Genomic DNA, 1,153,433 nt, shown 5'->3' with positions numbered 1-1,153,433 from the left:
AAGAAATATGATGTAGCAGTCTAACTAACAATAAATATCACGCTGTATCTTTGGAAGAGTTTCTGTAACGTATCTTTGTAACAAAAGGCTGGTGTTTCGACAGTGAGTACTCCCTGTGGACAGATCGTGGCCATCAACAGCGGTGGGGTGAGCTGGAGTTCTATCTTGCCACGAAAAAGGAAGCTCACGTTTTCTCCCAGTAATCGGATTTCAGGCGACACGCACGCGTCAACAGTTCCCCGACGAAAGTGATTCGTCATGGCAGCTGAAACGGTTCTCTCTAAAAATGTCAAACTCATCAGGACAATCTGTTGGACCCGTTGACGCCTCCTGTAATGGAGAAAGTCGGTTGCCTGGCTGAGCGGCACATTCTTCTGGTCCTTAGCAAACGCCAAGGCAGCGTTATTTTAATTAAACCTAAACACACGGGGGAGTGGTTTTCTGTGCTCTTTAAAACGACTATTCCTTCCATTCAAATTCCGACTGCGTGCTCCAGAAGTTACCGGCTTCGTAACAGCGGGACCGCGTTTCCAGCCGCAAAAATAGCGGGAACGTGGATGAATCTCGTTTCGTCGAGGCGGCCATGAATGGCCGTTAATTCACGAATTTCAAATAACTTCCGCAGTCTGTTTAAACTTCCACATAATGGAGCCGTTTAATTTTACGCGTTAATTCGAGAACCAATTATTGCGTTCGAATAGACGTACTTGCGGTACTTGCGGAGGAAAACGAAAAGCGGAACAATGAAACGCGACGGAAGTTTGAATCGTTACTCTGTAAGCAATTGAGGACCTTGCGGCAAGTGGGGTGCAGCTCCATTTTTGACGACGTTTGAGTTGCGACGTGTAATATAGGCCTATGTAAAAAAATTCTACTCCGTTTGGTGCACGCTTAATGCAGATTGGATAACAATTGAACGATTCATTGTAAATTTTGAATCAGCACCCCTTACGGTTTTGCGCATTAGGAATGCTCCGAATTTGAAAAATTCGCCAAAAATAGAAATAAAATCTTATCACCTCAACAACTAGGGGAGACCGGGGTGAAACGAGCTTTCTTAATTTATTCTGTAACAATAGAATATATTTACAAATTTTGGTGACGTAATAAATGTGTGTAATACCACAATGATAATTATGCACATTCAGATATCGAGAAATGGAAATTCATTTAAAAAATTAAAAATGAAGTTTTAGAGACTTCCAATTGGTTTTCTTTTCAATTTAACTTTTTGGATAAATGAGTCTTAAATGTGTTATTTTAACTCCAAATTTTTTCTGCGTATTTATAACAAGCTTATAAACATACATGTACGCGCGTTTGAGAAAACATTAATCCTAACATTATTAAATAATTAATTTTCCACTGAGTACATATTCGGGGTAAAGTGACCGGGGTAAACTGAGCTGCGAATGGCTGCTAAGAACCAATGCGCAAGTGATGTGCGCAATATCCTAACCTGTCAGCTGGCTAGGAAACCACGTGGCGTGGTGGAACAGAAACTAACCTAAAAAAAATGAAAAATCTGCCACAGTTTTTGACAACCACGGTGCAAAAAAGCCGGAAGCTGCCGTGCTACACACGTCATTCCAGTGCAAGGGGTTAATATTTATCTATATCCTTAATTAAAGTTCTTATTTTGTTGCACCTCACTTTATCCCGGATAGGAGTTCACTCTACCCCATATATAGGGTAAAGATACCCCTTGCATCATTTCTTTCAAGTTGATTTTTAATATACTCTAAGTTTATTTTAAGTATTGCTATTCGCCATCTATCAATAGTAATGTTTTAATTATATTATAAATCTATTTCCAAACATTTTTATTGAAAGGGACAAATTTTATTCGACTTCAAACTTTTTCCGCCCCACTTTGCCCCGGACTCGCCTACTGTTTATTTTGTGAAAATACACAATTTTCAATTAGTGTTCTGTTTTTAATGTTAAGTCAGAGCAATAATTTTATAAACAGTTTTTTCTAATTCACGCGAAGTTGGTAAAGACGGAGCTGCACCCCTCTTGCTGCAAGGTCCTCAATTTCAACTCTTCCCAGTTGCGATATTTAGCCAGCCGGAAACCGACCGCGACTTTAAATTATAGATTACACGAAATTGCTGTTCATTATCAATTTATGCACTCGTAACCACCAGATTTCTATTACAGATTGTTGCAACACAGCCGCCGGTGTATCTAAATGCCTGCGTTATTCTTAATTCCGCGTCTCGATCGTAATTAGAAGCAATCATTCCGTCTCGAATGCACGGCCACCGTACAAAGATGCCGTAATCATCGTAATCTTGTTATATCACGGGAAAGAGCGTTCCCCAGCCGCTCGAGGTACCTCCACGGACGGCGCTTTAAAGTCGAATTTCGATGCAGAGTGATTTAACCTGCACTTTACGTCACGACGCGCTTGTCTTCGATACAATTTGCATGCATTCTGCGCGCCTCGTTCCGATACACCCCGTGGACAGGTTACATATTTCGCAAGCGAGGCGGTCGGTTGGGCAGAAAATTATCGAAAAAGAAAAGCGCAGGTTTGAACGGAGGAGGCAGGCTGGCCGAGTCTGTGGCAGCGACGATGATAGCGATAATGAAGATTGGACGTAGACAGGCTACGCGAGTCGTCATTATAAAGCCATTTAATGAGTCGAACACGAGAGCACGCCATCGAATGTTCTTCTTTGTATTCATGGGCCGGTCAAGCTTTAATGCATCCTTCGCCCTGCGTTCGGCGATCTCCATTTAAAACGATCCACGCATTTAAACGTTCTTGTCGGCTCTCGTTGTCGCGTTCCCCTGTTTTTCGCTTGTCCTCTTTGATAACCGTTACGAGCCCGATGGGTTCGCCGTGTAACAAACTCTTCCAGGCTCGTTCCAACCGCGTACCTTAATTACGCATTCAGGCCTCGGCATCGTTCGCTGTAATTATAAACTTCGTCATGGAAGCGACTCGACGGGTGAGCGTTCTCTTTAGCCACCGACTGCCTTTTGCACCGTGTCATCCAGATCGAATCGAACAAAGTGCTTGATTACCTTTCTGCCTGCGCCGGAGGAGCGTTAATATATTGTGTACAAAAGGATGGAACCTGCGTCGTTCTATGTTAAGGGTTTACGCCACCCTGAGACGCTCAAAGCAGCATCAAATTAGACGAACTTTTTTTTATGACACTATGAGGTTGAACTTATTTCTATACTTTTCATGGTTAGAGCATGTATTAATGAATGTATTGTGTAAATATTGTACAGAAATATTAAAAAATGGCCGAGTTATGTGATGTCCCGCGAAACTCGTAACAGGAATCGCTTTTTTTGCAAATCGGCTGGCATCATAACTTGAACAATTTTTATTCGATTCACTTGAAATTTTAATAGTATCTTCTGTTGTAGATTATCTACAGAAGTGCATGTGGATTATATGATTCATTAAAAACTTTTTTGCTACAGGTAATTTTAGAGACAATTAGGCTTAAAATTTTAGGCAAATTTTTCGGCTAAAACTGATATTATCTTCAGATGTCCACAAATATCAATATTTTGATAAATCGCTATTTACTTCTGTAGTAAATGTCATGTAGATAGTGAAAAGTGTCTATTCCAAAAGCTGCCAGAATGGAAGAGCATAGGGAACGTCATTTTGTTTACAAAAATAATTACAATTCTTTGTATATACCATAAGGCATGTAGAAGAAATCCCTTAAAAAAGATTTTTATTTATTTTCTAATTTCGCCCTCAAAAAATTCTAAAACTTACGTATGATTTCCAGGCCCCCAAGGTGGCCTACCCCCTTGAAGCACAAACGCGACACGAAGTAAAATTGGATAAGCACCTACTTCACACCAGGGTGTTAGTCGTACTTTCTCTTATATCCCCTTTCTGGCAAAGCAAAGCCAAGGAGGTGCGCGTAATTGACAAACGAAATTTCACGAATAATTACGCACACAAGTTTTTACGATAAGCACTTGGAGAACCGACGTTTATTCAACTACTCGAATAACGAGTCAGCAATCACGTTGCGTCAGTCGTGAAAATCAATTTGACGAGTGGCTTTGCTCTCTTGGACTACTTTTTCCGCACTTAATTAACCATCGAGGGCTTTACCGTGCAGCCGGAACGGGCAACGTGGATTCGCGGTCTTCGACGATGGTGGCCGCCGGTGAATTTATCGCTTGATTTGAAATGCACCCGCCGCGTAATGTCCATTCATATCTCATCAGAGGCAACAGTGAATGCTGCACCGGTAGAAGGTGGTGCTGGTCAACTCGAATGAATTCCTGGCATAGCCACCGCGGAGTTGAATTCGTTGGATGTAGGCGCAAGCTTTCACGTGCACGCTCGCTAGCATATGGAAATGGTCACTTTGGCTTGGACAAGAACGTATTTGCGCGTTGCTGAGGATTCGCTATGCATGCTCAATCTTCGGCCGCTCTGTTATACAGGCTTTCCATCAGCTGGTCTAGAGAAATACCACGTTGATTACTTCTGAATGGGCCAATATGCTGAATCATGTTGAAGAAAGTGTTTTGCATTCAAATTTCATGCGAAGCTTAAAGAACGCGTGGCGTAGGAGATCGAGCCTTTTTTTCTCAATAGAATTAATAGATATCTGCATAAAAGTATACGTTTATTTAAAATCGGAAATAAGGAGTTCTTCTAGGAAGAAAGGTACTTGGGAAATTTCAATTCTGTCCGCTCTATTGTACTCAGTGGACGTAATGATCGTAATCCTTTCGCAATGTTTCGTTTGAAGTCCTCTTCTGCTCGGAATCCAATCCCCCGGCGTTGTTTACGTAATGATTATTTCAGTTGGAGGGCTTACTAGGAGTCCGGCGCAGAACTTTGTTACATTGAATTAGACAGCAATGTTCAGATTCGCGATTAGTGCGGATGGCAGTGGCAACTCTGCAGCCGGGAACTTTCGTAACTCTGAATCTCCGCTGCTCCGAATGTTATTCGAAATTCTGGACGCGCTTTCTCGCGGGGCGCGACGGGAGCGGCTTCCATTTTCGACGGCTTAGGATGAATTAAGATTTTTCGAAGTTAGTTCCCGAAACGTCAGAAAGTCGCGCTATGAATATCAAAATTGCGAGCGCGGGCAAGCCAGCTGAAAGCTTTCGCGATAGTTTGCGAGCGCGGATCGATCGATATGTAAATACGACGGAAATGAACGTGAAGCGTGGCGGCAGCGTTCAACTAAGGGAACTGACATAATTGAAAGACAGGAAAATAATATTCCTTATCGCGAGTGAAAGCTATTAATCGTGTCTGGAACTATCGCTTGTTCCCCCGTCGAATCGAGATGAAAGTCAGCCTTCGAAAGGCCGAGAAACTCCGGCGAAAATTGAGAAAAGCTTTTAACGCGGATACGCAGGAAATGAGAAAGACTGTTTCAAAGAAAAGGCACCCAGACGTTTACTTTGGATGATAAGTTAAAAACTCAGGTACGCTTCGGTCCGGCTTGAACAGAGATCCGGATTTAAATCGTGCCTCCGTGGAAAATGCAATATCTGCGGCTGATCTCGCGTTCCCCGCGTGCTATAAAAATCAGATAGAATTTATCATCCTGAATTACACGGCTAGATTATCCTTTAGAGGTTTTTTTTCGCAAAAATAGTGGTTTTCAGTTTCCATGTTATATATATATATATATAAATTTAGAGAGAGAGAGAGAGAGAGAGAGAGAGAGAGAGAGAGAGAGAGAGAGAGATACTAGCTTTACTACTCGGCTTCGCCCGAAATTTAGATTCTGGTGTCTGTATATATATATATATATATCACCCTAGTCACCTTATGTAGTGGAGAATGAGAAGACTTGCACAGAGCCCTAAAAGGGGCTTTGCCGGTCCAGAACGGTAATAAAATTTTTAACTTTTTTTAATTTTAAAAATACAGTATGTAAGGGGGTGTTTGATACTGCTGATCACGAATATGTAGACGGATTATAAAAATATTTGACCTACTTAGCAGATTTACTGACCTAAACGAATGAACACATACCAATATCCAGAGAACTTTCTTTTAGTGTTACCCAGAGCTAACGACGTAGACGTAGAAAGTTTTTATATCATCTTTTCTGTTTTGTTTCCTTTTTTCCATGTTTTTATTTATGTACTATTTTTGGTATTTTTGTGTTGTTTCAGGAATTATTTTATTTTGTCGTATTTTGTGTTCTTCTAAACAGAACGAATTTATAATCGAACATACATACATACAAACACAGTCGAGCACCAACACACACATACGTATTTACACTTTAAATCATTTTTAAATAGTGTGCTTACTCAAAGCCCCGAAAGGAGGTTCGCCGGTCCCCTAAAGCTTAATAAAAAGAAACTGACTTAGAGACTAAACAGATTAAACTGAGAGAGTCTTGTGCTTGTCATTTGTCTCCAACCACAAACGTAAACCTGTCAGCATCCCCGCGCTGTTCCACGCTTTACCACCAACATTCGCGAACAACAGCCCTTTTAATTAATCGCACAATACCAGCTATACAATTACATATTGCCAATCGCATCAATGCACCCCGCTAATAAAATTCTCCACGCATCGCTGTAACTTTGGCCAACGAGAGCAGACGAGATTACACCGTGTCATTTCCCTCCCGCGATTAATTAGCACCGGCCAAACATTTCGATTTAATGACGATCAGTATCGATCTGCCTGCGGCCACAATTGATCGCGAACATAACGCACCGGACCAGTGGGAAGTGGCAGCTCGTCGTCGCGTAACACCAGCGATCGTGGATCCTTAATTGGATCGGAGTTCACGGCAGAGGAACGCGTTATTATCATCGCCCGGCGATGCCTCCGCCCCTCCCCCGCGCGTCGGTTTGTTATCTGGATACAAGCAACAAGCCGCACATTTGAGCCCCCGAGTAATCACACTAACATGAGATGCGGAGTCCGCCTCTACCCTTCTGAAACTAAACTCCTAAAGTCTGCCGCAAGTTGGCCCGATGCGGTGTCAGCGCAGCACAGAAGGAATTCCCCGGTTAAGTACGTATCCAAGGAGCACCGAGGTGTACCTGTCAATTGTGAGGGTGTAGGTGAGCTGGAATACCTTTGGATCCCGGGAGGTTAACCGCGACGCTAAGATAGCATTCAACGCAAACTCCGGGGCTCTTATTTTAATTACCCCGTCCTTCTGTGTTAGACCTGGCCCTTGCGTTACCGAGAGGGAAACAGTCAGAGCCGCGGCGGGAGGAGGAGAGAGCTACGCGTCGCCTGTAATATGTTTCCTTCGCGGATTAATGCAGTTTACCTCGCAACCGGGCCCTCGTCATCCCCCTCCGTTCTCCCGTTGCAACGGCGCTTTCCTTGTTACAAGGAATCAAAGTTCGCCACTGCGGAGACGACTCCTGTTGTCGAGACTCCTCCGAGAGGACGCGATTCTTATTCGGATTGCAGCGCGTTTGTCTCGGGGCCGGGATAATGTTTCAGATCCCCACGAACGGGACGGCGAACGTTTCGGGATCGTTTGTCGCGACGGAGTCATTTCACTTACTCCCAGGGAGTTTCAGTTAACTGCATTTTTCCCCCCCTTTCTGGGGATAAGAAAATGATGTGATAAGGATGGGCAAACGACGTGGAGGACATTGTCTCAGTGACTTCGAGTAGCCGATTGATCCTGTTTCGGCCGTAATCGTTACTTGGACCCTCGCGAGGCCTTTAAAAGTGTGGATTCAGAAATTCCTCGTTACCAATAAATCGATAATCACCGGGGGACTTGTTAGCGCCGTCTTTCTGCCCCCTAGAGCACCACTTGACGCGCTTTTGTTCACACACTTAACTGTAATGACCGACTCAACGTTAATATCCCTTTGTACGTCTATTACGTGAGCGGGATAACGAACGGTGAACAAAGCTGCGATAAATGGCCCTCGCGTCGATGTAAGTCCCTTTACAGACTAGCGATTATTATTCCCTGTTTTTTTCCCCCCCAAGCAATCGACACGCACGGAAATACTGATAACAAATCGGCAACGAGTTACGAATCCAACCCTTTTCACTCGGACTATCCGATCGGGGGAGGATCTTTAAAAAATCTCATTCCCTACTCACGTCCGTTTACCAGCCAGAAAAGAAGAAGTAATTGTCGCAATTCGAGATAAATGCGCATGGATGGGCATTTGAGTAACGAGTACACGACGCGGCGCGACCGGTTCATCGTTTATGCATTCCGTAGCGACGCATAAATTTTTCCGCTTCGCGAAAGGATCGGCTTTTTCTGCGTGGCCCTTTTTTTCGGGTAGGGAGGCGGGCGCGTGACACGCATGTAGCCACGCCACTAAAAGCTGCTCAATATTTGATGGCCAGCGAAAATGACTTACGTGCAATCCCCCACCTGTACTTTAACAAAACGCTCGGCGAGCGAATCGAGACGCGCGCCACCGAGATGGGAAAGCGTTTGCATGCAAGATCAATTGTTTCCCTCCTCGTCTAGCCGCGCTCCATCCGTAAATTCTTCCCCATCCGGCGCGGACGATGTATGAACGCGAAGCTGACCAGCCGCCGCGCGTACCCCTTTTAATTACAGCCCTGAAAACGGTCTTTCTCATCGTCGATTCCTCCATTCTATCGTTCGACGGGCCTCTCCTATTCCAGAGCTAAACTGAGGCAGATAACGTTCATTTCCTTACCGAGGAGGATCGAGACAAGTGCCAGTGGATCTTGCCCCCAATTCGTTCAGGATGCACGGCTCGGTGAATCCCGAGGAAATGAACGGAGCCAAAGCAGGCCCGAAAAGGGAAATTTCAATGCTGGAATTCGGTTAGCTCCGCCTCAGGATCATCGAGATTGTCCGCGATGGTTATTTCGCCGTTTGCTCGAACGCTACGCGCAAGACCTGTGAAATATGAATGTCTCAATTTTCTTTTGAGCTTCCCGCCTTAACTTCCTCAACGAAACTTCTTTACGAGAGTATAACGGGAAAGAGGCTGAGTTGTGCTTCATTTACAACAAGTTAAACGCGAGTATGGAATATTATACGCGTGTCATTAAAACCTGATAGCTTTTAAAAAAAAAATAGTACGCGAATGGTCTAACAGTGGATTGCTGCAAGTTCTTGATGATAGCGATGTGTACCAACGCGTGTCTGTGTATTGAAGCAGACAGAACTTCTGTGATTAGCTTGCTCCTAGTATGGATGGAGAGTAATTTGTGTTACAGTTCGCGGTAAACTGTACATTCTCAGGCGAACTAGTCGATATTACGTTTCGATTACCGATAGGGAAAAGACAGGCTCGCGTTCTCCGTACGCGGAGCACGGTTTGCACAATGGACCAGAGTCAGTATCTTTGTTGGGCCCGTTCCGATTGGACTGCTAGAGTCTCTGCTTATGTTAGTTATGCCGGCGCATTCAGCCAGCAGCCAAAACTGCTTTGTTGGCACTGGCATATCAGGGTGTAACGAGCGTCTGTATTGACGTTCTATTCTGCTGCTCTCTCTGACCGTGAATCTCCTGTTTTCAACGGCCACTATTACCAGGGCACCTTTGTGTCTGCGGACCTAGGGCTTTACACATCGGAAAGTTTTCCTGATCCCTGCTGGAAGTTTATGGATAACAGAGTTAACTCTGCATCGCGTCGAGGTTTGAGCACGCGAACCGTACAGCCGTTCCTCTCACTGGCAACTGGCGAGTTTAAGCCTCGTTTAACGGTGCCCCGAACACCACCTTAATTTCGCAACGTAGCACACATCGCATTTATGTGAATCTTCTCAGACTCCCTTGATCACAACCGCATAATGCTCCCGAACCAAACGTGCACCCTATAAGTTTCACTATCAACTACTTAGCTCCTTGAAGCAGCTGAATCTTACGGAAAGAAGGTTTATGATTTAAAGAATTCGTTGCTTTATGGAATTCCACCAAAGGAAGCTGGGGCCTCTCTTAGACCCGGATGAATCTTGCCTAGCGTGCAATTCTGATCCGCTCGCAGTTCGATTACGGCCCGAGGACCTCTTCCGACGTTGCGCTGCAAGTCATGCGTGCAACGCTAGACATCCATCCCCTTGGAAGTATGTACCCAAAAATCGTGCGCATTCCGATCGATTCGACGATTCCAGGATTCCAGGCCGTGGATCTCGTCGTCTAGGAATCCAGCGGAGCGAACCCGGAGGACCGATACGCCGTGTGTCCGTCGCAGGAGCGGGCTGGGCGCGCTTGAATCATTATCATGCAACCGTCGAGCCTCGGAAACGACGACCCGCCGTGCAGTCGCATCCATCTTGCTGGTTACTCGGCAGGAGACGCGAAATCAGTTTTATTGTATCTCTCCGTGCTTGCTCACTCGCCTCGCGTATGGATGCAAATTTGCTTCATTAGGGTATCGAGGATACGACGTGGCCCGAATACGATTTTCTGCGGAGATGCCCGCGGAACCCCTCGTCGGATATGGCGAAACGCACCAATTAAGACGAAGCCTATCGCGTGCCCCGAAACGTAAAAGGAGATCATCCAGGAATGGGACGAACCTTTCTCTGCTTCCACGGGCGGATTTCGTGTTATGTGACTTCGTCCTCGACTCTGGGGCCGAGCCCGATTCCTTGGAACGAGATGCACAGACTGCTCCAGGAATCGCAGGAATAAAATGCACCGGGTAGCTGAGTTTGTAAGAAGACGTTAAAACACCTGTTTCTAATTGAAGGGTAAGGGGAAATTCAGAAATGTACATTTTTCGTGATTTTGCGATTTAGAGCATATTTTGTTGGTGGCAACTGGGACTACAGAACTGTCGAATCGCAAAGGGTTATAAAACTCGAATACCCCCGTAAGATAAGGTTAAAGGTTTGGTATACTCTTTGCCAAAGTACAAGCTTTTGTCGTCAAGGTGAAAGGAGAAATTATTTAAGAAGAAAATTATATAAGAAAAATAAATTCATTGAAACTTATTTCTTTACTGATGGACTAAAGTATTTATTATATAAAGTATATATTTCCTGTTTTCCCCTTACCCTTAATTTCAGAGGTTTATTGTCATCTGCACTAATTAGGCGGTCAGATCGCTCGAAAATCAAGTATTATTTGCGAATTAATGACAAAGAGATGAAAGCAAGCACAGACTTTTTCACTTACACAATGTTTATTACTATCACGTAGGGTAAAAAAAGATCTTTTTTTATACATCTCTATTTTACAAATTCCGCCACACGAGGTTGATTATACAGTGTTTTAAAAAAAATTGTCTGGTTTCGCACTGATATTTAGCTTAAATCTAAAGATACAACGGTTTCCGCGGAACACGTTTCTTCTGGAACCTGTAATTTCGGCCTGAAGCTTGGAAAAAGAATTGAACTAAAGTTATTAAAATAGCGACTAGCATAAGGCGATTTGTACGATAAATATCGATTTTCGGGTTGCACAGATATCTGTTTCCTTTTTTATCTTGGAAACCAGAGTTTTTACACTTTAATGTTGAGGTTCACGGCAGAAAGGAATATATTTTGAACCTGCTGTAAAAATTTCAAGTCGATCCGAACCTCCGTTTCTTTGTTGCGACTGGAAAACCACAGAAAAAACGCCTACACGCCAGATGACTGTAGCGCCGTCATATATACGCATATATTATAAAAAAAAAATAATTTTGTATAGTTTATTGTATTAATAAACATTACTCGAAAGTAATAGTTATAATTCCTGTAATTAATTCCCCCAAAAATTAAAATTTTTACCAAATCTGACTGCCTAATCCCCATAAAACAACGTGGTCAATATTCTGCAATGGAGGAGTCCATATTTTCCCCCAAGAAAGAATACGAAGCTTGAAACTGTGCCATGATTGAACCTCCTTCACATTTCAGTCGGCAACGAAACGTATTTCGAGTACGGTATTTTCAATTCGCGGTGCCCTCGTTGCGGAGTCTTCGTTTCATACCGCTTGGAACGAGCGATTAAAATCTTTCCCAAAATTATTCTCCTCGATTCAAGCCACGGCAGGGTGATTTTGATACATTTCAAGCTGAACGAGAAGGGACGAGGGAATTCGGCGAGCGAGCGTCCTTCCGATGGGATTGAAACCCACTCTCTGCTCGTATCGCAGTCTTATTAAAAGGTATGTGAACATAATGGGGCGCGCTAATGAAGACGAAGGCCATCGCGTGCCCAGAACGCGAAAGAAGGGCCCGGCGAGATTTCTGCCTCGTTCTCTGGACCCTCCCGCTTTATATTTACGTACTCGAGTCACGTACGTTGCGTGCGGAACGAAAGATCGCAACTACCAATTTCACGAGTGCACCCGCGTTAAAAGGCTGCTCTTCGATCTCCATACCCTTGCATAAAAAGGTGGTAAACCTGATTAATTCCGCGCTATCCTTCTCGCTGGACCATTCTCGTCGGCGGAGAGGCGACTCTCGTTACTCGATCGCTGTCAGTCGTTTCCTTCGCGGACACGCAGGTGTTTCCGTGGAAATCGTATTTCCACGAGAATCCAGCGCGAAGCACGGCGAAACGTTGGACGCAAATCGATTCGAGGGCGTGCAACGTTTGCAAACAAACAGATCGAGCTTCTTCTGTTCTAGGTACAAGCGAAGAAACAGCCGGAAGTTGGCCCTGAAAGTTGCAACAGCCGCGTTACGGCTGTTTGAGTTTCGGTAAACGCAGCTTGAAATTGTTGATTGATTTTCGTTGAGGGCGAACGGAACAAATTGTGTGTGCACGCTGTACACGCGGATACCGTTGCAAACTGTTCAGCAAGGAAATAGCGTTAATTCTGCTCCGCCAAGTAATTGAGATCGGCGAAGCAACTTGATTTTGTGTGCTCCGCTGGTAAAGTGGTGTAACAGCGCCATCGTAATTAAGTTTCGCGGGTCCGTTATTTTGCAAGGCATTACATCGCTGCATCGTTCTTCTTTAATATAGAAAACAAACGGTATTCCGCCAGAAACGGAGATTTGTTGGGGAACCGACGGGGATGTGGGAACATTTGAAGGGGACGGGAATAGTCTATCAAGAATCTTGCGTCTACGAGCAGGGTTAAATTCGTTCAAGTGTAACGGAAACACTGTAGTATGTTGAGCTGGCGGAACTGGTGCACGTACATTTTAACAAGCACGTATAGGTATACAATCCAGATAATCTTGAATAATTTACGGCCAAGGGGGCTGAATTATTACAGACCGTTTGGCGAACTTTTGATGAACAATCCAATAAAGTACTCGGCTGCAGATGGGATATTATAAATAAGCTTCAGAGTGATTATATTCCTATGAAACATTAAAACGTTCATAGAGGATCTTACTACTTACTATTAATCCGAGGAATATATATCCTGTAAGTGAAGCTCTTACCAGCTCGCAGATCAAGGATCTCAATGGCCCCAATTCTGGCGACAATTCCATCACCGCGAGTACATCTTGTACGAGAAGGGTCGATGTGGCTAACATTCATAACTTTAGATATTGCTACGACTGTAACTCGGCCCTCTTGGGTCCAGAGTACCAACTTCCACCGTGTTAACCACCGTCGCGACTAGATCCCCAGGTCCTCAAGCGTCGGTGTTAATCTTCTCTATGCTAACCTTGTCACCCCTAGTGTTTTAGTCTTCAGACGTTCTGTTTTAGTGTTTACAATGAACACGACTGTTGCTGGCCAAGAAGAAGCCAGATGAAGCATTCGGATCGATGGAGCTTTAACTGAGGAAAGCCCGGGAAATTTGGAAGTCGGCTGGCGGTCGAACCGACGTAAATCTGTAAGCAAATACAAATAAGCTGATTGCCCTCGAAGTCCTTGGTCCATCCCTCACCAGTAATTAAACAGGGCAATCTGCAGTTCCTACCCAGGATGTCGCATGAACGGCGAGAATGAGCTGGATCCTCGGGGCTGAGAGCACCTATAGCCCGAGACAGCTTGCGAGAGAGAGAGAGAGAGAGAGAGAGAGAGAGAGGGTGGAGAAACCATCTGTGTGCACTAAGATTATATTTGGCTTGGTCCATGCAAATTCATGAGCTCCTCGACGTCCTGACATTCGGCTAGTTTGAGTTAGATAGACGCTGGGCTATTGTAGCTAACAACTTCAATGGCAACGGGGTTTGTCAGGCAAATTATAAAGGTCCCCCCGATGCTGAGCAAAGATTCTCGCACGGGCGTGACGATTCACGTCGCCCCAATTAATGACCTGTTAACTCGTACGCGCATGTAGGTCAGACCCCCGGACGCTCTGAATCTTATTAGTGTAAACAGAAGGACGTTGAATTGATGTTGATGTATGGACCGCCCGTTAGTTTGAATTTCCCAAGAAATGGTAATTGCAGCTGACCCGCGCCGTTTAACATACCGCTGATAGACGCATCTGCCGTCCAGCCAGAAAATCCACAACGATCCCGTAGAGTTGATGAAACAAGTGGAATAGGTCTCGCTTGACCGAGCAGTTCCACTTGGACTGTCGTCATCGGGAAAGCTTGTCCATCAAGCGTCAGGAAGTTTCCTCTCGAAGAACTGTTTCATACGAATTAGTAAGTCCGACGTTCAGCTGCAGCTAGTTGAAGCGTAGGAATCGGAGCGAAAGACAGTGGCACGCGATGTTCCCGAGCAGACCGAGCTAACACGGCGTTGCTTAACTCCCAAACTACTGACCGAGACGCGGAATCGCTGGTTCCCGTGCAAGCCGAGTCCCGGGAACGAAATTTTGATAATTACCAGCGCGCGAGGAATATTCGCCCGTTTCCGCTCGCAGCGTTCCGCGGCGGAAGGGTGGCTGTATTAATTCTTCACTCAACTTATCTCATCTCGCGGAAAGTTCGGTTTATCTTGCAGTAACCTGGGCAAAGTAAACGTCTAGACGGAGCAGATCTACCCGAGATATCCGTGATACGAGACATTCTGTCGTATTTTATGCTGATCCTGATCCACCTTTGAGACGCGGGCAAAACTTCGGAACAAGCAGCATCGGTAAGCACACGGAATGCATAGCCGTCCCGGAGACACGCGGCCGCGGGCTGCGACGTTCAAATTATCATACGTCCAACGGGATTGCCCATTGAATTGAAACTGACAGATCGAGCGTATTTTCGAAACGATCGCGGCGATCGTTCGTCAAATATGATTTTTCGCTTTACCAAGAATAACCCGACGTGTTGTCTCCTCTGGGGGGGTGTGTAATTTCGCTGAGCTGTAGATGCCGTCACTCTCGGAGTTCTGCATGTATTATTCCTCTTAAACTGGTCGCGAGAGCTTCAGCTTTCGAATGTAATTTGGGCGTCACTGAATTGTGAAGGGGCTGCATTTAGAACGCGCGGTGAAGAATGCAGGCGCACTTTTAACTCGAGCACGTCGCGTTATTGCGTTTCGGGATGGGACTTTTAACGACGAAATTGTTAGTCAAATTTTTAATGACGAACCGTCGAATATAATAGCGACGAGTGGACGAGTTAAAAGGGCCCTTACGTATTTAACGGCGCATTCGAAATACGGGTCAAAAGGTCGAGCCTACGACAGCTGTAATTTCACGCGTTTCACCGTTGCCGCTCGAGTTTTTCCAATCGAACTGTTCGAAAATCGGAGCAGCGTATAATCGGTGCCGTTCATTATGTAATGCACAACTTTAGCTTCATAATTGCCGAATAGAAAGCACTCATTCTCAACTATTAGAATTAAGGGGTTGTGCTTACATGTCAGGTCTGAAAGCACAAGAGTTTTCGGGATTTTTTTTTAAAAAAACTTCAAGACTTTTTTAAATAAACGGTTGTATATTCGAAAGTATATATTTCAAAGTTCTTGTAGAGTTTTTTTTTTGCTATGCGATATCTAAATAAATAATGGAATTATAGGCCATCTCCCGGCAGCGTTTTTTATTACGGTGACCACTGTAGCTTTTACCTGGTTAATCAGAAATAAAAAATTCGACTAAATTTAGTTAGTATATTAGATTATCTAGACCTTAATCGTCGCTTTTTCATTTCCGTTGGGTAGCTTTTATTTTACAGATGAAAAATGATGAAAAATGAGAGCGATTCTGTGGCGAAAATCGATACTTTTGCTATGAGAAGCCACCAATTTGTAGCAAATTAATTTGTCGGGATAATGAACGATTAAGGACTAGATAATCTACTATACTAACTAAATTCCCGCGAATTTTTTATTTCAGATGAACAAGGTAAAAAATAGATTGGCCACTGCAAACAACTGAGAAAAAATGGCTGCCGTGAGATCGCTGATATTTCTTTTATTTATTTATATTTTCTATCCCAAAACTTATTACAAGTAGTTTAACACGTACACTTTCGAATGGATAAAGGTTTGATTAATAAAACCTTCAATTTTTTTCCCCAAAAATTCCCGAATACACATGCTTTTTCAGACCTCACAAGTAGGCATAACCCCTCGAGAGGAAATAAATTATGCATTACTTATATATCACCTCTTCAGTCTCGCACTTATTTCTTTCTACAAGGCAGTCGATGATTCTCGAGTTTGTTAGTCCATATCGTTAAACCAAATCGGTGGCCCGAACCCTCCCCTCGTACGCCCCATCATCCTCTGATAGGCAATCACCGATATCCGTTTATCTTAGAAAGTCCGTCTCCTCCTGGACTTGCCGAGGCTGGTACTTCAGTGGGACGAAGAGGTCCAGCTCAGGGCGTGCACGCTTAACATTCCGTTCGCAGCGACGCGCTCCAAAGATAGCGTTACACCGTCATTAAACAGCGCCGAATATTTGCATTATAATGGAACGCCGGGCCGGTGATTCATTGAGTTCGTCTCGTTCGTTATTAATGGCCCTCGGGTGCGCGGGTATCGCCGCGCGAGCGGCATTGTGTGTCACTCCTCGCGGGGTACACGCTTCCCATCGCATTAACATAAGCGCCGTATCTCGCGGGGTGTCACTCGAAGACGCGAGACATCGGTGTCCCATGGCATCCGCGCTGCACCGCCCCGCCGGCTGGGCCCTTCCAAGCATCCCTCTAATGATGACGTCGCTCGACCCGATGCATTCTAAATGCCGACACGCCTCTAAATTAGTGTCCTCGCTCGGAACAGGGCCCGAAGGGTGCGTCAACGTCGGTGACGAGCAAAAAGTGCCGCGACCGGCTTCCCTCGAACCTCCTTTAAATATAGGATACCTCGGGAGTACGGTCGAATCGCGTGGTCGACGTCTTCGTGTCACCGCCGCGGACTGGAGAGGCGATCGGAATGGGAAGCTGGTGACAATGTAATTCGCCCCTCGGCTTCAACGCCGGCCGATTGGTACGTTTCGAGGTATTTAGGTGAGCGTTCCTCGGAGGATTTCGAATGGCTCGGTTGGATATGAAGGTGTAGTTTCGATTGAGGAAGGTGATAGGTACTACTTAGGGCGGTGAGTTAACCTGAATTCCTTACGGCGAGATTTTCGTGGACTGTCGTGTGGAAGAAAGTCAAATTCGAAGGCGTGTGGTTTTGCTGAACGAAGGGAGTCTGGAGTGATAAAATACTCTTTAGAAGTCTGTTCCTTCGAAATTAGTATCATCTTGGGTGTTGAATGGGAAACGGTTCGTGCTGATAATGACCCCACCAAAATTTCAGGGGGCGCGGTTCTTCTGTTCGATGTTGACGCGATTCCTTTTCTTTTTACCCAGTTCGCGCGTCGCAGCTGATCCCTTGACGCGCCCTCGTTTTCTATGGGGAGAAAAGGACCGGCTGGATGAAGAGCGTTAAAGTAATTCACTGCCCCGCGGTTCCGCACGCTGTTATACTATGGCAGGGGAGACGCAGGTGGTGTTACCGAATCCTTATGCCTGAAAAGTACCATAAAAATGGTCGCATCCTCGTGAAGTTACGTATAATGCTTCGCCGCTCTTGCACGATGAATTTTTATTACACGGCACGGAAGAACTTGCTGGGAATTCTTAATCGAAATTGCGTGAAAGTTTCGCGGCGCGAGGAAAGCTGACACTACTTTCCGCAGCAATTACATGTCTCATAGCGATGTAAACCGTACAGGGTGAACGATATTTGCCGAACCAATTTTCCTACAAGACAAATAGCAAGCGTCGATAAATTTCACGTTCTGCGATCTATGAGGGGCCACTCGTGACCTCATTTGGCTATCAATGGTACACGTGTACATGACACGGCTAGATAAGTCGTTAGTGTCTGATTTATCGACACGTTTTCCGAGTTATTGGCGAAATTCATTATCCGAACGACAGTGGAGCGGGTGCCAATCGACGCGAAATGTCGGTAAAGTAATTAGAAAAGCTCTGTACAAATTGAAATGCTTCATACTGCTGTCATCCCGACCATTAAAGTGTCGCTCCCGAAGCTACCGACTCTTCTCATCCTTTTCAATTTATCATTAAAACGCCTCGCGCTTGATAATTCACAATTTCTCCCAGCGAACTACACGTCCGAAACAGGGAAACAGATTTCATAAATTCTGTAGCACCGAATAATAGTGCCGACGTAATTTAAAGCGCCACTGAATCATCCATTGCAGCTTCCAGGCACAAAGGACTCGCATAATTACAAAAGCAGATGTGCGTTCTCGAGTAACTGCCAATTTCACACCGACCTCCTTAGTACGGCGTTTTATCTTTCATCGTTGGCAAAAAGTAATCGACTCGCACTCGAGTGTCGGCCACTGGATTCGGAAGAAGCCCGCTCTTCAGCGTCGCAGCATGCGAAACCATTGAACCGATTCACGCGGCAGCGTAAAAACGTCGATGGGAGGCGGCACGACGCTGAGAGCGCCTACCAGGATATCTAAATACTCGCTTTAAATTGCCAGCAGCTTCCGCGGCGTCGCGTCGTTTGAATGAACGCAGAAGACGAATGCGTGCCGCGGTTAAGGCGAAAAATAAGTAAAAGTGTCGGTGCGTGTCGCCGCCAGAGCGAAGGAAACGTTTCTTTCGGCGTGCATCCGCCGAGCTCCCGTTGCCATTCGAAGCTGCGCCGCCACTTGCTCCCTTCTGTCCGCCTTTGTATCCAGCTTGCGCGAAGACGTAAATAAAACGGCACGCAATTTATTCGCCGAGCCCCGGGAGCCTCCGAGAGTTCTCCCCGTGAGAATATATATCTGCTGGCCACTTTCCTGGCGGAAACACGTGCGGTTTTCTTTCTGCTCGACGCCCTTTACACGCGCGGCGGACCCGTGAATACGAATATCGCGGCGAGTTGACGTTCTTTTGTTAGTTCGATATGGAATTCCCGAGGCTGTCGAGTGGTTCCCGAGTATTGAAATGCTATCCCGACCCTTTCCCACCTAGCCGTGGCTTCTTTCTTCCCGAAAATAGCGAGACAGCTCGCAGTTCGCCGTTATTGTAAATTACGTTTCAGCCGCTCTTTTTGGCCTACCTCTTCTACTATACTTCTCGGAGGTATCGCTCTAGCGTTCGAGTCAAATTAGAAATATAGTGATATTCAGTTTGAATGGAAACGCGCAACTGCTGCGGAACTCTTGTGGAATTTCTAGAGATGCGTCATTATCGGGGATTACTCGTGAAGGGAAGATAGGTAATCTGACACTGGGCCTGGCCAGGTATAAAAGGATTTCTCCGGTATGCTTTCTAGAAATGTCCCCAGACGAGAATGGTCGAGCAGTTGGGGCTGGTAGCTGCAAGTTTCTCGAAGGAAACTTTGCAATCACGGCGAAAGGGACGAACGCGTGATGCACGCGTGACTTCTTGTACTTTCCTTGGCTGTGCAGAGTCCATTTCTTCGATAGAGAGGGCCATGGGGGACGGGAAACTGTTTCGTGCCGGTTCTTTTGTTCCCGGTGGCAGCCTTTCAAAGGTTTGAGTGGTTTCGTGGCCCACTCCGTGGAGAGAATCGTCGTGGAAGTTCGCTTTGACCGGTTAAGGTATAATTTTCGGATACTTCCGAGGCTCTTTCAGTCGCCGGGGCACTTGTCAGCGAAGCCAATTTCGCGTTGAAAACTTTGGGAACGGAGAGTTGATCGGCGGGAAGGGCCGTGGGATTCCTAAAGAAGTTCTCGCGCGTGAGCTTGGCTCCTTTCCTCTCTGGAATATTAAATCCACGGAAAAATCCCCGCGAAACGCGGTGGAAGTGTCTGGTGACAGCCGAACTATTCGTTTAATATTCGGAGATCCTTCTGTTACAAGTAGGTCGGGCATTCCGCGCATTCCTCCGTACCCTGCTATTAACGTGGAATCAAAGTTGGGTATCCGAAGATACTTGCTTGCGCATTTCCATCGACGAACATGTGGAACTTTGTTGGGAACGGCGACGCGAATGAGATTTACTAATGTGATAGGTTTGCGAGTTCCGGATTCACCAACTCTCTTAATATATTTAATTTGCTCGTGTGCGATCGAGAATCGCCCAACATTCTATTTACTGGTAGGATATTATCTCTGACTCCATGCAGTTGTGCCGCTGGCCGTATCCACGACGTAAACTACTGATGTCTGCCTGATTATGCACCGACAGTTTCTACTTGCCCGCCTCGAGCAGCGTGGAAACCGTTCAGGAACAAAAATGGATCCCAAATGTGAGTGCACACTTAACAACATTTGTTATCCTTTAAGAACCCCGGGATAATCTTGATACGAGAAAGACAGCCTCCATCGTAAAAGAATTGTTTGACAAACAATCCTCGCGAAACAACAATTTTATACTCTGCTCGATTTTAAAGTGCGTAAATCGTAAATCTACGATGAGACAAAAAATCGTATCTCACAAGAGAATTTAAACTCATGAGACAATTGTTTCATTATTTTATTATTTTTAAATTATTTTGTCATTAGTCTTATGAAATTAGACTCTCATGAAACAAGTTTCGTGATATATTCTGAAAAATTTCATCTCTCGCGACTATTTCGATTATTTACATTTATTTACATTTAGATCTTGCTGAGATTTTTGTCTCATGACAGAAGAGTCTCGTGTAAAATCTCACCACAGATTTGCACGTTTAGAGATACATACCACGATAGCTTGAGGCAGCTTAGATTCAATTCTGATTGAATTGTACATTATAAATCCACGATTTCTCCGATTAATAAAACTTCTTCGACTCGTTAGCGTAACACCTTCAGCTAATTCATACAAAAAGGTGTCGATTACATACGCACCTAAAGAAAAGCAAACGTTTTTGCACAAACACACGAACTCCGCCTAAATTAATTTCTGAAAGCTGCAATCGACAGTTTACGATTACGTGAAATACCCCCGGCGTCGGGGATTAAATGTTACATCATATTTATCTCGCCATTAGCTCAGCAAATTTAAAACGTTATTTGGCCGTGTACACCTCTGAGAAGGCACGAGGGGACGATTAAAATTCGAAGGTTGCCACGATCGTTGGGGCTTGTAACGTGATTACGTCGCTCGTCGCACGGCGCGAGCATTATACGCGCGATAATCGGGCCCGGAATCTTCGAAAGCCCAGCTTCCTTGGCCGATCTCCCGGCGTTTATGAATGCGTGCCACGCACCGCCGGAATTTGCATTATTACCGAGACGCGTACACCGTCTTGACGTCGCCAGGGACACGTAATCACCGTTGGCAGGTGCGCGAAAGAGTTTTGGAGACAGAACGTTCGAGCACCGTCCGACCGCCATTAGACTGTGCTCTGTCGACCTGTAAAAACCGGCATTAAAGACTTTACGTCCGCCTCAGGGGTCGCGCCAATCCCGGACGTACCTATTATCATTCGTACGACTCGACGAATAGGAAATCGATTAAGGGTAATAACACGGCTATCCTAATGACGTGGCAGTTGTCCCGATCACTGTTTCCATAATTACGAAGAGGATTAGCGCGCGTTGGTCCAGCAAGACGTATGCATTGCTGCCTTGCATACTTACAGCGGGGAACTTACGAGCGACACGTTAATAAGGCAAAGGGTGCAATTACTCTCTGGAACAAAGCCGATTAGGAATATTAATGAACGAGAGTGGTGTATCCGAGCTTTCCTGTCGTGACGCGCGATAAATCATCTATCGTCGCGATAATTCCAGCGTGTTTCCTTTCTTCGCGTATCAACGTTTTCTCGCTAATCAGCTTCAGATTCAAAGGGTTGCCCTTTCGACGCTGCGTCACGCGATAGCGTTTCGCGGACGATAGTATCTCTCTCCTGGCGGTAGCCATTCGCCATTTCCGAGATCACGCAACACGCCCGGGGGCAACGTGCACCGTTTCTTCCTTTCTCCCGTTCTCTGCAGGACCCTCCTTCCTTTTTTTTTATGTATTCATCGACAGGGTAGTTGAAACGGATGAAAAGTTTCCGAGCGGCACGTCCAGCATCTCCTCCTTGTGTTACGGGGGCCCGCGTCTTTCAATAATGGCGATGCGTTGGCGATTCCACTCTGCCGGATGAAAAAAACGCCCCCGCAGACAGACGTATCCGTGCCGCAACGTTTTTTCATCCTTGCCCCGGCGGCGAGTCCATTTCCGCGTCAGCGGCTCCACTCCTCGTCGATGTTTCAATGCTAATGCTTCTTTTGCCAAAAGGCGTGCGCGCGGGCCCCGGCTAGTGCCTACCTCAATTGAAGCAGACAGCGATTATTACCTTTGCGAACTTAAACATCCCATTACGCTCGCCTCTGGAGAGGGGAAACAGGGGGCGGGGAGCTGGGGGCGGTGAAGAAGGTTTCGTTTCGAAACATTCATCAAAATTCCCGCTATCCTTTAATGAATCGTAAGTACGAAGCAGAAGGTACATAATTGCAGACACGATTTTAATCACGGGCGCGGGCTCATGCTGCTTCACTGTGTTTTATTCTTTCTATTCCTCCCCTACTTTCCCCCCCTTTCTCTAGCTCCGGGGTGGAAAAGGAACGGGACGGAGACTTTCCACTCTCGTTAATTCAATCGATAACGAAGTGAAAGATACGGTCTCGTTATTTTAACGGGCTCGTTAGAGGATCCCGCTGTATCAGGAGGCTGCTACTCGATCGTGTTGCTTCTGCGTTAATTCCAGGTATTTTTAACCCAGCTGATGACCCTTTTCAGACAGTCAGTCTAGGAGAAAGGAGTGTGCCGATGATTTGAGCAGTAGGTACTATGAGCAGTGGCGGATTTAACTGGCCGCCGATGAGCAGTTAGCACCTGGGCCCAGAAGGGCTCTCCTCCCCTAAAAAATTATGATTTTATCTAAACACCATAGTTTTTCTGTACTACTACGCTTAGCCCGTGCTTAGTAAACAACCCCTTCATTTTCTCGAAAAAGGGCCCCGTGCCCAGGAGGTACCCCTCCGGCTTGATCTTCAAATATAATTTTATCCAAACACTATATTCTTTTCTGTATTTTTTTGTACACTTAGCCCTTTTTAGTAAACTATTTCTTCATTTGCCCGAAAAACCACCCTCCAGAACGTTCGCCACCTCAGCCTTTTCCCTTAAATCCGCCACTGACTATAGGTGAAATAAACTTGGGTACCAGAATAAGCCTTGCGGTATTTGATATCGATGGTTCTATGCTCGTTGTGCCAATATAGATAGCCTTGGCCTAATTAGTCGTAGACACGATACTGGCAACTTTGGATATCCGTAACAAGACACAGAGAACTTGAACCGTTCAGGACTTGAGGAGGCGGCAACGAGTTCGTGTAAATTTAAAGGAGTCTTGAGGATTGCAGGGCTACCATGAGTCTTGGGAGTCCGAAATGTTGCAGGGATTCTCTAAATTCCACGGATAACAGAGCACCGTGCCTCTACAGTCAATCGCGTCTGGGAACGTGACGCGTGTATTGGACATGCTTCACTGTCAGGTTGATTTTTAATTATCGTCGTTACAGCGTATGCCTTCGGGGCGACAATTATTATCCACGAGAATTCGGGCGATAGCGAGCACGCCACTGCTGCGCCAGACAGGAGAAGAGACAAGGTCTGGTATTGTCACCGTTGCATTCATTGCGGGCAAGTTGGTCGCTCGCCTGATACATAATAGTTGAACCATTGTGTCATTTGATTGCATAATTCCAGTTAGACGACGGGCGACCTGTGTAACGCGCACACGCAGCCCTGTATACTTCGCTGCCATCAATTCGACATCAATTCATTACGACTGAATGTTGCCTGGGTGGGACGTGACATTCCCGATTTTGATCGATACTCCTGTAACTTTCATGCACACATTGGCATTGTATGTAACGTTCTCTGTCTCTAGTTCGGTGGGATATCACACCAGTTTCTATCCTGTATGAAAATATTTCGAATATAATGAGACATTTCGACGGAATGTAGGTACCGATTGCTCTGAATATTTCATGAGCGTTGTATATTTAGTTTCACGATTGGGCGAGGAATAGGGATTTCATTTTTCTTTTTTTTTTTTTTTTAATCAGAACGGAAAGGCCTGAATGGCAGAATCGAAAGTTTATATGGGACGTGAGGTAGTGCAGTATGAATTTCGATGGACGAAAGTTTCTCTAAAACTCTGTTGAACTTGGCGCAACCGATCCGGGCCGCAAGTGAAAACCATTTTGCACGTTCCGTTACAACGTTACCATCTTCTCCCCCGTGTATTTTCGTATTAAAATGCAGATCGACGCTCCCTTCATTCGGGCAACCGCATTTTTCCATTCGAAAATTTCCTCGAAAATGGCTCGGTAATTCGAGCGAAGACCGAAGTGCTGCGCACTTCCAAATTTTCCCATTACAATGCAGATCAATCGCGTGCCCAGCAACCAGGTTCTCTATGGTCGATCCCTGAAAACCGATTTTTACAGGATTGCTGGAATTTCAATGCATACAGCGCCCGCTCGCGTCCTCTACCTAGCGGTGGTAATCTCCTTCGATTTGTCACGAGAAAAATCCGCGCTACTGGCACAAACAGTCGGTCAATCTCGCCGATCATTCAAGTCCCTGTAACGAGAAAATCGTGTTCTCTCGCGGTCATTGGATTTTATCGAAAATTTTTCGAAAAATCTGTTGATTTAGAGATCTCTTTACCGACGAGTTGGACTGCAGGCATAAAATCCGTCGTTAAATCGTTGCAAATCGAGGGAAAGTGGCGTAAATGGTAGCTACTTCGAACGTTAGCGTATTTTTTCATGGAGAAACGTCACGGAAAGAAATCATCGGTTCCCGAATTAACTCAATTGATTAGCGTGTTCTAGATTTGAATCCCCGTTTAAGGGGAGAAGCTCGTATAAACGGCTTATTTTCGTATCAATTTTTAGGAATTTTTTGCAAAGATACCAATGCTATAATCCTTTCGGAACTTTAAGAGTACTTAATAAAGTACTAACATTATAACAAGTAAACAAAATTTTTATAACAGTAAAATTATAATAGATACAAAAGATATTTTTTTCGAAATGCAAATCGACGCCGGTTGTAGTGTCTCTGGTAGTTATGTGAAACAGACCAATAAATTTTTTCTTTCTATTTATGTGCCAATTGTGAGAATATGAACCACATAAAGTTTAAAAAATTTGCGTATTTTAAAAATGGCGGAACTTCAAACAATTAGGTGTGATTTTCGCCCAAAATTCGCGTTTTAGATGTTTAGAACCAGTGGTTAAAATGAATAATTTAATTAAACACTGTGGTTCATATTCTGAGGAATATTATAAACTGAAACTGTGCAAAATTTGAAGTTGATTGGTCGAATAGTTTTTGAGTTATCCCCGGCGCCAATTTTGAAAACGTGGTTTCGAGAAAAACGCGTTTAAAATGCGTTTTAGGTATGCTCGGCGCTCGGAGGCGCACTGACTCACCAGGCTATAGTATCGATACGGAGTTGAATTTCGGCTTATAACTTTGCGAATATACTTTTGAAACGTTATAGAAGCGGTTTATGGATTTAATTCTTTAATTTTTCGGTTGATTTATAAAGTGTTCTCCTCTTAAAGTGCGACTTAGGTGTGCTCGGCGCTCGGAGGCGCACTGACTCACCAAGCTATAGTATCGATACGGAGTTGAATTTCGGCATATAACTTTGAGAATATACTTTTGACACGTTATAGAAGCGGTTTATGGATTTAATTTTTAAATTTTTCGGTTGATTCATAAAGTGTTCTCCTCTTAAAGTGCAACTTAGGTGTGCTCGGCGCTCGGAGGCGCACTGACTCACCAAGCTATATTATCGATACGGCGTTGAATTTCGGCCTACAACTTTGAGAATATATTTTCGAAATGTTTTGAAGCAATTTATGGAAAAAAAATTGTTTCTATTTAATAGTTCAATCGACAGACTATATATCTCTTCACAAAAGAAAGAAAGCGCTTGGAAATATCTGTACCAATGCCTGCCATCCTAAATGAAACGCGACAGAGATGTATACCCGGGTACTAATCCAACCGCCATCAGATTCCCGGATCACGAAGCTTCGAAGCGACAAGAAGCAGCAAATGGCTCGTTCGATTATTCCGATTTCGTGATAAGATTCTCAGGTGTAATGTGGTATTCAGAGCCACCGTCGAAGATACATTGTCAGTGGGCGCAATATGAGGACAAGAAGCAAGAGTTGGAAGCACGGCAGCGGCATTACAGATGCAGTGGATGTCTCTAGGTTTCGACTGCGCTCGTAGCCACACACACACATACGTACACGCGCTCGCCTTAGTTCGCGCTCATTTCCATAACGGGATAGGTACATATTACCTTACGTACCATCATCCCTGTTCACTCTGTTCTGTGACCATTTTCTGCTTGGACTCTGCTTTTCGCTTCCCGTCCCCTCTTTTTCATTTTCACCGCCCTTGCGGCGTTCCGTGTGTACCTATTCCTCTTATTTTCCTTACACCCCGTCGTTCACCATTTCCGTTTTATTATCGCCCCCTCGCACTTCGTGTCCACTGTCGATCTGCTCCATTTCGCGCGGTTTCCTCTTGTTCCCTTAACCAAACAGAGGTGAAAGTTGAAACACGTTGCTCGCGAAACGGACGAAGTTTAGATGGTTTCGAGCTGGCCAGAGTTTCGGCGAATCCTCGCCAGGAAATTACGCGAACCGCTCGAAGTATATCGAGCCGGGCCAGGATGAGAAGGGCGGGGGAGGGGAAGGGAATGTATCACGCGATGGGGGCGAAAAAATATCGAACGAAAGGGTCGAATACTCTAATATGACGGCGCCCAATCGACGCGCGGACCCGTCATCCGGGGGACAAACTGTCGAATTGTCGTTTTGCCAAACGGATAAATTGCGTGCCGGATATCTCATCGAACGGACAAATTGCTGAATATGTTGCGTCGGCAATAAGCGACGAGTGCATACGCTTCTGCCCCCGCTCGTATTAAACTCCGCTGAATGGATTTATTAAACTTTTGCATCCTTTGCCAGCAGCGCGTCAACGCGAGCACGAAATTCGGAGCGCGCTGTGCTCTTCGGCAGCATTCAGTTTCGGGGGAAAAAAAAAATTCAATGGAACGAATTTGGATGCGTTTGACACTCTGCCGTCCGAATTTACTAAAACTAGCGGGTAACCATTCGCTTTCCATCAGTTTTATTTCGATTCGGATGCAAAGCTTCTTACTCTTCGTGTACAATAGTATTGCACTGTAATTCACTGGTTAATTATTGCTCCCACATTAACGGGGCAAACGTTCAAACGCTTTGCGTTAAATAAACATTGAGCTGCCTAATCCCGTCCTAAAGTACCTGTCCGAAATGTAATTGTACCGATCAGGGTGGATTTTTGAATAAAAATACAGTTACCATTTTAACAGGAATGCGAACCAATGCGTAGCGATAGGCGACAGTGAAATTTCATCGCGAAGGCGCCGATGTTTGCCCTATTACGTCTCGTGTGTCAGACGTGCACATATGTGCATACGTGGTCCTGGCAGAGGAGCCTGGTAATCGCATATTTATAGAGTCCGAGAGGGAAGAGCGGGTGTGTAACCCTGGACACCTCTTGATTGGCAAGCATGCATATTTTATCCAGCCCCTCGCAATCGGATAACGGTGTTGTTCGTATCAATTATTCTCCAAAACTCCGCGCTTCCGCCTAATGGGGGTGGAGTTTTAATTGAAACGTAATCCCAATTAAAATGAGCTCGCGATCCTCAGCGCGGGCGATGCTCGTGTAATCGTGTTAACGAAATGGAATGTCCACTCGGACACAAGGCATAATGTTCTCATTGCGAAAAAGAGACGAGAGCTCTTTACGTAATGACTAATAAACACTCCCCCCAAGTAGATAATGACACTTTTAGGGGGAATAAAGCTTCTCGACTATTATGATCGCTTAAAATTGACTGTGTCTTCTTTGTTACCTGCGAGGCTCAGGATTTCCGTGTATTATTCATTCAGCAGTTTTAATTTCTCTGCGCGTTGCCAAGGAAGTTCTAGAATTGCGTTCCGTAAACTATGTTAAACTTATGAGAAAGCCGAACTTAGGAAGGTGGCTACGAGATTGCGGGTCGCTTTCGCAAATTTGGGAGATACACACCGTTCCTGTAGTGGTTTTTGCAGAACGTTGTTTTGTAATGCAGGGAACTACTCGAAAAAGTTCTTATTCGCGCTCTTAGGTACCATCTCCGCGCGTATGCTTTCAAGAATACCTTGGAGAAAGGAGTTAGAACTTAGGTGTAACATTATACTTTTGAAACTTCCAAGCAGAACCCTGCGAAATCTCGCGCGCGTGAACTTTGTTCCCAAAGATAGTGGGACCTCTTATAACAGCAGTATTTGGATTCTGAATTATTTTTAATTTTACAAATTGCGTTGATTAATTACACGATATATTTCTCTCTGGATTTATTCAATCTTCGTATACCTTAAACCCATTCAACCCTCGAACTCGGAATCAAATGAAGCTCCCGCACTCTGAACTCACTTTTTGTTAATTTATTTGTTCTTTGCAACGTCTAGGATCCAAGTGACGATGAAGTTAGCCATTGTTTCTCTCTCAATATATTTATTCAGTTTATTTATTCATAACGACTTATATCTCTATGCTTTTCAAATATACAGTCTTATATCTGGCATGACTCGTACCGACAGGTATTTACAACAACTCTCACAAAACGTCACATAACAACTTCACGCACACCCTTTTGGAAATATAACGTTTCTCTATAAACGACTTCTCTTATAGGATCCGTGTGCCCTCGCCGAGGCGACGACTCGCGACGATCTTCGCATGAACGCGGCGCACACTTAACATTCTCGTTTCACCTTAATCGCTATAACTCGCCCCCTCTTCGGTTTGTCACTTTGTAGAAAAGACTCTGACTCTATACCTGATCTCGTGTCAAGTTATACGCGTTGAAAAATACTTGCGGCGTTCAGAAGTAATATTTTATATAAAGAAATTGTAAAAACGGAAAACGAACAGAGGATATGCATATTGTCCGGCAATGATTCATTCAGGAGATTTGTCTGAACCGAAGGGAACCGAATATACAAACGTCCCGTGAACCGAAAGCAGGAGAATTTCGTTGAGGATCCGTTTGCTCTGTTATTTCTCTTGAAAACGATATGTTACAAGACACAACGAACAGCGGATATTATCGTTTCCTTAATAGCTACGTACAGTCTAAGATGGTTTCATCTTTGTTCAACGCGCCAATGCCACCTCAAAGCACTTTTACCAATACTTTCTATACCTCACAGGCATCCGAGTTTACGACTCGGTTCGCCGAATTTGACCGCACGTCAGCGGGAAGAACGTGGCGGCGATACCTCGCTTCTTCACCCCGTTCGCCAGAAAGATGTACTGCTCAAAATAATTAGCGAACTTCGTACTTGGAGAGCGGCTTAAATGTTCCGTAAATTCCGTCAAGTATCATGTATGACAAAATTGTATACGCTTAATGTCTTTTGAGCTTTGCGAAGATGTTGCCTACTCCATTACAATTGGCGATCCTCCACTTATTTTGAGCAGCGAATTTCACTTAAACGTCTTGAGCGACGCACAGTGAGTGATAAAGGCAATTCAAGGATACACTTTGAATTCACGAATATATAATTTGATTTGCAAGTCGTTTAAATACAAGCCTCTATATGAAATCAGTTGATGGCTTTTCTCAAAGCAACTCTTCGCAAGAAGTAAACGCGAGCTTCTGTCTTATACAAACAAATTAAGTTGCGGCACAGTGAATCAGGTGCCTTCATTGCTCACTGTGACTCGCTCCTGTACACTACGATGACATTTTACACGGGACAAAAGGTGCATCGTTTAAACGAATGCAAGGTTGCTGCAGAAGCTTCGTGTGCGAGGATCTACGTATCGGACTTCCATTGGATCTACATTCCTCGTTATTTCTTCGCGGTGAGTTAGTAAAAATTTGTGTGGGAGCAAGCGTAGATACGTGGTGAATTTTTTGTAAAATCGCGATTTCGAATATACTCGTCGACGTCGGGACAATCGAGCGGCAACCTTAGTCGCACTAATTCCACATATCTTGGTTTCGAGAGCCCGTCTGTCGTTAAAATTGTTGCTCCAATACTTTTTTTAGAGATAGCTCGTGCAAATGTGGTTCGTGTAAATCGTAAACCTCGAAACGTCGTAATTTTAACGAAAAATCGAGCGCTCTGTGGCTGACTCTTTTAAGTAGTGCATGTCAAAAAATTGCACTCGTCGAGTTACGAATTGACGAATCTACCTGGCATCGGTGGGTAAATTGGACGTAATGGTTAACAGAGCAACGCCTATAAGCTACAATCAGTGCTCGCGATAAGTTTAAATTTTTGTTTCCATCGCCAGCAGCCTGAGAGTGAAATTTTGTTCCACTGAGTTCAAGAAAATTTGTAATCGCCACTTTCAGCTAGGGTATTTTAAAAGTATCGTTCAACGAAGCCCAGGGTGTAGCTCATCGATTAATTACAACTCAGTGCCTCGAATCCATTTCTCTGCAGACGCGATATTAAAAGAACAGTAAACAGTTTCCACAGGTTCGCGTATGTTCAAAGTTAATCGATAAGATCTGTGCCCAATGTACAGGCTTCGTAGTTAATCAAACACGATTACTGCAAGCTTTCGGTTCGTGTAACACTGAAGAGGCATGAAGGGTTTGCAAAGAGAACGATGTCCAGTACGGTAAGCATAGCTCGGCTAAGCTCGCACGTCCAACGCTGACGTTGAACACGAGGACAATCTCTTATTAGAAACATCTAAAAATACTACGCTTTTATTTTTATATCAAAAAGATCTCGAGCGACTCTGAAGTTTCGGTTGCTTAATGTACAATCAACGGGGGTCTCCTATAGTTATGTACAGTTCTGTTTGTATTCACTCCCCTTTCGTGTCCAGCCTCGTAATAGTATACGATTACTTTTCCTTAAACGGTAGAACCTCTGCGGGCCTAAGATTGCGCAAACGTACGGACAAATTAAGCTCTAATCGCGGCTCCGTTCGTAACAACTTCTATAATTTTATACAATCTTCCGCGGCATTATATTGTATCTGTTCGAAGGAAATTCCACGTTGCCGCGTGGTCTCGCGATCATTGTCGTGATTTACGATCGCATGCGAGATCACTATAGCAAAGCGAGCACCGCGAGTTCGAGGAGAAATGGAAGGCATTCTGTTAGCGTTTTCCTTTTTCTTTCGCTTGCTCCCTTTCTCCGCTCGAAAGCTCCGCGCGCGCATCGAGGCTGCTTATCGAGATTCACGCAATAATCGGGACGCGATAACGAGGTTACTTGCGAGATTGGAGGGAGATCGAAGGCATCGCGTTAGAAATTGCAAGTGTGTACGTTTTCGCGTGGATCTTTATGCTACTTCGCAAGCTTTCTTTCTCTCTCTCTCTTCCTCGGTTTTATGAGATTCTCGTGGAGCTGTTTTCTCTTCTCCTCTTCTTTTTAAGCAGAGCTCGTAAAAAATGTTTGTAATTAGTCAACGATTCATAGACTATAAACGTCCGAAGAAAACGGAGTTAATGATTAATGCTAAGGAGAGTGGGAAGTACGCGGTAGAATTGTGAAAATTCGGTTCAACGGTAGCTTTGTTGAGCGATATCCTTCGTGTGTTTCAACAATTCGAAGTCGTACCTTCTTGCTCTTCACGTTGCTCCGTGCTGTAGTTGAAACAAAATCGAGTGGTCGATCAAGATCACTGGGAGGGACTGTCCTCGCGCGAATCTGCGATATCAGCATCTTTCTTCTAACTTATAACCAAACAAGGATTTCGAATACTCCTTTTTATAAATTTTATGCAAGCGCGTTACAAGAATCCCGAAGAATTTTCAGCACATTTCAGAGATTCAAAGACTTCCGTTTTTCTCTATCAGCGAGTTTCCTTGGCGTGAGGAGCAGGTAGACTTCATTACTTCTACAATCAGTATCCATGCGTCACCCGGAACGAGTTCGCACGGAGAATAAGTTACCTGATAACATTGCACGTCGTTGGATCGTAACGTTAGGATCGACTGATAACAGTGTCGGACTCCAGAAATCGGAAACAATAATTTAGGCCCTCTTTGTTAATACTGGAATCACCGTAGCACAGCTATCCCTTGCACCCTGGTAACCATGAGCCGTTTACTCGGTTCCCCATAGAAACAACCCCACAGGAAAAGTCTGATTTTTAACGCGTTTACCGTTCTACACTATGACCTCTTTAATTGTCCCACGTCGGGATCCTTCGGTGAATAGAGGCCCAGCTTCAGCGTCAGTTCCTTTGGCTTTCTAGTGGCGTTTCTGATGGGGAAAGGACTGAACTGCGTTTTCGGGCTAGCCAGAGTGTTGTAGTTGTCTTCGCCGCCTTTGCTCGAGTGTCCAATGTTGCCTAAGCTCAGAGAGGACTTCTTGTAGCTGTCGGTGCCATCTCTGTCCGGTAACTCGGTGTACTTCTCGATGTTCATCTTGCCAGGGAATTCCGGGTGCGAGACGGGCCGTTTGGTATCGTCGGTAAAACCAGGGGACAGCTTCGAGACGTAATGGTTTATGGAGAAGGGAAAGTGTTGCTCGGTGAACTGACGATTCGGTGACAAAGCATGGTAGTGCTTCGTAGGCAAGTATGATCCTATGTCTGATCCTGGCTCTATCGGGGGTAGCGTGCCCATATGTCTGTCGTACTCCGTACTCTTCCCGTGAGAATATTCCTTGGGAGACAGTGAATCGTACTTGCGGCGAAGAAGCTCCGAGGATTCAATAGGGTAATCCAAGAAGGAGGACCCAGTAGCGTCTAAACACCGTTCCTCTATGGGTAGATACTTGGTCGGCGTCAATGGATCACTGTTACCATTGCTGTAATACGGGGATGACTTGCTCGAAGCGGTCTTCTGTCTACCATCAGGCTGCAGGGACATGTAGTCCGCGCTGACATCTCTAACCGGCTCATCTTCGTATCGTACCCGGAACTCCAGTGACTCTTTCAACAGCATTGGACTGTTCAGGTGTAGATCGTACGTGTTGATCGAGATCTCAGATTTGTGATTGACGTATTCGAAGCTGGTGTCCATGATAGGCTTATCGTACGAGGCTGTCGCGAAGGGATTGGTCGGCGCGTGTTTGGGTGACAGCATGGGCTTGAAGTCGAAGGCTTTGTAAGGATCGTATGAGCTCTTCAGAGGCGACGTGTCGTACGAAACTGGCATTGAAGTGTATCTTAACGTTGGCACGTCCTTGAACGGCGACGTGTCGGGGACGTACGGAATGGAGGACAGTTCCTTCTGAGGAAGCTCCAGCGTCGTGTCCGGGAGCACCTGCGCCGAAGAGATTTTATCGAGCTTCTCTAGCTCCCTGTAGATATCGATGTCGCTCTTAGGCGAAGAGTCGTCGTCTCGATACTTGGAGACCGCGTACGGTAACACCTTCTCAGTGTATTGGGAGAACTTGTCAACCGGGATCGACGGCTCCTGTGCCGATCCTAAGTCGCTTCTGGTCTCGATAGAATCGTTGGACGATTTATATGAAAATACATTCGTGGAGATGCTGGACAAATCGAGTCCATCGATTTCAGTAGCGTTTTGACTAGAGGACCCTTTGTCCAGGTTCGCGATACTGACAGGGGAGCGTTCCTCATAGTTTGCCAACAGCTTCGATAGCTCCTCGTTTATCTTGCGATCTATCAAGGCCTCCCTGGTGTCCAGATACTCGTGCGATATGACTTCGTCCACGCCGAAGTGATCCATCTGCTCCGTCTCGTCGATCAAGGAAAGCTTAGACAGCTCTTCGTTGATTTTCGCATCGAATTCGGACACGCTGGTGGCGGACATATTGTCGAAATCCTTGAAATTGATCCTTGCCAATTCCTCGTTGATCTCGTGCTCGTTCAGGCCCATTTTCTCCAATATGGGGCTGAAGATCTTGGAGATCTCCTCGTTTATGGGACTTATAGTGATCTCCTTGGTTATCTCCTCGAGGTCCGGCAAGCGTTTCTTCGCCTGGCAAGCAAGGATCTTCTGAAGTATGGCAGAATTCTCTTGGATTATCTTCAGCGCTCTGTCACTGTTCCTCCTTCCGTCGTTACCTCTTTTGCGAGGCTTCACCTTCGTCCACACACCTAACTTCGACTCCCTGCCATCGTCGGTGTCGCCGTTGTTCTGACTACACGCTACACTCTTCAATATACTGTCACTGTTCTCGTCGATACTAATCCTTGGATGTATCACGTACGATTTTCTTCTACCATCTCCTGTTACGTCAGGTACCTCCAGACGATCTTTGGAGAAGTTCCTCGCAGAGTTGCTGAAGTTGTCCTGCCTCCTAGCTTCCAAGCTCTTCAAATCCTCCCAAATGTAGCTGCTCTTCTTCGTCAGCATCCCAGCATCCGTGGATCCATCGTTCGCCTTCGCCTCCAAGTGCTTTATATCTTCCAATATATCACTGGATCTCTTCTTTACCATGGAAGTGGTGAACTCGTCCGTGGAGGCCGACGACTTCATGTCCGCAAGCCTTCTGCTGTCCAGGCTGCTGGAACTTCTCTCCAACACCTTCGATCTATCTCTGTGTCTGTAATTGTAGTTCAGATAGCGTTGGTCCAGTTTCTCTTGCGGTAACGAGGGCACCACATCTTTTTCGGAGAGAGGATCGTCAGCACCATCGTCGAGGACATCCTTGTCCTTGCGATAATAATCACTAGCAGTCGACTGATAGAAATCAACACTGTCGTCGCCGTTTCTTCTTTCTGTCAAATTCTTGCTGGTGTCCTCTATCTTTGCGTTGAACTCGGGTCTAACGAGGCCGTCACTGTTTCGGGAGGCTCCGTCCGTCTCCTTGGCTACGGGAGATTTCACCGAGGAATCGAACTTTGTCTGATAGCCCAGATACTTGGTCGATTCTTTCGAGCTGGTCGACTTCTGTTCTGGCGACGTCTCCGTACTGTCCAAGCCTCGCCTAGACACGCTGTAAGGAGACGGAGTCTTTTGATTAGGATTGGAGATCGGGTAGAACGGCGACGTGGCGGAGCTCAAGTCGTTCGGCGAGCCGGATCTGTCGTCCTGGCCCGGCCTATTGTAATTCGAGGTATACTTTATGGAGTTGGCACTTATTGGCGATTGGAGGTCCGAACTGAACGACCTCTCGGAAGACTTTAGTTTGCCGGGGCTGCACGAGTCGCTAGAACTACTGACCACCAACTTCGGGCTGCTCTCTGACTTGTTTCTCAACGAATCCATGCTAATCGGGGTAGACGACGGTGACTTCTCGTAGACCTTCTTCGTGTCCGTTTTCGCGCTATCTCTCGTGACATCGGAGTCCCCCGAAAGAAACATCAGAGTCTTCGAATCGGAGCTGGCGGAGGAACACACCGACTTGCCCATCGAGAAATCGCGCGAATCCGACCTGACTGGAGTCCGAGGACTTACAGTCAAGCTGGAAGGCTTCGAATCAGGTCCCATCGTCTCGCCAGAGCTGAACGACTTACTACTCTCCGGTGTCTTAGGGCTCTTCTTCAGATCAGAATACACCTTTGCCTGTGCTCTATCACCTAAATATGCTTTCTCTGACGACACTTCCGCGGTTGTAGAGATTTCTGAAGACAGTCCTACGACACTGTTCGCTCCGGGGATGATGGGGATCGGTTTACTCAGCTTCTGGTCGACTGTTACTGGCGAGATCGGAAGATGGCCGAAGTACGTTTTAGAGTAAAGCGTCCTTTCAGCATTCGCAATCGTAGTAGACGTGTCGCTGATTAGACTACTCGGTTTCGAACTTTCATAGGACTTTTCCAAGGAAAGTTTGCTGGAAAAGTCGAAGGATGTCTTGAATCGTTCCACGTTTTCTGTTCCCAAATTGACGGTAATACTATCAATGATCGTATCGTACTTTCTATCCAATGGTGACGAGTATTCTGGAAATACGGTCGAACCTTCTTGCCGAACAATCGTGGAAACCGTATCCTTAACTTTGTCCCTCTGCTTCGTTGACGTATCATCAGGCGACACTTCCTCAACTTCTTTTACAGCCTCCTTTGGCCGATGCCTCTCGTGCACCAATACTTCGTCCTCCTTCGTGCTAACCGTGTTGCTAGTGAAGCTCAAGTAATCGTACTTGGCCAAAGCCAAAGATTTTCTCACACTGTCAACGTCCGAAACGTAATCTACAACAAGGTCTGGCACTGATTTCTCTTTCTCCGGCGAAGACACTTTCATCGTTGAATCGTCCAACGACACTTTGCTTTGCGCACTGAACGTTTGAGGAACCATCGAATTATTGTCATCCTCCGCCGACAGCCGACGTATTTGATCGGTGATTTGGGCGATCGATATATCGTTCAAACTGTCTTCGCACGCCTTGATGTCTTTCATTTTGATCGACTTCGCCGATTCATCGAGTGATGTACCTTTGAGTAACTTCTCAGGCATTGGCGAGCTTTCCAGTCGAGAACTCTTCTCCTCATCCGTCGCCATAACATAGGACTCGGATGCTGACGTGAGATCTTCACTGTCAACGTCGCTGAGACGATCCGGCTCGTCGCACAACTCCGTTGACGTGCTGTCGCTGTCGCTGTCAGCGTTACTGCGCTTTGGAGATGTCAAGTCCACTTCCAGGGGTGGCAACGCCGTTGTGCTGACTTCTGCCACATCTGGAAGAAATCGAATGAACGAAGGTGCTTCATACGCGTAAAGAAAATGGAAAATTGTCAATGTCTTGGTTGAAGTATCGGTGGGCATTTTGATTTCCATGTTCGCTAGAAAACGAGAAAAGTGAATAGGGATACGTTGTGCTTTGTGAATTTTAGAGATGGAAAGTTGAGTATGAGAGTGAAAGGAACAGAATTAAGTGTTGATCCTGTATAACCGCGTAGGATGCTCAGCTGACTATTTCGGAATGTTTATCTACTGTTTACGGAAGCGCCTACGCGCCACCTTCATGCAGAACCGTGCAGTGCAGTGCCTGGCCAACTTAAGCCGTTTCTGATGCACCACCGCACCGGGTAGTGAGTGGGTAGTTCCAGCCGCTTTTGAGTCACCACCTCACCGTGCAGTGCCGTGGTGCGACGATTCGAGGTTATGTGTCAAGCGATTCTGATGGGTTGATTCCCAACGAATCTTTAGTCCTACCAAAATCAACCAATCAGAATCGCATAACACATAACCTCAAATCGTCGCACCACGGTACTGCACAGTGTGAAGTTGCGCCAGAAACGTCACTACCTCACTACACGGTGCGGTGGTGTGTCAAAAACGGCTGGAACTACCCACTACCCGGTGTGGTGGTGCGTCAGGAACGGCTTGAGTTGACCAGGCACTGCACTGCACGCTTGTGCATGAAGGTGGCGTGTAGGCGCTTACGTAACTGTTGGTGGAACAATTCTGGTAACGTCTGTACCGACAGATGGTAGTAGTGACCAGCGGAAGGTACTACTAACCAGCAGAAGATAAATATGAAATGGACAGTCTATATTATCAGCTTCCGATACATTCTCCTTCACCAACGATCAGTAAATAGAAAAATGAACTCCCATTAATTGTTTATATACAAATACGAGAGAAGCCTATACTTGTAATTTGAGAAACGATTTATAATTTAAATTTAAAAAACATTTTATATGAAGCCAATCGATTTCTGTACTTTGAATTGACTGTAAGAAGACCAGAGCTTTAAATACAGGACAAATGATTATTCTTTGTTAAATCTGAAAATTCGTGTCAATATTCGACCATGAACAATAACTGCAGCAGAGTTTTCGCTTAATAATCGCGCATCGCATAACCACAACGCCTCGTTTAATGAAATGGTACGTACCGAACGAATTCAAAGCCTTCTGCTTCATCTTCTTGGTATCCTTCCAGTGGAGCGTAACGCCTTGTTTGTCCTTTCGGCCCTGACTTAGAGGTGTGGGTCGTGTCTTCGGCGGTGCATTGGCAGAAGGTAGGCTCAGGGGTCGATTCTTGCCGCTCACGAGCGCGTTTTTGCCCACTAAAAGATGATTCATGGCCTGAGAAGTAGGAGGTGCAACCATGGTCTGCCTTGCACATGCTGCTGCGCCAAAAAAAAATTTATGCATTTTCGTACTGGTTCTATTTCAAGCAGGCGTATCTTCACAGTTCTTATACTAGCTCCTCGACAGTTGGAGGACACAAAGGATTTTTACATTCGCGCGATTCCTTTCCGTCAAATGTTGACCACTCTCTCGAACTACCATTTCTAAGCCAACGTAGGGATTCGAGAGGATCGAACGATTTATTGTACCTTAAACCATACAAAGTAACTTCTAATTGTATTATCAGAGCCAGCAATTACCCGAGAGTATAATGTGTGCCTGCCGTTGACGCTCTCGCAGCTTGGCGTACTGCTGCTTCAAAGTGCTAATGTCCAAGGCGAGACGGTCTTTGTCGCTGCTGGGCGCCATGGCCTGCAGCGCGCCGATCGTTTGCGGTATACGATCTACAAGCATGTGTCTTGTGACGTGAAGAAATACAGATGACATCCTAACAATACCACTGCCGCGTGGACAATATATTTTTGTATCTTTCTGTACCTTTCTTTAGCCGCTGCGCCATGCTAAACATCGCAGCAGCTACGGCCAATCTCTCATCCTCCTCCGTGTCACTGTCTTCGTCGTCGCTAAGTTTCCTTGCCCAAGGGGTGATATTGTATCTGTGCTTCTCTCTCAGGCCCGTGACACCTTGCAGATGTCCCATGCTAACTATATTCTACCAACGCAACGAACAAATAAGTTTCTTAAGTACAGAGTATTGAGAAACTTTTATTAAAGGATTGGAACAAACCTTTATGAGATTATTCGTGTCCGTAAATTCCAGCATCTCCCTTGTCAGAACTCCCATTATGCTATAAAACTCGTCGGCCGATGTCACGGTCATGATGCGACTGAGGAAAAACGACATTACAGTATCCACGACGAATCGAAGCAACCCAACGTGTCTTGGATCCTCCACTTACTCTGAAAGCCCCTCCCATATGGTCAAAGCGGTTTTGAGGAGTACGTCGTCTCCTTCGAGGAATATCAAGTCCCAGACACGGAGAACCGCCTCCTGTGGCAAACAGTGACAGAAGAGAGTGAGGAACCATTGCATCGTGAACACATTCGTCAGAGGTGGCTCGTAACTGCTGCCTGAACAAGAGGGAACTGTTGGATCAATAATTGGATCATTGAAATTAGCTGAATGGAGTCACAGTTATTCGATGGAGTAATCATCTTCAAACACCTTTAATTCCAATTTAGAAAGCACCCGAAGCATCTGTACCCAAAATGTTAAGTAAACTGCTGGCAAAGTATCGTTCGGTGCCTCTGTACGATTACTCCACCGAATATATAATCAGTGCAGGTGTGATTTCTGCGTGTCACGAAGGACTAACCTGTCGCCTTGTCCTTCGCGTCGTTCTGCAGCAGCTCGAGGTGTTTAGAGAGCTTGGGCAGCCTGGCGCGTAGCAGATCACGGAACACCGCCATGTCGACGGAGAGGCCGCGAAGATTGTCCGCGAAATAACCCTCCGGCAGGACACCCTCTATCAAGTAGATCATCACCTTCACCGCGGCGGTCTCGCCGCGATCCATAACCTGCAGAATGAGGGCGGCAAGCACGTTCAGGCCTTGGCAATAGCCGACGGACTTGTTCCATCGGGCGAAGCCAAGCAGAACTCGACGAAGCACCGCCTGATTGTCCCTGCCAGCTGCGCCGCAAAATAGACTGCAGCCCGTCCTGTGTAAATCCTGAAAGGGCCGACGACCAGATATCGGATTTTGCTCGGGCCAACCGGCCTGAATTTACGATCCCCGAACCTGGAGGCACGGCTTAGGCGCTCTCCCGATTGTAAGTGGCTGGTGCGTTCGTTAAAGGTCATTTCTTCAGGGGCGTGCGGGAGCGCGGGCACGAAACTAATTGGACGGCTGATCGGCGACACTTAATTGCCTGGCGTCGAAGTGATTAATGATGGAAATTTAATTGCGCGTAATTATACACCGAACCGAGACGGCTCGAGGCGCAAAGCTTCGCGATATGGAATTGCGTCACGTGGGTAGTTTTTGCAGTCGCGTTATGCAAGACAAGGATATTAAGTTTAATTGGGCTCTTGATAGCAGCGGAGCGATTTTTAAACGGGTTCCGTATTTTACGAGGCACCTACGACGTGAAACTCTTTGACGATCCATGGATGCATAGAAGAAATGTGCAACGGAGGTTGCTTATAAACAGATCTAGGAATTATTCGAATAAGAGAGACCCACTCGCTATTTGCAGCGAGGAAGCGGTTTGAATTTTTAAATTTGACAAACATTCGTTGAGAAGCGACCGTTACTTCTGTCATTGTAAAGGAGCAGACAGGACGAGATAGAGATTGAAGTAGAATCGTACGTATAGTTCGCGAGGACAGTAGTGCGCACGAAGGGCTATTGTAAAAAGGATGTAGGCTTTACAGTCTTACTTTAACGATTTGTATACCGAGCTCTTCATCGTCAGGATTGCTCCACTCGTTGAAGCAGACCTTTTCAGCCTGCTTCCAATCTACACCGCGCTGCTCTAGATGACGTTCCGCCAGCGTCAGCCATAACTGTGAAACATTTTAAATTAACGATGCGCTCAACTTTTTCAGGGTAAAACTACGACCTAGAAAAGCATCGTTCGGTGCCTGCCTTTTTCCGAAATTCCGGTGGTATCCCTCCCTGCAACCTGGCCACCATTTTCATCGCGTCTAGCCATTGTATGAACCCACTTTCTCCTGGCTGCGGTGTCAGGCTAAATCTCATCTTCGTGTCTTCAGCTGTGAATTAAAAAAGTTCGAGAAAGACTTTAAGGCAACGTAGAACTTCATTGGTAGAGATAGACATCTGGGAATAACAGATATTCCAAGCGAGTAAAACTGTTTCATCGACACAAGCTGAACGGTGCATTATAATTGTAAATTATAAGAGCGACTAATTAAACTGGTGAAAATGGTCGAGTACCAATTTTTAAAGTGGCAAATGAATAATGGAATCGACCTGAATACGTCGGCTTTTTTTCGAACAAAGTAAAGCGCACGAGTTAACTGTTTAAACTTTAAAATACTTTTGCAACGTACGTGTTGAATGGTATCAAGGGGACAGAAGAAAGTTGCCCGTGAAACTCAATTATGGGCGAAGTATGTAACAGTATTCGATAAAAATTTAATCTCACTAGATATGAAACGGTAAAACGACAAGGGGATGGCAAACTGTGGAAGCGGCACTCGTTAAACGTCGGTAGTCGCTTCAGTTGCGTTAAACAAACAGAAACGTTAATACATGAAGTTCAATCGAAATGTCAACTCTCATACACGTCGGCTGCAAAGTTTTGCAGTCAGACGTTCCATTCAATGCAGCATGACGCACAGAACGAACGACAAACATGGACGCGTTTAAGCATAATCAAACGGCTCGGTGATCACGGAACGCTAATCCCGTTTAATGCGTTTATCGGGGATGCAGTTTTATCTCCCTCGGTATCGTAATTTGATTAAGCATTATTAATCGAGCCAGGTAAACGATGAAATCAACATTGACACTTGAGATATAATACACCCATGTGTTGCGCCTGAAAGTTTTACTTTGACTCGTTCCCCATTATTGGTTATTTCTTTTACAAAAGCTGTGAGACAAAAATTAGAAGTACTCAAAACAGGTTCTTATATCGAACCATATGGTGGACGTTTAACGCTAAATTTTATGACAATCCAGCAAGTATTTCTTTGATTGCTTTGAAGTCTGTACATTCTTTTCGTCTTCATAGAAATCAGATTGGAGATCTGTCCTACTCGTAATTCCATAAGCAAAAGAACGTGACTCGCGAAAGTGGTAATGTCCGTTTCCCAGTAGAATAGGAGCAGTTATGGCCAGACGTTGCGCGATTACTCTGCACGTTCTTTTAGAAACCGTCGGCATTCAACTGCATTTTGACCATCCGACTACGAGTTAATTACCCAAGCACTATTTCGCATCAGCGAGCGAGAACTGCGCGCTCCGTTCGTCATAAATTGTACAACTCTACCGGAATAACGTAAACTCGCCAGCCGTCTATCAGAGTGCATTACAAATACGACGTAAATTGATATCCATTACCCATTTGTTGTCTCAGGGATAAAGTTCGAGAATTCTTGTATCTTGAATTAGTAATACGCGGTAACTAAATCTTCCTTCAACCGTAGTCTTATCGTTTCAGTAAAGTACACGTAATGGAGATTTATCTGATTCAAAAGAAGGATCAGAGAGGCAATGAACTTTGCAAGAAACTGGAGTTCAAGAGTTATGAAGACTTAAGCGTTAAATAAATTTCTGTTGCTCCTCCGGTCCATTTATCGTTTTTGCATACACGTCTCTTGCGGCAGTGCGGGCTCAGTCCCCGTTATTCACAACACCGTGCATGGTTGTTTGAAAGGATCCAGGGGTCCAGAAACAATGGGAATAGAGTGTGCGCTAAGTAGCATTCTTCAAATAAACTCCGAATAGGTTGGACTTTTATTCCGTTTAAACCTAAGGTAAATATAGAATTGAAAATTGTTCACCTTCCAGTTCTTCGTAGTTGGAGGCAGAGCTGGCGGCGTACGCGGCTCCTGACGCGAGGTTTTTGAGGGAGTTGAAAAATCCGCTCATTCTCCAATTAGGAACGCCTCTCTTTCTTCTTCATCGTCACTTTCACCTCTCCCGCCTCTTGTTGTACTGTGTACAGCCGGCTTTCAGCCGTTTTCGTGTGTCATCATCCGTCGCTGTCGCGTTCAGTTTCTCAAACTCGTGCTTCACCGTTCCCCGTTGCGATGCTTCTTCCGTGCGAGTCGCATTTTTATCACGTGTCTGAAATTCCGATCGCTGCATTGATTCGTTGGACGCGTGCCGCACGGTATCAGCCGCGAGATCGAGCTGAAACTTCGCTTCGAAGAGAGTATCGTTCCCCTTGATAATAACACTTTAATCTGTTAGAGCGCGTCAAATAACCAGGTAACACGAAACGTTAGAGTATCTATACCAATAGGTAAAGGTAACGTACAATTGACAGGACCAGTGAGGTCGTAAGCGAAACCTATAATGAGTTTAAAGGTCTGTACACAGAAATCGAATGCGGAGCGTGTAAATTAAAACAAGTCTTCTTGCTTGAGTCTTTTGGCAGAGGAAGAAATTTGAAGAATTACACACTATCGATTGCAACCCTCTCTTTATTCAAATACTTCTGTATGGAACGCATTGCACTGGTGGAATTCTGCATTGATGGAAGGATACGTAATCAGACACAGATGCTCCATTTCGAACGCAACAATGAGGGTGTGAAACCCTTCAGAGTGCAACGTAGCGACGACTCCTTTTGAAGTATTAATTCCTCTGCTATGCAGTGCATTCTGACTATATCTGGGAGAGGATTATTCCACGCTTTTAGCGGCAAACGAAATCATTAGCGCTGAGCTTTTTCTTGGCCGTGTCTCTGCAGACGTGCCACCTGTTACGAAGCACACAGCGTTGCTGGAGCAACGTATGCGTTCGATTTTGCGAGGAGACCAGCGTTCGCATTCGCGAAATAAATCGATCGGTTATCTGCGGTCCCATTGAAAGTGTGTGACGCACGGGGAGCAATGTATACACTGCAGAACCCTCGATCTCGAGGGGTACTTGACAAATCTAGCGAGACTAATTCGTCCTTTGGAATATACGAAATACTGTTCGCAAAGATTCTGCTCAAAATCGAATGTCGAAGAAATAAGGCAATTCCATGGGTCACCAGGTTTCCAATAATCATTCAGGTAAGATGAAATTTTCCATCTCGTCGAAATGGAAATTCGACGAACAGCAGTATGAACTTCGATTACGGAAAGTATCAACGATTCAGTAGATCGTACTTGACAAATATATATATATGCAGTGGCTGCATATGGTTGCTAGCCACCCCGCACTCGCCAGCAGATATACACAACACGAACCTTGCCGCACACGCTCGCAATGAATCGCACCGTTAACGCGAAGGAAAGCATTAATCCAACCCCTGTCAACTGTTTTGATTTATCTAATCGTATACGGAGATGGCACCGATCTCTCGCTTGTTTCCAGGCACTTTACTTTCCCTTGCCGGAAGCAGAGTATTTTCCTACAAAGTAGAATGTTCCAAAGAGGAACAGGAGCCACGTAAAGTCTGGCAAGCCAGTTCGAGCTCGTTGTCGCGAGCACAGAGTATTCGCGGAGCCTTCGTCCTGTGTACTTAGGACTACGGTGAGCTGCAAGAAATTACTACGCTGTATCAACGTCAACGTCTTCGATCGCGGTCAAGGGAGCTACCAAAACACATCCCCACGAGACGCAGGCAACCCCTCCCCCACCGCCCTCCCAAGTCACGTCTTACCATTTTCAGAGCGCGATACGACGCCGTGGAAACGTGATCGGCGCCGTGTCCCCAGGAAAACCGCACTCGAGGCTACTCATCTGTCGTCATCTGAACGAGCACACGGTTCTCGAAGTCTCGCCAGACGCACATCCCCGTCGTGCACCCCCTCTGACAGCGGCGTGTTCGCGCACACGTCTTCGTGCACGAGCCAGGGGGGCAACGGGGCAGACGATCGAACTCGTCGCGAGAAGGCACCGTGAAACCAGCCGCCGGGCTTCCCTCTTTCTCGACAGCTGTACAACGGGCCAGGGAAGCTAGGCTACCCCGTTGGTCGTGTAAGAGTAAACGCCGAGTCAGCTGAACGACCACTACGTCGGCAGGAGAGACCGATGCCGCGCGTGCGTCCACCGTGACGATAAATACGTGCCCCCGAACCGTGCGAGAGGGATGGTGTTCGCCCTGCCGAGCCCTGCAATAGCCACTGAAGCCGTTCCACGAAACGTCGGCCACAGCAGCCTTAGCGATCCGCCACTCCCGTCACATCGCATGCGCGGAAGCCCACGCCGCACGCCACCCCGCTGCGAGGGATTTGTATCCATCGGTGGGGTGCTCGCGTGCGCCTTTCGTCGTCGACGGCCAACGGGAGCACCGTGACCGCTCCGTCGGGGGGCGGCTGGAATCCGGTTGTTAGCGTTTTTTCCACGGCGACGCTGCCGCGGTTTCGCCGCTTCCTGCTGCAATTTGCATCGCACGCAGACTTCCCGGGCAGTCCTTTTCCCGTTTTATGGCTGCCTGGGGATAATGGGGGCTTTCCATTCGTATTCCTCCCCTTCTCCCATTACTGTCAACCCGGGGTGAAGGAACTTTTTCATCGAGGCCTTCATAGGCGGCTTTCGTTGGTATTTTTAGTTCGGCAGGAGCGGTCGCAAACGGTTCGGTTAATGATTACCGTGCTTGTGCTTCCTCTCGTTTGGCTTGATTGGCAAATACGCTTGCAGCACGTAATCGGCGACGGGAGAGATTGTATCACCGCCGTCAACGCGGTGCAGTCGATTTTAATCCGCGTTCACAACAAAGCCGCGTACTACGGATCGATGAAGTTATCGACTCGGTCCCTTTATGGGTCAGTCGGAAATGTCGTCAGATTCAGTAGCTACGCGGCTGAGACTAAGGCCATCAGATACATTCGCTTGATACAGCGCGTATTCACGCGCCCTTCACGTCGAATGCAAAGTGAAACTCTCAGGGTGCTCATTTCAGAGGGTATATACTGTGACCTGATTCAAATCTGATAACGGCATTATTCAACAGAGATTTATAGAAATCGCAACGTACCTTCTCATCCACAGTGGCTCTGTTAACTAAACATTCTTATCTTCTCGTTCGAAACTCATTGAACCTAAAGTGCTCATCTGAAATGGTCTCAGAACTGGAACCTCGCAGCGCAAGCTGAGGAGTTTAAACGCCGAAGGGTAATACAGCGAAAGGGATCGCGCATACATGCATACATAACTGTTCTCGTGGCAGTAAATGCATGAAAGCATAGGAGAACGATATCGTTTAATTCTCTCCCGATTAGAAGCGACGATAAACGGTGTACGACGTTATCGTTCACGTGGTTAGGTGCCGGAAATAATTAGGAGTCCCGCCAAGAGATCAGCGATACGTTTCGCTGAGAACGATGAGGCCGATCCGAGGGACGACGAAAATAAAAATCGCCGGTTATCGACGTTTCCCAGTCTTAGTGGATTCAATCTCGAAGTAGGGAAATCCAGTTGAATATTGATTAAAGACGAGGCGGCGGCACTCGTTTGTAGATAGAATTACCCTCTTCGATGTCAACAAAGCTGAATTGCATACCACCGCATTCGATTGAGACACGCGACCCCTTTTGCGAGAGTCGCGCGAATACGATGCAATTCGGCTCAATTCGATCTAGGAGGAACTTCGTGTGATCGCTTATTTTCAGATTCGCGCGCGCAGCTGCCAGTCCACGCGCTCGAATTTCAATGGAAAGTTCGCGTGGATAGGTATTCCCTATTCGAGAATGCAATTGTTCGGCGGAACGGAAGGAGAAGATGTCTATGGGGCACGAGTTTCTTTTAATTTAAAGTGCCTGAATGTTCTATGTTCATTGTAGTCGCAATGAGAATTCCACTTCATTATTATCGATGGAAATTTAGAGGTTCTTTCTTCAGCCAGTATACTTAATGATGTACGGAATGATTCTTATGAAGTGATCACTATCTTTACGTGTAAAATTGGAGAAACCAGTTTCTTTAGATAATAATTATTTGTATAAAACACACTTGGGTCAAAGAATGATGAAAGCATCTACAAGGTGGCGTTGTTATTATTATTATTATTACTATTAAGATATTTACGGATATTTAGATATTATATAAAATGTATAATATTTTATTTAAGGGGTTATACCTAGTCAGGAGGCTGAAAAGAGGCGAATGTTTGTGATTTTTTTTTGAAAAAGCGGAAGCATATATTTTTACAGAACTTTTTGCACTTAAAAGAGCAACATTTAAAGAACATTTGGCAATTTTTTGTAGAAGAATATTTACGTTTATAATAAAAATACAATGACATCCAAGAAGCCTTTTTAAAACGGCGAGATATCTCAAAAACTACTGCACCAATGTTTTTGAAATTTTCTGGACTTTTTTTATATAAAAATCTACTGAATGGCGGAGGGAAAAAAATCCACCCGTCATTCATTAGATTTTTCTATAAAAAATAAGTCCAGAAAATTTCAGAAAGATTGATGCAGTAGTTTTTGAGATATCTTGCTCACCATATTTAAAAAGGCTTCTTGGATGTCGTTGTATTTTTATTATAAACGTAAATATGTTTCTACAAATATATTACCAAATATTCTTTAAATGTTGCTCTTTTAAGTGCAAAAAGTTCTGTAAAAATATGCGCTTTTGCTTTTTCAAAAAAAAATCGCCTCTTTTCAGCCTCCTGACTAAGTATAACTCCTTAAAACGCACCGAGTTAGCTGAAAGAAAAGCGAGCTAACCTCAAGGTTCTCGCCTCATCTCCTTGACATTTCGACCTAACACATATCCGTATTCACCATACGCTGCCATCCTCCGAACTATTCCAACGTGAGGAGTTTCTTTCCATTTTCTGAAACTTTGAAGGTAATCGAATCAGTCAGTTTACGAGAGTATCTCCTTGTACAAGTTTTTACCGTGTTAGAATGTAGGTTTGGGCACTGAAGTATAGATAAACACTTGAGAAAGTTTAAGCACCTGACCTCGCGTTTCATATGCTTGCAAATCATCGATAAACGATGTAAGAAAATAATGAAAAGATGGCATGCGAACGACGCGCCAGTATTTACCCTCCGTATTAAAAAAAAATACGTCCGTGAGGTTACGTAAAGCTGAAGTTTCGCGCTAATCGGCGTAATCATCAACGCATAATCCGCGCGGATGTATTCAGCGGACACGATCATCTCCTAAGATCCGTGTTTTTGTCGCCCGCGCAAGCATATCAGGGTAATGGCTCGGAAACGGTTACTTAATATTTTGAACGCTTGGCTGAACTATTGAAGCAGCCCCGGACAGAAAAGCCAGAGTTTAGAGGCGTTTGAAAAATTGCGCGGGGTCAATAAGTTTCTGGAGTTAAGGATGAAAAATTACCCCGGAAATATCACCCCGTCGCTTTAAGAGAACGAACGCCTCCAAAGGACTGTCGCGGAGGGAACTAAGGATGAAAGATCCAAAAGGAGAAGTCACGAAATGATAAACGACATGCAGAAGAATAACCATTTCCTATCATTAGTGATAGACGAGGTGACGTACAGATTCAAAAAAATTCGGAAGCTCGAGTACCTGCGTCAAATCATTGTTCATTGACACGCCACTTACTTCTCAATCGCTTGAGAGAAATTGTTGCACAAAGTAGAAGCATTTTGCCCTTGGCAACGCCGGTTATATTCCTATTAAATCAATTTCCTTGCAACTACACATGTGAAACATGCAACCACTATGCATATTTATACAGTTTCTCAGCTGCCCCGAAGGTTAAGAGCTTAGAAACAGCACGCCTTGATAGGTACCCTGACTTTACCCTAATTCCCCTTGGGAGGTATTGAAACACTGCTCCAAGTAATTAGTGAACAACGCCTCTGCATAGTTAAGAGGAGCGAGGCAACTGCAAGGGATGAAACAAAAATTGCAGTAACATTGCCACCAAGGCTTCTATAGGTACTTTCAATTCATTAATGTCTCCTTTTAGCAAGCAGCTTAACGTACCCAAGGCATTACACAACTGAACAGCAAGGCCAATCGTTTAGAAGGATCATATCCTTCTAGCCTGAGATATAAGAATTCAGGGAGCAACTCCAAATTACATAATCGTTCTGTCAAACGGCAAGTTTCTGTGCGGTCCATGTGTTTATGGTAGTCTGCAGCTGAAGCGTGTCAGAGTTGACAGGCATCGGGTCGCGATGCACCGGGTTCATCGCGCTAAATGCGGCTCTAAAGTTGGCGAAGACCGAGGAAAGTTCCGCATTTCCGTTCCTCGCAGGCGCAACATCATTAAAACTTTATCAATGACGGTACGCGCGTGCCGCTCGCCAGGCATGCGTAGTGCCCGCGACACGCGCGCGGCAAACTCTAATTATTGATTAGTCAGAGTCGCCGCACGTGAAACGGGGCCTTTTTGTTCCCCGGAAGTGTTGATGACGACACACGAGGTGTATTTGCCGTGCCGATACCACGCTCAAAGTATCGATAACGCGTTCCCCGAAGTGGTCGTTTTCGAGTGGCGCACTTGGAGCTTTTAAACCGGCCCCACCCCGTGGCTAAAATGTTTGCGACGACTTACAGCGTCACGTAATAGTGTCGAGTTACGCGTGTGTAGGTGAATTGCAAGCTCGGTTACAAAAGCTTGACGATGCAATGGAAATTATGGAAGAATGTGTTACGGTACCTACGTGCGCTGTGATTCGAAGGCAATTTCGGACTTTCACGCACGCGCGATTGGGGAAGAGGGGTGCGTAGCTTTGCTTTGAACAGCTGTAGTTGCAAATGAAGAGTGCGGTATGTTAAACATGTTGATATTCGCCTTGACCGTAGGAGGAAGTGATCGAGATATCTTCTGTAATTTTTAGAGTAATTAGGTACCTGCTTGTGCACGAATAACTCAAGAATAACGATTACTTTGATAATACATTTCCCAGGCCTCCGTGTTGCGTTTAATTTGCACGACTGTTCTATTGCGTCGTCCAAGTTCGTCCCGTAGCACCAAGTTACATTACTGTTCCAACTGCTCCATATTTATAAATGCAAAACAGCGATAAGATAAATAATAAGCTGCCGCCGGTAACGGACAGAAGCGGTATAAATCGCGTCGTTGTTTTTAATGTCAGCCAGGACGAAGATCGCTTTTGTGAAACGACAGTTTTATTGTCCGAAAGGAGACGCGAAGTTTCACCGAGGAAGACCAAACGAACGGTCCTGTTTCCGTATTATGCGAGGCTCCATTGTTTATTCAGCAAAGCTATCGTCGTGGCTAGAATGTTCCTGTCTGTTAAACGCTTTCTTTCCGCTCCGGTGCTCCTAATGGGTGGCATAAACTTCAAGGGTGAAACACATAACGATTGGATTGAGCGAATTCGAATCGAGTGCTAATTCTAAATTACACTTTACACACTCACGATGTTTCATAATCGTGAGAACTAACTCGCAAGTTTTCAATCGGACCTGCACACACGGTTGGAAGGCGTAAACGCGCATTCATATCCTTTTGCCAGTAGCGGTGAAAATGTGACAGATATACTCACTACGTTTTAGGCTGTGAGCTTGAAGGTAGGCGGTAATTATGTCGCTCTGTTTCTCCCGTTTCATGGAGAGATAATCCTTCCGACGCAACTGTCGAACTAGCATACCGCCAGTATGATTGATATGATCGCGTAAATTCACCATCATAACCTGAAGTTCGTCGGTACCTGGAACATTAGACACACGGGTTACAAACCTGAGACATTAATGTTTGGATCCCCGAGTGCTTTATAAAATGAAAGGCGCGGCATCGTATAAACAGGGTTCTGCAAAAGTCCAGAAGGTAACGAGCACGCATGATCGTTGGAGATTGCACGAGGCGCATTCAAATTGAAGAGGGCGCGTTTATTCCGGTCTGGTTAGAAGGACGAGACGTTTCGGGGAGCCTTTGAATTGAAACCGCGATCTTGATAACGGAACGAAAGGGCTCACCCCTCTGTACACAAGCACCGAAGATTGCAGTTTTCCAACTCTTTCCGTTGGTTGCTTATGCTCCCCGCATTCCCCGATATCTCGCTAGAAGAAACAACTCCAGAGCCGACCATTTTCTTTGATCATTCTGAACACGAGCCCAGATGTTCTCGATCGCGACCCCGGAAGTTCGCCTAAGCCACTCTTAACGAACTTGTATCGCATTAACTTTTACGCTTAAAAATTAAATTGGAGAGCTTTACGGTGCGATTTGAGGATGAATCTCTCAGGATGTTCGAGAATTAACCTTGCGCCCTATATATTTATACTTTACACACTATCTTTGCATAGTCGTGCGCTTCTATTGTAATTGAGCTGTCGTTGGTCAAGAAAAATATAACATTTATTTCGCTGAAAGTAAGAACACGCCTCTTTTAATAGTTTACGTGTAAAAAGACGCTTCCTCATGGGTTTTGGTGTATAGCTCGCACAATCTCTCCCCTGGTGTTCCCTATGCATGTTCAACGAGGCGAAACGAAGTAGCATCGTGTATAGAGATAAAAGAAGCGACTTTCACCCCTCGGGCAAAAGGGAGGAAAAAAGCAGCACTCCAAGTCAAAGAACCTTCTTGCCTCGAAGTCAACGAGGTCGCTTGTCTGTCTCGGCGCTACGACCTCTTGTCTCGTCAGCTACTGCCGAAGTGTCTTCGCCTAATTCAAGCGAATCTCGAACTCCGCGTGTCAATTTAAATTTCGCAAACGAATATGGTGGGTGCTTCAGATTTTCTGGCTCTGCTTTGGTCGAAATTAAACGAGTATTAGACAATGAGGGTTTATTTCTGCCTCAGCTTGGAATATCGTCGGTTAAATAACCGTTTTCTACCTTTCCGCAAATAACAGCCAATATCAAATGTCCCCGAGCTGAACACATTTATCAGCCGCCCACATTCGCTCCGTCCTTTTTCCCGTGTTATAGACGTTTCTATCTCTATATTGAATTACACTTACTTTTCCACAACAAACGCGCCCTTTGCAAATGCTGATGCTGCGGACGCGTCTTCAGGAACGAGGCTGTCGAGTCACTCTCCGATCGCCCCCTGTCGCCGTCTGGCAAACCGTATATATCTAACAGCAGTTGGTCCACCAACGATGAAACTTCTCCGTCCTGTTTCACGGGTGGGTTTGGCAACGGCGGTGGATACGTCTGCAAATGATTTTATTTTTAAAAAAATTACACTTTCATGTGTCCTATTTTACGTGGCATCGAAACTAGACGACAATCCCCTTCGTGGTTAAATATAGAAAGAAAAAAATTATGTTAAGCGCTAACGCCATGATGATAGCCCAAAAGTGGTAGGATAATTTTGGAGGTGATTTTAAAGAAATTTATGAACTTCATTAAAAATGTGACATAAGCTTTTTATGATATGTATGAAGTAGAACAAAAAACTACTCCGTTCAGATTTTTTTAATATAAAAATAGCGGCATAATAGCCACACAGCCGATACGTATTTTCCATTTGAGACATTCCGTGGTAGCATTTTTCACGTCCACACCGTTGTGCCTAGAACAAAAAGACAAAGTGTTTTGTCATCTACACGCTAAATACTAGAGAAGTACCCAAGAGTTCGGAAAAATATTGACTTCTGAGGGAATCGCGAACATTTGGAAACAATTATTTTTTTGGTAGAAAATTTCTTATAGAAATGTTAATTACAAAAAGAATTTTCAATAGTTTGCAAAAATCGTGGGTTCTTCTCTAGTATTTAGTGTGTAGATTACAAAATTTGTTGTCTTTTTGAAAAAATCGGCTGTGCGGCTATTGTGCCGTTACTTTTTATTAAAAAAATCTATTTAAATGTTTTTATTTGTTCTTATTTTTATATATCATAAGAACGTTATGTCACATTTTTAATGAAGTTCACAAAGTTCTTTAAAATCACGTGTAAAGTTATCCTTCCATTTTTGGCCTGTCATCCTGGCGTTACCCCTTAATGATGGGGATCACCTTTGGGTTTTTAACTTCAGTCTCGCATCTGCCTTCGCTGCTCCTGTGGCAGCGCTCGCTCACGCTCCTCGTATCGCCCACCGATTTCGACCTCTTCAAATTCAAACGCTTCCTAGCTAGTTGGACCGGCACGACACTGGACCTTCGAATCGGTTTCTTCCTGTTCAATTCCATAAAATTGGGCCCTTCCCAGCTTCTCTGTATGAGATTGCATGCTCTTCTGCCGTACAAGGAAGGAAACTGATACCCATCCGCACAGTACAGCAGATTTCGCGTCTGCTTGGTGACATACACGTCTCCGAAAACTCGCTCGTCCTCTACCGACACGCATTTCACGCGGTAGCTGATTTCTGCGTATCTCTTCAACGGCATCACGTTACAACTCATGTTCCATCCGTATCGCTACTCACAAGGTGCCACAAGGTCACTCGAGCTTTTGTCTGGAACCACGAAGGAATCTGGCAAACGTTCTTAGAATCGCCCCGCGATTCTATTCGAGTCGAATGCCTCAATTACGCCCACGATTCGGGAGATATCTTCACATCGGTTTATAGTAACGTTAAATTCTGTTCACGACGGCCCCGAGAGCAACACATTCCCCGTGAAACGGAGTTGACGCGTGTCAACGTGACAGGACGTTAGCCCCCGGCGTTGGTTATGACTCTCGTTTCAATTGTGAAATTCCGCGTCATCGGGCAACTTCAACGCGGAAACTCATTAGTAGGTTGCAATGTGAGCCTGCAACCGGCGTGAATTCGTCAACGACAAGGCGAGCGTAAATTTCGTTGAAGATGCCTTCTCAACCGTAGGACCGATGGAAATGGATCTTCGTATTTCCCGCAAACTCAGAATTGTGGGTTCATGAGGACAGATGCTAAGAGAGTAATAAAAATTAACATAATTAAGCGATTTTTTCCCTCCTCGTTTGACCGCTAAGCTAACAGATAAATTGCAGGACAGCGGCACTCTGACATTTATACGCGGGCGGAGATAAAGAATGACCTTCTTCGCAATTGTAATTATCTAACATTTATCATTTTTGATAGGCGAGCTGTTATAATTGCTCCTACCACTACCGCGAAAATCAAGGTTCCAGAAGTAGTATTAGCGGAACATATGTTGCCCATTATTGTTGCGAAATAAAACGGCCACTGCAACAGACAATAATTATATCGTGAATCATTATTGTCCACTGTTCACAAGTGTCCACGGCGAAGACGTAATTATTGCGATCGCAAACAGCAAAAGGAAATACGCTTGAACGTTTTATCCTCTCGAATGCATTTAAAAGATGAATATTGGAGATTTAAAGTAGCGCTTTTTATGGCTGGTAATATAGAATTTTAAAGATTATTATCTTTCGTTATTCTTAAATGTCACGTGGCTCGCGCTTCCATAAAGAAGATTTTGAAATGTCACGCTTTACACTTATAACATTTCAGTTAGAACAATGTCCTCGTCTGTTTATCAAAGTGGTGACTATTTTTAATACTTTTTTTCAATAGCTTTTACGGGAAATTTAGTTCCATTTTTCACTCGCGATAACAGCACGTGCGTTCACTCACAGTTCACTATTTTGAATATCTACAATTAGCACAGACTAACACTTAGAATTTTACTGTGCCCTTCTACGTGTTTTTATTCAGTAGTCTGGAAGTCGACTCCTCGAGCGGTTAGAATATTTTTCAATAGTCATCGTTAAGTTCCGTACGCGTCGAAACCCTTATCAGGAAGCCAGTAATTCGCTTCTGGTGGCCAGACCGCAACTGGAAGCGCCGGCGATATAATCGTTTCATTAAGTCTGTACCTACACTTATGTTGTCGAGTATGTTGGCAGAGGTGGTGCAGGACAAATGAAACAGCTGTTCTTATTTATGGTCGCCACCTGCCCAGTGAAAATCCAGCGAATTCCACGAGTGACCAAGAATTCCAGTGAATATTATCGACCATCACCTCCTTCAAAAACTATTTTCAACGAACTACTGTCCAAGAAAATGTCACGACAGAAAGCAACCTAAGAAAAAAGATCACGCAAAAAGTGAGACTAAGGTGAAAGCATTTGCAATGAACTTGAATATCGGGTTCCCGAGATTTCTACATTTTTGTCCTCGCAATTCGAATGTCAGTTCTCGACTTACCGGTCGCGTTACAGTGCCAGACACACTTGACGGTTTCCTGGTGGGAAGTGTTAAGGGAAGTACAATTTTAAGGCGGTCAACAAAACCGCTGCTGTTATCGGCGTCGCTGATAGCACGGCCGATGTAATGTAGTGCACACTCAGCTAGAATTTTAAATGTTCGCTGAGTGTGCAGTAGCGGCTCACCTGGCAGGTTCAATAACCCTTTTCCCTCACGAAAAATTGCGCGCTGGAGGCACGGCCCCCATTTTCCTATCAGTGCACGTAGAGAATAACTACATCGATTCGCATAAAATGCAATAAAATATACGTACCTAGCTCCATTCACTAATCTTCAGCTTAACCAAAATACAAAAACAATACAGTAAAATTAATCATCGATAAACCATTCGTTCACAGAAGTCGGCATGAATGTTGTTTTGAACGACAGATTGCGAAATTATCTATTTCACCGAAGATCCTTATAGTAAGGCGAACTTGTTTAATCGATGCGGCAGTCGCGCTCAAGATACTGTCGCTATAGAAACGAAACATTCGCGGCTGATTAGGAGACAGAAATTGCAGCATGATTTCTCTGGTATCCGACAGAGAATATGCTATACGATTCGAGCCTTGCGATACATTCGGGAGTCGACTGATACGCTCGTAATCCGAAAATGGTGGAAACGCGGTGTGCGTGCGCGGAAAGGAAGAGGGAAGAGCAGGGAAGGGAATCTGCGTTAGGTCCAAGCACTAGTGACATTTATCGAACCAGCAACCTTCCAACGCGATTCATGCATCCACGTGAGTTTCTGTAATTTATTAATCCCATAGGCGTCTGTCGTCTGCAGTTTACTATGTGGTAATTAATAAATATTCTCATTACGAATTACGAACGAGTGATGTAAGGAAGTGAGCTTGTGACGGTCCAACGAGCATTTTTACAAAGGCGTGTGCATAAAGTTCGCTGAACCCGTATGGAAATTGATTCCGCGTAATCGCGAAAGTAACACATTTCGTAGTAGACTCCACGGCGAGAAGCTTCTTCGTATTAAAACGATAACATTCTGCTATTAATAAGCCACTGTTGACGATCGGTACGCTCGTCCAAGCTTATCGGCAATGCAGACATTTTTGCATATGTCACAGGAACCCTTCACAAGATAGGCATTGTTAGGCGTACGCGCAATCACTCTCTTTCGCTAGAAAATCGTTTCATACCATACAGTAAGAGGACAGACTCTTATACAAATATGTACATATACTCTTAACCCTTCCTGGTCACACTGGGTCCAATGGGCCCGCCTGTTAACTTTGGAGCGTGATACCGGTAAGTTCCTGGGTTTCAAATGGCATTGACCTAAAATTTTACGCGACCAAGGCGTAAATTTTATCGGAAAAGTGACATTTTTTCTGCTCTAATTCGAGAAATTTACCTAAATAAAATGTAATGTGTATGGCTGTGACAATATTTTTTCCCCCCAAGTTATATGTGTGTATGAGTACGAGCACAGAATGTATAATGTGTGCCGAATGCGCGGGAGAAGTCTAGATTGAATTCTTTTCATTGTTAAATTACTTTCTTATGAATTAAAATAATAATAATAATCATTTAATAATAATAAGAATCTTTATAATAATAATAAATAGTTGTTTCTCTATATGTTTTTTACTCCACAAATGACCATATTCAGATCTCAAAATGAATACCTTTTTTGAAACTCACAGTATGAAACTGTATACTGTATTAAAGGTTGCGATTGTTTTAGTAAAAAAACACATTTTTTCAGGAATTTACAGCTTTCCGATTTTTTTGGTACATGTTATCATTTCATTTCTTACTAAAACGCGACTATTCCATATTCTGCAATGTTCAAAGTGTGTATTATAATTTTTGGGACTCGATTGGACTGATACAGTTCGTACGGTAACTGTTTAAAAATCGGCCGGGTCCATTGGACCCAGTGTGACCACGGCGTAACTTTACAGAAGTGCGACGATTTCTTCGCGAAATCTTGTTTAGAGAAGAAAGTATTGCCTCACGCTTGTCGTGTCTTATCTTAAAACCCACCAAGTTGAATTGAACATGCCTTCTTCTCCATGCACGTTGACGCAGAACTGGAAAATTCATATTTGAGCTGTTATCGTGCCGAGTGATTTCAATATTTTGAACAGTAAAAAACAAATTTCTATCTGGATACAAGACGATTCAGAAGATGAACCAAAAAGTTTCCACGTCGTTCAGTCCGACAGCCTCAGAGTCGTGTAAATTTTCAATTTTGATAACTGAATAAAATCGGAATCTGTATAAAAATTGAGCTTGAGGACGAAATAGCAGCCACGCGGTCCCATCGACAGCTAGGTACGGATGTTCGAATAAAGCCGGCGTTCGGCGGACGCGCATCAAAATGAATGAAACGTCTAATTTCCACGGAACTGGACTTCACTGTCGAGTTACATCGTACACGGTATAGCTGATACGTGGACGTGCATACGTATCGAATGATATCTCTGGTACGGTAACCGTCAGTTTATACCCTCGGCTGCACGTCGAAAGGCTGCCTCTCTCACGCGTTCAGTGCGCATCCAGCATCTGAGCACACCATGCGCTTCCTCTTGCTCGTTTATCTCCTCTTATCGGTCACCGCTCAAGACGTTCGCGCGGACGAGGTGGACTGCCAAGTTTACAACCATCTTTACGTCTGCCTGGGCAACGGCGTGCTGCACAGCGTCGCGTTCGAGGATGTCAACGCGGTGCAGACCATCGAGGACATAGAACTGCACCTGGAGGGCCTCGGGATCGTCGACATAGCCAAGGACGCGTTCCTCGAGGTTACCAATTCGTCGGCACTCTACATACGCGACAACAAGCTCTCCACCATCTCCAGGCACCATTTCGCCGCCCTCGATCAACTCACGTACTTGGACTTGAAGAACAACACCATCAGCGACATCGAGGATGCCGCGTTCGCCAAATTGCGCAGTCTCGAGACACTGCTGCTGGATTACAACAACATATCCACGTTCCAGCCTGGCGCCTGGAAGGGCCTGGTCGATCTCCGGGAGTTGTACGCCACGAATAATAATATCGTGCTGAAGAGAAACATGTTCAAGGGCCTCAGGCACCTGGAGACCCTGGCGCTGGACTCTAATGATATTAGCGAGGTACCGATCGGGGCTTTCAGCGGCATGCCTTATCTAGACCTCCTCTACCTGTCGAAGAACAAAATCTCCTCCATGCAGCCGGAAATCTTTCGCGGCCTCGGCGAGATCAACGAACTGGATCTCGGGAAGAATCGGCTGAGGGCTGTCTCCGGTGGGATATTCCGATACCTGAAGAATCTGAACTCATTGTGGCTGAACGGCAACCATATCGCTACGTTGAAGGCGGACGCTTTCGTAGGACTGGACAATTTGTTGCTTCTGTTTCTGAATAGCAACGAGCTGCATTTCGTCGACATGTCTGCCTTCGCCAGGATGAACAACGTCACGATCGATCCGGGGTTTAAGATACGGGGAACGACCATGGACAGTGTCTCGAAAATGCAGGGACGATTTCGGTGTAACCATGTGGAGTTTCAGCTGCCGTACGAGTGCACGGAAATAGATTTACAAAATTAACAAATCTGTAACCTGTAATCATTGTATACATGAACGTGTGCCGACGATTATGCTAGCGCCTCCGAAGAATTCTCAATTCTCATGTTAAGATTCTATTGTAACTTTAGAGACTTTACGCAACCATGTTAGATGTTCTCGTGTTATTTTTTATTTTTATACGGTGAATTGTAGGATACTGAAATATATTGTCGAAATGGATGGGATTTTGTAATTGCTTCTGGTGGGACGAAGGACTGTTTATCCGATAGAAGTTGTTTTTACAGGGATCTTCAGTGGATATGGAGAGGACGACAGTCCGCACCCCCATCCTTGTTACAGGAGCACGGCCATGGATTACGGATGGTACGCGCCGACCGTTCACACCGTGCCCACCACTTATTATCCGCGAAACACTTCTTTCAGCGACAATCTCGCACGCGGCGGGATGTATCGAAACTGCTCCTTGAACACAGAACTCGATAAGAGCGTCGTTTAAATATTTCATCCACTGCTCCTGACTATAATCCACCCAGAGTCGGTTGCTTTGTCTATCGAAACAATTACTCCACTTTCTGTCAAAGTAATGTACCGAACGAATATTTTTAATAAATTCTTAAAATATCTTACTCGTGTACTGTCTTCATAGCATGTATTAATACAAAGATAAAGTGAGCAAAAACATAGTGTGATCAATGGGAAGCTAGGTTGTGAAACTGACAAGAGTCCAAGGTATAATGCTCAATGTTTATATATATATATATATTTTTTTAATTATTACAGTTTAGCTTACGGTATCGCGTTTGGAGCAGACCCTAAACGGTCCACCCAGGGTTACACGGTGTCCCGGCACCATAGCACAGAATTAAAAGGGTTTCTTTCGTGTTACGATTATACTGGAATTATTGTTTACGGTTGCTAGCGTTTGCCTTTCTTACAGCCTGTTTCCTTTTCAATCAGAATCTGAAAGAACATCGCGTCATTCAGCCTCAGAAGTAGTAAGGTGTGGTAATCTGAGTGCATGTCATTCTTCCGATCGCGCTGGTTCTCAGTAAATGTCCATCACAGTGGTAATGGTAACTTCAACATGTATATTTATATATATATATATATTTATATATTTATAAATGTGTGTACATAACACAATGAGACAGGTGAATTCGTCAAAGAGTTCTTAATTATCTTCAATGTCTTAACAACCATAACGACCTCGCAGTCGTGTATGGCAATGGGATGCATTGGGATGATACACAGAATTCTATCGAAGAGACTGCGCAACGTCCATTGTTACCTGCGGGCAGGCCACGTCGGATGTCTCACGGTGACATCGCCATGAAATTCCACGCCGGATAATCTGACCGCAAGTACGGCAGAGGATCTTGCGACCCCTTCGATTCGTTTCGACGATCGAAGGAACGCCGATAATATTCGTTCACACGCGGTCCAATCTTTCACCTAATCGTCGCACCTCTCGCCCAGCAGTTTTCCACAACACGTCACGTATCGAAATGTCCTGAATGGCGTCCCGTGGAAAACCCAGCGAAAGGAGGGAGAGCTCGTCGGGTCGGCAGGAAACTACCCCCTGGTAGAATTATGGCGAGGAATTCTACATAAGCCACTATAACTACCGGGGATTTCCTTGCCGGACGTTAAAATCGGTCCGCGCAAAATATCGCGGGTTTATCAGGAACCCGCGATTCGGTTGCCAGCTGTTCGAATCGTCGTCGGAGTGAACGATCGTTTCGTCGCGCGAGACACGACAACGCGACGGAGAGGAGCACTCGACCCCTGATGAAGATTGAATTGAGGCCATAAAATGGTCATCAGGAGTCGTTGCCTCTGCGGCTGCCTTAAGAGGAAGACTCCCTCGATGACCCGTGAAACATATAATGCTCGTTACCTATCAGCCTCTCCTAGCTATCTTACGGTCCCTCGGAGAGGATCGTCTCACCTTCGCCACACACCTCGGGGCAAGGTAGAAGCCGGCGTCCTACGGAGGTCGATCGAAAGCATTTCCACGGTATCTCGAAGAATTTCGACGGGCATCCCGGCCGGTCGGCCGTGCGGGACGCGTTTTTAGATTGGAATCGTGAGAAGGATCGGTAACGAGCACCCGACGCAGCGGCCGGCGCGGCGTCTCTTTACGCATGCCTTCTTGTTACCTATACACGATCCTATACATTGTGCTACTTGTATCATTTTCTCTGGAATTCTCAATGTGCTGCACTTAACGCTATACGCATACTGTTTTTTTTTTTTGTCAGAGTTACCCCCCAATTACTTCGGTGATGATCTCTTAACGGCTAAACGATGACAGATAGAACTCGCATTTTACGCATATTTACTTAACATCCCTTCCTTCCTCGTTTTACATGGCGATTAGATAAACGTAATAAATAGTCGTACAATCGGGGGATTGGTAAATAATCGTGTTCGCGTGATTTTTTTTTTTTTTTTTGCGTACCGATGGAAACCACGGTGCGCCGCCTCGCGACCGCGCCGGCTTGGCCCCTGATGATTCGTTGTTCGTTCAGCAGCCCGTAATCGAGACACCCGAGGAACTTGGCCCTCGAGCGGGCCCCGATCGACGAGCGCGGAGGAAAATGGGACGATCCGCTTGATCGACGACGCGGCGTCCGATGGTTGCACGCGGTCGAACGATCGCACTCGATTGCAAGGAGGATGCAAGCGGCCCTCCGTTCCGAAGTTACGGGAGGACAGCGAACGATTTCGAGGGTTGGTCCGCGCGCGCGATTCCATTGGTACGCTAGATATTTCCGCGACGCATCTGGGATATATGCGCCGCGGAAACGAACATCGATTTAAACACTAACGCTACTCTCTCACAGTTGTCTCGTCTCCGAGGGGAGTGATCGCGGATTACCGTGTCACCCGTCCTATAATGCCTTATATTGTCGTACAATTGATATCGAATATAACAGAGGATCGCCTCCCGTGCCACGACGGCTCCGGTCGACGATTAAAAGAGGCTAATCATTCGACGAGAGTCAGAGGGCCATTCCTGGAGGATGAAATGGCGCTCCGTGCACGTAGACGCTCCATTACCACTGCATTCTTCTTATTTAGTTAAATAGCATTCCGACCAATTTACAATTAATTAGACCTGATACTCTCACACCTTATAACACCACACTACGCCCCTAGAACAAATAGGCTATTAGACTGCCGTTTGTTCGGGACGATAAGCATTAACTGTTGCATATCATATTTTAATATATATGTATATGTATATATATATATATATATATATATATATATATGTTGTATGTGTGTGTGTGTATATATATATATATTTGTGTATCGAGAATTACGAGTGTCAATAAGTGTGATTATAGTACATGTGGCTAGCACTCATTGAAATCAAGTTGGTAACGCACGGTTACATCGAGCCTAACGTACCTTCTAGCCTATGACGATAATAATCTCACCTTAACCATTATTATTCTTATTATCCTTAAATTCGTTACACAGAGACACTGAATAATCGTAATTAACGGTCGAGCGTTTCCTTTGCGAGTGGGACCGAAACGAACCTGTCTGCTCTGTCTAGTTGGCCACGTTTTAGTACGAGAGGGTTGCTCGATATTCGCGACCCTCCCAGATTCGTTGTACAGTGATAACTCGTAGTTTCTTTGGTGTTTCGTTTCCGCGACCCGTAGATGGTGTTAGGAAAGGAGTGATGGGATAGGTGTCCAGCAATCAGGATCACGCTCGGATAATAAAGCGTCGCGGTCGGGAGGAAAGAAATGGATAGACGAGAAGGAAAGCGACGAGAGGCACTATGTAGGTTGGCATCGTACGCCTAAAAATCGGCCAACTCGACCGGCGCGCGACAGATTCAGTCCCGCTTCGCAATTGCAGAACGCTCGATATACTCGGCGAGACGATTGAAATCGTTACTTAACGTATCCTAGGCTGTTCGATTCCACGAGTTTTCGTAGCTTGTTGCATGGTCCTTCTACGAGACCAAGTCAAGCACCTTGAAAGAAGTTACGAAAGGATGGGTGACAGTAGCACGAAATTACCTTATCGTAACGTTATCAACGCGTCATGCCTGCTTCATTTGCTCACCTTCGTTTATACGGTGTCCATTACAGAAGGCATCTAATTAGTTCCACGGCCTTGGAATATCTATCCGTGGTGAACCTTGGCCAACCACATTATTACAGGAGACAAGGGATCCTAAATAGTTTAGCTTAATCCTAAGACTATGTCCGGCAAGAAGGGGAAAAGTGACGGGATTAGAGTAAGCTAGGAAAAGAGGAGTAAACGAGATACAAGGCGGTGCAAAGTTTCTGGCTTCGTGGAACAGGGGATCTATAGATCTAATGGGTATTACTGGAACGTCGCTACGACGAAATCAAACATCGTTTTTTGTATACATAAGTACGATTTAAAAAGGGGGATAGAAAGGTGTTATTAACGGCTGCACACTACATCACACGGGCACTAGAACAAATGATAAGGTCATTTACCTAAGGGATTTTATAACGATCAAGCAACAAAATGCCTGACGACTGTGTTGCGTCCGATTGCTGGGTGATGATCTGTGTGATCCTAGTGGGAACACAATCGTTACGCGATTAGGTTGCGCTAAACTTAATTCTAAACTATACGAACTGAACAGCTCATTAATGTACAAGTACGCCGAGGTGAAAAGTAACAATCAACATTAATGCTCGATTACTTAATGTGTTTCACAAAATGTGGACCGTCTTCTAAGGTGGTGAACAGATGATCGTGTAACATTTCTCGGTCCAATTCCCAATTTCCCCGTGAATGGATAATCGCTGCGATTTCTCCAGAAGAAAAAGTGCTGCTAAGATCGAAGTCAATGCCGTTGATTCGTCTAGGCTGTAACGTTTGAACCCAACTGCCCCTTCTAGTTTCCTATCCTACATAGTGCTTAAACTTGCACCCCTGAGATAGTCGTTATCTTTAACCGCGTCTACGTATCAGTACAGATCAAACGTCTCCTGCTTAACGAGCCTGCCAGGGTGCGTTCGCTCAGCTGCAGAAGATTTCGGCATCGAATCTGCCAATCAAGGGTGAATGGGAGCAACATTCGATTATGTGCCCGCGATATTTCAACGACTCGTAGAAAGGATGGTGTGCACAGTAACCGAATCGAGGCTTATTCGTGTTCTCAATTGTTCGGAACGCTTTCTGAATGACTCGTCAGAAGAAACTCAATGCCAGAACTCTGTGCAAGTTGCGTAACGCGTCGGTGTAAGCGCACCCTAAAAGCTTTCGTTTCGTTCCGCATCGTGGCGTCAGCTCCGAAAGCGAGTTTCAAACTTTCGTTCCTCGAGGACCTTTGTACATACTTTGCCGAGCAACTGCAACTTCCCAGCTGTAAAGATTGTCCAGGAGTAATTACGAGTGTAGGTTCTTATTTCGTTAGCCCTTAAAGTATTATTTGAATGTCGATGATTTTGATATCCGTTTGATGTGTTACAGCTTGTCCCGTTTTGCTTCGATCGCGCATCAGACGTGCGTGTAAAATTTCAATGGATTCGATTGGGTACATTCCGAGGGGTGTGTCTGTAATTCCTGCTCTATTCTCACGACTCTACGTTCTCGTACTCTATCCTTCCTATGTGCCACTGCCTGCCGTGGAAACCACTAAAACTATTATCAAATTGCAACGTAAATAGACCAGCGAACAGTCCTTTGTAACAGAGTGATCCAACGGAATTAGTATACTGATCGAGCTATCGCAAGTGTCGTGTAGCCTTTGAACAACCGACGTTTCGCGTGAAACTAACGCCTTCGTTCGCGTGACAGATCGTTCAAGATTGGACGGTGTACCTGCACTTATCCACGATATCGATGAGCAAGAAAATGTCTCGTCGCGGTGATCGTACAAATGCAATGGGGCACGCGTCTCGTATAAAAAAGTACAAATAACAGATCTCATGGTTAAGTGCACAGTAAGAAGTGTAAACGACGGAATCATCTATTACGGATGAGTGAGGAAGGGTGACAAGAAGGGCACTTAAGTATCAAGGCACGTCAAAAACCAAGCCGTTTGGACGCCTAATTATTTCAAATTAATTCCCAACTGTGCGCGCCGTTTAATTCGTCGCTTCCAATTAAACCTAGATACTGCAATCGAGGATGGATCAAGTTTACATCTACGCGTATGCGTATCGCTTGCCGTGTATTCCCGAATCCAATACACCGATAAAGTAATTAATCGGCAACAGCACAGAAAAGAAGCCGAATTGTCGCGAAAAAAAAGGTGCAACTCGCTTTCTCGTTTACAGCCCTAACTCCAATCGCGTTTCTGCAGCAAACGTATGTTTCTATCGGTGTTACTTCAAGAATTTTCAACCGAACGAAATGATATCGAGCTGTATTGAAAGTAAGTGCAACAGAGTGTTAGAAGGAATGCTTTTTTTTCCCTTCAAAGCTGACACCACGAGGTTTATCTTCGTCATTTCACGTTCATCGGCCCTTACGCTAAGGTAAAATTGAGATCATTGGATATAGACGTTATCGTTCTCTCTTTCTCAATCGTCGCCGATCGATCTCATATCGGCCCATGATTCTGTCCGAGTACCAATCCAAAGAAGTCTGTAGAACCGAATCTCTCTCTCGGGGGAACAAACACGAGTATATATTTGCAGACCATCGAACGCTTTGCTCGAATGCCCATGTTTCGTCGTTCTCGCGTGACACCTAGTAACCCACGTTCCCTTTCCCGTGTCTAGATTCGCGAGCCCGTTTTATTACATTTTGATTTCACGGCAATGATCTTAACTCTACAGGAGGAACGAACGTTTTTCATTTTTCGTGAATTTTCACCAGCTGCTAAGTCGCCATCTGCAACATCTTCCTCTTCCCTTCGTCAACGACTCACGACGCGCGAAAATTTAAGAAAAATAAGCGGTTCGTTATTGGAATCGAGGACAGTTTTCGACATCGAGGTATGCTCACTCTCTTAATCGATGCGACGAATTTCGTACTATCATCCAAATAGATCGGTCGCCGGCCGACGAATTTTTTATATGCCCAAAAGTGTATCGTTCATGAGAGAGCCGACGACCCACAGGAGAAATTTTGTCCCAACCATAGCCCGTCTCGGTCTAAAAGTGTTGCGTTCGCTCGCATGCACGATGTCAACGTACTGTCCCACCTCGAAAGCTTAATGACTATTTGTGCGCTTAAGATACAGATTCGTAGATCTCGTTCTTCCAGCTGACGTCGACGCCGAATGACGGACGCCCAGCGACCGATACGAAAGTCTTCTCTAGCCGAATGATCAGTATAATGCCCGAATCTCCTCTTTTATGCTTTCCTCGATCATTTTTTTGAATGACGTAGGCTTATTACAAATATTTTAACAAATTTTACAAATATTTCACTGCGAGACATCCTTCTCCCAATAATTTATATTCCCATAAATTTTCTCTCTCTTGATTTTTTTTCCCTTCCCCGTTTGTTTAGGCGAATGCTATATTATCGAAAGTTAAGCCTAAAAAGGTGTGCGGATCGCCTGAAGTAAAGTCGGATGAGGAGATGACAGGGGCCCTATGGTGCTGTTTCCTGCTCGAATCGAAAACCAGAGGTGCTGCGCTCCCGTAAACGAGACCGAGTGGTATGCAGAACGGGTACGTCGATGGTAACGAAACATAAACGGACGTTCGAAAAGCATTACATTGTCCAGTTTAACCTGAGAATTTACCTAGCCACTATTTAAATGCTGAATACATCGAATACATAGAACCTACATTACTTTCCCTCCCCCATTTTTTCCCCCCTTTTAATATACATAAACGACCACGACTTCTCCTCCCTCTGCTCCTCCTAATCCCCCTTCAATTATTTTTCCACCCCTCCCTCCCTCCCCCCTGGTATCGAAACACGTAGTTAATTTAGATGCAACTGCTATACGAGATGCGCAAGATTAATTAACCACCGTTCACAGTGAAATCATAGTCACGAGATTAAGAATGAATTAGAATGACTTGTAGGTCGCGTTTACCGTAATTTCGTCGAAACGGAAGTTACCAATTGAATATCGAATTTTTAAATAGAACGATTAACGGGTTATGTTTATGCCTATACAGATCGCCGTGGAGCGCTAGCAAAATTTATATCGTTACGTCGCGGCCTGCGCGCGAGTACGCGAGTGTCACTTAGTCATGGTTGATGATCTGCAAATATACAGGTGTTACGTTCACCACTCAACGAACATTAACGTTTACCTTAAATCAGACCAGCCTGAACATTTTCAATCGAGCCGTGTAACAACAAAGGATCCACGTGGAATACATGTGACATTAATGGAACTCTATAAAGAATTCAACTCATCGCCACCTGGAACGCCTCTCTCCTTCGTTCAACTTAAATCGTGATAACATTAAGACGACCTTCTCTGATGCTGCGCGATCGTTCGGTTCATTTACATGTCTCCGAAGATCCCAGCAAACGTCTTCCGAAGATTCTTCATGGTGTCTTCGGTGTCTTCGCCCTGGGACTGACTTCCTTGCCTGTGGAAAGGTACTCTGGATGGTGGAGGCTCTTCCTGGCGTCTACCAACGGATGGTGCGCTGCTCACTGTACTCGATTGCGATGCTGTGGGCAACAGAATTCGGAAAATTATAATGCAAATTATAGAGTTTCACTTTGATGCTGTATACTAAGGTGGCCCTTATTTATATCTGTCAAATTTTTGTTTGTATTTCTTTACTCTCACCTGCAACGGTGCCATTTGATAAAAAAATAGTCCCTGAAAAAGTTTATTGCAATCGGACAACTGAAAAGGAAGCCGATCAGGCCTTAAAGTTTAGAATTCATCAAGGGTTTGAATTTAAAGAAATTCTCAAAAATGGTAAGCCCTATCGAATGCTCTTTTAATATTATTTCAACAAAATTTCGACAGGACTTACCATTTTTGAGAAATTCTTCAAATTTAAACCACTGATGAATTCTAAACTTTACAGCCTGGTGGGCACCCGTTCCTGTTGCCCGATTGCAATAATCTTTTTCAGGGACTATTTTTTTATGAAATCGAACCATGTTAGGGGGTGAGAGCAAAAGAAATCGCATCGTAAATTGTTTCGTCTCGCGGTGCATCGGAAGCAGGTGACGAATGATCGTCCAACGAACCAAAGGCGCACAGACCTTGAGAATCACGACGTTGCAGTTGATGATGACTATCAGTGCTGGTCGCATCGGCCGCCCCTGCGGCCGTGGACCCTACAGACACTAAGCTTCCTGTGCTTGCCATAGATCCCATGCTCCCATGCGATCCGAGAGGCGGAATTGGCGGAGCAGGGCGATCTTCTACTGGGCTGGTTGCCTGACTGGAGCCAGACATTGACCCTCTGGACGTAGTCTTCGTCAACACGCTTTGGGGTCGACAGCATACCTAAGCACAAAACGGAAGATCGTATTAACGAGGAGCTCCTTGTTCAGAAAGGAACAAGTGGGTTGAATGGGGATATCGGACGCCTTCGTCTTACCTGCATCTTGGCGGTGACAAGGTCCGCGATGTGGCGACGATCCTCTTCCTGCGAGTCTCCCATTAACGACAAGGCGCTGTCGTTCACCTCGATGATGTACTCTCGACCATCCTTCCCGACCAACAGCTCGATCGCGCAGATATCCAATCCACCGAACAATTGGGCCACGTGATCGACCCAGGCGCGATGTCTTTCACTCACGGCTAATTGCTCCAACATCGCCGAACCGGTGTTGGACTTCCAGTTTCCGCTGATGCTCTTCCGCCTGGGGGCAGTATCGACAAACCGTAATTACCAGCGGTCCTAACAGTTTCGCGGTCGTAACGCATTGCTGCATTCATCGCGGTTGCTTGGTCGATTAACCCTCAACCGGCAGGGTTGGGTCTAAATGAGGATCTTTCTCTTTCAATACTTCGCACCTGATTACTTCCGACTGACAATCGAACGTACAACTTTTTCCAGCCAATTTACCAATTTACGGCTTCACAATGTGCCGATCTATTTATCGCATGTTCACGTGCCTGTGTACATATTTATTTAACCACAGCCTCGCGACGAGCGACTGTGGGATCAAAGTGTTAGCAAGCGTAGCTGTGAATACTAGAAACGCGTGTCTCCTACCCATAAGACCGTAGGAAACTTATGGTTTCGTAACTGCTCTCACATTGGAACAGACGCAACAAGTATTTCACCCCACTAATCAAGGGTGAACCCTGTATTATGACATTTCCCGTCAGTTCGCGTCCGGTGCAAGGCTCCCGTGACATTTGCGGGCACAGTTAAGGCGCGCGATCAGTCGGACAGAGATTTTGCGACACTCACATGAACGCCTTGTAGTTATTGCCTATTTTCTGCACGTGCACGTCGTACTTAGTGTCGACGTACGGCTCCGAGGTGGAGTAGGTGTTCGCCAAAGCCGCCAACGAGGCCAGATCTAGAAACTCTTGATTCGTCTCGGCGCGAGCTTTTCCCACTCCGCCGTGGGCGTGTCCAAGTTTCACCACGACCGGATAACGAGATGCGCTCACCTGCAAAAAGATAATCAAGGAGAATAATGAGTGCGACCGGCGGTTACGAGCGCGCGCACGGGTCGAGCCGCCCGGAGCGGCTGGACCGAGTGAGTCGTCGGTACCAACGACTCTGTAACCGTTGCACAACCCAACGACAAACGCCCCGGCCGTTCAGAATTTATTTAGTGGATTTCCGCGTCCAGTAACGGCGAATCGATTAACAATGTACCACGTATTCTGCATTCCTATCTAGCAGAGACGGGAACCAGTCCGCTGGGACGCCTACAGCGGTCCCCCGGCTTGTCTTCAATAATCGGAGACATTAGCCGACATCTGTGGATGAAGATCAAAGTCTGCCGATACGCGGGCGGTTGATTAAGCAGTCTACAATAGTCGCGTGGGTCGGGAAAGATTATTACACGCTGATAACTGCTCGCGAGCCGTTACATCCGCGGGCGATGTTGTTTCCAGTAACTGTTTGCGAAACGCACCCTCGGGATCTATTTTTTTTCGTGCCCCCGAAGGAGTATTTCTTTGGGAAACCTTTACTTGCTATGCAATAACGGCTTTGCTGCGCAGAGAACACTAATCCGCGTTAGGTCAGCGAATACAAGTCGCACCAGGCACAGTATTATATAATATACAATTGTACTGTTGGAAGCGAGTAGGGCCTCAGTGCCAAAAGTCAGTTTTGAAAAAAGTTTATGTAAGTATTACGATGTTAGATATTTTTTATATATCAAAATTTCATACTTCTCCTTTGTAGTTGCATTATTACAATGGGAGTTATGTAATAAATTAATCAGTGAAATTAATTTTAATTGTAGCTCTCTCAGGCCCTTCTTGCATAAAATAGAGAAATATAGATAAAATATTGTTCTTTAACATTGGTTTTTATTATTTTTTTAATATTTGCATAATACTTGAAAGTACTATGGAATATTGAAAAAATATAGTCATAGAAATAGTCATGGATTGTATCATGTTCAGGTTGATGTATGTTTGGCTTACAAGGGAACATCCCGAACCCGGAAATTTCAAAAATTCTGAAACTTTGTGAATATGTAGAGAATTTGCTCCTGACTAGAACGCAATTTTTGTTTGCTGCCCAAATTCACTCTAAGGCGGTGTAATTGACCCCTGAAAATCCGGTTATTTTTCAATTTTGTGTTATAACTCGTGAACTGTAAAATAATTTTTTTACCAAATGATAGATCTAATTAAACGAAGTAACTTCTGTCTTGAAACTTTTTCTCTTTCTCTTACAGTGCACAAGTTATAACTCAGAAAATCGGAAAATAGCCGAAATTGCGTTGTAATCAGGAGGAAATCCTCTGCATATTTACAGTTTCAGAATTTTTTGAATTTTCGTGTTCGGGATCTTCCCTTGTTGGATACCTACGAATTAGGGTGAGTTGGTCAACATCGATTCACAAAATTTACCATAGCTCTGTAAATTTTGAAGATACGGCAATGAAATATAGATGGCAAGTGTAGAAAAGAATGAGGAATCTAACGCGTTTTATGCAAAAAGGGTCTGAGTGTCCTGAGGCCGTTCTTGCATCCAACAGTACAAGTTAAGGGACGATCTAAGTGTTCACGTGTATAATTGGTAAGTTGACGATGTCGTCGTAGAGTATCGATAGCTTGCTTCTAGGAACACCCTCGATAAACGTTTCTCCCCCTCTGATGAGGAACCACCTGTAGAGTAGCATCTCCAGCAATCACGAATTTCCTCCGATTACGGTAATCGAGTTAGGGGAAAAGAGGGTAAAGACGGCATAAAATATGAACGCTTTCCAGCCGTATCCCGTTAGTACAGATAACCACGGAATTCCCTCGCTGATAGAAGGAAGACAGCGTCAGGAGAGCTTAAGTGGACGGTTCCAGTAATGGTAAGCCTTAGGACCTTTTTGAACGAGACACTTTCGTGGCTGGCGTCTGACACCAAGGATATATGCACACATTTCCCATCTTTTTATATGCAAGTCATCTCTCTCTCTCTCTCTCTCTCTCTCTCTGGTGATAGAATATGTCGCAAACATCGATCAGTCTTCAGCCACAAAGTGTCACTGCCACTATCTTCATCCGTTTCGCTTCCGACGAATCTTGTGCTTTCTGTACCTTTCGACAGCTTCGAAGAAATTCAGAATGATCGCCTGTCAATCGACAACCGTTCGATTTTCCATAGAATTTGTTGTTGCAGCACGGTGCAGAGGTCATCGTCGACTGTTCGCAAAGAGCGCTGACGTGGAAAAAAAGGAAGTAACTGTTTAATGGATTGCCCCACGGGTCCGAGCACGATGGACTGGCATCGTTGATAGTCAGCTAGAACAGTGCTCAATCCGTACGTACCCACGTGTTCGCGCCGGCACGTGGGTGTCGCAAAAGTGCCTTCCTGAGCACCGCTGGACGCGTGCTCCCCACCTCTTCTGGTACGGACACCAACGACGGAGATCAACGGCGAGGGACACGGAGATAAATCATTTATCGTGCTCAAGGGGACTTTCGAGGACTCCGACAGGGCAGACTGGGGTGTCGCCTTCGATTTTGTTTCTCGTACTTGAACCGCACTAAAAATAATGCCCGTCTCACCGCCGGTGAAACGCAGTTTTATATACAAACCGAGACAATCATGAACTCGTGTCGTTGAGATTGTTTGGCGATACCTCATTCGAATGCATATTTATGCTCTCGAATATCTGGGGTCTTCGTCGACGTAACTGTACCTCGAACAGCTACCGCGAGCACGTTACTGCAATTTACAGAACTCACAGAAATTCGTGTACGTCGATCAGTGCCTCAGAACATGGCTCCACCGATTTTCGATGATCGTCAATATGAATGCTAAGGTTCCTAAAGTTGGAACCGTTGAGTGGTCCATCGACTGACCAGGGACAACATACGTTACTACCCTGCCCATGTTCGTGTTTCGCGAACGAACGGACCGAAAGGCCCGCGGACATATTAAATGATAGTAATCGTGGATCAAACGATGATGAGTGGAACCCCCGCGAGCACGTTTCGGCGAGCGAAGAGGGAAGCCCGGTCGAGCTCGAAGGAAAAGGGGAGAAGAAGTATCCCCCAAAACGGAAGGGGTGGGGAGAAAGAAAAATGTAGATCGACGCAGTTGGAAATGAGAGAGGAAGATGAAGCTGCGGTGAAACAGTGGAGTGAAGGGGGGAGAGGGAGAGAGAAGGAGAACTGTGGGTGGCCGATGGGAGACGGAAAGTGAGCAAGGTAAGCGAAGGAGTGGGATACGGAGGTGCGATGGTGGGAGGAGACACGAGAGGAGGGATCGCGGAGGATCAAACGGAGCGGGACAGAGCGAGCCGATAATGAAAATGCGCGACAGAGACGGCGCTGCTAGGGACGAACGACAGAGGGAGAGAGAGAGGGGTGAAAGAGCGAGTAAGGCCGCGAGGAAAGCAGAGGAGGAAGGGACGATGGGATAAAAGAGGAACAGAGAAACGGGACGAAAGAAATGGGGACGAAGAGGGGGAATAGGTATGAAAAAAGATCGAGTTTGAAAAGGTGGGGGGCGAGGGGAGGCGGCGAAAGAGAGGGCAAGCTGTAAGCTGGCGTGGGAGAGAGAAAGGTAAAAGTCAGAAATGAGGACGGAGACGGAGGACAGGTATGATTGAGCGAGCGCGATGAAGACAGCCGGGCCGAAGCGAAAAGGGGAAGGAGGGGTGGGAACGGAACGAAGAGAGACGGAATCAGCGGGGTGATGAACGTAAGAACGTAGGAAGGAACGAGAGGCTCCCGTGTCGCTCGCGCTTGCATTGCTTTTCGAAGCTCGCGCGCGAACGGTTCGACTTGCGTGCGAACGAACGAACTTGCGTACGTACGAGCGAAAGAGGCGGCAAGCGTGCGTGCGTGCGTGCGTGCGTGCGTTGCTCGCGTGCGTGCACGAGTGTGCGCGGATCGATAAACACGCGTGAAAATCCAGTCGGTCCTCTTTCACGCCCGATGCTATATCGGCCGAGACAGTTGGCGGCACGGGATCGTTGGTACGCGCGCGTGAAAGCTCACGGACCGGCTGCGGTTGTTCGCTCGATCGCCGATTTCCAGCGCTGCCTAGGGAAAACGAGGTGCACGCGATTCGAATCTCGCGGGGAGCCCGTCGACGGACCTGCCCGCTGGCAATTTCGAAGCATGGTCCCGCGTGTTTGAGGTCAAGGAGAATAACGGAGAGAAAGGCAGAGTGCGAGCAAGCTGCGCGAGGAAAGCCGAAGCGGAAGGATCTGCGCGGGGTCACGGAGAAAGGTATCTTTGCACATCGCGTTGGCGATTTTCACATTGTACTGTCGTCCACGGTTCCGCGTCTGTGCAGACGGTAATCACGTGCATCGCTGCGCGGACAGGCTTGTTGTTATGATTTAGAGCAATCACGATTCGGACAGAGAATTATGGAGCCTTCGTGCGCTCGATTAGGGTGGTGTGAATTTTTAGCGGGAAATTAGCAGGATTCGTTTGAGCACGCGAGCTATCGTACAAAGTTTATTCGTCACGAATATTAATGACATGTATTAAGTTTAGTCACTCATTCGTATGATAGAAGCAATCGAATCGATTCTTGAAGTTCTATTACGCGATCACGCTGCAAACACATTCACGGGAATGTCGGGCAGATGATTCATCTGGGATACAGCTCATTTAATTGGTTAAACGAATTTGGAGCAAAGATAATGCAGTTCTGCACGAGTGTTAGGCTTCAATTCGCTCCGTTCGGCTGGAGATTAGATTTGACGCTTTATTGAACTAGCAATCCAGACGATGACATCACACTTTCATACGAGGCCAGAATAAACGTTGCTAATCGCGCGAAGAGGAGTCATCGAATCACGTTCCCACGAGCTGGCTTCCGAATTGACCCGATCGATTCCTCTGATCGAGCTTGCCTTTCACGAGTCCCCTCTGTCGAGCTCCATGCGAAACCGTAGATATTTGACGATCGTAACGCTTCGTTTCGCGGTATTATTGGTAAATACCGCAAGAGCCATCTCGTACAACGTACAGCGAATAAGGTGATAAATCTAGAGGAGCTAGACGACGTTGACGCGACACGGAATCGTTTATGTTCGACTGCAGAGATCGGCAAATAAAAACGCGTGTGCAGCATTTACGGCGCGCGGCGGGCCTCGCTTCGAAGCGCGAGCCGCTTGGAACCGCGCGCGGTTATCGCGAACAGGGAAAATAACAGGCGATGAAGACGTTTACGATCGTTTCATTATGTTAATTTCGCCGTCGGACACCCATTATGCCCGTCTCGTATGTAACCGGCGTGTCCCAACCCGAAAAATAAAGAATAAACACCGAATAGGTACTCGCCGAGTTTTTCTTATCACACGCGAATAAAACTGTCACCTCCCTATATTCTGTCATCGTTATACCTACACGTATTCCGTAAACGACAGCTCGCGACATGAATAATTCATGGTACTAATTAGTCGAGATCTTCGATCTATCGCGCTGCCGATCATCGTTTCCCTTTGCCGCGACTTCGCCGATCGCGATAACGTCGCTGGTCTACGATAAAAGAAGCGGTGGCCGCTTGCCAATCGCAGGTGAATTAGCTTGGCTCGACTGATCGGGTAGGGAAGTCTGTAAAAAAATTGCGAATAGGATCGGCCGTGATGGTTGTATCGGTAAGGCATTGTACGTCCCTGGTGAAATACGATGCTCGTCCGAGTGTTTTGAATGCAAAGTACGGGGGAAATTGGTGGAAGACGAAGTTTCTTCGGGTATGCTAATGGAATGCTAATAATATCAGAGTTCCATTACCAATTGCTGTCAACAAGGTGGCAGAATCGATTTAGGAAAAAACGATACCAGCGTTGAGAATGGTATGCATAAATTTCAATGCATTACGTTTTATTATCCCAAGCCACACAAAGTCAAACGAAATTCCATATTCATGGACAGGCCTGGGAACGCGGTGCGCACGGATTTTCTCGTAAACGGGGACCACGATTTTATTCCCATGATCGAGAAAGCCCACGAGCCGAGCCGCCTCGATTACCATTTCTATCATGCGAAATACGTCCCATTAGGTACTTAGGATTTACACTATCGCTCAGGAATCTGGGATCGTTATTAGTTGGCGGGGAAATTTGTCATTTGCTCGTTGGGATGCCAGACGTATGGGCTACGTACTCCGCATAGTTTCAAAGATACAGAGGAGAGATAAAAGTAGCAGGGTTCCATATTATTTATTACGTTTGCTTACGTCTTCTTCGTCACGGCACACGCTCTGAATGGAAGCGAACGGAGGTTGCGTGCCGTAAAGCTCAAGAGAACGAGAGCTTTTGCTCGGCGTTCAATTCGCGAGAGCGACGCGCGTGTAATCGAATTCGGCATGCATCCGAGAAATCGATTTCGATAAACGGTGCGACGGAAAATACGGGAACGCGGGCTCGGGAGTCGCTGAACGAAATGGTCCCGTCGAGGAAGGCACAACGCACCTACCGTTAATGAGTTAACGAGCAATTCTTCTTCGTTAGCTCTACACGCACGCTTCCGATGGCGTAGCATCCGATATTAAGTTACGTCTGCTTTTCCAATTAAGCGCGCTCCCTGCATGGAAATTTAAAGAAATCCCTGAGATTCAGGCGGGCGCGGACAACTGAAATCGCTTCGGTAACACCGTAACTACGGTCCACGTTCTCTGACATAGGGAACCAGGATGCCTGACGCGTACGAAGGTGATTTTGACATCTAAAAAGTATTCGCGGCGTTATCACAGTGGCACCACTCACGTGGACCAACCTCTAAGGAATCCAACGGCAAACGGTATGCGCCATTGCACAAACATTTCACTCTCCCAGAAGAATCCCTACGAAATCTCCATTTTATTCCACGGAAGAATGTCCCCCGGCACGGCTCCACGTAACGTTAGAAAGCATCCGCCAGCGAGGACGTTCATTAGAAGCAAGTGACTCCCTTGCTGTACAAACAGAAACGGATAGCCTGGGACGCGTTATAAATCCTTTCCGGCCTCCCCACGTCGAGGCATCGCATTGTGATAGGCCGATTAACCAGCCGAGGAAGATATAATCCCTCGGTTCGACTCGTAGGGAACGTAATGCATGAGCCATATCGGCGTGTACGATATTACGTTTATTACGCGTTACACCGATACGCGGAGGACCGAGTGGCGCCAACCAGCCGGGCCTCCATGTGCCTACGTACACGCGTGTACAACGCGTTATACAGGGTGTCCTGTAACGGGTGGCGGAGCACTGGATACCAGACGACACACCGGGTCGAAAAGCCGAAGCGACACTTTCTCAATCGCGGCTTTGTTTTCGATAGAAATCAATTTGAACGTCGAACTCATGAAGTCAGTGAAGCTGAGGAATGCGCGCATGTAACCCGCGTACTTCGCGAGGTTCAGAGGCATTTTGCTCGAAGATAAGACACCGTATGGGAAAATTCTGCTGTACATTTTTCACTGATCTTTCCACCTGGCAACTCTAGTACATACTCTCGTCGCAAGGCCAGCTAAGGCGACACCCTGTAGATACGTAAGTAGTCACATTCGCATCGCTCGTCTATGTACCTTTGCTCCAAGAGCGTTTTGTTATTCCCATTCGTGGTATACGCCGGTAGACCTGGCCTCGTAGACCAACAGATTAGACGGGCGAATCGAATATTTATAGCCGTCCGTTTTCGTGATTGCACACGCACTGTCGTGCGTGTAGAAACGATGGAAAACCGGGACGGGGTACGGTGTCGCGTTTCGATAACGCCGCGGGAGTTCGCGATTCATTCTTCTTTACGGCGAACGACAGCGTAATCTGGGAATCGCGGCGATAAATCGTCAACTATTCCGGGATCAAACGTTTCCCCGGACGGGCGTCAGAGTTATTGGCAATTTTCTCGTTATTTATGCCTATATGGTGTTGCTTTACGCCTGTCTCGTAGGGTGATTACAGTGCGCAAGAGGGCCGTTCTTTATCAAGCGTCATTACGGCAACTGTTCGGTAATATTTATGCTTTATACGCTTTATATTTGCTCGGGCAAGGATTAGCGACCGTTTCAACTGTGCGTGCCGTTCGTTATTTTCAGTGCGCCGCTATTTCACGACCCCATTCTGCCCGGTTACGTGCATTTTCGGCAACGCGAATGCACGCGCCACAGCCGTGATTAACGGCGTTCCTCCACCGTTGGCCATTATCCAATGCCCGCCGCTGGCGCCAGTCATAAATTGATAGTTCCCGTGGAATTCACGGGACCACCCTTTCGCGGGTACTGCCCGATTGAATTGTCCGCAACACCAGATCAATGGAGATGGATGGGGCCGCGCTCGTAGGTATACAACCCGTTCCTTTCTCTTCTTCGGAATTACGAAGCCTGTTGCAAGAAGTCGTTGTTAGAGTAAGAGGAAATAACGTTAGAGGAAGTCTTAAAATATCCGCAAACCGCAAACTCGGGCTTTCTTTATCCGGAACCATTGAGTGGTACTACATTTCTTCGGTGGTAATTGCTCGCGCTTCAAGAACCATTCGACGAGTGCGTTCTTGAAAGATGAACTGACAACCGAACGATGCAATTATTGGACAGAAGATCGTCTCATAATTGTGCAGGTGATTATGAAAGTGGTGTAAGTCAGGACACCACAGAAATTGAGATTTCTCTTATTTTATGAGACATTGATTTATATTTCAATATTATGAAAGAATTGTTGCAAAATAGCTACGAAGTAAGCAATGACACGATGGTGTCACTTTCATAATGAGCCGCGACAGATCCACGTTTATTTCGATAGTGGTGTAAGTTGTTTGTTCTCTGTAAGTAATTTGTGAGAAAGGAAATAATCGCATATTTTTGTATCATTAACTTTAGATGCGGAGCAAGAAAATAGAAAAAGAAAGAAAACGCGAACTGTATTTAATTATGCTGAAAATATTAGAAAAGTTGGGAAAAATAGTGGTATAGTATACATTACCAAAAATGATAAAGAATACATTACCAAAAATGGCAAAGTTGTTAGTGACAACGTATTTGAAAATAAAAATTGCTTTGATTCGAAAGAATGTTTGAATCTATTATGTTCTGAAGATCGGAAAACTACGTTTCAACACTTTCGTAATTTGGGGGATATTCAAAGATTTAAAAATTTTTACAATGTTAGATAAGTAAATGATTTGACATTAGAAGAGTATATATATTGTGAAACACTTTGTTCAATAATGGAAAAATATTTTTTAATGCGCCCAAACCGCAACGGTCTAAATATCAATCTAAACAAAAACTACACGACTTACACCACTTTCACAATCCCCAGCCCAATTAATACTTCTCCAAAAGCAATTTATTATACACTCGTCTGATTTAGAGCGATAGACATTCGTTGAACGCATATGAAGAAAGTAGTAGAAATATTCTTTACCAAGTACCAATGCAGTAGTATTCACGTTAAATGGCCGAAACGAATAACGTTTCCTAAGTCGTTGCTGGACAAACGTAATATGCAGAGCAAGCAGCATCTCACATCGAGGTGGCCTTGCCTAAAAGTCGGTAGCTTACGAAACAGCACGTGCTGCGGTATCGTCGGGGTGTGTCTCAGTCTCCGCGGTTTCTCCCGTTACATCATCACGAATATATGGCCAGTCTCGTCATGCACTTTCTGGGTGGTTGGCATTCCTGTTCCGCCCGTTTGTTTATTCTTGTTTATCTTTCCATATCCCGCGCCCGAGGAGGATTCATCGCGCGCCGCAGGATTACGTGGTGCACATAACCGACCGCGGGCTTTAATTAACATTCGCGATTATTCGCTGGCACGCTGTTCGCCAGCCAGGCCGATTGCATTAGGCACGACCGATGCATTAATCGTCTTAACGAACGGTTGCTGAAACTCTCGCGCACGAAGCTTCCATTTTAAAGACTTAGGGCTTGGTTGCAATGCCATCAACGCTCCCGTCCTCTTAGGTTCAAGTAAACACGCTTGATCTCCTCGAGTAAAGTACCATTCATTCATATACATAGAAGCTCACGTCTCGAATCAATATATTCCTCTTAATGAATTGCAAACACAATACAGTGTCCCGAGTGGGCAGAGTAGGTAGGTACTTCCGCAAGGTGCATTTTTCGGGGGCGAAACGACTCAGTGGCCGTCTCACTGTATTTGCAAAAATTAGAAACAGTATTCTTGGGAGTAGGTACACAAAGATCACTTGGTTCGTGATTTTCATCCCGCCCTCGTTCACCATGCTCGGTCCACGCTCGTGTTTCCAGGAAAGCACGGAATCGTCACCGCAGAAGAAATGAATTTTCAGCAGGGCGCGTTGCTTCGTACATGCGAGCGAATCACTGGCATGAGTCAGCCTTGGCACCGATCGCGTATCCATGAATTAGCATTCGTCAACTTGGAGCACGTTGAAGACCTTCGGCGTGGTTCACGGCGACCCTGCCACGAGGTCTCTTAAAATTTCACCGGCGTGCACGGCCAACGATACACAGCGGTTGTACCGTGGCGGTGACGTCTGCCGCGTTCTTTCGCCGGGCTAACTAACGCCGTAACTTTACTACGGCTGCTGACTCACCGAGCAACAATCTCATTCATCGAGGAACCGAGGAACCGCGATAACCGCGTCTAAACGCTTTCGCAACCTCGCTTCGGCGAATGAGACAGTTCCTAGGATGGGAAAGCGGTTTAGCAATTAAAGACGTTGATTAAACGCGACGTGCTTTCCACCGTTTCCCGCTCCACCCTCTGCACGTGTTCTCCGCCCTTCCCGTTCTCTCGCGCGACAAGTCCAACGACATGAAGGGACACTCTGTTCGTGTAACACGAACCACGTGACTTTCGAACGATAAATCAGAGCCACCGGGATCCTGACTAATTGGCGCGGCCGCGGATTCTGTGACTCCTGAATCGAGAAATTAATTTTCCCTTGCAACACGATCCCCTACATCTGTTCGAATGTGCTGCTCCTATTTTTTCTCTAAAGTGACGCACGATCGCGCGTTAATTAAAACTGCATCTCGCGCGGATGTCGCTGCTTCTCAGCGACGAAGGACAAATGCGACACTGCTTCGACAGACCTTCCATGAAGTCATACACGCAAATAGTGGATCATCGTCAAAGGAGCTCCGACTTCTTCTGCCATCTTTTCGCCCACGCTTCGAGGAAACAGCCGCGATTCCAAGTGCGCATCCTGATAACCCGAGAGTGATTTCATCTGTTATTTTCATTATGCCCGGCAGCAGGTGGACAGCACGAGCGGTTAGAATTGAATATCGGATGCTTCGATAGCATGCCGTATTTGATTTCACACTGCCAACGCGGTTTCGCTGGAAAAACTTCTTCTGAGCAATCGTATTCTGTAATCATAATTAACCACCACGCGACGATCGTTTCCTTCGAAGATTAACTTTAACAATGCAATTTGAAGGATGTACTAACGCAACTTCAATAAGATTCGCGACGCATTTCTGAGGTTTTTTTTATTGATGTAGCGGAAAGATTTTGTATGAAGGAGGTAAATAAAATAATAACTCTTTATTGCACAGTGGACGTAACGAAACGAAACACATAAGAAGACAAGAACGAAAAAAATAGTTAGAAATTATATAGTACATGTAAAAGTAGAAGAATGCAAAAGGCGGTGTACAGCTGTCAGCTGTTATTAACCTGGCCACTTAAAGCTACTTAAAACTACTTAAAACTAACACTAACAGTCTATACGGAAAATAGCTGTAGCTAGCTGAATAATGTAATCGCGAGTAAGGACTAAAGTCATATGTGTGACGCTGAAAGGAGTTAATTGTTATTGTTGATTAGCAAAAAATAATGTCACTGCATGTTTGAAAAATGAGAGGGCGGTTAGAGAGCGAATTTCAGATGGAAGGTTGTTCTAGTTAAAAGTGGAACAATAGAAAAAGGAGCCGTAAAATAAGGAGTTCTAAAGTGTAAATGAAGGTGACTTTGACACAAATTAGATCAACATTTCGACAATGAAAAACGGTTGTTCGACAGCTTGTCCCAGCGTGCCTGTGAAGCGCATCGTTGTAATTGCTCGCAGTGGATTCGCACCAAAGATAGAGCTATTCGTCAGTCAGAGCCTCTATTTTTCTCCTGTCTGGCTATAAATAGGTACAGACAATTCGTGTCAGCGGTTTGTGACCCACGAGCTGTTTTGAAACACTTTTATTTCTCCGATGCGCGCCAAAATAGCTACCCATTTATTCCTGTACGGTTAACTGCCCTATATTTTTGGCCCCATATTTTACTAAACCTAAACATCCTGGTAAATATACCGCGTATCGAGCTACCGGTAATCGTACAGATCGACAACTTCCTTCATCCTCTGTTATCCACCCTAAATTTTCAGTTCTTCATTTACAAAATTATGTATCATCATTTTCCTTGGCATTATTCAACGGACCACTGTGCCATGGAATTTCTACCCTAAATAGTACTAGTATAATTGACGATCTATTTGAAACACGAAACGTGTATATTAACAACGCTGGCACACGAAGATTCTTTTGATCGTCCGAAATATTTCAAATTAAATTGTACCGCGCAAAATTTGTCAGAGGCGACTCGACCGCAAAATTACCCCTCACTGTTCAGCGACCGCAATTTCCATACAAGAAAGAGGACAGTTGTTGTTATAAACCCCGTGACGGATTTTATGGCTGTACGTAATTCTGCGTCAGGCTGATTTTTTCCTTGCGAATGAATTTTGCCACCCGCAGTCGGTGTTTTTGCAACAAAGTGCGTTCGAGGCTACATCCGCCGCGGTTTTCCCCTCAAACGATTATTTTCACAAATGTAAGAAGTTCCAGGAATCAGCTCCTTCTTTGTTATGTAAACACATAATTTGTGGAAGCTACAAAATCTGTTTGTGTTGATTAAAGATACGTTTGAGGTTACTTCGCGGTGTCTGGCTAGGATCGAACTGAAACTACTTGTTCCATTTCGATCGGAGATTTACGCTGGTGTTCAAATATTTCGACGCGTATGTCATTGAGGAAGGAATTGAAACATTTCCATGACACGGAATACACTGCGAAACACTCTTTTCAACAGTATTTACTTCCCTTTCTGATCGATAATATCTAATATTCGTACCTTCGACTTCCTTTCGTGTAGTTCGTAACAAGTCTCCCAAATATGTACCCCTTTGCAACTACATGTTTTATTAACCACATACTCAATTACAGGGAAGGTACTCGCCATACAATTATCTGTTAAAAGTGATTGTTGCCTCGAAGCTCTACAATCTACAACCTACTACTAATTTTGCATCAGTAGACAGCCGTACCTAGAAGGGACGTTTCTACTGCCCACGTAATTCGTCTGACAAGAACTTTCTAAACGAAACTACTTAAGCACGATATAGAATATCATCGAACCACAATTTCCAAAGTTCTCAACTGCATTCTTTTTACAATGACCGAAGCTAAGTGACTAAATGGTCCACGAATAGGTGGGACCGAAATTTCCATCGATGACGTATCTCCGTTCCCTGGCGAAATTGTTGATGGCAGTGGTGTCTGAAAGTGATCCGGCTCAATCGGCGGTGAATCATAGGTCATTAGGATTCGGTCGACACCACCGAGGGCTGCATTGTCGCAGACGCACTGGCGAATCTTTGAATTAATGCGATGCGAGTGCGCGCGACGCTTATTACGGCCGGCGCTTAATAAAAGCGATTACAGTTTTCATTTCGGCCGATGAATGAAGAGTGGCGGATTATTATCGTCCCGCGCGGAGCGCATTAACAAGTGATTTGACGAACGGCGCATTGTCGACCACCAGTATTGGACCAGTTCCTTCGTTATATGTATTTACAGTGAGTCACACTGTAAATATAAATGCGCATTGCATTCACGAAGCGAATGCTAAGTTCGTTCAGTTCTTTTTTTTTATCGAGACGCCTTTCCCTGTTGCACGATTACCCTGGTTCCCGGAATTCTCATCGTAAAACGTGTCAATTTGTGAATGTGCTTATCGGCGAAAAGTTCTCACGGTTTGCTAACGAGATATTCTAATTCCTGGGATATTATCAGCAAAAAAATTCGGGGAGCAATGTTTATCTTGGATTAGCAGGTAAATAAGGAGTCACGTGTAATCGTTTGACTCACCTTTCTCATTATTAGAAGATACCAAATCACGAGGACACAGAAAGATTTTAAACCACAAATATTCGACTTATTCCTTGGTCCATGCAATCGTTCTCGATGAACGATACGAGCAGTCTCAGATTTCGTTTTCACAATTAGCAACATTCGTCACACTTCATTTTCCCGATTTCACGTGGTAAACTCGTTTTACAGCATAGGGTAAGCCAACCAGTGAATGACCGAATTGTTGAATCTATGGAGCTTTGAGATTAATACTTGAATGTATTTATGTATAACAACAAAACAACTGTTGAAATTGCATTTAAATTTATTTTTCTTGAAATTTCTACAAAAATAATTACTTATTCTTATCGTAATTCAAAAAAAAAATTTTAAATGCAAAACGTGTAGGAGCCCAGAATATGACTGCATACTTTTAATAAGAATTGTACCTACTTATTAATGTTTGCTTAATACGCGTAACTAAAAATATAGGATATTAAAAGTGCGACTACACTCCATTTATAAACATATAATAACGTTTAAATTTATAATTGACATTTCTTTGCCTAATGGTCATTCACTGGTATGCGGTGAATTACTGGTTGGTTTTCCCTAGTTGCATCTTGGAGCCACAGTAGCCTTCCACCTACTTGAAGTGATAGTAACCTTTTGCTATCGCTTCTACTTGGTGCTACTACCGACATTCTTAGGGAAACAAGTATCTTTCCTTTAATGAGATGCTTGCGCGAAATCTGCGCAGTGTAAAGATGTAGAATCTCGGAAATCTATAAGACTTCGAATGCAGTTATACTTGCTGACAACGGTAACCGAATACAAGCTGTTACGAGCTCGTACGATAACGCGTTAAGGATTACTTGGATGCGACGCTCGAGCAGGCGGACTACGCGTTGCATAAATAAAGGAAATCCGCTTAATTACTTTCAAGTAGAACAGTCCGCGGCGCGGTCTGGCTCTGGTGAGATCTGATTCACGAGCGGCTAAGTGGCCCAGCGAAAATCGCGTCTCGCAGGGACGTCGAAGTCCGAATGTTACGCGCGCGATTAATAATAGAGGGCCGCGTAGCTACGCGAACATTGCGAACTCATAGAATTATGAAAGATCCATTGCCATCCAGCTTTGAAAGTGCGCCAGGCTCTCCCTCGATTTCTTTCTTTTCGCTCTGCCATCGGCGGATCGAGTGCGCTCGGTATCGGTCGGTTCCGTTTCAAAATACGCACGCCACGCGATACGGTCGCTAAGATATTTCGTGCATGGTAATGAGCTACACGACGCCACGTCCGAATTCATGATTAATCGAGTAATCGCGGCGGACAGTTGCAGGGGATATTCGTCCGCGAGGGTAATTAAAGGACCGATGCTGATGTCTCTGTTCCTGCTGCCTGAAATATGGAGCCGGGCTCGAGACACGAATGAAAGTTGGCCGCAGAATGTATCCCAGATTGCGTTCAACCACAGCTTCAAGCACACTTCCTTCGCATACTAAAAATCGCATTTGTAAGTGCTCATATTTTCCAGAACAGAAGGATGCTTTCGAGGTTTAACAGAGTATTCTGGTCTAGCGCGCGAGTTTCATGATTATTTCTTCAGAATTTTTTACGAGCAATGAACGTAAGGCTACTACTCAAAGTTTTCCCTAAATTCTTAACTGTCCTCTTAACTATATTTACAAATTTTTTTGTCGTGAAAAAATTAGTATGACATGTCTGTATGAAGACATGAAAATTGTGCGTTTTGCCATGATTCTGTCCTTCGTAGATATCTGAAACAAATGATTAATGAATCATTCTATTCAGTAAGAATATGGTTATCGTCTGGATCGAGATTATTCATTAAAATTAATTTTTCACAAAGTGGCGTCATGTTGAACAGAAAAGTCCGCCAGAAAAAAACGAATTTATCTCTCCAACATGACGCCACTTTGTGAAAAATTAATTTCAATGAATAATCTCGGTCCAGTCGATACCTATATTCTTACTGAATAAAATGTTTCATTAATCACTTGTCACGAAGGACAGACTCATGGCAGCATCATTGAAAAACGCACAATTTTCATGTCTTCATACAGACATGACAAACTAATATTTTCACGACAAAAAAAATTGTAAATATAGTTAAAAGGACGATTAAGATTTTAGGAAAAATGTTGTGTAGTACACTTACTTTCATTGCCCAAGAAATGGCGCTATACCAGAATACCCCTTAAAAGGAGGTTCCAAAAAAGGGAACCTTTTTACAAAATCATCGAACTTCTTCAATAAAAAGCGCTTGCTACGATCTCAACGGATCGTGATGCACGTTCCAGCGAACCTCCCGATTTTATCAGAAATACAATACACGAAAGTATACGCGAGTCGTGAATGAATCGATGCGCGTGGATCGTGTTCGCAGGACCGATCCATCCTCTACGCTCGGTGGAATCGACGTAATCACCCTCGTTGACTGCGTCTCCCAAGCACGTATCCCGCTCAGGATGACGCAACGTCCAAATTTATGATTAATCGCAGTTCGATACACAGGCGGCTCGCTTTCCTGTTCCTTTTTCGGAGCACACGTAGCGAAGCGGCGAGCAAGCGAGGGGGTTTCGCATGCCGTGACCATCGCTGCACGTACGCACGCGGCATATGAGCTCAGAGCTCATGCGTACACGCGCGTGCGGATGCCGCCGCGGAATATAATAGCGGTAATACGATGAAACTGGGGCAGTTCTGCTTTGACGCGCGTCTTAGAAGCCTCCACCTGCTCCGCTCCGCCCGCAGGCCGCGCGAATTTTTATTTTTGGAAGCGAACACTGTGGATCGTCAAGGTTCGTTCCTTTTGCGACTGGACCGTCCCGCGATCGCGAGGTGAATGCGAATTGGGCTCATCTGACGGTTGTGCGTCGTTGCCGCGATTAACTCCGTTCCGACGTGGCGGCTTGTGCGAATTTTTGGAGCTTGCTCGCGGAACCGTCACAGACGTTTCAGTGATAGTGCTCGCGAAGACTCGTGGAATCCTGCGGGGGACCATTGACTGCTGCTCCGCGTGCAGGATAAATAGGAATAGCGTCGTGTATCCACAACTTTGTAGGCATTCGAGTGCTCCCGGGAAGCCAGAGTGAGTTCATCCACTTCAATTTAATAGACAGTCACGGGCAAACTTGCAAATGTTGCGCTGATGGAATGCAACAAGCGTCTGCAACCGATGCCTGCCGACTCATGCGCGGTCACGTCGAAAGTCACTTTCCATGTTCGAGAATGTTGATGCTTCTTTTCCATTTCCTTTTCAAACGATCGCTCGGGATTATCGCAAGTGGCATGCGCCTTGTCTTTCAGAAAAGTAAACAAACTGAGGTGGATAAGTAAGAAATTAGAAGGTGTTCTCAGCTTCTCAAAATCCCCGGTGCCTGTAGTTGCTGAACGAAAGTTCTTCGTCACCTACGCTTCTGCAATATGGCAAACAGCTCCTGAAGCGCCCTGTACATTTTAATGCAGCCTATCAGATAATAATGTTTACTTGACTCGAAGGTCACGCGAGGTATGATAAACGACAGAGAACAGTAACAGATCTTCTGGGAATCAGTTCCTACCCCATAATTGACACGTCCTGCGAAACTTCATACAGTTTCCGACAGTATTCAATTCCACTGAAATATAAATGCCATCCACGGAGGATTTGCGTAAAATTCTGTGGAGAAACTATATTCCCTGCATTCGATTGCAGGTCACGTACACAGTACCTACGATACTCCTGTCAGATGCTCAATAGTCATGCTTATTTACTGCACTCGATGCATTTTTGAATTACAACAGGTGAAGGATTGCAACCCGTACTTTAAAATAAAGTATCTTGCGTTGTTATACGTAAATATACTTTCAAATAACAATAAAGTATGCGAGAATACTTTATTTCACGATTAATGATATTACGTGGACTGTAACGCAATATTATTGTACGTAGTTGCCGAACGTACGCAAACCATGATCACCTCAAAGTAATTCCCTACCTTCCGCCTGTTCCTGCCACCGCAGCATTTACTGAGAAAGTTTTCTCTACCATGAATGTGAAGTGGCAGGATGAGAGAAACAAGGCCTCTCTTAATTTAATAAGGAACGAATTATTTATGCGTTTTTATATGAATGCAACAACGCCATTGAGCTACTTAAAAATGATAAAAAGTAACCCTGTAATGTTAAAATCAATAAAAAATATGTTTGGAAGAAATAAAAACTAATAAGATTAAAATGTACTTGTTGACTTTTCGAGCGTACTTTTTTATGCTCCACGAAAGCAAATTTACGTTATTTTTCCTGTAAAGAAAGGCGACAACCCTAAGTGACAGTCCAGAAGGAACGAGGATCTTCAAAAGATCAGTGCCTCTGAACCGATATCAGATAATGACGATAAGCGTGCCGCGGAAACACAAGCCTCGCTTGCGCGTATGTATGAACGTGTATCGATTGTATTTGCTCGACGCATTGTCCTACGTGCCGCTTTTGAAAGACACCTTGTAAAGCGAGTCTGTCATTATCTCGCGCATGATCATCAATTTGCAACACTTGGCGAAATGAACAGCGCCGGGACACCGCGCCTCTCTGAACTCAACAGCCGTTTATTAAATCGTTCCGTCAATCGAACGTTGTTCGCCCTAAATGGCGCGGAAAATGCGAATCATTTCTGCAGACGCGTTATATCATCGATACATCATCGACGATCGGTGACTCGAAATCACGTGCGGTCCGTGCCACCGCGTCGCCTATTCGACCATTCATCTGCTAGCGATTGATCGATCGCCTAATTAATACTTGTCCGTGCATCTGCATTCGCGGTACGCACTTGCGTCCCCGCCGAGAATCCAGCGCGTATAATGATTCCACTGTTTTCCTGGGGAAATCTCTATTCACCTCGCTGCTGCTCGGCCAATAATTGTTTTTAATACAACGGAAGCTTCGGAGTAATGGCATGAATTGCAACTATCTCGACAATCGGCCAATTTGAAGCAATTTCGCGATCATGTCTTTCACTATAGCTCGGACTATTTGATACGGTTACTGAAACAATGATAACCGAGTCACAAGTTCGTCATCTGCTCGAGAAGTTCGAGTTTGTTGCTTTCATCTAAATTTTCTCCAGCATTCGAATTTCACTAATTATTCGGACGTATTTCATTTCCGTCGAATCGCTGTGAATATCCATTCTTCGAGCAATCAGGAGCATACCAACAGAAGTAAAAGTGCGATGGGATCGGTCGCAGAACTAACATGCGAAAACCTTGACGGTGATATTTCACTGCGGCTGCCTGCAGTGTCTGCAATATTTGATATGTACGCACATTTCGTTTGCGTAACGGTTTCCCAGCTTTGCTCGTCTTATCGATTGATGTCATACTCAGACTGTAATAACGATCGCAGGGAATATTTGCTCGTGCTCTGCAAATGTAATATGCCTTACAAGGGAACATCCCGAAGCCGGAAATTCAAAAGATTCTGAAACTTTGCGAATATGTATGAAATTTCCTTCTGATTATAACGCAATTTTTGTTTGCTGCCCAAATTCACTATAAGAGGGTGTAATTTACCCTCGAAAAGCCGGTTATTTTCCGATTTTGTGTTATAACTCGTGAACTGTAAAATAATTTATTCGCCAAATGATAGATCGAATTAAAAGACGTAACTTTTGACTGTAAACTTTTATTCTATCTCTCACAGTTCGCGAGTTATAACAGAAAATCGAAAAATAGCCAAATTTACAGGGGTTAATTTCACCCCCTTCGAGTGAATTTGGGCAGCAAACAAAAATTTCGTTGTGATCAGGTGGAAATCTCCTACATATTCACGAAGTTTCAGAATTTTTTGAATTTTCGGGGTCGGGATCTTCCCTTGTTAGAGAACGTGGAAACCGTTTTCAGGCGACGGAATCCTGCTCCATCGTGCCCGGACCTTTAAAACTTATATGCGAACGAGGCGCGTTGAATTAAATTCATGAAATATATACGAAAATAATATTCATATTCATCGAACCGATTACATCGTTAGCGAACGCGATATTGAACTTCGTGGAATATTTGAAAACGGCTGCATGCTATTTGGCCCGACTGTGAAAGATGCTAATTACTAGCCGCATAAACGACTGCCTCTTTCGCACTCCCGTTAAGTGTGCATGAAAATTACATCGCCCCGATTCTCTGTCCCTACCGTGTACGCTGCAATTTCACGCACGAGAAATCTAACGTTCGAATGAGAAAATATGAAGAATTGCAAACATTATCTGTTGGGTGGAATTCTTTCTGTCAACCACGTCAATCAATTCAGAATTGTAAATGGAGTCTGAACTATGCAGAAATTATTAGAATTTTAAAACAGAGATTTATATGCAAACACTACTTAGCTTCTAGGGCTGGCAGTACAGTCGAGAACTCGAGAATCTAGTCAACTAACATTAATCAAACGTATCGAAGCTTTCTTTTGAATTGTGAAAGAGTACCACTTATTCGCTGCGTAGTCCTCGAACTGATGTTAACATTGACGGCGAGTTGACAGTAATAATCGACACATGTTATCAAAGACGAGCAGGTGTCGATTCATTAAGAAAAAATTCCATCCCGACTTTAATGTAGAACGCTAAGCTGATGATCAATGAATATGTAAATGGGCCTTGATGTAAATGGTACTCCAATAAAATATTGCTCCATCGTGATCGTCATCACAATGTTCGACTGCTGAAAAATGCACGTCGGTTCCCTATAAATTCTCCCCGGATTCCCGTGGAAGCCTAATCTTTCTTCTGGTCGCTAAAGGGTTATTATTACTTTTAATAGGATGCGCTTCGTTATGTATTCTGATAGATCCCCCAACGCAATTTCGCATCTCGAAAATTGGCGCGATGAAAATTTACGTTTCAACACACTCTCCGCTTTTCGGTGTAACCATAGAGCTATATTCGCTTTTTCAAGATTCTGTCTTCGGGCGGTTGGGTTATTAACATGATAATAAAAGCTCGTGACCAACTGTCGACGGTGGATCAAACGTGTTTCATAAAATTCGAGGGGAGAAACAGGAGAGGACTTTGGGCAAGATTTTCTTTAGTGTTCGCCACGCATAGCAGATCCACAATAGCCATTTTTTCGTTGCCTTTTTACTGAATCTATAAATGCACAGGGAATCCGAATAGCAAGGGAGGCGGCTGTTTCATATCTTAGAAAGAACTTACTTCGTCTCTGAATTAAAATGAATCGTGGAGGATTAACACTATCAAGACGAATTCTAGGAAGAACTAATACCGTGGAATGGATTCCAGTCACGATAACGTGGATTTGAATTTGTTTTCGCTCCTATGTATACACTGCTCTAAGGAAAGCATTCGTTGAATACAGTTTGAGAATTATCTCGTTCGAACATCGTGCGATCGGTGTACCGGAATCGAAGGATGATTAATCATTTCCCTGAATAATCGCTTAATTCATGATTAATTCTATCCACTCTTATCACTTAAACGGAGCTTAACAGTCTTCTCAACGCACAGCAATTCTTTTGGGAATATAAACGCGCTGGATAGCGGAGCAAATATTTCAACAGATTTTCAACCTGCTCATTTGTCGTCCAGCAACCTATAAATCCATAAGAATGCTGATTTTTCAATATATTTATGGTCCTGCCTCGATCATCTGTGCCTCGTAAAATAAATAACGACCGTGTGCCGCTGTATAACCATGCGTGCACTGTCATCGCTAATTTTCTTTCCCATTGCCGCGGTAGGGAAATGTTAATTGAACAGGTTTTGTTCCACGCCCTTTCCACTCTAACCGAATCGCCCGATCAGCTCACGAAACCTGCCTGCTTCGATAAAACCGTCAACATTCGGACTGCCTGAAATTTACGCGCTACAAATTCCGCGCGATTCCTCATCCTCGGCTTGGCCGCATTCGACGCTTCTCGCGCTGCACGGCGACAAGATGCACGGAGATTTTCGTGGTCGAAAACGTGGCCGATGCTCACCCTCGAAGTGCTGAACTTCAAAACTCGCCTGGCGGTATATGACACGCTGCTGATGCTGGTCGTAACGTAATACAGAGCTCCAAGAACTCGCTGAGAACGTGCTCTAATGGACGCGTAAATCCGCCTACTGTACACTGTAAACAGCTGCAAGAATGTCTGATGTAAGACGGTGTCTGATAGCTTCGATTGTCTTTCCAGCCTCGCGACTAGTTTTCGAGATGATCATCGTGGCCATATTTTTGCGGGGAATTATTACGCCTACCCCGAGTGACACCTACTCAAATGGTTCTATCTTTGAACGAAGGTGCCTGAAATGCTTGAAAATCATTTAAACGTTAGTGGGAGGATCGCTGGATACCTAGCAGTGATATTTCGATACTAGATCGCCTGCCAAACCTCCAAGCTAGTTCACCGCTAAATGTGTATCAACACGTTGTGAAGTGTCAGAGGCAGATGGCTCCACCCGCTTGTCTGTCTTCCGTTTGGGCACGGGCATCGAGGACTAACTATTCCGATACTCTATTACTGCCTGGAGCAGAGTGAGTACACTGAAAATTCTCAACCTTTCCGAATTCTTAAAGTAGCTTGACCAGTTGTCGATTCGAGCTGCTCGAGCATTGAAACTTCTCGAAGCAACAAGCGAGGAATTTATTAAGTCGACGGCGTGTACACATCGATCATGATACTAAGCTCGCAGCAACGAGCCGGCGAGTTGTAATGAGACCCACGAACGAAAGCGTGAGGCCGGAGAAAGTAGACACGTAGGTAGAAAAAGATCTTGTAGACACATTAGCGCACGACGATCACGGGAAGTGCGCTTTGACGATGCATGCGTATTATGACGCGCTCTGACGACTGCCGCTATGCGGTACATTCGGATATTGCTCTGCGAATTCGGGAGCCATTTCTTTGCTTAAGAGGCTCGCGGAATCCTGGCCGGGGCTTAAAACCGGCGGCGAAGGAGGCATCGTCGATATTACCCGCGGTGGTTTCTCGTTTTATCGCCGTTCGACGTCATCCCATGCAATATCACTCCGACCCTCCCGCTTTAATGAAGATATACGAAAGCGATAAACGTTGCGACAGGACGTGAAATACACCTTTCGCCGGTGTGCGCCGATAAATTCGCGGCCGCGGAGTTACGTAAAGTCACGTGCTGACGGGACGCGTGTGATTTTAATGCTCCCGCTAAGACAACACCCAATCAATAGCCGTTGACTCCGATAAAGTGTTTGCGCAGCAGCTACTTAGCGCTGGATCTCAAGATGTTTCCTCCTAGGCGAATAATTCTTTAAGAATACTCCAACGATATCAATCGTCGTTGGCTTTCATTCCTGACTTTAAGCTTTCGCTACGTCTGCATAACACTTCAATAAACATCACATTCAATAGTCTACTACAATGATTTGGTTCCTTAAAGGGGGAGGCCTGTCTAGTAATTTTCGAAAAATCGATTTTTCGATTTTTATATTTTCTTGAAGTATCTACATCTTGAAAATATTCCCTGGAAGTGTTAATCCGACCAAAATTGACAAAGTTATACGAGTGTAAGTAGGTGTTCCTCGGTGCAGCGCTCAGACCCAAAACTTTAAACGCGTTTTTCTCAAACTCATGTTTTCAAAGTCGGTGACACACATACCTAAAGAATTAATGAACCGATTGACTCGAGGCTTTGCAGGCTTATTTTGGGGTTAAAAATCTAAGCGCTATCGAAAGCTTTTCCTTTTTTCTTCGCCTAGATTTTTTTTTACACTTACGAGCGATTTTTTGCCAGATATCAATGCTTCAACACAGTCGCTATTTTGTCTCAAAATAATTTTTCCCAAATCGGGCCCGATAGCGCCTAGATAATTTCATATTTTATCTAAAAAATTTGAACTTTCAATTTTAGATGATCCTGCGCCGAACTACGGTTATCATCGCAAAGCGTAAGATGTACTCTTTCCAACAGACTAATGTTTAATATTAAAAGTTCATCGGTTTTTCTAGAAAAAATTCCCGAAGAAGCATATGTTGTTTTGACCCTTCTAGGTAGGCCTCCCCCTTAATCTGTCGTTATCCGCGCTGTTGTAAAAACTACAACAGCTGTGAATTATTTTTTTTCTTCCACCTAGAGCGACCAATCGGTTTTGAACCCTTTTCTAATCCTCTAGCTATGCCTTCTGCACTTTGTGAAAAATCGCCGCCTCTTTTATTCCAGTTTTTGAGTCTGGATGTACAGGCGTTGAAGAGAAAAACTGGTCATTTTGTAGAAAGGACAACGCGCGTGTAAAAGTTCATTGGCAAAACACATTCCAAAGTGCAACTATTGTGTAAAAGGTGTCACCAGAGTAATGAAAACGAATAAAAAAATACTTATTTATAATACTAATCGTTTACTCTGTCCCGTCTTTTTTAAAGACAACTACATCGCTTCTTAGTTTTTAATATAGAATTATTTTTAAACGGAAGTCGTATTTTTAACTTAAAAAAAATCAGAATACCAAATAAAACAAAGAACAGATAAAAATTTAAAAAGAAACACGATAAAATCAATACTCCACTCCACAGCGATGTAATTGTCTACTTAGCTGTGAATATTTCTTTGCGAGACGTAGAATCCATATTCCTGGAGTATGTTTGAGAAAGCATACGTGAGTTCGTGTGGCTCTGGCGGACCACCGGTGTTGTGAAATGTGGCGCCAGCTCCGCCAGGTTAAAAGTATCGAATCAAAGTGTCTGCCCCCGAACGATACGTGAGGGTATCGACAACGAACAGGGTAAATATTACTGCGGGATGTTTATCGATTCCCCCGATTCTTATTTGTATTACAAGCTCGAACAAATTCCGAGCCATTATCGCTGCGTGACGATAAATCGCCGTTTATGAGAAGGCCGGTGGGTGAATTATCGCGGGGCTTATCCGCGCTTGTACTAGGCGCGAAAAAACTTGCGGGAGAGTTATAATATTGCACTTATAGTGCGCGCTCATGTTGGATTACCATAAGTATGAGGTGCAACGCGAGTACACACTGGCCGGCGCTCATTTACGTTTAACAGCCCTCCATCGTGTATAATCTTATTCGGAGTTTAAGGTTAATTGGCATAGCCTTGCGCCCGCGCGCTTATTTACCATCGCGCAATCACAAATCTCCGTTTCAGACGGGAATTATCGATCGTAAATTACTCTGCACATTGTACGCCCGGCCCCGCGTGTACTTACGGTTGTTCGTTCCGCGAACACGAAATGTTAATGGGGTCCTTATTCGACAGCAGCGAAAGGGAACACGTTTTTACACAGGCTCTGCTGAAAGAAAGAAACCATAAGCTTAATCTCTTAATTTCCTGTCGCGAAAAATCAACCGCAGTCTTATCCGTCTGAGGTCTTTACACGATAACAATTAAACGAAAAGCACTTGTCCGTAAAGTTAAAACCAACAGATATTCCTTGCCCGTAAACTAGGAAGCGCGTTGAGGTAACAATTGCTCCTGCAACTGCACGGGCTTTCCAAATGGCAACGATAGTTTTAAGTGGAGAGGCAAAGGTGACGGACAATTGGAACCTCGAGGTACCGCACCTATAGTATCGGAAGCAAACGGTCGAAGTGGGGGTCCAGAGAAATCGAATCGGTTTTCCGTGTCAAGCAATGGTCATTTCATTCTGGGTTGCGACCTGCATTAAGTACGTCGACGAGCTTACTTCGAGGCGGATAATTACGCGGACGATTACGGGCGTCGTATAAGTCGCCCTCGGAGCCGCGGCGTAACTCAATTTAAGGTGAAATAAATCTTGATACGTGTGACGAATCACGTGGAACCGGTGAGAGATCGTCACCGGGATGCGTCATGAGGCGTGCACCGACCCATCGTTGCCCGTCTGTTTATTATTGCCGGCGGAAATAAAAGTAATGCGAATATACGTACGGCTGCCTATGACATCAGCCGGCCAATCAATCCGTTTTGCATCATGATGCATGAAGCGCATCGGATGAATGCCATGTGAGAATATCGCTGGTATCATCTGGGTGTGGGCGCCACGAACTTGGCCTGCGGATCCTCCTCTGTGCAATTATGCGCCTGTCTGTTCGGCACAGTTCACACTCTACTAGTCGCGTTCGAATCATGAGCTTTCCCTCCGTAGCGCAGTACGCTTCTAAAGCAGTGGCGCAATGTTTACAGGCATACTCTGCGTAACAATAAGCATAGATACGCGAACTTCTTGTTTCTTAGTTATAGCCTGGTTCTGCGAACGCAGGTTCTACGAGGCATTGCGAACAACAACGGACTAGCCGGCATATTTGTCGCGAAATTGAGTTAGTAGCGGTAATGTATTCCAGTATGCTGTACTAATCGTATAAAATAGGAAAGATTCATTTTTTTCTCAATCTCGGTTAGTCCGATCTTGTTCTCAATGCCTCATATACATATGTATAGTACCAGCGGCCGTAGCCGTGATGGAAAACACTGGTTCTCGTTAGACCACCGAAGTTAAGCATCACGGGGCGGTGTACTGGGGAAAGATGGGAGACCACTTTTCTCCCGGTGCGCTGCTGCTGCTGGGACCCGAAGGAGAGAGGAGAGAACAAAAAAATGGGACTATAGTTCGTTGGACAATATAAGCAAAAATAAGCTTGAAACGCCATCCTGCTTAGAACACAGGAAAACAATAAAAACAAACAAACAACAACATGTGTATAGTAAGCTACAGGAAGAGACCACAACGTTTAACCAAATTATTAACTACAACTACTGTTTTTAAACAAATAAAACGCGATTTTTTGGCGAAAAGTATTTTAAAAGTTCCGTCATTTTTGAAAAATGCGTTTCTTTTTACATCATTTGTGTTTCATATTCTTACAATTGGCACATAAATTAAAAAAAAATTATTGGTCTGTTTCACATAACTACCAGAAACGCTACAGACACGAAAAAAACCTATTTCAGATACTGCTCTATTTCTTTTGTATTTATTCTAATTTTACTGTTATAAACATTTGTATTACTTGTTATAATGTTAAATAAAGTACACTTAAACTCACGAAAGGATTAGCGCATTGGTATCTTTGCAAAAAAATTCTTAAAAAATGATACAAAAATAAGCCGTTTATATGGGCTTCTCCCTTAAGATACATATGAATTTTAGTAATCAGTTGAGTTCCCATCTACAATGGTCAATCCTCATACACCCCCCAGCATTAACTCAATAACGAAATAGCAAGTTTAAAATGAAATCGCAAACTGTGCCTCGAAACTGACAGGTAAGCAGAATTGTGCCAAATGTAACACTCTAACAAGCGCTTCAGCGCTCGAGCCGCGAAGCAGTCTAATTCAGCCGCGTTGCCTTCGCGATCAACAACTATTCCACTCGCGACGCAGCTGATGTCAGCGGGAACCTGTAAATTTTCCGAAACGATCGTCCAACGAAACTTTATCGTCGCCCGAGCGAAGGGTTCAGCGGGTGAGAATAAATTCGGCATAAACACGTGTTAAACAACGATCGCCACCGGGTGCACCCACCAACTGTCATGCACAGTTACTCGCGCCCAGTAAATGCACTTGCGTTTGCTCGTGACACCGCATTACGCTTAGTGGCCGAGCTTTCGCGCGTGATGTATCGATGTCGTTTCTGCTCGAGCACGGTAACGATACGGCGATTCGATGGGTTTACACGTGCAACGCGTTCTGTAAGGCATTGGTCTTAATAGAATGCGCGATACGCTTTTTCATGCTGACGTAAGGGATCTGCGTTTTAAAGGACAATGCTGTGTATTTCCGCAAGCAGAAGTATCGAGTAGCTGATCGATCCCTGCAATATCGTCACAGATTTTGTTTAGATACCAAAGTTTATTAAATACCGCTACTTGGTTCGCAGATGATAGAACCTTCGTTGGAGATTCATTGGTTCGTGCAGTCCTGGGTCTAGGTAGCGAAGAGCATTCCGCGACTGCTGTAGGTTCCGTTAGAATTGCCTAGATTCTGGCTGTCCACAGGTCTATTCTCGCAGTCCAAGGAAACGCATCGTCAATACGATCTTTTAGGCGGCTCACACGTCGCTTTCCGGAACGTGTTCGACTTCGGTTGCCGTTTTATATCTATATTTAGATTTGGTCCAGCTTGCGTCGATCAACTGGGTCGCATTAGTGCGCTTCCGCAGTACTTATCGGCCTCAACGGAATCCTCCACCATTATTCTCGATCCGCAACCTGATGCCGCGAACGAACCCATAAACGTGTCCAGAATCCCGAATGTTTCCACTTTCAATTGCGAAGATATTTTACTCCGCTCGGCTTAAAGCAGCTTAACTATAATTATTGGAGTTCTTAATTCACGATTCACTTGCTTATAATCATTTATCAATGCGGAGGAGTTTAAGGTCCCACATCTCTGTGGCAGTGCATTCACGGCATCGCCGGCAATCGTTTGTCGCCAGTTTCTTGGAATTCACACGTAAATCCAGATCCACTTTGCATCTACCGCGCGGAGGATCGAATACATTTGCATTAACAAGGTCCGTAGGTGGGCGACGGGGGCGCTAGATTTAGCTGGCTCAATGACAAATTGAAATTAGATGTTTAGGGACAGTTTGATTCACTGCCACGATTATCTGATTCCTTCATAAAAAAAAACAAACGCATTTTCTCGACTTAACGAGCTTCCCGTTGTATTCGTTGAATAAAGTTGTGCGCCTGCTGGCATCCGACAGGTGACATCCGCATTCAATCGTTCGGACACACGTAATCGGATTTCAATAATAAATGGACCTTGCCCACAGCGAAGAAACATTTTCTCCTGTACTCCTTATCATCTTATAATTCACACGTATCTCTGGCCAGCGATAATACTATTCATTCGGTGACTCTTCTTCGTTACTTTTAATACGAATCTTCGCTCTAATTCAAAATCGTTTTACCTTTTTTTATTTTCAGATGGGGCAGTTAACATTTTGGACGTACTTCCTGCTAATCGCGTTAGCTCTAGCGCCGGTGCAAAGGGTGTTGGGGTGCAGCTGTATGCTGAGCCATCCCCAGACTTTATTTTGCAATTCGGACTATGGTAAGTGTTTTACGAAACGAAAACACTCAGTCCCTATCAATCTCTCTAAAAGCGATGATCACGTTTCTGTCGTTACAGTCGCCGTGGTGAGAGTGAAAAGGGTGAAGCTCGTGAGCGAGCACGAGATCGCCTACAACGTGAAAGTCAACAAAGTCTTCAAGGTTCGTACGTCTATGGAAATTCCTCTAGCTCTTACGACTTCCGCTGCCTCACGGCCATTTTATAGAGGCGATCGCCTTCTAACATGGATACGCGTTTCATTAGCAATGGAACACCATCAATCCGGACGAGTTCTCGAAGCAGAATATTTTATGGAGCCCCTCGATGAGCGGTATGTGCGGAGTACACCTAAGACTGGGCGACACGTATCTCGTGAGCGGGATGATAATCGAGGGAAAAATCGGGCTGTCGCTTTGCAGCAACCCGATGAGATGGGCTGACGTGACCAGCCGACAGCGGAAAGGCTACAGGGGTCTCTATCACCGTGGTTGCGCGTGCGAGGTAAGTGAAAAAGTAGTCTTTTCAGGTGATGGTTAACCCTCCGTGGTCACACTTTCTTATAATCACATATTGATCACACGGTGTTCACCTCAGCGTGATTTTTCAGTTAGCATTTTCGTATATTAGAATCTTTTAACTTTTGAGTGATAACTGTACATTCGTAATACTCATACAATCATGCTCTAATAGTCTTTTCCTAGAAATATAAAGTTTGATATGATACAATTTTTAGTTCAAGAAGACCGATTTCCCACGGTTGCGGAAAATAGCGATATTTTTTTCGCGATAAATCCCCATTGGAAATCATAAAGGCGCGATATTTGAACTGAAAAATTGCTCTTGGGCTGTGATGCACCTCGTGTGACCACGAAGGGTTAATAGAAACTTTACATCGCAAATTGTAACATAAATAACTCAATCTATTAAGAAAGAACTGGTCTTCGCCAGAGTAAAGACATAGAAAAGGCGTTCGTTTCTTAAACAATTCGAACTCAGATCTTCCATTTGCTAAGTAACTGCCCTGTTGACTGATCGATGAAACTTCCGATACCTTAGACTCATATTTGAAAGTGGCAGTAATTTGCTGCTCTCTCTCGAGAGAGAAATATTCAAGTAAAGGATGTTGTTCCACAACTCTTTGTGCTCCAGATTGGCTATACACCATGGTGGAGGAAGGGAGCCGTTCTGGAGAGCGTAGGAAGGAAGCAGTGTTTATGGGAAAGCTCGCCAGGTCCTCAAGATTGCCAAGAAAAATACGGCGTGTGCATGGCTGGGCCAGGTGGATGTTCCTGGACTCCGTCTGTCCCTTACAAGAACTGCATCAGGGAATACCAACGGAAACGCGAGCAACAAAGGCTGCGGGAACCCTAAATTCCTCCCCATTTAAGCAGTTGGTATTTCCACGGATACAAGAAAAAATCGATTAGGTATACTGGCGGGAAATCAGCGTTGCTCGTGCCTGGTCACGCAGCGCCGCTTTTCGTTACGATTACACTTGGAAACTCCGTAAGAGTCTCTCGTGGTTCATTGTATCGCGCGAGTAGCGTTTAAACACGCAGCAAACTTTACCGCGTGGTGTCGTCAAAAAATTAATGTTCCGTTAAGAAGGGTTTATTTATTTGCACCAGAGTGGGCTCCAAAATTGACTGTCACTATAGTCGCAACAAAATCGAATGATCGGCAAGTTTCTCGAGAAAAGACCAGAAATCGCTCCTTTGATAGGTCATTCGATGTGATCTTCCTGTTCGGAGCAGACGATTTTGTTGCGATTATAATGAGCGTTGCAGTGACCACCGATTAAAATATTTGATATCGATTAAGTGGCATGTAAGTTGTATTTATTCGCGAAAAGTAGCATTAATTTCTTGACTTAAGTGTTTGCGTCTCTGCATCTTACTGCGTTCTATTTATTGTCGAGTTCGACCAAAAGTATTAATTGGAGGGTTGTGTCAGCAAGTACAAAAGTCGTTCATGGATAAACACGAGAAGAAAGAAATCTAGTTGATACACGCTGTGTTCTAGAGGTCCTAATATAATTTGCTGACGAACACTTGAAACTGCTTTGCATTTCCATTATAAGTTATTCCTTAACGTTTCGAGGTCCGTAGCATTGAGCCCCCCGTTATCGACAGCTTTCCATTTAATTCCCGTTTACTTCCTCGATACAACCTGTCGGTATTTTCATATCTGAATAATCAAAGGCGCCGAGCGAAACTGTTCAATATTCTATTTACTCACCTTAAGAGGAATTATTAATGAAAGCGTCTTCGCTGTAAACATCCTCTGGCAAGCTTTTAATTTCCCATCGCAACAATGCTACTAACCTCGTTCCGTTTAATTAAACTTGGTACGCTCGATTGCAATGTAAATCGTTCGAGCTATTTGAAATCTGAGACAGCGAGTGCAGCGAGCGTAATTCAACGTCTATCGGTCATCCCTTTAGTTGTACATATTAGGCTATTGATGTATATTATGCATTTTTAAATTATTCTCACTTTTCTTTCGTTGTATGTAGCCTTATCTGTGTACGAAGCTGCTAAACGGTATTTAATGTTTAGTGTAGTATCGCGTAAGTCTCTGAATACTGACACAACACGACGTCGAATGTATATTCCCGTGAAAGAAGGCCTGACAGCATTCAAAAGCTACATGTTCCGTTGGTCAAAGGATTACGGTGCTTTATTATTCAGAGGCGGTGTGTAAATCTTAAGCGTCATATTATAGATGTTTTAACCAGTTAAGTTCTCTATTTGAGGGTGATTATTGTTTCTCGTTTACGAGCGGCTGGAAACAAGTCCCTGGACGTGGGTAGAAATTTTAGTACAAAATACTAAACGCGCGATATGAAGGGAGTTACACATTTCCTAGCATGGGAACGTATTTTAGTTTAGTCCTTCCATTTGATAACTTTTGTAAGTATTATATATTACTTAATCGATGGAGAAATAAACGAGAGGTTCGTAGTCGTTCATTGTATGGAGACTTTTACTCACCATTTCACGATGGTTAGGATAGAATGTCTGCTCGATCAGAGGGAAGTTGTCTTTTCCCAAACGGCGCTGAAGACCCAGCAGATGCGCGAACACCCAAGGTTTATCCTGAAAGGACGAGTCTTTCAATTACCCAACTTTAATGTCGTTCATAGAACTTTGGACGTTCTAGAACTTCTTCCAGACGTTAATTAAAAGATACCGTTGAAGCAGTTTCCAACTCACGACTAGGCATTTGGGACGGAATATCGTGTTCCTAGTAACACTTCGATCGACATTTACCTGGAAGTTGTAAATGGCGGTGAGATTGTTAATACTGGGGACACCTCCGTACATCAAACCCAGAAGAAGGTTCTTGTTGTCTTCCCCCGCGTCTTTTAAGTTCTGTCGTATCAGGACGAAATCAGGCTTGAAGGACCTACCAACAGAATATCCCCCCGTTCGTTTATACCTCGGTCGTTAAAATCCACTCAAGAAGACTCGAGATGTCGTCTTACCGAATGACTTTAGTCCCGTTACGATAAACAGCCATGGACACGACGGTGCCAGCCTCGCTCGCCGTCAACGACAATTCCCGAAATTCCGCTTGTTCAACGCGAATCTCGTAATCGCCGTGGATTCTACGACCACGGAAGTACTTGCTCCAGTCGGTGTTCTGGTCGTCGATCACCAACAGAGTGAAGCATCGATCTTTGTTGAACGATGGGCCTCTGGTTGCGCCCGACACTGCTGCTCCCAGAATGGACGCACCCTAATTGCGACAATTAAAGTCTGTGTAACTTCGAGCAGTCCAAGTATCTCCTATGAGCTATAAGTGTTTATTAAGCCCCGAAGGATCAGAATTTCTTAGAGGAAGAAATGAAAGTGAACGGAGTCGTACCACTTGTGAAACGCAAGTCCATCTTCACCTGTACTAACCAGAAGAAGACCTGAATACCCCTGGAACATACCTGGTCGCGAGCAGCTCCGGTCAAGCTCTGAACCCTCTGGAGCAAACTCTCCCGTGTCTTCGCTGGCGACGACGGAGCGCTGGTAGTCCTTGACCCGGGCCTCAAGTTGAGGCTCAGATCACCGCCGACAGGCTGGGGAGGTCCAGGTGGTGGTGGTCCATGTGGTGGTGGCCCATGTGGTGGAGGTCCATGTGGTGGTGGTCCATGTGGTGGCGCTCCATGTGGTGGTGCTCCAGGTGGTGGTGCTCCAGGTACCGGTGGCTGGTTAGTGGCTGGAACTGGCGTTGGTTGAGATTGCAACGGCCGTTCCGGTACCCCTTGATACGATTGGGACGAATCCCTGGCCATGGAGGCCAGCCCGGAGTCTGTGCTTGGTTCATCGTCGAGCTCCGAGCTCAAATCCCCTGACGAGAACCTGGAAGACAAACTATGGTGGTGGTCGTGATAGTGGCAATCGGCCCGAATTAACCCGCTGCTTTCACGTTCTTTGCTCTTTGCCTGACAGATCTGAATTACACATCGAACAGCCAGTGCTCAGGGTGGATGGCATGGATGGCGTTCGGCGATGATGGACGATTGCTGGTTGCTGCAAGTTTGCATGCGTGACGGATGACGGTGGCACACACGCGCGGTTCTGATGCGCCTGGACGCGTGGTTTGCGATGCCGCGCGTGAAATGCGGGTCTGGCGGTCGCTTGTGCTGTTTGCAAGATGAAAATGGCGCTTTCTTGCCCCGTGGGACAATTGGGCGGCGAGTTGGCTGATATATGCGATTCGAGAGCTTGTCCAGCGGCGCGCAAGATGAAATTGGAATGCGTTCGGTAAGCGTTGCATTGTAATCAGAGTAAAACATTAAACTAAACTCTACAAAACGAACACAGCGATTAATCGGACTTCGTTTAAGTATTAGAGTCCCTTAATGACATCCATATGTAAAATATCGAGCTTCAGGCTATGATCGCAGGATACCAAAAGCGATTTTTCCGAACGATCCGCATGCGTAGCATACATCGTGATTTATCATATGTGAGAAGTTGAGATTTAAAAATAGCAGCGTTTCTTCTCCAAGGATCAATTAATATGTGGAATCTCGATTAAATGAAGTACCTAAGCTATGATCTGCCAATTAAAGTTACCACCCTACGATTTGCAACTTGTGAAACTCGAATAATACTGTTAATTATAGTTGAGGGGACGAATCAGATAACCAGCTCTCGGTTAATTGAACGAGCAATCTATCGACCAGTATAATTATACTGTACCATAGAGTATAATCCAGACGTACATTAAAACAACATTGTGTCGAGATTGTCGTTCATTCTTTACGTTCCTTTATTTGTTGATTCAATGAAAAAGGCGAGCATAAGTTTGTCTATCCCTCGTTATTTTCTGTATTTTTGAGTAATTCTATTTATTGTAATGACTTAGATGTGGATATCTATTCAATAAACCCATTTCAAAGGGACAGAGTCACAGTTCTCTTCCCTGCACAGGTTGCACAGCACTGAACAATATTTCAAGCTGAAATAACATTGACAAAAGGAGTAACTTTTTAATAAGGTATATTATACAGAGTGCTTCAGACTTATATCTCCGATCAGATTAGTACCACTAGTTCCAAAACACCCTGTACAAGTGGGGTATCCTGAAACTTCCTAAGTATCTACGTAAAAGCTCTCGAAACATCGAAAAAGTTAGTCAGATCTGCCAGCGGAAGATAGGCGTATCGCGGCGATCTTAAACGCCACGGTCGCGAATTCCTCGAGTCTCTTCAACCCGCCAGAGGGAAGTTCCAGGAATTCCATCGGGACAAAGTGGTTCTGCGCATGCAACGTCACTCGGCCGGGAGGCACTCACCTCCGTTTCAGGTAGTTAACATTGGAGGTGAAGGACTGCCGAAAGCTGGAGAATGAAATGTTGCCGGGTGATGGAGAAGTACCACAGTATTTGGCGCAACCGCCGCGGCCGGTAATCTTGCTGGTTAACACCGACTGCGTCCCCTTAACGAGTACCGCGGGTTCTCTGTGGTTTTCACCTTTCGGACGGTCGCGCACGCGGAGACGTCCGTTTTCCCCGTGTCGCTGGGCGCGGAGATCGGGGACAGGGTGGACGAGTGGCCTGGTGTTGCCCGTCCGATGACCGATTCGATGTTCTCCGTCTCTTGTCGAGTTCCGGGGTAAATTTCAACGTAAGGTAACCCGAAAGGAAAGGATGAAATAAGAGAGGTGAGGAAGGACAAACTAAACAATCCAAGTTGAAATCTGCAATGGGAAACATCGAGGGTGGGTTAATGAAAGTGGCGTCCCATCGGGGTCTAACTTTCGTACCATTATCGATATTAGGTAAATAGTCATACTTTGAGGGGAAATCGGAAAATCAGGTACTCGTATCTTAGTGTATTCCTCAATGCTTCTTGTTATCATGAATTTCACTTGAACAATGAAGGGTGGATAATGAAGACTGAGGATGATGGAAAACAAATAATACACCAGCTTCCACAATGGGTAACACTGTCGAGTTTATACGAGCGAAGGAAACCGCGGGCCGCTGTAAAAACTAGCAGGCAAATTCTACGTGCGCGCGAGATGAATACCTCTCCCGCAGAAATGTAGCACGGCAAAATGTGCAGCTCGATATCCTGCTGATCGATACGGCCGCAGCGTGACTTTACATGCCGCTGGATTTTTACATGACCCCGTGTTTTGCCTCTCCGCGTTCAAGTGGCGATTTCAATTCGCGTCGAATATTGGATAGCGATGAAGAAGTTGCGATAACGAGCTACTGGCTTCCGCGGAGTATGCGGAAACCACCCAGCGAGGAACTAATTGTTTCTGTGAATAAAGGAGAGGGAAAATAGGGGGTCTTACTGATTGCACGTTGGGGGAAAGGTCGTTTTAGATTTCCATGGAATTTGTTGCTCGCTTTACTCGAGACACGACACGCAACTACATTCGTGACTGCAAAGCGGCAATGATTTGAAAATGTTAAACGTCGTCAATGACGGGGAAACTTGGCGGGTAGTTTAATATTTTCCTTGCTACTACAAACTTCAGCTTCCGCCACGTCTCTGAAGGCACTCGCCAATCAGGAGCGTCGCGGAACTCTAAATTAACCCGGCTTAGGCTGCATGTGACGAGTTAGCGAACTGTCGCCGTTCAGTTAATCTCACAGGTCCCGTAGTTAATTGAATTTCGAATGAGTTTCAACGAATTTCAGGCTCCGTTGTGATTCTCGCGTTCTTGCTGACCGCGATCTGTTTACAGCCCTCTGAAATTAGCTTTTCTTTCGCAATAAATAGGTTGCTTATAATGTGAAGTTCGCTTATAGTTTGAACTACGCGAAGCTCGATACTGATCGATTAATGAACCTTGATAGTTTCCAATTTCGACGTGTTCGCGAGGTTCCAAACTGTTGACAACGTTACGAGGCTGATGGTCGTGGAAAGTTAGGGAACATGAAGCTTCGATATGAATAGAATTTGCGACACGCCCTTTTGTTGCGCCGCCAAAATTCTAAAATTTATTATATAAACGCCTAAAAGTCTGTTTAATTAATATACTTCGTCGAATTTTATTACAGAAAAATTCTGTTTTTTGTTTTAGTTTTTTCTCTTTCTCTGATATTTATCGCGAATTGATGTAATGTTCTGTTATGTGCATATTAATATAACGAGACGTCTATGTTATTCATTTTATCTCTCGGGAGTTCGGCTTAGAGTCTAGTAATAATCGATGGTGGAAGAGTCCCTAGGTGTTAGGAAAGGGCAGGCGCGTTGACCGCCCAAAGCTGCGCGTACAGTTACGTTATGTATACAAAGAGGTAAAATGGCAGTTGGTTGCAAAATACTTACCGTGATTAATTAATAAGATCTGTTCAGAGTAGTATTTTGAGATAGTCATAGACATATTTTCACGCTCAATACTTTTTCGAATTTTAACTACAGCATTCTGTTACATAATATAAGTATCAGGGTTTCTTATAAAAATCTTCCTAATAGCTTTAACGAAATTGATTTGCAAGTACCTGTCCACTAGTATTTGCATTGAAAGCCGAGAAAAGCATGATACCAATTGCTCCAACTTCATCGATCAACATCGGTGAAATGTGCTCCCGCGTAAATTTAAACCGTGAAGACTATAATTAATAATTTAGAACTGTCTGTCGTTGGAAGCAGCCTATCTTGGCAAGAACAGATAATTATAGAAACATCTACGTTACTGCTCCTTTACGTACGTCATTTTCAGTTTTTATGTCTATCATTGAACATAGAACTCTAACACGAAACCTAACAGTACCTACATAATCTCGATAACTAAATCCGACGTATCTTCTCGAACAAGTTTTGTAAGACCCTATGCGTCTAAACCTCTAAATCAATTTTATTAATCTTCACGAGTGCCTCAGCTTTATCCAATTAACAGTAGAAGAGGTCTTGATCTACTTAAACGTTAGCCTAGAACGGAAACGAGGCACGCAAAATGCCTCCCACCTAAAAATCAATTCCCCGTTCTCCACGGTTCCCCAGTGACCGTTTCCGAGGCTAACCCCGGTCCCCCGGAACGCGAGGTACCGTGGTACCAGCGGCAGAATGACGCCGCAACCGAGCAGAGAATTCGACGGGTAAAAGCCAAGACTCGGTCCTGTTCGCATACCGGACAACAGTTCAACCCTATCCAGGCGCCCCCGTGCCATTAATCTTACCCTTAAACCTCTATCTTAGGTGCACTTAGAAACATTAAGATCTGAGAAGCTTGTACTCACCTGTGTCGCGTGCGTGTACTACCCACTAGTTTGCCGGTGAAGCAGTGAGCCTCGGCCGAGGATCGCGAGGGTGTTACCCGGAGGGTTCGCCGGTCGATAGGTCCGCGCTTGCGTTCTCCTTATCATCCCCACCAGGCTGCCGCGAGCTAACGACAAAAGGGGGAGAAAAAGGGACGAGCCCCTGTGTTTCCCGATATGCCCGGTCTCGGCCCGTGTTTGTACAGGGTGACGTCGCTCGATGCGCGTCAAACACGCTCCACCTGCTGGCCGACTGAAGATGAAACGTCAGGCTACACGTTACAGCAACGGTCGTGCCCCCGTCGTAGCTGGGGCTGCCGTTTCGAAAATTCCTCTGTATCGCAGGCCGCCGGCAGGCCTGGGGGATGTATACACACTATCCCCGTGCCTGCAGACCACCACTATCACGACACCACGGGGATTACAGAGCGCGCCGGCCACGGCGACACCTTCGCGGTGTTGATTTCTCGGTGTAGCGGGCGAAGACCACTCGACCGGCCGCGCTCCAACGAGCCAGCGAGGGTGCATGAAAGAATTAATGCAGCGACCCAGATATTCGTACGGCTCTGTGGCGTTGCACTTACGGAGCTTTTGTGCCCATGGAAATCGTACTTTGAAATCTTTCGGGAGATAAAATTCCTATTGTCCCGGACGGCGGCAGTCGCACGCGGGTTGGGAACCGGGTTCTCGTCCCGGAATAAAATTTCTTTGTTTCACTGGCATCCACGAGGCCCGTCCTGTTTTATATTCGCCCCGTGCACAATGGGATTATTATGCATTACGATTTCTGGCCCCGCGCTTATTAATTTAGACGGGAGAGTGCCATTCACGGGGATGGTTTTTCCTTTCGTTCAGGTAAACGCACCCGGGAGAGTTGATCCTTTCTTCCTGCGGGAAAGTGAGCCGGGGATATTTTTCCGGGATAAAGAGTATTCGATTGGAAGACGAGCGTCTGGGTTTTCATTAGGATTAGAGTACTCGTCAGATGCAAGTCTCGCCTCGTTACGTAAGGGAACGCGAGTCACGGGTGATTCTTCTTCTTCTTCGCGAATTACTTTTTATTTCCCCAGTGCGCCGTCGTTTTTCCTCGGGAGACCCATTACACGATCGTCCAGCTTGAACAGGTGAAACTGTGATAAATCGTAATGGAATAAATGTAAGGAGGAAACTTTGAATCGTGTCTAACTGCAGCTCCGATTATTAGGTATAATGGCTTTGAGCAACTACTCCTCTTTTAAACAATTCCTCTTTTAATACTTCATCGCGCCGAAATGCGATTGAAGCGGCTTTTTATTGTATAAGCGGAAGAGTGAATTTAGTGGAACTGTATTTTCAAGTAGATGTGTACGTTTTATTGCAGTGATGGATATAGATAGAAATGTTTATGCTTCCGTATGGTCACCACGCATATATTGCAAAAATGCAGTCAGCCGGCGTTTAAACTGTTCCTGCGTAAAGATATCGATGCATCAGTGTCTTGAATGGTTTTCGCGTCATCCATGAATGATCCTATAAGCTTCCTATTGTCTTCGGTATTCGCCTTTGTCCGCATTGTGACAACTTGAGAGGGACCGCGACAATACCTTCCCGAGCATCGCGACTATCGACAGTCCCGTAATTCCGCAATCTTGGTTCAATCGATATCTACTCATTAGTTTGTCCACCGTAATTTCGTAAGTGTTACGTGCACATTCAAATCTCCTCAATATTTTACACAGCAATCTCATTGCAGAATCACCTATCAGAATTATGAAAGAAACTTTAATCAAACAGAGGGAACTATATAACTTATATAAATAATAACTTTTGCCATTTCGGTACTATATATAGCTACCAATACATTACGAACCGCGAAAATCAGAATATCCCAGATTTTCTCTCGCGAGCATCGGAACTCTGAAAATTTAAGCTTTAAAGCGGATGAGCTATCCCTCGAGTCGATACCTACACTCGGCTATTTAAACCGAGCATCTTTCAAATAAGGAACGGCAAAGTCATTAAATCTAAGAGTTAAAACAACCCATCTTGTGAGAATTAAGGTCAGCGTCACTTTGATACAGCGTGATTCGTCCAACATCCGGCAAGAACCTGCTTAAAAACAGAAAACCATGAATGTGCACCAATTAAGGTCATCGTCTAGGGGAAACTAGTTCCAAATTCACTCCAGGGGGCCTTGAGGAAGATTCTAAAAGTCCCCCAGACCCAGCCGATAAGGTGATTCCCTGCGCTGCAAGGTTGTACCGTGCACGGTGCTGACCTCGCCTAGGAAGCACGAGAAGCGGCGGAGGCGCATCGCTGGTTTCGGAGACATGAATGCGTGGATCGCATACTACATCGGATGAAAAGGGAATGGCCGCCACGGCACGATCTATCCCCACCAGATGCCTGAACACCTGAGCGTCCCTGGGGGCACTCGGCTCAGGAGGAACAGTCATTATTGCGCCAGTATAACATTCGCCTCCAGTTCTCTACGACGACCCATCGAGTTTTCGAGACACCAGCCACGAGACCCAGCCACCAACGATCCCTCGTGTGCCTACGCGCTAGATCCTCCGAAAGGGACCCGCGTGACCATCACGAGAACGCTGCTCCGCACGTCGCGCTCTCGACACGATGAGACTCTTCTCGGTAAACAACGAAAATGTGACGTGAGACTGGCCGTTAGAGGAGCGCTGGCAAGAACGCGACACGTCCCGGTCGTTCAGTGTCCTGTGTGGCACGCAATCCGCCAAAATGTCAGTGAGAAGGACCAATTTCCACGCGTTCACCAGTGCGCTTGTGTCGGTACTGTGCCTGATCCTGGTGGCGCTTCGTGTCGATCAGGTAAGTTCCTCGCTGCCACGAAATTTCGCGTACCGGAACACCGCTACGCGGCTTTCTGTGCGTAGCGGAATGCGTAGTGATTCCGCCAGCGCGATCAGCTCTCTGCAGATCCTTGGTATCGAGCGTTTGTGCTTCACGCATCGTTACGAATTTAAAGTTACTCCGTGAATAACACAGCGTCGTGTACGCGATGGTATTCGTAGGTAGGTGGGATAATGGGCTATTTAAATTCCTCTGGCCTCTAATCGAGGTGAAACAGTAACTATTCCTCTAGCTGAACTAGACATTGACATCCGACGACGTTGATCCATCGTCGCAAAGTGATGGTTTCGCAGGTCTTTCGCTTTTGACATTTCAGCGACGTGTAATTTATTGAGCAGGCCTTACCTCAGTGTTTTATACAGGTGTTTTGTTTACTAAAAGTGTTCTTCTGTGCCATGGCAGAATCTTTTCTTGCGTGACACAGGCATGAACAAGAGACAATGTAAAATGATACTTTACGATACCATTATAAATATTGCCTTTCTTATAGGTAGAAGGATATTGCTCGTCGATCTGTCTTTCTGGTATATCTGTTGTAAATTGTTACTCTTCTTCCACAGCACCCGCTTCAGTTCCTACGACTCTTATCATAGAATCATGAATCCTTCCAAGCATTTGGTGTCTCGTTTATCCTTGCTCTTCAACGCTACCATTTCGTTTCTACGGATACTATTTATTATCCAAATAAACAGCACGAAATAGGCGGCATATATTATGTCCACTCAAGACCACCGTTCGAACGGTGGATATATCCGTTCCACCGTCACTCAAGGGGTTAATTAGATGTTCATGGAATTCGACGTGCTTCCGTCCAGGAGCAAGTAGATCGGAGATACCCAACTGGCGCGAGGTTTGATGAAGTCGTGCGGCTATTCGCGCGGCTGTCCTGCGTTCATCACCGTATCATTCGCCACGGGTCCAGATGGGCGACCGGATCGTATATATGTCGCTAGAGTGAAAAGCAACCTAAGGAAAGAGGGATCGAAACAGAAATGCGTCCAGTTGGTCCCAGCGGAGGTTACGCTGGACGCATGCAAACGCGCGTCCGACAATATAATAAATCGCGGAGGGTCGGGCCGTGCGTCTCCAGCTGACTCATTCATCCACCGTGCAAATACTGGCCGCCTCTAAAAACGGTGTCCCGCCGGCGCTCGTGCGATAAACGAGGGGCATAGAACCGCGTGAAATCGCTTCTCGTCAAATGTTCCGGCGTGAATTTCGCGTGGCGCGTTATTACGTAAATTACAGTCGGCCGGTTGCCGCGCGAAAGAAGACCGCCCCGAACGGTACACACGAACGCTCTCGCGGTATCGCGAAATTGCACGCGGAAAGAGAGGAACGAAAGAAAAAAAAGGAAGGGAAAGAATCACCATGGCATTCGCCACGTAATGCGATATTATACAGTAATATCGGGACGGAGCTACGGTAACGGCCGTAAACTTGCCTCGCCGCATTGTTCGCGGTTCCGCTAAAAGTGCTCCGGCGTCGCAATAAAAATTCAGATAGACCGCCGGCCTGGTATCGGCTCGACCGCGACCAGTTTCGCCATTCTCGCGGCAAAAGTGGTACTGGAATGCGTCTATGTGTGTGTACGCGTCGTGTGTCCGGCAGGAGGGCCGCATCGGCACGGTCGTTCGGCCCGAAATATATTGAGCGACGAAAAGCGGGCCCCTCGGGGCCTGCCTACTGCCGGCCAGGAACGGCGAGGGCCACAAAGCCGCGCACGCATGCGTCGCGAATGCGAGAATTGCACAACTATCCTTACCGAGTGCCTCGAGATTTTTTCAGCAGTCAGGATAATTGGAGGGCTCGCTGTGCTGCTTGGAAATTTCTAGAAGCACTCTCGACGATGATATTGAATTATTTATAACGAAATTTGCATGAAAAAGCTGCACTTTTATACAACCTGAACGGGGGAATTGATTTCGCGCGCCATCAGGCGACAGTTTTTATTTCGATTCGTTATAGGCGCGCGTGGCGAATGACGCAACGGACACCCGGTATGTGTCCACAAATACGGTGAGCGAGAAAACTGTTGACACAGGCAGACCCATCGGATATAAAATATTTCCGTCAACCTTTCGCTCGATTCCACTTCTACAAGCTTCTCCCTATGGAAATAATGATTTGACCTACTGCGTTCCTCCCGATGGCAACCGGAATTACGATGTTCGTAATATCGAAAGTGGCATAGGATAGTTGCGCAACGATCCAAATTTATCGCCGGCCCGCGTCACATCGGCCCGCGAGCTTTTGCAGCGGGCGGCACAGCAGGGACTCATAAATATTAATAAAGCGACGTTGAGTAAATTGATCGGCGCGAGGCCGTGAGCTTAATAAGGCCACCTACTATTAGAGATCACCGCGATGCCCTCGATTACACGTATCGGCGAAAGAAGAGGCTTGAAATTCTTGACAAGTCCCTCCGCGAGCGTTTGCAATTAATTCAGCCGGGTGCTCACCTCGATACCCGTTGCACCCGCCATTAAAATTCCCGGCAAGCTTGCGCAAGCCGCTTTCAAATGTAAACCGACGATTTTCAGAGCGTATCGACGGTTTCGATAAACGTCGCGCCATATACGCGATCTGCATTTTTGCCAACGGTGACGTGCTGTAATTGTGCGTGCGTAAAAATCATCCGCGGCTTCCAGGGAGTCTATTTATACGGGCGGCATTGAAACCAATCGTTGTATCTGCGATTTACGTCGCAGATAGCCCTGCATGAGGCAAGCCCAGTTTCCTGTGAAATGGATTTTTTCAATTAATTCGAACTTCGGTCCGCTTCGAGCCCCGTAATGACGGGTCCGCGCTCCTGTATGCCATATTGTTTCGGTAACCACTTTAAATAGCGCGTAGGGTGAGTCATATAATTACTAGCGCGCAGGAAGATGTGTTGGATATGTTTGGGATAATAAGAAGATCGAGTAACTGAGATTCCACCGAACGGGAATAGTGTTTCTACTGTTACTTAAATAATACAGCTTCGCTGGCCGTGACCGCTATTAACTGAAATTAAAGCCGGGTGCTTAATTCTGACATTAATTTGATAATAAGTTCGGGGCACGTTTCATTCGATGAAGCTGTTAGGTTGCAACGGCTGGCAGCGGAGGAACACTCGCGACTGAAATGGAATGAAATAATTCTCACTTCCTCTCCTCCCCGTTAATCAGTGGCTAGCGTGAGAACGCGCAATTAGAAAAGAAATGATCTGGTTACTTAAGTATTCCATCGCGTTGATGCAATGCAAACAAGGCGAGCCGTAGAAAAATCCGCTCCCTCATCCTTGCACGCATCTGTGTGTACGGACATACCATTCGGTGTCCTCGAGCGCGCCGGTCTCGCGCGGCAAATCTCATGCTTCTCATATATCTCGTTCCTCGACTAAACGGCGGAATCTACATTTTCTGCGAGAATTCCAGCGGGCATTCTCGGAAATATCGCACGGCCCGGCGCGACCGACGCCGGTGCTTTACGTGCTTCGCGGCCGCCAAAGAAATCGCCGGAATTTAAATCGCGACGTGCTCGTTGCCCGCGCGCATTTATCCCGCCCTTTGTAATCCTCTTACGTCGAATATTTTTCAAGGACGACGCGCCGAAAGCACCAACAGGTTACCAGCGGCACGGACAGTGATCGAGCGCCTCACGAAAACCACCAACTCCTACCCTTTAATCAAACTATCCCCCAGCGCAATCAATTTTTCAGATCCTCCACCAAGCCGATGCTTCGTACCTCGTCGATTAAAAGCCCGGCACAGCACACCGGGCGAGTCGGAATATTCATTTTCATGGTCTACTAAAAGCTTAACGCGCCTGATAATTAATTCCCGCGTTCAGTTTTATTCTCGCTCGGTCGATTGCCAAGTATTTCGAGGGCTCCCAGATCCCATCCGCGTGGACGCGCGTCTCGTTCCACAAATTTTGCCTCCCCGCCGTGGTATATGGCAGGGAGGTAGGACGAGAGGCCGATTTTCTCGTGGAGCGAAACAAGTACGGTACCGTATAAAGCGTCCGCGCGAAAAAGGCCGGAACCCGTTGCATACTTTTCCTCTCATCGACGTGTCCATTTCGGGCGAACGACCACGGACCAGATAGCTCGGCCTACGCCGTCACCGCGGCCTACGTTCGGCCGCGAGAATATGTCTTTTCTTCGAGATTGCGAAACGGCCAGTCGTTGGCCACGGAGCAGCGCGGAGAACATCGACTATCTGGCCAACCCGCCAGCGACTATAAGCGGTCGCTGTGTCATACGTAGTACCTCGTGTGTCTGCTGCACCGCGAGAATCAAGCACGTCTCCACACGCGCGCGAACCTACGTGCTGCAACACGGAAGCATAACGCCACGGTATTGTCCGATTTTAGTCCCACGTTAGCTGGAACGTTGGCGTTCCTCCGACGCTCTGCGAACTCCCTGGTTTATTACGGTAAGAGAGAAATACCCTCGCGTCTAGCCGTTCTCCAAGTATATATCTACCCCGGATTATTGTCAACCGCTGCTTCATCGCACGGCGTTCCATCGGATCAGGACGATGGGATCCGTGTCTAGATTCGTGGAACGGAAGGTCGCGGAATACGATCGCTGCGTCCACGGTCGAACTCGACGTAATGATTGGACGAGTAATTCATTTGCATTGTTCGATGCCAATGCTGACCCAAGACCTTTGAGACGACACCTAACCGTTGTTAGTCGTGAAGCTGGATTCTACACTCGTACATACTATTTCAGATTCAGAGATATTTATTCGCTACTTTTCCTAGAATTTCACACTGAGTACGGACAGAAATGTTACCAAAATTATCCTCGCGCATGGTTGATTACGAGAAAAGTTCTTGTTAAAAGTTTCAACGGAAACGAGAAGTTGATTTGTCAGGAGTCGATGAAGAATTTTCCTCGATTGGAATTGATAAGTTCTGGAACGATTCAGCCGATCGGAATCACGCACCGCTTCAGTTGCTGAGAGGTGCCTGTGCACCGGAGCGGACGGAAACGGTGCTAATGATGACGCGTTCCGACACCGCGGATACTATGCACCCGTACTACGTACAATACGTGATTTCACCGCTATTCCCGCTTTCATTATTCCCTGCCTATCAAGATGTTACTAAACGTCAATGAAAGTGAATATGTTTAAACAATATCACGGCGCGAGCCCGTATGGGCAATATATCAGAACCTCGCGACGCGGGCAACGAGACGATCTTTCACGTATATGATCATCGTGAAAACAACGCTTTCTAAATTGTAAAATTCACGTTAGATCTGCGGCACGATAGCGCAACACTGCTACTTTTCTGGTTTGTAAACGTTGAGACGCGCTAACGCGGCACTATGCCTCTTTCTAATTGTAAGGTGAAATTGAAGTTACCTTGAGAAATGAAATTGAAGATACCTTGGGAAATGAAATTGAAGATACCTTGAGAAATGAAATTGAAGATACCTTAGTTCTTCATTAATAATACCACGATTGCTTCTTCCATTCTCTAAAGATCTTGCTTGAATACTCTAAACGGAAGTAACTTTGCTCCCGTAAAATGCCAGTTGTTAAACTGTTCCCGACAAAAACTGTGCATTTAATTCTTCAACCATTGGGGAGCCGTTCTATTGCCGCTGGAGAATGTTCCTCAGTTTTCCATCTCGAGGAACGCCGTCTCTAAAGTTCGATCCTGCTCGTGGTTTTACCGGTGCCATGACTGCCAGGTAGGATTCATAAACGGTTACGAGTTTACGACAATGCCATTTCGTACGAATCGATGTGCGTTACGAGCGTCGTTCGTGCGTGTATACGGTAGAATACAAACGGCTGGCTGGTTACTGTACCCGAAGCGTGAAGAACTCACCTCTCCGCCGATTTCGTCCCGGCGTCGCCTTCGGGAGAACCGCGGATATAAATCACGATCCCCACTGACGTGGCTGATTTGCCGGCTGCCGTGGGCAAACCTATATGAGTTCTCCATGTGATCGACGGGTCTCAAGTGTTTAAACTTCCTACGGGGTTCAGGATCCATGGGAAGGAAACGCGAAATGCCAAGCGATTCGAAGAAACGGGCTGCAAAGCTTCTGGGAAACGTATTCCTGCTGCTAGGAGTTCTAAAACACTTTACATCACCTAACTTCGTTCCACCAGACATCGACCACACTCAACAAACATTCATCTTTATCGTTTCCCAAAAAAACGAGCTAAACACTTTAAGTTTCCCCATGGAACCACGCTCCAGTTTTAATACCGAGCTCACGAGACAAGCATTTCTTTCTTGCTGGTATCTAAGTTGGTCCTATTCTTGTTGGTATCGAAGTTATCCAAGTGCCATTGGAAAATCGCATACGCCTTCCACGTCGGACTCGATTCCTTCTTTCGTTTTCTTCTTATAAGCAGTCCGGTAATCGAACTGTTCCCCCAGGGACGGTAAAGTACAACCCCAGCCTCGAAGCGTACGCAATCGTCCTGCCGGAACAATAAACGCGCGCAGTGTGTCGCTGAACCGTAATGATGCCGTTTTAGGGGAGACAAACGGCATGGTTAAGAGAACAACATCGACCAGGGATTTCGTTGTGTCGTCGTACATACTCATTATCCTCCTGATGTGAACGCCTGAACGGAATTATTGGAGTGCTCCACGCGCTACGTCCTCTACCCTTATGGCTGCGCGCTGTATCTTCACGAGCGACACGGCATTATCGCCGAGGTGTAAGTTCGTACGAATTAGGGATATCGCTATCGGTAAATCTCTCGATTCCTGTCGTTACGGCACAGATAGAAGAAATTGAAGTAACATGAAATACACGATAAACTCTCGATGTCTATATATACCTACTATTATTACACGTTGCCTTGTCCTTTTGCCGTGCACTGTGCACTCGAAATGCATGGTTACAGTCTACTGAAAAAGACTTCTGTATATCTTGAATTCAGCTGTTCTAGATTCATTCTTTTGGGATTAAGTAGGGTAAGTGGGGGTATTACTGCGGACTTTTAAGGTAGGTTAACTTTAAAACCCTCGATACGGCGTTCGAATGAATGAAAGTTCCTCCTTCTTTTTTTTAAAGAAAGGTGGAACCTTAATAATTCCATAAAAAAATATGAGGGCAGGGTGATATGCACAGTTAATTAAAAACACAGAGATTTGTCGATCAATGTCATTGCAGGAGTTACCGCGGACATGCATGCATTACTGCGTGTTAATTACTAACGAAATACCAGTTACTGCGCATGTAATACTGCGGTCCGACGTCAGGCGAAACATAACCTTAGTACAAATACTGTCGTCGGTCCGCAGTAATGCACGCACATGGTGTAAAGTACTGCACCTAATACTGCGTTGAGAAATAAAAATTAAAACTAAAATGCAGGAGACTGATTTACTGTTTTTCTGAAAAATAACTCTTACTCTATCGAGTAATAACGCTGCATTACATGTATTACTGTTAATAACAAAAATATAAATGTGTTTCAAGTAGGTGTTCATGACGCCATATCGGGAATCGACCGAAGTTTCGCCTTGACGAATTTCAAACTACGATAAAAGAATTAATAATCACTTTGCTGTACATATTTATTAATAATTATCTGTAATAGAGTTTAAAATAATTTTAACAAAAATTTTCAAGAGATTATGTACTTCCCAACATTAAATATGATCTGTTTTAGAATATCCGCAGTAATCGGGGCGTTCGCAGTAATACCCCCACCTACCCTATTCGGGCCTATAAAGGTGCGAATCCACGATGAGATTTTACATGAGGCTTTTCTGTCACGTGACAAAAATCTCTGCAACAACTAAATGTAATTAATGGAAATATCCGCGAGGGGTGAGATTTTTAAAAAAAATATCATGGAACTTGTCTCATGAAAGTCTAGTTTTACGAAACTAATGCCAGAATAATTAAAAAGTAATAAAATAATTGTCTCACGAGATTAAAGTCTCACGCGACACGCGATATTTTTGTCTCGCCGTGGTTTTGCACCTTTATTCTATGGACGACGTACATCTTCATTTATTTCTAGCGTGTTCATCCTGCTTTATCGGTGCTTTAAATTAAATTCAGCTGCTCGATATTTATCGTCGAAGTTACCTCGTCCAGCACGAATTCTGCCATATAAGTCGAGGCTTCGGCGTCGAGACCACAGAGGAGGAGGATCTCGCCGCGACGAGAGGACCGCTGACCTCAGCCAGTAATAAAACTGAACGCAATTTTGCCTTTTTGCTTTTCAATTTCGTACTTTCACTTTTCGCCGTACTTTTCCGTCTGGCTGCGGCCGACGTTCCATACGAGCAGCAGCTCTGTCTCGCGCTCGCTCGCACAGAACCTTCTTTCTCCTCCTGTTGCTCTTTCAAGACGAGAAATGCCTGATCCCGTTTATTAATCGAGCCGCGGTGCAGACGGTGCCGAGAGAAACGTTTCGAGAGGCACGCGTTCGCGCACGCAATTCATATTCAAATTCGCCGCTGAAGCCGTGCTCGAGCAGCCACAAGATGGAACGTTTGTTAATTGCAACGGTGCTGTAACCATTTTAATGATTTAATTGCCGCGATACTGGCGATGCAGAAGAAGCTCGCGTTTTCTACTATTTCATGCCGCTGGAAGAACCTGGACTCGATTCTACGTTATCTTTCCTCTGAGTTGAACGGAGGGGTAACTGTAACCACCACCCGCCATTGGGAACTAAGAAATCCTTGAGTCTATTGCCATAAATGACGCTACGTCGATACAGCTATTTATAGGCAACTGTATTACCAGAATATAGAAGTCTACGAACTTCCGATCATGTCGGGGATTAATTAAAACCGTACAGCGAAGGCTGTCGGAGTGCGTCTCCTTCAGCTTCATTTGCCACGTATCTTCCATTTAATCTCTTGCGCTCCACCTGCCGGTTATTAATATAATATAATAAAAAAAAAGAACCTCGCTAAGAAATTATACGTTCTGACGTTACGTTATTTCTTATTTATACAGACAGACACTGATATCAATGTGTAATGGTTCAATTAAGAACAGTGCTGATTTAATCGCAGATATAGTTTAAATTACCATCCAGCGTACCGAGCGCGATGCGTTACACGTATCCGCGATTTTTACCATTCCGTCTGCCGCTTTGCTCCGAGATCTCACGAAGCCGAGTATCCGAACGCCCCGGCAACAATTGCGATCATTTTACGGCGATAAGTAACACGCCGGCGAGATCTCGCATGGCGCACCATAATATCCATCTGTTCAAACACCATGGCATTATTGGAACTTATCGTTCATCTATTTCGACGCAGGTGGCGAAGGTAATACGTATCGGCATTTTCGCGGCGCCGAGCGTTTCGTGTAATCGTAATAATTTAACGCGATGCCCCTTTCGCTTATTCAATAAAAGCGCGCCGAGAAACGCGCGACCCGCCCGATGGCGTACGCCGTGCGCGAACCTACGCCCACGGTTATTAAGGATACGATATGCGATCGTGCGCGCGAAACGCATTCGCGTTTACTATTGGTATGTAATTTATGCGACAGCCGAGAAACAAACTCGTTATGAAAATCATCGTCCCCCTTCGCTTTTCTTTGTTTACCGCGTTCCTGAACGTTTCTCCTGCCGCGGGTCTTTTCGCGCGAGGGCTAGCCTTATTTGAAATGCAAATGTAAATTAAAAGCTCCTCTTGTCCATTCCCTCGCGCGATCCACCGCGTCTCAAGTATAGCAAAGTTTTAAACTCCTGCGCGACTACCGTGGTACCTGCGCTTGGACAACACTCAGGCAATCCCGAATTCTTTATCGTCGAAAGGAGAGAGCGGCTACTTGCTCGGAAGAACGAGACTACGTTGATTACTGCTCTGCTCCTGGTCTCTTCCTCGCGGTGGAGTGCTTCGCGCCGAGAATTTATAGCGACGGTGGCCTGGAGAAATACTAAACGTGTGGAAGAACATGCGGCGGGGCCGAGTAATTGAAAAATACGGGGAAGTCACGTCTCGGCGGAACAATGCTGCTGTGTCACACTCGCGAACTGTACTATACCATAGGTATTTACATTACCGCCGACCTTCCCGACGCAGCGAGTATCGCGAAACAGCTGGTAGTAATTGCCCGGGCGCTCCGGATATTCTTCTAGGACTGTATTGTGATTATTGGAGGAAGAAAAGTGCGCGACACGGTGCACAGGCTCGTGGCCATGTAAAACACGATACAGACAAATCCAGACTTGCTACGTATGACCGAGGTCTCGTGAGATAGGACAGGCACAATCCACAGGTTCGATACGTAGGCCCACAGACCTCGCAGGACATGGTACAAGCACGCTCGGGCTCGATACATAGAATCGTGGACTTGTAGGGAACGATAGACGCAACCCTACGAGATCCCAGAGTACGTATTGGCGAACTTGAGAGGTCCCGGAGAGCAAAGAACAGAGGACCTCTGCGATCCATTCGGCTTGGCCAATACCTCGGGATCTCCAATGCTCAATACTCTGCACCTCGGGGGTCCTTCCGAGTCATCCGATACTCTGCAGTCCTCTGAACTTTAATACTACCTTCCAGGGTAGCGGGGCCTTCGTTTCTGTCATGCAATTCTGAAGGCTTTTATCACCACTGCTTTAATTCCGTGGCTGCACGTATGGGGCACTGTGCATTAAATCTATCGAGCATCGCACAAGGACTGGGTACAAGTTTCCTGACTTTACTGGACCCTCTGTAGAATGCTAGGTAAGCTCGGTACCTTGGTGCGGCCCTGCTCGGGCGTTTGTCAATGCGAAGTGGCCGCACGGACACAATACACGCAACTGCAAGTGCATTCTTTGGCCAGAGGGCTCGAACCGGCTCTCGAATTATCTTGCGTGGAAAAAGGAAGAGGGAGAAACCAAAACGTATGTTATTGACCCTACCCTTCTTCGGGCCCTTTCGTCTAACTGCTCGTGCCTTCGCCTCTCTTCTTTCTTTTCTTCGGCAAACACCGAAACCGAAGCCAGCGGCATATCCGTCGAAAGAGGCGCGCACCGTTCCACGGAACGCGCTGCAATTTGCCAGCGAACGGCTTTGCAACTTTTACGCTTCGAAATTTAACGGCCCAAAACGATGCTTTAAAAAAAATGCCTGTTTACACGGGAGCCCGGGGAACGTTTGTATTGAACGGCGTGTGAGCTGTTGCTGGGACGACTTCCAGGAAACGCCTTCGGAGAAGTTACTAGGAAGAAACAAGGTGGTGGGACTTCAATTTCTCTCTCGTCGTCGAAGGAGCATCCAGTGTGTATTTATTGTCCACTGAAACACGCTGGCTTCTTTTCTGTAATCGTGCAATTGTACAACTAGGACCATGGCTGACAAGGGTTGGTGAAAACTTACCATTCGGTAACAGTAAAATTATCGCCACGGTGGAGGAATCTAATTTCTTTATGCATTTGGCTCCGTGGACACTATAACCGCTGTTTGCAATTAAATTTCAATAAAATTCGTCCAATAGGAGATTTCGTTCGAGGAATACACCATTGGATGCCGCATGTACAGTGACTTGCATTAATATTCGGACACTTTTCAAAATCGCATAACTTTTTTAGAATTGGTCCAAACAACTTGAGTTTTTTTGAGAAGCTAGAAGGATTAGTTTGCTAACTGATGCGTTTCGTCGTTTTGAAAAAAAAATGTGTTTGGTTTGAATAGCGAAAAGAATAGTAAAGGTCGATTTTTAAACTTTTTTTTGTGAGCTTGCGAAAATTCCCGAAATCAGCGATTCTCGACCTTATTCTGCGATCTTTAAACGATTGTAGCTCGGAGCAACGTTAACCGATTTTTACGAAATTTTAGGCACGTGTACAACTTACTGTAATCTACAAACGTTTTTTTTTAAATTTTCATTACAAGCTCACAAAAAAAGTTTAAAAATCGACCTTTACTATTCTTTTCGCTATTCCAACCAAATAATTTTTTTTTTCAAAACGACGAAACGCGTCAGTTAGCAAACTAATCCTTCTAGCTTCTCAAAAAAACTCAAGTTGTTTGGACCAATTCTAAAAAAGTTATGCGATTTTAAAAAGTGTCCAATTATTAATGCGAGTCACTGTAGGTGTTCCACGATAATGTGCGCGTAATTGTTATTAATATTTACAGAGAGGGAGGGGCAACGCGATAAAGCTCACGGTCTATGGGCCTGTCTAATAATTCGTCGTCGCACGATCAGATCAACTTGCGTCAGAAGCGATTGTAAATTACTTTTGCGGTGTATCTGATCGAACAGCGCATCGTCTCCTCCCACTTTGATGTGCGAACAACCTCTCGAAACCCCGAAAGCGTGCAAGTGAAAGCAGGCTGCATCGGGTTCGGTGGCGGCTGTTAAATTTACGCACGGTGGAAACCATTCGAAAGAAAAGCCGGGACATGTGAAAGTGTACGATTCGAGAGGATCCGCGGCGAGCTCTCGCATTCCGTTCTATTATGTTCCGTACTGTTCACGGGATAATGTGTAGCTGAGAAAGGGTACCGTTTCTCTTGAGAACAGAAAACGGAGGAACTGCAGTCTCTTCTCTATCGAGCCTCAACGAGATCTACATGACTGCGAGACTTTCGATACGTGTAGTCATGATATACACCTGGTAAGAAAAGTTTTCTACGCAACCTGAGAAGGCAAGGTAGGGCAAACTCGGACAAAACCGGGTATCTGGGTAAAAATGGGACGTGCTATTGTTTTTTAAACTGTCTTAAATTTTCCCGCGTCGTTGCAGCGATATATTGTCGCGATGTGCATTATTTTGTCAACAAAAGATGCTCGCGTTACAAGCGTGCTAACTAAGGTTACATCGACGTGCGTTACGAAAAGTAGCACGTTTCATTTTTCTTACGAAAAATAGCGCGTTTCAGGTTGGCACGTAAAGAAGCACATTTCATCGTTTCTGATGAATATTAACACGTTTGGTCTTCCAACGCGAAAACTAACATATTTAACTGCTTAGCCCCGAAGATTAGCACATTTCGTACTTTGCGGCGAAAACTAGCAGATTATTCTGTTTAGCCACGAAGAATAGCACGTTTTGGATTATAATGCAGAAACTATCACGTTTCGGTGCGTGGTTAGTTTAAATTGTTGAAGTGTATTTTGCATCGAAGAATTGAACTTTTGAAAATATTGTTTAATAAATAATAACTCCATCTAATCACCAAAAGGAAACGCGTATGAAAATTTTAATCTCCGTAATTTAAGTACGGTATTTTAATGTTTAATAAATTACCTATCTAGTAGTAAATAAAAATCGTGTAGGAAAAAAATCCAAATGTGCGGCTTTTCGTAACTACAGTCGAAACATGTTACTTTTAAAACCGATACCTGATAGTTTTCCGAACAACGAAGATGAACGTGCTGTTTTTTCGTAAGAAAATTGAAACGTGCTACTTTTCGTAAGGCACGTCGATATCGTCTTGTGTGCTCTTGAAGGTTCTGATATAATTTACGATAATTAAGAAACTTTAACACTTTTAACAGTGCTCCGGTAAATACTTTTTGGTGTGAATTATGTTAATTGTTGGATATTAAAGTGTAACTAATTAAAAGGTTTGTTTTTACTTAGCCATGTTATTGTCGATAATTTGTAATATTTACAAAATTGAATACTGCGGTAAAACCGAGTACCCGGTTTTGGACACAATGTGTATAACAAAGAAACGAAAAGGAGGAAGTCATCAAAATTAAAACTAAGTCTTAATAAAAAACCACAACTAAAAAGAAAGAAAACCACAAAATTAAACAAAATACCGAAGGATAATGATAACAGTGGTGACGAAAACGGTGAAGACATTTATTGCCAAGATCATATGGTTCATCAAAATTAAATGAATGCTGGGGTACAATTTACAACTTGTTCTAACTGGTTGGAGAGCTGAAAAATTAGACGAGTTCCGTTATTTTAGGAATCATATTTTAAATCATTATTTTTTGTACGTTTCCTTCTATTAAAAAACTTGGATATGTACTATTATTTAAAAGAGTTTGTTCTAATGAATCCCAATTGCAATTTCTTTTTTACTTAATAATATCAAAGCTATGAGATTTTATTCTTAACGTCCTGATTTCCCCTGGTCTCCCCTATAACAATTCTGCTTGCCCCTAGGTCCCTACATAGAATTTGGAATTCAGCTCGAGTTACTTTACGATCTAGATTGGGAGAAAGCGTAGCACGGTAGCAAGGAAACAATGATTACCTCAACGAGCCCATTAAAAATACAGATGCAGGAGGAAGTACACAGTCGCATGATGTTCCCTCCGAAGTACAGTGGCTCGCATTAATATTCGGACACTTTATAAAATCGCATAACTTTTTTAAAATTAGTCCAAACAACTTGAGTTTTTTTGAGAAGCTAGAAATTAGTTTGCTAACTGACGCGTTTCGTCGTTTAAAAAAAAATGTATTTGTTTGGATTAGCGACAATAAAAAATAGTAAAGGTCGATTTTTAAACTTTTTTTTGTGAGCTTGTAATGAAAATTCAAAAAACCCGTTTGTAGATTGCAGTAAGTTGTATACGTGCCTAAAATTTCATCAAAATCGGTTAACGTTGCTCCGAGCTACAAACGTTTAAAGATCGCAGAATAAGGTCGAGAATCGCTGATTTCGGGAATTCTCGCGATTATTAATGCGAGTCACTGTATCATAGAATGGAATGTTGCACGTATCACCCTGTACAATTCTACAGCGCGATATGCACACCAATATCTGGCGTTCTTGTTTCCCTCGCGCGTCGTTCAAACCACACATTCTGTTCCCGTGCATTCACCTTTCCATATAAAATCTCCAGCTGAATATCGAAACGTGCCGGGACACACCGCGTTTAGATATTCAATAAAACTGACACGCCGGATTGGACATTCTAGAACGTCCTGCGGCCGGCCGCGACGGCCGATATATTTCATCGTGCCCCCCAAAAATGTGCGCCGCTTCGCAGCTCGCAGCCGACACTATTCCGCCCTCGTTCCTGCGGTTCGCATACTCGCCCATGGGTGTGTACTATCGGAATGCGTTGAAACATTGCGGCCACGAGGCGGCCGGATTAAATCTTGATACATTGCCGCTATCCACGCGTAAAATTCGCGCGCTCGCTCGCTCATTCACACACGCGCGCGCGCGCGCACCCACTTGCAGCAGTTTCAGCCCTTAAAAAAGATCGGTGATTTATCGGCCGCGCGGCCGATTGCCGATAATGTACATTCTATCGTAGCGAATTACTAAGTGGCCACTTGCCCGCCACGGTCCCTTGTACATGAATTATTCTATTCCGTGACCGGGCTTGCGTCCACGCTGGCTAATTGTTGCTTTCTCCGTCGACGAGCGAAGTCACTCGTTAGCCGGTTACATCGACCCGCGATCCGTTCGAGCGTTGTTCGCCGTTACGCCCCTCCTGTCCCACGCGAAATTCGCCAGCGAACACGTTCCACGATGTTATCTAACCATGGACCACCGGTTGTTAACTTTCGTTTATATAAGCGCCGCCCGGTTCCGTGATGTCACCCGTGGGCTCTCCGTCGTCGCCGCCGTCGTCGTCGTCGTCGTCGTCGTCTATGCTCGCTGCATACCTGGACGAGAACGATGATTACGTCACGCCGTTAATGTCGACAGGGCGTGTTGCTGGCTACTTTTTATGTCGCTTCGAGGAAAGTCGTCGATGACGCGAGTCCGCTGAGCTTAAGTGAAACTGTTCGTTAGTGGGATGGATAAGATTGTTATTTGTAGGATGGGAGAGCAAAAAAGGTACAGAATGATGTAGGGAGTTTCTCTAGCCAAAGGAAAGTACGCTTCGCGTTTGATTGGTAACGATCTTCAGGGAACGATTTATTTTAGCACAATCGCCCTCAATTACAGGGAAAAAAGCGGCGTTAATTCTGTTAAAATTTTTTCCAAGAACGTTTAAGAAAATGATAGCTCCTAAGAGCCTAGGAGACCTGAATTACTAAAATCTGCCCGTGTTATCTGCGAGAGCAGTTCTCTAATAACAGTCCACGCTAAAAATCCTGGCCACCCTTAGCGCCGAGCACGCGAGCGCACGCCACAATTTCGCATGAATGGAGAGGAGTAACAGATTTCACGAGGGATCGAATGTTACGTGCCACGCAGATCCGGCGATCGTGAATCATAGTAATTGCACGCCTGCCGTGACTCTCATTCTGCTTGGGAATTAGAGAACGCGGTTTCTTATGACTCTGTTGCCGGCGACTCGTCCGAATTCCAGGGCTTGTTTTCTTAAACGCTCCTGATTAATTTCCCGAGGCTCCATGGGACTATTCGCCAATCCGCACGGCCGTATTGATTACGCAAAGCCTTCAGGCTTAAACGTGCGCTCGTAACGAAGCCACGATTAGTGCATTCCTTTCCAAGCACTCGTAACACGCGAAGAGCCAAATCGCGGTTTCTTCATCGTCGTCAGGAGCGTAGGATCGATCAGGATCTTGCGAGACGACGCCGTCTCTACGAAGTACCGTCGAAAGCGCACGAAAAGGCAAAGAACGAGGCACACACATCCGCTTGGGCGCATAACCAGGCTTCGTCTGCCCCACTGATTCCCATCGGCAATTGAGAAGATCCTTCAAGGATCAGCGATAAGGAATCGTAAAGTCCACGGACGTATCTCGTTCATCACCGTCGCGTGTACAAAGAAAGTCACTCCCAATGTCCCACGGATAACAGAATAGATGGCAAAAGGGATTACGAATGGCACGCGGTGCCAGCGGGACCAAAAAAGGAGGAACCTAGCGAAACGCAAGGACGCGCGGAGACGCGTATACGTTGCCGCGTCGTGTTCTCATAATCGATTAGCCGTCCACGAGGAGGAATCCTTTTCTGTAACCCAACACGTCTGATCCTTCTCTCTGGCGCAAGAGAGAGAGAGAGAGAGCGAGAGAGAGAGAGAGAGAGAGAGGCCACTGAAGCATTTAGGACTGGTGGCCTTGCGAACGCCTACATCCAGACCTTTGTCTCGGCTCGGAGAGGCTTCGTCGCAGCATCTCCTGCGGCCGGGACCGATTTTATTGTTGGCGTATCCGTCCAGGCACCGCTGGACATTCCTCCTATATGCACACGTGTATACGTTATCCGTGGCCGCGGAGTGGTCCGGCCACATGAAATTGAAAGTTAGCGTGGGTCGATAGCTACCGCCCAGACCGGTCCCAAGTTTACTTGGGCATTAAGTTGGCGATTGGGCCGAGGAAATATCGCCAGCTTTCGTTGCCGGCTGAAGGCACGGCCGAGACGACGGCGGGGCGCGCACAGACAGGCGAGAACCCTTAGTTTTCGATACCGCGAGACTTGCCGGGATCGCCACGCAGATTCTTCCCCGTCTGGCCGTTAATTAATTAAATAATTTATGGACGCGGCATGGACGAAGGTCGGTGGGGCCTGGAATGCACGCGTTTAAGGGCACCGTGGGCAATTAACCGCGCACAATTAAAGCTGGCAGACTAATTAGCCGGGTACGTTAATATTAATTGCCGGCTGATATATTTTTACGTTTGGCCAGCGATCCACGTGAGCAGATACACTCTCTGTCTCTAAGAAGCATCTCCATAGCGAGCAAGGAGATTAGTTTTCGATAGTATCCTGGTAGCGTTAGCCTTTATCTTGCAAGGAAACGGTCCCGTGTCTGGGCATTCGCACCGCAAAATTTTCTCTTGAACAGGGTGGCTTTTGTTAGTAGACTTTCATAGCGAGGATATAGCCGGTCTCAGAGGGTGGTTACGGCAGTGATTCGTGGAATTCAATCTCGTTCTCGTTTGTTCACAGGTCACCGGCCAATTATTGGACAACGAGTTCCAGCCGACGGTTACAGCGACATGCAAAGGCGGGCAGATGACGATACGAGTGAACCTGAATCAGAGTTTCGTGGGTGCTGTTCACGCGAGAGATTTTCGAACGCCGCAGTGCATGGCGCCCGGAAATGGCTCCACGCACGCGACTCTCGCCATTAATCTTCTCGCGCTCAAAGGAGCGCCGGATTACTGTGGCGTGTTGGTGAATAAAGTGAGTACCTCGGCCAACGTTCACGATTTCAATTCGAATTTGAATAAATTAACCCTCTTCACTGTTTAGTCCGTACATCCCACGGGCATAGAGGGTGTCTCGGATGAAAGTGGTCTTTGAAAGGTTATTCTACCCACCTGGGGGAAGGGGAGGGGTGAAAAACATCGCACGGTCTCTATAATGCTTTTATTCGAACGGACCATGTAAATACGCGCGTCCTTTCATCGCGAATATTATAGGTAGCCACATTTTGAGTGGACGAACTTGCGTGCTCTTCCTCCGTCACTTCCGTGCTTTCGTTGAAACTTTGGCAAGTTAAAACACGCCGACAACAGATCCCCCTTAAGGGGATGTTCCAGTCTAGAGCCTATCAAAATAGGTGATATTTAAGAATTAATTAAAGGAAAACTACTACAGATAAGTTAATGGGACTTTCTGCACTGTGTTAAGAATGACTTAAACTATCGAAATCTATTTTTGTTATGTAATTAATTATTGTAAATGGCATTGGGGATTCGTTGAAGTGGAGCCGTCAAAAAATTCATATAACACGGTGGGACTTGTTGCACCTAAACCATTAGCCTGAAATAAGAAACAATGCCAGATTATTAAAAGGCATGAAATTCCCTAGTGAATATAAGTACCTTAAAAATTAAAAAAATTACATTTTTTGAGAAAGTAACGACACTTGAAATTTGAAATAACTTTTTCTCCGTTTTTGCCCTTTCAACGCCCCTAAAAAATACGAATTTTCACATTTTTTAAAATGTTAGAGGTTCCTCCACCGTAGAGAAGTATATTCTTCAAAATAAAAAAGGTTTCAATGGAATCGGATAATAACTTTTCGAGGCATTTGTCCCACCGATTTGAAGAACACTGTTTCGAGAAAAACGCGTTTAAAGTTTTGCGCGAGCACCGAGTGAACGGGTTTTACCCACGCATTCGCGGCTATTCAAATGCCTATAACTTCAGGAATTTTTCGAACTTCAATAAATCCTTTTAAACGCATATTCTTGAAAGGGTGAACGTTCGTAAAACGAAATAAAATAAAATCGATTTTTCGACATTTTTAGACCGGAACCTCCCCTTAATCTGGCTTGTAATTCTTGCAGGACACCGAGGAACGCTCCATCCCCATCGCGGTGAGGATACACAAGACCCTGGAGCTGGCCGACGATAAATTTTACGTTATTACGTGCGGAAAAGCGGGATTCAAAAATGCCAAGTACATAACGTTTATTAATATTAGCTCGTATCTGTGAATATCGTGACGTTAAGCCTAGATATAAGTTTCATCGCGGCGGCACGATAATTTCTGCGCAGGAATGAAACTTCGTTAGTATCGTTGCGCCTTTTGGACGGAGGCCACAAAGTGCAAGAGGCTATTTATGGTCACAACTATACTTTGCGTGCGGAGATCTCCCGGCCAGATGGTTCGTACACTACATCTCTCACTCCATTTTCACCCCTTACATTTAATTGGAATTAACGAGCGCGCTACGTAACGCTCGCGCTGGTGGCGCGCATACCGGGTGATTTACTTTCATCAATCTCTTTCTTTGCAGGAATGTACGGAATTAAAGTGAAATCCTGCTTCGTGTTCAATAAACGAAACAGCAGCGTGCAGCTAATCGACGACAAAGGGTAGGTTGAACGTACGTCTTATCGGCTTTGTCGTGGATTCCCGGCACGCATTAATTTATCAATCTTTATACATATGTAATTCCACGTAGATGCACGCTTTCCATTCCGTTGGATCGATTAGTAGCCATTCGTCAAGTTCCACGAGTAACCTCATACACGAACCGTTCTGTAATTCATGGTGCAATTAACAAATCAGATGATTCTGCTTCCAAAGGAGAGTCGAAAACCTGAAACAACATTTTTCTCCCTGGGGCCTCGTTTTAACTTTGGAAAATCCGGTTCGCGGAGTCATTTTAGCCAATTGTTTAGAAGCGCAAAAGCACTGGACGAATTCTCAAAGTCATTGCAGAACGAGTTGAAGCGGCGCTTCGTTTCCTTTTGTTTCCACCGCGAATTACGAAACAGTCTCCGTAACCCCATTCGTTCCAATTTTGTCCACCTCAGAGCGACCTCGTCAGCCTTCGTCATAAATAGCACACGACCGCGGAATTTGCTATTGTTGAAGCGGTTCATGGTAATTCCGCGAGTGTCACGAACAGTTCCCACCGAACGTACAGGTCCCTTATGTAGTCCCGATAACGCCGATTTTATTGCGCCTCGAAATATCGCACGACCCGAGGACGATCATAAACGATTACGCAATTTTCATGTGCCGCCAACAAAGGTGTCCAGTGAAGGCTCGGGTCATGACGAAATTCATGTACGATCGGAACACCGGCCAGGCGGATGCGACATTGTTCTCGTTGTTCCGGTTTCCTGACAGTCCGCAAGTGCATTTTCAATGCGACATCGCCGTGTGCAGAGGTAAACCGATTCGCTGACTGATTCCCGATTACCGGTGCGTGCCGAATCTGGGTTAGATCGTGCCGTTCAACTCGCGCCGGAATTACCATACTCCATTTGGACGTTTTCCACGCGGAGCGCAGGATCGCCCGCCTAAACGGACCATGCTCGCTTTTTAACGACGGTTTTAATAATTTGCCTCGGCCGATCCAGTGCCGAACGGTAATTTACGCTTCGCGGATAACAGGCGAAAACGCGAACGTTAATCTTCTTTCCTGCAGGAAGCTGTGGCATCCCCATTTGCGAAGGCGATACCGAGGAAGAAATAAAGGGAGCGTCTTTAATTAATGGGCAAAGCGTGAGCGGCGAGGAAGGAGTGCTCCTTGCGGGCACGAGCGTGTTCGTTCTTGACCCTGGTCAAACGCCATGTAAATATTCCATCGTATCTTTCATAGCAGCTCTTTCACTTCCTTACTATTCCGCGATACCGTAACTGAGGCTATCCACGAATTTTTACCCACCCGATGAATTAATTAGCTCGCCCTGTGTAACGTTATCTACCAATGAAGTTGTATTTCATTTCGTTCCGCGATAAAGTTAACGGAAACTTCGCACAACGTCTAACGTCGATCTATCCTCTTCGATAGCTGTGCAAACGCTGTACGAGGACGGCAGCGTTCATCCGATATGGCTGTTGTGGCTGGCGGTAGCGCTCGGCATACTCTTCCTCATCATGCTCATAATCAACATATTCCTCTGCTCTGCGATGACCTGCAGCTGCACCAGGACAGACATCATCGAGAAGGAGCCGTCGATCATAGAGGACTATGACCCCTACCGCAGCTGGCACGGTTCCCAATACGGCTCGAGGTTCGCTTTCGTTCCTTCATAGTCTTCGAAGATTCTAGGTGTTGACTATTCTATCGGTCTGACGACTTTTCAGTGCTAACTCCGGGAAATAACCAGATTAGATACGAAAGAAGGGATACTAAAATAAATTTTAATCGGTAATAACGCGTGTGGGGGGCAAAAAGTCGACGTCAAACACTTGGACGATGTCGCCAATTACGTCCATGCAAAAAGAGAAACCAAGTCATAGAACCCGTGCAAGAAGAATGAACGAAGTATGTATATACATATAGTAAGGGCGCGGAAAGAACGGTTGCAGTTGTACGCGCGCGTCGAGCTGATGCCATGGTGGCTCCCTCTTTCCTCTGTGTTTGTCAGAGCGAGGGAAAGAAGGTGTGAACAAGCTAGTCTTGGAAAGAGCAGGAACGTAACCCGACACGCGGGCAAGGGAACACGGGGTCAGCAAAGGGGTCGAGTCGCCGCAGACAAGTTTTTTTGTCGGTGGCCCGTGGGCAAGGCACTTTGACCCAGTTCCAGAAAAGAGACGGGCCAGGTCCTGCGATGAGCGGAGCAAGGATAGACGAGGTCGTGGCCGCATCCGAGAAGGACAGAGGAACATTGCACGCGCGCGGAAGGGAGACGAGTAAGGTTGTTTACGCGCCGCGCGAAAAAAAGGGTCGCTCGGGGCTTGGGTAGCTTTTTTGTCGGTGCCCGAAGCAAAACAGGTGCGAGCAAGTGCTAGAAAAAAGAGGGACCGAGGCATTGGACCAGTGCGACGAGGACGGGCAACAGAAGTGCGTACGTGGAAGGAAGACGGACGGTGTTTACGCTAGGCGGAAAAAGCTGACGATGCTGGATGCGCGGAAGGGGAAAAGAGGTGTGAACAACTGGTTCTAGAAAAAGGGGCACGCAAAATCTTAGACAGGTGCACGGACGGACAAGGTTGTCGAGGAGAAGGATAGGCAAGGCCGTCCAAGTGTGCGAGAAGGGTCGGCAAGGTCGCTGAAGCGTGCAGGGAAGACGAGGGTGGTTTAAAGGCGGGAAATGGAGCGCACAGTACGCGCTGCTTAGGAGTAAACGGGAGCCATGGCTTGTGATGCTGCGTCGCGTGGATTTCATTTCTTATCGCTGCATCCGTAGTTTTGGGAAAAGGGGGCAGATGCTTTATAATGAGTGGTGAAATTCGGGCAATTAAAGTTGATGGTGGCACGAAATTATTTAAGGAGCATTTGAGCACTCAGACTGCGAGCTACGAGATTATTCAAAGAAGTCTCCTGCTACTGTTGTTGCTCCTTTAAATGCATAGCTCAGCATTTGAAGTAACTAATTGCTCGTGTGCTTGAAATAGTAATGTCTCATTAGCGAAAGTATCTTCAATGGTGATCGAATGCTCCAATGAATCATTGCCTCTGTACAGGTACTCCTTAAACGGGAAGCAAGGATACGCATCCGGAGGATCGACGATGAACTCCACCAGGTCGATATCGACGAACAGCGACCACTACGCCATAGTTCACTCCAGGCCAGGAAGTAGATACTCTGGACCGGGTCAGAAGCATCATCATCATCACAGAGGGCCACCGTCGAACATCGGGTCCCATTACTCTGGAAAATAACGTTCTTCATAGCTACTTAACGAATGCGTAGAAACGAACAATTCACTTTGGCTTTCCGTGCCCCTGAACGAAACTCCGTTTTAACAACGCGATCGCTTGTAACGGGTACTCGGATTCGATGGAATCGCTGCTCACATCGTTTTGGGAACAAGCTATAGATTAATAACCGAGGCAGTAGGCGATAAATTGATCCTTGACACGAAGAGATTGTAATAGAAGTAAGCTGAAACAGTTCCGTGAGAGACGTTTCACGAACAAAGGACGGAATGAAGGACAATCATCGTTGGGGAGGGGTTGTCTCGCGTTAAGGATCACTCTTTGTATCTTCGTGTGTCTTTAATAGTTACTACTAATGTATAATTACGTACACGGAGGGATTCAAAATTCCTGACTTACAGAGTATTTTTGTACTAATATCGAGGAATCAGTGTAGTTGTCTCTCCCTTCTTCCGGCGATGCAAGACACTTGGAAGATTGTCAGGAGAGGCGGAATTCAAAGGAATTTTAGCCAATATGGTATCGAATACGTTTCATGTATTAAAACACTACAATTGTTCTACTTACTGCTAGTGTCTTCGCTCGAGAGAAGGTTTCTTCTGCTAGATCGTATATGTATCATATGGTAGTCATAAATATAGGTACTTAGCATTTTGTAACGTTACGCATTATCGTACTTTAATTAAGAAGAATTAGACGAACGCTTTTTGTACATAAATTCATCGATCGTGAGTCATCCTATTGCGATGAATCGCGTCTATGTGACCAGCGACCACGTAGGAACCTTTTATATCATCAAAATTAGTGTATACATAACAGACACGAGTAGTCTTATGCCGTCCAGTTGGAAGTCATCATCGTCACGATCGAAATCTCCGATTTGTACAAAAATTAACAAGGTATAGAGAATGGCAGGAGCAGGGAATATATCAGGCAACAACTTTGCTGTATTCTTCTGTAATAGTTCAACAAAACATTCCATGTTCAACGAGTCACAAATACATGTTCTTTAAATACACTGGAATTTTCAGAAAATGTCCAACTCTCTTCACTGTATCCCTGACCCGACGAAAGTAGGAAACTCTTTATTTGCTCTGAATTTTCAAATTTATTCTTACTGCACTTACCTTCGAGACTTTCCTTTGGAATGCTTCGAAATCAGGGTACTTTTACATCTGTTTGAACACTCCTAATCGGGCAAATTAATTAAATCTCGTTGCTCGTAAGACGCGAAACTCTTCTTCGACAAGTATTTATCAAAAATAATGAACGCTGGAATAATATCTGGCCTTGCATGACTCGGAGAGTTTAAAAAAAAGGGAACGGTTTCGAAATAATTGCAAAAGCAGTTATTGTACAATTAAATCTCCACGCATTCTTGAGATCAAATTACAAGTCTGCGACCCTGGCTGCCTTGGCGCAGCTTAGCAGCCGTTCATGAATAGTTCTTGTCACGTAAGGAGGCACGCATATCATTCGTTTTGTCATACTAAACACTTCGCCGAGGACAAATTGTGAATGCAAGACTTCGGTCTGGCAGAGTATAATTAAAAATACGTGCAATCTTTCAAGTTGTTCTTAGTTACAAACAGCTAATTCCGTCGTGGGTACTATCAAATATTAATACTGCATATTTCATAATATTTTATAAATTCGTCGACTTTATCCACGATGTTCTAACGGTGTACGACGAAATTATGTAGTTCATAGCTGCACGTTTCACTTTTATGCGTCGTTAATTATTCGGAAAGGATCACATATCCGGGTTAACCGTACTGTTTTCGTTCGGATTAATTGACTGCATCTGAGTACCGCTAGTTTCGCAACTTCATTTAGCAGAGGATTCGTTAAAGTTAATGGTAAGAGCATTCCAGTTTCCTACATGGTCACTGTCCTCAGCTTTTGAGAAAGTTGGGTCAATGCCTCTTTAAACTAAAAATCAGGCTCAGAAGCTTGTGCGCTCCTCCGTGCGAAAAAATAGTCAAGCTTTTAAAAACAAATTTATTATTAAATGTACATCTATATCTGATAACGGAGTATACGCGAATTGCTCGCTTAAATACTACCTGTACAAAAAACACGAAAACTTATCTCCTTGTCGACAATAACTGCTGAAACTCTTAGGCTTTTCGGTCACATAAATAAGTGTACAAAAGTTCGATCATCTGATCCCAGGCAAACGAAATGTTAATACACGCACCATAAAACTTAGAACCATTTAGTGGTGAACGATTCAACAACAAATTTTAAAAAGCAAACATACGATAAAAAGAATTCCACGGCACGGCAATGCAATGAAAAGCGCAGCTGTGCATCGTGGACATTTCATCAAAGTGAAGTAAATAAATTAAGGAAAAGAAAATGAGAGATTTTCAGTAATGTTAATCATAATGAAAGGAATGTTAAAACGACTGATCGTCACAGTGAAATCATAGCGATTCCAAGTGTGGAGAAATTCGCTTCGATATACTTGTTCTTCACGAAACTCCACCCTTCGAAGCCTACTCGATCAACCACCGATTTCTCGCTTGATCGACAACTAAAGGTACACGTTTCATCTTCAACAACTCTCATGAGAATATTCCAGGCAGTTGGTGAAACGGAATTCTTTCCACCATAATTTACGGCGACATTAATTTTGAGCTTTACGACACCAGGAATATTCTCCCCTACGGAGCAAGAAGGTTACATGCTCGCTCATAAATAGACATTTTCATTTTGAGTCCTCCTCAAATGAAACACTTCAATGGCTACCAAATGGTCTTTAGTACACGTTCATGAGCGTTCCTCTCCGTCTTCTTTCATTTTCTCTTTTAAATCGGTGCTTTTTCTCCAACAGTCATCAGCCAGCTAGTGTTTTATTTGACAACGCTCAATTATTAAACAAGTGTCATGCTGACAGAGTATGCTCGTTGGCCCGCCACGATTGAGTACGTATTTTGTGTTTCAACGGTTCCGCCGTGTCTGCATGTTCGGTGAAATGAACCAGAGAGGTGTTTATCTACAAAATGCGGATCCGCAGAAGGCGCGTGTGCATCTTGGTCGCTACTCACACGGATGCACAGCGCCCAGATCGCCAAATGACCGAGCACTGAAGCGTTAATTGTGAGCTGCGTGTAACCGTAAGATGTATCTCCTCCACTCGTGATAAAGGACATGGAGGCACCATGAATAAACGCACAACTACACGCGCGATTACGCGAACCACGCGACTCCAGTATCACTACCACCCGCATCGGGCATTCGCGATAGGAAAACCATTACGTACAAAAGAAGCAAAGATCCAATAAATTACCCAATCGTTGATCCTGTACCTGCGCGTACACCTTTAGCACGACGATCCTGTTTCACTTTGCGATACAATATCATCACCGCGAGATTACACTGAAATTTCCAAGTGAGCGAAATAAATAAAGTGAACGGAATCGTAAATCGATCGTAGGAAGGAAAAATTAAAGAAAAATGAACGCGAGGCAGCTGGACGCACGCGTTACGCAAGGGCGAACGTAATTGTCCGAATTGGAACGCTCTCTACGATCGCGCGGCTGCCTCGGGAATCTCTTTGACACCCCTCCCGCCTTCCTTGACACTAATCTCGACGAGTACTTGAATTCTTATTTTCTCTGCGTTCCACGTATCGGCTAATAGCCGGTGCTCTACCCTAATTGCGCTGCTCGAAAGGCCGACAAGGACAAGAACGAAAAAGCCGCGCGCGTGCTCCGCGTATGCAGCGGGAGCACGAATTTCCTCCCTAACTAAGGCCACTTTAGGAACCTGGATACGATCCAGCGAAGTGTTTTCGCCGCCTCGCGATACCGTCGTTTCAGGGAGCAGCCCGCGATTCATCCGGATCGAACGGATCGAGTTTCCTTAAACAGCGTCTCCCTAATGATCGCCCGATCGGCCCGATCGGCCATCGGTGAAAGGTCCCTCCAGCGGCGCATCGTCTCGCAGACTCCGTCCGCGCGATCTACCATTTTTTAACCCCGACGCTCCCACGTTAAATGTCTCGTTAAACGGTAACGACTATTTTCTACATTATTTACAGAGTTACAAGGAATGTTGGTGATACTCGTCCCAAGAACGGATGTCCTGGATGCTCTACGGCGTAGAGTCTACGCCGTGTCGTGATGATTCGTCCCGTTGCCTCGCCATCGTTGGTCACGCATCGGCCTCCCCCTGGTATCAACGATGACGAAGCGAGATATCGACTGACTTGGGGGATCGATCGATCGTGCGCGGGGGGGTTAAAGCATCCAGGACATAATAAATATCGACTGTTGCCAGCGTGAAGTGATCACCGTCCTAGGAACGATCGCTATTGCGCCGCCATATCCGGCTATCCGATCGAACTCTTTTCTCGACATTTCTTTCACCTATTCGTTGTCCATTCACCTTGTTCTCGGGGACCACAGCTCTCTTCTCTTGCTCTGTCTCTTCCTCTCCCTGTCGTGCGGACCGCTGTCCCACGGCGAAAGGAGAGATATCTAACGAATTGATTCGCTACATCATACTGACTACTTTACAGGAATACACTAAGAGTTATCGTGGATGCTTTGGACCACCTCAATTACTGAGCTTCGTCGGTAATGATCAGTGAAACGAGCCTAACGATAATGATGGCGGGGTGATGGGTGGCAAATGGTCCCCGCATCGGGGGAAGTTTGGCGGCACCGGTGGAAGATCCGCGTGGGTTCCCACGTGCAGGATCAGGTTCATTCCGATTAATATGTGGAAGAGGAAGTGGCAATGGAACAGCCAGTAACCTGGAAGAAACAGATACGATTAATAGTGATTACTGTTGCCTATGTTCAATTCATTCTGTCGCACCGTTTGTTAAATATAGATCGCAATATAAACGTCATGCCTGCCACGAATCGCTGTCCGTTGACAAGAACGAAATGGAAATTGCAGAGCTTTCGGGGAAGATGGCGCAAACGTGGCGCAATGCGTCTCTTCACTTACCAGGATTATCTGCACGGAATCGGAAAATTACGTAGCCATTATTTGGAACGGCGATGGTGTCCTTGGCAGGTGGCAAATTGAACTGACGGTTGAGGAGACCCCTCTTGTCGAGATCCAACGCGTGCTTCAGATTAATCTTTTTCACGTTCTTGTCGGGGGAACGGCCGATACCAATCACGTTGAAGGCGTAGCCGTGCAAGTGGAATGGATGCGACAGGTTCGGTTGTTGCACTGTAGGAAGTAAACAACGAAGATGAAGTCAATTATCAAGAGACGGGCCCTTCTTTAGCCGACTGTAAATCAACGATTTTATGCGGTAAGATAGTTGACATTCAAGACCACGTACAATACATATACGGCGTGCGGAACGAGCCACAACTTTCTCGTCCCATATATATAAAACGTTCGCAGGTGAAGGGTTAATGAGACATTGGGAAAGCGCTCTTTGCCACGTCGAATCTTTACCTTCGTCTACAAGAACCACCTCGACGACAGCGTTGTGGGGTATATCAACCTGATGAGTGCACATACAGTTGGCCCCGCAGTCAGCTGGCCTGTTGTCCCCGTTACAGAACTGTTCAGGCGGGATGTCGTCGATTTGCGAAAGCGGAGGCGCCGGCGGAAACGTGAACGAGATTTCATCGACGAGAGAAATTACGTGATCTCCGGTCGGCGCGACTGAAAGCATACAGCCAGATCACAAAACGCTCTCATAGATACCGTTACACCGGACCGTTGAATTCCGATTTAGCGGATTCAATGGTAATGAACGGGCACGGTTGCGCCAGACAGATGCAAGAAAAAGAAGCTATGCTCTGAAAGAACCGAGCTGGCGGGATTTTGAAATCGCAGCCTCTTACCCAAGAATCGATTATATGTCTGCGGCTGGAAGACCTCTTCTGGCCTGTAGAAGAGGAAACGGAATGGCAAGAATATTTTCACATCTGGACGCTGCTGGAGAATTCCTTGGTCGATCTGTCGGGCATTCTTCAGCTGGTTCACACAAATCGCGTCCTCTCGTTGGCGGCCGCACATGGCGTCCAGGGGATTCAGTACCTAGCAACGACATTGCAAACTCGAGAAAATGTCTTCTTATCCGTGTACTTGTCACAGAGAAAGTTCGCCGATCTCTGATCTACAGGAATATCGACGAGACTATCCGCGATACAAAGTGGTATCCAAGATGAAAGTTGAAGAGAATGAATTCGTGCAGAACTGATGTTTGAGGGGATAAGAGCTACCCATAGACTGGATTATAAAACTTACAACACCCTGAGGAAGTCCGAAATCGTAGGTCGGAGCGTTGGTGGTCGGCTGATAAGGGCCACGGGCGTAGCGCAATATGCCCAACTGTTGAGCACGTGGAATACCACATTCGCCAAGAGCGCGAACTTGAATCCAGTACGCTCCAACCGGTTGATCGGCGTTTATAACGAAGTCGTACCGTTCGCCTGTAAATCAGAGTAGAAGGGTAACGTTTCGCTTTTACGAGGAGCGATTAAAACGCGTCTGCCTCGCGCTTTCCCTCCCGCGGCGGGGCTGGCAATAAGTATTCTCATACGACGCGGCTGGGGCGGGGGAAGATTTACCAGAGAACGAGATGATGGTCTCCACGTTGACCGGTTGCACCGCCTCACCGTCGGTGGCGATCACGGTGAGCATGTGCCCCTCGAACGTAATCTGAGACGGACAAACCGAGCCGAAGGAATTGATCAGCCGGAAACGATAACGACGCCCGGGTGTTATGGTGAAAACCTCCAGGGGTGTGTTCGTCATGAAGCCGGTGTTGGGGTCCTGCAACACACGGGCAGAAGAGCTTGGAATACGAGCGTGCTGTTCGCCGCACGCGATCGTAGCGCTTCGAGGATAATCTCCACAGGCAGAGAAATTGAAACTGAAGATGAGCCGCGGGTAATTGGAGGTTGCAACGTAATGGAGGGTTCTAGTTTCGAGTGGTAAAGTTCGCTGGAGATGTCTAGACAGATGTCTGAAGGAGTATCATCGTCATACTCTAAATTGTCCTTTTCCGTTGATCAGCACGCTTTCAGGTGCCTGTCCAGTGTTAACGGCAAGACGGCCGGGGAAACGTTCGGCCGCATTCTCGTGGAACCAATCGCTGAGCAGGATGACGTGAGTAGTCAGATCGTAGTCGTAAAGGTGGCTGTTAGGGTCTTTGTTCGGCGGTTGACGGATCACGATGCTTCCGTAAAGACCGTCTATTTTCTGCAAACCAGTGTGAGCGTGCCAGAAATGCGTACCTTCGTTGCCAGCCATCCATTGGTACCTGCGCACAACGCATAATTTCTGTTCAGCCTGCAATGAAGACTTCGGAGCGATGATAAATGATGTTGAATTAGGGAAGGAGTTACAAGGATGGTGAAATCCGCAGTCAGCTTGGATTAGTTTAATGTCGGCTTGTAACGCTCCGCGATGAATGATTACCTGAATGTGCTACCCTCTTGGATGGGACATTGCGTTACGAACGGCACGCCGTCGTAGTATTGGGACTCTCTCTGCCACACACCGTGCCAGTGAATGGTCACTTCCATCCCTTCGATATGATTCTCTACGTCTATCACGACCTTGTCGCCCTGACAGACTTGGATGCTAGGCCCTGGCACCATTCTGTTCGCTGCTAAAATACCCCTCTCCACGCCGTCAGCGAGGACACATTGGCAGTCGCTCCAGACGACGTTAGTTGCGTTCGGGGTGCAAATTTGGCATGCACTGTGGACCAAAGGGAACGGAACAATAAGAATCAATGCGACGTAATTTGCTGTTCAACTGAAGCTTCTTCTACTTTAAGTTACCGCTTGACTAAGTAGAATTGAATCTTTAGGTCTGAAGCTAGGTTTTCCCAATACTCTTCTAAAGATCTTCTTGAATTTTTGCAAGAACTACACATCGCTATGCCATTTGCTGGTGATAAAAACAGAATACTCACGCCCCCAGCACGGTGTAATATTCAAGAGTGAAGTGGTAGTAGCATATCCTAGGTGGTTCGTTGTCCCGGCAAGCCCTGGCACACTCGTCGGGCGAAGAAAGTGACGGATTTCGCCGCAGTTCAGCAGTAGCACGTTCACTGTAGTCCAGAGGTCTCATTCTCGGTGGTCGAACAGTCACCCCCCTGCTACCGAGGTTGTCAATCCCACCGAAACCGCTTCGGAATACTCCGCTACTTGGATGCGTCTGCACCAGGCCATGGCTCGAGGGGAAGAAGCCTGAGGTGTCGTCGGTGAAGATGTTGCCTGTCTTGATAGTGGGGGTCCAGAAGGAGGACGCTGGCGTTTGGTCGACGGTCCCATCTGTAACGAAAGAAGCACACAGAAATGTTTTAGGTCAACACATCTGCATAGACGGTGCTGTAAGCATCGAATACAATTCAAGTTCAAGATCAAACTTGATCTCTCTTGCCTCGCGCATTCCTGGAAACGAAGAAATGTCCTCCATAGACATCAAGACGTCGCCTACTGTAAAATACGAACGTGACGCAACCCGAAGACGGAAACGTGCACATATAAGAAAGATGTTTATACTTTTTCTGGGTGTAACAATAAATTCGGCACAAGAAATAGTGGCACGGAACGACTATAAAGTATAGTGTGGCAAATCTAGATAATTAGCAATTGACGGAAGATAAACCGCGCCGTTTATCGCGGATAAGTAGGTGCTGTAATAATGTAGCGCCGTAAATTATGTAACTACATTTCACTGGATATCACACGTACAGCAGTAACATTACACAGACACTGTAAGGTCGGTCTTCTCATCACGATTATACAACGAAATGAATCTATTCGAAGAAAGTAGAACCGTGCAAAAAAGAGTTACTCGTGGATCAGCCATAAAATCTGCGATCGTTATTCCCCCCTCGGTTGGTAAGGAAAAATGGCCCCGATTAAGGCACGCTGCGGAGAAGAAAACCGCGCTTTGCAGATCTAAGATCGTTCGCTTATCTCGGCCAGCACACCTGTTAGTGCAGCAAAAGTGTACGAGGGAATGGGATTCAGTGGCTCGTAGAAATTTCACGAGCACGGGCGAATCCCCGGATCAAGAAAGCTGTCATCAGGTCATCGTCCACGTCGGTCGTGAGATAATCAACGGTGCTTCGTTGCGCAAGAAACCGCGACTGCGCGTCTTTGCCGGGCAGCAGAGAAAACCTGTCGCGCTCGAAATCGAGCCTGGCCTCTATCATCACGCTCCAGGATAAGTATCGGTATCATAAACAGCGATTAACTCGTTAATTATCGTGGCTGCACGCTGCGACCGCGAGCGTGCACGATAATGGCTATGACTCGCGAACAAAGTGATTTGATGGTCACACAAACACTCCACATTTCCTCGTGCAGCATTTCCCCTTAATTATTACAATGCTCCAGTGACTTCTGCATCGGGCTGTTTTCACTACGCTCCGATGCCTCGCGCCCTGCATGAAAAGCCAATTATGGAGCCCATACGTATCGCAATGTATGTTTACTTTGTATCTACTTCTGATTTCGTTTCGACTGTCCTTCGATCCCACTTCGATTTCGTATTAAAATTATTACAGCCACTTTGCAGCACGCTTCTCTTTGATAATTTCCACGGAACATCGCAAAAGAAATTCACCATTTGATACCTACGCGAATCGTTTTTGCGATAAAGGGATCCCAAGGTTCCCAAGCAGAAAACGATTTAAATGTTCCTCGAACTCATTGCCCCGCTAGTAAATCGTATTCCGTTGGTATGAACACTTGCGAAATCAGTGTCCACTTGCAAAATTATTTCCGTTGACACCCCGGTGCGAATAAACGAGCAGGCGCCAGATTAATTTTCCGCGCGCGACCCGCCAACCGGTTTTCTAACGTGAAAAAATCATTGCAACGGGGAAAAGTCGCGCGCACTGGAATTTCGGATTGCGCAGCGTTGCGTGTGGAAAGTACGGTCGAAGTTGCGCATGGTACCTAGTAGATACCGAACTTCGCGTGGGTAGGTACACCTCTGGCCATATTTGTCCGCTGGAACGTTCAACGATTGCTCTATAATAGGTGTTAGAGATCAGTCCGCTGTGACGGACTGAAAAATTAAGCTATTTTTAAAGATTTTTTTTCTACGTAGGTACAACATATAATGCAATAAATCTTTTTGGCATTTATTAAGCTACTTTTATATTATACAAAAAAAATTTAAAAGAAATTTTTTAATTTGTTTTAAACCTTTAAACGCGATTATCTCAAAACAACATTTTTTTAAATGGTGCAAGTGATTGCAAAAAAACTATTTGACCAATCAGTTTGAAAATTTTACACGTTATTCAGCACATCAGTGGCTATGGCCGGGACCACGGAAACCTTTTTTGATTAAACATTTTATATTTTTCACAAGGCGAAATGTTTGAAAAAATTTACCGCATTTCGACACTTAAACTTCAAACCTCCGCCATTTTGTTTATTTTGTATCAATAACAATAATAATTCTGTTCCCGGCGATAACCACACTCATAATGATTACAACACACTTTGAATTTTTTGTTTCAAATGCGGCGTTTTCCTGGAATCACCTGCACCAGCACTACATCGCTTTCTCAAGGCGCTCACATCAGTGCGATATATATTTAAAAAAAACTATAAAAAATTTAAAATAGATTTTTTTATACTGTCAATAAGTGTATTAATAAGTAGACAAAACATTATTTACGTTGGACATTCCGTTTATGTACTAAAAAATGACAATTTTTCTTGTTTTCACAGTAGACTGACCCCTTAAGGCCGTACTGGACTATTGAAATCTCGAAAAATCGATTTTTGTATTATTATTAATTCTGCAAGTGTCATCCTTTGCGAACATGTGCAAAATATGAGAGAAATAGAAATAGCGGATAAGAATGCCTTTGCTAAGGCTATACTAGATAGGTAGCATCATTTGGTAAGAGTTCTCTATCTTAGATAGTTGTATCCCCCCTTTATCCTTATAACGAAGATAGCTGAATATAAGTATATGAAAATGTATTAATTAGGTGTAATAATTAATACCCCTTCTTTCGCCGTAACCGCGTTAAACATCTACATGTTGATCATGAGGAAGAGGCGCACAGTACAATTAAACGATCAAACGAACTTACCTGTAAGTGAAGTTCGATCATAATTGTATGAAGCGCCTCTTCCGAAATGATCAGTCCCACCTCAGTAACTTTTCCCTTTCTCAAGAGCAACCTTGAGACCCCTAATAGAAATTACTCACCCAAAAGCATTTTGCTTTTAGATGATTGGTTCACCTCGAACTATGTACACGGACTACAGCTGCGCGCTACGCAGAACCATCTTTAGCGTTAAATAACTTCAATAATTATTTTCAACATTCTAACAATTTTTTTTAATTACTTGTAAAAGCGGTCCTAAAAAACTGTGAAAAGTACCGCTATAGTGATTATTTGGTATTTAAGCGATCCAACCCAAAAGAAACCGTCGATTTTAGTTGTTTAATAGTTCTGTAAATCCTTGACAGAACCTTGGCCATACTCAGAGGATCTGAAGGAATATAATTCTGTATTGTCGTAGAATTCAGACTCACACCATGTTCCTGTACATAAAGAGCACTAAGGTGTTTTATATTCACTGAATCACAGTGTACTCACAATAATTTCCGTTCTATGTTTTAGATCCGATAGAAAAACAAGATTGTACCAGAATTGCGTTTCGATGTTTGACTACCCTTGTGCAACTATAGACACTCGGCATAAAGGGTTATAGTATTGCAATTCACCATTCTATCCGGTCGCACACCAGGCGGTCGGCCTCGTCCGCGACTGGCATAGGTGTGCATTATTTACGATCCTGCACCGAACGTCCATCGCGACGGAAAAATTCTCCTCGGGATGAATTATACCGCTCCCTTGGTATGCGAGTTCTTTTGCCGGGCAGCCATACCCGGAGAGCTTTCGAGTCACGATAGCTTGGAAGCTTCTGTGTGTGCCTGCAGCATGCCACGACTTTAGTAAACGATATTCAAGGTTCTGAGAATGAGAGTGAATCGAGTGAATTTCACATGGTTTCCAGAAGTCAGCTCTTAGAATGCGATTGCTTAGAAAAAATCGTCTGAAAATGAAATCGTTGATAATTTAAACGAAGAGAAACCGATGTTTCGTTATTTAATTTCTTCGTATTCCATTAGAAAGGATTATCTATATGTATGTCACGTGTCGCGTTTAAACAAATTGACTGTAAATCACGAATCAAGCGTTTGCAGAATATAAGCTTCGAGCATCGAAGCACCCACCCCACAAATCTTCCCAGAATCAATATACATAGCTCCAATGCATAGAAATTACCGACACTTCTAAGATGTGTATGGAAGTCGCTGTTTCGCAACGTTTCCCTGGAAAATTCAGGTAGATCGTTAGAGAAGTTTCTCCAGACGATCGGCGGCGGTTCCCTGCGGTACATAATCCAAATGGCGATTCCAATTGCATATCCACCTGGTTTCGTCGATCTTCAGAGCCGCGTAAGGAAATCGAACGTTTCCAGACCTGGATCAACACGAGTCGCAGCACTAACTGGGAACGCAATATTCAATAATTGCCCCATTTCGCGTGGCTTTCGTTGGTCCTCGTCAGCGCGTGCAGCGCGAAAGTCTTGAACCCACTTGTTACCGATCGTTACGAATCGAACCACCCAGGCCGAATGAAATACGACTCGCTCGCGGAAAATCGAAGTGTCGCAACGACATTTTAGCAACGGGATACCCTAAATTACGAGACGCTGCTATTTATAAAAAAGTAACAGATCAGGCCAGCTTTTTCTTTGCTACCTCGCAGCCAATTTCGTAAATAGACCGCTTGCGCAACCAGCGGAGCAAGAAAAGGATGCAGATCTGGATTTATTGCCGCCAGAGATTCAGTAAATCTCTCGATTTTGTTCCATATCCGCCTCCCGGCGCACGGTAGCCCAGCTTCGGTGCTCAACAATTCACTTCCCTGATTTACTATCCGCTGCGAAGCCATGGAGCCGGCAACAAATGCGCCGCAATTTCGTATCACAGAGCTCCACCCCTCGGCGCGAGTGTCCCGAATACAGAATACGGCTGGTGCGCGCGGAAGAATTTGAAATATTAAATTAATCGAGTCTGCCACGCGGATAAACGAGGCTTAATCGTCGAATCGAAAGCTCCGTCTCGCCGCAACGCTTCAGCCGGCAATTCCGCGAAACCGCATTCTGTTGTATTTCTAATGCAAGATTGTTGCTAGACCGTTCGGGCGCCGCAAATGGCGATGCAAAGCCAATACGAGCGAAATCTATGAAGACATTTATTAAGGGTAAAAGTAGAAAGCGTGAATAATTCATGCGAACAATGATCTTTCGAATCAGATTCCGATAGGCGCCGGAATGTCGGCGCAGCGACGGGAAAATGGAATCGAAACGAAGGCGTCGAGGAAACGTCAGGAGAGTTGACGCTCCGCGTCGCGGCCCGGCGCTTGAAGAAACGCGCGCGCACAATTAGAAACGGTCGAACGACTTGTCCCAGGCGATAACTCCGTCGGGACTTTCACTGTGCATACATACCTGGCGCTGCACCCCCAACGACAGATCTCCCCGTCCGATGTGTCATCATACAGTGGCACAGCCCCCCCGGCCGGTGCCGCATCGCGCCGGTTTCATTATATAATTTTCATAGCTTTACGTAACGAGAACGCGATCGCGCGTACGGGGAAACGCGGTTTACATAATCTAGGCTGATCCGCGGTGTCCCCGGCTAGAGAGTCCACCCACGAGTCGCGAGTGGAAGCCGTCACGCGGATGCTCTTTGTGATGACAGCGCGATGAAGCAATGTCGTGCCAGCCCAGTTGTACGACGCGCCGCAGTACAAACAATGCACGGCTGTGTGTAATAAGCCGGCCAATTTCTTCGTCGGCGCTGGAGAAACGTCAGCGTCGTCGGCCTGACGTAGAAGTAATGGTTACGCATGGGAAGACAGATGAGTCCGCCCGGGCGAAAATGGAAAAGCGAATTCCAGTTCAAAACTACTGTTTGCGTTTTTCTTTTTGTGTCCCGAAGTATGATCGTATCTCTCACCTATATGTCAAAACGTCTTGGTTACGTATGCCTCAGCGCTGGATTTTCCATTTATGTTGTATCGTTCGCAAAATACTCTCGTCTCATGTCCCGCCTTATCTCTATAATATTCTTCGCAATAATCTTTCTTACCATGGGCCTAATTCTCGTTCAACTCGACACCAAAGTCTCCTTTCCATACCGACACACTTGACATCTAAATTTCAATCATCCTTTGCTTATATTTCGGCTCATTACTATAATTCCCTCCCACCTGATATTCGAGGTTTAAATTCGTTTCCTGATTTTAAATGTAAAGCTCGGCGATATATATGGTTACATTATGCGTCACAATAACTTTCTTGTTTCTTAATGTTGGTTAGTTTTTAGTCATTTAGTTAGTTATTTAGTTATGGTTAGGCTTCTGACGGTATTGTAGCCTCGCCATTTACTTCGCTTGTCTTTATGTATTATTTTCTTCTCTGGATGTGTCAAGTAATAAAGACAAATAATAATAATAATAATAATAATAATAATAATAATAATTGCGCTATGAGTTTGGAACATCCACATGTGATTGTAAGAGCCCGCCGGGACTTTCAACGCTCGCGAAGTTTTTTTCAAACGAAGATTTGAGCCACAGGATTCTGAAGAATCGAAGAGGAGGCCACGTGGCGTACTTTCATTAAACCCCTTCACTTTCATCCAGCGATTGTCAGTAGCATATCGCGGATAATCATGTGGGCCTGGTTAAATTCGCTGTCATTAAATTTCTGCCAGACACGTCAAAGTTGTGGAAGATATTAACGTCTCACTCGGGTGTCTTTTTGTCGGCTCTCGAGTCCCGTCAGATCAATTTGCGGCAACTTCTCATTCCGCGCGAGGGCTTTTTCTTCTGCGTACCATGTCCTTTTGGTTTTGGGAGCGGCAACTCTCTCGCGCCGATTATTCCCCCGCGTTCTCGCTCTTGAACCGTGCAATTTGCTCTTTCTGCGCATTCAAAGAGTATTTGCGCCTCGGTTCGATCCATTTCGCACGCTGAAAAGGATCCTTCGAGACAACGGAGGCCGAACTGGCACGGAGGAAACAGGGGACCACTAAATGTCAGGGCTTCGACGTTGCCCCTGTCACGAGTCCAAGTTTGTCCTTTCATGGGAATGCAATTGAACTTTCGGTTTCCACTTAAGTGGGGGCGAGAATGCTGGTACATACGTGGAGAAGGTCTGCTTGCGCATTGAACTGTCAGAAGACACTGCGCGTTCCGATGCTTCTTAGATTAGCTCCTGTTCGATGCAGACGACTCGCCAAAGGTTTCGAACTTCGGTAGGCACGACTCTAATCGAGCTACGCGACTAAACTACGGTACTATTTACATAAGTAGTTCCCCGCTAACGTGTTGTGCATATGCCTTCATTTGCACGTAAACACCTGCCAATGGTTTCGTTTCCTCTGCTCGTTTCTCATAACTCGCACGCGCGAATAAAACTGGAGCATAGAAAGTGGAAAATATAATGAAATCCCTGCAAACCGTATTCAAGGACAAGCAATGTTCAATGTCCGAATTTCGCGCAGGCGTTTTACAAACGAGGATAGATAATTGATGGTTCGACCAAGCGATTAGATAGCGATGCAAAATCGATAGCCCCTGAATGACGTTCATGAATTAGACGAAATATATTTGTAATGGACCGATGAGCGCGCGTATCGCGGCCTATAACGGATAGTCGACAGAATATGCTACGGTATACTCACGAGCATGCGCTAGGAAGTGAGAGCCCGCTCTAATCCACGTTGCGTGATGATATTACGTTTTATCGTGTGTCGATAAAGATCGCGAAAATTATTTCCCGCACAATTAGACGGTTAAATTATTTATGTTGTTACGCAATCCGACTCGCTCCCCTCGCAGGCATTATTCGTCGATAATAGAACCACCTTTTGGAGGTGGACTTCGAAACCGGGTGGACGAATTCGAAACGATATTTGGCGCGGTTGGGAGTGACGAAGTGTGCTGAGGCTTGCTCTCCGTAGACACGTCGTTAAAGGTATTTGCAGCCGTGGGAGTCATGGGATTTCGCGCTGGAGATTCATCTTTCTAAAGTTCAAACAAAAGGTAAAGTTCAAATAAAAGTGAAGCCGCAACGGAACGGTATCGACACGAGCTGGGTTTTATGTTGTGACTCGATCGTGGCATCGCGTCCTCGTTCTAGCTGTCGATGACCGAGGGATCGAAATGCCAAAGTGATTAAGAAAGCACGCGAGAAGTATCGATGGAGCATGATCCATTAAAAGTCTTTCTAAGGACTAATATTTTATGCTGAATCGGGCTGAACTCCGGCTAATCTCTAATATTCGAGCCCAGTCGTGATCTGTAATATTCGAGTCGTCTAATAACTCAAACTGCATCTACGAAACAATTGACTCTTAATTTCTCTGCAACATCTGCAACAAAGTTTTCCAGCAAACTCGACCGATCTGATATTCAAGTTGACTCTAGGAAAAGGGTGAAATATACCCACGTGAAACACTGGAATCGTCGCAGAAAAGATATTTGCGGATAATGTTTTCCACAATCAATGTCCGAATACCATGCATTTATGGCGAGAGACGATGATGCTGCGTGTTGCAGAGCGTAGCGCGAGATAGAAAGTGCGATGATCCGGGAATGAACTTGGCCTTGTCCTTGTCCTCGTCTCATCTTACGGAGAACGCTTAAACGGTCTCTCGCTTGTGCAAAAGCGAGGTATTGTGCAAACCGCCGGTCGAGAGCCGACGGTTGCTAGAAGGTGAAGGGAAGGTGCACCGGGTGTTGTTGCATCGTGGTTCGCGCGCTTCGTAACGATGCCGCATAAACACCACTTCGATTGCGCTAATGAATGTAATAACGGTCCACTCAAACGGTGGCTTTCTAGTCACTGGATTACGTTTAGATTGCTACGCGTTCTTCTCTACGCAGAGACTCTAACTATATTTGCGATTCAACTGTTGCTAGGCGTTTATTCTTTCATTACGCCGAGCCTATCACTTCGGCATGATTCATATCGCAGTGATTAATCGTAATGCTTGTCAGTTGGTTTAGCAAGTGGTATCATTTTTCATTTGCCCTTAAATTATTTTCCATTTTGATGCTTAATGCGCGGGAGAATCTCACTCATCTATCACGCGGTTTCTCAGCTTTTTGCAGTAGGTAACATGCATTCCCGCGTGTCCACGTCCTAATCCGAAGCCTAAGCTCCCCTGGTAGCTGACTACTCTTCGAAATTACTTCCACATAAATTAGATCTCCGAGGCAGAAATCTTATTTCACATTTTCGAACCATCCCGGAGCGAAGAGCCATTTGCTTCCCGGTGGAATGAGAGACTTCATCTCTCCCTGTAATTAAATCCAAAGAATCCAACAATCTCATCGTCTGCCGTGGACAGGAACGTTCCACTTCCGTACTGTTACACGACGGTTCGTTTCATTAAAGAAAACATCTTTCTTGGGGCAGCGCGCGGGCTTCAACGCTTAAATTCCGATAGTTCCGCAATAAATCTGCAGTTTAAGCAAGGCAGTCGTAAGCGGCTTTGAATTAATCACCATCTCCAGCGGCTGATACAAGTGAAAGGCTTATCTCGAGCAACGCGACGCCGGAAGTTCGCTCGCACGCTCGTCACGGCATTTCACGGCCGATACTATCGTTAAAATTGTCCCACTAACATTCGAGATCGCGCTTCCTCTAATTCCCAACGAATTTTATGCTCCGTCGAGCAATCAGCTGGGCCCCCGGTGGAATACTTTCGTTGGCAATCCTTCCATGAAATTACTGCTCCACCTACGCCCCACTTCTTCTACACCCTCTTCTTGTCCTTCTCTCTCGCGACTCAGCCTCCTTCCACGTTCTCCAAAGTGGTAAAAAAAATCCTCGACTTTCCCCTCGATTTCGAATCCAAAGGGAAACTGTTAATGCTATTGTAAACTCCTCCGCCCGACGTTTCCCAACGATTTCCCTTATCGTCGCCTCGAATGTCCCGTCGGAATACATAAGCACGTACATGTAAAAAAGAAATCAGGTTTACGCGACAGGTGTATTTATTCGCATTCTTCAGACTTTTATTGGGCCCTGACGCTGGCTCGAACGTTTCTAGGTTAAACGGCTCCTAATGTATCAGTGTTGCTGAGAGCGATTTGCGTCTACTCACGGTTAAACTTACGAGCCTCAGATCTTATCGATTATCCCAGCGAGAGAGTGTCAATTAAGATCTTGTACGGACGTGACTCAACGCTATCGCCGCGTGTTATCTTTCCCCGTCGTCTTTTTGAGCCCGGCGTTCCATATTGTATTTTTCGTAACGCCGCTTATAATGACCATTATTAATTCCGTGGAAATCGGCCTCAATCATTGTGGAAACGATACCGCTCGAAAGCCGCTCGGGACGATGGAAGAATTTCCAAAATGACAGAGGATAGATGGATCTTACGTCGCAGCGTAAATCGGCAGTTATCAATAACCGCGTGTATTAATTACAAACTATATTTCATATTTAAAGCATATTCATTAACGTTATCGACGTCCCAGTATTATCCTCGGCGTTAAGTGTGTTAGCAGATCCAGCTACGCGTCTAGGTCAATGCTTCTCGTCGCGAGAGCTCCGGCCCCTTTCTCTCATCTTTATTTTTATTTCCATCCATCCGACTGTCTAGCAGAAGCGCACAGTCGCCTGATGATTTGCGGTTTAGTTTTCGCGAGGGGCCGCTCGAAGAGCACGTGAACCATGCTCACGGGCAATGAATACGCCTACACGATGCTTCGAGATGTCGCTCGCCGGAGGAGAACGATCTCCGTTGTACTGGAGCATCGTTCATCCGCCACAGTTATGCGAAACACGGCCCGCGAGGTTCGTAATTTCTGTAGCTAAAGGTTACGTTGTTCTGGGAGATTATCTAACAAGGTTTATGGGACAACGATCGATGTAGAAGCAATGCTGGTGCGCGGTACTCTCAGAGAGCTATGAACTGTCAGATCTTTAGCCAAACAGTGGAGTGACGTAACCGATCGATGCAAATGTGTGCTCCAAATGAGTTCTTCTGAATGGAACTGGTTCGTACCAGGAAAATTGAGAAGGTTGGAACTGGAATTACTTGTCTGCGTATGCATAACGTTTAGGACGATGGAACGAACGTTTCCTGCGGTTTCAACTTCTGCCTATCGCACAGGCATTTCGAATAACCCCATTGCCACCGACGGCTAGAAAGCCAGGGTTCCTGGTCGCATAAATGTGCAATTATGCGGCGAGATAAAAGAGAAGTCTTGAAAATTGTGCGCCTTCTATGACAAGACGCGGGGTGCAAAGTGGCATTAAAGACCGTATGCAATTGTATCACGTCTCAGCTACGTTTCCTCCTGTTCCCGTAGAAAAAGCCGCCGGCGAGTGGACAAAGCTTTCTCGCCAATTATAATCAAGGATCCAGTTTCCGTTCAGCCGCGATTTCTCACCACCGCGGACCTTGATAATACGATGAAAAACGCAAGCATCGCTTACGACCGTTTGTTGAAGTGAAACCAGCCTACTGAAGAAAGACGTTACATCACGGCCGCCATTCCTTTTTATTAACTTTCAATTTACTACTGGAAATTGTCTGTCACATTGCACAATTTTATATACGCGTAGAAACGCGAAAAAAGTCACCGGCGACGGCGCGCGAGAAAGGGGGCGAAATTATCCGATTCGAATCCTCGATCGGGCGATACCGTGGCCGGTATCTTAAGCGGAACCGTCTGACGAGGATTCGACCCGAAAGAAAGCCGTTCGTCTTCCATTTAAAGGTAACGCGGAACACAATGCAAATTTCGGGTCACGAGAAATCTACCCTGGGCAACGTGTGCACGGTGAAACGCGACGTCGTTTTTGAAGGCGCCCAGAGTCCCTTTTCTTAAAGGAGAATGAGGTTGCGTTAGGATCGCTTAGCCAGAAGGAAAATCCAATTACGCTTTCATAACGTGCACGTAATCTTATTGTACTTTGATCAAGTAGATACCAACGTTACGATCCTAAAGGCCTAGTCGGAAAGTGGTACTCCAGCCCATTCAACTGGGTTTCGTCTCTGTATTGGTCGTGGGTGATCGTTTAGATCGCCGATGATCGGCTCCTTCGTGGTAGCCAGATCACCTTCGATGGCTCGCTAAAGGGGATTGGATCGAGCTCTCTCGGCGACGATAGAAGCGGAAGGCCAGGTACCGTTGCCACGATCGGCTTGCACGAGCAACGAATCAGGCCGAGATCGGTTTCGTTCGCGTTTGATTGGTTGCGTGCTGGACAAGTAGTGATGCAGAAAGCGTGACACAGTTTTAGACGAATGATCGTGAGACAGCTGGCTCGCTTCGGAAATAGAGAGTGATCTGGCATCCCAAGGATCGCGATAGATCTGCCGATCTGAGCAACTATGCGCGTACGAATGATGTTTTCACCGTTACAGTGACCTAGCACGTTTAGCAGATGCGTCCAGCTACCTGGTCAGAGAACCACGGATCAATATTATGTTTCCTACGATCCTTTCGAACGATTGGAATACAATTTTTGCTTTGGTTGCACGCTTTTGAATATTGTAGGAATAGGTTCTGTAAGTCCTATGCGTTTCGGGAGCCACGGGAAAAAGGACCTCGGGCGATGGGACTCGAACTCACGATCTTGAGGATCCTCTGCTCACTGGTCAGCCACTTAAGGGGTCATTCTACTTTGAACGGCCGAAAAATTAAGCTATTTGTAAAGATTTTTTTCTGAGTAAATTACAACATATAACGAAATAAATCTTCTTGTTATTTATTAAGCTACTCTTATATTGTACAAAAATAATTTAAGAAGCATTTTTGCAATTTGTTTTAATTGTTTATTTACAGTGTCAATATGGCTCCTAAAAAGAAGAGGTACGTTCACGGCGTAGGTGATTTCCCGGCTCAGGCTTATCCGAAACAAAAAATTCCGAAAGATTCTTAATCTGTATGAGTGTCGCTAGAGCCCCTAGCTGGATTAATAATTTTTGTCGAGAAATAACCGAGATTTTTCTCATGTAACACCCGAGAATACAAGCTTTTGGGTGTTTGGCCAAACTTTTTTTTCCAAACCGGCGTCATTTTTTTACGTTTCAACAAAAATTGTTAATTGTGCTAGGGGCTATAGCGACACTCATACAGATTAAGAATCTTTTGGAATTTTTTGTTTCGGATATGCCTGAACCGGGAAATCACCCACGCCGTGAACCTACCTCTTTTTTCTTAGGTGCCATATTGACACTGTAAAAAAACAATTAAAACAAATTACAAAAATTCTATATAATTTTTCTTGTATAATAGAAGAGTAGCTTAATAAATACCAAAAAGATTTATTTCATTATGTGTTTCATTTACTGAGAAAAATATCTTTAAAAATAGCTTAATTTTTCGGCGGTCCGAGTCCCTGCGAACATGTTCATATATCTCCATTTCTACCGAACACTCAGTAACGATAAAATTAATTTTTATTGTTTGAATGTGAACTGAAATACGCCGAAAGTTTGGAAAAGATCCGTTTAACAGTTTCTTAGAAAAAAAATCCCAAAATCACCTTATTCCTAGCGTCCTAAATAGAGCTCCCCCCTTAACCAACTCCACCAATAGTCTCTTATTCCGTGCTCCTTTTTATAGCGGTTCCTGATCCAACAATATTGAGTATGATAGCACACAATTTGGTGAAGAAAGTGGCAAGTTTGACCTTTGGCTTATCGATAAACTTTCAATATCTTACAGACTTGAATGCGAGGAAAAGGGAGAATTGCATATTAGTCAACGAGTTACGACTAGGTATCTGAAACTCCTGTATTCACCAACTATCGTGGGAACCATCCACAGCAATCCTACAACTCTAAAACCGAAAGTATCGTAAACTTAAATGTTTATTGCCCTTTTAGCCGCTTGTGCTTAACGTCTAGGCGTTCATCCAGCTTTGCAGTGTTTAAAAAGTTTCGTTACGCTATAACTCGCATTCCGTGCCCGCAATTGTCAATTCGGTGGAGTTTCACGCTTTCGAAATTCTTCCAAAGCTACGAGCCTTTACGGGCAATTAATACATTCGTTCAGAAGCTCGACAGATTACATGTCGAATGGACTTTAGTCTGCTCGGTTTCGAGCCCAGCGTTATCGTTGCTAATCCCATTACATCACGCCAATAAAATATGCGAGCAGCGCACGCGATATATGTTGGAGGAGCATCGATCCCTGGGGTTGACCTTGAGGGGAGCGACATCACCGTTCATTTGCCGATAAAAGATAGCATTCGACAGGCAACGACCAGCCGGAAAGCAGTCGAACTAGTTTCGTGCATGCACGAATCATGGCCTGGTTTCAGCAATGTCAAGTGCACGGGGACCACGGCCGAAGACCAGGCCCCTGTTGCTTAACATCAACTGTCAATGGACCCGGCCGGTGTCATTCGCCTGCCAGAATTTCTCTCTACCATGTGGAAGCCCGCGGCCATTCTCCAGATACCGAGCAACAACCGAGGCAGCGTGGGCGTTGGGAAATAAAGAAATCAGGGGTCGACAGTCTTTCTATGGGGGTTCGATCCGAATACGGTGAATTCTTAAGCCGTGGCAATTAAGTTAATTAAGTCGAGCTCCTTCGTATGGTTAATGAAGCACCGCGTTGACTTAATTAACGTCCCAGCGAACTGCCGGAGGTTCAGTCCGAACTTCCAACATATCTTGCGCCCAGGACCTGCATTTTCACCGGATTCGAAAACGTACGGTTAATTAAAACGCGCGCGCTGCGTAACCGCCACTCGACACACTTTTAATTAATGGGATCGTCGACATTGGGAATTTTGGCAACGTAAGCGCTCGCCTGTAATTAGTTGTATTTAATGGAACAGCCACCAGGTATTGCAACTCTCATGAATTATTTACACGCGCCAATAGCCCCATTCAATGGTCCAGCCGGCGGCGTCTGAAAATCGGTTAGCTAATGAATCATTAATCGGTGAGACGTTGAGCAAAGCATTCTTCCTCCTCCGTGCGAGTGCCGATTTCCCAACGAGCTGTTCGCTAATTTTCAGACGCTTATGATTTATGAAACGATGTTGGAAATGCGGACTGCAAAAAATAACGGCCTCCTTCGTTCTTGATGGGTATGTTTCTTTGCGAACCAATTGCAAATCTTTACTTGTATTCGCCTAATAAGTGCAATTTATTATACTTTGCATCGGTGGCTACCTGTTTCTTTTATTCGAACTGATCGTCGACCGCCGTGCTTTTTGCGCAAAGGGAGAGATGCTTCGCGTGTTCATTGCCAGTAATGACGTCAAGAAAGTGCAAACAATTCCAGTAACGTCTTTTACAGATACCAAACAAAACGAGATGATCGCTGGGCAAAAACTGGAAGAAAGGCACGCGGGATCTTTGATCACCGAAACGGACGTGTTTTCTCTCAATGCTCCTCCACGCATGTAAAGATCGGGGGCACGTGAAAGGCGTTTTTCTTGTACGATTTTCAAAGGACAGTCCACGAAACGGACCACGCGTTCGTTTCGCTGCGCGCTGCGGCTTTCAATCTTTACGGTCCCAATTACGTCCGAGTACCCTCTATCACGCATCGCCTGACCTTTAACGGTACCTTTATCGTTAATAAATGCAGAAAGCCTCCGCGGTAATTTCAGGCTTCTGATGGGATTAACCGAGATAACTCATTCCTGGCGGCGTTCTGACGAAACGTAATGCGTCTCGATTGCGGAAATTTGAATCAATTTGTGGTGCTTTACCCAGCTCGGTTGCGTGCCGCCATTTTCTGGGTCGAGCAAAATAGCTCAAGTGGAAACACGATTTTTTCATGAATCGCAGCGCAGATGGCAGAGGTCGGTGGACCAACTCAAGGACCTTCCTGATCAAGAGTAACTGGTTGTGAAAAAACAATGAAAGAATTCCTAATTCTCCTGCACACCTGATTATTATGAATGCTAAAGAAAACTGATAAAGCATCCGAGATGTCTTTAGATCGAAATGTTTGATCAAGCGAGTCGAACTTCCTGCAATTAATGCACGCTCGCGAAGCCGTAAGAATTTCAGCCCCACTCCAGCCAATGTATTTTAACATCGTGCCGTTCACATGCCCCCCAGCGCTGTTCTGCATAAAATATGCCAGCGGTCACGGAGGTTCACACGAATCTTTACGTCCATCAGGGACGCGTGACTGAAAAGAAAAAGAGGATTCGAGCCTGCCACGTACTTTCTTAGCGGACACGCGCCCGAATGTTTCCGTATTCTAGCCACGTGTAATCATTGACCAAAATTTTCGTGCCAGACAGTCATCAACAGAGCGTGCGGCTCGTCAAGGAAACCCTGAAGAGCATACTGATCCCTCGCCGAGCCAGCGCTGTTTCTTTGACGCATTACACGTCGGAATACAAAGTGAACGGTCTGGTTACCCTGTCGTGAGCTTGACATTCGATCAGCCAGTGAAAAGTTGATCGCTGGCGGATCAAAGGTGAGCGCTTCGGTAAATGCTGCGAAAAACCGGGACAGATATTCACAGGAGGCGATATAGAACATCTGTACCGTTTTGCTCACAAGGGGAAGTTTTTAGGTGTCCGCCTCCGATTGCTTTAGTTTTTGGATATGTTTTAGAGAACCGAAACATAACAAATATGTGCTTTTTTTTTATTTTCGCCCATTTGAATATTTAAGGGGTGAAATCATCCCTCGAAGTTCATAAGATTTTTAGGTGTCCGCCTCCGATTGCTTTGGTTTTTGGATATGTTTTAGAGAACCGAAAAATAACAAATACGTGTTTTTTTATTTTCGCCCATTTGAATATTTAAGGAGTGAAATCATCCCTCGAAGTTCGTAAGATTTTTAGGTGTCCGCTCCCAATTGCTTTAGTTTTTGGATATGTTTTAGAGAACCGAAAAATAACAAATACGTGTTATTTAATTTCATTTGCATATTTAAGGGGTGAAATCATCCCTCGAAGTTCGTAAGATATTTAGGTGCCCACCTCTGATTGCTTCGATTTTTGGATATGTTTTAGAGAACCGTAGAATAACAAATATGTGTTTTTTTTATTTTGGCTCCTTTGCATATTTAGGGGTCAAACCACTCCCCAAATTTCATAAGAAGAGCTACAAAAGTTCCTACTGATATTGTAAAGAATATTATAGCATTGTGTTGAATAACACTTGATATAAATTTCATTTGCTTTTGTACCTTTTCTTAAGAACTTTGATGGTTGGTTTCACCCCCTAAATATGCAAATGGGCTAAAATAAAAAGACAGGGATTTGTTATTTTTCGACCATCTGAAACATAGGTATCTAAAAACCGTAGCAATCGGAGGCGGACACTTAAAACCCTCTTGTTCTCATTGTCAGTGAAACGCGCAGCACACGAGGGGCATGAAAGTATGCGCATTAGAAGCACGTAGCGGGAATTTGATTGTGTTCTATACTCGCGGAGCAGACGGAAAGTAAAAGGAACCGTTCTGTACGGAGATAGGCTTGTTTGGGGGCCACTGTGGTAAGCCGAGCCTGAAGAAGACTCGTGGAAACTGTGGATATAACTTATTCCTGGACATGGGCTCACGTTTCATCTTATGCAATGATAATCAACATTCCCTTTAAATATCCGACACCCATTTACTACCGTTTCTCAAACTTGTACCCTTGGAATGCTTCACATAAAACGGCATAGAAATACCACGGACAAGCCGTCAGGCACTCACGTAGAAACTCGGTTCCCAATCTCGATCTCGTTATTGGTCAAAACAAACGGATGTAACTAGCCGAAAGGAAGCTATAAATCAGTGCAACTGCAATGGATGACGATTACCTCATGCTGGACGCGTGTGTATCTTCATCGCGAGGCATCGTTCGAACCTAGAATTATCAGCTGTCGTTACGCGCGTTCAGCGGCGTTATTGTATCGAAGGATGGCTTCCTCCTTGGTCTCGCCTCCGCTTGTGAACGGAGCGTGGAACGTTCTCGTCCGGCGTGTTCACGCGCAAAAGAAGAAAGTTGGGTGCATGCACTCGCCGATAAAAAAAAAAAGAGGAGACGCGTAGTTCCGGCCGATAAAAGAAGTTTCACTCGTTGTCCTCTCCCACCTCGTCGCCGTGCATCTCTTTCAGCGTCGTGGCGTACAACGTGGGTGAATTGCGATTCGCTTTGTCGATCTCGGGCGGCATCGCTGCCAAGGTATCGTGGACACGGTGTTTCACCTCATACATATTATCGATTAATTTATACGAGATCGGGAGCCACGCTGCCAAGGCCGCGGAAAACTTCACGTGAAATCATCGAGCGGTTTTCCGCCACGGGGAGCGAGTAAATGTAGGTCGGCCAGAAAACAAATAAAACCGCTGCTAGCTAGTGCTCGTGAAATTGAAGGACTTTGGACGATTCTCGAGGGACGAACGCATTATTCGATTGCACTTCCTTGAACTTTACAAATAGGAAATTAAAGAACGATCGAGCATAATGTCGAATGCCACGCGGCGTCTATTACCACCAGTTACGGAAAATAGTTTATATTTACGTAATCCACTCAGCATGCCTCTGTTTTATTACTATCCCACTTTCCTCTGGTGTATGGGACATTTTCTCTTATGGCAGAGTCAGCTCGATTTCGCTGTTCAATGGGCAGTAAAATTCTCTGCTGCGACGCCATCGATATCGTCCCGCTGTGTCACATTACTCGTCGCGTATACGTATTGGAAATGTTATTGACAATAAAAATGCCTACTGTGGAAGAGTGCAATCAGTATATACGACAAGATAAACCCAGCGCGACTATAATTTGACCGATGATAGAAAATCTCGCGCCCACAAGCCAGCGGACTTTCCCTCGATTGAAAGCTCCTCGCTTTCGACCTATCGAGTTTCGCGCGACAGGATCGCTGCGCGGAAAAATTAGCAGAATAACCGACACTAGATCTGCGATTAGAGATCACCGAGCGTACTCTGCTCGCGGCCGGAATCTCGCTTTGATTTTAATTGGATTGTACTGCATCGTGGTTTCAGAGCCACGTCGGAGTTAAACAGAGAAAAGCGTAATGCGCGTTTTCTTTCTGCGGCACGTTTGTTGTGTATCGTGGAAATACGGTGAAGGATAAACTGGGCGCTAGATCTTCTGCGTTAACACTTTTACTCCTCGCTTAAGGGTATTTGCCAGTCTTTTTTGTCGAAAATGAAGCATTTCTTTTTCATTTAATTACAAAGTAGTAAATTGATGATGAGACTGTATATTCAAGAGGATTTTAAAAAAGTTTCTTTTGTTTTGCAGTGATAACTCAAAAAACGGAGCTTCAAATCGATTTTAATTTGATTTTAATCTTTAAGCATGTTAAAAAAATGTGGAGTTTCGACCTGAACCTAAATTGAAGTTAATAGAAACTCTAATTCTTTATGGGAAAAAACTAAATCCTCATCTTTGTCTAACGAAGAAAGTACTTTTTTGAAAAATCGCCACTTTGTAGCAATCATTTTGATAACTTTGCTTCTTTTATAGGTTTAGTGCAGAACCAGAGGTGTTCTAAAAAGTAGAATTTACGCAGGTTTAATTTAAGCAGGTCGCTGAATTTCGTTTCGTTTCGTTAAAATCGCTGCAAAACAAAAGAAACTTTATTGAAAAGCTTCTTTAATGACCCAGCTGTAGCGTCATATACAATGCATATTTTTAATTAAACAAACATGTTTTTTTAAAGCTTATGATGTTAATAATCATTGTGTCAATGAACAAGTATCGGCTTCAATTTATTCCTTTGTAATTAATTGGAAAACAAATGCTTCATTTTCGACACAAAACGACTGTCTAAGTAGTACCCTTAATTAAGCTTATTTGGAACGCAAACAGAGAGGCTGGCTCGAGTGTATATTATGCCTTTGCTTGTGTGATTTAAACAGTTTCACGCGCACTGAGCTTCTGCAAACATCGCCTTTTGTGTGAAAGCGAACCTGTTAGTCTTCTCGCGAATCATCCCGCGAGGAAGGCTCCGTCGGGGAAAGCTTTTCGGTTCGTTGCAGTTCCTCGAACCTTTCGAACGGTATAGAGTTATCTCTCCAACAGCACGTCACGTTCCAGCGTATCACGTCATGTCAGGGATACGGACACAATAATCAGCATCGTCAGGTATCCAGCCGCGAATACATGATCCGCGAATGTAATACAAGTCACCGCGAATCCGAACATGCTTTGCGCGCCACTGACTTTTAGACGGCCGCTAGTGGGATTCTAATAAAAATAGAAAAGCCCGCAATGGAATTTATAGAAACGTGTATGCTCCGGTTGAGATCGATCAGAGTACATTTGTGACTTGAACGTTTCGATCCTCTATATGGACCATATTCGAGATAATAACGAGATGAACTGCGGATAACAGCGGCAAGTTTGTGTATAGGCTAAAAGAAGCCGCAAACGTTTAAGGGGATTAGGCAGACGGAAAATCGATTTTTTATTGCACTTTTCCGAAAGTACTATCTTTTTTAAATAAAATGCCACTTGGTTTATAGTGAAATTCGCAAAATTGTAGATTTGGCAGCTAGAAACGTCAATTGGCAACCGAAGCGAAGCCTTTGCCCAGAAACTTTAAACACGTTTTTCTCGAATATTTTTTTTTCTCTTCATTTTTTCCTGATTGCCAACGAATTGAGGTTCAGATCGACTTGGAAAAAATTACAGGATGTGTAAAACATGTGCCATTTCGGGGCAAACCTCTTATAGGGTCCGTAAAAATTCGAGATTTTCATAAAAAAATTAAGATGTCACCGGATTTTGGTAGCGCACAAACAATGATGGTGATTTCACTATAAACCAAGTGGCATTTTATTCAGAAAAGATAGTACTTTCGGAAAATACAATAAAAAATTAATTTTTCGATTGCCTTGAAACACAGCCTCCCCTTAAACACGGAGGCTTGGGACAACTTTAAAAACAATTCACTTCTTTTTCATATAACCAATTAGCAATAACTCGTACGTGAGTTGCATATTGAATTAACATTGAAATTGTCTCGACTCTTTTAAATTAAAATATTTGATGAAATATCGCGAAAAGGGACACTTGTTAGCCTAGGAGCGCCAAATCTCCAAATCCGCGCCCTTGCCCAGTAAGAAAATGATTTGGCTCTCAGTACGGAAATAATACATATAGATTAAAAACTTCATCGAAGTAAGAACCCACAATGTACATATAACTGCAATGTACAAAAACATAAACGGTACACGGATATTACTTTAAAAATAGTGGGTGATACGATCATAGTATCTCCGTTTAATCACAAAAATAGTATCAAGGCGAGCTGGTTACTTCCTCAGACAGCACTTATTCGCGTAATCGTCCGTGCGGTTGCTTAAGATAAATTGTTGCGGTAACAGTGATTCCATTGATATCGTTGGAATAATTATGGAAAATTACACAAAAATCGCATTATGCGGTTAGAGCCTCTGTTGCAATCGCCGGGGATGACTGTATTGGGAGTAAAATCGTGCGAAAGGTAGCAGCACGTGACGGAAGCACAGTTAATTAAGAAATCGCCTCGCTACAGTTCTCACGTGCGCAAAGCAGCTGCCACATGAGCAGCGTTTCTGATCCGAATACGCGGGAACAAGCGCGACAGGTATCCGATAAACGAGGTCGCGTGATCGCTGCATACCCTCGTGTTTGTCAAAGCGCAGTGGAACGCGCGTTTCGGGCGATTACCTGCGCAGGTGGCGATAAATCTCTTCCCATCTCCGGTGAGTGGGTTTAATTAAGCTGTGAAATTAATACGCGATTTTATCACCGTGTGATTCCATCTCACTGCAAGTTTCGCGTTCTGTTTTGTAAATATGATAAAAATTCTTGCAATATCCGCCGAAATAGGGTGCTTATGCATACGTAGCTTCGAATTTCGTTACACACAGGGTGTCCGCGTAGTTGAGGCTGACGACATCGTGGGTAGGGAAAAAAGATCAGAGAAAAGTGATTAAATTGAAGCTGCTGCGCTTCTTACATCTGTATTTTTTTTAGTATAATCGTCCGTGTGGTTGAGATTTCAAATGAAAGTAGGAAGTGAAAAGTGGAAGTTGTTTTTCTCCATTTTATAAAATTTGTCTCGAAAGAATCGTCTAATGAAACATTCTCAACTTTTACTCCATCTAAAAACCTCCAACTCTTTCTGCTCGTGCAATTATATTTCTCCAACAATCGTGTGTTCTTCTGTCCCCCTTAAATCCTACATATGCACTTATTTCGTCTCGCGGTAAACGACCTGGTTAAAATTCTTTTCTAGAATTGAATTTGCATATGACGGCAGGATAAACACTACAGGTACCTACTATTGTATGACCTAAGCACTGCACCTTGGAACAGACCGTTCCACCGCTCGTTTTACGGCCCGGTGTTTTTCAAGTCATTAAATTAATCAAGATAAACGGCTGCGCAATCGCGTGCGAGTACGAAGGTGAGTAGAACACCGTTGTGCACTATTGGTACGCAAGTAAGATTCTTTTGCAAAGGGAAAGGCTCGCACGCGTTTCGACGCGAGGTATTCAATCCTTCCTCCGCCGAGCAGTTCGAAAAGTTGCATTCATTCGTTTTCAATTACATATAGGGTGTTCCAAGATCGCAGCCGCAAGATACCCGGCACAGTGTCCGCGATCTACCATAACATTTCCTCACGACACGTGTCATTGTAAAACAACCACCGTTCCATCTGTCTCAATGTCGCGAAACAACTTATCCCGCCGATATCGCGCTCCGCGGCAGAATCGTCACGCATCGGGGCACCTCACAGTCGCGACGAAACTGTAGCTGGCCTACTCGAACAGTTCGCTGCACGGTCCATCAGCTGTCGATCGCGCAAAAACTAGGCGTTGCATCATCCTAGGATAAAACAAATAACGCGCCGTTTCGTAAACTTTCCATCGGGTTTCTCACGTGACTGACACGATGTCTGCCCACTGCGAAATGAAACCGTGCACGGGAGATCTCTCCAAGCCGACGAAAACTGACCTCTGTCCGCGATCCGTCGAGCAAACGTACCGATGCAACGGAGTCGTTACCAGCGACGAGCCCGTCAGCGCTACTTTTACTCCGCGCTCTAAGGCGAACGTATCTGGACCGAACTTTCGACTTCTCCGCGAGCAAAAAAGGGAATCTTGATTACGCCGTTACGGCATCGGCGACAGGAGGAAGCGCTTGGAGGAAGTGGTCGAGATTGGCGCGCGCATGGGAGACGCGAGGGCAGCCGCACGCTGGGCGCAAATTGACGTGCGTGATTGCACTTTGACATATCGATCCAGGAACAGTTTCGACAGGCGAGGGGTGTGGTGTTGGCAGGATAGAGCGGCGGTGAAGGATCGAGGACGGCGGGTCGCCACTTTCCCGACCTCGTCACACCGTCTCCGCGCTTTGCACGCTCTTGTGTGCCGGCTGATCATAGCCATAAAGGTGGCTTCCCACTCCCTCGACGGAGACGTGGGTGCTACCGCCCAAGGAGGACAATAGGCTCGCCTGGCTGCCACGATTTCGTCTCGTTTTTTTCCTTCCGTTCCGTATAACTTGTAGAAATGGAACAGGATGTGTCGAAAGCTGCGCGAGCAGACGGTGAATTTGTCGCAATTCGTCGAACGCTCACGCCTAATTGTCGAGCTCGGCTATGCTTTGCAGGAGGCTCTACCCCGTTGTCTTCACCATGCATATCCCTTTCTTAATACCTACTTCTTGTCCTGCCGTGCGTTGGGATTCCAGCAACGTATCACCAACCACCGCGATACACGATCCACCTAACACGCGGCGGCGTGAAATAAACTTCACCCACGAATTTCTACTCTGCGGTCAACTGTGCGAAGTATCGAGTGCGGAATTTTAAAGTTACCAGGCGAAGAGAGCAAACGGGACGTTCGTTATTCAAATTTCAGAACTGCCGGCTTCTCCATCGCGCGATCCCTGCGGTCTCTTCGAGTGCCTCATATTTGGTGCCGGTTATTAAAATCGCAATCGAGCGTATCGATCGAGAGCGGGCAGAAACCGCTCCTGACACCGGCACGGGCTTTATGTAAGAGTACCGCGACGGCTAGAGAGCCGCGAAACGTGAAATTGCAGGCCTGTACACCACTGTCCAGGGCTTGTCTTCGCTGGCTGGTAATTAGTCGGAACACCGGCCTTTTTGTCAACAAAGCGCTATCTACCGTTGCCGCGTGAAACGGCCGCGAAATGCTGTAATATTTCACTGTGACGCGAAACAATCCAGCGACAAAGAGAACGCTTTTTCGCCACCGGCCTCTGATTCCCCTGGGCTGGGCTTTCCATCTTTCTTCCGGGATTCGGTCGAGGCCTTTTCGACTCCGTTTCGCGCGGAGTTCACGTTCTCATGCCGCCTGAAATTTTTTCCATAGCTATCAGGAAATTCCGGATGGCAATCTTTCGTGACACCTTACTTTCGACCTATCCACTGTCGGGGCTTGAGTCGGTATTACAGTTCCGTCCGACATCTCGAGATGTAACGCGTGTCGCGTGAAACGTGAAAATCAAGTGGAAGGCCTGATTTGCTCGCGGAAACGTTCGGTGGGGTTGGGAAAAGAGGAATACATAGATCGCTTCGGGAAATAAATTCGAATCGTCCAGTGGAAACAGTGGCTCAGGATGGAACGACGCTACTATTCCGCGGTGTTCGCGTGGTGGCGTAGTAAAATGATGTAACAGAGCGAAGTTAGGATCTGAGTTGGCTCGTAAGTAAAGTAGAGGGTAGAGGCATGTCTGGGCGCGTGACCCAGTACGCCGCGACGGCTGGTACATGTGTGTTTGTATTCGCATGAACACGCGCGAATTGCACCGGTTATTTTATATTGTGGCCTAGCAGGGCGGCCGACAAACTGGTATCCCATTAAGTGCAGGAAGTGAAGCAAGTACCGAGACTTATGGCAACAGATCATGGTATTCCCAGAGTTTTACCAGTGGTCTGGTTGACTGCTAATTAACAGCCGGACGGAATACCAACGAATCTGCACGTCTCATGGAGCCTCGGGCTGTGCAGGTGACGGTGATGAAGCAGGCTACGTTTCTGGTGAATGAAGCAGGAGCCACAATACCCAATTGAATTGTCTAAACTTCGTTGATCTTCACTGCGCGCACGTGAATTCCATTTCTTCCTCTTCATTCTCCCCCGAGCCTCTTCACTGAACCCACAATGCAACTTCCTCGGTAAACACTGATCCATCTACAACGCGCAACTGCAGTAATTTTTTTTTTAAATAGAATCTTGTATTTTCTCTCACATGTATTTGCATTCATTGCTAGTGCCCTGCGACCATTAATACAGTGCACCTTGCATTTATTTGCAACAGTGATGCAGCAGCACCAGAGCCAGACAAGTCGCACTACGTGAATGCCAGGTCCAGCTGTTTGAGCTTCGTAGACGTTAGTTGAGTTTCGTTTTTCCGCACTCGTTCCTCAACGACAGGTTCTCCTCTCGCAACAGAGAATTATGTTCGACAGAGATTGTCGCCGAAGGAATTGGCATTTGGCACTCTCGAAGCGCCATTAGGTTGTCCCATGACGGCGAGCCACTCGTGAACGATTACTGTTAAGTGACGCCGAATGTGACGCTCTTTAGACGAACAATCGGCGCGATGGATGGAGGAAAACTAGAAGCGAGGTGGAATTGGAGAGCACAACGAACGCCAGGCATTCCTCGAGCGTCATGGTGACCATCTAGTCAGCCGCAATCGGCGCAACCACCAGTTCTCACGATGAAGTTAGCGCCGCAAGTTTGTCAGCTAGTAAGATACGAGAGGTTAGTCCACGTTTTTATCGCGGTAGGATGCTACGCGAGACGAAGTACCTTTCGCTTTTACTCGCGGCTGTCTGGGAGGAAAACAAGGCGATACTTCTTTGCCGCTTGCTCGGGACCGGCACGTCCGATTCAAGACAGAGTTATAGAGAAACGTTGACCGGGGACGTTCGTCAGGACAGGGAGATTCATAATGCACGATGTGTGCAGAGATAACCATATCCAGAAACTCTGACGGATGATAAAGCGAAGGTCGGCTTGCTCCTTACCGTGCGAACTACGTCGGTGTTTCCATAAAAAGACGGACGAATATGGCAGCGATTCGTCGGTGACATTTATGAGAGTGGAATCGATTCGAGAAATTAATCGGTTCCTGTCCACCTAAGGACCTCAGCGCCTATAACGGCGCGGCAATTAATTCGTACAAGCCGATCACCTCATTTTCGCCTAACAATTAAAAGCGGTAGCTGACGAAGCGCACAAGGCTGGAATTGGAGTACTGCCATTATTGATAAAAACAATTACATTCTTTGATCACAGAATTCAGCGAAGTCGATAGAATAGAGCGGTACCGTAAACTGCGGGAGCATTGGCACGTTTTCGGAACATTTTGCTGTATAATATAAAAATTAACATTTTTTAATTTGGTTCAGGTATCTTATAATAACATTGCATCGTTTGTGATTGTACTACAAGTGTGAAAATGCATAAAATTGTTTTTTATTATTATTATTATTACTAAATTAAACGGGTGGACACCCTTTGGTTACACAAATGCAAGTAAAGGTACAGGAAAAATGAGCGAAGTTATCAGTAATAAATAGCTATACTAATGAGGTACGGACAGAATCGCGCAGCTCGCCAATGGCCTGCCTTCTGAAGAAGACGACAGAGTTGTGTGAGAAGAAGTCAATCTTGTGGCTGACACTATTGGCCAATCTACAAAGACGATCAATGGTATCATGCTCGCCGTAACTCGTAGCATGTATTTCTAAATAGAAAAGTGTGAATTGTCTAAACATTCTGGGTGGAGCATTGAGTTTAAACAGTTCTAGTAGATCCGGGGAATCAATGAGGTGATTTAATATTTTGAAAGTAAACAGTAGGTCGGGCACGGATCTGCGTTCTTCGGGGGTGGGTAGTCCGAGACTGTTTAGAATGGGGTTATAAACACGACAGGTTCTCGGGATCGGCTCGCCAAGTTTGTAGGCAACAAAGCGCAGAAACTTGTGCTGTATCCGCTCAAGAGAGACAACATGGATCCGATGTCGAGGATATTCCATAGTGTGGAGCAGTAGTTGAGATGCGGAAGCACAAGGGCAAAGTAAAATATTTTAAATGTTGCTGGATTCTTGAATTCGGAGGAAGATTTTATGATAAAACCAAGCATTCTGGAGGCCTTACGTGCAATGTTATTATAATGCTCATTGAAGGATAAGGAAGAGGAGAATGAGACCCCGAGATCACATATGTTTTCCTTTTCCTTTTTAATAGATGTTAAGTAGATGCCAATATTCCCCCAGTTTACGGTATTGTTACGAGTTTGGTGAAGTGAGCGATTTTTGGTAACGACGATATCAGAAGAGAAAACGTAAAAGATAAACTCTCTTCCTTCTTGCATAAATCGGTGTCTTTTTACTTATCTTTGGTTTTCTTCGAGACGATGCCGCGGCCGCGGAACAGTATTTGAATATCGTATTCCTTTCTGTTGTCGAACTGCCCGCCTATTTATAGGTATAATTCTACATCGATGCTTGACAGTACGTATGTACGCTTCCTTATGCAAATTGTCTTAGAAGCCTTCCAGCTCCAAGTCGTAAATAACGTCCCCCGTATACCTGTTACGCGTATCAAGCGAAACGGACGCGAAGAATCGAAGCTCCGTTTCTCACGGGATTGTCACACCTGCGGGAAACGCGCAGACATCCTTCGGTTGAGGAAGAAAAAGAATAAGGTCGATGGAAAGTGGAGAACTGTTTCCGTATTTCGCCGTTCCTCGGCGTGGCAGGGTATTTTGTTTACGGTGCTTGTACCAGAAGAACTCGTACCTGTTAGGTGGACGAGCGAAGTCACGTCTCGTCCTGTCCCACTTTTAAACAGACGACTCGATCGTTCCAGCATACTCTTTTGTTATAGCACTTACGATAATCGATAGCTTCACGCTGCACGCTTACAGCCGGATGCATTAATGCAACGGGATCCGTCCATTATCACGGCGAGCAACAGAATTTTTCTCTCGGGACTTTCTTTTTCCTGGCAGCGAAACTTCCAGTTTTCTGACATCAAAAACTATCCATCGCGTCAGACGCGTCACATCGCCAGCACGCTCCCCTGCTTTGGATATCGAGTGGACACTTTCTGCATCGAGGACCTGAAGATTTGCACCTTTGCGCGTGGAAGTGAGTGGGATCAATCATTCCCTGGGCTTTACACGAATGTGGCCGTGAGTCGCTGTGTTATGCGCCGCATGAATTGAATTCAAGTGTAAGGATGTCGACCACCTAGGGTCCCCGTTTCCAGAAAAACGCTTTCGCGGATGTGGTGTTGAAACGTAACCGAGAAAACCGTTCTGGAAGAAAGCCACGCGCGCGCTATGCCCCCGCTAAGGGGAATGATTGATGATCAGTGGATTCTCGAATGCAAACTTTGACGCTCTAGTTAGAACGTCGCCAACGGGCGACCAAGCAAAACACTCGTTAGGCCGGATGTGTGGACACAACCGTCGTGCATTCGCTACCGTTCCAATCACAGTTCAGACGGGAAGTACACGGCTTTTTCTCCGCGCTTTTCCCCTTCGACTGTATACCTCACGTTAATGGAATTCGGCGCGGCTTTCGAGTACGGGCGGCAAAAGAATTCATCTAGCGACACGTAACAAGTGCACAATTACTGTAGCCGTATCTCAGTTTTATCCCCTTCGATCGCGTTAATGAAAGCAACAATCGACGTGATTATTCCCACGAGGACTGCTCCAGTACGGGTTTATGGAACGAGGTACTAACTGGGGATGGAAAACTCAGCGTTCTGCCATTCGAAGGTGAGTTAGAATCATTTTAGACACTTTTCTCTTTCGTGAGAAGCTTCCTCTTTGAAGCTTCAATTGGCATGTCCGAGTAATTGATTTGTTAAGAAACCTTGCCGCGAAGTTCGTATGGTTTAAAGAGTACAGATGAAAGCAAACTCTACTTAGAAACGCTTCTGCCGAGTCTCGCATATTTGCCTTTGCACCTGTCCTCGGTAGATCGACAGCCGTTGGCAAATAGTCCGTAGGAAGTCTAGGAACTGGCAGCACGCTCGATTGCAGTCACGGAAACGGAAAGTAAAGAAGCAAAACCTCGTCGTTCGGCAATCCTCTGTCGCACAACGGAGACTCGAAAAACAGAAACGAGGAGGTGCAAGAACCGAGATGGTTCACTGTGATCGGAGATTTCACCAATTTCTAACGGCAAGAAAGTGCGTTTTAGGGTAAAGTAGCCGAATATGACGACCTCTCCTAATACGAGACCCCGGCTTATCTCCGCTACAGAACTCTTGATTGTCATAGCGATGCTATTTCTTTACTAACTAACCGTGTACTTATTAGTTGTTTTGTCCGCACAGTGGCATTGTAATCAATTGAGCGCCTTGAGCAAGCACATATTTCTAAAATACGTTGCAGAAAGTTTTTGAAGTGGTTCGATTAAATTACAAATACCTCTAAAGTGGTAAGTGTATAATGATTTTCACAAATACTGTGGTATAGTGCTTGCAATGGAGTTTAATACTTACTCGATGCATATCGTTAAATGATGAAGACTTAACTTCGAATCTACTTAGTAGTTATCGTGTTATTGTTTCCAAATATGAGACCCGTGAAAGTTCTGCTGATGAGAGTGAAGAAGAAATTATTCTGAATGATGAAAGTGATTAAGAAAGAAAATTATGATACAGAATGCTTGTCTTGTACAGGTCTTTATTCTCCAGATATGCTAGGTGAACAATGGGTTAAGTGAACGTATAAAGTGTTAAGATGGGCGTGGTGGGCCCATGAAGACTTCGGTGGTGGGCCCGCGAAGCCTGCGGTAATGAAGAAATAGATTTCACATGCCGGCTTTATAAAAAAAGGAAGAAAAAATAAGTTTCAGGACAAAACAAACTGGGTCTCATATTAGGAACCCATTTTATTGTATCTGCGTATTTGAATGACTTTCGATTTTATTTTATTATGAAGAAACCTAATTTTTGTTACAGTAGGTTGCTAAAGAATACATATTCTACTTTTAAAACGTGTATCGAATTTTAATAAAAGTGTTCTCAGTCAAGAGTTATGATGTTTTTAAGAAATGTGTCTCACATTCGGCTACTTTACCCTGTGTAGTTAGTTTTACGGGCTGTTGAATGATAAGACTGATTTGTAGAATTTAGTCTTTATACCAAACATAATGTTTATGGTTATTATATTGTTTTTGGTATTCTTTTAAAGATAATATATTTTTGTTGATCCGATCCTTCATAAATAAACATTATTAATAAAATTCTGTTTTATTTCATTAGAAAATGAAATATTTCATTAAAAGGCAACCCTTATATCTTCGAAACAACTTACCCCAATGCGATAACAACTTGCCCCATAAAGGGGTAAGAAGTTCCGCTACGACCAGCCACAAGTAAATTACTTTTTATGAAAAACCTATTACAATATATTAATCACAAGCTTGAAATCATAAAATATAATAAATTTAACAAAAAATTAGTCAATAGTGAAGAGAATAACTACATTATTTTCCAGTCATTTTTTGTTTTTATCGAAATCGGAACTTTTAGCCCCGGTCTCCCCTACCTAAAACCGCCGAAAACCAAGTTCCTTTGCAGGATCCTAAATGAATTCCGCCCAGAGAATTACCCGTCAATAATTTACTGAATCAAAATGTTTGTAATAAACCACTAAATCATAACTCTAACATTCAATTCATATTAAATACATTTTCCAAATTCCTGGAAGGTTAACCTCTTTCCTACAATTTCTGAATCAATTCAGTCAATGGTCACATCTTGCGTCACCTTGATTAACGAGGCACGATAGTGCGTGTAATTAAATCCGCGGCAAACGAGAAGAAACGGGTGAAATTGCTGGTAAAAGTCGTAATTAACGGCGATCGAAAGTCGTCGTTCGAAGAAAACGATCGATGCCTGTCCCCCGTGGGCAATTAATACGACTAATTAGGTCTACAGCGAATCGGGACAGCCTTCGTGTGTCCAGTGCTTATGCATGGAGGTCGTCGACTCGTGCGCAAACGGGACCGTGGATCGTCTCGCAAATGGGGTGAAAACAACCACTCGCGCGGAACATCGGGTCGCGGTGACGATCTTTCGGCCTGTAAGAAATTTGAGATCGACGCGGACGAGATGTCAGCCGTCCCGAGACTTTCTCCCAAAAACCGTTACTTATTCTTCACTATCTTCCCGTAGTATAAAAAAGCAGGCGGTCTGCCCCTTTTCCTTGCGGACGGCCAATTTCTAGTGGTTTAATCGTCCTTTCTTCACTTTCACGAAACCTGAGAACTGGACCACGGGTATACGCGATACCTCGTCCTGATTGGCGATTAACGATTGTACGAACCGCTGAAAGAGAAACGCAAATTCGCGATCGCGGTCCACCATTGACTTTTACGATTTCGTGAACTTTTTTTACAGGGAGAACCGTACGCCTGGCCTCGGGTGATCTTGCGGTAAATTCGAGAGATGGAGGAACCAGCGTGCAAATGCGAATGTGTCCGCGCTGAGGCAACAGTTGTCGGAAGAAACCCGCCCCGCGGGCTCATCAATTTACTGTTATGGCTCCAAAGAACCGGGAGAACCAGGCGTAAGTCGACTCTGTGGCGGCCAACCCAGTGAGTCAAGGTCGATGGTAAAAAGAGTAAGAGAATTGCATGTTTCGATGAAAGTAACGCAACAAGAAAGTGGCGAGATGAAGTATCTCGTAAGCCCCGCGGGCGACAGGGAGCTTGTAATGACATAAGTATGTAAATTGGGAACCCAGAATTCTGTCCTTCACCCTCGCATCTGCTCATACCTTTTCATGTCGATCTATCTAATATTTATGGAATGTCTGATTCAGAACAATATCAAAAGATCGAATGGTAAAACCACTTAGACATTCGACGGAATAGTTCTTTCTCCTACAAGTGCAACGAGCTAGCCGAATTAGCGAAAAATAAACGTTTCCTAGGAACCGTCTGCTCTACGAGTGAAGCTCGGTCGAAGACACTGCGAGCAGCCATAAAATCAATCCGACCGTCTAAACGGGGTGCAGCGATCGGTGGAGGCGCGTGATAGATGCAATTTCGAATCCATTAGAATCAATTTCCTCAGCGGAGCACCGCTATTGCACGGGACGCACGCGTGACGTACCCGCGGCGGATTGCTGTCGGTGGTTTCACCGTGATTGCGATTCCAGACGAACGCGTCACGAAGGAATCGGATCGTTTCGCCGGTCCGGCAGGAATGCGGAGTTTAACCTAGATAAGCGGGTCTGCTTAGAGGAAGAAGAGATTGATGCCACAACAAAAGTCGCTCGTTCGACTTAGCCGCGATTTCTACCTTCTTTTTTCACCTTTGTCGCTCTGCCGCCCGCTCCCCGTTTCCGCCGCGAGTGAAACGCAGAGGGGAGCGCGGCTCTTCAAGTTCATCGATTCGCCTCGGTCAGAAGCAGCCCCTCGGTCCTAGCGAGCACTTCGTCCCAGTTCGTTCTTATTTCACATGCACCCGTGGCGTCACGGATCCTTTCCGGTTTTTCTTGTGCACTGGCGTCCGGAATGCGGTGAGCTGTCGGTCAGCTCCTGTAGTGCCGTTCCCCGGGTGTTGCTCCGCGTTTCGATAACCGTACGCGAATGAAAGTTCGAGGGGCATGATTCAAGACATGATTCACCGGCTTGGAAACTACAGGCCTCTGTTTCAGCGCTGATCATGTTAAGGCGCGACGCAGTACCTATATGCATGGTCAGCTGGAAGCCTGCAGGGAAGCTTGAAATGGAAAATAAAGTGCTATTTACCGCGAAGTTTGATTTAGGTGTTATCACAACAGCACTGCCTTTATGCAATTATTCATTTCCCTCTCTTTTAATCTGACCTCGTTTAACTTGCCAACTACTTAGGCGTTTGAAAGTCCCTAATGTCTCGCGCGGGTTTTATTAATTGCTGCCAGTGCGAAAGCACCATTTACTTCGAACAGAACGAATTAATTCGCGAGTAGGCAGTTTGAAATACACGAATAGTCCTTCTGGCAGGGGAATGATCCAGTTAACAAGTTCAATTCTCGCGCAACAATAATAAATCCTATCCTTTTAGCTATCTAAGCCAAAGCCAGGCCTGCTTTGGTGCTCTAACTTTCCCAGCCACTCTTCTAAATTATATCATCGCTCGTTAAACACGTTCATTCATTAAAACCACCTCACAATGAACTCCTGCCTCTCTTGCTCTTCTTACGCTCCCGGTAGTTAACTTTTTTTTACAAAGAGCTCGCGTATCAAGACCACCCGACTTGTTTCTTTCACAGACACACGACGTGCTTCTCATTAAACCGTTAAGGACGCCAGACATCAGACACGCGGAAACAAAGAGGCTGGGAACACGCGAGGAAAGGAGACAGAGAAGGACTGGCACCTGGTCGGCTCGATCGACAGGCAGTCGTTAACCTGCGGTCCGCAGGCCAATTTACAGGAATTTCGTGGGTACCGGCGGGGGAACGGTCGTGATCATCCGCGGAAGAAACAACGGACGGTTGTTCATATGTAGGTGAACAACTCGTTCGACCAGTCCTCGATGAACTGTTATATGCACTGGCACTATGCCATCCGCTGAAAACCCATTTCTAGCAGCAATGCCAGCGAGTTGCGTGCCTGGGACGTAGTTGTAAGCAGAGATGAAAAAAGAGCAGGTAAGGGTTTCCTCAAACGCGATCGACGGCTCGCAAAGCGCGCGTCGATTCGAGGAAACGTGGCCGCGATAATTTCCCACCTCCCGTCCGGCTCGTTACCTTTTGTCCACTTACATTCGTGAGGTCGCGGATATGGGCATTCGGCGACAATTAATCAATGGCTGCGCCGCTTCGAGGAACTACGTACGCGGGACATTGGAGGTGAGACGACGGGATTTCACGCGGGGCTACAATAGAATTGAATAGCGAACAGAACGGTTGGGAAGGTACCTTCCAATACGTTCATTAATTCCTGGAGTTGTTGCAAGGTGGGATCCATTTCGAATACCTTCGATTATGTGCTTCGAGGGAAAATTCTGAGATCCGGTTAATGAATCCAGCTGGAACCATTATGGAGAACAATCGCTCGTTGTATGCAAATGTCGACCGCCGTGAGGGCGCAACGAATCTTGGGATACGTTAAATCGTGTACCACTGCTCTCGATTATGCGGGGGTGTGTGAATTTCAACGACACTGTGCGGACGTTTCCGTGCACGCGCCAGCGAACGAGAGATTTATAAATTTTCTGAAATGACGCAAGTGTTTGCAGAAATACAAGCTTGCTGGTGAAAGATAGTGGTAATTGAGAGGATGTGGTAAATGTTCTGTATTCCAATAAATTACGTTTTTTGTATCTTATTAGTTAATACGTAATGTTTTATATTAAAAAGAAATAAGATTGGTTTCTACTTAATTCGCCAGTGCGAATTGTTTTTCTCGCAATTTTAAATGCATTTCAGTTTCTTTGCAATATCGCTGTGATTATTGTTCCGGGTTTTCAGGCGCCGTAAGAAGTAACCGTTATCCTTCGTAAATGAGATAACGGTTTCGGCATATATTTTCCTCATACATTTTTAAACAGCTGTTGACCCCGCGATTTCTGAATGTCTATAAGCCCATTATATAAAATTTCGTATCCCAAGGCAGCTCGATGCTTGTAAAAAGCGTAAAGTTATACACTTCAATTAAACAAGTGAAATTTTTAGAAAAGTACGTTTTCGAGTTCCGACTGAAAAATACGGCACTTTATGTGTATCAATGTAATAGATAGCCGTAATCTAATAGATAGTCGTATCTGGTATTATTAAGACTCAAATGATTAGTAGTCTTTTTTCTTATCATTATTACACGATTTGATAGAAAGGAGCGTGCCATTCGGAAGCAAAACTAAATTTCGGTATTCTTATCGAGTAATGGAACGCGAGATTGAGAATGGGAACGATTAAAACGAAACTGGTCGCAGTATTTATGCTCCTGATTGCTCAGCAAAAACTTGATCCAAGCAACCAAGAACGGGTAAACTTGATCATGCCTAGCCATTGAAAAGCCCAGGCTGCGGATACCAGTAAATCACTACAAACAAACCGATAACCATCTAGGTTAAACACTTTCATCGTGTCTGCCTCTTGGCAAAGGCAGCTAAAATACTCGTCCACTGATTTATGAGACGCCTAGCGAATGAATTTTTCATAAAATACGCATTGACTTCTAATTAATAGTTCCACGATTGCGCAACGCCGATGGCGTCGTTACGCTTTTCCATTCGCCCACTGCGTGGAAACGGCAACCCGGTGAACGACACCGACGCAAAGATCAGTAGCCGAAGATCAGCCCAAACAACCACCGGGCCCACGATGGGCACAAGTCAGAGGAACAATTGCTGCGTGTATAGTGATTAGTCGCGCTTGCCGTAATTATAGCAATTACCTCCGTAGCCGGTGATCGTCCAACGTTTACCGCGTTTCGCGATCGAGCTTCTGCACCCGGCGAATTAAAATGTTGGCTAACGTAGGGTGAAATCAGGGAATTTACGGAAACCGGGTTGTAATCGAGAGTTTTCACAGTTGGCAGGCATCGCGAGAGACGCTCGGGAAGTCCCGGAGAGACGCTAGGCGGGAAAAGGCGTTCATCCCAGATCGATGGGATCAACGCAAGCCGTAATAACTTAATTCCTCGAACGACCCAGATATGGGGTACCTACTTTGATATCACTGCGTCTGTTTCACGCGCAACGGCGCGATTTCACATAGCACGCGCACAATTTCTCTCTGTCTTCCTCTTTCTCTCCGTTCCCCTCGGAGGATTGTCCTTCCGAACCGACAGCGGTCTTGAACCGACCACTGCTAATCGTCCGGCGAATTTCTACGAGTTTTTTTGCTCAAGACGTTCCACAAGACTATCACTGGCGACGCCGGACACGATCCTCCGATGTTACGCCGCGATACGAAACGTCAGAGGGTAGCGAGGTCTGATTTTGGATTGGAGCGACCGTTCACCGTTGTCGGAAGTATTCGCGAAGGACGGATGCTCGAGCGACACTCGGCCCGTGAGAAGGGAGACGGACACCAGTCGCGTGGCACATCGGGTAGCAAGTGAAACCGACTCTAGAGACAACAGCCTCGCCTGACATTTACTTTGACATTTATCAGGGTAGACTCGTCCTCGTGAGAGCTTAGAAAAAAGTTTCGCGGCTCGTGGGAAAAACATGATCGTCCCAGGTGTATCGCCGCTACGGGCTGACTCGCCACGCTCCGTCCAGGACGATTCTACTCGCAGGACCGGTAACACCGTAGAGCATCCAACACATCACCGTCTATCACTGTCCATCGGTAGGTTTCTCGTTCCACATATAAGGCACACTTCACTCGCGACTACCTGCCGGGTTGGCGCGCGAAAATCCGCGCGGCATGGATGTCTCGCGGTCGAAAGAAACCGAGCGTATGAAGAGAAAAAAAAAGAGTGGTCCCGGCGTGTCGCGGCCGGGGAGGGCATCGAAGAAACGGGAAGAACCAGAAAGGAGGAAGAAACCGGGAGGAAATGGTGGCAGAGGAGGCAGCGAGAGGAAGGTCGAGGACCGTGAAACGAGGATAACGATACCGGCACCGGCAGCGGCTGCAGGAGGAAAGGATGACGACGAACGCGCGGGCAAGAAGGAGGAACAGCGGTTGGGGTAAAGGTAGAACAAGCTGGCAGACGTATCAGACAGAAGAGGATAGTAGAAGAGCTTAGAAGATGACTCACCGTTCTTCCTACCGGCGGTCTGCGTGACGCGTATGGCGAGTGAGACCCGCGTGCACGCGAAAATCGTCGCCAGGGCGAGGATCGCGTGGCCACCGTACAGTCTCATGGTCGAACCTGGTCCCAGTAATCTCTGTCTCTCTCTCTTCGCCTCTGCAACTAGATCTCTGTACTTCTGGCAAGACTTGCTGAGGCAATGGCTCAGCGCCGACTGAGACGTTCTTTGTGCTCGCCGCTCTATCTGGACTGTCACTCCTCCCTCTTTCTTCCCCCTGTTTCCTTCTCTGCTATCGGGTTTCACACCGTTCGCCGGTATCCCCAGGGAGCGAACTGGCCCCGCGACGGCGATGATGACGGGCGGCCGCGATGGTCACTTTTAAAATCCCGAAATCCCGCGGAGGCGCGCGTCGTCCTATCGGCTGTTATCCGACTAGTCGTGATCCACCGTGCCTGCTGTTGTACACCTATTTAAAACCTATCGCTCCACCTCGCGCTCCTTACCATTGGCTCCTGCCCCAATTCCTTGTCCAATGATACACTCTCGCGCGCGTTCACCTCCTTTTCAGATCGAGACGTACGCGGCCGGCCGGAGTGGTGGCAGAAAGCGTCGGATAGTAGGTGGTAGGTGGTGGCCGTCTACCAGGTAGGTGGTAATATCTCCGGATGTTTGGAAGGCGCCGCGCTAATAATCAGCACCGAGCACTGGAAAAGTGACGTTCAATGTTCTCCCCCCGACGCCACGCCGTTCCCGCCGACTTCTACAGTCTCGATGAAGGTGAAGGGGTTTTAGGTGGGGTTCGCGGCTCAGCCAAGATCGCTATGCTAACTCTCCAGGCTTTCTTGCCCGCAACCCGTCTACGTGTCCGTTTTACAGTCTAACGACGCTTTGCCTCGCTCTGTCTGATACTGGTGCACGTGGTGGGGCCCGGGCACCCTGTCTTGGACAGGCATGAGAGACGTTGGGACCGATTCGGAAGCTTCTTCGCGCGGATACACGTTTCACGATCGGAGTAGGCTATTTTCTATATGCCTAATGACAGTCACGGGTATGCCGGAGCAGGGATATGTTGATAAACTGTGGGTAGGAGGAATGTAGTTATATCTTAGGTAAAGGTGGTGGTGTGGTTGAATAGCGGGACCTAAGAGCCTAAGGATAAGAGGTTGCGTAGTGTTGGGAGATTAATTTATTAAGCCTACAACAAGTACTCCATTATATTCCTTCCACTCACGACGCTTTGGCAGTGGCCCCTCGAAATGTAGATCGTGTCATTACTCGGTGTTTCCCTGTCTATCGAGCAAGGGGCTTAAGATTAACTGAAATATCGTCCTGGAGCTACTCTAAAAGTCGCGACGTTGAACAGACCTGAACCAGATTATACGGTTCGGCTGGATATACCTATAAATATTGTTAGACAGGTACCATTTATTGGTCGATGAAAAATCATACGATCAATAAACGCTAGCAATACACCGAAGAGTTTCGAAAGCGTTCGAATAACGCGACGACTAGTGAGATTTATTCAAGTGGTACGCATATTTACCGGGGCTCTCGAATCGGGTAAAGATATTCGCTTCGCGGCTCGATCTGGTCTTCGATTTCTCCTTTCTACGTCTTTCCCGATCAAAAAACTCTTCGATCCGTCTTAATGGGTGGTCGTTTTGATTTTTCAGAACGCGAACACGACGCTGGTCGAAAACATTTGACTTTTATGCGGCGCGATCGGCTTCTAATCGCGGGAAATATTTCTTCCGAGTCGTTCGAGGAGAAAAGCAAGGAATGCTGGACCCGTTAAGGTATTTACATTCTATCTCTGATCGCCCAGACTTCCGTAGTGGACACAGTCTGGTGGAAGCTTCTTTAAATCTCCGACTTTCGATGCTTAACTGGGATTTACGATCAATTATACTGGTCGACTGTCAGTTACACGTGAATACGAGGTAGCCTGCGATCGTTTCGAGGATTAATCATCCTTGACGCGGGGATTAAAACGTTAAGAGAAGACTAAGAGAACGGTCTAGTCGATATGAATAACTGCCGAGTGAAATTAAGACTGAGAACTTTAAGGACACCTGTTGCAGACGCTGATTAGAAGGGAATTTGTAAATTAAGCGACTCTCAAACCCAATTAGGAATCACAGTTATCTTCGACATGGATGTTTGCCATCCACTGTGTTAACTTTTGTCGGGTAACCATTTACTATACATCTCTTCCACAAGCAACCCTTCAAATTTCTCATCTACGAACACATTTCCGAACGATTCCATAAATCATAGGATCGATACCCTTTAAGGTTTCTAAATGCAACTTATGTCCTGTTGGAACGTCGCTACAGCATGAATGCGTCATATCTTATGATGAAACCAATTGCGGTCCGACGAAACGTTTGAGTCATTTTTCAGAAGGACACAATTTACACCACAGGAGTTTCAAACGGTTGTTGTGTCTTTTTAACGATATATATATATATATGTGTGTGTGTATATATTTCCACAAGACTTTACACACCACAGTACTCAGCCTGAATAATCCGAGCGGCGGAAGCCGTAAACATCCCATAAAGAGGAAAGTTGATGTTGAAAAAAATCTTTACCAAAGTTGCTCTTTACATTCGCCCATTAAAAGTCACCGAATTACTTGAAAGTGACAGGTGCCGATGATTCGTTAGCCGGAGACTGGTAGGGACCTTTCCTCGTACCGCATGAACTTTCTTTCGGAGCGGATCTCGTCTCAATGAACCGCAGAACGCGTAGCCCGTTCATAATTGATTTATTGGTCCCAAAGACCGTGGTGATTAAACCAGTTTCCCAGTGCGCGAGGAGTAATTGTTTCCGCTATTTGTGATAGGTGTTGTACTACACGAATCGCGGTGGAACCTCTCAGAACCGGCCAGCAGGTTCGGAACGTGTCGAAACGATTCGTCACGTAAGACATGTCTGACAGGGCTGTGCGTGTCTATCGTGGACCTCCTGCCCGAGTTCTTTCCAAACGGTGGGCTCGCGCGAAGGAAAGAGACAGAGAGAGGAAAATCGACGGTAATCGCCTGAACGATGCGCGAAGGATGTGAACATTTCGCGCCTACCGACCAAATCTTGCCCGCTGCAAACCTGTCGCGGCTTATCGATTACGGATCGTAGCCGTCCGTGAAATTACACGGCAATAACTATAAACCAAATCACGGCCGTCCCGTGTACACGGGAACTACACGAACGGTACACGTACTTGAGCGTTTTCTAGACTGGAATGTGGCAGGGAACACGCGTGTTCCCGCGAATTTTTCCTAATTTCATTATCTCCATGCGGGAACAGCGCGCCATAATTCATAGGAGACTAGCACGTCTCTATAGCTAATTATTCGCCTAGTATCTAAACTACTCACGATCCGATACTCACGATATTCCTCATACACAGTGTCCAAATATGGCGCGACCATCGAGAGTATAATTGCTCATGATCGAACCGGCATGAAATACAGAATAATTATCGTTTCCTAAGAAAAGCGACCTCTAGAATAAAGCCGGGAATTGGTACTTGTCTGTACTCTGTCGCCAATAAAACAGTTTTGTGAGCTGTCATTATAATTCACACGGCATACTGAACACCCCGTAGAAGAAGACGACGAAAGGAGCTCATGTACCAGCGGGTTCGCAAGTTCTTTCCCACGATGGAACGGGAAACACTCGAAAATGGAAGACACTCGGGTGAAGAAAGGTGGGGCGGAGAGGGGAGGGGGGCGAAAGGCGTCGTAAATTACAAATGAAACAAACCAAAACGATGGTAGACGATAATTAGAGAGGCGCGAAGAGCGCCGGAAGGAAGGAAAATCGCCGGCCGGTCGCTGGGAATCCAGAGCGCTTTTCTCTTTGAAAAGGAAAGCAACGGAGGAAAGCACCCCGCGTAGACAGCGCGCAGCGTGCCAGCGAAAAGTGATTTAGATCGGGCACGCGACGCATTCCAACGACCACCGGACGAACACCGTCTCTCAAGCTATTTATGGGCATTCACGTTTTATCATCGAATTGTCATAAAAGAAACTTCGCTAAAAGCGGTTAAAAGCTATCGACGGAGGTACACACGTTGCGGAGGAAATTTCAATTCGTTGGTAAAATAATCTCAACGTAGGTACGCCTATTCGATACCTTGCTGGCAAATACATTGTTAAGGCTGCCGCTGTTCGAGTATTCAGACCACCTCTCAGAAGTCTGGCAGACGTAGCCGCGGCATGTTCAATGGCCATTTCCATAGAAATCGAAAGGGAATCGTTGCCAGCCTGGGCGATGCAGATCGCCGCTTGACACTTTCCATCGTCGTCGAACACCGCTGAAATACAGTTCCGTTCTCCCTGATACGTGCACAGAGTGAATGGAACCGAACCAGCCGACCAGTTTGCGTCAGATAAGCGCGGTTTCATTTCTCATTTCGTTTCATCTCCCTTCTTCTTGGACCGGGGCAAGCATGCCATCTAACTTTGCATACAAGTTTCCGTAACTCTTACGCAACTTTCCTTTAATTAGGCCAAGCAGAATTCTTGAAAAAAAAACGCACGATTTTCACGCGTACCGGTTGTCCATGATTTGTGGGCGGATAAGTAAGTTCACATTTCCAGGCTTTTACCAGTGGACTGTGAAATACCTAAGGTTGTCGGTGACCAGTTCGTTTTTTGTTGCACGCACTCCTTCCAAGTACGTAAATGCACGTTTTGGCAAGAGGATCGAGACTGGGACCGAATGTTGTTGCAAGATTTCCGCCCGACGTCGAAGGTGATACGTTTCCTCCACGCGTACCTACCGCTTCCGGAAGGTAGTACCGCGTATCGCGCGGCAGATTCGCCCGATTATACTTCCCCCTGCCTGGATTAATTTACACTTTCCCCGCGCAGAATTTAACGAAAAAGCAAAGTCCCCTGGTCACTGCCCTACCAGCTCGGCAGCTTTTTGTCACCGTGAAAGTTTAAACGTATTATGAAACAAATGTTTCTTCGTCGAGATTCGACTAATTGTTAAATCACCGTGGCGGTCGCAGGCGCGAAAAGCACGGTCCAGTTCGGATTATGACTTCACTTCCACGGAAGTGCTACCGAACTTGCGTAATACTGTCAATTCAGATTGTTATAACTGTAACGGTGTAATGTAAAAGTGAGAGGCAGTCTGTGATTGTCCACATACTCCTGCAGGCTGGAGTAAATCGTGGATTGGGATATATTCGCGGTTGAAGCAACACTGTGCATGATCGTTGGCAGGCACAAGTAGTTTCGTAGATCCTACACAGGCAAAATTTCCATCCGCCTTCCCAGAAACGTTTCTTGCGCCGAAAGAATGGCAAACCATGTTAAATTGTTCTCTATTCAACCGTGCACCTCCGACAAAAGAACAGGTGACAAGCGGTAATGTCGTAATCCCTGGTGAACCGGTGATTGACAGCTATATCTACGGAAGAATGTAACGTTTTACGTCGCGATGCATATAACCGACTTTTAGTTTCATCATAGAATTGCTCCACATTTAACGAACTTCTTGCCGCGGTTTCCTTCGCATTCAGCAACCGCTCGACTGATTAGCTCGGGCTTTCGATTAGAGGTAAATGTACCGTAGAACGTACGCAGAATTTTGTAAGATTCGCTGTACACGATGTTTTCAATAACCTCAACGATCTTTAAAATTATAGCCTGCTAGGTTGATATCAGAACGTAAGTAGTCTTTCTTCTTGTCGATCCAATATTGGCTTAAAATAATGGCAGGTCGAATGATCAATGAAATAAAACGAACTTCCTTTCAATACTGTACTCACTCTCTACGTCTTCAATATACGAGAAGTATTCTCTGCAAGTATCGATTCTAAAGGTGCTAATCCACGACGAGATTTTACTTGTGACTTTTCCAGCATGAGACAAAAGTCTTATCAACAACTAAATGTAAATAATGGAAATAGTCGTGAGAGAGATGAGATTTTTCAAAATATATCATGAAACTTGTGTCGTGAGAGTATAATTTCATGAAACTAATGATAAAATAATAAAGCAATGAAGTAATTGTCTTGTGAGATTAAAGTCTCTTGTGAGACAGGATATTTTTGTCTCATCGGGGATTTGTACCTTAAGGGTAGGTACGTTTATGTTGGAGCTGTGATAAACGATCAGAGCATTTATGACAGGGAAGCGTAGAAATACATTCTATAGTTTCATAATGGAAGCGTGAGCAGAGAGCAGAGTTATGTTTACTACTTACAATTAGATGACCAGCGATAGAGGCGTCGAGAACGAAATATTAATTTTTCTTCGCTATTATCGCTGTTTTCATCGTTGATACATACCACAACAGATTTATTTTAGAGAAGTTATGAGATGAAATAGCCGTTAAATTAAATACAACACAATGTTTACGTTCATTACGTAGACTGTTTCCGATCTACCATTTTACGGAACTTGAAGTAAGTAGTTTTAAGTGGTAAGGATAACAACAGCTGACAGCTGTACCTCGCTTTTTGCACTCCTCTACTGTTATGTGTGCTATATAAGTTCCAACTATGTATCCTTTAGCTTTTTTCTTTCTCTTTCTCGTTTTCTTATATATTTTTTTTTGCAATGTCCACTGTGCAGTAAATAATTATTATAATAATAATTCTTCTGTAGAATCACTCATGTGTAAATGGTTCGTCTTTGCGAAATCTTAAACGACTGAAACTGTACTATTATCGCAGCTCCACTATAAACCCGCCAAAAAACGATGAGCTTTTATTGGCGTCTGATCGACGTTCTTACAGTTCCTATCGCAGCTCCAAGATAAACGTACCCTAACGGAAATTGGTTGAGTCAAGGGTAGTATAGTTTGAATAGTTTCCAGATTTCTAGGTCACCTCTAGTTCTTAGGAAATGAAATGTTTTACGGCAATATCGAGATGAAGGAAATAGTCTTTAAAACTAATGGACATACCTCTGTAGAACATGGAAGTTTAAGTAATCATAACACCGTAGTCTAGTATTTCATAACCCTCTAAAGTCTAGACATTGAGAATCCATCGTGAGATGTTAAATAGATCTATTTCTGGATGGATATTCTCAGTTTTGTTCGTTAATACTCGACATGCATCGGTAATGCATTCAGCCCGCAGAGCCTTTCAAATCATCCAGCATTTGATTTATGCACCCAGACATAATATCTCCCTATTACGATCTAACCGCACCGAAGGCGCCGAACGAGAGAGCAGCATACACGCTCCAATCCCGTCTAAACCGTATCACTCGCGAGCCTTTCGTGGGGTTAGATAACACACGCGCTGGGAATTCGCTGGGACTTTTGGTTCCATTTCAATGTTACGGATTGCCGGTCTCCGAGTAAAAGCGTTCGGCGTCCACGCGTACGGGCACTCCGATCTGTTCCTGGTACACGGGCACATTGTGAATGCGGAGATCGTGACTGTGTTACTATCGATCCCTAGGATCGTGGCTGAATAGAAGGTGCACGGACAATGACGTAACGAGCGGGCGATTGCAGAATAACGAGACCAGATTCTCGATCAAATGTAGCGCAACCGGATGAATGTTCCTGGTCGGCTGTGTCTTCCGAGTATGAGGCCGAAACAAAAACCTACCGCAGCACTTCCCGTATTCCACAGCCCGGTTCCTCGCCTCATTTTCAAATCGGGCGCATTCTAAATCGTCGTAACTGAATTCCCTCTTATTCTCTGCTTGATGGCGCGGTGAAGCAGAATGCCACGAATTCCTTTCGCCTGGGAGCATCATTGGGGTGGTCTGAACTGAACATCAGTTTGCCAAGTAGTTTGTTGTCCCACCGAGGGATTTACTCGATTCGAACAAAGTGCAAGTGTTCTGTTTCGGTTGAAGGGTAAGGATGGAGTACGTCGATTTCGGAGACATTTTTCAGGGACTCGGCAGAAGAGATGTTCGACTGTAGAGAGTGATATTTCTTTAGTGGGTAAATATCATGTAGGAAATGAAAACGTTGGGTTTTTTTGTTGCTGGTCCAACTGCTTTGCAGTTATCTTGCACACCAATTAGCCCGCCCGAAAGGGAAGCTTACGTGGACCGGTGCAAGCGACGCAATTTCGTTCGAAGGAAAGAAACAAAAATTGTTTTCATGTAATTCAATAGTTTTGCAATAAATGCTTCGTTATAGATTTTTCATTTTATTTACCATTTTCTCAAAAAAAATTCTTAAATATAGCTACTTTTGTTTGGCTCCAAAGTGGTGTAACCCCTTAAAGTCACCCCCGAATGTTCCTCCAGGCACTTTCCACAGATAAATCTCTGCCATCTTCAACCTCAGGCGCATTTACTCGCCACTCTTCTGAAACACGTATAACATAATAACGAATGGAAGAGAGTAGATTTTCCCGGTTCATTAATACGACGCATGGTCGATGGAATTCCCGGAGTTCCCAGCAGTTTCCAAGCAGACCTGTTCTCTAAAAGTGGCAGGTGACCCCTCCGAGAGGCACTAGGAAAAATAGCGAACGAGTCGGGAAAATCCAATTAGCGTCTTGGCGGCACCGCGAGATATCGGGCCAGCGGAACAAGCGCGCTTATGTAAATGGCCGGAAGATGAAGAACGTCGCTGGTAGCGGGCCCAAGATTGAACTGGGTTTCCGGGCGCGCGTAATTCGACGCACATTCAAGGAGCCCGACCTAATTGCGCAACGTTTAGCCGTTGCCAAGTTAATGGAAAGCAATTACAGCCGATCGAATATACTATCGGCCGGGGTAAATCATAGCTGTCTCCAGGAGCGGAGGAAAAAGGATCGACTCGACCACGGATCGTACGCCGTGTTGGTTTTAATTTCACGTCCTACGCGTGCACGTGACTGGCCAGTCCCCGTTTCATGCACCGTGGAAGCTCCGTGCGTGCACACGCCCGCGAAAAACACTTTCTTCGAGGATTTCTCTGCATGCCCGATGTACGTACGGGCGTATACGGCTATTAAGTTGGGAACAAAAAGACACTTAAGTGCGTATATACAGAAAGGCTTCAGAGGGAAAAGTTCTTTCACGCCGTCGCGGTATGACGGTTGAAACACAGCCGATGTTACTGCAGGGAGAGGGCGGAAGGAGTGGGTTTGATCGATGGAAATGGGATTGCAGCCTTCATAGCCAAAATGGACCTAAAGTTACAGCAGGCATGGCAGAGTTATCAAATTCCGTGCTATTTTATTAATTAGCATAGACAGTTCTGTGATTGACGCGAATACTTGATCAACTGTCCAGTTCACTTATAGTCACTCGTTCCAAAGTTAATGCGTCATCGCTGGTGACTTTTGGCTACAGTTTAACACGGTGAAACGTGATCGCGCCTTCACAATAACGAAATCACTCTCCGCGAACCAAATGATCTCTGGTTAAAAGCTATTCCTCCAGTCATCGTTGGAATAGTACGCGAATGATCTACATAGTTTGTCTCGGTGGCAGTGTAATGATCAACGCGGGGCACAGCATGCGGCGCCTTGGATCTCACGAAATAGATTTCCTCGTAGCTGACAATAGCCCTGATTCGCTCACAACCGAAGACAGGTAAGGTCGTAGGTCAGTGGAGCTTGGTCACAGTTACATAATTCCTTCGTTAATCGGTTGACCAACTTACCTATAATCTCCTTCTCTATTCAAACTCGTCAAGTCTGTACATGCACGTTCCGTAGTAATGGTTAGGTACTAGCGAGTCATTGTTCACCGTGCAAAGAGTACGAAAGAGAATATGACAGAAATCGTTGTCATTTTTATGGCTATTCGTTGCGCTAATGATCCATGATAAAACCATTGGCACTCGCGTAATGGGTAACAGGAGGTGTTACACCGCCATTAAATTATCATTCGTAACAGGTACTCAGCTGCAATTACGTTGATTAAAGAGCGAGAAATGCTAATAGTGATTAAACGGATTGTGAAAAGCTTATTGGCCAACGTTCGGTCTTAGAAATCGAATGGGATTCCGGTCCTAAACCAGCAAATTAAATAAAAAGTCACTATTCCCCTCGCATAATTCTATCAAAATATATATGATCCCGTTGAGTGCCTGAAAATTATTCACGTTTACGTGAGACCGTCGTAGATCGTTGATTAATTAGGGCGAGATCCAGAACGAAACCAAGTGCTATCGACAGGATGTCGCATCATTAAGGTCGCAAGAAATTACACTGTAGCTTCCGCATTGTGAGTTACCTCGTTACACCGGTCCTCTAAATTTTAATTGAATATCAAGGGGACGGTCACATTAATCACGTTGCCCACAGTGTTATCGGGCCGACGCGCTATCTTCGACAGCATCTGTTCCGAGAGGCTAACAAAAACGTTGAATAACGTCGAGTCTATAAATCCAGTAAGAAACACTTTCTAACGGAACGGTTGCGTTGAAACGGTAACAGTGTTCCCAATCACCCTGCAATCGGTAATTAATAACGCTAATTAACAACGATTGGCTTCGACGTGACTCGAGATTACATAAAATCGAAGTAACGTGATCGTTGTGCATAGAATATGCTCTTGGACTGGCCTGCAAGCTTATATCGCGATAAGTAAATTAAAAATTCAAACAATTCAAACGAAGATTCTAAAACAGCTTATAAGCTACCCCAACGAAAGCTATACTTAAACTACACGGAAATTTCGCGCTCAAATATTGTTCCTCGTTTCAGTTTTCTTCGTCCCGTTCCTATTTCTTCGCGCGATCCCGTGGGAAATTAACCGAGATAGACGGACGTATTCAATCGACGCAGAGTCACCAACTCGCAGTGGCAGTTCGTCGATTTATAATGTTGTGTACCAGGAAATTAGGCTCTCGTTCAAAACACAAAGTTTATTCAACAGCAAATATTCTAAATTCTGATACATGGAGGTTTACAGTGAATACAAATATACGAGCTCTAACTGCTTGAACGCTCTGTGACTAACTGCCGCAAAAATTCAACTGCCACCAGGGTCCTACCGGCAGGCAGCCCTTGCGGAAAACCGAAACAACGCTTCGCGCCCCCATCGGTTCGCCTTGGGTGAGGGTACCGAAGGTCGAAGTTAGTCCCACGTTTTTTAATGGCTATCTCAAGAAAGACAGGGTGAAGTATTGGAAAGTGTGCTTGTTGACGGAAGCCAGACGGATCTTCAGCAATAAATTCGTCTCGCGTTCGCGGAAAGACCGTGGTCGCCAGTTACATATTTGGCTTATCTTCATAGGAGAAATAAGAGACACAGAATAATACTAAATCGTCAGACTTCCTAAAGATGTGGAGCAGAAGGTTTCGATTATTTTGTCTTGTTAGGTGATGCCGAATAATATGTGGAAGAGTGAGTGGGGAAACGTAAAGGGAGAAGTATACTGTCCTCCTTAGTTAAAATGTCCAATCCAGCTTTTTTCCATTTTTCAAAAAATATTGAAATATTTAAAGCACCACACGTTTTTTACCTTTTAAGTAAAGTTAGAAAGCCCTGCGTGCTTTGCAGAGATCTAGAAACAGTCTAATACATTTATTTTTTACAAGCACGGCACAAAGACAGTGGTAAAACTTCAGTTTCCTCGGATGTTTCGACATGCTAGATAGGACATTTTAACTAAAGAGGGCAGTATGTGTGACGGCGCAGAAGAAGACTGTGTAAGTAAACGTTATGATACATTGGTATTGTAGCAGAAAGAGAGCCTGAATCGAACCCGGAAATTCAAAAAATTCTGAGACTTTGTGAATATGTAGGGGATTTCCGCCTGATTACAGCGCAAGTTATGTTTGCTGCCCAAATTCACTCTAAGTAGGTGAAATTGACCCCTTAAATTCCGGCTATCTTCCGATTTTGTATTATAACTCGCGAACTATAAGAACTGTAAGTTACCAAATGATAGTCCTAATTAAAAGAAGTAACTTTTATCTTGAAACTTTTTTTCCATCTCTTACAGATTGCGAGTTACAAAATAAAATCGGAAAGTAGCCGAATTTTCAGGGGTTAATTTCAACCCCTTAGAGTGAATTTGGGCAGCAAACAAAAATTGCGTTGTGATCAGGAGGAAATCCCCTACATATTCACAAAGTTTCAAATTTTTTGGAATTTTCGGGTTCGGGATCTTCCCTTGTAAGCTACCCAGAGCTGACGATGACTCTTCTTCTCCAAGTGAACATACTCTAAACGCAACTCAACTAACGGAGCGTCATCTATCTTCCGAAACCTGCACGACGGGCAGTTTCGATTCTCATTTTTTTTCGGTTCTCAGTTATAATTCAATAAAATGATAACTTCGCATACGTGCGGTGTATCTTGTGTACCGCTATCAACCTCACAGGTTTTCTTCTTGTGAACGCGACAATAGATTACGGTGTCGTCGCGCACGGTGGGTTGGCACGCATATCACAGGCATTTATTGCTGAATTATAGAAGAGATTATCTCCACATGACAGTACAATTTTTTGATCGCCGTTCCACTGATAGTAATGTTTACAATCGCCTTTAATAGGGGAATTGCATATTTGGCTGTCCTTGCAATCCGCTGGTCTAGTCGGCGTGTTAGTACTCCCATCTGTACTTGTACCTGATGGTGTATTTGTACATAGTGGTGTACTTGTACCTGGTGTTGTAGCCGTGTTCTCAGTCGGAACTGTTACTTGCGGTGTACTTGTCCCTGGTGTTGTATCCGTGTTATCAGTCGGAACTGTTACTGGTGGTGTACTTGTCCCTGGTGTTGTATCCGTGTTATCAGTCGGAACTGTTACTTGCGGTGTACTTGTCCCTGGTGTTGTAGCCGTGTTATCAGTCGGAACTGTTACTGGTGGTGTACTTGTCCCTGGTGTTGTATCCGTGTTATCAGTCGGAACTGTTACTTGCGGTGTACTTGTCCCTGGTGTTGTAGCCGTGTTATCAGTCGGAACTGTTACTGGTGGTGTACTGGCCCCTGGTGTTGTAGTTGGATTATCGCAAGGTGCATTCGGCGACCAAAGGCACAATTCCAGTGTCGGGTTGAAGTAAGTTTGCTTATCGGCTATTTTTGGGCAGTACGTTAAACGTGGTATTGTCAAAAAGCACTGATAATATCGGGTGCAATCTGTCTCGTCGGGAATTCTGGCATTGGGGCGCCATATAGAGCATTTTGGTGCCGTTCCGGATACAACGTTCGCCACCGTCGTCATGCCGACGAGTGCCAGTAAATATATTACTGAAATTCGTAAAAGAAAAGCGTTACAATGCGAATGTACGTGTTACTGATTTCGACTTTTCTAAGGGACCATCGATTAACTGCAAAGATATGTTTGAACTGCTACTTATGGTCAATTAAATTCTGGACGAACACTTATTCTTCAATTTTCTCTCATCTATCAGAGTTTCTTTACTAACAACAATTTCAAATTTTCAACATACTTACACTTCATAATGTAGAACACGGAATTACTGACATTAATGGGTCTCCCACGCTACTGTCGTTTATTTCACGGCCAACTGTGTCTTTCAAGCACACAAGACTGTTTTTATACTATGCGAAATGTTATCACCAATTAATCATACGAATTATCGCACTTTAGTTAGGCTGTTTGATGTTGAAGATTATCTTCTACGATGCCGAATGCTTTGTATCCTATCGCATTGTTAGTTAGGTTCTACACGAGTATATAGAGTTCGAAATACTTGTCGGCAGCGAAAGATGTCGACTGTGGAAATTTAAGCAGCTCTTTCTTTTATTAAGGAGCGATATCTTACTGATAATTTATGTAGATATATTCATATATTCATTCATTCCACATCACTCCCGAGAAACTGGATAGTTCTAGATCGTTGTAACTCTGTCTAGTTCCTACCACGATAATAAATAATAATTATTTGACCGAAAGAATACGTTTTACTATTTTAAGTCTTGTCATCGCGAGGGGAACAACTTCAGTATTAGTAGTTTCTCAGAACGTGTACCAGCAAAAAATAACCATTCGTTCTTTCGTTTAAGTAGCATCGCTATTAAATTATCGATCATACAACAGAATTTTGTCAGTAGCAATTATCGCATTTTTTCCAGCAGTTTTTACTCTTTCAATCTACGAATAGCTAGGAAAGAGATGAAGACACATTCGGCTTTATACAAACCGATTAGAGCAATAATGAAATCGCCACAGCGTTAGCAATAATGTTCTCATAGTGGTCTATGTAACTAACATAACAAGTTTTGCAGTTTTGTCGAAGATTAGCTTATGAAAGTGCCTCATTGTACGGAGATAAGAAAGAATTGCACTGTTGTAGGCGGTACAATGACAACAGCGACGGTATTAAGAACGGAGAACAAGAAAACAAATTGTCATAAATAGGTGGTAAGTAGGGGTGAAGTGGGACAAAAGGAACACATGTTGAATGGGATATGACAATTATCTGAGAGATAAAGGATCTTCCCACGGCGAAAGTATTTTTGTTTTGTAGGTCTAATTGCAAGCCGCTGTCATTTCGAAGATAGCGGTGATACACGGTTTAATTTTTTCGTGCTTCAAAGTAAAATTTTTTATGTTTTCTCAAAACGTTGTGTCAAATGCTGTTATCAACGACTGATTTCTTTACTATTGCATCTAGACAGATATTTATTCAAGAACCATTAGTGCAATGTCAGGTATCTCTTGTTTAATATTGTAATTGTAGAGATTAGATTTCGAATTGTATTATATTTATGAATGGGACGCAAGAAAAAATTATGGGTGGTACCTCCCTTTTCTAACTGTTCCCTTTAACCCCTCACTATGATAAACCGAACATTGATAAATAATAAAAGAGTATTTACCACAGATCAAGAAGTTTTTGATAAATTTGTATGAAAATTACGATGTTTTAATTAACATACTTAGTTTTGATGAATCTAAGGATTATCTTTTGCTTTTTAATGTGGGAATTATTTTTTGTTTTTTGCGTATGTAAGCTTAATGTAAATTTTGTTACAAATGCTTTGGCAATACAGTGGTATTTCTGTAACTTAAGAAAAAAGTCCACTTGTAAACTTGTCCACATCAATATTGTAATTTTCATACCAGAAGAAATTATAATTAAAGAAATAATATTAATATTACCACGTTTTACTGTACTGTCCCATTCATAAATATCTATGCCCATTCAATGCAGCCAATTTATGAATGGGACAAAATACACATTTCTAAAAAGTAAAAACTAAGACAGGCAAATATGAAGAGAAGCTTATTATTACCACGTATTGTTATAATCAGATAAGTGGCCTTTCTAATGTTTCCAATTAGAACTAGAATGGTCATTTAGTTTTTTCACTATCTGGTACTGAACAAAAATGTCTCCTTCATCCCACCTCTCCCCTATTTATTAGCATTAGTCTACCCAATTTATCTAGCGAAAACATTCTTGAGTACCGATACCGCGGCCGCTATCTACTTTTCCCCAATCACAGTGATACGTGCCTCTTTAAGACCGTGCATCCTGTATCCACAATTATCGAATAGGTACTTACATAAGTATTCCTTACCACGTTTCTCTGGTAAGAATACACTCAACTACTTACGTAATATTATTACACGCGTACAGCACGTGCAAACACTAATATCTGGCATAGATACCGAACGTGAACACGAACCTGTAAAGTGTTAATGTATCGTACTTGTTGAACTCTATTTTGCAGATAAAAAGTTTCACTCACGTCATCTAATTTTATTGCGAACACTGCCACTTACATTTTTCGACAAAAGAGTGTCACAAGTGCTCGCGGAAAACTTTCATTATCAACAAATTTGTGGCATCGTCCAACTACGCACTACGAGGTGACACGTAGATATAACTGAAGTTTGAATTTAGTTCCCATCGATGCCAATCCCTTGCGTCGCGATATTGCGTGCTATATGCGCGGATCTCTTAATTCTCTGTAAAGCATCATTGAAACCATGAAATAGGGGACTATGGGGAAATAAATACGGACACCGGGTAATTCTGGACACAGTGATAATTGTTTAATAATTGTTTTTACTATTCTTAGTATCGAGCAAACAGTCTCAGCGGAAAGTCACGCATATTTACCTACGGAGGCAAGTTTCGTCAAATAAATTTGACCCGTACGTCACAATTTCTGTGGTATTGATTTTATAGTGTGACGTGTATTTACCCAGTTGGAACTAATATGTAAATTTATTCAAGCTCAGTGCGCGCACTGAGGATAATAATGTAATGGTTTTCAATGAGTGAATTTCTATATTTACTTATTATTTCTTAATTCTAAAATTTCCAGTTCACTTGGTGTATTTACGGACACTGCGTATGGGGTAAATGCGGACATAATTATAAATATAGTCAGGAAGAATATTTTTGTAATTTTTGTAATGAGAAATGTTATGATCCACCGATAGAAGACTGGATTATATGCTTAGCATGTCTTGCATGGGGACATGAGAAACGCAGTGAAGGTAGTTTTTCAGCAGGTTTTTCCTGCATTTTCTTTAAGGAAACAGAAAAATAGTCTGCTTGTATTTACCTCAGCCTTTTCATAATTACCCTAACCTCCGTTTTGGAGTAAGTTTTGATTTTTATAACTTAATTTCTAATATTCTTTTGTGTTGATTTTGTAAACAAATATTTAATGTATTGTTATCAATAACATAAGATTAAATAGTGTTAATATTATCGGTTTAATTTCTTGTTTCCACCACGTTCCCCTACATGATATCACCGGTACCATTCTTTTAAATGTTTTATTATTAACTTACTTCTGTTTCGTGATCTATATCAAAATTAAGTATAATTACTTAGTATCAACTATCAACACAAAGGAAAGCGTCACAAAGTGAAATTCTCGAAAAAGCAGAATATATTAATAATGAATAAATAAATTGAAAAGGAATATGATAATAGGATATGCAGTCACGTACAGTTGGATTAGTGCATAAAATACATAGGTATACAATTAGACGCACTACACCATAGATGTATGCAAACTTCTCAACGAATGATATAGTGTTATATAATATCTGAAATATATTCGGAAATGCCAATTCACTGAAGTAATCGAAAGAAATTTCGCAATAAGTAAATTCAACAGTGCTCTTCGATTTATATTGTCTAGCTTTGAGCAAATGATTCTGAAACAGCTTCCAAGCTACCCCAATGAAACCTACACTTAAAATGACGGAAATCTTGTGCTTAAATATTGTTCCCCGTTTCAACTTTCTTCGTCCCGTTCCTATTTCTTTACGCAACCCCGCGGGAAATTAATCGTGATAGTATCTAATAGATGTATCCAATCGACGCAGGGTCGTCATCGATTCCGGGGGATAGTTGGTCGATTTGTAAGATCGTCTCGCGTCCGCGGAAAAATCGTGGTCGCCGGTTACATACATAGGTAGGTAAGTTTGTTTATCTTCATAGAAGAAATAAGAGAAACAGGATAAAGTTTTATTAAATCGTCATACGTCTTAAAGATTCAAAACAGATAGTTTCGATTATTCCGATTTCTTCTTCCTTCTTGTGAATATGACAATAGATCAAAACTGCTTCGTCGTCTTGCACGGTGGGCAGGCTATGTAATCACATTGGTAACCCTTTACATTAAAATAGAGACCCGATCCACAGGGCCTTTCTATGTTTTTATTTTCGGTCCATTCGTAGTAATTTTTACAATCGCCTTCAATAGGGCCGTTGCACGGTGAGGTTTTATCCGGGCAACTATCTGGTCTAGCCGGTGGGTTCGGTATCACGACTTCGTCAGGACACGCCATTGGATTTGGTTTTGTAGTTGCACTCGGTTCTGTAGTTGTACTCGGTTCTGTAGTTGTACTCGGTTCTGTAGTTTTACTCGGTTCTGTAGTTGCACTCGGTTCTGTAGTTGTACTCGGTTCTGTAGTTTTACTCGGTTCTGTAGTTGCACTCGGTTCTGTAGTTGCACTCGGTTTTGTACCTGTACCAGTCCCTGGCGTTGCACTTTCGCATGGTGACGTTTCCGACCAAAGGCACAATTCCAGTGTCGGGTCGAAGTAAGTTTGCTTATCGGCTATTTTTGGGCAGTACGTTAAACGTGGAATTGCAAAAATGCACTGGTAATATCTGGTGCAATCTGTCTCGTCGGGAATTCTGCCCATGGGGTGCCATATAGAGCATTTTGGTACGTGTTGAGATACAACATTCGCCACTGTCGTCATGGCGACGAGCGCCAGTAAATATATTACTGAAATACGTAAAAGACAAACGTTATAATTCGATATTACACTCTTGCGAATATAAGTACATGTTATTGGTTCTGATTTTTCTAAAGAACCACCAACCAACTGCAAAGATACGTTTGAACTGCTACGTGTAGTCAATTAAATTCTGGACGAATACTCATTCCTCAATTTTCTCTCATCTATCAGAATTTCTTTACCAACAACAATTTCAAATGTTCAATATACTTACACTTCATAATGTAAAACACGTAATCACTGACATTAAAGGGTCCCCCACGTAACTGTCGCTTATTCGATGGCCCACTGTGCATTTCAAGCACACGAGCCTGTTTTTATAGTAGTTATGCGAAACCTTATCACCAATTAATCGTACAAATTATCGCACTTCGGTTAGACTTTTTGATGTTTAAGATAAATATATCCTGCGATCTCGTATGCTTTGTATCCTATCTTCGTTAGATTCTACACAAGTGTACAGAGTTCGTAATACTTGACCGTGGTGAAAGATGTCGACTGGGGAAATTTAAACAGCCCATCCTTTTATTTATTTTTCCCCCTTCATTCCATATCACCCCCGAGAAACTGTATAGTCGGGGTAATAAATAATAATTATTTGACGGGAAGAATACATTTTACAATTTTAAGTCGTGTCCTCACGAGAGGAACACTTTCAGTATTGGTAGTTTTTTAGAACGTGTGCCAGCAAAAAATGTAGGGGTCGTGGTTTTAAAGATTGCTTGGAATTTCACAGAACCATTCGCCCTTTCGTTTAAGTAACATCGCTATTAAATTATTGATCGTACAACAGAATTTCGTCAGCAGCAATTTCCGCAATTTTCGCTTAACAGTTTTTACTCTTTCAATCTACGAATAGCTAAATAAACGGGATCAAGACACATTGTGCTTTATAGAAACCGATTAGGGCATTAATGAATTACCCACTACGTTACCGATACCTACTGTTCTTATAGTGGCATCACAATTTTTGCAGCTTTGTCGAGACTAGTTTATAAACATGAATCATGTACGGAGATAAAAAAGAATCGTAAATAATGTTGTAGGGCGACGCGATGGCAATAGCGATATTGATAAAAACTGAAAACATTAAATATGTTCTCCGAAATGAGTGTTAAGTATTTTTAGCATCAATCTCCCCAATATATCTGGCCAAAACATTCTTGAGTATCGATACCGTGGCCGCTACCTATTTTCCCCGAATCATAGTGATACGTGCATCTTTAAGACCGTGCACCCTGTATCCACAATTCACGAATAGATGCATAAGTATTTGCTACCAGGATTCTCTCGAAAGAATACACTCAACTACTTACGTAATATTATTACACGCGCACAGCACGTGCAAACACTAATATCCGGCATAGATGCCGAACATGGACACGAAATTGCAAAGTGTTAATAGCGTATCGTAATCATTGAAGTTTATTTTTTAGATAAAAGGTTCCACTCTCGTTATCTAATTTCATTCCGCACACACTGTCACATAATTCTTTTCAACAAAACAGTGTCACAGATGCTCGAGGAAAAGTTTCATTATCGACAAAGTGGTGTCGGACGACTACGAAGTGATACGTAACTCAAGTTTGAATTTAGCTTCCATCGCTGCCAGTCCCTTGCGTCGCGATATTATTTGCTCTGTGTGCGGTTCTCTTACCTACTTTTCTGTAAAGCATCATTAAAAGCATGAGATTCGTGATACCACCGTACCGTTGTTTTAAATGTTTTATTATTAATTTAGTTTGGTTTTGTGATCTATATAAAATTGAAGTACGCATATAAAATTAGTATCAACACGAAGGAAAGCGTACGAAGTGAAACTTCCGAAAAAGCAGAGTACTTTAATCATGAATGAATAAATTCGAAAAGAATATGGTAATAGGACGGGTATGTAGTCACGTACAGTTGGATTAGTAGATAAAATGCATAAACTTTTCAACGAATAATTCAGTATTACATAATCTCTGAAATGTATTCGGACATGCCTATTGATTACTGTAACAGAAAAAAGTTTCGCACTATGTAAATTCGACAGTGTTCTTCGATTTGTATTGTCTTGCTTTGAGCAAATGATTCTGGAACAGCTTCCAAGCTACCCCAATGAGAAACCTACACTTAAAATGACGGAAATTTCGTGCTCAAATATTGTTCCTTGTTTCAGCTTTCTTCGTCCCGTTCCTATTTCTTTACGTAATCCCGTGGGAAATTAATCGTGATAGTATCTAATCGACGTGTCCAATCGACGCAGAGTCGCCAACGATTGGCGGGGACAGTTCGTCGATTTATAAATTCGTCTCGCGTCCGCGGAAAGACCGTGGTCGCTGGTTATTTATCAAATTTCTACACCGCTCCCGTGGTTTTTGATCCCCTTCTTCTTATACCGGATCGCTACTAATCAAGTAATATGTCGGAATATTTCATAATGGCCGAGCTCGTTACATCAGAAATCCATTTGAATCGGCAACGGAACAGATACACCGGTTCAAAGAGAAATCTGTAAAAAAAAACGTCATATCCCGTGGAATGCGTCAAGCGCAGCAGCATACATTTTCTACAACATTAATTTTTCTATCCCGTTTCGACCGTGTTTCTTTACCATCGCGCGCTCGTGAGAAACCATCGGGGATAAAGCTCATGATGTCGTTTCGTGTTCTTGTCCGAAAGAAGTTCTCAGTCCCCTTTCGTCAGCCGTGGATAATGGATAAAACGTAACCGTGGGCATGGTGCATTTGCTCGCCATTAGGAAAGAAAACTACGACGTGGCCACATTTTCAGAGATAGATATGCATTTGTAGTTCGTGCATAATCGGGAAAGTAAAGTTTACAAGGGGGAAGAAACATTGTTAAATAATACACCTTTCGTTTCTCGGTATCTCTTATTGTGGAAGAAGACACGTTTGCATAAAATTTGCAATTAAATAATCGAGGGAGTCGTAAGTACGTAATAAGAAAACGTGTTACTTAATACTTTCATTTTCAGGTAATCTACTTGTAACCCAGTAAATAGGTAAAGGCAAACTTGTTTATTCAGCAACCATCGAACTGGTTTAATTAGAAACCAACGGTGGAAGTTTAACACGCATGGATGATTGCACGGGGACCGAAAGCAGCTTTTTCACCGTCCCAGAACTATTTGAGAACGTTTATCAGTTGACATTTCAGGCAATCTTTCGTAACCAACAATATGCTACACCGTGCAAAACAGACACTGTACGTAAAGTGAGAGAAGATAGAGCGCCGCGCCGCTACTTTTTACGCGATCTTTTTTCACGTGCAAGTTTGCTGTAAGACATGTCCTGACTAATAACAGCAATTACACGATCGGTAGGTATTCCTCCGTGGTATCTCACAGGAGCACTCATCAAGTTATTTCATCATTATATCACCCAGGTGTAAACAGAAATCTCATAATATCCATTCTAGGGAACCTGTTAATCGTAAACAAGAAATTAAATAGAAATGCTCCGTACTCCACCTTCGTAATTATATTACTTTTGTGGAGTGACAGTACTAGAAAAATTCGATAATTAACAGAAGCAAAATGAAGACAATCTCAAATACACGGGATACACAGTAGAAGATTCTGTACATGATCAGACTGGTAGAAGTCAGTAGAGATAGCATAGAAAGTAGAGGGTACTGGAATCAGTAGGGTCCTTCAAATACAGAGTCCATCCGTATTGGGGCTGTAACGAGTATTCGAATAATCTAAGTATCCGAATATTCGAATATTCGAATACCAGAGAATTCGAATAATTTCTTCGAATATTCGAGCATTATTCGAATAATTTCTTCGAATATTCGAGCATTATTCGAATCATTTCTTCGAATATTCGAGCATCATTCGAATAATTTCTTCGAATATTCGAGCATTATTCGAATAATTTCTTCGAATATTCGAGCATTATTCGAATAACTAGGAGAATTCGAATATTCGGAGTGATCGAATTGCGGGTTGTACCGAATAGGAATTTGAAAATGTAGTATTTTTTCACACTACATCGAGAAATTCTCTTCATATTGGCCTTTACAATTATTTGTTTTTCAAATGATAAATTTGGAACTTTATTAATCTTTGGTAAATTTATAAATTTTGGAACAAAAACAATATTCGAATACTCCTAATTATTCGAATTTTTTATTATTCGTATTTTCGATTATTCGTATTTTCGATTATTCGAATTTTCGATTATATTCGAATTTTCGATTATATTCGAATATTCGAATGTTTGAATATTTACAGCTCTAATCCGTATTACTTGGTTTCTTGTAGGCTTCTGGGTCTTAAGAGTCTAACAATAACAATAAATATCATGGCGGTTTCAGACCCCCAAAGTCGTACCCAGGCTTGGGGCACTCATGACTTTCTTGTGAGATCATTGTGACGTCCAAGACTCCAGGAACACCCAAGCCGTCTGCGACACCAGGAATCTTGGCACCTTTAGAACCCCACTGATACGCTGACATTTTAATTACACGTTTATAGGCATTATCCATTAGTTGGCTACCGTCCCAGCAGTCTAACAGAAATTCTCTACCTGTTCGATGAATAAACAAGTCGATGGTAAGTAACATGTATCGTCAATGGGAAATGTATTGCGAAACGCTGTCAGGATAGAAAAGTTGTCGTACTACCAAGTGTGTTCAATCGACATAATATACTTCGTGTATACCATGTGATACATAACATTCCTCTGATACGATTACCTCTACACATTTCTTTATTTGAAAAGAAATAAGATACTTCTTCATGCACAGTAATATCAATTTTTCCCCCATTTCTTGCAGCATTATAACATTAACGCAATCACCATACATGTTAACGCGCGGATTCTTATTATTACATAAAACGAATTATCGAGTTTAAATGCAGGTTGGTTCTGGTCTAGTTCTATTTAACGAGCTGTTATTTATTGATGGCTGCTGCCCCCAGTGCTCGGAATGTTTTTCGTAATTACATAAAAATTGTCGTGGCAGCGTTGCAATTACTGTGTGCAATTAATTACTGTCAGATTTAGAGACTTCGAATTTCCCTTTCTGGATGGAATTTTCTACAGAATTATGGATTAAAATATGCAGAAACCTCATCAGCGTGTTTCTCTCGATTCGATCTATTTCCACGATGCGCTTATTATTGTAACTTTATCACAATTATTTGATAAGGATCGCTTTCGTTTGCCTTACAAATTGAAAAATTTCATACACCAGTGCCTCCGGTTCTCGAACCGCGTCTAACGCACAATTACATCCACCCTTTGCCGATGGCAAGTTTAATGAAATTCTGTCCCCTCACAACTTCTGGCATTATCGCGACATGTCAGTGCACCGACTTATAATCAATTAATTGAATGGTCATTACGCGAGGCGTTACGTGTGCCAAGGCTAACGGGCGACGTAATTTACAGCTCCGTTCTTTGCTAAAATATGCTAATCACTATAACGATGCTCATAGGGAATTCAATCCCGGGATCCCGGCTGTTTTTTTTTTTTTTTTTGGATTCTAAAACTCCCGGGATTTGATATATCAAGTTGTAACTTATCCCGAGAATTACGAGAATTTTTAAAAATCTAAATTACTTTATGAACAACTGAAAAATATAAAAATGGAATCCAAAAAACAGCCGGGATCCCGGGGTTCAATTCCCTAGATGCTCAGTATAAAGCAATATTCATTCTCCACCCTTCACCATCCTTCATCTCTCCCGCAAAACAACTTCAAACATCGTAGGTATCTGGGTAACTACTAAAATCATCGCAAGTATCCAAGTCTGGTGTAGGTTTCAGACCATAAATATGTATAAAACTAAGCGCATATTATATAAGTAATCTCTCTCATAAATAAACATTTATGAAATTGTCCTGCCAGTATACAAATCGCGTAGCGATCATATTATATGCTGACGGCTACCGTCCCATGAACAGAATAAATAAATAAACACATAAATCCGCTATAAATAAGAAGTGCGTGTATCGATTGCCCAGGAAGATTTATGATAGCTCCGAGGAGCTACCGACACGTACGCGCGTGGCGTTAATCACAAAGCAGCCGTAGGAAATTTTCGATGACGACGAAAGTGCACGTTCGCATGCGACCGTTCGGAATATTTAATTGGTATCCATGCAAACACGATCCTCGAGCAACAATCGAATTCGTGCCTGAGGCACGGACACGAGAGGCAAAAATCTTGCTCGTGCCCGAGCTGGTAATCGCAAAGTTATGTGTATTCGTGTTCGCGCGTCATTAATTTGATCGGGGCTCGACTTCAATATCGCGGGCGGGAAAAACCCCGGAGAAGAAATGCGCGAAATCGTTTATTTCACGACTATTAAGTGGATACTCCATTTTGGAATTAATTCATTTATCTTATCGGGTGTTTAGTAAAGCACGGCTCTTAATCTTAAGTGGAAGATTAAGCTGCCACTGCGGGTCGTTACGAGTTACGTATCAGAGATATGCTGCATAAGTAATAGTAGTACTTTGTCTCGTAAGACTGTGACGTACCATTTACCCTCGGCAGCTTGTTGACTCCAGAAGGAATCGGAGCTCGGCCATCGGACGTAAACGTCCTGGGGGTCGGTCAAGGTACCACCAAACAAATCCCACGCCCTCGAATCTTCTACAACGGGGCTGATAAGTCGCAGGCCACGACCACTTGGCGCGCCTAATTTTTCCCCTGTAAAATGCAGCCGTGATTCTCTCCTGGCCTCGTAAAACCCTCGGTGATTAGAAGGGTGTGACATTTTCGCGATCTTATCGGCGAGGTAAGCATCGCTTTTCGCATTCCTGTGATGACGGCGGAAAGATACAAACTGGGGTCGAGAGAGTAAATGTCCAATCAACCTGCAGAAGATCTTATCCATCTAATGGACAGGAGCCAGGCAAACTGCAGAGGCTCTTTCTTCGGGATCTTCTCGCGAACCTTCTAGAATTTTCTTAATTGACCTAGGTTAAATTGGCGGTAGGGAGCGAAGTGGTATATACCAGACAGTGCGTGAGAAAGGCGGTGTGAAGATCTAACCGTGCTTTTCGTGGATCATCTCTTCGTGGAGAAATTCTAGTCCTTTCTTGGAGGACGTTTTTCATTGCTCGCTGTTGGCATCGAGTATTCTTTCGTCGTTACAAGCTTTCACTTCCCTTGGGGTAAGTGGACTGCGTGGGTTTATATTTCCTAGTATACTTGTCGCTATTCATGACGTCACTTGGATGCATTTCATGCAGATATCTTTACAACAATAGCTATTCAGGGCTCTAAATATAGTTTGGATATCCCTTCAGTGGGGGGAAATTAAATTGATGATTTAAGAAATTGATTCGAAGGAATGAATCCTTTGTTAGGGGGTACTTAATGTCAGCGTTTGTTAGCCTTGCTAAATTCTCATAAAGTGTTCTACACATTCACAAAAGCGCCGTCTCATTGTTCTATTCAATGCCGTACTTTCTTCAAGTGGGTAGGCAGAAAAAAGATACTGCTCCGTAATAGTTGTCAGAATGGCTAAAAATAAAGTCATTTAAATCGATGATTAATTCACACTTCTAACGGCAGATTGGAACGGGTAATAAAGTGTACTCCTTTTTTTTTTAAAGTATTACGAAGCAAAGTTTCTCCATGATTGGTTAATGAACTACAGATACTCGAAACAGCAAATGAATCAATAGTCGACATCAAACATTCTGATACGTAGAAAGTAGATGTAACGAGGCCTTATAAGTTCGCCATTAAATTTATAGGGTACCGAGCTTCATGAATATTTATACTACCGCGATTATTTTGAAGGCAGATAAAACGGTATTTACAGAAGCACCATTACCGGCGGTCCATTGAAGCAATTTACAGTTACAGTTCTGAACGCAAAATCCCTTGTCACGAAGTAGTATTCCGCAGCTTTCAGAAAGTGGCACTTCGAAGTCAAACGCGTTTCTATTCCACGAAGTGCAATTACGATCGAATAAGAGTCATTATAAATATGTACCGTGTACGTACATCTAGTTTCTACTGCTTACTATTTAGCCTGTACCTACTAAATAATAGACCACACAATAATATTCCTAGCAACAGGTTATGAAAATGAATCTTGCAACCGTATCTTGCGTTGCAACTTTCGTACGCGTGTATTTCAATAGGCATTAACATCGTATAACGCAGTCAGTTAATTATCGCACCGGCTGTAATTAACACTGTGACAGAAACGAGCTGCACAGTTTTTGCAAACCGAATATACGCCGAAGTTTGCACATAGGTACAGTGGCTCGCATTAATGTTCGGACACTTTTTAAAATCGCATAACTTTTTTAGAATTGGTCCAAACAACTTGAGTTTTTTTGAGAAGCTAGAAGCATTAGTTTGCTAAGTTACGTGTTTCGTCGTTTTGAAAAAAAATGCAATTGGTCGGAATAGCAAAAAACATAGTAAATGTCGTTTTTTAAACTTTTTTTTGTGAGCCTGTAATGAAATTTCAAAAAACCCGTTTGTAGATTCAAGTAAGTTGTATGCATGCCTAAAATTTCATCAAAATCGGTTAACGTTGCTCTGAGCTATAAACGCTTAAAGGTCGCAGAAGAAGGTCGAAAATCGCAAAATTCCAGCAACCAGCAATTTTTTACCTTATTTTGCGATCTTAAAGCGTTTATAGCTCAGAGCAACGTTAACCGATTTTGATGAAATTTTAGGCACGTATACAACTTACTGCAATCTACAAACGTTTTTTTTTTAATATTCATTACAAGTTCACAAAAAAAAGTTTAAAAATCGACCTTTACTATTCTTTTCGCTATTCCAACCAAATACATTTTTTTTTCAAAGCGACGAAACGCGTCAGTTAGCAAACTAATCCTTCTAGCTTCTCAAAAAGACTCAAGTTGTTTGGACCAATTCTAAAAAAGTTATGCGATTTTAAAAAGTGTCCGAATATTAATGCGAGTCACTGTACGTCAGAGGGCGAATGCGGCCACGCAGTAAATATCGGATCGTTTGGAAAACTGTACGGCGTAGGAAGCAATTAGCCTGTTCACGAGCAACCATAGAAAGTAGACGTTAGCAGTTATCCCATTAAAATTTTATAACTTCCTATTGGAGACCTAGGAGCACCGAATATTCAACTGCACCTCTGAACAGAGAATTTACAGTTTCTCGATGACGGTTTCCTTTATAGGACTTGTAATCTTCTACTTACACGCGCCTTTCGAGTTCGCAACGACGATACCGTAAATCAACCTTTCATCTGGCTTTTCATGACCGTCGTAACGGGAAAATGACTTTCCTGCAGATAAACAGCAAGAAAAAGTAATACGATACGGTGGCAGCGTGGAATTTTGCATAAAATTCGCTAAACCTCAAAGGATTCTACATACATTATCGAAACTTCAGATGTAACAAATCGAATTACCACCAGTATAATCAAGTTTCATTCATGAATGGTTACCCAATATGCCACTGAACCATAAAGTTCCAAGCAGAAATATTTTCGCATTCTATTTAAATATTTATGGATTCATATTTTTCCAATTGCAATCTTAATTGTTCGAGAAGATTGAGTTCGTTTCATCGAGAGCTACTTAAACAGCGGATATCAATCAAGAAACGCCGCCGGCCATCGTTGAACGCAGAAGTTAAACGCAATAAACTTTCCGCAAATCATTTCGTTCGTTTCCTTTCGCGAGCACGATAAATCAGTCATTTTCTCGAATTCCACGTGCGTCCTAATGCTGATTGGGTCCCCGATCTACTCTCGAAGGCAGCGGACTGCGCAAGCACATCGCAAATTATATACTGCGAGGCTCGTTTAAGCATTAGAAGATCGCTGAATCGTCGATGAAGTTCTCTTAATTAACAACTAAACATTTGGATTGCAAGGAGCTGCATCCAGTTCCTTGAATAGACAGTACCTGAAAGATTAAGTGCCTCCCACTGTTCCAATTGCATCTGTTTTATCTGAAATAACTTTCATTCATTTGTTGTTCGTTTACGGACAAGAGTTGAAGATTTCTGTACCTACACGTACAGAATCTATGAAGACATTGTGCTGGTAGATTATTATTATTATAAACTGATGTAAGCAGAAGACGTGTTCATTCTATGGATCATCTTTTGCTCCTAAAAAGATATAATAAATGTAATACAGGTCGATTGCAACATAGTGGCAAGGCTAAACAATATGTTTTCCAAGTCATGGTTTCAATGAGTTCGTAATTAGTCCGGTTCGCTCTCGTTTTCCGGATGGTGCTGAAAACAGTGTTGTCCCGATGATATTGCACACCCTTCAATTAGTGTAACCTCTGGTCTACACGTAATGTAACTCGAGTCGTTTCTCGAACACTTTAACTTCCCAGGATTCTATGCACATCGCCGGCTGTGGGAAACCAGCGGAATCGTCGGTTTCGGTAAAACAAGGAATACCTACTTGTCGATTCGCAACAGCGTCGCGTATAACTGCGCGTTCGTCGAATAATTACACACCGCGGGCGATGGTGAAGCAAAGGATGCCCGTCTTTCCGTTACATATTTACAGAAAGGAAAAACGTGTGTCGCTCCGTTCTGTCGGCTGTTCAACATAACTAGAAGAAGAAAAAAAAAAACAGCTAGAAACTGCGGAACAACCTCCGCGCGATGCTGAATTTAATTAGCTGGAATCTCTCTTGTTAAATATCTCGTTTCACCGCGACGGGATTGGCGAATCCTTAATTTAAGGACTTAATTTCTCCCGTTCCCACGGATTAGCACAAAATGCCCGATATTATTTAATCTATCCCCTATCGCCTCCTTGTCAGGCCCTCGTTTCGCACTCGCGCAGCCATCAGAAATTCGTTGAATCTATTCGTGAAAACGGGATAAAACGTCGGCGTTCCACTTCGTTGGTTTCACCGTGCGTTTTGTTCGAGATGATACACACGCTTCCGGCGGGAATGTTTACTTAGCGCTGATACAAATGCGCACGCCGCAGGCGAATGCCGAACGGAATATTCGTGTAATTGCATTTATTCGAGCCGATTGTGCTTCACTTCGCGCGCGTTCTCAGGCGCGCCGTGTTCCTTCTTCTGCCGTCGCACCGGCGTTGAAATCGCCAAGCGGGAGAGTGCTCCGTACGAAGCATGCACGGCATCCGGACGGTGACAAGATGAAATGCATGGCAGATATTTATTAGAACGCGAGCACGCGCGATATAAGTGCTCCCATCGACATCGGTTACGTGGCATCGGGGATGAAAGAACGGAGCGATTACTCTAGTATTGTGACGGCATCGCGTAATAGCTATCGCGATCTCTCGCCGATGAGGCAGTTAACACACATTTAAATTTTCTCCATCACTCTTAGCAGTGCCCGGCTAATTCGTAAGCTACTGATTATGATTCGAACCTTCACTTTCACCCTCCATCGAGTCCTGACCTTTTCATTTATCTTCTGGAGTCGGTGGTTCCGCTCTGCGAGTGCGCAGGTGCGACTTCGCGGCAAAAATCCGCATAGTTGCGTTGCCCTAGAAGCTGTTTCATTTCTGCGGCGCGTAAGGCGAACCGGTACCATTGTACGCTACGATTTAGCCACTAATAAACTGAATATCTCTGAGTAGTATCTAAATTGCAGAACTGGCGAAGTATTGTGTAGAGTTAAAACAGAAATGATCGAATGGCACTTAAGAAGTCTTCTGGTGGAAACACCCGAACGCAAACACGGAAGCGAACGGGACACCTTTTACTCGTCACCTGACGTTTAATCCACAGCAAGGACAGATTGGCAGTCAACGAACACGACTTTTACGAATTCACTGGTTTTTGCTCCCCCTCCCCCTGCTGCGTCAAGCAATCGCTACGAGGAAAAGGAACATTAACGATCGGGACACCTGTAGCACGTTACTTTTACTTTCGAGCCGAAATGGTCGCGGATCGGTTAATTGAAACGGAGCCAGAGAGCCGGGGAGACGGTGCTGAGTGCTTAAGTATCGGTGGATATTGTAGCCGAGGCCGGACCGATCGGAGACAATAAAATCGAAGGGAGAGGCAGGCAGGACCTTTTCCTCGGGTGGCAGCCGTTATTATCACCGATGACCTGTGAAAATGCAACAGCCGGTAGAACAAGAGCTGGTCGCGCATTCCCGCGGCACACGTTACCGGACACACCGCCTGGACCGTTCTCTGAGAGCGTTGCAATTCGTCTCGCACGAGCGCCCGCGCGATTTTCGAATCCTATCCCCGCGAAATACGGGAGAGTCGGTGGAACAAGTCGGGCCGAGTCGTGTGCCCCGGTCCGGACACGTCGGTTCGCCGCCCGCCCCTTTTTTTTTCGATAGCTATTCGATTTACAGTATTAAATAATTCCTTTTTCCCGCACCCTCCCCTCTCCTCTATCCGCTGGTCGATCGGAAACTTTCACCATTCGTGGGACACCGGACTCGCGCCCACGATTATCGCGGCTGCACGAATCTAGTGGCCGTTTTAGCGCGTTTGGCGGTGCAACGGAGACTGGAACTTGAAACCAGACGAGTCTCGTTCTGAAACGAGCGTCGTGATCTGCAGTGAGAAGCACTTCGTTCTGCAGCTTTGAGAGGCGATTAAGAACGGATAGTGGGGTTAGATTTTTACATGGCACTATGGGTTTACAGGCATTGAATGCTCAATCTTTCTATGTTTGGAAGGGTGTCGCTTGAGACGAATTATTGTCTCGAGGGAAAGTGTTGAGAACAACGTTGGCCATCGGCGTTTGCCACATTTCTGGAGACAAGAAAATTACTACGCGAGGCGCTTGTGCCGGATCCTGTTAATCAGCCTCAGCTGATACTTCGTCTCTCTTTCTTATAATTATAATAAACACAACGCAGGTGTCGGAAGCATGTTTCATGCGAGGAAAATAGACTCTGCCGCGCGAAATGGTGCTTGATGAATCACCATGTCCAAGGGCTGGAGCAAATTCGTTCGACCTGTGCGCGCAATAGAAGCAGAGAACACAGTTCGCCATCGAATTACATAACAACGATTTTCGACCGAAGAATTCTCAAATGAAAGCGGATCGCGCCGGCCCCTTCATCCCCTCTCTCTCTTTCTCTTCCTGCTCGTGCCAAACGGGCAAGAAAAACATTACCACGGCATAATTAACCATCTGGAATACCGCGATCGATCAACTTGCGTAATTATCGTCAAGCTCTCGTTAGCATAGTCAAACGCGCGGCCGACCGCCTCTCTCGGTTTTATCTGCCAGCGAAAATAAAAGATTATAAATTCAACGGGATCGAATGCGTTAACGGCACCGTGATTTCAATTGGAGAAAGTATCCGCGCGGTCGGGACAATAAAATGGGCCCTTCTCCCGGTCGGGGCAAGTTAGCGCGGGCATCGTGGCCTAATAATTAATCGGGCAACCGAAATCGTACGCCTCGGAATGCCCACGTTCCATTGGCGGATATCCTTTCGGCTCGAGGCGTCCCACGGCACCGCGTCTCGCCCCCTTTTGTTTCGATCTTTAATTTATCTCCATCGGTGGCACGCTGGCTCGTGTAACATGTTGCCCGTTGTATGTCCTTGTCTCGAGGGGAACGATTTATCGCACACCTTGCACGTTCAATGTGACGAAATACATGTTGGTCAGTTCACGCGTGACAGTATCCTTACTCGGTCTCGATTGTATTACCAGCACATTTCTAAGCAGCCACGATCCTCTCGAATCGCGATCGAAACTGTAGAGAGACATTATGCTGGTCAGGAGACCCATGAATCCGCGAAGGTTCGAACGCGCGATGCTTTTGTTCGGTCGGGTTGTATCATACAATGGGATATAGAGGGAGTTCTCCTAGTGCCGGAAGCATAAGGGGTTACATCCACCTACAGGTCCGGAAAAGGTATACAAGTTCAGGAATTTCTTTTGGGAAAAGTATAAGTGAAAATCATACACAATTTTTTTCTACTAAAAGATACATCTGTTAACTATATTATTTTAAATTTTCATGAGATATTGTTATTAATTAAAGGAGATATCGCCTTGGATGTGAGTGGTGTTTTTTTTTTAAGCATTAGCTGGTGGACATTCTGTAGGCCAAACGGTGCATCTGAAAGCAAAAATTCAAATAGATTTTAAAAATAAATAAATTACAGAAGTACCTGACGTTTTTCGAAGTTTAATATTGTATTTTGGTAAAAAGGGAGACCGTTTGAAGTTGAAATATTGAATTTCGTGGAAACAAATTTTCTTTTCTTCAAGAAGGCTTTGCAAGTATTTCCATTATTGCAAAATTGAAAGCAAAATTAAAAAATATGAGAACGTCGGGTACATCGGAAAGTTATTTATTTTTAAAATCTATTTGAATTTTTGCTTTCAGATCCACCGTTTTGCCTAAGGAATGTCCACCAGCTAATGCTTAAAAAAAACACGATTCAGATCCAAGCCGATATCTCCTTTAGTTAATAATAATATCTCATGGAAATTTAAAATAATATAGTTAACAGATGTATCTTTTAGTAGAAAAAATTGTGTATGACTTTCACTTATACTATTCCCCCAAAAAATTCCCGAACTTGTATGCTTTTTCCGGATCTCTAGGTGGATGTAACCCCCTAAGCTTTTCCCAAGTAAGACGAAAGAAATAGTACAATATTAAATCAATCTCCTTAGCTGTGCACACGCGACTGGAACGTGTCGAAACCTAATTGTCGTTTTTCCTATCCCCTCTTCGGTTTACGCGGAATCGCAGCTCGGTAGCGTTTCAAATATCACAGACAGAGCTAATGTCCGGTATTAGGTGCCGTCTGGCGTTAAGGGAACTCCCCCTACATTCAACGTTGGCTAATCGAGGGCAGAAGCTCTGCCTATATAACCGTTCGCGTTGTTATCTAACTCCTAACTGGCGAACGTGAAAGTTCAGCATCAATCCTAACAGACGACGGGCTTCTTTTTTACGAAATTTTGTAGCTTGCAGTGGCAAGGAGCTTGGCGGGGATTCGTCTACGTTCGGGGCGCTTTGATGCCGCGTCTGCCGCGGAAGTATGAATCAACCGCGGTTGTAACAGGATTGAATGGCTGTCCACATTGCAGCGAGCCCCGAAAGAATTCGGTAAAAGTATCCTCTGGACCAGGAACTCGGCAGGCAGCGACTGTCTGACGCGCGAGACTCGCAGAAAAGAAAGCCGAAGACGCGTCGCACCCGTGCCCACACGGTTCTCTTCATATCTGAAGAAGTAGACCGCGCGATATATCATTTCGGTGCACTTTCACCGAAAATCTCGCTCTCGTTGCCCTGGACTTGACGAGCGACGTGACCACCGACGCGTCTGTGCCCACGAGGCCTGGTCAACGAATCCTGCGAAGGCGGATGTCCTTTATTCTCACGCTTCGAGGAGCTTACGCGCTCGGCACACTTGTCCGTTGAAGCGTTCCCTGGAACAGATAGATCCCGTAAACGATTGCCGATAACATATCGATGAGGTCTAATTCATCGGCAATGCAAGCAGGCGCAGATACCGAGAAATATCCAGCACGTTTGTAAGCATCGAGGAATATTAAGAAGCATCGAGAATTATCAAGAAACACGCATAGGTGAATAAGTGTGCCTGGAACAGAAGCCCTGATCGTGGCAATAGGCGTTTTGCACCGTTACAACGAATTCGAACCGGTATCGTAGAATCGTTCGTTAGAATTTCACTGCGTATGCGGAATTTAATTAGAAACAATGAACGAATTCATTTATTCAAGTGAAATTTCGAAGGATTAGCATTTAAACAATATCGAGCATACACAGTGGCGGACAAAAGAAAGTTTACAACCTTTAGAATCGCATAACTTCTTTAAAATTGGTCCAAACGACATGAGTTTTCTTTTTTTCAGAAGCTAGAAGCATTAGTTTGCTAAGTTACGTGTTGCGTCGTTTTGAAAAAAATGCAATTGGTCGGAATAGCAAAAAACATAGTAAATGTCGTTTTTTAAACTTTTTTGTGAGTCTGTAATGAAATTTCAAAAAACCCGTTTATAGATTGAAGTAAGTTGTATGCATGAATAAAATTTCATCAAAATCGGTTAACGTTGCTCTGAGCAATAAACGGTTAAAGATCGCAGAAGAAGGTTGAAAATCGCGAAATTCCAGCAACCAGCAATTTTTTACCTTATTTTGCGATCTTTAAGCGTTTATAGCTTAGAGCAACGTTAACCGATTTTGATGAAATTTTAGGCATGCATACAACTTACTTCAATCTACAAACGGTTTTTTTTTAAATTTCATTACAGGCTCTCAAAAAAAGTTTAAAAAACGACATTTACTAAGTTTTTTTGCTATTCCGACGAATTGCATTTTTTTTTCAAAACGACGAAACACGTAACTTAGCAAACTAATCCTTCTAGCTTCTCAAAAAGACAAAACTCATGTCGTTTGGACCAATTTTAAAAAAGTTATGCGATTTTAAAGGTTGTAAACTTTCTTTCGTCCGCCACTGCAGATATTAATAAATCTAGATAAATTTTAACTAATTTAAGGCATTCCTATGCTTACTAATTGTGGCTGCGCTCGCGAAAACAGGTCGTTACCGTCATTAGAACCTTCTTTTATCCTGGCGCGATGATTCAATTTCAAACACAGTGCTACTTTCCTTCGAACGTATAATACGTTAACACGATACGAAGAATAGCTCACGAATTATAATATTCAGAATGCATAACGTTCCTATGATTCGACTGGATAATCGACGATCCTTTTGTTTACCGAGGAAACGTGTTCTCTATGTAAAGCGTTCTCTATGTTAACGAGAGACGTTGCAGAAAACGAAACGCGTGGTGGCAGATTGTAATAAATTCGAGTTCGATTGCTTTAACTATTCATTATCGACCTGGATTAGTCTGCGGTTTATTCAACAACATTTTTGAATTAATGGTCGGGTAAAAAGTCTCGTCTAGACGATTCTGCACATGTACGGGCAACGATAAGTCGAGCTGTCGACTTCTTCTAACGTCCACGCCGTGCATGAATAACTACGATCGGGTAATTGGTGTAAGTACCGGGTTCATTATTATTCTAGAAGTAACACGTAGGTATACAGAGCTGAGCTGTCGCACGGAATCGCTAAAAGGAAGTGCGGCAGCCTGTCGATTCAGTGTTCATTCGGTTCGATCATTCCTCCTTAACGGATTCCTCAAAAGTCTTGTCTGGCATGGGTGCAGCACGTGCCTTTCCTAAATTCTATTTAAGTGATTCCTATCTGATACCCTGCAGACTTCGGGCTAAGTCCAGTAGATGTAAAAAGAACGAAGATCATACAGAGCCTTTACCTTTCACACGTGCCGTCGCCGCATAGACGGCGAACGGCCGCCGTGACGTGTGAAAGGTCTCTGTATGATCTTCGTTCCTTTTACCGTATAAACGGTGCCGTGCCGTGAATGCGTGAAACAGGCCTAACAGTCCACATCGCAGGAACATTCAGTTCGATCTTACTGCTCTGTTCACCGCATTTCGATCCGAGGAGCTCGTGGGTCACCACGTGCACCGCAATTGTAAGAATGCAGTTATCTTTCGGTGAAAGCCGTTTCCTGGAAAATACACGAAAAGAAAGGGCTGTAGCCCCTATTAGCGAACAACTGTCCTCAATGTGGGCCGGGGATACATTCGAAAAGAAAGCGCGGCTTACCGGGCGATGCAATAAAAAACCGTTTGGGGCCCACGTCGATCTCCCGTTGGCAGACAGTGTCCCAGACACGGTGGAACATGTCACCGCGACTGAAGGTGGAAGCCATCTGGCAAGGAGAATAGGTACCGTTGTACCGTAAATCCTTTAATTATGTTGGACAGGGAAAGATTTAATACGGGTACATATTGCTCGCTGTTTAAACGCTACCCCCCAATTAATTCCTGTCTTACACGTCCGTCCACCTCCGAAACCTCGTATATTCTTACAGCCCTCGGGCTTCGTGTTTCGTTATCGTATGCAGACTTCGTATCCGTCAAAGGGGGAAAGTCATTGTGGCTTCTATTTTGTTTGCACCCAAGAAGGTGTGAAAACGCGAGCTGCCTATCTAATGGGAAACAACATCCGCAATAATAACGTAACTTCTCGCTCTCACAGATTTAGGACAATTCTGGTTTTCGTTTCGCACGTTAAAACCGTCTTGCGTAAAAAGAAGACGCAGATCTTTGTCGGGGTAATGGACTTGTAACACGCTAGATGCTTTCTTCTCCGTCGTCTCCGCCAGGACACCGTAGGGACGCTGTAAACGAATTCTCTCACCCGCAGGCACCTCTCATTGTTGCCTTTGCTGAACTTAATATGCATTTCCAAGCAACGCACCGAGCGATGCTTAACTTGGCGCGTATAATACCGCGGAGAAAAAGTCGTGCCGCGTTAAACAGACTCTTTGTACAATCATGAAACGTTTTGCTGGCTTTAATGAAACCGCTGCCGAGAGTTGCTCTGCCGAGTTAATTAATTAGCGTCTGCAGTCGCAGTATTCCGGAAGTGTCAATTCTCAGATTAATCTGCGTGATACAGTTTCTTTTATTTCCATAACGATACGTAACTGCGGGGCACAGAAAGTATTTCTGGAGGCGTTAAATGCCTGAGAATGAATTTTACATGAATCAAGACGGGATTACTAAACGACGTTGATTGACGCTATCAAAATTTGGTAGCACAAATCTGTTTCCGATCATCGAATGCGTTTATGTGTGATCAATATTCCAGTGTTGCAGGTTTCTCTTCCAGTTCAGGAGTAACTGCCTGCTAAGCTTCCAAATTCTTATTATTTAATTATATTAGATTTTTATATTAGGAATTATTTTGAAGATTATTAATAAAAGTTGAATATTTTTGTATTATTTTAAATTCAATTTTGACTATTGTGTTGTGTTTAACATCTGGTTCTTTAAGATTTTTAATATTTTTTTTTAAGTTAGACTATTAATTGTTTATATTATTATTTTGAAATGGCGATTGGGAGTAATATGTATAATCTCGGGTTATTATTTTATATTTTAGTTTATTTTTTTCTTTACCTTTATTAGTTTTTATTTTATATACTTATTGTTTATATGGTTAATAGATCTATAATATTTCTTATTGAATTAATAAATTTATATATGAATATTTATATATAGTATAGGATTTTTATTGAAAATTTCTATATATATATTTTATGGATGGTTATTAAAAGTTCATGGAGGAGCACCTGTATTTCGTTCAATAGTATTGGCTTCGATTTTATTAAAATTAGAAACTTATGGTATATTACTATGTTTAATGATTGTTGTATTTAAAGTCTATTGACTTATCTCACGCTGTAATAATTAATTATTCCGTACATATATTTCGATGCACGGTTGAGCCATTTCGTTGGGCACAAAGTAAAAGTCGATTAGTTCGTATGCAAGGTAGGTAATAACATTCGTGGTCATAAACCAACACGAAGCTATAATTTGATTAGCATTCTTTGAATACGGGTATAGTAACAATGTAAGGGGGTATTACTATAATGACGTCTTCCTGCTGTATGTTCTGCGGGCTATTTAACATTACGAGGGGCTTTAGTCTCATATTTCGTAATAATTGCAACATTATGGCACTCTATTACTGTGTTACGTTCAAGGACACGAGTACTACTTGAAATATATTTCAATTTCGAAATGTCAAATAATGTTAATAGTTCGTATCATATTCATGTTATCGCTTTCAGATAAAAGCTACATTTATGTTCGTACTTTTCAGCACTATCTTGATATAGTTCCTGATTTCAGCAGCTTGTTGAAAGTTGTTCAAGTACCTACTGCGTTCATAATGGGCCACGTCTACTGCTTCATGGAATTGACCTTCTCGCGTTGTCACAGAAATGCTCCGAGTGACATTTTCTGTGGACCTAGATAAAGATCCACGATCTTTACTATAATTCTTACATCATTTAACCTAGACCTCTACCGTTCCTACGAACCGAAAGATTTTTAATACTCGCATTGCAATTGTGCATACCGTTGGATCAGAAACTGAATGAAAGTATTTCTCACAGTCGCATTTTATTCGACGTTGGAATACATTCGATAATTGCGCATCATTATTCTGAATTGGCGTATTAACACGAGGGTATGCGAATCGATTCGAATCGAACAAGAAACCGTGAAAGTACGCACATACCATGTGTCCAATAGGAAAAGCGAACCGGCAACTTTTCACTGGGACCTCTTTTTTTTTCAATTGCTGCTACTATGTTACTCATTAGACCGCGAATTTGTTTTTCACATTGCCACCTGACACATTTATTAATCCTTATGAAATACGAAGAAAAATGAAAGGCAACACAAATTTCGAAGTGAAAACGTTGCTACTTATATGCATCCTTAGCCAATAATCAAACAAAATTGTAGATCATTTCAACATCCACCGCGAGGAATACATCAATTTCGCGCCACCTATTAATAATAAATTGAAATAATAATAACATCAATCTGCGCTGCCCTCTTGTGATTGTATGTCAATGTAATAGATTGTTGTCAACATTAGCCGCAAAAACGCATTCGTACAGGCAAGTAAATTGTTACATGATTGCCGTGTATTTCCTTTATGAACGGTAAATTCCATTCGCCGCGGGAATTCTCCCATTAAAATCTAATTAATGCTGACATATTGTTGCGAATTTTCTTATTACGTAGTTATTGTCTCATTTACCTACTGTCCGGAATTCTTCGCTATGCGGTTCCTAGAGAAACTTATTAAATCGGTTAGGGAATTTATGAAGCCACGGAATAACGTGGCATAATTTTATATTTAATACGAGATTATCAGGAGATCCGTAATTGAATAGTTACTATTGTTAGTAATATGAAAACAATCACTGTGAAAAATTTGCCGGACTCGCGCTCTTGCGCTGAATTTCACTATGCCGCAAGAACGTTTCGATTTCGAAAAAGGAATTTGAATGCTAATTAGCCTGTCAAACTGTTATTCTGTGAAGGTTTCACGTGCATAATACGTTTCTACATCTTGCGCAACGAGTTTCATTAAGAGACAGTCGTCGTTACTGTGATTGCAAACAGTGCATCGAGATTTTTCTGCAAAAACAAATTCTTGTTTTTCCAAGGAGAAATGACTAACGATCGACCCCAATAATTCGCCGGCAATAAGCCTGAAACGGTCAATTATCTGACAAATAAGGGCACACTCAATACAGGCAACAAAAAATCAGAGTTACATGTTGGTATTAGTTTATTTGATTCCTCATTAGTGCGGAAAATCAAAGTGAAATGAGAATCCAACTTACCGAGACCAATCGGACGTACTGTATGAAGTATAGCTATCATAAAATTTTATCTGGCTTTCATGTCTGTCATTTGAACAGGTTTAACCACCTTTTTCCTTGAGCGCAGTTAAACGAACGTTTCCCGCGACGAAAATCTCCTCGAGAAACTATGTGTTTAATACTTTGTTGATCGATGCGATTGAAATTCCACCCGAAATCCTACGTACCCTGAGACGTTTCTTAAAACTTGCCCCCGCAAAGCATAGTAATTTCCACGACATGCTTTACCTACACTTTACACTCCCATTTAATGACAAGAATGATTACCCTACGATTTACTTCGACGGTTTTTAAGAAGCAATCGCGTTAATCTTGAAGCAGATTTCTTAACGACAGAAACCCACGGAAACATTAAGCCGCAGTTAGACGTTAAGCCACGATTCTACGTGTAGGTAGATCACACGTAGAGTCCTCAGAAAGGATCGCTTTGAACGCCCAGATGCACAGTGCGGAACGTAATGGACAAAAATCGAAATAATCAATGTTCAATTTCGGTCCAGCTATCATATGTAACCATTAGTCAGGAAGTAAGGAATATGAATGTAAGATATAATATCCTAAAATACCAACAGAGTATCAATAATTATTAGGTGTTATTTATAACCTGAAATCTAAAAATTAGTGTCCTCGTGTATTATTCGTTCTTATTTGATAACAATCTTTTAAATAGTGTTTGTTAGACCATAAATATGGATAATTTGAATAAAGCTATATATAATTTTAATTTCCAATTAAATAGTATTACTTTTTAAAAAAAGCAGTTTAAAAAGAAACTGTCTGTATTAAAAAGATATTGTATCACATTGTTATATAAGTTTTATCTGCTACAAACTGCTACGCTGAATGTAGCAAAAATTCATTTACCTTTACTAATGTCGATAAAATGATGTATTAATTATTTGTGTTTTATATATATGTATTATTTATTTATTTGTATTTTATGTATATTTTATATATTTTCTATTGTTTTGTTAATATTAATGTTGCTTTTTATAATTTTATTATAATATTTTAACACACTTTTTATTAGAATTAATATATTTCTGCAATAATACTTCAAACATTCAGTTAACTTAGAACAGTTTTGAACATAAAAATGTGAATTATCCGTATCACCACATTACATGTATTCTTTTATTTTTATCTCAAATGCTCATTGAAGTTTCGCACTGTCAGATGCATCGAAAACCATTTTAATAGCGTTCTTTTCTTTTTAAATACGTACGGAGTGCTGCACGTGTAAGAGCACGGTATTACGCGAGGCGAATTCTGAAAGTTCTTTCTCTCCGTATTCCACGTGCAACCGTGCACTTGAACTTCCCTGTACGCCGCGAAAAACGAAAAGCTTCTAAATGTACGAGCTAGCCGTGAAAGTCGGCATAATTGAGGGCGCCAGTCTATTATTTATTGGAGCTCTTATTACCATATGAAAGCCGGAGTTTTTTTACCGTCGATGACAGGACGCATCGTTCTAACATTTTCATGCGTGTCGCGGCAGCGCGCCACCGGAATACGATAGTAGAAACGTCGTTGCACTTTTACATTTCGCCTAGACGCCTAGCATCGAGTGTCTCGCCGGGCGACTCAATATTTATGCCACCTCAACCTTTAACTTCCCGAGCGGGTCGACCAGCACGTGTGTATGACGGTGCACTTCTTGACAGACCTACGAATACTGCTCATGTGAGAAACTCGCGCTCGTTCAAAAGTCACGCTGGAGTATGTACAACCTAACATTCACTATCACCGTGATCGATACATTTTTTTTTTCACTTTCACATGTTCACAAATCTTCTTTCCCAAAATGAACGTAAAGACGGACTCATATTTTTGCACTAATAATTATAGATCAGTTTGACAGATTCACGTAAGGAAGGCGGGTTAAAAGTAACGACCCTCCGCTGCGGCCTGTTCACGTCCATCCAAAAAGCGATATGACCCTCCGAGTGGCCAGTAAGCGTATGGTTGATGAACAATTAAGTAAAATGTCACACGATGGGCCGGCAATTTGTTCGACCACTGAATACACCGAGTTGAATAACCAAGCAGGGAATAACGGCCAGGAGACGTAATTATTGCTAAATTCCTTAAGGGAAAGAAAGGGAAAGTAGTGCACAGCCCAATAAAAAAGCGGAGCTCGGTCCGGGTCCTGATCCGTGTAGTCTCATTTCAGTTTTCTTTCGTCCCACTCCCGTCGCGTCGGCGGAACGCCCAATTTTACACTCAGCTGACTCATTTGCATGCGGAACTTGCTGTTCCCAGGCATGCTGTGTGTCCCCCTCCTTTTTCTGCCTTGGTAAAACTATTTGCAATTCCAATGCTACTCTGTGCGCCGCCCATGGGTCGTTTTTGCGAGCGCATTGAAATGCAAAATATTTGCGATTTTATGGTCGTTATGTAAGGAATTCGTGTAATATGCCTAGCAGTGACAGATCTGTTTCTATCGGCCAGTAAATACCTTCAACTTCGATGAAATTACTTCAATCGAAGCGCTTCGAAATTCGCATCAAAGATTTTCTAGCGTTATTTGAACTTTTGAGCTGCGTCAAGAATTAAAATTTATTGGAAAATTTCATGGTTTTGTCGATTTTCGTGTAGTTTGTCAGTGTAGGGACTTTTCCGTGGAACTCTCTCCAACTTTCGTCTGGTATCGAGATAAAAATTAGAAAGACCTCGGACCTGAGGTAGACAATAGGCAACAAAGACTCGTTGGCGTACACGGAAGTCGCACGCCTCGAACGGAACACCTAGGTGCAGGGCAAAGCTGCTACACGCGAAGGAATTTAGTGTTTCTGATTTCTCGACATTTTTCACTCCTCGAGAAAAGAAATTTTACTCTGTACTTCTCGAGGAGTCTTGAGAATATTTTGATAATAGTATATATTGATAAATTCAATTCGCTTTTGCCGCAAGTGGATATTGAAATAATCAAACATCACTTTTTTAAATAAACATATTGTATGTAATAACAATATTTTATTTAAATAAATAAAGTAGGACAATATACGTACAAGTAATAAGAACTTGATGTTTGATTATTTTAATATTATGAATATATCAATGAAATGAAAATTGCTAATCAAAGAAGATTCAGACGTATATTTATTTGCCTTTAAATTTCGCGAAAATCCCGACGAAATTGCTAGCATCGAAACCACGCACTCAATCGCTCTTTCCCTTGCACCCTAAACTGTTGATATCTGGTATCAAAATTTCCTCTAATCTCCTATTTTTTACTTTAGAAATTTTATACGATATTTCTCGAACAATTTCTCGAGAAATATTTCGCGAAATGAGAAATCAGTAATTTTATTTTTCTTCGTGAAACTCTGGAGAAAATGGTAGGATGACATTAAAAATACATGCTCGCTTCCGCAACGCAATGTCGTTAATTTTTCTTATCGTTTTCACATTGGCTGATATAATGTGCATTATGCAATAGGATTGAAAAAGACGTATCCCTTGAAAAGGAAGCCGCACAAATGCTGAATTGGTAGGCACTGTTGACTGTACCTTGTCGTGCTTGCTCTTATTTTTCATCGACAATCGCGCAAAACTTTCATTTCCTCCGGTTTCCCTACAGCCAGCTGCAAAGTTTGCTGCTCGTGATTTATGCTCCGAATGGTAATCATTCGTGTCGGCAAACCGATCTGAGACGCGCCGTACGGGCGACCGCCAGCCGAATATCTATACTGGTGACGTTAAGTACGGTTTAACGTACGCTTTAGAGCGCGTTGGCATAGTCGTAAAAATGCGGTGTTGTGTTGCGTGAAACGTCGGTTTGCCGACGTAAAAGAGGAGCACACGGTGAAAGGATGGGGAGCCAAGTGAGCGTGAATTAATTTACAAATTTTGACGATTAGCGCAACACGCTGCCGGGAGTTGAATATCTGCATTAATGTATCACAAATGAATCAGCAGCCACGGGGTATACCGCGGAGCCACAGGGACGTTTCTCTTCTGGCCATTATCTCGCTAGATCGATGCCTTTTAATTGCACGCTCGATTTTAGACGAGCAGGAAACATGAACGCTTATGTATTCGCGGAATCGTTTCTGTAACACTGCCACCGCGGTATAAATGGCAGATCCTGTTGTTGCGCACCGACATTTCCTTATTGCCCGATAAACGCGCGTCTGTCGCTTGCGACAGCGTTTCCAACGAGGCAGGAAATAAATTCCAAAGGTATGCAGAAGAAAGCACAGCGAAAAGTGTAATCGGTGGATCTCCTTCCCTCCCCGAAAGCCTCCAGCGTTACTCCGAAGTGTTTTATCGAGTTTGGCAGTAGGTGCGTATAGCGTGGCTTCCTAAGATGATAAATCTCATTGCCTTCCCAGTGTTACTGAGTATTATTTTATTATCAAGTTTATGACGAATTTATGACATAAACGTTTATACAGTTGCATGCAGCTTCTTGTTACTCTCATCAGTCTCATCGAGACAGGGTCATTATTTCTACCCACGGATTCCATGTAAGATAATCGCATTAGCATAGCTCGAGCACCTGGTTACGTAACATTATGCGTATCTGCGCGGCAGAACCAATAAAATGTAAATAGATCAGCGTATTTTTCGGTCGGTTTCAACCACTTTCACTGATATCCATTCCTAGTATGCAAGCCATGCAGCAACGTTACATGGTTTCGAACACCGCCCTGCTAACGAAACCGCATTTCCTACTTCGTTTTAAAAGGCAGCGCACTTTTCTCGTCGCCATTTGCATCACAAAGAACGTCACTGTCGTGTCGCGCGAAAGGGGTCGCGAGCACTACTTGTCATGGTACAGTAAAGAATCATTGGCGAAACAATTGGGGATTTAATTGGACGATTACTTGAAGATCAAGGAGTCTGGTGACCGAATTGTTTAACGTGATGTGTCGAGGAAGAAGAAATTCAGAGCTAAATTACATGCGTAGACGAAAATGGTAAAAGCAACGCAGACGAATGCAGACTCAACCACCGGGCGTTTGGTAAAGACATAACACACATAGATGCAAGCAACGAACACCTAAAATGGGAAGAATTTCAGAACTAGTTTAGTGCGTGGTGATAATTATAATGTATTTCCAACATCGTAACATCGCGTAATGTAGGGTAGGCCGGGGGCGGTAGTAACACTTTGACATTGGAATTCGTTTGCGCAAATACTATTACAGTTACAGGAACAGTTTTTTTTACGAAAATGTTACTTAATTATCTGACATTATTTGAGCCACAACAGTTTCGCTGTATGTCAAGTAATATTCCGGTTATTAATAAAACATTAGAAGCGGAGAAAGGGACGGTTGTAACACTGCATGGAGTTGACAGTTGCACAAATTTAATTTTACAAAATTAAAGTATTTATTGATTTTAATTATAAGAATAAATGAAACAAGTAAAATTTATAACCAATTATGCGGTGTCGCCATTGTGACAGAAGTAGAAAACGTTTTGGCTGGTGCATTCTTCTTGTGATCAATCCTTACATTCTGTACATTGCACCCATTTTTTATTTAGTTTGCTTATGCTGTGCTATAGGATTCTATGCAAACAAGACAATATTATTAATCTCCTTTGTCACTATTCGGTTCTGTCCCGGTACAACCGACCCCGACTGCCGATGTTACAGTCGCCCTCGAGCAGGTTTTCGAACTTAAATTAAAAATTTGTATTAACCAGACACTTAAAAGTGATGAGTAACGATCAGTATTACTTAAAAAGTGGCCAAATTAAATAATAAAAAATAGAGAAAACACGTACTTGCGAAGGAAGTATTTATATTACAATTTAAAATCAGTAAGGAAAAGTTACTTTAGGGTATCGAAAACTTATTTTCTTCGCTATGCATGTCTATTGTGTATCTATACTGCTAGGATATGGATGTGTGATTTCGAAATGTCATTCTTCATCGTATATCCAAAATTTGTGTTAATATCTATCATATGTTTTGAGATATTTAACGTGTTACAATCGCCCCCCTGTTACTATCGCCCCCGGTCTACCCTAAATAGGAACAAGTAACATCTCATTAGTTAATTCTGAGGCGATAAGTTGATCTTTCTTAGATATGTCCCACTTAAAATGTATCTATAATCAATTCTCTACACTTGTAACTGCCAGTTTCGATATTGTAAAGATAAGTGAGAAGCTCATCCATCATTCTCCAGCCATCGGTTCACCATGGAGCTGGTCTGTCGTCCAAGGAACGATCAGCGACGTTCATCACGCCCTCGCCCAAAACACGTGTCCCAATTCGCGATACCTACACGATGCCTCGATGCGTCCTCTACTAATGTATGACAAATCGCTGGTCGTGCGTGCAGCATGATGTGACAGGAATAATTCTATATTCGGATCTGATTGCCATTTGCCGACCACTCCCTGTTCTTAATCCGCAACAGAAAGGAAAGTGCAACACTTGTAGCTGAGATGCCGAGGATGAGGGGTGCAAAGCGTGGCCCATCATTATCCACTCATTCATTAGACAGTTTTACAATGTTCTCGTAATGACAGGAAACTGTCGAGCCTTAGGCATTCCACGTAGTGGACCTGAAGCATGAGCCGGTGCATGTGTAAGGACAGAGTTTCTTCTGAGCAATTCCTTATAAACAATTAGTATAATGATTGGGATTAGGTGCGTTGCAGTGAGCTTGAGGACCTTCCGGAAGTAAGGTAGCCCGTGGCAGGATAGGCCAAGGTTTAAAAATTTTCAGCGGAGGTCACGAAAGCTAAGGATACGGTGCTAGTACGGAGAAAGTTGGAATTGTGAAAAATCTTCGCCTGAATGGGAAGTCGCGCGTAGATTAGGGGCGGGTACGTTAGATTATAAAGAGAGGCTCTTATTCTCTTCTATCGCGTGGGCCATTCATCCTCTCACAATAGCCCGCAATAAAGTTCTACTATCCACTGTTCTATCTATCCACGTTCTATCCACTTGCAAAATATTGAAACGTTTCCTGCGGCAATTCCAGTCGGTTCACGCGCTGCTCGCGTTACTGTGCCACGGTGGACGGTCGGAGTAACACGGAAACGAACCAGAAAAGCTCGCCCCCCCTTTCTCTGACGTTCAGATTCAGATCGATGACTCGCTGGAAGGATGGAAAAAAAACTAGCCTGCCTGGGGATTCAGATCGATCCGTACCAAATCACGTGGTGGGCCATGCACTTTCCTTTTCAGGGCAGTCCGCGAACGTGCAAAAACCGTTTCGTTGCCTGCGCTGCGTTGCTATAATAGGGAACGGCACCTGCCTCTCGTAATCCCTGCATTTTTTCCATTCCATCCCCGCGGTTCCCCGAAATCTGCGGGCGACCGCTTTCCCTCGCGGGACAGGAACGATCGTTTCGTTGTTAATTGAAAGGCTTCGTCCGGTGGAAAGCATCGGCGGTTCTACTTGCCAGGAAGACAAAGAGGAAACTGACTATACTAATTACCCTGCCGTCTAAGAATGGGTTCATTAAGACGCGCTCTATCGCAACACTCTTCATTATCCCGCACCTATGTGCTTCTAATCCCAACGTAAACACATTGGGAAAGAACATTAAGCGATTTATAGCTGGAGAAGACTGTCACTGGATTGTCCTCGTTCCAGCGACGTATTCGTTAAGACCGTCGCCGTGAATCGCTGATTCTGCCGGCAGATAGCGTGTAGGAACAATCTTTCTCGAGCAGGTCCCGGTATCCGCAAGAGAAAAGACGTTGGCGTAGAAAGTGCAAGGGGATCAGATTATCATACAAGCGCAGATTCATTCAGGCCGCCAGTCTTGTACCCGGGGAACGAGATTCGTGTTTGATCTGACGCATATGATTCAATTTCCGTTCGCTTTCGTTGGATCAACGAAACTTTCCACTTTCGACCCATGTCTCTTAAGGATGAATAATATTTACCTAAATCGAGGTGGTATTTTCAAGCGACTCGATATCAATTTCCTTGGTTACGGTTAGTTACGGTTCGCTTCAAGCAATTGGATGTTTTATTGTCCGTGGTATTGTTTGATGTTAGCCAAAAATGATCGAACAATACCACGCTCAATGGCTTGAAGTTGTTCCGGGTAACCCGACTGGTCGAAAACTAACAGCTCCAGTTACGGTGCTAGGGCCACGTCAGACGTTATCAACAGCACCTTCAGAAGTTCTGTTCCCGGACGTCGATGACCCACTGGTCCACCTGCGATCGCTACAGACGTCGAAAGTAGGCCAGGCGACCGATGGTGTCCGTTAAGGGGCCAAAAGTTAAGACGCCCCAGCCTCTCCTTTGTACCTTGGCCGACAACGGAAAGTCCGTGCCGTTCTCCACCCAGGCGGCAGGGAGATACGCCTCTCAGACGAATTTCGCATATACGCTGACCTATAGTTCCCTAGAACGCGATTGATATCGAATCGAGCGACTTGATATCATGTACAGTGTGCCCAGCGTGCCGTAATCTTGCACCACCACCTCCTTCGCCATTGAAATCACGCGTGCACGCGGGGGTCGAATGGATATCCGGCTTGAAATATGGGTCAATCATTAATCAAAACATTGGAACTTGGATATCTGTTCTGATAAATTGCGAAATCGTTTGATATTAGTCTGTAGGGTTCGCCACCTTCCTTGAATTATTGCAATTATCAATTCTCGTTCTGTACGAAGAACTGGTATTACAAACGATAGAAATGTGAGGTATAAATGTGGTAACTAGATGATCCAGGGGGGAATGATTAAACGTTGATTTATAGTACCCGAAGCATTGTTCGTTTCGCGGGGATGTTATAACAGGTGGACGCGGCAAAACGGATAAAGATTAATTGATTTCCACGGAGAACGAAAAAGCCACCTAATTGCCGTTGATTGATTTCGATGTTAATGCTCCCGAGTCCCGATACGAAGCTAAAAGGAAATATCTATCGATTCTGGTTTATATAAGACTTAATTGACCAGTATTTTTCTGCGTGCAAGAATCAAGTCCGATGCGAGGAGCTCCTAAACCGGTAGCGTTAGGGCGAGGTGGCTGGCGTGCATACACGTATGTACTTACGTGTAACATCGAGGCAATTTGATCAACAGCGTGGCCGATCTTTCTGTTAGGCCGTTACGAAATAGGTATAATTGTCTTACACCCTGCAGAGTAATTGCTGACACAGCAATAATTGCGATAGTTATCGTAAGGAAAGTATCCTTCCGACCGGTAAAACGATTAAAATATCGCGAAACAATATTGAGCTAGGGTCGAAAGGGCCGAGCCTAACCAGGCCAAGAGATGAATTAAATTCAGTTGCGTAACAAGTAGAACGAAGTCTCGCGCGCACACCAGTTGAATTCATCGCTGTGCACATCGAGGTACCTCCGCGAAGCAACCATGTAATTAAGATTTTAACCTTTCCGATGGCATCGACGATAGTCTCGTGGGAGTTGAATTCAATTATATCAGGAGAAGCGGTGAGGCGTAATTGAAATACTTGACTGAGGCAACATTTTAATCGGCCATAAATTATACGCTGGATAGAGACCGCCGATTGTTCGAGACATGCTGTCGTGTTCTTTCAACGCTGCTATCCTTCCATTTTTGCTCGCGATATGCATCGCGAAAAATTTTTGAACGCGCGGCGCACGCACGAAAATTGCAAACGCGACGTTACCCACGATATGCACGCTGAAAGGGGACCTTTCCCTTCGTGCAACGAGAGCTGAAATCAGCTGAAACGACCTCACGAAACTTGGTCGATAGGGATCTAGTGACCTTTCATGCGAATAAGTTTATTGTGGGTTGTACCAAAACTGTCTCGGGGGAATGGGAATTTTTAGAAGCTCACTGAACCGTGATGGCCACGTCTTATTTTAGCCACAGCCGAACACCACCTTCGTGTGTCACGGGTATCGAGTGCTTCGCATGGATTGGTAGAGTAGACGTAGATGAAAGTCCGCAGCGGGTAAAAGTTTGCACCATGTGAATTTCATTGTTTGAGTTGTCGCAGTTGTCAATGGTGATTAACAGGCAATTGTCAATCAAGGTAGAGTCGACCAGTGTCGAATTGTGTAGCTGTGCTTCTTTCTGTTATCGTACAATGCGGCAAGTACTGATTAGTGCGGTTCGTTCTGATGTAATATTTTCATTTTTAGGAATCAATATTATTCCGATAAATTAATTACTAAATATTTTAATTAATACGTCGTTTGAAGGAGCTGAAATTCTACTTTTCAAAAGTACTAATAGAAGTTTTCAGTTCTCCTCACAGATAACAGGATTGGTTAAAGCAGAGCGTTGGAGCGGAGCTCGGAGCTGGAGCGCGGAGCAGTGGAGCAATGGGGTTTTACCCGAAGTAGGAGCGGTGCCGGTGAACGGAAAAATTTTACTGCTCTACTGCTCCAAATTTTTTTTATTATTTGAACTTTCTTTCATCTTATAAGAGCAGATGAATGAAATGTTTGTAATAAATAAAAATTCTCAATTTTTCATCATTGGAAAAATATATCGTAGGGCCGCGCAGCCCGGTGTTAAGGGGGAACACCACCGTGACGGCCGGAAAAGTAAGTCACATTTAAGAATTTTTTCAGGAATGATTTACAATTTTCATAGAAAATTTTTATTACCTACTTTTAGTATGCTGTCTTAAGATGCTGTACAAAAAAATAAATAGAAAAACATTCATAAATTTGAATATATTAATTAATATTCTAGACATATCGGGTAAAAGTTCGCGTTTCACACTTTTTGGAAATATTTATTTTATATAAGTTCTGACAGGTTTTACACGAAGCCACTGCCTATCGAATAATAAGGGATAGTAGTCATTTCTCACAAAATGATATGTGCTATCAGTGTAATACCAAGGATTTTAGGATAGTCTAAACTTTAAGTGCGCACTCTTGCCCCACAATACTCTACGTTGGTGATCGGGGAACTTATGCAAACGGCTCTTTCAGAACACTTGTGTCAATTAACAGTGTAATGTATCGATTCGACCATACTCAAAACGATCTTTTTCCAAATTTAGTTTATATTGTTGGTTAAACTCTACACGACTAAAAATCATATTAAACATGAACATATGGAGTAAACTTTACGACGCAACCATCAATTATAATAGTATCAATAGGGTATTTGAATTCTCGAGTGCAGAACGCAGTAGTGCCTGTTGACTACCGCCTTTACTCGAACACAGGAGTATTGAGAAGGCGCGTTTCCCTCTCAGATCTCAGCCTATCGTCCTTTCGTTTGTGGAGGCCCTGCATAAATCAAAGTCGAGAGGAAATGCACTGGTCGGAGCAAAGTTTCCTCGCCTCGCGTTCCCAGTCTCTTCTCTCGTGTCTCATGGCCATTATTTCCCATCGTTTCGACGTCGCAACGCTCCGATTTCGTGCGACCGTTCACCGCATTCAAATGGCTGCGCGAAGATAATAACGATCAGGATAGTTGCGTACGTGTTGCGCATAATGGTTTGACGGGCAGTCACTTCAATGAAACCACGGTCGCGGCTTCCACGGCTCCGGGGATTTACCGGCTCCAACCTTACGCGGATTTGTCATTAGCGCCTCTTGAGTGCAATATCTCGCGCGGAAGGCGCGGTTCCCTTTTACCCCTGTTGCAACTGCATTGCCTTTGAAGCACCGTAGCCTTGAGCGGCCACCAATTGGGCCCCATTTTTAAGACAGCCATAACGAACTTTCATTTTCTCCCGGCCATATACGGTGCACACTCTTCATTCACAATCATTCGCGAACCAGCCCCGTTTCATCCTGAACTTCAATCCGTTGCTCGCGGTTTCCCAAGAACGTGGCTGAATGCTACATTGGAAACTTAACTAGATTCCCCAGCGGCTATGCTTCTTGGAATGGGAACTCATCGAGGGGTAATAATCAAGTGGCGCGAAACACGGCGCGGTCTAACGGGCAAAATGATAGTAATGATGTCATTACCACTTTTCCTCTCACTGTGCAGAGCCGCGTTAAACCTCGCGCACCGGGACCTTGCCACGGACAACGCCCAGCTCTCGCAGTTGTTCGTACGGGCCCACGTGTCTGATTGTAGATTGCTCTTGAGCGATCTCCCGGGCAATTTCCAAACGAATTAGTAATCTTGAAGATATTTGCTGGAGATTCAGGGTCAGCAGCGGCGAGTGACGCGGCCGTGCTTGCTGTAGATTATTATCCGGTGAAAGGTGAAATTTACGCGATAAACTGGGGAGAATCTCCACGCTGAATCGGATTTAAAGAAAACAGTACGCGACTAGCAAAATTCCAATTCTGCGGGTATAACTTTTATTCGATGCTTGCAAGAAATTTTCAAGCCTAAACTGGAATTAAGGTAAGGAGCTAGGTTTAGCGAAATTCTCATCGGGCGAACGATTAAATCGAGGATTTCCATCGTTGGATGTGCCAATGCTGCGGGATGGCTAGTTCATTGAATTTGTTCGCAGTGTGTTTCAGTCGCTCGTTCGCTCGTAACAAGGCAGCTTTAACTCTGGCTTACATAATGTTTATTCCATCGTTGTGCGTCGAAACTCGTGCTATTGTGCCGATAAAACGTGTCATTGGGCAGGCAATGAAATATTTCAGATGAAAGTGGATGTTCCTCGATTAGGAAATAGAAATTGTTCAATTAGACGTTGGATAACAGCCCCGGCAGAATTAGTGCTCGGAACGGATAATGATTCCGGAAACGCGGCTCTCTCGGTTGCGCGTGTTTCAATAAAATGTAGCATGTGTTCCTATTCAATCAATACAGCCACGCTCAGAATGCCATTGTGCACGGTGGATAATAATTTTATAGAATTTGTACGTAACGATTCCGCGACGTTTCCTTGCCACATGTACAATAAAATATGCCGCATTGTTCGTGCTATTAATTGAACGTTTTAAAATGTTAGCGGCGTAAAAAAAAAAACCCCACCGCAACTATGCTGGCCCGTAATCTGAGGTATTTACTTCACGTTTCGCCAGCATTCTTCAAGAGGTTTGACATCTTGGCGCATGTTCCCAGAAGAAACGAGTTTCTTCTAAATGTTCCAATTGACTTTTTCACCGAAAATTACCATTTCTCTTAATTATCCCATCACATCCGCAGCCTCCAATTACTACACCAGGGATATTTCGCAGTTTCTGCAAAACATCGCCGTCGTTCTCACAGCAGCTACCCTTCCACGTGCAAAAACTGCGCGTTTCGCAGTGCCGGATGACATCGTGCGAACAGCCGCGTCGAAAGACCAGTCCTCTCTTTCTCTCCCCCTCCGGGGGAATCGTAATGCTGCCTCGCAAATCGGTGTGTGTGTTACAATTTGTTCACCGGGCGATGGAAAAGCGAGTTAAGGGAGCCGCTAAGCGTTAATTAAAGAGACCAACGCGCACGCTGAGAGATTATAACGGATATACCCACCCGCGACCTTTGCGCGCGTAATTCAGTAGAACCCGATGCCACCGCGATTAGATACGTGCGATAGGATTGTGAAATTTGAAACCCCGACCGCGATGCTTCCGAGCGCTGCATCGCTGTCGTAAAATCCTCCCAGCGTCTGGACAAAATTAATTAATAGGAGCAAACGATATCGTTAGGTGATTAACACGATTTAGATTGCACGTGTTGCGCCTCTGGTGCGTGATAATTTGTTCCGCGAGGGGAAAATTAATTTATGGCGATCAGATATACGCGCGGCTACGGATTAAATTAAACAGCGCGGAGGAAAGAATGAGAAGTTTCTCGGGATTTCAGAGGCGCCAGATACAATCTTCGAGGATCGCAGGAATCGGATAGAAAGTTTTAGGAATCCTCCGAGCATTTCCTATTAATTCGGCGTCTGTATTATTGCGAATGGAGCATCGCCGATCGATGCATCAATATGTTTCTGAATCGATAATAATAAACGTATTGTTCTCATCTTATCATTTTCCGCGCGATCTCCCAATCTTACTTTTTATCGGACTTTCACGATCGATCCTCGTGCCCCGTCAAAATAAATCGTACCTGCTCCCACGCAAAAATTGCGCAACCAACGTTAGCTTATAATTCCGTGACGTATTGCTTTCCTCCGCGATTAAAAGGCCGTTTTAACGTCCCTCCAGCCGCGTAAGGTAATCGCAAATCGGGTTATTCCCATGCTTTCGTAACGCACGCGCTTATAATTAACATTTGAAAAGCAGGTGTTAGAGGCGCTGCAAAACGAAAGTGTATAAGGGAGGGAAGAGATAGCGCGAAATGTTCGTGCGTGGGGCTATCAATTTTTACCAGCGTAGAACCGCGCAATTCGGTTAACGAAATGCACTGTAGGGGACACCGGGGCAAAGTGAACCTCGGGGTGAAATGAGCTTTCTTAATTTATTCTTTAACAGTAGAATATATTTACAAATTTTGGTGACGTAATAAATGTGTGTAATACCACGATGATAATTATGCACATTCGGATATCGAAAAATGGAAATTCATTTAAAGAATTAAAAATTAAGTTTTAGAGACATCCAATTGGTTTTCTTTACAATTTAGCTTTTTGGATAAATCAGTCTTAAATGTGTTATTTTAACTCCAATTTTTTCCTGCGTGTTTATAACAAGCTTATAAACATACGTGTACACGCGTTTGAGAAAACATTAATCCTAACATTATTAAATAATTAATTTTCCACTGAGTACACATTCCGGGCAAAGTGACCGGGCGTAAATTGAGCTGCAAAGAAAAGATGCGCGAGTGAAGTGCGCAAAAACCTAACGTGTCAGCTAGCTGGGAAACCATGCGGCGCGATGGAACGGAATCCAACCTCGAAAAAATGAAAAATCTGCCACGGTTTTTGACAACCACGGTTAAAAAAAAAAAACAAAAACTGACGTGCTACACACGTCACCCCAGCGTAAGGGGTTACTAATTACCTATATTCTTAATTAAAACTCGTATTTTATTTCACCTCACTTTACCCCAGATAGTAGCTCATATATGGGGTAAAGTGGTCGTTTTGGTATTTTCTTTTCAAGTCGAATTTTAATATTCTTTAAGCTTATTTTAAGTATTGCTGTTCGCCATTTATCAATAGATATGTTCAAATTATATTATAAATCTATTTCCACTCATTTTTATTGAAAGGGAAAAATTTTATTCGGCTTCAAACTTTTCTCGCGTCACTTTGCCCCGGTCTCCCCTATGTTCCGCAGAACCCTCTCGGATAGTCGTGGCGTAAAAATCGCAGACCAGTAACAGCAGCGCGCTATCTCGAGCGCATCGTTCGAGCAGAAGCCCGCGAGACCGTCGTGGAACTATGTATTTTGAATTAAATGCAACGCGAACAGGAAGTCGGCGTGATCGCGAGAAATCTGCAATTAAGACGCGCCACCAACGAAGATGAATCGCCGTAGTCGACGAATTTCGCGAGTCAAATAGCTGTTGCGTACAAGCTTGATGAGCCTAAACAAAACGGTTGCACGATCAGGACCGTCTAACGTCTCGAAAGCGTATTGTTCGCCGCGAATACTTAACCGCGTATCTGTCATCCAATGGAGCAACGCGGCACCGCCATCGACGTTGCGTTTGATCAAAGATCGGTCGACTAGATGGATGGTTGATTCCTGGCGAATTCTAATTGAGCCCCCCCCGTTTATGTGCAAAGTATCTCCGGTATCGTGAGAGCCAGGCTTTTCGTGAGAGTGAGGTTTTTCAATATGGGAGTCGTAGCTCATAGGGCATTCTGTCTCGAATTTTGCAATTTTTACGTAACGCGCTCTGCTTGCAAAAGATTTGATTTTATTACGGACGTATCTTCTTGGGCAACGCGATACCGGGTCGGTGGAAAGTTCGACAGCAACTTACGGATCTTCTTGTAAACTGGGGCTTCGTGTTCTATATAACAAATTTTTGCTACTGAACGCTTAGAGCCAATAGAGAAAGTAGGCTTTGATTAAACCTTCAAATATATATTCGAATTTCTATAATAAGAAATATATGTATTTGACTGAATGATTAATCGCATGTAAATATGTGCGCCAACTTAAGGCTCCAGAGCAACGCACACAAACCGCCCATATCTTACACCTTGGGCAGGAGTGATTGTGACTACCTATCTGTTACCGGGCACATTGAAGTCGTCCACGCGGAACGCTTACGTGACTGGATCTTTTTCCAAGGCGCGCGGTATCGCAAGAAAAATTATTAAACGGTAATAACAAGCGCTGCACAGAGTCTGCGCCAGGCAATGCGCCCTTCTATATCCACTGCAGCTGACAAGTAAAGCTGAGGCCAACTACGGGCACGGTACCTCGGTGCCGTTGCTGGTTCTCATTTTCAATTACATAAGAAGGGCCGGAAAGGTGTGCGCGGCACGTGAACACCATCGCGAAGAATTTATGTACGTCCATAGAGCGTTGCATGCGGTAATTAAGACTCCATACAGTGCTCCCATCGTTTTGACTCGCGTTAGAGCACAATCAGCACGTGCTCGCGCTTATACCAGAGCCACGCTCTTGAAACGAGGAAATCCTGGTAATTGCCAGTCAAAATAGAATTCTAACGACGCGCAATTGAAAAGTGTTCCTCGGGGAAGGATAGAAACGCAGGAATCGGCCGCAACTAATTACTCGGCTGCGCTTATAATCAGACACATTAGCTTTATCGCCTGTCTATCTATCCTACGTAGGAACCCTGTAACAGCTCATTAGCTCCTCCATATGGACTGCATTTTGCAAAAAAAAAAAAAGGAGGCATGCAAATTCCACCGCCGTGCAAGGTCCATTAAATATTTCGCTGAGAAGTGTAAATCTCGATAGCCACGAAATATCTGGAGGTATAATTAGCCGGGCATTATGCGGGATTCGTGTGGACGTGAAAAGAACGTCGATTAAGAGGTTCATTAGGCGGTTTCGCGATAGGGTATCCTTGATAGGAAATTTCGTAACGCTACGAACCAGTTGAAAAGCTGAGCAAATGGTGTGCGCCCGTGTAAAAACAATTCTGCCGACCGGACGCCGATTAATCGAGACATTTGCAATTCCGACGGCAGGCTCTTTATCATAGGTTCGCGCCGCGACATTTCTGGACCGAGCGATCTTGTCTACCGGAAGAAGGGAAACGCTCGGTGAAAATCCGTAGCGCTGTGGTCGGCGGCGCTATGGAAATCAGAGCGTACATGTCGCGGTACCTGGCAAAAGTGAGCGTTCTATCTTTGGCGCGGTTGGTCACTTTATATGGTAGCAGGTGCCAGCTGGCAAACTCAGATAAGCGTGTCTAATAATCGTGGAAATATCATTTAAACCTCGAGCGGCATTCCTGGCCAAATGAATATAAATTGGAGCGAGTTTGCGCAAACGTGGCGCGAAAGTGGGGGAGAGAGAGAGAGAGAAAAAAAAATAGAGGAATCACGGGTTCTAGGCCGTTTTGGCGTAACATTTGGAAACCTCGGCGTTTTCTATAATTTCGCGTTAACCTCCGCTGGTTGCGCGTCATGGTGAAAAGCGAACGATAGCTCGCATTCACGGAACCGTGCTGCCTCGCGGGGGAAAAAGTGCGTTACTTTGGAGTCGATTATCTAACTTGGGAGCGCGCGGTTCCGCGGGGAGCTGATATCACTCGCCGGCTGGACTGTTCATTTCAGCTTATTCTGCGTGGGTATCCTAGCTGACCAGCTGGAAGCTGAAATTCCAGACGTTCCCGTTCGGCAGGCTTTCCCGCCGCGAATATCTCAATCGAAGCGTTCTTCGGAGCCACGTTTCCACCCGTGGAAACGCGAGCTGTTTACTTAAATGATGCCAGCGGGGGTCGCTGTTTCCAGTGATTCAGTGCTGAATAGTTTGCATTTGTCAGGGATTAAGCGGCGAAGCAGCTGGTTATAGAAACGGGTTCAAGGCATTGAAATGTCTGTCGTAGTCATAAGCGACCTGTCGCTATGTTCCGCATAGGAAAGCAGAGGCCACTTCCATGTCCCTGGAGCAACTCCACCTGTAAAGAAATCGTGATCAGCATACCGTATCCCCATTTCAACCGTCCAACTTTTCCCTCGACAAATTTTCCTCTCCTATCCATTAGTTCAGCAAACACTCCCGTTCCGCGGTGCTCAGATCCCTTCCCAATGTTACCTGAATCCCGACCAACATCTTCTTCGTCCTTCCTTCACCCCTCTCTGGCACTTTCAAGCGTCTCAACTACCTATGTTCCGCTTCGCCCCTTTACGCAGAGGAACGTGCCTCTACCACTGCCACCAGTCATTTAAAGTAGTTTACTGTGTTCCTTTTACAGTATTCGACAGTATTCTATGCACATTTTCACCAAACGGGGGACAGGGAACTGGAGCTTGCGTAATAGACTTTCAGAATTTCACTGTTCTTCGAATTACAATCAAATCTCCAACTCCACTTCCTCCGGTACCCCCTATTGTTCGATTTCTGACGCGTGCCTCTCTCTCTCTCTCTCTCTCCCTCTCTCTTTCACCCCGTGGTGTCGTAATGGAAACTGTTGGTTCGTGGGAGATACGTCACGAGTTGGGCCGCGCCACACCCACCCCCTGCCAGGCGTGGTGTGCACACGGTGGACAACTTCAATGCCAAGAATGCGGCGTAAAAGTGGTTCCGTTTCGTTCCGATCGAGCCAGTGGTTTCGAGCGGATCGGGCACGCGACTCGCTGGACTGACCGCACACCGCCGCTCGCGTTTTCTCTCCCCCGGCTCGCGATTGGTCGAATGCAACTGGCATTAAAGGTTAGATAATATCCGCGATCGTGTGTGCCGCCGTTTCGTTAGCTGCCCTTTTCCTGATCCTTGACGGCAGGCCTGGAACCGGGCCTCTCTGATGCGGGGAGAACGGACAGGAGTAACGCGTTTCACGAAGTACAGTATCGATGGAAAGTATCTTAGCGACACGTAGTTTAAATTTCGCAGGCGAATGCAAAGCGGGACGCGGATGGATCATTTTTTAAATTTTTAACTTACAAGGGAACACGCGAACACCGATTTTTATGAGACTGCAGATTTGCAGAATAGTGAAGAATATTTGACACGTATTTTTTGTTATCGGCAATCGTCCATGTTGGAGGGGTGAAAAGAGGCCCACAAGTTGGGGATCGGATACATATTTTGGGAAAGGCCACACAGTTTCTGGCCGAATCGGTTCAGCTGACTTTGATGGACCGCCCATGTTATACTTGAACTTTGTGAGCCAACAAGTAGGGAACTAACTAATGGACTGTCTTCTGAAAGGCCTGTTGCTTCTAGCAGTACTTACCTACGGAGGCTTTTTTCTATTAAGGGGTTATGCCTACTTAGTCAGCTGCCAAAAAAGGACGCGATTTTCGGGGATTTCATGTGGAATACCTACTGTATATTTTTATACAACTATTCGCTTATTTTAACAGTACATACATGCAACATCTCTCAGTAATTTTGTTATAGAAAAAACAATTAAAAATGAACGAATAACAGCCATTCTCGCGGAAGCTGTTTTGATATCGGTGAGCGAGATAGTTTTAAAACCGCTGCACCGATTGGCCGATTAAACTTTTGCAGACTTCTCTTATATACCGAAGACTAGTAGATTTATTTTAACAAAACTCTTTTTTTAATTAACGAAAAACGAACAACCCAGATATCGAAAAATCGTGGTTTTGATTTAAACGGCAGCTATTTTGTCAAAAATCGACTTTTTGAAAAACCCTTCATTCATCCAGTGAGTTCAACCATATATTAACAGAATCTTTTTGAAATTTCAATTTTAGATAATCCGTCTCAGAGGAATCGTACTAAGCACACAGCGCCTTTATCAAAACAGCTTCCGCGAGAATGGCTGTTATTCAATCATTTTTTAATGTCTTTCTATAACAAAATTACTCAGAGTTGGTGCATATATGTACCATTAAAATAAGCGAATAGTTGTAAAAAAATATACAGTAGATATTCCACAAAAAATTCCCGAAAATCGCGTTCCTTTTCGCCAGCTGACTAGGCATAACCCCTTAATGTAGCAATTGTCATCGTATGATCATTTAGTACAAAAGAAAGCTTTGACTCGTGTCCTAAATATGAAGCGTCCGCCAGCACTGTCTCCAGATGCGCGGTTGATCGTGCGCTTAATCTCTGCATCGGGTGACAGAAAGAGTAAGATTACCGTTCCGATACTCATTCACAGGTTATCCACACGGCAATGGCAATGTACTTGATTTATCACATCCTTCGCATCGTATTTATATCCTCTAACGATCAGCCATTAATCGTTACCCTTTCCTAATGTCTCAGTTCCACAACGCTGCTCCAGTTTACCTCGGGCGCGAATGAAGCTGTTGAATGGTACATCCTCTAGCGGTAGTGGAAAGATTCACTCGTTCACGTGGATGACACGGTCCGTCTCCCTATTAGTTGCTTAAGGAGTGGCACGTTCTAGAAGCACTATAAAAGAGTCTGTCCGTGAAGACAGGTACCGGGGACCATCTACGGGTGGCTTTAATTGAATTACATCTGTGTAACGAGCGGATAACGACGCGAGCGAGCGGACAGAAGATTCCCTTGAGCGTCAAGTTCACGGTGCGTCTTTCCTCGTCGGCCTAGGTTAATACAACTTGCATCATCGTCCATGGAGCAGCCGGCGAGGCGGCCGTGGATCGTTCAACCGAGCCGATTGCGCCACTGAAGATCGTTGCACCTTGCTGCTCGTCCTCGGTCGGGCAAGATCACGGATCGTCCTCGAGAACGCGGAGATCAGCCTCCGCTCTTCTGCCGTTGCTCCCTCGATAATTCCCCTGAGTCATCCACGGAATGACTCTTCGACGTTCTACGATCGCGTAACGCTTACAACAGACGTCCAACGCCCGCCGAGACATTGACAGATCGTTTTCTGATTAGTCAGACGCAGAGTTTCACTCTACCAGGAAATCGACGATAATTTTGGTATCGAGAAAACGGATGTCCTTTCACCTCAAAGGACTCGAATTAAAAGCACTGGAGTTCCGATTGAAGACCATCTGATAGGGGACTTTAGCGTTTATCATTGAACTGTTTGTGATAAGAACGATGAGTTTTTAATCTAATTATGCAAATAGATAGATGGGCAATTACTAATAACCCGTCATGCGCTTAATATTTCACGTCATCGCATCGTCAGTTGCAAATGTCGCTTTCATCAGACCATCGCTAACTCGATTGAAGGGAAAAGCCTGTTAGAAACCGCATGCTTGCACGAACCCGGCCGAAAAACGAGCGGATATTTACCCCCGTTTCGCCGTAACAAACGGTGCCCGGGGAAACGCGACCGCAGTCGGTATCTAATTAGAACGAAAGAAGAAAATAATAGGTTTCCGTTAAGTGCCGACGAGCGGATTATGAAATTTTCTAACGATCAATGACAGCGGCCTGGTTCGCGTTCCGTGGTCGAGGAAAGCCCCGTTGACGCCGCGCTGCAGCTGCGAATGCTCGCGTTTTTAATGAGCCGATCTTGCGACATCCCATCCTAACACCTCGGTCGTTAGTTGGCCGCAGGTGACTCGGATTGATCGAGATAGCTGGGACCGCACTGGGCAATCATTGGGCGATTCGTGAAACGGCTGGAAATCTTGATTATCTCTAAATCGCGATCGAGCTGCAAGTGGGGCGATTGTGCGTCGGACAGGTATCAGGAAGTTGATTTCAGATAGGATCTCGGTGAAATTAATAAACAGACGACCTAGTTGCCTGCGGAACGCTCGTTGAAACGGCAGAATGTTCACTGTTGTACATAGGGGCGCTTTTAGAAGATAAAGTAAAGCTTCCCGTTTTAACCTGTCCAATTTTAATGACAGAAATTTCGCAATAAGTAAATGCAATAGTGCTCTTCGATTTATATTGTCTAGCTTTGAAAAAAAATCTATAAATAAAATTAACGTTTTTTTTAACAGGGGGAAATCTTCAAAATAGACCCCGACGCCTCCAGAGGGTAATCCCCGGGGGGAAGGCAAGGTATTGTGGAATTTTTACTCACTAAAACCCCACCATGAAATGTTCAATAATTTACATGTAAATATCTCTATTGTCAAGGGTTATGGGATTAAACGCTCGGACACCTATTTACTTATTTTCGTCATAGATCCATCGCGCCAAGGCTAATCAAAATTGGTGTCTATCACATCCTGTCCTCCCCTTGTTAGTAAAGCCCGAAAAGATTTATTTCATTATATGTTGTAGGTATTTATTCAGAAAAAAAATCTTTAAATACAGCTTCATTTTTCGGCCGATTGAAGTAGAATGACCCCCTTAACAGACAATTTAGTTTCATAGGGTGAATGATTTCATATCTACTTCACTAAAGATACCAGTTGTACTTACAAGGGGAGGACACCATGTGGTAGACACCGATTTTGATGAGCCTTGGTACGATGGATCTGTGTCGAAAATAAGTAAATAGGTGTCCGAGCGTTTCAGCCAATAGGCGCCTTAATAATAGAGATATTTACATGGAAATTATTAAAAATTTCATAGTGGCCGTGGAGTTTTAGTGGGTAAAAATCCCACCCTACCCTGGCGCCCGCGGGAGATTCCCTTCTGGAGGCGTCGGGGTGCCTTTTGAAGATGTCTCCACGTCAAAAAAACTTTATAAATTTTATTTTATAAATTATTTTTTTAGAATTTTTTTTTAACTTGGGGAAATCTTCAGAAAGCACCCCGACTCCTTCAGAGGGGAATCCCCCGCGGGCGCCAGGGTACTGTGGGATTTTCTCTGGTGTCCTCCCCTTGTTAGTAAGGCTTCATTTACTTGGCATGAAAGTTTAGCTAAGAACATCGTATCTTATCGTAAGATGAATGATATGATCTGATTTTGCGATGATCCTCTGACCCAATTAAAGTCACCAAAACCGAAAAATATTGTCAACGGTCTGTTAAAGCCACCGAGATTTCAGAGGCCTCTTTACGACGCGAAGAAGATCGCAGCGATACCGCGACAAGCAAGCGGCGTACCGAGATACAGGTGCGAATTGCCCGATAAAACCGACTCTCACGAGTTAATACGATTCCAATTAAACGGACTAACGCGCGGGTAGGGAACGAAGGGAATCCCGCCGGTTGTATTTTAATTATGCATCGGCGCGTGGGACGAATCGCGAGTGACGCAAGGGGAGAAACTACGATAAGCCCGCGCGATTTTTCCAGGCCGAGAAACAACATCCGCTTCTCGAGCGAGAATATCGCTGAAACGCCGAACCTTGGGCCGCAGCCGTTGCGAAAGGAAATTTCGCGCGCGAATCATCGAACGTAATGGCGAAATGGTTGCGCGACGTCAAATCGTGAAAGTTTTAATGGCAACGAGCGTCAAATAGTACGTACGAGCGCTAATGATCCGCGGTAAGTGTAACACAATTCAGGACTTACGCAATACTTTACAGCAGTGGTTCTTAAATGCGGGTACCAGAACGATTCTGAGGTCCCTAGAAGCCCTCAAGAGGTCGGTGGATGGATTTCAAAAGGTTCGTGCTTTTCGGAGGAAAAATTCTTCCCCTGCACTTGAATGTATTATTCTGGGAAGATGATGATAAGCTTGACCAAGGTGTACGTGCAAAAAAAAGGTTAAGAACCACTGCTTCACAGGGTACGTTTAACGCGAGGAAGAATCGCGCTGATTATGTGTCCAACTGGGCAGATCAAAGACCTCAATATGCAAAGACATGTCATCGTGCTAATGTTACTTAATTGTTATATAAATCATTCGCGTACTGATAAGTGGCCTGGGTTAGGTCTGGGTTACACAGTTTCTCTCGTCCTTTCATTACGTTAACGCTTAATAGATGTACCCGGGAGATTAAGAGTTAGATAGAGCTGGGTAATCGGTCTTCTTCAAGATAATATTAAAGATATTGTTACTTAATGCCAGATACTATTCCGATTGTGATCATGAAAGGTAAGAAGATGCTTTACTTCTCTACGGTTATATGAATTTTATCAGCATGAAAACTATCATAAATATCGTAGCGCATTACTCAAGCACTTAAACCACCATCGTAACAATTATTGCTATAAGAGACACTATGCTAAGAGAGTGGAATTCCGCGAAACGATTATTATTTCTTCAGCTGGCGGCTAATGGACAAGTAGCGAGTTCAAATTTTCTGGTTTTACCGCCTATTCAAACACTACGAATGCCTACGCTGAGGTCTCGTAAAACGTTCGCTCTCTTTCGCGTTCGAGCGTTTCGCAATTTCGTGACTGTTTGTGTTGCTGTCCACCTTGCATTGATTCTATGCAAAAGCGTTGCTGGCTACATAAACTTCACGCATGCTCTACAAGTAGACAGGAGTACGCGACAAAGGGAGAATAAATTTTCTTTCACATTCTCGTTGGAAATTCCTTCGGAAAGTCTTCGGTATCATATCAGTTCGACCTTTCTGTGTAAAGGTGCAAATCCACGAGACAAAAATGTCGCGTCTCGCATAGAGACTTTAAGGGGGCAGGCCACTGTAAAAAATCGGAAAAATCGGTTTTTTCTTTTTCACATTTTTTTCTGAAGGACATACGGTTCAAGAATGCTCTCTCCAATTTGTATGAAGAAATTCTTAAAATTGACGGAGATACAGTATTTTCCGTGAAGCGGTATCAAGCGCGCGACTCAGCCAAGCGGAACTTTGAACGCGTTTTTTTCAGAACGACATTTTTCAACCGTGTTCACAGTATACAGAGAAAACTATACGTCCAATTGACATGAGCAAAGCTATTTATTGAAAAACCCGTCTCTATTACGTGACGATCAGTTTTTTTTTTAATAAACGGCTTCCTTCTATTATTTTTATCAACATCTTTACCCCAAAAAATGAATTTCTTTTCTATTTTGTTATCTTTTGCGATATTGATTTTTTATCGTCACGTAATAGATGCAGGCTTCTAGTTCCTAAATATTTTTGTCTTTTTTAATTCGGATCAACCATATGCCTCAGGCAATGTCAACGCCACAGGAACAACTTTTGCCGCATCGCAAATTTTGACAAAGAGTATACCGCAAACGGATTTATGAATTTAATTGAAAAAAAATTTATTTACCCTTGAATATGTACATATTAACTATACTAAGCAATACATTGATTTACTCGCGTTGTTTGGTTGAAAAAAAATCCCCAAAACACCCTTACTTTTCAGACCATTACAGTGGTCCGGGTTAGTTGTCTCTCCACTTAAACTCATTAGACGATTATTTAATTATTTTATTATTTTTAAAATCATTTTGTCATTAGTGTCGCGAAATTGGACTCTCATGAGACAAGTTTCATGATATATTTTCAAAAATCTCATCTCTCGCGGCTATGTCCGTTATTTAAATTTAGTTGTTGCTGAGATTTTTGGTTACTATCACTAGATCGCCTAGTTTGTTTTATCAAACTGGACCTTTGGAAGGGACATTGCCCCAGTTATCTTATCTACCTAGCTATTCTCTAATGTAAGGAGTAGCAGTAATGTATCCACGAAATTCTAGAACTGCTTAAGCGCGCAGAAACTCGTTGATATCAGGCGCTAGCGACACATGCAGCTCGTTCTGCAAAGAACGCATACGGTATCACATCGGGGAAAGTGGTCGGCGATCGTCGGACCGTGATGTCGGCTACCTTAATACACCATAAAAATGAATTGAACACGTTAAAGCTGTTGACGCAGAATTTGCGAGCGAGTTATCGTATAATTTCAAAGGAACGAGTTCCCCTGACAGAAATTGGATACCGGCTAAATTGTATGTCTATGATCGGCGCGGGAAATCGGTTCCAATTTCCTCGCGAGCGACTCTAATTCACGATTCGCGTCAATAATGGCGCGCAAATGGTTCGTGTAAAAAGCATATCCATTTCACCAACTCTATTAGCACGTGTCACTCCATTCCTTGAACCCTTCCCCGACAAATTCTGAACGTTAGAGCTGTGGGATAATTTCAGAGACATCGATGCAACGGGACTCGTCCTCCGCACCTCACGAACCCTCGTCTGGGGTTCCCCAAGTATCTACAACTAAAGTGCGATGCTCCTCCAAAGAGAATCACTTGTTTTCGTATATGTACACCGACAGATGAAATCTTGTTCCAAGACCACAGTGGAACGCGTCTCGCGATTCTCTTCTGCGAATCCACAGAACACGGGCACGCGATGCAGGAAATTTTTCTCCACGGGAGAAAATATTTTCTAGCGTGCCAACGATGAATAAAGAAACTCCTTGAATATTCACCGACCATGTACCGTTTAACAAAACATCGGGATAATGATCTGCGGAGTTTAACGATATGTTAAAAGCGATCCGTCCTGCGCGCGTTTCCACGGGACCTTCGTTGAGGATGCCCCGACGTCGAACGAAGTACAACAGACATCTTCTTGGCGTTCCGCGTTGTGGCCATCACGTGCACTTCGAAATATATCCAAATTAAAGGAGAAAATTTCACGCTGCGGGCCTAGTGGACCGATCTGATAATGTTCGTTGCTTTCTCGAAAGCGAAATCGGATATAAAAGGATAAACATGGAAACTCGCGTGCGCCACGGCCGCCGGCCGCGGGAATCGTTGTAAATTACGCCCCGACGACCGTGCGTAATTGCTCTGCGCACGAAAACGCATAGCCAGGATAGAATAATTTCGCCGATCGTGGCTTACACATATCGTTTACTGCCCCATTTCGTTATCTGACAACGCTGCCTTTAATTATTCGGCGAAAGGGGATTCTGTGGGATATTTGAAAGCTGAATCATGCGAGCCATTTTTTACCAGAGCACGGATAGCCTAGTTGGGACTAATTAACCACGCCTGCAACCTTACGCGCCTGAACCCAGCCGAATTTACATACTAAGCTCGTGACCATAATGCGTTTTAGTTTACGACTCTTTGCATGAGCCCAACACTAGAGTCTCGTGAGGCCCCTGACCGTGGTTGTAATATCAGTTAATGAAAATGGAATCGACTGTACTAAAAGGAGGGGTTTTTAGGTGCCCGCCTCCGATTGCTTTGGATTTTCGATGTGATTTAGAGGACCAAGAAAATAAAAATGCGTGACTTTTTATCTTAGCCCGTTTGCATGTTTATGGGTGAAACTACCCCTCAAAGTTCATAAGAAGAGGTACAACAGTTTATATTGTTAGTTTAATCTTCACTCTGTGGACAATGGTGCAAACACACCCCAAGCTAATAAAAACGTTAATTCAAAGTTACGAATGGAAACTTTCCTAAGTGTCTTTTAGGAACGTTATCTCTGACATTTTCCCCACAGAATTTGATAAAAATTTCATTGAAGTCGCTGAATTTGAATGCAGTAGTAGCCTTTAAAGTTCAAAGGCACCTCAGCGCTTAACCGTGTATTGGGGTGCATATGCATGCAAATGCATGAACATCGAAATTCATGATGATGAAGAAATATTGCAAACCGATTCTGACGGTGCATCTTAAACTTATTTTTCATTATTTATATACAACTTTTAAATTTTTGTATTTTAAATTAAATGTTATAATTCTTTCTTCACTTATCTTCTTAAAAATTAATAAAACTTCACAAATACTTACGCAGCTACAGTTTTTTCTGTACATTTGGGACTGAAAACGCGTGGGGTGTAGTTACACCCCTGTACACGGTTCGCGTTAAACTATTAGTACACAGAATGAAGGTTAAAGAATATTATAACATTGTGTTGAATTGAACTTGATATACAGTGGCGGACAAAAGAAAGTTTACATCCTCTAAAATCGCATAACTTTTTTAGAATTGGTCTAAACGACTTGAGTTTTTTTTTTGAGAAGCTAAAAGAATTAGTTTACTAAATGACGTGTTTCGTCGTTTTGAAAAAATGCAGTTGATCCAAATAGCGAAAAAAATAGTAGAGACCGTTTTTCAAACTTTTTTTCAGAGCCTGTAATGAAAATTCAAAAATTCCGTTTGTAGAGTTCAGTAAGTTGTATAAATGCCGAAAATTTCATCAAAATCGGCCAACGTTGCTCTGAGTTACGAACGCTTAAAGATCGCAGAATGAGGTCGAAAATCGCGAAATTCCCGAAATCAGTGATTTTAAAAGATGTAAACTTTCTTTCGTCGGCCACTGCAAATTTTATTTTCATGATAACTTGCTGTATGGATGGCATTCTTGTCGCCAGTCACTTTTGTACCTCTTATGAACTTTGAGGGGTGGGTTCACCCCTTAAACATGCAAGTGAGCGAAAATAAAAAGACGTATATCTTATTTTTTGGTCCTCCAAAGCATATCCAGAAACGAACGCGATCGGAGGCGACACCGAAAAACCTCTCCTGTGAGTAAGTGAGTCTTGTTTTAAGACGAAGATGGTTATCGGTGGTCGCAATTATTTCGTTTATTGTTTCCTTTACTTCTGTAAAGCAGGCTGATTGACGACACGAGGCTGAGAAGTATACAGGCATGGATGGGCCCCCTTGCTCCATTTTCTGCCGGGATTGCCAAATTACGACTATTTGCAGTGAATTTAAGGGGCACTCGTGGAACGATCCTCCTAGTAGCGAGCACAGTAATTGAGCCGACGCGACGCGAGATTGTACTGCATGAGAAGAGTAACGACGTGCTTCTGTAGCGCGTTAATTCCACAGACAATGCCACGTTTCAGTCGGGATTATCCACTTGGGGAAAAAACCGTGTCGACTGGTTCTTAAACACGCGTGTACGTGCCACCGTAATGTCCAAACCGCAATGCATATCTTCTGTCTGCTGTCTTTCTATCGACTGAGTGATTCAGCAGGCAGCATTCGCGCTGCATTCCGTCTCTTGTGATCTGCGGTCGTTTAAACGCAGCAGAAGTGACTTCCTTGATGGGTTCCATTCACTTGGAACTCTTTCTTCATACTAGAAATAAGCTGGAAATTGAATTGTAAAGCCAGGCGTCGAAAGCAAAGCATCTGAATCCTGCTTTAGATCCTGCATCGCGAGCAGACCAAAGAAATAAAATGGATTCTTATATTTAAGTAAATCCTAGCGTTGTACGAAAGTTCACAGCCTGCATACGTGTACTTGATTTCATATTTGCAGCACGTGCGCGGTCCTTTATTCAAATTCTTTTAAAATTATTGCCGTCTTTAATCAAGCAGGCACGCGGTACTTGCGTCACGAAGAATAACTGGCCGCCTCGATTTGTCGCATTCGTTTAATCGAAATTTTCCACGGTGTCCCGCCTTTAACTATCGGCCCAGAACCAAGAGGGGCGATTTACGAGCATCATTATCTCGTTGGAACCTCGAATGGTGTAACAATGGCTGCGTTCCACAATAATTGGACAGAATGCAAGATACGAATACGATGCATATATGGAAGGCTCGCGGGAGGCAGGGGCGAAGGGTTCCTCATTACTCGTGTCATAGCGCTTGTTAGTTGTGCGTTCGTACAATGAACAATGATGTCATTGTTCTAAGTAAATATTTCACGTATAAAAATTTCAATGAAGATGCACAATAGTAAGCTGGATAACACCGCAGTGCATGGCACGACGAGTTCCAAGAGGGAGGCATTAGAAACAAAAGACAACAAAAAATATTAAGGGAACGACTGGATGGCCAAGGTCGTTAAATCAAGAATCAACGTTGTACAGTCTCATGAATATTGAATTACCGTACGAGCAACCGGGAATGCCTCCTTTCCTTCTGCATACCTACCCCAACTCGCGAATTAGTACGAAACGTAAGTAGCGAGAGTTCCACCGTTGAGAATCACAAGAAGATTTATCCTCGCGCGGCGCCGATTCCCACAACAAGAACAAAACCGTGGCAATTATTGACCGGCGTAACGTAGTAATAAATAGGTTTGCTTTCCCGTTACGTGCTATCTGATTCGCCAGCGCGCTTACGCAAGCAGCCGAAGCAGGGCCGTTTCGTAGGCTTATTTCCTCGACAACGTATCACGGCATATAGTAATACGAACGCGATCCGAAGGAGCGCTGCTCAGAACGCACGCACATAGACTTCGCCGGGCATGCTAACGTAATGAAGGGTGCCGGATCGCCGCGGTTCTATCCATTACGTCGGTCTGTCACGCATTTTGCGCAATAAACGCGCTACCCGATCGGTTCCATTAAAACGGTAATCGAGCCGCGCGATGTGATCGCGTCCCTCTCGTATTAAGTCATCGTAAAACACCGGCTACGCGTATCGCTCGCGTTCCATTCATGTTTTCCCCGGTCCCTAAGAAGGGAACGGCGCTCGCGGAGACGGCCGGGTGTCAATCAGTTCCGTCTGCACTCGCGAAAATGGTAATGGCCCGTTGTCCGCGCGGCCCGTTAATTTCCGCGCGAGTTACGTCTCGCGGCGTTTAATATTTCCTCCGCGGACGGGTTGAGAAATGGCCCGTGAGCATCGATCGGTCCCGCTCGTTCTCGCGCGTACCCGCGGGATTCTTGTAATTCCTCCATCTTTCGAAACCGGCACTGATTTTCTTCGGCGCCTTCCATCTCGTCCGCGTCACCGCGCCAGTGACGCAATTAAAACGCACGAAAGCTGCGCCGTGGATCGTTTCTCCGCGTGATTCACGCGCAGGCCCGCTTCCTGCCCTGGTACCGTGCTCGGTAGGCTCGGTTTGGCGATCGAAAGTGCGGCCCATGGTTTACCATAATTGGGGGAATCGTAGCTTCAGGTACTCCGGTTTATTCGAGGTGGGAGATGTCAATGGAACATTGCGTTTTATTATAAGCTTAAGGGGGTACTCTAGTGTAACTGCCCGTTTTTCAACGCCTTCTTCGGGGGTTTCTTTAACAAAAACTGTAAGTCTATACTATCTGGCGTTTTGCCTGTATATTATGGTAGGGGGAGCGGGGACAAAAGTAACATTTTTTACATTTGGCCTAGCTTACAATTACCTTTTATAGATATAAAAATGACAATTACACACCTTAAGATAGTATGTTTCTTGGCCTATCATTTGAGCCGAGATTCAGCTTTATGTGATAAGTAGTCCTTTGACTTACTAATTACCTTTTGTAGATATAAAAATGACAATTATACCTTAAGATAGTATGTTTCTTGTAGCCCTTTGACTACTTATCACATAAAGCTGAATCTGGGCTCAAACGATAGGCCAAAAGTAAGAACTAAAGAGCTATGACAGTTTTCCGCAGTGACTGTCATTGTAACCTTTGTCCTGCAAGGGTAGGACGAAAGTAACATACGGTGGGGGCGAAAGTAACACTAATTATTTTGAGGAAAATTAAGTAAAACACTTCTTCCAACGCAAAATAGGATTTTTTATTGTAAAAAAACGATAGGAAGAAACATTTAAATACACATATTTTAAGTGACGATAAAAACAAATAAATTTTAAATAACGAAAGGTAGAAAGCATAACCAGCTTCCGACACTTCTTTGGTATTGTGTATTTAGTTGAATGATAGGTATTAAATTTTACATACTCCGAATTAAAATTAAGACGAAGTAAATAAGACAGAGAAAACAATTTGTATACACCAAATTTACATACAACTTTCGAAAACATATATGTATAACGAGGAATTTATTGCGACCCATTTTTTTGACGATAAAGTTTGTCGCTTTGAATAGTCGCTTGTTTACTGATTCTTAAATTCGAAACGATACGCCATCTTCTTCTAGCTAATAATTGATAATTTAAAACAATGCCATTTATGTATCAGATGCTACGCTATTTACTTTACAGGAATTTTGTTTAACTTTTCGCGTGACCGATCGGCAAAAAATAATGTCCAGCACTATATCATACTTTAATTGCGATCACTGTATCTCATAAATTTCATTTTGCAAATAAATCTTTTCGCTATCTGGATCGACAGTAACAAAAGACTCGCGTGTGTGCGTACGCGTTACTAGAAAGGAAAGAGAAAGAGAAGATCAAGAGGAGAGAATTTCACTGTCCGAGACACACACGTGAGAGTGTCACTGTTTTTTGTATCGGCCAGTTTATTAATCACCCAGCCACGATAACATCTGCGCGGCCCCGAAGGCGTGTGAAACTACCACTTCGGCATTCTGTGCTTTATTTCTAGATAGAAATCCAGCCTCCGTGGAGGCGTCGCGGTTGATTTAGTCCACGCGCCTCCTAAAATAGCAGAAGTTGAGGCTCGGCGCCGCCCCAGATCCGACATAGGATCGAAATCATTTAATTCTAGAGCCTGTCCATGGATCATACCACCAGAGAAGCGATACATGGTGGGATACGCTTCGATCAGAATTTGAGTGCCAGCCAACTGATTGCCATAGTGTAGGAATTACTCCAGACAGATGAGATCACGAAGCAAAATCGGAATCTATGCGAGGAAAATTAATGCACCTAAAAGAAACTCACAAGGAAACATTCGGAACCTGGAAATTCGAAAAACTCTGAAACTTTGTGAATGTGTAGGGAATTTCCTCCTCATTACAACGCATTTTTTGTTTGTTGCCCAAATTCACTCTAAGCGGGTGTACTTGACCGCTGAAAATCCGGTTATTTTCCGATTTTGTGTTATAACTCGTGGACTGTAAATTAATTTTTTCACCAAATGATAGATCTAATTAAAAGAAGTAACTCTTGTCTTCAAACTTTTTTCCTACCTCTTACAGATTGCGAGTTACAAAATAAAATCGGAATACACCCGAATTTTCAGGGGTTAATTCCACCCGCTTAGAGTGAATTTGGGCAGCAAACGAAAATTGCGTTGTAACCAGGAAGAAATCTCCTGTATATTCACAAAGTTTCAGAATTTTTTGAATTTTCGGCTTCGGGATATTCCCTTGTGAGCAGGATTACACTTTCAAATTGGGCACGATTCGTTGTCCAGTGTTTTACTGCTCCGAAAAGGGGGGACCTGGACTTCGTGAAGCTCTTGAAAAAATGCAGATCTTCCATTATTTTTGCAAGAGCAAATCCACGCTGAATGGCAGATTTGAAGCGCTTCTCCCAAGATTCACCCAGTTCTAGAAACTTCATTGGCAAACCTGGTCATGTATCGTCGGAACGTAGTTGCACGATTAATTAGACGTGCCCTGCCTCTGGAGAAGTTGCTAACTCGGAACTTCTTCGTGAAACCTGTTGGCTCTATCCTCTTCAGCAACAGCTCCGTCGTGTCTATTAAGCAGACCGTGGCGTGTATATCGCTTACAGGCGCTTTAGCTCTTACATCAATTAACTAGCTGCTATCCACTGCTTGCTGTACAGACATGCAGCCATATTTTCCTTCCTGGACGTCGATCACAGCGTAGAATCTCGAGTTGCGTATATGTACATGCTTGTGGAACTCAAGCTGCTAACATCGACGCACGGCTTCGTCTCCCTGCTGCATTTCGAATTCCACTCTCCTCGCATTTCGGGCGTGCCAAATGGCAACTAGAAATTGCCTACGCTTTCACTTTTGCCTACCCTGGACCAGCTTCATGGCCGATCTCGCTGGCTAATTATCGATCGGTTCAAGCCTAATGATCTGTTCGCATCTGAGCGTCGCGTGCGTCGGTCTCTTGCTCCCATTCATCGATTTGTTCGGTGCAGAATCCTGTCAAGTAGGCAGCGATTTCTACGGGCGATCTGAGAAGTCGAAGGAATGGCCGACGGAAGCGGAAAGAATACGAAGCTGAAGCTTTTCACGGGTGGATACGCCCGGATAGGTAGTATTATCAATAACATTAACGGAGCTGCCTGTCGAACGAGGCGTTTCGCAGAGGATCATATGTTTAATTAGTATTAACGACTGGTATAAATATTTTTAAATTTATTTGAGATAAACGTGTGGGTAATTATGATTAAAGTTTATACTGTGTTGGGAACAAGATAAAGTGACAGGTTGTGGGCGATATTCTGGCAGTTTATTTGCTTAGACCTTAATAGCTGAGACAGACAAGATAATTAAAAATTTATATCTCACTTTTCGTTTTGGAAATTTCTATAAATTGATGGAAGTGGTCAGTAGCATATAGGGTAGGTGTCTCAATTACTGCCAGTGTCACTATTACTACCACTTTATTTATTTTATTTAATAAAAACGTGACGTATAAAGAATAATGTTCAAAAAAATTTATAATTAAATTGGGACTGTTCTTCTTCTTCTTCTTCTTATTATTATTATTGTACATGCACTGTTATTTATACGTTACGCTTTTATTAAGTAAAATAAATAAAATGACAGTAATAGGGACTAAGTAAGTATCTATGTCTAAATGACAGAAACAACATCGAAAAAGTAGAATAAAACATTCTTGCATCGCACGTCTTTCCACATCGCAAATGTAAAAGACAGCACGTAGAAATATAGGTAGCGTTGCGTCGTTCGATTGAATGCGCATGTGCTCGAGCTAGCGAGCGACCAGCCAAGGGAAAATAATCAGATTTGTCAGACGGTAGCGAAACGCAGCTCATACAAATCGAATCGTATTCAAGTCAGAAAAACCATTTCTCGGACTTATCTTCTGCCTATTGTCCATCAAAGAGCGGATGTTTTCGACCGAATACTCAACAGAAGAAAGCAGCCAGCGAACGAAATGAGTCATTTGAAGCGGTTATATTTGGAAAGTTGTAAACATCTTCAACGATACAGACATTAAACGGCGCGAATCGTTGGGGCGGGTGATAACGATCAAGCAATAAATCCACGTCTCGAAGGCGAAATTCCTTGATAAAGATAAGGTGGTCGACTATGTAGCAGTCTAATAGAGGATTATCTCGAAGACGCCTTCTATCGTGTCGGATCCGATACCATCGGCCTTGCATCTACTGTGCGTCGAGGAAAGGGGGGAAATAAATTAAAAGGAGTGAAAATTCTTTTTTTATGTAAGAGTACAGTGTACAGGCAAATTGGAGGGAGTAACATATAAGTGGACAGTTTTCTAATTAGTTTGAGCAGCGTGACAAAAAAGTTACACCGTCGGTTGCGTGTTCGGCGATTCGAACATCGGGGACAGAGAAATTTGTGAAAATTATCTGGTGAAAGTTGCGGAGCACCTAAACTTCAATCTCGGGGGATGAAAATTAAAGGAAAGGAAGGATTGCGTATTCGTAGGCGTGTGTAGTGGCAAAGATATTTACACCGTCGCTGTCTGATGAAACATAAGCAACAAATTGCTAATGTGCATACATACGTCAAGCTTGATTGAGAAATACACAGTGTTTGGGGTAGGTACTTGTACCGAGTGTTCGAGGCGCTGTTTCAGATACGACATCGCGTAACAGCTTTGAGGCCGCGAAAAATTTCTAGTTAGGTATCGGACTAAAAGGAAGAAGAATGTTACCTTGAGAATAAACAACCGATGGAGCATAACGCGGTTGACTGGGATAGATCGATGCCGCGATGAAAAACGAACGTCCCGCCAGACTATAAATTCCGATACGTGCATTAAACTCATTTCGCTTCGATTCGCAAAGCAACGGAACTTTGTTGATCAAGGTTTCACTCTGCCCCTATAATTCACGAGCTGCGCCGCAAAAGCGGTAACAAGCTAATAAGGAATTAAGCTATTTCCCTCGACGATTACGATTCTCCTAATTACAGGCGAAAAGTAATACACGAAAGTGGTAGATTTACGACTGTCCCTATCAGCAGCGTTATTAATGTATTTTGCGTCGTGCATATTTTGCCTTGTTTCTAAATTAAGCGAGCCCCTGTGGTGAGAACTCAAAGTTCTAGAGGTCTGATCGAGTCAACGATTCTAGTTTCCTGCATCAAATATTAAATGTACGAAGTCTACATAACACAGAGTTCAAGACTGCAGTGCTGAATAGTTAAAAAAATGAAATAAAAAAATTTAAAACAAATTAAAACCGACTTGAAAAAAATTAAAAATGCAGTAAAAAGTACAAAATAATTTTTTTCCTTATTTAATCTACGATTTTCATATTTTTTAAGTCGGCGCCAGAAATCACACAGTGCAAATGATGAGGCGCCGAATTAAAAAATATGAGAGTCGTAGATTAAATAAGGGAAAAAATTATTGTTTACTTTTTATTGCATTTTTATTTTTTTAAAGTCGGTTTTAATTATTTTATTTTTTTTTTATTTTTTACTTCTTCATTTTATATATACTGACACAACATGCTGAGGAGATATGCGCGTACATACACCAAGTAATAATAATTAGGTGACAATAGTCTTTATTATTAACCAGAACTTTTATATATATATGTATATATATATATATATATATATATATATATATATATATATATATATACATATTTTTATCCCCACATAACTCCTCAGAATATGTACCGATTTTGATGATCTTTTTTTATTTGAAAATTAAATATCTATATATATATATCTCTATATATATATATAAAAGAAAAAATACATACGGGTCGAATCTATAACCTCCTCCTTTTTGAAGTTGGTTAAAAATGAAAGCGATCGATAACAAAGATTACGGTTGTAATTTAGATTTCTATAAATTTCGTCGATCGTCCGGATTTACTGTGACTTAATGGATCCAGAGAATCGAGAGCAAATGGAAATAATAATATAGCCAGTCAGAAAGTGTCATGGCTACGAGTCATGCACCCCGCGTAATAGGTTGGTTTCTAACCCGGAAAATATTAAGCACCTCGATGAAGTCTAGGCAGAAAACATGAAAAACGCCCGTAAAGAGCGTTGTGCTACCTGGCACGAGAGTTCGAATAGGTCTTTCAGCAAATCGATTCGTTAGGTAAATCGTGTCGCTGAATGCTACACATCGGCGCTTCTAATCGGCGAACTAATCAAGGTGGGGCACTGCAACTTAAAGGACAGGCATAAGAACACGGTTTAAGGAACAAGTCTGGTTTCGATTGTGAAATCATCCGGCTGCAGCTGTTAGCATGTTGTACTGCGGGTGCGCTGACTTTTCCTTGCAACTATAACGTTGTGACCGAGCGCTATAAAGCGAACGAAAAACGTGTGAAATCCCCGAAACACGGTGCACACTTCTTCCAAGCGGATGAGGCTAAAAACGTCACGTTCCAGGCTTTTTCAATTTCCTGTCAACGCATTACAATGTGGCAAGACCCGTTTCGCAATATCCGTTCAATTGCGTTGCAACTATCCGCTAAGGATATCTGCCTCTCGATCATAAAGCAAATCTGTCGTCGGTTAGAACTGGTGCAAACGGTGAAAGTTTCGAACAATTAAGGCACGCTTAACAGCCGTCTGAAAAACCGGCCAATTATTAATTAATCGCTTCGATCAGCTCGCTGGTCGTTGGCGATTAAATTTTTTCGGAACGAAGGACAGTGAAATTGCGACCAGTCGATTCAATCGGAAACCTCGAGCGCTGAATGGGCGTAGCTAATAAAATCATCTCGATAGTCGAGGTACGAGTCCGGTGCGGTAGCGAGGAAGCCGAGAGGCGGGTAACGTTTCTGCAACGGAACTGGAAATTATCCTTGAACGAGTGTGCATTATATCTTGCACGCTGGATCTAGCGATCGGCCAAGATCCTCCCTCCGGAATGATTCAGAGATCAGACTCTTTCTCTTTTTCGATGGAAACCCCCACGCACCTCTCAAGGTGCCGAATTAGAAAGGAAATTCGCACAGCGCTTGCTACAGGCGCAGGCGGCTCGCTAACATTTCAGCGCTCGTGAAAGCGCGGACAGACAGGGCGGAGTAGCCTTGTTCGCACGATTCCCTCAAGGAATCACGCGAGTGATCAACAACTTGGGAGTACTTTCGCGCCGATGACTCGTCAAACGTGACGTTTACGAATAACGGATACACAGACATCCGATATGGAGTGCCGCGGTTATGGCGGAGTGTCCTTCGCGGGCAGTCGCTGTGTACCTATCGCTAACGAACGTGGATACCAACAGGCGAGACTCAACCCTTTCATAGCTGGTGACTGTAATGGCAGGCACTGGGCGCTTGGAAATTGCTCTTTAAGCACGCTTCGGCAATGGCTAAGGCTGATCGAGACTGTTGATTACTGGAAGCCACTTAGATGGAAGTAGTTGATAACGCTAGGGTACGCTACCCTGGACCAAGTGCTTTATTAATAAGCTCCAACGGATTGACGTTTCTCGAAGTCTTTCGTAACTCAGTAATGCAGAGCATTGCCGGATAAGGAATTCATAAGACCTCTTTGCCCTTCTTTACCATTGTGCAAGTTCGATTGCACACCTTTCGGGCGCCCTAAAGAAACGAAAGGTCCAAAAGGAATTCCTCAGGGACAGTCGATACAGGACGATAACTTACCTGGCTGAAATTCGCCGACGATTCTCAGAGGATATTCGACGGCGAGGGAGTGACAAACACTCGATTCGAATGTAATTCGCGCATACCACGGCCGAAGGTGCACGCGGCGGGGGTGTTAAAAGGCCTGGAACTCGAGCAACTCCTTTCACCGCGTGTGCGCGAGCAACGGGGCATGCTACAGGCAGATCGATGCGCCGAAGCTGGTCGACCGGGGCCGTTGTCGAATGTGATTCACGATCGATCCAGATCCACTGGCTGGCCAGCTCGCTTGCCAGGCTCCTGTACGAAATTGAATCCGTCGGATGCACGAGCCACCGCTCGATAATGGGCTTTGCGTTCCACGAAACCGTCGTTTCCGCTGATCACGTGCCCGCGCCCCCGCGTGCCCGCGAATCTCGCGACAGCCGTAATTACGACGGGGAATTACAACGTATCCCGTGCAATTACCAAGCGAGAAGAGTAATTACGGAATTTCGTCGAGCTAGTTCGGCTCGCTAATCAATTACCGTGGGCCAGCTAATGATTCCTCGAGCTCCTCCGAAGACTCCAATCCCGACAGAGAAAACGTGTCCGCGATTATGTAGAAAGGCAAATCGACTGGCAAGTACGAGCAGTTACAATTCGGTCGTGCTGCTTTTTTTTCGACGTTTCTCGAACTGCTGGATCGGAAAGGAAATTACCAGATATCAAACCCTCCATTTCGGCAGCCTGGTCCCTTTCGGCTGGAAATGATCGATCAGAACAGATGTACTTAAGGATCGCTGCTGGACCCGAAGTCTGCTCTTATCCTGGTGAATTTTATGGGCATTAAGGGGGTACACCCGCTTGAACTCTTAGAAAATGTGTACATTTTGTGGATTTTTTTACAAGTCAACGGCTTGATGAAGATTTCCCGTTTTTTTACTATCTTTACAAAGTATTATGAACTACTTAAAAAAAAAGTTTCAGTTAAAAAACTATTGTTTTTTGGAAGTTATGCATACATATCCGAAAGTCTCTCGATTTTAGACGGCTAAACGGTGGGCCTGAAAACAGCTGTATGTCGTGTCTTAAATCAAAAACAATAAAATCTTCTTATAAAGTATGTCAATAGCTATCGTCCAACGGGGCCGATTTTGAAAATTTGCAAAAATAAAGAAATGGTGAGAGATCAAAGGTAAAGTTACATTTTTCTAAGAGAAAAGGCCACCTTTTTTCTTTATAAATAATAAACGGGGAATCGGAATAAGAAAAGCCCTCGTTGGACGATGTGGAATCTTATTACGATCCTGCATGCAAAATTGGAAGTAAATTGGTTGAATGTAGCGCGAGTTTTTAGGCCCTCCGTTTAGTCGTCTAAAATCGAGCGACTTTCGGATATGTATGCATAACTTCCGAAAAACAATAGTTTTTTAACTGAAACTTTTTTTTTAAGTAGTTCATAATACTATGTAAAGATAATAAAAAAACGGGAAATCTTCATCAAGCCGTTGACTTGTAAAAAAATCCACAAAATGTACACATTTTCCGAGGCTTCAAACGGGTATACCCCCTTAAGTGGGACAATTGACGAGGAAAAATTGCAGATAGACTCTTTCAGGGACCTCGAAAACTTTAGAATACCAAGTTTAGACCAAATCTGATATTTTTTGTTATACGCATCCGCCATATTGGATCCGCTATTTTGTTTCTTTTTCCCCGTTTTGACTTCAAATTCGTAATCAGCGACGTCGAAAACCCGTAGTATACTCATTTTTGTAAATATCAAAGATCACCTTCATATTTTTGCCATGTTTCTAGGATTTCAAACCACTGTGCGTCGGTAGGTTCGGTACTTGTTGCGCGTTTAACCCCGCTCCACGACCCACCTTGTTGGTCGTCTTGTTATCGATTCAACGTCTCCACTGAACGGTGCAACAGTTTCTGATCGATTAGCCGCAAGTTCGGAATTATTTACGGTCGACTTGTACATGTATAATGCCGATCCTATCTCGGCGATAACTTTTACTTTCGTGAACGGCGAGCGTTTGTCGTTCCACGCTAATTCTCACGTCATGATCGACCTTTAAAAAAAAGGAGCAGCCACCGTAATCATGCTCCGTTTTGATCTTATCCAAATTGGAATTATTTCACGAAGGGGAGAACCGTTAGATACTTTTCCATTTTGCAATCCACATGAAAATCTGTGTCTACCTTCTTCGATCGATAGCTCAACGATATTTTCAACTTCCCTTGTATCCTATCGAAGCCGATACAAATGAGAACCTTGCAGCGAGAGCGGTGCAACCCCATTTTGGACAGTTTTTGATTTATGACGCGTAATTTACGTAAAAACATTCTAGGTACAACGTTTGGTGCACGTGTGATGCAAATCCGATAACAAATGATCGATTTATTGCAAATTTTAAACCTGCAGCCATTACTGTTTTGTGCCATATTTTTGTTTTGGGCGGCTACAGATTTGAAAAATTCGCATAAATAGAAGGAAAAACTATTAAATATTTTTATTATAGATTATTTTTTCGCCAAAAATAGAAATAAAAACTTATCGATTCAAAAGCTACTACTTATTGTGTGAAAAAATATATTTTTCAATTAGTGTTCTCTTTTTAACGTTAACTCAAGGCAACATATATATGGATAAAATATTCTATTCGACAGCATCGCACTGATCCGACGAAAACTCATGCCGTTCGTTACTCTGATCACGCGCCGCGGTACTTATGTTCACCAATCACTTTTACTTTAATTGTGCTATTGGATACTCGCAGAAACCTGATTAGAGTGGCTCCAATTGATTTCGATCTTCCAGTTTGCCCGGACCGATAAGGTAAATTGAATTATTCCTGTTCCACAGTTACAGAGGCAATGCTAACCGCCTTCGTCACATAAATTATTTCGTCGGCGAAATTGGAGTCGGCCATCGTCACAGACAATTTAGCCGTCTGCGGGATAACGACTTCGTTGCACTCGTTGAATTAGTTGAGCAATCGTTACGATGAGCAAAAGTAAAAGGTGGGAAGTTAACGCGCGAGGCATATCCATTTATCGCGTGCTTTTTGTTGAAAAAGAACGGGGAATTATCGAATAGCAGCCGCGAAGCATTACTTCTTCCTGTAGATCGTGTATCACAGCCATTTGAATCCATCTGGTAATTCTAAAGTCACAGCCATTCACTCATTCGCCTTGCACTCTTTTCAGCATTTTGAGGAAGTTCGCGCTTTTTTCCTGCGATCAATCCAGTTCCCCTTTTTATTAATAATAATAATAATACTTCGCTTGCTCTAGCTCTTAATGGCACCAGTCTATCGGCTATTAATCTGCCTTCGACATGGGATAATTCTCTGTGCAGCGAGACACTTGTACGAAAGAGGGGAAAAAAAGGGTTTCGCTAATCGGTAAGGTGTAATTAGCGTATCTCTGATTGAAGGCTGTTAGTCGGCCTGTTCGTTTATTGTTAGATTCTCGCGAGCGAGATCCGCCTGCGTGTGCAACGAATTCGATTTCACAAAGAAACGCGATCAAGGCCGTTACGTTACTGGAATGCAGCCAAGTTTATAGCAGATATCGTCTATTATCGATATACGTATATTGTGTAACCGAATAACTACCTGCTCGAAGAGTGGATGCAACTCTATGCAAATGCACGTTGCGTATGATGTCACAGAACAGTCGGTAGTGTGTTTTCCTTCGCGCGTCGACTGCATTCCTTCAAGTGGTCTGATTTTCACTCGACCAGGCATGGACTAGTAAACAGCGCTGATTATTCATAATATTTTATCCACTGTGCTGAATCCACAAATGTTTCTTGCACAGCTGTACCTACTCATAAATCAACTGGAGTGCTTGAATGGAGAAACTGGCAAAAGAAACTCAACAATAGCGATTGCTCGACGATTAAACGTCTTTTCGCTTGTGACTCGCATGAAAATTGAAAATTTCATATGCCTAACCTTGGATCCACTTGCGATAGACAGGCGTCTCGATCCACGATAATGGTGAAAATATTGAATGCGCAGCGCGGAGTAATTAATGAATCTTCAGTTGCCAGAAATATATCCAGTGAATCTAAGGAAAATAATTCCAAAGTATCCTGCTGCCCAGACAGAAATCTGTAGACCAATCTTTTGAATACGGGACTTGCTGCCGCTACTGTTAGCATCAAAGTCACTAATTGCACGTTGATCGGGCAGCTTTTAAGCAGCGGCACTTTCTCGTTGTGGGCCACGCTTCGTTAGAAAAGTGTAACACTCGGAAGATTGCGAGTAATTGTAGCAAATCGTTCCCTCTAGCCTTCACCCACTTTCTCCATCATAGAGAGAAGTTAAGCCAAACAATCGGGTGTGAGTCGAACGAACGAATTCTAGCAACGGGCAAATCGGTGGTAACCGTGCGCCTGTATTTAGAAACTAATAGCATGGTACCAGCCTCCTGAGTTGGTTCAATGCGGCGTAATCGCATCATTAGAAAATTAATCAACTGTGACCTGCTGTTCCATGTAATTCCTGTAAAGACCGCATTAGCTCCCTTTGCTTCGAATCAGAGTGCCTTAGTGATCAGTGTCTGATATATGTTGGAGAAGGTTCGATTCAAGAGCTACTTGCTGATCCAAGTTTCGCTTTGCCAATTTCTGTACGTTTTCCGTGTTTCGAGATGAAAGCGATAACGGAATCCCGATAACGATAACTCTGGCATTGGCGTTTCCACTGGCTTCAATTTCCTCTTCAACGGTTTCGACGATTTATGTAGCGGTAGGGTGATTTCTATCTCGTGGATTAAAACTCTTGATATATGGAAGAAGAACCTGCTCGGCGTCCATTCGCTATCGCCTCCATTACCTTCGCGGATGAAATGATTAAATTGGCGAACCGATCGGCGAAAAGTGGAAATCTCAATTGCATTCCGAATATCTTGGAGCGAAAGCGCTCGTAGAGGAAACCACGAATTTCATCCGCTTCAATTTCTCAATATTTCACATGGAACAGTATAATTATCATACAGCAGATGGATCGTTCGTGATGAACTATCTAAAGCGTGATCGCGAGTGAAAGAACGTGTATCTGTACTAGATCCTCTTAAATCTGCTGCGCATCTTCATCAGATAGATCGATCTGGACCCTTAAATTACTTATAACAGCTGGGAATTTCTGGATTTCCTACGGAACGTTAACATTTCTCAAAAACGACTTCATCAAGAACCTCAGTGGTCAGATAAGTAGGTGCACCTAATTTTAATAATTCCATCGAACCACTTTCTCTTCTGTTACTCTATAATTTCGTCGGTTTAATGCGTGAAGAGATAAGCCGAAGGACTTAATCTAATGCAGCCGAGAATTTTGTGTAATCAATTCACATCAGTAACCAATAAAGATCGTCGCAAGTGATCGCGTGCAATAATTGTCTCGCTTTCACAAAACAAGAGCAACATCCGCCGACGATTAATTAAATTTTAATACACATCGCGCGTGTATAATTTCGCCTTTAATGCATATATATTACTCCACCGCAACCGGGACTTCGTTAATTTTTATCCATTACTGTTCGGTCGACTGTAAATGTAACAGTGTCCTGTTCACTGGAAGGTGCTCATTAAACGCTGACGGATAAGAACACTCACGAGAAACGAAATCCTTAAGGGGGTATACTCTTTTGAACCCTCGGAAAATGTGTACATTTTGTGGATTTTTTTACAAGTCAACGGCTTGATGAAGATTTCCCGTTTTTTTACTATCTTTGCATAGTATTATGTACTACTTAAAAAAAAAGTTTCAGTTAAAAAACTATTGTTTTTCGGAAGTTATGCATACATATCCGAAAGTCGCTCGATTTTAGACGGCTAAACGGTGGGCCTAAAAACTCGCGCTGCGTTCAACCAATTCACTTCCAATTTTGCATGCAGGATCGTAATAAGATTCCACATCGTCCAACGAGGGTTTTTTTTATTACGATTCCCCGTTTATTATTTATAAAGAAAAAAGGTGGTCTTTTCTCTTAGAAAAAAGTAACTTTACCTTTGATCTCTCACCATTTCTTTATTTTTGCAAATTTTCAAAATCGGCCCCGTTGGGCGATAGCTATTGACATACTTTATAAGAAGATTTTATTGTTTTTGATTTCAGACACGACATACAGCTGTTTTCAAGCCCACCGTTTAGCCGTCTAAAATCGAGAGACTTTCGGATATGTATGCATAACTTCCGAAAAACAATAGTTTTTTAACCGAACCTTTTTTTTAAGTAGTTCATAATACTATGTAAAGATAGTAAAAAAACGGGAAATCTTCATCAAGCCGTTCACTTGTAAAAAACAACGTTAATTTTAAACATGCAACACTAATTTTAAACTTATCAGAATTTCCTCTTCCATCATTTGTCCACCCCACTTTCGAATTTAAAGTGAAGAAGCAATTTTCACAGTCACTTTGTACGCAATGCACTCGGTCCCACCCGTAATTAATACCTTCGCTGCATCTAACAGAAACGTCGATGCAGATGGGATCGTTCCGAGTCGCGTGCCTATCGATTTCAGCAACAAGCATCTCGCTGCAAGATTACACACGTCGGTGAAAATGACTGGCGTCAGGGCATCCCATTTACAAGGCGAATCGGAACTCTGGTAGGCGATTAATTAAAGGTTCCTCGGGATACAGGTATCAGGAGATGGTATATGCTCGTGCGCGGCTCGTTGCATGACAATAGGTAGTCCTTGGAAGCATCGCGTGCAACTGTGTTGCGGTTTGCAACGCTGCTACACGTTCATTACCTTAAAAAACAGCGTTTGCTGCTAATTGAATAACGACCACACAAACTGCAATTTGTTTCGATTTCCTTGATGTTATAAATGTGGTGTATAATTGCGGTCCAATTGAGATACGATATTCGTGGCGTTTTATGCTAATTCAGGATAACGTCCGGAACATTTACTGGTGTTATATTAATTAGAGTTGAACAGGATCATAAAGTTGTTAGGACCGTTAGGAGATTTCCATATATTTAGACACTCTTTCTTAATTTCCACATTTAACGCGCGGAATACTTTTACAATTCTTCTACTACTTAGACATATCTCGATCGCGAAATATTAACAAAGACCGCGTTCTCTAGTAATCAGTGTCACTCGTTGTCTACGAACCACGTTCCGCAATGTTATATTTTACCGTAGAGCCTATCAGTACCAACTGGTCGAGCTTAGACAGTGAAAGGCGAATTTCTTTCGGTCGAAATATCACGGAATCGCATGTACGTTATCAGACTTTATCCGATAAACGGGCTCACCGATAGGAACGCCTGTAAACCGCGGAGTTAATGCCACTTTCGTTTGCATCGTGACAACTGGTAGTTTTCGGGGCGAAAGATCGTGAAGTAGTCATTAGATTAACCTTTAGAGGGCCGGGATTTTTTCATTGAAACTGTAAATTTTATTTACTTAACCCGTCGTTGACACACCTCTTTTTTCGTTCAGCTTTGACATACCTGGGTGGCTCACACCCAGAACAAATTTTGAACGACTGCCATTCTTATCTGAAGAATCTAATCGTTATGAAAAAAATCATGGGTCAATTTCAAAGTGTAGAATGTATTCTAATAGTTTTTTTTTATTGAAATTTCATCACAGTTTTTGTAAAAAAAAATCTAGATTACCATATGTCGAGAAAACACGAAGAAAATCTCCAAAAAATTGTAACTTTTACAAATTTCAATATTAGGAGCTGAAAATCTACAGAGTTGTTGTTCAGATATAATATTTTCAGAGAAAAAATAGTTTGTAAGTTGGCTTTGGAAAAAAGGTATTTATTTTGCAAATAGAAGATACAGAGCGTCAAAATCAGCTTATGGGTGGCGCACACCCAGAGTGTCAACGAAGGGTTAAAATTTATGCATATATACCACCAAAATGGCCGGCAAAGTATGCAAATTCTTAGGTGACTTAGCCCGACCCTCTAAAGGTTAAGGGAAGTTGAGGCTAGTCGGCTCAGCTAATATAAAAAAGCTATTAAAGCTAATACTGATATTATTTATTTTATCAGAATAAACCTAATGTACAGAATTGTATGCCAATTCAGAAAAACTGTCCAAAAAACAAAATTGGTCCTAATCCAATTTGTGTACAGTGTGTTTCAAGTATTACTGCATATTTAGTTAATGATGATAAATTTTAAAGTGCCTTGACGACTTTAACCACCACCAGTTTCTGCCTGACTCTTCCCAGTGCCACTGTTTTTTAATCTTCGTTTCCACTAAAATAATGATCAGTGCGAATCAATTACAAGCGTTTCCTCCCTCATCGTTGCTCCCCTTTCGTGCAGCCAACGAGAGAATCGCCCAATATAACGCAACCTGTTTGCCCGTCGAGCATTCCCATCGCGGCGATGTGAAACGCTTAAATTCAATTTGCTTGGTCCGGAGCGAAGTTTATTCCGTCCACGAAAGGATTAACGCGGGCCGTTTGAAAATTCAAGGATTATAGAAAACCGGATACGGTTTTACGAGACAAACCTGATTTACGACGGTCCAACGTGTACATTCGTGCACTTCGGATCGCGCGTGCAGTTTCGAAACACCTTTCGTTCGCCATGATAATTCCCTCGGTGGCCAGTGACTGGCCGAGGTATCGCGGGATATAGAGCAAACTTTATTGGGTCTAGACCAGGCATTTTCACTCGTTGCTGCTGATTGCCTGGCAGGCATCGTGGGAGTTAGCTGGATAATGACATCTCCGGGCTGCTCAGTTATTCCCGTTTTGGTATGACTTCTGTCGGCCACGAATCCGTTCACCGCGCGATTGCTGCTTTCGATCTCCGGACAGGAAATTCCAAATCGAAGACTCGAACCCCAGGACACCAGGAAGGAAGCGATCTCGATCGAGAGCGGACAACTACTGTGCCGTTTCTACATGAAAGGATCGTATTAAACGGGGAGCAGGTTTTTAAGATTCCGCGCTCTAGTTACACAACCGCATTGGCTGCAAAATTCATATTCATAGGCACAGATATTTAATGCGATTTGGCGCGCCCTTGATTTGGAAATTTGGCTGGTGTATCCAGTGCATAGAACATTAGCTCTGTGATAAAATCACTCGACGACGAATCGAGCGAATCGAGGATCGAGAACAGGCTGCGGAGCCAGTAAGTCTGTGCCAGGGACGCGCTTCTCTCGCGAGTTAATATCTTCATTTTTTTCAGTTAACATCGACGCACGCAATATTAATATACTGGTGTCCAGTGATCGAAAAATAATGTTTGAAACGTTTCGTTTGCTTGGCTTTGTGATCGAAAATGCTATCAGAATTATGTTAGCGTGGGCAGCGGACGAACGAATTTGAGGAATGAAGTATAGAATGTCGCGAGTGCGAACAGGAATCTATTAAATTAGCATACGTATGGGCAATTTTCGTAGGAGCGAGCGGAAAATTGAACTTGCACTTACAAACACGTTCGGAACGAACGGCTGCCGAGAATGTCGATGTTCGTTAATCTATGGTCGCACCCAGAAACTGTTTCCTTAATTATTATTTACCGCGGAGCTCGTTGTTAATCGCGTTCGCATTAGCTCCTCGCGATCGACTAAAACAGTAACATGTCTGGCGAGTCTGTCGAAACGTCGCGGTTGCGAAAATTCTGTCGAATTATTTTGTAATAAGAACTGATTTTTCATAGAAAAATGTGAATTTATTACGTGGTTACATTTGTTAATGATTGAAATGTCGATGCAGGTAAGCAACGCCCTGTATCGACAGTCAGAGAAGCTTGGTAGTCATATAATTGTTGCACTTCGTGGAATTTTTTCATTCTGTTTAGCCACTTGTTGGTATTTCTGCCTTACTGCCCCGTAGGTACCTTTCACTGTACGCGCGAGTGCGAACTCGGTTGCAGCGGTTCAGGCGGCGAATCGATACGGCCAGCAGTACCACGGCCGTGGGGTCTGCACGGGCGTTATTGATTTTCATTTACGGCGGTGATTACAGGGTCACAGGCGACGGAATATTTTCTCTAACGACAGTGCCGACTGTTTTACACGCGACTCGTTTCAGTCGAAGGAAAAAATCTCTTTTATGTTTGGGACCTTTATTGAACCACATTTCCATCTCCGGGAGCACAGTTTTCACGACGAGGTGTCAGCGACACTCTGTTCAGCGCCTGTTAACGTTCCAACACTCGCCATCTGACTACGAAGCCCGCGATAGCAACACCAGGAATGCCGACCGATTGAGCTTCCAATCCTTCGTCCTTAGAAAAAAGTGTAAGGAGTGTTCGCGTGAATCGCAGTCCATCCCAATCGTTCACCTTCCGATCTAGTCATCACCACCAGTCATGACTTCCATGAACTCTGAAATCGACAGTTCGGAAGTGAGGAATAACAGGAAATACCCTGCAGATATGTAATTACAGTTACTCCGAAGAATGGCCAACACTTCGGTGACATTTACCTCGCGGCAGGATGGCGGGTTATTTGGAATAGGTAATTGATGTCGATTAGAAATAGAAAGGTTCATGTTTCGCCTCTAGGGACGCCGCAGGGTGTCGGAAGCTTGTAGCGATCAGCAGACGTTAGTCTCAAGCGACAGGCGTTAATTAATTAACGAGACTGATAGATTCTTGGCAAGCCGCGTTAACTGTTCCGTGTAATTTTCAAACGCGCGGCACGACTACCGACGATTCCGCGTTAGTTGTTCTTGGCATGCTGGTGCTGAGGCCGCGTTGGTAATTAGATTGATTGACGGGTTATGAAAATGGTAGGTTGTAAAGCGGGCCGGAGCTTACCGTCGAAATCTAGGGTTCCCGAGCCGTCGGCGTCAATTTCCTCGATCATCATGTCGAGCTCCTGCGGCGTCAGTTTGTCGTCCAGCTCGTGAAGAATGTCACGGAACACGTCGGTAGTGATGTAGCCGTTTCCTTCTTTGTCATACAATCGGAATGCCTCGCGCAACTCCTGTTGCATCGCTTCCGTGTCCTCCTCCACCAAGAATCTGGCGGCCAGCGTGCAGAACTCCTCGAATTCCAGTTGACCAGATCCTGGAGGAAGAAATGGAGAATTTCAAGCGAAGTTAGACGTGAAGCTAGCGAGGATCGTCTCGCTGCTAAGCCCCGTATTCGAAACGACTAGAAAATTAAGCGTAAAGCCATTGAGTTTTAAGCGAAGTCCATTCGACACTCTCTTACCATCTTCGTCAACTTCCTGAATGATTTCCTTCAGAGTCTTTTCGCTGAGCTCGTAACCCAACATGGTCAAAATGGTACCCACCATGTCTGTGCCAATGCTGCCTTTCTTATCGTGGTCGAAGGCATCGAACGCCTTCTTCAGAACTGTAACGGGAGCACAAGTGTTAAAGACTCTTAAGTCGATGCAAGACAATCGGGTCTGGAGTAATTGTGGTGAATTACTTACGAGCAATTTGGTCCTTGTTTAGGTCATCCTGCAACCATTACATGTCAAATTATTATCATCCACCACACAACTTTCACTTGGTACATGAGTTTAAGAGAAGTTTCATCAATTAACTTTGATATCGGTATCGACTCCGGAATTTAGATTATGCTATTGAATTTGAAGGATGGAACATAATTTGAAATAAAAATCGAATCACAGAACATTCTCCGAGTATATAAAGCCCAGTAATCAATGAAACTCCTTTGGATGTTCACGCTGGAGAATTATTCACAGGAACCCACCATGGCGGAGTGAGGCTTAGGCGTTCACTCTAAGGTGCGATGTTAACACACGGCAGCGTCGACGTCTTATCCGGGTATGCACCAGATTCTGGCTGTGGACTTCTGTTTTATGTGGACATAAGGATGATCTTCTGGCACGTGATTGACCGGGTAATATCTACGTAGGAACTCTAGCGGTTTTCAAATTCATCGAGGACACTCCCCACCATGCTGCCGCGGAAGCGGAGCCACAAATTGTGCGAATTCCGCGGCAACGTGCTCGATTTTGAAATTCTTCACAGCTGGCTTCCTGGCCTCCTCTCTCTTGCATCGGGTTTACATTTTTCTGCAAACGGAAATGTTGCGCGCGCGCGAAGAGTTTATCGAAGGAACGTCGGGGAATTGACTGCAAGCATTAAATGGCAGATTAATTAACGGGTAGTTCGAAGATTTATAGTTTTACTCCGACACTCTGGAGCGTGGAACATGAGCTATTGTATATTTTAATAATTTTTATTCGGTGAAATTCATATTTACCATTGCGTGGCAAACGAACCAGCGCCAACCAGTTGTAAATGATAATATAATAGGCATTCCGTGACAAACGGCAACTAGGAAACGAAACTATTTAATCTCGTACACAAATCATGTTTTAATTGTGCAAGTAAATACACTCATCAGGATAGCGCAACTTTCATTTTCTCTTTTTTCTTTTTTTTTTTTTAATCACGCGTAATAACTGCAGTATAATCGCCACAGTTTCGCCAGGCCATTAACTTTAATTTCGATTCTGCATTCGGAAGCGTAAACGGCGCGTAGGTTACGTCATTTGGCGGTTCTGCTCTGTAATCGCGTATAGAATTCATCGCCTCGAGAAATCCTTCGGTTTCTGTAAAAGCTCCGGTTTCGCAAGGGACAAGCTGATGAAGCTACCGCGAGGGATAATGTGATTCACAATCAATACGGCGGGGGAAAGTGACGCGACAATGGCCCAAGTTGGCTCACCGCCGGACATGACGACGGGACGCTTAAGACAATTCCGCGTAATAACCGCATGTGCTTGTATTCTTAGGCAGCTAATTATAAAGCTCATAAAGCCTAGCGGCAGCTATTATATTTAAGGCGATATTAGCGCCGATTATTCCGACATATTGCTCGTTGCCACATCTTGCAGCACGCTGTTATCTTTATGCTCAGCTGAGCTAGTGATCTCTAGGGCCTAGAGACAATGATGACGCGTGGATTGTGGCCTCAGAGTTATATTTATATGTTTAGCCGATTAGTCATGTGTTGATAAGATCCACCCGAGCCTCGTGCCATCTCGAGGATGCAATCGAGGACGACCTGTTTAGTGTTTCGTTAGATAAAGTCCTCTGATGTCTCTGAGTACAGTGGCTGCAAAATAATTGCTCATGGTATTAGTGTAACCACTTAGAACAGGAGTTAATAATATGTACAGACAGCTTTCAACAGAATTTCTTTAATTCACATGGTATTTTACATGATATTAACAAACTGTGTGATCGATGCTTTGCATTGACCGTAAATGCCGTGGCCACAAAATAACGGGACCACAAACGACGATCAAAGGTAAAATAATGTGCACAAGCTTATTTTCCCATTTTTTTAGGGTACTTTTATTACTTATCCTTATCATACGCAGTTACTTTGAGCCGATTATAGTTATAATTTCCTTTCTATAGAATAGAATCACTTATCAACAATATCGCTGTTATAATTGCACGCGACGCGGGTAAAGTGCAGAAGTTAGCAGGTTGACAGGTCGGATCCTTAAATACAAGGTATTCTCTGTGACCGTAGATCTCCGTCCTCTGTTCGGCAACGTAGAACAGGGGGGAAGAAAGGTGCGGCAGCGTAGAAACGTCGATTGATATCGGGATCGATATAAACCTGTTCCCAGCAACGATAACTCTGTGTGCCCCGTGTGTCGGTTAATTCCGGCATAGATAGAAATACATTTTAGCCGATTGTGAGCCGGACACGGGCGGAAATATTCTCCCAGCTATACACCACGTTGCTCGTACGCCTTCCTAGCAGACATCACCTACGAACCTTTAACTTCATACTTTGCCAACGCCACATACAACTCCAATAAATCGCAGCTTCCACGTGTAGAGCGGGCGGCCCCGGTTGCCCGTGGATGTGGCCGACACGAGGGACGACCGCTTCGTGCCAAGGTGATAATTTAGCCTGTCATGACCTCCATGAATTCTGCAACGCGAAACGTGGGTATCTGTAGCTCGCGACGCGCCTTCGTAATAGAAACGACTGGCCGCCGATCGATCCACGCTGATAACGCGTACCTTCGAAATCTAGCGTGCCAGATCCGTCAGTGTCCACCTCCTCGATGATCATGTCGAGCTCCTCGGGGGACAGTGCATCGTCCAACTCGTGAAGAATGTCCCTGAACACGTCGGTGGTGATGTAACCGTTCCCTTCCTTGTCGTACAACCGAAACGCTTCTCGTAATTCCTGCTGCATGGCCTCTGTGTCCGTGTCCTCCTCCATGAATCGGGAGGCCAGGCTGCAGAACTCCTGCAAGTTCAGCTCCCCGGATCCTGGGATGTGCAAAGTTCCACGGGTTAAAAAAAACATCTCGCTTGCTTTCCTATGTCTACCAGTACTTCGCGAAGCAGCTCAACGCACCGAACGGGTCAGCCTCGGCGATGACACTGTTCAATTGCTCTGACGGGATTTTCATCCCCATCATCCCTAAAATCGTGCCCACCATGTCGGTGTTGATGACTCCCCTCTTGTCGGGATCGAACGCGTCGAATCCCATCTTGAGCTCTGCAATTGACGAGTCATTAAGGAACTGCGTGCCACTGAACCGGAATCGAAGGATGTTAATCTATCTTTCGCGCGATGTAACGTGACGTTCATTCTGTGTTTATTGCTGCAGGAAGTGCCTGATGGAAGTGAATGGCTTGCTACGGAGAGAGTACTCACGCGCGACTTGATCTTTGCTGAGTTGGACTCCCTCCATGGGGTTGGACTCCTCCTGCGGGAGAAGATACAAATCATTTTACACTGACTTTATACGATATCTAAATGTATAGCTTTATTAGGTCACTTTCGGTGAGACGAGAACAAAATCGATCAACGCACGCGCCGAAGGAATACAATACTTTCATTCATTTCGTGTCGGAGAAAGCATTCAAATGCTGCCACGGTTTCACAGAATTTTAACGATTCGATATGACGTTTTGTTAATCACTCGCGAACCGTTAAATTAATTTCGATTTTACGTCGGACGTGTCCCGAAGTACGAATAAATTCCCTTCTCGCAGGTCGAGTATCGGAGAAACGATAATTACCATTGTGACTGGGTATAATTAACGAGAGTTTACGTTCCAATCGCAGTTATCACAGACGTAAATGATTCGCGGTTCCCTTCGGAGCTATCGCTTCTGTACAACTTACTGTACCGATGAAAATGTCACACTGAGGCTTAGTAAACTAATTAGTAGAGCTGCGTGGACGCAATCCTGCATTCTTATTAGCGTCGACAGGTAATCACCAATCATCTGCGAGCTCGAACACACTATAAAAAGATTCTTAATCGGGACCCTTTCATGGAGCACACTTTGCGAAACGGTCTCGACTAGTTGACGCAACTGTTGAATGGTCAATTGTTAAATCGACGATTGATTCCCACTATACGATCGCGTACACATTTAGATTAGCGTTCAATGTTCATAGAGTGAGCTACGAACCTGATCAAACTAACCCTTATTAAATTCTACTCCAAGGCAAGGAAAATGGTAAGTGTAGGTACATATCGGATCGTGAGAAACTCTGCTGCGAGTAGAAACTGTATGGAACTGGAAAAAACAAACGTTTGCATTTAAATATAAATGGAACAGGTAAGTTCGTAGGGTAGGAGACCAAGGGATTGGCGATAAACGCGGGGCAGTGATTTCCTCGCGTTTGTTGTTTGGTTCAAAGTTCGATAGACCGTTTTCCTGCAAAGTAGGAAAGGGGAGCGCGATACGTTGCTGTTACATCATTCGCCAATGTCAAGCTCACGCGAATACGGAACCGCAATTGGCAGCGGCCGTAGAAAGCCAAGTGACGCGAGTCAGCGTATAGTCGACCATTTCCACTGCACGCGTACCAGCGGTCAGGCATGAAAACGGTTATACCGATTCCAACCGGGAGCGAGCAGTGCAGCAGTTTCATATTGGCATTGCGTCCTTTTAGAGGATTGCAGTGGATTGCCAGAAGCTGCGCGCACTGTAAAAAAGCTCACCTGGCAGCCACCTCCGGGGGCTAGACGCGGCGATGCTGTGTGACCTCATTGGCCAATCGGATAGAGCTTCGACGCTAGGTACGAACTACTGACCTAATCGTCAGAAATAAACGGACCGCGGTGGAGGTGGCCGGTGATAATGACCAACGATTATTAAATCGAGACCCGTCGCTTCGACCAGGAGGATTTATTTCTGTTTAGTAACCTCCGCTGGTAACCATTTAATAGGATCTAGGCTTCGGCGTTAAACTTGATCGTTGAAACTGACATTGACACCGGTACCTCTGGGCTTCTGGCCAGCATCGGCACGATTTAGGCCGATGAGACCAGAATTATTTATTTTCCTATTGCAAAATGTATGGAGTCTCCGGCTAAAGCGTATATAGGCAATACTCCTCAAGATATCGAAGATACAACAAAGCTGTTCCATTCAGTCCATTTAGCGTAAATGACTTTGAAATCGGTATTCAATTAAAAAGGAATCATCTATGTATAATTATTCTTAACTGAATGAGCAATCGAGCGTCTTATACAATTTGCCAAGTGTAATATTTTACTACAGAAATGCTTCATCCTAATTCATTAAGTTTAACTGATAGATGCAAACGAAAGTATTAAATGTTGGAGGTCTCGTACACAGCGTGCTCTTCCTTCCAGTCCACCAGAAAGGACACTGACGGAATCGTATCAGAAGGGTGCGGCGGCAATGGCGGAGCTTCAGATTTTCGTTTCTCCAGCTCGAGCTCGTTGTTCAATCTATTCAGCCTCCAAGAGGCCAATTGCGTCTCCGTCGGTTCCACCTCCAAGACGTAACTGTTCCAATCGCTTTGCGCACTCATTCTAGACACCCTTCTTCCTCGCGGGGCAGGCCAAGGAACAGGGGGCAAAGGGGTAATATATCCGTCTTCCTGCCGCTTATTCATCGCGGCCACGTTCCCACATCCTCGCTTCCCTTCCTCCACGTTAACCCCCTTCGGCAGAACGATCGCGTCCACGTTCCGTTTCACCAGCATGACGCGCTTGCTGCCACGCAACAACGAAGGATGCCTCCTTATCAGCACGAAGGTGGAAAAGGCACTTATGAGGAACAGCAGGACCATCGACGCCACCAATAACGAGCAAACGACGGTCTTGTCCGCGTTAGTCAGCCAAGTTCTGGACTGGTAAGCGAGAATGGTCGTCACGGCCAAACAATTGAAGGGAGACACGCTGCCCGCTTTATCGCTGAGCAAACAGATCGTGTAGGTGGCCCCCGAATCGATATTCCGCACCAGATAAGAGTGCTTGACGTTTTTTGCACAGCTGGGCGAGCCGTCGACGTCATTGTTGTTGAACCAGAGCAACGTCACCCCCTCGTCCAAGTCAGGAAGATTGACCAGTACGCTCTCCTCCATGATCTCCGCGACGAAGAAATCAGGGAAACGCGCTGGGATCTCTAAATCAGTGGACGACAGCTTGTAGGATCGTTTAGTGTGAAGTAAAATATTTGACGTGGCGCACGTTAATAAAAGATCCTTCTCGGTGGTCCCCGGCTTTTGAGCTGTGGCCGTGTTCAAATCTTGTTCCGTAGACACGTCGGTAGTTATATCAACAGCACTCGACGTTGTTACGTTCGACGGGCAAAACTCTGCCCTCGCGAACGATTCCCCAGCATTTGTCCCTGGGCTGCTGCAAACTGGGACAGCGAACACTGTATTTGGCTGAGCCTGAATGAGATCCTGCAGCCACTTGAGGCTACACTCGCAATGCCAGGGGTTGTTCTGTATCGCCATGCGGAAAGGTCGATTGGAACGCAGTATAGAGTCGAGGAGGCCCACTGGCAACGAATGGATGTTGTTATCGTTTATTATTAACTGCAAAATGGAAGGAGCCATTGGTTCCAGCGCGCCTGGCGACACAGTGTTGACCTTCGAGTACTCGAGGTAGAGGGATTTCACTGTTGGTACACCTTCGAATAATTCACGAGTAATCAGAGGTATGGAGTTCCCTCGTAGCGTCAGTATCTGGACGTTCAGAGTTCTGCTCCCGCCTGTTATGTTTCGAAGGACGTTTATATCATTGATTACACCAGACAGCTCCAAACTGGTAAGGGATCTGGCCACGTTGTCCAGTAAATTATATTCAGCCTCGTTGATCATGTTTTCTCTAACGGCCAGTTCTTCTAAGGAGCCGAGGCGACGGAACACCGCTCTGCGCAGAGAGGTGACGTCGTTGTTCAACAGGATGATCTTCTTCGTTGTCTCGTAAATGGGCAGAGAAAAGGCTTCGTCCTCTATTTCTCTCAGGTAACACTTGTCGAACGTTAACTCCTCGATCGACACGTTGGTCCTCAGCCAATTCGTTCGAAGTGCGTTCCCCGGAAATTTGCAATCGTTGAACGACACCTTGATGGATTCCGTGTTCTTGCAGTCAACCTACACAAAATTTTTGCGCAACATAACATCGCATGGTACAAGTGGTATTTTTACTCGCCTCAGTACCTTGAAATCGGTTTCGATGAAGCTTGACGCAACCGCTCCAGGATCGGAGCCCCCCGGGATAGACGAGCAGCTTATGGTCGCGCAATCCTTCATCTTACAGTAGCTTGCACTGACACTCTGCTCGATCGAAGCACCGAAGACCTGTGCGACTTCCGATCGCGTGACGTACGTATCCCTCTTTGAAGATACGTCTATGTTCGTCGAGTAGTTCTCCATGTTCTCGTCGATCACTGCGTCCACTGGTTCGTGGCGTTTCCAGAATAAGAATCCCATTACACTGACTACTATCACTGCTGCTAGAAGCTTCTGCCATGCAGCAAAACTGCATTCGTTAATTCATTAAATATAGCTGATTGTGTTTATATTGAATCGGGGTTTCAGGCGTCAAACGATTCTTTAAGAATAATTAGTATCGGAATCCAAAGAACTTGGAAATCAATGAGTTTAGTATAACAATAAGTTGATAGCCTCTTGACACTATTCGTGCTTAGAAGTTCACATATCGAAGAATCACATTGCTAAGGGAAAAGGAAGAAGATTTTTTTTTAATTACCTTAGTAGTTCCTGGGACGTAGGGTTCAAGCTTTTAGATATCTTGAATTTTCCAGTAAACAGGTACATGGTTTCGCCAGGGCTCCACGGAGAAACGATAGTTACGACCATCTGGCTAACCTGGTACCATAATCTAATTGCGCTACAACGCATGTCAATCGTATCTACGTTTCTCACTGATTAATTTTATCGCGACTACTGCTAAATGTGCTGTTAGGGAAAAAGGGGTAGACAAGGAACTAGACTCTCTCGATAAAACGTTATTTATTAATTTCAACAACTGTAACGAACGGAAGATCGTGGTTTACTTAGTTGTCATTAGCGTAATTGGTGAAATTATACGCCCATTTGTGCTCGATTTTGCCTAGCTCCCTTTAGACACGCTTTAAAAGCCAAAGCTACCTCGCACTCGTCCTCCATGTTTTCCACTGAAACGTCGAATAAGATTACTGCGCATACGATATTAAATATAGTTGCAACTGTTCAGAATGAGTTAATTTACCAAGGATTGCACACGTCTCAACATTTTTCTGCCATAAAGAGATCAGTTCCGCGTTATCGGGGTGCTTCACGTTGATACGATCCATTATCATTTGCAATTCCAAAGTGGAGCCTGTCATCTAAAGTAACAGTGAATGAGAAACGATTCATGAGCGCGTCTCTTAATTTTCAAATCTTATTTTCCGAGATCAGTCTGCGCATCGTACCATGCCGTTTTTCTGCCAAAGACATGCTATGAAGCAACCATACTTTCCGACATTTGCTTCATTGTCTTCCGATTTAGCATTATGTTCCAACGAATCCTGACGCTCCATTTCTGCAATCATGGGACTTCCATACATTCAGATACTGTAAACGTCGTGTTATTATTGTACGAGGACAGATTACTCACCGATTGAAAGCTGTATATGCTCAACGCACTCTGTCACATCTTCTATAGGGAGATGCATTACTCTTGCGTAGTGTGCAATGAGGTTTCTCGCCAGAATTTCCTGAATGGAATATTAAAACTCCTTACAATGACAAATGTTGTGAACTTTTGTGTGGGGGGAAAGGTTGGACAATTCCTTGAAATTGATTATCAGTTAGGATTTCTTCTAAAGATACTACCAATTAAGAGAATTACTATGGAAAAGGTTACATAAGGAATTATTTCTTTAAGCTCTGTATGATAAGAAAAGAACTCCGGTTGAGGCAAAGTGTCTTACCTGGCAGAAAAGAAAACAGGCAAGCAATATGAAATTCTTCATTTTCCTAAGTAGTAAAGAATACCTGAACGCACAGATTCCTTCGCTGAAGTAAAAATGAACGGTCACATATTTCTTTAGGCCATATTTATACCTTTTTTCTTTCTTTTAAATACCGCGTTATTTAAGTTTCACGTACGTGACGAGTGAAATTAGAACCAGCCGTTCGAGATTTTTATCAGACACTAGGCATTGTCGATGTATCTTTTGTATAGTTGTATACAATAAGAATTAACGTGGGCACAGCATTGTTCTGCGACCGATTATGATAGTTGCCATCGTGATGTAACGCCAGGTGACGAGAGAATTATTCGCGCAGAACGGCTAACTCCAGTAGAATTATCACTCGATTGTCCTCGAGTTCCAACAACTACATACATTAATAAAATTCGGGAAGAAAATAGAATTCCAATTTCCTCACCATAAATACATAAAAAATTTAATTTCGTTCTTTTACAATCGGGTTATCAATGTTTTTTCGTTTTCAAAGCGATCTTCACGTGTAACAAATCGTCGAGCCCCTCACATTTTAAACGATCGACGCGAATATACAAAATACTCTATTATATTTAAGTGTTTTATCAAATATTACATTGCCGTTTTAACCTGGAGGCGAAAGAGGCGGCCGCCTTAGGGCCCCCGAGCTCGGGGAGCCCGCGAAAAATTGGAAAATAAAAAAAGGGTTTTAAAAGATAGAAAACATTTGGAAATAGGCCCTCCAACTGTAAGGGAAAGAAAATAACGAATACACCTAAATTTAGATTCTAAAATGAGGCCCTTTTTTCGTGGAACGGACCCACGTTTAACCTTATTTATTTAATTGTTTTAATACTTATTCATTTCGTGTGTTACCGCGGTATTTTTAATTTTATTTAATTTAGAATATTTTAGAAGGCCACATATGGAGCTCGCCTCATGGCCCCTGAAAACGATGACACGGCACTGAAATATACCCATGAAAGTGGTACAAAACTTATCGCAATAGTTTATACTTATGCTGCGAACGTTGCGTTTGGAGATGTAGGTACGCAGATGAGAACACTTTACCGAGAAACGTTTTACCCCTCTCAGGCCAATTGTCACCATATTAAGTCTCATCTACATTTGCAACAGTTGGACAATGAAACATTCTCTCGTTCTTCAGTGACTTCTTCGTCCACACTGTTTGCCAGAGGCCTGCCACGCGTTTCCGGTAATACTGCACACAGAAGACCCGCCATCAGGGTTAAAACACCGCAGAGGGTAGTTGGTCCCCACCAAATAACTGCGCCCAATAAATCAGCGACGTAAGGTGCAGCCACGCTTCCGACGTGAGACATAGCGGAATTCGTTCCGACCCCAGAATTTCTGCAGACCTGTTTCAAAGAAAATTACAGAAATCATTCTAGTAGACATCTTTGTAGTAACATCTGCGTGAAACGTGATTACACCCTTCCCATACCATTATAAATTGAACTAGCAAAATACCCCCGCGCTTCGCTTCGGGCCTAAGAGATATTAAGGTCTCCATGAAAACACATTTTATCCCTTTTCACGCCCCCTCCCCCTTTAGGGGTTGATTAGGGAAAAATGCTGAATTTGGTTTTTAGGCATTTCGGTGGGTAACCTTTGTAAGTAAAAACCAAGTTGATATCTAATCGGGCCTAACAAATAATAAGGAATCCGAGAAAACATATTTCACCCCTTTTTACTCTCTCCGGGTTGAAATTTCAGAAAATCCCTTCTTATTGAGCACCTACGTCGCAAAAGGAATATACTCTCCGAATTTCATGTTTCTAGGGTCAGCGGTTTGGGCTGGACGGTGATGAATTAGTGGCACAACGATTATATAAGTATAGGGTAAAGGACCCAATTACTGTCACCTTAAGCTATTTTACTTAAAATAACGAATAAATAAACTATAGTATATAATCTATAGTATAGATTATAGGTTGAATTACATAATTCTTTCTGTGTATGACTTTACAACGTTTATTTATTCGTTATTTTAAGTAAAATAGCTTAAGGTGACAGTAATTGGTTAGATGTCAGTAATTGGGTCGTTTACCCTACCTAGATGTAGGTAACTGAAACATAGACTTACCGTGGGGAAAAGCTCCGAGCTGTATAGGATAACGATACCATAAGCAGCTGACGCGCTGAATCTTCCAATCAGAGATATACTCATGATCGCATCGGTTTCTGTTGTTGGTATTATCAAAATGCACATCAGGCATAGCCCTGCAATGATGTACAAAGCCATGCTTCCTTGTCGCCGTCCTACGACCATCAATATTGGCGTTGGTATCAGGTATGCTGGTATCTCGGTCAGACCCATCACCAGGACGTAAATGTATCGATTTGTGGAGAAGTTATTCACGTTCAGTGCTGGAACAATGCGATTTTATTTTCAAGAAGAAAGGATAGGGTAGATGTACCGTTTCTGGCCATTGCACTGTTTTTGGCCATGTGCATAATCTTATTTTTAAATTGCTTGCAGATCATTATTACGTGGAGAATTTCACATCATAAATATTTTGTTTAGTATACCGCCAGAAATATAAGGTTACATTTATTGCTTACGCGGGAAAATATTATATTTTTTAAGAAGTAGCCAAAACTGGTACAATACCTTAAAGTGGCCACGAATGGTGCATCTACCCTATTTGTATAATATTCGTTTCATATCGGGGACACTGTTCAGGATTCTTCTGTTTACGTGCGACGAAAACATTCTGCCATGCTTCTGAATCGCATCGTTTTAACAGAGCACAAGTGTTCAGTGGAATGGAAGCTTTATAGAATGAAACTATGGGGTAGATTAATCTTTCCTCACTAACCTAATGCGTAATAAGAGAGGGAGGCTACCATCCAAGCGAAACTCGTGATGATGATTCGTTTCCTCAATTCGCTGTTACTGACTAGGACTCGAAAACCTCTGACGTTATTTCGTAATCGCTCCTTGGTGGACTCTTCAGCGGCCGTCTCCTTTCGTGGAATGATCGCGTCATCCGAATTTTTCCAATTCTGACTCCCTATACCTGAATTCAGCGCTGTCGGCGTCGCTGCGGTTGAAGCTCTCTTGCAAGCTTTTTCGATTAAAATCTTCGCTTCGTTGCGACGATTGTGCGCTATCAGCCATCGTGGGGATTCGGGCATAAACCTGCAGGGATTTAATGAAGTTATAGGTGCCTGCTTTACGAATTGCAAACTTGTGAAATTCGTTTGCATATCTGTAATCTAGAGAGTGCTCAGTTTCAAAGAAAAATGTGCGTAAACGATGCTTTAATCGCAAGTTACAGATAATTGGATATCAAGTGCTTCGAGTCAAGTATAATGGTTCTTTAAAGTGATTTAAGATAGCAAGAATCTACTTTCATCGATCGAACAAAGTATTTAAGAGCTTACCACAAGTGTATCAGCAGGAGCAGAGCTGGTAAAGAGATCGCTAATTGAATGTACCTCCATTCGTATAGCAAATAAGCTATACCCGGTATAATGACAATTCCCATAGCATAGCCTGTGTTATAAGCTATGCCCATCCATTGTCTATGTTTCTCACTTGCTACCTCTGTAACTGCGCCACAGAAATCAGACTGTTTCACGACCGCAGATGAACACGAAATGAGCTCAACTATTTACTACACTACGATTACGAAACGAACGGAGATCTTTTTGTACACCGTCCTTAAAAGTTGCATTGAAATTGCAGGAATAACACTTACGCCAGCGAGTGAACTTTAAAAACACCACTCACGTGTCGTGAACGAAGAGTACTGTATCGCGGCATGGCTAACGCCGTTAACCAGCCTCGAGACGATGAAAGCCCAGTACCAAGGAACGACAGCTCCCACTGGGCCGGATATGATCAACAGAATTATACCGATCACGTAACTGATCTTGCGGCCATACTTGTCCGCGAAAATCCCGAAGAAGGCGCTGCCCAATAGTTTTCCAAGGGACAGAGCCATGTGAGTGCTCGAGCGAGCCGCAGTGTTGTCGCAGACCAGGTCCCACTGCAATTAATTCCCCAATCAATTAGCGTGCTCCTAATTCGCCGCGTACTGGGACAAACGCTGAAATTGAAATGCTTTAATGAAACGCGATTGGTCACGAGGGGAGCAACACTCACGTCTTCGACGAGGGAACTTCCATCCAGGTCGTGCGCGAAGCTCCTTACTTGGCAAGTTGTCTCAGCAGGTAGATCGTTTTCCATTTTGTACTTCAAAGCTTGTTCATACCCAATTTTCGAGAAGTTTTCGTAGTCATAGGTGTACATGGTGCACGGACTAGCCGAGGAGATGTTTCTTACTTGATCGTCCGTCCAATTCGCGGCGGTCAAGCTTGGTACCGAGCACCAGTGAGTGGGAACCTTGGTAATGAAAACTCTGTTACATGGTGCGTCTGTGTATTCGTGGTATGATTGTTTAGCTTATTCTCCGATTTTTAGTGATAAGCAGAAACACGTCGCTCTTACTTCAGCGATGAAAATATAGGACATCGAGTGCATTCCATTGAACATCGTCGGCGTGAGTGTGAATATAAATATTATCCATAGAAAGTTGGAGCCGCAGCCGAGCTTGTCGAGAGCCTCGATCAGAGGATCTGTCGGCTTCGCTGTCGCGGTGTCGTCCGTTTGTTCGTCAGACATGTTTCTTTCTGCAAGTAAAATACAGATGCATAATGCTGCATTGGTATGAAACGCAGACTTTTCAAGGCGAGCGTGTTAGTAAGATATATTTTGTGCCTGTTGCTTTTAATCGTAATGGCAATCTTTCGGATAAAGAACTAATGGCTCCCTATTCCTATTTCTAATAAAAAAGGAACTGCTAATATAAGATCTGCGAAAGCATTGCAAATAACTAACTGAGCGTCACATGAATTCCAAGGTCGATCACACTGTAAAAGCGCTCTGCATACCTTCGTGTTCAAATTTTAAACTTAATCAGCAGTTTATGTTGTTATTATGTCACACCACATTTGCACTTTGCTGAACGCATCACAGCATTTCATACAAGGATTCATTCACCCATTTCTTCTTATCGACCTGTATCCCCTATTGTGCACCTGTACACACGCGATTTCACTACATGCTTCAATGTTTCCTTGGGACAAAACTACCCACACGATCGTATCTGAGTGACTGACGAACGCTCGTTTCCACCTCCACCTATCTACATAGATAAGCAACTTTCTGATTAGGTATGGCTGTATCAACGAAGTTACTCCGCTGGTCATCATACGATAATGGTAACTGTAGCTCGTTCAGGCACTCAGCGCGTTCTCATCGTTATGCTTTAAGTGACATCAATGGGTCCTCAGTTCATTCGGTAATCCACCGTTCTCCCTGGCTGTTCTATCATAGAGTTTCTCATTTTCATGCAAATTACAGTTCAGCTGTTACACTAACACACCTTTCAGCCGTCTTATTTCCTTTCTAACCCAGGAATTTCAGCCTGCCTGATTTAGGACTGTGTGACGAAACTAAAGTACTGTTCATTGCCCAACAGGCTTAAGAACTTCTGTCAATATCGCGAAACCGCGAAGTTTATTGCTACTTGTTAGCGACTTATCGGTAACGTTTAAATGGAAATGTTTCTTAAAGGCCGTCGTTGGAAGTAATTGGTGTTTCACGTATTGCGATATCTACGGTCTTACTTTTACAGAACGGCGTTAACCGTGGCTGTGTCTTCCTCGGGGAAGTCGCAAAACGAAGATGTGAATTGCTGCGGGGAATCTTTACCTGCGATACGTTTGGCAGAATAAGATAAAATTAGTGTTACGAAGGCCGCAGGTGGCACGATGTTCTTTATTACGTAACGAGGAGCGTCTCGCGGGATTCTTTAAATGCAATTGAACAGGCAATGATACTTGAACCGTTGCTACGACACTGGCACAATTATCAAGATCATCGGATGCACTCACTTGCGGCTTATCAGACGAAAAACTTTATTACCTCGATACGAGCTATCGCGCGACTGTTCTAGCCGTATCTTCTGAAGACACGCTGCACAGGCAAAGATGCTTAATTGCATGCCGCAAGCCCGTAAGCACGCTACGAATTCGTCTTTAAACGATGTCGATATCCGTTATCGTCTCAAGAACTTGTTGGTTAGATACCAATCAGTGAGTAGCGACTGTGAAACCACTCACAAGGGAAAATCCCGAATCTGAAAATTAAAAAAATTCTGAAACTTTGTGAATATGTAGGGGATTTCCTCCTGATTACAACGCAATTTTTTTTTGCTGCTGAAATTCACTCGAAGGGGGTGAAATTAACCCCTAAAAATTCGGCTATTTTCCGATTTTGTGTTATAACTTGCGAAACTGTAAGAGATAGAAAAAAAGTTTCAAGACAAAAATTACTTCTTTTAATTAGATCTATCATTTGGTAAAAAATTATTTTACAGTTCACGAGTTATAACACAAAATCAGAAAATAACCGGATTTTCAGGGGTCAATTCTACCCCCTTAGAGTGAATTTTGGCAGCAAACAAAAATTGCGTTGTAATCAGGAGGAAATCCCCAACGTATTCACAAAGTTTCAGAATTTTTTGAATTTTCGGGTTCGGGATCTTCTCTTGTCACAGGAAAATTTCTCGATAGACATAATTATCAGCTGCAAAATAAATGCTTGGCCCGCGTAGATCGAACGCGAAAGACCAAAGCGTTAACAGTTTCTTCCGTTCTTGAAGCAATCGCTGGAGCTATCACTTTTCTAACACACTTCTTTCTGTACAATTGTGGTTACATTGAATTTTCTTATTATTATTACAGTATAGAAAGCAGATTTGTTTTCTTACAAATTGTTGGCTCAGACACGCGAGATTAATGAAATCATATCGTCATTGCGATTTCGTTCAGTTTTTACAGTATTTTAGACAGTAACGAGTAATCGAGAAAGGTCGTCGGCTGCTTATCCTCATATATACGTTAACTCTAAAATATAATCGCAGGGCGATGCTTTAATCGCTTGCATATTTTGCACGCGAGTTCGACGGTCTTGAGATTGATTTTGACCCACGTTTTTGAGTTGTTTTACGTGTGTTAAGCGTATCGGAATGAACTATTGCAACATACTTCCTACTCGTCGATTTCTTACATGTTTGGCATTGTTCAACATCATTTTATTACAAATTGGTCATTCAATTCGATCGCCGGCTTTGCTATAGGCGTAGTCTTTTCTCCAACTTTATTTCCACAGTTTTTGAATTACAAAAGACAGACAAATTTCCTAACTACGATCTAATCTTTGGCTCTGCAGTATTAAATTCTACATTATATACTTATTATAGTTGACTTTTTATGTTCGTTGATGTATCGTAAATAACAATCTGTCTTTGGAAGATCTCTCCTCAAATTTAATATACACGTAAATTCCTGAATTCTATATTGCTTAATTCAACGTAAAATCTGCTTGAAATAATTGTACGTTAAATATTAATCACTTTTGTGTCTGAAATGGCACCTTTCACCTATATCTCGTCAGGTATGAAAATAATTTCCCTAGTCTCGATTTGCTCTTAAAGAGTAGTTGTAGTATGCATCAGAAATGCAGAGCTGAATTTTTGGAGTGCACTCATCCGCAGTTAAAGTTATTTATTGATGTGCACGCGTCGCACCATCGGTACGTCGTAAACTAAATAGAAAAATGCATTCGCGATGTGATTCATCGCTCGTACCCAGGCTTCGATCTTGTAATTGATCTCCCTCGCGATTGGAGAAACTCCCCTCGGTGTTTCAGGCTCGATTCTTCTGTAAAATCACAAAATATGTCCTTGATTTCCAATCCAAGGGCTACGTAATTTATTCTGCCTCAGTAAACGCAGATCCATGGAAAATACAATTTTAAAATGTCGTATATACTAAACTACAAATATAATATTTGAATTGCCTGAAGCCTAGATTCTGTGCAGGGTTATAGATATTAAATTTGGATTCATATATTCATGATATTTGGTACGTTATTCACAACAGGGGTAGGATACTGTTTAGCCATCGTGAAAAATATCTGAAGTTATTTCGCGAATTGGTAAATATTTGATATTAAATAATATCGTGCGAAATAAAACGCGCCTGCGTATCGAAGAATCGTGTTATTGAAGAATATACCTGTACAAAACACCATTAGTATTTAATGAGATCAGTGAAAAGTTTGAAAAAGGGGGAATACCCATCTGTTTCCGACTCGTCCTTCTTCCGATTATTATAAGTGTACATGTAGCAAGCTGGATAAGCGCTGGTTGTCTTCACTCGATGAAACTGTTCTATCTTTATCGGTATCGATGATCCTTTCGAAACAATAACGCTATTCGGCTGTTCTTCGTCGCTATACGTTACTTCACCTTCGAGCACAGTCAACGTGACGTTAGTGAAGTTTTTAGCGATATAATTGTCCAGGTGCATTCCGGGGAAGTCAGCAACGAAGAGAACGTCCGTATCGTTCGACCAGGTGTAAACGTGTTGCTGAATCTCTTCCAGTTTGTATCTGAAGACATCGCGAGAGTTTGGTGAACAGAGTAGCAAATGTAATTTTTGCTCGGATTCGAGAATTTTCTGTGTAATCTTGAATTTAAGTTCCTCCATTATTGCTTTATTGCTATCGGTTGTTGTGTCAGGGAGCAGTCAGTGTTTAACGTACCTGTATGAGTTATATTGCGAGAGGAGTGGCATTAGGAACGAAATAGGCTTAAACGGGTGCCAATCCACTGTTAACAAGTCAACATTGGGATCAAACATTCTCTGCTGGAATCTCCCGTTCAGCGAACACCACACATCGAAGTAGATGCTCAGGTTCGAAGACAAGCGCGACCACTTAGCTTTCTTCTGGAATTGGAGATCGCTTTTGGATATGTGAGCCTCTTGTTCGATTAAATTGTCCTGCAAATGTGACGTTAATTTCAGTGAAAAGAAGTTTCTTCTGGGTCTATTTGCTGAGAATTCTTATAAAAACGTCCCCAACTATTATGTCCATTACGTGACACGAATTTATTGATAAGAAAAACACGGACCCTCAGGCAGGAAGCGTACTGTTTGGCCATGTCGCCATGTTTCTCCCATCGGTCGGTTTGCACCCACGCCTTGGGATCCAAGTAACGATCCTCATTGCTCACGTTATCGTGAACCTTGATTACGACGAGTATGGTGTCCCATACGTGGACCATCATGTTCCACGAGTATCCGTACATCCCTGGTACCCAATTATTGTAACCCTAAAGGCGAAGGATGTTTAATGAGGAACCATTAGATACTCCATTTAAGGAATTTGTATTTTGAAAGATCCGGTGTACCTTCGTGAGGAAGTGTGAGTACGGAAGGAATACCTGCAAAGCCACATGAGAAAGCAATAAGAATACTACGAATTTTCGTTTCCTCGTCGCTCTTGTCGACCTGAAACTGATCTGCTTCAAGTCTCTGCAAACAGCCCTCATGTTCGATTGTCGTGTCCGCACTTGGTGATTTTTAATTTCAGCGGACGTTTCATTACCCGCACCGTTATTTACTTCCTCGCAACAAGCTTTAATTGTTTTTCGATTCGAAGCCACTTTGCTTGATTTTCGAGGAGTTGTCGAAGGAGTGACGAAAGTAAATTCTTCTTCGAGGGATTCGCCAAACGTTTCCAAAGCTACTAGTGATTTAGTGCAGCTGCTGATATCATGGTCTTGCGCAAAAAATAGTGTTGCATAGTACTTGACGTAGGAAACAATCTTTCGAGGCCAATCAACGTTACAGAAGAGGGGCATTGTCGCTAGGCATACGTATGGAAACATTCCTGGGAAGAAACACTGAAATTAATTACGTTTTTACAATGTTTTACGAACCAAGGCTGCAACACATAGTACTACGCGAACGATAAACACTTACCTATGCTGAATAGCCTGGAATTCATTAAATGGAAGATTGTACAAAGGACCATCGCGGGAATGCGAGTTTTCTCGAACAACATCCAAAATCCCACTGTCAGATCAAAGACAAATCCAAACCAGTGGACGATGAAGAAGTCAGTTTGCTCGGTGGTTAAAAGTAATCTGAAACGATCCGATAAAAGTGGAACGTGGTTGTTTTGTCAGTCACCCATGATTGTACTATGATATACTTACTTAAACGGATTGAAAATCCAGTGTCTCGACAAATTCGTCATGGCGTAACCTGACAGCCATTCTGTATCAGATTTCTTTAACCCGGCCATAAAGTACAGTACGAAGAACTGAAACTTTAGAATGAAATAGTTCCACAACGGTACTGTGCTCTTGATTGCCTGCAGTTTAGTAGCATCCAACGCGCTGCAAGAGGCAATTAATTAATTTCAAGCAGTGCGAGTTACGTGACTCTAATTCTTAATTTATAAAATGAATGTTTCAGTATCTCCCTATCACTCATAATTGGACGAGCCATCTCAATAAGGTGAACAGTATCGGTTGATAATAACAGATTAACTAAACGCACTTAGATTGCGAGTGTTCTTTTCACAATCAAGTGTCAGGCAATAGGGAATGATTCTGCCTGGTCGGTTGTGAAGTGTCTCTACTCGAGTTTGAGGCTTTCGAATTTTTGTAGTTAGTATTTACAAGATCCTGACTCACGTCTCCGATCACGAACCAGTTTTCCCATTCAGACGAGACATTTCCTGTTCAAACTCACAAGTACTTGTTAGCCCCTGTACCCCAGAGGAGAGTCGCAACGATTCCGTAAAGGTACGTGTGATTGTTCCAGTTGCTTTTATCCAGCAGGAAGATGTACCAGTAAGGGAGCACGAAACAGGCGCAAGCGACTTTGAAGTGTAAGCCCAGCATGATCCCGAAGGCACCCGTCCACATTATGGTATATATCACTATGATCCATGGCAACGATGGAGGCCTCATTCCGTCGATCAATGGGAAATGACATTCCAAAGGATCTCCCCACTTTATGTCGATATCTGCCAATCCCCTTTCCTCGATTACGTCCAATACCATGCATAGCCCTACAAATGTTTCACTACTTATTATTTATTTGTTATGCATCGATGGGTATACTTCGTTTAATTCTCAGGCACTTCGACAGGCAGTACATTTCTCGATTTTACGCGATAAAGGACTGCTTACCGAAAAGTGCTCTAACAACTCCCAGGCTGGCTGGATCGGTTGGTTGGTACAAAAGTGTGGTGAACTTCTCGAAAGAAGATAAATCGTTCAGTCGGAACCCCCATAACCTTCCAATGTTCTCCTCGATCGAATATCGCGTTCCGAGACTCTGGTTACCGAGTTTGTTGCATTCCTTTTTGGTCCCTGGTGCATAGGCTTCGGAGCTAGCTAACTTTCTACTTTTCCTCCACATAACTGGTGAACCATTGAACTCGACTACGAAGTGGACCTAGAAGTAACGACAAAATTATCGCTTAAAATGTATGCTGTATTCGTAATACAATTTACAATACTCGATGGTGCATCAAATGTTTGGAAAAAAATTCGAATACACTGGTAATCGACCCGGGTTGGGCCCAAAATCCTCTTTATAAGTAATACACAAACTACTATGCAATACCACAAAAGCGCAATTTACTTTATCAAAATCAATTCGACGCCATGATTCCGAAGTTTATCAAATTTTGCCCGTAAACTCCAAAGGGCACCGATAGAAGCTGCCACTAGAAATTAAGGTGAACAGAAGAGAACCTCTCGCAGGGCACTGTGCGAAACTGAAATCAGGCGATCTCAATTAAAAATTACACTTACTTGAAAGTCGGGGAGGGCAGTGTCGAAGCCTGGATGGGTGGAACCGGTCCGATGAGGATGTATCGAAGGTTGCTCGCCTTCTGCGCGTTCAGCAGCTGCAGGAGTAGTCGTCGAAGAAGAAATTCCGGAGGCTGAAGAGAGAGCAGGAACACCGTCGCCAGGCAACGTGCTCGATTATTGACCCGCGCCCGCGCAATAATAATATATTATTATCGGGCATTCTTCTGCACTGTGCTCAGGTTCATCGATGCACTTTATCGAGCGATACTCAAAAATGAATCGAAAGCTGCTTCTCGGGTTCATTCGCGGCAACGATAAGGTGAAGTTTATCCCAGTTCTATTAATAGTCCAATAAAAGTAATAATTCCGTACTATTAATATAGAATTAGAGGTTTCTGTGATCTTCCCAGTAATATTCAACATCTTTGTTGCCCCTCGTTTTTATTTTATTGTATCTGGGAAACGTGTGTGGCACTGATAGTTTGATTTTCGATTGGGAACAATTGGTAGTCTTGGAGCTGGAGTTAATTAAATCGACACACCGCATTTCCCTCTGTTGTCTTTCTTCGGAAGTACGGAGATTTCAAAATTGCGCATGTGTGACTTCGTATTTGAAAGTAAATCAAGTATATATCGAGTGTAAGCGAGTTACACGCTGTGCAGCTATGTTTAAAAATAAAATATCTACGTATACTTATCTCGGTCATTACCAGCACAATGTGTAATTATATAATAATGTACGTGCAATTTATTGATATTTTTAACGGAGTAGCGAGGCTATACGTGGAATCTTTATACGATAGCATATATTAAAAAATTTAAATTGCTACAAATTAGCATTGTTTAAAATCTTCTGAAATCCATTGAACATTCTACAATCTACATTGTAGAAAACGGCACTTATTTTTTCAATAGCTTGTTCTTTTTCAGCTAAACTTGTAAATAATGACTTCTGCTCATCAAGATCAATATAATAGGGGTGCGAGGTAATCAGGATCTCGAAGGGCTACCCATTACGCCCAAGATCCTTGCTTTTCATCAAGAAGGTCCTGAGGGAACGAGGATGGAGCCCGAAAACATTAATTCGAATCATTTCTGCTACAATGCGTCGCTTAACCCCTTCTCATCAGCAACGTTGATGACCCGTCAACACGATTATTTGTTCAACGTCTTATAACTAATCCAACCCTGGCTCCTGAAACTATTATCACAGATGTCACTTTTATTTTTACTGTTTATTAAAAAATCCTCAGCTGAAATCAGTATTTCCTTCTTCACGTCCATTATAATATTCAAATTATGTATGCATTATTACTGAACTATTAATTGATTTATTATTAGCACCCGCGAGGTTACCGTGTCGCTCGACGTACAGTCGTACGAAACACAGTAGCCCGTGCCCTCTACTGTCGCATAAGAACAAATTCCTTCTGGTGCAAGACACGAGGGAAATGGTTGAACGGTATAACCCCTATTAGAGAACCAACGATTACGCAGTTTTTGAATGCGCCACCGAAGCCTTTTCGCTCTCGCAGCTGGGGTGTTTTAATGAATGGACGTAACTTCGCGTTCTAAATCCCCAACGGCCGTTTTAGAGCCGTAAAACAAAAGGCTGATTTATTTCAGCACGCCCCTCAATCTGTCTCCGCGGACCACTTTTGATTAGTGCTGCCTCTTCAAGGTTCAAGCCTCCAAAACTGCCGTCTAGTAACGCACCCCTGTTTCATTCGGTCCCTCGATACCTTCTCGCGATAACGGCAATAAGTAAAAGATCTGCAAGGTTTGCGGTGTAATCACACACGCAGTATTCGATGCAAATCGTAGCCTGACAGAATAGAAGAGGAAACGTGCTGTAAAACTCATTTCTTTCGCGCAATCCTGTGATGTATAGAGAGAAGCAGGGAACCGGTAATATATTTTTAAGGGTAATGAATTTTAGAAGCAGAATAATTTCCACGTATGATCAGAATACTCTCGAGTACGCCATTGAAAAATGGGACACGTGAGCGAGGAAATTAACGCCAGTATTTGCTTACGCGCGCATAGGAACCCCATCAACCCCCGCGCGATATTTGCCGAGCGTATTTGTTCGGGAATATGAATCAGTCCACCTGGAAGCGACCAAGGAGAGGAGCCCGAGGGAGAGAAAGAGGAGACGGGAGAGGCGAGCCGTACGAAAGGAGATCCGCGATTGTCGTACGTATTTGCCCGGCTATTTATCACGGTTTATTATTTCCTATTGTCGACGGAGTCACGCATTGTTGGCGGACGAGGAGGGCCGCGGCGAATTTCTAAAACCGTGCCCGATCGAATTTGCATATTTCGCCCCGTGACGCGTGTCTGGCGTTCGATTACAGGCCCTATTAATTGCGGTTCCGCATTGTTCTCCTCGATAATTCGAGGGTCGATACAATGTTTTCTCTCGCAATCCTCCTTTCGCGTCGATTCGCTTTTCCAGCGTGGTTCAGCTTACCCGTTCCTGAGAGATGAAGGTTTCAATGCCACCACCTTACCGTTGGGAAAATTTGGGGGTGAGCTTTCGACTGCCTCGTCAACTATCAGAAAGTTGAGTTTTTCCTCTGGGTGGTGTTAGAGAGATTTGCCGAGATTAACATGTTGATGGGAGAACTCGAGGGTGGCTTGAAATAGTCCTGACTCCTGGGGTTATTTGAGAACTTTTCAAAGAAGCAGATTGGTATTTTTCTTCAGAGAAACTATTGTAGACAGATGTCCTCCAGGAATAGGGGTTGCAATACCGGTAAACCGGTAAATCGCGAGGAATGCCCTCAAATTTTTACCGATAATTCGATAAATTACGTATAGCAATATAGCGCATATATGCGTTCATTAATGCCGTCGACATCTACTACGTTATCAGTGGAAAAAACTTCAATTACTAATAAAGACGAGAACCGAAGTATCTCATGAAGAGCGAGATCCAAAAGAAAACTAAAAATCTGAATCAAGTCAGCAAAAAAATGGACGTATTTTCAAGTAGAAAAAGTAAGGAGAAAATATATACAACTGGCACATGATTTCTTAATGACTACCCGACCAACAAGTGTAGAATCAGAGAGCGCTTTATCCGTGGCTGGATTAATTTGTAAAAAAAATTAGGTCGCGATCAGGAGACTAAAGTTTAGACAAATTAGGTTTTTTGCAAATTATGTTTGTTTGTTAAAAATAATAGTTGAGTAAGAAATATTTCATTATGTATGTAAGTTAAGATACTTTTCATTGTTTTCGTGGTGAAGATCCCTATTAATAAGTATTGCTATAAGTTATACAAATATATATATTTTGTGTTATTTCATTTTATATTTAATGCTAAGAATAGTTTCATTTGCATATATTTTTTATAATGCGCGATTAGAATTAAAAAAAGTTTCTTTTTTGTAATGTTTACTCTTATATTTTCAATACCTTAAAAAATACCGGTAAACCGGTTTTGATTGAATGTTTTACCGAATTACCGGTGATTGAAAAAGATGATAAATTTGCAATCCTTATCCCGGAATTAGGAAAACATCTGGGTAAACGAAATTAAGATCAAAGCGTGCTGAAGAAGTCAACTCTGTAGGTGCAATTTACCGAGCACTTCGCACAAAGATTTCAATACACGGCCATAGTCTTTGAATGTGTGATTACTCAAGATTCAGACGACTTAACGTCCATAGACCCACGAACAATGCAGCCTCGAGTAAAAGAAATTAATCAGAGGTCTGCGAAAAACTAAATTACACACAGTGGTCAAAGGAGCTGCGATATAACGTCTCTCTGAATGTATTTCAGCGTAGCAGTCGTCGGGGAGAGAGCGTCTCAAAGCATTATTCAGAAAATCTCGATTAAAAGTGTAACCCCAGCTGCATTAGGCGAGCCCATATTCATGTGATATGGAGGAGAATCGGAGGAGGTTGTGGAAAGCTCTTTGTACGTGAAAGAGCGGGGTGGAAGTAGCACGTGCCTGATTCAGAGTACATAATCCACATTCTGCATATTCATAATTTCCCTTCGGTACTCGGGAAACGGCTCGAAGATGACAACTATACCAAAACCTATACACACATTATGATTCAACAAGCTTCTTAACAACGATTCTTACTTAGATTATCAATTTGGATATTACAAACACTTTCTTCGAATTGAAAATCAAACGTAAGCGCACTAGGGATTTAAAAGTGAGCGCTTCACCCCTACGAAGAATTCCAGCGGTAACGACCGTCGCCCGCCGCGTCCAAATAGTGAAAGGGGTGGCGGGGATAGATGGAGTGGTGGCAGCGAAAAAAATCCGGCATAAAATTAACAGTATACAGCTTGCAGAATGCAGTTTGTTGCTCGCCCGGCAATATTTCACGACGGTCTCTCCCGCGAAGAGGAAGGGGAGAGGGTTCGTTCTCGAGGGGGGTGTGCAACAATGGAACCCTTTACCCAGCCCCTACCGCCCAGCCAACATCCATACATCATCATTCATACAGGAAAAAAAACCTGGGGGCACCTATGGCACGGTCTACGCTGGAGGGGCCTTCGAAAATTTCAAAGTACCGAGTACGCATCAAGTACTTTCTAATGCTACCCTGGATTTTACGTTCGTCTTGTTCACGGAGTCCGAGCCGCACCTTCGATGGTAACAATTTCTAGGTTCGTTACTACGTATTGTTCTATTTTCAATTCGAGCTGCATTATACATTATGCAAATTATTGGGCGATGAAATGAAAAAAATTGAGAGTAATAGACTTCCATGTATAAAAAGTGGGAACGTAAAAAATTCTGAGCGCAGAAGAAACACGAGTAAGTGCCACCTTTATATGTGCGCCATTAGTTATTGGAGTACACGACAATTCTATTGTTTGGTTCGTATGGGGTGTGCTATAAATTTAAAACATAATAAAAGAATGGAGAATGTTTGTTTTAAATATCAGTCTGTCTCGCGCTTTATTGTAAAACAGTAGATAGTTAAGTTTGGAAGAGAGGTAAATGATTTATAGACCCCGAGCGTTAAAGGGGTGAGTTCGACCTTTATGATAGATAAACTTGATTTTAGATACACAAAGAACGGAACGGCGTATCGAATCGCAAGCAGAAAAAAAAACTAAAACCCACAGAGGTTTCCAAACAAAACCGTGAAGTTCTTGCGGTCATTCCGTTTTCAAAAACCGACTGGCATCCTTTGAAAAACCACCACGCCCCGGAAAGCCAAAAAGGGGTTGTGCGCGGTAGTAAACAGTGACGTGCCAAACTAGCGCGGAGGGTAAGAGAAAAAATGAAGCGTCGGGGAAAAGCGTAAAACCGTTTTCCTGTTGACGAATCTTTCACCCTCCTGAGAAACTATTTTCACACCCTTCGGTGAACGAGAAGCAGGCACAGAAGGCTTACGAAAAATATTATTGTTCACGTTACACGTACCAGTAATCAATTCACTTCCCAAATTGTCAACATCTTTTCCACCATCCCACTTATCAAACTAAAAAGGTTTCTTATTCCTTAACTTTCACAATTCAAAAATTTGATGTGTCATCCCCTCTGCATAGAAGACCTCCTCCAATTGCATTCAGCTGCGCGAGCACCATTTTGGCGAATATAATCAAGGGATGGTCCATTGTGAGGTCAAAGTTCATCGATCAAACGTCGATCAGAAACTTTCACCGGTACGTCGATTTGTTATCTGGAGTGCGGAAGGAAAAGCGAGAGGTAGCAGAATGAGAAACGTAATCCGCTTTTCGGAAAGAGGCAACCCCTTCGACGAGCCGTCGGTCGTGTCACAGCACGGGTGACTGATTGTAAAACCATGGAGTAACCCGCAAAAGGGTTGCCCGGCCGAAGCGTGAGGGAGACAGTTTAAAATTGAGCCTCGTAATCGACGTGTAATCCTCTAAAGCCGTGACAGCCCGGAGATAATGGAGCACCGATCAACCGATGGGTGGCCAGTTTGTTTTCCACGGCGGTGAGATCGACGAGACGCTCCATAAGGGTTACCAGCATTATGTAACACGAGTTCCTTTGTTTTTTTAAAATTAATAAAATAGTGAAGCGCCTACAAAACCAAATACCAAATCGATATCCCGCAATCAATATACTTTGAACCATCGCGGTGTGCTTGCTGCAGCTGTTCGCAAAGCGATTGGTGCAGGTGCAGGTTTTTTTCAGGTTCCTGAAAAACGAGACGGTGTGTTGCTACTATTTTGTCAACCAAACTTCAGCATGGATTTTCACAGCTAAGTTTTTTGCTTCCACCGATAATCTCTCTATTGTCGTGCGTGTTACTTTGGGCAATCTGGTGCCCTGATGATCGCGAACACAGTAAACGTGCAAAATTTCGCTCGAGGTTGAACGGAGCTTTTTATACGGCGCTGCAACGCTCGTGCTGGGATCAGGATGGAATTAAAACTATTAGAAACTGATTAGCATTTCTCTCTTCGGTTGTTCGTGATCTCGAAAGGGGGATGGAGCGACGTTCGCATTATCACGTGCGAACGGTTTTCATTTTGTCAAAGCGTTCGGCTGGAAAGACACTTTTGGGGTGACGAAAACGGTGGGGCTACAGGTAGCGGTGCGTGTGCAACTGAGTCTGCCATGTTGTCATTCGTGTGATTCATTTTTTGAATCTGTCTGCACGTCATTAGAACAGTGCGTTCGAAGGAGTTTCGAGGTTTGTGTTGCTGAGCGATTCTGAAGAACAAACTGGATCTCAGTGATGAGGGGAATAATATATTTTAGGTATACTATATATACTAAAGATATATTTTAAATGCCCGATGCCTTTGGACAGCTGATCATTTAATTATTTCAAGCACATTTATTATTTTGACAGAACAAAAGAGATTCTTTGAACAGTGTTCTATTTATCTGGCGTTGATCGCGATAAAAATTATTTTTATCGATTCACTTGGTTTGATACGCGCAGCGATCGAACCGATTCACCAGTCAGGAGCTGGTTTCCAGGGAATACCCTGCTGAGAGATTCTTTTGTCCGCGTAGATGGCAAGGATACATCCTCCTTTGTCCCCGGGGAACCTTCGCGTATTATATTCTAGCCTTCCCTCCTAGGAACGATCATTATCTCTTTAGAAGCCCAACGTCCGCGATATGAACCAAATAATCTCAACGTTATCCCTTTTATTAAGAGAAAATGAATCCACCAAATGTTTGGAAGGATTGGGAACATTGCACGATACTTGTTACCTTCGTCCCAATTAGATCCTACTTTCCTCAATAATGAAACAATTTGGCAATGAGAAAGTTGTACTAAGAGTACGTATTTATCTTCATGGAGGTCTGCGATAGAAGTACCCACGTTTCTTCCCGTCCCAAATTGTAAAACAGAAATTTGAATTGTAGGTAAATACTTCAGCTGTGCGGAAGACAAGAGTGACTTTGTTCTCCGATTTAGAATTTCCCTTTCTCACGTGTCAAGTTAAACAGCATCGTGCAAAGGGACCGAAAAATAATGATAACACTTTTGACGACCCCCTGCAAAAAATAATTTCTCTCCGTGTGTTTATTTGTGTACACTGGCCCGACAGGCTTGCCACCCTCTACTCTTGCCGTGCCTCCGATGTAACGTTCATAGAAGGTCAATGGCGCGTGCAGCCTTTTTTTCTCTCCTCGATATTATTTTACCACGAATGGCAACTGTACTACTTCTGCTCAGCCACCGGGCCAAGCCGGTCCACTTCGTTTTTAAGTGGCAAGCACCGCTCCACGGACATCTGCGGCCATCTCTATCGAATCGCCCAAACAGGGACTTCGTGTTCCTTTCATTTGCTCCGCAATCGTTCTTTGCGATATGGAAATACAAATGCTACGATACTTCGGTATCTTAAATCGTAGAAACTTAAGCAAAATAGGCCTGCACCTTACTCCTACGAAATAGGCAACCGAAATTTTCGTAGGCCGAGTTTTTACCATTTCAGATTTCCAGGCACAGATGTTAATCCACATATTGCCATCCGTCGCACAACACGCAGTAAAATGAAACCTCTGAAATATTTATCACCACAATCGAAGGGCAATCAGCGCTTTCCGACAATCCATCCGCCACCGACATCGCGTTCCGAAAATCGAAACGGCCATCACGCAGAGTTAACGAATCCGTGTGCCACAAAAAAGCAATCCCCGTTGTCGATGTACCATTAGATAACTGAGACAATAGAGTGATAGCTGGAGTGCAAACATAATGGTAATGGGCTGCCGGGTAGCCAGGAACTAGGATGGCAGATTAAGATCTGCCATTGTAGGCCGACTGCGTTTATGGTGGCCGCGTACACAAGAGGCCTGGCGTTAACGTCAAAAGGCGTTACTCGCTCGAGCTGGCTCACCTGGTTGTAACAGAAAGGTATCTGATTATTCGAGGCAGACGAGATTTAGAGTAGACTTTAATGGGCCCCCATTGTTTCTCTGTTTCCATTCATTGCGGTCCACCCTTTCGGCACTGGGGACGCCGGTTGGAGAATTTCGTCGGTTGGGGTGAACTCGTGATCGAATTATTCCCTAGCAATGCATTAAGTAACTTGCTTACAAGATACAATTATTAAAAAGCAACGAATTCCTGTATGAAATACTAAAATCTTCCTCTGTATTGATATTCCATCACGGTCGTCCAGAAACTTTCCTGAATTAATCGGAGTAGGAGGTATAATTCCCAGCACGTGGGAGGGACTTCAAAGGAACAGTGCATAAGTGTCCTTAGACGAGTGTAGAATTACACGCAAAGTAGGGTATCCGAAGGTTATTGCGTTATCGATCGGCTCACTCGATCGAATTCCTCCCTTTGATGTCGGTGGGGTGCATCGAGTGGCCTGGTTCCTAGATAATACAGTTTATTGTCGGTCGTAGGGTACGAATTCGTTCGTACCAACATGCGAGAGATTCGTTATCTCGATCGGACTTAAGCGCGGCCGCGCACGATCATCCGCATAGGGGTGGCTGGGTGAATCTCAATTTTTTCTTTCCGTCGCAATTTCGTTGGTGTTATCGCCCGTAACGGAGTGCAATCCAAATTGCGATCAAATCTACTCACCCTCCCCCTTCTTCAGAGGAGGGAGAGAAATGTAACAGTAAAAGATACGGACGATAAGTATTCAATTTTTTTGGCACTACCCTTGCTATTAGCGTCGTTAGCGAGAAGAGGAGCGTACGCATATATGGATTATCTTCGGTGTACCCGTAGAAATATGCAAACAGACAATTTTTATAATCCCCCTCGATGCCCTGACCATCCGCCTGCTCACTGACATCGTGTTTGTCCATCTCATTGACGGCTGAATAATTTCATTTCGTCGTTGCGCGGTATCTTAATTGAAAGGCTCTGCACACTGCTACGGGCGCTTCACGTGGGCCAAACATTTGCTAGCCAGGTTAAATATCCCCAGGCCAGTACTCGAACGATAGTTCTGTGCACACACTTCTTTCGGCTCGTTGTGGTCTTCTCTCTGTGGCTGGCAGTGTTGAAAATGTAACTGTCAGGGACGTGGGAAAGATAGGGAACTTCGCGCGGTAAATAAGAGTTTATGCATAAGTTATTAAATTTTAATGTTGCATGATTAATGTCTTCATTATTAATTGCGAGCCGCAGACGTCATTAATATTCTTATAAGAGGCGGAGTATTTTTACTATCCGCTTGTTAAATTAAAAAATTTGCCTTCAATCTTGCAAATGACAGTTTCTGCTGGGCTAAATACGCTGCAATGACATGCTTGAAAATTTAGGTCAGGGTTTAGAATATATTCTACGCGTCCCACGAATTCAGGATACGTCCCAGGAGCGCACGTGTCATTCGCCGATTCGCACGTGCTGAAGACACGTGCCGGAGCAGGGTGCAAGTATTCGAATTAGCTAGGAATCTCTCACCGATCCAAAACCGCCTTTTGTATCTCGATTACGCGTACTTTTCCACGCCGCTCCGCCGGCACGTGTCGTGACCCAAGATTGGCCGCAATCGATTGGTCATTGCACCGCTCGACGTGTACGAACAGGATGATCACCACCTTTAAAGATTACGATATCTCGCGAGCATATAATTTTGGACACTTCGTATCGGCTGCCTTCGTTATCAACGTTGATTTTTTCTTTCACTTCCCGATCGATGGCGTCAACTTTTATGTGATTGCATCAACTAATGGAATCGGTACGAATACAACGCTTCGCTTCACTTTCGATATCAATTTTATGTTATACATTATTATAGAACGCAAGAGCTTCGCGGTGATTTCAAGAACTCAATAACTTTCTGCCAAATGTCTGTATTGAGAAATATATAAACTTGAACGTTTAAAAAATACCAGCCACTGATTATAAGTTGTAGTCTGTTAATGGTAGCATGCGCGTACTGTTAATACTAATGCTGATGCATTATATCAAATGTAACTTAAGAGGATCAAACGTTCTTAACACGATTCTAAGGCCACCACTATCGAATTAGCTGGGATTCCCTTGTCAACGGGAAACTAGCCATGATATCTCAATTACGCTCGCTTTTACACGGTGGTGGGCTAGCATGTGAACCCTGGTGCGAAGTTCCCTGCTATCAATTTCTCAAAGCCAACCACCCTGTGATAAAGACACGTGTCGGTGGCGTTTAGTCGCGTTTCGGTCTTCCTGCTCACGTGCCGGCTGAATCGGGCACGTGGCCACTGTTACACACAGCGATAATTCGTGGTATTCCTTCCCATCGAGGGAGGAGGATCGATCGAGAGGGTGTGACAAGATGATCTAAGCGTTGAACACGATAAAGAGATAACTAGGTGAGAAAACGATAAAGGTTCTCTAAAACATTTCTGAAATGTAAGAATGAAACTTTAAGCCAGTATTTACTTTGTGGTTACTAAACCAGAAAATAAACGCTTGCAATTAATACGTAACACTACCTTTACAAGCCATCAATGTCCTGAAGGCAGAGGAAACAGGCGATCAGGAAATGAAGCAAGAACGTCACAAAAAAGCTGCAGCACCTGGAAGCATTTTTTTCGAGCCGGAAGCGATTAATATTTCACATAAGTAAAACAGTGGTGCGATTTGTTTAAGAGCCTACTTCCGCGCTTCGACAGAAACTAAACGTCCATGAAATGACTTTCCAGTTGATACCCTGTGCTTCACCAATCGGCCACGTCCGTTTTTCTAGGACCGAGAGGAACAGGGGGTGAACGAGGGAAAATCAAACACCGTGGCTTGTCGCGACTACCATGGCGAATCGATCTTAATGCACCGTAGAACGTGACTTCGGGGGTGCGTGCCACCTTTGTGGACCACCGGTCCTGCAATTTCAAGGTATTTAGGCCTCCTAACGAGGCCGTCACCCCCGATTTTCCCTTCGTGATGTCGCATGTAGGTTGTGGATTCCAGGGACTATTCCTGTTACTTAAACTTCCTACGTGGGATAATTGATGATCGATAAGTCATGCACAGAATAAACTACAGCAATTTAGATAAAATTGCCACGAATCTCACTTCTATCGCAGTTGATAGAATGATAATTTCTTCTTTGACTATCGATAAGAATCGTATAATATCTCCATTCAGTTGTACATTTGCCTCCGGGCGAACAGGAGTTAACACACCTTCGAAATGGCAGTTTATCGTAGCTTAAAGTAATTAGTAAGTTATTAATTAGAAGTTCACGAAGTGCGAGCTGGTATGTGCTATCACGCCCGACTACAACTAACGATCGCTTCCAGCCAATCAACCTTATCCACACGTTAGCGTTTCGAGCTCGCGCCACGTGCCGGCCACGCGACCGAAACGCATCCTTGATGCACCGCGACACGTGCTCAATTCGCGCACGAGACCTCGCTGTTGATTCAAGTACGGATTACTCACAGATGACACCTTGGTGACAAAAAATGGAAAGAACAACAGCAACGAAATGGTAATCCGGTCATTGGTGGCTAAAACGTCGCGTGCCACCGTGAGTGCTTTTTCGGAAGATTTTAAAGAAACGCCCATGGGACACTTCAACGAGGATTCTCTGTCCTTCCTGTGGAACCTCCAGGGATAATGTGTTTTAGCATAAAACCTGAAGTGGTACCTACCCATCTGTTCGATACTCAACTGAATCTTAAAGCGAACATACAATTTTTCAAGCGATTACGTGAGACTGAAGCATCTGCATTAGGGATTGCGAACCGGTAAATCGGTAAATCGGTTTGAAGTTTTTTTTTCACTGATAAAGTAGTAGATATCGACGGAATTATGCGTTATATATATTCGCTACATTGCTATAATACAATTTTTACCGGTAATTCGCAAAATTTTTACCGGGAATTCGATAAATTACGTATTTCTCGATATTTACCGGTAAATTATGTATTTCTCGATATTTACCGGTAAATTATGTATTTCTCAATATTTACCGGTAAATTATGTATTTCTCGATATTTACCGGTAAATTATGTATTTCTCGATATTTACCGGTAAATTATGTATTTCTCGATATTTACCGGTAAATTATGTATTTCTCGATATTTACCGGTAGATCGCGAGAAATACGTAATTTACGCGAATTACCGGTAAAAATTTGGCGAATTACCGGTAAAAATTTGGCGAATTACCGGTAAAAATATGTAGCGCATATTTCCGTCGATATCTCCTACGTTATCAGTGAAAAAAGCTTCAAACCGATTTACCGATTTACCGGTTTGCAATCCCTAATCTGCATGCTAATTCGTGAAATTCGGGTCGAAACCAATACGATGACTACCAATTTAGAATCTGCTACTGTAACATGGTACCGTTACCGTTCCTAAGCGTCAGTAGCAGTCTCATGTTCCCATTGTGGTTTTCACACGAGCCTCGAGTTTCTCACACGCTGGTTTCTCTGACCGTTTAATACGCTTTTACGGAATTCCTACGGACCACCCCCGCTTTCTTGGGCCACCCCCGATTCCTGATGGAGCGTGCGCCCGTTTCACGGTCATTTCTCGCAACGGCGGTAAGGGAAAGCGGGTCGGTCTCTTTGAAATTCACCACTTCGCGGCGAGGATCAAAGGGAAACCGCGAAGGAAGGATTTTCGCGCTTTTGACCCTTCAGAAACGCCACTTCGGCAGATTTTCACTCGTTTTTCCACGATCCTTCGGCGATCGACGGATTGCTTGCGTTAAACCACGAAACGCGGATTCCCTTTGATCGATACATCCAGCCTCCTTTGATCCATCCCGTGGCAGATTTAGCTTGAACGTGAGATTCTCGAGGGTGGACTTCCTAGTTTCGTTTCAATGAATTATTATACTTCCTCTTATAATTCCGCATTCAGAGGGAACGCAGCTTGCGTCCGGATAGCGGAGCTTTTTTTCCGATGGGAACCCAAGGGAGACAGGAAGTCGCGGTTGAGATTTATGGGGCTCCCGTTACATTCTCGTTAGTGGGAGAAAGGGTTGCGTAAAAGTGGACACCTTTCCTCATTTTTTCTCTCATTACAACTGGCGGTGTATTTCACTCAGGCTTTAATGAATTTGACACTTTTTCAATATTAACTGGTAGAAGCAAAAGTAGACGCGTCCCTTGTAAATATCAGGTGCTTAATGCAGATCAACCTCGTACACCTTAATTACATTTTTCAAGGAGCTGAGGGAGTCGCGAAACCTAAACCCCAGCTCGTTAGCGGATGATTAAACACAGTGCTGAAACCTTTGAACGAAATAATAGGCTGGCGGCTATCTCGAGTTACTGGGTTGAAAAAAGTCGATCAATTATCCTCAACGATGACCACTGTCGTCATTAGTCGACAGTCCTTATTGTAAGCTATCTATATTTCCTCGTAGCTATTATATTATTATTCGCGCACGTGGTTTATAAACCCTACTTATATTCTTTACTTTCAACGCTATGTACCTAATATAAATTGTATTATATTTTTAAATGGCCCGCCCAGTTCGTGCATGCGCGGTGTACAAAGTAGCACCCTGCCACGCTGAAAAAATATAGGAACAAGGTAATATCTACTATCAAATTTTCAGCGCCAAAGTCAAATCACGATTCCGCTGTTAACTGATGGCTTGTCTGGCGGAGCGTGACGCGCGGGGCATAACATTTATCGTCTCGTGCACGGCGCGATTGTTATGAAATAGTAATGCGGTGCGTAGTATCGTACTCGGAAACGGGGTGGTCAGTAGGAAAGGGGTGAGCGAGCGGCGGGGTCGAAACGATCACAATCAAAGCAAAAGTCGGTGTACGTACTGGTGGGACACGTCACTTTTCTGTTTCCGGCGGTGCTCAATATCCGTGACTCGAGTTAGGTGGATAATGAAGCGCAGCCAGGAAAGGGTGTTAATCGCGGACGGAATTGTCGATCGGCTTATACCAGTACGATAACTTCTGTTTCGTTTCGTGCAAGTTGATACTTAGTTAAAGATTTAATTTATACAACCGTGAGGGTATATTCTAGGGAAAGGAAGCTTAACGAGCTTGGATCGAATAATTTAGATAGGAAACGGTAATCGATGCAAAAATGTCCCTCGATCCTTCGACACCACTCAGCCTCGTTACCACATCCCCGTAGGGATCGCTCGAGGACATCCTTTTGATACGAGCGAAATCTCGTTTTCTTGCCCTCCGTTGGGTAGTGATGGGATCGAGCCGATTCTTGCGACGATCGAACAATTCTTCATCCATAAGTGTCTTAATTTTTATGACAGCAGATAAATTGATTAAGAATAACAATCACTGAGCACCAATTTATTTCTGTGTTTAATACGCGGACACTTGATCGCGTGTTAGGAGTTCGAAACTGGAGGGTTGGCTGCTACGCGAAAGGGTAGAGTTCCCATCGCTACGTGCAAGATACACGTTGATATGAACTCCCGCGTGGAGTGCATCAAAGTAAGAACCACTGCGATTCGTACTCCGAGCACCAAAATACGGACAGATGGCTCGTTGGATCTGTTCGGTGATGGTGAACACGTCGATGAACGTCCGTTCGTTAGTGGTCGTGCCACCTATAACTAACACGTACAGGGTGCAACAATAATCGTTGTCGAGGGTGAGAGATCCGCGATCGTTGCGTGGAAAACTGTTAATTCCTCAATGAAAACCTATTCTTTAACTTCGAACATTAAGTGTCAATTAACTATTCCACAACTTCTTACAGTTTATACATAATCATGAAGTGGAAAATGCAACCCTTTAAAAATGGTTACACGCCATGCAACTAAGATGCTGACTATTGCCCAAAGAAAGCCTCTTAATCTTCAAAATTGTTAATACAAATCATTCAACATTCGTAAATTTTGTGAAAGTACCATGGCGACAGACTGGCTTCGCAAAATGGTGGAACTTTTATCCACACCCTGTGCATTCGTCAACCGACACAGACATGCGAGCCAGTCGTTCCCCTCGTGGGTGATGACGCACACAAGCTAGCCGAACAATAGTTAAATCAGGGTGAGGGGTGGGCAAGGGGTGCTGTGGGTGTTTAATGAGCTGCCAGCCAGTGACTGAAAGGGGGTACGCGGCGACTGGGTGGGGTACGAACGAGGGGGTAGAGGGATTTTTCGGGGTGCGAGGAGAACGGTGAAATCTATGGGGCACGAGCTACGGGCACCACTTGACTGTTTATGGGACCGGCACCGTGTAAAGTGTAGGAATAACATTGCATATGTTTAAATGGACCCCGGCTGGTGCTTCGTCCATTCGCTCGCGACAACGAATAAACAAGCGTGCAAAATTTCTATCATGAAAAAGAAACCAATGCAAATTGTGGACAGTATTAGCACACCACGAGTGATCGAATCTTTCTTTCATTGTACAGCCGATAATCCAGTAGAATAAAAACGAAATCCTCCATTCCAAGCTTTGTACTCGGGAAAATCCCGTTCGGAGAATACTATGCACGAAGAACTATGTTTCAGATATGAAATTTATATCTTTTATACAGAAAGCACCTTGTGCAACGATCTAAAATATAGTATTACACGAAATGGAAATACCTTGGGTGCTTTAACCATATTATGCGAGAGAAATCTTCGGAGAACCGTTATTATTTCATTATGCGCGTATCTAGAAGAGGATCCTGAAGGGTATCTCAGTCGAGGTTGACTGATCGCTGACCTACGGCCACGTCGATCAACCGAGCATTCATGGAAGTAACGCTTCCGTGAAATTAGGCCGCTTCTTCCTCTATTGATCCTCCTTCAAGAAGCGCCATTCATCATATTAAGTTACTATTTGCCGGCGATTTAGAAATTTCGAAGGGTGCACCGATTGCGATATTGAGTTACTATTTGCGGACGATTTAGAGAATTAGGGAAAACCGTTTGCCCAATGAATCCATGAAACGGGTCAATTCGACCATGCAGAATGAAACTCTATATCCGCCGCCGTTAGCTTCGCTATCGTCGAGATGAGCCTTGCTTATTGCATTCGTCATTTGTAATTCATGAAAAACGGAGCCCGTCTGTTCAGTTCTTTTTCACCTTGGTGTCTATTTAATAACAGAGCTTCTTGAATAACTGTAATTTCCGTATCTAGGGTGAACAATGGTTTAATCTTATTGTCGTCATATTGTGTATTTCTTGTAATATTGTTTTCATAAATCTCATATGAGATTAACAAAAAAACAGATCTTCTTGGAGAGTGAAAAGTAAAGTAGTCGCACAGAGGAATTAAATGAATAGCTCCAGTTAAACATTTTCTAATTCATTAATATTAATGTTCGTAATAGATGCAAAGGCGGATCTGCTCGGTCAACACACGAAACTATTTCTGAGTGTTCCAATAGGCTGTCTTTAGAGCTCGTCGAATTCGAATAAAGCGCACACAGTCGTAGACGATCTGCAGATCAAATGTGTTTTCAGCGCGCGTGTAATCCTGCCTAAGCTCACCCTACAAGCCCAATAAAACGCGTGCTCCTGCGAATGCTTCACAATGACGTTAAATCAATGATTTGTCCAGCCGAGCCTGTGGCACGGGTTTTAATCCCGGTTTTACATGTGATTAAGGGCTGGCATAAGTGTCAGACCAATTGATGTAGTTAATGAATAATACCGGTAGTGAATCTTTGCTTTGTTACCTCTTTAGAAGTTCAAATTTTATATATTTGCATTGAAACACATTTGTCATTAGGAACAATTCTCTGATACATAGCTTGGAGACACTTTTCACATCAAGCGAAAAAATGTAAAAAAAAAAACGTTCGAACAATTTACAAAATCAACGATCAGAAACTGTGCTGAATTCTATGTTAACTTAGATTTGCCAGGTGTGAAAATTAGGATTCCATTTGGAAAGCACAGAATCGTTAGCATTATCGTTGATCGTCGGGGATTCGATGATTCCCGATCGACTTTGGAGGACTCGCTGCTCCCTGGACCAGTAATCCACGTCATTCCGGGATGAATGCCTGGCTGGCGCGGGCATTCTTCAAGTAAATTATAGTCTTGAATGGCAGCGCAGTGGGGGGTTGGTTGGCACGCGTACATTGGGGTACACCTGCCCCCCGTAGACATCTGTCCCCTATATTTCCATCGCGAGAGTCAAACCATGGCGTGCGGATTCTCGGCAGTTGTTGTTAGATTCTTATTAACAGCACGGAGAGCTGCCAAATTGTTATTTCTAACTCCGTCGTGTACCTTCATTTTTATAATAGTAGAAACATGACACGTGCCAAAGAAAATAACATTGTTATCTACGCAGCGTGTTCCACTTTTGTTTCCTCCACTCTTTTGCTAAACCATCGCTACGTCTTCTCGAAGCTATAATGCACATTCGTCTGCAACATCTTCGCAGACAGGGTAACAATCAACTTTCACGCCCGGCCCTCATTAATTCAATTTATTCTTGGCAGGGGCGTCGATCTGAAGCTCAAATAAGGCTTTCCATATTTTAGCGAACCACCACGCTCGCACTGCAGAAAGAGAGAGAGAGAGAGAGGAATGGAAGTATATGGTGTTCGCGGGGTGTGTCCCATGACGCAGTGGTCTAACCGGCATTGTTCGTGGTTTACCACAAAGGCCTGCAAATGCCAACTTGCAATGAAAAGCCCCGCTACCCCACGCGCCGCGTCTAAACAGATGCCGAAATACGATGCCGAAAGATGTTTGTCCGAATCTTCTTTTTACACCCTCTGCTATCTGTCGACAGCCTTTTCGGATAAACAGGCTCGGGGGTGGTTCCGTTCCTTGATCGACGTCGCTTTTGTCCGACTTAATTCTCTATCGCGGCGCATTTTCTCGCTGTATAGAGTTTGGCGCAAATTGAATTGCGGATGGAAGGTAGAAAATTGAACCTTGGTCGCTAGTGAGCGATTCCAAATAAAACTTCCTCAGAGAAGATTCGTTGATTTTAATAATTTCACAAGTACTACGAATTAAACAGAACATACACATTCATGGCTACTTCAACATTTCAATGTTCGTCATCAATCTTGGATTTAGTGCTCGGTGATCGGTCAAAGTAATTTCCCGAGTTTCCAGGGATAAAATGCACAACTTCTCCACGTCCGGCAAAGCTGTCGATTTTTCTATTTATTCGACCCGATCAATTATACCATCAGGAGGGTGTTTCCGCGTGGCAGCGACTCGCAGCCATTAATCTTCGATTAAGTGTTCGGCGATCGGTCAAGGTAATTTCACGAATTTTCATGAATTAGGAAAACTGGTCTCCCCCCTTTTTCCAGCTCGTCTGGGGGGTACCCTCGGCTTTACCCGTGCCCTCTCCACGGGGGAGCACCTCTGTCAGCCACCAGTATGTCACCATACAGACCAGCGCCCCGGTACAATGAGGGCCCTGAACGCGATCGATATGTGCACTCGACGGAAACGACCCAACGAAAGGTCGATCAAAGCGAAATCACTGCGCCTGGAAATGCAGCGGCCCGACGTTTATGGGCTGTAAAAAATTCCTCCATGAATCTTTGTTTAAACCGAGCGGGCTACCCGAACCGACGGAGTAATTGTTCGCCGGGCCTCGTCGCGAAGATCTGCAGACGATTAGAATCGGATAAAATATCGTTTGAACCGAGAAGTTTCCGTGAAAGATTGGGAATTTCATTCCTATGCCTTCGAGTATTTATACAAGTAATAAAGTCTCGAGACAAAAGGTAAATCAGTTTTTTAAAATATGATTTTTATTCAAAGTTCAAGCAGACTGGAGATATTTCTGAGCGTGCAAACCCGCATTACGTTAGCACTTGTTAGCATAATTCCAGAAGATAAATGACTGCTGTTTCCAATTTCTTGCTTTCCGCTGTCGCACCCCTAGAGTTGCAAGCAGTTACGGGGTGCAGAGGCCACGGCAAAAACTGATTGAATCCCCCCAAAATCCAACACCTTTACTAGCTGCTGGCCGTCTGTCGTACTGTGCACACAGTTATATGTCGCCGACATAATGGTTCCATTGAAGCATTACCATTATTGGCGAGATTTGGGGAAACGATCGAGCGTGCTAACGGATTCGTCGCAGCTTGCAGCTTGTTTGCAAATAGGCCTTGTATACGAAATTATTGATCAACCGGTTGAACAGGCTGCGCAATCACTTCGTGCAGAAACAATTTTTTTCTCCCATCGACTTTCAAAGCTCCTGTGCGTGTCTTAACCCAGCTGAAGTTGCTCCTTCATTGCTTCCGTGTTCCCAAGGCCTAAGGGCCTAGACAAAGCCGTCAGATTTGAATAATTAAGTGACGACGATTTTAACAGTTCGCGAACTCTGATGCAACTCGGGAGAAGCCAATCAATCAGCACGGAGCACCACTCCAGCAGGAAAATAATTTCCATAACGAGAACAAGTGGGTGTTCCATTGTCGCGTTACGGTGGCCAAGTGTTAGGAAAATAAATACGCGACTTCTATCGTTCGATCAAATGGAGAGCAGACGGGTTGGTAACTATGAAAATAACTGAACTGTTGCATTCAGGATGGAAAAATAATATTTGCCTGGCATTCTTGCAATTTCCCTCCCGCCGTCGCATCGGTTCACCCTTTTCTGCCCAATAATATTTATTCGGACATGAAAATTGCGAAATTCCTATTTCGATGCTATAGCTAATCGAAATTCTCTTTCTACGTGATTTCATAGTGCGCAGGATAAATATTGGTATAAATCATTGCGCGGGGATCTTCAGACTGCCAGTCCTATATATTTCGTAGAATTTGCTCGGATAAAGAGAAATGACGCGCGAACGTGGCGTTAAAGGGAAGATTGTGTACGGTGGTGTAAAATAGCAGGTTGTAAGGTCGATTTTTTAAATCACGACCGATTTCGAGCTTTTCAAAGTACCGCTGCTCGTGTAATCCTCCGGATTAGGCGGGTAGGCGTAATTTCAGGCGCAACTTGTGATACATCTGCCCCGCAGTGATTCCTACAAAGGACACGTGTCCTGGCACGTGTTCGTTCATTCTTGAGCAGGACTTCATTCCTGCAGAGTGGCTCGAGCACGCCTGTTTTCAAGGCGATATAACTATTTAATCGGAACTTTCGTGTTTGCCTATCAATTTGCACTCCCCTCGAGGATAGCTTTATTGCTGAATTGGAACGTGGTTTATCTGCCATCATTTTCACGCCACTTGGTCCCACAGAGTATTTTATGGTGTGCTAAATAATTCGTTCGGAATACTTATAATTTTTACATTGCACGCGATTTCAGTAGCGGAGGTGATGAAGCACATTGTGATTAGGTAAAATATGATTTATTGGTAAGATATAAATTCTGTACAATATATATTCCCTGAATCGGTGGTTCCACGATCCGATAAGAGCACTGTCGGAGATGTACGCTTACAGTAAGTAACCTAGAAACAAAGGATGAGATCAAGCGTTCGAGATCAACCTAAGAAACATCGATGACTAGAAGGAAAAGGAACGCGATTTAGTACGTGTCTATGAAACATACAGCAATCGTATCTCTCGATACCTTTTGCAAAAAAAAGGTAAGAAGTCGAGAGACATCAGAACTAAGAAAGGTCTTGCTACGATCTGCTTAATGCTAGTTTTAATCCTAATAATTCGTTGCAAATAGAATGCTCTCTTACAAAGTAAATAACGATCATTTCTCACGTACTGGCCTACTCTTTTCTACAATCACGCCCCACTCGGCGACGCAAATTAAGCTCGAGCGACGCACCATACCGCGAACCATCGAGCCGCATCTTCAATTTTCGCACGCGATATGCAAACTCTTGGCGATAGAAATACAATTTACACGCAACAGCAAAGCCCTGTTGCTTGCAAATTGTGGCACGTATTCTTGCATTGGAATCTTGAAGGATATAGAGTTGGAGATGCGCCAGGTAACGATGGATTCTGTTTGCACAGATGCAAGGCGAATTGTTTGATAGAAAAATTTGTCTAAAATTAGTCTCAGGGCGCTGTCTGTGCTGTTTTACACCGCGACGTAGTGTTTGTACAAAGAGTCGATAAATTCTTTGGTCTTCCTAGTTCATAAATTATTACAGGCTATGTGGAATGTTCCGAAGCTTCAGCTCGACTATCTCAAGGAAGCCTATTTTAAAGCAAGATCCTGAACTTGCGATTACAAATTTCAGCCAGCAGAATCTCGAGCACCCAAATTACCTGTTCAGATATTTTCGAGCGGGTCCAGAATCATTCACTGTCTCACATCACACTGATCCATTTGAGCAGTCCCAGGGACATCCCTGTTCATTACAATATTACAATGGACAGCGATGACTCATACAACTTGCAGTTATAGTATACCCGTCGACGATGTTACAAACTTTCCTTGCTATCATTATTTTCAATTTTCAACGTTCCCTGCAACTTCCACTAGTCAGTCCTCAAAAGTTTCCACTCAAAAGAGTCTGGCCAGGAATTCGTGTCGCCTTCAAGCCCCAACAGCCTCGATTCTACGCCATCGAAAGTCCCTCGAAATCCCCTAAGGCCACCGGTGGCAACGAACTTTTCTAAAGACACTGGTACATGCTGTTGTGCGGCATGTGGTGAGGCGCTGGAAGCTGATGCTGCGCGTGATACATCCTCTGATCGTAGCAGGGTTGGTACTGCATCGGCGGACTGACACTTTGGTCGCTGTAGCAGTCGTACTCCTGCCATTCGGGGACGTATCGCTCCTGCGGATAGGGGAAGCCGGTGTGCGACGGTCCGAGCCGCTTTTGCGCGGCCACCGCGCAGCTTCCTGTCGAGGATGTGATCATGTTTCCGTTCTCGCCGATGCTCACCGTCACGTTCCCAACGTTCACAGTGATCTCGCCGGCCTCCGTGTTTCCCAAGGTCTGCGACAGCGCCCAGATGTAGTTGTGGGCGAACCGGAGGGTCTCGATTTTCGTCAGCTTAGTGTCTTCCGGGAAGGTCGGCAACGCCATCCTGAGGCGTTCCAGGGCGTCGTTCAGGGTGTGCATCCTGTGCCGCTCGCGATCGTTCGCCTTTATCCGACGGTTCCTTTTCAGCTTCAGCACCTGCGAACGAATGAATGGTTCCGTGCGGTGATTTCGATCGTTCCATTCTGTCTCGGATTTTTTACGTTAGTTTTTTTTGGAGGGAGAGAAGGGAAGGTGAATCGAAGGATGAGTTGGATTAAGGAAACTTGAGAGCAGCAAGTACTTGAGCAGAGGGGATGGAAAGTGTCGCTATAGGTATTATTGTTTAAGGGTAAGTGTTTGAAGGATGACTTTGATTAGAGGGAATTTGATGTACCTGCGTGGGGCTCTTGCACCGAGTGTTTCGAGCCTTCTTGCGTTTCTCTTCTTTCGCTGGTGGGAAGAGGGTGTCCGCTTGTATTTCGTGCTTGGGAGATTCGAAGCTCACGTCGAAGCCAGAGTCGGAGGAGCTCGAGAGCTCGTCGAAACCACCTTCGCTGCAGAACGAGTACTCGGACGACATGGTGGATGCTTTCTGAAGGGAAAATTGAATCAATGTTACTTACGCTATCATCTACTAATAATTCACGAGATACTTGAAAATATTTAACTTTTGGCTATTATTCGGAACAACATACTTCGCACATTTACGTGTGAAATGCCAGAACCTCCACGCTTTATGGTGCCTGGCGCCAATATTAATTCACCGAGCACCGTCTTACCTGATGAATTTGTTAAACGAAGAAAGCAATCCTCGTCGGATCTATCCAAATCGATCACTTTCACTGTTATCGGTCTGTATTACGTTTCAGAAACGCGTGCGCGAATGTCGTCGAAGGATTTGATCACGCCATAGCCGTACGACCCCTGGGCAGCGAGAAAAACGAAACACGACTGTTCTAGGCGGGGTACAATTTGGTACTGCGAAAGTGGCATGGGGCTCTTAGAGCATATATACCGTCCCGGGGGTATTTTGCCCCCTCCATAAGGGCGGTCCGCCTTCTATGGGGCACCGTACCAAGAGTTCACCCCATAATCATGACGGAGGGGCACCTAACGTTCTCCCCACCACTTTCTGTGTATGCATTAGACGCGTGCCACGGTGATGTAGCCGTCCAGTTTAGGAGATTAGAGGTTTCTAGGGCGATTACACCTCTTTATGGACCTCATGCAAAGGTGAACACGGAATTTCCTGAGGTATTATTAAAAGTATCGTTTCGGTGCGTCATGGCATGTAAATCGCGCGGTTATTTATCTACGATCTCACGAATGTTATATGATTTTAAATATTATATAAAGCACAGCTATCGCGAAATGGAAAAAAATGTTTTTTAGAAATAGTGGTTTAGAAACTGTAACGCAACGAAGTGGTGACTTTACGCCTTGCGAAGCTTACCCCGTGTACTTCTACGTACAGTGGGGCATCATTGGAAAGGCGCTGTGGTAGTACGTGCATGGCATGACTTCACCACGGCTTCTAGACTGCAGTTACTACTTTGATATTTTATAGTTTCACACGAACAAGTTATATTTAAGCACTTCATTTGATACGAATGATAGGAAATGTAAAATGTATTTATGAAACTTACCTAAATTGTTGGACCGAAACGCGAGTGCAGAGTGGTCTCCTTCGTTCACCGTTATCGAGTCTCGGTAAAATTTTCAGTCTCAGGTCGTCGTCAAACGCTGCCCCAGGATGTGTGGTGGAAAATAAGTGGACGATAATCTAATAAAACCAACCGTGGCCATCTGTCACATTCGCTAATCAGCTGATAATGCTCGGGACATCGCTATAGAAACGAGCAGGTACATCAGCTCCACTATCCAAGAGTGACTTGTACAATTAATCGATGGCTAATGGTTCTTTCCTTTTCCCCACTTCCCTACACGCTGCTCCTTCATTTGCAATTAGAATTACTTGAATATTACACGTTGCTCTTCAAGTCTAAAGACTGCAACGTTATTTTAAACAAATCAACCCCCTTTTAACAGACAAATTAAACTATTGCTTAGAAATATTCGGAGATCCTTATTACTCTACTTTCCCCATTACCCAAACGCGTCAATTAGTGGACGACGTCTCATTAATTTACCATTCAAGTTTCACGACGTTTAATTTCTATGTACACGCCAGGTATTACGCGTCACCTGACAGTCAATCGTACACACCACGAAGAATTAATCCCAGAACGAGTCCTCGTGAAATATGTAATTCCACGGAAGGGCACGCACACTTCCCCGGCTCCCACGGAATATCAATATGCAAAGGGATCACCGGTAGCACGATAGGACAAGCGGTAATCAATGATTCCTACGAGTATTAGCGTCCATCAATCACAGACTTGGCAATTATTTGACATGTCAGCTCGATTAAGTAACCGAGCTGGGTATTCCACTGTCGCGTCGATTTTATCGTGCCTCGTCGGGCGTCGCGCTCATTTTCCGCCGCGGCGGACAGCTCGAGCGACGCGCAAGGATCGCTCGAAAAGGGAAGGAAAAAGTATCGGGACCACGTGTCACGTGTTTGCATAACGATTTCTTATCGACGATAATAATATATTCGCGTGTTCCAAGTGTACTGTCAATAATTTATTCATTGGGGACAAACAGATTTTGCGCCCGACCCTGGAAATCGGCGCTCGCTTCCTCTCAGGAGCCATTCCCCATGACTCCCGGTCAACTTCGATATTCAGTGTCGTTCCCAAATGAACCTGATCTGTACGAACGACGATACGATCGCGTGTAAGGTTAAGGAAATAGTAAACTTCAGTGTCTATAGTCTATGAGCACCGAGGCGAATTGAAAGTGAGTAGTCGATAGAGATTTTTCTCAGCCGCATGGCTGTCACATTTGTGACCACCGATTTATTTAATTGATCATTCTTTCTCGCGCATGGCGACATTAAAATTGTTTTTCTGTAAATTGAAAGCTTGCGAAGAAACTGGAAGCTACTTACAAGGGGAGGACACCATGTGGTAGACACCGATTTTGATGAGTCTTGGCACGATGGATCTGTGTCGAAAATAAGTAAATAGGTGTCCGAGCGTTCCAGCCAATAGGCCTTAATAATAGAGGTAAATTATTAAAAATTTCATGTAAATTATTAAAATGTAAATTATTAAAAATTTCATGTAAATTATTAAAATGTAAATTATTAAAAGTTTCATAGTGGCCGTGAGGTTCTAGTGGGTAAAAATCCCACACTACCCTGGCACCCGCAAAAGATTCCCTTCTGGAGGCGTTGGGGTGTCTTTTGAAGATGTCTCCACGTTAAAAAAAACTTAATAATTTTTTTTTATAAATTATATTTTTTTATAATTTTTTTTTTAACTTGGGAAATCTTCAGAGGGGAATCCCCGGGGGCGCTAGGGTAGTGTGAGATTTTTCCCCACTAAAACCCCACGGCCACTATGAAATTTTTAATAATTTCCATGTAAATATCTCTATTATTAAGGCCCATTGGCAGAAACGCTCGGACACCTATTTACCTATTTTCAACATAGATCCATCGTGCCAAGGCTCATAAAAATCGGGGGCTACCACATGGTGTCCTCCCCTTGTTAGTCAACTGCTAATGAGCTTTTTACAGCGATTTATGCTTCTAATTTCTCTTGAATTCTCAAGTAAGCTGGTAAACACTTTTAACATATTCTACGCGGAACGACAACAGTTTCTCTTCTGTCGAAGTTCTACCGATGCACGATAGCAGTTTAAAACACACAAGAGCGCGTGCATTGGCGTTCGCTTTCAGCTGCCGGTTTTTTGCGATAAATCTCTCTTATACCGTAAACGGAAAACGGATAATGACGCGTTTAATTAGTGAAAATTATAAAACCGTCCTGCGATAGGATTTTCATAATTGCAACACTTTTTAAGCAAACTCTTCTCTGCCAGTTATTGTCATTTAAATTTTGACGACCTATATTCTTCTGCAACAACCGAGACATCGGCATTATGTCAAGAAGTGTCATTATATATGAGTTTCTGGAGTTTTCTTCTTGCTCGACTGTTCATGAATCTACTGTTGCTCACGTTTTCATTTTCCACGCGAAGAATCACGTATTTAGAAGTAAAGTAGACAATGGCCATATCCATTGAACTCAAGCACGAACCATTAATGGTATTGATGCCACCCGATTTGCATGATACGGTTCGACACGATTCGATAGACTCTATTGAACCAACGCTAAGCGAAAGCCGTGCATAATGGCACTTTTTATGGGTCGCATTTGCATCTAAGGTGCTCGGCGATTATGCACCGACGTTAGGGAATGCATCACCTTTCAGAAACATAACTGTCCCCTGTCCTTTGATATATTTTCACGTCTCATTGGCCTGCTGAGCGTTCCACAAACTGCTTGGATTGATACAAGTGAGTCGTAAAGAGGGTACGTTACTGCGATTTCCCTGGAAGTGTTTAAAAGTTTCGCGTTTAATGATTCGAGCGAAACGTTTATCGTTGAGAAAGCCCAAGTTATTGGACTTTTACGACGAATTGGTCGCAAACATGGTGGATACTGCGAAAGTTAAGAACTGATAAATGGTCGTGCTGTTCTTTATGGCGGGGAAAATGATTTACCGTGAAATTGTGAGTCTTAGAAGTTCTCGATCCTTGGAAACTTATATTGCTTGGTTAAATATTCAATGTAAATGTCCGTGGTATGAAGTGTGTGGAACTTCCACACCTCGAAACTCGTATTTACATTTACCTGTTCTCTTTTCTTGCAACAGAAGACGCTTGTTCTTAACGATCCGTGAAAATATAAGCACATATGTACGTACGTATAATTAAAAACCGTACTTAGACTCCTACTTCGTGCAATAACACGGTTCCTGGATGTGTTTGTATAAAGCTACTTTCTCTTTGCAATCACGTTATTACTACGCGTGCCCCACAGTGTGGAATGCTTTAAAAAATTTAACGAAAATCGTTCCTGAATTTGATTAACTTCTTCATTCCGTAGAATGGAAATGAACATTTGCAAAATAAAGAACACAGCGAATAATATATCCACTGTATTAAAAATGTAGTACACGTATAATTCAGTCCAAAGTTTTTCTTAATCCTTGCGGTAAATATAGTTGCTTGTGTAAGAACCCATCGAGGCGAACTTCCATCGATCGCGGCTGATTTTTTAAACGACTATCGAGCCCCCAAAGTGGCTGATTTGCCCCCTCCGGTGAAAAGGGCCCCGTAGTCGCCGACCAACCCTTTTCACACTTTGAAAATTCGTGCCCGTTTCGCGGCGATAAAAGGACGCCGTGAAATCGACACCGTTTCAGGACACATGTTCGATCTGCCCGCGGAAATATTGGGAATTACACGAAAGATTTGCTACCCGGTGCGTGCAGAATCGAAAATCAAATAAAAAAAAGAAAGGGGCGTGAGGCACCCAGAGAACGAGGCTGTCGATCTCGGAAAAGGGTTCGAGGAACGCTTCCCGAAGCGATTCGCTCTAATTGGATAATTTATTGGCCACGTCAATAAATAATATTGGCCCGGTTCGTCGCGCAGACCTCGCGTCTACCGAAACTGTTACAATACTCAGGAATCTATTACGTCATTTACAAACTGCTGAAGGCTGAAGTTCCAATTTTATTCTGTTGCGCATTCCACCCATTAAATTCAATAAAGCGAAAGAAGTTAATTAGTACACTGATTTGCGAATAAGTTGTCAGAGTTTTAATTGAAGGGAATTATTATTCAAACATGTCCCAATAGAAAGGAACTTGCGGGGTTACATACACCTAGAATGGTTGAAAAAATCTATTTTTCCAGTAATGAATTTGCAGAAACTATAACGTTAAGGGAAGGTCAATTCTATGGCCCTGGAAACGAAGATTTTCTGTGAGTTCAATAAAAAAATTATCTCACTTTAACATGTACCTACCTTGAACTTTAAACACTTTTCTCGAAACTATGTTTTTCAAATCGGTATCAATGATATTTCACAAACTACTGAACGGATTTGAATGAAACTTGGCACGATTATTTCTCACATGAATCTCTAGTCTTTATCATACCGGTTTTTTGTTTTAAAGCCGCAGTTTGTTTTTAATCATTAAAAAACTGATGAAATTTCTCTAGAAATTTACACTAAATTATAATCATAGAAAAACTGATGACATTTCTCTAGAAATTCACTAGATTTCTAAATGTCTAAATTTACTAAATTATAATCGTTAAAATACTGACGAAATTTCTCTAAAACTGTAGTAAATTTACAAACATAGTTTTCTAGAGAAATTTCATCATCCGAGTATCTGTAGAAATTGTCATTGGTAGGTGAGCGAGATTTGGAACAGAATTTCCAAGCAGTAGAAACGGTAACTTCCTGAAAACTGTTCCAGCAGAAAAGTAGCTTAGGTGTTGCAGGCTCAGAGGGGCGCGCAAACAAGGTGCGCTTCTATTAAGAAGGGATCGCCTTAAAAGGTTTTGCCTGCAAAAGGCGCGCGTCGTGAGAAGTGGGTTAACTAACTGGCAACACCCATGTTTCATATAGTTCACGGGAGTTTTCCCAGACGTGTAACAAGCGCCGAGCGAAACCTCCAGCGAAAGGAAGAGAGAAGACCGACCGTTGATCTTTCTGCAAGCGACGCTTTATCCCACGGCTTTCTTCTTCCTCTTACACCCGCGCAACAATGCAGCCGTCTATGTGCGGGATGCGATCACTTACGTGGCTGTCATTTTGTTGCACGTGACACCGTGGTATTACGACAGACGCGAGGATAAAGATGAGGTAAGTAATGACGAGGCGTGCGAAGGAAAAAGAAGATCCCTGTACCTGCCGCGATGCTCCAGAGGTATTTAATGACACTAGGCAATCTAAGGGTTACCATTATGAATTTTTAATCAAATCAGTACAAATTATCCATAATTGTAATACTGAAAGCTATTATCCCGTGTGAGAACGTAATTTTTCGAGAAGAATGGCGCACTGGACGGAAGTGCACGCTGGTTATTCCTGTACACCAGGAAGAAGCAAATTTATAAATCACAGTCTAATAAATAAAGTATCGTTGCGTTAATCAGTGTATCATATTACTTTAGTTTCCTTCGCAACTCAGGATAAAAAGATTGCTTCCTAGCGTGTTACAGCCCCATCACTCACTTGTTTTCCCATCCTTTAATTTCAATTTACAGAATAATACATTCTAATAAATATATCAATGTCGTTTTAATTCCCATTTGAGATTTCGCACCTCATTATACATCCTTCCCTTACTTTTATTAAGAACTTATTAAGTGACATTTAAAGTTACATTGAACGTGCCTGCAGTAGAAGCACACCGCTGAGAATGTCTCGACCTTCGGCGCTGAAGCGCGGTGTTCGCCTATCGCCGATTACGTCCAACTTCTGCCGATGATAACGATCCGTGGCAAATATGCCTAACGAAGCAGCCTTCTTTCGCCGAGGTACGAGCGCTCGGATTGCTGACGTCCCCCATTCCCCGGCTGGAAAAGCCGCGCGGTCGATCGGCAAAGCGGATGCATTCGGAATCGTCCTGCTAACAGAGGGAAAACAATCTCTCTGTCCGACTTTTTAGCGTCTGACACTTTATCGTAGGAGGTGGAGCTGCTCGCCTCGGCCTTTGGTAACTGTACACGTCCCCTTCTCGTCTTTCCAACAGCGTCCTCCACGTTCTATTCCTCTCGTTCCTTCTTCGACGTCCTCCTTCCCGCCATCCTGTTTCCACGACCTTTACACCAGTCACGGATCCTTCTATTCTCTGGTCTCTGGCCGGAGAAGCGCGAATTGTCGGCGAACTGGAAAGAACCGAGATGGCGAACGTTTCTCATGCTCCTCGCTGATGTTCGCTGTTGGGAACATTCTCTTTTTCGTTTCACGATTCCTCGGCTCGATGCTGTTCGGGATTGAAGCTACTGTAATGGAAGTTTTAGAAGAAGCCTGGGGCGTCTGATAAAATTTGCTGGGATTCCCTGCGGTTCTGATGGAAGACGGTCCGCAGGAATTTGTAGAATTGTAAATACATGGAGGTGTTTGTTAGAGTAACACGACTAAAGTATCGTGTAAGACCCCTTAGGTAACCGTGTCTACCTTCACTTTTTATTTTCACTAGAGAAGAGACGAAGAATGGAGGAAGCCAAGTCGGAAGTGGATTTCACTTCCGTCTGTGTAACTTCTTTCCACTTGGGTAACGTTTTTCCGTTTATCCTTCCATAGCCCACTCTTCAGACATTCTTCTATTTTATTTAAAATGCAATTATTCTATTTTATTTAAAAAGTTAATTCCTTTCTCTTAGAACGTCTTTATCCACTTTTCGCTACCTTTCCTCCTCCCCAGTCCACTATTTACCTGTCACAAGGAAAAAGAAAGGAAAGTCTGAAGGCGAGAAAGAAGAGGCCACAGATAATCTTGTTCTTGTCCTTTCGCGACTACCTCCTCTGTCCCTCTCGCTTTTCAGCGATCTTGGGTGCAGTCGTCTTTATTCCGCTTCCTTCGCGGAGCCTGCTTTCGATCCTCTGCAAGAGGGGCAAGAAATGGAGAAAGAAGGAGGCTGCAGGGTGGCCTGACGGCATTCGAAAGTCTTTTACAGCCTACGCTCGTTACGTTGCTCGGCCTGGATCTCCGACGGGGACCCCTTGAACCGCCCTGATGAGAAAACCGCGAAATGAAGCGAGGAACAGGCGAACGCAGCTAGCAGCTCAAGCGCGTCCACGCATGTCGCCCGCGCACGCGTGCGGTTTCAAGCGTGCACGCTCGACACTACATGTTACCATACGTCGAGCTGCGTGGATCCTTGCTTCCTTCTCCATGAACGGTAGAATCAGTGTTGCCGGCCATGTATTAAACTTGAAGCAAGCCTGGTGTAACTTGGACTTGGAGTAGAGTAGCAGCGTGACGAAGAAGAACATCAAAATCGTGACTCAAATACTGGTGCTATGAAATACTTGCAAAACAGAAAAAGATCTTTGCTTCAAGAGAAGTGGAAGCTGGCTCCCTTTCGCAAAAATGCGAAACCTTAAGCCGAGAATCCACCGGGAAGCTAAGCTATGCTATGCTATGCGATGCGATGTGATGTGATGTGATGCTATGCTATGCTATGCTATGCTATGCTATGCTATGCTATGCTATGCTATGCTATGCTATGCTATGCTATGTTGTACTATGCTGTGCTATGCTGTGCTATGCTGTGCTATGCTGTGCTATGCTATGCTGTGCTATGCTGTGCTATGCTATGCTATGCTATGCTATGCTGTGCTATGCTATGCTGTGCTATGCTGTGCTATGCTGTGCTATGCTATGATGTGCTATGCCATGCTATGCTATGCTATGCTATGCTATGCTATGCTATGCTATGTTATGCTATGCTATGCTGTGCTGTGCTATGCTGTGCTATGCTATGCTATGCTATGCTATGCTATGCTATGCTATGCTATGCTATGCTATGCTATACTATGCTATGCTATGCTATGCTATGCTATGCTATGCTATGCTATGCTATGCTATGCTATGCTATGCTGTGCTATGCTGTGCTGTGCTATGCTGTGCTATGTTTTGCTATGCTATGCTATGCTATGCTATGCTATGCTATGCTATGCTATGCTATGCTATGCTATGCTATGCTATGCTATGCTATGCTACGTTTTAAAAAAATTAGCTACCAATACATTCTTATGGAACCGTTTCCACCAAAATCTACGTTAAAACATAGCACAGCATAGCTTAGCTTAGCTTCCCGGTGGATTCCCGGTTTAAGGGTTCGCACTTTTGCGAAAGGGAGCCAGCTTCCTCTTCTCTTGAAGCAAATATCTTTTTCTGTTTTGCACGTAATTCATAGCATCAGTACTCCGTAGTTAAATTTAATAAAATAAATTTTACGTAGTCATAACATTCCATCCGTGAATTCCTTTGCTTTACCCCTACCGAAACATGCTCCTCGCATCTTCTGCTTACGATTATCCAGCAACGTGCATGAGTTACGTTACTCCTGCGACATCCATTGATTACCCGCGGCCTTAACTATTGCTTATCATTGCCGATCGCGCTGTTTCACGCAGGAAATGCCGCGGAGGCTTCATCATCTCCCCGAGTGCCGTAGATTTTCCAGGAACGCGTGTCTTCCTCGTTCGACCGGTGGCCGTTATCGACGATCGGGATCGGATGCGCTCGAAACGTTTGCCCGCGAAACGACGATAAACGCCCATCGACGGAATTGCCGGTTACTCGTCTCGGATTATCGAGGGAACGCACGCGTCCCGCAGGATGCCAGGAAGCTCTACGTGCAAGTATGCCGCTCACGTGGCTTCCGTAAGTGTGTCGTGCACCGTTTCCGGTAGGGTGTCCCTCTGCTTTCAGGTTGCAGGCATCGCCGCGCGTGTATGCGTGTCGCTCGAGGGGCAAACTAGTTCTGCAAAACGCGTGTATAAATTAAAGTTAAAAAGCAACCAGCGACCGACCACTGTAAGACACACCGTAATTGCCAGTGACACGTACTCGTTGCGGATCGAAGTTCTTTCTATGAGAATCACGTCGCAGTTGGCGCGGTCTCAAAGGCAAGACGGTGCGACGAGAATGGAGCAACGACGGCATTAAGAATCTGCTCCATTGCGGGGATAATGAAGTATTTCGCGACGATGATTACTGCGTTTGGATTATACGAGGATGCTCGCTCCTTCTGTCGCTTCGGCTTTCTAAGTCCCGTGCAGGAGGAAGGTAAGGAATAGCGAAATTGCTGTGAACTTTATCGTAGATGGGAATCTTCTTTTGTTCGAGCAGCGTTCGAGTGCTTATGTAATAGTGAAAAGATGGCTTTAATAATCAGTTTCCGTGGCGCTGGTTAGGTTTGGAGTTACTTAATATCGATACGTAATCGTTTACTATTATTTATTGCAACCCGCTATTCGCGATGTAATTGGAGCATGAACATTTAGAATTCATGAAATTCTCTGGGATTAAATTGTTAACCAGGTGGAAATATGCAGAGTTTCCAGTCGCATCGATCGGTGGCTAATACTTTTGAAGGTGCGCCTTTTCCACGCGCGTATCCAGCCATGATGGAACCACGAAAGAGGCTCACCTGGCACGTCGAGGCACAAAAGAATCAAAAAGGTTCGCCCCCCTTTCGCTCGCAGTTACGGGGCACGGACTGTAGGCTCTCCTTCGACGAGCTGTTTCTCTCTCTCCATTCCTTCCACTCCCATAGCAGAGGCCGCATACCTCCTTAGGATGCAGTGTAGACCTGTCCATTGGCTGGCAGACATCGGTTCTTTTCCGAAACGGCGACTCATGAAACCGAGAGGATAGGCCGGGCGTACAGTTTGTACCAAGGTGGTGTCGGTGCGTCATGAGGTTCAGTGAATACGTGAACGTTCTTTGAACCGTCAGTGATTCGAAAGAATAACACGTGGCTGAGTGATGAGTTGATACGGTGCTGCGAGGAAGAAGGATCTTGGACCGACTTTATGAGGTAAGATCCTCGCTCTACTCTACATTTTCTTAGACGACGCGAGTGCTTCAGTGGGTCCCTATGAAATCCAAGAATGAAGTAAGCTTCAAGTAGATCTCTTCTACTCTAAATAGACTGCGTTCACTAACTATAGATGGAGAAGCAAGGTGTCTTTATCGTTGGACTACCAGAAATATTGCACAAGAAATCTTGAGGTGACGTTTTCTACAGCAGATTTGGAGCATCGTCTCGGATTCTAATTTCATTAACGCTGGGATTCTCTTTGGCTTCCTTTCTCTTGACGTAGTCACGTGTTGAAACGGAGCAGAGCCTTGGAGTTTACCTTACAGCGCAAAATTCTTTTAAAACAGAACCTGTTGGTGTTTCTTCAACCTTCGATGCTTTAATATATACAGAAGCACAGTGCTCAAAACGATACGTGGCTTTTCTACAAATTCGTTGAACTCCCGTGGCGCCAATCCTCGATTAGACTATTGGAGTGGGGGCTGTCAGAAGAACCGGTATACCTTTCACAGCCAAAAACATCATTCACATTCCTCCATATTTGTCCCCCGTAGAACTCAACTGCAATCACGCTATGACAATGCCTTGAAGCACGCGGATCTTACCAAACTCCGTCATCGTTTTCGCCACATCTACGGAAACCAGTCTGACCAGCGGGTGCACTACTCGAAGTCTCGGTTTCAAGGAACCGGTGTCAAGTTCGTGGAGCAGGAAAAGCTGGAACAGACCGCCAGTTTAGAACTGGATTGACCAATTTTCTCGCGAACAAGCAATTTTTAACGGAACTTGATAGACACCCCTACAATGGGAACGTATCGCGTGCTGGGTTTCTTCTTCGTACTTTGACGTTGAGCACCAGCTTAGTACGCAGCAATTAAAATGTCTGAACGAGAGGCTTCTCTGTGCTGTATTAAATACCAACCAAGGGATTATCAGCTGATAAATGTCGCTCGAAAACGGGGTATCCAGGCTCCGTCGCGACAGATCCTGTTCTTGGCGAGAAAACCAGGTCCCAGTATCAAAAATAAAGAGGGAAAACAGAATGGAGCGCGTGGCAGGATGCTACTTTTCTTAGTCATTCATCCTGGCATCACCTGGTCACACAGTGTCAGGATTCCAGGCGCGTAACGTAATGGCGGGACGGGAGTAGGGTCTTCATAACGGCTTTTTTTTCTTCCTCCTTCCTCGTCGTTCCTCCGCGGCTTTCTGGCTCCTCTATTTCTCTGCCTTTCTCGGCGATTAACGAGTCTAGGACGCCGAGGCCCGTACGAGCAGCCGCGGAACAGTTAGCCGCGCGTGCTCGTTCCCTTTTCGCGCGGTCGAAGGGAGAAAATCGGTTCCGCGGACGCGAAAACTCCACTCTCTGCCACGAGGAGTACACGGTCTTACGCCAATGTCGCTGGCCTGACCGGTATCGCGACGATGGCGGCACGCGAAATTTCATAGAGGCCGCGGTTTCGCAACCTCCTCGGAGTATCGAGAATCGATTGCGAAGTGCTCGTATTTGGCACACGTGGTCGAGCACATGTAGGTCGTTTAACGAAAGTGTACTGCTTAGACGAAAATTGACCAGGTAACGAGATGCGCAGAGAGCTTAATTCTTCCAGGTTCGTGTAATTATAGCTGAGATTGCTTGGTACCAAACTGTACAGTTCATGAGCATCCAAGGAGGAAAGTATCGGTAGAGTACCTGGATAAATGGTAATTGGGCCCTGACCCACCTTAAGAGTAAACATTCACTTATAGTGAAGGGAGTTTCCCTGTTTGGAATATATTTTTTAAAGTACTCATAGTAACTAAGAAATCTTGAAAATTATATCTGCAATGGACCTATTTTAGTCATGCTATTGAGGCGTACGCGAAAAACTGTAAAATCCACTTATTTCAGAATAATTGGTTGAAACCTGGCATCTGTATGTTTTTTGTGGTGCTAAATCCGATTATGACGTTATTTTTTGTGTAAAAAAAAATCCTAAGGTAGTTCTCTTAATAGAAAATCGTTTTTTCTGGAGATAATTAAAAAAGGAACGGCCGAATAATTTTTTAAATATTTTTTTCGAATTCCTCGCACCAATTACTTCAAAATCTATGTTTACCTGTTTTTAACTCTCAGGCCTCTAGGGCAAGATACCAGTTCAACGATCTTCACATCGACTGCCCTACCGTGTTCGAATAAAATTGTAAGTGTTTTCGTCATGTTTCCCCATGTTAACTTTGAAGTCGTCTATTTAAAAAATTCCCCGGCCTTTCCTTTTTGAGTTATCTCGAAAAACCCGATTTTTTATTAAGAGAACTGCCTTAGGAAATTTTTTTTACACAAAAGATAACATCGTATTCGGATTCAGCACCTCAAAAAACAAACAGACGCCAGGTTTTAGCCAATTATCCTTAAATGAGAGTGTTTTTCTGTTTTTCGCGTACGCCTCAATAACATGAGTAAAATAGGTCCATTGCAGATATAATTTTCAGGATTACTTAGTTACTGTGAGTATTTTCAAAAAATATATTCCAAATCGGGAAACTTTATTCGCTATAAGTGAATGTTCACTTGTTAGTACGTGTGTAGCCGAGTGCTTGGGTGCTTGGTGCCAGGGTACGCGAGTACCTCGGTGTCTGAGCTTTTGTGCGTTCAATTACCTTAAGTAAATTGGTATTTAAGTGTTGGAGTACCTGGGCAGTTGTGGATACCAGGCATTGGGGACCTAAGTATGTATCTACATTCTGATTTCAGTGATTAGGAAAGAGGGTCAGCTGATGGCTGGCATTTCTGTGCGTGGCATAATTGCACATTAAGGTGCTGAGCGATGATCGACTAAATAGTTCAAGTCTCATTGGTTACCGTTGAAATATGTTTGTACGAGCATCGCGGCAGAACGGTGTATTATACCGTGACACGTTTTACCACGTTTTACTTCAGAGAATTCTATTGCGGCTCATTACGCTGCCACGGCAATTCCTACGAATACCCTTTTTATTCATGGGAACCAGCGCTCGATAGCGAACGCATCAGTAAGCGTAAGAAGAACTGCTTTCTATCAGACGTTGCGGAAACTAATTGCTGCGGGATGTAATAAATGGCGGAATACTTTTAACCGGTGACGAAACCGGTTTGCTTATTAATTGAACAACAGTCCGTGAAATTGAACTTAACTCGGTGCCACTATTTCGTGCTTTATAGAGTAGGTATAGTACGAGGGGGTGTGGTTAATTGGATCCGGACTTGATATGTTTTGATGCTCACTCGAGAAGCTGGGGAAATTAAACATGTCATCGCATGAAATATTGACATTGGACGCTAACGAAGAAAAAGAAGGGAGCTCCTTGAATTCCCGTTCTTCTGCGCACTCCTCTTCAAGTAGTGCAATAAACTAGAACTCGTATGGAGACAACATTTTCACGTTCAAGATTTCACAGTGTACATGATTATATATATATATATATATATCGATAGGTTGCAGTAGGAGAACGTAGTTGCAGTTGTGACTTTCTGGTTGAACAGGTTTGGTCCATCATTTAATTTCACGGTATCATTTCTGGTTTGATTGAATGTAACTGCCAAATGCTGGCCTGTTAGTTCAAGAGCCTCCTCTGAATAAGCACGACCTAAATAACGGAATCGTACTGGTTGCACTTTCAGGAATCTTTTATGCATTTCCTATTACATTCATTTTGAGGTGATGGATCTCCTGTAGAATATGGAAACATAATTCAGGAGAATATAGCGAGCTATGTGAATAGAATGGCATTTTTGAAGACCTTATTTGCAAAAGAACAACAGTGCACTTTTCTCCTTGAGCCAAATGGGCCAGTCAATTTTGTCATTTCACATTGATTGAAAGTAACGACCACTTTTATTTCAAGTCTAGAGCGCGTGGAACGTTCTCATCTTGTTATTTTGAACGTGTTTCGAATCATTGTGACCCATATACCGAATCTCGGCCAGTTAAACTTCAAATAGCAAATTGCAGGCAGCATAAATGTTACTGTTAAGTTGTTTATAAGAAATATTTACCACAGAGGTGCTAAAGGGACATATGTATTTATTAATAAACTGTCGCATACGAAAGGCTCCCCCTAGATTAATCAAAATTCTTTTCATGTCACTACTTGATCATTCCTTTTCAAGGATCCACTGCCTATGCTATCCTAATTTAACACAATTAAAGAATCCTGCAGGCCAGAATTTCATTAAATATCATTCCCCGTGGATCTTCCTGTGTTCAGTATTCGATAATGTAAATTGAACTCCAAACATTCATTTAACCCAATTATTAATGTTTTGTTTTCTAGTTCCTTGAGCCAAGAAACAGTAATCTCGTTACCGATTTATATCAGACTTTGATTATTCGCGGTACATTACGGATGCGCAATCTATGCAGCTCTTCCTGGTTGCAGTCCAGACCCTTGCTTAATCTCGCAGTATCGCTTTACACTCGCTTGCTAGTAATTGCCACTTCTGTTTAAAGTTTCATGTGGGCATCCACACGATAGAAACACGCTTCGCGTCATGGACTTGAACGCTCCGTGCTTTTCCGCGTTGCACGCCTAGCTGTGGAAACCGTACTTATACCGATACAATGCAAGCGTCTAATTATGATTGCTAATACTGTGCAAGCAGCACGCTTGGGTTCACGTGAAAATTCTGGAAATTCCTTTGAAACACTCAGCGGTTATTAACTTTCACACTTTATACATAGGTACCTTAGCAATTAATTGAATAAATACTGCATCCGCGCCATAAAACGGTGGCTGCAGTTATACAGAACCCGCGGTACAATTGCAACGCATCAGCGACTCCCTGCGAGTCCCATTTGCTTCATAATTACGTTTCCCGAAGACAATCCCTGACAACCACCTTCGGGACACGGAAGTCAACCAGCGGCATGCAAGAAGACACCGGCAAATTACTGAGGAATTGTCCCCCGTGATTGTTCGTACGTCTCCGCGGAGTGATTAGTGCTCACGCGTTGTTTTCAACACGGTTCTACTACTCTACAAAAGTCGAAACCCAATGGGCTTCTTTTCTAATTCAACGGAAAGTGCAATTGCTCTGCTCGTGAAGAGAAGGTGGGCAATTTATGCACATGCTCGTGCGCAGAGTAGTGAGTCTTCCAAGTCACGAATTAACAAGTTCGATAAACATAATTCGAGTTCGGTGTTAAGAGATTCACGATTACTGTACAGTCTGATATCTTGGCCGCGATTTGCTCTAAATACTCGACGCCTGCATTCCAAAGTAACACGGTCTGAATATTATGGCGGCTCGGTTTAGGTATAACTGGGAAATGTTGTTGGTCGAGTGGTTTTGATTCCGTATTAAACTGTTGCCGCCCCGAGTGAGAGTTATGACGGAGGGAGAACAACGTGGAACGCGTTCTACGTTTATCTCAACCGATGCTGTTGTGCAAGACTTTTGTGCGGAATCTGTCTGGAGGCTCTACTAGAAAGTTACCGTCGTAGATCGTAACGGATCTGCGCAACGCCGATACGGGATATTCATTGGCCCGTGAAATTTCGCGACTTGATCTTGAAATCTATGTAAATTACAATTTCCCGTGTGTAAGATTTATGGAACCGTTCAAAGGACAACTGTGGCGTGAAATATTCTCCAAATTTATGGTTTCTTGTACGGAATCCTCTAAACTTGAGATTTTTCAGAGAACATTTTTTGAATTTTGGCTTTTTCACGCGAAGCCCGCGAAATTTGTTCTCTCTCATACGACATCCACCAAGTTCAGAGCTTGTTGTATGGTATTCTCAAAGTTTACGCTTTCTTCTACGGTGCCTCGGAACTCTGGTCTGTTTCTTCCTCACGCCACGTTGTATATTCGACAAGAAGGATAGAGTTGAAAGAAAAGGGGTGGAGATAAAGGTTTCACGTTGGCGTAACAGGACAATTCAATTTACGGATCACGACGAGAGGTTCCGCGAACTCCTGAAATGGAATCTGATTTCTAACGGCTTTTCACTGACCGCACTTAGGACGGGTTGAAGTCATTCAAACAGTGCGCGCGGTGGCTGCAAAGCTCGTGGTTCGCCTCAAGGTATTTTTCTTCAATACCGCGAAAGAACGTGGCTCGACGGTGTCGTTTTATACGGGTGGAAACCGGTGGCTCGGATAGAACGCTGCATCCTCCGCACAGTTTAGCTATTTCCTTCCTGCCCACACGTCTGCGGTCTGCTCCTTGCATTTTTCCATCAACCGTGACCGTTGATCCCTCGTCTGCGCAATAAATACATGTGTGCTCGCTTCAGCTGCCTTTCTACTTTTCGCTGGTAAGTTTTAAGGACACCTTCCACTGCGAAATGTGTATTATTTTGAAGTGACACAACATTGGTTTGGGTGGTAAATTTTGATACGTTTCATAAGGAATAGGAGAGTTCCAAGTTGGTAGTTTTTATATATCCTTTCGCTGAATGTCCTGCTAAGTAGTACGACTCTTGTTCAAGATACACTGTTTCGATGGCCGGAAGTGAACGGAATCGTGACGAACCATGGTATAGGAAGTGTTCGTTTGTTACGCAAGAGAGAGCGTAGTTTTATACATAATACTTTTCCTTAATTGTTTTATTCCAATGTGTCTTAATGAAAGTTCCGAAGAAACTCGTAATTATTCTCATTAGGTACCCATTCTTTATGCTTAAAATTCAGTTGTCGTAATCTCCGCTCGACGTGTGCAACCTTAGCTTTCATCTTGACTGCCAACAATGCTAATAGCAACGCTCGTATACACGCGTCAGTAGATGTCATTATACTTTTTAATTAGAGTGATCGAATCACACGCAGAAGAATGTGCGAACAGTATGCATAGTTACATAGAGGATACTTGCATACATTGTGTTTACACTGCTAATCATTTAACAGAATGAAAGTATTATTAACGGAAGTAGCACGTCTTCGAATATTCCAGCTACTGTGATACTAGCAAAATGTCAGAATCACGTTTTTAGAAAAGGCACCCTTGCACTTGGAAACATCGGATACCTTTCATCGCGAGAACCCATACCACGAAAGCTTCCAGAGTAATAATTACAGCTTTAAATTGTAATTGCTTTGTTTAGGTGTACCTATTGACAATACGCTGGTTATGCTCCTTCGCAGGTGACGATGTGGACGTTTCTACTCCTCGCGCTCTCCACGTGGTCTTCATCATGGGCTCAGGTGATCAACAGGGCACCACACTTCGTGCAGGGCGGCGACATGGCCAGGTTGGCCGTGTCAGAAGGTACACCGCCGGGTGCACCTGTTTACACGCTTCAGGGGGAGGACCCAGAAGGCTCTAAATTGCATTACTCCATCAGCGGGGAGTACTTCACCGTGAATCGGGAGAGTGGCGTGGTGGTTCTGAGAAAGGCGTTGGACAGGGAGATGCAAGACTTGATCGAAGTCATCATCAGCATAACGGGTACCTACTATACTGCTCTTATTGGTGTCCCGTTACAGTGTTACGGTGGAATATCAATGGATAATCGACGATATGTAGGCCACCAGATAGGATACGCGATACACCAATCAGCTACCGATCATTCTACTGTGCCATTGAATTTTTATGAAATTTTAAGATCAGCACGATACAAAATAAATCCACTTTCCCATTTTCGAGACAGTGGGCCCCAGAAATGGTTTATTTTTATCACAAATAATCAGTGGCGCACCCAGTGCGGCCTAAGGGGACCTGACAACCCCCGAAGAAGGGGCTTTGTAAGAAGAAAAGAAATACGGATTTTATTCTTTAAATAAATTTTTATAATCACCTAAAGAGCTTTATTGAATTTGCGTTAAAAATATTTTTATCCGTTCAATTCGGCTCCCCCAAGATGAAATCCTGAGTGCGCCACTGCAAGTAGTTATTAGTACACTCTGAAAGAGGGACAGGTGAAGTTTTAAGCGAATCACTGCTTTAATTCATCGTAATAATTCACGTATATTCTCCTAGACGAAGGGATCGCGGGATCAGAGCCCAACACGGTGTCTCTTCGTCGCGAGATAGCGGTGCTGGATGAAAACGATAACCCGCCGGTGTATCATGGCAGACCTTATGCGGCTAGAGTGCCGGAAAGTGCACATGTAGGTGGTCCCTTAGTTCCTCCTGGCACGATCACGATCACTGATCGAGACGGTGGAGTAAACGCGGATATTCAAGTGCAGTGTGTCCCTGCGTCGCGGGACGACGATGTTTGCGATGTATTCAATGTTTCCACAGAGAAGGTACATTTAAAGCACACTTACAAATGGTAGTGATTTTTCAATCCCTGGCTTAGGAAGAAAAAGATCTATGAACTTCGCCATGTGTAGTATTCGAAAGTCTAAAATTCAGTATGCATAGGTTAATTGATAGAGCAATCTTTCATGGACATGAATGGTCCAGATTCAAGTATCGTTATTAGATAGGTATTAGACTCGTGTCAGCAGGCTCGTAGTAAATTGAGAACCATGCATTCAGCTGGCAGAGGGGAAGTACGACGTGCAGATCACCCTCGTGAAACCGCTCGACTACGAAAGAAGGAACTCTTATTTGATCAACCTTGTCGCGGTGGACGGCGCCAGCGACGTGTCGAAGAGGTTACAAGCTAGAGCAACCGTGGCCGTCGACGTTCTCGATGTTCAGGTAAGTGGGTCTCGACCGTAACCGAGGTAACTGTAAATCCACCGCGACCATTCCACGCCGGTTAACGAGATCGTCGACGATCAAACCTAGCCGCGAAGATACACGATGCTACCTAGTGACTCTGTTTCGGAACATCCGACTGGAAGAGTATTCGCGATGCAACTTTCACCGGAACGGTAAACCTCTTATTATATCTGTTCGTTCCTTCTCGACCTGTTCGCTTTACAATTCTTGAAATTCGCCGTTAAGTAACGGCCGCACAGTGTTAATTAATTCCTCAGAACTTGGTGAATACCTGAAGCACCCAGCTAAACAAAAATCGGGCACTTAATACCGATGATCCTCGAGTTTTCGATTTCCAAACGATTAAACGCGTCGCTGTCCGTTTCTACCAGGCCGTTTGAGAATTCCCCCGATTTCAGGATCAGCCACCCGTATTCCTGAATGCACCGTACAGTGCAACGCTTCCGGAGAACACAGTGGCTAATCACACGGTCCTGACGGTCCGAGCACGCGACGGCGACACCGGAGAGCCGAGGAATCTGCTTCTGACTTTGGAGGAGGATGACGCTGGCCACTTTAACCTGGAGGTTTCGCGCGAAGGCGACATAACGGTCGGCAAACTCGTCACCACGGGTATCTCCCTCGACAGAGAGGATCCCAGGATTCTGATGAACGGGGGCATTTACACGTTCCAAGTGAAGGCGACGGAGCTGATCAACAACGAGATACCAGCAGACACCGCGACGTCCATTGTCACGATCGTTGTCACCGATGTCGATGACCTTGTCCCTATCTTCAATGAGAAATACTTCACGATAAAGATCTCGGAGGACATTGGAAGGGATACCCCTTTGCCAGGTGAACAATAGGGATTGCAAACCGGTAAATCGGTAAATCGGTTTGAAGTTTTTTTTTCACTGATAACGTAGTAGATGTCGACGGAATTATGCGCTATATATATGCGCTACATTGCTATACATACAATTTTTACCGGTAAATCGCCAAATTTTTACCGGTAATTTGATAAATTACGTATTTCTCGATATTTACCGGTAAATCGATTTACCGCTAAATTACGTTTTTCTCGATATTTACCGGTAAATCGATTTACCGCTAAATTACGTTTTTCTCGATATTTACCGGTAGATCGTGAGGAATATGTATTTCTCGAGATTTACCGGTAGATCGCGAGAAATAGTAGCGCATATATGTAGCGCATAATTCCGTCGATATCTACTACGTTATCAGTGAAAAAAAGCTTCAAACCGATTTACCGGTTTGCAATCCCTAGTGAACAAACTCATAAGTTAGGGGCATTGGGCGATTAAGAGAACGAATAGATGATTGGTTGGGCAAATAGTAGTTAAAGTGGTGCTCGGTGCCTTCTTTGAAGGATGCCAGCATTGCAACATATTTCAGAGAATGTTTCATTAAATGTTATTGAACACTTTCTGTAGGTGTTTAATAATTCTATGATAATAAAGGGACGTTGATCGACAGGCCTGAATATGATCGTCAGTGATGGTGACGTTGGCGAGAATGCGAAGTACACTTTAGCCCTGAGGGACGTGCCAGGATATCCTGGAATCAGTAAAGCATTCACTGTCAGCCCTAAAGAAGCTCAAGGTCGCGTGCCAGTCGTGGTGAAAGCTAACGATGTCAGCGTATTGGATTACGACGTGGCTGAGCCTGCAAAGAGGGAGCTTGAATTTGAAGTGGTTGCGCTCGTTGCGAACGAAGCGGTACAGATCCTTTCGTTACTTTAAATCAACCGACTAATGTAAGTTTCCTCAGTCTATTGGTAGAATAAAATGTCGTTCACGTGGGATTCAGGTAGCTGCAAGCAGAGTTCACATAGAATTGATGGACGCAAACGATCACAGTCCAGAATTCTCTCAATCCATGTACAAGCTGTCGGTACCCGAGGACGCTGAAATTGGGACTCGATTCGGTAACGTTTTCGCCAGAGACTACGACAGTGGTGCCTTCGGCGAATTAACGTACACGTTGCGCGGTTTCGGCGCCGATAAATTCGAAACCAACCCCAAAACTGGCGGAATCTCTGTCGCGAGGACGCTGGACTATGAGTCACAGAAATCGTATTCTTTGACCATGGAAGCGAAAGACGGGGGTGGAAGAGTGTCTGCTGTGAATATATTAATAGAGCTTGACGACGTCAACGATAATAAACCCGTATTCGAGCAGGATGAGTACACTAGAACGGTTCGGGAAGGTGCAACGAGCTTCGATCCTCAGATGTTCGTCAGGGCCACGGACGTCGATGGTCCTATGCAAGGAAATGGGAGAATAACGTATTCTATAAGCTCCCATAACAGTATGACAAACGACACTTTCAAGGTACGTGGAAGAACAGACTTTTGAAATGGGAATTTGTAGAATTTTACAGAATTACAGTATAAAGTGTAACAGCGCTATGCAGTTCTCCCAGAATATATCCAGAGATGTTCCATAGATAAACGCAGATACAGGAGAAGTGACAATGTCGAATCCAGTCCGTTCAGGGGACACTGAGAGAGGCATCTACGAGTTGGCAATTCGTGCCACAGACGCTGGCACACCGCCACTATACTCTGAGGCGAAGTTTTCGGTCAGGGTGGGGGTGCCCGGAAATCAAAAGCCCATTTTCCGTGGGAATTACAAGTCGAATTTACCGGGGCCCAGCACTTATCGAGCAAGGCTGCTGGAGAACGCGTCACCTGGAACAGAAGTCATCAGAGTCGTAGCTAACGATCCTGATGGAAGAGACAGCTTGCTGCAGTATCATATTGCTTCTGGCGCTAAGGACAATTATGTCATAGACTCTAGGTGACTGTCCCTCCTTTTTCTGTAGCCACATTTTCGCAGTTCCCCTTAATGTTCTCCAATATTAAGCGACTCAGTGATTGCGTCTTCTATAAACTTCTGAAGTGGATGGTCAACGTTTCAGTTCTGGTGTCATCACAGTTTCCCCAGATGCTCGCTTGGACCTGGAGACAGGTGGTGAAAAGTACGAGGTGATAGTTTACGCCATCGACTCTGGCACACCTGTCAGAGAAACTGCCACCACCACGGTGACGGTGAACATAGTTGACGTGAACAACAAGCCACCGATGTTCAACGAATCCACGTACCTAGTTTACGTGTCAGAGAGAGCGGCCATTGGTAACTCGCAAATCATTTTGTTTCTTTAATTTTTCTCAATATACACGAACAGTGAACCAAGTATTCTTCTTGCTGCTGACCTAGCGCTAATTCATTGAACAGGTGATCCTGTGCTGAAGATAGTAGCAACAGATCCCGACTCGGACGCTTACCTGGAGTACTCCTTAGTGGAGCCTATAAGAGCAGTCGACAAAACAGGCGTGGCTCTCAAGAGCGCAGCTGCCTACGACTACAAATCAGCGTTTCGTATAAATTCCACCACCGGGCAAATAACAGTGAATCGCGTGTTAGACTATCAAGTGGTGGCAGTTATAATCCTCACGGTCCAGGCGCAGGATCTGAACGCTGTCGTCGACAAAGAGAAACAAATTACCACGGTGGAGGTGACAGTATACATTCAAGCCTACAGCGATGACAACCCAACATTCACGAATCCTGGATGGTCGCCTAATAACCCAACGATCAGGATTTCTGTGCCTGAAGAGCAACCTCTTGGTACAACTCTGTTGATGTTGTCAGCCAAGGAGCCCACCACCGGATATCCTGTTCAGAGATTCGAACTGGTGAGGGAGGATGACGACGAGGGGTACGTTAACGTCGGTGTTCAGAGTGGGAACGTCGTTTTGAACAAGAGACTGGACTATGAAGCCCTTAATCAAAAGGTACAGTTCAGATTTCAATGACCGAGAGAGTGTTAGTGTTTAGCCCGAGGAATGTGCCAGTCTAATACTTCTGTCCATTTGTTCCTTTCAGTTTATTCGTTTTAAAGTTCGAGCTCTGGCTAGGGACTACGAAATAACGCGAAAGATGTCCGAGGCAAATGTGATCGTCGAAGTCCATGACACCAATGATAACAACCCGATCTTTACTCAAAAGGATTACAAGATTTCGGTACTAGAGTCGGAGAAGCCATTGAAAATCGTGCTGAACGTTCGAGCTACAGACATGGACAGTTCTAACACCGAGCAAGAAGTCAGAAGAGGGTATGGTGAAGTGAGGTATTCTCTGACTGGTGAGAATGCTAATATGTTCGAGGTGGAACCCATAATAGGGAACATTCAGGTAAACCATCCTGTCCTTAAATATTTTAATCGAAATATCATAAGCTTGTAGTTACCATTGAAACGATCCATCTTACAGATCGCTACGAATACAACACTTGACAGAGAGAAACAGTCGGTTCTCCGCTTCTACGTGGTTGCGTCCGACATGCCTCAAGGTGGTGCAGAACAACGGAGCACCAGAGCTCTAGTGACAGTCGACGTTCTAGACGTCAACGACAACACTCCAATGTTTCAGCAAGAGTTCTATACAGCTGTGATTCCTGAGAACGCTCCTGCAGGGGTTAGTGTTGTGAACATCACCGCCATAGATCCAGATGAAGGCAACGGTGGTACGATTAACTTCGAAATCATCGATGAAGGAGAAGCAAATGGTAGGGGAAGGCATGGACCCGTGATTAATTAAAATTATCCTCCATTCTTTAGAAACTCTTCCATTTGGTGTCATAATACGATGAATTGCAATTTTCAGGACTGTTTAAGATAAATCACACGACAGGAGAGATTTATTCTGGCCGAGCGCTGACGGGTAAAGGAAGGACGGAGCCGTATATTATGCGAATTAGAGCCCAGGATGGTGGAGAGCCAGAGCTGTATTCTGACGTAATTCTGACACTGTACATTGGGGACGTAGTCAGCAACGACGGTGTCCCTCTCTTCATAAGGCCAACCCTCGAGGAGGTAGCCCATGTAGCTGAAAATTCCACGATGGGCAGCCCAGTGTTCCAAGTCGTAGCTTCGGATCCAGACGACCCGAACTTGCCAAATGGAAAGATCACGTTCAAGTTCCTAGAAGATGGGAATTTCGGTAAAGACGCGAGTGCGTTCAGGATAAACAGCGAAACTGGGCTGATTACAACGAGGAAGCTGCTGGATCGAGAGGCAAAGGACAGTTACACTTTGATACTAGTCGCTCAGGATCTGGGGAATCCCCCTCAGCAGGCAACCAGGGTGCTTCAAGTCATCGTAAACGACATCGACGATCACAAGCCACATTTTAGAAGGAACTTGGATAGTCCGCCGATAGAGTTAACCATCTTCGAAGAGAAAGCAGTTGGAACAAAGGTGGGATTGATCGAAGCGATCGACGAGGACATAGATGAAAATGGGATGATCGACTACGCGATCGTGTATGGTAACGAAGCTGGCCTCTTCGTTGTAGAACGTCTTGAAAACAATTCAGCTGTGATCAAATCGAACGGTCGCCTGGATCGAGAGGCAGCTGACCGTCACTTGTTGACTGTAAAATGCTTCCCGTACTCCACTAAGAAGTCTGACATCGTACCCAAGCCATACAATCGGCAAGATCCCTCCGAGAGGCAGGTTCTCGTCAGGGTTCTAGACATCGACGACAACAAGCCCAGGTTCAAGAAACAGAACGTCACTCTAGGCGTTCGATTGAACGTGCCAATTGATACTAGTCTGATCACTTTGGAGGCTTTCGACGCTGATTCTGAAGCCCTGCTAATAAATTACAGCATGGGAAAGGCGTCCTTCACGTCTCTGGTCGATCCCTCCATGTCGAAACGCGAGATTCCATCGCACCTGTCTCTAAATCCCCAGAGTGGAGAGCTTAGAACAACAGGCTCCATGTCAAACTATGCTGATGGCTACATGGAGATCGTCATCTCTGCCAACAATTCGATAACACCCGGCAGGGAGACGAACATCACACTGAGAATCTTCTTGCTGCGTGACAGAGACATGCTGAAGTTCGTGTTCTCCAGGCCGCCGGTGGAGGTCAGGAAGACGCTGGAGGACTTCGAGAGAGCTGTGCAGCATGCTCTGTCTCTTCCAATCAGCGTCAACGTTTACGACACTCAATTCTATTCCAAGGAGGATAATTCGTTGGACTTCTCCTCGACCAGCTCCTGCTTCCAGATGGTTGGCAAGGAGGTGTACGATCTGGGCGAAATGAAGGCACTTCTTACGGATCCCAGGAACGAGGAGCTGAAGAAGGTTTACAGGACTTACCACGTGGAGAAGGTACAGCACTGTGCTGCTGTGGTGGCCCGTGCTGACGCCTCAATGACGCAGATGTGGGTGCTGGCGATCGCGGCTCTTGTTGGGGTTGCTACTGTGGTATCCAGTTGTGCTCTTTGCTGTATGCACGCCAAGTGAGTGTCGTAGCTTTCTATTTAATATAAAGTAGTATTAGACTCTTGATTGATACTTAAAATGAAAGTAACTTACTAAGTAAAGAAATATTATATCTTATACCGTTTTCAGATACAAAAGGCATGTAAAGCACGCACGTCTACGTGAACAGCCTCGTCCACCGTTGAGCTACGTTTCCTCTGGTCCAGGAATGGTCAGTGCCACCTCGCATACGACCTTAGGTCCTGGAACCATAGTTTCCTTAGGACCCCACGAAGGCCCGTACGAATGGGGTGCTGACACAACGCTCTATCACCCGAGCACCCTTGGATCTAGAACGTAAAGGAAGCGTGAAATCTCGAATTAGGCTATGACTTAGAAAACAGAAGCATGGAATTGTTAGTTATGAACTGGAAAGTATGAAATTGCATCGAAGTAGATTGTCCAGGAGTGTGACTTCGATCGATGAACACCTGTATTAATTCACAGAAGAAATTAGATGCTTCCATGTGGAATTTATTGCTCACGTAATTTGCAACAGGAATCGGGGAGACGTTTTGATGCAGCTGATCATTAATATTCGGTGTATCAACATCTTTATTAAAAATATACTAAACAAGTGTGAATACAGAGTTGGAAGTGCCTCGAAACAGCAGTGGTTGCGAGGGCAAATCAGAAAAGCAGTACAACGAATTTTAAATTCAATTATTTTCTCAAGACTATTCGACTGACACAAAATATACATTTGTATTTTAAGTTCTTAAAGTTCCAAAAGTATAAACGTTCAGGGTACGCGCTACAAGCTTCATTCCACGAATTTTGAGATGTTTAAAGTCAAGCTATGGTATCGAGACCAGCGTGTTTTAATAGTAGAAGAAACGAATGAACGAAATTGTATGTGATGTTTCGATCGAGTGATTAGTACAGTACATTTTTCGAAGGAAACGAAGGAAAGGCTGATACGTTGTCAATGAATTGTATTATAGACGTTCGAAGGAATTGAACTGTAGAGATGAAGTCATGTGACTGCGATCGTACAACGAAGTCGACGGTGTTCAAGTCAATGGTGCTATAATGTAAGATGTTTAAGTGCCAAAATACGGCGACACGTGCGAAATGCAATGGCATTTCTTAGATTAAGCGGACTAACTCGCGTGAATTGTATATTTCTTAGGCTGTACACGAATTCTACTCACAACACTCGCGACATTATCGTGTTCTATTGTAATATATGTAGTATTTAAGGACGAAATAAATCTGTACATTTGTTTATAGCAAATGGTGCCCTTCCTACACGCTTCACAGGTTAAGTTCTGTAAAACATTGCAAGATTACACTTTAAGGAGAGTATCATCAATGCTTTACATCAATTCTATTTCAACTTGAACTTAGATTCTAATATCCGTAGCATAGCAAAAGTTCAAGTTTCCAAGGAAGCACGAATCTCCTAAGAGTTCCACCCACGAATTAGCCTCACGAAGATTTTCACGGTTACAGGAGGAAAGTTTCAGAGCATCGGTGTGTGGACCTGATAGGAAATCAAGATAAACTACTATCCAACGATGGTATTATCAACGATGATAATTTCATTTTCCATTCGGGATTTTCTGTGTAAGTCACGACGTGTCTGTGTGGCTACCAATTTTATAGTCCGCGTTGGCCTATTAAGCAATCGCGCGATCGACGAATATCTTACGGTTGCACGAGCCGAGATCTTGGAAGATTCTCGGACGCCCTCGACGAAAATGTCAAGGCGAGGTGGAGCTCCGAAGATAATTTGATCCCGTGGAACGGTGAACTGGGAAACACGAGGAGATCCCAAAGAGACTGTCAGACCAGGTTTCTATAATCACCAGTATTCATCATCCTTGGAACAGAACAATCATTCCTACGTGCAAACAAATAAATCTTCCAGAAAGGTCCATTCTCCATTGTTTTATTTAAATAGATCTCATCTTTTACAACACTCTGCCTCATGTAGAACCAATTTCGGTTCAATTACTTTTGGAGACACTATCGCTGAATCGTTTGAACCCCTCGACAGTATCGATGTCTTTCGAAACTTCGATGCCTTCAGCCGCCTTAGTCGTTGCCTCCTCCGGAATCACGGTGGTATAATCGTCGCATTCACTTTCGGTAGTAGTACCCACGATTTTCTGAGCTTCGAATTCGTATTTCTCGGTGCTGGCGTAATCGTCCTCGATAGTTGATTTATGATTCGGAGGAACTGTGAAGGCTTTCTCTGGGTCGTCGAGACTGGACCCTGAAGGATCGTTTTCTTGCTGGTACCTGACTCCTTCGTCTTTATTATCTAGAAGAGTTTCTTGATACCGTGTGGCTGCTAAATCAGGGCCTCCTTCTTCTTCCATGTACTTCGATCTCTCCACTGCCAGGTGCTTGGCTATCGTTTCTAAAGGTGTCCATACCTTCTTTACAAATTCCTGTCGTTCCTCCGGCGCCATGGACTCCGACCTGTGAATTATGTCGTGCCTGGAAATGAAAGTTGCACATTGAATACGAGTGTTTATTAATTCGGAAGGTTTGGGGGGATGTAGTTTATTTTTAAATGCAGACAGGAAAGACAGGGAGCGTAGATTTTATTGAATAAGATTCCTTGCACTATTCTATTTATAAAAGTATTGAATTAAAGACGTTGAGGGATGCAAGATTTACGAGATGCTCCAATCTCGAAACTAAAATATTCATGCGATTAGAACATAAGCTCAGTCATCTTCGAGGTTCCAGTAGTGTTTGATAATAATCTAACACGCATCCCTATGTCGAACACGATTGCTGACCGAAACATGTGTCCAGTTATTACGAAACATGTATGGCATGTAAAAACAGAAACAGAATTCAGCTAGAAAATACTACATATTGTAGATTATCCACTTTTTAATGGTGATAACTTAATATTGAACTATTAAGAACAGTTTTTTCTTGCAATTCATAGATGCACGTTGTATCCACAGGTTTTTTTTTATATTTTTATTCAGAAACTGGCTGTAGCTTGTTCTATTCTTGTACCATCACCTCATATCTACAATAATTTTGTACTTTATGACTGTTTTTGTATTATATATTTTGTAATAAAGTTAAAAGTGTGTAAAAATAAAAAGCCAGGTGTGGCGAGTTCTTCTACGCTTAATAAAGCGAATCCATTATGCGTTTTATGGAGCAAGCTGGCCATTAATTTGAATTTGCGACAATCATACACCGAATTTAGCCAGTGACCTTTCAGGTGGTCGTCCTTAACGAGTCTCTGAACGGTTTCGTTCGATTTCTTTTAACGAACCGGTGATGCTCCCGCCGATGCGGGTCGTTGGATGAAAGTCCTCGAGTGTTTGTCGACATTCCTGGCGATTTTGCAGATAGTTCTAACGTGTAACAGTAGCGTGAGCACTAGTGACACGATCCCACGATTTACAAGTCGATATACAAGGGAAAGGCCACGTTTCGTCGATTACACACGCGTAAATCTAGCGGCAATCACGGCAGCTCGTTATTATGTAATCGAAGTTAAGGGAGACAGCCATCGAGTCAGTAATGTGGTTGGCGTGGGTGGGAAATTTACATAATCCGGTGTTTTTGCACAATCGTACGCTTAAAAAGTGCAGACATTATTTATAATCTGTGTATTCGTGTACCTGCATCATACTGTGAATCAAAACTCGATATAAATTTTATTCTCGAAGATAATTAAACCCAATAATTTCACGCTGTATTTCATTCCAGAATACCAGTTTTCATTTTGTTAATAGAAGTTGAAATTAAATTTATTATCAGATTTTTGCAGCTTTTGACCCACTGTGGCTATCCTATTCCAATTAGTTCGATCCTAAGAACTAACGATTCTACCAGCATTCATCAGATTTATTTCGATAAATTTATTTCAGCCTTCACCGTTAATTCGTTTTCATACATCACCTGTTCATCCTGTTCTTCTTCCGAGGGTACAAGTTCAAATGGAATATCATTTGCTGTCGCTCCTCTTCGTCGATCGCCGCCTGATTAGACATGCCCCCCATCGTTTGCGGGGGTGGCGCGTAGAATTTCGGCCCCCTGTTGAACTGAAGCGGTCTCCTCATCTCGTAATCGTCCGAAGGAGCTGGCGTAGGCCTAGCAGTCTTCTTGTTTTGTTCCGCGACGTCCGTGATCGGGTAAATGTCCAGCATAACGCTGAATGGCTTCGGTTTCCGTTTCTTCGCGTGAGAGGGTGGATTCTCGTATTGCGACTCTATCGATGATGGTTGCTTGTTATAATTCACTGGACGCCCGTACAAGTCGTAGTAAGGATTGTATCTGTGGAGTCCCGACGGAGTGAATCTACAAAACGAACGCGTCAGTTGCGTTTCCATATCGACATGCCTCTGTCTCTATTTCTATAGACATTTATAGTTATAGTTGTAGCGAAAATCAAGAGATTCCAGTACTGAGAGAGTATACATATGTAAAGGAGTGTATTCAAGAGGAAATTAATTGAAGCAATAAAGAATTCTCATTGATCATTTATCATTACCCAAGTTTAAAGAAGTCTTGGGATGTCTAGCGACGATAATTGAAAATTCAGGAAGACAGGAAGCATATTAGATGACTTCTTCATTTGAAAAATTTCATAAACCAGTCTACTGACCTGACGTTCGACGTAGCCAACAGATTGACGTCTGCAGGGTGCTTTGGCTTGTACTGATAGAATGGATCTTCGTTCAACGGATAAGACGTGTCTTCTTCTTCTGATCTGTCGCTGTTGGCCATCATCTCTCCTATCTCGGGAATGAAGTCGTACTTCTTCGGATTCACGTAGACACCAGTGAACTTGATGCCTCTGTTTGGCAGGTCTACGTCGTTCGTCAGGTACTTGATGATGTCCTGGATGTTCCTGGAGGAGTGTGGATATCTGTATTGAGAGAGCTGAGGGTATTTTGATCGCTTGAAGGCAGTGGGCTGTGGTGTCTTCAATTCCCAATGAAAGGGGGCTGGCCGACTCTCTTCCGAACTTTCGTATTCTTCGTTCGAATCTGGATACTTATACCTATTCAAGTGTTAATTAATTACCGCAGTGCATTTTCTTTGTTTTTAATATACAGCAATGTAAGTAATTTATCGCACCTCTGCTTCACGCGATAAACAACAGCGTGATTGTCAAACAGCTGTTTGCCCTCTGGTCCCTCCACATTACCTTCCACGGATTTCAGGACCCTTTTCCTCAATTTATAATTCTGCAGATTTTGAGACCTGAACTCACCGTCCGACAGTCTATGATTGTCAGTCCCATCGTAAGGGAGCAGGTTCCCTTCGTCTGATCGATCTTGAATATAAACAGGATGGGTTCTGTTAACTTCAGGCAGAGCAGTAGAACTGGGCAATTTTTTCGTGACGTTGGATGGCTTCTTAAGAGAATTTTGTAGTATGTACATGTGCTTCGTCTCCTGGTTCACTTTGCTCAGCGTTGTAGCAGACGTGAAATCATAAAAAAATATTGCAACCTGCAACAGAACAATAATACATACACTTGTTAGTCTAAGACAACCGATGTGGCGATTTTGTGTGTTCAGTTGAAATTCCGAACAAGTTGGAAATTCCACTAGAATTAGAGCCGTTTAAAACAATAATGATTCTCACTGAACTATCGAGTTCCCTATTGTGCACCCAGAAGTAGAACTATAATAAGAATCATTGCCAAATTTGCAAACAAGCGTACTATTTCCTCTTTCCCATTCATTCACGAAGCTTCAATGAAATCAGTTCCAATTCCGCGGATAACGCAAGTTAATTTGTGTCGAAACACAGTTAACGCCCTATATGTGAAGCGCGCAGAAATCTGCTTTGACGCTTGGCTCCCCATGCATGGAAGGGGTATACATAGTTTTGCGGTGAAATTGTGATTTTCAGCATCGCCACTGTGCCTGTTACATTAATCATGGGGAGAAAACTCGTGAGATGTAATTGCTGCCATTGTTCTCCGCGCGGGTAGCTCGTTAAGAAGCTGCGCGATAAAGACTTTACTTTTCATGAGACCATTTCTCGTCATCAAGTAGACCGTCATTCTTCGTATTGTTAGACATCGATAACCAAAGCTAAGTAGTAACTGTTCCAGCTTCAGATAAACTCCAGAATCCGAAAGTCAGCTTTCTAGTGGTTTAGAAAACTTCGTACTTCCCATAACCTAGATCGAAACAATTTGCACAGATTTTAAGCGATCTGTAATTACAAGGCGGAATTGGAGTTCGCGTGGTTCGTAGCCCGTTAAAAATTGATCGGCCTTCGAAGAACAGGCGCTAGAGCATGCAAACGAACACGGATACTGTTCGAGCACGATACATCGTCGTAGATCGTTAACGATCGATACATAATGCTCTGATATCACGCTGGCCAAGTCGTTGACCCAGGCGGATGCAGCAACAGGAAGGTGCACACGAATAGACAGCTAGCGAGATGTGTGGCTTTTGTAACCAGGCGGGCATAAAAGCAGAAACTGGTCCTCGTAAATGCAAATAACGCGATATGTAGGTAAGTAGCGTGTAAATATTAACACGGCGAATGAGAGACGGTAATAGCCTGACTGGCTAATGATCCGTGGTAATCCTTGCAGGAATGTTTCCTTTTCCTTCTTTTTTGTTCGAAGAAAGGAATAATGGAAAAACAATATGTAACTCAATTTAAAGATAGCAGGACTGCACTTGCACAGCTTTGCTCGAGTACTCACTAATATCACTGCGACCACCACCATAACTCCTATAGCGAATTTCCTGGCAACGGAACCGTATCGACTCCTGTTATCTGGATCACCGTGATCGGAGTAAAGACCGAGTTGAGATGTACTGATTGCAGTCCTTCGTCCTCCTTCAAGCATGTCCTTCCACGGGATCTGTTGGTTCTTACCCGGTACAATTACGCATTCTCGATATCTGGTAACGTTAAGTTAATCAGCTTACCGTAGACACACTCAAAAATGGTTCGCAGTCACAGTCCTTTTCATTCGTATAAAATAAATACAGCGGGAAACACTATTCTTGCACGGAATGTATTCCAAACAGCGACGATGATTCGAATTTGCAATGGAGAGAATGAATGTTCAGTGACGGGGAATCTTTATTTCGTAGTATTTGTTAAATTTGGCACGAATTGAAAGTTTGAAAGAACTGCTCTGTGTAACACGTATTTTGGAGGATCACGAGACGGTATTCTTTCGAAGCTCCATAAGCAACTAACGAGCACTCATTTCGCGCAACCGAGTTTTCACTGGTGATTCTATCAGGAACGTAGAAAATCTCTTTGTACGTGGGGGAGGCTCGTTATGGTAGTAGGAGCCAGGTTATGGGCTACTTACTACGCCATCAGGTTAAAGTCAAATATCATTGCACGATATCTGAGGAGAATGCCAATGTCACTGCTCTACAGTGACTGAGTCAGCAAATGACATATCGATGGCTTGGTGCACAAATATTGTACGTCCACTTTTAGCGTTCTCAAGAAAAACACGTTTAAACAGGGACTTCTACCAAAACTGAAAAAACTGTATGATACCGGTATTTTTCGGTTCCATCCCCTGGTTCCGTGATACCGATATATTTATCTATATTTACCGGTAATTTTTTCGGTTTTCGGATTTTATTACAGTTTTCAAATTATTATTAGACAAGAATGTATATTCTGAACGTATACTAATATATTGGTATATTTATGAAAAGATATTACGTTATGTCGGTGTTTTTACAGCTCGAATTAATAAGGATTATGAAGATATTACTTTAATCTACTATGTCACCGAAAGAAGAACCGGAAAAATACCGGTATTTATTTCGGTTTCGGAACTTTAACGATTTCGGTATTCATCTATTTCGGCACGGTTTCGGCACTCGTCTGTTTTGGTACGATATCGGTTTCGGTATAGCTTTGTTGACGTAACACCGGTATCAAACTTATACCGGTTTAAAGTCCCTGCGTTTAAACATGCAGTGGTCCATAAGATTCAGGGACATACGATGAACAAAAATATTATTTTTGACAAATTTATGAAGTAGATATAAATGTGATTTTTATACAGAAACAGTCAAGAACTATTTGCTACATATAAAAACTCAAATTTCGCAAAAAGTGGACATACGATATTCTTGCACTAAGCCATCGATATTATTGCCGTTGTGTTGTATTTGACGCGGGAGAAAAAACAATATGATTACGACTAACTGACTCATTGGAGGTGGTGTAATTTTTCTTACATTATCATTATACTTTAAAATGAAGCAGCGTAATTAAAGTGAATATAATTGGAGTGAATACGTTAGGAAAGGATCTCAGGTGGCTGTGAAAGTAAAATATTTGCGACACGCATTGTTTGCTTGAAAGACACGCGTTATTTGGGAAGACCGCTTTATGCAAAGCCGTATTTCATAATCATTAATATTCATGAGGGAAGAGGATATCGTAGGCGGAAAGGTGACTCTTGAAACCCTCTGGCGAATCAGGTGGTTGATTCTTCGCATTCGTTCACGGTCTCCTAATGAATTTTCTCGGTGAACGTCACTCCGGAAAGATCAAAAGTGCAATCGAAGTTAACTGACAGGCGTGTGCATAAAGAGAAACTTAAAACTTTCTCTGCCGAATATTATTATGGAGCATTAACAAAGGACATTTTTTTCAAATTGGCGCGAAATAGAAATCTAGTGCACCGTGATCATTTCCTCCACCTCTCTCTTGCCTTTATCCGCATCTCGCACGTCGTGAACCAATACAGCGATTACTTTTCGTACAAAGTTCATTTATTCCGTTGTATGCATGTGTTACATATACGAGTGTCTTGAAGGAAACGATTTATAAAAGTTCATTACATTTTTATGCATATATTCTTTTGCTTACAATCTCACTTTCAGTCATTGTCTTACTTTTTACATGACGAAGTACATGGTTGGTTACAATAGTGTATGACACGTAACGCGATATTATTACTTCTCTAATTACGCCCTAGATGCACCAAAGATACGTTAAAATGTACAAATTTTTCGTTCCATTGCATTTACTGCAATGTTCACTGTCGTCCTAGATGCACGCACTTGATACAAGTAACTGACGAGACAGACATATTTTTTCCTGTTAATCTCACTAGCGATATAGCAATTCCAGATTGTTCCTCATTAATTCGATCTCCTATGGCGTTCCATAAATAGCTCCTATTCTATACATATAAAAATTAAAAAAAAAAGGAAAATGTAGTTCGTGACTGTCAGTTCATCTAAATCGCTCGTCCTCCTCTTCATCGTACGAATGGCGGCAGTTCAAGTGGATTCTCTGGTACAAGGTAGAAGTAACCGAGGGGTCTCTTCGTTGTTGGCGGCAACGTAGGGGGTGGCGCCGGGTTGCCAGTTGCTGGTACAGTGTATTCGGTTGAAGTGGGCGTGATAGTGTATATCGGCGTCGGCGGAGGTGGTGGCGTCACCGTAACGCGAGGAGTCGAAGGGGTTGAGGGTGGAAGATAAGGGTCAGGTCTCGTGCTTGGTTTCTTACCATCTATAGGTGGCAGATAAGAAGACGGACCGTGGGATGTTGTCACGGTTGTCGGATTGGTATATCTAGTAGTGAAAGTAGCTGGCACATAAGTTACGGCTGGTGTAGGTCTTGTGGTAGTGAATGGTCCAGGAGTTGGCCTTGGTGTAGTGACGTAGGTAGACGCAGTGAACGGATTATAAGTACTGCTGGGGGTAGTAAAGTGTCCGGAGGTAGGTCTAGGAGTAAAGTATCCAGTAGTAGGTCTTGGGGTAGTAATGGGTCCGGAGGTAGGTCTGCGAGTAGTGAAGTATCCAATAGTAGGTTTCGGGGTGGAGAAAGTGGGAGTTGTCCGGTCTGGTGGTAGATAAGTATTTGATTGCGTGGGTGGCCTAGGTCGTGGCGGCGTTGGGCTAGGAGGAAGGTATGGTTCCGATACAGGAGGTCTAGGTGGCCGCGGGGATGGTGGTGGTAAGTATGGTGGTGGTGTAGGGGGTTTAGGTGGCTGAGGAGGTGAAGGTGGAATGTAAGGAGGTGGTGTTGGAGGTCGGGGTGGGAATGGAGCTGGGGTCCTTGGCGGCTGTGGAGAAGGAGGTATGTAAGGTGGTGGTGTAGGTCTTGGTTGTGTCGGAGGTCTAGGTGGCTGCGGTGGCGAAGGTGGTATATATGGCGGGGGGCCAGGTGGTTTTGGTGGTGTAGGAGGTCTAGGTGGTTGTGGAGGTGATGGTGGAATGTAAGGTGGTGGTGTTGGAGGTCGGGGTGGTTGTGGAGGTGATGGTGGTATATATGGCGGTGGTGTATGAGGGCGAGGTGGTTGTGGAGGTTCTGGTGGAATGTATAGCGGTGGAGTAGGTGGTCTAGGTGGCTGAGGAGGTGAAGGTGGAATGTAAGGTGGTGGTGTTGGAGGTCGGGGTGGTTGTGGAGGTGATGGTGGTATATATGGCGGTGGTGTATGAGGGCGAGGTGGCTGTGGAGGTTCTGGTGGAATGTATGGCGGTGGAGTAGGTGGTCTAGGTGGCTGAGGAGGTGAGGGTGGAATGTAAGGTGGTGGTGTTGGAGGTCGGGGTGGTTGTGGAGGTGATGGTGGTATATATGGAGGTGGTGTAGGAGGGCGAGGTGGCTGTGGAGGTGAAGGATGTATATATGGTGGATGAGGTCTAGGTGTTAGCGGAGGTTCTGATGGTACGTATGGCCGTGATGTAGGGGGTCTAGGTGGCTGAGGAGGTGAAGGTGGAATGTAAGGAGGTGGTGTTGGAGGTCGGGGTGGGAATGGAGCTGGGGTCCTTGGCGGCTGTGGAGAAGGAGGTATGTAAGGTGGTGGTGTAGGTGGTCTTGGTTGTGTCGGAGGTCTAGGTGGCTGCGGTGGCGAAGGTGGTATATATGGCGGGGGGCCAGGTGGTTTTGGTGGTGTAGGAGGTCTAGGTGGTTGTGGAGGTGATGGTGGAATGTAAGGTGGTGGTGTTGGAGGTCGGGGTGGCTGTGGAGGTGAAGGATGTACATATGGTGGATGAGGTCTAGGTGTTAGCGGAGGTTCTGATGGTACGTATGGCCGTGATGTAGGGGGTCTAGGTGGTTGAGGAGGTGAAGGTGGAATGTAAGGTGGTGGTGTTGGAGGTCGGGGTGGGAATGGAGCTGGGGTCCTTGGCGGCTGTGGAGAAGGTGGTATGTACGGTGGTGGTGTTGGTGGTCGAGGTGGCTGTGGAGGTCCTGGTGGTATATATGGCGGTGGTGCTGGTGTTCTTGGTGGCTGCGGCCGGGATGGAGGTAGATATGGCGGCAGTGTTGGCGGTTTTGGTGGAGGGAATGTTTTTGACGGGACTGGATAATCATAACCCGTTGGTGGTGGCCTTGTTGGCTGCGTTGGAGATGGAGGTATGTATGTCGTAGGAGTTGGCCTTGTCGGTAGTGGTGTTCTTGTAGGTTCTGGATACGTGTACCCCGTTGGTTGTGGCCTTGTCGGTGGTGGAGTCGGCCTTGTCGGTGGTGGAGTCGGCCTTGTCGGTGGTGGAGTCGGCCTTGTTGGTGGTGGAGTCGGCCTTGTCGGTTCGGGATACGTGTACCCCGTTGGTTGTGGCCTTGTCGGTGGTGGGGTCGGCCTTGTCGGTGGTGGAGTCGGCCTTGTCGGTTCGGGATACGTGTACCCCGTTGGTTGTGGCCTTGTCGGTGGTGGGGTCGGCCTTGTCGGTGGTGGAGTCGGCCTTGTCGGTTCGGGATACGTGTACCCCGTTGTTTGTGGCCTTGTCGGTGGTGGAGTCGGCCGTGTCGGCGGTGTTCTTGTAGGTTCTGGATACGTATACCCCGTTGATTGTGGCCTTGTGGGCACAGTATAAGTGTAACCCGTCGTTTTCGTTGGAACTGTATAACCTGTTGTCGAGTAAGTATATGTAGGCCGTGTTGCATGGGTTTCAGTTCTTGTAGGCGGTGTATACGTTGGCCCTGTCGTATATCTCGGTGTTACTGTTGATCTGCATAACAGGAAACCATTTATACGCGCGTTACACTTCATAATTTCATCACTAATTGAATTTCACTGTGTATGGGGTTGATTCTTTAATTTGACTTCTTACCGTGGTGGTAAAGTGAATATCTCGTTTGGCGGTTCATAGTTGTAGCCTTCAAAATGCTGCTTGCTTGCTATTGCTCTTTTGCTTCTCTCACTGGATGCTTGCGCATGATGAGTGGAGAGCACTGCCACTACCGTGGCAATCCACAGGATCCGCTGTGGAAAACAAATATAATATCCATTTACATTAAATATATTAATATGCCATTATCAGTGACGAATACAGGGACGCGATGGTTCTACGTAACCTTGATCACTAAGCGCGATAGTTTCTAGGTAAATTAAGTCAGGGACTGCCACGTAATCGATTATAATATATCGAAGATTGTGTTCGTGGGATTATCTCACGCTTCACCCACGTACGTCTTACATAACTCGTCTCAAGCGTACCCTATGATGTATTGGTGATCGTGAAAGGTTCATCCGTGTGAAATGCGGCGTACGATACTCTCATTGATCACCATCTATCCAACGTTAAGAAGCTACGTTATTTGACCCGACCCCTCTATCGACATCTTATCAATGTACCCCCAAAGTGCCTTCACACTTTCTACCTTATAAAATCAGCATAGTGCAACATTTTGCACTCAAACAATTAATTTGTGTTTCTTAAGTCAATATAGCTAGCACTTCAAATTATGCTACGTACATACATACATACATTCGTTGTCTTCTTCCCATCCCTAATTAATCCCACTTGAGAACAGTTCGATGCGAGATCGAGATTTCAGGTTATCGAATGGTGTTTATTACCGTATCCCGCGCGATCCACGTATATACACCTCTTCATGTTTCAAGTAAACAGCGTTCCATTCGACGCCTCGGATTAAACGGAGTGCAATAATGCAACCAAAGACCGCAATTATCATTCGCTCGTTCGACGAGCTTCATAAATCAGTAGGGTCCCCACGAGGTGGAAACCTCTCGTTGTCCAGAAATTAAAACCGTCTTATCCGTTTACGACATCGTGAACGCGGCTACGAATGATGGTTCTAGCTCGAAGAAACGTCCAGTGACCTTTAGGCGTATAATTTATATAGGAGGATCACAAGCTGCCTATGGGGGAGAAAAGATTCTCCTCAGCGTCTTTCGCCAGTATGTGAAAGGCTTCTGATGTATAAGTGGTGTCACGACGCCTGTGCCCGCGGAACACGCGATACAGATCGCAAGGTTACTGTTTCTTGAGAAATTTTCGAGATCTCACGGTTCCGTTTGGTTTTTAGCAACCACCTGCAAACAAATCCTTGGGTTCGAGAAGCGTCACGGTAAAATGGAGTAGGCTTCTCCAAGTTCTGCAATAGGACATGGGAACCCCTTTTATTCGATTGCAATAAAGGGATTAACATATAATTGAAGACGGCTATCTTATGCAGTATAGACCGAAGCAATCTTTTCCAGACCCCTGACCTTCACTTTACCGCGATTCTCCGAATTAGTTGAACCTTGTCGTCTATAGATTGGAAATCCAAGCTTATGATCAGTCCGAACATGCAACGTTTCACAAGCACTCCATGCCAAAAGCGCAAACAATTTGCCACGTCTCTAAACGTTCGATGACGTTTAATTTACACCCAGAGAAAGTGGCAGCTTCATATACTGAAAGGCAGTGCCTCCGGTCACGACGAGAAACCAATGTGACAACAGATCTCTATTGGACAGCAATTCGCGCGACTCAAGGTGCAAAATTCTGTCGCAACGGAGGATCGGACATTGCAGCTACTTATGGCTACCGAGTTCGCCACTGTTAACGGTGCAAAAGAAAAGCATCCAGGAGGATTGAGCAAACAAGCTGTTTCTTGCGATTCCAGATAATCTGATCGTCCTCGATACCTTCTACCTCAAAACTGTCTCGTACAATACAATCTACCACTTCGCCCAAGGCGCAAGATTTAGAAATGTAATTGATTACGAAAGTTTTAACTACCGCCTAATTTGCCGACGCTCAGCTTCAACCTCTTTGACGAGCCTTGTTTAATGAGCGAACGGCCACGTTAACTATCCGACAGGTGTAAAAATCACATCTTGCATAATAGAGAGTCGCAAGTTGCGTCTTTGGTACTAATAAAGTGCGAGAGCAACGTCTTCAAGATACGGCTTTCTAATTATCTTGCCTCGTTTGCCGCCGATGCCCGCGCTTGTTAACGAAAAAAAAAGCCGAAGCGCATCTATTAGGGTCCGTCGTAACTTGCACGGAGAGGAACGAAAATGGCGGTGGTAAAATGAAATTCGTTTGCGTCAGAGCAGAAAGAGAAGAAGTCCTAAGTGGAACACAGCGGGTATATCAATTAGAGATAAGGATAATCAACAAGACTGTACCTATCGAGTATCGATGGGCTTCTTTCAAGTAATTATCGACTAAAAGCCCTCGCTGTACCGTCGGACGAAACGACAGAAGTGAATATAGAATTGGCATGAACGGAACATAGGATCAAGGCAAGTCACTACAGGTAAAAGAAATTATAGGAGATATGCACCAAAGTGAACTTTGGACACGTCATTCCAGCTATTGGTGAAGACAAACATCTGAAAGATGATGAGCAGACATGGTGATTAGTAAAACTCTAGCGTACTAATGGGGCTGAATAAATAGTATGTAACTGTTACACCCGTTTTCCTTTCTGGAAACCGCGTTCTGCCCTATTACGGCGAATTTCTCGCGACGCGTGCCGATGAATTAAGCAGAGCGGGCTTCTTGTCACAGATCGTGACGCGCGAAAAGAAGCATGTCGCAGGAGAAAGTTTCCACGGTGAACAGCGGCACGACTTATCTTGTCCGTGCGCCTCGTGCTCCTCACCCACGTAATAAACGTGTAACCGCCGCGAAACCGAGGAGGAATGCGGCGAAAAAGGAGTCTATTGTCGGGCGACGACAAAAGGTCCGCCGTACTTTTCCTAATTAACATAACAAAGATCGCGTCTGTTCTATCGGAACGGTAGAAGCCGCGGGACAGCCGTTCGCGAGGATGCAAATGACGTTCAGCAAGTGGCAGGTTTATCGGGTGACTCGATAGAGAAGCACGTGTAGGAGTGTGCCCTCGGTGTGCTACGAAATAAGGTAAATATGAACGATGGCGACTAGAACATAGAAATGCTTTTTCCATTGAATCATATTGAGTTGTTTCCTTGACCAGCTAACTATGATGCAATCCATTTGTCTTCCACTTCTGATACCAAGCTATGGAGATGAAATGAAGAAAGAGGGGTGCAGCTCCACCTTCACCAACTTCGAATAAGTTAGAAAAAACTGTTTATAAAATTATTGCTTTGACTTAACATTAAAAACAGAACACTATTTGAGAAATATATATTTTCACAAAATAAGTAGTAGTTATTGAGTTGATAAGTTTTTATTTCTATTTTTGGCGAAAAGATATTCTATAATAAAAATATTAATATTTCTATTTTTATTTATTTGCAATAAATCGCTCATTTGTTATCGGATTTCCATCAAACGTGTACCAAACGATGTAGTATTTTTATTTTACGTATATTACACGTGATAACTCAAAAATGGTAAAAATTGAAGCTGTACCCATCTTTCTGCCTCAAATGTTTCATGCTCGCCGAGAATATCTGTGTTAACAGACATTACACGATGAGATACGATATCCTTCAGAAGACGGGGGAAGAGACAGAGCACGACTTCGTCATATACAATTCCCCTTCAATCATAACTGTTACACGATGAAAGTTTTCTATGTATAATTCAACGGTTTCGTGCAACTATATAACATAAAAATTTTTGCATAAATGGATGTCGACTTGTCGACGCGTCGCCAGTTACTGAAATTACTATTCCAATTAAAAATTCAATGACGCAACGTAGTCGGATCAGAATATGTATGCCCACGAGTCTCATCTCTCTGGTCACGAATTGCCAAACGAAGATCCCCGGTGAATCCTTTTCGGGGAAAGGTTGAAGGTTCCTTGGAAGAGTAACATAACTATTGCGTAAACCAAGTTACAGCCCGATTCTGTATGTCCAGAGCGATAAGCAAGAAACGTTGCCGTGACTTCGGATGAAGAAAAAAAAACAGACGACAGAGGAGCCGGCCGAGTATTCATCATTCTTCATATGAAAGGGCACAGATCCTCCTGAAATTTATTGATCAATTTGGTCGAGCCACGGCCGATCGTTTCGCAATCGAAATGCCGTGGTGACGATCTGGCGTTCGATTTGATCGGCACCGGCGCGAGGATGATCCTTAACGATCCTGCGGATCGATTCGCTGCATCATCGAAACGAAATCATTGTTGCTCGTTGCGTAAAAGCTTTCAAGCCGATCCTATCGTGTCGCGGTTTTATTGATATTTTGACGGCGAGGCTGTCAGCAAGTGTATTCTCAGAAAATATCACTCGAGTGTGAAAAAGACGCGGAGTAATCGAGGAACGTGTAGGATCAGTAGTACGAAACGAAACAGCAAATTGACGTTTCTGCGATCCACGCGTTTCTTACATGTGCTACGTTCGCGTTGCAAAATCGCGAGGTTGTCAAACGACATTTAGTTATGCAGTAATTCTTAAAGGATATAATCTGTGACTTTATTGCCTTCGCGTTGACATTGATTTTTAGCATCGAGTAAAGCGTGAACTGGGACGCCAGGCTAGTAAAGGGCATTGCTCTTAGGAAAAACTGAAGACTGACTTTTGGTAATAAACAGATCGTTCTGTAGCATGTTTATTAGTGATTCGTATCTGCTCGGACGTTCAGAAAGTGAAGGTGTTAGCGGGCAGGACGCATGTAATTACATTCGATTAAATAAAGTATAACTCACTGACCATGTCTGACTATTTCATGCTCGTAATCCCTTCTTCGTCAATCATCGGCTCTTGCACCTTTTCCCTTGCCACCATCAGCACCACCAATTTCGTAACCTCGATTACACAGGGCAGCTACTGAATTCACCAATTCTACAGAGCAAAATCGGCCACCCTCCCGAGAGGTCTCTAATTGAAATCTCCGCGGTGATGCTTGAAGGAAAGAACGCGCGGAATTCAGACGCTAGACGTGCACACATCCTTCTCATCAAGGCTGTATTACGGCATACAAGGGAATACGGACAGATGGATATACAAAGGCACTAAACCTCAAAGCGCGACCATCGTCGAGCATAAACGAGCGGGACAGTAGCGCGAGGCACAACAAGAAGAGGAGTCGAAGAAACTGAAAGTTGTTTGCTGCGGATGTCAATTGCCCCATCTCGATGATGAACTATCATTGACCTTCGTCTTACGTTTTCTCTCCACCTAACGCTGATGTGCCTTCGGGTGCTCGTTATCGAGACCCCGAATGTGCCCAACGCATTATCTATCCAACGTAGCCTTGAAAATAATCAACTATTAGATCAGTGTTTAATTGCACCAGGGAATTTCAATCGTAAAGGTAAGCTTGTACTTCAATAGCTGCAATGAGAGTAGAGGGAAGGGCGCACAGTGGTGAATTTTCCCGAAATCGTTGCCAAAACTCGTATCTTCAAATCTAAGTTAAATTGTTCAAATAAATTACATTAACATTACTCTAGAAAAATATTGTAATATATTTAAAACATTCAATTACACATGTATACTTGTATAATATACATAATGCACATTCTACGTGATGTTTAATCGTAAATAATAACTGTCGTAATACAATATTGAATATATGCAATAACATACACACTCCTGTTTAACTATAGAATTAAAAATTGTGGACAAAATTAATATTTACAAGTGACGACAACTGGTCGCAAATTCTCGCAGTTAATTTGAATCGCAACTTCTCCTGTGACCTTTAAACTTTACTTTAGAAAAGAAATCGAAGTTTGATACACGAGTATTTGCTCAAAGAAAGAAAAAGATATATAGGTCTTGTACCTTTATCTACCACAGCTGTAGAAATATTAAAAAAATAATACAATTACTGTAAATATGAATGTCGAGCATATTAGATAATACCAACATTCACAGGTTAGCTTGTTACATCGACAATAAATCGTAACATAATTTCTAGTTTTTCCTGAAAAAATCCACTTTCTCATGCTGTTAAGTTTGAAGTTACATATCTCTAAGAGAATTGCAGCTAAAAAAATAATTTTAATGATAAAACATGCTCTGATATTTCATAAACGAAGTACCATTCACAGATTTTTAAAATAAATAAATTTTTTTACTTTAGCCATGATTTCGGGCAAATCCGCCACTGTGGGACCCTTGGAAACGAGGAAACGAAGGGAAGCACATATCCCTTACCTCGGACCAGAAAGCAACGAGATGAAAGATCCATCTGGGGGAATCGGAGTAAAACCTAGCCAAGGATTTTCAGAAAGTGCTATTAGACGGTCCAGATTAGAAACTCGCATATTCTACTATACCAAATTTGCATAAGTAGAAAATGCTCGCAATGATTCAATGTCTCCATGCCTAATACAGAGTTCGCTGGATGAGCTCTGCTAACGAATCCAACTCGTAAACCCAAGAAGGAACGCTCGAATCCTTTCCATTTCCTTTACTTCCCAGCCCTCAATGCACATAAAGCCGCTAAGTAAGAACTAATGAGAACCCCCTGATGACGGGTGTTCCCACAGCATTATCAACAGAGATCTGACTCGTTGGACAGTCTCTACAGACACGCGGAGCAAACTGAGACTAGGTAGGTACATGCTTAAAAATCTCTATTGATATTAAAATCACCGTTCATTCCCCAGCAAATGTCACTTCTGCGAAAGATCACCTGATTACTGCTCGCTGAGCATTGTTCGTCACCACTTATAAATGTCAGCTTCGGCAGATTAGTAATCATAAGCTCGTCTGTGGACATGATCGTGATGGCCGAGTGGAAGGAAAAAATAAACATGGCAAGGGAAGAAGGTTCTCTGTGACGAACGTCTCGTTCTATTGGCTACTTTCCACCAGCCAGGCCGTCTCGCGATTAATTCATCATATTTCAGTGTTGCAGGTCGGATCGAACGATTGGCAAACTATGAGATGAGAACGACTCGACTTTCGTAACGGCCTACCCTCGTAGTAATTGCAACGGTTTTTATTGCGCTCTCAGTGACGCAAAGCCTGCAACGATCGGCCGATTAGATGAATGGTAGTAAATATCTCGCGATTACAGGATAATTTTACAGGTTCTTTCGAAACAGCCGAGGAACCATAGGTGCGTTAAGTGAATGCTACGGCGATTGGCGGTCGTGCGAAGAGGCGCCGTGCGTACGAGTGTGAATTCAGAGGTGCCAGTTGCATTCCGCCGAGTCATGCAAATTCCTACTTTATTATATCCAATTAACGTTTCGGTAGCTATCAAAGGAACACACAGTCGATTTCGTGTTTATTGTGACGCCTGCGGAAACCTACTTTCTAAACGCGTTTTGCGAGATATTTACGTTGCCCCTTTTTTCTCTTCCACGCAAACTGGCGTCTTACGGTCTGGAACACTTCGTGGGAACTTGCTTTGCATGAAATTGTTCTCCGCGAGTTGCCAGATTTGCCTGGGAAATTCTAATGGGATTGGAATTCTTGAAATAGTTCACATTACGAAATTAATTTACATAAATTCTGTATTCACATAGCACGATAATTGATTTAGCTGGATGAATAGCTTTCTGCGTTAGTGAAATTTGGTAGTTGAGTAATTCGTACTGCTTGAACATTTTAAATGCAATTCGGATTATGAAATTGTTTTGCAGAATTTGATAATAGTCGTAAAAGTTGAAGTTGCAAATGAGAGGTCGAAGTTCCTTTTTAAGGGTGCTGCTAATGGGGAAAATCCGACCTTAAGTAGCGCTGTGTTAGAACCCAATGACATTCGATCGTTTATTCTTTTATTTTGATTGACACGAGCAAGACACTTTTATACGTGGTGTGAGCGGGTGCACGTCGCTGTGACACCACCGATCGAAGAACTTGTACAGGTAATAATCAACCTTTCAGTGGATAAGCGAATTTCAATCGCGTGATTTGACCAGTTATTCTCGACGATAATTAATTACTAAATCAGCGAGGTTGATGACTATTTAACAAGTTGGACGTGCCTATACCACACAACCTGTGTAATCCTTTGAGAACGAGAGTGGCGTAATTAATACCACTTAGAAGCTTAAGAGAATTGTGTATTCTCGTTCCTCAGGATAAGTAAACCTAATTCATGCTTTGATAATTAATTCCTCAGTAGGGGGCAGATTTGACTCGCACTATTTTTAGTCTCAGAGGCATCCCTCGGCGATAGTAGTGCTTTCAATTGAAAAGAGGATTGAATTGTCATTGGTCAATAATCCTTACAGGATATTTAGTGTGTATTGTTGAGTGATGTGTCTATCGTCACGTATTGAAGATCTTGACTTCTTTCATTGAGTCTACTTCAAGCCGAACAAGGATCGTTACATCATCGACTCGCTGGGATTTCTAATGATGCACGAATCGAATATTTCGTCGGGAAATTTTTACGAAAGAATTACGAGGTTGACCTTTCGCGGACAAAAATTTCTACGTTACGTGATCGCGAAGATAGCTTTGGACAAACGCAGTGCGAGTAAGAGGTGCACGATCGTGCATCGGGCTGCTATTAAAATCAATTTCAGTAATCGCACTCTGATGAATGAAATCATGCAGGAGCACGAGGCTTGCGTGTGAAAGTATCTTAGTATTGTAGATTGGAAATGTACTTGATGCAGTTGCACAGTAAAGAAAGGACTTTTAGTTAGACTTTATTCCTCAGGTTCTTATCGTGCATCGGCACCCCCTTATTATACGCGTAATTTTTGCGGTAGCAAGGATGCTGACGACGATTACCAGAAGAAAGTAAATGTTTGAGCACACAGGCACCAGAAAGGTGTATTTCAAGTTAAGAAACAATGATAACCTTTGATATTTAGCGCGCCAACAGCTGGCTGTCGCTTGAGTCTCGCTATTAATTCTTACGTGGCTGTGGATACGGCCGTACGTGTAAATACCAAACGCTAAGCTCACCGGTGGAAATACTGTTTTGCAGAAACGAAAGTGATCGCGGCTCACGAACTCGAAAATTGCACGATGGAGTGCCCCTGGGATGCTGGGAAGAGTGTCACGTGTTGGTATCCAACAAATCCGCGACTTCCTCCTTTCATATTAATAAATCACAGAATACAACCGACTGCGAAAAGAACTATCTGCACCGAAAGAAAAAATTCAAATACAAAAATAACTTATGAATGTCAAAAATAACTTTAACCAAAGAGCAACCCAGTAGCAGGACAATTTTTTTAACAGAACGATGCTAATAAATTAATAAAGTTAAATTGTACTGAATTGGTGAGTGGTTCTCAGTTAAAAAATATGACATCACGATGAAGTAGCAGTAACGTTGGTTCCGAAGCACAGGGTACGAGTGACCATTTCCCAATGTCGAAGAGGCACATACTTCTACTCCACCTCGACGATTTTCTACTCCACCCTTCGAGCCCGCAACGAACGCACCAACAGTATCCCCGAAGCCACACTTTCGGCACACAGAATCCTATTAAATTACGTTCCGAATCTGTGCCATTATCGCGTGCACGGAACCGCAATGGCTGTCGTCCAACCCTCAACCCCTCCCGTCCTTCCACCCCCGGTCACGAGCGTATCACTTGACCCCACGTCGCACTTACTTACCATTTTTCGTGATCGCGATCTAGATCCCGGTTCTGCCGAAAAAAAAACGGCGACCGTGCGTGTGGAAGGAACACTTCAAAACGGACACATGTCTCACGGGAGCTTGCTCGTTCCCGGGAGAGGTGACTTCTTCGTCTCGAGGAACGTGGAGAGCATTTATAGGATTCACCCGATTCGCTGGTGGGGGGAGGGCAGAGCGTTCGGTCCATGCGATTATTGCGAGCCGACGTCCACGGGAGGATGCTGTAACTCTTCGTCCCGTGGGTGAGGAAAGGAGAGAAGACAGCCACCGCCGTGGGGAAGTGAAATGGCTAGAGGCGCAGGGGGAGAGAGAGAGGGAGAAAGTGAGAGTTCTCGGCTGGTGAGAAGGACGGGGCGATGTTGAACGCCGCCTGAAAAGGTCCAACTTCGCGGTTACGTTGGACGATACCTGAGGACGTCTAACGCTGGTGGTAATAGCGAAGGACGAATCGTCCTTAACGCTCTCTCGCCGGCAAACCGGCACAGATTTCGAGGAATTAAATCGACTCAAGGATGAATAATTCGGTGTGCCCGTCTTCGCCGCGCTGTGATCTATGATTAAAGGGTGTCGCGCGACACTCGCCACAATGTAGCGCCTTCATTCTGATTACAGGATGAGGTAACGCCGATCCCGGAGTGCCGCCATCGAAGGACATTGCCGGTCGTTAGTTAAGGTGGATGGGAGCCGGCGACACCAACATTTTTACGACACCCGCCATTAAGATAAAATTGATCGATGACGAATGATGCGGTCGGGCTTTCTTAATTGGACGCATAGTAGTACCCTCGAATTTCAAAGGAAAATGGGCTGAATGAAAGGCTGGACCTATGAACCGAGCGTATCGCCGCGAATAAGGTAACTTGTTCGATATTATGTTCGGTTAAATTATCTTAATTGAGCTCTAAGAGGCTTCGACATTTGCATACATCCAACGATTCTATTCCGATGATCCTCCTTGTGTCATTCATCTCAAAACTGGTAAAAATCCTCGTTAGGACCTGCGTAGAAAGTAGCCCCGCAATGTTCTGTAATCGTGTAACACAGCGCCGCGTAAGTGCTGATACAGTGTAATTAAGTTGGACGTGTCGCCGAACATTTGACAACGGTGAAGCTTCACCTCCAATGAAGAAACTCGGATCGCTTATCCCGGTGAAAAGCTATTCTCGCCTAATTATTTATTAGCATTTCCGCGAGCATGGAGAGCGTCTACCGCCGCGAAATTACCTGGATAATTGAGCGTAATTGAGTTAACCAAGGCGAAGATGAAAGAGACTGTCGTGGATACCTATCGCCGTAATTACGCGGCAATACATCGACGGGACAGCATCGATAACAATTCATGAATTAGAACGATCATACAGATTCTTTCTACAGTAGACTGGGTGGTGGATACTAGAGTCTGATAATGTTGCAATGGACATTGCAATGCGAGTGAAATGTGGTGCACTTGTAGCAGAGATTTTCCATTCCCTACGCAAATTGAAAGTTTTCATTAAAATTCATAAGGGAGCATGCAGAGAAAGAAATGATGATGATATCTGGGTTAGATGTTGAGTAACGATCTGATTTCAGACTGAGTCAGTTCTTGAGGAAATGGCTCAACGATTGTATTCGTTGGTTTATCGCCGAATATTGTATAGTATATCCTTGTATGAATATATGTGACATATGATTCGAAGAGGTAGGATTCGTCGAAAACCGGAGAACAGGACGGCCGTAGGATAATTTCTGTTATGCAAGGTTTCACTTGAACCAGCGTCATCGAGATTCACGCAGACTCCCATGCAGGTGAAGAACCTCAAACACAATGATGCTCGACGATCGGCTGTAATCACTGCAAACGTTACGTGAGTTCATCGTTCCCGGTGATCCGTGTGTACACATATTCGCACCTGCATCCTTCGACGATGTCGCCATTGTAAGTTACCGTAACAAAGACGGTCGCCGCGCCGGGCGAATAATGAAACAAACACTCCAGAAGCGATTGGTTGCGTGCAATTATATGTATTAGCGTCCATCCAATTCCACGTTGCGAAATACTGTTTCATTTGCATCTGCTTAAAGCGATTGTTACTCGGCTTTAAGACCATTCGCATCGAAGGGACTTCGTATTAAAGAAAATTGATATGTAGGTCACGGAAAGTTACCGATATCATGGAGGCTAATTTATTTATAGAATACTCTCAGAGACGCGTTGCCGTGAAGGTGCAATTGAATATAATTGGCAGTTAACATGGGCCATCCTATTTCTCTTAAGCAATCGCAATCGTTTAACACCATCCCTCTTCATTGCTCATAATGGCTGATCATAAAACGCTGTGCGCGCAAGATTCCCTTCGTGAAGACCTTGAAGGAATCTGGGAACACGAGTCGCTCCATTCGCGGATTCGAGTCAAATGAGACGTTTTAATTGCTTATCAGTAATCAATCCAACCTATGACGCTGGATCGAAGGTCGCGTGCACCATTCTTTCGACCTTTTTACATGTACGTCCTCTCATCAGCACCCTACTCGTTAATGAACGACGAGAAGAATTAGCGCCACCTTCAGACTTTTGTCTCACGCGTATTAACTTTATAATACCGCCTTTTTAATAACAGCCTTTAATTAAATGCTAAACGTTTCTAGCATTTAATTAAAGGCTGTTTCTAGTAAAGCTCTAAATCCTCAAGGATCACGTTCACTATGAAATTAATTTTCATTCGATTAACCATGTTTTGAGGACGAAGCCTCGCATTTAAACAAATGTGAATGTATAATAACCGCACAAATTATATACGGTAAATTATGAAACGTCTGATCTCCTCGGAAATAGTAAATAAAGTCTTTTGGTTATTCTGAGTTTTCAGAAATGTCAAGAACTCTCGTATACGATGAAATATTGAACACCAGTTCGAAACTCAGCCAACGTAACTCCGTTCTTTCCTTCAACTGGTACTGCAACTTGAACTTTACATTAAATTGCTAATAATAATCGCAGCTGGCATTCGTTCGTAAACATTATCACCGTTATTAACTACGTTTCTGCATTGTTCCACCATCATGTTGCATAAACATGGTAAATTGTATAGACTGCATAGTGGTTGTACCTTATGGCAACTAACTTCCCACGATTATGAAAATGGCGACGAAGGGAGGTAAGTAGGTACTGTATCAAGTAGTGCAACCTGACTTTGGACCTACATGTACGTATACATGAACAATATTCCTAATTTCTTTTAGTTAATAGTAATTTTATGCTGAAACCTTCATCCAAAGTTTACTTTAAAATGACAATTATTAAATAGGGGAGAGTCAGTAGGTTTGGGTCGTAGGAGTTTTGGGTCAGTTAGTGTATTTCCATCCTAATTAGACATATCTTATTCGCATACGTACTATTGGCTACAGCAGTAGTAAGATTATTCCTAACCAAAGCAAAAAGTTTGTGGCAGTGCGTATTAATCTTCTATAAGTAAAAGTGCATTTTCGTGGTATGTTTAATCTAAAAATTTAGTAAACAAACTTATATTTAAACAACAGTTATAGCTTATAAATTGTAACATAAAACACGTTGCTTGACAAACACAGGTGCCTTATTATGAACGTTCAGATGCGGGATGCGTGGGTCAGAAGTATGCGGGAGATTTGAGTTGACCCACACATTCCCACTTTCTTTTTAATGAACCGCTTTAGCTATTTTTTACAGGCCTACCATGCCACTTATTTATAAAAGGAAGACTGAGAGAAAGAGAGAGAAAGACTCCTGAGCAAATATCGCATAAAAAAAATATTGCGATTAAGTCCTCCGAACAACGATCACTTCAATGTTGACTTCAATAGTTTTGAAAATCTATAGTGAAAATTTAATCAACTACTTTCGATATGTTTATGCTTATTAGGTTATTTAGAGCTTCTATTTTATTTATTTACTTCATTACTTTTATACGTATACATATATTTTTACATTGTAGGTAATAAATACATATACACATATATAAAAGTCTCCTACATTTACACCAAAACTAATAGAAAAGTTAAACGACCCATTTATCCCCGACCCAAACCTTTCCACACAATGGAGGTATGGGTCAAATAATTACTTTCAGAAACTTTTATAATTTTAAAGATTTCTTTGAAATAATGAAATGAAATGATGATGGAACATTGATGGTAAAACCTTACTAATTATAAATGCTCGCATGTAAAGCCTGTTTCTCTCTCATTTTGGTCAATTTTAGAGATTAATTGAATTCTGACCCAAATCTGCCCACTCTCCCCTTCCCTTCTGAGTGCTGCCATTGCCACCGAATCCTTCTTTCTATATATGAATGAAGTCGTTTTCCTCGTGAGACTATCCTTTCTCCTAGTATTTAGTTTTCAACTGAATGAAGGGGCTGCGACGACCACGGAAAGGTCGTAATCACGGTTCGTTTGACCTTCGATCTTTTCCTTGCGTCGGATAACATAGTTAACGATGGTCGTCGAACAGAACTATCCTCTGCTGATAGGAGCACCTTCGATTAAATGATAGATTTCGGGGAGACGAAGTGCAAATATTCCTCTGAATGTATTTCTTGTTAAAGAAACGAAATCCTTTCCCCAATTAAGATCTGAGCTCAGCAAACTACAGGTCTGATATGATTTATTACCTACCTCTGAAAATTATGAACAGAGATGGGAGCAATGCGAGGGGAAGTTAATCTTTGATGTGCAAGTTTTTTAAGTGCACTTTGCCAGGTGCTTTTTTAAACGATTCTTTAATACAGTACGATTCGTACAGATGATTTATATTTTATTTACGTCCTTGTTCATTCAATTGAAATCCTTGTCCCCGTATTAAATAAAATCGAAGATGTTAACCTTACAAGAATTACCGCATGCTTTATCCACGCGTATGAAGTAGAATTTTTATTAGTATACTTAAAAAAAAAAAAACACGTCGAAGTTTGCATCATACAGCAACCTTGGAATTTTAATTACAACAAATTATATTGTATCATTAGTGAATCCGACTACCATTATCAAGGTAAACCTGAAGTGTCGGAAAGGATCACAGACGATTTCACAAGATGTACATAATATACTACAAGATGCCTCGTGCAGGCGGAGCGAGTAGAAGATTATGTAATGCTCTCACGAATTTTTATTCAAAACGTGGGTCAAAATATTCGTCGAAGGACGCATCGCGATAAACACCTCACCAAATCTCCATCATTATTTCCTATGTTTTGTGTCTTTAGAGAATACATTTGATATTTGGAATAATATAGAAAATTGTGTGAGTGTAAAAGAGATAGTCGTTTCTCAATGGATTATACGCGAGCAATAATTTCTTGCTTCTTTGCTGTTCGAAATGTTGTGTTGCAAAGGTTGAAGAGGTAATTGCTGATTTCCAAGTGTCCGTTTTCACATTTCATTGAAAACGAATCAAGGATACCCGTGATAAAGTGTTATAGATTGATGGTTGTTAAAGTTTCAGTCGCAGTCAATGTGCAGTTAACTTGTAAAGTAAAAGTCTGGGTGACCTGAAAAGTCTCGTGTGACCCCTGCACCTGCACATACGGATCACCGCAGTGGCATTCTCTCTTAATCGCGGCGACGTTGCCCAATTAAATGGGATTACACAGAGAAACAGGATTTTACCAGCACTTCCCTCGCGAAGTGCATCTCCGGCAGATATTAACATATTCCAGCAGCTCCCTTCGACATTATAATTAACGTACATAGACTTCTACGTTCAAACGGTATACATATGTTACGGATTACATGTGAGATAAGGTGTTCTGGCGTGCTAGTAGTCAATACTCTTCTCCAAATTACTTCAATTAAGTGAAATCAACCACAAGATTCTAGAGAGAAAAGTAACAGCACCAGGTCTATCATTTCTATCGTATTTCTATCTCTTCTCGGCACCAAGGAGATCTTGTCCATGAAATTGAAATGTCGTAACAAATTCCAGCAAAATATGCGAAAGATATTCTTTCCACTTCTATCTATTTAGGAAATCTACAAGATCAAACACCCTGGAAGTTTCCCTGACAACAGAATTCTGACGTCTCAGCAGTATTAGATATTCTTCAAAACCTCTTTTCAATACAGCAAAGAATTTAAAATTCCCTTATATTGCAACGATAGTATCTTTTTGAAACAATTGCAAATAGGAATGAAATGAGGCTCCCTTTTAAAAATGAGAGTAGCAGGAGATAAAGATGAGTTTATTTGACAAACTCAGTCATAACACATTACTCGGCATAAATAACAGTTTTCTGTGTGTATTTAGCTGTGTAATTTTATTAAGATTCGTTATTTAAGGAAAGTTTGAACAGGTCTCTACAATAACACTCCGCAAACATGATATTTCCATTAAACTCTACGTTTTATTTATTCGTTTTGCGCAATCATTAACGACGGTGAGAATATAAAGTTTCGTCAGATTTGTTCTGTTAATTTCAGAAGAGTCTTTATCATTACTTTAACAGCTACGATTACTTTGCCGCGATTTAATATAAGAGGCGATAAATGCAGTTTATACTAGAGGTGTAGACAACGGGTGTCTTCGATTATCATTTCGTAAAGCACAGTTCCAATGTTGTAAAACAAGATTACGACAACAGAATCGGTACTAAGTTCTGTCTAAACATCTCTCCTTTCCAAATCGTGTATCGTGGTATCCAAAAGGTCGTCTTTTCGATTAGTAATAGCCACCAAAGTGACCGAATCCATGACCATAACCGTAATGAGGGTAGCCTAAGGGGTAAAAGCAAATTAGGATGAGGGTAACGTTGATGAATATTTTGTCTACATCGCGATCGATCTTGTGAACAACGTCGATGAATAATTCGTCTACTTCACGAATTCGAGGAAAGATTTCATAAAATGCTGTATATAATGCACGGCAGTGTTGGAAATTAATAATTCCGAATACTTTGACACATCTCGAAATGTCACACGAATTATCGAAGCCATTAAATGGTTTACAAAAGATTCATTGACGTTGAAGACAGTGCTGTCGCGTTCTACGTTTCGTCATGCAATGCACCAATGTTCTCTTACCATAGTGTCCATAACCATGCCCAAATCCGAAAGACGGGTACTTGTAACTATAAACGTAAGGGTAGTAGCCGCCGTATCCGTATCCACCCAGGTATCCTGGCTTCGCAGCTACAATGCCAATGATGACAGCCAGCAGCAGAACCGTGTACTTTGGGAATAAGAAAAGGAAAACATGAACAATGCATCCAGTGTATGCAGAAATGAATTACAAATGACATGGTCGTAACACTGCGCACCGCATGGAATATAGAATATCAACAAATCAGTTCACAATGTATAAATTAGTTTGCGAATTAATATTGATAAAATCTTTAACTGCGATTACGCGGCACTACACACTGCGCATTATATTGCATAGCAATGACTCGAAGGATAATTAAATGTTGAATGATTAAAAGTTTGTCACGAAGCTATATACGCAAGTAATAATTGTGAATATAAAGAATTGTAGATAAAATGACTCTGATACATTCCCAGATTGATAAGTCGTAACTTTGACTACAGTCGTAACTTTGAATCGTCTCTGAAGGTGAAAATCCTAGATGAGATAAAAATATCGTGTCTCGCGTGGAGACAATTATTTAATTATTTTATTACTTTCTAATTACTTTGTCATTAGTTTTATGAAATTAGTCTCTCACGAGACAAGTTTCGTGATGTATTTTCAAAAATCTCATCTCTCGCGACTGTTCCCATTATTCACATTTAGCTGTTGCTGAGACTTTCGTCTCGCGATGGAAAAGTCTCAGGCAAAATCTCGTCGCGGAATCGCACCTTAAACGCTTGACAGAAATCGATATCGACCGCTGAAAAACTGAACTTGGATCACTTTTTGTTCCCGGTATCGTTACTTACAAGTTTCAAGCAAGCCATTCTCTGTCAGGTGACACTAGCCTGTCCGTTGCTCGAGTGATTACACCAATTTTTCCTGATCGATCAGCAGAGTATGTACCACTGTCCGCCTAACGTCGGTTTCAGTTTCTTTTATAACAAAGGCGGGGTCCCGCCACGGCCCCCGAACAGCGATTTTCCCAGCCTTCGTATTGGCTTTCCTCTGTTAACACTAATAGCAAAGCTTGGCATTGTTACCCTGAGATTATGCGGATGCAACGCGTCATTATGAAAGAGACATACGAAGCAGGGACTGCGATGCTTTCGGGACGGTCGCAACGTGCACGCACTATGAACAACGCCTTGACATCCAAATTCGTTGGGGGGCTCGGACGTACCAGCAACGTCCTATTACGTTTCCCAATCCTTCTTACATTCCGTGATACTCTAAAAGAAGAGGACAATGGTGCACGTTGCAAACGCCGTTGTAACATTTTGGTTTGAATTCCACGAAACCGGGATATTCATAAAATTCATTCATACTTTTCATTCTGGTGGCAGAAATACAATACGGGAATATGGAAATAGGATCCGTAGCTTCTTCTATAGAATGCAAGTTTCTTTCTGACGAGTAATTTCGCATCTTCGCGGTAACAGTGAATCGCGTGTTTGAACGTGGCAGCTGAAATTACCAATAAGCAGGCATTTCTTGTCATTCTTCTAGCAAATGTCGCCATTTACGAGGTACCCGGGCAGGCCGTCGTAGAAACAGTTACCGAAACCCCTCGCTAAGTAGCAGGTACACAAAGAACCTTGATTAAAATTGAATTATCATTTAATACTTCAAACGTACAAAAGTTACCTATTAGTCCAAACTTTTGCACTCCGCTGTCAACAAATTGGTTAATCTTGTTTCAATTCACTGCTTCGAATCAATCAGTTCTACAAATGCTGATTGCGAGTTAAGGGGTTACGCCACCCTGACGCGCTCGAAACAGCACTAAACTAGACGAATTTTTTTACTGATACTATGAGGTTGAAAATGATTTATTTTCTTCTTATGGGTAGAGCATGTATTAGTGCATATATTGTATAAATACTGTACAAAAATATTAAAAAATGACCGAGTTATTTGTTCTCCCGCGAAGCTCGTCCGCCGTTACACGCGTGACTAACCTAACAAATTATAACGAACATGTTCGTCTGAAATCAAAAACCCGATGATTTTCGTGTTTCTTAATAAAATACCTACGATGTAGCATAGGGATTTGAGAAAAAAAAATTATTGCACAAATGAGAGCAAAGTGAAAAAAATTATACGTTTTTCACATGAAAAAACGAATTTAAACCATTAATTATATACGAATGGGGTATAGGATGGAAAAACTGATATGCTACATCGTAGATAATACCATTAAGAATATGCGTGCCAAGTTTGAACTCAATCGGACAGATAGTTTTGGAGATATTTGATAGGTCATCTTTGAAAATGTAGTTTCGAGAAAAACGCAAAAGAAGAAAAGTAGAATGGTAGCTACCTGCTGCGGAATATCGACATCCGCGCCTCGTTTAAAGTCTCCAACTCGGCTATTTTGGGGAATTTTTGCGTCCACCATGGCTTAAATTATTCTTAAAACTTTACGTAATAAGAAAGTGCAAAGAAAAAAAATCGTTTTTTCAAAATTTTCAGGGTGGCGCAACCCCTTAATTGACTTCCAACCTCTTGAATCATTCTAAACCATGTCCACTCATTTATAATACGAAACTTATTACGATAAGAGAAGAAAAAGATGAGGGATTGCTAGCGGGCTATTACAGCGCTAATGGACAGTTTAATTACCATTTTCAAAGGGACAATGGGTGTGTACGGGAATGCAGGGTCTGGGGAAGCCAAGTGATGGCACCATGAGTACCGTAATCGAAACAGAAAGAAGAAAAGTCTGAAGCTTACGTAACGAGGGGGAGGAAGGGGAATATCATGTTACAAAATGGTGAGATTACATGGTACACGTCATGGGGGACGAAATCGTGAAAAAAGAACGTTGGGACACTCGTGGTACCGAGGACACGATTATCATTAATTACGGTTAATGTGTAATGCTTCCAAGTGTTATTGATCGTAGCGTTGCCCAACGAGCTGCCGAAAACATTTAATCACACGTACGGGGAGATATGAATTTTTTATTAACGAACAAAGCCTTTCGATTTGTCTTGCAAGTGACACGAAATCACGCGCGCTCGCAACAGCGTGTTCATTTTCATTTAGACGAGTTCGGCGAATTTGTACGAACAGCATTGTAATTAGCCGATGATTCGAGAATGGACGCCTCGCATATGTATCGCATAACCGATCGTCGTGCACACGATAAGTAGCTACTCCGTTTCGCGAGGAAAAAATCGCGTGACTCGGTGAGTCATTAATTGCGGCCTGATTTTCTTCGTCCCATCTATCTTGTACAGCGTGCGAAGTCGTTACGTTTCTTGCTTTGTGCATTTTAGCGGTCTTGTTAACTGCAAGGGAATAAGCCCTTTAGAATTCAAGAAGGACTCAGGATTTCTTACACCATTAGGTATATTAAGAGGGTAGACTACTGTGACGATGACGGCCCGAAAAAATAGGAAATCTTCTGATGCAAATTAGAGATCACGGGTGAACCTATCCTTCTTCTTCCTATTATCCCTCTCACTCTGTACTATCTGCGTTATGTATGCATTTTGTGTGCATAGATAACTTCACTTGCCTGCACTATACATCAGAGATAGGTTCACCCGTTACTTCCCTCTTCCTCGAACCGGCCGCCGTTGCTCCGTTCACTCTCCAGGTATTTTTATAGCTCAATGCTCGCACCCTAAGATTTCCACAGGCTAGAGAGACACTGGCTCACATGCTACAAGACTCTATGGAGCTGAAAAGAGAAAATTCAACGATCAGAGGGACACTAAAGGGAGAAGAAGAAGGAGCGAAGTGGGTGCGTATGATTCTGGAAAAAAGGAGAAGAAAAGAAGGACAAGATGAAGGAAGAAATCAAAACGAAAGCACAATCTTTAGTTAAAGGAAAAAAAGAAGAAGGAAAGAAGAAGCGGAGTGGATGCGTATGGTTTAGTTAAAGTTAGTATGCGTTTAGTTAAAGATTGTGCTTTCGTTTTGATTTCTTCCTTCATCTTGTTCTTCTTTTCTTCTTCTTTTCTCCAGAACCGAAAGCATCCACTCCGCTCCATTTTCTTCTCCCTTTAGTATCCCTCTGATCGTTGAATTTTCTCTTTTGAGCTCCTTACAATCTTGTAGCATGTGACCCAGCGTCTCTCTAGCACAGCTGATCGACCAGACTTCACTGTAAACGGGTGCATCCAGATTCAACTTCTCGTGACAAACGATTTTCCCTGACCCATCCAACGCCTTCCGTGAATCATCCACTCGATCATCGTGTCGGAAGCAGCATCTAATTCTGCCTATTACGTAATCTATTTTTTTTCCTGTTTTCACACTATTTCCCCAGAATCTGCGATCAATGCGAGCGCCGAAGGACTTTCCGCGTATTACGTACCGCGACATATTCACCTTGAAGGTGTAACGTTGAATCGATTTTTACTGCGCGGTTACCTGATGTCGATCAGCGTTAGGAGCGAATGATCGCGCCGAGGGCAACAGTTTCGGTGAATTGTTTCGCTTATGGTTCCCGTTCCTGACGTCATCGGTGGCTGCAGTCATCTGCCGTCGTGTTCGACGATCATTCACGTCGATACGGCGACACCCGTATGCAAAATCCGCTCCCGGAGGCCACGAAAATTATCAGACCGTAGTCGGCATGCATCGTGGGCACGGCTTGTAATTGCGGGATAAGGCCAGCCAGAGCTGTGGGAACCTTTTTTGTATATCATAACCATGGGAATGTTTCGCTGATCAATGCCAAGTTACGGCGCGTGTCGTCGGGAACACCTCGTCGGGCCACAATTAAACATCTCCGTTTATCCGCGGGCGTAGCGATCCGATCTGTCCGCGATTCTTCCAGCTCGTCTTTTCGAGAACGGCGGAGCAAGGACGCGACACGAGACCAGCCGCGAAGCTGGTAGTTACGCGGTTATTTGTTTTAATCATTGCGCAAGGGAACTGCCTCGCGATGTCCTTCGTGAATGGACGAAGAATAGACGATATGGTAATCTAGTGGAAGGAAAATTGAAGGGTGCAAGTAAATAAGCATTTCTGGAATATCATTCTCCTCTCCCTTACAGTAATTTTATGGAGATTTGCATATATTATTATATTTCCGTTGATATAAATATTTAAATTAAATCTTACAATTAGGTAATACAGTAGGGCCTCTCTTATCTGAATGCTCCAATACTTGTAATTGTGAGATTCAAAAGAGGGCTTCTGTGATTGGGGCTCCAGGTCCAGAAGGATATAATCTATTTCTAGTAATTCAGGTAATGAGGTTCCATTATATATATTTCTTTTAATTTGAGCTCAAAGGAACTTTCAATAAAAAGTTATAAAGCTTTACATGAATTTTTTACATTTCTTTAATAACCCATTGTTTACCTTAGCTTTGTTCAGTATTGCAAGGAACATGATGTTCTCAGCGACGGTTCCACTATATTGTATGTATCTTACTGTATTAAGACAATTGCTTCAGTGTTTGTTGAGGCTTGAACTTGGATTCTTTGGAAACGGGCCAAGGGAACAGAAGATTCCCGCGTCGATTCGAAAGCAAGGCTTGAACTATATCCGAGCTGCCTTCAGAAATCACTTCTGCGTCGCTGTTCATAGGCGATTCAGAGGTTGCAGGAGCATCACTAACACTTTTCTTACCATGGTCGGGTTGATAAGGATTTGGAGGAACATGTGAATAAGGGACTGGTCTGTACCGTGGGATCAAGGGATCGTGGAAAATGGGACCGAAACGATGGTATGGTAAGCCACTGAAGGGGAACGGAGGATATGGCAAGTGGAAATCGCCGTAGAATGGACCGTGCGGTGGAAATCCATAAGGAGGACGATTAGGGTATCCGGGGGGAAAAGTACCGTTCCCTTGACCATTAACTTGACCATTAACTTCACCATTAACTTGACCATTCCCCTGACTATTCTCAGGTGACGTTTGCTCCGCAGTCCCCGAATTTTCGGGCGGATTCTGAGGTTGGGCAGGTTTTCCATTACCATAGTAGTTCGGGTAATAAGGTTGATAAGGGCCATTGGGATAAAACCCATAGCCATTGAAAGGGTGTGGCCCATTCGGGAATTGCCCATTCGGAAATTGCCCATTCGGAAATTGACCATTCGGAAATTGACCATTTGGAAATTGACCATTCGGAAATTGACCATTCGGAAATGGACCATTCGGGAATTGAACATTCGTAGAATTGTCAGCCGGTTGCCCCTGGTACCCTGGATTGAAGGAACCGTTGAAGGGACCATTATAGAAATCCGGAGGTCCATAGAAGCCATCGTGATAAGGCGGTCGATAGGGAAAACGAGGATTGTAGTCGTATCCCGCTAACGCAGATTGTCCTTGATTCTGATCATCGGATAACCTAGATGGATTACCTGCGTCCTGCTCGCTCGCGGGTGCTAGATGTCGACCATTCCCTTCAACCTGCCCACCATCAGGATAGTAGGCACCTGGATGTCTGTATAATTCTGGATGCTGAGCAGCATTGTAAGGACCGTTGTAATTAAGATTATACGGCCTGTGTGTTAGCCTGGCTAGCTGAACGTCCTCGTTTCCTCCTGGGTTAGCTTCGCCCCCTTCTGCAGGTTGTGCGGGATCAACTCCAGATGCCTGGTGAAGCTGGTAATTGGGAGGAAAGCCGAAGTGTCCGTGGTGGTTCGCGTTATCCAGCGGATGCAGATGATCAGCATTATACTTGAAGTCAGGTGGATGCTGATAGTGATTGGCATAGTGGAGGGAAGCTGCGTTTATGTCAGCGTCGATCGAGTTCTCTTTGCTGCCGATATTCTCTGTAGCTAGGATGCTGGCCCCGTCTTGAATTCTTCGGTCACGATCCAGTATAAAGTGGGGGTTGAAACGTTTTCCGTACTGTGGATCGTTGGAGTTTGCATAAGCATGTTGGAATCCTCTTCTCCTCTCGTCCAGAGCCTGATATTCCTGAGCGAATCTCTTGAAGCGTTCGACAGAAGATTTTGCTGGAATGTCCGAGCCTTTGGGCTTGATTGATTCGATGCTCGACGCGTGTGCTTCTTGTGCCTTTTTAAGAGAAGCCAGATACTCTACCGATTGGTTCGAAAAGGTGTCGTGGAAGTCGCTCAGCAAGGTCGATGAGAGGATGGACGCGACGTTCTTCGCGAACGACGTCAGGACATCGGCACCTGTTACATAAATGTGTAATTTAGAAAGTGTCCATTCGATGTAATATAGATGCTTGAATCTAATAGCGAGTAATCAACCAGAAGACAGCACGTACAAGCAGATACGAAGGTAAAACATTAAATTTAGAAGATAAAATATTGCAGCATCCCTTCTACTAGTACTCTCCCATTCAAATTCATGCAAACAGATGTAATTCATTGTTTTCTGTCGCACTATACATATAATCGTTGTTTGCGTCACGCAAAAGCTCCCTATCCATCACACTTCTTTGGACCTCAAAAAAGTGCTTGTCGTTTTCCTTGAACCCGTGCGGTTTAAGATCAAAAATTATTTTTATTATTCTACTACGAGACCGGGATTCCTCATTAAAAATTCCCTGAATGTTACTAAACTGCCCACCACGCAGCATACAGTAATTTATCATAGGTAACATACTATCAGATCCGAAAGAATCGGGAATCAGTTTCTTTAATTCGAGCTGAAAAAAGTGGACCCATTGCCACACCGGGCAACGATGTACGACGAATATCATCTTTGCAGTTGCGAAATAGCTAGTTTCTTCCTCTAGCAAGCGAGGATCCTGTTAGCGTCCGTAGATTCTCGTGTTTGCGAGCGATGCACCGTGCGTGCAACTCGTGATGGCTAACAGGCATACATCATGCACCTTGTCATTTATACTTTCTCCCATTAAATGCTCGTGCCCCGATTCAGTTCATATAGCACCGACTAATTCAGCAAAATGGCAGGTGAAAATGAAGTCTCATTTGTTTCATTGACATTTCAGTTGTCGTTCCTCTCATTCGTGTTTCACATGGATCGCTCTCGTGCCTGCCGATCGTTCCTTACCACGCGTTGAAGTCGCCGAAACGCCAGCAGCGTTTCCCAGTGGATATACGTGCCACTATAACGTGATACATGGCGTAGAACGATGATATTCAAAACGTAATACAGACCATTGACCAAAAAAGAACATTTAGTCGTGGCGATTTAATGTCGATTACGATCAGTAGGCATTTTGTTCCTTCGCTGTTCGACTTCTACGCAGAGTTTTCTTCACCTTTTGCTCAGTCCTGTAAGTTTATTTCTAACTTATGCGAGCAAGGGAAGCTCTGAAATCCCACCGCTGGCATAATAAAGAGAAGGCAAAACTAAAAATACATGCTAATGCCATTGTGTCCTTTTAAAAGTAATTATCATTGCCTTAGGAATTAGTTCAAGGGCAAACGCGAGGATAATTAACAGTTTCCCAGAGCGATATAACAATCTGCTTACTGACTCCGGTTTTTGCCGCGTTCACATCGTCTTGAAGGATCCAGAGCCCCGCGCAGAGCACCGTTATCTACGACAGAACAAAAGCGAGAGTTAGAACACGGGAGTCGAGTCCCTCTCTTTCTCTTTGCGTCGCGAAAATCCCGGCTTCCCTTCGAGCTGCGTAACACGGAGCATGGTAATGAGAGCCCGCGGTGCGCGTGCCCGGCAATTTCCCGTAATACGATGTTTTATTTGTCATTGCGTGACGCAAGGAGCGTACACGCGCAAGTCCGAAGATCAACGCATCGTTTCATACGTGACACACTTACTTTTCGAGCTCCTATTGTAGTCGATTATGAAAATTTCGAGGGCGTAATCGCGAGGATTGTAAACCGAAGACACCTCAACCATTCGCAGACACTTTTAAGTTAACAAAAAAAAAACCTCAAATAGCAAAATGTTTCGACTCTTGAATATTCGCTTTCCTCTTCAATATAATTCCATTTCAACTTAAAATGAAAATAATTTCAACTCCGCGAATGACTCCACAAGGGTGAGGAAATACAGATACGTACATTTAGGTAAGATTTGCAAGTGCTTGTGCACTTATTTCCTTTACGTTGTTACAGATGACGAACGTTTGGATAACAATTATATTATTTAGGGTAAACAAACACGGGTAATCGGAGGAGAATCTCAGCTATCCTTATTCCGTCATAAAATACAACATTCCCCTAAAGGGAAGTAATCAATGCTGTTCGTTCGCGCTGATGGAACCTGTTCTTCACGTTGTTGAAACGCTTGACGAATCAATCGATTGCAGACGACTTATTGCTTCCTGAAATTCACAGAATTCCAGGCACGATATGCAGCGCATGTGGACGAGAAAATAATTGGTTTGTAGTTATGCAATATCGGGGCTCTATTGTAAAATACGCGGCACGCATAAAAGAAAGCAGGAAAGTGGACAGTAATTATTGCGTTGGTCATTATGGATCATGTAAGAAAATAGCTTCGCAAATTACTACTTATTATTTGCGATTTTTTATACAAATTCAATCATAGAGTTCTGCAAGCAGAAATTAGTCTGAATTATTAATACCTACATACTCAGAGAACACCCCTCTTCGACAGCATTCACTGAACATTGCACGTGAAAGATGTAAATTCTTGCAAATTTTTTTTTAAAGAATTTTTTATCAAATGGTTGTCTCTATACTTTGATCTTATGTGAATTTGAGAATTCTCGTGGAAATAGATGGGATTCTTCGATGACTATCGATTACCAATAAATAATTCATGCTGAAAGTGAAATGGGTAATTGTTCCGCGCTTCATTCATCGCTCATTCATTGACGAGGTTGATTCCTACCAGCAACGTATGCCGCGGCCGTAATAAAGCACACGTGGTCATTCACGATTTATACGCGACGCGATTCTCGTGAATGACCACTATCGCGATCAAAAATAAGTTACAACACACTCACGTTTATAGAATGAAATTCAAGTCGAAGCAGGTGGCACGCTAGCTTTCTTAGTAATCGAACGAAAATCAATGAATGATCCATATTTCGAACGAACAAATTTGCACTTTTAACGGTAGCCTGCAGTATTTAATTACACGTACAAATTTAGAAGGTAGTTGTTTCTTATCGAAAATTAAGAAAATGATATAATGCAATTGATATTTATAGGAACAATACATAGAAAATTATCTTCAATTGCATTCAGTTGAATGGATTTCAAGTGGAACGCATTCTCAGTACAGAAGATTTATCTTATATCACATATTGTTATACTCGGATCGCAATTAGCATAATTATGCAACGATTAATCCTTTCTTCTCGCAAGGACGTGTGCTTTAGAACATATAAATAGGTACGAAGCTCGTAGCAAAAGCGTTATAGAAGGTTTATTAAATTTATCTGACATTTGCAAATCTTGAACAACACCTGTGCCACACGTTTCTCACAAATCACAATAAATTATCACGATTGCGCAAGCCCTGCCCTACCAATTACGAACAATGACACCGCTTGAATTAGGTGGTTGCACTGGACACTAATAAATTTCCACAGATTCATCTTCTTTAATCGAACAGATCACACTGCGTCAAGAAAACATTTTTATATTCCACGAGCGATGAAGTTACCCTCGTTATTTATTATTGCAAAACTGGTACAACTGTGTGAGTGCACATGTTATCTTCCCCTGTTGCAACGCGCGATGCACCATGCAGCAATAAATTGCTAATCGCTGGTGTTTACGAAATAAACATTTACACACTGTAGATTTCAATCGTTTCCAATAAACAAATTGGTATATCATACTTCGCTAATACTGGGTGCACCATCTCTACGCTACTTTTAAGTTTTACCTACGCTTCTTTTCACCATTCAAAGCAATCAAGTTATAATATGCTTTAGAGCTAAATATGCATTATTCAAGACTTTGAATTTGAAATCCCGAATAACTTTGGACAAATGAAAAATCGAGTATTGTTCAATTATTTATTCCAAAAAGAGCCAATAGCTGAATTAGGAATGCAACGAACAATCCGTTGCGCAACCGCACAATTGTTTGATACGCGTTGTTAGGTCGAAACAAGACGAAAATTGATTTTCTTGGCTCGTGTTCGGAAGGTAGCCGGGTCGCAAGAGACCAATATTATCTCTGCAGTTGCAAAATAGTCTCTCCTCATTTTTCTTTCTGTCAACGAGGATCGTATTAGCGTCCATATACTCACGTGTAGAGGGTAATGCATCGTGCGTGCGACTCGTCACGACTAACAGCCATACACCGTCTCCGATGTCATTTATACTTTCTCTCCTTAAATGCTTTTGCCCTAATTCAATTGATACGGGACTCGCGAATCTTCCATATTATATGTATGAAAGATTAGCATTATAAAAACTGCTTAACTCGAACCTAACTCTCGATATTTCCCATCATACTTCTTCTCTGCGTGGACTACTTTATACTTAATCAGCATCTTCCGTATAATACCTCGTTAATATAAGATATTTCCCACTGTAGTCGAGTAAATTTCAAATCTATGTTATCGTGATAATAATTCCTCAATTACTGACTTCGAAAAAACGATCTAAATAACCATTTTTCTATGCTGTATCAACCCTTCGAAGTTGCTTATTGTCTGTAAACAAAGTTTTCATTTGTTGCGTCCGTCAAGTCAACTTAGAAGATACCAAAGTGGCCTGGTACCGTAAGAATAGAGTATCGACTAATGTAACTTGAAACACTGACATGGTATTTCGTAATAGCATTACGGTAGACGCTTCGGAAATATCATTGTCTGATTCATTTAGCAGAGAACCGTTCATTACAGCTGAATCCAAACGAATCGCTACTTGTCAGAACATCCGATGCAATCCTTTCTTCCAGTTGTTACACAGTGATTGAGTAAATCCAATTGGAAGGAGATATTCCTTCTCCAATAACGTGATTACGAATTCACTGAAAAGAATCCAACCCTGTGAAACATTCGCACATATATACGCAACTGTAATCCATTTATTGGGTATTCATAGTTCTGGGTCAAAATGCCTTCGCATCAGAACTCAAAAACAAGTTTGAAACTTCAAGCAACGTGGTTTAATAGATTTTATGATCTGATACAACTCGTTCGGATGATCTTCATACAGGAGTAAGGAGAATTGTTGAACTATGACCTTTCTAAGAATAATAATCGTCCTAAGAATAATTCGATGTTCTTTATCAACCAATTTCAATTACCGGCCGAAACACTTCCATTGTATTCAACATTGCACTTAACGTGCTTGATCAGTAACCCGTTCATCGCACTCAGAAATACGTGTTTACGTGTTGCAATGAAATTAACCGTTTAGAAGCCAGGAAACCAGTTTTCAGCGATACAAATCTCGCAGATTACGCTGGCTTGACCTCTCTTCTAGCACTCAACCATTTGTTAAATATTTTTCATGCATCCAGGACAGCGAGTTTATTATTCAAAAGTCACCTTCAAATTCGTACCCAGAACGATGTCGTTTACACTGTTGTAATTCCCATAGGCAACATTCCCCATCTCTTCGAGGATGCTTATATTCTTACTATTAATGCCACAATTCGAGTAACGTGAACCGACTAATTCTTCTCGATGGTAATTTAAGAAATAACAAATAAGGAGTATCGATTTGTCAACCATTCATAAATAGACTTTAAATATACGTGACAGTAATGATGAACAGAATTTGTATAGCTTCAGTAACATGGTGTAACGATACGACGATAATGGGATTGCTGATGTAGAGTCGATACGTTGAGTTCAATGGATATGCAAGACTCTAGAGTCATAATGGAACTTTTGTACGTCTCATTTCTAACGCTTTGCTATTAGTTATGTTTAGTATCGTATGCGGCCGATCGTGCTAAGAACGCCAGGAGCAGCGACACCGGGAATGCTGTAAACCTGCACGGCTTGCGGCTGCGCTCCCACTAAGCGGGTAGCTCTAAAATTTGGTGCGACCACCAGAGGTCGGACAGCCCTGAAACCGTTTAATTGTCGCGCCTGAAGGGTGTTGATCTGCTGTCCCATGAATCTCGGATACTTTGCTAACATTCCTGTGACGCTTCCGTACGGGATGCCACCTGCAACGAAATTCACAATAGTTAGTAAAACGGCGAGGTGAAAGGTCAACTGAAAGCGAGCTGCAACTTTAACGCTTCAAATGTTTCTAGGCTGAAAATTCAGCATGAGTAATATTTGTCTTACAGAGTAGAATTTTGTAAAATTTGATGCGTTTGGGAAATTTCAACTGACTTGCAGCGAATTCGGCAAAAGAAGTATTGAGTAGGGAAAGTTTCACAGTAAACAAGAATCATTTGAGTTAGTATGCTAGTGAAGACACTTCTTTTTCGTTTCTCGTGCTTTTCTTGTCTACTTTTATATTTTCTAATTGCTTTCCCAGGAATATCGTAAAGTACACTCATTACACAGTTCGACAGCCATCTGGACTTGCAACACTCAATAGCCGTTTCTTATAGCCTTCGGACGCTGAAAACGAATCCGTAAACCGTTTGTCGCCATCACCCTCAGTTTTTGAGAAATACGATTTTGAAGAATACTGAAAAATTTCAGCTTTGAACATCTTTTGTGTCGAAAAAATAATAGTTATTTGGTTGCTTGTTCCGTCAAATTATTGTATGAACCCTCCCGAATACAAGGGTATAAGTTATTAGTGCATTATGAACATTTAAATATGTTTAAACAACGATCACACGGAAAAGAACACCCGAAATGCACCCCTTTTTGCAGATATCGACACAAAAGATGTTCAAAGTTGAAAATTTGCAGTTTTTTTTTCAAAATCGAATTTCTCAAAAACTGAGGGTGATGCCCCGAAAACTTATAAGAAACGGCTATTGAATGTTACAAGTCCGAAAAAAGTCAAATTTTGTCGAACTGTGTTATTTTCGTAAATATTGAAGTCTCTAAGTGACAGATCCTATTTCTTATGAACCCTATGCCTGTAACAGTTCAAAAGTGAAGTAAGGTTAATAATTGTTCATGATCTGCATTGTAGTAGTCTATATAGATTAATGGACCCCCTTTCCCAGTCTCTACTTTAAACTTTCTGTGCTGAGAAGTGAAAGGAGACAAACTCCAATGGTCTCGAACGGTGTCGTCCTCTACCGTTGCACAGTTGAGTATAAAACCATAACAATTACTTTTACAAAGGTCAGGACCAGTTACACTTATGCGCGTACAGGAATAATAAAAAATTAGATGTAATTCTCGTAATGATAATGGTGAAAGGTGGTAGTACATTTACATAAACTTTGCATTGCATGAAAAGGGAGCAGACTGACTTACCGTACGCCAATCCGTTCACCATTTCCACGATTCCTGCGCTGTCGGGTGCGACCGCCGATAAATTTAACAGACCGACCAGAGACAACAGCAGATATGTCTGTAACTAATGAATTATTAACAACAAATGTATCATTAATTTGCATGGCTCTACCACTCCACGCGTGAACATTTTCGAAGTATTTCGAAGCAAATACAAAATGTAAAAGGGTGGTTTCTTCTGATATTGTGGCAAATGTTGTCTTGTTAATAATGTAAATTTTTAACTGGATAAATCAGAGAATTATCAATGTAACGAATGATGATTCATTCCTGAGTTGACCCACCCAATGGCTGACTTAGGTAAAAGCAGCGAGTGACAATAGCAGATAGAAAGTGTGCCATTGTTTGCATTTCAGTTTTTGCTTCGTGCCGTACTCCTTTCAAATAAACAAGCAGAATGCTTCACCAGTGCCTGAGCACGAGTTTAGAAATTTCGCGAAACATTGATTAAACACGTTCGAGGCGTTATCTGCTGGACGTTAAATATTCTGGCTTTCTCCGGTTACTTCTTGTGGAAAAACGACTTGATTTGTGCAGCTGAGGTACCTTCGGTGGCATGTACGATGCAAGTACTAGTGTTTGGCACAAAGTTTTTGGTATCTTTGGAAAATACATGTCTGAGATTCGCGTCGGCGATTCAAGGACTAGTGAAATAGGAATGAAATTGGAGCACCAAGTGGAAGATCGAATTATATACGCCGCGTAAGATTACTGTTGGTCAATAGGAGGCTAGGATTTCGTTTCGAGGATTTTCGCCATGGTAGACGATTAAATACAACTCGGTAATCTTGAATCCCGAAAACGATACATATACAACTGTGCCAAATTCCTCTCCCCCGTCGAAAGATTTCAATGGACTTTGGTTCTCAGCATTTGATTGGAAAAGGTTTAATGAATACAGATCTAACATTCACAGAACTCTGAAACATATGGACCTTGAAGAACGCAATCACCTCTCACGGCGTCACTCACGTGATTCGTATCGTGCTCATGCTTAGCTCTTTTCTCTTTCTGTTCTATTTAAAACGGCTTATCACCATAGTTCCTAATTATGTGAAACATTTCCTCCATTGAACTGACAATAGAAAACGCAGCGTGTACCTTTCGGAATCCCTTTTGTTACGACCCCAGATTCAATTTTAGAGTACTGTATTGGTATAGTTAACTTAATCGTACCCAACTTATGTGAGCATCTTTTTCTCATCGCTGAAGGATATGAAAATTTTAAGAATAATGTTTATAATAAAATAATATCATAGTGAACACTTTACTAATGGGCCTGAATTATTTCGTTCTCTTCTACTAGCGAATTCCCTTCTTCGAAAAACCTAACGTAACTTCGTAGCACTTCACCGAAGATATAATTTGAACAGTGTTTCGGTGAAAAAGTTCACCCTTCGACATCGATACACCGCACCATTGGTTCGCACTACACCTTATACACATTTGCTCGCAGAATCACAGGTAGAGTATTAGCAAAATTTCGTAATTTCCGTTTCAGCAAACGGAGGATTAGTAAACGGTAGTGCTGACGTACCTTTAATGATAGCATATCGACCTTTTCGTAGTCGCGACGCGAGGATAGAAGGAAACTAAAGCACTAAAGTAAAGATCGAATTATATACGGGGCTCGGCCTCGCAGTTGACCAATCAAAGCCAAGTATTTCCTTTCAGCACCGAATGTTATTCATCGATGCAGGATTTTATTAGAATGCAGCACGTACCTAAATGGAGGATATCGTCCACCTTAACCTTGGTGAACGCCTAGCCTACCTCTCACATCGTTTACGGCTGATCAGGAATAAGCGAATTATATCCCTTTTTCCTTACGTTTCTATAAAAAAAGCATCACTTTTAAATAATACACGATTCCTTTCACATTCAAATCAATTTCTGCATTTTCCAAAGGGTACAGCCTAGAGTCTAGATGAAACTCCTCAACGAAGCCAGAAATTACTTCGTTCTATCTCCAAGCACTTAATTGCTCGTTCATTCTGGCTTCAATGGTCGTATTAAACGGTAATTAATCAATTATTTTGCCCACACAATTTTCTAGCTGTAACGGTATTCAGACCATGAAGCCCATAAACGTCGCTAATTAAATGAAGTGATTTATTCCTAAATGTAGAATAATTAGCGTACCATCATCCCGATAGCCACGCGCCATTATCCTCAGTGTGCACAATGCGTCGTTAAATTAATATAAATGATTCTCCCTGAAGGAATTATCAGTTGACCTTCCACATTTACTAAATATTTATCTACCACGATTTCGTGTACTATCATAATCATACAAATTATAATTGACACGCTGTTAACTAATTGTAAGTTGCACAGAGAGTTCGTGACATGCTAGTGTTTTAAATTAGATCAAGGATATCCGAACCGGGAACGGGGAACATAATTACGAAATAAGATGCATTGTTCAGCAGTTACAGAAAGAACAATAATTAACACAGGGTTGAATAAATTTGTAAGTTTACGAGCAGAAATACTTTCCAAGGAGTTTAAGAATTTCTAGTCACCATATTGGCCTCCATGCAACGTCTATCTTTATTGAAAATAGTTTGATTTATGTACAACAACACAAATAACAGATAAAGAGCTCGATAAAACAGTAACAAGTATATAACACGTACACCTAGGAAAAATCTCTAAAAATGAGTACCTAAGAAAATGGAATATTTCAGTTGCATAACGCTGAAATATATTTTTTTTTTGTCAAGATTTCACTTTGCAGTAATTTTCCAGATAATATTCCAGATAACAGTGCCGAAGCAGCATTATTTACGACGCTCCACGTAATAGTAAAGTCTGCGTTCTGGGTCTTTTATAAATTTTGCTGGTGTGTTACTTTCCCTTTTCTTTCCGTCGCCCTTGATATCATTCTTCTTTCCTTCGTTTCCTCGATCCTGTAACAATTCGATTTTCACGCTCTTCATTTCGTTGTTCTCTTTTTGCCTTGTGACATTATGATTGCTTTCATTTGCCTCTATTTCAGAGTTCCTTTCAAGCAAATCTGAAACAGTTCCCAGCAGGTTGTCCTCCAAGCGATTCTGAAATTGATCATTTCGTAAGCGCGCTAAATAATCGAAAGAAAGTCTAATTGAAGACTGTAATGGTACCTGCATCACCTGATCTATTTCACTACTTAAGTCTATTCTATATCAATGCTTACTAAATGGAGCGATAGCAATTTAAGTTAATACTTTAATGAAACTTTCAGTTTTCCCTGACTCTCGTTAGTTCTCAAAGTTAATGGAAGTGGCTGGTATAGAATAGAAAAGCGTCGTGCCTTAGAAATCATAATTCTCTGATATCCAGGAAACGGTAGAAACGATTTCCCTCGACCCTTGCTCCGATAGCTGAACAGCCCTGTTCGGTGGTATAAAACTTACATCTGACTTCGAGATACCTCCGAACTCATCGTCATAATTGTCACGGTCATCGGGAATAGACCTATCGACGTCACTGTCATCTTTAACACCAATACTCTCGCCTGTATCTTTGATAGAAGGCAACCTCTGCTCAAACTCTCTCGATTCTTCGATCCTTCTCGCATCATCACGATAGAATTCACCTCCAATTTCAACAGATTTCCTTTCCGTGCTTGCATTCTTCGCATTCTCTCTTTGGCTATCGCTATGCTTATTCAGTTCTCCCGTTTTTCTTGAACCATTCACCTGTGAACTCTGACCTGCCGTGCCTTTCGTCGATTCGATCGATTTTCCATTCGTTCGACTCTCTTTTCTGTCAACCTTCTCTTTAGATACTCTAGAACGCTGCTCCATTCTACTTTTCAACGTTGAAGTTTCTACGCCGCTGTTACCACTGTTACTTAAGTTACCTTCGATCTTAGCGACAGTATTCTTCTTTGAATCTTTCACTGACTTCTGCTGCTTTCTTCTGATCACTCTTGGCGCTGGGGTTGTACTTGTCGAAGAAGTGGGTGTAACCACGACAGTTGTAGATGCAGCAGGTTTCTGTCTTCGTCGACTTCGATTAGCTTCGAGCACAGGCTTCTTCGTAGTTTCCCCAATGGGAAGGATATTCTTCAGGGGTCTGCGTCTTCTTTTATTCGACTGTCCCGAATTCAGTTCATTCGTAGTGTTCGTGTTTTCGCTAGCATTCGTCTTGGACACTGGCATTCGAGATTCCAAATTATCTATAGCACCATTTTTTAATGCACTCGAATTTCTGTGTCCTTTATTTTCGCTCCCCGTGTCAGTTGCCATTCCCGTAGAATCAGCCGTGAAAGTCCTCGATGTTTCCTTTCTCCCACCTTTCCTTGTCGGTGCCAACGTGACATCTTCAGGGACGATCATGCCTCTAGAGATTCCTCGATTCTTATAAGACCCAGCAGGTTTCCTATCCCGAGTACTTGGCTTCTCTTCAGCATCGCCATCGAGAACCCTCTTGATGGATCGACTTATTTCTTCCACGCTCCTCGACCTAACACTCATCGACGTCTCGTCAAGCGGCAGCGTAGAGTTTTTAGAATTATACCTGCTGCTGTACTTCATGATCGGCCGATGTTCACTGTTGCTCTCCGCGTTGTCAGAAGTGTCTTCTTCGGAAGAGTCCTCCTTCGTACGGTTCCAGAAGCGATACTTTCCGCGGGGATAAATATTTCTTCGATATTTCTTCTTCAGCGAGGTGTCGTCGTCGTCGTCATCTTCATCGTCAAAGCCTTCCGTGAATCGCTTACGTTTTCTGTCTTTCCTCATTTTCTCTTCCCGCTCCACGCGTTCTCTTCTCTCCCAAGGATACTCGTATTCGACTGTCGACTTACTGCGATATCGATTGCGTGCTGCTTTCCTCTCGTCCTCTTTGTCCCTGTACCAAGGAAACACGTATTCCCCTTTTCCCTCGTCGCTCTCTTCAGCCTCCTTTGAGTACTCCTCGGAACTGGCTTTCGGCTGAGAACCACTGTAACTGGAAAATGAGAATGGTGGATGGAAGAACGGTGGCTTGTTCACTCGTGGGCCAAGATCCGAGTACTTTTCGTCCTCGTAGTTCTCCGCAGGGGAGGATGGCCTGGCCTCGTAATTGAAGAACGTTCGATCTTCCTCGGAATTGCTTTCCTTAGTAGCTACTTCCGACGACTCTGTGCTTGGCTGCACCTTCGTATTCGTTTCTACCTTCTCTGAAGACTCCTCGTCGGAGAAGTACGATCGATGGAAGCTCTTCGAAGCGTTGCCGCCTTCTTTCTCGCCACTTTCTTTCGAATTTACCGAATCGGAACTAGCGTTGAAATTTTTGGTGTTGTTACTTGGAGGGAAAAGGGACTTTTTGAACTCCTCGGAAGACAATTCTGTGTACCCCGGGGGATCAGAGTTCAAGAAAGCCTTTAATCTGGACAGCTCCGGCGGTTTCTGGGTTGTTGTTGCACTTTCGTTGATATTTTCATGGACAGCATAAGCGTTTCCAGTTTTGTTCGATGTCTGATCACTTGAACGTTCAAGGGAACCTTCCCTAGAAGGATCGTCGATTTTCTTAAGCAAATTCGATGCCTCATTCTCAGTATTATTGGCGAAATATTGGATCTCTCGATCCTCTTTCACCAGCTCCTCATTACCGACTTCAATATCTCCATTTGTACTCGTTGGCGTGACAGTAGAAACAGTTGGTCTCGCCCAATTAATTTGATCGGTAGAATTCAACGATCTCTCTGATGCAGTTGAACCAGAACTTGGTGGTCGTCTTCTTTTAATATAACTGTACCTTGGTTCTTTTCTTCTATGATCTTCCTCCACCTTCGTCTCATTTACGAACTTCCCAGTTTTCCTTAACTCTCCCTTCGGTTTCGAATACCTAATCCTGTCCCTGATCGTATACACGACTTTCTGTGACATTTCTTTCTTCTGATCTCCGCCATTTCTCGATAAAATACTAGTTGAAACACTTTTCAGTGCTTTGGACCTCCCTTTCGAAACGGGTGACGTCGAAACTGTGGCAGGTGTTGTCGAGTCTTTCTGAGTAGGAGCATTTATACTTTCCGTTGTTGAATCAAATCTATCGTCTAGATCTTCATTTAACAATTTACTATCATCCTCAACGTCGAAAAGACTGTCCGTTCTATAATCCTTCTCCAAAGACGTCATTTCGATAGAACGCTCTGCAGATTCTGCAATATCCCCTTCATCCGTCACACCTCGTTTATAAATGCGAATTTTCTGTCGATGATTTGCAGCTCGAGGTCCAGTCATAGGTTTCTGCGTCACTTGTGCTCTTGTTCTATTTCTCTGCGGACTTCTGTGCCACTTGTAAGCCATACGATGTCTGTTGAAGTACTTCGGCGGCATCAATCCTTCGATATTTATATCGACGTTATTATTCGGATGTTCAACGATGTTTATTAACACACTGTCTTTGCCTTTCTCCTCGCGACTCGTCGAATTCGTGGACGCGTTCGTTTTAGTCTCGTTGGATTCCCTATCAGTCACTCCAGCTTCTTCTGACGCTGGGGACGTGGTAACTTCGTGAACTTGGTACGAATTCGCCATGTTCTTAATGGTCCCCATAACGTCCTCGTAAACCTGGTTCTGATAAGGTGTATACGACGACGATATCTCGCTTGCTGAAGAGATTGGGCGCCTTATAATCTTCTGAGGCCTCCTAGTTCGTATATACCTCGTTTTAGAACTTTTTATTCTATACACACGAGGCCTCCTTGTTATCACCGTTCTGGGGTACGTTTTGTAACGAATTCTTCTCGTTCTCTGAACCCTTGCAGGAGCAGGGTCTGGTTTTCTCTGCCGATTATAATTTTCTGGCCTCTTCGAGGATTTCTGTACCACGTAATCGTCGTCTTCCTTCGGGAACAACATAATCCTGGAGGCAAACTGTTTGCTGCTGAGTTGCAAAGGGGGCATTGGTTCCTCGACTTCCTTCTCTAAGAACAACGGATTGTCGAACGGGTCATCATCGAAGTACTTGGCTTTAAAACAGTCGAGTTTGTCCCCCAAGCCACGAAGACGCTCGGAATTCTCGTGTGCACCTTTATCAGCGTCCGGCTTCTCTTGTTCCGGCAGCACTTTCAAATTCGGCTCCACTTCGTCGCAGTGTCTATAAGCATCCCTCGAATTATAAAACTCCATGCCACCGTACGTTTTTTTGGGTATTCTTCTAGGATCCATCGCGTATTTCAGGGCAGACGGAGTGGGTAACCTTTCGTTCTGGTAAAAAGGGTACTTCTCCGCGTCCAAAGTGGCCTCTGTGGTAGTGACATTCTCAGGATCATCTTCTTCATCAAATTCCTCCACGTAATCGAAGCCTGGCACTTCCACCTCGACCTTTTTCTCCCTGTTCCCCTCTCCCTCTTCCCCTTGGTTCTCGTTGAAACGAGCGTCGATCTCTTCGTCCACCACGTCACCCGTTACTCTAGGCGCTTCTTCCAAGAGTTCCTCGTGATTCTTCCCCCTCTCCTGCACTTCCGACCCTTCCTCCACATTCCTCTTCTGCTTCGCCAATCCTCCCTCAATCCCATCCTCCAATAAACCCAAATCACCCTGGGTACTTCCACTTTTCCCTCCATCCTCCAATAAACCCAAATCACTCTGGGTACTTCCACTTTTCCCTCCATCCTCGTCCGAAGCGTGCCCACCGACGCTTTCTCTTTCCATGCCAGAGACACTCCCTCCGCTCGGCGATCTAATCGACCCTCCCCCGCGATCCCTCGCATAGGATCTCGATTTCTTCTGGACGGGCCGCCTAGTATCCGGCACGAGCCCCACTTCCACGCCGAGCCGCGCTTTCCGCGGCGAATTTCTCTCGGTCGTCGTATTTTTCGCTGCTCGTTCTATTTCACCCCGATTCGACGTGCCATTGTTTGCCACCGTCTCGAATACTTTCACGACACCGCCGGTTTCGTCAGCCATCCCCCGCCCCGCGGATCTTCTTTCTCTCCTTTTTCCGCGGCTGGACCGGGTCCCGTCGAAGCCGATCGACGCCTGACGGAACGGCCTGAGAACGTTTCTGCTCTGCTTCGGCATGTTTCCGGCATCGGTTAGGTAACCGTTCGTTTCTTTGTACCTGGCGTACTCGCTGCTCGATGACGGCGCAGGCGGCAGCAGGTCGACAGCTGGGGTCGAGTGCCTTTTACGCGGGGGCTGTCTGGCTGCTGGAAACGAGATGGGACGAGCGGAGGGTGCTCTGGGATTCGTGTGACCGTGGCGCTGCTTCCGAAGCGCCTCGTTCTCCATCGGTCTGCTTGGATGGAAGTTGTAGTACCCGGCTACGTTCGCCTTCTGCGGCAACGGTGGCCGTAGCCTCGTCAGACCGTTCGCGTCGTCTTCGTTACTCGAAAGAAAGTTGTTCCTCTGCGGGGCACTTGGTCGAGGATGCCTAGCATTGTCCTCGTTCTTCAGGTGCATGAGGACTTTCATGTAGTTGCCGTTTAGCATGACGTTCTCGGCTGGCGGGCTTTCACTCGGGGTGTCGTTTATGGGATTCAAAGTCGATTCCTGATTTGCGGACTGGTAGATGGGAGAGTCGATAAGCTTCTTCGGCTTATGCCTCGTCGTCATCTTGTACCGTGGTTTACGGTTGACGAACGAAGTTAGGGATCCACCCAAGAAAGGGTTGCCGAAGTTCTTGCTGTTCTCCTCTTGACTTGCCAAGTTTCTTTCAGAATCTGACAAAGAAATACCTGGAGTGTACTTAGACGCTTCTAAGGACTGACTGTGATCTGCTGTGGGTGTTTTGTGGGTGTTAATGGGCTGCCATAATTCGTCCCCGCTCGTTAGTTGGTTACTCTGACCATTAGTTTGTAAGTAGTTTGGATTTGTCAAGGTTCGAGCAGATGCAAGATTCTGGGGATTTAAAATCGCTGAGTCGATGATGGGGAACGGCGTTGTTATCTGTTCCCCCTGAAGGGAATAAGGTAGAAGGCCGTTTGCGTTCGCTATGAAGGATGAAAGATGTAAAAGGTTCGGACTCAGGGTGGTTGACTCTAAAATTGATGCAGGTTGCATCGTGGTGAATTGATCCTTCCTCGTTTTGAAGTAATCCCAGAAGAGTTGACTGTAACTGACGGTTGTTGGACTCTCGTCTGCTCGTTGAAAGTCAATTGCTTCAGTGTACGGTGGAGAATTCCCGTCAACTTCGTATCTGTATAGCTCTGAAGGATCATTCGCAAAATTTTCAGTTATTTCTGATAAAGTTGTAGTTTCGTGTGTTCCTCCTTCTGTTGAAACGCTGTCTTCATCCATTGGAATGCTCGTTGTCGAATAATTCTCTACATAGACATCGTCATTTTGCAAAGCATGAGCTTCTTCCAGCTTCTCCGCATGATTTTCTTCGTGATCTTCACTGTGTTCTGTCAACGATGCTGGTCTCTTTCGTTTCCCACTTCTTCTTCTCTTCTTCTTCTTTTTTCGACCGTAATCAACATTCCTTTGAGACTCAGCCAGATTCTCCTGATTACTCGAAGCTTGAACTGTCCCCAGCTTATTAATCTCACTGCCTCTCTCCATATCCTCAGCTTCCCTCGCCAAATCGTCCTGCAGCCTCTGTATCCCGTCCTCAGCGACCAATTGTGGATTCACTCTCTCCTTCCATTCATCTATTTCACTCTTAACATTACTGTCAGCACCATCTACTAATCTTTTATAGTCCGTCGTGGCCTCATAATGATCCCTGTAATCTTCATCATAGTCTTTGAACTCTACAGGCTCAATCTTTTCGTACTTCTTAACCTTGCCTCTATTTTCTTCTCCGTCGTTGTCCTCGCCGGCTTTAGGCTTCTTCCTGTGATCCATTTGCTCGTGCAGTTTCCTAGCGTAACCCTCGTGAAAATCAGCGTCCCTGATTTGTCCGGCATGGTCGTAAGCAGAGTCCTCGTAGCCTTCCTCGGTGTACACGGTGTTCACCTTCGAGTTCCTCACCACTTCCCTCAATCTCGCAGCGTTTTCCTTCTCCTCGTCCGTCTCCGCGATCTCTATGGCCTTTCTCCGGGGCAATCTCCTCACCGTGTGAGTTCTCCTGACCTGGGCCAGCAATTTTAGCGGAACATCTTCCGTGGTCGCGCCTCGGTGACTCGACGGCTTGGCCCACTCGCCCGGAGCGTTGTACTTTGGCTTCGTTGGGACATCTCTTGGAACCTCGTGCTCTGAATGCGGAATTACGTGATCTGGAGGACCTTCAGGGTCATCGTCGGAAGCCGAGTACTCTTCGTCATCGTCTGGAGGATTCTTGAACCTGTTGTAGACGATTGTCTCAGAGGATTCGATGGGGTCTTGATCCAGGTTAGCCGATGGCTCGTTCACTATAAAGTTACTCCTTGGGCTGTTAATTACTGTTCCATTATCACCGCTCAAAGCGACACTGGGCAATGTTCTCGAAGTGTACGAACTATCCACCAACGATTTCGCGCGCGTCCCGAGAATTGACACCAGTAAAATGAACCACAGGCGACTAATTAATGATACTCGACTCATTGCGTTATTCTGATCTTGCCATTGCACTTTGTTCTAATGGACACACGATTCTTAACGCGAAAGTAAATCGATGAAATGACGCGATCCTTCCCCACTGATTGTTATTGCAGGAAGGGGATTAACATCGTCGTTAATTTATCAGAGATAAGTTGCCTCGCCACTCTCACATGATACGATCTGAATATACTTTTAGCTGCAGCTCGATTAATCAACACGCGCTTTCGTAGTGGAATTGTCGCACAGCGGACCAAAATGGTGCAGGTTCATCGCCGTCGAGATTCAGCGCGGTGAAACTGTTTTTTTGCGAATGCTACGCGACGGTCTGCGGTTTCTAATCATTTTCGAACGAGAACCACCATCGAACTGTTCGCGGCACCGTCCACCTGGCCTAATTTATATTTTCCAGCCAACTGAAAGGCAGAGGTAGGGTCCCCAGGCGTTGTTGTTCACGGAGCGTTGCGGGCCTAAACGCTCAACGGTTCTGTCACTCTCGATTGAATCTCCCTCGGTGGATCGTTTCACCAGAGAAGGGAATAAAGAAACCCGCGATCGAACCTGTCCTCGTGCACACCGGTCCCTAATTGCACCGGCAGCTTTTTCCCCCTGCGCCACTTTCTGCCGATTCGGTAATTTGTATCAAATAGCCGCGATCTATGTATCGGAAAGTTCGCGCTTCTTACTCCCCTTTTCCCTCGATCGGTGTCGTTGTTTCTCACGACACACTTGTTTCACTTTTCTGCGGACTTTCGACGCCGGACAGCCTCTATCGGCGCACACGTTTCATTAGATAAAGTATAGATTCCGATGATGCCTTGGTTCAGATCAAGTTGACCTCGATGTGCTTCGCCTTATCGCCCGAGGAACGAAATAATTTCTCAACCGTTAAGCTTTGCCTTCAGTTTTCTGTGACAATGCTTGTACTGGTCCTCAGCAATTATTAGTAATTAAAGTTTCGAAAATGAGTTGGGGGATAGTGGATGAAACGCTCGCTTCTTTCTTCCCTCTATGAGCTTCGAATCAGTTTTGAGAATAGAGGAGTCTCGCGCTAGTGTATCGTTAAAAGATAGACCAGAAAATTTACTCGCAACTCTTGGTATTAGCAGACTAACGGAGCGTTTCGTTTCTTTACGCTAGGAACTTCCGTTATCCAGCGTCAATTCGATTATAATGAGTGTAATTCCAAAGCAGCCGATGCATTCCAAAGTGCAACAATGATAAGAGCCGCCGCGCAATCATTTTCATTTGATGAATCAGTTCACTTTACCTGGTGTTTAATTGAAATTCTCCGTATAATGTTCTCTTAATTGAATGACGATCGTCATTAAGGCTGCGCAATTATTTCGCCCGCTCATTAAATGCCACTTAGAAAACGTTTCAACGCGGATAGTCATGAAATTTCATTTCGAATAGACGTTGCTTCCGCTCAGATTTCATCTACGTCAAATCAAGCTGTCTAATTAGAGTGTGAAATTAAACGTACGAAAAAGTTTCGGCCGTCGACATCGTTGGCGAACGAAAGAAGCTTGGAAATAAAGGATTCGATTCAACAATGAACAGCTTCGTTTCTAGAATTCGAAGTTCAGTAACGTTTCATCCGAGGCCAGCGAAGCGGAGAAAACTGTGGCTCGGGCGACACGCTTCGCGACTCGACGCGGAAAGGCGACGCGCAATCGCTTCGGCAGAAACTTAGCGAGCGAAACAAACGATTCACAGGCTACTGATGTTGGAATATTTTAGTAAGGCGATCTGACGGATGAAACTTTAAAAATTGTATTAACTGTATCCAGCCTCACATCTTAGTACACGAAATTACTGATGGATTATTAAAACATTCTGATAAAAGAATAATTCTTATTCGAAATTGCTGATGGATTATTAAAACATTCTGATAAAAGAATAATTCTTATTCGAAATTACTGATGGATTATTAAAACAATCTGATAAAAGAATAATTCTTATTCGAAATTACTGATGGATTATTAAAACATTCTGATAAAAGAATAATTATTATTCGAATGATAATTGATATTGGATTATTCTTCGCTCAACGCAGAAAATTTGTTAAAATCTAGGCTTTGAAATCGTGCTCTAAATTGCTAATCGGTTACTTCACCTTGCGAATGTTTTTTAGCCAAAGCAGACAATTTGCTAGAACCCAGGTAATAGCCTTTAGAGCCTCACGCGAGATTCCTGAAATCTCGATGAATCCTGCGATGCACATTTGAACATTACACGATGCCTACTTTCATAGAGAATCGTTTGTCTCTTACAGCTAAAAATTTAATAAAATCTAAGCTTTCGAATCCTACATGAAATTGATATTTTGGTGTACTTGGACTCTTCAGCCTCTCCTTTGAAGTCTCTGGTCAGTCTACTTTATCTATTCTATCTGCTGTCCTTGGTCTGTCTGATCCTCTTGGATCTCCTGTGTCGAGTTTCAACCCCCCATTCAAGGAAATTTAAAGGAATTTCTTAGGTTGTTTCTGGATTCTGAAATCGAAGAGATCTAAGCTCACCCCTTGACCATCCCCCGTTTCCACTCATCACTAACATTATTTAATTTATTTTTCCAGATTTTCGGATAGCCACCAGACTAAAGGAAGCCATTGGAAGAAGACATGCAAGGAGACATTGGAAGACGAATATGTTCTAAGTCGTTCCTATTAGAGACCATTAGCATATGTATGTTCGTCTGCAACGGTTACAATAAAATTCTCGTGACTAAATAATGCATAACAGTGTAAATTGCAGTCGAATCGTTTCTACATCGATTTATTTAATGATCCATAAGCTTACGAACGTACAATTTCTCCTTAATTCATAAATACGTAAAGGTAACAAACAATAAATATATTAGAGGGAAATTCGCGCAATGGTACATAATTACAATGAGCTCGCGATTGCACATGCCCAACGTGGTCATAATACTTCCGCAGACACTGAACCTTCATCAGTTTCGTCGCCACAAAACCCGTCGAAGGGTCTGCCATAAGTCTGTCTAAAATTTATGCATCACGAAGACGAAACATCAGTGAAACAGAACCTTAGCTAATACGAATACTAACTAATACGTATAAAAATATATATAAAATACAAATCTACATCCGACGCGAATACTATCGCCTCCCTACGGTCGACTAACGTTAAAGCACGATTAATATTCAGTAGCTACGATTCCTCACAATGAAGAAAGAAACGATCAGGTACTCCGAAGAAAGCGAAATGTCATTCAAGACGATATCACCGGTTTCCATGCGCTGGGATCATCTTGAACCAGAGGCGGCTGCGTTTCAGCCGACTGTAACATCGACGCCTCGGGTCTAAAGAAGTCGATGATAGGATGATAATTGTAATTGATTCGCCTCTGTGGTTCTTGGTACTCGTCGTCGAAACCCCCATTTTGTAACCGCGACGAAGCGTCCATTTCAAGATCGTATGGCTGACTGTATCTGCATGTTAAATAAAAATTCACTCGTGACAACTGCAACCTGAGATTCTATGAAAAGGATTTCGCTTTTAGTCAAGTACCTGTTTCCAACCGAACTGTTATTCGCAGTATCGGCATGTTCATCGGCGTGAGACGTGGATTCCCTTCTGTACGGTGGCCTGCTAGGCCTGGTTGGCCTGGAACCCTTCAGCAACGGTCCAGTGTATCCTGGGGCTCTAGTGTTCGGCGCGTGTTGCTGCGGCAGCTTGTCGAACGGCCTTGAATTCGAGGACGATGGCTTCTTTGGTCTCGGTCTTATAGGAAGCGTAAAAGTCGGTCGACTCGGAGTGGCTTCCACTACGGGCTTCTTGTTGCTTGATCCTACTGACCCAAGGAATCGAAATTCGTATTCATGCTGCTTTATCGATACAGATCTAATAATCCTACCACAGTAATAGGCTTGTGCAAATCAATGAAACTTCATGAATTTCATCTCTTTTGCATACCAAGGGTGGAGTCCAAACTGGCCGCGAATTTGTTCAAATAGTTTATCTTGGAGACTTCCTCGAAATCGTCTTTCTGATCGCTCGTGGTGGCGAACTCGGATCCTGGAAAGGATTCCTTCATCTTGGAGGGTGGATCCTTTTGGTGGGGTGGAAAGATCTCAGCGTAACCGTGCACGTGGCAGCTACAGCAAGATGGCACCTTGAAGATGTCCATGTGGAGGCCCAGCTTGCTGTCCCAAGTCAACAGTCTGTGGTAATTGTACACTTGCACGCAGGACGACCGATAGTTCTCCGAGATGAAGGAGCAGCTCGATTGTGGATTCCTGAAACCGACAAACCTTAATGTTATTCCTGCTTCTTCAGCGAATTTCATCCTTTTTTCAGGAGATTCTGGTTTATCCCTATCGCCGCAGGCGAAAGTGAAGAGTTTTTTTCACTACAAAGAGTACCTGATCCTTCTACCGCAAACAAAGTACGTATTTTGTTCACTCGTTTGTGACCGAGTGTCCAATTTCAATTGCTACGACATGGTTGACGAAAATCTTTCGGGAAAGATTTGTGGCGAAGTGTTAAGTGAATCGGAAACTGAATATTTTGTTCCGTTCAAGTACAACTCGGCAACAATGACAGAGAATTCTTCGTTAAATGGAAGTAATAAGGTTTCGGGTTGGTACTTAAGGGGAGAAGCCTGTATAAACGGCTTATTTTTGTATCAGTGTTTTAGAATTTTTTGCAAAGTTACTAATACGCTAATTCTTTTGGAACTTTAAGGGTACTTTATTTAACATTATAACAAGTAAAAAAAAATTATAACGGTAACATTGTAATAAATACAACAGAAATAAAGCAGTATCTGAAACAGGTTTTTTTTTAAATGCAAAACGGCGCCGGTTGTAGCGGCTCTGGTAGTTATGTGAAACAGACCAATAATTTTTTTTCAATTTATGTGCCAATTGTGAGAATATGAACCACAAATGGTGTAAAAGAATTGTATATTTTAAAAATGGCGGAACTTGTGAGATTTTCGCAAAAAAATCGCGTTTTATTTGTTTAGAAGCAGTGGTTAAAATTAATAATTTGGTTAAACCTTGTGGTTCATATTCTGAGGAATATTTTAAACTAAAAGTATGCAAATTTTGAAGTTGATTGGTCAAATAGTTTTTGAGTTATCCCCGACGCGAATTTTGAAAACACGGTTTTGAGAAAAACGCGTTTAAAATGCGTTTTAGGTATGCTCGGCGGTCGCAGGCGCGCTGACTCACCAGGCTACATTATCAATACGGAGTTGAATTTCAGCCTATAACTTTGAGAATACATTTTTGAAATGTTTTAGAAATGTTTTTTCTTCGGTTGATTTATAGTATTTTAAATTGTATAAAGTGCCATTTAGATGTGCTCGCCGCTCAGAGGCGCGCTGACTCACCAGGCTACATTATCAATACGGAGTTGAATTCCGGCCTATAACTTTGAGAATATATTTTTTAAATATTTCAGAAGCGATTTATGGAAAAAATTTATGTTTTTATTTTTCGTTCGATTTATACGGTCTTCTCCCTTTAAACAATTATTTCACAATCGTGATAACTGAAGTAAGATAATTGTAATTACACTTTACTTACGAACACTTCTCCAATCGTAAAGTCTGCGTGTGTTCGCCAGTGTTTATTATGTACTTCCACATACCGGAAGCGGCCCTGGCCAATTGAGGGCGCGCATACTTGATGGCAGAGGGACACGTGAAGCCTTCTTCGACATTTTCGAACGGTGAACTTGTATCTGATCTCCTGAAATCAATGGATTATTTATTAACTCCCTCTAATAGTCCCGAATTCAAAGAAAAATTGGAAATTACATATTCCTTTCTAAGCCACTCGTACACTTTACTTCTTCCTAGAAGCCTGCAGCGTGTAATGCACTACTGCACAGCGGGCAAACGTTCTACAGGGGCCTGATATACTTTGTGACTTATAATTGCAAGAAAATGTTCTGCAAAGTCTGTTTTTCTTTGACAATTGTGAATTATTAATCATCTAAGAACGTCTATACTTATTCGAATTTCAATTCTATTTCTCCGAAGAGGGACTTGAGCTTAAAAATTCACTTTTTAAGTGATCCAAATGAATTGTTGACTTAAAGGATAGTGATTTTTAGGAGATATACATGTCTTGATTAGCATATCAACCCACCTTCTAATTTCATTGCTCTCATAGCGGCTCTCGTACCGTCCATCGTACTTGTTCTCGAATTTACTCTCAAGAGGCAAAGAGACAGGAAGGCTTTCACCAGAATCGTCGAAATCCTGAGACTTATAATCAGTCAACAATGCTGCAACCATCTCCTTGTTGCTCCTCAAGCTCCTGGTGATCGCCTCGCTAAACAAATCCCATACAATCTCAACGAATAAACCGAGCGAACCAAAACTAATTAGAATTCGTCACGAACTTGATTCAATTCAAATTAGTTTCAGCACGAGCTTTCGAATCCTCCAAATCGCATTAAAATTATCCGGACTCTAGACAATTCCTTTGTACACTTTATAATACAGTTCACAAAGCGAAGTGGGGGCAGGAAAGAGGAAACGAGAGTACATGCTTTTGTTATTGCCGCGAGAACTTCCTTTCTCGGCCGGTTCCCCATAACTCCCAATTAAAATAATGGTTATGAGAACGCGAGGTCAAAGAGTCATTGCGCAATAGACACTCGAACGTGGAGAATCGCGGGAAAGCACTTTCTTCCACTTTCAACGAGCCCACGGAATTATGTCGTTGCTATTGTGAAACGACAGTCACCTAATTAACGCCAACCCCTGCCTTCTTGTTCGAGAAAGTGCGTTTAGATGCACGCTAGCGTGCCGATTGGTTGCGCAATGTAGTTGCATCCCGGTGAAATGACGGGGAAAGGAGTGATAGGAGACTCACTGCGGGTAATCAGTTGCTTCGAGGCACACTGTCTTCGAGAAGAAAGTGCACTCCTTTTCTGTGGGGTCTCTCTTCGTTTCCGTCGGTCGTCTTGGCGGTCTTATTAAATGCGGCCTAGACAGATCTGTAAATTTGCATTCGCTTCTGTATAGAACCGCCACCGCGACCTGATTATCGCTAAAAGTTTTCAAAAGCTGCACCGAGCGAAACCAACCTGCATAAACATTTCTTCGGTTCGGAGGTGTCGGTCTTCTTGGAGGAGCAGGTCGATAAGTGGGTCGTTTTCGCAGATTGGGTCTAATAATTTTCAATTCCTGTGCCTGCGAAGACAGAGAAGAAAACTGTGTCGAAAAGTTACGTTAAGTTACAATTTTACGATGGGAGGTTTTCTTTTTTCTTTAATTTCTGATTCGTAATAAGATTCCTCGTAAAAGAAGTTAGGACTGAAGAAAGTCTGCCGCGTATTTTTGGAACAGTCCATTCGAGATCCTTCAAGAATTTATACCCGTACTGTAATAAAATTCATCAACTGCAGCCACGTGAAAGTGGTGGTGTAAACACGTGGACGTCACAAACGAAAGTGTCGTGTTGAAAATTCTTAGATTCGAAGCGATAAAGAGTCACGGGGAAATTGCTGTGATCCCACTTTCATACAGGCTTAACGATGCGTAGCTCTCGATAGATTAAATATTTATCGGGGACAGAAAAATATCGTGGTGAAATTGAATTCACGATGGACTTGCACGATGTTAGGATCGGTATGGAAGAAAAACAGCTGAATCAGATTCAACATACTATTAACACGTTTCTCGTATATGAAACCTAACGAGACGTTTGTTGTAACTTTAAAAATGTTTTCCTGTAAATAACGTTTATGAGCAGAAGACTTTTAAAGAAATCGTTTGCACACGATGGAAAATAGATGCTGTCAATCCTTCGTTAATAATGTTGCCTTTGAAATCTCGTCTTACGACGATGAACGACGATGGCTTTGAGTCAGTGAAAATTAAACCTCTATCATCACCATTCAAGCTTTATCTTTACCTCCGGCAATTCTTCTGGGCTCTCTTCATCCCCTGTAGCGTCATCAGCTATAACTTTCGCGATGTCTTCGCTGATCGGTAACGCAAGCTCTCTGGTAGCATTCTGTCGACTTCCACTGCTGAAGAAGGACCGCGTCTTCTCGAGCGACAAAAAGATTATCTGATTACTTAATATTCTCATGGAAATAAAAAGCGCTGTGGTCAAATTTTGCATGAGAGCTCCTTCTTCTTTCGAACATTCGGCACTCCAAACAAAATTTAATAAGAACCCTAGTAATTGAAACAGAGCGTGTAGAGGAGGCTAAGTATAACTTTGAAAACACTTGTGCCTCGTGCCAATTAATTTCTACGAGAAGAAACACCTTCTCCGAATGAACTGCGAAAGATTGCAAATCAACTTTCTCTTCTGAATTTCTACTCACATTTGCATTGTTGCGGTGTTAATATTTTGGTTCTAATTAATGTGGCGCGCGTACCACACATATATCTCGGGAAGATAGAAATCTCTTTCACTCACCGAAACCACAGTCGTCGTCCCATTCTTGGACACTTTGTCGCTGGTCTCGACGGATGTGACTGTCGTCTCGTTGCGTTCTCTACGGTCGTTAAAGTCTCCGTCATCTTTGTGATCCTCCTTAGCGCCGACATTAATCGAGGATAGTAGCACGACTGCCTAGAGAGTGAAACGGCCACGATCATTTCTGCCTTTGTACGCACCAAACTTGTTATCATCACTGAGAATAAGATTTTGAAGCAGGCCTTGAATAGGTTTCGAAAATAACTGTTTCAAACTGTTATATAAAGGTTCTGACTGAAAGAGTTACGAAGAACCTTTATTCGGAATAACCGTTATAAAGAACCTAAATATCGGACTATATAAGTATAAGTTACGGTTCCTATGTAGCAATATAACTTTTATTTTTTAGGTTCTATAACTTTTATTTTTTAGGTTCTATAACTTTTATTTTTTAGGTTCTATAACTTTTATTTTTTTGGTTCTATAACTTTAATTTTTTAGGCTCTAAAACTTTTATTTTTTAGGTTGTATAACTTTTATTTTTTAGGTTCTATAACTTTTATTTCTTAGGTTCTATATAAGTTATAAAGCGGTTATAGAACAGATTCTTGTAACGATTGTACAGAATTTTACAGTAAATGAAATCACAACATATTACAACTATAGATTACTGTGTGTAACCAAATTGTTTAAAAATTATTATAAATAAGTAAGCAAATATATATTATGTACACATTTGTCCATTTATAATAATTTTTAAACAAGTTGGTTACACAGAGTAATCTATAGTTGTAATATGTTGTGATTTCATTTACTGTAAAATTCTGTACAATCGTTACATGTTCTATAACCGCTTTGTAACTTATATAGAACCGAAAAAATAAAATTTATAGAACCTAAAAAATAAAACTTATAGAGCTGTATAGGAACCGTAACTTATACTTACATAGTCCGATATTTAGGTTCTTTATAACGGTTATTCAGAATAAAGGTTCTTCATAACTCTTTCAAGAACCGAAATCTTTATAATAACGGTTTCAAGCCCTGTTTCGAACCAGCAGAGGGGTTCTTGTCACACCCGCCTGGCCTCAAGCTATTTCCACGTGCCATTGCACTTGAAAATCATCGCCTGCCGATCTTCCGCCAACGATCAATTATTTCACTCGCTTTCGACGTCTCAACTTCAGATTCGTATCGATTTTAATAACGCGAAATATATGCGCGCAAGATCCGCGGTGGCTTCTAAATTTGGAAACTCGCTTATAATAGATTGCGAAATATCATTTAGATAACTGTACAAGTGCCCCAAGGGTATTTATATTAATATTCCAAACAAAGACAGCAGCTAGACACAAGCTGATAAATTAATCAGTGCCGTTAATAATGGACCAAATGAAAATTACGGTACAACCAGCGACCCTCGCTAAATCATAACGCGATTGAAACGAGATACCAGAGTTTTGCGAGTTTTTCAGTCGTTTCCTTTCGGACGGGTAATTAATTCTTCCCCGTTTAAGGCGAAATTTACGATCCCCTTGAGACCGGAGGATAAAGAAAGGAGATTCTCGATAAAAATTCATCGCGTCCCAAAACTGGTACCGCCTCCTTTTTTCTCCCGCGAATTCTTTTCAGAGTGCGTCGCACTTCGCGTGCCTTATCGCTTCCGGGCGATCGTTTGTACGAGACAGATCCTTTCCCTCTCATAATCGTGACCCGCGCGCTTTGAACACCGTCACGCCAGTTCCCGAAACAGACAATAGCACAATTCCTCCGTTACATGCGCGGGAATTGATCGCGAGGAAGCGACCCCCGATCGCCCGAGTTCCCTTTCGCGGATTTTCGCGACGTCGCACGCCCACAGACCTGCCTGGCGCTAGTTCACTTCCGTCGAAGTTGCGAAAGAAAGGAAGTTTTCTCAAACTTCCAGCTCCTGTCAAGAAGATGGATCAATCGTTGCGGAAGAAAGCTTTCTTGCTAAGAAGTTGCTAAGATGCTTCTTAAGGGGTTACGTACACCTATGACCGTGAAAAGAGGGGACTTTTTGCGAATTCTTTTCACCCACAAGTGATTTTGTTAATTAAACATCGTAATATGCACTTGGAAGCTTTTAGTTTATTTAGCTTTCAGTTTACCTTCCTTCGGTGTTTTAGCTTCTGCGAATCCTTTATTGGAAAAATCGATTGTTTCGACCGTTCCAGGTGTATGCGACCCCTTAAATTCGAGAAATGAGAGGGAGCTCGCGAAACGAGATGGATGTTCCAGGAACGAAGTCGAAGCCGTATTATTTCCTTTACGTTTAGGCGGAAATGAAATCGCACCGCGTTAACCGACGGCGTGCAACCTCGTGAAATCGTCGTGCAAATTCGTGAAGGAGATTTAACGACACGGTTGTACGAGCACGGTGAAATTACCCGATTTTCCGTGTTGCACGGGACACTGCGGAGAGAGAATGATAAAAACAGCGGCGATTCCCGCGGAGCATGTACCGGAGAAAGTTACGCTGTTTCGAGTGCGCGGCTAGTTTCGAGCAAAACGATCGTTTACAGTCGCATGCCACGATCGCCGTTAATTAAAAGTCTAATCGAAAGTCAGCTCGGGATGCAAAGACGCTAAATTGTATAGGATTCCGTTGCACGCGGTCGATTAATTGTCGATGTCTGCTCGGGGAAGATTTTCATTTATTACGGGCGCCTAAGTAGTTTCTCTCTCTCTCTCTCACGAATTTAAATAAACAGTTGTGTAACTTTCACCCTAGCCCGTAACAAGGGTACTTTCTAAAATATGAATTTCTCACAGCAGCGGAGTGGCATGTTCCGACAGTTTTGTATTAAATAGAAGACGATAGTTAGAGCAGGCGTTAAGGGGATCAAGGGGTCGCCTATCTGTAAGGTTTGAAAACACAAGTATTTTCGGGATTTTTTTTTTAAAAACTTGAAGATTTTTTTATCCAAGCGGTTGTATATTTGATAGCAGATATTTTAAAGTTCTTGTAATTTTTTTTGCAATGCGATATCTAAATAAATAATGGGATTACAGGAGATCTCCCGACAACTCTTTTTTGTTATTTAAGCACTTTACGGTGACCACTGTAGCTTTGACCTGGTTGATCGGAAATAAAAAATTCGACCAAATTTAGTTAGTGTATTAGATTATCTAGTCCTTAATCATGGCTTTTTCAATTCCGATCGGTAGTTTTTATTTTACAAATGAAAAATAATGAAAAATGAGAGCGATTCGGTGGCGAAAATCGATACTTTTGCTGTGAGAAGCCGCAATTTTGTAGCAAATTAAGTTTCCGAGATCATGAACTATTAAGAACTAGATAATCTAATATACTAACTAAATCCCCGCGAATTTTTTATTTCAGGTGAACCAGCTCAAAATTAGAGTGGTCACCGCAAACTACTGGAAAAATCGCTGCCGGGAGATCGCTGATATTTCTTTTATTTATTTATATTTTCCAGCGCAAAAATTACTACAAGTAGTTTAACACGCACACTTTCGACTACATAAAGATTTGGTTAAAAAAGCCTTCAAGTTTTTCCCCCAAAAATTCCAGAATATACATGTTTTTCGGACCTCACAGGTAGGCATAACCCTCTGAACCTGTGCTTCCATTGAATTCAATGCGAGACCAGCATAACGATTTCGATGAGAGGATCTTGAAATTAATATATCCAAAACCATATGTTACTAAACTCAGTATGAATCCTTCCAGTGGATACTTTGAATTGAAAGGTACTATCCGATTGCTTTAGACTCAAGTAGATTCAGTGACATTAAATTTAGACCTGGACAGACAACATTATTTCATGTGGGACGAAATGTTGTCACTCTTGGGTGGTCCCACATGTCCAGACAAGTGCCCCGGGGGTACTGTCTCGAACATATCGGATTCTGATGTCAGCTACGTCGCCGCGAGCACTCGTGGTGACATCGATGTACATATCTTAATCTGGAATGACAGTTTTCACTAAAGTTATCACCGTACAGCAATACCGTGCCAATCATCTTCTGACTCAGTCGAGTCTACTCTTAAAAGTCAAGTCTAATTCTAAAGCACTCAGCCCACTCTGTTCAGCCTCTGCTGAGTATGTCGCCACGTTTCTACGCGGTTCTGTGTCACAGACGTTCCAAAACACTCGGAGACCACGCAGAAAGGTGTAAAATGAAGTTTTAACGTTGCCGGTTGCAGGAAGTGGAGAATGTAACAGCACATAAGGGGCCTCAGTGGATTATGCCACGTGAAATAACCGTAAGAGTGGAAATTCCAACATATCCTCTTCTGTTTGCAATCAGCGTTGACCCAGTAACCATGATGCTCACCAGAAGGAAGAGCTACGATTTCACTGAGTGATCCTTTTTTTTCTTCCTACCTATCGCGGCTCGTCATCAATTCTTAGCTAATGGCGTACAATTTTTCAGGATATTTCGTAATCCACACCTGCACTTATGACTGTTTATGTGAAACAGGTGTAACGATCTTTCTCAGTTTGTTGCCTGGAGCGTATTGTTTCGTTTCCCTTCGCGCCCTGTCGCGAAACGGCGATAATCATAGCACGGGTGTGAAATAACATCGATTATCCCCTCGTTACATATATTATAACTAATTTCAATAATCTCGATCTCACACGGGACGGACGCTCAAAGTCCTTCATTTTCTACTTAATTGATCCCAAAACCTGATTCTCAAGACTCGAGGGAAAGGCAAGGGAATAGGCAAATTAGCTAACGAGATGTGATAAACCAAGGAATAATTGCCGACTCTCGTGGAAATGAGAGATCAACGATTGCAGAGTTACTATCTATCTAAACAACGATTTCGTGTGCACATTGTTCATAAATCTTTCGCTCGCCGTCACGCGAGAGCGAACTCGGCATCCTCAGGTGATTAAGGGGAATCTATTTACTTTTCCTGGTTCCGGGCAGGTTACCAGATCAAGGCCACGCAAAGGTTGCTCCACTTTATCTCGAGAAGCCCGACTGTACGTGCTTCAATCAGCCAGTCACCTTTCCAATCACGAGAAGCCGATTCAGAGATCCCCTATCCACAAGCTCGACAATGTTTGCCTTGAAATACGACACGTTTCCCGCTATTCTATGCCCAGAATTAAATGCCACAAAGATTCGCCTAGCTGTCAAATAAATTTAGCCGATCGGCAAGTTCTATGAAAAATTTAATTTAACTAAATTTAACTACCGCTTTCTGAAAGCCCCCGAAGAAAGTACAATTTTCACGGATAATGTAGGTCTATGGAGTACATCGTGCAGCGCAATTTCTATCTTATAGGTTCATTTTTATAACGATCGTAATTACACCGCAGAGAACGATCATCGACCGAATGATATTTATGAAAGCTTCTCGTAATTACGAATCCCTGACAAATCGGCGAAAGTGCGATCGATGGATTTTCTCTGGGGACCTGCGTCTATCGCCAGGCAAAGGTGTGAAAAGATTGGGAACCTTGAATTACGGCAAATCATATATTTTAATCGTCCCTCTCCAACGACAAGACCACAGTTCCTAACACGACTGATAAGATTCTTCTTTGGAAGTACGAATTCCAAGTTCTAACTTCTTACCACCGTGACCAGAAGTAATCCCCGAGCCATCATCCTTCCTCCGTTTCATCAACGTTTTCTTCTCACTTCTTGTCGACGCACAGAACAACATTCACTGTCACCATCAATTTTCCTGGCCCCCTTTCCTCAGCTCTTCTTGCCCGCTAACAAGCTCGTCACCTCTTCATTCCTCCAGCGCTAACTCGAAGAGACCAACGAGTTCCACTAATGAACCTCTGATCAAGTCGTTGAAGATTCTTCCTAAATTTCTTTCACGTGGAATGTAGCTTCCCCAGTTTATCTCAGCTCCCAGTGTCTGCCCCGTCGATTCGTTAGGGTCCTCGAATCAGCGAAACGGCTCGGACGAAACTGTTGACTCGACGTGGACGATCGGAAGTGGAGGACTGAGGGTCGGAGACGCGTTCGGGTGATGAAAAATTCAGCGGTCGCGGAGTCGCACTGACTTCTCCTTTGAGCCGGCGCGCAGCGCGTATGGTCCTCGTCTTCATCAGGTGGAAGGAGACGCCGAAGAAGAAGAATCGTGCCCGATGCCTGGCGGCCCTCTCACGTGGGGATAATGTAGGAACGAGCGTGGTTCGTCCTGCGTGTTCCCCCGTTCGTACAGCCGTGACCGAGAAAACCGGACGGCGGATAAGCGTGTCTTAGTCGGGAGGAGGAAGAGAAGTCGGCCACACGACCTCCTCCTTCCTCCTCGGCGAAGAACACAGCTCTCTTTACTCTCGGGGAACAGCTGCGACAGAGAGGTGGGCCGCCATCATCACCCTTGATGTGACAGCACGTCACGTTCTCTCCGCGATATCGTCACTTCTGATCAACCGATCTCACTTCCCGCTTTATTCTTTATCCTGCATACCGCCCTGCCTTCATTAGTACCAGCGTGGCGATAAGAATAATTCATGACCGTGAGCAGCGGGGGTGAAAATTGAACAAATGTGTTCGGTGAATTTTTTAGATCGGTTCTTCACTTTCGACGTAAACGTGAATAGATTTAATTGCGACATTTTGGGGTGATAATATATGGATAGAGAACAGTTTGAATAGTAAAAGTTGTGCAACGAATAAAGAAAGCTCCTGCTATCGCGACGGAGTTTCTTCTTAGCTCGTTTGCAACAAACGCTGCGTAATATCGAAATTACTCTCCAACTGTTGGTCTTTTAACCAGAATAAAGCAAAGTAAGAAAAGGAAGCACTTTCAATGAAGTAGCTGCATCATCGTTAATGATTGTAATCCATGCAACAGATGGTCGGTGGTATTTTCGTTCTGATTTCCACGATAACGCCCCAATAAGAAGAACGCGACGATCTCCACCTTTCTAAATATTAACCCACTGAGATGACGTTAATTTCGGGAGTAAATCCAGGGATCGGCGTCACGGCCGGGAAAGCGATTACGAACGTGTGGGAATACGAAAAGTAATATCAGCGTAGAAAGTAGAATGCGATGTCTTACTTGACTTCTTAGTACTGTGTAACGAAATAAGCGTAAATTATTGTTCCTATAAAAATAGCAATTTGGCGAAGGAAAAGCACGAATCTTCAGTGACTTTCGTAGCAACGGGAGGCAGTCGAAATAAGAAGTAGCCTACGTAAACTTTCAATCCACTTTTACATGAATTTCTCATGAAGAAGTGCGATGGGAGTAATTTTATATTGAAAAGCAATTCGACTTTCATTCGATGCAGGTACTCTTAAGAGGAGAATCCTATTTTTGGGGCTAAAAACATAGCAAAATTAAGATTTTTTTTAAGAAACTAGCTAGATTCGATCCATCTGAATTTTGTTCAATATATTTATGCAACTTTGAAGAAGTTGCATTTTTTTTATTAATTTTTAATAATAAATCTAGAATTCAGATGAATCGAATCGCTAGTTTCTTCGAAAACAATTCCCAAACTTTGCTATGCTTTTAAGCCAAAAAATAGAATTCCCCCTTAACTACCAGGAAACACTGGAAAGACACCAGAAGACGAGTTAAATTTACGTTTCTGCGTGTAGCGAACGATCTTAATAAACCAACCGTAGATACCATCAAGTTAATTCGCTCCTAAATCGCCACACGAATGTTGTCGTAAATTGTAGCAATTAACAGCGAAACCATAGCATTCTCGCGTCAATAAACATTCCTCGTCGTACCTTAAATCCCGATACCCCCCGTTCGAAAATCGTTTTGCTTGCGAGCTAGCCAAGTTTCTAATGGTAGACCTCTGACGTATCGAAGGGTGAAAGCGGCGAAGCGTTTCTGGATTGGACAGGATGGGGTTTCGTTTGAAACACGGTCGTCAATTTGACCAAGCAATCGGCGTTCTTCAGCCTCACAACAGACTTTCAAGAGAGTTTCTAAGGTAGCCTTGTCTATACCCGTGCTAGCCTGTAATTGGCGACATTTTATGCGGAAATGTCAGGTGCCAGCAGTCGTTAGGGTGTTTAACCTAAGGTTTAACGCGGTGGAACTACCGGCAGAACCGGAGAAACGCTCAGGGAAGCGATTGATATGGGATATCATTACTAAAGAGTCCCAATGAGGAACTTCGTTTTAAGACGACAGCAAGACGAGTTCCATAATTGGAGAATTGTAATTTTGTAGAGAGTCCGTAACAAAATCAACAACCGTTGAAAACTTTTCGCAGTGGACTTTGATAATAGACACGAGGAAGTACCAATTTCTGCGATCATGTCAACCCCCGACTTTCACTAAACGTCGTTCCCCAGTATTTCCAGTCCACTGTTATCCAAAGTGCTCAATGGATCACCCTGAAAGTTTCCGAGTAAAACACCCTGAAAATGAACCTACCTCAAAAGACACTAACGAAGGAACACTTAACTTGCACTCATCGATTGGAAAGCAACTTATTGTTAGTGGGTTTATAGAGTACCTACCTCAAGACAAGAACAGCGGTATATTTCATTCGTGCCTAATCGCCCTTTAAGGGGAGGTTCCGATCTAAAAGTCGATTTTTTTTATTTCATTTTTCGAATGTTCAACGTTTTAGGAATATGTGTTTAGAAGGATTTTTTGAAATTCGTAAAATTCTCGAAGTTATAGGCATTTGGGTAGCGGCAAATGCATGGGCAACAAGCGGCCACTCGGCGCCCACGTAAAACTTTAAACGCGTTTTTCTCGAAACAGTGTTCTCAAAACGGTGGGACCTGTATTTCCAAAAGTTATTATCCGATTCGACTGAAACTTCTTTTATTTTGAAGAATATACTTCTGACTAGGAGAGATACCAGAAAAAATATAAAAAATTGAAAATTTATAATTTTCAAAGCCGTTGGAAGGGTGACAAATATAGGGAAAAAGTGATTTCAAACTTCAAGTGTCGTTATTTTCTAAAAAAATGTTATGTTTGTAATTTTTCTGATTTCCCCCCTAGCCAGAAGTATATTCTTCAAAATAAAAAAGGTTTCAGTCGAATCGCATAATAACTTTTGGAGATATAGGTGTCACTGATTTCTTCCGTTGTCTTGTACTTTAGGAGACAAAAAGTAAAAATTTTATACGCGAAACAGTGTTGGGTCACTCTATAAACCCACAAAGTTGCGTTCCAATCGGTGAGCGCGGGTATTCCCTTGTAAGTAAATCTTGCTTTAAACCCCAGAGCTTCCATAAGGTGAATGTCCCAATTTCTGCTGATTTAAGAGGTAACTCGTCATAAAGAAGTTGTAAAAAATTTGTTTGTGATAAAAATTTGCAGAGTAATTGATTAATTCTTTAATAATAAATCAACCAATTCAAAAACTATTTAAGAAAGATATTTCAAGATGTTGAACTATTAGTAATTGAAAAATAGCGATGTATGTATTGCTCCAAGCTCGCGCAACACTCGCGTAAATGTTTAAATAATTTAGAATTATTTTCTTGCAACTGTAGTACCAACGTAACGCATATAATAATAAGAAAAATACGAAATGAGCAGAAATGGGGACATGAGCAGAGATTGGGACATTCACCTTAACGTCCCTAATTTTACTCCATAAATACACGCACGCGAAACTACCGCGGGCACGGCGTAAAGAGTGACGGGATACGAGGGAGCAGGCACCGTTCCCATTGTCCAGCAGACTGCTGCACGGCGAATCTGCATTCCGAGACGATAGCCCCGCATAAAGATCGCGCGAACGCGACCGTGAGGTGCTCCCCCGAACGGTTTAACGGCACCCCGGCGTTTGCGGCGCAATGATTTCCTGTGTGGATATTTAAGAGAGTCCTGGAAATAGGGATAAACGACCGACGAATCGATCGCGAAACGGTCGCCGAGTCGGTTAAGGCGATGAAGGAAATGGTTATTGCTTCGGTATCGACGGTTTGCACGCGTTGCGACAACCGGCAACGTCTTGGGCGCCACTCGTACCTGCTACGTAGGCCACGATTTATGCATTCGCGTGTTTTAGAACCGCGATGGGAGCGGACGACATTTACGAGCCGTTTCTGTCGTTTCCGCGTGAGTTAAATGAGATTTGGAAAAGGATTTAGGATGTGACTTCTTTTCCCGTGTACATACACGTACGCTATTTATTGAAACGCATTTATTGGCACTGTGATAAAATTGTTACAAATTCATATAACAGTATGCAGCGTTATAAATTATAGTTTTATAGCAAAGGGTTAATCGACCGCGACCGTTTTCGCTTTCGATGGTACTCTTTTTATTCCTCAGTGATGGCATCACGTATTGAAGTCTGTGGATCGTTAATGATCGTTAAGTTGATTGTTCTATTACCTGAGAGTACACGTAAATCAATTCATAGCGTCGGCTGCATCGAAAGTGTGCAACAATTTCACGATTCTTGCGCGTGTCTTCGCAGGCCCACAATTAAGTTGTGCCGGAGTACTTTTCTGCTGAACCCCGTTAATTTTGTTGTTTCAGGTTACTGGACGTCACTTTCACTTACCAAGCTTCTTTGTTAATCGCCTTGCTAATTCGCGACAATACAATTCACATTCTGTACTTCAAATTGAGGAAATTCTTCCGAGTAGCCCCAGTGAGTGTGCAAAAATTTGTATAAAAAATTAACATTAATTTTTTATTAATATCTCGGAAACTAATAAATACCCGAAGCTGGAATTTTTTATTTAGGGTCCACACACCCTCCCCTCAAACCTGGTGTCGATCGACCACTGGGCCATTCGGAAGTAAAGACCTAACGGATAAGTGAAACAGCATAAAAAAGGGAATACTGTTGCAACGAAAGATTCTCGATCCAAGGTTTCGGTATACAATAGTTATGCGTATAAACCTACTTCCTACAAAGGATTGAATAACACGCACTACGTACTACGCGAAATTGGAAGACGCGGTTACTTCAAAAGCCTTGGCGAGTCTCTCGCATCTAAAAAAGGCTGACACAGCCTCTGGCGGCGTCTTTTATTCCTTTAACAGTCACCTCTTCGTCAGTGATTCGTCGCTAGCCACCATTTCATGATGATCGAAACAGAGATTGTGTATATTAAGTAGCTTCCAGTTAAAGCTACATACTCGGCCACATAATTTTCCACGGTTGCCGAGATGACATTCCCGATTCGTCGCGCGCATTCTGCACTCGTGCGGGCGAGATTTCGGGTGAGGTGAAAACGCTCTCGTCCCGAGGTACATTTGGGTCAGGGGCTCGTTAAGTTTACTATCAAAAGAATGGACGGTGATCAACGAGAGGCAGGAATTTTCAGTCGGTAACGAACGAAAGTGGAACGTGTCGTCGCGATCTTACTTTTGATTGCGGCTCGGTTCTCCAGAATGGAAAGGATCTTACGAGAGACACCATGGAATTCTGTGGGATCAAGGGAATCCTCTGAAAAAAATTCATATTCGCGGCATTGACTCATTTCGACGACTATTGTGCACAGTCTTAAAGCAAGCGAAGGTTTATCTATTCCTACTACTAATTGCAGTGGCGCACTCAGGATTTAATCTTAGGGGGAGCCGAGCTAAGCAGATAAAAATATTTTTCATGCAAATTATAAAAATATATTTAAAGAATAAAATCCAGTTTTTTTTTATCTTTCTAGAAAGCTCTTGAATTACTTCAGTCGTGGTTACATTCAACTACTTTATCCTCTTTCTTTGGGGGGTGCCAGGACTCCTTGCCCGCCCCTTCTGGTTACGCCACTGACTGATTATCAGATACCTACAATTTCTGTTTATTACATACATCCTTCGATATCTCTGTATTCTATGGAAGCATCCAAGTAACTACTTTTTAATAAATGACTGGAATGTTGATTAGCGATTGATGTAACAAGATTCACCCTCCACGTTGCGTCAGCACCCCATACATGTTTTTCAATTATCGAGTACATGAATTCTTTCATTATGCTCTTTACTCGCCTGTCTCGATTTTCAAATCACTTGCGAGCATCAAAGCCTCGATTTAATAAAGTGCGATCGAAACCGCTGCGAGCGCTGTTTATATGTTTTCGATTTTCATTTTACTCTCACGGCGTTACCTCGACACCGTTACTCGATTTCTAGGCGAAAGTCTTTCCTATAGATAGCAGCCACGACCTAGACACATGTTCCCAGAGAGAATCCTCGTACTCTCTGCGTGAAACTTACCCCGCTGACCTTCGTGAAATTACTAGGCATCGTGACTGGCTCGTTAAAGTCGTTGACGTGCGGATTTTCACCGATCCCTTCAGCGTATACCAATTATCACGCCCCTCTCCCACTGCCGACAATTACCAAAGATGATCCACACGAACACTGTGTCGATACTCGTACGTAGCCAATTAAAATTCACTATCCTAATTCTTTCTTCGCCGATGTAATTTCCGACCCTCGTACCAGACTTTCTCGAAAGTCCCGCGAACGAAAACCTCTTCTAGGCATAGATTAAAGATAAGGAAGCCCATCCTCCTGGCACAGTCACACAGAGCTCAGTCCGCAATCTCCTTCAATCTGAAATCCCCAATTGCCTTAACCGCGCGGCTTCAATATCCCCTAGAAAATCTGCTCGGTCTGCGAGAAAATGAGTACATTTAACTGATGAAATTCTCATCACGAGAGCGTGCAGTTGGGAGAAAGGAGAGTCGAGAGTGAGCTGCGAGAGAGAAAACTCTACACAGAGAATCGACCTGGCGAGCGAACTGTAGTGACGAAACTTATGGAAATTTATCGCCTGCCGTGGAAATAAATCTGTTGGGCGAAAATGATTGCGATTCGACGGAAAAGAAATCGGCGATATCTGCAGAGGGTTGCTGAAAACGTGGATGCGCATCGCGAATCGTTTAAGGGGGTATTCTACTAAAAAATTCTATTTTTTTTTGTTTGATTTTCAAATATTTTAGGGTTTCGAAAATATGTCTCTAAAATATTAAGGTGAAATTTGAAAAACTCCCAGAGTTATAGGGGCTTAAGTATCTAAAGAGGCTATGACTGCCAGCAGAGAAGAGAGAGCTGCCTAACGTGATTTTTTGAAGCTGAGGAAGGTTTCCTCTACGGTCCTGGTATACCAGATTAGGGATAAGTTACAGAAATTAGTTGTTATCTACCGCAACTTCAGTCGTATAGGTCGTACTGCATGAAAAACTTTAAACGCGTTTTTCTCGAAACAATTTTTTCAGATCGGGCACACATTTTTCTCAAAAACTACTGGACCGATTGGGCTAAAATTTGACACACATTCAAAGTGAATGAGTACCTATAGCCGGAACTAGAATTATATCAATAGTTATAATACAACCTCCCCCACACCTTGTTTTAGCTCAAAAAAATTCGAAAAAATCAAATATAAATTTTTAAACAGCTGCGATTTCGGTAACAATATCCAGACTTGGTTACATCTAGTTCGGGCGATAACTACACTCATATAGATTAAAAAAATCTTTGGTACTTTCGTTTCAGACGACTAGGACGGCCGCAGTTCGTGCGCCCGATGGGGCCGGTTTTTTGATGACATGACCTACGCTTCGGCGTGTAACTTGTACAAATTTCAATATAGTGCATTCGAAAAAATTGTGTTGATAGTTCAAATACTACTAAGTATGTGTGCAAAACCCCTGCCCTGTAGGAGCGATAGGTTTTACAGAATTAATTTCCAAATATCACCTTCAAAAACGAGTGTCTAGACTAGAATACCCCCTTAACCGATTTTTTCTGGAGACGTTAGATCTCTTTCACGTCCGACGGTCCTGTTCACCGATGGCTATAAAGGAGACCAGACGTTTTACGGCTGTTTCAAGATTTCTGGAATGCGATCCAATTTACGATAACGATCGTTACCCCGATGCACGTTGCGGGGAGAGCTCGACGGCCCTTGCAGAGTGAAGACAACTGCAGGGAACGTTCATATGCCATCCACGCGATCCCTACTGACAGGCTTCGAGGATCGTTGGAGACTCTGCTCCTGGATATTTCCGTCCGGAAAGATCACCCAGGTGCTCGTTAACTTCGTTCGTAATCGAATTGTGCGAGTCAATTAGACGGGGCTACTGTTCAGTACTTGGGCATCTAAAGAGCCTCTATCAATGTTTTTGCATATCACCCTTTCGCTACTCTTACGCGGCATAATACGTTTGGGTATTAAACGATGTCCACTTAAAATGATCGAAACTGCTGAAACGAGCGTCCAGTTTTTCGCCGGGTCGCTGGAAAGCCAAAGTCCTCGAGCTACTCCGCCATGAATAACGCATAAAGTTCGTAGGATAATCATCCCGTTGGATCTCCCGTAATTTACACGGCCGTAAAGCACCGCGAGGATTCAATTAATACACGAGCAGCCACGGACCTCTGGATATCCCGAGGTGAAGGACAACGCCGTTACCGGGCTGGCGCGATAATTCCTAAAATTATGCAAACGACTCGCCGGTCGCAGCACCTTTTACGACGCAGCCGCGTAACGGAACCGAGTTTTACCGAAATTGTGAAGGGAGTTTCCTGTTTGGGCGAGGATCACGCGGCTGGAGGAAGCTCGAGGTTAATTACGAGCCGGTGGCTGACTTTGCAACGATAATCGGTCTCGATTGGGTGCTGCGGGCGAAAGTAGTCGTGACTTTGCCGGGCCCCCTGCGTCGAAACGGTAACGGAAGCTGTAATCAACCAGTTCGGACGAAAATTGTACGATTTAATTGCATGGGCTTTAGTGCGGTAAAACTGATTCGCCGTAACACACGATATCTTATCGCGGAAGCTGCGATCCCTCTTCTCGTTATCTATATACGAAGGGGAAAAACAGGGTATGTCACGAAACAGCTTTTTCGAGAAAATTGAGCGTTTTGTTCCAGTGCAAAGTAGACATCACCTGTTCTTAACCGGTGTGCTCAAACTTTAATGTTATTTTACGGGGGAATTTAAACTTTATAACACTTTGTGATTCAACAGTTCTGTAGTCCCAGGTGCCACCGACAAAATATGCTATAAATTGCAAAATTACGAAATATGACCATTCCTCGTTTTTCTCCGTATCCTTCGTCATATATAAAATCGTTGGGACACTCACGGATTCAACAACGTCCAGACTAAACAGCTGAACCTAGAAACATGAAATTCAGAGAGTATATTCCTTTTACGATGTAGATGCTCGATAAGAAGGGATTTTTTGATTTCCCATCCCCAAGAGGGTGAAAGGTGTGAAATGTATTTTTTTCGGACTCCTTAAGGGGACTAAGTTGAAAAATCGATTTTTTATTGCATTTTCCGGGAGTACGGAAAAGCCACGATCGGTTAAGCGATATTTTCGCGTTCACGTAAGAGGTTTCCAATAAAGCATCGAGGCGACGGTGTCCCATGCGGTCACGTGCAAGAATGCGATTCCTCGGACGCATCGATCCGCCCGTTCGCGAGTTAATTAACGTACGCGGTGTCCCGTTGGTAATAATTAAGAAGCGAGAAAGCACGTAGATGATATCATTACACGCCCACGGATGCACTCGCCACGGCACGACAATCCGTTCGTACGTTTTCGCAATTAAATCGATGCACCGCTGAGCGTCGATTCAATTAGTTTAATTGAGACGTGGCCATGCCCATTCCCCAACGATTCACTTTATTAAGACACTTTTCTGTCTTCATCTCGGCGACGCGCGCTAATAAACAGCAGTCTCATCAAATTAACGCTCGCTTTTCATTTATTTGACACCGACGTTTCCGATGTACACTGTCCGAATTAATCAAATTTCTATTATGGATTACAGCCCCATTTATCGCAATCCATACGCCCTCCACGGGCAATAAAGATGGATAAGGTCGTGAAGCTTCTCCCGAAATCAGAATAACAAGCAGAAACTCATTACTATTATCAAAATAAAAGGAAATAATTGAAACACAATTCTGTATGCAGATATCCAAATAAGAAGCAACCTATGGAAAGAATGTTTCCAACTTCCAACCTTCCACTGAAATTACTCTATTTGTCTGCGGCTTCGCCTCGGCGATGCGGACATTTCTCAAATACATTTTGTCCCTCGCACCGACCATCGTTCCTTTCTCGAACCTTTAAGCCGGAGACTTTGATAGAACGAGCCCAACGTACCGTCACGTTCAGACTTTCGCCCTTATCTCGCTCCCCGGTTTGCAAATTTATTTGCGTCCCATGCGAACGCGGCTCGATTAATCAGGAACCGAAGGGATCCGCGGTGTCGCAAGCCTAATTCAACAAACGCTGGTCACCAAGGAACAGAAGGGAACAGAAAATGCGATTTACGACAACGTTTACTGACAAAAGAAAGAGAAACTTCTTACAGTAGTTGAGTTTACATAGGATAATTCCGTTGCATCTTTTTTTGTTGTTGTGTTGCGGAAGAGGGAAGGGGGAATGTGTATATACGCTTGGATTGCAAACTGCGCGGAGAATAACACCGTGATAACATCGGGCATCGAGAGCCTCGCTTCCCTCCGATAATGCGGATGCGGGGTCGCGATACCTCGAGGGGAAATCGACGTGTATAAAATACAAAACTTAATAAAAATAACCGACCGACAATGGCGGGGCTTTAATCGGCTCTGAGGAGCTCTCGTAATATAAAAAGATAGAAGATAGAAGGTAGTACGCAGATATCACAATACAGAATAAATTTACACGCGCTTCCATGCTAATGTATTAATATTAATAAGAACCAATCGCCACCCCAGACGCGTCGAGAGAGACTAGAATGATTAAGAATAAAAACGACGATTGGAAACTTACAAAAGTACAGGCTTAATTATCGATCAATCGGATATCAGTGATAATAGAGACGATAATAATAATCCTCGATACGATTAGAATGATAGGGCGATAATGGAGGAGGTTCGTCCATTTTTTTTTTTAGCTTTTTGATTGACGCAGTGCGTTACAGTGATGCGATTTTATGTACACATGCTTCGAAATGGGAAACTGTCGCGATGCAAGGCATATAAGACGAGTACAGAATGACGCCACGCGTCATTTTTGCTGTACCACGCGATTAATGTTTTCGTGATGAGATGTATAATTGATCGTTCGTATATCGGGGTTTCTCATTGGCGGAGAGTCGTTTCGTTGGAATCCAGACTTCTGTGCAATTCCACAACTGCCGTTGCCAAATAAAAACATAACTCGAAGGCGCAAATCTTCTTTCACCAATCAGACAGGTGTCTCCGTTGTATAAGAAACGCCGATAGGAACGAACATTTAATGACTGGCGCATTAATTGAAAAACGCTAGATACATAATAATACTAAACGAAATACCTTTTTAAGCTTCTTCTCCGCGTTCGAAATACAGTGAAGAATGTCTGTCGTCCTTAACTACACAGACAGTAGATTACTTTATCTTCTTAGTTGCATTGCTATCATTTTCTCTCGTTTCGTGCAAAGCGATCTCGCCTGCTTCTAAATGCCAAAACTGCTCACACACACACACACACACATGCCATTTCACACTTTCACGAGCTCACATTATACATTACGGAATGTTTGTCTCTTTCCACGTGTGTCATACTGAAGTATTGAATATTAGCACTTCTGTGAATCTTGAGAGCACCTTGAGGAGATTGCCTCTGGAAAATATTCTCGAGAGGATTCAAAAACAAAAGTATCACTGCCAAAGGTGTTCTCAATGTTTGCAATATGAGTCAACAGCTCCTAAAGCTGTCGAAATATTCTTTCCTACCAAATTTTGCTTCTCTTATCTGTTATATTAATACAAAATATTCTAGCAATGCGCTCTGGACGGAGTCTGATTTCGTTTTAACTGCCGACGAATGAATCAAGCAGTTCGTTTGATAATATCTTGAGCATCATGATTAATATTCTTTTACGTCTATTTATTGCTATCAACGTTGAAAGATTTTGCATTGCGAGTCTTTTCACTTCAATGTGAAACGAAATCTACTAAGAAACCTGACAAATTACAGAACATATACCCAAATGAAGAAGCTACCTGCACCATTGAAATAAACCTTCCCTAACCAGACTCAGAACATGACGGTGCCCTATTCGATTGAGAACCCAAAGTATTACCCAAAGAACTGCCTCGCGTCTTCATCAATCACCCTCATTCTTCGAGCTCATCCACCTGTGCCTCAACATTCCACTCATACAAACGGACTACACACAATCCAAGCTAACCAGTCGGCTGACAAACTACATCCAGCCCTGCCTATAATACCGCACACATTACTCCATAAAAAGAGAGAACACCGATGCATAGATCAGGCTCACGCATACATCAAACAATCCCCAATTTCCGACGACCCCAAACTCCATCGGAAAAGTCAGTATTCTCGGACAGTTCGGGAGCAACTGCATGCTCACCGTGTCCGACTTGTTCCGCGCCAAGTGCGCGGCAAATCCCATCTGGCCAGTCGATTAGATATCTAACTGCGCCGATCGATCGCGCGTCGATCTGTCGGGATTCGTGGCTCCCTCCGGATCCAAGAAGATCAGAATAAGCGAGACGATTTCTGAGCGATTTCCCGGGCTGATTATCAGTCAGTGCACTCGGAGGCGAAGCTCTCGAGGTCCACGTAATGTCCGTTCAGATTGTCCTCGAGCAGCTGCGCCAGGTCCCTCCTCAGGGTCTGGAATTCCGGCCTGCGGTCTGGATCGGCGTGCCAGCATCGGGATATCACCCTGAACAGCTCGCTTCGGCAGTGCGAAGGCCTCTCCAGCCGATAACCGTTCTGCACGTTCCGCATCACCTCCCGTGCCGTCATGTCCGGGTACGGTGTCGAACCTGTGGACACAGTATTTTTCCCGTCACTGACAGCCTGCGAGTAACGAGCAGCGTCGCTTCGAGGCGACCATCTCACTTCCGCTTCCGGTTAACAGAATGTCACATAATTGCGACGATAAAGGAACGTTGAAATAGATGCGAACAGTGGCGGATTTAAGAAAAAAGGCCCAGGTGGCAAACGTTCTGAGGGGCCCATTTTTCGGGAAAATGAAGAGGTAGTTTACTAAAACCGGGCAAGTGTAGTAGTACGGAAAAAAATGTAGTGCTTGGATACCTACACCTAATCATATTTTTAAGGGGGAGATGGGGCCCTGGGGGGCCTTCTGGGCAGGGGCCCAAGCGGCAACTGCTCATCAGCCGCCCTGTTAAATCCGCCACTTGTTGCGAATAGTTGGGAGGCAAAGCAATAAAATTTTGTATTACAATAGGAAGCTTACCTAGAGTGACGATCTCCCACATCAGGATCCCAAAGCTCCAGACGTCGGTCTTCGTGGTGAAGAGGGAGTAAATTAAGGACTCGGGTGCCATCCACCGGATGGGCAGGGCGTTCCTGCCGTGTCTCGTTTCGATCACCTCCCCGTCCTCGTTCGCAAATCTGGACATGCCGAAGTCCGCGATCTTGCACAGCTTGTTGTGGTCCACCAGCACGTTCCTCGCGGCCAGATCCCGATGGATGATCTGCGAAAACCATGGGCACAGGTTCATCAGCGACCGTCTCGTTTCTTTTCTCACGAAGGGACCGCAGGTGGACGTCCTGTTACGCAACCGCGTGCGACGCGGTGTCGCGTGACAGGACGCGCGAAATCGTATCCTTCGACTGGTCCCGAGCAGCCAGGAAACTCGACCATCCCAGCCTATCCGGGCGAGTTTACGAGACGAATTTTACGACGATGAGGAATCCAATCGCATAGATGGCGTAATACAGCGGCAACGTCGCGCTACTGCTTCAATGTGAAATTATTATTACACGCGCGTGATTTATCGCGTGTTTATCGCCGCGCGCCGATGCCCGCCACGGAAGCTCAGCTTTGATTTATTTCCGCGTTTACCGTCGGGCCAAAGCCACTGAAACGGAATTTACCGTCTGCGCCTCTCAAGCTGCGGGACATTTAATTATAGCCCGATGGGGATATCGAGGAACAACGTAAACTATCGAGGTACTTCAGTCTTCTCTGATTTTTCAGTCAAATATGAATAGGTATATATATATGATGCGAAATTCTATAAAATGGTCAAGAGTAAAGTTCGAAGACCCTTGGAGCTTCTATTACATCGATTATACAGGGAGTTACAGACCAATACATTCCACAAACCACTGTATTGATCTTTTTCTCTGACCTCTTGGATCATCTGTTTCCATATTCAATGATCGTCGAGATCCCCCAGCTCTAATACGAAAATGAAAACTATGTAATATGGATTTAGAACAAGCTTCTAAGCCACTGAAAATAAGGTATTTTCTCATTGATATTAAATGTACGCCGTAGAAGCTGATGACCGCACCTGAACGCTACCAACAGAGCCGAGCATTTCTCAATATCGTATTAAAAATTCTTGCTCATCGAAGGCATGGAAATTGATCGTACTTTCTACCTGTAACACCGCGATCGTAGCATAACCTGTTCCTAACTGAAACGGTCCGCCCCGAAAACCGCAGGCGCTGGCGCAGAAGAATGGTAATTTCAAGGTGTTCGGAAAATCGGAGAACGAACTCGTCGATGCTAATGAACTGTGCCAGGTTCAATGTCAAGGGGAGCTGGATACACGAGCATACGTCTTTGCCGTTTCTTTAATGACTTCATCTTCTAGATTTATGGCGGCACGGTACGAACATCGGCGGCTGGTTTTTCGAAAAGGCTCGAACGCCACTCCATTTGTCGCCCCGGCGTGCTCGCGTTTTTGCACGCGCCCGGCGTCGCTTCGCGAGAAGAAAAATACCCTCCTCGCGGCAGCAATCGAGATTTTTACACGTGCACGAGCACGTTAACGTGCCCGGCATAGTGCGATGTATTTACACGCGAGAAAAAAAATACTACCTGCTTCTACGAAACCCCTGAAATCGTCACCTCCAATTTTACTTAGAATAGACTCTGTCCACATCCACTTGTGCCAGCTGTTTCTACGACTCCATTAATAATTAGACACTTTCGTACGCGTAACGCGGATACGTAATCCCTATGCACAGCTGGGGAAAAACAATATTTGCACATACACGTATTCGTAGTCACGCTAGGTGATTTAAGGCTTCTTTTAGGTGAACATAAAATTTTATGTGGCTTGACAGGTGACAGGTAAGAATACGATTATCTACCATGTTAATTTAGATCGACGAATTCAGTGCGGTGGTTTAAGGGGACATTCTACAGTCTTGGCTGAAAATTAGGGCACTTTTCGGTGACGGTTTTTATAATGAAATAAACACCTAACGTTTTCGAACTTTTGGGCCTGCATTGTATAACTCTTGAATTACAAGAAACATTCTTTGTTATTTGTTTATTTCATTTGATTACATAAATATTTCGCAGTGAAGTTGGCGTGTTCAAAATTTTACCCCTTGCTGGCGGCTGCAATTTCGGACGACTGGATCGTGGGAAATAAAAACACCAAACATGTTTTTAATTCGCAGGAGTATGGTTATCTTGTATACCACGAAAGAACAATTTAGGACAAAAATTATTAAAAACGGCGGTTAATCACAGTGGGAAGTACCGAAAATAGCATTTTTTCTATTTAATCGATATAAAAAAGTGGGGAAATATTTTAAAAAGTTAACATATTCGCGGTAAGCGGGACGGCCATACTCTTGCCAATGAAAAATATGTTTGGTTTTTTTATTTCTGATAATTCGGTCGTCCTAAATTTCGACCGCCACCAAGGCGTCGAATTCTGAAAATCTGAAGACGCCAACTCCACTACGAAATATTTACGTAAACAAACGAAATAAACAAACAACAAAGATTCTTTCTTGTAATTCAAGAGTTACACAATATACCTAAAAAATTTCGAAAACGTTAGGTGTTTATTTCATTATAAAAACCATCACTGAAAAGTGGCCGAATTTTCAGCCGAGACTGTAGAATGTCCCCTTAAAGGTATTGCAGTAGAAACATTTTACGGTGCTATTAAAGGTATAGCACCCACCGTTTCGATATTTTATTGAAGTTATCGCGCCCGGTTCGCGTATCACCCGCAGCTTCAATTTTCAATTAACCGTACAATGTGTACCGGCCTCGAGGAGAGCTATTTCTACGAAGTCGTATGTAATCTTCGATTGAAATCGACATCCTGACTCGGTTGCTCTTAAGTCGTCCTTCCAACGACGAGCACAGGATACTGATCCCAATCGAGGCTTGGTTCGTTGCTGCTTGACGCCCCGAGCGCCTCGAGTACATGTATCTCATAACCAGTCGACGATGATGCTTAACTATTTTCCATTTTTATTTTCATAATCGGCCTCAGACTGCTTCCGATCATCTAGGAACTCTTCGGATTCAATAAAGGAACATCCTCGTGTACAACGCGTACATAAAATGATTGACGGAGCTTTACTGTCCCCCGTGCTCGCGAATCTTTGCCATTCCAGCGCTCTATCTAATAATTTAAATAAGAACAGAGACTCTTGTAGTATCTGCAACAGGAGGCTTCGCTGTATTTCATTGACATAGTATGACACTATGCAGGGCATCTATCAGTTATCTATGAAGGTAAGTGAATGATAGTTTCCTGTTATGAAAGTTCCAATGGAACTATTTCACAATGGAACTTCTCTGTCCAAACTGCAGACGGGATCAGGATTTGTTACTCTAATACTCGAATGCTTTGACGAAGCAAGTCAGCTGGGATGGATGAGGTGACCCGAGCAAACCTCGAACCAGTTATATGAATTATGGAAATGAACAACATATGTATCAGCTACTTAGAAGGCTTTTATACTGTATAATTCTACAATATGTTTTATTTTTTTTTCAACATCTGCGCTTCTCGCTTTTAATACTCAATACGTTATAGGAGATTGGGTGTTCGGAACGTTAGTCTTTATATTTCGCTTTATTCGGCCGTACGTTTTAATATCCGATAGTGATCCGTAGACGTTTGAAGCTTGAAATGAAAAGAAACCTCCGTGTTCTTTCAGCCCGCACTGAGCACTACCATCTTCTTCCAATGGGCAATTATCGTCCGCTAACTTCAGAAAATCAGCTTTCGCGCGGCGATTCCTCGAAACGATTACGCGAGCGTCGGTAATTCGACATTCGAGGAAAATAATTACGGACGTGTTTCATTTCGCTTTCGTCCTTGCGAGAACCGCGGGGATTTCCTCTAATCGATGGAATATTGTCACCACTATTGCTTTTCGCGTAAATGAAAATCTCTGTAAGTGGTATTACTACATTTTAACGTGTTAAGATCCTTGATCCTTGAAACGTCCTCGGGACTTATTTTTACGCTGCCAAGTGCAATGACTTCAATTATGAAACATTTTACACGAAGCTTTATACGTTATTAGCGAAACAGCCAGTGGCAACTCAACGTAAATTTTATTCGAACGAACGGAGGAACGTTAAGATAACATTCACTGACGCTCGTCGTCGGGAGATAAACCTTAGTGGAACTACTAAAAAAAACACGCCCATTAATTGCCGCGAGGTGTGCAAAAATATTCATTTTACGATGCAAAACGAAGAACGTCATCAATTCGTTTTATCAGCTCTGTGTCGCGCGTTATTGCCCCAGAGGTCTCGAAAACCGAACAAAGCTTTGGACGCCGCGCTAATGCTTGAATTTTCACGCTCGGAGGCGCTCCTAGGTTCTCTGATTTACGCGGACAATTTATAATCATGAGGCTATTCTTGCATCCAGGTTCCAGATATCGAAGGACTTTCTACGTACCGAATGTACACTTCACTCAAAATTGCAACACAAATAAGCTAATCAGATGGTTCAAAAGTCCTGGTGCGAAAGATTGGAACCACGAAACTAGTTTGGAAAAGAACCGTGATAAAAGGGTCCTGGTCCAAGGCAAGCTGTCTTCGAAGCCTCGACAAAAGACGTACGGTTTAATTGATACAAACACCTTTGCGTGTTCTCGCTAATGTAAGTTTATTGCGTTTTATATACACCCGCTCTCAGGGTGGTCGGACGAGTAATTCCTGAATCCGTTGCTTTTTCGACTGCCAAAACACACCACGGACCACATTTTTGCCCACTGACACGAATTCACCTGGCAAAATAATCGTTCGTCGGGTGTCCCGTCGCTCTCGAGTTCTTTACGACACTGAGGAAATATTTGCGCACAAATACCGGTGACAACCTGTTTGTCAAAAGCGTCGCTTCTTCTCTGGCGACCTTCAACCATGGCATACAGCTATCAGCGAAGGATGAAGGATCGACGAGTCTTTATCTTGAAGAACTCTGTTGGAAGCTGAACGCAAGCTGCGAGATCTATCGTTCGTTAGAAACAAGAATCTATTTTTTGACGAAGGACGCACACTGTGGCAAAATATTTGGTTTCTCAGTTGTAATATATATATTCTTTAAGGGGTCGAAACTGAGTGGAAGAGGTGGTCCGTGCAAACTTTTTAAAATTTTATGCGAACGGTTATTTTGTTTTTCTGTCGAATTCTGTATTTTTTATCCAGTCCTGTCCAAAAACCGTTTCCCCCAAAAATGGTCTTTCTTTATCTGTGATTGTAAAGTTGAAAATTTATCGCCTAAGCTAGCAACATCGTATAAATAGAAAGAATGCCTTTTACGTTACACTGATGTACAACAAAGACTATAAAATCAGGAGGGGCAAAAAATTTAATCGCAGCAGGGGAATTCCGCGAGCGAAAGACGAGTTCCATCGGCTATTTATGCAATTCTTTTTCCTTTTTACCGACCATGATTTACGGACTGATCCAGATTCAAGAAGAATTAAGAACAGGTTCGACCTGAAGTGAAGTAGCAACATCGGTGGTAATACTTCCATATAATGTCGCAATAAATAGACTGACCGTTCAGCTCCAACGCCAAGATCCTTTGGACACGCGAGGATGCAAAATCGTAATAAAGTTTCACGCAACCCCGAGTGGTCTCATAAAAGTGATCGAAATACAGATAAGAGCAGCGTTCGTTCATAAAAGAGAAGGATCCACCCTGGATATCTCAAACTTCTTGAATCCTCAGTCCTACTTCATTTCATTTATCTATTTCACAGCAGAATCGAAGAAAAAAATTTTCTACCAACGTTAGCATTAAAAAAGGACCGTAAAAACCGAGACGGAAAACTCACCTTTTTCGATGCTAGATACTCCATGCCTCTGGCCACGCAGTACCCGAAAACAGTGAGATCCCTGGACGTGAGTGCTGCGGAGTCCTCGCTGAAGTTGTAGAAGTCCTGCCTGGTACGGTGATCACGCAGGTACGCCAGCAATTTCCCGTACATCACGTACTCAAGTATGAGATAATGAGGCTCTGCAAACAAGCGCGATTACATAATTAATTTCAGCCTACCTGGCCCCCTAAAGTATCGTGAAATTGCAGTTTGGCCAACATTAACCGCGGGCAGAGGAGAGAAGCGTGCAAAGGATTAGAGGACCACATGGTGAGAATATGAAGGGCTGTACTGTAGGGAGGCTCTTAAAGTAATTTAACCGGAGCACTTTCGGGCCCCCGTGGGTAGTATCCGGCTGATTGTAACTTATGGGCCCACTTTTGCTGGCCCCCCGAGCTCGTAACTTTCATATTAGGCTAGCATTACCGGCCTCCTAATAACTTCGGTTTGTTAAGAAGCGTTTCTTTTCTTCTGGACATTCGCCCCCCGCCGGAGGAGCCTTACAGCATGTCACAATATTTGCATGGCAGGACGTGCGCTGATATTCATAATTATTCGAGCTACAGTGAGCTCGGACTTAACAGCAGGCATACAGTACTTCGTCGAGTCGACGACTTTATTCTTGGCAGATGAATTATACGCATTATGGCACGAACACAGAAAGGGCAGTGAAATTCATTTAACCCTTCGTGGTCACGCGGGGTGTATCGCACCCCAGGCAATTTTTGTTTTCATTGCCAATATTTCTGTAAGTGTTTAGACCTTAATATTAAATTTAAAGATCTGGTGAATTTAAAAAAAAATCGCTGTTTCTATTACTATTTTTTTTACCTACAAATTTCGTCGTTTCGAAATTAACATTTCTAGAAATAAAACTATTACAGCACGATTGTATAGCGAATGTATAATTATCACTGGAAAATTAAAAGATTAAAAAATACGAAAATGGTAACACAAAATGACGCTGGAGTGCAGTGAACCCCATGCGACCAATTTGTGATTATAAGGTGTGACCACGAAGGGTTAAAGTTTGTCGAATTCGAAACCCTGGTCTGAAATATGCAATCTGTGGCTCTAAGGGTTCGAGGTCGTCTGCCCGACCCTCGGTAGATGCATCGTTTTGTAATTACGTAATTTTAACAAGTTAGATGTAAGTGAATAATTATAAATTATTGCCGCAAGCAAAACACGCGCGTAGGGCTGCTTTGCATAATCTAATGCAAACGACTGTCTGCTTGTTGGACAATTAGTTTCTTGGATAGCTGCCAATTAGTTTACATATATTCATGAGTACCATTTTCTGTCACTTGCGGCTTTAAAATGCGAGAAGGCTACCTACTGTTTATAGAGGAATTTTCAGATAGGTCTGAAACTGCAACGATGACGTCTCATTCTACTGAATTCTAATAATACCATTCTTGCACAGACACCAAACGTGTTCTATCATCGTGGCCGAGTGATTTCTTGAAGAATTGTAATCACACGAGTTTGACAAAAAAAACTCGTGTGTCACGATTAAAACAATAACTTTGGAGTCGCTTAATTCGATGCCCGTGACAGTGGGCGTTTGAATGCTATCATTTAACGCCGAACGAAGCGTGAATATATAAATGTATAATATCTTCCTACAAGTTCTTGTTCCCGACTCGTTGCTCGAGCTTTTTAGCATAAAACGAGAGGCTAGGATTTTACGAGACTCGCACGTGCCTGTAACTCCGTGTTTCCCAGAATCATTGGTGGTATGAGAAATGGACTGTCCGTTAGATGAAACAGCGCACCTCTTTCCATGAACATGACAATACTAGGGCCGGAACATTCTTCTTCTCGAGGTCTAATATAAAGCAATGATACGGGCCCTTGTTAGCAATCACCACAATGAAAATTATTAGTTTCAAATTAATACCACTCCCCAGAACCGGGAGCATCGTTCCCGGTATTATTTGCAGCATAAGAAGCGCCAGAGCTGCGTTCCAGTAATTAAATGTCCATCATCGAGGGATTAATTCGTTTCAGACGTCAAGGAATGCCAAAGAAATTCGTACTTTGCACCTGGCTGGCCCGAACGCGGTGCAACGAAACAGAAACACCACGATGGGACGAATAAACGATACTCTGCAACGTCGAAGCGGATCGCTGACATTTGTCATCGACAACCGGTGGCCCTCGCGTAATGATCGCCACGCGCGATAGTTTATGGCGGAAGAAAGAGGTTGCAATAACCGCGGGGCTGTGGCTGGATCAGAAGATACGGCGGAAAGTCGGGCCTTAATGTTGCTCCTAATTCATACTCGCTAAAGCGTCGAGGAATCTCGTTCCCCGCGAATAAATAAGTCGAGCCTCGATTAGACCGTAAAGGAACGAAAAAATGATCGAGGAAAAAGAGAGGGATCCACGGATTCTTCGAGGGCCCGCGGAGACTCAGCGGCCCCATGCGACACAGCTTCTTCGTTCTGAATTAATCTTTAACCGTCCACGGTGAATGAAGCTATCAAATGTGATGTTGAAATATCGAGAGTCTTCAGGAATTTCGATATGTGCCTAAAATCCTTTGGAATTAATACAGTAATCTCAGTTCTGAGGCTCTCGTCTTATAATTTTTCTTTTTTTCTAGGTCTAGGTAGATGGTAAGAAGATATTAGACAGTGAGGAATAGCATGCAGAAGAGTAAGAGAAGCTCGGGAGCACAGAATATTCTCGACACCCCTCTAGGTGGCATTTGAATTGTATTTTATTCCTTTATTGAACGAAGAAAATAATGGAACTCCTTGGAGCTGGGTGTGACGTTTCACGAACGTTTGATGCAGCGTAGTATTTTTTACGTTTTTGTCGAAAGTCGTTAGAAAGGACGTAAGCTGTGACGAGAGTCGAGCGTCAAGGGACGGAAACGTCGCTCGAGAGGAATTCGAACGCGCCCACCAGGGCCGAAACGATAAATACAGGGGGGAGCCGGAGATTCAGATGCCGTAAATCTTGCGAGTAGGTCCTCGCAGGCGTGTTTTTTCTTCCATGCAACCGGGACGAGGAGTCCTTCAAGGAGGTGCGCCAAAGGCGAACACGCTTCGTCCTCCGTGGACCCTAATAATCGTGGGCAATTACTGGAACGACCCTATCGAGTTGAATTTGTTTTTTTTTTACAACCGTGCGTGGCGTGGAAGTTTGAATTTTTTAGGGAAAACTCTGAGGCATTCCCTTTTGGAAATTTGCATAAGAAAAAAGATACTTAGAGATACATTTCAATATCTTTCTGCCTATTCGTCTTCTATATCTGTCCGATGAATACAATCGATTCTCCCTGATTTTTAGGCTCTTAAGTGGAAGACTAAGAAAGTAGTTAGTCCTTTTAAGGCCACGCGAAGCATTGAGTTCTCCTAATCTTTTCGAGAACTTATTCCACGAAGAAGGGTTAAATTTCACGTTACTACTAGACGAGCTCCCCACGCATTAGCATACAATCGCGAAAAAGAATAGTGCACGCATAAGTATCGAGGGGGGGAAGAACGGAGCAACGTCAAATCCAGATCGACGTTCATGGGGGCCGATCGTATCGATACCGGTATCCTCTCCCTCAACCCCATAGGGACGATCATTTCGCAGACTTAATAGACGTATTGTGCCATGAGGATCGTCGCCATGGGGACGCGTATGGAAATTTATACGATGAGAGAGACGATACCGACGAGCCAGCAACGAAAGACGTATAATGGGCCTTCCCTTCAGCTCCGCCGAGACTAAAACCACCAGATTGTCTCTTGTCCGGAGTTTTGATGTCTCAAGCACACATTTGTCGTTAATGGCAAAATGTGTCCGTGTGACGAAACGCGGGTAACATTGCAGCGGTCCACATGCTCCAAAGATGCCAGCAAAAATGTGAGGCGAACTGAGAAGTCTCTGAAGAATGAGCTGCGTTAAGAAGTAGTATCGCTAACATATTATTACAATTTATACTGAAACGCCTGTTTATCCGTTTATTACACCGAACACAATCATCGTCCATTAAATTCTCCCCTGCAGCTACGCAGAATCAATAATCGAAAACAAGAAAACACTTTGTTAGTACTTTGATTTAACGTTATGTCACGCTGATTATCCCGTTTCTAATAGCCAACGTTCTATTATATAGCAATTATCTAGAAAATGAAGATTGACAGACAGGTAACCGTTGCCGATTTTCCATCGCAGTTTCTTGGTGCGTGAAATTCCCATCGCAATGTTGCACGGTGATATTCTTCTTTTTCACACTCGGCGACGTAATTCAATATAACGCGACACGCTTGAATCGGAATGTGCTGAAGTTTGCGAAAATCAATGGAATGGCGAACGAGAGCGACGAATAAGTGGTGCATTCCTTCGAGCAGGTAAAACAAGTATTCAAAGTAATTTAAACTGCTCTTGCGACGCGTAACGTGAAATTCGTCTCCGCACCTGCCTCATTACGTATTCTACGATCAATGAAAAGTCCTATCCAATAATGTTCACAATTAGTTGTCTCATTATCCACGACAGACTGCGTAGAACTCGTTAATCTGTCCGTGTCGACTTTGCGGAGGCTGATTCGCCAGAGCCATTGCTCAATTACCAGCGGGATGACGGGGAGTAAACAGCCAGCAAGCTCGTCCAGGAGGACGAGGATCGATCCATTCCTTTTATTTGCAAAACAATAGCGCACGCGTGTAAATATAATTACGGTGGCCGCGCATGGACGAAGAAGAAGACAGCCGACGGTTGTCGCTGACTCAAAGACGAGGAATGCTCCTCTCGCGACTCCCTAACGATGACTTCAATATGCATTACGCGGCGATTCGCGGCACGATACGATCTTGGGACGATGGTCGAAAACGTGGAATCGTAAATAAATTGAAGATACATCAGTTTGTCGCGAGATAAGCCCGATTTGAGCTGTAATTGCGCTTCGAACACGTTGCTGCTGCACGTTTTATGCACGTGGTCTATAAGATTGTTGATGTTTCGCGACTCTAATGGCATCGCGCACAAAACTCCGCCCCCCGACATAGCAATTATTTTGAAATAATTAAGAAACTGAGGCTACTTTGTCAATAAAATTAATGAAGCTCGCGCAAGGAGGTGGTACGCCTTGTTACTTACACGAAAACTTCTCGGATAAAGTAATCCTGTTAGCCTGTGAAAATGAATTTTGAATCTGTTCATAAGCTGCGTCGATTCTACCACTTCATTGGAAGGCGTTAAACTTGGACAAATTCCAAGCTTGCTGCTTACTGTGCAAATATTGTGAAGTCAAGAATTTTGAAGGTTACAAGGAACTTAGTGCGACTTTTACAGAATTTTATAACGATCGTTGCAAAAAATTCAAGGGGCAAACAGCTGGCGTAGCACACTCGATGCCACGTTTTAAGCAAACGAACCACCTGTTCAAGGCTTCATTACTTAATCATCATAAGCTGCAATCTGCGGGTTCTCAGTAAGAGTGCCGGCACTTAAAACACTGCTAGTTTTTATATAGTTTTACGTCGCCGATGTCCATGCAGGCAAGGTCGGGGATAAGTGATTCGCATACTCGGTTACGAAGTAGGATGGCTTTAAAGATGCAGATGCAAAAAGGAGCGCGAATCCTAATATGCTGGTGGCAAATTATTATATGCCGCGTCTGCTGATGAATTCATGGTCTGACTCACGGTTTCATTCAATATGGAGGCATGCATATGGAGTTTGGCGAGAATGTGCAAGGCAAAGATGATTCTAGTTAACCTACCGTTATCATGGATTAAAAATCCAGCATTTTAAAAGGGTATTACACACAAAAATTCGATTTTTTTTTTGATTTTATAATACTTTGGGATTACGAAAATATGTCGCTAAAATATTAAGGTGAAATTCGTAAAACTCCCAGAGTTATAGGGGCTTAAGGCCGCAGCGTGGCACGTAATAGTTCCCTCGACCCTTGTATCTAAAGAGGCTATGACTGCCAGCAGAGAAGAGAGAGCTGCCTAACGTGATTTTTTTTTAAGCTGAGGAAGGTTTCCTCCACGGTCCTAGTATAGCAGATTAGGGGCAAGTTACAGAAATTAATCGTTATCTACCGTAACTTAAATCGTATAGGTCGCAACTGCATGAAAAACTTTAAACACGTTTCTCTCGAAACAAATTATTCAGATCGGGCGCATTTTTTTCTCAAAAACTACTGGACCGATTGAGCTAAAATTTTACACACATTCAAAGTGAATGTGTACCTACAGCCCGTAGCAGAATTACGTCAATAGTTTCGATACAATCCCCCAGACCCCCTACTCCTTATTTCAGTTCAAGAAAAGTCGAAAAAATCGAATATCAATTTTGTAAACACCTGTGATTTCGGTAACAATGTCCGGACCTGGTTACGACGGGTTTGATGACATGACCTGCGCTTCGGAGTGTAACTTGTACAATTTTCAAAATAATGCATTGCAAAAACTTGTGCTGATAGTTTAAACGCTACTAAATATGTGTGCAAAACCCCTGCCCTGTAGGTGTGATAGGTTTTTCAAAATTAATTTCCAAATATCACCGTCGAAAACGAGTGTCTAGGGTGTAATACCCCCTTAAGCATCTCTCGAAAAGTTAGAGCTTACCTTGCTCGGTGCAACAACCGAGGAGTGTCACAACGTTGGGATGACTGCCAAGCTGCTGCATAATTTCCAGCTCTCGAACTAGATCCTCCTTCTCCCGGTCGGAAGCACCTTCTTTGACAGTTTTGACGGCCACTAACCGAGTGGTTCCTTGATGGCCGGTCAGATCGTCGGCTTCAGCCTTCCAGACCTGAATGATTGAAAAATATCGCCTAAACACAACTTTCTAACAGGATTTTAATTATCAGCCTCGCCTTTTACGTAAAACAAGCGTTAGCCGTTCCGTACAGTACCACATAACTCTCCCTGTACAAAAAATTATATAATAAATTACTATTATCTAAGTGAACAGTCTTCAAGTCGCGTAATGCGTTTCCCGTTTTAATTAAAGTACCCTTAAACACCGCGAGAGAGTGCAATTCATCTCGAATCACTGTTATCTACAAGTGAAGAATTCGACAAAATTCCAGAAAGTATTATGCAAGAAGTAATTGTACAATTGTAAAATTCATGGTAGATAATCGTTTATGTAATCCGCGAGATGCTACTTAATTGGGGACGTACGTAACGAACATCCAAACGATCACTAAACTGGTAAACCCAACAAATTTCAAATTCCTGGCAAAGTATTTAACGAGTACGCGAATTACAGTTGAGTGCATAAGATTATGCAAGCGACGATTGTCTCTGGCGAACCGTGCACCTATACTTCGTGTCTAAAAAAATTAGTTGCTAAATTATGTAACTTGAAATTCCAGGTAATCCAGGTCCTCCCACGAAAGCACGGATTGCGACGCGCCATTTGTTTCCTTTGGGACTTCAAGGCAATTTCCTTTTAGAAAAATTCGCGGTTCTGCGAGGGCCGAGCGTTTCGTGTTCACGCGCGGCGATTTATTATCGCGCGGGGGTCGGGTGCCTCAGCGTTTCGGTTTCGTTCAAAGCAGAAGATAATGCCTTACCTGGCCGAAGTTTCCTTGGCCGAGGACCGTCTGTAACCTAAGCTTATCTCTAGGAAACTCCCATCTGGATTCTTGCGACGGCGGAGGCGGAGGTTTCTCCGCTTCGTGACACTGGGCAGAGGAAAAAAGCCGGTATTGAGTTGCGAATGATAATTATTTAAAAGTGCCTGACGAATAAATCTGCGGGCTGAAGGGTCCCTTTGAAGTTTCGCGACTCTAGTGGAAACACGCGCAGAATCCTGCCCGTCGACATAGCAATTATTTTCAAATAATTAAAGAGCTAAGGCTATTTGTCAATAACAATTAATGAAGCTCGCGCAAGAAGGTGGCACGCCTTGTTTTGCAATTGTCCAGTTTGAGACTTAAATTATGAATAAAAACTCGACATGATTTTAAGAACTCCTGGGATGGGGTCCTTGTTTTACGAGTAAAGTAACCACCCCTATTTAACGAGTTACACTGTGCTACAGGATCGATCCACCGTGTCATGTATCCCCTTTTTGTTGCGGCTGGAAAAGCTTGCTTGTGATTAAATATATTCAATCGTTAGAATTTATTTTACAGGAAAGCTGTGCTTACCAAGTGCTGTATCCTCGGTAATTTTGTTATTGCTTTTTCAATGGAAGTCTTGAAGTCGCCGTTTTCAAGATCCAGCGCGTCCTTCCGGCAGCTTATCTCCGACGATGTGTCCGACTCCTCGAGCACCTGTGCATAATTACCGTCATCACGTAGCACATTTTACCCGTAAAAATTTCCTTGTTAATTACACGCTTCACCGAGTGTTATATTATTTCGTTAGAACGGAGAATTCGTACGGACAAATTGGACGCGAATGCTACAGATAATTCGCGGCTCGGCGGACTTGCAAATACGCAAAACGGCCAGTGAATATCGCGAAGCCGATAAAAACCAACTTTGACGCAAATACAAAAGAAATACCTACGTGGCTGTTTGCATTTTTCATTCGAGAGTGACGTGTGAAATGGCTCGCATTGGTCATCAAACGTGAACGTATTTCATTTACAGTGCTTTTATTTGTATTATTATCAAACCTTTGAGCTTCCAGGTTAATCCGCGGAATTCCTTTGCTAACTTTTAACAGACGTGGTCTCCTGAATAGATTGCTCGCTTGAAAACTAGGTCACCCCATTGTTTTGCAATGAGACTCGATATCGAAGCGCGCAGGACACGTTCGATTCTTTTTTTTTTTCGAGGAAGCCCTCAAACGGGTTTGTCCACCGTTTATTCATTTGGTCCTTGCACCTTTTCTTCTTCCCTTCCTCCGCCAGCTTTCTTTTTTACCTTCACGTGACCCTTTGTACCACCGTGCAACTTTACACTCATGAATGTCCAGTTAACTTGAAATTTATACCCACGACTTTTACGACCCCTTTCGCTAAAAATACTCGAGTTGTCCCAAATATCTCACGGATCGAACACAACTGCGAAAGCGCGCGCGCGCCCATGAGCGTACTTTCGGGAAGAAGAAGCGAAACGGCATTGACCTCCGCCGCGCGAAGAAATACGTCTCTCTTATTCAAGCATCCTACTGATCAAAGCCGCGAATGATAAGCTAAGCCGCTGCAGCTTCGTGAATGAATCGTCCCCGATGAATTTCAATTGTCCAGCGATCGAGCTCGAGTTCGCTGCATCCTCTTAACGAGATGAGCGCAATTAAACACTCGTTAAAGACAATGGCGTGAACCATCGTTTCATTATATAATTCTGCTTCTATTTTCCCACTGGCTTGAGCCATCGCACTATCGAATGGATCAAAGGAAAACAGACAATCGTTTTCATACAATGAACCTTACGATCGTGATTGTCGACTGAACGATCATTCACGATGAATCATTGGCGAACCTTCGTGAAACAAGTTTTTTTGAAAACAGCTGACGATCAGGTTACATCCCACTCATTTTTATACCCTGTCAATTAGTGTACATATCCGATAAGAATTTTGACACTTCGATAGAAAGTTACGATATCAAAGCCTAGCATATTTACTACTTGAAAATCGCGCTGGCCTCGAAAATCAGCGTTCAAAATAACAAACTAAGGTCGTGCCTTAACGGAACCCGGATCTAAAGATTTTGATGGATAATAATAATAGATAGACGTCCAAGGACACACACAAAGGAAATATCAGTTTTGAAACGGAGTCCTGTTATAACGACCCGCAAACTTTCCATTACCAAAGGCCTCCAGAACACGGTCATTAATAAAACTTCAAAGTATCTACTTCCTAGTGCTTATGCCATTTCCCTCGCAAGAAGCAATCGTTCAGCAAGCCCGAGCCTCGATGATCCACGGAATACACGCCAACTGGAGCTCACCGCGGTCGTCAAGCCGCGATTCCACTCCAATTAATTTCTCGCGCACGACTCCGTGTCGTGGCGGCACTTTCCAACCAATTATCGGTACAGCTGGACGGTACACGCGGGATGATTTCGTGGCCAGGAGATAACACGAAAAGTCTCGGTTAATGGCTGGATGATAAATGCCCTGACTCGATGATAATACGCAGGCTGCGTAACGGTACATAAGTGGCATGCGATTTCGCGTCTCGATTTAACGATCATCAGCCAGATACGCGTTACGGTACACAAGTGTAAATCAAAGGTTTTTTTTTGTCGAGATAACGTTCTCGGTCAGCAGGGCCGAATGGAAATTACAACCGGCAGGCGAGATTCCCAGGGAATAAAAATGAAACGCTATTGGGGTTCAAGGGTATCATTTAAAGCGGGTGGAAGATTCGCCTTGATTCACTGAATCGATCAAATACGGCTAACGCACTGTACTTAAATATTTATGAAGCTTCCTCGAGGAAGATTCCAAACGAAATGTAGTCGTGATATGTTTGTTCCGATCTGTTTCACCTAGAAACTCGAAGGAAGCCACGTGAAAATCGATATTGGAGATTAAGAAGATTGCTATGTTTTATATTTATTTTATATTTATTTTAATTATTATATTTTATATTATATTTGAAGCTACTGTATTTTTATGTTCTTAAGGGGCCTTTCCACTGTGACGCCCTGATAAAGTACCGCTGTTTGGAACTTTTTTTTGTCACAAAAAGAATGTGTTTACTAAATTGAAGTTTTTTCTATTTATTCATATGTGTTTACAGAATTAAAAAAATTTCATTTTTTCTAACGCTTGCTCGCCCCAAAATAAGGGGGTGTAATATGCGCTGTGAAAAAAAGAAGCCTCGACTGCATGGTCGATTCTGAAGGAACCATGTATCTGGGACGGTGGTATCAGAGAGGTTTGTAATCAGTATGACTGTCGCTGTGGCCTGAACTAGAATCACACATTTTCGTTGCTTGTTTCTCATCTGTTGCGTCGCAGAATGATTAAAAAATTTAGCTAATTTCGATAGTTCAACTTTGGACGTCCGCCATTTTGTTAATTCTTCATCGACCTAATTAATCTTAGTCCCTGCCATAGCGACAGTCATACAGATTACAAATCTTTCTGGTTTTTTGTATCAGACACACGGTTATTCCAAATTCGACCACACAGTCGAGGCGTCTTTTACTTTACAGCGCATATTATTCCCACTTGTTTTGGCGCAAGCAAACATTAAAAAAATATGAAAAAAATAATTTTGTATTTTCAAAGCACGTAGGGGAGACCGGGGTAGGTTGTAACACGGGGTAAATTGTAACATAAGTAAAATCTTTTGAACGACAAATCTGGTAACCCACAGCATGCGAGAGTTGCTTGACGATATTAGCACTGTCGGTTTTAGTAACACAAACGAGCGTTATTTATTCATTTTGTGGTTATAGCCCAGAATTTTAGTATTTAGAGCACGTAAGTTAATGTTGTCTTTACACTTTTATTTTAATTAACCGTCATTAGGAACCGTTTGAATTTTTGCTTCGTTGTCGCAAACCAATCAGTACAGATTGGTTTATTATAATGAGTATGCATTTTATTAATTTGATGTTAAGTTTCTCGTTTGCTGAGGTAAAACGCAAAAATTCAAGCTCGGAGTAAATTTTAACATGTTGCTACTTACTCCGCTCTAAATGGTGATAAAGCAAGCTATTTGCTGTCACACCGGGAAAAATATTCTAGACGAACAACAGAACAATCGAGAATCCAAAAAGTAGAAAAAAAGTGTACAGGCAAAAGTAAAGAAAGGGAAGAAGATTTTGATAGAATCAGATGAATAAGCAATGATGTAACTCATTTGTATCAAATGTTTAATAATGATCTGTGCTTTCATTTATGTTTTTTTTTAGAAATGTTTATTTGTGTTCATATTTGTATTTAAATAAGTAAAACAGATGTGTTACAATTTACCCCCGACTGGGACACATTGTAACAAAGGTTCAGATTTGTTTAAGATGAAGCTAGATGTCTAAGTGCCCAAGATTTTGTCACGTACGTTCACGCAATCAATTCACCACATATGTAAGTAGTAAGTCCCGCAAATTATGTCCTGATTGAGGGAAACACTTTTGAGAAAAAACTGTGAAAACTTTTTTTGTTACAATCTGCCCCGGTCAGCCCTATTAATAAACAGAAAAATCTTCAACGCATTCTTTTTGTGACAAAAAACAATCCAAACAGCGGTACTTTATCAGGGCGTCACGGTGGAAAGACCCTTGAATGTTACAAGTTCTCTTAAAAAAGATTTCCAATTTCCTTTTCCTCGATGCTCGATAAACATGGAGATGATAAAAAAAATCATGAACATAATGAAACACGAGTAATCTTTAAAAATCTGTTTCATTGTTCGCACCATAGAACATTCAGCATGCATGCACGCTTGCGCGCAAGTAGAAGTAGCGCGTAATGAACAGGCACGCTAACCGAGTTCTACTCAATCGCTCAGCAACCCGATGAATCTTCATAACCGATTTTACAGAAAGCGAGGTCTCCTACGAACAAATACCATTCAACGCGACCTACTTGTTTTTCCCCCGAAGAATCTTTTCAACTGTACCATACGTTCAGCATCCTAACCTAAGCCCGTACAATGACAGAACGATTCAAACCGCTGCTCCGAAAGTAAGCAGGTCACTGACACCAACCTTGTTCCTACACCTCCACAAACTTTCACGCGAGAAGGAGCCTGGCCAGCGGACCAGAGGGCCAAAGACAAGACGAGAGACCACTTTCATCCAACGACCTATATTATACATGCATACGGGTACCAGTGCTTTCTAAGATCCGCTGTTCAGTGAGTCCAGCCGCTCTGACCTAAAATCCCACGCGCCACTCACCTTACGATTCCTAAGTATCAGTCTTCTGAGAATGAGTCCGACGCCGACAGCGATGGGGAAGACGACCAGCGTCGCCAGGATGTAGCTGACCACAGCGACGGTCTCCTGCGATGCGATGGCGTCTCCGTCGTGTCTCTTGGATATCACTTCACTGATATTCACCGACTCCCTGGAACTGACCGATATCAGTCCAGTCTCGAAGAACGTCCTGTTCAGTTCGCTGGGGTACACAGAGACGTTGTATTCCGGCGGGGCAGAGTGATGATGCACCGGCCGGTGCTTCGTCCTGTTCCCGTTCGCGGATCCTCTTCCTGGGCCCGTCGGTGGGACCTGCGAGGACGCCTCGCGACTTTCGTCGTGCTTGTCCTTCCTCGTGGGCTCGGGAACGGGAGCACGGCTGCTGCTCGAAGCTTCGTTCGACGTAGTTTTCGGTGTAACCGTGTCGTTGACTTTCTCGGTGGTTCTGGAAACCCCCGGCTGCTTCGCGGCCATCGGAAGCTGCGCTCGTCGTTCCGTTCCCTTGGAGAACGAGCTCACGGGGCCGCTGTTGTTGAAGATGTCCGAGGTGTTGTACAGATGCATTATAGGCAGCACGTCGTCTTTGTCCTTCGATTTGTCGGACAGGTTTCGCGCCCGTACTTCCGGGGACCTCTCGCCGGAAACGCGCTTCCTAGATTCCACAACCGCCGAATCCTTCTTCCCGTTATTCGAATCAATCGTCGCACTTTGGTCCTGCGGTAGCGTGGAATTCTCTATCTGCACCGTGGTCATTAACGTTGTAGGCGCTTCGATCGTAGTTGTCGTAGACGCTGTCGTAGTAGCATCCTTCGACCTGTATATCTTCTGGATCTCCGAGGGGTCCAGATTGGCCATCCCGAAAGGCTTGCTCGGCTCGGTGGTTTTGATATCCGTCATCTGGTTCACCGGCTCCGTCGGGCTCACGGTGAAAGTCTCGTTCTCGACAGGTGCTCGTGCCGTTTCCGTGATTATTCTGGGTGTAACTGGAAAAACAGGCGGCGGCATTGGTGTTGTGGTAGACGCCGTTTCTTTGGCCTCGACCGTTTCGACTGTCGCGGTCACTGTCACGGTCGACGAACCGCTTCCGTCACCGCTACCACCATCTGCGCCGCTCGTCCCGTTCTCATTCGACGCGTTCTTTCCACTCGCGGAGGCACTCTCCGTTTCACTCCTAGACGCGTTAATTCTGTCTATGGTATCAATCTCGACGTTCCCGCTCACCGAAGTCACAGTCTCAGTCAAATTACTACCATCCTCTTCGGTGGTGTTGAGCGTTTGGGTGGTCGGATCAACCGGCGACAAAGTCCTCTGCTCCATCGTGACACTCTCCGTCATATTTGCCACGGCGATACCATCGGTTGTGAAGTTCACAGCAAGGGGCACGGCTGCGTGAAATCCTCGTGCCTGCACCTCATCCTCTACTTTCACCTCCTTCCCCAAACTTTTCTTCTCCCCCGTCAAGCTAGACCCATTCGACGCACCACCGTGAACACCCTCCTCCGCGATCTTACCCCCTTTCACCCTTCTGCCGGACGCTCCAGTCTGGCCATTTGTCAATCTCCGCCTCTTACCGACTATCGCGGCACCGTCCTCGTCGGCGTTCGCGCCGATCCGCTGATTGAGCACCGCGCTGGCCGACTTCCTCAGGTACCGTCTGTCGCCGAATCCCTCCAGATCGGTGTTCCTGGCCTTAGTGTGATTCCATCGGACGGCGCCTCGGCTACCGACTTCCGTCTGCCTGCCCGTCGACCTCGGCCCGCTCTTGTTTACGGTCAGCTGCGGCGAGGTTCTGTTGACCGCGCGTTCCTCCGGCTGCCCCGCAACTGTGACGACTTTCCTCTGCCGTTCCCCCACCAGGAGAGCAGTGGACGCTCCACCGGCTGCGACTACCTCGACGGTCGTGCCGGCACTGAGTTCCGCCGGCGCTCGGTCCGCCTCTATACCACTACCGGCACGAGGAAGCTGAAGAAGAGACGGCGGCGGTGGCTGACGCCGCTGCGCCGATCCGGTCGTTATCTCGGTCGTACCGGTGCTTCTCTCCGGTCCTCCTTCTTCCTCTCTGCTTAGCCCAGGTCCGGTGTAGTTGCGCAACAGCCGCGTCACGTTCGTTATCGTGTAAGCGTACACGTGCTGCTGCTGTTCCTGATGTCGATGTTGCTCCCGATTCCCTTCATTCCTGCCGCCCCTGTCCACTCCGTGCTGTTGCTGATGCTTCTGTTCCCGGTGACGACCCTTAGACCTCGCTGTCGGTGCCTCGATCATAGGCGAGCTCCCATCGATCGCGCTACTGCCGCTGGACGCGGCGCTCGGTGCCGAGGAAGCTCTCGTAGTGGGAACATCGCCGGAAGCGGCGACACGAACTCGTTCCTCCGTGGAATCGACCGGTTTAACGGTATACTTCACCGCGGCGTCCGTACCGATCGCGAAGCTCTGCCCCAGGCTGCGATCATCCTCGGTTACGATTATCCTCAGGGTGGACGTCTCTGGCGATGCCCAGCCGATTCGAAACGGTTCGGTGGTCGATCGTGCGATCTTGTCCCTGGAAGTCGAAGTCTCGATGTTGTTACTTTCGCGGGAGCTCGGTGTACGCGGCTGGTCAGCATGCATTTGCTCAGTGTTCCTGGTAAATTCCAAACTACCGTTCGTCTCGTAAATGTCGATTCTCCTGATTCTCTGCTCCGTGTGGTCCCCGTACATTTCCGTGTCGGACGACGTTAAGGTACTAGTATCGTCCAATTTAGTATCCCCGCGTCTGAGATTGTCGACATAGGAAGCATCCTCGATCCCAGCCACGGTGGACGAGTCGTCAGTGCTGCTAGCCTGTACCTTCGCCACTTTGGACCTCTCCAAGCTGTCCAGTTTCTCGACCGTGTCGTTCGAGGTGTCCGTCGGACGATGCCGAAAACGGATTTCACTTTCCACGGACTGGTTGTCCGCGTCCGCGGAAACAGGCTGCCGGTACGGTATCTGGGTCGAGTTGGTAGCATTCCTCGTTTCAGCGAGCACGTGGGCAGTAGCACTTCCTCTCTCGTGCCGCAGCTGGTCCCGCGTGTCAGCGTGAGCGGACGGGTTATCGTCGCGAAACTTATCGCCGCTGGAGTCTGCTCCAGCGTCTGTCTCCGTGGCATTCGCGCCGGTCTCCTTCGTCGGAATAACATTGACAGCGACGATGGAATCCGTCGGCCTGGGCTTCCTGTAGTAGACGCCGTTCTCCGGGCTCCTGAACGCGTTCTTGATCTTGGACACCGTGTTCTTCTCGACGACCTGTCGTTCCACGGCGATGTTCATCTCCTCGTTGATGATCTCCTCCAATCTCGGCAGCGGCACGGGCGTCGTCGTGCTGAACCTCTTCATGGAGTACCTCCTCCGCGAGCTGGGCGCGGTCGGCGCCGTCGGTGTCGCCTCCACGGAATTGTTGCCGGTGGCGTTCTGCGCGTCCGGCTGGATTTTCTGGCCGAAGTAGAGGAACTGCGACATGTCTTCCACGGGGATGTTGCTCTCCACCGGCCTGAAATAGTTGTAGAGGGAGTCCGGCATCGATACGATCTTCTTTTTGCGCGTCTCCGTATCCGTAGCTTTCTGACTGCTCGCGAGCAGAGATGAAGACGTCGGGGCGGAGGGGACCGAGGAGGAATTCCTATGGTCGATCGAGTAATTGCTTCTCGAGTTACCGGAGGCCGGTTTACCCTCCAAGCTTGACGCCGCGAAGCTCTCGTTGCTCGGTTTTCTCGGCCCCTGCTCGGCCACCTGCTCGCTTTCCAGCTCCTTCGAGACGAACTCGATGTCCACGTCTTTGCCCCCTGAGTCTGCCACGATTATCCTGCCGGACGATTCTGACGGTTCTTCTACGATCCCGGGCACCGCTGTCTTGCCAATCGCCGGCGCTGTTACGTACATTCCGTGCCTGGTCTCCTGAGCCTCCAGCACGTCCTCCTTCGGCGAGGCTTCAGCTGGTCTCGGTGTGCGGCTCAGATTCCGTGATTCGATTGGCCGCTGGCTCAAGATCTGTCGTCTTCTAGCGGCGAGGATGCTGCGAAGTGCTTGCTCCCTCTTCGCCTTGGACGACGGTAGCTCGGCCTGGAGGGACATGCGACCCTGACGATGATCACCGGCCGGTGTATCTGCAAGCAAATATTTGAGGACGCAGGTGAACGAACCATTCTTGCCGTGGCAGCCGGGATAACTAGTTCTCCCAGCATCGTTAAACAAAGACTTCCAACGAAGCAAACAGCATTAGCACTCTAACGTATAATATTCCAATTACGAGATACGCAGTCGTGCTAATCAATCGACGTTTCCCAAACCATCGTGCCCGTTCTGCATCGCGATTACCATCGAATCGATCCGAGCTGCGTTTCCATCGAATCACGGAGCAACAGCGGATCGTCCGCGCCTCGTTCAATGATCCCGATGTGAATAATTGGCCACAGTAGCGCGGCACGGTATAATCACGACATGCAATTCCGCTTCGTTCCGGCACTATTCGTAAAGGGAAAGTTCGGATAATGTAAACGGATCTGTAACAATGCGTCTGAGAAGCAGTGGAACAGATAATCGTTACACGAGCCTCGAGCTAGGAACACCGTTTTTCCACCTCCGGACCCGCCTCTAAAACTACACGTGACTCGATAGATCTGTACGAAACTATCTCTCCCAAATGTCTTTCTCCGCGGCGCACGTTTCGTAGCGATAAACAATTCGTCGATGGAGAAAAAAGGTCCCGGAAATTTCAGGCAAGTCATTTAATCGCTGGACCGTTCGGTTTCGTGAAATCGTTGGCGAGGTAATTAGTGCACCGTTTCTATCGCCCGTTTAAATCGGCCGCTTTTAAACGATAATTATCGAGGAACATATCGTCCGTGGTAATTTACACCGCGTACCATTTAAATTACACGGTTCGCTATACAGCTGAAGGCGGGTAAACGGGACGTGAATGAGAACGTATCCGCGAGAAGGTTGTCCTTAAAAGAACGGGACACGTTCGTCGGGGTCGCGGATGGCTGAGTGGTCTTGTTATTTTTTTGCTCTCTTCGCAGGGTTCCAGGGACCCTGTACCGTTACTTCACGGTTCCGTACGCGACGAATGTTTGTTTCTTTGCGCGCCTCCTTCGGCTCCGTCATGCCTTGGTGAAATTCCCCGGAGTCACGATCCGATTAAAATCGCGCGTCAAATTCGAGCGCGGCGCGCGTGTGACCCGACGCACCGTTACATCGATCGCGTTAGAGACGTAATTATAAGCCTGTACCAGGCTAAAAGAAGATAATAAAACAGGCTGCGACCCTTATCCGTAATTTTATCGTGTACCGATTAAATAATATGTTCGGTTAATTGAAATTACATCGACTTCCATCGAACAAGACTATCCGATTCTAATATGACGTTGCAAGTTTCATTCTTGGAAATTCTTACCCTCTTTAGTGGTAGATATCGATTAAAAACTGAATCAATATACCTTGATCGATAATAATAATATAAACGTTAAGCGATATCGTCTCAAGAGCGATAAAGTAAAAATGAAGTCAGGCCCTTTTGTGATTAAAAACAGAAGAGGTGCGAAATAGTAATTGGAAATATGCGCGGAATAATCTGTACAATTGATAAAAGCAGTGACTCGAAGGAAGACTCTTCGGAGAATGATTCTGACGTTAATGTAACAAGGTTGCACAGCATGACAGATGCAATTATCCGTACAAATGATTAACATCAGCGACAGAAGAAGGCTGGTGGCCTGCGAGAAAAGAATTCGGTTGATCAAGCACCAGGGCCTTAGGTCAAGTCACTCCGTGCATGTAGACAAGAGGAAGACTTTCATCGTGATTGCAGATACGCTGGCAAGAGAAAGAGAAAGGATCCGATGGTACCGTTAGTAGCATCGAGGTACAGGACTCGTTTATCGTACTTGAACTTCCGATCAGATATTACGGAAGATTTTCAAGAGGAATCTGGAACACCGCCGTATCGTGCGCTGCCGAATAAAATATTGCCATAAAGAAGATCTGAAGATTAGTTCCTGGCCTCTGGTAGTATAATATGCCATCTTTTAGTCTTACATGTTTAAACTTATGATACCATCTTCGTTTCAAATTTATGGTCTTCTTATGATCCCACGGGAACCAAAAATTCGTTTTGAATCTTTTAAAAATCTAACTTAACATGAAACTCACTCATTCTAAAATTTTCATCATCACGAACACTATTTCATATTGAACCACATTTCTGTAATAATAATTACACGAGCAAATTTTTGTTATTCCTTTGCTACTATAAACCGAGCCAGATAGCTTCAATAAAAAAAGGGCATGGAAGGATACCATAGAATTCGTGAAGAGTAAAAAAGAATTCATCTGAAATACATGGCCTACGTGTGTCAGAAAATCGCAAAGAAATGGTAATGCTCGCTGTAACAGTTTCGGAGAAGGGAAGTGGGGTCAACCGTCGGGGAGCCTCCGAAGCTAACGGTCTCCTTCAATGAAGAAAGGATGCGGCTCAAGTCAAGTGTCAAGGTCTCGGGTCAAGCCACACTGTATAAAGACAGACGAGGAAGGATCTCCATCTCGGCGCGCGATGCGACAAAGAGGAAAGAGGAAAGGGTGTGATAACGTCGTAGCGGTATCTCAAGGTAATTACACGGTACCGGTTTCCTTATAAGCATTCGCAAATAAAAGAACCTGAACCCACCCGCCCCGGGGATAAACAATCCTGACGGTTCGCGACAATTTTTCCACCATCTCCTTTGCCAATCGACGGCGATAATCAACCATACTTCATCAACGCGACTACCTTGAGCATTATCGATTATACGCAGCAAATAACGGAGAAAATAAATATATCTCGCGCTGATTTCTTGATAAACTTCTCCTCGATCCTCTAACGAACAGAAAAGTGTTAATCATTGCCTTGAACATTCTATTTCTAGTTACGATTAGAGCGAATAAGAAATCCAACGACAGTGTAAACACTTCCCGCTTTGTATCACTGAGGGTAAACAGTTTCTGCGATTTTTCCCACTAAAGTCGAACGATGGGCGAGCGAATGGCGCATTTGGAAGATACCGTGTTGTCAATATTTGATAAGTAGATAAACATTCCCTTTATCAAATGGATCGGTTATTACAGCGGTGGTTATCGCCACGCGGTGATGGTATTATTAAAACACTTCAGATACGGAAGCTAGGAGATCTATTATAAATCGAGATAGACAAAGTAAAACGATCTGCTTTTTAATATCATTCATTTCTCGTCTCCGAGAACGTTGGATTCAGCTCGAAGAGGATGGAGCTCGGTAACACCTTCGCAGCATTACAATTAAAGGCAAGTAGTAAATCTCGCGATTCTTCCGGCAGCGTCTCCACGCGTTGCATTATTACCACGTTACCAGCCTCCACGGCATCGCGATAATTTACGCGTTTTTGCGCGAGCCCCTCTAGCGTGCAGCGACAAAATTTTATCCGTAACCTACGACTACGTTCCGCGGCGAGAATGACCGCATCAGGTACTCGCGTCCTCTACGTGTACGCGCATAAGTTACAATGTCCGCGACACGTGGAAAGCAGCCTTAAACGCGGGGCACCGCGTTCCTTCACAAATCATCGCTGACGGGGAAAAAGAGACGCCTCTGTGCGGAGTTAACACAGTTGTCTCGCTGTTTTCCCCGCAAACGTCAAGTTCGCATAAATTTCTGTCGTTTTTCCATAGCTCGGACGTCCGCCTTGACTCCTCCAATTCAGAGTGTCTCGCGGGCATTGACGCTAGTGATATTAACACGTCCGCCGTCAGACATGTACCAAGGGCACGTGAGCGACTAGAATCCCTTTTTGTCCAGTTGCTCGGAGTTAATAAAGCCGTTGAATGCTTTCTGTCTGTAATCAGCGCGCACCTGTCCAATTAGTCGCTAGTTCGGTGCCTACAATATATCAGAATCGCTGTATCTTTTACTTTAACGATTGGCTTAGGAAATGTTATAAAAATTCATCTGTTGCGTTCGTTCCACCTGTACAAGAGTTTCGCGAGCCTGCCTGCGGTACCGTTCGAATGGGCGCTCGTCGATGCAACAAAGGGTTTCGGTGAAATTATTTATGGAGGTCGAACATGATTGACTACCCACCCACCAGAAAAACCCGCACGTGCACATAACGAACCTACGCAGCAAGGCCTGTATACTTCGGGGCACAGTGTTTCGCGAGTCGAATCGCGAATCGAGAAAGCGCGATTTATTTTAAGGACTTCATTATCATATTCGCGGTAAGTGCGCTATACCATGTCGCAGAGAGCATTCTCCACGCGTTATTATGCGATACTGTGTCGGAATTGAACGACTTCGTTGTGGAGATATCTTATGAATTTAGGTGAAAGCAAGTGGTGAGAAAGTAAAGGTCGACAAAAGCGAAAAATGTAAAACTTTTGGCGCGTGTAAAATCTAAAATTAAAGAGTCCTTGTAGAAAACACTGTAAGTGCCAAGAATCAAATTTTTCAGGAGACAGAGAAAACTTCCCTGACTTTAAATTATTTACGAAATCTGATTTGTTTCGATTGATAAATATGCTAAAGTATACAGTAACCCAAATACATCACAAAATATTCTACTTTTTGCATTAATATAGTCCAAATTTGTGAAAAAAAATATTTGTAGAAAACCCGTTAAATATGCTACCTCTTAGATGTAGAGAAAAATGAATGTGCCATTCATTTAAATTCGCGAATACTGTAAGTACCATCCCGTTTATCTATCGCTTAATTAGCCGTCACATTGTTTTCTACAGTAGTAGCGTTGGACCTACTAGCAGTACCATTTCTCAGCACTATTGGTAACTTGTATTTATAAAGGGAAATTGCATTAAAATTCTTATACCATAGTATTACCATTGGAGAACATTTACCTGGTAGAACATATTTTCCGATAAAAAAAATAATTGTGGCACTACAGTGTTTTCTACAAAGACTCTTTAATTCTGAACAACTAAGCAATCGAATTGATTCGACTATCCATGCTTGAAGTAAATGCGATTCCAATGCCTCTGTGGAGATCGATCCTCTGGATGTTGATAAGTAATGTAACGAGATACGGTACGTCCACGTTACATCCTAAGACACAGGCAAAGAAAGCCTCGGGGATCTCCGTTCGTGGCTTTCTCACACGCGATGCTACATCGACGTCTTCCACCCTATCGTGCGGTTAATGGGCGATTCTCGTTTCGTTTCCCTTCGAAAAATGGCCCCCCTACACTTGCGTCGATGAAATGAATGGTTGTGCGGATCGTAGGAATCGGCCGCCACGCGATTACGCCATTTTCCTCTCAGGAGTTTTCCTTCGCGCTGTTTTCAGTAGCAATCGTGTAATTTCAAAGAATAGCCGAGGAATCCCCAAAATGACCACCTCAGCTTTCACGTCTGTCGTCGAACCTGCTGCTACTTCGTCTCGCGTGTCCCGTAACTGCAATTTCGGCCGACAGAAACTAATTTCGTCGCGAATTACCCAAGTAGTCCAGCGATCGAAAACTTGTTACCGAATGCAATGAGTGTACCCCACAAAATTAGGGTACGCATAACTATCGAAGATCGTCAGACCTGGTTTGCGGGACCGGAGCAAAGATGATTGCCACGTGAGGATGCTGTTCCTCTGCATGAAGCCGCACGAACTGACCACAACTGCTCAAACTCTGTTAACGAGAATGTTTAAGAGGGATGCAAGTGCAGTGGATTGAATGTACAAGCATTTTAGGCACCGAAACCTTTTTAACGTTTTTGCCCTCAGACTCGTCTGTTAGCCTCTATTACGATTCAACAGTGAGTAACCATTTGCGTCGCTTGATTTTATTAACCGCAGATACTATACCCAAGCAACTAAATCCTGAAAACGATCGGCGCGCTTCAAGGCTGACCAATTTATAACCCTTCGGAGGATCGTTACTCGAAGCAGTAACACCGTTGTAACCCAGCGTAACCACCGAATCCCTCGGCCATCGACAACCAGCAATTTTTGCTGGAACACGGGAACCGCTCGGAGGAAACGTGAGATCCGACACTGCCAGGTCCTGCATCCTGAGGTCCTGAATAATGCAGACCACCTATTATCCCTTCCGGAATCGCGAGTCATCATCTGACCTTCTGCGCTCGTGCGCGAGAAATCCACGTTGCACGGAATTCTAGAGGGTTACGGTGGGTGTCCTCTCCCTGTCCCGCCGTGAAACCGGAGGAACCGAGGCGAAAAAAAGGGGGGGGGGATAATAATAAAGGAGGGGGGAGGGCAAGGTAGTCGAATACCGTCGCGTAGGAGAAGGCACGAGAAGTCGTGGGTTATCGCCGCGAACGTGACCGCATAAAAGATCGTAATGTTTTATGTGAACACGTGTATAAGGGAAGGTCAGTTCTGCGCGCTTCTGTCCTTCTCCCGTTCATCCTTCTCCCCGCGGCCGCTCCGGCAACAGCCATTGTTTTCGCCGGGGGAAAAGGGTTGTCGCCGGACGATGTAGCGATTACCGTTTCTTCATCGATCATTGGGAGCCTTCGAAACCGCTGTTCCGTTTAGTGATGTATGATTGTTACGTTGCGAAGAGACGTTGCGAAGAGACTGGGGAAAAAAAAATGTGGCAAATGGACTGTCCAGTGGTGTTGAGAAGCAACAGCGTGCATAGATTATTAATTGAGGCTGTTCGGCGAATAACGGTCTTAGTGATTACATGCATTGGAAAGTTGGAATATTAAAGGGCAGCGGTACAAGTGGATAGTGATTATTAAGAGGAGTCCGCATATCGCGTAGGCACCCGCGTTCCCTTTGTCGTATCTGCCGTGGAATTTCGGTCGTTCCGGACGGAACGCCTCCGCGGGCGCGAGCGTACACGCGCCGCAAAAAGAGGATTACGAGCGGCGCGGCGCGAGATTCGTGCCAGATAGAAGTCGGTCTTGTCGTGCGCTACGGACTGACGTACAAATTGCTGGACGGCTACTTAAAACGAACAAGTGCTCATTACCCGACGTGATAAGTTTACCCGCGTCCGACTACGCCTCGTAAATTCATGCCGAAATGACCGCCTCGCTGGCGACGACTAAATACTCAGAAACGCAGACGTATCCTCGATTACTCCTCGTTTAATCCAACTTCTTCGCCACCTTAAGGCCTTCTTTATTGCCGCCGCCCTTATTCGGCGACACTCCAGTGCCTGTTATTATCGTGACTTACTGATATTGTTCGAACGTGTTTGTCACTGTCCGTGAATCTTAGACGTAGCAACGGATAATACTTCTTTTGCGTTCCATTTATAGAATTATGTGTTTCACAAGCTATCCGGTAACAACTTCATCGGCCACTCGACTTGATATTCGAAATTTTTAATATTGTTACTTGAACTACCTCGGAAATACACTTGTGTTTCAAAAGCTAAGGAAGCCGTTTTCCAGAGTAAATGAAATGAAGTGGTCTGGAATTAAGAATTTAGTGACATTTGTCTGTAGCTTTTGAACTATATAAGATATCGGAACGAAATTTGCGTTAAAAAATAGGAAAAAATTAGCTTCTTCTAATGATATGTCACTTAATTTTTTTACATTTATTTATTTATTCTGTTTTCATTTTTTTTAAGTTAATTGTTATAAAAACAAATTGAAAGCTGTTTATTTGGTAGTTTATTTAATGCTGTTTTCAGTGGTTTAAGTCGCATGTTGAGGAAACTTTTCGTTTTCAAGTTATAAGGAAAGTAGCCGAGAAAACAAAGTGGTCCGGGTTTTCCTGTTATTTCCATATTAATTCTTCAGTTTCGGGATATAGATTTTTTTTCTATTATATGATTTTATTCGGATTCCTGATATATATGGATTGGATGTCAACAGAAGTTCATGAAATATATCTTCGTTTCTTGATTTCCTTAACATTTGTCTGGTATTCCTATTTCTAATTTTTTTTAAAATCGTTGTGACGTGTTTCCTGTGCCTCTTCAGACAATTGTCCAATTGGGAGTAATGCGTGTTTTATAATTTCTGCACTATGCATTAATATCTTGTAGATAGAAGCTGGCATGTTATATCAGCCACAGTGTGCCACAAAATGCTTTGCAGTATCTTAACATAATCTATCTTAATACAGGGGAAAAAAGGAACCTTGTCACAATTGTTGAACACCAGGCAGGGTTTACGATGTTAGCAATTTGCTTGTCTTATTTTAAACAGGCCAGGATCATAATCACGCTTCGGTACTGTCCAAGCCTTCGTGCGCAGGATAACTGGTAGGGTTGCTTCGTATCTAGGAGTATTATCTCGGTATTTATGCCGAAGCCGTGACCCCTGTGACAACGTGGATGTCACGGATAACCTTTTTTGCAGGTGACTAAAGGAAAAATCTGTATTCCATACGCTCCAATCTTTCCATGCACGGTCCGCGTGGAGCTAGCACATTTGCAAGTGTAAGTTGATGTGTTCCTTAGGAACGAGCACCAAATTTTTTGATTGGGCACACTTTGGAAATTGAGAAACTTGGAAAATTGGGCCATATATCAGTGGTTCCCAACCAGTGGGTCCCGAAATATTTTCTGGGGGGGTCGCCACGGTTTTTGGATTTTTTAAACAATATTATTAAGTTAGAATTATAATATGAAATACCTATTTTTAATGTGTTTTATTTACCTAATTAAATTTACCTTACCTTATATGGGGGGCGGACAGGTTATTTACATATTAATTCTTCAGCTTCGGATATTATAAAATTATATTTTAGAACGATGAACTATTATTACTACTGCTTCAAATTCCTCTCTTTACTTTAAGCAGCAGCCCGGTAGTACAAAGAGATGAGAAAAAGTTGATGTGCTTCTTCTTTAAACGAATTATACGCTCCTGCGATGAGTAAGCAGTTCTTCTGTCTCAGGTATCATTTCAGAAAAAAAGCTTATTCCGTAAAACTATCCATTCATAATTGCACCAAAACATCTCGCGAATATCGTATAATAAGGTATTCATTAATCCCATAATAGCTGCGTTAATGGGCATTACTACTTGTCTGCGTAGAAATCTACTGAATCATCCCCGATTGTCTGGAGCCTAGCAATAAGATAGAAACGGTTCAGTGATCAGATGCAGAGTCGTTATTACGATCGTCGACCTGTTCCGGTTTTTTGCATTACGTCGGCTCGGTTGCAAACGCAGATTGTAATTACCTTTGGATGTTTATAGGATACTCGTCCAGCTTTTATCATGCTCGAGCAATGATTCAAGCCCAGCAATTGATCTTATACGAAGCTCAAATTCTACTAACCTCTTTCAAAATGTTCCATCAACATTCATGGTAAATAATAGGGATTGCAAACCGGTAAATCGATAAATCGGTTTGCAGTTTTTTTTCACAGATAACGTAGTAGATGTCGACGGAATTATGCGCTATATATATGCGCTACATTGCTATACATAAAATTTTTACCGGTAATTTGATAAATTACGTATTTCTCGATATTTACCGGTAGATCGTGAGAAATACGTATTTCTCGATATTTGCCGGTAGATCGCGAGAAATAGTAGCGCATATATGTAGCGCATAATTCCGTCGATATCTACTACGTTATCAGTGAAAAAAAGCTTCAAACCGATTTACCGATTTACCGGTTTGCAATACCTAGTAAATAATAAAGACTTCATATCGGTTAAATATCGAGTTATCAGTTACTGTGTTTGCCAACAGATAACTAATAACACGTGTTACCAACCGCAATTAAAAGTAACAGAAGAATTTAAACACCTAATAGCTCATGTATTGAGGTAACTGTGCTCGAGTTCGCAGTAATTATTAAACCGGGTTATTATGTAAATAATTGAATACTAAGTAGCCACCTGTGTACGATAAAGGAATCCAATTGGAACATCGCGGTTTAAAGAGGCGCACAATTGTGCCGCGTGCTCTTCCAGTGGCACACGAACGTATTCAATGCACATATGACGCGCGCATGTTGAACAGGCCTAACCACCTGCTGGACACATTTCCTTTGTTGTATGCCATTTTTCGGATGAGGCCGGACAGAACGACAACGCAACAGGTTACACGCTCCCCGAACACGCTTAACTGTATCCAAATGTTCATTACCATGCTCTGCAACCTGTTGAACCAGAGAAATCTTCTCGACTAGGCGGCAGACATGGTATTAAGACACAAAAAACGAACGATTTACCCGAACCCTACCATCAACGTTCAATCGATTTGATAACAGCCTGGGTATTCCCAGAGACTACCCCCGATTTAGTAACTCCAACTAATTATTTTCTGAATTCATTTGCCAAGTATCACGATACACATTAAATAAACTTAAAGAAAATGAATTTAGCTATTTTCCAAGGCTAAAAGAATATGAACCTGTGTTTGGTAGTCATTTTAAATCGATGCAAAGTGAATGAGACCAGGGAAACGAACTGGCACGGCTACTGCCTGTTGTATTCCGAAATAATGGAGTCCTGTCGATCATCGCGAAACGAGGGGTTCATTACATAATTATCAATGAATTATGCGTGTTCAGTGACCGGAGTGTCCTCTGCGGGAATCGTCCCGCCGGAAGCGGATGCACGCTTCACGAAAGACGGACACAAGTGAGACGACCCGTGTGTGTGCAGACGCGGCGCAGTAGATGCGCCCGTACGCGCCAGACACGGACGTACAACGTTATACGCCGCATAAAAGCTGGCACCAAACGTCTGTGGGAACTAGACGTAATTTTCTCCGCCCATTCTCGCGAATTCTCCATCGGATATTATTAAATTTCTATCGAATCCAGTATTAAAGAAATAGAAACGAAACTACGAAAAATGCAAGTTCCTTGTCTTTTCAAGTTGGCTAATTACTGCATCGTTGCAAACAGAATGGCTGTTATAATTGTAGCTACATAAAAAGAGCTTCGTTTTATTAATAGCGTAGAAATTTAAGAGACGCTAGCAACGATCTCTTCCTGGCGAAGGGTCACGGTCGTCCGCTCGACTATGAAACCATTTACGAACAATAAAGACGCGCACACGTTCGATTAATCCCGCGGTAGCAGTTCGCGATTACGCGTTGAAGATTGCATCGCTCAGGCTCTCCGTTGCATAATGGATCCTCGATCTTCCATTAAATCATACACGAGCCCGAAGAGAAACTGCGAGTGCATTTTCAGATTGCAAGACGTCGAAACTTTCAATAGACTTGTTGCGTTAAAACGTTCGTATAAAAGGTTCATTAAGCACGCTGATAGCTATCGATTCATTTTCGTCCGTGAAAGTTTTCATTGAAGCTCTTCCACGAAACAATTGCCACCGCTGGATGGTTTGAAACATTTACTGCTCACGTGTTGCGATTTCTAACTTTACAGGAGTACAAGAACAGGTTCTAAATCGGTAATGAAATAATTTCCTCCTTTCTAACCAGCTTCAATTCGTTTTTCCACTTATCCCACCACACGAGCATCGACTGGGCATGTCTCCAATGCTAAAAAAAAATTATTTAATATTGACCTCCTTCTAGGTCTACGATTAAGAATGTCCAGTCGAGCCTCGTGCACCGGAAAGTTGCTAACTTCGGTGAGACGCGTGTCAGGCGCTACCGATATCGCGTACCGAGCGTGTTTTACAAGGAATCAGAATTACAGCGGGGATGCATTTAAGGGCCTTCCGGTAGCATCGATAAAGTTACGCATGCGATTACGTGTCGAAGATGCTATCACCTTGAACGTCGTTACATAAGGTTTCCAGGGACGCACAATAGGGCTCCGATGTTCCATTAAATCGTATGCAAATACCGGGAGAACAATGGAACGCGGACGGTCGGATCGACGTTCGCGAAAAGTCAGTGGTCGGTTGCCGGAACGCTTCCTGGATGTGTGGCAAGCGATCCACGGGATCCCTGAAGAAGATCCCAGGAATTCAAGACCGTACCTTAACCCCCTTCTTCCTAGTACTCTGCATAGTAGCGCTTCAACCAGCGCTTCAGTGCCCCCGGGTTCAAAATAACGTCTGCCAAAAATACTAGACAGTCGGTGGTTCTAATCCACGAAGAACCTGATTTATTGTTGCAAGAAATAGAAGCAGAAAAATGAAATCAGAATACAAATATAGGGACACAATTTTTTTTGTTGTTATGAGTGACTTCTAATAGACTTGTCAAAAGTTGGATTTTATAATGATATTTATGCTGTCAAAATCTGAAATCTGAACTTCTTAGTTACGCCAGAGATGTGGACAGTGAGCGTGTTAAGACTGTTAAAAAAAATAGCACATACAAAACTTTAAAAACATGTCTTAAAAGCAAAAAGTTACCTAATACTTTAAGGTTCTTGCGGCACCTCAAACTTTTCTTTTTGCGGAATCTAGCTTTCGCGGGCTTCGTCTGTATCACTAAAACAATCACACAGTTTTTATTTTCCCGTTCCACCCCACCCTACACTTCTTCCTCGGTTCAAACAGCCGGCTTTGAAATGGAGATTCCTGCGTTATTCAAGAAAGTGAGACGCGAACGTCATTCATCATAGCAGTACGCCGAACGAGGAAAATAATGACTGCCAACAGCTGTTCGGTATCAAGCAATTCGTTAACACCGCGTTACGGCTATCTTCTTACAAAAGGAATCCCGCTACTCGCGGGTGTGGCTGATTGAATATAAATCATAATAAATTGTACGACAGTGCGGAATTAATTTATGGGGCCGATGATTTAAGATGTTGCGGGTCCTGCGTAATTGACGCCTCATTTCCGCATCCAGCCTCCCCGACGACCAGAGAAATCCATCTTCCTTATAGTAAACCTAGCGTCGTTATTTCCTACTAACGGAATTCAAAGCGCTTTCCTGCGGATACGTAATCGATCATACGCACTCGACGCGTTCGTTATCCCTAACAACACTGTAGCCCTAAAATCCCTCGAATTCCATACATCATTCCACAACATTCATTCACACTTTGTAATAGAAGAAACCGCCTGCAGAATTCTCCACAGAAGGTCAAAACATTCATAAACAGTTCTAACTTAGGCACTAGAAGTTCCCCAATGATTTTTCTAGGAAGGAAGGTATTCGAAGCATCTTGCAATCAGCAGCGAACGATGAAAATACCGGCGAACGTAGTTTTGCGTACCGTTCGAGGCGGCTTCCTTCTTTCGCCCGAGGGCAAACGAGCGTACCAACGATCACGATCAAGATCATTGACTTCTCACGAATGTAAAGCGATCCCCTGAAAGCCCCCGTACGGCCAGCGCGATCTTTCGTCCGGATATCACGTGGACACGGGGAAAGGAAGGAGTTATCAAAGTCGTGCATCGCCGCGACGTCACGAACTGGCTCACACGGAATTTTTTTTCTCCACCGCGACGACGTTTCGCTTCCCTTTCCTTTTCTTCCCGCTTTTTCAACACTTAATCGTGGAATTTCTTCTCGAAGGATTTAATTGAAAAGCGTGAACGTCACGTTCCGCGTAGCTCGTTCTACTCCGGTCTAAGCATAATAGAAGAGTTTATATAAAACAAAGAAAACGATTGTCATTTCATGAAATAGGGTAGGTGGGGGTATTACTGCGGACTTTTAAGGTAGGTTAACTTTGAAACCCTCGATACGGCGTTCGAATGAATGAAAGTTCCTCCTTCTTTTTTTAAAAGAAAGGTGGAACCTTAATAATTCCATAAAAAAATATGAGGGCAGGGTGATAAGCACAGTTAATTAAAAACACAGAGACTTGTCGATAAATGTCATTGCAGGAGTTACTGCGGACATGCATGTATTACTGCACCTAATACTGCGTTGAGAAATAAAAATTAAAACTAAAACGCAGGTGACTGATTTACTGTTTTTCTGAAAAAATAACTCTTACTCTATCGAGTAATAAAGCTGCATTACATGTATTACTGTTAATAACAAAAATATAAATGTGTTTCAAGTAGGTGTTCATGACCGCCATATCGGGAATCGACCGAAGTTTCGCCTTGACGAATTTCAAACTACGATAAAAGAATTAATAATAACTTTGCTGTACATATTTATTAATAATTATCTGTAATAGAGTTTAAAATAATTTTATCAAAAATTTTCAAGAGATCATGTACTTTCCAACATTAAATACGATCTGTTTTAGAATATCCGCAGTAATCGGGGCATCCGCAGTAATACCCCCACCTACCCTATGTTAGAATCTAAGGGTACATTTATGTTGGAGCTGCGATAAACGATCAGAGCGACGATAAGAGCGAGACGATTACATAGATGACCAACGATAGAAGCGTCGAGAAAGAAATATTTCATTTTCTTCGCTATTATCGCCGCTCCAACATAAACGTACCCTTAGTACATACCCCATTATGAGAAACATCCGCGAAACACTTCTCGAAATGAGTATCGAGAGATCTGAACAGCTCCCCGGCTTGGCATTATCGCGCGCGTAGCCACCAGCATCGCGAAGAAAGTTACGAACTGATAAAGGGAATAAATCGCAGCGAGTGCCACGATCTCGCCGTCCACTGTCGATCGGGAGAGAAAGGAAGAATGACTTTCTGTCTTCGCCGTATACTGAAACGCGCGTTCAAGGCTACCCCTGAAGATCACGGTCACGTCGTTAGTGCTGGACAATCGCCATCTGTCATCGAGGGTTTCGCGCAGTCAGTGTCCATCGCTCGCAAGCAAAAGAGGAGAAAACAGTAATACTCTGCCCTGATCGTCGAACCATATATCACTAGCATTTGCATTTCCATTCGGGTGGAACTCGGGGAATCCTTCGTTCGCGTCAATGCGAGTCACTCGTCGTTCGTATGAATAATCGTGCTCCGTTTCATCACTTTCTGTAAATACCTCTCTGCTTGCTTCATAACATCCACAAACAACGTCGATTGCGACGTGTTGCCGCGTTGTTTTCCTTTCGATTTCAGAGGTCCGCAAGGGGATTTCCGCCACAATCTTCTTTTCCTTATCGTTTATCCATTAACTCTATATATCCTCGCGATGAGAGAGCATTATAAAGCAATTATCACTGCGAATGTTATGATCGTCGACGAGGAAAGGGTGCTGCTCCTTTTTGAGGACTTCGCCGTGGACGGCGTACCGATGCTTAATTAAGAGATTATTTACCGCCCGCGATGTGAATTATTATCCATGACCGGTTCCTGAAAAACACGGACAAGTGGACCACTTAAACCAACCTCATCATCGTCGCAAACGATTGAAACTCATCCTCGATCCTGACGAGGCAAATAATGTTGTCGACGGATGAGGTCAAAATAAAGGGGGAGAAAAAAAATTAAAAAGCGTGTATCTTAAAAGGCACTCTCGGTACGCGGAAGACTCTTAATGGACGCCGTGAATTTCGTTGAAATCTCAGCTATGACACAACGCTTAATCTGACGTCTCGAATACTTTGTGTTTAACAATAGTCAGGCTGTAGCTAGAACCAGGAAACTTGAAGAAAAATACCAACGAGCTCTGAAACCACTGCTGAAAAGCTAACATTAACTGGCATTGACAATCAGGAGAATGCAAGAAATGACTCATTAGCAAAATAAATACAGAAACTGCAATTTCATTTCGAGAGAGTGCTTATAGCATGCCAGAAGGACGTTAATGTTTCTTTAGAAGGATTTAAAGTTACGATTTTGACGAGTGTCAATAAACCGATTTTTACAGACGGTGTTTATGGACAATTATATCCCTCTGCGTTCTCGTCAGGACGGATGTAATACCCTCAGCAAGGTGTTACACGAGACAAGGTCTCCGGCTGTACGATTCGCCATGATCACTGGCTAAGGTCGTCTATCTTGAGCACTCCGTTGCAACATTTTGTATGGACATTGAACCTTGATTACGAGGAGAAAGGTCGGTGTCGTGCAACGGCGTTGCATGCTAACGAACCTCGTCGTATTTTGTTATTTCGGTCTTGTTATTAGAGGAACGAACGCGCCAGCCTCGTGTACCACGAATCAAATTTTTCCGACCGTAAGTCAGATCGTGGTGGCATGCAAATCGGTCACCGACCGCAGCGTAGGAATCTATGAATGTAGATACCACTATGCTCTCGATCCAGGAAATAACAATTGAATGCTGTTGCTACATAATTATTGAGGGGCTCAGGGAAAACAGGCACATGCCACAAATGCATAAATTTTCGTCTCTTTTTACCATTAACTCGTTCCTGCAATGTAATTTAATTCCCCTGTAAGGTGAATGTCACAATTTCTGCTGATTTAAGAGGTAACTCGTCATAAAGAAGGTGTACAAAATTTGTTTGTGATCAAAGTTTGCAGAGTGATTGATTAATTCTTTAATAATAAATCAACCAATGCAAAAACTATTTAAGAAAAATATTTCAAGATGTTTAGCTATTAGTATTATTTTGTTGCAACTATAGTATAAACGTAACTCATATAATAATAAGAAAAAATTCGAAATGATGAGAAATGGGGACATGAGCAGAAATTGGGACATTCACCTTAATAGCATGTACGTTTCATCGAGCAGGATCATATTAAATTTTGTCCAAGCTGAGAAAAAACAAATCCGTACTGGAAAAGAGGACCATACCACTCGGCTCCATGGAACCTCGTGACAGATCTTACCTTGCCTTCAAGATGAAGATAACAGATATGTAGAGAAAGTAATTATTCATACGAAGTAAACACAGAAATAAGTGGTTAAAAACGTACTCGTAATTAGAATAAAATTGGAAAGGTAATGAAAGAAAATATTAAGAAATAGTGGTGAACACTATATACGGCGAAATAAAAAAAATTAAAAAGAGAATTCATTTTTCAGCTAAAATTTGATAATAATTATTATTTACCACCTAATTCAAGTACCGTTTAAAATAATTACAGTTTCGTACGGCATTTCCTATGAAAACAATTTGTGCTTCAGCTTGCTTTCCTCTAAAATTCTAAAACAGTGGCATGTGCATGTTTTTCACTAGGCCCCTTAATTGCAACCCGCGTTTCGCAAAGAAAAATTTGCAAGCAAGTTTGTGTTTAAGTTATCGTATCTTCCTTTTTTTCAAAATATAACCTGGGGTCTTTAAGAAAATCCTTACTCAACGTATTTAGTGGCTTTTATTCAATTTTAAGTTGCCTACTGACTGAGTTTAGACTTACCAAGTTCGATTTCGTAGAGGAAACCTCAAATCCAATGAAACTCGCCGTGGAACGCAAATAACGTCGGGGAACGCCATAATTTACAACAACCCGAAGGATCGTTCAAATAGGATGCATACAAATAGCGCGTCGCATTTACTTGATGATCGAACAGATCGTTGGCTATATGCACGCCGATCATTTACACGCGATCTTCTTCCGGCACGTAATACCGTGGCTAATGAGCCCACGTACCTCGAGTGCAGGTTACATAAACGTGGGGACGCGTCACGAGGAGAGAAGGGAGATAACCGACGGAGAGGAGTCGGTCTCGAAGACACACTTGTAAGACGTGGAGGAATAATTAGTCGTCCTGGGACCAGATACCATCCAGGCTTACTGGATTCTCTATTTGAAATCTACACACGTTTCGTTAATAGTACAAGATTAGAAGATCGCGAATACCGCAACGAAGCAATATCAGAACATTGACTGTCGAATGTAGACATCAACAGCATAACGGGGTCGAGCAAAGGGGACAAGAGAACACAAGTGTCCAGAAGGCAGAGACTTACAACGGTAAAGGAAACAGGGGTGTGTAAAGCTTGCAAGGAAGAATACCTTCCAGGAATCCATTTGGATGGGCGAGAAAAGGTTTGACAAGGAAACGGTGCCAGACGGGGTCGATCAGACGTTAATGGAGATTAATTTTTATACGGCCTACATCCCACGAACGCCTCCTCCCACCGATGTGAGACAAAGCCTGTAAGGATGCGGGGATAAGTATCGTTACATGTGCCAAGGCACAGGGATAGTCATAATGTAAGCATTGAACCGACGACGGTGCCTGAACCGTCCATTGTATTCCGTAGCCGGAGTCGCAGGTTCGGGCCAGCCTTGAAGCAGTGAACCTCCCAGCGCGACAAGATGATGCATTGTTACAATGCCCGGCCCTATACTTGCCCTTTAGGGTCACGCAGAAAATCGCAAAGGTTAAGAGGTATCAACGCCGTCGTATCTGCGTTTGCCGCGAGCTCTGTGACCCGGGGCTCGAATTTCGACGGTATCACGCCTCTCCACTGGAATATACAGGCGGAACAGAGATTCCATTCGATAGATTCCAGTAAGTCCCATGGAGGACACTCGTCGGGAGGTTACACGTGATTCTGGATATCTGGTGGACCTAAGTGTTTGCGGATTCTGCGGTAAGAGTTGGTTCTTCAACATCCAGGTGGTTGAAAATGGATTCCATCATTCCAAAGTGGTACAATTCAAATTCTGCAGCACCAAGAAGGTTCAAAGTGGCCTCCATCAACTGAAAATCGTCTGGTTTGAATATTGTAACTGCTAAGTGACCTGAGCCGAGTTTCTTTGGCGCAGGATTTACCAAATCCCGCCCGGAGACCTTCGGGTGATTCGATTCGGCTCCCCCAAACTGAAAGTGACCCGAGTAGAGTTACATACTATAAATTCAGAAGGTTCGGACCTTGGATACCCTGGGCCTAGGTATACCCTGATATTCTGCGCAGAATGTAACACATAGATAATCGTGTATGTGATTCTGTGATGAAAAAGGTCGGCGAGCAGCGATCAGATGCGACGTCTCTTCAAGGTTAATCCGAACCCACCTGACAAGATACGAAGATCCGACCGCACGAGCCTCCAATAAAAGAAACAGCAGGTCGTTCTGAGCGTAACTTTCCTGTGATTACCGGGGTGATGATATAATTCGTCGGAATTATGGTACGCGTACCATCTTTCTTAATGATACAATACTTAAGCAGCGTGTAAGGAGAGAGATCGAAGGGAGAACGATTGTAAACGTAAATATTGCTTAATTTTACCAAATGGAAGGCGTTGTGAGTTAGGATTATCTAAGAAGTTTCACTGGAAAACTGATGGAGCGCTAATGTCGGGGAAATCTCTGTGTTCTTCCAAGGACACCGCTGCATTTACGTATCTCGTGTTTGAATGACAACACGTGACGCCTTTAATTGCCCAGTGACGGCACTTGCAGCTCCAACCCGTATTTCAGGCAGAGATGCCTGGACGAACAGCCAAACGACTTATGCAATCAGAACGATGTCTCTATTTCAATGTGCTGCGATCGTAGACGTCAGTACCTACACACGGACGCACTATTTAGTATCGTACACCATGTAGATACCAGAATATCGACGAATGTATTAGCACCATTCGTTTTATGGAGCTGGCTAGATATCGCGGCACACGCGGTATCAGCTAATGGCCCACTAGAAACGTATTCGCCACGAACATAGAGATTTAGTGCTTCGCGTGGCGATAGGGTCAACTCGATGTATTTTCCATGCTTCGGTACCTTCTTGAATAAAACCAGAGATCTCCATAAATCCGTCGGACAGTTTATACCCCCTGAATGACAATACTATTACCCACACCCTCAACTTTCGTTCCTCGCAACTGAGAAGAAACCTAACCCAGACCTCCATCCAGGGACAGAGCATTTCGAAGCAACTTGCCACTGATTATAAACTCGATTTACGAGCAATCATTCCTCCTAGCGGATCGAACCAAGATCCACGCACGCATTCTAGAAGTGCAAGCTGGCTAGGAGGCAGCTGTACAGTTCGCCTCGGTTCGTGCAGGATTTCAAAGCACTGCGAGGTATCGCTTGAAACAAGAAGAACACAGAGGCCACGATTGGCAAGACGTTAGCACGAAGTTCGTGAAGATTCGCGTGCACTGAGGGGTGCAGGAAGAGGCTCAATAATGGATATCGATGATGTTGGAAGAGACATCGGCACGTCCGCACGCATTCCGGCAGCCAGTTATAAATCACTGATTCGTATCTCGGTAAGGCCTCCTTAACCAAATGGATGCTACTGTCGATTTGAATTACTGCCCTTACCTGGCGAGAGCCATTGCCAGCCGACATCCACTCGAAACGGTTCAAAGTTCTATGTAAACTACCGCCCACGTTTACATTCTCTGGCCACGAGAAGGCCCCCCTCCGCCGCGTCCCAGATCCCTAGACAGCCCGAGAGGCCTCTCTATGTCCGCAGCTCTTCTTCGAGTGATCTAAGGAAACGTCTTCGGGGCCGCGATAGAGCCGACGCTGTCGCTCATGGCTGCCGAGGATTTAGGATCGAGGGTGATAGCGACTGAATAAAAGATGAAGGAACAACCGCGGAAGGTATCGCTCGGCGGTGCAAGCATTTCGCAAAAGGTTCCTCCGGGGGTAAACGCGCGAAAGACGATCATTTGCACTCTTTTCTGCCTTTACTTGGACTTCGGATACTGAAAGGCTCCAGGCAGCAGCGGGAGCTCTCCTGTGGAACACGAGACGCGGTCAGGCAGGAAGGAACTGGTCGAGTGTGAAGATTGTCTAAAGGCTTCTTTCAAAGTATTCTTATTGCGACATGTTCGCGACTATCTTGAACTGCTTCTCCAGATAGTTGTCGTATAAATTCAAGCAGTGCCAAGGCTCTTACTGGACGTCCTCTATCTACTTGCGCGCTCCAGAGAGTCACTGATTAAAAGTCGCTGCAGTGTCTGCACAGTGTGTCGGGTTGCAATTGAGCGTGTTCCATGAAAAAGGGGCTGGTGCAACGTTAGTTTTATGAAAGTGAAGGTATCTATGCTGGGTACGCATAGAAGGCGACAGAAGGGTCAATTTTCATATTGATTGATTCTTTCACTTCGTTCACAGGAATCCTGTTTCGTCTCCGCGCGTCCATTCGGAACGCTAATAACCTCGCACGAGACCGAGCCGAAGGAAACCTTGCCCGCGGTAGCTTAAAAAGAAGTTCGGTTCAAGGGGATCGAGTGGAGCAGGCTGGGTTTCCAGAGGTTCTAACTGAATTTATGGCGTCACCTGCCTAGGAATGCGGCCGTACAGACAATAGAAGTCTAGTCGTTCCTTCTTGATCCTGCAGCCGCGCCAGGCTGATCCACGATCTGTAAATTGGATCAGGAACGGCCACTGCCAAACCACCCTTTCGTTCGGCGCGCTTCTCGCCAGCAGGCTGCGAATGGTTAGAATAGTTGGTGGGCATGGTGTCTGTGTGCGAGACACGCGCGCGAGTATGAGTCAGGTGCGAGACTGCGTGGGCTGCGGAAGATGCGTCTTGGAAGTGATTGTCTCCGTTCTCAAAGCTGTGTTTGGGCGAAGACCGTCGTGTCTCGCGGAGAACAATTGTCTATTGTGCTTTTTTAAGAAGCTGGAGTCGTTTAATGAATCCTGACGAAGGAACGACGCCGCAGACAGCTACACGCGCCATTCCTCTCGGAACTTTAACCCTGAAGGTAAATCTTAGATTGCATTTCCATGCACCGGGCACGAACCGAAGATAAACGTAACTGATCGAGCCAAAGCCCCCTGCTACTAAACGCCTCAGCTATGAATTATCTACCGCAGTTGCCTGGCGCCATTATCACCTGGAAACGCTTCGCAACACCCCGTCACGAGTCCTCGATCACCAGGAATGCCAAAAATCACCGTCCGAGGTCGACGCGCAGTCTGTCTGCCGACACGAGCCGACAAGTGTGTTTTCAGGGTGACTGCTTGCGCAACCGGCGACATATCAAATCGATTGGCATACATACACCGATAGCCCCGCGCAAACTCTGACCAGCGTCGTTAGTATTCAGGGAGGGCCGTCTGCAGCCGAAGCGGCGAGAAGTGCCTAGGAATTCCACTCAGGAAGAATAATTTTAGCTTCTCCCTGTTCCCCGACCTTGCCGGCTTCGCGAAACCTATGCTTTCAGGGAACAGTGCTCCGGCAACGATACAATTCATGAACTCCTCTCGAGAACTTGGCACACTCCGGCATCCACGGATCATCCCCACTTATCATCCCCGAAATCTTTAATTACGACACCCCACAATCACGTTCTACTTGCTTTCCTTTTGATGATGTTTCTCACAGAACGATGCTCTTCCTATTGAGAGATCTTGGATCCCCCCTCAGAGCTGCCTGCTTTTACAGCAAAAAGCAAGTCTCGGAGCTGAAATCTAAACGTAGGCACACGTGCGTAGAGAGTTGTACCATTATTCCGAGGGACATTAGCCAGAGGCAGCGTGGCTGTCGTGACAGCCACGGCTCTGAATCATTCATTCGTCCCGTGGCGTTGGTTCACAGCAGCCCAGCGCCCGTTGCACTTTCGTGGTCCTTTTGTCGTCCCCCCATATCGCGGTTAATATTGTACGTACACAATGCAACATCGTCTCGGGGCGTAGGCAGACCGCAGGAGGGAGAGGCTCTTCCTTCCAAGGGTTTTTACTTCTCTTACCTTCGCCTTTATTCCCTCCTTCTGGCCCTTTCACTTGTTCTGGCTGTGACGAATTTCGCCGAGCAAAAGCTCCCCTTTTGTACACTTCGTGGGCCCTTTGTGGCTTCCACAGGAATTATCGCTTGGATTGTGGCGTGAGGGAACATTGATTGCTCAACGTCGGTTCAGTAGTTACTGGCTGATCAGTGATATTCTTATTAGCACGTTAAGTGATGTCAAATCAGTCTAAGACCGTCTGAAGATTGATAAACGCTTTCCAACACGTCCTAATTTCGACCAGTGGCGGGCTGGGTTTAAAAATATTAGTCGCCAGGAGACAAAGGAGGCCCGCACAAAACTATAAAGCTATCATTTGAATTTTATAAGAAATGAATACAATTTTTAAAAAATATAAAGTAGCATCACCTGGCAAAAGAGTACAATTAAAATTTTTGTGACACAAAATTATATTTTTTAGTAACATTTAGTAATATTGTCTGATGTTTAAGAGGATCCACTTGCCATCAGACAAGCTGACACCCTGGCCTGTCCGCCAGTGATTTGGATTCCATCGAAGTTTGACGCTCATATACATAAGTACTCTGTCGCGCATTTTCAAGCAAGCCCTACGAAACCCGATGCTTCTCCCAGCTCGTACACGCCAGTGCTCTCCAGAACGACAAAATACTGTCCTAACAGACGCGCAGTCTATTCGACCGTCGAAGGGGGACGTAGCATTATAAAAATCATTGACTCTCGTTTCTTTCTTCCAAGATCTCGTGTATAGAGGAAAACGTCGGCGCGCTTGATATAGCGGCAGTTCCGCCCGGCGGAATCGCAGGACGATACAAACTGGAAAGAGGGGAAAAACGACGGGGGAAGAAAAAGAAGACGAGGCAAAGGAGAGGGGAACGAAGGAAGAAATACTGGAGCCGAGGGGCGCGCATGCCTCTCGTCCTCTCTGTTCCGCTCGCGAGGAATGGTGCGGCCGGGCTGAACTTATGTACCGGCCGCGCGGCAGCTCTCTCGCTACGGTTATAGCGCTGCTCGGCCCGGAGAATGCTGCTGAGGAATCATAGACGGACGTGCTGCGAGTGACGGCCACGCAAAAGGACATTAGAGAACTAGGCTCGGAGCCGCTCAGCCCGGTCGTTCCGTGACTCTTAGAATTTCCTCGCGACCGTGTACACATCCTTCACAGCCTGTTCCTCGTCTTTCTTCGCGTTCGACGGGAAAATTGAAATGCAGGCGGACGTCTCGCGGGGAGGGGAAGCTTCCCATCCACGTTGGAAGGGAGCCAGGAGTCCCTGTACCTCGTTCGATTCGCTTAGAATTCGTATAAATCCCAGACTTAGACGGCTCTGCGAGCTCCTTCGTCCTGAGGTGTGATCAAATACTATTTCGCCGCGTACGTGTAATTTAATTAACTCTCCTGACCTTTTCCGCCGATTCATTTACTCTTTTAGGGTAACGCTTTATACACGGTGCACACACGTTCGGAGTAGACACTTTGCAGCGGTGTGGGATTAAAAGCTGCAATGAGTGGGTACTCGAGGAAAGGTAACATAGTTGTAACGGGTTGCATTCAGCTGGCTTAGACATTGTACGCGGTCTTTTATGGGATTTAGAAGTAGCCAGGATATTGACAACGTAGGCTAACGTGGAAAAGAAGGCAGTAGGAATTTTTGGGGTTGGAATACAGCAGAATATAATCGAAGTAAATGGGCGTGCTTCGTTGTAAGAGTGCAAAGTTTCAGGTAGGACCCAAGCAGTTACAACTTCAACGCCGTTCCACCAGTCGGGGATTAGATTGTGCGACAAGCGTTTCGTGAACAATCTGCGACCTTTTAATCGTTCAATTTCAATTTCTTTCGCGACTCCTCCTACGCAGAGGCAGACACGTTACGCAAAGCTGTTGGAGATGCGAGTAAATACAACTGGCGAGAATCGATTGAGAAATGCCGCGGAATTAGCCACATCTCTCGATGTACGTGGTGAAATTATCTTACCGCGTCGGGGCCAGGTTCGCTGCACTCCCACGGTTGCACTTTGTTTCGACTGGGATTTATACGAGCCCGCTGATTGAATTATGTAATTACCTCTCGGTACGGCTTTAAGTGGATTACAAACTCGATTATGACGGTACAGAGAGCTGCCAACAACTCTCCGCGATCATTCGTCTTCGTTTGGCGAGTGGCAGCCTCGAATCACACAGTGTCTCAGAAACGGACGAAATATTGTACGAATAACTCACTGATTGACAGGAGATCAATAACAATTATCTTACGCCCACGATTGCCAGTATTTTCGCGAGAGTGTGCTCCACTTAACAAATACGTGGAAAGCAGGCGTGTTTCTACTCCCCGCAGCTACGCAACGAGATCCAACGATCGCAGCAAATAAAGACACAAAAACTTCCCAGCGATATACGTTCCCAGTGCGGCTAAATCACCTATTGTTCGCGGAAATAAAGATTGGATTCGTAGCCTCTCCCCAGACAATTCTTAATACAATAATGCCTCCTCGAAAAGAGAAAACAAAGACGTCCCGCAACACGGTCAAGCCGTTTAATGGATCGCCTCGAAATTTAATTTAACCCTACGACGCCGGACACCTTCGATCGAGACGCCGAGCCGTTCGCAGCGTGCTTAATTGCTTTCGCAAATTGAAATTCCAGACGAACGTGTCAGCATCGACCTCGATTCGCTATGAGCTTTCGAGCGAGCGAAATTGTGCTCTTAATTCCAGATGATGCAGATCGAATAGAAGCCTCGCGGCCGTGGACGAGGCGAAAGAAGAAGCTGAAATGGAAGCGGCTCGAACCAGCCGCTCTGTGAAATGAGAATCCCTCCGCTGGCTCGACACGCCTAGCGGCGACCTTGCGCCAGCCATCGGCTGGTCCTTTTGATGGCCTGCGATTATCCTCGCGGGGAATAATCGATCGTATCGTTTCATCAGGGTCGCATTGTGGCCCCGTGGAATGAAACGAATTCCAGCCATTTCACGTTCTCCGTACGCGCGCGAGATACGTCGTTCAATCGGGCCTAGACCTCTTTGAAATCCCGCCGACCGGAGATGAAAACGGATCGGACGAGCAGCCGGGCTCGCCCGAAGAGAAAAGGAACTGTCTGCCGCGATAGGACGTTTCGTAGATTATCGCTGCGAGGGTGTTTCGTATTCAGCCAAGAGAGGATCGGGTCTGACCGTACTGGACAATTCTACTGATTGTGATCGATACTTGATCTCGTAGCGCGATGCCTGTCAATGAGGACGAAGGAGCTCTAATGCCCCATCGCTCATTCGTTTACTTTCGATGGCCCTTTTTGCGTTTGATGAAAAGTAGACTGGCGCCGAGGGCTTTACGAAGCCACCTGGAGCGTTTCCTTTGTTACCTTACAGTAACAACTGTATCTCCCATTTTTCTAAAATCCTTTCCTAAGAACAAATAGATTCAGATTGCCATTCTTCATTGGAGACCAAAGGTGGGTTGTCAGTTCGCGAGCATTCCTGCGGATCTTCTTCCGCGAGGAAGAATGATCCCCAGCGCATAAAAGAGCGATCATCCAGAACGGGAGGATCTCCGGTAACGCGCGAGCGGGCTCATTCACTGGTTTCGTCTCGACTGTACGACCGAGATGATAACTCGGCTCTACGCTCCGCTGGCATTCCGTCGCCTCGGTTAAAGACCTAACCGACTTAACCTAGCCTAACGCACAGTCCCATAGAACCCTTCCTCCCCTTCGCGCTGGGCCCCAGCGAGCGGACGACCACCTAGAGTCCCCGTGAGAGCAGCCATTTTGTTATATAACTCGCACGCGAAGAGCCTCTGGCCTAGAAAAACGTCTAGACAATGCTGCGTTGCGGCTTCGAGCTTATAAGGACTGTCTAGGATGCAACGACCCTAGAGTAAGAATGCTTTCTATCCTACCATCACTCTAGAACGATCACAAAGCTACGTAGGCTATTCGCAGCGATATCTGGCTACTTTTAAGATACGGTGGACTTTGGAACCGTGCAAGCTTCGAGGACTACGACCACCAACCGCTGCTGTTATTCATATCTAACGCCGCTTGAAGCCCCAAATAGCATCTTGGGTGCAAGAATATGTAGAACGAAAACGATCTTGGGCCTCGAACGGGCGTCACGATGACTCAGCCTCGGAATTTACAATCCCCGCGAAATCGCGTTTTTGTGTAAGCTCGCAGGACCGCGAGGGAAGAACGAAACGGGGAAGAATTCGTGAACAAGCCTCGCCGGGCCCCGCTTTCGGAAAAGGAACAGACACGGGATAGCCGAAGGAACGGTGAGAGGCGAAGTACGATTCGAAGGAATCGTAAATTGCCTAAAGGCTGCGTGGCCATCTGTTCATCCTGGTATCCGCGCAAACCATTGTCAGCTATTTTTTTTCTCTCTCTCCCCCTCTCCTCGCCTCTTCTTTCCTCGCTATTTACTACCTAGGGGGACCTATAAGGGTTTGCGACCGGCCGCGGGCTCCTCTCCCGGCCGGATGCATTCCCCACCGTGGCCCCACGATGGAAAACAATGCTGCCGGCGGAACGAAAAATCGGCAGAAATTCTGTAATTGCCAGGCCTGGTATTTCGCGTTCGTGCATGCGTGCATCTATTCTGAAACGCTTGGACTCGTGTCAGCCGCATACTTTACAACGGACTCGCGGTAACAGAAGTGAGACGAGGATCTGCTCGATGTAAACTCGCCACTTTATCGGTGATACTACTGTTACACCGATCGCTCGAGGGAAACGTTCCAGTTGCTCGTTGCGGCTTCGTCGATCTTGGCTACGCGATTCTTCGATCCGGTATCAAGTTGACCGGGATGATAAATGGAGATTACGAAGATGAGGTTCAATCTCGAAAAAATTGAACGTCCAACTTGCAGCTTCAATTTCATTCGCCATGCGCGTTTTCCCTACCTCTGACGTAGACAAGAGGTAGCTGCGCGCTGGCCGAGCCTTTTTCTACCCATCGGGATTGCCCTTCGGCCTTCGCCACACCGCGAATCTGCATGTAGTAATGACTTCCTGTCGTAAACCGGCAAAATAATAAAAGCGAATGGCCCCGTTACTACAAACGCGCGCGTATCTACACCTTCAGAGATGTAACGAGATGCATCGGCGCCCGACGCGACCTTCCAGCTGTCTGTCAAACGGCAGGAGTACGGGCCGCAAATAGACGCCGAGAAATTAACCAATCAGCACCGCGTCGAGGAGCATTTCTTCCACTCCTCTATACCAATTTATAACGATACTAAACAACTTCACCATTCTCGACATCCTTTTCGAACTAAGTAACATCCATGGGGATAGTAAAGAACGAAATTTGCTAGGCTTGACTTTAACGCAACGCGTGATATAATTCTGGACAAATGCAGAGCACACGTTGTAGGATGATTAGAAGCTCAATAGTTCGCGTGCACAGAAACGGATAAAAAAAGAAAGGAAACGCGTAGATGTAGAAAATTAAATTCACGAATACGTGCAAAGTATCTAGAGCCACCAAGGTGCCACATGGAAGAAGGCCGTCGTACGAAACAATCGCGTATAAACGGCCGTATCGCGTAACATCTTGCGTGACATCGTGGCTGGAGTGGCGCAAAATTCGATCGTCGCCCTGTTGGTCGCGCGAGAGACGCCGCAGGAATTTCGATACAGGGAACACGATGCCAGATACGATAATCTGAACGCGATCTTTATTACCCACTCGTGAGCGCGCTCGCGAGCGCGAGCACCTTGCAGCCCGGCGATATCCCGCCACGGGGCTTTGTAGCTACGTACCTGCATGCATTAATGCGGGTACGTCATGCGGCGCAAGCAGAGCCCATCAAGCTGGTGTAGCCACCTCCGAGCAACTACGCCCTCCAGGTAGCACCGTTGACGGATGATAAGTTACGTCCCCACGGAAAAATCAAGCAGCCCCGCTAATTGCTCCGGACGATTAACCGGGGTAACGATCGCTCTTTGTGTGCTCTTCCCGCGGACCGCTCGCCTCGATTTCTTTCGACCGGTTCTACATATTTTCTCCGGGGTCTCCTCATTGCCCGTGTCCTTTTTCCTCCTTACGATCGAGAACTGCCGCCATTATGCTGCCCTTGATTAGCTTACGGCTCCTGTTCGATCGATCGTTTGATCAGCTCAGGAGGGAATGTTTAAACTCTGTGGTTCTGGCTGGGGTAATATTTGCAGAAGTTCGTGCGCAGATTCTCAACGGTGAGAAAAGTACGCGGAACATTCCTTCAATTCTCATTGGTATGGAATAACGTCCACTCCCAATTTCAAAGCCTTCTCTTTTTCGCCCTTCCCGCGAAACCAACACGTAACGTTACAGTTGCAAACCATGTGCAACTGACAATCGAATAAAAATCAAACAATGAACCGTCAATCTTCGGGTTAAACGGGAACGCCTCTCACATGCATCGGTACGAAAAAAGTGGTACTTGTATCGCTCGCGTCTATCTTCCCACATGTCTGAATGATTATGCAAAGTGCGGAGTGGCCGTCAATTCGTGTAGGCGCCACGCTGCACTCCGGTGGAGTTCAACGTCAACGGATGATGAGTTACGCGGGGTTGGAAAAATCGACGAGTTACTAATTACTCGAGCTGGGCCTGGCCCTAATGATCGCATTCTATCCTCTTTTCGCTCCTCCACAAATACCAGGTGCAGGAATGCGCAGCGAAATCCTTCGGTACGCGCTGGGTATATTATCGCGAACCTGTGATACTGATCCACTTGAACTCAATCGACTATTTATTTATTTATTTATTTATATATACGGGGAAACACTTTGGTACATAGATAATAGAGGAAACCAGTGGATAACTAAAAAAGAAATAGGGCCAAGATAGAAAATAAGCAAAAAGAATTTTTTCTTTATTTATTTACTGCTATCACATAAAATTCCAATACTACGCCATTTCACCTAAGATCATTCGTAGACACGTTATTAATAATATCCTCGAGATGTCCAAATGCTGGATGATCCACTCAGCAGATAGTGACTCTGAAGACTGACAAGGGGAGGACAGCATGTGGTAGACACCGATTTTGATAAGCCTTGGCACGATGGATCCATGTCGAAAATAAGTAAATAGGCGTCCGAGCGTTTCAGCCAATAGGCCTTAATAATAGATATATTTATATGTAAATTATTACAAATTTCATAGTGGCCGTGGGGTTTTAGTGGGTAAAAATCCCAAACTACCCTGGCGCTCGTGGGAGATTCCCTTCTGGAGGCGTCGGGGTGCCTTTTGAAGATGTTTCCGCGTTAAAAAAAAAAAACTTTATAAATTATTTTTTATGAATTATTTTTTTTATAAATTCTTTTTTTAATTCGGGGAAATCTTCAAAAGGCACCCTGACTCCTTCAGAGGTGAATCCCCCGGGGGCGCCAGGGTAGTGTGGGATTTTTACGCATTAAAACCTCACGGCCACTATGAAATTTTTAATAATTTCCATGTAAATATCTCTATTATTAAGCCCCATTGGCAGAAACGCTCCGACACCTATGTACTTATTTTCGACATAGATCCATCGTGCTAAGGCTCATAAAAATCGGTGTCTACCACATGGTGTCCTCCCCTTGTGAGAATGAGTGACGTCCCTCTGGCAAAACTCCACAATTCAGTTACTTAATTACCGCAGGACGGTGAACCCAGCTTACGTCGATGCTCGTTTTCACTCCAACCGAGAGCACTCTGTCCGCGCGTACTCACCTTGGCCTTCGTCGATCGTTCAAGGTCGCGCGAGCGATACGAGACCGACTTCGTTTTCTCGTAAATCATACTTACGATCAAAGTTCGTAAGTGCGCCGCGCACATTTCAATTATTCAGTGGGCCATACGCGTAAAGCGAGACGAATGCCTTCGTCTCGGTTGATCGGAAGGCGAAGCTCGCTCGGCCACGGGGAAAAATCTTCCCATATGAATGCAGCGCGGCAAATGTGGTTGATGAAGAAAGGTACTTGATCATGAATAAGCCACGGGTAGTACATTTATTTTCATTTATACATAGAAAGAAGAGCCTGGAAAAATACGATTGATCGAGTGCATTGATCAGCATCGATGCACAGTGGGGAAAATTTGCGATTTTATGGCCAAAACCACAAAAATAAATTTTTGAATTCAACAAAATAAATGCACATGACAATTGAAGAACTAATATGAGTATCAAATGCCACCAATTTTACTGTTAAATGTTTTAATACAAAGCTCGTATAGACTCGCAAATGTTTATGTTCATGTGAGGTTAGACCGATCGCAAAGAATTAATCCAGATTTTCAAGTTGCTTCAAACACTTATATTGTGTTATGCAAAGATCTGAAAAAAATTTGAAGGCTGGATTTAATTCCTGGTGGCGCTTAAGATATCTTTTTATCCTCAAAATAATTATGCTTCGGTTTTTAATACATAATTTATACAATTTTTGAAGTAGTGTTTTAGAACTAACCTTTTCATATAAGAATCAATTTTCAATACCTAAAATAGTTATCGATCCCATAATATCCTGCAATGATTATGCGCTACATATTGTTACCGGTAATTCGCCAAATTATTACCGGTAATTCGATAAATTACGTATTTCTCGCGATCTACCGGTAAATATCGAGAAATGCATAATTCACCGGTAAATCGATTTACCGGTAAATATCGAGAAATACATAATTTATCGAGTTCCCGGTAAAAATTTTGCGAATTACCGGAAAAAATAGTATGTATAGCAATGTAGCGCATATATATATAGCGCATAATTCCGTCGATAACTACTACTTTATCAGTGAAAAAAAACTTCAAACCGATTTACCGATTTACCGGTTTGCAATCCCTACGTGCGATGGTGCGAGGCTGTTGAAGAGGGCGCGGAAGAAACATTTGAGAATTCTGAAGGAAACAAGCGTCTAGTCGAAACTGATAGATCAGTCCTATCCTCTGACGTTCCGATTCAAAGTAAACACGTTTGGGTCGAGGCTTCCGACCGCAACCCTCGCAGACAGCAACCCTAATCGTCATGCTGGTGGGAGCCACGCATCGCCAGGGCACAACAAACTCGTCACTCGGCTTCATGTATATTTAAATGACACCTCGTGGCCACCTGATTCAATTTTCTTTCGCCTGATACGTGCCTGCCAGGCGCTACCATCCTCCCTCCGCCGGTTCGTCTCGCTCAGGGGCCCGTGTACCCCGTCTGTCGGGCCTCACTTTCACGTTGCGTTTTACGTCTTCAGCCGGGGATAACGACTCGGGCACTTATGTCAAAGACGGCCGCGCGAGGGACCCAGAATCCGCGAGACGGGGGCACCGATTATTCCGTCCGGGCCCTCCTCAATATTCCGCGCGCGCAGCTGCTTTCCATGTGGTCGATCGACGGCTTTTACACGCGCACGAAATCCAGAAGTCGCCGCCAGCCGGAGCTTCCACGAAGAAATAAGATTTCTCACTGGAAGCGTGACGCTTTTACCGAAAGCCCAGGCGTCTATCGATCCGCGATCGCGAAGGACGGACGCCGGCTTCCTCGAAGGCGTTTCTTGCCCGTCACTCGAGCAAATTGTTGGGTAAGTTCTTTGTAATCCTGGATTTCCAGTCTAACCTGTTACCTACTTGAGGAGGGTAGGTTATGTAAAAAAGTCACCTGGAAACGTGCAAATATAGCATCGCGTCCTGCGTGGCGTCTGAACGTTCAGTTCTCCGGATTTCACGTGCCCGCGGCATCGATTTTTCTCCCTCGATCGCAACGTGGCCGGTACACGGGCGCAGTTTATTACTGGCGATGTTCCTTCTGCATTTCGTATTCATACCACTCTATTTCTACGCGTCTCATTACGTCTCTTTGTGTCCCTTTACGTCCTCTCGTGTCCCCCCAGCATCGTCCAGTTACCGACGCACTTGGAGGGACTTAAAGCCGGCTGCCGTGACAGTCGCGGGGACATTTAAATAAGCTCCGGTCGCTACGTCGCCTCCGACAGGCATCGGATTAACACGCCAAAAACCGGGCGCCTTTCCTTAATAAACAAAAAGTCGGGCACGTTAACCGTGTCAATGGAGCCCCTCCTCGGTGCCCCGTCCACCTTTAACAACGTGCCCCGACGCAAAGATGCCGTGTCGAAGAGCCGAGCGTCGCCTGGGCTGGCCCTTTTTTTTTTCTCTCCCGCTCCCTTTTTCGAGCTGCTCGTAATCGCTCACCGGAGGAGAGGGTTTTAGATCGGGCGGCGGAGCGTCTCTGTCCACGAGGACGAGCGCAATTTCCAGAGGTTGCTCCGCAAGGAGCAAAAAGCTTGAAAGATCTACCCGCGTGTGTCGTTTGCGGCGGCCGTACGCCAGCGACAGAAGTGGTCAATGCCAGGGAGTGTCGTTAACCTCCTCCTCTGCGTGGCAGCGTGTGCCTTCTATATACCCTGACGAGGGGGCATAGGAAAAGGGGGCCGGGGACACGGCCGGAATCCACGGTGGTTCGTTCGCGCATCATAACGTTCGACTGGCTCAAGAATGCGTCTCAACGGCCCCAAAAATGTGCGCGAGCCGAATTGTCGCGGAGCCTGGCATCCGCCACTATGCAGGTATTAAGACGTTGCGTTGCTGAATTTCTCATTCGGCGAGAGCCTGCTCGGGCAAACTTTAGTAGGTACCGATCGAAGGGGACAAGAAGTCTTTAACGAGAATGGACAAGAGGCTGGTTTCCTTGAAAGGTTTTTCAGAATTCACCGATTCCGTGATCACCGAAGGAGATATCCGAAGTTAACCACTGATCAAAAAGTCTGTTTGATTAGAATATATTCTGAGCGTGTCGGAAGAACTCGATGGAACTGGGAGCCATGAATATGGACTTCGTTCCTCCTAGCGTGAAGTGAATGTCAGCCAGCCGTTCTCCATCCTCGAGTTCGATCGGTGCAACGACATCGGCGATCATCGCTGGCGCGAAGATGTGCAGAAAGAAAAGACGGCGAGAAGAGGCGACGGGAGGGTGCGGGGGGGGGGGGGGGGAGCTGACGAGATGCCGGGCAGAAGCACTCGGAACGGTGACAAGAAAAGCAGCGAACGCATTTATTTTAATTGGAGCCAAGGTAGCTGTACACGCGTGGCGGCTACCGCGCGGCGCAAGGACGCGCGTTTCTTCTGCCGTCGCCACGACGGAGGATAATTTAAGGATTCATTGTAAGTGTGACGCCCGAAACGAATGGCTTCCCCTCGTCATCGAGGTCCACAAGGGGCACCCTCGGCTCTGGGAACCTGCGACTCTTGCGGCAAGATTCGATGAATTCCTCCAACGTGCCATATTTTTGCGAAGTAATTGCGGGAGCCTCGCGACCACGTGAACCACGTCTCGCGAAACAGGGGACAGTTCAAGGGGACAGAAATGGGAATTTCGCAAAAATGGCTGTTTTAAAGAATGTGGTGCTTGCTTCAGGTTCGTCATTCACGTGTCCAACGTGTAAGGAACGCAGAAAATTAATATCGCTTAATATAAATTTTTAAAAATGGAAGATAGGTACTTGTTTACTTCTCTTCTATCTTTCAATAAATATTCATTTTTCATGGTAAATATAAAGTTTTTTGAGATTTATTTAGATACAAATTTTCTACGTATTCCACATTAGGTACCATCCTTTCGACTCGTCGCGTTTGACTTTTTTATATTTGTTTACCATAACTTCAAGACACTTAAACTTTTGCATAGTCAAATATTAACATACAAATATCTATTAATTTTGGTCGCGTTTTAACGCTAGTTTTATTGAGAACAAAGTATGTCTCTAGTTGTGACAATCTTTTAAAATCAGGGGTTCCATATTAGATGGAGTTACCCTAATTGAAGTCAAAGTCGAGAATATTTCGTTGCCAATGTTATTGCGTAACTTTGTTATGAAGGGGATAGAGTATAAGATTTTTGCAGTATTTGGAGTATTTCGAAATCAGCTGCCAAGTGTAAGACCGTTTGATGATGGTTTCGCAAGGAATTGCGTCATACGAGCCAAGAATTTCGCGAGAATGCTACGGAGGAATTAAAGTGGCCGTAACACGTTAACTATTAAGCTTGATCCTCAATAATGAGAGGTCGTGACGCGGGTAACAAGAAGTGCGGGTCGAGTATTTACTTTTAATTGGCGCCGCGTCTGCCGGAATCGCGGGAGCGTGCGGTTTCTTCTGCGAGTGAAGATAATTTAAGGATTCCCTCTGCGCGCTGAATGGAAGCACAATCGAATAGAAGACTCCTCCGATACCTGTCGCATTTTTCTGCTCATCGAGAGCCTTTGCTACGGGTATCCCAGGCAGCAGCGCTTCAGGTTTTCAAGAAGCTTGGTAAAACTTTGCTAAACCTATTCTAAAATTACTCTGCTTTCGTTACAGGTCGATCGAACAAGATCCCATCGTGTCCTACACTCAGAAATCAATTTTCAGAGTCCCCGTATTTCGTACACCACCAATTACTTGCTTGTGTACAAGAAAATTACGCAACGCACCGACATAATCCACTCTCGTTCCAAGCTACCGGTAAACGAGTGCATTTACCTCACGGATGAACTTCTTTGTGATTACACCCGAACTGCACGTTCACCGACCGATCTCATAACCACCTCGAGCTGAGTTTACAAGTAAAATCGAACCAAGGATGCGTGCACACCTTCCATGAATAATAAGTTCGTAACTTTCCAACAGAGACACTCGTTTAAGTGTATCGAGCAAACAATTAACTCATTAGACGAATATGTACAGCCTTGAAGAATGTATTAAAGAAACAATGCAACTGAAATACTCAGTTCGGGATGAATTATTAATCTCAATGCCTGCCCTTTTGCGTGCTCGGTAATTTTAATTTAAGGGGTCATGCTCAGTCAGGAGGCCGAAAAAAGGGTGGTCTTTGGAAATTTATTACTCAAAAGCTATAACACATTTCTCAAAAAATCTTTTTTCCTTTTAAGGATTGCATCTATTACCGTGCATCGTAATTTTTTTATTTAAAAATAACTAACAATAACTAAGTTATTATCCATCACTCGAAGGCTCTCTAAAAAAAACGCTTCTGCGGTGACCACTGCTGCTCGAAAGTCGATCATCTAAAATAAAAAATTCAAAAGAATTTACTTATTATATTATATTATCTAGTATTTGAACGAAGGATTTTTCGAAATATTGATTTGGGAAAAAATGGCTGATGTTTAAAGTAAAAGTTTCAATTTTTATCATAAATCGTGCCTGATCTTCGTCAATGAAAAGAAAACTAAGCATCGGATAAAAAAATCCTTCGTTCAAATACTAGATAATATAATATAATAAGTAAATTCTTTTGAATTTTTTATTTTAGATGATCGACTTTCGAGCAGCAGTGGTCACCGCAGAAGCCCTTTTTTTAAAGAATCTTCGAGTGATAGACAATAACTTAGTTACTGATACATATTTTTAAATAAAAAAATTACGATGCACGGTACTAGATGCAATCCTTAAAAGGAAAAAAGATTTTTTGAGAAATGTGTTATAGCTTTTGAGTAAAAAATTTCCAAAGACCACCCTTTTTTCGGCCTCCTGACTGAGCATGACCCCTTAAGACAGTAAGAGCTGTCCTGAGGTTACACTTTCTCGCTGGTGATCCCCTATTTTCTCTCCTTTCTTCTGAAAAGAAGCACCGTGTGGGTCTGTGGAGTGTACGAGCAAAAGAGACTAGCAACACGCGCGCACCGTCTCGTAAAAGCCGCCATTAATGCAATGGCGCATCACACCGCGCGGCTAGAAGGCGCTCTCTTCAGCCAGCCACGACAGAAGCGGCTATTAAAGTGATTACAGTGGTGGGTACCCCCGTAAAGCAATTATTATGGGGCTGAATTTACATTTATTCATTGCGTCCTGAGACCGAGGAGCTCATGCTTTATACATGAATGGTAGCTAGAACTCTACTTTTATGCGTCCACGGATAAAGCGCGCAGCGAACGATGTTCGTCCGAGACCTCTGGCTACATTCTGTCTTTCTTACTTTATACTTTCCAGGGAAAAGGGGATGCAGTAGGACTGTACAGGCCAAGGGCGAAATTGAATACCAGAAGGGAATCTTTCTGAACTGGCACAGCTATTGGCCATTAACTTCAAGTGGGACTGATTGCTGAAGACACAAAGTTGAATAGAGTGTGGTACAGATAAGATTGCTCCACTGTTTTTGGAATACTAAGTTTGCTACATTTCGGGGAAATTAATCAGATTCTATTCTAAAGAAACTGGAAGAATTAAGCCAGGAATCCACCTGAAAGCTATGCAAAGCTATGCTATGCTAAGTTTTAAAAAATTAGCTTCAATGAGAGATGGGCAAAATTTTTAATTAAATAAAATTTCGAATGACGAATAGAAGTTAAAAAAATTATTCGTCATGTGTCGAATAAAGTTAACCCTTATTTTGGATAAAGTTAAAGTTGAAAAATTACGAATAAAAAAATTAACTTTATTCGTCGAATAATCTATAGTTAAAGTAACTTTTATTCGATCCATCATTTAAGTAATTTTTTATTTAGTTAATGCCCGACTCTGGCTTGAATACATCCTTATGCAACCGTTTCCAAAAGCTAAGCTAAGCTGTGCTATGATTTTTGTGTTTCACAGCAAAACCAGACATAGCATAGAATAGCATAGCTTAGCTTAGCTTCCTGGTGGGTCTCCGGCTTTCGCACCAACATCCTTGTAAGATTCATGTCGCCTTAAAATTTCACAGCGAGCAGAGCAATAACCTGAAGCCTGAACACTGATAACTCATGATTTACGAAGTTACAGCCACGTTGAATCATAGAAATGAAGATTCCATTAATTTCTTCGTCTGTAACGATGTAAGCTCGTGTGCTGGTTGAATATTCGAATGGGGCTGATTGAAAGAATCTGTCGTCAGACGAGGATAGCTCCAAGATTGATCACCGTCCCTGTTGAATAATTAGCTGTACAGTTGTAGCCGGAAGCAGTCACTGATCCTGCCCTGCCTCGTCTTCATTTCATATTGTGATTTCTCCCGCGGAGACTGGCGGTTCCGTAGCGGTAACGTTGATGGTCTTACGTAATCGGAGCTCATTTAACATTTGACGTGTTCATTTCTGCGCACGAAATTCCTTTCGTAATTTACTCTGCCCCGTAAAAACAATACTCACATCTGGCTCTAGCTGCCTGGCGAGCACGTTTTAAGCGAAAACTTAACGTCTTCCGCATTCAAGCGCGTCACCGATATTCATGAAGACTCTTTGAAAGCCAGCCGGATGCGAAAGAAACAAAAGATCTGCGTATGAACACGTGACGTCAACTTTTGCCAACGTAGTTACAACACAGCAAATTAGGCGTGCGGGAAACATTGAGGCGACAAAGTGAAGAAACCGAATGCGTTTGAAGCTGTGACTTATGGAAACACCGGCTCAGGATCAATTCTAAGCAAGGGAGCAAAAAATGATTCTCCATTCGAAGGAAGTAAGAAGATTGCCGCCTGCCCGTCGTTATCAGCATCTGATAACCTCTGGGCTTCCACCAACCCGCTGTACTTCCGTGGTGGTTATCGGACAACCATCTGAGCACCGTTTATGCGTGCAAACGCGTTTCATCCTCGCGCGGAAAAGGTTACATCGTTCGCATAGAGCATCCCGGCCGAAGACGAATCTAGATAGGGGAACAGCCCGCGGCACGGCGAGCCCGGTAAGACGTCCAGTAAAAAGCTTTTTCTTTATGTAAATTTTATGCCCCGCTACTTTATGCTGCGCCGCGTACCGCGGGGCTGTCGCGATAATAGTGCTTCGCATTCCAGTTTTCGTGGAACGTGGCAGTCTTCGAGATAAGCCCGCGCCACTCGATACTGCTCCTTGCTGGCCCGGAATATCAGCAACGTTGGAACAGAGCAAACGCCCGTCATACAAACGACATTCATTTCGAATATTAGGCTCCTAGGAGCAGCCGCGCCCGGCAATTCGACCGACCAACTGGTCATCCCTCTAGAAAATATTTCAGAAGAAAGCTGCGACTGAACAGAGCTGCAGCTAGAACAGTAGACCCACACAGCGCGTAGTCAGCCAGCTGGAGTAGTAACGCCGAGCCGTACAAAGTACATACGTGAAAATTCGCAGTATGGCCGATTCTAAACAGGGTTCTAAACACTTTGCTAGAGTCTCCAGCGAGGCGACCATTGCTAATCCTTGCCTGCCCGCGGTGGATGAGGGTATATTGCATTTGCGTGTTACCTCCTCCCCTGGCCGCATATCTGCATTTATCACCAAGTTTTCTAGGGTGGCGGGGCTGTGTGGAGGAGAGGACACTGTCCCTGGCTCGTGTCTAGGTGATCGTGCACGAGCTCTCACCGGGGCATGAGGGTATGGTAAGTCACGATGGGCCCGACGACGATGCAGCGGAAACCGTATCGGCGGGATATGCGGGTCGTGCGAAAGTCGGGCTCGATTTGTCGATGCACGACTCACGAGCGGCCACGTGAGTGCACCTCGGACTGCAGACAGTATCCAGGTTGCATCTGTGTCTTATACTGTGACGAGATCGCGCGCTGGGTCCAGCTACACCCTCGGTACAGGTTTTTAAGCGCTGCGCTAGTAGCTCGTAGCTCGAGAGCAAGTGGTCCTAAATTTCAGGTGCTCTTACCACCATTTTCAGCGGTAACATTGTGCTTCGTCGAGGAACCGATACGATAGAGGGTAATGTCTAATTAAAGTGGAAGCTGGGACCTTTCAATTAAATTTTATGCTTCACCCGCTGCTACCTTCGATTACACCTTCCCCCGCAACGACCACGTACGAAGAGAAATTACGATCCAGAGGGAAGAAGTTGCCCGGGTGGTGGCGCAGCCGATCGTGTGAAAATCGATGGTCGACCTTCGATCGGTTCGTTAAACCGTCGCTCGTTGCACACGCGACAAAATGCAGCCGGACGTGCAACGTATCCGCAACATCGCCGTGCCACCGGTGCGCGGCATCATCGCTGCTTCGTATTCCTACCCTCGTCCCCGGAGTAATTCCAGTTACGATAAAAGCTTTCGTGGGGAGAATTCGTCCTTTGCGCTCCTTCCTGCGGCATTCGTTGTACGCTGGGCTCTGATCCAGAGCATCAAACAGCTTTGCTGCAGCTAGGAAAGCCATTCGTCGCCCGCTTAGGGGACAGGTAAAAGTTGCTCGGTTATCTACGCGCAGGCGGACTTGGCGACACATCCGCAACGCTCCGCGCGTTATCGATGCACGTATGCGCGTGCAACGCCGGCGATCCGGTCCCCGACGGAAGGTGAAAGCCCCACGGTGGAGCTTGAACGGCGAGGGAAATTGCGTGTCACTCCGTAACCTAATGAGCGTCGCACGACGATAACGCTCGGAGAAATTCGAGGAAAACGATCGTTACGTAGCGTATCGAGATCGCGAGACTCTGCTCCCCGACTGTTCGTCCCGGCCCCACCTTACATAAGACGAGTTTTCATACCGCAGAAAGCAGCGGGAACAATTTTTCCTGTCGTTTGCTTTACGACTTCCTGCACGAAACACCGGCCGGGTCGCGTCCTCCGCGCCCAACGAGTTCGCAACCGCGGGATCGGCGTTTTATTACTAACCATAAGCCTGGTAGCCTTCCCATCAATTACTATCGTCCCATTGCGATTACTCTCACCGTAACCGCTGTATCTGGTCGTTTCAGCGAGAACCATTCTGGAAAATCGCGAGATCGCTGGGGCGAGCCGCCTGCGTTCTCTCGATTTCAAATATCGAGGGGAAAGCGCATTTTTCTTTGGCAGATTTAGTGCCGTTTGAATAATGCTGTCACTTGTTAGTTTGCAGAAGAGTTTGCTTCGTTACTGTGGAATTCCTTGTCTGGACTGTTCCGAACATTTTGCAAATGAAAAGCTCGTGTTACGGCGCTGTAGAGCAGGGACTTCTACCGAAACTGAAAATACAGGTGTGATACCGGTATTGTTCGGTTGCGTCTTCGAAACTTGTATGGAAACCGAAATACGAAAATACCGTTTGGGTATTTTATACTCAATAGGGAAAATAGTTACCTACATTTTTCGGTAATTTTTGCGATTTTCGTATTTTATTACAGTTTTGATAATATTTTTAAACAAGGACCTAAAGTCGGTATAGCGAAACTGTTTGTACATGATACTGATACTGGCAGTGCTGGTTTTAGCATACTGGCACCCCGGGTAAGATTATTATGGCGCCCATCCAAGAACACGAAAATCAATTAGCAGCTTTCTGCTTAACAAATCTAAACGGATATAAATGAAGGAACTGGTGGGGGACACTAGGCAGCGGTTTGAATTCTCTCAAGAAATATTCGTCTCTATATATCGGTGTTTTTACAGCTCGAATTAATAAGGGTTATGAAGATTTTACTTGAAGGGGTTGCCGTCAGGGGGTAGAAAAAGAATCGATTCTTTGGGAATTTATTTAAGAAATTACATGCATATTTTTATGTAATGGTTTTTTTATTCAGATGAGGGACACTTTAACAGGTTATTGTATTATGTTTTGGTATAAAAATATTTAGTTATTGCGCAATTACAACTGATTTCCCGGAAGCTGTTTTTAGAAACACGCTTTGCGGTGACCAACATTATTCGGAACTGGGTTATCTGAAATAAAAACACGAAGAAGATTTAGTTAGTACAATAGTTTATCTAGTCTCTAATCGTTCCGTTTTATAAAATATTAATTTGAGACAAAATGGCAGATGTTTAAAGTGAAATGATCGACTTTCGTAGAAAAAACACTTAATTTTTCATCCATAAAATAAAAACTATGCATTGGAAAAACAAATGCTTCGATTAAAGACTAGATTTGAATGTCTAGAAGAAACCTACAAAGCTTGAGAAATATTGGTGAAGCGATTTTGAAGAAATCGTGGTTACCGGTCTAAAAACAGCTTCCGGGAAATCAGTTGTAATTTTGCAATAACTAAATATTTTTATACCAAAACATAATATAATAACCCGTTAAAGTGTCCCTCATATGAATACAAAAAACATTGCATAAAAATATGCATGTACTTTCTGAAATAAATTCCCAAAGAATCGATTCTTTTTCTACCCCCTGACGGTAGCAAACGAAGGAAGAACCGAAAAAATACCGATATTTATTTCGGTTTCGGTGCTTTAACGATTCCGGTGTTCACCTATTTCGGCGCTATATCTGTTTCGGTAACATATCGGTTTCGGTGTAGTTTTACTGACGTAATACCGGTATGAAAATCATACCGGTTTGAAGTCCCTGTTGCAAAGTGGAACCAACGACCAACTCCGCTTGAAATAAGGGTTCTGTAAAAATTCTACAAGTTCGCAGCATCGCGTGCTGGTACTCGATCGTAGGTGATTAAAGGAAGAGGATAATAGCCGGCTGTGAGGCAGCAGAAGGGGCCGTTTTGCGACATTCTCGGTCACGAACGAACTGCTTAATTATAAACGAGCTATGCGGGCTTGTTACTTAATGAAGTAACGAGATAATTCGGTAACAAACGCCGGGTGGCTTGTTGCGGCAATCAGACACAAGGCCAGCCTGCATTTTCACCTGCAACTCGCGGGAGTAAAATCGAGGGAGAAGAGAGGGCATAGAGAGGGAACTACGAGCTTTGCAACAATGCCTGACTAACTGTGGGATTAATTGGGTTCGCGATTGCGGACACTGCCTGCCTTTTGATGACATTGTTTGTTTGCGGTAATTACGACCATCTACCGTTGAAATTTATGTTAAACAGCCTACTGCAAACTAGTACTTCATTATCTCTCAATGTTCCACTACTCACAATTAGTAGCACTTTATTCTTTTAGAATTTTAATATAATTCTGTTACTTGCGTGTACAGATATTTGTGAAGTGTTCCTAGAAATCTTTCTACACTTCTAATCTGTCCCATTTCTTTTCGTTTTTCGGTGCTCGTTCTACATTTCCAAGTTATTTAGCACCTAATTACACCACGATTCCGAAATATTGATTCTTCCTTCCTTCTCAGCTGAAAACGGACGACGATTGTGCAAGTTCAAATAGACAGTACCGCTCGTCCTCGCAAACGCCTCAGACGTTTCCCGTATTGGTATTTCATCACCGTTAGATATCCGGAGATGTTACGAAAATTAAATATTGGAAGAGGCGAGCGAACGTATCAGTTCTGCCGGGTACTTTCGTAATGGTTACGTTCGTGCCAAGGAAATTCCCACTTCCGTGCGCGTCCACGAAACATTCGTTATTATTTCAAGAGTACCTTGATACGTACAATTATAAATGATTCCCGAAATCATAAGCGTATTTATAGCGACGCCGAGTTGTCGAGGACCGAGCCGGTCATAAATGTAATTTTCCAGCAAAAAATTGTGTAATCCCCGCATGATCACTCTGAAGAAGTAAATAAACATTCTTTTCAGCCAGCTCAATTTACGTACTCTTCGCGGCTAAGTACAGAGCATCGTAAACGCAAAGTAACCACGTCGAAAGCAACAGGTTCCCTTCAGAGCTCGGGGCAGATCGAAGCGAGCAAGAAGGGGCTTTTAAGTAAATGCATCATACCGCACTTCCGGCGACTCCTGATATTCTCACGCCGCGGGTAGCATCCGGTCAACGTACCTGGAAAAGAAGAGCGGAGGAGCTTTAATTAGACCGAGACGTCGTATCCACCGGCATAATTGCGGACCGTCTATGTACGCTCTTGCCGTGCCGGCGAGACTGCGGGGCACGAAAAGAATTCATAAAACCGTGTTAGTATGTTAGGGGCGAGACTTATGCTGCGCGAGCACGCCGCAGAACAATGAGCCCGCGACTTTGCACGGCGAAACGGACTGGGAACGAATTGTCCACCGGATGGAGTCGCTACTTACCGAGACGAAGGAAACGCGTGTTATGAATGTACGATGTTCGCGTGCGCTCTTACGGCGATATCGGCTTTCTTTTATTGCTGAAACCAGGCGGCGATCTGAATGTAGTGATTGATCTATGTAGCACCGCTTATTCGATCTTTCTTCATATCGGGAAGGCGGCGAAGGGAGAAGAGACATGTTTTAATAATAAAAGCAAACGACCGTCGATTAATTAATAACACCTCCTCTCGCGCGTAAACCGCAACGCGAGGAAGGTTTCATGAATATTCCATCGCGAAGAAAGACTCTCGCAAGTGAATTAAAGTGATGCGGTACGCCAAGTTGATTAAAATAATTACGAATTGTCTGGTTGCAAGGATTCTTTCACGGCTGGCGAACGCCTGTCGCGCGAAACAAGAATTCGTTCGGATCTAATGCTATTCCAGGCAGACACGAGGCGGACTAAGGTCGAAGCAACCTACCGTAACTGGATCAAGTCTGTATCATTTTCTGCAATTATTTGCAGCGGTCGTGAATTCACTCTCACGTGCCGCGCCGAGGGGTATGAAAACCAGAGTTTCCAGATAATTAAATCGCATTCCTATTAATAAGTAGACCTTCAATGGGATATCGAGCATCGCGCGATAAATTGATGACAGATAATGCCTCGAGAGAGAGAAAGTATCTCTACGCGAAAATATACGTTGACCTTTCAATTTCGTTTTGCTTACAACTCCGCAGAGCTATCTCCCAATTATAAAACTCCTTGATTTAGTATACTCCTATCTAGTGATCAGGTATGAGTCTTCGCTTTTACTATTCGCTATGCCTGATTGTTCGCTAATGCGAAATTCAGCCCCATTCTGTGGCACGAGAAGATTCAAAATAAATGGAGGATTACTTGCAGACGTTTAATCGGCGAGCAATCTCCTCCAACACTTTCTCCAGGCTATGAAACTCTCTCGATAACAGATTTAGAAGAAGAGGATTAGAAGCACGGAATAACACAATGGAACATTGAAGAATCGACCTCTGAATATCCCTCGCTCAAGTACTGAGGGGGACACTTGGTGTAATCGGCAGAAATCAAGGTGCTTTTTGGAAATTTTTTTGTAAGGAAACTGTACAAGCAATCTTTTTAAAACCTTCAGGCTGTATTGTTATGTATTTCGAGAGGTGAACAAATAATTTTTCATATAAAAATGACGCGTTGATTCCAAATGGCGTAAGTGTTTCGGAGCGGCCAACTTTTCCAACTGCGTGCAGTCTATGGTCTGCTGTAGTAGCCTGAAACCAAAACACCAAATAGTTTTGTGTTTTTAATAAAATTGCGCTATGGATGAACCTCAATCCTCGATCAATGTATAGTATCATTAAATTTAATAAGTTTTATTGCACAATTAACGTGAAATTTTTAGTGAAAAACGCATCTATTTTTTCAAACACTCACCATTTTCTTAATTTTTCATTTTTCGATGCGGATTGAGGTTAATTCACAGTGCAATTTTATTAAAAGCACAAAACTATTTGATAGTTTTGGTTTCAGGCCACTAGAACGGATTCTAGGCTGCTCCGAAACACTTATGCCATTCGGAAATAAGGCATAATTTTTAAATGAAAAAGTGTTTATCCACTTATTGAAATGCATAATAACATGGCTTGAAAGTTTTAAAGAGATCGCGTGTGTAGTTTCTTTACAAAAAATTACCAAAAGAACCTTGTTTTCTGCCGATTACACCAGGTTCCACCTCAACTACACTGCGTTCCATATAAGAGCGTACCAACGCCCCTACCGATTTGCGACCGATCTGCGCAGCTCCCACGGATCTGACACACGCGATTGGTCGCAGCACTTTCGCGATTGGTCGCAGCACTTTCCCCGCCGGTTTACTACCAATCAACAGTGTATCCCTGCGCGAAACGAGTACGCTCTAATGTGGAACGCAGTATACATACCCTCTGCACTTTCTAAACAACCCAAGGACAATAATTAAATTCTCCCCCGGAGGTATTCCTTGTAAAACTCCAACATACAAAGGTCCTGGGTAGAAAATCAATTCGTCGCACTGACACTAGAATCTCAATAGCTAATACCCAACGAGCGCTCGCCCTCTCCGCCGCGTTCCTATGTCAAACACGTTTTCACGCTGTGTGCCAGCCAGGGCTGCCGGTTTCAATATTACAGATCCGATAACGAGGCGCGACCGGACACCGGATCTGCATAAATCGCGGATCGGCGTGCCTCAAATCTCCCCTATCGGCGCGGCCACGCAGGGGCTCCGGCGCGGCGATTCGATTTTTACAGCGAACCGATCGAACGGGCTTCTTAGCGTCCCCCCCGCGCACTTGTCCCCGCGGATTTTGCAAATTCACCGGGCGTACCGGTTTGAAAAGAAGTGCCCGGGCTCGCAAAACACTGCACCGGTATGACAACTAGTTCTCGAGATTGCGAAACGGGTGGAGAGAAGGGGCGGGATTGGCAAGGGAGAGAAAATTCCGCGGCGCGGTGTGCACGCGAATCCACTTGTCGAGGCGCGCGTGTAAAGGCGTCCGATGAACCTGTCGCGGCCGCGTACACATGCGCGCGCGTAGACGCTTGAACCGCTTGGATTTACGTGCCACCGATCGCGCTGCGCGGACTGAATATTCCATGGACGACAACCGGTGGAATACGAGCCGGGTAATTTGTTCGAGATCGAGCCGGCCCGGGGGGGATGTCGGCCTTTAGAAAATTTGCATGATTAGCCGAGGTGCGACTACTCGGGCGTTCGCGCCGACGCGGGGCGAGTTGCGGAGCTATGGAAATGGCCTATGGGAGCCGGGGAGTAGGGCCCATGATTCTAATTGTAGGTGTAAAAACGATATCTAAGTATAAGTGTCTTGTTGCGAGATCCATACGTTGCAAAATGAAGGAAATCGCACGCAATGTCACCCTTTTTAAGCGACTTCAAAAAGGAGGGTGTTACTCAATTCGTCAGGTATATTTCATTATGTATGTATGTATGTTCACGCATAACTTCCGTTTATTAGATGCACCTGTGGGAGTGGTCCGTGAGGATGAATATTCTTGCTCACCATTAACAGTAATAATTACTATGTTTATTTAGAATGATACAATGATATAATAGAATCGCACAATTTGTGACGAGAGACCGACTGAGCGAAACGTCTCGCTCGACGGCTGGTGGACTTCTGCCGATTTCCATGGACGCCCACGGTCGTCCGGAAAGCAGGGAGTGGGTGAAAAATACCCAAACCGTTTTAAGGGAAAGTCCCTTTCCCACGATACCTTCAAGAAAGGCTCCAAGGCTGTCGCTACCGAACCGAGTCTCTGGCAAGCATCACTTTTATTGCCTACGCCTCGGTCCGGTTGCCGGCAGTACGCACTTGGGTGAGAGACCGTCTAACTCTGAGGAAATAAATCTTTCTCCGGTTCGACGGTCCGCTACACACCGATTTCGAAGATTTTTTTTTTTTTTTTAAAGAGTATCAGGAGTCGGTGGTACCATGTTAATTTTATTTTTATTTTATAGATACTCTAGAATTATCTAGAATTCCAGTTTTAATGTATGTTCGCGCATAACTTTGTAACACTTGGTACAATTATAAATATTTTTTAACCGACCTTAAACAAAGGTCACAAAAAATTAAGAAATAATAAACTTTAAAAAAAAAGTAAAAAACCGACTTCAAAGGAGCGCTAAAATGGATAAAATATTTTTTTCTTTGAACTCGGTGCCAAAATAGAAACAGAATTAAGTAAATTTCTAAACCTGCTTTATCAATTATAGTCCATTAGCACACTAACGCCCGGGAATTAGAGCGCGCAAAAATTTAGGGGGACGTCACGCGTCGAGCCGATTTAATTTGGTTTTTATTTTGGCACCGATTAAAAAAAATATATCATTTTTACCGCACCTTTGAAGTCGATTTTTAGTTTTTTTAAAAAGGTTATTTCATCTTCAAGTTTAGTAGGGAATAATCACCGATAATCACGATGGACTATAATCACTTTTTTTAGTGTAAACGATCCAATAACTTTTTATTATTTTTAACATAAATTATTCATAATTGTTTCTTTTATATTTAGTGTAACGGATTCTTACAATTAATAAATTTATTTTTGTACAAGAAAATATAATTATATTACACATAATGTAAGCCTCTCTTCCAAAATTTAATCCCGTACAAAATGTAGAAACTAGCCCCGGTGTCTTGCACCTATTACGGAATTAGCTCCCAAAGCTTGGCTTCTTTCATGGCACCCTGTATTTCAGTCAAGACGAAGAAGACTGAGTACGGTAAAAAGAAAGGAATCGGCTCCCCTTCGCTTATTTTATGATCTTGTGCGTTCGCTTTGTCGTCCCAGCGATAGTACTAATCAAGAAGCGTTCCTTCAACTCGCACCGCGGCGCTTAGGCCATTAACGTGTCTGGCCAGGACAGAAAGGCCGACTTTCACGCTAATGACAATGGCTGCGCCGCGAGTACGGCATCGTTTTCTGACCGGACGCGCCGGCGAGCGAAAGGACATGTTCGACGACAAGGCGCGAAAGTGAATCCACGTGTACTTCGAACTAATCGGCCGATAAACGCGCCTGAAAAATCGCGCGCCACGACACCGAGCCTTTCTCCTTCCTTTCGCGGATGTATGAAACGAACGCCCTTGCGCCAGCCTCTACGCTCCATCGTCGATTTACGCTGTCCCCGTAAATTTTCATTTAACCAATAGCCGCCGCGAACAGTCACAAAAATCTTCCCCCGAGCAACGGTGTGCTTATTTATGCAGCTGCTTCTGTACCTAATTATTGAAACGACTCCCTGTTAGTTACGGGGTAATACGTGCTGTCACGAGATCCTTCTATACTTCCGCACATAAATTTTCGTTTACCTTTAGGCGCACATGGCTAATTTTATAATTCCAGCCTTTGTGACTCGTGTATTGTCCTTTAAGGGGAGGTTCCGGTCTAGAGCCCCAAAAATAGGTGATATTTAGGAATTAATTAAAGGAAAACTACTTTATATAATTTAATGGGACTTTTTGCATTGTATTAAGGATGTCTTAGATTATAGAAATATATTTTTTGTTTTATAATTAATCATTGCAGACGGCCCTGGGTAGCCGTTAAAGTCAAGGCGTCAAAAAATTGATCCAAAACGGTGGGCGCTGTATCTCCAAAAGTTATTATCCGATTCGACTGAAACCTTTTTTATTTTGAAGATTATTCTTCTGTCTAGGGGGGGGGGCTAGAAAAAATTACAAAAATGACATTTTTTTAGAAAATAATGATACTGCAAGTTTGAAATCACTTTTCCCTGTATTTTTCGTCCTTTCAACGCCTTTGAAAATTATAAATTTTTAATTTTTTGCAATTTTCTAGTCCCTCTCCCCCTAGCCAGAAGTATATTCTTCAAAATAAAAAAAGTTTCAGTCGAATCGGATAATAATTTTTGGAGATACAGCGCCCACCGTTTTGAGAACACTGTTTCAAGAAAAACGCGTTTAAAGTTTTACGTGAGTGCCGAGTGGCCGGGTGTTACCCATGCATTTGCCGCTACTCAAATGCCTATAACTTCGGGAATTTTACGAATTTCAACAAATCCTTTTAAACACGTATTCCTAAAAGATTGAACATTCGAAAAATGAAATAATACAAAAATCGACATTTCGACCGAAACCTCCCCTTAAGGGATTCTTAAAAGAAGCTACCAGGAGATGGATTTTATTTTAAGTAGAGGATACTTAATTTTTTGTTTGAGACTTTTATAGAAATGTGATCTGCGCCTATGCGAAGCAATCCCTCCTGAGCGCTGTATCGAGGGAAGGTGTGGTGTGGCGTTATTATCTTCTAATGTTCCCAGACCCTGTCGCCATCCATTACCCTGTTTGTTTATTGCGTGCCCGTAAAATCGACTATTTACGAGTGATTGTTCAGAGAAGGTTGTAACTTTGAGGCTTGTAAAGAGGATGTTATAAAGCAGCATAAAGCAGCATCCCTTCGAAGCCACGCTTCGTTTACAGTCTCAATTCTTCTTATAATTCTTTATCACTGAACAATTTTATCCCTCGACAGCGTAAGTTACTATGAAGAACGAAGCGATATTTAAAATGGCATGGTAGCGCGTTCTCCACTGGACTCGAAGCTGCTCCCTTCGAGCGCGAACGAAATTAAGTGTCCACCGATGCAGGCGGACCGACAGACATTTCGCAACCGAGCGAAAAATCGCCGGGTGACGCGTGGGTGGAGTATTAATTGGGTGTGAACGCGCCGCGCCGAAAGTTCAAGCCTGGAAACGTCAATCCGATCGGGCAAGTCCGTTTCACGGTTCTCACGTGGCATTACCAGCCGCACGTGAAACGCGTCCTCTAGCTTCACGACCACCCAGGGACGAGCGGCTAAAGCGAAAAATTCCGCGCACGAACCCGTGAGATAACAATTACGCGACTGTTACATAAAGCGATCCAGAAACGCGGCGACGTCCTTCCCTCTTTGCGCACGGAACCAACGGAATTCCTCGTCGCGTTCGAGCAGCGGGCTGACCGTGGTATGCCCGATCCTCGCCCTATTCTTTCGTATATTTTAGACAGATCACCATTCAACCAATTCGATTTTTTAACCTTCGATATTCACTTTGGGGGAATTGATATTACTTTCGAGATTCGACTCTGATTGTGAGAAGATGTTTGAAGCATTCATTTACAGTCGAACCTCGATAACTCGAATCTCAAGGGAAGGGAAAAAATCTTCGAATTATAGAGGTTTCGGCTTATCGAGTTTTCGAGTAAGAGACACTCAACAAACGAAAATTCGACTTATACAGGCTTTGTAAGACTGTTAATTTTTCGACTTGTGTAACTGTAAAGCGAGACAAAGTCAAGTTTTAAAGGTCAATTGTTTATTGTATACCTATAAACAAATATACCTACAATTTATGTACTGCATATATACCTACATATATAAAAATAATTGTAAGACACATTTTATGATTGAAATATTACTCTTCATTGCATATTAAACGAATTTGTGAATTTGCTATGTGATATTCTTTTCGTATTGCAAATCAATAGCATTTTTAATCGTGAATAATACAGAGAAAACATTTTCCTCAGTATTTTGAGATCTTTCTACGCGTAATACATATGTAGAAGTAAACTTCGACTTGTAGAGGTCGGAGTTCTTCTAAATTCGAGTTGTAGAGGTGAATTACCTAATTCAACATGCAAAGTATAGTTCGAGTTAAGGTAGTTTTATTTCAAGCTGTAGAGGTGTTTACAGCGGAGCGGAAGGGAATGAAGGAAATTTTCGTTTTATAGAGGTTTTCGAGTTATCGAGGTTCGAATTATCGAGGTATGACTATATAATTAAATATGATGTGATTCTTAGTGTAGGAGGAATGCTGGTGTGTGATGATGCAGAACAAAGAGCATGTATGTATATCCGATTTTTGTTTCTTTCTCTTGCAAATTTTTGGTGCCTTTCCGAATGATTCTCAGCAACTGCAGTTATGCCCCTTCGTGTTGAAATTCTTCGCACTACTTGAATGCTGTATGTGCTTCTTTGTTGGGCGTTTTCAATACCCTTAAGAACCTTTGGAGGAAACAAAAACTGGATACAGTTATTTGCTAAATGATGTTACACGTATGAAATTTCTTTTTTTATTTTTTTCCTCGCTGCTGAAATCTTTCTGTGCGCGTGTGTTACGAGCCGACGCACCGGTCCCCGATAACGAGGTTCCGGCTTACAAAAACCTTGTCACACTTTTGCGCCGGGACGTGGTGTAAATTAACGAGAAACGAGAGAAAAGAACTACCGTTCTTCCGACTACTCTTTTGTGTTCGAGGTACGTTAGGCTAGGCTCTTCTTCGGGAAACGAAGAACTTACGCACGTAGATTAGCCGCTTTATTGATCCAGCGTAACTGTACACTTCGAAGACCGGTACTTTCGTACAAGCCATAGCGCCGGTGGGTTTAATCGCTGATGAAAAAGAGAATGCCAGTTTTTAATCTCTACACCACTACGAAACCATATAGTCTAAAGCCGGGAATCCACCGGGAAGCTAAGCTATGCTATGCTACGTTTTAAAGAAATTAGCTTCAATACAATCTTATGGAACCGTTTCATTGCATAGCATAACTTAGCTTCGCGGTGGATTCCAAGCTTAAGGGTGTATTCCACTGTGAATGGTCGAAAAATCAAGCTATTTTTGAAGATTTTTCTCTCAGTAAATACAATATGTAATGAAATAAATCTTTTTGATATTTATTAAGCTACTCTTATATTATACCAACAAAATTAAAAAGAATTTTTTTAATTTGTTTTACTTCTTTTTTACAAAGCGTCAATATGGCACCTAAACAAAAACGCTATGTTCGGGGTGCAGGCGATTTCCCGGCTTAGGCTTATCTGAAACAAAAAAATATGAAAAGATTCTTAATCTCTACGAGTGTCGCTATCGCCCGTAGCTCAATTAACAAGTATCGTTGAGAAATAACAAAATGGCGCCGGGTTGAAAGAAAAATTCCCCAAAATGGTATTTTCTCAAATGTTCCCCGAGAAAACTCCCGGTTAATTTTCGACAAAAATTGTTAATTGAGCTACGGGTGATAGCGACACTCATACAGATTAAGAATCCTTTCGAATTTTTTGTTTCAGATAAGCCTAAACCGACAAATCACCTGCACCACGAACATACCGTTTTCGTTTAGGTGCCATATTGATCCTTGTAAAGAAAAAACAAGTAAAACAAATTAAAAATATTTTTAAAAATTTTTTTGGTATAATATAAGAGTAGCTTAATAAAAACAAAAAAGATTTATTTCATTATATGTTGTATTTACTGAGAGAAAAATCTCCAAAAATAGCTTGATTTTTCGACCGTTCACAGTGGAATACCCCCTTAAGTTGCAAATAAGTGGGACATAGAAGTCTAAAAGCAGGTTCCTTTTTCTAGAGGACGAAATAAATGAAAAAATCTACTGCAGAATACAACTGAAGAAGACCTCTTCTCGCTAGGCTCATGGGAAAAGAAAAATGCACATATAAAAATGCGAGCAGGTATGTATCTCAAAGAGGGGCCACGCAAATTGCACCAGACACCCCGTGAACGCGCAAGCTCTAAGAAATATTTGAACACAGCGTAGCTACAAATTTGCAGCTACGCGGTGGAAAGGGAAATGAAAGTACAGAGGGGATTACACTTTTCGAGTTTGGTATCTCTCAATCTCGTTTGCGTATCCGTGCGCGAGGGCAGATCGAACGAGGGGGGGGAATCTTCCGCGAAGTGGTCGTCACAGGAAAATCGGTAATACCCCGAGAAATTTGCATGTTTTATGCACTCGCTACGCCCAGCAATAAAGGGGAATGGGCGGGATGCGGCCTGACGCAAAAATTCACATGCCAGGCCGCGCCTCGGCCACGGGATATCCTCCCAGACCCTCAATTATATTTCGATACGCCGAGATTTAGGGTTAAGGGTCGACCCACCCTCCCCGGCCAAAAGGTACCTGAAACAATTTTCGAGTAAACGAGGGCCCCGGCTACTCTTTTTCTTTCTGCAACGCCGCTCGTGCAACCGGCTGCAATTATCTCCTAAAACAAATGGAACAAACGATGCTGGGACCACCCCTTTTATCGAGCAACGGGCAATTAAGTCGACTCGATCGGCTCGGTGGTGTACTCTGTCGCTTTTACGTCGAGCAGGGCGGCTCGGCCCGTACTCTACGCGATTTAAAAGAATCCTTCGCTCCTTTAGGCGCCCGTGGGTTTTTAACGAAGAAGAATACCCGACGCTAATTCATCTCGCTCGTGTCGAGCGTGGCTTTTTTCTGTGGGCGTTGGACAAGCACAGATGCAAGAGGCAAAGAAGTTCGCGGCGATTTTTCCGTGGACTAATTATCATGGTAATCAGTGACTGTCGCGAAAGTGGCACGAGGTCAGCGGTTACACGATTCACAGAGCCACGCGTCGATGGTAAGCAAAAGCATGGTTGTTTCACCTGGACGAAGATCATTGGCTGGATCGACCGCGCGAACGAGACGCTCGTGACATAACGCGGTGATATTCTCGTTTCTCCCATTATCATTGCGTTGCGCTAGTTTTTATAGAATGTTGGACGTTTCTCCTTGATCCGGAGGCCTTGGGACATCGCAACAAGCGACAGAAATGTGACAAGCGACACGAATGCTAACGCAGTAAACGCGTAGCGAAGGAGAGTATTAATTATTGATCCGTACTACTTAAATATAAGGCTCCGTCCAGAGTACAAGGCAGTAGCCTTTAGATTTTATCTGTTCCTTGAAAAAGGAAGCTCGGGGATGTCGATCCAAGAAAGTGTAGGTAAATCCAGCGCGAGCAAAAAGCACTGTAAAGGAAACGCTATGGTATGCAACGTGTTCCCGACACAAAAAGGAGATAAATAAATGGAATCACGTAGCTATCCTTAGCCGGGCGCAAGGCGTTCCTTAAAATTCTCCGGCTGGTAAGTAACGAGCCGATTCTAATCAATACGATTTGTTTCGCGGCCACTTCTCTACGCGCCTGAGACCGGGAATTGTATCTATTGAGACGTTACCCTTTCTAACGAGCCTCTTGTTCCCCTGGAAACGCGACCGAGTACACTTTCGATTCCACGGTCGTGAAAAGTATTTTCGGTGAGTCGAAAATCAGTATGCACGAGCTCGTTAAGATTGCGATCTCATCAAATCGGTTGTTCATCCGACAACGGATGCAGGTCGATTTAGAGATCGCAAGCTTCAATTACAACTAACGCATTTCTCTCTAGTGAAAGTAATTTCGTGAAAGACGGAAGATACGAATGCAGAATGTCGAATTTCACGGGCAATTTCCTCTGGATGTTATCTTATTAGCACGGTATTATTATCCTACGAGCATCAGCTTTCAAGAAAACCTTCCGCGACTTCGGATCGCATCGAATGATTTGCATAACGTTTATGGTGGCGAGAGGCTTCATTAACGAGCATTCCTAATTACATACGAATTACATACGAGTTTACTGGACTATTTTCATAATCGTTCGATTTAGTTGCGATCGTATCTCTGACGTTCCGCAACATTTCCCCGCTCGATCGTAAAGTTTCCTCCGAAACTGATTCGCCGGCGTCTGCGTTGCTTCTCGTACACAGCGGTACGGAACATAATCCAACAATTAAAAGAGAAGCATAATTTCTCCGCTATAATAAACCCTGTTGCCGCAGGGGAAACTCGTTCCCATGAATAATCACTTCGCCATTCTACGTCCAAACAATGAATCGTTTCAGGCTTAAATAAATAAAGATCCAGTTAAAGAATTTCAGTGAGAATTTTAGGGAGCCAGCCTCGGCTTGCGCGCACCGTAGAGGAACCGATTAAACCCGACGGACTCGGGGACGAATTACCTCATCGTAATCGTTCTCGCGCGATATTCGCAGGCTTGCGCGCTGAAACCGCGTTCACGTTCGTCTCGATTACCTGGCGTACGTTTTCAATTAACCGTACGAAGCGCCGCGCGGCTCCTCCGCGATATAATCATCCTTTCTCTCCGTGTTACCCGGCCGGGCAGCGTTTCCTGCTCGCCGAAGGAGCGGTCGCTTCTTTTTGCGCGGGAGCGGGCCGAGGCTCGGCTCGAATAATCGGCTTAAATGGGATGGGATCCCGCCGAACGAGATCCAAAAAACGAACAGGAACCACCGGGAAGCTGCGATGAACCGTTACGAGGCTCGGGTCATCCGGGTGGCTGCGGTAAACTGCGCGGCATCGAACACGGCTACCGAGATGCCGTAAAATTCGCTCGCATCGTTTTCCCTCCGTTGCCCACCACCGCGGCGAGTTCGTCCTTCCGCCATGCTGGATTCTTCTCTGGTATTATCGGTACCATCAATTTTTGACTTTCCGGGACCACTTCGACCGGTTCTCCCTTATATTCGTAGCGGTCGGTGATGTAACAGCTTCCTGTATACGGGGTGTCCGACTGTTCTCTGGTCGAATTTCTGGCGAAGAATTCTGGGGTGGCGTCGGGAATGTAGGTAGGCCTTTCTCAGGTCCTTTAAAAGCTCTTGTATTTGTCCCCGATGAGGATCGGAGGTACTGAAAATGGGAATACCGAAAATCGACACATCTTCGATCCCCAGGTAGTATTTTCACGAGGGAGACCGGGGCAAAGTGAACCCCGGGGTAAAATGAGCTTCCTTAATTTATTCTTTAACAATAGAATATATTTACAAATTTTTGTGACGTAATAAATGTATGTAATACGACAATGATAATTATGCACATTCAGGTATCGAAAAATGGAAATTCATTTATAGAATTAAAAATGAAGTTTTAGAGACTTCCAATTGGTTTTTTTTCAATTTAGCTTTTTGGATAAATGAGTCTTAAATGTGTTATTTAAACTCCATTTTTTTCTGCGTGTTTATAACAAGCTTATAAACATACGTGTACACGCGTTTGTGAAAACATTAATCCTAACATTATTAAATAATTAATTTTCCACTGAGTACACATTCGGGGCAAAGTGACCGGTGTAAACTGAGCAAAGAATGCAATGCCAGGAGTGCAATTTATGGGCTCATGAAGAGTGCGTTAAGCATCTTATTAAAACATCGTTATTTTTATGTGAAACCTGTCTGCCAAAAATTATTGAGCGCATTTGAAAAAAAAATTTAGATAGAAAAATATATGTTTTGTGGAAAAAATTATTATAAGTACGTATTTTATTAAAAATTATGTATGTATTTGTTTTATTTATAATATTTCAGACTGTTCATGTAAACAAAGTTCCTTTAAAAACACATTTTCAGAAGAAAATGAGTTTAGGTCAGTAACACAAAGTACAAAGTTACAAAGTACAAATTATTAACATTAAGCTTGTATTAATGAAATATATTTAAAAAATAAATAGTTTAAATAGTTTAAAAGTTCTAATAAAGTTGATTTTATAATTATATCCTTCATTAAAACACGTATTTTATTTCTGCTCACTTTACCCCAGAGAGTAGCTCACTTTACCCCTGAGAGTAGCTCACTTTACCCCATATATGGGGTAAAGTGGTCGATTTTGCATTTTCTTTTCAAGTTGAATTTTAATATACTTTAAGTTTATTTTCAGTATTGATATTCGTCATTTATCAATAGTAATGCTCAAATTATATTATAAATCTATTTCCACACATTTTCATTGAAAGGGAAAAATTTTATTCGACTTCAAACATTTTTCGTCCCACTTTGCCCCCTACGATCGGAATGTTCTCGAGCACCCCGTACAGGACCGATGTAATACGCCTCGGGTCAGTGATTTATAACAGAGGCAAATGTTTGACGGTACTTGAGAGTCTCCCAGTAAGGTGGACAAGAAAAGTCAACGCACCTGAGGCAGGTGGCTGGCGCTCTTTCACGTATCAGGTTTGAAAGTTTGATGGCAATTCCTGTCGGTCGGGAATTCACGGCCCGTGGAAGAAATCGCTGCGGCAATGGCACCGTGTACCGTTAGATTGGTCGTTTAAATATCTCTGCATGCAGATACGAGTGCGTATCTCCTGCGTCAACCACGATGCACGACTTTCACTTCGTTTTTACGAATTTTAAATTCACCAAGTATCCGTGTACTTTCTGCCGGCGAAGCTGCGTCTTAAAACCTCGTACACCACATTCGGGCATATTTCTTCAACTTTCTTCGTACTTCCAGTTAATTAGCACGTCGACATCGGTCCATTACTTCAGTTCTCCAAACGTTCTCTCATTACTCTGTCTTGCCTTCGCTGCCCGCTGTTCACAGCCTCTAAATTCCATTGCTACGCTTCTTCGAGATGACTTTATTGCGGTTGGATCAGTTCAAATCAGTAATTACGAACTCCGAAGCGCGTTAAGACCTTAATGCTTTGCACGAGAACGTGTTCGATTCAGAAATGAAGTATTCCGTGGGAACTCGTGCAGTGATCTGGCTACATGGATCATTTATGACAGTCGAGTGGCGTGGATCCGTAACGTGGATGCAGGTAAGGACGTACTAGGTACATAATTAGCATACGTGTCGATACGTGCGCAGATGGATTGCTCGTCACGCGCAATGTTACACCATGGAGTTATCCGAGCCCGGACGCTTATTAGGATACAAAGATAGACGGCAAGGGAAAAGATAATTGCACAACTGTTCTGTCTTTCTTTGTCATTAAGAAATCTCACGTCTTCCGTGGCATTGTACCTTTTTCCAGATTTGCGAAGCCTTGGTAGTAATTCCATTACAAAACCACTGATTCTGCTTATTACTTTCCGCCGCCAATAATAACTTTCTTAGGATTATTAATTTGTAGTACTGGTACCACTTATTTCACTGTCAGAATCAAAATTTAAGTGGAAGTTAATTCCAGAAGTGTTACACAAAGTTTCTGATACACTGCTTAAACATTTCAGTAGAGTAATAATAATGACTCTATTGTTTTCTGGATCCTGTTTGCCTCGAGAATTGTCTTACCGTCAAAATCTATGTACGTAGTTCTGTAAAATCTCGTACAAAGTTTCTGTGAAATGTTCGTACGTTCGAATAAGGGTATAATAATCTCTCGAGCCCTTCTAGGCCTTATAACACCTTCTTACTTGCAAAAGTAATATTAACTTTCTTCCTCACATATTAATTTTCTTCCATTCATTAATCGTGAGATAACGTACTCTCTAGGTATCGAGTGAGGCTTCCGTCCTATAGCTCTATGGCACGCGGTCACGCGTAACGATTTCTGGACCTTTGGTCATTTGCCGTGCAGACGAGATGCAAAATTACACTGCGCAGAATATCCGCTCAGAAATCATTATCGTAACGTACAAACGACTCGTAACCATACCGTTAAAAGACCATAATCCGAGGGAGCTGCTGCTTGATGTTAAGAAATGACAAGTCGTTCCGTGCTTCTCTCGAATTAAAAAGGGTAATTTGTCCCCCTGACGTCCAGTCTCTTTTATGGCCTTTCATTACAGTGGTTGTTCGTACAACTGTTAGGGATGAAATTAAATCGCGCGCAAATGAAATCGTGCCGCATTTCAAAGAAAAGCGAAAAGCACCGAGACGTGTTATTTACCTTTTTCTTTTTTTTTTGCTACGATTTTAATCGATACTTGCAGACTCCGATGTTAATGGATAATAAGGTTCGAAAATATCCCATAATCCAAGTATCATTTGCATTCTTCTGCTGACCTTATAATAAATTCTGAATCCCTACGACACTGCAATTAAAACAATTACGAGCATCGCAACCGGCATGTTTTCTCTTAATGCAATGGAAAATAATATATAAAATGTAGCCTGGATTTGCCTTAATTGATAACTACGGTATATAATTAGATAATTCTAAAGGAACTAAAGTTTCATTATGGCTTTCAATTACACCGTCCCAGCACTCTTTAAGCACGCCAAATTATGCAAGGTCAACCAATCTTCACCCCATTCGTCGAACATTAAATGGTTTTTATATAGCCTGCTTCGATTATTTATGATCGATATAAATTACCAGTTTATAAAATATCACGGAAAATCCACCCCTCCTTTTCCAATTACGTTATGGACCGCGCAGGTTTATAGCTACCACGAATACGAGTGGGGAATATTAATGCGATAATAACGCACGATTACATTAAATTATAATCCCCAGAAATCTGTTCATTTTCTCCTTGGATATTGAAAAGCAAAGGTGAATGTTCAGGCAGGTTCAACGGCACGGATTGACGAAATTACTTTTCGAGAATGGTGCGTGGGAGTGCAGACCAGGTGGAAAGAAGAAGTCGAGAATCGATAATGAAGCGAGTGTGCAGGCGCGATACTTTCTTTTCTCCTCTGCCATCGGATACGAAAATTTTTCTTCCCTGGCATTTAACCGATCCTTTCCTTAGAGGCTGCTCGAAGATCGATCTGATACAAGTTCTCGACAAAGTCGGGGAGAATATTCCGCGGAAAGGAAGGAGAGACACGAAAACCAGAATGCACGCACTAAGGATCAAAGAAAACGAAGATATTTTTAACATTTAACGAAGCAGGCTACTAACAATGTATTCAGCTGATAGTAGAATGATAGTGACATGAACAAATCTTAGCGAATAACTCAAATCTGTATTACAACCGCATGGAAGTTATCAAACTGCCAGTGAATACGGATGCGCGTTATTAACGCTCACGCATATGCCTCTCAGATCCGATCTCGAAGTATCCACGCCGGAGAACAGTCTGGCTCGCCACTTCCGAGAGGAATAAATAATGCAATTGTGATGGAGGCTGAATCACACGGGGACTATCGGAGTCATTTATCAGACTGGACGCAGCATTGTGTGCGCGACTTCATAAATTCCTCTTGCAAAATGAACGCGCACGGACAATTTTCCCTTTAATTTCATTCGATTTTAACGATTCGATGCAAAATAATTTTCCACTCGTCACAAACATTCGACGAACACGATCAACGTGGTTTCATCACGCATCTCCCAAGATAATAAGTTGCGTAATGAAGCGGGCGTTACTCGCGTATCCATTGTCATATGCGCTTCAAATGTGGGTTAAGCTTTTGTCTGATGCACATGCAAGAGCGCATCATTCAGGATTAATCTCTGAGAAAAATCGACATCTACCGATTACACGGACGCGTAACGAAATTCTGGAATAGTCAGGTCGTTTAGGGACTCTACAGAGCACGATTATGACTGTAATGAGTGGATATTAAACCACGCACCATTACCCTCTCATAAAGCCCTTGGCGAGACCTTCAGTTCTATACAGGTAATGCATTTATAATCACCACAATTAAGTGTACCCCCATTCAACCATCTCACGCCGCTAGTTACAAAATCCTAACAAAAAGCCCGCGACGTCATCGAGAAATTTGTTCGTGGCTCAAGAGAAATCGCCTGCCACTTACATCCAGGAAACTCGAAAATCACTAGCACCCCTACTTCGCCAATAAATCTGCCAAAGTTAATCTTTAAATCCCTCCGCGCCGCGGTGAAGAATGACGAAATCCTTTCCCTCCCTCGCTCTGCAATTTCGTTCATTATCCCCATTGTTGCCAAGGGAACCTTGCTTTCATATTCATCCGCGGACAAAACAAATCATCTATCAGGCCCGAAAAATTGAAAGGCGAAAATAGGGGAATTCCTTGTGAAAAAAAGGTAATCACGGTGGTTGCCGTATGCCCGACAAAGGGCCCCGGCTACCGAACTCATTTATCCGCGGGGACGGGGGCCACGGTGAAGCACCTAAATCCGCGATAGCCCCCGAGTCCCGTGCACGAACGCCACTTTATCACGGCGTGGCTTTCGCAGGTTGCCCCGTTGTTGAAATTAATAAGCGCCAAATAAACGAACCCGCCAAGACAAATGGTGGCGTATTGTGCACGGACGAGCCGAGCCGTGGCCGGCTTATTTATTTCGCCGTGCACACCGCCGCAAGAACGGCCCCTCGAGGCCGAACACGGCCGCGTGATTAAGGAGATGAACGGATACCGCGGCGCCGATTTTCTTCCTTTTTTCCAGTACCATCGCTCCACGATCTGTAACGCGCCTCCATTTGCCGCGATTTGCTCCGACGCTCCACCACCTCCCTGGTGGTCGAGTGATCAGATTTCTTTCCAAATCTGGTGCAGTTAGCTGCTCCAGCAGGTACTTCGATTCAGAAGTACAAACGAAGAGGCTTTAGTATCCATCCATTGCGCATTACTATTCGTACATATTGGAACGTCAATTAAGGGTGGAGCCCCATTTAGGACGCTAGGAATAAGGTCGTCGGAGTTGCAAACTTGCGATTATGTTGGAGGCCCCAATTCTTCCCTGAAATAAAAAAGAAACAAGGAGTTTCTTATTTCTGGTATAATTACATTGTCGATGAACCTGACAAACGAAAAAAAAAATTATAAGTTGGCAAATTGGTGGGACTTCAAAGAAAAATTTACGATTCTGCTCCAAGATATTTCGTACTATTTATGGAAAAGGGTTGCTCGATTCAATTTATTTAACAAAGTTTTAGACTCATCAACAATGTAATTATATTAGAAATAAGAAACTCCTTCCTTGTTTTTTTTATTCCAGGGAAAAATTGGGGCCTCCAGCATAATCGCAAATTTGCAACTCCGGCGCGCAAGGTCCTACGATCGTGTTCATATATCTCCCTTTCTACCGAACACTTTGTAATGAAAAAAATAATTTTTATTTTTTGAATGTGGACTAAAATACCCTAAAAGTTTGGAAAATATCCGCTTAACAGTTTCTTAGAAAAAAATTTCCTAAGAATCACCTTATTCCTAGGGTCCTAAATAGGGCTCCCCCTTATGGCAGAAGCTCTATATATATATATTTATTTAACTTATACGGGTAAGAGCCATTTCTTAACAAAACTGGTAATAAACAATACCTAGTAGAGGCGGACATTACACAGAAACGAAATAGAAGACCAAAAGAAATATGTCGTGTACAATGACTGTGAAACCCGAGAAATGCGCATAACTATCAAGACACAGCCGTGTGTGCCACTGCTCTATAGACACTAGTCTTAAAAGTGGAAGGAGAGCCATGAAAAAAAACCAATCACCGTACAATACATGTTAGCTAGATTACAAATTCGGCTTCTGGGGCCGGTACGACCAAATCTGGAGGTGTTCACACGTACCATTTGTTTGGTTTAAACTTTAAACTTTAGAGCCGTCAGTGTCAGTAATTGACACGGACACGCGTGAACTGCTCCATTCCAAATCAGGGGAACGATATTTTCTAAGCCCGAGCCACGGAACTGACATACGCGAATCCGCCTTCAGAACGCACAAAGTCAGCTGCCCGAGACACATGTTCTTCAAACGTCCAGGTCTTAAACGATGAGCCCTTAACGATCTCTCTAGATAAGAATCGAAGCGTCCCCCTGCATACGAAGAAGCGAGCGCAGCCCTGGAAACGCGCGGGCCTAAAGAAAACTCGCATTCCATCACAAACCGTCGTTCCATCGATTCTCTTTAATGTGGCGGACGCGAGCCTATCCGGCCAAGTCGCCCGTCCCACCACGAGAAGCTCCCTCGACGCGAGAAGATTCTCTGGAAGCTGGCCCCACGGGACGTTTCTGCGAAGAATGATTTTTTGCCGCGGACCGAGCGGCACGATCGAACGTGCATAGCGTCCGGGTACGCGTCCCGCGTTATAGATCGGAATCCTTCGATGCCGGGGCTATGTGACGCCCTCATTGCAACGCAGACGTGGCATAAGTAGAGGATCGGCCGGGCATAAATCACGGACGGGGAAATAAATGCCAGACTGTACATTTCTCCGACTGGATATACGAATCGAGGCTGCGCTCTTGCGTTCCTATAAATCAGCAGATTGTCCGTGGAAAGAACGCCGCCTGGTAGTCCGCTACCTCTGTCCCTAGATACGTAGAAGCGTGTCTGGTATCGGTCAGCCCGGTTTCGAGCTGCGCTCTCCCACGATCGGCCCTGATAGCCAATATTTTGAATGTATTAAGTGGTAACGTGCGCCTGTCCGACGGTGCTTGATGTTGACGTATCGGTTGCGGCAGCCACTTCTAATGGGCCCGCCGGCATTTTGAAATCTTGAATTCCAGGAGGGTTTAGAATGCCACGGGAGTCGGGCACTGCTTTGGCAATTAGAATAGGCGGGGAATAGGAGGGGTCCATTATAATTAAGCGTTAAGAGTGTAATTGTTCTGGCTCCATTTCGACGCCCCAGTTCCCTGTAATTAACGAACAATAAATTGCCGATCAGCGACGCGACACGTTACTAATACGAATCGCCGTTAATTACACGTCATAGCCCGGCTATTGCCGTTGACTTGGACTACTTGGGATCAGCCGGCCGAGCGCAAACACCGTAGACTACACGGTGGGACATTAATCACCGCCGGTTATCGTTAGGCCCGGCAAAAACAAGAAACCGGAGGGCATTGCGTTCGCGATCCCACAGCTATCGCGAGGGGAGCCGGCGCGGCGCGGCCGCCTCTCGGTGCACACGCCGCGAATATCGAGCAGCGCGGAGAAACGCGGATGAAAAGCTCAATGGGGCTAGCTTGTATCTCCGAGTCCGTCAATTAACGAGTCGCCGCGTCTCGCCGCCGCGGCAGCCGGACCTTTTTTCCATTTCGCAAGATAATCAGAGGCTAGTCGGGAGCACCGAGGCTACGGTATAATTAGAGAGAGAGGCCGGAATCACGGAGTTCGGTTGAAAAAATCGATTCCACATTCTTCGAAGCGCATACCATCCGCTCGATAATCTCGCGGCCAGCTACGAATCCTTGTGCAGCAGGTATTCCAACCGTGGAGCGTACCTAAAATCAGTAACTCCGATCCGTCTGTACGTACCCCGGCGGAGCTCATTATCGTCCACCTCCTTTGATGCTTCTAATTGCTCGAGACCGACGCACGGGACGGAAATCGGCCAGATAGAGAGGGAGGGAAACTCGCAGATCAGTTTAACAGATACACGCCGTCAATCGGAGTAATTCTATTAGAAACTAGGCTGAAGGCTTTCAGCGTAATTGATAGGAGAGATATCTGATTCGTTCCTCGATTATCTCCAGCTGGGTGTCTCTGAACAGAATGGAGAACGAGCAGCCTACCGGTTGGTATTATTCAATTCCAATTTGAAATGGGCAGCTGGGGGTAGTATAATACCATTCGAATTGGTCGTCACTCGAGTTGATTGTAAGAACGACAGATCGAAACTTCCAGGAACGTCGCGTCGATTAGTGAATTAATTTGGAGTTTCTTCGACACCAACGATGGTGAAGTAAAGGTGAATGTCCCAATTTCTGTTCATGTCCCCATTTCTGCTCATTTAGTATTTCTCTTATTATTATAAGCGTCACGTTTGTACTATAGTTACAACAAAGTAATTCTAAATTATTTGAACATTTACGCGAGTGTTGCACGAGCTTTTAACAAGAAAAACTTTTAAATTGAGAGACTCGTGATTTTTCGACCGTGTTTTAGCTGGTTGTGGTAAGGAACAGGGTCAGTATTGGTATTCGATAATTGGGCAGAAAATAGTTTTTGCAGTCAAAATTCTTATTTATTAACGAAAACAGATACCGTATTGTGCTCTGGATGTACATTTTTCACTATTTTTGATTATTTTAAGTAGAAAACAGGTGATTACGTTTAGGGTCAAGTGAATCACCGTCGTGTCCGCATTTCTACTCACCAAAATTTTTAGCAACATACCCTCGCAATTCAATATATGCTGTAACCTCTATTTCTACTCGAAAGCATTTTATTTTTTGTTTATCATTATTTCATGCTTTACTGTTGTGTTATAAAACATCTCCATAAAAGATGTAACTTATTTTAACCTGAAAAGGGAACATATTACGTGAGCAGAAATTGGTACAAATGGTGAGTAGAAATACGTACATCGCTATTTTTCGTGAGAAGAAATACGGACATTTAAAGCATTGTATTTAATTACAAATTACTAGTAATTAAACATCTTGAAATATCTTTCTTAAATAGTTTTCGACTGGTTGGTTTATTATTAAAGAATCAATCAATTACTCTGCAAATTTTGATCGCAAACAAATTTTTTACACCTTCTTTCCGACGAGTAACCTCTTAAATGAGCAGAAATTGGGACATTCGCCTTAACTCCGAGTCAGGATGCTCGAAGTGTAAAACCCGCACTAATTTCGCGCAAAATGCCTGAGCCCGTTATAGGTTAAGGTGACCAAACTCGACCGCGGCCAGACACGAGGGACAGCCGCAATAATCGTGAATCATTCTCCTCTCCCTTCATCTTTCTTGATGCTGGGATGGCTCCCCTCGTTCGGGATGAAAGAAATTCGAACAGCGCCTACGCACCGCCGCCTCAAATTGTCCTACAGTTTTACGGCCGTTCTGCCACTTTCCAGAAGCGATCCCGCCTTTTTCCCTTTGCGGTTTTACGCCCGTTTAATGGGGGCGAAGCTCCGAAGATCTACGACCCCTCTGGTAGTCCGACAGCTTCAAAAACACGAGCACGAACGGGTTGCCAGGCTTCCTCGGTCGATCGACCAGGTTGTTTCGTCGAGCAGTGGTATCGGTAAGAACGGTGTACTCGCGGTCGAGGAACGGTCAATTATTTCCATGGAGTAGGGAGACTTTGTCATTAAAGCACCTCGTGGTTCGTGCATTGTAAGAAATGTGGAAGCTTGTATAGCATTGAGGACAGGGTGTTTAAAGTATGAGCCATAGAAAAGGGATGAATGTCTCGAAGTTAGGGGGTTTCCAGGGTCCTAAGAAAGATTCCCAAGGATACTTATCGTCGATGATAGTGCAAAACCGCGTATGAGCAGTTTGTAAATACCGCGGTTCTGCATTTTACAGGAGGAAGAAAACAAACTTAGTATTTCAGCCATTTTAAGGGGGTTTTCTTTGATTGAACTTTTCTAGGACAGTTTTAGCATTCCTTGTAATAAATAGTAACATCAATTCATCATAGAAATGCTTAATTTCTGTGTAAAGTCACTTTCACGCACCAAAAGTGCCGTCACTTCACCTGATTTCTCTGTAAATGCGCGGTTTTGTTGCCAACTTGCTAAGAATTCTCTACATATTCACGAAGTTTCAGAATTTTTTTTGAATTTTCGGATTCGAGATCTTCCCTTGTAAGTAGAGAATTTGGAAGGAAATTCATCTCAGCATGAATAAACCGGCAAAGAATCACTAACTACCTACTTCGACAGCCTCTCTACCAGCGACCAGCCTCTCTCGAAACAGAAAGTGTTACAGTATTTCCCTAATCGTCGACTCGGTTTAACCTTCGCCCGTTCCCTGGGAATTTGAATATTTCATCGGCGGGTACAGCGCAACAGAGCGGAGGAAGTACGATCGCGTGCGACCGTAGCTGTATGAAGCTGCTTGGCAATTCAAATACCGCGACTCAAAACCCTATCAGCATGCGCGGAAACTTCGCCGAATGAATAAGCAGGCTGAATGGGAACGTCGGGCTTTGGTAAGAACCTCTTTGGAGCCGAACCGTGATTTCTTATTCGAATGCAACCGCGGGTCAAAGGCTCGCTCGCCTTCCTCACCGCGGAGTTTCCATTTTGCAGCGGTTAATGGGCCGCGATTCTCCTCGATTAGTCTTTAACGGCGATACCCAGCGGAGATCCACTTTCATTCTCGGCTTGTCCTAAATCAGCGGGGGGGCCGATTGCCCGCCGAGTCCAGCGATCCACTGAATTTACACGCATAATGCCACGCAAACAGCAACTTTTACGCTTCCTGCAATACACATAAGTTTCGTGGACGATGCTTAATTCTCTGACGCCTCCTTAAAACAATGAACCTCGATCGTTTTCCACTGATCTGCACGAGTCTCGGTTACACCGCGGTATCGTGAATAACAGCCACTTCTTTCATTGCGCGTATGTAATGCTAATTACCGACTCTTGTTAAGAGGTGGCGTGCTGATTTATAGAGCACTGCGCGGAGCGTTCCGTTCAACAAATTTGTAGATCGATTACATCGAGATTAAGTGAGCGCTAATTGTAACGCTGAAAGCTGACTCTATCTCGAAAGAGTTAACATCGTTCCTAATTTAAGGTAGTTCCAATATTCTTCCTGATTTAGTGATCGCTTTGTCACTTCTTACAGAAACACGCGATTCGCTCGCGTTAACATAATTTTGGCGCTGTAACAGCCCTAAAATTTCTGCCGCAAAATCTAGAGTTCTTGGGGCAGAAATTCGTAGATGAATCCTCGGGATCTTCGAGCCACGATTTCTTAGGAACTTGGCGCTACAAGAGTAGATGAAGACGTCGCAGCGAAGAAGAGCAGACTTTTTCCCGCAGAGCAGAACAAATTAGCCAGAGGAGAAATTTACCACGCGGCACTGGCCTTCGCGCAAAGAGGGAAAAACGACGATCGCGGAAGAAGCTCTTTGTTTGCAAGAAAACAAGCGATCGCGGGCCGGAAATAATATTTCACCGGGAGAAGAAATAACGAGTGGCTCTCTTCGGGGGCAGGACACGCTCCATGTTCCTCTTGTTATGAGATTTTACGGCGGATGCGCACATTATAAGATTTTTGTGCGTGCGAGGAACGAGCAAGAAGCAGCGTGCAGTATATAAAGCGAACGGTAGGCCTCGGAGCAGCGTGTTTGCCAAGAAAACATCTCTTCCGGCGTACGAACGCGGGCACCGGGCCTTTCAGCAGCTTTTGCACAGTTCTTAAAGCAAATTGGCTGCCAAGGGCGGTTGCGAAGGATGAATGCAAATTGCAAACGCAAATTCGAGACCCGGCTAACGCAACATAATTGCACGGAGAACGTGGACTTTAATTCGATGCGTTATTCACTCGTTCCGTGATCATCGATCGTTAACAAGCGTATAAATTAAATTATTTACCTAATAAGTACAGTTTACACTCGAGCCAGTAACGACAGGCATGAAGTGTTCTTATGTTTTGAGAAAGAGCATAAAGAGGTAGAGATGGTGGACAATGTCCAGCGCCAAGTACTACCGTCCGTTTCTACGACCTTCGTGAATCCATTACTTTCGTCGCCTTGGGAGCGCCATCGACAGCGTCAAAACGCGGACGCGGAGGTATCACCCTTTGAATCTCCGCTCTCGATCGTCGGTAGAACAAGCGTGTGCCGATCGCGAAGGAATCGCGAAAAATGCGGTTGACACGGGCGGAAGGCCGCGTCCGACTGATTATTTCCAAGGATGCATCAGCCGTGTCCGAGATGGATGTATCTGCTGGATCTCTCCGGTTGGTTTGCGCTACGTCTCCATAGCCCGAAGGCCTTCGGTCTGACCTCTCGACCGGCAGGCGCGCAGGCTGCATAAAAGAGCCGGCCGACACGCGTCGAGCGGCGTCGTCCCCTTTGATTCGATAATAATTATCGTCCTCCGCGATAGAGACGAAAAGAGGGATATCCGTAAGTACGCGCGTGTACACGCCGGGAGGAAAGACAATAAAGCAATCTGCGACGCTCCAGGTGGAACGTTCCTTAATGGCGTCCAAAGCGGTCTAACCTCGAGTGCTGAACGGGATGCACGATGGCATCGTTATGCAGACGAACGGCGACGCGGCGAATCTTTTTTTTAATGCTAATCTTTGGGGATAGTTGTTGATGGTGGTTAGGGATTGCAATGTTACCGAATTTTTCAATTACCGGTAATTCGGTAAAATTTTTAATCAAAACCGGTTTACCGATAATTTACCGGTATTTTTTAAGGTTCAAAATATAAGAGTAAACATTACAAAAAAACTTTTTTTTAACTCTAATCGAGCATTATAAAAAATATATGGAAATAAAACTATTCTGAACATAAAATATAAAATGATATAATACAAAATAGATATGTTTGTATAACTATTGATAATATTTATTAATATGGATCGCCACCACGAAAACAATGAAAAGAATCTTAACTTACATACATAATTAAATATGTTTTATTTAACAATTCTTTTTATCAAATAAGCACGCAAAAACATACCTAATTCGTCTAAACTTTGGTCTCCTGATCGCTACCTAATTTTTGTACAAAATAATTCAGCCACGGATAAAGCGCTCTCAGATTCTATACTTGTTGGCCGGGTAGGTATTAAGAAATCATATGCCAGTCATAGTATATATTTTCTCCTTACTTTTTCTACTTGAAAATACGTCCATTTTTTCATGACTGATTCAGATTCTTAGTTTTCTTTTGGATCAGAGTTGGTTCTTCATGAGATACTTCGGTTTTCGTCTTTATTAGTAATTGAAGTGTTTTTTTTTACTGATAACGTAGTAGATGTCGATGGAATTACTGAACGCATATATGCGCTATATTGCTATATGTAATTTATCGAATTACCGGTAAAAATTTTAGGGTATTTCTCACGATTTACAATCCCTAATGGTGGTGGCGATTTGGAATCTTTTGACTGTTCCTCGTTGTTCTTTTTTTTATTTGGTAATGCTGTACAAGTGGATGTTACTGTGGAGGGAATTATAGATAGAAGAGATTTCGATTTTCCACCAACATGTTGAGAATTTTGTATTTTAACAGCCATGTGTGTGTGAATTTTGCCAAGTTTCAATTAAAATATCCCCTGTCCGGGGAAAAGGATGATTATAATGTAGGATCATGTTGAATTCAACACGGAATTCGTTACGCCTAATAAAACAGGCGGAGCAGAAAATTGCTAGTAATTTCAGTCGCGTGTTCGGTTTCGCTAAATTGCGGAAAATAAGCGACGCCATTATTCGCGCTGTTTTTAGCCGCTTCCAGCAGCCAAACGCGAGGAAACGATCAGCATCGGCTGCGACTCGATCCTCTTGACCTCGACGACAGAATAAAATTCCCAGGTGTCGATGGTATTTTTTCTGGAGAGAGTCGATGACACAGAAAGTCCTTAAATACCGCCACGAGCGACGATAATCGAAGAAAGGAAAATTATCGTACCGAAGGACGTCCGTAATTATGGGAATTGCAACGCGGATTATAGGCACTGCATTTGGAAGAACTGTCGGAGGGAAATTGAATTGAAAGAGCAGCGTTCCATCTATGCTGAAGCTGTAGAGATCCTTCCTTTGTTGCCCTACGCGATTCTCTATGAGTCCAGAGTCTCTGGCGGCGAAATTCCGTCTGGACGGAAGCGAAAAAACGAGCTGCACGTGCATCCGAAAACTCTTCAAGTAATCTCGACGAGGTCCGAGCGCGCCCAATAAATTCTCATCTCGTCAGCCGTTCCCCGAAAGAAACGAAGACGACCGAAGAATCCGCTGAAAAGATCCAGATTTACGATCGTCCAGCACGAAAGTCGAACCAGCCAGGAATATAAAAGTTCGCGACTATTTTTCCTCGTCCCATCGAACCATCCGCCGGAGCGTGGATGACTATTGCGTCGCCTCACGTTCGAGCCCGAAGGACAAGCCAACCATGGGGGGATGGGTTCTGCGCTGCTGATGGTCGCGAAAAAATCGGTTCTGCCGGTCGATTGCAAATTACCCGAGCGGAACCGTGCGGGACGGGGCGCAAGGAAGAAAGGGAGGAAGGAAGAAAGGAAGGATGGGTCCGTTTCGAAGTCAAAGGTCCGGCGGCGAAACGAAGGCTAAGCAAAGGGTAGGTTAGAATGATTGCACGGGATGCTTGGGAATTTACTGCGCCATAGAAGATCTCCCTGGGGCTGTTTTAGAATCGCCATTGCGGTGCGATACGCGCTCAGAGAAGTGACGCGACCGTGCTATGAGAATTGGTGAAACGTATAGCCACCTATACATAGGTACCTTGCTCTGTCTCTATTGTCGTTTCGCTTTTTTTTTCAATCGATCACGTAATGCTGCTCTTTATACACTGCATTCCACTTTAGAGCGGACTCGTTCCGCGCAAATCGGTAGGGGCGTAGGTCCGCTCTTATATGGAATGGAGTGTAGAATTTAACCAGCATAGCAGTTTATTACTGGGTACATAAGCTTGAGGGGTTAAGGTACGTTTACACGAAGACACTTTTGTGTTTAGATCAAGTGTATACGACACTCAAAAAAATTTCCGGAAGACTGGAAACTGCCTAGAGCAGTCCGCGACACTGAATTTGACTGCTGATTTTTTTTGCAGCTAGAGCTAGACTGAAGACGCTGCAACTAGCTCTAGCTAGACACAAAAGACACTTCATCTAGACACAAAAGTGTCGTCGTGTATACGTGCCTTTAGACCACCTTGGCCAGGTCAAGAAATATCGCATCTTTGTGAATTTATTTCTAAGGCAAAAACACTTTTATCGATAAAATTTTTTCAATGAAGATAAGGACATCTTTGAATAATATAAACAATTTTTTTTTCAAATATCAAAACATTCCGAAAATTTTAAATGCTTTTTTCTCAAAACCACGTTTACCGAAACGGTGTACACTGTAATTTGGGTAACACTCTATGGATCTTCATACAATTTTGCACAGATGTTCTTAAATGTATTATTTACCGCCCGACCATGATTTTTTTCGATATTTTATTTTTTACCTGACTTAGCGGTAAAGAAAGTCCATTTTCTTACATACGAAAATGAGGTTTTTACTTCAAAGTGTAGCTATTTTGTTATTTTCCAAGCAATCGAAAAAATTGACCGTCGGACGATAGAGAATATATTTAAGAACACGTGTGCAAAAAAAAATATAAAAATCCATACAGTTTTACTCAAATTACAGCGTACACCGTTTCGGAAAACGTGTTTCGAGAAAAATGCATTTAAAATTTTCGGAATGATTTGATATTTGAAAGAAAAAAATTGTATATATTATTCAAAGATGTCTCTACCTTCATTGACAAATTTTTATCGATAAAAGTGTTTTTGTCACTTAGAAATAAATTCCCAAAGATGCGATATTTCTTGACCTGGCCAAGGTGGTCAAACCCCTTAATATTTTAAAATTATCCGACCTCTTCATCCCACCTTCCATTTCCTCATCCCCTCTACCAACCACTCCTCGATGAAAGGAATACGAACTGCATTATGATCCTCCTTTCCGCACTCAATCTCCATCGATGCTAAACCGATAATTCCCTCAGCTTTCTAACGATCATCTCTTACTTCTAATTAACCATTCGCGTTTGAACGCACCGATACGAGGGAATCGGCCGTGGCTCCCAGCGTAATTTCGTAATACGCGAATCGCTGAGATGCAAATGTTATTAGAAAGTAGCCGAGCCACGGGTCGTTCCCCAGCGAATCGTGTCGCGCGACAGAAGTTGGCTCGGCTCGGCGAAAGGATGCGCGTAATTGCGACGGGACACCCACACGCCAGCCACCCTCGCCCGTCGACGTCGCGGCCAATTTCGCGGCGGCTCTAAACGTCGCGATAAATCGTAATTAATATCCTGTCCGGTTGCGCCGATTTTACGAGCTTCCGCGTAACGCTAACAACGCGATAGATAATGGACGCCGTTCGACAATAAATTGAATGGACGCGACGCCGGAAAGTCCGCCTCGATCGCTTTAAGGAATGCGTCGATGCGCTATCGCACAAAAAAAATGTATTTGGTTGGAATAGCGAAAAGAATAGTAAAGGTCGATTTTTAAACTTTTTTTTGCGAGCTTGTAATGAAAATTCAAAAAAAAAACGTTTGTAGATCGCGAAAATTCCCGAAGTCAGCGATTTTCGACCTTATTCTGCGATCTTTTAACGTTTGTAGCTCGGAGCAACGTTAACCGATTGTGATGAAATTTTAGGCACGTATACAACTTACTGCAATCTACAAACGCTTTTTTTAACTTTCATTACAAGCTCACAAAAAAAAGTTTAAAAATCGACCTTTACTATTATTTTCGCTATTCCAACCAAATACATTTTTTTTCAAAACGACGAAACGCGCCAGTTAGCAAACTAATCCTTCTAGCTTCTCAAAGAAACTCAAGTTGTTTGGACCAATTCTAAAAAAGTTATGTGATTTTAAAAAGTGTCCGAATATTAATGCTAGTCACTGTACATAACATATGGAAACGCGCACGCAGAGACGACTGGACAACGATCAGTCGTTCAGTCGGCGGGCACCTGCGACTGTTTCGGATTTTTAAGTCGGCCGACTCTCACAGGATTTGCGCACGACTGTCGTACGACTTAAAGTCGCATGTGTCTTCTTTTCGAGACTGGCGTGGACGGGCTAAGCGTGGCCCAGTCAGCTAGTCTGACGCGAGCGATCGACAGAACCACGTCGATATTATTATTTTACCCAAACTAAAAGCCTACAATTTTGATTTACATTTTTATATTTAAGTTTCAATTGTATCCTTTCAATATTCACTGTCAAATTGGCTATTATCTTCATTCTATATTAAGAAATATAAGTTGTTTTAAACACCGGTCGCGGTAGGAATAGGTATACATGAAGCGTCGCTAGGTTTAGTGTTAAGGGAATGTATCTGGCGTTTCTGCACTAGTACTAATACGCTTTAATGAAAAATAGCTTCTTCTGTGTGACCTACCTCTATAAATTCGTACCTTGGTAAATAGTAAGTGTGTAGATTTGCAGTGCAGGGTGATACTTTGCAGTTCTGAAACATTAAGCTTGTGGAGGAAGGTCTAAAGAACAGGATGCCACTTTTCGTTACAAGGTGACATGCGGTAACAATGAACGATAACTCACGACAATTATGTAACCCCACGCGCTTCCGCGATGGGTGCTCGAAATCTGTAACAGTTCCTACAGCAATGAAACGCTTCATACCTGGAACAAAGAAGCAAATGCTGTGTTGGAGCAAGTACGTACAACGAAGCAACGTTTCTAATACATTATCATAATGCACTGTGCGCTGAAATAATTCCTGCCACGTAGTTACAGCGTTCGCGTCTAGCATTTAGACAGTTGGAAAGAAAAACAGGCTTCGTTACAACGATACACCCATGCACTTTCGCGTTGGATACGCCACGCTTCGTCATACAGAAGAATGTCGATATATCTCTCGCTAGGCTGCAAACAGCCACCTGCGCGGCAATGAGAGACTGGAGTATTCACGCGACACAGGATAAGGATAATTAATTGGGGAGCAACGTGCTGGAAAAACCGTCCCCAACCTCGATTACCATATCACTATTCAGGCCTGAGTAAATTGAGTTGCATGCAACTTAACAAGAAAACCTTTCTACCTTATCATTCCATTATTGTAACAAGTGTCAACGAAGGGCGAACTAAAACACTTGCAGTGCTCGAGTGTTTCACAGATTTCAGAATCCCAGCAACAAGGGCAGTTTTCCAAAAGTGGAACACTTATATCTATCGTCTTTACATACGCCTGAACCATCGAACAAAGCATCTTTGAAAACCGCAGAGGGTCTCCATTACGCCTATCGAAGATAATTCTATTCTGCCGCGCAGTTCGCAGCTGCAGCAAGACATACGATCGCGGGGGTATCGCGTCAAAGGGTTTTCCAGCAGGAAAGCGCGGCTGGACGCGTCCGCTGTTAATGGCGTTATTAAGAGGATCCCGGCGGAGGGAGCGTGACGCGCAGGTGCGTACAGGGCGTTGCAAAAGGTGCAACGCGACCGCCGACGATTTTATCGAAGCCATGGAAACCTGTTAGAAGAAGTGTTATTGCGATGCGCCGGTGTATCTGTGTGTACGATCGCTAATAAATTCCAACAACTCTGAGCCGCGCGGCCTCTCTCATTTTCCACAGCTACGATGCACCATCTCTTTCTCGTTCTCTTTATTCGCGCCTCCGTATCCCTTTATCTCCCAATCTGATCCACGATTGAGTCCGTGCCACGTAATATCAAGCCGAATGTGTCTTCATACATTCCAAATATCGGATATGGTACCGCTTATCCCTCCCGTTCCGTCGCGTACCTCTGCCATTTTGTCTCGTAATACAGTCCGCCGACTGAATCTGTGTTCTGTTAATTCCGACGCAAATCTGTCTACCGGTTCTAAGATTCCACTACTATTCAGGGCCCGGTCTATGGGGGGGGCAAGCAGGGCAACTGCCCGGAGCGGCAAAATTGGTAGAAAGAGAAAATTAAAATCAATAGCACTAATGAAAATGTAAAACATTTTGAAAAAGCGGTAAAAAAGTAGGTAATGCGTGTTTAAATTTAGTATCAAACTTATAAATTGTTTTTTACTGATTTTTTTTAAATAGTTTAGAAGAGTTGCGTTCTATATTTAAAAAAGAATTAAATATTAAAACCGACTTCAAAGAAATAAAAATGCACTACAAATTTAACCTACGACTCTCACATTTTTTAAGTTGACGCTAGATTTACACGATGCAAATGATGAGGCGCCGATTTAAAAAATATGAGACTCGTACGTTAAATTTTTAGTGCATTTTTATTTTTTTGAAGTCGATTTAATTTTTTTTTTTAATTCTTTATTTTTTAACTTTATAGTAGTTAAAATTTTATTTATTTTTAACTTTCTAGTTTTATATATAGTGACACAACATGCTGAGGAGATATGCGCGTACGTACATAAGATAATAATAATTAGATAACAATAGTGTTTATTATTAACCAGAACTGGCAAAATATTGGGCCAATATTGGTGCAGTGTATGCAGGGCCGGCGCGAGGATGGTTGGCGCCCCCAAATTGTTGCACCGGTTTTCTATTTAATGTTTTTCCTTTACGGAGTACAGTATAAAAAATAATTATATTTACATTTTGTTTATGTGGGTGTTGGATTCTTTTATTACTAAGCGTGCGATATATGTATGTTTTTTTAGCGCCCCCTTCAGCTGGCACCCTTATGCAGCGCATAACTTGCATAATGGGTTCCGCCGGCCCTGAGTGTGTGATGGGACCACCGGGGAATCGCGCTCTTTCGAATAAAAAAAAGATCATCAAAATCGGTCCATATGCTGAGGAGTTGTGCGGGAACAAACATAAAAAAAAATATACAAGTCGAATCTATAACCTCCTCCTTTTTGAAGTCGGTTAAAAATAGGTACCTACCACCTCCCTATACCTCTATTCCATTCTGTTTTTCTACTGTTCTTTTTATGAATATCATTTTTTTTATAAAACAAAAGGCTTTTGTTATTCAACAAATACCTACGAAAAATTCCACTCACTGTGATAAACTATATTTTAAAATAGCATTGATCGGTGAAAGAGCTGGATCGAGCCCTGCTCGTACTCCAGAAATCGAATGGAAAGGGTTAAGGAGAGTGTAGGTATCCTGAGGCAGCAGAATATTCATATCTAAATATCCTGCACTGGTTCCCTTAGTATATCTAAATTGCACATGAACTAGTTTAATTTATAGCTACAGAACGTTCCATTTCGCGGTGATAACACCCCCAGAAGCGTTCGTCATGTACCAGCACTTAGCAGCTTCGATGCAGGTTAATTACCCTCCCCTATTCCTTCGAATGAAAATTTAAATATCGATAAACCCGAACGAACGTTTGCATCGCTATTCTCGGTAATTACCATCCCAGATATAGAGCTATAAATACACGCTCGGCGAGACGGTTCGCCCGGTATTACGTTTCAATTAAAATCGTCCTATCTTCGCGCAATCCCGAGGTACACGTTTCGAGGGGAAACTTACACCGCGGTCCCCTGAATAATCTCGTAACTCTTATTTTTCCGGGAACACAGAGCCAGCTGATGCTTCTATTAAGTTTGATTAATAACGAAGAACGGTCCCCATTAGGCGCCGGCAACATAATGCCACGGAAAAATCGCACCTGTTTCATTAAGCCTCGATCCCTCGATCGCCGCTCGCGAGCTGGTTTCAAGGTGAACCTATCGGGGATGCGCTCGATCTCTTTTTCTCGTTGAAAACGATTACCAGGCCAGCTCGCGATCTGCGTTTCACGTACACACATACGTAACGAATCCTTATCGAGATACGAAATTCTCCTTTTTTAAACAAAATATATATATATAATTAACAATCTAATAAAAAAAAACTTTAATTGTCGTTTCTTTGTTTTACAGGTAGGGTTTTATGTTTGTAAATAGTGTAAATATTATGTTGAAGTGTTAAATAAACTCAAACTTTGTTTTACAGAGCAACACAACATTGGTTATTTTGTCAGAAATTTCCTAAATATTAGAGTTGATCTTATAAAACAAAGTTTGAGTTTATTTAACACTTCAACATAATATTTACACTATTTACAAACATAAAACCCTACCTGTAAAACAAAGAAACGACAATTAAAGTTTTTTTTCTATTAGATTGTCAATTTCCTTATTATCTGTCTTTTACAATTACGATTTCTATTTAACTTTACACAGTACGTAAGTTTCTTAGCACGTGTCTTTTATCATACTTAACCTACCACTCCAAACCCAGCCGCGTGGGACGATCAGTGGTTTTCCCTCGGAGCGTGGCAAATTTAAATTGAGAAAGTATACTTTTCTTACATATATATATAAAACAGTGGACGCTGGGATTCCATCGCATCCTTATCCCTCGAGTCTCCTTTCCCTCGGGAACACTGCTGCATCGTTATTGCCGGTTGCTTGAATCGATGCTTTAAAATTGATACCTGAAGACTATCTTCCATTCCTATATCGTATTTACTCCAAAAGACGTCGTCACTGAAGGCTGAATATAAAATCCCCTACAACCTCAGCGATCTTCGTGCCACTGCCTTTGGTTTACACGTTCCCCCGAAGCTTTAATTAATCGTTCCCGCCGAGGACAGAATTAACAGATAGGCGGATATATTTATGAAGACATCGGCGCGCTTTTTTTTCCACGCTGGGAACGCCGATAAGGGGGAGGTTCGATCGGGGGCGTGGGAGGTGAATGAAGAAACCACGAGTCGAGTGTGTCGATATGATTTGTTGCTCGCCTCCTGCCTGGCCGATGCCGGAGAACAAAACGTAATTTACACTTTGAGAGTCGAGCTGCGCGGCTGGCCAGTGTTGCGTGCAGTTGTCGGATGAAAAGGAACCTGCCGAGGTTCCTCCACACCTGGTCAACGATTTTGCGGATCCACGCGACAGACAAATAAATCAAAAGTCCTGCTGAATACGAGGACTGTCGTGTTTATTAGCCGGTATGATTACCGTACCACTTGACACCTTCGGCAACAATGGGATCCGTTGCAAAAAACGGGGCAACGTCCTACGTCCCTTATTCGCAGGTTTTTTCAACTGCACATATATCAACGTTTAGCAACGCCACCAGACCGTCTTAGGAATGACGATCCCGCAACGAGGCGTCCTACTTCTCGTCCAAGCGATCATTGAGCAAGCATCGAGTTAATCTCCACGGAATCGTGAAGCACGGCTACCTCCTAGCTTCGCTTCTACTACAATGAACCGCTCGCTGCGGTATCGATGTCTCCACTGCCAGCAAGAGGACTTGGATCAATAAAGGACTCGCTTATGTGTCCGCTAGATCTGCGAGCCAGTAGTATTCGCTGTATTTCATAATTGACCGTCTTGGAAGCTGTAAAAGCAACGGGACAAACGTGTAAAATATGTGAGAGGAAGCTGGTTCTGAGATAGGGTTTGTTATTCCCATTAGAATTCTGAATACTCGATCGTTTGCCGTGGAAGACGCAGAGAAAAAGTAATACCGTAAAGGTGTCTCAGGGACAGAATCCACAGGCATCGCGACCCACTTCCAAGGCAGGCGTTGTTCGAAGTACCGTAAACCTCGGCAAAACTGATAAAACCAGGTTTCAGAGATGAGCTCGGGCCTCTATGCTCCTCTCTGCAGCTGCGAACTCGGTTTACAGTTACTTGGCCTGCCTGTGTAAGAGACGTTCAACCCGTGTGTATACAAGAATGTCGCGTTATCGGGGACTGATATCAGCCGTTAAGGAGGATGAACCTGCACGGATGCTCAGATACCCCTTTTACTATCCACAGTCGAGCTCGTGCAATGGGAGGATGTATTAGAAGCAGCGTAGAATTCTTTGAGTTTTTGCGCAGAGGGCAGTTAATATTATTTACCGCAAGCAAAGAAATGTTATAGGCACTACAAATTTCTAGCTAAATGAAGTCTAGATAGAGGAATACCTGTAGTAGTTTAATTAAAGAAATCATGAATTTCTAGTAAGCTTTGGGGATTGTCATTGCGGCAAGCAATGAGCAGAAAATGTCAAATGGAATTCTGTAAAATTTTCCACAAGATATAAATTGAATTTTGTAACTCTCCAGACGTTAACTAAGAATTTCGATGCTCCCACAGGTGGCACGGCAGTTGTACCCTTTACGATTGCACGATCCAGCGTTCGTGCTTCAACTTCCTTCGCAGTAAATCCCACTTTCGCCTCTCGAACGTCAATTTCCACGTCTCTTGCGCGCTGGACCGAGTTTCATGCAAATGGAACTGGGTTTCGTTGCAGACGTCCTCGTACGACGTACTCCGGCGCGAGCTTGAAGGAGATGGACACAGCTGCACGTGACTTCCTGCAACGTACAAGACGCAGCACGATCACAATCGCAACGTGGGCGTCTCGTGGCTTTCACTCAACAATACACCATTGCGTACAGTAATTGGTATACACGGTGATCGTCGGTGGACGTCTGACTGAATAGAAATGTCCAATTTTGCAGTGGTAAGAACTTATTACCGCCTGCCTGGCGTGCCCATCGTGTTTTCGTAGAACTTCGGCTGAGATTGTTTGGGCAAATAACGTGACCTGTGCTGCAACTTCGAACGAGCAGTGTAGGTGTACGTGTTAATCAATTCCACAAAGTCATTTATAATTTAGACGGAGACCATAAATTTTAATGGCCATAGTGGTAATAAGCTTGTTTCCACCATCCTATGGCGCGCGCGAGAGTAACGATCCTGTGCGATCAATCGCGAGGAGAATGCAATTTCGTTTGCTTAAATACTTCAGAATAGTATTATAAAGATAAATCTATTTAATTACATTTTCTGTCCGCTTCACTTTCGAAGAACGCCGCTTTTCATTTTACCTCGTTGTCTTGCTAATAAATCTGCACGATACGAATCTTAATTTTCCAGTATTAATTTATAGATTTAGCACCTCGCGCTACACGCTTAGAATTGAGAACCTTGCAGCAACAGGGGTGCAGCTCCATCTCTACCAACACCGAGTAGATTATAAAAAAACTGTTTATAAAATTATTGCTTTGACTTAACATTGAAAAGAGAACACTAATTGAAAAATATATATTTTCACGCAACAAGTAGTTAGTGAGTTCAGAGGTTTTTATTTCTTTTTTGCGAATTTTTCAAATCTGGAGCTGCCCAGAACAAAAATATTGCATAAAATAGCAAAGCCGGATATCCTACGACAAGCTAAGCTATGTTATGCGATGCTTTGCTATGCCATGCTACGTTTTAAAAAAATTAGCTTCAATACATTCTTACAAAACCGTTTCCACCAAAAGCCAAGCTAAAACATAGCACAGCATAGCGTAGCTTAGCTTAGTTTCCAGGTGGATTCCTGGCTTAATGAATGCAGGGTTGAGAATTTGCAATCAATGTGCACCGAACGATGTACATTTTTTTTACGCGTAATAACACGTCGTAACTCAAAAACTAGAGTTAAACCCTTGCTGCAAGGTCCTCAGTTCCCGAGTTTCAAAGAAATTACCCCGATTCCATGCAACTGACAACTTTCACGCGCTTCCCACCAAAACCACGGTGAATAATTTTACGAGGCAGCACAGAATGCATACACCGTAAACTGCCTAAAATACTGATCATCCTCTCGCAGTATCTCGCTTCTGGCACCATGGCTACTGTCAGTTCTATTAACCAAACCCAAGCAACTACCACCGTCACGCGTCAAATAATTCCTCGTTACAGGCAACTTTTCGCGAACGGGAAAATCAAGCACAGGCCCCGCAAAGGTCCCATCGAGAGCGTGGCGTCAGGCAACGGCTAACCCTCCTAGGGGCATCGTTCGCCAACAACGTGCTGGGGCTCCCCGCGAAGGGACGCCTGAAAACGGTGGAAAAAAAAAGGAGAACGGCCAAGTGCTTTTCAATAAAACTTATAGTCCTTATAAACCACGGGCCCCGGACGGCTCGGCGGCGCGCGGCCTGCACGCAAGGGGTACGAACATGCACTTTATAATAATAGTAAAAATGACGACGGCAGCGGCGCGGCGGCGCGCAGCATGCGAACTTGCATGCAAATGGATTGCAGGTAGGCTCGTAGGTACACCTCCCCGTGTGCGACACGAATATATATTTATATATACGTTGCTCGGTACCGACGCGTATTTCACCGGGCTACCAGGCGGTTCGACGCGTCTTTCACTCCCCCGGTGGCTTCTCTCCCCCGTCGCAAACGGCCCGGCCGGGCCAGCTTTATGCACCGATTATTGAAATAATTGTAACGCCCACAGCCGTCGCGCGCCAACACCGCAAACGAGGCTTTATGGCGTAATTATTGTCCAGCGAATGCCGCCGCTCGATCTTTACGATCGCGTTATTCATGCTGGGACCGCGAACGAGGCTCGCTCTGTCCAGGCTTCTGTCGCAAAACTCGAGCGCCCTTGATTCACGAGTTTGCTAGAGAGATGTCCCTTTGTGATTCCTAAGGCCCGTTCCACACCATCGGTCCGGTCACGGCCCGGTCTCGATCAAAATCATATCCGTGAGCGTCCACACTAACAAGTCGGACGGCTGTGGACGCTCAGGGATGTGATTTCGATCGGGACCGGACCGGGACCGAACCGATAGTGCGGATCTGGCCTAATTCTTCCGCCGTCAACGCTTATGCGCGCCGATGGACAAGTAGAATCAGCCGATGATAGGCAGACGCACCGGCCAAGCCGTGCTCGATCTCACGCCTACGAATCTTACAAATCGATTATCTCCGATAAAAGGCCTCCACGAAGAGATTTCACTCTACATTCTCCATTTACTATTGCGCGAAATGCCGTCCGTGTACGAACTATGCGAAACATCGGTATTTGCATATCGAGCCCCCTCGTAGCTCGGATTTACCGCAGTAATCCTCGAAAAGTGCCCAGCCCTTTGTTGTTAAAATCCATCCCAACCCCCGGCTATCGGCGGAAAGTGTATTTCACGGGTGATCCTGAACTATGTTACATAAATAGCGCGGCATACGCGTATTGTAGCGATCGGCTTCTGGAACTACAGGCGCATTCAGGCGACAGCACAATATGGGACAGACCGCGAATGCATTCAGACGCACCGGATCGTGCTACAGCACCGGCTTGCGTCCAAAGAGGCGAGTACCCACGCGCGATCTGCAACAGGCAACGTCGCTCGAATCTATACGGTCCTCGATAAGAAGAAATAGAAGAGTGGCCGCGTGTAGCCGCGCTGCGCGGCACAGTGTAACGCACGCGTTGCGCAAACGCGGCAAAGAATCGCGAGTAACGACACGAGGGTGCTTGCGTATCTACCATCGGGAATAACGATCACCGCGATCTCTGGCGTTTATCCCTCTCTGATCAGCCAAGGAAAATATAATTTCGGATCTTCGCGGTATTAAATCGATTATTGAGAGAACGCGGCAGGAAAGTTGCACCCCCTCCGACGCTGTTACCCTCGCGTTCTTTCTCCTTTGCTTCGTCAATGTGCGGGAATTGCCTTGAGCAAGGCGACAAATATTTAAATCGACGGAGATTTAAAAGCACCTTAGATTTTTCCTCCAAGCAAACGCGGGGCTTCTCGAAGCTCGTCATAGCTCGTGATGTACCGTAAAGGGACGCGAATAAAAATTGAACGACGCTGGTCTTTCTGCCTCGTGCTGCGCTGATCGCGCTTTAAGAAGCATTTAAACACCACGGGCATTGCACATCATCGAATATACTCGAGACGAGTCACCGGTGAACGCGTGCGCCGTTAATTGATCCGACACACGCGATTCTCGTATTTACGATCGCCTCGCGCTGCCACGGAACGCGCGTTGCTCGCCGTGGATCGTTAAAAAAGCAGGTGGTCCGGTGCGCGCGGATTTTTGGATCGTCAACGGGGATAGTCACCGTGTGCGTCGCGACGCTCGTCAATCGACGAATAAAGACTTCCGTGAAAGATACTCGGCGCTAGTGTATGCGCGCTTAATGCCGGCAGCTTCGTGCCATCTTTGCAAATCACGCGCAGAAGAATGTTCCGTTGGCACGTGTTCGTTGGTGGTCCATCGACTGGCGTGCAGAAGCGATCGTAAATGGGAAAAGTCCCGTGTCAACGCCACGGTCAAGTAATATTCATGACGATAACAGCGGGTACGTTGGGTTCCATCGCTAACGAAGCAACGTTCTGGCAAGCGTGGAAAGAGCTTCTGACGTCGGGAGGGAAAATTTAGGAAGATTGCAAATTATATTAATCAGCGTGGGTAGGTTGGGTGCTCTTCCAGAATGGAACGACAGAAACGTTAATGAGTAAAGTCGTGCCTCGTAGTGTTCCTGATTTCTCCATATTTTTTGTTTCTCGAGAAATCAGAAATGAGATCATATTTCTTGAGAATTCTCGAGAATTATCGAGAAATTGAAAGAAATATTGCAAAAATTATACTTTTGGAATAATGTTGATAATATTTATCAAAAACACAAGAAAACTTTAACTAAATGGTTATTCCTGTCTAATTTATACAAAACTTGTGTAACTGAAAAAATAGATATTAAATATAATTGGTAAATTTATTTATTTAATAAAAAATTTACTTTAAAAATTACTTTTTGATTTTAAAATTTATTTTTAAATATCACAATGCGACTAATGTAGCGTCAGCGAATCTATTTCTTTTTTGTGGCAAAATCTGTTACTGTTATATTTTCAAATATATATATATATATATATATATATATATATATTTACAGGCAATATATATATATATTAAAATAATATTAATTATACTACTCACTATTAAAGAACCCATTAAAAAGCATTGCAAAAGAATAACAAGAAATAGAATATACCGAATAGAAATAAAGCTACTTTTCTTTAACGATGAAAATCTGCAAACTAACTTTACTCAATTTCAGATCATTGAGAGTTGGTAGCTTTCCGCATAACTAGGCCCAAATGTGACTTTGAGCTATTTCTAAATCACTAAAACCACAGAAACAAGCATCCCCGAGACTCCCAAGACTCCAGGCTCTAGATGCATTGGACCATGGAAGCTCCAACTCACTTAGCATAAATTTATTGGCTTTATTGGCCACGTTCCTATCAGCATCGTGCTTTACACGAAACCCACGGATTTATGTACTGCACTCTCTGTTTCGAGACGTTATTTAGCATTTCATGTGACCGTTAGTTGGGTGGTACTCACGCTTACTGCCACGAAGAGTTTTCGTTGCCGTGGGTGGATTATATTATGCAATTTCACGGCCGACACCGGCGAGATGCAAGCAGAGGGGATTAGGATTGTGGCACCGTATCAAAGGAAGCGACCCGCACGGCCACGTACGCCAGTAGCTCCCTGTATCGTGTAATCGTCGTACGCAGCAAATACGGTGGATGCGGGAATACCGAGTCGAAAGATAAATTTCGTCCGCGATAATCGGCGTGACCATCCACGATTGCGTTTGTATAATTTGATGTCTTCGATACCTCGATGCCGACGGCGTCCAGATGAAACGACATAGTTGCTTGATAGCACCTTGGCATTGGGGCTAAGAATGGCGCAAACAATCATAAGAGATAGAGAATTCTATCTTCGATAGAGATACGAGCATCGTGTATTTTCCACATGAACATCGTATTACTGTAATTCAAATTGCAAGAATCTTTAATCATACGATACGATCAATGCCATATTGAGGTCATGATAACAAGATAATGAGTAAACGCAAGGAAAAGATTTCTTTATCGGCCCTCTTCGTGCACCGTTTCCTCGCCAAATAAAAGGGGCAAGTGGAAGTGTTCGGTACACGGTCAGACATAGATCAGTAGTGCATACCACGAATATGCTCAACGTTACACTTCGAATTGGCTTGCACATAGATCATTTTCGTATCGATTACAATGTTGGAGATTTATTAGCTAGATATTTCGTTACACCTTTTTTCACACCACGAATCGAAAGCTTTACTGCTGCATATTATTATTATTATTATTAAAATTCGTCTTTATTACTTGACACATCCAGAGAAGAAAATAATACATAAAGACAAGCGAAGTAAACGGCGAGGCTGCAGTACAATACTGTTAGAAGCCTAACCATAACTAAATAACTAACTAAATGAGTAAAAACTAACATTAAGAAACTAGAAAGTTATTGTGACGCATAATGTAACCTTATATATCGCCGAGCTTTACATTTAAAATCAGGAAACGAATTCACTGTTTTGAATAATAATTTTGGTGTTACCTCGACTGCGTATGATTATTTTACTCCTCTGGAAATGGACTACACTTCCTTGTGTAATTACGAAATGATAGATTGAGTAGGTATAGTGGATACAAAGAAGACTCTTCGACGGATGCGCCGATCAGCTTTCACCCAGCTGCATTTCGCTCTCGTATCACGAGAGAGAATCCCGAGTAAGCGGAACAGGCCAGCGAAGAACAAACGGAAAGCTGGATCATCGGCGATTTTGCTTTCCTCCAACCAGACCTTTCTTCCTGCCATTAACCGGCGCGCATGGGAACAACCGTTAGGTGAAAGGGAATCGCAAAGCGGCCCAGTGAATCGAAGAAACTCTTTCGCGGCTTTCTGCGGCGCGAGATTGTCTCGCAATTCACCCAGTAGGTGGGTGAGCACACACCTCCGATAGGGACCACAGGCAATAATTTATGACGGCCATACCTCACATTCGACCGTCACGGAATCGTTCGATCGCGGCCGAGGGATACCTTTCTTTCGCCCCCCTGACACTAAACCTCCCCTTATCCTTTCGAGCCGGCTTCTACGCGTGTTCTGCCAGCTTAAGTCGATTAATTCCCCATTGAATGGGAAGTACACTTCTGAACGTCTAGCCACGAGCATTCAGTGTCTGTTACCGATCTGATGCACCCTTCTTAATCGCGTCGCCATTAGCGTAACCCGTGTCCCCTTCCAATCCTCTGGTACGCGAATTCCACCCCGTGCAAACGCGCACGGTATTCAAGTGTAAAATGAAAAGCGCAAGAGCTATCCCTCGAAGAATACTCACTAGTCAAGGGGACGCAATATCATTGGTCACCCAGCGTGCGAGAGCAGAGGAACGATATTTATGTCGTCCCGTACCTGGTCGTGCATTAAAAACAATAATTAATTGAAACTGCGTTGTTCGATAAACGATACGGTTCAAGGGGTCCGCTCCTCGCGCGCTCTAACGACGTACGAAAGTGTTCTGGATGATGAACACGTGGAAAACACACTACTAATGGGATATACGAGACCGTGGGGCGAGCGAAGTAATTAGAGCCCGATCGTTCCGCGCGCGTACGAAGCGGAACTGAGACGACGACAGTCGGGAATGGACGTGCTTAATGCGAAATCGAAATTGAGAAATAAGAAACACGGAACGGCACGTAGCGGTGTGCAAACAGATATCGAAGTGTTAATAAAAAACTGCTGCTTAATTATGGGCCGATCCCGATCGCTTTTGAAACGGGCTTGCAGGAAGAACGGTGGCGAGGGGCACGGCCGAGGAATAAGGAATGAGAGAAAGCAAGCGCGATAAATTGTGCGACGATATTTCGGGGGTAATTTTCGCGGCGGAGTAGTTGAAGAAAGGCGAAATAAAAAGGCGAAACGTGGATGAAGGTGAAGCAAATTTACGTCACAGCGGGGGCACTTACTGTAATGTATGTACATGATAAAAAGTTACGGAACAATTTCGGCATAATGAAAGAAATGAGCCATTTAAATGAGGTAGTGGGCAGAAGAAGCCGAGGATAATGTTATGGCGTTTTAAACGCCGCTGGTTTATTGAACACCTCTTCGATCAATTTAAACGCTTTTTTTCTCAGGCTTCGGGGAACGTATTCAACAACGGCAGGGCGAGTTAAAAGTCGAGTAGCTTTTTTTATGAATCAAGGAAGTTCGAAGTAGAAGTGGATGATGATCATTTAGCATATTTACACAGGGTGGGTAGTCAGTACCAGACAAGAGTCAATAGGAAGCGAAAAAGAAATTAGCACGCAATTTATACTCGGTAAACAGCAATTTCAAGGTTGAACAAGTGGAATAAATGTGGTGACCAAAACCTCGAGGCTGCGAAATTCCCTTAGCTATTTTTTTAATAATACTAAACAGATCTTCGGTGATCTTAGTGACTGGCAGAAATTCCGCGAGCTTCCCCTCTACATTACACGTTCCAATGTCTCCACAGAAGCAACTTCAATAGGGGAAGTTACCTATATCGTACCATTTAAGATATTTTACGTTATATTTTGTGTTTGGTACTAATTTGAACGCAAGTTAATATTAGATATTGTAGCTTGATTTTTTAGGCACCTACTATCTGATGTTCAAGCTTTTGTACAGAACTAATTCATTTTTTATTAATCTTTTCGTGACATACAGTAATAGGTACGATTTAGGCAACCGGTCTTCTAAATCGTACCCCTCGGTCTCCAAAAGCCTATCTCTTCTGAAAATAGTATCAATAACAAATAAAGAAGAAAATATTACACATAAAGTAATGATTATTATGTAGATCACCCACAGATCGCAATCAGAGTTGGGCATTAGTCTAATAAATTTTTATTCGACTAAGTTTTTATTCGAATGACCTCGAATACAAATTTCGAATAAAATGAAGTTATTCGAGACTAACGAATAAATTTGGATTCGATTAAATTTTTATTCGTTATTCGTTATTCGAAGGACTTCCGTGGCGAATAAGCGTGGGTCGGAGGCTCGGGTTCCAACCTACCCTTATTCCTGACGCTTAGTCACAACGGAGGTCCTTCGAATAACGAATAGGGAATAAAAATTTATTCGTTATTCTCGAATAACTTCATTTTATTCGAAATTCTTATTCAAACTTTATTCGAAGATTATTGGAATAAAAATTCTGTCGAAATTTTCGAACGCTAAACTCTGGGGTCGCTGAATGTGTCCCAGCTCATTATGCCTAGCTAATCCAGACGAATGTGATTATTTTCCCAGAAAAAAAATAAAAAAATTTATAAAATCAGAATCTAAATTTCGGGCGAAGCCGAGTAGTAAAGACTAAGCTAAGTAGTATGATATATGTACATAACCTATAAAACATGAGTTCTCAAATCCTACTGGTCTGACTGTAGTGGTACAATTTAGGAAACATGATCAATTTATTTATAAATATCGATTTAAACTTTACAATAAATGTGATTAGATACATAAAATGAATATAAAATATTCTACATTAAACCCGCTTTTAGAAAAATACAAAAATACAGGATGAAATCGCATTGTTTGATTATTATCAGCTAAACTAAACTGGTAAAAAGTTCCATGATTTCCTTAAATGTTTAGAGCACCCACAAAATAGGGTGTAAGCTAGAAAGGTTTTGTTTCTATTTCTCGTTTCACATTCACTTGATATTTTCACCATTACATGTCGTTTATATTCACTAATTATTAAAAAATCGATGAGGTACGATTTAGGGGACCACTAAGATATTAGCAAAACTCTGTCTCCCCTGCATCAGAATCGCAAGCATCGAACCTCACCAACGGAAAACAAGCGACTAACTAGCGCAGAGCCGCGGCTGGTGCCCCCGACGCCTGCCAGGGACGACCAAGCGAAATCCTCGGGTTTCCCTGAAAAATCCGCGATGTCCAGCCGCGAAACTCGTTTCTGAGGCGGCGGAATTCGCGTTTGCGAAATGAATTACCACGTATTAACGCGTTGCGCGCAGGGTCGCGAGCACACCTCCTGCAATCGCTCATAAGGCGCATTAACGCCGACTGACGCGTCCCGTGTTGCGTATACCCGCAACGGTCGTACACCTGCTTTATTAACGCGGCCGTATCTTCTAGAGCCAGCGGAGGTCGCATAGAGTGCACCCTTTGCACACCTCTCGCGCGCACGATCCCGCGAGCCTCTCTCGCCTACGAAACGAGAAAAAAGAAGGGCCGCGTTAAATTATCGGCATAGCTGGGGTGTCACGTTCGCGTACGTGTGCGCGCGGCCACGCGTGTATATTTTAGTGGCGAGCAGGCCTGGCTGCTCGCTGATCTCTCCTCGAATACGTAGCTGATGTTACCGTGAATGCATTGCTGGTGCAGCGGCTGCACCCTATAACACTGGCTTTTGTATAATCATAAATCTCGGCCACGGCGAAAAATGCCCGGCTTATTCGCGCCGTCGGATCGGATGTCCCGGGAATGTTTATCCATTTACGGTTTCCCCTGATAATTTACCCCAGTCGTTAGTCCAAGGGCGATTTTTACAGGCGCCGAACCAACGGTCAGATTGGCTCGCGCGGCCGCGCACAGGGAAGTGCATTGTGCGGGACGCGTACAGCGTGGCTGTTTGCTTTCCGTGATTCTTTTCGGGGAGAGAGTTACTTCAAGGGACACGCGTACAGGTGCGTCCCTGTGGCACTCAATGGCGGCGATTAAAACTGTGGTTTAAACACATTAGGTGGAAGGTGAGTGTACGGAGACACGTGGCATGAAAGCTTAGGGTGGATGGACACAGGACTGTTCAACGACTAAAATCGACGATTTCTTTTGGATTGGATTGCTTAGATACCAAATAATCACCATACGGATACTTTTCACAGTTTTTTATGTACGCTTCTACAAGTATTTTAAAAAAAATTCAATAGCCCTACACCCCTTTAATGGGGGATTCTCGTGTAACAGCCCCTAAAATGTATAATTTTTTTTAAAAAAAACTATTGTTAATATTGATTAAACTCTTTTGGGATATCCTTCTTTTTATTTATCGTGGAATCGTGTTAACCCCTTCGACGATGTTAGCGTCAGGTGTAGTACCTGTCACAGTCATCTGATTGCAGGAAGAAGAAATTTTTCTTAAAGTTAAATAATTTACGCTGGGACTGAACCTAAAATCTTAATTTCAGTTTTTATTTATAATACTTTTTTCGTCGATACAAAGAATAATATGAAAAATTTGCCCAAGGAAAAAACTTACTTTTTCTTTCAAACGCTATAACTCTTTCAATTTTTCATTTTTTTCTTTAAAGTGGACCAATCCAAGCGTAAACTATCTAACTTTCAGAAACTTCTATTTTTTTGGCAATCAGATAATTGTGACATGTGCTACACATTCCGCCAACAGGAGTTACATTGTCGAAGAAGTGGACAAGATTCCACAACAATTAATAAATAATAAGATGGATTGACATAAATAAATATTGTATGCAAGTTTAAAGATGCCTCCTTATATCCTAAAAGAGTTTAATCCAATATGATCAACAGTTTTTTTTTTTTTTAAAATCTTAAATATCAGTTACTTCTGGGGCTGTTAGACGAGAATCACCCCTTAAGCAGTCGCCAGTTTTAACACTCGGTGCTTCGGTACACCCGGGTGAAATTTTCTCCAAGGAAACTTCAACGGGGTATCCTAATTTGCGAAGAGAATCGCAATGTTATCTTTCGAATATGAATTGAAATTGCGCAGATCTATCTCGCTTCTCATGATTGTAAACGTCGCGTAACGTGTATAGAAGCCGAACAACAGGCCCAGGAACTTTCCCAGGCATTAAACGCCACCGCGAATACCGGCAAGAAGTGACAGATCTTTCGTTAAAGCACTGTTCCGCAGAGTTCAAAGCGCGATGACTTGGGAAGCGATTCTCACCGTTCGCTATAAACACCAGAAAGTGCTATTTAAGGTATTTCAGCACTCCTTGGAAACGTACGTCGAACGATTTTCCTTTAAACGCGTTGGCTAACGGTTACGAAATCGAGTGGCTTTCTGAAAGGATCTCAGTAGCGTTTCAAATCTGCGTTGTTATTATTGTTAACCGAGCGATAAAAATGCGAAAAGGAAGGGGATACTTTCGAAGCTGAGGAAAGGAATCTATCGACCTAAGAGCCAGCAGAATCCTACTTTGCTCGTGTTAGGTTCTCCGTCGAACAATGCGCTCCTGAGAATTGAACATCACAAAGGTAATTCCGTGAAAGGCGAGACAACGTTGGGGCCGAATAGATAGGTGGAAGTAATATAGCGTGAGTTGCGGAATAACGTCGAGAAAATATCAATCAAAATATACAAGGACGTGGGGCGAGGAGCGGCTAGAGAGGAGACGGATGGTCGGGCAACCACAGAGGGAGCGGATATACGCGAAAACAAGCGGTTACTTCATCGAAGAATTCCTATCCTGGCGAGGATCTGTGGTAACTGCCCATCCGCGTTTGACGATTCGAATCCTCGTTTCACGTGTTTGATAATCATCTTAACGCGGAACATCGTGCGCCGCTGCACAGTGCACACCTATGCGCATCTATGCGCACGGAGAGCCTCGACGAACGTGTACGTACGCAATTTCCACGCGGCCGGGTTGTCGAACCTATTGCTCTCTCACGAGATCCCGCAATCTCGCGGCGGAAGTGCGAACGCCGCGTTTCTACCATTGCTGAGTAACTTTGATTATCCAGCCGCGGTACCCTTCGGGCGTAGGGGATTGGAAGCGATTCGACGCGGGAACATTTGAAGAATTCAGTTGGGAGGCTCTTCACAAAACGATCCCTGGAATTGAGAAAAGAACCCTCTGTTCTCTGCCCCACGAAGGTAGCTTTTCCTGCAGGTACGCAGCTGGACGCAACGTCAAGAACTTCAAAGTCGATTCCCTCGAAAATGGAGCGCCGTATCAAAAAATTTTATTCCTTTTCCTCGACTTATTTACTTATTATAAGTCGAAAAGAAAGAGTAACTTTTCTTGATATCGCGCTTCATTTTCGAGAAAATCGACTTTGAAATTCTTGACGTTGCGTTCAATCGCGCGTAGATGAACGAAGGATTTACATCGGCGATAAGTTGGATGACCTGTCGTAAGGTGGACCTAATCGACTTCCCTCCTGTAAAATGCAACGCATCGATAAAAGAAACATTTCTTTTCGGACGAAACTCCCACGATTTAATCGCTACATTCTCTGAAATCCTCGCGAGATTGAGAGTTATTGATTTTCACGATCCCGATCGTTGCGGTCATTGCGTTCGAGCTTTATGATTCATCCGTACATTGTGATCGTTGAACCTAATCGGCGTCTCTACGTCACGGATATGGCGTAACAGTTGGCACGAGGAAATACAACAGAGAGTTTACCGCAATTTCTATTATTCCCGTGATTTATGAACTGATTTATATCGCGGCTAGATCGAAAACCGCCCGCGTACGACGAAATGCTGCCTGGTTATTGATCCTTTCGGGCCGAAAGGAGCCGCTCGTTATTCCCACGGTCGGACACGGCAGCAGATAGCGGGAACATCCTGCCGATGATTGTGACGATAATGTTAAAACATGGCCCGCTCTCACGAAATTAACGACTCCCTACTGGCACGGTCTAGTCATTTGTAGCCCTGTATAGAAGGTCATCGAACTTGGTGCCCATCGGGCGGTCTGCTCCTAAATGGTTGTTTAATTATTTATTTATTTATTTATTTATTTAAATAATTATACGGGGAATGCCCATTGTTTACAAGAGACAAAGCAGAGAAATTAACTAGAGAGTCTATACAATAAATAAGCCAAGGATACACGGCTAACAAAGTCAACTAAACTGAACTAAAAGATAAACAAGAACTAAGAACAAAAACTAAATACTAAATACTAAATACTAATACTAAATATTAGGTTGTCACATTTCATAATCCGTTCACAGTGGCTAAGTCTTTCCGACTTCTATTCGAGTTAATAAAGGAAGAAACATTGACTATAAAAATTAACTAGGAAAATCAGCTGTAATAATCGATACTTCAATATTAATCGCTGGACTCCTTTAGTTCCCCAGCCTCTTTTCTTCTAAAGGGTTTACCCGTAAATAAATAAGTAAATAAATAAATTAATTAAAATACCAAATACTCCAGCATCGAAATTAGAACTCGACCACCGTTTTCCTAAAAATATCATGAAAGAGCTTTCTTACGCGCATAAAGGGGTCTTGGTACCTCCCAAAGAAAAAGGGAAAAGGAGATTAATATATCCACGTCTGAAGTAGTTCAAGAGCTTCGTAAAAAGAAAAGAAAACTGGATTTTATTCTTTAAATAAATTTTGATAATCACCTAATGAATCTTACTGAATTTGCATTAAATGAAATTGCATTAAACAAATTTTTATCCGTTCAACTCGGCTCCCACCGAGATTAAATTCTGACTGCGCCGTTGTACCGAATGCTGCTCGAACGAGAGGGAAAATGTCAGCCAGGTGAAAACAAAAAAGAAAGCTCGGTAAGAATATTAATTCCAAGCTGTTGCACAAGGTAAATAATCGCAGCTTAACGAGAGCGAACACTGGAGTCGAGGACGACACAGGCCCCGATCTTCTTACATTTCGCGGAGGCACGTCGATGGTGTGCGAGCATGGAAAAGAGAATCGGTCTCGCCTCGTTACAGCGAGATCGGCTTTAGTCATCGCTAACGAGCGATTAGCCGACATTGGCGCTACCGAGCGAAGAAACCGCTTGGTAACGAGGTCACGAATAAGTGCAGGGGACGATGCCTTGCTCCTCGCTTTCGTTATCGCGCGCACAGTCGCTAATTACATAAGCCGCTCGACAGAGAACAGCACTTTGCCTGTCGGATAGCAAAAAACCAGTACTTTGCGAAATGACAAGCTTGAGCCGAGGAGTGTGACCACGCGGCCCCCGAGAGGAGAGAATAAAAGACACCAGCTGTCGCGTATCTTTGACAAGCTTCTCGCATTATTTCACCCCGGTCAACTCCTTACTCCTCTTTTTAACGGTTACCCTTCTTTTTAGAAACCTTTCATGCATTTCAGACCGACTACACCAGACGTTCTGCACGGTTACCGGAGAACCGAGGTGACGCCGGTCTATTCGACGCTACTGCGATTTCCATCAGGGAATCTGTTACGCAAAATCCAGAGGATCGTACTTCGATCCACGAGTCAAGTTGCGAAGACTAGAATAGTAAGAACTGTATTTACCACGATAGCGCAGCATCGTTAATCTTCTAATCGAACATCTACTTCTTCGTCGTACATTAATTTTTTCACCCAGCGCTACGCCGTCTCCCAGAGGTTACTCAATTTTTAATAAAAAGAAAATGAAACATCTCAGGTAGTCACAGCGATTAAGCCACAGAACATCTCGCGAGCGTTAAGTATATACATAAACTCGAAAAGCGATATCCACAGCTGTTGGCTTTTAAATTCCTCTGAATCTGGTCGGAGCTAATCGCAGGATGCGGAAGATCGGTCCTCTAATGCAATTTACGTAATCAACGCAGAGGAGTACACTTGGTTTTTTACTACCGACGGATGCACCTCAGCTGGCCTGCAATTATTCCGTCTTTACGCGAGGAAATGCAACCTTCCTGCATTTATTCGCGAGCTGTGCAGTCCTCTCGAGCCGAGGAAGCATTAGTTGCTAGAAGAAAGTCGAGGGCGTGCACCAGCAGCCTAAATCAAAGCGTTAATCCGTCGCGCTGACCTACGGATCCTTTCCACGGTGGTGGGGCGTGATTATGGCTGGTGAAACTCATGGGAAACGGACCGAGGGACTCATGATGCACGAGCGTACGTTTCCAAAGATACTGTTAGCTATTTATGCGCGCGTCTTGGCCACCAAACGGGCTACACGGTGTGTTTAGCCGATATTACACGGTTTACGACGCTGCTCGAGATTGTTGAGAGGGTATTAGGATTATTGGAAGATACCGTGGAGGGAATTCATTTGGCCGGAGCAAGACCTGCTACTAGAACCTCTAGAGGCTTCCGGGTTGTCGAAGGTTCCAAGGATTTACTTGATCAAGTTTCATCGTCATCAGCGAGTGGCCACTTCGTCGGTGATTTCCCTGTATTTACTTCGATATGACCTCGACGTTATATATTAATGCTAAACGTTCGCCAAATAAATTGTGTGCAAATTACGAAACGAATCGCCCCGTTGTGCGCACCGTGAGAGACGTGAACTCGTGCTCCCCGCACGGCAACATCAAGAACGATGCAGAATCGCCTTCAGGAAGTGTGGATAGATGAACGCGCTATTACGCCCGCAAATGTCGCGGCTGGAATTCCCAGTGCGCCTAGACGAGAGACGCGAGGAGATTTTCTCAAGGAAACGTCGAAGCCGGTGCACACGAGCAGAAGCTCTCTGTATGCATTACGCTTATGTTCGTAATAATGCGCGCTATGTTCCACGACTGGTTTCGCTGTACCGTACGCCACACCGATACCGCTACCTTCGTGTTACGATATTCCGTAACAGGCTAATATTATTATAGATACAGCTTCCGACACTTGCCCCCCCCCCCCCCACGTCGCGCGTTCGACCTACGTGCACCGTAGCTTTGTACACGATTTTATCAACGAGTTTTATCCCGAGTAGCTGATAGTAGTAGAACAGCAGTAGCGGCCATAAACCCGCGAAGTCGAAAAGGTGGAAGTGAATTGCAATGAAATTTGCAGGCCTGCGCGAGTACCCGGAACTGACTTACGAGCTGAGCTGAACTCGGTTCGATTTCTCGAGCCGAATCGAGCGTTTGAATTTTCCGAGCTGCTTGAAATTGACGAACTGTTTGAAAGAAATTCGAGCTGAGGTGAATGTCCCAATTTCTGCTCATTTAAGAGGGTACTCGTCGGAAAGGAGGTGTAAAAAATTTGTTTGCGATCAAAATTTGCAGGGTAATTGATTAATTCTTTAATAATAAATCAACCAAGAATAAATCGAGAACTCACACACCCCTAGAAATGTCCTACCCTGTATTCTAGTCCCATGTTCGCCCTTTTTCTTCCCAATCACAATATTTTTTATTTTTACTTTATTATACCAATCACAATATATTTTTATTTTTACTTTTATTTTACTTTATTATACGGATGACTCCTTTTATATACAGAGTTTTGTAAAGTATCGTAAGGAAACAAATGAATAGAACGTTATTCAGACGCTGTGACTCGTCGCGCTTGTACTTTGAAGGAATTAAGTGGAAATCCAAAAATATCAGTCTGTCAGCATAGGCATTAGCTAAATTGCACACCCTATTAACCGGATCGGTGTGACAAAAAGAGGTAGAATATAATTTGGGCTTAAACAGAGGAAAGCTCCTGACTCGTCTTTCAGTTGCATTTAAATTAGTCTGCTGAAGAAGTTGTGGGCAGTCTATTTATCCATTCAAAAATTTAAGAAGAAAGACCAACTCCGAAACCGCCCTTCTGCCCTTCAAGCTGTGCATCCCTAATCGCGTCAGAATTGGCTTATACTTATGGTCGTCAAAAGCCATCGGTTGACAATATCCAAGTAATATAATTTAATACACATTCCCGGTGGAATATCTCTTCGATAAGAGTCGACACTCTTATCGATCGCCACTTTCCATCGGTAGCGTCGTCCTCTCGAGTAATCGCAGCTTACCACTCGCGAACACGAGGCAATTAAGGACGACCAGAGGCGAGGACCGCCGCGGTATCCAATTCTCGGCTGGCACAATGAAAGTGCGTGCCAATTTGCGTTCACCGATCCCCCGTCGAAACGCTATTCATTCGCGGCGTCCATCGAGCGCAATGATTCACAATAGAGTTACAAGAGTTACTGCCCGATTGCCACGCATTATCCACATTCCTTGTTCCGGATCGAAGTGAGTCCCTGGGCTTCCTGGTGAAACGCAATACCAGATTTCAATCCGCGGAGCGCGTGTACCCGACGGGGGCCCCGGTGAAATCGAGATAGCAAGCCGCTTATCTGGGAACATCTATCAGGGACCTCTGACCCCAGTGATTCGTCTCCCTTGTCGAACGTGCCTACATACCTTTAAACTTAAACGATTCGTTCCGTTCCCTCGCGCGCACCGTTCACTGGGGCCGCTCTCTGTTCGCGCCCAGAGCATCCTCTCTCACTTTTATTCCGTCGCTTTTATTGCCCCCCGACCGTGTCTACCTTAGACGCGATAGAAAAACCCTCTACGCGCTGCTCTTATTGTTAGCGTATTGAGTCATCGATTCTTGATCGCTGGTCTTTGTGCTGCGCTTTTGTTAGGGAACGCTCCATTCTGGGGCGGGCAGTCTGCGCAGTATAATAGGTAACAATGTGCGTTGAACTCTGCGAACCATCGGTGGATAAAAGGAAGAGTCCTGTCAGTCGAGTTTACTCCTGATGCAGAAGACGCAGAGGAGCTTAAGTAAGTCGATTAGAAGATTGGTAGGAGAAGGTGAATTTGAAATTACAAGTCTCTCGATCCCAGTGTTTAAAGGCCGTTTTAAAACCCGCCTTTAGCCAGTGGAGGTGGACAGTGATCTGGAGAGAAATCGTCGGCAATTTAAACGACGATCGAACCACCGTGAGAAGATACCCGCAAGTTCGTAGCAAGCGCCTCGGCTATTTGATCGCTCTTAAGTGCTTTCAGGTCGGACTGATTGGTACACGGTGTACTTGGTGAAGTCATCGCACTTGCGAAAGCTTCGTGAGACATTAGACGCCAGTGGAAAGCAGAACGACGCAGCTGAAGCTAGGTAAAAAAAAATGATTACATATTCTTCATAGTTACAACTATTCCCTGTGTAACGATCGTACAAAAAGGCTTGCAGCCTTTCTCTCTAAACATTATCTCACGAGGATGATCCGTTTCAACATTATCCTTCGTGGATTCGAACAAAGGTTTCGTAACTATTGTACCTTGCCCTGCTCAATGAACTATAACTACCTCTAAACACTTCAATCACCAGAGAAGAGAATAGTACAACTCTACAAACCGTTGCATTCATTTGCGAACCTTCATTGACGAAGAGTAACCTCGAAGAACTCTGCCATTACGAGCTCAATGGAGGCCGAGGAAGCCAGGTGCCCGCAGAATCGTAACCGCGGCTGCACCTGTTACGTCCGGCGCATTTTTCCACGCGTAACCCGCGAACGAACGTCTGGCGGACGTTTTCACGGCGTTTTAAAGGCATCCGGCACGCTGGAACAGAGAAAGTTGAAGAGGAAACACGACCAGCCTGCCTGCGTGTCTGTGCGCGCGATTCACGTCGGGATGCGCCTCTGGCCGCGTCTCCGCGTTCGTTCCAGGACCAATTTCACGGCGATTCGTAACGATGCCCATAAAGGTCAAACCCAGAGGAGCTGGCTGCAGGCAGGGCGTTCGCCAAAAATGGTTGGCTAGCTAGCGGCGGGTTCGCCAACCGCGATTTACGATATTGATTTTTAAAAACCACCGACGCGGCGCACCGACACGGAAGCTTTCGAAAACTCGTTCCGGACGCCAAACTCTGGCTGGGTACCTGCGGCTTATCAGCATGCCGAGCTTGCTGCCAGGAATGCAATCTAGGAATCTCGACGAGAGTGTCCGTTCCACGGTGCGCCTCGCCAGTGTCTGTTTCGAGACTCGTTACGTCTGCGATCGGGTCTCGAAGTGGTCCGCCTTCGCGTCCAAGTTTTCCAGTTCGAGCGGCCAATCTGGTAAAATCTCTTCGGACGATTCTTCAAGCGGAGGAAGGTCCCTGCGCATTCCACTCGGGCAACGAAATTAATTCACGTTCCGGTGGCGCGGCTCGAGGATACGTTAGAATGACGAGCGCACACGGGCACGTTGATTAATCAAGTTTAAATCGCGCACCAGATAGCAGGACAGCGCGTAAACTCGCTCGTCCTCCATTACTCACTATCAAGGAGGGCGAATTTGTCAGCGTCGTGAGTCGTTGAAGCGAATAATTAATAAGCCTACCGCGAAAACGCGGCACTCCTCGGTGCTACGGTTATCGGCGATACTCTCCTGACGAAATTCGCGGACCCCTGGCAATTAGAAAGTTCATCGCACCGCGCGGTTTCCCGTGAAAACGAGCCGGTGAATCATCGGTAGGTGGACGCTGCGTGCATTTCAATGAGCATCGGGCACCTACGGAGGCCGGGAATGAAAAGCTTCTGGCGGATAGCCGGCGATCTGGTGAACACTTGCTGGATCCAGCGCTCGTAATTTATTATAGCCAGCGCGACGTGGGAACGTGTAATTTAGGGGGGGTCGATTTGTTGCAACATCTCTCCACACACGTGCTATCTCATCACGCTGGAGTCGTTCCAGACACGTCGCTGTAAATATCAAAACTATCAGGAAACGGTTGCTGCGCTTCGCCCAGAGGAGACTTGTTCCTCAGTGGAATCCATTACACCCGGTGCTCGTCCGCTGATAACTTTCGAAAGTACAAGTAACGCTGAGTCAGTTGATACTCATCTGTCGGAGTATCGGGGCGAATGCGGTAAGTGAACGCGCGAACCCAAAACAGTTGAAAAGAATTTGCGTCGGGGAGATGAGTCAGTTGCTGACGCACCTCGCCGGGGAAGGTTATCTGCCATTGAAGACGACATGTCCAAGGCCACCGTTTAGTGAGGTTCGAATCTAGAATTAATTAATCGCACGTGGGAACTTCTTTGATCATTTGATGGACGGATACTTTGGAGCAGTGGCTGGAAGAACTTGCCAGCTGGGAACGTTCCACGCAACAGCCGAGATGGCTGCAGATCCGATTTTGTTTCGTTGCTCGACGAATTATCGCGGATCGCTTCGCACAGCCGGCCCATTATCGGCAATAACGAGCCGCCGTAATTTTGTCAAGCCAATTAAACAGTCTTACCGGCAGATAAAACTCGCGAAACGATACGCCGTTTCCCATAGAGCTGAACTGCCGTGAGAGAGGCTCGTAACTCAGGCTAGGCGAATATCAGGCCTGGCCGAAGAGGCGTTTCGAGCCAAGCACCGCCGATAGATTCGCCGAGATAACTCTTAATGCCGTGTTAATTATCCGTTGCTGGCTGGCAATTACTATCGGGATAGCAGCACGCCCTAAATTCCAGGCCTGCCAAGCCGTATGAAAAAACGTATCGCCGCGATAGAAGAACCGGACTCGATCGTGCATGATGATGCTTTATTGTTGTTCCCGTGGCCAGCGATCCAACGGAACGATACTTCGAAGACATTCTTGGTCTGCTCTGCTGGGACCTTGCAGCAGTTTCGTTTTTGCATTCGCAGGCACCGGCCAATTGGAACATTCAGAGAAAATATGTCTGTCATGGGTCTGAATAACTCGGTTGAGCGGAGCAGTTGTTTGGGAAACAAAAGCAAAACGGTCCACCGGCTCTTGTTCTCCTTAAGCATTCAAGTGTTAAGAATGTAGGAGATACGATTTATCGTGGAGACAGGTGGTGGGTCCTAGGGGTGGATTAAGGGGGGAGGCCTACCTAGAAATTTTCGAAAAATTCATTTTTATATTTTCTTCAGGTACAACACCTTGAAAATATTCCCTGAGTGTGTCAAGTTAATTCGACCAAAACTGACAAAGTTATAGGCGTGTAAGTAGGTAAGTGGACCTCGGTGTAGCGCTCAGACCCAAAACATTAAACGCGTTTTCCCCAAAATCATGTTTTCAAAGCCAGTGACACACAGAACTCAAAAATTAATGAACCGATTTACTCGAGGCTTTGCAGGCTTATTTTAGGGTTAAAAATCTAAGCGCTATCGCAAGCTTTCCCTTTTTTCTGCCTAGATTTTTTTACACTGCAAAAAATGAGCGACTTTTTGCCAAATAGCGCCTAGATAATTTTATATATTATTTTTAAAAAATCGAGTTTTCGCTTTTGAATGATCCCACACCGAACTACAGTTGTCACCGCAAAGTGCTTAAAAGAAGGACGCCTCGTATGACTCACAAACCTTTCAATACTTTTTACTACAAAAAATACTGAAGTATCCGTAAGATGTACTCTTTCCAATAGACTAATGTTTAATAATAAAAGTTTATCAGTTTTTCTAGAAAAAATTCCCAAAGAAGCATGTTGATTTGACCGTTCTAGGTAGACCTCCCCCTTTAAAAAAGGGAGATTCAAAATATGAGCACACGTTTCAAAATTCTCGAGGGAGTAATAAAGAATTGTCAGTAGTTGCACTTCTCTATTTCTCCATGTCCCGGTCAACTTTGTACGTGCGAATTGCAGAATTGAATGCCGACAATTATTGCATTTTAATCGAGCGCGAAACCAACTCTCCAAGCGACGTTAAATAACTAGCTCGAAAGTCACAATTAAAACCGTTGCCACGTGGCCGCGCGGCGCACAGTTCCTTAATCAAATTCCTGGCGGAAACGCACGGGAGAAAGTCGATCGGAATTGTTAGTATCATAATCGGTACACAGGGGAAAACAATTTCGTCGTAAATTCCTCGCAGGGGCTATTACCGTGGCCGGCCGATCCGCGTGAAAAATTCGAGGCACGCGTGTAATGAGAAAACAAGAGGGAAGGATCGTTCGCAGCTAATACTTCTTCGATGCCAGCCAAATCGGCCACTTAAGACGGTTACGTAGGAATTTGCGGTCGGAGCATTTGCGATGCTCGCACGCGGGAACACGCTTCCTCGCGATCGACTTTGGGTGAGTCTACAATCGTCGAACCTGCGAAGTGGTGGGATAAAAGAGGACACTGCAAATCTCGAGGGCCACCCCAGTGATTTCGACAGGTATTTCCTTTAGACCGTTCTGCTACACCTCTCGAAGAAGAATGTGAAGCGGAGAATGCAGACCTCCCGAAAGAAATCATTCGCGATTATATTCACGCGCAGTTTGAGAAGAATTCTTCCTCCAACCAACTTCTTCCATCTCATTCCTGCTCTCGAATAAATCCTGTTGCCGAAGTATTATAAGAGCGCAGGTGATAAGTCGACCCTTCCCTTCACTTGCAATTTCGTTAGCAATCCACCAATCGTTTATAGGTTGCGCGGCAACCACTCGTGCATTCCCTTACGGCGATGTAATCTCTTAAACGACGTATCTAATTTCGCGAATCGATATGACTCTCAATCAGAGGGATCGCGACTATAACCAGTGTTAAATTCGCGCAGGAGCGATGCAAGGATGCGTCGAGCTACACGTGATGCTGCAGTTCGTTGCAATTAAACCTCACTGGCAATTGGCGAGCCCGTCCTGTTATTACGATCAGATAATCTGAGCGTAACGTTCCACGAGAACAGGTGGATGGTTCAAGGGCAACCGTGTGGCCTCCGATGCGGAGAACCTATCTCGATTCACTCGCTTGCATTTTCACTTTCGTCCGCGCCGGCCAAGTGCCGCGTAACGCGGTGCACCCCGGGCGCCATTTCGGGTGGGAGTCGTACATCAAGGGTATCATCTTTTTGCGAGACTTACGAGGGTGGCCACGAAGGCGTAAAGTGCAGTAAGCATCCCTTTGTCGGACACGCTAAATTCCTTTTGCGAGCAATAAATTCAGCCGCGTTTCCTGGAACGGTTCGTGCGTGCGTTCGATATTTCACGAACGGCTATCAGCATTATCTCGAACCGCCTCGTCCTCTAATTATAAGTTGCCATTTATAGAGTACACGGGCAGAGACTTTTGCAAAGCCGATCCCTGCCTGGAGGAACCATTGTCCTTTGGAAACGTATTTAACAGACATCGCGGCGCCGTTAAAAATGAGCCGCGCCGACCGCCCCGATAGAGTCAAGCATCATCTCTTGCCATATTTCATGCATGGTTTCGGTGCGATACTTCGTTCATATTTCAGGCTTATCAACGCGTGCCCAGAAGGTAGCGCGTCTACCTTGCTCTCTCTCTCTCTTTATCCCCCTTTGCTTTTTCTGTCTACGGTACCCGCCAATTATAATCTGATTTTTTGAGAGAAACGTATGGAGATCCCTGGCCATTTTTATCCACGGCCATAAATAACGACGCAACACGGGCGAAATGTGTGTCGATGGGCATTTTTCGAGACGGCGCGGCGTCTTTCGCTTCAAGGCAAAGTCGTGCGTATCGAAAAAGGAAAGATGATTCATATATTAATACTGCCTACCCCCGTTTAAGAATGTATTTATGGCTTCCTTTGGAGGAGCACTGCGACCACGAATTCTTCGGACTGGAATAATTCAGAGAAACTGTGGCAGGAGTAAAACAAACGAGACGTGGACTTCTAAAGATTGCTCTGTGATTATAATCGAAAGAGTAATTTGCCTCCTTCTCAGGCAAGGAGACTCAGAGGTCTGTTATAATACGAGACCGACGTGTAACTGGATCACATTCGACGGAACGCTTTCACTAGGTTTTAATTATCCCTGATAGACTCTGTGCATCTAATACGTCGGCTTCGGGTTCCACCAATCATTGAAATACCAGATGTTGCAAAACGGCCAACAATGCTGCTCCGAGCGTGTGTATACGACTGGATCTAAAGGATTCTAAAGCAGTGATGAGCAACTGACGTTTGGCCCGCCAACCACAGACCTGTGGCCCACCTGAACATCGCTATCTGTTTTTCATGAACGAGCTTGACAATATTAGGCGATTATAATATGCAGTATATATTAATGTGTATATATTGCTAATAAACAGTACATCAAAGTTAAAGAAAAAAACATTTTATTGTAAATCAATGTCAGAAATAACAAATTCAGCCCATAAATTAAAATTCTTGGATTAGTTATATTTATGTATTTAATATTGCGGCCCGCGTAGAGTAGTAGGTTTCCATTTGTGGCCCACTTCTGACAAAAGGTTGCTCGCCACTGTTCTAAAGGATCTCGTTTACGTAATAACAGAAATATCGCCATTCGAGGCATGGACGTCCGCAGGGGAGCGGGCAAAAAGGGCAGTTTCCCCCTATGGCTTTTGAGAAAAAATCGCTTATTTTTCAAAACTGATCTTTATTAAGGTTACACTAAAAAAGGGAATATTTTTATATTTCGGTTTTAAATTTTTAATTAAATTGGCACTATAAAATGAGCTGAACGAAGCAAGAGGGGTATATTTTTCTTTACCATCATCCCGAAGTTGCCCCCTCCCCCTAGAAAAAAATATCTCCTGACACCCCTGATTCCAGGTGTTCAATGGAAGAATTAAAAATCTTCAATGCAACATAATTAGGTGAAAAAATCTCGAGAGCTCTAGATAAAGCAGGCTTTATTTTGCAAACAGAAAGAGAAATGAAACGTTCATTAACAGATGTAATAAATATCACTCAGAACGTTCCTTTTTCTGGTGTTTCACCAAACGGAGCAGCGAGGAGCTGCGATTCCTTCACTCGGTGAAACTTCAAAGCAGAATACCACGGATTCTCGTTCAGCGATCCACGCCTGGCATGATCTAAAAATGTTGGCGCTAATTATGAGCACAGATGCACGCGCAGAGTAACCTGGCACCGTGATCTAATTAAAAGGCTAGCCTTGAGCGCGCTCTCATGCAGCTCGTTCCGATTTATCGCCGTAAAAACATTCCCGATGCTCTCTGCAATATACCGCGCCACGTGCATCGTCCCGAGCATCGTGGAAATCATTAAAATAATTTTTAGTGGAATCACGCGTTAATCCCGCCAGAGTGGATTCGCGAGCCTGAGGTAAGTGGGCGCTTATTTTTTTTCTCTCTCCTAGGTACGCTGCACCTTTGAATTCTCCAATTTTTCTCCAGAAGCATTCCGCACGGTTGCGAGTACGAGTTACTAAGTTACACACGCGAGGTATTGCAACAGCGGCCTGAACTCCGCGTTGGAGGCCGCTAAACCGCTCGAAACGGCAACAGAAACGCAGCACCGTAATGGATGGGATCCAGCAGAAACGCCGTTGCGAGATCTAGTCCTAAAATCCTGCCGGCGCAAACGAGAGGCACCTGGCGGTCGAATGTTAATTGAGAGGCGCAGTCCGGCCTCCCTTAACGAGCAGATTAGCAGATTTGCGACGCGATACCGGAGGGCAATTTAATCGAACAATTCGATCGAATAGCTCTTCTTGCTCGCCGGCTCTCGATCGACTATTTAGCTCTTAACGAGCGACGCCGTTCTGCTAGCGAGGCCTCAGCAAGAGCGGTTTTAAGGAACGCCAGTGGGAAAAACGGCCGATGCTGGAACACACGGCCCCCGGACGAATAATTCTTATTGAATCATCCGGTTACACGCGATAATCTCGCGGCTGATCTCCCGGATTAAAACGTCGTAACGATTTTTAGGGCGAAATCCGGTTCCACGGGCGCGATAAATGCGTTTTAATTGAGTATCGAGGCTCTGGCCGGCGCGTTGTTTATTTTCCCTCGCTCCGCGGTGCGTTTCCATTATTCATTCGCCCCTGCGCCGCTCCTTTGTCAGCTCTCGCGGCGCCGTTTCGAGTGTAATAATAAAAGGATTTCCGTTTAATTTCCCCCCGCGGGCAAATGGCATCGCTGCACGCTTAAGGGTCGTTACGATACACCGGCTGTAAAGCACGAGGGTTGTCGCTTTATTTTACAGACATTTTTCTCAGACTCGTTGGAACCTCCGCTGCGGTATCCATAAATCTTCGAATGATATCGACGGTATATTGCATATGAACAGTAGAATACATTCCTCCGTGCTTAGCGGATCTAATTGCAGTCTGTTAGCCCCGTTCGCTGCTCGGAGTTCGTTAACGTCTCGCGGCAGCGGAGGTCCGTCGATCGGCAAAGGACGGATCGATTTAAATCGGGGATCGATAAGGCGCGCGCGACGAACAGAGAAAGGAGCACTGAAAGGTTTACGGCGACTTCTAAAGTTCAATAGCAACCGAAGCAGGCAAGGTTCGCCGCTATTTATTTTATAGAGGTGTGCTCCACTTGCCAGACCGACCAGAGAGCCAGCCTCCATTCACCGAAAGCCGTGGAAGAGAGAGAGAAAATGAGGGAGAGAGAGAGAGGGAGGAAAGAAGGGCTGGAGGGAAGTAGGACGGGGTGGGGTACAGAAAGAAATCAAGGTTTACGATGGTGCACTTTAGCTGTTTCTGCATGCCACCGCGGCGCAGCGAAACCGCGGTGTTGCGCCGCGCAGCCAGCCGATACGATTTACGCGACAAGTTTCCACGGCTCACTTCGCGAATCGCATCCGCTCTGGATTCTTTCCGAAGATATCTCCCCGTTCGACTTCTCTCCAAACAACGAGGCTACCCACATTTTTTTTCCTGCTTAGTTTATGCGCCCCGGCGTATGCAAACCGGTTTAAATTCTCCTTAAATGAAGTACGGATCATTTGCCAACGGAATTGCTTTCGGATAAAGCAGCCATTCAGTGATGAAAACACGATCTCCGCTGGGTGATCATCCTTTTGTTAATCCTCTGCCACGAGAGGGCCCGAGTGATGCGTGTCGTCGAGGAGCTACTTTTAAAACCTACTACTCATCCATGCACACGTTATTTAAGATCAAGATATTTGTACTTAATCATCCCGTTAGTGAATAATAAAGCCGTCATGTGCCTCACCACGCGCAGAGTACTATTGCGTTCAGGACACTCAGGCCTTTTTTTGCATGGGACGCGTAATTAGATTCCTCAGTCTTTCCTAATTCATATGCCCTCTAAATCGCATTGCCATGTCATTCAATCTGACAGCTGTGGTCAATTTTGGGAATCGATGTTGAAAAACTGACTCGAACCTAACATTATGCCAATACATCAACCTGAACATGACCACCATCTATGACTCGGTTTATGACTATATTTTTTCAATGTTCTATATTTCTCTCAAATATTATGCTATTGGACACAGTTTTCCCGTAATAAATTATACCTACTCTTCTGTCAATTGTGATTCTTCGAAACAAGCAGTATGCCCTGCACATCGTTCTATTTTATTCGGAAGTTGTGAAAAATCTAAGTTGAAAATGTTAATTCATCAATTTGAATAAAAAAAATATCGAAAAGTAACCGTTCACCTCGTCGTTTCATCGATCTTTTACCACCGCGTCAATTTAAGTAAATAATAAAAAAAATTCTATATTTCTCCATTTTATGCAAGAAGGGCCCGAGAGGGCTATAATTGAACTTAATTTCACCGATTAATTTATCACATAATTCCGATTGTAATAAGTTTTTAAATATTACAGACTGTTTTACAACAAATTCACTGTAAATAAAAAATATCTAACCTCGTAAAGTTTACAGATACTTCGCTCGAAACTGACTTTTGGCACTAAGACCCATCTTGTACCCAACAGTAGGTACAATTTAGATGGAATTCAAATTCAGTTGGAACATTTTAAACCGGCGGAGAAAATACACGACTCCTTACTCCACTCCCACTTTCCTCGAGCTCAATGGTTACTCTCCATTTGCTATCTGAAGCAGCGTCTGCACGAGCCTAGCATGCTTCTGATTACGAGTGACGTGGTACGCACCATTAATAAACGTCACCTGTAATCACTTTCCACGGTCGACATTCACCCTGTTTTCAGCCCCAGTGATTCAGTAGACGGGACTTAAACGGGGCGCTTTATCGTACCCGCGTACTACTGTGTACACAACGTCCGACCTGACAGTGCCACCAGCCGAACAACTTACTCGTAAATTGGTAAGGGTCCAACTAGCACGATCCGCAATAAAACCACCAGCGAAACTTCCATTACGCCCGGCAGTTATCAGCGGCCGTGACGCGGGGGCTCGTGCGCAACTTTAAAGTAAATGGTGCGCTCTCGATGGTGGCCGTGCTCACGTGCAACTCGTTCCAGCGTGTAACGCGTATTACCTGCCTGGCTTGTAACATTCCACTCGTGAGAAACTCGCTCACGGTTACGCGATCGGCCTCGCCGCGATGATTCGATTAGGTTAATGATAGCGGAGCAGGCACGAACCGGACGGTCAGTCGCGGGTTAATTCCGCGCATTATCGATGCAAAATGAATTGCATTCACGCCAGGGACACCGTTTGTCCGAGAAGAAACGGAGAGTTTGAACGCCTGGAACGCGGCCCTCCGTGGGACCGTTCCTTCCTCTCTCGCTGTCGACTTTTCGAACGACCAGACTCGGTTTCAACGCAAGCCACTTTTTGCCCGAGAACAATCGTTCCCATCGATCTTTCAATTTGTCCCCGTGATTAAGGCCTCTTAGGCTCGAATGACGCGGCGGTTCGATGCAACGGTGACGCGCAGAATTGTACAACGGCCGTTTACCACCGGGGCTCTCAGAGCCACCAATTATGCTTGATTTGGTAATCACAGCCTGCGTAATTTCGCGTAACGGGCGATTAAACGATTAGGACTCCTTTGCGCGGAGCCGGTCGATGATCCTTTCAGCATCGAGACAGGTTTCAGGGCACGACGTCGTGACGAGACGCTTCTGTTCCTGGCCGTTCGGGAAACAGATACCCCTGCTGTCTAAAAAGAAAGTTCTTGAAATGATGTGCAATGGTGACTAGGTTAAGGGGGTAGGCTACCCTCAACAGCTCAAAATCAGGCCCTTCTTCAAACGCATATTCTGAAGTACTAAATGAATATAGAGATAATTTTTTTTTTATTTTTAAGCGTCATTTCGTTGACTTTAATGCGTAAAAAGAAAATTTTAAATATATTTATAGGAAGAAAGTTATAAATATAAATGTGAGAGTGTGTACGCGAAGCACCGTTTGATGGTGAACACGATTCCGGACAGGTGAATTACCTAAAACACGAAGTAAAGGCATTTTTATAATCTGTAAGGCTGTCTCCATCTTGTGCAGCAAGCAAAATTTTGATAAACAAATTAATACAATTTTTATGCTGATGTTTCTGATTTATTCTTTTTTGTAGGAAAAATATTTTTTGTCTTTTTTTTTAAGAATTTGTATTGAATATGTGCTCCCAGTACATGGAGGGAAATCGTTTCCTGCAACTCCCTGTAAATTTTCATTCAAATCGTTGGAGCGGTTTTCGAGATTTCATGTTCACCGTTCTGGAAAACGTAGTTTCTGGGAAATCGCGTTTAAAGTTGGACATCGTTATCCGATCTCATGTGCAGGCTCCTACATTTTTTACTGTAACTCCTTCAATTTTTTAAATTTCGGGGTCCGGTTGCGCTTAAAATACGTAGAAAAGATGTAGCTAGCGGAATATGCAAACATTCTAAAAAACAATTTTCGAAAATTTTCAGGGTAACCTATCCCCTTAAGGCAGGTAATATGGAACACCTGATTTCAAAAGCTTGTCAAAAATAGGGGAATTGTTTTTTTTTTAATAAAACTGACACGAAGAAACGAATGCAATAATCATATTTACATAGTCAAATGTAAAAAAATCCAATTGTTTTGCAACTGTAGTAAAAAAAAACTGAAAAGAATGAAACTCAGCCTTTCGAAAAAATGGCACCTATCTAATGTGGAACACCTAGAAAATTTGTAAAGAAAACGGAAAAATCATTACTTTTTTTTTACTAAAAATGAAGCTTTATTAAGTAGAAGATACAAATAAACAAATATATAATAAGGAAAAAACTTATTTTCCACTTTTCAGTGAATTTTTATTTGTTTGAAGTCGGTTTTAATTTTTTAATTTTTTTTTATAATTACCATCGCAAAGTAAGCATTCCGCATCATCGTCGTCATCGTCATTATCAACTTCATCTATGTTACTCGGTATGTTCCATATTACGTAAATTAAGAATTACACTACTCAAGAAGAAAGTAACTTTCTTGGTAAACTATTGTTGAATAATCACGAACACGCATAATTAATGATAAATTATATAAAAATAATACTGTGTGACATACCTTCACTACAATATTTAACTGTTTGATGGCCCCTTCAGAAACTTTTACACACCACGAAAAATATAAACGTTTCTCTTTCAATAACGGATGCCCAACTGATGCTCAATTGTCAGTATCATCGTCTATTGTATCTAGGGATCTACTTAAGTAGTATACACGATTGCCTGAAGAGTTCATTATTTCTTTATCTAAATTTTACGAAGTTCCATATTACCTTTCTTTACCCTGTTTCAAGTCTCAGAATTAGTGCCTACGAGAGTCACTGATGATTCTCAAAAGCTGAGTCCAAGCCTTGGACGTGAAACACGCGTATTCAAAGAATCTTCTATCGAGCGATCATGAAGCCACGATCGATCATAGACGCGAGCCCTCTAATTGTCGATTAGCCGTTTAAAGGCTGGCAGGGAGAATGCCCTCGCGATACTGGGGGAGGCGAATATGGAATAGGTCGAGAAGGTCCCTTATTAAAGTACAGACAAAATGACCGGGTCGTCTTTGAGAAGCGAGAGCCGCTTGTCAGCTTATTGTGGCGCGGGGCCAACTAACGCAGCCATCCATTTATCGGTCTCCCATCAAGATAACAAGGCCTTTTTTTCGTATTCGTTAACAACTCTCGCGGGGCTGGTGCACGATCTACGGACAAGGCCCTCCATTATGGGCCTGCGTAATTAAGCTTTGTCCACGGTGAAAAATGGCCTCCCTCCGCTCCGCTTTAGCTGGCGATCAGCTTTCCTGCTATCAATTCGCAGAGGCGCGAGACACGCTGCGAAAACGGAACGGTGATCCCGCGCGCCGTGAAATTTTGCTGACTCGATGCAAATTCACACTGACGTACAAAATTCAATCAATTCACTTTCTTGCAAGGAGACACCTCGCTTTAACAATGCGCCCTTCGAATAACCTGCCGACTTGCTACTTCAAACATTATAACGCGTATAAGCCGGGCAGCTGATGGATCGCGGGCGATAAACGTTACACTTTCAGCGGGGCACCAACGATAACGTATTACGAAAGTTACGACCACCGTGTATAGTCGCCAGGATTGCGTCGTAAGAAGTTTAATCGCGCAAAGGCACGTACAAAGTGCGAATCAACTTTCATGTCACGGGCGTGCAAAGTGGCGGCGCGCCGTGAACCCGACTCGATTTATTTTCGTTTTCGCGATGCGCGCTCGGCCATTAACATCAGCCTTTCTCTCCCGTCTGCGCTCAAAGGTGACGTTCTTATTCGGAACTAAATTTCCAACCCCAGAATCTTTACCGTTCCTCGGTTGTCTGTCCTCTATCAATATCTCTCAGTAGACTATCGTGGAATTTGGCTTACCCGCGTAGAAATGTAACGAAAGGTGGTGCAGTTATGTAGCTCGTCGGATGTAGGTGCCTTAGTTCTCAGAAATTTATGTCGAATAAATGCTTGAAACATTGCAACGCGCTGTGCTCTTTGATCCAGTCTCTCGGATAGACGCGGCGAGGGAACGGGTTGAAATTTCCATTTGAAGCGAGAAAACGAGATCATCAGCGTCGTAACCTACGGCCTTCGCCTCGTTATATTTCTCCCCCGTATTGTTAACAGAGATTTACGCTTCTCCGTGGCAGTAAACCATCCGCGGTGCAATTTCTTGGCACTCGGACTGATCGACCAGCTTGCGGATGGCCTGGCACGCCGGCAAAGGATGCAGGGATTAACATGTTTCCAGTGCAAAGCGATACGTGTCTGACTAAGAACGTCCTCGGTCACTGCTTAAGCCGACACTGACGTCGTTATCAGTAGTGACACGTGGATATCTCGGTCACTTGGTACTTCGTGAAATATTTCAGCTTACAATGCTTTTATGAGCTTATGTAACAGCAGCTCTCGAATCAAATTTAATTTTTTTTATAAACTATACGAGTTTAGTTTCCGTTGTACGTACGAATTTCTTGATGGAAAGCAAATTTTTTTAAATACGCTCGAGAAACTGTCCATCTCGTTTGCGGATTTTCGAAACTTTTTCTTATAAAGCACACCATAGTTACAAAAATAATATGTTTAAAAAATTGGGACGTCCAATGGAAATTACATATCATATTTCCTTTTCATATTATAAGGACACTAAACTCATATAGTTTATAAAAAAAATTAAATTTGATTTGGGAGCTGCTGTTGCATAGCGCCAGCGATTTATTTTTTTTAAGTGGGGGTCTAGAAGATTAATTAATATATATATAACTTTATGCATGTTTTTCTATTAATTTTTTATCATCCCTTAAGACATGGTATTAAAAATAGGTAATACAAATTTTACACGAAAACTGTAAATTATTCCTGAAAAAAATTCTTACAAATAGACTTATTCTTCCGAGCGCCACAGTGGTGTTCCCGCTTAAGGAAGCTACTTTTATTTCAATGTAATGAATATTGCGCAAAGGGCCAACTGTGAGATCTGTTTCATCCAACCATACCAAGCATTATCCTTTCCCCATCGTTAATAACCGAACAGTTCATACGTATCCCGCTCGTTAATATGCTCTCCAACTTCCTGGAGACTAATTACCAAGAACTTACATTTAACACGGCTCTTCTTATCCACAGATCACCAATCACTGGGTAATAACATTCCTATAACTTATTACACAATCGCTGCTCATTTACAACGCAGAACGCATACTTCCCTAATTACGACAGCGACCGTTCAACAACCGCAACTGGGAAACGCCGCCTCCAAGTACACAGAAAGACTTTAAGGAGCATGGAATTTCTTCGCATGAACGGGAGCGCTGCAGTGAAATGAAAGAACAATACCGAGAACACTTTCATAAACACTCTCCGCGAACGTAAATCGAAACCGGTGAACAATCTGCGATTCTTCAATTTTCTTTGATTAAAATCCTTGAAGCCTCTTACTTTTCTTATCAACGCGTTAACAAGTTTTCCTTTATCGCCAATCTCGCGGCGGATATCAAGATAGCCTATTTCAACTGGCTTTATCTGTACATCTTTGGGCAACGGGGAAAAAATTCGAAACTCATCACGTTTTATTAGAGACAGTACTCGGCACTCGAGGAAGAAATGCAATTTCGCTGCCGAACGCTATCGTTCGTCAATTAAAATTCCCCTGAATGGTCATTACTAAACGTTACGGTGCAAAGTGGCAGGCAGTCGCGTGCAAGCGACTGCCGCGAAATACACGCCGGCCGTATCTCGAGCCTCGCAGCGTAATCAATGATCACAATACGATTATGGTTGCGTCAAGATCCTCCGCGAGATCGTATCGCGTCGCTCGTAGCAGGATCGTTACAACGTCGGGGAATAGTTAATAAGAATAACAGTGAGTAACGTTTCTCGCGAACCATCGGCCCCGAGCAGGTGAGCATATGGATCTCCTTACATAACGCTGTATCGTGGATAAATGTACAGGGTGTGTCGCGAATCCATTGGCAAGTGATTCACTCGCTTACCTGCATGCTTTCAAATACTCTTTTGTGAATGACGAGCGTCCGTGCATGGATCTTTTATAGCCGATTGTGGGATCACGTGCATTAGACTCGCTGGCAATTAAAGTCGAAAAGAAATAGGAAGAGATTCATGGCGTCACGGTGCACCCCGGTTAATCTCAGATTCAGATAATAAATGTCCTTGTAGAAAACACTGTGCCAAAATTAAAAAAAAATTATCGGTAAATGTTCAACGTGCCAATGGTAATACTATAAGATCTATAGAATTTTACTGCAATTTACCTTTCTAATTAAAAGATAGGTAAACAGGACTCGCACTTACAGTGCTTGCAAATTTAAATGGCACAGTCAGTTTTCTCTGCAACTAAGAGGTGGCACATACAGGGCTTTCTGCAAATACAATTCTCTTTTTCGTGAATTTCGACTATATTAATGCAAAAGATAGAAAATTTTGTGATGCACTTGGGTTATTGTATTTAGCAATCAAAATAAATCAATTAATTTAAAGTCAGGGAAGCTTTTTCTCTCGCCTGAAAAATTTGATTTTCGACACTTACAGTGTTTTCTGCAAGGCAAGAATTGTAACTACGTTCGTTCGAGATATTTATATTAGAAACGAGGATGATCGATGATTAATTCACAGCACACCCCGTATACCTATAACTATTTGCATGTGGAAAATGATGGTCTAACCCGGGTGAAACGAAATGCGCTTGGATTGTTAGCCACATTTCATCTTCGTCGACTGGCTAGGGAATAGACGTGCACGGGGTTCTGGCGAAGCTTAATAAACAAGTCGCCACCCCACGCGCGTACATCAACTTTTCCATTAATGTTTTCAACGTAGCTCGCAGACATTGTCCCCCTCGGTACCTACACCCACACGCAGCGTCTGCCACGCCATGGGGCCACGGACGCGTATTTCCCTTCGATAAGAATGCACGCGCCAGTGACGTAACGTTACACGCGAAGTTTACACGGATGGCCTAGAATCTGTTGCGCGACCCGGTGATTTACGGAATCCAGCTTTTACACGAAGCGCTTTGGTGTACGATCCGCGGTTACAAAACGCCGCGGGACGCGTTAACGCTCGATACCGATGTTAGCCTCCTTCGGGAACAACTGCTTAAGCTCGTTTGCACACGGGCTGTGAGCTAATTCGCTGTACAGCGATCAAGGAGGCGATTCCTTGTGGTAAAATAAGTGCGGAATGTGGAATATAATTTCGTCACCGCAGCAATTTTTGTCAAGGGAACTTTATTCAAAAATCTCTGAGAATACGGGCTACCGATCTAGGAATTTCGATGATTGTTACATAGCTTCAGGGCCGGCCGCAGGGGGGTGCACGGGGTGCAAGGTACCCCGGCCGCGGACAGTACCGGGGCTCCAGAAGAATGAAAAATGAAGAAAAGAAAAAATTAGAGCGTAATTTTTTTATTTCATTGAAATTAAGAAAAAAGAAATTAGAACATTTCTAATATAATAATATAAAATCACATAATATTAAGGGGGGGTTGCGCCTTCTTGGGCCGAAAAATAGGTAATTCTTTATGAATTTTTTGTACAAAAACGGTTCGACAAATTAAATTGAGGTTCGGCAGGCTGTTTTATTGTATCTTGAACTATTGTTCTGAATTTTTGTGCGACAGTGAAGAAAAACATGGCAGATACAGAGAGAGCGTTGGAAAATAATTGGGTGGCCCTGGCGTGGCGAAAAGTACTGTAAGGGTTATCCGAAACACAAAAGGGAAAAGAGATTCTTAAACTATATGAATGTGGCTATGGGTGGTAGTAGATTTATTGCCGTACCTGTTACCGTTCCTTTTTTATTTAAAGAAGTTTTCTCGATTTTGAGGCAAAACCTTTCACAGAACCAAATCAGGGCGCTTCATCTTCTTCAAAAGGCTGATAATTATTTTTTTTTTATTTTTCTTAATGCATCTACTATCACCCATAGCCACATTCATATAGTTTAAGGATCTCTTTTCCTTTTTGTGCATCGGAAAACCCTTACAGTACTTTTCGTCAACGCCAGGGCCACTCAATTATTTTCCAACGCTCTCTCTGTATCTGCCACATTTTTCTTCACTGTCACAAAAAAAAATCAGAACAATAGTTCAAGATACAATAAAACAGCCTGTCAAACCTCAAGTTTATTTGTCGAACCATTTTTGTACCAAAAATTCATAAAGGATTACCTACTTTTCGGTCCAACAAGGCGCAGTCCCCCCTTAATGATATGGCAATAAAAGAGACATGTATTTAAATATGTTAATGTTTTTGTGTTCATTTATTTTATTATTAATCTTCTTTTCTTTATTATTGATATTATTATCCTTTTTCGCGATTTCCTTCTATGAAAAGACGTTACGTTTTATACCGTTGAGAAATTCTTTGGGGCCTCAAAATATCTGTTGCACCCGGTCCCCTTTATAGAGAATGCCAGCCCTGCGCAGCTTATCACTTTTCTGCGCGGTGGACATTGTGGTGTGTTTACAAGAGAAATGTATCGCACGTTCGCGTGCTGAGAACTTCCTTACTTTGTTAAGTAATGCATTGTGTTCGATTTCTTTGGCGAATACGACGAGGGTGTGAAAATGCAGAGATCCATCGAGGACGCGTGGGTTTCTGGAAAAAGCTCGGATCGGACGGAAAGTTCCTCGAACTAATCGGCGACGGATGACGATTTACGTTGCTCGCAGTCGATTTGCATCGTTCAGCTAAGTCCACGCACCTGTTGGAAACCCAGAATGGCTGTATTCGTGCCAAGGTGTTCGCACCCGGCCATTTGTGTGCGACGACGCGATATACTCTTCGGGGGAATACGAATGCGACTATTGTCGCGGGATAGTTCCTTTCGCAGTCCTCTAGAAAGGCGAGCGTACGACGAGGCTTTTTTTTTATAGAAGACAACCGCGATACGGGACCGTGGAAACAATATACCGCGGACAGGTGAAAGTTATATTCGATGCGTTATGCATTAGCCGCATAGACAGAGATTAATGCATGAAAAATCCCGCTTCGTGTTTATTGTTTTGCTCGATTGTGCCGACGGTAACCGCATTAAATGGTCCCCTGACTTTTCATACTGTCGCGTGGAGCTGGAAGCTTTAATACCGAGAAGTAGGAAGTAGATTCGTCGCTATTTACGATTTGCAGGAGTGCCAGACACGATCTAGTTGCGACGTTGAATTTGCAATTGCCCCGATTAAAACTTTACGCTTGCGTACGATGGGAACTCGCTGTTATTACTTGCACAAAATAGCCGCGATGGTTTTTTAGCGGTGTTGTAGAGTCGCGTCCCGTCAATAGCGATTTATTCACGCGCTAATACGTTCTGCAAGCCTGTGTACTCGGGCGCCAATGACGAACACCCTCGACGTTACAAAGAAAGTCGCGTCGACCTTGCGGATGGCTCTATAAGGTTCGAAAAAACTGAACGCACGCCCCGAACGTGCAATTTATGACCTCGTCATTAAAATGTATAAAGGTTCTGCTTATCACGCGCTGCCTCGTAACGTAGTCTATTACGGTGCCGATGAAGCACCGAGTGTACCAAAGAGGAATCGCTTTTTCCCTTGGGAATATCCACAGGCGAAAATCAATTACCTCGGAAGGAAAAAATTTTCAACGGTCACCCTTTCGTTCTGGCACCTTTTCCCCAATAATGAATACACTTAAAATAAATTATAAATTGATGAAGCTTCGGGCAATGAGAACAGAGTATCTTTCGGAACAACTGATAACAATTTACTCTTATTTTACTTGTAAATAGTTATCAAGGAAAGTTTGAATAACTAAATAGTTGCGGTCAATATTTAGACCTTTATCAAGGAAAGTTTGAATAACTAAATAGTTATAAAGGTCTAAATATTGACCGAAACGTCGGAAGATGATACTTCTTATATTTGCAAATTAGCTTTTATTCTTTTAATTGACCGAAACTGTGCGCCGAAATCATGTTTTAAATTTAAAAAAAAAAATTACGGTCGAAATTCCAACTTCATTAGATAACAATTTACTGTGATCAAAAAGAAGCGAATGCCAACTAAAAAATTCCAATTAGATAAAAGAAAGACTGCGGTACAACGAACAGTTTAATCGGCTTGTTGGATTAAGTGAAGTTTAAAGCTCGATAGCTGAGTATATGTACTTGTTATATGTAAGATGCCATTTTCGGAGAGACGGAGGGAAGAATGACGAGGAGTTTCGTCAGACGGGAGCCACCCCGCGGCCTCGATGGCAACTTTATACGGCTGGCGAAGGAGCCTCGATCGAGGAGCGAGAAATAGAATTCCTACGATCGAGAGTAAATCCTGGCCTCGTTCTAGAGAGGAACGCCAGTATTCGAGCCGCGTAGGCATGCGACGAGTTTGGAAACGACACAATTATCGCCGCGCGCCGGGCCGAGGGCCGATTACGTTATTCCCGAAGAGGCTGCCGGTGGGTGCTGTAACCGTAACGCGATTCCATCCTTTTCCTCATTCACTCTGCGCACCGATATCGCCTTTACCTTCCATTGTTCTCAGCTATTACGTTGTGCTCCAGATATCTCAATGTCTTTTAGAGCCTGTTTGCCAAGCGTTTAACGGCTCAGGCACGCAGACACTTTTTCCGCTGCCGGGTCTCACCTTCGCTTTCGAAAACACCGATGTGAATACGGTAAGCTGGCGGACACAAACGTTTCTTTGACTATAGATCGTACAACTTAATAAACCTTAACCTTGTCACAAGTTCCACCAGGCCATGCACACTCGCACAGTGATCCTGAGTTTAGGTGAGCTTGTGTAATGCGAGGAGAGATGGAAAATTGGGTCCCCGCTAGGGTTGCCACCTTTTTTACAGAAAAACGATGTAAATTTGCTTTCGTGGAGTATAAAAAAAATACGCTCGAAATAACTATAAGTACATTTTAATCTTATTAGTTTTTATAAATGTTTTGTGAAATTTTTAGCGGCGATTGGATTGATTGGGACTTTTGACATGTTGTTTGAAACGACCAAATAAAGGCCCATACCAAAATTTAGCTTGCTGGGAATTATTGCATACTATAAAGCATGGTAGCGAACCGATGTGAGTCGGAGTGTTGATGGGAGTTCCCATACACCCACAGGTGCTCTAGAAAGCACTCTCTTCCTAGCAAAAAATTATGCTTTAGAACCAGTTAAGTTTGAACTAAGCTTTGAACTAAAACATAATTTTTTGCTAGGAAAAGAGTGCCTTCAAGAGCGACTGTTGAGTGTGGGGACTCCCGTCAACACCCCCACTCACATCGGCTCGCTACCTTGCTTTACGCGCCCCCGCGCTAATCTAGCTCCAAACCTATACCGATATCTCGTGACATATATACACTGAAGTACTCTAAAAATCGAAATAAGTTGTAACTATTGTTTTTATTTACTGTCTAACCTATCGCCAACCTCTCTATCCGAAACTTTAGAATTAAGATAGGTATGTACCTAATATCGAAACTGTTTTTGCGTGTATCTCGGAAACGAATGTCGAGCGGCGGTAACATGTATAGGAAAAAGTTGTTCAGAATCATGTCCCCGACAACATATTTCAAGGTCGTTAAAATCGATGAGGAAACACCAGTTCTGCATAATTACATTTATTTCTTCCAAACATATTTTTTATTGCTCTTAGCATTGCAGAGCCACTTTTTATCCTTTTTAAATAACTCCGTGGCAATATTCATATTAAAATATATATTGTGTTGTTATTTCTTCAGAGCAATTGATGGTGATTATGTTTCGTTATTTAAGTTTATTTGCAATACTATTTACAAAGTTCCTACCTGTGATCAAGAAACGACATTTAATGTCATTGATCACCCTGTTAATCTCTATTTCCAAGTTCTGTTAATACCTTTAATTTATAATTACTCTGCGTGAATTGCCACGTGCACAACTGTTTTCTGTTTACCCCCTCGTCCTTCGCACGCTCTACTTTATTAGCGCTCGATAGAGCGCGGCAATATTCAAATTAAATTAAAGGAATTACATTTCCTTTACAAATATATCAATAATTCGTTCGTTATTAAATTAAGAGAGGCCCTGTTTCTCTTCTCAGTAAATGCTGAGGTGGTAGGACTGTTCCAGACAGAAGGTAAGAAATTACTTTGAGACGATCATGGTTTAATATCATTAATCGCGAAATAAAGTATTTTCGCATACTTCATTGCTATTCAAAAGCGTAGAGCACATTTACGTATAATAACATAAGGTACTTCACTTTAAAGTACGGGTGGCAACCCTAGTCCTCGGGTATTCAAAACTCTAATCGTCGAATTGATCGTGCGAGAGCTTCTCTCGTAACCAGCTCGTGTTGCTCGTGTTGAAATCGAAATCGTACGGGTCGGGACGTTCGAGCAAGGTCGCGTGCATTCGTGTCGCAACCCTGCCTAACTGCATTCTTCTCCCGCGAGCGGGTCGTCGAGTAATTAACTGTAAAGGCAATTACGCACGAACGCGTCCACCTTCGGATTTATTGGAAGCGGGGCACGTCGAAAGAGGTAATAAGGAGCAAGGAGGGATCCCTCGAGGACCCTCCGCGACGACATAACGCGAACACCGCGAGTGTCGTTAATAGGATTACGGGCGAGCGCAATTAACGACCGTTCTGATTAATCGCAGCTACGCCCGCGCCTCGTCTTGGAAGCCAACTGTGCCTGCCCGACTCCGTTCGCGACCACTTGCAATTTTCCTAATCACTGTTCGCAGGATTCGCGCCAATGATTTGCCGCGGTCTACTTTTACTGGCATACCAGGCCAAACTTTCAAGCTTTCATATCAAGAACGTGTGGATGATTAGATGCTCGAGGAAAGAGTAAATGGATAATCCATTCGCATTCCTGCACCTAGCAGTAATTCCCCGCGGCAGATGTTACGAATTGGACTTTTATAAGAAGAAATGGAGTTCCTTCGTTTAGACGGTGCGTCGTTTGAAAAACAACCATACAATTCCATCGAATTCCTACCTCGGACGAAGTGCGTCAGGGGAAACACCGCGGCAAGAGGAAAGCAATATCCATAAGGCACAGTCGAACGCTCGTTCTTACCTGGAACAGAAAATATTTTCCCATTAAGTTAGAACCACTCGGCACTGATTTACATCTCTATCTATTTTCGCACGCTGCACGGTGCTTACGTAACACGTGCATTCGCGTTGCAGACTGTACCCCGACATTATCAATGAGAGAATTCACCAGCCCTGTCGGAAAGTTCTCTCTTCTTGCCAGACGAAGGGTGGCGATGACGGGGCAGAATAAAATCGACGAACTTGGAACTCGACCACTGCAGGAAAGGTGTCAAGAAACGCGGGAAATGAAATCTATTTCACTGGGTAGAACTAGGTTTAGAGCACTACGGTAAGCAAAGAATAAAGGCGCAAAAAATCAGCAGATAAATTCCCAGTGAAGGGATTTCCCAAGTGAGATCGTATCCCGTATCCTATCATTCCGTCCTCTCACGCGTTTTCCACTTACATAATCGCGGGACGGGTTGGAAGACCGTGTATACGCGCGAAACCCAGTCGATCGCCGTGCGACTCGGCTAAACGTCAGGCGAGCCTTCTCAGGGGTTCCGTTTTCAGCGATACTCGCGCAATGTTCGACACTGTTAATCCGTTCTTTTTCTCCTGGCCGCCGACAACGTTCGATCGATCGTTCTGGGCCTTCGAACCGAGTACATCGGGTATCGAGTTTCGACGTATACAACAACGTCCCGAGACAACTGGGCGTGTGATGTACCGGGGTCGTTTCTGCTCGCGAGTAATACGACTGGGGGCCATTAAGCGAGATATACGCGGCTACGGCCGGCTGGATTTCGTATGTTAATTTGATGGCGACGACACATTGAGGAACGACGATCGTCCGGCTGTGTATCTCGTCGGGATGTCAAAGATGCCCCTAGGGAATGCCTATCCTAAGACTGCACACGTGTGCCTCTCAACAATACAGTCGCTGGTCGCATCGAGCTTCACGTTACTCCTAGCTTCTACCAAAACGTTCACCGAGAAGCAGGACCCGATCTAGCTGTTCCGTCGCTCTGGGCAGAAAGGATCTTTGCAGCCCCTAATTGTAAACAATTATTTTAAAATATAATTTTTGACGAGTGAATTTTTTGTCGGTATTTGTTGAATACCAAAAGCCTTTTGCTTTATAAAAAATTTAGTACTTATAGGGGTGATTTGAAAATGATTTATAAGTTTGATACTAAACTTCAACATGTATTACCTACTTTTTTACCGCTTTTTCAAAAAGTTTTACTTTTTTTATTGATTTTAATTTTCTCTATCAATTTTGCCGCATCATTTTTGCCCTGCTCACGCCCCCTGTATCGGGCCCTGCCGAGAAGAGTAACCGTGTTAAAAATGCTGCACTTGCATCGGAAAAGTGGAATTTTACTTTAATGAAACAGGAAGAATCTGTAGAAGAGCGAATCCTAGATACAGCTTTCCTGTGGAAGTCTACTGAGAGGCAAACAGACAAATCTATTCCTCCATGACTTGAAATCTCCTAATCTGAAAATCTCCTTAACAAAGGAATATTTCGCTAGTGTAATGGGAAACGCGAGAATTGGCAATCCAGAATAAATTCCGTTGAAATCTCTGCTTAAAATTAGTTTACTTGTACACTTTCGTGGATGGTAGAGTGTTAGATATTGTATGTTAATTTGATAACGACGACGCATGGAGGCACGGCGACCATCCGGGTGCATATTTCGTCGGGATGTCAAGCGCGCCCCTCGGGGTGCGTATCGTAAAACGCCCCCGCCGTTCCGTAGGTTCGCGGCTCCGCGTCGGTTCGTCGATCATGCACGTGTAACCGCTGCCGTAGGATTGCAATACCTTACGGCACGAAGTCCCTTGTGCGGCCTGAAATATTACGGTTATAAAAGTATTTATACTTATCATTGACGCGCCACGATCAACGCCCGCGATGGCGAAACGCGAGCCGTGGTGTTGTTCATGGGCCATTCAAGAGCACGCTTATGCGCTCAAATAATGTATTTATGTACCATTGAGACATTGAACAATGAACTTTACATCATTTCAGATGGCGAGCACCGGGGAGGGGGAGGGAAATTTAAAAGCGAGGAGAAGGTGGATCGATGAAGGAGAACCTAGCAGATATTCAAAGAAGATTAACTATCTGACTGATTTCAGGATTTACTGGCTACAAATTGTGGACGATCGTGTATCGCCACACTTTGCGGAACGAGTATCGTTTATTCTTCGAAAAATTCTTCTTGTTTCAGATGCGATGCTTGCTTGTCTTAACCGCGAGGAACAATTAGATCGACTTCCGCGTTGGTCGCTCTGATCCCGCCGCAAGGAACGTGCAGCCTCGTTCCCCGCTATTGTTAAACAATTCAATCGTGCCCGCGCGCATACCCGACCTTACTCCTAGATCTGATTATTTCTTTCTCACGATTGACTGCTCCTTCGGACACGTTTGTACGTTGAACAATATGAACGGCACCTACAAGCTTCGCTACTTAACCGGCGATAGCTTCCTGAAAGGCTCGCGTTTCGCGTTCGTGAAATATGAGAAAGAAATTACCGACGCCGTGGCCGAGTCGAAAGTGCTCTTAATACCTGCCTCGTCAAAGAAATCACTTAGCAACTGCGCAACAGTTATACTCGCCTGTAGATTGAATTTCATTCACTGGAAACAAAACGTTTCGTGGAAAAGCCGCAGAGGAATTGAACGAAACCTCCACGAATTGAATATTGCATTTCAATAGACTGGAAGTAACGTCGTGCTTCATCTTGTACCGATGATAATATACTAAAGTCAGGTATAATAGCAGGAAGCAAATTATCGAGATTGCACGTTTATCGTTAATAACACGCTGCATGGAACATGTTTAATCCAATTAATAGCCACGCAAGAATATGATATACTGCGATGGAATTGACACAGGTATTATTCATTATTGGACTGCGGATTTTTATGCGCGTAAAATATGCCACGTTCATTATTATCGAATTTCTCGAGGGTAAAAAGACAGTTCCCAATTTCTTTATTGTGGCTGGAAGAATTTGTAAATGTGTCTCAATAAATGTTAAATTTTGAGCAGCAGTTGTAATTGCAACGAGATTATTTCCATTAAAAGTTTCAAGTTTCGACTGCCTATTTGCAGAAATAAAATGAACAGTGAAAATAAGTAATTGAACTATTTTCGGGTGTTCCGAGAAAAAAAGTGGCCAAACCTCTTTAATTTTATCGAAATTGTTTATTTGTATCGGGCGATTGTAATGAACGAGTAGTTAGACTCTACTAATGACTTATTCTATCGCATGATATCAACATCGGTACAAAACGTTGTATGCATTACGATTTATCTCTAATGTCACGCAACGGTTCGATAATTCATCTATGATCGCAACCAAATACAGTGAGATACATATAAAAGAAATATGTAACGTGAATATGCGTTTTGATAAAGCATATGCAATATGCAAAATAATTTTTGCATATCAATATATGCATTTGCATAAACGTCTGCAGTCTATTCATTATGTTGCTCGAGTGTCTCTCGGACAAAGCGAGCGCACTCTGCCGTTCTGCACCCACGATTAAGCAAATTATACCTGACACTTATCCCTGAATACCAGCAATTTACAGCAAGGACAACGCGATATAAACGTCGTGGGAGGTGATATTAAATCATTATAATTATCGACCTTACACGTATTATAACGAGATCCAGTAGAGATTAGGGCTGTAATGAATATTCGAATAGCAGAGAATTCGAATATTCGACTAGCAGAGAATTCGAATATTCGAATAGCAGAGAATTCGAATATTCGAATAGCAGAGAATTCGAATATTCGAATAGCAGAGAATTCGAATATTCGAATAGCAGAGAATTCGAATATTCGAATAGCAGAGAATTCGAATATTCGAATAGCAGAGAATTCGAATATTCGAATAGCAGAGAATTCGAATATTCGAATAGCAGAGAATTCGAATATTCGAATACCAGCGAATTCGAATTTGAGATTCGAATATTCGAATACCAGAGAATTCGAATATCAGATTCGAATATTCGAATACCAGAGAATTCGAATTTCAGATTCAAATATTCGTATACCAGAGAATTCGAATACTAGAGAATTCGAATATTCGAATACCAGAGAATTCGAATATTCGAATAATCAGGAGTATTCGAATATTTGAATTCTCTAGTATTCGAATTAGGATAACTATGGTACGATTTAGGAACATTAATCCTAAATCAGACTTTTTCCATATTAAAAATAAATCGATTTTACGAATAGAAGTTGATTACTTTTCGTTGCTTGAGTTTATAAAACTGTTTATTCTATTAATAAAGAGTTGATTACCATTGATTTTGCTTCGTTTTCCCTGTTATCTTTCATATAATAAGCATTTGTTCTTAATGGGTACGATTTAGGCAAGTTCACCCTACTTTCCTCGTGCAGCAAATTCCTCTGCCATTCGAGCTTGAATTGAGGAAAATCGATGGAAGTGGGCGTAGAGCGGAAATAAAATTCCCTTTCTCCTAGAACACACCGGCTGCCCTAAAGGTAGGGGACAAAGCTTGGTAGCAGTTTGTATCACAAATCACCGGTCAGCGAGGGTCACGTTCACGTGCACGCGTGACCGTGCGTCCACGTTCCACCTTCCATCCACGTTTTATCTCTCCTAGGCGATTTATGCCCGCGGGCCCCTTTCTACCATCGTCTCCTAGACGGCTTGCATAGGCGATACGCTGCTCAGCGGCCCCTCAAAGGCCACCGAATCCCGCTACGCCGGTTAGTTTATGGGTTAAAATCCTTACGGACGGGGCTTTCGAGGCGAGTGTCCCGCTCGTGCCGACAATGGCCCAGGGGGTGGCTCGAAGACCAATGTTCTGTCGCTCTTTCCATATTCTTGGATCGAAAAAAAATGCTGCGCTCATTAGCCGTTTCGCTATGCAGACTACGAATTAATAACATTAACACCTTCCGCGGTGATCAATTTCGTTGCGGACACACCCCCCGCGTTTGCCACAGTGCGATTCTCAAACGATTACTTTACATGAATTCTGTGCGTAACGGAGCCTCCACCACGGTAAAGATTCGTTCGAAAATCACGAAGGTTACTTTCCTGGGAATACATTCCGAAGCGAGCACGCACTTTATGAATGCAACGTTCAGTCGCGCCACGCAAGATAGCGAAGGGAAAGAGCCGACCGGCTCGAAGCGAAGGAGCATTGGAAATAAGAGCAGAAATCGTGGAAGCGACCGTATCTGCATAGAAACGGTGCGTACACCCGTGGATCGCCAACCATTCAATAGAGTATTTCCTTAGAGTTTACCACCGTAAACGAGCACGAGAAAGCAAGTGTTTTACGAGCGAGTTAGCTTGTCAGGTGGCCGCGACTTTTATGACGATCCGCAACATCCCCGTGTACTCTTTGTTCATTGTTCTAGCCACGCCTCCGATACAAAGGGGAATAAATTTCACGAAATCCTGGCCGATAACGGGAACATCGGCAATCCCTGCCGAAAATATCGCACTTTTTCCAGCGATTCGGAGTAAGGGAAGGGGGTGTGACATCAGAAAGCACGCGGCAACAGGTTCGAATTGAAACGGCGATCTGTGAGAAAGCAAACACTTCCCCGCTGCTGTTTCTTGCTCCAAGTGAGCGTCAAGCGTCAAGATCCAGTCCCTCGTTCATATTAAAAAGCAACGCCTCCTAGAAATGTGAAAGATTACGATACCATAACTCTGGGCAAGCGAGTTAAATCTCGCTTTGTGGATACAAATAAAATAAGAGGACACCAACGGTTGCATTCCAACATCCCTGCGTATGGTAACAACTCGTGTCATCGTAGTGGGTGGGGATCCTTAAAAGAAGAGCGAACACTTCAGCCCGACGCCCCTAAAACTGATAAAATCTTATCCTCTGAGGTAACACGCCCTACCAGAAAAGCCAACTCGTTGAATTCTTCACGCCTGACTACGATGATCGCCGTTAATCAAGAGCCTCGCACAGTGCCCATAGCTTACAATAAAACGGATAGGCAGGAAAGAAATGACTTGCAGAATAACCCAAATATTGCAGACACCAAGCGTCGATACCTCTGGCAGTCAGATCCTTCGACTTAAAGGAGAATAAAAATCCGCGACGCAACAGCGACGGAGAGCGATAGTCGGGACACGGTTGACGAACCTTCAGCGAGAAGGAGCCAAGGTCGGGATAGGATAAGCTGTCCGTTTTTCAGTCGGCTCGCCGTGCAGCCGGCGACACACTTAAGAGACGTTGACCTCCCGACCGGCTGTGTAAACACGGTGAATATCTTCATTTGCGTGTTTGTAGGCGGCCGTTGGAGCCGAGAGTGCCCCGGCCGTATGCACGCGGAATAAGTGGGCAGCTGCAACGGCTTTGCAGCTCGAATCCTATCTGGGTAACCCGGTCCCAGAAACTCGTTCCGCCCTTCCGTGGATCCTGCTGAACCGTACGCGCGGTTACTTAGGCAGCCAGCCAGGAAGTGGACGTCGAAATTCCTCCAACCGCACGAGTGTAACTCTTCGCCCCGCTGGGAGCAGGAGGATCGTAATCGGTGCAACAGTGGCTTTTGGGGTAGCTTGCACTTGGGATGAGAATGTTCTGTCAGGTTTATAGATTGCACAGGAGTTTCGCCTATTCTGGGAGGTGCAGGGGCGGTTTTGTGTGTAGCGAATTAGCAATAACTCATACGCGAGTTGCCAGATTGAATTAATTTCGAAATTGTATCGACTCTTTTAAATTAAAATATTTTATGACACTTCGCGGGAAGGGTGGTAGACACTTGTTAGTCTAGGGGCGCCGAATCTCCAAATCTGCCCGTGGAAAGGTAGAGTGTGTTTTAATACAGTGAATTTGAGTGATCTGAGATTCCTATTCCACTTACAAGGGAACATCCCGAACCCGGAAATTCGAAAAAACTCGGAATCTTTGTGAATATGTTGGGAATTTCCTCCTCAGTACAACGCAATTTTTGTTGGTTATTTTTCGATTTTGTGTTATAACTCGTGAACTGTAAAATAATTTTTTCACCAAATGATAGATCTAATTAAAAGAAGTAACATTTGTCTTGAAAACTTTTCCCTATCTCTTACAGATTGCGAGTTACAAAATAAAATCGAAAAATAGCCGAATTTTCAGAAGTTAATTTCTCCCGGTTAGAGTGAATTTGGGCAGCAAACAAAAATTGCGTTGTAATCAGGAGGAAATCCCCTATATATTCACAAAGTTTCAGAATTTTTTTAATTTTCAGGTTCGGGATCTTCCCTTGTTAGATCTCGCAACTGCTATTAATGGTAATGTATAGTCGATCTGACGATTATACATTTCTCCTTTTTTAAATTAAAATTTCTTTTTGAGTACTGTTTTAACCTACTCTTTTAACCTTCGATAACGATGTCCGCTTTTCTGGAGCCTTGGAGATATGTGTACGTTAGTAGAGATGTCATAATATGGATCGTGTTGGAGCCGAAGTGCTAATGCGAGCTGCCAAGTAGAATCAGTGAGCTAGTGGTCAGACTAGGAAAGAGCGTCCCACTGAATGGTTAGACAGCTACGTTACTATGGTATTGCGAATTTCTAACGCAAATAGAAGACACTACATATATTTTCTAGAAGCACTGATAATAGTAACAGCTATCAAAAGGAAGTTAAATGGATTTCACACGCGTTGATAAACCTGGCCTAAGGAATTCGATTTTAATTACAAGGTTCGATGACGCATTTACGGTTGGCAGAGCGAAGCGATGCGAGAAATTCGATGGAAGAAGATGCGAATAAAAAGAAATATGCAGCATTTCGCATCCTATGTGGGTAACCCGGTTCCAAAACTCGTTTCGCCCTTTCAAGGATCTCCTTGAAGTCAAGCTACGTCGAAACCTCCAGGAACTCCAGGAAGTAACAAGATGTCGTTTAACAGCATTTTTTTCTCCTGAAGTGGAACTATAGTCCTCAACAAAATATTATCTCGCGGAATAACATACGTATGTCACTGTGCCACTCTGAATATTCCCCACGAGTTGTGACTACGAGATCACAGAAGCAGACTCAACTAGAAGCTAGGAATAACGCGCCTATTTAACGATCGTTGCTTCGAACTTAACTTAAAGCTTGAAAAGAGATAGAGAACTATCCGGATGACAACATGTTCTGATAACACACGAATCCTCGATCTGTTAACTCGTTCTCGATGGTGCCGTTATTGGCAGAAAGGGAAAACGATAACGGTGCACCTCTCGATCCGCTTTGCCCGTGTCGCGTGAACACTTTCTCCGCTCGATTGGAAATCATGGAGGAGACTGGATCCCGGCAACTTGGAGAACGTGAACTTTCGAATGCGTAGGTTACTCCTGCGTCACCTTTCAGCATCGTTAACGCGAGCATCGTGCGGTCGATTCGCCTCTCCGGTTCGATCCCCCAAACAGAACTGCTTCTGCCTTTTAGCGTCGCCTTTAATTGATCTCTCGTGGCTTTTATAGAGAGGATCTTGGCGCTCTCCTTCCCTCGGCGATCAAGCAGTTCTAGTTTCGCGACTGTTAAGGATGGCGACACGGACTGGGCTTACGGTACATGGATGACCTCTCAGCTATTTTCAAGATTCAGAAGTTTACGCGCCATTTCACCTGAGGGCTGTGAATTTAATTAGTATTTGGCAGCCTTGGGGTCTCATCTTGCTTCTCAAACTCGAACTTTAGGAGTGTACCTAATGCAAGAGAGGTTTCAATATTGCAGTATCCATCATCCAGACGCAGCTGCGAAAAGGGAAGACTTAAAGAATGGTGGCTGTAAGGAACAGTCGTAAAACGAATTATGAAGAGCCAGAGGACGAGGCTATGAAAGGAGGCACGAAGAGGATTGGAAGTAGAAATTATTTGACAGGAGGGTTCCCCGTGAACTAATCTAAATAAAATAAATGGTAGCGAAAACGCACGGCGGAGGGTGCTCCCTAAGCTGCGCCGCGGCACGTCTTCATCAGTTTCGTCCGCGCGAACTTTTGTTCTTCTCATGATCCTCTGTCCTCGCTATTAAACGCGGCCATGGAAGTTCTTTTGGGTCGGGTTACATCGTCGTGCACCGTTATGGTGGATATTAAAAGACAGGAGATTCTCATCGGAGCGTAAAGCAACAAGTTTCTAAGAAAGGCAACAGTCGTACAGTAAATGGTAATATAAAAAGACAAATGACACAAAAGGGCAACGAAAACTTTCATGTACACATCAAGGTACATTACCTTCCACTGAGAATCCTCTTAAATCTGTGAAGTTTCAAGGCTTACAGAATAAGGTAACTAACACTTGGCCTTTTTCGGATATACAATTTCTGACAATTCTGAACCCGTCTCGTGGATGATTAATAATAAATTACGGAAGCTTCACTGTAAAATATCAAGATGCGGGGAACAGCGCGCTGAGAGCCGCAGAGACCAACTACCAGAAATGAAATCGCGGCGATCTAATTTATTGCTTGGAAGGGGGAGAAAGCGAGGCAAGATATCGCCATTTAGCCGTATCGAAGAAGATATCCTTCGTGCGAAAGGGAAGGATCGCTTCTTCGTCGCTCCCGTTTTAGGCGCGATTCTCGCCCATCTAATTCGCCAGGGGCGAGATGATCCCCGTCTATTAGCCGAATTTATAGAGGGCTTCGAGGAACCAGGACGCAATCTCGAGTCTTCTCCCGCAGCGTAGAACGTAGACTCGAGAAGAAACGTATCTTGAAGGAGGCACGATGCAGGGGGGGGACAGAAACGGGTGGGTAGAAAAAGAGGGGAAGTCGAAGAGCATCGAGGGAAAGGAAGAAAAGGAAGGATCGAGGTTCTAGGAACCGTCGTGCTCGCGCATCTTCATTATCCTCGTTCAGGGCCTAAGGGCATCCGTGTATACAACGGTAGAACCGTGCTTGGACTCGATCAATTAGCGTACAGACTTCGTGATCCGAAAGGGCGAAAAGGACCAAAAGAAGACGCACCTATAGATTCACTTTCCGCTTATGAAAGCAGCCTTCGTCGTCGTCAGCCCCCCTTGCATCGCTGGCACAGCTATACGGGGGGTATTTTGTGAAATAGCTCTGCATATTCGAGTAGGGGAGACCCGGGTTGGTTGTCTCAAGGGGTAGATTGACTAATTGTTAATAACTTAGCACCGACATATGCTTTACTGCGGAAAGATTTACTGTAAAAAAAAGTCACTTCTACTATGCCCTGCATTTATGTCCGACCCCGCGTAGCACGTTTTTTAACAGTTATCAGCGTTTGTCGAAATATTAACTACGTAAGTAAATATTTTTTCTCAAAGATTTGATGTTTTCACGCTCTATATAGTTACGATAGAATAAAAGTTAAGGAACTATTTTAAAGTTTGTTTATTAGACGATCTATTAACATAGTATTTTTGTTTATACATAATTGTAGTTTATATAGATTATTGAAGTCAAAATTATCGGTCGGGGCAGAGTGACTAATAACGTTAATAAGGTTTAAATTGTTATTTTGTTATTCAGAAAGCGATTTTTATTTGTTTCATAATAATTTATGTTTAAGTTGAAACAATTTTCAGCCTATTATTAAAATATGAAAGAAAGATAGTTTGTATTTTATAATGAAGCAGCTCTTGTGACATTGTGTTATTTTATTACCACTGAGATAAGTTGCTAATAACATTTTCTTAACTGATTCTACCTATAGTCAACTTACCCCGTACTGTAAGTCTACCAACCCCGATCATGAGGCTGGTTGACCAGCTTAATTGTTGTCATATTGAGTCAACTTTAATAATTTAATGAGATAGCCAAATGTATGCCCTATCAAATATACTAACCGTTTTAACGATATTTCGTCCACATAATTTATTAAAAAACAAACACTGAAAAACTGGCTTACCATCCGCGGTATCCTCTACAAATGCCACGAAGGAATTTCGTAGCTCTCGAAACTTGTTCAGTAATTTATAATTTCGTATCGCGTTCAATATTCTTCGAGCTCCCATCTGCTAAGCAATATTAACACACCATATTAGCCCAGAAATTCTACAACGTTGCTTCGGTAAAGACGGAACTACCAGAACGATAACTCCGTGCCCAACTTCCTCCATTTCCGAGATACCCGCAAGGATTCCTTACAGCACCGTCTGCTTTTAAAATTCCTGTCGTGTGTTGCGTCGCGCAGCTGTGACTTACGTCAGCGCATAATTGCCCGGGTGAAAAAAAATCAAAACACGAGTTATTTTTATACGGCGCCCATAAAGAGTCACCGTAATCACGTGAATGAGACATGCGGCAGGAAAATTGTCCACGCGACGAGCACGGATCGGCGAGCTGACCCGCGGTTAAATGAAATGAGTCACGAATTCGTGTGTTCCAGGGAACACTGTGTAGTTAACAGCATACGCGGCACTGACCGCAATGTGAATCGCACGGAGCTCGGTGACAACGGACTGTCACAAAGGATGTCCTCGTGCCACATAGCCTCGAAGAGAAACCACATTTTCGTTATCGACAAAATCAGTCGTCGAAGACAATCGTGAAACGGGCGGAATTTTTGTAATGCTTAGGTAAACGCATTCAGGTATGCGTAAAAGGTATTATTAAAGTAGTTTTAAACAAAGGAGATTCTTATTAACGGTGCATAGATTTCACAAATTACGTAGGTAGGTATGTATATCAGTGGCGCACCCAGAGGGAGAGCCAAGGGGCCCTGGCACCCCCCAAAGAAAAAGGGAAAAGGATATTAATGTAACCACGTCTGAAGTAGTTCAAGAGCTTTGTAAAAAGAAAGGAAAACTGGATTTCATTTTTTAAATAAATTTTTATAATTACCTAATGAATTTTATTGAGTTTGCATTAAAAATATTTGCATCCGATCAACACGGCTCCCACCAAAATTCAATCCTGAGTGCGCTACTGATGTATATTAGTCAAGAGAATCGCAACACTGTTGCTCACATTCTCTATGCATCGACCAGAATCGTTCGTGAAAGTTTTATCGAAGACTACTCCTATGCCAGCACCCGCGAAACGATTTCGGACTACCAATGAGTAAGGTCGGGCCCATGATGCATCGGTGGCACAGAAAATGATGATTGTATTCTGCTCACCTCGGGTCATTTGAAATTCATACAATAAAATCGACGTCGGATTGATGAAGTGCTGACTTCCATATGGTGTATACCAGTAGCGGATTCGTCACACCCCATTCAGAAAGCCTCGGACCTGTAAGACCTCACAGATGACATTCACGGATCAGTGACATCCGATGAAAGATGACCTGGGGTTCTGAAGAGCTTTTGAATTCTAACGAATTCGTGATGTCCTGGATGTAGGGTTCGGGGACTGGGTTGTATGGGGCTCGAGCATTGTCTCCCGATTCTCATGTCTGCATTAAGTCTCGTGAATCTATAATAGGTGTGCAAATTGCTTGAACTTAAAGCCAAAAAGTAGCGTGTAAGGGGAAAATTAGGGATTTTTTGGTCGTATAAATAAAAATATAAGGTTTCGATTTTTTTATACAGTTTTAAAGTATGTATCTTTATTCTGCTAGAAATTGTTTTTTAATGAAAAATTGTACAAAATAACGGCGAACAAAATGGCTTCCCGGAGCACTGCAAAAAAACTGACCCCCACTCCCGGGAATGGCAGGATCATCTGTGAAGGAAATACAAAAAAGATATATAAACTGGAATACATTATCTTCCACCTAGCGTAGGATTTTTTTGATATTCCAAATTAGTGGATTTTTTACAAGCATTTCAGTGCAAATTTTTATGTAAAAAATTAAAGTCAATTCTTGAAACTGCTATAATTTCCAAAATAATTCGAATTTTAAGAAAATCCTACGATAGGTGGAAGATAAAGTATCGCAGTTTATATATATTTTTTTGTATTTCCTTCGCAAATAATCCAATCATTCCCGGGAGTGTAGGCCAGTTTCTTTGCAGTCCTCCGAGAACCCATTTTGTCCGCCGCCATTCTGTACAATATTTCATAAAAAAAAATCTCTACCAAAATAAAGCTCGCTTTAAAACTATATAAAAAATCCAAGCCCTATATTTTTATTTATGCAAACAAAAAAAGCCCTAACATTGTCTTTTGTTAGTGGCTTCAGGGTGGGGTCCCCCCTTAAAGGACTTAAACGTATAATCAGTATGCACGATGTCTGATACAGAAGTTACAACGACTCTAATCTGAAATCATATTCGGAGCACGCTTGCAATCAGTTTCCCCGATTGTTTTCCGGCAAATCGATTTTAATCGACGATAAGTGCCTACCGCCGCGATACGTAACATTATCGATGTCACAGCCACTTAAATTCAACGCCACGGATATAATTATCGCGCGAGCACCGCCAGCTATCATTCGCGCGGTCGTTAGGCGGCGATTGTGCGTGCACCACGCTCGTTTCCACGCGCTGTATTCAAGTTTAAATCAATCAATCCGACGCGTGTGCCACTTAGCTTTAGCAACATCCCGCCGCAGCGATGTATCTGAGCCAGGCCACGTGGGCGCACCAACGACAACGGAACTGCTCAGAGCCAATTGGCCGTCTCTGGAAGCAGGTAGATGGACTTCTCGCTGCGAGCACGCGTGCACACCGGTCGTGCCAGATCGTTGGACATTGTTTGACGCCGCGTTGCGTCGCAGCCGATTTCATAACCGTGACCACGTCTGGCTACTACCGCAGCCGGTGACTTCGACGCTGGCACCAGCGCGGTCCTCTTACGTTCGAACTTCGTGCTCGTTCGCGAGTTGCGTCACTCGCGCATCTATCTTCCGATTTCAAGAAGTTTACGATCATATTCTCCCTTCACATCGCTCTGCTTATACAACTTCCATACAAATGTAAGCCTTCGAGGTGGCTTATCCTCGTGGCAGCGGAAAAATCTACGACCAAGAATTGTTCATCGATGACGCGTCTATTGAAATACGGACGGTATGATTACACCGCGGCCTGTCGCAACAGTGTACGAACTGAACCCTTGCTTCGATCTACGATTCTCTCGGAATGACAGTCCTGAAATGCACAATTACGGATTGATAATGGCCGAAGGACCGATGACAAATCGCTGAGTCGGGACTAGACGTGGCACAATCGTTCGTCATCGATGCTGACTTCGAATCAGTGGATATGGAAATGTAACGATTAGTGATTCTCCGGCACGAGTCGCTGAAATATCCCCGGCTTTCATTGGAGGTAAAGGATCTCTTTATTGACCGAGGGAAATGCTTTTGTAACTACATTCGCAGTACATATAAAAAAAAGGAAATATATATCGTAGACCTACCGTTGTTATTATTGTTACCACTTCTGTGATAATTTCTGAGGAAATACTTCTTACTTATTAGTAATTTATTTAGACGTGCAGCTTAATATTATATATAGGGTAAAGGTACCAGTAGTTGACTATGTATCAGTAGTTGACAACTTTTCAGAAAAACTTGTAAAATAAGATTGTTAGAAGTGCTACTACGTACTATCTTTTTTCAACAGCGTACCGCGGCTCTTAATACCCACAGTTCGCCACTTCTAAAAACCTTATTTTTCACGTTTTTCTGAAAAATTGTCAACTACTGATACATAGTCGACTACTGCTACATTTACCCTACTTAAGTTGTATTTAATTTAATAAATCAATTTTTTAATGAAAATGCGTATTTTCGGTTACCCGTCAATTTGAGGAGTGCTCGTAGAAATGGGCATATAACATATGTCCGTAAACCTAAGCAGGGTCAATGGGAGATTGCTGGTCGGACCAGACCCGAACCGTTTTAACGGATGGACTTCTGGAATTACGAAACTCGTATCGAGAAATTTATTCGGTGCTAATGACTCTTTAACGGCTTCACGGGTCGCGAATTCGACGCGGCGAAAGCGAGAACTTCATTGAAAACTAGGAGCAAGAAAATCATGGTTTTCTCTATTCTCCGGCGACGGAGTGTCCGCCATTTAGTTGCATGGGTTACCTCGCGAGATAATGATATAATTATCGCGCGCAACTAAGAGAAACTGGACTGGTTGAACGCGCAGCTTGGTTTATGATCCTGAAATTGTAAGGCACGAGGAAAGTACTTTCGTTAGCGTCGTCTTCACGGTGGCTGATTTCAGTTCTGCGGACGAGAATCGCGGGGAAAGAATAGCAGATGCCTGGCTGCGCTTCGTGCCAGGTGAAAACGGCGCTACGATCATCGAAGAACGCAATTTTTTACTTAATCAATATAACGCAGTCCGTCTAATTAGACCGAAGCCGTGAAAGTACCGAATAGATCAAAGCAAGCTATCGTTTTCTTACATAATCCAGCATAAAGTAAATTACAACGCACAAAACTAGAGGAATAAAAGATGAGTACGCTCTAACCACTTCATTCCTTTTCTTTGCCTAGAATCACTCTTACATTTCCAAAGTGCAATAATTCATTTCCAACTTCACGCACCCTGGCAGTGGCGCAAGGGGCCCTGGCATCCCCCACGGAAAAAGGAAAAAGGATGTTAATGTAACCACGTTCGAAGGAGTTCAAGAACTTTTTAAAAAGAAAAGAAAACTGGCTTTAATTCTTTAACGGCGGAAGCCACTGTGACGGTCGAAAATAAAGGCTATTTTCAAGACATTCGTTTATAAGGAAATGTAACTTTCTACGAAAAATCTTTATTACCAACTGAAAATACATATATTTAACTAATATTTTATGCTCCTAAATTTACAAAACGGGCGGTCGTGTAACTTTCCAACGTTTGCTCTGAATTGAAAAATTCGAAGGTTTTCTTAAAGTACATTACAATAACTTCAGTTAAGTGCACAGATTTAAAAAAATATTAATTTTTGAAGAAATGGCGGACTTAAGAAGACATCTGGAAGAAGAAGTATAAAAAATCAACATGTTTTTTCAACGTTACGATTAAATGAGTTATTCGATCAAAACACTTTGTTCGCTTAACTGATAAGCTCATAATCCCTCTTATTAGATACATTTGAATTCCTGGATATAAACTTCTCGCGCGATTGACACCAAGCTACCCATGCGTGCACTCGATTTTGAGCGCTGCGCAGTTTATACAAAGCCTTCCGTAGCTCCCAGAATTTTTCGAGATCAACTTTGAAATTGTGCAAGGTATATTTTCGAGACCTCGCGTATTATCAAAATGCACAAAAAGAAAAATCGGGAAAAACTTTCACAGTGGCTTCCCCCTGAAATAAATTTTTATAATCACCTAATGAATTTTATTAAGCTTGTATTAAAAGTATTTTCATCCGATCAACTGTCTCCTACCAAGATTGAACCCTAAGTGCGCTACTGCACCCTGAACATCCAACTTCCAACCCTTGCTTCGTTAGGGAAACGATTCTACAACTACAAAGGTGCCCATTTCCCACGAGTCCCTTGTCCCCGGCTGTTTTCCGGTCCGCCTTTTTACGAGCCCGCGAGATGAGCCCGGCTCGAGCGATGGTGCACGCGTGCATACACGTCGGTGCGCATATTCGCGGTGCATCGGTGCATACATGCGTGTCGGAGGAGCTGCAACGCGCGGCGGCGCGGCTGTGTAACAGCGGGCCCGTAGGTGGCTTAGTGATCTCATGTTTCATATTTATACTCTCATCTGCATATTACGAGCGGGGTGTGCCTAGGTGGCTGCTAGCCGCTCTCGTGTGCACTGACAGCTGGAATGCGCTGGATTAGATTGCCCCAGAGCGTTCCTCCTATACCTGCTGCGACTACGCAGCTCTTCGCCCCCTGTGACAGCCATCCTTCGCGGTGGGAAACCGTTTTCTCGCGTGACAGCTCCGGATGATAAATCTATTTAACTCAGCCGCCACTGGGTCCTCCAATACACGCTGTTAAGCGTTCAAAGAAACTGCGTCGCCGTCCGTTTGGCAGTAGGTAACGTCTCCTGAGTTTCCCCTGTGCGAGCACACGTTACATGCTCATGTAAGAACCATCGTCTTAACATGGAACAGCTGCGAGAAATTCAGCGTCGCCGGGCGAACCTTTTCTCGATTATTACCTAAAGCGTTACGTTACGACGGTTCCCCTTCGTTACACGGGGCCGGCGATTAACCTGTTTTCCACAATTAACGGAACCGCGTCGGGCTTTCAATTAACGGCCTCTACAAGGGTAAGATTCAGCCGACACGCAACCGGATAGACTTCGCAGCCTTAAAGGGAATAGAATGTCGAGAGAGACAGAGCACGAGGGAGAGAGAGAGGGAGAGAGATCACCTGGACTATGCTTGTTTACCGAACGAACGCATATCGCGTGCAATTACATCGCAATTTGTTCTGTTGTCTCGAATTTCAATGGCAACGGAGCCCACCGGCTCTGCCTTAATATCTCCAATGTTAGGTAACAGGGTGACAAGTGGAAATCTTAATTTACATGAAATCTGAAGAAAATCGGTAAGCCGACGCACGCTCAGATTATTCTTTTTATCAGGACCACATCAAGTTATGGCACGAATAGTGTTCCTAATTTCTCGAGAAATCAGAAATGAGATCATATTTCTCGAGAATTCTCGAGAATTTGAAGAAAATATTGCAAAAATTATATTCTTGGAATAATGTTGATAATTTTTATCAAAAACACAAGAAAACTTTAAGTAAATGATTATTCCTGTCTAATTTATACAAAACTTGTGTGAATGAAAAAATAGGTATTAAATATAATTGGTAAATTTATTTATTTAATACAAAATTTGTACAAAGCGAAACATTACTTTTTGGTTTTAAAATTTATTTTTAAATAGCACAATGCGTCTAATGTAGCGTCAGCGAATCTACTTTTTTTGTAGCAAAATCTGTTATTGTTTTATTTTGACGATTTAGAAATATCTATAGTGGCTGTTAAATGAAAAAATGCATCTTTTGACCCTTTTGGAAGAAATTCTGGATCGTGCAAAAATTTTATACGGGGTACAATAGTCTTATCTAATCGTTTCAATATTTCTTCTTTAATAGCCACAAGAAACTCATTAGGTACTTAATTCAGTATACAATTTTTCTAAATTTTTAAATAATAATTTCAGAGCACGTTCAGCAGTTAATAATATCGAATCTTCTGTACTGTGATTTTCTATTGGAATTCATATAGGTACTAATATTATTAATAAGATGTATTATAAATTGTGTTAACTAGTAATACATTCATTTACGAAAATGAATGAGATTTATAATATTTTTCCTAGACTTAAGTTTCTCGAGAAATTATAGTATTTCTCGAGAAATAAGAAATACGCAATTATAAAATTTCTCGAGAAATTCTCGAGAAAGAATTCTCGAGAAGGAACACTAGGTTTAAAGTTGTTGCACGCTGTCCAGTGGCGTTCGGACTGAAATCAAGATAGGAAAACCGAACGGCCGAATTCGTATTAGTGGCGGGTCCGATTTCTCACGCGAGAAACGATCGCATCTAGAAGAATCATAAGAATATTACGGCTCCGCGAGCGGCCAGTGCATAGACCACAACGATTTTTCTGCCGGACTCGTTGAACCGGAGTGAAATGTTACCTCTCCCTTGGTCGCTCCTCTCGCTTAACCGCGGTGTAATGTTACTACGTAAAGGTGCACTCCATAAACCCCCGTAAAAGTGGCCGGCATCTAGCCTCTCGGAACGCTCGCTCATGGAAAATATGATTTTTTATCGGGCCCGAGACGTGACACGTGCAGGAATTTAAAGTACAGCCGGTACACGCGGCCAACAAATTTACCTCGCGCAAGGTGAGCGCGGAATACAACGATATCTTACCGGTGGCATGGAGGAAAGGTACGAAATTGAGTAACTTATTGACGAAAGCAATAGGGACTATTGCAAAAGTAAGTAGATTGAACTATGAAGAGACTTTACGGCTCTGTCTTGGGGATCAAGGAGATCAGGAACGATAAATTATTTCCTTGACGTTCAATCCCAGATTGCTTTGGATTAAATACCGAATTAACCGACGTGATGAGGCACAAAGGAGCTGAACCCTTATTTCTTTCAGAGGCAATGGTAATTAAAATTCATTAAGTCCTACTCCTTTTTGTCCGAAGAGATTACGATCGCCCTGTTAAAGTTCGTCTTGCAATTTAATTGCCGTGCAACACGGAATCTAATGAAAAATGGGGCGAATGTCTGCAGCTGGGAGCAAGATTGTCTAGCTGGAATCTCCAGAGACGACCATCCGCTCCCTTTCTCTTGCTAGGACGGCGTCGGTAGAAATTTCTCTTTCATTACTTCCAAAACGACTGTAATTACGCGGGGAATATCCTCCTGAAGAATCTTTCGATGATGAAGCAGGATGCTTATTGTCGTCTCGTAGATTGAACCCTAATACGTGCCTGTTCATCTGGCTCTTAAAGGTGAATGCACCGATCGTGCCGAGTAGGATAAAGTATTAATGAAATTTTTGCGCCGCAGCATGCTATTTGTTAAAAGTAATTTGGATGAAGAAAGTCATGAAATAAGAGGAAGTACCTTTCTTTTAATCGAGGAAAGTAATACTGTTTCACCTCAGATTCCATTTAGAAATAAAATACCCGAGTAATACTTTTAAATACCTACTTAGGTAATAAAGAATTAGTTTCTCCCGCGTGCAATAAGATTGCGAAAGTAAACTCGATTTAATTATCCTGTAGGATCCTGTGCCACTTAATATAGAAGCCAGACCCTAAATGAGGAGCGAGCAAGAATGCTAATGAAGATGCTAACGCCGCCCGGCGCAAACCGTACAAAACAAAGCTACAAGCTCCTCTTGAAACTGTCATTACACAAGGCAGTAACAAAGTCGAGAAAATTAACTTAACGACCTGCCTGTTTCCAGCTAGAAGCAGGAAGCGCCGCTCCAAGCAGAAGCAAGAGAGGAAAACGTTATTGCTGTGGTCGTAATGAAAAATGAAGACACACGAAGAGGCAAGGTACACAATTTCTCTCTCCATTCTTCCCCTTCGAGCGAGCTAAATTAATTGCTCCAAGCTAATGAACCTATTCCGCTCGAGCCATACAATCCTTTTCATCCTCGATACGTTCACTGAACTCTCCAATCGTCGCGGGGATGGTCCGGTCAATTAATTGCGCGAAATTAACGAGCTGGCAGGATAGATGCGACCGAGCCAGCCTCTCCAAACAGGCCGAACCCCCTTTCACCGCCACTCGAATGAAAGTGTACACTTTTTAAGTCTCGGGACTCTTGTACCTCGTGTTGCTCGTGGTCCACTTCAAGTATCGCATATTCCTTTCTAACCATTTTTCGCGCTATCGACGGAGATGGACGTTGCGCTCCACTTCACTGAATTCTCAGAGTTTAGTTCCCACTTTTTGCATTGTTCCAAGCAGATGCGTTTTCTAAGAGGGATACATTACATATGTGCTCACGGAAATGTAAAATTTACTGGAGTTACAGACGCCCGAAGTTCGTTCGATCGACCGAAGGGGCTGGTAAATATCTGGAAAGCGGTGCAGTTGCTGTCGAAGGCAGAATAAAAGTGGACGAACGCACAAAGACAGAGGAAGTCCAGCAGGAAGGCGAAGGGAAAGGGACGCTAGAAAGCGGAGGTGTGCTCTTGCTAAGCAAAGCATGCAAGTGTCCCACAGTGGAACTAATGGCGGTGCCATTAATATAACTTTGCCTTAGCTTAGATGCAACCGCGGTTTGTGTACATACGCGTTTTGTACCAGCGAGGAGTGATGCATGGCACGACGCGATTCACGGTCCTCTTAAACGTCACAATGCAGCCCGTGGGATGGGGACATTAATCCTTTCGCCGACTTTAGCGTCTCGTCCCCGCGCCTCCCTCGCGGAGTAGCTTAGACTCTAGCGCGACTCGTGCACAGCTCGAAAGTAAGGACTCCGCTGCTCCTGGGGCTCGAGCCTCCCGTATAAGAGGATAAGAGGAGTTTCGTTACTCGTTAACGTTTAAGCACGTCACGAGAGCCTAGAGAGGCTCGATTATTCACGAGGGAATCCTTATTATCCCCGTACGTAGCGTATGATAGGCGCATCCTGGCCCTAGCCTGGATCCAATGGCGCACCTTGTGCGGGGCAAATGATCATGTTAAGTATTACAATTCTATGGAGTTTCAGTTATAACAAAATACGAGTCTCTGATAAGAATACCTGTCCGCCGACCTAGGAGTCAGTCCAGAGTTATGTTCTCCAAGTGGAGGTGCTCTCAGAGTCTTCTAATAAATAATTATCACGAGAGTGGAACACCTGTTCTCAAAGTACAATAGAGAAAAGCAGTGAATCAGCGATACCGCGCAGTCTCTTTTGGCGCAAAATTCGGGCACAGATGGCAGAGATCCGGCGGTGGAGAAGACGACGCACGGCAGAACACACACATGTCTTGTCCACGAGGGAATTTAATCCCCTCTGGGATACGAGTCCCAAGATGAAACGGCCGACACCGAATTCAGGAGAAAATCTCAGATACATTCTCGAGATAGAGCTTTCGGCGCGACACTTAGCCGCGAACAGAGCGTGAAATCCCATCGTGTGCGTGTTCCCTTGGCGAAACGCGCTCTTCTTCGGCAGCTGCTTGTCCAACACGGGAATCAGATGGGAACAAGTAGCCGCGTCCAACGAACCACTTCGGCCAGCCCCAAAAAGACGAGGAGCTTCTCCATCGACACGGTAGGCGTCCCATTTTCGGCGTGGTCGACGTTAATACCATGAAGAAACATGTCGCTACCAGTCTACTGTTTTTGGGGTTCGTAGGTCCTGTTTAGCTTCTGGGGACTTTAAGCGTCGCGCTCGGCGTTTCACGTCTACCTGAATCCTTCTCGCTTAGGTTCACTGAGGAATTAGGCTTAACGACAAAGTTTTGCACCTAATTCCACCCAAAGCTTACACGTTTAAATCTTTACCTCTTATCATTATCGAACTGTGAAACATGGAGCTAATTAGGGGGCAACATGCATCTAGGTGGCGAAAAAGTAGGATGGATTTGAAGAATTTTTCTTCGGTGAAGAAATGATTTTATCAAATAACTATTATATACATTAGAGAGGTCATACTTTTGTCTATGAAATGTTAAATTTTCATTAAAAAATTCTGAGAAGAAGCTGCGTGGTAGGTGTTTCCGTACAACCGTTTCACTTTTCACATTTTCAGTCGTAAAGTCCACTTCTATGTTCAAACCCCCGCCCTTTTGTGAAAAAAAAGAAGGAAAAAAAACAAAATTGGTTACCACAAGTACTAGTTTTGTTTGTCTACTTTAAGAATATTTTTTCTTTTTTTGTTTCAGATCAAAAGCAGTGAGGGTATGATGCTTACCGCAGACGCCTTTTTTTAAAAAACCGTTGTACGGAAACAGCTGCCACGCAGCTTCTGCGCCGAATTTATTAAAGAAAATTTCACATTATATAGACAGAAGTATGACCTTTCTAATGTATATAATGTTTCTTTGATAAAACTATTTCTCCACCGAAAAAGAATTCTTCAAATCCATCCTACTTTTTCACCTCCTACACGTGCGTTGCCCCATAAGGATACTAGGCAGTCGTTCCTGTCTAAAATGAAGCATTTCTGTTTCAATTAATCACAAAGAAACAAATTAAAACTGTGACTTCATCTTTGGCATGAAGTTTATAAACATCATAAGCTTTAAAAAAAACATGTTTGATTAGTCAAAAATATGCATTATATATAACACTACAGATGGATCATTAAAGAGGCTTTTTAAAAATGTTTCTTTTGTTTTGTAGCGATAACTCAAAAACGGAGGTTCCAATCGATTCAAAACAAAATCCATTTGTAGCGTCATATATAATGCATATTTTTGACTAAGCAAACATGTTTTTTAAAGCTTATGACGTTATTAATAAACTTCGTGCCAGAGAACAAGTCTCAGTTTCAATTTGTTTCTTTGTAATTAATTGAAGCAGAAATGCTTCATTTTTAGACAGGAACGATTGCCTAGTACCCTTACCACCAAAACAACGTTGCGAAAATTCGTTTGATAGATCGAGGAAGATTAAGTTTGCACGAATTCGGAGGAGGAGGGGTTAAACGAAAGCTTAATAGCCTCTTCGAATCACGTTTGAATTGACAAGTTGGAAGGAAACACGGTCGTGCATACCTAGAGGAAGATAATCACGGCGGAGTTCATTCCTAGAATAACATCAGAGATGGTCCCAGCGTCATTGTGAGGGGAGGGGGACGGTGTCCGAGGGGAAGCGGATACCCAGCTATTACAAGAGGATTCGCTGCGGGCAGAGAAGATATCTGTTGCATACCTAGCCTGGGACGATCGAGTTCATTGTTGGGCCTAACCTTCGATAAAGCCTTTGTCCCTGTCGCTTCTTCTCGAACGTCCGCCCGCGGCCATTGTTCCGAGTCAGCGTAATTAGTGGACCTTGGGGGATAATCTCTTCGTTCAGCGACTCGTGTCTTAACAGGGAGACACGATCCTTCATTCGTGACTTTTCGAATCGTTTGACGAGGCAGATAAGCCCCGCGGGTCGGATGAATGCAGCCGTAACCTCGAGGTGTACCTCTTGTTAGCGGAGATGCCACAGATTAAAGCGACGCCCGATGCGCGATTCTAATTTCTTGCGAAGCGACCGGCGATACGAATCGACGCGCAATAAATATGGAGGTCCGATTTACGATCTCTACTCGCGGGCGGCGCGCGCGCGAACGCTTGCTTAATGAGAACAAATGCGTGTAACAGAGGAGAGCCAGCTTTTCTCACATGTTTACCAGCCGGCCGATCCCCACCTCGCGCGGCTGAATAAAATTCGCCGTATAAATAAAAAAGGAATTAATTGCCCGTCGCTCCTCGGGATCCCTGGGAGAAGCGGTTAACGAACAGCCCCGCTATTTATGATACATCAAGCCTCGCGCAGATTTATGACAAACGCGAGCACCAGCCAACGACGCCTACGAGCGGATAGGATCCGGAATCTCGCTTGGGCATCAATATTCGCCTGTTTTATTTCGCTGTTTATCCGACAAGCGGATCTCCGGCGCAAAACATCGCCGCCCGTCTAATTACATTCTACTTTGTTTCGCCGCGTCCAAATGTAGCCCGGCTTTGTAGCCCGCTTTTGGATGAAAATAATCTGGCCGCGGATCTGCGGCACGGTCCCACGATTTCTACGGTCGTCCGCCGCGTTCATTAGTATCAAAAGATCCCCGAGCCACGAGGAGCACGGTGCCATGAGAAAATAAAACGAGATAACAAGGAAAACGGAAAGCGAGATAATAGGGAGTCGAAAGAACGCGAGAAGGATCTCGGGGAGGAGAGGCAGCCCCTAGCGGAGATAACGCGGAACCGAGCCGCTGCCACCCGTATTATCGGAACAATCGAACATCCTTTAGCGGAGGAAGCGATCCACAGAAGTCTATTATCTGTCCGAGTGGCACACGAGCTTTGGGGTGGAATTAACCGCAGGGGAGTGGCGTTTGGGGAATCATACGACCACCAAGTTTATACAGGATCGTTCCAAGAACCGTGCAGAGCTAAAGAGCTTACTCAGGAAAAGAAAGTCAGGAGGAATTGATAGGAGACACGGTGGTAAATAAGGCTTCCAGTTCTTCTAATTAGTGGAGGTGTAAATTTTTTTTCAGGTCCACAGGGGAATATTTACTTTGACAGGTGTTCGAGTTTATGCTTCGTTCAAATTCGTAGAGAACTTGCATATTGAAAACCTTAAGTAGGCTGGACCAGTGAACATGCTTGCTTGATACCCATCTCCATAATAATTCGCTTCTTGGAAGCTGGACCGGCTCGTTCGCAAGTAATCCTTTCTTAGTAACCTTGGGGATAAACGATCCATCCCAATTTGGCGATTCTCCGAATACACGCGCGCTCCAGGTCATCCCGAAAGTGATCACGAAACTCGTTGGAATTCCATTCGTTATAATGTTTACATTAACAGATTGAAACGTGGCTCTGAATTTCCGTGTGCCTCCGAACGAGAAGTGTCTAAATCCTTCACCTATTGCGCACAGTTTGCTATTCTTATGCTACGATCTATCAACTTTCGACGACAGCCATTCAATTTCTAGCAATTTACATCGCAATTCCCCTGCTCACTGACACCCCCAATTAAACGAAAGCTTGTAGAACATTTCACAAAGAGTTCATTAGCTGCTGCTATTATCTGATAGAAAACGAGGAACTTTCAGCCAATTTGAAGCGAATACTTTCGATATCGTGACCCTCTCTCCCGTGGAAAGAACAATGCTTACCCAGCGGAAACGCATCGTCGATCATTAATCAATGCCGCGAGAAAACATTCGAGCGTATTGCACCCTAGTACCGCACAAATGAACTCGTTGGTTCAGAAGAAAGGAACGGGACGCCGCAGAAGAGCATTAGGTAGTCTGAGCAAACCTTAGTTGATTTCAGCTCGACGATCGGCGAAAGCTTGCGTTGCGACGTTCCAATAAGATTTATTACAGCCGCGGATAGGAAATTGTCGATTATTATAAATGATTTACAGTTCGAATTCCTTATCGCCTCTCCGAGACACGATCGCGGCACTGGCGAGGACCTTGAAATCTTGTAATACCGAATATTCGAACGACGAAATGCATCATTAGAGATGTCCAAATATAGTCACTATCTCCTTAAAAAACTTCAGAAAAGTAAAAAAATTACGCCAAGTACATGAAATCAAATAAATCACAAAAAATAGAAGATAATAATAATTATAAAATAAAAAAAGATGTGAAATCAAAATGAGCTGCACGTGCATAAATGTAATGATAAATACAAATAAATATTTTTATACGAATAAACATTTTATTCAAAATACTTGAAATTGGTCTTGATTGAAAGCTTATATGCGGTTTACATAAGAAAAATGCCTTTAAATTTAGGAAATATTGCAGGGGTGATGAGATATTAATGAAATAAGTTTCAGGTTAGGTTGGAATAGCCCGGCGACGAGTAAATGATAGCGGTAGCGACAGTCGACATATACAGGGTGTCTTTCCTGTACTTTCTTTCCTGTACTCGGCGTCGAGACGCCACCGCGTCTCCAGATAGAACAAGAATTCATTTCAAAATTTCGCTACAGTATAAACGAAACAGCTGTCCATAAAAAAATAGAAGTCTTGCGTTACTCAGTTTGTATAAATAAAGAAGATTATTTCCAGCGTCGCATCCTAAGCGTTAGACCAAGGTGTGGAGCTGCAACAGCAACGAATACAAATTGCAACGATCGTGCAGGATCTTGGTATCTCTTACCGAGGCACTGAAAATACATATTCATCCCCATAGTGCTTAACGTTAACGCACGTTTCAATCGACGGTCTTACACAGCTCCGCCTGGAAGCATCTGTAAACACAGGCCTGATCTGATAAAAACGTCTTCTCGTTTTTATTTCAAGCGAGAAGAATATGTAGAGCGGTGAAGCGCAATCGATTTCGCTGAGCCCTGAGTGGCTACTCATTCAGGATGAATTGGCTAATCGAAACTAATTCCCTTCAAGGCAAGAGAAAGCCCGCTCAGCAGTCTTGCAAAGGTCATATTTCTCGCTGAGAACTACATAATCTCACGCACGCTGAACGGATCGATCATCCGCACGGCGAAGATTACTGTTAGGCTCGCTTTATCAGGGTTACTGTTACGAATAACTTTATCCCACGCATTCCCTTCATACGAATCTCCAAGACGAGCGACCCAGATGCGAGCTGATCGGTTGGCCTAGCTCCGATTCACTCGTTTCTGTATCATTAATCGCCACCTCTGAGACAGAGCGCAGAATGCAAGGCAGGCTATTGCGCCATTCCAACCTTCGTCGCTCTGCGATCGAAGGAAGACGCGCGATCGGATCTTTGCATAGGATCGGTGCAGTATCTTGTTGCCGGAATACGGTGAACGGAAGATCAGCTTTGTGGGAATGGAGTAGATCCTTGGGAGTTAATGATATAATCGAAGGTGACTTGTCGGCGACTAGTCGCTAACTCCCCGCCAAGCCGGTGATTACGGTTGTGTTTTGCGTGCGGAGGAAATATTACTTAGAATTTTACGATCGTTATACGACCTAATAAAACTGCTCAACTGTTTGGTAAAAATCGCCCAGACCTGAACATTTTTTATTCCCATTCTTCAAGTATTGGAACTTCGACAGCGAATATGATTCCCTTTATATGTATAATATGAAATATCTATCAATGTGTGTGGAAAAGTTCTGTGCAAGAAAAAGAAATAATTTTTCGTCTTATTAACCTCATAACATGTATTTTTTATATTTTCGCGTAGACTGCAATATTATTTTATTTTTTCTAAATGTATGATTATTTTTTCAATTCGATTTTAAATTGTTTATCTAAATGTATTTCCTTTTGCAAATGTATTTTTGTCCTTTATAAAACCACTAAATTTACGGTGTACTAATTGTTTAAAAAAAGTGGACCATCTCTCCCTGACTTACCCTATGATTTTATCCAAAGTATATTTTTTTTCTGTATTATTACACTGAGTCTGTTTTTAGTAAACTACCGCTTTATTATCCCGAAAAATGGGCCCCTGCTCAGCAGCCCCCCCCCTTGGGCCCTGTCTTCAAAAAGAAATTATGATTTTATCCAGAACTATATTTTTTTCTAAATTTTTTTGTACACTGTAGTTTTTAGTAAACTATCTCTTCATTTTTCCGAAAAAATGGGCCCCTCAGAACGTTTGCCACCTGGGCCTTTTTTCTTAAATCCGCCACTACCCAGGGGGACAGAATAAACTAACACAAGGAGTGAACGTTTGCCAGCAAATTTCCCAGAAAGTCCCCAGAAGAAATGCATCGAGCGCCAGCGCGAATGGCAATGCTATCGATTGAATACAATATCCTCGATTGCGTTGCCGCGCGAACTTCGCCTCCCATGTTCCCAGCGACAACGCGAGTCGCGTCGAACGTCGCGGATACATCGCTTCTGTCGCAACTGGCGAATTTTACCATATCTCCCGATTAATCCCGGTGGCGAACGTGTCCCCCGCTAAATAACTTGAAACATTACCATGGAAACGGCATGAGATCACGGTTAATTAGCAAGCGTGGCACGTAACGTGTCACGTTTTTCCCGGGAAATCGGCGGGCACGGGCAGGCCTTTGGTACGATTTGCAATGCTGATGCGCCTCCCCCGTCCGCGTGACTCTTTTGCAGCTGGAGTTTTTTTTCCCCCCCTCGACTCTCGCGTGCAACGAGCCCGGGGAGGTGGGGAGGTTCGAGCCTCCCTGCGGATCAGGATGCACGCCGCGGACAGGATCTTACGCTCGGCCATCGATCACGCCGATTATGAAACGGTACCTCTCCTACGATGATGGTTTTGATCCGATCGGCCATCATTAAACAACCCCGGAGTAAAGTCGCCGTGCCCGTGTGCAGCCGTGCGTGTGCATCGCGATCGCGGCACCGAGCGGGTCGCACCTACACCCAGAAGAGGAGAGGAGATTCGCCGCGCGGCATTAAGCGCCACAAATCAAACAACGTATCATCTTGTTGCTCTTCCGCATAGTCACGCCGCGCGATGCACATTCTCGATTCCGTGGCTGGATTCTTCTACGCTCGGATCGGCCACGGGGGCGGCAGGGGACGGAGGACAACGTCGCGGTTGCGACAAAGTATAACGACCGCGAGATGATTTATCGACGGCGGGCGCGGTGCCTGTTGCTGGCGGAGGAATGAGGCACGAGCGGGACGAACGTCGGTTTGTACCGTATTGTCGCTTGTTTGTTGCCAGGGAACAAGAGGAATAGGAAACGAGCCAGCCAACGGACCACACATAAATAGCCCATAGACAGGAAAAAGTTTCTCGCCGCGGGGATGTACGAAGAGGAGGGCGGAGTGGCTCGACCCTTCCAGCGAAATCCAACGATCGATGGGGAAAAATGGGGAGGACATTGCAGGATGCGCCGAGTGTCTTGTGGAGTCTGAATAGTAACGGCGAAGTGACATAACTCGAGGAGCAGTCTGTTACAGTAGGTCCTTTTCTACTTTTTCATAGCCCACAGTGGGGATTAGTGATGGGATATGAGGCGACTACGTCGAAGCACTTCGAACTAGACCTGGGACTATTCGAATAATTTAATATTCGAATATTTTACAAGTATTCGAATGCTATAAATAGACTTCGAATACTGGTGTATTCGAATGCTGATGTATTCGAATAGTATGGTGTGAAGTGGGTCAAAATTAGCTTACAAGATTTCACCCTGACAAATGAACCTAAAGAACTTGATTTATAATTCGCACCATACTATTCGAATACATCAGTATTCGAATTATATTTGCCAAATAATTGAGCAACTGAAGTATTCGAATATTTGAATACCGAAAAATTCGACAAATAGTCCCAGCCCTACTTCGAACATGATTCGAAGCTTAAAACTCTGGATAAGTTTTGATAAGTCTTGAGACTTGATAGGTCTTGAAAGTCTTGGAAGTCTTGAAAGTCTTGAAAGTCTTGAAAGTCTTGAAAGTCTTGAAAATCTTGAAAGTCTTGAAAGTCTTGAAAGTCTTGAAAGTCTTGAAAGTCTTGAAAGTCTTGAAAGTCTTGAAAGTCTTGAAAGTCTTGAAAGTCTCGACAGCTTGAAAGTCTTGAAAGTCTTGAAAGCTTGAAAGTCTGGAAAGTCTTGATCGTCTTGGAAGTCTCGAAACTCTTGCTTCAAAGTCCTGGTAAGTTTCGGACCCCTATGTATGTCCACCGCTGACTCGCGGGACAATTCAGTCGTAAACTGCGACTCTGGCGTGACCCTCTGGCCGATCAACCTGGCTAGTTTTTGGCAACCAGATATTCATTTTCAAGACTTTCAAGATTTTCAAGATTTTCAAGATTTTCAAGACTTTCAAGACTTTCAAGATTTCCAAGACTTTCAAGACCTATCAAGAATCATGTTTGAAGAGCTTCGAAGTTTTCGTCATATATATCATATATATATATTACTAGTGGGAATTGGTCGATCGTTCAGAGTTTGTTGGCTTCCACCGTATTAGTTTGAAGTAGTCTTCGATAAATACGCTCTGACCCTCGCTTCCAACGATCTTCCATCGTCGCTGACCCGTTCTATTCATCAGAATTCAACGCGGCTGAATGAAATTCCTCGGCTACCATATTTATTAACCGAGGCATCAATTCTCGCTGCATGAACGACATAAAATATTCGCGAGGCGAATTCTAGAACCGATCCCGTTTCCAGCTAACCCGAGATTCGCATACCGGCGAGTAAAAGCCCGTGTAACCTACATGCTTCTCGAAAATAAATCATTACCAACCGTGAGAAAGAGCGGCGGGTTCTCGGCAGAATTCGAGAGTGGACGTTCATATCTTCCTGTTCCCCCGAATAAAACTTCGCGGCTATGAAACTGTCACGTGACTTTTGCATAACTTCCCCACTGCGTTACGCGTGATAAGGAAACCTAGCGCTCGACAGGCAGTTATAGCTACCTGTTAGATTACTTTCCATTTCATAGATTAGCGTAGAACGTGGTAGCAGAGCGGAGGAGAATTTTGCAGGTAGTAAGAATTTCATTCTAGATACCTGGCGCGAGATCTCATCATCGCGATGGGCTCGCCTCGATAATTCGACTAAATGTTAAGCGCTCGATTTACCATACACTTTTCGCTAAGAAGTAATCGCTTTAATTTCAGGGGAACGCTCCGAGAAGGCCACTGGCATCGAGCACGCCGCAACGCTCCCTCAAAATTACACGTTCCAAGGGGACGAAAAAATTAGGTGGTCCGGGGAAGAGCAGAGAATCGTGCGATGCACGTGCAAAGCTACCTGACGCAGGTGATTCACGGCCACTCGAGAGCTAATTTAGATCAGCGGTTCGATAGGTTGCTCACTCGCGGTGGACCTCACGTGCACGTTACGCTGCTTTCGCTTTTTCGAAGCGGATCGCTGCGCGCGATAATGCCTTTCGTCTGGCAATAGGCGCACCAGCAATTTGGAATATACAAAACGCTCTTCGACTACAGAATCTACGAAGATCTCGCGCAGAAAAAGAATCCAATCAAAAACCTCCCTCGAATATTATTATTATTATTATTATTATTCGTCTTTATTACTTGACACATCCAGAGAAGAAAATAATACATAAAGACAAGCTGAGCAAATGGCGAGGCTGCAGTACAATACTGTTAGAAGCCTAACCATAACTAAATAACTAACTAAATGACTAAAAAAAAAAAAAAAAAACTAACTAACATTAAGAAACTAGAAAGTTATTGTGACGCATAATGTAACCTTATATATCGCCGAGCTTTACATTTAAAATCAGGAAACGAATTTAAACCTCGAATATCAGGAAACGAATTTAAACCTCGAATATGCTCCACAGAGATACAAATCGTTGCAGCAAACGTAGGTACAAATTCAAGGGGCTGATAAAACTTGCAAAAGCCCTCCTCTGAATCCTCTCAATCTCTCCTTTCAATCTTTCCACAACTTCTAAAAATTATAAGGCACGAGGGCTGCGGTACAGGTCTAACAAGCCGTCGTCAGCTGTCTCGATGAATGACAATTCATAACGCACCCCGACAATGATGGCTGATTGACATTAACACGCGCGCAGCCGTGTAATCTCAGAGAAAAAGAAAGGGAATCACAGTGGTGGATCGGCGTCGACCCTGGGGCAGCCACGCGAGAGATCATTTTTCTGTGATTAGCGTGCAAGTGTTACGGTGGAGCGAGCTGCGGTTCGTTCTTCCGAAGCAAGGTGGCAACGTATCCCCTTCCGTTGACGAGCGAAAATTTCGTTCGCCTTCCAGTTTATCGCGATCGAGGGAGGCGATTCGTAGCTCGCCGTTGCGGGGAAGAGGTTCCTCGAAACGGGGACGCGGGCACAATGGATTACGGGCAAGCCGCGCTTTCGGCTTCATTGTGGGCGACGATGAAAGCAGCTCTTGCCGGATATGGGCGCCACTTCCTGTTCCCATCCAGGACTATTTCAGCGCAGGAGGTCATCGGAAGCTTTGCCTTCCAACGCCCGCCCCGCGATGATGAATGACGCGGAATTTCAATGAAACGGAATTACCTAAACTGGTTTACAGACAAGGGGACTGCCATAATCGCTCGTGGGACAACGGTCTTAATGAGGTAACATTGACGCGTAATTATCTGAATGCCTACCACTAATTCTCGGGCAGCTCGATTTCTTCCGCAACAGATTCTGTATAGTTTTTTATAATAAACATGACTTAATGACCTCATGACTTTAGTACAGCTATTTATTGCTGATAACTTCGCTCATTTTTCCTGTACCTTTACTTGCATTTGTGTAACCAAAGGGTGTCCACCCGTTTAATTTAGTAATAATAATAATAATAATAATAATAATAATAAAAATAATGCTCCTAAGAATGTTTTACAGTCTCCAAAATTTTGATCAGAATCTTCCGAGTAATTATTTGCAAGATGATCGAAATCCAAAGTTGGAATGCACAGGCGAGCAAGTTGCAGGCGAAACAAGTTCAGAGGAACTATAATTGCGTTACTCTTCGCACGGCCTGACCCAACGTCTGCAACGACACAATAACGCGACGTTTCAATGGGCAGCGCATAATCCGTGACTATTTCGCCGACGGAGTGATCGGAGTGCATCTATTTGGCGAGCAGATTTATCTCGCGCAGCTCTCGCGATATAAATTGCGAACACTCTCCGCAGCTGATTATTTATAACGCAACACGCATGGCAGATTGACGTGATTAATGTCGCTAATGATTTACCCGAGGGACATCGTGGGAATTGCTCCGTAAAAGCTGCTGTCTTCCTTATTCGGGTCAGTCAGGAATTCTCAAAAGCACCGAAATATTCAACGACCAGCTTAAGGAATACTAAAGTCTCCATACTTCGTTCGACTTTTCCCCCCTTCGAATAGCATCCCGTAAGTGTCAAGTCACCGATTGCACGGTGCAACAATAACACCCCAACGCTCTGCCCGGGTTCGTCAAATTATAACGGACGCAACGCTAATGGTACGGCCAGAAAGAGCACGTTACCCACCGACTACGTTTAAAATTCCAGCGGGATCACGAGCGAAAGAGTGATCGGCGCCGATGGAAACCCGAGTCCCGCGATTTCCCGCCGCAAAACCGCCGGATGCGTTATTTTATACCTAATAATGATAGGCGCTTTAAGGTCTGTACGAGCGGCGGAGATTCCATCGCGGCGGGCACGAATTATTATAAAAAGTTAGAACCAGTTCCACGATGACCAATACCGCGGCGGTATCGAGCTAACGTACTATTCATAATATTCCATCACTTGGGAATACCTCATCCATTCCCGTCTTCCCCCAGGCACCTCCATTATCCTTAATTATCCGCAACCTAGCGACCGTGCAGCAAAAGTCCGAGAACGCCTCGGTGTACTTTGCTTTTCCAGGCCCTTTAGCGGCCACGCTCGCGCGGGATATCGAGGAAGGATGTTAAACGATAAACCGCGTTTCTAAGCATCGATAAATTTCACCCCGTGAGCCCTAAGAATTAGCGTTATTAGATAGCCGTTCCCGGCACTTATTTACGATCCTAATAACGCATCGGCTCGAATCTATTGCATTCGGTAATCCTCGCGCGTACAGGGAAGTATGGTGGTGAAATATGGCGGGAAGTATGAAGGAGCATAATTGCATTTGCGAAGGGAACGATCTTCTACCTATTCTCGTTTGAAAAATACTTCACCTTCAAGGAAGTATTGAAATTGGTATCCTTCGGTGGAAGTGCGACGCGAAGGGTTCTCTTTGTGATTTCAATTTTCGAGAAATTGGATCCTTTAGTGCCGGGTTGAAGTACGGGGTAGTAATTCGCAATCAGTCGACACAGAAGAAACCATAACCATTGTCAACGATTCGCCGGCGTTTAACATCTACTCAGGCGTTTAAATCTAAAGACAAACGAGGCAAAGGCTGGCCAAGGCTTATCTTCTATGGGACGAGCACAAATCGTGCGCGTATAAGCGCAGGATGCACTAACGATTATTTACAACATTTCGTTACAACGGAACACCTTCCTCTAACAGCTTACTCCCTCTTGCGCAAGCTCATTATTCTTAATTATCTACAACCAGTTATCCGTATAGTAAAACTCGCAGTGAAACAGGTTTTTCGGGTACACGTAGCCCCATTCTAGCTGAATAAATTAAAACCCCCTATCAATGATCTCGATACTTAAACGCAATCAGATTGAATGATAAGAATATAAGCTTAGCCGTGACGGGGAAGTTAGAACGCCTCGAAAAAAAGCTTCTAACTCCGTCTTTCCTGCAGCGTTAATTACACGCGGCACCGCTAATGCCAAAGATTAATAATAAAAATAAAGACCTTGCACAAATAGGGGGCAACTCTACCTTTACCGGTTTCAAGTCAACTGGAAAAAACTTTTATAAAATTATTGCTGCGACACAACATTAAAAGGAGAACACTGATTGAAAAATATACATTTTCACATAGTACGTAGTAGTTATTGAGTTGATAAGTTTTTATTTCTATTTTTGGGGAATGTTTCAAGTCTGGAGCTGCACCTGTCTTGCACCAAAGAGTAAAAAATCGGTCGCTTTTTGATAATTATGCACAATAAGGAACAGATTTTATTGATTAATTATTGCTTTATTAACCCTTCGTTGACACTCTGGGTGTGAGTCACACATAAGCTGATTTTGACGCTCTGTACCTTCTATATGCAAAATGAATACGTTTTCTCCAAAGCTGACGTACAAACTATTTTTCTCTCTCAAAATATTGTATCCGAGCAACAACTCTGTCGATTTTCAGCTTCTAATATTGAAATTTGTAGAAGTTACAACTATTTAAAGATTTTCTTCGTTTTTTCTCGACATGTGGTAATCTAGAATTTTTTTACAAAAACTGTGATTAAATTTCAATAAAAAAAATATTGGAATATATTCTGGAGATCTTAAAACTGATCCATGATTTTTGTTATGACGATTGGATTCTTTAGATGATAATGGCAGTTGTTCAAAAATTGCTCTGGGTGTGAGCCACCCAGGTATGTCGAAGTTGATCGAGAAACGAGGTGTGCCAACGAAGGGTTAATCAAATATGGAAGAAATAGAGTAAACTATACAATGATTGGCATCTTAAGCAGAAATCCGAATTGGAATGTCTATATTTTTTTGTGAAGTTTTTATATGGTCTTCATTTTCAGTTACTATCAATGATTATGGATTTCTTATAAAAATAAAACTTCTTGAGTCCCTATTAAGTCTTTTATTTTAAAAATATTCAATAAAAAATACAAATAGGCATAAGGGTACAATCATTGGCACCCTAAAATTTGAAGTTATATAGAAAACCATATGTAGTTAAAAACGAAGTTTGAAGTGTTTAAATAGACTATTTCATTCCTATTAAATACCTACAACACTTAGTAAATCTGTATTTCAATCCATTACTTAGTTATAAAGCGACAAAAGATACTTACCTACCCCTTATCAAAATTTTAAGAAAATACGTAAAACTCAGCCCATTGTCCCACTTTGTGGTGTTGCCAGATGTAAAATTTGTAGTTCAACTACTGGACTTTGCAGTGTTGTAGTGAAAGAAAAATAAGAAATTGTAAAAAAATACTTTCTAAACTTGTACTTCTTAATATTCGACTTTTTAATCAGGAGTGCGAATGATTAGTGCAGTGCCAGCATTAGTGCAGTTTACCCTACGTCGAAATTTGTTGTAGACATAAAAAAATAACATTATTCTTGTGCCTGCTCGTTATCATTATCCGTGGAAATATCATCATCCTCAGTCAACGCCATCTGAGAGCCTTATAGAAAGGCTGCTTATTAGGTATGTGGGACGTAGTTGGTAGCTAACTGCATTACGTCGTTACATTTTGCCTTTTTCAGTGGCAAAGGAACAGTGCACAGTCGATTCTGATAGACTGTACATCACTGGATTGTTATCCTGCATTCGCATTGCACAAAACGGTAATGGATGCAAGTCCAAAATTTGCAATAAATTGCTGAATTGTTTTCGGATTTGCATCAAACTTGCGCCAAACGATGTAGATTTTTTCCCGAATATTACACGTCATAACTAAAAAAAAAACCGTCAAAAGTGGAGTTACACCCCTTTTGCTGCAACTTCTTCAAATCTGTTCCATTCCCCTAAACCTCGATCGACGGATCTCTCGCGTGAGCGCAACACAACGAATATTGAAACCCGGTCTCTCCTGAAATCATCGGTTACCGACCGTTTCCGACGCGTGTGCAGCCTAATGATCACCTTAGGTGTCGGATCGAATCAGAAAACACAAGGCCAGTCCCTCCGTAAGACATACTTATCCACTTTTCCACGTCACGCCGCGCTATCACCCTCCGCTACGTATTTCCCAGCCGAGGCACTCGAATCAGCAAAATTGTTGCGTACATTTACATCGCGAGCTCCCTCCGCGATGCCCAGCCCAGCCGTTCCAATGCAGCGTCGCCGAGCACCCCGGCTCCTCGATTTCCGTTCGCGCGGAATCGACTCCCCGAGCGCTCGAATCCGGCGGTAAGAGCCGGCGTTAAATCAGCCCCCGCGATCCCCAGGTTCCTGTAGCTTCATTCAAAGACTTTGAAGCGTGCAGCATGCGCGCGTACGGCCCGCAGAGGGCATCCTAGAGGAATCCCTCGAGTGTTACCATTAGTTTTCCGCGCGCCAATAAATCTGGCCGTGGGATCAGGTAGGCAGTGGCCGTGGCAGTTGCTTGCTGCCCGGGCCCTCGCAGGAGCGGAGGAGCGGCTCGATTCGTACCGGGAGAAACGCGGCGAGTGTCTTTCTCGCGGTAACGAGCTCCCATGTACCACGTCGCTTACTTTCTAGGAGCGGTCATCCGTTTCCACTGCGCCTGCCGTGCCTGTGCCCCGTGGCCGTGTTCGAATTATAGCGGCGGCCGGCCCGCAACGCTATCCTCGCGCGTACGACACGGACTGACATCGTTCGCGGGTCAAAGGTGGAGCGGGGATCTCGGGTTGTAATGCACGCTGTACTACGCGGCACGTCGCGTGCACCCCTCCCGAGAAATGATGAGCGGGAATGATGCACGCGCCCCGGGCAGGGCCAGGGGCCGCGATAACGCGACCTGGCCCGCTCACGTTTATGCTTTCCCCCGGGACTTATGCGCGGGGATTGAGACGTCCTACCATAGGACAATGTAAATCCACGGGGGCGAAACGCGGCGCGGCAGCGTTTTACGTCCAAAGCTAAAGGTGACGTGACGTACGGGCAAGCGAGAGCCGAGTTTACGGAGCGCGCGCTGCACGGCTGACATTGGACTCGTAGAAGAAGGCTCGTACGATTAGTGCGCTTTGAATTGTGGGAGTGAGGACGCGCGGCCCAACCTTCAGATCTGAATTTGAAGTGTACCGCGGCGGAACTTGCATAAAAGTTACAAGTCGTATTCTGTTGCTCGGGGCGAACTTCGCAATTTGCAGGACGCCCATTGTTATAGTGTTGCGAATTATTCGAGACCGCGAGGAGCGCGCAACGCACGGTGCCTTGACACGAAACGGGAGTGCCGGAGATGGTTATCAGTCGCGACACACGGGAAATGAGATGCTGTGTTTTCGTTCGGGTCGAGATTATTCGCGGATCTAGGGTGGCGAGCTTTATTCTCCGAGCTGAAGTGGAAATCTGCACGAAGAAACGATAAGCCGACGGACGGCATGTTCACGTGAAAGTGAATTCAGTGGTGATTATACAGGGTCGAGGACGCGGCGTATAACTGGGGTTTTCTTGACGGCAGCTTTTCGTAAGTAGCGCCTCGGCGAAACGAAAGTACGTGGATGCTTTCCTCCTTCCGTTGCCGCGCGACACTTTCGCGGAAGTTGGGATATCGGTTATTGAAAGGTAGTAGGAATTTTCTAATGGAAATCCACCGAGCGACCAGCAGGATCGCAGAATGCTGTAATTACTGCGACGAGTCCGTGTAACTACAGTAATAACTGCATTGATCTAGAAATATGTTACAGAAATGCCGCGTTTCTTTTGTCCACGCGAATATTGGCCTCCTCCGACAGAAACTTTCGCGAATCCAAGTTCCCAAGGAGGAAGGCACAGGTCATACTAATTTCCGATTTATAAAATTCAGTATCCGTTGCATAAATTACACTCGAGGCCCAAATAGATTAAGATACGTTCTCTACTTAATACGATTGCATGGGCGCGTGAAACGTAAAGGTGAGAAGTGAAATTAATCATTAAAGACTCACGTAGGTACATATCTCCCCGACATACTTTTCTATCCTGTCCCGATCTTATCTTCCAACGTAACAACATTCACGGTGTATACCTGTAACAGACCAAAAAATCATCAGATATGAATCACGCTGAATACTAAGGCAGTCTTCTCGCGAACAACTCTTCCTTTCTAACCACATCTTTTTTTTCCTCCACATTTCACGTTAGAGTCGTGACAAAACGGGAATACCAGTTACTCTTACCCACCGTACTTTCTATTCAACTCTGAACTCACTCTTCATCCACCATCTGGAATCGTGGACGAAAAAGCTGGCCGCGTAATGTCTTTGTCCCCCTGAATCCCAGCTGTGCGTCCCAGCGATTCGAGGCGCGCGTTAATCCGACCGCCTAAATCCTGCGCAGAGGTCTAGAGAAGAGAGGCGGACGCTCGGTGGCGAGGATTCGCAACGCAGGATGATAGGGACACGGCCAGAAGACGGATAAGGCCTCGCTAAACCGAGAAGGACAAGGAACACGGTGCTTCAGCATCACCGCTGGCATCGCCGAAGAAACGGATGGTTCGCGTAGAGACCCGGTATTACCATATTCACGAGGCTTCCATCTCGAAGTCAATGTCATGGTCCGACGGAGCCCCCGGGCAACGCGAGACGGTCCCACAAGCAGCCTTGAAGAATGTCAGTGTCAGGGTCCCATCGGCCCCTTGGGCGACAACCAAACCAGTTCGCAGTCACGTGGACCACCGTCGTGTTTTGAAACAATATTAATAGCCCGGTCGTGATATTGCTGCTGACCGAGGGCCCGAGTGAAAACGAACCTTCCAGCAGCCAGCTAATGGACTTCCCTCGTCCCTCAGCGCGACATTTCGCGTATTGCGTGACAAATGCGGGACGCGTGCGCGCCTTTTATGCGCTCGCCTCTAATCAACGGGGTGTAGGCTAATTCGAAACTGGGCGAGCTCGTTTCATCTTTTTTTTTTGTCATGGGTATCAGGTACCTGTACATAGGTGCTCTGTGAACGCAGCAAGCTGAAGCACGTTCGGGGATTTTGATGCGATATCTGTATTGAAAAAGCGTAACAGGTTTTTGGGCGAGAGAAAACACGAGCAGCAAATCGATTCGATGGAACGATCGATCATCGAATTAAAGGTGCTGGCGGTGTAACGGGATTCCTTAAAAACGTTATTCACCGTCGGCCAGCTGAATCGTGCTTCGCTGCTCGCGGCTGAGCGAGCAGCGGTCGAAAAACAAGCCCGTCGATCCTGTTCAATTTGAATGTTTCTCGGCGCAGCGAGAATCTTCGATCATATATTTATCGCGCAATGCTGCTTCCAGAGGCTGGCAAAGATTTTTAGTCTCCTTCAATAGGCATATATTTTTGGGAAATAAATTCTCCTTTGGAGCGAAGAGATAGGAATAGTAGCTACGGGATAAGTAGCCTAATTATTCTCCTCGGACTCGCATGACTTTCTACCACCATTCCTGTGCTCGTGCGATTGACTTGCAACAAGTGACGCGATTAAGCAGCCAAGATCGATAGGAATGCGAAGGACGAGGCGCGCGCATCGGAAATCGACGGGAAAATCGGTCATCGGCTGCCTCTAATTAACGACTCTCTACGCGCTTTTCCGAAGGCAACGATGGGCGCTAATAAAGTGCAGAGAACCGAGAACTTTCACTAGCCTGGCCGCTCTCACGTGCGTTGACGTCGAGACGCCTTTAAAAGTCGCATGCGTCGTGACTCGACGCCCCGTGAACTCGCGCCACGGACAGCGAGGGATTTCATTTTTCTTCACCTGGATCGAAGCCGAGGCCAGAGCTTCGGGTCAACGAAAGTGCAAGCTTGTTCAATGTATGATGTTTAAAGCAGATCATTAAATAATCGGAAGTTGCAGAGTTTACTAGTCGTTCTTTTCACGTAGACGAGGATAAGAAAAATCAAATTTGATATAATTCAAAACTAATGTAATTTCATTTACTGTCTTTCAACCTTTCAGCTAAATACATTATCAACTGTACACAACAGTTATGGTGCATTCCTAGTGTGACGGCTGAAATAAAACTTAATATTTCAGGAATTAAAAATAGAAACAAGTATTGCTCGTCTGGCATCCAGAAGGATATTATTCTCTTCACGATGCTCCTATTTCTCTACAAATGGATATTTTTACTTGCAGATTTTTTTTTATAGTCTTACTAGATGATAGAATAATGCTACAAACGTGTAAAATGATACGTGCAATATTAGATTCTTTTTTAATTCCCACAAAATTAATTTTTTTTCAGCCGTTTACACTAGGAAGACCCCTTAAGGCCGTCGCGCATTTTGGCGAAACGCGGCGCGGCAGGGCGAAGCAAATCTCATCGAAGCGAATCGAAGAATTTAATAATAATTAATTAATTGTCCCCGCGCTTTGGTCATGAATTGTTTATAAACTTTTCTCTTCGTATCGCCACGTTTCGCCAAAACGCGCGGCGGCCTGAACCACAGCGACAACTGCAGCAGAGTCTGTTCACGAACCGCTCTATTCTACTGTCCCCGACTCGTATCAGGAGAAAATCACTTTCAGTCTTATTTCAGATTCCCACCATTCCCTGTCGTCTCACGTTTCACGATTGATGTGATTGCCATATAAACATTATATTCTTTATTCTCAGAGTGGAACGATATAAAGTCCATTTGTATATTTTCTGTTAACCGACCTTTGCCCTGTACCCGACGTAGATCACGAGCAAAACCGCCAATCACCGTTTCACACGCAATAAACATTGGAATCGGTTGTAGAATCCCTTTCTTCGTCGGAATTCCCGCGATATCGGCGCTGCTCGCGAGCAGTGGATTTACACGCGCGTATTTTCACCGTGTCCGTTTCCATCGTACGTGCGAGTTACGGGCCGCGAGCGAAAAGCAGTCGCCAAGTGCATCCTACTTTCGCCAGCGCGGTCGTTCCTACACACTTCTTACGGTTTTGCGTGGGATATGAACGTCAAACGAGTTGCAAGAGTGACTCGCCACGAGACACGCTCGCTCCTCGATCACTCCCCAATGAATTCGACATGCGATCAAGGTAATCCAAGTCCACCGCGGGATTAAACGATAGTGATTTCAATCGTGGATGGAGGACCGCAAACAAAACTGTCAAAGATTTTCGATGATTTAAATGTTTATATCGTAGCTGAGGGAAGGAGTTGAAAATTACATAACAATAGTAATTTACAAGGGGAGATCACCAACCTCGGAAATTCAAAAAATTATGAAACTTTGGGTATCCCCAAAGTTTCATAATTTTTTAAAATATATATATATATATATTCTCTACGTATCGAAGTTACTTCTTTTAATTAGGGTTATCCTTTAGTCGGTTATAGTTCTTTCACAAAATCGGAAAGTAGCCGGATTTTCACAGGTTAATTTCACTCCCTTTTAGTGAATTTGGACCGCAAAAAAATATATATATATAGATATGTATTACGCATTTTTTTTTTTGCTGCCCAATTTCACTAAAAGAGAGTGAAATTGACCCCTGAAAATCCGGCTACTTTTCAATTTTGTGAAAGAACTATAAGCTACCAAAAGATAGCCTCAATTAAAAGAAGTAACTTTTGCCTGAAAACATTTTTCTATCTCATACAGTTATAACTAGGTGTGTGCGGGTACCCGTAAGTTGTGATTTTGCAGTGTAATCAGATGTAAGAATTTTTAAGCAAGAAAATCGGCTCCCGAATCACAAATCGGGTCCCGTAATTTCGGATACCCGCACATCCCTAGTTATAACTAAAAATCGGAAAATAGCCGACTTCTCAGGAGTCACTTTCATCCCCTTAGAATGAATTTGGGCAGCAAAAAATGGAAAATAAATACCTACATATTCTCTATGCATCCTCAAAGTTTCATAATTTTTTTTAATTTCCGGGTCGAAGAACTTCCTTTGTTAGTCAATGAAGGTTTTCTATTTTCACGTCATAATAAAAAATATAGAGATTTGCGTTCATTGATACATTCCGCTCCATGAATTGTAATTTTGCATGTTTTCAATGCATCCGTCAATGACTTCTCCGAACAGTCCGCTGATAACGCAGTCAGCGGTCTCAGTGAATCAATAGCCAACAAAGAAATGTTTCCTAGACACCCGGTATACACCTGAAGAGTAGCTGAATCTAGCAGAGCTCCGTAGGAGTTGCGCACCGTGAGAGAGTTGGTCGACCCGTTTACTTTCTCGCGCGAAGATGCAAGCCGAAGGAACAAAAATCGCGATTCGCCGGCGTCCACGGAAAGGAAACACGTCGACTCACTGTCCAACATCTCGAGACACGTGTTCGTGTCTACCACGCAGCTGGCGGGTAGAGGATCTATCGAACTTTGGCGACGATTTCACCGCAGGAAAACACCTACGCTTCAAACAATTCATCCCCGGCAGGCATTAATATCGAAGCAAGAAAGTCTTTTACCATCATATCCGACTTTCGCTTGCGCTGTGCAGATGAAGGGAAATAATAAAATTGAACGTAGAGACTCTAGAATACAGTAACTGCAAATAAAGTACAATAACGATCGCGCACGGAACGAGGGAAAACATCACGTCACTCCAACCACGAGGATCAGGACTCAAGCCCGAATCTGTCGTTAATCAGAAACGATTGACCAATCGATAACTGATCTACGAATTAAGTTCATCCCACCAATCGCAGATCCTTCTGCCATAAGCCTAACATAATCCGAGAGGATTACAGCTCCTCCGCAAAAAGAAGTTGAACGCACTACGTTGGTTGCCCGTGGCTGGAAGCCGAGAAAAACGCGAACGATGATTGATCCCGTCCCGCCTGTCAGGCCACATCAAACACAGCGCAAGGAACGTCAACACCTAATCAACCTTAACTAACTCCGTTCAACGCTACAACCCCTCTAAGCCGATAGTTTCAAAGCCACGCCTATCAAAGACACGTTCCAGCATCGGACAAGCTGTTAGCCGAGCGGAAAAGGAGCAAAACTGGCCGACAGCTTCTCCGGCTGTCCCGATAATCAACGAGCGCATCGTGCAAGCTCAAACTCCCCGCTGGCCTAAGCGCAGATTCCTGTTTCCCTGACTAGAACACGTCCGACGAGCGATGTAATTCTACGAACCGCAAAGAACGCGCGGCGTAACGCGCTGTACACCGCGGCCGGAGCAGTAGTACCTATACACCAGATCCTGATTCAGTGTAGCAGCCTGCCAGCCCCGATAGGGACGCGGCCCCGCGCGTCCTCTTCGTCCTTTTCCGCGCTGCCGCGGTTTTTACGCCCCTGGACGGTGCATCCAGAAAGAAGCCCACGGCGGTTAGAAGCCGCGCGCCGTGGCATCGCCTGGCCGGGGCTACTCGCGGAGTCAATTTTACTCATTAAGGCTAGATTCCTGCACGAAGCATGTGGCGAGTGCCGGGGGAGAAACTAGATCCCGTGGCGGGATAGCTGCGGGCCGAACGGCGCGAGCGGTGCGCCCGTAAACAGGAGCAAGCAAACGATACCGTCTCGCGAGACTCGCGTGAATTCTGTTTATACGGCTCCGGCATACCGCGATGCCCGGCGAAATGGGCCGTGCACGCGAGTTCCCTCGGACACTCTGGCCTCGATTACATCCAGCAAAAATCCCACCAGGCCGACAGGCGAAACGTGACGAAACGTGACGAAAGTTGCCACTCCGGTGCAGCAGCGAGCTGGAGAACTCAGAGTCGGAGGGATCTATTTAGTGCTGCAGGTCTAACAGATGCACGCGTGCTTGAATGAAACTGAGCCAGGGATAGGCGAGATCGTATCGGAATAATGGCCTGGACAAAAGATTACCCGATGGTACCCATGCCTGTTCAACTTTCTTATACTCTAGAGACCGCGTAGCAGCAAGGGTTTCTTACAGGCGATAAAATTCTTACTTTGTGCCCACTAAGAAACTCCGTGGCCCAGAGCGTTCCTGGCAAGGTAATAGTTTCTTCCACGTCTAAATCGCCATTTCTCAGAGCACTGAAATTCGATCGATTAACGATCAACGTCCGTTCGATTCCTCATTTTTCGCTGAAGCAACTGCCTACAAAGAGAACGAGGGCGCGAAGTGAAACAGGGGGAAATGGTGGGACCAGTCGAGTATCTACGCCTCTCTAGTGAAATTCCTATCGAGAAGGAAGGTACGATCCCCTTATCCCCTTATCCCGCCAGCAACGGCGTGCAGAATAGCCTTGCCTCCTGACCTATCCCATAAAGAGGAAGATGCACGAAGTCACGGTCGAAATTCAATTTCGTTTTGCGCTCGCCCTCGGCGGCGGCTTGTAAAAACCGTCACGCGCGTAGACAACCCACGATTATCGCCGGCGAAAGAATCATTCCCGCCGCGCGGAGGCTGGATATTACCGCGCCGGGAATAGTAACGCGAGACACAGAAACCGGGTTAGATAATAGGAGGCTGAAAGCTGAACGAAATTGGCCCACCAAGGGATCCAGCTGGATTTTATTTACTGGAACTGCGGCTCCCTCGGGGTGAACTCGTTCAACGTAGATTTCAGGGCCTAGATCCTCTCGCGTGCCACGGGATATCGCCGTCTCGAATCCTGCGCCGTAAAAACTCTAAGGGACGATATGGGGATTTGAGCGCCCCGCCGCATAGCCGCGGGGAAGTGAAAAGTTGAGCGGGTAATCGCGTCGTAAACGATCATGCGTATTGCATCCGAGAGGAATACCAAGAGCTCTCCTTTTCTCGTACCTTTCGATTCTTCTACTTTCCCTTTAAGTTAGAGACGAACTAGCTATGCTCTACAACGGCGAGTTCGTGGACCACCCAGCGTTTGCAACAGTAGCAGAAGCATCGCGAAATGCGCGTCGTTTAAAGCGCATCTATCGCAGTTATCATAGAATTTACAGCGTCATTAGTTCTAATGAAGCTGCATCCGAAGGCAGGCAACGTGCGTAAATGATGCAGGGAAAATAAAGGAGCGGTGCGTAGAGCATATGCGCATAAGCGAACGTGACTGGAATAAAGTTTACGCGGCACCGTGAATCAGATGGCACAGTTCCTCCACCGGCGAAGCAAGACGTCTACGTCAAAAACCAGGCAGTAGCTCGAACAATCTCGATTTCATATCGGCGCACATAAATCTGCTCGGATGCGGCATTATTAAATCCACCGGATCCTAGGCGCATCCAGTCGGCTGGCCAAATACGGGGTGGCAATAAAACGGGAATTCATAATCGATCGACGTCCGAGAACAACTGTAGTAACGTTGTTTGGCAACTTTTTGGATCAACGTCACTGGCAACAGGGTGGGTTCGTACGCTGGAATAGCAAGAAGCAACCACTTTACATGGCCAGACGTGTCAATTACGTTGAGGGGATTCTATGAGGAACTGTAAAAGATTTAGGTGTTCCGATTTGAATCTTTAGTTAACAAATATATTGTTACAACTCTGTCTTTCATTCCTCGCTGTAGTTTGAAGTAACAAAAAATTTTCGGGATACACTGGTACAGTGGTGGTGTCACTGTCATACATCCACAATGAAACTGAAACCGCACGGAGATTCAAAGTATCAATGATCACAGCTTCCAAGTGCAGGCCACCACCACATGGGAAAGGATTCTGACGTTAGCGCTGCACCTCGTCGGAACACGCTGATATAATGATACTGATGGTGTAATACGTCGGAATCATTTTTCACACGGGCGCGACTCGCATCTGGGAGCCTTGACTATCGATAGGGGCGCTGATCGTGAAACTTTCGAATCATTAATCACTCCGCATCTACCTCCCTCGTATCTTTCGTCAAATGAGAAACGATCCGCGCAGGGACAACGGTAAGAATCTTGCACGGTGGAGGACGTTAATTTGGACGACGGCGCAGGCACGAGAAACCGCGATCTTTACATTTACGCGTCCGAGGGCATCTCGGGCAAGCGTACCAACGAAACGCAATCGAAATGGCGGCGAAGATACCGTGATAAACCTAACGTCGGCTCGCAGTCTCGGCCGGAACATTTCGTAGCGAGTTTCAAGAGCAGCACGGGCTGCTCCAGACGAGATCGTTAGATACGAGGTACCTAGAAATGCCACGGGAAAGAAACGGGCAGAGAGGGAGGGAGAGACAGAACAGTGGTTGCACTATAAGCCACCTGCAAAAACCTGGATGGCAACCTGTTCCCCGAGCAACGATCGCGCATCTACTCGAGCTCTCTCGACTTCTGTGATGAAACTCGATAATACGTGCTCCGGTAGGAGACTCGTTCGCCAATGGGGAAAAAGGAAATTCCTGTTTTTCGTCCTCCGCAACCCTTCGCGTCCCCGATTGAGACGATCGGTTTCCATCGCTGCCTCCATGGAGATGCCATTGCTTGGGAGTATAATCAGGTGGTTATTCTCAACCAAATGTTTAGTTTGAAATCTGACGTTTTAAAGTCGACAAATGCGTCCAAGTATAAAACAGATGGATCCAGGGAATAGAAGCGATGGAAACATTTCTAATAAACCTTCGACTATTCGCAGCTATCTGGATCTAACTCAATTAGCGGTTGATTGGTTTAATGAGTTTCTTTTAGTAGGTAATTGGAGTGAATTCCTCGCATCATCCTCTGTTTACTCTATACCCTAGCTAGCATCGGGATTCGCGAAGAATCCCTGCAGCTGCGACTTCATACTTTTTCCCCCTTATCCTTCCACTAGTATCTCTCCCGTCGTGCTCGCCGTTTTTGTACGCCCGTTCCTGTTCAGAGGAAAAGGACATAGCCTTCGGTATGATTGCTGCTGCTCGAGCGCCGGCTTTTTCTTACATTTGCGTGGTATTCTTCGCTGTGCTCCTCGCCATCAAGTGGTTTTCTTCGAACCGGGGATTCTACGAAGTGCTCGTAGAGTCTAGCAAGAGTAAACAGTGAGGCACGCGTCTCGTACCCCTTTAGATACCGCTCTAATTTGAATAATTAATGGAGCAACCGCGGGCGACCTTGCTCAGATTGTTAGCGCCGAAAAAGTCCTCAAACGATTTCTGTAACAGCTACGAAGCCGGCATAAAACGAGTACAATTAACTTCTATGTGGGTATTTCGAAATCATTTGACCAACATTCTGGGAAAAAGCCTTCCTGATATATTAAATAGTATTCATACGATGGGGACACTTTGTTTCTACATTCAAGGAACTGTGTTTTATAAATCAGAAACACATCTCAATTGTTGTATGATAAATACATATTGCGTTATCGTCATAAATTGATGCCTGACGAAGATTAATAAGGCTGATGAAACCAGGATTGATCTCTGCAGATTTCCAGAGGCCCAAGCTGCACCGCGCTGAGGTCAACGTTTTAATTGCCTAGGAGGAACTTACAGGAGACTATCACCTTCCTCTGGAAATGTGAGCAGGATACGCTTCCCATCGTTTCACTTACCTACACGCTTCACTGAAACCTAAGAACGATTGCGTGCCCCATGAGATCTTAATCAATCGCGGAGAATTATATGAATCCTACGAAATATTCATCCACTTCTATCTCTGCTCTATCCACTAAAAATCAACTGAAATGCTGTTCCCAAAACAGCTAAGATCCATAGGTAAAGCTCGGTTGCTCTTGAACCGTGTTTTATAATCTCAGGTTAACAGCTTTCTCCGATCTCGAAAGATCTTCCTCTCTCTTCGCTTCCCCAAACTTGTGCGAACGAGACAAACGGTTCCTCTAACAAATTCCCAGCACGTGTGTCGAAAAGCATCACCCACGAAAATTATCCAATGCAAATTACTATAACCCCCAAGCCACCGCTTGGAGCATCCTTCAATTCGAGCGGGCTCGAAGGCGAGGAAACGTGACTCGAGAAAGTCGCATCCTCTGCGTTTCCGGTGGGGCAGAGAAATTCCAGAAGAGCTTGTTTAAATGCAGGCTGCATTCGGTTGCCTTGAAGCTACGTGCCGGTTATGTCATGTCACCGCAAGTGGGCCACACCGTCGTCTCCTTCGGTTGTTTTATTCCCAACCGACCAGGACGCTGAAATACACGCATCGTCGCGAGCTTAACGTTCCCTCCGGTCGGTCTCTATCTCTTCTCGCTCCGAGTGGCTGGCCTTTTGTACGTAAGAGTTATTCCGTGGTTGCGGCCGCCTTGAAAAACCTGATTTCCCTCTTGTGTCACTCTTGCGACGTCGCCGTCGCTTTGCTCGCAGCAACGCGCAAAGGTCGAACGCACCGCGTTTATTTGTTTATGGCGCTTGCAACAAAGCAAGGATAAAACGATTCCGCGTAGCACCGAGGAGCGAGCGTTACACGAAGCTCGTTCGTTCAAACGCGGAGTTTGCGCTAAACAAGCACACTGAACTATTCTCATCGATCAGCAACAAGTGGAATCACTAGCGGACTTATTCCCCGAACGATTACGCCCCGAGGAACGCCCTCGACGTTCCTATCATCGCGCCACACCGGCTCGACCATTAGCATCCAGGGCTGTTCTCGCGGGGTCGATTCACTGAACGATGAGGCTAGAAAGATTAATTGATTACCGTGAGACCGCGCTCTCGGATACAAGCTGCAGATACGCTCCATCCTCGACGTCTTAACTCCCACCCCCCTGTTTATTTGGTTACCCCGGCTTATCTCGACGATCCCCGGCCCCGACGCTGTCGGCGTTATTACCCCTACGAGCCGAACAATCATCCACGGGCGCACACCGACACGGACAACAATGTGATAGACATAACCCGTGACCCGAAACCCTAATGAGAGGACTCGGCTCTCCGAGGGGCTCCTCCGAGACCTGTTCTTGTACCGATGTAATCGGCCCCGTTGTGTTCGGTAAATTGGATTCGATGATAGAGGGCTTTCTGCATTGCGCGCTCGCTCAAAACCGCTGTGCTCGCGTGCTCCCTACGAACCGCCTCGTGTTAACTCGGAATTCTCCCGTAGGTGGTACTTGACGCGTGCTTCTATCCGGCGATGCCGAGGTTCGCGCTCGGCGAGCAGTTTACGGTGATGGGAAAGGGTACACGGCTTCGACAATTGGAATTTTGAGACGCCAGGTGAAAAATTGCGAGACGTGTTGGAAGTTAGCGGGGAATTAATGGGTAGGTTTAAGTAACAGTGGTTTCGCTGTAGGTTCGCTTTTACTCTAAGTTGTCTACTTTTACTTGGCTCTGATAATAATAATTTTGCAAGGCGAACATGGAGCAGTCGTCAAAGGGTTCAGTCTCAGTGTCTAACGAGCTCTTTGATGGATTTCAAAGCGAAAGGATTCGATACAAAGTCATCTAACGGAGCAAAGGTAGGGTAAGGACAGTCGGCACACCTAATATAAAGTGGCTATTCAAACTAACGCTGTTATTATTTATTTTGTCAGAATAAACCTAATATGTTCAGAATTTTATGCTGATTCAGAGAAACTGGTCGATATTTGCTTAAACGGGGTATTCTGGTGACCAGAATTTTTTATGGGCAATCAAAGTATGTGTAGTACACAGTTTTTTTTCTAAAATCTTAATCATCCTTTTAACTATATTTACAATTTTTTTTGTAGTGGCAAAATTAGTAGGCATGTCTGTATGAAGACATGTGCGTTTTGCCACGATGCTGCGAAATAGCTGCCACGATATCTATATACTAAAATAAATAAACAAAAACTTTATTTTAATATTTGTAAAGAATAAACAGTCAAATACTCAATTTTCTAATTTATTAAGCCTAATTAGTGTTTCTTTCCAGTCGACATTTAGATTTGTTTTGAAATAATTTCCTAATCGTTTTAGACAAATAGAAGGTAGACCATCTATCCTAAATCGTAACTAGGTCATCTCTCGTTTCTGCAAAGAGAGATGGCCCTCTAGTTAGCTTTGAAAGAAAGGGTTAATATGGTCAAATATTTTCGCTCCTCTGTGCCTCAATACCTTTACTATCTTATTATCCAAAACATTAAAAGAAAATTAACTTAGAAGTCTATTTTGTATACGATTCTGTCCACTACTGTGTTATAAAGGAGGTTAAATGTACCATCACCTTACCTTTTATTTTAATATATAAAGCAGAAAGCTTCTATATGTTTGTGTGTCGCCTAAAAACTTTCGAATGATAAACTCTGTGATCACAAAATGTGCCTCAGCTCATTATGCCTGACTAATCCAGATGAATGTGTGCATTTCCACAAAAAAAAAACTAAAAAAAAAATATTTTTATAAAACCAGAAGAGTAGTAAAGCTAAGTACTTACGTTTATAATCTGAAATATAGCGACTCCACTAACTCACCTACCAGGCCGACTCACCTTAACTTACCCTAACAAGCGTAAAATATCTTCTAAAACACAAGTTGCTCCGTAAATCATGCATCTGATAATCAATTGTGAACATAAAGCACCTTTCCCTGCGTTTAGCTTCGCCGCATTATCTGCGCGTAGTAGAGCACTAGAGATAGCAGTGCACCTAATGTCACAGGTATTTGACACAGTCGCAGTCCAACTGCTATCCGCCTACGCGAAGCGAGTAGTGGCGTCGAAATCGGTCAATTTGCCCCTTCCCACCCAGGTATAACATTACATCCACTTTCTGTACTACCAAATAATAATGCAACGAGGATATCTTGATCCGTGCACCAAGATGTCCTTGCTTATTTATCCACGCTGGAAATGGCGTTGCATAGGAGTAGTAAGGTAGAACGGAGTAGGCTCCTACGCCACTGTTGCACTTCTAATGTAGGTGGCTCGCGAATGGACCGTGTCGGCATCAAATGCCTGCGACATTAGGTACCATTATCTATCAGCTACCGCATTATTTCCAGCGATGAAGCAATACGTTTATCCTCGCTCTGTTAACTGTTCATTTTACGGTAAGGATAAATACAACTTTGTTGCTCCCATGCAAGAGCGTGCAAGGAGTACTGTAGAGCTAAGAAAAGCGCACCGTGCATCGATTCTCAAGGATTTAATGACATCCTGCAACACCATGACGAACCGAAAAGTGCGACGCCCTATTCCGAGTCATATGGAAGTTGTTTCACGCGTGAATAAAGGACCCCAAGGAACGGCTGCTGCCACGACTGCCGTAAAATGAATTCCAGGGATCACGATTATGAAGAGCGAGCTACCTCCTCGGCCAGGACGGACGCGTCGCGCGTCATCCGATGCAAATCAGCCCGCTATCCTCCACGTCACTGTCTCGTCTTCGGGATTCCACTCCTTCGAATCAGCCTACCACCGACAGCCAGCTTACCGCGAGGGCTAGCCAAATGAGTTAGCAGACCGTGAAACCGTAAAATCCATCGGAACGATCTGGCAGAAATGGAAATTCCTTTCACCTAGTTTCTTGCGTATTTTTCAACCTTTCTCGAACGAAACTACTCGCTCGATTTAGCGCCGGGTTTTTCGACCTTGCTCTCGAATACTTGGAGATTAATGCAGCATCACTGCGTATCGGTGAGCAGTGTAATTATATGTAAGGAAATCCGATCGAGTAAACGATCTGTGACGGTAGACTTCTTTCATTAAATTGATTTCTCAGGTCGTGGAATAATTTCAGATAGCGAAATTGTGCATAGAAGATTCTGCTTTGCATCATACATGATTATTACGCGAAATATTCGCTGGCAGGCGATGGATAACGAGTCGCAGTTGGAAATACCTGCTGCCCAGCGAAACCGACTGCTAATATTCAAACGGCGTTCATTTCCACGGAGCAGGCTGACGAGCCATTTTTGTTCCCGCGGCGTGTACAGCGAGACAACGGGCTGCGTGGGTTACAAGGGTGGTGAAGGATTGCAGGCACAAGAAGCAACAGCAATTTGGGACTCCCCACGTCGCCTCTGCACTTAACATCGCCATTCCGTGTTCTCTCAGGCTGCGCCATAAATCAAAAGAGGCCGCGGCTCTGGAGCACCTTCCTTCCTCAACTCGGTCTACTCGCTTGCCAGTCGTCTCGAAGCTAAATGCAGTTCAAATTTTAATTATCCCCGTCGTTCGTTGCACCGGAGCCGCGCATACAAGCCCGACACGCGCGAGGATCGAAAACGAGAACGCAGGAGCAAAAAGTCGGTCAGCACCGTTAAGCGAACGGGTTACAAGAACAAACATCGAGGGATTTTCCACGGTGCGCCGCCTGCGAAGAGCGGAACCTATTCATCGAACCGGAGGCAACGGAGGAGCTGGCGGATAAGCCGCGGCATACGCGCAGATGATCAATCTCGAGGGAGCAGGGCAAAGAAGCGGTGGGACCAGGCCCGGGGAGCTCGCTAGACTAGTCTAACGAGATGTTATCCTCCTTTCCTAGCATTTTCTACTGTCCTCCTCCCGCGATCTGATCGCTCCCCCTCCCCCCCCCCCTGTTCCTCCCGGCCGACCGCACTTTTTCCCCCTGCCGATTTCCTCTGCTTCTTGTTTCTCCGTCCACGAGGAGCGTGCACCCGGTGCGCTCCCTCTATATCTTCCTCCGACCGCCGCTCGATCTCGATCCTTTCGACCGGGCGACCAAGTGCATGCTCCAGATCACAGCAGCTCGATATCGAGCCGGCCGGACCGGGGAGAGGAGGGCAGCGAGCGCTCGGTACAGAAGAAACCGATACCTCGAGTAGAACTAGCGTACCGGTCGTACGTTTAATGAATATAATCGAACGGAACGCCCACGAAAAGGCCCGGGCTCTTATGCCGCTGCGACCGATCGCTCAGGTCCCCCGTTGGTCGACAAAGGCTGGCGGACAGCGACACTTGGAGATCGGATCACGCGCTAAATCGCGAACCCCTCCGAGCCGCTCGATAAATCATCCCGCGTGATGGTCACTTTACGAGGACACCCTAATAATCACGCGTGGACGCAGCGTGCATTTATAACCGCGACGGAATTGATTCCGCGCGGGCCGTGATACCGTCCCGACGATTTTTCAAATCGATTACGCGGCACGCTCGCACGGCGGTTCGGGGCCCACCGACACTGACGATTCCAGCGTTATTTGTCTTTGGTAGGCATGGTCGGCCCTCGGAGACGTCAAACGCAATTACTCCTCAGTCCTGACAGACTGGAGACGCTTACCGCTGATCACCCCGGCGGACGCGGAGGATGGATCCCAATTAGAGGTGCGTGGATCTCAATGGAGGTCTACGTCAAATGATTATGGAGGGATAACGAGGGAATAAAGAGGTTGCTGGGTAAAAATAGGGGCGAGAAGGAGGACTGTGTGAAGCTATTAAACAGGGATCGAAAGGATTGATTTTCCGTATGGAAATGGTGTGGCCACTTTGGACGAAGCAAAGTCATAGTCATTTTCAGGAATTTTTTGTAGGAAGATAATGAAAGAATTGGAAGATGCAATATGAACCTGCTATTGTACAACTCTCGACGGAGAGGGACTTATTTTTTTTCCGTACAAAATGACGGCGTTAGAGCCGTGGTATGCAACATCTTGCCGCGTGACGTTTTCCTCGGTGTTTAATCTCACGGCTATATCGTTTGACTTACAATAAAAAACCAAAGAGGTTTATCTTCTACATGCCTAAAACTAACTAAAGAAGTACATACACCGATTTTGCGGTATCTTGAACATATTCTTTGCAGCTGACACTTTTATAAAAACAACAATGCACTTTTTCTCCGCATGTTCACCATTTCGACCCAAATGAATGTTCATGGAAATATACTTCTTTAGTTAGTTTTAGGCGTGTAGAAGATAAAACTTTTTGGTTTTTTCTTCTAGGTCAAACGGTAGAGCCGCGAGATTAAACACCGTGGAAAGCGTCGCTCCTCAAGATCTTGCGTATCACGGCTCTACTGTCGTCATTTTGTAGAAAAAAAAATACGACCTTTTCCGTCGAGAGTTGTACAGTAACAGGTTCATATTGAATCTTCCAATTATTTCATTATCTCCTTAAAAAAAAATTGCCGAATATGACTATAACTGTGCTTCATCCAAGGTGGCCTAACCCCTTGAATAAAGAAATAAAGGATGCGGTATTGTTGCAGTGGCTGTTATTTGCAAGTCTCTAGCAGAAATGCAGGTTTTCCATACGCTTCGATGGTATCTGGATCGGTGAGATCGATACCGATCGGACCCGCGGCCATGATCAACAGCGTGAATGGTATCACGCTGTTGATTGGCGGCACACGGCACGATATAAAGCTCGAAAAGGCACTGCTCGCGGTTCTTCGAGCAAGCAGACCCCCGGCGAGGTGGTGAATAACGATTGGACGCCCACCAGCGCGCCGAGAGGCGCGCATCGAGATCGGACACCGGTGCAAAGCGTGTTAGACACCTCAACTTTATGGCGACATTCAATTTTATAACGCGTCCTACCGCAAGTGAACTAGAAACCATCCTGCTGCGGGAGAGGGAAACCTCTCTCCGGGGCTAATTGACTGTCCATCTTAAAAATAAACCGCCCACGCGAGGTAGCAGTGGACGGCGAGAATTGCTGCGATCCTCGTCCGAGAGGCTGTCTTACGAAATATTTCGATGGACGTGCTGGAAGAAAGAATGAATACAAAAGCCTTGAAAGCAGCGTTTTAATGTCCTCTGCATGGAATACTAAGTCACGTTGACGAATAATTCGAGATTTCTAGAGAACCCCGAGGGTACCCACTAAAGATCATCTTGCTGCTGGTAAAATAGGACAGCTCGCGAGACATCTCCCATGGAACCCAACGGTAAATCGGTGAGATCGTTAAATCAGAACTCCTCGTGACAGGGCAGTAATTTAAATTGAAGTGAAAGAGATTAGTCACGGCTGTAATTGCTTCACTGAAACGCGGGGATGAATGGGAAAAAAAATGGAATCTAACGAGTAGGCGACTCTTGAGGAGCGAGGCTAAAGGGAGCATCGTTCTCTGGCTACGGTGCACTGGATTCTGCCAGGGTGGAATTAGCAAGATCCCCGGGGGATAGAACGCCCACTGGTGAAAGATGCATTCCGGGATTAGTCTCCGCGAAAGCGTATCTGGCATCTGGGCCCTCGGTTCCCGTGGTAGTCAATTTCATAATAAGAGGGAGAGAGCAGGGGAAGTCCCACGTTGCTATCCAACATAATCTGCCGACGACTTACGGAATTTCCATTAACGTCTAGTTAGGAGATCGGCGATCGCTGATGAACGACAATAAACGACAGACGAGAAAGGGGAACAATGCGTGTCTACGGGCCAACGAATTGACTAAAAAGGAAACGGTTGCGCGACCACCGCCGAAGCCGGGGTCTGCCCCAGTTTGATAAAACCCATGGATTTTACGAGACGAGTCTAGGGTTTGCACGGCTACGAGCCGTTTCGCAACAGCGTTTCCCAGTTTTATGGAAACGCCTCCGTTAAGGACGCATGGGACCTACCTTCAAAATCATACCAAGTTGATGAAAATTTGTGAGATTGTTCTTTTTAATCTTCCTGATGTGCTCCACAAATTTTAAACGAATTCGCTGAACGGTTGCTGAGTTATGACGATTTTAATTTTCACTGGTTTTACACGTACGTATGGAAAGAGACGATCTTGACAGATAAAACAGCTGAATAAATGGTGAAGAAATGGTACTAATGTTTTCACTTTTTTTGTACATGTAGTATATGGATAGATGAAAATATCTGCCGAGTTTCAATTGTTTTCAATACACCGTTTTAAAGAAATAAATTATAACTTGAGAAAATTGTGAATTCGGGGCATTTTCACTGGCAAACGTTTAGCAAATAATGCTTGAAAAGTGAAGAATATCTTTCTAGGAGTAAGAATAAGACTCCAACTGTCGTTCGAGTTCCTTACATCTAGATTTACCATGCGTAAGACGTAGATATCAGAGATCGAAAATTTCTGGAACTTTTTAATAGGTTCTGTTTGGAACATGTACTGTGAAACTTTTTTTGAAAATGTTCTCACATTATAAGTTCCCATGAGAACTGATAAAGTAAAAGTTCTAGTTGGAATGGAACTTATAAAATATAAAAATCAAAATTTCTCTACAACAGGAACAGATATTTTGTTCACCGATATAAAAAAAGTTCTCAATTGTTGTAACAAATACTGAATATTATTCAATGAATAGTACTACAACAATAATAAATAATTATTACAGTTAAATTAATATTCTGAATGTGCTATTTATTTGTAATATTTCCCTACGTAGATAATTTCTACGCAGATATTATAGGATTTTTGTGTATTTCGGTTTATGTAAGTTATAACAAAATGTTAATTAGGTATCATTCTTGACAAGTTCCCTTTTCTGTTCAACACTTCTTATGAAACTATGAATTACATATGTTATAATTTTCATAATTTTTATTCAATAAACATGACAAATATATTATATTGTTAAATAAGACTAGTACCTAATAGTTTAGTTCTTATGGAATCTTTTTTAATAAATGTTCTAATATAACTGTTTCCATGGAACTTTTATTATATAAGTTTTAACATACCTGTTCCATGAGAACACTTTCTAAACAAGTTCCTAAGAGTATCATTTCTTTCAATAAAAATTCCACAGGAACAGATATTTTCTTAAGCGAAACATATAAGTTCGAACAGACTTTTTTTAAAAGAGTTCCAGAACTCTTCCGATCCCTGGTAGATATTCAAGTATTTCAAATTTCATATACTTTCGTCCACTATTGTACGTCCGATACATCCTTAATCAGGAACGACGTCCGCGGTAAGAGCCTCGTAAATATCGCGTCGCTGCGGCGGAGAAGGGTGTTCGCGAAATTCTCGCGGCAGTATAAATTGTTTTGCTGTTAGATTAAAAAGGTGAAAGTTTCAAGTCATTAGGGAGTGATTATCCAGCTATAATGGCAGATCCGCGTTAACGGTGATTATACCGACTTCAAATGAATTGCAATTACCGCGATGGACAGCTCATGGGAGCTTGCAAGGCAGTCGAGTCACGCGTGGAGGAATTGATTTTTTGAAAAGAGGCTCCTTGAGCCGGCGTTTCGTAGCCGCTCCAATCATCCTTGAATACGGAATTCATATGAAGCACGGAACCCCGGCGAATCCGTGTAAATCACGGGTATGCTCGCGAGCATCGGGGACGTGAGCAAACCAGCCACTCGGATTAAGTACGTGTCGTGCATCGAAAGCGGCTCGAAATTCCACAGAGATCGATAGGCAGCGAATTTCAAGCGTGAGGACGCCGGAGCAATCGAGACGCTTCGGTGCTCTATTACCGAGCAGCCGTCGTCACGATGCATTAACGGCGACGCGTGTTGCCGAGTGTGCGAGGAGCAAAGCGCTGCGACAAAATAAATCAAAGATCGGCCTCGATCCACCGACGTGCCGTACAAATGATCACGCGACCATGTGGGAGCTACCACGCCGCCGCGTCGTTAGATTTCTATTAATGATTGCGTTTAATAGACCCTTACGTAATTATGCACCAGAACCACCCACGCGTCCCGCAAAGCTTCTCCAGCTCCTTCAGATTCGCATAACCCTATTTTCTTCTCTCTTCCCCTTCACATCCTTCGCCCCTTCATCCCCTCGTCCCTTTGCCTCTGTTCATTTATCACCGCCCTTCCGTTCCTCCCTCTTTCGCTCCCATTCCTGCTAATCTCCCCCAGTTTTCCCTCCCACTCGTCCTTCCGCACTCTACCTCGTCCATCCTCCTCTGTGCGCCCGTTTTCCAAGCGAGCAGCGCACGCAAGTGTCCGCGATTCCAGAGGCCAAGGAACGTTTCGTGCTGGCCAGAAGATCTGGCCGGCGTTCATTGATAAAACGATGGGGGCTCCTCCGTTGCCGGCGCGAATTAATTAAGACGATCGATGCGTCCCGACGACTATAGCACCCCCTTCGCGATACACCTATGTATAAAGCCGTGGACTTAAGCGTGCCGTCCTGCGTGCCTCTGTCCTCCACCCTTATCTGGATCTCCGTGAAATGCGACGTGCGGTGTGTCCCTGGCGGCCGATGACCGATCGCCGCGATTTACCGCGTTCGTTAAATTAAATTACGCCGACTTGTCGCCGGACAGCTGGCTATCGCCGATGAAAGAAGTTATATCGGCGCACGAACACGCCGCGCACGCATTTCGCATTTATAAATCGACCGGGGGGTATTTAATACTTCGCTATCCGTGTCTACTTTCAAACTTTCCCTCGGCCACTGCTGTACGTAAATCGAGGAGTCGACGGTGTAAGTATGAAAACCAGCGTAAGCTGTGTTAGAAATAAATGCGAAGGTATGGATCAACTTGGAGGCATCCAAGTTGATCGAGCTCTCTGCCGCAGTATCTCGCGTTAGTAAACCTCATAAACCTCAGCGTAAATCCGATGTAACGGGTCCGAATAACTATCGTCGTCGTTTCCAAGCGTCTCATGGTCAATTGCTCCAGGCTGTCGGAAGGTTAGCGAAGGTCCGAGGCGTAAAACTTTCATGAATCCGCGATAGTTGAAGCTCCACAGACGGCCCCAACGAGAGACTGGTTTAACTTACACGTCCGTGCAATTACGTTTAGTGTTATAACAGCTCCTATGATGATGCTCGTATAGCGCGCGCAGGGGAACCGTATCCGACGTAAAAAGCTAGTTTTCTCGTGCGGCAAGCCCAGGCACGCCAAAAGTGCAGAGGTTGTAATGCGTCGGGATCGTAAAACAGAAATTATTAAGTGGTTCGTAAAAACGAGAGTCATGCAAGGCTGGCGCTCAAGAACAAAGCCTGTTCATGAAACCCTAGCGACGGGATTCAACCATCATTTCTTTACAACCACCCACATTAAAAGCCGGGACAAAGCCTATCCACTTTCCTCAGAAACCACAATTGAAGGCTCCTTGTAGAAAACACTGTAAGTGCTAAAATTAAAAAGAAAAGAAATTTTTATCGGAAAATATCCTACGTACCAATGGTAACGCTATAGTATAGATTCTTATTTTTGGCACTTGCGGTGCTTTCCACAAGGACTCTTCAATTTTGAAATAGTCATCGAAATGTTTTCACTGAAAAGCTATTTGGCTAATTTACTATAACGCCAGTTTACAGCCATTTTGTACAGCAGATGCCACTTTTTTTTCTTATGTAAAATGGCTCGCTGATTCCGAAAATAATAATTATTTATTGCACAGTAGACTTTACAATAGAAAACATATAAAAAGCGAGAAAGAGGAAAAAGAAAAAAAATAGTTAGATTTGAATAGCACATATAACACTAGAGGAGTGCAAAAGGCGAGATACAGCTGTCAGCTGTTATTAACCTTACCATTTAAAGCTACTTAAAACTAAAACTAACACAATAGAGTACACGAAAAGTAAATGTAGACGGCCAAATAACATAGTAAAAAGTAAGAACTAACATCATATGCGTGTAGTTGGAAAATGACAAGAGTAAAAGTTAATGAGGTCTAAAATTTTTTTGATAAGCAGAGAAAACACGGAAACCGAGAAAAAAATGAAATTTTAGTGTTTTCACACAATTGTCTCTAGCTTGGGTATTTATCCATAGATTTTCTTCAGTAGCAGCTTGTTTTCTTCGTAAAACAGCAGACAGATGATTAAATGAATTGTCGATTTCAATTTCGCTCGAAAAAAAACATTTTTCACATATTTCCATCGATTTCACCTGAACTACTGAACCGATTTGAAAATTTTGTGTGGTACATTTGTTGGTGATTCAAATATCTTTAATTTGATGTAATGTTCGACGTGTAATTTTTCAAAATCCTCGGTGCTTCATAGTCCACAAAAGTGTGCCCAAATTGTTTCGCTCAAGTTTTCAATCATTTGCAGCTGACTACATTCGCTAGATAATATTGACATAGCAGCGATGACCACCCGTGCGATATACGTAGGTGGCATGTATTTGCAGGAGAGCAAACTGATCTAAAAGTACGACGTAGCAGGATTTATGAAAAGGCGTGCGACAAGATTGGGTTAGTGGAGCAGTAGCTGAAAGACGTCAGAAAAAGCGGACTCCAGTGATTCGTTCCAGCTCTGCTCGATCATCGAATGCTGCTGCATCATCGTCATTTAACAAGACTCTAATATCGAGAAGATTATACAGCGAAAGTTTACCAGATCCTGTAACACGATCTATCTCTCTCCGCGCATTCAATATGCTCGTTATGCTTTAATGAAACGAAAACACGTTTATTGCGTGCCACAAGCAGTTCGTTAATTGGCCGAAGGATAGAAGATGGGTGTTTCCATGGAAATCTTCTATAATGAATGGGGCTAATGATGTCGACTTTGATAAATTGATGTCACTGGAATTCGACGTCGGAATGCCGAGGACTCGCGGAATGAACGAAATCATGTCACGATAATTGAAGCGTGACAAGGTGTTCAACTAATTAACTTACGACACCTGCGACACGCTTGCCTTCGATTGACTTCGATGCATCATCGCTCGAGTTGCATCACTTCTGTGCATCGTTAATAAGAGGGAAGAGAATTCTAAGTCTGAAACCACTTGAATCACCGCAACACGCAAGTATAAACATAAGGTTTTTGGGGACCAAGTTTGAAAAATTCGACGCCACTACCGAAACCACTTTCGCGTCGAACGTTAACGGCAATAAATAATAAAGTGTTTGGAAGGTAGGAGGCCCGTAACCTCTTTTTCTTAAAGCGTGACGGGCAGGCATGCATGGATGTCGAAACGAAATATTTAATGACGGTGTTGCTACCGCAGCGACACGATCGCACGTGCAATTAGTCGTAAGGGCAACGCGACGGCCAGCGCAGCCAGCGTACGTTGAAGACAACAAAACGGCCGTGCCAGGGGGCACAAACACTGTTTTCAAAGCCAGGCTTCTCGGAAACGAACCGTCGGACCGTCAAACGGGCGACGCAAGAGGAATTGCAGAAAAATGCTTCCATACGGAACGCGAAACACATAATGAACAGGGTAACGGGGACCCGCGAGAATGCCTTTTTACGTCGTGAAATGATAATAAGCCGCCTATGACAGCGTTTTCGCCTTGCGTAAATGGCCATTGAGCGGCACTTTAACTCGCTTCCACGGCCCTCATAAACAGCACGTACAACCGCAATTCTTCTTGCGAGGGGAAAACTTTCGGTTCGCCACGCGTGCAATGTAAAATGCACCTGACGAAATTGGCCCCCTCGAGGTTGCAAGATAATCGGACGCGAAGATGCAATTTAATTACCCGACTATGCGCCACGCGAAAGAAGGTAATACCACCGCGGACGGTTCGAGGATAAAATGGCAGACTATAGAATACAGGTGGCGACAGATCGACAAAGAGCTGAGCGTAGGAATCGTATGGAAGTTCCTAAAACAAAGTACCATTTTTTCCAGTTATTTACAGAGATTCTTGCCACGAGGAAAGCTTCACCCACCGACATCTTCATTAGAGGGCGGCAGCCCGCGACGAGCCGCGATCGTTACGGTTTACGAGCATTAAGGAAATGCATTAATACGGACTCATGCGCCTGTAAACGCACGATCACCTTGATGGACGCTGTAACGGAGCCTTTTTCGCGGAGGCGTCTGCAAAGCGTATGCTATAATTGGTCTTCTATCTCGCGGTCATTAAGACCCTTTGCGAATTGTAAATGGAGATTATAGTCGCCATGGAACGAAGGAGGCTTCGGATAAGCGCCATTTTTTGGATAAGTTTCCTTTTCTACGAAGAACTTTGCAAAATGTGGATTGCATCTTTCGCAAGAAAGAAGCTAATTACTGCGTACAATTAATGCTTCCTTTCCTCTAAACTGCTCTAAAGCAGTGATGGCGAGCCTTTTTGAGAAGTGGGTCAAAATTTTGTTCATTATTTTTTTTAATACTAGCCCGTGGGTCACTAAGTCAGTGGCGTCACTTGGAGGAGGGAAGAGGGGGGTGGTAAAAAGGGTACCAATAATTTGGAAACACCGAAAATTTGTTAACAGAAAAACTTGACAGTTGACCCTTTCTTTGGTTCTCACTTTTAAAATCCTCTAAAAAGGTTTACGTTTCCTTTTTGGTTTTGCAACTTTTACTTTTGCAAGTGAAGAGCAAAACATAAAGGTCGACGTCAAAAAATTGATATCAATGGGGGCGTAATCCATTTCCCCACAACGCTGGTCATGAGTCATACACAGGTGCAATGATATGACAGAAAATCAGGTAGCCAACGTCCACTTGGAAATATTTTTTTTTATATATTCGACATTAGATATTTATAGTTTTATTTTTTAATATTCTCGATTGTCTGTTCTCTCTGTTATGATATAAAAAACAAGTTTATAAAAATCAACGCGTGGGTCATTTAAAAAGCCTTCGTGGGTCAGTTTCTGCCCCGCGGGTCGTAGCTTCGCCACCACTGCTCTAGAGCAAACATTTCACGTAAAATTCAAAATTGTCTTACGTCACCACCATCACTACCCCTGCATCAACCTGATTCACACACCGCACGAAGCAGTTCAACGACCTATCAACTTCGTCCTTACTCTAAGGAACCCTTAGGATCCTGTGCATCCCAACTATCAATAATTCAACACAAATGAACTATCAGTTTAGTTCACTACTAGGTGACTTCTAGATCAAGCTCCATCGGAGTCCAAGCCAGTCACGCTTCTTCAGCTCCTTCAGCATCTATCCTCCGTGCCAACTTTTGCACGGTACTCATCCATCGCGATATCTACCAGAACCGTCGGTACGATAGCCCTTTCACGCTGGCTCCCAGGCATTCCGTGTCTTAGGAGCTCTAATCTCTACTCCACAATTAGGTGGCCCGTTAACGTCGCCTCAGCAGGCAACGTCAATCCGCATATTGCCGCGCTAGACGTAAAAGGAGCCCATGTTCCCAGAAGACATCATCGGCTATAAACCCGAGACGAGCGGATCCACGAGTGTGCGCCAGGATGGGCACAAGCCTGCACACAGGCGATCCTATCTACATTCTTGGACACGCGTTGCCCGCGAGCCGCGTATGAAGTTGACGCGATAAAAGTGCCCGCGCATACGTACACCGTCGCAGGGGACGCGGGTTATCTGGAACGAGCGCAGGCCGCGATGAACCGTGAGAGCTGCTCCGAGAGCAATCGGTTTAGACGAGTTTGAGCTTTTTGCTCGTCTGCCCGGGCCCGGTTGATGGATGGTACCCAAGTGTTGCTATAATATAGTCGCGTCCGCCAACATCCAGCTCCACGCTCGTACGCTCGCAATCGCGATCCTTTTTCGAGGCGTGCGAGCGCGGCCTGGATGCGCGACGAAGAAAAGAAGACTCGTAGTCGACGCAGAAAAGATTTACCGCTTCGAAGCCCCGGCAAAGAAGGAAGAGGCAATGGCACATTTTTATCACGTGCCCTGTTTTTCGATGTCCTTGCACCCCTCGTGACTTGTCAGCTCGATTCAAACTCTCGTTACGTCTATCTGCACCTACTGATCACGCTCCTCGATTACACGCGGCGCATGGTTCTCCTCCTTCTCCTCGTTTCACGTTCTTTGTTAATTACTACTCGCTTATTACGAGCAAACGCGGGTAGCCGGTTTCGATTTCAAGTTCGAGTTCGATTGGTCGGCGGATTCTGAGAAATGCGCCGGTGTCGTTGGTGATTTTTCATCCGATGCCGCTTGGAAACCTGTTTAGAGTCGCCACGATTATAGCTATGTGTAGCGGCTGACGCGCGACCGTTCGCCCTGGGAAATCGCCGGCCAATATTCCTGATTAAAACGACAGCGAGCATGGAAGATAGGTTCGAACGATGTGTTCGAATGAAACCATACGGTGGTAATGTTTGTAGAAGCTGCGGAGTACCATATTTTATGTATTTACTCAAACGTACTGCCTCTTACTTAGTATACGAAATTGGAGGAGAAAAGGAAAGGAATGTGTGAACGTCCGCAGAGTTTCTAGTCGATTAATATAGGCAAGAATATCGTCGACTTAAAACCTAATCCTCTTAAGACAGAGTACCATTTTAACGTTTCCGAACACGGTGCACGCAGGAATATTGCTCAGCCACGAATTCTATTAGAATGCCACAAAACCCTGGAATTGGTGGCAATTACTCTTCCAAGAAAATTGAGTGCATTGCGACACGCACATTTACCATTCTTTCACAATGCGTAAGAAACTCTACCCTCGGTTTTCTTTTATGGCTCACAATTTTTCACAGTTGGGAAACTCTGTAGAAACCCCGAAATTATACTCCTAGGAAACGGGGGAAGCTGTTTTTTCAGTAATCGCATCGCGTTCCAAAACGACGGGGGTCTACTCTAAAGGGGAGTGTGCAATTACTTTCTCGCAGGTGTATCCCTTTGAAGGTCTCGAGTTTCAGAGCTAGTGATTGCTAAAAATTTTCGTACTTTCCCTCTGCCCAAGTTTAATTGCACGTACGAAATAAATTGTGTATACGAGACGCTCGGCTGGCAGATATTCTAAGGAGCAAGCTGCAGCGGATGAAATATGTTTACGAAGCGAATCTCCTAGGTTCCCATTGCTCTTTGAATCTTGTTCAATAAATTTTCCGAGAAGAGCGGAGGACCTGGCGGAAATAAATCTCCTAACGCCTGAAAGCCATCTCCCCGGGCGTTCTATTATAGATATACTTTATGCAGCAATATATTACAATTAGCGCTACCAGAAAAATCCAAGTTAAATCTCACTCCCGTTTCTGTTTCCTGTTTCACTTTCTGCCGCCGAGAGATATATACGGGATACACAAATCTGGATTTGATCGCGTGAAAACCGATAAATCTCGGGGACCTACGAGAAGAATATATCGCTCCGTATTTTTTCCGCGAGCAAATAGTCCGTAGCTGCCGTGACGCCGCTGAATGTCTGCCACGACCGCTCTGGGAGCGAATGAAAAATGCGAAACGAGCTCGCAGCGTTTATGGTACGAAACCGAAATAAACGCAAGCCAATAACGGGGCACGGTAGGGACGCAACGAATGCCTCGGAGTCGTTTCAGCTTCGACCGCCATTGCCGCTTGACGAATAAAAGGATATTCCTCCGCGTTACCGACGCTAAGGCTTCTACCGAATTAATTGCGAATGGCAGACAGTAGACACTGTTTACTGTCAGCGTCGCATGCAAATACGACCGTAATTTCGCATTACACTCGATATCGTACCGTAAACCCGGCGACCATAAAGTTCTAACTACCGGTGTCTCCGCAGAAACGGCTGTATATGGTGCAGGGTACAACGCTCGATCCCCGTATATACGCGATTCCACTAAACTTTCCCTTCCCTGTCTCTGCTGGGGATTCGCGGAGCAAGCTGCGACCGAGGAATCAGGAAAATCGAGGTGCACCTTCCTTCTGCGGATCCCCGCAGAAAAAGAATCACGAGGAAGGCTTTCACCTGACCAACGCTTCGCCGGAAAATAAAGCATCCACGAGAGCAGCAGGCCCCGTCTGGCTATCTCGGCTGACCGAGCTGGTTGCTGTAATCATCGGTACCCCCCATATACCAGCAACCACCTTCAACAGCGGGACGTAACAAGAGGTAAGTCAGGCAAGAAGGGAGGGGTGTACCATGTAAGAGACTTTAATGCTTCGTATCAGGGGAAACAGGAACCCTATGCGCGTGTACACCAAGGTATTTACGGACTGAGCGTTATCGCACGAATTTGAGGCGTTGTCACGATTAAGGAGAACCCCGCGGTGTAACCTGATGGGCGCGCGGTATAATTGGACGGGGAGGAAAAATGCTCGAGTGGCAAGGACCTGGTGATTGTGGAGCTCACGCATGCCCGTGGGAAAGCTAGAATGTATTGGACGAAAATGGAGGAAGAAGCAATGGCAGAGTTGCGCGGAATGTGGACAGGGGGGGTAATAGAGAGCGAACGAAGAATATTTGTTCGACGCATGTTCGCCTTTAGCTGGCGATAACTAAAACAGTATTATACACTTGCGATGCGAGGGAGAGAAGAATGGAAGCGAGCTGCGGGAGACTTCAACGCCCGCATAGGCCACGTCTGTCATGGAACAGGGGATCGAATAACTCGTAGCAGTGGAAGGACAAATCTAGGATACAGGTTTCAGAATCCTTCACCTCGGCCGCATGTTCGTGCGTGAACCAAGGCTTCGCGATATCTCGTAGAGTGAATGCATCGTTCATCCGTTTCTGCGGCACGAATGTTCGGCGAATCGCGTTACGGGTATCACTGTGGGAATTCGCGGGACGGCGGACAAAGTAGCCGACGGGAAAAGAGAGGAAGAGGAACGGAAGAGACTTTACACGGCACCGTGGATCCGACAGAGGCTATTCCTTACCGTTGTCCAGGTTCGTAATGATGGATAATGACATAGGATGCGAGTGACCGGTATAAACCTGCGCGTATTCAGCAAGAGGACCACGACGACGGTAACTCCGTATCACATAAAATGCCGAGCGTGGAGGAAGGGAGGAGAGAGAAAGAGAGTGGCATCCGTTTACCACCGAGATTCTGCTTCACCTGTGCAGGTTATACGCGCGCGCCGTGTACCAGGCTGCGCACGCTGTGTTACACAGCGAATGTAAGGTGCGCTGCTCGGCACAGTACATCCTTTCCCCTTCAACCGCCTCTCTGAATATCCAACACAGGCTCCCTAAGGCTCAATCTCTATAACGTGGCAGGACACGGTCGCGCATGCCCGCCTTCTGCCCGTAAGAACTTCATTTTTGACGGTCGACGAGAAGTCATATGAAATCCCGGAGATCCTCGAGATGCTCGAGAGGCTTCTCTCGTTATAGTCGGTGCCTGTGGACACGTCTCTATAATTCTCCAATAAAATTCCCATTTTAACGGGGCAAAAATCCTCGCGGCCCGTATTCCAGGACGCGCCGCGAGTCTCGTCAAGCAGCTCTTGAAGCCCTCGGAAAAATTTAACCGTTTCCTTGCTGCGACGCCTGGAGACCGTGGTTGTTTCGCTCTCCTTATAAGACCCAGCCTTTCTATAACGTCCCAGAAATTCTGCAGGAGAAACGGCGCGTCGTTTATTAATCACGGCGATAAAAACCGCAATTAGGTGTACCATCGCCTTCGCCGTCTAAAAATCGATCGCGTAGCGACGCGCGGCGGCCTGTGGAGAAAAGTTGGAGAACGCTCCTCCTCCTCAAGCGTGCAACACGCTAACACGGCGTTCAGACGTGCGCGCTCGCGATGGTCTTTGCGTTTTATTCTTAATCAACGTGCCCGGCGCGATCAAGCTGGCGTACGTACCAGCGATCTGCCCATAGCTTCTACGTCCATCGCGTGTCAGTGAGCATGAATCCCGGGTAATTGTAGTGTTTTAGCGCGTACCACCAAATACCCCATCGGTTTAATAAATAGAGGCCTTGGAATCTTGATGATCTGGCGCTCGGCCAACGCCACTAGCCATTACCGCGTGTTTATTATTTTCCACTTTAATTAAGAAGATGTAAATCGGGGAGGAACCTGCCCGAGAGGAAGCTCGTCGAACCTGCTTCGAGATTGGTCGATCAGGGTTCATTTCTCATAGACTGCTGCAAATGGCACGCAGGTGTAGATAGTGGGTATAGACTTACAGAAACGCTCCCGATCGTGTTCGATCAACACCACTCGATACCATCTGTCACCTACTTGGACTTTTGCGTCTATCAGTCGTCGACCGCAGAAAGCTAGCCGCCGAGTGTAAACCGCCTAGCCAAATATAGGAAACATGGCAGTCGCTTGCCCTCAGGAATGCTATCTCTCGTATCTGGTGTCGGGGTATCGAATAAATTTGTGAAGCATTTAATGATAGACACTGAGACTCCGATTTATCTCGATGCCCTATCTACCGTCGATTGCCTTAAAAACTTAATTCCTCCGACCTTCTGTTTCCCTAGGGTTCTCGCAGAGCGCGAGCTAGCCGCGACTATTACTTTTCCATGCTGAAAGTTATGCTGGCGATAAGAACGGTGATAAGGAACTGTAACGTAACGCCGAAAGATTAGTAGATAAAGTGTACCCGTTCCTCCCTTAGCTCAGAGCGAAATGCGGTCTTGCAAGCCGACTACACCATACTGTTACAGAATCTCTACCCTACACGCCCATTTCTTTATAAGCAGGTATCCAGCCACACGAGCCTAGCTAGCATTTACATTCACCTGTGCATACTCGGATTTCACTGCCAGCCGATAATCGTCATTCCGCCTCGCTATCTTTTTAATTGCCACCGCTGCCGTTTCTGCAAATCTCCCTGCTACCCATTAACGCGCCGACTGGGATCGCAAATTCAGAGTACGAATCGACGCGAATGCGCCACGATACTAATTCCGCTCCCCCGGAAAACGGGGGATTCCTTAACTAACACAAGGGAGTCTATTCTTCTGCGCTATATTCTCTTCGCCCTTTGAACCCCCGTTTAATCACGCACTAAATCCTCTGTCAACTGCGTCGATGCCAATTTCCTACTGCAACCAATTCCGAACTAAGGCTAATAAAAATAATTGGACAATTAACTTCCACTACCTCCTGCCGCATTCTCCGTCTTCCTATTTATTTGTTACTATTTCTGCGCACACCATTCCAGATACTATCTCGGCCGACCGCTAGCATAATGCGCTATTACGCGGAGTATAGGCTCCACACCCTCTCCTTTATAAGTATCGAGGCATTTTGTACCCGCATTTGCGTTCACCTGCGCGCACCGCAGCCGCCCAGTGCCACCCGATAATCGTCATTTTGCTTCCCGGCCGGCTTTTTTTTCCAGCGGCGCACCACTGTCGGCCCCGAGTTTCTGCCCGGAAAATTTATTTCCCCCGCGATCTCGCCGGCGGTATCTCGAGGAAACAGAGAATGGGCCCCGTCTCCCCTCGGACTGCCAACGAATCCGCGGGCTCCGTAACGATGCATGCGTTTCGCCTCTCAGAAACTATGACGGCAGAATGTTGGCGGCGTTCGCGCGACCGCTATTGTACTGTCAGCGCTCGCAAACTCCTGAAAGCCGCGCGAAGTAAACCGGGCCCCGTGCATCGGGACGTCAAAACTTAGCAAGGAAAGTGGCATTCCCGCGAAGTGGAGCAGCGCGGCAAAAAAAAAAGAAAAATATCGCTTCGCGGGTAAATTACGAGCGGGCGATAGCGATTTATCGCTCGGCGACGGCAAACGCCAGCCACGTTCTTCCACCGACGCGAGCTCGAATTTCCGCTTCGCCGGTGAGCGGGCACGTGTTTATTTACTAATTATATGGCAGGCGGCGGCGGCGGGAACGTTTGTTTCTTTCAACAGAAGCAAGTTATTTCCGCGCGTTCGCTCACGTCCGAGCAATGCCGAGGTGCGAAACGTACGCGTCGAATTTCAGCAGGTGCGATCGTGGCTGAGTCATAAACACCGCAAGAAGCGCCGCGCGGACAATAAATATTTCTTATCGAACTGTTGATGTTTTCTTTACTGGGGAATTTTTTTAACGGGAGACTGGTTGCTGTGGGTATTTTCCAGACACCTCTGGATGATCCTATGACAAGGGAGGATACGGACTTCCAGAAGGCATTTGATGCCGTTGATCATGGAATCTTACTCTTGAAATTGTCTTCCTGGGGCTTTAGCGGTCCTCTTCTGAGCTGGCTTAAGAGTTTATCTCATTAATCGTATGCAGATTAGCAAAGTATCTGGGCATACGTCTGAGTTTATAAATGTCTCGTCGGGTGTTCCGCAAGGGTCGCACCTTGGCCCGCTACTGTTCAATCTTTTTATTAACGATCTCAGCGTTATCTTCTAGTCTGTATAACCCCTTGCTTCGACTTCAGGAATCATTGCACCAACGTTACCAGCAAAGCGTTTAGAAGATTGGGCTTTGTGAAAAGATTTTCGGCACATTTCAAGTACAAAGAAACTCTAAGACTTCTATACACTTCCCTCGTTAGACCGCATGTTGAATATGCCTCATTAATTTGGAATCCTGGGTTTAAGAAGTATATCAAACTCTTTGAAAGCGTCCAACACAAGTTCTTGAGATTTGCGGCGCGTATTTTAGGGCGTCCTATTAATATTACCGATCACGATTATCGGCCTATCCTTCAGATAACCTAACCCAGACCTAATCCAGACCTCACGAATTTCTCAGATCGTCGGCTTGTCTCTGATTTGGTTTTCCTTCACAAAATAGTTAATAGTCTCATTCACAGTCCGGATTTGCTTGGATCGCTAGAATTCAATGCGCCACTAACACCACTAAGGACATGTTCTTTATTTGTGCCGGGACTACATACCCACAAATGTAGCGTTACGAACTCGATCAACCGATGTATGTTTGAAGCGAATGTGCACCTTGGGGAAAGTGACCTTTTTTCTGGATCGGTTAATACTTTCCGTAATTCTCTATACGGACAATTAGGTGGCCATCTTCGCACATAATACTAATTTACATCTTTCTGTTGTGTGCTATTTAATGTAACATTACCACAATGTATTCTCTGTACTAAAGGGCTTTACCCGTTGATCACAGTAATAGTAATAATACCGAGAAAAAAATGCCAGATCTCCCGGATGAGCGTAAAGGTTTGAAAGTCGTCGAAGAGGGTGTAAATATGAAAGAGGAAGGCATTGAAGTCTCCCAAACCGCATGGAGGTCCGGCGGCTTAGCAATAAGGAGATTTTAACTATTCATTGTTCTGCATAATAGCGGGAGCGAAACGACGTAACGGTTGGACTTGCATACCCTCGGGATGAACGCATGGCCGTATCCAGTGTCGACAAAAGAACTCGACCGAGTTAATGTCCCTAATCACGATCGCTTGTAAAATTACACCCTTCGAATCGCGAACGAGCGAACGGACGTGTTCCGCGCGGCTCGTAAAGGCCACCGAAAAAAGAGAGGACTGTTCAACGTGCAGGAAATGCGAATACGCGAGGAAACGCGTGTATCTGTTGCAAAAATGCGCGGCAAGAAAATGGTACCTTCGCGCACACTCGTTCGCACGTTCTTCCCTGAAATTTTATGCGAAAAATCGGCGGAAAAAAAGCGGGAAAGGTTTGAATACGCGAAAGTGATCGAAATACGAATAATTTCAATGAAAGCTTAACCACTTCTGCAACTACTGCAAAAGAATGTGACAGGATGTTCAACTCTGATACGCTATGAAACTTCTGAAGGTTCGAAGTAACCATTGCAAATCCTTTACACATTTGAATGACGACCTTGCAAATTGATCCGGCGAAGCGAGCGAAGTGAATCGGTAATTGGCACCATTATCGTAGAAGTAGTCGATGTAAATCCAATTTCACGTGTGCGAAGAGATAATTAGACCCATAAAAATCGTAGCAGAAAACCCATAACTCGGTGCAACTGGTTTGCCGTTCGAGTTTCAATGGCAAGTATGCATGATTTATTACAGGTTCGTTTAAATCTTGTTCCAACCGTGTCCATACGCGCGACACGGACGAATGGCAAAGCTGCCCATACCCGTATAGGCGAAACCTTGAAGTCCTTGCGTCGCGTTACACGACCATACGCGTAACACGTACGAGGCAATACGCAACACTTTGAGGAACAAGCGGCGACCATGGCAACTATTATCCTTAAGATTACGCGCGCAATACTCTGAAGCGACTGTCGACTAATCAACGAGTTTCCAAGCGAGATCGTGATACTTGGATGAATATTTTCCCGTTTTAAGGGGCTGTTCCGGTTTAGAGCCCACAAAAATAGGTAATCTTTAGGAATTAATTAAAGGAAAACTACTGTATATAATTTAATGGGACTTATTGCAGTGCATTAAGGATGTCTTAAACTATACAAATAAATTTTTTGGTTTATAATTAATCATCGCAAACGGCACTAGGGAGTCGTTAAAGGCGAGACGTCAACAAATTCATTCAAAGATCAAATTCAGTAACATTCAAAATAAGCGAAAATCTTTGGAAATTGGAGGCATCAATCTTTATGCAATAGTAAAACCCTCTGCAAAATTTTAGAAAAATTGGTTCGGTAGTTTTCAAATTATTTAACTTTCAATTTAACATGAATTTGCTATAAAAATACACCATTGCCATTTCTGACTGGTTTTCATCACATGAAAAAGCCTTATTAATATCTTGGAAATGGATTGAATGGACTTTTGGCTAAGATTGTCACTGAAGTTCATCCTTCAAAACGGTGGAACCTGTAGCACCTAAACCATTGGTCTGAAATAAACAACAATGCCAGATTATTAAAGGGCATGAAACTCGCTCGTGGACTAAGCTGTAAAAAATTACAAAAAAATACATTTTGGAGAAAATAACGACAGCTGAAGTTTAAAATCAATTTTTCCCTATATTTTTCGTCCTTTTAACGCCTTTAGAAATTACAAATTTTTAATTTCTTTTAAATTTTACTCCGTGTCTCGTTTACTCGTTTCTCCACGACCCGGAAGTATATTCTTCAAGATGAAAAAATTTCAGCCGAATCGGATAATAAGTTTTCGAGATATAGGTTCGATTTTAAGAACACTGCTTCGAGAAAAACGCGTTTAAAGTTTTACGTGAGCGCCGAGTGGCCGAGTGTTACCCATGCATTTGCCACCACTCAAATGCCTATAACTTCGGGAATTTTACGAATTTCAAAAAATACTTTTAAACGCGTATTCTTAAAAGGTTGAAAATTCGAAGAATGAAATAAAAAAGATCGATTTTTAGACCGGAGCCCTTAAGGAAACCAAGGAGTTTGGCTGCTTGATGCAAAGTGGCGCAGAGAAGAATTAAATTAATAAGAAAGTTCAACGAATGTCCCACGTTTATCGATACGTCGCCTGCATGTTTGCACTTCGCAGGTATTTATGCGATCCTCGGTAATTACAAATCGCGAAACTTCCTGGATTCAAGTGGCGACGGTAGGTCATATTTATTCTACGAAGCCAGCGAAACGCGGTGTATGTACTCGCGAATTAGAAGAATCATCAGACGCGACGGGGTTAATCTTAATTAAATCTCCCTCGATCATTTAACATTGCGTGTACATTAATCTTCGAGGCTTCCTAGACCCCAACACGAAACCGGCCGTTTTATTCTGTTTGGCTTCTCGCGTGTAACTAGCTTCACACGCGGTGAAAATAGATAAGGGCCCAGCTCGCAATCTCGTACATAGATTTCCTTATCAAATCGCGCGAAACGTTACTATACTCTGCTGCTCCCAGCACAGTGCTTCCTTCCCTCGCCTTTTACTTCGCCTTCTTTTATCATCTTTCTACTAAATGATATTACGAACGAGATTACTGATCTGGACGATGGCGATACCAATAATTCGAATGCATCCTGTATTAACGGCATAACGCTCGCAATTCCCGCCGATGCGGATCGGCTCGATAGAAATAAAGCCGATCATAACGCAGCACGCGATTGTTACAATAAGAAAAGCAGGAAAGTAGCAATCGCGCGTTACCATCGTCACGCCTGCCCAAAGTGGTGGCACGCGATTTATGGGCGATCGCGTTCCGAACCGTAAATAACATTAACGAATCGTAAATCCTGGTATCGTTAAACAAATGCCCGCGGGCAGACCGGCCATCGTACAGTTAACCCTAGCGCGCGTTCGCACGATTCTTTCCTCTTAATAACAGGCGCGACACGTACGCGGGTACCATTGGCACCAAGGTTGAAAAAGAATTCTACGTTGGCAGCGTTTACGTCGCTGCGTCGATGCATGCATATGCATCGGACGCCCCGAGAGACACTGTCGCAAATTCTAAAATAACGCACGACCGTTTGATCCCCCTGCCTTAGCTCAGACGCACGTACACTTTTGTGTTTCCAATTACGACACAATCGGATAAAGATATCTATGGCGCTGCAACGAATGCCATATCAAACACTGCGCTGCTGTGCCCAGGCAACACCCAAGCACACGTGTCATACATACCGCTACATATTATACAAATTATATTACGTTACGAAACTTTCGAGACGTTTCCAAGCTGTTGTATTCCGTATTTTTCGTATTACTTTTATTTTATTAAATAACTTTATACAAATAACGGAAACTAAGACGATTACAGATAAATACTAGATTATAGATTCAGAACTAGAGTCTCGTGTCCAGACTATTCGGACTGAAGTGCTCAAGTGCTTCTGACTGGAAGAATTGCGTGTAATATATATATGTACGGTTTTCGGTAAGCTGAAAAGTGGGGGTTGTCCTGAGTTTAACGGTCGTTAAGGGATGAGGCATAGAGATCGAGGTTCAAGGATGAGTAATAGGGTACGGATAAGGTCATAAAAGAAGGACTTCAGGATGCCTACTATTGCTATCTGTAAAACTAACGCGCTGACTAATACTTTATATAGATTTAAATGACGTTGGTATACAACAAAGCTAAGACAGCCGTTAGCTACCGAATCTACAAAATCAGCAAGATGCGAACGCATCGCCGCGACCGGCATGGTAACGCGTACCACGCCCGGGAAGGATATAAAAACCAATTCGACACCGCTAATCACGGATTCTAGATCCGACTCTCGACCTGTTAACACGGATAAAACTCTTGTATATCTCAGTCTAGTTTAGTTAAAGTTTAAATAAAGACTTAGTTTCTGAGTTTAATCGAACTTGGTGTAGTTCACCCAGTGGATTCCAATCTTTTGTTCACTCCCGAACCTACGGTAACGCCAAATCCCGTGCCACCCTTGCGAGCCACCACGCAGGGCACAACAGCGCTATTTAAATAAAATTAATATACCCAGTGGTATAGGTTTTAATCAGTCACGCTCTCTAATTCCCTGACAAAAGCTTCTCCAAATACTTCGACGGAAATATACACGACCATGAAGTCGTCCCATCTAGCTTCTCGATATTCTAAATCCCCTCGATTCCCTTCGAGTCCCATATCTTGAGTTGCCTCTAATTCTACTTAATTCTAAATAAGGACGCATTGATAACGCGACGGAACAATAAACTGCACTCGATTGCAACAACGTAGCGACACGGCTGTGCGCGAAATTTTGTCGCACCGAATCAGGGAACCGCTGATTGTTCATGATCACTCGCTTAGAATGTCGCCGAATCAGTTTCGCCGTGGCTATGGGTTTCGACACGCGCCACTTGCATCATATCCTGTATTGTTTCACACCAGCGACTAAGTGCCGTGCCGAGGGAGATCTTTAAGCGAGGAATTCCGACTTAATTATCGGCCGAGGTGAAACGATCGGAAAACGCGCGCATACACGTTCGGAGGCGAGCCTCGAGTCGCGGCGGCGTCAAATTCTATTTAACGCGGGCACGTTTAGCCGCCGATGGAAAGCTCGATCGCGCAAAATAATTTGCACGCACAGTTAGACGCCGCGAGGGCTCATCGGGTTGGCACACGACACCTCGCTCGACACGCGCAGAAACGCATTTCCGCCTTTCTAAACGAATGTAAATTAAACGAACGCGATTAACCCGATGGACACCGTCCAACGATGACCGATAGCCAGCGCTCGACGCATTCTTCGCTGGCGTGGGAAATTTTTCTTAAATATGTGGGTGGGGTCAATTCGACCGTGATCGAGAGACTTAGCTTTTAATGGTATATCCGCGTTGGTGAACTGGAGCGTACTTTAGGTGGAAGCTTAATTTCAGTGTCTCATTATCATCGGAGCTAGAATAGCAGTGTCCGAATTATATTAGGGGGGCTACTTAGACAGGCGTTTTCCGTGAAAGACACAGTTTCTTTTTAATGTATTTGTAAAAAAATGAAAGCAAATCCAGATGTAACCTTTTACCGTATGTTTACTTTGATGTTGTAGCTTCTGCGAATTCTTTATTAGAAAAATCGATCGTTTCGACCATTCTAGGTGTTTGTAACCCCTTAACAGTTTGATCTTCAAGAATTTTTAAAAAAAAAACTGTTAGTGATATTCGATTAAACTCTTTTGGGATATAAGGAGACATGTTTAAACTTGCAGAAAATATTTTTTTATGTCGATCATTCTTATTATTTATTAATTATTGTGGAATCTTGTCCACCTCTTCGACGGTGTAACTCCGGTTGGCGGGATGTGTAGCACATATTACAGTGATCTGATTGCAAAAAAAGATAGAAATATTTTAAAGTTAGATACTTTACTCTGGGACTGGTCCACTTCAAAGAAGAAAAAAAAGAAATATTGAAAAGTTATAGCGTTTGAAAAAAAAGTAAGCTTTTTCCTGAGACAAATTTTTCATATTATTCTTTATATCGACGAAAAAAGTATTAAAAATAAAAACTAACATTAAAATTCTAGGTCCAGTCCCAGCGTAAATTATTTAGCTTTAAGAAAAATTTCTTCTTTTTGCAATCAGATGACTGTGACGGGTGCTACACCTGACGCCAACATCGTCGAAGAGGTTAACACGATTCCACAATAAATAAAAAGAAGGATCGACGTAAAAAAATTCTACAAGTTTGAAGGTGCCTCCTTATATCCCAAAAGAGTTTAATGCAATATTAACAATAGTTTTCTCCCTAAAAAATCGTAAATTTCCGGGCAGTTACACGAGAATCCCCCCTTAATGAGAACTCATAAAAATCTGACATCCATACTGAAGGTACCAAGCGTTTATTTTACTCGATGTAACTGCTCACAATTAAAATCGAGCAGCGAAGCGACCGAAGCTGAGGAGTTTCGCTATGAATTATGCAATGCCAACTTTTGCTACGGATATTGCTCGGTACCAGTCGAAGGAGAGATATCGGAGCAGCGGAGACAATGCAGTTCAACCTGAGTTCATCGCTCGTCCATCCGAATGGAGCAGCGAGTCATCCTGCAAAACACGTTTCCCATTTTGCATTGAGTGACGAGCAAGGAATTCGGGCACATCCAGGCTAGTGTTCCTGATTTCTCTATATTTTTTGTTTCTCGAGAAATCGGAAATGAGATCATATTTCTTGAGAACTCTCGAGAATTTTCGAGAAATTAAAAAAAATATTGCAAAAATTATATTTTTGGAACAATGTTGATAATATTTATCAAAAACACAAGAAAACTTTAACTAAACGATTATTCAGTATACAATTTTTCTAAATTTTTAAATAATAATTTCAGAGCACCTTTCTATTGGAATTCATGTAGGTTCTAATGTTATTAATAAGATGTATTGTAAATTGTAGATGTGCTTATACGTTCGCGATTAACCAGTAATACATTCATTTACGAAAATAAATGAGATTTATAATATTTTCCCTAGACTTAAGTTTCTCGAGAGATTATAGTATTTCTCGAGAAATAAGAAATAAGCAATTATAAAATTTCTCGAGAAATTCTCGAGAAAGCATTCTCGAGAAGGAACACTGATCCAGGCTGGTCCCAATGGCATTAGGTGTACATTGTGTGTTCAGTATTGTCAGCGAAGGGTTCATTAATAATTATTTACAAGCAACTAGCCGAACGTATTTAATGCCCCCTGCGACTGAAAAGGAAATCCGACAGAGAAATCGTGGAAAAATTGTGTCCCTCCCCGCGAAAACGAGGCGTGTGTTCGAAGACAACTTCGGTAAGGCACAAGGCCTCACTCGGAGAGCGTATAATACTTTCACAGAAGCGTTAGAGCAAAGGTCATTCTTCCCCGGCAAATCCAAGACGAGTAACACAAAGTTCAAGCATTCACCGTCATAGTACTGATTTCGAGAGACCTCCGATTGCCATCCGGCGAAACAGAAACCGTCGCGGACGTTTCACCTTTTGTTTGTCAACTACTGCCGTAGCGGTGTACAGAATTTCCGCTGGAAAATACCGTATGCCAACTGGAATTTCTTTCGGAAAGGGAAACGATACGTAACACGCTGCAATCGCGAAAGATCGTGCCCGACACACGAGCAACGGAAATATATTGTAGAGAATAGCACGTGCTATTAAAATTGCTAATATCGTTCCTGTGGTAAGGTCGTACGTCTCGAAGCAGCGTCGTGACACACATCGTGGAATGAGCATAAGCGACACTTTCGATAATTTAAATGAGCAGTGACATTCAATGCAAATCGTGACGCATACAAAATCAACATCGCGTGGACGACATCGCGAATCTTTAGCCCCCCTCAAGAAACCGCAGTATTTTTGCAGTATGCAGTCACATTACAATTTTCTTAAATCGGTCTACAGCTTTATAGCAAACTAGCAAAATACCACCGCGCTTCGCTTCGGGCCTAATAGATATAAAGGACTCCACGAAAACACATCTCACTCCATTTCACCACCCGCTAGGGGTTGTTTGGGGCAAAATCCTGAAATTGGTTTTTAGGCATTTATGTGGTTGATCCTTTTGAAGTAGAAACCAAGTTGATACCTAATCGGGTCGAGGAGATTAAGAAATCGGAGAAAACATATTTCACCCCCTTTTTACCCCCTTCGGGTTGGAATTTCAAAAAATCCCTTCTTATCGAGCACCTACGTCGCAAAAGGAATATACCCTTCGAATTTCATGTTTCTAGGGTCAGCAGTTTGGACTGGACGGCGATGAATCAGTGACGCAACGATTATATAAGCATAGATTGACGAAATTACGAGATAAACAATCGGTAGACTAAATTTACCCGAATTAGATACACTTGCAATAGACACGCGATACTTGTCAGCAACATATTTATGAGACTACGCATACAAACAGTCACCAACGCGCAAATTTATTCGTGTCGAATAAATATCCATTGGTCATTAGGATGCAAACTTATCGATTCGGCGAGAATGCACTGTAACACAGTGTTCCTGCTTAAAGTTTAAAATCCTCGAATCGCTTTAAAATATCTGCACTTGCAATATGGTGTCGTCTATCAAAACGTCACATCGCCCAACCCCTTGTTACGTTGCAAATTTTAAATCTCCCAGAACTCGATTGCGCTATAAATCAATAAAAGGCAATGCGAATAATAAATAAGTGATAACTGGTGATCTAAGAAAGACAGCGAGTAGCAAGTCTACGTGCATCGAAACTCGGAGCGTAGAAGAGGAAAAAGGTAACGGAGAAGAATAATGGGACTCACCTGTGTCGACGCGGTGCCGTGCGTTGGTCTCGTTCGCCGGAAGAAGGTCGTCGTACTCCAGCGTCGTCACATCCTTCGCGCGCACCAGCACGATCACGGAGGTGATCAGCACGAACACCATCGTCACCACCGATCGTTTCACCGTCATCGCGAGGGAAGCGAAGAAACGCGCTTACCCTGGCCAGGAAAAGTCCGTCACGCGACGCAGCACGGCGCCGCGCGATCACATCTTCGCGAGCCGACGAGATCGACGCTTCGAGCACGAAAGCTCGAAATTCTCGGGCGCGGGAATTTCGAATCACGGGGTCGCGTATCGGCCGCCAGATCTCGCATATCATTAACGGAATCGAAGCACGGGGCGGGACGAGCAGAGGTTGCGCGGAGGGTTAAATATCGGCGGCGGCCGCTTAGCTACCGGGCGCGTGCTCGATAAGCGCCCCGATCGAGCCGACTGTCATAATTACTGCGCACGCAGGGCCGCTGCGAAACGAGTGCGCCGTTCACGGGTGAGAAACTCGAGGTCGGTGAAACTTGGCGGAATCCTTTGCTGGCCGCGTCTGCCGCGCCTCCCTTCCCCCCTCCCACCCCTCGATCATTCGCGTCCCTTCGAAAGGGCTGTCAGCCCGTAGGCGTCGCACTCCCGACGGCTGTCACTCGCGTGCGCGCGACTCACCACCGTTCACGTACGCGAGGAATCAAAACAATTATGCCCGGGGTCCCGCGTGCTACCAGTTTTAAAAGAAGTGTGCGCCGCACGAGCCCATGTCACACTGCTAGGCAGCGGTCAGGTGTTTCAAGCAGCCGCCAAACGACACCCGCGCCATCTGTCCCCCAGTCGCCCAACACTCGCAGCCGCTGGCGCGCTTTTCACGCGCACGGCGCACGCTCCCTTCTGTCGGTCCCCGCCGCCGTGTCACGTGGCCATTTCACTTCATTCATGGAGACAGATCCCCCTTACAACTGCGCGGGCTACGAGCGTCTGCGCGCGTAAACGTCACCCGGCCCCCGTACTCGCGCATCACTTTTCATACTCTTTCTCTACCAGCCTACTGTCTCTTGAACGTACGTGCAAATGGAATTGTTCTTTTCTTCTTAACGTCCTGCTTCTGTGGAATATGGCGAAGCGGTAGTGACATTCTTCGCATTGACGATTTATTTGACAAACCCATTTCGACGCTCTGCAAAGTCTGGTAAAAATTCTGCTGAACAGTAATGATCAGTGGTGGGCCAAAAATGGAAACCTATATAGTACTTAATTAAATATTAAATACTTAAATATATTAATCAAAGAATTTTAATTTATGAGGGGAATTTATTACTTCCGACGTTGATTTACGATTGAAATAATTGCGGGCCGCAGGTCAGTGGCTGGAGGGGCAAATATGGGTCGCGGGTTGCTCATCACTGCTGTAGATGGAGTATCAGATCACAGAGATAGTAGTGATTCGAAGAGTAGTCATATATGGGTGAAATCTATATCTTCTATCTATATATATAAAAGAAGAAGTCCTAACTGACTCATTAACGCCCAGCTTGAACCGTTTAACCCACCCACTGAGAAAGGATTTTTGGAAATTCCATCCCCAAAAGGGTGAACTGTGTTTTCACAGACTTCTCAATATATCTTAGGCCCGATGAGATATCAACTCGGTTTTTGCATAGAAAGGTTACCCACACAAATGCCTAAAAACCAATTTCAGGATTTTTCCCTAACCAACCCCTAAGAGGGTGGAAAGGGGTGAAATGTATTATCACGGATTGCTCAAAACCTCTTAGGACCGATTAGATATCAACTTGGTTTTTACTTCGAAAGGTTACCCACATAAATGCCTAAAAACCAATTTCCAGGGGGTGGTGAAAAGGGGTGAAATGTGTTTTCATGGAGTCCTTAATGTCTCTTAGGCTCGGAGCGAAGCGCTGGGGTATTCTGCTAGTATCTTATACATTGCCACCAATAAAAAAAATACCACCGCTTCTCTTCATCCCTGCCCTCTGCCATGCGAAATCGCGTGACGGTCACGTAAGGATGACTCTCCGCCAGGAGGACACAGATGCCTCCGTCCACCGGTATTTAATTAAGCCCGGTCGTCCGGAGAAAAAAAGTGGTTGGTACAGGAAGCGATGGGTTTCGAGTGCGCGAGCAGCGGACCATGGTTCGAGCCCCGTTACGGGACAGACGCATTGGCGTAGCTGTGATCAGCCGCCACCCTGCATTTTCGCGAACGTTACCGACGCGGTGCCGTTCCGACGCCTTTGCCGAATGCTCGGCTCACCTCCTCACCGGTATTCCGGGGGATCGCGAACTATGTCGACCTTAAAAATCATCGACACGCGGCAGGGAGAGTAATGGTCAGAGCAGAACACACCAGCCTTCTCCTTCCAGCGCGCTCCCCTTTTCCGCTTTATCTCCCTCTATCTGTCCCTAGCGAGAGCGGCTAACGATCTCCTGTTCTTCACCCCGACAAGGAAACGGACGGTGGACGCTGCCGGTGTCGTAGGTCGATCGCGATACACCATCTCCGATGCACCGTTCGCCGCACTCGATGCACGGAGGCGATCGCGCTGCATAATGATCACGGCATGAGATTGCCGTTTTATGGGGAAAGTGAATAGAATAGAGGATGTAACTGGAAGCTTCTCGATTACTCTTCGACTACCAACTTCAGCAAGAAGACAGTCCGCACGCAGTGGCGGATTTAAGAAAAAAGGCCCAGGTAGCAAAAGTTGAGGGGCCCAATTTTTCGGGAAAATGAAGAGGTAGAAAAAAAGGAGGGAAAATGTACAGAAAAGTATAGAAAAAAAGTGCCTGGATAAAATCATAATTTATTTTTGAAGATAGGGCCCTAGGAGGGGCCTTCTGAGCTGGGCCCATTTTTTCGGGAAATTAAAACAGTAGTTTACTGAAAACGGGTTCAGTGTAATAATACAGAAAAAAGAATATAGTTCGGATAAAATCATAATTCCTTTTAAGAATGGGGCCCTGGTGGGACCTTCCGAGCATGGGCCCAGGTGGCAACTGCTCATCGGTCGCCATGTTAAATTCGCCACTGTCCGCATGGATATTGCACAGTTTGAAGGGGGCCTTTTGGAGCTCCGTCACCTTGGTCATTGTAACAGCTAAACAGCACAATTTTCACGGGGCCCGCAAGAGCTAGATGATTGTGAAGTGTATCCTCTTTTTAATGAATACCCAAGGTACTACATAGCTGCATTTCTCACGTCTACGAAATCTGTAGTAACTTATTGTTTTAGCCTTCGAGTACGATGCAGCACTCTTTTCAATTCCATATCTGTTGCGGAACATCATTTTAAGGCGTACTTTCCAGGGATCCAGTTGCAATCGATTGCTCAAACACCGTATTTACATACCGTTAAATGAAGACACGGGCGACACGTGAACGCGAACGACCTGCAGAAGTTGCTCGAAGCGAATGTTAGGGTTGATATGCAGTTTCGATATAACGTCTAAACACGACGCTACGTAACGACGAAATCTTTCTATGCTTCTTCGTTTTACTTAGTCCCTTTTCCAAGCCCTGGGGGACATATTCTCACGAAATCCGGTTCTACTGGTTTGGGGTTTGATTCGAAGGTGAGGCTTAGTTGCGGTGGCCCGAGAAATCGGTACTCCTGCTGATTACTGTACCGCACGGCGCCGTAGTAGACTAATTTGTTTCTTAGATAACCAAACAGCATTCGCGTATCGATACTTAGTAAGAGAAATTTAGACTCTGCTAATAGTATGTTGGACGCGAAAACTGAGTAGACTGCAGAGATCGTCGAGGCACAGATAATTTCAGGCACTTCAGCACTAGATCAAGCATACATTTCACAGGAATTCCTGAAGAAAATAAAAATGACTCGCTCCTTCATTAGGCTAGAGGGAAAGTATAAAGTTTATACCGAGGAATCCGTACAGTGCATGCTAATTAACTTAACCTACATAATCAAGGTCCGTGGATGCTTCACGAATCAAAAAAGAAACATGGTGCAAACAGTCGATCATTTTTAATTCCTCCATCGTTAACCCCTTCAACCTGATTTGTTAAATGAATTCGAAGACACTGAAAGTCTGAAAAGATTATAATAAATTAAATTTTAATATAATTCAATATAAAATTGTTTAATTATCCTCTAATTAAATTTTAATATAATTCAATTTAAAATTATCTAATTATCCTCTAATTTTAAATTTTAATGTAATTCAATATAAAATTATCTAATTATCCTCTAATTTTAAATTTTAATATAATTCAATACAAAAGACTGCAGAGAATCGTCACGTGTATCTCTGCTGAAAAAGTAAAAGTGATCGAATTTACATTGAAAGTAAACAGAGACCAGTCCCACCCAATCGATTGATTTTTTTTAATCTCCTTCAAGGGATAAGGTGAATGTCCCAATTTCTGCTTATGTCCCCATTTCTGATCATTTCGTATTTTTCTTATTATCATATGCGTTACGTTTGTACTATAGTTGCAACAAAATAATTCTAAATTATTTAAACATTTACGCGAGTGTTGCGCGAGCTTGGGGCAATACATACATCGCTATTTTTCACGAGCAGAAATACGGACATTTAAAGGATTATATATTTAATTACAAATTACTAATAGTTAAACATCTTGAAATATCTTTCTTAAATAGTTTTTGAATTGGTTGATTTATTATTAAAGAATTAATCAATCGCTCTGCAAATTTTGATCACAAACAAATTTTTTACACCTTCTTTATGACGAGTTACCTCTTAAATGAGCAGAAATTGGGACATTCACCTTACTCGATAGAAATCAGTCGTTCACCGCCAATCGGAATCTCGCCGTAGAAGCGCGTCTCTTCTCTCATTTTCGTTTGGAACGTAGGAATAAATGAAAGGACATTAGTGGTCCTCACATTACGGGTTGTCACGTCCGCCGAAGGGTTGAAATTTATTACCTCAAATTGGTTACAAAATACGCCATAATTCTCGTTAAATTTATGACCGCGCCGGCCAGTGTTGACGACGTGACCCGTGAATACGTCTCCCTCATATAATATTATACATACGAGGGCAATACGAGAGAGCGGGTGCATATAAATATTCATATGCAATGCATCACTGCACCATGCATCAGTTCGCGGCTATACGTATTACAGGCACGAACACTTCGCGATGCATACAGAGTGCATTTTTAATAAAAGCCTTGATTAGCCTCCTTTAAAAGGATCTTAAGTTATCGATGCACAATCAAAGGAACCTTTCACGTGCGATGGTGATTCTTATTGCTTTGAAGAGTAGACCTATTTACCTATTTGGGGAAATTTTCACAAAAATCTGCCTCGTGACGAGAAGCGTGTCATTTAGCTAAAATCGACAAGAATTTTGTATATTCCGCAACGAATATCATACTGTCATGAATTGCTGTTCAATAGAAACGGTTAATACATGCGAATAGGAAAGAAGTTTCCACGGAATCTTAATGCACTTGATGTCACGTGATAAAAGTTTCACCCTATATGCGAAAGCTTCGCGCAACAGACACTTTCTCCCCCTCAACAGGTTGTTAAGCCCCCTCTGCGGTGTAGGTTTAATTAAAAATCGAGCTTGTCGGGATATCAGAGGGAAGAATAAATTTAACCCGTATGAGCCATTAATTGGCGTGCCTATTTGCCGACATTCTTGTCGTACAACGCGAATGTTCGCGTACGCCGAGATCGCTTCCAAAGAAAAAGGGTTCGTAAGTGAACCGATTTGTTTGTCTCGTGCACGCGTGGAACGTAGAGAGTGGCAACGGTAGGTAGTGCGTAAAATATGCTTGATACAAATGTATTATGGTATCATTGGCGCAGCGAAACTTGGCCATACGTCTCTCGAAATGTTTCATTACTCGTGCGTACGGAGGGAGCCCCGTGAAATCTACGACCTCAACCTCGCTGGGATATACTACCTTCATCCCTTTTATTACATATTGTTAAAGAATCAATTGTGGGCAGTGGACACCCAAATTTTAACCACGCGAACATTAATGTTTCTAGGAACACAATACCATACCCTTATCACCTCTGGACTTAAATTATTTGTCAAGTAAACATGACCCAACCCCGATGTAAACTAGCCCCCAAAGAATACAATCGGATTCTTTATGCAAGCCAGATCTAAAAGGACAGATCTGCAAGTAACATCCTGAAGACAAAAGAGGGCTTCTGTGCTTTGATAACGGCGAAATCCTCTACTCCTCCGATTCTTTTAACTTATTACGGCCTCAGAGAAAGTATCGCATTGAAATTCTAATAATATTTATGAAATACCCAATTCGGCATTACACAAGCCAGGAATGACTTCGAAGAGAATCTTTATCGCGAAGAAGCGAAGCTAAATGGTCGCGGTAGGAACTCGGCAAGAGAAATAATTAACTCTGCACGAGCACATTTGCAGCTGTCGGGTTTCGCGAACAATGAACTCATGGGAAGTAGTCAGGCCGTGCCAAGAAGCTGCTACGAACAGCCACGACGTTCGTTGCAACAAGTCTCGGTACTTATAGCATCGAACCTCCGTAGTTAGTATCCAGAGGCCAGTACATACAAAGCATTTATCAGTCTGCCAGTAATTTTAGTTTAAGGGGTCATTCTACTATTATCGGCAGAAAAATGAAGATATTTTTAAAGATTTTTTTCTGAATAAATACAAAGTATAATGAAATAAATTTGTTTGGTATTTATTAAGCTGTTCTTATATTATATATAAAAAATTATTTTCTTTTTTTTTAAATTTGTTTAAAATGTTTTTTTATAGCGTCAATGTGACACCTACAACAAGGAGGTGTGTTCGTGGCGCAGATGATTTCCTGGCCCAGGCTTATCTGAAACAACGAATTTAAAAAGATTCTTAATCTCTGTGAGTGTCGCTACCGCCCGTAGCTCAATTTTTATCGAAAAATAACCGAGATTTTTCTCGGGGAACATTCGAGAAAACACCCTTTTGGGGAACTTTTTCTTTCAAACCGGCGACATTTTCTTATTTCTCAACAAAAAGCGACGCTCATGCAGATTAAAAATCTTTTCGAATTTTTTGTTTCAGATAAGCCTGAGCTAGGAAATCAATCACTTGCGCCACGAACATACCTCCCCGTAGGTGTCACATTGACGCTATAAAAAAACATTTGAAACAAATTAAAAAAATCTTTTTAATTTTTTTTGTATAATATAGGTGTAGCTTAATAAATTCCAAAAAGATTTATTTCATTATATGTTGTATTTATTGAGAAAAAAAATCTTTAAAAATAGCTTCATTTTTCAGCCGAACAAAGGAGAATGATCCCTTAAGCTACTTTAGTTATAGGAACTTGAAAGCTTCTGAAGTTATTTTGGAAAGATTAAAAAAAGATACGCAGGGCCCTTTATTTTGGCAAATGACCGAATATCCTGTAATGATTTATGGCCATTCCAGTGGAAGGTATGAACATTAAAGTAAAAGAAGTAATACGTAGCAGTTCCATCAGTAGATAAGAAATACGCAGTTCTCAGATGAAATTCCCGTTTACTTATATCCGCTCTCATTTAATAAAAGTTAAGGAATCCCCTTTCTTATGCAAATGCCGTATACGCGTGTGCGTAAAGTAAAGGACGATGCCGTGTTAAATGTAGAGAATAAGAAGTACAAAAGAGCAATGCAATATTCCAGTGCTAAATCTGTGCTGCACTGAATATCTGTTTATATTATCCAATCAAATACCGAACAATTAACGTTATTCAAACAAATTTCTTCCTCGAAGAAATATAATCTAAGTACATGTACACCGAAGGAATAATCCACTTCGTCAAGGAATTCGCGAACAATGTGCAGCAGTTTAAAAGGATTTTTCTAGACACGCACACAATGTGTAGTAGATCGGCCAAGTAAGATACAGCGAGTGAGAATACAGAAGAGAAGCCTCTATAACGGTATAAAATACAGTCGAACTGTTGCTCGCAGAAAGCAAGAAATGGAGTACGCGGCCTTTTTCCTCGGAGGACGATCTAGATTACGGAATAAAACGCGCATTACAGAGCCGCATTTCCTCGGGGTACCTGCGTGTGTACATTACAAGATGAGATTTCCATGCGACATTACTTCAGGGACCTATTCGTTCCTTTGTACAATCTTCTAATGGAATCTGTACTTTGGAAAAGAGTTCTACAGCTCGGACCCCGCGGTACAGTCTTCTACCAGCATCAAATTCATTCAGGACCTGATGGACAGTTAAATCAACTGTGCAGACTTGCATCACACTTATGCAAGATGTACAATTTCGAGATACGTCGCATGATTTTTCAATCTCATTAGTACAATTTTATTTGCAAATTGTTGCACGCTGGTAAACGTCGTACGGTGCAACAATACGCTGTCTTTTTGTCAATTTGAAATTTTCGCACGGCACCATTAGCAATGATCTCTAGTCTTAAGTAATATCCTGGAGTGACAGCAGCGGATATTACCCACTACGGCTTCGTACGAAACAGACATCACGAGCTTTACCGATGTTCAGTTGGGAAATGCCATTTGAATAATATCCTTAGCAATAATTGTTTCGGTCACGAAGAAGAGAAGCATTGTTTTCGATGAACCAATACATTCATTAGACCAACTGTGCACCCTCTTCGGCATCGTTCGTTATTTCTCTGTTTAAACCTGAATGTAAGCTCTCAGCAATCATTATTTCCATTTCATGCAAGATTTTTATAATATTCTGAAGAATTTAGTTTCTTTTATTATTGATATAAAGAAATTCATTTTTGCTGTTTCTACTTGCTGGGAAGTCAACAGTGGCGCCAGGATGAGAGGAATAAGACTGTATTCTAAATGCTTTTTAATTACATTAATTGTTTTGTATAAATTAATTATATAATCATAAACTAATGAATACTTATGAATCAAATTAAATGCTTTGTATTTAGCTCGTTGTTCTGAATGTTTGTGACTCTATGTACACTGCTTATAGGTACAGAGAATTCATCGACTAATATGAGAATCAGAATAAATAACAAATCTTAAATTACATAATGTAAATACTTAATATATTTGGCCTGCATTCTTCGGTATATAATAAAGTCTTACTTACATAATCGTACGGAATTTCAAAACATCAAATTGATAGTTGATAACACATAAAAAATAATTAATCTGTAACATACTTAAAGCGTATATGTAACAATGAATTACAATATGTGGCACTGACATCTAAAGCATTCCCGGGTACATCCATAAGATTTCATGAATTTCAGTTCTGGGGATGTTTGGGTAGGCCCTAAATTCAGAGAGTCCTCGCTTTCCTCGCTCAGTTCTTCAATGCTAAATGTATCAGTCAGATCTTGCTTGTGCTTCACAGAATCTTTTGACTTAGATGATGGGAAAAGAGTCATTTCACCGTCGCTACAAATTGAAGAGATCACATTCGAAAGCATGATATTAAGAATTTATCATGTACTTACCTTTCGCTGTCGCTATGCCAATATTCGACGAGAGGAAGATGTTCTTTATTCTTAGTTGGTATAGGAAGTCTTTGAATCGATATCAGTCCGGTAGTACTACTACCACCACCGCAGCCCTTATCATACTTTGGCAATTTTATATAGTCGGAGTTACGCTGAATACGTTTTGCCTGTTCAATTCGTGCCTCTGTCCGAAATAAGGAATATGTAAAGTGTTCTGAGCGATACAACTGAGTAATACGATAATAAATTAGCAGTAGTACCAAGCTTTTTCTGCAGCTGTTTAGTAGTAGAATTATGTTGAGATATTTGCGTCTGATTGCTACTGCAGCTGCTATCGCTTCCCTAGAAGTGTACAATGCGTCCAAAGATTTTGCTTATACGTCTATACACGTGTAAGGTGTAACGAATCGTATCGTATATTTACCACAAAGAGTCTCTCATCTTCTATGTGACTAGTAGGTTTTGGATCACTGTCAATCCCACTATCTTCCATCACAAAACAAAATTTTATATTAAATTAAAGACTTCTCTCAACTCATCTGAAACGTAACATAAAACCTTTTGAAAGAGAACACCAGACACTCGTTTCAACATAACCACATACCAGTATAATAATTCTCCACAAAATAACATAGAAAATTATACCTTTTCTGACTTAAATATTCAATAATAATAATGCGCAAATTTCATTTATAAAATACATACTCTCATTTTTGGCAGACAGGTACTTTGAACAGGTACTTAAAAAATAACAATTTACTCTGGAATATAATATATTCCACGAATAATATATGCCTTGTTGTATAGAGATGCATTAAATATAATACTGCTTTCACTTTTACTCACAAGTATTTGTAAATTATTCTGACTTATCTACAAGTAGCAAACATGCTTACATTATCATGGCATGTCCCATTATTGATTTTCTTTCATCTATATAACCGCACAGAATATCTAAATAGTACTGCCCACTATTTAAAAAAAAAATAGACAAATTTATAGTTAAATATGCAATGCAACAAATCATGCTTCACTATATATACTATGTATATGCAACATATCTTGACCTAAATTTCACAGAATTCAAATAAAAAGTTATTTTCAAGTAAGAGATTTCGAGATACTTTTACGTTTTTTTTTTAAATTTTGGTAGAGTAGATATAACAAATTATTATATAATATGATAGAATAGTTCATTTGAAATAAGTATTATTTAAATACCTCTATAGCAATATAACAAGTTTCCTAGGAAACCACAACTTATTTCCCTACATTTTCTGAAGATAAATGAGATGTGGTGAACTTCACTTTTGTTTTCTAATATACATTTATTGTACTAAAACAGTGTTTCCTATTTGCCTAATATAAAAGATACTTTACTTACTACAAACAGTCAGGACAAAATTTTACATTCTTTTATCGAATTGTAAGCATTTTGGTGGATAGCTTTCCGCAGTAAATAATAGCAAGAATTTACAACATAATAAATACTAAGTTATTTCACATTTTTGTATGCAGTTGGATAATAAACAGTTTGCAAATCAAGAACGATGCGTCCATCTGGATTATCGAGGAGAACGATCTCCAGAGTTGTGGAGTCACAAAAAGATCTACCAAAAGTTAGTATTCCATGCCTTAAATGAAATACTTAATTGTAGTAGCAATGCTTGTATCAACATATATCTTTTGTAAAAAGGAAGTACTTGCATTTAATAAAAAATTAAAACTTATTTATTACATACGTTTAGCACATGAGTATGATGAAGAGTCGTTTAGATATAGGTGGTGGCGATATGGATTGGATGCGTGGAAAAATTTATCTTAAACCAGACGACCAGTTGCAATTAACAGAAATTGTACGTTAACTTGTCGATGCTAAGTTATACTAACGCTATATATCGTAATTATGAAGTTTCAAGCAAGCCTTCCTAGTTATTTTAATCGTTCTGCAAATCATATTATAATATAAAACTTTAGGAATTACAAGAGGAATTTGCACGAGTTCTAACTATACATAATACAAGGGTTCCAGATTCTTTAGTCGAATGGTCGTGGAAATTGAAAGAATTCATTAAGTTACCTCCTCCACCGCATTTAGTAACTATTATAAGTGTGCCCGGAGCAATATTGCACAAAGATTCTGACGAAGCAAAAATACAACTAGCAGGTGGACTCGTAGGTAAGACTTGGTAAAACATAGAAACCTTTTACCACACTCATACTATCGAATACTATACTAAATAAAATTACTATTTTATTGATAGTGGAAAGTCACCATGAAGCATTAACTGTACCACGTGATGATCATGAGGAGGAGGAAAAAGAAGGCGAGGAAGAGGAAGAACTGGAGGATATAGAAGAGCAAGATTTTCAGTTAACTGGTAATAATAAGAACAAAAAATATCACAAGCACCTACAAGCAGTACGTACATACTGCTTATTAAATTTAAAACTGATTAAACATATTTTATATAACTATAGATGAAATACCAAAGGATGTTGAAGAAGAAGAAGAGCAGAAAGAAGCTGAACAGGAAATCGAGCCAGATGAAGAGGAGATAGAGCAAGTAAAACCTAAGAAGATACCAAATCAATTTAATTTTTGTGAAAGAGCTGCTCTAACTTACACTAATCCTATGCGAGTAAGTTTCCATAGGCTTACATTTAATGAAATATGGCTTCCATATCTAACTGATTATATATTATTTCTGTAGGAAATGAGTACGCAAACTGTACCTCCACCAACGGGGATGTTTAATACCCACGTATTTCAATGGACAATCTTTGATAAGTATCAGGTATGTGCTTTTATACCGAGTTTAATTAGCTCGAAACACAAACAAATCATGTTTCAGGAAGATTTTGCTCAACAACAACGCGAAAGAGAAAAAGAGAGGAGAATTCCACTTATACAAACAAAGAAGGAGGATATGAAAAAGAAGGCCCAAACAGAATCCATGGCAGTAACAGCAAGAATGCTGCAAGCTGTGAAAACATTAGAACGAATGGTGAACCAAAATAATTTTGACGACATATCTCAAGGTCGATATCTTTTCTCCAAGCTTTTTTAAACAGTTAGATTTCGTTCGACGTGGTATTCATGGACAAATTTTTAGACTACAGATACTGGGATGATCCAAGCGATGAATTTAAAGATGGAGAGGGTTCGCTATTGCCCTTATGGAAATTTAGTTACGACAAAACTAAAAAACATGACGTCACAAATCTATGTTTTAATGGCAGATATTATGATCTGTTTGCAGTATCTTATGGAACAAGTTAGTAAAAAAAACGATAAAGTGTTAGTATACTATAACTACTTATGTATATGACGTTTCAGTGTCATTTAATAGCCTGATAACAAACGGAAAAGTATGTTTATATAGCTTAAAAAATCCATCATATCCAGAATGGATCTGTCCAACACAATCTCCAGTGATGTGTTTGGCTTTCAGTGAACAACACCCGCACCTTTTAGTTATTGGTAAGAAATGAAAAGAGATATAACTCTCACAACAATACCGTTCATCTTCTCTTCCACGATAAAGGTACTATGGATGGTGCTGTAGCTGTTTACAATGTCATGCTACCACCAACAGTTCCACAATACAAGAGTAATGATGTTTATCAGAAACACGGAGGTATAGTATGGGAGGTTCGTCAAGTACTAGTAAAACTACAATAAACATTTATAGATCCATTATCTTTAGTTTAGAATTTATCAATCGTTTAAAGTACTCTTATGTAATCGACCCGATAACTTAAAAATACATAATGTTTAAGGTATGTTGGGCACCAGATACAGAGGAAGGTAATTTGGCATTCTACAGTGTCAGCATTGATGGAAAAATAAATTACTGGATATTAAATCAGAGCGACATTAGTTTGACTACCGTGATGACACTTTTTCTAGACCGACCTCCGATACCTGGACCAGATGGTACTATAATTACGCTTAAAGGTAGTAACACTTGATATTAGTAGTAAGGATGATATTATCAGCTGTTTTGATATTGATAAATCGTGTTTAAACTATTTCCACATTCTTTCAGGGTGCGGTACATGCCTTGCATTTCATCCTGCAGATCAAAATGTATTCTTAGTGGGCACGGAAGAAGGAACAATTTATAAATGCAATACAGCGTACAGCAGCGTTTATATGAAAACCTATAACGAAGCGCACAATATGCCTGTGTATCGGATAGTATTCAATAAATTTAATTCTAGTATATTTGCAAGTTGTTCGAGCGACTGGAGGATAAAGATATGGGAAGATGATAGAATGTAAGTATTTAGCGTATTAATATGTAGTATACATCTAGTAAAAATATTCAGAACTTTGAGGAGAAAAAAATTGTTTATAGGGAGCCTTTATTTATGTTTGATCTTGGTGTTCCAATTGGAGATGTTCAATGGGCACCATACAGCTCAACTGTATTGGCTTGTGTTTCAAATGACGGGAAAGTCACAGTGTTTGATTTAAATGTAAATAAATACAGGCCGATATGCAGTCAAGCAATTGTTAGTAAAAGGAAGAATAAACTAACTCGACTAGCATTTAATAATGAACTGCCATTCATTATAGTTGGCGATGATAAGTAAGTGTCTCTTTAACACACCTTTTAATAACAATTTATTTTCACTGTTATTTTTTACGTTTTGTGTTAACAGAGGTACAGTAAATACATTGAAATTGTCACCGAACCTCAGAATAAAAGTAAAACCAACAAAGAAGCAACTTCATCTGACACACAGAGAATTAGAAATTATGAAATTAGAAAAATTATTGAGTTTTGTACGCGAGCCGCCTGTATTAACACCACCAAAAGATATAAGGATAGAATAATTAAATCGTATTTTTATATCAAAATAAAAAAAATTGAAATATGTATACATTTTACTTCCGTAAATGAAAATCTATTTGTATGCGAGATCCTGTACTCTGAATACTTATATGTATATGTTTGTAATATACACAAGAAAGATTAATTTTCTAAAGGACACTGTATATATTTTATTAACTGTTTTAAAAAATATACTGTACCTATTTTTTTGTAAACATCAACATTTTATTAATATTTGCTATAACGGAAAATACATGATAGTATCTATATTTTTATAAATAAATTGGCACTAAATTTAAAATACATTAAAAATATTCCTATACTTTACAGATTTAAACTTAGCAGCTAGGTTTGCTATAACAGTTATTCTCTATACTAGAAGCACTTATTAACAATCATGACTTTGTAAATAGAATTATTTATGTTAAAGTTCTTGCAATTCCATGTAATAGTACTGACATGACTTCATAATAAAATACTACTTTACAAAATTTATACTTAAACTTTCACGTACATACAAGAATAGTGAAAAATGAGAGATATTTGTATATAGGGGCAAAAGTATTTCAATTATAATAAGCACTGATGATCACAGTGTCTGTTACTTCCTCCCAAAATATTAGAAAAAATACTAAATACTATAGTGAGCATACAATTCATAAAAAATAATTATCGAGTAATATACATATAAAAAACGCATTGGAAAATGTATATTTCAAAAAGCGAATAAACTTTGCATCTTTGGCACATTTAATTCGTTTTATCAAACGAAATTACAGACCATAATTTTTTAATATTATAATTAGAGGTATAAAAAAATTCATCTGCAAAAAGTTGTAAATACTGTACTACATTCTAAAATACATCATCCTTGTAACTTGTCAAGTAACAAGTTTCAACTTTGCATTTAAAATGATCGTTAGGAACTTGTGACAATACCTAACAATGTATTATTAATAAAATAGAAGGTAAAGTAGAAGGTACAATTTCGTCAATGTTTATAAAATATCGGAAAATAATATCTCATTTAAGAAGATTACGATGTATTTCTATTTTAATTTCTTAATGGAATACATTAATTCGGATATTTAAGATGATAAATAAAGACTGTAAAATCCTACTATGTTTACAGATAATCGCCGATTATGTTAATTTAAATAGAAATCCTAGAAATAAAGTTTTCCAGGAATTTCTGGATTTTCTATCACACCTTTAAAGTATTTCAATTCTAAGAAATCCCTTATATTGTTTGGACATGGCACTTGTCTACCAGCGAACTCAATACTCGACATTGGATGAAGAAATTGTTCCGGGAAGTCTCTGTTATTTAAAAACCATGCATCTTTAATCATAGAGCCATTTCTCCCATAAAATGGAAGTATGTTTGCATTTAAATGATTTGTCTTTGAATACTGCACTTTAAAGAATACTCCTTCTGTTGCCTTTTCCCAAACGAAACCGTGATTATCGACGACGGGTTTACTCATGGCTTTAATTAACCATTGCGATCGATCGATGTCGTCACGATTTATTCCTATTTGTACTTCATGATCCCATGGTAATATATCACCATTTCTCATGGCACCAAGTAAAGAGCTTCCTTCTAACCAAAATCTGATACCAACTTCCTCTAATTGATCAAACACATGATGAGCAACCTTTCTTAATCCTGAGAGGCAACAAGGCGGCGCGTATCGATTTTGATAAAGATACGATGGGACTCCATTTATCACTGAACCAAAACATCTACTACTTTCTCTTGAACATCCATACCATTCTATGGAATTGGAAGCTCTTACGACCTTCTTAATACCCAACTTCTCGAACATCAATCGTTCGCGACTTTGATGTAATTGTTGTACTTTCCATTGAGATTGTTGATTTCTATGCAACGATTTCCCTTCATTGAATTGATAATTTGTCAATATATGTATCTGGTAACATGTAATAGATCATCTAATAAAGTAAGATTCGCTTTCTTTTTAATACATACACATACACTATAGTCTGATTTTCGAAAGTTGAGACCTGAGGCGGGTCTCTCGGACGGAGCGTGGATAAGGAGGAACCAATGGTACGCTATGGATTGCGTGCGACATCTCAGGTCTCAACTCTCGAAAATCAGACTATACCATCTGTTTCTAGTAAGTATAGTAGTAATCGTAAGCATAATAAACACAATGTAAAAAATGAAACTTATCATGTATTATATAAATACAAATATATGAAGGTCACGCAAAAAATAAGTAATATTGGAGAAACTTTTCATTTATGGTTCTTATAACATACATGCTACTGACACTCGCATACGTACTTGACAAAAATTCAACTCAAATCTGTTTTGTCACAATTGTATAAACCAGGACATGTAATAGAAGCATAATAAATTCAAAAGTAAAGTTAAATCTGAATTACGAACCTTTGCACCTATCGCATGCGTCTGAATGTACAATGCGTCCGTGAAAGGTAAAAGAAAAGGATCGGTTAATTTCCTTAATAGCCTCGTCTCGACCATTGTAGCGTGCTTTCCACTAACACCGTCACATTCGTTGCCCATAATATGTGAAAACTTCAGAGTCCATTCTTTTACTTTTAAATCAATGTGAATACAATTCAAAGTTACTCTTCCCAATGGTACAGTTACAATTCCTAATTTTGCCGCTTGTGACAGAGTCTCCTGCAACGAAAATAATAAATGTTTTGAAAACAGAGTCTTAAGGGGTCATTCTAGTATTCACGCCGCAAAATTCGTCAACATTCAGGCTTTTTTTCTCAGTGAATACAATGAATAACAATGTCAAACTTTTTTTTCATTTATTAAGCTACTTGTAATGTATACGGAACAATTTTTTAAATACACTTTTAACTGTGCTTTTTCAATGTTATCTGGAGTTCAAAATCACACCTTTGAAAAGAAATACCTCCCTGGCAGGAGTGATTTAAGCTCACAGACTCATTTGCAACAAAGGAACCAAGCTGATTCTTAATTATTATGAGTACCGCTATCCCAGGTGCCAGAATTAGCCACGTAAGTAAAAATTTAACAAAATTGCGCGCATTCAAACTTCAAGTTTCAAAATTTTCCATTTTTACTTGAAGTTTGAATGCGCGCAATTTTGTTAAATTTTGACTTACGTGGTTAATTCTGGCACCTGTGATAGCGGCACTCATAATGGTTAAGAATCAGTTTGGTTTTTTTTGTTTCAAATGAGTCTGTGAGCTGAAATCACTCCCGCCGTCTTTTCAAAGGTGCGATTTTGAACTCCAGATAACATTGAAAAAACACAATTAAAAGTGTATTTAAACAATTGTTCCATATTCATTATAAGTAACTTAATAAATGAAAAAAAATTGACATTGTTATTCATTGTATTCGCTGAGAAAAAAAAATCTAAATGTTGTCGAATTTTGAGACGTGATTACCAGAATGACCCCTTAAACATTTTTGCATCTTTTCTGAAAAGAGAACTCTGGACATATAAGAAATACATACGTAACGATAGAAATATGTAAAGTTCCTTACTTGCATGACCTGCTTAGAAGAAAGTCGACTGCCGTCGGGTAAGAATAAAACGTACTTAGTACGCACGTAGAAAAGTGGATTTCTCTCATCGTAAGAATGATTAAATTCCGGTTGCAAATTTACCAGTCTCACATTTTCCATGCTTTCATTCGCAAAATCAAGCTCCAATGAGGGGTACGGTAGCTCGTTGCATACTATTAAAATTGGTATAGTGGGATAGAAGTGTAACACAGACTCCACGGTGGCAGTCACATCGTTTTCGAAGGTTTCAAACTGCCGTATAACCACTGTCACCAAACGAGCTAATCGACGGTGAAGTTTGTGCGGAGGGTCAGGTGTTACGATGCTCGGTGTCAACAACCGGAACGTGTTTTGAGTTGCAAATAACCTCCATATTCTATGCCATATAATGATATTGCCTAATAGTGCAAGCACTAATAAAGTTCGCACAAACTTAAAGCGCATAATTATCGCGTGTTTCGCAGTATCATTGTATGTCAAATTTTCATGTCATAGCACCTCTAAACAACGTTTGAACATTTGACAGACCGCGATACTTGCTGCGTCCTTTAATTCTGTTACACAGTGTCGCCAACTTGTCACTTGCCGCTCACAAATCTCACAATCGTCACAATACGCGGGGTTCCCGCGTTCACGCATTTTACAAAGGCGTTCTGGAAGTGAACAACGTTTGCTGCCGTTTCCCGCGTAAAAGAATCCAATGATAATTTAAAAAACGAAAAAGAATGTACTTGGTATTCTTATTAGACCTTATTAGATTAAGAACAAGTTATGATAACGATGTTCAGGGCCGGCGCGAGGATGGTTGGCGCCCTTATGCAAGAAAATTTTTGGCGTCCCAAATTTTTGCACTTGTTTCCTATTTAATAGATATGTCTCGCCTTTACCACAGACGAGGTATCCTATACCTCGTCTGTGCACTTTACGGGGTACAAAAAAAAAGAATTACGTTTACATTTTGTTTATGTAGGAGTTAGATTCCTTTATTATGTATTAAGCGTGTGGTTACTTGCATAATTGGTACCGTCGGCCCTGACGAAATTCGACATATTACCTATGTTCTAATGAAATAGATTACGCAAAATCTTATTCGATAGATTTGAAAATCGTTTGGCGACATAATCTGGTAACATTATCAGTAGGAATGTTGGCAGTACTGCCTCATTGTTTTTATATAAACGTCAAACTCGTCCGCAGTGTAGTATTCGGCGTTCTGCTTAAGTGGAGTGGAAGGTGAAATCAATTCAGCGTTTGTTCCGGAGTAATTGAAAGCCCAAAAACGCCGGAGTTCACATAGATTTCTGCGAGAATATCGTTTCGTTGATAAGCCATGCCTCTCCACCGTTACACTCACGCAGTTCTCTGCAGAATTCCTCTTTCGCTTCGCACGAGAGGCGAGGTCACATTAGATGAGGCTAGAACGCAACATTTGGCACTAGCTCAACTGTTGCGGGAACTCGACATCGATGTTGTTGAAATGCCGCCGGACGAGAATTCGCCGCTTTGCGTTTTCGTCGAAGATATCGCTGTCGTCTGCAATGGCATTGCGCTCATAGCACGGCCAAATGAGCCATCCCGCCTGAAAGAGGTATACCTACCACATCCTACATGCCTTGACAAACATTCTTTCTGTTTCGTAGTTACCGTTTTTCCAAATAGTAGTATTTCACTTTAACGTGCATTAATATTGTTTATTAGAAGACGCATATCCATAGGCATACTTCCAATGTACGAGTGTCTAAAGTGACGATGATCTAATTTCAGATTGAGACAATTAGAGCTGTTTTGAAGAAGGAGTTGGAGATCCCGCTTATTGAGATCGCAGATAAAAATGCTCGCCTCGATGGAGGAGACGTCTTATTTACTGGTACATTCTTTCTTTGGAACCAGATTCATAAATTATTATTCAGGATTATTAGCGACGGTTGAATTAACCGCTCTGTTTAACTGATTACCGCAGGTCGTGAATTCTTCGTCGGACTCTCTCATTTTACGAACGAGGCAGGTGCGAGAGCAGTCGCAGCAGCCTTTCCAGAATACCCTTGTGTACCTATCAAGGTAAGTTGATTATTAAAAGTTGCATTTAATATTCAGTGTATTTCATGTACTTGTTTGCTTTTTAAATTGTATATTAAATTACTCTTTCGCCGCTGTACTTATACGAAACTATTCCTAATTTCTAGCCGTTCTATAAACATAAAAAAATCGCATGAATTACTTGACGAAGTATTTCTTCAAGTAATAATTAATCGATGTCTCTTGCATATTAGAATTTAATTTAAATATTTTGTTGTATACTACGATGTGCGAGATTAACATAGATATATGTATCGTAATTGTTTGGTCTAGAGTATAGAGAGAATATGTCCTTTTTATGTGTTTCTAGTGTTAATATAGTACAATCTCCATTATTACATTAATAGATGAAGAACTAGATTAATAGGACGAATGTGATCATATAGGATAGACGTATACATGTTTGCAGCCATAAAAAGCTGAGCTAATTGTGCTTCAAGTTTTAGTGTTATTATAGATTGATATGTACAAGTTCATCAAAATCTCTATTCAGTAGTTGTACAAATGAAATTGATACTCTTATCATGACCCACCAGTTTCATATATTCACATTGTAGTTATTTAATATTAACGAGACACGTTCATAGTATAATATATTTCTATACAATACTTAAATATGTTTACACATATATTGGGTTCAAACTATGAACGATATGGAAAGAACTATCAAGGTGATATAATTTACCGTTTTGATGTTCGTTTAAGGTGGGTGATGGTGGCGAAGAGGTGATAGTGGAAAGTCTTACCTCAGCCCCACTTCAGGTTTGGGTGTACTAGACTCACTCACATATTTGCAATTGAAACAAAACATCTCACGATTTAGAAACACAATTTAGCACGTTTCCAACAAGTTTATGTGTGAACAAACGTTTTACATTGCAAATTTGAGCAAAACGCTTCCAAACGAAGAGTGTTATGCGAATTATGGCTTAGTGCAATTTTGCACATGAAGCACACAAATTCGTGCAATTAGAAACACGTTCTTTCACTTCTGCACGTAATTATACGTTGTATTTATTTATATAGGTATGCGATGCTGTAGAACTTAGTAGTGTAAATAATATGTGAATATAACGTACAAAGTTTCTTTTTTTAATGCAATGCTATAGAAACCTGGATACATTTGAAACAGTTTATTCTTTAGCCTGTGCATCGTGTCGGAATATAATTAAAAAGTGATATGTATATAATCGAAATGATGCTTAAACTATATATAGTTATTGTAAGGGAAATGAGAACATTAGTAATATGTATCAGAATAAAGAGAAAGTTAATTTATGCATTTGGTATCACTATTTTCTTATCATTTGTGATTAGAAATATATATTTCTTATTCAATTGTTGCTTACAGGTTGCTGAGTCTAAGCGTCTCAAAGCTTTAGTCACAATGGCTGGTCCAGACATTATTTGTGTCGGCGCTGGAAAGGAGTCGCAAGAAGTTTTAAAGGTACTTTGTCATAGGCATGGATTTGTGTTATCCTTTAACACTGTCTTTATCTATTGTCTTTCACGTTTTCATGTTGCTCGTGGTGCAGAGAATCGAAAGAGAGGCGACGTACACCTACCAGACACTAACTGTCCCCGAAGACGCTGCCGCCAATGTACTATATGTTAATGGAACGTTAATTCATCGATCAGAAGATGAAATTCCACGATCAAGTAAAGTATTTGCAGAGAAAATCGAGTTTCCAACCAGATCATTGCACATGTCTGAATTAGCCAAGGTCAGTTCTGGTTTAACTTCTTGTTGCTTATTGGTACGTAGACCCAGACATATTCGCAGTATTTAAACCGAAAGAGGATAACGTACCTAGCAAGCGCGTTAATTTGCTACTTTCGTATATCGATACGAATCGAGAGATGAAAAAATTTGAATATTTCTAATGAGAAATATTACCAAAACGCTGTGCAAAAGGACCTATGGTATCGACGTAGGACTTTACGTCGCTCTAAAACTTCAGCAACCTACTTTAAAGAGCAGGGCAGATTATTTTATAATTATTTTATAAAAAGATTATCTTACTATAGAAGAGATTTTATAATTAAAAAGATTAATATATTTGATTTTACCATATTTACAGTAGAGGTAATATATTGAAACTTTAATACTTTATCTAATTTGTAAACTTTCGCTACATCAGTCATAATTTATATCTTGCCATTTATATAAAAAAAAGAAGTTGTATCCTTTTGTTTAGTACTCGATTCTTTTATGACAGCATTTATAGTTGCATAATATTATTTTAGTATTAATACTTTTTTATTTTTTCATAGTTTGAAAGGTACTCTATCATTGTTTACTATTTATTATTTTATATTTTATGCTTCATGCTGATAACAAACGATGAATTCAGTATCAAAATGTTATAGTGATTAATATTGCACCAAATTTCTCTTTCTAAAAAGCCTTATGACAATTAAAAGATTGATTCATAAACTATGCAAGCAAATCAAAAGAAATTTTTAATATAAGCACAAAAATAATGAAATCATAGAATTAACGGGATACGCGATCGACGTGTAGATGATGTCTTCTACTTTTGATATTTTATGTTACATAATTAGGAATGAATTAGGAATTAATCACCAGTATTCTGACACCTCTGAATGCATTTGCTACTAGTCTATAAAGTGTTCACTTTACTATTCAAACAGAGCTCTTCTATAATTCAACAAGTATACTACGATGTTAATGATATATAAAAGCACTGATAGTTAAGAGTTATTGTGCTGATTCACATTAAAACAAAGTTACGCAATTAAGAGTTTAAACAGAAAATGCAAGAGTTCTGTATAAATAAACTTGATATATGTATACACGATACATATATACATATATATATATATTACGGCAAGCTAAAATTTTTCGGCAAATTTACAATGTGTGTAGAATTTTAATATAACTCACGGTGACGTAATGCAATGGTTTCTTCATATCCTTTAAAGTCATGACAATATTTATGTAATTTATTACATTTTTATACATTTTGATATGCATATTTTCTTGTTAACTCAACTTTCATTTCTTGTAATATTTGAATATTTCTTTAATACGAAAGTGTTGGAAATATTCTCAAAGTATTCTCTTCACAATTTTTAACCTTAGATTTAGCACCATTCTGTGTAATTTCTTCGCAAATTCTCCAAAGTGTATAAGGCTAAAAAGTTGTAAACAGAATAAAAACTATATGCTAGACGTTATAGTCTAGTTTTTATCAATTGTTTCCTCACCCACATAAGCGCAAGAACGTGTGTAAACATGTCCAGTATCAGCTGGGTTACTAAAGTAGTACAGTACTTTAACATAATTTTTGGGAGCTCAAATGAAATGCGTAGTGATCGTTACGAGCCGGGGCTGCAAGCAACTCGAGAGGCCGGCGAGAGGGGTATTTCCCATGGAATATTGTTTATGAGCTTCTTAATTAGGGGTGCGGACGAACCTACTGCGTAGTCAGGGAGCCGCTAGGATTGTAACCGCGGACGAATTTGGTTGTAAAATCAGGAAGCTTCTAGGAATGGAGTCAGGTGCGGACGAACTTGACTTTAATAATCAGGGAGCCGCAGGAAGGTGAAACGTCGTGGACGAACCTGATGTGAAATCAGAGAGCCACTGGGTTGGAGAAGTTTTCTTGTATGAGTGAAACGTGCGAAGTTACCAATATTACCTAAGAGAGTGGCTAATGTTAACCGAGCTCGCGGATTCTGTAGGGTTAACTTATGATTCGAAAGGGAACTTGAGTCCGATCTCACTGAATGTAACCAACTCTATACTAACGTGACTCTGCGCGTGACTGTATAGCTCTGAATCACCAAGGATGGAAACCAAAGTGTTTATATAATCACCGTGCCACTCTCGCACTCCTAGCCGCCATCTAGCTGGCCGGGCTCATGCTCCCCGTTACTTGTATACGATAACCGAAAGGATTTTGGGGCGTTTTCTCTTCCCAGACGCGAGCTCGAGGAATGGTTTGCGAGCGGCATATAGGAAAAATTCTTCATACGTAACATAATCCTAACGTGAATATCAAGCATCGCACTAGTGCCTTTGTAAAACTTTAACTGCAAGGATAATCGCATCGCGTAGTTGCAAGCAAACATGTAGAACATATTGTTGGTGATCATACAAATTGCATATTTGGCATCGTCATTTATTTTAAGTATTCGTAAGGATATAATAATTTCTTTTTACAATTGGTGGATGGAAAACATCATATCGAAATTTAGGAACAATTAATCTGGCTGACATGTCATTAAAAAATATAACAGTCTTGCTGCATTCATTGTATTCGGAAGTAGTCGGAAATTGGTTCTTGGTAAACACACACTCTTGAACATTAACTCATACAAACGTGTGCCTTTTTAGATGCAAAGGCACATTATTGTTGCTCATCACCAGACAGCTTCTATGTTTATTAAATCACTTATTTACACATCTATAATGTTTAAGTCATTATTGATAGGACACTTCAACTAATTTCGATGATTATCGATTTCATTACACACAAGTCTTCTTGTTTCTCCTTCCTCTTTTCGCGCCATTAAGAGTAAAAAGTTAGAACAGATGTGTGATTCCCTCGAACAAGTAGAAATGGTGGCATATCGCGTGTTAGAGTCTCTAGCCAGGCCATATAGAGGGGTGCTGATACAGCACCTTTTCGAGGCATTGGCAATGTCCTGGAAAAATGCAATCTGCGATAAGCATGTCCAATTAAAAACACCCTTTTCACTTACATAACAACTAAATTGGCTTCCATCGAATGTTCCAGTAACAATTCTCGTAAACGTAAATGCCTATTCGTTTTCTCTTTCATAGCAATTAGTTCGGAGTCTTTAATGATATCTGAAATTTCGAAAAAAAAGTATAGGTAAAGACACAGTAGGGGTAACTTGTTCCGTAGTACGATTTAAATAGAAATACCGTCGTCTGTTGCTTTTGGGTCGTCCGTTTGTTGAAAAGTTGCTATCAGCGAATCAAAGAAGCTTTTCGTACTATCCTGTGCTGGTTTCGAAATGTCTGGTATAACTTTCAAAGCGGAGTAATCTATCCGGAATTTTGACAAAAGACTCGCCATGCTAGAAACGCAATCACAGTATTAACCATTTATCTTACCCACCTCTGAAACTCCAGATACATATTCGTAACTCACTTTCTCTGTTCGTATTCTAATTCAGAATTCTTATTCGCCAGTGCGAAAACCCTTAATTTACTATTGGACCAATTGTGCCTTGTACTAATAATGTATGGCAATAGAAGGGTTAAACCACCATCATCGTATAGCCACCATACATCGATCGTGCCCTTCTTCTGTTTCCGCTGAAATTTCGTTACGACGTTAAGTATATCTTTCGCTATGGGTATGATATTCTGTCGAGTTTCGCGCTGGTCCTCCGCTGTTGGATTAGGGTACTCGTTGATCATTTTTGAGCGCCTCGGGGCTGGACTGCCCGGAATTGAGATATCTGACGTGCTGCTAGCTACGCAAGCAAAGTATTTCATTATCGATCATCGCTTATTACACCAGATATGTAAAAGAATGTCTCCAGCTCTTTGCAAACCTTGGCTAAGCTGAGAGAAACTTTGATTCCCTGGTATGGAAGCTGGCACATTCTTTTTCTGGTCATCAACATCTCCCATGACCGCACTGTAATCCAAACCTTCGCTTATTCGTAGAAGTGCTACCGCTATGTGCATGTCCAAGGCTTTGCTGCACAAATAACAAGTACCGCGCATGGTTAATTCATACAGAATTGAAGTATTTCACTTCGAGCTATGTGTAAATACGCACTGCATCACGTTAAAGTACATGTTCAGATTTTCCCGCGGGCATATCGCCCAGTCTTGCTTGTAGCCCATTAGCAGAATGTTGGGTCTCATCTTCCCCAAGCCGGCAGCTTGCAGGAGAGACGTAGCACCGTCTTGAAATTTCGCGCCATCCACCAAAGAATAGAATGCTTTGATTTTATGGGTTCTAAACCAGGAAGTACATTTGGTGATCATGGAGTGGCGCGTTTTGTACGATATCGGCGTCTGAAGCACCAAAACGAGGAATAACGTCAAACATCGTAGAACAAACGCGGCGCTACCAAGTAGTTGAATTGTATTTGAGTACCTCCATAATATGACCGCAAATAAATAAACTATTATTTTTCGTGATGTGGTGCGCGAAGTCGACGAGCGCCGATCTTGCGTTTGGTGCACCAGTGAGTACCAACAGCTGAGGTCTGTAATTTTTAACGTGCTCTTCGACTCTATCTAATTGTTGGACAGCAGTTAAGGCACTATTGTACGTTTGGGCTTGCGTGGTCGAACCCCAGTTCACATCTGCAAAATAACGCGACTATTATACATCTTACACCGAGGTGTCTGGTTTACATATTATTACCTGGCTTCCTATACGAGACCACTAGGTAAAGTGCTAAAACTACGCATAAAGTGATCAGGGCTGTCCACCATGAGATCAGGAACATCACAGAAACGCACAGAATAGCACCGGCAAGGCTTAGCCACATATTATAATACTGGAACGAAGGAAAGTACAAGTGATTACAGCGTCGTCTCAGAATGAGCGGTTATTTCATCCAAGAGCGTTACCTTAAACGTTGGTCGCCAACCGATCGGCTTAGCCAGTGAAGCATGGAAGGTACTAAAGTTAATGAGGGTGTAGGCCGCCAGAAAGAAGTTTGAGATCAATGGAGCTATGGCATTCAATTCTCCTAAAACGGAAACCACGTTAACAACATTTTTTACTGCGATATATTTAATGTATTATTGTTTAAATCAATTCTGGAGCACTGTGATGTTTACCGATTAAAATGAAACCAACAGCGATAACAAACGTAAGGAAATATCCACGAATTGGTTCTTTGTCTTTTTCACCACTGAACCACGCTATTCCAGGGTAGAGCTCGTCAAGACAGAGTGCTTGGAATACTTTTGGCGCGGAAACCAATGATGCTAAGGCACTGGATAGTGTGGCTGCAAAACACCCGGCATATATAACTGGTCCAAACGCGGAGACCAATTCGATCACCTGATGAATTCAATTTTATTAGACAATTATATGACTCAGCCATGTACTTATCCCATTTCTTACAAAGTATCACAATACCTGGAAACTATTGTGGCTGCCGTAAGGACAGTTGCCTGTGCAGTTAAATTTCGTGCCATACAGGCTCCAAATTATTTGGCTGGAATGTTCTGCAGCAATAGTTGTGCTTTCCGTTGACTCGTTACTCGCGTTGTTGAAAGTAGACAGGGCGGAGTACGAGTTATTGAAGACGTTCCATAGATCATTAACATCGCCGGACGCGTCTCTTATAACCGTCCCTCCTACCATAAATGCCATGAAAATGTACGAGATTGTTGTCAGCAGAATCGCTAGCAATGTTCCCTTGGGAATAGCTGTTTGTGGATCCTATCGAAGAAAGTACAAAGGAAAATTTAGCGAGCAAAGTGATCTAGAGGCTTATTCTGCTATTTCACAAATATCTAGTCACACTTTTTATGCGATCGTTTGGATTTAATCTTAACAATTACGATATTGCGGGAGTATTCCCTATAGACGGAAGGACTAAATCACCTTCAAGTCACCGGATATATTCGCACCTGCCAGGATACCTGTTGCCGCTGGGAAAAAGATAGCCAAGACTGAAAAAAAATTATGTTGCACCCCTTCGCTGTATCTATAGTCCGGATAAAAGTTCTCCTTCAGCAGATCGCCTGCGAGCAGAAGAGAGAAGAGATTCTATTAAAAGAGCGTTCCGTCATTTCCTATTCATTGAAAACGACATATGCAGCTTACTTCTAGAAGCCTCAGGCATGACAAATGCAAGAATTTGGGCCTTGAATGCTTCAAGAATCTTGGAACATTAAAATCGTTAACTACTCTACACGAAATCTGCGGAGAATATAACAGCATCTACTTGCATTCGAGACTGACGTCTTTGCTAAGTAAATCGTACGCTCGTCAAACATTACCATTGTATCCTATAAATCCTTTGGCCTTCTCTTCGTCGTCTTTGGGACCGATAAAAGTGCCGATCATGAAGTCGACGATCGCTACCAGCAGAATCACGAGTAGACCGATCTGGGCCTTTGCCTCCCATTCCAATCCGATCATCACGATCAGCAGAAGCAGAACGATAGTGACGCAGCCTGTTGGAAGACGACGATGAAAGTATCTCGCAACGAAGAATACACCAGCTCGTTCATACCTATGATTCTGATGTCCGTGTTGTCGCAGTCGACGATGCAGACACCGTTCGCTTTCAGACAATCCACCATGCTCTCGCAGAATCCGACGACGTACATGGCACAGGCGACCGCGTTCGCCAAAGAGAATATCAGTCCTATGGCCCCGCCGAACTCTGGGCCCAGTGATCTCGAAATCATGTAATACGTGCCACCTGCGGGGAACGTTCAATTAATCTAATCACAGAGACAGACCTGTGAATCGATCGATGGACAAAAGCTCGCCGTCGCGGTGCGTGATTGTTGCTTGAATTTGAGGAAGCATTATTTACCTCCTTTGATGAGCCCGTTCGTGCTAATCGCCGACATCGATAGCGACGTTATAGTGGTCACGGCTGTCGTTGTGAATATTAATAAAATAGCTTCTCCTAAAAGCACGGAGGGAACAGAGTTGCAGAATGAACGGAGGAAGGGAACTTACAAGGGAACATCCCGAACCCGGAAATTCAAAAAGTCCTGAAACTTCGCGAAAGGAACTTCCTCCTGATTACAACGAAATTTTTATTTGCCCCCCAAATTCACTCGAAGGGGATGAAATTAACCCCGGAAAATTCGACTATTTCCCGATTTTCTGTTATAACTCGCGAACTGTAAGAGATAGAAAAGAAGCTTCAAGACAAAAGTTACTTCTTTCAATTAAATCTATCATTCGGTAAAAAAAAAATGATTTTACAGTTCACGAGTTACAGCACAAAATGGGAAACAACCGGATTTTCAGGAGTCAATTACACCCCCCTAGAACGAATTTGGGCAGCAAACAAAAATACCGTTGTAATCGGGAGGCATTTCCTTTCATATTCACGAAGTTTCAGAATTTTTTGAATTTCCATATTCGCGATGTTCCCTTGTTAGCCGAGACTGACCGGCTACTGATATAATTACCTATACCCGCTTGAGCGACGACCCAGGAGAGCCGCAGGAAGAGCATCACGCCCCAAATGTTGAGGAGACATCTCAGCAGGACACCTTGGATCCATCCAAACTTAATCCCGGACGTCGGCGGCTTTACGTGCGCTATGGGCAACGTGTGCGAACCTGGGCCCTAGGACAGCAAGAGGAATCATAATTTACATCGTCGGCCGTCGTGTACTTTTAGAGAACCTTGCCGCCTCGGTGACTTTCGTTGATTAATTCGAAAGGAATACAATTCGGTGACTCCGTCGACGCCTATCTAGACCATTCGAGTTCAGACTAAATCCATTGTCCTACATACTCGCCGCGGCTAATGGAGTTTCTATTGCACCGCTGTGGATAAATCGTGCTAGCCCAAGTTAGCGCGAATAAACAAGTATTTATAGAATTAAACAGCAGAACGCGTCGAGAGATCCGTAGATCTCTGTACGTGAGCGTTACGCGTAAATTGAGATTTAGAGGTGGTTATCGGCATTGAAGGTGATTCGTCTAGAGGAAGGGTCGCCAGTCGACCAATGAAGACTAACGATTTACGTAACAATGCCTCACATGTCGTACATTACACGTCGCCCAATGTTGATATAGACTTTTTCGGAATTCACCGCGAAAATCGTGGCGACGATCGCGACCGGATCGCGCGACACATTCACTCCGTAATTAAATCTCGTGGGAAAGTACTTTCCTCCTCGTAACGAGAAAAGAGCGCCGGCCTTCGACCCGCGGAGCCCCAAATCTCCAGCAGAATGCAGTCGAAGTGAGAGCCAACGGGATAGGAAACGGATGCCCGGAAAAATCGGTCAGAATTTGGATCCGTGGATGGTTAAACAGGCGAAGCAAACTTTCGAGAATACTGGCTGTAATATTTTCAGAGCGAAGCTGCACGCTTAAGCGAGCCTCGGGGAATTAGCTTCGAGCTCCTCGAAATGCGCGTGGATCTTGATGAAGGAAATATTTCTAGAAGCCCTGGAAATGAACGACTGGGTAAACAATAATTGGATCGCTCGCCTGCTCCAGGTGTCACGGCGATGTCATCGAGATTAGGCGTAAAGGAATCATTGATGAAATCTCGATAATGTCAAGGCCGATGTTCCTTATAAACGACTTTCTTTGGAATGACAGTTCCGATTACCTTCCGGAAGGAGCGTTCGTTTTTCTTGTTCGAAGAATGGGAACACGACCATCAGCTAGTTCAAGGGTACCTTCTCAACTAGCTTATAGCTCTTACAGAGACGATTATTTCATCCCATTATTTCCCGTTATATCCTCGAATATCGTGCCTTGGACGCCGGTATAATTGTAAAATTATTCTTACGCATGTGCGCGGTGCCAATCTCGCGGCAGCCTGCCTCCCGCGAAAAAAGAATCATCCCGGGACCGTTTCTCGAGTGCTCCAACTAAATCAATAAACATCGATCATCCTAAACCTCTGAACTTTCGATTTTTCATTCATACGAATCATGGAAGGCGAAAGCAATTTCGCTTCCTATCAATTTCACCATCCGCGAGGAAACTCGCCCATCGCTCGCGTGTCGTGTTTCGTAGCTCTGTTACGTCCGATAAATAATTAACGTTGTTGCATCTCGTACGCTCCTGGAACTAACGAGGGAAATTTCTTAGATCTCCTCGATATCTTGTTTCAGTCACGACGAGTGTATTAGGAGCTCGAGAGAAATGGCCACTTAAAAGGCCCCTGCCTTTTTCGTCCTCTCCGTCTTTTGCAACAAGTGCAACGGGAAAGAATAGGCTCCCTCGAGATTCTCGCTCGCTGCTGTAGATCGTCCATCGGATGCGATCCACGAACGCACGTAAGTGCATGGGACGCGTAAGTGAATTACGAGCGAGTTGCATCGAAGAAAAGAACGACAAAGAAGGAAGTGCTCCACGTGCACTGTTACATGCACTCGTGGGTACAGACACGTTCGCAGAATACGTGGTATAATAGTCAAATAATAACAAACGCTTATCCCCCGGCTCGTAATGTATTCGGAGCACGCATTTTGCTGGTCCTATTGACACTCTCGTTAACCAATGCGTGCCGTACAATTCGGATTTGCGGCTGATATTTAAATTTTCTAGCACTCGCACTTCCGTCGTCCACATTAGTTGTTTGATTGATCAATCTTCATTATCGTCTATGCCTAGCTGCAGCCAGTGCTTGGTGAATATCTGTCAGCCACCGAGTCGAAATACCATTTCAGCTTCTGGGAAATTAAAATCTCGGCGCAGGGCTGGCAGAAGTTTCGCGTTAAGTGGCTGGGCGCGTGAAGGATCAAGAGTGCAGTTCCGACGAATCGAAATTGCCAGTGTAATTCACAATTCGCAGCTAGCCCAGAATGCAGCTCTACTCGCACAGTTTCTCGAATAAATATACCAATGGGTGAGACAGTCTTGTGGCATTTATGATCATTTTAAGCGATGCTTTAATTGCCCGAACGTGGGGGGTCTCGGCATTAACCTGCTGCAAAGTGCAAACCGTGAAGGTTGTATGCCTCCGCGTGCATTTTCCAACATTCGTGCAACGGATCCTGATGGAGCATCATAGTCGGTGCTATAATAATTATTTTCAGTAGTAGGATAAATAGTTGATCTTAATGATTGCGGTTTTCAATCAATTCGACTTTGCGATTCCAACGTATTTGCAACTTGTGCAAAAGCATCGTTATGGCACGTTATCTCTATCAATCCTCGGCTCCTATAGCATAAAAAACTTCTTTCGAGTTCTCACGAAACAGTGACAGGCTTGCCTCTCAGAAAATGTTCGAATGCAACGAAGCGCTGCACTGTAATCTAACAAATTGAAAGCTTCCCTTTGCAACTTTCTTCTCGAGCACAAACCAATTCCTCTGAGTTACCTTGAGTTAGTAATAGTTACCTCCAAGTCACCCTGTATATCCGTGAAATTGAACGGTGATAAGGAAAATCTTTTACAGATAGATCCAATGACTCGCGTCGAGGTGATCGCGGGGCAACCGAGCGAGTCGAAAGAATCGTATCCAAAGTTTATTTTGGTTGAATTATCGTTAGGTTCGGGTCGGGGTCAATTTTGTTGATAGATTTAAGTCATTACTGTCCTACGTTCTGCCGGACATGTATTTCGGTCTATCAATCGTTTTATCTAGGCTTATATTTATTTAAAATCGCCGTGGGACTTTCAAAAAACTGTGATTCATGAAAACGTTTCGTAATAATTGACAGTTGCCATTGGATGGAAATAAGAAGGGTTGAGATAGAGGTTTCTTTAGTTAACTTTTATTTAACTTTGGTTAAATATGTTGGACCTCAGAAATATAAATTAGGAAACAATTCCAGGCGACTCGTGGGTGAACAATTTCAGTACATTCATGTGTTATAGTTTAGCATCCCCTCTGTATAATTAAATACCCCTCTAGTTATTGATTCTATTACTAATTCGTTAAACGCAATACTTAATTCTCGGATCGTTCATTCGCTGTCTGTAGAGAGTATCGAAGCGGGTTCGTTTAGATTAATTTATTTCAATTCTAACTTGGGCATTATTCGTAAGGGCGACTCATATCTCGAAGGAACACGCGTAGAGAATCTTCTCTCGAAGGGGGGCGAAAGTATTTGATCCAAGAATGTCTCGAACACTGAACCGTCTGCAGGCAACCGTAAAATATTCGCAGGATAGACAAAGCTGATGTGCAACAAATGTCAAATTTATCTGAAAATCTAAAAGCCCGTTTTCTGGAGGGTAAACAGGTTCCTAGATTTACTTAAATTTAATTGATTTTTCTAAAATGGGGGTGGTTAAATTTCAAATTTATTTGAAAATCTAAAAGCCTGTTTTCTAGAGGGTAAACAGGCTCCCAGATTTACTCAAATTTAATTGATTTCTCTAAAATGGGGGTGGTCAAATTTCAAATTTATCTGAAAATCTAAAAGCCTGCTTTCTGGAGGGTAAACAGGTTCCTAGATTTACTTAAATTTAATTTGTTTCTATAAAATGGGGGTGGTAAAATTTCAAATTTACCTGAAAATCTAAAAGCCTGCTTTCTGGAGGATAAACAGGCTCCCAGATTTACTCAAATTTAATTGATTTCTCTAAAATGGGGGTGGTCAAATTTCAAATTTATCTGAAAATCTAAGGCCTGTTGATTTACTTAAATTTAAACATCATCACAAAAACATGTCAAGAAATCTCGCGAGATAAAATATTGTTTATATAATTGCACGTTTGTAGTAGCAGACAAGAAGCTATTAATTTACATCGCGGAAGGAATTATCGAAGAAAAATGAAAGAAGTGACGATTAAAAATAACATTTTATTGTCACCCAGAATGAAGCGCTTGCAATAAATGAAATAGGGTATGAATATTAGCATTTCTCTCGCTAATTATAGGATTTTTAAAAATGATGAGCCTTTATGCTTAAATATTTGAGTTGAGCACGACTCAAAGGCTTCCTAGCATATTTTTAGAAGTATACTTAGGTATTCACGAATTGCAAAAACCCAATATGAATGCACAGTAACCGTCACTACCAAGCTCTAACGTGTTCCCAAGAAATCGAGGAAAAGAAAATACAATTTGCTTTCGCCTAAGCGCGGCAATTAAGCGACTCGAACTATCTTCTCCCAATACTCGTTGCGTGATCGTTGAAGCACTTTCCTGAAGCATTAACTACCGATATATAATTGAAAAAAAGTCGACCGTGCTGTGTGTGTAGCCTTCCCAGAAAGAATGTTTATACCTACTATTACACACCGCGCGTATAGCTGCGTTTGCTACACGTGTTTAATTTTAGATTGCAGTAATTGGCGAGGAAGGGTCGTAGATAAGGGGCGAGGATCTAAGAAATGGGTGAATGTCAATGTACACGACTCGTTGTCGCGGATGTTGCTCTGAGATAAGCTATTCCTTTACCACCAAGGAACTCCACCTTATAGTAATTCACGTCACTCATTCAACCCTTAACTATATACATACCATACTCGACATCAGTGCCGTCTTATCGTTTTCGGGGGCACTGAGGCGAGCTCCATACGAGTTCCTCTAAATTATTCCAAATTAAATAGAATCAAAAATACCGCGCTAACACGCGAAGTGAATAAGTATTAAAACAATTAAATAAATAAGATTAAACCTGGGGTCCATTCCACGAAAAAAGAGCCACATCTTAAAACCTAAATTTTGGTGCATTCGTTATTTTCTTTCCGCCACAGTTGGAGGGCCCATTCCCAATTTTTTCCTAGCTTTTATAATCCTATTTATTTTAAATGTTTCAATTTTTCAGGAGCCCCCGAGTTACGGGGCCCTGAGGCGACTGCCTCCTTCGCCTCAGGATTAAGACGGCACTGCTCGACATGCTTCCACTACCCTTTCTTAAAAGCAATTTTGAAACCCAGACCAATATTTGAGTGTCGCTTAAACACTCGCTGGACTCCTAGAACTCGCCTAAAAGGGACACGCGTGGAGAAATCGCGCATCGGAAGGGCAGCGCAGCTGGAAAAGAATGCCAAGCATATAGCACCGCGTAGCATCGTGACCGTAATGAGTACAACTACCGGCGCATTATAAAACAAAGAAATAGTGGTGCTATTAATGGTCAAGTATCATCATCCTTACCTTGTTAAGCAGAGTGGGATTGTGAAGCTCGTCCAAGGATGGCCTATGAGCAGCTTGGATGCTCATAATGTTCCTGTAATTGTCCAGTCTAGGCAGCGCCTCCCTGGTCAGGTGCCTGAGGGACTTTTTCGTCTCTTGCTCGCCAAGCAGAGTGGCGCGGCCCTCAAGACTATCCACGCGATTCACGTGGAACCTCGTCCTTCTCAGGGGATTCAACTCCACCGTCTCGGAATCAACATCCCCGCTTATCCCGTTTTCGTGAGCCATCTCTCCTCGCACGCCCTTCTATTTTATTCGCGACCCCTCTGCTCTTTCTTGGTGTTCGCAGCTCCGCGCAACTGGGTAGCAGCTACCAACGCTGACTTGTTGCGCTTCTTTTGTGGGAACTGCCGCCGCACTGCGGACGATCAAGGAATCGATCGATCTTCTCCGTGAATTCGACGATTTATTGATTCAGCCTCGATCTGGAGATCCCTGTTAACAATCGTCGCACCGTCAAGGATGCTGGGTTTACGCGATGCCGGACTATTCCGCGGGACATGGGCGACTATAAAAGGCTCTCTCTTCAAGTACCTTCAAGTATTATTTTAGCTCTTCGCTTATTCCTCGCGACGCGCGTGGCTCGACTAATAATCGATTTCAAATTGACTCGACGGAGCTGCATATAAGGAAGCTTGTACTGGTTGCATCCCCTACGATCGGTCTCTGTTGGAGAAGATCGTCGCCCGATGCCCTTGGTTCTCGAGTTACAATTAATTAACAACTGCCGCGTAGGCTTGCCAATTATGAAATTACCCTTGTTTACAACACTACACATAATTACTGGCTCCCGACGGGTTAATGCATGAGTGATCTAGTTATCGAATTAATCGCCTCTTGCCACGCCGTGAAAAAGCGAAGTTCCCTCGGTGAACGAGAGAAACTTTATTTCGACTTGCGCGAGTATTCGCGACGTGAAAGACGAACGCAGAGATTAAGATTTCAGTTATTATTTAAAATTTAAAGGACAGCCTCGAGACGTTTTCGATTAAACGTTGACGATTGCGCAGAGTAATTTGGCAGGTAATTTGAAAGCTTGTACGAACGGTAACTGTTATTGTTCCGGCTAGAAGTGCAGCTTCCTTGTTATTCTTACGTCGATAAATGCGCATTTACAGTTGGGTAAATACGTAAAAACGTCCGGAAAGCAGCGCCGCGAGATAACCTTTCGAATAAACCTTTGCGTAACAACTGACACACCGAAATCAGTGCAGAATCTGGCAAAACGCGTTCGCAGCAGCAAATTTCTATTAAGCGGTAATTAAGGTTTTAAAAAAGTTCAACTATGCTGTGTATTGATTTTAATTAAGACTCGGGCAAATTAAGCTTAAACCGTACGCAAAGAACAGTTCAGAATCGCGCTGTAAACAAATCAATCGAATGCAGTTCCGATGAGGATTCTTTGCTAAATCATCAGGAACTCACTGTAGCCGTGCACTATTGTACGATTGCAAAGCAAGTATTACTAATTTGTTAGAAATGGCGACGTATTTATTTTCCCGGTACTTTGGGACTGAACGAACGCATCTATTACCGACGCATACCGTTGCTGAACCACCCATAAGAAGGAAAGAAATTTCTCTATACTCTGCATATTAAGAAATATAACGAACAATGTTTTCTAGCTGGAGCGCTTCCAGCCAGAAGTGAAGCAAGTCAATAAAACCCCGATAATAATAAATTCATCTCGCACGGGCAGGGAGGAAGAAAGCTATGACAACCGTAGAACTGAAACGGCCGGAAGCAAATTGCCAAACGGGGTCGTTTTAAATGTACTACGCCTCTGTACAGAAAGACACGAAGATCCAACGTCGTAGGATCAACTGCCCGAATGGTGGGAAAAAGCACGCATTTCGAAAAGTAACGGCGCTGTCAGCGGCGCAGCCGGCTCATCCTGGGCGCCGGCCTTCGCTGCGAATACAATACAGACTAACAATTTTGGTCGCATTATCCCCGGCCGAGGGTCGGGACCGGTGCACGCGGTCCTTCCACGCGCGTCTTATTCAATAAAGGAGCCGCCATCGATTTCAATTCAAGAAGCAGAGAAGCAAGTATCGCGTCCTTCACCTTTCCTCTCAGCCGCGCAAAATGGTCCTCTCGAATGGAGCCGGGTTATCTGTCAGGTGTCCAGTTCCCCCATAACCTCGCGCCATGAATATTCACGCCTTCGAGCTGTTCACATCTGTCTGCGGGATCCGGCCGGCTGTTTCAAACTTCGATGCTTTCCGAAAACGCGAACAACTGCATCTCGGACAGCATGGAGGGATGCCGGCTGCGTTCTCGTCTCGTCTCGTTTTCCACGCTCGAGCTACGAGGCTCCTATCACCCCCTTCTTTCTCTCTCTCTCTCTCTCTCTTTCACTGGCTTCTCGTGCACTGCGAAAGAATTTTGAACCGGTGCACGTTAGGTACGCGGCTCGCAAGCACGTGCAACGTCTGTCATACGGTGGCTCGTGCGATCTCAGGGGCTCGCCACTTTTACGATGCGTCCGACCGATACAAGACCCCGACTCCTACTGACGGCAGCACGTCGCACGAATCCCCCTTTAACTTCAATGCTGGAGCGTGCGTGCACGCACACAGCTGCACTCGCCTCGGTGCGTGCACGCGCGCTCCTGCAGCCACACAGGAGCGATGGCTTTAAGTCGCGTTCGATTCTCTTGGAGCTCAGAGCACCTGGCGACACCAGTGCTGAATTAACCAGTAGGCACAGTAAGCACGTGCTTAGGAGAAAGGGGCGGATCCAGAGAGGGGCGATAGCCCCCCCTCCAAAAAAAAAGTAATAAAATAGAAAAAGATTGACATTGTGTATGATTCTGTATGAATAATTCATGTGAATTTAATTATTTAGGCTATAGCATCAGATAGAGATATTCACATGTAAATTACAAGCAAATTTTAAATCTTGTAAAAGAAGGTTAAAAAATTTACTCATGTATTTTTACATATTTCGCCTCCTACGAGAAAGACTCCTGAATCCACCTCTGGAATTATAGAATTTTTCTGAATTTTAAAATCTAACTGTTGTTACAAACACTTTTTAGTCAATTTATCGGAATTGCGTAAGAGGTAGTACGTTGCGTTGAAGTGATCACCCTGTATAAGGGGGCCTCATAATCTTTTAAGTGCTTAGGGCCTGTAAAGGTCTTAATCCGGGCCTGGACGATGTAGTCGAATCACTTTGAATATTATTGGGATCTGCAGAGCCGTTTTAACAGCATTGTAGGCTCTGGGGCAAATCAATGCAGCGGGGCCCCTGCCCATCCATGGGAATAAAAATGTTTTGTATTTAGAGGCCCCTACTATCATGGGGTCCTTGGCGACTGTTCAGGGTGCCCATGCCTAAAGACGGCACTTGGGATCTGGAATATGTTCAAATTCGCGGGGTACTGGCAGTCTTCATTAGTGTATGAAGATTTTGAAAGGATGCAGAATAGTGGTTGAAGTTTGTAAAGAGGCGGGTTAGATACCTATCGCTACCTTGCATACATACATCGGCGTGTTCGATGCACACTTGTTATCACACGCACACAGTCTCGTGCAGTGACGGCTCGTAGCATTCTCTGAACCTGTGACTTCGTTGAGGATACTGTTTTGGGTTGGGATTAATTCTTATTGCAAGTAAGAATCACACTTTTTAATTTTTGAATTTCAAATTTATGAGATCGCGGAGCGATTCTTACAAAATTTACAGCCACTGTTTCATATTAATTATAAATATATCCTAATTTAAATAAATGAATTAAACCAGCGACTCTACTACTGTGGCCTTTTCTAATAACATTTCAATGCATAAAGGATACTTTACAAAGCCAGACGCACATTTTGTGAATTGTTTTATTTTATTCTCTTTTAAAGTGTACCAGCTCTATGTACATCAACGAAATTGTATACAATTTTTAATGATTTTATCAAAAATACAGTTCTAAGTAATTGTTTCTCAATTTAATGCAGAACCTGCGGAATTTTGCTAAAACAAAGCAAACAGAACTGCACGTTCTTTTAACCCATTGAACGCAACTCTTAGCACGTTAGATTAACACGTGAAATTAGGATATTTAATTATACAATTATTATTTTACTATAATGTCCAAATGCTTATTCATTAAGCTTAATTATTGCTGAAACCGCTGAACACAAGTTCAATCGCGGCCTGCACATCGCCATTGGTGAACTGCAATGCCTGAATATTCAACGTGTCATCTTGCAGCCCCATTTCGTGCATTTGTGCCAACTGTCTTTGCAAATCCGTGAATTGCGGTAAAACGGGCGGTAGGATTGGCGGCAGTGTGTCATCACTGATCAGACCCGGTGTTGCCGCAGAAGCTTGTTGCATAGCTTGCATGAACATCTCTGTGGTTATCACCCCCGAATTTGCACTGCTTGCTGAGGTAGACGAAGGAGAATTGGAAAGGGGAAAGCTCCTAGCTCTTGCTCTAGAAACTGCTGCGGCAAGTTGCGCAGCAGTGATCGTAGTATTCGATGAATTAGTGGATAAATTCGGAGGTTGCGTCGAGTCTGAAGACTGAGAAGAATCTCCTGCCATTTCCTCGTCGTCGCTCAGATTATCTAAACTATAAGAATAGGCAGTCGGTTGTGAGTTGGACAGCGAATTGTTGGAACCAGCAGTCGCGTTATTGTGTGCCTCTTCGTGAACAGCAGCAGCTATATTTTGTGCCGCTTCTACCAGGACAGGATGCGCCTCTGCGAACCTACCCATACAGGCGATGTACGCATTAATTTTACATAAATACAGCACGAACAAGTGCGCAAAGTGAAATTCACCTTCTGACGGTATCCACATCCGTAAAGTGGGCCATTAAGTCAGGATTTTGCAAGATGGCAATCGCTACAGTATCTTCGTGCAACCCAGGAGACGATGAAATAATATTGTCTATGACTTCTGGTCTTTTCCCTAAACGCTGCGATCGATAATTACGCGTTATGAAGCATTTCAGACGTTACAAGAAATTAATTTAATACTTACATTCAGTGCGCTTCGAAGCGCGGGATTCTCTTTGAACGACTTAAACGCAGACGCGAGCTGCAAGATATTATCCTCGGATATATATTTAGGCAGCGAAGACGTGTCTGATTCCCTTTTCTTCAAGACGTGCACCATCGCGCCGCTTTTCAAGCCACAAGATTCCAGGGTTAATTCATCTTCCAGAATGCATCCACAGTAGACCAATTCTAAAACGAAAAGAACAGGTCTTCTTGTCAGTGTAATTTAACAACTGCTTCGTTGAAAAGTATTTATATTAGAAACTTCGAAGATTCTATGTAAAAAGAACAAAGAGTCGGAACAAAGAGAAATGTCATCTTACCAAACGATTCCTTCGATAGGTTAACTTTCCCAGCCGTCTCGCATTTCAGGTCCTCAACTTTAGTTTTAAAATTCACATCGTTCAGCTTAATTGTGGTCAATGTCTGAGGGTCTATACGTATGCCTAAGATTAATTCTGAAGCCATTATTTTCAGTGAGTAATGTTTGAATACATAAATGTATTTCCGAATGGATGCACTTGAATTTCAAGAAATCATTCAGTAAACATGACGCAGTTTACCGCCTTTCTCCTACCACTATTTTCTTCTCATTTCCGTATTGTCCTACAGCTATATGCCCGGGAAATTTTCTAATTCATCGAAAACAAAGCTATCCGCGTTATATTATTTCAATCGTATTATTTTACATGAACTTTCAACGATGCAACGTAAACCTCGGGTAAAATGGCGATTATTGTAAGAGCCTGTTGGTTCCACCTGTCAGGAATTATATAAGATCATTATCAATCATAAAATCGTCAATTCATTACTTTCATATGTATAACAGATTGTTAATAATCTTCTATATCGAGATAAAAATTGTGAAAATACAAAATTGTAGGCAACATTTCAAATGTGCATTGCCTCGATAAACGATGTCTCGATAGATTTACTGTATTCGATATGTATCGATACAAAACGTAACTCCAGCGGTATGATGGACAGGTTCAGGGATATGTTTGTCATAATCTCCGATAGCTGACATTCAAATAATTCTCTCATTATGTTGTGCCATATACAACTATGATATGACATAAAAACACGCAGAGATGCAAGACATTTGCGAAAATATTCGTACAGCGATTGAACATGGACGTACCGATATAATTAGGTCCCTTTTAGATGCGTGTACGTGTAACGAATTTTACGTTAAAACAGTGCCGCTTCTTCATGATTTATCACGTAGTATTATGCTACAATATTACATGTTTATAAAGCAGAGGGGGAAAATTAATCCTTTTTGTGACAGGTGAAAATGGTAATACAGCCGAAGGAATAACGAAAGAAAAGATTCTAAATCAACCACTTTTGGAGGAGGGTACTTTCCTTTCGTATGCTTCCAAGGTAACGTGTACATTGCGAATTATAAGAATGGTACGCGAGAGTATATTGCAAAGAGTGCAGTTTGTTCATCAATTTATATGAAAAATCTAGACCAATCAGCCAGACATTGTGCGAACATTATTAAGCTGTGGCGCTAATCCAGCCATTCAAAATACCAACGGGCATAATGCTGTAGATGTTGCATCGAGCGACGTAATCAGACGCACTTACATAGAAGAATTACTAAGAGCGACTGCTGGGTCAGAGTATGTAACATTATCTCTCACATTTACACTAGCATTATACAGTGGCGGATTTAAAAAAAAAGGCCCAGGTAGCAAACATTGACGGGCCCATTTTTTCGGAAAATGAAGAGGTAGTTTACTAAAAGGGGGTAAATGTACAGAAGAGTATACAAAAAAGTGCTTGGATAAAGTAATAATTTATTTTTAAAGACTGGGCCTTAGGGGGGGCCTTTCGAGCAGGGGCCCAGATGGCAACTGCTCATCGCCCTGTTAAAACCGCCACTGACAATATAGTAGCTAATACTTTCACATATATGTTGATGATGCATCATTATTTAAAGGATAGACAGAGTATTGCAGTTACTAGATGCAGGATTAAACGTAAACTCATGGGACTCCCATGGTAGTAAAAATACACCTTTACATTGGGCGGCCTGTTATGGAAACAAAGATATTGTCATATGTTTAATTGGTAAGTCTTAAAAACATGCTTTTAGGCAATAACTGTACCTGTTACTACATAACACGAATATGCAACTTTCATACAGACAGAGGGGCAGATGTAAATGCTGTAAATGGTTGCGGTGCTACACCACTGCACGATGCGGTAAATCGTGGGGATGTTGCTATTTGTCAAGAACTACTACAAGCGGGTGCAAATCCTCTTATACGAGCAACTAAAGGGTATTTAAATAATACGATTGTATTATAATAATGAATGTTTCAACATAATTTAAGGAGATTGTTTGCAGAACTTTTGCAGGGAAAACGCCATATGATCTTTCCAGAGGGAAGCAACCTCTGTACTTGTTTCTTCAAAGATTTCTATCAAACTTTGTATCGAACGAGAGTGAAGCGATGCATAGCCCGACCGCATCATTTACGGAAGGAAACTTCTGCCAAAAAAGCATTTCAAGTAACATGAGCCAGCTTTCTATCGAATCTACTAAATCATTAGATCCGGTGTACGATGTACCTTTGCGTGAATCAGGCAAAGATAGTCCGAGTAAAACTGCGGAGAAGGATGGGATTTATAGTTTACTTTGGCCACAGCCAAAAACCATCGTCGAACTGAAAACATTTTCTGCGCCTTTCATTGCTGGGAAAGAACTTTTTATATCTATAATACAGGTATAGCCGTTTAAAATAACTAGCACAGTCATAATTGTGTGATTTGCATTTCCTTTATATATTTCGCTGTTACACAGGGTAGCGAATCTATACACAGAATACTAGACGTTTGGGAAATTAGTAGAACTCACTTATTAGAGTTGGGTCACGATGTAAAAATTGGCGAAGTCCATCCTAGCTCTGGCAAATTACTTAACGACAACAGGATCGAATGTATAGTGAATAAAAAGTTATTTAATAAACCTGATGGGTACCAATTGCATATTTCGCAAAACGCTATCAAAGTTGGTGCCGGGAGCCTGGCTGGATTACATTACGCAGTCTGTACGTTTGTACAAATTCTGCGATTGAGCAAAAATCATAGATCAGAAGCATGCGAAATCGAACCTGTTTTCATAAAAGATGAACCGAGATTCACGCATCGTGGTATATTATTAGACATCTCGCCTAGGGGGCGAATACCCACTTTAGAATATTTACTACATATGATCGATTTATGGTCGTCCTTTAAAATATCCCACCTGCATCTGTATTCGAGACTTACTCCGAATTGTGATTGGCAACTCTGCTATTCGAAATCGGAAATGGTTACCCTTGACCGTTACTGCAGGTTTGTACTGCAGGTATTTTTATCTACGCTTAATTCCATGTCTGCAGAACGTTATTACTTTCTTTCAGAGACCGACATTTAGATTTAGTCCCGACTTTGGACGTCGATTCCAATGTAGGTCAGCATCATCTATCACAAATGTGGCCTATATTCCAAGAATTACTGGCAGTTTTTCCAAGTCTAAGTTACGTTCACGTCGGACCGAGATTGGCTAGTTTACTCGTTCACGCAGACAATTTCGATTTGAATTTGTCAATTAACGAAACTATTGAAACAGACATGTCGGAAGTATTTAAATCGTACTCTTGTCTTCAAGAACTGTGGCACATTTTAAACTTAAGCTCAAGTACAACTTTGTTGCTCTGTTCGAATGGTTTACATTCCAAAGCAGAATTCCATAATATACCCAACAACATTATTCTCGTCGAATACGGGTTTCAGGTAAACATAGTCTTTATTTCCCCAGTTTGTTAAAATCAAGATTTAGTTGGTAACTGTTACGCAAATGGTCTTTCATATTATTTATGACACAGGCGGATTATGATTTTTCCGAGTGGACAGAAGCATTTAGAATAGCAGGCGGTAATGTTTTACCTAGCTCTGGGACAGCAAGCTATAATAGTTTAGCGGGGTGTCCAGCATCGACTTATGCAAATACAAAGAACGCGATAAAAACATCGCTTGAGCAGGATTCAGTAGGTATAGTTGTAGCGCATTGGTCTGGGAGCCATCACCTCACCCCACACCCCTTTGCTTGGATTGGATATTTAATAGCAGCGGGATTATCATGGAATCCAGCCAGTGAAATAGAAGTGGGGGTTGACGACAATTACGAGATATCGGAAGTATTTGGATCGAGGTAATACATTTACGAAATACCTTCAACTGTAAAACGCGGAATAAGAAAATGTTACTTTTACAGGCAAAAATGTGTTACAAAATTGTTGGACATTCATGTTTTCCAAGATTCGGAGTATAAGATTGGAAACGCGATATTAGAATTGGGGCGTTTAGACACTTTAGTGCTTACTTTAAGTAAAAACCAGGGGGCAAAGGATTTACAGCAAATCCCTGATAATCGTGGATCAACGTTGTACAGATTATTAACAGACCCGGACAATGTAAATTTGGAGTATCTTTCGGCCGATTTGTTCGCAGTAAGTGTACAGTTCTAACGTAAATATAATTTCGAATTAAGCACAGAAGGGGAATAATATTTGCGACTTTACTTAACAGAAAGTAACGAAGCAAGTTAAACGCATTTCGCATTCACTGTACGAATGTAATTTATCATCGAAATTTTCGTCGATGGAAATTCAGGAGCTACAATTAACCGCTGACTTAATGTTAACGGCATGCAAAATCGGAAGAACGTTAATTGGCGTCGGTGTGAATCCTAATAGCAACATGGGTCTGGCGGTTATTAACTTAGGAGTGTGTAATCTGCCACCTACATTTAGAACTGATGTAGCAAATAAAATGTTGGCTCACATAGAGCAATACAAGGGTTCGTGGTTACAAAGGCATTTACCTCAGGGTCTTCAAAGCTCTTTACTAGTCTTGACTAGTGCTTTACATAGGTTTGTGCCAGAAACATAATTTTACCTTGAATTTTTAAGACACAACAGATTTTTCATATTTATATATACACATATATAACAAAACTATCAGTTCCTGCTGCACAAGACTGCAGGTACGCGCTGTGCTGAAAGCAACTATCCATAGAGCTTATGAATGTTCCTTTAAGAGGATACTCGTTCGTACACGTTAACACAATAATGCTGTCTCACTTGTTTTACATACAATTTCAGTTGCTCTTCCGGATTAAACATCTCACGTTACAGTGATATTTAATACTAATATGTAGGCGATACTAAGGGAACATTCTCAAGGTCTGATGAAAACTTTACAGAAAAGTATTGTTTATGCCAATTTATAACATGAAAAGTGATAATTACAAGTATAGAATTAGGTTTATTAAATACAGATGTATTTAGTTATTACATATATACATATGTGTTTCATTCTTTACAACAGTAACTATACAAGATTTTTGCGATAGAATTGGTATCAAAATTTATGTACAAAAGTATTTTAATACTAAATGTTTCTGAAACAATATAATTTTTTAACATTATGAGTCCTCTATGATTGATGACTTAGATTAGTATTCTTATTATATTAAATTAAATAATTGAACACATTAGTCAGATTAGTATATTTTTTCAAGTAATGATGAAATACCTAGAGTATTGCTAAGTTTTCCACGAAACAGCATTTGTAGCGCTAATCATACGAATGTGATATTAATTTCCATTAACGACATGCGATACATTTTGACAGTACCTTTAAATTTTTTTATACTCTTACGATACTTTTGAACAGCAAGACTTTAATTCGTATGAAAATATGTAAAATTGTAACAGTTTAAAAAAAAATTGAACACATGCAATCCGAAGGCATAGAACATTGTTTACTAATGCTGAATAAATACTTTGATGAATAAATGCTACAGAGTATGGCTTAGTCGCTTATTTGTACATTATTGTTGTGTATAAGATTATTCTGAGTCTGTTCGTTCCATCCGCCCATTTCTAAATCCTGCTTGTGTTGTATTTCATTCTCAAGAGCCTTAAGTCTATAAAACTCATTAATTTCAAACTGATACTTTGGAGCCGTGATACCGAAAAAACTTGCCAAACATTCACCTAAGTAATCACAGCCGTCCAATATTTTACCACCGATAGATGCTGTTTGATACCAAGTCCACGGTAGCCAATCGAGTGTCTTCTGTTGTTCCCATTCGTTCAATTTTTGGCATAGCATGTATCGAAATCATTTAATTAGAAATCGTCGAGGAAGTTATCGCGATGCGTGAAGATTATAAACAAAACTTAACTGGGTCTATTTGAGTTACTGTTTTATTCATTTCTGGGGCATCCGTTTCATCCTCGGAATATTCTTCCCAATCGCCGTCCGAAAAATGTAATACTCGCTTTAGTCGTCTCTTTGGCTTAAGGTCCTAAAATTGTTTCAAATGTACAAAGACTCGAAAGTACACTCCTTCAATTAACATACTTCTGTGACAGATGCACTACTGTCGTTTAAAATAACGTCAGATAACTCGCAAACTTCATCTTTTTCCGGAACCATGATTGGTGCTTCGATTTCTTCCAATATTCTTTGTAATTATAAGAAATCAAAGACTCTGACAGATCGCATGTGTAATGTCGACCAAAACACCGTGCAACTTTCGTCACTGGCAGTATGACTAGTATGAGTCACTCCAACACCATTGATAATTAAATTAAAGAGTGTTTTAACATGTGTTCGGAATAAAATCATAGATTAAATATTTACTATAAGGCGTAGTAAGTTCCAAATGCACCCACGTTCATTTCTTGTAAGAACGAACTCTGCGCACGCGCGTCTGCGTTCAAGGTATTCGAACAAAGCATTGACAATACTCTCATCAACGAGAATCAACTAAATCATTATATAATTTTCTTATCTTTTACATACGTAATATATAACTACACATGCAAGTTCTTCAATATTGATCGAATACTCCATCGATAATTTAGTTGAAACATACTTACCAACAATGTCGCTTCGAGTCAACATTTTCTAATACGCACAATATACACTTCTGCGTATAAGCATTCGTCGAGTTTAACATCGATAATTTAAGATCAGTATTAAGAAAGTAGTGTTGCAGAACTATCGATCTCCCAGTAGTATATGATTCATGATACCCGAAATGCAACACCTGTCGCTTTGGTTATAGGTATACTTACCATTGCTTTTGAACTTCGCCAATACGCAGTTCCCAAAGTGGCATCCCAATCGTCGATGACAATTGATGTGAAACGGTAGAAGAACAGTATGGAAGAAGGAGGAGAAGCAGAAAAGGAAAGGAAAGGGAATGTTATGGTGTAAAATGGATGCGGAGGTTTCGAGGCAGCAACGAACAAGGTTCATCGATAAGACGAAGAGCACGCAGCCGGCTGCGTTTTGTGGCTCATTGTCAGTTCTACGAGGAATGACGGTTCGGGCCTGAGGTTTGCGCCTGGTCACCGTGGTGACGGGTTGCTCAATCGCGGTACTTATTCCTCTCGCTTTTCTTTCGTTTACTTTAACTGTACCGCCGCAGATGTTGTTCAAGTGACTTTTTCTTTTTATTCGCTAATTTCACGATGGGACGGACGCTCGTCTGTTTGCGATACTTTCTCATCGGTGGTGCTATCGTCGTCGGCGTAAGTGCATACATATTTGCTCCTCTGCGACGGGTTCAGGCGTAGGTAACATAACTATACGATTAAGCATCGTAGTTAAAAGTGAATTCGTTGTATTCTAACGCACTGGAATTGCACAACGCGTTGCATTCTTTTTCGGCTCGGGTCTTCGACTTTCGTTTGGTTGTTCTATTATTAAGAATACAGCCGTGCGTCGGTGACCAGTTTCTGATTTGTCGCAGAATTGGACGCCCGCCAGTTTACTCTATCGTGCTAGCGCGTCGTTCTTTCGAAAACGCGATGTTCCGGTTTTTCAAACACCTTCACCTCTCTTCCGTTGTTGGTTTATTAATTTCATTCCGATCCGATGGCTTTCTAGCGCGATTTTACGTTTGATCGGCGGTGCCATGTTGTTGCCTTTATCAATAGTCTTTATTGTTGTCGTCATTGATTAATATCGTTATCAATGGAGGTCTTATCGAAGAGTAAGGAGGCAGTAACGTCTACGATTTCTTGAAACAGTAGACTCATTTATTCTGATTTTATGTGATTCATGAATTTAGCAATTTGCTTTTGTTAAACCTCGTATCAATTAAAGTTAAATCTTATAATAATCACTATTATAAATAGCGCCAATTATGTAACACGTTTTAGCAACCGTTTTAGCAATCAGGTACTTATAAACTTCGTTAGAATAGACAACTCCCTTATTGTTTATCCATCGTATCGATACCACACGTGCAACAAAAAATATTCGTGATATCATAACTGTACACTATCTTGGTCACGATAACAACCGCGTAAAGGTGCAGGTCGATGGGACACAACGTTGATGCAACTCGTGTACAATTATTCGAACAGATTGCGATAAAACAACCGCAGCCAAAAAATAGATATCAAAGATAAAACGTGTGCAAACAGGATCGGTAATGGATATTATCGAAGTGTGCCAAGGATGATATATTATGGCGAAAACCAATTACGAAAAGTGATCATTAGTGAGAAGATAAATGCAATTGGTGACACCAATGGTTTAAGTTCGAACCGGCGATCGTTAACGCGAAACGCTGACGGTGAAGCAGAAGTTATTTCGAAATCCTCTGTTACACCATCTTTTAAAATCCCTCACTTCACTGAATACGGAAAATGCAGAGATTAGATACAACCGATCCTCGCTTATCGTACATGTTAGCGCACGTTATCAGCCGGGAATATAATTGTCTCCGAAAGATGACGGGAAACTTTTCTTTTTCACAGGTATGCGGCGTTATAGAGAGCATTTGCGCCGGCTATTTTATATACCAATTGTATGAATATTCACCCCTCACTCCCAGTAATGTATGCGGCTCAGCGATAACATTGCTAGTGATGGGCCTGGTGGCAGCTATGATAGGCTGGTGTATCTGGCAATTCCTAGATTTTTCAAATACCGGTCAAGTTATAAGTGTAAGGAATATTACATCGCTATCCTTTACCAATCACGCCGATAGTCAGGGCCGGATTTGTGTACAGGTTAAGTAGGCAGGGTTGCCAGGCGTACTGGATAAATGGCGGCGTGTTGGCCTATATGACGTCATACGGTGTAGGAGAAGGGGAATACTTACATTTGGTTGGTGGCGTCGTGACGTCATGCCAACGCCAAGCCAATCCAAGCGAAGTGACGTCATATATGCCAGTACGTGTACTGGATCGTCTGGCAACCCTGTAAAAGTCGGCTGCAGCCTAGGGCGGCAAATTTTGGGGAGCGACAAATTTTGAGCGATAGAAATTTGGAATGGTTTAAACACAAAGGCTTGAGGAGATTTTAAAAAGAATTCACTTCTTTTTCATATAACAAATTAGAAATAACTTATATGTGTGTTGCCATATAGAATTAATTTTAATAAATTGAGATTAAAATATTTGATGATATTTCGCGGAAAGGGCGGCAGATACTTGTTAGCCTAGGATCGCCAAATCTCCAAATCCGTCCCTGCCGATAGTAAGAATTGAAGAGTCTTTGTAGAAAACACTGTAAGTTCCAAAATTAAGAAAAAATAGTATAGAATTTGATTTTTGGCACTTACAATGTTTTCGACACGGACTATTCAATTACGTTCGACGAGGAGGTCTTTCAAATCGAGTAAACTTAATTTATTTAGAAGCATAACATACAGTTTCCTTTTCTACCAAATTACAACAGAATAACATGTGGTCTTGCATTTAGTTTTCCGTAGTGCTAATAATCGTGACGGTGGTCAACACGGGTGCTGGGATTTGGGCCCTTGTCAGGCACGAGCAAGTGGATCTGTTACCAATCGCTCATCTCGAACAAGCGTTCAGTCTTGCTGTGTCGGATGAGAAACCTCTCTGGGATCGTATGCACTCGAAGGTAAATTTAAGAAGTCGTTTATTAATTTCTAACATCGTCACTGATAAAGATATGCATTTCTTCTTTAGTTACACTGCTGCGGGATAAATGGACCAGCCGATTACCGTGGCCAAGATGCGATCCCCTGGTCTTGTTGCGATACGTCGTCGATTTCAAATTCCAGCGACTCTAAAGGCGCGTGCACCACGATGTACGCGAGAGGTTGCCAACACGTAGTAATAAATCGCAATAGATCGATCCTCCTTCACATTTTCCTACTCGCATTGTGCACAGTATTATTGCAGGTGAGTTTCCGATCCATTGGTCGACGGAAACGTGCTCGGAGCTTTTATTATTGTACCATGTTTAGATCGGTTTCATAATGTGCATGTCATGCTACACGAGGTCATCTCGGGAGAGGATGGAAAGAAGAAAAGACTTGATGATCGCCGCGCAAGCATTCGCGCGAGCGTCCAAAGATTTAGGAGCGAACGACAATTTCCTCAGTTCCGAAGCAAAACATCTTAAAGCATCCACGGATGTATGACGAATGCTTGACGAGCTCTATAGCTTGAAGATTATTTACAGTGTAAAATAAATTAATATTTGAAACATAACCAAACATTAATCTCTAATATAGTGCCGTAAACACTTATTTCCTACTTTACGTGTATTTACGTGTGTAATGAGAATATGAACGAAAACAAAGCAGTTATTATTAATGTATACAAGTTTGTACGATTATACCACGCACAGAATAAATATTTGTGATATGGTGCTTTACTTAGAATTTCCCCTATCCTTATGTAATTCTCGCTATCTCTATAAGAGAATTTTATTCCATAGGTTTCATTTGCATACGAATCTCCTGAAGTTAAAATATATTTTTTATTCACAGCAAGACCTTTATACGCTTCTTAAAAAAGCCTCACAATCGTATTAAACATAACCTGAATATCGACATTTTTATTACTCTACGCGTAAAGTCGAGCGATGCATCCTACAGAGTATAGAGCTTCCTCGATTGACCGATTCAAAAGGAAACCAGCTTTCATGGAGAAGGAAAAGGAGACAGAATCAATGAGCGGTTAGAATTTGATTGTTCTGATATTTCGTGCATCCTATTTACACCGCATTATCGACGCCCTCGACGCCTATGCGAAGTGTACAGAGCATTTGAGCTTCCTTAATCTTTCCAGATAAAGGCGGGCGCGGCGCTACATATTGCGCTGTACGGGAACTCGTTTCGGCTCTACGTTCAGTCGGTTCAGTTGACCGCGAGACGTCTGTGTATCACAGTTGTTGCTCGCGCCTTTCGCAACCTAACCTGTTGAGCGTCTGTTTGTGCGTCCTCTGAACGACTTTCGTTATTTCAACGATCGACTTCCTTGCAACCGGACTAATTGCGCGAGATCAAAATCAGTCAAGATGAGTTGCGGAATGGGAATGATAAAATACCTACTCTTCATATTTAACTTCATCTTTGCGGTAAGTTGAGGCATTCTTTCGACGAACCTACGTACACACAGCTATGCGTGTATGTGTGTAGTTTACTCGTGGAACTTAAATAGCCGTGTACGACGTAGTATTCGATTCTCACGAAGTAATTGAAGATCATGTTGCTATTTACCACTTATTGGCAAGTTGGCGGTTAAATGAAAGACAGATACGTGTTCTAACACTTTTAATTATCACTGCCCTGCTGCTGCGGCGGCGGCACTGCATAGATTGCCGCCCTGTATGTAGTGTATAGCCCGAGTCCAAGTTTTTACGTTGTATTTGATTTGTACTGCCCAATCAATGCATGCGCTATTTTTAAATATTATCAATAAACCAGCTCTCTTGTTCGATCGTTCAACAACTCGTTCGTTTACGCAATTCCCAGCTGCAGTAAATTACTTCTTATCTTAGCTTTTTTTTCGATCTTATTAACTATGGTTTCAAGTTCATTAATTTTGATACTGCCAATCGAAGTGTAGTAAAACTCCACGATTAACGTATTTCATTTTCAAGTTATTTTAATTTTATGCAATTATGTTTGGCTGGAAAAGAGAATAGCGTAGCGTACATAACTGTTTCTCGCTGCATCACGTCAATCGTATCTCAAACGGAATGTGTCTAATCACAGAATTCATCTAGTCGGTTAATTGGAGATTTCGGTGCCCTGTGAATTAAATTTCACGCATGCGGTGGGGGAGAAGAAGGATATTTCCGAGGAGTGGGTCGAATTTCTGAGTCAGTGTTTTTTTCATACATGCTTGTTTAAACACGCGTCAGCCTCTGTGAGCGACAGAACGAGCGTGAGTCATGCGATAAGAAAAACCGTTGGCGTTAAAAAGCTTCATTATTTTCGCGAATTATCATAGCTAGACAGAGTTTAAGCAATTTTATACATCCAAAACATTTTTGTCGATGTGACATTCCGTATCGGTCAAATTTATTTGTCTTAACACTTTCAACCGCATTACATCTCTAGAATCTAGGTTATGGCGCCTAAAATTTTGTTTAGATTACGTTCCCTTCCTGTGCTTATCGCATCACGTTTCGGTCCCTACGAAGTGTAATAGAAGTCGTCGATTCATATTTCGAAATTCTCCATATAGGAGTTCTTAAATATTCTTTTTCAAACCATTGGATGACACGGATTAATCATAAGGCTGAATAAGCGACCGCGATACACCTGTGCCGTATGTTCTGAATAGCGATAGGAAAAAAAGGGGGATAAATATATATCCTTTTCAGCTATTAGATAATCGATATAGCGATTCTATCTGTGTCAGTGCAGTTCGTTATGCTCGATGTTCAGGGAACTCGGTCGTGTTCGATATTTCGAGTAACACCTGCTCTGCATAAATCTAATTTTTATTCATCGTGGGTGTTGCGCATTTGTACCCTCCCATTGATTATTCTCAAGTCACATTTATCCCAGAACAACCGTGCCATAACAAATCCACTGGCACTTCTGTAGAATCGCAAAAGCAATTTCAATCATCCCACTTGCCTTCTTTCCTTATCAGAATTCCACGACTTCGTGTCACACGATTGCAAAATTTCTTGCTAACCTATTTTCCTCATTTTTGTCTCCCGTGCAGTCTAGTGCCCGCGTGCTCGAGCCAGTTTCCTTAGGAAATAAAATGTGTGACGTGGTCGCGAGCCATTGGCTGCCAGGGAATCCCGAACGATGCGATGATGCGGTGTGAGATGAAACAGGGAGGGACGGGGGGAGACAGAGAAAAAGGGGGACAGAGAGAGAGAGAGAGAGATACTGGTTGCAGGCATTTCGGCTGATGCACACTACTCATCGTGTTTTTAGTGTCCGCTCCACGCTCGCCTCGTCCTCGGCCCGTGCACGTCGCTGCCGATCGTCCTTGTGGCGGTTTAGTTTTAGTTGCGTTTCTCTTCCTTTCGGGTCCGGGCCCCGTGCGATCCAATCGAATTCAAAGCGAATGCGCGACAAGATGAGCTGTGTTTCGGGATGTATCAAATGGTTACTCTTTATTTTCAATCTTCTGTTCGCTGTAAGTAAATGACAGTCGATATTCGTTCGTTTACCGACAGACCTGATCGCTGTGTCGGTATTAGAGCTCTACCTGCTTGACCAATTGAATTCTTTCCAACCGTTGAGGCGTTCTTTGCAAGCTAAGGCCTTGAAAGGAATCGTGGAGGAAATTCATAAGAGATTCTTGGGAATACTTTCTCGAACACGAGTAGTGATGGGGATTCGAAACGCTTCGAAGTTATTCAATTCTGCATAGATTCGAATCGCCTGAAATCCTGGACAGAAGTTTCGAATCATTTCGAATCCCGGGAAAAAGTTTGGAATCGCTTCGAATCCTGGACAGAAGATTCGAATCGCTTCGAATCGTGGACGAAAGTTTCGAATCGCTTCGACTGTTATTCGAAACAAGAATTTCTTGAAAGTCTTGATAGGCCTTGAATAGGAGTGTGCGGCCCGTCTCGAGTCTCGAAGCACGGAAACCCGAGCTTCGGAACGGGTCGGAAAGATTCGGGCGGGATCGGGCGAGGATCTCGATACTCTCGAGTTTCGAGATTCTCTCCAAATTCCGAATGGAAGTTTCGAGAATCGCTTCGACTGTTATTTGAAATAGGCAGTTGTGGGAAAAAAATTTCCCACGTCTAAGAAGACTCTAAGAGTCTTTCTTCGAATGTTGTAAAACTTGCAAGCCTTTTTAAAATAAAAGTATTAATTATTAAGTAAAATTATTTTGTGTGCTGCGTGTAAAATGGAAGGTGGTTGTAAAATAATAACGTAAACTTTTATGACAGAAGTAGTATATTTTCTTATTGTTTATGTAAACACTTAATACTTTTATTTTAACAATAGTGACTCTCTTCGTTAGGAATTGCGTCAATACATGTTTTAAAAGCCTGGACTTATTCTCTGGATCCATCTGCAGGTTCAGGGCCTCTTGCAGCGAAGTTAAGCCGGGAATCCACCGGGAAGCTAAGCTATGTTTGCTAAGCTGTATGCCTTGCTACGTTTTAAAAAAAATTAGCTTCATACATTCTTATGGAACCGTTTCCACCAAAAGCTATGTTAAAACATAGCATCGCCTTGCATAGCTTAGCTTAGCATAGCTTAGCTTCCCAGTGGATTCCCGGCTTAAGTGGAGCTTCTCGTTCTTTTTCTATTTTTGTTTTGTTGTATCATCTTCATGTGCTGTGTCATTGCTGTCTCTACTTTACGTTTTTATGTTGGACTTGTTAGAATGCGAAATGGTTTCGACCGTTAATGTGAAAATAAATAAATAAACAAACAAATAAATAATAACTTTTGCCCGAGATTCGAAGCGATTCGAAACATTGTGGCATAGATTCGAAGCGATTCGATCGGTCTTGAGCGCCTCACTAAACATAAGCATCCGTTGTTAATTTTGAAGGGAAGTAGATGATGGCAGTGAGAAGGGGACGGTACATTTCAATGTCTAGTCTGCGGCATCACTGATAGAATATTTGTCCGGAGCAGTGTGTATGCTTTGCTATTAGCATTTATCTTTCAAATCCAAATGATCCCAACGTTAATCATGACACTGTCGCATTGAAATTACAATCCTCTAGGACGCAGTACAATTCTCACAAAAGTGAAACGCTCCGCGGGTTAAGTTTCATTGTACGGGTGTCCCTGTTGACTGTGAATCATATCGAGTTCCATGCATTATGGCTGACGTCATTAAGAACTGGCGCGTTCTTGGAGCCTCCGAGCTGGATTCTGGTTAAATGGGACTCCTATCGCAGTTTAATCTACTGTTATTAGACATTTTCACTTCCTGTCGACAGTATCGCCATGTCCTTCTGTAATCTTAAACACGTTCGAAAGCCAATTATGGTTTATTTGATAAGTCGATTGCAGTGCAATATTTATTAGATTGTACTGGATGCAAAATCTACGCTCCGGTTACCAGTATTGACAGTAGCTACTAGTACTAATCACATTATTAAAAAAAAGAAAAAACAGAATACAAAGAGTGTTGTATACCAACGTCGTTTAAATTTCTTTTTCTATACACAGTAGTTACTCTTTCAGGTAGCAATAGTAAACATCCCAAATTCTTTCCTCCATGGCTCCATCTGTTCCTTATCACTCATCCTTGCACCTTGATCTCTATGCTTCATCCCTTATCGACCGTTAAACTCAGGACAACCCCCCACTTTCCAGCCTACTGAAACCCGTACCTATATATTACACGCAATTCTCCCTAAAATGAGCACTTCAGTCCGAACAGTCTTGACACCATAATCTAGTTCTGAGTCTATTATAAGTAATCTGTATTCGTCTAACAAGGGGAGGACACCATGCGGTAGACACTGATTTTGATGAGCTTTGGCACGCTAGATCTATGTCGAAAATAAGTAAATAGGTGTCCGAGCGTTTCTGCCAATGGGCCTTAATAATAAAGATATTTACATGTAAATTTCATAGTTGTCGGGGGGTTTTAGTGGGTAAAAATCCCATACTACCCTGGCGTCCGCGGGAGATTCCCTTCTGGAGGCGTCGGGGTGCCTTTTGAAGATGTCTCCACGTTAAAAAAAACTTTATAAATTTTTTTTTATACATTTTTTTTAACTTGAGGAAATCTTCAAAAGATACCCCGACTCCTTCAGAGGGGAATCCCCCGGCGGCGCCAGGGTAGTGGGGGATTTTTACCCATTAAAACCCCACGGCCACTATGAAATTTGTAATAATTTCCATGTAAATATTATTATTCTTATTATTATTATTTCGTCTTTATTACTCGTAAAACAAAGGTATAGTACATAAGGAGAAAGTAAAGGCGAGTAAAGGCGAGGCCGCAGTATAAACTGTTAATAGGCCTAACCATAACATAAAATTAAACATTAATTAGTACTACGTATACTAATATTAAAAATACTTAAAACTAATTCAACAATGAAATATGAGATATGAAATGTGAAATATGAAATGTGAAATATGAAATGTGAAATATGAAATGTGAAATATGAAATGTGAAATATGAAATGTGAAATGTGAAATATGAAATGTGAAATATGAAATGTGAAATATGAAATGTGAAATATGAAATGTGAAATATGAAATGTGAAATATGAAATGTGAAATATGAAATGTGAAATATGAAATGTGAAATATGAAATGTGAAATATGAAATGTGAAATATGAAATGTGAAATATGAAATGTGAAATATGAAATGTGAAATATGAAATGTGAAATATGAAATGTGAAATATGAAATGTGAAATATGAAATGTGAAATATGAAATGTGAAATATGAAATGTGAAATATGAAATGTGAAATATGAAATGTGAAATATGAAATGTGAAATATGAAATATGAAATATGAAATATGAAATATGAAATATGGAATATGGAATATGAAATATGAAATATGAAATATTTCTATTATTAAGGCCCATTGGCAGAAACGCTCGGACACCTATTTACTTATTTCCGACATAGATCCAGCGTGCCAAGGCTCATCAAAATCGGTGTCAACCCCATGGTGTCCTCCCCTTGTAAGTTTCCGTCAATTGTATTGAGTTATTATTATATAAAATGAAAGAAATACTAAGCTACGGAATACAACAAGAGAGCCATTATTTGAAAGAAACGCAAGGTTGTGTGCAACGATGACCACGATGATAAAGTAAAAAATTGCGCTTGTTTCTGACGGATCCTTTTACATAACTCTGTAATTTACAATAGTACCACGGACACCGTTTGCACCGCGCATGAAACTATTTAACGAGGCTGGCATGTTTCCTCGCCTACCTGGAATATTTTGCACATCGATACAGAGTTGCAAGCGAATGAAGCTCCTAAAAAAAATTTAAATAACCTCCCTGTTGCGCAGAACGCGACGAGGTTGTGGCGCAGAAAATTGTCACTTAGGACGAACGTGAAGGGATCAAGGTCAGCGTTTAAGAAAGTTTGAATGAATCGTTGCTGCGTTAACAGTGGGTGGTGTGACGTCGGAGTTTTTGAAAGGGTCCTGCAGCTAGAAACTATTTCTTCTCGAATAACTGGAGCTTTATGGGCGAACAAGTATTCAACGTCGATAATTCCATTCAATCATCAGCCAGTAGCATTGGGGGGATTAAAATGAAAATGACTCATACTCTCTGCGGTGACGTTTTATCCGTTTGATTACAGTGCAGTGCAGAGAACGGATCAGTTCTCTGTATATTTTTCCTTCTCAACTGTTGCTTGCTTTGCTTGGGAATTAGTTGCTGTATTTCACACAATTCATGGAAATTTGAAGCAGATAATGACCGCAATCTATCAGACCACTGGAATAGTTGGGGTAGTCTCTTATCGATTTTCCATTCGCAATGATTTTTGGAACCACTTACAGAATGATATCGATTAACTTGGAACACGTTAAGGCTTCAGCGGAGATACACATCTCCACGACAACAACGCGTATACAGTACACGTGGTTTCATTGCTTCTAAGAATAGAGATAAGAAACTATCGATTCTGTGAAAAGTTGTGTATGTGTCAGACTTGTTACATTCCAATTTACAACATCGTGCAATATGTACTTTCCAGTCTCACTGTATCGCAATAAACTTTCTTTTTCCATTGCTACTGTCAACATCCATCCCCCCGGTCCTGTAACTTTTTTTTTAATATTTTCTCGTTTCGATTTCCACCAAAACTTTCTTAGTGCTATAGCGAAGTCGTAACGGTAAATAATATAAGCGTTAAATGAAACATATTTGATCGGTTTATGCATCGAAATTGTAGATGGAAGCAATAAGCCTCGGCAAAGTCGTCTATAGCGTTCGACTTTCGGTTTTCGTGCGCCTAGGAATGGAAGCCGAGTGAGGGGCACGAACAGCGAGATAGATGTTGTGACCCTCTCGAGGTTCGCGTATTTTTCCCACGTTTTTTAACGTCCTTGTTGCGACGCTGGAAACCTGTTTACTTTAACGCTCGGCAGATTTCTCGAACTTCGCTGACCATGCATATAGCGCTACACGACGAGGAATAGCGAAATGAGTCAAACTGTCTAGGCGCTAAAGTAAACATGCTCCGAGCGTCTGAGAAATGCCGTTGAAAAGAACGTGAGAAAACAAGAAACCGAAACTTAGGGTCGCAAGGATCACAAGTGTCACCTTCATTCTGTTTCCATTGATCGGGTCAGAGTAAGACAGTTCTCAGTCTCCCTGGCTGGCTCTATCGATGCTGGTACTTAATATTTAACTATCAAATTAATTAAGTAGGTAAGTGCAATGCGAAGGGACCTCTGTCCATTTTGCAATTTCTCTCTCAAAATAAAGATGATATGATGGGCGTATACTGGAAGTTGTGATCGATTGCGTATATTGGAAGGAACGTATTCCTGTGAACGATGAGTCATCGCCACATGCGATTTCGGCTGTTAAAACACGCAGATGCAAAGAAAGAAACTTTGCACGTCGCGCGTCCTTTTGTCCATTCAAGGTTTCGAACCTTGGCCAGCTTTCGGTGGCCGGTTTACTTTTCGTAGCTCGGAGCTTACTGAGGGAAGTTCGAAGGCTGACACGGGGAAATAACGGTGTGCGTTGGATAACGTTTTGTTCCTTGAAGATCAGTGAATCGCTAGGAAACGATCGGCTTTGATCAGTGAAGTGGTAGTTCTGCAATGCTAATGACTACTAGTAACGCGTCGATAACTTGCACTGGCGCCAAATGCTATTAATACGAGGAATAATTTTAGCTACAAGCATCCGTTAAGGGGGTATTCTAGTCTGACGGGCGAAAAAAAAAACATTTTTTTTTTTGGATTTTCTACAGGTACATTATATGGGTAATACGTGTGGAAAAGGATGTTTTCCAATTCGTATTATTTGCAGAGCTACAGGGTGCAGAATAGGTAGGTATATGGCGCGCTCACTGAGCGGGACGGCCGACGCATAACAGTTTTGTTCCTGCAAGTGTATTTTGGCAAAGTTTTGGCGGACTGTTCTTTCTGGGGGTGGTGAGGGGGGGGGTGCACTTCTGTGTCTTTTAAAACACAAAAATCAACCGTTTGGTTACAAAGAGACCGTTACTCTCCTAGGTCACCTTTCTGTCTAAATTGTACGCAAAAATTTAAACGCATTTTTCTCGAAATCGTGTTTTTCGAACTGGTGACCATGATATTTCAAGATCGGCTGGACCAACTCAGTCCAAGTTTTGCATATATTATCAGCACACATGTGGCTATCGTCCCTACCAGAATTATGATAAAATATTTTGTTTTTAAACTTTCACAGACCTTTAAAGTTGAAAGATTGTGCGAAAATCGAAACTTAATTTTCAAACCGCCGCCATTTGCTTAATTTTCAATATTTTTTTATCATTCTGGTAGGGACGATAGCCACAGCCATACAGATAAAGAATCTCTTTTCATTTTTTGTTATAGATCGCTAGAACGAGCCCAATCATGGGCACCGTGAAACTATGTTTTTTTCACCATTACTTTAAAGCAGTAAACTGCGTTTGATTTTAATTTTTTTCTATTGACAAAATTTGTAAATATAGTTCAAAAATCAATAAACATGTAGCAATGAACTAAATAATAATAAAATTGATGGGTTCTTTGTAAAAAAAATCTGAAATAACGCGACGAAAACGCCTAGTCAGACCAGAATACCCCCTTAAACGTCCGAATTGATTTATGTGGTTTTAATTGGCTCATCGACGCCAGTGCTAGGCTGCGTTATCTGATACATGCACATAAATGTACAATAAATGGAAAGTACCAAGCAGTGATCTGAAAAGTAACTGTTCGTTCTCTGTTCTGCTTATCAGATTTCGTTCCATAGCTATCAAATTAATCAATTCTTGGGATCGTCGATGTGCTGTCCCTGTGCTTAAACATTTCGGCAATAAGAATTACTTATCAAACTTGCTCACGCTTATCAATTTGCGAGAAAAATTGTACCTACTTTGCTCGCCATTCAGCGTGTAAATGTTTCTTTAGTGAACACATGTAGGTACCTAATGTGTTTTTGTAATATTTTAAGCGATATCGCAAATACTTATTTAAAAATTCCAATATCGCTATTTCGAGTAGGGCTGGGACTATTTGTTGAATTTTTCGGTATTCGAATATTCGAATACTTCAGTTGCTCAATTATTTGGCGAATATAATTCGAATATCTAAGTATTCGCATATTTAAGTATTCGAATATTTAAGTATTCGAATATTTAAGTATTCGAATATTTAAGTATTCGAATAGTATGGTGTGAATTATAAATCAAGTTCTTTAGGTTCATTTGTCAGAGTGAAATCTTGTAAACTAATTTTGATCCGCTTCACACCATACTATTCGAATACTGATGTACAGTATTCGAATAGTATTCGAATAATAACATTCGAATACTCAAATATTCGAAGTTTATTCGTAGCATTCGAATACTTGTAAACTATTCTAATATTAAATTATTCGAATAGACCCAGCTCTAATTTCTACCTCGCTGTTTCACCCACTCAAACGACTACGAATCCACGATTAGAGTTTGCAAAGTATTACCCTAATCAAAGTCTTGAAATAGTATTTGAGTGATTACATAACACCTTTTTTTTAGCGATTTAACTGATATTAGAATCACTAATCAACGTTCCTCGGTGGCCAACATTGTCAAGCTTCGTTCAAATATTTCGGTGCGTATTTGCCACAGAAATTTTATATCGCCCGGTAGATTTTCGGTATTCGAGCGCCAGGTTTAAATGCAGCCATTATTTCCATCGATAGGCGCACGTGATTTCAGCGGAAGTTGGCGTTGAAAACTACGGGAGTAGGATGATGTCATCCAGTTAGCGATGAAATCTTTGCGTGACGGTGTTACATATCGCAGCAGGCGTACGTAACCAACTTTTCACAAGGCATCAGGCGAGCTGGATTCTCACATTTAAACCGTCTATGCATTAACGAAGACAGCCGAAGCAAAGCTGTTTCTAGCGCATCAGAAATTTATTCCGATACGAATAGAAGAAACAGTTGCGAGTGAAAAAGACTTGCATGAAGAAGTAACTTCCTAACTCGTACATATCCTCGGGCGAAACTGGGACGCAGCACTCGCAAGTCGTGGGACTATAGTCAAAGGCGGGCTTGAAATGTTAAACTCACGTTGTCAAGTAGTAAAGCTGAATCGATCAGGATAATTTTGAATGTATACATAGCTCGGAGAAAGTGTGCCTCTGTAACGTGTCAAGGATGCAACGTGCACTGTTACATTTCCATCGACCCATGCAAATATTGATTACTAGAAATATCGACTATCAGCGTAGATGCCGATCCTTAAGTGAAACAGCTTTTAGGAGGACGAATACACAGCCGACTTTCTCGCGGGCGAAGGTGTTCTCTGGCTGCTTGTAGGTCGCCCTCATTCTTCCCTTTATGAAATTACTTGCCCTATTTGCACGGAGCCGTAGTTTCGCGACGGATAAAAGGAATGACGTAGGTTTGTCGAGGTTATTTTGCGAAATGATCAAACGAAGCTTGTCAGTGGCGATGGAAGTTGGCAGCTTTTGAGAATAATAGTTCCATCGATTCACTTTGCGAATGTTTTATCTTGAGAATAGTGTCACTTAAGCACTATCGTCGAATTGTTTACAATATTTCCAAAGGGTAATCTTATCTTGGTGCTCTCGGGATCTCGTAATTACTGGCAGTGATTCCATCGCTGTCGTTTCACGAGTTCTAAGTAGTCTGGCAGTGCAGAAGTATGAATAATGTTTAGTGATTGACACGTGACGATCGCAGATAACAGTACCCAATTTAACCGGAATTTAGCTTTAATAATAAACCTTACGCGTTCGGCTGCGGCTATAAAGAATAATTGTATCTCTATTCTGGACTGCCGGGTTCCGCAAGAAGTATTTCTAATCCCAGTAAAACGGGAAAGGCCAGATGAAACGTGGCCGAAAGTCCGTTCTACGAATTTAGGAAACGGTACGATAACGCGATGATACGGTAACGAAAGTGTTAGATAAGAATGAAAAGTGTACCGCGCTGGAAAGAATCAGGGTAGGAAGAAGCGTTTAAATGATCATTGCTGGTCGCCTGTCTACGCTACTAATTTATTCAATTGCACAAACGGTGATATCAGTTGATACACATTCAAATAACCGCAGCATTAATGACATGCAAGATTATACCACGCGTTTGCCTGTGTTACGCGATAGGCCTCGTCTATCGTATAAAACTTATGAAGTACATAGATATTGCCGGTATTGATCTTGCTTTATCGGTGAATCATTATTGGACTTAACCAGAAAAAGTGTCTTCTCGGAGATAGCTTACCTAGAAATTATATGTTGCGACAACGGCATACGAATAACTTTCATTGCTCAGCAACTTATATTAATTATTTAAAATATAATACTTCATTATTATAGTATAGTATATTAAGTATTACATTATATTATATTATATTTATATTATATTATATTATATTATATTATATTATATTATATTATATTATATTATATTATATTATATTATATTATATTATATTATATTATATTATATTATATTATATTATATTATATTATATTATATTATAATATATTATATTATATATTAATTATTATATTTATTAAGCCGTCTTCGCTCGACGTCCCGGTAATTACACTCTGTCAAAAGTACGTTGAACCACCTGGCTCGCACCTAGGACATGACCCAAATTCACCTACGGGACATTCGCAATCGTGGTGTGTACCGTGTACAGAATGTTCAATGCCAACCGGTTGATATTGTGCAATGTGATGTAATAAGCCGCTGCTAACGATGGAGCAAGTTGTCCTAGTCTTTAATCACAAGCTTATATAATTGTATAGAAACTCGAAGACCCCGGTAATTGAAGGGTGCGTGACTCCTAAAACGTTCGAGAATATTACAATAGCGCTCCACATGAAAGTAAAAAAAAGGTCCTTCATCTCCGATGGTGAACGTCTTTTTTTCTTACGAGACTTCGAAATTTTCTTTATTTCAAGAAACTTACAGGCTTAACTACAGGGATTCAGGCATATACGGGGTGTCATTAATATATTAATATATTTGGGAGTGCGTTCCATCGAGTTCCCCTATCCCGTACCGTTGTCTCGTCAACCGTATACTCACCTTTGAAATTTGTCCTGTTGCAGGTATGTGGCATAGGAATCCTCGCCATCGGTGTCATCATACACCTGCAGTTGTCCAATCTAACGAAGACGGTTGAAATGAATGTTATGTTCCCGTCGATAGTGTTAATCGTTATCGGGAGCATTATCTTCGTGATCTCGTTCTTCGGATGCTGCGGCGCCATCAGAGAGAGTCATTGCATGACTATCACGGTGAGTGGTCGTGCGAATCGCATTATTGAATCGTATCATTGAAACCGACGCTCCAATAATACGGAAACCGTGTCTCCTTTCAGTTCGCGTCGATCCTCCTCTTCATCTTGATAATACAAGTGGCGGTTGCTGTGTACGCGTTCGTCGTCTTCAAGAACACCGACAACCAGATCTCTATCAAATCCACTTACACTAACATATTCAACGAATACCCTAGGAACGCGGAGGAAGCAGAAATTGTTAATATTATTCAAAGCAGCGTAAGTATGCTTCACAGGAATGGTCTCGCGGATCTGAATCCTTCCAGTAGATCTGGCTGCGAGATGTCTCTAGCGATTTTACGCGCGCAAGTATAAATAGGTTGGCTCCGAGTGATTCGCATAATTCGTTACAGTTGAAATGCTGTGGCGTCAACTCTGCAGACGACTTCGCTCCTCATGGCAACTTCACCGGCAAAATCCCCTGGAGTTGTTGCGGCAAAGCGGAAAGGGAGCAGTTTTGCTCGGCGAGTGAAGCGAAGAATGTTCCAGGCTGTGCAGACAAAATCGCAGAAGCCCTTCAAACCGCAGGAACCGTGCTGGGTAGTGTCGCCATTGGTATTGCTGGAATTGAGGTAAGCTTCTTCCTCAGAGCTCGTTATGCGTGCTTTCCAAATGATTATTTATTTGTGGGAAACATTCAGGGGCGGATTTGGGTACTTATAGGCTAAGTAGGCTGCAGCCTAGGGCGGTAAATTTTGGGGAGTGGCAAATTTTGGGGAGTGGCAAATTTTGGGGAGCGGCAAATTTTGGGGAGTGGCAAATTTTGGGGAGCGGGAAATTTCGGGGAGCGGCTAATTTTGTAGAGCCACAAATTTCGGAAAGCGGCAAATTTTGGCGAGCGACAAATTTCGGGGAGCGGCTAATTTGGAGCCACAAATTTCGGGAAGCGGCAAATTTTGGGGAGCGACAAATTTCGGGGAGTGGCAAATTTTGTGGAGCGACATTTCGGGGAATGACAAATTTCGGGGAGCGGAAAATTTCAGGGGGCGGGAAATTTTGGGGAGTGACAAATTTCGGGGAATGGGAAATTTCGGGGAGCGGCTAATTTTGTGGAGCCCACAAATTTCGGGAAGCGACAAATTTCGGAAAGCGGCAAATTTTGGGGAGCGACAAATTTCGGGGAACAGGAAATTTCGGGGAGCGGCTAATTTTGTGGAGCCACAAATTTCGGGAAGCGGCAAATTTTGGGAAGCGAGAAATTTCGGGGAGCGGCAAATTTTGTGGAGCGACATTTCGGGGAATGACAAATTTCGGGAAGTGGAAAATTTTAGGGAGCGGGAAATTTCGGAGAATGGCAAATTTCGGGGAGCGGGAAATTTTGGGGAGCCACAAATTTCGGGAAGCGGCAAATTTTGGGGAGCGGTAAATTTCGGGAAGCGACAAATCTTTAAATCCGCCATTGGAAGCATTGCAACGTATTTGTTAAATTTCGCTTTGAATTATTCCCACGCTAAGATTTCGACGCTTAGCGTGCTCCAAGCTCAAAGATCGTTGGTTAAACCATACTTACATTACTTACTGAAAGCCAATGGGCGCTTATTCACATGCTCTTTATCGGTCGTTTACTACGCATGCGTGTAACTTCGCGCAAACTATAGCCGAAATATAGACTTTTATTATTGTCGTAGCATAGAATCTTTACTGCACGTATACGTGTTTTATTATGTTCCAGCTGGTCGGCATAATCTTCGCACTTTGCTTGGCGAATTCCATCAGGAACACCGAACGTAGGGGTTACAGGGTTTAAGGAGGCTGAACGATCAAAAGTGTATACGTATATACGTTATGTGAAAATTAATATAATTAACAACACTATTCTACCATAAACAAGTCGGTCTTGAGACGCGGTAGAAGTTACAAATTGCAAAACAAATTTAGAGAGAGATCTAATGAACGATAGACGTAAGATGGTAAGCGCGGGAGGACGATGAAGTGCCTTTTCATTTGAATTTCCAGTATAGTCTTTTGTTTCAAATCTTCGATCGTGGTATATATGATATTGAACGCGTAAACATGTTATTTAATGTATTTTTTATTTTGATATATTACCATTGAACTGGATAGATTTTTTGTATTAATGATAGGCGAAACACAACAATAGTACTAGTAGTAGCGATAATAATAGTAATAATAGTAATCGGTGCAAAATATTTCTAGAGGTTCGGCCATTCTTTTCATGTTTCGAAATTAACATGACATTCGTACGTTCACGTATAACAGTACCTAGCATTTCTGCACACAGCGGGCAAAAGATCATTACCAAATTGTCGGGCCGAAGATAGCGAGATCTGAGTTTCAGAATTCGTGATACTTCGAATTAAAAATGTTGTATTCCTAGAGTACTTTAATCGTGCTAAAGGAAAGCTAAAATCACAGCGCGTTCTGAAGCTCCGCGAACGTATGGAAAAATATTTTTTATAAGAATATTTTGATAAGTATTACACATCGCGTACAGATGTTTTGATAAAATACAATTCATGTTGTTTGTACAGCACATATTCACTAAACTTTTCAGAGATTAATTGTCGAATTATATATTCTCTTGTAATAAAATCTGTTTTGTCCAAGTTACCATTGTTATAACGCTGATCTCTCGTGTTTTGTTCTCATCAAGGAGGGAAAAGTGAAATTCAAAACACATACCTACTCTTACGCCTCCACCATGTTCCCAAATTTCATTTTAATAAAAATCAATCGAGTATATTTATCACAGCTATTTACATGCAAACCAGACATAGACGCGAGCAGATTACTTCAATTATTTATCGAGTTACTTTGTCCATCGTAGTGGACAATACGATCGCGTTGACCGCGGGACATTATCATTACTGTTTCTTCTTTCTGTTTTTGTGGGAACGGTTTTCTAAATTGAACATCCATTATGCGCCTTTACATTCGTTATATTGTCGTTATTTATTAAGTTCAAGAGAGGATAACTTACATCTGTTGTGCTATAATACATACTATTTACAGTTTCCCAATCACATATTTACGGCTATCGATTTCTTGGTATTCCATTCTCTATCCCCTTCGATTGGGAGGAGGAGCAGGTGCTTAATAATCGCATTTCCGATACAATGTAACCTTACGCGTACCTTACGTCTATGTCGTTAATCGATTACTCCCGAGACTGCAGGACAAAAGTTGTTTTCGTCGGAACTTGTTCGTTGTAGTTGCTAAATATTAAAATTATCGATACAGCACGATTAACACCATTCTATTGTTAAGCTAGATACAAATTATACGACACGTGCTCCTGTAATATCGATTATTCCGGTCCTGGCAACGTAAAGTCTGATTCGGCTTCATCTTACACGTGCCGCATCCCACTTAGCCGTTCAATTAACATATTAACAGACATCGTTAGACTACGAGTACGGGGAATAGCGTATTAACGGGTGAACGCAAAAGACAACTTTGTACCCATACAGTCTTCGTTTCAAATATTGAAAATATCCATCGTGTTTAATTATGCCTACATGTAAAATATTCCCGATCTCTATCGATCCATTACCTTAACGTTACACGGACTAATGATATATTTTACTCCTAGTAATTTGACCAAACGCGTGTCACGACACCGCCAATCTCGAGGACGCGTCCACGTTTCCTTCGGAGTAGCGTGCACATTTCGTACAAATCACGACGAAACGCATCTATGCATGTAGTTGGTACGGCGTTCTGATCGTAACGTACTTATCTACCTTCCTTGCGAGTTTCTTTTCTTTCTATCATCTACCACTCATGCGTATCCGTTAAAAATTAAACATTCCGCTATCTTACACAGCTCGCCGGATGTACAGAGGCTCGACGAACCTTCGTCGAAAACGAAACGAAAGTCGTACATATCTGTAGCGTATATACAAACGTGCCCCAAAAAAAAAAAAACAGTGAGACGACCAGGGACATCCCTTGCCACTTTGCAATCGAAGCATTCACTTTCAAATTGTAAACGATTCAAGTTTCAGCGCGCCCCAACTAATTGATCAGGGGTAAACACGAATATCATCTCCGTGGAGGAAATAAAGCTCGTTTTGATTAGTATTCTTTATGACACAAGTGAATATCTCGTGGGTAAGTGGAAATAGCATGTCTCAGCAGTCGGATTTTTATATTCCAACTCACCTCGAAATGGAAGCCTCAGATTGCAAAGTGGTAAATACCTTTTTTCTTATAGTATAAGGAATTTGCATGTTTCTGCTTGCCCCATAATTTTGGGGCAGCCTGTATGGAGGGTGTCTCAAAGCCGTGGTCACAAACGTAGCTATACGTAACTAAACATCAGGACTGACTGAAAGTGTCAACAAAATTCGAATAAGCACAGGCTGGTGGTAAAAAGAATTTTAAAAATGTTCGTACCTACAGCAAGTGGGTATCGAGTGAAACCCCCCTTCTAATTCAGACCTGTCTTTATTAGAACCTCCTTGTGTCTTCCCACGCTTCCCCCAGGTGGGTTTGTACCCAGAGCTTTGAAACACCTCGTATAATGCGTGCCCTACACAAAACAAGAATAGATTACGTGCTTCGTCAACAGTCCGTCCAGGTTCGTCCAGGGAATGGTAGAAATTTTCGTATCCATACAAAATCTTTGAATAGCCTTAATCTAGTGGTTTCTAAGCTCAGTTTCGGAAGATAACGCGACGCGTTTAAATCATAGGGGTTTCGTTGGAAAACGTAGAAACAGTTACCACCATCCGCCGAACACCGCGTTTGTGCGTGTCCGTTCAATGGAAATCATTCGGAGGTTGCACTTTATCCGATCAGTGTCTAACTTCTTCCCCGAGACTCTTGAGTTCCCGTTGGAAAGCACGACGAGAAGTCAGGGGAAGCTTTCTGTGCGTGGATCCCCAACGACGGCAATACTCCGTTGCGCGTTAAAGACGATTTTTAATAAAACCTACCGCGCTTGGTACCGTTACTCGATCTAGTCTCAAGAAGTATCGCCGATGGAAGTACTGTTCGAAATGCTTAGAATCATTCTCACAGGATTCGTATGTGCTCGCGGCGCGAGGTAGGATCATAGTTTCAGTCTATGACGGTCTCCATCGTGGCAATTCGTATGCACTGTACATGCTACTAATGTTACTAATAGTGTTCGGACCACCTCTCACAGAGATTGGCTCATACTCCGGTGTTAAGTCCGCGCGCTAATTAAGAAATCTATTTCCACGTCGTGAGCAATAGTACGCTTCAAGTACAACAATTGTCTTCTGCCGGCTGCCCCCTTATCTGTACGTATAAAGTTAAGTAGTCGAGAGGGAATCGTATTATCGAAACGGAATTCTTTCACTGATCGGAGCTGAGCCTCCTGTGCGACAGATCAGATCCGCTTATCGGTAACGGTTCGCTTAATAGTCCTACGACGAGGAAGCTCGCAAATAAAAATTAGCAAGGCACGGATGCCTTGCCGTGTGAGTTCTACGAGAGTCGTCTCATTGAACGGCGTCCAGATGAAACGATGCTATTAGTCTCGCAGTTATCTCCAGTAGTCGCCTCCGACGCGTTTCTGAAGGTGTACAAAAACTCTGATACGTGCGATCGGATAACGAGCAACTGCTCTTATTCATAGGAAAATGAGTACCCTATTTACAGATTCGAACGTTCCAGTGCGAGTTCAATGATCAGGATGCGGTAAGAAGTAGCGAGTAGCTTGGGGCTGGAACATGTGCGCACCTCGAGAAGTTTTGTCACAGATAGGCAAACTATGATACACACATCTATCCATTTACACATCTCGTTACCCTAGTTCATCTTTTGCGTCAACATTGAATTGTCGTCTGATTAACACATTCCGCACGGCTGATGTCGTAAGACACAAACCGACGCTACCTGCCCTATACCTTCAGCAATGGCCGTGCGGCATGTGTTAAGAAAGGGTGTGATTTATGGCAAGGAGGTGTGGAGGGCATTCTGCGAGGATGTTTAATCTCGTGCTCTGTACACTCAGGACCACAGGAAATGAGTAGACAAACAAGTTTCCATTAAAGCTTCTTACTACAATAAAGCTATACTGACCTTCTATGAGAAACCTGCCGAATACATTCGGGAATATTTGAATCCACCAGAATGGTACGACTCGAGTTTATTCGTCGCAACTGGAGAAGTCGTTTCACCAGTTTTCATTTATAAATAATACGTTGCAACGTAACAGTTCCTCTCCGCGAATAGACGTCCACAAAGAGTCGCGCGAATATTTGCCAAGTGTATTACAGAACAAAGGTGGGATCAGTGATAGGCGTACAATTCTCTTGAAAATTTTCAAACAACTCAGCACACTTCCAATCGCTTCGAGTGCTATTCGAATCACGAGAATGGTGTTGCATTAGAACAAGTTGGCAGTGGGCAGAAATAAAAGATTAAAAATTCCGAAGATCCACCAACCCTCTCACCCGTCGATACCCAACACTCTTATGATCCGAATGAAATTCGAAGCGACTGGAGTTAATCGGAAGAGGGGCCTTGATGCCCATTGCTACCAGGAATATCTGTCGATCCCGTGATCGAGCGAAGCAGTTTGCCTATCCCTGACGACAGCTCTCGGCTGGCGCGTAGCTTTAGAGACCTGATCGGGCGACTCGTATCCCACTGGAAGCTGATATCCTACGGGGATAGCTTCATGATGTCGCCGCGAGGCTCCGCGGATGGCGCGTTGTCCAGATCGATGAGACTGGCGTTGGAGCCTGCCGAGGATGGCGGCACGATCTCGTCGAGGAAGTCGAAGGAGGCCACCGCTTCGCGTTCCTTGTCCCCGTATCGCACGAAGAAGTCGTCGCCGCGTTCGATAATCGACGGCCTCGAGCCCCAGGTGGACGGTAGTCGCAGCACACGGTGTGCCTGGGCCGCCGATGCTGAGAAACCAAGCGCAGCGGGTCAACATGCCTCAGACCTCACTTGATCTCTTTTCTCTCTCTTCCTATACCGGCTCTAGCAGACACAGAGTAGCTCGGCTTAGCACTCTTAACACGTATCACGCCCCTCTCTCTCTTTCTCTCCCCCTCACTCTCCTCTACAAGGTATTTACTCGTGTCTCCATAGATTTCTCATATCTCCGCCCCCTCCGTTGTCAATTCCCGCGCTCACTGGGCCAGTTAACTTCTCTCGTGGACATTACCGTTCTCTCGAGGACACTTTGCATTGGCAAGCGCACGACTTCCTTCTGTTTCGCGGCTCGTGACAGCCGAATAGCGCGTTCGGTCTTATCCTCCCAAGAAAGCTTCTTACAACGACGGTAGGGTGCGACGTTACTCGACTCGACTCCCCTGCTAGTCGGCTGCCACGAGCGATGCGGTGTGATCGAAATGAACGAGATGTTAGAGTTCTGTAACTGCGATGGTTAGTTGCGTTAAGGGCCGCTCGCCTGCACCGGGCCTAACAGAGAAACGATGGCAAGAGTGAAGAACGATGAGAGCGTTCGAAGGCCGTAGTAGAGATAGCATGAGTGAACGATATTGTGTAATAGTCGAGTACCTGCCAATGACACTTGAAAAGTACCAATCTTATATAGAATGAGAGAGAAAGTAACTGCTCTACGCGACACCCTTGACGCAATTCCAGACGAGTCACCGGCTCGATAACGGTGCTGACAATACCCGATGTACAGCGGGGACCATAGGAACACATTTACACAATTTACACAGTTTTTGAAAGTCTGCCTCATTTAGCTTTACAACGACGTTATTCTGTACGTTCAAAGGAAATAAAAAAAAATGAAAAAAGTAATCTATTAACACATTACGGACAAATTTTTTACGGTCAACCACGGACCTATCCGTTTGATGCTGCATCTCGATATAATAAAATATAAATGTACGATCGTGTTCGTAATGTGTTAACCGCGAGACGAGGATCCACGAGGGCTGCCCCACGTACTTTGCGAGAGGCGAGAAGTTGGAATTGCGTAAAGGTGGCCCGGATCGAATTCGTTTCTGTATCGTCTTCTGGTTAATAATCTGTTAGTAAGCCAATGGAAAGTCCGTAGTGGCCGTACAGTTCAGGTTGAATTGTAGGTCCCGGGCGAAACGATTCCTCCCCAACTGGCATGTCGGTTACAGAAACTGATCGTCACTAAGCCGAACTACGTAGCTTTTCTTGTGACAATCAAAGCACACCGCGTAGGAGCTACCATCTGAACAGAAAACGTGGAAAAGGCTATGTACAGAGCGAGGGCTACCAGGCGTTCAGTGGTCTTGTTTCCGTTTCATTGTGACAGTACAGTGATGGTGTTAGCAGCGTACCGTGTTCACGCGTTAGTAGTGCAGAGCCCACGCTAATATACCGTTCGACACCGTGGCTAGAAGACCGGCACTTTCCTCTCGACCCTCATCATCGCGTTCTAGGAACTTTCACTCGAGCAGACTCTTAAACAGACGACTCGATGATCTGTTGGTTCAATTATTCGGCAACGGTGCTTCTGGGTATATTAGCGTGATTTAGAGATGTCGTTAGTGATGTTATGTCGAGTGTAACAAGCGGAAGCGATACTTTCGTAGTGCATTCTCGGAAGAAGATTGCTCGTGAATAAGACGCGTTTGCTGCGTGTATCGTTTCCGAAAGGATATAAAAGTACAGCGAAAGATCAACGAGAAGTGGAAAGTTATCAAGTGTTTCGTCACGAGCGGTACCGTTGAACGCGCCTCGGCAATTTGTGTGAAGCGGAGGGTATAGTTTCTCAGTTAGGGAAGAAGCATCTGAGAGCGATGCGCGGGACTGGGCGGGATGAGGATGCGCTCTAACGAGGACCGTTGATAAATACCTTTCTTTTGTCGTCGGTACCGGTGTAGTCTGTGCAAGTGACGGTAATCCGGCGGTTCATCCCCCGAGTCACTTCCGGCTGATCCGCTGCTCGATGTCGCTGAAGAACTCTCGCTGCTTGCCAGCATCACGTCTAGGAGGTTGGCTCTTGCCTGGGGGAGTCGCGATTTTTTAAAGCGAATCATTTCATTCTTAGCAGTCGTTATTCTCAACTTGTTAACTGGGACAGATGTGTTCCACTCGTCGTTCAGACGTTGGAAGTTTACATTTCCAAATCTACAGGAGGCTTCTTTTGCTCAAAAACGGCCCAGCTAACAGGTTAAACGAGAAGGTATCGACACTCGGACTCTGTACCCAACGACCAGACTCTTTCACTCCTCGAAACTTACTTTTGGGTCGGTGAAGTCAATATCCCGTTCAACGTGAACCCATCCGGTTGGACAGCAGCAAGCGAGATCCAATTTTTCGAGCGGCACCTGGTTGTCTTGGTTGGCGTTGTTCTCCTCGTTCTTCCTGATCATTCGATTTAGCTCGTCTATGACGTCCTTCGACGTAGCGCGTTCGTGGAAGCTCAGCGATCGGTCCCTTCCCTCGATCAGCAGAGGTGCTCTTGCTGGGCTCACCTAGTAGCAATAAAGAAATAACACTAACAACATTCTCCACGTTCCAATGAAATTCTTCGACGGTCGATAATGCGGTATTAAATCCGGAATGACTCTCTTGTAAGAGGGAACTTACAACTGTGCTCGGCGTGGAGGACGTGGCCGCCTCCTCGTCCTCCTCAGGGACAGCGCCCAATTCGGACGGCGCAACCGTGGTGTAAGATACGCCGCCGTTGCAAGCCACTGCGCTGATTATTCTCTCCTCCGGTGCCAGAGACGGCACGGGTATCTGATCCAGCAGATCGTCGTTACTGCTCGTTTCAACGATGTTTTCCGCGTTACTGTTATCTTGATCGACGGGCGCTTCCATCTCGGCGCACATCGCCTCCGTTCCGCACACGTCCTTGCTCTCGCTTCCCTCTAGAACTACCCGCGGCAAATTACACTTCGATCATCGACGTTAATAAATCACTGCCGAAGACAGCCGAAACGCGGCTTCAACGACAGACACCAGCGAAGAACGAACCTTCTGTTGTAAGAGACGGGTTGTTACGCTCCAGACGATTGTTCGGTGCCTCGACCAAATACATTTGCTGCTCAGCGATAAAGGACAGCACGTTCTGGAGGGCTTGCTCTCTATCCGGCGGCGGTCTTCCGCTTCTGGACGACGTGCTCGCCAAGCTCTTCGTGCTCTCGAACTTGACCAGCCTGTAGAAGTCCCTGGTGAAGTCTGTGCCAATGGAGGGCGAGTCCGGGTCGTCGCTGCACCCGGACAACGCCGCCGATGATCGTTTGCTGGAGTTCTCCAGGGCTCCTTCGTCGCTGCTCCACGAAGCACCTGGGCTCGTGGCGTACGGCCACGATCCGGTCGCTCTGGCGTCCATGAGAAGAGCAACCTGGCGCGACGGAAGAGAAGCATTCTTCAATTGAAGGAACACAGCCAAACAGAACTATCGCGCGTGAAAGACTGGACGATAGGAAGAAATGACGCGGGTATTCCACGGAGGGACGAAAGAACTAAATGTATTTCTGTCAGGAAGGATGTCGTATCGTCCTTGTTATATTCTGTTACGACGTTCGTACCAATTCTCCTCCCGTTCTATCAGCGAGGTAACTGGCACCATTCCACAAGCATTCGTTCGCGTCCTCCTCCAATTCCAGGGGATTATGCTCCTTGATTGCTGGCAGGGCGGGGGTGGTGGTGACGGCGGGCTCCTTCCACACCGCGGATTCGTTCTGAACAAGGTCCTCGGTGGACAACGAGAAACTCCAATCTTCCAGCTCTGCTCTGTCGTATTCCAACTCGAGGAGATCTCGATGTTGTTGAGCACTTCTGCTGTCGTCCAACCTGAAATTTATCTCGCCGTTTAATCGCCACAGCTGTTGCGCCCTACCGCCCAGTTAAACACACGAGCAATCATCTCCTTCGTATCTGTTTTATTCAACGAATCCAATTCTAGCTGATCGTCTTCTATAAAAATGCAAATTACCGAAATGAAAGGACTTGGCCCCACCACCGTTCATAAATAATTCAATGCCGTGCTCGCTCCTCGGGATATTTAAACGTATCCCGAGGAGACTGTTAATGGCGAATGTCTTTCATCAAGCGTATCCTCCGGTTTGTTATTGCGATACATGGTATGTTCGGGGCATACCTGAGCCACTGTTGCACGTACTCGGCGTCCCAGCCATCCTCCTCGACCAGGAGGAGGGACGACGACCCCATGGGGCTGGGCAGCTTGTACGGCGTGAAGTTCGTCGTCGTGGTCAACTTGAGGCATAGGTGACTGTCAGAGAAGCTGCGCATCACGTGCTGATACGGCAGCAGGTCTTTGGTCGGCGGGTAGCTGTGACGTGGATTTATTCCCATGGTGACGTTCAGCGGTAAAAAGAGGACGTCCGGATCGCCAGCGTCAAGGGCGACCAGCCGCGCGTCCGGGGAAACATCCGCCTCGGTCTCGTCGGTCGCCTCCTTCAGATCCTCCAACCCTCGGGAGGGCTCCTGCCGGGCGCCCTCGCCCTGCACGTCGCTGGACATTGTCGAGTAACCCTCGTCCCTGTTGCCGCTCTCCGGGCTCTCGCTGCCTTCCTCCTCCGACGGTTTCTGGGCTGGATTTCAGATTTTCAAGCAACCCCGATATTAGCTTCCCTTTTATCGCCTAACAAGGGAACATTCCGGACCCGGAAATTCAAAAAATTCTGAAACTTTGTGAATATGAAGGGGGTCTACTCCTGAGTACAACGCAATTTTTGTTTGCTGCGCAAATTCACTCGAAGGGGGTGAAATTAACCCTTGAAAATTCGGCTATTTTCCGATTTTCTGTTATAACTCGCGAACTGTAAGAGATAGGAAAAAAGTTTCAAGACAAAAGTTACTTCTTTTAATGAAATCTATCATTTGGTAAACAAATTATTTTACAGTTCGCGAGTTATAACACAAAACTGGAAAATAACCGGATTTTCAGGAGTCAATTACACCCCCTTAGAGTGAAATTGGGCAGCAAACAAAAATTGCGTTGTAATCAGGAGGAAATCCCCTACATATTCATAAAGTTTCAGAATTTTTGGAATTTCCGGGCGTTCCCTGTAAGTAAGTTCCCTTAGTTTCGCGCAAAGATAAGCAAAAGATTTAATTTAAACAACAGTTTCGAATAACGAATGAAAGTTAAAAAAAAAAATCATTCATCATGCGTCGAATAAAGTTAACCCGGATTTTTAAATAAAGTTAAAGTAACTTTTATTTGATCTGTTATTTAAATAATTTTTATCTCCAATTAGTTAATGCCCCACTCTGGTTTCGCGCGAAGAATTAAATTTCTGATTACTGAGCACTGTATTTTGGTAATCTGTAGTTTGTAAGTTTTTTGGTAAAAGCGTTTTTGCTTCGCGTTAGACAAGCACGGCGGTGATAGACATACCCAAGGGTCTGTTCCTTCGGCACTTCGTAGCCGCCATGACGGGTATTTGTAAATTGAGAGAACGAGGCCTAGACAGAGGGACCCAAGCCGGATCCAAACCGAGAGCAGCCACCACGGCCGCTGGTCCAGCTTCGAGGATCCCTTGGATCAACTCCGACGGACTTCCAGGACTCGCGGCTTGAGCCAGTATTCCTGAAAGCGCACGATTTTGAGCCTCGAGCTCTCGAATGCGCCTTTGCAGTGCACCGATCTCTTCCCTGAGACCCTGCGTACGGAGAAAGCGTAATGATTAGCGGGGCTTGTCGGTGACGATCCGACTCGAACGATATTCGGTAAAAAAAGCGCGTTAGCGGACGGATAACGAGGCTTGGTGACTTCGACGCTAAGAATCTAGGTGCTATTGCTTGCGTGGATAAGCGGTTTGCGATGCATTCGAGTTGCGCTAACGTTAAGTAACGAAAGACCTGGCGAGATTTAAATTATCAGCACTTAGGAAGGCACAAGTGGCTCCCAGTTAGTTTCGTTACTCTAAAGTTCTGAGAAATTTAAAGGGATGCGAAATTTTTACGGTATCGTGTGCAGCAGGGATGACGGAGGGCAGATTCTTTTCAAATTCAGTTCAAATCTTCCACTCTCTGATCAGCACTTCCTTCTACAAATGTACAAATGAAATAATATCGAAAATATGCCCGTTACGTAATCAGTCTAATTTGATATGCGCGTTGGACACTCGCAGCCTTGCAACCTTGCAACCTTGCAGCTCAGCAGATGCAGATGGATCGGAGGGGAATGATGTTAAGGGTACTCTTCAGTCAGAACGCTTGAAAAATACGTGATTTTCATGAATTACAGAAAAAACTGTACAATATACAGTAGAAAAGCTTTTCGGACTTTATTACTACATATTTGAAGAACAGACAGCAAAATGATTGTTTGAATTTTATTAATTTTTGCATTGGATATACAGCATTCATTGTAGCACTGTAGAAATTGGAGCTCCTGACGGGCGGCATCGGAACTCGTGACAGGACCGTCTGAAATAAAAAAACTAAAAATATTCTTAAAATACATGTGAACGGTTATCGCCTTATGCACAAAGAATAATTTTGGATCACCCATTTTTTGTTGTTGTTTAAACATTGTGTTTAAACATGTGCTAAAAATCGCAGGATTGTTTGTTTGCAATGAAGACGGACAAGGCGATAACCGTTCACATATATTTTAAGAATATTTTACTTTTTTTATTTCAGACGATCCTGTCACGAGTTCTGAAAGCGCCCGTCAAGAGCTCTAATTCTATAGCGGTGCACTGAACGCTGTCTATTTAATACAAAAATTGATACAATTTAATCATGATTTTTTTATTTGTTCTTCAAATATGTAGTAATAAAGTCCAAAAGGCTTTTTTACTATATGTTGTTCAGTTTCCTTATTTTTAATTCATGAAAATGGCGTACTTTTCAAGCGTTTTGACCGGAGGGTACCCCTAGGTAAGGCCATTGTTTAAGTGATGACGGACGCGTTTAAACAAATCGTATGAACACGAAACAAACAGTTAATTATTTAGTTATATTTCCAGCGCAAGTGCGGAGGACTCCCATAGCATTTATAGACGACACGAAGAAGGTACAAGGTGAATGAACCAGAATTGAAGATTGATCGGAGAAGAGAGAAGAAAAGAGCGAAGGAAGAGTAAGAGAAAGACAAGTCGAGGACGTGGTAACGAGAGCATAGCAATGAACCTTTTGGGATAGAAGGGCGCGGACCACCTGGTTGGCGACGTCGTCCAGGCACCGCTCGTACTGGCGGCGCTGAGCGTCCGCGTCCCGCGCTAAGGCAGCGTGCTCGGTCTCCAAGGTCGCCAGACGTGCCACCAGCGCGGCATGCACTTCACCAGCGCATGCAGCCTCCAAACCCCGCAGCTGACCCCTCATCGACTCGTTCTCCAGCTGCAGCTTCGAGATTTGTGCCTGATACTGGTGCACGCGTGCCTGCGTTGCAAACATCAAAACCTCATTACCAATTCCGCTCGATACTTCGCTACTTCCATCCACGCCGTACTCTTATCCTCGACCCCTTACCGTAAGAAGCTCTCTTCCATTCACGCCCTGATACGAAACCTACCTATTTGCTTAACACGTTCCGCACGGCCATTTCTGAAGGTACAGGGCAGGTTGCGTCGGTTTGTGTCTTACGACATCAGCCGCGCGGAATGTGTTAAGGGGGTATACCCATTTGAACCCTCGGAAAATGTATACATTTTGTGGATTTTTTTACAAGTCAACGGTTTGATGCAGATTTCCCGTTTTTTAACTATGTTTACATAGTATTATGAACTACTTATAAAAAAAGTTTCAGTTAAAAAACTATTGTTTTTCGGAAGTTACGGATACATGTCCGAAAGTCTCTCGATTTTAGACGGCTAAACGGTGGCCCTAAAAACTCGCGCTACGTTCAACGAATTTACTTCAAATTTTGCATGCAGAATAATAATAAGATTCCACATCGTCCAACGAAGGCGATTTTGAAAATTTTGAAAAATAAAGAAATGGTGAGAGATCAAAGGTAAAGTTAAATTTTTCTAAGAGAAAAATCCACCTTTTTCCTTTATAAATAATAAACGGGGAATCGAAATAAAAAAAAGCCTTCGTTGGACGATGCGGAATCTTATTATGATTCTGCATGCAAAATTGGAAGTGAATTGGTTGAACGTAGCGCGAGTTTTTAGGGCCACCGTTTAGCCGTCTAAAATCGAGAGACTTTCGGACATGTATCCGTAACTTCCGAAAAACAATAGTTTTTTAACTGAAACTTTTTTTATAAGTAGTTCATAATACTATGTAAACATAGTTAAAAAACGGGAAATCTGCATCAAACCGTTGACTTGTAAAAAAATCCACAAAATGTATACATTTTCCGAGGGTTCAAACGGGTATACCCCCTTAAGGGGTTAGACCGCCTTGGCCAGGCCAAGAAATACCGCATCTCTGTGAATTTATTTCTAACAAGGAGAGTATTTTAGGTGTCCGCCTCCGATCATTTTGATTTTTGGATATGTTATAGAGAACCGAAAAATAAGAAATACGTGTTTTTTTATTTTTCCCCGTTTTCATATCTTGGGGGGTGAAAACTGCGTTCACAGTTAGGGTTGAAAAGTCGTTTTTGTGGAATATCTCGAGAACTATTAGAGATAGGGGAATAGTGTCAATGGACGAATTTTGTGTCTTTGAATGCGAAATATGACTGACTCACCAGATTTTCAAAAATCCACAAAAATGATTTTTCAACCCTAACTTTGAACGCAATTTTCACCCCCCAAATATGAAAACGGGGGGAAATAAAAAAACACGTATTTCTTATTTTTCGGTCCTCTATAACATATCCAAAAATCAAAATGATCGGAGGCGGACACCTAAAATACTCTCCTTGTAAGTGACAAAAACACTTTTATCGATACAAATTTTTCGATGAAGATAGAAGCATCTTTGAATAATATATACAATTTTTTTTTCAAATATCAAAACATTCCGAGAACTCTAAATGCGTTTTTATCGAAACCTCGTTTTCCGAAACGGTGTACGCTGTAATTTGAGTAAAACTCTATGGATTTTTATACAATTTTGCACAGACGTTCTTAAATGTATTCTCTATCCTCCGACCGTCAATTTTTTCGATGTTTTAATTTTTACCTGACTTATGCGTAAATAAAGTCCATTTTCTTACACACCAAAACGAGCTTTTCGCTCCAAAGTGTAGCTACTTTGTTATTTTTCAACCAAGCGAAAAAAATCACGGTCGGACGATAGAGAATACACTTAAGAGCATCTGTGCAAAATTGTATAAAAATTCATAGACTTTTCCTCAAACTGCAGCGTACATCATTTCGGAAAACGTGGTTTCGAGAAAAACGCATTTAAAGTTTTCGGAATGTTTTGATATTTGAAAACAAAAATTGTATATATTATTCAAAGACGTCTTTATCTTGATTGAAAAATTTTTATCGATAAAAGTGTTTTTGTCACTTAGAAATAAATTCCCAAAGATGCGATATTTCTTGACCTGGCCAAGTTGGCTAACCCCTTAACAATTTCCGCGGCTTTCCAGACTTTTCCAGTGGATCTTGTGCAAGTCGTTTTAGAACGAGGCTGTGCGGGCCCTTTCTATTCGCGATGAAGTACAACGCACCACATATCTGATCGTCAGCGGCACGACGCGCCCCTGCTGCACCGTGCAGTCGGCCCATGACGTCTGCCGCATGAACGGGCGACTTCTTAGTCGCGAGACGCACCTTCCAAGGAAGAGTTGGTCGCGGCTCGCGGCGAGGGTTAATAATGCGAACGGCCGTTATTAGCAGAAAGGCGTTTAACGTTAAATTAGGGCTGCGGAGACCTGTCGGAGACAGGGGTGCTAATAGAGGGTGCGTGTGTCTGATTTATAACAGTCGTGCCAGCCAGCCGGCCCTTGCTAATGTCTACACCCCCGTTTTCTTCCGAAAGTGAAGGGAGGCCAACGATTTTCTGTCATCCCTCCAGCAGGGGCAGGGAAATAAAAATACAAACTGGCCGCTTCTTGGAATCTCCCTCCCTGCGACGCATCTGACGACACCGACGCCGTTGCTACGCGCGCCTAGCTGCGGATCCTGGTAATTTATCGTCACGCACGACGACAGGAGATAGACCGTCGCTTCTGCGCTTCTAAATTGCGCGCATCGGTCTCGTGAAATTTCTAATCTAATTCTGAAGCGGTCCTGCCGCGACCCCTAGCAAGTGCCTCACTAGTCGTGACGCGCGACTTGTCACTTTGAAATACGACGAAGTATAGAGAATCCACATAGATGGAGGTGTCACAGAACTTATTGACGCACAATACTGTATATTTCGAAATTAAAAAGTCTCGATAAACATGCTTCCTAAAAGTGGACTCCATTTATTTCCCCTGCATGCATTCCCTGTGCGCTGCTGCCTCGCGTGTAACTCACTAGGGTGGCCATTATTTTTCAACGTCCGATTTCTTTTGCTATACGCCAAGCTTCAGAGCGTAAGCCCTGTCGAAATTCTGTTCAAATAATATTAAAAGAGCATTCAATTTTCTATAATTGCTGTATATATATTTTTGTCGTGCTTCCAACCATTTTTTTTTAAATAATAGCTCTAATTTAACTTTGAATTCAGATTCAAAAGAGCATTCAATTTTCTACAATTGCTGTATATATAATTTGTTCGTGCTTCCAACCTTTTTTAAATAATAGCTCTAATATAAAAAAAAATGGTTGGAAGCACGAAAAAATTATATATACAGCAATTGTAGAAAATTGAATGCTCTTTTAATATTATTTGAACAGAATTTCGACAGGGCTTACCATTTTCGAGAAATTCTTTAAGAAAGTAAAAAAGAAATAATATAAGTACCTGTATAAGTTTAAAAGTTCTAAATTTTAAGACCCGGTGGGCACCCTTTCCTGTTGTCCGATTGCAATCAACTTTTTCGGGGATTATCTTCTTATGAAATGGAAGCATTCTAGAGGGTGAGAGCAAAGAAATACGAAAAATAAATTTCGAGACGTAGGTAGGTGTAGAGAAGGGCCACCCTAGTAATTCGCGCTAGGGATTAACTCCTGACCGAAGAAAAGAAGATCCACTCCAACATTCTGTTCCCAAGCCTGACCACTGTCGATCGCCCACTGACCGATCGCTGCAATTGAAAGTCGAAGGGATCGATTACACCCATTGAACGCACCCTCGCCTGCTGCCAGGTAGAATTATCGAACGCTGTTCCCAAGCAACTTTTCGACGCGAGATCGACAGCCGTCGAGGGACTGGCGAGGGTGCGGGGAGGAGCTCGAAAGTAAAATCGAACGGCTACAGAGAAAACTCTTGCTGGCGTGCTCGCCTCCTGGCAGTCGATAGAGGGATTTTCAGGGGCCGGCGTCCGTGGGGTGGACGACATTGAACCAGGGGATCGAGTGACGATCGATAATAAACGGTATTTCGTGGGGCAGCGATGCGCGCCCCTCGCCCCCACTGAATCTACGACTCTTTTAGAAGCAAACCGGCCGTGAACGAGATAGTGCGTACATTCTAAGGGTTCGCAGTGAACGCGAACGTTTACTGTTCTCCTCCCTTCCCATTGCGCCGCCGTTACTTTGTTAAGTCTGGAATATTGGTCGCTGGCAAATACGTGGCGGACGTATCGTCGGTTATTGCGCGGAGAGCTGCAGGACAGACTGGAAATTGTTGCATTCGATAGGAACCTAACGCGTGTGTGCATGCATACTGCATATGCGTCGCGCACGTCGCAGGACAATTGTACAGTCGAAAAAATGTTTTTACCTATACTGGGAAGAGGGAGCACAGTCTTTCTGTAACACTTTTATACAGTGACTCGCATTAATATTCGGACACTTTTTAAAATCGCATAACTTTTTTAGAATTGGTCCAAACGACTTGAGTTTTTTTGAGAAGCTAGAAGGATTAGTTTGCTGAATGACGTATTTGGTCGGTTTGAAAAAAATGTATTTGGTCGGAATAGCGAAAAAAATAGTAAAGGTCGATTTTTAAACTTAGGTGATCTTTAGGAATTAATTAAAGGAAAACTACTATATATAATTTAGTGGGACTTTTTGCATTGTATTACGGATGTCTTAAGGCATAGAAATATATTTTTTGTTTTATAATTAAGCATTACAGACGGCACTGGGGAGTCGTTAAAGTCAAGGCGTCAAAAAATTGATCCAAATCGGTGGGACCTGTATCCCCAAAAGTTATTATCCGATTCGACTGAAACATTTTTTATTTTGAAGAATATACTTCTGGCTAGGGAGATACCAGAAAAAAATGCAAAAATGACATTTTTAAGAAATTAACGACACTTGATGTTTGAAATCACTTTCCCCCTATATTTTTCGTTCTTTCATCGCCTTTGAAAATTATAAATTTTCTAATTTTTGTATTTTTTTCTGGTTTCTCTCCTAGCCAGAAGTATATTCTTCAAAATAAAAAAAGTTTCAGTCGAATCGGATAATAATTTTTGGTAATGCAGGTCCCACCGTTTTGAGAACACTGTTTCGAGAAAACCGCGTTGAAACTTTTACGCGAGTGCCGAGTGGCCGGGTGTTACCCATGCATTTGCCGCTACTCAAATGCCTATAACCTCGGGAATTTTACGAATTTCAACAAATCCTTTTAAACGCATTCCTAAAAGGTTGAACGTTCGAAAAATGAAATAAAAAAAAATCGACTTTCAGACCGGAATCTCCCCTTAAAAATGACTATGATCCCTCAGCTTAATCGAGCTAAAAACCCTCTAAAAATCCTAATTTCACAATTATTGTTCCTGCGATATGCCGTGTATATGTACACAGGGTGTCACTGAAACCATTCAGGAATCAAGACCTCGTTCCACTTACGTGGGGGATGAAAATCTGCCCTTAAATATTGCAGAAACGTCTAGAGACGTATTAGGTACAGGAAATCCTCAAACTTCCACTTTAAACAGTTTTCTTTTCCCGATTAATGCACCATGCAAATTCTATCTTGCTGTCGCACCAACTCCCACTTTAATTACCCCCGGAATACCCGGGCACAGCAGTATATACCCGGCCGCCGCGCTTACGCCGAAGTGGCTTTGTCTCCGCGAGCAGATACCGCCCGATCTGTTCCATTCCGGTGGCGTCAGGTCTGGCAGAAGTTGCCGGGAAGCTAATGGAAACGCCGAAACAGAACGGGCCCCCGTATCCCGCCGATCGTCAGATAAGTCGATACCGCCGTAACAGTTTAATCCCGGCAGAATCGAGTATCCGTTGGACGCGGTTCCGACGTCGCTCGTTTGGCGTGTCGCCCCGTGGAACGAAGGCACCGAGCAAAAAGGGGGCGAAATGAACTAGCGTCGCGCAACGGCGGAATCGGCGATCAACGATCTCCGTCTTGTCGCGCCGGGAACGATCGCGCGCGCGACGATTCGCAGGGAAATGCAATAACGGTCGGCTTCGTGCGAGGGCCGGTTGTTATTGAGCAGGGGTGAGGGGTGCGGGCAGCTTTTTACGCGCGTGTCATCGCGTGCCCCGGCTTCCGCGCGCAATAACGAAATAGCCGTGACAATGAACGCTGGACTAGTCGATCGGCTGCGAGAGCGGCGGACGCAGGGGGCTCGGCACTCTTCGTTATCTGCCCCCGTGGTTATCGACAGCGCGACGAACGCGGGGAGGATCGGGCCGATATTTCGCGATGCCTTTCATCCCCCGCCTCGGCCCCGAGTGGCGGATTAAAATCGGATGAGCCACTCGAACGGATATAAATTTAAGGAGGACGCCCGCCGCCCGCCCGGCGGAATTGAAATAGCGCTCGTTCCAAGGGGGGAGGCTTGTTCCGGTCGACTGAACGGTGAACAAGCACGATGTAACGCCAAGTACGGCCAATTATCGGGTAATCGAACTCTCCCACGGCTGGGAGTATTAACGGTGGGCTCGCATGCCGTGTAATCGATATCGAAATTCGTGTAACGAAAGAGCCACGGGGGTTGGGGATTTTCTGAATCGTTTCGGGGCCGCCAGGCGGTCGCTACTGTGCGAGGGCTCTGAGTGTAAGCCTTTTGGAAGCGCGCTTAGCGTCGGACGCCTCTCTACCGCTCTTCTAATTGATCAAAGACTAATTAACGCTTCACCGATTGCTCGTTTTGCGAGCGAGCTCATTGTCCTTGGGCTCTTTCAGATTCCTGCGCCATTCGTTGGTTCTTGAAGACTGCCCGCTCGCGAGCTTTCGCATTGGCGAGCCGCAGTATTCAAAGGCACTTTCGGAGGATACTTCTGAAAGCCTAAAGGTACGTGTCCACTTGACAGTAAAACTCGCGCGAGAAGCTCTCGAGAGTATTTCTCGCAAGTGGACGCTACGTCCGAGAGTGACTGTCGGAGAGCGACGTTCAACTCTCAGACAGCGGACGCGGTGCAACTTGCTGTCGAGTGGATACATCATAATATTACTATCCGACAGTTGCTTCCGAAATTATTATTATTATTATTATTATTATTATTATTAAACGTCTTTATTTGCAAACAAACAAGGCACAGCAGGTAGAAAACAGACAGAAACACGACAAATGCAAAGGCGGGGTTCAGTCAGGACTGTTTTTCAACCCAGCCTTAAACGAGAACTTAATCTAGGCTTGAAATTAATACAAGAAAAGTAAAGAAAAGAAAAGAAGAGAAACGACGAGAAGACGAACCGACCAGATCGCAAAATATGATTAGAATTGTAGAAAACCAGGTTCGTATTCTGCGAGTGCTGTCGCGAGAATAGGTCTTCTGAGTTATGTGGTATGCTCGCATCGCGAGTAGGGAATTCAATCTTGGGATCCCGGCTATTTTTTTGGATTCTAAAACTACCGGGATTTGATATATCAAGTTATAACTTATCCCGAGAATTTCGAGAATTTTTAAAAACGTAAATTACTTTATGAACTGAAAAATATACAAATGGAATCCAAAAAACAGCCGGGAACCCGGGATTGAATTCCCTAGTTACGAGGCACGGCGTTGCCAGAGAAGTGTTGCTAGGCGGTTAGCCGGGAGAACTGCGCGGCCGAGGCAGTCTGCGCCGAGCCGAGTGGCGAGACACATTTTATTTCATCCACCCAGCAATTTCTCTTTCTACATTGCTTCGTTCTCTTTTTTAAAATATTATAAGCAATAATCACAGCACTAAGTTTTTGCACATCCATAATCACGGCCTCACTTCGTTCGTAGCTTGAAAGAAACTGAGAGGAACTGCAGAGAGTAGGCGCAGATCAATTTCTAGAGGACACGGTTCTGAGAGTTCTATCGGATAGTAAGCTCTCGGCGAGTTTTCTATCGCCTACCTGAGAGTAAAAATTTTCGAAATTATTCTTAAGCGAACCCAACATTTGAGAGTAACTATCGAGAGTAACTTGCGCGAGTTCTCTCAAGTGGACACGTACCTTAAGTGACTAAACTGTGAAAGGCTCGAACATGCTACTAGGCTAAAGTGACCAGATATTTTCTGTTCCAATGCGGAACAAGCAAGCAAGCAAGCAAAAAAAAGGGGGTTAACAGATGCGTGAGGAGATCTTTTCCGTAGTTTATTAAAGCATTTACAATATATTTAAAAATACATACTTGTGATTATAAGATGATACATTGAAACGAAATTAAAAATATATATTTTTTTCACAACAAAAAAAGTAGAGGAAACAGTAACTTTATGCCAATGCGAAAATGTAAAAGGTTACATGTCCAATCCGGGACACTTTGCGGGACACTTTTCAGTGCGGGACAGAGGGCTGAAATGCGGGACGTCTGGTCACTTTATACTAGGCTCGGAATACTCTAGTCTGCGAATATTATTCTTGAATAGACGAGGCAGATTGAAACCGTCCGCGTGTGTTGCATGAAATTGTTTCTAACTCGATGCTTAATTTACCGCGATAGTCGGTCGAACGATAAAGCTTACCTCGTAAGAAAGCGTGAGCGCAGTTTTCTCTTGCTTCAGCTGTTCAGCCCTGTGCTTGTGCTGCAGCAACCCCCGCGACGACTCCTCCATCCTGCAACAAATCAGACACGCTTGAAGGGGCAGTCCAATTTTAATTCCCGTCGAAAAGATTCTAATTGAACCGACCCACGGCCCTGCCTTCAATCTCTTTCGCCTTTTTACGCGAACGGGGGGCCACCGTTGTTAGGCACGTCTGAGTTGCTCTCGGCATACCAATCCCACCGTGAAATATTAATATCTCAAGTTGCAGCGCGGCCGTCGGGCGGAGCGTTCTTCGGTAAACAAAATTTCAAATAATATTCCCGGTTATTTGCGCTAGGAAAAAGTTGTCGCTTCTCTATCGGTACAAAGGAGGCAAGTTGAATGGATGATCGCAGCTGCGCCGCAAACGAAATGGCTATAATTTGGAAGACACTTGTGACTGTACTTCGTAGGACTTTCACCCCCCGAGATGAGCAGAACACGCTTCTAGTGTTTGGCCATCTGTCGTGGAAACGCTGCGTCTGTTACCCTGAATTACTACTTAGTTGTACGTAAGCTTCTGTGTGCTGAATAACAAAGATTTTCCAGGCACCCTTTACGCGTTAACTCGGATTAATTGCACAAGATGTGGTCAACGTGTACGCGCGACAAACCAAGCTGTTCAATGAAACAGAACAATTGCATATGCTCGTCGAGTCTAACCATCTAATTTAAGGGGTTAGGCAGGCCACCTTAGAAGCCTGAAAATCATATGTAACTTTCAGATTTTTTTTTAGCTGAATTAGAAAGTGAATGTAGGAATGGTAGTAGCGGTCGGCATGCATTACATTCTCGGCGAAGACGGCCGAATCGAGGCGGTGCTCGGCGGTCGTGCCGATCGTTTTTGAGGCAGTTGTGGAAAACGTGCTAAGAGCACAGTTACGTTGCTATTGTCTTCTGTATTTTTTTGTTCTTTTATAATAATGTTCCATCATTACATTTTATTTATTCTCACTGCACTGGTGTGTTTGGTTGTTCATTTTGTGAAACCCCGACGATCCTACGTGAATGAAGAAACATTTTTAAGGACTTTATTCTACATGCCTCATGGTATATAAAAAAAATTGTCTTTTTTTCAACAAAATGACGATGCTGGTGCTCTTCCATTCTTGCAGTTTTTGAAAGGACACTCTCCACGGCTAGCAGTAGAAGTCTTATTTACTTTGACGTAGGGTAAAATACCGAAAATTTTAATCATTTATATGACATGTACTATAGAAGTACATAGCGATTTGTTAAAATATTGATTTTTGTGACAATGGCGAACATTTGAAGAGAATATCAGTTTTAACCGAAAAATTTGCGTAAATATTTCTGTACAATATTTATACAATATATTCATTAATACATGCCTCAAAACATAAAAAGTATAGAAATAGTTTTCCACGTCATAGCATCATAAAAAAAATCGTCTAATTTGGTGCTGTTTTGAGCGTGGCGTAACCCCTTAAGGTGGGTACACGGGTATTTCGGGGTGAAAAAATCGAGAAAAAAATCAATTGTTTATAATAGCACAGGATTGTTTCAGTAAAATCCTTCAAAGTTGAAATTTGTTGTATAACTCCGTGAATTTTTATTAAAATTTTCCGACCGAGTTCCCATTGTGGAAAACAGTGTTTTGTCCTCGACTTATGATGTTCACCGTTTTAATGCGTGCACTGCGCAGCGCCCGCTTTGACGCTTTGTAATTCCTTTAATTTTTAATGTTTTTCAGGTTTCCCGGTCTGGAAACGCGTGTTATATCCACAATAAAGTATTGTAAAACGTGCAAATGGTATGAATTATTAGTCGTCCTTCAATCCAACCCAAAAGGAACCGTTCATTTTAGCCGTCACTTTGGGGAATTTTTTTATGAAAAATGTGATGTATGTTTCTTACAACAATTTCCTTATTTTAGAAGTACATATATTCAGCAACCCTCAGTAATTTTGTTATAGGAAGTTATTAAATAATGAAGGAATTAACAGCCACTCTCGCGGAAGCTGTTTTTATAATGGCGCTGCGCGGTGAGCGCGATTTCTCCGAGCCCGATCATCTGAAATCGAAAACCGAAGAAGATTCTGTTAGTGTATGAATTTATCTGGTTCGTGAACGAAGGATTTTTGAAAAAAATAATTTCAGACAAAATGACGGCCGTTTAACGCAAAATCATGATTTTTCAATGTCTGAATTGTTCGTTTTTCGTAAATTAAAAATAGAGTTTTCATCAGAAACAAAAATCCTTCGTTGACGAACCAGATACACTCACATACTAACAGAATCTTCGTCACTTTTCGATTTCAGATGATCTGGCTCGGAGAAATCGTGCTCACCCCTAAAAAAAAATAGCTTCCGGAAGAGTGGCTGTTATTCGTTCATTTTTTAACATTTTCCCATAACAAAATTACTGAGAGATGCTGAATATATGTACTCTTAAAATAAGCAAATAGTTGTAAAAAATATACATTAGATGTTCCACAAAAAAATCCCGAAAATCCAGTTTTTTTTCGCCTGCCAACTAGGCATGACTCCTTAATAATCCTTCAGATGTCAACGCTATGTACTACAGCAGATTCTTTTGCAAAGACCAAAGAACCTGGCAGACCTACCATGGATATTTGCACAGAACCCTCGAGAGGAATCCTCAAAAGAGATACAAAGCGAGGACCAAGATGTCTGACGCGAGACAGGGGTGGGCAGAATAAACTAAGAAAGTTTGGCCACTCGTTTTCGAAACACAGTTCCATGCCCCACTTCCAGGCCAATGATTCGCTGTGTACCCAAGGATTTATCTACAAACGATGCAATCGCGGGAAAAGTCTCGACCCCCCCGATGTTGATTCGATTATCCGTTCCTCCGGCACGCGCGAGCCGATTCGCGCGCTTCGCGCCCGCGACGTCCAACTTTCCACGACAAATTTCTTCATGCGCACGCTCCGCGAGCTTAATGATCTGATTAGAGATACAAGAGGGTCCCGGAGGCTGAGATATGGAGCCGATTTAAGCTTTCCGGGGGAGACGAACCGAGGGCTCTCCTCAACGCTTGGCAACACCCTTTCCAAAGCCTCCCTCCCTGCGCGACCACACTTCCTTCTAGCCTTTCCAACCGAACTTTCAAACTAACTGCACACTTCCAGGGCAACGTCCAATTGTTTTCTATCTCGTAGCAGCCATCTGCACTCGCGCGGAAGGGCATAATGAAGATTAATTGGCGATTACTCGGGGTGGTGCTGGTTCACTGCCACTTCAATGCGTCGCATCTGAGCGAGAAACTCGCGTTTCCAAATAACAGAATCTGGTGTAAAGCTGAGCAAGTGACGCGTACACTTTCAAATTCAATCGCAACTGATTCTTCGCTCTGCGGAGTGTACTCCGAAGGCTGCTCGATAAAGGAGGAATGTGAATTCAGCAGAAATATCTTGTTACTGAAACGAAGGGTTGCAATTGGGCGTTGGGTAGAAAATTCGACGATCTTGTGTGCTGATACCGAGTGTCCGCTTAGAACGCCCAGGGGGCCGCTTATCGCCCGTCTCTTTCCAAGCGTCGTCTCATAGAAGATTCATTTGTGTACATATCGGATCGCGAAAAGAAACTCCGCGAATAAGCTGATTGCGCCCCGGCGAGCTTGCTTGTTCAGGCTACCGGACTGTGTATATTCGAGGAGTTCGAGGACGTTAATCGGCTTAAAACTCCGGCTCGTTAAAGTTTCCAGTTCGCCTTAACTCTTAATGTGCTTCCGAAACGATTACGAAAGTGGTCTTCGGAGGATTCGAGTATCCGATCGGGCTTTAACGAAAGATAAACCGTCCGGGTTTATTAACGCACCGAGAAGGTGACTATCTTTTACGCGCTCGCCTTTTATCCCGTTATCCTTTATCCTCTGCTGCTCTTCCCTTCTCACCGTTCACATCTCGTTTGCTCGATGCCTGGGGGTATTTCTAAAGAATTGACATTAAAGTCACGAAAGGGGATCAGAAGTATTGTGAAATCCTATTCAAACTCATATTTCTTTAGATATTCAGCCGTGTCTTTAAGTTCCTATTTTTTTTTAAAGGCGCATTGCTGCGTTCGCTGGCTTCACCGGAAAAGCAATTAAGAATTTATACGCGCAGCTCGTAAATGTCAACAGACGAGGGCATCTTATTCCTCTCGCGAGGGATAACGCAATAATTTACAGGGTACAGAAGTAACCCCGTAACCTCCTTCATTAGAGTTTTGCCCCCGCGGTCCATTCCGCCGACGAAAATGGGGGACTTTCCACGGAGGATCCGCGTAACTTATCAACTGGGGTGCCACTTCGGGCGCCAGGCTTAAGAACAATGCTCTGCAAACAGTAATTATAAGCGCAAACAGAAGAGCGATTGTTGGCGAGGTTCGTGTACGATGGAGAATCAAGATTGCCCACCCGAGGGTTCAGTTTGCATACTGCCCATTTTACCTGTTTCCTCGAGACTCCACAGATTCCCTCCAGCCTATAAAAATCAGACTACAGAAATTCGAAATAGAGCCTCGTGCCTCCAGTGCTTCCATATCACTAGCTTAGCTAACTTGTATTACACGACGAGGAAAAAATTATTTAAATTACGGATCAAATAAAATTTACTTTAACTCTAGATTCGTAAATAAATGTTACTTTAATTTTAAATTCGTGAAGAAAAGTTACTTTAACTCAAGATTCGTTAAGAAAAGTTACTTTAACTTTAAATTCGTTAAGAAAAGTTACTTTAACTTTAACTTTGTTAAGAAAAGTTACTTTAACTCAAGAATCGTTAAGAAAAGTTACTTTAACTTTAAATTCGTTAAGAAAAGTTACTTTAACTCTAGATTCGTTAAGGAAAGTTATTTTACCTCTAAATTCGTTAAGAAAAGTTACTTTAACTAAAGATTCGTAAATAAATGTTACTTTAACTTTAAATTCGTGACAAAAAGTTACTTTAACTCTAGATTCGTTAAGAAAACTTACTTTAACTCTAAATTCGTAAATAAATGTTACTTTAACTTTAAATTCGTGAAGAAAAAAAAGTTACTTTAACTCTAGATTCGTTAAGAAAAGTTACTTTAACTCAAGATTCGTAAATAAATGTTACTTTAACTTTAAATTCGTGACAAAAAGTTACTTTAACTCTAGATTCGTTAAGAAAACTTACTTTAACTCTAGATTCGTTAAGAAAAGTTACTTTAACTCTAAATTCGTAAATAAATGTTACTTTAACTTTAAATTCGTGAAGAAAAAAAAGTTACTTTAACTCTAGATTCGTTAAGAAAAGTTACATTAAGTAACTTTATCAAGAAAAGTTAGGTACTTTAACTTTAACGAATAATTATTTAATCTTTTATTCGTTATCCGAAATTGTATTTAAATAAAAATTTTCCCCATCTGTGTTACAAGCTTATAAGTAAGATACAAAGAAATATTTACAAAACTGTCCACTTCAACGAATATTGAACTTGATAAAATAGGCTCTCGACGAGTAGGTGCTTCTAACTCCTTCAGCTTCATTGAAATCTCTCCGCATGTTAGATCGAACCGAAAAATTGTACACTCTTGTCGTTCGCGAGCATTGGCAACCTTAGCGCGACGCGACGTCCACGACGCACTATTCTAGTAGGGAAACGTGCTCGAGTCGCGACAAAAGTCGTCGGAAGGATGGAACAATGCGAAAAAGAAGCGTTATTGTTCTGGTTGCCGGCGGTTCCCGACAAGTGCCGCCGCGGAAGATGATTATCGTTTAATGAAAGTCCAGCGACGCGGCTCCCGCGTATAATTCGGCGCGGCCTGTCCCTGCATCATTATAATCGAGTTTGCGCGGCGATAGCCGTAAATCAGGAGAAACCGGCTGGCCGCTGCCATGTGCTTCGGCTGGCGATAGAAACTCCGTATGGCCAGACGTAAGAGACAGAGGGATGGGACTTTGGAATTGTGCCCCTGCAGCAGCTCACCGCGTTAAGGCCTCTGCACACCGGACACTTTTCCAGCTATTTTGGCTGCTATAGTGCCAATTTTTAATCTTTGTTAAGTTACAATAAATTGAATTACTCAACCTCAACTTAAAATTATTTATTAAGTAAGGAACTGATATGCAACCATGTACGAAGTGATTTAAAAAAATATATAAAAAAAATTTATGTTAAACGATTTTATTAAAAATGCATTAAAAACTAAACCATTTCTTGTATTACAATTTCAATGGTGATATGTCACTTTAAGTAAAATCGTCGGCTGACTTGTCAACCGATACTTCAACTTCTGATTGCACATGGCGCTCCACGATTTTCCTTTTTTTTATATATATATTTTTAATTATTTTTAATTTAGTGTGTAAGTTTTATTTGTGGTAATAGGCTGATTTCAAGTCGTCTCGATTTGTGGTTAAGGGTTACATTTATTGATGACTGCGTAATGTTTTTAATCCCTCGGTTTTTTTTCTCATAATTTTGTATTGTCATCCAAACTACGTACGCCTGCAAAGTTTATTGGATACGTACTTGGAAGTGGATTAAAATTGAGATTCTAGATTTCAAGCAAACAAGCATACAGAGGATCGAAGCTGAATAAAATCATTAAAAAACACATTGCCTTCATAATTAAATCTTCCTTGTCAATCAATTATTATTTTATAAAAAAGAGTAACGCTCCTTAACGAGATATAATTTACGGTAAAAACTCTAGGAAACTTTAGTAATCATTAACGCTAGTAACTATTAGACGTTACACTACATCTATCTAACACTAACCAATTCTTCTACCGACTCATTAATTCCCATGAACCAGAATTTAATATGAAACGTCGATAGAGTCGTACTGAGCGAGTAACTCGAAAACGATACCCAACCGTGCAATAATAAATCCCGTACATCCTTTTTTCTCCTCTCCCTCGAAATCGCGCCCCGTTCCTTTTAATCCTTTTCAGGACCCTCTGAAAATCGCCGAACGCTTTCCGGGCACCGCGTCCCATTTATCTATCGAGGTTTTAAATAGAATGCCCCATCGGAATTCAATTCGTCGGCCGGCCTTTAGCGAGCCGCTATAAACTCATATTTCATTGGAATCCGCGACCCGCGCGTTTGTCCCGGCCGCTGTGAAAAAGCGGCACAGCGAGGTCTGCCTTGGTCGGTGCACTTTAGCGGGGAGAAGTGCATGAAACGTGGCTGCGCGGAAAAAGGGTAGACACGCAGAATGTAATCCACCGTGGGCATTATTCTGCTGGGGCACGCGGGCGACAGTAATTGCCAGCGCGGGCTGATGCCTCGTCGGGGATTGATCAAGAGCTTGTTTCCTTTCCCCGCCCGGCTTCTTCCGCGGCGACAGAAAACATTCTCCCCGCGAACCATTAATCTTGGTTCGTGAATTGAGTCGGATTGCGGGTATTTTTCAGCGGCGAACAACGGAGCGGGAAGATGTATGGCGACAAGGCGAGCGTGGCTGGTGAACGTGGTCGATTCTTTCGCGATAAATTGGAAAACCGAGCGATCACTTTGTCTCCTATTCGCGGCAAAAGGATTAGATATCGGGCCAACAAAGTGAGACGTACGACAGCGCTGTTTCGTTGACGAAATTAATGGATCACCGACGATGTTGCTAGCCGGCTCCGGGATAGTTGGAAAATAAATAGAAAAAGAGCGGACAGTTTGACCACGCGTCGGAGCAGGGTCCATTTTCACCCATGACTCCATTCATGCACATTGAAAATAAGCTTTTACGGTAGATTTCAATCTCCTTTTATCTAAAATTCTTGTGGTTTTCGAAAAATTATACTAATTAAATATGTAAAATATGTAAAATTGTATTTTCCTTCTGGGACAGCAGGAGTGGGGCACAACAAGTAGAAGTTAAACAATCCGATTTCCCCTTCGCGGTAAGAGAGCACGTAGAAGTCTGACCGCGTCTGACATATTACGCACTCGTACTACTTGCAGCTACAGTGAATCCACAGTAGTGGATTCCCTGTATCACTCAGCCTCGTTTCTCCGTGACATACATACCGCAAACAGAGGGAACATTGGCATGTTTGTGGAACATTTTGCTATGTAATATAAAAAATCAATACTTTTACATTTGCTTTAAGGGGTTATACGTAGTCAGGAAGCCGAAGAGAGGCGAATGTTTGTGATTTTCTTTTAAAAATCCAAAGATGCTTATAATCTCTTAAGTATCCTATTACAACAATGCACCTTTTGTGATTGTACTGCAAGTGTCAAGATGCATAAAATTTGTATCCTCCTCCCTCCCTAATACCTGTTAATTAGCTGCCAATGTCACCCCGTAACCGGGGTAAAAATGGCACACAATATGAATATAGCACTAACAGTTAAAGTTTTACCAATTCGAACTTACATTGACACTCAAATGTATTTCTTTTTACGTCCAATGCAGTCTCTTTTATATTTTTTTATTCCTCTGGTTTTTTAAATTAAAACTCTTAAATTTGCAGTAGGTATCCTAGGTATAACACAGTGAAAATGCATAAAAATTTTGTCCTTTTCCTGCTTTAATAACTGCCAATGTTCCCCCCCGTTTACGGTACCTCATAGATCGTAGAGTATAGACCCTTTAAGACCCTTCGTTCCCTACGATCACAATAAGCGAATATTATACGATGAGGAATGTGAGCGCCTGGTTGGACGCTGCGAATCTCGAGGCTGCACGTGCACAGGGCGCAGCCCTTCCGCTGCACGGAAAACGTAATTACTGCGTCTTTAAACGCTCGTCCGCAATGAAATCCTTGGAAGCGACGTGGAGCTTAATGCGTCGAGAGATCTCGCGTGCGAGAGGAGACAGGAGCAGAGACAGCCAGCGTCCTTGGCAGCCACGTCCTCGCCAGGGCGCGTGATAATTTCCACGGACGATAATGGCGCCGGCACACAAAGGCACGCCACCGCCGCAAGGGCGGCTCCAGCACTCGTCACCGCGCGATTCAATAATATATTCGTGGATACCTGTTTACCTTAGCCACCGTCTGCGTTTGCACAGCTCACGTGCGCGTAAACGTGCGTGCCTCTATCGCTCGCGTCCGATCTAACGTGTAAACAATAATTACAGGACGCTCGAGCAAGCCTGACCAACGGTCCACGGTCGACCGGCGGAGATTTCCATTTTGGGAAGCTCGTGCGGAGCAGCCTGATCGCGTGTCACTATCGATGGAAAGAGGACGTTGAAGGGGCCGGGGAAATCGTTTCTATAAATTATACTGGCATGCTGTTAGTGAACTTGAATGCGTGCGATATGGATATATTTGTACAAGACAGGGGAGGTTTGCTAACGATTCCTGAGAAATGAATTTATAAATACCTTCCAGAGTATTCTTGGGATCGTATAGAACAGTGATTCCCAACCTGTGGGTCGCTGGGTGTTTTCTAGGGAGTCGCCACAGTTTTTTGTGTGTTTTTTTTAATATTATTAAGTTAGAATTATATTCTGAAATATTTATTTTGAATGTGTCTTTTTTACCTTATTAAATTTACCTTATATTGGAAGGGGGTTGCAGGTTAGTTGAATATCATAAAAGGAGATTGCGACTCAAGAAATGTTGGGAAAGCCTGGCATAGAAGGTTGAATCTAGAAGCGAGTGTGTTTATTACGAAATTCAGGAAGGGACGAATTCAACCTTCGCCATTCTTCGTTTCAACTGAAGTCACGTTACGACGAAATGATCGAGCAATATGAATGCTGTTTGATTTGAATAGAAAGTACCCCTAATCCAGTTTCCACGGGGTGGAATCCTCGAAGTCTAGCCAGCTTCCAAACAACCAGAAGCCATTCGTCTCTTGGAGCCGTAGAAGTGCATAATTTGTTTATGACTCGCAGAAATTGAGTGAGATATAGGGTAAAGCCTTTCGTTACGCATTCATACGGATTGCGTGGGGGCGACGTTCTGTCGACAGGGAAGACAAACGCGGTTTGTAGGACGAGGGTGGACGTGGACATTTTCTCAGAAGCACTGTAGCGGAGTTTGATAACGAACAAGATTGGACGGCGAGTGGTGGCACGATAATAGCCGGTTTATTCGATATGATCGCGCTTCCGCCTGACGTGCACTATGCTCGGGGTAGGTGTATAAATATTGCACAACCTCAGGGGGACTAAGAGTGGTTCCATTTCCCCATTCATAGCAAAGAACACCATTCAATTTTTAACAACGACACATTTTCTAATAACCAGCACCTTGATACCATCCCTTTACAATAACAATCACGAAAGCTCTTCATTTCTTCAGCGAAGATAGAGAAACATTTGAACAAGAACGACTTGAGAATGCTTCGAAGAAAAAGCCCTCGAGACGGCAGACGATATTATTTACCAGTGCTATTGTTGCCGTAGAAATTTTGTTTGAAGTCCCGCGCAGTGATTTATAGAATCATTTGCAAGCGGAAGTGAGCAAGCCCTTAGGGTGCAGCGCGATGGGGTGGCGTACCTCGGCGTAGGGGTCGCCCGAGGAAGAGAACGTTACCAAGTGGTAACTATTGAGAATGCTACGTGCAGAGAATTCTGTTAAAAAAGATGCTAGACTCGAAGCAGAAGGGAAGAGCTTCGGAACAGAAAAACTGCATTACGAACGAGCCGCGGGGATGGTCGAAGGGTCGCGGTAATTGGGTGAGAACGCAAGCGGGTGATAACGTTCTCGGAACTGCTACAATCCATTCGTTTCGTTCCATTTCTATAATTTCATGCGATCAAGATTCCATGTATTTTCCCTTCGTGGCGGCGTCCGTCCGATCCATTTCACGCTGGCACAAACGTCCCGTGTATCGGGGAGCGAACACGTGACGCACGTGTAGCCAGAATGTATTCCATGGTGCATGGGAATTGATGGTTTATCTGTCTAATGGTATAGCCTCGTTGAAGGGCGATAATAATCGAGCAGAGCTCGCCCGACTGTTTTCCCACAAAGGTCTCGTTTATCGAACGGGAGCGCGTGTCATTCGCGGGATCCTATTATTCCAAACGAAATCTACCCCAATTTTCAATCCACCGAACGGTCGGTTATCCTCGTTTATGACAGCTTTGATCAAATGGCATCGACAGCGACTCTGTTCTACCCGAATTACTAAGTACAATGCCAGTAACGAACGCGGCTTAAGGGGGAACACCACTGTGACCGTCGGAAAAGTAAGCCATTTTTAAGATTTTTTTTCAGGCATAATTTACAGTTTTCATAGAAGAATTGTATTACCTACCTTTAGTACGCTGTCTTAAGAGACTATAGAAAAAAAATTAATAGAAAAACATCCATAAGTTTTAATATATTAATTAATCTTCTTGACCCCCACACGCGAGCTGGTCGAAGGTGTAACTATGGAACAGCAGGTCCGAAATCAAATTTCATTTTTTTGTTATAAACTATATGAGTGTAGTTTCCGTTGTACTTACGGATTCTTTGATTGAAAATGAATATTTTGAAATACGCTCGAAAAACTGTCCATCATGTTAGAGGATTTTTGAAACTTTTCTTGTAAAGCGCACCATTTCTACAAAAATAATTTGTTTATGAAATCGGTACGTACAACGGGAACTACACTCACATAGTTTATAAAAAAAAAATTAAATTCGATTTCGGACCTGCTGTTCCATAGTTACACTTTCCACCAGTTCGCGTAGGGGAGTCTAGAAGATTAATTAATACATTAAAATTTATGGATGTTTTCCTATTTATTTTTTTTGTATAGTCTCTTAAGACAGCGCACTAAAGGTAAGTAATAAAATTTTTCTATGAAAACTGTATATTATTCCTGAAAAAAAATCATAAAAATGGCTTACTTTTCCGGTCGTCACAGCGGTGTTCCTCCTTAACAGTATCCAGCACTGCGCGTCAAATCTCCCTCGGAAAATTTTTCTACCGACCGCATCAGTCGCGATGCAATTTCCTAGAGCAAGCGGAGTCGACATACTAAATTGGGAGCACCGAATCTACCGCAGAAACTAATTACACCTCCCCACGAATTGCTGCGCGACGCCGAGGGAATGCCTCTTTACGTTCCCACGAAGGCAGGATTAATCAACGCCTGAGCCGTGCCACGTCCGATACATTGGATCGCAGAAACGATAGCCGGCGATTATTCCGAGGAATAGAAGCCGATATACGCGCGTTGCATTTACGAGAGTTGGCGCGTGACAAAAGGCGACGAGAGGGCGGAAGGGCCTCCCTGGTCGTAAAAGGTGTAATAAACGATGCCGCGTATCTGGCTAATACAACGTGGCGGTAACCGTGCTTAACAGGCACTCGTAAAACCGTGTATGCATTCGGCGAAATAAATTGAACGGTGCCGTCATAGGGCGAAATAGCGCGGCTCGATCACGAGAGATGCAATAACGCCGAATCTGCCCGGCGACGGAACAATGGGAAACCGAATCACGGCGCCCGCGATCGAAACTTTCAGGCCGTTAAGCCGCGTTCCCACGGGCGACGGAGAATGTATTTAAACTTTTCCACGGCGACGCTAATTAACGGGAAATCTCCAGTGGCTTTAGGGTTGCTCTTGCATAGTTTTCTCGGCCACGTCGAAACGCTTTCTCACTCACCATGCGAATGAAACAATAAGAACGATGCTTCCTCCGAAAGAGAGAATGAAAAAGTTCGTGGGAATTTACAACTTGCTAATTCCTCGAATGGGGAGAATAAATGTTTGTGAATTTCTGTTGTAGTTTCATAAAAATCCTCGGATTTTCATCCTGTGAATCTGTTGAAGAATGTGTCCAGAATTACTTGCCAAATTGCCAGGGAAAATTCGCCGCCCGTAATGAATTTCTGTAACGTTTTACGGGCGCCCGAAATATTATTTGACGGTCAGATGGTGTAACGACAGTGGGGCGCGCGCGCGCGTGCATTATATTTTCACGGGCATAATTGCAGCGAAGATTCGCAATTACAGCGGGGAAAAATGAAAAGTGTCGCCAGGAAATGGCGGCTAATTCGACGTTAATGGTCGTCGACACACGGACGGGTTATAATTCCAGCGGGCAATTTTCGATCGTTCCCCATCGAGATTGCCATTTCCACGCGGACTTTAGAATTGAATAATAATTTTCTCACCTATCATTTCCGTGCTCGGCCGAATTTCTGCCTAATAGGCCGCCCATTCACGGAATCGGAAATAATTCGGCCTCCTACACCGCGCGGCAACTCCTAACTCCAATTCACGCGGCGAGTTCTCCATTTTAACACGTCAATGCTAAAGTAACTTCGCCGTTCCCAAGTAACGAAGCGTATTACGCAGACGTACCTGCGTCATAGAAGCGAGAGAAACAAGATAACCGTGGAGGGAGGCGAAGAAGAATTCACAGAGAAAAGTTATCATAGGACAGTTTAAATTAAAACACAGTAAAGGTAACAAAGGACTTGGAACAGGCTACACTAAAAAGGTCGACCGCTGGGAGACAAAGAAGAGCTGCGGAAAAGGGAGGTGATGAAAAGGAGCAGGTGTGCGAGGAAGAGCAGAAGGGCTGCTTAGGAGGAAAAAGGGAGGATGAAAAAAATGAAGGGAAGGGCAGAAGAGGGAGAGAACTGGGGCCTAGTCTGGAGGGTGCACGGAGCGACCGTTGCAGCTGTTGCACGCCGAGCTGCGCGCGTTGTTTCGCGGATGTGATTTAAAAGGCGATCGAAAGCCTTTCGAAGGTTCTGCTCGCGATTACAGGCCTCCGAATTGCGATTTAATGCGCGAGAATGAAGATCGAAATGTGCACGCGAAACGTTCCCCTGCGGGCGGAGGGCGCGCGATGACATTTCGTGCAGGCCGTTCATAAATTGCGACGGTGCACACGGTTCGCGTACTTAGCGGAGAAATTACGGAAATTAATTATGGCTGATTCACGCGCCGCGACTCGGCTAGCAGCTTGCGCGCGTGCACGCGCATTTGTTACACCCTGCGTCTTTTTTAACGCTCCGAGACGAGAGCGTTGCGAGCAGACTGCGATGCTTCTGTGCCAGCTGATATTCTCTGAGGATCTGTTTGAAAAATCGATTGGAAGTGAGACGATAGGGGCGCGATTGCTAGTCGGCGATGAAACAGTCGTGTTATGCGACGCCACTTTGTTTCTCGTTATCGCGGCGCGATCTGTGCCGACGGTAATTATTCCGGCAATTAATCACGAGCTAAATAATATATTGCCTCTCATTTGTTACGGAATTTACCTACTGTTGCGGCGAGCGAGTACAGCGACGGGAGAATTACATTAATATGTCTGACTGCGGTGATTATTAATGTCGCGTGTCGCGTGTAATTCAATACCAGCCGATGCATCCGAGCGTACAAATAACCGAATCAAGTGGAGAAACAATAAGCATGCATCACGTGATGTTATTCACCAACTTCGAGTAAATTAGAAAAAGCGGTTTATAAAATTATTGCTTTGACTTGATATTGAAAAGGGAACGCTAATTGCGAAATATATTTTTTCACGCAATAAGTAGTAGCTATTGAGTTGATAAGTTTTTATTACTATTTTGGGAGAAAAAATATTGTATAATAAAAATATTAATATTAATATTAATATTAATATTTGTAATAATAAAAATATTAATTTTAATATTAATATTTGTAATAATAAAAATATTAATAATAAATATTCCTAATTTTACAAATATTAATATCAATAATAAATATTCCTAATAATAAAAATATTAATATTAATAATAAATATTCCTAATAATAAAAATATTAATATTAATATTTCTAATAATAAAATATTAATATTAATATTTCTAATATTTCCAATAATAAAAACATTAATATTTCTAATATTTCTAATAATAAAAATATTAATATTTCTAATATTTCTAATAATAAAAATATTAATATTTCTAATATTTCTAATAATAAAATATTAATATTAATATTTCTAATATTTCTAATAATAAAAATATTAATATTTCTAATATTTCTAATAATAAAAATATTAATATTTCTAATATTTCTAATAATAAAATATTAATATTTCTAATCTTTCTAATAATAAAAATATTAATATTAATACTTCTATTTTTATTAATTAGCAATAAATCGCTCATTTTTTATCGGATTTCCATCAAACGCGCACCAAACGATATAGGTAGAATTTTTGTTTACGTATAATACACGTCATAACTCAAAAACTGTCAAAAATGTAGCTGCACCCCTTTTGCCGCAAGGTCCTCAATTCGACACTGGTGATCAGGAAAGCCATCGAAATGAAAGCATTCTTCTCACCCTCCTATCCATGTCAATTGTCCCAATCGTCTCCCGCCGCCTGCGCACCGTAGTCGCCCGATTTTAATCCCTTATTAATGCCAAGAAACGGAAAAAGGAGCGTGAAAAAGCGGCCAGATCCCTTAGATAACGAGAAGCTTACGCTGGGGCGAAGGTACGAGCGAGGGAAGTAACAGGAACAGGGGGCTGGGCGAACGTGTTGCGTTAACCGACGCGATTATTCATTCAGGACAGAAAACCGTCAGCCGGTATATCCGGTCGGTTGTAATGCATCATGTCGCGTTATATTCCGGAAAATAAAAAACAAAATGTCCGCTCGGCTCGCGTACACGCATTCTGCTCGCGTGTTGTACGCGGCGCGTGATCCGTCGTTCCCCTCCTTCCTGGAACGAGCCGCGCGAGGAATTCACGTCGGCGCGGATTGATCCTTCAACCCGTTCCGAACACCTTTTCTCCCCCCTAGTCGGCCACCGATGCGACGCGTGACAAGGGTAGCGTATGATTAGGATCCTTCGCGAAGCTGTCGGAACATTTGGCTCGCGCGCTTTTTACCGACACTCGGTTTCCCCGTTTTCTTTTTTTTTCTTCTATTTTTTCAGTCAACGAGGGCTCGCGTTCTTCTGGCTATTTATTAAGGGATGAAGGTAGATTGAATGTTGTGCGAGAAGGGAGAGAATAATGCTTTGCTTCAAGGGTTTACGGGAAGGGGTTGTTATGGGAATGTGGATATACTGTAACTTTGCAGAGGCACATTATTTATTTATTTATTTATTACGGGCAATGACCGTTTAGTGCATTCTAATGAAATGAAACGTCATCAGTGGAGGACGGATAAATAAGATAACATTAAGATAAAGATTAAAGTACACAAATAGCGAAGAAAACAACAGAGAAAGAGATGAAATATAAATATTGCAACTTAATCGTCCAGAATACGCAGAACTGAATTTCTAAAAGTAGATAAGGAAGTAGCGGGGAAGCCAATTTTATGGCAGATTATGAATAACAGTGGAGGGAATGTGTAGACAATAAGAAGCTACTTTATAATTGCAACTTTGTTATTGCAAACCGTGGCGTTAATTGTGGAGTTGGAATGGTGAACGATGCAAGTGGGAAGAAAATGAAAAATCAAAAATAATTTTCTTCGGTGGGAGAGGATTTTGAATTGCATGCGGAACACAGTGGCAAAAGTTATAAGTGCTAGAATAATTTATTTTAACTTGTTAGGGCTAGCGCAAGATAGAGCTAAAATCGTAAGTGCCAACTTCGGCGCGAGGAAAAATCGTAAAAGTGCCAGTAATCTTCACGGCCCTAATCTTTTTATTTCCCTCTAAATCTGTGAAGGTGGTACACGCTGGAAGTCCTTAGCAATAAAGGATCAAGTTGAGATTAACTAACAGACATGCGTTTTCGGTCTCTACTGAAAATTTTAATTACAGGCACTTAATTGTTTACCATTTCAACTCTGCAAGGAAGGATTTTGAAGGAGTTTCGTGAATAAGTCTATGGGTGCTTCGTTTTGATCGAGCATCAGTTAACGTCGCCGAAGCGGATAAGTATCACTGTTAAAGGATATCGAAGGCAAGGAAACGCGATGAAATTACAGGCAACGGAGATTGTAGCCGGGCGAGATGAACGGCGGGGTGTAATTTAGTTTAAACTCGCGATAAAAACGGCATAGATCCATCGGGCAACGACGTTCCGCCCGGTATTTTCAGGTGAATTGAGACGCGGGGACGTGGAGGGACAGCGATTTCCAAAGGGTGGAGGCCGTTATTGCTGTCTGCAGACTGTCATTTCCGTCGGTAGTGCGGCAGATATAACAGTCGCGCCGGGGCTGTTATCGACTTTCCACTGGATACCAGTCCCGATTGATCGTAACACATCGTCCACTTTACGATTCTCACGAATTTACGCACGTTGCAACGCGAATGCTTTGACGACTGTTATGGAGACGGGAGATAAGGTGGGATCACGCGAAACAGTTCTTTATGGACACTAAAACGCCGGTCGGAGCACCCAATGTTGCGAAGAAAAATCACTGATGAAATCGTGGAATCACGGGGTAGGGTTCTTCACAAGTGAACCTGGATATATAGATGAATATGTGGGATATAATACATATGGACCTCCGTGGGACATCGATGCCACTGCGTCTAGCAGCTATAGGCTAGATACAGACGATGTCAAGGAGATGCATTCAGGTGTCTGAGATCCCATTCCTCAGGGACTCTAGAGATTTCAGAAGCGACAGACCTCGGAAGCCCAGAAGATTTAAGAGGCTCCAGACCTCTGAGGTCCTAGAGATCTAAAAGGCTCCAGAGCTCTGAGGTCTTAGACTCAGATTTGGGCATTATCGGAATAAATTTTTATTCGAATAAAAGATTATTCATTATTATGGAATAACTTCAGTTTATTCGAAATTTTTATTCGAAGATCATACTCAACTCTGCTTAGAGATCTCAAAAACTTCAAATCTCTGAGGCGCTAAATATCGCAAAGACTTCGGATCCCTAGAACCCCACACAACCCCAGCTATCTTTACCACATTCCGTAGTTCAGAGTCATCTATATAAAATAATACAAGGTTGAGGTAATTTCTGCCCACGTTTCACAAGCCTCGCGCTATCGCCTTCTACTCGAACGATCCTGAATTCGCGCATCGCATTTCGATACCACTCGAATCTCGACCGGCCCACCAAACTGGAAATTAGGATATCACGCAGAGGGTCTGCGTCGTTAATTAACGACGCGAAATCTCGCGTGAACGAGGCTCTCGGACTCATCACGGGCAAATAACTGCGCGATACCCCCCGGGGGGCGCAGCCGTTCTGCTCGATTCTCCAGCAATTTCAAGTTCTCCCAGTTTGCTCCTGCAAGTTACGGGCTGCATTTTAACGAGACGCGGCTCTATTAGACATCTTCATCTGGCGGGCATCGTAGCCGCCAGAACTCCGCGCTAAATGGTTTCATGTTTGTTAAGTGTTTCGGCAATTCCTTGGCCCCCGACTGTGGATACCGCCGGGCCAAGTTTCGGGGAGGCTCTCCATTGTCATCCCGCGGGCACAGCTCGGACTCGGGTGAAAAGGATGGCGGTGAACCGTGCCGAGGACGGGGACAAATACCGTGTTCATTTCTGCTCGGTCGAACTCGTTCCGCGACGAAACCGCACGGAGGCTTGGTAACATTGTTTCGAGGGAAGGGTGTGGATCGATGTCATGAGTGATTTAATGCCGCAACCGCCCGGGGGGTTCCTTGAAATTCAGATCCTCTTTGCCCGCTGTACCGTGCGCCTTACTCGAAAGAGGATGCTTTCTCCGCCAGGTCCTGGCGAATACGCGCGGCTGTTATTATAAACGCACGCAGCGAAGGGGTGGGAACCGGGACACCAAGTTCCAGCGTGTCTTCCGCGTGTATCGAATCCAACCGAGCAGACACCAGCCACGGGCACGTTGAACCAGAGCCACGGGACCTCCCCTCGACGAGTCACGTCCAACGCATCTCGGAAGCAGGACATGGTCGATCCTGCGAGGGGGTTGTTCGTGGCATTCTGCCACGAGAAACGAGACGGCGGAGCACATTGTGCGTTCAAACGACAAAAGCACCGATGCGCTTCTCACGGGTCCGTGGCTCGCGCAGGATCGCACACACACACAGCGCGCCTTCACAGGGATGGAACAACACACGGGGCGACGTTTGGCAGACGCGTCTTTTGCATCCGTCGTGCGAATGTTGCGCGTGCACGATCGTTATGGTAATGCCCCAGCATCGTCCCAGCGATCTTCGTGATCGCGCTTTGACGCGTCACGGTCGACGAGCCTTTGAAAGCCGTCTAAAAAGCGTCCTCTTGGCTGCCAGCAGTGGCGTTTGACGAGGCTGTTGCAAGTTCGGGCCAGGGGAGGGGGATCCTTGGATCTCTGGGATTCGTGGAAAGCGACGTTTCATTAGTTCTCACTGTCATCGAGGACTTTCTTGCGCGGCTCACCTCGCCGCTTCGGATGCCTACTTTCATCAGCGTGGTTACTTGCGATGACATAATTTACAATGTAAGGCGCATAGCAGTTTCAAATGATTCGGTTTTTTCAGTTTCTTTAATTCCTATGTTTTGCTGTACGTATAAACATTGAAGATCGCATAAAACACTTATTTCGTGAAGCAATTCGACGTATAAGTTACTCTGACACGGAAAAAACGACGAAAAAATCGGGTTTTAATTTTTTTTAACTGCGGCGCACCAAATTGAAAAATCTGAAAAAAATTCAGGACAATAGTAACAATGATACGTACTTACAGTTAAAATATAATTATAGCGCCAAGACTGCTTCGATACACAATCGGAATTGTCTAGCATTTTCTGGCGTTTTTTATTTTTCACAGCTTGGTTTTTCAATTTAAAAATCTGAAACAATTCGCTGATATGTGCCCCGATAACAGAAATGCCGCTGATATTTTTCAAAATTTTTCATCCCCTAGTATAGGAGAAATTCGGCAAAAACCTGATTTCCGATTTTTGCCCTTTACTACCCTCCGGGTGGAGATACGAAGTTGAAAATTTAAATTTAATGCTATTTAACAAACTCCACCAAAGAAGCGATATCTTGTTTGCTTCTGTTGCGGTTCATAATCTCAATACTTACATTTTTTCCTAATAATTTTAGTAATTTTCGTATTTTTCTATAATTTAAAATGAAATTCCAACTAGATAAATACTGTATACACAAAATTTAAAGGTAGTGGTTAATTTTAAACCCGAAACTGTATCGTTCTGCCACTAGTCGTTTTTAAAATTGAATCACTGAAAAAACTGACCTACCCTATTGGGGACTCGTGGCTTAATTAGAATAATTTTTCCGCTAAAATTTGCTAATAGTTGCCACTTACCATCTAATGCAAGTACCGCTTAAAATAATTACAAATTCGCACGGCATTTCTTATAAAAACAATTTTTCCTTCAACTTGCTTTCCTCTAGAATCATAACGCGGTGACATGTGCCTGTTTTCCACCGAGCCCCTGAATTCCATCACTCCGTGAGATTTTTACGGCCGTTCAGCTTGACGGGGGGGTTTCCTGGCGAAGGATCTCTTCGCAAACTTTTAATCCGCGCGAAAGCAATTACTCTGGATTCGTATGAAAGCGTCCAGACGCAATTCTGCCGATAAGAACGCAAAGGTACTTTAGCTCTGCTCCCTGGCTCGCGTACGCGTGCCTCGCGATCTAGCCGCGATGCTATCCCCAGCCAAGGAAACGAATTTTTATCGCGGACCCCATTTGGCACCGGTATCGCGCCTCCCGCAGCCAATAACCCTCCGAAACCGGAATGGCACGCATTATATCGCGCAAGTTAGAATTTTATCAAAAAACTTCTTGGCCCCTTGCCGCACAATAACGTTACATCGATTCGATTATTCATAAGCTCGTTCCACGGCTGATACTTTTACACGGCTGTCCCCTGTATCTTGCTTTCACATTTCATCGAGGGCTTTTCAACCATTTAACGACACAAAGAGCCGCCGAGTATGCCTGTGCGCTTGCCAGCCCGGTGCGAATTAAAGTTAAACAAAGGCACCAGCAAAAAGGACAAGCGTTTAATTAATTTCGCTTCCTCCTTTAACGAAATATTAATTTATACGTTTTACAAAGCGCGATAATCCTCGCGAAAGATTCACCGAACAGTTTGTTACACGAGTCCGAAGCAGGAGCTTTCGAATGGCGGGGATCGTTGAAATTTTCACGGTAAACTGATTGGAATTTTTCAATGGAATACCCCGGTTTCCGTGGTATCTGGACAGATACAATCGAACGAGGAGGAATTAAATTTCAGCCATTCACGCGATCCCAGGGCACGCGCCAGGGCGCTTTAGCATTGTGTTTTACACCGCACTTAATACCCCATTTAACACTCGGATCGTATAATTGGGCATGTCTAGTGAATCGCGGGTAATTAAGCCATTATTCGACTCGCGCGAGTCGCGGACGCGTGCGCGCTCGGTTCCACGACGTTTCATATTTTACAAACATTTCGCGGTCGCGAGCGAGCGCGCTATTAACGGGTAACGGACGACGCGGAATCGTTGCTCTTTTTTTTCTTCTCGCATGGATTTATAGTCACGTGGCGCGGTAGAGGGAAAGCGAAGAAATCGATTTCTCTAATCTTCCGCGGCAAGTGTTACGCTATGAAACGATAAATTCCTGCCAGCCGTTACATCGAGTTACACGCCGCCAGGCGTAAAATAAGGAGCCGATAAGAATTGTTAATGGACCGTTTTAATTCATCCTTCATTGCTGGCGGGAGAAACGGAGCCGGCAGAGATGTGGTCGCTAGAATCGCTGGACGCCACGGAGCAGTTGAAACGTTAGGATTGCCAAATGTTCGTGACAGAATGATACTGGAAAGCGAACACTTCTTTACCCTGTTACTGGAACGGGGGGAGGCTGGGATATATCTGTAATAGCGTTCGGTACAATTTCCAGCTTTACTGTTCGCTCGCGAATGTAATCCTTTAGCAAATCGTGAGACCCCTCGGCAGATTTAATGTCACAGTTCTACCTTCCGATATTCGGTGTAATATATCCGGCGGGTGCCGTTTCCGACGTCGAGATTTGTCGCTGGGAAGGAGCCAATATGAAAGAATTATTATCGACCCTTTACCTCGGGGCTGTGCGCTATACGCGAGACCGTTGCATTGTCGTATATTTTCCAAGAGATGGAAGGAGGAAGAACTACCGAGTACTTCTTTGCTCCGCCAGCTTAATCATAAACTAAATCACCGAACCGAATTTGTTCAAGTGATCTGCATACATCCGCCAATAACTTATAGGCCTGTTTCATCAACATAAATCACTGGGCGAGTCCTCCCATTTCCACTTCGCGCTCAGCATCGTCTGGAAGAGTCTTACTCTGTCATGCACGTGTTGCATCGATCCAACGCAAAGTTTAACGAATTCCGTTTGTCCGCGGGACGCGAGGAAAGTGAATGGTAAAACGTTAGCCAAGGCAGAATTTTCACGATCCGCCGCGCTCGGCTCGCGCCGCCCGGTGCGGGGATGGGGAGGAAGGGATGGAGGGTTGTAATCTCGGCTGCCTCGATACAAGCTGATAAAATATCCGCGGGGGTGGCCGCCCCCAGGTCGCGATACGTTATTGGAAGAGTGCCAATATCGATGATTTACCATGAAATCCACTAGTTATTGCGTGGGAAACGCGGTCTCATTATTTATACGTTCTATCGCGGCCGGTACTTTTCCGGCGAGCCTGTACACGGGAAATAAAGTGCTGTCTGCGGCTCGATGAAATAAGCGATTTTCGCAGGCCCCGCCGCCGCACACGGCCAGGGAGAGTGGGGAGATGGAGGGCGAAGGAAAAAGAGAAATCGATGTCGGACAAGCGCCTCGAATTATTGCCGGATGTTTGGCAACCGCATCGATTTACAGGCTTGGTTTCTCCTTTCCTGCCTGCCAACGGAAACGCGTAGGTACACGTCAAGGAACGAACCTTTTCCTCGTCTCCATCGGACTCGGATTCGAAACCGTCTTGAGAATTGCTTCTCTGAGTTTCGATCGCCGAATGGAGACGAGTTTAACCGTTTAGCGCCGGCACCTAGATCCCGTGGAAGGAAAAATATCCTGGGTTCTTTTTATCGTTAAAAATGGTCCGAATCTTTATATTTTTATATCAATTTTTTTCAGAGGTTAAAATGCATAAAACAAATGGACACAGGGTTCGGGTAGCTTCATCCTTCACCAATGAATAAAACTGCTCTAAACATGCACTGCTTAATCTGGCGCAAACTGCGAAGCACCATAGGGATGTATCATATATAGGTAATACCTCGGGCGATAAAGGGTTAAGGGGTTATGCCTACTTGTGAGGTCTGAAAAACATGTACCTATATTCGGGAATTTTTAGGAGAAAAACTTGATGGTTTTTTTAATCAAACCTTTATCTATTCGAAAGTGTACATGTTAAACTACTTGTAGTAATTTTTGCCATGGAAAATATAAATAAATAAAAGAAATATCAGCAACCTCCCCGCAGCGATTTTTTGTTCAGTAGTTCGCGGTAACCACTCTAATCTTGACCTGGTTTATCCGAAATAAAAAATTCGCGGGAATTTAGATCGTATATTAGATTATCTACTTAGTCCTTAATCGTTTATTATGTACCTCGAAAAATTAATTTGCTACAAAATGGCAGCTTCTCGTAGCAAAAGTATCGATTTTCGCCACAGAATCGCTCTCATTTTTCATAATTTTTCATCTATAAAATAAAAACTACGCAGCGGAAATGAAAAAGCCACAATTAAGGACTAGATAATCTAATATACCAACTAAATTTAGTCGAATTTTTTATTTCAGATGAACCAGGTCAAAGCTACAATGATCACCGTAAAGTGCTTAAATAAAAAAAAACGCTGCCGGGAGATCGCCTATAATTCTATTATTTATTTAGATATCGCATTGCAAAAAAAACTACAAGAACTTTAAAATATATACTTTCGAGTATACAGCCGTTTATTTAAATACCTAAGTCTTCAAGTTTTTTTAAAAAAAATGCCGAAAATACTTGTCACAAATAATTCAGATCTTACAGGTAGCCATAACCCCTTAAGAAGGATTCAGCGGGTTTGCATAACACTTTGAAGTGGTTATTGTATAAGTAACAGTCGTTGCTTGCATGCTAATACTAGAATGGTTCGAGGGGAACGGCTATTGGTCGTGTGGATTATTAATTTTTACGCTAGAACCATCAAAACGCTACTAGCAATTAGAATTAATGTTGAATATAGCAAGATTTGCAGAATCTCCATCATACTGTCATATCACACGAATCTCGTAAGACGCTATGTCTCTCCTATACCTCGCCCGTGTCCGTGCATTCGCGCGTTCTTGTCGGTCTGGACCTCTCGCGATATGTATTTCCCATATTTCCCACACCAATGGTTCGCGTGTTTTTACTACGCATAACCTGGCCGAGTTTAATTAAAATGAAACGTATCGCCCGGATACCGTGATCGAGACTGTGAAATTAAAAGGGCAATTGATACGCCAACGGAATCCCAGACGAATCGCGTGGGAATTTTTGTTTCGCCCACGTTCCGCGAATCAGTGAATAGGGCTTCCGAAGGCTATTTCATTTCTAGCGTACGACTATTGAGCTTGAGCTAGCAGAGGTATGCTTCTTGTTACCTGGCCAACTCTCTTTGAAGGTGATGGACTCTGGAGCGTGCTCTCTCAGCTTCAGCCGTAGCCTCGCGTACCCGAGCTTCCGCCTCCATTCGTTGTCGTCGTTCTCGTTCCACATCTCGTTGCGTAGCCTCTCTCTGCAACAAACAAATCGATACTCTACTTAGTTGAATCGTGGAACGTCGCCGAACAACCTGTAAAATATACCTTCAATTTTATCAACGAGTGGAAATTCAAAATTTAGTGGGGGAGCTCACAAGTAGACATTCACTTGTAGTGAATGAAGTTTCCCAAAGTGGAATATACTTTTTGAAAGTACTAATAGTAGGTAACTAAGAAGTCTTGAAAATTATATCTGCAATGAATCTATTTTACTTATGTTGAAGAGGCGTACGCGAAAAACAGCCAAATCCTCTCTTATTTAAGAATAAGTTTTTTGAGGTGATGAATCCGAAAAAATATTTAAAAAATTCTCCGGCCCTTCCCTTTTGAGTTATTTCGAAAAAACGATTTTTTATTAAGAGAACTACCTTAGGATTTCCTTTTATATTCGGATTCAGCGCCTCAACGAACATACAGATGCCAGGTTTTAGCAAACTATTCTTAAATAAGAGGATTTTGCCATTTTTCGCGTAAGCCTCAACAACACGAGTCAAAATAGCTCCATTGCAGATATCATTTTCAGGATTCCTTAGTTACTACGAGTATTTTCGAAAAATATATTCCAAATCTGGAAACTCCATTCACTATAAGAATGTCACTTGTCAGAGACTTTCTGCAAAAGGAATTCGATGTCTGTAAGACAGCAATTGTACGAAAACTGTGTTCCCTCCACCGTGAATCACAGCAGACATGAACTGTACTTTCGCATCGTATCAACTTCTCTGTTTAAAGAAGGGAAGTGCGTGCTTGAACATTTGTCTGAAGGGGGGAGATACGAAGCAGTAAAGTGCTTAAATGTTATAGGTACTAGAAGTGTGCCACGAAAAGTGGGTAACTGAATAAACCTCTCGCGTAACAACTCTTACTGAACTCCCCGACTAATAACCACCCCTCATCATCTGGAAAAAGTTCCACTGCCCTCCTCAGCGACTACCAAGAACTCCATTCCTCGCTATTCCATCCGATTCACATGCAAATTCGCATCTTTTCAAGATCATTGATCAGCTCCCCCTTCGCAGAACCCGTCGCACGTATTTCTTCTCTTTGCAGATGTTCATTGACTCACGCCAACGACTCACTCCCCTCGGCACGATAATTTTCAATATTCTTCCCGACCCCCTCGGACCAGCAGGAGAGTCCGCCGAATTTTATCGAGACTATGTGCCCACGCTTTCAAGCTCGGACGGGCATAAACACACCGTGGCTTTATTGTCGGCGGTTGAACTTGCGCGGGACGCGAAATGAATCGTAAAGAAAAAAAGTAGGGGCCTAACGAGCAAATAAAACTTCCTCCAGGCAAATACGTTCTATTTACGATCGCCCTCCCCGTTAGGATAACATTGATCTGCCGCGATAAGGGAGTCCTTTCGTAGCTCTTGCTTCCGGCGTCGTTACTACTGGTCCAAGGATTCCCGGTCGATTCGAAACGTCGTTGCGAATTTTATATCGCCTGTAACCTTCGATTCTGTGCGCTCGAGCGGCGGGGTAACGGCTAAGTGAATCAAAGAACGCAAATCGCGCGAGACATCGTTCGCAGAGAAGCCTCCGATCGATTCGCGAGCAACGTGAATTCGATGCATAAAGCGGATGCACTTGCGCAGTGATTGTGCGTAGAGATTAATTTCGCCTGACTCTATATGGAATAAAAATAGATTGGCTGGCAGAGGGATTGACAGGCGGTTATATTGGTTTATTCGTTAATACGTATCCATGCGTTGATACCGTTTGTGCTGTAATTATAAGAGCCGATGGAAAAATTGATTGGGTTTTCGTAATCCCGCCCCTGCGCCTGACAAAGTTATTTTTTAACCGTTCCAATACTTGACAATCTGTCGGGGAACAATAACATTGTCGCGAGTTAGCAGGAGATTCCTTTCGGATTAAATAAAACTGTTGCGTCCTTCCCACGTAGACGCGCGCTGAAAATAATCGGTTTCATGGCGTGATCGAATATTGATGAGATTACAAGCCTATAAACGATTTCCCCTGTACGGCTCCTTCGAGCGCTCGTTCCTCCATTGAACGCGGCGGGGCACTTTTAATACATGCATGCTATATTTATGAAGGATAAAGGAGGCCCAGGACGGCCCGCGACGATCGGACATTTCCTTGATTAAACCAAGATGCAAGCTCGGCCCGATCGAGCGGAACGAGCCGATGGGACGGCCGAAAAATACGGAGGGACATGCGGAGGAGGGTGGAGGAGAGCTCGTCGATCTTCGATCGACGGTGGGAGGAATTATTCATGAATTTAAATCGAGCCGCGGCACGGTACATTGATTGCACCCTTTCGACTCTGTGCGCGGCTAGAAATCCCCCTACCTACTCCTCCGCGCCCCGACTCCTGCCCCTATCAATAATTGCGCCCGACCAATGTGCCGAAAGCAGTATTTCACGCGATCCGACACGCCGCCTATGGTCGCCGATAATAAATCGTCGGCCGCAGAACTTGGAAAATCTGTCTTCCATTTCGTATCGGTCGCTCCCAGCTGCAAGTAGAATATTTGTCGGGGATCCAGGCCGTACTAGCGCGGACTTCATTCCCTTAACGGTTCAATTTCGCTGGATCGCGGCGAGACCTCTGCTATTTCACGACCATCGCTGGGATCTATCGGATCCCTCTATTGCATCTATTCGATTCCCTTTTCTCCTCGATTCGGGCATTGATTCTCAATCGACGCGACGGTGATACGTTCGTATCACTCGTGAATGTGATGACATGTTTCGTATGACAGTTCGAGGTAATTGATTGTTTGTCGCGTATTGTGGAGATTAATGGAATCGATGGACTGCGATTTTTATTGAGATTTCTCGCTCATTGGAAGGCTTCTTGATGAGTTAATGTATCTTGGCGATGTTCGTAATCTTAAGGGGAGAATTTTATTTTATGGGCTAAAAACAGTAAAATTTAGGATTTTTTTTTAGAAACTAGCATTTCGATTCATCTGAAATTTGGACCATGTTTTTATGCATCATCGAAGAGTTGCAGCTTTTTTATTCATTATTAATAATAAATATAGGAGTTATGCATCACGCCGCGCAACACTCGTCGTCCGCTGGTGTGCATGATATTTACCTAACTTCCAGGTAATCTGAAACAGAAAAATGAAACGGCGTTTTACTTTGTACATATGTAGCTTCAATTTGATGAACCAGAATATCGCTAAGTTCAATACTTTTTTTGTTACATAAGAAAATTGGAGCGCATAAGTTAAAGCTTCAGACCTTTCAGTTTGAAAACTCTCCACACCGCTCAATAATTTTTGTTGTTTTCTGCTGGTTCATCAATTTCAAGCTACATATGTATACAATAAAACGCCGTTTCATTTTTCTGTTTCAGATTACCTGGTAGATAAATATCGTGCACACCAACGGATGACGAATTTTGCGCGGCGTGCTGGTCGATCATGCATAACTACTAAATTTATGGTTAAAAATTGATAAAAAAAAAACTGCAGCTTCTTCAAAGATACATCAAAACGTGGTCCAAATTTCAGATGAATCGAATCGCTGGATTCTTAAAAAAAAAATCTCAAATTTTTGCTATGTTTTTAGCTCAAAGAATAGGATTCCCCCTTAAGGGGGTAGTGAACTATTGGATACGTAAAATCGTTAGTTTCTTTAACGCTAAATTACTTTGCTTTGCACAGTCTACTGTGGGCACGTTTGCGAGTAATTACAAAAAAAAAATCGTCGGTATGTATAAAATTGTCGAAGTTATTAATCGTTAAAGATAGCCCTGTACAGCGCGCCGCTGCAAGTGGTGTACTTCGATTCAGGTGAGCCAATCCTCTGAAAGCAAAATGCTTTGGGGTGAGCACTTTGTACACCAAACTCTACACAGTGGACCTTCGCCAATGAATTTGAACAAAAATTGTGGAAGTTACACACGAATCAATTTTTCCCCACATTTATACGCAAAAAAATCGTCTGTAATCAGTTATAAAATGTTTCACAAACATCCAATGTTGATACGGGAGTTCCACTCTGTAGAGGAAGAAATTCTACACCCCCAGTAAAAATTTCAAGTGAACATATTCATTGGTTCAAGATTTATGATGTACACCGTGTCTGAAAATGGTGTTTCGAGAAAAACGGCTTCAAAGTTAAGTCGCCTACAATTATTTGAATTTGTTCATGAAATTTTGTTTGAAATGTTGATAAAGGATAATACTTTCAGAATCAGTAAAAAAAAAATCGATTTTTTGAAGCTGAAATAGTCCACTACCCCCTTAATATTAAAGATTAGTTGCCAGTTATGGTATACGTACATTCTTCTTTTAAGCTTGCTAGAAATATCTACAGCGAATGTTTGCTGCTGTATCGGGAGAACAGAGAAGCACTGGAAGACTACCCATGAGCTCCACCTTTACTCTTTCGATCCTGTTTCCAGGATACCGAGGCCATTGGTTCCAGAAACGTCCAATTCTTCAAGCATGATGCACGTTACGGTAATAACCGAAGTACATACATTATCGAGCATGCTGGCTTGTTAGATCCATTAAAAGTTCGCCGCCTCGGGAGACTTTGAAGCCTCCATTACGTGTCCCCCCTTAAATCAGCTGCATTCGATCCTGAGCAACGAGCTGGTTAAAATCAACTAATTCCAATCTTCGATTCCTCCTATCTTCCTTATCCCTCGGTTTCGCTCGGCTCAGCAAAAGGATTCAATCTTCAAGGAGACACTGTACTGACTCCCTTGCAATTCTATCTGCTGGAGGTACGGCGCGAGGGAATCGGCGCGAGGCGACCACGCTTAAAGTCGTTGCAATCAGCTAGGAGGCGGTCTATTAAAGAGAGTCAGGTGAAAGGCGTTTAGCCGAGGGTCCAAACGAAAGATATCGCGGAATACAATCTGGTAAAAGCCGACTGACCACCGCGCAGAGGGCTTAAGGGATGGTTCGACCGGATTTATGGAGCCTTAAATCCCGACGAACGTTCCTTCCTCCCCTGTATGCGCCATTCTTCTTTCGGGGGTTGCTTTCCGTCGTAATGCGATCCCCTTGTCCTTGTCTGCGAGCCGTGGGTCGACGAAACGCTCGTCATTGCGAAGATTGCGCCCCGGAAGTTCCAACCACTCGAGGGCCACGGAATTTGACACTTTCGACCTTATAACTTTCGCTCCTCCGACGAGGATTTGAATAGGGGGGGCTACAGAAGTGTAAAAGGCAATCTTTTACCTTCTCCCCTGTCACTTCTGCTCTTCGATCACCTTCGATTATATTTAGGGTTGGGGGTAGACCCTCGCGCATCCCTGTGTAGACGCCCTGTCACAACCTGGAGAGGAATTATGTTCTAGTTGGGCACACCCCCTTCTGTACTATATTTTGCACCGCAAGCTCGTTTCTGAATATGTGACTCAGGGGTGGAGAGATAAAATTGTAAGAGATCTTGTAATAGATGAGGCGACTTGTTGAAATTTCACTGAGCGAAGGGGAAACGCGAAAGCCGAGGCTGAATGAATTCAATCCGCCAAGCAAGGGACGTTCCTCTCTCTCTCTCTCTCTCTTTTTCGTTTCTTTTATTCCCGCCGATTGGGGACCCTCATGCTAGATCCTACCTATTATTTAATCATTCGAGCCAATTGATTCCAATTACGCTCGTCCTCTCTCGTGCTCGTCAACATCAACCCGTTCCCGTGGATTTTGGATCATCCTACACGTTCTAATTCCCTTCCACGATCTGTCCGATCCTTTTCATTAGCTTTCCCCAGCACCTCCCCGCGGTTCGTTGTTTTCGCTCGCGATTCCATTATTCCCGCCTGGTCTATCAAGATTCCTTGTCAAACGCCTCGGACCGAATTTCACAGTAATTATCTGGCGGCTATTGTTCCCGACTGGTGGGACGCGCGGAATAAAATTTGACGGGTTGGACAGCGGCGCCGGGAGAGGGTGGGCTTAACGTATTCCAGAAGGAACAGCATCGCTTACACAACGACCGAGAAGGTGGGCACGTCGATCGATAGCTGCACGTGAGTTTCGCTCGGGGGCACGTGCATCGTGTGAAAAATTTGCGCTCGTAACAAGATTCAGCGGGTAACCCATCTCGGCGGCGTGTCGATAGGATTCGCCGATCGATTAACGAATTTTCTCGAGGCTGCAACCCAAGGGAACAGCTACTGTGCACTTACTATATTAATATATTCAATGGGCATCTATTATAAAATATACGGAGCTCGGAACATTGTTCTTTGAACAGCAAAGTTCTTTCAGCAGTCGACTCTTCAATTGTTCCCAGTAGCACGAACCAGTAATAAGTCGGACGGAAACAAAACTGATTCTACTGAAACCTCAGTTACATGGAAAGTTAGGCAATCCGGAAAATCAGAAGATTATGCAACTGTGTGTGCAAGAAGTTCATCCGCAACACAAAGCTATTTTTTGCTGATGCCACAGTGCTGTTTTAGGGGGTGAAATCCCTCCTTCTGTTTCGTGGAATATCTCAGGAACGGTGAGAGATATCAGAAAGAAGTTTAAACAAAAGATACATTCTTTTTTTATATCTACAAAACTGCGTAAAAATAATTATCGAAAACTCCACACTTTTCAAGTTACCCCCGTCACCAATCCTTAATTCGATAATTATTTTTACATAGTTTTGTAGGTAAAAAAAAGGTGCAACTTTTGTTTAAACTTATTCTCGATATCTCTCACCGCCCCCGAGATATTCCACGACAAAGAAAAAAAAATCTGCATTCCCTCAAAGAGTGATTTCACCTCCTACACCCGCACTATGGCAAAGTTGCATAATTTTCTGAATTTTCTGGTTACCAACTTCCCTTGCAGATATCAGCTATTAACCAAGTGTCGACTAGCATCTACGTTCCCTAAATTATGTACCCAGTGCTGATTCCCATTCTTCTCCCTCGAAAATAATCGCGCGAATACGGTTTACTCGTCGCAAACTTCAAACCTATTCATCGACGGACTACCAGGCCCAATCCCACTCGCCTCGAGCCTCGAGTGCATTCTCTGCCTGGCAGACCTTCCTTTCACCTTCCCGTATTAGTATTCCCATGCTTTTTTTCGGCGGAGAAGACTGCACCGTCGGTTCAAAGTCCCTGGTGACTCAGAGCGCGCGCGCACGTGTTTTATTCGGGGCACGTGCGTGGCGAGGAAGCTGCAAGAAGGCCTCGCACGCCGGCCAATCGGCCGTCATCGAGTTAGAGGGGACCGTTGCCCGTTCGGGGAGGGGGCCTCGTTGATCGAGCAACAAATAATTAATGAACAACCGCGACCGACTCGTCCCTGCACGACCATCGCGGGGAACAGTCTCAATAATTCACCGGCCGACGAAATTCTCGCCCCCTCGAGCGGATTTCTAGCACCGCGCGAGGAGCGAGGCCAAGGAAAGGGAAAGTGGAAGCTGCGAAGGCAGGTGAGCATTCTTGGGGGCAAACGGATTGATCGTTGGGTCACGTGCCGCTGATCCTCGCCACTCGTTGCTGGGCGAAGGAATCGCGATAAATCTTGCAGGCTTCGCACCTTCGGGGATGCAGGGGGCCGCTTCGAGGGGATGCGAATGTGTCATTCGTGAGTTAGCTAGTCGCTTTATTACAGCTTCCTCCGTGGCAATTAGCGATCCTCGACGACCGAGCAAACTCACCTTCCCAATGTTACGTTAAGGGGTTACATACACCTAGAATGGTCGAAACAATCGATTTTTCCAATAAAGGGAGGGAAATTCTATGGCCCCGGAATCGACTATTTTCTGTAAATTCAAAAAAAAAAAAATTAACTCGCTTTAACCTGTACCTTAAGTGGTCTTCCTACCTTGACGGACGAAAAATGATGCGAACTTTGGGAATTTTTTAAAACAGAACTATAAAATATATTTACTTCCAGCTTTGGGGCTTTATTTGTCAATGTTTAGAGAATATGAAAACAAAATTTGTATGCAAAAATAGTGGTTATATCCGGAGTTATAATGCTTCAAATAGAGCGCCTTACAAAAAATCATATGCGCGTGGTTAGCATAAAACCAGCCGTTGTAGTTGTCTAAAATAGAATATTTAAAATTTTGTGTAATTTGTATGAATGAGGCTATCGTCTGAACTAGATTAAATGAGAAACACTGAAAAGTAAGAAAAAAATGGCAGCGTCTAAAACAGACATCGATTTCTGCAAAAAATTCGCTGTTTTTTTAAGTCGCAAAAGTCTAATTTTGCAAAAACCGACTTAGTTTTAGTAACAACGAGAGTGGGACATCTACTGAAGATACATACCAAGTTTGAAGTAAATCGGCTGATTGGCTTTTGAGATATCATGCTAACCAATTCGAAAAACATCGTTTTGAGAAAAATGCGTATAAAGTTTTAGGTACCGTTTTTTTAAATTATTATTTTTTAAATGTTGCCTATATATGTACAAATAAAGGCATAAAGTTTTCAGTTAATATAATTTGAGGGTTTATCTTAAAAAAAATCGCAAATATCGCGCTCCTTTTCAGGCCGTCAAAGTAGGGAGACCCCTTAAACTTTAAACGCTGTTTTCTCCAAACTACGCTTTTCAAATCGGTGCCAATGACACCTATTTCAAAAACCACTCAACCGATTTGAATGAAACTTGTGAGAAAAAGGAATTTTTTTAAAAATATTCTTTAAATTATACGCTTTCAAGTGCATGTTACGATTTTCTATTAAAAAGATTACTTATAGGTTAACAAAAAATCATAAAAATTCCCCTCTTTTCACGGTGCTAGGTGTACGTAACCCCTTATTACGTGCCACAGAAGTGTATTTCTTAAAGAGGCAAAGGAGAAGGAGAGAAGTACACAAGAGCCACCGATGGAACGGGAAGAAAAACCCGGAGGACTTTCTTCGCCGAGTTGAAATCAGAAGAGTCTACAACGCGGGCAGCGGACACGCGTCAAAGGTAGCCGTGACAAACGATCGACCCGTGGCCGCGCAACTGTGCAAACAGAATAATTAGCACCTCTGAACCTCGGGCACCGCCGGTGCAACGCGAGCATTGTGTACTTTTCCGTTCCACGGATAGATCTTGCCCCGCTGTTTGCGCACGGACGCTCGATCCCCGCAGCGAGTACATCGAATTCGCGCACGGTTTATGCGTGCGAAAATTCGCGTCACAGCTGGGACAACAGAGCCCGCAGCTCGGGGCCTCGATCGCCGATTAGCATCGCACCCTACCGGGGCTCCACCTGTATCTGCTGTGTGTTTTCTAAGTTACACGCTTCTGCGTGCACTTAAGCGAGTCGTTACTCGAATACGAACTAGCTGGGTCGTTGCACGCGTTAATATCCTACGTCGCGGTTACGAATCGCCTTTCCCTTCTGGCTTTACGGTTCGTTCTGCTGTTCCCTGTCCTATTGTTACTGCGAAATCGTTTCTACTCGGTAAATGGCGAAAGAGTAGTAGGTGGGCAGGTCCTACTAGCTCCACGGGAGCCACGTTCTATTCGCGATTCCATTTCATTTAATGAGCAGCTAATGGTGCGCAAATGAAAGTTGCCGCTCGCGATTGTACAAGATCGATGAAATATCGTCGGAACTTTATATTACATTCGGCGCAGAAGGGTTCTTCTGGTTTCTGTACGCGTTCTCAAGCGCCAATTGCCCATTTCGTTCATCTCAATGGATCGAAATTTTCCAGCACCCCTGGTGCCATTAATAATTTAACGCCGTTCTACATTCTCGTGTCTGCGAAGCTTTGGCGACAGTTATATCGTTACAATTTCCACGTCGTTAGCAAAGAAACCATTTATCGCGCTGCTCCTCGTCCCACTGTAATTTCCGTAACGGACAGATCCGGCGGATCTCGCTATCGAAGAATAATTAGAATCTGTTTCTGTTTTACAGTTCGTTCACGTTCCTTTCAGGCATGTCATTGGATCGCTCGTTCTTCAATGCTAATTACCCAGCACGTAGCCTGATTTATTAATCCGCCCGCTCGACTCCCGTCGCCCAGCCCGTTCGTTTACGAAATTAACGAGAACGCCGACACTTTTCCGAGAATTTCTGGACTTTCGTGCGCCCCGACGACCACCGCCTGCATCGTGTTATTTAAGGCCACTTTTCGACGATTTATCGCCGCGAACACTGGAGATACGCGCGGTTACGTCGAACCGCGTATTATCGATGATAACGTGGGACGTTGTTTCGTGACGCGACGTTGCGCAGCGCCGCATAAAACTCGGGCTTCGACATTTTCGTTTCGGTAATGGCGAGTCGTTCAAAGTGAACCAATTCCTGCGGAATGCGCTGCAGACGATGGCAGCGCTGCGCTTCCGCTCGAGCGATGAAAATGCGGCGATGACTGTTGACGAACGTTCCGCTGACATCGCGCAGAGCAATTTCAAAACTTTCTGGGCAATCACAGCACGAGCAACTGTTTGCTTCTTTGTTGTTTTTCAGATCCAGTATTTCTCACTGCACTTTCTAAATTTGAGATTCTAATTAGAATCCTTTTCCTGGACTAGCAAGTAGTGTTACTGATTTCTCCATATTTTTTGTCTCTCGAGAAATCAGAAATGAGATCGCATTCCTTGAGAATTCTCGAGAAGTTGAAAAAAATATTGCAAAAATTATATTTTTGGAGTAGTGTTGACAATATTTATCAAAAACACAAGAAAACTTTAACTAAACGATTATTCCTGTCTAATTTATACAAAACTTGTGTAAACGAAAAAATAGATATTAAATATAATTGGTAAATTTATTTATTTAATACAAAATTTGTACAAAGCGAAACATTACTTTTTGGTTGAAATTTATTTTTAAATAGCACAATGCGTCTAATGTAGCTGCAGCGAATCTGTTTCTTTTTTGTGGCAAAATCTGTTACTTTTATATTTTTACGTTATATATATCTATCTTGGCTGTTAAATGAAAAAATGCGTCTTTTGCCCCGTTTGGAAGAAATTCTGGATCATGAAAAAATTTTGTACGGGATACAATAGTCTTATCTCCTCTTTTCTATATTTCTTCTTTAATAGCCACAAGAAACTCATTAGGTACTCAATTCAGTATAAAATTTTTCTAAATTTTTAAATAAGAATTAAAGAGCACCTTCAGCAGTTAATAATATCGAATCTTCTGTACTGTGATTTTCTATTGGAGTTCATATAGGTTCTAATGTTATTAATAAGATGTATTATAAAATGTAGATGTGTTTATACGTTCGCGATTAACTAGTAATACATTAATTTACGAAAATAAATGAGATTTATAATATTTTTTCTAAACTTAAGTTTCTCGAGAAATTATAGTATTTCTGGAGAAATAAGAAATAAGCAATTATAAAATTTCTCGAGAAGGAACACTACTAACAAGGGAACATCCCGAACCTGGAAATTCAAAATATTCTGAATCTTCGTGAATATGTAGGGAATTTTCTCCTGATTACAACGCAACTTTTGTTTCCTGTTCAAATTCACTCGAAGGGGGTGAAATTAACCCCCCAAAATTTGGCGATTTTCCGACTTTGTGTTATAACTCGCGAACTGTAAGAGATAGCAAAAGTTTCAAGACAAAAAAATAAGTTTACAGTTCACGAGTTATAATACAAAATCGGGAAATAACCGGATTTTCAGAGGTCAATTACACCCCCTTTGAGTGAATTTGGACAGTAAACAAAAATTGCGTTGTAATCAGGCGGAAATCCCCTACATATTCACAAAGTTTCATAATTTTTTGAATTTTCGGGTTCGGGATCTTTCCTTGTAAGTCTTGCATGGGGTTGCTCTTGGAGATCGCAAAGTTGCTTCTTCAACAAACATCTGCCCGAGTCTCGCTGTCGTAATCTGTATCGAGTTAGTTGAATTTCTAAATGGAACAACCCAGCATTCACACAGAATCAACACCATAAGCTGAACTTTTTTAACACTGCAATTTTGCAGTAGAGGAATATATGAATCTTTCCATTCCATTTAACGTTTATCCTTTTCGATAGATTTCGACTGCTCTGGAGCATCCGTTACCCCGGCAATTTCGATGGAAAAATACGCGTGCCATAAACACGAATCGGCAAAGCGCGTCGAAGCTCGATAGGGAGCGCACCGTGCGGGATCCGGATCGTCAAAGTAAACTCTGACTTTTATGAGCGCGAGCCGTATGAATGCTTCATTCATCGGTACAGAAAGCGGCCAGTGAATGGGTGTCTCTCATGGGCATAGATATCTACACGTGATACCTGCGGGAGAGCTTAAATGGCCCATGAATTTCCCTCGTTACCTTCTTTTTTCCCGCTCCCCTCTGCATTTGTATCGGCTCCCATCGATAGGCCCGCTAAATCACAAATCTCCCAGCAACAATTTTTCTGCTTCGCCGGAAGCAGAAAAATCAGTGGGCTCGACGTGGATCCTTCTTCGACGCGAAAGCTTGCAGCGACATGGATTTGATTTTTCGTCAATAATTCATTTTACTTCGTCGGACGCATGACTCGTATTTGGGATCGTTGTATTCCCAGAAGGTAGGATTTTGATACCAGTTTGCTCTCGACGAGAGGAATCAGTTGGGCGTAGAGTAATAGAGGAAATATGTAAAATGCTCCTCGGTTTCTCGGGGAAATTTCAAGCACGAGCGCTCCTTTTCTCGCGGAATAATTCATCCGTTCTCCGTCCTGTGCCGGCGCGTGTTTCGTCTTTGCGGCAAATGTTCGATTTCGCTAGCAATTTCCTCTCGCGGGGCCGGGGTGAAATTCAAACGAAGAGCGAGAGCTGGCACGTTTCCCTTCGACGCGGAAATTGGACGCGGAGCTTTCGCTCCTCGCGAATAATTTATTTCCCCGCGCTCTTAAATATACCCGCCCCTCCGCCTGCGTTGCATTCGCGGCGAGTTCGATTCCGCGGTCGAGTCACGCGGAAAGATTTCGCAATTGGAGTTCTCGCTTGTTCCGGCGATCCCGCTTAAACGTCCGACGCTCCGTAAAAAGAGGAGAACACGGGGCGTCCGTCCGATTATCGCGAAATTTCTTCCGCGAATTGGCTTTCCACTGGACTTGGGGAAAAAGTTGCCTCGAGTTGCGAAACTCGCGCTCCGCCACGACAATGGTTATGCCTCCGCGTTTAGAACTCCCCGCAACTTCTCCCCGCGATTATCGTTTATGGCGCGAGACGAATATCCAAACAAGCTCCACGGCCTGAACAGCTTTTTCCAGGGAAAGTCTGCCGCGGCGACCTCGAATTTCCCGCTCCACTGCACTCTGCATAATATTGCAATGGAAAGGAGACTCGTACAAGCTATGTATGTCATTTGGCCCTTTGTTTTATCGCATAGAGTGTAAGAATGGGATGGCTCTTATTTATACGTGTCGAAATTTCTGTTCGTATTTCTTTGCTCTCACCCCCTAGAACTGAAAAAGTTTATTGCAATCGGAAAACAGGAAAGACCAGGCCTTAAAGTTTCGACTTCATGAATAGCTTAGATTTAAAGAATTTCTCAAAAATGGTCTGGGTTAGGTTTGGGTTAATTTCTCAAAAATGGTAAGCCTTATCGAAATTTTGTTCAAATAATATTAAAGAGCATTCAATTTTCTACAATTACTGTATACATATATACAAACGCTATTATCTAAAGAATGGTTGGAAGCACGACAAAATTATATATACAGTAATTGTAGAAAATTTAATGCTCTTTTAATATTATTTGAACGAAATTTCGATAGGAATTACCATTTTTTGAGGAAGTTTTTAAATTCAAACCACTGATGAATTCTAAACTTTAAGGCCTGTTCGGCGCCCTTTCCTGTTGTCCGATTGCAATACTCTTTCTCAGGAACTATTTTTTACGAAATGATATCATATTAGGGGGTGAGAGCAAAATAAATCGCAGACTGAAAATAAGAGCCACCCTAGTGTAAGAATGCCGAAGAGATCTGCGTGCATCCTCCTCCACAGGAGAAAGTTTGCAAATCGAAGCTGATCCCTTACTCCGCGAATGTTCCTGAAGTGCGAACGAAATTTGATAGCCGCGATTACGACAGAAGCAAAAACTAGCCGTCTACCTCGTCGAAAAAAGGCTGCTTCTCGTCTCGTTCCTCCCATCTACCTTCAATCTGAATTGTTGAGGATTTAAAGAAGAAAAGAAAGGGCAACGAAGGAAGAACGTGGCCGCAGATGACGCGCGAGGGTTGCGAGTGGAAGGAGCACACGCACCACCTCCCCCAAAAGACTCACCCTGCTCTGCTTAGTGAGGTTGGCGCCCATCAGTCGGCGATTCTTCGTGGCGTCGAGGACGTTCCGACGGGGGGTACCCTCTCCGCCGGGACATTCCCCCCGTCCTGAGGGTGCAGAGGGATTGACCCCTCCTGCTGTTCCCCAACGGTGCAGTCGCGCGGCCACCCTGCCTATCGGGCCCTCTACCAGTCCCTTTAAAAGTCGCAACGTGCCACCCCTGCACGACAGCCCGCCGACACCACTGTCGCAGTTGCCGCTGCTGCTGCTACTACCACCACTGTCGCCGCTAGTTTTGCGATGCTCCTCGACGCTAACAGTTCCACTGTCACCAACAACACTACTACCACCACTGTCTTCTGCGACTTCGCCGCCCTCCGCCTCCTCCTTTTCCAGCCTCGGCCTATCCTCCTCCTCCACCCCCGTTCGCCTCCTCTCTCCTGTCACCTTCGACGAGCGCGGTAACAGGCACGAGTAATCCTCGCCACCCTCCGGACAATGTTGTCGCAGCTGTTCCGAAATCGTTGCAGCTGCAACGCAACCGGTCGATGGACGAGCGCGCCGCACGTCCAGCCCCGCAGACGGCCGCTTTCGCTTTCGTTCGCCGCGAGGATCTCGCGCGAGCCCCTCGAGAGAAGATCGCTCCGTCCGAGGGACGACTGGGGTTGCCGTGACGCGACAGCGTTCAGATAGCAACGAACCTCCGCCGTCGCAACCGGCGACGCTTTCGGAAGGACCTCGTGCAAGCTCGAGCCCTTGGACGACCCAGGCCCGCGAGGGTGGCTAGCACGCGTGACGGAGAGTGTCGCAGCTTCCAACCGCGTTAGAAAATACATGCAAAAAATATATCCCGATCTCGAGGTAGTGGATCCCCAGCTCGATACCGAAGGCTAGGTGTACGCGTCCTTTGGCGGACTTAAGGCAACGATCGAACTAGAGAACTTTAAGTGTTAGGGATAAGAGAACTTGCACCATCAGCTCAACATCTCGCTCGCCTCTGTGCTGGCTGGCATCTCTCGAACGAAACCGCTGCTCCCCTGTCAACTGTCATTACACGGCTCGCTCATTGTCATGTCCTTTTTGGTTCGCTTCCAGCGGACATCGGAATATCCCTCCGAATCGATTCCTCCTCGCCGCTCGATTTTTACTGTCTCTCGCACCACTGTCCAGCCACTTTGCCACTGTGTTCCCGATCGAAAGGCACGTAGAGCCAAGCGATTATTCTGTCACATCGAAACCGTCGTTGATAGTTGGCTGTCGAGTCGACGGCTCAATCGAACACCGGGCGCTCCAAGGACTTCATCGGGAAACCCAACAAAGAGGGTCTCATCCCTTCCACCTTGAACGAATCGATCTAGACATCCGTGTCCCCGAGAGCCGCGATCATGATTGCACCCAGGCAGCTTCCTCTCATCCTCGGTATTTACCAAAGGAACGATATTTCTGATCTCTGGTGCAGCTGCAAGTTGTTTAATAATACCGGAGGCACGGCCAATGTCTGTGGCACAGTGGCGGAAGCGGTAGCTGAGACGCGAGGAAGTCACGCGCGATGGTGGACGAAGGCAGCGTGCGGAATCGAGGCGTAAACGCGAGCTGACATCCGTGTGCCGCGCTGGTTGCCGACCGACTGACTGCCTATCGCCGATTAACGGCCTGGCCTCCCTCGGCCGCGCGTCTGACTCACTCCAACCCTCGGGGAGGATTTTCGTGGCGCTGCGCTTGCGTGCACCCTCGACGCCTCGCGCTTGCATACGTGGGCCGCGCGCGTGTGAACGCGCCTCGTCTCGATTGTCCCCGCGCGGTCCTACGCGCCGCTTGAAAAATGATTGAGAGCACCGCGCGGGCAAATAAACCGGCGAAAAACGCTGCGCCACGGGTCGATCTTTCTTTCTCTTCCCTTTCGCCCCGTGAGTCGCGCTTTCGTTGGGGATTTCTGGGCTAGGAGGGCACACGCTTCGCGAGCTGGCGAGCATCGCGGCTCCTTAATTGGAAATATTTCAGGCTTCCGAGTGCCTGATAGGGATTGCAATACCGGTAAATCGGTTTCCCGGTGAATCGCGAGAAATACCATCAAATTCTTACCGGTGTTTCGCCAAATTTTTACCGGTAATTCGATAAATCATATATTATAGCGCATATATGCGTTCATTAATTCCGTCGACATCTATTGCGTTAGCAGTGAAAGAATACTTCAATTACTAACACAGACGATAACCGAAGTATCTCATGAAGAACCAATTCTGATCCAAAAAGAAAACTAAAAATCTGAATCAAGTCATTAAAAAAATGCACGTATTTTTAAGTAGAAAAAGTAAGGAGAAAGTATATGTATACAAATGGCATATGATTTTTTAATGACTACCCAAGTGACTGGATTATTTTGTAAAAAAATTAGGTCGCGTTGAGGAGACGAAAATTTAGACAAATTATGTTTTTCGCGCTTATTTGATAAAGAGAATTGTTAAATAAAAAATATTTAATTACGTATGTAAGTTAAGATTCTTTTCATTGTTTTCGTGGTGAAGATCCACATTAATAAGTATTGCTATTAGTTACACAAATATATCTATTTTGTGTTATATCATTTTATATTTTATGTTCAGAATAGTTTCGTTTGCGTGTAATTTTTATAATGCTCGATTAGAGTTCAAAAACAGTTTTTTTTTGTAATGTTTACTCTTATATTTTCAATACCGTAAAAAATACCGATAAACCGGTTTCGATTGAAAATTTTACCGAATTACCGGTACTTGAATTAAATCGGTAAATTTGCAATTCCTAGTGCCTGAGGTGTTTCCTCGTACTGGAGGCTGAGTAGTCGATTTCTCTGGAGTTTTGAGTTTCTACTGTGCATCGTGGTGGAGGGTTTTTAAAATTAAAATTCACCTCGTGTTGGTGAAAATATGGATAAGAATACTTTTGTTTGAGATCAGTGAAAGTATCTTCCGAGGAATTCAAGAATCAACGTTCAGGCTCTGGAATAAAGAGTAGGCGGAAGATTTCACGTCACGTAGAATTGCTTATTCAATTTTTGTGCTTCTTCGGTCGAAAGGGAGCTGTAACCTGCACGACTGTAGTGATTTAATTTCCCGAGTACTTCGCGAGTATTCGTTCCATCGAATAATGTACCCCCTTGGGCGAAAGAAGAACCGCATCGTTCGCCACGAACAATTTGTAAACGTCTCCGAAGTCCGATATCCCCGAGCTCGTATTAAAAGCGGCGGACAGCGAAAAATTCGCGTTATAAATATCAAACGGCCCGTAGCTCCTGCCACGGGGAAATTTCCACGTTGTCACGGCGTTCGAGTATTCCTTGCGGGCGGCGGGAATGAGATCTCGTCTCTTTCGCCGCGAATCGCGCGCTGTAAATCAGCCGCTGGTCGCACGATTAAAGCGTCTCGCTTGGAACCAGCTTACGGTTGTTCTCAACAGCCCTCGAATTTCTGCCACGACGAAAATTCCAAGAGGCAGGTGGATAACGCGCGCGACTACCTACCTATACGCGTGTGCCCCAGCGCGTGATCGTGTTAACGCTACCCCTAATCAGTTTTAAAAAGCCATAAAGCGGATTAACCGCCCAAGGATATTACGAGTCAATCGGAGTTATGAATTTATCACCTGGGGGAGTAAACGAGATTACCTGGCCGTAATCGGCGCGATTCCGTGCCGGTGTAATCGTCTTGGTACGTCGTTTGTCTGATTACCACGCAGTGTCTTCCCAACCGGGGGAATTTAAGAAAGTTGATTGCAGTTGAACAATTTTACTAGCCTCTTACAATTCCAATTGCCTATTTTATTTTACTTCTTGCCAATCGATGAAAGTCCTGACAGTAAACGTTTGTCAATGTATCGTTCAAGTATCATAACATCTTTACCAAGTTCGAGTTAATTATAAAAAATTGTTTATAAAATTACTGCTTTTTCACTTGACATTAAAAAGAGAACACTTATCGAAAAATATATTTTTTGACACCGTAAGTAGTACCTAATTATTGAATTGATAAACATTTATTTCTATTTTTGGAGAATTTTCCAAATATGGAACTGCCCGAAACAAAAATATTCCACGAAATAGTAACGGGTGCAGATTCGAAATTGCAATAAATTGCACATTTTTTACGTATATTACACGGCAACTCAAAACTGTCAAAAATGGAGTTGCACCTGAGGAATACAATCCCGGTCATTATTTACTGTGCCAGGATCGCGGGGTTTTTTAAAGTCTACCTCGGGATTCCGGGAATAATCCCGGAATTGGGTAATAGAAAATTTCAGTAATTAAAATGATTTATTATGAGTTGAAATTTTTAAGTCTTTAGTTAAAGTAAACACGCTTACTTTCTACCATTAGTCTGAAACAAAAGCTAAAATCATTTTTAACAATAAAAACAGTAGAACATTGAAAAATAAAGTCTCATTAAGTAGATAATATCAGTAAACCATTATGAAGATTTTTGGAAATGCGAAGGAAGAAATAGCAATGCACCTAAAATGCATATCTACAATGTTTCGATTTTATGTGTTGAGACAATTTGCGATTTTCAACTCGCTCGATTTCGAAATAGCGGAAAATATCATTGTAAAAATAAATATAGTTTAGTTACTTATATGCGACTTAATATTATTATTTAAATAAATCTGTATTATTCTCCTTATAATTATGAAATGACTGCGTTTATTTATTCTGTTTATTTATATATTTTTCAGGTGTGCAAAAAGTAATTCCAATTTTTAAAAAATCCCGAAATTCTAGGGATTACTTACATCAAATCCCGGGATTTTTGGAATCCAAGAAACAGCCGGGATCGCGGGATCCCGGGATTGTATTCCCTAGTTGCACCCTTCTTGCTGCAAGGTCCTGAATTTTGTTTCGTTCTACATACCGATAACGTGGAGGATTTCTCGAGGAAGAGTGTGTGATTGGCTGACGCCGAACAATAAATGGAAAGCTGGTCTCTCTCTCTCGCCATTATTAAAAAGAAAGTTGTTCGTGTCAGTGACCATTGTCAAGTAGAGGACGAAGCGACAGTGGGCAACAAGGGGGTTCTCTGCATACAGAACATCCTCCCCTCGTGACTGGATACTTCCTCTGGAAGCGAATCTCTGCGATCGATACTCTCCACCGCGAGCCATTCCGCAAAGTATATTAACAGGTTGCCAATATCGCGATAGTGGCTGGAAGGATCCTCCCGGAGGGCGACATTGTGAGGCAAACAATTTAATATGCGCGGCCTCTCGGCGAAAGTCCCTGCTAAGGACCCGTCCTCGGCATACCTTATCTGTCTTCTGGCAGTCACAAAGCCGAGATCTCTCCGTTTATTGGAAAGCTCTGCCGTCGCGCGCTCCCCGGGACCCGGATGAAAGGCGCCTTCGCCCGCTCTTCTACTTGCGTATCATCGATACAGAAGCCCCACGGTATGTCCTCTGAATGTTGATGCTCCGCGGGGCAATTTGGGAGAAAGTGGAATTTGCGTGGCATTCCGTTTTGAGGGATATCGCCTCGGCCCGCCGCCTCTCCTCCGCCGAAACAATTAAACCGGATAAGACCTCGAGAACGGGACATCGAAGAATTTCATCCAACTCGTATTCGACCAGGCTGATCCCCGCACTGTTTGCGTAATCGTGCTTGCTTGGGAAATCAAGCAGGAGGAAAGGAAATACGAGTGAATGCTGTCGGTGGTTCCAGTGGAAAATACAGATTGATCGGATCAGTGGATTTGATTTGACAAGGGGATTATTATGTACAGTAAAGATAAGACTTTATACAGTAAAGTTAGGCTCCTCGATAACCATTTTTGTTGAAACTGAATATCTTCGAAAGCTTTGTATTAGTAATTGCGAATGCGTGTGTTATAATCATGGGTAAAAGGGTAGGACGAAATCTGCCATTTTTACAGAAGTGGTTTCCGCGATTATTAAATGGAAACGCCGAGGAGAATGTAACTCTAAGACGAAAGCGACGAGGAGGATTCCTTAAGCCGCGATTTTCGATCCGCGGCACGTTCATCCCTGAGCACTGTGTCGTACTTTTCATTGACTGCGCTACTTTCGCGAGTGTTTTACCCTCCAAGGACCGCTCGAAGGGGCGGGAGCCTGCGTCTCCCTTCTTTCCTTCCCTTATTTCTGTTCCTGCTCGAGCACGCCCTGACGAAGTATGATACCTACATAAAACACTCGAGGGAAAATTCTTCATTGCTTATAGAAAACAGTAAATCTGTTTCTGATACACTTGTCGCTTTAAAGAATAACTTTGCATGCTAGCAAGAATGCACGCGCTACGCTATGTATTAATTGCAGCTTGCGAAGCTATAATAACTAACTTGAAATCCACATACACGATAGGTATAACTAATTCAATTATAACACATTTGAGGGTACAAGTTGCGACCGCAAACTATGTTGAATATATTCGTACTCAAATTTACTGCCTTGTTAGTTTTTCTTCTGGTGCTTTAAGGGGTTACCTACCCCGTCATGAGGTAGAAAAAGAATCGATTCTTTGGGAATTTATTTCAGAAATGACATGCATATTTTTATGCAATGGTTTTTGTATTCAGATGAGGGGCACTTTAACAGGTTACTATATTATGTTTTGGTATAAAAATATTTAGTTATTGCAAAATTACAACTGATTTCCCGGAAGCTGTTTTTAGACCGGTGACCACGATTTCTTCAAAACCGCTTCACCAATCCTTCTGAAAGTTTGTACGTTTCTTCTAGACATTGAAATCTAGTCTTTAATCGAAGCATTTGTTTTTCCAATGCACAGTTTTTATTTTATGGAGGGAAAAATAAGTGTTTTTTCTACGAAATTCGATCATTTCACTTTAAACATCTGCCATTTTGTCCCGGATTAATATTTTATAAAACGGAACGATTAAAGACTAGATAAACCATTGTACTAACTAAATCTTCTTCGTGTTTTTATTTCAGATAACCCAGTTCCGAATAATGTTGGTCACCGCGAAACGTGTTTCTAAAACCAGCTTCCGGGAAATCAGTTGTAATTTTGCAATAACTAAATATTTTTATACCAACGCATAATATAATAACCTGTTAAAGTGTCCCTCATCTGAATACAAAAACCATTGCATAAAAATATGCACGTACTTTCTGAAATAAATTCCCAAAGAATCGATTCTTTTTCTACTCCTTGACGGTAGGTAACCCCTTAATACACCCCTCTATCTCCTCCACCACAACGAAAGGATTCGTTGCGTCTGGGGGCGACTTCTACCCACTTCCCAGCGACTTGACACAAGTAAACTTGTCGCGTCGCACGATACTTGTTCCTGCTCATAACCGTGCACGGCGACACGGCGGGGACGGTGACGTATGCGCATCATAATGCCGCGGTGTGTACGTCTTCATGGCAATTAGCATGCATCCAGCAGAGCTTAGGGCACGCCAGGGGTGTCCGAATAATCCCGCGTGATCTACGCGCATTTCCGATACCCATATGCACTGTGCTTATGCCAGTGGTTGCCGCAAACCCCGCGTATACAAGTAGCCCCGTATTACGGCTCGAGAGGGAGAAATAAAAGGGGGAGAGAAGCCAGGCGGGCGGAGCCCTTTGAATAATTTCCCTTTTTACGCGCGCCGGGGTCCGCGGTTTATTTGTTTCCCGGGCAAAAATCCACCGGCCGATATTCCTCTAACCGCCGTTTAACGAAGAACGGCGCGATCAACGTATTCTATCGCAACACCGAAAACATTCGTCGATCAATGTCGAACCACGCGTGGCTCGACGCTGGTGCAAAGCGGAATTATTAAATTCTGCGTCTACCCGTTTGCATTTAATCCACGGGCTCTCGTTTCTCTGTGGCATGCCAAACAAAGCGGTGTGTGCAATTTGGGCAGCAAGTGTAGACGTTGTTTGGTTGTTTCATTTCATTCTGAAATGTAGATTTTACATACATGTTTTACCGTGTACCTTACCGCGGGAAGGCTTCTCTGCCACGAAACCGTTAATTATAGTGGATGAAGTTTTTAAAGCTGATGGAATGCTAGGAAGATGTACAGTGGCGGACAAAGGAAAGTTTACAACTTTTAAAATCGCAAAACTCTTTTAGAATTGGTCCAAACGACATGAGTTTTTTTCAGAAGCTAGAAGGATTAGTTTACTAAGTGACGTGTTTCATCGTTTTGAAAAAAAATGCAATTGGTCGGAATAGCAAAAAAAGTAGTAAATGTTGATTTTTAAGCTTTTTCATGAGAGCCTGTTAATAAAATTATAAAAATCCGTTTGTAGATTGAAGTTGCATACATGCCACAAATTTCATCAAAATCGGATAACGTTGCTCTGAGCTATAAACGCTTGAAGATCGCAGATTAAGGTCGAAAATCGTTGATTTCAGGAATTTCGCGAAATCAGCGATTTCACTTACTTCAATCTACAGACGGGTTTTTTGAATTTTCATTACAGGCTCACCAAAAAAAGTTTAATAAACGACATTTACTATGTTTTTTTTGCTATTCCGACCAATTGCATTTTTTCAAAACGATGAAACACGTCACTTAGTAAACTAATCCTTCTAGCTTCTAAAAAAAACTAATGTCATTTGGACCAATTCTAAAAAAATTATGCGATTTTAAAAGTTGCAAACTTTCTTCTGACTGCCACTGTTTTTGTAGGAGCATATTCGTTGGATTTCCAGTTGGAGCCTGCGTGTTCTTTCGAGATTAGCTGAACATACTGAGATAAGGGGCCGAAGAAGTGATGCGCATTGAATAACTTCAGTTTCAGGGGGAGGGGATCAAAGGGCGAGGCGTATCGTCGCGACAGGAGCACTTTTAGATCGCGAAGAGGGCCTCTTAATATGAAAATTACACGTCCAATGTGGAAAGGAAACGTCGCGTTTTCGCCAGCCAACAAAATGTTGAAGGCAGGGGAAAGAGGGAGCCGAAATCTTGATTTGATATTCCGCGTGGCGGGTTTCCCCGTACTCGAGGAGCTTTTACACGGCCAACCTGAGCCTCGCTACGTCTCGCTGAATACGAACAAGTACGACGCGCGTTGATAACACTCTCGAGAGCTTTCCAGTGTACCGTATTTGCCCTTCACAAATGTATGAAACAACTCTGGGAGACTTGTACCGCGCTGGGAACAATGATTAGCTGCATTTAATGAAATAACTTTTCGCAGGGAGCTCTACGGGGCTGCTTTCTTAATTTACGCTGTCATTCGCTGGTGGGTCTCAATTTCAAAGTTTCGAGGACCTGGGCGACACGAAGGGTTCGTTTTTTGAAAGATTAATTCTTTGAAAGACACATTTTATATTTTGTGGAGGCGACATTTCTAATTGTGGATTTTCTGTCAAGGACCATTTCGAGTGATAGAAGAGGGAATGTAACGTATTACAAATCGTGATATAAAGTTCTGAAGTATTAGGGTAAACTGTACAATAATTAGCACCCTAAGCGGAAATCCCAATTGGAATGTCTACATTTTTTTGTGAAATTTTATATGGTCTTAATTTTCAGTTATTATCAATGAATATGAATTTCTCAGTAAAATAAAACATCTTGAGTACCTATTAAGTCTTTTATTTTAAAAATATGCAACGAAAAATAAAAATAAGCATAAAAGTATTGGCACCCTAAAATTTCAGGTTATATACAAAAACATATGTAGTTAAAAACGAAGTTTAAAGTGTTTAGACAGACCATTTCATTCGCTATTAAATACCTACAACACTTAGTAAATCTGTATTTCAATCCATTACTTAGTTCTAAAGCGACAAAATATACCTACCCCTTATCAAAATTTTAAGAAAACGCCTGAAACTCAGCCCTTCGTCCCATTTTGTGGCGTTGCCTGATGTAAAATATGTTCAATTACTGGGCTTTGCAGTGCTGTAGTGAAAGGACAAATAAGAAATTGTAAAAAAAGCACCCACTTCCTAAGCTTGAACTTGTTAATAGTTGGCTTTTTAATCAGAAGAGCCAATGATTGATGCAGTGCCAGCATTAGTGCAGTTTACCCTAATTAGTTCCATTTATCGTTCCCCCGATTAGTTTCACATTTCTTTTCCACGATTCCCATGCATTGTTTCAATCAGCATCGTATTATCCGCGCTGCGTTCTTCCGCACATCTATCTACGAGTGGGTATTATTTTCCGTGCCCACCTGCCACGGAAATATTTCCCGTGAACACTCATGTATCCAGCAAACAGGGGCGTGCTTCTCGTTGGGCCAGTAACGCCGATGCTTTCACTCTTTGTGCCGACCCTAAAGGGGAGTTGGATGATGCTTCTCGAATAATTGGTAGGGCAGTAATGACAATTATTTAGGTTTTCCGCGTGGTTATTCGTTCCCGGCCGTGCGTGTGACGCGATATTGCCCGAAGGGAATCCTGAAGAGCCAACTAAAGGAACTTCATCCCGCTCCATTTAACCGGCAGTAAATTCTAGGACAAAGACACCAATCTCCCTCCCTGTTTAACTCCAACAACGTCTAATTCTAATTCGTCACCAAATTCCCTCGCATCGAGCCGACACCTGAATTCCACGCTGGAAACAGAATTCCATATTCCACCCCTTCCTATTTTATCAATCATTCCCTTTCCACCTCCTCCCAAGTAATGAACCTTCCACTTTTCAGCTGAAAAAAATTATAATTTGACTTAGTACCTGCACCACGTTGTACTCCCAGAAACTCGTGGTAAGTTTCCCCAACGAGGGCACGTCCCTCGGTGGGTCAGCATCGACACCCCTTTTACTTTCTGCCCCAGCCCCCGGGAAGCTTCGATGCTTCTCCAAATAATTCGTCGGCCAGGAACGGCGCGGATCCCTGCCTCCTCTGTGCTATGCGCACGTCCGTGTGTGCCTCGCCATTAATTAAAGGGGCCACGGGGTGCACCCTCCCCGATAAAAACCTTCAGGCGTATAAAGCGTGGGGGCGACCGATGGTTGTCCCGCGGACGCGGGGGTGCGGCCACGAGATAGCTCGAATAACCAGCGGGGTCCAACGGTCCACCGACATCTCGGGGCTTTTAGTTTAAATTTCCAGAGCTATAAGCCGTGTCATTAACGTCCATTTATAGGGATCCCGATCTCCTGTGAAGATTCCAATCGCTGGAAACGCTGGCCTAATTGATCGATGCTCGGCATCTCATTCCCAGCGCAATCGTGTTAATCTTTTTAACGTAGAAATTACCATTTTGTCCCTTTAATTCCGAGGAACACCAAGCGATGCTGCTCGAAGAGAAATACTTGTGTATTTAATCTATTTGAAAAAGTAATAATATGAATATTTAATGCTCCTTTAGCGAGCTGCGCGTCTAAGTAGTTTTGTTTCAGTAATTTCATTACCTTTTCATTTATCAAAGGAATCTTTCCCGCGGAAAAGGGAGGAAGAATGAGATATCTCATCGAAAGGTTCGGTTTCGATCGCGACAGAGATTTCCGGTATCATCCTGCCGACGGACAATTTATGTCCGTTGTCTGGCCGGTGCAACAATTTATCGTCGTCTGGCTTGTTTTTCCCCGTGCGGCGTCGAAGTGTATCGGCACGAATTGAAATACTAGAAACACTTCGGCCGGACTGTTTTTTTTTTTTTTTCTGCCGCGTACGTATCGATCAGGAACGGGGGCGTAGTAAATGGAGAACACGGGTCCAGACTGAATTCCGTCGCGATTTTTCCATTTTGACTTTTATTCGGCGGACGAGCCCTCTGTCTATTAAAAAACCGCCAATGCGTTAAAAGTTGTCGGCGTTAACGTCGCGATACCAGCGAACTCTTCCCTCGGCGATAGTTTATTGACCGCGACTCGGTTGTCCATTCGTAAATAACAGATATCCACGGCGCTTCCGCATTGTTCGTGTATTATTTTATCAATTTGCGCATCTCCGCATTGACACGTGTATTTCACTATCGAGGCGGAATGGCGCGCGTGAAAATGAAAAATCTATTCGCTCGACATTAATCGAGATTGGCGCGTGAAATTTATGAGAATTTTCAAAGAATTCGGTTGGCAGAATTCTTATAATGCGCGGGCGTATTTTCATTACGCTCTATACATTTTTATCAAAATCACAGCGATAGTCGAGTACGATGAACACGAACACGTATACGCAAAACGTATAAAGCGCAAGTAAAAATCTTTAAATGTCGTCGACGTCGTTTGCTCTTCACTTTCCCTTCACTTTCGCTGCCTTTTTGACGTACTTTGTCCCTTCGCCTTTCCTCGACATTTTTACAACTTCGTTAACCTTTCACGCATTTAGAAGTTGCTGCGTCGCGTAAGCTACGCCCTACAGCTTTATTTCGCAGCGAATTATCTCAACCAGCATTCAGCCATCTCTTCATTAAGATACTGTTACGCTTTCACCACGCTCTGTCGTTGCTAAAAGCTTACTACACCCCAGGAATAACGCCACGTAGAATTGAAGCTGAGCGAAATTAATCATATTCCTCCGTGAATCGCCGATGAAGCTCAGATATTAAGACTACTTAATAACGTATAATATTATTGAATAAACTTGATCTCCTTACGCTCGAAGCTCACATTTCCTTGAAAACACCATTGACTAATACCAAGTAGCGCGAGTAATTGGCGAGGATGGATCCAAATCAGGGCTTGAATAGGTTTCGAAAATAACTGTTTCAAACTGTTATATAAAGGTTCTGACTGAAAGAGTTATGAAGAACCTTTATTCTGAATAACCGTTATAAAGAACCTAAATATCAGACTATATAAGTATAAGTTACGGTTCCTATATAGCTCTATAACTTTTATTTTTTAGGTTCTATAATTTTTATTTTTTAGGTTCTATATAAGTTACAAAGCGGTTATAGAACCGATTCTTGTAACGGTTGCACAGAATTTTACAGTAAATGAAATCACAACATAATACAACTATAGATTACTGTGTAACCAAATTGTTTAAAAATTATTATAAATAAGTAAGCAAATATATATTATGCACACATATGTACAAATGTATATGTATACACTCGGCGGTATGCAAGGATCACTTGTATACATATGTACAAATGTGTACATAATATATATTTGCTTACTTATTTATAATAATTTTTAAACAAGTTGGTTACACAGAGTAATCTATAGTTGTAATATGTTGTGATTTCATTTACTGTAAAATTCTGTACAATCGTTACAAGAATCGGTTCTATAACCGCTTTGTAACTTATATAGAACCTAAGAAATAAAAGTTATAGAACCTAAAAAATAAAAGTTATATAACCTAAAAAATAAAAGTTATAGAACCTAAAAAATAAAAGTATAGAACCTAAAAAGTAAAAGTTATAGAACCTAAAAAATAAAAGTTATAGAACCTAAAAATAAAAGATATAGAACCTAAAAAATAAAAGTTATAGAACCTAAAAAATAAAAGTTACAGAACCTAAAAAATAAAAGTTACAGAACCTAAAAAATAAAAGTTATAGAACCTAAAAAATAAAAGTTATAGAACCTAAAAAATAAAAGTTATAGAACCTAAAAAATAAAAGTTATAGAACCTAAAAATAAAAGTTATAGAACCTGAAAAATAAAAGTTATAGAACCTAAAAAATAAAAGTTATAGAGCTATATAGGAACCGTAACTTATACTTATATAGTCCGATATTTAGTTTCTTTATAACGGTTATACAGAATAAAGGTTCTTCATAACTCTTTCAAGAACCGAAATCTTTATAATAACGGTTTCAAGCCCTGATCCAAATGGATTCTGCGCCCGACAGCGCATCGTTAAAGACAAGATCTGAACGCATCGAAGCATAAATCGCCGTTTAGTTGCACGGGGCTGTTCATTGTTCGAAACGATGAGCATACTGTCCTGGATTTGATGCAACACGCCGTAAACGACGCGGGTCAGAGTGCAAAGTTATGTACCGATCAGCTGGGCCACCGTAAACCACAATGCGCACTGTTTCATCCCCTAATGTGGCTCAGTCATTAGTCATTACTTAGGCTCCCAGTGTACGAGCGATTAGAATGGGTTAGTGGGGTACGATTTAGCGTCCCGCGGGAGTTTTCGGCCTCTTGCCTGCATTAATAAGCCACGCGTCTTTGAGCATGCCCATTGTTATGGAAAAATAGCCGCGCGGGGGATCTGCGGCCGCGAAAGAGTTGAGGATACGAGAATAGCTCTTGCTGTTTCTCAACTGGGCTGGATATTCCTCGTGCACCCCCTTGGGACTTGAGTACCTAACCCCCTTTACGGAACTTGAGGGGAATTTCAAGTACCTAATTTTGATGAATGACAATTGAACGACGAATGATTTTGGTACGAGAATGAAGGGGAAGGGGATGATTCTAATCTTCTAACGGGGTTGATTTTAAGCAGTCTGCCTGCACCCTTTCGAAAAGTGGAATACTCTCTGTTACCTTTTCTTTTTTTAACAAACAACAATTTCTCGTTCAAAGGATTCTTTCATAGGAAGAGATCCTTTTCAAGGAAATCAACTTTGAATGATTCCTAATTAAATAATACGGTGGCTGCATTCCAACGGGAAATACAGTAGGATTTATAATTAAGACTCACTTGTAACCCAGCGCACGATACTGGCGATGTAGAGAGAACAAGTGAATTACTAGTAATCCCTTTGACTATCGAATTAATTGCTTTCTATGATTCACCGAATTCTCGTGGCGCAATCAGCGATTCGCAGGCGAGGTTTCGAGGGATCATCGAAATGTACATCGCGCGAAACTTAATCGATCTTCAACTATCGACGGTCCTTTGATCAGCGCGCGCGCTGATAACACGGTCATCGTTAACCATCGTTCCTGTCGATGATTCGTGCGGACGAGCTGCGATTAATTGGGACGCAATCACGCGGTTGCGCGAGGCGTAAGATTGCGCTCGGCCTGTAACGGAACGCGTATAAACGCGGTGCGTGTAAGAGGATAATGCGATTTCGGATGAATTCCTGCTCCATGTGTACTCCATAATGAACCGACATCAATGTCGGAACTGGCAAGATGGTGTTGTTAACGAAGGTGTCCGTTACACGTTATTAACTCAACCTACAACTCTATCACGAATACGTAACTGTAACTAGTAACTAGAACTACTAAAGTTGAAATGAAATGAAATATAATTATTCCATCATTTTCATTTGTTTTGAGATGCTAAGTCATTCGGTTCTCAATTAATTGTAACTAGTAATTAGAACTATTAAAGTTGAAGTGAGATGAAAACTAATTAAGGATGAACTTCAGTAACATTGAAAATAAGCGAAAATCGTTGAAAATTGGAGGAATGAATTTTTCTGCAATAGTAAAAGCCCTCGCAAATTTGTAGAAAAATTGATTCGGTAGTCTTTGAATTATTTAACTTTTAATTTAACGTGTATTCTTATGGGAAACACAATATTGAGAAATATAACTACAAAATTAAGAGTGAAATATTAGGCCAAAGTTTTTGAAATTTTGTGCATAGAAATATCAAGCACCGAACTATATTGCCACAAGAATTCCGGAAAATTGATTAATATCTTGGAAATTGATTAACTTTTGGCTAAGATTGTCACTGAAATTCATCCTTAAGTAGTCCATCATTTTCATTTATTTTGAGAAACTAATTTCACTTGCCTCTCGATTGTGCTTCTCGCTCGACTTTCATTATGTGCAAAAATTTTGGAGCTCGTCTTGCCCTAAGCCCCGATCACGTAAATTTTTCAGAAAGCTCGCCCCTCGCAGCGGAGCCTTAGGCCGTGATGAGACAGGGCAGCAATTACCGACTGATGACGACAATTGTTGCAGCAGGCCGTGCAACTGCGTGAGCATGAATATCATTCGATTATCGAGAACGCGTCGCTCCTACTAAATACCGCGTGCACCCGCTCCAACCGGAGCGGGAGTAGTCGAAATCCATTAAAGGGTTTCGCGCCCTCCGCGCCGCACGCGTACATCCGCGAGCCTATCCGGTTTAACCCTTCGGGGATAGGTTTCTCAACCCTTTCGCGGAAACCCAGCGGCTTCCGCTTTTCCTCCCCTCCCGTGTTGCGGTTTTGCAAGGCAGCCCGATGTGTTTTTCTTTGTGCCAGAAACCTCCGCAGCTGACCAATAAAACTCCCTTCGCCGTCTCGAATTCACGAACAGGAAGCCAGGAATATTTAATGTGCAGGGGGTAGCTACAAAATGCTTTAAACCTGGAAAGGCAGGCTTGGTAAAGCGTCTGTTTTCGCCAGAAATTCTGGCGGCAGAAAATTTGCGAAATTGAGTAGCCCGTGTATTCTTGTTCCTTGCTGGCAGGTTTGTTTCAGTTAAAATCGCATCATTACACTTCAAGTCTATTTAAACTAAATACAATGGTATCAAGATCTGCGCTACGTAGTTTCGAATACGTACTTACACGGTGAGATTTTAATGCCACTGAATGTTAATTGAATCCCCGCGAGATTACGTTTCACTTTTCCCCGAGATGAAAACAATTCCCGTGTCCAAACAGCGGTGCGCGGTGGAAGTTGAGCGCCCCGCAGCAACCGGCTGATAGTAAATTTTATCTGCGACACGTACAATGTTAAAACTCTCGCCGGCGACAAATGAAAGTAAAGTTTATGCAACGATAACGATCGTCCTGTACTTAAATACGCGTGAATTTCCACGGTTTCCCCGGTAATCCTTGGAAGCGGTTTTACGACCTTTTTACTGCCCTCCGCCCGCAACCCTCGTCACGAGAGATACCTGACGAGGGGGTGAAAACGTCCCGAGTACATTTTGAAATTATCAAGCACGGCCACGCGAGGAACCCTCGCGAACGATTAAAAACCTTAGCGTCGAGATATTAAAACCACCCTAACGCAACCTCCGTCTAACCCTTCGACTAGAAACTACACGAATTTATCAAATTTCCGGTGAAATACTTGATAAACTCCCCTGACGATGCGCGCATTCCTCAGAAACGCACGCTTAATTTTAATGAGCATAACAATCACATTTATAGAAGATAAATTTGTTCGGGGGGCTTAATTGTATCAGTCAGCACCGAAGGAGAGTGAGCAGAATTGCATTGCAAAAAACGACAACCCTCTTTCCTCCTGCTGTAGCAATCTCCATCCCCCGTGAAACTCCGCCGACACTAATCGATACTTATAACCGAGGAGCCAATGATTGATAACAAAAAATCGTCCAAGAAGAAATACAATCTTTTCGATAATACCAGACGTTCCTCGAGGGTCCTGTCCACGCCCCCGCGTTCGTTCGCCCGATTGTTTTTCATCGTATTAATGATCGATATCGCAACGAGACACGATTCGACGTCGCCTCGGCGACATTGTACCTTTAGACGGTTTGCGACGCCGCGGCGCCATGGAATCCGGGAGGGTAGTTTCCCTTCCCTTCTTCGTCCTTTCGACTTCGCGCTGTCTCGCTCTCTTAGCCTCGCTTTCAGCCCCTTTCTAGCCTCGTCGCCTCCCGCCATCGTTCATCCCCGACGCCTTTGAATTTACTTCTATCGCCTCGGGGGCCTGTCTCGTATATTGATACATCGGTGTCCTGATTCGTGTTACACCGATGGATCGTTGATCGAGAAAAAGGAGCCCGCTCGATAGCTTTCGTCCTCGAAACTCGGGTCCCTTAACGAGGGATGTGCGAATAAGAAACGAAATTAGTAACGGCGCTGATCTTCTGGCGGAAATAAGATGTTCGAGCAAAACGAGCAAAACCTCAGATACGTGTTGGATTATTTATCGATTGCATCTGTGGATCAATTTCTTTACTTTTACACGCGTTTAATTTCATTGCAGTGTACTTTGGTTGATACATGTTCTTCGCTCGGTTCTACCTCGTTCCATTATCACAGCTGCTTCGTACACCATTCTCACCTCGTCCAACCGAATATTTAAATGCGATAGAGCCGGGCGAAGCATTTGGAGCATCCGAGTGAAGTGAAATGAAAGTTCATGAAAAATTGTCGAGACGACACAGGGGGCTCGCTAATTCATAAGCTGAAACGTGTGCAGCGTACGGGAAGCGGAAATTTGCAAAGGAAATTACCGCGAGCCTGGCCCCAAGCTGTATCTCCTTTGCCGGCCACGCTAATAGAGTTTTTTTAAAAAAAAAAAAAAATTGTACCTCAAAGCGAGGCTAACGATGTTATCCTGGACCGCGAAAGATGGCTGCCTGTAAAGAGCGATGATTATTTATGCAGATTCGTATCATGCGCGCCGTTAACATCGATTCTTCGGTGATCTACCCTTACGTCACACACGCTGGGACAACAAAGAACGCGACCCCCTTCGACCCTCGCGTGTCCACCCCTTTCGCCGTGCGTAATCCTTTCAAAACAGATCCGAATGCCACGGCAGGGCAGAAATTATGCGACGAGCACAGCGCTGCCGTTCGAAATTTGAATTTCAACGTGGGAACGTTCTCGTGCGACGCTGAGATTGCGTAAATTAGGTTGAACCAAGTTGGTTACACGTGCGAGGAATGGTTTGCCCGCAATTCTTGCGAGCTATTCTTCCAGCTGGAATTCGCCCAGCTATTCTTTTACATAGACACCCCTCGAAGCTCGCTCGCCAAAATATCTTGCTGATTATTATTTACCTCGCCGGGAGACAGAAGTAATTACACCGTGAGACGGTCTGGGCCTCCTTGCATTTAGGATAATTATTCCATGCATATTTTAACTATTCGCCGTCTGGCCCTTTGAATCGTCATAACAAGAAACTTATTGTATTGCAAATGTACATAGTGAACGACGATAACGCAATCAAAGCGGAAATAATCGTGACGCCCGAAAATGATAATTCTATTTCACTGTGTTACTTGACGCGTTCCTGTATTAAATTAACTCCCCCCCCCCCTCGTCTCTCTTCGTCCAGCCATTCCCTCCGTTCACTTTCTATCACGGTGTTATCAACTGTCGAGGTAATTTGTTACCTTCGCCCCTATTTTCTTCACCCTTTCTTAGCATACCGCCCGCGTCGATCTCGAGGCAGCGCGAATACAGAATCGAGGGGGGTGAGGAGCTCGATAAACGATGGAAAAACGAATATGCGACGAACAATGCCATCGATTTAGTATGCGGGTCAAGTCGCTTGACAAGAAAAACTTGCAGTATTTTATCGAACCTAGTGATCCTCGAGGGAGTGATCGGAACAACGTGTATCGTCGCTGATTGGTTGCCACGATTTTGGAGCAAAAGCGGAAGTAGACAGAGAGAGAAACTGTAAAAAAAGAAAGAGACAGAAATACTGACAGAAAGAGAGAGAGAGAGACAGAGAGAGAGAGAGAGAGAGAGAGAGAGAGAGAGAGAGAGAGAGAGAGAGAGAGAGAGAGAAATACTGATAGAAAGAGAAAGAGAGAAATACTGATAGAAAGAGAAAGAGAGAAGTACTGATAGAAAGAGAAAGAGAGAAGTACTGACAGAAAGAGACAGAAATACTGACAGAAAGAGAGAGAGAGAGAGAGAAATACTGATAGAAAGAGAGAGAGAAAAATACTGATAGAAAGAGAAAGAGAGAAATACTGATAGAAAGAGAGAAAATACTGATAGAAAGAGAGAGAAAAATACTGATAGAAAGAGAGAGAGAAAAATACTGATAGAAAGAGAAAGAGAAATACTGATAGAAAGAGGGAGAGAAAAATACTGATAGAAAGAGAAAGAGAGAAATACTGATAGAAAGAGAGAAAATACTGATAGAAAGGGAGAGAAAAATACTGATAGAAAGAGAGAGAGAAAAATACTGATAGAATGAGAAAGAGAAATACTGATAGAAAGAGGGAGAGAAAAATACTGATAGAAAGAGAAAGAGAGAAATACTGATAGAAAGAGAGAAAATACTGATAGAAAGAGAGAGAAAAAAATACTGATAGAAAGAGAGAGAAAATTACTGATAGAAAGAGAAAGAGAGAAAATTACTGATAGAAAGAGAGAGAGAGAAATACTGATAGAAAGAGATAGATATGTTTATTTCCGGTTTTGCCCCAAGATGGCTGCGGTTATACCGATCACTCCCTAGAGGATCACTAATCGAACCTATCGTCGTTCAATTGACAGAATCAGTTGTCGCGCCGAATATATCCACGAAAGAAACGTATGGCAGAAATTGTCAAATGTATTAATCATTTTCTCTCGGACGCGCACCGCACGGATCGGTGGCGAAAATCGTACGGAGTCAGAAATCCGCGAATTCGTCGCGTATCGAGGGAGAGAGAAAAAAATATATTTCACCCTTACTTTCGCTTCATTTTTTCCTCGATGCGTCATTTTTCATCGGGGGTAAGGCTGACTTTATGCGTGTAACGCGATGGTATAGTCATCAATAAGGCTTTCCCGGTGCCTTACATAAATATCCAGCGATTAACATATATCGACCACTTCGCCGGCCTTCGAGTGCACGATTAAAATTCAAGATCCTCGAGCCTTTCGCATTTTCATGCAAATCCTTTATATTCCGAAGGAATGCCTATTCACCCGACGAATTAAAACCTTCCGTAGCTCCCCGAGCAGATTCGTCTGTTGTTATTTATCGACGCAGTATCTCGCACGCGAGATTCATACTCTCGGGCGCGAAATTAATGTTCCAGGGAGGATTCTCAGGCTGGATGAATACGTGTTCTATCTTGATAGCAGAGCCAGTCTCCCTGGCGATCATTCGAAAATACTTCACGAATCCGAACAATTCAGGCAATTACCGATCACGCGGCGGCCAGTTTCGAAGCCACCCACGCCCCGGGCGCGCGCAACCTCTCGTGTAATTCGCAGGGTGTTTGTCGCGTTATTTTTCAAATAATTACATCACGCCCCCGACAACGTATTCAGGAATCGAATGAACCGCGGCCATCCCGGGGGCACCACTGGCCATCGCGCGAAATGTTAATTTCGCATGGGACGGAGTCGGCGTAACTTCGGGCGGACTCTAATTAACAACCCTTCCCGCGGCGGTCCGAAAGAAACAAATTTCCAATGGAATTTTTTCCCGCCCCGGCCAATCGTAACTTCGCCACCAACGGGACCATGAAACGGTGACGAGGAAGGACGCGTGTCCGTTCCAGAGACGGATTCGAATCGTCGTCCGGAGGGGGCCGAGCGTCCCCCTTCGAATCAACCGAGTCGTTTCGTTTGACCGACGAGCATCGCGACGGCCCCCCTGGTCCCCGTTGAACGAGGCCGCGGAAAATATTCCCGCGGATGATAAAAACAGAGGCAATTTGCCAAAACGTCGGCCTGATGGCTGCTCGCGTCGCAGACGCGAGGGTAACGCCGCCCGGGAGGCTCGAGAGGAGCCCCCGCGACAGGAAACTCGGCAAGAACTCGAGAAAGGGAGAGACCAGGAGGTGGAGGCGCAGCCAGAAAGGAGGGTCGTAAGGAGGAGGGCCAGGGGTGGAGGATATCTTCTTGCAAAGTGGGATGTAAATTGCTCGCACGTACATTAGTCATCATCACTCGCAGCCCTCTCTCACCTCAACTTTGTTGCCTCCAAGTGGCTGTCCCTCTTTCCTCTCTTTCTACGCTTTTCCACTCCACCCTTCGTCGTCCTCCTTTCTATTGGCCTCTTCGTCGTTCGCGCTTATTGTTCCACGATTTCGGCGACTACGCTTTGGAATGCTCCTTTATTCCTTTGTCCAATGGTTTTTCGCGTGCTCGTCGCGTTTCACTGGGTTTTATTTATCTCTTCTTTACCTCCCTCTGGAATAATTAGGTGTCGCGGTAAACTAACACCCTTGGGTTCCCGGCGATAGTACTTGGGTTTGTTATGATAGTTTCTTTTCCTCGTTATCGCGGAAGAGGTGATGTAACAATCAGAGTTTCCACTCGGCGCGGCACCACTCGAGTTCCGTCTACTTTTTCGAGTCCCTTCCGACGAAAGCTCTCTGATCAAAAGCGCGCGTATCGTCGTGGAGATGCGTTTGTATATCCTTCAAGGAGCACACCACCGACTCTTATTTCCACCCGTATGACTCCACCGGGTTCCTCTCATATTTGCTTTCTATTCAACGTGCCGTTTTCCTTTTTTCCCCGGCCGCTGTATCAAATGCTTCGCAACCCCACGATTTGCTTCTCCCACAGTTTCCCTTCTTGTGTCAATCCTGCGTGCACCGTTCTCCCTTTTGGGCTGTTTATCTCGTGGAATTTTGTGAGTTATACTTCGACACATCCATTACTCGCTAAATTAGCTGTCACTAAACAGACTAGCCAGAATCGAATCCCTCTTCCTCTTTGCACAGTTGAAAACAATAAAAATTCCCTTAGGAACGTCCACTATCCTATTTTCCCCTCCTCTCAGACTTCATTGTTTACGTTCCTATCGCCGGGCTTTCCGCCGAGACGCTTATTTCCTGGCCTGAATTTCCGTTCTCCCTACGAACTTCGGCTCCGTCATACGAGTCCTTTCCGTTTCGATCGGTCAAAGTCGCCTATCGACGAACCTTTCCCCCGGCTTCCCTTATTTTCTCCTACTTCCGTTTAACTTTCCCGACTCCCTCCAGTCCTCGCTCCCTCGCGTTGCTACGTCTTCCGGTGAACGACGTTTGTTCGACTTAACTTGAAATAAATTCGACCGAGAGGAAATTGCTCTCGCTAGCTGTATGCAGAACGCTCCAGTCGGAGCTTCCATCTTGCGTGGATCTCGTCTTTGAAGCACGCGACGCCCCCGTGGCTCTCGAAACGTTGATTTATCGAATGGAATATCTACTCTCCACGCGAATGCAAGTTGACGTTTTCATACTTGTTCCGTTAATATTCAAGCACTCGAGAGTTTCGCGAATGCACTCTACTTTTGCATAATAAATTGGCGCTAGCGGTCGAGGATAATTACTGTCGTTATATTATATTAAGGTGAATGTCCCAATTTCTGATCATGCCCCCATTTCTGATCATTTCGTATTTTTCTTACTATTATATGCGTCACGTTTGTACTATAGTTGCAACAAAATAATTCTAAACTATTTAAACATTTACGCGACTGTTGCACGAGCTTGGGGCAATACATACATAGCTATTTTTCATGAACAGAAATACCTACGGACATTCAGAGCATTATACATTTAATTAGAAATTACTAATAGTTAACAATCTTGAAATATCTTTGTTAAATAGTTTTTGAATTGGTCGATTTATTATTAAAGAATTAATCAATTACTCTGCAAATTTTCATCACAAACAAATTTTGTACACCTTCTTTATGACGAGTTATTTCTTAAATGAGCAGAAATGGGGACATTCGCCTTACTTGTATTATAAATCCATACGGCAGTATTGAATCTCCCCTGGAAAATGAACACAGTGTAAATTATTCAAATACTTTATCAGCTTCTGAGTAAATTGAATTTCTTCTTCGTTCGATGCCGTCGAACACCCCCTGGTGAACTTTCTCCGATCATTTTGCCGTAATACAACAAAAATTCCGGCATTACGCCAATTAGTTACCAAGGGCTCAATTAATCGCCGGCGATATTAATAATTTCCCAGGATGCCCGGGGACCATTCGGGTAACTTTCCCGTTGCAAACAAAATGTTAATTAACCGCGGCCTGGGGGTTACGCGGTGCACTCGGTGAAAAATCTCTTCATTATAAGTTTGGCAAGATTTTAACAGGGCTCAGCAGGCGGCTCGAGCGAGCAGCGACTCCTCGCAGGATCGCCTCCTTCGTATTAAACTTGCTGGTCGAAAGAATGAAGGCGTTCTTACCTTTAATCCCCGCCACTCGCTCACTTCTTATTCATAGTGACAGGGGATGATGCTAATATAACGTTCATCGATTCAATGCTTCTTATTCGAACTGCGACAAATCTCTTAATAATACCAGCCTTGTTAATCATAATTGAGATCACTCATCACAAAGGCATTAAACACACGAATCGTTCCGCAAACTGTTCTGAGATCACTCTCCATTTCGACCAGTGGTTTTTGGTGTGTTAAGGGGAGGTTCCGGTATAAATATCGATTTTTTAAACGATTTTATTCAGCTTCGAGCCTCTGTTTGTTTGTATGTTTGTTTGGTTTTACTTCATTTTTCGAATGATCAATCCTTTAAGAATAGGTGTTTAATAGAATTTTTTGAAATTCGCAAAATTCCCGGAGTTATAGGCATTTGGGTAGCGGCATATGCATGGGTAACAGCCGGCCACTCGGCGCTCGCGTAAAAGTTTAAACGCCTTTTTCTCGAAACAGTGTTCTCAAAATCGGTGGAACCTGTATCTCCAAAAGTTATCATCCGATTCGACTGAATTTTTTTTATTTTGCAGAATATACTTTTGGCTAGGAGGGAAACCAGAAAAAATTACAAAAAATGAAAATTTATACTATTTAAAGGCGATGAAAGGACGAAAAATATAGGGGAAAAATGATTTCAAACTTCAAGTGTCATTACATTAATATATTAACGAAATCTGTTTAGTATTTTGATTTTAGATAATCTAGTTCCGAATGGCAGTGTTCACCGTAAAAGCAATTTTTTAAAAAGGCTTCTTACATGTGGGTTGTTACTTTATTATAAACGTAAATATTTTTCCACGAAAAAATTACCAAATATTCTTTAAATGTTGCTCTTTTAAGTGCAAAAAAGTTCTGTAAGAATATATGCTTCCACTTTTGTAAAAAAAATTCACAAACATTCGCCTCTTTTCGGCCGCCTGACTAAGGTATAACCCCTTAAGTGGAGACTCTTATTTAATCAAGTCACCATGTTTACATACTAAAAATATTGATTGCATCTCTCGAATATTTAGCACGTACTCCCTCCCACCTCATGCAATATTAGTTATAAATATTATTTCATAGCATGTGGCTTTGGGGGTGATGCAATAAATATTTCCAGTACTGTATGTAAAAAGTAATTGCATTCACTGGAGCAATTCAAACAACTGCACGTTGCGATATCTGACCGATGAATGTCCAAAAGTAATAACAAGTCTTTGCTCCTACCAGGATGCGTTTCTCATTTCAGGCTGGGGCGCGTGTGCCCACGAGCGCGAAGCTCGTCACACCCCATACCGATAGCTTTGTCCAAAAATTCGCGCCGCTCACTTTCGCACGCTCCTTTATGCGCTCTCCAGCGTGGCCCTCGAATAAAACGTTACCTATTCTCGCAACTCTCAGCTGGCGACGCCCACCGGTGCTCCAAAAGAATTACTCGTTAAACGACCTCGCGCCGACAATGCTCCGCTCGTTCAAACATTCCGAGCCCGCTGAGCTTTCAAACGCAAGTCGCTTTTACATTCGTTTAACCAGGTATATCGACCTGCGCCCGGAGACTCGGGCGAAATGGCGCTGAGCTTCTTTCTTTCGGCGAAATCCCAGGTGAAAGAAGTCACGCTCGTCTAACGAGCGGGGAAACCCGCTCGCGTAATTACCGTCCGCGTTATTATGCTTCGGAAATTGGTTAATTAAAGCCGCGCACGTCGCACGGAAGCAAAGACAAGATTCCTCCCAGCAAGCCCCGGTCCACGCGGGCCACGTGGCCGCGCATAATTGAAGTGGACGTGGGTGGATCGGTAAATCATGCCTTCTTTCCACGTACCTACGATTCATGGGGGTTTATCGCCGTGTTCTGGGGCCGGTGGAGAAACAGTCAGGTTGCCCGCCGATGATTACGGTTTCTCGATATCGGAGATTTATCGTCGCGCGTAGGAACTGGAGGTGGCCAACCTCGCGTTCCCTGCTCGGTTATCATTATTATTCAGCGCTGTTCGACCGTGGATTTTCAAAGTTAAATACCAAGTAGGTACTTTACATCGAACGCTCGGTTATTATCGTTCGTCTGTTCCATCGACAGACTGTTACGTTTACATTGCTCCCGCAATTGTGGTTACAGAGTTGTAACCTTCCCCGATGCCGCTACATTGTGCATTCCCCCGTTACTCTGAATCCTCCAAAGAATTCCCGCTTCGCCCAACAGTCGACTGGAATTCGCGCGAGCGGCGGGCAAAAGGTGCGCTGGAGGCGCGAAAACGTTTACCGCGCCGGGACAATATCGCGGGCTGCCGTCGCGATTTTTATATTCTCCCAGGCGTAAATATACCGGGGATTCACTCTCGCTCTCGTTTCGAGGGCCGTTCGCAGGGCAGAAGTACCAGGGCGACGAGGGGTTAAAGTTTCCCGAAGAAGCAGCCTGACGTAAAATTTTAATCCACCCCTGCACGGTAACCGGGTCGATGGTAGACGCTCCTCCCGTACACCCCGCCCCACCGAGCAGTTGCAAAACGGCAAACAAAGAATATTAGCGCGATTATCGAGACGGCACCCCGCGGTTCCCTCGCGAGCCGTTGCTTCGTTTATTACCGCGAAGAAGAGGGGGACCCCGCGATGCCTTTCGCGAGCTAACGACCGGGAGGAAACCGAGATCTTTGTCGGTCCGTCGCCCTTCCCCGCCGCGAATCTCGGCGGAGCGCTTTCGAAAAAGCCAGAGAGGAAAGTCCGCGGCGCGGGGGTAGACGGGTCGCGAATGGAGATTACAACGGCGCCGTGTTTCGCGACAGGAATAACGGAGATTAATGGACGACGAATATTCCGCGGGCGGATCGCTCGATGGACCAAAGCGGTTGTTGTCCCGTTGCGACGAGGAATTCTTCCCCCTGGTAGCCGGGTAGACCCGCGGCGCCATTCATCAGCGACGATTAATAATTAAAGGAGACTGGGGACGACTTTCGACAATTGCGCAACTCTGGAAGAAGCTGCTCGCGGCCGGAGAGGCGACGCGGATAACGCGTCAGCGTGATTAATCGATAAGGCGCTGGCGACGGTTCCTTCGACGATTTATGCCACTTACTGTGAATTGATCGATTCCACTTGATGAGAGGTGATTAATGGCGTTAATGAAAGGCTGCAGGCTTTCGCGACTTTTTGCGAAATAATATTTAATAACGCGTCCGCTTGTCCGCTCGCCCATCAATCAGCCCGATATTTTAACGCGGGAAAATTCACTACCGGGACCGTCTTAATTGGCGGGCCAGGGAAACGGGCATAAACGTTCGACGATGATGAATTGCGGAAGCGTTCCTGCCATGAATACCAGTCGACCGGTGTCTGTGCACGGGAACATTGTTCGGCGTGTACCGCCTCGCGTGCAATTTCAGATTTCAAGTGGAAACGCCGATGAAAAGTCTGTAGCAGCAAGTTAGAAAGATAGACTGCGAATAATTGTGGGAAGAATCTTTTGTAAGCGAATCTTCCTTTTTGCATTCCTTGATTTATATTTCCCTGGACTGTTCGGTAAGAATCTATTCAAAGCTGAACTCGTTAAGGGTAAAATTTGAAAATAGCTTTTTGCCGAATTTCGCCCTTTACACCACGAAAAGAAGAATAAAACAACTACTTAACTATGTATTAATTTAACGCAATCTGATGGAGTAATAAAGACGTATTATTGTTATTAAACGAAAGAATAATTGTGCTACAATTATATAACTACAAACACAACTCCCAGAGCAGCAGGAGTAACTGGAGGAGCTTCTCGAAGCAAGCATCGTCGCCGTCCAAATCACTGTCAGCAATTAACCATGCTGGAAGCCCAGCCACGCGGGAGATAAAGATCACCAGGAGATGGTCGTCGCCGTCGCAGCTCTGAAAGTTTCTTCAGCATTCTTGGCCATCCTTCTCGAGGCGGTTAATCGATAATCGTTAAGGAATCTGACTGAAAGGAGGGTTTCATGGCTGCTGGAGAACCACGTCTAGGTAGGTGGCTCCCGCGGGAATGAATGACTGATGAGGAGGACCCATCCACCTCCCCCCACGCCGACCACTCGGCTACGAGCAATTCTAAGATTCACTTTACGGAGACATCCAAGATAAATTGCGACCGCATGCAAATATCCGCGATACGTCAACGCCACGGAGGTGGCTCGTTATGCACGTGTTGCGCGAAAGCAATGCTCGCGTTTGTTATCGCGGGGTGGAGACGTTGATAGGGTGAGTAGCATCCAAGTGACGATGAGAGGCCACGTGGTGACGAGCAAGCGATCAGGCGGGGTCGAAAAATTGGCATTCGTTGCCAGAGACACTCGCGTGTCCGCGGTGATGTATCTATTGAAACGAAAGTACAATCAAAGTTGTTGAACAAACGCGAGAGAAAATTTACTTTGAAACTCTGATTCTTGGAGATTTTTAAAAGTAGTTAATGTACAAAGTTAACTTAAGGAAAAGTAAGCCATTTTTAAGAATTTTTTTTCAGGAATAATTTACAGTTTTCATATAAAATTTCTATTACCTGCCTTTTGTACAATGTCCTAAGAGATCATACGAAAAAATGAATAGAAAAATACACGTAAATTTTAATGCATTAATTAATCTTATAGAGTCTATAATATAGAACCTTCACGCGCGTTGGTAGAATGTGTAACTATGGAACAGCATGTCCGAAATCAAATTGCATTTTTTTTGTTATAAACTATATGAGTGTAGTTTCCGTTGCACGTACCGATTTGAAAAACAAATTATTTTTGTAAAAATGGTGCGCTGTAGAAGAAAAGTTTCGAACATCCGCGAATAAGATGGACAGTTTTTGAAGCGTATTTGAAAAAATTAGTTTTCGATCAAAGAATCCGCACGTGCAACGGAAACTACACTCACATAGTTTATAAAAAAAAAAAAATGAAATTTGTTTTCAGACCTGCTGTACCATAGTTACACATTCTACCAGCGCAGGTGAGGGGTTCAGAAGATTAATTAATATATTAAAATTTATGCATGTTTTTCCATTGATTTTTTTATACAGTTTCTTCAGACATAGCACTAAAGGTAGGTAATCAAAATTTTATATGAAAACTGTAATTTATTCCTGAAAAAAATTCTTAAAAATGCCTTACTTTTCTAGCCGTCGCAGTGGTGTTCCCCCTTGAAACAGAAAATAAATAATTGAAAGGTTAAAAGCTCGGTAAATAACTTTTATCTATAAAAGTAAACAGTGTCATTCGACCCTTGGTTTTTAAAGGTTCCGCAGAGCAACAGAGAGGATGATGGGATAGAGCAGGACTTTGGTAGGATGATGCAGTGGCTAGGGTACCGATGGATGGCAGGGATGACACAGTGTTTACGATGTACCGTTTGACTATTTGGTATGATGCATGTTTGCGGAGGAAGTCGGAGCTATACAATATTAATTTATGCGCGAGTCATGAGCAAATACGGGTAAGTACACTGCACCAGTATTGCAATATAAGAGTCCCCGTCCCAGAGCCATTAGCCCGCAGCTCAACTGTGCCTCTTTTAAAATATTCCTCCAGCAAAGTGTTCGTACAAGAAATCCTCGCCACTGTTACATTGCCTGGGCAGATTTGTTCCCTTTATGTACCTGGCCGTTCGCGTCCCATAAAATGACAGCTCCAAGAACCCAGGGAAACGTCCTTTGAAATGGCCCCGCCATGAATAATCCGCGGCGCAACGCGTACACCTCGAACGTCAGCGAAGCGGAGCTCTTTGTCAGGCAGCGATGCAAATCGCCAGACGCGGCGTGCATCACGTCGCACCGCGGCGTTTCATTCGTGATCCCGGCGTCCTCCGCGGGGCGGATCCGCGGACACGCAGGGGTAACATCCGGTTTACGCCCCCGCAGACCGGCCCGCGGTACAATAATGATTATCCTGTCGTCCTGCGCATTAAAGTTACGACTTCCCTTCGCCGGCAGCGACTTTCCGCCTGTATCCCTGCCTCCGCCGGGACCGTGGCACTCATTAGCCGAAGATGAATTCGTTTCTTCGATGATGCATGAGACCTCCATCTATTTCGATCAGGGGAATTTAATGGGGAACGACGTTTCCAAGCTTGACGGATGAGCAGCTCGTTGATCACGCACGTGCGTGTATGCGCGCAAGATGGAACAGTGTCGTTGCTCGTTGTAGGTACTGTAAGTAATGCGTTTACGATGTTCCTTTTGCTAGTGGTGGTGCTGTAGCTGCGTAAGGCACGAAGGGTTGAGTGAGTTTGCGGACGGTATCTTTGCTGAGATGCCTCGAATAGCGTCCTGAATGTCACTTCCCACTTGCTTCCACCGTAATTCCTTGCGAAATCTGCCAATCTATGCGTCGAATTCGCGGTGCAGGATAAACCAGAGCTGTCTCCGCGGAATCGTCCGCGGGATTCAAGCAGCGCTGTATGATCATCAGCTATGAGCGTAACGGCGTAGAATCCGGAACAGCAATTGACCTGAGCCGACTCTCGTTTAGGGAGACAATTTCGTCTTGCAAGCTGGTAACGATTGATCAGAGCGACCGCCACGCTATTGCGCCACGGAACCGAGAACATTGTCCAGGGCACGCGTGTCCGTTCGCATGTGGAAGGGTGTGTGGGGGTGCGTGGCGCCGTCGCGACGGCCGGTTTTCCACTTCGGAAAGCCCAGGAGCCGTGGGGACGGGGTCGAGAACGGCCGGGCACCCTGGTTCTTTAACCTTTGCGGAAGAACCTTTATTGGAAGTAAATTGCCAGCCGCCGCGATCTCGGCAGGCATGGATGAAAGTTATTGATCACACGAGCGCGACACCAATGGCTGATTTTACGTTCCATAAAGATTAGAACACGCCTGTCGAGAATGGCGCTTGGCCCGATGATTTTCTGCCCGATACAGAGTAACCAAACGACGAAACTTTCAGTGGAATGGCAGATCGATCGTGCTCGTATCTTCTCCTCGTGATGCCCGCGGAGATTGACGAGGAGATGGTGCTGGATTTCGTGCTCCCTTCAGCTGTGCTTTCTTACGTTTACCTAAATAGTTTCTCGCAAGCTGAAGCGTAGCCTCTTAAATTCTTTCAATGCATTCCTCAAGCATTCCTTTTCAAGTTTCGCGTTTAGTTGTATCTCGGTAAAATTGTTCTAAACGTCCAAAGAAACAGGGTGCCAGCGTCATCAACGATCCTCGTTGAGACTGATGAAAGAAGCAGCTTTATCCCTCTCGGCTTCTCTCGGACGTCTAATAGCGAGGCGAAGACAAGGCCTGCCACCAACGCGTGAGAATCAATCGAAGAAAGTGCAAAGATATACGGCGGAACCAGCGATCGAACAAATCGTGGACGTTTTCCATTAACAGGGGATTTATATTCGCCGGCGATGGATCGAGTTGCGAGCGGTGGTCCACGCGCACCCAGGACTTTTCCTACCCACCTCATAACGTATAAGGATCCAAGGCGTTTAGTACACGCGATCCGACCGGGGCTGGCGTAAATCACCCCGATAGGGAAGTGAGGCCGTACGATTCTGACCAGAAACGAGGAAAACCGGACGACAAAACGGCAGTTCGCGCCGGGACCGAGCCATTCAATTAAGTTTATCTCCGGCCCTTTCGTAGACGACCGCCACGTCCACATATATCAGCTTCCGCTGGAATCTTGCAACCTGACCACGTAGCCACCCTTCTCTTGTAGGACCTATCTGCACCGTTAAGGACACGCAGCCAGCCGAACGCAAAACTGTCTAACCCACTGCATGAGAATCGCGGAGTATCTGGCTGATCGGTAATGTTTTGTACACCGGACAGCACATTTTCTCCAACTTCTTCTGTTGCATACCTACGAAGCGTCTGGAGTACCCTGGACTTGCCTCGAATTGTGTGCAACGGTGGTAGTCCTCAGGGATTGCAAAAGGTTCTCCGCTGACAACGAGATGGTTTTAGGTGTCTGCTTCGGATTGCTTTGGTTTTTGGATACGGCTTAGAGGACAGAAAAATAAGATATTCGTGGGTTTTTAATATTGGCTAGTTTTCATATTTAGTGGTGAAACCATCCCCCAAAGGGTTCTTCTCATAAGAAGAGGTACAGAAGTTCCTATTGTTACTTTAAGGGCGGAATCCTATTCTTTGAGCTTAAAATATAGCAAAATTGGGGATTTTTTTTTTAAGAAACTAGCGATTCGATTCATCTGAAATTTGGACCATGTTTTTATGCATCTTTAAAGAAGTTGTAGTTTTTTTTATTATTTTTTATGAATGAAATTTGATATACCTAGAATTCATTTTAGTGATAACTTGCTGCATGGGTGATGTTCCTCCCGTCAGTCACTTTTGAACCTCTTCCTACGAACTTTAAGGGGTGGTTTCACCCCCTAAATATGCAAATGGGCCAAAGTAAAAATCATGTATTTTTTATTTTTCAGTTCTGTAAAACATACCCAAAAACCAAAGCATCGGAGACGGACACCTAAAAACCTCTCTTTGTGAGTAAAGTCTAGAATGAGTATCGAGTAGTGACTGTAATGGATGTTGTGCCACTCGTGTCACTCGAGTCGAGGAACTTTTGCGAGATAAAGTTCTGAAAAATCGTAGCACGAAACCTAGTATCAATCAACAACTTCGATAGCACACATCGTTATCCCTCTCAAGGCCTCGGGTAGATATTTGTTGCGCGAAAGAATCATGGATTTCCTCCACCAAAGTATGTTCAACCGTGTCCAATGTTTTTTCCCTTTCGTACCCTTATAACTCCTGCGTGTTTCGGTGCAAATGGTTACGTATCTTATCTAGCCCCTATACGATACATCCAGTTCCTTTCCTTTCCATTTCCCCGGTCCATTTCACCGTTCGTAAGTTCATTTTTCCGTGATATCGCCCTGGTCGTGCGTAAAATGGCCACTGGGTATCGCTTGAATTTCAAGCTTGTCCATAAAGCCACTTTAAAGCACGCGGAATAGGGAAGGGCTAGCCCTCCCGGATAAGGCAACTTCTCTCCAACGAGTGACCTACTTTTCCGAGGGATATCTACGATCTGGGCGGGAAGTAGACTACTTTGGAGATAGCCATCCGCACGTTCGAAGCCAGGAAGTGATGCAAATTTGACTGTGTCGTCGATGGCTTATCAGAAATGGTTCATCCTGCCCAAAGAAAGAAATGTCCTTATCCTTGGGACCTCCTTTCTGAGGAAGATGAGCTTCTGAACCTTCCTTTGGGAATTCAAATTATCACCGGTAGAAAACAACTTTTGAAGAGAGCTCCCCCCAGCTTTTAAATACTTCAGAAATCCGTATCCCGATTAATTGCGAGAAAATTCATCCACAAAGGTCCGTCGAAAAACGAGCTTCTATTGCTCCTTGGCAAAGTTCAAGGGGAAGAACCGGGAGGCTTCTTCGGCAGCAACAGCCTCGACAGCCAGTGCGAGACAAGGAGACTCGGGGCAGGGAGCCAGTCTGCCGTGAAGGCGATTCCGGCTCTTCTTAAAACTCACCCTCCACCCTTATACTTTCCCTTCCGCTCGCAAGGGGCCTCCCCCGTCGCTTCTCAGTTAGGTTAATGGAACGCATTGCCGCAAACGGCAGGAAAGTTAAGGCCGTTTCCGATTGCAAATGGACCGAAGGCAAATCACACTGGCGACGCTCCGTCGAATTCCACAGCGAAGGGACACGGGGCCACGGATAGCGAAAAAAAAATCTAGCTGCAGGAATTTCAGCAACTCTCTCCGATGTCAGTCGCCGTTGTCGAGCTTCCTTTAGCGCGAACTCTGTTCGGTAAAAACCTTCGCCCTTCCATCAGTCTAGAAATGTGAATTTATTCAAGACAGCCTTGCCTTTCTTCCTGCACGGCGCCAAGAATCCAGTGTCTCCGCTAGATTCTTTCTCAACGTTCTGTTCTATTCTTGCTCGATGCATTCCGACAGAGTGAAGTCTACACAGAGAACACTGTAGAATAAATGCCACAGAAAAATATAAGGCGCGCCTTCTGCGTCTCTCTGTCAAGTTTTGAATTAATCGGGCAAGGTTTTTCCGAGCGGAAAATTCATTTTAAGGTCGTGCTAAAGGCGAGGGAAATATCAATCTTTGCTCGCTTAAGAGTCGCCGCGTTCCGACGCTTTGAAAAGAAGCAAAGGGGAATTCAAGCACGCGCGCAACGCGGTATTTATCTCGCCGAGCAAAATATCGGGAAAGGGCGGAAAAGGAAGCGGGCGGCGAGGGAAAAGCAAAGACGAAGCCTCCCTGACGCGCCGGAATGAAATGCTCCTGGTTATTGCTTGTTTATTCCGTTGTTTTGCATGCCACGGCAGACAGCAAGGAACGCGTTTCTAACGCGGACTGCATTTCGTGCTCCTTCCGCGATGCTACGCAGCGAGAATCTCTCACAATTCCCCTTTCAGATTTTTCAGATAGGAGCTGAATACTTAACGCATCATTTTTAGCCGTTCATCGGAACGCTGGAGAATTATTGCAGGGTAAGGTGAATGTACCAATTTCTGCTCGTGTCCCCATTTCTGCTCAATTCGTATTTTTCTTATTATTATAAGCGTCACGTTTGTACTATAGTTACAACAAAATAATTCTAAATTATTTGAACATTTAGAAGATGGGAACAAATAAAACTGCATAATATCATAGGGAAAGTAATAAACTTTTATATTTCAAACTCTTAGTAATAATAAAGAATAAAAAGTAGCTGAAACTTTAGTCTAGATGAAAAATGACAGCAAGTATCGATTTCGTTAAGGTGTAGGTAATTTGGAATACCGGTATTCCAATTTACCTTCACTTTATAAATTTAAAAAAAAAACATGTAGATAATTAAATTATTTCCTTTCTAATCTAATCAGACTGAAAAATCACAATAAGGTGAATGTCCCAATTTCTGCTCATGTCCCCATTTCTGCTCAAACAGGGTCACTATTGGTGTTCGATAATGTGGCAGAAAATAGTTTTTGTAGTAAAAATTCTTATTTAATAACAAAAATGCTATTTCTGATTATTTTAAGTAGAAAACAGGTGATTAGGTTTAGGGTCAAGTGAATCACCGTCGTGTTCGCATTTCTACTCAGCAAAATTTTTAGCAACATACCCTCGCAATTCAATATACATATGCTGTAACCTCTATTTCTATTCGAAGGCATTTTATTTTTTGTTTATCATTATTTCATGCTTTACTGTTGTGTTATAAAACATCTCCATAAAAGATGTAACTTATTTTAACCTGGAAAGGCTACATATATTATGTGAGCAGAAATTGGTACAAATGATGAGCAGAAATACGGACATTTAGAGCATTATATATTTAATTACAAATTACTAGTAGTTAAACATCTTGAAATATCTTTCGTAAATAGTTTTCGACTGGTTGATTTATTATTAAAGAATTAATCAATTACAAGGCAAATTTTGATCACAAACAAATTTTTTACACCTTCTTTCTGACAACCTCTTAAAAGAGCAGAAATTGGGACATTCATCTTATATTTGTGATATTTTAACTTTGGCAATGTTTCTGCTTCCTTCTAAGTCTTCGCTCTTTTCGTGCTCTTCCGTTTACGCTTCCACGGGCGTCGAGTCATTTGTTTCGCGCACGAGTCGCTCGTTCAATTATTGGTATTCAATTACACCCACCCCCAATTCTTTCCCCGCAATCGGGCGCGTGGATTTTCATTTATTAACATCGAGCGTGTAACGGCGTTCAATTAACCACTGTAGTTAACGCGGAATCTTCCCAGCCCCCGGCGTGTACACCTAATTTATACCGATGTTCCCGCGGATATTCGTTAGCTCGCGGGATCCGCGTGTGGCCCGCGAGTTAGAATTCTAATTAAACGCTTTAATTAACGTGACGCGTGCAGTTCATTAGAGCACCACGCCTGCTGGTGTCCCGGTCGTAAAAATTTTTCATAAAACGCGAAAAACTCGGCGGGTCGGCGGCAGCGTGCAACAGAAATCGCGCGCTACGGCATGACGATTGTAGTTAAGGCGAGTCGTTCCGACGCTTTCGAATCGCGGAAATTTGCATACGCGACGCTCGTAACCGGCAAAACGGCCGTAACTGCTTTGTTTTTAGCCGAAGTTCCTGCTTGAGGCGCTGGCCGAGACGATTTAAAGAATCGCGCTTAATTCGATTAAGCTTCAAGCTTCGCGTGCAAGGGTTTGGGGTGAACGAAGTTACTTGGGAAGTCACTTGAATTCTGCAGAACAGTCTATGTATTAAGGGGTTATACCTAGTCAGGGGGCCGAAAAGAGGCGAATGTTTGTGATTTTTTTCGAAGAAGCGGATGCATATTTTTTTACAGAACTTTTTGCACTTTAAAGAGCAACGTTTAAAGAACATTTGGTAATTTTTTTTGTAGAAAAATATTTACGTTTATAATAAAAATATAATAACATCCAAGAAGCCTTTTTAAAGCCATTAGTGATAACCATGAAGCCATTTTTCGTTGATATTATCGAAACTATATATTGAGAAAAAAAATCCTTCCGCCATTCAGTAGATTTTTATATAAAAAATAAGCCCACAAAATTTCAGAAAGATTGGTGCAGTAGTTTTTGAGATATCTTGCTCACCGTTTTTAAAAAGGCTTCTTGGGTGTCGTTGTATTTTTATTATAAACGTAAATATTTTTCTACGAAAAAATTGCCAAATGTTCTTTAAATGTTGCTGTTTTAAGTGCAAAAAGTTCTGTAAGAATATATGCTTCCGGTTTTTCAAAAATAATTCACAAACATTCGCCTTTTTTCGGCCGTCTGACTAGGTATAACCCCTTATGGGGTCATTCGGTTTAGATTTTTTTTTTAAACATTTTTCGAAAGTATATATCCTCCAGAATCTACTGCTAAAGTTTCATGGAAAAATTCCGATTATTTTAGCTTCTACAGAGGCATATTGTAGGGAGCGCAGAGGCTCGGTCGCTACAGATGAAAACTTTGAATGCGTTTATCTCGAAACGTCATTTTTTCACATCGTGAAGATAAAATCTCAAAATCTATCGAACCGATTGTATTATAAATTTGACTGCTTATTCTGCACACCTATGACTCCCGCAGGGACTACAACCAAGTATTTTCGTTGAGTCTAACCTACTTTTAAAATTGAAAATAGCAAAAGAAAAAAGCCGAAAAAAAATTTCTTGCATTTTGCCCGCCATTTTGCTAATTTTGAAGATAAATCACTAATTATAGTCCGAGCGATAGCGACAGACATACTGATTAAGAATCTGTTTATATTTTTGGTTTCAGATAAGTCCAACAGCTGAAATCGCCTTCACGAGCGAGACACGAATTTTTAAACATGTCATCAAGACCGCTTTCAAGAGCATTTTAAAAGCAATAATTTGATTACTTTAATATTTTTTATTTACTGCAAAAAGGTAGTTTAATAAATAGAAAAAAGTTTTATTCCATTATTATAATTATTTTCGTCGCAATAAATTTCTGAAAATCGCTGAATTTATCGGCGCGCTAACCGGAATGACCCCTTAAAGCGAATTAATAAAATTATCCACTGTACTGAACGATACTCTGCAATATTTCGATCTAATTCAAACGAAACACATGAAATTAAAATTTGTATCTTTAACGTGTTATTGCGCATGAGAATAATTTAATACAAGCTTGGCAAAGCTAAAAAAGAAAGCGTAATATGCGCAAATGGCGAGGTCCAGGGAAAATCCTGCTTTACACCCTGCACTCCAATTTTACACTCTAGCGTTGCATCGGACGTAAATTATCGATGTTTTTACGCGCGTTAGAATATTTCCCAATGGAACAGCACGGAAGTGGCGGTTAAACGGTACCGCCAGTGTCATTATCGCCTGTGCAGATATCGTCAAGTAACCTGCATTAAGCGTCTAAAGTATTTTCGATGTTACCCATCTATCACAGAGCCAGCGGTTATCTCGGATAAATGGACCCCGGATACGATGATTCATGAAAAGTAACTGTAATTAGGAACGAAGGAAATTTTAACGCGCCGAACACCGCGTGCAGCTGATAGCATCGTTGCATTTGCATTTCGCAGGGAATTCGCGCATTAGACGGTATCTCGGAGCGAACAAAAGTGTCGGGCCTCGTTTCGGTTAATGGACCCAGCGGAAGATTGCGGGCCGTTATTAATAATATCGATAAATCGCGGAAAGTTGTTTCGCGTTGAAGAAGTGGTAGAATATGGACGATTATCCGTGGCGGATATAAATCAATTGATTCAACCCATGCGTCCGCAGACGTGTGTAAATGTTTCGATGGTTTCTAAGCGATACTCGTGAATTTATTACGGCAGCAGTGATGCACTGATATCGACTTTGAAATTCACTTACAGCAGAGTTGTTATTCAGTGTGCTGTAAGCAGTGCCTGATAAACGAGCGAGTGTACTACTAGCAAGTTTTCGTAAAATTAATTTGTTTGCACGCGGCGTTCCATAGTAATTTTCCATACGTTGATGGGATCGATTCTATCAGGGGAAAGGGTCCCTGACGGAACGAAATTTTGCACAGGAAACGGTGCACATAATTGGCAATATCGTTGCATTAGCATTCCGCCAAGAATTCACGCAGAACAATATCTGGCCCAGCGAAACGGCATTTCCTTAAGGGCCGTGCTTTTTCGGCCCTCGTCCTTCGTTTCAATTCACTTTCACGGGCGGTTAATTCAGAGGGAATGCGCTTTGTCTCCTTCCTTTTTCCCGCGGAAGCTACAAAGCGGGTTTTTGAATTCGGCCCCCCCGACAATCGTCCCCGCGATTTCTTGCCCTTCGGCTAATGAATTAGTCTTGCCCGTTACGAGTGTGCGGAAACGTTTGCGTTCTCCTACGAAATGCATAAAGGACAAAGAACAGAAATGCGGGGTACCGGCGTCTTTGGAAGTTTTGCTCTGGGAAGAATAATTCATTGTCATACGATTTGTTTAAAACAATACTATGACACAGTGTGAAATAATGTTCGAAAATTATAAAACGGCATAAACATTTAATGCGATTCTTGGGGAAGAGGGATAAGGTAAATTCTGGAATGGCACTACAGTCGAACCTCGATAACTCGAACCCCGATAACTCGAAAACTTCTGTAAGTCGAAAATTTTCTTCATTCCCTTCCGCTCCGCTGTAAACACCTCTACAACTCGAAATAAAACTTCCTTAACTCCAACTATATTTTGCATGTTAAATTATGTATTTCACCTCTACAACTCGAATTTAGAAGAACTCCGAGCTCTACAAGTCGAAGTTTACGAATTTCGTAGAAAGATCTCAAAATAGCGAGGAAAATGCTTTCTCTGCATTATTCACGATTGAAAATTCTATTGATTTACAATACACTAAAAGACTAGTACAAAGCAGAATCACAAATTTTTTAATTTGTAATAAAGAGTAATATTTCGAGCATAAAATGTGTCTTATAATTATTTTTATATATTTAGGTACATACGTAGTGCATAAGTTGTAAGTATATTTGATTATACGTATACAATAAACAATTGACCTTAAAAATTTGAATTTGTCTGGCTTTCAGCTTCACAAGTCGAAAATTTAACAGTCGTACAAAGCCTCTATAAGTCGAATTTTCGTTTATTGAACCTCACTTACTCGAAAACTCGATAAGCCGAAATCTTTATAATTCGAATATTTTTTCCCTTCCTTTGAGATTCGAGTTACCGAGGCTCCACTGTACCTATTATAATAATGGATATGAAAAATGTGAAGGCAATGCTAACGTAGAGAAAGAACTCTTTTTAAAATAGAATACTTTCAGTCATCCTTAAAAAGTGCCAGGAAAACTTAGAACACGAGCTTGCTTAAGAAGTACCTACATACATAGCTGGAAATAGTCCAGGAACGATTTAAACATCGTCGAAAATTGCCTGAAAGTGTTCGCAGCAGTTTCTTACGTTCCAGCAGCACCGAAAGGTACGCGGAAATTCAAATAACGTCAGTGGGATTCTTGAAGAAGTTGCGGGAAACTCTCTTATCGACAGTTAGCAGAGGACTTCTTTAAACTTTCCCCCTTTTTCTCCGAGGAGAAAAGCTCGCGACGAATACGCGCCGAGGATAATCCAAGATGAGACGTGGAGAAATGAAATTTAATTGAAAAGTACGGCTTTTGTATTCTCTCCTCTCAACGAAGAACGGCCTCTTAATCTTCATACAGAGCCAGAGTGAAGTCAACACTCGATTAAGCAGATCCCTTTTATCCTAAAAAGCATTTAAATAAAAATTTCCCTCTGAAAGGAGATTAGGTATCGCCCGAAATACCTTTAGAAACATATGCCGCATTAAAACTAAAATTTCCCACGACCGATTCGAACGATTCTTCCGCTATCGAATTCCCGAAGTTCCCTCGTGTACGATTGAAATTTTATCCAGAAGCCAGTATGAATTAAATAGAAACCGGCGGGACAAAACGACGGTGTCTAGCTTCTACTCGACTCCATTCAGCGAGCCGAGATAAGAACCGAATCTCCCTAATTCTCACGCTGATTTCCAATTTGGATGGAAATTCGGTAGATCCGATCTGCAAAAGTGGAAGTTTCGCGTGTCGCCGAAAATTGTGCCGGTACTTCGTGACTAAGGAACTTTCCGAGCAACTTCCTCTCCCCATAGTTCCTATCAATTTCGAACTAAGAGCGTACCCTAATCTCAGCCGCGACTGACCCACGGAACTACAATTGCCATCATTAAATCTGCTGAATAATTACACGGAGAAGGAGCCTGTTATCGCCAGCAGCCGAAACTGCGAATCTGCACGGAATGACGTGTCCTCCGTCGCTCGGCCACCAAGCTTCATCGCGTTTTCGATTTAAACCGAAGTCGCGGCAATCAATCTCGCCGCGTTCGCGGAATCGTTCAAGCCCCGATTCATCACGCGGCCCATCGATGGGAAATAAATAATTTTAACGCTAGAACGAGGGAGGGGGGTGGGGGTGGACTGGGCCATCGGTCTCCACCGGCGGCTGCTGCAAAAGCTGCATAAATCATGCGAGATTACACCGGTAGTGTATTTCCCGTTTTTCCACTCGTTGCCCGCGGTTGTTTTTGTCACGATACTTTATAGGCTCGCAAATGGGGAGGCGGTGGAAAAGGGCCCCGGCCACGTCAGGAGCAGGCCAACAACGGCCCTGTCGTACATCATCCTCCACCCGCCGCGCGATCTCGCCCGCGAATTCGAATCGCGCCCCGACGCCGCGGATATTTGGCACAGAAACAGATTAAAATGGGATAAACGGGATTACATCTGGGCCACCCCGCCGCAGCGGCGAATTTATGCCTTCCTCGAAGACGCATGGCTGCCCCAACGGCTCTCCCTTCCTTACGGACCTCGAGCACTGGGCGTGGGAAATAGAACCGTCCGGGTTTAAACTACTTATTTCGGAAATCACAGTCCGAGAGGGTCAGAGTCAGGGATTGTAACCCGCCCGGAACGGGTTATTAGTAATATTAGACAGTTTGGTTCAGACAGCCACTTAAGGTACTCTGGTCAGCCGGCCGAAAAAATGAGCAATCTTTGTGAATTTTTTACTCAATGAAAAATTGTTAATTGAGCTAGGGGCTATAGCGACACTCATGCAGATTAAGAATCTTTTGGAATTTTTTGTTTCGGATAAGCCTGAGCCGGGAAATCACCTACGCCGTGAACATTTTCTTTTTTTTTTAGGTGCCATATTGACACTGTAAAAAACAATTAAATCAAACTGCAAAAATTCTTTTTAATTTTTTTTGTATAATATAAGAGTAGCTTAATAAATACCAAAGAGATTTATTTCATTATATGTTGCATTTACTGAGAAAAATATCTTTAAAAATAGCTTAATTTTTCGGCGGTTCAAAGTAGAATGACCCCTTAAAGAAATTTATGAGCTTTATGAACTTTCTTATGATATGTATACCTAAAGAAAACCAAAAAAGAACAAAAACAAAATTTGGAAAAAATATTGACTTTTGAAGGAATTACGAACATTTGAATTTTCTCATTACCTGAAATTTTCTAGCAAAAAAGGTAAGTTTTCTTAAAAAGTCAATATTTTTTCGAAATCTTCGGTACTTCTCTAGTATTTAGTGTGTAGATTACAAATATTTTTGCCTTTTTGTTCTAGGTCCAACGGTGTGGACGTAAAAAATTCCACCGCAGGATGACTCAAATGGAATTTGGATTTTTGTTAAAAAATCTGAAAAACATATTTTTTGTTCTTCTTTACGCATATCATTAGTACCTTACGTTACATTTTTAATAAAGTTGATAAACTTCATTAAAATCGCCTCCAAAGTGATTCTACCATTTTTGGCCTATCATCGTGACGTTACATCCTAATTTTACCGGAGATTAAGGGGCTGTGGGGTTGAACTCCCCTGAGACTTGGATGTCAAAGACTCAAACTTTTCTGTACCTCGAAGATTAAACGCTCATTTTCTCAAAGCCGAAATAAAAACTCTCGACAGGCATAAAAGAATGGTTACGCTCCGTTCCCGTCAAAACAGCGGGAGCAGATTGTTCGAGGCGTTCGAATTTCAGCGGGATTCTCGAGGTATCGCGTTGCCGCTGGTGTTTCGCCGGCCAGTGCGGCGGCTGATCCGCAGAGCTGTGCGAGATAATTCAGCGGATTCCGCGAGACCGGGCCAGACAAGCCAGACGGAAGCGATTACAGGCGTTAAAGGCGCGTCGCGGTCGAAATGACATAACACGGAATAAATCAGAGGAAAGGGGAGAGGAGCGATTACGGTTACGTGGAACGTAGTGCTTCGGGTGTACGAAGGGTTCCTGTTATCTGACACGAATTGGCGACGCAGTGTCGGATGTAACGGTAGCAGACTACGCGAGCATCTTGAAAGCGAGTACGGAGAACGGTGTTCCTCGCTTCACTCACCTTGTTGATCTGTCGTTGTAACTTCGTGATGGTCGCTCGATCGCGTTGCGCTGCGACCCGTTCCGCTTGCAATGCCTGCTCCAATTCTTGCACTCGTTCCTCCAAACTTTCCTGAAACAGCGAGTAAACAATCGTTAAATACAACGATAAGTGCTTCTCGGTACACAGAGAATTCGTATTAACGGAAAAGAGGGTGGCTCTGCACGGAGTTCGCTGTCAAACAACGCGTAATGAGATACGATGAACTATCTGCAGCCTCAGGGAGGAACGTTCATCTCGGATTACAGCATGACTAAGACAACGAGCGCCAAGTGCCTTATGACCACAACAGTAATTGCTTCTCCAGCTTCTTGGAGGAATGCTCTCTGCGGCGAGATTAGTGGATTTTGCCCGAAATCTACTGCCAGCTCGGTTTCCGGGCGTCGTTATGGCAACCGTGGAGCAGATTTATCAAAACGATTAATAGAGACGCCCAGCCGGCGGTTTACATAATGCGAACGGATAGTCGAACGACTAATCACTCAGAATGATCTGGGTTGACATATTTGTGCCTCTATCTGCACCTGCAGCTCTGGACGCTCTGGGAAGACGAAGACAGAAGCTGCGCTTCAATATGAAGGGCAAGGGGAAAACAGGAATGTCCATTTTTCATGATTTTGCGATTTATAGCATACTACCTTTACTACTTGGCTTCGCCCAAAATTTAGATTCTGATTTTATAAAAAATAATATTTTTTTTTATTTTTTTTGTGAAAATCGTCACATTCATCTGGATTAGTCAGGCATAATGAGGCTTAATTTGTTGATCCCAGAGTTTATCGTTCGAAAGTTTTTAGGCGACAGACAAACACACAAACATATAGAAGCTTTCTGCTTTATATATTCAGATGTTGTTGGTGGCAACTGGGAGTACCGAACTTTCGAATCACAAAGGGTTATAAAGATAACGTTAAAGATTTGGTGTACTGGTTAAAACCAGGAAATGCCCACTTTGCACTGGAACTAAATTGAAGGTAAAGCAAGGAATTATTTAAGAAGAAAATTATATAAGAAAATTAAATTCATTGAACCTTGTGTGGGTGAGAGAGAGGGAGAGAGAGAGAGAGAGAGAGAGCGAGAAAGAGTGAATACACGGTGGTGATGGTTATAAGGTAGCTATAATATATTTTAGACGTGCTCCCTACTCGAGCTTGGCTCGATGACTCCTCTTCGAAATGCGAGCGCCGACGGTTCGACGCTCCGGCGATGTTGCCAGATGCTCCGGCGCTCGAGCGAGCGTCGAGAATAACAAAGGGTCGCGAGGCCTGCTCTACGCAGCGATCGTGCCTCGCGCGTGGCTTCGCAAGATGTAAATAAATACCGCATCGCCTAACACTTGTTCCTTTACTGATGGACTATAAGTACTCTGAAGTATTACAACTTAATTTTCTCGGCAAAGCTGTTTTGTGACATCCTCTGTTTCCCCCTTACCCCTTCATGTTAGGTCTGTTTTGCGAAGAAGAAGCAAGCGAACTTCGGCACCGTGAACAACTTGAACGCTGGCGATGAAAATTGGATTAAACTCGCGTTGGAATTGCACTCTCGCCTAGGAACTTCGAACCCTTAAATCTCTTCGACCTCTGAACCATTCAGTTGGTGGAACTCGGCGGAAGTCACTGCCCAGGCTCCGTTGCCTATTGCTGTACTCGCTGGGTTATAATAGAAAACACACTGTTAGTATTTAGTACACAATGGATGTTTTGAACACTGCATGGATTAACGAACGTTTGAAAAACAAGAGGATGATAACGACAGCATAAGCTGGACGCGGTTCCGTAGCTTGAAAACCATTCGGAGTTTATGGCAACATTCAGCGTTGTCCAGTCGCAGCTTTTCCCGCCGGCAAAAGCGTGCAAGTCCACGGAAAAGCAGTTGAAACCGGCACGGGGTCGTGGTATTTCTCGGTTTTGGGAATCCGAATCGCCCATCCGCGTTCTCGTAATCTCTAAGTACACGTACAGCGTGATCTCTCGAGGAACTTTAAGCCCCTGTTAAGGCAGCTTAAAACTCGAGCAACAGGAATTACGGGTAGGGAATATCCCGCTGAAAGTTACAGGGAAAGTTCCCAGCTCCCGTTGCGTTTCTGGCCGCGAAAGTTAATTGAGAAACGGTCGACCGTAAGCTTCCGATCTATGCGCGATTCGGGATCGAACCAGCAACTGCTCCCTGAGATAACTCGGCGAACCCGGGGCTTACGAGGGCGGAGAACCACCATTTTTGCGTTTCTGTTTCATAAACTATAAAGGATCCACGGGTTCCAGAAGAGCACGCAGATATTATATAATAGGAACAGGCTATTAGCTCATATATCTTCAGGTTACTCGAATACTGGAGTGTCTCCTGGAATATGGAAGCATCGTCGCGGACAAATTTGAATTCGATGATTCTCAATTATCTAGAAAGGGATATTAGAATTGCTTGCGTTCAAAGTTTGCATACATTTCACTACCGCTAGCAGAAAATGCACCAAAAGACACACTGCCAGCTTAAGTTATACCAAACAGAGTTACACCCCCATTCAGTTGCACCCTCTCTGTTTGAAAAATGAGACAGCTGTGAATGCATTGCCATGGAAAGTAACGGAGTGCTCAGGAAGTATATTATCTGAATTTCCCCAATCACGAATTTCTCTGCAATTTTGGTGTACGCCAAGGCATTTCTGATTATCAAAAGCGCTCATTGGGGCCATCCGAGCGGAATGGTAATGAGTGCCGGTCTCTGAGGGCTGTTGGTCGCGATTTGACCATAAGTATCGGTGCAATCCATTAGATTCGAAGCGGCGGCGACGGTTTCAGGGGTCCTCCAGGCACCCAGCGACGCTTCCACAACGCGCGGCCGGGGGGGACGATTCGTATGCGGGGGCACGTAGCTGCAATTCACCCTTTCTAACCCCTCGGCGAGTCCACGTTTTAGTACTCCACACGCCTGGCTATTGTTTGTCGCGAGCGAGCGAAATTATACCGGGTGTACCGCGCGCCGCTAACCGCGCGACCTGACCACGCGCCACTCGTTCAATTCGACGAAAATCATTTGCTAAATGGACGCCCGCGCATTCCCGCGTTCGTTAGCGATCCGCTGATAAGACACGTTGAGTTCGGTAGAATTTGTGGGACGTTGGTGCGATAAAGTAGCGCGCGGGGAATAAAAAGTTCAAGTTAGCTGGATTGTGTGCGACGTTGGTCAGAAGAGTGTTCCTTAGTTGTTAGAAATTAAATGGAGGTTCGGAATATAGGTACACGGAGATTCGAGGGATAGTAAGGAAAGTCCGCTTGTTTCTAGAGTTGATTCGCAATACACCCTGTATACACGTGCAAGGATTTCCCTGCCAGCTCGCGTGTACTTGTAAATCTGTATTAAAGGCTCTCCAGAATGACCATGGCCGACATTATCGGGAAAGTATTGGTTTTCCCCGGATTAATGGCGCACCCTGCGCCCTGAATAATTATGAACCCGTCAGGCTAGGATAAACAAGAAACGATTTAAAGCTAGGCTCCTTTCGCCGTAACTTTTGCAAGGAGTCAAGATTAAGTGTCCTCTATTCTTGCCTCTCTGAACTTTCACTCTTCCTTCTCGTGCAGTTTCGACATCGAAACAAATACCAATTACCCTGGCGTTATAAAAACTCAGCGCACCTCCTTCGAACCTTTCAATCACCAACTCCGTCTAATATCCCAGGCTGGTGATTCGCAGCCAACGTTAGAACATTATCCACTCTAGCACAAAGTATTTCTCTTTCAACCGCCAATTCATCATTCTCCCCTCACAATTGGTCCGTGCCTACCTTATCAAGAATTTCTTCGCCGATTCCCAAGTGCGAAATTATGGATTTCGCTTGACGATTAATTAAATCCTGCGGGATCCGCGCCAGGAACAAGACGTATCGGTTTTCGGTGCACGCGAACAAGTAGACCGGCCCGTGCAATTATAACAAGCTGGCCCCTGTGTAACTAGCCTCTGTCTTGGGGTGAACCCCTTCACGGTGGACGAAAGGGGGGCCGAGGACAGTGTGCGCGGGATCCATTGGAAGACCCATAGAATTAGTACAGGGACTTCCGGGACGTCATTTAAAGTACAGAACCGCCGCGATGAGCCCACTCTATATGCAGAGATTCCGTTAAATTGCAAACGCCCATTTTCCAGTGAACAGGGAGGTGAACGAGAACAAGGGTAAGGTCTCGGGTCCGCGTCGCCCTCGAGTAATCAGACGGTTAACTCGATCCCTGGAACGTTTACGGGACGACAGCTCGAGCCGATTTTCTTATGCCCCGGAGAAAACCTCGCGTCTGCCATCCTCCCTCTCTCTGTCTCTGTTTCTCTCCTCCGTCTGCCTCTGTATCTCTTCCTCCTGCGACGCTCTCCTCAGGGAATGTTAATTTCGGCAGAATGAATTTATTCGATTTGCCGAGAAAAGATTAAATCTCGCTTGAAGGCGCATCAGCCGCGCACCCGCGAACGATCGATGAAACGGGAACGGCTGTCACCTGAGCCTCCGCCACGTGAACGCGTCCGTGCTCCTTTTCGAGGAAAGAGTCCAAGGTGAACGTACTCTTATCTCGGGCTTCTTCCTCATTGAAACGAAAGTCGCACGGATTGAGGAGTATAAAATGGAATTTCGGTTTGTCCCGCATCGTCGGCTATGAGTTATTGTCCAGTGAAATTAGGACCTGCCTGCGGAATAATTCTGAGGAAGCTAAATTCTTTTATGGGGACTTTACTTCGTCGTTTTAAGCAATATGTCGAAAGTCCCCATTAATTCGACATCTACTAAAAATTTTACAGAGTGAGAAAGGTAAAATAACAGTTCTTCGCGAATATCTCGTTATCTATCAATTCTACGGCTAAAATAGTTATTACGAAATGTGTAGCTAAGGAAATTGTCTATGAAAAATGTTTTATGAAATTTTTCGTAGGAGTAACCGTTTTCACGTACGACGACTTACAAAGTTTCAACCCTCACAGTTTTGATAAGGAAAGATCCCGAAACCCGGAAATTCAAAAAATTATGAAACTTTCTGAATATGTACGGAATTTCTTCCTGAGTACAACGCAATTTTTTTTACTGCCTAAATTTACTGTAAGAGGATGAAATTGACCCCTGAAAAATTTCCGATTTTATGTTATTACTCGCAAACTGTAAGAGTGAGAAAAAAAATTTTCAGGAAAAAGTTACCTCTTTTCATTAGGACTATCATTTGGTAAGTTCCAGTTGTCAAAGTTCTTATAGTTTGCGAATTATAATACAAAATCGGAAAATAGTCGGATTTTCAGGGGTCAATTTCACCCTCTCGGAGTAAATTTGCGCAGCAAGCAAAATTGCGTTGTACTTAGGAGTAGACCCCCTTCATATTCACAAAGTTTCATAATTTTTTGATTTTCCGGGTTCGGGATCTTCCCTTATCAAAAGTATGAGGGTTGAAACATTGTAAGCTGTCATACACGAAAATGGTTACTCCTACGAAAAAACGCATAGAACCTTTTTTGTAGACAATTTCCTGAGCTACAGATTTCATCATAACTATTTTTGCCGTAAAACTGATAGGTAACGAGCTATTCGCGAGAAACTGTTTTTTTTTTACCTTTGATCCTCTGTAAAATTTTTAACAGATGTCGGATTAATGGGGACTTTTGACATACTGTTTAAACCGACGAAATAAAGGCCCCGTACAAATTTGTGGCTTGCTGGGAATTATCCCTCAGATTGGCTATATTTCCATCTAATTTCACTGGACTAATTAACAGGAGAGCGCGCGCCTCGGAGAGTGACTCGCGAACGCGCGAGGTGATTTAATAGACTTTCAGCGCGAAATATGATCGCTTTGCATACGCAAGAGGTCGCGGGCCGAAAGGAAGGGTGTCCTTTGCAGCGTGCCAGCCACTTACTACGGAGCGACTTACCCCAAAGACGACAACGGCTCTTTGGTGTCGAAATACGTGTGAAGCATTCGTGCCTCTAAATGCGAGCGCCTTAGGGTAAGATCTCTCGTTCCCCTTCTCTTTCCCTCTTCCTCACCACCCGGTCGTCTTTCACTCTTCCCACCTCTGCATGCTGCGGATACATACCCCGTGCATCCTCCATCAAAACGTGTTACCATAAATCTTAATGAACTTGGAGGATTTACGAATCATTTATACATGTTGCTCGAGACGCTTGGGGAGATTAAGTGAACCGGTGAAACGGAATATCACGACGAACCACATAACTGGTCGAGTTCCGAGCCGCTTTCTGTAATCTTCTTGCTGGTCCTACTGCGAACTTTCTTTGATTAATTCATACATTTCGAGTGGCACTTTGCAGACGTACCGCGCCTTTGGATCCTCGGCTTTGCTTCAATGATTGTTGCGGGACGAAATTCGTAATCAACCGTTGGGTAGGCTAAATGGGTCTAATTGAGCAGTAGGGGATGATTAAAGCGAAGTGTATATTTAAAAAAATTCATCGGACAGTTCAAGAAACTGCTGATCACGCCGACTTTGTGAAAAACATTTGACGCGTATTTTTTATTATCAGTAATCATCCATGTTGAAAGGGTGAAAAGAGCCCTTAAAGTCGGGGGTGAAAAACATGTTTTCTGAAATTTTCTAAAGAAACTGTGCAGGAGTCTATATTCGTCTTTAAAAAAACTCACGCTTCAAAAAAATTTGTCCTTCGCCTAATAGTTTTGAATATTCCAGGGAATATATTTCCGACCCCCAACTTTAGGGGCAGCTTTCACCCCTTCAAGTATTTTTTACTATTCTGCAAATGCGCAGAGTCTCGTTAAAATCGGCGCGCGAGAGTTCGATATTGAGCTCTGAAATGTTCCAGTCAAATTAATCAGCTGGATACGGAATAATCAGTTCCATTTGCCACGTGGATAGTTTGTCCCGAGAAAATGATTCTGAACGGCGAGGTATCGCGCGATTCATCTTTCGACACCCCTCAAATCATAATGGCGCTTACATCGCTGGACGCCGTTAATCCCAGCGTTTTCCCGATGAATTATTAGCTGGCCCTCTGATGTTCTGCCAGATGCGAGGCACGAAGGTACGAAATCAAAGCGACATTTGTGTCGGCGACACGTGTTTTTAATTTCCGCGTGGAAACGCGCGCGAGAAACACTTTAAAGTCAGGCTCGCAACCGACGTGGATAGCTCAGCCCTCGCCCTCGTAAAGCTCGCTCCACCCTCACAGGTACAGCTAATGAAAATCTAACCGTCAAGAACGCAAACTGGCTTGTTTCGTTTGAGGGATTTCCCTTTGAGTTATGGGCAAAGAGTTAGAAATAAAACTGCCGCGATCAGGTTCAACGAAATTGCTCACACTGGAGGGGATGGCTCCTTTGAAACAGTTGCTAGCAGGCAAGCAATTTAATACCACTTTCAAAGCAAGTTAGAATATTCTTGGCGACGTTGAAAACGAAACAAACACTGAAGCAAATTTTAATCTCAAACTTTAAGATCCTCTGGATCTTCGCAACAGGTTCCTCTAACGAATCTCCATCGATCCAAATCCCTAACACAGTTTCAATCCACCAGTTTCTCTGCAACCCTCTATAACCCACGGAATCCTAGATACTCTCCTACGCTATCTCCTGACCGCGGCTTTCTTGCTCGCAGTAAAATTCTCTCCTTAATCCAGAGGTTACCGTAAGAGCTCGCTGCGCGATCGAACTTCCTCCTGGCAAGATCGTATATTAGATTTCAATTACCCCCTGGCAATCTCGCCGAAGATCAAATAATTCAGCTCCGATTAACGGCCAGGCAATTATAATATTACGCGCGCGAACATGGAGAGCCTCTCCCCCTCTCTCTCCGCCTTTCTCCCTCCCGATAACGATTCGGATTACGATTTAGTTACGAAGTAGCGATGAATAGGACACAAGGGGGAAGGGAGGAGGTGGCCGCAATTACGGCGATTATGGTATCAAAGCGGTAGTGTATCTGGAATGCTGATTGCACCGGCGTCCAAGATCCAGCGCCGCCTTTTAATGCTCCTGGTGCAGCTCTTTAATGCGCGTACACCACGGCGATTTATTATCCGCCGGTTGACACGTTGCTATAATTTACCGCTACATTCGCGGAATATTCCTTGAGCCTCGGGTACCGCGGAAAATGCGAAACAAACTGGCGATCCTGCTTCGTATCCCGCGGCCGACCCTTCGCTTAATCCCCGTGCTCCCAGAGCGATATTTATAACAACAATTTGTTACTTCTTACTCTTAATTTCGCTCGTTTGCTTTTCCTCCCCCCTTCCCCCTGTCTTCCTTTCTCTCTGTGCAGAGGAAATCTGTAAATGAATTACGGCTCGTGAAATACCGAGGCTGTTCCGAACAGAGCAGAAAGTGTAGTTAAGGCTGCATCCTTGGCTATAGTTGCAGCGAAATTAAGTGGAATTTTTTTCAGACTTTTGGGAGTGAAGTATGTGAGATTTGAGTTCGATATTATTAAAGAGAATGCAGAATATACTGCTCGACAATATTTTTTGCAATGTACAATGTAATTATGTCTGCATTAATTGAGAAATAAATTCTCAAGGAAAGGCACATATACTTTTTTAGAAATCATGCGAGAGGTAAGTAAGATAGAGGAGAGGATTTGAATACACGAAATTTATGTACAAGTTTAGAAAATTTATAATCAGGGCTAATTCATTGCGACACATATTTTAAAACGATTTTATTCAGCTTTGATCCTGTGGTTGTTTGTATGAATGTATGTTTGTTTGGTTCAAATTCGAAAACTCAATTTTAACCCACTTCCAATTATTCAATAGAGTTGCAACTTTGCAGGCGTACGTCGTTTGGATGGCAATACAAAATTATGAAAAAATCCCGAGGGGGTTAAAAAATTACCCAGTCATCAATAAATACAACCCATAACCACAAATCCGAACGACTTGAAATCAGCCTACAATCACAAATCAAATCAATTCAATCGACTAATAAAAAAATATATAAAAAAAGTTTTAAGTTAAATCATTTTATTTAAAATGCACTAGAAACTAAGAAATAATTCTTTTCTTGTATTGCAATTTCGATGGTGCTTTTTTTCACTTTAAATAAAATCTTGGAGCAGTATATGTAATAACATAATATGAATCAATTTAATACAGAATCAAGCGTCGAAATGAATTTGTTTTGACATTTTATCCTGCTTCACGATTTTATTTAAAGTGAAAAAAAAACACCATCGAAATTGTAGTACAAGAAAAGAATTATTTTTTAGTATTTAGTGCATTTTAAATAGAAGCGTTTAACTTAAAAAAAATTTGATATACTTTTTTCATTTGAATAGTTACTAGTTTACTAATTCTTAAATTTGAAAGAATACGCCATCTTCTTCTAACTAGTAATTGATAATTTAAATTAATGCCTATCAGATGATACACAATTTACTTTAAACGAATTTCGTGTAACTTTTCGCGCGAGCGATCGGTAAAAAATAGTGCCCAGCAGTAAAGCCGTACTGGAATATGTAAATAATAAGATGCAGAACTTGATCGATACCTTGGTAACGTTCCAACGATCACCTTACTTTATCCTTGCTACAACCATAATCGCACCTGTGATCACCTCGAATGCTGTCTTAATATTAATTATTCAAAATGCTGCGCAGACGCGGTTGTTACAGTTGCAGTATCGTTGTACGACGCGAACGGAATAGCATGGGACGAGAATTTCTTCATAGACATTGTCTGCAATGTCTACAGCCGGTTTCTATGGAACAATGCGACATTACAGCTGTCGATTGGAGCGAGCGAACTAACAAGGACCGGTCAATTTGCATATGTTGCATTGATATTAATTGGTGCACTGTAAACGTGCAACGTCGCCGATCGATGTTTTTTCAAACCACCTCTATGAGAATTCTTTCCACCGATTTTTTCGTATAAGCTAGAAGTGAAAAGCGGATTCCAATTTTCGCTGGGGGAAGTTTGAATCGAGCACGGAGGAGAAATTCGCCAGGAAATATGCAGCACCGAGCGATGAGTAATAATTGAAACGGCGGACTGCGGCGCCGACGTCTGTTCCAAATTTACTCGAAATGCATGAACTTAGTCGACGCGCCCCGAAAATGTACACGTGCTCTAGCATGCGCGAACACGCCCAGCTCGTTTGCATGTAAACTATTCGCAGGGCCGAGTAACGCTCGGCATGCACGTCAACCGAAATGCAACACGTGCTTGTCCCTTGCTTGTCTCCTGGTCCTGAGAACTTCCCGTATCAGTTTCAAAGACGACCACACAGATACTTGGCCACCGAATGCACCGCTTCGCGCTGGGAGATCGCGAGCACGGTTTAACTCGAGTTTCTTCGAATAAAAGTGCTTCGAGACGGCCGCCTGCATAATTCTGGGACATTCGTCTTTGAAGCATTGCACTTGCTTGAGGAAGGGTGGAGATGTATTATGTGCAAAGCAATGTTTAGTGATAGTTATTGATAAAGTTAGTCTGTCGATTTAGAGAATACAAATATAAATTCCACTGTCAGTTAAGGGATGCAATTTGCCACGGAATCAGCTGAAACGTTTGGAACCGTTAAAATACTGGGTTCCAGAAATAAGAATTTCCAAGGGCTCTTTAAGGTTGGTTTTATTTAAGAACCTTCTGGTGGTCGAAGTCAGAGTGACTAAATAGCTGCTTGGGAATTATCGTAAAGGAAAACTCGAAGGGGAAGGGATGGGGAGAAAAGGGTTTTAGGCCTGACCGTGCTCTTCCGACTCTCGTGGCGCTAACGATGACGTAGGTAGATGCTAATAACTATTATAATAGTGACGATAACAATATTAAGGGGCTATATACGCCTAAGTAGAAGGCGAAAAAGTAGGACGGATTTGAAGAATTTTTTTCGGCGGAGAAATGTTTTTATTAAAGAACTTTTCATTAAAAAAATCCGAGACGGAGATGTGTAGTAGCTGCTTCCGTACAACGTTTTTTTTAAAAAAAACGCGTCTGCGGTAACTGCGTCTGATTCATCTCAATCAAAAAGGGAAAAATTATTCTTAAAGTAGACAAAAAAAACTAGTCCTCCCGAATTTTTCCAATTTGTCGCAAAATGGTTGGCATATGTATTCAGTCATATAGTTGACTTCTGTGTCCGCCCTTTTGCGACAAATTGACAAATAAAATCGGCTATCAGAAGGACCAGTTTTTTTGTCTACTTTAAGAATATTTTTCCTTTTTTGATTCAGTTGAAAAACAGCGAAGATATGATGATTACCGCATACGCTGTTTTTTAAAAAAAAAAAACATTGTACTTGTACGGAAACAGCTGCCACGCGGCTTCTTCCCCGATTTTTTTAATGAAAATTTCACATTTTATAGACAAAAGTATGACCTTTCTAATGTATACAATGTTTCCTTGATAAAAACATTTCTTCACCAAAAAAAAAAATTCTTCAAATCTGTCCTACTTATTCGCCTCCTAGGTTTATGTAGCCTCTTAATAATAATAATATTAGCAATGATATGGACAGTAATAGTAATAATAACAATGATAGTGACAGTAATAGTAATACTAATAATAGTCGTGTTATCGGGGCGAAAACCTTCTCACCCTCCGCCCTCCCTTATCGATCAAAGCTGGGCACAGTTCACCGTACCGGCGGATTAGCCGATTCCAGGGAAATAAAAAACACCCGTATCATCGTTCACCGTGAGTGGACTACTATTTAAGTTGCCATTACGCCGGCTAACGAAATCCTCTTTGCCGTTTTCCACGGGGCCGTAACTTTGATCCTGATTAGCGTTGCCGCCCCCTTCGTAACGAGAGCTCGCTTTTAGGGCTATCGAAAATCTCACAAAAGGGGGCCTACGCCGCGCGTGTTCCGTACATCCCACGTAGTACATACACGGAAGAAGGAGCGGGCTTTAGATGTCGTCACGTCCAGCTGAGCTTTTCGGGCCGATAATTAGGTGGCGAGAAAGGGGAGAGGTGGAAACCGGGGATGGGACAAATCAGGTGGAAAACAATGTACTTCAAAGGCCTACACGCTCGTTATACTCCCGTTTAGGCGCTTCCGTTTTTTATACACGGAGGACGTGCTTAGATTCAGATGTATGCAAGTTTCGGGCTCGCCCTGAGATGTGTGACGCAAGAATTCAGGGAAAGCTGAGAGTCACTAACACCGATCACATATTTTCGTACATTCGTGAGTGGCGCGGAGTGCCGCACTGACTTTTATACAACGAGGGTGTACCGATAAAACAAACTAACTCGAAAAATTAAGGGGGTACTCCAGTGTAACTGCCAGTTTTTCAACGCCATCTTCGGGAATTTATTTAACAAAAATTGGAAGTTTATATTATCCGGAGTTTTGCCTGCATATTTATATAGGTTTGAAGTAATACTCAGATTTTTAAAATTTTTTTTTATCGCACCTATAATCGGTGGCGCAAGCTTCTTCAAAAAAAAAATTTCCGACAGGCGTCGATGTGGAAACTGTTCTAGTCATCCGAAATGGAAAAACTAAGGATCATTTTCTTTATTATGTTCGTCGCTATGGTTGGAACCTCGGACGAGTTTCTATCTTGTATAAGATTAATTCTACAGAACGAAAACAGCTAAATTTATCAGCAAAAATCGACCATTTTTCTTAAAAATTCTGTCATTCTGTAAAATTTTATTGTTAGGGGGCTTCTGTGGTTCTAACCATAACGACAAACATAATAAAGAAAATAAACCTTAGTTTTTTTTTGGATGGCTAGAATAGTTTCCACACCAACGCCCGTAGGAAAAGATTGTTTTTAAAGAAGTTTGCGTTGCCGCGTATAGCTATGTATACGCGCGATAAAAAGGTTTAAAAAAATCTGATTATTACTTCAAACATACCTTAATATGCAGGCAAAACGCCGGATAATATAAACTTACAGCTTTTGTTAAATAAATTCCCGAAGATGGCGTAGAAAAACTGGTAGTTACACTGGAATACTCCAGAGTTGGGCAAAATGTAATCTAATTACAAATTATAAATTACGATTAAACCGTAATTGTGCAATTAACTACACATTATTTCCTGTAATCGTTCATTTAGATAGTTGACAAAACCAAATGGTCAACTACGTAAATTAACAATTACAGAAAATAATGTGCAATCAAATACACAATTACAGTTTAATCGTACTTTGTAATTTGTAATTAGATTACATTTTGCCCACCTCAGAAGTACCCGCTTGAGTCATTTACTCTACATCTAGTTTATTCCAATAAATCAACCAAAGACTTGCAATTCGGTTTCTGAAAAATCATACGCATTGACTTACTCTGTTTTAACAATGCTGAGTTACCGCGGTACCTTTTCACTCGAAACATCTCGAAGCTTGCACGCCACTCGTCGCGCCGACAACGCAGATTGAAATGCAAATATTCATCCGCGCCGAATAAAACCGCACCTTCGCTCGTCTGTTCAGCGAGCCACCGATTCCCCTAACTCGCCTGATTCCAGTATTCCTAACGAAGTCGAGATTCACACCAGGTTCCCGGGAATATCTGATCCGAAAAGCGCAGCTCCGCGGCGGAAGGGTGACGACGAGCTAAGCTCTGGCACGTTGTATTAAGTTCCACGGATATCTCGAGGGCTTCCACAAGCTTCGCATACTGAGGGCACGGGAGCCAGCGCGAAATTATGCAGGAAATATGTACAAGACGACCCTGTATATTGGTCGTCGGGGCTAGAAAACGTGCTCGCCTCGCTGCTCCCTGCAACACACGGATCTCGGTACGACTGCAGACTTCGAGGCTGTTGACGCGTTAATGCGAATTTATCCCGCTTCCTCCCGGTTTCTGGCAACGCGTTAAACGGCGCTACGCGCGTTACTCGAGGACCTCGCGAGCCGAAGTCGAGGCGGATGATTCAAGACAGCGTGGAAAGTAAGGGTGACTTCGGGCGTGCAGTTTTAAACAGATTTAAAGTGGTTCACTTGGTAGGACTGACGGACGATCGATCCTGGGACGAACGAAAATTTAGTGACAGCGATGGCAGAGCCGGGGGCAACGGAATCTGAAGCACCGCGGGCAACGAGCTTCTTCGATTTTCTGTTAGAACGTGGGGCCCGTGTCCTCGAGGGCCGTCGCGCGTTGCCAAGAGTCAGCAGGATGCAAAAGGGGTCAACGAACGAATGCATGATTTTTCCACGAGTGCTCTCCATTGCCCAGCGATCGCGTGGAATTCGTCTACCAGGCATAAATCTACATCTGCTTAAAACCATCGGGGCACGCGCGAAGCAGCTGGAGAAGTCAAGAGAACTTTGTCGCGTCGAGGCGCAGTGCTCGATCATTCGTCGCGTACCAACGCTGGTCATTTAGAAAACAGGCACTTCGGCTCCAAAGTGACTAATCCGATCATCGATTGCTCTCCACTGTTTTCGTTTGCAGAGGATGCGCACGGAAGGTTCGCCGCGAAGCGAGGATGAAGGAGGTACAAACTCAAAGCAGCGTATAACACGTCTTAATGAAATACAGCCAGCGAGCAGGCTTTCATAAATAACCGAAATGAAATCTGGGGGCTCTAGTAAGTGAAGATAACAACGTGTCGATATAGGTTACACCGTGGAAAGGAACGCCCGGAGACCCTGTGCCTATAAATTTCGTACTATTACTTCTGGCGAGTCTACGGTGGGGTAATAAAATGCTATATAACACAGCCTGGACGGCCTCTATGTGGGATCCCCCGGCTACACGCCGCGAATACAGGACCACCTATGGAGCGAGCTGGAATTCGAGCGAAGAGGAAATAGTTTTCTTTCGGCGGGGATGGTAACGTGGAAATATGCAACCTCCATTCGTCATCTTTATCTACAGAAGTTTGTCATCCCAGGCGAGGAGACAGAGCGGTAGATAAGCAAAAATTTTGAATAAAAATCGCTGGGGTACAGAGGCACTATCGGATGCTGCTTCATCTTCGATCGAGGCACTCTTTGTTCTCCTGATATCTTAATATATAATTATCTTAACGATGGCTCGTTAAGGGATTACGCCTAGTCAGCTTTCGAAAAGCAACGCGATTTTCCGGAATTTTTTGTGGAATATCTACTATATATTTTTTTTTTTACAACTATTCGCTTATTTTAAAAGTATATATATGTAAAGAGAAAATATCCTCTTTAATTGGATTTGAGCGCGCTTTGGATACTCAGCGCACGCTTCGGAGTATGATTGACAGGTGGCGCATCAATTACGACTGAGCATAAAAAATTAGAGAGAGATAGGGAAGTAGAGCACATGTGCAATCCATAATTATCCGTAATTAACTTACTATAAATTAAAATTAATAAGAAGTTAGATAAAGAAGAGGTGAAAATTAACTTTTATTGCCGTTTCTCTGTTTTTCAGGTAAGACCATTGTACAAACTGTAAATATAATGTAACTAGTATAAATAAAATTCGACTCTGTTTTTTAGTGAAACAATTATTGGTTAATTTTATAACATGTTCAAGAAAAAAAATTTATAATTAACATTATATATATATATATGGAGGAACTTTCAGTAATTTTGTTATAGATAAACATTAAAAAATGAACGAACTTCAGCCATTCTCGTGGAAGCTGTTTTGATATCGGTAAGCAAAATATTTCGGAAACCGTTGTCGATCGGCATAATCTTTTTCAGACCTCGTTTATATACTAGAGACTAGTAGATGAACAAAGGATTTCTTCTTTTAACAAAAAACTCTATTTTTAATTAACGAAAAACGAACAATTCAGACATCAAAAGAGTGTGGTTTTGCATTAAACGGCCGCCATTTTGTCAAAAATCAACTTTTTTAAAAAACCTTCGTTCATCTACCGAATTCAACCATATATTAACAGAATGTTTTTGAATTTTTAATTTTAGATGATCCGGTTGAGAGAAAACTTGCACACCGCACGAATAAGCGAATAAGGTGACTGTCCCAATTTCTGCTCATATCCCCATTTCTGATCATTTCGTATTTTTCTTATTATTATATGCGTTACGTTTGTACTACAGTTGCAACAAAATAATTCTAAACTATTTAAACATTTACGCGACTGTTGCACGAGCTTGGGTCAATACATACATCGCTATTTTTCATGAGCAGAAATACGGACATTTAGAGCATTATATATTTAATTACAAATCACTAATAGTTAAACATCTTGAAATATCTTCCTTAAATAATTTTTGAATTGTTTCATTTATTATTAAAGAATCAATCAATTACTCTGCAAATTTTGATCGCAAACAAATTTTTTACACCTTCTTTATGAGTTACCTTATAAATAAGCAGAAATTGGGACATTCACCTTAGTTGTAAAAAAATACACAGTAGATATTCCACAAAAAATTCCCGAAAATCGCGTCCTTTTTCGAAAGCTGACTAGGCATAACCCCTTAACTAAGACGAACAGCAGATAAACGAAGCTGAGCATCCCAGCAACTGGCAGCCTTGTTTAAGACATTCACATTTACAAAACTGGTAAGTGACCCGTTACGTTTACTCGAAAGCGACGATGGACTCGCATTTCTCGATCGACGCGTCTCTGTCCGCCGCGAATGATTTACATGGCAATAAACCAACGCCTTGGTGCGGCTGGAAAAACGCTTTTGATTTATCCGCGCACTTTCGCGAAGTACTGGACTTCTGCCAGACCGGAAGGTCCATCTCGCCGGAAATCACGGCCATAATTCAGTGCCCGGCACGTAGAAGAGCCGAGGACCATGAAAACACCCTCTAGTCAAGTGTCCTGCCAGCGGGATTTGCATAAAACGGGTCGCGGTTTTGCAAAATCAATTTGAACTTTTGCGGTTCCACCTTCGCCACCGCGCCGGCTCGCCTCCCCCTTCCGGCCATCTCTCGGCTCTAACTTTATTACGTCCGAGGACGTCTGTTTGCAGAGCTCGGTAATAGACTTCTGCTGAAAAGGAAGTGGCCGTGGAACTGCGTAGAGAGAAATTTTATTCGTCCCTTTCATCAACTCCTCCTTTCCCCCCCTTTCTCTCCTCTGTAGTGCGTATACTCGGACCCCTAAGTAGTGCGGGTCAATAATTTCCGAGGGAATGATTGCAAACACTCTGAATTGTAATTGAAAGTGAATGATGAGGAAATTAGAAGCACCCAGGAAGTAGTTCCTATCGCGACTGGTGAATTTTCATACAATTTTTCCGATGATACGCAACGAGTCGAATAAAAGGTGCACCGTTGATGGTCGATTTTATCGAGTCGACACGTTCACTTCGGTGGAACGGGAAGCCTGAATGATAGAGCTGCCGCTTTGCCCACGAATGTTAGCTTTCGCGAGAAATCGCGTAGAATATATCAACCCTTTCCAGGCGACGTTTCGCTTTATAAGGAAGCCGCGGGGAAGTTTCGAAGCGTCCCGCGGGGAATTGAATCCTCTGGAGGATGCCGCCGAAATTGAGAAGAAAGATGAAGCGTGGGGAGGGTAGAAGCTGGGACGGGGCGACGAAAGGGAACAGAGAAGAACGAGGTGGAGTGCGTGGAAGAAAGTGTATTCTGATAGGGAGCACGATTAGAAAGGGATGCAGAGGGTAAATGGCAGGACTGTCATTTCAAATTTAGATTTTTGCTCGAGAGACGTAGGGTAAAACTATACAGTACGTTCTAGTTTTAAAGAAAGATTTATAAAACCAATATTTTTTAATAATTATTTTAATTTTTTGTGTAAACACAGGAAGTGTTCATTACTCTTCACAACTACGCCGGAATTGTGAAGAATACATAACAGGAAATAACCGCAAATAATCATTTTCCTGAACCTTACGTGGGGCGTTTTGTAACACAGTTGTCAGGTAAAACGTTCCACATGTGTGACAAAACGCCCCGACATAAATAAGTAATTACTTTTTATTATTTTTAACAAAATGTTATAGAATATATATTATGAAAGATACTATTAACAAAAATAGAACAATATTTAATAAAATTTTGAACAATAAGGTGAATGTTCCAATTTCTGCTCATTTAAGAGGTAACTCGGCATAAAGAACTCGTGAAAAAATATGATTTTCAGGTGGGCCGTATTGTAAATTCTTTCCTGGGGCATATTGTAAATTCTGGAGTACAAAACGCCCCGGTTTAAATTTAGCAACAACGTACTGAAAAAAGGTTTGGGCAATAACGTTTTAAAGAGGCTGGTTTGTCCACTTTCGAAACATATGTATGAATTTATCGCGAAAACAATAGTTACTTAGAAAATTGAATTTCTCTCGTATGCACCGCAAATGGTCCGAAAGCAGAAAGTATAAATTCCGGTATATTTTTGTAAAAGCCGTAATATTTTCTCGTATTATTATTGCGGCAGTTGTGGGCGACTGAGGCAAGTTCGAATCTGACGATAGCGTCGATATTTTGTCAGATGGGGCGTACTAGTTTTACCCTAGCAACTTGTATTTATTCCGAAGTTAATTTAGAAGTTCTGCGCAAGTTAAAGACACACGATACCAGATATTTTTCTTCAGATAAAGAATGCAGGAGTACTTTGGAAACAGCGGGGCACTTCGGTGAGAATTGGCTCCACTGAATGATGAGTCTCGGGAGAGACGGTGCAGCCGGGAGGGTCGAAATAAAAAAGAACCGGGAACAAAGAGGCGAAACAGAAAAATAAAGATCGGCAAAAGTGCCTCTCCTGAATTTGGCATCTGCGTTTTATTGTCCCGTGCCTATAGAATTCGAATAAACGCGCGCGGGGACCGAACGGCCGGGCTTTCTTCCTTCGCGAGCAAATAAACTTTGATAATACGCTCGATTTCATATTCCCGCGAAAACCCCGTTTCGTAACGACGCGCTGCAATTTCTGGAGGACCTCTTTGTCCCGAATGAAGGACTCTTTAGCGTTGAAAGGGTTCAACGAAGTCGAAGAAACACGCTACAATTTTTGAGAACTTAAGAAATCTCCCATACTTCCATTGGGGGAAACTTTAGTCGTGAAATTGTATCAACTATTGGGATAGGTTCCCTTGATCAGCAAAATTCTGTGGATTCTTATTACACACGAGATTGCAATGCAGATATAAATAAACCAAAAGCAACTAATTGGCTAATTTTTATATAGCAAAATCAAGGAAAATTAATGACGTAGGTACCTACTGTGCGTGTATATTATAATTCCCTTAACGAAGCCCAGGAAACCGAACAGAAAAGGACGCGGAGGCCCTTTCGAAGGGGGTTTCGTTTTATAAAGAAGTTGCGGCTGTGTTCCCAAAGCGCTCCCAGGGGAATCGATTCTCTCGGAAGACGAAACTCGAAAGACGCCAGGGGGTGATTTCTGCGAGACGAGAACAGGGAGAAAACGAGAGGCGACGAGGAGAGCTGGGTAGAAGGCACGAAACTGGCGGGGAAGCAAAGATTAGACGCAGGACGACGGACGTCGGGGAGGAAGAAAAGGTAAAAACCTTCCCCTCGATACGCTCCTCCGACGGAGACATTTTAATTTACGTCCCCTTCGGCACGATATCGCATCGAATTCCATTTCCGCGCGACAGGCACCCGTTGGATTCGTATTGTCATATTCTGCGATAAAGGAGCCAGCGGAGGAACTCCTTCAAGTTTTAGATTATTGCGATCATCGTTACATCCCTTTGTCTCGACGCTGGCTAATTAGCAGATGCTGCGGGGAGCGTTGCTCATACTTACGAGGCTGCAGGAAACTTCGTCACTTTTGTGGGCGTCGAAGATTCGTTTGAAACTCGTCCTTTCCTTTCGAACAGTAATTCTGAAGGCCGTGGACGTTTCCTTAGGTTGAATGGTGTTTTGACCAGGGCGTAGTAAGTGGATTTGAAAGTAGACGAATATTAAAGCAGCTCCATTTCAGAGCGATTAGATGAACTTTCGCTTCGTTAGTGTTTCTGCCTTCGGGTTCTGCTGGAGGTACGCTTTATGATACACCCTGTACAGTCGCGCTGATGGAACCGAATGTCAGTCGAAACGGGTGCGCCATTAACTGAATCAACATTTACTCGTCCTATTTTTGTCGCAGAAAATGGAAACCGTGTTCTTAGGCGTCGCCGAGTGCTCGCCGGGGATTTTCGTACGCGTGAAATTGTGCGGGAAAAAATGTGTGCGTTAAAACTACCGATCTCAGAATTGTCCAAGTGATTAAAAACGGCAATGAATGTCTCCGAACGAGTGTCTCACTTTCAACGGTGTATAAAACAGGTTGGGGATCAAGCGCTATTAATTATAACGTAAAAGTGCATCAAAATCAGTAGGGGTTGATCTAAAGATTAACGATTTAATCGTTTAAAAGCTTCTCCCATCGCTTGGAGGCCAGGCAGCGCTGATGGAAGCTTTAATCAATTCAGAGTGAGTTATGGTGTTCCGCGGCTTCTTGAAAGTTCGTGTCGTTTCTTATTCAAGACAAGGCCGCCGCCCTCGCCCCCGACGAAACCGCGTCATCAAAAATCTACCGAAGTCTCGAAACTTCCTTGTCAGAGACCAGCTTTTGTTTTTTTTTTAAATTCAGGTGGATTAAGCGCTACGAAATAGCAAACGGGGTTTAGGTATTTTTCGGTGGGCATACATCGTCTCGTCTCGTCTATCCATCAGTGATTACCGCACGCAAATATATATCCAAGCGCAATAAAAGATCTCGAGTTCGATTTATAGCGGCGAAAGTGGCGTTTTATTGGCGCTATCGATCTCTCCGATCCAGGATCCCCTGGCCAGGCTGTCCTGCCCTCTGATACCCGTCGAAATAAGAGGGATTCGGTGTAGCAGGTGTCGCGGATAAACTGACAACGGCTAAAATATAGCGCGCGCACGTTTAATGTACGTATAACCGTGCAGATAATTTATCTTTCCTGCCCGGGCTGATACGTTATCGCCTTATTTTGTTTCGTCGTGCAACGTCCGCGTATATTTGTTTCTCCTATCGATGCACCGTTATTTGCGCCTCTCCGGCCGTTCGATATCTCTCCCAGAAATTCATCTGATAGAAATTTGTATGGTAATATCGCGGAGCGCCGAGAACACGGGTCAGAGATACAGCTGACGATTTATGAAGCGCATTAAATTAAGAGAAAAATACCTATACCTCCGTTTGATATTAAACAGAAACACAGATAAACGGAAACGTTCGCGAGCAGAAAGATCTGCAGAAATCACTGTTATTACGTCGTCTGTGGGGGGGCCTGCGAAGATGTATGCATCTAGGGTTTGCACGAGCCTCGATATGATCTTAATCTAACTTACATGCCACACTGGGAACGTTCAATCTTATCCCGCTGAAGAGAGCCCACTCCGTCTTTGAGCTTTCGCATCGAATGGAAAATATTTATCGTTCCCGTGATCCTGGAATCAACTCAGGGAATAATAATTGACTGGCCTTCGAGTTAGACGCTGGTTCGAAAGCGGCTCGAGGGGTGCGCCTTTAAGATCGAAGTCTGGGCGGCGGAGAATGAAGAACAATGGGGTAAGGATGAACGGGTACGAGAGCGGTTTAGGGCGAGGGGAGGATTCGAGGCTGTGCCACGGGTTCTTGGGCTTCTTGGTGTAGAAGGCCTAGCGAGAGATAGAAGGGTGAAGGAGCTTGAAGGGAAGCTAATAGAAATGAAGAGGCCGCCTGTCGTCGCGTCGGGGCATAAAGCTGTAAACCGTACAGGTGCCATCGTCCCCGATGGTTTAAGAATATGAAACGGAGCAGCTATCGATCGGTTTCGGGATAGGCGGAATCTACTCGATGAAAGAACGATCTTGTTGGGAAGAAAGAGAAACGAAACATGCGATGCTTGGATTAGAGGCTTAAGTGAAGTAATAGTTTTCTAATAATACAGTATTTTTTTTTTCGATCTCGTCGATATTTGAGAGGTTTGTTGGGAGTAACTGGGAAATACAGGGGAATCATTCTGAGATTCTCTAAAGAAGTTGCGAATGATTTGAAATAGTGTCTAAGGGGAACGAAGGTTTCGTTTCTATTTTCCATGCGCTGGCATCATGAGCTTTAATTTTATCTACGATCGCGACTTTTCATGCTTTCTCTAGGGATAGGGTGATAAATCAATTCAAGGGGTAGCTTTACGGCTGAAGCGACGGCGGTTACTATAAATTCTTATTCCTCAAAAAAGTAGGATGTTCTGTGTTATGAATAAAATATAATCGCGCTAGCCATAGTTTCCCTGCAGATTTCTAACAGAAAATAATGCATAATTCGCCAGTGCTTCTTTGTATCCCAGAATCGATGTTACTTTCATTGAAATTCGCCCTTTCAAAGAAACAGATTATCTGCAATCTACGTAAGAGGAAGCGGCGAAGTTTAAGTCTTCTTAGAAGATTTTCGGAAGTGTCGATAAAAGGTGGAGGTTCTCGAAGGAACGCTTGGCATTCGAAATAACGGCCATGAATTCACAACGAATCGATGGGAAGAGGGAAGTGTCCTGAGCGGAGATGAAATGAGCATGCATTCCACGATTCCTTGGCATCTGTTGTTTACTTATCCAAGTTCCATCTGAAGATTGTATTTAAACGATTTTATTCGGCTTCGATCCTCTGTTTGTTTGTTTGGTTGAAATCTAGAAACTCAATTTTAACCCACGTCCAACTATCCAATAGACTTGAAACTTTACAGGCGTACGTAGTTTGGATGACAATACAAAATTATGGGAAAAAAACTCGAGGGGTTTAAAAAATTACCCAGTCATCAATAAATTTATCCAAACGACTTGGAACAGCCTCTCGCGTTCATCTTTAAAAAGACAAAAAGTCGCTGCGTTCGGTTCGCTAGTCGCATCAAGATTTTAACTACAAAATTCATCGAGAAAAGATCGGACACGTAAATAATTATGATAGTTACGATAATAGTCAGTAAAATATCCTTTATGTTGTATATAGAATTCGTCGGTTTCTGTCTTGGGGCGAAATCGGTCGATAGTATACACATATGGAGGCCGTCGTACGAGGGAATATATACATATATGTACATGAACAATGTAATATAAGTAATTACTATAATTACTTAGCACTATAGCGTTTAAGCAAACTGTTAAACTGAATAGCGCAATAAAGGACATTAGTAAATAAATCCACAAACACTGAAAACTGGAAAATAAAAGAAATATATAAAGAAAAATTGTTATGTTAAACGATTTTATTAAAAATGCACCAAAAACTAAAAAATAATTCTTTTCTTGTATTACAATTTTTTTTCACTTTAAATAAAATCGTGGAGCAGGATAATATGTCACAGCAAATTCATTTCGACGGTTGATTCTGTATTAAATTGATTCATATTCTGATATGACATATCCTGCTCCACGATTTTATTTAAAGTGAAAAAACACCATCCAAATTGTAGTTCAAGAAAATAATTATTTTTTAGTTTTTACTGTATTTTTAATAAAATCGTTTAACGTAGGGGAGGCCGGGGCTAAAAGTTCCGATTTCGATAAAACATAAAAAATGACTGGAAAATAATGTAGTTATTCTATTCACTATTGACTAATTTCTTGTTAAATTTATTATATCTTCTGATTTTACGCTTGTGTTTAATATATTGTAATAGGTTTCCCATAGAAAGTAATTTATTTGTGGCTGATCGAAGCGGAACTTCTTACCCCTATATGGGGCAAGTTGTTATCGCATTGGGGTAAGTTGTTACTATGATATAAGAGTTGCCTTCTAATGAAATATTTCATTTTCTAATGAAATAAAGCAGAATTTTATTAATAATGGTTATTTATGAAGGTTCGGACCAACAAAAATGTAATATCTTTAAAAGAAAACCAAAAGCGACAGTTTTTATTTATCTTTACGCATAACTGCGATCGAAGTCGTGTCCCTTTCCGCCTTTCATTCATATGTTCGCATCTTAAAGCACAGCGGAAACAATTTATACATTTGCGGTAGGTCTGTGACGATAGCACCCCGAAATTCGAATTTTTGGAAAAACTCAACGGCATTCGTTTGTCCATCGTTTGCCCACGTTTGCCCATAAAAAATTTTCGTTTGCCCACCCTTCAAAAAAAAATTATGGCAAAAAAAAATTTTCATCAGCACCCCCATGAAAACATTTTAATGATTTGTCGGTGGGAAATGATTGTCCTTCGTTTGCCCACGTTTGCCCATAAAAATTTTTTTTTTGCCCACCCTCCAAAAAAAAGTTATGAACAAAATAAAAAATTTGTCTTCATCACCCATCATGAATGCATTTCAATTTTTTAATAGAAGGATACGAATGTACCCGACCTGGCCACGTTTGCCCACTCTCAGATTTCATTTGCCCACCCTCCAGAATTTAAATAAAAAATAAAAACCGCGAAAAAATGGGTATAGATGAAGCGATCGCGTTAAAGTTCGATTATTCTCGAAAATATTATCAAAATCGTTCTTTCAACGGTGCAGTTCGTTAGTTTAGATGTAGAAGAGATTTGCCCATCCATTAATTTCGTATGCCCACCCTCCAGAATCGAATTATTAATGAAGATAGCCAAGAAGTGCGGTACCCGTTAAAGCGATCGCGTTAAAGTTCGATTTTTCTGGAAAATATTATCAAAATCGTTGTTTCAACGATGCATATCGTTTGTCCAGATGTAGAAGAGATTTGCCCATCCATTAATTTCGTATGCCCACCCTCCAGAATCGAATTATTAATAAAGATAGCCAAGAAGTGCGGTACCCGTTGAACCGAATACCTTTCCGTTCGTTTTTTCCCGAATGAATTATCAAAATCAATTGTACTTACCGTAAAGGTTGAAGGTGTTTGGTGACATGTTATCCAAAAAATGTTGCACACACTTCTTTCTCACTTTATTGGAACGACACTTAAATTTGTATCGCTCATCGAACACTTCACACTTTTCACACATCTGCAGCATGTGCAGAATATCACCAGAGTGGTTTTCTAGTCATTTTTCACTAATTACCGCAATGATATCGCACAACGGAAAATAATATAATCTCACAGTTACTTCACAAACCGTAAATGAATGCACGGTCTTGCAAGAGTTGCGTCCGAACTCTGTAGACCGACTGACTTTCGTGCGTCGTTGGAAGGAATTCGAGGGTATCGCAGACTTCTGTTTACGTTTCGGCACGTTCGATGACGACACGCAGTGTTGATACCCTAAAGGGTAGCAGCGCCGAGTGCCACTGCCGAAACGTAAACAGATGTCTGCGATACTCTCGAATTCTTTCCAACGACGCACTTCTTGGCTATCTTTATTAATAATTCGATTCTGGAGGGTGGGCATACGAAATTAATGCATGGGCAAATCTCTTCTACATCTAAACTAATGAACTGCATCGTTGAAAGAACGATTTCGATAATATTTTCCAGAAAAATCGAACTTTAACGCGATCGCTTCAACGGGTACCGCACTTCTTGGCTATCTTTATTAATAATTCGATTCTGGAGGGTGGGCATACGAAATTAATGCATGGGCAAATCTCTTTTACATCTAAACTAATGAACTGCATCGTTGAAAGACCGATTTTGATAATATTTTCTAGAAAAATCGAACTTTAACGCGATCGCTTCACCTGCACCCTTCTTTTCGAGGTTTTTATTTTTTATTTAAATTCTGGAGGGTGGGCAAATGAAATCTGAGAGTGGGCAAACGTGGCCAGGTCGGGTATAATCGTATCCTTCTTTTAAAAAATTGAAATGCATTCATCGTGGGTGATGAAGACAAATTTTTTATTTTGTTCATAACTTTTTTTGAAGGGTGGGCAAAAAAAAATTTTTTATGGGCAAACGTGGGCAAACGAAGGACAATCATTTCCCACCGACAAATCATTAAAATGTTTTCATGGGGGTGCTGATGCAAATTTTTTTTTGCCATAATTTTTTTTTGAAGGGTAGGCAAACGAAATTTTTTTATGAGCAAACATGGGCATACGATGAACAAACGAATGCAGTTGAGTTTTTTTAAAAAATCGAATTTGGGGGTGCTATCTTCACAGACCTATTTGCGGCGGGGCAAGTTTTTACGGTAACAACGTGCCCCAAGTCACGGTAACAACTAGCCCCTACCGACACATGTAGCAATTTCAAAGACTATTCTGCTTATACATGTATTCAAACGATAAACACTATTACACCATGTTCTTAAATGTCATTTGATCCATAAGAACGATTCAATCTATAATATCGACGTTAAATAATTGAAATAGACCAAAAAGTAATGATAGAAAATTTTTTACTTATCTGGTACGCGACTAATAGGTCCTTGCTTACAACCACATAATTCGCTGTCGCGGACGCTATTAAAGTGGGCGACAGAGTGGCGTGATCAACTCACACGGAAAAAATAATTTAAAGTACAACGCTCTTTTTATTTTGAAGATAGAGCCGTCGGAACAACTTACCCCCGGAACTTTTAGCCCCGGTCTCCCCTACGAATTTTTTTATATATTTTTTTATTTCACTTCATCCCTACTCAGTGATCGAAAATGATCTTTTTTGAGGTCAGTAGAAGACTTCTCTAGGAGGGGATGTTTCAAAGAAGAATTATTTGCCATTACTTTCAACATCTTCGCCGAACTCCTTTCCCGCCTGAGTTCCACTTCTCGCCAAAGGTAAGTCCAAAATTCCTCGGCTCTTCTCTTGGCTCGCGGATTTTCAGATTTCAATTCGGGAAGCATTTACCGCGGGAAACTCCAGAAAGAGTAAGCCCACTGGCAGATTCATCCAGACGAAAAGCGACATACACCCTGATCCCTTTTTATTTGTGCATTTCGCGCAAAAATGGTCGAGACTTAAAAGATTTACGACTTCCTTCGGTTCTGACGGCGCCTTCTTTCCCCCTCGCCACTCCTAGCCCCCCTTTTTCCCGGGGCGTGGAAGCAGAGTTTCCTCTCTCCTTATGTATCTCACAATTCTTCCCGCGACCCTCGGCGATCCTTAAGTTATGCAGATTTCGAGGATCGCGCGGAAATTCCCACCGAAAATTGAAATTTCGTCCTCCTTTGTCTCCCATCGAGGATCAGGCTGAGTCCAAGCGAAAGGCTCCCCCGAGATTACGTTCGCGTGGGAAACAATCGTGCAACGCGCGGGACGCGCCTCGACTTTCATTATTATCGGCGAAAAAAGACAGTGAAGAGAGACAACGCTTTCTTCGGGGAGTGCCCCGGGGTTATGAATATTTCTCTGCTTTGATCTACTCAGGCTAATGCAGCTTTTAAACGCTAGAGAGGTATCAGCGTGGCTAGCACTGAGTTACGGACTTGAAAATAGACGGAAACTAATGCTACTGTCCCGTACCAGTAAACTAATCCTTCTAGCTTCTCAAAAAAAAACTCAAGTCGTTTGGACCAATTTTAAAAAAGTTATTCTATGTTAAAGGGTGTCCCATTACCTTTGTCCGGCACTGTATCTCTAAACGCAGACTACAGTACCTACAGTGTTTAAGTTCGCAAGCGTATAGAAGTTCCCAAGAAATCCTTTTCCCCGCCAAGGAACACATTTTCACTCGCATTGTCCTCCGTGCAGTTCCTCCATTCCGAAAACGTCTCCGACGAACTTGCTGCACCGTCGAAGGCAAGAAACTCCTCGTCAATAATACACTGTGTTTAATCAAAGGGGGCATGTCGCGCCGTCGAGAGTACGGCTCAATTTAGATCCAAGATTGCCCCTAGTGGTGGCGTTTACAAGACACCAGGCCGCGATCCTTCATCCCCCACGAGCGCAACTTCTGCCGCGTTTAATGGAGAGAGCCCAAGGTAAGTTCTCACCGGGAACGAGCCTCGCAGGCACACGGGCCCCTCCTTTTCGACGAGGCAAAAAATACACGCAAAACAGAGGCTTGCGCGGAGTTGCTCGAAAGGGTTAACCAAGTTTAGCAACGAGGGGTGATAGCGTCGACGGAGGACGACAGGCCCTGACGCAGGACAACCTCCTTGACCCTTTTCCTCGTCGACGTGGCCCCGTCTAATCGCCCTTAAAGACTCCTTCAGGAATGATGAATCGATGGTATAACGAGGGTCCCTGATGCGCGTCTAACAGCCTCAAATGTATCGGCTTAACGGCCATTGATTTCCACCCCGAAGCACTTTCCATTCCCATTGCGAACTGGACCTTGCGTCTGACGGAAGGATCGTCGTTCACGGCTTCCTCTGGGAGGCCTTCATCAATGCGTTTGATAGAAGTGACTGAAGAATGGTAACTTTGTTCCAAGTGTGCTCTGGGTTAGGAAGGAATTTTGTTTCGTTATAGTTTGACACTTGTTCCGATGGATTCGTAATTCCACGTCCAAGTTAGCTTTGGACGTAGAGTCTTCAAAGTCAGTGGTTTTTCTAACGTCACGGGGGAGGGACGTTTGCGGGGCATGCCGAGTGATGTAGGTTTCCGAATATTAGAATGTAAATCGCATTCAGTATCCGTGAATATGCATGCAACGATGTCTGCTCCTATTGATTTCATCCGTGAAGGAGAGTCGGAATTGGCATCAGAGACCAGCCTGAATGCTCGGATACAGGTGTCTTATTGTCTGAATGCCCCGAGGGGCTCATTGTTTGGACGTCCCAGATGTTAATTCAAGGCATATCTGCATGAAATACGGGGATCTTCGTAGCCCTCGTGAATGAGAGGACAAATGAACCGCGGCGGGTATGAAAAATAATTGACAGACTGTGCCTCGCGACTGTTCTGTAACACTGGTAGCCAAATGAGGCGCGAGCAGAAACTGTAAAGTCCCGAGAATGACAGAGAATCCACTTACATTCTTCGAATACTTTATCAAACTCATAGTAGTAAACTGCTATCCTACATTGACAGACACGTTGGTAGTAGAAATATACTATTCAGACTTATATATTCAGACTTTCTTCTTCTTCTTCTTTTCAACGGACGAAAGCCTCGCAGCCGTGATTGCATTCAGGAAGGAAGCTCGAAACGCCGATTATGAATCACCGATTCGTGTAATCGCTGCCTCGTGGGACCTGGAGTCGAGGTTGCCTGCGAAGACCCAGTCGTCATCCTCGAACGAGCAACGTGGGAGGATACGCTACGGCGGATATCGCGACTCGTAGACGGAGGCCCTCGAATCACCGCAGGAAATGGAAGATCAATATGTACTCTCCTACTTTACAGTGTCTTGTTTCATAGAAGGATACTCGCCCTGCGCTGTGCTCAAATTGGAAGCTGCTTGTAGAGAAACTATGCCTCTGGAGTGTCTCGTTTCGCGGTAGTAACTGTTGCTTGGATTTTTACGTTACGCGCGCAAGGTCGCGCGGCATAGCTTGACCATTGATTGCCGCTGTTGCTAGTAGGTCGATCCAATCCCCTTGCCTTCTTCCTCGAGGCATCGTTCATCACGCGAAGAGGTTCGACGTAGCGAGGTATTCAATTAGGCGGAATTGAACGGCCACGGTGGAAGCCACTCGCGAATACCTCTGGCACGAGGAAGAGGAGAATTCCCGCTGATGCAGTAGGAAAGATGATTTCTTCGTTAGAAAGGAGGGAACTTGTGATTTCGTGACATCAGCTCCTTCTGCCAGCCGGGGGTGTTTCATTTGGTTAGATCGCGAGGGGCTGGCATGTAACCGCATTAGTCAAGCTGTCGTGCTTCGTTCGAGATCGCTTGTCAGCCGATCCTTTGACGGGGGGGCGCTGTTGGCCGAACAATAATTTCATATCTCCGAAAGTGCCGGGCAATCTAGCGCGCATCGTCGCGCTCCGTCGCCTTGCGTTTCTCATCGCCATCGGTACTCCCCTTTTTGCTCCTCTTTCGGGCACGCCGCACATCTTTTCAATACCACTCCCGTGAATCGTAATCCGTGGCTGACGTTTCGGTTGCTCCTTTCGTCAACTTGCGCGCAATCGAAATTCAAATCCGAAAGCACCATTGACAGCACAATTTTAACCCCGACTATTCCGTAAACACTACAAATAAACTCGCTGCAAGTAACAAGGAGAGTATCCCAGGTATCCGCCTCCGATTGCTTTGATTTTGATATGTTTTAGAAGACAGAAAAATAAGAAGTAGGTATTTTTTTTATTTTGGCCTGTTTGCATGTTTAGGGGATGAAACCACCTCTCAAAGTTATAAGATTTTCAGATGTTCGTCTTCGATTGCTTTGGTTTTTGGATAATTATAACGCAAATGAAATTTATATGAAGTTTTACTCAACACAATTTTGTAACCATTATGAACTTTGAGGGGTAGTTTCACCCCCTGAACATGCAAAGAGGCCAAAAGAAAAAGACACCTATTTAATATTTTTTTGTCGTTTAAAACATATGCAAAAATCAAAGCAATCGGAGACGAACACCTGAAAATCTCATAACTCTAAGGGGTGGTTTCACCCCCTAAATATGAAAACGGGCCGCTATAAAAAAACACGTATATCTCATTTTTCGGTCCTCTAAAACATACCCAAAAATCAGAGCAATCGGAGGCGGACTCCTGGGATACTCTCCTCGTAAGATGGAGCAGGTTCATATCCACGCGCGCTCATCTGCGTTCCCTGCGAGCGAACCTCATCGTCGAGCGATCGTAACGAGAAGTGTGACCAGCACTTTAGGAAATTGTGACTTGTAACGAACCGCGGTGGAGGATTGCCACACGTCAGAATTCGTCGGTGACAAATTCACCGGGACTTTTGTGCATCCATCACACGAGCTGCCAGATGAACGGCAGAGGGAGGGATATTGGGGAGAAAAGATAATTGCGATGGAGCGAATGAAACTGCGACTGTTGATCCCGTGTGAGCTGTCAGCGTGCGAACAGTAGAGGAAGCAGCCCGTGCTCTGGCGGACATTAAATGAATACTTTCGACCAATTCGTAGGTTACCTCGTAAACCGACGCCCTGAGAAACGCTGGACTATTTGGGGTAAGGTAAACGCGGGCCGGAACTCGACAAAGCGATCGATCGGAAGCCGTGAGAGCAAAACGCCCGAAATATTCGGTGGCACGATCGGAATCCCCCTGCCCCGTGTTTGCTGGCGATTGAATGGCGAAAGTCAGATCGCCGGCGCGATTTATCGTTGCGTAGCAATCGTCAATCCGCTTGCGAACGTAGAGCACGTATAATTGGGAGGACCAGCGTCCCGGCCCGTGTTTAGCTACCTTTTGTGGGATCAAGGTATTACCGCGACCGGTGCTCCCGCGCCATTGTTATCCAGCTGCACGCGGGGTGGCTTCCATTGTGACTCCTGCCACCCCAATCGGGGATAGGAACCACCCCGAAACGCCGGAAGTTACGGGGCCAGGGTTTGCTGTTAAATTTTAGCGCTCAATGAAACACCAGGCCCAGCGAAAGAAATTTCATTCCCGGCGTAATTTCCTGCGAACCCTTCGACGGGAATCCTGGCACGCCTTCCACGATATAACGACGCGGGGAATTATATTAATCTTGTGGGTACTCGGCGGCCGCTATTGTCTTGAACGATGCACAGAAGGATTCATTGTGCTCACGCTATGATTGCTATAATTGCATCGAGTCACTTGAGCAGTTGTAACGTGCTATCCAAGTTAGGGTTCCTTTGCGTATGATCTATCAGCTGGTCTTGGGTGAAACTTGATTCACAAGGGAAGCTAGGCACCTGAAAATTCAGAAGATTATGCAACTTTGGGTGCAAGTAGAGTAATTCATCCGCAAGACAAACCTATTTTTTGTTGCTGTCGCAGTGCGGGTTTCGGGGATGAAATCACCCCTTGAAAAATATTCAGAGTTTTCTTTTTCGTGGAATATCTCGAGAACGGTGAGAGATATCGAAAAGAAGTTTAAATAAAAATTGCACCTTTTTTGTATATCTACAAAACGGCGTAAAAATAATTATCGACAAATCCATACCTTTCAAGTTACCCCCACCACTAATCCTTAATTCGATAGTTATAATTGCACAGTTTTGTAGACATAAAAGATGCAAATTTTGTTTAAACTACTTTTCGATATCTGTGATCGTTCTCAAGATATTCCACGAAAAAGAAAATTCCTTATTTCTTTCAAGGGGTGATTTCACCACCTAAAACCATAAAATGGCATCAACAAAAAATAGATTTGTGTTTCGCATGAACTAGTCTACTTGCACACAAAGTAGCATAATTTTCTGACCTTTCGGGGTGCCTAACTTCCCTTCGCAGTAACTTGGAGGATAAAATATAGCGTATTCTTGGAAGAATATGAGAAGGATTTAACGGAGATCTATGAAAGACAGGGTAGCGATTACAGAATAGTTACCGAAGGATTTCCAGTCTTTCTGTTACACAATCGATGTCACTGTGGCGAAGTGGGATTGTCTGAACGAGCCTGAGTAAATTGTTTCAAACAAAAGGGAGAGACGAAGAATGGCGGGGATCAAGGAAGAGCATGTTGGATTTCCTGGCTCTTCTTTTCGGTTTTACCCTTGAAAGGCGACAGATGGCTGGACAAGCGAGCACCGCTCAGCGAATCCTGAGGGAACTACCTGCTTCCCTTTGCCCTTTGTTCAATTCCCGGGGGCATGAATTTGAAAATAATCACAATAACCATGACTAGGCGCCACGGAGGAGCCGTGGTTTCGCGAACAAAAGGGAGATCGATGATCGTGGACGGGGTTCCATTCGCTTGCACGGAAAATAGGAGACTCAGGCATCTTGGCGAATCGATACAGCGATATTACGCTTGTTTTCGCCGATAAGATAGAAATTAGAAAAACGAAAAGCCTTCTTTACCTCGGTACCGATCGTTCGAATGATTCGATTCTTCGATTTCTTGCGCGACTCGCGTTAAAACGATGCCCCGGTCGCCGGTTCACAAGAAACAGTGAAAGGTGGAACACGTTTCCGCTTCCTAACCGCGAAAAGAAGGCCATTTGCAGCAAAATGTAAGCAGAAACTGCGGTTTCTGGTTTCCTGCGACTACCTTTCCCCTATGTTCACATCGAGACACAGCACCTGAGACTATTACGAATTTAACGGGACGTAACAGAACCTCGAATATCATTCAGGAATGTATCTTCGTGGGAGTAATTCGACGATCTATTCAAACTTGCGATTCTAAATCAAATATACAGCTTTTCCAGTGTCTCTAATCTTCCGAACCCTTAACTAGCACGTGAACTATGGAAATTCTAATAAAACAGTCTATTTTCGATTCGTTAAAGGTCGCGTACAATTTCGCCCTGAATAGTGCAAGAGAATACATATACAACTAAGAGGTTTCGCTTAATCCACCCCTGGGAGACGATACAGCAGGATCCGACGCGATAACAGAATGTCCCCCTGGATGCACGTCACTCGTATTTGTTCCTGTCAATCAAAACAATCCATGATCGAACAGCGAGGAACAGCACGGGGGGTGAATCAACCGCACTCGTGCATCGCGCAGGGGGTGCGCGTGACGTTTAGCCCAATATCCGGACGTCTGACCCACACAGGGATTAATCTACTTCAAAGGGTCGCGGCGCGCTGTCTTTTCTTTCGTCCTTTTAACTTTCACGGGATTTTAATCGCGTGCCAGGCGCCGGGAAATAATCAACGCGGTCGCGACGTCCATCACAGGGCGGTGTGAAAAAAGATATCTAAAAAAAAAATTGGGGCTCGCGAAATTCCTGAACCTATGTCGAGTGAACTCATTCTGCTATTTTTTACTCTGCGAACAGTGAACAGCTCCCACGAACTGGCTGATTGAATCTGCTGTCGACGATCCACAATTATCTTAAATTCAACCTAAACGAACCTCATCATCTCTACGTTAAAAATCTGCAATCACGTTTCTAGAATAGTATCCTCCACTGAAGCAACGTAGACGAACAGTCTCAGCTTCGAATCGAGCGCAGGCGTCTTCGAGAGGCTCGTTAGCGGTAACCACGAGCGATTTATAATTATCGCCGGTCCGTTCGCTGCGCGAGGAACGGAGAGCAAAAGAGAGGAAGCAAGAGGGAGAAAGAGACAGGGAAAGTTTCTCTTCTCCTCCGGTAAAAGCCTGGCGGCATAGTTTCCCGCGTATATCCTGAATCACCGGTGCCGCACGCTCGATCCTTGATCCTCGTGACTCTCGGGCCAGCTACATCTATAACCGCTCTAAAAGCTTCGATATCAGCCCGTGGAAACCGGCCGCTTAATCCTCTTTAAGCGGACAGACACTTGCCGCGCGCGGGGAGATAAGTCGTCCGTGGCTGTTTTCACGCAGATTAGGCATTAAATTCCTATCGTTTCGCGGCCGAAGACGACGACGACCACGGCGACGACCAGGTCGCGGCGAGGTTCTTTTTTTATGGCCACCTCGTGGCAAGATAAATCGAAGATAAATGTAAATATCGTGGTACCGCGGCCCCCTGAAATCCGTTCGACGGAGATTCCGTGGTTCTTTTAGTGCCTCGTATAAAGCGACGAGCTCTCCTCCACCGCGCGCCGTCATTTTCGCCGTCATTGTCTCGCCTTCGCCACCGCGAAGTAAACGAGCCCACGATCGATCAAACGAAATCGTGGTTTCGCTGCGAAATGGGACAGAGTGTTTTATTACACCGGAACGTCCAACGTCCAACGCCCACGCGCTCGATCGCGTTACCCTCGATCCTTAATTGTTCGAGATAATTGCGCAGACCTTTCTAAGCGTCCGCGCTCGCACGCGTGCACGGCCTCCTCTGATTCACGGTACACCTCTATTTAAAGCCCACGAATTTTTCTGGACGCGGACCGAGGCAGGAAGAAAACGCGAACGGAAAGACAGGCGAAGGCGGGAACCGACGCGAGAGCGAAGTCACGCTTTGCTTGTTCGTCCCACGCGAGCCAATATCCCAATGCGGATACGTGATATTGCGATCAATGCCATTGGCCTATCTGGAATACGATCCGAACGAGCGATCGCGGAACGTGTGAGAATCTCGCCGCGACGCGCTTCGAGATCGATTACCGGAGATACGCGCGCGGTCGTCCTGCGGCCCGTCGCTTTTCATTCGAAAAAGAAAACAAAATACACCGGAGCATCGCCGCCAACAGCGAGCGAACGCGCAACCCCTCTGCGACATCCAGGCAGTGTCTTACTCATTGGGAGATATTGCCTCGATCGATTCATCGGGCAATCGATTTTCAATTGGCGATAATTCCACGTTGCTACTGTAAAACAATTTTTGTTAGGTATGCGGTGTGTTCTCAGCACTAGGGATTGCGAACCGGTAAATCGGTAAATCAGTTTGAAGCTTTTTTCACTGATAACGTAGTAGATATCGAGGGAATTATGCGCTATATATATGCGCTACATTGCTATACATAAAATTTGTACCGGTAATTCGCCAAATTTCTCGCGATCTAACGGTAAATATCGAGAAATATATAATTTACCGGTAAATCGATTTACCGGTAAATATCGAGAAATACATAATTTACCGATAAATATCGAGAAATACATAATTTACCGGTAAATATCGAGAAATACATAATTTACCGGTAAATATCGAGAAATACGTAATTTACCGGTAAATCGATTTAGCGGTAAATATCGAGAAATACGTAATTAATCGAATTCCCGGTAAAAATTTGACGAATTACCGGTAAAAATTGTATGTATAGCAATGTAGCGCATATATATAGCGCATAATTCCGTCGACATCTACTACGTTATCAGTGAAAAAAAACTTCAAACCGATTTACCGATTTACCGGTTTGCAATCCCTACTCAGCACCCCTGTTGTGTTATTAATGGGAAGTTTATTTTGTAATAAATTACACGAACTTTACTTTGTAATAAATTAACTAAGTTTCAAAATGATTCCTAATTTTTATTTATTGTTGCTCACAAAATACTTTATTACTAGTTTCATCGAGGAATAGTAGTATTAAAAATTTATATGGGGTTTCGAAATAACCCCAACATAGTTATATTGTTTTGTACCATGTAACTAATTAGGAGTTAAAGAAGATTCAATCACCTTCTGCCTCGATTACAGAGTGTCTGCAGTGTCATTTAGTTAGGAATTTAATATCGGTGAAATACACGTCTAAACAGCGGTTAGGTCAGAGCGCGTTGGAATTCCAGTTTCACGAGGTGCTCCTAGAATTAGACGATGCAACGTTAAGCCGTGCGCTGGATGGTTTATTGGCAATGAAATCAGTAATCTCGCGAGGAGGACACAGCCTGTCTGAATTCTCAAATTGCGTGCCCACGTAAATTGCTGGCGTATCTTTAATCCATTCGTACCGAGCCGCCATCTTCATTGACGATCCAATAATCGTAAAGGGTGATTCGTGGACGCACGCTCACGGGCGCTCCATCTCGGAATCAGTTACGGTACATTTACTTCGAATGTCAACTAAACCGCGGACCGGCATGCGAAACCGCTGGACCTGCGTAATCTTCTGTAATGGACACAAGGAAGCTCGAACCACCAGTTCGTTTTAAATAAGAGATTTATTAACACAACGCTCTGAACTTTACAGCGATTAAGTGGCAAGGCTGACTGCCTGCATAGGTTCTGAAAGTTGGTGAAAAATGTCTTGGGGTTTCAGAGGCTGGCTGAAAAAATAGTAGCAGGGGTAGGATAGGGTAAACTTCAAGAGGATATCGAAAGTACGATAACGCAAGCTTCATAGGGCATGGATGGACACATTGTTTTCGGGTCTGGGTGACGTGATATTCCCGAGCAAGAGTGATACGGTGCTCGCGGAGGAGAAAGCGAAAAATAGTTGTAAGCATGAGTAATTTCAGAGGCGAGGGGTAAATAGTAACCTATAGGGGTAAATAGTACAGTGATTGGACGTTTAAGTAAGAAAGTCACATAAACATTGACTTATAAATTCGAATTTAGAAAATTAAGAAACAGAATCAGTACAAATAGCTCTAAAAGACTCTAATAGCCAAAAAATAAATCAAATTTATTAAGAGAAGATCAAGGATTCACAAAAATTTACAGAAAATATGTTTCCTATGGAGACAGTTATTTATTTTGGCCAGTATTTGACACCATACACCTAACATAATAATTTAAAAGTAAAAAATGAATTGATTTGGCATATTAGCAAATGAAAATGAGTGTATTTCATGTTTTATGTATGTGTTTATTAAACATAAAATAAATTTACTTATTTGACAAAAAACAACATTGAGTACTAGAATATAAAAATTAAAGAAACAAACATGAACATTTTTCAAAATATAATGAAAATAAAATAACTAATTCCTTGGTGTGTTATTGCGTAGCTAATAGCTAAGTATAAATACTTCTTGATTAAAATAAGTCTTATTATTAATTACTACTTCTGACTAACAGTACTTCCTTTCGACATAGTCCATTACTTAAAATTGTTGGTCATCTCTTTTGAACAGTAATTTCATTTTTACGATTTATCTCGTTATTGCTTTCAATTTGTTTCAGTGGCATAACATTTCTTTATACTTTTTGGTGTTTCAAAAAGGCCCAATCACTGTCAGGTGAAGGGTACCATTGAGTATAATTGGGGAGGAGCAGATGTATATTCGTCGAGTCATGGATTTTACACGTAATTGCAAAAGTATGAAAGCTTCTAATTTCGATCGAAATTCTGGACCCCTTTACTTATTTTCAGGCATAATTTTATTTCCCTGGCTCCTACAGCAAGGCAAGTCCGTCATTTGGTAAAAGAGACACGAACTTCGGCCGAAATCCCACTTATCGTACCCTTTCAATGTCCATAAACTTAGGGGGTTGGTAGTCTACGAGACGGTCGACCAAAATGAATTTTTTTCGCCATTAACAGCGAGCATTTGGGTATCTGAAGTAATTATCAGAGGTAATTGAATGAGCGGTTAAAACCCTCGTGAAAAGGCCAGCAGCTATAAGTACTGGATGACTGTAGGGAGGAAATTAAGGGGCTGGATCGAAGGTCGCGAAGAAAGGACAGTGGTACAAGGAGAAGAGAGAGTTGATGAAGAGGAGGAGATGCTTTGAGGACAGAGGCTGGCTACTAGGTCGAGGGTTGCCGTGAATGAGACCTTCAAGGAGGCACCTCTCACCTTTCATGTCGTGCCGAACCGAAATTGTCTCGAGTGTTCCCTTTTCATTAATACCCTTTCCACGATGGACCTAATTTTTGGTTGCTGATCGATATTTCGGGCGTCCCTTTCTCCTGCACTGCCGCGACACGAACTGTAACGCATCCACCCCATTTCTCAATTTCCTATTACTTTTAAACGCAAGAGTTACCAGGCGTATTATTAAATTTAATTAAAGTTCGCTCTGATCATCTTGCAGAGAAAAACGACAGCACAACTTCCTTCTACGAATCCGGAATAATAAAAGGGGATCATACATTATTAAATTCGCCAGCTAGAATTTCTCCTTATAAGTTTCATCAATTTTAAATATGCCTGAAACGAGGAGATGTTCACTTTTATGTGAACGAAGAAGAAATCCAGAAAAGGCAGACGAATCGAAAGACGCGTAGGAAGGAGAGTGGAATACACGAAGGATACTGATGAAGAGAGCGAGCTTCTAAGGACAGATGAGGAACGGGTAGTGGGTCGAGGGTCCGGGTGAATGAAACCACTGAGAAGGAACCCTCTCGTCTTCTACACGGGACAAAGACGCACCGTCGAGGACGACGTCGGCGACTACGACGACAACGTTGAGAATACCCGAAGGGAAGTTTACTTTGATTAAAACTGTTCCAGCAACGTCGGGGGGCCTTTTCATGCGTGCTTGGTACACAGAATTCGTTTGGCTTACATTACAGACGTACGGGAAGCACTTCCATCGATTCATGTTCCGCGATGCGTGTTGGGGAGGAACCTTGCGGAGAGCACTAGGAGCACCGAGTTCCCGTGGCTGAGCGATGAAACGTAATCAAATGCTATGGGGCAGTAAGAAGATTTGTGGTGATCTTCTGTGATGTTCAGGGAAGAGGACTCTGTGCACAGTGTTCGAGAGCGGAGGGATAAAATACCTTGGTGAAATATTTAGTGGCAGGTATTAAATATTAAATATCTGATGCTTCTTTCCCTTTCTATTCTCGCGCCGCTCCGCCACGCAACGAGAAAACTATTCACACATTTTATACGCCGGGACACGTAATCTACAGAATCGATTTATGATTTATCACACAAGTCGCAGCTCCGTTCCCTGACCGCGGAGACGAAGCAAGTAGCAAGGCAATCGCAGAACGAGCGAAGCATAAACGTAACGTTCGTAAAACGGGCGTAGATAAGCGATCGAAGGAACGCGAAACACGCCATCGCTCCGACATTTCGTAACCCCGTAGGACCGTCGTTTATTGCCCCTAACAAAACGATTACACCCACGGCAGGAGCTCCGCGAAATAATTGACACCGTCGATGAGAAGTCCTTTGTCTATCCGAGAACAAAGAAGCTTCGCGAGGCGGTCGCGACTCGCCACCGGCAGTGTCCCTTGATTAAAATTGTTTTAATAACACAGGCAACTCGCGCGCAGCTCGGATAATCCCAACGCTGCAACAACCAGCGAACGATTGCAATAAAAAAAAAGGAAAGCACTCCCTTGAATCATGCTTGTTTACGAGCAGCTTCTTGCCCTTCTCATTAACATTTCACGCTTAATCGTGCCCGCTTCATTATCACGTACTAAACGTTGTGATTTTATGGTAATCGCGGCCGTAACGTTGGTTCGAGATTCAGAACTTCCGCGATTCCTGGTGGCCCTGCGTAAAATCACAGCTCGCTAATTCATTTGCTAGCGATTCAACGAAGATATGGGATAATGAGACACGATAATTAAGTCCAGGCTGCTGAAAGTAGCCTGTGTTTTTAAAGGATCCCTAGTCCCCTCCGTGGAAACGAATTTTTCTACCTTCGATACGGCTGTGAGGATTTCACTGCCGGCTCGCTGAGGAATTCCAGCGTTCCGCGATGTAGCCCCGACCGCCAGGCAAATAGCTATCCGTTTCATGTATGGACACATCGTTTCGTGGGGAACGTGACCGTGCTCATGATCAATTATTTGTTCCACCGTCCTTCGATATTTATGCCGTCATGCACGATCGTTAAAGTCGCAATTGCACCCCACTCGAGCCGCTTCCACGACCATAAATTACGTGCACCGTGGACTGGTCCGCGTGCTGCTAGCGTGCACCGGGCAACAAGTTGCAATTATTAAGTGCCCCTGGTGCTGGTGCTCGCATGACTGGAGCACAAATATTTTCCGTCGCGCGAGAAATCTCGATAGGATACTTCCTCGGGTTCGTCGCCCTTCCCGCCACCTTGTCACGCGAATTTTGCCACGAGATTCTTAAAAAGATTTGCCCGTTTTCACGCCGCTACGAAGATCGTGGGCGTGCGAGGAGCTTCGGAGCGGAGGTTACGCGGATTGGCCGTAGCTTCTACACAGATCACAGTGACTCGAGGAAAGATTTTTATGATCCCCGGGCCGGAGATATTAATGACCGTTCGGGGGGAGGCGTAATAATTCACCGTGAGAGAAAAAGTACAGAAATAACCGCGGAATCCCATCAATCATCGGGGCGAGAGTTCGCGCTCCCTCTGAACGACTCTATCGAGCACGCGCGATCGATATCGACCTTTTAAGGTAACCCTGATACAGACAGACAATTTATCACGCGGAGGAACGATGCGTGAAACGGGGCAAGGAGCACGATCACCGGCGCAGACAGATAAACACGCGGAAAGGTACGTCGCGGTGGGAAATCAAAGGCAGCTCGTCGAGAATCGAGAAGCACGAAGCTGTTTGCTTCGAGCGGTACAGGAAGAGTATTTCTTCCGCAGGATCATCGTCAAACAGGAGGGATCGACTGTTTCAAGTCGATATTAAACAGTTATTTATAATTCAATTTCCATCATTGCCGAACTATTGATCAGTCTCTCGAATCCAACTTTCATGTCCGCCACTTGAGAGTTCGTGTCTCTATTGCAAGCAGAGAAAAGAGGAGGTTCGAATTTCCATGATTCACTATTTTATCCCTCGCGGTATCGCATTTATTACCGGCTACCGGGGAACAGCTTAGCAGCGAATCGAGTTCACCGTCGACCCGGAATTTTTAATTCGCGTTCCAGCGGACAGAGGGGCAGCCTGTATCGACAAAGAAGCGACGTTGCAAATTTAATCGGCGATAAACGCACGGCAACGTTTAAACGAAGTTACAAAGGGGAGGAGGCTGGTGAACGAGAGAGTTTACACGATTACGCAATTCCCAGGGATCCCTTTTCCTTTTCGTCGTTTCGCATCCTGTCAGCGGCAGGGGCAACTTCTCTTTAGTCTAACCCCTCTAATTATTTTGTTTCCGTAACCGTGGCGACAAACGCCGAACCACGTCAGGGTTCCACGACCGGCGGAGATCGTGCCTCGTGTCGTAATGGGCGAATTCTTCATGCGTAGAAATAATTCCGCTTTTCGGCCACTTGCCCGGCCAAGCTCGGGGGGGAAGCGCTCCCGACGACCACCGCCGATCGATCTTTCCGAGAAGCGATTAAGGTTGGGAAAGAGTCATCGACTGTCCGATGCCAGACGTCTAGCGTATTACGGTTATTACTACTGCGATTATAGATCATCTCGCGGTGCGATTTATGGTTTTCTTGGTGGCTACACTCCAAGTCTGGGATGGATTGGAGAAGCAGAAGTAATAATTAGAATTGTATTGTAACAGTGGAGATCAGGAGCGCACTTAGGATTTAATCTTGGGGGGACCGAGTTAAAGGGATAAAAAAAATTTGTAGGTAATGCAAATTCAATTAAATTCGTTAGGCGATTAGAAGAATGTATTTAAAGAATAAACTCCAGTATTTTTTCCTTTTTACGAAGCCCCTGATTTGAGGGGTGCTAGGGCCCTTGGGCCACCCCCTCAGGGTGCGCCAAATTTTAATTGTTTCCATAACTGTTATCCCGAAATAAATAAGTAAATAATCTATAAGTATTTAAAAATGCTATCCTACGCTGAACAAAAATTCTTTCTGCCAAGAAACGACAACTGTGTTTATGGCTGTGGCAGCGAGTCCCGCTAAAGTTCTGTTTTTATTGTAGGGAAAGAACCATGGGATAATAAAGCCCGTTGGAATTACAAGAAGAAATTGCCCACTATTCACGATTCTGCGTAGCCACTTTAAGCCTACCCAAGGCGAGGAATTAGAAAGTATATGGCGACAGTTTCGATGTGTTTCGTGAAATTCTTTTACGACCGTGATTACCACCCGCGCTATAAAAGTGGGTACTTGATGCTCGCGAAGTCGCGGAAGAAGAATTCTATTCTCTTTGCCACCGGTTTGCTGGTCGTGCCGATGCAGGAATAGAACATCCTAGGTACTTTGCTTGCGAGAAGAAATCAAATTACACCTATAGGCTTAATAAACGACACGTAAATCCTACCGCGAAGCAAGTTTCCGCGAAAGAAATGTACACTTCGTATGCAAAGATTTCTCGTAGCCTCGCGTAAGCCGCGCTGCATTCTCTGACTTTCACGACGGATCATCGCATCTTCGAAGGACGTATTCGGAAGCGAGCAGACGCTGCTGGCGAGTCCGTACATTTCCAAAAGAGAAATCAGGGGAAGAAGTCAAGGATTCATCAAACTATCGTCTAGGTTGCCTGACAAGTTGCACGCTTATCCGCAAGTAATTTCCACTGCAACGTAATTATCGTAGGCTCTCGAGACACGGTTCGACGGTGCACATACCACGTGAAATTAGATTGATACGCGGTTCAGCCGAACATAAATCACCTTTCCAGCGCGGCAACAGTTAAGCAGATGCGACTGGATAATAGGACTAGCGTGTCGCGAGTGCGTTCGACTTCTCTCGCTCAGTTTGTCGATGTCTCCGCGGAGCGACGGTGTAAAGCGAATTAACGTCGTCGCTGAACCGTAAGAGCGACGGATAAGTAGATAACGCGATTAATGCGTGAGCGCGCCCGATCCCCTCGCCTCGGCTGTCGGAGAAACTTGGAACCGATCCTGCACACGTCCACGCCGTCGCAAATTAATTTACTACACCTCGTTTTCGCAACAGTCGCAGGATGAGTAGGTACCACACGCTCATAGGCTGTATTCCAGGCCTATAATTAACAATTAATCAATTTCTTTGCATCCGAAATAGTTGACCGACACTCGTCGATGCACTCGCGAAGCATCAAAGCCACCCCCACGTGAAACACGCTAGCCGCCTCCCTATCGAATAGCAAGATAAACACGCGCGGCTCCTAATTAGAATCGTTCGGCGGGGAGGTGGATGCTCGTCCGCGGCGAGAGCAATTTTCGATTAGTTCCAACGAAGCTTTTCGAGGGCGAGCGTCGCGACGTAGGCGGCGTCCCCGTTAATGACGTCGTATTCACCACTCTTTCGGTGCCGCGTCCTGCATCGTTCTGCATCGCGAGGCAACGGTATCGCGGCTGCAATCAGCCGCCCGATTAATTGAGAGCGCAGGACAACCGTGAGCACAATGCCCGCGCGTCCTCGCAGCAGGCCTCGCAGCGTGGATCGACGCGCAATCCTGCACGCGCGTCGATATTTATCGCGCCCCGATAAATCTGTCGGGCCCCGAGCGATCGCGAACAATCGTTCGGTAATTGCAGTGACAGGCGCACGTGACAAACTTATTTTTGCCCGTGCACGATACTGGTCCTGCTGTCGGCGAAGTCTATTTGGCATTAACGTCGCCACACGATGTCGGGGCGAGATCTTCGCGAGATCTCGAGATTCCAAGATCGCCAGACACGCATTCAGCGATAATTCTTTGGACGAGGTCTGTTTTTGGGGACAATAGGGATTGTAGAATTAGAGAGTTTTTCAATTACCGGTCGTTCGGTAAAATTTTCAATCAATACCTGTTTACCGGTAATGTATCGGTATTTTTTTTTATGGTATTGAAAATATAAGAGTAATATTACTCCAAAGATATTATTTTTTTTAACCCTTCCTTGAGACTCTGGGTGTGAGCCATCCATAAACTGATTCTGAAGCTCTGTACCTTCTATATGTAAAATAAATATTTTGTTTCCAAAGTGGACTTACAAACTATTTTTTTTTTCGTAAAATATTATATTCGAACAACAACTCTGTGGACTTTTAGCTTTTAATATTGAAATTTGGAAAAGTTACAATTTTTTAAGGATTCTCTTCGTTCTTTCTCGAAATGTGGTAATTTAGAATTTTTTTTACAAAAACTGTGATAAAATTTCAATCAAAAAAACTGTTGGAATACATTCTAGAGGCCTTGAAGTTGGCCCATGATTTGTTTCATAATAATTGGACTCTTTGGATGAGGATGGCAGTCGTTCAAAAATTGCTCTGGGTGTTAGACTTCCAGGTATGTCAAAGTTGATAAAAAAAGGTGATGCGTCAACGAAGGATTAAATCTAATCGAGTGTTGCGACAAATATATGCAAATAAAGCTATTCTAAACATAAAATACAAAATGATATAACACAAAATGCATATCTGTTAGCAAACTATTGACAATAATTATTAAATATGGATATTCACCGCGAAAGCAATGAAAAGAATCTTAACTTACATAAATAATTAAATATTTTGTATTTATCTACTCTTTTTAACAAATAAGCATGCAAAACCATAATTTCTCTACAGTTTAATCTCCTAATTGCGACCTAACTAGTTTGTATACTGAATAATCCAGCCGTGGAAAAAGTTCTCTCAGATTCTACATACACTTGTCGGTCGGGTAGTCATTAGGGAATCATCTGTATATATTTTCGGTTTTCAGATTTTCAGATTTTTAGTTTTCTTTTGGATCAGAGTTGGTTCTTGTGAGATACTTAGGTTTTCGTTTCTACTAGTATTTTAAGCAGATGTCGAAGGAATTATTGAACGCATATACGCGCTATAATTTTATACGCAATTTATCGAATTACCGGTAAAAGAATGTCGAATCAGTGGCAAAAATTTGAGGGTGTTTCTCGCGAGGTAAACCGATTTACCGATACTACAATGCCTAGTGTCCAAGCAAGTGGAATACGGAGTTCTGTGCCTTCGTTGCTTTGTGCTTCAAGATTGATTCCAAACGCGAGGAATCGAGTATCTACTTTTATTGGGAATGGTGCGATCACAGGTGGCATTTGGAAATCGGTATATCACGAAAGTCAGGCATCCTGTTACTCCGTCGAGTTCGACTATGAATACGAGCTTGATACTAGGGCGCCGGCGCTGTACGACGGTAATGGTACATCACACTGATCTATTACTCGGACAGGAATGGGTATCGTGATCCGGTTAATCAGATTAGTCAGATCGCAATTACACGTAATTGCAACTTGACACCGTTCAATAATATCTCTCCGATTAGAAGGGGATCGAGTACGGTGAAAGCAGGCAATTTGCTAGTCACGATGTGGAAAATGTTTGGCTGGATGAGCCGCTATTATTGAATCAAGCGGTGACGATAGAACTTTCGCGGACTTGTAAATTAGGTAACAATAGCCGCGCGTAATAGCTAATATAAATACAGCGAAATAATGGATAGCAGCTTGATTGCTATCGGGCGAGCTTTACGATGATGGCCGCGTCATAAAGCCGGGCGTAACGAGTAGGAAAAGTGGAATAGCGATAAATTCGATTCCGCCCATTGTTAACTCTCTCTCTCTCCGTCATAAAAGGATTATTCCTGCGCCCGCCGTCAATGAATGCGCGCAGCGATGACCGTAGTGCTTTCTACTGCACCGCGGACCGTGCACTGAATTTACGATAACCAATTGAATGTAATCGTCCTTCAAACCAGAAGGCAACAGTAGCAGCAGCTAAGGCAAGGCCGTAATGGACGAGCACGAGAACAATGGAGAAGATAAGGGAAAGCTGCCGGTGCTACTGACGTCTCTCCCGTTCGGTGCCATTGTACTTTACGATTCCACTTGCGATGCAACGCGCTGCGCGCAAGTTCGGTGGTTTATCGACTTTCGCGGTAATTGGAAATTCAATTCGAGTTATCAATATAACCGAGCTCGTCGGGAGAAACTTAGAAACCTCTGCCTCGAGGAATAATAAATTCTGCCCCGCTCGCGGTCAACCCACTGGGATCTCTCGCACTTTTCACCACAGTTCCCTTCGGGCCGTTTCGATTTTTCAGTCAAGCGAACTGCGAACACAGTGAACTTTTAATGAATTTACGCGACGAAAGTACGTCGATCGACTTTTACAGCAGACCTGCCCGGCAGTGGCTCCGTAATGGAGCAGAACACGGCATACGAAAGTTAGCTTCCCAACGATCGACAGTGTATCTCGATCGTACATCAAAGAGGAAAGTAAACGACGAAAGCAACTCGGATGAAGGCAGTCTCGAGGCGCCACGGCCTTGCTTAATGCTCACGCTTTACCACGCCTGTTTCACTTAGAGGTTCCCTTGGCCGTGGCAAAGGGCGACTACAATGGAAAAGAAACAGATTGCCCCTGGAAGGGGTGGGTCTCGATTATCGACGAAGCTACCGATTGTAGCCCACAACACGGCACCTGGCTGTTAGGAGGATGTAATCATGCCACGGAGATAGGTAGATTAACTGTCAGTGCTTTATGAGCGACTCGAGAATGTATTAGATCGGTATGAACCGCGATCGATAACTGTTTACGCGGTTAGGTGGCCACGAGTTGGAGATGGAATCGAGTGACGCTTGCGTCGGCTGCAGTTACGCCGAAGATAGTGCAATCTCAATTATTGAAACACTTAATTAAACATCTGAACAATGTCTGCTAGTCTTATCTATTTGGTATAAGTGTAATTAATTAACTTTCGCGACGAGTCCAATTGGCGTTCCCAGTTAGATTGCCAAATATTTTAACAAGGAGAGTATCCTAGGTGTCCGCCTTCGATTGCTTTGATTTTTAGATATGTTTTAGAGGACCGAAAAATAAGATATGCGTGATTTTTTTATAGTGGCCCGTTTTCATATTTAGGGAGTTAAACCACCCCTCAAAGTTATAAGATTTTCAGCTGTTCGTGTCGAATTACTTTGGCCAAAAACCAAAGCAATCAGAGGGGCGGTTTCATCCCCTAAACATGCAAACAGGCCAAAATAAAAGGACACCGGTTTCTTATTTTTAATGAGTTTCTTGTGGCTATTAAGACTTGTCGCTACATTAGACGCATTGTGCTATTTAAAAATAAATTTTAAAACCAACAAGTAATGTTTCGCTTTGTACAAATGTTGTATTAAATAAATAAATTTACCAATTATATTTAATACCTATTCTTTCATTTACACAAGTTTTGTATAAATTGAACAGGAGTAATGATTTAGTTAAAGCTTTCTTGTGGTTTTGATAAAAAATATCAACATCATTATTACAGAAATATAATTTTTGCAATATTTTTTTCAATTTCTCCAGAATACTCGAGAATTCTCAAGAAATATGATCTCATTTCTGATTTCTCGAGAAGCAAAAAATATCCAGAAAGCAGGAACACTACCTGGGATACTCTCCTTGTAAGATACCTTCGTTCAAAATGGGAGTTCACGAATGCAGCTTAACATTCGACGACCGTGGCACGATATGGAAATTCGCGAACAATTACAACCTCGATGGCACCTCTGTCTCCAGTCACTTAGATCAATGGAACGTTATCGGTTCTCACCGCGACGCTCTGAATCAGGGAATCTCACGAGTCAACGCTCTGATGCACCTTGCCATCAGAGGGGCGATGAATCACCAAAACGATTGGATTATTCGGTGACAGCCGGGTTCCCAGAAGCAGATCAGTCACGACTGCGATTGCAAAATATCTCTGCGATAGTACGTACCGCGGCGACTTACATCGATTGTCGCTAAGTACCTCAGTGATTTATACCTTCAGTTGCTGATTAGCGCTGCAGTATCGAAAGGTTGCTTCACTCACCTGCAACAAAAAACGAAAGAGTTACATTAGTGAATGTATATTTAAAAAATGTTTCAATAGACGTTATACATTACTATCTTATGCTGCGCTTTTACTCATTTCGAACATCGTTGCACACTAGGGATTGCAAAATTACCGACTTTTTTCAATTATTATTTTTTAATAAATTATTTCGAATATATTTTCTCCTTACTTGTTCTACTTGCAAATACGTCCATTTCTTCATGACTGATTCAGATTCTTAGTTTTCTTTTGGATCAGAGTTGGTTCTTCATGAGATACTTCGGTTTTCGTCTTTATTAATAATTGAAGTGTTTTTTTTTTACTGATAACGTAGTAGATGTCGATGGAATTAATGAACGCATATATGCGCTATATTGCTACATGTAATTTATCGAATTACCGGTAAAATTTTGGCAAATTACCGGTAAAAATTTTAGGGTATTTCTCGCGATTTACCGGGAAACCGGTAAACACACGACTTTTTCTTGAAATTATACTCTCTTTGCTAAATAATGCTGGTAATTTGAATTCTGCGACAAGTACCAAGGCCAGCGAATGGTCCATTCTGAAGAGGATGAATGATTACCATTTCCAAAACCTATTTTCCTTGCGCAGGAATTGATGAGACGCGATAGTAAAGGGTCGAAAAGACGAGTAATAATCATTTGCCATTTTCCACGAAGACGAATGCTCGCGGGTCTTCCCACCGATTGTCCTTGAAGGATACGGCCGCGGTTAATAGAAGAACGATGAAAGCCGTCTGCGCGGGAATACTCGGAGCCTTCCCAGGGTGGATACGTACAACGAGGTGAAACGTTTTCTCGTTCGCCGTGTTCCACGGAGAGTACGTAGCCATATCTTCCACCTAATCCGCGGGGAACGCTTCGTTGCCCGGTTTTTGTCCTTCAGGGCCGATCGAACGGAAAATTACGCGGGTATTCTTGAAACGTGCTGCTACGTAGCAACGTGAGCAACTCTATCGCTGGAATGAAACGGGCGAGAAGAGCATGAGGGAATAAAGTGGAATCGCGACGAGGCGAAATTGGCGAAATTGAAGAAATTGAAGAAACTGAATCGAGAGAATGGAAATAAGGTGCTCCTTGGAAGAAATAATTTCCGAACATCCTGCAAAGAAAGTGGAACTACAACGGATCCTAACATGTCCTTTAGAAGGCAATATTTCCCCCCAATTAATGCTAACTAGACAATTTATAAAAATACGAATAACTTTGCGACTTGAAATGTTCTATCGCGAGAAAACTATAAAGTGTAGTTTATTATTCCCATGATCCCTGGATCCCCAGTAGTACAAACTACGGCTGCAATTCGCGTGCCACGTAGCTAAGCAGAAAGTGCATAGTATCTAAAAACCAGGAATAAACTACCCCCCAAAGAGAAGCTTCGCCTGGGAAAAATGGAGGATCGTTAGGCGGGAACGCGTGCAACTCGAAAACACTGTGAAACCACTGAAGCCGTCGAGGATGGAAGGTGCTCAGGAGAACGGAAGATTAGGGATGCAGCAGAGGTAAGTATACGCGGAAGGGAATTAAGAAAAAGGGAAGAAACAAGAGAGTATGCACGGAAGAGCGATTGCAGGGCGAAGGTGGATGAGGATATGCGTCGCGACTGGGTAACACGGCCCGAAGAGGACGAGGAAGAAGAGGACAGAGCCGACGGGTTGGCGAACACCGCGAGCAGAGCGACGAGGAAGGAGCGAAGAGGAGATAGCGGTGAACGATAATGTCCAGCCGTGAGCGTTACTCCGACCGTGAATGTGTCTGGCCACGTCGGGTCCTCATCCTTCGAAGGACTATTTGTTCCACGCAACGCGTAAATTACGGCCAATCGGGCCAGGGAGAGAGCCGACGGAGCAGCAACAACGACGCTCCGTTGCTCCGACGTCCATTATGTATCTCGAAGACGAGGGAATTTCGCGAGGCTGCCCCGGAGGCTACTGATCCGAAGCACGTCACGGTTCGACGGTCTGTTCAGACCCAACTTATCCCTGGTGAACGCCGGGAACTTGTTCAGGGAATTCGATTATTCTTCTACCTGCTCTCGCAGCCATCCTGCACGCAGAATGTCTTCATCGAGCTCCTTACGGATATGTGCGGAAGGACTCGTGCCAATTGGGCAGTTGAAATGGTAAACGACGTGTGGAGATGCCAGAGGAAGAGAAATTAAACATTTTTTTTTCATTTTATTTTCAAAGTTGCAGCAACCCATTTGGGTGATTAGCGACCACGTTATTTTGCGCGAACTGAAGGTAGAGATTTAAAAAAAAAGGAAATTAAACTTGTCGCTTTAAAAGTGAGCATCTTTCTCGTAAGTTTCCCATAAGTTCTGTTATTTAACCCGACGCTGGTAAGATGGGGAAATGTGACAAGAGTAGTGAGGTGGGGTCCCACAGACCCCGCAAATAATTTACTGTGTTATAGAAATCCATGTCTTTAATTAAAATTGTATTACCCAAACATACTTAATAATTAAACATCTTTAATTTTCAACAAAAATATACTCTTCCTAACTTATGTAACGAACAAGTTAAATAACACTGCTATGCGTTGTTAAAAAGTTATACGCAATTTAAAATCTCTGGGGTCTGTGAGACCCCACCTGACCAACGCCGAGTTGAACTCGTAGAGTTTAATTCCTGATGCAAGCCACTTTCGAACCTTAGGTCACAATCTTGGGTCTACAAGTGAAAAGTGCTGCTTTAAGGATCGAACCATGTGGTAGCCGCGATTATTCCTTCGATCTTATGGTAATTGACGCTATACACACACACACGTTGCAATGGCTGCGCGACACATTATTCCCTGTGATTCATCAGGTTCCCATAAGTTAAAGCCATTAGCTGCATTACTATAAGTTACAGAGTGATTGCATTTGAACGTTATGTTTCGTATGGCGCTATGAATTACGCTCGGGGGTATCAGAGGCTCCGCCGTATTAAAAATTAACGCCGCCAAGGAAAGCCGACAATAATGAAACGCGCTTCGAACAGGACCGAAGAGATATGCAGCCATTATTCGCGTGAATTACCGACAGCATGATCTTTGCCCTTTCGTTCTGGCTGAATAGAATGAAGTATTTTCAATCACTGACTCCGCGGTTCGTGAAAAAATATACGCCCATAAATAGCGACGCGTATGGGCATTGCTATACATTACACCTTAACAATAACTGATCGTTGTAATGCAATAAATTTCACTGGAAACGTCACGTCCTTTCAAGCAGGCAACGGCGAAAGATTCAAATTGAACATCATGCACCGTGTACCTACGCATTATCGTCGTTTTAATGGCGCCCGTGCGACTGAAATTGAATATTCGTTGCACCTTTATTCCCATGTCAAGCGAAGCATCAACTTGGACATGACAGGATATAGGTATCGTTCAGACGTAGAGAATCATATTCCTGGAAAATAGGAAGAAATCAAGGTCCCAAGCAGCATGAAACAAACGTCAAGCATGAAGGACTCCTAGGGTACCAGCCATCTCGTTAAGCAACAAAGTTACCCGAGCCAAGTCGCCCTCCAATTATTTCCAGGCAAGTATCTCGAAACAGAGTACCGCTCTTATTGAAGTTGCGTTCCTGCCAGTGGCCCCGCTCGATAAACAGCCCGGGAGGGACGACCGAAGCAAAAGGCGTTCGGTTTTCGGCCGCGCAAGAACGGGAACAAATTTTATTGCCGCCAGTAAACTTTTTCGCCCGCCCCGTTCTCCCCCTGGCCGCGTCGCTGCCATCGGGGCTCCCGCCACCATGATGCAGACATTAAGATAATCGCCCGTACCGAGAGAGCGTTCCGCCGAGGAACAGGATGGGATCCCCGGTCGAACGATGAACAGTATCGCCTGGCCAAGTTATACCTCGGTGCCGGGTTATTCTCTGGGTCTGCTATCGGGCCCCGAGTGCCCGTGATTGCAGGCTTTCCCCAACGAGGATCGCCAGGATTACAAGGAGAAAAGCTCCTGACAGCATCGCGAAACAATCTGCCTTCGGTCGTGGCGATTCTTGAAAACGTTTTGCTCGTCGCGCCCAAGACAAGCGGGCAGGAATTTGGACGCTGAAATCAGCCGAGAGCTGCTTTAAGGGGAGGTTCCGGTCTAGAGCCCCCCAAAATAGGTGATCTTTAGGAATTAATTAAAGGAATACTAATATATATAATTTAATAGGACTTTTTGCATTGCATTGAGGATGTCGTAAATTGTAGAAGTTATGCTGATAAGAAGGCCTCCTGCTCGGTGCAGAGGATTGCAGAAAACGAACAGCAATATACGGTACAAAAGTGTGTCAAATAATTTTTTTATATGAATAAAGGTCCCAAGAACAAGATACAATTCTAAAATGTTCGATTTATTTCACACCTCCCGAGAAAGAAAATCCCAAAAGTGATCTAAAAATTAATTATTAGGCGCCGAGAACGTATGTAACCCCTTAAGCGATGACTTCTTACCGCTTGGCAAACAAAACTGTGACACAGAATCTTCTACCGTGAATTCCTCCTCCCAATAGATTCCTTTATAAATTAGAGGAGCCTACCTACTACTTCCTTTGCGAACCTAAATAATTTGAAATTATTAACTTCACATGCCCTCTGTAGAATTCTGCATCTTCCTCTCTGCAAACGTGCAAGCCAAAGCCACTATACAAGGGACCCCAGAAGCAGCCAGCAAGTCGCGTCTATGTGACAAAGCCGAATCCCCGTGGTTATCGAAAAGAGCCCCTGACAAGCCGCGATAGCTAGCCAATGCCCCAGGCGTCGCAAATCATCGTATCAGAAGGACAGCACGAGAAAGTAACGGCTCGCGTGGACTGGCCAGGAACGACCGCGGCCACGAAACGAAGCCGAATAAATGAGCACGCTTAATCCGCGGCCCGAGCTTAAAAACGAAATCCCCCGTTTCCGCGGACTTTATCGGCCGTGCGGGCAAATATAATCACGTAGGCAGGATTTAGTCGAGGCCGAGGTTAATTCGGTGGCGTCGGGAGCCTCCTGATCGCCGGCCATTCGGCCCGCTTTAAATTCAAATTTCGGGTCTGCCGTGCCGCGGCTGCAAGTGTTCCCGCCCCTCTGAATTACGATTCCGCCGGTCGCGTTGCTCGTTTTCGTGGGCCGCGCGCGCGCCGATCCAGAAGCGGTCCCCATGGAAATGATTGCTCCCACGCGACATGTCTGGCTCATTAGGCATTCCTTCAGTCTGTGGTTACACTTGGCCACCCTCTATCCTCGACTTCACGTGTGGACAGAAAAGATGAACGGGGAGGGGCGGCCCGGAGACCGGCAGGGACACGCGCGTGTACGGGGATGAAAATCGCGCGCGATTCTGATGAGAGCTTACGAGGAAACGTGCGAATAGATGAGACTCCAGTCCCGGTCGCAGTGGGGGTGCGAGTGGATTTCTGAAGGTTAATTTTTTTTCGCGAGTATTTTCTGAATTATTTTGCTTCCTCCGCACCCACTGGGTTTGGGTGATTAAGAGAAGCAAAGTTTAATCAACTGAAGACTCTGGTATTCAGTATTTTGTTGTTCAGAAGCTTCTTTCTTTGGTAGAGTAATGGGCAAGAGAAGGCAATGGAGGAAGTAGGAAATTGGAGAAGAAGTAAGAAGTTGCGGTTGAAAGGGATCCGTGAATGGACGGAGTCTGGTAGAATGGTTTCTTCTTAGGTGAAGAAGAAACTTCGACTTGAAGTGTAAATAATTAAATAGTCCAAGTCGCTATTTGAAGAGTTAGAATTGGCTACTCGAAAATTACTCCTCAGTAAAGAAGACTCCCCATATGGGAAATTTTTATGCGTAGGAGGTTTTATTCGTTCTATAAATAATAATCAATATATTCGAAATTATGGTGGTATGTTTTATATTTATCCTTTAAAGAGATTAATTATAATTATTTCTTTATTTTGTTTATGTGGGGTGTCATTTTTATCTTGGTTTTATTCGAAGGATTTTATTTTTCAATATTTTTTAGGTAGAATAATGAATTTAATTTTAATATTAATGTTTTATTTGTCTATAATTTTTACTGTTAGATATTCTATGTGACATATGTCATACCGAACTAACTGTAGACCACATGATTCTTGAGTGCAGAGAATATTCTTCCAAAAAACAGTTATTTAAAGTCAACCCTACCTTAAGGCTACTAGATATTGGTTTTAAAAAATTACGTAATCCAATTTCAAGGTGTTATTAGGTTTGTTACATCCGTAGTTTCCCGTCGAACCAATAAAAACTAAAATTAAAACAAAATTATGAAATTGGTAACCGAAGAAGTGCGATTATTTCGAGAAAATTTCGATAGTGTTTGTGCGCTATTAAAAATCCGTGACTTTTGAATGTTTTGGTGAAAATCTCGAATTTTTACGGACCATATCAGAGGTTTCGCGGGAAATGGCACATGTTTTACACAACCTGTAATTTTTTCAAATCGATCCGAGCCTCCGCTTTTTTGCAATCGCTGCAAAACGGTAGAAAAACCACCTACACATCACACGACTATAGCGCCGTCATATATCTATATATATTATCAACAAAATGTTTTGTACAGTTTAAATAGTATTGATAAGCATTACCCAAAAGTACCATACACAATTTGTATTCATCTCCTCGCAATTAATTCGCAAAAGAGTACTTAATTTTCGAGCGATTTGACTGCCTAGACCCCTCAAAGGACTACCTAAATGACAATGCATCGATAGAAAGACTTCTAAAATATATGAACAACATAAATCTATACCACAAGCTGCGACCCCTAATAGTTATTTATTAGAGCCGCTAAACAGAAAGAACGAAAAGTTTAATACTGTTTCAAGCTTGTTTCTCTAAAGAGGTGCCTCTATCTATCAATGTGTTTTTCCTGAAAGAGTGCGTAGCAACAGAAGCCTGCGAAGACAGAAATAAGCAAAATCCTTGGCAAAGACAGAAGAGGCGAATCGTGCACGCTCGGATTAAGCGATTCTGCATACAGAGAACCCATGAAATAAGATGCATAAGGGGAATCAAGGCTTGGCAAGAGACGAACAAATATGCAACCGAGGCATACGTGAATCCTCTTCTAAATTCATGTGTGGACTGAAAGGATGGAGACAAGTGTAACGGGAGAAGCTCGATATGGTATGCACATATTTACAATCTCTTTCCGAATGATACATGGGCATGTTCTAGGAAATTGGTGAAATCTTTGCGCTGGTCATAATCGTATTAACTGAGGAAGCATAGAGCCGAATAAAAATTTACTTCATAAATTTACTTCATTCAATTACAAAGTGTACAATTATAATTCAATTACAACGTGGAGCAATGCCGATGGAAAGCAACACGAAGAAATTTCCAAACAGCAATTGTGCCTGGACGTTTAGCCCGGGATGAGCTTGGCCCTGCTAATTTCCAGCAGTGATACGCGCGCAGATGCAAATACGGTTACAGAACGTTAACCAGGGAAAGGCAAAGAGAAAGCTAAAACTCGTAGGTAGACGAATCCGACGTTCAGGCTGATTCACCTAACTCGCGTCTCCCACGAATGTTCGGTAACATCTGGACGAACGAACCGCTGCTTTCCGGCTAACGAGGCACGTTTCATTGCGTAGCCGCCTCAAATTGCCAATCGGGAATCGAACTCTGCTCCAATGCTGACCGATTATGCAGATTATGCGGAACTATGTCGCGGTGATCTTTTTGGTTGCAATCCAATTGCAACGCAGGGTGGCTCGCCATTTATTCGTGCTTTTGAAATTTCAGAAATTAAAATTTCCCCGAAATTACCGGTACCGAGTCTATCGAATAAAAAGTTTGCCGGTATATATTTCCAACTGTTTATTTTTTGAAAGACATATTCCACTTTGAAAGGTGCATCGTTATTTCACCAAAGCGAACGCCATTAGAACGTGTGGAAATTTAATTTGACGAGACGTTGTTCTTCCAGAACACCGACCACTCGAATATGTATTGCCTTCAATAGATGTTGGTACGACTAAGTAATTAAGGGGAGGTTCTGGTCTAGAGCCCAGAAAAATAGGTGATCTTTAGGAATTAATTAAAGGAAAACTATTATATATAATTTAATGGGACTTTTTGCATAGTATTAAAGATTTCTTAGATTATAGAAATATATTTTTTGTTTTTTAATTAATTATTGCAGACGGCAGTGGGGTCTTGTTAGGTCTGGGTTAAGCAGTCGTTAAAGTCAAGGCGTAAAAAAATTCATCCAAATCGGTGGGATCTGCATCTCCAAAAGTTATTATCCGATTCGACTGAAACTTTTTTTATTTTTAAGAATATACTTCCAGCTAGGGGCGAAACCAGAAAAAATACAAAAATTTGAAAAATTTTAATTTTCAAAGGCGTTGAAAGCAAGAAAAATATAGGGAAAAAGTGATTTCAAATTTCAAGTGTCGTTATTTTCTAAAAAAAAATGTAATTTTTGTATTTGTAATACAAACAAATGTAATTTTTGTATTTGTAATACAAACAAATGTAATTTTTGTATTTGTAATACAAACAAATGTAATTTTTGTATTTGTAATACAAAAACTACATTTTTTTTAGAAAATAACGACACTTGAAGTTTGAAATCACTTTTTCCCTATACTTTTCTCCCTTTCAATGCCCTTAAAAATTATAAATTTTCAATTTTTTGTAATTTTCTCTAGTTTCCCCCCTAGCCAGAAGTATATTCTTCCAAATAAAAAAAAGTTTCTGTCGAATCAGATAACTTTTGGAGGTACAGGTCCCACCGATTTTGAGAACACAGTTTCGAGAAAAACTTCGGGAATTTCATTCCTAAAAGGTAGAACATTCGAAAAATCAAATTAAAAAAAATCGATTTTTAAACCGGAACCTCCCCTTAAACGCGCATGAATGCTCAGAACCTATCTTCGACATGAAACATTTAATGGCTCGTGCAGGGATTCACCGATTCCTACAGTGGTAACTTGCATTGTCCCGACAAAGGCAGAAGATAAAGCGACAAATTATCTTGCAATCAAATCAGGAGTTTAACCGTCGATAAAAGAAGTCAACACTGTTCTCCATGAAACACATAAATCGTAGGACGATGTGCATTACTTTTCACGATCGATTCAACGACAATTAACATTTGGTAAGGGGCTGCTTCTTATTGCTTCGCCCCGAGCTATCCCGAGAAATTTATCTATCAATGGACGCGCCTGGAAAGAACTCGATGATGGTAATCAGACGGGGGCGTTGCGAGGAAAAATGTCAATAACCAGTTATCGCGTGGCCAGTTAACCGCGGGGCAGGCTACCACGTTTAACCGACAATGAGCTACTAACACACACGCCAGTGTTAACGGTGGATCACGCAATTACTGCTGGCACTGCCTCAACGAGGCGGTTCGTCCGCAATAATCCGGTATTTATGGCCGAATTTATGCGCGGGCACGGGCGCTTAACTACTTAAATATAAGCGATTTACTGTGAATCCCGCGGGAAAAGAAATATCCCGAGCGTTCCTTCTGCAACGTCCGCGGCGCGAAATAAGCCTCGACCGGAGCATCGAGGTTTCGGCTCGTAAAAAGGTAGCTGGCCACGTGACTCGTCCTCGAGGAATCTTCAGGGATCCTCCCGCGACGAACTTTAGGAGCGGGAGAAGAAAAAGCAGAAGGCGAGAGTACGTGGTGTGTATAAAAGGTGTCACGTCTTGGCTTTAAATCTCGTTACCATTGACTGTACAGCGGGAGAAAGAGAGAGAGAGAGAGCGGCGAAGTCGCGGTGCTCGAATACGAGAGACGAGGGAACAAAAGGGGAGGCAGAAGGTGGAGGACGAAGAAGAGAGATTGAATCTCCGGAGTGGGTCTGGTGGCAGAGACCTTGGCTCTGGCGGTGTATCCATAACGAGATTAATGACTCGGCATCCCGAGACTCTCGGGAATGCGCGAATTGAGAAATTTGCACGCCCACTGGAAGCCGCGGCGAAAAACCTGAGTAATAGCCGTCCCGGTGTTGCCGCGAACTTTATCGAACGATGAGAAAGACAGCGGAAAGGGAATGCTGGGCACAAAGACTTTTATACTCCGCTGCAGTCAGAACAGAATCAAGTGGCCACTCGATATCACTTCCTGCCGACTCCTATCTCACTCGCCTCTCGCTCAGCCCTTCTCTCTCGCGCGCACGTTTCTTGCCAATTTACATTTCTCCGCGGTGCACCATCGGCCTCGCATTTACGTTAAGAAAGATGATTATCTGGGGAAAGAAGACAGGGACGGGTCCAAAGAGACCGGGGAACCTCGGCGGAGTTAAAAATAATATGCACAGCTTATTTCAGTCGAGTGCATTCCCGCGCGCGATTAAAGTGCATTAAAGGAATTCGCGAGGTTCGCGATAAATTTATCTCCCTCTCGCACGAATCAGGAAGCCGCAGGTGAAAACGTTGCCTTCGATAAGGGGCGTCCTTTGCCGCCGTTTCTTTGTTATCTCAGCGACTTCGTCGCACTTTTATTGCGCAGGCGAGTCGCCGTTTTTAACGACCTCTTAATCTGTTTCCGCAAAAGACCGTTCGCGTCCCACCGTCGAGAAATCACGGCCGCGCATCCCTCATTATCTCCGACCGGGGTCTTTAAGGTTCTTTCGAGGATAACGGTACCGACGTGCACATGTGTCGAATCATCTCCTCCCTTGCCCCCATTCTTTTTCTCAGTAAGACAGTTTGTAAGTCCATGCAGCCGACTCTTGTAATTATCATTACGGATCATACCTTCCCTTCAGCGAAATCATGATTCATCTTTCATGGTAGACGGTTTCGCGAGCAACACATGGTCGGATTCGCTTTATCGCAGTACGTTTGTTATGCCTCTGGCATAGTTTAGTTTACTCTGGAGGAGATAATCATCTGCAAGTTCTCGGAAGGATGTCTCTTTGTTGGCTGAGTTTTTAAATATTATGTTTGAATTTTACATTAATTTTTAATGTCCATGGCAGCTTCTTGAGGAATACGATGATTCGAAAGGGACTCCGTGATGCCGTACGTGGGATTTTTGAATCCAGTTACTCGTTTCCCTGCAGGTACACACCTCTGGCTTCAATTACCCAGGATCTGGGTTGGCTTGCGGCTCCAGATCGCTCGTTTACATAATTCGGCGGAAATCATCGAGCTTATCCTGCAACCGGAGGACGGACGAACGGACTTCTGAAGCATAATCAGCCAATTTAGAATGGCTAGGCTAATGCATCTAATGCACAGTCGAATAGATGAAGATAGTGTGTACCATTGAAGATCTCGAAACGCAAATTCTGATATTCGATGCACGCAATTCGCGTAATAAATCGTTCTGGAATATTCATCCACTGCCAAACGAAGAAAAGACACACTTGTGCTTCTAACATTGAAAATTGAGGACCTTGCGGCAATAGTAAATTAAACTTCGAGTAAATTAGGAAGAACTGTTTATAAAATTACTGCTTTCACTTAACATTAAAAACAGAAGACTGATTGAAAAATATTTTCACACAATAAGTAGAAGCTACTGACAAGTGAAAATCCCGAACCCAGAAATTAAAAAAAAAAATTGAAACTTTGTGAATATGTAGAGGACTTCCTCCTGATTACAACGCAATTTTTTTTTGCTTACTAAATTCACTCTAAGGGGGAGAAATTGTCCCCTGAAAATTCGGCTATTTCCCGATTTTATTTTGTAACTCGCAATCTGTAAGAGATAGAAAAAAAGTTTCAAAACAAAAGTTACTTCTTTTAATTAAGACTATCATTTGGTAACTAACAGTCCTTACAAGTTCGCGAGTTATAACACAAAATCGGAAACTAGCCGGAATTTAAGGGGTCAATTTCACCCCCTCAGAGTGAATTTAGGGAGCAAACAAAAATCGCGTTGTAATCAGGAGGAACTCCCCTACATATTCACGAAGTCTCAGACTTTTTTTTTGAATTTCCGGGTTCGGGATCTTTCCTTGTGAGTTGATAAATTTCATTTCTATTTCTGACGAATTCTTCAAATCTGGAGCTGCCGAAAACAAAAATATTCCACAAAACAATAAATTGACGCAGGTTCAAAACTTGCAGTAAATTGCTGATTTGTCATCGAATTTATCAACCGCGTACCAAACGATGTAGAACTTTTTTAAACGTACATTACACACCACAACTCAAAAACTATTAAAAATGGAGTTGCACCCCTGCAAGGCCCTCAATTCCAAATCCCTCCTCGAGAACTGCCTACGCGCCACCCTTTTCTCGCCAACCTCCCTCGCAAAAATCGTGACAATGTCTCGAAAGGAGGTAAAGCTGCACAAATCCCGACCAAGAGCGAAGAAGAGAAACGCAAACGCAGACGGAGACCGTCGCAGGTACATTCCTGTCCGGAGTGTCGAGCCAAGTCGCCGACGCGGGACTACTTTATATTTCCCCGATTGTCCAGCTGTAAGGAACGGCCAAACACTCGGGGGTCCGCGCAAATATTGAAACAAAGGCATGCAAATGAGCGCACGTTATTCGCGGCAAGTTTTTCACGGAGCCCCCCCGAGTAAGTGGGGGCGTCGGTTTGCAAGACAAACCGGTTAATTGCAAGCACAAAGGGGATGCGCGAAGGGCGGCGGGGAGGGCAACGCGAGGAGCGGGCAGACACGGGGATCCTGTCGAGTCCGTCGTCGGCCCATCTACTCCCAGACACCTGCGAATTCCGGTTCGTTTCGGGCGTTCGTGAGGCGCGAGGTAATTTAGCATTCGCTTCGACCACAAACTGCGCTCGCCGCAGACCCACTCGAACTCCCCTGGCTGAGTCACACCTCTCAGGTGTTTTAATACCACGAAACGTGAATGGATTTTTACGTCAGGCGCCCCCCCCCCCCCGTGCCCCTTAATGTATACACCCTGTATTACGGTGCTTCCGAATCTTGTTCGTGGCGCATTACTCGCCGTGCCGGCCGTTCGTACATTTGTATTCCGGCGTCCACGTGAGAAACGACACTTTTCTTGGATACGACTTTATGTTTTACGGTCGCTATTAATTAAATCCCCGATCATTTATTTCCTGCGGCGTACAGGTGAAAGTTTCGCCGCCAGGCTGTTCTAACGCCGCTTCAAGTCGGCTCTGGTTTGTGGCGTTGGGTGAGGCGTTGTTACGTTGTTTCGTTAGATTTTTTTTTAGTCAATTCTTAACCTGGGAACTGAATCTGTCCGGTTCAAGCTGAGCGATGAAGACGAAACTACCCGACACAAAGGAGGCAATTCACAAGACGAGGTCAACAACGAATGGCAGCGGTGAATTAATTTCACTGATTGGCATAATCACGACCGCTGTCGCGAGGGTCAACAAAGGTTAATATTCTCCTTCGGAATCGTCCGCCACTCTTCTTTTCGCTCCAGACAGATTGTATGCACCTCGGAGTGGAGGGAAAAAATTAAATTTTCGAGGATCGGATTCTAATAGCGTGGAGAAGTTGCTAAAAGGCCGATAAAACCAGCGAAAATTTTCTGGCTAATCGGACAATATTTTCTGTGAGCAGCAGAGGTCTCCTTTTTTTTTTAAATTTCTATGAAAACTGCCAACACTAGAGCACTTTTGTATCGCAGGTTTTCACTATTTTCTGTTATTAGAGAGGCAATTATTGTGGACTGAAGAATAGATAAAACCACCTTTAGCTGTCAGAGATAAAAAATGACCTGAAAAATGGTCAGACAGGAACTTGTACCTACAACTTTCCCAACAAGCGTGTAAAGTGGACCATCCGAACAGAACATTTCCAACGGGACGTTCGCTGGCATCCCATCCCCGGCCCAGGGAAACATTAGATCCTACCAGATTGATCAAGCGGAGTTTTAAAGATTCGAGGGGAAGAATTTTAATTAGTTACCAAGGCACGAAAGCTTCTTAAGGATTCTCAATGGCCTCTCGAAGCACCTTCGAAACTCTTTAAAGCTTCAAGTGCAAGGGAATACGACCAGTCTCTTCTTTCTCCCCCAACTACGCCAACGAGTAGCTAAATGAACTGTTCCTTGCGTCCGTCGATCCCCTCGCTCCTTAATTCCTTTCTCAATTACCGGACACTGCACGAGCGAACACAGAATTCTCCTTGCTCCTTTTCGGGGAACAGTTTTTCCAACACGTATCACCCCTCTTTACGACGTAATTAATGATCGTCAGTGTGAAGCTTCAAGGAAGTTAATAAATTAATTAAATTTCAACGGAACTTTGGCAATGTGCAAAATTTCGCCAAACGTAAATTTAACGATCCACGCGCAAAGCACGCGCGCGTCTAAAGTGAAGTGCGTGGCGAGAAACCTCGGCATAAAGAGCCGGGCGAAGGAAAAAAAAAGATGGAAGGGTGAAAATGGCTGAAGTCTCTCATCGACAAATTACGCTCTCGACGTCGGTCCCTTCGTCAGGATCGCTGTTTTTTTCCAGAGAGACGATCAGCTTCCATTCTTCGAGCATGCTCGGCCGTTTTCCTCGTTTTCGAAAACCGGGGTCCAGCGCGTTTCGATCTACTACTTCGGCAGAGGGGTTAGAAAGCAAGCGGAGGGTCGGTGAAGTGGAGTCTCTTGCCTCTCCCTTGGCAACGGTCACTTGGAAACCCGTCGACAGAGTGGACATTTCGCGGAGCTCCACGGAGGGGGACTTTCCCAGACTCTTTTTACCATCTGTAAAGAGCTTTCAAGGGTGCACGCGCTGGAAAGCGAATTTTCTTTCCTGAAATTTTCACGAGGCGCCCGTGCCTCCGACTTGCTGCTTCGTTAATGTTTCAGAACAATAATCCGGCTTCAAATATAGGATAAACGCAGTGACAGCTTCAAATGCACTTACCATTTCTGAGTGACTATGAGGGGAAGGTGGAAATTTTCTCTGTGCCAGAAAGAATATTCACAACGTTTTTTCCATCCACTTCTTTCAGTTTCTTCCATTCGATAAGGTATCTAGATCGACGAAGTCTTCGCTCCTTGAACCAAATCGCAGCAGGTATACGACTACAGTGTATTCGAGTATTTAAGGGGAGGTTCCGGTCTAGAGCCCCCAAAATAGGTGATATTTAGGTATTAATTACAGGAAAACTACTACATATAACTTAATAGGACTTTTTGCATTGAATTGAGGATGTCTTAAGTTATAGAAATATATTTTTTGGTTTGTAATTAATCATTGCAGACGGCACTGGGGAGTCGTTAAAGTCAAGGCGTCAAAAAAATCACCCAAATCGGCGGGATCTGTATCTCCAAAAGTTATTACCCGATTCGACTGCAACTTTTTTTATTTTGAAGATTATTCTTCTGTCTAGGGGGGGGGGGGCTAGAAAAAATTACAAAAAATATATATTTTTTTTATAAAATAACGACACTTCAAGTTTGAAATCACTTTTCCCTGTATGTTTCGTCCTTTCAACGCCTTTGAAAATTACAAATTTTTCAAATTTTTGTATTTTTTTCTGGTTTCCCCCCTAGCCAGAAGAATATTCTTCAAAATAAAAAAAGTTTCAGTCGAATCGGATAATAATTTTTGGAGATACAGCGCCCACCGTTTCGAGAGCACTGTTTCGAGAAAAACGCGTTTAAAGTTTTACGTGAGTGCCGAGTGGCCGGGTGTTACCCATGCATTTGGCGCTACTCAAATGCCTATAACTTCGGGAATTTTACGAATTTCAACAAATCCTTTTAAACACGTATTCCTAAAAGATTGAACATTCGAAAAATGAAATAACAAAAAAATCGACATTTAGACCGGAACCTCCCCTTAAGCATCATTATACCCGCGAACTGGTGGGACACGAAATCGCGGCATTGTTCCTCCCGATGCTATCATTAATTACGAGCGAGCAGGAGGCGTCAATCATGAAAAGAGGATGCTCGCGAGGACATGCCGGAATCACGAGAAACGAAAAAAGGAAGCGGCGCGGCGAGGGGGTTCCCTCCAATTTGCGACTGCGCCGGGGTACGTGAGTAATTGCAAAGATCCTGAGACAAAAGCTGGCGGCTAAACAAAAGATTGACCCTCGCTACCTTGTCAGGGGGTTGCGCGTCCTTAGGACGATGTATGATTGCGTGCCTCTTGACTCTTACGCCGAGAGAAAAGGCGAATCGGTTTACACTATTCGCGTGGCTGACATTTTCGCTGCTATCATTACGGCCGCTATAATTTCTCTTGATAACGAGGGCGCACCGTTCGCTGGAAATTACTGCGACAGATACGAGGATAACTGATCGCGGGAGGCATTGCTGCCTCGGTCTTGTCAATCGAAGGAACGCCTGCGTTCCGCGCGGATAAAACTTCTGCTTGCTTTCTTCCACTTGACAGTCTGTCTGCAGGGTGATTTAAAGAAGAGTGCTGAAAGATTTAGCGCAGGCAGAAAGTATTACGTTAACGTAGGTGTTTAGTGCACCTTACAGACACGATTTCGCAAGGTCATGCTTCGCTATTCTTTTTGCGATAAAGAAGTTTGTTCAGAGACGTGCACACAGTGTATTCGAACACTGCTGGTTGACGCAGGTTTGTTACTGTACCGGGGTAAGCGAACAGGGGTTGCCTCCCGGTGCATCCTCCCCCTTCTGCCCCTTTTCACTCTCATCCGAAGGGAAGAAGGAACAATGAATCACGGGAACAACGCCTACCCTGAATACACGCCTGAATTGAGATAACTATGTATTGCGATGGAAGAGGAGCACCACCACGCGACACCTGCGGAAGAAGCTACTTTCATGCTGCAACTCTGATCCACCCGAATAGCTACTATCGGAGGAACTAATAAAAACATCGATTTTCAATTCAACAGAGTAGGAGAAAGGTGTCTAAAACAATCCCTCGGGGTGAAATGATTCCTAGCTGTTTTGCGGCTATTAGTGCTGCTATTTCCGAATATCGATGTACAAAAGTTCAGCCTGTACGTCGTCGAGTGTCGCGCGAAGTGCCATGTAAATATCAAGGCTGTGTGTGTTGTAAACAAGAAGAAATAAAAATTACTGCCTTTTATCTACGGTAAGGTCTTTTTCAATGTTGCGTAAATTTTGTCATAAACGGCTTAGTGTGTAATTCAACAATAATTCAACGTATGTTTCGTTGCCGAATGTAATAATTTGACGTTATATACGATCACTGAACGTGAGTTGGATGTTTGGGATCGTGTGAACCATCTCTAGTAGGGTGAAATGATCCCAGGGATCCCAGTGAGTGCGCGAAAAAATTTGTGTCTGCGAAGCTGATCTCATTTTCCTGTTTGTTAGTTGATTTTAAGTATTTCCACTCCTTGATTATGTACCAAAAATTATCTACGATTTGATTTTTCTTAAAAATTGTTTTAATTCATCATGTTCGCATATTTTGTGATTGAGTTTAATTTCTGTTTTTATTTAAATAAATCAATGCTTTTTAATGTTCGTCTTATTTACTATCAGTAGGTATAAAATGATCTTAGAGGTAATTTTTCTAGGGATCCCTCGTGGGGATCATTTTATACACAAAGGTGTACAAAATGATCCTTTAGTATTCCTTCACAAAAATGCGAGTAAAAAATATAATTGATCAGGTAGCTAAATTTGATCTTAAGGTAAATAAGCAATCTCACAAAAACTACTTTACTTTTATTTAAATAATGTGCATTTGTATTTTTTATATGAACTGCGCGTTAAGGAGATCGTTTTAGACACCTTACCCTTACCTACACTTTCTTTGGCACATTCTCCATCCCAGACTTTAGGATCTTAAAAAATACAATGGCAGAATACAATTTCACTAAAAATCGTTGTTCGAGATGCTAATCTGGCAGACCACTTCCTTACAGTCACTCAGCCGTTTTTCTTCCATCCTTCCTCCCCATTCCCTCGCCTGCTTCTCATTCCGCTCGCCACCCGAGATTTCAAGCGTAACACGCGCAAAACGGCAGCCGTGACGCTTCCGCTATTATTGCACGATATAAGTCGAGCTACCGATGAAAGCTTACACCGCGCCGTCGACAACGTGGACGCAACCGAATGCGACTGCCTTCTGTCACATATTTCCCCTTTCAGCCGGTTCTCTTTCCGCTCCGCGGAGAGCCAAGGGGGCCATCGACGGGCCACGAGTGGAACACCCACGTACGCGATGGGTATACGTCTTATTTACGGTAATTGCTTCTCATCTAACTAAGAGGCGGCATCGGCTTTTCCGGGTTCCCGACTCGCGGAATTCGCTTATTCCCGATCCCTGCCCCCTCGAAGACTGCTCGTACAGTGGCTCGCCCGTATTAACTCGTCCCTGGCAAATGCACGCGCACAGCCCGAAGCCGCCGAGCGCTATCTCGATTTATGGCTATCGGAGAGGGACTTCTTGCGGGTTTAAATGCGAGATCTATCTCGGCTACATTTAGCAGCACGGAAAATAGAGTAACGACGCCTTCATTTCCCACTGTTAGGGGATCATTCTTGGAATCTTGGCTTCATCACTTGCCTTCTGTAACACCGTAACCCTCGGCTCTCAGGAAGAGGTAATCGTTAACGAATTTTAGGCGAAATTGGCTTTTACCTTTGGCGGTCATTGGCCAATTTCTTTGAAAGCATAGGGTATATGATTAATTTCAGAACGAAGAAAGTGGGCCTACCATGAATGAAAAATGTTATTCAGAAGGAAGGATAGCCTCGCGTCCGATAAGTGAAAATAATATTGATGTCGTGACAGGGCTTGATAGTTTCATCGCGTACAGCGCTGATGAAAGTAACTCCGCCTCTAACATTAATGGATTCGTATTTTTCCCCCAAGTTATCTGTGCCTTGTATCGATCAAATTGCGGGGCTGACTAGCATTATAATCGATGTTGCCGCCAACGAGGCGTGAAAGTGTCCGGTGCAGAAGGAACCTCTCGTTGCTTCCAGTATAAATTCCTTCGGGTGTCAATAATCATCGAGAGACAGCTTTTCTCGCGCACGAAGTATACAAAAATAAAGTAGAACATCGAGTTCCTCGTTCTCCTCGTTTCTACTAAACGCACGAATCTGCCGAGAACCAAGAAAGCCGCTGCTCCCTTGCCCCCGATTCGTCTGGCTTTCATTTTTCAAGGAAACAGGCTTTTCTTCGAAAAGAACAACGAAGGTTCGACCGAAAGTGATGTGGGCAGTTAGCACCGTCTAGCTTAATGGGCCAAGTTAAGCCCCAGCAGTTAGAATTCGACGGAAGATCAGTGGAGATTTAGAAGAATGCGGGCAAATCGATAGATAAACTATCGGGGCCGGTCTTGCGCGGGAGCCTGAAATTCGTCATGGCTTAATGATGGGCGATGGTGATCCGAGGGAGAAGCAGAAGGGAGGCAGGCTGCTCGGTGTCCTTCTGGACGATTTCTCTGATGGCTTATGGAGCAGATGACGAATGCGGCCCAGTTAGGCTCAACGATATTAGATACCATCAGGAATCACTGTTCACGAAAGAAACGTTAATATGGGATAAAAGGGAGACCCCATGCGTGATAATGCAACCGACGCTTTGACCACTGCCTCCTCACCGAACCAACCTGGCCGAGATCGATAATTACTCAACTGCTACAATGATTTTTACTCCGAACTTGTATGGATAGCTTGAATTAATAATTGAATTAGCGTTAAGGGGACTAGGCAGTCAGATCGCTCGAAAATCAAGTATTCTTTGCGAATTAATTGCGAGGAGATGAATATAAACTGTGACTAGTACTTTTGGGTAATGTTTGTTAATACTATAAACAGTAAAAAAAAAATTATTTGAATAATATATACATATGTATGACAGCGCTACAGTTGCCTGATATATAGGTTTTCTTTTCTGGAGCCGCTGTAATTTTGCAGTGATTCCAGCCGTAAGAAATTGAATTGTAAAATATCCTTTGAAATTCATACTTTGCCCTGACTCCCATTCTGCCCTGAACCTATTGAAAAATAAGAAAAAATCAAAATTATAAAAATGGCGGCTGTAAAACTGTAAAGTTTAAAGAAACTTGATTTTTCGCCAGGGAAAAGTGTCATTTTATTTTTTTTTTGTCAAAACAGAAGTTTTCACAGACATACGCGTAGGTTCAGGTCGTAACTAGACATGTTCCACATGTGCTGAATTTTTTTCAAATTGACTTGTACCTCCGTTTTTTCGCAATCACTGCACAACGAAGAGGAAATATGATTCCGAGAAAAACGCGTTTAAAGTTTCGAAAGAGGAATTAAATACTCTATCTGCGTGGGCGCAGAAACGGTTTATGGCGCGCTCGGCCTTTTGGGTTGTAAAATCCTTAATTTTGCAAATTCTAACATAAACAAAACGGCGTTTTACTCGGGAAGGGTGGTACTTTCGAAAAATTCAACAAAAAAAATATAGAGTTTCTGGCTGCCTAGTCCCCTTAAGGTAGGCTCTCACTACGCCTCGCCTCGGTGCAACTTCTTTTCGCACTCACATCTAGGCTCGCTTCGCCTCGGGTTTCCGTACCTGTAGTTATCTGAGCTTGCCTCGGTTCATGTGTTTGGTCAGTTGCTCAGAGAACCTCTTCCTTCCTCTTTCAGCGGTCACCGAGAGCGGTAGCATTGCATCCACTCGCACTACGCCTCGCCTCAGCTCGTCTCGCCACTCTTCCTCAAAATATTTTCGAGGAAGAATCCGCGGCTCGGAGTCACACCGAGGCGAGGCGCAGTGTGAGTGAAATTGTCAAAATACATAAGAAAAGCACAGGAAGAATAAAATGAGCCGAGGCGAGGTGCATCCCCTTCGCATTATCTCTAATTACATCATCCTGTAGTTTTCCACCCCAATCCTTACACGCTCTGCAACTCTGCAATAAATACGTATCGGTACGATTAAACAGCAGAGAAGCGACCATTTATAGATGCTTTACGTTCGCTTGGCAACGTTTGCCGGCTCAGGTCTACAATTATTCAGCCTCTCATAATCTCGCATATCCTAATGACTCCATTGGACCCAATAACGACCACCCCGTTAAGGAACACGAAGGTTCCCCGGTCGCTTCCTCCGTCCATCCCGCAATCCAGCTGGAACAGTCTTCGGAATAAAAAAGTTGCGACGAGGACACCTTGCCGAGATAGCTGGTACATGAAACAGCAACGAGGCACGCGGATAATAAGCGGTACGGCGTGGCTGTTGGCGCCAGCGGGAAACGGTATAAAAGATCATAAAGGATCATTTCGACACGCCATACCGCGATATCGCGTGACGATCCGCGCCGGCACTCGATCGTCTGCGTGTAGACGCGCGCCGGAGACGCCTGGCCCCGCGGAAAGAAAGGACGGCGGACTTGGCCCCGGAGCTGCTCGAAGCGGAGCCACCCCGCGACGGCCACTGTGGAGCGAGGATCGAGCAACCAGCCCGGAATAAACGGTCTGGCCTGCGGGCATAATTAAACTTGTCGCTTAAAAATGAGTAGCCACGAAGGCGGCGTAAACAGCGAGTTTCGGAGAGTGCAACAGCGAGGCGGTCCGGGGCGGTAATTAACGTTCTGCTCGGCGACCGGCGCGAGCAAGAGGGCAATGAACAGGCCGGGGGAGAGGCAGAGAGCCAGAGAGGAAATTCTCCTCTCCTTTTACGTTATCCTTGAGTGGATCGGCCGGGTGGAAGAGAGCGAAAGGGTCGCGGACGGAACGAAAGACGCGAGGCGACGTGCCGGAGGGGAGCGCAAGGTGAGGGAAATAATTTGCTAGACGGTGAACGCTGGCTGCGGTCGGCGACAAAGAAACGGCGGAGCGCTCTCGCGAGTCCTGCACTTGGACGAGTCGAGCTTCTGTAATGCTAATCTTTGGCAGAGTGTCCTTTCTCTTCGTTCTTTAAATGGAAAAGTTAAGGAGCCCTGTCTGGCTTAATTCTGTCACCTGAAATTGTTTCTGCGGTAACATTTGCTCCGCGCGTTTGGTCACCTTGTAGATTCCTCTTTACACTTAAGATACGTTAATAATTCCCAGCTATTACCGTCTCGTTCTCTCTTGTACTTCGCGAGGTAATTTTATTCAATTTTTAGTACCGATAATGGGAGCATGAAAAAGGAGATAGGGGGATCGATGCAGCGAAGGGAATAAAAAGAGTAAATCCTCTTTAACTTCCTTTCATTCCGACCTCCCCGAGAAATTCCCCCCGTATCGTCGGGGATAAAGAATGCGGTGACCTCTTCCGCCGATAGGATCTAAATTAAATGGCTAATTAATTGCCGGGACGTGCATCGCGGCGCGCAATTAATTGCCTTATTTCGCGGTATTGCGAATTGGCCTGCGGTGACGGTCTGATGAGAATTATTACGTCATTAGGTCACAGGAATGAGCCGGCGTTGCTGAATCGTAATCCACGGGCGAATAACATTTTCGTGGCGCTCGAAATTAACCTGTTCGCCTCTCTCTCTTTCCTCCTTCGTCTCCTGTCGTGAATTTGCAAATTCACCGCTCCGCCAGACTCGTTAATATTGAAATACGGCACCTGATCTTGGTGCGCTGTCGTCGTGCAACATTTCGGACGAAAATTGTATAGATGAATGTGTGATTAGTCTTCAGACTTGGGTCAAATTCTTAAGAGGTTATACCTAGTCAGGCGGCCGAAAAGAGGCGAATATTTGTGATTTTTTTTTGAAGAAGCGGAAGCGTATAATTTTACAAAACTTTTTGCGTTTAAAAGAGCAAGATTTAAAGAACATTTGGTAATTTTTTCGTAGAAAAATATTTAGGTTTATAATAAAATAACAAGCGACATCCAAGAAGCATTTTTAAAAATTTGGTTCTGCGGTGGGCATTGCCATTCGGAACCAGATTATCTAAAATCAATAAACAAAAAAGATTTCGTTAGTATATTAATGTATCCTCAGGCTGACGGAGAGAATTTTCCGATATATTAAGTTAAAACAACATGGCAGCTGTTTAAAGTTGAAATCCTGATTTTTCCTAGAAAAATTACGCGAAAAAATGCTTCTTGAATGTCGCTTGTTATTTTATTAGAAACGTAAATATTTTTCTACGAAAAAATTATCAAATGTTCTTTACATGTTGCTCTTTTAAACGCAAAAAGTTTTGTAAAATTATACGCTTCCGCTTCTTCAAAAAAAAATCACAAATATTCGCCTCTTTTCGGCCGCCTGACTAGGCATAACCCCTTAAGAAAACTTTACTCATTTTTTAATTTTATCTTCTCTTTCTCTGCGTATAATATTTATCCGCAAGTAAGTGATGCGACAGATAATCGTACGATCAATATGAATTCTTTTTAATAGTTTTATGTTCGCGAGAGGAATGTCAGTTTTCAACGAGACCATTATTTGGTTCCAACACTGCCGAACCTAAATCTGATCGGTCTCTCCCTGTTCTCTTGGCATCATCGAAAACAGATTAGCGGGTGCTCTTAAAAGGCACAAGAAGAACAGGGCAGGGCAAGAGAGCACGCGGTGAAATCGCTTTCGTGCCAAGAGGGTGAGGTTAAGTGAAAGAATAGAGGTTGCGTGATGGCCCCGGATTCGGGAGTAAAAAGGATAAACGTCCCATCTCGTGGGAAGTACTTAACGAAATCCTCTCATCCGCGTGGCCATTCTGAAGCTGATCCTGCTCTCCAGTTGGAGTTTTCCTCGTAAAATAGCTTTAATTGCCGACATTTTCAAAGGAGGACCCTCCCGGAGATTATTCTTCGGGCGCAATGTTGGTATTGTGCAAAAGTTAACCGGAAGCTCTTAGAAGAGTTCCTTCAGAAACTTGCTTTTATGCTTCATAACGAACAACTTAAAGTGATGTCTCGATATAGCAGATCTTAGGTGGCGGGGTATAAAGAAAGGTGTCGGCATTTTGAGTATACGGCCCGTGCATGGCATCCAAGTAGTATATGTTCGTCTCTGACCAGACGCGATTTTTATCGAACCTAAGGAAATTGCTACTAGTGTACCTGATTTCTCGATACTTTTTCTTTCTCGAGAAATCAGAAATCAGATCACACTTCTTGAGAATTCTCGAGGATTCTCGAGAAATTGAAAAAAATATTAGAAAATTTATATTTTTGGAATACTATTATAACTAATCTTCTCTACTGAGATTTTCTATTGTAATTCATATAGGTTCTAACGTTACTAATAAGATTTATTATAAATTGTAGATGTGTTTATACGTTTGCAATTTACTAGACTCAAGTTTCTCGGGAAAAACAGTATTTCTCGAGAAATCAGAAATAAGCAATTATAAAATTTCGCGAGAAGGAACACTAAGTAGTTGCTACGTCAAGTACGTTGACTGAGCATGGACCGGAACAGTACGATAAATTGATTTGTTAACATTCTGCTCGTGCCAATCTAATACAATAATTTGATTAACTAAATTATGAATGCAGTAGTAATACTTAACGCGAACGATTCAAACGTCGACAAATAATTGAAAGTTAGGAGAATGTTGTACAGGAGATTGGATATACCAGCAACGCTATTTTACCAATTGTAAATAGTGTAACCATTTATCAGAAATTGGAAAATCTTGCTATCGTTCCCTTTTGAATTACTTCCAACGATTTATCGATATATTATCTACAGAATGATATTACTACGTCTTTCATCTTCATGGGATCTCTTTCACGTTGCAAAATATCGGTGTTTACCTAGCGAAATTCTGCCCCCTCGCTGTAAATCATAATCCAATGCAAGAATGTTCGTGGCTCGTATGGCCGTCATTATTTACGCATCCTGCTACGAGCAGGACGAGGGTGCGCCTCGTCGCTACTGAACACCCTCTAGCCTCTAGAACGTTGGCCACGAGTTTCGGAAGGAAGAAATCCCTTTTCCAGCCCCATTTTGCGCCCCAGGGATTATGGAATCGTCCGTGTGAGTCGTACTTAAAAATCGATGAGTTTGTTTTTCACGGGCGCCGAAGAATATTTCACTACGGATTACCATTTTTATTTTGATCCTGCCAGAATTACACCACTGCCGTTGATTTAATACTCTACTAAAAACAGGGTGAAACGTACGGCCAAGAGATACTCTAATACGGGAAGATGTCTTCATCAACTGAATCTCCTCGCGAACTGATCACTATGGATAATCACTACCACTAATTTCACGTAGCAACGAGACTGAACCCGTAACGACCATGACGATTATTTCGAAATTTCTTGCAGTGCCAGCTGAATGTCCATCTGGAGATTACTTCATTGCTACTCGTTAAGAGAAATCAAGCACGATCGTGGACGAAGGGGAATGGAGTTACGCGTACCTGCACTTTTCTACTGCTATTTTCAAAGCAATTTCTAGCCGCGCGTCTGCGGCGAGCAGCAGATCAAAACAGATCCAGCTTATAAATTGCGTTTAATGGTTCTTTGATCAACGGTAATCTCACTTTAATAGAACGTTATTAATTCGAACGTCACCGGGCGCACACAATCGCTCAATCGAATTTCCACTTACACGCGCAACGGTAATAACAATTTAATGCAATTCTAACGACACAAGTGTCGCTGTTTTTCTCCTCGCGCGATCATTGCTAAATAAATAATAAGTCCAGCCATTTTTACGTCACACCAGACGACACTTACACCCGTTTTCCAAGTAGGAACCAGGACGATCCACTGTGCAGTTCGACGAACCCACTTTTCCCTATCAACATTCTCTATTTTCATCGGAAAGTGCTACGGTCCCCTCAGTTCCTCGGCGCACCCCTTAAAAACGCACATGCACCCCTCGTGATTATCAGTAGCCTTCCATTTAGCATTTAAAAAGAAGATTGAATTGCTCCAGACATACATTCCCCGAGCCACGCTCGTTCGCTTTTTCGTCCTCGTTTACACAAGCTCGTGCTTCTTCCTGCTCCTGCCCACGTGTTTGCTCGTCCTCCCTCCCCCGCGGCTATCTATCCGACCGATAGACAAATAAATAGGCAGACAGACGTCGATCGACACCTTCTCCACCCCTCTCTGCCATTCCTTTGTCCATTTTCGCGCGCGCAGGAACGCGACCCACCGGTGCACACCGTGCGGTATTTCATTCGAGCAATTTAAACGGGTTATTTGCCGGCGACACACGGGCGCACCTGGTGTCGCGATGTCGGCACGCCAAAAACCAGCTGCGCGCTTTCGCACAGATTACGGTCGGCTCTTTTTCACAGCCGAAATCCTTAATGATATCGACGGCCGCGATGATGCAGTGCGGCCGTTAAAATCGCGCACGTGGCTGCCGCGAATTTTCGCTACGCGGCGAGCGGATTTCAGCTGGAACGCACGTTTTCGGGCCGGCCGTTTAATGAAACAGAGCGCGGAACGGGCACGCGGTAGCGAACGATTCCAGTGACTCTTGTAATTTAGAATTTCGTTTCCCTCGCGTCCCAACGAAACTCGGCGGACGCTGAATCGGCAGCTCCGCGCGGTTATCGACGCTATGTATCCCCTATTCTTTTTTTCTGGTGTTGAATATTCTGTAAGCGGTTTGATATTAGATCGAATAACACATAAGTTAAGATCAGATTTTTCGCGGACGTTTGCAACAGATTCGCTGTTACTTTTTAAGTCGAGGATCTCAGGGAACTCTGCGAAGAAGACTGGTGAAAGACACTTTCTATTTCACGAAGGTTCGACGCTTTACGAGACACTGACAAAGCACTCCACGCAATTCCGAGAAAGGGATGGAGACTTTACAATTTCAACGCCTCCGCGTTGAACTCGTCAAACGTCTTCCCTGAATCCTCGTTCGCGCCAGCTTCCCGTTCGGAGCAGATAAACAGTCATCCTTCCCCGGCAGGGATTAAACAAGGAGACTCCTTTCCCTCTGACGGCTGCCTGTAATTACGTAAACTGCGCGGATAACAAGGCCCGCGGTCGTAAAGAAGTTACTTTTTCTCCCCGGCAAAGACTTCGTTAAAAGCTCGCGCGCGCGGCAGCAGGCGAGTTGAAAGGATCCGAGATAGAGCTACGATTCGCGGCTGTAAAAAAAGAAAATCGTCCTCGCGTACTGTGCATCATCCTTTCTTCGAGTCTGCCGAGCTGCCGGATTCCCCTTTCCCTCGTTTCTAGCTGCCTCCGTCCCCGGAGCTGGCATCGGGTTATTTTAATCGTTTTTTCTCCACGACGAGGCGCGTGAATACTTTTCCCGACGAACGCGGAAACGAAATGGATGTTTCGCGTTGAAGGTACTTCTTCCTTTGACGAGCAACCTTTGACGTCGTATGAAAATTAATCTACTCGTACTTCTAGCAGGATTTACTGAATGTTGGAGAGCCGTCCCTTCAAATCTCGAAGCATCTTATTTACTGGGAAATTCGGGTGTTCGCAGTCAAGGTAAACTTCGTTCGGAGAACTCTCGCTCGGAACCTTGGATTTGCAACGACTTTCGATTAAAACAAATAATTATACAGACGTGCCGAAGGAGCTTCGCGATCTTTATAAATTTCTGCGGAGAATCAACAACTCTGCTCTGCGATAGATAAATAGGGAGATCAAAGGGGGAGGAATAGAGAATGCGGAAGAGGAAGGTACGAGACGATAGAGGCTGCCAGCGAGGGAAAGCGATAGGTAAGCAGGGAAATGGAGATACCTATAAACAAAGGGGAAATAATAGATCGAAAGGGAGTGAAACTCGTAGAGAGAGAGAAACGGGGGAAGAGAGACCGGTCACGCAACGAAGGGAAAGGTGGACTGAATGGGATTCGGCGGATCCATTCAAACCTATCGGGGAAATAATACCCTTTGTGCATTGTGACCAGTCTCGTTAGTTACCTAACGCTCTTCTGCGCCTGCGTCCCCGCTATCGTCCTGCCAATTCTCATTAACGTCAGACGGTGAAAATAAAAAAAAAAAAAGGTAGAAGAGCGAGAAGGGGAGAGAGAGGGAGAGCGAGACCAGTGGCCGTCAGTGACGAGGCGTGACGCGATGTGCTGGCACGTGAAAATCTCCGAACACGGGGGAACGCGTTTGGAACACGGCCGAATTAATGTTGAAATCCGCGCGAACGAGGATCGACTAAATGGGATTAACGAGGAGAACGCAATTCCACGATCCATTTCCTAACGAATGTTTACGGGAAATTCTCAGCTCGATTATTCCCGCCCGTCCAAGACCCGAACGAATTCGACGGCGAGCTTAACTCGTTCGTAAAACACGCGACGAGAAACGGAGGAGATTCAACGCGACTTTTTTACAAATAATCTCGCAGCGACATATTTTACGCGCAGACTCTCGAGTGGCAATCTTCCGAACAGCAAGGGTGAAACGATGTCGCGAAAGCCGGCGACTCTAAAGCTGACTCGTAGATGAGAACTGCCCAGTCAGCGGTGGCTCTCGGGGCTCTTCTAAAATCCGCCAGATGAGCATTATAAACGACGCCGGACCGTGCACCTCCCACTGTCTTATCTGGAGGGAAGGAACGAATGCGTATCCCATTCGAGAAAGGTCAGCTGGCGAGTATCGCAGAGTTTACGGTGCAGTAAAGTTCTTTAACGATTGGCACGCAGGAGGATCGACATTAGAGAGCATCGTCGGCTACGGCAGCGAGACGCTGAGGTGGGAGGCGACGGGGTGGAAAGAAGGGGACGAAAAAAGGAAAGGCGGGAAGCGTCCCCGTGGTCCTCGTGAATGTCGCTTTAATGTTAGTTTAATGGTCTTTCCACGAGTTCGCGCGGAACGCCCGGGACGAGCCCAGTCTTTTCGGCTTCCATCCCTGGAAAACGGCAATGATATTTCCCAATTTACTCGACGTCTAGAGCGCCGTGTTTACGGAACGATCGCCGGATCACGAGATCCGCTCGTTTACGGCGCGTTCAACGCGCTCTGTATCGCGCGGCCCGTTCCATCTTCCTGACAGAGCGAGCTTGCGGGGGTGTGACGTCTTGTTTCTTGTTGCGTGAGTCCGGACTGTCAGGGGTGGCAGCGTGAAGTTGCCGCGATGGGATGATTTAAGGAGAGACGTGGAATCTACTTTCCCTCAACATTATGGATCGGGAACGAACGATGCATCTGTCTTGCACGAATTTAGCAGAGGTTTGCATCGGGGTAGATTACGTTGGACTTGAAAAATTGAATAATTTCAGGGAGTCGAAAGTTCGATGCGTTCAAGACGCGCGCGTTGTCACTGATTTACAACAGGTAATTGCTAATGCGGGAAGTGTGTTGGACCAGTCCAGAAATTCCAAGCTTAAGGTGTCATTCTGGTAAGAGGGTTTGAAAAAAATCGATTTTTTTTAAACATTTTTCGAAAGTACATACCCTCAAGAATGTACTGTTAATTTTTTTCATGGAAAAATTGCAATTATTTTAGCTTCTACATAGACATTTTGTAGGGAACGCAGAGGCTCGGCTTCTATAGATGAAAACTTTAAACGCGTTTTTCTCGAAACGTCATTTTTTTTCTCACATGGTGCAGGTAAAATCTCAAAATCTATCGAACCGATTGCTTTATAACTTGTATTGCTTATTCTGCACACCTGTGACTCTGGCAGGGACTACAGCCAAGTATTTTTATTGAGTCTAACCTACTTGGAAAATCGAAAATAGCACAGAAAACAAAGCCGAAATACATTGATCCTTGCATTTTACTAGCCATTTTGTTGATTTTAAAGATAAATCATTCGGACGATAGCGACAGTCATACTGATCAAGAATCTCTTTGTATTTTTGGTTTCAGATAAGTCAAACAGCTGAAATCGCCTGCACGAGCGAGGCATGAATTTCAACCATGCCATCAAAATCGCCTACAAACGCATTTTAAAAGCAATAATTTCATTACTTTTATGCATTTTATTTACTGTAGGCATGTAGTTTAATGAATAGAAAAAAGTTTTATTCCATTACTATAATTCCTTTCTTCGCAATAAATTCCTGGAAATCTTTTTGCAATCAGATGACTGTGGCAGCTGCTACACCTGACGCCAACATCGTCGAAGAGATTCCACGATAATTAATAAATATTAAGAAGTATCGCCATAAAAAAAATATTTTCTGCAAGTTTAAAGATGTCTCCTTATATCCCAAAAAAGTTTAACGCAATATTAACAACAGTTTTTTTTTTAAAAAAAGTTCTAAATTTTGGGTGTCCGTTACACAAGAATTTCCCCTTAAGTCGTAAACTGACAACTCGAATAGAAACACGATTACGTCTGACTATGGCTATGGATTATCTACTTTCAACACCGTTCATAACGCGTTTCTTCCACTCTGCCCCTTTTCTCTACCTGATAGCACACCTTCTATCAATGCTTTCGTTTCTCACACAGAGAAATAAGTGTACTCACTTCCACCTCATTCAGTATTAGTATTCGAAAAGTTCTTCTGCGTTACTGTTGACTAGGCAAACAGTGCCGGATATTTCAGTTAAAATAATTTGAATACCAACTTCTTTATCAATCACGTAGGCAGTTACGAAGATCGTTTCAAAGCACACAGATTTGGGGCGATGCAATAAATATTTCCAGAACCGTAGCTACGAGTCGGTAGTTAATGGAGAATTTGCGAGAGAACGGGATCGATTGAAATACCCTCTTGTGGCGAGCACGGAGGTACCGCTACAAATAGAACCGCAGAAGCAAATTTGCAAGCACAAATTCTGTCTGACTTGGCTCGCAGTAATGGAAGCGACCTTGAACAGCCAATTGATTCTGTCTTGGCTATAACGAAGCAAGGAAAGCGCGCGTCATTAAGCGTCGTTCTACGGTGTTCCGCGCTCATTCAGGATCGCCGTTAACGTCGCGTGATTGACACGAAGGGGCTGAAACAGAGAAGGCGAGGGGGGGGTGGCGATCGGATGCCGCCAGACGCACACGATGAGTTATCGATTTCGGTTTCGATTGTCCGCCACCCTAGCGCGCGCACACGAGCAACGTTGCTCGGTTTTGTTGCTCCCCCTGCGTTTCCCTCCGCCGGGGCAACCGCCGTCACACCATCGCGCCGATACCGTGGAGTTTCTTGTTAATGAATTCCCTCCCTCTCGCTCTCTTTCCCCGGGCGATGCCTGCTTATCGATATACCCCAAGCAGCGCGGGAAAAAAGCGTTTCGTACGGTTCGGTTAACTCGAATCGTGTACAAGGATTATGCTAATGAACGCCCTGGAAGATGAACGTCGCAGATACCTTGTGTTCCGTTAACGATTCCGTTTCTGTCGCGCGACATGTATTCGCTTGGAATTAAAGGTGGGTGGTGTGAGAATTGTTCCAAAGCTCGCGGTGAACCGAGGGAACGCGATATCCCGTTTTCTTGGGAATGGAGCTGTTGCGATTAGAAGTTTGGAGTGGTAAGTTGCGGTACAATCAGGCGGGAGATGATTCCTCGTGGAAAGTTAATTGGATATATGAAGAGGATCTCCTGAAGGGTAGAGAAGACTGTATGAAATTGAAACAGTTCGCAGGAGTGAATACGAGGGGACTTATCGAGGTGTAAAGAAGAGCCGCGTTGGTTTTTATGTTAATTCCCACCACGATCCCGTTATCACGTGCCATTTCGTGCGTTCGGTGCCTCCTGCTCCGCCGTGAACGACTAGCGAAGCGCTATTAACGAATTATTTGTATTCCCCCGGCGTGGAATTATTTATTAATCTCGCACGCGCCGTAATTAAAATGTGTACCGCGAGCCGGCGATTGTAGCTTTCCAGCCGATAAAATTCATATTTTACGCGGGTAATTGGATCGCTTAATTACGTTAATAAATAAGCGAGGAGGGATTTCAGGCCGACAATCGAAAATGTCCACGCACGCGAAACGCGATGCTCACACCTAAATGGATTGCCGATGGTATAAATACCCGAAATGATTTAGCGATATTACGACGGCTTTTATGCAGGTAATCAATTTCGATTCAACTTCTTGCTCGCTTGCTTGCTCGCCTTCTTTCTTCCGCCGACGCCCGCCACCGCGTTTTCCGTTAATGAATTCGCTGGCAGCGATCAGATATCCGCGTCGCCACTGGCAATGAATGGTTCCATGCGCTCTTATACAGACGTACACTAACGATCAACAGCCTGCAACACCTACATCGTGCATATTTTTCTCGGCGAGCGCGAGCTGAAGCGTAAGCCACTTAACCACTGCTTAATTTAGAACTGCACAAACAGGAAAGGTGGGGCAATTCCGAAGATTATGAGATTGACTGGCAAGATGAACATTATAGAGTATAGAGGCTTTTGGGAATGCATCGGTACGATACTATTGGCTATTTTAATCGAAGCAAAAGTAATTAGCCAGTCAAGGATATTCAGGATGGGTTGTCTTTACCTATATTGAAAAAATAATAAAAAAGGAAGAATATTGATATTCTTAAAGTTTAGTATACCTAATGTTGATATTCCCAAAGTTTATTATACTTAATGTTGATATTCCTGAAGTTTATTATACTTAATGTTGATATTCCCAAAGTTTATGATACCAAATGTTGATAATCCCAAAGTTTATTATACCATATATTAATATTCCCAAAGTTTATTATACTTAATGTTGATATTTTCAAAGTTTATTATACCAAATGTTGATATTCCCAAAGTTTATTATACTTAATGTTGACATTCCCAAAGTTTATTATACATAATGTTGATTTTCCTATAGTTTATTGTACCTAAAGTTAATATTCTCAAAGTTTATTATACTTAATGTTGATATTCCCAAAGTTTATTATACCAAATGTTGATATTTCTAAAATTTAAACCAGTAATGCACGTGTAAATACGTTTCAGAACCATTCTCGTAAGTACAGCATCGTGCGGTTACAATGGGCCAAGTGATTAATCACTGATCATTCTTCATTTAGAGGCAGAGCCTCTCGATTAGTTGAAATTCTCCCAATTACTCATTTACATAGTAAATGCATTGCTCGCGTGCTCCAGGGGAATTACGTTGCTCCAAGCGAGGCCTTGCTGGATTTACCGAGGACGAGATTGACAATCCCAGATAGCTTTAATTTTTCTGGCATTATTAAATTGAAAGAAGCTTTAGCGGGGGATCAGATGAGATTGGATGAGATATGATTCATTTTCGAATTGATTCCCTTCGATGGTATATGGTATAGAAGACCACGATGTTGCAGTAGTGTGTAATGGTTGCTTTTTTAGGGGCAGCTCTAGCCTGTAGAGCGTAAAGCGATCCGAGATTGATTTTTTGCGCATTTACCACGATATAAAAATTGTTCTACACGAAACACCCATTAAGCGGGGCACAATTTTTGTTGGACCAACCCAGGCCAATGTCGGGGGGCAAATTTAGTTTTCATGCTGGAGACTTGTGAACCCTTCCATGGCATTAATTTTTCGATAGTGGCGCGGCTAGTGTATTACGTTAAACTGTTCATTATTAAAAATTTAGTTTCCATTTAGAATTATTTAACTGATCAGCACGGTGTTAAATAATCTCATCAGGTTGCATTAAGGTACTTACATACTTCAGGAGAAACGGGGGCAAAGCGCTAGATCGTCAACATTGCAAGGTACATACCTGAAAAATAAAGAAACACGCCTTTCTTAGTAATCGAGCGACGTAAACACAGTATCAACATAACATCATAGTAGAAATTTAATTATGCTGGAAATGTCAAAGTAACCGATCGATTAACACGAAACACTTAAGTACCAGCACTGCGCGTCACGGAAATCTCGACGATATCGCGGATAATTCGCTGGAAGGAACGAGACGTAATATTTTCATAAGCATCGAAATAAATCCTTCCCCCGCCTATTGTTCCCATTTTTCGTCGACAATCGCGGAGTCGCCTTTTCATCGTGTACCCTCGGCGTAGTCGGGTCTTCTCGGAATTGTTAAGCACAGCGTTAACGGTGGGCGTCGACTTTCGAGGCCGGCTACGGTGGACGTATGCATTAACAACTACAGGAGGGATCCTGAAAGGACGAAGGAAGAAGAAGAACGAGCCAGCGGACGGACGAAAGGGAAGAGAGAGAGAGAGAGGAAACCCAGACAGGGTTAAAGTCCCCTGCTCAGGAACTTGAGGGCAGTGCCGTAACCACGGCTTGATAAATTACAGTATTTTTCGATACCCCGCAGGAAAAAGGAGAGCCGCGTCGAATATGAGCGGCGCCCTTAATGGAATCCGATGGATTACACAGGAGAGAGCAACGATTTCTCTCACAGAACGTCCGCCCCGCTGGATGCTTCCTTTTTTTATCAAGTGTAATCTCAATTTGGCAAGGATTCCACGTTGGAGAGCTACGTTTAGCGCTTTTTATTCCACGGGGAACTATTACACTTCCACCTATTAAGAAAACAAAACGTAGCCTCGGACCTTCCCTAATAAATTACTATTGCAAATAATTCCATAGATGTTACTTATTCTGCTTTCCTTCCCATTGGCTATCTTGAATACTACTCCTTGGATGATCTCAACGTTTCTCTCACGTGAAGCTCCGAAACTTTCCTAACAGAACCTCACGGAGTCTCGAACGAGAAGTATTCACCCACTACCAGTGAAGCTTCTCAAGGAACCGATACTGACAAAGTACTATCCGACTGTGCTCAACCCTACGGAACCTTCCACAGGGTTTTTTCGGCCCCGATCGGCGAAATGCCTCCCCGTAAAAGTACGTTTCGTCCCTTCGAACGCGACATCACGACCATCTCGATGCACGCCGAAGAAGACAGAAGCGGCGAAGAACTATTAGGGCGACACATCGCGCGGTGGCCTTATCCGCCGAGGGATCTTCCGTTCTTCGTTGGTCCTCGCGTTCGGGTGGCGCCCGTGGTATTGTTCGACCTTGTCGACGGCGATGATGGCGAGCCTTATCTCGGTAGACGCGCGTGACTGGTCCCTGACAGAACAGACAGGGAGCGGTGGGGCTGTTCTGCCTTTGCAGCCAGTGAAAGTCTGACGCGGCGTGCTCAGACCGAAACGCAGAAACAGTGCTGCAGATAACGAAGAGAGAAGCGCAGAAAGGGAGACTCCGAGCGGCACGGCGACAAGAAGCAGAGGGAAAAAGGGGTGGCCGACTGCGAGATTACGGAGATACCGCGAAGAAGAGAAAGGTCAGAGACCACGGCCAGGAACGACAGCGTAACGTGGGGCGGAGATACTGCAGAGATCGCGTATTTTAATGTGAATTACAAAATGAAGCGGAACACCACCAGCCTTCTATCGCTGTACGCAATCTTCGCGGTGAAACATTAGGCTTCAAAACGAGGGATGATGGACAGATATTGTTACTAGAATTGAATTCATATCCGAGTTACCACCCATACAGAGCGCTGGACCATTGCCGGGACGTTGCAAGTATGTTGCGATGCAAGATTGAAACGTTGCAGGTAATATTACTGAGACGTTGCAGGAATCTTACTATGCCCGCTTTTGTGCAATATTGCACGGCAATGTTACATCAATATTGCGCGCTTGTTAGGTCCGAAACCGAGATGGTGATTTTGGTGATTGATTCTGAAACGTAAAGAGGGATATATATATATATATATATCTTGGCCCCGTCGTCGCTTTTCCGGCGTAACCGTAATCCCCTCCCTTGGGCCGGTCGTCACGCTTTTTGGAGTACTGTGCGGGGCAGGTGGATTGTCATTAAAGATCGAGGAGGAAAAGAAGGGGAGATGTGCGTGTTCCGTCTTGGGACCGTCAGCCAGACTGATCCAGTAGGGCTATAGTTGACGGCCCCTGCCCTAGACATATGGGGACTAAGAGGAAATAAACTTGGAACTTGTATATATACGAACGAGAGTGGACGATAGGACTTGCGAGAAGAGTAGACCTCTAGCGGCGCCGGCGGAGACTAACCGGCGTGGCCCATGTGGTGGGGCCGGAACGTCACACACACGCTGCAGCAATGCAACATTGCAACGTACCTGCAACGTCCCTGCAACGAGGTGTGCTGTATGGGTAGTAACGAACCCCCTTCGCGTTCTTATTCCTTTCGGGCGCAATGACGCTCGCTACCAGTACAGAATCGAATTAAGATGAATGGAAGGAATATGTAACGAAGGGGAGAGAGGACGAAGCTCGTAACGAAGAACGTGAGAGAAAAGGATGAGTAGTCGGGACAGATAAGAAGGAGCAAAAGATGAGGTGTGAGGAAAGTGGATCCTGGGAAGGGAAATAGAGAGACAGACAGCAGAGGGTAGAATGTCGTCCGATAACGGTTCTCGTCTCGCCGACAACCGGCGCCGCGGCCGGTCGCACGGCGTATAAACCACCCTCGCGCCTCGTTGCAAGCGTCGATGCACCGGTGCCGCGACTGCAATTCCCACCTCCACCCGTCGAAGCCGCTCGATGCCAGCTTCCCGTGCCTCCTCAATGGCGATCTAGATACTCCATCGACGTCCACCGGCGCGATTCGTTGCGCGACTGACGTTCCTGCGACACAGCCGGCGGCTCCAGCGGGAAGGGACTGGACGATAAACAATAACCGCGGTGCGTAGTGGTGCGAGAGATTGCATGGAAACGGTCGCCAGGTTATCGAAGGGGTCAGAGTTTTCGGAAGAACGATGGCGGTGGATGGTGGTAACCAAGTCGAGCGCGAATTGACGGATGCTTTGGCTGGTTTTCGAGACGCTGTCGCGTGGAAAAGGATAGAAATAAGGGCGCGCACACAGGCATTTCTAACGGAGCATGTTTATAGCTGAAACAGTCATCCGAGTGTTTTCTAAGATACGAGTCCCTACAATCAATGTTATTTCATTCGGGCGACTGAACTGCTTGCCGACACTTAAATCCCCTCGCTTCTTTCACGAAAGAATCGCAAGTTTCCACTGAAAAGCGGGCTCGACTTGATTGACCCCGGTGAATGAATCCCATCGACGCGAAGTTGCAGCGAAACACTTTAGCCACTCGCTCGGTCACCGACAGTGGGGCGTGATGCGTCAAGCCGAGCTGAAAAAATTCATTTTACGAAACCGATGATGCTGAACGTCCGGACGCCGCGACGCCTGAACGTCGAAGTAGCCAATTAAAATCTCTTTGGAGTCTTTTTTAGGACCGCTCGCCAGCATCAAGGAGGGGCGGGCTAATGAATTCTGGCAGAGGGTGTTGGGACGTAAAGCCGGTTTCCAGCGTAAATGCTTGGGACCAGACATCGAAGAGAGAGAGAGAGAGAGAGAGAGAGAGAGAGAAAGGGCGAGGGGAGGAGGGAGAGGAGATACTGGTACAGGGATTCCTGGTGTACGGTGCACCCAGCAGACAGGATCGATGCTTCCTGTCTGCTCGAGAGCCTTTAAGCAACGAGTCATTGACTGGCTACGCCTTTGTCAAAGCAATGAGCTGGAAATTTTCGCACTTGCGTTTTAAGATCGACGGTGGCTGGCAGAGGCGAAGGGCACAGGGTGGTCGTCAATCCAGCGAATTGGTGTTTGACGGAGCCAGTAAAGTGGTGGGTTCAAGTCAACCAGCCTTGGATATTTTAGAAAGTATCACAGAAAGGGACGATATTCATTGGCGCCCAGACGCGATACACCCTTAGACACGATCCACTGAAACCCTCAGACAGGGGGCACTGCTTATAACCTCTCTGTACTTCTCATCCCAACATCTCCATAGCAATACGGTTTCTCCCCGTGCATGTGCTAAATAAATAAATAAATAAATTGATAGTCAAGGCGAAACTACTCGCGCGCCGAGGTGCTGAGTAAAGGAGCCTCAGCGAGCGCGCGAGATCAACCCCTCCGCACTCCGTGTCTTTCCTCTGTCCTTGAAATTCTCAGCGTTAATGAGTCGGTGATCATCTCACAGTACTCGAGCAATAATCAACCGTTCTCCTCGGCGAAACTGAGAGTACCTTGCACGTCGTGGGAAGGCGAAAGCGAAGCAACCTTTACCAAGGACGCAGACATCAGAGGACTATGGAAGAGGGCGAGCGAGCGCGGAGGGGGGGGGGCGGTTGATTTATGGAAATTCGGTGACCCGAGTGAAAGCATCGCGGTGGCTTGTTGCGAGAGAAAGAAGCGGCGCGCTGGGGTCGGGAAAACATCAGCGGAATGAGAGCTGACGCGGGGCGATCTTTGATCTCCTGTTTCGAGGGCAGATCGAGGCGCGAATGGCCCGCTATTGTTACCCACGCGGCGGTTGCTGATACACTTTCATCGGGAATTATCTGCATCCTAAACGAGCCACGAGATCAAAGGCGCCGTGTTGTTTTTTCGGTGTTTGTTAAGCTAAGCGGATGCTATTACGAGCGTTAATAAGAGGAACCCGGCCGGAGTAACGGGCACGTGGCGGTTACGTCGCGGGATAGTTTGGTTTAATTTGGGTAATCGAATTTAATGATACGGACGTGGCTCTGGGGGCAACGTGGATGCTCCGCGATTTAACAGAGCGTAATTGAACCGTGATGCAAAGTCGTTTTTAGAAAGGGATAAGGTGTTTTCGAAAATTTGATATTTCGAGGTCAACTTCCTTCTTTATAATGGAATATTCATGGCATTTTAATAACCTTCTCCGCGCTCTTGGCGAGTGTATAACGAACGAATGGTAATTTTCGCGTCTTCTTCAGAATCCCTCGCCACGTGAAGAGCTCTAGAACGTCAATTAGAATATAATGGAGCCTCTTCTGTTCCCTTTGGTGGTTGCACCTTTGTGACAGATCGCGACGAGGCAGACTCGTGTGTCTGCTGAAAGTGTCTAGAGAGCCTGTACGTGTCTCCATAAATGTTAATTAACAATGATTACCAAGCGCCCTTCCTGTTTAACGTTCCTGCCAACTACCGTCCGGCCTCTGGATGCTATTGGCACAGGCTACTACGTGCCTGACGCTGTTAGGCAGCTTCTACGTCAGCACAGAGGAGCGTAACAATGAGAAATTGCCTGAAATTCAGGCGCCCCTTGCGTAAATTCCATTTATCATCCATTCTTTTTACCCCCCATTGTGCCTCGCGCCTCTTTAATTAATGCACGACTTTTTGAATTAATTCCTGATACTCCACTGCGTTATCTTAAAATATGTAAGTCAGATACGAAGGGTTGCCTAATAAAAAGCACTGTCTAAAGATCATCGCCTGCTTAGTCATCTAACGAATCTGGTAAAACAGTTGTAACTAAAACAAATTTAGTACTACGAGTGCTGTTATCAATTATCCATAGTCACCGCTTCTTCGGAATAAACGACGAAGATTCGTGACTCTCGAAAGTAGTTTGACTCTAGAAAGTTAGTAGGGTAGCCTCTCTATTATGATCAATAGTGAAATCACTGTAGGTATATTGATCATAGCACTAACCCCCTGCGCTTTTCCACTGACCATCCCTTATTGTTTAATATCGTCCGGCGACGACATCGTAGAATTCAGAGGTTTTAATGAATAAACCAGAGGAATCAGAAGACTGTGTGCTAGGCATTATGTTAGAGGTTGAAATTAGATGACGTTCAGTCAGGAATTAAATTAGTTAAGCGTGCCCATTAGCAATTAGCAGGCATCATTCAGAGCAGGATATTTTCGAGCAAGCATTTGGAAATTCGCTCGGAACCGTACCCAGGCATCGCAGGCCGGCAGGAACAGGCGTAATTAGTCGACCCTTTGAGGTTTCAGACCCTCTTTCGAGCATCGATATTAGTAGTATAGCGCACCGAGAATCGCCCTACCCCGTTTGCACGCGGGTTAAAGCACGAGGGTAGTTCCGCACGATGGAAACAACGCCGCTCTGTTTGTTGCCGCATGTTTCGATGGAAAGTCGTTTTAGAGTCGACTAACTATTATTGATGTATTCCAGTGTAACTTCTGGAATGTGTTCCACGGATGTTGCCCGTACTGTTCGACGTCACACTGCCGTCCGCGCGTTCGGAATAACTTCAGCTACCATTCCACGAATGAAAACTTCGCGAACATTAATATTCTAACTAATTCGCCGGAATACGATTCATCGCAATGTCCTTAACGAACAGATAATTTATAATTTAAAAATTTTGGGCCCCCATTTTAAACTTATCCTGTAAAGTCACTGAAATCTTGCCCCAAATGGTTCTTTAAATTTCGTATTAAAGGAGATAGCTACTTAAATCCCCTACACCCTTCGTTTCGCAACTGCCTGCTTCATTTTTATTATTAATCGAGCAGCCACCGAGGCGGCAGAGATCTCTAACATTAACAGGTGCGAGAGTGACCCATGGAAATAGTTTATCCCGCGTCGTTTTAGCGCAAATTACTTACTTCCAGCGCAAAAGTATCGCCCAAGGTAACTGCGCCTCGTCTCCCCGTCGAGGCTGATACACGCGAGGAGTTACTCGGAGCCCGACGACGCTAAGGATCGCCTGATTATAGGGACTCGAAATTTTCTAATGCGAGCGTTAAATGAAAACCGAGGCCGCGTGTAACACGGGATTTCCTTCTGAACGATCGCCTAAGCGTAACCCATAATCAGGCGCTGGATAATTTTCCAGTTCCACGGGGAACCCTCCATTTCGCGACGCGACCTTTTGCAACGCCTCAGAATTATTAACCGCGGCGAACGCAGGTTGCGTCGTTCCCTCCGCGACTACCGTTGGTACACTGTGTCAACGTGTGGTTCGCGCACGTATTTCTGCGCGGGAATAACGCGTGCACTATCGACGCGTTACATCAGTGACACGGAACCTGCCACTGCATTCAATTAACGCATCTGTGGTTTCTAATTAAAAGTTATCGCTGCTGATGTTTTCTCACGCCTCGCTCGTGGTGGTGGTAATGGTAGGGGGTAATGATAATATTAACCTTTCGAGCTCTGTGGCCGTTTATGAGCATTCCGGCTAGCAGTTCCGTGCGTGCGGTGACCGCCTATGGGCGTTCGAGGCGTGCATTTGAAAATTGCTAACTTTGCAGTTTTATTTTTTACAGTTTTTGAGTCCTGAGGTGTAACGTACGTAAACAAAATTCTACGTCGCTTGGTGCACGTTTGATGCAAATCCAACTGCTCAGTTGAACAAATCAGCGACTTCTTGGAAATAAATGAAAATAGAAATATTAATATTTTTATTAAAGAATATTTTTTCGCCAGAAATAGAAATAGAAACTTATCGACTCAATAACTACTACTTATTGTGTGAAAACGAAAATTTATCAACTCAATAACTACTGCTTATTGTGCGAAAACAGGTATATTTTGCAATCAGTACTCTCTTTTTAATGTTAAATCAAAGCAATAATTTTATGAACAATTTTTTCCAATTCACTCGAAGTTGGTAAAGATGGAGCTTCACCTCTATTGTCGCAAGGTCCTCAATTTTCAATGTTAGAAGCACAAATGCTATGAGGACCCTTTGCTTCCATATGTCACGCGATACCAACTCATTCGCAGCTGTTATCTAACAGAAACATTGGTGATCCGTTTTACCCACCCGTTCCGTTTTACCCCACTTTCCCCTAGAACCTCATAAAACAATCAACGAGTACCGATCGATAATAAACAAATTCGTGTCGCGTTTCTAATATAAATCACGATTTAAGACGCTCTTATCGGCACACGATTGGCGTAGCAATACGGTTTAATCGGTAAAAATTCGTGTACCATCGCACTAGATTGTGCCCGCACGCGTTACCGGCACACGGGCACACACGCACCAGCTATTATAAGCCGACCACCTGTGCGACCTGAGGCGATTGCTCTCGCACAATCGGTTGCATACATGCCAGACCCTCAGGGCCGTATCGAGTAACAACAGGAAGCATCCCGTGGAGCTGGCTATCGAAAGTTCCGCACGGCGCATTGAAACCACGCTATTCTATCTAATTATTGCCGGTGGAAATGCGTTCCAACACGGCAGATCTGTCCGAGGAGCGAGCCCATGTATCGGGACAAGCTGGCTTAAGTACAAGCGAGTCCGGGGACAACCCGGCACAATTACGGCGCAGTGAAAGAAGCGCTCATCGCGGCTGATAAAAAAGAAACTGTCCAGTAGACTTGATATAACGCGGGACGATACTACCTCGGCTCGTTATCCCTCACGAACTCGTTAAGCAGCCCGTTTAGTTTGCATCAATGTTATTAAACCGACAGCAGCGTAAATGCTCCTCGAAACCGGTCGCCACAATGATATTCCTACTCGTCAGGCGTACTGTCGCCTCTGCTCCACTCACGGTCCCTTCAGGCGGGCCCACTTTTCACTGGACGTCGACGCGGATTATAAGCCTCGAAACTGTAAGCACGACGAGCCAGGGGCCTCGTCGCGCCAGCCTCTTCGCGGGCTCCCGAGACACGATCAGCCGCCGGATTACATTTCGTATCGGCTAGATCCCCGCGCGCGTTACAGGTCTTATTTATCGGCTCCCGCAGGTGAATTTGCGGCGGCAGGGCCGGGGCGAGGCGAAATTCGTAATGAAGTCAGCCCGGCGCAGCGCCCATGGGCTGCGTCTAACCAGAAGGAGGATTTATCCACGCGCTAGCGCCCGCCGTCTCCCGCTCGACGGAAGTTAAGGCAACCTGTTCTCGACCGGCGTCCATAAATTTCCCCGATTAATTCGAGCAAATCCGGTCTGATGCCGCGATTAAAAAGCTTTAAATAACCAGAGGACCGAGGGCCTCGCGCGGCACTTTCCCAGCGTCGCGTATTCCGCCGGCGAAACTATCGATCCGGCTGCGAGTCGAAGACCAGTCTGCAGAATTTTTCATTTCGTGGATATTAATGGAAATAAATACGGCTTCGCTCCGTCTCGTTTCGTCGCGGTGTCTCGGGGGAAGTTAATTAAAGTACGGGTTTAAATAAACTTCGAATTATACACTATTTTCTGATTTGCTGCAGGTGGAAGACTAACTGAAGTAACGCACAGCCAGTGGACAGACCTCCACGAAGGTCTTCACTCGATTTCTTCTGATGAAAAATGAAACATGTTGCTGGAAAGATAAAGTGACCAGACGTCCCGCATTTGAGCCCTTTGTCCCGCACTGAAATGTGTCCCGCAAAGTGTCCCGGATTGGACATGTAACCTTTTACATTTTCGCATTGGCATAAAGTTACTGTTTCCTCCACTTTTTTTGTTGTGAAAAAAAAATATTTTTAATTTCGTTTCAATGTATCACCTTATAATCACAAGTATGTATTTTTAAATATATTGTAAATGCTTAAATAAACTAGGGAAAAGATCTCCTCGCGCATCTGTTAACCCTTTTTTTTTTTGCTTGCTTGCTTGCTTGCTTGTCCCGCATTGGAACAGAAAATATCTGGTCACTTTATGGAAAGAGTACCTGAATTTTGCGTTCACCTGGTTTGTTCGTTTAATTAGGAAATGAGCGAGGTCGATGCTGGAACGGCAGTCTTAAATTAGCGTCAGACAGAGCCGGAACTATTTCATGCGATTCGATGCAAATTCGAACGCGAAGCTCCGCAGGAGGGTGCGTCAATGTATTCGTCGTCGTTCCCCGCGGCGTTGGTAGCGACAGCAATGGCGATAGAGCGACGAGTAATTAGGCTAATCAATCGAATCGCATGGTCCGTGTATGTACACGTGTACGCCACTGATATGACGGTACATGACGTGGATTCATGACGATCACCTGGACTTCAAAGGGACGACCGCAAAGGTGCCGAGTTTTCCGTGCACCGGTAATGCAACGGGCTGAACGCTCCATCGCAATTGAGACCGCTCCAGCACCTCTATGATGCCACCAGCGCCCACTCCGTTATTTTCACGCGAAAGCGCGAAGAATCCTGGCAACGCCAGCTATTCTTACACCGCAGGTGCTGAATCTCGTGAATTAATATTCAAACAGAAGTGTTTATCTGCAAAAAATTTCAAAACACCAGGACTGTACACTAGACTAAGGGCAAGCTTGATACTTTCATCCTCAAAATCGCTTTCGCAATGCAACGATAACGAAGAATTAGTTTTCCAACGGCGCGCGCATAACGGCGTCACGCGGAGCGCGAATCTCCTAAATTTAATTACAACTCGTGCAGCAAGTAGAGAGGCTCGTGTTTGTACACGCGAAAATCGAGGTGCGTATCATTTTCCACGCGAAATATGCCAGAGATGAGCGTGATGCGAGCATAGTCGTGGACATCAAAGGACTCCGCCACCGACCGAATCGCTTGTTTGCCGAAAACGATACGTACATACGTACATAGCCAGGGCGACGAGGGTGGAATACCCATCACATTCCACGGCGAACGTAATTTCGCTAATAAATGGCCAAATCACGGTGTTAACCACCGTGTCGCGCATTCGAAACGATGGAGTTGAAATTTGTAGGAGAGCGCTAGCGAGATCTGCGTTTTGTCCCTCCACCTTGTAAGAAAGCTGCACCATCGACGGCTTCTAAAACCTGATGCATAATGAAATTCAACGCGCGGTGAAAAAGGAATCGACGATAAGATAAAGGAAAATCGAAAGCGCCCCGGCTCGCTTGGTAACTGGAGCGCTGCGCTTCTCTCGACGCAACGCAGACAACGCGGATTACAGTGCGTGCCTTTCGTTCGCAAAATAGCCACCGAGTGGATAATGGGACAAAGATAGCCGGACTAGCCGGCAAGTGTCGCCGGTGAGATAACATACCTCGGGTTCAGGTAGCACTTGCAAGTGGCGACTTAACGTGTCGACCGGTAATGAAACGGTTACACTGGCGGTCACTGATAGCTGAAACCCGCAAAAATATGTCTCCCACGCGCGCTCCCGTAAACGCCCCGATCATTATTTCAGATACCGCGTGTATGGAATTTAATCGAACTCGCTCGGCTAAATCGCGCTTGTTAAACGACGCGAGGTAGGCGATACTCGTGCTGTTAAGTAGACGACCGTCCCCAGGGTATAAACACTGGCGTAACGAGGAGAGCAGAATTCTAGCAATGAATTTTCTGTCCCTCCTGAACGATCATCGGGACGATAAGGTGAATGGCCCGATTTCTGCTCATTTCGTATTTTTCTTATTATTACAAGCGTTGCGTTTGTACTGTAGCCGCGACAAAATGATTCTAAATTATTTGAACATTTACGCGAGTGTTGCACGAGCTTCAGACTAGTGTTCCTGATTTCTCGATATTTTTTGTTTCTCGAGAAATCAGAAATGAGATGATATTTATTGGGAATTCGCGAGAATTCTCGAGAAATTGAAAAAAATATTGCAGAAATTATATTTCTGGAATAATGTTGATAATTTTTATGAAAAACACAAGAAAACTTTAACTAAATGATTATTCCTGTCTAATTTATACAAAACTTATGTAAATGAAAAAATAGGTATTACATATAATTGGTAAATTTATTTATTTAATACAAAAGTACAAAGCGAAACATTACTTTTTGGTTTTAAAATTTATTTTTAAATAGCACAATGCGTCTAATGTAGCGTCAGCGAATTTATTTCTTTTTTGTGGCAAAATCTGTTACTGTTATATTTTGACGAAAATAAATGAGATTTATAATATTTTTCCTAGACTTAAGTTTCTCGAGAAATTATAGTATTTCTCGAGAAATAAGAAATAAGCAATTATAAAATTTCTCGAGAAATTCTCGAGAAAGCATTCTCGAGAAGGAACACTACTTGAGACTAATCAAAGTCCAGCGTAAGCAACGAAAAAATTTTAAAATGCGAGACTCAAGATTTTTCGACCGTGTTCTAGCTGGTTGTGATAAGAAACAGGCGTCACTATTGGTATTTGATAATTGGGCAGAAAATAGTTTTTGCAGTAAAAGTTCTCATTTAATAACAAAAACAAATACCGTATTGTGCTCTGGATGTAGATTTTTTTACAGTTTTCAATTTTTTTTTAAGTAGAAAACAGGTGATTAGGTTTAGGGTCAATTGAATCACCGTCAGTCCGCATTTCTATTGACCAAAATTTTATTAACGTAACCTCACAATTCAATATATGCTGTAACCTCTATTTCTATTCGAAGGCATTTTATTTATTGATTATCATTATTTCATGCCTTACTGTTGTGTTATAAAACATCTCCATAAAAGATGTAACTAATTTTAGCCTGAAAAGGCTACATATATTATGTGAGCAGAAATTGGTACAAATAATGAGCAGAAATACGGACATTTAGAGCATTATATATTTAATTACAAATTACTAGTAGCTAAACATCTTGAAATATCTTTCTTAAATAGTTTCTGAATTGCTTGATTTATTATTGAAGAATTAATCAATTACTCTGCAAGTTTTGATCGCAAACAAATTTTTTACACCTTCTTTATTACGAGTAACCTCTTAAATGAGCAGAAATTGGGACATTCACCTTAACGAAGATCTCTGTTGAAACATCAGAATCTCGAAGTGGCACGGAAAGGAGTCCACACTTTCAAGGCAAGATTATTCCCCAATTAGCACAGGGGTACGCGCGATCCTTCGATTAATTAAAATTCACCGTTACCAAGGGTGCACCACGTGCAGTTTTTTCGTCCTCGGCGGCCAAGTACATTGTATCTGTTAATTATTGCACGACCCACTCGCACGCGGGCTTAATCGCGACTTATTGCAAATGCTTAATTAACGGTGGGGGGGATTGTCAGCCGGCCCTTCGATAACCCGTCGCTTAATCGGCGACGCTGTTTTTCCTCTGGCGCACGCGATCAAAGCCGATAACATCAAAGCGTGTCTCCAAGTGCCTATGTATTGGGATTTCGTCGCGACGCCCTCAGCCGTGAGATTTCAGGCGATTTTTCATTCCACCTGGAAATTCTGCGAATACCGACGCGTTTCACAAATTTCACCCTCCATGGTGTCACAGAGATTTGACGCGGAAAAAGAGGGAATGTCCCCATTCCGATTGCAATTTATTCGAACGTTCTCAGGACCCTGTAAATGCTTCGAGTAAACGTACAAGCGCGGCTGTTTAGTGCCAAGTTCTCCCATTTTTCCCTTCCTTAGAATCATCCTTAAATTACCTCGACAAGCTGGCAAATTTATACAATTCACGAACGAGCCAGCGAAAGGTAAGAATTGCTCTTTGTATTTATTCCCTCTGAATCTTGCGATGTTTAATTAAAGGAACAATGCGACGTCTTCGCGGCGACCTCGTAGTCGCTAGACTCCGTTAAACGAAACCATTGGACAAGTGGTAGACCAGGCTAATTGCACTAACAATAGCCGGTCTTAAAACTTTCTCCACGGTCGACTATGTCCCGAAGCCCCGGAGGGCTCCTAATTAAAACGAACGTACGAGCACGGTCGCGCGACGTCCTCATTCATAAATTCGTTTGCCATTCACGCGAAACCGGTGCGCCTTGTGTACGGGCCGCTAGGATCCCGACGTCGTCCGTGAATTTCTTCGTGGTGAATGAACGTGATCGTGAATGAAACAGGTTGTTGAACCTTATCGCCAGCTATCGACATTGTTACGCGTTTGTTCACGGCGACTCGCGAAATCGAGCAGGGAAACGTTCGTCCCTTCGCGAAGTGAAAGGCGCTTGCGTTGCGCTTTCACGTCGATTTAATAATAATCTGTCTGTTACGAGCAATTATCTGCGCCCTGGCTGAAGCAGTGAAATTTCTATGATTTAAACTGAATTCGTTGCACGCCATAGCTTGTTTATGGAAATACTGTCTAGACACGCTGGAGTGACAATTCCACGGCGCAATATCCTATATCAAGGGTCTCGATTCGATACCTTCGACACTGAAGCAGACAGCTGCACTTGGTCATAGGACTTTATAACGCGGGGATGCAACGACGTGGAGAGCGATTATTGCTCCCGTCGCTCGAGCCGCACGCTTCTATGGAGGGCACAATAGGAGAGTGTCCGTCACAAAGAAATCCCGCGAAAATTTCCGAGGGTGGGGGCCACCCCTCGCTCCGAACAACCCCACCGTATTGTTGACCTATTCAATTCGGTTTGGAAGCTGGCCGATGCCGTCCCGGAATACAGAAGAGGCCGTGTTTCACGCTCTTCCTGCGTGTAATTTTCAACGGAGCGACGTTTCGAGGGGCGTGGAGAGATGGGAGAATGGAGAACAGGTGATATACAAGTCCCTTTGACGATGTTAATAGAAAACTTCGGTATCGACAGTTTCCGATGGGGCGCGTCCCATTGACGTCTGAAGATAGATGTTTTTAATTCAAGGGCTCGTTGCAACGTGAAGCACAGCAACCAGAGTGCTGGAAATATTTATTGCATCGCTCTCAAATTTAATTGACGTGGTAGGTACGCAGAATTTTCATAGGAATATGATCGATACACTGATTCGTAGCCAACCTATTTCGGCTCAGATAACGAGCTACATATTCTTGCAAGATTTCCTTAGTGGTAATAATAAGAGAGGTGTAAGTGGTGACGTGTTTATTCGAGTGATGCAATCAATATTTCCAGTACTGTCTATCTCGTATCCATTCGCAACAGATGCTCCGCAGAAGTCTGCTGTTTGAACAACGATACGCTGCGACGTGTGAACGATTGAAATTCAAAGTGATGCAAATGAGCAGACAGGCGACGGGTCCTTGCAATCTTTGATATTGAAAATATGGTTTTATGTCCCGTGACCGTTACCAGAAACTAATCCATCTTTCACGGAGTCGGGCCTACCTAAAAAACGAGGGGACAGAACGATTTGTCACGTGCTATGTCTTTATGTAGGTACTTAGTTCTTACTCTCCCTCTTCTCGTGCCTGTTCTAGAGCTTTTAAAATCTTGTACGTCTCGCGATAACGCCGGATAAGTCTGAGGAAAATCCCTTCGATTAATGATCCCCACAGATAACCCAAACTGGGGTCAACGACACGCAGATATGGTAGGTTTTATCAGGAGTCCGGGGGTGCTATCGGATCTCGGACACTCGGACCTTTTTCGGGGTGGAAATTTGTTCCAAAAGATGTTACATTTGTGACTGTACGGCTGGATTGATATTAAAACAATTACATCTAATATATGCGTCTAACTTCTGCCAATCTGATCTTTCACTAACAAGGGAACACCGCGAACCCGGACTCACCGATTGGAACGCAACTTTGGGGGTTTTTAGAGTGACTCAAAAGAAGAACAACGGTGTGTTTCATTTGGGCCCTATCGCACTTTAAGGGGGTGAAAACTAACCTCAAAGTCAAATTGGCACTTCCACTTTTTCGCGTATAACTCTGAAAGTACAACAGGCAGAAAAAAATATTTCGAACAAAAGTTTAATGGTGCAATAAGCGCTACAAACTTGCGTTAACAAAATTTTGAAAACAGTTTTTTTCTTCAGTTATATATATTTTTTTTAACTCTTTTCAAAATTTTGTTAACGGAAGTTTGTAGCGCTTATTGCACCATTAAACTTTTGTTTGAAACATTATTTTCTGCCTGTTGTACTTTGAGAGTTATACGCGCAAAGGTGGAAGTGCCAATTTGACATTGAGGTTAATTTTCACCCCCTTAAAGTGCGATAGGGCCCAAATGAAACACACCGTTGTTCTTGTTTCGAGTCACTCTAAAAACCCACAAAGTTCGCGGTGTTCCCTTGTAAGACATTTAGTACTTAAAGCCACAGCATGCACGTCCGTTGAATCTCCAACAGTTTAAGCAACCCATCTTCTAAGCCTAAGCAAGTGGAAAGAATTCTTTGAAGAGACACGAGCCATTTTCCTCGCACGACTCGCTTTCTCTCAAGGATTACTTTCCTTTGATTACTCGTTACTCCTCCCGACAACACAACTGCTTCTCCAGCGCAGAGACAACCGTCGCACGCGAGAAAACAGGTAAGTCACGTTACGTCTTTATTGCGCTCCCGGGCAGCGGCGTCAGGAACATTTTACTTTTACACATTTTTCTTGTTAACGTGCGCGCCTTCTCGAAACAAAGAGCGCCGGAGAAGTTGGAACGGCAATCAGTTATGTCTGCTTCGTTCTCGGCCTGGAAGCACTCCCAGAGCCTCGGGAACTTTCCTGACTCGATTACGCCAATTTCATCGCAAACTCTTTCGATACCTACAGGATCGGTTCCACTGAATCACTGGTAAGTAGGTATCGAGGTGATTTTGTTTCTTGTCGATGGTTGCTCGACGAACTTTGACTAACTTTTCGACAAGCAATCGGTAGGTGCTATTGTACCGGATAAAATCGGTATTTACGCTGCAATGTATTTTAGAGGCAGATTTACAGTGAAACGATATTTAGGATTCGATTCACAGCGATCATTGATTACTGGGCGAACGGCTCCATCTCTAAATGAAAGGCGCGTTACAATTAGCAGTTAATTTGGTACAAGTTAAATCTGGCGAAGACGGAAGTCACCCACCAAAATTAACAATTCTATTATGCTAATTGGCACGGTAACGGCATGCAGACATTCAGGTACAGAAATTGATAAGATGTCCACAGACTTTTAGAATAAATTGGGCGTAGGTGAGTTTCAGGAGGTTTGAAGATCGAATTGTGTTCTTTCAGAAGTACAGAATTTTTAGTGCACATTTCGTTTAGAATGTTTGTGTTTGAAGAACGCCAAAATGAATGAAATGTGACGGAAAAGAGTACACAAGGTAATCCACGTCACCAAGAGCAGATTTTCCAGAATCTGCTCCTCGAATTCCAGACGCCACACAGAGGGCTACGAACGCGAAAAAAAAGTAAAAGAAAAAGGTATTCGTTTATTAGTTTTGAGTATTTATCAGGGCTGTATAGACCTTAGGCTACTGGAAATCGTAAAACATTTTAAGAAATGGCAATCGGGGAACACATGGGAACCAGGTATATTACCGTACGCCCTCGACTTCGGCTACGCGTAGTACTTATCAAACGTCTTCAGTCTTTTGTGGTGTACAGTCGTGTATTGCAAACATTTTTCATTTTCCTTTTTTTTTTATTTTTCTGTGGTGACTTGTGTTCCTCCAGGTATGTAACATGTTTTTGTATCAATTTTTTACACATTTATAACATAGATAAATTTGTTGAAGTTCTTCTCATACTTTCTGTCACCAGATATTCTAAAGGTGTGTACAAACAATTGCACGTGTTTGCGTGTATTGTGCTTTTCGTACATAATAACACATATATTTAAGAAATTATTGGTATAAAAGGAATTTGCATATCTGTGCACTTTCTGGAGTTACGAAACTTTTTATTTCGCTAAATAGAAGAGATTCCGGCAGACATGCTCGATTTATTAGACTTACCAAACAGTTATACAACAATAGAATATCAACAAAAGATAATTCTTGTAGTTATAGATGGCAATTGAAATAAAATTAAAGTTAAAACTATTTTTTGTAAATAAACAAAATTACAGCTTTATATTTTTGTTTTTTTTGTCCTCCTAGTATCACGTATATATCTATCATTCAAATACATTTTGATTACTTAATCACTAACACTGCTAGAGACATAATAATATTTTTTTCGCACCCGGAGCATGGTTTAACCCACTGGCGCGCCAGTGAAATATGCTAATTATAGTGTTCAAAGAGTGGAACTAATCGAATAAGGCGATGTAAAACGTTCTTTACCCAAAATTAACATAAGTTAGACGAGCCGTTTATCTTTTTATTTCGTCGGCGTCTCAATTGCCTGTTTTATAATTACCAAGTCGCTTTCAAATTGTTGAAATGAGATTCCAGCCACATACATAAACACTGATTTACAGTGATCTGCAGATTACTAAAACTCAACCAGATTCTTCTAGTCAGAAATATTCGAAGCAACAGAAAAGTCCGAGAAAGTCATTAAACGAGAGTGTGAATTTAGTGATTCAACATTTTCTCTAAGCTACAAGTTTACAGTCATCGGCAGAGACTGTGCTTGCTTTCTCTCGTTCGCACGGAGCTGGAAAATCGAAACAGCTGCTTGGCAAAAGCAGCGTCACGAAATTTCACTCGGACAATAGCGTTATTTTGATGGCGTAGCAATAATCCAGAGCCCCTGTGATTTATAACGTTTCCACTCGATGAATAGCGCCTTAATCAACTCTCCCGTCGCGATTAATTGTTATTCGGAATGGCGTCACGCATGCCACGATATGCACCACTCTGTCGGTTCGCTTGCGAACCCACGATTCGTCGCAAGTTCTCAAAGAACACTGTTCAACCCTTGCACACACTCTCAAACTTACTGCGTTTCAAATATATCGTTAATGAAATCGATAATCATTCGAATCTTAATGAAGTAATTATGAATTATTTCACTCACAATTATCATCGATTATCAAATTGAAAATGTAGAATTCTATCGCGCATCCCGTATATATGTTTTCAATTTAAGCAAAATAATTGAAGGAAATAGTGAAATTAGAAAAGACCATCCAATAGCAGGTGAATGTAATTTCCCTCCTCTTCGTGGAACTTCGTTGAAATCTGAGTTAGCGGCGAATGAAGTAATTACGAAATAATATAAAAGTAAATCGCCAGCATGCGTGCATGAATTTCAGTTACGCTCCCCTATTTTCTTCCCTGCGCTCCTTTATTTAACCCGACCACGCATGGACCGTTTGTAATTATAATTAATTCACTCGCTCGCAAAAAACCTTCGAATTATTCCGTCCGGCTGCGCGGCACTGCGTAAGAACTCTCTGAATTCTGCGCCGTAATTTGCTCACTTTCTATATAAATTCGCAACAAGTCCCACGAATTTATCGTGCACCGAACGATACACCCGATTATTGGGCAGATCCGAAGTTTCGCTTTAATTTCCCAGGGAAATACAATTCTCCAATTTCAAGAGTTAAACGAAATCTGATTCGACGTAATAAACAAATCGTAATCGCTAATGAAGCAGCCAGAATAGCTTAATAACGTCCCGAATAATCGCCCGAGCAAAGAGCAAAGGAGAATCACAATCTTTCCTGAGTGCTCTATTAAAGCAGTAATATACGGGACTTGATATCAACAGCGGACGGTTAAAAAAATCTCGAAATTAAATTTTTCGCCCGTCCACGCGTTAAAGCCGAATAAAACCGTAATTAAAAGCAACCCCCCTCCCCTTCTTATTGGCATCAAACGAAATTGCGTATACTTCGTCGCGGGGAGGATTGCATTAAAATGTTTCGGGGGTCTCCCCTAATCTCTCTCGTCCAGTGGTAAAAATTCGGCATAACTCGCGTTCGCGGGACCCCAGCCCGAGTTCGGCCTGCGCGAAAGAGAAGGACGACGAATTAATCGCATGCAAATGCTCCGTGACGACACCTCCACGGAGTTTTAATACTTTGCCAGGAAACGCGTCACGCCGGGCCTCTTTGCAAAGGTCGGATGAACGCTTTAGAAAGGGGATTTCGTCACAGACTCCTAACCGTATCTGAAGTTATTCTTCCGCGTTGTGTACGAAGGAATCGATAGTCTTGGATGCTGAACTCACGACTGCGGCTAAGTATCTCGATCTATTATGTGCTCCGTCATACTAGGATATGGGAAACACAAGTAGACGGTAAACTATCCACGTAGGCATAGCTATTTCGACACGGCAATGAATATTAATATAAGGGGCTCGTAGATTAATTTTCTAAAAGTTCCGCGACTCGTGACTCAGTCTTCCGCGGCTGTCCGCAAATGCAAAGCTATTCCTGGGAGTCTAGATTATCCGCGATTATTATTAGCATCGTCCTTCGGCATTACCTACCTTAATTATCCTTAGTTATCCTTAAAATTCCCACGGACTCGGGCGATGCAATTTCAGTCGGCCACAATTGACCCTAAATGCCGTTGAACGGACGGGCAGGCGCGGACAAAGGGTTAAGTCGTTAGAATTACGGGCGTCGCGGAACGCCGTTAATTTCGGAATAATCGTCGCGTATCGACGCGCTGTGCGAGGCGACCGGGAGAAAGCTCGCGCGCTCCAATTTAATATGGAAATCCTACTACGCCCTATCGAGAAAATCAATTACGTCTAATGAATACAACATGAAGGGTTAGAGGGTTCGGCAGGAATCTGCGCGCACTTTTCACCCGCTCGACTAACGTTAGCCGACGTCGAGGCGACGGAGGGCAAAAATTCTCCGAGTCGCCCAACACGATTTGTCAAGGCTTAATGACCGCGACAGATTTCCGTCGGGACGATTTCATTAAACTTGTCCAGATCGTGAGTGAAATTATCCAGTGGCTGAGACTCGAACCAAAACGTGGCTGAACGAATTCGCGAAATTCTCATACGATGATTTGCGAAGCAAATCGATCTGTATCAACAGAAAGCCCGTGCGTCTTTTGTTCGAAGTGGCGAAATTTATCAGTAAACTCCATTTGATGCAAGATTCCTCGCGGCGGTAGAAGTCTAACGCGACAAAGCGGGGGAAAAGAAGAACAGAAGTTGCAGAAGTTTCCATGGGTTCGACAGGGATGAAGGATTCAATTTGTACCGCTGAGAAATCTCAACAACGTCTGGCGAGAAAATGGAAATACATGTAACGAACGGCCAAGACGGAGAATTGTGGATTTAATGAATACGTTTTGGTCCGAATTTAAAGGCGTGATACAGTTATCGCGCGTTGTCAGTTAGGGCTGAAAGGAGCGCAGAAAAAAAGAGAATTCAACGGGATATTTCAAGCAGGAGGCTAACGAGCCGCCTCGATTCCAGGCTGCGCTTGCCGGCCGGCATGTAGACGGTAGTTAAGCCACTTCACACGTTACGACTTATTTAATTATGGTTACATCTAATGAATACAACATGAAGGGCCTAAAGGGTGCAACAAAAATCACCGCGCGTTTCACCCCCTCCCCGGTTCCCCGTCCAAACCCCGAGTAACAAAATTTCCGGACGAGCTAGTCGAAGGAATACGATTTCAAAGCGAAATGCAAAACAGTGGTGGATTGCATTAAGAAACGTCGCGCGGCGTCAATTAATCGTTACAAAGGGGATGAAGTTTCCGGTGAATTTGCGAGATAGGGGCTAACGGTTCAGACGCAGGAAGAATCTGAATGAACCGCATGCCTCGATCCTGGCGAATTCAGGTGCATAGTGCCGAAAGTCCCCTTTTAAGGGATCATTCCGTTTAGACGCGTTGAAAAAATCGTTTTTTTTTTTAAACATTTTTCCAAAGTACATATCCTCGAGAATGTATTGTTATATTTTCGTGGAAAAATTTCGATTATTTTAGCTTCTACAGAGGCATTTTCTAGGGTGCGCACAGGTTCGGCCTCTACAGATGAAAACTTTGAACGCGTTTTTCTCGAAACGTCATTTGCCGCCCACATCGTGAAGATAAAATCTCAAAATCTATCGATCCGATTGCTTTATAAATTTTTCTGCTCATTCTGCACACCTGTGACTCACGCAGGGACGACAAACAAGTATTTTCATTCAGTGTAACCTACTTTTAAAATCGAAAATAGCAAAATAAAAAAACCGATAAAACATTTTTCTTCCATATTTGCCCGCCATTTTGCTAATTTTTAAGATAATCGGTAATTATAGAATGTAGTGCTCTGCTCAAGAATCTGTTTGGATTTCTGGGTTCAGATAAATCTAACAGCTGAAATCGCCTGCACGAGGGAGGCATGCATTTTTAAACATATCATCAAGACCACTTTCAAAAGCATTTGAAAAGCAATAATTGTATTACTTTTATATTTTTTATTTACGGTAGAAACGTAGTTTAATAAATAGAAACAAGTTTTATTCCATTATTGTAATTATTTTCGTCGCAATAAATTCCTGAAAATGACGATGTCCAGCTCGACAGCCTAGCTTGGATGTCGAGAGATTTCAAAGTTTAATGCCCAACAAGGGGATTCGAATAGGGGATGCCCTACTTATTCCTAGCTGGTACATTATAGCACACCCCTTAAACTGCCTCCCAGACAGGGGGCCAAACACGAAACCGTATCCTAGCTAGAGTTCTGTTTGTCCAACCGAGATTCCGTCATCTTCCATTCTATTTACAGGGAAAGAAGTAAATTCGGAGGCGGTCTATGTAGATAGAGACGGTCACCTTGAAGTGCAGCTTGTGCAAACACCGTCCGGGCAAACAACTACGAAGTTGAACGACCATTGAGAAAGGAAAGAGGGCCGACTTACCTTCGCAGGATCAGACTTCTCCGACTCGTCGTTGAAGGTCTGCGACCCCCTGGACATGGTGTTTCTACGGGGTGTGGTGCCATCTTGCGAGGGGCGTACGAACTCGATTCTGCCACCCTCGACGACGATGTTGGGGGCTGGTGGAAAATTCTCTGCGTTACCGACTGGATCGCAGTAGCCCAACAGCCCAGCCTTCTCGCCGTACAGGGGATGAATCTGTCTGTAAACGTCGGTAAAGGTATACCCTTCGTTAGGGGGTTGTGTTTCCAGATGGAGCTCCCAGTGTGAGAGCGAAGGGTTGCGGAGGATTGCGAAGGGTTGCGATCGCTTGCACAATGAGTGACTCGGTTTTATGCTCGTCCAGAATCGAACATGAATCGCCAATTCAAACGCTAAAACTACCCCCGAATTCTGTACAAACGCTTTATTTAATCGGAAAAGAATAATTTGCAAGCTTCGAGCGGACACAATCGAATTTAGTAGCCTGCGCGAGTTGAAAATAGCTTTTTGATCGGGAAACGTATCGATGCAACGAGCCACGGTGTAATGAAATTAAAATGCAATCTGGGTTTAATTGTTCTATCAACAAATTCGTTTCACGCTGTTTTGGTTCGCGTAATTGCGATGTTATAGGATCTTCTACTTGTTCTTCGGAATCTGTATAATGGATAGTCAGAATGGGTATTAATGAAGCGCGCGAGTGGCTCGCATTATTTATTCGAAATTAGCAATTTAAAGGCGCAACCCACTTTTCCTCGGGCTCGTTAAAGCCTCTTTCTAACGCGAAAATTGTTAGAGGAATTTACAGTGTTTGAAGGGGAGTAAACAGTAGTGAAAGCTATGGTACTTTCTCATTTGTTGATGCTCCGTTTTATGCATTAAAGGAGAAACGAGGGAAATAGGTGGGTACCACGAAGTACGTTCAGCGTGCGGCTCTCAATTAATTAATAAAAGTGCAGTTGAAAATGCAGAGCCAGAGGCTGGCATTTAAATCGTGAGGGAGGGCTTTTTGATGTGGTCGCAACGAACTAAAACTGACCGTGTCCGATGGCGTAAAAATGTCAAGGGACAATTGCATTATCGCTAGTTGAATTTTGCGCGACAGACGCTCGCTATTTAGATTAAAAAGTGCACGTGATTCGCGCTTTTTCATTCTTTAGTGATGCGGCGCTAGCCTGGTAAAAACGTTTCGCAACTTGGGCACAGACGCCCCGCAGCTATGCGAAACTGGTAAATTGTAATTAATGGATAAAGTCCTTTTCACGGCCAATTATTATTCTATTACAGGTGAACCTGTTCAAAGCGTTTAATTACTAAAATGCACCACACAGCGTTTTCAAACTGGACGCTCCATTCAACTCCTTTTCTAGGGCGTTTTACTCTGTTTTATAAATTAACTGAACCGATCAAGTTTAAAAAAAAAAATACAAAAATTGCAACAAGTGAATACGTTGGTAGCCCCGAACATCTGACCTCAACAATTGTGATTGATGCATCGAATCAAAGGCTTCCTATCCAATCAATGGGACTTCGATTCTCAGCGATTAGAATTCTATAAGAGACTCTGACATCACCTAACGCATTACACGCGTTAGACACGCGTTTCAATGCATCGAGACGTTGTTGAGCAACCGGAAAACTGACCGACTTAGCCGGGTGACCTAAACGCTGACAAAGACGCTTGACTGATTCCTTGCGTGTCTCGGTGACGATCGATTTTGCGAGGAGCGCAAATGTTAACAATATGGCAAAGGTCTGGCTTTAATAGAATTACGAACCAATAGATCCATGGTGCCTGAAGCGCTACGACGAATTCATGAATACTTGGAACAAGTGTAAACGAAGCAAAAAAGATCGATTCTCTTTAATAAGGGTGTATGAATATACTTCTTATCGTTCACACAGAATTGCCATGAAACTCTGTATCGACTTCGCGCCGGCATAAAAGTTAATGCGGTAAAATAAATCGTCGACTCTTGCTCGAAATAAAGCCGCAGAGGATCTAAGGGCACCTATAAACTTTACGTTTATCACGCGACACGGAGCGTATTTTTACGTTGCTGATTTTTACGGCACACGTACACCCGCCTATCTTTCTTCACTTGATACAATATAATTCTTTCGCGCGAGTGAAAATTTTACGAGGTGCAACTTTGAAAGAAGCGATGCTTATTGGGGTTTGAATTCAAGACACTCCAATAAAAATGCTGGGAATCTACTGGAGGAGTACAAAGACCCTGATTTCGCAGAGGCGAATTGCAATGCTCGAGCGAACTACTCTACAATTGACCTGCTTGTAGCTGCGCTCGAATTGATGAACACAAATAGCTCGGCAAGTATGCAAACGATGAAACTACGCGGAACAAACACGCAACTATTTCACGGAGAATTTCGGAGGTAACGCTCGCACCCGGTCTATCGCGCAACTGACTGTTTGGCCCTCGCGTGGGGTCTATCAAAACAGTGGTCAGTGATTTCGGCGGGGGAGGCGGAAAATCCATTGCCTGTAAGGTGATTGGAGTCCAGGAGTCGTGCGTTTTTATGGCGGTGGAAATTTTATGAAACCGCGCGGTCGTAACAAGGAGAGTAGTAAACGCGAAACCCTCGCGAAAAAAAATATAAATCCACCCTGTACAAGCCACCCCTTGCCTATCGTTTGGGGTTTCGAACATCTGGAGAATATATTTCTGAAAATCGATTCACGCGGGAACCACAGGAATATTTTAATTAGACAGTGGATAGCAACAATACTCTAATTGCGGATCGTCTGACAATTTTCACCGCGGCACTTTCATGTTCTGGAGTGAACCTTCTCTTCTGACTGCGCAGCAGACAAAGCGAAACATGCGAGAGGACAAAAAATAAAAGAGAACTGCGGGGATACTTGATAGTAAGTGGTTTAGCCAGGGATCGCGATGGGGTGAATCTCGTCAGGTGGCGAGTCTGAATTCACGGGGGGCTCGGTTCGTTGCCGACCGAAGGGGCTTGAAATACCACGTGTCGACGAGGAAATAAAATGGGCGTTCCAGTGTGCACGGCGAATGGTTATTGTGTTGCCAGGCTTATCGAAGAAGACTCTATCGGGGGATGAATCTCGCCGGGTAGGGTGAAACGTACGAGCCTGGGTAAAAATAGAATTTCCCGAGCATGCCGCGGGAAGTACGGTTTATTAACGCTTCTCGAAACTGAATAGGGCAGGGTTGTGTCAGAAAAGAACGCTCCAAGCCGACAATAATCCAGTACTTCAATTACCTACTACCGCACGGTTCTCCTTTTGATACATAGAGACTGTTCCAAACACAAATTTTCTAGGCTTGCAATTAGAGGCATAATGTATTGTAATATCATACCTCTGGTGGGCGGGCAAACGAGTATGAGTCAGAATTGTTAGTTTCGCAGGAAGACACTTTGAATATTTAAAGTGGTATGTAAGAACAGGTGTTCAATTTTGGTCGTGAAAGTTGATAATTTTATTTTTAACTTCGATTCATAAAAAAGAAGAAAGAAACAGCTGTTTAAGCTTTCACCAAAATTTGACTTATACTCGTTTGCTCGTCCACCAGAGATATGTTACTCCCATCGCTCTACAACTGAATAGCAAAATCACGAATAAGAAATTACTACAGTAGCGTACTCAGGATTTAATTTTGGGGGAAACCGCGTTGAAAGAATAAAAGTATTTTGAATGTAAATTCAATAAAATGCATTAGGCGGTTATACAAATTTATTTAAAGAATAAAATCCGCTTTTTTTCTTTTTACCAGCAACTACGAACTTTCAATGTCAATATTACTTTTAATAAGTCACTCACGAAACATGGCACTTCTAATGCAATTAAGAAACCATCCATTTTATTAACTCAGTCGACTCTTCGAAAGCCCGACGGAATCGTACCCTGTCTCTAATTATCGTTTGAATTATTACATTTTATCGAGATTCCATTGAGTCTCTCGCATATAGGTCGGAGCCCTTCAAAAGATGAAAAGCCCCGGCCACGAAAAGAAAGTAAGTACTTCGGCACTTTCCGTCAAGTTTTCCAATTAAACCGAGTTTATTACGCGGGAAATTGAGGTCGAGGTTTCCATTTTTTTTTTTGTTCACTCGGTTGTAAAGGCGAGAAAGAATTACACACACGAAGTGGCTTACCTGGGTGATGGTATGGGGCGAGGCTTATCGAGCGCCAGATCCGAGCTGAGGGGCGAATCGGGTCCGCGGACGCTGGAAGCCCTACGTAAACAGAATTATCGTTAGTTCAATTACTATTCGGAAGCCAATATCTATCACGAGTTCTCTTACGTCTGCCAATCGAGTTCAATGACCAGCGGAGCGGCACACGCGAGTCGTCCGCAAGTCGATTGAAACAGATAATCTTTCGCGAAAAGTGCGCAACCACATTTTAAGGGGGTAGGTTACCCTCCAAATTTTCGAAAGTTGGTTTTTAGGACGTCTACATAATCCGCTAGCTACATCTTTTCTACGTATTTTAAGCGCAACCGGGCCCCGAAAGTAAAAAAATTGAAGGAATTATAGTAAAAAATATACGAGCCTGCATATGAGATCGGATAACAATGTCCAACTTTAAACGCAATTTTCCAGAAACTACGTTTTCCAAACGGCGAACATAAAATCTGGAAAACCGCTCCAACGATTTGAATGAAAATTTACAGGGAGCTGCAGGAAACTATTCCCCTCTATGTATTGAGAGCACATTTTCAATATAAATTCTTAAAAAAAAGATAAAAATATATTTCCTACATAAAAAGGATAAAATCAGAAACATCAACATAAAAATTATATTCATTCGTTTATCAAAATTTTGCTTTAGATGGAGACTGTCTGACAGATATAAAAATGCCGTTACTTTGTGTTTTAGGTAATTCACCTGTGCGGAATCGTGTTCACCATCAAACGGTGCATCGCGTACACGCTGTCACATTTATATTTATAACTTTTTTCCTTATAAATATATTTAAAATTTTCTTTTTTCGCATTAAATTCAACGAAATGACGCTTAAAAAATTACAACAAAAATTATCTCTATATTCATTAATTACTTCAGAATATGCGTTTGAAGAAGGGCCTGATGTTGCGCTGTTGAGGGTAATCTACCCCCTTAAACGATTCGACTGTAAACTCCATTTCAAATCTCCGCGTACAATCGAAATAAGAGCATGAAAACTTGCTGCATATTTAATTACCTAAAAGCAATTCATTACCGATCAACTTCGGTGGTTAGACAGCAGTTGTAGACCTGTTATTTTCAATTTCTGTCACGCATCTTGTCACATTTGGTATTTTTTACTAAATAGCCACACAAGACGGACTAACGTTACAGGGTACTACGTTCGAACTGAGGGACTCATGCGCGCTACTGTCCTCGCGCTTGGGCTCTCCGTGAGCGTTCAAAAAAGCGCGCGGGATTTCGAAGGGCGTATAATCGACGATACACTGAAAAGCTCAGGAGCGATTTTCCATTTGCTCTTGGAAATGTAATGGACCGGAATTGTAATTGTAAATCGAAATGCCTTGAATAAAGAGCGATGGATAGATACGAAGCACAATAAATTAAATTGTGAAATTACGCGACACGCTATTCTGAATAACAGAATACAGCTGAAGCAGCATTGCGTGCAGTATTATTTCAGAGAATATCAGAACGACACTTTAAGTACAAAACGATCTCGACTTATTGAATCGGTGCCGCCGCGAGTACTGTTATTATGCTGCGGGAATAAAATCTCTTCGACCGGCCGTAAATTACACGGTGCGTGGTTTAAATTATTGGAAAATGAATATCTCCAGTGGACGGGTCAAACGATTATTCACAGAATATGCCTCGCGGTAGGATAGCCACCCTTCTGTGTGCCATACATTATATCGACGTTGCTTTACTGTTTCGCGTGTTCGGACGCGGGCGAGAAACATCTCCCGCCGTCGTCCCATGAATTTCTTTTATCGGAGCGCGTATAATTCGTCGTGGTTACGCAAGGCTCGAGGACAGGGTGCTTTGCTTTTACGAATCTGCCGGGCAAATAGCCGCGCGGGCCCGCGTGGCCGGCGTTAATGCAGAATTCGTTTTCGCGGGCCGCGCCTCCGGCGGATCTACACTGCGTTTGTCGCCCGCGTATCGGAAAGAGGATGCCGGGAACGGCGGTGGGTGATTACGCAATCGCGATTCAGTTCCCAACCTCTCCCGTGTTACGACGCAACATTTATATTTGAACGGTACGACGACTCGATATCGGGAGTACGCTTTCGTGCGAGCGGACCGTAACTCAACTTCTGGCGCCCGGCGTACGCGGCATAAATTAATAAGTCGGACGAATAAACGCGACAGCCGCGGATACTTTACGGGCGATCGTAGAATTAATACGCCTTTCGTTTTACACCGGCCCCTCGATGCATCGACCCGCAGAACCGATTGCACGACCGGGGCGATAAATATGTGCACGCTGGGGAAGCCTGAATCTGATCGTTCAGTCGACGCATGTCTTAATGGAAAGCTTGCGCAATTGTCAAAACAAATTTATTTTACCCGCAGAGAGAATGGTAGCTACTCGACCGAGTTGCGCTGACAACTCTTTTATTCGATAGGTATTCCAAGTGTTTAATGATCTTAACAGGAGAACCTGGCTTGGGACGCTGAAAAAGGTGATTTGCCGGATTTTTTTAACACAAAAAAATGAAGATATTTCCAAAGCTTGAGGGGTATTTTAAGGAGGTTCGATACCTCACTTGCGGGGCAGGCGGCGAGAGGGGTGAGCCTATGCTTATACATGGGAGCTCTGCAGTGATAGCAATCTTAGATAAAAAAAAATTATGTAGACAAAAGTGTTATTTACATGTCTATTGCTAATAAAATTATTACTATATATTTTGTTTTGGAATTCAATTAAACAAAAAGTATGTTTAATGCAGTTAGAAATATATTTTCATTAAAAGTAGCGTAAAATATGCGAGCGAAATGCGGCAACGTCGCTTTGCGTCCATCTTTTTAACTCTTTCCACTTTACACTTGTGGCGTCCCTTTGCGCGTTCGTACTGGTTCGCAACAAATTACTAAATACATGTTTACAGCTTGGTAGTGTTTTTACAAATTTTTACTGTATCCTTTGTACAAGTATACACTGTATAGATGACTACCTGGCGTACAGCGTTGCCACGTTTCAAACAGTTCCTTCAGGCAGTTCCAAAAAGACGAGCACATTGCTGTCTATTTATTCAATTATCTAATAAACCGTACGGTAAATGTCCAATTTTTTTTTAGAATTTCATAGGAATACTTAAGCTTTTTATTGCAACATTTTGTAGGACTTTCTCACTATTTTTAAGGACTCTGTGTAACATTTTATAGAAATTTTATCGCTTCTCCCATAACAGCCGGTGTATAAGAGCGCAACTTTGATTTCAATTATTTCATAAACCGTGCTGTCAATCGACTTGAAATTTTAACACAATGCGGACTACATTGTGGAGATTAGATCAAAACACTTTTCAAAGATTTCTCATTATTTTTGCTCCGGTATCGAACCTCCTTAATATACAGTGAGTAAAAAAAGTATTTGGACGGTTTTTAAAATCGCATAACTTTTTTAGAATTGGTCCAAACGACATGAGTTTTTTTTAGAAGCTAGAAGAATTAGTTTGCTAAGTGACGTGTTTCGCCGTTTTGAAAAAAATTCGCAGAATAAGGTCGAAAATCGCGAAATTCCCGAAATCAGCGATTTTCGACCTTATTCTGCGATCTTTAAGCGTTTATAACTCAGAGCAATGTTAACCGATTTTGATGCAATTTTAGGTACATATGTAACTTACTTCAATCTACAAACGGGTTTTTTGAATTTTCATTACAGGCTCACAAAAAAGTTAAAAAAACGACCTTTACAATTTTTTTTTTCTGTTCCGACCAAATGCATTTTTTTTCAAAACGGCGAAACACGTCACTTAGCAAACTAATCCTTCTAGCTTCTAAAAAAAACTCATGTCGATTGGACCAATTCTAAAAAAGTTATGCGATTTTAAAAACCGTCCAAATACTTTTTTTACTCACTGTAGGTAATTTATTTAACTCGGTTTCGTGTGTGCGATGAAATGTCGTTTTTTGGGGTATCCATATTGAAAATTAGGTTAAAAAGATATTACGTAAGGTGCTACCTGACACCCTCTACCCCCTGTGTAACAAAACGTAAGAAATTCGCGCCCCCCTCCCCAAAAAAAAACCTTACGTAACTTGAGGACGATCCCTTAAGAAACTTAGATATCATCGAGAAGCCGAGATTATCTATGAAGTTTCCAGATTTCTGTGGATTTCTGTTGAATATGCCATAGATTTTGCAACGTATAATGGAATACCAACTTCGAAACTTGCTTGCGCTTGCTCCAAAATGGGAGCAGGTAGGTACCGTGATCAATTTCGGAGGTCCAGTTTACTCTCTGGACCGCCGACATTAACTATCTCCGGCAAAGAAGTTACTTTCCGCACCAACAAACCCGCTCCGCCCTATATAGGAACTTTCTAATGCTGTGATTAATGTGCGGTTTCAGGTAGTTCGGACACGGGCTAAGAAGTTTAACCTGATTGACTGATACTGGAAGCTGCCGTTTCGCTGTCTCATCCCTAATCCTCCGGAAGCTGTACTCCGCGCCAGGAGGAATTTCGACGGCAATTACTCCTGTGTTTTGTAAGAGAGCCGTGAACTCTTTTAATCCAGCGGCCGTGATTAATTACTGCTTCGCGAGCTTGGCAGTGGCGCCTTCCGGAAACTACCTCACGGTCGCAAAAACTGTGAACCGCGTCGTCGTAGGATACATATTACTTCGTCAAACACGAAGAGGAATCTTCGGAGGAATTTTCAGTCGAACAGTCGCGCAGAAAAGGCCTGAGTTTATAGGTGGAATGGCTGCATTGTGCAGCGTCTTCTCGATGTTCCGTGCTGTTTTTATCCTCACCATAAGGCAGCGAAACAAGAGAAAACGAAGGAGTATAATCAGCAACGCGATTCCTTTCTCGATTTCAAGCTCTTAAACCGTTATTTCCATGATTAATACCCGGAGAGAAGCAGATGCATTTCAGTGAAACGAGAGAGGGATACCACTCGACGTGGACTTCCAGTCAGGAAACGTGTAATTACGAGGCTGCGGCTAATTAATAATAATCATCCGCGGGTCGGTCCCCGTGATAAAGCCTGTACATTATCGCGGGACCCGGCTAAAGCAGTCGTTTGTAATTACGTCTGCCTTCAGAAGTGGCGATCTGGCCGCGCAAACGTTAACACGTATTTATCTCAATTAAAATGCCGGCTCGTTCTGAAAACGTCTACGATCGCTTGTACACCGCCAGATCTGCCATTAATCAATTAAGGAGAGTCGGGGAGGATGTTTGCAATTAGATCTCGGAGATCACGATCGTCTGTCCGATTGATTTTGCAAATGCGAACGAACCCGTTTTCTTCGAATGATGCATTACGAGCATCGATGTTTAATTAATCCAACGGGCGCAGTAAATGGACGCGTCTCGGAATGCAAAACCGTAACTAATTGTACCGCAGACCTTATCTCCCCCCCTTTGATACACATTCTGCTCTTGCAATATTTGCCAACAACCGTTCTAATGTCAAAATACCAGATCTAGAGTGCTCCCGTTTCGAGCGTAGAGAATTAAGGGGTTACATCCACCTAGAGGTCCGGAAAAAGCAAACAAGTTCGGGAATTTTTTTTGGGGAAAAGTATAAGTGAAAATCATACACAATGTTCTTCTACTAAAAGTTACATATTTTATATACATTATTCTAAATTTTCATGAGATATTGTTATTAACTAAAGGAGATATCGGCTTGGATATGAGTCGTGTTTGTTTTAAGCATTAGCCGGTGAATATTCCCTAGGACAAACGATGCATCTGAAAGCAAAAATTCAACCAGATTTTAAAAATAAATAACTTTCAGAAGTACCTAACTCTTTCCGAATTTTAATATTGTATTTTGTAAAAAAAGATTGGCCGTTTGGAGTTGAAATATCGAATTCCCGGTGGAAATTTATTTTTTTTTTTTCAAGAAGGCATTGCACGTATTTCCATTACTGCAAAATTGAAAGCAAAATTTAAAAATATGAGAACGTCAGGTACTTTTGAAAGTTATTTATTTTTAAAATCTATTTGAATTTAGCTTTCAGTTGCATCGTTTGGCCTAGGCAACGTCGATTATCTCCTTTAGTTAATAATAATATCTCATGAAAATTTAGAATAATATAGTTAAAAGATGTATCTTTTAGTAGAAAAACATTGTGTATGCTTTTCTCTTATACTTTTCCCCAAAAAAATTCCCGAACTTATGCTTTTTCCGGACCTCTAGGTGGACGTAACCCCTTAAGAACGATAGCAAAGATGACGCTATTGTCATTCGAAGAACGACCGCTTCGCGGTTTCGCGTAACATCATTATCCCTACGATGCTGTTAGTAATAGGCACCGGAAGCTTTCACAGAGAGATTTTATTTTGCAACGGGAGAAACATGCACGCGCAGCTGGAGCGAGCAAAAAACGGATCGATTTCTCGTGTGCCGGAGAACCGGATACCAGATATGAATTTTCACGAGAGAGATTTCTGATTAATTTAATAATTCGCCCGTGGTAGACGTTATCGCGGCCATTACATGGTAAAATACACCGTTACACCGCGTTGTTAGCGTAACAAAAACACGCAATTATTCCGCACAACCATTTCTCGTACAATTTGGTTCCTGCAACATCTGCCTCAGCTTAAAACAGCAATTTCTGCCTTCGAAATTATTACGATGCTCGATAGTTTCGCCGCAATTGTGTTTCTCATTTTTCAAACATTTTATTTCCATGTACTACAACAGTATTTATTACCATCGATCGGGCACGCCCCTAAAATGCAAAAACAGCGCCCCAAGGTACACATTGGCATCGCATGCGGTCAGATGTTAATTTCGCACGCACCAAACTTCCACGTGCATCCAATTCGCGTACAGGGTGAAAAACCTAACGAAGGGAAAGACAGCTAGTGCTCTAAATTACGCACGCTCGGTTTCCCCTGATATCGCGATTCGCGTGTTTTATTCGCGCGTATACTCGACCTCCACTCTCGATGCCGCGGAATTGAGTGAAATTGAAAAGATATAGCAGAACTTCTTTCATCTCGGCATTAGGCACGATCTCGTTTTCGAACTTTTTAATCCTGACTCCGCGCGCAAAACCACGGATTTGCATACTCGCGATTGATGGCAGGCGACTGATCCGCGGACGAAGCGAGCGGAAAAAAGAATCCCCCCGGAAAAAAAGGGGGGAGTAGACAGCTCGACCATCCTTTTACAGGAGCAGCTGACAGACCGCCTCGAGCATTTTCATCAGACGTCCCTTCCCACCTCTTTCGATGTTCCCGCCCGCGATCAAATGTGAGGCCCGTTCAAGTCGTTTTAATTAAAATCGACAGAAACTCCGGAGCGATATGAAGTTACGCTCCGCTGGATTTTATCATTTCCTATTTACTAAACACGCGATGCTAACGGCGATCTGCTGTTGAAATCTTTGAAACGTTCGCGCTCGTGTCACCGCCTCGTGCATAAAACCGATTCACTGGATTTAAATAATTCATATGTCAGCACCAAGTGGGTACATATAATTTGCAGTTGAAAGGCAGTCCGTCTGAAAAGCTGACGACCCGGTTACTCAAACCACAAAGTAATAATCTTGCAAATATGGATTCTACTTTACTCACCACCCCGTCTATGAATCTCCAAGCAGATCCGTTCAAAATTTCCGAATTTCACAGACACTGAGTGGCTGCGATAAAGGTGTAATAGAAGCTCGGTTAATCGAGGCAGCCTAAAATTGCACGGAAAGAGTTCGCAACGAAAAATCGCGTACACGTCTGTTACCTGTTCGCGAAACAGATGGCGGGAAGGGCGGAAAGCACGAGGGAAAGAAGAAACGAAGCAACCAGCACCCTTTGTGAACGACACGGCGAGCCTGAGGGCGTTTTAACGTGCCACGCGTTTTCTCGCGCGATCCATTCGTCGTTCTTTAAACCATTTGCCTTTCCCCACCCGCGACGAGCCGCCTCGTTCCTCCGAGGAAGCCTAGACGACGTTGAATTCGCACAAAACGTGCATTAGCTGCAAGAATCCGCGCCGGTGGCTGCGTCTCGCCCGGAGTGCTCTCCGTCCAAACTGTCGTCGCCCTTTGCGACAAAGCGTTTGCACTGCGACGTCTTCCGGGGGTCGATTTAATAAGCTCGACTTGAGGAAAGAAAGCGCACCGCAAAGTTTGTCAACGTTTCGTCTTTGACCGAAGAAGAAGGGGGGCTGAGACGTTAAAGGACGAGGGGTTGGGAAGTGGAGTGGTATGAGTCTAGATTCTAGAAGAAACCCGGGGAAGTAAAGGAAGAAACGTTCAAGCATTCAAGATATGGGGATTGTTGTTTAGAATCAAGGACTGTTAGAATGTGTGATAGTTTCTACCTATGACAGATGTGTGATTTTTTCTTCTGTGATAAGGAATGGATAAGTGTTACTGACTTACGGTTCAACACTGCTAGCCAGGATAATATTCTTCGCAATAATCTTTCTTACCATGGGCCTAATTCTCTTTCTACTCGACACCAAAGTCTCCTTTCCATACCGATACACTTGACATCTAAATTTGAATCACTCTTTGTTTATATTTCGGCTCATTACTATAATTCCCTCCCACCTGATATTCGAGGTTTAAATTCGTTTCCTGATTTTAAATGTAAAGCTCGGCGATATATAAGGTTACATTATGCGTCACAATAACTTTCTAGTTTCTTAATGTTAGTTAGTTTTTAGTGATTTAGTTAGTTATTTAGTTATGGTTAGGCTTCTAACAGTATTGTAGCCTCGCCATTTACTTCGCTTGTCTTTATGTATTATTTTCTTCTCTGGATGTGTCAAGTAATAAAGACGAATAATAATAATAATAATAATAATAATAATAATAATAATAATAAGTAGGGGAGAGAGCGGGGCTAGTTTTCAAAACAATAGCCTAGCGTAGGAAAGTATTTATATACCATGGGTTAAAACAAATTTTTCCTTCAGTGTTTTCGGTATTCTCCAGAAAAATAGTAGGAATATCTGCTCACCATATAAAAGATTAGCAATAGTAGGTAGCAGATATCCCTACTATTTCCCTCGAGAATACCGAAAACACTGAAAGAAAAATTTGTTTTAACCCATCGTATGTAAATACTTTCCTACGCTAGGCTATTGTTTTGAAAACTGTTCCCAAAATCTCTCCACTTTTTTGAAAAAGGCATTTGTTAGTTGAAGACTCAAAGAAACGAATGGTATTTTTTTCAAGCCGGACCGTGGGTGGGAACGATGTTAAATCGCGATTCGAAACTTTGACGTCGATTACTGTTAAGTTTTGTTAACAATAAACAAAATATCCTATATACCGTTTGAGAAAGCATTCCTTCAGCTTTAAAATGAACCCAAGACCGTGGCATTATCTTTAAAAATGACCGAGATATTACAGTTTAAGTGATAACGCGTCAGCCGATTTTGTTTGAATTTTCGAAACTATAACATTAAATATTTCGAAAACTATTTGACATAGGCCGTTGAAATTCAGTATACTATGTTTTTGCAAGGCTATCGACAAATGCTGTAATTCTGAAGAGAATCGGTTAAACTAAAGTTATCACCTATTCGTTTTGACGTTGATTAACTCGTACGCCGGATCGCAGGAAAGAATTGAACAACAAACTTTATATATCTCGCTCAAATAGAGGTAAACATATACGGTGTCGAGATATTTCGTCTGTATCAACTAGCCCCGGTCTCCCCTAATTGTGTTCAAGGAGCAATATGTCGATGATGTTCCTAGTTTGTTGAAATTTCGCGAGCTCGGTAGACCGCACCAGAGATCTTAATATTATTCCGAAAATGATCTGCTCCGCGCGCTTCGGGGCGAAGGCATCTCAGCAAGTAAAACAGAGCTCGTTGACGGAAAGACGGGAACCTCGTCAACTGAAGCAACAACTGACACGCAACTTGCCAAGCGAAATAAACTCGCGGCTCGCCACCCTCGCGTACACCGCGCCCGTATAAATTTCACCGCTTTCCGTAATTCCTCCTAGATCGTGACGCAATGATCGCGGCGTTACGCAAGCAAAACGCCAACAATATACATCCTGAAACCGTTCCTGGTTCCGGGTGGCTAAATAACCGCGGTTAAAAACGTTACCATGATCGGTGAAAATGGCAATCCGAACTTGTGAACCGCAGCGTTTTATTGTGCAATGTTTACGAAGTGAAATCCGTCCCCAGGGAGGAAAAACTTAACATGGACCCTTTCATTACCGCTTAAAAGTCTCCCCTGGAAATGCAGAAACGTCATTGAAAATTTAAATCACATAATACACGCCCCGTGAGAAAGTCGTTGAGACTAAATAGAGAAGCAGAAAAAATAAAGCGAACGCGTCCATTGAGGGAGTGTTTCCAAGGCAAATAATGTAAAAAGAATAACTAGATCGCGCCAGGTGAATCACCCCGTTTAATTAGTCATGCTTAGCGTAATGGAGATGAAAGCCTCTAATAAAAGTAACGTCATCCTCAGAGATCGATTTTATCCATACCTGGCAACCATCGCCGGCCGCGTAACATCTATTTTGATAATCCTTTAACCGTGTACCAGAGGAGCATACTGCACGATGCTCGAATAATTCGCGCAAAGCCGCTTTGTACTGAACATCACGGAGTGGTAAGGAGGCTTGTTATTAACACATCAAAACGGGTCTGGAAATTGCGCATCAGAAGCAATTTCCGCCCAAACATACTCGAGGCTCGTTTAATGCACGCCGGAGAAAAGCGAGGGTATTAATCTCTTCCGTCTTTAACTGGTCATAGTGTACGAGGAATCGTAATTCACGGTGCTCCTTCGGCTTCCTGGCACGGTGTGCGCGAGTTTGCCTACCTTGGCCGACGAACAGGAGTGGGTCTGCCTTTACGTCCATCAGGGGCTCAGCCAGCGGAACGAGGATACTTCTAATGCGTAGGAGGTCCTCAGGTGCACGCACCGTTGCTCGTAAACTGATCGTTTACGCTCATCGAAATGGAGATGAAGGCGTGCTTGCAGAAAAACTTATATTTCTTCCCCGCGTATTTTCACTGCAGTCAGTTTGTTCTGCGAGTACCTATTACTCTCGTGGGACTTGCCCCCGTGGTATGGGAAACCTGTACAAAACCGTGTACCAGGGCAAAACCGTATACCATTCCTGAAAATAAATGAAAGAAGCCCACGCGCGTTTGGCAATTGTTTTGCGCCATATTGAACTGTTAGTCAACAGAGATTCGTGACGAGATACGTGTGCTCTAGCGAATTCTTAAATTTATTCCGTTTCTAAGTGCTCTGATCTTATTCGCGACTGACTTTAAGTGGACTATATAGTATTTTGGTGATTCGAATGTAAGTTAGGGTAAAGGACCCAATTACTGACAACTAACCAATTACTGTCACCTTAAGCTATTTTACTTAAAATAACGAATAAGTTAACGTTGTAAAGTCATACGCAAAAAGAATTTTGTATTTCAACCTATAATCTATACAATAGATTATATACTATAGTTTATTTATTCGAATAAGGTCGAAAATCGCTGATTTCGGGAATTTTCGCGATTCTCGACTTTATTCTGCGATCTTTAAACGTTTGTAGCTCGGAGCAACGTTAACCGATTTTGATGAAATTTTAGGCACATATACAACTTACTGCAATCTACAAACGGTTTTTTTTTTTAATTTTCATCGCAAGCTCACAAAAAAAAGTTTAAAAATCGACCTTTACTATTCTTTTCGCTATTCCAACCAAATACATTTTTTTTTTCAAAACGACGAAACGCGTCAGTTAGCAAACTAATCCTTCTAGCTTCTCAAAAAAACTCAAGTTGTTTGGACCGATTCTAAAAAAGTTATGCGATTTTAAAAAGTGTCCGAATATTAACGCGAGTCACTGTATACGTAGAAACTGGTGGCGATAAGTCACACGAATACGTGAACAGTGCCTACTGTAAATCAGGAAATTAATTTGGCGCGTGAGGATGGCTGACCAAGGACGTACCTGTACCACTTTCCGCCTAAACCTCTCGCAGAACAGTTTCTGAAATCTGAGAAGCTACTCGTCTCGATCGAAACTAACAAACCAACTAATCATCATGGATACATTCTTATCATCTTCATAGCAGCCAAGGGCATCAAGTGGTCTTCGGAACAGTCCAGGATTTCCGTCGCAGATCGACAAACTTTCTATTTCAATTTGCAAAGCCTGCCTGTGCAGGTTTTATAAGAAGTCCCCTTGCCTCGAATAACCTGGATTCGGGTCCGCCTTCGTTACTAATGGCGCGAGAATTTCGCCAAGTTAAAGTTTCATCAGCCGAGTGTCAAGAAAGGTAATTCCCCGCAGCCTGTCTCTCTCGTTAGTGGAAAGCTCGACGGCGACGCGGAGTGGAAGCTGTGGTTCTTCCAGAAGGATATTGTGTTACATCACGGGGACGAGACCTGAAGCTGTTAATGCACCAGCATCTGACACCGACTTTGTTCCTGGAATATGCATCGAGGGTGTACCGTTCCGTTACCGGTCGCGCCGCTTGGCTGTCGCGGATTATGCAATGCAAAATGAACGGGAAAGGAGGCTTTATCTTTTTCCTTTGTTAATTAAATCGCCCTCCCCCCCCCCTCTCGTGTTACACGCCGCACGATTCCGTGCTCCAGGCGGTCGGAGGCAGCTTGGGAATGAAATTGTCTCGAATTTTCAAGAGTGCCGACGCGTACCGTAAATTTTCCCCGAGGACGAGCTGCACCTTTCAAGCTGACCTTTGCTTCCACTTGAGTTTAGTTTCGAGGTGTCTCGTTACTAACTTCCTCGCCATTCTGAGACCACGTACGGCTTTCAAGTCGAACGAAGACGTTACTAATTTAATGTCGGCTTGGTAAAATGCAACAGGGCTTGGGAAGATTGCGAAGATAAGTCACAGAGAGGGTTCCATCCTTGTCGGTCGATCTATAATATTTTGCTTCAATTAACTTGGAAAGGAAGTAGCCGGGAGATTTTTTTCGGCGACCTCTTTCGCAGCTCATTACTCCGCGAAACTACGCTGGCCGTACGGAATCAGCAGCCTCTTTATCTAACCTGCAGGCCCAGCGTCGTCATCTGGCAAACATTTTTTTCCCCCCAAGGGGGGGGGGGGACTCTCTTATTTTTCCCTCGTCTCATCAAAGAGCTCAGCGCTACCGCGGGGTTTAAGTTACAACCGGGCGAATCTTGAGTGCGAAATAACTCGCCTTCTTGGTGGCCACTCTCTTCTCCGAGGCACGATTTTTCGGCCGCAGGGACGTTACCGTTGCATTTTTTTCACGGGAAAGGAGGCAGCCGACCAGCGCCCGACAAATTAGGTTTCGCCGGGACGAGAATGAGATTTTCGTTCTGCCGTTTTCGTGGATTTCGCCTCGTTTCGTGTCACGTAGGTGATCCCCTCCCCTTTACTTTTTATTAAGGAATCTGTCTGAAAATTTTCGTCCTTCTTCCTCAGCGCGGCAGACTAATCCTCGAGGATCACGTTCTCTCCGAGGTATACGTAAGATACGTTATTTTCTGCTTTAGTGTAATAATACTTACTCTTCCCCTTAAAATGGCAGTGCTCGGAATTTTCATGCTTTTCGCGAAGGCAGACGTAGAGAACCTAGTAGCTTCGCCTTCTTACCTGCAACAAGAAAACATGCATTTTCATTAGAAATCGCGTTTTTACGGATCAAGTATTCAGTTGCGAGATGCACTACTTATTCTGAATGTAGGGATGAATAATCAGAGGAAGTAAGTATTCGTAGCGATTCTCTATCAAAAAAGAAACATTCGAGAACCTCCCTTGCAATTCCCACTGAATGTTTCACTTCCACGAGTATTCCAAACTTGGACTGTAAATGTAACACGGCTTTATGCCACGTCACGATTCTATATTTCACAGTTTTCCATCAAGCGCAACACTGAGGCACCGCGAGAAATAAAATCGTCGCAGGTGTTCAACGACTTCGTAAATCCCACCAAGAACTCTCCCTATCTCCCGTCGCAAAGCTTCCATCCTGCTTTTTATCTCGCTGCCTCGGAAAAAAAGGAGAAATAAAAAAGCATAAAAGGAGAAAACGTTTCAGCAAGACCGACTGCATCTTTCACCGAAGAGAGATTCGCTCTCGGGAGCCGTCGAGCTGTACAGAGTGGTCTAAGGTACGAGGTCGAAGCAATACAGCGATAGAATATTTACTTGCGCATATTTGCGATGCTTACATGGAAAGATCCCGAAACGGGAAATTCAAAAAAAATTCTGAGACTTGAATACGTGAGTATGTAGGGGATTTCCTCCTGATTACAACGAAATTTTTGTTTGCTGCTCAAATTCATTCTAAGGGGTGAAATTGAGCCCTTAAATTCCGGCTATTTTCCGATTTTGTGCTGTAACTCGCGAACTATAAAAACAGTAAGTTACCAAATGATAGTCCGAATTAAAAGAAGTAACTTTTGTGTTGAAACATTTTTTCTATCTCTGACAGATTGCGAGTTACAAAATACAATCAGAAAATAGCCGAATTTTCAGGGGTTAATTTCACCCCCTTAGAGTGAATTTGTGCAACAAATAAAAATTGCGTTGTAATTAGCAGGAAATCCGCTGCATATTCGCATAGTTTCAGATTTTTTTGAATTTCTGGGTTCGAGATCTTCCCTTGTTAAACCTCAAACCCTAACCAATAAAATGGTAATTTTTGCGTAATCCTATACCACAACGATCTCGCGTACACAGCAGAAACTAAACCCACAGAGCTTGAGCCAAACAGTTGCCTGCATATCATCTTATCTCCATCGAGGTTGATTCACGGACCCCTGGCAACTGTGCATTTTTCTGTCCATTCCTGCCGACTACCGTGTGCCCCTAAATCCTTCGACCTCTCCTTTAGACCACCCTGTATCATCCAAGCTGTTTTCCATCCGGCACCGTCTTCAACGGGCCACTAAAAGTCCCGCGGAGCACCGGCAGTATTTCCTCGCTATCTCGCGGTGCCATTTTCGTTCAGCTCGTACCAATAGCCGCGGAGGTTTACAGCCGGTCCGCGAGAGCACCGTTACACGGTTGCACCGCTTAAAATGAAGCAGAACAAGCCCGATAGGCGCGTAAAACGTCCCGCCACGCGGATTAATATCATCCGCTCCGCGGCCAGCTACGCGGTGTTCGCGGAGAAGCCGCGGGCCTCCGAGCTGTCGCCAGCCTTAATGATAATGCCACCGACGAGTCGCAGGCAAATATTCCGCGTTTATTGCTGTCCGGTAGCTGTACCCGGTTTTACGGCGTCGTTTCTCCCGTGAGGGACAGGCGGGCATTAATTCGGCCGCGTATGCGCGCGGAGTGATCTAATTCTTGTTCGATACAAAGCGGTCGCGTGGAATTGCTACGTCGAGGTGGGATGGACAGTGGCGCACTCAGGATTTAGGTAATCTTGGGGGAGCCGAGTTGAAGGGATGCAAATACTTTCAATGCAAATTCAATAAAATTCTTTGGGTGATTATAAAAATTTATTTAAAGCAGCAAATCCAGTTTTCTTTTTACAAAGCCTCGTTTCTGAGGGGTAACAGGCCCCTTGGCCCCCTCTGGGTGCGCCACTGGGGATGGATGTCAGGTTGCTTCCACGGGGAATATTTACCTTAGAGTTGGATAGATAATAGCAAATGGCAGAAGAAGAAGTGGGAATCGCAGTGATCCTACGAAGTCGATGTAAAGCCGGGAATCCACCTAGAAGCTAAGCTATGCTGTGCGGTGCTGTGGTATGCGATGCTACGTTTTAAAAAATTAATTTCAATGCATTCTTATGGAACCGTTTTTACCAAAAGCTAAGTTAAGCTGTGCCACGCTATGCTATGTTTTAAAAAAGCGGCTTCAATACATCCCTTTCCGCCAAAAGCTAAGTTTCTGTGCTACGTTTCTTGCTGTGTTTCCAAAAATCGCTCGCAGGGCAATCTCGTGTTACGTCGAGCTAACCCGAAACAAAGATAGCACAGAAACGTTGCTTTCGTTGGAAAATGATGTATTACAGCTATTTTTTTAAAACGTAGTATAGCATAGCATAGTATGGCTTACAAGGGGACTTTCAGGTTCGGCAATTTCATAAAATTTTGATACTTAGCGTACGCGAAGGTCTTCACTCGAATATTAAGGGGGAACATCATTTTTCTATTTTTTTGTATAGTCTCTTAAGACAGAGTACTTTAAGTAGGTAATACAAATTTTCCTAAAAAAATTCTTAAAAATGGCTTACTTTCCCGGCCGTCACAGTGGTGTCCCCCCTTAATTTCCCAAAGCAGTAAAATCGCGCTTTTCAGCCAAATTCGAGAAAATCAACTTTAACAAATTCTGAGTTCCCCTCACTCGCAATCAAAGTTAACAATAAGCGCCTGCCCCTGAAGCGCCGACGATGTACTCGTATTTAGATGAAATTCAAAGTCAATTTTCGCGAAAACGAAGCCTTTACCGCAATTTCGTCACTCTTGATTTCCGTCTTATTTTTGCCTGTATAATCAGCGCCTAGAGTACTGACCATAGGTAGCGGAATACCTTGTAGTATATAAGGGAACTCGGAATTTTTCAAAGTCGATTTTCTGGAATTTGGCTGAAAAGCACGTCTTACTGTTTTCAGAAATTAATGTCCAAGTGAAGACCTTCGCGTACACTAAGTATCAAAGTCCCCTCGTTAGCTTAGCTTAGCTTAGCTCCCAGGTGGATCCCCGGCTTGAGAAGCTGATTCGGAAGTGGAACGTCGAAGCGTCGTAACGAAAAGCTTCGACCGGAGCCAGCCGAAGTACATTACTAAAGTAACGCTTCGGGAGCTAGGCATAAAATGCCGCGAGCGTCGTAAATCTCGCCGATGGGAGAGCTACGCCAGGGGAGCGAGAGCGACAAGGGCCGTGGAAAAACCATCAAACAACGGGCCAGACGATTCTCATTGCTAACGAGCCTAAAAACGAGGCACGGTGGCCGGGCCGCGAGCGTTCGCTTTGAGTTCAGTGGCCACGACACCGTTTTAAAGGGCCGTTCGCGCGCCGCGGGAATACCGAGCCGTATGATTCTAAGTGGTTCGTAATAGACTTTCGGGAAACAGGCGCTTTTAGAATTTCACCGAGGGGCGGTGATTCACCCTTTCCCACGTGAGAATGCGACGGAAGCAGTGGAAGACGAAGAGAAGAAGGGGGTCAAGCGAGATTTCGGCCGCGATTCCGTATGCTTGCAGCTGTCGGTCGCCTCTACTCTCTCTCTCTTTCTCTCTCTCGCTGCGCCTCCTTGTAGCGGGGCCTGTCAGCAATTTCGGTAATTGGTTAAGTTTAGTATGCGTGACGGGGGACACGGGATACTGGATACGCGAGGCGGCGAGTAACATCGTTGTTTGATACACGGTTCGGTGTCGGCGAAACGACCAGTGTCGGGAGCGCGAATGAGGGGCACGCTGCGGATGAAACAGCGAATTCCTCATACCTAGTGGTCTAATCGGTTACAGATTTACGAATTAAGAGAGTCAATGAATGCGACTAATTTAAATACACGATCGAAAGGTGTGTCTGTCTTTTCGCCCACAGTTTTCGTTTGAAAATCTCGCGCGCATTGCGCAGAAACTTCCCGATTCCCGAGGGAATCCGCGCGCGCTCAGGGGACGCGTTGTCCCGAGGGCCGATTGTCGCGCAGGACACTTGCAGGTTGCTTCGGCATCGCCACGGCAGATCAAAGTCAGCCGTGCTACATATTTCATCGCGAACGTCTGAGCCGCTGCCAAGAGCTTCAGATGCGCTCGTCTGAGGATTTGCGAGCGGAAGTGAGCAGCCGTGGAGGGAAAAAAGTGACGGGAGCAGAAAGCTGCCGCAGCGTCGCGTGAACAGACGCGCTGCGCTTCCTAGCCTGCGCCTCGACGGATCCGCGCGAAGTAACGTCGACCTTATCCACAGGAAGGAGCTTCCCCCAGAGTGTCCGCGTGAGCACGGACATGCTCGCTTAGAAATTCAGAACTCTTTGCGCTTCTCAGGTCTTGGGTCACTGCAGTGAGAATGGAACAAGGGATGCTTTTAAAGATACGGTTCACAGCTCGTCTAGCCGCAAGGAGTCGACTGGAACGCGAGGAATTTCACTCTCACGAGTCGAAGAAGACTCGACCGTGTCCCGGCACGAAGGGCCTAAACGTAGATCTCCTTTTTGCGCCGTGGTCGAACCGTTCTCGCTCGCAGAGGTCCGAGGAAGGTCGCGCGACCTATCGTAGGACGAAGGGCTATCCCAAGGAAAGAGGAAAGACCGATAGGGGAGGCGCATCCCTGGAAGAAACGAGCCGCTTCCCACGGAAGGCACCTGCACGACTCCCTGAGTCCCTACTATTTTCTACCCGGCCGATGTCACTTGCTCCGCGGCTGTTCACGCGCCGCTGAAACGGTGTTATATTTACCGCTTCCTCGTACTCGAGACGTTCCGCAGCTACTCCCCGTTCTGGGTCAAAAGTCTCGGCGGCCGAGGAGGAACAAGGAGAGGGTTCCAACGCGAAACAAGTGGCTCGCGAGAACAGAAGTGGACTCCGCGCGAGCCGGAGCCTTCTCTTCCTCCCTCTCGCATGCAATCGAAACCGGCACCCTTTGCGTCTCACCCTAGAGCAATCTCGTGACGATCTCACTGTAAGAAAGTCCTAAAATTGAGGGTATTAACTCGCTTTCTAATTTATTCGTTATGTATTTATATTTATTCCGATGTTAAAGATCAGTAGAGTCGAGAGGGTGTTTCTCGAGTCCCGGTTTGTAATCGACTGACTTTCCGTCCCGTGGAAAGTCTCCTCTTGTCTTTTGGGGAACTCCTAAGGACCCCGATGCTAATTTATGGTGTTTATAGCGTCGCACTGGTCGGGCCCATCGTCGCTGTACGCGTCACGCTGGCCGCATATGCTTAAGCTCAACCTAGCAGCCCCTTTTTACCCGACTGCGGCACGCAAAGGAGGGTATTGTGTTTATCAGGTTATGTATATATGTCCATGTTACCCTCTAGAGTCTGTACGGATACACCGATTTGGACAAATGAGGTGTCTTTGGAATTGTCTTGACGTTCCGAATGTTATAGGATATAAAAAAAATAAAAAAACATTAAAAAAAAATTAAATAAGAATTAAAAAAATTAAAAAACCCGACTGCTTAAAAAACATTTAAAAAATTAAATTAATAAAAAAACATTAAAAAAATTAAATTAATAAGAAAATTAAATTAAAAATTAATTTTTTTAATGTTTTTTTAAGCAGTCGGGTTTTTTAATTTTTTTAATACAAGGTGGTGCTTCAATATTGCTAACACCACGCATTGTATCGCCTTTGAGGCTCGTCGAATGAAACGTCGTTCCAAATAATTCTAGCCAGCGGAGCTCAGCAGATTTTGTTTATTTTTTAGAAGTTTTCTCCCGCGCAACACTAATTCTGTCTAATAAGGTTTCTTCCAATTAGTGGCATCGGTAGTTCAGCGATAAGGCAAACTGCTTAGATGTGTATCCAGCAACAAAGTAATCGAAGCAACGATTTTCGACACTATCCAGCGACTACCCGGAAGGGGCAAAAGGGGGAGAAGTAGCCGGGCGAGGCAGCGAAACGCGAAGTCGTATAATGTCACGAAGAAGAGCGGAACGCTTGGGAAAACACTCGTCGAGCACGAACGATAACTACTTCCGGCGGATACGCCACTCACGGGATCCTCCTTTCTCCGCCGCGGCTCTCCTTTCCCTCCGTGACTTTCGATTTTATTTCCCCGCCGATCTCGGCGGATTCGATCGCGATTCGACGCTCCGGGGTCGGCGAGCCGATCCCGGGGCGCGGCTTATCGCGAGCCCCTTCGCCGCGAAATGAAATTTCCAAAATGATGGACGACCTGGCGCGTTGTCTCCCTCGAGGGACGCTTCGTCCATCCAGCTCGCCCAATCTCAGCATCCGCCAACAGTGGCGCGACGATAAAAATCGATTTCGCCCGCCGTTTCGTGCCCTGATCACGAATTACGAAAGCCGGCGAGAGGCTCGCGGTCCCCGCCGATCCGCGCGGAATTATTCTCAACGATCCTAGCCGCGAAACGGAACACAATGGCCCCAGAGGCTCGCGGGAATCGGCATCGGCGCGAAAAAGGTGACGGGGACTGGTTCTACCCGAGCGATCCATCGGTTTCCGCGTTGCGTCGGTGTCACACGGAATTACGCAACCGGCGTCGTTGTGAATGATCTACGAGTGGCTGGCTGTCGTACATCGTCCGCGTTACGAGCGTAACTTTAGGAGCCACGTATCGCAAACTGGTTACCATTCAAATTGGTCATAAATACAATTAACCCCTGCACTTGAGCGTCTTCCTCTCGCCCGTTCCATGGATATACGTTTCCTTGGGAGACGGGGCAGATTCACAGATCTGTACTCCCCCATTCGGAATGAATTGCCTTGCATGGTACACCTAAGAGTAATATCTAAGTCGACTGTGCTTCACGATCCTTGATAGGAAATAAAAGACAGTTTTGCGGCCTATGCTTTGCGTTTTTAATGTGCATCTGGCTATTAGAAGGATTGTTCCTTCTAAGCTGGTTCGAAACGGAAATTCAACAAAAAAAATTATGTTAAACTATGTTACAAAAAATGCAGTGAAAACTAAAGAATAATTCTTTTCTTTTACTACAATCGCGATGGTGTTTTCTAATTTTAAATAAAATCGTGGCGCGGGATATTTCATAACAGAATGTGAATGAATTTAATACAGCACCACGATTTTATTTAAAGCGAGATAACACCATCGAAATTGTAGTACAGGAAAATAATTATTTTTTAGTTTTTCCTGCATTTTTTGTAACATAGTTTAACATATTTTTTTTATATATATTACTTTCTAGTTTTTAGGGTTTGTGGATTTTTTATATTTCTTTCTGGTTTTTAGTGTTTGTGGATTTTTTATACATTTCTTTTCATATTTTCTATTTTTTACTTTCTTAAACAAAATTGTATTGTCATCCAACCCACGCATGCGAAGTTTCAAAACCACTGGATTGGTGGAAGTGGGTGAAAATTGAGTTGCCAGATTTCAACCATACACCAAACACGCGTACAGAGGATCGAAGCTAAGTGAAATCATTTAAAAATAGTAATAGAATGAGTTGTTCAAAGACCACGAAGATCGCAGGGGGTAGTGGCAATTAATTAGCACTTATTCAATTATGTAATAAAAACCTGCAGGGAAGGTTTGTGACCACGGAGCCGGGAGCGTAGCCCAGTTCGGGGTGCATCGCCCGCGAGGCTCGCGAGCTCGCAGGACACACTCATACATCAACGGATAATTATTACCGCGGCGCGACTCGGTAACTTACAAATTACAATGGCGAGTCGGCGGTCGAGCGAAGTGAATGGCTGCTATATCGCGTTTCAGATTATGTAAATAATCGTTCACGGTAGGTGAAATTAAAGAGGCGCGCGTATCGTAGCAACAACGACCGCTGCATTTGTATTTTTCATAAACAATAGCGACGGTCACCGTCTGCACCCATGGATGATCTCTCTTTCGCGACACACTTCGAGGAAGTTCTGCCGACACGAATAGCTCCGGGATAAATCACCACCGTGTCATTCGTTTCTTGATATTTTTAACGAATAGAATGGCTTAAACGGTTTCTATCGATTCGCAAAGTAGAATTCAATTTCTGATCAAGATGATGGTCCTCAGGCTCGAGTAGAATGGCAGAGGGTTGATTGAAATTAGAATTATCGTAGTAAATAGTTTGGAGTTGACGAAAATGTGGAAGCAAGGGAATTCATTTTAGAGGCAATCCTTTCGAACGTAGTTTGTGGCTCATGAAACTAGAAATATACCTACTTGAATGAAGCGTAACAATGTGACAGCTTTGGAGCTACAGCGAGATCGTTTTATTTCCACGACATTTATGACTGGTTTACTAACACGGGCCTCCGAGTTAAATATAATCCACTCCCTTGCAAACGGGACCTCAGATGCATAAATCGCGTGATTACAATCGTGGGAGTCGCGACGCGAAGAATTTGAATTCCTCGTCCTCTGCTTTGTACCATTCGCGAAATACATTTACCTAAACCACCCCATACATGAAAATTCAATTTCTAAGCCTCTTTGCAGGGAAACGGAATTAATATTTCACTTTGAATCTCGAAACAGGACAATTATTCCTCTGAAACCTAAAGACCATATTTCGAGCACTTTATTCCACTTAGAATTTTCACATTCCGTTGTGAGGTCCGTTCCCACCCATTTTGATAAAAAAATACAAGCTTATATCTCTTGGGTAGAACGCGTGGGACGATTTTTAACAATTTTGCTGGAGGAATCATCGTTCGCTGCGGCTTACGGATGGTTCCCTTCCCTCTCGGTTAATATTATACTCCCGTGAAGCATCGTTCGAGGTAGCGCAAAAAAGACTACACACCTTCCAGCTTTCGTCGGTGCAATAAAAGTTTCTCTGCACAGCCGCCGGCTGCCGCGCGGATAGACGCGGACAAATTGTTTTATTCGACGGTTACTTTCGTTAAATTCTATTTCTTCGCGGCTCGTAAAAACCAACGACTGACGTTTTACGGGCTAGAAACTTCTTGGCTAAGTTTCGCTTACCTCGACCCATCGGCCACTCTATCCCCCTGATTCGCCCGCCCAACGACTCCTTTCTACTCAACCTTCGATGCGAAAGCGGTCCTCCAACCCCACTGAAAACTTCGATCCAACGAGCTGGTTCTTATTCATGGCGAAATTAAAAAACCGTGGCGATGCAAAGTTGGTAACGCGCAAACTTCCGGCATGTTTATGCCAGGATCGTCCATCGCTTGTGAAACTTTCCTACTCGATGCTCGAAGGGGCTATTCTTTATTATTTTATGGAGAATCAACCTTTAGTCTTTACCGCGAAGCTTCCTCTTACGCGATTAGTTATTTATATTTAATTATGAGCTACGATGGAATAATGTAGGGTAGGTACACTGTATATTTTCCAAATAGGTAGCTGCAAACTAAGGAGGGCCAAATCAGGAGTGACGATCAAAAGCACAAAATATCTTTGTGTAATCCTATGTGTTTAACCCTTCCTGGTCAACACTGGGCCCAATGGACTCGCTTTTTAACTTTGGAGCTCGATACCGATAAGTTCGTGGCTTCGAAATGGCATTGACCTCACATTTTACGGAAATTTGAGGTTTCCTCTTCCGGTAGAGGCCGTCAGTTTTTGACACTATAGCCTGGTGAGTCGCGCGCCTGCGGGTGCCAAGCATACCTACCTACCTAAATCGCATTTTAAACGCGTTTTTCTCGAAACTGTGTTTTCAAAATTAACGCCGGAGATAACTCAATAACTATTTAACCAATCAACTTCAAATTTTGCACACTTTCAGTTTATAATATTCCTCAGAACATGAGCCTAAATATTTAACCGAATTATTAATTTTAACCACTTTTTTAAACCAATAAAGCGCAGATTTTTGCGAAAATCACACGTAATTGTTTGAAGTGTCGTCATTTTTAAAACATACAATTTTTGTACACCGTATTAGGTTCATATTCTGACAATTGTCAAATAAATTGAAAAAAATTGTATTGGTCTGTCTCACATAACTATCAGAGACGATACAACCGGTGCCGTTTCGCACCTCGAAAATAAAACTGTTTAAGATACTATTCTATTTCTTTTGTATTTATCATAATTTTACTGTCATAAAAATTTTTTTTACTTGTTATAATGTTGAATAAAGTACCCTTAAAGTTCCAAAAGGATTAGCGCATTAGTATCTTTGCCAGAAACTCCTAAAAATTGATAAGAAATAAGCCGTTTATACGGCTTCTCCCCTTGATGAAAAAGGCCCAATCGACAAACGTTTCGAGGGGCCCAAATTTTTCAGGAAAGTAAAAAGGAAGTTTACTAAAGGCGAGCTAAGTATAGTAGTGCAGGAAGAAATTTATAATGTTTGGATAAAATCATAAGTTTTTTCGAAGGTGGGCCGGAGGGGGCCTTCTGGGTAGGGCCCCAGGCGGCAACTGCTCATCGGCCGCCCGTTAAATCCGCCACTGCTGAGTGTAGATGCGTGGAAGAAAATAAACCCTTTCTCCCACAATTACAGTGGTATAGTAATGAACAGTGCGCTGAAAATGTCAACCATTTTAAAGAGACTCTTCCACCTTTCCTTCAACGAAAGACGGTTACTTCAAACTTCCATTAGAATTCCACTTCTCACCCAGTCCCCCAGAAATATAATATTTAAAACAGTTACTTCAGTCCCGAACTTCTGCGTTACATAATGCCACCAGTTTTCGCTGGACTTCGCGAGAGCCGTTTCAGGACGGCTCGGGTCGCGGGGTGACGCGAAAGTTTCGCGAGAAATGGGGCGCCCTATAATTACCGGGGGAGAAAGACGCGAGTGACCACCGCATTCTTCCGTGTTCCGGAAAGTCTATTTCAGATCCGGCAGGGTGGTCACCGCGCCCCAGGCTGCGGAATGTAATTACCAGCTGAATCATATGCTGGTTCCTACTGTAACTTCAACGAATCCAGCCAGGGGTTGAGTTAGCTCTCGCGGCGGCCGACGTGAGTCATTGCATCGTTGACAGTGTCTACTCTGTGCGCGGACGTCGGTGCAAAATAGCCTTTCAGAACGCCGTAAGAAATGTGTGATCTTCCGTTTTCTATATTAATAGAGGCTGTCCGCGTATATTAATAGCCCCGTCCCCCGTGATTGATCTTACGTGTTATTTTAGCGACGTATTGGATGCAGTTAATAAACGCTGCTGCGGCTAATAAAGATGAATAAATTGTTAGTTACCGTCAAACTTGCCAATCCATCTTCCTCCACAATGCAAAGTTTTAGTTTCTATTAACTCTGTCTGCGAATCTGGGCTTTCAAAAAGTTAGGTGTATTCTCGAAACTGACTGTGGCACTCGACTTATATAGCCAGCCATTTAGTGATTAGTTAAGAATCGAGGAGAGCAATGATATTAAATAAATGATCGAGGAATGTTTAGCTTGATTGATTTCAGAACAAGACACATAGATATTAGCTTACTATGACTCGTCGACAGAATTGGAGTTTCAGTGCTGTGTCGTTTCCATTAAGTCGGGGCTCCCAGCCAGTCCAACATTCGTCTCAGTCTCTTAACCGTCGTGGACAAGTCTAAATATCGCTGTGTTCAAGTGGAAACCTCCTTTCCACGTGGTTCGCGCGATGGAATGAAACGTGGCACGCTGATTAATTGCACCTCCGCCAAAGTCGCGAGTACGAATTCCGCATAGACAAGGAACAAGTGTTTACAGCGCTACCAAGGGGCACTGGTCGTTTTTGCCAGGCCAACGATTGGCTTTGATCTCGCGCTAAGGTGAAACAGACCGATGTTCATTTCGGTACGGGATGGAAGTTTTGTTAATCCATTTGGAGCATCTACTTCTGCGCGTGTATCCATGGAGGCTCAGATTTCCAATATTCCCCTCCTACTTAAAAGGGGATTCTCGTGTAACAGCCCCCGAAATTTATGATTTTTTTTTTAAAAAACTGTTGGTCATATTGCATTAAACTCTTTTGGGATATCAGGAGGCATCTTTAAACTTGTAGAATTTTTTTTTCTACGTCGATCTATGCTATTGTTTATTAATTATTGTGGAATCGCGTTAACCTCTTCGACGATGTTGGCGTCAGATGTAGCACCTGTCACAGTCATCTGATTGCAAAAAGAAGAAAATTTTCTGAAAGTTAAATAATTTACGCTGGTACTGGACCTGAAATTTTAATTTTAGTTTGTATTTGTAATACTTTTTTCGTCGATATAAAGAATAATATGAAAAGGTTGTCTAAGGAAAAAACTTACTTTTTCTTTCAAACGTATAACTCTTTTAATTTTTCATTTATTTTCTTTAAAGTGGACCAATCCTAGAGTAAACGATCTAACTTTAAGAAACTTCAATTTTTTTGCAATCAAATGACTGTGATGGGTGCTACACATCCCGCCAGCAGGAGTTACATCGTCGAAGAGGTGGACAAGATTCCACAATAATGAATAAATAATAAGGAGGATCGGTATAAAAAAAATATTTTCTGCAAGTTTAAAGATGCCTCCTTATATCCCAAAAGAGTTTAATCCAACATGACACAGTTTTTCACCAAAAAAAAATCTTAAATATCAGTTACTTTTGGAACTGTTAGACGAGAATCTGCCTTAAGCGCATCGCGAATAGAATCTCTTTCACACATTTTCCATTCCGAAACGTTCGCTGTTTATACACTGATAAGAATGGGAAACTCGCGGGGAGATAAGAAAGAGTTGTACGTGTACAGAGGGAAGATTACACTGGCGATTGATTGCCAGTGGATAATACGAAATGCTGCAATAAATTCATTTCACTACGCATCCCTTGCGCTCTTCTGTACGAAACAGTGGCATGCCACTTTGGTGCGCTGTTTACTTCGCGCTGCCTGCACCCTCGAATATAGAGTTAAAAAGGGAAGGTAGAAGGAACTTGGAATACTTCCGAAAGGCATTAGAACTGATGGAACTTGTAAAAATTTCAATCCTCTCTGCTTCAGCACCATCCTGAAATATTCCACGTCCCAGTACCTCGGCGAAGTATTCCAAGTTCGATCTCCTTGTACTTTAAAGTATTAATATCAGCGGGACTTCGAGAATTCCTGTTGAAATGTGAGAGCAGGTGGAACATGGAATATTTCATCGAACCAGAAGAAAATACATGGAACATAGAACACATCCGTCAAGTATCGAAACCCACGGCGCCCCGAAAACTTCCCCAAGATAGATCGATGTCGCGTGCACATTTATGCACCCCCTCCCGCTCCGCGGAGATTTCACCGTCGCCGAGGAGACGTTCCCACTCGAGATTCACCCGGGCGAAATGAAAGATGGAAATTCCAAATAATTACCCGGGAGTATCCCAGCTCGCCCCCGTCGGCGTTCGTAAATCCTAAAACCGACGCGTACCCCCGCGGCTTTTCTCCCAAGAGAGGAGAAGCTGCGCGTGTACTCGCAGCTGTGCACGAGCACGTGTGCACGCGACGATTTATCTCCTGATACGTTACTTAGAGCCTCCCAGACGGCGGCACGGCAGAGGAAAGAACGACCAACGAGTCGAGCGTTATCGGACGATTACGACCGCCAGGCGCGCGAATCTACGCCGCGCTTCCTCCCGCGGAAGCGTCTCGAGTCCGCGCGTCTGCATGCTTTCCGGCACCGCGGAACGTTTCCGTGCTGAAGCGCGTTCGCGCGCCACCTCGCTTCGAGGAGCATCTTAACGTCGTGAAAGTCGCTTCGCGCACGTCCACTGGGTAGATTGAATTAAACGGTCAGCCTCGGAGTAACTTGTAACGCTCGGGCTAATGCAAACGTATGCCGTGCCAGATGTGGGTGCAGTGCTATTAAACCTGGTTACAAGTCTCTTACACATATTTCCTTCGGCGTGAATAAGTAGTTCCGCTGGAACTCGCGGCAGGATATAAATTCATATTACAAGTGATACATGCCTTCAAAATCCAAACGAACTTGTTACTCGGAATCTTCCCTGCGCCAGTAAAACTGACCACTAGAATAGTAGATTCCATTGGAGATCCTCGAACGAGAGAGGAACGTGTTGGAAGAATCTGGCGGACGTAGAAGAGGTTAATGCGTATTTCGCGTGGGAGGAGGGACCGTTTCTTCTAGGATCGCCGGAGTTTTCACAATCCGGAACAAATACGTTGGCCCTGCCTTTGCCGATAGACAGGCGCCGAAATTTATCGAACGAAGGTTCCAGGGAACACGGGGATACACGGGTAGACTCGCAGGGCATTATAAATGCGTGAGAGAGCTGGAATCGCGTGGGTGAGCTCCCACGCATCCGCTAGACTCATTTGAATATTTATCCATCCGAGGATCAGACGGACGCGTCGCGCTCGCTAGCGATCAGAGAACTCCCCGAAAGTGGAGCGCGTTCACGCGCTGTCAATCGCACGCGTACGCTCTCCTGCACGCTGCTTCGAGCTCGCGATAAACTTCGGTCCCCTTTGAGCAGCTCCCATCCGAGAAGTGCTTTCTCGGGGATCAGCGAATCGAGGTAGGCAAAAGTTCCGATTCCTGCCTAAGAGATTCGATTACTCTGTTTGGTGGCAATCCAGCGAGAAGCTAAGGGTTTAGGCAGTCGTTTATGTCGAAAATGAAGCATTTCTTTAGGAATTTATTATAAAGAAATGAATTGAAGCTGGGACTTGTTCTTGTGCTGTCTTTCAGTGGAAAGGGGAACGTCGAAACCTCTCGTGTTCAATTATTATTCTTCAAGGGGTTATGCCTAGTCAGCTTTCGAAAAAGAACGCGATTCTCGGGAATTTTTTGTGGAATATCTATTGTATATTTTTTTACAACTATTCGCTTATTTTAAAAGTACATATGTGGAGAAACTCTCGGTAATTTTGTTGTAGGAAAACATTAAGAAATGAACGAATAACAGCCATTCTCGCGGAAGCTGTTTTGATAAAGGCGCTGTGCGGTGAGCAAGTTTTCTCTGAGCCGGATCAGCTAAAATTAAAAATTCAAAAACATTCTGTTAATGTATGGTTGAATTCAGTAGACGAACGAAGGTTTTTACAAAAAGTTGATTTTTGACAAAATGGCGGCCGTTTGACGCAAAATCACGCTTTTCCGATGCTGGATTGTTCGTTTTTCGGTAATTAAAAATACAGTTTTTGTTCAAATAAAAAATCCTTCGTTCATCTACTAGTCTTTGGTACATAAAAGAAGTCTGCAAAAGTTTAGGCCAATCGATACAGTGGTTTCCGAAATATCTTGCTCACCGATATCAACACAGCTTTCGCGAGAATGGCTGTTATTCTTTCATTTTTTAATGTTTTTCTATAACAAAACTACTGAGAGTTGCTGCACATATGTACTTCTAAAATAAGCGAATAGTTGTAATAAAATATACAGTGAATATTCCACAAAAAAATCTTGAAAATCGCGTTCTTTTTCGAAAACTAACTAGGCACAACCCTTTAAGCAGACTCATTTGAGTTCGCACTAAATGAAGGCTGTTCGTAGAATGCAGTAGGTCCCAGTTTCGCGGCATTTCTCAACAACTTTTTCGCGCGCACCCAGTGTCGAGTTACTCATAAGTCGCGTGGATGCGATATAAGATGGCAGCAGAAATCGTGAAAGCGTGCGACATCCCTTCTCGAACGAAATCGAGACACGCTTTCACGAGCCACCGTCTCTCGATTTCTTTGATCTATCTCGCGGAACGTCCGTGGCTCGAAAACACGGGAAATGGGAAAGTAATTCACGCGACAGCGTCTCTTCCCCTTAATGAAGTGGCTTATATAAAAATTTAACGCTTTATACGCAACACTTTGACCCTGCGTCCTTATTTCGCTCCTCGTCTCGCGCTCGAGCACGGAGAGGAGAAGGAACTTTAATTAAGGAGACGTTTACGCTGAAGAAGAGATACAAACACGTTAACGAACGTGATTTCGGGGGTTTAATTGTTAAATAAAACCGCGATGTTATTGGTATCCGCGTTGGCGCCCGGTTTGCACGGTGCAACGAGGTTAATGGAAGCATCCAGCGAGCATAAACTCGTCAATTAATCGTTGAAGAAATCGTAGCTAGCGGAAGGAGGCATGCCGCGTCGATATGTAATCCTGCAAATTCAGTTTGAATGCTGAATACACAAGTGTCGTCAGTGCCACAATGGATCCAGTTCGACAGTTAATTAAATTGTCGCCCAAGAATCGCGGTGGCATAATTTTCTCGTAACAACGCTCTTATTAGCGAGGCCAATGAATTTCGTTTCGCGTTAACGAGTCTCCTATCAAACGTATAGAAGTTGCGCGGGTTTCAGATTAAAATCTGCGGGGCGAAAAGCGACTATTGTTTCGTCGCAAGGTAACGAGCCACTCGATACATTTCCAAGCGACTCCGCGAGTTACGAAGTCAATTAAAAGGAAGACAGAGCCCCGAAGATAAACTCTATCCGAGTTTATAAATAGTACAGCACCTTTGCACACTCTGCTCGAACAATCACTTAAATGTTGACGCATAAAATATGGTGAACGGTATGTGTGTTACTTTCACGGTGTCGGAAATGCGAGATACGGTGACTGCTCGTAAAGAAACGCGTTAATTAGCCGTAGTCTTCTGTAAATTGTCAACGAGCATCACTCGAGAACGGTTTCTCTGGTCATCGTACGATTTCTCTTTCGTTATTTACGCCATAAAGCATAATTTTACACACTTCCGCGGGTATAAGTTCATTTATTTATACCTCCACTTCCCTCGTCGATTTTTTATCCAGCCTCTACGTTTCCATGGGAGTCGTGCCAAAGTAACTGTGTTTCGTTTCGTATTTTCTGAGAGAGCTAGGACATTTTCAGAGCTGAGCATCGTTCGTCTCTGGAGCTAGATATCTTGTATCTGTGTTTGTATAGGATTATGCAAAGGCTAGCAAAATACTCCCGGCGCTTCGCTTTAGGAATTAAGGAATCCGTGAAAACACGGTTTACCCATTTTCACCTCCTTAGGGGTTGATTAGGGCAAAGTGCTGAAATTGATTTTTAGGGATTTTTGTGGGAAACTTTTGTATGTAAAAACCAAGTTGATATCTAATCGAGCTTAAGAGATATTAAGGAATCTGGGAGAACATACTTTATCCCTTTTCACCCCCTTGGGGATTGAATTTAAAAGAATCCCTTCTTAACCAGCACCTACGTCGCAAAAGGAATATACCCTCCGAATATCATGTTTCTAGGGTCAGCGGTTTGAGCTGCACGGTGATGAATCAGTGACACAACGATTGTATGCATAAGTATAGATAAGTATATATTATTTCCCACAATATTAGCGGTGCCGTTCGTACCACATATTTTCGATACGTCAAGTTTAATTATCCCTTCGTGATCACCCTGAATGTATCGCACCCCAAGAGCACTTTTCGAGTTCAAATGTCGCGCCTTTACGACTTCCAAAGGTGGTTTATCGCAAAAAATTAAAAATATCGCTTTTTTTCACAACCGTGGAAAATGGCCCTCCTTGAACTACAAATTTCATCATATCGATATTTATATTTCTAGAAAAAGACTATTAGAGTATGATTGTATGAGCATTACGAACGTACAATTATCACTGAAAAGTTAAGAGATTCAAAAATACAAAAATGATAACTCTTGAGAGAAAGAGTTATCATTTTCGTATTTTTGAATCTCTTAACTTTTCAGTGATAATTTTTGAGAAAAAGAGTTATCATTTTCGTATTTTTGAATCTCTTAACTTTTTGAGTTATCATTTTCGAATATTTGAATCTCTTAACTTTTCTTGACGCTGAGGTGCAATGAACCCCATCTGGCCGATTTGTGATTATAAGAAGGTGTGGCCACGGAGGGTTGTGTAATAAGGAAGAATATAATCCGCGAATATAGCGCAGAAGTAACGCTACAATATCCGACGATATTTCATAGCATAATACTGCAACGCTCAAACTTTGCTCGTGCGTCTGAAAGTTTTAACGTATACCTAACGCGTGATCATCACGTCGTATATTTCGCGAGGCAAGTTGTATCATCGTGGAAATCTGTGCAGAATCCTCCACAATGGATCCCACGGCAAAGCACGAATATATTTCGCTTAAAAAACAAAGCAAACCGAAGTGCAGAACGCAGAATTTATGTACATTTAATAACTTAAAATCAACTTGATTCTGGAACACGATAAATATAACTTTTTCGCCTTCTGGTGGAGTCATATGTTTATTTTAGCATAACCTCTCCGGCACGAGTTTCCTATGCGAAATATGCAGGCATTCGCAACACTCTTCGTTAAAGCGTCAAACAAACGCCGAGATCTATCTTGACGCGTAAATGTCGTACAGCGTCCCGTTTCCGAAGCGTGACAAATGCAACGGAACAAAGGAAGCCTTTGCGAAATATGCATTTACATAAGTTCACACTTAAACGAGCCACAAAGGAGCGGAAAGGTGAATTTAAATGAAATTAGCATTGGCTGATAGGATCAATTAAGAGTGTTCTACTTGTCGCCACGCTGTTTCATCCACCAATGCGACAGCCAAAGATTCCAATCGACAGTTTCTCGTTTATAAACAAAAGGTAAAAGACATACACGGGGCCCCATGCGCCTGGACCTCAGCGACCATGGACCGCGCAACTTAAATTTAGAGTATAGTACCTAGAATTGATATCGCGAGGTCGTTAAAGCTGCGAGAGTCCCAAAGTTTACAGCTTCGAAGTTTCAGAACGAGTAATTATTACAGTCTTTATAGGACTGCATCTAACTTACATAGGGGTATTTAGTATTTACTATTTACTTTTGTGTTCTTAGTTCTTGTTTATCTTTTAGTTCAGTTTAGTTGGCTTTGTTAGCCGTGTATCCTTGGCTTATTCACTGTATATACTCTCTAGCTAATTTCTCTGCTTTGTCTCTTGCAAACCATGGATATTCCCCGTATAATTCTTAAATAAATAAATAAATAAATAAATTTGACTTTTTCGGGGGAGGTAAGTTTCCCAGACCCCTTGCTCCGAAACCTCAGAGCTGAAAACCTTGGGACTCTCGCAGCTTCTACCACCTCGACTGTATCCTTCCTACGTAGCCACAGTACCTAGAACAGAATACAATCAAGTTCCCCGAGCCCTGCCCACCTGACCACGATCGATCAAAATCCAACGTAACTGAAACCGTCGGCGAAGCGTTGTCGGTGCAATCGCGAAGATTACAACGCAAAATCCGTTTGGTAGGAGCCTGGGAAGACGTTGCAGCGATCCTTCGGTGGTGTGATCGCCGTTGACGCGAGTAATACCGATAACAATGCTAGTCGCAGCTGCGAGGCACGGGTATCGGAGCGCGGGCCGCGGTTAGCAGCAGGCATGGAAGAGTGCGAGCAGGTTGGTCGGTCCCTCTGTAATTTGTAACGTCGGCCATTCGAGCGTGTAACTCTGTAATGACGCGTAATGATCCCGCCGCGAGTCCCGAGCGCCGTGGCAGCTGCACGTTGCATATGCAGGCCCGTTTCCGTCGACCGAGACACGGGCCCCGCTGTGCCTCATCGCGTCTTCGTGACCGCGATCGCTGCACGATGGAAAACGACCCTCGAGATCCGCGACCGTTCAGGAATCTCCGCGTGTGTCCTTTGGCGTTCCTTAAAAAGAAACGGAGCCCAACTCTGCGAGATACACGTACCGAGGAAATTGGAACGGAAAGCGGTCATTTTTACGTTTTCACGGAGATCAGATGGCAAATGCACGGCGGCGCGATTCTAGGGTGCTACGAGGAGTGACTCATCAGCTTGAAGTTGCGCTTTGGAGACTCGTCACTCCGGAGGTACGTTTTGTGCATAACTCGCGAGGTTAAAGTGGCTTAATGGGAGATCGATGACTTGGATGTATTTCAGCGAGTGATCCATGAGCCCGAGGTGGTTCAAAGGGAGATTCATGAGGCCAGGGTGAAGCAACAGGGAGGGAAGTTGTAAGACTGCTGCGGCTTAATGCTTTTCATCCTTCATTTCTACGTATTTCAATGCACGCGAATCGACGGAATTGATGTTGCACAAGTTCCACTAGGTAGCCAGGCCCGCGTTTGACGTATTAGTGCCATTATTGGAAGCTAGCTAGTATTTTAGGAGTAACGCGATCGATCGGGCATCTAATTAACGTCTCTGGTACGCGGACGGGCAAAGATTTTCCAGGGAGGACGTTCTACGTCAGCGGAGCCAAAAAAATGTTCGCAAACGAAGCGCGAAATTGGATCACGCGGGTGGCTCCGTTTCCAGGTAAAAGGGAACTCGTTGCGGGAGGAACATGCGTGTAATAGAGGGTCTATTTTGCATATTCTGCGATAGGTCGTCGGATATCTGTAATTAAAGATAGAGGTTTCGCGTAACGATTGAAAGTGCGTTTAACGAGTTGTAAAGGATTTTATATTTCAGAAGCAAGTGGCCCGTGAAAATCGCGGATAGTTTACACGAGGCGAAGGCACGAGCGCGGACAGGCATTATTTTATGCTGCTTCGCGAGGAGAAATAGTTATTCGCCGCGTCTTCGGCAATATTTTATCCGACCCGTGGCGTGAGAAACTGCTCGCCGCGACCTCTCCTAGAAAATACCTTTTCCGTTGCAGAAAAAACGGCCGAGGAAAAGTGTGCTTCTATCTGATGGAGACAAATTCCTGCGGCCGGCAGTCGTAAATTAACGGCGCGCGACACGGCTAAGTGAAACCGATTCGACAAAACCATTCGTCTTAATTACGATCCGGACGGTTTTCCTGTTCTTTCGGGTGTCAATGTAAATTTGCATCCTTATCGCTAACCACGTTAAATGTTGCGCCACGCGAACGATTTCAACATCGTTCAGATATTTGCTAATTCTGAACTGAACCATTAATTTCCCAACTCCGATTCCTATGTAAACATACAGTTACCCACAAAAGTGTCCGGTCGCCTTACGCGTATAACATATTTTACATATTTAAGTAGATAATGTTAAATCCAGAATTACCCATTATAATATTACATTGAAAGGTATAAGCCTTGAGTAATATATTTTTAAGTAATACCATCTGCCAAAGAAATTCTCGAAGAAATTTCCCCAGTGGATAAAGCTTTAAAAATTACAAAATTCCATTGTTTGACAAAATAACGACACTTGAAGTTTGACATCACTTTTTCCCCATGCTTTTTGTCCTTCCCATGGCTTTAAAAAATACAACTTTTAATTTTTCTTAAATATTAGAGGTTTCTCCACTGTATAGAAGTGCGTTCTTTAAAATACAAAAAGTTTCAATTGAATCGGATAATAACTTTTCGAGATATTTGCCCCACCGATTTGAAGAGCGCTGTTTCGAGGAAAACGGGTTTAAACTAGGGATTGCAAAATTACCGAATTTTTCAATTACCGGTAATTCGGTAAAATTTTTAATCAAAACCGGTTTACCGATAATTTACCGGTATTTTTTAAGGTATTGAAAATATAAGAGTAAACATTACAAAAAAAAAAACTTTTTTTCAACTCTAACCGAGCATTATAAAAAACATATGGAAATAAAACTATTCTGAACATAAAATATAAAATGATATAACACAAAATAGATATATTTGTATAACTATTGACAATACTTATTAATATTCATCGTCACCACGAAAACAATGAAAAGAATCTTAACTTACATACATAATTAAATATTTCTTATTTAACAATTCTTTTTATCAAACAAGCACGCAAAAGCATACCTAATTCGTCTAAACTTTGGTCTCCAAAAATCGACTTTTCTATATTTTTAAACCGGAACCTCCCCTTAAGTAAAATCTGTTACATACAGGGTGAACGGAACTTTATCGAGTAACTGTACGTGTGTCCTAAAGCTTTTCAATTTACCAGTCGCAACTCGTGAAGTGGGTCTTATGCTATATTATAGAGAAATAGTGATAGCAGGCTGCTCGATAAGGTGTCGGAATCGAACCGCGACACGTCGATACGATTCGAGTGCAAGAGCGGCGTCCGCGTCGGAGAGTAGCGCGCACCGTTTCGCCGCAATGTAAGCGTATCTGGCCGTGCATCGCGGGGGTTAATCGCGAGAAGCCGTATTACGTTCGATTTAACGGCGTCCATTAACAACGCGCAGCAAATCGAGACGTCGACCACAAAATCGGTCATCACGCACTAAACCGTCTTTACGACCCGACAGCGTCGACCGCGGTGCGGTCGCTGCGATGTTCCGCGAAGTAACCGCGATGGTTTTGACGCCACGTCGAGGTGACACCGAAGCCTCGATGGAAAATCTCGCGTCACGGCGACGGGCGATCCTCGGGACAGTAAAGATCGCAGTATTCGGAGAATTCGCAACGGGGTCGGATGCTGAGTTAATCTCGCGCGACGTAAAAGGGGGTTGATGAAACTGAAGAAAGAAGGAGAAGAGAAGGAAGGTCGGACGTGTATCTAAGAATTAGAAGTATTTCGAGTATTCTCGAATAGAATGTTTAATTGGGCGTGGGACAGAATTCTGAAGTTGGAAGTGGAAGACTGAGTAGAATCGTAAGCGTGGGAGTATTGTCGAGTAGAATTTTAAACATGGAAGTATCGTCGGGAAGAATTTTAAGCTCGGAGGTATTTCCGAGGGGAATTGTTAATTTAGCGTTTTCGAGTAGAATTCTGAGCTTGGGAGTGGCGTTGAGTAGAATTATAATCGCGGTAGTATTAAGTGGTATTTTAATCGTGGGAATTTTTATCATGGATCGAGTGGAGATGGCATCTCAGCGACAATCGGTTTCTGGCTCAAAGGATATAACGTGTTTTGATAGGGGGAGCGCGCAGAGTCCTCCTACGCAGGAATTTTCCTACACGCTAAGGGATATTAAAAATGGAAGAGGCGGGAAGGAAGAAGTTGTCTGAGATTCTCGCCAAACACGGGCATTCAAAGAAATTTTAATATCAGGAGAGCTCAGTTGCGAGAAGAGCACAGCCATGGTATTCGCCGCTTCCCCTGCGCGAGAAGGAAAAAATATAACGCGACCACTTTCATTATCTCAAAGAAAATGCAGAGCTGCAAATGAATATTGCACGTGCAATCACGCAGAAGTACACTACTCTTCCATTTTGCGTCGTGCTCTATTCAGGCTACCCGTGGTCTGACCGCGAACGTCTGATTCCACTAGCGACAATTTTCTGGGCGTGAATAATCTCGTTTCATTTGGACCCATTGAATTAATAAAGTTTCTCGGGCAGAAAGAATTTTCGAAACGCGACCGAGTTGGATATATCGTTCTCCTCTGAACGAATGCGAACAGAGGGTTGCATTATAGTTTGCGACAAAAGCAGTTAATACGACATAAACGCGAGTTTATGTATGTCGGATTTAATGAATCAATTCGTATTACTGCTCCCGTTCGCCGAATATTAAAACCTTTCTACCCTCCATACATTCAATATCAATCAACCCTCTTCAAAATTTCAATCGAGAAAATGATTTCGCTGTACGTCTGCTACGTGCGCGTTTATAACGCCGCGCGATATTTACATTTGTATCGAAAATATCGCAGTTTCATCTGCGTTTTAAAATGCCTCGATGAATTGATAAACGACTGGATGTGAATTGCGGAAAGAGCGGGGGTCCGCTGCTGTTCATTTATTTCCTCTGTCCGCGAGTGCCAAGAATCAACGTGAATTATTTCACGCAATTTTTCAGCAAGCAAAAATTATAATATATAATGTCCCTGGTAATCTGAAAGTCCGCCGTAGTTCCCAGTAACGCGCAGCATTAACCAGAAAGCAGAACCGGGATTTATTACCGTCGAGACCGATACGTACAACTCAGTGCTCCTTAACTATTCACGGATTTATTTGCGAGACGTTCAAGGGTTGAAAAACATCAAGCGGGAAACTCGGAGCTAAGCATCGATTTACGTTCCACTGCTCATTGCCCTTCGCCAGGATCGCGAGGACTTTAAACTCGAAAAGGAAAGCATCGACTGATGTTTTCAAGCCGACTGATATCGGTCCGTTCAAAAGCCCTTAACACAAGCATCGTGGATCATAGGCTCTCGGGGTTCATTTCCAATTTGGCTCTTTAACGTCGATAATTCAAACGCACAACATACGTTGATTCAAACGCCACTCCGAGTCGGAAAATTGGACGTGCAGCACTTCGAAGCAGGACACTGAATAGCAGAAATTCGTTAACGAATTAATCCTCCAAAAAATTTTATAATTTACTATATACGTAGGTACTACTTCAATATCAATAGGGACTGTTCAAGAGCTTTGTAAAAAGAAAAACAAATGAATTTTATTCGTTAAATAAATTTGTATAATCACCTAAAGAATTTTATTGAATTCGCATAGAAGATATTTTTATCCGCTCAACTAGGCTCCCTGCAAGATTAAATCCTGAGTGCGCTACTGATTTCAATCGCATCAACTACAGCTTCCCCGTATATTTCGCGTGCGTTAACCACCGGCAGCCATGCGCTGTTCTAAGTCACGGGCCCAGCAGCAACTGTCGCTAACAATCATTGATTTAAAGGCGACCTGTACGTTTCGCCTATAATTTGTTTCGACCACTGTTCCGTTATCGCGACGCCAGATTTTATATAATTCCCCTCCCCCCGTTTTACGTAAGCCTCATTAAACCGGGCGGATTTTTGCCGATGCGAAACGGGCCGCGCGGTTGCGCGAGCATTGTCTAATCTCCTCGCATTAGTCGTTATTCATTGCTCGTGTTACAATAACTGGCCGCCTTGTTCGCGGTGAGATATGATAAGATCGATAGAAAGCGGTGGCTGCCCTCCTGCTACCACTCCGACCACATTGTTGTGGGCCCGAGTCCTTGGCGTTGACACAGGCTGCGCGAGAAACGGAACACGGTTTCTACGAAAAGAAACAATAGCCTGTCCCCCGGCGCAGGGGGCCAGGCGGACAGAATGCCCCGGGAATGGCTGATCGACTTTGAAGCACGTGGTAATTTTCAGCTACGGAACAGTAGGGTCCAGGCGCTGGCGCCTGGAAGGTATGCGGCACGGAATCTTACAGAAGAGGACAGTGGAGAATGCTTTCGAGTACAATGGCGGGCAATGATTAGATGTTACTTGTTGGAACGAGACATCCAGCTTCTTGAAAGGTGCTGTCACAATGATATACTGGGCTCAGGGGCGGATTTGGGTGTAGGCTATGTGGACTGCAGCTTCGAGAGGCGATTTTGGGGGAAAGACGAATTTTGGGATCGGAAAATTTGGGGGAGTGGCAAATTTGAGGAGCATCAAATTTTGTGGAGCGGCAAATTTGGGGGAGCGGAAAATTTTGAGAAGCGACAAATTTTGAGGAGCGGGTAATTGTGAGGAGCGGCAAATTTGGGGGAGTGGTAAATTTCCGGAGCATCAAATTTTGTGGAGCGGAAAATTTTGAGAAGCGACAAATTTTGGGGAGCGGCAAATTTGGAGCGGCAAATTTGGGGGAGCGGAATATTTTGAGAAGCAACGAATTTTAAGGAGCGGGTAATTGTAAGGAACGGCAAATTTAGGGGAGTGGCAAATTTCAGGAGCATCAAATTTTGTAGAGCGGAAAATTTTGAGAAGCGACAAATTTTGGGAAGCGACAAATTTTGGGCGAAAGAAATTGGGAAACGGTTAACACAGAGGCTTGAGACAACTATAAAAACAATTCACTTTTTTTCATGTAGCAAATTAACAATGACTCATATGTGAGTTGCCATATTGAACTACTTTTGAAATTGTCTCGACTTTTTTAAATTAAAATATTTGATCATATTTCGCGCAAATGTCGACAGATGCTTCTTAGCCTAGGGGTGCCAAATCTTAAAATCCGCCCCTGACTGGGCTGAGATTCTATTAGAATTCTTAACATTTACTCTTGTTATTTTTTCAACTTCACGCATATGACGTTAGTTCTTACACGTGATTACGGTATTTGGCTATCTACATTTATTTTCTGTACACACTGTTAGTGTTAGTTTTAAGTAGCTTTAATTGGCAAAGTTAACAACAGCTGACAGCTGTACCTTGCCTTTTGCATTCCCCCACTGTTATATGTGCTATACAAGTGATAACTATTCTTTTTTTACTTTCTCTTTCCCGTTTACTAATATGTCTTCTTTCGTAAAGTATACTGTGCAATAAAGAATTATTATTATTATTATTGTTGTTGTTATTGTTGTTATTATTATTATTAATTAGAATTGGAACTAGGACTCGATGGAATGTTAGGGTGAAGTTTTGAAACTGAATTGAATGTCTCCATAGAACTCAGAGCATAATTTAAAGGCGCATTATGTGGCATCAACGACCTGATGGTTATTTTATCGACATTCATTATCGTATTCAGAGTGGAAGAGATATCGATAAAGAGCCTTCTAAGGGGCCATCGATTATTGCCACAGGCCATAAGTAGAATAAGTCCCTTTCTCTTTCCGCGTCGAATTATAAATCCACTCGATTCATTGAACGAATCGTTAATATTACGTAAACGCGATTAGTTTGATAACAAAGCGTATCGAGATTTGATTCGACTATCCTTCATAATTCCTTGGACATTCATTACCTTCACCGGCGCTCGCAGGCCGCGACAGTTTAATTTGACGTGTATTGGATGTCGATTGCGTGTTTATGGGAAATTAGCTTTATCGTTGCAATTAAGGTCGGGCCTGATTGCGATCGCGGCCAGCACGTGAATCGCTGGACGACAACGCAATGTTTCATCGCCGATAAGTGATTGTTCGTGGTTTTGCGCTGTTTCATCATACGTAGGAAGAATCTCTGTTGTGCGGGCATACAATGAGGTCAATGGAAGATTGAATCGAATCAATGAACACTTGAACTGCATCGTTGCTTCTGGTATTTGTGCAACGCGAATTGTCTGACAATTAAGGACACAAACGGTAGGTACATTTATTCAATATGTAACATCGTCAGACTCCATGGAATTTGCAGAAGCACGATGCACTTAGGTACATTTCGACAACTAGAGGAAGTGCAGCATATTCGGAATACTGTTCGTAATTTGGAATACCGAATCTAATGAACTACTAACGTTTTCTAATTTGTGTCATCGTAGATGACAGGGGTTAACGACCTGTTAACTAATGACAATTGTGGATGAACCGCCATTTTTACATTTTCCACTTAATCTGCAGAATATGAAAACCTCAATCTGCAAAACTGTTTCAGCAAGTATTCAATCGTTCCAATCGCGGCTAAAATATGTAAAAACTTTAGTGTTGAACACTTTATATACTCATTTGCATGATCCTTCTATGGTTCTGTTTCAGTTTTGCGATAATTTCGAGAGTGCAAAGCGTGACATGAAATTTTAAGTTTCAATGCCATGTTGCTAATTCGGAATACTGAAGGTGGAGATAATTTGGAATATTAAAACCGTTTCACGAGCAACGGCTACCGCCGCGTCGCACAGTGGGACGACGCGTACAAATTTCCGGACATAGACGAAAATATGAAATACCTTTTTTTTAATGATATAATTATATGAGCAGCATCCTTGAGTACTGATGGATGCGAAATTATACAAAAATAAACTTTTTAAACATTTTAAATCCCGAATTTTTAACACTAAATGCGTTCATTTCTGAAGTCATTTTGCTAAAATTCATCAAAAGTTGATGAAACAAAGACGATTTTAAAGCATGAACTTTCTACTTTTCGACTCGTTAAATCACATTTATTGAAATGGGTGTCCAGGGGGTAAAATCCGCCCTGAAAGAGGAGTGTGCCAAACTGCAAAAATTTGTTGATGTTTGTCACATGCTAGAGAGTGCAAACAATATTTTTTGCACTTTTTATGTTCACGGTTGGCTCATCATTTGCCTTTAAAATAAGTTAAACATTTATATTTACCTACGATTATTCCTATATTGTGATTTTTCATCCTGATTACATCGTAAAAGAAAATAATTTTATTACCTACATATTTTTTTTAAGTTTATAAAGTGAAGGTAAATTAGAATACCGGTATTCCAAATTACCTGCACCTTAACGAAATCGATACTTCCTGTCATTTTTCATTTACACCAAAGTTTCAGTAACTTTTTGTTTTTTATTATTACTGAGAGTTTGAAATATAAAAGTTTATTACTTTCCCTATAATATTATACAGTTTTATTTGTTCCCATCCTCTGCCGTAATTTATTATTCGTCTTAAACAAACTGTTATTCCAAATACACCGCTCTTCCTCTACGAAACGATATTATCATGAGATATTAAAATACAACTACACCATACCTGTATCAACTCCTCAGCGCATTAGTACACAGGTGCATCGATGCATTACTATTTGCATTACTCCACCAGTGCTCTGCTGTATTAGCATACTGATCTAATGATACATTCAACTATTCGAAAGCCTATAAAATCTCAAAGTTTCGAACTATCCTGCCCACCGAAAAGACCCTTTGATCCACTGCAAAAAAAGGGAGACAATCAAGAGCCAGGACTCGAGACGCAGCCAGGGAGGAGCTGCACAATGCAACACAGCCTCTCGTTCCGCCTTAACGGCCCCGATTGAGTAACAAAACGACGGAAAGAAGAGCATCGGATATCGCCACTCCTTGTAGCTCCGGCAGAGAGAAAGGAGAGACCGAAACAAGTTTCGGGAGTACCCTTAGGGCCTCGTCCGGAATAATTGACCGAAAGGGGCCTCCCTCCAGCGAGCTCGGTGTCCGTGGATAATTTACTCCTCGCGTCTCTGCCCGCGCGGCTTATCCGTCCATTCGGATGCAAAGGGCGCTCAGCGTCGCCAAGTCGATACGAGGCTTTAATCCGACGACGAAAAAGTCCGCGACACACATCTCTGCGCGCCCGTCGACGGGACGTCTGCTCGATACGAGCCTTTTATTCCCACCTCCGACCACTGCACTCGGACCCGAGGAGGACACGCGTGTTACGTCAAACCACGGGACAAGGAAATTCACTCGCGCGGACAACCAGCAACGACTCCCTTCGACGATTAATTTATATGCTAATGGAAGGGCACTTCGGTTCTTTCGCAGGTCGTAGGCAGAAACTGCATTCGGTAGTTGAAAAGGGGGCATCGATGATCGTTCATCACCTGCCTTACGAACCTCGTGTTGTTTGAGCTTGAAGAACTCGAAAGCTAAAGTGGGTGATGATCTAAGTACTTGATTAGGTTTGCACGGTCAGCGATACTGTTATGGAAAGTGTGAATTCCAATTCAGCGTGAAAAGGGTGGGTTGCTTCTGTAGCTTCGCGAAAGAATGAAGTCGAAAGCTCACTGCTGTACCACAGCAGCTGTAGGGCCCTACTTGAAAGTACAGTAACTCAGCGAGATTATTACATTCCCGAGGTGCCCGATGGTCGACAAACGCAACAGCCCGCCGAATTTAGAATCCTTTATTCCCCACACGGATCCCCAATGCAGCAGGAAGTCTTCTCCGCCCTCCCATAGAATTCTGAATTCGAAAAAGAAGGGACAGACCCGCCAGCGGGCCAATTTCGACGGCAAAATGGCCACTCGGATGAGATTATCCGTTCGGCCCGATGATCCTGCGCGAAAGGAAGCCCCGTATATATTCATGCCCGTAACCTGGCTGAAAGACTCGATAATATCCAGCGATAAGGGGAGTTCCTGAAAATGTCCTGCGGCGGCTGTAAGACGATTACGGCGTGCTTCGCCCCTCGCGCCGCTGGATTTATCAGAAGAAAGCTGGGAGAAGGGGAGGCGGGGGGCAGCCGCGTCGGGCGATAAATTTTTTGGCAGCCAGAAGGCAGAAAAAGTAACGGTACGGCCGTGAGAAAAAAAGGCAAGGGCTCGTTCGATATCGAACGCGTGTGCCAACTGATTGCGAATGCTAAAGGGAATTCGATTTACAATCGGAGCAAAAGGAGAACTGGGCCATGCTCCTGCCACGACGTCGCGACACGTAAGTACGAGCGGGAGATTTGCGACAGCTTTGGGACACATCGGTTCGATGAAAATGTTGCTTCACATTTAAATTCGCGATCGCGTCACAAGACTTGCAAACTGCTCCAACGCTTTCTCATGAACGAAACAGTAGTGGACGTTGCACTCGCCAGTGACATAAAGTAATAAATGATTCAAGTTGGAGAAATTAACTTCAACACTCACGTTTTCGTTCCTCTCCAATGACTAAGTAGTAAACAAGCTTGTAGCGAACTTTTAATTCTCCTTACCTGAAACAAAAGAAACATTTCGTTAGAGAAGAGAGGGTAATTGATTCTCTAGGATTCTGTCTTCGATACTGTTAACACTATAAGGTACAGTGACTCGCATTAATATTCGGACACTCTTTAAAATCGCATAACTTTTTTAGAATTCGTCCAAACGACTTGAGTTTTTTTTTTAAGCTAGAAGGATTAGTTTGCTAACTGACGCGTCTCGTCGTTTTGGAAAAAAATGTATTTGGTTGGAATAGCGAAAAGAATAGTAAAGGTCGATTTTTAAACTTTTTTTTGTGAGCTTGTAATGAAAATTCAAAAAAACCGTTTGTAGATTGTAGTAAATTGTATACGTGCCTAAAATTTCGTCAAAATCGGTTAACGTTGCTCCGAGCTATAAACGTTTAAAGATCGCAGAATAAGGTCGAGAATCGCGAAAATTCTCGAAATCAGCGAAATCAGCTAAAAAAAAGTTTAAAAATCGACCTTCACTATTCTTTTCGCTATTCCAACCAAATACATTTTTTTCAAAACGACGAAACGCGTCAGTTAGCAAACTAATCCTTCTAGCTTCTCAAAAAATCTCAAGTTGTTTGGACCAATTCTAAAAAAGTTATGCGATTTTAAAAAGTGTCCGAATATTAATGCGATTCACTCTAAATATCCCAATACACGTTGAACAATTTTTCAGTTATAACTGTCAACGCTCTTCCACCTCTCATTCGCGAATTAAAATCCTACTCGTCCTCCAAGTCTCATACTCGTTCATTTATCCTGCAACACTATTCCTAGCTCAATCCACTTATCGTTCCCGTCCTTTAATAAGTTAAGTTCTTAATTGTTTATTTTCACTTTCGTATAATTGTTTTGTTGCCTCTACTTTAGTTTACTCTATTTTAGTTTAGTGTACCGGGACGTGCCCACGTATGGGGACAATTACCCGAGGTATTTACACACTTCGTCCACGGAGCGAATAAAATAAGCCACACCGAATATACTCCCAGTGATAGAATTTATTATGCTCCATATTCTTCGCTTCGGTTCACGCAAACTCCCCCGGAATCGCGTCAAACCGGCTTCACGGAATCGAAACTCGTAATTTTCAATCCCGTACGCGTCCCGGAACGGAAAGCCAATTCGGCGTCAATTTTCTACGGCTCGCGGCTCGCCAGCGTATTATAACCCCGTGTTCCCCGATTTTGCGCCGCTGGAAATCGAATTCCTATGATAAAAGCCACCGTAAGGCAGCGTGCAAGTGAGTCATCGCAAACGGATAGCCCCGGGGAGCAAAATCGAGAGGACGTCCGTGGATGATGCAGCGCGAGGAGCAAGTGTTGCACCCCCGAGGCGGCGCGCGTGTTCCGCTCGCGCGGACTCGATCCGCGAACGTTCGAGGGTGGCCCGACAGATTAATTGTGCCATGCCAATTCCGCTGCGAACGTTTCTACTCGGCCGCCGCCCGATGAATGGGTTATTTCGTTATGCGGCTGCAGATTAACGCCGAGGGCTGGTCGAACCTGCGGCGTAATTGGCCTGATGCGCTTCAAACCCGGAGCCTCGTCAGCCTACAAACCTCGAAAAACCACTGCACGTGGAGATGTACACTCGGGCCAAATATCGATTGGAGTTACTGTCCATTTCCCAACTTGGGGGGGATGGCTAGAAAATCGTTGACGAATCTCCTGGGGAGTGATACCATTTGTAACTGCAATTTATATTATGAAGATGACAGCAGTGCAATTACAGCGATGATCAAAAGGGAGTATAAAATGGAATTTTGAGATGGATAAATCGTAAATTCAAGTTCCCTGCGAGCAACGGCAGTGAGGAATAATTGCAGAAGTATTCCAGAGTTACAAAAATGAGATTTTTTCATTACAATCCCAAAAGCACAAGTTTTAATTGGTACAAAACGAGGAGCCTCCTACCGCGAGCAGCTCAATTAAAAGTATAATTGTCCGTTTGTATCTCAACCAGGGATTGTCCTCCGTGCTCGGGTGGAATTCACAAATGAAATTCGAATTTCGTGTCTGTATTAATTTCACGAACAATTATTTCCGCAATTAACCAACCACCTCTACGCGGTTCTAAAATTCATTCCACTTTTTCTCCCGCTATCGCTGTCGCAGCAGATGCAAAGGCAATCGTATTCTGCAAAAAGAATCTCCTTCCGCGTTCCTCCGGCTTATCGATCTCTCGATTAATGTTCCTCGAGCAACGAAGATCCCTCGCCGACATCCGTGTCTTCCATTCCGAGGCAACGGGGAAGCTAATAAACCGAGAAACGTTCGTCCCGGGAGGAGTTACGAACGAGAGAAACGAGGGTGCGAGGCTCGTCAGAGAGCGAATCTCGTCTCGCGGCGGGAGCGCCGATCGACACTCGAGAGCCGCGAACGAGAGACACTCGACACGAAAATGGAAAGCGCCGCGTGGGCGTTGTCCTCTTCGGGCCCCCTCGCGATCGCGATACATTCTTTTATCGGCGCGACCTCCCACCGCATTTACGCTCGCATGTGCATCCGGCTATCTGCCGGTGCATCTGCCGCGATATGCATCATACGTATGTATAATACATACATGCATGAGCGCCGAGGAAACGAGTGCCCAGCCACCACCAGGGGCGTAAGATTTATTCTCGCGCCTTGCCGAATTCGTCGAATGAATAATGCATCCAGCCCGACTGTTTACGCGGATATTTTCCCTGCCTTTTAACAATAAACGTTTGCCTGTAAACATTCCTCGCGGACTCCGTGTCGCCTTGCCACGAATCTAGGGGTGGATGAATGTTGCGGAGAGGAGGAAATCCGAACAACCCAGCGAATCGGTGTAATCCTCGAGGGCTAATTAATGAACAGAGGTCTGCCATTCTCATTAGACGCGGGGGAGAGCTACTCGAAACCTCCATTTTATTTCACGACAGTGCTCGACCACACGCTGTTAATTGGAGGACCGAAACACGAGCTTTTCGCGTTACGTTTGTTACTCGGTTCTTGGGAACACACCTTTTATCGATTGTCCACAGTATTCACTATCTGTACGACGATATTGGTCAGTCTTCTTTAAAGGGTTACAAATATATACACTTGACAGGTTGGAAAATAGTGTAATTTTTGTGATCTTTTTTCAGATAAAGAAACGTCATATTTAGAAATCAAGATGTATAAATTTTTATGTATAAATTAAGCAGTATTCTCTTCAAAAAGAAATTTGATATCTTCTGAAATAGTGCCAATCCGTTGCACTTATGGATTCTTTGGTCGAAAACAAATTTTTGAAAATTCACTCGAAAAACTGTTCGTCTTATTCGCAAGATTTTCGAAACTCTTCTTCTAAAGCGCACCATTTTTACAAAAATAATTTGTTTACGAAACCAGTACGTGCAACAGAAACTACACTCATATAAGGTGACTGTCCCCATTTCTGCTCATTTAAGAGGTTACTCGTCATAAAGAAGGTGTGAAAAAATTGTTTGCGATCAAAATTTGCAGAGTAATTGATTAATTCTTTAATAATGAATCAACCAATTCAAAAACTATTTAAGAAAGATATTTCAAGACGTTTAACTATTAGTAATTTGTAATTAAATATATAATCCTCTAAATGTCTGTATCTCTGCTCCTGAAAAATAGCGATGTATGTATTGACCCAAGTTCGCGCAACACTCGCGTGAATGTTTAAATAATTTAGAATTATTTTCTTGCAACTATAGTACAAACGTAACGCATATAATAATAAGAAAAATACGAAATGATCAGAAATGGGGAAATGAGCTGAAATTGGGACATTCACCTTAGCCTATAAAAAAAAAATGAAATTTGATTTCCGACCTGCTGTTCCATAGTCACAAATTCTACCAGCGCGCGTAAGGGGTCTAGAAGATTAATTAATATATTAAAATTTATGCATGTTTTTCTATTTATTTTTTTGTATAGTTTCGTAAGACATTGTACTAAAGATAGGTAATTAAAATTTTATACGACAGTTGTAAATTATTCCTGAAAAAAATTCTTAAGAATGGCTTTCTTTTCAGGCCGTCACAGTGATGTTCCCCCTTTAACGAAACACAAAGACCGATAATATTCGTAGCGATCTGCCCAGGCTGGCCCGAGTATCAAGAATCTGCCCCAGGTCAATTGCACTCGACCCCGTCCGATTATTTTCAAGATCGCGAAGACGAATCGCGCGGGATCGGAGGTCCCGTCGTCAAGATTATTCGTCACGGTGCTTCGCGGCGGAATCGTTAACGTTCGGTCCCGTTTTCGACGGGGAACCGCCGGCCAGGCTGACGACGGGCCCCTCCGGTCGTTCTTCATCCGACCACTGCCGGGGATGTCCAGAATGACACTGCTCGTGGTCCCGAAGCCACGAGCAAAGGTCACCCCGGGCACAGAACATTTCTGCTAAGCAGATATAACAAGGCAGATAAGCGTGAATCGCGAATGATTTACGGCGAGAACCAGCGCCCGGCGTTCCTCCTCGTTAAGATCGAACTCGAAACGTGTCACAGGATTTATCCTCGCGCGGACAAGCGTTTCCTGTCTTCGTGTCTCGGCCGGTGTTCGCTTGTTCTTACACGCAAGAGGTGTGTTGAAAGCAAAGGTGAGGCGCTTTCTCCTCGATCTATTCTGCCAAGTTGCGCTTTACACGTCGATTAAAATAAAACGGAACGTATGGGTTCTATGAGAACCTGACCGATTTACCCAGAAGTAATGAATGCTCGGAATGGCTTTTTAAGATCCTTATAGCCAGCCTGATATCTCTTTTCGCGGACCTCTACTCTCATATACCTTGGATGGCTCGGAAGCAATTTGAAAATCGTTCTATTATGCGTCCGACAATACGCCCTCGACCGAATTCGTATTCAGAAGAGTGGCCCCTCGCGTGCTCGATACCGAATTACGATCCTCGCCTCGCCACGGCGGCGTGGAGGAGCATCGTGAAAAGAGAGAACAGCGAGGGCATTAAACGCTACGGGAACGCGAGGAACGAGAATCGAGCTTCCAATCTCGTTGGATTCTCGTGCAGACCGAGAGGAGACGCTCCAGCTGAACCCGAAAGGTTTCTCGCACGATCCACCAGGATTCTTTTTACCCGTGCTTAGATGTAGCCGGGGCGAAACGGCGACGAATAGAAAGAGGAACGAGAGGAGCCCCTGCGAGGGAATTTCAGATTTGCCGATATCCAGCCTCGTGCACCGGGGATCCTCCGCCGGTGATCTCTCGTGATCCGTTCGCGGAGTGGCTTAACGCTTTCTTTTCGATCGGCCAGATATTCATTGGCACTGGAGGTGTTTCACCAAATCGCCAGTCGGGTTATAGGGAGATTGCGCAGAGAGAGTAAGTGCTCGTTTAATCCACGATTTAGTTGCGACTAAATAGATTCTTCCGCCTAATTCAGTGTTTCGCAATTTTTTTCGAGTCGCCATTCCCTTTTATAATATACAAATAACTTGCGACTCCCACCCACGTATAAGATAGGGTAAATTTAATAAGGTAAAGGAAACTCATTCAGACAAACTTCAGAATATAATTCCAACTTAATAATATTTAAAAAAAATATATATATATAAAACAGTGGCGAACCCACAGAAAACACTTCACTCGTAGAGAGCCAAGGGAGATAGTTTGGTTAAGAAAAGGTGTAATATACTTTTACTTTTAATAAAGAGTTTGGCTCGATAAAGCGAACGAACTTTTGCACCGGCCTAATATAAGTGCAGGGAATAGTTGAATGATATTCTAGAAAGGTTAAGTAGACACGAATTCAATTCTTTCAAGAGTAGAAGAGTAACTGAGGACCTTGCAACAAAAGGGGTGCAGCTCCATCTTTACCAACTTTGAGTATATTAAACAAAACTGTTTATAAAATTATTGCCTTGACTTAATATTAAACAGAGAACACTAATTGAAAATTATATATTTTTACATAATAAGTAGTAAGTTGATAAGTTTTTATTCCTATTTTTGACGAATTTTGCACCAACGTGTACAAAAAAGGTTGCTTTTTAATAACTGTGCACAATAAAAAACACAATTTATTGATTTATGGTTGCTTCATTAATCAAATATGGAAAAAATGTGTTGACATTTGAAGGGTAAGGGGAAACGCAGTGAATGTCACAAAACAGCTTCATCGAGAAAATTAAATTTTAATACCTTAGTAAAGCTAACGTTAGAAATGAAACAACATTAAACGAATTTAATTTTCTTATATAATGTCCTTAAATAATTTCTTGTATTACCTTGACGACAGAAACTATTTGAACGTATACACCTCTGTGATTCGACAGTCCTATAGTCCCAGTTGCCACCAACAAAATATACTACAAATCGCAAAATCACGAAAAATGGACATTCCCTGTTTTCCCCTTACCCTTCATTTGTAGTAGACATAAAATATCCTTATAAAAAGTCTATTTACAAGGTGGGACTTGTGCATTCGTATGAAATAAAACAGTAACGAGTGCAGGTTCAAAATTTGCAATAAATTGCTCCTTTGTTATCGGATTTGCATAAAACGATGTAGAATTTTTTTTACGTAGGTACATGAAAAACTTCGTAACTCAAAGACTGTCAAAAATGGAGCCACGCCGCTCTTGCCGCAAGGTCCTCAATTTGCGTTTGCAGAGTGCAGCCGTAAATGTTCCTTGGACATAGCAAAAGATATACAGTAACAAAATGCTCCGAGATGATTAACGTCCAATATTCGCCCACGTGACAGGATCACCCACAACCCCAGCAACGTTGTTCCCCTTTTCAAGCTAAAATACTGTTGCAACGCAACATCAGCATTACTCACGGCCCGATTTGCATGAGAAAAAAACGACGCACGAATTTCCTCCGATAGCAGCACCGGTACGTTGCGGTCGTCCCTGGTGCATTACTCACGGTTTATATGCAGATACGCGCGAACGGCGAGCGCGTATCGCGTTATTATTTGCCCGCCGCGTTTCGTTGTTATGTCTTATTGCGAACGGAGCGGACGTGGCCCACCTTAAAGGCCTATCTTGTGCATGGACGTTCGCTGTTTACGCCTCGACGCCCGATTCTGTTCCGTCCCGAGAATTGTGGGTGCACATTGAAATCGTATTTGCTCGCGCGTCGTTTATCGAGCGTAGTGAAATACTGAGTTATACAGATCGCTCGTTTCGGTATCGAACGGACGGAGGTAAACGGCGCTTTATTGTGGCCAGGCGAGATTACATTTATGGGGACCGTGGTGTGGTGTAAAGTACCTTCGTGGAAACGCAACATAATCTCACTTCATTGATTTCCGTTTGAAAATATTCAGCAGATTTTTGATTAGATGGTTTACGGGCAACAGTTGCCACAAATCGACGCGAACTCGCGATTAGAGAACTCGCGGTGAACTTTAATCTGTCTCGAATATTTATTGTTGAAACACTCTACAAGAGTAACGCAGCAATATTTAATAAAATAAATGTTAGACCAGTGATTCCCAACCTGTGGGTCGCGAAAGTGTTTTCTGGAGGGTCGCCACGGTTTCCTGGGTTCATTTTTTAAATATTATTAAATTAGAATTATAGTCTGAAATACCTATTTGTAAAATGTTTTCTTTACCTCGTCAAATTTACCTTAACTTGTATGGAAGGAGGGGGCAGGTTATTTGAGTATTATAAAAGGGGATCGCGACTGAAAAAATGTTGGTAAACACTGTGTTAGAGAAAAGGGTGAGGTTTCGACCCTGAAGTCGTTGTCTAACTTTCCCTAAATTCCTTCCATGCCCCGTTGTAAACGTTCGTTCCACCGGCGATCGCCAAGGAGGGCTTCCTTCAAGAAGGAAACCCCTGACAGAGACGGAGAGGAACGTGGAAATCGTTTGCGTTCGACGGGCACAGGGAACGCGCAAATTACAGCCGGCAGGCTGGCAGAATAAACTTCGCCGGCCGATCGAGAAAACGATCAAAACGTTCTATTAGAAACAACAGCACCGCCCCGGTGCTTGTGTTTAGCCCGCTTCCGCGGAAATAAAATATCGAGCGTCCGACCATTACTCGATAAATATACACTGGCTAGGGACTGGCACAATAAGACGTAAATTACGTCCGCGTAATGCCTGCCGCGTCATTAAAATACTCTTCGACGGGGGGCAGCAGCCCACACGCTTCTCGTCCCAGCTGCACACACGAGCATCGAGGGACATTAAACGTGTGCGCATTCTGTTCGTACGCACCGAAGTAACGCTAAGGCGAGTCGAAGGTGCGAACATTTCTAATTACATTCACTCCGCGGTTCCTCTTTGCCTCTTTTTTCCGTCCCTCCTCCGCCCGCCCTCCCCCGTCTCGCTGGCATTAGGATGCAAAAGGTTAATGGACCTTCGTTTCCTGGTGATGTAACGGGTTCATTGTAATGTTCCATACGGGGAGTCGGTTCTTTACCTGGCGCGGCGTGGATGGTTCTTTCAGACCCTCGGTTGCTTAATTGAAATCTTGATGAGGTTATAGGTACATGTGATAGGTATGTAGTAGGGTGGAGCTTAAAAGTTTAAAAAAACGTCTTACCACCCTGATCTGCTCCTTTAGATATGCAAACACTGTACAAAAACGTTGGACAATACATTCTTATGTTTAGGGGCAGCTGAAGTGAGTCAAAGATTATAGAAATTATGAAAATTCAACATACATATAATGACAATATTTTAATTTACACATTTACGTTTGCATTTCTGTTTGATTATTTGTTAAATTTATTGTTCACAGAGGATCGGATATCGGACAGTTCCCGGCTGTCAGGGTACAATCTACTATTTATTTTACTTCGTTATACGTCAGATGGGGCACGATAATATGTTTTCACAGTTTCGATATTTCTTAATGAATAAATGAAATCATTGGAAAAAATGTCTAGTGTTCCGTGCCCTTCTATATAATTATCATGTACATTGGAAATTTCACAATCATTGAGCTACTCCTAAATATATATGCATCAATTGTGCTCATATTCTGCTCGATTTTATTTTTTTTTAAAAAGGAACAAATTGACATGGTAAGATCATATTTTCGTAGTTGAAAAATAAGCTCCACTCTAATATGTAGCATTCCTTTTACTGCAATATTTCTGTATCCGGGTATTCGATATATTTAATGGTTCAAATGGATATCACGTAGAAATTAAAATATCGCAAGTTGCTTTCGGAACGAAGGTGGTTAAACTTTGCAGACAAAAAGTTCGCGAAATGCTGTATCTAAACAGCTGAAGGCAGTTAGACTACTTCGAAGTAGAAACGGACGCTATAGGCAGACATTTCTATTTGCTACATACTCCACCGGAGAATGAGAAGAATTTCACCAAACCAAAATTCCCAGCTGACCCGACTCGCAGTCTCAACAAATTTCCATATTGGACACGGTGGGGACGTGACCGGCTTTCCTTCGGCGGCTTTCGATCAGCCGGAATACCTGCGGCGGCATTAATTAACACCAATTTTGTCACGCGTGTACGGGAGTGCACGCACGGCCCGGCCGTTATGAAGCATACGTTGCACGCAGCCGATGTGGTCTCCTCGACACCTCGCCAGAACACCGTGGCAGCCTTTCATTGCTCCAGGATAGAGATGGGATCAAGCTGCATTTATATAGCCTCGACACCTTGGGAAATTGAGGCCCCGAGTACGCTAGCGTACGTATTACAAGCATGGTAAAACACTCGACTGTGATAAGGCACTCGACAAGTCGCTTGTAATACAGTGAACTCCGCAACTCCATATAGCAGCCTTTCGCGATACAATCCACCTTCGTGGCTCTCAAAACTCGACCAAGTTCAAGGCTCACACGATGCCGACCAAGTTCAAGCTCGAAGCTCGATCCCTCCTCAGCCCGGAATCCAATCTCGTAGCTGGCGGATTCGCTCGAAATTTCCCAGCCGCGCGCCGACCGATTGTTCGGAATCCACAAATCAATTACCAGCTTGATCCCATCTCTAGCGGACCTAACCGTGGTGTACATACGTAGGTACGCGCATACGTGTGTCGTATTATTTATAGAAGCCCGAGAGCCACGGAGTCTGATAGGCAATCAAGGCAGGGCGCGTGTGCAGCATTCCGTGGCTGAGTCACCAGTCGTACATAAACCAGTCCTCGGTACAGCGACGATACGTCGTAATAATGGCAAACCTTCCGCCATTGTTTACGTCTATCGTCGGATCATCCGCGGACCTCTCACCTGGCAGATGCATCGCCGATACATGCGCGACGATCAGATACCACCGGGCTGGACAAATGCGGAGGATTTATCGTGTGAACCATCCCGGATACCGATGTTCAGGTCCCACCCTTTCGATATCCCCTTCGCCGGGACAGTCACGACGATGACAGGCTGATTCGCGCTTAATCTTTCGCGTGGCTGGTCGTCTTCGTGAATCTTCAGACTCGGAGCATGGTGTACGCGCACTAGGGATGGTCAGATACGCGGCACGCGTGCCACAGTTGGCGCGAGAGATTTTAAGATATTAGGAAACCTATAAAGGCTTTTTTCTGTGCTGGATCGAGTTCGTGCGAAGATTAAAAATAGGCTGACAGAGGAAGATTATAAAGAAGACTAAAAATAAGGAACATGTTTCTTTTAAAGTGGGTCCTAAGATATTAAATTACATCCTGTATGGTTAGGGTTACTATGTGGTATCCAAAAGGAGGACATGTCCTCCTTTTTTTTTACTGAAATGTAGTGTTCTCCTATCACCTAAAAATGTCCTTGTTTTTTGTTTTATCTACAACTCAAGCGATCCATTCGCCGCGGCTTCTCCCGGCAAAATTCCATCCCTATTTGCCAGATCGAAAAATGAAAAAGGAGGACAATCTGGTGTGAAATAGTTTGGAAGGGAGGACGTTGTAAAATAAAACCAAATTTAAAGTATCAATGTTTATTATTTGAGAAAACATTAATGTTTATATCAGGGCTTGGAAACTGTTATAATATCGATTTCGGTTCTCCGAACTGTTATGAGGAACCTTTATTCTGAATAACTGTTACGAAGAACCGAAATTTCCAACTATTATCTGTTTCAGTTACGGTTCCTATTTCCCTTCTCGTATTGGTTCCATAACCGTTCTTTTTTCGGTTCTATATCGATACCGAAACGGTTCTCGAATCAATTCTTGTGTCGACTTTTCCCTAATTGATATCATTAATTATTATTGTAGCTGCAGATTACTGTACATGTACATATTTTTTACAAAATCCTTATAGAAAAAGGAGAAACAATTATAACTATCATTGATTTCTAATAAAGCGTTGAAATAAATAAATTAGCTACATATTCTTTACATTCACACACACTATGGTATCCAGAATAGGAAGTTAAATGTTTCTCCTGTTTCTATAAGGATTTTGTAAAAAAATATACACGTATACAGTAATCTGCAGCTACAATAATTAATGATATCAATTAGGGAAAAGTCGATACAAGAATTGATTCAGGAACCGTTTCGGAATCGATATAGAACCGAAAAAATAACGGTTATGGAACCGAGGAGGGAAATAGGAACCGTAACCTGAACAGATAATAGTTGAAAATTTCGATTCTACATAACACTTATTCGGAATAAATGTTCTCCGTAACAATTTCAATCAGAATCTTCATATTGTATAACAGTTTTAAATAGTTATTTTCGGAACCGTTTCAAGCCCTAGTTTACATTGCATTACAATAATCTTGTAGCCATTACATATTCATAAACATTAATGTTTTCTTACATAATAAAAGTTGATAATAAAAATTTGGTTTAATTTTACAACGCCCTCCTTTTCAACCGATTATCGGGCTAGATTGTCCTCCTTTTTTATTTTCGGATCTGGTAAGCCACAGTACGGTGCACGCGCGAGAGAAATATGGGTGGGACCGTACGGACGTTGAAACCGGTGAAAGTTTGGCAACTTTTGCGAACCGTTAATTTGATTAATGCGAGATAATTACAATTTGGGAAACTTTGATCCAGGCGGACGATTAATCCTCCCGCGTCGTTAATCATCCCGAGGATCTCCCGAGACACGTCCACTCGCTGACACGCGCTGGTATCGCGATGGAAGTCGAGAGATACGGTCAAAGAATCGGGATTTAATCCCGAACACGTCGATGAGACCGATCAAGATCCGAGCGCGGCTTTTATATTCATTCAACGCCGTCGAACGGCCATCGATCTTCCTATTGACCGTTTCAATCGTTATCCCCGTATCGGGAGTAGCCCATTGTCCAGAGCGTGCCTCGAATATCTCACATTCGAAAAGATGACTCGGTGCAACTCCACCTGCGAGTTTTTCCAACGATCCCCCGAGTGACTCGAACACTTTCCCCGGGAAACAACAAGCAACAGAGCCAGACCTTTCCCGCCGCGTTTCCATTTCCAGCATCCTCGAAGTTAATCCCAAAGCCAGTTACAAGCACGTCCTTAATCCGCCGTTACTTTCTAATAAATTTTCAATCCTCGTACAATTAGGCGACTCGGGAGTCAAAGTCCATCCTGTTAATTCGTTCTCAGCCTGTGAAAACGAACAGCCGGAGGAGGCAATCAATCAGAATCCTTTCAGCATCGAGGGACGCGTTTGTTCTCGGGCCGGGCTTCATAAATTTCAAGATTAAAGGCGTACCCGGGTAGGCCGGGAGGTAATTAAGGGTAATTTTAATTGGCTCTAAGTGGGCGAGGCTAAACGGGACGAGCGTGCCTTCCGCGAATCTGCATTTCGATTGCGTGAGCGTACCAGGATGCTGCTGCACCGCCGCTGCACCTGCCATAGACGGGGCGCGGCGGAGGCAAACGGGACGGCGGTAATGTCGGCTGAGTTATTTTCGGCGGTCGCAGAAACTCCGCCGCTGCAGAGGAGCGTCACACTGTCTGTTCGCGGGGGCACACGTGCCAGCGGCTAATGGCTCATTCAAGCCAGGCACCGTGAAAATTGAAATCAAAGAGCTCGCGTGCTGGCCATTTCGGGAGCCACGCGGGAATCCGCGCGTTTCCGTGCCCTGTCCGCGGGCATTCCCGTCTGTCACGGCCGTGCACGTTCATTTTGGCCGGCGCAGGTTCGAAGACCCACGGGTCTTGCTGAAATGTTGCGCTTGGAAGCCTGGCTCCGAGATCGTCGCGCGGCTCTGAGTGAATAACGAGATTTCGTTGCTGCCGCGTGTCTTTCTTCTGTTTAGTTCGCAGTGGAAATATTTGTAGCTCCCTATACCTAGGTACCTGTTCCCTGGTCTACCAGCTACGTTATTAGTCTGAAAACTCTTAGAACCTTCTGCATTCGTCTCAATTCAATTCGGGCTAAGTTCGTTATAAAATTAGTTGCGTTCCAGTTCAATTAGAAGAGCTGAATCACTTAAGAGTGTCAGCAGCTTCTTCAAAGTCACGCTCACTGAAAATAGTGATCGATGGTTCAAGAATAGATCGGCGGAGAGAAAAGCGACGTTGAGAAGGTGAGACGGAGCGCAAAGAGAGAGACGCGACGGCGAGGGAGGATTAAAAATGGCCAGCTTAAAAACAGCCGGGCCGCTCACGGAGGTAAGTAGACAGCGTGAGCCGACGGCAGGGATTTTTCCAGACTCCGATCCATCAGAGATCTCGAGGAAACACGCGATCCTCTGAGGTCTGGCGCAACCACGATATACACGAGCGTGACGTGATACCGGATCCGCCTCCGGTTGGACGTCCAGAGTATCGCGTCCGAGGCAATTCAGCTCCGCCGCTCGGTTATTACCCAGAGTAACTTCTCGTATGTCTCCACTCTCTCACCCCCGTTTACTTTGTCTGCATTCGACCCCTTGCTGCGAGCAAATCGACTCGCGGATTCTGGCCCTCCGATCGTACGAAGCGAATCCATATGTTTCTTTCAAGTTCCTTCGAATTTGCCATACGCCCCTAGTACCGAAGGAAGCTCGTACTGGAATTATTTCGACGATAAGATGAAGAATTAATTTGGCAACTCTGCCTCATCTTCGACTTGCGGTAGGGGAAAGTAGGGCAAAACCGGGTACGCGGGTCAGACCGGGTATCATTGTGCTTTTAAGACAAGAGCTACGATATACACCCGAGGTATGGTGTTGGGTGGACCTCACGACGGTATGAGATCAATCGCAGCGCAAAGACCGCCGTGGTTTTTCATCCAGAGAAATTTAAAAATTTCGAGTTGAAAAGTACCAGTTGGTGAATTGCATTTTTTATACCACTTGGATTTAAAGAATCTATTACGGTAAGTACTGCATTGTATTCTGTAGTCTTTGCACAGTATTTTTACGTTTTACCCGGTTCTTTATCGCATGTTGAAGTGTAAATACTTAATGTTTAATAAATTACCTAATTTGGGGCAAAACCGGGTATTTGATTATGGGGCGAACTCGGGCCGCATACTTTCTATGTATGGCGTAAATGTCTTATAGGAGCTGATTTCTAATCTTTAAAAAATTCAATAATAATCTTGATTACAGGTATGTATAGGTCACGGGTGGGCTCATGAGATTTGCAAAAATGTTGAGGAGGGCGACGAGAGCTTTATTTGTGATTTTTGTGCACTAAATAAATTAAAATAAATTTATATACAATTTACTATTCTTTAAAATATCTTTCTTTGTGGTTTAGAAAATAATAATAATAAAGGTTTTATAATTATACCATATTTTATGCGTTTTTTAATAGGTACCCGTTATTACCCACACCTACAGAGTAAAACTACTTGCATACTTCCGAGAAATATCGTTTTCCTGTGAGCCAAATAATTTTTTTAAAAAGGACTCTCATTTTCTGATTCCGCAAGGTCCAATTAAGACTTCCAGCGGTGTTCAAAGTTTATTTTGCCGTCTGACTTTTTGCTAGCAGGAAAAATACATTAGGCACCCAGTTTTGCCCCACTTTCCCCTACCAAAGGTTCGACGGGCCATCAGGAAGACCGATGTTCGAGAAAGTCACTTTTATATTTCCTACAGTGAACTACAGAGCTATCTCGTACCTCGCGATGGACGAAATAGAAGCGGCTCGGGCTGGAAATACCGCGGAATATTTCGCGCGGAGGACATTGCAGAGCGAGGGGGATTATTCTGCGGCTCGAGTCTTTCAGGCAAAGCTGCTCGCTCTAGGCGTGCTTCCACTGAAATGATAATCGCGACGGAGGGCAATCAAAGCGTATCTGTTGCAACCGCTAAATTAGAGCTGTTCGCGGGGTAGAGAGCTCGATGAAGATAGCAGAGCGAGGGAATCGTTTGCTGAAACCGGCGCGGGAGTACTGTTAATGAGTTTAATCGTGGAACTGTGATTTCGCTGCCACCGATCGTAATATTATGGTTACGTAATGACGTTTTAGTTTTGTTTAGGTAGGTACGGTGAAACGCACACGTTATCGACCAAGGGGAACGGTTCTCCGGCAAACAGTTCCCCCGTGGTAATCAAGACAGATGGAAACGGAATCGCGAGGAGAGATTAGCAATTACGCCGGCACGAAAGAGTTAACGAACACCTTTCTGCATCCACGGAATAATAATACAATTAGCCTGCTCTACGAGCACGATAGAGCAGACGCGTTCTCTCGATCCGCCGTCATTATACCCCTCATTATACGCGACTCCGGGATCCTCCTTCGCAATTCTACGAGAACGGACGAGAACAAACTCGTAGGAGGTCCGACGAATTATCGCGTACCATTTCGGACAAAATCTGCCCCGTTTTCTGCGCCGCGCAACTCAACCGTCAGCCCAGAGAGACGCGCCTTTATTATTCATCGAGAGACTGGCGGCTCCTGGAGTTCACGCTGCGGAAAAGTTCCCGGCGAGATGGATAGAGTGTAAATTGTAAATGGTTCAACTTTCAGGGGAGAGTGAACGTTGCTAACCCATTTGCGAAACTTCCAACGAGATAAATAGCAAATTCCGCGCATAAATAATCAGCGATTTTTAAAGTGGCATCGTTGATGGGGACATTAGCTTGAATATGAATTATGAGCGCGGCAGGACGCTTAATTTGTAGCGAAGTGTAGCAGCGGAAATGTATAACGAAGATTGAATATCTGTGCTTGATGGAGGATAGGGGAAACCGGGACAAGTTGATACATATTTCAATTGTCAATTTTTGTTATTTCTTAACCGACTTCAAAAAGAAAGAAGTTAGGTACTCAATTCGTCACGTATATTTGTGGCAGGGGAGCAAAAACGGAATAGCCCACATTTTTTTCGAAATTTAATTAGTAGCAATAATTCCAATAGGCTCTACTAATTATATAAAATAGGGGGAAAAAATTTTTTAATGTGGGTTGGTCCGGTGTTGCTCTCACTACCTTATTTCATTACGTATGTATGTATGTTCAAGCATAACTCTCGTATAGGTGCACCGATTCCGATGATTCTTTTTTTATTTGAAAGAGTATGAAGAGCCGGCGGTACCATGTTAATTTTCTTTTATTATCTAGATACTCTAGAATAATCTAGAATTCCAGTTTTAATGTATGTTCGCGCATAACTTTGTAACGCGTGGACCGATTTGGATGATTCTTTCGTTGTTATATGGAGTATGTTCCCCACTTAGTACCACGATAAATGTTCTTTAACCGACTTCGAACAAAGATCTCTAAAAATTAAAAAATAATAAACTTTTTAAAAAAAAAGTAAACAACCGACTTCAAAAGATGCGCTAAAAAGGATAAAATAATTTTTTTTCTGAAATCGGTGCCAAAATAGAAACAGAATTAAATCAATTTCTAAACCTTTATCAATTATAGTCCATTAGCACACTAACGCCCGGGAATTAGAGCGTGCAAAAATTTAGTGGGACGTCACGCGTCAAGCCGATTTAGGTAATTTTGTTTTTATTTTGGCACCGATTAAAAAATATATTTTATCCTTTTCAGCGCACCTTTGAAGTCGGTGTTTACTCTATTTTTAAAAGTTTATTATGTTTGTATTAAAAATGAAAAAATGTTATTTGGTATGGCACCATTCGTCCAGTCATAAATATCCACAGCCAGAAAGGAATTATTAGATTCGATTACAGCGCAATCCACTTTCCTAAATCTCTCGAGTTTTATGGGACCCGCGATGTCCCGATCGACGAAATTACATCAGGGAGTATTAATCTCAAGATTTATAAGGGGTGACGCTAGCAGCCCCAGAAGGGGCCGAATTCATAGTTCCCATTATTATAGCATACGTCTCCTAATAAACTTCCATCCCGCTTTATTGCTAGCTTATTGAATACGCCGGACGTTTTTCCATTGTGATTTATTGCCCCCGCTTCCGCCACTGTTGCGGAAATTTGGTGCCTCAACGTCGGCAGAAGTAAGAGTTTATAAGACTTGTCGAACGACTAGGAATATCAAGGTTCACCAAAGAATCACTTTCTAATTTTGACACAGAAAGAAAGTCGACGTAAAGTAGAAATAAATTATAGAAGACACATTCAATGAATTCCCATTCAGCATTTAATCGCCCGACCTCGTTACTTCGACACGTTCATTGTCTCGCTTAAATACCCGAAGCGACTTGGTTATGCGCACGAGAAATCCTCCGCTGGTCGGGCTTTCGAGGCAAGACACTGAAATGCACTAAGATCTCGTGCGACCAGTCGGTCACGCCACCGTATAAAACGACCTCCGAGATTTATAGATCAAGAAATAATTGCCCTCAATATCGTTGCGGTGGCGGGACGTGAGGCGGGAACGGAATCGTCGTCCGTGTGCCTCGAATCGAAACCACCGAAGAAAACCTGTCGAACGCATTCCCATCAACATAAATAACAAAATGAAAGTAAACACTACAAAAATCACGCCGGGCATTTAAAGAAGAATAACAGGCAGAAGCACTGCGATACTGAGAATTCTTAAGTACCATATACTCTGTAAAGCGACTCCCAATATGCATTTCGTGCCACTACGCAAAGTAGTATTGCACCTATGTTCTTTTTCAGCGAGAAACCTCTCTTTTTAGCTGATATCTTCGTAGCTGATACCTCAACGAATCCTGAGAGACAGCCCCAAACGCGATCCCTGCGTATCAAATGATCGTTCATGGTGGAAACTAGATCCAAAGGATGGAGATGAGCCCGACTACAACACGGAACATAGACAGACATCGCAAACTTCCGTGTACGTTGTAGTTTGGAAATCTTCTGAGACGTTAAGTTTCAGCTTCGCTCCATCACGAGCACAAAGGCCCGCGATCTAAGGCACGGTAACGAAATATTTATCTGAAATGCGAGAGCGTGAAAGGGTAAACGTGGCGGTGACAATCCAGCTTGAACGGGGGACGAAAGGAGACAAAGAAGCAGATGAATGGAGAGATATCTAAATTAACGAAGGAGCGCGTACGCCTGTGAACGCGAGAACATGAAATGGGGGCACAAAGGAAAAGGAGGATGGACAGATGACACGGAGATAAATAGATAAAGCAGAAGGCAGAGAAGAGGCCGGCATTATTAACGCAAGAGGGGGCGCCTCTTTACAAAGAGAACGATGAAATCAGAGCTTCGAAAATCAGTCGAGATCCCATCTCCTAGCTGCTATCGATCTCTCTATTCCCAAATCTCACGCTTCTCACACTTTTCATCCCTCGGAACGCGATTCTGACCGACACAGTGTTCTAACCGCGCGGGCCCTTATCCAGAACGTCCACGCCAACATTCCATCTATCAAGAAATAGAAAAGAATCTAGCTGTCCACCTTCGGATTCCGAGGATTCCCGCGTCAGCGAAGGATGGTTCCCTTAAAGCGGCCCAATCCCTTTCCCATTTGTTGCTTGGAATTAATTTCACGCTCGAGAAAGCAAGAACGATCGCGAGGATACTTTGCATTCCTCTCTCGGTCGAACAGACAACAAAGGCCGGGGGTTTTACGTGAATGGAAACCGAAAAGCGGACAGAAGTCGAGGATGAATAGAGTACCGCGATCGTATCTAACAAATTTATTCCGTCTTCCAGGCGCATCGACGAGCAATCTCGATTTCTGCGCACCTACTCCCGTTTCGTCTCGCGTTTCATCCCCTCGCGAGGGTAAAAAGGGGAAATCGAGTTCCTCCTTTAACCCGATCGATTGGGTCTGGTTTTACGCGTTCCCGCCTAATCGGAGCACCGTCTCGCGTAACTACGGGGAAGCTTGCGTCGAGATCTGCTCTAATATCCCCTTCGTTCTTGTGGGACGCGCGCGTGTGGGCCCGGGTATCGAGCTAACGAACACAGATGGGCCCGCGCGTTTTCTGGTCGGCCCTGCAAGCTGAGATCAGATGCTAATCCCGCTAATCCCATTAGGAAACAAAGTCCGAAACCAGTTTACTGAAAGAGGGACAGCACGAAATGTTGTAGACAGCGGATATAGTGGGTTAAATCTCGTGAGATAAAGGACCGAGGTGGGGCGGACCCTGTTTCTGGAATTCATGGTGAAGCTTCTTTTCAACGTCCAGTTCCCTGGGTCCTATTCAAACGCCATTCTAATATCTGTGTAACATTCCACTCGCATGTTCACGTCTCCAGAATCAGACGATAGCGTGTCCAGGGGCGGACTTGGGGATTTGGGGTCTCTTGGCTGACAAGTGCCTGCCACCCTTCCTGTGAAATATCATCGAATACTTTAATTCAGAACACATGAGACAATTTTAAAATTAATTCAATATGACAACTCACATAAGAGTTATTGCTAATTTGCTACATGAAAAATGTGGATTGTTTTTAAAGCTGTCTCAAGCCTCTGTGTTTAAACCTTTTTCATTTCTCTGCGTCCAAAACTTGCCGCCCTAGGCTGCAGCCTACTTAGCCTATATGCAAATCCACCCCTGGTGGCCTTCCAGTTACGGAATTGCACTGTCGTTCACGATTATTGGGGCAACTGCTCTATTCTCAGAAAATGTGATATTTGGTACAGATCGAATAGCGTTCACTGCTTTTAATGTGAAATAGCAAATGAAGTAAAATTTGTCAGAGTGTCTTCGATAAATTTCACACGTTTTTGACACGAGTAGGTGTCCTGCTACACACTTCAGTTCAGCGCATGGGGTTAATAATTACCTACATCCTGAATTAAAGTTCTGATTTTATTTCAGCTGACTTCACCCCAGATAGCAGCTGACTTTACCCCATAATTTAATTTTTTTAATTTTTATTTTCCTTTTATTTTAATATTTAAAAATATTTTTAATTATATAAAAATTATAATATTATATAATTATTATATAATTAAAAATTAATATTAAATAAATAAATTTTATGGGGTCGTTTTGGCTTTTTCTTTTCAAGTTGAATTTTAATATACTCTAAGTTTACTTTAAGTATCGTTATTCGTCATTTATCAATAGTAATGTTTAAATTATATTATAAATCTATTTGCACACATTTTTATTGAAAGGGAAAAATTTTACTCGACTTCAAACTTTTTTCGTCTCACTTTACCACGGTCTCCCCTACTCCCAAGTGCTGCTTGAGAAATCTTATGTTCGTAACAGAAAGCAAATTCTTTCATTCTTCTTCCCCGTTTCCCTTATGTTCGTGTAATGCGAATATTTGTGCCCGCTCGCAGGAAGGATAGGAATTTAATCCTCGAAGTCGTGGATAATGTTAAGAACAAACTCGCTGCGCTGGCTGGGATGCGATTTTCCTCGAAGATTTCGTAACGAGCTTCCTGGAAGAGGCTCTACGTCGAGTGCCTTGAACTTTCCACGGTGCACTTCCAGAAGAAAACCGGTAGTCGTAATTCCAGTATCTCCGAGTGTCACTGACTAGGCCGAGCGTTATCGTCCAGACACTGCAAGACTCACTGAGAACAACCTCGAGGATGAGCAGAGCTGCTGGAGCATCGTACAGCAAGCGAAATTCATCGGCTGTAAATTCTGAAATGAGAAATCGGATCCTACCAACATTCGTCCCATTGGTAGTCCTCTTTCAACGTGCACCAACCTTAAGGGGGATTCTCGCGTAACAACCCCGAAAGTAACTGATATTTATGATTGTTTTTTTAAATCTACTGTTAATATGCGATTAAACTTTTTTGGGATGTAAGGAGGCATCTTTAAACTTGCAGATTTTTTTTATATCGATTCTTCTTATTATTTATTAATTATTGTGTTAAATGTATAACGCTGAACCTAAGGTTTTAATTTTAGTTTTTATTTGTAATACTTTTTCTTTCAAACGCTATAAATTTTTCAACTTTTCATTTTTCTTCTTCTTTAAATTAGGGACTTTATCCAACTGTCAGACATTTTTCTTTTTTATGCAATCAGATGACTGTGACAGGTGCTACACGTCACGCCAACAGGAATTACATAATTAACACAATAATTAATAAATAAGACGTAGAAGACATAAAAAAATTTTGCAAGTTTAAAGATGCGTCCTTGTATTCCAAAAGAGGTTAATTCAATATTAACAGTAGACTTTTTAAAAAGAAAATCATAAGTATCTGCTACTTTTGGGGTTGTTACACGAGAATCCCCTTAAGTCGACTTTGCATCAGGTTAAAAATGATTGCACCGACTCTGTGTAATTGCGCAACACATGGCGAAGTGTGGATTGCGACGAAGCTTTCAGAAATGTAAATGCGGAAGGCGGTGGGAAGAATCCTTTGATATCCCAGACTTTGATAGCAATCCTTGATTGGCAGGGACACTCGTCCAGGGAATGAAAGATCTGGATTCCAACATTCACTCTGCAATCTGATCAGCCAGTTCCTTTTTCCTCCGCAATTTTCTGAAATGGGATTACCCTCGTATCATCTTTGCTTACCGTTTTGTTTCCAATGTTAACTCCCCTGCATAGCTGAAATCGCCCACAGGGAGAGCGAATCACACGACCTGAATTCAAGCCTGAAGCCAGCAATTCGATGCACTGTCACTTCTCCTCTCCGCATAATTCGCTAACCTTCATATTAAATATTACTCTGAGAACCCGGAACTTTGACAAATTACGCGCTGCAGCTCGCAAAGTGTTAACGCTTTCCACTACGTCCTAGCAGTGTAACTAACTCAGTATTGCTCTATAAATTCCAACGGACAATGAAGCAACGTTGGAATCTACGGTATATCTGAAATTCTATCAAATCCCCTGTCGTGAGGTACCCCTCGAGTATTGGCAACCGCGTAGGATCGGCTAAAGGAAATACGAGGTGCGAAGGGGCGTAAAGTGCGCATTACAATCCATGCACCGATGATAAAGCACTGGGCTGGATGTTTTTTTACGCGGCTATAAAATCGCATATTGGACCCCCGCTGATGTCCAAAGCAGCGTGGCTTCGGTAGACAGTCCGCGAGCGGCCGGTAATCCAGTTCGGCATGCTCGTAAGATTCCGCGCGTTATATGCGAGCTCTTTCAGCTGCGTACGCAGATTAACGATTGTAAACATTCGGCGTTTTACGAGTCGAATGGTATCCCTCCACTTCTAGTCACCGCACTCCTTTTACCCCCGTAAAACTCGATGAGTAAGGAACCTCCTTCCCTGGATGTTAATCGCCTGCTTCCACGATTTGCTCGCACAGAAAACGCCAAAAGCAGCGTCGATATTAGTTTACTCATCGGCGTACTACGCGAGAGTACGCGCCCTGCGGTATCTTCCTAGCTGTACTGGATCGCCAACGGTTCTCCGCGCCTCGAAATGCCAACGCTCGTCCAATTATGACGAACAAACAAAGCGCAAATGGTCGGGCGGCATTCAGTTTTCGCGGAGCACGAGCTTCTCTTTAGCCGCGGAGATAAAGAGTACAAATGAAAGACCGACAGAGGGAGAGAAAAGTGGTACGCGGTTACGTAGAGCGATGTGGGTTAACCCCAATTGCAGCCCACGCGAAGTCAAAGACCTTTTCAGAACTTTCCTCGGCCACTCATCATGCCGCGAGTTTTTCCCATCAAATTCGACGCTGGATCGCCGAGCTAACTAAACCCCAAGTGTCTTCTTTCATCAAAAATCAAAATCTTCAACCATCAGGAGTTACACACTTGCAATTATTATTACCTACATCGAAATGGCAGCCATGAATTTGATAAATAATATGTTGGAATATGTACAACGATAGACTGTTCCTAGAGTTAGAGTGTCAGGGACTTTAAGGACCCGGTAGTTTATGAGTTTCCTTTCTTTCGCTACAGGAGACCCAACAGAGGGGAAAACGGTCTTCTCGACCCCTGCGCTTCTCAGTCCGAGAAAACCCTCTGAACGGATAACTTGTATCGCGCTAAAGACTATTCTTTCTATTACTTTTAGTTGAAGTTTTATACAGTTCTTATTATCATTATTATACTGACGTTCGACTGTGTAACTTTTATTTTCTTAAATAAATAAACATTATATTCTAACATAATAACTGTAGGATATTACATAGATAAGCCTACGAAAGCTTCCATTTAAAGGCTCCCCCAAACCAACGCGAATTTCGCCGCGCGGATCCGCCGCGGATCAGACAACACTGCTCATAAGCCACCGCGTATACAAAACTACTGCCTTACCTGATCCGCGGCGCGGAGCGGATATTCGCGTTGGTTTCGGGGAGCCTTTAAGAAACTGAGACTGCGGCTTTCGTTCCCTACTTGCAGCTTGCACCGCGCGCTCGTCCTCGGCGAAACCACCTACAGTGGTTTCGCAAATAGCAGAGCTTATCGCGCGTATCATTCATTCCCTCCGCGCTAATCATTCGCCCGCCCGCGGTTTCCCGCTCCGGGCCCGGCGAGAGCGCGCGATCTCTCCGGTTTAACTGGAACGAAAGCGGCGTCTCTGGCAAACGGCAAACGAACTAATCTCCGCGCGGTTATCTTATCCGCATCGTGTTGCCCGCGGCACGAATACTGTTCTTTGGCAACAATAAATTCATTACCCCGGCTGACACGCCACTCTCGGCTGTGCGAGCACTGCTGACAGACGTTTTATGGCGCTTATCTGCGAGTGCTGGTCGCGCGCACCCAACGATGCACCCGGCTCCCGAAGTGTGCCACTGGATCCACCGAACGCACCCAGCACAGATCTGTCCCCGGCTTGTCCCGATGCACTTGCTGCGGAACGACTGGCATGCACTCGATTCGGTTTTCACGCCACAGATATATACATTCCCGAAAAATCCGCGCAAAAATAGATACCGTGCGTAGAAAAAAGAATGGGGCGCTGCCACCAGACCGCAAGCATACAAATTGTTTAACCGTCGAACTCAATTTCTCCTGGCTGCGTCACTTACGAGATAAAATCGGCTAATAGTGTTAATTCTATGATTTATTTTAATTCAGAGCAATTTCCTAGAAAAATTAGTGGGAGTATTTCTTCTTAGCATTAAAGTAGAGTGAAGATTTCTAAAAAGTGTTAAATCTAAATAAATCGTGAAAGAAGAGAATTCAAATTTTTTTAGACCGTGCGAAATCAAAATAGGTAGTGTAAAAAAAATAGAATTCAGTATATTTTGAACTGTGCAAATAAAGGGATCTTCATAGAATTAGGAGCATAATGTATATAGCACAGAAGCTATACATTCTGGCATTCGCCTGGAAACTAATAAATATCGGCCAAATACTGAATTCGCGTATATTTTTACATCGATTTATATTTCGTCCCTCTACTGGCCTACATTTACCTCGGAAATGCTTTCATAATTCATGCATTCGTTCGATATTCCAATTCCCCGCGTACACAGAAGCGTGCGAAATAATTTATGCCCTAGCTTGAAATTGTTTCTATTGTGAAACAACGAGTGACTGTCTGAGCAAGTTTCTCCAATGGAGTGAAGTTTCGCCTATGAAATAATGCGCACAGTTAATTTTGAATTATTTGAATGATCTCTTATGTAGGAACAGCACGTTTCCGAAATTAATTTAAACTCTTTCCAGCAAGCCGCGCGACAAACGGCCGAGCTTTTAAACGTAGAGTGTGTGTGAATATTTAAAGGTAACGTTCAGCAACCTCAAATACCACTGCGCTGGTATCAATAGTTCAGATGAAATCGATTGTTCAAACAGACCCGTCAGTTAGCTTCCAAACGACGAACAAACGGTGACTTCGTGGAGGGCTAACACGCTGAGCACCGTATTGATTTTTCTACCAGGGTCTTGTATTATTATGCAGCAGGCAAACATCGATGCCGTGTAAACTTCGCTATCATATCTAATTAGCTTCCGTTTCCCTGGCTTGCGTAATAAGCCGGAACGCGACGTGTACCCGAGCTTATCAAACATCCGACATTATGCATGGAAAAAGATAGCTGTGCCTAAAATAGGTTACAGTCACTGTAATCTAAACTTCCCAGCTGTTTCTTCGTGTTAAAGTTATTACACGATATTAACGTTACAAAGTGTCCGACACAAGTTTGATTTTCAAGCGTTTAAAACCCTTCAACTTTACTTGTTTCCACGTTGTTACAAAGTCGTGCGAAGTAACGTATAAATACATTACAAAAGTACGTCTTTTCAAATGTGTTTATAACAAAACGACTTATTTCCAAATGGTTTCGTATAAAAAGGCTTATTTTTTATAGCTTCCACCCGAAGAGTTTATTTCCGAACTTTTTTTTAAGTAATTATTAAATAACAATGTCGCTAAATTTAAAACATTACCGCTGTCAGATGGCAGAATAAAATGTACGTGTACTAAAAAGAAAAAGATTTTTCAATGAACGTTGGTACCACAATTTTTGCGATTATTAAAAAAAATTCTATGTGGAAAAGTGCCCTTTTGAAAAATCACTCTTCGACTGTTAAACAATGATTCTACCACTCACAGGCCTCCACTTCTGCAATCATTCAGCCTCAAAGGAAGACTCGGAGAACACTTGGGAAACGTAGATGTTTCACAGCTTACCTGCAACAGAAAGATAATAATTTGTTAGGGAATTACGTTGCCAGAAATTGTTCTCTTAAGCCCCATTGTAATTCCAGGGAACATGTTTCACGCCCGGGCGATGAATAATTTCAATAAAATGCAAACGATATGATCGTTCCTCCTCCTTGGACAGGCGACCAACTTATAACTCTCTCATTTCCCTGGCCAGGATTTATGATACAGGCGACCCGAAGCTCATTTGCACGTTCGACAAGTTTTAATGCCGCGGTCGTGGCATTGTGACGCGTCGCAGGCAATACCGAAAATCCAATAATTTCTTACACGGAATCGCCACGAACGTGTACCCCGCGTGCTGGCCATTTATCAAAGCCAGTGCGAATGGCATATTGCACCTTCGATACTTGTATTCGACGATACGCGCACACTACCCGTCGCGCAATAAAACGTGTCGCGGTGTTAACGACTTCCAAGCAGGCAGCTTGTGTTCCTTCTCTGTGACAATGAGCCATGTACCTATGATGAGAACAAGGAATGCATCGAGGTAGAAAATGCTAAAAATTCGGCACCTTTTCTCGCTAGAAATGAATTACCCCCGAATGGCGAAGCAATGCTGCGTTTGCTCATACTTGAACAGGCATCAGACGTTGCATATGATGGCTGAAACTTGCGATCGATTGTGGCAGACAAGGAATAAAGACGTGGTGTTGACTCTAGACTCGATTGGGTCTAGTTATGCAGGAAGTTACCAAACCTTAATGATCTGCAAACTGAATAAATTTAATTTGAAAATTTTAATTGTTAAACAAAGGTAACTTTATTCCTATTGGGTGTGTTTTATTCCTTGTTATTGTTTCATGCTGCTTCTTATTTATTGGATTATTTAATAGCTGGTATAATTAATATTATTTTAAATTTTCTGTAGCTTCTGTTTTTTAAGCCTAAAATAGAACTATGGAATAGTAGATGTTTTATGCTGCTTTTTATTTATTGGATTATTTAATAGCTAGTATAATTAATATTATTTTAAATTTTCTGTAGCTTCTGTTTTTTAAGCCTAAAATAGAACTATGGAATAGTAGATTTAATAATTGCATAAGATTGCGTAAGTTCTTGCAAAATAAAAATCACAAAATTATCGGATTCGTACTGCGTTTAACTAATTTTTTGTCATTCTGGGGGTTAGCAGCCCTCTGCATAACCGGGCCCAATTAAAACATACACATATCAACAATTATCTGTAAATAGTAGTTCTTCAAGACCTCATATTACAACTAACTAACATCCCCTGCAAAATACTCTCCAATTGTCAGTTCACCAATCCCCTTCATCAACTCGCAGGAATCAGATCTTCTGAGTAGCCATTTGCAATTGAAGCTTATTACTCAACAGACGTCTAACGAAAATCGCGAAGGAGCATCAGGACCAAGATATAACCCAATAAGAACACGAGGAGCATGAAGAATAAAAGCCACAGGATAAACCGACGACAGAGAAGCAACGAAAGAAACAAGAGAATATGGAAGAATCGAAGAAGATGTTGATAAGAAGAAATCGTTTGGAAGAAATAAAAGGCACGGGGAAATAAACGGGCGAGAGGCAGCAGCGAAGAAGACGCGGGGAAAAGGACGAGAAGGAAGGAGTCGCCGGTGGTTCCGTGAGGTACATGAAGTATTATAGCGAGCAGGATTCGTGAGAGGATTCCACCCAAGGATCAGGTACGTGCCACGCGTGTGGTCCATCTCTGACCCCCGTTTTCGAGGTCGGGCCCCGAAAGGGTCCGCGTATAAGTATTCTGATGTACGATTCCTCGGAATCGTTACTCCTCCGTGGCTGCTTGACCTCTGCCCGGCTCCTTGCAGCCCCGAATCTTCTTTATCGCGGGCCAATTCCTGTAAACATCTACGTGTCCCGAGCGAGAAAGAATGGGAAATGCCCCAGCGACGTCCAATTCAGACCCACGGCAATTTATAAGGAAGCCACGTGATATTTATAAAGGACCCTCATTGGATCCTCAGCGTTATTTACCGCCCTGCTGCGGGGCAGCTCTTATGAACTACGACTCGATACCGCGATTAATAAAAAAAAAGAGAAACTGTTGTTCGATTCCTGTCGCACGAACGGGCAGTGGCGCACCCAGAGCGGGAGCCAAGGAGTCCTGGCACCTCCCAAAGAAAAAGGAAAAAGCAGATGTAACCACGACTGAAGTAATTCAAGAATATTCTTTGTAAAAAGAAAAGGAAGCTGAATTTTATTCTTTAAATAATTATTTGTAATCAGCCGAAGAATTTTATTCGATTTGCTTTAAAAATATTCTTATCCGTTCAACTCTGCTCCCCCCAAGGGCAAGCCCTGAGTGCGCCACTGCGATTGGCTATAAAAGGAAGAGGAACTCTGACCCGCAGCAATCAGAAAGCAAACATGCGTTTACCATCGCGTGGTATTGTATATCGAGCTCGAGGAATCGCAGAATTATGTACGCGTGCTAAAGAATAGCCGACTAAGAGGATTCCTGGAAGAGGTTTCGTAAATTCGCTCCTTCTACACAACGCCGCAAGCACGCAGGGCTATTCCACTAAATCGCAGGGAAGGGACGTGCTGTCGTCGCTGCATTTTTCCCCTCACGTGACTCGGTGCCTTCAAACGCATTATTTCGCCCCCCGATCGTGGAGATAGCGTTGCGTCATCGTTGCACGGGCCAGCTGATATCTGATGGCTGGCTGTACGTACCACCTAGCGCTTCAGCATGGAGTCTTCCAAACGGGATACACGACGTCTCATCCTTCCAGCTTTGTTACAAGGCGTCTCCCGGGCCGCCTTCAATTCCCGGCTCGAATATATCGCGCTCGTTACCACCGCGCGGAATGTAGATCAATATCAAGGCTCGTAAACCTTGAAGCTCGCAAACCCTTCCATTTTACAAACCCTGAAGCGCTCTTGACCCGACTAACCTTACAAGCCAGCCGTACGAAATTGATTGAAAAGTTATCTGGGTTACAAGCAGGGCTTCCCGACCACCCAACCTCCAAGCATATACCCACGAATCTCCGCTATCTGTGTCAATATTAGCCGCTCGCGCGATTTCCCAGGAGTTAAGCCGGGCCGGTACGACAGGGCCTGCCGGGGCACCCAGCAAACTGCTTCAAGATCTGATTTACGTTGCCGGACGTGTCCTGAATCCTCGACGAGAAACTCTCCGGTCCAACCGAAAGCTTCCACGTCCGTCTACGGTAGGGCACGCGGGTTATGGTGGCCAGCTAACGAGAGGGTTAAATTGATCGCCGTCAGGGTTGCTTTCAATGAGCCCCAAGCTCGCTGCGATATCGCTGCTCGGCATCGAGCTTCGCCCGACCGTGTAGATGCGATAGGTATCTGCGAACCGTTGGATTCTGCCTAATCGCTCAATCCTATCGTCCGCGGCCGTGTCACGAGGCAGCCAAACAGCAATATGAACCTTCTTTAATGTCAGAGGCCGAACTACCGTTCCCGCGCGATTTCCCGGTAAAACCGCCACGGGAAACCGATTCGATCCACCGAACGCTACCGGAGAGCTACGCGATTGAGCTGAGGGCTTGTTCGCTGATGACTTATCGATAGGCACGACCAACAGCGAGCAGGTTGCTCGATCTGCTGTATTAATGGTGAATTCGTTTCTGACGACTTCAGACTGCTGGCCGAGTTCTGTTGCTTTTAATGAATCGAAAGGTGCGAAAACTTGTGTAGAACTAGTCTAGATAATGGCGACCGGTGCTCGGTACTGTTAATTCGAAGCGTGTAACTGATAGAGCTGGGAATATTTGCATAAGGCTGATAGTATTGTTCAGAAACCCTGTCGTCGCGGGAAATGCGCGCAATACGGTGTCTTCTCGCGTTGAATGCCAGAATGAAATGCATGGTATGCAAATAATTGGCAAGACGATGCAGAAAGTAATGCATTTTACTTAGGAAGAAAGAAAACGCGTCGTACCTTCGCTGGCGTTTAGAGCTAATTGCTTCCTCCTCGTGAAAAACGATCTCCCTCTTTCCGGCAGGATAATCGTGAAAAATGTGTGGGAGAATTACTTGCCGGTGGTCTGAATTAGTGCTAGCGGAGGCTGCCAAGTAGCAGGCAGGCGATTTAATTTCAGTTTAAATGTGCTTCGGCGTGCGGAACCACTGCCAAGTGTTCCAGGCGCAGTTGGGACTTTAATATTCTACGACTCATTTTTACGAGTATCATTCTGGAACGCTCTCCATCGTCCCGATAAGTTTCGTCCCGCGCAAGATAAGCCCCGACTCAGAAGTCGCCTGCAACGAGTCGAGAATGGAAAGTCGGGCCAGTAAGTATTCGAATTTTATCAAGGCACCGTGATCACTGAAAAGCTCCGAACCAGCTAGCCTATCACTCGCCCGACATTTCCAGCGAATATCGTCAGCCAAACTCAATGTTTTAGGGAACCGTAATCGCCAAGTTCTTGCGTATCGACGCTTTAAATATCCACCTATTAGCACCCGAAGAACCGGCTCGCAATGACAGAACGCATTAGCGAATTTCATTCCGCGCAACTAGTCTTATTAGCCAACACCGCTGTATTCCCTTACATAATCGCGCCGATCGCGATCCGGCGCACCGCGCAGCCCTAGTCGTTCGCACACATCTCCAGCCCAGTGTGCACAGTGTTGCGCAACGAATTCAAAACCTGTGTCGCGTGGAAATCGAGTTAGCGGGCAAACAGTGCTGCTTCTATCAGCCGGCGCGTCACGGTGCTTGCGTTATGGTTAACACTCAATTTAATTCCAACGATGATTCATTGCCGTTCGCGGGCAACGTTTCCTAAACTCCGAGGTTTTCTACAGACCTACGGTGCCCGCGGTGAAAGCCGCGAGAATCGAGCTGCATTGAGTCACAGGAGGGAATTGTAGTCTCAAACGAAATCAAGTGGCTGCTCGAGGTCGCTGTGAGACTCTTACCCCCAAACACTGTCTTATCCATCTGCACGTTTCAGCGAGTTTTCCTGGAGATTTAACCCTTAACTGGTATACTGTTTTTGGCAAACGTGACTGGTATACTGGGGTCGTGGCAGACCCCAAATAAAAAAGGGCACAGAAATTTGTAAAGTCGACACTAGAGCAACCACTATGAATATTTTCTTCTTAGGTAATGTAGAAAATAATAGAAGCGTAGAAAGTTAAACTATTATTTTAAAATTAATTAGAAACTCAGTTTACCAACTTAGACAACCGAAAATTGTACATCGAACTTTGGGTGCTTGGGGTCATGGCGACCTCAGGATACCAGTTAAGGGTTGAAGACACGCGCGGTGCGCCCCATAAATATCGTAACTGTGACTTTCCACGGTCCTCCTTGGCGATTTTCTCGCGGCGCGTCGGGACGCCTCGGCTCGTTGGCCGCGCGAGAACGCCGTGACGCGGGACGCGTCGCGTTGGCCTCGCGCTCAAGTACCGTTCCGCAGATGGAGCCGCGAATAATTTAACGCGCGGGCGTCCGCGAATGTGTTACAGTGAGATTATATCACGGTGCATCCGTTACGCGGCGAACAACACGTAGTTAATATGCATGCACGGCTTAATTTACATTAGCCGCCGCATCCAGGCTGCATTATGTACGCGGAAGCGGTCGTCGCGGTGCGAAGAACAGCGGGGAACAGCGACGGATGACGTCGTGAAACCGACGGCCGATGAAACTGCGGAGAGAAGACACGCCGAGCTGAAACGTCGGTGCTGCCAGCGAGCAGCGGGGAAACGGGGAGGGAGGGACACGATTAGGCCGATAATATAATGCGTGGATGAGAGGCTAATGAGAAGAGGAACGGGGATGCGCGAAGCTGAGGAAGCTTCGCGCGCGGGAAATTGGTGCGGCGACGCGACGTGGGAAGGAAACGCGATCAAACGATCGCTGGTGTTGACGACCTTAGTGGATTTCGCGGAAATTGCGACTCCTTTTTGTCGAGGGGAGGGTGTAAGTAATGGTCACCGCTGGGCTAAGGGAAATGCAATTCCCGGGAAGTGCAGGAGGAGTTTAGAAATAAAGTAGAGTAGAGAAGACGGTGTGTCATCGAATTTCAATGCAGTGCCAGTTTGATTTCAATGGAATTCTAGATGTATGTAGCTCCATTCGGGTTCAACTGAATTCTGGACTAATAAAGCTTCGCTTCATCCAAAGCTATACTGGATTCCACTTAAGGGGACTAGGCGGTGGTTTTCGTGAAAAAGAGACTCTGTCCTTTATTTATTTGTAAAAAAATGAAAGCACATACAGATGTATCCTTTTACCCAATGTTTATTACTACCGTACGGATTGAAAAATAAATGGTAAGAAATATGTATGTGCTTTAAAAATGGTGCTGCAGACGGGTAAACATTTTAACGTTTTTCTGTTGCATTGCCTTAATATCGGTCTTAAAATCTCACGCAATCCGATTTGAAAGCTGTGATTCTAGTTTTTTTGATTCATAGTTTCCGGCTAAACCTATGAAAGCAAAAATTAAATCAAAATTATGTGATTGGTGGCTGAAAAACGGCGATTTTTCCGAGAAAAAATCGTTGTTTATGCGCTATTAATATCCGGTGACATTTTAATTTTTTTATGAAAATCTCGAATTTTTACGGACCATATCAGAGGTTTGACCGGAAATGGCACATGTTTTAGATATCCTGTAATTTTTTCCAAGTCGATTTGAACCTCCATTCGTTCACAGTCAGGAAAAAATGAAGAGAAAAGAGTATTCGAGAAAAATGCGTTTAAAGTTCCTGGGCAAAGGTGACGCTATAGGTTGCCGCTTCACGTTTTTAACTGCCAAATCTGCAATTTTGCGAATTTTACTATAAACCAAGCGGCATTGTATTCAGAAAAGATAGTACTTTCGAAAAATGCAATAAAAAATCGATTTTTCGACTGCCTAGTTCCCTGAAGGGGGTTCGATACCGGAAGGAAAATGATAAGAACTCTTTGAAAAGTGTTTTCATCTAATGTTCAAAGTGTAGACAGCATTGTGTGAAAATTTCAAGTCTGATTGGTCGGAAACCGGCAGAGAAAGCGCTACGACCAATCGCGTGCGCAGCAGTAGTGGGAGCTCTGCAGATCGGTTGCATATCGGTGGGGGCGTAGGTCTACTCTTATATGGAATGGTATATAGTAGCATTTCACAATCTTCTCGTGCCAAGGAAAATAGAAATCTTCATAATCCACTCCTGGTGTCAAGTTTTATAAGACACCCATCCGTCGCAGGTCTTCTTGCTATGGGTTCCGCCAAGTGCATTATAAATCTCACGGTGCAGTTTCTAATATTAAGTCGAAAGAGACTGAGCTCGTCGATGACCTATCTCTATTACTGGAACAATCATCGGGCAAACGAAAGGGTTGGAATGTTTGCGTAATTACTGAACGGACGCGCGGAATCTATCCAGTAAATCCAGCTCATCGCTGAACGAATCAGGTTGCAGACTTTAATCGTGCGATATTCTTTCTAACCAGCTAATGAACCTGTACGCGCCACTCATTAGACACTGACGTTCCAGGGGAACGACTTAGTGTAATGAATGGTGCACGTTTTTGCGCGCCGGTGCTCGGTTGTCAGACAAATCATCGCGAATGAACGGCTACTAGGATGCTATCGCGGTATCTACGATCTCGCCAGCAGTAATTTACAAAGCGGATTAAGACGCGTGCTATTACGTAGTCGCGGTTTATCCGCTCGCGCATCGATTCTTCTTTCTGCTATAATTCTATCGCCCCTCTCAGGCAAGTGGGAAAGTACAACCGATATTATTCAAGCAACGCGTCGCGAGATATCTACCAAATCTTTCCCTCGACAGAATGTTTCTATTAAGCTACACTTTTCTATTACGCGACTCTCCCACGGCAAGGAGCTGCGCGAAAGGATGAACGTTACAAGTTAATCACCGGTGGAACCGAGTTCCTTACGTCGAATCGGTAATAATTACTTGACCCCATTATTCCGCGCCGCGCCAATCAGCTGTGGGCGTTGTAGAACGAATCGCGCTCACCTGAGCCGAAAGAAATCCTTTTGTGTAATTGCCGCAAGAAGAGGAGCGGCAGAAGTAAACTGCACAGCGCTAATAACAGGGATTGGGGAACAAAACAAAGAGAAATTAGAGGATTGGAAACTCGTGGCTAATCGCAAAAACTTTCCAACTTCGCCGCGTGCGCTCGCTTCCTAGTGAATCACACAGCTCCACGTTCAAAGTGGATGAACGCAGCCGCGATTACATGGCTCGCTCGGATTCACCGGATAAAACCTCGCGATCCGCCCAGGGGGTGGCTTCCTGCGCTTTCTGATAACTTGCTAATTAGTGGATAATTCGACGAGCCGCCTGCGCGTAGCAGAGGGTTACAAACAACTGCAACGTCGTTTATCGGGAAACGATCGATCCGTGGCCTATCAATGCGAGAGCCAACTCTTTTCCCTCTACCTGCATCTGCGTACGCCGATCCTCGCGAATTTTGCTACTTCTCTCCGCTCCTCGTTTTATTGAAACATCACACGTATTCCATAAATCTAACGTAAATTTCCTGTTTGTTCTGTAATAGAGGAAGTGCAGCATATTTGGAATACTGCTTGTAATTTGGAACACCGAAGTATCTAATGAACTACTAACGTTTTCTAATTTGTAACACCGTAGATAATAGAGGCTAATGACCTGTTAACTAATGACATTTGTCGATGAACTGCCATTTTGACACTTTCGACTTAATCTGCAGAATAAGAGAACGTGAATCTGCGAAACTTTTTCAGCAAGTATTCAATCGTTCCAATCACGGCTAAAATATGTAAAAACTTTAGTGTTAAACACTTTATCTACTCATTTGCATGGTCCTTCTATGGTTCTGTTTCAGTTTTGCGATAATTTTGAGAATTAAAAGTGTGACATGAAATTTTAGGTTTCAATGCCATGTTGCTAATTCGGAATACCGAAGGTGAAGATAGTTTGGAATATTCCGAGGCTTAGCCATGTTTTTGTCTCACGCGTAACGGCTACCGCCGTGTCGGTTAGCAGCGCCCATTTATAGTTACCTGAGATTGTTCCTTTATTGTGATTTTTGAGCCTGATTAAGGTGAATGTCCCAATTTCTGCTCATTTAAGAGGTTGCTCGTCATAAAGAAGGTGTACAAAATTTGTTTGCGATCAAAATTTGCAGAGTAATTGATTAATTGTTTAATAATAAATCAACCAATTCAAAAAATATTTAAGAAAGATATTTCAAGATGTGTAACTATTAGTAATTTGTAATTAAATATATAATCCTTTAAAAGTCCGTATTTCTGCTCATGAAAAATAACGATGTATGTATTGGCCTAAGCTCGTGCAACACTCGCGTAAATGTTTAAATAATTTAGAATTATTTTGTTGCAACTATAGTACAAACGTAACGCATATAATAATAAGACAAATACGAAATGAGCAGAAATTGGGACATTCACCTTAAATCATAAAAGAAAATAATTTTATTATCTACATGTTTTTTTTTTAAGTTTATAAAGTGAAGGTAAATTGGAAAACCGGTATTCCATATTACCTGTACCTTAACGAAATCGATACTTTCTGTCATTTTTTATTTAGACCAAAGTTTCAATTACTTTTTTGTTTTTTTATTATTACTGAGTGTTTGAAATATAAAAGTTTATTAGTTTCCTTATGATATTATGCAGTTTTATTTGTTCCCATCCTCTGTCGTAATTTTATATTCGTCTTAAACAAACTGGTATTCCAAATATACTGCACTTCCTCCACTTATTTGCGTTACACTCCTCTTTTTCATCTTCGATTTTACAGATTTAATTTCCTATTTAATAACATTATTACCAGAATATGCATAGTTGACATTATCAATTCTTTTGATAATTCTATAGAGTCCTTTATACGAGTATTTTTTTATTTGTATTTTATTTTCTCAATTTCTTTTTCTTAAATATTATTCCAGCGACGAATCTCAGTGTATTTAAAAGTGATTATAATGATTTCTTGTTCTCTGTATGTACGCTATTGTAACACTTTTGTACACACTGACATCTACCCGTTAATAAATGATAATAATATTTTTAACTCCCCGCAAGCAATTACCACGTGTTTCGTGTAATTTCCGCGAACCACATGCTTTCAAAGAGCGACGATTTTTGGTACTATCAAGCCGCGCGTTAAATAACAGTATAATAAATATGCATGCTCCGCGTATGAAAAAATTCAGCGACTCATACTTAACGCGCACTGTACGCTGCCCCCTGGCCATTAATCACGCTGCGAAAAGTCTGCGCACCGTATATTTAGACCCAACGACAAAGATTTATTAGAAGCCAGAACACGCCTGATAACCTGCCGACCTCTGACATATCAAATCCCGTCGGCTGGTGGAAGAATCGGTAATAGATGCATGAACTTCTCACCTATCACGAAAGTTTAGCAGCTGGCTACCGCGTTCCCTCGGCCAGCCGGCGAGCATTTCGGCGCATTTGAAAATACCACCACGACAAATATAGCGCATTCGGACTGGGTCAACGGGAAACTAGGTGTCTGACATTTTCCATCGCATAAAATACCGAACGTTATTATCGTACAGCACGCGAATGTACCCCGGCACGCACGCCATTACACTCTGCCACTGCAGGTGATTACCAGGCACAAAAATGGAAACTCGAACGCAGCGTCTGGGTACCCTAGCGCGAGGACGGTACCGGAACGTTCGAGAAGCGTGTGAAATAACTACCGAACTGTTTCACCTGTTCTGCATCGTCGCAGAGGACAGGAATTCCTTTGAACAACTATCCTCCCTGGGCACTCACCTCCCCACCTCGCTGTTCAAGTATGCTTAAGGGTCAAGATGAAAATAGCGAGTTTCGTGACGAGGTCATTGACACCGAGCGCATGTAGAGGCGCACTCGAAAACGTCTCAAGGTGCCAAAGGTCGAGGGAGCAGGCGCTGTAATAAGAGTCAGAGCCTGCGCCGACGACAAATCTTCATTCAGGGCCAGAGGAAAGAGGAAGAAGCGAGCTCCTGCTTTTTCCAGCTTGTCAAGTCTTCGAATTTTCTACTCCTCGATCATTAGTCGAGGCACTAACATAACGGTGCGCTGCGGCGTCTTCATCCGACGTTCATTCGCGAGCCCCTCGAGTGGCGTCTGCTATTACAAGATTGCAAGCTGCATTTTACGAGCTTTCCCCGCCGGGGAAGTTGCGCGATGACGAGCAAGTTACGAGATACACTTCAAGACCGCCAAGTATACGAAAGTAGTTCCGAAGTTGGCCGCAGACGCTGCAGCCGCTCGCCCCGCTGGGAGGATCGCGATGAAGCCTCGAACCGCTGACGTGCACGCAAATGAAGAGAATTCTGACGCGCCGGGCGAGTCGTAAAGCGCCCACGTAGAACCTCGGAAGGAGCGCGCAGCCTTGGCTGCAACGCTAATTGTGGGAATTCCTAGCAGCCTTTTTATGGAGATCATCCTGCGCCCAAGGGCGCCACCGTGGAACCGTATAATAAGATTACCAAGCTTCCAATTCAAACCCACGAGATTTATTCCTCGCGAACGGGGCGCGGATTAGGATTCCGTGGGACAGTGCGTCTCCTTGAATTGTGCTCGAGTCGGAGAAGGGATTTATATTCGGCTGCTCGATGGCACCGTGAAATCGTGAAATCGTAAAATCTGAGCGTGCTTCCCTTTTGAATTTCCTCCGTTTCAATGGGGAGCGATTCGTTTTATTGCCAGGGAAAGGCAGCAGCAATCAGGAGCTGCAGCTCGAGGATTTACTGTTAGAGCTACAGGTACAATAAAGGTAGGCGAGGAACGTGAAGCAGCAGCAGGGCTTCGCACCTCGGTTGCGATACATTTACCCAGCGTATTAGTACGGGGCTGTGGAGCACAGGCGACTGAACTTTTAGGCCACCAGAAGTACGTAGCTGTGTACCAGGATAACGAGAAACGCATCACTGCGTGGTAACTGAATTTTTACCCTACGATGTCATTTGACGGAGAACCATGGGAGTGAAACTTCTTCGCTTCAATTAGCTTCGACAAGTTAGCTCTCTGCTACAGCAGAAGCTCGCAAGCAAGCCCTGAGACACGATTCCAGATGTTCCTTCCTGCTACTGTCACAAAGTAACACCGAGCACAATGTCCCATCGTCGCGCATAAAATCCAACGCCGCCGAAATGCACCATTCTCAGGGGCAATTTAGAAGAATGACCGGGCGTAAAGCTCCCCCGGTTAATATACCTCGTAAAAGGATGCACCGGCTTAAGGTAGGGATATCGCGAACGGTCGACCGGCAATACGACGATCGTCCATAAAAGAAGTTACCGTGTTGGCCGGTGTTTCGCCGGGGAATTGCCTCGTCTACGCGCGAGGGAAGCAGCCGAGCGTCTAGGAGAGGAGAAGATCGAAAGGCAAGGTGCGGTGACCTATCACCGTGGACCAGCCGGTTACACGGCAGACCTGGCTATCGGCAGCGGGAACGGCTGCAAGAGTGACTCATCCGCTCGTAACCGCTCCGTTCTCTTCGTTCCTTCAACCTTACGCTCATTCCGCTCAGTTCCACTTGGCTCCACGGCTCGGTGCCGTGCAACACGCCGCGGTATCGCTTCCCTAGCTCACCCAGGAGCTAGTTCCTCGTCTAGGAATAGTATGTACGTCCGCTTTGACGGCGTACCCCTGACGAGTAAAGGTCTAAACACACTTGTCAGTTCCGTGTCAGCACTGTTCCTGCGTGCCAGTGGTAAGAAGAGGGGCGTAGAGGGTGTTATTCTTCTTGACAAGTGTGTTTAGACCTTAAGGCCCCCTCTCCATGCAGCCTGGGCTTAGAAAAGTCGAGGAGCTATCTGAAAGTAGGGATGGTTCAGTGCAGTCAGTGTTAAAGTCTGGGTAGAGTTATCAGTTCCGTGCTGGCGTGCTAGTGGTAAGAAGGAGAGGTTCTCTACGCCCCTCTTCTTTCAGACACGGAACTGCTACGTGTGCCCAGACCTTCAATGGTCTCTCTGTTTCAGTGCCAATAACTGAGAGCGATGTATGGTGAGAGAGTAGCTAGAGTAACAAAGACAACATTGACACTGACGGCACTGAACCGTCACGGAACTGATACGTGTGCCCAGACCCTGTAGTCTTGCCTTGGAGGAGTCACCGGTCTCCTTTCCCGTCAGCTGATTAATAATAATAATAATAATAATAATAATAGTTCTGCGTCTAGGCCAGCCGTCAGCCTCGTCGAGCTCGATACGTTTCACGCGTGGAAAGGCCTGCTAGGCCTGCGAGTCTACACCGAATCCAAGCTTCATTTCTTCGACGACGGGCTGTCGGCGTTGTGACAACCATTACGAGGTGGGATAGCTTCTCGAACTGTGCTGTCAATGCATTGTTTGGCGAGACAGACGTGGCTGCGGCGTACTCTGCTTCATGGACGAATTTAACGAGCTCGGTTCTTTCTTCGTTTATTAAGCTTCTATCAGAGGTACGCGGAGGTACCAGATGGTAAGGTGAAGAGGTACCAGATGGTACAGTGTTTTGAGTGTCAATAATGATCGAGGAGGAGGGGACATTCGGTTTAGAAATGGAATAGAATACTCTCCACAGAAGCTAGGCAAAACTGTAACCCCTCGCTGTCAGTCACCACAGTTTCCTCCAATAGAATAGTACGAAGATGGACCAGAACAGCACAAGACAGGCTGTCCCTCACCCGAGGATGAAACAGAAATCGTGATGCACCGATTACCACACTCGTCGCACTAGTCGCACCACAGTCCACCGACGATATTTCGAGTGACGTTTAAAATTGCTTCGTGCCAACTGGCTACAGCCCCGCGCTAACACGAACCAAGCATCGCCGTGCATATCACGAGCATCATAACCCGGCGAATTCCCTCAAATTCTCCTCGTTACACCGTGCACTTCGTATGGAAACCGAAAAACAGTCCAAAGGGACAGAAATTCACTTTACGAAACGCACTCTCCATCGCTCCGAATAACAGCACTCGCGTGTCAGTTTTCGTCGAAGCCCTTCTCGATCGCAGTGTTCCGCGCGCCCTTTTCATCCAAATAACAACCAACCAGCAATATTCTACAAGAGTAACAGAGAATAGTTGTGCATTTGGACCGTTTGTTACACAGATTGTCCCGCAATATGCGAGACCCAATTTACGAACGGATTCTGCACTTGAAAATAATGAAAAAAGTTTATATAAACGTGGACCTTGTTCCCGAGTTGTGCCCATTTTTGTACCCCCCGCTTATTTTTAGATATTATTAACGTGTTTACTACATAAGTAGGGTTTATGCAACAACCGGCTTTTGAAGAAACTGGTTTTCGAATTTTTACATATTCGAAACAGTAAAAATTAAATTAATAAAATTTAAATAATTAAAATAGTAAAAAATCTTTATATTTATTTTAAAATTGTTAAGTTTATTTAATATTTATAAAATTACGAAAATATAACAAAATCAAATATTCATACTCTATCTATACAAAACCAAATAATTAAGAATAAAATTTTTAGTTCATTTAATATTTATGGAACTACAAAAATATAACAAAATAAAGTATACTCTATCTATACAAAACCAAATAAATAAGAATAAAATTTTCAGTTCATTTAATATTTATGGAATTACAAAAATATAATAATATAAAATATACTCTATACCAAACCAATTAAAAAGAAAATAAAATAACCAGAATCCGTACAAAATATAAATTAGAAATCTTTATTCCATTTAGTATTTTTCCTCTGCAAATATAAACTGATGAAGATTAGTTTTACAGTAAACTTTTGCTGCAATATGCTTATGGCCGAGGCTATTTCAAGATTTTCAAGTCAAAATCTTAACGTTACTAATTAAACAATTAATTAGTTCTTACATATAAATAATTCTAGTATCTAAAACCGGTTTTCTAAATTTAAAAACTGATTTTAGAATTTAAACAAATTTATCACAAAAAGCCGACAAACCTTATACCCAAGAGAATAATTCAATACAAGCTTGGCAAAGTTAAAAAAGCCAAAATATTGTTGCGAGCAGGAGTGTACCGGAGAACACCGCCTACTGGTGCTTGCAAACCAAACTTGCACTAAAGTTAAACATAGTTCTGTGACTATGTGAATTGTTAATTGTAAAATAAATCAACGCCCATGGCCAATGAGGAAACTCCGCAACAGTACCTATATATGCGCAAAGGCGAGGTCCAGCTTAAATTCTGCTTTCTACCTAACCGTAAGATTAAAGCTGATACTAAAACTGAGGCCATTACACGACACCCTGCATTTCACGGTGCTCGAACGGATCACTCGGCGCAACGCGCTAAACGAGCCTGCCAGCGTCGTTTGAACGCAACTCGCGGAGCCCCCGCCGATACGTGTCGCTGACACCGTCAATTAGAAAGAATTGTTCCAAAGGGCGGCGCGGGAGTACGTCTGCCTTTAACCGAATAGAAGGACCAGGGCACGAGGGGACTCCCGTTCGAACGATAATCGGCTGTGACGTCGCTTTTCCAGCCCCGACGGTGAGCTGGAGCGAGTCTGCTCGGACACGCACCGTCCGCTTCGTTGAACTTGTTGCGCTTCGTGCTTCAAAAAGGTTGCTCGATCAACCGGTATGTCTGGTCGAGAAACGTAACCGGTGCTTCACTCTCGGACGGATCGAGTGTGGCGAGGCACCATCGCCGTCTCCGTATCAAATTGTTCGTGAATCCGGCCACAGGCACGTCCTTTGCCGAGAACTTCGGTCTTTCAGGGATGAATACGTACGACTTTGACGGTGGCTTGGTTGCATTCAAGCGGCACGCTGTCGTTCGCGAGCAAAGACGAAGTGCGGGGGCCAGTTCGCTGGGAAATGTTACTAGCAGGCGGCATTAACGTAACTGACACTTGCAAAGCTTCCTAGCGGAGAAGCAATGGTAATGATACCACCTTGGTGCATCGCATTTGTGCGCAACCCGAGTCGAAGGATCTATAGAACGTGGAGAGTCGGGGTGTGCGGGGCTTTCGGGTGCAATATTAGAGACGGGGTGAATTGTAAGTACGCAGCTTGTGGTTATATTGATAATTTGAAGATGGTGCGATATCTGTGTTACTGTAAGTGGTAAGAATGCAGCTTACGCGTAGGTGGGTTTTTTTGTGGGCAGAGGGGAGCTAGCATTTACAGATGAAGAAAGTAGCGGCCGGTATGGGACAGTGTCAGCTGCAAGTATCATTAGAACAACTTACGGTTAACAGAGCCTTCTGTCATACGCTGTCAAAGTGACAAGTGTCCCAACGTGTTCGTGAACTGGTACAAATCCTTTTCCTAGGCCTGTAATATCGATACTGGTCCAATGGTCACGGGGGACCGCGTTAAAAATCACCGCTTAGCATAAAGTACATTTGATCGATCGTTTATGTCACCCGAGAGACGAGTAATTTGAATAATGCATCTGGATGCTTAATGGGCTGCTTAATAACTCCTTCGATGCTGACAAGAGTCAGCAAATTGCTTCGAAACCTGTCCAAGAAGTAGTATGCTAATCTGTGGTTTCGTCCGCGGCGTTGCCTCTAATGCGCGCGAGGAACAAGCGGATGCAAATGCAGACGGAAGGAAACGTAACCGTGGCTCGTATAATTAATTCACTGCGCAATGGATTCATATATGTTGCGACAGACCGACCACATAAATTACTAGAAAGCCTCTAATTGCTACCTGTAAAACGACGTCTCTATCCTCGTCACGTGTTCGCTTTGATACCCGTTTACTTCGAAATTGTAGGCGGAAAAGAGAGCCTCGGGCGATGGGACTCGATCCCGAGATCTGCGGGTCCTCTGCGTGCTAGCCAGCCGCGTTACCAATTCCCCCAACGCCAACTCTTCAATGTCACTCTCTTCCGAACTCTACAAATACTGAAACCAACCGGCCACCACCTAACAAGGGAACACCGCGAATCCGCGCTCACCAATTGGAAGGCAACTTTGTGGGTTTATAAAGCGACCCCATACAAGAAAACGAATCCTTATGAAAACTAACCTCAAAGTCAAATAGCACTTCCACCTTTTCGCGTATACCTCCCAAAGTACAAGAGACAGAGAAAAAAAATTCAAACAAAAGATTAATGGTGCAATAAGCACTGCAAACTTGCGTGGACAAAATTTTTAAAGAGATTTTAAAAAAAAAGTACCTGACGAAATTTTTTTTTTTTAAATTTTGTTAACGCAAGTTTATAGCGCTTGTTGCATCATTAAACTTTTGATTGAAACATTTTTTTCTGTCTCTTATACTTTAGGAGTTATACGCGAAAAAGTGGAGTACAAAAGTATTTGACTTTGAGGTTAGTTTCCACGCCCTTAAAGAGCGATCTTCTCATCTTGAGTCACTCTATGAACTCACGAATTTGCGTTCCAATCCGTTCGCGGTGTTCTAACAAGGAGAGTATTTTAGGTGTCCGCCTCCGATCATTTTGATTTTTGGATATGTTATAGAGGACCGAAAAATAAGAAATACGTGTTTTTTATTTTTCCCCGTTTTCATATTTGGGGGGTGAAAACTGCGTTCAAAGTTAGGGTTGAAAAATCATTTTTGTGGAATATCTCGAGAACTATTAGAGATAGGAGAATAGTGTCAATGGACGAATTTTGTGGCTTTGAATGCGAAATATGACTGGCTCACCAGATTTTCAAAAATCCACAAAAATGATTTTTCAACCCTAACTTTGAACGCAGCTTTCACCCCCCAAATATAAAAACGGGGAAAAATAAAAAAACACGTATTTCTTATTTTTCGGTCCTCTATAACATATCCAAAAATCAAACTGATCAGAGGCGGACACCTAAAATACTCTCCTTGTAAGTGCCAATCGCACAGTAAGCCACTCCCAAACGCCGAATGCCTACAATACTACTCGAAATCGATCATATCGAAAGAGAAGTTGGAAAAACCTAAAATCCTAATATAATACAGAGCTTGGTGAGCCAGGCAAGGTTTCACTGATAACGCGCGTGAAACCGTACTGGCAACATTTCTTAAAGCTACCACCGTGGCTAATCATCGCGAACAGCCGTCGCGATAATGGCAGACGGCAACATAATGTACAAGATTTACGTAAAGACAGAATTGACGCTATCCGTTATCACGTAGCTGAACGTTTCCTCGCCTCCAAACGTTCTCACGTTCGATAGGACGGTTCGCGTGGCTTTTCTCCTTCGTTTTAGGTGCCGAGGCCAGACTCGGCGACGTCTGCTGACCGGTCCGTTGAATTTGCAGCGCTTCATGGTTCGAAAAGGCTGCTCGGCCAGCCGGCAAGTCTAGACCGAAACGACAGGTCGTTGGTGAATGGAGCCGATGGACCAGCCGATATTAAGCCGCGCCTACAATAGAGCAATTTTTCGGGGGCTGTCGTCTGCACGCGCTTCCTAGAACCTACTCGCCGGTCACTTCACTGCTGGAAACTTCCCTCCCATTCGACACTGTTCACGAGAATCGTCTTCACGCTGGGCGACGAGATTTCTACGGTAGTTTCGTGGCACATCGTTCTAAGTGTATGGAATTCATTCACCTTTGACCGAATAGCGTTGGAGTTCCACGTCGGGGTTTAGAGTGCTGTTTCATTCATGCTTCGGTGAGTGGTGCGCTGCGATATTTGTTAGAGGTTCAAAGAGTTGGCGATGCCGAGGGTTTATAGAAATTAGAGCATCCACGATTGGAGCAACCAGTGAGGTTATTCAACAAGAACTAACGAGGACAATTAAAGGTACATTCTCGTGTAATCACTTTAGGATTTTTTTTATAGAAAACTGTAGCACATAGGGTAACAAGTCTTTTTGGTATTGATTTATACATATTTGAAGATGAGACAAACAAATTTTATTGCTTTTTCTCCGATGTAATTTTGAATAAATAGCTTCAACTCTGACGGTGATAAAAACTCGGTGAACTTAAAAAGCAAAAGAACTAATTGACGGATTTAAAAAATTCTTGCGGAATTCTTTTCGTAAATGAATTCGCTATCGTATTACCAGCTTTCATAAGCTTTGGTCCACTTAATTTGATTTTATTCAGCATACAAAATTATCGATTTCAGGGCACTGTTACTAAAACATGTGTCTACCAATCGTTGAATTTTCATTACTCTGCAGTAACTGGCTGCAGTAAAAGACTTTTTTCCGTATCCGTTACAGTTGTCTTTAAGGAAATTTTAAATTTTTTAAGGGATTACGCGTGAATGTACCCTTAAGAAGATCCACGTGCATAATAGAAATTCGACGTACGAAGTGAATAATCGAAAAAGTAAGTTGGACCTCGGGTTGATGAGCCAAATTCTCAAGGGTGGCTTAGAAGGGCCCCAGTTCTTAACGCAGGCAGTTACATCCTGCCCATTCGATACGCGCAATTTAACGCAGGGCAACCACACGAACATGGTAATCTGTCCTTCCGCTTTTTCTTGGTCAAGGAGAACACGGGTTCCTTTGTTCGGGGCGACGGTAGCGCGTAATTAGAGAATGTGGCGTCACGAAATGGAAATACCGCGAGGGTGGATGCCCTGTAATCAGCTAATTACCGTTGGGATTGTGCGTCGACTGCGAATCGGTTATCCTTTTGTTTGCACTTGGCTTGCTGGATGCAACCGTGCGGGGAACTTGCGAGAATACTGTGCGTTCCGGCGACGACGCTTTGAAAACAGATACGCAGCTGGAAACGCTCATTTGCGGGGAGGCCTTAATCTTTATCATTCCCTCTCCTCGGTAATTAAACAGCTGAACGCACGAAACGGGACTTCGCGAGTATACCAGTTGTATTTGCAAGACGATATCGCTGAGCACGGTTGTTAAAGGGACCAACAGAAATTACTCGCTTCGCTGGTTAGTACGCGCTTTCTGTATTCGAGATGGAGAATGGTTAATTTACCCATATTTGATCAGCGAAAACTTAAGTGAAACTTGGACGAATTGGAATTTATTCCTGTATTATTATTATTATTATTACTTCGTCTTTATTACTCGTAAAACAAAGGTATAGTATATAAGGAGAAAGTAAAGGCGAGTAAAGGCGAGGCCGCAGTATAAACTGTTAACAGGCCTAACCATAACATAAAACTAAACATTAATTAGTACTACGTACACTAATACTAAAAATACTTAAAACTAATTCAACAATGAAATATGAAATATGAAATATGAAATATGAAATATGAAATATGAAATATGAAATATGAAATATGAAATATGAAATATGAAATATGAAATATGAAATATGAAGTATGAAATATTAATATGTCTCTTAATAGTGGGTAAATAACTGTGGACTAGTTTGCGATAATAGATTATTCTACATAATTAGAACCTGCAAATTACTTATTACTTCGTACCACTACACCAGTTGAATTTTAAAATCTCAACTTACACGCCCTAAATCTTCAACATCACCAGTGAGATACTCCCACGCTTGAACTTGGAATCACTTCAACTATCGTGATTTTGACATCGTGTCTCTGAACCAAGGATCGGAGAAGAATCTTACGAGGGCTTCACGATTGTAAAAGGAATGACTAAAAGGTTTATTCTATATGAAATTCGGTTCCAACGAATCGTCATGTTACATTGCAGTTACTTAAACAAAGGAAATTGAATTCTCGGATCGCTAAAGGATTTTTAAGTAGCGTACTTTGCCGCCGCGATCAATGGAAATGGAAGACACTTTGGCGGTGGAACACGATTATTTCGATGATTGGATTTACGCAGTGCAGCCTTGCCCCACCTAATCAGATTATCCTCTGTAAACTCGCTTTCACGGGGGACACAGTCGGAATAACAAATTGCCGTAAGCCCTTGGAAAACTGTATTAACGAAAACTTCCCCTAAATTAATCTAGGATAAGCTACGATATTACGCCTTCAAAGAGAGCTTCGATAATCCTGCTGTAATTACACAGAACTGTGCCTAATTACAGCCAATCATTCTCCATAATAATTTAGATGAATGAAATTCTAGTAACGGAAATACTCTAAACTATCTTTTACCTTTACACTTAATCTGTAAAGCAAGTCAGCTTTATTTCAGCACGCTTCAACTTTCAAAGGAACTCGAGTTGAACTTTCGAAGTTCGGCTGAAACAGAGCAGAACTTAGAACGGAGTTCTAGTTCTCAATGCAGACCAATTCTCAGAGTTCTGCGAAGCTTTCAAACCTTTATTATCTCAATTAAAGTGATCTCGACCCGGAATTTATCATTCCGTACGAAGAAACACTTTCCTCCATTACTCCGATGCGTTGGAATAAGAAGCTTTCAAGCAGAGAACAGTTCCAACTGCGAAGTTTCAATGTTATCGCAAAACGATCGATAAGAAGAGCTCCCGAACAGTTGCATCGAGGCGGGACGTAAGTGCAGCAGTTCCATCCAGAAGGTTGAACGTTAGTAAAACCCACATGCACCGAACTTGGTGGTCGCGTTTTAAACGCTATCTGAACCAGAGATAGGGAATACTCTCCCCCATCCCACGGACTGCTTAATCCGCGCTTAATAGCTTCGAATACACGCGTTACGAGCACAGTTGTGGCTTCACAATCCCATGTACCCACGACACGCCCCACAGAGACCCCAGGTTCTGGTTTTCACCGTCAATTTTATAAAAGCCTGCGCGCGCCTGCGGAGAATAGCTCCGTGGCTTTGTAAAACACGAAATTTCTCACGCCCAGATGAACTGATTCGGCATTCCGCCGAGCGAAAATCCCGTGGGACCTCCCCAGATGTCCCCAAGAGATGCTCAGCAATTCATGCGAGCATGAATGTCTGAAGCGAGGCCTACACCCGCGACAACCCGCTCCGAAATTTCCAACCTCGAAATTACTGAACATCGCTTCCAGCGCAAGCATTGCTCCGTCACTCGCTGCGTTCTAAATTTTAGCAGAAACCGAAGCTTCGACTTCGTCACCTTAGAGACAAGGCCCTTCGTCGAGCAAGTTAAGTTCCTCGGCGCTGCTGTGCGGCGTACAAAGTTAATAGAGCGATCGTGGACGCAGCCACTGTAAAATCGCGATCGAAACGGAAAGTTGCAGTTACCGCCAGGTGCGAGGGTATTTCCAAGCGCGCCGGATTTCCAGCGCGGACTTTACAAACGAGGAAATTACAAGCGGAACGGCTGTCTGATGGATCAAATATTCCAGCCGCCGCGACGATAAGAATCGCGCTACTGTAGCCTGCCAACACGTTCAATCGACCGAAACTGGTTTAATCCGAGGGCCTAGTAGAGGTAGTCCTTGCGTTTCCACGGCTTCTCGTTTCGACCCTAAACAAATTCCACGCGCGAATTCGAGCGCAATAGCCAACGGTGTCCCGCGGCAACTGCGAGATTCCAGTTTCCACGCGCCGAACAAAAGTCTAGATCCTAGATCGATGTAGGGCAGATGTTCCAATTACTGCCACCTTAAGCTCAGCCCGTAACTTTCGTTAATTATTTCAGAAGTTATTTAACCCCAAAATCATTCCAATTTGCAGCATAAGAATGCCTAATATCTGTTTTATCTAAGAATTTTTTTTTCATATCATAAATAATATGTGTTATTTGCTAATTAATTGAAAATGTATAAGGACGTGCGATGTCCCTAAAACTGTCACTTAAAAAATCGTCGTGTCCGTATAACTGCCACAAGCATGACCCAATAACTGTCAGTCGTATTGACTGTGACCAGATAACTGATGGTCCTTATTATTGACAGTAAGACCCGACTACGGACGGTTTTTCTTATTGACTCCTTATTATGTTCAGTCCTTTTTGCTGCGAAGTGATTAATTAACGCTAATTCAAATTGAAAAATGAGAAGTAAACTTCAAGTAAATTATTAGTTCTGGGGTAATTGTATATAAATCTTACAAGCAACACGAGCAATAATAAGTACGGACGTAGATTGAGGTTGCGTATTGCAGTTACACGTACATAATACGGTATGTCGTACCATGTCGTACCGATTACTGACGACAGTAATGTGGACAGAACAGAAAAACATTGTCCCCAATGCTGCCACCGTTAATTATTATAAATTATCAATAAAAGTCACTACTTTTACGCGTTTATATTATTACAATGACTCTTAACTATATTAATAACTCATTTATTGCAGCAAGTATGAGGTGAACGGTAAAATTACCACTCTTTTTGCACTACACTGTTCTCTTATTCTCTACTTACGCCAGTCGCATTTTTGATACGCTAATGGTAAATTCACATTTTAATATTAATCTATAAATATAAGTATGCGATGTTTATTTATTATTATCTGAAACGGAAATCAAATCTATCATTACAATTTTTTCCTTTACGATTTTGCAAGCATTATTTCACTATTAAGTAAAATAATTAAACTGACAGTAATAGGGACACTGACAGTAATTGGGGCATTTACCCTACTCTCTTCTGGTGAGTTATACTCTTACCGCGGACCTCTCCGCACCTTCGTCGTAGCTTAAGGTTCGACTAGTTTTCAGAAATAATTTTCAAATGATCCAGAATTGTCAGAAAAACTGTAATAATTAAGCTTCGCTTTAGTCCAATGAAATTAGACGGAAATATGTCCAATCTGCGGAATAATTCACAGCCACCAAAATTTTGGCGGGGGCCATCATTTCGTCGCTTTAAACAATATTTCAACAGTCCCCATCGACGTGACCGCCGCTAAAATAATTTACAGAGTATCAAAGCTATAAAAAAAAACAGTTTTTCGCGTATATTCCGTCATTTATCTATCTTTTCTGTAGAGAATTTGCTAAGCTACCAATTTCGCAATAACAATTTCTATCGTAAAACTGATAGGTAACGAGATATTCGTGGAGAACCGACTTCCCTTTACCTCTGACCCATTGTAAAATTTTTAGCGGCGGTTAGATCGATGGGGACTTTTGACGCATTGTTTAGAACAACGAAACAAAGGCCCGTACAGAAATTTAGCTTGCTGCGAATTTCTCCGCAGACAGATCCTAATTTCACTGGACTACTTTCCACGCGAAATGAGAGACCTCGTTACCGGGGATATCGTCAAGGCGTGTTTCGAATTAACGGCAACTCTTTCGCAAAATGTATCCGTAACGCGGCAAAGGGGATTATATATAGAATATCGTATAGCTGTCGTCGTTCGAACGAGGAGGCCGAACAGGGTCCGAGGGAATGGACGTTGTTGTTTTTGCTGGCTCGTTCGCGGGCCCGTATTATCTTATTGCCCCGTGCTTGTTGTCGCGTGCGAACGTACGCGAATTTTCAACGGTCTATGGCGCATAAAGGGGCCAGAGGTTCCGAGAGAACATATGGAATTACCGGGAGCACGACGGGCGAATTGAAACGCGCTGCGCGGTGAACAGCTGCTACCACACGCACGCACCGCGTGGCCCTACTCGCCCGTACAATTATAGGTCGCTCTACCTATACAAATAGCCGGTAATTTCGCGGCAAACGAAACGCACCGACGTGCGAGCCGCTCGCTGTATGCGGCACACACTGGGAATGAAAATTGAACCTCGGGAAATGTCGAGGCTCCACTGTGCGGTGGCATTTTTCAGATGACAGAACATTACGTACTTTCCACTCTTTTGTGAAGCCTCTCGAGAGCGGAAGCGTAGTAACTTATTTACCATTAAAGTAACGCGATGGCAAAATTGGCGTAATAACCCTTCCCTTTGCATCCACTATTCGCTACTCCTTTGCGCAAAGTTTCCACGCAATACCCAGCGTTCCTACGCCCCGAGAAGGAACACATTTTCGTCTAATAGAGCCGTCCTTCCTGGCATGTTTGCATTGGATTACGAAGAATGGCAGGGGGAGGGGTGGGAGCAGATCAAAAGCAGGTTTCGTTCGGAGGAAGTACCTTGGCTTTTCCTAGGGAAACTGCGGAGAGCCGAGCTTCTTTTACGGGGGAACTGTTCGACGGCGCGAGGAGGAAGGAACTGCTCCGCTGGCTGGCACGGAAGAAATCCTCCTGCAGGTATTTTTCAAATCCAGGATTTAATGGAGCCGGGGAGGTATATAAAACTCTTACGGGCTTTGGGAGACTGCGAGTAGTTTGCATTCATTAAAATGCATGAAGAAGGAACATTGCCCCGGTCCGTATTTACAGAGCCATTAGTAATTATGCAGATTCCGGGCTAGATTGGCTGTTTATTGAAAGTTATCTCGCCCCATGGATCCTGTTTATCGGGCGCACTCGGCTTGGGCGAATTAAATATCGACCATCTGCGTGGTAATTACAGCTTCAATATGTACCCGCCGATTCTGTTAGCGTCTGTAATCGAGGAAATGTTTCCCTTCGGATCGAAGAGCAACAGCAGTTTCAGTCGAATGTATTCTTACAGCAGATTCGTAGATTCCTACAGGCTGGACGAATTTAACCAACCACTGAAGAGCAATCTACCCAACTGTACGCCAGGTGTATCGGTAACTTCGATGGCTCGTGAAGTCGAAATTTCCATATTACAGTTTGATTAACGCTCGTGGCACGTGGTCTTGGGCCGAGGAATTACGAGGGACGGGCATCGTAAAGCAATCTGCTGCATGTCAACAAGCCATCTTACGCGGACAAACTGTTTACGGAGCTGAGGACTTTCCTCAGACGAGCTAATTTGCGCTCCATTCATTGCCCCGGCGGGCATTACGCACCGGCGAAATAATATAATTTACGACTCGAGCAGCTTTCCAACGACAGAGTTCGCCATTACGTAAGAACAAGGGGTTGCTAATTGCCTTGCACCTGCACCCGTACGCGGTTGCGAGACGCGTTCTTGTAAGACGTCTCGCTCCAGCGAGCCTGTTCCACGGGTAGCTGGGACGATTTAACGACTCTGCCCTTAAACAGTTTAACGAGCTGGATGTTCCCTTGGCCGGGGAGCATCCTCGGGATGCCAGCCGCGTAAACGAATCGCGCGCCTCAAGCGGAAAGCCCGCTGAAGTATGAGGCAATACGCTAGCTGTAAACTGGAGAGTCCGTGAAAGTCGGATCTTCGCCGACGAATCTCTACTAAATCGAGGCGGGATTGACGAAAACTGGTGTTCCCTGTTTAATGCTAATGAGAGGAGCACGGAAGATAATTTTATTACCAAGTGTTGTTCATATAGGTAGACTAGAGAATACCAAATTTAAGACTGTGTTAAGGGGGAACTTAGACCTAGATACGTCAAAATTGGATTTTCATGGATTTTAATTTTTCTTTTTTTTTACATATTTTTGTGTTTGATATAGACATTAGAAGTGAAGCATGCTTGCGTGTTGCTATACGGTGATGAGAACTTCAAATGCAGTTTCCTCGAAACCAGATTTTTAAACACGATACCCACAATTACTCAAAAACTATTCAACCGATTTCCTTCCAATTTTTCATGGCTATATGATACACTATTATGCAGTTTTCGACAGGGCAGATTTTCTATTTGATTCATAGTTTCTTTTTTTATAGCATAAGATGGCAAGATTTCATGTTCGAAAATTGAACGTTTCATTTAGTGTTTCCATTTCTTTGAAAATTAACTTTTTTTAAATCGGCCCTGTCAGAAACAGCATTTGTTAATATATTTTAAGAAACTAATTTGCTTTTTGTTTTCATGTATGATTTGTTTAAGAGGGGATTCTCGTCTAACAGCCCCAAAAGTAACTGATGTTTAAGAATTTTTTTTTGAAAAACTGTGTGTCATATTGGATTAAGCTCTTTTGGGATATAAGGAGGCACCTTTAAACTTGCAGAAAATATTTTTTTTATGCCGATCCTTCTTATTACTTATTACTTATTGTGAAATCTCGTCCACCTCTACGACGATGCAACTTCTGTTGGAGGCATGTGAAGGCTATCACAGTCATCTGATTGCAAAAAAAATAGAAGTTTTTTAAAGTTAGATAGTTTACGCTGGGATTGATCCACTTTAAAGAAAAAAATGAAAAATTAAAACAGTTATAGCGTTTTAGAGAAAAAGTACGTTCATTCCTTAGACAAATTTTTCATATTACTCTTTATATCGACAAAAAAGTATTATAAATAAAAAATAAAATTAAAATTTTATGTCCAGTACCAGCGTAAATTATTTAACTTTAAGAAAATTTTCTTCATTTTGCAATCAGATGACTGTGACAAGTGCTACACCTGGCGCCAGCATCGGCGAAGAGGTTTACAATAATTAATAAATAATAAGAAGGATCGACATGAAAAAAATATATTCTGCAAGTTTAACAGATGCCTTATATCCCAAAAGAGTGTAATGCAATATTAACAATAGTTTTAAAAAAAAAATCATAAATTTCGAGGGCTGTTACAGAAGAATCCCCCCTTAATTGGGAGTGGGTACCGCAAATCACTGATGCGAATGACGCATTTGAAAGTAGCCCCAATAACTGTATTACATATACGACTAATATTTGTACATACATCAATTAAGTATTACAGTCAAAGATGTGAGGTAATTAATAATAAAAAAAATACGGGTGCAATAATGTTAATACTTTCTTAAAAAAAAATCTAAAATGACGTCAGTTTTTAGGCCCCTCTAGGTGTATCTCCCCCTTAAACTCGCGGAGTGCACTCTTCAAAATTTCGCAGGACCTTTCCCACAAATCGGTGACTCGAAGCTCTCGCGCGCACCTCGTGAGAAAAATTTAGAATCACAGCTCATATGCAATGCATTTGCAGCTTAGAGTTTCGTTCACCCCGAAAGCTACGTTTCACCGAATTAAATTGCACTCGGCGAGCTGAGTGCAAGTAGCCTCCATTTTCGAGGCCTGAATAAATGTGCCACCGTTCACGTGATTAACGAGGGGAATAGTATTAATCTTTCGATACTTTGCTCAGCTGCGTGTACGTATTGTAGGCACGCAACAAACTCTCCTGCGGTAAATACTTTCGTGCACAAGCGCGCAAATTATTCTGCAATTATCAGTGATTACGGGACAACGTGGCCGCGAGCAGGCCCGACGAAGGGTCGAGGATAATTTAACTATACACCTCGAACGTTTCACCGTCTTAAATATTATTTAACGAGGCCAGCCTCTTTAAAGCTGCATCGCACGTATTTGCATAGGCGCGTGTGTGGTTGCGCGGTTCGTGTGACCGGCCCACTGTCATACCCGTGTAACGTCTTCAACCTTCCTCGCGTTTATTCGCCTTGTGCAACACGAGCAAGTACGCAGGTACCTTGAACTCCAATATCTCAGCGTTCGTGAGAACATGCCTCAAATATTGTTACCCAGCGTTCGTTCCAAGTTTCCACGTGGTCCGAGTTCATTTGGCAGGAATTCTCACGGCAATTTCGCAGGATTTGCATCTCAAGTATAGCGATAGAAGTTGAGAGAAGAGCAGAAGAATTGTGGCTAAGTTGCAGCGGATCCTTTGCGGTCGATTGTTAAATTGAGAAAGGAAGCTAGCTCGATAATACCGAATTAGTAATATTTCAATCACCAGGAGTATTCTAATTGAAGATTTCGCGGGTGTGCGAGGAAACATCCTTGTTCGAAGAGTCGTAATCAACGTCAGAGGGGAAAGGGAGGAATCAGATAGGAAGTTTGATTAAAGATGTAGGAAACCTTATGATCAAACAGGCTGGCGAGGAAGACCGTTTGCTTAGTCGTCGGTGACGCAAATAAATCATAAAGTTTCTTTCGCGCAGAGCCGTAGACGCTCCGAGGAGTTTCCCCGCGATGTTGGAGCAGGTGCTTGAAAAATAACTAAAACGTAACGAGTCGGGACACGATAAACTCCGCTGCTTTCCGAAGAACAGAAGAATTATCGCTGTTGCGAGCATGAAGGGGAGTGGAAGTTATGGGGCAAACAGCGGTAAATCATTCATTATTATCGCAATCTGCGGCTGTTCCTCATTTTTTTTTTCAATTTTTCACGCTCACCGCTCGGTCGATCCATCGAAATATAGACTCTCCGCTGAATATCAAACACCACTGTGCCCGACACCTGACCAAATAGCAAGATTTTCACGAACTAATTCACATCCCACGAAAGTGTATCTCCTGGCAAGTGTTAAGGGAGGAAACAGGGCTTAAAAATAGACCCGCGAAGCATCGAAGAAAATACTAAAGACCCGAGCGACAAAAGATATAAAAATCGAGGAAAACAAACAAGCATATCCTGCTCTCTGAAGCCACCGCTTGGTTGGTACGAATCGGCTTTAAAAACCCGAGCTACCCCGTGGTCGAACATTATTCCGGTGCCATACGGGGTGTCGACACTCAACGGATAATTTACTTTCCCAGAACTCCGAGCGGCACAGGTGCTTGCACGCTGGACGCCTCTTAAAACAAAAACAAATTACGGCTAATCGCCCGAGTAACGGCTTTCCCACAATGCCCCCGTAACGAAACCAAACTGTTTCCACACCCTCGTCCGTAATTCCTTGAACGATCTTCCACGATTCTTTTCGATGCAAATACTGTAGCGACGCGAGACCAGGGGAGCTTCGATGACCGTTCACTTACCATCGAGGTCAGAATGTTTATCAGTGGAGGCGCGATCGTGATAAGTGTCCGCGAAGGAGGGCCACTCTCGTTCTAAGAACGGGGACAGGTGCTCGCAGGTTTCGAGGCCCTCGCAGGGAAAACAAATCACGATCAACAATGCGGGCGCAGCGTTGAGAGGCTGGCAGCCGAGCAACGACGTGTTTTCATCCTCTTTTCAAAGCTCATCTGCCGCGGTATCTATTCCGGGTTTACTAGGAAAAGCCCCTGTCTCCGGCAGCCGAGAATGCGAGGGTGTATAAATACTTGAGCAGCTCTCCGCCACCTTTCCATTCGCCTTCCCGTTTCTTCCACATTCGTCGCGGCCCGCTTCCTCCTCTTTCCCTCCGGCGGCCGCTGCTGGCACTCGCTGCTAATTGCCAATGCGAAAAATTCGACACCGCTGGAACGCGCCCGCAAAGACTCACCCGCGCTTTTCTGACACAGTTTAACGCGTGACTCACGTGTCGGCCACTTTCAAATCGCAGCCTGCCGGTGCTGCTTTTTCATCATTGGCCCGCCGAATGCCAACGCGTGCCAGACATTGCGCGTCAAATCGTCCCGCAACCGATCATTGTAATTTTTGCAATGAGCGAGAGTGTATGGATCGGAGACCACCTCGTGGCGCAGTTGTAATGTTGAAGTGGTAATGGGATGGTTTCGTTACTTACACTTCTAAAGCTCGACAATGGATGCACGTCGCGGCATGTGTGATTAGACTGTGGACCTTACCTGCGAACAAAAGGAGAAGGCTAATTAGAGGAGGGAAGATATTTTCATTGACATCGAGAGGGATGATTAACATTCTTATATATGGGGACTATAAAATTCGAATCTGCCGCTTGCCAACGGCGACGTCTCGCCTCACGTCGGATATTTGTATGTACGGCAAGCGGGAGGAAGGAGTAGTTTCCAGTCGTGGGTCAGACGCTGCCAAGGAGACACGCGGAGGAAATAAACATTTAAGGTCGAAGCCAGATATATCGGCCGGTGGATTCATCTCCGCGAGCAGCAATCGAGGAGAAATCAACCACCACCACCTGACGATCGTGGATTTGTCATTTGGAGTTGCGGGGCTCTCGCAGAGTATGGTGGGGTAACGGGAACGCTGTTATTTATTCTTTGCGTAATAGTTGTGTGCGTTAGGAAGCTATGCGTAGCCCAATACGAGATGAAGCTATCGAGAAAGAATCAATGTTCTGACCAATAAAGCTCCCGAATTTTTTCGGATCTAAAGCACACCTATTCTGATGTGTGCATTTCTACGCTGACAGCTCGGGTTGGCCTACACGCCAGAAGCTTGGCACTATCCCCACCACTTCTGGCTTACTCTTGTTCTGCGAAGGCGAGAGCGAGATGGAACGAGAGCGAGTCAGAAAACGTTGAGAAAAGGGGCACCGAGGCAGGCAAACCGTGTGGTGGGAGAATACCCCTCACGAAACTCACCGGCCAATGTATCTGGCTTCGACCTTAGTCTACTGAAACCGTCGCGATCTTTTGTCCTGCCCGTGCCGTACCGGCTACTTTCCCTTACCCCGTCCAATTCGCAGTCCTACATATAGAAACCCAGATTTTGATTAAATGAAACTCTGTAACCACATTGTCCTTTTAATAAACTCTTAACAGGTAATTTCATCAGCACTCTGCTTCAAAGTGCCAAAGTGATTGAACGTAATTAACTACGTGCCCAGGGCCAAAAACTGTAACCCGTTAATAACGGAGGCGCGCAAGAAATTTATGAAGGAAGAACCTTGGGGACAGGAGAATGCATCGACCTTCGGTGCGCGCAAGATCAGCAGAAACTTGGTGCGCGAAAAGGTGAAGGACGAACCTTGACGAAGGCCTGCGCTCCAGCCCACACACGACGCACACGATTCGCCTCAAACACCTTCGATTATCACGGATTATTAATTAAACGCTCGATAATCTCCTTGGCGGAGATTTTATTGAGCGCGCCGCGTCGAATCTCGCGCGATTTATGGGAAGGCACCGGCGTTATGTTACAGTGTGGGGCGTAATTAGATAGTAATTGCGTTTACAAACGACTCCGTCAAGCTATTCGTTGGAATCTAAGTGGCAGCAGTAACTGCCCAAATAGAAGCACAAGATTCACCTTCCCCCTCGTAGTCATTTAAACGACGCTTACGACGGGATTAAATATTTCAATCGAATTGCAGAAAAACGGCCGAGACTTTCACTTTCTGACTTAAGGGGAGAAGACCGTGTGAATAGAACGAGAAATAGAAAGAATTTTTTTCCATAAATCGCTTCTAAAACATTTGAAAAATATATTCTCAAAGTTACAGGCCGAAATTCAACTCCCTATCGATATTATGGCCTGGTGATCAACTTCAAATTTTGCACACTTTTAGTTTATAATATTCCTCAGAATATGAACCACAAGGTTTAACCAAATTATTAATTTTAACCACTGTTTTTAAACAAATAAAACGCGAGTTTTTCGCGATGTTCACACCTAATTGTTCGGAGTTCCGTCATTTTTAAAATATGCAATTTTTTTACACCATTTGTGGTTCATATTCTTACAATTGGCACATACATTGAGAACAAAATTTAGTGCCCTGTTTCGCATAACTACCAGAGACGCTACAACCGGCACCGTTTTTAGCATCTCGAAAAAAAACGTATCGCAGATACTATATTTCTTTAATATTCATTATAATTTTACTGATATATTTTTTTTTTACTTGTTATAATGTTAAATAAAGTACCCTTAAAGTTCAGAAAGGATTAGCGCACTAGTGTCTTTGAAAGAAATTCCTAAACATTGACATAAAAATAAGCCGTTTATTTAAGGCTTCTCCCCTTAATCCGCTACTTATTGCACTCAATAGCGAAGGAGAATCGTTGCGACGGATCGCAACGTACAGTTCCCAATATTCTTCTACATTTCAGAGTGCCGAACGCGGTGACAAAGACGAGAAATGTACCTACTTGTGATTTACTTCTACGATAAACATTCCCCGTAACCACGATCTCATTTTGCAAACAAGCGTCCACACACCCTTGCGACCTTCGCAGCACGCTCGATGATATATTATTATTACGAAGGGGGCACAATGATCCGTATTTACTGTCAGATTACGTTGCACGGCTGAATTAGCTGCAATGCATCACGTCGCTTAACGATTTCACCGCCGTGATCTATTTACCTCCCGAAGCGAGCCAGTAACTTTGTGTTCTGAATTATTAAGCAACTTCTAAGCAAACAGGATGACAGTTCTGTAGCATGCGCCGCTTGGAGGATTGCCACATCTCGGCAATCCTTGGCATCCGGTCCAGACAGCGGCTCCCTGCGCGAACTTATCGAAACGCTAACGTCGGGCTTCTTACGCGGATGCATCCATTCCTGCTGACCGTGTCCACTTTCTTCAAAGTCTATTTGTTCTGCGCTAGGATACCGAGATAGGTATCTTGCACGTATTCGCCAAGAAACTGTAAAAACATCCCCCGCGGATCAATATGGTAAGGCGCCTAATTTCGCTTATCCAAATTCAAATCGTTTTCAATTCAAGGGTAATTCATATTTTTGTATCTGATCAGGTTCAAGTAAAAAAGAAACTCTTTGTGTTCCATGTATGGCAGGGTAGAACTGTTGGAATCGAAAGATCTTCAATCGCCATTGGAAGAAAAACTTGTTTTTATTAGGATTATGTTCAAAAAGTGTATTTGTTATTTGCTACTAGTTCAGTTCATTTACCCTATCTTCTATCAACCTACTGAAAACCTTGAACGGTACTAGGCAGTCGTTCCTGTCTGAAATGAAGCATTTCTAAGTAATTACAAAGAAACAAATTGAAACTGAGACTTGTATTTGGCATGAAGTTTATTAACATCGTAAACTTTAAGAAACTCCTTTGTTTAGTCAAAAATATGCATTATATATGACGCTACAGATGGATCATTAAAGAGGCTTTTAAACAAAAGTTTCTTTTGTTTTGCAGTGATGAGGTTTTACCATCTCCCAAGCCCCAAAAGATGAGGTCTTAATTTATTTTTATAAAGACTAAGAGTTTTCATTAACATTAATTTAAGTCTGGTCCGAAAGTAAACATTTTGTGAAGATGCTCGAATTTGTTTTGAATCGTTTGGAACCTCCGTTTTTGAGTTATCACTGCAAATAAAACGAATCTTTTTTTTAAAAAGCCTCTTTAATGATCCATCTGTAGCGTCATATATAATGCATATTTTTGACTGAACAAACAAACTTTTTAAAGCTTATGATGTTAATAAACTTCGTGCCAAAGAACAAGTCTCAGTTTCAATTTGTTTCTATGTAATTAATTATAACACAAATGCTTGATTTTAGATAGAAACAACTGCCTAGTAAGTACCCTTAATATCATTCTCTCCTTACAAACCTTACCAAACGAAGGAACATCAAACATCAAACATCAACAGCCATCGAATTCACAAAACTCGTAAATTCTCCCCAAAACGTTCTCCACTTTCCACCAAGCACAATGCACGAGGCATCGTTCAATTTGGTAAATCTCCTTCTGACAGCGTCTACTTTAACGCACGTCCTTCAAACGCTGGACCCAAGAAGATACATCGAATGCAGACCTATTTTCGCGGTAGATTTCCCCTGTCCGTCGCGCGCGTCCACGTGTCGCGACAGGGGAGGCGCATTTCACGCTGCCAATCCGCATTTTCGCCGGTCGAAACAAGAACAGGCCGAGAGCTGACGCAGGACGTCAGGCAGGAGCCAGGCCGAGAGAGCCGGGCCAGCGTTTCGCGAGCGAACGCACCTGCTTCGACTTTAAGTGTCCGAGCGAACGCCGCGGGACGTATTTGCATGAAGGGAACACATCTTGATGGGAACACGATAGTTATCTAGACCGAAACGAGGATGGCGCGCACGCTTTCGAACGCGATAAAACGCGACAAAACGCGATCCGGACGCTCTGGTGGTCCACTTGACGTGGAAACGAGCTGGTGCTCCATCGAAAGCGTTAACGATTTTCCAAGTGACTCGGTTAGTGGCTTTGGGACCCCTGTTTCGCCAGTTTCTCGCAAATTACCATGCAGACATTAGGTGTCGAGGAACGCGGACGTTCTAAAGGTTTGCTCCAACAATATTCCTGTTTTGACGACACACCTTTCTTTCAGAAGTACATAGACTACAGCTAGGCAAGTGGTGCAATGGCCACAGCGTAGAACCTCGCTCGTGGCGGTAAGAGAAGGAGCCATCAGGGAGTTTGAAAGTTCGCGTCGTGAAGAAGGGCAGCGCTGGGCAGCATCGATGATAATCAAGAGATACTAAGTACCCTTTTTCATTCCGCCGACGCGTACAAGCGACAGCCTGGTGATAAAATAAACTGGACCGAGGCAAGTCAAGAGGACACCAGCCGGAGCCCTGAAGACTGTCCAAAAGCTGCAGCTGCGCTGATTCCGCAGGCCCGGCGCGTACGCCGTGCACCGAGTCCGCGGCTACACGGCTATCCTAATAACAGTAATTATCCCACTGGTATGTAAACGAAGCGCGACTCGATGGACTGTGTCCGACGCGGGGCTTCGAGCGAAGCCGGTGAATGAACGATCATTAAAATCCTTATCGTTGCCATTTGATCGGCTGCGCTTTGCATTAATTGGCGCTCTGAAATGATAGGCTTGCGTCCACCTGGGACGCTGTCGGAATAGAGACATCAGTAAACGAATCACAGCAATAGACCTTGAACGAAATTCTCCTTCGGAACTACGCCAGCAGCATTCACCTAATTACCACCCTCCATCCAGCCGAGCCGCATGCTCGAATCCACTGGGACGTGTATGCGTACGAAAATGGCAAAGCAACGCCGGGGAAGCACACGCCAAGGCCAGGTTCGACGCGGGCAGTTAAATCGCCCGAAGATGTCGAACGGTGGGCAAGGTGAGAAATTTACGACGGCGTTTACCTACGTATCCACGTGGATATTAAATCGCCGAGCACGCGCCTAGGAATCGAACGGGCACGGTGCACAGGTCGCCTGAATTCTCGCACGTGCCGGAGTCGTTCCTCTCGGCTGAATCACGCCTGCAGGACGCGGTGTTCTCGCGTATTTACCGTGCCCCGGGGGCCCCGTTCGTATAAACGGCCGTGTACGACGGAGCCCAAGAGGTCGCTGGCGCAGGTACATTTACATAAAACACGAAAGCCGTGCGTGTCTTCCACGTGTCATAGGTGCACCGTGGCGCAGGCCTGCGGTTGCACACGTGCAAGCACGTTGCACTTCCCGGTGGGGTGGACGCCACGTGGGCGACGAGAAGCGTCGCAAGACAAAAGGGGCCCGAGACGGGCAACGAGGCCCTTTCACAACCGTCAAGAGGAGGGGGGCTATTGTAACGAGAGTTCCAAGGAAGGACCCGTGAAAGGCTCGAGAGGATCGGAGCGCTCTCCCGCGCCGCGTCCTTAATCCTTCGCATCCGGCATTTAATTTCTGGGGGTGAGATCGATATTCTTCAGGTAACGAGTGGCATCGCGGGGTGTAAGAGTCTAGGGGAGATGTTTGGGTATCAGGGCAGGAGGATTGGTGGTCGAAGGTGGTCCTGAAGAAGAGGTTTCGTGAGATTTAGAAAGGTGGAATAATGAAGCCGGATAACGAGGGTGACAGTTGGTTTTTTATTTAAGTCTCACGGCACGGCGGATAGGCGAGTGAGTAAATTTGTTCCGACAAATATATTAGCCTATACATCAAAAGCGTTTCGCAACGGTGAGAGCGTTAGCATTAAGATAACCACGGTAAGGCCGAGTTGAGCACAATAAATATCGACGGGAACTCCGTTACAAAATACATATTCCGCCGGTGAGAACGAGTTTTCATGTAGCCTGGGAGGATTTATTGCTGGTGTTTGCAGACCTACTTAATGGAACGTAACAAAAGCTACGGGAAATTTAGATTTCCCCTGCCGATAATGACGCGGCTCGTTATTTTAATTTCTACGAAAACAGAACGTGCGACGGGCTCGCTCTCGTAATAATCGTGCTCCCTCCATCGGGGTCGGTTTCAAGTAATTGCAGCGCCCGGCGCAATGAATGGCTTCTCAAAACAGACCTCGTAATGGTTGTTATTATAACAAAACGATCGGCCCCGCGGATATACTTTTGCCGTGTCATAAATCATTCGGGGATTGACATTTTCTTCTGGGCTTTACGTAATATCCTTTAATTATCCACGCCACGATACAATCGGCTCTCTGACCCAATTAATCTCCACCGCCTGGCACAGGCTACGGAGAAAGGCGCCCGCTTCGCCGTGTCAACTTTTCGATCCAGTTATTTGATTATTCATTAATCTTCGAAGGGGAACCGGCAGGAGATCGTGCGTGCGATCCTCGGGCTAATTATCAATTAACCGCCCTTACTCGTCAATTACTGTAAACGCCCAGCTGTCCCATGATCTACAATCGCAAGCTGGTGAGACCTTCCAAAGGCGAAATCGATTCAAGTAATTTGTCGCGAAACGAGTGATGCCTGAGAACTCCATTGAACAGAGGACTTCTCCTCCCCCAGAGCATTCCAACGTCATAATAACATACCAAATCGGTAACGAAGGTAACCACTCCGTGACACTGTACAATCGAGCACAAAGAACTGGCAGACATTTCGCAACGGAGGGAAACAAGCGGAAAGCTAACAACGGAACGTAAAATAGCATGGTATCTAGCCAGAGGGGAGTATTTTAATGACGCGGTAGCGATACCAAGATAATACAGTGGCAATCAATGAGCCGGCATAATAAGCAGAGCAGCGTAATTACCAGAGAAACTATGACAAAAGCGCCCCTGACACGTGGCAATCGAAGCGCTTGTAATTGCAAAAGAGTCCCATTATCGTGAATTACGAGCCGGCATTTATCGGCGGCCGCTGCGGAACGCGAAAGACAATGTGGGACGCGGCGAAAAAATACTGTAATGCACGACCGTGGCCGTGGACGGGATCGAATGCAAGGTCGAGCGACGAAGGGCCCCCGGCATGATCCACTCTTCGTCACGACAGTTCCTTCGTGACCGGCGCGTTCCGCATCTAATTGCCGCCGGCCATTGTGAAATTAATTAGAAAAACGTTTACCGCGCCGGGATCCAGTCCGAGCTGATTTATTCCGGCCGCGCGTTAATCGATATGCTGGAAGCGCGGTCCACCGGTTATTTTGCATAATGCACTCTGGACGGACGCGGGTAAGCGCGAGGAAAAAGTAGGACGTACCGTCGATCGAAGCTGACGACTCGCGTGACAGTGTATCGGGCTATTATCGTGGCTCTCGTATGATTGCAGGCTTATCGGGTGGTTGGAATTGTTGGATAAGCGAGCTTCGAAGTAATGAAACCGATATATCGAAGGAGAAGGACGGGCCTGGCTTCCTTGTTGGGTGGCGCAAGTTGGGCACGCGAAGGTCACGGTATACGTGTACCATTGAAATCATGTCTAATGCTCCTGGGCGGATGAATGCGTTATCGACTTTCTGATGGCACTGAATTACGAAAACGTTTGTCTAATGGCTCAGGTCCTGTGATTACTTCTGAAAGGGAGGGTGGTGGATACCAGTGGAAGCATGGATAACAATCTCGTTCGCATTCGTTGTTACTTCGGTGCACCTAGTTTCTTGGACGCCCTTGCACGCCCCACGCGCCGTTGCAATACACACCTACTTCAGCTAGCCCTAAGGACATTACTTTATCCCGAGAACAATACACATCTCGCGAAAGGATCGACCAACATCTGCTGGCGACCATGCACCGCGACATTCTCTCTCGCCAGACAGTCCATGTCGCTGCGAGCTACGACCACAGATAGGAGTTTCAAAGTCCATACAGCTCGGTCCATTCTACCGAAGGAAAAGAGCCGTGGCTTTAAGTTACTCGATAACCACCCGTCTGAGGTGATCGGCGCAAGGTTAATTAAGCGGAGGAGAGGCAGAGGCAGAGGGTAATTAACACATTAAGTGGCGCAAGGTTTTGGAAAATGCCTCTTTAAGGTCTTCCCACGCATAGTATCAGTTCCGTGACGGTTCAGTGGCGTCAATGTCAGTGGTATCTTTGTTTCAGTGTCAGTAACTGACATGGAAGAGTGTGAACTCCTTCATTCTCAACAGGAAAACGATAGTTTTTGCCAATGACACTGACGGCACTGAACCGTCACGGAGTTGATATGGGTGCCTGGACCTTTAAGTCGGTCAAGCCTTCCCACGCGATCATCTCTACGGGAAAAATTGTCTACGAAGCGTAGAAGCATTCGGAGGCTCTGGCAATTGCCCCAAGTCCCTTCGATGATTTCCAGAAGTTATCTTTCCCGAAGGTATCTTTTCAGAAGATATTGATGCGAATATATCTTTTCAGAAGATATCTGTTCAGAAGATATCGACGTGAAGATATCTTTTCAGAAGATATCGACGTGAAGATATCTCGTCAGAAGATATCGACGTCAAGATATTTTTTCAGGAGATATCTGTTCAGAAGATATCATTTCAGAAGATATCGACGTGAAGATATCTTTTCAGAAGATATCTTTTCAGAAGATATCTGTTCAGAAGATATCTGTTCAGAAGATATCATTTCAGAAGATATCATTTCAGAAGATATCATTTCAGAAGATATTGACGTGAAGATATCTTTTCAGATGATATCTCTTCAGAAAATATCTTTTCAGATGATATCTCTTCAGAAAATATCTTTTCAGATGATATCTCTTCAGAAAATATCTTTTCAGATGATATCTCATCAGAAAATATCTTTTCAGATGATATCTCTTCAGAAAATATCTTTTCAGATGATATCTCTTCGGAAAATATCATTTCAGATGATATCTCTTCAGAAAATATCTTTTCAGATGATATCTCTTCAGAAAATATCTTTTCAGATGATATCTCTTCAGAAAATATCTTTTCAGATGATATCTCTTCGGAAAATATCTTTTCAGATGATATCTCTCCAGAAAATATCTTTTCACAAGATATCGACGTGAAAAATCTTCAAAATCATGCACAGGACGCCCATCCCTCGGCGTGGAAACGCGCCGACGCCAGTCAGCGTGCTAAAACTCAGCGCAATCGGGGGCAGGGCCCGAATAATATCGCGGGCCAGTCGCAAGCGGCAAGAAGGAAGCTGCGACGACGCGTGACTGCAAACCACGATCGGCGGTAGCCACTTCACCGACTTTCCACGTCCGGTTCAGGCGTTCACGGAGAACGCATCAGAGATTCAGAAGCCGTCGCAGGCTGGACACGACCGACGCGAAAAAGCGGTGCATTGACTTCGGTATGACGTAAAAGAACACGGTCCATTTCTTCTCCCTCGGACGTCTGCGGACGGCTCCTTTCAATGGGGAGTCACTTCGATTCACGTTTATTCGACTTCCTCCCGTATCTCGACGCGCGTGCATTGGCGTACGGCCGGCTGGCTTCGAAAAAGGTGCAAAGAAAGTCTTTGTCTCGCGAAAATGGTTGAGGACGCAGGAGAACCGGGGACAAAGAGTACGTGTACCCTTTCAGACGAACAGAAACGCCTTCTCTCTTTTTTTCTTATTTTTTTTAAACAGGTTTCTATGAAACACACCATTCAATTTCGTCTAGCACACACGTCTACCGAATTCCTTTTTCCTAAGCGGCAAAAGTTCGTTGCGGGATCGTGGATTTCAGTGTAGAATTAAACGGAGATTAATTATAGGGGTTCGGATTAATCAGAGATTAATTGTAGGGGTTCGGATTAAAAGCTCTTTTTGGAGACACTTTTCTGCATGATAGGAAAGTGACTGACGCGGTTTAAGTGGAATTCATGTGTGTTTTCGAAACAACGTATCGCGTGTTGTACGATTTTACGAGAAAATCTGTTGCTAAATGTTCGAAAGCTTTTTCGTGTTGCAACGTCCGGTCAACAAACATGAGCTTTTGAAAAACAGAGAGGATGTGGTACGTGAAAGCCAGCAGTTTTATATTCTGTGCCTCTCAAACGCAACTGCAAACTGGCTTTACGTCCGAGCTTTCGACAACACGCCACAAAATGAACGTATGTAAACTCAACCAGCGTCGATCCTCCATAATACCGTTGCTGTTGCAGTAACAAGGCCGCCCCTTTCGGTCGTTACCTCCAACAGGATTTGTCCTTCCAATCAACTATAATGGTCACAAGAAAAAAAGCCAACTACCGATTCGACTAACAAAACGACGACTGTTCTGAATCAGATCTCAGGTGGAACAGGAACTACAGAATTGAAACTGATACCGAACCGAGTCTCATTCGTACTGAATTACGAATGAGCTGAAACTAAACTGCCACCGAATCAGAACTAAGCTGGAATACCAAATTACAATGGAATTTTAAGATCCATTGGAGCAGCAATGACAGAGCAGCTGAAGGTTTACCGAGTGGATTTTCAGTATGCAACCCGGGACTGATGAGTCAAGGCCCGGGATACCGCAAGGCTCGCGTGACTTACGGTTCAGGGGACAGAGTATTCGCATTGTAGAGGAATATTAGAACGCGCGTAGGTCGTAAACGCTGCGGGAGTCGCGAAGTTTACAGCTCTGAGGTTTCGGGACAATAGGTTCGGCATTTTTTGGGGGAAGGTTTACAGACCTCTTGTTCCCAAACCTCAATGCTGTAAACTTTGGGACCCTCGCGGCTTTTACGACCTCGCTGCATCCTTTCTAGGTGCTGTACTGTACGATAACGGGCGCGTTGTCACGATCCGTCATGGCAATGCTTACGCAACTGCCATCAGTGTCCCTTTAATCCCAAAGGAAAGTAGCGCCCTCGCGCAGCCCTCCGTGCCTACGGCACTGCGCATGCACCTCCCGACCACCGCACTGGCGAAGGTCAAAGAATGCAACCGGGATGGTTAATATAAGCTTCGATTGAAATGCAGCTCGCGAAGGAGACGAGGACGCCGACCAGTCTGCGCAGTGCGTTCCGCGCTCCAAACTCATCTCGCCTTCTTCCTCTTCGACCCTTTCCCTGCGCACCCCCCTCCCGGCCACCTCGCCGTGGAATATTTAATGTGACGAAACCATGCTTCATCTTCTTCCACCCCCAACACGCACCACCGTGTTATCCATGGATAATGGAGAGGTCCGCGGTTAATCCCGTTCCGTTTCAATTTACCTCGGGTACCCTTCAACTCGCGCTACCCACCTGTGTTCCTTTTAACAATATTCAAGGGAATAATGCGCAAGAATGCGTTGCACCTTACGGCAACGTTGTTTCAAACGAACTCGATAACTTCCTCTTCGCCGAACTTTATTTCATTTCGTTTCACTCGGAGGCTATTCCGCGACTCGTGTCTGTGCAAAGGCCGACTGATTCCCCTTGGCGCGCCGTGTGGCCCGCGTTGCTTCTTCTCCTCGGGTGACGGTAGATTTTAAAGGGTTAGACCACCTTGGAGAGGTCAAGAAATGCCGCATCTTTGGGAATTTATTTCGGAGTGACAAACCACTTTTTCCGATTACAATTTTTCAGTAAAAATAGAGACGTGTTATGAATAATACGTACAATTTGTTTCAAGTTTTTTTAGAAGCAAATATAGCAGTGGAGAGTGACTACTATGACATGTAGGGTTGGGCGGTATGCGTTATTTCTGATGAGCAGGATTCGGAAACAAAATTTTAACGATGCAATATTAAATAAAACTAAGTTGTCTATCGATTGCCGTTCAATTTCTTCGATTGCTTGAAAAATAACATAATAACTACACTTTGAAGCAAAAAGCTCAGTTTTGTGTGTAAGAAAGTGAACCTTTATTTACGCGTAAGTCGGGTAAGAATTAAAATATCGGAAAAATTGAACGTCGGTTGATAGACAACTTACAAGGGAAGATCCCGAATCCGAAAATTCAAAAAAATCTGAAACTTTGTGAATATGTAGGGGATTTCTTCCTGATTACAACGCAATTTTTGTTTGCTGACCAAATTCACTCGAAGGGGGTGAAATTAACCGCTGAAAATTCGGCTATTTTCCGATTTTGTGTTATAACTCGCGAACTGTAAAAGATAGAAAAAAAGTTTTAAGACAAAAGTTACTTCTTTTAATTAGATTTGGTAAAAAAAATATTTTATAAGTTTTAACACAAAATCGGAAAATAGCCGGATTTTCAGGGGTCAATTACACCCCCTTAGCGTGACTTTGGGAAGCAAACAAGAATCGCGTTGTAATCAGGAGGAAATTCCCTACATCTTCACAAAGTTTCAGAATTTTCTGAATTTTTCGAATTCGGGATGTTCCCCTGTTAGTTATATTTAATAATCTATTGTTAAAATTTTGTTACTCTACTATGCCAGTGGCGTAAAATCACAGTGATTATTTCATATCCTATTGCTGGATAAATGAAGAATGACGATGATGGATGGAATTCTAACTTCCCGAGTAACTGAAGAAACTGAAGATGAAAGTAAGTAGATTAAAAGGTAGCCCCATTTGTGGCCCTCTTAGTGTACTTCCTAACTTGATAACGCCTCTGCTTCCATTTACAGGTAGCCTATCTTAGCAGTCCTCAGGGCCCAATAATTACTCGGCGTCCAACAATGTTTCTCTTCGTTGTTTTCGCTCCTTTCGTCCCTTTTCATTCACTACGATTTAATCGCGCGTTACCCACCCTACGCGCTGCCATCTTGTACGTATTGCCTCATTTCGTTCCCTTGTGCCGAGGCCTCTTGACGTCACCTTTGACTCCACTTGCGCGCGCGTGCACGCGGTAGTTGGATTTAACGTCCGCCGCCGCGTTACAACCAGGAAACCACGGGACATTATTGTCCAGATGCCGACGACCATCAACAAGGCACGTGCGATGACTATCAATCCGTAAGAGTACAAAACATCGTTGACTAGCTGGGACATACGTCTTCGATGAAGACGTACAAATCAGGAAGAGCCTTGACGTTTATTCCCCCTTTGTTCGTATCGGGTTCATTCGGGTCAGCCGCGTGGGTTATTTTCAGCGAGATGGTCCAAGGGAAGGGCCGGGGTTTCGGCGTCACGGGAGTGGAAACAGATACACCTACCGCGGCAATCAGCCACGAATTTGATCTGTATCGAAAAGGTCGATATTCAGTTTAAAACGCTGTTATACAGTGCCGGACAAAAACATTAGGATTTCGATGAAATTTTCAGCATGCGTACAACCTAGTTGAATCTCCAAAGGGGATTTTTTAATTTTCATTACGGGCTCAGATAAAAAAAAATTGAAAAAGCGACCTTCGCTATTTTCTTCGCTATTCCCACCTATTGCAATTTTTTTTCAAAACGACGAAACGCATCACGTATTAAACTAATCTTTCTAGCTTCTCAAAGAAAAAACTGAAATCGTTTGGACCAATTTTAAACAAGTAATTCGCTTTTAAAGGGTGTCCCAATACTTTTGTCCGGCACTGTAGCTACGCTTGTGTGACTGAAGCAAAGGACTTCGACAAGGCATGAATATCGCCTCCTACGCTAATACAATTAACTAGAGAACACACAGGCACGAAATGCACCCAATAAATCATCCCACCCAGACCGGAATGCGCATCTTCGCCTGGATTACTGTGATACAGGATACAAGGTAGCTGCAGCATATACGCCAATTTCCGGGTGCATCTGCAACGGAGGTGAACAGCCGCTCGCATACAATATGCATTTTGCAGCCGTGCAACGTCGACGGGAAACATTTCAAAGACCACGCTGCAATGTAATATTCTCGCGTCGAGCGAGCGTCATTGAACATTCGACGCTATATTCCCGAAACACTGGTTTCATAATAATGCTGCATTCTGATCGATGACACGAGCAATTTAAACTACATGCTGTACGTACCGACGGCACGCAGATCACGCCGACGAGATTCGACACCACGATATCGGAAGCTTCGGTATCGTGTACCGAAAACTTCAGAGGTGGTGGAACACGTTGCCTCCGCTGTCGTGGATTGATATGAATTAGAATGATTGAATTAAAATCCATTCGGGAATTCTATCAGGGCGAGTGCTAGAATATCGTTAACAGAATCGTATCTGCAACGAATCAATGTCCTCCCACGCAGTCTCATTAGCGCGCCAATGCCAGGACACGGGTGGGTAAACAGACAGAACTAATTAACTTTTCCATCGCGTCAAGCTCGCAACTCTGCGCCAGCCCCTGGCTGCGCCTGGAGGGCTCCAATTAATATTTCTGATCCTTTACAACGCAGATATGTTTGTGATCGAAGAGTACCACTGAATTCACATTCGTGGGTCCCGGTGTCTCCGCGCGATGTTACGAAACACAAAGGGAGAGGCAGGATTACGCAACGCTTATGAGGGAAATTAAATTGAGATGCCGACGTTCATCCGCGACGCTGGTTTCAACGGAAATTGTGCCAGCGCTGTTTAAGCAGAAAATTCGATATCCAGTGCAGGATTTTCATTGGGAACCGAACGGTCTGCCTTCGAACGCGTTGCTCCCGGCGCGCCGGCGTTCGTTTCGTCGCAGTAATTAATGCCGGGATCAGCCGTGCATAATTACTTCTCGTTTCGGGGGATCGCTTCGTCTTACGCAACCGTCGCTGTATTCACGCATTCGTTACGATCGATGTTACAATCGAACTTTTCGAAGTGAAACCAGAAAGCGTTCTGCAAACGCGCATCCACCTTAACGACACTTCTACAACGCTACGGACGTGGATTTGATCAAACGAGAACGCGAAAGAATTGAAGGGTTAAAAAAATATATAAAAATATATATCTTGTTAAAGAATTTTATTAAAAATGCACTAAAAACTAAGGAATAATTATTTTCTTGTACTACAATTTCGATGGTGGTTTTTCAGTTTAAATAAAATCGTCGAGCAGGATACGTCACAGCAAATTCATTTCGACGCTTGATGCTGTATTAAATTGATTCATATTCTGTTATGAAGAGCCTGCTCCACGATTTTATTTAAAGTGAAAGAACACCATCGAAATTGTAGTACAAGGAAATAATTATTTGTTAGTTTCTAGTGCATTTTTAACAAAATCATTTAACATAAAATTTGTTTTCCATATATATTTTTTTATTTTCTAGTTTTTAGTATTTGTGGATTTACATTCCACAGCTCAGACTTCTTTAGAAATATATTCTATGGCTGTATTCAGTTCAACACTTTGCTTAAACCCTACAGTGTTAAGTAATTGTATTAATTATTTATATCACGTTGTTCATGCCCACATATATTCCCTCGTACGCGACCTCCATGTACATATACCGTCGACTGATTTCGCTCCATGACAGGAACCGCGATAATTTGAAATCGCGATGTGGACTAGCGACCCGAACACAGTGGCTTTTTGTCGTTTTCGTAATGAACGCGACTGTCTGATTTCAAGTCAATAGGATTTGTAGTTACGGACTATATTTATTGGTAACTGGGTAATTTTGTTGACCCCCGCGGTTTTTCTTCCATAATTTTATACTGTCATCCAAACTTCGTACACCTGCAAAGTTTCAAGTTAATTGGATAGTTGGAATGTGTTAAAATTGAATTTGCAGATTTGAACCAAACATACGTACATACAAACATACACACAGAGGATCGAAACTAAATAAAATCGTTTAAAAATCATTTAAAATAGTGAGCCATGCAAGTGCCAGAGAAATGAATAATTCTCTTAGTGAGAGAGGCTGTAAATTCCAAGCTGAACACGGTGGTAAACACTGCAAGTGCTGGAATAATTTATTTCAATTTCCAGGGCTGTCTTAAGGTAGACCTCTTACATCACAAATACAAACGTCGCTGTGTTTGAAACGAAAACACGGAAAATTTTCACTTCTGGAGCTTACATCATTTACTATTTCAACTCCTGATTAAAAACGGATTAAAAACGGTTATTCGAGCGTGCATGTCCTGAAACTTTTTCGAGGACAACGATTGGGATCAATGAATCGAAACAAACTCCTGGCGGTCAGCAGCTAGCAGGATCGGTCGCAACCGTCGGCCCCGCGAAACGATGAATGGCAAGGATTCGTTAAAAAAGAAACCACCGACCCAGCGACATCCAAGAGCAACAACGTTTCTTTGCTTCCTGCGGATTACCAGTTTATCGAAGCTTTAATCAATCGGCCATAAATTGGCAAGCTGTCCAAGGCCGGTTGGACAGAGATCCCCGACCACCAGCGTGGAGCGCGTTGTCGTTGATCCATCGCTTCCGATTCCTCGACAACGGTGGCCCACCCCTGCCGACGGATATTCAGGTTCTTTCCACTGGAAACGCCGTGCAGGCTCATTTTCCCTAAAACGACCATCGAGAGAACGAGAGCCGACGCACGGCTCGCCTCCTACGCCATTGTCCGTCCCTCCTCTCGTTCGTCGCGACGCCATTCAACGACGCATCATTATTCGCTCCTGGAGGAACGGGCACCCTCCCCGCCCCGCGAAAACGCAATTAACCTGGCCTCTGTCGCGCCATTTTTCAGCGCACCGACACGGCCACGGTGTGTCCGTTAATTGCGCACCATCCAGGCGATATCGGTGAAAGTTCGCAGGCACGAATCGAGCGGGCGATCGAATAGGAAAAGTTTCTTTGAGGGTCCACTGATGATATCGTCCAGCGAGGATCCTTGCTCGCGAATGGCTGCGGACGAATCCGCTCGTGGGGATATTTTTCCCTCTGAGCCGGGCAGCAGTATTGACCCGCGCGATTTCCTATTATATCCGGATCGAGTTATCGCTACGGAAAAGTTTCGGGAGCGTGGCTAGTTCGGGTCTTATAGAATTCTTGCTCGAGAACGTCGATAGGAAGATTGAAGAGGCGTTTCGGTGAACGACGTCAAAAGTCATCTCGAAGAGGTTCCAGGAGGCAAATGTATTCCCAGCGAGGGTGCAACGATCGCTCGATGGTATCCCTGATTTTATGACAAAAATAAAGGTGGGTCACCGAGGGATTTGGGTTGCAAATTCTGCCTTGCAGGGATTATTATATAGGCAACCTAATGCATTAACCTACTCACGAGAGGAGGAAGCGAATGGGACGAGCGATCTTTTAAAGAAACCGGGCAGAAAATGCTGGGGCCGATGTGTATAAACAAATTCCAGAACATTAGTTGTGAATGGCCAGCCATTTTTTATAAAAAAATGGCGTTGAACATTAAAATTATGAAGTCGTCGGATCGATTTCGTTCGGATTTTAAATAGTAGATCTTGATGAAAGGAATACAGTAGTCTTATGCGTTATTGCCACAAGATGAATAATTTAACCACAATTTTCAGTTTTATATCTCGATACAAAAATTAATTATTTTCCAAAATTCCGTAAAGTTAACGAAATATGTTTTTCATCGCATATTTAGTACAATTAAAAAATTCATACGTACAGCGCGGGAATTTATAGCTTGCAATTTGTGTAGAATTCCAGCCTGTTTCCAATTACTGTCATAAAAACGAGTATTTACATTTAAATTTTTTTATCGAGATATTAAACTGAAAATTGTGGAATTTTGATTTAATCACAGTACGCGTAATGGCGAAAATGTTAGGGGAAGAAAAAACTATAAAAACACCCCTTGCAGGGATTTCGAACCCTACTTTCTTGCCTCGTAATTCTGGATGCTTGCACCTTAGTAGAAGATACATGTATAAAGCAAAATCGACTTTTCGAGCGAAAAAGGTGTCAATGCTGATCTAAATACTGTCCGAATACAGAACCTAGGAAAAATATAGCGAGGTCGTAAAAGCTGCGAAAGTCCCAAAGTTTACAGCTTCGAGGTTTTGGAAGAAGAGTTCTGGAAACCTTACCTTCCCCCAAAAATGACAAACTACTTGTTCCGAAACCTCTAAGCTGTGAACTTTGAGACTCCCGCTTTTACTCTTCCTCGCTATATCACTTCTAGGTGCAGTACATACTGTCACTTGCTAACGAAGATGTTCAATCAGCTTTGAAAATTTATTCCACCTTGAACTATTCCAGGAATCAATAATACACCATCCGTGCGTGGAGTCCTGACGCAAGTCTCCCCGAGAGCCATTTCGTATTATCATAATTGTGGGAAACGCCCCCAAACTACCTCGTCTTCTGTTAGACGTTGGACCAACGCACCGACTGCTGACCCTAAAACGTCTGATCCCTTGAAAAGATTCCCCTTTCGGTCATACATTATGCAAGGAATTCCGACACTCCCGCGTATGACGCCAGCAACGGGTTGGAATAGCCGCATCCATCACCTAAGCCTCCCGTTGGTCGCTGTTTAGCCTGATGGGCCGATGAATGCTCTCGATACGTCCCGCTCGGGTAGCAGGCAGGGTGGATCGGTTGTTTTCAACGGATGCGAACCACGAAAGGCGACACGGGTCTCTTCAATCTTACCGGGCGGGCGCCATCGACAAAATTGCAGATTCCGATCAGCACACCCCCAGCAATTTACTCTTCGATCTCGTTTCATCCGACTGCAGTGCACTCGCTATCAGCACAGGCAACTGATCGCCCTGTGATTTATCTCTGAAGCGTGCACTCCTACATTTCTTGCAATGCTGACGCGACAGATGGCCGTGAACGAGTGACGAGGATCTCCTTGTGCGAGATGGTAGTCGATATTGAATTTGGTACACGTGAAAATGGGTTTACGGTGATGTGCACAGGGTTTGGTACTCTGTTAGGATTGCCGAAGAAGGTGCTCGCAGGGACGATTTTAAAATGTTAACACTATTTCTACCACGACCGGTGAAATGACCGTTTTTAAAATTTCGATTAGACTTTCCTATATACAACGTAATTGAATCGCCTTTAAGGGGAGGTTCCGGTTTAGAAATCGATTTGTTTTTTTTTATTTCATTTTTCGAATGTTCAACCTTTTAGGAATACGTGTTTAAAAGGATTTGTTGAAATTCGTAAAATTGCCGAAGTTATAGGCATTTGAGTAGCGGCAAATGCATGGGTATCACCCGACCACTCGGCGCCCACGTAAAACTTTAAACGCGTTTTTCTCGAAACAGAGTTCTCAAAACGGTGGGACCTGTATCTCCAAAAGTTATTCTCCGATTCGACTGAAACTTTTTTTATTTTGAAGAATACACTTCTGGCTAGGAGGGAAACCAGAAAAAATACAAAAAATTGAAAATTCATAATTTTCTAAGGCGTTGAAAGGATGAAAACTATAGGGAAAAAGTGATTTCAAGCTTCAAGTATCGTTGTTTTCTAAAAAATGTCATTTTTGTATTTTTTTCTGGTTTTCCCCTAGCCAGAAGTATATTCTTCAAAATAAGAAAAGTTTCAGTCGATTCGGATAATAACTATTGAAGATACAGGTCCCACCGATTTGGATCAATTTTTTGACGCCTTGACTTTAACCATTCCCCAGTGCCGTCTGCAATGATTAATTATAAAACAAAAAATATATTTCTATAATATAAGACATCCTTAATACAATGCAAAAAGTCTCATTAAATTATATATAGTAGTTTTCCTTTAATTAATTCCTAGAGATCACCTATTTTTTTGGACTCTAGACCAGAAGGTCCCCTTAAACTTTACGACTTTCCCTCAAATATACGTACGTACACGATATACTTCTGAATAAAAGAAATTATATTTTTATACTGTCAAATTGGCTATTATCTTCATTCTATATTAAAAAATATAAGTTGTGCTAAAGACCGGTCGTTTGACCGGTCGCGGTGGGAATATGTACACGTGAAGTGTCGGTAGGAATAGTGTTAATGTTAACGAAATGAGAGGTGTGGAGTTGAAGGTAGGACAGAAAATGAAAGTATGCATTTCTTCCTTGGCCTGCTAGTGGACTCATCAGTAAAGGTGAAATCCCACAGCGCGTGACTCGGCGAACCACGTACCGCACAGTGGGGCTGGCATAAAAAAAAGTCCTTAAAATGAACGTTGTATCCATCCATAATGGACCAAACTATCTAGCCATGCAAACAGATGGCTAGTCACATTCATGTTAATTACAAAGAAAAATTGATCAGACCTTGACTTTTCGTATTCTAACGGGAATCGTGTCAATTTTCTTACCAGAATTTTGATCTTTTCTGAATTTCTGTAGATATGTATAATTTTGTCAACTTAAGGCTTCACCTAGTAGATCCTGCCATTAGGATAGTCGAGGAAGAACTTACAAGTGAGCAGGATCGGTTAAAATACCTCCTTGTAACGTGCACGGAGGCACAATCTTTAATGGATTAATGGCGAATCTGTAGAATCATTGATAGAACATTGAGTATAGCTGATCGAATATTGATCGTACAGGCTGGCTTTGCTAGGTTCACGTCGTCAAGGAAACGAATTAAGGAAAGCACACGAAATTTCTATTACGTAAAGCCAGCTGCACACGTGGCTGCATAGTTAAGCGGTATACATATACAAATTTATTGCACAAGTATACTTGAGCCTGTGTTAGAAGCACAGACTTGTGCAAGTGGGCCGCAGTCTTTCATGTGGAGTTATAGCCTTTCTCATGATTGTGTCCTTTCTTTTAGTCAAAGGGGTGTCGAGTGGTAAAAGTGTCCAGTAACGTTTCTTCATCCATTCGCAAGTAGTTACGCCAATCACAAGGATAAATTATTATCATTATCATTTAATAGATTAGCGTGTGAATAACTTTGCCTCCTCTTTAGCCAGTCTTCAGCAAGCTACGTTTCTCGGGTAGTTTCCTTTCCTTCGAAACTAAAACTTCCTTCCTGCAACACTTGTTTTATTTTGTACGAGTATACCGCTCAAGTATGTAGTCACGTGTGTAGCCGGCTTTAGACATTCATAGGATCGATTATTCTCGCAATACTCATCAGTCTTGGTCACAGCAAGATTTCACTGAACTCAGACATCCAGTTCGTGATTATATTGAGCTGTGAAAGTTCGAGCAAGCTCGATGGAACCGTTCCCTATCGTAGGGGCTGAATCTAAACGATTATTTCGCTTCGCTTCGGTTCTAAATCTGCGGCTGGCGGGATTCCCGCGTTCGATTGGCGTATTCTAGCGCTTAAATCCTCCGTGTATCCCGCGCAATCCACTGTGGCGTCAACATATAAACGACCAATAATTCGTTCGAGCTTCTACCTCGATCTAATTGATTCCCAATTGAACGCTGCAAAAGAATACCATTCGCCAGCGTTACAATTAATTTGCGGGCTCCGCAATAATTAATCGTAGCATATGTACTTTATACCTACTGAAATAAAAATATCAGAACTTCTTGAATAAGTGGCGCATTTTATTACAAAATTAAATCCAGCTTTCGCGCTCGGGCACCCTTTAAAAACATCGGGTCATCCATCTAATTTTGTATAACTTCAAATCAACATCTACTAAATGTAAATGAGATGCGCAAATTTTCTTTTTGACAAAACATCCGTGCAAACGTACTGTCATCATGCGCGTTAGGTACAACACCTTTCACATCCTAAGCAAATAAACGTTTAATAAAAAAAAAAATCAGTTAACACACATAAAGAATTCGCTGAATCAGAATCGCTCAATGTATTTTTCTGCATTTTTTCATTCCAAATAAAAAATATCTAGTTGGATTAGATTTCTAGCGTGTGAACAAACTCTCGGAATATTTCAATCAACTTTTCAATCGTGCGCCATTTTTGTAAATCGTTTTCAACGATCATTCTGAATGAAACAAGCCTCGAAAAGGTTTTTTGTTCGTCAATGCGAACTAGTTACGCGCGACCAGTTAGCTAACGTCGCAATTCCGTTAAATAATCTGGCTCGCATCGTGGACTGCGATTGCATAACCCCTCTAACCGCTATAATACTTATCAATCGATACAGCGAGCTCGAACGGGCGCATATAATGCTCTCTTGAATTCCAGACGCGAGATTGGCAAGACTCCCAAATTCGATTTTCGCGTCCCACTAATTTGTTCGTCGATCTCGTTACCCGGTGCACTGCAGCGCTCGGCGGTGCAAGCGATTCCTAACGAGGCTCGAAAACGGCCACGAATCGCTGCCCCACGTGGACGGAGAAGCACGAACGGTGTTTAATTAAAAATAGATGAAATAATATGGTCTCTCCGCTGCGGCCTCGCGTTCTTCGTAACCGCGGCGATGCACCCGCGACTGCATTCTCTTTTAATGAAACTGCATGCTTTACTTTGTTTTTCAAGTGAATGGATTCTTTTGAATATTTTGCTGGGAAGCGGATGCTGCGAGAGATATTTCTGTGGGATTATTTCGATCGCAATTCCGAAATGTCTGCAGAAGTATTAATACCTTGCTGCGCAAGAATACTTAGAAGTATTAACTTAGAATAATACTTAGATTGGATTATTTGGGAAATTTCATTTAGAATGTTCGCGGTGTATTTATAAGAAGGTCCGCTGTATAGTAACAAATTCAGCTTCTGCCACCTCTTTCTCTGCCGTCAATGGAACAGGAGATACGACTCATCCCAATTGCGTGACTCACTCTGCATAAACGTCGAGCAAGAAGCTCGATGAAGAAAGGTCATTAGGATACCAATTAATCGTTCCAATTCAACTGCCCGATTCATTAAGCTCACGACATTCACGCCTCGAAGCTCGATCACTCCAGTGATTTTTCACTGGATCACTGACGCTCAACACCGAATACAACTTGGCCATTTAAGGGGGTATTCTCGTCTAGAAAGCCAATTTTGTGTTTTTCTTTAGCGACGATGCAGAAAGAAAACTACACAGTTTTCACCAGAGATGGGCAAAAAATTATTTGAAATAAAAATTTCGTACACAAATTTTTACTTTAAATAATTTTTTGCCCATCTCTGGTTTTCACCGATGAGCATTAGCCACACGTGTTTATTAACATTTCACTTAGTTGTAAACAAAATTTCAGCCATATATGATAATAATTAATAGAAATATGGGTCATCTCGTAAAGCGTGTGCAAAAATAAGTTGCCTCGTGATATATGCGATTCCGGCTGTTCCGCTGATCCAAAACGAAGAAACCAAAAGGATTCTTAATCAGTAAGAGTGTGGCTATAGCCGGTATCAGATTTATGAAAAAAAAATAGAAATTCACAAAATGGCGGGACTTCGAATTTAAACTCATCTTTTCCATGTTTTTATCGTCTTTAAACGGCCTTAAACTCATAAAAAAAAACTATTTCGCCTTGATTCTGCTACCAGCTAGAATTATATGTTGCCTGAAGATGTACGAAAAAGATGGACCAGATTGGCCCACTAGAAGTTCAGATTTCGTGTGTACCGTCATGAAAAACACCGTTTTGAGAAAAACCCATTTCTCCATTAATTATTATTATATATAACTGAAATTTTTTTTACAACTTACTGAAATGTTAGTAAATACGCGCGGATAATGCTTGTCGGTTAAAATTGCGCAGTTTTTTGTGAGTGGTCCCTAAAGGGAATACAAGATCTCGTCTCTCTAAACGAGAATACCCCGTTAAGGTAAGCTCGAAAATAGTATCAAAAACACTGAACCGCTATCTCGAAACGGAAGTGGAGATACGACGATATAACTATGAAAAAGTGGAGTCTTAGTGAGAAAGGAGATTGGAAAAGGTAAAACCGTAGTTTCGCGTAAAGTACAGAGGCCACGACTCACGATCGATGACTCGGGAGCGAGAACCCCCGACCCCGGAAGATCAAAGAGGAGTAGTCCATTTCTTTGAAATAAAGCGAATTCCCTATGCAAACAGATCGCGGGGTTCCCTTTACGCTCCTAAACTGTCCCAGAGGAATCATCCCCGATCCGTTCACGATCCCGAGATCGTCGTATTATCTCCGTATCCGTCATCGACGCGGGAACGACAGCCACATAAATCCTGCCAAAAAATCCAAGTAAATATCCCGAGGATTCCGCGGAGTTGCGCCCGTCCACATTTAAGATCAATGGCGAGGCACCTGGAACAGCTACCCCAGCCGGTTCTGCCATAAAGCGGATTTATGGTGAACACCGACGGAAGTCGAGGATATTTCGTGCATAAGGGAATTTTATGAAGCGCGTTTGTTTGTCGATAAATTCCCGCGAGAATTCACGCGTTACTGCCACGCTGACGTACGAAAGTTATGGTTAATTACGGCCCAATGCACCGCCGTTTCTACCCTTCCTTTTCGAGGGTAGGTTTCAGAAATTCAGGACACTGCGAAGCTACAAGCTTAACACTCCCCCGATAAAAACGAGGGTAGATTTAAAATTCCAATTCCGTTCCATTGGTAAACCCCGTGCCGCGTGTTTCAAACACTTGCGATATTCCGCCCAGCAGCCTTTCGATCGCTCATCGTCAATCTTCCCTCGAATCCAGACGCTACTAAAAAATGCCCGGCAACGACGGGGGGCCGAATCTGATACCTTTTCTTCGGCGCGTTACCTCGGGGCGAATCTCGGCGATTCTGCTCCCTTCGAACGCATTAAAATTTTCTAACGGGCCCGCGGCGATTTTCTCCCGCCACAAAGGGCCACGCAGGGAAACGTCACTTACCTACCGGCGAGTGTATACATTTATAATGTATAGGTGTTCATCGGGAGGGTGCGCGATCATGGAACACGCGTTCGTCGCGAAAATTCCGCGTTTTATTTTCTGGCAAATTTAGAGGCTCTCGGTGAGAATACAATTCTCCGTGAAATCCGGCGTGTGGATAACAAAATATCGCGTTTCGGTGGGGAGTGCGCTGTGTGGCTGGAAAAGTCCACCGGTCGCTGGGAAATTCGTCGTCTCTGTCGTGTTGTCCCTCTGTCGACGATACGTTTCGCGTCGTAACGTAATTGCCTTTTGCGGTGGCTCGTATAAAAGTCCACGGGATATGGGAACGAGCGCAAATAAAGGCCTCGGCTCCGTGCATTTAATTAAATTTCAGCCACGGGCACACGCACGCGTACACGCCGGCCGGCGTCGCAGTTTAAACAGATTGGGAACTCATTGATTTCTTGGGGGGCCCGTAGGCTCGCGCGAAAAATATGCCCCCGACGCCAGCCTCCCCCGGTCAAACGTGGTCCGTATTAAATCCTCGACTTTCCAATGCCTCTGGCGACTAATTCCGACGGTTACGCGGGGCCAGCCGTTGTAATTACCAACACGTGCTCCGTACTGATTATCGCCGAGTGTTTCGCGCTACGTTGATGCGTATGAATGGTGGAGCGTAACGAGAAATCGATACGGTTGATATCACAGTATTTGCAAATACTTAATTATACATTAAGGGGTAATGCCTCTCTAGAGGCCGGAAAAGCAGCCCGATTTTGAGAATTTTTTATGCGAGTATAGTGAATGGAATATAAAATCTGTTTGAAGGCCTTTATTGTGCATAACTTGAAGTATGATCACAATTTTTTTAAATTTTTTTAATTCAAAATGACGGCGCCACAGCTCAACAAAAGAAGCTTCTTCTGAAAAACAGTGTTCCGCGGCCGAAAAGATTTCTCCTTCAATTTTTTACCTAGAACGAAAAACCAAAAATTGTTTAGTTCTATAGAAGATTATCTCGGGAAGTACACGAGGAAATTAAAAAGTACTGTTTTTGTAAGAACGATGCGTAATTGAACAAAAGGTTTTAACCAATTTTTCACGTCACTTTTTTCCTCAAAATGAAACGTTTTGTTCAATCACGCACCATTCTTACAAAAAACAGTATTTTTCCATTTCCTCGTGTACTTCCCAAGGTAATGTTACATAGAACTGATAAATTCTGGGGTTTTTGTTCTAGGTAAAAAATTAAAGGAGAAATCTTTCCGGCCGCGGAACACTGTTTTTCAGAAGAAGCTTCTTTTACTGAGCTGTAGCGCCGCCATTTTGAATTCAAAAAATTAAAAACAAATTGTGATCATACTTCAAGGTATGTACAAAAAAGGCCTTCAAACAGATTTTGTATTCCATTCACTATACTCGCATAAAAAATTCTCAAAATCAGGCTGCTTTTCCTAGCTGTAGAGTGGCACTACCTCTTAAGGGCTGGAAAGTGATTGAGAGACATTTGAGAAGGACAAGGGTGTGCTGTCGAGGTAGTAGGCGACTTCTATGTATTTGTTTTTTTATCGTCTTGTTATGTCTCGTAATGTCTACTGGTGCAATACAGAATTACTATTTTTTTTAGGTTTCTGCAGGTGAAACCACCTGAAGCTTTCCGGTGTGAATTGAGGACCTTGCAGGAAGAGGGGTGCAGCTCCATTTCTGACAGTTTCTGAGTTATGACGTGTAATATATGTAAAAAAAATCTACATCGCTTGGTGCATCGTTCGATAACAAATGAGCGATCTATTGCAAATTTTGAATCTGCACCCATTACAGTTTTGCGCAATACCCATGGTCCAGATGTAAAAAATTCGCCAAAAATATAAATAAAAACTTATCAACTCAATAGCTACTACTCATTGCGTGAAAAGAATATATTTTTCAATTAGTATTCTCTTTTGAATCTTAACTCAAAGCGATAGTTTTATAAACAATTTTTTCTAATTTACTGGAAGTTGGTAAAGATGGAGCTGCACCCCTCTTGCTGCAAGGTCCTCAATTGTAGTACCCTGTATCCTACAAATAGCCTGCGTTTATAACTCGATTATCAATGAAATTATCTTTACCTCGTCGTCCGAGAGAATTTTCAAGGAAGCTAACATTTGAGTGAAAAGTTTGACGACCCGCTAAGGTGTAAAAGTTTCCTTCCGCACTTCCTTTGCACATTGCTGCAGAGATCTCCAAATAATACGGCGAAGCGGCTGTTAAATCTCAACGCCGAGCTGCTGGAAAAACAGGGAAACGTACGATACGAGCGCTGCACGATGGAGCATAATCGTTTCGCGCGTGCAGCGATGCACCTGCGCGCAACGATATAACGTATATCCATAAACGTAACACGGACCTGCAGACGGAAGGAGAAATTATGTCTATGCGCTCCTCTCTGCGAGCACGCTCATCGGTTTCGCATATTAATTAAGCAGCGCCAATTAACGGCCGGCCAATTGGGTCGCCGCGTTGCCCGACGAATGGGGATCACGCGCGTGCACGCGCAATGTAAACTTTGACGAAAGCTGTCCGCGCATGTAAAACCAGGCATACATATAGTGAAATTAGACGGATCTAGGTGGAAATGTAAATCGCAAACCGTGGAAAAACTTGACCGAAGCGGCAAGATATTTAACGAAGTTTAAACACGAATATCCGGTATTCTGTGGAGAAACGAAGAAGAAATCGTGGAGTTTCCGAGCTCCGACGTTTCGGAGACTCGTCGCGCATTAATCGTGAATTTCTTGCATGGAAATGTTTAGGATATTGTTGAGTCCCGAATGGTTTTAGGATCGGGTTAAAGTACATGGATGAAAGTGATGCCGAATAACTGTAACTCTTAGCTTTATTTATAACGCGATACAAACGTGCACGGCCGTTCCGTGGCACGTGCCACGCCAGAACTAGTCACCCAAAATGTCCGTGTGGGAGCGCTCTCGTCAGCGCTCCTGGGAGCATGCGCAGTGCCCAACATCTTCCCTCTCCAGAGCTCACCACTGAGCGTACGCTCTGGCGCTAGGGTCCAATACCAGTCTGCGTGGAGCGATTCGGTTCCGTACAGGCCTTGCAGGAGTCGGTTCATCTAACTACGTCTCCGAGACTCGATTTGCTAGACTGTGCGTTTCGTCCGAAACAACAATCGTTTAACCCGAAAAGGTTTGTTCCTTCATGCGCGACAACGTCAATTTCGACACGTCCCTCGCGACCCAGCACCTGGATCATGGCGCCGAATCAAGCCGAGTTCACCCCCGCGCAGTCCCCAACAGATATGTTCCTTTGTTAGAAAGATCATCGAAGAAGATCATCAAAGCTCATTAAGGAGTAACGCCACGACGATAGACCAAAAATAGTAGGGTAACTTTGGAGGTGATTTTAAAGAAATTTATGAACTTTATTTCAAATGTAACATAAGGTTCTTATGATATGTATAAAGAAGAATAAAAAACATTTGTTATAGAATTTAAAAAAAAACAATCTTATTTTACTAGAAAATTCAAATGTTCGTCATTCTTTCAAAAGTCAATATTTTTTCGAAAGCTTGGGTACTTCTCTAGTATTTAGTGTGTAGATTACAAAACCTTTTGTCTTTTTCTTCTAGGTACACCGATGTGAACGTGAAAAATTTCACCGCGGAGTGTCTCCAATGAAAAGTAGATACGTTATCGGCGGTGCGGCTTTGTGCAGCCATTTTTTGTTAAAAAAATCTGAAGGAATATTTTTTTGTTCTTCTATATACATCTCATAAGGACCTTGCGTTACATTTTTAATAAAGTTCACGAAGTCCTTTTAAAATCACGTGCAAAGTTATCCTACAATTTTTGGCCTATCATAGTGGCGTTACCCCTTAGCGAAGACTAAACACTTCAGTAACACTGATGTTTCATTATATCCCGAGTCTATACATTCTCCCATTAATTATTTCCCATTTTTCGTGTTTCCCACCGAACAAGCTGCACCACAAAAATGAAATCCAATTTAATCTCGTAAGACCCGAGCGGCACTTTAACATTTTCTGCATCGACGTTCCCCGGCGCGGCCTTACGCAATACGCGCTGTTTTAAAAACCGCTTTCGTAATTCCCACGCAGTACGCTAAAGTAAAATCGATGACTAATCGAGCGCCCAGACGGTTCGATCGAACAGTTTGCATTAATAACGTTCGAGTCGGGGAGCCAAGCTTTCTCGTTTCGCATAAGAGGGCATTACTCGAACAATAAGTAGTAACGGTATTCATACGTAGAATATGTTTACCCAGGATTCATTGTGCTATTCGAAAGCAAACATTTATCCAATAAACGGTATTTCAAAGCGGAGGCTACTTGAACGACGCATGGCCCGCAACATGGAAGCCATGACTTTTACATTAGGAGTCGATCTACGTCGGAAATTATTATATTTGAAGGGTAAGGGGGGAAACGAGGAATGTCCATTTTTCTTGATTTTGCGATTACTAGCATATTTTGTTGGTGGCAATGTGACTACAGAACTGCAGAATTATAAAGAGTTATAAAGTTCAAAGGCCCCCGTTCGATAACGTTAAAGTTTTGATTAAAAACAGGTAATGCCCACTCTGCACTGGAACAAAACACGGAATGTCCCCACACTTTGCCTAAGCATAAGCTTTTGTTGTGAAGGTAAAATAAAAAATTATGATAAGGGAATGTCCATTCCCCAAATAGATGCCCACTCCCCATTTAGCAAGTGAAGGAAATCCTGTTGGTTGAGTAATATCATTATCATTAAAAAAAAGACGAGGAATTAATAGAAAAAAGGAAAGTTCGAACTTCTCAATACACAGAACTCCTGCCTATTTCAAAAGCAAACTACGAAGTCCTGATGGTCTTAAAAAAAAATTTGCGACCCTAAAGCTCATCTATTTTATGAGGCGCTGTCTGATGTATAGCAAGTAAGAAATAAAATATCTGACAATTAATAAAATGAGTGGCTTTCCTTGTTTTGATAATACTAGAAGTGGAAATTTCTTAATTTCTTTCAGTACGCTGCCCCGCTCAAACTTAAAAAATATTAAAATAATGTAAAACAATTATTATTTCATTGTTTATTTTATTCGGATGCCTAATTAGGGTGCAAGCTGCATATTATGAAGAATGCAGATAAATTCATTGAACCTTGTTTCATTATTGGTGGAGTAAACTATTAGAACTTAATTTTCTCGATAAAGTTGTTTCGTGACATTCCCTGTTTTCCCCCTTACCCTTCATTTCTATACTGTGAGCAAGAGAAATTCCCAAGTTGCAGAAGAAAATCTGTTACACAAAATTTTCTGATACGATTCACCTAGAAATCAATTAAAGTACCTAGTAGATCTCCGTCAAATTTTCCAATATGTAAAGCCAGGTTTTATAACGCTAATATCGCGCGCGAATTTTATATAACGCAAGAGCCCCGGAGCTAATAAAAGGAAGCACGATAAAAAAAAGGGAGGACGTTGGCGGCAAGAGCTCAGAAGGGTATCCTCGATACTCTTATGCACCTCGATATCGAGCTTCTCATACGACCTCGTGTGCCCAGAGTTACACATCTTTTTCCCCCCTCTTCCTCCCAGACACTCCGGCGCTGCAGACACGCTGCATTTACTTTCAGGATCCACGCGAAACGCCCGCGAACCGATAAGCCAGCCCTTTTGCGGCCGACACCTTGCGGAATCGTTACTCACTTATCGCGTTTCGAGAGCGCTAAAAATTACGGCCCCCACGAGATACGGTTGAAGGTGAACAGGTGCCGACCATGAATATCCACACTGTGGGTCCTGGACCTTTGCGGGCCTCTGTGGGCCCTTTGTGGGGATTAGCGAAAATAGAAATATCCACGAATGGAATTCAGGGAATTCAAAGAGCCCGCGAACCCCTTCGACGACTAATCGGGTTTATTGCTTGCTCTTAAAGCTGCGCGCAGAATTGCTGATAGAGTCGAGAGTGGAACTCAAGTACCTACCTGCTTGAAGCTGTATTTTAAAGTTGGTATCGAATTTTAGGTGGACGTACCGTCGTCAACGACTTCTCCACGCTGGTGTCTGCTAGATCGAGATTCCCAAGTTAGCGGGGGACTGTTCCAAGTAACTAGACACGTTTACCTAGTTCCCGGCTGTGCTTACTCTGTCAAATCTACAGCTCACCGTCTTTCGGGAGGAATGAACGCATCAGCAGTTCGAAAATTGCACCGATTCAAGGCGAGCTCGATAAGATCGTCGTGGAAGTCCGATCGTCCGCGTAATTAAAGACCGCGATCGGCTGCACAGAAGATGACCGCTTGCCGCGGACTGCAATCTCGCGTGCAGTGCCAAAATGCAAATTTAAATTTGTCACGCCGTAAAGTCGGTAGTTGGTGGAATAACATACTTGGGTGCACGAAGTCTGTAACCACAATCAATTTCAGGGAAGTCCCTAAACTTTACGAACGCATCCTGTAAAAGTAAGATGGTACTTGACCCTGTAGTAAAAAATATTACCCTGTTGCATAAACCTGCTGCTATAAAGCCCGTGTACTGAAAAACGGGAGCGACCCCGGGAACATTTCGAAAAAAATAAAATTTCAGTGGAGAACTTAACGCTGTTCCAAGGAAACGTATACGTGTCTCTTAAAGAGGAGGTTCGAAGAATTATTTTACATTTACTCCAATTTTAAACGTCAAACCGTAAACTAGGAACTTCGATGACCCGAAAAATCAGGTCTTTTTTCAAACTTTGCGGGTTTATAGAGGGGATCTCACTGGAAGCACTAAATAATTTTGTTTCTGCTACTTTTTAGTTCTTCCGAGTGAAGGCACCCCTTTTGTAGCGGGGAATGTTTCTTTATTTACACTACAAATTTCAAACAGTTTGATACCGACATGAAAGTAGAAAAACACATTAACCTTTAATGGGTGCTTTCGCCCTGAAGAACCAAAAATTAGCAGAAGAGTTTTCTGAGGAAACAAAAATTGCGCAACGTCCTAAAGAGATTGGAATTTATCGGAGTTCCATTTTGAGAATCTAAAGCTACCCAATTGGTAGTAATTAGATGGACATCGAAATAATGGATGGGAAAATAGGCAGCGATTAAGGGTGCACGGTGATTTGGCGAGGGGGGCGCGGAACGATTAAGAACCAGCCAGCACAGAGGGCTCTTTGTTCTTGCATTCCTCCTACTACGGTATAAATATCGTTCAAACTGTAATTCGAGACTGCCGCCACCCTCTTTCAGGCTATTAAACCGGATTCGTACGGACAGGAAGGCTGCGCTCCTTTTTGCTGGAATTTCGCGAGCTACCGACTCGTGCATAATACACGTTTTAATCCGAGGAGAGCATAACTAAGAAAGAAACGCGGCGAGATCGTATTCGTGAAATCCTGGCGAGTGTTTTTAATTAAAGGCCGCGGGATAAGCCCGCCTTCGTGTTCGTGTTCACTGTGCCAGCGCATTTCCTTAGCGCTGAAACCGGCGGGTCTCGCACAGAGTCACCATTTTGGCTGCTGCCTCGAAACGGGAAGGCTGAGATGAATTCTAGATAACAAGGGGATTAAATTGTGATAAGGAAGACTGACAGAATACGGTCAACAGATGCCCTCTTCATTTATACAGTTGTTTGCCAGAAGCAGAGCTGAAGATGGAGGTAACCTGGAAGACTTCTGTTACTTGATGTGAAAAGCCTGGAAAATAAAAGGTCTGTCGCGTCGCAACCGATTTTCAATCAATTTGTGCGATCGACGCGTGGAATAATTCCCTGCGCTAATTATGATTTCTTATCTTACTGATCAGGGGAGACTTGGCGCCCCTAGGCTAACAAAGCGTTTAACACCCTTTCCGTAAAATATCATAAAATATTTTAATTTAAAAGAGTTGAGTTAATTTTAAAATTAACTATTTTAAAATTAATTTTAAAATTAATTATTTTAAAATTAGTTATTGCTAATTTGCTAGATGAAAGAAAAGTGAATTGTTTTTAAAGTTGCCTCTATGTTTAAACCTTTTTCAATTTCTTTCCTCCCAAACTTAACGCCCCTAAAAATTTTTAATCCATGTACAAATAGAATATTATGCAGCAACGACGAAAGTAGAGTGCAGATTTCACGAGTCACGTGATTCCAAGGATTTTAAAATCGCGTAAGCAGATTTATCGCCGAGTCCGGGGTTCATAGAGCCTGATACTTTTCACGATTCGTGTTCCGTTATCATTAATTTACGATACGATTATTATTCCACGTGCAATAGTCACGATAAGCAGAAGATCGTAGATTACGTACTGGCTGGGTACAGCTATTGCTTACGCAACGCGCATTTATCAAGGCATTCGCTCAGAACGATTGTATTCCCCGTGTTCCGTAACATTGTAATGATTGTAAGTCTTTCACCGCGACGGAGAACGGTTCCACAAAACGAACGGAATGAAACGAAATGAATTGCCACTCGATTCTTGTATGATAATGACGATGTACAACACCCTGGGCTTCGAGCTGCCAACCGTTCCATTAAATGTTACAAGAGAAACACAAGTGCACCTTCCAACGGTACGCTGGGTAACCAATTAATCGTTGCATCAATTTATTATACAATTCTGCGCAGCACTATCCACTAAAACTAACAATTGTAGGTTTTGCTATTCATCTGCGCGACTGAACCTTTAGGCTCAATTTATTAACAAGTAGATACCTATTATGTAGCTGCTTCTGTATGCCACGCGTAATTAAATTTCTGTTGTACACGCACAATATAAGGAAATATTACATTACGTAAAAAAATTACTCAGTGTCCAATGAAATTCCACACAATTAAAATTAAAATTATATAGTTTGTAGATCCATTCTGATTGCATATGTACATGTCGCATTGTCGCAGGAAAGTTGAGGCATTGAGGGCAAAAACGGGCTAACCCATATTTTTTGCAAAATTGAATTAGTACCAATAATGTATTCCAATACGCTGCACTAATCATATAAAATAAGAAAAATTAATATTTTTTCAATGTGGGTTACTCCGTTTTTGCTCGCAATGCCTCAATCGTAATATCACACTTTTTATAAAAATACTTTTTACAAAACGCCAACCTTTTGTCAAAAAATGTTTTTACCTCAGTTAAGTTGAGAAAGCATAGCCTTTCTTTAATACTTTTATATTAATATAATATAATATAATATAATATAATATAATATAATATAATATAATATAATACAATATAATATAATATAATACAATATAATATAATATAATATAATATAATATAATAATATAATATATATTATATTTTATAATACTTTAATACTTCTTGTTGTCAAATGTTTCTATTACATTAAGGCTGGAGGTCTCTAATATTACAAGAAGGTTATGATCCTCAGCCTAAATAAGGTAAAAATTTGGTAAAAAGAGTGATTTTACAATTATATATCCTGCGACATATACCTAGGTAGGCATACGACGCTTTTACATACGTCAAGGTAATTGACCGAATTTTAATTACGCTGTAGTCTCTCGTAACTACAAAGCACAGGTCAAGAAGGCAGTGGAAAAGTTTTTATCATTCCACCCACAAGCGGATCTGAAGCGCTTCTTTTGAAAGTTTCGCGCTGAAAGCAGCCGATCTACGTTTAAGGACTTCGTGCATACGATGCGCCTGCTTGATATGCATCGGGAAAAACACTGGAGGGAAGCATTCTGAAAAATATGCCCGCCACGGATACAGAATTACGTGTCACGTATGAGTGTGGCGCTAGAACGTGGAAACATAAAATTCATGCACGCGTTAACACGCCTGGAAGACAACGAACGTGTGTAACAAGGAACGTTAATCCATCTGTTACATACTAAGATCAATCTTTCAATGTTTACAGGTGGAAATGTTACGTGACAAAATAACGAAGCATCGTTAACTTTCTTTTACTTATCTTCGTTTCTTCAAGTAGAAGTAAATTGTCTTGAAATAACAAGTCTATAAAATGTTTGCCTCCCAGAGTATACCACGCAACTTCTATCAAAATGGAATAACGAAACTGGTTACCTGATAGATCGTTAAGGAACTGTAAAAGGTTGTACAGAAACTATCTCGATAAAACCCTTCGAGTTACGAAGAACTTTCGTGCGCCTGGATGTCAACCGAGGGAACCTCAACCCCCGTAGAACCAAATGGTAACAGCAAAACTTCGCGAAACAAACCGCAGGCTATGTAGGACCCGACAGAGATGGATTTGGAATTTTGGCGCCTCTGGGCTAACAAGCGTCTGCCGTCCTTTCCATCAAATATCATCTAATAGTTTCTTTTAAAAAAGTTTTAAAATTAATTCAGTATGGCAACTGACATATGAGTTATTGCTAATTCGCTACATGAAGGAACAGTGAATTGTTTTTAAAGTTACCTCAAGCCTCTGTGTTTAAAACTTTTCCAATTTCTTTCGCTCAAAATTTTTCGTTTCCCAAAATTTGTAGCTCTCCCAAATTTGTCACTTCCCAAAATTTGTCGCTCCCCAAAATTTGTAGCTCCCCCAAATTTGTCGCTCCCCAAAATTTGTCGCTCCCCAAATTTACCGCCCCCAAAAATTTTCCACTCCCCCAAATTTGTCGCTCCCCAATATTTGTCACTTCCCAAAATTTGTCGCTTCCCAAATTTGCCACCCCCCAAAATTTGTCGCTCCCCAATATTTATCACTTCCCCAAATTTGCCGCCCCCCAAAATTTGCCTCTCCCCCAAATTTGTCGCTCCCCAATATTTGTCACTTCCCAAATTTGTCGCTCCCCAAATTTGCCGCCCTCCAAAATTTGCCACTCTCCCAAATTTGTCGCTCCCCAAAATTTGTCGCTCCCCCGAATATGTCGCCCCCCAAATTTTTCCTCCTAGGCTACAGCCTACTTAACCTATGCATATACAAATCCACCCCTGGGACCCGACCAGTATTCTCATTCACTTCCCGCTCTATTAACACACACTTTGCTACCGTTTTCTACGCCCATTTTCTGCATCGATTTCCTGACCTACTTGTTCCGCAAGTCGAAGATTAAAAATTATTTACGAAAGTTCTCGTGAAAGTCTTCGAGTCGTCTCAGACTATCCTTGAGAATTTCGTGCGCTGGAAGGAACATGGTTAAAATATATCCGATTCGCGAGAAACGCTAGAGTACCTAAGGGGCGAAGGGGTGGGCGACGAACGGGTGGGAAACGCCTTGGAACGGTGGCTGAGCTCGTTCGAATTTCCTCCCTGGAGGCAGCCCTCACCTTGCGAGGACCGCTTCTGTGGTAGTAGGTCAGTAATGCCGAGGCTGAGGCGAGCTGGTGAACTATATTCGCGAGAAGTAGACAGGGTGGGGCAGCGAGCTTCCCCAATCAATAAACCTCCTGCGGACGACATTCAGATTCGGTCACGGGTCCGACCGTGTCACGGTAACAGAGAATATCTCGAGGAACGTTGAATGCAGCCTCTTTATTAGAAAATAAATTGGAAACAGTACCACCTGTTTGGCACCTGTCAGCAAAACGCAAGGGGTTTCAATTCAAAAGATGATATAAATTTTCTTTCTGAGGAGAAAATTTTAATTTCCCAGAGCTCTCCAAATACACACCTCTTTATTTCTGCAGACGATATTATGCGCTGTTAAATTTACATCGAAGTTGGAAATGGATATTGAAGTTAAATATGTTTTAAGAGAACAGTGGAGAATTTTTTTAAGGAATATTTAGGGAATTTTTAAGTACTTCATCCATCTTCGATGCTCCCAGAATATATTGAGATACGAGTGTATTTACTTGGAGAGCGACGAGGTACACTATCATTATGTAATTAAATGCCCAACGGTAAAAATAAATTCAATAGTGGAGATCTAAAACGAGAAAAACCGGTCCGACGATGTTATCCATTCGAGTCGCGTCTTAAAGGGAATGCATCTCCCCGTTCGCCATAATTACAAAGCTCCCTGTACTCGCGATGAATAAGGAAACATCTGTACACCTCCGCGGAATACTACTGCAGAAGGTGCTCGCACACTCTATAACTTATATTCCCAACACGCAAAACACCTAAGTTGTCGTCGTAATTTTAAAGAAACACTTGTACGTACCCTTTTTCGAAACACGACTTGAAACATGGAAATAAGACTATTCCACCCTTTCTATTTACTTCCACGCGTAGAATCACCCGATTTGCTACTCGACCTACATATTGTAGTTGGTCCTATAGACATAAATCCTTCCTTCGACTGTCACATTGCCAAGTACAGTATACAGTTCATAAAATCACAATGACTGCATCTAGAATCGTTCTCAATACCACCAGATAGATTTAAAGAGAAGCTTTGGTCTACCACAATGCTAGATTTTCTACAAGATCCTCGCTGCCTGAGCAAACCCTTTCGTCTCCAAGCGTGGTCGAACGTCGCGCGAAAGTAATGGGGCAGCCTGAAATATTCAACGAAGCAATGGTCCTAGAGGGAGGCAGGATCTTATTTATTCGGTATACACACACCAGCGCAAACAACGTTTACCCGGCAGGGAACGTTTGCTAGGCCTTCGAGGCTGCGTTTGAGCGTGCTTTACCACGTCCGTGTGAAACGGCGTTCCCGGAGGTTCTACGTGGTAGACATCGCTTCGTCTATCCAGAGAATGGCAAATGGGACGACAAACGATTTCCCTTAGCCCAGTAAACACCAGCTGTACACCCCCGACGACCTCTTTAACGCTCCGTTTCCAACTGAGCTCGATCAATCCGCTTTCGCGAACGCTGCCTTCCACCGCGTATCGATGCCAACGAGGCGCGCGATTACGTCCGTTTGACGAAAAGATCTCGATTGTTTCGCGGCGGGGTGATTAAGGACAGGCAACCGACAGAACGCTCCGCTCGATGGCTGCAAAGGGGCACGAAGAATGCAAGGGTACATACAACTGATCCGCAAAGCGTCTATACTCAGCGGATCCCCGATTCTCAAAGAAACTCTTCATATACAGTCGCCCACACATTCACCAAACCCTCGGGGTCTTGCTTCTTCGTGTTACAACTATGTGTCAAGTGATATGAATCTAATAAGCACCGGGAAACAAAAGCAAGGCAGTGGCTTCCTTAACCTTTCGTGACCCGCGACCTATTTTATAACTTGGTTACCCGCGCGCAGTGACGACTTTTTCTCTTCAACGCTTGTGCATGTAGCCTGAGAAACCGGAGCAGGTAAAAGAGGCGGGGATTTTTCATAAAGTGCAGAAGACATAATTGGAGGATTAGAAAAGGGTTCAGAACCGATTCGTCGCTCTCAGGCAGAGCAATAATAGTTCACAGCTGTTGTACCTTTTACAACAGCGCGGGTAACGCAAGGTCAATTCTTCTGAATTTATGCGTAGGAACCTGTGTTTCTGATATTTTGCGTAAAACTTAGTAACATCGAAAATTCTGATGCTCGTGGGAGCAGCAGGACGAATGAGTTTCGGGGGCCGTATTTCTGTAGACGGAAGAGAGCGGACAGAGCTAGGTAAGAATAGACTGACCTCCAAAAGCTCTCTAGAGAGGCAGGCGACTGCACCAAATTGCAACCGAGGTGTACAATACAAGCAGAGCGTATAATGAGACAGCATATAATGGGCCCTCGCGGGCGCGTCGAGCCGTCGAGGGCGAGGAACACGTCGACAAATAGCTGAATGTCCAAAGATCGCTCTGATGTCGGATACAGAGCAACCGTGATCACCGCGAACGCTACTTAGAAGCCTAGAGACATTCGAACTGACATCACAGAGAAGGAACACCAACGAAGCCTACGTCCCTACGTTTCGGACCAGAAACCCTTCGTCCTCGTGTTCGCATCTCTTTCATAAATCTTTCATATCACTTTTTAAAATCGCATAACTTTTTTAGAATTAGTCCAAACAACTTGAGTTTTTTTTGAGAAGCTAGAAGGACTAGTTTGCTAACTGACGCGTTCCGTCGTTTTGAAAAAAAATGTATTTGGTTGGAATAGCGAAAAGAATAGTAATTTCGGGAATTTTCGCGATTCTCGACCTTATTCTGCGATCTTTAAACGTTTGTAGCTCGGAGCAACGTTAACCGATTTTGATGAAATTTTAGGCACGTATACAACATACTGCAATCTACAAACGGTTTTTTTTTTAATTTTCATTACAAGCTCACAAAAAGAAGTTTAAAAATCGACCTTTACTATTCTTTTCGCTATTCCGACCAAATACATTTTTTTTCAAAACGACCAAATACGCCATTCAGCAAACTAATCCTTCTAGCTTCTCAAAAAAACTCAAGTTGTCTGGCCCAATTCTAAAAAAGTTATGCGATTTTAAAAAGTGTCCGAATATTAATGCGAGTCACTGTAAGTCATTGTACACAAACCCGACTGCACCGATGCTCCTTGGTTCATTGAAAGCTCAGCCTGGCTGAAATAAAACAAACCGCAGGCACGCTCGATTCAATCACTTATATCCTTCAATGAATATGGCACAATTTTACGGCCACTTGCCACCAAACGTTCGACCCCCTTCCAGCACCGTTCATAAAATCGAACGAGACAATACCGCGGTCGGCTGGCAAAAGGTAGCTTTCATTATTCACTCCCGGGCCCGGGGACCTAGATTGCGCGAGCGGAACAGATCGATCGCGGTTTCTCCAACGTCTCAATTAATACCCGATCCAAATACACGATATTTCACGGTTCCTCTCACTTTTCTCGCGCCGTTGCCGGCCTACCCTCGGCAGGGACCGAAACAAAGCCCCGACTTGCCCCGGTTGGGCAGCCGGCAATCGGTGAAACGTCCCACGGTGTTCTTTCTTGCCCGATCGGAAAAGCAGCTGCGATCGCGAAGCACCGCGCTGATAATCTAGCAATAAATCGCCGCGGGCGCTAAACGAGCATTTAAAACCAACACATAACCGACACCGCGGCGGTATCCAGCTGGAGATTTATCGAGCTATTCATAAACCGTTCCACCTATAATCTTTCTCTAGGATGCCGGAGCTTAATGGCGCGTCGCGAGCCGGCAGAGCCGAGCCGACTGCCCGGGAATTAATAAGTATCGGCCCGTAAACCGTCCGTAAAGTATCCTCGTTAATAACGGAAAAATGGCGGGGGCCGAGCAAACGAGCAAAGTGGCGGGTAGGCCCTGCGAGGTGTTCGTAACTGCCTTTTCGATGTACGCGAATAACCGTTAACAAACGAGGCCCGGGCCGGCGAGCATTATCGACCCGGGAAACGCGAAAATTGAAGCCCGCGCGGGGGCCACCTCGGCAATCTCCTCCGCGAGCGATAGTTACGCTAACGTTTACGATAACAGCGCGTCGGAGGACACTGATCCCGGGCGAGATTGTAATTCCAACATCGCCCCGGTCGAAGAGCGTTAAATCGTTAAATGAAACGGGGCGATGGGAAACGGGCGAGTGTGTCGAGAGGAGGATCAATGAGATCCCTGCAACTCTTCCGTACCCCGGGAACATCGTTTTAAAGAATATGTGGCGTGAATATTGAAAGAAGAATGGAACGGACGGCGGCGGCGCCGCGAGGTCGTAAAGCTATGGCGGGCTCCAGTTTGAATTTTAAGGGGATCACGTTTAGCCGAGTAGGTCTTAAAAGTCCGTGGCCGGATTGGAAGGTAGACGTCCCGAGGTTAACGCGTCCCTTCGATGGCTCTTCGGTGGATCTTCTTCGAAGCAACTTTCACGCTACCCTGGCTGGAGGAAGCTGTAAAAACCGCATTGTTCGCGGATGGAAGTCATTAGACTTTGCGGAGGTTCCTTAATCCGACCAAGATAAACCATTGTGCCGGGATGAATGGAAAGGAATCGATATCGGCGCCCGGCAACTGTGCAACTTCCTTTACGCTTAGCCTCCCGTTCGGTTCTCATCGGTGGGCTGCTTTTAAAATACGGGGACAAGGGTTGGGGAACATCCTGAAAGCCGATTGTCTCCTCCTCCCCGGAAGTGGTCTCGGTGTCTAACCGCTTCCGGCAGAATGGGCTTTAAGCTTCGGCCCCTCGATGGGAAAAGATGATATCTGCCGAAACAACGGGCCCTTTCGGCGGAAACTTTGCGCCGTCACTTGTCGGGGCCCTCTCCCACATAGCTGGCGAATCGTCCGAATAACCCGACGCCAACGCGCTCGATCCACTGCTCCGGCTTGTTTTCGGCTGAGCAAACTTCAACCCCTCGACGAATCGTCGACTGTGCGCGGTACAACGTTCGATATTCATACCCTGCCTTCTAAAAATCAACGCGTGGCGAAATGTTGAAGTACTAAATATGTTCGGATTGCACCACTGTACGATCCAAGAGAAATTAAATTTCTAACAAGAGAAGTTGGCGATGCAATAGTGCCGTATTTGGGGGTGACATCACTCCTTGAGAAAATGCAGAATTTTCTTTTGGTAAAATATCTCGAGAATTGTAAGAGGTATCAGGGAGAAGTTTAAACAAGAGTTGCACCTTTTTTATATCTACAAAAATGAGTAAAAATAATTATCGAATTAAGGATTGGTGATGGAGGTAACTTGAAAAGTATGTATTTTTCGATAATTATTTTTACACAGTTTTGGAGATATGAAAAAAAGATGCAGATCTTGTTTAAACCTCTTCTCGATATCCCTCACCGTTCTCGAGATATTCCACGAAAAAGAAAATTCTGCATTTTCCCAGGGGGTGAGTTTGGGAACACCCGCAAAATCCGCAGTATGGCGCCAACAAAAAATGGGGTTGTGTTACGGATGAACTACTCTACTTCCACACACAGTTGCGTAATTTTCTGAGTTTCCGGGTTGCCCAGCTTCCCTTGTAAGCTATTTAGGGTATTTTTGGGAACTTCTTAACGCTCTCGTTACCACTGTGTGATGGGAAAATGACCACCACGGATCATACATTGTCTGTTATACTTTTTCACAATATAGGTACCGCAGATTTTCACTTACCCGCGCATGAAACGCAGCAAATCGAAGAAGAACCGGTACATATGTGCGCGTGGCAGCGAATGTGTTAATAGAGAAGATAATTGCTCTATGGAAACTGTGTTCGGTAAATACAAAACGAGGCAACGCTTCCTGCTACTCGGAATTCTAAGGGAGAGTTAAGGGGGGCGCCCAATTATCTGCGAGGAAATAACTCTGAAGAGGGTAACACCGCCGACGTTTATCCCGGTCGATGCAAGCTCGTAAAAAACGTCGCATCGTTTCAAAGTTTATCGCCGGTATTTTTCGGCGATGCGTCATCCCAAGGGTTCGTTATCCCCCCGTGTGTGCGCGCGCGGGCACCGGCGTCAGTGCCAAAAGCTCTCTGGACGGAGAGGAAGGAAAAAACAGAGACGAAAAACGGAGCGAAATTTGAATTTTACGACTCCAGTCAGAGTCAGAAGTCCCCTCCGCTCTGCTGCTTCGGCGACACTAAATTTCCACGCGACGCGAACGAAAGCTGCGCAATTTTTTACGAGCTTTTATTAAGGGCAACGCGCACCGCCGCGCTGCCGGCGTGCAAAGATCTTGGACAAAAGCGGGCCCAGCTACCGACAGAGACTATCTTTCGGCGTGCAGATGGCATTATTGTCTGCCTTTAAAAATAGAGTCCGTTCAAACCGTAGAAATACATTTCCTGTGCGCGTCTCGGGCAGCTGGTGCAACGACGTGCTTCGTTGAGCTGGAATTGTGTGTTCAAATCGACGGAGCAGGGACAGGGGAGTAATTAGAGGTGACCCGGGTTGCTGGCTGTTTAAGTAGCTTCGAAGAAGGAAATTGATTTTCACTCGTCATCGCACTCGAATTTTTGCCGCAGATCCAACGACTCTTCGAACCTTGGAACACTTTTTCAAAGCATGTAGGTACTCTGATGCCTCTGAACCAGAAAAGGGAACGACGTATGACGATCGAAGGACATAGAGTAAAGTAGTCGAATATCAGACCCATTTCTTAAAGACATCATAACTCTTGACTAAGAACACTTTTATTAAAATCCGATACACGTTTTAAAAGTAGAACATGTATTCTGTAGCAACCTACTGGAAAGTAGGTACGTACTATAACAAAGATTCGGTGTCTTCGTAATAAAATAACAACGAAAGTCATTCAAATACGCAGATAAAAAAATGGGTTCCTAATATGAGACCCAGTTTGTTTTTTCCTGAATCTTATTCTTTCTTTGTTTTTTTACAAAGTAGGCATGTGAAAACTATTTCTTCACTACTGCAGCCTTCGTGGGCACACCATGCCCAGCATAACACTTTATACGTACACTTAAGGGATCAGTTCACTGTTAAGTCGTGAAAATATGTCATTTTTTAGGATTTATTTTTTAGTAAACGGAATGTCCAACGTAAATAATGTTTCGTTTACTTATTAATACACTTATTAGCAGTATAAAAAAATCTATTTTAAATTTTTAACAGTTTTTTTTAAATATACATATACTTAAATATGTCAATGTTTATTTGTTTATTTCTTTTATTTTATTTTCTTCATTCCTACTATTATTATCCTTTTTTTCGTGAAAACATGTTATCCCTTTTTTCCGTTGAGAAATTGTTTGAGTCCCCAAAATATTTCTTACATCTGAGGCCTTTTATAGAGAAGCACGGCCCTGCTTATGGCAATGGTATTAGAATTCTATCGAAGGCTCCCTTAATTTCGTGAGTCGAGACAGAGCGCCGTGCAAGTAATTCATACAGAAAGAGTAACGGGTCATTTAGGGGTTATTAGTTCCGCCTCGAAAGCGGAGAAACACGAAAGTAGGGAACGAGCGAAGGCGCAAGGCAGTGAAGCGTGCGTCTCCCGGTTCCCTCATGTGTTTCCCTTAAACATCCCCCCATGGATTCGTCCCGAGAGGAAACTACACTCGTAAGGTCGTCGCCTCTGCGAAGTACGTACACTCCATGTTCCCTTCGTACGAAAGGGACGAAACTGTTGGAGCTCATTTGTCGTGTAATATTTATGGAAGTGTTCATGGAGCATATCCTTTGGGTGAAGAGGAGCACAAATATCGTTGACTTCAAGCGGCCCTAGTTTGTGTGCTCAGAAAATGGAATCGTAAGCTTTTAAGTAGTTTAAAAGGTAATGGATGTGAAGGGAAGTATGCCTACTTACCTTACTACTACCCTACCGCTTGCAATTAGGCATTTAAATAGTAAACTAATAGAATTATTAATTTTGAAACTATGAACGGCTAATTAACTATTATTTATTATTATTCGCTCTAATTAGCATTTATCCCGCGACATTGCCGACAGTGCGGCAAAGGTTATATTATTATTTCGTTCCAAGGAAGTATTTGTCATCGCGTTTCTCCTAACGCCGCGTTACCCAGCCAACCGCGCTTTTCGCCCTTTCGAATTTGCCGAGCCGTGCTTCGTTATCCGAAATAAATTTCTACGTACAAAATTTTCCTGCAACTGCACCCTGCCAGCCAAGTTCCCTCCGGGGTTGTCGTTTCTTTTCGCCATCGCCATTCCACGGAATTTCGCGGGTGGCGCTCGCTTGACGCATTAACGTTGCAAGAAAAATCAAAACACCCCTCCCTGTTCCGTGAATGCATTTGTCCCCGCGTTCGCACCGTGCCACGCTTGTAACTTCTCATGCAGCTGCATTCCCCTTAAAAATGTCTCTTTCGCGAAAGCAGAGTACGGAGGTGTTTCAAGAATACTGGCTTCGCAGAGGAGAAGGAATTAAGCGAAACAGGAACGACGGATTAACTTATTCAACAAATTAACAGCAACAGCTTTATTCTCAAATAAAAATGCAACTTCGCCCGAAGAAATTTAGGCTAAAACTTGAAACGGTACCAGGAACAAGTTGGGCTCTAAGAATTCCAGCAGAGACGCGATATGAATCGCACAAATTATGTGCAATCCGAATGAATTGCTGCTTCCAATGAACAAGACCGAAGCTCGAAGGAAGGAGAAACTTAGCCACAACGGCTCGTTAAGATGCCAAGGCATTAGCTCGAACGCGAGGCAGCGGGTTCGGTCGAGGAGTACCCAGATTTCTCGCTCGTGCTTTTGTTTCCTCCAAACAAAAAAAAATAGGCGAATTCGTGGTTTCGCCGACGTTACGTTAAATCGCGCGTCCCCGCGGCGCGCCGCAGCGGGGCTGGAATCCGCGAATCGCGCCAACAAGGCGGAGGCGTTATGCTCCGACTAATCTACTAATTGGAGGGTGGCCACGGAGGCACGGGGGTTACGGAGCAAATTGGGCTAATACAGAAGCAAACAGCATGACGCCTATAAATACGCGGCATCGCGGGAGCACCTTCGACCATCGCGCAAAAGAGAAGCGCCGCGTACTCACGAACACATGGTCCCTGCATCGACCGAACGCGACTGCACTTGCAGTCCAGTCCACACAACAAATCGATACGTCAAAAAACAATACCCCTTTCACTGCCACCACTCCACAGTACCGAACGTTCCTACGTCTACCTTTGCCAAAGCAGCAGCTCATTTACTGAAACAATAATAATTCCTGTCTAAAACAGAAGCGAAAGTGTTTCACTGCGGGGTCGCTAATAGGTGCTATGAAAATCCTATTAGCGTTGAAACAGGGACAACGGAAGCCACTTCCCTCGACCCCTTAATCGTCGGCGTCCCCAAATCTAGTTAAGACGTAATGCGAATTCTCGTTCCAGAGACATTCCAGGAGTAAAGGCTCGGCCCGTCGCCGTGTGAACAGAGCTTAACGCGCAAAGGCGGTTCAAGTGTACGAGGGTGAAGAGGAGGAGCCTGCTACTTCTCACCCTCCAGATACGGGTAGCGCACCGCGTTCCTATAATAAGTCCTTAACGACCTTTCTAAATGCAGTCGGTACCTTCGCCACCGCTACCCACTGTGTGACAAGAGCATCCATTAGACAGGGGTTACGTGGCTCGTAGCGTCGGGGGCGAAGAGGTCGATGAAGGGAGGCCTCTAACCATGAAACGACAGACACGACCACCACTCTTTTCTTTTTTACCTCACCAGCAGCAGGAAGCGTTTCTCTCCACCCCGGGATCCTGCTCCTCTCTGTTTTACTAGTCACTGGCGCGTACGAAGCGGCACGACTGAAATAACGTCACCTCGACTCTCAAACCAGAATCGAGACGTGGATTCGACAGTGCTGAGAAGCCGCTGCGGCGGCACCTTGCGCGTTTATTTCTGGAGTTTCTCGTCTAGCCGCCGATAGCTTCGAAATAGAACCTGCGCTCTAGCGCCTAATGCCTTAGTGGTCTAGGTCACGGGTGTGTGGGATAGCGACCAATAAATTTCAAGATCACCTCGCGAGCTGCTCAACTTTCCCGCCACCGATCCACTGAAAGCTGGACCTAACAGCCGAGGGTACGGTTGAAGCTCACCATGGTTTCGAACAAATAGGAAACTTGGTTACGAGCGAGCAAGAAGTTGATATTCAGCTGCGCGTTCGTCGTCATCGATCCAAGCATTCCAAACCGTTCGCTGTCGCTTTGTCAGAGCACGCGGCACGTGAAACAACCGCGCACGCATTTTCGAGCGGTGCAATAGCCCGGGGTGATGCAATGCACGGCGCAGCTACCGATGTAAAAGTCGAAGAGCCGTGCGCGGGGAGCGTTTACAGGTTGCAGGTGCACCTGTACCGGGGCAATAATTCAACGCATCGAAGCGGCGGCGCGCCGTGCAGCTCGGGAGGCACGAAAGAGCACCGAGGCTCGTGGGGAAATGGAGAAATGATAAATAACATTCGACTGCGGAGCGCCGAAGCTCATCGATGTCAATTATCGAGGAATAAAAGTCCCCGGCCAAGCCCGTGAAACAAAGGGGAGGCAAGAAGGATTCCCAGTCGCCTCTCGGCCGCGGGATTCGCCGTGGCGATAATTCAATTTCTTGCAGAAACGCGCGGCCATCCCTCGCGGGAGGGTACTGCGCCACTGGAGCGCCACGAGAAGCGTAAAGAGCACGCGGGAGCCGCAACTTCGAGCATTCCCTTCAAACTTTCCAGCCGAAATGGAAGCAAGTCGCGAAGAAAACGTGTAAATCGCGAGAGCAAGAGGAAGAATGGGCGCCGCGCGTTGCCAAGGTATCTTTACGATTCCGTGGAATCGTTCCCTTGGACTCGAGGGTACTCGATCCCGGCGCGCCTAGAATAAGCATTGTTATGCACGGGGCTATTGCCGATTATGCTACGAAAATTTGCCGAGAAGTCTCGTGTAATTCAATATCGACCCGCGAGATTTTAAATACCTACTTTGCAATGCCTACTTGGGAACCTAGCATCGGGGAGTGCACTCCCTTTTCCCACTGGCGTTACTGTAAACGTCACATTCGATCGTGGTTCATTGCCTCTTTCTAGTTCCACCGACAACACTGAAAATTCCATTCCTTCGACGGAACAATTAGATACCTACGTACAATGGAAGCAGTACCTCCCCCATCGACGCACACGCGCGCACGGCCACGTGATTCTACAAAACGCGATGCACGCAGAGAGCAGGTACCGTTAAACCTTTTAAGGCGTACTCATGAGTCACTTCGCTTAAATCGTCGTCGCAACGTTACCACCCACCAACAGCGCTGCCCTCTCCGCGTTCACCCTCCTCTATGCGAAACCTACGTCTCTCGGTGATCGATCTACGAGCAGGAAACTCCGCCGATGGCCCGTCGCGAGCGATTAAAGTCGAGCTGGCTCTTTCCACGTGGTATAATTCATCGCCGCGTTTAAAAGAACGACCCCGACACAACGCCTCTTGGCCGGTCGAGCGATTGCGACATGGGGGGAAAGAGAAGGAAAGGACACTGCCAGCTCATTCTTGAACTCCTTCCATTCATCCGTGGAATGTCGCAATCGGCGTCGCGCAAGTTCATTCATAAAAATCACAGTGAAAGACCCGAACAAGGTGATACGAGATAAAAGACGGATGCATAAACCACGCGGTTACTCTGCGATTTCATTTAAGTGCAAAGGAACCGTAGGGGCAAGGCGATTCGATGGTAACGGCGTCGTTTCACGGGGTGAATTCGGTAAAGCAGGATAATAATAATTTCACGTAAATTGGGGTATTATCTCACAGCGGATATAGGCATGTTTGAGCTTTCCCAAGATACAGAGAATGTCTATAAATATCTAAAATCCAGCAACTTCTCTTAGGACACACCTCCACGAGCCAATACGCAGAGACACGTGTAGTGAATTTAAGGGGGTACATGGGTCTTAGACAACTAAAATCAACGGTTGCTTCTGGGCTAGATTGTAGAGCCAGGAATAACTTAAACCATTTGCTCTTTTAGAAGAAGAAGAATGTTTACAAAATATTAAAAATTAATTAATATAAAAGACGTCAAAGTGAGTGCTTTCGCAATGCGCGCCTCCATGTGGTGAACACGATTCCGATTGATTGACTGATCTAAAGACAAATTCGCTGTATATGAGTCCTATCCTTTAACTCAATATCTACAATGTGGAACTCGGTCGAAAAATTGTAATAAAAATTCAGGGAATTATACAACGAATATCAACTTTGAAGGATTTTACTGAAGCAATTCTGTGATAAATGTTGTCTTAAATGATGTTAAAGTAATGCGATCTTAGTGAGCGAGTTCCACATCGCGGAGATAACTGTTTTGTAGGTCCAGTTAAAATTTCAACAAAAAATATCGATCCGTTATTCAGAAACATAGTTTTGAGGGAAACGGATTTAAAGCCTGCCGCGGCGCGTTCACCTGCACTGGCCCTGCCTGGTTTAGAGCCGAATTCTCCAGGGAAAACACAGTACAACTGCTCTATCGCTGAAAAGATAGGGAAAGCACACTAAGTGCAATTTAACATATATTAAAAATTAAGTACCTATATTTTGTTTAAGTACGAGCGCTCGTTAGAGACTGATACCTAGAATATATTGTTATTGAAACGAGGTGCTAATTTGGCTGTGTTTATACCTAGTAAGCATTTATAAAAAAAAACTGTTACCTATTCTTTATGCCAAAATAAACACATTTAAAAAAAAAAACCTGCACTGGCCCGCCCGCCCGTTACTTTTTACGCCGTGACTCTCGCAATTTTTCGAATTTTTCAATGAAATCTTTTTTAAAACACTTCTAAGACTTGTGGCTATCGTAAACAACGGTGAAAACAAATTTCGATTTTTTGACCTCGAAATACCCATGTAACTACCCCCTTACGAAAAAAGCCCGGGGAACAATCGTTCTGAGGGGCCAATTTTTTCCTGAAAAATGAAGAGATAGTTTACTAAAAACGAGCTAAGTGTAGTAGTTCAGAAAACAGAAATACAGTGTTTGGATAAAATCATAAATTTTTTTTTGAAGATGGCACCGTGGGGTCTGCTGGGCAGGGACCCAGGCGGCAATTTCTCATCGGCCGCCCGTTAAATCCGCCAGTGCGTGTAACTCCGTAAAAGATTCGGATAGGATAAAATTATTACTTCCCCATGTTCGATCCACCCCTGATACGCTCGTTAGCCACGAAGCACCGTGCACGAGCACTCGGAAGTTTTAAAAATATGCACGAATATACTCGAAGCGTACGAGAGGTCGCCTCGAAGCTCGAGCCTCGGCGACCGTCGCTGTAATCGAGCAGAAACGGAAGCTCGAAACCAGACCGCCTTCTCCGGCCTCGAAGAACACGAGAACTCGATCTATATCCGTGGGTTTCCGTGCGAGAGCGTGCACCCTTGCGCGGAACTTCGCACGCGACCCTGTTCGTGATTCCAGCCTCGTGTTATCGGCTAAACGGAGGGACCGACTGTACACACTGACCTTTGATACGACCCGCGATTCGAGGCAAACACCGAGGAAAGGTGAAAAGAGCAGGGGGGGATAAGTTCATCCGCGTCCGAAGTCGGCACGGAATAATACCATCGGCGGCCGTTTAACCGCGGCGCGGCGTCGCTAGGCGAAAATGCAAATACCGACGGCGCGGAGGCTGAGGAGAACGGCGGATCCCGTTCCACTTGGACGAAACCGGCGCAGAATCCTCGTAAACTATGTTTGGAGCTTGTGCATCGCCGCTCGGCAAACAACGGCCCGCTGTTAGAGAACTGTAAACGCATCTACGGGGATATACGAGCCTCGAAACCGTGCCACGAAGAAGGTGGCACCGCTGCTTCTTTCACGATCGAGTTTCCAGTCCAACGAAATATCGCATGCGTAGGAGCTTTCGACTGTGAGGCGTGGGTCAAATATCGGCTACTATTTCGAGCATGAATGCTAGTAATATTACTCTAGTGCCCGCGGTGGGGAGCATAGCGACTAAAAACAACAAAAGCTTAGTTAAGGGTGACTTCCCATTAAATCACTCCGAACATAGGTCATTTTTAGGATTTTATTTAAAAAAAAAAGTAAAAGTCATCGTGTTAAAAAAAACTTTTTAGGCTGTATTTGTATATCATTGAACATAATAAATTTTGTTTGCATATTTTATCTAATACTGCTGTCTGTTGGTGGCTGTGACTGTTCTGGAGAAAAAAGTTCTGCGTTTATAAGATTGTTCATTGCGTCATCTATCGTTTCATGTTTTGGCAGACGTATGAACCAGGAACTTAAATAAAACGTAACTTAACGCACGAAAATGTTTATACAAAGAAGAAGATTGGCCGAAAAGCTATGATCCTAGGTGATTCCATGAGAATCTTATAAGCTTTAAGAATTTTCTTGGTTTGTTGATTTCCGATAATTCTACAAGGCGTTATAAATTCCGCAGAGTTTTTTGTATTACCAGGACAGTTACAACCACTAAAAGACAGCACTATTAGATAAAATATAAAAAAATTATTATTTTCAATGATAGATATACAAATACAACCTATAAAGTTTTTGAACATTATGAAGTTTACTTTTTATTAAATAAAATCCCAAAGTTGCCCTACTTTTGGAGTGATTCGATGGGAGAGTACCCTTACGAGGAAAAGCAGAAGGCATCGCAACAAGCAGATAGGGCACGCACCCTGAAAACGACGCTGCAGTATATACATTACGTTAATAAGGTGAATGTAAACAGATTTCTGGAGTCTCGATTTCTAATACAATATGGAATCTTATACTTAATGGTGCAGGAATCAAATGATGCGGAATACGAACGGGTGGTGAGTCGAAAATGCTGCTCCATTTTTTTACCACTCCGATTAAAATCACTTAAATCACTTCTAGAGTCGTTCGCTATATCACACGCTATTGGGAAATACTGTGAGAGCCCCATCTACTAAAGTAAGCTCCGTAATTGGGTCAAATGCGATACAGGAGTGGTGTCACACAAATATTAAAATAGTGCAATAACGTTTTTGTCATTAAATAGGCTGTTAATTTTTACAAAATCGATGATCAAACAGTCGAAATTCCCAAATACTGCCAATTACATGTGACAGCTCACCCGATTAGACTGCTTTAATTTTCGCCACCAGATTGCGTAGCGGAAATAAAAAAATGCCAATTTCAACGTTGCAACATCGCTGCGAATAATCGAACACGATGATCCCCCACCATTAATTATCGAACGTATAACGATACAGTTGGAAAGAATCGGCGTGTCCTCGAGGTCTAACGATCTCCCTGCCGAGGTAATTAATCTAACGATACGAATCTCTCTCCCCCTTCCCTCTGGACGCGCCTTTTTTTTCGTACGGACAAACGCTAATTAGAAGCGATATATTATCCGCGGCCGCTTATCAGCCGAGGAACTTGAATAATTCAAGGCATGATTACCGCCAAGGTGAGCCGGTCGTAAGGTCATTCTTCGCGGCGGTGCCCGCTGACTCTTGCAATTAAATTTATCCACTAACAGAGAGGAAGAGAGGGAGGATCGGTTTGGCAGGCGAAAAGCGTTTCCACCGGCGGAATTTGTTTGTTATCGCTGCGTCATGGGCGAGAAGCTCGCGACCAGGACGGAGCAACGTGTGCACGGTTCAAACATCCTTCGGTTCGCGTCTATCACCCTTCTGTAAGGTATCTACTTCCTATCAACTTACTTGCATGTGTTCTACGTTGGAAACTTAGCACAACTAGCTGGCGGAATTTCGTGTTCCTCGGTGGACACGAATCGGTGCAACCGCTGCCGAGCTTTCGCTATTTTTACTCGGTGCATGTATACGAGACTTTACACCGCACGATATAGGTCCGCGAAACTTACAACTTGTCGGCTGACCAAACTTCTGTTACATAGGGTAGATGTGCCAATTAATGCCGGTGTCCCTATTGCTACCACTTTATTTATTTTACTTAATAAAAACGTAACGTGTAGAATAATGTGCAATAATAATAATAATAATAATAATAATAATAATAATAACAACAAGAAGAAGAAGAAGAAGAAGATGAAGAAGAAGAAGCAGAAGAAGAAGAAGAAGAAGAAGAAGAAGAAGAAGAAAAAGAAAAAGAAAAAGAAAAAAAAGAAAAAGAAGAAGATGATGAAGAAGTAGAAGAAGAAGAAGAAGAAGAAGAAGAAGAAGAAGAAGAAGAAGAAGAAGAAGATGAAGAAGAAGAACAGTCCCAATTTAATAATACTTCTTTTTGTACTCTATTCTCTTTACGTTACTTTTTTTTTAAATAAAATAATTGGGACATCTACCCTTCTGAATAACACGATATTTTTCCCTAACTATCAGGTATAGGTTGCTACAGCCTTCCATTCGCGTATAAAATTCGTCAAAAGATTTAACCATAGAACTCTAATCCCTTGTATCCTCCGCTACAGCATCAAATTTTTACCCAAATATATTTCATCTGCTACAATAGAATGTTGCGCATGTTCGAAAGCCACTATTGAAAGCTCCCAAGTAGACGAAGGTGCTGTAAGTCTCTTTGAAGACATGGAAGGATCGATCGACGATAACCACAGAACGAAACTCTAAAGTTAGATCGTCTCTGCATAATTTCTCTCCAACGTGCGTTCGCAGCACCGAGCGGGGGGGCTTGCCAGCAAAAAAGAAATTCCGTTGACGTAACAACGGTTTACACCCTAGCCGACCGCGTATCCCGCTGCATAAATTTCGAGAAATATTTAAAAGCCTGTTATTTCAGAGCGCCTCTACCTTTGTTCCTCTTCGACAGAACAGCTCGGTGTTACGCAAATCCCGATTGCCAACTTGGCTCGCTGGAATAAATTACACCTCGACTTACTGTCTCCTAGAAGGAAATACCCACAAACAAAGATCAGACGGTTCATTTCGACGAATAAAAAGCAGAAACCAGACTCCCAGACACTTTCCCATCATCGATTACTCCCCGCTTTCGTCGAAAACCTAGCTCGACCCAGTTTCTAGAATCTGCACGGCAAGAAACGGAGAAGCAAGTCCTTGCGACGAATTCGCCTCTCGTGTGACCTGAATTTCTTGCGGATATGCATACACTCGGCCACTCGAGGGGGTACCATCGTCGTCAAGACGACGTGCTGATCCGTGCGTATCAAAGGATCGAACCCGAAGGCTTTCCTGCGGGCAGACAATGCCTACGACATGCCCGAGCAATCGCGCGGAGTGTGCGGCGCATTTCCACCGGCAAAAACATTCAACGGCAGAGCTGAGAAACTCGGTCGGAATTTAGCGGTTCTATACGGGCGGATTTCTTGCCCCGTCCCGACGGCTTCTAATTGACGCTGCAGAAAGGAGCCGTCCAGATTCGCCGGCGGAATTTCACCTGGCCATCGTTACGTACGAGCACAATGAAATTCTGGGGAAGGTAGCAGAGTTCCGCCGAGAATGGATGGAGGACCGCTGGTTTTGTTTCGGTGCCTTTTCCCACAGCGTTCAACGTTTCAGCTTTCGAGCACGGCGGATATACCTTCTGCTTCTCCGTATCTACCAATTAACGTAATTAACTCGATTCTCACCGTTGCATTTGCATTCCTTCTGTTTATAATAACACACGTCCGTGCCGCCTTTCGAATCCCTCGACTTTTCTTCCCCGCGTTCCTGTATTCTGATAATTCCACCTCTCCGCACCCCACTGCCTGCCAAGATAGCTGCATTCTAGACACGATATCGATCCCTCCGTATAGATTACTATAGATGATGCATCCCATTCTCGACTGATCTTATTCCATTCGCGGAGAGGCAACGTCATGTCGGTGAACCCGAGTGCAACGGAACCCGATTACGATCCTTCCTTATTTTCTCTGGCGCGTGACGCCATATTCTCTTTTTCATGCCATTCGCAATCTCTCTACAGTGTGTCCCTTCCTTTTCCTCTGCTATTCCCCCCCTTTTCCCGTCGAGAGGCTGGATACGCGGAAACGGGAGAGGATCGCCGGCTGATCGAGCTGCACGCTTCTCTCGCGCGACAGATATAATTGCGAACGAGATTACGCCCTCGTGCAAATCCCATTCAACGCTTCCACGCTGCTCATCGTTTCGTGCCGTTCCGCGCGGCGAGGAGACGCTCGCCGAGCAAAAAGGAACGGCTTTTATCGAATAACGACCCGCCGGCCGGGTCCGGACTCCGAGGACTACTCTCGTCGTCTAATTGCACATTATTTCGCGGAGGATATCGGGAAATATTTTGCTCGGCTATTCGCTGACGTGGCGAGACCTAGGGATACATATCCGGACCCGGTACCTGCTGATTTCAACCTGAAGATTTGCCGCGGCGAGTGTTTATTGGATTGTGAACATTTCTGGAGCCGATAGTGGAGAATCTTTTCTCTCTCGTTCCTCGAGTAGAAGCCTTTCGATATTTCAAGAGATCGAAGCACGCCAGGTATAAATGAAAGATATTTCAAGCATCGCGTAAGATGATCTCTATCGTGAAAGCAGATTCAGTAGATTTACGAGATTAATATAACATCGTCGAAAATTAAAATTCCAAACTAATTACAGGATCTTTGCGTCGCAATTTTACTTTCAATTTCATGATAACGATCGCATCAACATTTCCCTTACAGAATTAAAGTAAAATTACTTCCTCTTAAAGTATCTGAAACATTAAAGTACCGCAGGGGGCGGGAGACGGACGGTCCACCCGCTGAGTTCGAAAGTCCCTAGGCAGGCGCCATCTGCCGAAGCTAAAAGTCCCTAAACGCGTGTCACCTGTGCGCGCAAAGTCCCTAGGATTCAGGCAAACAACCCACGCTCGCAGCAAAGTCCTTAGTATCGACGCAAAATTGCTTTGCGAGCGGAAGGAAAAGTTTCTAAAATCTTCCGACTTAAGACCACCATGGAAATCGCGAGACCGTCCGTAGACGTCGATGGACCAAAGAGGAGATATAATAAGAGGCGTCACTCAGCAAGGACAGACATAAACTAGGGAAATCACTAGACAACCAATTTAAATGCCCATTCGGCAATGATCGGTAAACCACGGTAAACTTCGGCAATAATCAGCAAATTGCGGTAAGGTATATTTAGTCGATTTGAATATTCCGCTCGAATAGACAACCAATTTAAATGCCAACTTCAAGTAAGGACTTCAAAGGTTCCGCCCGAATTGACGCCTCTTATTATATCTCCTCTTTGGACGGACTTCCATGGAAGTCGCAATTTGGAAGATTCTAGGAACTTTTCCTTCGACGCGCAAATCGATTTTGCGTCGACAGTTCGGCGCTAGGGATTTTGCTTTCAGTGTAGGGAATTTTCTTAAATCCTAGGGACTTTGCGTGCGCGGGGCCGCTGATCTAGAGACTTTTGCTTTGGCGGGTGGCACCACCTGCCTAGGAACTCCCACCCCCGCGGCTGCGATTACCCGTCACCAATGCGCCAGAATCGGAATAGGATGCACTACCCATTAATTCTTTAATAAAGATGCACAGAGAAATTTGAAAACGAAGGAGAGCCGACGTTCTATGAAGAAAACTTTCTGTTCCAATATAGCCGGCGAGAGTTAATGAAATCTGGACTCGTCGACGGAGTTGCATGACGAAGAAGATAAAGGCCGAAGTATTTGCGCGAGATAAGTAAACAAGTTCAGCGAATCTGGCGCAGAATTGCATTGTCTTCGAAGCGACCACGATCCGACGATTCTCCTCAACATTTCTTTCAACGCTCCTCGTAACTGTATCGTACGTTACACGACTCACTTCCTGCGGCTGAATTCCCTAACGAACTAGTTTTCAGCCGCGTTTGCATTTCAAGCGCATCGCGCGCATTTCTCGGGCCAGGCGCACGGAATTGCGCGCACCAGTTAGCATTTTGACCAAACACAGGTTTCGTCCCGAAACACCGTTACGAAATTACTCGGGCGCGACCATTTATATCGAACGAAATCGGTAATTAAGTCGAGGAAACGAAGCTGACTTTGATAATTCACCGCCTAAGCCTAAGATCTTCCAGCTGATGCCGGTCCCCGAGATGCGAAAAATCTGCTAGTTCGTTCTCTACGAAAGCTAATCAGCAGTTATCAAGCTGCTGCGCCAATTAGATCGCCTCAAGCATTTAATACGAAAAACATAAAACGCTGGAAATACGATGAGTTCGATAATGAAAGAAACTAATTTCACCGATATTTAGCTGCTCCTACCAAACATCATCTAAAACGGAGCAAGGTATGGCAAGAAAGTGCTGCTCAGTTACTAAGTAATTCTCTCAACTGAGAAATTCGAGAAGCTAGAACAGGTATTCCCAAAGGTGTAGAAAAACTATCGAATCATTAGTTCAACCTAAAATTCTCTGCTGAAAGCCACGAACCCCAGACTGTTCTATTTGCATCCACAAATGAATGTACCTATCTGTCAAACTAAGTTTAATTAAAACACTGCTCTTATAAGGGTCCAAAGCTCCATCAGGTTTCCACTTCAGAAGGGTTGAAGTAGCCAAGGACATTTCACTGTCAACCTGGTTCCACCGAGCAACCGCGTTAGTAGCCTCTACCTAAGTTCAACGACCGCAACGTGATTCAGGATCGCGAACGTAGAATGAAACGAACATGAAAGTACAACTTGTACCATCGTTCATCCTAGCGGGGTACAATGTCTCCCGACCTTCAACTTGTCAACAAGACCGCTCGATCGCGGGCTCGCCACCTTCGCCGATCTCGCGGGCTAAGTCTCGTTTTAATTACCCTCCAGAACAGACCCTCGATGTTTCGGCCTTCAACCCATGGACAACGCGTACACCCGAGATCGGCCGGTTATGAGCTAGCGCTTTTCAACGACCTCGCGTGATAGGTCGTCGATCACGTTGCCCGAACTCGTTTCGAAAACTGCCCCTCATCCTGCTAAATTAAAGCACGCCGCATTCCCCGGTGAAAACGAACGTGACCTTCGAATATCCTCGATGGCAACGATTTCTTTCCTACCGTGGCTGGTTCCGTGCCTCCATCCACCAGGATTGTTAACTGTCAAGACGGCTCGTCCACGCGGTAACTGTTCCCCGTTTCGTTTTCGCTTGACCAGCCTAATGAGAATTAATTAAAGGGAGGACGGCGCAGCAGGTGTTACGATAATTCGTTGAAATTAGCCCGACTAAACATTACCATGCAAAGTTATGCAGCGGGACCGAGCGCAATCGCCTTGGTCGCACACAACCGCGGAACGCTCCGCGCCCGAGCGTTATTTACGTAAATGCAATTATGTCACGCTGATCCACCGACCGTGTCGCCCAGTGTTATCCTAATTCACGATGCCGGGAGCGTATTCGAATATTTGCGCGGATTACAGCGTTGATAATAATACGGGCACAGTGGCTGGATTTCGCTGAAACGAAGGCGCGTGGCATTCGACATTTGTATTTCGACGGGTGAATATTGTAATAACTTAGTATTTGCGTCGCGCGCGCTGCTTGATACATAATCGCTAGAACTTTCTACAAATAAACTGCAGGAGTTAACGCAGGGGCGGATTTGGGTGTAGGCTAAGTAGGCTGCAGCGTAAGGCGGTAAATTTTGGGGAGCGACAAATTTTAGGCGAAAGAAATTGGAAAAGGTTTAAACACAGAAGCTTGCGACAACTTTAAAAACAATTCACTTCGTATTAGCGATAACTCAGATGTGAGTTGGCATGTTGAATTAATGATGAATTATCTCAACTTTTTTAAATTAAAATATTTGATAATATTTCATGGATAGGGCGGTAGATGCTTGTTAGCCCAGAGGCGCCAAAATTCCAAATCCATCTCTGTCGGGTTGTATAGCCTGTGGTTTGTTTCGCGAAGTTTTGCCATATCTCCATGAATTATTATTGTATATGGCTGAAATTTTTTTACAACTCAGTGAAATATTAATAAATACGTGCGGATAATGCTCATCGGTGAAAACTGTGTAGTTTTTTTGTGCATCGTCCCTAAGCAAAAGGTAAAAAATTGGCCTTCTAGACGAGAATACCCCCTTAATCAATCTTTCTGAAACTTTCAGGATATTGTGTCGTCAGATTAAGGTAAGTAAACGAATGTTTTCTATCGCAAAAGAATGATAAATAACAAAGTTATAAGATAACTTAGCGTCTGCAGAATTCATATGAAACCAAAACTTAAAAAAAGTTGTAACAAAAATTATATTTGTAAGTTAACCCTTAACTGGTATACTGTTTTTGGCAAACGTGACTGGTATACCGGGGTCGTGGCAGACCCCAAATAAAAAAGGACATAGAAATTTGTGAAGTCGACACTAGAGCAACCACTATGAATATTTTCTTCTTAGGTAATGTAGAAAATAATATAAGCGTGGAAAGTTAAACTGTTATTATAAAATTAATTAGAAATTCAGTTTACCAACTTAGACAACCGAAAATTGTACATCGAACTTTGGGTGCTTGGGGTCATGAGCGACCCCAGGATACCAGTTAAGGGTTGAAAGATTAAAAATTTAACAAATGGCGGCCCCTCGAAAAGAAGTTCACTTTTACCAATGAAATGTTGCCTTAAATGTGCAAAGATACTAATCATTTAAATAATGTCATTACACCAATAGCTGGTTTCAATGAAGAAAATGTTGACAAACATTCATACACAAGGCCAAGTCGATCGGTTGAATATGTTTTTAGTTACATTGCCCGCGAATTGCAAAGCCTGCACCACCTGCTACTTCGTAGCAAACCGGCTACAGCCGCTTTAATTTTTCGAATTTCCCTCTGCGACCTTGTAGGCATATTTTCGTGACGTTCGACTACTGATTGATGAAAAAAAATCGATTCTGTCGACCCGCTACACTAGTGACTTTCATCTTTTAAAGGGACAGATGCAAGGGACAGCAATCCGACGTCCCTTTTCGATTTTCCTCCCCGCCCATTCCAATAAATCTCTCCCATGGTCGAAATAATATTTTCGGGGTCCCGGGACGAGGTGGCCGCTCGAGGAAACGGCGACCTTTACGAAGGTCCTGCGAGGGGGCGACGCGTTCACTTCTGAAGCAATCTTCCGACAAATACGAAATCAGAAGGCGGAGGCAGGTGTATTTGCTCTTGGCCCTGCAGCTGATCCTCTCGACTAACGACATCTCAAATAGAGAGCTACGGTTACCCTCGAGATCCCACGAAACAGGATACAACCGTTTCGAAAGGGGAAAGAAGTCGCTGGACAAATATGACGAAACGTCGAGATTCTTTGATCCGCCGTGCACGCGTCCCCGCGCCGACTCCTATCCGATGATTTTTCCACCTTTTCGACAACTTGGATCGCAGTGCACGCCGGCCCGTTTATTTGCGCCGCGCCGCTCGTTCTGTAACGCTGCCTCTCGTTACAGCCACATTACTCTATTGTTCCATTGTTCTATTGTTCTAGTTACGGCGCTGTTGTAAATAACGCCGCAACAAATTTCTTCGTACGGTGCAATATTGGCAGGAATTTAGCAACGCGGTCGCGTTACAGCTCGCTATTTACTATTATAAAACTCATTGCTTACGTAAAGATCACTATTGCCGCCGCGTAGGCTAAGTAAGTATCTCCGCATCGTCTATCGGATTTTTTTTTCAATTTTGGGAGTATACGAGCGGCAACTGTTTAAGATTCAAACGTGAAATATGCGTTTTGTAATTTATTGTTTAACGGGTTGTACGTGGTTACAATACTGCCCTCCTTAGTTAAACTGTACTATCTAGCATTTTTTTTCATTTTTTGAGATATGTTGAAATACTTGAAGTTCCACGCGCCTTTTACCTTTTAATTAAAGTTAGAAAACTCTACGTGCTTCGTAAAGATTTATAAATAGTATAACGTATTTAACCTAACTTCTTTCCAAATGGTTATAATATCCTATCTAAAACAATTAATCAGTTGGTACGGTAATAATACATCACCTACCAGTACACCTATTACAAAAAATTATATTAGGCTGTTACGAAATAATGACAACATGTTTTAATTTGATTGAAGGAAAATAGGGACGGTACAAAGTAAATGATAAAACTTCAGTTTTCTCGGTTCTTTCAAAATGTTAGATAGGACGTTTTAACTAAAGACGGCAGAATAACATTAAAATACTGCTGGATTTAAATAAAAGTTGGATTTCAAGCAGTAAATTCCAGTGTATTTCGAACTCGAGCCATCCCGCGTGCTGATCAGCAGCGTTAACCACTACGGCTATGCCAACTCCCCGTGGTTCCTTCATAGGCACCCCTTCTTATGACAGGGGGGTTCCTGATCCCACACTTACGTCACAAAACGCACAGAAGCAATCCATTTTTTGTTCTTTCGTCTTCCCAAGACCGAGAAGGAAATCTATAAAATTGGAGCTCTGGATTTTTATGCTCCATATTTGTACAACCAACCACGCAACGTATACGACGTTCACGATTAGTATCTTTCACAAATAACGCAATGCGTTCTGCAGAATTCATGTTTGAATGTTACGCAGGTTATGCGTGTTTCCTAGCCGTCCAGTGAATTTGGTACAGAGTTTGTCTTTTAACTAAATTCAAACATTTAAAACTTCCGCTAATTTCACCTTCATTTCTTTCCCTACTATATTCAACCACATTCGATTAATCATCCCACTTTTCAAAAAAGTCACCGCGAGGCAGCGCTGTCCGCGGTACTTACCTAGCCTATTACTGTTCGCATCGAAGCGAGCCACTATCGCATCGTGACAAATAATTATTTGCAATATGGACGATCTAAGGAGTTTGAGAAAAAGTAAGAACGGTCGACGATTCCGTCGCGTGACCTCTCTCCTTCGAAGAGACACCGCGAAATGTTCGTTACATGGAAGAGCACGAAGGACTCACCTTTTCGATGGCTTCCAGCGCCGCTTCAAAACTCCCAGCATGAGTAAACCGACGTAAACGAGGCCCAGATGCCAACGGGCTTCCGACTCCCAGGAGCGTAGCAAGCACCACAACCACCACCAAAACCAATCACCACACAACCACCGGTCGACCTCGTCGATCTTTCCGAAAAGATCTCTCTCGACGCCCGAGTCACACCATGATCGTCCACCGGTCGTCTCTGCTATTTCCCGCTTACTCGACTCGCTTTGCCTCCCTCGACGCGACACACGCGAATTCCTTCTCAAATACGATCGGCCGACTCCTCCCCTCCGATTGGCTCACCCGTTCGCGCGGGAAACTTCGCTGTTTCGTCGTGGACAGAATTTAGGTTAAAGTCCGCGAGCACCGATTCACGGGGCGTACCGCCTTCTAGTCGCGCGTCGAGCTTCCAATTTATTTTCAACGCAACACGAAATGGGGCTCGAGAGACCCCGCAGCCGGCTTTTTCCGCTTCCGATGCCTTTAGAAAGCTGAGGGGAGTCTCTCGGACCGTGTACAGGTGAATTATTGACGCCGAGTTATCGACGCGGAAAGCTTTGCCCTCCGCCGCGTCGGTAAGAAAAGTTTCGAGCCCGAGGAGCCGGTAACCTCCGTCCGTTTCTGCGACCCGTTAACGCGCGTATAAATAAGAACCTTTGCGCGTCGATACCGGGTGAACGTCCTGCACGCGTGTATTTTGTATTATGTCTCTCGAATGCGGGAGAGAAGGAGACGTGTCAATAGCAATGACACTTCGTTAGCTTCGACAACGATGAGGATGGCGGAAAAAAAAAAGGGGGCAATGTTAAAAGCACGGGCCGGCTGAGTCAGCAATGCTTCTCATTGTCCTCTTATCAACGCACAATCACTCCGCGCACTCCGATTCGCGCGTACTTTCGACCTGTTCAGACTTCACCGGGCAAGGTTAACTAAGTGGAAAATTGTAAACTCGACGGGCGACTTCGAAGCGTGCCGGAAATCTCGTCCCGGAACGGACTGAATTTTTCAGCTTCAATTTTGCAAATCCAATATCTCGATCTCGAGATTTTGTTTACCGACGAGGTTAATTTCGGAGCGCCCGACGAGCGTGGCCTGTTGCGAGCGCAGCGTAATTATATAGCGAAATAATTACGGCAGAAGATTGATTAATTACTCTTCGCCTCCTTTTACCGGTGGGAGTTTGTTAACAAGAATTTTACTGTCGAATAACGGTTGCACCGGTGACAGCAGACATCTCGGCGAACGTCCATCGTTACACTAGATACACGCTAGATACGCATGCCACTGATGAATTAGCTGCCAATGATGTCAGCGCCAGCGCTACCTAGCTTCCCTGATTAATCGCTCGTCCGAAATAATAAATTACCGATCGCGATAATGAAGGCAATAATTAACCCCGATTTTTTCCGACGACACAACGCGCAATCTACCGAGCCTCCTGGAATCTCGCCCATAACGGTTCCCACCACATAATTCTAGCGAAAAACGCGGCCCGTCTAATGGCCGGCAACACTGTAAACAGCCCGAGAAGTGTCAACGGATCGACTGTGGAAAACTACGACCGCACTTTGCGATTCATTTCGGAACACTCGTCGCGGCAGTCGAATTCTCTTGCGAGCAGAAGAGGGGGAGAGGAAATAAACAACTACGTCCTAGCTTCTGATAAACAAGCTTTCAATGTCAGCGACGGAAAAAAAAAAACCGCGCGAACGTTATCCACCCACGAAGGCGCGTCCCAAGAGCGAGTGACGTTCGTCGAAGACGCAGATCCATCGTCGGCTGGCGAGCTCGCGTCAACCGATCGATATTTCGGAGGAATCTACGTCGCAACGTTTGCGCTCGCGAATTATCTTCCGCGTTGCTAGCAACAAACGAACCTGGCCCTACGCACTCCCCGCCAATGAATCACCGTTGCGAAAGGGAGTCGCTCGTGCCGCGTAACCACCAGCCAGCCTATGCCGTCGCGCGTAACCGTCCGCGAGGAGCGAAATTTCGTTAGGAAGCTCCGAGGAAACTGTCCGCCGCTAAAGACCACGCGACGCGCGCGCTCCGAGTCGCCGAGGGAAACTATACGTGGACGCTGCGAATCGCTGCTCGTTACCAACCTTTATTCCGTGAATCGACCCGATGACCGCGTTCCCGGTGACAGACGTCAACGTGGGCACACTCGGGGTCGACGGCGGCGTATCGACGACGCGAGTCGCGGCGAAGAAACGAGCGATCAGGCGGAAGTCGCGGCCGCGATACACACAGATACGAACCGGCTGCGCGCCGAACTCCAACTGAACCAAAGACAGAGACGGCAGACACGCGGTACTCCTTCCCAACTGCCTGCCAGGCTCCTCGCTGCTCCCACCACGCCGCTCGACTCCCCTCAGACTTCTCCCGGCGGCCAGGCGCGGCTCAAGGTACCGCGCCACGATTCGAGCCGCCTGGCGCTTCGACGGGCCACTTTTACTGATAACGCAGCAGAGATCGGCGAAATTATTATTTAAATAAAATTTTTCTAATAACGAACGAAAGTTTCAAAGATTATTCGCCATGTGTCGAATAATGTTAACTCGGGTTAACGAAGGAATGACATTTTTTTTTTTTAACTTTTATTCGTTATTAGAAATTCTATTTAAATAAAAATCTCGCCCGACTCTGTTAAACACAGCATTGCGAGGAAGAAACTCTTTTCAATATATCGGCTGTGGTTTATATATTTTTGGCTGCTTTTCTTACAAATGTTTTTTAGGAAATCTGGGCGCTGTAAGCTAGGAACAGGGAAGACGTTTTCATTTAAATATTAGGGAGATGGAAAAAAGATACCGAGGCTAGTGGAAGGTTAATACGATGGGGGATTATTGGAAATGAAAAGTGGAGTATGTATTACGGGTTTTGATTTATATAAACAAGTTTCACAGTTTTTGTGAATACATGTACTCAGAAGTGGCTCGAAATAGATTTTATTTGCTGATTTTTCCCTACTAATTTCATTTAATCGTATATTACAGTCAGTGGCGGATTTAACAGGGCGGCTGCTGAGCAGTTGCCACCTGGGCCCCTGCTTGGAAGGCCCCACCAAGGCCCCATCCTTAAAAAGAAATTATGATTTTATCCAAACTATATTCTTTTTCTGTATTATTACACTGAGCATGTTTTCAGTAAACTATCGCTTTAGTTTTCCGAAAAATGGGCCCAGCTCAGAAGGCCCCCCAAGGGCCCTGTCTTCAAAAATAAATTGTGATTTTATCCAAGCACTTTTGTTTCTATATTTTTCTGTACATTCACCCCCTTTTAGTAAACTACCTCTTCATTTTCCCGAAAAATGGACCCCTCAACGTTTGCCACCTGGGCCTTTTTGCTTAAATCCGCCACTGATTAGAGTATAAAAATATGAAGGCAAGCTGTGGGAAGACCACGTGATGGAGCAAGCCTGAGGTTACTTTTGCAATTATTAGTATTATTTATTTAAGTATATCAACGGGATAAACACTTTGTTATAAGAAGTACAAATCGCAGTTACACAAGCATAGAACAGACAATTAGGAAGTGCAAAAGAAAAATAATTAAAAGAAACAAAAGCAGAGAAATAAGAGCAAAAGAAAAGTTAATGATAGTTACAAAATAGATACAAAAAAAATCTTAGTAATAGTAGTAGCAAACATAATAGTCAAATAAATATTATAAACAGCCAAGTAAGGTAAGATGAAAAAGGAGAGAGGTAAAGGGAACGCGAAGGTAAAAGTTAAGGAGAATGGGAACCACGAACAGCGATCAGAGCAGAGGTTTTAGAAGTTTAAGGGGTCTCCCTACCTTGACGGACGAAAAATGATGCGATCTTTCGGAATTTTTTAAAACAAAACCATTAATTATATTTACTGCCAGCTTTGTGGCTTTATTTGTCAGTCTTTAGAGAATATAAAAAAAAAATTGTATGCAAAAATAGTGGTTATATCCGGAGTTATAGTGCTTCAAATAGAGCGCCTTACAAACATAAAATCATTGGCTGTAGTTGTCTGAAATGCAAAATTTAAAAATTTGTGTAATCTGTACGAGTGTGGCTATCGTCTGAACTAGATTAAATGAGATATACTGTAAAATAAAAAAAAATGGCAGCGTCTAAAATAGAGTTCGATTTCTGCAAACATTTCGCTGTATTTTTAAGTCGCAAGAGTCTAATTTCGCAAAAACGGACTTAGTTTTAGTACCAACGAGAATGGGACATCTACTGCAGATATGTACCGAATTTGAAGTAAATCCAACCAATTCGAAAAACATCGTTTTGAGAAAAACACGTTTCAAGGTTTAGGTAGTGTTTTTTTAATTTAATTTTTTTTAAAATGTTGTCTAAATATGTACAAATATAAGCATACAATTTTTAATTAATATAATTTGAGGGTTTCTCTTAAAAAGATTCCCAAGTATCGCAGTCTTTTCTCTTATTATTCATCTAACTGACAGGAGCTTATCGTCGAAACATTGTTGCGAAGACTACTTAAAGGGAGCACTGGAACAGTTTTGTTTAAACTTTAAAGAGGTTCAGTGTAATAAAGGACAATAACAGATTACAAGAGTAAATTGATAAGAATGATTGAACGCCGTGTCTGTACTAATAAAGAACTCTGTGTAGATATTCGAAAATAAGAACACGCGACTTTTGCAACAGGAATTTCTTTGAATGATCGTGCGTCACTGAATATTCATATTTGCTGCAATCAATACGAAAGATAACGCCAGAACCTACGCAGACAAAGCTCGAACGAACTCCTACGTATGTATAAGATGGGAGGCGAAAAAACTGCGTAACAGTTGAAAAGCGACCAATTTTCTAAGTGCTGGCGAGAGTTTGCCCGATGCATAGAGGTGTGCATGTTTAAAACATGACGTTTCGCGGAGCAAATATTCGAAGGAAAATTCAAAATGGAATAAAACCGTGAAGCATACGTTTCTCATTTTACATTCGCTGCGCCCGCGAGAGGCTATAGGATTGCATCTACATCCTGTAAACCCGGGCATAAAAAGCCCGGAACAAGGGAGAGGATGAGCTCAACTAGCATTACATAATCCCCCGTTCGCTAATCCGATTAGGGTATAGTTGATTCGCAAGTGAATCGAAGCGTGGCTGTTTCTGAAAATCAATGCCATAATTCGCCCTACAGTTTCGGCACAAACGAGAGCAGAGCGGTGCAACTGGCTATAAATCATCGATTTCGTAGGTACATTTTTATCGTCGACTTCATCCGTTTCTCCAGAATCTTAAAACTGAAAATGAATTATATCACGAATGAAGAGAATAAGTTAAAACGTTGCGATAGAGATCTCGCGTATTCCAAGGGTGCTAGCACCATCATAGGTATTAAGGGGAATCTTAGTTTTCGGGGCCAAAGGCATAGCAAAGTTTGAGATATTTTTTTAAGAACTTTTTTAAGACTCGAAGCACCTGAAATTTGGACCATGTTTTTATGCATCTTTGTAGAAGTTGCAGTTTAAAAATAAATTTAGACTGATATAATAATAATTTCCAGAAAAATAAAGTGAGTTTACAAATCAAACGTTAATTTTTGCTAGCAAAATTCACAAATTTTCTTATGTAGCAAAAAAATATGTAACTTGTCGATATTCTGGTTCATCAAATTTAACCTACATATGTATAAAATAAAACACTGTTTCATTTTTCCGTTGTAGATTACCTGGAAGATAAATATCATGCACACCAGCGGACGGCGAACTTTGCGCGGCATGATAGTCGATCATGCTTAACTCCTATATTTACGATTAAAAATTAATATAAAAAAACCTGCAACTCCTTCAAGGCTGCATAAAAGCATGACCCGAAGTTCAGATGAATCGAATTGCTAGTTTCTTAAAAAAAAATTCCCAAATTTTGCTATATTTTTGGGCCCAAAAATAGGATTCCCGCCTTAAGAGGCATATAACCGCTACTTCACTCGAACCAGACGTGAATGGCATTAAACTTAATACCAATTAAAATTAATACCAAATGAATCCCTTGAGAAAAGCTTCGCTAAAAAATTATGGGAAAACCTCTTGACATTTGCGCACCCCCCCGAGAGTTTCCCGTTTCCCTTGCACTGCCCGCCGATAATAGCTTACCCCGATATCCTTTCATTTCTAAACTGATAAACCATGAAATTACGAGATTACGAAGTCGACTGAGCGATCGATAACAAAACCGTTCCACAAAATAGTGATCGCTCCTTATCTCGATAGACGCGCCACTCTTCAACAAAGATTTGAATTGATAAAGTCAAGCTTCTGCAAAAGTGCACGCTTCCATTCTTCATTCAATGCAAGCGAGATATATTCTTTTGCCCGTTTAGGCGAAAATCTCTTATCAGCCTCTGTTACGAATTAACACAATGGCTAAGATAAACAAAAGGCTCTCTTCCCTTTGAAAAGTCCGTTTCATACGTGTTTCAATGCAGATAATGGAGTCGCTTATTCTCTTGCTCTTTGGTTTAACGAATTTAAATAGAAATCTCTGGCGGGGCCCGTGAAATACAATGCTAAATGGTAATTGAATTGTCGTGCATTGAAACGATGCTTCTCTAAACGAGTGTCCGTTATCTACGTCCCTTGAAAAATACGCAACGAGAAGAGTAACGTAAAGCAGAGCTTGTACCAGTTTTGGGGAATCACGCGAGACCGTATAATTAGAATTCCGCGTCCAAGAAGCGCCCCGGGGAATTAATATTCAGCCGGGATTATTAAGGAAATGCTTTGGCGCATCTCCTGGCGGAGAATTTCAAATCGAAGAAGGTCGAATCGCGTCCCAGATATCCTCGACGTATATCTGGCAAGAATGTTTCGAAACTTGAGAGTGGACGGTGGTGGCTCGTCATTCCGAACTTTCCACTTCTCGAGATGCAATCGCGCCGAATTATTCGGCTTCCGCTGGCGCGTCAACCCGCCGGAGCGTCTAGAATGGTGTTCGAGTGCAAGTTGCCACGAAGTTGCTGCACCGATTGCCCCCAGCTACAGTGGCATCGGTTCAGTCGGTTCGCTGGTAAGTACCTTCAGTTCCAGCGTTGGTTCGTCGGATTCGGCCCAGCTGAGCCGGCTTCGGCGGCGCTCGGCCACAATCGCAGGCGATGCATCGATTTTTCCTTCATTCGCCGCTGCTGCAACCGCGATGCATCGCCTTCGCACCGGTTACGACGCTGGCACTCGCCGACTTTCCTTCTGGAAACTTTCGTTGTCCCGATCGTTCACCGAATTTTTCCACCCTCCCAATCGCGGGGGGGATCCATCCCCCATCCTTGAAAGCAGGACTTTGATGTGCCGTGTGCAACGTTGGCGAAGGAACCCCGTGTCGCGACTGCTGCCCCCGGCCTCAACGAACGGTGGATGCGGCGAAACACGCGATTTAATCGAACCGCGACATCGCGCTATTGAATATTCATAATGCCCCCTCTGATTTATACAAGCTGTACCACGCTTTCCATAAAATGTTTCCGGCGAGTTTGACGCTCGTCTTTCTCTGCATTACAGAGGATTTATTGAATGACACACATTTGCTAGTCGCTAGCCTCGAGGAGGAAAGGAATAGGAGGTGTGGAGTTGGAGGTGGGGCAGAACAGGAGAAGAGGAAAGTGTGCGTTTTGTCCTGGGCCTGCTAGTGTAGTGATCCTCTAGGGAGTGATCGGAACAATATGTGTATTTTGGAGCAAAAGCGGAAGTAGACAGAGAAAGAAACTGTAAAAAAGAAAGAGACAGCAATACTGATAGAAAGAGACAGAATTACTGACAGAAATACTAATAGAAAGAGATAGATTTGTTTATTTCTGGTTTTGCTTCAAGATGGCTGCGGTTATACCGATCACTCCCTAGAGGATCACTATGCAAGTGATCCTCATCAACAGGGTGGGCAGGAAATACCGTACGCTTCATGATAATTAGCGGTGGGGGAACGCCACGCATGCGCGTGATGGCGCTGCGACGTCAACCATCAACGCCAAGATAGGAAACGAAACGACGCCAGCGCCAAGCTAACTCAACTACCCAGTCGACAACAGCTTCCCAGGCGGCGCTGGTTGACCCCGGCCTCACTTGACTTGGTAGTTGATTTGGCTTGACGGTGGCGCCGTTTCGTTTCCCACCTTGGCGTTGATGGTTGACAGCGCGCGCATGCGTGCCGTTCCCCCACCGCTAATTATCACGAGGCGTACGGAATTTCCTACCCACCCTGCTCATCAACAAGGCTTTACCTAGCAGGCTCTGCCTTAGACGCAGGGATACTAGGAGAACCGCAGATTTCTGAACATTGTCCATAGAATAATCCTGCTCGATTTGATCAGCCGCGTTTGCCACCACGGCTAACGCCGACTCTCCGGGGTCTCTTAGTCCGGGCACCCTCTTATTCTATGCGGGTTCCTGATCCCACATTAGTTATTACATCTGTGCAACACGTAACAGTTCCAATCTGTGCGAAATTTGGTGACAGGGTTCCAAGCTCCTGCAGATGATCGCCCACGGCCACGGTAATCGTACTTCGGTCTGCCTTGGAAGTCGAAGAAAAACCCAAACCCCTATACACCTCTCTGGTGCAGACAGGAGATACCCCGGTTAAACCTGAGTCAGGCAGTTGCATTCAAAGAACACTCATAGTCGAACCTCTTGCAAGGTCTTAGCACTCGTGAGCCAGTTCCCATCTTGCGAACATATTTTAAGGAATCACCTATGAAACAAACCTCTAACCCTGGGGGATGAAAGTTCAGGCCGTTCGATCTTTCAGAATGTTTAAATGACAGCGTGTACAAGTCTCGTTCTTCGACCAACTGAACATTAAGTTAAATCAAACGCCCCATCTCCTTCGACACGCTTAAATCTTTTCAAACTGCAAAGTCGTGTAGGACAGGTTAGTTAAAAGTATTGCCTTTAATTACCTCGAAGGAAATGTCCTCTTACCGGGCGCTCGGGAAAACCTGGATTACCATTAACGCTGATCAATCCTGGGAAAAAATTTATCGCCCTGCCACGCGAACTTTTCGAGCTCCCCTGCTTTTTGCCTTATTTGCTAGAAACTTTCTCAAAGTTTTCATCGCCTCCGCGCGAACATCCTTCTAAATGATGGACTTAAACTTCCTGGACTTAAGAATAGCTGGAAGCCGAGGGGACACGGCGAGGGAAGTGCTTCCTGGAGAAAAGGAGCTTTAAAGAGCACCGGTAAGGTGTAGTAAATGATGAAGCACGAGTGTCCCAGAGGATCTGCCTTACTACATCAACTGGATACATCAATGCTTCTAGATATCACTGCCAACTCAGCTGTTACCATAACAGCCTGCACCAGAGGCAGCTGTTGAATCGAATCTAATTGTTGCTCGAGACGTTGCAGGGAATTAGGGTCAAGGTGAAGTTCACCGGCCTCTAGAGCGACGATCGACCGAGGAGCTGCAGGTGGAGGCCGCCGATGGGTGGAAACATTAACAACCGTGCGACTGGTTTCTCGAGATTTCACGGTCCTCCGGGCAGGTAGTACCCGCGGGACACACGAAAAGATCCCGTGCGGATCGCCACGGACCAGCCCGTCATTGAAACTGATCGTTCCACGCGGGAGGTAAGGGTCCTCGCGTCTTATTCATGAGCGACTACTTCTGGCCAATCATCCCGCATCCTGAATGGGCCACCTGCAGCTACGAGAGACCGCGGATGCATGATAAATTCGGATCGCTCGGCTGGATCGTTACCTAATCCTTTATTGCCGCCGGTTGCACTTGGATCGCTCGCGTCCGATACCAAGTCCAGCGCCTTCGATCAGATTCTCCTACTTTGAACCCGTTGCTTCGGGTGTTGAGAAGAAGACGAATGACTCGGTTCGAGGAGTAGAGGAATAGGAACGTTCACTTATAGGCTTATGGGGACGTCAGATTGGAAGATGCGTCTCCAAAGTTCTTTATCTCGTAACATGTGATTTCGGTAGGTGATACTGAAGAGGAAAGTGAGCTTATTGGTTTTGTTCGCCTTCCTTGATACTGAGATTTGCAGGGTTAATTAAAAGAGAGGGGAGTTAGCTACCTACTTGTTAGCCGAAGGCATTCTTATCTAGTATCGAAGCAGGTATCAGCCTGTCGGACAATTCGATCGAAGAGCGAACCAACTCGGTGCAGATAAGAAGATAAAACGAGATACACTGATAGCACGAGCTCTTGCAATTATACGAGCGAGCGATTAACGCGTGCTTTGTAATCTTTGCAGGGCTTGGAATTCTTCAAACAGTTCCAGTGCGTTTCTTTTCGAATGACCGAAGCGTTCTGCGAAGCCCTGCAAATCAAACGATGATCTTCATCCTCGTGAAGAGATAGGGGTTGCACAAGGACACTAGAGCACCAAGGCGCTTTAAAGTATTCTCGTGACACTCGACCCAATTTCGTTCTCCGTTGTATAATTACTAAGCGAGTTAGATGCATCTCACTCTGGCCACCTCTTCAAAGACAAACGTTTTCGCTCTGACTTCACATCGACGAGTGACGCCACAGTGGATCTTACATCGGCTTGAAAGCAAAAGTATACATACATAGGTGTACTCGCGAGAGACTATTCACACGGCCAAAGTAATTTTAATGAAACACGAAGGAAATCGTATCAAAGGATTGGAAGCATTCGAGTACGTGTCTGGTGAACTGATTCTCTAAATCGAGACTACTGCGCAGTAATTTCATCAGCAGATTTTTACGACAGTTTGTATAGAGAATTCTAACAGACATCTGGTGGTAACATACATTTATAATCTCTACTTTCTACGACACAAAGTGCAACGTCGAACCAGACATCAGACGCCACAAACGAGCCACAGACAGGTTTACTAAACGGTGGCCAAAACTCGTCGCCTGGATGGAATTAACGAGATGCTAATTAGATTAGACACGCTGCATGAAATTAGAAATTTGTTCGAGCATCCATCCCCTGGTATCTTATCGGCGATCTCGATCGCTAAGCACAGTGGAATGCGCGATGCGCGCTGTTTTTCGCGTATCTCGTTGGACCGTCCGGATAAGATCGGGCCAGGAGGCATTCTTTCGTGAAAAGGAGACACAGAAGCGGGGCGGGTATGAGATGGTAGGGGAAGGAGAACGATCGTGGTCGTCCGGAGACCCATCGATATTCCCGTGCTCTCTATCCTGTCTGTCGCGGTATAAAATACCGGTTGAAAAAGGAACGCTGAATGGCCGATGCCCGACTAAAAACCGGACTTGCTCTCGTTACGCGATGCCAAGGAAACGACGAAGCAGTTGGCCGCGCGACGGTGCAGGTGGGTTGCCAGATGACCGCCGCGGGAACAGTGAATGAAAGAACGAAGGTACAGTTTCGACCTGCGTTCGTGGCGTCGAGTCAGCGAGCAGAGAGTAAAGGCGCGACAAGACAAATACGAACGCGCGTACCGAATATCAATTTCGCCTTCTTGTCGCGGGGGACGTGGACGTCTCCCCACTTCGGTAGCGTCTGACTTATCGCTCGTCTTGCCGTTATACTCCCCCCCGCCGCTGTCGAGGCTAAAAGGCTATCGCTCGTCTTAGCACACACCCGGTATATGGACGTTTGATTCCTAAAAGCAACGGAGATAAGTTATTATTCTTTTCGGCCAGGTGAATTAGCAAAGTGGCGGATTGGAATGGAAATGTGACGACTAAACGGAAATGAAGTGGAGAATGTTTTCTGATTTAGCACGATGGGTGGGAGGATTGTTTGTTAAATAAAAATGCAGGTTCTTTTGATACGAATATTTATATTCAAATTTGTTACTCTGATCAAGTAGGAGTAAATACTTTCTCTTAGAAGATTGAGCAAAAAAGAAACGCCTGGTTCCGGCCGGGATCGAACTGGCGACCTTCTGCGTGTAAAGCAGACGTGATAACCGCTACACCACGGAACCAGATGTTCGACTGTTCCACAATATCGTTATATAAGGGCAGTACAATTATGTATTGGTATTTATACATTTTTATGTATAACGTGCTTCGTTGGATTTGTTAGACAGCGGATAGATACAATCAATGTAGTAAAGCATTGAATGATAATTATTCCGAGTATTAGAAATTGAGGAACTCTCGATGGATAAATTTAGTTCTGAAATACCATCGGATGAGAACATGTTGCCACAGACCAGGTGTAGATCTATACCTGTGGTATAGCCTTACACTTCTCATTCCTTCTTCCCTGAATTTCTTTTAATCGAGTGGTTGCTCGACAGTTCCCTAGATTCTACATATATCTAAACTGAAGAGATCGATGGAATTTTGATTCCATCTATCTCTTTACGGGTTTCGAAACACAGCAACCTCCTCGTGGTGATACCTGGTAATCGGTGAGAACCGAGCCGAAGGCTGCGATTGTTAAATATTCTAGTCGGATAAGATTTTCTTTAACTTGCAATACTATGATAGAATGTCAGAATAAAATATGGAACTTGAAATGTTATTCGATTGTTCCTACCGGACCCCAGAACACGAGTACAGTGGAGGGATAAGTGCAAGTTGGAATATTTCAGCGAGCTACTCGAACTGATGGGTTTTTGACAATTTTTAAAGTCCTCTCTGCTTCAGCATCTTATTGAAATATACCAAGTTACAATTCCTTTGCGAGGTATTCCACGTTACATCACGAAAGCATGTCTTCCACAAATAATGTTGTTGTTTATATAAATTTGTATGTTAAATAAATTTGTTTTGCGTTAAATAAACCGGAATAGGACAGCAAGGTTAAAGACGAATGTGATATCATTTTATTTTCTTCCTCCGTTCTCTTCCGTTGAACGGAATATGTTCGTAAGACGATTTTTAAATTGTTACTCTAACAGAAACATTTGTAAATCGCGGGCTTTGACTCTCAAAACATAAACTAGTTTTACTCGTGCTTAATTCTAGTTCCTACCACGCGTAGCGTTACAATCTGTTTTGAGACTTCACCGGTAACGTTGCATGCGACACTAAAATGGCAAGGGGGTCCTAGGACCCCCTAAACCGGCGATACAAAAATGCATTGCTTGATAGGTCTATTCTATACCTCGTCTGTGCCTGTGGTGTCAATGTCCTTAAATTATGGGTCGGTAACAAAGTTTGGGTGGCGACGCGAACATCCATAAGGTGATAGGTCTATCCTATACCTCGTCTCTGGTAGTGCTGCACTCTTATTTCATTCTGCTCGATAACGTAGAACGTGACACATAAATGGTAATGGTTATGACGACTGACCAGAGCGTTGGAGTGGAGCTCGGACCTGGAGCAGTGGAGCAATGGGGTTTTACCCGGAGCTGGAACGAAGCTGGAGCAAGTATTTTGATGTTGGAGCGGAGCAGGAGCGGAGCAAATAAAAATTTGATCTGCTCCAATCCCGTGGTTCTGACCCGCTGTGCGACATTTAACACGTAAATGAAGCTGATGATATTTTTCTCATCATGGTAGGTAGAGTAAGTAGTGCAGAGTAGGATTATGTAAAGTCACATTCAGGCTTCATTCACACCAAAGGCAGCGGGCAGCGAGCAACAGACAGCTTACTAATGGAAAAGATGCTTTGGCAATGATTTACGACGTCACGAGGTATATCCTGTTTGCTCATTCACGCGCATGCGCCATTGTGGGGTCTTTAATATTCATTAAAAATCTTAATTAAAAGACAATTGCTTGTGAACAAGCAATAAAAATAAGTGAACAAAGTTGTACAAACAATGAACGATCAATTCCATATGAAATTATTGGTGAATAATGAAAAAAAAATAAAATGAGAGGCTAGGTGAATAAAAAAATTTCAGTCATATTCGTTTAATTTATTATAAACCGTCAATTGTTGAACAAGTAATATGAACTAAGCAACAATTACGTACAAACGATGCACAAACGATTGCATAAAAGAGAAACCGATATATTCTCCACTGAGGAGCTACATTTTCGTAGGTGGCGGTGTTGCCACAGTCGAGCCCTCTGTACTGCCATCTATCATTAAGAAACTGTATCATTATCAAGGTATCTGACGCGTATCGTATCTGACGTTCCTGTCAAAAACACTTGTGTGTATGCAGCCTGATGCAGCCGTCGACGCAGGTGCGAGGACGGCGTTTTCTGAAAAGTTCGTCTTAAAAATGTTCGTGGATAGATAGCACTATTCGATATGAATAAGAATATGAATTCGCCGTCTAAACTTACGGAGTTTGCTCCGTTAAGTCCCGAGGAGAGTCAACCTGTCGTAGCCTCCTTATTTTCCAAATTCTTTAACTTCACCAGAAGTAAGTCTTTACATGTTCACTTCCACATACGAACCAGTTTTTGATAAAATTGTGCTTCTAGGTGAAATAACTGAATGCGTTCTCTACTTCGCTTGCCTCACTAATGAAACTGTTTAAAAAGGCATCGAAGACTATTCGATACAGAGTATTTTATTCGTAGGTTCGCAGAATGTTGACGATTCTACGATCTCCTCTAACAACGAGGAACAAAGCTCGTCCGATTCTGATTCGTGGAAACAATCGGAAAGTACTGAAAAGACGCCGGAAGACGATAGCTCGAGTATGATGACTTTCCCGTTGGACACTCGCGAAGGCAGAAGTTTACCGAACGTCTTAAAGCGTATTAGTAACATAGTGGCTCTGAAAAGTAACGTGAGTTGTCTTTTATATGTTATTGCAAACATTGGATAGAATTCGTAGTAATGAGACTATCAATTAAACGTAGAATTTACGCTCCTACAAGGACTCCCAATTAAGAAGTTACTGGATGCCAGATAGCGTAAGCAAACAGTGCTACGAATGCGGCGAACGATTTACCACATTTCGCAGGCGACATCACTGTCGCGTCTGCGGCCAAATATTTTGTTCGAAGTGTTGCTCCGATCAGATCCCTGGAAAGATCATGGGATGCACTGGTACAGAAATTGCGAATCTTTATATTCTTGTTACGTTTAGTAAGGACAGAATCTTCCTTGCAGGAGACCTCCGAGTTTGCACGTATTGCTGCAAAGTAGTTTTATCTTATTTACAATCGTCGGACATGAGGAGCGACCTATCGGCAGACTTAAAAGCGTTGCAAGAGGATCTTCAAGTTAAATACGGGAGCGATCCGCCGCCGATGACTGAAAAGAATGCGGACGAGTCTGTGGAAGATGAAATTTCAGTTTGCAGAAAGCCAAGCGTCGGGTATATGGAGGAGAAATATGCCGTTGGACGGTAAACTTATTTGAAGTTAATGATTTCAAGCGATTTAAGATTTGCGACAGTTATCTTGTAAATATGCTTTTCAGATCAGCAAATAGTTATTTAACATCTCAGGAGCGCTCGCTTGTCTTACAGAATTCAGCTTCTTTGAGAATGATTTACGAAGAATTGTTTAGATCCAGCCAGTCGATTCTCTTACAAACGCACAGAATTAGACTGAAAAGTTACCACGGTTGCTTCTTAGCTAGCGAATTAGTGAATTGGATGATAGCACAAAATAAAGCAGCCACTCGGTACAAATGTTACATATAGAAAAACGTACAGGATGTTAACGATATGGTATTAAATCGTAATGTTTCGTAGTGTGCAGGCTACAGCTATAGGACAGGCACTGTTAGAGGCAGGCTTCATCGAACCAGTAGTCGCTGACAATGTATTTAGCGATACTGCCACTGTATTTAAACCTGTAAAATTATCTCACATGCAAAGTATGGATTTGCTAACAGAAACTCAGAATACATGCGACGCGCAAGAACCCGCGTGGGTGAAAACAATTCCTCAGCATGATTCGACGACGGGTAATATTCAATATTATACCTTATGTGAAGGCTGATTCAGACACGTCCAGTAATTTAGTTGATCTTAGTTATCTTTCTAAATTACTCGACTAAATTTTAGTGTCCACACACGGCAAGTTACTAAATTATAGTGCCTATACGAGCTATAGTGACTTAGGTGTGAAGTCACTCAGCGGGGTCTTAACCGACACCCTGCTGGGTGCGGGCCGCCAAACGTGCCCCCTATTACCTCTTGCAGGACTGTGTTTAGGGAAGCCCCCCTGAGTGACTTCACACCTAAGTCACTATAGCTCGTATAGGCACTATACTCGCTACTCGACTAAATTACTGGACGTGTCTGAATCAGCCTTAAGAAGGAAAGCTCCAATGATAAATGTATGTATTTCAGATTCTGAAAGTGAAACAAAACCTTCGACTTCAATGCAACAAACTAGTGGACGTTTACCATCCTCTAGTTCTAGCTTCTATTTAGATTTAAATTTGGAATCTTCAACGGTTACGTTGAAACGACCCACATCGGAAGATTTAACTGCGATTTCTGTAAATAGTAGCGACGGCGTGATTGAACAGAAAGAAGTCACAGTCAAGTCGCATAAGTGTAATTTGAAAATCGCTGATGACCTGTTAAACGATACACTGCAGGTGCAAGAGTTTAAGGAAAGAAATGGTTGGCACAAACCGTCGAATCTTAGAACTGTATTGGGAGAACTACACGCGTATGAATGTTTGACGTAAGTTCTGTATGTACAGTATTGTCTATGTGTCACTGGGCACTTGGTAGGCCAGTGTTTCCCAACCTTTCTTGAGTCGCGATCCCCTTTTATAACATTTGAATAACCTTCCACCGTCTACCCTTCATACAATGTAAGGTAAATTTAACAAGGTAAAGAAAACACATTAAAAATAGGTATTTCAGAATATAATTCTAACTTAATAATATTAAAAAAAACCGTGGCAACCCTCTAGACATTTCGCGACCCACAGGTTGAGAATCACCGTTGACATCATTAAATGAAATTATACACTCACTACAAAAGCATACCATCTGCGATACAATTCAGATTTTCCCTAAAATGAGCAAGTGTCTGGTGACTTATTCACGATAGTGTGTATACATACAGTGGTTCACAGCCATAATCGTACACTCTTTAAAATCACATAACATTTTTAAAATTGGTCCAAACGACTTGAGTTTTTTTGAGAAGCTGGAAGGATTAGTTTACCGAGTGACGTGTTTCGTCGTTTTGAAAAAAATTGCAATTGGTCGGAATAGCAAAAAAAAATAGTAAAGATCGTTTTTTCAACTTTTTTTCTGACAAGGAAAAATCCCGAACCCAGAAATTAAAAAAATCAGAGGCTTTATGAATATGTAGGGGAATTTTCTCCTGATTACAACGCAATTTTTGTTTGCTGCCCAAATTCACTCTAAGGGGGTGAAATTGACCCATTAAATTCCGGCTAGTTTCCAATTTTGTGTTATAAGTTGCGAACTGTAAGAACTGTAAGTTACCAAATGATAGTCCTAATTAAAAGAAGTAACTTTTCTCTTGAAACTTTATTTCTATCTCTTACAAATTGCGAGTTACAAAATAAAATTGGAAAATAGCCGAATTTTCAGGGCTTAGAATGAATTTGAGCAAGAAACAAAAAATTGCGTTGTAATCAGGAGGAAGTCCCCTACATATTTACATAGCCTCTGAATTTTTTTGAATTTCCGGGTTCGTGATCTTTCCTCGTTAGAAAAAAGTTGAAAAAACGATCTTTTCTATTTTTTTTTTTGTTATTCCGAACAATTGCATTTTTTTTCGAAACGACGAAACACGTCACTTAGTAAACTAATCCTTCTAGGTTCTCAAAAAGACTCAAGCCGTTTGGACCAATTTTAAAAATGTCATGCCACTTTAAAGAGTGTACGATTATGGCTGTGAGCCACTGTATGTCTTTATATAAATTAATAAAAGAAACGAAGTTCATACTTACATTCATGGCAGATCTGCATATAAGCAGCACGAAGATTCGCTGATCAAGCAGCTCCTTAATAAGGAGGGCTTGTCGCAAACTTGGTCAGAAATAGTGCTTCCCATTGCTCATCAAATTATCGATTACGTCAGGCCAAACCTAAATCATAATGCCGACGATATGGATATACGGCAATATGTTAAAATAAAAAAATATGCCGGCGGTAGTAGAGACGACTGTGAAATTGTATCCGGTGTAGTTTGCACGAAAAATGTTGCGCACAGGGGAATGGATGCGATGATAGCTCATCCGAAAATTTTGTTACTCAAGTGTGGGCTTATGTATCAACGCGTAGAAGGGAAGCTAATAAGTCTAGAACCTGTGATGATGCAAGTAAGGGAAATACAACTAATCAACACTTTGAATAATATTCAATACTTAATACACAACAGAAATGTCTAATTTGCAGGAGAATCAATATTTAGGACATACAGTCGCTAGGATTACCGCTCTTGGTCCAGACGTTGTACTAGTACATCGATCTGTGTCAAGATTAGCACAAGATAGACTTAGGGAATGCGGCGTGACACTTGTTTTGAATGTGAAACTCAGTGTCTTAGAACGAGTGGCACGTTGTACAGGTGCCACTATTGTAAACACTATTGATGCGCACATAAGTGCAAGATACATGCTGGGTACATGTAAAAAGTTTTACTTGCGAAACTTTTCGAGCGAGAAAAGTGAGTATTTAGAGATACCAATGTTCATTGCGAGCAGGCCCGGGGCGTGGTGTTATTCTTCTGTGTGCGATAAATATTCGGCGCCTTTCCAAAAAAAAATCCGAATAAATTGCAAATAAAGCGAGCGTCCTCAGAATCGTGTCCCACTCTCGATATATTGCCGCGACCTGGGACCGGCAATATATCGAGAGAAGACTATATAAATCACATTTGTAGCATGCCATTCATTTTTAATTTAAAAATTTATCTCATATTTTTTTAAGTCTTTTAGGCGCTCTTTCTTTTCGCGGCGCCTGCATCGCGCAATTTGTACACGCACCTAGTCGGGTCTGATTGAGCTTTTCTTTTCAACGAACTAAGATTTAATCATTCTTTCAGATCGCATGAAAACATTGATGTACTTCGAGGGGTGTTCGAATCCGCATCTCGGAGCTACGATTCTGTTACGGGGTGGTTGTCAAGCAGAGTTGAAGAAAGTGAAAAATGTGACTTCCACAATGATATTCGCAGCCTACTCTTGGCGTTTGGAAAAGTCATTCCTTATGGACGAGTTTGCCAGACCTCCGTCTCCCAAGGATAATTCATTTTTAGACGAAACCTCGCATAAGGATTTCAAGCAGTTGGAAGACAACAAAGTGTTGCATATTAAAGCTAACGAAGGAAACGATGCGTTTCTGACTCGAGATAAGGAATATACGGATGGCGAAGAAGTTTTGAGGATATCGCAAGTTCAAGAAGATCCCGGGAGTACGTCGAATGATAGGCAAATGATAGAAATAGAATATCCAACTAACAAAAGTACACCACTGAAAGATAAAGTTCCTGATCAAGCTTCTTACACCGAAAGCACGTTATATTCGATCTGTGGGAAGCAACTATCCTCCATGTTACAGGAAGATGCAGATCCTTATGACACTTTAAAATTATTCAAGCCCAAAACAAAATCTTCTGTAATCGATTCAAAAAGTGCGGAGGATTATCCAACAACTAAAACGAATAGCAACGACATTTTAAACAATCCTGCAGTTTGCGCGAACAGCAGCGAAGATCAAAATAGTACAATGGAATTGTTCGGAGGTAAGGATAGTGAGAAGGTAAATAAAGAAGCTGAAGAGGAAATTGAGAAACCGAGAATAAAGGACAAAATCGCTTTGGACGAGAAGCGTATTTATGGGGAGTCTATAAGCGATCGAAGCGACCCTCTGCACCAGTATTTAAACGAAGACGAAGAGGATGTTTTCAGTCAAACTAGTCCAAACGGTCAACACTTAAGTGTTGCTGATTTACCGTTACTAAATAAATTTAAAAAGGCACTAGAGGGAACCGTATTAAGTATTTCGCCTTACTTAAAGTTTTCTATACCTTACTTGGAAACCGAGACAGGAAGGCACTGCGTGTTGCGAAGCTTCTTTCCGAGAGAAATCTTTTATTCCACACAATTTCTGGATAAAGTGAAGGAGATTAAAACAAGCAGTGTATCCGCGGAGCCATCTGGAGTGGACAATCCATTGATGAATCTGAAATTGAAAGCGCAACACCCGTTCGTTCAAGCCAGATTGACTACGGACATCGACAGCCGGGAAGTGCAAACTTTGTTAGCTAATTTCAGGGCGTGCGGCAGTCGATTGCATCCGACGAACAATGTATTGTCAGAGAGGCAGCAAGTCCTAATGCAGTCCGAAGCCAGCGATCAAACTGCTATGTGGCCTGATTGCCTGGATCCTGCTAGTCATCAACGCTTGTCTGTTTTATTATGTAGTTTCTCACATACCGGTAACGATACACCGGCGTTTTGCGTGACTCCATCGGTCGTTAATATGGATTTGTATGGCAGAAACGACATTGCACTTGGACGTTTCTTGGAACGTTACTGCTTAACGTCCGAATACAAGTGTCATATCAATGCCTGTCGAGCGCAAATCGCTCAGCACGTTCGACGGTTCGCTCACGACGGCGGGTGCATGCACATCAGTTTAAGCGAGATGAGCACCGAGCCGTTCGCCCAAGAGAACGCCAATCAGATTTTAATGTGGAGCAAATGTATGAAGTGCAAAAGCGTTTCGCCGGTGGTGCCGATGTCGGACGACACGTGGTCTCTGTCTTTCGCTAAGTACCTGGAGTTACGTTTCCACGGGAACGCTTACACGCGACGCGGCACCGACACTTGCCAGCATTCCCTGCACTATGATCACTATCAATACTTCACGAAGAAGAACATGCTGGCCGTGTTTAAATATACAAAGATATTGCAGTGGGAGATTTCTTTGCCGCCGCCTTTAATAAACATTATATACGATCCGAAGCAGCACGCGGATGTAATAGAAGAGATGAAAGGCTTGGCGCTGAAAGGAGACGAGGTATTCTCGACTATAAAGGAGAAACTAACGTCTCTACAGACGGATATGGATAATTTAAATGCTGCCAAGCAGCAACTAACCAAAGACCAGCAGTATTTCAAAAATAAAATAGAAGAGATTCAATTGAAGCTGACATCTCCAACGTTAGAGAACAAGAAGCTCGAGGGGAAGGTGTCGGAGAAGCAGGTGCAAGCGTTGATGTTCAGAATCGAAGATGGAATTGTGATCCTTAAGCGATTGATATCAGAAGTTGTATTCACTTGGAACGCAAAGATTTTAGAAATGTCTGTTAAGAGGAAGGACGAGAGGCCACGGCGGTTCACTGAACGATCTTTAACAGCCGGGAGTAGCAGCATAATTGATATGGACGGATATATAACGGAAGACACCGCATCGGAGTCTCAAATCGAAGACTTGAGCCCTATGTCAGCGGATTACAATGCTGTCGATGCTATCGCGGCGGTGCAAAATGATTTACAAGGGATGGAGGCCGTGGAGAATTCGGATAACGAAGTTTTAGAGACTAATAATCCTGACGATATTGTCGTTGCTCACGGATCACCGAAGATGCATCAGAGGTCGCACTCCGATGTCTTGCCTCTCACTTTAGAGGACATGCCAGACAAGAAGAAGAAGAAGAAAACAATATTATCGCAGTTACTGCCCTCTGTGCCAGTCATCCAACCAATACCGAACCCTTTAGGAACTTTGGAGCATCACTTATTGCCCCTTGGGTATGATTACACATACATGTTAAAAAGAATTCTATATCTTATAGAGTAATTACACATACACGTTCAATGGATAACAAATATTTCTGTTTTTTAGTTCTGTCGTGCCCATAGTGGTGTACGAATCAGAGCCCTCCTCTATAATTGCGTACGCGCTTGACTCGCACGACTATAAGCATGCGTTGCACGAATTAATGCGCAGCACGAAAGGGCCTGATTTACATCCCAGTCCGCTAATCAAGCGGAAATTTCCTGAGAACAAGGAGAATGTTCCTGACCTAATGCAATCAGGAGATTTTAAGCGACCGTCCGTTTTGTCATTCTTTCGTGGAAGCAGCCCGAATCCTGCCAGTCCCATAGACTCTGATAAAAGTGTTTCGAATGTGGATAGCAACGCGCAGAATTCTTCGGCGACGTCTGAAACGGAGGAAGATAAGAAAGCAGCGAAACAACAGAATTATATCGAGGTTCAATTTAACGACGCGACAACCAACTTCTACTGCAGAATATACTTTGCTGCGCAATTCGCTGCTTTCAGGGAAAACGTTTTACCATGTGGGGAGGATGGCTTTACGAGAAGCATGAGTCGAAGCGTTCAATGGGCTGCGAGAGGCGGAAAGAGTGGGAGTGCTTTTTGTAAAAGCCGAGGTATACGATCGTTACGCGAATATGAATTAATATTAGGGATTGTAAATTTACCGACCCTTTCAATTCCCGGTAATTTAGTAAAGTTTTCGATCGAACCCGGTGTACCGGTAATTTACTGGTGTTTTTATTAAGATATTGAAAATTTAAAATTAAATATTACAAAAACATTTTTTTTTAAATCTAAGCGAGCGTTAAAAAATATATGCGAATGAAACTATTCTGAATTTAAAATATAAAATGATATAACACAAAATACATATAGTAGCAAACTATTAACAATACTTATTAAATATAAATTCGACAAGAAACAATGAGAAGAATCTTAACTTACATACATAATTAAATATTTTTTATTTATCAACTCTTTTTAACAAATAACCATGTAAAAAACATACTTTGTCTAAATTGCGACCTAATTTTTGTACAAAATAATTCAGTCGCGGAGAAATCTTTCTCAGATTCTACGCTTGTCGGTCGCGTAGTCATTTGGGAATCATATGCCATTTGTATATATTTTCCCCTTACGTTTTCTTTTTTGATGACTTGATTCAGATTTTTAGTTTTCTTTTATATCAAAGTTGCTTCTTCGTGAGATATTTCGGTTTTACTTATCGAATTACCGGTAAAAATTTCAGGGAATTTCTCGCGATTTACCGGTACTACAATCCCTAATTAATATCATACATACAATGAGACTCTTCGTGTAATAATTATTACGCCCATCATCGCGCTTTCTGTCCTTTTCGCAGATGACAGGTTTATTATAAAAGAGATGTCCAGACTGGAAATGCAAATATTCCTTGACTTTGCACCGAATTATTTTTCCTACATGGAGAAGTGCCAGCAAACTAAGCAGCCGACGCTGTTAGGAAAAATAGTCGGCGTTTACAGAGTGTCTTTTAAAAACAATACGACAAATGCAGCGCTCCGCACCAGTGTATTGGTGATGGAAAATTTGTTTTACAACAGAACGATAACAGATAAATTTGATTTAAAGGGATCTGTGAGAAATCGGCTCGCGAATCCTGACGACGTGTGTCACGAGGGTGAACTGGTGTTGCTCGATGAAAATTTATTGAACAGTTAGTGTCCTATTAATATTTCTGTCATATGGACGTCTTCCAGTTGAAAATATGTTCTTATACTTTCAGTGAGCTGCGATTCGCCCCTCTACATCAGATCACATTCGAAAGCGGTTTTAAACAGAGCCATTGAGCAGGACACAAAATTTTTGGCTGACAATTCTGTGATGGATTATTCGTTATTGGTTGGCTTGGAACCAAATTCCGATGAACTTGTGTTAGGTATAATAGGTAAGTCTCGCGATTCTACATTTGAAGGGTGAGGGGAAAAACGAGGAATGTCCATTTTTCGTGATTTTGCGATTTGTAGCATATTTTGTTGGTGGCAACTGGGACTAAGTACAGAACTGCCGAATCACAGAGTTATAAAGTTCAAAAACTCCCGTAAAATAACGTTAAAGAATTAGTATACTTAACGTGCCCAATTATTTTTTCCCTCAAAGCGGGACAGGTACTAATTTTTAGGTAATATGTAGTATGCGTATTCAAGAAAACGCATATTTTTTCATAGTTTTTATTTATTACTGAAAAGAACGGGAATGAACACGTGAAAGCAAATAATTTATGTGGTCTTATATTTTTCTGAAGAACAAATTTGCTTAAGTACATTTGATGTTGATTTCAAATAAGAATGAAATTCTTGGCAGGATTTCTTAAAATTTACTTCGGTAATTAACATTCCTTTAAGAACTGCGACTTGCAACTGTTTTTTCGCTCGTCCATAACTTATTCATAAGAGAAAAGACCCTTTCTACGGGTGCATTAGTGCCGGGCAGACATAAAATATATTCAATAAATAATTAGCCGATAGTTGCTTTCTTTCTGAAAACGGAACATTTCGGCGTCCCGAAGCTGTGCTTGGGGCCAACGGGATAGGCTACCTAAAAACGGGATGGTCGCGTTAGGTATATTGGTTAAAAACTGATACCGTCCACTCTGCACTGGAGCAAAACACTCAATTTTCTCGATAAAGCTGTTTTGTGACATTCCCCGTTTTCCCCTTACCCTTCATTTTTAGGTAGGGGATTTTTTAAAAGCTATTATCCTGTTTGCAGATTATATACGAACGTTTACTTGGGACAAGAAATTAGAAACAATGGTGAAAAAGTCCGGTATATTAGGTGGCCAAGGGAAATTGCCAACAATAATATCACCGGAAGAATATCGGGCTCGTTTTATAGCCGCTATGCATCGATATTTCTTACCTGTCCCGGACAGGTGGTCCGGATTAGGCAGGGACGTGGAGATTCCCAATTTTTCACAAATGATGCACACTAAGCATGTACATAATATTTTCTATGCAGCTAACACAAATGCAACAAGCAGTATTGCATGTAGAGATAGATAATGTATATTAATATTCTATGAACTTTACTAGTCCACTACGACATTTTGTAACGAAGAAGTGATAAAAAAATGAGTTACCATTTTTGTAACGCGGAGCATTGTTCTATAGTTTCGGTTCCATAATTTATGTAGTCATACAACATTTATGTCTGTACTTGTCAACGCATCGATCGTTGTATTACATGTACACACACACACACACATATATATATATACATATATAACAAATTTGTAATAAAATTTACAAGCGATCCGAAGTGCGAGGGGCATGAATGAGTGTTAGATAAAATTATATAAAAGTCTATGAAAGCACCATTATTAATGTTTTATTTAGATCATTTTTTCAAAATTATGTACATGAACATTATTTATTATTATTGATAGTCGAATAAACAATAATAATAATACAATAATAATAAGAGTTTTAACATAATAGTATCTCCGTAATAGTACAGACCAGCGTCTCGGAATTTTGTACGCAATCAAGGCAAACAAAACTTTTCTAAAAAAAAAAAAAGAACATCGTACCACTGCGATACAATTTCAATACAGTATACGCATTCTATAATCAGGTCACAACAACAAAGTATAACGCATAAACTATATTCCGCGGTAGAAAAAGTCCGAGACGCTGGTCTTGTTTACGTTACAAACACAAGGAAGATATTAAAGCGTATACCTTACAGAAAAACATCTCGTCGTACATACTCGTTTCGGTACGACACAAATTTCTACCGTATTTACACAAAATGAATGCATAGTGATGAACGAAGCTGCAGCGAAACTTAAATACTGGAACTATTTCATCCGTGTAAATTAGATGACGCTAATAAATATGTCTCACCGCCTCTTGAGACTATGCGCGACTTTAACTGTGGGCAAAAAGATGTACAGATTCTGACTAATTAATTGGAACTTTAGATACGCTTGTTCGTGGCGAGGCTTCGCCACGGGATGGCTACCATCCGTTCGAAACAAACTTTCTTTCGCTGTGTTAAATTGTAAACACAAATCGTATATGCGTTGCGAGATTAAATATACTGCTGTGAGAGAAACTGTTCAAATGAAAATGTGAAACAGATTTCGGACGCGATACTATAATAAGAGTGATCGAATGAAAAACGTTTTTATTATATACTGATCGGGTAAATTACATAGGCTGCCGTACAAGAGTTCCTGCAGTTACATGAGATCTACGATGAAACCATTCGCACGCCGAACGTCTGTTCGCGTGCTGTGTTTGTAAATTGAATTGACGATGAAACAGCTCAGCTAATATGGCTCCACTGCTCACTTTCCCTGTAGAAAAAAAATGACCTACACTGGATACTATCTGAGCAAGTCATCTCTCTGTATGACCGACGGTTGAAAGTTATAGTTTCCTCGAGCAACTTCACATAAATACCTAGCGGACGTTACGTAATCGATAAATTCCTTTTTACATTTTTTTTACACAATAATTCGCGATTGTTTCTCATTTATTATCATAATTAGCCTCGTGTTTTTTTTTTTCATTCATCGCTCGGTGTACGTTCGAGCCACGGATCGCTCTGCACGCACGTTTGTTTACCATTGCAAAACAATGCCGGACAAGATCAGATTTTTTATATCTGGCCCCATGGGGATCGAGAGCTCGATCATCGTTCAAAAGAAAAACAAACGAAAGTGACACGCGAGCCCGGTCGAAAGGACACGTTTTTACGGCTCGCAAGTCAACTAAATGGAATTATTATTATTACGATAATCACGACATCTCTCGCTTAACCTCCAACAGAATAAGAAACTAACTCTCCTTCGCTGAGCGCTATCCAGTGCCGGCAATTTTTTGTACTATGCTGGTGATGGAAGTTGATATTCAATTTCTCATTGACTTCCGCGGTTCCCGAACGGACCACCGCAAATGTTTCCTATCTAGCCGCGAGTCTGTAGATCGAGAAACAACGAGGAAGATACCCGGGACGGTGGAGGAGGCTTCTCGCTACTCATTTATATACATCAAGCGGCATTCTGGACGCATACTAATTTCCGTAAAACGCTAAGGAGTATCGCTGTCTTTCATAATCGTAGGAACTACCGTCCCAGCGCATTTAAAGGAGCGAGAAAATAATATATATATATATATGTATTTATATATAGATCTTTCGCAACCTTTGCTCCCGTTCTGCGTGTATCAGATACCTGATATATTGGCGGAAGAAAAATGGTATCGAGAGGTGTCTCGGAGAGGTTCGATGATCACGATCGACGCGACGTTCGATGCACATACGTAAGTACGTACCATCAAAGGGTAACAACAGAGCAAACAACCGAGGGTCGGTGTACCGGCTACTAGAGTTCCACGTATACCATGTGATTCGACGAGACGGACCTATTCTTTTTTTTTCTTTTTCTTTTTTTAATGTGGGAGAGAGATCATCGCTTCCTCTAAGCGCACGCGCGGCGCCGAATGAATTTGTTGGGTATTTCTCCGTGCGCACGTTTCCAAGGGTATCACGTGTCCTTCTCGTAGGGATGAGGATACGCGAGCGCGTTTTATCAATCACGGGTATAATCGCTCGTGCCGCAGTGCATAACCCTGGGGGGAGGGGAGGGGTGGGGGAGCGGTCGATACTTTAAACCATGCCTCCTCTTTTAAACGCGGTTTTAACGTGCACATCGCAATAGCGACCACGGGATCTCGCGCGCGGGCCGCCGAACGAGCAGTTCCTTTTATCTCTGCGGCTCGCCTAGGCCAAATTGTTGTTGACTCTGCGCCTGCTGTTGCGCGCTACCGCTCACGCTACACCGTCCGCCGTGGTGCTGCGCCGCCGTCACCATCTGCATCGAGTTCTGATGGAAGCCATTTTGACTCGGCGACATTCCTGTAACGGTACAACAGATTTCTGATTTCTGCACCCTGCGAGTTCAATTGTCCTCCCGCTTGGCGCGTACAGGCGAATAGCGCGGGCGAGTGCCATAACCTTACTGCGCCATGTTGAAATGCGTACGCATTTCTGGCGGCGATGGAGCGAGCAATGTTGGAGAAGCGTCTATTCCATTATCTGAACATCTCTTGATTTGAATTATATAGTTAAGACTTTCTATAATTTCAGATAATAGACGTTCCAGCGTATTTACGCAATTTGCAGTGCGTAAGTGTTACAATTTTGCTGATATTCCACTGAGTGCACCTTGTGTGGCTAAATAAGAAATGTTCGAATTTCTAATCGCTTTTATCCACGACTATTTTTTTAAATACAAATTTCAACGTATCAAAATTTACATTTCTAGAAAAAGACTATTAGAGCATGATTGGTTCGAGTCCTGCGAATGTACAATTGTCACTGAAAAGTTAAGAGATTCTGAAATACGAAAATGGTAACTCAAAAATGACGCTGCGGTGCAGTGAACTCCGTGTGACCAATCTGTGATTATAAGTTGTGTGCACGAAGGGCAAATGTGAGAATAAAAAATATTTAGAGAAAGAAGCACGTAATATACCGATAGTAGGTACAAGAGTTGAAATGTGGGAATGTTATTTCCCAATAAACTAGCCTACTGAAAAGGATCGTGGGAGCTATGTCACCCGATAGACTGGATGGAACAAAGGGGCCATTGGGGAATGTTGGAAAAGGCAGAAAATGTGTGAATGCGTTGAATAACTACCGCGAGCCATAAAAGTATGACGTAAATAGGTCCTAAGGAGGCGTTATACACAATAAATAATACTGAAACTTACCCAAGGGAGTTTTGTCACCCGCGGACATTTTGGAGAACGCGAGGAGCGCGTCAGGGAAGTTCGGTGGCGTCGCTGGTGTATTGCAGGGCGTTATCTACAAAAGAAATGGATTTTTATGATTACGAGGGACCCCGATGATACCGTCGATACATCTGTTTTATAGCTTCGTTTGTTTACGTTCTTGTAGATCGCGTGCACGACTATTCAGGTCGAGACTAGAGCGCATGACTGCATGGTCATAAACATAGATTCTTTGTTTAAGGATCGATACCTACAATCAACCCCTTTCATGCCTTCCTCCGCAAGGTGTATAAAGGGAGAGATTCTCACGGAACAAGAATACCCTCCCATCGTGGGCTCCAGGGATGCATAAATTTGAATGAAATACGTGACATCAACACGTCTCGCGCCGCAGCTGACACTTATCAAACTTGCTAAACCGCAGGCGAAAGTTCTTGTTTCGATTTAGAATTACACTTTACGAAAACTGCTGTGACTGAAAATCCACTCAACTTTCTGGTATGAAGTTTTAATTCGTGATACATAACACGCCAGACTCTGATTACATTAATATGTGTTTTATATTCCCTAGTAAAAAATTCTACATGACTATCAAGTGATAATAGGAAAAGAAAAGGAAAGAGAAGATATCGAGATACACTAATACTCACAAGTTTCGAATTGTCGATTTTCGTTAAAATCGTATCGTACGACAAATTTTTGGTCATTTTGATGTTAATGCTTCAATAATTAGTTGTGTAAAACATAACGTTATGGACAGTGGCGGATTTAACAGGACGGTTGATGAGTAGTAGCCGCTTAGGCCCCTGCAGAGAAGGCCCAAGTAAGGCCCCATGGCAAAAAAAAAATTATGATCAGGTATAGGTATCCAAACACTACATTATTTTTCGTACTACTACACTTGGCCCGTTTTTAGTAAACTACCTCTTTATTTTCCCGAAAAATGGGCCCCTGCTCAGAAGGCCCCCCTAGGGCCTTATCTTCAAAAAAATTTACGATTTTAACCAAACACTATATTTTTTTCTCTACTCCTACACTACTTTTTGGTAAACTACCTCTTCATTTTCACCCAAAAATGGGCCCCTGCTCAGAAGGCCCCCCTAGGGCCTTATCTTCAAAAAAATTTACGATTTTAACCAAACACTATATTATTTTCTCTACTACTACACTAGTTTTTGGTAAACTACCTCTTCATTTTCCTGAAAAAAATGGGCCCCTCAGAACGTTTGCCACTTGGACCTTTTTTCTGAAATCCGCCATTGCTTATGGAGGGTTAAAAGCAGTTGATGCGAGCTAAAAAAGACCGCCGGTTCGTATAAGGTGTCAAGAAACATATTTATTGACTGACTGTATAATGTTTTCCAATATTCGCTCAAAGTGCAAAGTATTGAATGAACAGCATTGTATACAAGCGATACATTCGATCTGCCGAATCTACTATTACTGGAAACATCAGAACCTTTCAGAATGTCGTAAATAACACACACTGTTTACATGGGATTCCTGTTTGGAAGTACAGATTGCCATCGCACATACAGTACCGGTCAAAAGTATTTGATCACTGGTAGGTAGGTACCGTTTGATAAAAGAAAACAAATGGAACGTTTTTCTCTTTAGCTTATAACAACGGTCTCATTCTATTTTGTTAACCGCAAATTACGTTTCAGCCCGTAACTACCCTAGTAGTGGGGGTAGGGCAGAAATAGTATTCTTTGAGGAACCTATCGATTGCTGTACACCAAGTTTAATTTGGTTTGGGGGCACTTTGCTTACCAGGCCAGTTCTGTTTCCGAGCAAAACATCAGACGAAGCAAGCCACAACATTAATACTGGGAATATCTTTGATGGTTGGCTATCAGTTACTATCGACAGTAGAGTCCAATCACGTGAATGGACCCACTACTAATTAATGACACCAGCTCCTGCGGGGTTCAATCTCGGAGTGTCGAAGCCAAACAATAACACGACGACCGTCAGCTGAAGAGTCTTGTAATTCGTCCAATTTCTTCGACGATTACCCCCTCGAAGAGTTACAAACGTTATCCACTGTGGCCGAGTCGCGCCCGCTTTCTGCTCGTGTTTTGGCAATACGGAACAAGACATTGGTACCACCTGTCCGGCTAAAAATACCGAGCGAGTATTTTACGTAAGCCGCATCGAAGCGGCACAAATCTATGGATGGGTGGGTGGATGGGTGAAAAGGGAAGAAGATAAGTGAGCTTTCTGCGAACGAGAACCCGTCGGCTTGTTAAGGTCGTCGAACCTTCAGGACCTGGACGCGACGTGTTCGGCGTATCACCAGCTGGGCAGCACGGACAATGCAAGGTGCGCGAGTGTGCGTACCGCCGACTGTGGTTGCATAAATAAACAGAAGGATCCACCTCCTGAAGAGTTTAATAATCGCGTTCCTTTTAAAAATAATGCGAGGTACTTTTCAGCATCATGTTGGAACATCTTGGAACACATTTTGCTCCGATACTATTACATTTTGCATAAAGAAAGACGAGGGTAAGCTCTTTTACACTTTCGCTCTTATTCCTTACTGTTTACGCTTAAGGATGTATCGGATATACAATATTAGACGAAAGTATATGAATTAACTATTTTTTATTATTTTAAGTAGAAAACAGATGATTAGGTTTAGGGTCAAGTGAATCACCGTCGTGTCCGCATTTCTACTCACCAAAATTTTATAGAAGGCATTTTATTTTTTGTTTATCATTATTTTATGCTTTACTGTTGTGTTATGAAACATCTCCATAAAAGATGTAACTTATTTTAACCTGAAAAGGCAACGTATTATGTGAGCAGAAATTGGTACAAATGGTGAGTAGAAATACGTACATCGCTATTTTTCGTGAGCAGAAATACGCACATTTAAAACATTATATATAATTACAAATTACTAGTAGTTAAATATCTGAAAATATCTTTCTTAAATAGTTTTCGACTGGTTGATTTATTATCAAAGAATTAATCAATCACTCTGCAAATTTTGATCAGAAACAAATTTTTTACACCTTCTTTCTGACAAGTAACCTCTTAAATGAGCGGAAATTGGGACATTCACCTTAACCCAGTTCCGAATAATGTTGGTCACCGCAAAGCGTATTTCTAAAAACAGCTTCCGGGAAATCAGTTGTAATTTTGCAATAACTAAACACTTTTATACCAAAACTTAATATAATAACCTGTTAAAGTGTCCCTCATCTGAATACAAAAACGCTTTGCATAAAAATAAATTTCCAAAGAATCGTTCTTTGTTTACCTCCTGACTGCGTGTAACCGCTTAAATAAAAGCATCTAATCAGGTAGTAAGTGCGTACAAGTCACGAGAGTCTTGTTAACAGGAGTCTGAACTTCGACAATATGTACAAAACAAATGAGGTCAGATTGTGGAGTGAAGCTTAAACCTTGCAAGTAGAATATTAGAATATTATTCTCGAAGAAATATGCGCTGGTTAACGATGTTACAGCGTATTAACCCGTCAAGCCGATACGCCGTACGCGTGCTTGTACTTACGTCCGCTACTAAACGATCTTACCTATACACAGTTGTTCCCGGTTAAGTTGATAATCTCTAGGTCCGGAGATCTTTTATTCGGGGAGGTAGGCGTGCGAATTTCACACCTCCGATTTCACGCTTCAGTCGAGTTTTATGACTTTCGGAGATCGAGAGTAGGGGACGGAAAGAAACAAAGATAACGTTGGCTTTTATGGGGGTATTCGGGTTTAGACGGTGTGATTTTTCTGCTGATTTTACTATTTTTTTTCTAGGCGATGAGAAAAGATACAGTACTGACGCTTTGTATACACCTTTATTCATTTTTTGGCTGTTTAAAATCATAAGGATTATTTAAAATCGATGGCGGAAAGTTAATTTTGGTTAATAGTAACCAGTAAGCATTATCGATGATCCGAGTTTTATTTTGATTACCGCTAACCACTATCGACGGCAAATTTATTTTCTGGTTACATTCGATCATTGTCAATTGGAATTAACATTACTGATAATTAAATAAACCTGGCAACGTGAGAAAAAAAATTAATTATAAAGCTTACATGTTTTATTAAGCAAAAATAAACGGAATTAAAATTGTATGTGAAACAAAGAATAGGATAAAAGATAGTGTAGTACAATTTACTGTTTTTTGCTTAATGAAATATATAAGTTTTATAGTTAAATTTTTTCATGTTGTCAATGAATATAATTATCAGTAATCTTAATTACAATTGACAATGATCGAATGTAACCAGAAAATTTTTCCCCGTCGATATTGGTTAGCGGTAACCAAGAAATTTTTTGCTGCCGATAATGGTTATCAGTAACTAAAAACAATTCCGGTCAATTCCGTCATCGATAATGGTTACTGGTGGCAAAAAAAATTTAATCATTCATAATGGCTAGTCGTAATTAGAAATCAAAATTAATAATGATCTATTTTTTTTTTAACAATTTCTTTGAGGTTTAATAATAAACTATGTAGCTTCTATTTAAATAAAATTCTATTTTTACTGAATGACTTTTTTCCAAAATTGTTTAAAATAACATTTTTGATCTTTGCTCATAACGTATTGATGTGAATTATAACGTTTTCAAAAAGTAAAATCAATTCATTTTGTTTCAAAAAGTAAAAGTAAAATCAACGAAAACCCTCGGTTAATTATCCTGAAAATTCGATTTATTTCTCTTATAAATTTTCTTAGCTAACAATTATTTTTAAGGCAGTACTAAAACACTCCGAGCAATAATTTAATTACCACCATAGCGTTAGCTCCAGGTCACGTAAATAATTACAGGCTTGAAGAGTTAAGTAAGGGCGTGTGAAGGGTATGTACAGAAAGAATTTTAAAAAGATAAAATCAATGTATAACTCCATTAAAAAATTAAAACTAGCATATAAATACGCCAAAGAACAGGAGCGCCCTTGAAAACAAATACCTACATCATTATTTCCTTAACAGATTATACTTTTCACCTATCTTTTTAATAAATGCTTTTTTTAAACCTATATTAATAACATTGCTCTCATTTGTACCCATAGGACATATGACACTACTCAACCACAAAATCCAGGACCACACCTTCATAGAAGCGTTGTCACGGAGCATAATGGCCTGGCCTTATCACGCGGGACATTGTTGTGACTCGCGAATGATATTTTAAACTCCTACATTTCTAACCTCCACCTATCTTTCTCCAAGCTAGTGTTATCTCTACCAGGCGAATATACATATGTCTCTCTGTCCGACAGCTACCAGTCGTGAGCCGCCGAAGCGTCACGCGCGAGAAAGCCTTACACCAGCGACGCGTCGTACTCGAGAAGAATAAGAAGACAAAGAAGGCGAGGCGCGAAAACGTCTGAATCAGAGGAAGACGGAGAATCTCATCGTCGGATTCGAACGAAACGCTGTCGTTCGTCCAGCGTTGGGCCAAGATTTGGCACACAGCTTATCGGAATGCCGCCGACCGAGAATAGTAACGCACCTAGCGACTGACTGTCTGCCTGCAGTGGTTCTCTGCCTTTCATATCGCTTTGAAGTACACACGGCCCGTCGAAGTTGAGCCGCGCTCGGAGCGAGCAACGGCCGGCGAAAGAAGCGGCGCACGGAAAGAAAACGAAATCGCGCGCGACCGCCGCCGTGGCGGGACGTGCCAAGGTGGAACGAGGTAGATGGGAGGAAGCAGCAAGCAGCACAGTTCGCTTACAAGGAAACATTCCCAAACCCGAACATTCTGATTTTAATGAAACTTCGTGCGGATGTGGAGCATATTGGAGTGTATGCAAGCAGAAATTCTTTCTCTCCGGAAATTCACTCCGAAGGGGTGAAATCAGCCCTTAAAGTTACTGGGTTTCTCCGGTTCTTTAATATAACTTTGTAACGATGCGAGATAGAGCAAAACTTTGAGCGTAAGAGTTGTTCAGTTTTTTATACTCTATCACACTAGCAAAAGAAAAATACAATTATATTTAAAAAAAAAAGGGAAGGACGCGATAAGTTTAAGGGGTGAGTTGACCACTTTCGAAGTGAATTTCCGCAGAAAAGAAATTTCTCCCTGGGTATCCCAATGTGCTCTACATTCGCACAAAGTTTCATTAAAATCAGAATTTTCGGGTTGGGGTGTTCCCTTGCGAGTCAAAGCTGGTCACGCCACGCTGGCCTTGCGTGTTTTTCGTTTACTAATTAGGCCAAATAGGCGACTCATTGTTGCGCAAACGGCTGGAAACAGACTGTGAAATTAATACGACCCCTCTTCGGCGAATTAAATGGGCTCTAACAACTACGGCGGGTAAGAAGACAGGCGGGCCGCCGCGATCCGATCCGCGTGTAAATTGAAACGTGTTTAACAACACGGCAACAGTATTTCGATCGATAGAATTATCGCGCCTGCGACGCGCGCGGCTCGTTTAATTGACAATTAACACTTTCATGGCCGCCGCCACGTATGCGCGATTATTTCGAGCCGTCACTTTCCTTGAGCTTAAGAATTCCGCCACTTCATCTCATATTTCTTACCGATAAAACTATCTCGTTCGAAGGTTTATATTCTATTTGTAATACGCTGCTCTGATGGTTTTCAAGAACCAAAAAATAGTTGGGAAATTACCAGCGGCCGTAGCCGTGATGGAAAACACCGGTTCTCGTTAGATCACCGAAGTTTAAGCATCACGGGGTGGTGTACTGGGGAAAGATGGGTGACCACCTTTCTCCCGGTGCGCTGCTGCTGCTGGGACCCGAAGGAGAGAGAGAAAAAAAATGGGACTATAGTTCGTTGGGCAATATAAGCAAAAATGCTTGAAACGCCATCCTGTGTACAAACACAGGAAAAACAAAAATGCAAAATGCAAAATGTAGTTGGGAAATTTGGAACAGATCGCCAGAGGGCGTAAATTTGTTGGAAAAAGTGCGACCATGCACATAGGAATATAGGGACGGAGGAATAGTTGCGGGGGGTGATATCCTTGCGGGAGGGGCGACGAGGTAACATACGCCTTCTTTCTATTGGCTACTGCGTCGCACAAGCGCAGTGATGTGTAATGATGAACGTTTGTCGCGTCACTGCCCAAAAGCCACCGCGTATAAAAAGCTGTTGGTTTGGGGGAGCCTTTAATTTCAAGATGCATTCTGGGCGGACGTTGTCTGCTGCGAGGACGAAAACGATCGTGACCACTTCAGTCTTTATCCTCAATGACTCATAGTTATACCATCATGCCTATTGTAATATATCTATAACTCCGTCCCCTTAAGTCGTGTTAACTGTTAAAGGAACCTAGTGGATGATCTGGGCCACGTGTAGAGCAAACTGTCTTTAGACCCGCTAACGCTTACGCTGCAGCTTCAAAATCGGGGAAAGTTGTAGCTCGACATTTTGGAAACTAGTTTCAAGAAATTGAACGAAACACTGAAAAGAAAAATTTATTATTGTTAGATTCGTGGAAAGGACATCTCCCTCGAGAATTTACAACAGCTTCTACCAGAACACAAGCAAGTAGAAATTTTAAGTATACTGAAAAAAACCAACTGATTTAAGGGGAAACACCACTGTGACAGCCGGAAAAGTAAGCCATTTTTAAGATTTTTTTTAGGTATAATTTGCAGTTTGCATAGAAAATTTGTAGTACCTACTTTTAGTACGCTGTCTTAAGAGACTATATAAAAATAAATAAATAGAAAAACATGTATAAATTTTAATATATTAATTAATCTTCTAGACTCCCAACGCGAGCTGGTCGAATATATAACTATGGAACAGCAGGTCTAAAAACAAATTTCATTTTTTTTCTATAAACTATATGAGTGTAGCTTCCGTTGTACTCTCTTTAGAATAGTATTCTCTGTAGAATACTACGTAAAGGGAAGTGGGGGGAATTTAATAGCATGCTAGGAAGCAATTGGCATTCGGGTTGATCAATGGAATGACGTCGATAACGCGAAAGGCAAACGCGCTGTGACTTCTTATTTTCCTTATCAGGATCTTACGCAATAATCCGATAAAAGTCGAAATCTTCCGTAATGTTTATTTTTGCTTCCACGGCGCTGATAACGAGAATGTGCATCGTAACGAAGCTTGATTCAAACGACTTTAACAGAAATCAGTTTTAGAAAAAATGTCAAGCCCCCTTTTTCCTTTGACTTCTATCTTATTTATAAGACAGTTTTACGCAGCGATATCAGCACGATAATGATAAACAATATAACGGTTGGGTTGTGTACATTCACGTCCACGAATTACACGCGCATGGGGCTTTTCTACGCTTGATGTGCGCTTCGCGTCTCCACCGATCGACATGTGCATGTCTATTGTCTAACCTCCCACGAAAGCAGAGTACTACATAATCTATTATATTAAACTAGCTTTTCTAGCCGACTTCGCCTGGAATTTAGATTCTGATATTATCTTTTCTTTTGTTTTTTTTGTTTTTTTTTGTGAAAATAGTCACATTCATCTAGATTGGCCAGGCATAAAGAGCTGAAGCACATTTCGTGACCCCAGAGTTTACCGATCGAAAGTGTTCAAGGCAACAGCAGACAAACACAAACATATAAACTTTCTGCTTTATATATTAAGATTTAGTATTTAATAGTTGTAAGCTTTAGAATAATAAAGGCCTGTAAAAGGAAAAGTTCGCCTGGCTACTTGCTAACATAACGCGGGCCTTGATTCTTTCTGTGATAGCTAAAAATCGGTTGACACCAGAAATTGAGTAAATATTTCAGTATCACTTGTGTCTTTGTTTTATATTAATGGAGATTTTTACAGATTACTTGTTACAAAAAAGAAGTATCCCATTATATTGAAAAACTCATACAACGATCAAAATATCGTGGTGTGAATTTTGGTAGATAAATGAAAAACATAAATCCAGTTTTTCTACTTCAGTTGTTATCTGCAAGATCAAGACGAATTTTGCCTGCATGTTTTTTTTCTCGGCGATCCATATACGGAGATTAATGTGTGATAAAAATAAGTATATAAAAAAATTATGTTAAACGATTTTATTTAAAAAAAACACTAATAAAACTTAAAACTAAAAAATGCACTAAAAATTAAAAAATAATTCAACATACAAACAGAAACAGAGGATCGAAGCTGAATAAAATAGTTAAAAAATCATTACAACTATATTTTTTATACTCTACACATACTGTCTATATTGACACCTTCAAAAAGTCTCGTAATACCTGTCGCTCGAATTTAACAAATCCCAATTTTAATTCGATAGATCTATCGTAAGTATAACACGCGTAAGAAATTTATCAGCATCTCCTACGACACGCTTGATTTCATTTCCTGATTGCTGAACGTTGATATTAAAGATTACTTCGATAAACAAATTTATAAAAAGATACAACCACAAATTTATCGAACATTTTATAACATGTGATCAATTACCAACAGTTAGTATTGTGGATAATTTACTTAATACCTGCAAACAGATTGTGCGGATGAATATAACAAGGTTACCAAACGATATCCAATGATACACGTACGTGGATAGAGCGGAATTAATTTAATAGCTATTGATTACTCCTTCCATTTGCAACCCACGTAATTTGCAGATGTACCATGTAGCACACGGTACACATTGTGATTTAATTTATTACAAAGTTAAATTGTGATTTAATTAATGTTAAATCACCAAGCCGAACCATAAAACACTATGTTTGTTTCCTGTTAATAATGTTATTATTTTAAGCAAAAATTGTTGGTTTAAGCCAAGTACCTAATGTTTGGAACGCATCGTTTGTAAATGTCTCTAATTATTCTTAAGCAATGTGAATTATACGATACGTTAATGTGTATATAAAAGCGTAAATTACGCTTATATACTTTTACTTAGCCTAGCATAGATACGCATCCTTAACTAGAAAAGTCGTTACTCGTTAAAAAGAAACGTAATAATTAATTACTGAATGCACGAACCGCGTAATTACACAATTCGTTCTATTATATACGCGAGTAAATGGGGAAAAAATATATTTGAATTGCATGTATGCCTCTACACATTTATGGTTTTATAGAAATTAAAAATCCCATTTTCTAATTGGTTCTGCCTAATATCTTAAATAAATAGTGATTTTATGTAATTCAAACGGCTCTTTTTAATTAAAGTGTTGGTTCTGTTTAGGATTTCAAAAGGTGACTGGCTTTATGATGTGGACGTGACTTCTTCGCTAAATAAATTCGTCTGCTCAATTATTGCGACCGTTATCATCTGGCGTCATTTATGTACAGGAGAAAATTCGAAATTTCAATTAGGACGTGGAACCCTTGGAGTCTCTCCTGGCGCTCAATAGCGATTCACCACAGATTACAATTAATTACGCTCAAAATAGCTTCTTAATTAAAATAAATAAAAATTCTTGGTATAACACGTTTAGCTATATTCTCAAGATATCATTCATTTTGTGTATTCTATCATCATACATACATGGTGTACCATCAAAAACAGAACCCGTTATTAACTAACAAAGAGCCAAAATAGGTTAACGCAACGTACAAAGAATAGTGTAAAAAAGAATTTATCATAAAATTGGGACTGTTCTTCCTATTATTATAGTACATTTTTTATACGTCTATTCTTTATACGTTACTTTTTTTTAAGTGAAATAAACAAAGTGGCAGTAATAGGGACCCTGTCAGTAAATGGGACATCCACCCTAGCATTCACCGTGAAGGAAATGAGTCGATATATTCAGAGAAATAAGTAAACTAATAAATTAATTTTTTGCAATTGGCGTTTAAATTTCTGTCAAAAATTCAAATGAGACGCTACTGCGAGGTCCCATTTCCCATACACATACATATACGCGTATATTTACAAACGTTTTGCTTTTGTTGCTCGCAAACATTTATATTCCACAGTAATAAACAGAAACTTCTTCTAGATTGCCGATAAACGTGTTCCATTTACATGCGTACACCGTGTTTTACATACGCCGATGCTTGAGCAAGAATGGCGGAGAGAATTTTGAACGCGGGCTGCTGTATATTCAAAAGGTGACGCAACAGCCCTGTACGATGGACGATTTTACGCAAGAAACGACCACTGTTTCCGAAGCTGTGCCTGCGCGAACGAGGCGAATAACCTGTCCCGATGGAATTAGCGTTAAGCGTATTTCTAGCAGCATCCAACGTCATCGTTACGCTCCTATATGTACTTTGTAAAAGCACAGTCGAACGAGCCTGAAGAGCATCAGGTGTATACGCTCGCAGAATGGCGCGTTTAAAAGTAGCACGTAGGAGGGACTTCATTGCTCGCGACGCGCAAATTTCCAGGGAACTCGGGTGAACGCGTGGCACGGTACTTTTTCATCCGGTCCGTGAATCATCCAGGCAGCAGTCTACACCCGATACATTCCCCCAACCGACGATTCATACGATCGCCAGCCGGATGAAAACAACAACAACAACGTTATACGCTCTATTCTGACCGCTTGTCTGGCATATCGCGCACCCCTCTGTGCCAGGGGAATGCTGCTGTGTTCGTCTCGGGGATAAGGATGGCCCCGGGTCAGCGTTCGCGCGGAGATCCATTCCTATACGTATTCCCTGAACTATTAGACCCTATTAGGCAGACCTGCCCCGCGATAGATTGCTACTCCAGCGAAAAAAGCACCGATCAATCATTCGTACAGAGTGACGATCCCTTATTCCCATCGTCACTTTTGCTGCGATTTATTAGAGTCGTTCGCGTGTGACTTTTGCACGAAAAAATCAGGATTTCGACTTTAAATAATCGCCACTTTGTTTTAAATTAATATTTCGGAAATTCCTTAAGTTAATCAGAGGATACATTAATGTACTAACGAAATCTGTTTTGGTTTTTGATTTTAGATAATCTGGTTCCGAATGGCAGTGCTCACCGCAAAACCAAACTTTTAAAAAGGCTTTTTGGATGTCGGGTGTTACTGTATTATAAACGTGAATATTTTTCTACGAAAAAATCACCAAATGTTCTTTAATTGTTGCTTCTTTAAGCGCAAAAAATTCTGTATAAATATATGCTTCCGCTTTTCCAAAAAAAATTCACAAACATTCGCCTCTTTTCTGCCGCCTGACTGGGTATAACCCCTTAAAGGTTAATGTGTGATTTTCCACTTTCCTGTGTATCCTGAAAACAGTAATAGATGTATTCGTGAATATTAAATTTTTTATAAAACAGGAGGCTTTTGTTATTCAGAAAATGCCTACAGAAAGTTCCACTCACTGTCACAAATTGTATTTTAAAATAATTCTTTATAGAATTATAGAATTTGTGACAGTGAGTGGAACTTCGTGAAGGCATTCGTTGAATAACAAAAGCCTGCTGTTTTATAAAAAACAAGTGAACAAAGGGCGGCGAAAATCATTTTTGCCCAGAGCGGCAGAAGAGCTAGGCTCGGGCTCTGCTTGTAATTTCCGCCACTGAATGGCAATGTGTCTTTGTAATACGTTGTTAACGGATTGCAAGGTCGACGATAGTTCCGGTGGTCAGCTACAAACTCGACTACTCTCAGGAACAGTGCCAGCCGCATTCCCATCTCAACACTGTTGCGACCTATTCGACCAGACATCATGCTCTGCTCCGCTTGTGTACACGAATAAACGTGCTCGTATACACGGCGCAGAGTTGCGAATACACGCACGGTCTATTTGTGCACTTTATTTCGATCCATGATGCAAGACCTGCTTTTTACATAAAGCAACATCCCTGACCTCTGTGTGACCGACACAAAAAAAGTGTGGACTTAATACCGATCTCCTGCTATTTTTGCAACTAGGTGCTTTGTTTTGTGCTTGTGTTATTGGAATAATTAGTTTTGTTTGTCAGTCATTTCTGTTTTCCTCAAAGGAAGGGAAAGGGTGAAGTAAACTATGGTACAAAATCTACAAGGAGCGTAGCTTTTCAACAGGTGTAAATATTTACCTCTTTCAGTGCCAAGCATACACCGCGTGCGGAAATACTACAGTAGTATTTGTTAAGCATGCTCGCTGAACGCCCATAGGCGTTTCCCGCGTAAGTGGCAGACACTGACCGACGTAGGTTTCGTAGCGCTGACAGAGTTGTTTTCTTACTTGAATAGTTCAAGTAATGAAGTTACTTGAACTTCGTGTTAGTCAGATGCACCTGTGCTAGACAATTTTTCAAAACCAATTTTTTTCGTAAACAAAGCCTCGCGTGAAAATATCTTATTCTGTACTTTCTACTTAAGTATTTTTTCATGTAGAATCAATCCATGAATCCATAGTACGAGCCACCTTATATTAGCACTGTGCTACTTTTTTTCCTACTAAATTCATTCTTTCCCCCTAATCTTCCCTTTTTATTTTACTGAATTCAATTTTTCTTATCGACCATTAAAAAATTTCTTTATTGGAAATGTTTTCACTCTACATCGTTCGATTTCAATTCAACGGCCAATGCATTTGGGACTTCAATGTTTCGTGGTGTATCATTCTTCGTTAAGAATAGAAACCACGATGTTATCTCTGTTGAAAATTTGATAACCTGGACTATGTTTATCTGTCTATAAGTATTTCTGAATATCATCGCGGTGGTTATGTGTACCTGTATGAAAAAGTTCCTCGTCGTGAGAATGTTAACAATGACAGCATATGTATTTCAACGTCATTGAATTCGGCGAGGTCGCCCCTATTCCGAATAATTACCACCTATTATTATAAAAAAACTTGAAACGTAATTGCTGCCATGGAATGATTAACTTGGTCAGTTTTACAAACAAGCCAATGACACGTGCACCATGACTCATTTATTCCACTAATCGATCCTTAGGATAACTTATTCTTGTGCCTATAATCGACGCTTCAACGGAGAAACATTCTACTTTTTCGATTTCGCGTTTCACAGTTCATTTGCGTGTTACGTCCGCTCTTGCGAAACGCGTGTTTCCACACAGCCATAAACGCATCCCATTATCTCCGTATAATATATTTTCATTATACCATTGATAATGGAGTCTTGTTGAATCCACAGCAGGCATCGCAAAAGGCGGTGTGTATCTTCAACAAAGCTTACGCTTACTGAAGCCAGAGATAAGCCTGATATTTAGGAGCGTTTAAGGAACCTTCGTCCAAGCGTAATCACACTGATCGTGGGTGTTGCGATTCTACTCGAGATAAAGAGCTACTTGTATCATATTTTCTGAGCAGCGTGACTTCACCTCCTATATTCGAGTGTGTACATGTACATGCGACTGCCTTCGTGGTGATAACCAAGGAAGAAACGTTGCCTGCGAAGGAAATAGTTTGCGTCAAGATCGTACGTCAACCGCTATTTCATTACCACGTACTTGAATTCTCTGCAAAACTAAATTCTATTCGGCATTTTAATTCTTCTGCTCTTTCATTAAATATGCCCACTTTTAGTCAGGTTTATAACAGCACACTTCTCGCATTTGCACAGTGATTTTGTAATAATATAAAATGAATATTTCTTGTATATTCGAAAAAAATATTTGCATCTTAATCTAGAATAAGTATTGTATGTATATTTAAATATCAAAAAGAGATTGAATATCTTTATAACATTTGATGTTTGTGTATTCAATATTTTTTGCTACTAAGGTATTTGTAGTTTTCTTTACATTCTCTTGTTATTGTTTCTGCTAATGACTCTAGTGCAATAAAAAGCTATTATTGTTATTTGGGAACTGCGAATATTTGAACAAATCATTTGCATGGTGCAGATGGCAGTTTGGATATGAGTTGGTGAACGTAGTTTTATTAAATTATTTTATAAGTGAAGATTGATATTTTACTGCGATAGCAAAGTAGTGAAACAGTTCAAATTTGTCATCATTATTTTTTATAATCTGAGCAGAAATACTTGTATCATTGTGGAATAGCCTGACTTACTGAAAAATGTAATCGCTCAACTTTCAATTTCTGAAACTATAATTATACATATTATACGGAGTTGTTGACTTAGTTTTTCTTTATCTAACCGAATATTAAATATTATGTACGTTCCTTATTAGTACCGCTTCTTTAAGAAAGTAAAAATTTTAAAATCACTATACAATCAAAATCTAAAATAGAATCCTATTCTGCGATGTGTATGGGTCAAAATAGACCCTGTACCCACTGTTATCGACACGCGAACCATTTCGCCATTTAGGGATTAAAAACAGATGGCCTTGAGATTATTTTTAAAAGCGAAAAAGTATAATTTTTATTCGATTAAATTCCATGGGGAAAAGACTAGAACAAGTGTTCTCTGCACTGTTACTTCCCAGAATAAGCAGCTTGGGTATTATTTCAAATGGCGGCTATCTTGGGGCACTCTTTAAAAAGTTAGGAGGAGAAAGCTGCAACGTAATGCGCAAAATTATAAATGGACTAAGTAGAAGGGGATAAAATCCTGTGAAGGTCAGGCACGCGACGAATTGATTTTCTCCCGCCCCTACCGGCTGACATTACAAATCTACGGGTCGTTTTCGTCAGCCTACGTCAACGGACCTATTCCTTGCAGACAATCCACTCGCATAATTAGAATAATTATTCTGCGCTATGTTCAGTTTAAAAATAACCCTGAAACACGGTACTCAATTCTGAGTGCACTATTACGCCCGACCAATGCCTTTGTTTTCACTAGTGCGTTCTACAAATTTTAATATAAAAATGTTGAAATCAATTTTATGGAAACATGTTGATTAAAAAAATTACCTGCTGCTTTCCAATGCTCCTCAAAATACCCCTCTCAAACCTCTCAGAACTGAGTTTTCGTGTTATAAATACTTTCTGATTATCTAGAGATTTGCAGAAGTTTGTGATGTCAAAGATATACCTAAGCACTGCTCTCACTTTCTCGGTATTAATAAGGCCGATGCTAGAAATACGTCAAAAGGTGAAGCACAGTTTTCGAAATTCCCGCGTTTATGCACGAACTAATCGGGAACCCTACCGCGCCGACGGAAGGGGCGGCGGGAAATTTTGAATTACCCGCGCGTGATCTTGTCGCGGCATCGCGTGAACGAGCTCAATGAGTAAAGTCAATTCACGTGATGCGCCGTTGATCTTTTCACGTGACACAGATAAATAAAGCCGGCCGCTGGGGCGGGCGAAAAAGACGGAAAGGAACGCGGTCGCCGTCGTACGACGGTCGCGGCGTTGCAAAATGGTTTCGTATCGATTAGATGTCGTTACGAACATAGGGAACGATCGATGAACGGCTGTGCCTTCCGCTGGCCTTTCTTTCTGTGGGGAAGTTCAAGAAGGGCCAATGTCAATGCTCGACTGTTATCGAGTTAAAAATGCAAACTATTTTTTTTTTAAACTATATCTGAATCAAACGAATTTTGAAAAATCCCCCGAGAACATAGAAATTATATATGTATAAAGTTTTTGCAAAATTTCGAACGTGTCGATTTCGACGTTGGCCCTTCTCGAACTCACCCACAGATTTTAAACTACCGATAACCTTTGTCAAAGGCGAAACCAATCGACTTACTTGGCCGAAATGCGTACCGGGTCCTTGCGCGCACGGGGGTATCGCAGCCTCTTGGAAGAAAATACTGAGGGCAGTCTAGAAGAAACAAAAGAGAACAAACCAAGATTAGATATAAGCATTGAAACAGGCGGATTTCTTATCTTGACTTTCGATACATGTATTTTCCAATTACGTAATTACGTCGAGTGTCCCGCCGTTTGCTACAGAAACAATGTTTCAGCAGACGATGCCTTTACAGTGCTGATGTAAAATATGTGGCACTTGATTAATCGTAGCGACCTTTTTGTCGGCAATTATTTTCCACGTACAATGCGTTCTGGGAAACTAGAATACCAACAAACTTCGTTGAACGGTTTATAAACGTTTTAGGTCCGCTGTAATTGCTCCTTCAAACAGAACTCATACCAAGGTAAGTGCGCAGAGAAACTTGCAAATCTTTTTGTGGTTGTATTAGAAAACGTACAAATTTAATAGACTACCTCTGTAATAGACCGTTGGTGTATTTAAATTTGGGGGTTGTTAGCTGTAAATGAAACGTGATAGGGCAAGCTAGCTAATCCACGAAGAGATTGCAAACTTACAAATGTTTTAAAATCATTTAGAATTTGGATTTGCATCAAATGGCCCTAGAAGTCATCGCAGAAGTATTCTCAGCACGCAGGGTGCATTTGAACCCATTCGAAACTATAATATTAACTTAATAATATTTATTACACTTATCAGTATCCCCACAAAGTGCATAAAAATCTGACACAATAGCACCATCAAAATCTAATACAGAACGAAATTCTATCATAGGTCAGAGGTACACGAAAATTATAAAAAAATTAAAACCGACTTCAAAAAAAGAGAAATGCACTGAAAAGTAAAAAATAATTGTTTCCCTTATTTAATCTACGACTCTCAAATTTGTATGTCGGCGCCTCGTAATTTGCACCCTGTAAATCTGGCGCCAACTTAAAAAAATTGGGAGTCGTATATAATAAGGTACAAAATTAATTTTTATTTTCCAGCGCATTTTTATTACTTTTTTGAAGTCGATTTCGATTTTTTTAAAAAATTTTATTTCGTCCTTTTTAATTATTTAATTTGTATAACTACATTTATTTAATAATGAAGCCGGTTAATGAAACTGATTTCTTATTTGTGGTGTAACTTCAAAACTTCTTAACCGATTTCGCTAATTCTTTCTCCGTGCCTTAAGTTGATCCAAGCTAAACTAAATGCAATAAGTTTCGCGAAAATCGGTCCAGCAGTTACGGAGAAATTCGCGGACAAACATAATACGTACTAACATACATAAATACATACACATCGGACGTAGATCCTCTTTCTTTTTGAAGTCGGTTAAAAGTGGACCCCGTTGGCGCTATCGGTGGCCAAGTCACTCGCCATCCAATAGTTAGCGAGCTAGAAGTCGTAAATCATTCTACTCAATCGATTACTAAGTATGTGGCATAGCGACTACGTTAACGTTACCGCGCGACGATCGATCGATACACAAAATTACGTATGTATGGCGTATGCTGTTCTGCCAGCAGGTAAATAGTAACTTCGTTTGTGTTACGAGATCGCGTTATGCCAGAAAAGTCATGCTACGTTGGATTCTACGCGACTTCGTCAGAATTTTAACACGGCAGTCGATCAACCATTACGCGCGTGAAAATTAATGTACCTGCCGAAGACTGATAAGGTTCTGTTCATTTTAAACGGTATGCACCCCGCGGTGGACGGCACTCACGCGTATAGCACGTAACCGGCCAACAATCGCGTGCCCGTTTGTCTAACCAGATTCTAACAGACCCGGAGGCCTCGCTGTCTTTCACCGCTGCTGAAATATTCAGCATATCGTATAGATAGCCGTACACTTTGCTCTGCTACTTTGTCGATGGAGGTCGAAGTGACCGCAGCTCGACCGCAATGTACTACTTTGTTGCTTGGCTTGAGGTGGATCAATGTTTGTAATGGAGCAACGAATGAGACACTAAGTTGGGGTGAAGGAAATATGCCACTACGAAAGGGTACTTGGGATCAGAGTTGGATATTTTATTATCGAATCAATTTTTATTCGAATGATCTCTAATAAGAATCGCGAATAAAATCAAATTATTCCGGAATAACGAATAATTTTTTATCCCGAGAAAAAAATTTTTATTCGAATACATTTTTTGCCCTACTCTGCTTGGGACACTGATTGTGAGTAGAACAAAAATTGTTGTGTCAATATATATATAAAAAGTTTAAAATAATTAAAAAAAAAATTAAAACCGACTTCAAAATAATAAAATTACACTAAAAAGTAAAAAATAATTTTTTCCCTTATTTAATCTACGACTCTCATATTTTTTAAGTCGGCCCTTCATCATTTACCCTGTGTAAATCTGGCGTCGGCTTAAAAAATATGAGAGTCGTAGATTAAATAAGGGAAAAAATTATTTTTTACTTTTTAGTGTCATTTTATTATTTTTAAGTCGGTTTAATTTTTTTTATTAGTATACACGGTGTCCTGAAATGAGAGAACAGCTCGGGGGTGATAGGAAATGCAACTTTGTGAAGTCTTAGAAATGTTTCAACGAGTTTATGCTCCAAAGTGTGGAAAGATGGACTGCTCCAAAACCTGAAGTAAGATCTGTATGCCATAGAATTTTTAAGGGGACGTGGTGTTGTCTCTCTGAACCGCTCAGCCAAGGTTGCTCGTGGTTTCGCATATTACAATGCTCGATTTAACAGTAGCATTTCAAATGGAACGAAACTTGTTTAACAAGTTTCTATCTGTGTCAATAATCTCGTCATTCGCTGTATTTGTACTGAGCAAGTGTAGTAGTGTATCACGCCACTTCTATCGCCAATGTCCACACCTATCCTGGCCCCGTATCCCATGTTTCCGTCAGGAACTTTAAAAACAAACTGGGAATTACTTTCGAAGGAGTAGAACACAGGTTCGATTCAATTGCTGTGGCATACAGGTCATTTGGCTCACAAAACGCAGTAATGACTGAAGTTCCTCCTGGAGCAAGTGTACACCCACCTTTAACCTAGCATAAAGTGACCACAGTTTTATTTTGAAATGCGGTAAAAAAAAACTTAACACATTCCTGAGGACACCATTTTCTTAGTTTATTTAATTACATGATAAAGACGTACTTCTGATGAATTAAAACAAAATTAAAAACACTTAAAAATTTTACATGTCGAATCCGGAACGCTTTCCAGGTGAGTTTTCAAATTCGGGACGTCTGGTCACTTTAACCTAGCATGTTAGCTCCTTGGATTCCCAGAACGCAGTAATGGCTGAATTCCATTAATTTTTCTGTGATAAGTGGACACCCACCTTAACGTCACATAACAGATCATTGATCACCCGAAAACGCAATCGTTTTCCTGTGAATAGTGGAGATCTACCTTCACATAGTACGTTAGCTCGTTAGGCTGCCCCGTGGCAAGTGTACACCCACCTTTACATGTTCATAAAGCCTGCCACCTGTGCAACTGTGCGTCGCGCCTTTTATTTTGTCGATGTGCAGACCGATTTGGCAAAATAACACGGTTCCACTGGTCATTCTTATGAGTTCTGACCACTTTGGAGCACTGGGAAGTGTCGACTGAATGTATTAATTGTAATTTCGTTTCCTATCGCATTGCCAGGGAAACATCTGGACATTTGGTCATTTGGCCATTGTCCGAGTCTTAAACCGTTTTTAGCACCTTCGGCTGATCTAAATGTAGCTCTTTAAAAACAGATGTTTCATGTAGAATAAAGTAACAGCATTTATGACATTCCCTATAAGCCAGCTATATCGGGATTTGGAACACGCGCACCCGTCTATACTTGTCTGCCCATTTCAGAAATGCGAATTAATCCGAGGAAATATGTATGTATATGCGTGAACACCTGATTGGACCAAACTCCTGTACAGGAAATCATAAACATGCGTCTTGCCTTTTTATCGGAAACGCTTCTTTCGCCCACGGCAGTCTCCAATCAGTGACGCTCAACGTAAATAAACAGGACTTGTGAAAGCTTGTTATGGCCACGATTCACCTTCTTTCACGCATTCTACTGTATAGTCTCACTACAATGGAAAAGCTGACGCAAAGCTCGGCGCAGAGGGCGCCACTAGCGCATGTACCTTTGCTGACTGCTGATTTCAAAATTAAAATGACAACAAAAAGAGAAAATTATAAAATATAAAATATCATAAACTGTTAAAAAAATTTTCATGCTACAGTTGACTTCTAATATCTTTCATTTATTTTGCCAGGTCTGACGTCTTTATAACCTAAAAGATGCAAATTTATTTTTTACGTCTACATAATGAATAATAGCTAATAATAATAATAAATAATAATTATACATACATGCACTTATTATAGAACTAGAAATTAAGAAGTGAAATAAGATAATTTTAAAAAATTTAAATACACCTAAAACACCGATGACAAATGGCACATTTGCTGGTGGTGTCACGGGTGGGAAAAAGTTGCAGTCGGCTTCTTCATTTTTTAGATAAATTTATTTTTTAATTGGGCTATACATCCGAATGACCACAGCGGCCGATCGACATGAGGTTTGAGGAGAAGGGTGGGGAGGGTGTGTGGACCCTAAATCTAAAATTGTTGCTTCGGGAATTTATTAGTTTCCGAAATATTAATAAAAAAACTTTTAGTATGTCTGTTTACTTATTCCGACATAACGCATTCCACTTTTCAACTTGTTCCGGGTATTAGTATTGGTTGGGGCTAGACTAGCGCGGGGGGCGCGCGCCCGCTTGCGGGCGTGTGACGCATGGTAGCGAATCGCCGTGAGTTTGGAAATTTGAACCAGAAACTTGCGGATGCGATCCATCCTATTATACAGGGTGGATACCTATTACTCTATTGATAGCCAAAAATACTCTACAGGGGTGATTCTAAGGGCCAAAATAAGACGAAACTATAGAATACAATTTTTTAATATCGCGCTTCATTTCAAGAAAATTGGCTTTGAATTTCAGCTAAATACCTACGCGTGCCTTTTAGGCGCCTGAGGGGCACGCGGCCAACCGTCCGTAGAATAAATTGGGGGAGGGAGGATAGGATGGATCCCCATTAGGGCTACGTGTACGCAGTTCAAAAAATAAATTGTAAAAAAATTAACAATAATTTTTTATTAATACTTCGGAAACTAATAAATACCCGAAGCTACAATTTTAGATTTAGGGTCCACACCCCCTCCCCGCCCCTCCCTTCAAACCTCGTGTCGATCGGCCACTGGGGCCATTCGGAAGTATATCCTTTAAATGCTCTACTGGTGACATTTTCCTCAAATCTGGTATATTTAGATGAAAGGTGAACAGAATGACCTGTGTGTGTCCCCAGCACGGTGAAATAGGGTTCGGCGACGGCGAAGTGTGAAATCCTTGTTTCCGCTACTGAACTGAACAGCCGGTGTCCCAGATACAAACACAAAGCAAGATGTGTAGAAGAAGGCTAGTCTATCCACTGTTTTCGACGTGCGCGACTGGCGGAGCATCGCATTGGCCCATTTCGTGCGTGCTGCCTCATAAAATCGACCCTTTCGAACGCTCGAAGAGGTCGCGCGCGGCGCGCAGTTGCGTAAATGGGACCTTGCCTTAATACGGCCACATTTTCTCGAGCCCTTCGACTAAATTGCAGGCCAGGCATTCTAATAAGAGCTCGTTTTATCGCCGGTCTGGGCGAACGCGCGAAAGTTTACCGACCGCGAATCAACAGCGGCTTTTAATCGACCCGATTGCCACAACGGAAATTTACAAACAATTCTCGTGCCCGATTCTTGCGCACACGCGACGACATTCTCGGTTTCGCGGAGCTTGAAAGCCACTTCCAAGAAGGATTGTGACGCGCCGCGTTCTATGCTCGCTTATTTTCCCATTAGCATTGCAGGAACGTGTATACATACATATTGTTAGAAACTTGTGTAAATTTTCCCAGAAAATGCTCTTTTGCGTAGTGGCTGCTTACAAGTTACGTGCTCAACGAGTTTTATTTAAACGTTGGCTGCCGAGTTGGTCGCATCTTTACAATAAATGAACACTTAAATTTACACAGTTACTAAACAATATTAGTGGCATCAGAAATGATCTACGATATCAAATGCATTATTTCAGTATGAGATATTCTTAGTTTTTATAGATTTCAATGACTGTAAGTGAACGAAAAGTATGGCACAATGGCGAAGCAGTCAATATATTGTACACGATCACTGTTATCGACGCATTAATCGCAATAACTGACTAGTTCCATAGTGAAAAGTCGATTGTATAAAATACGTAAGTATAGTATAGGGATTGTAATACTGTTAAACCGGTTTACCAGTAAATCGCGGCAAATACCCTAAAATTTTTACAGGTAATTTGCCTTTCTTTTACCGGTAATTTACTTTTTACCGGTAATTCGATAAATTACATATAGTAATATAGCGTGTATATGCGTTCAATAATTCCTTCGACATATACTGCGTTAGCAATAAAAGAATAACTTCAATTTCTAATAAAGGCGAAAACTGAAGTGTCTCATGAGGAACCCACTCTGATCCAAAAGAAAACTAAACATCTAAGTCAAGTCATTAAAATGAATTATTAAGGACGCATTTTCAAGAGAAAAAAGTAAGGGGAATTTTTTACACACACACAAATGGCATATAATTTCCTAATGACTACCCGACCAACAAGTATAAAATCTGAGAGAGCTTTTTCCGCGGCTGGATTATTTTGTACAAAAATTAGGTCGCAATTAGGAGACCAAAGTTTAGACAAATTATTTTTTGCATGCTTATTTGCTAAAAAGAGTTAATAAATAAAAAAATATTTAACTATTCTTTTCCTGGTGAAGACCACCTTCTCGTTTTTGAAGTCGGTTAAAAAGTCGGTAAATTTACAATCCCTAGTATAGTAGACATAGATAATGTTTGAATAATCGATTTCTTCAGATAATAATTGAACGAGTATACTTCAACACGAAAATCGATCGTTAATTGGCCAGGGTGGGTCAACTAAAATCTTACGATTAAGAAGCGATTTTATTCGAAAAGTATTAGGAATTAGGGTAAAACTGCCTTTTTGTAGTTTAAAGAATAAATAAGTACCCCCCACCCCCCATTTGTCTGTAAACAGAATAGCATACACTTTATTTCAATTACTTATCCATAATATGCATAGTTAACGAAAACTTCAAGATAAGACATATGAAAGGAAATACACTGTGAGCTAGAAATAATTTTATTAAATGTGTAACATGATATACCTATGCATCTAAGTATTTATTATTAATTCTTTTGCTGATACCTACTGTTTGGGAAGCACGAAACGAGAAATAACATCAGTAAAGAAATTGATAAATATTTACATGCACACGTACATTTACGTACAGTTTTTGATGTTCAAAAAAACAATTTCTAATTAGGAACATGATCGTTTTAAGGTTTCATTTTGAATCTTATTTTAAAATGCTTATAATAAAGGATATTTGTAAACATTTATCGAGTGACATACAAACAGCGCCTCAAACGTATGATTTATTTTTACGACTGACTAAAACTGCAAAAATTTCGTTTCTTGAAATAAAGAAAAAAAAAGATCAGATTCATAGAAAAAGAATTTTGTTGTTATTCTTGATTGTCAACGTAAAAAAAGTTTACGACACTTCATATAATCCATCCTATTAATCATACATGTAACTAGCTGTTATTTCGCTTTACATTGGCTTTTATGTGCTTATCTCTATGTGACTTATTCTGCCATCATATTGCGTATTACATATGTAATTTTCTAATCTGTGCTTCATTTCTCAGTGTATACACTGTTGTATATTGATTTATCAAAGGACTTCCGTTTAAATAAATAAATAAATAAATTATTATCCTGCATAATGTTGGTTTTAGACCAAAAATTAGTTAAAAATTTCCCCATTTCATTACATTCTTTTTGCATACTAGCCCAAAACTGTTTCTGTAGCAACGAATTATTCTCATTTCACGAATGTTTACATTTTTCCAAACGGTGTTCCCATAGTCAAGGTTCTACTATAATTGATAAACCATCCCTAATAAATCTTATCTGTGTTTATCGAGAAAGAACTCAAGAGAAACTGAGTATCGCGAACAATTCTAAATCAAGTATGTTAATGTAAACGCCATTCGCGTCAACAAACCTCACCAAAGATAACAAACAAACGAGTCGATCGTATGATAAAACGATCACGCGATTGCGATGTGTGGAAGCTTTCCAGAAGTAGATCCACAACTTACTCGATTGTCTCGTGTTAAGACAATCTGGAAGATCCTTATCGCGATACTTGTTATACTAATTGTAAAAGACATGCATACGTGTATTTTCCCTTCAACAAGTCGCCTGCGTTAAACTTTATGAATTATTTGTTTGCCTTGAACGGTGCTTCGTGTATTTATAAAAGAATGGCAGAATGGAAAGAAGAGGGGACCTGTTTCGTCTGGTCGTTTTTAAATAGCTCTTACATACACGTGTCGCCTTAGTAAATACTTTAAAGTGACCAAACATATCATTTTTAAAAAGAACTTTAGGCAGAGACAGCTGTTTAAATAAATTTTGATTGAACTTTCTTGGATCGAGAAGCACAATCATAGTTAACGAGATATATCGAGCACTAACTGGTTTATCAAATTCCAGGAATCGTTCCAATAGCAATTTGTAGTGTTTGCTTTGCATCATGGGAATTTTTTTTACCAGTTTTATACTTTAACTGATTTTCGGTTCTCGTCTTCTTATATTCAAATGGAGTTTTTATGTGTGAAACGATTTATATGAAAGTGTAGAATGAGTGAAAAATATAGTTAGAGAGAAAAGAGTGAAAATTAAAAGAAGGATGAAGTTGTATTTGGAAATGTCATTTACAAAGACAGACAATTGTGCTTTTGTGTAAATAAGCGTAGGATTATTTGTATTAATTATACATGAGAAGGATTGGTGAGATCGAAACGCAAAGTGAAAGACTTAACTGCCACGTGGATACACGTGCCACTAAAGTAGAGCTGTTCGAGTAATCAAACCGTGTCGAACACCCGAGTATTTCTAGCGACTCGAAAAAATTGGAGCAACCCGAAAAAATTCAACTGGCTCGATGGCTGAAGTAGTGCCAGAAAATATTAGTAACTTAAATAAGTTGGAGCAATTTGAAAACTTTGAATATATCAAACTTTGAATATATCAAAGAACGTTTTAAGAGTTCCAGAAAATAGAGCAAATAACGTTTGCGAGATACAATTTTAAAGGGTGTATTTAAAGGCAATTCTCAATGACTGTAGGATAATTTCGACCGTCTTTTAACTTTTGGAGCCATTTCATACCCCTCGGATACTTAGATTTTATCAATTTCGAATTAAACAGATTTATAGTATATCAGAATTAGATAATAACAGAGAAAAGTAGTATTCTGTTATAAAATGACTAATAACATTTTTTTTTTAATACATGAGGCCGTAAATGAGGACCGCGGTGTCCGAATTGTCAAAAAAAAAAAATGTTCGACAATTTTACCCAACTGCCTCAAATAAAATCAATAATAAATGATTAATTAAACAGAAATATATCAGCGAGATTATCCAAACGGAATAAAATTAATTTAAAAATGCGTTCTTATGTTGTAACATTTCAGAATAGCGTTTACTGCAATTGATTATTACCCGCACCTACATATACAGGGTGTTTCACGTGACTTTATTACTTGAAATATTTCTGCTATATTTGAAATTTCATACAAATATTTTCTACAAAAGTAGTATAGTTTTGTTAGGGCCGGCGTATAGTAACAATAGTTTCATTCAGTTGGGCGGGTTTAATGAGATACGAAGGTCAACTTTGTTTTTTTAAATGGAATGCTATATTTTATTTGCTGGTATCCGATAAGAAGGTCACTAAAGGCTCTTCATAAAACTTAAAAAAAAAAACACAAAGTTAAATAAAATCATCCTTACTCTACGTGGACCCCCACAAAACTATGCAACATTAGTCGAAAACATTTCGATAAAATTCTAAATTGTATAGCAGAAATATTTCAGGTGATAAAGTTAGGTGACACACCCTGTATACTGATTCGTTGGGTAATACACATATGCAGCATTATTTATGTTGATTATTTTTATCATTCAGCATAAGCTGACAAGACAGTTAATTGAAGGAAGCAAAGCGAACTGTAAATAATATTAGAATGCGTGGGGCCATTAAAGACCCGAGAAGCCGTACTAAGGTTAATAGCCAGGTGAAAACATATGAAAGGAACGCCGATGTTAGCGGGAAACATCGTTGGCGAGTTACTTTCACGCTGTTTGCAAACAAAGTGTCTTACTCTGGCCGTGCCTCAAGAATAAGAGAATGGCACGCTGCCAGCGGTGGCACGGCGCTATTTTTTTTACGAACGCTCGATACACCGGCAGTGTTTTGTCGTTTCGCGGCTACACGGCTGCGCGTGAATAACTTTCGGAATTCGTCAACGCGCTGACGGGCCCAAGTGATCTGCCTTGTGCTGTTATTTCCACGGAAACAAAGGGGACGAAACGATCGAGAAGAAAATCATAAATATCCAGCAAAACGACAAACATGTTTGTCGAACGAATTATCGTCGTGGTCCAGGCCGCGCTGACCTTCGTCGGACACGGACGAAGGTGTGGGGGGGTCCCGTTGATGATGAGAGACACTGACGGCGACAAAAACAGAACAGATGGACTTTGCCAGATGTCACAGCGATGTTGTATCGTCGTAATCTGCCGTTTCTCTAGCTTAGAACCTGGGCCTCTGCAAAGGATCCCCGATAAAGCGACGCGCCTTGGCGATCGGCGGTGCGATAACGATAACGGGCGGTCTTATTTCTCCACCTAGCGGGGAACTTCCTTGCGCGTAATTGCATCCCGGCGAGGATAAGTCGCGTCGAAATAACGAAATTGAACGTTCCATGGAACGGGGCGCGAGAGTAACGGAAAATATTTGGCACTCGTTCCTGGTTCATAGGATACGAAACGCGAAGTACTAAAAATACAGCGACTACGAGGGCGAAACGCCAATCCTGAGTGTCAATATCGCGGGAGTTTATAAGTACAGCGGCACGGTGGGTCCTCGTATTTACGCACGCCTGGTAAATTAAAGTTTCGTCGATTCTTTGCTTTCCTACGGAATTGCCGGGCGGCTGTCGATAAAATAGGGCGAGGCGCGAGAAGATATCTATTTTAGGACCCGGAGGTCGAATAATGCACGTGTGTTAGTATCCTCGAAAAGATAAGCTTTGTAGCGATGGTACACGAAACAACAACAACAGGAGTGTTTGACTTCTCAGCGATGTGGGTTGCCTTAAGTAAGGGGTTTCTCGAATGTCAACAGTATATGACGAATGGTGAGTAACTTTTTATTGGTAACTGGTACTAGCGGGTATTACTTTGTATAATTTGTACCTTCCCGCTCAACATTTGCTTCCTGAGAAATTAGCAGTTTACCTTGGACAGAAGAAAACCAGCCATTCTATGCTTATAGGACTTAAGATGCGCTCCTGAGATTTCTCATTTTAACTATGAAAATTTTGAACAAATATATACGCGAGTGCTAGAGTGGAAAAGTTTGTTTTTGAAAGTTCCTTCAATTTTGCCCTCCAAGTATTCGCTGAAAATAAGTATACATATGTATTATGTTTGACTCAAATCCCTACTCTATAATTCTGAGGCAAATGACAGATTTGGGTCGTTCCAGGAAGAAAAGTGTTGCGATCTAACTGATAATTGCACATTATTTATCACTAATTTATCCCAAGCTTGCTTCTATCGTAAAGTTTCTCTTGCTCCGTGATTAGGCATTTTTATCTTTGTTATTTTATTTTATATTATATTATTTTATTTTGTTATTATTTTATATATATATATATATATATATATATATATATATATATTTCTCTTATTTTTATCTTTCTATGTAATAATGGTAATAATTGTGTATCTCTGCAGACTACAGGGTTTCCCGTTAATAATAATAATAATAATAATAATAATTATTTAAATAACTTCAGTTTTTTGTGCCACGAAAAACAGCTAAAAAAGTTACCATTGTCCGATTTTGTAAAATAGAGCTATTGAATCTGAAAACTATTTTATTTTGTTAAGTTATAATATTGTATAAAAATTTTAGATGTTTCCCAACGGCGTGTAAGTTCATTCTACACGTATTCATACCCTATAGAGAACAACAAACACATGGCGAGGTCTGTTGCAAAAACTTGTTAATCTTAGACTTCCAGACTTTACACAAGAAAGAAGGACACGGGAAGCAAAACTTACGGATTCATGTTTCGCCATTCATATTGATTATTTATGACTTCTTATTCGATACTAACAAGGGAACGTCCCGAACCCGGAAACTCAAAAAATTCTGCATCTTTGTGAACATGTAGGGAATTTCCTCCTGATTATAACACAATACTCGTACAATCATACTGCAATAGTCTTTTTCTAGAAATGTAAATTTTGATATGTTGAAATTTGTATTTGAAAAAATAGTCGTGTATAAAAGCGATTATTTTTGTTAAAATTCACCGAATTCAGAAATTTAATTATTAAGGTCTAAAAATTTAGAGAAATATTTTGCAAAGACAACCTAGGGTGCGATACACCCCGTGTGACCACGAAGGGTTAATTGAAAATTGGACTGTATCTTTGTTACTGGTACATGGCTATTGCAAACTTTAATCCAAGATATGTACGTGCAACACTCATCGGATCATGAAAGCGGCTCATGTATTGCGGATTGACACTAACATAGTGCGAGAGAGAGAGAAAAAGAGAGCGAGAGAGAGAGAGAGAGTGAGAGAGAGACTGGAAAGGTACAGGGGTAACGTACGGAGACTCGCCAGTAGTCATTAGAACCCATGTCGTAATCTGTTGTTAAACGCATTAGCAGCCGAGCAGAGAAAGTTTTCAGACAGGATTCAACGAACAGACTGGATTCTCTCTCTTCCCCTGCTCGCGATGTTTGAGAGACAAGGCAGCAGCCCGCTAGTACCAGTTACCAGTTCTGTATTCTTTTCCGTACCATCGACATTCGAGTCTCTCAACAAAAGAAAATGAAAGGTTCAGCGTAGCCCATGACCAAAAAGTCGCCGATAATACTCCAGACGCTACATATCGGCTTTCCCTCTGACAATCGCTCGAAAAACCAATGGTTAAATCAAACATGTTCCATCTAACACCTCTGACGAATAAAATGAAATTTTCGTCCTTCTTTTAATATGTTGTAATTCGTTTTGCGTACAATAAAGTCCTATTATTATCTGTTTGTTGAATGTCTTAAAATATTTTTTAAATTATGCGCTACCGATTAAAAGACAACGTTTGGTGCTTTTCAGGTTAGCGAGGGGGATAATGCGATGGCTATATAATTGTTGCAAGCTGACGCAACGACGATATAGCAACAGAATGACAAATATCGAAGATCCTTTGCGGCTCTTATGAAACTTTATATTTGAAGTACAAGCGAGATTACAATTTAACGTCTGGCTTCGTGTTGCAATCACTTCGTAAACACGGTGCAGAATAACCAATCTAATCTCGCAACCTATCATCTGGGAACTAATTACGAATTAACACGTTCGCCGACACGTTGGTCATCGATGACCGACACCGCTGGGTTCAACTAAAGTATTTATAACGTAAATCCAGTTATATTTACAGATGCATATATCTGTACATGCACATGTGCGAAGCGGCAATTGCGATTGATAGTAGAATCGCTCGAGTACTCGAAACTCGAGCTGGGTAAAACACGGTTTATAGAAACAAGTGCCTCCAACTTCTAATAAATAGGTAAGTACATAATACTTCGATAAAACCTTAATTATCGCTGATTCGTAATAAAATTGTAATAGAACATTCTTTTGAAATAATTCTGCAAATAATTTCAAATAAATATTAGCTCTCTTCCTCCTCACACGAATATTCGAAGTAACGACTACTCTGAGAACTACATAGTGCTGCTAAAATTCAAAACGAAGGCTCTTATTTTACAATGTTACACCTCATATTAAATACTCAAGATGGTGTAATATTATTTAAAACAATCGCTTTAAACAGTCACTAATTATTGTCAAAAGACTCGTTCGATCCTGCTATAAAGCAAAGTCACCTGGTCCCTTACAAATATTTCTATACAAAAACGTCACAAAGCAGTATAAACGATTTCGTAACACGAAATATAATTTGCTATCCGGCTATCTGTTATAAATAGGTTTTGCAATTCGTTCGCGTTCTGAATAAGGAGAACCAACTGGTAACGGGTTTGGAGCGACCAAGCGAAACACCCTAACGCCTCGGCGACGAACGTGTTAATTCAGTCAGCTACTTAGGAGCGTCGTTTTCGTGCTCCACTTACTCTCCGAATTCTCCGCGACCAGAAATATGAAGGTTTACCACGGAAAACCATCGATAATGCCAGTCACGGATAAGATAAGTACTAATTGTCGAAAGGCTAGCGCGGGTTCTTGACCGCATTGTGAACAACGTGCATATTATCACGTGAAAGTACGTGGAACGTAAACTTCGCGGATTTCGGATAGCACGCAGGAGAAATAAAACGACCGTATCGGTTGGCTGGTCGATCGACTGGCAAAAACAGCGAGTGTGTGTCGGGCATTCTGTTTACATTCTATTTCGTTGTTATTTCCGATGACGCGAGACTTTTACCGTTCGTTATTTTTATCCGTTGTTTCACGATACTATTGACAGTCATGGAATAAGGTGAAAGCATAGGTCGCATTAATCGGCGAAACTTTGATACGAATAAACGTGAGTAATTGGACTAAGGTTACCGTTCAAAAATCGTCTCTGCCTTCAGAAAAACGTAACGGTCAAGACGGACGGGGATGTCGCAACATTCAACGGACGATTCGAGGAACACTACTGACACTAACGCGACACAATGTGAGCGTATATACAGGGTGTCTCTGAATACGCTATATGAATCCAAAGGTGGTTCCTATGGAAAAATTATGAATCGAAAGTTTAGAAGAGAATGTTGCCGCACGAGCTGTTGTATTCCGGGAAAATTGTTTTCGTCGATGCTCATGTTTGAATTAAATTTGATTGCGTGGTTCTCGTTAAATCTGAAAAGAAAAGATGAAGTTTCGAGTGGAAATGTGGAAAAAATTGAATATTTCATGTAATATATTATTTCATCTAAAAATCAAATATTTTGTTGAATGACGCTAACTTACAATGTTGTTGTGTGCATGCGATATTTCCATACTCGATTATGTAAAAAAACGAAGGTTCTACGTATTTACGGGACACCCTGTACACGTGCACTATAACACGGTGTTGGGGAATTTCGTCGTTGCATAGACATTGGCATTTGTTTACGTCGAGTGTAACGATTCACAGACGCTGCCTGGCGGTCTATTTTCTTTTGCAGTTTCAATGAACAGACGCCGGTCCTAAGATATGTAATTATTATTAGTTAATTCACCAACTGTTTCTTTTCTGAATTTCACGTACAGACATGTTATGCCAACGCGCGAGCAAACGGTAGATATTGGACGACCTGAACATAATCTGATTTAGATAAACCGAAAGAGGCTTGTAGTAGTACAAACGAATAATCCGTAGATCGATAGACCTGGAAACTTTGTACCAAAAAGATAATTATTGCTCGCGAACGGTGCACACGCGATGTCAGCATTGTTTCCATTGTTAATATCCAGGTCCGTTTGAAGAAATCGCACCACGATACAGACAAGCGGTGCTATTTTAAGCCCATGAAACATTATGTGCGACGAATGCACGCTTAATGACGCTGGCGAGTAAAAGCCAAGACGCCAAGTCACTAGATTTCTGTCTAAATATGTACAGTCACGAGTATACGTACAAATGAAAACAAACAGAAACCGTGGTTAACGTGTTAATCCGAAAGCGATCGCGCCGCTAAACGTATAACCTTGACGGCCAACACTAGCGATCCCACTGGTCGCAACGAATACCGAACAAAACCTCTTAGTAACATCGTATGATTTTTATGAATGGACTTCATCCTGTGTGGTAGTAGACGCGCTCATTGACTCGCAAACTATTACGAGCCGTAACCGTTACGAATCGATCGAATATCAAAGCGAACGTACGTGACAATCGGCCACGGTGGTCGGGCAGGGTGAATTAAATTAATCTTTCCGATTGAATTCGCTGAAATACGCGTAATATCTCCCGGTGGGATCGGCGACAGTACCGCCTGTGTACGGTCGGTCGGTCGGCCATTTTCGCTGCTTTGTTTACGTAGGAGTGTATCGAGCCGCGGTGAACATAAATACGACCAAGTTCTGGATGTACGCAGCGAGAAAGATGCCGAAAGCCACGTTCGCTTACCTCGAATTGCCAGTGTGCTGCCTGCAGCAACTGTTTCGCTTGCTCCCTGGCACAACCTGCGGCCAGCACGAACTGATTGATCATCACTTGCTCGCGAAGGGCGTCCATTTTTTCGTCACGTTTTCCCGTGAAAGGAGAAAATACCGGAAGGGAACGAGTACACGCGCGAGACACGAGCACGGCACAACCTTCCGTGCCGTCGGGCTTTAACTATGGCTCGGGTTTTCGTTCAGACGCGAGCGCGGCCAGCGAGCAGCGAGCACCCTCTTGTTTTCAAAACTAAACTCATCGCAGACGGCTGACGGCGACGGCCACCGCGGGTCGCGGAACGTAAGAGGCGAGGAAGGTGTGACGTCACTGCCAGCTCTATTCGCGAGCCACCGTGCTGCCTCCCCTGTTTGGGAGCGTTCCACGCACCGTGCACACTCCCCGCCTTCGATTGTTTATTTTCGAACGCGATAAACAATGCAAAAAATTACACAACTCGCGAACGGCGGTGCAGCTACGCGATTCGCGGCCCTTGTTTTCTTCTTGAGTATTATCGCGCTTCTTACTTTCAATCAGCAGCAGCGCTTTTATCTTAGAAATCGAGTGGGATTTTAACCCAGAAATAGGTAACGATTTCGCGTTGAGTTTGTTGGGAATACCTATTAGGTCACCCACCTCTGTTCGAGAAATATCGTTTCCGTTACGCGTTAGATGCCACTTCGGAGGTTTATAAGTTTGCTAGCCTGCATAGGTATATAGGAATATTGTTCCTAACTTGCCGATTGTGGTAACGACAGGCGAAAAGTACGTTAATTCGTTAACGTAATACATATTTTACTGAGAAGTATGGTTCGATTTAACCATTCCCGGGTTAAAATAATTTGATACTTGCGGTTCTTAATATTTTGCATGAATTTTGGATTAGAAATTACACGTAATTACTATCATACGGATTTTCGTATACATTTCCGACGTATGTTAGGTTAGGTTAGGTTTATTTTTTTCTTTGGTACCTTCTACAGCCGTATATACACTTGCCTACAAGTATCCAAAGATGGCGTTTCGAGACTCGTATTGTCATATTGCTCAACTATAGTCTAATCTTACATATAATATGAACAATCCAATACAATAAATTCATATGCAACCATACGATACTTTTGCTCTCACATTGTTTCCCTTCACACTCTCATCTTCCTCCCCCTCGTCCCTCAACTCTCGCCCCCCCCTCTCAGTCTAAGTTTTAAATTTCTCTTTCCAACGTATGTAGAAATTCACAAAACTACTTCCTTACTATAACTAGTTGGTGTACTAAATTACATTTACTTTAAGGTTAATAATAAATATCTGAAAAACAATTTTAATATTAGCTTCACTTCTTTATTAATAGAACTATACGACATTAAATACTTCCTTATAAAAAAAATCATTATCACAGAATTACAATAACGGCCTTTTGCATGCCCGCAACTTATCATGGTCATACATAGTGTGAATCTTTTCATACATATACTTAAAAAAATATAAAAGATCATCGTATTGACCCTTGTATTCCTGTTCTATCGCCGATGACTCGTTTGTACTTTGGTGCAGTCCATTCTCCACATGATCCTTTTCCTTAATTAGGCTTGCATCAGAATTCTCTCTATCCGCATACCCTTCTGCTGCGCCGAACGCGCATGTATGTAACTCTACCAAAAACTGGTGGATAGCTTCGATCGTAGCTAAATACCACCGTGGGCTTTTCTTCTGGTGGCGCCAAAATTGGGATATTCTTGACTTCAGAATCACACATTTCAGATCTGCGAATTAACAGCACACTTTGTTCCGGAACTTTCATCTTACAAAAGGGCATTGATGCGCATGGAAATTATATTACTCGCGAATTGATAATATCGTTAATTTATATATTTACCCCGTAACCTTTGATCTTTATAGATAGCTTTCGTCTGATGCCATGTGCTATCAATAAAAATAGCTCTTTTTATAGGAAGCGCATTCTCTATCCTTTGCACGCTTACTTCCTTATCTTGTTTGCCCTCTTTTGCAAAGAGGGATTCAACGCTTACACCAATTTGACTAGGAAAAATTAAGATAGTCTAAGGGATAACGTTATTCTGGCTAAATTAAAGTTTCAAGAGGTCGACAGAATTACAGTACGTTTTGCCATTATACCTCTTCCTTGTCTAATATTTCTGGGAAATCTGGATATGTGAAAATTCTCACATCGTTAGGTGCAAGCACAGCTGCGTGAATCGCAGTGCTTTTCCCGTCGATTTCCCGTGCGTGCTTAATGATATCGACCTTGATTGGTAACTGTAGAGAAAATTATTTACTTGCGCCCACGAAAATATAAACGAGAGATGCATTGGCTCGGTTATAGTACCTTTACTCTTGGGAAGTATCTTTCACTGATGACCGGTAGGCAACAGCTATAGCAGAAAAACTTTCGCGATTTGTAACAACGGTTGCATATCTCCCTGCCTTCTATTGTGTCTAAAATGTGGGCGTCAGTAATTTTCAAATGACGAAAAGGCGCCCTGTCAGTTATTCGCTGTTTCTCCAAGTTTGAAAGATTAACGGAATCATTTCTCATGTTAGACTTCGCCATATTTTTGGAAACATGAAAATCCTTGACTGAGAGCTAAATATATTCTCAACAATGCCTCACATAACTATTCAAAAAAGTAAGAATTAGTGCCAGTGATAGGTTATCGTACACATACACGCGCGCGCGTGTACAAATTAGAAAATACTTAACTAATCTCACCTAATGACTGTTTGGTCCATCTGCTGTACAAACTGTGCACCAATTCATTGGATAACCATAGTTTCGAACCTTCTTCCGGTCTGTTACTGGTAGCTGCATTTTCTAGCATTTGTTTTCGATAGATGGCGCGTCACTGTCAAATCGTGTAGTGATCCTCTGGGGAGTGATTGATATAACCGCAGCCATCTTGGAGCGAAACCGGAAATAAACATATCTATCTCTTTCTATCAGTATTTCTCTTTCTCTTTCTGTCAGTATTTATGTCCCTTTTTGTCAGTATTTCTGTCTCTTTCTTTTTTACAGTTTCTTTCTCTGTCTATTTCCGCTTTTGCTCCAAAATCGTGGCAACCAATCAGCGGCGATATACGTTGTTCCGATCACTCCCTAGAGGATCACTAAATTCAATCGACTTGAAATCAGCCTCTCGTGTTCTTCTCGAAAACAACAAAAACTCGGTACGTTGCCTACATACCTATGTATACATAGTAGCATCGCGATTTTCATAAATACACAATTTATGGAGGAATGTTCCGTCACGTACATACAAGGGCGTCCGGAGACTTTTTTCCAGTAGGGGGGGGGGGGGGCAACTTTGTGAGGATGGTAAAGAAGGATATACTCCTCTTGTTATTTTATTCCATTTTATAGTGCCGTTTTAATTAAAAATTTTAAATCGAAATTTAAAAATATTCTCTTTTCTTAGTATAAACTTAATAAAGATCAGTTTTGAAAAATAAGCGATTTTTTCTCAAAAGCCAGAGGGGGGCAACTGCCCCTATTGCACCCCCCTCCGGACGCCCATGGGTACAAATAGTTTAAATTCTCATGTTTTTTTAGTTCCGAAACTCAAACACTAAAAAGTAAATAATAAAAAAATATATAAAAAAATTTCAAGTTAAACAATTTTATTTCATTTGATCAAAAATGCACAAAAAACTAGAAAATAATTATTTTCTTGTACTACAATTACGATGGCGATATACTTTAAACAAAATCATAACAGGATATGAATCCTGCCCCACGATTTTATTTTACTATTTAGAGTAAAAATTGACTTCCATTCAAGAAACCGAAGCTAATGTAAAAATTCTGAAAGTTATCAGTGATAAAACTGAATTTGATACATCGAACTTCGTAAATCAATTTTTAGGTCAAAATACTTGGAGAGAGAGATGCACGTGAGTATTAAAATATTTAAAATATTTCTACATTTTTAATATTTAAGTATGAACACTGTTATTAGAATTCTTGCAATGATATTTTCCAAATTCTTACAATTTATGCATCAAAAACCGTGGATACAGCTGGGTGATATCAAATGCATTGGTGAATCACTAAAAATAAGGAGCACAGTGGAGTCTTAATTAGAAATTGATAGTTGACAGTCCTGGCATGAGTTTAATCAGATTTCTACGGATGTATCAAGTGATATAATCAATGAATCCCCTTCTTTGTACTTATCTTTTAATTAAAGTCCTTTCGTCGATGAAAGCAATCTTATATTGACGTCTGATGAAGCGGCATGCTTCAATTATTACTTAGGTTTTTCAATAATTAACTGATGAAGCAACGTAGGTTGCGCAGAGTCCTGTAGGTTGCCAAGGGAGGGATGAAACGGTGTGTTATCTCTGTTCCCTTCTAATTTACAAGTTCTTTCACAGGCACAATTAATCGAATTATTCTTGAATCTTTTGCTGCCCTGTCTTCCGTTGTGAGAATAAAGTTACTTAATTACTGTGTCGGGCGTTAATGAAACAGAAAAAAATGTGCGAAGAAATCGTAATAACTGGTTTTTCTTTTGCTTCGCTTAATGAATATCTACGTTTCAAATGAAGTTATCTTCGCCATTCTTACAATCGGATTTCTATAATGGCACGTCGGCGTTTGCACATTCGTTAATACGCATCAAATGGGTGACAATTTTAAAACGAGTAAATATTCTGTGTAAATAATTGAAGATGGTCAAATTTGTCGAAACTTCAGAGAAAAGTTTAGGAAATTTTTACAATCGATTGGAAGAATAACAAAGTATTATCAGAATGTTACAGGCTGTAAAGCAAAATTCTTTTAGACTTTCAAGTTCAAATTTTGCTCTTTGTTTCTGTGTAGGTATGCGATTCGAAAAAGGGATAAAAAGGTCTAAAGTAACTTTGTGCCCATTTTTGCACAAAAAATTGTTAATATTTTGGTCTTGCATTGTCCTCTAAAGCAACTCTGCGTGATCTAATTGATCAAGGTTGAAAACACCTTACTATCCGGTGACTTCTTAATTTTTTTTATGAAAATCTCGAATTTTTACGGACCATATCAGAGGTTTGCGCCGAAGTGACACATGTTCTACACATCCTGCAATTTTTTCCAAGTCGATTTGAACCTCAATTCGCTCGCAATCAGGAAAAAATGAAGAGACAAAAAATATTCGAGAAAAACGCATTTAAAGTTTCTGGGCAAAGGCGAAGCTATATGTTGCCGCTTGACGTTTTTAGCTGCCAAATCTACAATTTTGCAAATTTTACTATAAACCAAGCGGCATTTTATTGAGGAAAGATAGTACCTTCGGAAAATGCAATAAAAAAATCGATTTTTCGACTGCCTAGTCCCCTTAAGCTATTTTACTTAAAATAAAGAATTACATAATACTTTTTGTGTGCGACTTTACAACGTTTACTTATTCGTTATTTTAAGTAAAATAGCTTAAGCTGTCGTACGTAAAACTGGTACGCAAATTTTTGTACCTACCGTCGAATTTCCAACGACATACAAACAACAGTTTCATAGAAAACAGTATAACAAAAGCGGAGCCAGTAGACATTTTTTAATCAACCTGTTGAAGTAATAGGTCATTCCAAACGACGAAAGTCCCTGTTAAAAGCAATCCCAACCCCTTTGAAATAGCACGTACGTAAGTATATGAGCCGGAAGCGTTTAACCCGCGCGAAAAGTTTGCGAAATGTTTTTGATATTTGGAGCGTTAAATCGCGATATGGCGGCTACTATTCGCGCAGACACCTATTTAAAAAAATCTCACGCCTCCCTGCGAAATTCCGTCGTTAGTATGCTAATAACATCGATAGAAGGACGAGCCCACGCGTTGGGTACCTGTTACGCGCGTTTCGTAGGCAGATCTTTTCGCAGTTACGCTAACTTCTTGGGGCGCCGACCCTGCGATAGTAATTCCCGCCGAATACATTAAGCTCGGCTGTTCGCGCCATCGACAACGGCGCGATTTCTCGTGGACATTTAGCTGCCACGCCTGGAAGAACGAATCCTCCCATGGGTCTTGTTTATCTACCCCTACGAAGCAAATAACACTCAAGTTTCGCGAGGTGCCCCTTTTGGTTTGGAATGCTTCTCCATTCTTAGGTCCGATATGAAAGCTTACAACGGCGTGGAAAACGTACGAGTTACGTTAGATTTTCAGATGTTCAAGGGTAATTTTTTATTGTCCTGTGGTGTGGTTAAAATTAGAGCAAATTCGATTAGTAGTTATGCTACGAACATTAAAAAATATTTAAGGCAGCATATGTATTGTTTAAACGTTAATTCGAGGATACTCAGTTTCTTGTCGTGAAAGTTATTGTCTATATAGTCTGATGTGTATGAGGTGCGGCACCTAAAGGTAAGATATCTCTGGTGGGAAAGCAAACGAGTATAAGTTTTGGTCAAAACGATGTAAGTAGGTACGTAACATTTTCTACATTGCTGTGCTTTGCTTATGGTTCCAGTAGTAGGGTAAACGCACCAATAAATGAACACTTAAGGCTAACGAATGAACACTTTTATAAAATTATGTTTGCAGCGCGATTGATTCCACGTGCTGCAAAAATTGCTTGAATATGAAGCAAAAAATTAAAAGAAGTCTCTAATTAATTAGTTGCTTATTTTAATAACTTATTTTAATATAAAATGTCCATTCACTGGTACGTGTTCATTTACTGGTACATCCACCCTACCAGTCAATATCACTTTCTTCCCGTTTTTTTTTTTACCGGAGATCGTAATGGTGTATATCAAAAATACAGTATAATGACGGGAAAAGCGGTATAAGTTCTGTTATGTCGATGAATACGACGAAGAGAATATCCCACCTCGAGCTAAACAGTTTCTTTTTTGTTCTCTTTTGTGAACCGAAGTTAAAAATAAAATCTCCCCTGCTCAATTTGTAATTTAATTGAAACTTTGTAATTTTTTCTTCGAACATGAAGTATATTTTGAAAATCCGGTGGGACGAGACGTATGTTATCGATATTTGTGTCAACAAAATTTAACACCTGGTCTTACACAGGACTTTACATATTCTAAGTGTCTTCCTGCAAAACTGAGAATTCTGACTTACAGGTTGAATATTATATTAAGTAGTGTTGTTTTTTGGTTTACAAAAAAGTGAGGGAAAATAGAGATTGCTGAGGTTAAAGGGGACGCTGCAATAGAAAAATTGTTTTTCTTAAGATTATAGTTTCTGAGATTTCAAAGTTATTAGTGCCCCTTTTGTTAAATGAATTTTCAAGATTAACCCTTTAATCACTAACGGCTTGCCAGTCGACTGCAGGGTCCATTTTGACACATAACATAATTTCCTTCATACACATGCCAAAATAAGCTTTTATATCACGTTATGATCTTGTTGTGATTGGAAATTCTCATTTCTTTAAAGAAATGGTGCTAATAAATACTAATAAGCAGCGTGAGTATTTATACATTCAAGCTGTGTCCAAACAGAGCTCTTGCGAGGGTTGTTTCAATCATATTTCCTCCAACTGAAAAAAGAATAAAAATTATTTAAACAGTTTAGACAAACCGCAGCAATTATTTATAGTTCACTGAAAATTCTAGCAAATTATTTTCGGAAATACTTCTATCCTGAAATCGAAATGTGCTAATTAACCGGTATGATTGCGATTACACACTGAGAAGCTATTCAAACACGTGCGAGGTCTGTCGGATGATTTGCGACCTGCTTCCAGCATATTTACACAGGGATCAAATTCTGAACACGTTCAAAGGGGAAATCTGAGAAAATTTTTAGAATTTCAGTCTTTCCAATAAAATTATTCCCATCCAATTTGATTACGTAGATCGATCGAGCTTCGTCCGAATCACTGATGAATATCTGTTGAATTTGTTCGACGTCCTGAGTGAAATAGCAAATCCCAGTAGATATCGTGTCCTCGCTGTAAATGCAGGTCATCAATTGAGAGAGCCCTAATTAAAATTCCAATTAAAATTCCTTAAAATTCCTCGCCCCAACTAATCACATTGAAATTATCACTGAACTCAGGTGATCCAACGTCTTCTATTTTCTATATCCGCTGGAGTTACGTAATTGTTTTTTGCTCCACCATTGCCAGAAAAACGTTTAAATGGAAATACTCCGATGCTTATGTTCGATTCTCGACGCCAATCAGCATATACCTACACTATCGTAGACTATCCTCGCGCAATCGGGTTTTCTAAAACATCGACGGAAATACGTGACACTTTCTGTCACTAGCAATGGCGAAGAAGAAATTTTCTCCCGTCGAAATCGAGCGAGGCAAATGATTGATCCCTTTTGTTACGAGGTTCTCCCGATAAAGTTCCATGGAAGAGTGCAAATAAAGCCGTCGACGCGTGTGTACGCGCTTCTATTCAACTACACTCCGATTGTTAGTTAATTTGACTTTAAATTTCGTAACACGATCGTTTCCATAGCAAAATGGGGTCGAACTGATTTTCTTACCTTTTTTATGATCGTGTGTGGAGATATATGAATTGTAGACGTATACAGGGTGCTCCACAAAACATGGGCACAACTTCAGGGGTGGGTTTAAGACACAGAAATAATTAAAAAGGTTCTTTAATTTGTTTTTGTTTCCGAGGTACAGAAGCTTCTCAGTTTCAATGATTCTCGTTACAAACCGAGCTACATAGTGTAATCGATTCCCATCAGCTGTTTGTTATCAACTTTTTACAGCTCACGTACGATTTTAGTATTTGTAAATACTTTCTTAATGCCCAATATAATGCTAGATAGCGTTAACATATGAGGCAACACATTTTTTGCGAAATTGAGTTAGTAGCAATAAAGTATTGCAATAGGCTGTACTACTAACACTAGTTTACAGCCATTTTGCGCAGCAGATGCCACTATTTTTTTCTTATGTAAGATGGCTCGCTGATTTCGAAAATAAGCTACAAAAATTCCTTGGTAAACTTTTTACCTGTCAGGTAGTCCCACTTAATTGCGAATATCTCCTGTTGTGAATGTCTGATTTGGTCCGGAATTATATCAAATTAAAGATAATCGAATCACCAACAAATGTACCGGACAAAATTTTAAAATCGGTTGAGTAGTTCGCGTTAAATCGATGGAAATATGTGGAAAAAAGTCATCTTTCTCGACCGAAGTTGAGATCGACAATTCATTTAATCAACTGGGAAAAATCGAAATCGCAACAATGGGCCCAGTTTCTCATTTTTTACGTTGAGTCTGCACTTTTACGAAGAAAACAAGCTGCTACTGAAGAAAATCTGTGAATAAATATCCAAGCTAGAGACAATTGTGTGAAAACAATAACATTTCATTTTTTCTCGGTTTTTTTTTTCTCAATTTTACAGTCTTATTTCAATTTTAATTCATTCTGTACATTTTTTAAAGTAATTTGTTAACATGTGTGTGTTTTAGAAACAATAAAAATGCACTAAAAACAAAAAAATAATTTTTTTTTGCACTACAGTTTCGATGACGTTTTTTCACTTTAAATAAAATCGTGGCGCATTTGTAATAAAATCGTTTAACATATTTTTTTTTATATATTTCTACTCGTAGTTTATTTTCTATTGTGTGGCTTTCATTTTTTTTTATTTTCCAAGATAATATATAGTATATACTTTCGTTTTCACTTTTAACATAAAAATAAAAAATAATATTTTATTATTTATTATTATATATAATTATATATTTTCGTTTTTACTTTTATTACCATCTCAAAGCTCTTTTGTGCATTGTTTCCCATGTGAAATTGGCATTACCTCTATATCCCGAGGTGGGCTAAACGTGTGTTTATATAAAACTTCGAATACCGAATAAAAATTAAAAAGCTTTATTCGCCATGTGTTAAATAAAGGTAACTCGCGTTAACGAAGGAATGACGAATAATTTTCTAAACTTATATTCGCTATTCGATATTTTATTTGAATAAAAATTTTGCCCATCTCCAATACCCTATATCCAATTTGCAAAAACATGACCTTTATTTCCTAATCAGTCATTCGATCGGTTAGGAATAAGTATATATAAAGTGCTGGTACGTTTACTGTGAATAGCAACAGACATTACACAACATTCTACTTTACAATTTCGTCATTCCTTTCTCCTTCCTCGTTCGTCTTTCTATTTCATTCTTATAACTCTACGAACGTAATAAAAACGCATTCCTCCAATAAATCCATCCTGACAGTTATGTCCGCATATGATAAAGCACCCTGTAGGTACGCCACGTCCCATAGAGTTGCCTATTCCATCCTGTGCTCCAGCAATTCCAAGTGATTCGACTGAGGCAATCGCACGAATCCCGAGGGTCCACTCACCGTTTCTCGCGTTACGTTTAATTGCGATTATTTTAACAGTGTTTCAATACCCACTGACCTCACGGAACTCTACACACCCCGCATAGTGTTTCCTTTCATCCACCACCCATCATCGGCAATTACAATTCAATTTATCCGCAAGCCGACGTGGCACGATTCGTTCGTTTATACCGCGATTGGGGGAGCGCGGCCCGCGTGCCTATATTAATATCCCCCCGTAAATTCTATCGCATGCCTTTAATGATGGATAATCGTCGCCGGTACCTCCATTCGGCACAAGGCCCTTCTCGGTGTCAGAGATGAAATCGATAGCCATACACCGTCGTCCAATAACCCGAGGACATCAATTGACCGTAGGCTGTATACCATAGGGCAGTTCGGCAAACGAATCCGCGGTGTTGATTACGCTTGATCAACCCGTTCGAGATTGAGGCAGACAGAATCGTTGATCGTGGCAAGTGCCAAGATCGCAATTTCTGTTTACAAGGTGCTCGGCCGCGATCGAGCAAGCGTCGATTAATTCGGCCCTACGTCGGCAAAAAAAGGGCGAACGGCCAAAGTAAAAACAGTCGTTGGCGCGAACAGCCTGCGGGCTACGCGTTTCCCCAGGTCCATGGCTGCTCGATCCAGTTACGAGTACCTATAGCAAATCTTTTTGCTGTTCTTCTTAGTATCGCACGATCCCGTGAAGAGAAAGTATCGAGCCTTCCTTCATCGTGATTTATAGTGTTATGATCAGGCGAGATATAATGAGATTAATCTGTGATGTTAGGTCCGTAGAAAAAGTTCTGTCTTTCTCCTCATTCACTCTGCACGGTATTGTAACGCGAAGGATTAATGGGATCAATTTACGATGAAAACGTCCGTCGTTATTTAGGAGTGTTTTTTTTTGGGGAGGAAATAATTCTTGTATATACTAATTCTTCTTCGAGAATCAAATCGCTGTATCACCTTTAACGTGGTCAGGCATTATATTATTCTCTCTCAAAATAATTATTATTACAAGTATCATTATTATTATTTTATACAAATTTCTGTCAGCTATTATTTGATACCCATGAAGCGTGTACACTGTACAGTGTTCGCAATACTCTGCTAGTGGCTATCTTCAGTGTACGAATTTCCAATAAAAATTATTTCATTTCTTAAGAATTCACTCTGACAGCTCCAACTACGCGCGATAAATTACAGATTTTTCTCTTTATTTTTCTCCATAAACGCGCGAATTAAAGCAGCAGGCCTGCTGAACTTTCGCCTGGCGAATAAAGGGCCCATTCAGACCCTGATATATGTCTTACGTCTTCTTACATCTCGAAGGAGATAAGAATTAAAGACTTTGCTGCAAAAAGAAGGCAGCTGGATAATTCGCTGAAATTCAGTTATTGGTAGCATTGAATGTAAAAAATATTCTGAATGGATTGGTGCAGCAAAGGGGCAGATCCGATAATCCAGTCCCAAGTTATAAGGACGCTAGTACTGGCAGCCTATCTGGATTTCGTGAAAGAGGGCAGCATATTTCACCATGATCCCTAAAAATTTTCAAATTCTTCAAATTCACTCTGCCGCAGAGAAAATATATTTCTGCTTAAGTATTAGTAACAGTACTAAAGGCTGCGTTAGCATGCAGCTTTTAAGTGGGTAAAATACACTGACCATATGTCTAACACTGTTTTCATTACTTTCCCAAAAGTTAATACATCTGGAGCTGCTCCTTCTTGCTGCAAAGTCTTCAACTTCAAATTACAACAAGATCTAATACAAAAGCTTATTCTAAGGTGTCCATGCACGAAGTTATGTTACGGGTCAAAATTGACCCCGCGAAACCTGAACTTAAGGCATTCGTTACACGCGCTGCTTGATCCTTGGGAGGCCAATTACAAATAAACTATACGTTGCAGACTGGACCTGAGCACATCCGCTAATAAGTCTGCAATATTTCGTTGCGCGATACCGTTCAATAACGCTCTAAGTGCAGCCGTGTTCCGCCCACTGTAACGTTCAAGTGAAATCGTTACTTTCCATTTTCTTAATTGCTAAACAACCATTATCGTTAGCCTTTAAGGGGGAGGCGGAGGAGGGGGGGGGGGGGTGGCGTAGCCTCGTTTCGCCAGGCATCGAGACTCTTTTTACGGTTTTCCCGTGGAAATTCTTCCCTTATCTGGATCCGTTCGGCAATACGTAGCCAGCGCGCGGCGCGGCGGCAACAGGCGAGGTCCCGCCGGCCCAGTCGAACAGTTACTCCACTGCGGGAATTAGTTGACAGACGGCCGAGGGCCGTGACGTTAAGGGCGCTATTAAATAGCTGTGACGGCCGCGGCTAGTGCTGGAAGAACGGGCGAAGTCACACTCCGATGACGAGCTTTAATTGCCTCAGGATGGAATCTCTCGACGGACCAGCAAAGGTCTGGACGATACAGCGGCATTAGAGTGGATTTTATCGTCTCTCCATCGGATTAATGCGGAATTAGTGCGATGATCGATCCCGACAGGCGCGTATTTCCGCGAACCAAGAGAAACGTCCTCTCGCTTCCACACGGGCTATTGATTCAGTCATTCGAACTTCATCTCCCGCTGGAAATTCGTTACTGATTTGTCCAACTGCATTCGGCTCGTTACCAAGATTCTAGCACTAGGGCGACTGCTGGGGTCCTCGTTCACTCACTTGTTACGTTGCGTTAAACGAGGCAAAAGTAACAAAATAAATGTAAATACTTCTACGCGCGATGTTGACCTAGGAGCACATTATCAAATTAGTTTTACTGCTCTTGGACGGTATTCCAAGAATACTTTCCACTTGCGTGATGCAGCATTAGCAAGATGAAGCAGTCGAACACTTTTATTTCGTGGTCACTCGACCATTAGATCCCTCAGTTAGTGCTCCACGATTCACAGACCAAGAGTGTCAATATTTCTTATAACATGGAACTGTCTTTCTTTCCACTTAGACTAATTGTAAATATTTTTCTGATTCAAAACTGATAAAATATAAGTCCCAAAGTGGTTCCAAATGATGGCAGAAGTTAGATGAAATGCGCCTCAGCTCATTATGCCTGGCTAATCCAGGCGAATGAGAATATTTTCACAGAAGAAATAAATAAATATTTTTTTTTTTATGAAATCAGAATCTACATTCTGGGCGGAACCGGGTAGTAAAGCTAGTTTTATATAATATATTCATACTAAAATCATCGACACGTGGAAAATGTGCCCATTATCATCCCCTTTTATCGAAAAACTGTTTCTACTTTACACCTAAAAGTAGATACTAAATAAATACACATACCAAACTGGCTGGTAGTTAAAATTAAAGATATATTGTTGTTTGTTAATTTATTCGCGATTCATGTTATCATCGCATTTATTAATAAACGTACAAGGCTACACATAGAGCCAAGAGCAGACATGTTTTAAAAAACCATAAACACATGTGGTGCAAATCGTTACGTTCGAAACCAAAAATCTGTCAGACTATAAAACCGCGCGACAAGATAAAAGAAAAATGTACAACCAAGATATTAAATAATGATGACGTGCATAACAAACCCCTGGTTATGTGTCTCCATATCATCTCGTCGTAAAAATTCGTATCTTAAATAATTAAAAAATATTCAACTTAAAACCCAAAATGGCCACTACTCTCGATAATACCCCACTAAAATTTATCTCGTGTCTCAGCGAAACGTCACGCGCAGAACTCTGCAGTGGTGCATGCAGGTAAATACTTAGCAGTCAATATCTGCAAGTTCTCGTAAACCCACGTCCACGTGCGTAAATAATATTCGAATGGCGAGAAGAATACGTTAGCTACGTTTCTTAGAACAAACTGCTGTTGGCGATAGTTAATTGTTCATAACGGCAGGAAGATACTATCTTTACGCCTATACAGAGGCATTAGCAGACATAATCACTGGGGAGGGAATGGCTGTACATGGATCCCTAGCATCTACTTGTGGCCCGCGTACTTAAGTAGGGATGCTCGAGACTCGAGGATACGCGCGCTTAATGAGTAATGGGTTTATGTACGCGCCCCGTAATTCGTCGCCAGTCTCGTTCATTCACTCCATTACACAACAGTATAACTAGATTACGCATAATTCTGCACAGCCTGGAGGATTTCACAGCGAGAGCGTCTGCTATCGCAGTCCATGGGAATGCAAACTGTACACTTTCGGAAATGGTCCCCATTGATCGCAGGACTCGCGTCGACATTGGAACCGTCTCGAAATTTTTACATACGACGACTTCAACTGAGTTTCACTTCTGGGGTCATTCCAGACTCCTTTGGAGCTGGAATTTTTATCCAGTTTGAGTTGGGTGTATTTGTAGCATCTATAGGGAAATATAAGTTTAGGGATGAATGGAAAGAAGTGGGCATTTCTGGGAGACGCGATTGGTAATCGTAAATTAGTGTTGGTGGGTTGCGATAATATACTTTTAGTAATATTTTATTTATGAATGCTGTACAATGAAAATAGAAAGTTTGTTTGGAAGTTGTTCTAAAACAAGATGATTAACTTTCACTTTTGCTTTTATATTCACAACATTTTAGAGCGGTATTTACTGCAATATTTTATTACCTCCATTGTTAATTTATTATGTAGTAAGTGATAGTATAGTTTACATATTATATTTGTAGTTAATTAAACAAAGTAAGTTAAGTAATAAACATGTCTCGAAAATAATATATGGGACAGTGAAGATTCCTGAAGCTTTCCTAGGGTTAATTTGTTCTTCTGTTTTTATTTATTATCACCAACAGTTTTACCCTGTAGTTGATAAGTAAAGATCTTTTATTTATTTTTTTATGGATAATGAACTTTCGCGTGATACTTTATAAAGAATTAACAATAGAGTATATCTTTATTTTAAGAAAATATAGTGAAAGAATATTAATTATCATAACGCATTCTAAAAGGAAAAATACATATTTAGCAATTGTTGATTAACAATAATGCAACTACAGTAATAATAAAGTTCGACTATTGCAATAAATTGTGGTATTATTTTCTTGAAAAAAAATTGACTTGAATGATCTATGAAACTCACTATTAATAATCAGAACTTGTATAATAGTATATTATATTACACTAAGAAATAAAGAAAAATGCATTGAGTACCTATAACATTTAGCATAATGTGCAAAGAAGAAGTTCATTCATTGCAGGATTCACCATCACTTCCTATGCATACCCCCATTGTAACAATTGTTGAATCCGAAACCCATTTTATAATATATTGATATGTACATTATATTAATAAAATAATCATTCGCAATATTTATTATTCTTATAATACTCATTGTACTGATTATATTTATAATACTTATTATACTTACTTTTCATAATTTTGAGCTGATGCCACTTGCCAATTAAAGGGCCCAATAGTTTCTGGTGGCAACGAATTTGCAGATGAATTGTTAAAGTGATTGTACACAAGGGAGTCGGTTTCAGTATTCAGTTCGATGAAATACAGCGGAACACATTCGTAATATAATGTTACACGAGAGCAACTGGCGTAGCAGTGATTTACAATGAATCGATTTACAGATGTAATTAACGAACCATGCATCGGTCGTGGTGTTCTGTAATAGGTGCTGGGCCTCGTCTTGATTAACTTCATTACCGAAAGTTTAATTCCAGCGCAGATGCTGTACATTAATAACAAACGCCACCTGTTAATGCGCGCAACATGCAAATAGTCAAATTACGGATTCATCATGCGTAACGTGATTCAGAAACTATTGCGAAATTGAAATTAGATATGGTTGCTATCGAAATATGCACTATTAACAAACACTGCCGCGATAGGATGGGCTGTTTAATTAGGTAAAGAATGCTTTGTAACTTTCAACGTGACATATACCTATACTACTGGAAATATTAGGTCGGTGCACAAAGGTTCGTCGAGTTTGTTAATGATTGTTGAAAAGGACATTATCTAAGTAGTTTCGAAGTGAGTTTTGTGGAAATTTATAAGTTATCTGGAGATTACTTCTTCAATATCATTTTCATAGAATTCCAGACTTGCAGAGTTTATCAGTTCTATGTAGAATAGTGTTTATGATCTCTAGTGGTGAAGATACTGTAAATAGACTTCCTAGTCTTAAAGTGGGTTAAAAATGCAGGGGAGTGAAGCTAAATAAAATCGTTTAAAAACAAAAGTACCTAATCGCACACAATTTCAAATTATTATACTGAACCTTGGACTATGGATAAGTTGATAGTCGATGGCGTCTACCGGGTCCATTTTGACCCAGAATACCTATAATTTCCCCCATAAAATCCTCAGAATAAAGATTTACATTTTATATTATACATATTTCTTATTTTCTTAAAGTAGTTGGTAGATAAATAAGACGTAACTACTTAGATTTGGATGGGTCCAAATGGACCCAGCATCCGCTTTGTGATGGTTGAAATAGTTAAGAAGAAAAGCGAAAAGAAAGATTTAAAGCCCTTTCTAATCTGTATATTCACACATTTTCTATTTCTCTCCATTTTTTAAAACCAATCTTGCTCTTGTCAAATGAATACACACTGCTGGACATATGCATTGTGTTATTTAGAATTTTCAATCATCGCACTTCTCATAGCTCCATAATTGATAAATTTGTTGGAATCGAATTTAATTTGAGCAAAATATCGGGTACTCAAAATCTAATTACGTAATGTTTTCACAATATTAATTATAAGCTGCATAGAAGTAATTACATGCTATTATATTCGCGTGAAGTAATAAATATTTCGAGTGGCATTTATCGTTTGTAGAATTGAAAAGGGGGGCACATTTATGAGGATACGAGGATTTATGAGTTGTTTTAGTTCAAATATTTGTTTTCCTTATTTCACCCAACCGAGGAACCAGCATTTCTCCTTCTAAAAAAACCAAGTTTATTAACATGAAAAAATGGCACGCTTGAGGCTTCGAACGAATGCCAGATAACGAGTTTCGTGGACGAAAGACAGTAAAATAGAGTAAATTGAAGTCTCAGTAAAATTAAAAAAAAAACATTTATCTGAATGAAATTATATTTTCACAATTATATCTTTCTGTAATTATTGAATAAAAAGATTGTTTGTGTCTTCCCCAATTCCGGATAAAGCGTCAAATGGAGGAGTTTTAATTAAAATTTTTACAAATAACTGATGAGATGTAACGCTGAAGATTCATAAATAGAATTCAGGAATATACATTGTGCAAATGATGCGAATAAATTATCCTAAATAAATAGCACGTGAGCACTATGACCAGTGGTTACAACGAATTAGTGAAACTACGTCATGAGTTAGCTACTATAGAATCATGTCGTATTTATAAAACGTGTATGTTGACAAGTATTATACGGAAGTGTGTCCGAAGTGAACAAATTTGCGTGTTGATGTTTTTAAATTAAATTAAACGAACGCGACGTGTATTTCATGTTGCTCGATTGCTTATTGGGGAATCCGTTACATGCTAAAATATTCCAAGAATAATAATGGCAAAGTAGACCATGAGGCCGAAATTTGGGATGTCCGTGCGAAACCGAATAAACGGAAGTATGGAACAGTACACAAAGTTAATTAAATTTCGTTTTTTGTTTTTGAATAAAATTCAATGAACGCTTATAAATGAGCACCAGGAAAAGGAAAGTATATAATTTTGCTTCACACACAGAATCGTGTCTATTTTTGCGATAAAATTTTCAGTTTGCATGTAAATATTCTAATTTTCATAATCACATAAACTAATGAGGACCATTATAACGATCATCGTTCGTAGCAAATCAAATTGTCAGTGGGTAGAAATTACAATACAAACAAATCAATGATACCAATTAAATTCATTAAATAAATTAAATAGTTAAATATTTAACAATAAACATCGGGGTATATTTATGATTTTTAGAGAAAAATGGCAATTTATGATCAGACCCAATTATTATTTGAATAAAATGTTTTAAACATGTTTTGCAATGGTGAATTATTTTGTTTGATTGGATTTTGTCATCAGATTTCTATGTTAGTTTATTTGAATAGTAGAATAATTTTTCTAGAAATTATCTCGTTATTTGATTTCTATTTAAATGATTTCTTATTTTATTTCATATTTGAATAAATGGTTTTTAAAATAATATTAGCAGCAAATTTTTGGCGCTTTCATTTTAGCTGTGTTTACTTAGCAGACGTGGATAGCCATGGTTATCCTTCACTTGAAATGTTTGAAATAATACTAGTCCTGATAGTAAGTACCTATGTATACGTTGTTGAAACTCTAGATTCAACATTCTGCTGTATAGGTATCTAAACCACAAAATTTCCCGTTAGTTTATTTACTTGAGAAATCATTTCCAAATAATTTTTTCGATTACGATATAAAACAAAACTACTTCTCTCGTGCCATTTTTACAAGGGAAACTATGAAGTAATCTAAAAGAATAATTTCTTGACATATTACTTTTTACTTGCGTCGATTTCAAGTTTACCAGCAAAGCACTTTGTCAAAAAAGGCACTTTGTGAAATAAAAATCCAATAATATTGTATGAAGTTGTGTAAGTAGTGTACATTAAATAATATACACTGAAAGACAAATATTTAAGTGGATCGAAATGGAAAGAAGCTTACCACAATTTTCAAGCAAAAATTTTCAGGGAAAATAATTCCACAAAGAGAGTGTATATCGTAAAAATTATTTTGTTTTTGGCAAATCAATTTATCAAAAGGTAAAACCTATCCTATATGAAAATAAAGTATTGAATAATATAATTACCATTGCGTTAGTATTTCAACGAAACAATAAAATATATATATACATATCAATATACAAAATGTTTGTCAATATTTTGAAGTGGAAAGCAAATAAATTTCAACAGAAAGTGTGTAATTCATAGCGGAATTCAACAACATTCAACGTCATTGCGTTAGTATTTCGAAGTAAATACCAAACGGTAAAAAAATCTAAATACATTCAAGCATTAGATTCTCGGCAAAATTGTTAGGCTAAAAGCAAATATCATTCCACAGAAATGATGTTTAGGTGATACCATCCCAGTCCTCTTCCTAGACAAACAAATCTATCCAAAACAAACTCTTGTATAAACAAACAATAAATCAAATAATGTAGGATAACATATAAAAATGAGCAGTATTCTGGCGATAATGCATGCAAATAACAAGTATGCACAAAATAAATGATGAATTCAATTTTTCTCGATTTATAACCAGTACACATTCACAAATATCTTTTTTTTCACAATGCCTTTACTATAACTAAAGATTAGATATACATATACAATAATCTACTGTTTTATTGCACATATAATTTGAATCTAAAGCAATATTCCAACCGCTGGATTACATGATTCTGAATAAATGGAGATTCCAGTTTTAATAGAAATGTTCATTTTCATAAATTGAATAGTTTGTTCGAAAATAGAATCTATCGGGTGAATGGTCCATGATTTATCAGAATATAACTTTCACTTCGCTTAACCTAAGCTTAACAAACCTACTGTTTCCACTCAATTTAATATAATATAAAAACAAAACAAAAATCCCCAAAGTAAAAAATGTCTCTTTTTACTTTATGGTGAAAAAATAATTAGATAACATAATCACATGAGTTACTTAAGTAATTATTGAATAATAAGTTCAAGGAACTCGGCAAATTAAAAATATTCACCTGTTTATCAAAAACATGTCTTTCTGTTTTTATAATTTAAAGTCTGCTCTGCTGAATGAATTATTTAAATGGCTGCAGTATTTTGACTGCACAAAGGTAGCATAATAATTTCCCTTTTTATTGAAGGCTTGTATGAACGAGTTGATGAAATATTTACTGTCTCTAATTTAAATTGTTAATTTAAATTCTAAGTAAAAAAGCTTAGATTTCTGTATGGGACGAGAAGACCCTATAGAATTTTATAACTTATTTTTAACTGTTGTTGTATATAAATATAAATTATTTTGTTGGGAGGATGTTTGAAATTATGACTTAAGTCAACTTAAGTTAAAAATTTCTTTCAAATCCATTAAGTTTCTCTAGTACTATTCTGCCCTCCTAATTATATAGTTAAAATATCCTCTCTAGCATTTCGAAGCATCCGAGAAAACCGAGGTTTTGTCATTCTCTCTGTACCACCCTTGTAAAAAAATTAAGAAATTAAACAGTTTCTGGATCTCTATGAAGCACGCAG

General features: G+C 43.4%; 35 protein-coding genes, 2 long non-coding RNA genes and 1 other non-coding gene across 85 annotated transcripts; 11 read left to right on the top strand and 27 right to left on the bottom strand.

Moving 5' to 3' along the window:
• Positions 1 to 31,567: 31,567 nt before the first annotated feature.
• Positions 31,568 to 55,015, bottom strand: LOC143378816 (uncharacterized). 8 transcript variants are annotated; one of them, XM_076830808.1, is made up of 13 exons: positions 54,531 to 55,015; positions 52,720 to 53,870; positions 51,719 to 51,914; positions 50,303 to 50,467; positions 40,809 to 40,936; positions 40,601 to 40,726; positions 39,536 to 39,890; positions 39,119 to 39,305; positions 38,947 to 39,046; positions 38,697 to 38,871; positions 38,459 to 38,602; positions 37,961 to 38,197; positions 31,568 to 36,797 (listed from the first exon to the last, which is right to left on the bottom strand). In XM_076830808.1, the coding sequence occupies exons 2-13, from the start codon at positions 53,104 to 53,106 to the stop codon at positions 32,377 to 32,379; spliced, it is 6,621 nt and encodes a 2,206-aa protein (XP_076686923.1). In that variant the 5' UTR covers positions 53,107 to 53,870; positions 54,531 to 55,015; the 3' UTR covers positions 31,568 to 32,376. The 8 variants fall into 8 exon arrangements, with proteins under 8 accessions (XP_076686923.1, XP_076686924.1, XP_076686928.1 ...); XM_076830809.1 differs by having other exon boundaries at positions 54,858 to 54,876; XM_076830813.1 differs by having other exon boundaries at positions 37,961 to 38,134; positions 52,720 to 55,015.
• A 1,842-nt stretch (positions 55,016 to 56,857) lies between these two features.
• Positions 56,858 to 58,786, top strand: LOC143378824 (uncharacterized). Its single transcript, XM_076830835.1, has one exon. The coding sequence runs from the start codon at positions 57,440 to 57,442 to the stop codon at positions 58,454 to 58,456; it is 1,017 nt and encodes a 338-aa protein (XP_076686950.1). The 5' UTR covers positions 56,858 to 57,439; the 3' UTR covers positions 58,457 to 58,786.
• Positions 58,787 to 65,892: 7,106 nt separating this feature from the next.
• Syn (synapsin) lies at positions 65,893 to 103,974 on the bottom strand. Of its 2 annotated transcripts, none has more exons than XM_076830829.1 (9): positions 103,842 to 103,974; positions 101,986 to 102,412; positions 101,533 to 101,786; positions 101,318 to 101,453; positions 101,039 to 101,143; positions 68,749 to 68,954; positions 67,927 to 68,191; positions 67,586 to 67,832; positions 65,893 to 67,036 (listed from the first exon to the last, which is right to left on the bottom strand). In XM_076830829.1, exons 2-9 carry the CDS (start codon positions 102,331 to 102,333, stop codon positions 66,864 to 66,866), a joined length of 1,734 nt encoding a protein of 577 aa, XP_076686944.1. In that variant the 5' UTR covers positions 102,334 to 102,412; positions 103,842 to 103,974; the 3' UTR covers positions 65,893 to 66,863. The 2 variants fall into 2 exon arrangements, with proteins under 2 accessions (XP_076686944.1, XP_076686943.1); XM_076830828.1 differs by having other exon boundaries at positions 101,986 to 102,400.
• Positions 72,715 to 101,016, top strand: Timp (Tissue inhibitor of metalloproteases). 3 transcript variants are annotated; one of them, XM_076830838.1, is made up of 5 exons: positions 72,715 to 73,205; positions 97,919 to 98,045; positions 98,124 to 98,206; positions 98,310 to 98,546; positions 99,195 to 101,016. In XM_076830838.1, exons 2-5 carry the CDS (start codon positions 97,919 to 97,921, stop codon positions 99,414 to 99,416), a joined length of 669 nt encoding a protein of 222 aa, XP_076686953.1. In that variant the 5' UTR covers positions 72,715 to 73,205; the 3' UTR covers positions 99,417 to 101,016. The 3 variants fall into 3 exon arrangements, with proteins under 3 accessions (XP_076686953.1, XP_076686955.1, XP_076686954.1); XM_076830840.1 differs by lacking the exon at positions 72,715 to 73,205 and adding an exon at positions 85,708 to 85,846; XM_076830839.1 differs by lacking the exon at positions 72,715 to 73,205 and adding an exon at positions 85,740 to 86,136.
• Positions 103,975 to 109,184: 5,210 nt separating the features above from the next.
• Positions 109,185 to 133,513, top strand: LOC143378823 (uncharacterized). The gene is made up of 9 exons (XM_076830834.1): positions 109,185 to 109,586; positions 127,353 to 127,589; positions 128,702 to 128,814; positions 128,913 to 129,022; positions 129,155 to 129,233; positions 129,898 to 130,037; positions 130,298 to 130,444; positions 130,664 to 130,886; positions 132,283 to 133,513. The coding sequence occupies exons 1-9, from the start codon at positions 109,497 to 109,499 to the stop codon at positions 132,479 to 132,481; spliced, it is 1,338 nt and encodes a 445-aa protein (XP_076686949.1). The 5' UTR covers positions 109,185 to 109,496; the 3' UTR covers positions 132,482 to 133,513.
• Positions 133,514 to 134,465: 952 nt separating this feature from the next.
• LOC143378819 (uncharacterized) lies at positions 134,466 to 177,665 on the bottom strand. 3 transcript variants are annotated; one of them, XM_076830822.1, is made up of 10 exons: positions 177,215 to 177,665; positions 140,388 to 140,748; positions 139,886 to 140,170; positions 139,454 to 139,727; positions 139,033 to 139,237; positions 138,710 to 138,894; positions 138,304 to 138,499; positions 137,909 to 138,121; positions 137,444 to 137,674; positions 134,466 to 137,244 (listed from the first exon to the last, which is right to left on the bottom strand). In XM_076830822.1, exons 1-10 carry the CDS (start codon positions 177,318 to 177,320, stop codon positions 137,072 to 137,074), a joined length of 2,229 nt encoding a protein of 742 aa, XP_076686937.1. In that variant the 5' UTR covers positions 177,321 to 177,665; the 3' UTR covers positions 134,466 to 137,071. The 3 variants fall into 3 exon arrangements, with proteins under 3 accessions (XP_076686937.1, XP_076686938.1, XP_076686939.1); XM_076830823.1 differs by lacking the exon at positions 177,215 to 177,665 and adding an exon at positions 163,111 to 163,153; XM_076830824.1 differs by lacking the exon at positions 177,215 to 177,665 and adding an exon at positions 159,005 to 159,149.
• A 10,329-nt stretch (positions 177,666 to 187,994) lies between these two features.
• Positions 187,995 to 190,625, bottom strand: LOC143378825 (uncharacterized). Of its 2 annotated transcripts, XM_076830837.1 has the most exons (3): positions 190,548 to 190,625; positions 189,756 to 190,340; positions 187,995 to 189,719 (listed from the first exon to the last, which is right to left on the bottom strand). In XM_076830837.1, exons 1-3 carry the CDS (start codon positions 190,552 to 190,554, stop codon positions 189,502 to 189,504), a joined length of 810 nt encoding a protein of 269 aa, XP_076686952.1. In that variant the 5' UTR covers positions 190,555 to 190,625; the 3' UTR covers positions 187,995 to 189,501. The 2 variants fall into 2 exon arrangements, with proteins under 2 accessions (XP_076686952.1, XP_076686951.1); XM_076830836.1 differs by having other exon boundaries at positions 187,995 to 190,340.
• Positions 190,626 to 264,593: 73,968 nt separating this feature from the next.
• Tpnciiia (troponin C type IIIa) lies at positions 264,594 to 266,348 on the bottom strand. Its single transcript, XM_076830843.1, has 5 exons — positions 266,216 to 266,348; positions 265,932 to 265,959; positions 265,706 to 265,849; positions 265,307 to 265,558; positions 264,594 to 264,872 (listed from the first exon to the last, which is right to left on the bottom strand). The coding sequence occupies exons 1-5, from the start codon at positions 266,216 to 266,218 to the stop codon at positions 264,838 to 264,840; spliced, it is 462 nt and encodes a 153-aa protein (XP_076686958.1). The 5' UTR covers positions 266,219 to 266,348; the 3' UTR covers positions 264,594 to 264,837.
• A 1,310-nt stretch (positions 266,349 to 267,658) lies between these two features.
• On the bottom strand, positions 267,659 to 269,686 carry Tpnciiib (troponin C type IIIb). Of its 2 annotated transcripts, none has more exons than XM_076830842.1 (5): positions 269,533 to 269,686; positions 269,165 to 269,216; positions 268,862 to 269,005; positions 268,519 to 268,773; positions 267,659 to 268,426 (listed from the first exon to the last, which is right to left on the bottom strand). In XM_076830842.1, exons 1-5 carry the CDS (start codon positions 269,533 to 269,535, stop codon positions 268,401 to 268,403), a joined length of 480 nt encoding a protein of 159 aa, XP_076686957.1. In that variant the 5' UTR covers positions 269,536 to 269,686; the 3' UTR covers positions 267,659 to 268,400. The 2 variants fall into 2 exon arrangements, with proteins under 2 accessions (XP_076686957.1, XP_076686956.1); XM_076830841.1 differs by having other exon boundaries at positions 269,644 to 269,666.
• A 1,252-nt stretch (positions 269,687 to 270,938) lies between these two features.
• Positions 270,939 to 273,617, bottom strand: LOC143378820 (uncharacterized). 2 transcript variants are annotated; one of them, XM_076830826.1, is made up of 3 exons: positions 273,501 to 273,617; positions 272,948 to 273,253; positions 270,939 to 272,881 (listed from the first exon to the last, which is right to left on the bottom strand). In XM_076830826.1, the coding sequence occupies exons 2-3, from the start codon at positions 273,218 to 273,220 to the stop codon at positions 271,082 to 271,084; spliced, it is 2,073 nt and encodes a 690-aa protein (XP_076686941.1). In that variant the 5' UTR covers positions 273,221 to 273,253; positions 273,501 to 273,617; the 3' UTR covers positions 270,939 to 271,081. The 2 variants fall into 2 exon arrangements, with proteins under 2 accessions (XP_076686941.1, XP_076686940.1); XM_076830825.1 differs by lacking the exon at positions 273,501 to 273,617 and having other exon boundaries at positions 272,948 to 273,408.
• Positions 273,618 to 273,748: 131 nt separating this feature from the next.
• Obp12 (odorant binding protein 12) lies at positions 273,749 to 274,823 on the bottom strand. Its single transcript, XM_076830845.1, has 5 exons — positions 274,708 to 274,823; positions 274,392 to 274,491; positions 274,207 to 274,316; positions 274,002 to 274,119; positions 273,749 to 273,927 (listed from the first exon to the last, which is right to left on the bottom strand). Exons 1-5 carry the CDS (start codon positions 274,747 to 274,749, stop codon positions 273,836 to 273,838), a joined length of 462 nt encoding a protein of 153 aa, XP_076686960.1. The 5' UTR covers positions 274,750 to 274,823; the 3' UTR covers positions 273,749 to 273,835.
• Positions 274,824 to 275,158: 335 nt separating this feature from the next.
• On the bottom strand, positions 275,159 to 280,973 carry LOC143378822 (organic cation transporter protein). Of its 4 annotated transcripts, none has more exons than XM_076830832.1 (8): positions 280,384 to 280,973; positions 279,203 to 279,384; positions 278,858 to 279,097; positions 278,483 to 278,741; positions 278,134 to 278,302; positions 277,566 to 277,888; positions 276,830 to 277,113; positions 275,159 to 276,101 (listed from the first exon to the last, which is right to left on the bottom strand). In XM_076830832.1, exons 2-8 carry the CDS (start codon positions 279,374 to 279,376, stop codon positions 275,841 to 275,843), a joined length of 1,710 nt encoding a protein of 569 aa, XP_076686947.1. In that variant the 5' UTR covers positions 279,377 to 279,384; positions 280,384 to 280,973; the 3' UTR covers positions 275,159 to 275,840. The 4 variants fall into 4 exon arrangements, with proteins under 4 accessions (XP_076686947.1, XP_076686948.1, XP_076686945.1 ...); XM_076830833.1 differs by having other exon boundaries at positions 280,469 to 280,973; XM_076830830.1 differs by lacking the exon at positions 280,384 to 280,973 and adding an exon at positions 279,646 to 280,348.
• Positions 280,974 to 281,472: 499 nt separating this feature from the next.
• Positions 281,473 to 286,537, bottom strand: Gc (gamma-glutamyl carboxylase). Its single transcript, XM_076830821.1, has 10 exons — positions 286,440 to 286,537; positions 285,810 to 286,077; positions 285,367 to 285,688; positions 284,826 to 285,008; positions 284,590 to 284,753; positions 284,016 to 284,497; positions 283,737 to 283,937; positions 283,367 to 283,605; positions 282,899 to 283,213; positions 281,473 to 282,480 (listed from the first exon to the last, which is right to left on the bottom strand). The coding sequence occupies exons 2-10, from the start codon at positions 286,039 to 286,041 to the stop codon at positions 282,321 to 282,323; spliced, it is 2,298 nt and encodes a 765-aa protein (XP_076686936.1). The 5' UTR covers positions 286,042 to 286,077; positions 286,440 to 286,537; the 3' UTR covers positions 281,473 to 282,320.
• Positions 286,538 to 307,044: 20,507 nt separating this feature from the next.
• Tap (basic helix-loop-helix neural transcription factor TAP) lies at positions 307,045 to 310,642 on the bottom strand. The gene is made up of 3 exons (XM_076830448.1): positions 310,284 to 310,642; positions 309,032 to 309,229; positions 307,045 to 308,793 (listed from the first exon to the last, which is right to left on the bottom strand). The coding sequence occupies exons 2-3, from the start codon at positions 309,215 to 309,217 to the stop codon at positions 308,284 to 308,286; spliced, it is 696 nt and encodes a 231-aa protein (XP_076686563.1). The 5' UTR covers positions 309,218 to 309,229; positions 310,284 to 310,642; the 3' UTR covers positions 307,045 to 308,283.
• Positions 310,643 to 319,664: 9,022 nt separating this feature from the next.
• Positions 319,665 to 336,342, top strand: Cad74a (cadherin 74A). Of its 2 annotated transcripts, XR_013088315.1 has the most exons (15): positions 319,665 to 320,128; positions 327,234 to 327,537; positions 328,069 to 328,340; positions 328,576 to 328,740; positions 329,163 to 329,601; positions 330,244 to 330,485; positions 330,577 to 331,101; positions 331,217 to 331,569; positions 331,691 to 331,905; positions 332,008 to 332,567; positions 332,659 to 332,967; positions 333,046 to 333,340; positions 333,439 to 335,083; positions 335,196 to 335,695; positions 335,730 to 336,342. XR_013088315.1 is itself a non-coding variant. In XM_076830462.1 (14 exons), exons 2-14 carry the CDS (start codon positions 327,240 to 327,242, stop codon positions 335,404 to 335,406), a joined length of 5,529 nt encoding a protein of 1,842 aa, XP_076686577.1. In that variant the 5' UTR covers positions 319,665 to 320,128; positions 327,234 to 327,239; the 3' UTR covers positions 335,407 to 336,342. The 2 variants fall into 2 exon arrangements, 1 of the variants encoding a protein (XP_076686577.1); XM_076830462.1 differs by having other exon boundaries at positions 335,196 to 336,342.
• Positions 336,343 to 337,057: 715 nt separating this feature from the next.
• LOC143366231 (uncharacterized) lies at positions 337,058 to 341,916 on the bottom strand. The gene is made up of 5 exons (XM_076807129.1): positions 341,770 to 341,916; positions 340,173 to 340,549; positions 339,697 to 340,095; positions 338,991 to 339,389; positions 337,058 to 337,553 (listed from the first exon to the last, which is right to left on the bottom strand). The coding sequence occupies exons 1-5, from the start codon at positions 341,914 to 341,916 to the stop codon at positions 337,058 to 337,060; spliced, it is 1,818 nt and encodes a 605-aa protein (XP_076663244.1).
• A 1,902-nt stretch (positions 341,917 to 343,818) lies between these two features.
• LOC143366394 (uncharacterized) lies at positions 343,819 to 356,837 on the bottom strand. Its single transcript, XM_076807457.1, has 3 exons — positions 356,723 to 356,837; positions 347,114 to 347,265; positions 343,819 to 347,011 (listed from the first exon to the last, which is right to left on the bottom strand). Exons 1-3 carry the CDS (start codon positions 356,723 to 356,725, stop codon positions 344,317 to 344,319), a joined length of 2,850 nt encoding a protein of 949 aa, XP_076663572.1. The 5' UTR covers positions 356,726 to 356,837; the 3' UTR covers positions 343,819 to 344,316.
• Positions 356,838 to 363,080: 6,243 nt separating this feature from the next.
• On the bottom strand, positions 363,081 to 364,782 carry LOC143378831 (uncharacterized). The gene is made up of 3 exons (XM_076830846.1): positions 364,632 to 364,782; positions 363,777 to 363,924; positions 363,081 to 363,470 (listed from the first exon to the last, which is right to left on the bottom strand). Exons 1-3 carry the CDS (start codon positions 364,647 to 364,649, stop codon positions 363,415 to 363,417), a joined length of 222 nt encoding a protein of 73 aa, XP_076686961.1. The 5' UTR covers positions 364,650 to 364,782; the 3' UTR covers positions 363,081 to 363,414.
• A 4,089-nt stretch (positions 364,783 to 368,871) lies between these two features.
• LOC143378863 (uncharacterized) lies at positions 368,872 to 374,956 on the bottom strand. The gene is made up of 3 exons (XM_076830891.1): positions 374,933 to 374,956; positions 372,209 to 372,275; positions 368,872 to 370,935 (listed from the first exon to the last, which is right to left on the bottom strand). The coding sequence occupies exons 1-3, from the start codon at positions 374,948 to 374,950 to the stop codon at positions 369,224 to 369,226; spliced, it is 1,797 nt and encodes a 598-aa protein (XP_076687006.1). The 5' UTR covers positions 374,951 to 374,956; the 3' UTR covers positions 368,872 to 369,223.
• Positions 374,957 to 375,775: 819 nt separating this feature from the next.
• On the bottom strand, positions 375,776 to 379,687 carry LOC143378864 (uncharacterized). 2 transcript variants are annotated; one of them, XM_076830892.1, is made up of 3 exons: positions 379,614 to 379,687; positions 378,038 to 378,140; positions 375,776 to 376,812 (listed from the first exon to the last, which is right to left on the bottom strand). In XM_076830892.1, the coding sequence occupies exons 1-3, from the start codon at positions 379,626 to 379,628 to the stop codon at positions 376,568 to 376,570; spliced, it is 363 nt and encodes a 120-aa protein (XP_076687007.1). In that variant the 5' UTR covers positions 379,629 to 379,687; the 3' UTR covers positions 375,776 to 376,567. The 2 variants fall into 2 exon arrangements, with proteins under 2 accessions (XP_076687007.1, XP_076687008.1); XM_076830893.1 differs by having other exon boundaries at positions 378,038 to 378,134; positions 379,614 to 379,675.
• An 11,586-nt stretch (positions 379,688 to 391,273) lies between these two features.
• On the bottom strand, positions 391,274 to 403,177 carry Nt1 (Neurotrophin 1). Of its 2 annotated transcripts, none has more exons than XM_076830437.1 (10): positions 402,510 to 403,177; positions 396,927 to 397,082; positions 396,411 to 396,545; positions 395,581 to 395,686; positions 395,367 to 395,490; positions 394,635 to 394,820; positions 394,068 to 394,232; positions 392,449 to 392,771; positions 392,044 to 392,326; positions 391,274 to 391,964 (listed from the first exon to the last, which is right to left on the bottom strand). In XM_076830437.1, exons 1-10 carry the CDS (start codon positions 402,540 to 402,542, stop codon positions 391,745 to 391,747), a joined length of 1,731 nt encoding a protein of 576 aa, XP_076686552.1. In that variant the 5' UTR covers positions 402,543 to 403,177; the 3' UTR covers positions 391,274 to 391,744. The 2 variants fall into 2 exon arrangements, with proteins under 2 accessions (XP_076686552.1, XP_076686553.1); XM_076830438.1 differs by having other exon boundaries at positions 392,044 to 392,323.
• Positions 403,178 to 413,133: 9,956 nt separating this feature from the next.
• LOC143378817 (uncharacterized) lies at positions 413,134 to 637,730 on the bottom strand. Of its 4 annotated transcripts, XM_076830816.1 has the most exons (11): positions 596,246 to 596,270; positions 558,093 to 558,173; positions 511,895 to 511,975; positions 481,533 to 481,589; positions 434,733 to 438,871; positions 430,069 to 430,194; positions 429,490 to 429,600; positions 428,534 to 428,720; positions 421,908 to 422,089; positions 416,074 to 416,314; positions 413,134 to 415,636 (listed from the first exon to the last, which is right to left on the bottom strand). In XM_076830816.1, the coding sequence occupies exons 1-11, from the start codon at positions 596,253 to 596,255 to the stop codon at positions 415,389 to 415,391; spliced, it is 5,463 nt and encodes a 1,820-aa protein (XP_076686931.1). In that variant the 5' UTR covers positions 596,256 to 596,270; the 3' UTR covers positions 413,134 to 415,388. The 4 variants fall into 4 exon arrangements, with proteins under 4 accessions (XP_076686931.1, XP_076686932.1, XP_076686935.1 ...); XM_076830817.1 differs by lacking the exons at positions 511,895 to 511,975; positions 558,093 to 558,173; positions 596,246 to 596,270 and adding an exon at positions 636,949 to 637,730; XM_076830820.1 differs by lacking the exons at positions 481,533 to 481,589; positions 511,895 to 511,975.
• An 8,011-nt stretch (positions 637,731 to 645,741) lies between these two features.
• LOC143378626 (ribitol 5-phosphate transferase FKRP-like) lies at positions 645,742 to 655,531 on the bottom strand. Of its 14 annotated transcripts, none has more exons than XM_076830480.1 (6): positions 647,245 to 647,339; positions 647,044 to 647,159; positions 646,823 to 646,937; positions 646,659 to 646,740; positions 646,396 to 646,582; positions 645,742 to 646,336 (listed from the first exon to the last, which is right to left on the bottom strand). In XM_076830480.1, the coding sequence occupies exons 3-6, from the start codon at positions 646,889 to 646,891 to the stop codon at positions 646,123 to 646,125; spliced, it is 552 nt and encodes a 183-aa protein (XP_076686595.1). In that variant the 5' UTR covers positions 646,892 to 646,937; positions 647,044 to 647,159; positions 647,245 to 647,339; the 3' UTR covers positions 645,742 to 646,122. The 14 variants fall into 14 exon arrangements, 11 of the variants coding, with proteins under 11 accessions (XP_076686595.1, XP_076686594.1, XP_076686592.1 ...); XM_076830479.1 differs by having other exon boundaries at positions 647,104 to 647,159; XM_076830477.1 differs by lacking the exons at positions 647,044 to 647,159; positions 647,245 to 647,339 and adding an exon at positions 653,662 to 653,800.
• Positions 647,639 to 651,396, top strand: LOC143378625 (dynein intermediate chain 2, ciliary). 2 transcript variants are annotated; one of them, XM_076830472.1, is made up of 15 exons: positions 647,639 to 647,824; positions 647,917 to 648,017; positions 648,147 to 648,254; positions 648,376 to 648,577; positions 648,663 to 648,779; positions 648,880 to 649,040; positions 649,113 to 649,196; positions 649,254 to 649,440; positions 649,515 to 649,676; positions 649,739 to 649,882; positions 649,947 to 650,053; positions 650,182 to 650,359; positions 650,451 to 650,682; positions 650,763 to 650,996; positions 651,070 to 651,396. In XM_076830472.1, exons 2-15 carry the CDS (start codon positions 647,949 to 647,951, stop codon positions 651,242 to 651,244), a joined length of 2,160 nt encoding a protein of 719 aa, XP_076686587.1. In that variant the 5' UTR covers positions 647,639 to 647,824; positions 647,917 to 647,948; the 3' UTR covers positions 651,245 to 651,396. The 2 variants fall into 2 exon arrangements, with proteins under 2 accessions (XP_076686587.1, XP_076686586.1); XM_076830471.1 differs by having other exon boundaries at positions 647,639 to 648,017.
• Positions 655,532 to 655,967: 436 nt separating the features above from the next.
• Positions 655,968 to 660,058, top strand: LOC143366435 (N(G),N(G)-dimethylarginine dimethylaminohydrolase 1). The gene is made up of 5 exons (XM_076807530.1): positions 655,968 to 656,374; positions 656,551 to 656,653; positions 656,747 to 656,844; positions 658,214 to 658,309; positions 658,398 to 660,058. Exons 1-5 carry the CDS (start codon positions 656,117 to 656,119, stop codon positions 658,650 to 658,652), a joined length of 810 nt encoding a protein of 269 aa, XP_076663645.1. The 5' UTR covers positions 655,968 to 656,116; the 3' UTR covers positions 658,653 to 660,058.
• A 936-nt stretch (positions 660,059 to 660,994) lies between these two features.
• Ncc69 (sodium chloride cotransporter 69) lies at positions 660,995 to 674,203 on the bottom strand. The gene is made up of 18 exons (XM_076807504.1): positions 673,717 to 674,203; positions 671,611 to 672,084; positions 665,996 to 666,155; positions 665,386 to 665,481; positions 665,077 to 665,268; positions 664,841 to 665,017; positions 664,443 to 664,582; positions 663,972 to 664,277; positions 663,668 to 663,893; positions 663,455 to 663,576; positions 663,246 to 663,381; positions 662,973 to 663,184; positions 662,649 to 662,890; positions 662,419 to 662,567; positions 662,010 to 662,337; positions 661,781 to 661,935; positions 661,594 to 661,702; positions 660,995 to 661,536 (listed from the first exon to the last, which is right to left on the bottom strand). Exons 2-18 carry the CDS (start codon positions 671,875 to 671,877, stop codon positions 661,401 to 661,403), a joined length of 3,153 nt encoding a protein of 1,050 aa, XP_076663619.1. The 5' UTR covers positions 671,878 to 672,084; positions 673,717 to 674,203; the 3' UTR covers positions 660,995 to 661,400.
• A 1,268-nt stretch (positions 674,204 to 675,471) lies between these two features.
• LOC143366432 (ubiquitin-like protein 7) lies at positions 675,472 to 677,330 on the bottom strand. The gene is made up of 4 exons (XM_076807521.1): positions 676,976 to 677,330; positions 676,636 to 676,841; positions 676,434 to 676,570; positions 675,472 to 676,360 (listed from the first exon to the last, which is right to left on the bottom strand). Exons 1-4 carry the CDS (start codon positions 677,118 to 677,120, stop codon positions 675,760 to 675,762), a joined length of 1,089 nt encoding a protein of 362 aa, XP_076663636.1. The 5' UTR covers positions 677,121 to 677,330; the 3' UTR covers positions 675,472 to 675,759.
• A 276-nt stretch (positions 677,331 to 677,606) lies between these two features.
• On the top strand, positions 677,607 to 682,529 carry LOC143366423 (uncharacterized). Its single transcript, XM_076807505.1, has 11 exons — positions 677,607 to 677,822; positions 677,944 to 678,038; positions 678,129 to 678,283; positions 678,604 to 678,734; positions 678,811 to 678,946; positions 679,015 to 679,393; positions 679,471 to 680,003; positions 680,072 to 680,444; positions 680,537 to 680,862; positions 680,926 to 681,160; positions 681,240 to 682,529. Exons 1-11 carry the CDS (start codon positions 677,744 to 677,746, stop codon positions 681,600 to 681,602), a joined length of 2,805 nt encoding a protein of 934 aa, XP_076663620.1. The 5' UTR covers positions 677,607 to 677,743; the 3' UTR covers positions 681,603 to 682,529.
• Positions 681,996 to 683,412, bottom strand: LOC143366440 (protein FAM177A1). The gene is made up of 3 exons (XM_076807540.1): positions 683,082 to 683,412; positions 682,903 to 683,025; positions 681,996 to 682,793 (listed from the first exon to the last, which is right to left on the bottom strand). The coding sequence occupies exons 1-3, from the start codon at positions 683,154 to 683,156 to the stop codon at positions 682,527 to 682,529; spliced, it is 465 nt and encodes a 154-aa protein (XP_076663655.1). The 5' UTR covers positions 683,157 to 683,412; the 3' UTR covers positions 681,996 to 682,526.
• A 426-nt stretch (positions 683,413 to 683,838) lies between these two features.
• LOC143366436 (uncharacterized) lies at positions 683,839 to 687,363 on the top strand. The gene is made up of 5 exons (XM_076807531.1): positions 683,839 to 684,259; positions 685,496 to 685,684; positions 686,445 to 686,609; positions 686,678 to 686,893; positions 686,959 to 687,363. The coding sequence occupies exons 1-5, from the start codon at positions 684,200 to 684,202 to the stop codon at positions 687,133 to 687,135; spliced, it is 807 nt and encodes a 268-aa protein (XP_076663646.1). The 5' UTR covers positions 683,839 to 684,199; the 3' UTR covers positions 687,136 to 687,363.
• A 473-nt stretch (positions 687,364 to 687,836) lies between these two features.
• Positions 687,837 to 703,006, top strand: Tspan6 (tetraspanin 6). Of its 2 annotated transcripts, none has more exons than XM_076807523.1 (5): positions 687,837 to 688,076; positions 700,206 to 700,394; positions 700,478 to 700,654; positions 700,789 to 701,007; positions 702,108 to 703,006. In XM_076807523.1, exons 1-5 carry the CDS (start codon positions 688,017 to 688,019, stop codon positions 702,180 to 702,182), a joined length of 720 nt encoding a protein of 239 aa, XP_076663638.1. In that variant the 5' UTR covers positions 687,837 to 688,016; the 3' UTR covers positions 702,183 to 703,006. The 2 variants fall into 2 exon arrangements, with proteins under 2 accessions (XP_076663638.1, XP_076663637.1); XM_076807522.1 differs by lacking the exon at positions 687,837 to 688,076 and adding an exon at positions 689,921 to 690,106.
• Positions 703,007 to 703,323: 317 nt separating this feature from the next.
• On the bottom strand, positions 703,324 to 1,074,070 carry LOC143366420 (uncharacterized). Of its 7 annotated transcripts, none has more exons than XM_076807497.1 (16): positions 1,073,876 to 1,074,070; positions 1,071,750 to 1,072,094; positions 911,684 to 911,764; positions 907,538 to 907,757; positions 804,283 to 804,393; positions 747,573 to 747,706; positions 723,167 to 723,257; positions 714,449 to 714,697; positions 712,707 to 712,971; positions 711,444 to 711,897; positions 710,872 to 711,136; positions 710,315 to 710,684; positions 709,925 to 710,214; positions 709,576 to 709,809; positions 709,188 to 709,338; positions 703,324 to 707,283 (listed from the first exon to the last, which is right to left on the bottom strand). In XM_076807497.1, the coding sequence occupies exons 2-16, from the start codon at positions 1,071,788 to 1,071,790 to the stop codon at positions 707,036 to 707,038; spliced, it is 3,204 nt and encodes a 1,067-aa protein (XP_076663612.1). In that variant the 5' UTR covers positions 1,071,791 to 1,072,094; positions 1,073,876 to 1,074,070; the 3' UTR covers positions 703,324 to 707,035. The 7 variants fall into 7 exon arrangements, with proteins under 7 accessions (XP_076663612.1, XP_076663613.1, XP_076663614.1 ...); XM_076807498.1 differs by having other exon boundaries at positions 709,925 to 710,208; XM_076807499.1 differs by having other exon boundaries at positions 714,476 to 714,697.
• A 9,505-nt stretch (positions 1,074,071 to 1,083,575) lies between these two features.
• On the bottom strand, positions 1,083,576 to 1,083,648 carry Trnav-uac (transfer RNA valine (anticodon UAC)). The gene has a single exon. It is a non-coding gene; the product is annotated as a tRNA-Val (tRNA).
• Positions 1,083,649 to 1,085,746: 2,098 nt separating this feature from the next.
• Fab1 (1-phosphatidylinositol 3-phosphate 5-kinase fab1) lies at positions 1,085,747 to 1,096,880 on the top strand. 3 transcript variants are annotated; one of them, XM_076807495.1, is made up of 14 exons: positions 1,085,747 to 1,085,994; positions 1,086,155 to 1,086,366; positions 1,086,458 to 1,086,629; positions 1,086,693 to 1,086,930; positions 1,087,005 to 1,087,211; positions 1,087,282 to 1,087,496; positions 1,087,885 to 1,088,227; positions 1,089,488 to 1,089,848; positions 1,089,925 to 1,090,195; positions 1,090,574 to 1,093,286; positions 1,093,381 to 1,093,931; positions 1,094,681 to 1,095,013; positions 1,095,083 to 1,095,244; positions 1,096,069 to 1,096,880. In XM_076807495.1, the coding sequence occupies exons 1-14, from the start codon at positions 1,085,880 to 1,085,882 to the stop codon at positions 1,096,359 to 1,096,361; spliced, it is 6,186 nt and encodes a 2,061-aa protein (XP_076663610.1). In that variant the 5' UTR covers positions 1,085,747 to 1,085,879; the 3' UTR covers positions 1,096,362 to 1,096,880. The 3 variants fall into 3 exon arrangements, with proteins under 3 accessions (XP_076663610.1, XP_076663609.1, XP_076663611.1); XM_076807494.1 differs by having other exon boundaries at positions 1,086,440 to 1,086,629; XM_076807496.1 differs by having other exon boundaries at positions 1,085,770 to 1,085,812; positions 1,086,440 to 1,086,629.
• On the bottom strand, positions 1,096,665 to 1,133,561 carry LOC143366441 (UBA-like domain-containing protein 2). The gene is made up of 4 exons (XM_076807541.1): positions 1,132,932 to 1,133,561; positions 1,116,557 to 1,116,631; positions 1,100,079 to 1,100,172; positions 1,096,665 to 1,099,221 (listed from the first exon to the last, which is right to left on the bottom strand). Exons 1-4 carry the CDS (start codon positions 1,133,037 to 1,133,039, stop codon positions 1,099,070 to 1,099,072), a joined length of 429 nt encoding a protein of 142 aa, XP_076663656.1. The 5' UTR covers positions 1,133,040 to 1,133,561; the 3' UTR covers positions 1,096,665 to 1,099,069.
• Positions 1,100,863 to 1,110,360, top strand: LOC143366444 (uncharacterized). The gene is made up of 3 exons (XR_013084731.1): positions 1,100,863 to 1,101,667; positions 1,101,767 to 1,102,607; positions 1,110,233 to 1,110,360. It is a non-coding gene; the product is annotated as an uncharacterized LOC143366444 (long non-coding RNA).
• Positions 1,130,223 to 1,132,918, bottom strand: LOC143366447 (uncharacterized). The gene is made up of 3 exons (XR_013084734.1): positions 1,132,441 to 1,132,918; positions 1,131,791 to 1,132,009; positions 1,130,223 to 1,131,679 (listed from the first exon to the last, which is right to left on the bottom strand). It is a non-coding gene; the product is annotated as an uncharacterized LOC143366447 (long non-coding RNA).
• A 726-nt stretch (positions 1,133,562 to 1,134,287) lies between the features above and the next one.
• On the bottom strand, positions 1,134,288 to 1,135,647 carry LOC143366406 (tRNA-uridine aminocarboxypropyltransferase 1). Its single transcript, XM_076807475.1, has 4 exons — positions 1,135,306 to 1,135,647; positions 1,135,095 to 1,135,235; positions 1,134,835 to 1,135,018; positions 1,134,288 to 1,134,721 (listed from the first exon to the last, which is right to left on the bottom strand). Exons 1-4 carry the CDS (start codon positions 1,135,528 to 1,135,530, stop codon positions 1,134,360 to 1,134,362), a joined length of 912 nt encoding a protein of 303 aa, XP_076663590.1. The 5' UTR covers positions 1,135,531 to 1,135,647; the 3' UTR covers positions 1,134,288 to 1,134,359.
• Positions 1,135,648 to 1,153,433: the final 17,786 nt, after the last annotated feature.

The sequence above is a fragment of the Andrena cerasifolii genome, chromosome 2 (assembly GCF_050908995.1).
Source record: "Andrena cerasifolii isolate SP2316 chromosome 2, iyAndCera1_principal, whole genome shotgun sequence".
In the NCBI taxonomy this organism is placed as follows: Eukaryota; Metazoa; Arthropoda; class Insecta; order Hymenoptera; family Andrenidae; genus Andrena; species Andrena cerasifolii.
Note: the sequence above shows the minus strand (reverse complement) of the source record. Positions and strands in the feature narration are given on the sequence as shown.

Bases quoted from the DNA above. Each gene is read 5' to 3' on its own strand.
- LOC143378816 (XM_076830808.1), bottom strand. From the start codon at position 53,106: ATGAGTTGTAACGTGATGCCGTTGAAGAGATACGCAGAAATCAGCTAC. The intron at 50,468-51,718 runs GTAAGTGTAATT...CTAATGTTCCAG, and splicing joins GGCGCGTTTGTTGTGGAAAA to GTACCGACGAACTTCAGGTT. The intron at 40,937-50,302 runs GTGAGTATATCT...TTTAATTCACAG, and splicing joins AGCTCACAGCCTAAAACGTA to CTGAAGACACGAAGATGAGA.
- LOC143378824 (XM_076830835.1), top strand. From the start codon at position 57,440: ATGCGCTTCCTCTTGCTCGTTTATCTCCTCTTATCGGTCACCGCTCAA.
- Timp (XM_076830838.1), top strand. From the start codon at position 97,919: ATGGGGCAGTTAACATTTTGGACGTACTTCCTGCTAATCGCGTTAGCT. The intron at 98,207-98,309 runs GTTCGTACGTCT...GCGTTTCATTAG, and splicing joins AAGTCAACAAAGTCTTCAAG to CAATGGAACACCATCAATCC. The intron at 98,547-99,194 runs GTAAGTGAAAAA...TTTGTGCTCCAG, and splicing joins ACCGTGGTTGCGCGTGCGAG to ATTGGCTATACACCATGGTG.
- Syn (XM_076830829.1), bottom strand. From the start codon at position 102,333: ATGGCCAGGGATTCGTCCCAATCGTATCAAGGGGTACCGGAACGGCCG. The intron at 101,454-101,532 runs GTAAGACGACAT...TTCTGTTGGTAG, and splicing joins AACGGGACTAAAGTCATTCG to GTCCTTCAAGCCTGATTTCG. The intron at 67,833-67,926 runs GTAAGACGAAGG...TTTTGTGCTTAG, and splicing joins TTGTCACCGCCAAGATGCAG to GTATGCTGTCGACCCCAAAG.
- LOC143378823 (XM_076830834.1), top strand. From the start codon at position 109,497: ATGTCAGTGAGAAGGACCAATTTCCACGCGTTCACCAGTGCGCTTGTG. The intron at 129,023-129,154 runs GTTCGTACACTA...CTTTCTTTGCAG, and splicing joins GGAGATCTCCCGGCCAGATG to GAATGTACGGAATTAAAGTG. The intron at 130,038-130,297 runs GTAAACCGATTC...TCTTTCCTGCAG, and splicing joins CGACATCGCCGTGTGCAGAG to GAAGCTGTGGCATCCCCATT.
- LOC143378819 (XM_076830822.1), bottom strand. From the start codon at position 177,320: ATGAGACTGTACGGTGGCCACGCGATCCTCGCCCTGGCGACGATTTTC. The intron at 139,238-139,453 runs GTATGACGATGA...CGTGTGTTGCAG, and splicing joins ACGGAAAAGGACAATTTAGA to GACCCCAACACCGGCTTCAT. The intron at 137,675-137,908 runs GTAAAGATTCGA...TACTTCCTACAG, and splicing joins GGTGGTTCTTGTAGACGAAG to TGCAACAACCGAACCTGTCG.
- Tpnciiia (XM_076830843.1), bottom strand. The intron at 265,850-265,931 runs GTAAGTAATTCA...CTCCCGTTACAG, and splicing joins AAACAAGGACCAAATTGCTC to TTCTGAAGAAGGCGTTCGAT. The intron at 265,559-265,705 runs GTAAGAGAGTGT...TTCTTCCTCCAG, and splicing joins TCAGGAAGTTGACGAAGATG to GATCTGGTCAACTGGAATTC.
- Tpnciiib (XM_076830842.1), bottom strand. The intron at 269,006-269,164 runs GTGAGTACTCTC...CGTCAATTGCAG, and splicing joins CAGCAAAGATCAAGTCGCGC to AGCTCAAGATGGGATTCGAC. The intron at 268,427-268,518 runs GTACGCGTTATC...TTCGCGTTGCAG, and splicing joins TGGCACGCTAGATTTCGAAG to AATTCATGGAGGTCATGACA.
- LOC143378820 (XM_076830826.1), bottom strand. From the start codon at position 273,220: ATGGGATTCTTATTCTGGAAACGCCACGAACCAGTGGACGCAGTGATC. The intron at 272,882-272,947 runs GTACTGAGGCGA...AATTTTGTGTAG, and splicing joins TCATCGAAACCGATTTCAAG to GTTGACTGCAAGAACACGGA.
- Obp12 (XM_076830845.1), bottom strand. From the start codon at position 274,749: ATGAAGAATTTCATATTGCTTGCCTGTTTTCTTTTCTGCCAG. The intron at 274,317-274,391 runs GTGAGTAATCTG...CCATGATTGCAG, and splicing joins GCATATACAGCTTTCAATCG to AAATGGAGCGTCAGGATTCG. The intron at 273,928-274,001 runs GTAAATTAACTC...TCGACGTTTCAG, and splicing joins TGAGACGTGTGCAATCCTTG to TGGAAAACATGGAGGACGAG.
- LOC143378822 (XM_076830832.1), bottom strand. From the start codon at position 279,376: ATGTCTGACGAACAAACGGACGACACCGCGACAGCGAAGCCGACAGAT. The intron at 279,098-279,202 runs GTAAGAGCGACG...TTCATTACCAAG, and splicing joins CCTATATTTTCATCGCTGAA to GTTCCCACTCACTGGTGCTC. The intron at 278,742-278,857 runs GTGAGTGTTGCT...AATTAATTGCAG, and splicing joins GAAGTTCCCTCGTCGAAGAC to TGGGACCTGGTCTGCGACAA.
- Gc (XM_076830821.1), bottom strand. From the start codon at position 286,041: ATGTGGAGGAAAAGTAGAAAGTTAGCTAGCTCCGAAGCCTATGCACCA. The intron at 283,938-284,015 runs GTACACCGGATC...CTTCGCCTTTAG, and splicing joins ACTCACACTTCCTCACGAAG to GGTTACAATAATTGGGTACC. The intron at 283,606-283,736 runs GTCCGTGTTTTT...TCACATTTGCAG, and splicing joins AGTACGCTTCCTGCCTGAGG to GACAATTTAATCGAACAAGA.
- Tap (XM_076830448.1), bottom strand. From the start codon at position 309,217: ATGTCGTCCGAGTACTCGTTCTGCAGCGAAGGTGGTTTCGACGAGCTC. The intron at 308,794-309,031 runs GTACATCAAATT...ATTCGTTCGCAG, and splicing joins GGTGCAAGAGCCCCACGCAG to GTGCTGAAGCTGAAAAGGAA.
- Cad74a (XM_076830462.1), top strand. From the start codon at position 327,240: ATGTGGACGTTTCTACTCCTCGCGCTCTCCACGTGGTCTTCATCATGG. The intron at 328,741-329,162 runs GTAAGTGGGTCT...CCCCGATTTCAG, and splicing joins TCGACGTTCTCGATGTTCAG to GATCAGCCACCCGTATTCCT. The intron at 329,602-330,243 runs GTGAACAATAGG...GTTGATCGACAG, and splicing joins AAGGGATACCCCTTTGCCAG to GCCTGAATATGATCGTCAGT.
- LOC143366231 (XM_076807129.1), bottom strand. From the start codon at position 341,916: ATGCTTGAAGGAGGACGAAGGACTGCAATCAGTACATCTCAACTCGGT. The intron at 340,550-341,769 runs GTGAGTACTCGA...GTTCTGTTGCAG, and splicing joins TGGTGGTCGCAGTGATATTA to GTTGCAATATTTTTTTATGA. The intron at 340,096-340,172 runs GTGCGATAAATT...ACACTTGAATAG, and splicing joins GTTTATCGCGTGAAGCAGAG to GTATAAGTATCCAGATTCGA.
- LOC143366394 (XM_076807457.1), bottom strand. The intron at 347,012-347,113 runs GTAAGAAGTCAA...CCTGTTATGCAG, and splicing joins ATATTCACTTTACCACCACG to ATCAACAGTAACACCGAGAT.
- LOC143378831 (XM_076830846.1), bottom strand. The intron at 363,471-363,776 runs GTAAGAGAACAT...TTTACCCCTTAG, and splicing joins GCATGGTTATGGACACTATG to GCTACCCTCATTACGGTTAT.
- LOC143378863 (XM_076830891.1), bottom strand. The intron at 370,936-372,208 runs GTAAGCAGATTG...TTTATGTAACAG, and splicing joins CGCGGCAAAAACCGGAGTCA to GTGCCGATGTCCTGACGTCG.
- LOC143378864 (XM_076830892.1), bottom strand. The intron at 376,813-378,037 runs GTAAGTCAGTCT...ATTTCGTTGCAG, and splicing joins GGTGAACGGATTGGCGTACG to GTGGCATCCCGTACGGAAGC.
- Nt1 (XM_076830437.1), bottom strand. From the start codon at position 402,542: ATGATGGCTCGGGGATTACTTCTGGTCACGGTG. The intron at 396,546-396,926 runs GTGAGTGAAAGA...TCGCTCGAGAAG, and splicing joins GGACGACGACTGTGGTTTCG to ACGCGGTCCTTCTTCAGCAG. The intron at 395,687-396,410 runs GTAAAGATAAAG...CTGTCTTCGCAG, and splicing joins GCCCAGAAGAATTGCCGGAG to GCACAGGAATTGAAAATTAT.
- LOC143378817 (XM_076830816.1), bottom strand. The intron at 438,872-481,532 runs GTATGATGCATT...ATTTGCTTGCAG, and splicing joins CAGGAGTCGCCGGAAGTGCG to ATACACCGGCCGGTGATCAT. The intron at 415,637-416,073 runs GTAAGCTTCCTA...CTGTGTCCACAG, and splicing joins GTGGGAGATCGTCACTCTAG to GTTCGACACCGTACCCGGAC.
- LOC143378625 (XM_076830472.1), top strand. From the start codon at position 647,949: ATGCGTCCATCTGGATTATCGAGGAGAACGATCTCCAGAGTTGTGGAG. The intron at 649,677-649,738 runs GTTAGTAAAAAA...ATGACGTTTCAG, and splicing joins TGCAGTATCTTATGGAACAA to TGTCATTTAATAGCCTGATA. The intron at 650,683-650,762 runs GTAAGTATTTAG...AATTGTTTATAG, and splicing joins ATATGGGAAGATGATAGAAT to GGAGCCTTTATTTATGTTTG.
- LOC143378626 (XM_076830473.1), bottom strand. From the start codon at position 655,230: ATGCGCTTTAAGTTTGTGCGAACTTTATTAGTGCTTGCACTATTAGGC. The intron at 653,920-654,765 runs GTAAGGAACTTT...TTTTCGTTGCAG, and splicing joins CTTCTAAGCAGGTCATGCAA to GAGACTCTGTCACAAGCGGC. The intron at 653,177-653,661 runs GTTCGTAATTCA...ACATGTTACCAG, and splicing joins CGCATGCGATAGGTGCAAAG to ATACATATATTGACAAATTA.
- LOC143366435 (XM_076807530.1), top strand. From the start codon at position 656,117: ATGCCTCTCCACCGTTACACTCACGCAGTTCTCTGCAGAATTCCTCTT. The intron at 656,375-656,550 runs GTATACCTACCA...ATCTAATTTCAG, and splicing joins AGCCATCCCGCCTGAAAGAG to ATTGAGACAATTAGAGCTGT. The intron at 656,845-658,213 runs GTAAGTTGATTA...TGTTGCTTACAG, and splicing joins ACCCTTGTGTACCTATCAAG to GTTGCTGAGTCTAAGCGTCT.
- Ncc69 (XM_076807504.1), bottom strand. From the start codon at position 671,877: ATGGCTCACGAAAACGGGATAAGCGGGGATGTTGATTCCGAGACGGTG. The intron at 662,338-662,418 runs GTTTGCAAAGAG...TTGCTTGCGTAG, and splicing joins TTTCTCTCAGCTTAGCCAAG to CTAGCAGCACGTCAGATATC. The intron at 661,936-662,009 runs GTGAGTTACGAA...TTGCGTTTCTAG, and splicing joins TTAGAATACGAACAGAGAAA to CATGGCGAGTCTTTTGTCAA.
- LOC143366432 (XM_076807521.1), bottom strand. From the start codon at position 677,120: ATGGCTTCAGAATTAATCTTAGGCATACGTATAGACCCTCAGACATTG. The intron at 676,842-676,975 runs GTAAGATGACAT...TTTTCGTTTTAG, and splicing joins CCTATCGAAGGAATCGTTTG to AATTGGTCTACTGTGGATGC. The intron at 676,571-676,635 runs GTAAGTATTAAA...TATCGATCGCAG, and splicing joins CGCTTCGAAGCGCACTGAAT to CGTTTAGGGAAAAGACCAGA.
- LOC143366423 (XM_076807505.1), top strand. From the start codon at position 677,744: ATGCAAGACATTTGCGAAAATATTCGTACAGCGATTGAACATGGACGT. The intron at 678,039-678,128 runs GTAACGTGTACA...TGAAAAATCTAG, and splicing joins TCCTTTCGTATGCTTCCAAG to ACCAATCAGCCAGACATTGT. The intron at 679,394-679,470 runs GTATAGCCGTTT...GCTGTTACACAG, and splicing joins TTTTTATATCTATAATACAG to GGTAGCGAATCTATACACAG.
- LOC143366440 (XM_076807540.1), bottom strand. From the start codon at position 683,156: ATGGTTCCGGAAAAAGATGAAGTTTGCGAGTTATCTGACGTTATTTTA. The intron at 683,026-683,081 runs GTATGTTAATTG...AAACAATTTTAG, and splicing joins GTAGTGCATCTGTCACAGAA to GACCTTAAGCCAAAGAGACG. The intron at 682,794-682,902 runs GTTAAGTTTTGT...TGGGAACAACAG, and splicing joins CAGTAACTCAAATAGACCCA to AAGACACTCGATTGGCTACC.
- LOC143366436 (XM_076807531.1), top strand. From the start codon at position 684,200: ATGGGACGGACGCTCGTCTGTTTGCGATACTTTCTCATCGGTGGTGCT. The intron at 686,610-686,677 runs GTAAATTTAAGA...TTTCTTCTTTAG, and splicing joins GGGATCGTATGCACTCGAAG to TTACACTGCTGCGGGATAAA. The intron at 686,894-686,958 runs GTGAGTTTCCGA...TACCATGTTTAG, and splicing joins TGTGCACAGTATTATTGCAG to ATCGGTTTCATAATGTGCAT.
- Tspan6 (XM_076807522.1), top strand. From the start codon at position 690,035: ATGCGCGACAAGATGAGCTGTGTTTCGGGATGTATCAAATGGTTACTC. The intron at 700,395-700,477 runs GTGAGTGGTCGT...GTCTCCTTTCAG, and splicing joins GTCATTGCATGACTATCACG to TTCGCGTCGATCCTCCTCTT. The intron at 701,008-702,107 runs GTAAGCTTCTTC...ATTATGTTCCAG, and splicing joins TTGGTATTGCTGGAATTGAG to CTGGTCGGCATAATCTTCGC.
- LOC143366420 (XM_076807497.1), bottom strand. From the start codon at position 1,071,790: ATGCTGGGAGTTTTGAAGCGGCGCTGGAAGCCATCGAAAAG. The intron at 747,707-804,282 runs GTGAGTGAAGCG...TGTTTGTTGCAG, and splicing joins TACAACGACAGATCAACAAG to AGAGAGGCTACGCAACGAGA. The intron at 710,685-710,871 runs GTACGAACGTCG...CCGTCGCGCCAG, and splicing joins ATAGAACGGGAGGAGAATTG to GTTGCTCTTCTCATGGACGC.
- Fab1 (XM_076807494.1), top strand. From the start codon at position 1,085,880: ATGAATAAGAATATGAATTCGCCGTCTAAACTTACGGAGTTTGCTCCG. The intron at 1,087,497-1,087,884 runs GTAATATTCAAT...TATGTATTTCAG, and splicing joins TCAGCATGATTCGACGACGG to ATTCTGAAAGTGAAACAAAA. The intron at 1,093,287-1,093,380 runs GTATGATTACAC...TCTGTTTTTTAG, and splicing joins CATCACTTATTGCCCCTTGG to TTCTGTCGTGCCCATAGTGG.
- LOC143366441 (XM_076807541.1), bottom strand. From the start codon at position 1,133,039: ATGGACGCCCTTCGCGAGCAAGTGATGATCAATCAGTTCGTGCTGGCC. The intron at 1,116,632-1,132,931 runs GTAAGCGAACGT...TGTTTCTTCTAG, and splicing joins CAGCACACTGGCAATTCGAG to ACTGCCCTCAGTATTTTCTT. The intron at 1,100,173-1,116,556 runs GTAAGTCGATTG...TTTCTTTTGTAG, and splicing joins CCGGTACGCATTTCGGCCAA to ATAACGCCCTGCAATACACC.
- LOC143366406 (XM_076807475.1), bottom strand. From the start codon at position 1,135,530: ATGGCGAAGTCTAACATGAGAAATGATTCCGTTAATCTTTCAAACTTG. The intron at 1,135,019-1,135,094 runs GTATAATGGCAA...GTTATCCCTTAG, and splicing joins AAATATTAGACAAGGAAGAG to ACTATCTTAATTTTTCCTAG. The intron at 1,134,722-1,134,834 runs GTAAATATATAA...GTTAATTCGCAG, and splicing joins TAAAGATCAAAGGTTACGGG to ATCTGAAATGTGTGATTCTG.